The sequence below is a fragment of the Squalius cephalus genome (assembly GCF_949319135.1).
Source record: "Squalius cephalus genome assembly, chromosome: 6".
NCBI lineage: Eukaryota > Metazoa > Chordata > Actinopteri > Cypriniformes > Leuciscidae > Squalius > Squalius cephalus.
Window position 1 is genome coordinate 43,876,996 of NC_137127.1, and position 1,153,433 is coordinate 45,030,428.

A 1,153,433-nucleotide genomic window follows, 5' to 3' on the forward strand; every position below is an offset into this window, starting at 1 on the left:
TATATAAAAATATCTGTGGGGTATTTTGAGCTAAAACTTCACATACACACTCTGGGGACATCAAAGACTTATTTTTCATCTTGTGAAAATGGCATTATATCACCCCTTTAATCACCATGTCCTTTAGGGGCTCCGTAGTTTTTGTGCAAGTGAGATGAGAAAATTCCTGCTCACATTTAGTCTAGAACTACAATAAGCATCATGTTCACACAACGCCTCTGCACTTATGGTTTCTCTCAACATGAGGACAGGAGAGCTGTCAGTCAATAAATGGGAAAAAGTAACTCAGATATTTTGTTGTAAATTTTGGAAGTAATGTGTAAAAGTAATCCATTACCCAACACGGGTCATAAGTTCGTGGTGTTGTTGATGCATTCTAAGAGATGGTGAATAAATGCTTAAAGGGATACTTCACCTCTGGGAAGATGAATGTGTATTTAAAATAGGTCATTTAAGTAGAAGAAATGTGAAGAAATTTTTGAATTTGGAGCTTTCTAGACTGAGAAAAGCCAGAAAATGTATTTTTGGCTTATGTGGATGAAAGACAACAACTCCCAGAATCCACTTGCTTCGCTGTCTCAGGAGGCCACGCCTACCGGTAAGAGTGCGCAGTTTAAAACAACAAAGCTAGCCTACGTGATGAGTTTGCGAGGGATCTAAAGATCGTCCAAAATGTCCGGGATTCGGCTTTTGCATTCTACAGTCGCCATTCATTCATCATGTTTACTGTGGCGAGCAGGACGAGGCTGACGGCCGCGGGAGAACAGCGCGAGGCCGGTGGCATGACTACTGAGACGCGCCGGGTCTCCCATCTCTCACGGGGGAGCGGGAATTTTTCTTAGCAATGGTAAAACGCACACATCAACCGATCACTTGTTCAGCGTTCATGTAAACACTACATTCAAATTCACCAATCGGAATGAATTCAGTTAGGTTGAAACAAAAGGTGTGCATGTAAACAAGGAATAGCGACCGCAGAAAGCAAACGCTGAATCCCGGACATTTTGAACGATCTCGCCCGCCGGACAAGTCCGGGAAAAGGAGGATGGTTACTTACTCAGCTTTCTCCTACCGGTTTCTACCGGTTCAGCTTTCTCCACAGAACAAGAGCCTGATAGCTTAGCTTCCAAAGAAAGACGGCTGACACTGTGTACATTCTGTGAGTGAGATCCCACCTCCTATGGGCGGGTTGAAAACATGCGGAACAACGCCATCTACTGGCTGTAGTCTTTAGCCTCTAGCCAGAAAATCCTCCGATGACGCAAAATGACGATTTTTGCGTCATCGGAGGATTTTTTCCAGACAAAAAATACATAAATCTCTTGTCTCAGGGGGATATGAGGGTGGAAAGCATGGTAATTCGAAAATACTACAGGTTTTCTACTAATACAAAGCTTAATGCTAAATCCTGAAGTAACCCTTTAATATATAACTATTTCTTTGGTGATTATATATAAAATCACTAAAAAAAAGTTAACATTTCTTTTTTTTTGTGGTTGCCTCAAATCAAACTCAAAGAAAATGAAGTCTATTTTAGGGCCATTATTTATATTTATTTGTGCATTGAGGCATTTTCACAACAATCTGATTTTCAGAACGGCACATTTACATTAAAAATACTGCATTACAGTTCTGAGAATTTGAGAAGGGAGTGATGCTTAATGGTTTCGAAAACACTAGGTGCGTCCCAATGCACTATTCTATGATAAGTTGTAGTATAAATAATGCGAGTGGTGTTCACACTGAAAAAAATAAAATAAATATTGCACTTTAAATACCTGGATAATGCCATAAAATAATAATAAAAAAGTGGAATATTGGACACTTCATGCACTTAATTGTCACAGCTTTAATTATTTAGAAGAAGGGGAGGGGCATCAGACTGATATGGAATGAGAAAATAACCTTATAAAATTCACACACTACATAGTGCACAAGTGCATAGTATATCAGTGCATAGTGTGTCATTAGGGACTCAACTACTGTTATAACTCAACAAATTGAATGGCTTTAAAATAGCTTTAATTTATTTTATACTAAACATACCTTTACTCGTTTTGAGGTTAAATCTTAAATGTTTTTGAGCGATTCACACAATGGTCCTTTATAACTGTCTTCAAACTGATGTGGTTTCCCCTGTACAGTAGTGCACAAACAGCTTAACATCTATTGCGCTATAGTGCATCCTAGTGGTGAGCATAAATGCATTGAAGTTTGTCTCAAGGCACACTGCTAAAACTGCCAGACAGTGAAGTAACACACACCACATACAATTTTTTTTATCATTTTGTTTTATTGGAAGCAAGTTGTGTGTGATCATCAGTTCACTACAAAAAGGGTTTCAACTCTTCCATCACCATCAACTACACATGGCAAGTTCAGAACTATGAGGCAAATCAGAATAAAAACTTTATACAGTATAAACCACCCAGTTTTAAAAAATAAAACTGTTAAAAAAGAAACGTTGAAAGCACTGAACCGAAACGAGATCAGCGATGACGGGTAAGAGATGGACTTGTGATCTCCAGCGATGAGTGTGAAACGCAGGTTTGGCTCTCGTCCACTGGCTGTCGGAGTGCAGGTGCACATTAAACCAGAGTCAGTGGTTCAGTGAGCCGAGACACACGGGTGGGTTCGGGTTCAGTTGTCCTTTGTGATGTTCAGGTGCGCGTGTGTGTGTGTGTGGGTCAGCTCATCGGATCCTCTTCTGCTGTCGCGCTCGATAGATGTCGTGGATGGGAGGTGCGATGGATCCTTTGTCGTCCTCTTCATCTGAATCCGCGTTAGGCCTTTTCAAGGACTTGTTTGCAACAGCGTGGTTTTCCACAGGCCCGTTTCCTTCGCTGGTCATGTCCAACTGTTTCCCAGTGATCAACTCTACAGCAGCATCTACAGCTAGAGAGAGAGAGAGAGAGAGAGAGAGAGAGAGAGAGAGAGAGAGAGAGAGAGAGAGAGAGAGAGAGAGAGAGAGAGAGAGAGAGAGAGAGAGAGAGAGAGAGAGAGAGAGAGAGAGAGAGAGAGAGAGAGAGAGAGAGAGAGAGAGAGAGAGAGAGAGAGAGAGAGAGAGAGAGTGGAATTAGTGCATAATCATTATAGTTGACAACGGTATCTCATAAAACTACAAGAACATGTACGTGGCATATTTCACCCAAAAACATGTTTTGCATCATTATATTATTTGAGGCATGTGTGACAATTCAGCGCCCCCACCTCATTATTTTAATGCCAAACAATTATATTAATTATGCAGTTACATATCTAGCATGGTAGCTTTTATGTCGATTTTAATTACAAAAATGATTTTATAATAACTACTGTAATTTTCACTTTAATAAATGAATGAGAATCTATCAAAAATACTGAGAATTATAATTATTATATTCATGACAATTAAGCCACTCCATTCTCATTCCCATACTGCAAAAATACAGTATATAAACAATGTGTCTGGATGAATAACATAAAACCTCTCAACAATGTGTCATATTTCATGAAATGTTTAATTCCAAAAAAATTATACTACTTGTACAATGAAATATCTATCATAGTAGTTTTTAAAATGTACTGGCCTTTATGTTGATTTTAATTACAAAAAATATATTTATTATATTAGCTTTACCATAATTTTTACTTAAAGTACAAAAAGTCCACAATTAGTACATTTAACTTAATTTAATGAGAGGGTTACGTGAGCCAAACACTTTTGTTTTCATTTTTATTTTATTTAGTTTTGGCTTGTTTATAGTTATATAATAGTTATTTATAGTTATTTTTAATATTATTATATATAATATATATTTAATACTATTATATATAACTATATAAGAGTTATTTATAGTTATTTTTTTATTATTGTTCCGTTCTGAATATTAAATTTAAAGGATTTGTTGTGGAATATTTTGAGTGTATCATAAAATTAGAATAATTCTCTCGTTTTAGTGATTTCCTAGTTATTTTTTTTTTTTCATTGTTCTAATCAGGTCAGGCAAGTAAAATTCTCTGTCTTGTCCCTTAAATTTTACACACACACACACACACACACACACACACACACACACACACATATGGCTGGGGCCCTATATACACATACACATATATATATATATATATATATGGCTGGGGCCCTTAATCGCTGCTCGCAGCTATATTTTACATTTACATTTAAAAAAAAAATCATTTTCATGGCAATCAAGCCCTCCATTCCCATTATCATAATGCAAAAATACAGCATATTAAAAAAAGTATTTAAACATAAAAATATATAAAGTAGGGCCTATACACTACCGTTTAAGAAGGCTGGGGTTGGTAAGATTTATAGTAGTATATATAATTCCAAATGTAAAATGTTTATACCTCATAGTAATATTTATTGTACTGTTTAGGACAGCAGATGTATAATGTAATGTATGTTCATTCATCATTTATTTTAGTGTCATTGTGTCAATTAAATACTGAGTATTATTAATTAACAACATGACTCTTACTATAGGGTTCAGGTTTGATTTAGAGTTAATTGCTTGTAATTATGAATAATTTACTGTTTGTACTGTTTTTACTGCATGTAGTATGTACATGTAACTTGTACAACAAGGACACTGTAAAATAAAGTGTTACCAAAAACCAGCAGTGCATTACTGTAATGTTTACGCATTATGAATCACCATTGAACCGGTGTGAGGGTGTGACTTTAGAGAGCAGAGGATGACAGTAATGATATTCTGAGACACTTACTCTCTGGCAATACACATCTTCTGAGAGAATCCATCAGCTCATCTATCTGTACAAAGGGACCCTGAAAACAAAAACACACGCACACACACATGACGACACTGTCCTGTAAAATGATGCTACAGTTTGGCCTAAAGAGAAGACGAGGTGTTGAACTGACTGTAAAGCAGCTGGGAGGAGGCAGCATCTTCATGAGGATGACGGCAGTGGGCGGGACAGGAAACACTCCTCCAGGAACAGGATGTAGTCCAGGGGCTGTCAGGAGAACATGTCACCAAACTCAGCAATGCACAACAAGACCTCAGAGTACAACCGTATGCAACTGTACAACTGGGAATGCTTTATTGACATGATTTAGACCGGGGAGACTCAAAGTATCCAGCTTGGGGTTTTAATGTTCGGTGCACGTCGTGAGGTGTTGATGGAGTTGTACTCACGTGCCAAATGACGCGGCTGGAAAGGAACCATCTGGCTGGTGTCTGGTTTGGGGTACTCGGGTTTGCGGTCGGCCTCGTCTTTTTGCGCAGGAGTGGAAGGAGTGACCACCGCCTCCTGGATCAGTGCGTATTTGGCACGAGACACGTCCTGCAAATCAGATGATGGAGAATGTTCAGATGGTTGTTGTACAGCAAGTTAGTGATGTTTTTAAGGCCCCAATATACTTCAAGCAAAATCAAAGAACAAACTGGTGTGACGTCAATTTGAACAAATTCAGGCCAAAACGAAGTTCGCTTGGAGTTTGTTTTTGTAGTACGAAACAGTTTGCCAAGGCAAACTTTCAGGAAAAGGTCACTCATACCCCTTTTCCACCCAAAAAGAACTGGTTCGGAACTGGTGCTGGTTCAACTTGCGAACCTTCTCAGAACCTGTTTGTTTTTCCACTGACTAGTGTTGGATTACATATTTTATTAAATGTTTAATTTAGTTTCCAATATAGACTGAGAAAGTTTAGCAGCGGTTATGATGAGTATATCAAGAGATTCTGGCCAGTCCTGTTGCTCTAAATGAGTCAATTCCTGAGACTTGTCCTTATGCATTTCCTGACCAGTAAGCTCAATGTACAGCTGTGCTTTTGTCTCTGTTATCATGTGAAGGTATGGGTGATACAGTCAGGCTGATTGGATTAGCACACGAATGATTCACTGAGAATCTCACCTTTTGTTCTGCAAATGGCTTTCGGACCCAAATGGCTCTTGGAGCCTTATGCTGATTAAATTAGGATTGGCCAGACCCTCACAGTCTGGTGTTACCTTAACCTGTATACTCATTTACATGCTTTGTTTGAATTTGTCTCCACCTTCAAAAGTCCCTCCTCCTAAAATGCCTATAAGACACCATGTAAATTTATATACTTTAGATCATGTTGGAAGTACTGCAGCCACGTACAGCGGAGTTCTCAATAAAGAATAACTTCCGTTGAACGCGATCCCAACTGTCTCCTGGTCTCTGCTTTGAAGAAAGAAAACTTTACAACACTAGAGAGCCCAGCGAACGACGTCGTTACGTCACTGTGTACGTTGCCATACGTCTTAGCTTTCGCCAACTTCAAGCATAACAATTACAATGGCGGACTACATCGCCTTTCTTCAAATGTTTCTCCTGGCTTTGCGATCCCATATTGGGGTCAGAAGAAGACGTTTAAAACACATTTGTGCTGCTCGTCTGGATTACTATAGACGGAGGTTACGTTCGAGAAGTTCGACAGTAACCCCGCCCCCCGACGTAAGCATGACGTGGTAAAAGAACGGTTGTAGTCCAGCAAAGAGTTGGTGCCGCTTTGGAACCAAATTTCCTGGCCGAGAACCGGTTCTTTGGCTGTCGAAACACAAAGAACTGGTTCGCAAACAGGCACTGGCTCTGAACCGGCACTAGCACTGCCTTGGTGGAAAAGGAGTATCAGGCCAGTAACCACCTTCGAACTATCATCGGTCCGTGGTGATTATGTAATAGGCTGGTGTTGCTCTGTGACTCCGCCTTCTTTGACATGGAAATCTTCTGTTCAGTCCGTCGAGGTCAGATGTGAGTGAAAACATGAACACACTGGAGAACTGCTTTGAAGTAGAAACTGAAGTTGTAATTTCTAACAGAAAGCGACACTGACATCGTTTTTTCATGTTAAATACTGTAAAGCTGCAATCTATTGTATAACGTGCTATATAAATAAACATGGCGTGACTTGACTCTAGAGCTGGTGCGAACATTTACATCGCTGATCAGATGCTTCCTCAACTGCTGTTTTCTCACCACTGTTATTCTGTCCTGCGTTTATGGTTATTAAAGGGGTGGTTCAGGATTTTCGACATCGGACCTCATTTTCAAGTGAGCCTGGTTGTTATTCATCAGTGGAGACAGTTTTCAAAAAAATTCATCCAGTCCTTACTTTTGGATAGTTCGCCTATACTAGGATAGCGCGAGTCAACGGTGCACGTTAGCCTGCCATTAAAAACAGTTTTACCCACTCCACAGTACACCAAAAGCAAATAAATTATAACGCCAGACTATCGATGTAAATGTCTGTTGAGAGAATACACTTGCGTGATTGTTATGTGGACCGGCTCTCTCGGTTTCCTAGGTAACCAAATATAACTCCGCCGCTGCTGTAGACTGCTTATAAATACAGGGAACAAATTATAACTAATGCAATGTGATGAAAGGGTAGTTTGATTTCTAACATTATTCTCTCAACAGACATTTACATCGATAGTCTGGCGTTATAATTTATTTGCTTTTGGTGTACTGTGGAGTGGGTAAAACTGTTTTAATGGCAGGCTAACGTGCACCGTTGACTCGCGCTAGCCTAGCATAGGCGAACTATCCAAAAGTAAGGACTGGATGAATTTTTTTGAAAACTGTCTCCACTGATGAATAACAACCAGGCTCACTTGAAAATGAGGTCCGATGTCCAAAATCCTGAACCACCCCTTTAAGAGGAAAGCATGCAGCACATATTTACATAGCGGGATTTACATAGTGGGCGGGATGTTAAATACTGCTGAAAAAGGTATTTCAAACTCTTAAACGAAGAACGAAAATAAAGTAAATCGGGGCCTTTACAATGACAGTGAATTAAAATGACTACGCTTCCCATCGTACCTTGTAACCAAGGGCTTTGAGCTCACAGGGGGAGCAGGGGTACAAATCCATGAACTTGTATCTGTCCACCAGTAGAGCCGTCTCCTTTCCCTCATATTCATCTTTAAAGGCCATGAAACGCCTTCGCTCCACCTTCAGGATACTGGCTAAATCCCCGATGTTGCTCTCAAAGGCCAAGAAGCGCGCCCAGATTTCCCTGTTACACAAAACCACATGTAAATGTGCAAGAATTAATTGCCACTTTTGCCTTGATGACATTTCGAAAAAGAAAGTTAACATATATACATCAGAAGAGATTGTTTAGCAAATATTTAGTATATGTATTCAGTCATAAGACAAAAAAAAAAAAAACTTTTGTAAGACATAAACATCCACATCATATTTTTAAGTCCAACAAAGATTATTCCTATTTAATCTAATTATTTCATATCAACACAACCCCTTCCAATCTGATCGTAATTTCATTTGAATCAAGCTCATATCGGATCGATTAAGTGAGGCTTTTCAATCCGATTTTGCCATCAGTCAGTTTACTAAAAGATGATTTGGTTGCATGCAAATTAGTGCAAACATTAAATGCTAAAGGGATAGTTCACCCAAAAATGAATATTCTGTCATTAATTACTCACCCTCATGTTGTTCCAAACCTGTAAGACTTTCGTTCCCAAGCCTAGATTCAATTTGTTCATCATATAAAGTGATCGAGTCTCTTCAAAAAATATTTAGACTAAACCGCTCAATTAATATGTATTATTTTTACAATCTCTTTATGAACTTTTTGAGGCGTCAAAGTGTCAGTTGGGTAGCTGTCAATGGAGGGACAGAAAGCTCTCAAATTTGATCAAAAACATCTTAATTTATGTTTCGAAGATGAACGAAAGACTTCTGGGTTTGGAACGTCATGAGGATGAGTAATTAATGACAGACTTTTCATTTATGGGTGAACTAACCCTTTAATAAATGATTGTTAATCCAGGGTTAAAATAACACAGACTTTAACCATTTTAAAGTGTGAAAAGCCCAGCAGATAGTTATGAATATTTAAGAGCAAATTCAAAGAAATAGCTGGTTTATTTGCATAAAATAAAAGATCAATAAAATCCCACTAACCCAGATTTCTCAGGGGAAAGACTGCCGGACGTCAGGACTCTCTCAAACAGGACTCTGGTGTTGTTGTCCTCTATGATGGAGGGAAGAGCAAACAGCTCAATAATTCATTGTCATTTTTGAAAACTCATTCCTGGCCAGGCTTTTTACCCTTTTTTTTCTCTTCCTTTTTTGGTAATGGCCTAGCAACAAGATAAACACGACCGATGTTTACTGCAAGGCAAACACTGTCTCCTAGCTATCTACTTCATAAAGCAGACGGATGGATTGTTTGGTCTGATAAGCACTCCTGAGCCAGATATCATCCTGTGTGTGTGGGTGTGGGTGTGTGTGGGTGTGTGTGTAAATAAACAGCCATCTCGAGGACATATCAATGATACGCAATCTCACAATACTTTGGCTGAAATGGTTTTCCCTACAGTGTTTCACCTAACAGAAATTGCACTGATTGTTTGGCATCAGATTAAAAGGATATTGTGAATTCACCAAACGTGTGGATGATGAGAATCGAATTGTATTCTTACCGTTCAGGTGAGAGAGGTAATCAATGTACGCCAAAATGTACTCAGGAATGTCACCGTATTTCTTCAGTCCAAGCTCAAATATCTTAAAGGCCACAGATTTGTCCTGTCGTCGAGGGAACAGTCATTCAGATAGTCGGTTTTGTGTGTCTGGATATTTATTTGATTTAAAAGGCAATTTCTGAATTAAGTCATTATGATGTTTGAGGGGCAATACGTAAAATAAAAACACAGGTGGTGTAACAAATGTGAAGGTCTCATTATGAAAAAAGGTTCATTTTTAATCATCAATTAGCCTTTGATTGAATAAGGTAAAAATAATAAAGAATACAAATGGCATTGTCTGGTTAATTTTTTTTCTTTAAAATAATAGACACTGAATTAGTTTTGTGTTTAAAATATTACTAATATTTCAGTGGGGTGTAACAAATCCAGGATGCTCTCTTGTTGTCAATTAACAAAAACCATAAAATATAAAAAAAAATTGTTTAACTTGGTCATACCACCTGACATTTTCAGTCATGAAATCAAACCTTTGGTAAACAACAAAAAAAATTGATTTTCTTTCTTTCTTTTTTTTTTTTTATTAAAAATTTACACTGTTAATGGTATTCAATGTTGTCATTGACCCCAAAACATATGTATTTCATATTTACACTGCCTGACATTTTTTTAGTCATGATATCGAACAGCAGTGGGGGGAAAAAAGTACATCATGAATACCTTTAAGGTTATTGGCCACTGACCACAAAATATATGCATTTCATATATACAATTTTTTTGTCAAAGAAATTGATACTTTTTTTCAGCAAGGATGCATTAATCAAAAGTCACAGTAAAGACATTTAATCATGCAATTTACAAAGGCTTTCCATTTCAAATGCGGTTCTTTTGATCTTTCTATTCAAAGAATCCTGAAAAAGTCCCACCCAAAATATGCATCACAGTTTCCACAAAAACATGAAGCAGCAATGGTTGAAATGCTGAAAATTGAGAACCGGTGTCTATCTAATAGACGAGTGGTGTTGGTGTTACCTTGCTGCAGTAGTATTCCATCAGAGCAGCAGTGACGTACACATGATGCCGAGTGCGAAGATCCTCTCTGGCCTTCTTAAAGATGGAGCGACCGGACTTAATGCCTTCAGCTCTTCTGGCGAATTTCATGTACTGTATATAGACCTGAACGATTCAAAAACGTCAAAGGGTCAGTCTCATTCATGCTTGACTACACAATGTTATATTACAGGCATCCCACATATTTGTGAATATTAATACATTTCCCAGATATGATCAGTGGAGAGGAATTTAAACATTCATTACAAAAAAAATCTTGAATCACTCAGAAATCTATGGAAGCTTGTTTCTGCCACGTAATAAAACAATTTAAAAGATAATTGTGACTTTTTATCTCTCAATATATCTCACAATTCTGACTTTTTCAGAATTGCGTGATATAAACTCGCAAATACCTTTTTATTCAGTGGCAGAAATTGAAATCAGAGAGGTTTTATTATACAGCATAACTTTATTATTGCCATTTTTCCATGACAGTGGAAACCCTAGCATTTGTCCCCAAAGAGGGCTGGACTTACCAAAGTAGGGTCGATATCTTCAATCCCCAGGAGACGGTTGTATATACTATGAACCTTCTCATGCTTCATGCGACTCTGCGAATCAAGCACAGAGCAATACTGTGAATGGTCAAATATTGAATTGTCAGGATTTTTCTGACAATTTGAAATGAATTGAAATAAAGGCCCGATCAACCACTTCGAGCATGATTTGTAAATGTCGCGCCCCTTCCCAACACACTTCTAACTAACTCAACCAGGCCTCGCCCCTTTTTTTGCGCATGTCTTGGGCAGGAATTATTTAAATGAGGAATATTGTGACGTGTACAAAAACTCTACAATCGAGTAGACTCCAAACTTCCTTTGGAGTTACTTTGTTCTTTGCAGACCTTTTTCATGTTCAAACACAACTAAACACACTAAAGAATGTTGAACATGTAAAAAACAAAAAATAATAGGACCGGTATAACATATGGCATAATCAGTACTAAAAAACTTGCCCATCCTGAATGACCCAATAACCTATGCAGATAAATGCAATCAAAAGAGAGGTCATTCACGTATAGAAGACTTAAAGGTAGAGTAGCAAAACAGCCTGTTCAACCGTGAGGTGAGACAACAGAAAATGGGTGGAAAATTGACATAAATCTAAAATTCTGACTCTTTTTGGTGCAAGAGGACTTGACTAACAAAAACAGACCTCATTGAAGGCCTTCAAATGCATCAAAAGTGAAGATTATGGCCCTTTTTTTAAAGGTTCCCAATAGCTCAGGTCATCCTGATACCTCTTATCAGGTACACTTCGTATAGATTACCTCTTCATAGTCTGCAAAAGAGAAATACAGCAACATGTTCTTCTTGAGCAGAGTTCCTATGGCGCGCTCGTAGATGTTCGCCGCCTCATCACTGAACAGCTTGGCATTGTTCATGTCCTGAATGAGGCGATCATGAATGAAAGAGAGAGATCATGGAATGTGCATCAATTGCATGTTAATATGACACCTAAATACAACCAAAGAAAAAAACATTTCAAATGTAAGCACACAAGCACCGGCACTAAAACTGTTTTATTTAAACTGATGTGCAAACCAACCCCTTTTTCTGCCAGCAGTTTGCTGGACTGTTCCAGGTACTGGGCCGCCTCGTACCAGATGTCAGGGTGATGCCCGAGAACCAGAAGGCACTGCTCAAAGGCGAACATCACTGCAAGTGACAAACAATATAGTTAGATACAGAAAATGGCTTGATTTAACAACATATAACATTAGACATCGTCCTCCAGCATTCAGCCTGTGACTAAACTATGCTCAATATTTTAGAATGAATTTCACAATGTACTTCAGTACTTCATTTATATCTATTTATCAGTACTTTTAAATATGAATAATTGAACAATTTTTTTGTATGACAGCCTGGCCAAAACTCATGTCTGCACAATTTGGCATGTTTCATTGCGTTATCACAAATAAACCAATTGACTCCAAGCACTATGGAAGCTTGTTTCCGCCACTGAATAATAAATAAATAATAGCGACTTTTTATCTCACAATTCTGACTTTTTTTCTCACAATTGCGATGTATCAAGTCAGAATTGTGACTTTTTTTCTCAGAATTGCGAGATATGAAGTCAGAATTGCGAGAAATAAAGTCGCAATTCTGAGAAATAAAGTCGCAATTGTGATATATAAAGTCAGAATTGCATGATATAAAGTCGCAATTGCGTGTTATAAAGTCAGAATTGTGAGATATAAACTATTCTGAGGTAAAAAAAAAAAAGTCTATTTTTTTCCCCTTAGAATTGGACTTTATATCTCACAATTGCGCGTTTATATCTCACAATTCTGAGAAAAGATGTCAGAATTGCGAGATATAAACTCACAATTATGTGTTATAAAGTCAGAATTGCGTGATATAAAGTTGCAATTGCAAGAAAAAAAGTCAGAATTCTGACTTTATATCTCTCAATTCTGACTTTATATCTCTCAATTCTGACTTTATATCTCGCAATTCTGACTTTATATCTCGCAATTCTGACTTTATAACACGCAATTGCGACTTTATTTCACGCAATTCTGACTTTATATCTCGCAATTCTGACTTTAAACTCGCGTAAACTCGCAATTGTGAGATAAAAAGGTCGCAATTATTATTATTTATTTATTATTCAGTGGCGGAAACAAGCTACCATAAAGCACAACTATGCAATACGCTTATAAAATCTTTAAATTAACAATATTTAAAAAAGGGTGAAGAATAAAGGCCAGACATCACTTTTGGCCACTACTGTATATTGTATGCCACTTTATCCGCATACATAGTACACTCACATAAAGCGATATATAATATATAGCAAATCTCAACTGCCTGATATTTATTTTGTTGTAAATGTAAACTATTATCAACCAGCTCTTTATATAAAGTTTGATATATTAAGTGTGTATATACTCACATTGGGCGATATACTGTATACTATAGCAAATCTCAACTGCTTGATTGCTTGTATCATCTCAAAATGTAAACTATATTATAGTCCGGCTCTAATCTGCTAAAGGCATGAAGATATTAGGATATTATAAAACATAACATCATGATTTTCTGTAAAGCTGCTTTGAAACAATATATACTGTGAAAAACTTTAGACAAATAACTGTGACTGGACTACAGGACTGAAACAGCAGTTGGTCGATTACCAGAACCTGCTGCTCATTAGTTATGAATCTACCTCTCTTGGTGATGAGAGTCTGGTCTTCGGTGCGCAGTGGGTTGCTCTTCTCCCATTGGATGTATTTCTTCCACATCTCCACCTGCTGGGCCTCCTGTGGGGAGTTCTGGGGCGGCACCGAGGGGGCGTTCCGGTCCAAACCCTTCATCACAGTCTCATATTCCTGAAAGGGATTAAAATCACACCGTCAGGATACAGTGGGAACCGAGAGGAAAGTGACGAGAAGTCGTCGAAAGTGTTCTTGACTTAAAAAGTGTTTTCGACATCAGATAAAATAAGGCTACGTCTACACTAATCCGGATACATATAAAAACGCATCCATTTCTTTAAATTTTGGCCTTCTGTACACAACGAGACTGCATTTTTGTCCTGCGAAATTTTTTTTTTAGCTTTTTGTTGTAATGTGGACTGTGAAAAAGGAGGTATTGGGAGCGACCAATAGAAACAGAGTTTTCATTCTGGTGCTTAGAAACCACCCAATGAAGCGCAGCTTCACTTGAATTCAGAACTTTTCAACTTTCACAACAAAGCAAAGTGTCAAACAATGACAGCAGAACCGACAGCAAATTTGTGTGTGTGATGAAACTGAACAAAGACAAAAAGATTTACTCGCACTGATTAGAAGTTTGCTACTAATTTTTTTTTTTATTAAAACAGCTTTAAGAAGACTTTATATGCAATTGTTACGTCCTTAGGGACGTTTATAGTGTTTTTGGTGTGTTTTTGTGTTTCTCCTTTTGGTCTCTTGTCTCTCTCTCTCTTTCACTTTCTTAGGCATCGCTGATTGGCTGTTTTGCCTGTCAGTCATTCGTAATGAGTTGAGTGGGTGTGCCATGTGAGGCGGGATCCTCATCATTCTGATGCTTGACACCTGGAGAAGCCCTACTTAAGGAACATGCTACTGCGAGCGAGCAGAGAGACTTTTTGTTTGGTTCTGTATTATGATGTGTTTGTTTTCTGTTTGCTTGATTTAGTTTTGTTAAGTAGCTTATGTATTGTCATGTAGGCCTAACTTGTGCCTTGTTTTTGATTGCCCCAAAAACTTCTTATTGGTGACCTATGAAAGAGTTAAACAGTTTTGCAAAGCCGGGTTAAGCAGAAAGGAGGAGAGGGGTAAGACCGTCACGTGATATACATTTACACACTTAGCTAAATTTCTGTATATATACACTAGGTTAGGGATTTGTGCCACCCTCTGTATTTTTGTTATTAGTTAGAGTAGTTTAGTTACGACGTCTCGGACATCGAAGACTTTTTCTTTGATCTTTATTTTTTCTAGTTTAGGATTAGAGGTAAATGGGTTAGCTAGTTCCTTTTTGATTATATAAATTTTGTTTGTTTGGCACAATCCTGTTTTCCCTTTTTGCTCCTTCCGTTTTTGTTGTTTTGAATGTAAAATGTTAATTACTTTATCTTTAATTAAATCAATCTTTATTTCATTTTGTTGTGTCTCTCTCGTTCTCATATCATTCAGTGATCAATGGTGACAGGTGTTGTTGAATTGGTTTTATGTTCCCCTTCTAAACGTACCTAGACGTTAAAGAGTTAAAGAAGGGTCGTAACATATGGGGGCTCGTCCGGGATCCAAGTGAATTAATATCTAAACATGAATTAACGATCCTGAGTAATAAATAACCAGTTCATGACACCATCTCTTGTATCACTGGGTGTGTTGAGAATTCGTATGCGCGTTTGTACAGCGTCAGGATGTTTATTTTGGAAAGGTTTCTGGAAAATTCCTCGCTAGAAGAATTAGATAGTTGTAGGAAGGATGATTTGGTAATGATAGCCAGTCATTTTGAGCTTTCAGTAAACAAGCAGTCTCTTAAAAAGGACATCAAGTCTGTGGTATATAATCGGTTAGTAGACTTAAGGTCCGTTTGGCCCGTTTGCAACTTGAATCACAGGAGAAGGTGCAGGCTCGGCAGGCGGAGATGGATTTGAAATTACAAGTTCGTAAACTTGAGATCGAGGCGGAGAGGCAGGTAAAAATGCGACAGCTGGAGCTTGACGCAATGCGAATTGTGGGGGGTTCCGCTGCGCGACCAGATCTCCCTCGAGTTGTTTCCGCTGCCACTGTTGACCGTTCTCCCATTGTAGTGCCTACTCCTACTGTTGCCCCAGCGTCCGCTTCATCCGTAGCAACAGAGTCATTCGATGTTGGTAAAAACATTACACTAGTGCCACATTTTCGTGAGACTGAGGTAGATTCCTACTTTAGTGCTTTTGAGCGCATTGCTATGTCTTTTCGTTGGCCAAAAGAGTGTTGGGCTTTGTTATTGCAATGTCGTTTAATGGGAAAAGCGTAGGAGGTTTTCTCTACTCTTTCCTTAGAGGATAGTTTGAATTATGACGCTGTAAAACTAGCAATTTTACGTGCCTACGAGTTAGTTCCAGAAGCATATAGACAGAAATTTAGAGGGCATAAGAAGAATTCTTCTCAAACATTTGTTGAGTTTTCCAGAGAGAAGGCTCTTCTCTTTGATAGATGGTGCAGTGCAACTAAGACTGATGATTTTAATTCCTTAAGAGAATTAATTCTGCTTGAGGAGTTTAAGGGATGTTTATCTGAACGTGTGGTCATCTATTTGAATGAACAGAAGGTTAGTTCGTTGATGCAAGCTGCTGTTTTGGCAGATGAGTTTATGCTCACTCATAAGGGTGTATTTTTCGTGACGCGCACTGACAAGAGCGTGACTGGTAGTCCGTCTCAAACTCAGGGTGTTCGGGAAAAGTCTAGTATGCTGAAGTCGAAAGAGCTAAGGGAGTGTTTTTATTGCCATAAACCCGGACATTTGATTGCTGATTGCCCGGTGCTTATACGTAAGCAGCAGTCTAAGAACCTGAAAAGTGTTGCATTAGTAAAGACTGTACCACCATCTGAACTGTCATGTTGTACTGGGGTATTTGACGCAAATTATAAACCTTTTGTTATGTCAGGATTTGTTTCGTTATCTGGAAAGGAAGAGGATCGCAGAGAAATCTGCATTCTCCGAGATACAGGGGCCATGCAATCAATTATGCTGTCTGATGTTTTACCGTTCTCTGATGAATCATTTTGTGGCTCAAACATTTTGATTCGTGGGATAGGAATTCAAGTAGTGTCTGTCCCTTTGCATAGTGTGCATTTGCAGTGTAACCTGGTTTCAGGTGTCATGCGCGTTGGAGTTCGTAGTTCACTCACTGTAAAAGGAATTACACTCATCTTAGGAAACGATTTGGCTGGAGGCAAAGTTTTGCCAGCTCCAGAGGTGACTGATGTTCCGCATGTTTGTCCATTTGTTGATGTCATTAATTTGCACCCTGAAGTGTTTTCTGCTTGTGCAGTTACTCGCGCTCAGTCAGTTAAAACAGTGGACGAAGTTGGTTTGGCTGACTCACTGTTGGGATCTGCACTAGCGGATGACGGACCCTCTGAAACTAAGGTACATGTGGAAAATGTTTCTAAGCTGAAAAATTCAGAGAATTTGCTAGAAAGTGTTAATTCGTTAGATCTGCAAGTTACTCGTTCTCAGATCGTCAGACCTGCATCAGTCTTTGGAACGTTGCAGGTCCATTGCAAACCCCGAACGGCATACGCAAGAATTCAAAGAGGCCAAAAGGGGTTGAGAAAGCCGTCTTGTGCCTGTCTTCTTCCGCCATGGCCACCTGATGATAGCCGCTTGCTAAATCAATTGTTGAGAAGTAACACGCCCCCTGCAGAGCATCAAAGCTCTCATCGATCCGAGGTAAGGGAAATGCGTCTTTTTTTGTTTTCTGATTTAGTTTACGGTAATCTACACATAGCCTGATACTGCCATCTGCTTTACATACCAGCACGATTGGTGATGCATAGGCACTATTACTATCTTGTATGACTCCTTTCCTTACCAGTTGTGAGATGTGATTCTTCACTTCTTTATACTGATTAGGAGGAATTCGACGATAGGGCTGTGTGACGGGCTCATTGTCAGTTAAGTGGATTTCATGTTTGATCTTGTCTGTGTAACCTAGGTCTTCATCCTCTAAGGCAAAGATATCGATGTATTTTGTCAACAATGACCTGAGCTGAGCTTGCTCATACTCGCTTCCTCCTACATCAATCTTATCCAAGATAACCTGCACACGATCTCGGTCTTGTCCATCCTTCATATTTAAAGTCACCTGTTCAAGGTCAGCCGAGATTCGTTGAAATTTTACTTCACACCGCTGCGGGCTGTCCACAGACTCCACCTTTGACAGGATACCCAGACGGGTCCTAGATTTCGGGAGAAACTGCATAGTGCTTGTGATCTTGCGCGTACCTTCTTGAAAAATGCACAGTCAGAGATGAAGGATCGATTTGACAGACATGCTGTTGCGCGGTCTTTTCAGCCTGGTGACAAAGTGGTGGTATTATTACCGATACCAGGGTCTGCATTGTCTGCTGGATTTACTGGTCCGTATAACATAGTTAGAAAACTTAGCGATACGGATTATGTTATATGCACTCCTGAAAGAAGGCGCAAGACACGTGTTTGCCACATTAACATGCTTAAAGCATATCATGATCGTGACGAATGTGGACCTGTTAAACCAGTCACTGACAGTGCAGCTGTGTTGATAACGTCTAAAGTTTCTTCTGTTGTAGGAGGTGACCTGAATGAAGATGAGGATGGACTGGTATTGAGAAATACTCCACAACAATGTAGTAAGCTGGATAATTCCACTATTCTGTCCAATTTGTCTTCTCATTTATCTTCTCTACCTGATGAGCAAAGGAATGATGTGGTAGCTCTCATCACATCATTTCCCGTTCTATTTTCTGATGTCCCGTCCGAGACTGGGGTGTTACAGCACGATATTGACGTTCGAGATGCTAAACCGATAAAACAACACCCTTATCGAGTTAACGAGATTAAGAGATCTGCTATGAAGACAGAAACTGACTATTTATTGGAGAATGATTTAGCTCGTCATAGTTATAGTCCGTGGAGCTCCCCATGTCTTCTTGTTAAGAAACCTGATGGTTCTTTCCGCTTTTGTACGGATTACCGAAAAGTCAATGCTGTCACCGTGCCTGATTGTTATCCGCTCCCTAGAATGGAGGATTGTGTCGACAGTATCGGTTCTGCTAGATTCGTTAGCAAACTTGACTTGCTTAAAGGCTATTGGCAGGTACCATTAACCCCGCGTGCATCCGACATATCTGCATTTGTAACTCCGGATTGTTTTCTACAATATCAGATTATGGCCTTCGGGTTACGAAACGCACCTGCCACATTCCAGCGATTGATCCAAATCGTACTCGCTGGGGTACCAAATTGTAAGGCATATTTGGATGACTTGGTGATCTTTTCTAATGACTGGAAAGAGCATTTGTCTTTGTTGCACACTGTATTTGAACGTTTAGAACATGCGTCTTTAACACTTAACCTCGCTAAGTGCGTGTTCGGTCAAGCCACTGTGACCTATTTAGGAAAACATGTAGGAAATGGACAAGTAAAGCTGGTAGATGAAAAAGTTGCAGCTATTACTAAGTTTCCTGTACCTGTTACACAGCGAGAGTTAAGACGATTTTTGGGTATGATTGGTTACTACCGAAGTTTTTGTAAGAATTTTGCTACGGTAGTAACCCCTCTTACTAACCTCCTCAGCCCTAAGCAGACTTTTGTATGGATGAAAGAGTGTCAGGTGGCATTTGAGAACGCTAAGGCTTTGTTGTGTTCCAGTCCAGTCCTGGCGGCTCCACAATTTAATTGTGCATTTAAGTTAGAGGTCGACGCGAGCGCAGTAGGTGCTGGAGCAGTCCTGATTCAGGAGGGTAAGGATGGTGTGAACCATCCACTTTGGTTTTTTTTTCTCGGAAATTCAATAAACATCAAGCAAACTATTCTACCATCGAGAAGGAAACCCTAGCTTTACTACTAGCTTTACAGTTCTTTGAAGTCTATTTGGGTTCTTCTAATTTGCCTACAATTGTGTTCACTGATCATCATCCCCCTTGTGTTTTTGTCTCGCATGTATAATGCAAACCAACGATTGATGCGTTGGGCTTTGTTTGTGCAGAATTATCACTTGGAAATTCATCACAAGAAGGGTTCTGAGAACATCCTTGCTGATACTCTTTCTAGAGCTTGAATTTAGGTATGTGGGTACCTTAGTGTTTTGGCTTAGGCCATATGTTAGTGTTTATTTATTTTTGTATCAAACTATGAGTTTGATTTTCAAATGTGGGGGTGTTACGTCCTTAGGGACGTTTATAGTGTTTTTGGTGTGTTTTTGTGTTTCTCCTTTTGGTCTCTTGTCTCTCTCTCTCTTTCACTTTCTTAGGCATCGCTGATTGGCTGTTTTGCCTGTCAGTCATTCGTAATGAGTTGAGTGGGTGTGCCATGTGAGGCGGGATCCGCCTTTTATTTTTTAATTACAATATAATTATTTTTGCTCTCAAACACAGTGTGTTTGATTGAATAAAAAGACACAAAAGTAACTCCATAAAAACACTGATGCACATTTACTGTACCGATAGATATCCGTTTATATTGGTATGACCCTACTATGTGCAATTAACTTTCACACAGTCTTGCTGAAGATAACATTACTTTGTTCAATCTTTATATTACATTTCTGCAAAGATGACAGAAAATTTGCTGTCAATTTGCGTCAAAACATGGGCAATTGTGTTTTAGACCATACAGTTTCAGTGTGGACAAGAGACTTCTGGAAAATGCTTGAACACTAGTGTGGGTGGAGAGCGCTTTGAAATGAAAATGCCATTTTCAAAGAAATCTGGATTGGTGTAGATGTACTCACCTTGGCTACTCTCCTGGCATTCATGTAGTCTCTGCTCCGGTCTTCAATCATCTTTTTAGCCAAGTGCACATTTATGCCCTTTATAATGGAACAAAAGCAATTTATGACAAACATAAATAGTACATACACATTATAACCAAAAGCATTTCTAGCTCTGATCACAACCAATTAAGCAATAGAAATTCCAGTTCAATGTTGAAGAGAGGTTTCTCATAACAAATCTGAATTATTGCTGTTTACAATGTCAGCGTCACATTATATGCACCATTTAAAACAACAACTGTTGATCAATGTGCTGCACATATAGCTTAAAACACAAAAATATGACAACTAACAAAAAACAGAACAGATAATATGACTGCATTTATTTGAAAGAAATGGCAAACAGATAAAACTTAAGTTTTGATTTAAAATCATCTAAAGTTGTGGCAATTATAACACTAACTGGCAGACTACGCCACAGTTTTGCCGCCATTACTGTGACTACTGCCACTACCAAACCAGTGCCCTGAATCAGAATAACATCATCATCCTCCACATACTCACCTCTTCATATTTGCTGTAGTCCCTCCAGAGCTGCTCGATGTTAATCATGGGGTTGACACAACCCCTCTGGTACACGCGTCTGACGGCTGTGATTCGCTGGTTCTCAGCGTACGACCCCACGGCCTCTCTAGATGACACATACAGAGAGCTCGTCAAACGCCTTTCCTCCAAATATGAACTTCTTTAAATGACCGTGAAATGGGTTTTGAGAATACAAACGGTGTACTTACACTCCTTTGAGGAAATTGATGTAATCCACCCAAATCTAAGAGAAGAGTTTTAAGTTAATGTTTATGATGCCATAGGACAACAAACCAGGATTAATAAGGACCGTCAAACCCTCACCTGATAGGACATAATCTCCATCCCAATCTTATCCAAAGCAAAGTCATAAGCTTGTGCCATCTTTTCCCTGTCAAAGAACAGCACATTTAAAGTCGGTTTCTAACTATATGAAATATACAACTCACAATTTCCTGTATTCAAAATTTGTTGTGACGTCAAAGTGACACTATTAAATTTTAATTTCCATAATTTTTCTATAATTAAATGTTATTATATGCAATAGGTCTAGAAGTCTGAGAAAACTATGCATTCGTCTAATTGAATTTATATTAGGAAAAATTATTATGTCATCAGTATTACAGAACAAAGTTTAAGTGAAAAATGAACAATTTTATAATTTGGTATATCCCTCCACTATAATAATAATAATAAAACCTGAAAATCATGTTACCCATAACTATTTGAGGATGTTTCAAAGAGTATCTTGTGCTTCAATTGAAGCTGAAAACTGGACATGACGATTTGCAAGGTCATTGTCACAAATTTGATTAGTCACCTAGAAATAAGGCAGAATCTGAAATATTACTTATTTATATTAAAGTTTATTTTTATAATCTAAAACCATTTCTTTCTAGATTTAAATCAAGGACCAAAACTCTCCATTTTATAATTAGATTTTAAACCCCAGACTGAATTGTGGTCTTTGAACCCATTGTGTAGGGAATATAAACCCCCCTTCTCTCTAGATATTGCCATTATTGATATTGCTATAGATATAAGGCATTGAAAAAGGCAGTCGATCGCTATAAAGCCATGGAAACACAATCATCTCACATACTTATAGCTGGGCAGTTTTCCTTTGGTTTCCCGGACGTATGAGAGGTAGCACTTCCACAGGTCAATGTGCAGAACCTTCATTAAGCACCTCTGAAATAACTGAGCAAGAGATTGAACAGTGAACAAACCCATCTGATGCACAAGACAGCACATTAAACTACAGTACAGCACTGACTCATGCACACACACACACAACACTGTGACCGTAGCATTGCACAGATCATGATGGCGGTTAATACAAAACATATCAGTCAACAAATTCTAGATTACGCTCAAATTTACTGATGTTATAATTCTGCATCAATTTTTGGCAGATAATCTGTGATCATCAGATTACAATACCATGGTATTTTGACATAACACTGAATGATTAACATTCACATTTACATGGTAATTTAAGGTATCACGTCGACATCCTGTACTTTCTCGGTTTCAGAAATAAAAGGGTCACGTGAGATATCAAGCGACTCAATATTGACCCTGTATGGCTGATGTTTTGTTGCCAAACTGCATTAACAGTGAATTGCTCTCTGAAAGGGGATCTAACAAACTCAGATAATGCATCCTCCATCATGAAGAATCAAATCTGGGATTTTTATCCCTCGTGTTTTATTGTCTGATTGCCTGTTTTCTGGATTCGGGAAAGCAAACAGGATATCTCTAGTGAAGCAGGGTGTTATTTTATTTCACTTCACCATCTTCGTGTTTGCTCTCCCTGAGCTTTTGAGTGGTGAACTAGATAAAGCTCAGCTTTTATGGACTTACACCTATGGATGTGTCCATCACAATCATTTCATACAACCAATAAATTCAAAATGTGGCTTCCATGCGATAACAAATGCTTACCTTTTCAACCTTGTCATAGTTTTTAGCCTTGATCTGTGGACACATTTGAAAACCAATATTATTTAAAAAATAATAATTATTGTCAGTATCAAGACTAAGTTGCTCCACACGCATGCACACACAACCCTTTTAAGGTCAACGATGTGACATTCACACAACTCTGCATAATATAGTGTGTTTCATGACTGTCCTCCTCCATTAACTGCATGCGAGTCTGCATACAGTCACAAGATTCACCACAGCTAGTTTGAAGAATGACTCATTTCATGTGCGTATGAATGGGCCACAAAGCTGCAAATGGTGTGATGGATATTTCCCCAGTTTCACAGACTGGACTTAAGCCTAGTCTCAGACTAAATGCTTTTAACTGGAAGCAACTTGCACTGACGAATCTTAAAATATGCCAGTGCCATTGCTTTGTCTCAAGATGCACACCTGTATTGTTTTTTTCCAAGGCGTTTTTATAAAAGCTACTTAATCTAAGCCATGTCTATGAAACCAGGCCATTATGTATGAGTAAATGTATTGCTTTTTGGAGTGTAACCCTGGAAAAGATTTAAGATTTAACATCCCTGCGGGGTTGCATCTGAAGGTTTTACAAAGCTAATATTTTTATGAAGTAGTTGTGGAAAAGTAAAAACAACATCAAAAATGAAACATTACACCCAGACATTTAAAACACAGGTTTACTTAAAATTAATTCTCTTATTCACCAACTTCCTTTGAGAAACACAAAAATGTGTTTAGCAGAAGTTGCTATTTTGAGGGACATTGTGTAAGTGTGATGCAGTTAAAGATCACCATTTATTAATTTTTGCAGGAAAATCTAAACTTAAAATAAATATTTTGCTTTGAATAAGAGCCAGCAATAAACAACAATACCATTGCCAAAATGTGTATTAATAGAATAAAAAAAAACAACAAGAAACCAATTTCTCACCACTAAGTCAAACACAGAAATGAAACTTCAGAGCTCACCAGGTTTTTCTCTGCTGGTGCGCCACAAATATAAAAAATAACTACGTCCTGCATCTTTTTATACGCGTCAAACAATATAGCACTATGCCACCACAAAAAAAGAATAATGTACAATAGCACCATAACAGCTATAAACTCAAACACTTTACAGTGCAAAACATGTGTTGAATTTGTTTATAACCAATTTGAAGTGAAGCTCTTAAGTCGATCATTGGTCATTCTGGCAATTCCCATAAATCCTCTTTTATTACCCAGCTAGATAACATTACCTTGGGAACAGTAATCAGCACGATTTGCAACAAGTGTTCAATAAAAAACTAAATTTCAGATGTTAAAAAAAACATATGAAAGGATGCATGATTTAGTGCTGGACTGATAACCGGCCTAAACCTCGCACTGACCGAGTCATGCACTTGCAAATGTTTCAGTATTCTGATAAAATATTAATACAATTTGAGGCAACTGCACATCATGTATTCCAGAGGACAAAAAGCAGGTGAATGTGAAAATTCTCCCAAGTATTCAAAGATAGATAATCACTGGAGTCATTCAGTGGTTTTGAGATTGCTGGGATGCAAATGATGAGTAAATGTCTTAAGAGAAGAGCTCAAATGTATCTTGAGTAAGAAGAAATGGTTAGATTGAACAAGGGACAGTGATTAAATAATCCCATTTAAAAAGAAACAGATTAACCAGTATGTCATCAGGGATTGATGCATTTTCACTGATAACAATATAAGAGGTAAAGTCAGATTTGGTTGTGTTACTGAAATCAATTGTACTGCACTCTATGGTAGCACTTAAGCACACAAAGCCCTTTGTCCACTGAAAACAGCAGCAAAATATGACAACCTGCTAACATTACATAATATGACTATGCGTGCGTTGTTATCATTAAAGGGATTGTTTACTTAAATTAAAATTCTCATGATTGTCATACCAAACCTGTATGATTTACTTTCTTCTGTGGAACACACACAGACGAGAGATATTTTAAAGAACATTTAAATGCATACAATAAAAGTTAATGGTGACCAAAGCAACATTCACTTTCACTGTACAGATTTTTGTTTTCAAAAGGTCGTCTTTGTTCCTCTGAAAAAAACTCAAACAGGTTTGGAACGACATGAGGGTGACAGAACTCTCTCATTAAGGCCATTTCAGATTAGCTCTGTGGTTCTTTGTGACATTAAATCGGATTAATGTCACTGAGGTCAGCTGTGAGAGGTTGTTGGCAGTGTGTCTGTGCTCCAGGGCAAATGGTGATAGACTGACATACTTAACCAAACCACCCAACAGCTCCAAACGAAATCAAAACCCAGCATGACAGAGTGTGAAAAATACTGGCATTGAGGCAGAGTCGCCGTGGGACATGATCACTGTGGTACTGCCGTCTCCTTGCCTCGGACACACGCATGCACGCACACTCACTGACACAAGATTACAATGAATGCACATTACAACGACAAGCCAAACTTGTTAAAGTGCATTTTATTACGGTAGGGGTAAAAAAATTAAATAAAAAAAAACAGTTTTGACTAAGGGTTGAGAAGCTTGAACAAGAATTAAATAATGATTGGAAATGCTCAATCATACTCAAATCCAGAACCGGTGCATAAACACCTACAATTGATTGGTCCCTGATTTTTCCATTATACTATTTCGATTAAATATACTGAATCAAAATAAGTGATTTTTCAGACCCATTACACTTTTGGTTTAAAAAAAGGTTGATTAGCAAGAAATCACAACTGGGGATCTGAAAATAAATTATATTTAATACAAGCACAGCTCTCCTATTGATTTATCCATGGTGTGGTCTGTGTTTAGAGAGGAAATTATTTTTGCTGATTGCAGCTCCAATCCTAACTGACCCTTCAATAAGCTCCACTCTAATTGGTTAGTGTTTCTGAGTCCAGCTTTACAAAACATCCCACATAATTCAGTAAATGGAGTGATTATCAATAAAATGTGCTCAAAGTGGTAAAAGTGGATTGGAAAATTATTATTACTTGGGCTGAAATTGACATTCTCTCCACTTTTGGATGCAGTAACGATTAAAAATTGAAGACTGCAAATCAGATTTATGGCTACCTTTTTTCCCCAAGTGAAACTTAAAATGATAAATTGAAAGCAATTACCAATGTGAGTAAACAGAACAACTAGTAACTTTCTACAACATTCACAATAACACTGCAAACTCTTTTATTGATTACTCTGAAAATGACATCCAAGTTTAACATTATCTTGGAGCAAATCTGCTCTTACTGATATTATACATGTTCATTTGGGAATGAGGCCTGAGATATTTGGAAAGAGCAAATTTTTTCTAAAAATGGCCAAATTGCAAAGGCAGGATTGGTCAGTGATGTTATAAGGGCGGGGCTTAGCAAAGGGTCAACTGTAATGATCAATTAAGCAAATAAAGAGAGGAAAAAAAAAAAATTTTCACAACTACCCTCCACCAAAAAATTGTAAGAGTATATATATGAAAAAAAAAAAAAAAAAAAATCATAATTAGTTTTTTTAGCGATGTTGAATCATTTATACCCAGAAAATTATTTGTCAATATAATGGGCAAAAAAAAAAAAAAATTAGGAATATTAAAAAATAAGACCAAAAACCTAACCATTTAAGTGACTACACTTGTTAAGTTAGTTGAATGTAATGTGCATCTAAATGTTACTTGTAAGATACTTACCATTACAATCTGTCCCTAAACTGCACTCCTGCATATAAACATCTTATCATGTCCGTTTCATATTCACATTTAGAAAATAATCTAATAGTAAATCTAAAAGAATGTGAGCATGTGCTGCTTTGTGTGGTGCAAGTGTATACTTGTAAAATACCGTAACATTCGCCTCAGGATTTAGACAAACTACACTTAGTTGATGTGTGGACTACTGTGCATGCTGGACTACAACTGACATGTATAATATGGGATGATGAGGGACAAGAGAATTAGACGCTAGTATGGAGCAAATCTTGAATAATTAATTACAAACAAACCACAACAACCTCAAAGAAATGACACAGGAGGCAAGAAATTGACACAAGTAATAAAGGCTAAAGCACTCCAATACCATTAAAATTGTTTTAATGCTGTTGCAGATAAAACATGCAACAATATCACCTCATAAAACTGCAAAGTATAAGGAAAAGAATGACTTAAGAACCTCTAAATGATACAAGCTAGGAGTTTCCCTTCACGCCCTGCGATTATAGTGCATTGTTGGTGTTGTGTGAATATCACATTGTTGATCAAAATGGGGAGAAGCATTGTCATGCACAGATATGAAAATGTCATTAAATTAAAATAAAGTTTAACCTCAGCTTCAATGTATAGCTTCCAGAATCTGCCCGAACTGGGAAACTGGGCGACAAGTCGCTCATATGTCTTCCTTGCTTTGTCTATGGGTTGATTCTAAAAGAAGTAAAATTCATTTACATACAGAATCATAATGTACGTCCCAAAGACCGTTTACATGAAACAGCATCAGATTTGCCCTCCCGTCCCCCTCCCAAAACATGTTACCCCCGGGTAGAAAGGAATGCAACCCTGTGTCACTAAACCTGTGCTTCACGAATCAGTATGCTCCAAGCGTCGAGGTCATATGGATTTTCTTCCAACTTCTTCTCTGCTTTCTTCACCTTCTCTGGGATGTACTCTGCTGCCTGTTGAGGGGAAAAGAAACGACAAATGTGAAACCAGATTATCCTGAAACGTCGGTGCATCATCGACGCCAGCTCATTCTGGTGGGACACCCGGGAAATGCTAGTTCCCTTACATATTTTGGATATATAACCATAACCTGAACATCAATGGTTCTCAATCTAAAATAATTGTGCAGTGTAATTGAAATACAGCGGTTATTCTGTTGCGTTTCAAAAGTTGAAAGCTGCCTTCATAGACTGCATTTTGACCATAAAAACCAAGTCATCGTAATATACTAAAGGATAAGGAGTGTTGGCTTGAGAAAGCCTGACTGAGAGATAAGTAGTTTTAAAATCTTGAAACTATAAGGTTTAAATAGCTGTTAATTAGCTATAAGTTTGAATGTTTTTAAAAGGTAGCCTAGAATGTTGAACGTTTAAGGACTGACAGACAAAGTACTGTGTGGATGGTAGGGTGTTGCTAAGGGGTTACTAGGGTGGTTGCTACAGTGTTGCTAGGTGTTCTAATTGATTTCTAGTGCATTTGAGGATTCCGTTAGTGTAAGTCTATGGAGTTTTTCCCGAAGTTCTGGTAGCCAATTTCAGGAAAATCGTCCGATCGTTTAGAAAAGACGCATCAACCCGAGCCTGAAGGGCTTGTCCGAGTTTGGCGGTGTAGCTTTAAAGCTTTAGGAGACGTTGCAGTCAATTGGAAAGAAAATACATTTAAATAGAATAATAGTACGTTAGCTTTCACAATCCAAAATTATAAATCTGAATGTTGCTATAAACAATAGTAGAGGTAAAAATCAATGGCATCGTGGTGTGTCGAGGTTCAGTCATGCAATCGCCAGCACCTAAACAACAGCATTACGTCAACACTCGTCTATTCTACTACTCAAATGTTTCACGGATTTATTACAGCACTACAACCACTACACAAACACTCGACGCATACTGTGCGAGGCGTGTAATAAAGCTTTAAACATCGACAGCATCCAGCTTTAGGGGCGAACTCAACAGCTAACGTTAGGCCGCAAACACGAGCACTTGATTTCAAACACTCCACAATCCACATATGTCTTTACTTTACCTGGTCCGGTGGAGTTTCGGTGGACATGATGGATTATGAGTGCGATCCGAGCAAAGGAACGTCGACTGCTCTAATATCACAAATAACCGCAGACCGTGACTATTGCAGCATTGTTTATTTGTGCAGACTCTTTGTACGGCCGCTCACCGCGCACTAAAATGGCAGCAGCGTGAAGTGAACTAGCCGTTGAGCTACGCCCACCGGAAGCTACTCGTTTCAAAATAAAGGCCACTACAATAATAATAATAATAATAATAATAATAATAATAATAATAATAATATAATAATAATAATAATAATATAATAATAATAATAATAATAATAATAATAATAATAATAATAATACATGTACAGATTAAAATCAAAAGAAAAAATGATTGTATGTTCAGTGTAATTTAATCTTTACTTTTAATAGAATTTAGTGATGATGACCATGGGAAATATAATCACTAAACGTAGTGAAACTTTTAGATCAATTACATGTGTCATGTTTTAAATCAAATTTCATTGTAGTAGTAAGTCATTTTAACCCCTTAACTTTAACCCCACTTTTTGAGAATGAAAGTGAAAATGCACTATTCAAACTTAAATGGTTGTAATTCAAGAAATGTATTGGAATATAAACCTAAATTTTTGGTCTTGTTTTTAAAAAGACACTCAGCAGATTATTGCTGCTGAAGTGAAAGCACTTAAAAATGAAAGTTAGTTATGGAAGTTTATATTTACTGTAAATCAAATGTACTGTACTAAATGTATTTTTTATTTTTATTTTTTTTTATTGTTTTAAGAATGTTTTGTCTTAACATTTACATCCCTTTTAAAGAGCGTAACTAGTCGCTCCTTGTTAGCTGGGAAGAAGAAGGCCGCCAAAATGGTCAGAAACGGCTCTGATTGTGAGACAGGGTTGTAGAAAAACAGTATTTGACAAAATAATTATTTCCGAAACTCATAAAAGAGTAGGCAAAAAATACCCGGATGACTTCTGGTGAGATTCTGAAATGTGCAAATGATGGACACCTTACTATCCCATGAGGCCACGGGAGAGGATTTGTGAATGGCAGTGAACAAGCAGCAATTTTTAATTCATGGAATATCTTTATTTACATTTTCACAACATATTTTGTAATTGAAAACTTATTTAGTGTTATAAAGTATAAATACTGATATCACTAAGAGAAAAGAACTTGGTGAAGATCCAAATTACTAGGTTATAGGCCTAAATAATATTGTAGTAATTAATGCTTGGGCCTATATGTTAATTTCTGTGTATTGCACATCCATATCCTTGTAGCCCATGTGAATGTTTATGTGCACATGTCTTTTTGCTCTTTTTTAACATTTTAAGGTATATAAATAAATGTAAAATATATATTTAAAAAACTGATTTGGGGAAAAAGTGATCTATATATGTCCACTTGTCAGAAAAATACGATAATGTTAAAACTAAAGCAAATTACTTAAAGAACATTTTTTATTATTATTTATTATTATTACTACTACCATATTGTTGGTTTTAATGATTTAGAAGAAACTGTAAAAGTGGTATAAAGTAGAATCGCATTTAAAACGCTCTAATTTCAGTCAGGCAGATTTTCAGACAGCGTTGCCAACATTTTCCCAGCATTCCTTGCGAGCGGCCTTTTCCTCCATTTTTGATATTGAATCAGGTGAGCGTTTTAGAGCTCGTCTTTTAAAATGTGACATTTTAGCCTTGTGTGATGTAAATAAACCTAGATTTTTACCAGTATTGATGAAAAATACCAATAAAGTGCATATCCCGCTGAGTTCTGCCTTATACGACATAAGATGTTTTAGATTTTAAACGGATTGTTTGAGCCAGTCGGCTCAGGCTAAACCGCTCCGAACTCATTTCTGCACATTACTGTCAAATCTACTTTCAAAACATAGCAGTGTGTTAATCATTTATGATGTTTACTACGCGTGTTAGCTTGTTTTGAAGACGTAACAATAACTATAAACTACTTATAACTTTTTGTAAGAACTTAGCAACTAGCATTGAGGAAGGTAAACATGCTTCAGCTCCGATGCTACTGTGTAACTTATAGAGTCGATGTAAATGTGAAATCCTTGTCCCGCGAGGGACCACATTTGACTAAATGGTTTTGTGATATGTTTCTTCTTTATTTTAGGTTGTTGGTTAGCCTGGTCAAAGCATCATTATGCCCGGAAGGTAAGGCTTGAAAGCTGTCAGCATTGATAATGTGACGCATAGTTCATTGTGCCATCTATAATGCTTGGCTCGTTCACATAGATAAAGAAAGGTAACTTTATCCCCCCTCTCAGGCTGTGGAGTAAGGCCATCTTTGCTGGCTACAAGCGTGGCCTGAGGAACCAGCGTGAACACACTGCTCTGCTCAAGCTAGAGGGAGTTTACACCCGCGCAGAGGTCGACTTCTACCTGGGCAAACGCTGTGCCTACGTCTACAAGGCAAAAAAGTAAGTAAAGGCATTTTCAAGTGTTTATGGGACGAGTGGCACGTGCGAGGAACGGTTTGACTCCATGCTGCAGTCTGTAATGTGTTTGTGTGATCATGCTGTCAGTGCTGTGACCAGTGTTGCCAACTCTTTCAGGGCAAATAAGCAACAGCAGCTTCAAAAACAAGCCCAATATTTATTATCAATATTCATCAACAAATGAGCTTGCAACATATTAAACTGAAACCACTTGGAGTTTGAAAAGATTATCAAAAATCTTCAAATTGCTACAGAGCGCGAGGGCACACACACTATCCTCCGATCACCTGTGAGCAGAATAGATTAAGAGATGGAAAAGGAGAACGACGAGAGCACTAAGAGAAAGCTGTAAGAGCCACATTTATAATTATATATATTTTAACCATATATATCTACTGGGTACTATACGGTTATCCGGACCACATGTGATGACCTACCCCAACCCCGCCCCTAAACCTACCCCTCACGGGGGTTACGACCAACCGAGAGCGGGTGTGGTCCGGATAACCGTATAGTACTATCTACTGTTAATAGCCTATTAGTACTTTTATTACAGCCTGTAATGATTAATATATTACGTAAATATAAAAAAATTAATTAAAATGGGTCTCTCCGCCCCTGCACCATCCATCATCTCTCCCGTGTTTCCTCTCCATCCCTGTACATCTGTTGCTGGCATTGTTTGTGAAAATTTACATCTATTAACTAAGGCTTCGTTTATACATGGCCGGTTATTTTCATAAACGGACATTTCACCCTCTCCGTTTTCAAAAATAACATCGTGCACACCTGTCAGTTTTCAGAAAAGTGTTCGTTTACACCAGGGGTGCCCAACCCTGCTCCTGCCGATCGACTGTCCTGCAGAGTTTATCTCAAACACACCTGAAGCAACCAATATAGGTCTTCAGGATCACTTAATTAAAGGCAGGTGTGTTTGATTAGGGTTGGAGATGAACTGTGCAGGACAGTCGATCGGCAGGAGCAGGGTTGGGCACCCCTGGTTTACACAAACCTGTGTATATATGCCGTCAAGAGCATGCCAAACCTGTAGGTGGCAGTGTAACGAGAGTCTCAAGCCCACGTTAGCCAATCAGAATCCCGAAAACAGCAACGAATCGCAAGGTCACACTTTTGACACAGGTGCAAGTTCTGTCGCACACTGTGACATCGGCTCCCTAAAACTCAGTTTTTCTCAGTTTACATGCAAACGTGCAAATGAAAATGAACATCTCCACTCTGGTTTTAGAAAGAATCGTTTTCAGAGGCGAATTCTCCGTTTGCGTGTAAACGAAGGGAAATATCTCCGTTTTTTTAAATAACGATGTACGTGTAAACGGGGCCTAACTATCATTGCTTGCATTGATTTACGTCACACACCTGCATGATGAGTGAGATTTTCCTCCAGTGAGGGGGAGGAGTGGCCACACACTTGTTATTGCTCTGATTGGCTGTGAGCAGACAGTGTCAGTGTATTGGAGAAAAGAGCATCCATAAATGTAAAAGAAAGAAATTGCTTGTCAGATTTTCCAATCATATATATATATATATATATATATATATATATATATATATATATATATATATATATATATATATATATATATATATATATATTAATTAGCCCAAAAAACGCAACCTGTGATTGATTTATTTGATATTTTTTACTCGACTTACTAAATAAAAGATGCAGAAGTTGCGTTTATCAGTGGACTTTGCCACTCTGGCTCTTACGTCATTATTCACTTTTATATGAAAATTGCCATTTATATAACTAACTGTTCACTTGGAATGCATGTTTCTGTTCTTATTTTTAATAAATTTAATTATTGGCACTTTATATTCTAGAGGTTTATTTGATGTATTTTATTAACCTGTTAACTGTCACCTTTTTGAGCTTATATCTGAACTTAAATGGTAGTGAATCATGAATGCTTTGGACTACAGACCTCAGGTCTCTTTTTAAACGCATAAAAAAAAAGAAAGTTAAAGTTTACTGTAAAGCAAGTGTACTACTAAACATTATTACATAAAAAATATTGGTCTCAAAAGTATTTGACTTTTACTAGATAACCAAAGCCTTATGTCTGTAGAAGTTGTTTGAATTTTTAAAGTTGATTTCACTAAAACTGAGGCTGCAATTCAGTACTATTTCCATCGTAATGTTTTGTCCAATTTCAGTTTTCACAGGATGAATGATGTGGTCAATGATTTTTAATACATTAAATATATGTAAAGTATCTTCAGTATCAAGAAATATTTCTTGTGTGTAAGCACACTTGGCAATAAAGCTCTTTCTGATTTGGATATGTATACTTAATGGTTTATTATTGAATATTAATTGATGAATAAAATTTAGTCCAGTTATTTGTTTTGATCATAATTGGTATTTGACTCATTGAATGCAGTGCTTCACATGGAAGTGTCAGATTATGGAAGTAAAATGTGTTCTGTATGTTGTCTGCAGGATCACTGCAACACCCGGCGGTAAACCCAACAAGACACGTGTCATCTGGGGTAAAGTCACACGGGCTCATGGAAACAGTGGAATGGTCCGTGCCAAGTTCAAGAGCAATCTTCCTGCAAAGGCTATGGGCCACAGGATCCGTGTGGTAAGGGTCTTAAAGTTTCTCTCTGGCTTTAAGCATCAATATCTGTCCCTGATTATTCTTTGTGTTGGACAGGTCCATTTTAATTTGCCCAGTAAATGCTTGCCTTTATAATGTGGCAGTGGTTTAAACTGGGTTCGAGACAGTGCTGGTTTATTATCAATACCTGATAAAAGTCTTGCAGTCTTCCCCTTAAAGGGGCTTTAATACTGGGCACATTTGCTGCGGTCCGACTGGTGCATTTGCGTTTGTCTTGCATCATCACAAACGTTCACGCCGCATAATATAAAATAGGGCTGGGCAAAAAAATCTATTTTTCGATTAAGCGTTTTTTTTTAAATGTGGTCGATTTCAAAATCGATTCTCAACGCCACAAATAAATTTTTTCCCAAATTTATCTATTACCCAAAAGCTATTACCCAGTGTTAGTTTTCCTCCTGTTCATAGGCTTGCAGACTCCATTTTATAGCTAATGCTGTGAGATTTTGTTTGTTTTATCTTAACCTCTTAACCAGCGCCCCTATTTTTGAGAATTTTCTGAAAACGACATACCCAAATACAAATGGCTGTAGCTCTTGAACTCTATGGTCCACATTCATAACTCTGATATTTTTTTTAACTAGACACTTGAAACTTTGTTACCCAAGAGTCATTATAACTCAAAGTAGCATAGGAACAGAGTAAAACAAGGTAACATATACATGAAAGTGACTCACGATTTCTTTGAATAAGCTTCACTTAGGGAAACATTTATCAGAATTTTATGTTAAAGGCCTGAAAACACCATAAAGATAAAACTGAATGTCTGACCATGTTTTGATTCAAATTTGAGGATGATACTCCCAAAAATGTAGTTCCTGTAAGCTTTTATTCAAGAAAAGTCTAGGCGTCCTTTCCAAAAGGCCACTTGGAGACTCCAAATGGACACCTGGTTACCAAATGACATAAGGAGTAAACACTACATACTACATGCATGTATATCAATTCAGAACTATTCTGCCTATCAAACTACACAAGAAAAAATGATTTCAGCACAACATTTTAACATTTTAACAAAATACTCTTTATTTTGAACAATTCTAATAGCAAAAACAGTGAAACAAAAAAAAATCACTTCATGTATACATTCCAAAAGTGCTTGTTTTACAACTAATGAATAAAATATATAAAAAGAAAAAAAGAACATTTGTAATTGCAACAATGGTTTTTACTCAAATAAATTAAAATAAACATAATTATAATGAATATCCAATTACTAAAACAAAAAGCAACCGCTTACTGTTTTTACAAAGTGTAGGAAGACATGTTGATCAAGGCAGTCACTACCCAAGGTTTGTTCTGGAAACCAAAGCCACTGAAAGACAGGAGAGATAAAGTGTGTAAGCAGAACAAATAAAATTTGCAACGATGTGTATGCATGTGATTATGTGCGAGTACTTACCTAGTACTGCCTCACGCCAGCATGTCACATTTGCTCCAATTGCGCCGACTCAGAAGACAACCACTGCAAATAAGAGGGGAGGAAAAAAAAGGTGTCTAAGCAGAATAAATACAATTCGCAGCACTGTGTATGCATGTGTGTATGTGTGAGTACTTACCTAGTACTGCCCTCACACCAGCATGTCACATTTGCTCCAATTGCGCCAACTCAGAAGACACCCACTGCGAGAGAGAGAGAGAGAGAGAGAGAGAGAGAGCAAGCAAACAAGCAGAACAAAACCAAGCAGAACAAACACAAACTTCAAATAGAATATGAAAACTTGGTCAAGTAAGTGTACGACGACTGCCGGCGTCTCTTTCGTCGCTCAGGACTTGACTCCGGATTCCATTCCTCATCTGTTTCAGTTGAAGGCCTATTTTACAGCACAGGAAAACACACACACAGTCACACACACACACACACACACACACAAAAGAGGATTTCAGTTTGAGTCACATTCTACTATTAGCAGCATCAATATTCCGTCATATTACAATATCAAATGTCTGTTTGTCAAATACCTTATCATTATAATGCTCAACATTATAAAACATTTGTAATTATATTTTTTCTATGTATATATAATTATATATATTTATTATATCTTCACCTGACATCTTGTAATCCTTTCCTTCCATTATTGTTATATTCAATGCACCATTCATTCATACATTCATATAAACATATCACTGTAGTCTCTTGCTAGTCATCTCCACTGTTATTTTATAATCAAAACATCTTCACCTGACTTCGTTCTTATAATCCTTTTCTTCCATTATTGTTATATTCAATGCATCATAAATATAATGTGTGTGTGTTATAAATATTTTCTCTGTAGCCTATAATATACAGCTCTATTACCTAACATTACTCGTCCTATTGTCTTTGCTAGTAGCCTAATGTCCACTGTCATTTTATAATCAAAAACATGACATAAACAGAAAACTGCCAATACTTGATAAACATAACAATTCAAGACAATGTGTTTAAACTTACCGATCTAAAACGGGATCGAGTCCATGAACAAACATCTCTTCTGCCGAATCGACGACGCACCGTGCTATCTCTGTAACGTTAGCAGCTATGAGATGCGTCTTTCTGCTGCTCTTCGTCGCTGCTCTTCGTCACTGCTTCTCATCACGTCCCCAAAATACTCTCAAACACCACAAAAAACCCTTCTGTTGACGACGATTCATGATGAAGATTGTCAAATATAAATTTGGATACAATCTGTGAGTTGACAGGAGCTCCGTGTAGCAAAACAATGGCTACCTATGCGCTCCGTGCGTAAAATGGCGGACGCGCACGAGCGAACAACAACTTTGCGCACTTGTATTTGACAAATCTGTCTATCACTGCAAACGTGTTTTAATTGGTTAAAACTCCCATCCATCAAAACTTTTCTGACAAGCCATTGGCTGGCTATATCCAGACTTTATCCAGCCGAAAACCGAGGTGCAAGATTGACAGGTTTCTCAGCCTGTAAAAAGCTCCCTTGGTATTTTGATCTATTACAGAGCCTGTGATTGAAGGAGAGACAAGTGGGATGATTCTTTTGATCCGGAACAGTCTAATCTACGGGGGAGAGGTGGATTTAGAACGTTGGAATACAGATTAGGATCGATATTTCATTGAAAATGAACATGATGGAGTACTCTAACTGCAAACGCTCATGAAAACAGAGGAGGATATTTTGTTTTTTTCCCTATTTTTTCATTGTTTTGGGTTAAAAAGTGGGATGCATTTTGAAGAGTAGACCCTTACATTGAAATGTATGCTGGTGTTTCTTGGATTCGTCCGAACTGATCTGAACCATAGGAGATGAAAGATAAGTATTGCGTTCACTGTAGTCATTTTTACATTACCAGTCCTTCAACATTTCATTTAACCCTTTCCTCTCTGGTGTACTTATTGCAAAAACAAGTTCAGAACATGATTATTGAGTGTTTTAGCTTTCAAATGATGTATAGTTTATGATAGTCAGTTGAATATTTCTTATTTAAAAAAATGTAATAAAATTATAGCCCCGCCCCCGGCCCGCCGGCGGGCCGGTGCTTGTTAAGAGGTTAAAGGAGAACTCCGGTCAATTTTAACATTGAGCTCATTTTTTTGTACATTTGGAGTGCTGTCAATACAGAGAACAACGACAAAAAAACGGTGTTGCCTACACGAGTTATTCTATTTTTAAAATTTGCACCCTGTTGACTTCAATAGGGCAAGTAGTAAGCCTGCTTTTTAGCCTCTTAACATCCTTTAAGTGTCATTACAAGTGCACAGAAAATGTGAGTGATTCCTTCCGAGTGAACACGGGTGGATCTGACTGCAGTAGATGTTAGAGATATTAATAAAAACGAAGTTAATTCAGCCAGCGCTCATACCTTTGTTTACATCCTGTTTCGGTGGAACGCCATAGTAATCGATTGTCGAGTTCACACGCGTGATAATTGGTAACTAAACCTATGCGCGTGAACTCGACAACCGATTACTATGGCGTTCCACCGAAACAGGATGTAAACAAAGGTATGAGCGCTGGCTGAATTAACTTCGTTTTTATTAATATCTCTAACATCTACTGCAGTCAGATCCACCCGTGTTCACTCGGAAGGAATCACTCACATTTTCTGTGCACTTGTAATGACACTTAAAGGATGTTAAGAGGCTAAAAAGCAGGCTTACTACTTGCCCTATTGAAGTCAACAGGGTGCAAATTTTAAAAATAGAATAACTCGTGTAGGCAACACCGATTTTTGTCGTTGTTCTCTGTATTGACAGCACTCCAAATGTACAAAAAAATGAGCTCAATGTTAAAATTGACCGGAGTTCTCCTTTAATCATAAAATAACCTCAACTAGTGCTGCACGTTAATCATATCGCAATCGCGCATACGCAATTATATGACGTGAATGTCCTGAGTGTGACACACAGAAAGACTCGCGCAAATATCGTGCGTGCGCACAAGACAGCCCAGAATACAGTTCTCTTTCCGCTTGAATGAACAATAACACACAATTATGCCAAAATGACTTAGTCGAGTATCTTCATAACATAAGAGCAGTCTTATGATGAACGTGAAGAGTTGTGACTCGTGAGAGAATGAGGCGCGTGTGAGATCAGCAGCGGCTGGTCTTAAAGGGACAGCACACAGTAGCCACTAATTATCTCTGTTGTTAAAGTTAATCAAAGGGAACAGAGAAACACTCACTGCTCTTGACTAAAGAACTTTTGTAACTTTAATAAGGATTAGTCTAAATATAATTCATAATTAATGCAGCGCAGGCTGTTTGATAACTTTATTCAATTTCTGCATATGTCCTCCCTGTTAGACAGGAAGGGCACAGGTAAATATGATTCTGTTTTAATGTACCCAAGTGTACCTAAAATAAAAGGTTTAATATACAGGTTAGTAGCTCTTAATTTCCATTTTTTGGTATCTCTTAACCACTTGTAAATTTGTTCACTTTTCTTTGTTCACTTTATAAATATAGGATTTGTATTAAATATATATTCATTGAGTCGAATCGAAATCGAATCGTAACATCTGAATCGATACCCAGCCCTAATAGAAAACAGAACTTAATCTTCTTTCTTCTTAATTTGGTGCTATTATGCGCAGCAGCGTAAATGACACTTGGGTTTAATGCATGTGTCGCATGAAGGCTTTGCTTGCAAACGAACCCTTTTGAGGAGTCCATACATTTGCCCCTCTCTGTGCGTATACACTGCAGGCTCACTCTCGCTCGTATCCAAGGTAAATCATCAACGCTATCATCCCTTACATGTTTTATTGAACTAAACACATAGTTATCGGCTTAAACGCATGCGCAGGTTGCTTTTCTTCCTGAACGAGTGCGCACCCGAGTCAGTGTTGCTTTCACACTCACGTGAATTGTTCCACAGTTCGAGTGCAAACAAACTCAAAACGCATCCTTCAGGTAGTCTGTGATTCGGTACACAGGTGCGGTCCTCTTGACAGCTTTTACATTAGCAATTTTTCATGCGAACCGTGCCCTGTTTCAAACTAGGGCTGTCAAAATTGCTCAAATGACGTTTGAATATTCCCTCTAAAAAAACACACGAATATTCGAACATCTGGTTGCGCATTTTGTCAATGACGCGCATTACGTCAATAACAGGACAAATTAATACAAAGAGACATAACTACTTGTATAGGTAGTAAATTTAAGTTTAAACATATTTGACAATGTATTACCAACACAAAACCAAGTAAATAAACTAATGGCCAAGACCGCAGACCTCACTCTCAGGCACTCTCTCTCTCTCTCTCTCCCTTGCGCTCACGCTCTCTCTGCGCATAACGGTTTAAATTAACAACAACAATAAGCACATGTTGAGTGCTGATCAAGAGTTTGTGCAAGCAATTTAAGGTCGCGACTCTTGTCCCAAATATAGCAGGCTTTATTCAGTGATTGAAACAAATGTATTAACATTAATTGAAGTTTTACAGTATAGAACCGACATTGAACGCTCCGAGCGAGCTGTGCTGTGGTAAACATGGAACTTTTCTGTTTAACGTTAAATAAAATGAGGCACACAATTCCGAGAAATGTGACAACAAAGAAATTTTACCCTGAGGTTCATAAAAAATAAAGTGCTATTAAAAAAGAAAAAGGCTACTTACATTCTTGGTGCTTGTATTAAAAAAAGGAAAAACTGACTGCAATTTATTCCATTGTCTTTTTTGTGCACGGTCAACTTTCAGCAGTGACGCTGTGCTAGACAGTGCGACTCGTGTGACCTGTCCCTCAGGCAGCGCACGCGCCCACTCGCAAAGCAGACAGCCGCGCATCTGCTTCCGCGGGCGTGTTTTTTCCATATTCGAAATTCACATTCGAATATTAATTTTCACGTTCGAATTCCTGTTTTTTAAAACCATTCGAATATATATTTGAATTTAGAATATTCGTTGACAGCCCTATTTCAAACTAAACTACCACTGTGAGAGCACCCTGAGTTTAAATACCTACTGACTTGTTTGCGCATTTGTATATTGCGAAGATTTACGTCGTGATGCCTCGTCAGCTTTTTTGTGAAGGGCTGTCGTTTAAAGATGTATTATTAATTCATGTTCATGCAGTATAATTAACCAGAGAAATTGGAATTTAGGTTAGATATCTAGAATGGAAGAATTTTAAAGTGCATTTCCAAAATCACTGATTGCAAGAACAGTGAAACTAGAGCAACTTAGACTCTTTGCCTTCCTCTGTGTCACTGTAGGGTTTTGTAGTTCTCACACACACGACAGCTTTATTTACTAGTGTAACAAGCACACATGAGAAGGGTTTTTGGTAAATCTTTTTATGTGATGTTTTTGCACAAACACATACTTTTTCTCCTTTTATAATCTGCTTTAAGGGTACGTTTACTCACGGATGTACGAAAAAGCTTTTTTTTATTTACACAGAGACGATAACGGTATTGTTTTCAAAAACTTGCGCTTTTAAACCCGTTTCCAAAAGTTTGCCCCCCCCCCCTCCCAAAAAACGCCATTAATGAATGGCCAAAATGCATAAAAGGTTTTCTGTTTTTAGTTGAAAACGGTGTGGTGTAAATCCCTATGTTTCAAAAAAGGGAAGGTGTTGTCCATGCATGTCTTGATGCCAGCTACCCTTGTCTGTTTTGAACAAATCACTAATTTTGTGCTTCTCTTTTTTTTCAGATGCTGTACCCATCTCGAGTGTAACGTGCTTTTGTGTACAGAAAATAAAAAGAATGATCAAAATTGTTTCTGTGGTCTTTTCACAACTTTTTTTCTTCAGTTTATAAAGTTTTCTGTTCTCTGCAACCACTTTAGAGTCTTGCTGCCTTTTCCAACTTTTTTTTTTTTCAGTCAAGAAATATTTTAAGCGACACCTGAGAAATGTACAGTTGTGTCGAGCTGGGTTTACAGAGGAACTAATGCTTCAGTAGGTTAATTTGTAGAAGAACTGAAAAGAGTGCAATTAAGGGAAACGACAGCTTCCATAATTAACACTTCCTTACTTAGTTCTGCCCCATTTACAAGAACACTTTGTCTGGGTTTATTATAGATCAGTTCTGAATTCAGAAACTCAGACCTGCAGACTCTTATTATTTCTGCCATAGAAAGATCTGGTAAAAGAAGTACGAGCAGTAAACTGGTGTGCAGCAACACATGCAGAAAAAGTAGATCTAGAAAGACTGAGGACATTGATTTGTGGGTGAAGATAAACTTGATTCTAACTTATTTTTATCTTAACAGAAATAATAGTTTTTCAAGTGTAGCTGGGAAGTGGCATTAATAAAATAAGCCTTACCATATTTTTAAATGAACTTATAAATGTATCTAATTCCATCTAGTTTATTCATTGTATGTTTATTTACACACATCTAAATTGATATACATTTATTTCATTGTTTAATGCAGAGGCATTTAACACGCACATACAATGTTCTTAGTGCTGAAGATGACCAGAATCTGCATTAAATTCATTGATAACATAACTTTTTTTTTTTGGTAATAACTTGTACATCCAGATGTACAGTTATATTGATTATGCTACTGTACGGAACCACTGTATTGGATATTGGAAATAACAATTAAAGGGTTAATGTGTCTGCAGGTGTAGTTTCCGATGAAACAGTAAACCGAGAGGAAAGATGTCCGCATGTTGTGCAGTATCATCATCATCGCACTGTACTTTCTTCTATGGTAAAATTCCATTCCAGAGCCCCAGGCTTATCATCACGTTGCAATACTAGCGTTTGACTGCAGAGGATGCGCGTCCCTTTCAGCCGCGCGTTAAGCCCCGCCTATTTACAGAGCGGTGACGCATTCGGAGCGAAAGGAATTGTGGGTGCTGTAGTTCCAACACATCGGCACTTGAACGATGTGAACTTGTAGTAGAATTCCTCTACACTACATTTCCCAGAACGACCTCCATCCGAATCCTTCAAATAGCTGGTTTATAACGAAGTTGTTTTGCTTCATCCGCTGTTGAAGATCCGCAGACCCACCAGAGGAACAGGTATCTGCTGCAAATGGACACTTTTATCTTTTATTCTATGTGCAAAATGAGATTTATTATAGCATGATTTGCATGTTTAAGCATCTGTACATCTGACAGCCTACTTGAATTTTTTTTAAAAAAAATGTAATTCATTTTAACTTAATTTGACATGTCCTGGCAAATCATTATATTGACTCTAAAGAAGATTAAACCAAAAACCAAAAGGCGTCTTGCGTGTGAACATTGCGATGTTTTAATTGCCAGCGTCTTGCTCGGTGTCTTATATCCTGATGTAGGTGACACCTATTGTCTCAGTAGTTCTGGTGATGCACTAGACGGGATTTTGAAACGCATTAAACTTATGCAGTAGATATTATTGTTGATGATACCATGATGTATAATTGTAATCCATGAGACATAGATGCTTACAGAATAAGTGGGGAAATTATCTCTAACAAACGCATTAATGGGATTATTATAACAAGAATGGTATTATTTATGGTGTTCTCTTGCCATAATACAAATACATATATAAACTGATTAGGTAACGTTAGTGTTAAATATATATCTCCCCATGGTTTGTTTAGTCTAAAAACGCCAGTAACTAACGGTTAGATGTCCTTGTTTGAAACCCGTGGGCCGTGTACACGGGTCTGTTGTTTTCAGTCATATTTTCGGGAACTGTTTGTTCTCTTCTGGCTGGAGGAGATGCGAGGCCTATTACACTCAAATAAACAGGATAAATGATTTAAAGCTTTAATGTAGGCATCATTTGTACTTTAATTGCGTCTTCCGAAAATGTAGCCATTAGTCAAAGCGTAATATTCGACAAATAAATGTCGCTCTCACTCTCAATCAATCAATGTATTGATGTTTATATTCATTCACGGCATCGTCATGATTGTTCAAGATGTTGGCCGTGTTCCAACATCTAGTGAGCTGCCTGTTTAGTCAACATGATAAAGTAACAATCTTTTGGGCATCATTGGCGGGGGAGTCACGTGAATCCTGTCAAGAACTTGTCCGGACATATCGCTTAAAAGAAAGAAGTAATATACAATATTTTGCCTAAAGGAAATTAAGCCTATTTTTAGCACTGCTAAGATGTTTTGCATTATGACATCGTTACATAAGAATTGAGCACATTTCCCTCTGATTTTCATTAGTGTAATGCGATAAAATAAAGTTCTCATTACTATAATGTGTAAAAATACGTGTCCACATAGTTTTTATTCATACATCATGACAGTATTTGTTGTACTGCCGTTCATTTATGCTTATTCAAATTAAATAAATTGTATTATTTAAACTGTATCACAGTAAAATGGCTAATGGGAATTGCGAAACGTCTGGATATATTACAGTCATGATTATTTTGTGGTGAACATAAAGTGTAAACAAAGAAATTAAGTCCATTTGTTTTGACTTTGGGTTAAAATGTGATGTTTAGGGCTGTCACGATTCCTCGATTAAATTCGAGTACTCGATTTTAAAAAGTCGTCGATTGCAATTTACTGTCGAGTTACCGGAAAATACCAGAAGTGGCTCATTCCACGGACGAGATATTCCATGAACCGCATTTTTAGACCATTTTCTAAAGTCTATTATTTCCACAAAAAATTAACTGATTATTTGATCAATCATCAAAATAATCGACTGTTTACCCGATTGCCAAAATAATCATTAGTGACAGCCCTAGTGATGTCTTGTAAAATTCACCAAGGCATGTACAGAGTCTGGCCAAAAATAAGATCTAGGTAGGCGGCTCACTATGTTTTGAGACAACTAAACATTGCTGGAATTAATATTGGACAGTTTGACCAGTTATAAGTTTGTCCATACAATTGAAGTCAGTGGGGTCCAAAACAGCATTGGACTACATTGCCTCATATTTGAGGCAGGTTTGACATGAGGGTGCATAAATGGTAACAGTTTTTATTTTTGAGTGAGCTGTGCCTTTAACATTAAAAGGCTATAATTTACCTACAACAATGCCATCCTGTCAGACTACAATGGTAGACTTAAATGGGATAAAAGGGGATTTGCGCATATAATGTGCTCGATCAATGCTGACTAAATAAGAGTAACATTTCCATTCATGTTAATAACCACCTCTTCTCTCATCTGCTTAGATTTGGTGACTTTGACAAGATAAAGATCAAAGTTGAAGCAACAAAAGCGCTCCTATGTTGGTACAAGAAGATGAAAGGACATGATTTGGGAAAGGACTGTCTGGCATCTGGTTCTGCGTACAGGGCCGTATCGTCCAGAGACGCCTTACCCGGACCTGAAGAGGACCATTACGAGCTGTCTAAAGTGCAGGTTAGTCCGTCAAATGCATGCCATTTATTGAGCTTTTGATTGGAAATCAAATGTTTGAAATTAGTTACCTTCTTTTGAGCTTCAAATCGTGATACAAAACGCCATACAAACAAGCATTAAAGTATAACACACACATTACAGCCTCTCAGCTCTAATAAATGCAATCAATTCTTACTTGTAAAGATTCCATTTAGAAAAATGCTGGAACAATTATTTTCATGACTTTTTTATCATTAATTCTTGGTCCAAAGCTCTTTGCCTTAAAGTGCAGTCAAGTTCATTGTTGCTCGGTGAAAATTGAATTCGCTGGCGTAATCCAATAGGAGTTTCGCGTGAGGGCGAAAGATTTTGCCATGCAGACGTCGCTCATTTTCAAGTCGGCCACACAAATTTGACTTCGAATTTGAATTTGAAGGAATCCGACTCTTGAAATTCCTTGCAAGTTTCCATCCTGATGTATTCTCCTCTTCACATTTACTCAAGCAATTTTCAAAACACCCTCCTGACCCCTAAATATATTGCATGCAGAGTTTTCAAATTGCAGTATTAGACACGATAATACTCTTTATTGAAGATTGATTCAGCTTCTGTACTATTCAGATTTCTGGACTGTGGTTCTGACAACCTGTGATGTTTTCCCAAATATGTGCAAGTCATGTGTTGGCTGAGATGAGTTCACCCAAAATTGAAAATTCACTCATCCAAAAATCATGCCGATCCAAACCTTATGTCTTATGTGGAACGGAAACAAAAATATTTTGTTTGTCCATACAATTGAAGTCAGTGGGACAACAATGACTTGTATTGTATGGACCAAAAAAAAAAATGGAATATCTACTTTTGTGTGACAAAAAAACCTTACAGGTTTGGAACGACACGTGGGTGAATAAATGGTACCAGGGTTTTAATTTTTGAGTGAACTGTGCCTTTAACATTGCGGCTGTTGTTTGTTCGTATAGGTAGCCAAGCCCTTTGTGTTTGTTTTGTCTGTTGCTCTCCTGCCGTCAGCATTTGTCAGCATGCTAAGAGAGAGTCCTGTACTGCCCACAATTTTCTTTGTCTTTTTTGTCAAGCTACCTTTCTCTCTCTCTCTCTCCCTCTCTCTGTATCTCTCAGCCACTCAGTACATCACTAGGGATGCCGTGTGTGTGCAGTGATTGGCTGCTCACTCTGTATTTAGAAGCTGGGTCTGTTTACATAATCTAGACCCACCTATTTTGGCACTGACAGCCAATTGCAATCCTGAGTTCCGGTGATGCGTGCAGCAGCCTTGCCTGCTGATAGGCTAAAGACCCCCTCAGCGCTCAGGCAAGCTGTGTGTGTTTGTGCAACGTGAGTGTGTTAGAGGGACATGGGAAGAAGAGCAGTGAGGACGGGAGGGGAGGGGGACATCCTGCACGTGCTGAGGAGCATTGCAAAACGCTTCACGCCAGGCTTCTCTCATTCATCTAATCCAGCCAGACATGCCAGATTCTTCACCGTCTTTCTTAGGGGTTTTTTAGTAGCGTAAGGCTTATCTCGAGGCACTTGAAGATGAATGTTACATAAATAATGTGATGCATTACATTGTTGTGTAAGTGGCGTGGTGCACACAAAAAAAATACGTTTAACAATTTACTCTCTGTCCATTTCTTTACTTGTGTGTTTTCCTGTAGCTGAGCTGTCGTTCTCAGTGTGTCTTTGGTTTCTAGATCATTCTGTGCTTGTTTCCTCCTTGCATTCTGATCAGTCCTAGATAACGTTTTTTTTTTTTCCAAGCCTGTTTCCCATGAGAGCGTGTGACAGAAATACTAAAGCTGGGCTGATTCATGGGGCGGCTGGCTGAGAAGAAGAAAATTAGCTGTGTGTATTTCTGCATGTTTTCTCTGCCCCTTTCTGTCAAAAACGTACGATATGTGATCCTGGACCACAAAACCAGTCACATGTCGCACGGGTATATTTGTGGCAATAGCCAACAATACATTGCATGGGTCAAAATTATAGATTTTTCTTTTATGCCAAAAATCATTAGGATGTTAAGTAAAGATCATGTTCCATTAAGATATTTTGTAAATTTACTACTGTGAATGTATAAAAAAATAAATTTTGTGAGTGAATGCTCCACAATCGCGAATATAAATTTACGACTTTAAAGGCGATTTTCTCAATGTTTCGATTTTTTTTGACCCCTCAGATTCCAGATATTTAAATAATTGTGTCTTGCCCAAATATTGTCCTATCATAACAAACCATACATCAATGGAACTCTTATTTATTCAGCTTTCAGATGATGTATACATCTTAATTTAAAGAAATTGATCATAGACATCTGTGAATGTGAAATCTGCTGCTAATATATTTGACATGAAACTTGCTCCCAGTGCTTTTAAACCCTCGTAACGCTTCAGTGTCTTACTAAAGATAAACGGATCTGCTCCTGTAGACAGAATTAATTAACATCTGCGTCATTGAGGGTGATCGTCTGTTAATGCTTGAAACAATCAAAACCCTTTTCAGCTCATGATTGTGACGTGTGACAAAATGTGAACTACGTTTGACATTTAAAAATAAAAGTTAGCATTAAACTGCATCTTTTGTAATGTGTTATTTCCAAGTGCATCGGCATATTCAACTAGAAAAATGATTTGGTTTTTATTCATCGGGAACTGATACAAAGTGTATAAAGGGTTGTTTTATACTAGAGTGGAGGCAGATCTGAGTGATTGTGGAGAACTACTCATCTCTTCTGCTAGTATCCTTTTTTTTGTGGAGGAATGCGACATGGAAGCTAAACATCGAGTTTTATGCTAGTCACCCCAATTTTAATTAAATGAATAAAAGCGCTTTGTTCTTTTAGACATGAGCAGCTTATGATCTGTTGGTGTTTTCAGTGACTCGGTTTGCAGTAAATGCTGCTCCGTCTGCAGCTGCTCTGAGTTTGGTCACTTTAACGTGCATTTGGGAACGCAACATGCACCAACCTTCTTCACAAATTAGTAGTGAAAACGGCTTATCAACAGAAGCTTTCAGGACTCCCTGCGGTTTTCTGTAAAAGATAAAAGGTTTTATGGTTTAACGCTTGAAAAAGTAGAAATGAAGTCATTTTTATTATTTTTCTGAAATACTAGAATTATTTTTTAATTAAGTTAATTAAAGGCTTTTTACTTCACCACATGAGTGCCTTGGAGTATTTTGTCTTCATAACTAGAATTTTATTTTACAGTCAGATATTATAATAGTAATATTTCTTATTTTGTTTTTGTCTAGTAATTATTATTTAATATTAGTAGTTGTAATATTAATAATAATAGGTTAAGTATTATGATTATTATTTTGTTGTTATTCTCCTTGTTCCTGTTTACCTGTGTTATGTTTTCCTGGTTAGTTTCCTCGGTTGTTTATTAGTTCCACACTCCTGTTTCTGTTCAGCTTATTACCTCTCCCCATTAAAGGGATAGTTCACCCAAAAATTAAAATTAGCCCATGATCTACACACCCTCAAGTCATCCTTCTTTCAGACGAATACAATCAGAGTTAAATAAAAAAAATGTCCTGGCTCTTCCAAGCTTTATAATGGCACCGAATGGCCATTTCTCTTTTGAAGTTGCACTTTAGGCATAAGTGGAATCCATATGTTCGTTTGGCTGGAAGCTAGTTATTTTACTTTATAAAGTTTTAAATATGGATATTTTTCTTACACAAACACATCACTTCGCTTCAGAAGGCCTTTATTAACCCCCTGGAGCCGTGTGGATTACTTTTATGATGGATAGATGCACTTTTACGGACTTCAAAACTGAAACGGCCATTCACTGCCATTATAAAGTTTGGAAGAGCCAGGACATTTTTTAATATAATTCTGATTGTATTCGTCTGAAAGAAGAATGCCATACACACCTAGGATGACTTGAGGCTGACTAAATCATGGGCTAATTTTCATTTTTGAGTGAACTATCCCTTTAAGCCCTGAGTTCTTTCTGTTCAGTTCTTTCAGTATTCGGTCTTGTTTGCATTTATGTGTTGTGGTTGTAAATCATTTCCTAGTTATTCTCCTGCATGTTTCTCTTGGATTTTGTTTGAACTTTCCATCGTCGTGTGATTTGATTAAGCCACACACCTCGTGAAGGAACCAAGAACAGATTATGAACAGACCAGGCCGAACCAAGAACAGAACTGGCCGTTCGCCTGCCTGGTGCACGTCTACCTGGTGTTGGTCCTCGAGAGGTTTTCGCTGCGTTTGTGGAGTGGGTGCTGGTAAACAATGGATCGGTTTGCACCATTTGCTCCGAGGAGTACGTCACCAGCCCCACTCTGAGCGGAGCTATCTCCTGAGCCCACCGCAGACTGAGACCCAAGCCTGCCGTGATGAACGAGCCAGGTGGAAAGACTGAGCCATCCATCACCCCAGAGCCCGAACACCACAGTGAGTCTGACCAGGTGTGTGAGCCGGCAACATCATCCGACCGCTGTGGCTGCTCATGGTGGACGAGGGAATGGAGGAAAGCCCTTGAGGGTGAGCTGCAGCTGGCCTCTGCAGAAGTTTATGAATTGGAACAGCTCCAAGTCTCCTTTGTCTCCAGAGATCCCACCCAGCCTCCCTCTCCCACCTCCTCTTCAAAATCCAGCCAGTCCGTCGGCCCTTCTCGACTGGTTCCCTTCAGCTCCTCCTTTGTCTACTCCACTATGCTACATGGATGTACCTCAGATCTTCCAGTCACCAGCTCCGCCTAGTCAAGAGGATCTCCAGATCCACCGAGCCCATTGCTCCACCTCGGCTCAGTCCACTGGCACCCTGGCTTTACTTCGGCTCAGTCCACTGGCACCCATCGCTCCACCTCGGCTCATCGCTCCACCTCGGCTCAGTCCACTGGCACCCATCGCTCCACCTCGGCTCAGTCCACTGGAACTCATCGCTCCACCTCGGCTCAGTCCACTGGCACTCATCGCTCCACCTCGGCTCAGTCCACTGGAACTCATCGCTCCACCTCGGCTCAGTCCACTGGCACCCATCGCTCCACCTCGGCTCAGTCCACTGGCACCCATCGCTCCACCTCGGCTCAGTCCACTGGAACTCATCGCTCCACCTCGGCTCAGTCCACTGGCACCCATCGCTCCACCTCGGCTCAGTCCACTGGAACTCATCGCTCCACCTCGGCTCAGTCCACTGGAACTCATCGCTCCACCTCGGCTCAGTCCACTGGAACTCATCGCTCCACCTCAGCTCATCGCTCCACCTCGGCTCGGTCCACTGGAACCTATCGCTCCACCTCGGCTCATCGCTCCACCTCGGTTCAGTCCACTGGCACCCTGGCTTTACTTCGGCTCAGTCCGCGGCACCCATTGCTCCACCTTGGCTCAGTCCACTCTGGCACCCATCGCTCCACCTCGGCTCATCGCTCCACCTCGGCTCATCGCTCCACCTCGGCTCAGTCCACTCTGGCACCCATCGCTCCACCTCGGCTCATCGCTCCACCTCGGCTCAGTCCACTCTGGCACCCATCTCTCCACATTGATGCTCATTGCTGCAGCTCCACCTCTGTCCTAGAGTCATCGATGTCGCATGGTCTCGTCGGCTCCATTTCCTTCGGCTCCGTCTCCGTCCATCATCACCCTAGTTTCGTCAGCCTAGTCTCCACCATGGCTCCTCCCTCTCTCGACTCCGCCGTGGTCTATCATCCTGGCTGTGCTCTGGGTTCCCACCTGGCTCTTCCTCCACCATCTCCCACCATCATCTCCGCCTTGGTCTCTCCTGCCGTCATGTCCTCCAGATTCCTGCCATTCACCTGCTCCACGTCCTCCTCCTGAGCCCCCACATTCCCTCCATCCCTCCTCAGTTGGACTATTATATTTACTGCGTGAGGACTTGACTTAATGTCAGGGTTTTGTTTAGTTTCTTGTGTCTTGTTGTTATTCTCCTTGTTCCTGTTTACCTGTTCTGTTTTCCTAGTTAGTTTCCTTGGTTGTTAATTAGTTCCACACTCCTGTTTCTGTTCAGCTGATTACCTCTCCCCATGTAATTAAGCCATTTCTGTTCAGTGTTCAATCTCGTTTGCATTTATGTGTTGTGGTTGTAAGTTATTTCCTAGTTATTCTCCTGCATGTTTTTGTTGTATTTTCTTTAATAAAAATAACTATTGTGAACTCTCCATCGTCGTGTGCTTTGTTAAAGCCACACACCTCGTGACTAGAATATTGCAATTAGATATTTTTTCCTCCAAATCGTGCAGCCTGCTCAAAAGCAGTTGATTATAGAAAAATGCATTTTACTTAAATTGGACCCCCATTAATTCACTGTGGCAAGAGGAGATTTTTAAAAAGTTTTCTTTATATAACTATACTGGAATAACTATACTTATTCCATTGTCTTAACTCTTTCCCCGCCATTGAAGAAATTTTCCGTAATTAATGCCACAGCTCTTCCCCGTCATTGACAGAATTTTCCGGCAATCCATGTTTTCACAGTTATATGGTAGGGGCGCTATTACACATCTTCAGAAAGAGTACAGAATCTCCGGATCAAAACACAGGTGAAGAAGCAGCAGAAACAAGCGATAGAAGCATTGCTTATACACATGTAAAATAACACGATCATCAAATATTAAACGGCATATAAATCAAAACTACCTAATGTTCCTGAATGAAATGTCGACCCAGGACGAGGCATTGGACTGTGAAGCTTTGATGGACTCGATCTACTCCATCCATGTTTTGATCATCATTCAGAATCCGATCCTGGCGTAGTCTTTGACAAAAATGCTAAAAATTGCTTCTTTTTTTTTCTTTTTTTTTATGAACATACCCACATTCAAGCCGCAAGCGTAAAAGAAAAAAAAGAATGCATGAAGAATAATGTTTTGGTTTGTTTGCTTGTTTAAAAGCAGTTCTTTCTTTTGATATATTGCATGTTTAGATATTCATACAACAAAATACACTGGGGATCATGTAAGTTTTGTGAAAATGGTCAAAAATGATTGCGCTGGCTGGCAACGCTGGCAGGGAATGTGTTCATTTGTATTTACTGTTGAAAACCATGAAACATTCAATAAGATGAAGGATGCATTATGTACAAGAGTATCCTGAAACAATGCAAAAATGGCTGTTTGGCTATTGGTTCAGTCAGTTTTCCCTGCCTGTGTGTTCTGTTCTTGGTGATGTCTATATATATTAACTAATGTTAAAGGGATAGTTCACTTTGAAATTAAATTTTGGTATGTTTTAGCTTACCTCAAGGGCATCTAAGATGTAGGTGTCTTTGTTTCCGCAGTAGTTTCAATTTTGATATTTTTAGGTCAAACCGTTCTTGTCTGTCAGTCATATAATGCAGGTCTGTGGTCACCACCTCAAAGAGCGTGCACAGAGTCCAAATTAAACAATTCCCCATCGTAAGCACACATTGATGGCCTAAGACACGAACGAGCGGTTTGTGTGAGAAAACGAACAGTATTTATATCGTTTTTACCTCTACACAACCACGTCCAAGTGATCTGAGGGCGCGCGCGCTTCCTGGTGTGTGACGTGTGCACGCGTTCTGGCTTAGTCTGCGCAAGCGCCGGAAAGTGTATAAGAGGTAAAAACGATATAAATACTGTTCGTTTTCTCACACAAACCGCTCGTTTCGTGTCTTAGGCCATCAATGTGTACTTACGATGGGGAATTGTTTAATTTGGACTTCTCTGTGCATGCTCTTTGAGGTGGTGACCACAGACCTGCATTATACGACTGACAGACAAGAACGGTTTGACCTAAAAATATCAAAATTGAAACTACTGCGGAAACAAAGACACCTACATCTTAGATGCCCTTGAGGTAAGCTAAAACATACCAACATTTAATTTCAAAGTGAACTATCCCTTTAACAAATGAAATCTTATTGTAAAGTGTTACCATATATATATATATATATATATATATATATATATATATATATATATATATAATTTTTTTTTTTTTTTTTTCTCTTTATGGTAGATTGTTGTAGATTAGTAGCTGACTTCAGTTGAGCGTAGTTTGTTTGATGATATCACTAGCGGTGTTTGAAGATTCCCATCCTGTGAGGCTTTAAAGTACATGCTGTTCCCTTTAGAGGGCTAATCCGGCTGGCTTTTTCTGCCTCCCTGGGTTTTAAAAGATTTTAGCGTCTGCCTTTGCTTACACACACGTATAAACAGACACACACTCTGCCTGCTCAGAACACTTAGCCTGGATGTCAGCAGAATACGCCACAGTGCTCGTCACCAAGGGCAACGGCCCATATAATAGGCTGTTGTCTCAGCTGGCTGCGGGCAGCACACACTTTATTGTTGTCTGGCCTGTAATAAAATATGTTTTATTAGAGTGGTCATTGGCACGTGTCACAGTGTGTAATTGCACGTGGGGTCAAGTACATTTGATTAAGGCTAGACACTACAGGCTACAGACACTATTTTTTCTTGCACTGGTCAGTTTTGAAATTTTAGGCTATTTTGCTTCCATAACATGCCTTATTTCAGACTAGTGAAAAGAAAACATCCAAAATACACATTTAAGTGTTTATAGTATTACACTTGATCTATTTGCGTCTGTAGATTTCAGTTTGCATTTTTTTTCATTCGCCTGATTATATATTTATTTATATAAAATATGGTTAAAATGTTTTTTTTGTTTTTTTCTGGCTGTTTATGTGATAAAAGTGATAAAAAGAAATATCCAAAACCCCCTCTGTAAAAATCTTTATCTCCTAAAGATTATGTAAACAAAATTAAACCTATCTTAATGAATGCGTATCTAATTTCATAATGCCTCATTTCCACGTTTAAAGACACCATGAAATCTAAATGGACAATTCTTGTTCTTTTTTATGGAATATTTTTTATAGAATAAGTTATCAAAATAACTTCCCCTCCCTCTTGCAGCGACATGTCTTCTTTTCTCTGATGATGTGTTTATTGGTGTGAGGAACAACCTGTCACTCACATGACATCGACCAATAGCAAACCACAACCATCCAAAGTCCTGCCCTATCACAACTTAAGTTTTTAATGACTTTAAACATAACATTTAACAAAACTTATAATACAAAACAGTTGTGTAAATGTACTGATTAATCAGCTGGGGAAAGTATGGTGATGTCTCTTTGTTAACATTTTTACTCTATTCACCTGTAGTGTCATGCCTTAAACAGTCTTCTAAACTATTTTGGCAGTAATTTGTTGAGCCAAAACACATGACATTAAACATGTGTAAACAATTATGGTCTTCGTCAGCTGTCTGTGTTTAAAGCCGTGTGCAGCACGAGACTGGAGGTTCCTTCCCATACTGAGGTGGTTTTTACCCTAGGAATTATTGGACGTTATGTGTTGCATGGTTTCAGGAGTCTGACTGGTTTCCTTCCTCTGTTTTTTTTTTTTCCGCTGATGCTATTTGATCTTGCCCAATACATGCTGACAAACAGGTCTTCTTTCATTTCCTGTCATAATGTTTTTGCATTGTCGCATCTTTCCATGGAAAAGTGCTGAAATGCAATGAATGCATTTAAAAAAACAACAAACAAAAAAACTGGAAGATAAACACCTGATCTACTGACGTTTTTCCCAGGATGCTTTTGAAACGGCAGCGAGAGCTGAGGGCGGCCTCTCATTGGATGGCGGCAATGCAGCTGACGCAAAAGAGTTGGAGGACGAAGTCGGGAGAAGCAAATACCACCACAGTGTCGGTGTGCTCAAGCCCATCCGCTCCACCAGCAAGTACGTACTAAGTTACTGAATGGTAACACTGTCCGTTTCTAAATGCTTTTGAAAGTCAGTCTTTCAAATGTTAAAAGCTCAGTAAACCTAAGAAAGGGGATGCCAATAGACGTTATAGTTACATAAAGACACCACATAAATCATAGCCAAGAAAACGAATTATTTAAACCTTATCTTATCTTATTTGTAAAATATTAAGTTTAGACTGGGCAAAAACAACTGAACCGAACAATTGTAAAATAAACTAGCTTTTGTTTGCGCAAATGTTCTCAAACTTTCTGAAATATCGACTATTTATAAAGGGAGAGTAACAGAATTTAGCAATTTTAGAAACTACTACATAAAGTGAAACCATAATGCTAATTTCAAGTCTCAATAGTGATTAGCACTGAAGAATCTTAGAATAGAAAATTAACTTTTTGATTCTTGAGTGCAAATCACCATTGAGGTTTGATGCAAGTTACGTGGTTTCATGCTCCAAAATTAGACACAGGAGATGAGAGAGCACAGTATAGACTTCCTTGTTGAATTTCAACAAAAGCAACATTTGGATAAAAAGCTCTTTTAAAATGTCATGGTGCAATGATTCAGTTCAAATATAGTTTCACGAGAATAGATTGTGTATACTGTATAAACACTGTGTCCCTGAGAAAGGCACATAGGACTCACACTGGGTGGCCCTAATAAAATTGGTAATAAAAAAGTGCAGATTAGGGACTAATCCATGTCTCTTGTCTGTTTCTCATTGTCATCACAGGTATCAACATCCAGTGGACAACGCCGGCCTCTTCTCTTTTATGACATTTAATTGGTTGACCTCATTGGCTATGCTGGCCCATAAGAAGGGTCAGCTGTTTCTGGAGGATATATGGGCTGTGTCACAGTTCGAGAGTTGTGAGACCAATCGTCGCAGGTCAGTACTGATATGTCCCATCAAAGCACTCATCCAACTAAAATATATGTTATTCAGGCCTAGCAGGGGCAACCTCTTCATATAGTACTCTGGTGTTACCAAAGTGGTTATACCATGGTACCAATACCATAGATACAGTAGGGCTGGGTATTTGATTCAACATCAATCAGTACATGTCAACTTGTTAAGAAACAAAATCTCTCTTAACTAAAGCTGTAAACTATACAGGGGACCCTGTCAGTTGATGCATATCTAAGATTAAAGTTAACAACAGAGTCCTAATTATTAAGTTCAGTTGCTATGTATTCAGTTGTGAGCTGTAACAAACATTTAAATTTCACATAACAATTAGGTTTTTTTTGGTATGTTTAATGACATAATTAAGATTCTACCTGTTGAAATATAAACATTTCAGACATGAAAACTCTCAAGTAATTTGAACATTTTAATCAGCATGTCAGTGGTAATGTATTTGGTCTGGGCAGACTAGATCTGTTACGCATGCTTGCATGCAAGATATGCTGCTGTTGCATGTATATGCATACATAAATCCCGTAGCCGATTTAGGCAGGTGGAGCTGGGGGAGGTGGAGGGTTTCAGAGGAACTCTGAACATGTAGGAACATGCCTACAACGAACACTGAACCAGACTATTCTAAGTTGAGCAAGCAATATCATTTGCAGAATCAGCAGAGGCCAATCAGCTTGTGTCATGTGGTAATAGTGTGATTGCTGGCAGATTGCAAGTAAAGGACTTATCAGCATGCGCCATCTAAAGTTTCATGACTGAACTAGATATCTAAATTGTGACTGTCATAGAAACTTTTTTTAATGGAAGATTTATTCAAATAAACATTAAATAATCAAGACATCACCAACAAGTTAAGTAAAAATATAATGAATATGTAATATAGTGCATTTATTTAGCAAAATGCTTCTCTCTAGAGTTATTTTTTTAATTGACTAATGAGGTAAATGATACGTTAAGTAACATTGTTTATAAACTTTTTTTATTGTCTAATGTAACTTGACACTGTCAAATCAAATGGTTTTGCAGTGGTACTTCTTGGCACTTTTGTTAGTGCTAAATGGACCTGGAGCCAGGCCTGATGTCATTGGTAGACGCGTTACATATGAACACCTTCATTTCCACAGGCTGGCCGGGTTGTGGGATGAAGAAATCAGGACACGAGGGGAGGGGGCGTCTCTTCGTCGTGTGGTCTGGCATTTTTGCCGCACGCGTCTGCTGCTGTCCATCCTCTGCCTCATGGTTACTCAACTCGCAGGCTTCAGTGGCCCAGTAAGTAACACCATCTAAGCTCTGTTGTGTCTTTCTGGTGTCTTTTCTTCTTCTCCCTCTGTCTATCTCTCCCACTCTTGCTCTATCTTTCTCTATCTGTCTATCTGTGTATTATTAGCTTTGTAGATCCACCTATCAAATACCTGCCCCCCCTCAAATGCTCAGGTGAGTGTTCAGATGGGGAATTGAAGGTGTTACTGTGTTACATTGTCACTGGGCATCAGAACTGATCTGCTTGACATCTGTGATGTTTCCAGTGTGGCTCCTAAAACCATTTTATCAGTTCATTTGACAATTAGTGCTATTTATAAAGTGCCTTAATGATGACTTGTGCCAACACCAAAAGAGTATTACAACTTTTCCGCTCCTTTTTGCCAAATAGTTAGACTTTCTCGTCATAAAACTTTAATAATCGAGAGGTTACGGTGTAATATTATTCAAGTATGTCATTTCTACGCCACTAACGGCACCAAATGGACCTGCAAATCTTTTTGAGCTGCCCAGCCGGACGTACCGACATTAGCTCATCCAATAGAGTGGAACGGTCGGTAGAAACAATAACTTATAAACCTTTAAAGACAGACCTACTGTGAGCTCTGATTGTATATGCTTTTTAGCCATCCGTTCGCATTATTTCAGTTTTTAAATAATAATTGTTTAACATCTTAATTTGTGGTGAAAAACTACATTACCCATGATGCTGTACAGAAAATTCCACCAATCAGAGAGTTTCGGTGAGCAAATTGCGCCTAAACCTCTTGCAGGGAATGCCCACTCCCATGAAACACATCGAATGATGTAATTGAGTCGATTTCGCTATGCTGTCCAATGTATATAACTTAAAATATATGGTTTCTCTAGATATAATCAATAACTTGAAATTAATCATTTTAAATTTGATTGTCATTCGCAGTGCTTCATGTGATTGTAGCTCTTTCCTTTACTAAAGCTTTAAAGTTTACAGTCTTGTACCTTTGTAATGTTGTGTATCATCTCATAGCTGGTTGTTTCGGGTCACAAAAACGTTTTTTAAAAATCCCTATGGGAAAAATGAATGGAAAAACACTTCCAGAACAAACACTGCTAAAAAAGTGGGTGGCCAATAATAGACTTTTTGGTTTAAGTTAGAGGCGGGACTAAAGTATTTTTCAGTTCTGCTTGGTGCTGCCAGTTGTGTAGAAGTGACACCCTTCACCTTTAATCAAGTCTGATAGTTAAGGCCAAATGATATTAATCTTAACCGTCCGGTAATTTGAAGAAAGTTAAAGATAAATGACTCGGAGCTTAGTCATCACTTACAGTTCCAAGAGTTTCAGCTCCAAAAACAACAACAACAAATTGATTACACCTGTTAAAAAAACTGCTGCTCTATGCCTGTGAAAGTTTCTGTTTGTCTGTTGCCTTCCAGGTACCAGGTGTTTTATATATGTGGTGCTATTATCATCATCGTGTAGATAATAAGGAAAGTATCTGTTCTTATGGCCCGCTATGAAATGATAGATTTGGGGTATAACTTAAGTTTAGGGGCATTGCATGTAGCACAAGCGTAGTCTAGAGAGGAATCTCCTTAGGACAGGAGGATAGGCTAACATATTCTTCAAGGAGAGCTTCTGTCACTGTCCCACCAAGGGCGACACAGCAAGGCTCTGTCTCCTTCAATCTTTTGGAGAAAATCGGGCTTATCAAAATGCTTGGATTTCAATCTGTTTAATCATCAACTGACTTTTTCTCCCTGTTGTCTATATTTAGCAACTCCCCGTAGAACATCTCCTTGAAGAGATACCTGTCCTTGCTCTGATGACTGAGGTCAGGGGTGGTTTGTAAAGGAAGGTGGGTGTCTATGGGAGTGGGTGGGGGTTCAGATTGGAGTTAGGGGTCAGAGGTCGCTGGGTCCCCATGTGTGTGACATGTGACAGAGGCTATTCTTTAGACTCCACAGGGTGTCCATTTAACCTGCGGGGAGAGCATACGGCAGGCAGAGCCGGTGAGGATTCCTGGGAGGTAAGGGCATGTTTCTTATGCAGGGCTGGATCAAGAGTTAATGCTGTTTGCTGCCCTTCTCTCTCTTTCTTTCCGTTTCCCCTCTCTTATTTGATCTCTGTAATTATTCGCATCTCATGTGTTTGGAACTGTGCAATGTATGTCCGATGACAAATGTGGGCAAGATTTTGTGCCAATGGACAATTGATTCAGACTTCTCCAGATATCTGTCCCATATGCCAGCTCCTTTGCTCAATGGAAAACGGACTTGTGGGGTTTTTTTTTGTATTGCTGGGGTTTCTTGTTTTGGACTGAAACGCTCTCAAGTTTGAGAGATCCATGGGCGTACAGGCAGTTTTCAGACCCACACCGTTTTGTCCTCAATATGTTGCTGGATTTTTGACCAATTTCATGGACACCTTTTTGGGCAACTGTGTGGTGTAAATGGGTCTCGTAAGATGTACGTCATTCAGGGAGGGATCGCTGCCCCACTAACCTCGATTAAAAGTAAATGGGACAGCTTTTAAGTGATGACGACTCGCAGATGGACTCTCAAAGAACTAGAAGTGCTTTTTCTTTTGACATTATATCTGAAATCATACTTTTATGAAACAATGTCTTTTGTTTTTTCTCTCACAAGTATTGATTTGCCTGATCCATGTTTTTTTTTGTTGCTCAGACATCTTTGTAAATCTTTAAACTGCTGAATGTTTCAACTTTCAAGGTTAAATATTCAAGGTTTCATTAATAAAAGCAAGCAGCTGTGTTGAACCACATGGGTTTGCCCGTATTCCCAGTTTATGTGTGCATATCCTTGACTGCATATGTGCATGATATTAGAGAACAGTGTGTGTGTGTGCGACTGTGTGTGTGTGTGTGTGTGCTCGTATGGACTGTGTCAGCTGTTAAAAGTTTTCTGTGTTTTGTGCTTCCGCACACTCTGCTACTAACGATTGATATAATTGATATTAATTTTCAGGTGTTAAAACAAAAGTACGTCTCCATCCTGTACCCCCAACCTGATGTGACTGTAGGTAAAAAGTCTTTGAATCCACAAACAAGGGGCATTATGTCCATGATTCACTTTGCTAAAGTACAATGTATCGCACAAATGGTACTATCATTGTCTCTCTTGTTCTTTTCCAAAGGCTAGAGAAAAGGGCCAAATAAGGTAAACTATTAGAACACAGGCTTGACATTGTCTCTCAGTACAAGTTGCTCCAGTGATTATGATGAAGTCCCACACGTAGCATACAATGATCTGCATCTCTTCACCTTTTTATGCCGAATGACGTAGTAATGCCAGGTGTTTTATGATGAGGAAGGTCACAAAATGTTGTCGAACTGTAAATGTCGCGGTGGTGTGGTGCAATCGTATGTTTGTATCCTCAGTCACGCCTGCTGTGTCCTGTCGCCCCCTTGCTCGTCCTCCCTCTCCCCAGGCGTTTGTGGTGAGGCGGTTACTGGAGTACACGCAGAAGAGCGAACCCGACCTGCCCTACGGCCTGCTGTTGGTGTTGGGCCTCTTGGCCACCGAGCTGATTCGCTCCTGGTCCCTCGCCCTCACCTGGGGGCTGAACTACCGCACCGGCACCCGTCTGCGCGGAGCCGTCCTGACCATGGCCTTCCACAAGATACTGCGTCTGCGCAGCCTCCGGGAGAAGAGCATGGGACAGGTACGGTGTTGAGGGACAGACGAGGAGTTTTTCGCATTAATGAATTGGACATTTAGGAAGGTTAGGAGCAGATATCCTAGGGTGTTGAATGGTGAAGAGATGAAGAGTGAAAGAAAAAGAAGGTGATGCCCGCAAATATATTTTACGGTGGTATACGTCGCACATCTTGCCAATGTACGTGTTGCTTTTCTCTTTAGCTGATCAATATGTGCTCGAGTGATGGGCAGCGCATGTTTGAAGCCGCTGTGGTGGGCAGCCTGTTGGCTGGAGGCCCCCTGGTGGCCGTGCTGGGAATGGGATACAACTTATCTGTACTGGGGCCGACTTCTCTGCTGGGCTCTGCCGTTTTCATCCTCTTCTACCCGACCATGGTGAGTTTTTCGGTTCCTGCTTTCTCGTGGTTTTACCACTGGGAGTTTCTGTTATAATGCCACTGTTTTTCCTGTGCCGGTAGATGTTTAGCTCCAGGCTGACGGCATACTTCAGGAGGAAGGGAGTAGCCGTGACTGACCAGCGTGTTCAGAAGATGAATGAGATTCTGAACTACATCAAGTTCATTAAGATGTATGCCTGGGTTAAGGCGTTCTCACAAGCTGTACGAAGTAAGTTGGGTTTTTTTTGGCTTGTGTATTTGGCTGACTTTTAATATCATTGATTTACCATTATAGTTTTTTATATATATTTTTAATTAGATTTGTTTGAATATTTTCTGTTTTAATTCTAGTATTCTGTTTTGTCATTTTTATTAGTTTTTGATTTAAAAAAAAATATATCTATATTTTAGTGTCATTGATTTTTTTAAACTTGTATTTGGCTTAGTGTTATTTTTTTATGTTATTTGTATCATTGATATACTATTATAATTTTTGTTAGTCTTTTGAATTAGTTAGTGTTCTGTTTACATTTAAATTTGTTTGAAGTTTTCATGTAGTTTTTATAAAATTTTAGTTTTAGTTAGTTTAGTACTTCAAGTTAAACTAAACATAAATGAGAAATGTACACTAGTTTTTGTATATTTTATTTCAAGTAATGATTTTTTATTGTTTTGTTTTGGTTAATGATAATAACCCTGGTTTCACTCATTTCTATGCACACATTTTTGCTAATCATTGCGTACCTTCAAACAGGAATTAGAGAGGAGGAGCGTCAGATCTTGGAAAAAACAGGATATTTTCAGAGCATCACAGTTGGCGTGGCGCCTATCGTCGTGGTGATTGCCAGCGTGGCAACATTCTCCACCCACATGTTGCTAGGTTATGACCTTACCGCTGCACAGGTAGGGTTACATTGCTTGTTTTGAAGTGTAGTCATTTACCACAGTATTAATGAACTCATGCATTGACTCTTTACTTCTTTTTTTTTTTTGTCCAGGCATTTACTGTCGTCACTGTTTTCAATTCCATGACCTTTGCCTTGAAGGTCACCCCATTTTCTGTCAAATCACTCTCGGAGGCATCTGTCGCCATTGATAGGTTCAAGGTGAGCTTTCTGTGCCTTTCTACAAATAGTTACTTTCACCTCTGTCAAGATTTTCTCTGTCCTTTAGTGTGTGTTTTGCCTACTGTTATCAAGGCACCACCTGTAAATCCAGGTGTTGGAGCAGGTGGTATCATTCAGGTGTGTTTGATTTGGTCCAGGTGGAGGATCTTGGGGATTTGGCTGAATAAGATGGGAATGGGGCTGTTCTTGTCAGAATAGTGCCACATTGAGAAGCTCTAGTTGCTACCCAGTTCACCCTCATCACGCAGATTATATCTTTGTTGTGTCTCTTTATAATTTCAATGTCAGAATACAAAAATCACATAAAGTCATAATCTGCGGCACAGCTTTCATATCAAAAGTGTTGGAGATACAGTCATAAAACAGTGATTTTAGGAAGATGTTAGAGTAATAAAATGAAAGTGGACACAACAAAGAGTACATTTTTTAATAACTACAAAAAAAATTGGGTTTAGTTGTTTAGAACAGAAAAAAAGCCTGATGAGAGTTGTTGAACTTGTGTTCGCCAAACATCTCAGCTTCATGCATCTGGATAAGACTCTCTTCCACCTTGTTTGGATTTTTGTGCCAGAATCAAACACGTAACAATAGAGCACTGCAGTGATTATGTATTTTTATAGGCCAACCTGGAAGTTAGCATCACACTGGATTTTTCCATTGGCTTTTGGATTATTGCAGAAAATAAGCTCTCTGACCAACAGTTTATGATTTTTACATGTTTTGTTCAATCATGATAATCCTCACAAATTAATTTTGAAGCCTAAATACAATCACCAAAAGTAAAAAGCCAAATGTAGTCTATAGACAAACTATTTCAACGTCACCATCGTTAAGCTTTCAGTTTTTATTTAAGAAACATTTTCCCTGAAAGTGAAAAATATGCAGACATGATTTAAGAATCTTCAGTTGAATTAAATAGTTTAAAAGCAACAAGAAAGACAAAAAGGCTCTGTGTTAAATTTAGCACCTGTAAATGTTATAAATTGAGTGTGTTTTCTCTTTGTTTCTTCATTTTCAGAGTTTGCTCCTGATGGCCGAGGTCAAGATGATCCGTGAGCAGCCAAGCAATCCCTCCGTTGCAGTAGAGATGACTGGTGCCAGTTTGGCTTGGGAAACGGGGGGTCACAGCGCCCAGCCTTCGCCCCGTGGTACACCCTATATAGGCCTCGGAATGAGAGGGTGTCGCAAGAAGCGTCGGCAGCGCGACGACCCGAAACATCACGTGATGTTGGAAGAGGAGACGCATGGCCAGCTGTTGCATGATGTGTCTGGAGACATGGCGTCCAGTCCTGAAGACCACACCCTTCAAGTGCCGACCATCAGCCAACGGCTGCAGAGAACTCTTCACTGCGTCGATCTCACTATACAAAAGGTCTTTTCCTTTCTAAATGCTAATTTGATTGATTTATAATGGTCAAGATGACAAGGAATAATCATACTAATAATCATCCGTGTGTTTGAATCTTTAGGGGAAGCTGGTCGGTGTGTGTGGCAGTGTGGGAAGTGGCAAAACATCTCTCATCTCTGCCATTCTTGGCCAGGTGAGCGTTTATTGTCTGATTTGAAGAGTAAAAAAGGGCAGCTGTCTTTCATTGATCCATTAGATGTGTTCATAGAATCCTCAGATCCACTGTTGTGTGTGTATCCCAGATGACTCTTTTAGAGGGGACTGTTGCTGTTGATGGAGATTTCGCGTATGTTGCACAACAGGCCTGGATTCTCAATGCATCCTTCCGTGACAATATCCTGTTTGGCAAGGAAATGGAGGAAGAGAGGTGAGCACCAAATAAAAGGAGAGTGCAAAGGTCCTGATACACGCGCAGTACAGTTCTTTTTTGTTCTTCGCTTAGGGGAAAAAAAAGTCAGAAACACCTTTGCAACACTATACTGTTAGCGAACATCCCGACGCCGCCCACACTGTGAAGAGCGCTAATAATAACAGAATGAACACAACAAAAATGATAGCTGTGAGAAAACAGCAGTTCAGAAAGCATGAAGCAGAAGAAATGAGCCAGAGAAGATGTTCATGTCAAAGAAAGCGGAGCCACACCTATTACATAATCACCACAGACCAATGGTAGTTCATAGGTGTTTACCACCCAGAGCAAACTTTTCTGGAAAGTCTGCTTTGTTAAGATGTTTTGAAACAAACAAACTTCGTTTTGGCAGTTTTTATACCAGTTTGTTCTTCAATTTCGCTTGTGTATCGGGGCCTTTTTTTGTGAAACACGTCAGTACTTTTTGGTTTGCCAGCCAGACGGCTGCACTACAGCAATGTAATGAATAATGTGTTTGAGTCAGCGTGAAGTAGACTAGAGGGCTGAGCAAGTAAAAAGGATCTGCAGGCGGTGTGTGACTCAGCATAGAGATAAAATGAGCACAGACAACCTTGAACACTTGTTCTTTGTCATTAAACAGCCTCCATACGCCTCCTGATGAAATATAGTCAACGTATTAAAGATGTAATGGCACCTTGCTTGATGTTTTACCTTAACGCGTGATCATATTTTATCCTCCTGTCTCTTTGATATGTCTCCTGCAGGTATCAGGCTGTTCTGAGTGCTTGCTGCTTGAGACCAGACTTGGCCATCCTCCCTTGTTCTGACCTGACTGAGGTAACACATCCTACAGAATAACCAACAGTAGTGATGCACCCAAATTTGAGTTAGAATACTCAAAAACTCGCATTCAATAATCGCAGTAAGCTTTCGCGCTTTGCTACTATTGATATGAAACGGTCTCAGCTTTCAGATTCTTTAAATATCACAAAATTCAAACAATAAATGTAGTTTTGTTACTCTTTAATGTGCTGGGAGAGATCGCTGTAGCCGCATCAGTTCAAGCAACGTGTGAACTGATCATCTCTTCCTTTTTACTAGTTTTAGCACAAAAAACATGAATGAACATCAGAAGGTATGTTGAAAGATAGAGTACAACTGTCTCATGTAATCGCTCAGTCAGTGTTTCAACTGTGGAAAGATGTCAATAAAATGTAACATTGCATTTGCCTCAAAATAAGCCATTCAATGTTCTCAGCTAGAAAAAAACTCTTAGAGAGGAGCATTTTGCTAAATATATGCACTGTATCACATATTAATTATATTTTTATTTAACCTGTTAGTGATGTCTTTATTATTTATGTATATTTGAATAAATAAATAAATTTGAATACATATGTCTAGCCACCGTTGTATTTATTTCAACAATGAATAGGAGTAAAAACATAATTATATAAGCAAAACTTTGATATAGAAACTGTGCCTTATGTGCAATTTAAATGTTTATATATGAATATTGAGTATTAAATACATTTGATTAATGCATTGATTATTAAATCAACTTTACTTTTGGTTTTCGGCTAACTGATGGTTCAGGTGTTTCAGTAAAAAAAAAAAATATATATTGGTGCATCACTAATCAGCAGAGATACTCTTAGACCTGAGCTACAAACTGAAACATACACTAAATTCTCATCTATAATGAGCCTATAATCAGGGCCAATGTTTTATACGTGGTGTGATTCTCTCTGTCAGATTGGTGAACGTGGTGCCAACCTGAGCGGCGGTCAGCGTCAGCGGGTAAGCCTGGCGCGAGCTTTATACAGCAACCGGGACATTTACATTCTTGATGACCCTTTAAGTGCTCTGGATGCTCATGTCGGAAATCACATCTTTAACAACGCCATTAAGAAGCAGCTGCGTGGCAAGACCGTCATCTTTGTCACTCACCAGCTACAGGTACGTTACAATGTCATGCCCCGTCATGTGAGATCTTTTAACCATGTAAGCACTGGATTACGATCACAGCGTACGGTAATGGACGTTTCTGTTATCAGTATCTGGTGGACTGTGATGACGTGATCGTCATGCGTGACGGCAGCATCACAGAGCAAGGCAGCCATGAGGACCTGATGAATGTGAATGGAGACTACGCCGCCATGTTTAACACCCTTCAACTGGGAGAAACACACATCATTGAGGTCAGTATCTCTTTAATCAGCCAAAAATGAAAACTCTATCATCATTTACTCGCCCCCATGTTGTAACTAACCTCATGGCGTTTGGTCGCATGATGTGCAAGAACCAATGATGTTTGATGATAGTTGATTTGAGTTTCAAGCAATAAAGGCTTACATTTTAGCCTTTATACAGTATTTCAATAAATGGACAAAACATCTAAAACATTCTTCAAATATTGTCTTTTGTAATAGCCTGACTACGTCAGACTTCGTACTTCCGCTCAATTTCATTTCGCTTCTGTACTCAGTCTGAGATAGCGACCGTTTTCCCCGTTTTCCTCCGGCCTGAAAACCGCCGGCCAAGCAACGAACAGAGGGCGGGCTGAGAGCCGTGACATAGACGCTGATTGTACCGTGGATGCGTAGATTTACTTCACATAATCTGCAAAAGTCGTTCACAGCCATGTTCACTCCGGTATTTCGCTCGATGGTTTTGTTTTCGCATCATACATGTGTTTACAGTGGAAGTTAGATAACACACATAACACACGCCATAACCAAACGTTATGTGATTGGCTTACGGGTAACCAATGATTTTAAACTTCAGACACGCACCCCCCCGCGAGAAAGAAAACGCTTTTCAATAATGCCCTTCCAGACTCTGTCTACGAAGCAAAGCGGAGTAGCAGAGTTTGGTATTACCAGGCTACTTTTGTAATCCACAAAGTAAAGAAAGTCATACAGACAGAAGTATAATTTTTGGGTGAACTATCCCTTAAAGGTTCCGTTTTATGTGAAACAGATGAAATAGGGAAGATGGTGAAATAGTTCAGAGACAGTTCACCAAAAATCATCATCCTCATTTACCTCATGTCGTTCCAAAGCCGTATGACTCTAAAAGGAGAAGTTTTAAATGTTTACGCAGCTCTTTTTCAACCACCAGTTCTTGCTCATTGCACATGGGGGAGTTCTCGAATCTGTTATTTTGTGTCATCTCAGGTTCCGAATAAGAAATCTGGGAGTTCCCTGAAGAAACCCTTAGAGAGCAAAAAAGCAGGATCTGTCAAAAAAGAAAAAACAGTCAATCAGGATGATGGTAAGTATAAGCATGTTAAACCGTAAATTATACTGTGCGCTACGTCAGTGATTCTCAACTGGTTTGGCCATGGGACCAACATTTTCCCATGGTTATTAAGCTGCGACCCAATTTTTTATTCCTAAAAAAATACAAATAGCAGTCCCAAACTACTTTGTTAATACAATAAAGTTAGTAAGTTGGTATGAGCCACCAAAGTCATTTAAAAATATACAAAATTGCACAAATAGTGGCATTTTGGGGTTACAGAAACAACATGCTTGTAATTTCTTTTGCGCTTTATTTATAATGAAGAGATATACAGCGAGCGCCGCCACATTTGCACGTGCAATTGAAGAGCACAGTATAACGGCTGACATGACAGGTGAGGTGAGAGACTTTTTTTCTAACAGGTTACAAAAATAACTTTAAAATAATTACACTGAGATATAGCCTGACAACAACTCGTCTGACCGCAGATACTGAATCGGGACTACACGTTTTTATCAGGCACTCTTTACTTAAATGCGTCTTTCACACACGTCTTTCAAAATAAAAGTCTCGCATCAGAAAAACATAGTTACGTTTGTTGTTGTTTCTTTGAACCGCACAGGTTCTGCGACCCACCAGTTGAGAAACGCTGCTCTACATAACCTCCCATCAGGCCTCACGTTAAGTCATGCTTACCCTTTTAACCTTATGATCTACCTCACTCCTGTCGCTTTTCTTTCAGGTCAGCTGATGCAGGTGGAAGAGAGAGGGAAAGGCTCAGTGCCCTGTGAAGTGTACAAAGTGTACATCCAGGCTTTAGGAGGGTGGCTCGTCTTCCTCTTCATCCTGGCCCTCTTTATTGTCAATGTGGGCAGCATAGCCTTCAGCAACTGGTGGCTCAGCTACTGGATCAAACAGGGCAGCGGGGTAAGAGACACTGGGCAGTTTGGAGCAAAGGAACTGCGAGAAGGCTTCATTTCCATGAGACCAGAGTAGAAGTGTTTAAATATTTGATGTGCTTGTGACCTTTACCGCTGGTTTGTGTCTTTTCTTTCTGGAGCTGTTACTGTTAGTGTGTCAAACTTTGGAAATTACAAATCACAAATGACTAATTATATTTGTTTTGATCACACTGAATATCGATATTTAAAACTTTATAAAAAAAATTCAGTACAGCTGCTCAGCCTTCACTTTGGTTTTTTACTGGTTAGGTGTAATAAGCTTGATCTTTGCCTCATATTCATCACAGTATTTCTATATAGACATTTCTTATTTTTAATTGAATATTGCAGTGTTTACTGTAAATGATTAATTGGTGCACATCTTTTTTAATTAATGTGCCCTCGTAATCTTTAACATTAATTCTACACCAATGTGCAAACAACAAGGATCCCAGTCAATTCCTGATGGGCAAAACCAAGTGCCGCCCTACTTTTTATTTTTGTTCTAGAAGCTGTTTCATTCGGATTTACGTAACAATAGGGAAGAAAAGGCTATTACAAGTTTTCAAGCCGTCTTTAACAGTTAAGACAATAAATATATGCCATACTGTGAATCCACATTAATATTGTATTAATGAGTCTTTGGCAATACGCACCCCTAAGTAGGCCATTGATTAATTTGATAACTATATAAATAGATTCTGGAAACAAAATTTAATTAGCGAGTATCATCCTTTTAACATGTTTTACTATATAATGCAAAACTATTTGTGTGTCTATAATTGCCTTATGGTTTCCTGCTCAACAGAACACCACAGTGCAGGTGGGGAACAGTTCAGTCGTGAGCGAGAGTATGCGAGATAACCCTCTGATGCACCACTACGCTGGTGTCTACACCATGTCTATGGGAATCATGCTCCTTCTCAAACTCCTGAGAGGCACCGTGTTTGTCAAGGTGAGATTTTACATTTTTACATGTAGTTGGTTTTATAGCATCTATACCAAGCTGTCAGAGGGAGAGGTCCATGTTTCATTCGGATCTTCTTCTTTTTTTAGGGTACTCTGCGTGCCTCCTCAAAGCTCCATGACGAACTTTTCCAGAAGATTCTTCGTAGTCCCATGAAATTTTTTGACACAACGCCAACGGCTCGCATCCTCAACCGATTCTCCAAAGACATGGATGAAGGTGAGAACTGTTGGAGGGTTAGAATGTCTAATAATCTTAAAATGGGGTGTGCGAAATTGACCAAAAATAACATGTCTGTATTTTCTGGGATTTTAACTATAATTATATTTTGGTTAATGTGTTAGACCTGTTGTGTAGGGGCGATTTCGGACACATCCACTGATTCATTCAGGAACAAAACTCCACTCTGTGTTTCCCGGAGACTCAAATAGAAATAGAGGAAAAAGAGACAATATTGTTAATATTGTGACTAAAATGTAACTCACAATATTAACTTTGTTTATTAAACTGTTGTATAAAATCAACATCGCATTTGCAGTCGTGCTGGTGATATTCAGGAAAATCAGCACGCTTGTGTGATAGTGCTAAACTATATCATATAGAAATTAGTGCCATCAAATCGATTAATCGTGATTAATCGCATCTAACATAAAAGTTTTTTTATATAATGTGTGTGTATATATAAATATAAATATATATATATATATATATATATATACACACACACACACACACACACACACACATATAAATTTGTGATCAAATATTAAATAAACAAACTTTTATGTTAGATGAGATTAATCGCGATTAATCGATTTGACAGCACTAATAGAAATGTAAGGCATAAGGGGCCATTTCGCCTCTTATATTGAATTTTGGGGCCATTTTACATCACGCAATGAAAGCAGGCCGGTTTTTGTTTGTGTTTTACAAAGTGAGTGACGCATCATTAGAACAAACATTACGATATTATTGTAGACAATACATATCACACGCCCCTATAATCAGACTCTCTTACCTGTCTTACATTTCTAAACGCTTCCCTGTCTTCTCAGTGGACACACGTCTGCCGTTCCAGGCTGAGATGTTCATTCAGAACGTGATTCTGGTGCTCTTCTGCCTGGGTGTGATTGGCAGCGTGTTCCCTTGGTTCCTGGTGGCAGTAGGACCGCTGGTCATCCTCTTTACGGTGCTGCACGTGGTTTCGCGAGTCTTCATTCGAGAACTCAAACGATTAGACAACATCACACAGTCACCGTTCCTGTCCCACGTTGCCTCCAGCATTCAGGGCCTGACCACCGTGCATGCTTATGGAAGAGAGGACGAATTCCTTCAAAGGTGAATGCTGGGATATCATTCTGCATCATTTTATACTGTTTCTTTTAATGTTCTTTACGGTAAGCATTATACGATAGGTTTATGATAAGACTTCCAGTGAGCTCACTTAATACACTTTGTGTCTTTTATCCCAGATATCAGGAGCTGCTGGATCAGAACCAGGCTCCTTTCTATCTGTTCAGCTGTGCCATGCGCTGGCTGGCAGTGCGTCTGGATGTGATTAGCGTGGCTCTCATTAGCATAACTGCTTTGATGATTGTCCTCATGCACGGCCAGATCCCTCCTGCATACGCAGGCCTGGCCATTTCCTATGCTGTACAGGTGAGGGAAATTGTGCAAAACGTCTTTCATCTTTTGACTCTTTCAGTGTCAACCATTTGACATTTGGTTTAAAATATAACTCTTGAAACTCTTAAAAACAGGCTTGGGATATTGTTTGCTGTAGTTATGAAATCAACAATGCCTAATTTCCAAAAGTAAAACACAATTGATGATAGTGGTCGACCGAAATATCGCCATTGCCGATATTATCATTTTATTGGCTGATGTTGGAAGTGGGACTTTTATTTTGACAGCCCTAAGAACCCAGTACAGGAGCTCCTTTTCTCAGTCTTTCTTTACTTTTCTGTCTTTGTACAGTTCTTTCTAATTACTGAAGAGCAAATGCTATAATACTTTTTATATTCTGCCAAGATTTTGTAAATACTCATTTTAAACATTTTTAAAATCATTTAAAAAAGTCTTTGAGTGTCTCATAAATATTTACTGCCACAAACCTAGCAAACTTCATCTTGTGTCCACAGTAGGGATGTGCCCGAAGCCGAATGCTATGTTCGGAAAGGAAATGATGCATTATATGGAGCCCCTAAAGGGACATGATGATAGAAAACAAAAATGAGATGTGAGGAAAACATAGTATAAAAAATATAGTTGGGAAATTATATTGTATATCATTTGTGGGCATCAGGGAGCCGCTATTAGCCGGTATTGAAATCGCTTTTAAATGACTTTTGCAGTCTCAAAATCATTCAACCCCCTGAATAGTATCCCTCACAACAGCACGAATCTGCAAAACAGGTGTTGTTTCAAACACAACTGATGCAACTAATCAAGGGCTTCATTAGATGCACCAGGTGTGCTTGAACTAGAACACATTAAATATCTGAACTGGCTAGGTTTGAGTGTCACGTTTGACTGCTTGTTAGAAATAAGTCAAAAGAATGGTCCAAAAAGTTAAGAGAAGATATCATTGCCCTTCAGAAACAAGGAACAGGATACAAAAAGATAGCAAAGTCACAAAATTTTCCTAGAGACACCGTTGGAAGCATAGTTCGCTAGTTCAAAGTTAAAGGAACAGTGGTTACACTTCCTGGACGGGGCAGAAAAAAGGAAGCGATCAACGGCTGCAACCAGATTTCTGAGAAGGCAGGTTCAGAAAAACCCTTGAGTGACTGCAAAAGACCTGCAGCAAGATATATATCAGTTTTATATTGGCCATTGACCACCCTGCTCTTTAAGATATCGGCACTGGGCATCAAAAAATCCATAGCGGTCGTCCACTAACTGATGTCAAGCAGGACGGATGCCCTGCAGGGAGAGCGGCACACTTCTCATTGCTGCTGGCTTCTGCAGAAATTGAAACTCCACTGTTTTTTGCACCAATGGCAGATAGACGCATGTTGTGCATTTGTCCCTTCCGTTTTTCTGCCAAAATTTAAGTAAAAAAAAGTGAAGCGAGAACGGTGCTTTCCATTTTTAGCGCCTTCTCCTCCTGAGTCATTAATTATCTAGCTACCCTAGTAAACAGGTGCCACTAGTACTCACGGTGGTCTTCATGTTGATGACGCAAATGCACTGTGGTTTAGAGCCAAATAATAGGGACCTGTGGTGAAATAGAAAGGGAATCAGAATCGAGTTTGGACCAAACAATCAAAACAAGTGTGGAAACAGCATAAGACAGGATTGACATGTGAACACATTTATTTGCCTCAAATGAGATTGAATAGGGTCATATTGTCAGTTAACACAACAGAAGCTATTGTATAAAGGAAGCAGATTTTACTGAACATCTCTTTCATCTCTCACAGCTTACAGGATTATTCCAGTTTACTGTTCGCTTGGCCTCTGAGACCGAAGCGCGGTTCACTTCAGTAGAGAGAATCCATCATTACATCAAGGTACTTGTCTTGCATCATTTTTTGACTGACAATTTCAACTTTAAAACTTTCATCTTTCATCAACGTTTGCTTTGTCCCCTCTCTCTGTCTTAGTCTCTGTCTCTGGAGGCCCCTGCGCGGGTGAAAAACAAGGCTCCTCCATCTGACTGGCCCCAGGAGGGTGAGATAGTGTTTGATGGAACAGAGATGAGGTACAGAGACAACCTCCCACTAATACTGAAGAAAGTCTCCTGCACCATTCGACCGAAAGAGAAGATCGGAATCGTAGGACGAACAGGCTCAGGTCAGTCTCTTCTGTGGTGTTTTTTCTCAACAATTACGATATTAAATTTAATGTAACTTTTTGAATCAGGGGCCTCATTTATAAAACACATGTGCGATCGGATTTTATCCTAAAGTCTTTTGACCCTATGTCAAAAGTGAGGAACAAATCAGGATTTATAAAGGCAAAAACTGAAGTGAAAATGTTCTTGTGCGTACGCCAACTGAAGAGCATGTGTACAAAGTGTTTGTACTCATATATACCAGTAATTACAATAATCCAGCATTGTTTATTAAAATGTAAATATTGAGCTAATGAGAAAATGTTTTAATTGCTTTATTTTTGTATCATTTATTAATTATATGAATAATTTTCTGATTAAAAAATATGTGCATATATATATATATATATATATATTAGTGGTGGGCCGTTATCGGCGTTAACGCGCTGCGTTAACGCGAGACTCTTATCGCGCGATAAAAAAAATATCGCCGTTAATCTATTCCCCAAATTGGGTTGGGAGATGATGACGCAATCTACCCGCGGCCGCGAGGTAAACCCGGCTGCAACGCATATTCGTCGTCATCTTAAGTAAACACGGCTGAAAGTGAAAGCTGCAACATCCATTATTTGGACTTGGTTCGGATTTAAGCCGTCCGACAAACAGCAGCAAACTATAGACAGAGTGTGTGGGGTAACGGTTCGGTAAGTTAACACACGACTAATCCGTTCTACCACCTCAAATTCAAAACGAAACATGATATCACTGAATACCAGCGCGCGCGTATTATTCTCATTCCAATATATCTTAGTGGTGTAACGTTAACACATAATCTCTGTCTATGCCCGATTTTAAGATTCGTTGTTGTGTTTCTTTTTAACTGAAAAGACATCAGTTAGACAATATTATCACTTTAAATTTGGGGTTTCATAAGCTCAAAGCTATAATAAACATTAGACCTACTTAAGTCTCTGCAGCTAGTGTACTTACATTTTATTTATCTGCAAAATTATGTTGTATACTTACAGTTTTGCACAATATATGTTCTCAAAACTACATACACCCTTTCAAAAAAAATACATTTAGCAGTTGTTTAGCAGGGTCTGTGTAACCTGTTCTGAAATGGTTTTATTATAATATACTGTATATCGTTATCGCAAGAGGCTGCAATGTATATCACAATATAGATTTTAGGCCATATCGCCCATCCCTAATTGATAGCCTATAGTAGTTGATAATAACATAGGCCTACCTAATGTTGCCTATGGACGGTAACCTTTACAGTCTATGAGTAGAACAGCTTTCTCAAGCAGTTTGTGATGCATTTTGGAAACAGGAGATGAGCCCCTGGTCTAATGCGCCACCTGGCTTGAGAAACCCTTTCTCAAAGACTTACTTTTATAGTCATTATTTGGGTAGCACACATATTCTGAATGCCTTCGGCAGAATTCAAATGAGCCATTTTAATCTAGATTAATCTAGATTAATTTCAAAATTAATCTAGATTAATCTAGATTAAAAAAATTAATCTATGCCCACCTCTAATATATATATATATATATATACATACTGTATATATTTATAATTAAAGAATAATTTATTAATGTGTGTGTGCGTTGTGTTTTATGAATCATTTTTATAAATCATCGTAGGAACATTTCAAAAATTGTCATATGTTCACAAGTAGCTTCATTACTCATAGGTGTGGTTTGGGCGTAACGTGAAATAACCAATCAGAGCTCAGATCTCACATTCCCTTTAAGAGCAGGCGCGCTTGTTCCATGGCGGATTGTTATTATAACGGCGGATTTGCCGATCACGCCAGGAGCGGTTCACAGCCGAGGAGACCGACGTTCTCGTCAGGGCCGTAAAACACAGAGAAGTGACATTGGGGGATGGAGAAACCCACCCAAATTAGCTTCGGTTAAACAGGCGTATAATAATTTTGGTAAATGTGTAAGCTAGATTTATGCCTATTTTTTCACATCTTCATGGACACCACAATGATTTCCCTCATGTGGAATATTTTTCCTTGTAATTATGTATGGTTTGCAAAAATGGCAACTGCTGCATCTGTATGTAGATGAGAGAAGCAAAGTGTACGCGCGTTGTGCACACGCTACATTATGGCCAAGCATGCGCCCTTAAAATAGCATCTGAATAACGCGCCACTGACTTTAGACTAGGTTTTTCCTGGTCTGTGGCGGAATTGTTTTCTGGAACTGCAAAATAGCACCAGGGAACGTTTGCGCCGGAACACTCCTCCTCTTTTCGCTGAACCGCCCCCGGGAGCGCAAGTTCATTCTCTAATTTATCAACGTGCGTCTGTGGAGGGAAAAGTCTGCTGTGCGTCAGGTGCAAAATAGGAATGATACATGTGTCGGTGTACAAAGTCAATTGCGCTGGGTGCAAGATAGGGCCCTAAATCTGCCATCTTATCTGTCCTCAGGGAAGTCTTCTCTAGGAGTGGTTCTCTACCGGCTGGTAGAACCATGTGGCGGCTCCATTAAGATTGATGGTGTCAACATTTGCGACATTGGCCTTGCAGATTTGCGCAGCAAGCTGTCGATCATTCCACAGGAGCCAGTGCTTTTCAGTGGTACTGTCAGGTACGCATACACTCCTTCCTCTGATTTATACTTTAATTAATCTGATTCCCAAAGACCCTTTCACACGAATCATGATAGGGCTTCATGCATCATGCACTATTATTAACTTTGTACAAAATTGCAACATTGAAATCAGACATCGGAAACAGAGAAAACTGTGAAATCAGACAAACGTGTATTTGAACATAGCATAGAAACACCTTGCTTTGATTTTTGCCATCTATGTTGAGTAATCCAGTCCAGTAATCACTGACACAGTCAACAGCAAATGGGGCTGAAGTGGAAATTGCTTGCACTCTAAGCATCGCGTTACAAGACTTGACCTGTGCAAGCACAGTGGTAATGCTATAGCTTGCTGCTTCACATCATAGTTCAATGCATTGAGAACAAAATTTGAACTGAACTGAGCTGGATAAAGCTGTTATTAAACTCAATTGAATCAACATTGAACAGAATTATTGCCTTTTACAGAGCTGCTTTACTGCTGAAATTGAATTTTTTCATAATTTTACAACATTAACACTTTTATTTTGCCATTTTATTCATGTGAAGCTGCTTTGAAACAATTAAAGCGCTACATAAATAGACTGGACAGTGGGCAATGTTGACACGAGACATGCAGAAGTGCCTTAACCCCGCTTCATATGAATGTTTTTAATTGTCATTTTCTTATTTAGTCATACAACTGTATTCTGTATTTTCAAACAGATCCAACTTGGATCCATTTAAGCTGTATTCAGAGGAGCAGATCTGGGATGCCCTGGAGAGGACACACATGAAAGAATGTGTAAGCCAAACCCACACCATGTATAGCGTTTACAGGCAAAGTTGTTTCAGGTTACCAACTCTTTTACATAGCAGCTTCTCACTTTGTCAAGTGCAAGTATGAAATCTCGGATGACTTCTTGTTGCTCTTGCCTCCATTGTATTACTGTTTCTTTCATTCTTCCCATGGCCTTGAATCTTTGTAATTCAGCGTTTTGCATCTCCTGTCTGTTGTTCAGGTGTCTCAGCTGCCTTTAAAGCTGGAGTCTGAGGTGGTGGAAAACGGGGAGAATTTCTCGGTGGGCGAGAGGCAGCTGCTCTGTGTGGCTCGAGTTCTTCTGAGACAGAGCAAGGTGAGCTTTCCCACTGACTGATCTTTTCCATGAGAGACGGAGCCAACTGGGATTAGCAGATAAAACAGACTTTGTCTCATTTAACCAGGTCATCCACTTTGTTTCCTCCCAATTTTTAGATCTTGATCCTGGATGAGGCCACTGCGGCCATGGACACAGAGACCGACTGTTTGATTCAAGAGACGATTCGTAATGCATTCGAGGACTGCACCACGCTGACCATTGCACATAGAGTTCACACAGTGCTCAACTGTGACCGTATTATGGTGCTCAATCAGGGACAGGTACGCTGTAGTGGTGTGATGACTAGATTTGATGAAAAACAATCTGTGGTAGCAGTACAATATCAAAGGTTGTTGCTGTGGGAAGTAGGAATGGGTGATATAGCGAAACATTTCTCATTTTTCCCCAAATTTTGACGATATTCAAATCTTTGATATTTTTGCATTTGCTCTCAAAAAAATGTAAATGTTGATTTTATTGCCCCCCCCCATGAAAATGGCATGATCTGGAAATAATCCAGACATGCTGCTTTTCAATAAATGATCACAAAAGGAACATTTAAAATCATATTTACCCATATAAAAATATAAATATGAAAATTATACAAAACTTGTGGTCTTCCTACTAAAAGTTGTGTTTGTTGCAACAACAAATCTTTTTGAAAAATAAAGAAACATGAAGATCAAAGAACAAGTTTGCATTTGAAAGACTAAATGCATACAGTATACTGTAGATTTTTTTAGGTCCTGTCCATTGCTATGGTTATCAGTGTCAATCATCATATTTTCAAATTTAATCCTGTATTTCAAAATCAATCCTGTACTTTTGCAGTGTGTATCTAGCAGCATGAAAATGAAACTTGTATTTAAATGGTGAATTGGTTATAAACAGAACGCAAGCAAAGAGCACTACCTTAATAATCAATAAGGCTATCAATCACTTCGGCACTTGTGATCAATGAAGTTGTCTACACTGTGCTATTAATCTCTTATTTACATAGTGTCTACACTTTGTTTGTTTTAACGAAAGGATTGGCGATCATCCAAGTGAACCTTTTGAGCGGTATTGAGTGGATTCAAACTCCAAATGCATTGGCTATTGCGTTCACACGCTCAACAGACATGTCCGTGATTGGCTGAAATGCTCAACGCTGTCAAACCCGTTGTGCATAGAAACCTTTGACACTGTTCACAGACCGCGATCATACACGAACAGGAGCGTTTGAAAGCATCTGTCTATAAGCTGTCATAGTCGTGAGACAAAAACCAGGTGAAATTTGTTTTTACAAGCTAAACTTTTAACAATATTGCAATAGTCACAGTATTTCCTAATTTTATAGACCTTATGTAGCCCCGCCCCTTTTCAGCGCTGCGCTCGTTGCCTTTTGACTTCCGGTCTGTATTTTCACAGCGATCTTACGTGTTTATGAATGAACGGCTCGTTTTAAAATCTTCCCGGTCTACTGACATTTGTTAAGACATCATTACAATCCTCATGATAACTTTCGTTAACTTTACATTAAGTAAATCCACTTCAAAAGCTAATTACTCCTGGACAGCAGCGCCATAGAAATATACAGAGCGACCGCAAAAACGGAAGTTCAAAGACAATATTCTAAAGATGGCGGCGCCCTCGTTTCTCTGGCGCATAAGGTCTATATCGTCAGCAATATTGCTAATGAGGGTTCTGCCGATAGACACCTTTGACGACACTATTGCTAATCTTCAGTGTATCGCCCAGCCCTAATGGGAAGAAATCCATTGCTCCATGGTTCCTTCAAACGTATTTGTTGAAAGAAGCCTCTTTCTGTGGTTCCTCTGTTAAACCGACTCGTTTTTTTCTTCTTCTTTTCGACCCAGGTGGTGGAATTCGACGAGCCGTCCAAGCTCTTGGCGAATGAAAACTCTCGCTTCTGTGCAATGCTGGCAGCGGTGGAGAACAAAATCTCTGTAAGAGGCTAAAGGACATCCGAGCCAAGGTTTCACTCCCGAGGACTGAAGGGAACATTCTCCATTAATATTCCAGTCATTGCTGCTTCAATGTTACTCCCTCCTGCAAACCTATAGGGACCTGGGGAGGGAGATTATTGTATTTCCATGAAACTCATGGGCTGTCATTAGGGGCATGCCTGTTAAGATGTACTACTTGTCAGTTTAAATGGTTAGGTCAAGAAACACTGATACTGTAATGATATTTACATAATGGAGAGGGGAAATCAGTTTTCATGTAGTTTAATTCATGCAAACTGGTATGTTTCACAGAGGACATATCTCTGTTTATGAGTATATATATATATACATTTACAAGGTGGTTGCAGAGTCCTTTTGTATTGATTCTGCAGGTCTTTGTACATTTATGTAATATATATATATACATTCAGATGTATCATCTTTCATTACAGTTTAATATTTTTGACAACTTGACTGTCTTCAGTACATGTGTAAATGTTGTCTTGTGACTTGAACCCTAAACTTTGGCACAGGTGATGTTGTCCACAGGATGCTGTACGAGCACTGAGTCGCGGGACTCTTCTAAGAGACGCAGTGCCGCTTATTCACTGTATCCTTGTTCAGCACACCAAGGATTCAGTCTTCTTTAGCTAAGAGGCCTTTGTATATTTTTAGCCTATTTACACTGTTAACATTTTTGCCTGTTCCTTTTACTGTTCCTCTTATGTGGTTTTTTTTTTGTTTGTTTAGTTTGTTTCTCTTTTATGTATGAAAGCATTTCTCATTTTGGCTTGTTTTTGCACTTTGTATCCACAGAAGAGTTCGCCTCAGTAGGAGGTTTCTGAATTTCTTTTGATTTTGTCCCAAAAGAGATGCTCGTCGAGCGTAATCTGAACGGGCTTTTTGTTATTACGTTGTCTATCACAACACTGGTGCAAAGAGATCATGCTGAATGGACCTTCCGAGTCAGGTTGTGATGCTCATTTGCGGTCTGTATGAAGGGGAATCTGATTTTGTAGACCCTCGTTCCCTCATCAGACCCTGCGAAAATGTCAGTGTCATTTCCATTTCTTTCCATAGCCTTAGCATGATTTCTTAATTGCCTTGTGAAAAGGGTGGATGAGAGCAGGAGAGCGTACGCTCTCCGCCGTCTCAATAAATTTATTTTAGGTTTACCCTTTCTGTGTCTATGTTTCTGGATTAATGAGAGAGGATTAACTCTAATAAAAAATGTGACACCAGAGGGATATGCCTATGACTATAGAAGGTCATTTTAGTCAAATAATAATCCATGCGCTTTCCCATAGATTCACTCGTTATGGGCCATTTCTTGTAATTATCTCCAATACATTTTTGCAGAAAGAACAGATGACAGACCCAAAGAAAGCTTGATGTACTTGAGTCGTACAATGAATGAGCCCTTTGTTAAAATTTCGTAAAATATTCATTCTTTTTGTTGACTTGATATCTTGACTGTATGAAGTGGTTGTACCTTAGGAGAAAATACATAAACTACAAACACCTCTGCATCCCAGTGAAAAACGTCAGGAATCCAGCACTTTCAGTGCACTTGTTAATGGACCTGTGTTAACGGAAATGCCAACAGTATCATATCACTATCTGTGCCAACCAAGACTATATTGTAGTAATATATTGTTATTTTGTTTATTCATTTAACATACACTTATCCCCAGAACAGTTCCTTTAGAAAAACCTGGGGTACCGTTAATGGGATAGTTTCAGACACAATACGTAATGTGATTCATTAACTATTACTATTGTTCCTTGGCCAAATTAATGAGGAATAGTTCATCCAAAAATAAACATTTGTTTATCATTAATTACCCTCATGTCTCTTGAAGCAATAGAATTTTCTTTTAGCAAAATGTTGGGATGCAGAAATGTATGAACTACTTGTATGATACTTTCTGTCAGTGGAACTTGATAACCACGGGTATTTTTTCCACTTTCATTGTATTGAAAATAGCAACCTAGACACTAGCAAGCTATACATCTATTTAATGTTCCATGGACACAATGGTAAACAGAATTCTCATTTCAGGTGAAATATTCTTAAAGTATTCTTAAGTAAATGTCCTGCTCAAGGTATTGAACTAGTCTGGGATCCATAGGTAAGGCATATTGCATTTGTCATACACAATGGTAATTCAAATTGCTTTACATGAAAAAAAATGGAAATAAAGAAGTAGTCTTAAAAAGTTATAAAGGAGATGAATAAAAGTAGCTACCATTGGCCACCCTTACATTTTCGGGAAGCTTGTTCCAGCTGTGACATGTTTTCAGTGAATTCTAGGTTATTCCACCAGAATATCTGCAAGGTATTTGAGTCCTACAGGCCATTACATGATTTATATACAATTAAAAGTACTTTACTTCATGAAAGTGGAAGCCAAGCCAAGGAATGGTGTGATGTGCTCAGTTTTGGTCAGGTGCCTGCAGCAGTGGTGTGTATTAGCTGCGACTGTCTCGTAGTTTGATAATGAATGCATTAATAAGCTTCTCTATGTCTTGTTTGGGCAAAAATGATCTGATTCGTGCTGGTTGTCGGCAGCGTAGGAGAAAGTTACACTAATGTGTCACAATATTGTGTTGCTCCCTAAAAAAGTAACTAATTGTGATGACAGTGGAAAGTAATGCATTACATTACTTTTGCATTACTTTTTCTCACCTGGGCTGGGCTTTTTGTAATAAAAAAAATATATTTTTGGCAAATGTAAAGGTCCTTTTACAGCAAAGCGTAAAAGGTATATAAAAAAACAAGCCTCATGCTGAAGGAAATGCAAATTCACGCCTGTAGAGTAGAGGGTTCAGCTCAGACAAAGCCATTCTGTGCATGCTCACATTTAGTCTAGAACTACGATAGGCATCACAGCGCACACAACGCCTCTGCACTTACGGTTTCTCTCAACACGAGGACAGGAGAGCTGTCAGTCATTAAATGGGAAAACAAAGTAACAGACATTTTGTTGTAATTGTATTACAAGGTACTTGAACAAAGTAATCTTTTGTAATTGTAATTCATTGCCCCCACCACTGATTTAGTTATTGCTTTTATATGGCTTCTGAAACTAAGATAATATTCCAGAATGACACCAAGACTCCTGACTTCCTTTATAGTTTATAGACCCCAGAAGTCAAGGTATTCATCTTTGATATGTTATCTTTATTGCCACATACAATGACCTTTGTTTCTCTTTATTTAACTTGGTATATGCAGCTGTTAATTTAATTTATGCACTGGCACAGGGAGTCTATGGGACCGAAGTCACTTTGTGGTAGATCTGGATGTCATATGCACAGCTGTGAGAAGAAATATTGTTGTTCTGAATTATATGGCCCAGTGGGAGCATACACAAATTGAAAAGTAGTGCTTGTGAACAGGCACAAGGATTGAAACTTGTGGAAATGTGTTTTCACGCCAGGCCAGTTAGATTCATGTTATAAATATTACCCATCTAAGCAGTGTCTGCAGAGTCCAACCCACTTTTCCAGTCTGTTAATGGGTATATTATGGTCAACAGTGCTGATTCAAGTAAAACCATCATTGAAATTTTGCCAGTATTTTAACAAACATCAATTAATATATTATTCAGTGCAATCTCTGTGCAGTTAAGATAGACAGCTGGTTGTGCATGGTCATTTCCTATTTTTACATTTAGATTGCATTTAGCTCATCTAATAGGGAGCTTTAGATGAGGCAAATGTAATCACATCTAAAGTTAATCTTTAAAAACACTAATACATATGTCTTCAGCCGTGTTCCTGGAGGCCCACTGTCCTGCAGTTTCATTCCAACTCTAATCAAACACACTTGAAGCAGCAAAAACTTACATGCAATGGTCACTTCAAGAAATTAATTTAATTGTTTAAGGTTATGTGACCCAGGGTGACAAGTCCTCGCAATTCATTTTAAATCTAGACATGGCAGAGTTAATGTACAATATAAACAGAAAAATTCAAGAAATTTTGTTTTGTTGTGAAATATTACACACATTTTCACCATGGATTTCATATTAGTTTAAAAAAAGTTTTAGAGGTAAAAAATGTGTTTAATGCTCAACTTATACCCCCGGTTCCACAGATAAGGCTTAAGCTAGTCCTAGACTAAAATGCATGTTTGAGCTGTTTTAACTGAAAGCAACTTGCACTGAGATATCTTAAATTAAGTCATATAGAGTCTTGAGATCTTTTGTCTCAAGATGCACACTGGTAATGTTTTTTTTTTCTCTCTAAGGCAAGTTTATAAAAGCTACTTACATGTACTAATTGAACTAAGGCCTAATCTTGGCCTAGTCTAAAGCACTGTCTGTGAAACCAGGCTATTAAGTTAAGCGTAGATCGGGAACGCACATACACACACAAAGCATATTTTAAAAACTTTATTATAAATGTACACTTATTTGTATCATATACACAGCAATAATAAGATATTCCTGTTGTTGCTGCCTAGCCTTGTCGTGGTAATATTCAATGTGCAAATGAGGAAATTAAGTGGTCTTTCATTGTTCCCTTCGCCAAGTGCGTTCCAAACGGCTTCATTAGGACACACAAGTGCCCTACTCTCTCCAAAGTCCCCACTTAAACGGCTCTGCCCTTCGGAGTGAGTAGGGCATAGGGATGCTCACTTCCGATTGGAATTTGCCCTGGATATAAACTTTGCAGGTCAGTGAGCCTCAGGACCAGTGTTGAAGATCTCTGTAGGATATATGTATGTGTACGATTTTGGATGAGAGAGATTTTTGTCATTTATGGAAGATATCTGTTGATATTCGATATTAGTGCATGGTCATTTTTCCTATTCTTACATTTTAATTGCATTTACCTCTTCTAATAGGAAGCTTTAGATGAGGATAATGTAACCATATGTAACCTGCCTCCTGAAGCAGTGTTGAAGACCTCTGCTCTTTTTTAATAACACTATTTTAAAGAAAGATAACTGTGAATAACTGTTTGTTTTAAGAATTTTAATGTCAGCTATTTATCGGTTATTGGCCATTACATGAAAATAATTATTGATTTATCAGTATTAGACAAAATTGTAATAATTGTGCATTGCTAGATAGCCAGGTTTAACCCAATGCAACGCCATTCCTAATGTAGGCCTACGGTTATTGTTACAATACTATTATCAATTGCACTAATAAAATTTACACTCTACTGAGCAACTGTAAAACAGTGTTGTGTTGTTTTCCTGCGGTTTGTGCACTGGTGGGTCGTGTTTTCATCAGGACAGGAGCTCCGCAGCGCCCCCCTGCAGCTCGAAAACTTTCCCGTCTCGAAGTGATTTCCTCCCTTGTTTTTACTTCCTGTTTTCTAAGGGAGTCACTTAACTCCGCTCATTTCTGCTCATCAGGGCTTCGCTGCGCGTCTCTTTCTCTACCGGTAGTTTCCAGCGATCTCTCCGTGGCTCTCGGGACGGAACGCGAGCCGTATCGACCGCGGGACATTCACACATATATTCTGCTTTAGATGGAGGTCGGAGGGCTGAACTCAGTCGTGTCTACGGCTCTGATGGATTTTACGTAGTCTTGCGTTTTGTTTTAATGCCTTTTACTGTCTTCCCGTCCGTTTTATTATCATTTCTTGCATTCGGTTTCCTCCTCGGCGGAGTGTCGACCGCCCCTTTAACTCAGCAACAATGTAACTAACTCGATCGCTCGTTCATCTATCTTTCGCCGATATCCGTGCGCGTTCGCCGCTTGTAAAGTTTCACGGAACCGGGTAACTGTTATTTATTCGCCAAACTTTACGATGGCCGAGCTCCAGCGGCCGACGCTGTGTTGCTGTCGCAAAGTGCTGACCGTGCCCGGTAAGTCCTGCGAGGGCGGCCGGAGTCTGGCGCACTGTCGCCTGGTGGACGTCGCGTCAGCGTCCAACTTCCACAGCTTTAAACTCCGACATTTCCATCTGGACCTTCACTTGAACTTCGCCGTCAAGAGGATGACGGGATGGCAGGTTCTGGAGCTCACGCCCGTCCAGCCCGGCGTCCAATCCCTCATTCTGGACACGCATCCTTCATTATTAATTCATTCCGTGGACTGTAAGGTGCCCGGCGTGTCCGGTGCTCCTGACGTGTTTATGTCCCTCACCTACCGAGTTGAACCGTTCACCGATTACGGATCCTCTCTGAACATCAGCCTCCCGGCCGCGGTGAACCGGCCTCACCGGGCTTTCCGTGTCACCATCCGCTACACGACCACTGACGGCCCTGCGGTAAGGTCAACGCGGTGACAGCTGACGATACACGCTAATAATAACTTTGTTGCACAGGACTATTGTACACGGAGCCAAAATCCACTAAAAATACCCCTGCAGTGCAACCTTAATGTTGATAATCACCTTTTCTGCCACGTTCGTTATTTATGCCTTTGTTTCGCCAGATTAAATGGGTTTTGTGGGATTGTCAAGTGCTTGTGAAATCACCCTGTTTATTTACCAGATACCTGTAAGGACAGAGAACAGTGACTGTGACTGAGGATAAGAATGACCTCAGTGTACTGACATGTCCCCTTAAGTAGATAACTAGAGTTATCCAGGTCATGATTATGACTGCATGATGTAGGCTAATTACTGGAAGGTGGGCAGTATTAAACATGCTTCAGTGTAGAATTAAAGGGTTAATTCAACAAAAAAATGAAAATCATGGCATAATTTACTCCCCCTCAAGCTATCCTATGTGTATATGACTTGGTGAATGGTACATTTTTTTTGAAGCCCAAAAAAGCGCATCCATCCATCATTAAAGTAATCCATACGACTCCAGGGGGTTAATAAAGGCCTTTTAAAGTGAAGCGTTTTTATAAGAAAAATATCCATATTTATAACTTTATAAACTATAATCACTGGCTTTCGGTAACGGCCGTATGCGAGATTAGTTATGGCCGAAGAGTGACCTCTGACCCGACGCATGACATATTGACGAACATAGAAGCGCAGAGGCTAGAGCAAAGCAAAACACTGGTAATTCACGAATTAGAAGTCTAAAACGAGAAAATGTGGGTTTGAGTTTGTTGCCCAGCTCTGTTTGTTTGAAACGCGAGAGGCGTCGACTCTCACCTATGCTTTCGCTACTCCTACATCATACGTCATGTGTCGGGTCAGAGGTCACTCCTCCGCCGGAACTAGACTCGCGTACTGCCGTTAACAGAAGCTAGTGATTAGTTTATAAAGTCATAAATATGTATATTTTTCTTACAAAAACACATCGCTTCGCTTCAGAAGGCCTTTTTTAACCCCCTGGAGCCGTATGGATTCATTTTATGATGGATGGTGCTTTTTGGAGCTTCAAAAAATAAGGTACCATTCACTGCCATTATAAAGCTTGGAAACGCCAGGATATTTTTATAATATAACTCTGATTGTGTTTGGCTGAAAGAAGAAAGTCATACACACCTAAGGTGGCTTGAGGGTGAGGAAATTATGGGATAATTTTCATTTTTGGGTGAACTAACCCTTTAAAATTGGTAGCTGTCTGTGTTGATTACAAAAACAATCCCATTTAATGTTATTTATACTGTAACCTGTACATCTCATTGCCCACTTGCACAGATGGGGATAATTTTAAACCTAATGTGCTTCCTTTAGTGTTGTTTTTCAGTTTTCATCACTCGATTGAATGTCTTCAATAGACTTTAACAACATAGCCTTTTATCACAATTTTAATCTAACCTCACCTATAATGGCCAGCTATATAACATTGTCTTGGTGAACAGTTATAATCAGCATAATTCTTAACAAATTAAACAACAATATTCAACACATCACAGAGAACCAAATATACACGTTTGTAATGCATAAAAACACATTAAATATCAAAATTAACACAACACTGGCCAACTGAGTGGTGCAGGGATGAAGTATTTCTGTAGATCAGAACCCGGAAACGAGTGAGCATTTAGCCCTTCGGTTCCATCGTCCTGAGGTCAGTGGGTTTTTTGGTTAAATGCTTAAAATAAGGTCTGCGGTGAACATAAGCTCAAAAGATTTGTCCGTTTTATTCTACGATATAACATATATCAGTAATACCCTCTTGTGATATATTATTTTTTTACTTGTCTTGTAAAAGGCAGTTGCTAACAAGTGGCTAAATGGGACTACTGAGGTTGTGAGACATTAAACGTCATCAGCCGAACAGGTAAACTCATCTACTAACTAGTCCGCTTTCACAGTCTCGTGTTTATAATTGCGCTCTTGCAAACTATTATAACTCAAACTTTCAGGTAAAATGTTTTTAAATATAGACAGAATGAGTAATCGAAAGCTTAGTTATGGTGACGCTGAAGTTGAGTGACCGGGGTGGAGTTCATTTATAGCCTAAGCCTACCTTTAGCTGTTGACTTCTGCCATTTGTATTTGCAATTCATAAAAACTGTGTTCATTTGTGAAGATCATTACAATGAACAAAACGTGCAAGATTCATAATCTTTTGTTAGTCACACAGACCTTATTTTCTGCAATAATCCAAAAGCCAATGGAAAAATCCTATTTGGAAACCAGGGTGATGCTAACTGCTGGGTTGGCCTTCAAAAGTACGTCATCCATGCATCACTCTATAGAGCGAAAGTGAAAATTCTGTAAGCTTTCTTACACTGGCCTCTGGCTATCAGGTTATTCTTATCGCTGAGACTTGATTACACCATGTCATTTTAGTGGCATAATATACACAAAAAGCATGGGAATTTCTAGCTTCTCACCTGTATAGTGGTAGTTGTCTTTTGTTTCAACTTCATCAAGAACTTAACTTTGGATTCACAACTGCTTAACCAATAGCTCTGCAACAAGATAATGAAATAAATTAGATTATCGTGCTTCATTGGATATCTATAAACCATGAAACTTTATTAAACTGTGAGAAACCCTAAGAAAATTTGATTTGTTACTTTAATCTTGAATCACTTGCACATTTAAAGCTCTTCTCTCAGAGAACATTTGTCAAAGGTATTCTCTCATCTCATTGCTCCCTGGTCCCTACATCAGATTTGGTGGCTGGATGCAGAGTTGACTTGCGGACAAACCCGTCCATTGGTCTTCACTCAGGGTCACTCGGTCTGCAACCGGTCGTTTTTCCCCTGTTTTGACACGCCCGCCGTCAAAAGCACCTACTCTGCCACTGTCAGGGTAAGTCTAAGCTGCTCAGATCCACTAAAATATCTCTGTTGGCATTCAGTGTTCAGTTTTCTTTTTAGATCATGTTTCAGGGGGCGGATCTCCTATGTTTGTGGATGTATGTGTTTGCGTTACAGGTACCAGAGGGTGTCACTGTGTTGATGAGTGCCTCAAGAAGTGCATACTCTAAACAGGACAGGGTTTTCCAGTTCTCCATGGAGTATCCTGTCCCAGCCTACTTGGTTGCCCTGGTGGCAGGAGACCTACAGCATGCAGATATTGGGCCAAGGTACAGTTGTAGTATCCCTTCTGAAAAGAACAGAAAAGCTAGATACCAGCATATGTTGCTTTGGAGATTGCTAAATGCAGGTTTGTATCAAATAGGCTGCTTAAAGGTGAACAAATGCAGTTTTTTTTACCTTAATTGAACAGCTTTGGAGTCATTGGAATGGTTATATGACTGTTTTCGGGTTGAATGGTGGTCTTCTCGCACCCCCCTAGTGCCTTTGAGCAAGTATCGCGTGATATCAGGTCTCAGATATCAGCGATGTAACGAATTGCTTTTCGGCACTGCACACATACACTATCTAAACATTTATATGCTAGCCTTCTGTGTATCATACATACCTCAGTGGACATGGCTCTGTGCGTTCGCCAGCTTCTTTGAAAACAAATGCACATGACAGGAGGGAGAAGATGGGAGGGGGGCGAGTCGCCAACAAGTTTTGACGACAGTGTTGTCATATATCTATTGCGAAGCTGTAGGGGGAGCTCTATAGAGAAACCCGCGAGCAAAAAGCGATTTGCAAAAATTGCCACAACTGCAGAACGCTGCTTTAAATGAAGTTAACTGGCAAGACCACATACTTGCTTTATCAGCATAAAAGTGCTACCTTGGTCAACATGGTTCTCAGAAAAAACATTCTGGTTGACCAACTTAACTGCATGGCTATGCTGGTTCATCAGATAGATTAGAACCACACCAGTACAGTAACCAGTCTGGAAATGCTGGTCTTAGCAGGATTTTCAGCTGGCTTGTGTGCAAAACATCTCAGGATCATTGCCTTTGTAACATACTGTATGTGCACTGTTTTCATTATTGTCCATTGCTATACCTCGGTCACAATATCTTTGCTTTTAGGAGTCGTGTGTGGGCAGAGCCCTGCATCCTGACGTGTGCGGTCAGTAAACTGGGCGGTAGTGTGGAGCGCTGGCTTAATGTGGCAGAGGGACTCTTTGGCCCTTATGTATGGGGAAGGTCAGTTCTATTCTTTTCAATTAAAAAAGTCTTTTTCGCCTTGTCACATCAAGCCTCTTGTCATGTTCAGGCCTTAACCTGTCTCACTCTTTACAGGTACGACATCGTGTTCCTCCCTCCTTCATTCCCCATCGTTGCCATGGAGAATCCTTGTCTTACCTTCATAATTTCCTCCATACTGGAGAGTCAGGAATTTCTGCTGATTGATGTCATCCATGAGATTGCTCACGGCTGGTTTGGGAACGCAGTCACCAATGCTACCTGGGAAGAGATGTGGCTCAGTGAGGGTCTGGCCACTTATGCTCAGAGGCGCATTACCACAGAGGCCTATGGTATACACATCCTCACAAATATTTCACAGTCCAAACATAGAGACACGTGGGCTTCTTGCAAATGTTTATGTATACATTCCACAAAGATGCCAGTGATATGCCCCAGCAAATGCAAAACCTCAGTGTGCAGTGATTCACATATAGGCTTATCCATATCCCACAATGCTCGCCTTACATTTATCTCCTCAATGATCTGATTCAGGAGAAGCCTTCACTTGCCTTGAGACGGTGTTCCGTCTAGATGCTCTTCACAGACAGATGCGTCTTCTTGGAGACAACAATCCTGTCAGTAAGCTGCAGGCCAAATTTGAGCCAGGTACAACCTTTTTAACCATATAAACCAGCTCTTTTAGGCTAAAAGACATATGGTGCTTTTTCCACACACCTGAAATAGCTGTATGGTAAATGCATCTAAAATTCCTTGTTACTCAGATTTCAGAATAACAGAAGCTAGGAAAATCCTCATTTGCAAAGTTCAGCCTGTCTGGAAAACGTGCCCAAGTATTTATGTACTTGTGAAGTGTCAGACCCATGATTCTTGGGTCAAAGTACCAAGTTATCCATTTTCCTTTTTCTCATTCTCCAAAGGTGTAAACCCCAGCAGTCTAATGAATCTGTTCACCTATGAGAAAGGCTTCTGCTTTGTTTCTTACCTCTCACAGCTGTGTGGTGACATAAAGAGATTTGATAGCTTTCTTAGGGTAAGAACCATGACAAACATTCACATAAATGGCATAGTCCACATGCACACATGAATGTTCTGAATCCTTCTACCATGCACTGTGTAGGCCTACATTGAGAAGTTCAGATTCACCAGCGTAATCGCTCAGGATCTGTTGGACTTCTTCCTTGGCTTCTTCCCTGAGCTGAAGGAGAGCTGCGTTGCTCAACGAGAGGGTGAGTTGCGACAACTGTCAGAGATGATGATTAACACACAGAGACACTTATAGTTACTCATCTCACTGCGCTCCATTTGTCCTCGGTTAGGAATTTCCCTGTTGAGCCAGTCAAAACACCCAGTGAGGGGTCAAAGCAACATTAGCAGTACGAGAGACGGAGGCTAAATACACAGAAATGTGACACTTCTTCCCCTCCTTCTTCCTTCCCCTTTGCTTCCCTTCTTGCTCAGGACTGGAATTTGAGCGATGGCTAAATGGCTGTGGTCCGCCGTTATGTGAACCAGATCTCTCGGCGGGTAGAGCTCTAACCGGTCCTGTTCAGCACCTGTGTGACCTCTGGGGCACAGACACCCCCGACCCCCAAGTGATAGCTACATTTGACCTCTCCTCCTGGAGCACCTTTCAGACTGTCCTCTTTATGGATCGACTTCTAGACCGCTCACCTCTGCCTCAAGGTATTATGAATCGTCCTGCAATTTGTATACATTTCTTTTAGCATGCACTTGGTTGCTTGGATGTTAGACACTTCTCTTGTAATGTTAAGTGTGTGATTGGCCTTTCAGAGGTGATGAGTCTTTTGTCAAGCTACTACTCTGCATTGTTGGACGGTATGAACGCTGAAGTCCAGATTCGATGGCTGCAGATTGTAGTGCGGAACAGCTATTATCCTGATCTGCCTCGAGTCCGCAGCTTCTTGCATAAACATGTGAGTTTTGTGAATGAAGTGGCTCTTGCACTGTAACTGATAATACATTATCAGTTAGCATGTCCATTTAGATTTTTAAGATTCTTTTGTGTGGCCTGATGATAGTGAGCCGAGTTAAAGCAAGTCAGTATCTTGTTTTGCCAGTGTTTAGAGGACACAAACACTATAGGTGCTTTTCAACTGCGTGGTTCAGCATGACTCGGCTTGCTTTACTTTTCCACTACAGTTTAGTTCTTCTTCAAAGTGGGTGGGATTATAGATCAATCGTCATAGTTGAGCCGCCACCTCGTCTACTGGCCACGATACAGCCATTTATTTTTTCAAGTTGTGTGCGACGGTCATTTAAAGCAAGTAGTTTAAAAAAGTTGTGTGAACAAATTATACTACGGTGGCTGTTGCTGACTATTTAAAGGGATGGTTTGGTGTAATTTCAACCTAGGGTCCTTTGCACCATGACCTCGAGCCAAACACCCCACCCCCCCAGAAGCTTTTTTTCTCTTGGTTGAACATTATTAAAGTTAGAGCTTATTTAGGGATATCAGCCGAATGGCTTAGTGCAGGCGCTAATGGATCCAAGGCTGTATCTTGTAAATTACCCCACTAATAATGCCCGGAATGGTACCAAACTTCTACAGTAGTACAAATAGGTTCTGTACTCATAAAATGAGGCATTGGAAAGTTTGTAAGTACATCAGGAGTTTATTTAAATAACACTTGCCTGATGGCTTATGCTACCGCTAACCCGGACGTCGAGGTCACTTCCGTGATTTGGGAAAAACCTGTAAAGTCCTGGCAAAAAGCTATGCATTTTTTGTAGAAGTTTGGTACCATTCCGGGCATTATTAGTGGGGTAATTTACGAGATACAAGCTTGGATCCATTAGCGCCTGCACTAAGCCATTCGGCTGATATCTCTAAATAAGCTCTAACTTTAATAATGTTCGACCAAGGGAAAAAAGCTTCTGGGGGGGGGGGGGGGGGGGGTGTTTGGCTCGAGGTCATGGTGCAAAGGACCCTAGGTTGAAATTACGTCGAACCATCCCTTTAAATCAAGCGGGTTTGGTGTCTCGTGTCGCAAATCCAATGACGCTGGTAGTGACGATTCTCTCTGACCAATGATGGAACCAGTGATCTGCAGTGTTAACACGTCACATTTTAGTATTGGTACAGTTCGCTTAGAACCTCAACCGAGAAGGTACTAAAAAAAGTACCAGTTACTAGGTACTGTACACAGTTAAAAAAAAACCAAAAGTGAGCCGTACCATGCAGTGGAAAAGCGCCATATAAAGCTAGGGACTGGTTCTCTCAATTTCTCCCTCACTCCTCTACTCCGTACAAACCGAGTTTTCCTTTAAAAGAATCCACATTCCAGTGTTTCTAATGAACGCTCTCGGCTAGTCTTTGACTAGTGACTGCTTATGACGTCATGTCTCATTTCAGAGCTGTAAAGAGATGTGCTCAATCACAACCAGTTTGGCTGGTTTCTTCCATTGCTTCATAAAAAGCATGCTGTATTGATTACCATTTTCTAAAGAATATTGTGTCAAGCATGGTTACAGTTCAATTTCAGAGATTGTATTAAGTTTATGAAATCCCCTTGTTGATTTCTGATGGTACCATGATCTGGTAAAATCAGGTAACATCAAACAATTCATTTGAAAATTGGAGATATCAAACACATAGTTCTAACACTAAATTCTAATTGGATGAGCCGTGTTTAAAGATATACACTTAACTGTGACCGCACATCAGTTTGCTACAGTAAATATTTTTAAAATATTTTTTTTGTGTGTTTCAGGCACTACTCTTTGCATACCTACAAACACTCCTTTTTGGTTGTAAAGTCACAGTAACACAGCCTCACATGAATTAAAGCTTTAGCATATCACACAAAGGTGATAAAACATTTAAAGGATACTTGTCAGAGTTCTATTAGGGCCGGTTCACACAGAACGCGTTTTTGCTGTTAAAAATGCGAGACTCATGTCAGTGAAATGAAAAAAAGCGCAAGATATAGAGACGCATTTTTTACTTTACTAACTTGAGCGTCGTGCTTTTAGAATGCCGTGTCGTGTGCGATATGCGAGCTGAACGGTTAAAGACGTCTTTCTAACATGTGTTTACATTGAAAGACAATGGAAAAGTAGCGCAGTTGAATAGATAAACTTGTTCTGTGCGAAGTGTGAGTAATGTAGGGTTTTTTGTGCTACTTTTACCGAGGTGTTTTGACTTGAACTTACTATAGTGCGGTTCTTAATTAGAAGTGGGGCACTGTATTTATGGAAAATAAATGACTTATTTTGTCTGTTTTAGCACTGGGTTATCTATTAACTTTCCTCTTCCTTTTCTCCTTCTAGACCTCAAGGATGTACACAGTGCCTCTTTATGAGGATCTGTGCGGAGGAGTGATGAAGTGTTTTGCTGTGGAGGTATTTTATCAAACTCAGGCCCGTTTGCACCCTAATCTACGTAGGACACTTCAGCAGATACTGTTCCAAAGCAGCGCCCTCAACACCAGCACAGCTCCATCTCTACTCGTATCACCAGCCTCTGCCCCTTCCTCACCCACAGACCCCCCTGCCAACGGGACCATCGCCCTGCGGGACGTCAATGTGTCTGCATGAGATCAAAACTTCTGTGGAGAAGCAGAAGGGTTGAGGTGAAAAAGCCAGAAGGACAGGAAAAGGACAGGGTTTGAACTCCTCCTTGGACAGTAGCAATGCATTGTGGGAGGGCAGCGCTGATGGGTGTACACTCTCACCAACACTGGGATGTCTATTTAAAATGGCAGACACTGATTTTCATAAGCTAAACGTAAAGCTGCTCAGGACTGTGGAACAAAAATAGAGAACGGATGTTTGTGATGGTTATTATGCAATGGCCTGTGTGTGTGTGTGTGTGCACATATGGATAGGGCTATATCACTATCAAGGATACTGGTTGCCATCTGTTATCCATTACCTTTTTGAGTGTGTGTGAATGTGTGTCTGTTCATTTTTGTGGGTGTTTTGCTTATGTTCCTCTGGCCTATGCACATCATCTCATATGTTGTGTTTGCATATGTTCTCCAGTACAACTGAGGAATCAGTTGGAGGAGGACATGACAAGATTTGAGAGACTTTCCTTTTGCTAGCTGCACAGATGTGTTCTGTGGAGGACCAATCCCTGGCGAATCCCCTTCCTGGACAGTGTTTGAGAACTGGTGTGAATACACATACAGTCTGTACTCTGTTCGAACCCGATCATGGCCTAATGAAGATCCTACAGATTCCACATGCTCTCAGCCTTTCTCTGATAAATTTTTAGTAACTGGAATCTGGCTTTCTCAAGCTTCTCTTTCCTGGTGCTAACCAATCAGCATTGAGTCTCAGGTATATCAAGACAGAAGAAGTGGAGCCATGTTAGTGCCTTTCAAACCTTTGAACACTGTGGGTGTTTTCAACACTGCTGTCCGAATGAACAGCCTGTATTTGTTATTTGAGCCATACTAGGGTGACATTGGTGACCACTGTCCTACTTGCAACATTTGTTAAGATGTTATTTTCAGGAATTGAGATGCTGTGGTGAATCAAAATGCATTTTTTCCTTTGGAAGAAAATGTTTCTTTTTTTATTTTATAATAGGCAAATTTCCCTTAAATCAGTAACATTTGAAGAGAAAGGAACCGATTATGATTTGTGAGACTGCAGTGAGTGTGGTGGAGTTACAGGCTGATGGGTCCAAGCTGATCATCAGTGGCCTTAATGACAAGCACCGTGGAAAGACAAGTTCAGTTTTACAGGTATTAAGACAACAGAGAGCACTTTGTTTGTCGTGTCTAAGGATCCTCCCTTGGATTACACCTTCTTGCATTAAAGGTTATATGACAGACACTCATCAGCAAGTGAAATAGTTTCTCTAACTTATAGAATCATAGCTTTTGTTGATTGGAGGCTTAAACTGCACAGCCAATAATAAAAGTGTTTGTTTTCCACCCTCATCTAATACTGTCTACTTTACTGAGTAAATGTGTTACTGGTCCTGTCAGCGTTTGCTCTGATATGCTGTTTCAGCCATGTGACACCTTCAGGCACAATTAATCATGGTTTTTGTATAGTTACAATAACTTTATTAACTCTGAAATTTTGATAGAATTATTGCTAAATCTTTTGGACAATGAACCTACTTTCATTCAACTGTGGTATTTGTAGTTAGTTACTATTACTTTCCCATTACAAATGCCATTGTTTTAGAAAAACATTGATATTATCATGGCAATGAGCAGTAAATCATTGTTCCACGAGTTAATGTGGAATTATATGGTTACTATGCAAAAAGTATGGTAAATTTGCCAGAGACGTCGACTATAATAGTCAAACGCAACATTAATCTTTGAGTATCAGAAAATATTTATACACGTTTCAATCATGCAATAAAAACAGTTGCTTACCTTTTGTCAGTGAGACGGATGGGCCTGTATTTTTGTTCATCAAAACTGCAGTAAGGGAGGACGGTTTTACTCTTAAACCTTTCTCATCCTCTAGTCCTCTTTGTCAATGTTTGCTCATCCCTCAATCTCTTCAGATTCTCTGTCTTCAACTGTCTATTTCAAGTGACTCGATGCGAGTTTCTGTACGCAAATGAATTAACTGTATGCTAGTGCCAATTATGCAAATGGGCGGAGCTAAAGCGTTCAGATCTCGAGTATGCATTTAGTATAGCCTACTGGAAATCACCCTGCCCCTCTTAATATAATACAATGTTTTTTTAAACAGCATAAATTAACAGCAGTACAACAAATACTGCTGTAATGAAATAATTTGCAGCGTAGCAGGGACGTCGCTAGTGGGTGAAAGGTGGTGACAACCACAAAATCCAGCAGTTATACTATAGGCCCGGCCCTGTTGTATGAATAATTCTAATATTTATATTAGCCTGAGATTTAAATGAAAACCACAAAAACATGCAATTTGGTTAAATATTTTTTTCCAAATATCTGCTTCTCTTACCTCCCTAAAAATTGTTTATTCCGATCTAAAGTATTTATTAATTATTCAGTCAGTGACAAACATCAGATGGACCCAATCAAATTGCAAGTCCCACCCAAGTTGAGGCGGCAGTGCCTGAAGTTAACGATGAACTTGGTGGAAGAGCAGGAGACTGACTGACTGACAAATGTCGGGGAAAAGAAAACATAAATCAGGATACCAGAAACGCCATGAAAAGAAGGAGAGGGCCAGGAGAGTTGTTGTATCCCATTCGATCAAGACGTTCTTAAAGACAGTTTGTATTGTTATTTCGCTGGGAACACTACCGTCAACAGCCTGCCGGGTACTGTCACTTTTCATTATTGAAAAATGATTAATGCCTATTTGATGTTTTTTATTTATTAGAAGTTAGAACAAAACTGTGGTCCAATCCATGCAACATACAAAATGATTTTCAGGCTCAAATTTCAAATCGTGCTTAATATTTTCTAAACAAGTATTTATTTCCAGTTGAATTTTCTGATTTCCCATGCCTGCACTTGAATGAAGACATTTATTAGCTTTTTTAAATAATATTATATTCAATTCAATTCAATTCAGTTTATTTGCCAGACTCATGTCCAAAAGCCATGCAAGACAGAACAGATAAAAACAAACAAAACAAACGAGCAAACAACAATAATAAAAAGCAAATACAATAATTAAAATACATACAGACATTTCAGCCAATGCACTCTCAGTCTGGATTTGTACCTGGAGCAACTCACTAAGGGATTTGAGAGTGCCACCATGATACTGTTGTTAGACTTATCCAGACGTTGCATAAACTTAAACATCAAGTTTCTTAAAAGTGCTTTCAGTGTGGTTACTCCTACAGATACAAACATCTGACTAGCACTCCCTCCTCTGGGAACCTTAAGCAAAATTCTCATTCCATCATTGTAGGCAACTTGTAGCTTCTGCATGCTGGATTTTCTATAAGAAGACCACAGATGGGCAGTATAGAGTGGTGTACAGTAAGCTTTAAACAGAGCCACTTTAACTTGAGTAGAACAGTAGCTAAACTTACGTGCTATGGTGTTTGCCTGTGCATATAACTTATAACACTGTCTGTATATGTCATCATCATCGTTCATATCATCTGCAATACAATGACCAAGGTATTTAATTTTTTTGCAGACCTCAAGACACTTATTGGCTAGCGTGAACACAGGAAAATTAAGCCATTTATCCTGTTTCGTTCTGCATATTAAAACAGCGCTTTTGCAGGAATTGAATTTTATATCAAATTCCACCCCATAATCAGAGCATATATCAAGAAGCTCCTGCTGCCCAGCACTACTCGGACTAAAAATAACAAGGTCATCTGCATACATAAGATGATTCACCAGCATGCCACCAATCATACAGCCAGTGTTGCAACCATTAAGTCTACTTGACAGTTCATCCATATATAAATTAAATAAGACAGGGGACAAAATTCCTCCCTGCCTAACACCATTGGACACTCTAAAGGGGGCAGATATGCTACCCCCCCATTTGATATGCATCTGCTGGTGGGCATACCAGTAGGCAAGAACCCTCACAATATACCCAGGGACTCCCCTTTGCTTTAGCTTAATAAAAAGCTGTTTGTGATTCACTCGATCAAATGCTTTGGAGGCATCAATAAAACACATGAGAATAGTAGAATTTTTAGACTTATACAGATTCACTATTTCCTTAAGAGCATAAATACACATGTCTGTGCCATGGTTTGGCTTAAATCCAAACTGATTATCCAGGGATGAGATATACCCACTCACTCTATCAAGGAGGATTCTTTCCATTACCTTGGATAAAATACTGGCCAATGCTATAGGTCTATAATTATCCAGGCAGCCAACTTTTCCAGCTTTGTCCTTAATAACTGGGACAAGCAGAATAGACAACATAGAATCTGGTAGTATGCCATGGATCAACAAACCAGTAAAGTTAATTGCTAGGAGGGAAGCAAGCCTAAGGCTTGCATTTTTCAGATGCTCTGCAGTTATTGAATCCATACCACATGCTTTATCATTAGGTAATTTACATATGGCATCAAATACCTCATGTGTCAAAATACTTATTGCTTCATTACTGATAGGAGAGTCCTCCACATGTGGGTCATGTTTTAAACAGTTAAAAAGGGAGCTATAGTGCTGTCTCCATATTTCAGCTATTATCTTCTCCGGAGACTCCTTCAATTATAGTTCCATATTATCTTTTTTTAAAAATAAGAAAGTAAATGATTTTATTTTTTAAATGTATCTGTCATCTATCATCAACATCTGTCGCTTTAGTCAGTTAATCTGTCATCTGGATGTATCAGGGAATTTTAATTGTGCTATTCATGGAAAATTCTATTTTGAATATTACAATAATTGTGATAAGAAATGTGACGTAATGAATCGAAATGATCCTGTCAAAAATCGTATCTGACATAGTTATTTGGTATATTTCATGTCACATAAAACGCATGTCATGTCTGATATAGCTGGTATATGAATGTATACTCATATTTTCTTGTGCGTCTCCAGAGTAAACCGCTGTACATGAACCGCTTCATCCTCTAGAGGTCGATATCGGCGCACTCATAATAAATCAATGGTCGTTGACCAGATAAATTACAACGACTCCAGATGCAGATGTGCTGGATTACAAACTCACATCCCAAAAATATTTAAGGACATTTAAAATATTTCACCAACCTATATTTAGTTTGCATGCATTCAAAAAAGGCAAGTTGTTATAGTGATTAATATGCAACAACTTAACGCCTCCTTGCGTCATTGAGATGCGTCTTTCCCATATAGCCGAAGTCCAAATACATTTATTAGCCAGCAGCCAAAGAGCAGTATAATATTGTATAACTCGTCCTGTAGAGGGAGCGCAGTGGTGAATCGATAGGAGGGGCTATCTCACATCGGCCGACAGACAGTTGTTTCCAAAGGACAGAGGAGAGAGGAAAAAGCAACAGTATCCATAGGGAGCCCATAGAAGACCGACGTGTAGTCGTGTACTATTCTTTCGCTTCACTTTGAAAGGAAACACTTTATTATTATACATTATACTATTAGATTGATTTGTGTGACAAACGACCGCAAGGATACTGCGCTATCGGGTTTTATTGTCGCTGAGTGAAGAGAGCGCGCGGAGGTTGAGAGTGAATAACGTATAACGCTTTATAACGCTCGGGCGGTCAGCGGTGGACGCGTAGGCGCACGCCGCTGTGGGGCTGATGCGTGCGGCCTTTCCCTCAGCAGCGGCCCGCCATGGCGGAGACCAAGATCATCTATCACCTCGACGAGCAGGAGACTCCCTACCTCATCAAAATACCCATTCCCGCTGAGACCGTCACTCTCGCTGACTTCAAAAATGTCCTCAATAAACCCAACTACAAATTTTTCTTCAAATCCATGGACGATGATTTCGGGTAAGGCACAATACGCATGTTAATAAACAATAACACCCTTTGTATTTTTTATCATTTAGTGGTCCTGTCAGTGAGTATCGCTACCTTTGACAGACTACTTTTAGTGTCGTTATTTTGTTATTTTCTCTGTCTTTTCGCAAACCTCCCGTCGGGTTCTCTCACACAACCTCAGCTCAGATTGAATGTGTGTGTTCGTATTGTTTCCAGGTCATTGTAAACGGTATAGCCTATGGATAAACAGGTAATAACCCGTAGTTTCCAGGACAAATGCGTCTATTGTGTAAGCGGTGGTCTTTATACAGATCTGGGGTCAGTGTGAAAGAGAGGAGGCTTTATATGTTCTTTGCTGGTCAAAGTCTCTGATGGTTTTAGATGATTTAAAGGAAGAGACCTGCTGTAGTTCAGTGACAGATCAGGTGTGAAACCATAAACCAGGCAGAGTGAGATAATGCTTAAAGAGTTAGTCTTATTTCAGCCAAACACAATCAGAGTTATATTAAAAATATCCTGGCTCGTCAAGCTTTATAATGGGAGTGAATGGTAACTGAGATTTTGAAGCCCAAAAAAGCACATCCATCCACTATAAAAGTAATCCATACGACTCCGGGGGGTTAATAAAGGCCTTCTGAAGCGAAGCAATCTGTTTTTGTAAGAAAGATATCCATATTTCTAACTTTATAAACTAATCACTGGCTTCCGGTAACGGCAGTACGCCAGTCTAGTTCCGGCGGAAGAGTGACCTTTATTAACCCCATGAAGTCGTATGGATTACTTTTATGATGGATGGATGTGCATTTTTGGGCTTTAAAAAATAAGGTACCATTCACTCCCATTATAAAGCTTGGAAGAGAGGATTTTTTTAAATATAAATCTGATTGTGTTTGGCTGAAAGAAGAAAGTCATATAGGATGGCTTGAGGGTGAGTAAATTATGGGATCATTTTAATTTTTGGGTGAACTAACCCTTTAACAGTGTCGTTTCATGTTGAAATAATGACTTTCAATAACAATAACAAGATGTAATTATACAGTATGGCACTCATTGCTTACTCAGTGCTGGTTCATGTAATAATTGCAGTGTGACATGAACAATGTAATGTAAGTGTGACTGAAGCATCTGTCACTTCAGTCAGTGAATCTGTCATCTGGAAGTATCAGGGAATTTTAATTGTGCTTTTCATGGAAAATTCTGTGAGAAAACCTGACATTCACATTTTAAGTTTTAGCAATAAACATGAACTCTTGCTCATAAGAACTGACATCGTGTTTGAAATAATCTTCTCTCACATCTTCAACTGCTGACACACTTTCTGATTTGCACATGATTTACAACACACTTTTAATCAGCTCGACTTTAACCAATTCATTCCTGTGTATCTGTCCTAACTCAGGACTCGTTACCCATTAAGGGTCTCCACAGTCATGGAAATATTAGGGTTATTCTCAGTCATAAAAATAAACAAAATTCTAAAAAGTCATGGAAAAGTCTTGAACATTTCTATAATGACTATTTGTAGCAAGTTATGTGCAGCTCAAAAAAATATTTCAAAACCTAGAAATTGCTCTTGGTGAGTAACACTTTACAATAAGGTCTAATTTGTTAACATTAGTTAATGTATTACCTAACATGACCTAACAATGAGCGATACATTTATTACAGTATTTATTCATCTTCGTTAATGCTAGTTAATAAAAATACAATCATTTGTTGTTTGATCATGTTAGTTCACAGTGCTAATGTTAACAATACATTTGATTTTAATAATATATTAGTAAATGTTGGAATTAGATTAATAAATGCTGTAAAAGTATTGTTTGTTCTTAGTTCATGTTAACTAAAATAGTTAACAAATGTAAACTTTATTGTAAAGTGTGACCAAAAATAATAACTGATGACTGGAAAAGCCATGGAAATTCATTGGCCAAAAAGTGTGGGATCCTATCTGACATTATTTACATGGTGTAGTTTCATCAGGCTGCATGTGCATTTAGATGGAGGATGACTGTTCGCTCACTGTCTTCCCAGTGTTTATGAGAGGTAAAGTGCACTTTAGGTGTGCATTTCCCAACGCATGTGGCTGAGGTCTGGAATGCTGACTTGGAAACAAGGAGCCACTTGGGAATCATGCTCACGGATCCTCTGAACAGATTTCCACAGTCACTGTTAAGCCACAAAGAACAGTGTCATGTTGCGAAATCAAGTCCATGCGATCTGCTTTTTGTTTGCTTTTCTTGGCATGCCAGAAGGTTCTCCTGTGGATGCCAAGCTACACAAACCCCTTCACGCGCACACAGACCCGTCCAACACCTGCGAAACAGGACCCTCCTAACACGTTTTCTCTGTCCACGTTGCTTGTTTGTATCGGTGCACTGCCCAAACCAGCTCATCAAGGTGAACAGCCAGCCATTGTTCCTCACCCTCTGGCATAATCACTTCCAGACTCCACACTGCCAAGCCATGATGCAAAACAGGCCCGCCTGATTCATGCCCATGTGATTCCAAATCAGAGCATTATCTGAAATCATCTCGGTGACCTGGACCGAATGAAAGAAGATAAGCGAGAAAAGTGGTTAAAGCTTGTACATTAGAGCTCATATGATTAGGTTTTACCCAACGGATTGGCAGGTACGACTGGTTTGATTTATTCATTTATTTATTTAAAAATCATCTTATGAATCCCTCAGTTCATGTCTCATATTATGAACATGAGAAGACCATTTAAATCACAGGATTTGACACATTATGGTAATCCACAGATTGCAGGGCATCATGATCTGATTACACTGCAGCTCAGTGTCTGTAAATATCATAAAGCAGAAGTCATGATAAATGAGACCAAACGCACAAACATTGGTTAAACGGTCCCAGTATCACTAACACCATGGCACATGTTGGCTTTCTTTTGTTTTTTTTAGAAGAAATGCTAGTAAATATCATCAAATACTGATTTTTTTGTAATTAAGAATGTAGCAAATAATCTGAGCAATCAGAACTGTTAAGCCGGATCGTTGTTAAATATTATAACTTAATACAGAGATTGCTTAAATATGGTTATTTTTTATTTATTTACTTTTTTAAGTTGACTTTTTGTTAGTCCTACTATAGCATTAACTTTCCCTCATTTCAGTGGGCCAGATGACTATAGTCTGAATATTATATCAGCTAATTGATTTTCATGAACTAGGCTGATTAGTTTTGTACCCTGAAAAAACTTTTGGTGCAGAAACAATTTTCCCTTAGAATTTGCTAGTAAATGGATTGTCTTGTTGTATCTCAAAGGTTACTTGTTGTGTGACTTCATAATAATTAAGACATTATACTGAGTTTGGTGTAATGATAAGGATTTATGTCTTTATCAGTGAGTCTGATTTCAGTTTTCATGGTGTCTCTCTCGCATAGCCGTCAGCTTCAGTGAGAGGTGTAGGTTATGATCATATGATGTCAGCAGTAAAACATTATTTCAAGCTTTTTAACTCTCCACATAAACACACATAGGCATGCACACTCATTATTAAGAACACTATATATGATCTCTCTCTACACGCTGACTTCATCCAGTGGCAGGAATGTGGCGTTGTGATGTAACATGAGTGCATGATGATGACGCTGACATCACTGCAGATGTGTCACCAGTTTCAGGGAAGAGATCAGACTCTACTGCATCATGTACTTGTTCTAATAAAAAATAATGCGAAGAATTAATAAAATAAGACTGATCTATAAGAAGGTGCTATTGGTGAGAAGAGAAATCTTGTCAGGTGTATTTGATTAAAAGGGTCACTATGTTTTCATTCAGATAGACCTAGAAATAGACTTAGTGATGATAGTGTGTGTGTGTGTGTGTGTGTGTGTGTGTGTGTGTGTGTGTGTGTGTGTGTGTGTGTGTGTGTGTGTGTGTGTGTGTGTGTGTGTTTGTTTGTGTCAGCCTCTCTCTTGGGTCTCTCTCATAACAGCTGCAAGGCCAGTAAGGCCATTAGCATCATGATCATCATTTTAGTACAAACACACATACACACACACACTTTCACAGACAGATGGAGGATCCTGCTACAGTAAAGCTGCTCACTGGTGAAACAGTAATAAATGGAGATTCAAAGGGTTTTGAGTTTATTACGTGGCATACATCGATCAGGACAAGTATGTTTTTCCCATAAGGAAAGTCTTTCATGATTTCATTTCTATTTGAATCAATAATTTATGAAATTTATTAGGTTTGCGTGTTTTCCAAAACAGTAGTACTGTATATTCTCACATGCTGTTCTCGAGCTCGGTTTGGGGAAAAACATATTTTAGATTTTAATCATTATTATTTATAATTTAGACTTAAAGGAACATTAGCAAGACAAAACACCTTGACTGGCCATTTTCAAAAATAAAATGCTACAAAAGTGAGGACCATATTCAACAGAATTACCCCATATTCACATGACCTGTCACGATCAAGAATTTTGTGCTGACGATGAATTGTCATGCAAAATGATTGCGATTTGATTTAATTGGTACTTAAAATTGTATATAATAATAATAAAATAATATTTCTATGATGTAATATGTAGACTGATTAAACCCACAAGCCTTCATTTGGTATGAAGTGCTTTAATTTGATTTATTTGGTCAGTGAAATTTAAACTGCACAATTATTGCGGTAATCTCAAATAATTTTTAGCAATTAAAATTTTGAAATTAGATCAAATAACCACATTCAGATGCTTAATCAATAGTTTAGTACGAGAGACCAAGTGCAAGGAATCATTAGCCTTGTTCATGGAAGCAAAGACTGAAATGTTTCCTTGAGAGGGAAATGACTCATAAATTGTATAATTATAAAATTGATTGTGTTTTTACTGTTGGATTTCAATTACAGAGATCATTTCTCAGGTCATATTGCTGAACACAGCACAGCTGGAAGACTTACACACACACACACACACATACAGTAGACTCGCTCTCTGCATACTGCATCTGCTTTACTAAATGTTTGTTTTGGAGATTAGCACTGGACAGATTGCGTGTGTGAGATGGTGTGTGCAGGATCATGAACATACTTTATAAGTTACACAGTATTTAACCACCTTTGATGCAGAAGTTGAGATTTCCAATGTATTTCCTGAATAAAAAGTGTGTGAGGGGTCAGCCTGGCAAGCGCAAGCAGCCGAGAGCTTTTCATTTACAGGCCGACTTGTTCTCTCTGATGGAAGTGATGTTTCTTTAAAGAAGACTGACCTACTTTCCCTGCTTTATTTTCCTGTCTTGTCCTCTCCCTAGTGCACGCGTGAGTACAGTTCTTCAAGTGAGTTGGCCAGTATTAGCATATTGTACGTGTGTGATTTCCATGTTTTTAGCATTGTGTGTAGTTTGGGTCTCTGTGGATTTCATTGCATCACTGGCTCATTGTCTGGCGGTTTCAGGATTTGGACGGACTGACTGCGGACTGAATGATGGATGAGCACTTTGGGAGTGCTTACATCCCTTTCTTTTCACTCTCATCTACTGCCCTTTTCTCTTATATTCTCTCTCTCTTTCCTCCTCCTCCACATCTTCTGCTGTGGGAGTCCAGGCTTGTTTTCTGGACAAAATCTAATAATCTCAGGCTATGAAGAAGGAAGGCCTCTTCATTAGAGATTGGCTCTGCTTGCAAATCAATGGGCCTGTCTACACACATGAGCCATCTGCACACACACACTGCCCCAATTCCACTGTGCTAGCCTGATGAAGGCTCTGTGTGTTTGTGTGTGTGTGCGCGCAATGGTGTACTTTTATTGCTAAAGTAGTAGATGGAAAAGAGATGGAGAAATATGTAACATGTGACACAAATGTTGGTATGATGACGTTATGGTGCTTGTAATGAATGAAGGAGATCTTTGGCTGAACCAGCTGGAAACCCCCTCACAATTGATTTCTTGTCAGTCGAACCAGACTCGTTGTCAATCGAGACGGTTTGAATGTCATATGTGGGGAAGGAAGGCATGAAGAGTTCACTGAATCTCTGAAGAATCTTGCAAAGGCGTGTGGACGTCCATCTGTCACTGAACATAGACTATTTCATTAATTTAAAGTTTTTTTTTTTTTAGTTCACTAAAAATGTTGTTCCAAAACAAAAAGGAGATATTTTGAAGGATGTTCATGCGGGGTTTTTTTTTTCAAATGAAAGCGCAACGACTCATTTGATGTTAATTTTCTTAAACTACTATGCACTGACATTTAAATTAATATGATACAGTGCATGTATTGTGTTCATGTTTTATGTTGTACTTGTATTTAAAAAACGATATATTTTTTTACATAGTAGTTAAAGACACCTAATATAAAGTGGGCCCATATATAAACTGACCATGGTCTTTTAAAGCTTCAAATAGGTCAAAACATTTATCTATAGGAATCGTGAATCCACTGTGCAAATTGTTGTGTGAATAGTGATTCAATCATATTTTTGTCCGGAAGTTTCAAATAAATAAATAAAATTCTCAAATGAGATGAAGCATCTTTTATTTGGGAAGTATTTGATCATTACATGCTGGTTTGATCATTACATGTAATATCTAAAAAAAAAAAAAAAAAGAAGACAGATGAATGCAGGATTTAAACACAAGCAGTATTTATTTACACAGAACTCAAGAACGATACACATGAACATAACAACCTAACCGAACTGACAATGAACAGAAAGACACACAGGGCTTAAATACACTGCAAACAGAGGAACTAATGAGACTAATTAACTAGACACACCTGAACTCAAACTCTAATCAATACGTAACTCTAGTGACAAACAGGCAGGGGAAACTGAGGATCACAGAACCAATTAACACACTAGCCACGTTTCCATTAACCTTCAAATTGCGCAAACTGAAATTGCGAATTGAAAATACGCCGATTGGAAACACGTCAATTTGCAAAAACTCCCATTTATCAACAAAAAAAGTTTTTACGCTCACATGAGGTGGTTTTTCAGCCAATTCGAAAAAGAAAAACTTCGCAAAACTGCAATGGAAACAGTTTTTGTGCATTTACAGTCAACTGACGTAGATGACGCGGTGTGTTTGGACAGAATACGAGTCAGAGTTCTTTATTAAATTCATAAAAGACAGAAGAATTACAGGAATACTGGATTCTAAACCTCAAAGAAATGCCACAATCAAGACCTTTAAGCAGATATGAGGGAGAAACACCAGCCGCTCCAAGGGTCTTTCCTTACAATAATGCTGGGATAACACACATCCGTCTCCTTCGATTAATAATCATGGCCAGAGCAGTGGTTGAGATACATAAACCTACTAACATCCGTCGCCATGATTTTTGGAATGACTTATCGAGAGAGGAAAAACGTTTTAGTCGCATTACATCGGTTAATGGAAATGCCGTCATTTCGCAATAATTTTATTGTCGACATTAAGAAAAAATCACAAAAGTTTTGCGCATATCTGTAATGGAAACGTGCCTATTGACAGCAAAACACAAGACTAGAAATATGAAAACAAACATAAAACGTGACTACCACAACCATGGTCTAAATTTACTCATCCTATGATAAATGATTTTGGTCATACCGTCCTCCCCTGCTTCTGCCTTAGCTTTTTGATGACAGAATTTTCATTTTTGGTTGTACTATTATTCAAGTGAGAATATTACTCATATCTGAGCGGTATTTCTGTTCTTATCCAAGCTGAGGATTTCAGATGAAACTGCTTTAGGAGAAATGGGACCTCATGCTGCTAAAGGAATGAGGAGAGCAGAGAAGAAGAACAGAATGAGAAAAGGAGGAGGAGAGCTGCTCTCTGAGCCTCTTATGTCACCATCCCTGCTGAGTTTTTATTGCATAGCCCAAGTAGGATTAGAGTCTGCATTGGGGAACAATGTGAAATCCACTCACTAAAAGCAACAAAGTGCTCAGATTGGAATTCACTGAGAGCTGTCAATCATTGTGCTAATGCCAGAGTCTAGAGGCCTTTGGGATATAATCTGTAACTCACGCAAACACACACAGGCAACTAGAACCTCCCATCGCCTGCCTTTCAGAAGATACCCATCTAGACAGCATTTTGGCCATCATCAACACAATCTAATCAGAGCCTGAGATTTGGCTTAAGAAGAATTTAACGATACATGCAGCATTCAGAATTTATGCCTTTTCTGTACAAGAAAAATCTGATACAAACACATAAGCACACCGAATGAGATCTTGTGCCTGAGAGGCTTTGACTCATCACTTGAACAGATGAGGATTCAGCAGATACAGTCACTGTTGAAGCGGTTCATTAGATCAGCTTCATCTGGCAGGAAGAGAGAAAGAGAGAGAGATGATGTATGACACAAATAAAGCCCTGAATGTGGATGTAAAAAAGATAAAACATCAGATTGTTTTCATAATGCGGGGTTGGATTCATTTGATATGAATTTAGCTTGATCTTCTGAGACTAGGGGAGGAAGCAGTAAAGCAATCCTATCAGATCAGATTGAAGCTTTCTGTTCTCAAACGCTGCCATTTTTTGTGTGCAATATGCATCAGATGTTCTGTATGGAAATGCCATCGAGCGCTGAGAGTAGATCAAATGAAACATGTCAGTGTAGACCACAGGAAAGCATTCACACATGTATTTTTTGGCATGTCCTGTGTGCATCTATTGCACAGTCTCAGTTTTGTCACCACTGCTTTGGTGTTTGGCATGAAATGCGTGTGATTAAAGATAGCCGCCTGGCTTTGATTTATATAACATGAATGCAATCATGATCACTCAATTGATTTTTATTATTAATAGATTACATGGTCTGTTTCAGCAAACCTCGCATGCTTTACTAGCCAGCTGTCTTTCACCCTCTTCCTCCTTGACAAAGGTTTCCATGGTGACAGGAGTCAGTGGGGTCAGCACCTTTTTAAGGAGCAGCTGGGAAGGGGGAGGGACTAGGAGGTGCATGCATGCCGTGAATTTTATTTTATGGGAGACTAAATTAACCTGTGTGCGTGTGAGGGGGCTTTTAGAAAATGGAGCTGCTTTACTTATTTAAGGGTGTTTGCTAAGTCAAGCCCCTCACTGTTATTATGGCCTCTTTTGACATGAGCTAGTAACGTCCATTTAGCAACCAGAACCAGAAAACAACAGTAAATGCTCTAGCAGCCAGAACACTATAGCAACTGCTTGCTTTAACAACCAATGAGAACACCTTAGCAACCACCTGGCGATGCCATAACAACCACCAGAACACAACAGCAAATGCTTCGGCAACCAGCCAGAACACAATAGGTAAGGAATAATTGACGACTGGTCGTTGAATTATTGGAAAATAAATAATGATTTATCCAATAATTCAACGGGCCGGAGTCAATTATTCCGCTTATTACGGTTATCTCACCTCAAGACATTATTCAGATGTTGTATTTTAAGACATTTGTCAGGTTTTTGTCCATAAAACGCTCTTGTGTGTAGGATTAGTTTCTTGTGCATCTGATCCGTTGCTACTTCCAAAACGTCATTTTAGAGCTATTAACGGAGGCTAGAGCCATTGACTAATGCAGTTACATTACACTACATTTACATTTAATAATTTAGCAGATGCTTTTATCCAAAGCGACTTACATATGAAGAGAGCAATAGAAGCAGTCAAATCAACAATAGGGCAACAATATGCAAATGTCATGACCAGTCTCAGCTAGATCAGCACAGCACACGTGGCAAGGATGTTTTTATATAATAGATATAGAATAGTAAGTGTTGGTATTATTGAGTCAAATGTTGGCGAAAGAGACGCGTCTTTAGTAGATTCTTGAAGATGGTTAAAGAAGAGAGAGAGAGAGAGAGAGAGAAATTAATCATTAATCATAATTAATCAAAAGTCATTAATTACTCTCCCTCATGTTGTTCCAAACCTGTAAGACTTTCGTTCATCTTCGAAACACAAATGAAGATATTTTTGATGAAATCTGAGAGCTTTCTGTCCCTCTGTTGACAGCTACACAACTGACACTGTGACGCTTCAAAAAGTTCATAAAGAGATCGTAAAACTAATCCATATGAATTGAGCGCTTTAGTCCAAATTTTCTGAAGAGACAATCATTTTATATGATGAACAGATTGAATTTAAGCTTTTATGTTCTCATATGTGACCCTGGACCACAAAACCAGTCTTATGGGTCATTTTTTTTTTAAATTGAGATTTATACATCACATTTATGTATGGTTTGTTAGGATAGGACTAATATTTGGCCGAGATACAACTATTGAAAATCTGGAATCTGAGGGTACAAAAAAATCGAAACATGAGAAAATCGCCTTTAAAGTTGTTCATCTATGTTCGCGATTGTGCTGCATTCACTCACAAAAATACATTTTTGATATATTTAAGGTAGGAAATTTACAAAATATTTTCATGGATCATGATCTTTACTTAATATCCTAATGATTTTTGGCATAAAAAAAAATCAATAATTTTGACCCATACAATGAATTGTTGGCTATTGCCACAAATATACCCGTGCGACTTATGACTGGTTTTGTGATCCAGGGTCACATATAAACATTCATCCACTCACATATCAGTTGTAAACGGAATTTCAAGCATGCTTGCTTGACATGCGAGAACCAATGAGGTTCATTCTCGTGTTACGCCGCACGTTTGAGCTTCAGCAAGAACCAATGGCAAAAAACATGTAAATTATTTTTCTTTTTTATCCTATTGTTTGCTATATTTATTTGCTTGGTCAGTGTCGTAGTGGGTTTTGGTTCTTTTGTTGTTGTAGGCTTAAATGTCCTTACTGAAATCATTTGGCAAAGTGATATGGACACGTAATGCAGTCAAGACATGCCTGGAACTACTTTAGCCATGTAATGTGTTTCCCTGAAAATAATTAGAATGTTCGTTAACCAATCAGTTTCAAGCATTCAACAGCCCCGTAATATAAAGTGCAACAGTGCCCGCCCCCTTTTTGAACGGCACTGGTTCCAGAAGTATTTTTCCATCCATTTTTTCTCATAGGGATTTTAAAAAAAAAAACTTTGTTAAAGAGAACCAAATCAATCAGCTACGAGGTGAATCACAACACTCCACAATTTGATTTGAAGCAATAAAGTTTTTGAAAATCAGACAAAAAGGCAAAGGTTCAAGACAGTGACCTTAACGGTTTTATTGAGGGGAAAAACTACAATCCCATGAAGCATTGCAAACCAAATTAAAAGCATTGCTAAATCAAATAAAAAAACTATGGAGGAATATAAAACTACTCATTTACAAATGTTTATTATATGTATAAAAACAATAAATAAGTTTATTGCAAAATATACACACATATATATATGTATGTATGTATGTATATAAATATATGTATATATACTAACATTTTAAGAGCCTATAGGGAGATTGCATCATTCGCAGTGCTTCATTGGAGTGGGCGGAGCTAAAGAGCTATTTTGGCGAGTGTTGTTTTTTTTGACTCTCAATTTGGTGTAATGTACAGCATCATGGGTAATGTAGTTTTTTACCACGAATTCTGCTGTCAAACACGATTATTTTAAGAATAAGTTAAAATCATGCAGGCTTACGGCTTCACCAGAAGAAAATACCATCGATTACCAGCCTTGTAGCTTTAGCTTACAGTAGGCCTGTCTTTAAAGGTTTATAAGTTATCGTTCAAAATCCAATCGTAATCGTTTTCCAAACCCGATTGTTGCACTCTATAGAAAATGCCTAGCAAGCAGCTTCAACACTACAGCAACTGGGAGGCAGAACATTCACATTTTCTTCAGTCGAGTTTCTTTGTGTATCTGTGTTTTACATTTGATCTCGAACAAAACCATATAATATAATTAAGCAGAATTAAAGAGGATTTGTTATCCATGACAACTGCTTTCGTTTATAGTTTGAGTGAAAATCATGTTTTAATCATCTGGTGAAACTTTCAACAGACCTGTCGTTTCATTATGTCTCTTCAGGGTGGTGAAGGAAGAGATTTCTGATGACAACGCCAAGCTACCGTGTTTCAACGGACGTGTTGTGTCATGGGTGAGTTACAGACTGTATAGACCTTCCTCATCTCAATTCTCCTGCTTGAGTTTCATTAACCTCAGAACGAAACAGGGCCGTTCATCTCGATGTTGGCGGTAAAGGTTTGATTAGAAGGCCCAGGTGTGAGGGAAGTGTGAGTCTCTGAACACGGGAGCTCGGAGATCAGTCAGTCAAGCGTGAGTGTGTGTTTGGATGCGTTAAATTGACCGCGAGTGTTTAGTGGTTAGCAAACATCTGCTCCTCCTCTGTCTGTCCCAGAGACACAGGAGAGAATATTAAGCGAGTTAATGGTATTTACACGCCCTTGAAGGCCACTGCTGGAAGGAGATGCTACTCGAAGGGCCGTTCCCAACGGAAGTCAGCGACTGATTACTTTCATGAAGGGCTTTTCGTTCCACATGGCTGTTGGCAAAGATTTCTTATGATGGTCAATTCAAGGGCTGTGTTCATGTCCAGTTTTTTATGCCCTTCCCTTGCTAACTTCCCTCTGTTTCGTTCACTCAATGTATGTCATTGCTTTTGTTGCATGAGTGCCCACTACTGGCAGAACCCTTGAAATGTGTTTAAAAACTACAAGCCCCCGATCACTTGGAATCTGCTATGGAGCTGATTTATTATTTACAGTTTTCCTTATTATTTTGTTTTATGCACCATTCTATATGCCTGCATGTATGCTTGGCCTGTTAAAAAATTAAATAAACTCATTTTAAATACTAAAATATTTATATTAAATATTAAAAAATACACAAACGAAACAGTCAGCTTAAGGTATCTACAACAAGGATTAAATGCGGTTAAATGTCAAAATGATGCCAATATCATACACTAGAGTTGTGTGGGGTGGGGTAAATTAAGTGCAATCTGCTGTGACGTCACAATCATGGTGCATTGTGGTTTATGTATCTGCCTGAAGTGTACATGTTGAATAGACTCCCTTCCTTGGTCAAGATCGAGGGGTCGAAGGTCTGTCCAAATAAACATCCCTCATGCTGGACGCTAATACAATGGACTTACTAACACATCATAGCACCAAACCACTTCAGCTGTTGGCATTCATGTATTTATTGACATCTCTGAGACACCAAACTGTTGCTATGGTTGTTACAATGTCAGTCATCCCATCACGAGTGACTCTTGTATTCCACACACAGCGATAATTTACAGGATTTAGTCTTTTTAAATGCACCCGTCTCTTCCAACGTGGCGTTTGTGAATGATTCATCAGTGTGTGTTACTCCATAGAGCTGTGCTGATCCAGAACATCCTTTTCAAATTGAAATCAAGTCCCACTCTACATTTATTGGCATTGATGGTTCCATGAAGAACCTTTAACATTCCATTGGAAAAGGTTCTTCAGATTATTGAAATATTCTTCACTCTAAGATGGTTCGCTATAACCCCCCCTTTGGAACCTTTATTTTTAAGACTATACAGTTGTTTTCAGTTTTCAGTTGGACTTAGAAAACCTAGAAATATACACCTGCACACAGACACACACACACATACACTCTACTGCCACTGACTCATACCTGGCAGCACAATTTCAATGCACTTGCATTCCTCTGTATAATTTACAGCTGAATGCACATGTAAAAAAAACACACTTACACATTCCCTATTATTTTTATTCTATAGTCAGTCAGACTCACACCACCTCCCTCTGATTGACTTTTTTCCAAACACACACACACACCCTGTTTTTTTCAGCCAAGAGAAACAAACAGTTCCTCATATGGATTGAAGCACACACACACAGAGCGGCTACATAGCCAGATCCCTGTCTCTCAAATCTCCCTTTCCACGGAGAAACACAAGGTGTGCTCTTTATCGCTGCTTTACTCCCTGCCATCTTCAGATGCGCTTTTCCAACACGGCGGCCAGGAGACACAGGAGCCTGGAGCTGGGGAAATATGTGCGTCCTTTTACTGCCCCCTTTCAGATTCACACCAGGAACTTTCCCATGCTGAGCTGAGCCTGTGGAAGCTTTCGGGCAGGGAGGGACTTGGCTCTGTCCGTCAGAGAACTTGCAGCCATGGAGAGAGAGATTAAAGTGTGATGGAGCGAGGAACATCTAGTGGTCAGAGCGGTACTGCACCACTTCCAGCACCTGGTAGTGCATATCAGCTAAAACACATGGTTCTGTTAAAATTTAATTTAATATTTGGCATCCATCAGTTAGAATTAGAACCAGTGTCACTCCATTAGAGTCTGCCAACAGGAAGTTCCATAATATATTAAATTTTGCTGCCAAAAAAACTAATTTGTTGTGGTAGATCAGTGATCAAGGACCCCTTGGTTAAGGGTTAGGATAAGGTGATATTTGCCTTATCAGTTCTACAAGATATGGACGCCCTCTTTAGACTAGCCTGGGCCTCATTTTTTTCCTTCATTGAAAAACTTCATTGATTTATGTATTTGAATTGCCAATAAAATTTCCATCCATTTGGATTACATTAACTACATAAACTAATAAACTTGATGTTATGCATATTTGTCAGTCATACATAAATGAAACGTGTAAGATGTCTGCACTCGTCATGGCTTAGTTTATTAACTAATAGTTTGCATTTATTCCATTTGCTTAGAATCAGCATTCATCTGTTCATTGTTAAAACAATGAAATGTATTCAATTAAGAAGTATGAACATGGTTAATATATGGCAAGCTGTAAAACAAGCAATATTCAATTAGTTAAAATGAGATTGAATCAAATTGGACATATTGATGATAAATATATAAACCTGGTTATTGTGTATTTGAAGGGGTCCTATTATGCTTTCCCACTTTAGGTATTGTGTAATGTCTGTGTTATTGTTATTGTGTAAAAAGATCTGCAAGGTTACAAAGCTCAAAGTCCACTCCATAGAGAGATATTTTATTTAACAGAATCCTTTTTTCAAGAACTACAACGGACGGCTCGTTTGGACTACAACATGATTTTTCCGTGCTTTATGTAGTCATAATGCTCCTCATTTAAATAATCCCCGCCCACAGAATACGCAGAAAAGCGGACAAGGCCTGGATGAGCAGCTGTTATGTCAAAGAGACGCTGCTTTTTCCACAACTCATTTGTTTGACCTTCCTAAGGCTGACAAACTTAAAATGGGTAAATTTATTTTAAACACTGTTCCTGAACATTATAATCCCAACGTTTATCTGTGCGCTGCACATTATACGAAGAACAGCTTCCAGAACCAGACAAAAGCTTCTCCTGAAATGGGGCAGTTTCCACTTTGTCGGGACAATCTGTTGTTTGTGCAATGATAACTTGTAAGTATGTCTTATTATTTGTAGTTGCGTTTTCTATTGACAGTTCCAATTATATGTTTTATGTTGTTGATGTGTTCGCCTGCCAGCCAACATTAGTGTTGATATAGTGCTGTTTACGATAGCTTTTGTAAGCTCTTGCTTTTGTAAGGCTGTTCACTGCCCCTTAGGAAAATTAACCATGTTTTTGTGATGGATTACTATTTATATAACCATAATTTTCCGACAAATATCATGATTAAATGGTGGATATCATACCTATAATGCACTAGAAAAACATACCACTCTGAAATGTCCTGTGTAATCCGTGCTTGCAAAATCCGTGCATTAAATCCGTTCTGGATGCTCCTCTTGTTCGTTAACATTGTCAGGGTCTGAATCAGATTTGAAATTGCCGAAATATTTACACTAGAGCAGAACTCGTTGTTATGGAGGGGCGGGACATTTCCCAAATACACGCTAAATGCTGCCAATCACCTCACACTTGACCAGCTAACCAATCACAGCACATTTCGGAAGGAGGGGCTTCATCGAAACCGGAACTAAACGATGTGTTCGGGCCAGACTAGGGACAGAGAAGCTGTAATAATGTAAAATATGTGAAAAATAATGTGTTTTTTGAACAATCAAGCATGAAAGCATATTCTAGTACACCCCAAAAACAAAAGCAAGAATTCGTAAAAGGCCATAATAGGACCCCTTTAAAACACATTTAGTTTATTAGTACTATTCCAGAAATCTTACTTGTTTCAATTATGTATGACTGACAAATATGTCTTGAGCCCAAAATTGCTCAAACTTGCCAGGGTAGGAACTGAAACCGGCTTCATGCAACAGGCGTCTGGTACTTTTATTTGTGGGTTGCACTACACAGAGTATTTGTGACAGGGAAGTGTTTCTGTTTTCTTAAAGCACATTGTCTTCTTCCATGTTGGTTGTGATTGAATTATCTAAGTGAAGTCACAGGGTGAGTGCAAAAACACTCCTGAAATATCCCATGTATAACAAGAAGATTCAATCAGATTTAGGGTGGTGTTGGGACTCCAATGCAGCTCATTGTGGTCTCATAAGAGGCTCTCTGTTTGTCCAACAGGATGTGAATGCTCTCTTTCCAAGAGACTCTTAATGATCATTACTACAGGGTTCGTGGTATTCTGAATCATTTATTCCCCTCCTAAACTATGACATCCCTGCTGGGCCCTCAGAACTGCTGAGATTAAAACATGGAGAAAAGCAGGCAATGCACTTTTAAATTAAGGTTAAATACAAGTTCAGCTCTATCAACACATTTTCAGTTATAATTGTACAATGGAAATCTATTGCACTGGGATAAACACAATTTTCAAAGTATAGCCACAAAACTTAAATATCATATCATTCAGTAATGTCTTTGTATTTTTGGAAAGAAATTAATAGTTTTATTCAGCATTAAACTGATTAAAAGTGGCCGTGTATAGATCATGTGTATATCATGTTTCATATTTCCATTTTTTTTTTTTTATTCATAAAAATGCTGTTCTTTTGAACTTTCTATTCATCAAAGAATCCTTAAACAAATGTATCACGGTTTCTACAGAAATATGCAGCACAATTGATTTTCTAAACTGATAATAATAAGAAATGTTTCTTGAGCAGCAAATCAGCATATTAGACTGACTGGAGTAATGATGCTGAAAATTCAGCTTTGGTCACAGGAATAAATTACATTTGAAACTATATTCGAATTGAAAACAGTTATTTTAAATTGTAATAATATTACAATTTTTACTGTATTTTTGATCAAATAAATGAAGCCTTGGTGAGCAGAAGAAACTTTGTTCAAAAACATTTTAAAATCTTACCGACCCCAAACTTTTGAACGGTATTGTCACATTATGTTTCATTATCATGGACTTTTAGTTTGTTTTCATGTTCATCATGTGTTCCTTTGTTCAGTTTTCCCGTTCCTCATTATTAGTTCATATGTGTCAGCTATTAATCATCCTAATTTGTGTTTGCTATATAAATTGGTCCTTCACATTCATTCTCTGTCCGATCACTGTTACCCTGTGTGTGTGTTACCCAATGTGTGTGTGTGTGTGTTACCCTGCCTGTTTGCCTTCCTTGTGGATATTTATCTTTAAACGTCGTGTTGGAACCTGATTCTTCTGTGTTCCTGAACCCACATGTGACAGGTATTGTATACTGGTTAGTTAGCATGAGACATGAGGCTTATCAACCATGTCACAGATGCTGTAGATAAGCTAATTTCATCGTCTCTCTCTGTGTCTCTGTACAGCTGGTGTCTGCAGACGGCTCTCATGGTTCGGACGGAGGATCTGTGTGTGCAGACACTCAGGCCGATCTGCCGCCCCCTCTGGAGAGGACAGGAGGCATCGGAGACTCCAGGCCCCCTTCCTTCCAGTCAGTAACCCTACAGCTGTGTCTGTGTGTGTGTGTGTGTGTGTGTGTGTGTGTGTGTGTGTGTGTGTGTGTGTGTGTGTGTGTGTGTGTGTGTGTTAGCTTGTTCACAGACAGACCAAAATAACGCAGATTCAATTGATATTAGTAGTGATGCACCAAAATGATTTTTGTACTGAAATTGAAATTTTCATTTAGCTAAAAAATAAAAGAAAAATTTATATTTAATAATTTATGTAATAATCAATTAATGAATCAAAAATGTCAACATGCAAATGTTGTTAACATTTTATACAGACATTTAAATTTCACATAAGGCATTTTTACATCAACTTTTTAATGATATAATTGTTTCTATTCCAATTCGTTGTTGAAATATTAACATTTAAACAGTAGCTATAATAAAACTTCTATGATAAAAAAATAAAACTATAATAAAAATCTGTCACGACAGATTTATTATAACTTCAATTAAATAATGAAGACATTGCTAGCAGGTAAAGTAAAAATATAATGAATTTGTGATATAGCCTAGTACATATATTTAACAAAATGCTCCTCACAAAATGATTGATAAGATATCAATACTAAAACTATACATCGTGCAGCCCTACATCCGATGTAGATAGTGATTTGAAGACAAGAAAATATGATGACGACGAGTATGAATATAGACCCCAGTGTGTTGTGTGCCTCAAAATATTAGCTTCTGATAGTTTGAAGCCGAACAAGATTGCACATCACAAACACAATGAGAAGATGTAGTACTGTATTAATTACAATGTTTTTCGAGAGACTGAGACTGTCTTTATGGGTGCATGTACAGTAGGTGAAGGGCTTGAAAATATTTATCGCTACAAAAGGGGGAAAAATGTGGGAACCACTGCTAAATATTGTGTGTGATTTTATCCGATAGACACTCACTGGAGGTGGTTAGGGACCGGAAGAGCTCGGTGTTGACTCGCTCTCATTATCCTTCAGTCTCAAAGGCACCAGTTTCCTCTAATGTGAGCTAATCAGAGCCCTAACCCAGAGAGCGCTAGCACGTCAATATCTTTAATGACATCTGCCTGATCACAAGAGGTGTGTTAAGAGGAGCTGTGCGAGTCTCAGAGCTGTGCGTTTACATTTTCCAATAAGCCGAGGACCCCATTACTTGTAAATCTAATCAACCCTACAGACCCTCATAGAAAGACACGCTCATCAATTTAGATTGATGTTTTACAGACAAAGGCATCGACTGCTTTAAGTGCTTGTTTTGATGGGAACGTGGAAGTGGTTAAGAAAGAGAAAGATGTGGTGGAGGTGAAGCATTATTATGGCAGCACAGATAATCGAACTGTGTTATGGACTTTATTAAACTGCAAAAGACTATAGTTTAAATAAATAACTAATAAATAACACTTTCATGACCGTTTCTTAATACACTTAATTAGACTTAAGTGTGTTAAGTAACTTAAAAAGTGGACTAATATAAAATTAAAGTTTGACTTTAAAGTCAATTTTAAATAATTTAATTGTTTTAACTAACAAACTAAAGCACATGTAAAGTACTTGATTATTACGTGTTATTCGGGATTACGTTTAAAGTGAATATTATTTTAAATGTAATAAATTGCAACTTTATTACAAATATAATTACAAATATATTTCATTAAATATACATGGCATAGAAGAAATTATACTAAAGTACACTTTAAGTGCACTTTAACCATAAATATAAAGATGTACGCAAGTCCTACTTAAGTGTGTCTAAAACACTCTTCAGCTAATTTAACTTTAAACTATAATACATTTTTATTTTAATTGCAAATAACGGATATATTATCTGTTTGATTTCATGTGGTTCATGGCTTTATTCTTTATTGAATTTTTTAAAAATCTCTATGGAGAAATTGAATGAGAAAAATACTTCAGGAACCCAGGCCGGTTATTGTTGCGCTCTATTGTGATTTTAAATGTTTATGATTTCACAGTTCAAATTTCACACTCAGTGTTTGTCAAAATAATACCAATGTGATTTACTTTGACAAAACCGTGCAGCCCTTTTTATATAGATTTTTGATATTTGTTGTTTTGCTGCCTGTGTCAGTGTGTAGCCCTCCAGGCTTGGAGTTTTTCCCACAGGTCTGTTTGTGGCATTGTTGGTCAGTAGGTCTCTTTATCTGCGTGTAACCACATGTGTGTGCATAGTTGTTTGTCCTGCTGGTGTTTCCTGTCTATGTGTGTGTGTGTGTGTGTGTGTGTGTTTCCTGTTCTGTCTGTCAGGCAGCATGACTCCCCTCTGTGAGAGTGTGTGAGAGTGTGTTTGTGTCCAGGTTAATTAATTATTCATGCACTGTGAGTGAACACAGCCAAATGTAGTTAAGAGAAATACAGCAGCAACCTGTGAGCGCCCTCTGCTGGTGATCCTCTCACACAGAAGCTGTGCTTTACCCCAAACACTTCAGATGACATGTATGCTGCCAAATCACAAACTGGAGTTGTCTTTAAATCACAACTTTCTGAGTTGAGAATGGTTATTTGTGATCATTTTCACTGTGAATGTTTACTGTAAATTGTACGATTTTGTTAATACATACACATTTTTGTGTACTTTAGAGTGTAATACAGCTGTTTGTGCATGTAAACTATCTGGAAAGTTACAAAGCACAAAGACAACACAAAAGGGATTTAATCTCATCCTGAAACGCCTTGTTTGTCCTGCCATCATTTCTATGACTATAGCCCTATTCGGACTGGATTCACTTTACTCTGGTAGATGGAGTAATGTAATTGTACCACAGGACGTCTGTAATATTAATGGCCAATTCGCACGGGATAAGATATCTCAGTAAACTAGCAGAAGTGGGAGGGGTAACTCGATTTGCGCATCGCCGTCATTCTCCTCTCGTCATGTGTGTATTACATTGCTTCCTGATATCACGTGCGCATACACATAACCTATATTTATATATATAAAACAGTTATGTTCGGTCGAACGATGTATTAATTAACTTCAGATTGGATTGTGTTTGTAATAGGCAATTACCTAACGCTAAAAGATGTTTCGTGCCTCAAACAAGTGCTTTCGATCTTCTTTCTGATCTGAATGGTGTGGAAAACACTTGAGTTTTGCCACAGACTCGTCCCAGCGTCTCAAACGCAACTGAATGCTTTTTCAAGCGTCTCCATACTTGAAAACCGCAGAAAACTACTTTTAAACAGGAAATGATTAAATATTTACGTACATATTTACAGCGGGTCTATTCGCACGGGATTAGTAATACCTGAGGTAATTTTTCCGGACCTTTTTACTGAAGGTAGAAGTCGCCATAATCTTTACTGACATTGTCCGTAATGATTACTGAGATGGCACATTCGGATGGGACTAAAATCACAGAGAACCTCTGGTTATTATTACTTTACCCAAACTCTCTATGTTACACTAGTCCCATCCGAATAGGGCTTGATACAGTATAATCCTGTTTACAGCCCATGATGCTTCGGGAGCTGAAACCTGATTATAGTAAGGGGTGTTCAATTTCTGGCATGCGCTCTAAGCGGTTGACCAATCACAACAGACTGGGCTTTTTTTAAAAGAGCTAAAACAGAGCGTTTCAGGCAGGCTTAAAATAATGTTTCCAAAATCGTATCTGTGGTTCATCAACTCGTAACAGGGTTGAACGGCACTTCTGCATTCGCTTTGCAACCCTCTATCGGCTATAACCGCACTATGCTAGTTTGCCAGATCGAGTAGCGGATCTGTAGTTCAAATGAGACAGAAGAAACGACAAATTTGACTTGCTTTACAGCAAGCGTTACTATAGCCGATAAGTGGAGCTGTTTCTGATGTCGCAGTACATCATACTTTAATAAAATCATGCAACATACTTTACCTTGTCTGTGGACATCGTTATTTCCAAAACCAGTGCTGGATAAACAAATAGTACGGAGCCCGGGAAGTCACCTGTGGGAGAAAAAAAAAACAATCCGTGGCGACGGTTTTGCAATCCGTCCGCTCAGTTTATAAACTGTACTCACGAATTCTCAAACTGTTCCCTCGGTGCTCACGGGTTAATAAACCGTACCCACGAGTTTCTAATCCGCGCTCTCAGATTTGTAAACCGTGCCTTCAGTTTTTGCAATCTGTACCCACAAATTCATAAACCGTGCCCACGCTTTCGCAATCCGTTCCCACGGGTTTGTAAACTGTACTCACGGATTTGTGGCTCGCCCTCGTTTTAGAAGAACACCAGGAGACCATTGTTAACGAATCATATTTTATATTGTTTTATTAAATATGAAGTGGAACACATCAAATTGTCTTGCGTCTGCATGTTTAAAGTGATTCTCCGTAATATAGCGTGCGTACGGCGGTAGGCAAAATTTTTTACGACAGCGGTAATGGATAATTCCGCTTCCAACCTGTAGGGGGACCGAAGAGGAAAAGTGCTGTGGTGTTGCTTTAAGTAGAACCTGTTCAGAAATGTTGTTCACAGATCACTAGCTTATCTTTAAAAAGCCTACAAGTGTGAATTGTGTGTGTGTGTGTGTGTGTGTGTGTGTGTGTGTGTGTGTGTGTGTGTGTGTGTGTGTGGCATGTGTCACTCAGCAATGTGTGTATCACTGCCTGTCTTCTGAACACCCAGCCTTCATCTTTCTTATTTCCGCTTTTCATGCAGTGCGAATGCCGCAGGAAGTCAGGATGACCTGGGGGACGACACCGAGCCTGAGGTCGGTCCATCGCTGCGAAGAGACCGAGACCGAGAGAAGGACAGAGAGAGGGAGAGAGAAAGGCCTCGTAGGAAAGATGCACATGACCATGGTGAGTTTCCTTAGGTCCGCCCTGGCTGTTTTGTGAGCAAAGCTTGTTTGCTGAGTGTTGTGTGTTGTGTGCTGCAGGAGGCCGGTTGAACGGTCACTCTCGGCCGGAGCGCAGGCAGGAGACCGCGGGCTATGAGAGCTCGTCCACGCTCATGAGCAGTGAGCTGGACACCACCAGCTTCTTCGACTCCGAGGAGGACGACTCGGCCAGCAGGTGAGACTTGCGCTGAGAGACTTTCAACAGACCACATCATGAAAAACAAGGATTTTTCTGGCTCTTTTAAAACGGAAGTCTGATGTAGACATTATGTATGTAGAATTTCACAATGCAAAGCTCCTAGACCACACAGTGTATATGAAAACTCATCAACAGGGCCATTAAATGAACAACATTTCCTGCACAGTTTTTTCTCTGCTTTCATGCAGCCATTAGTGGAAACAAATCGTTTTTTTCCTCTGCCGGTCTACTATTGTGGTAATAGACACTTAAAATGCACGTTGGTCAGTCAGACTGTAAAGAGAAAAAGCAGTCTACTCTACTATTAGCACCTTGAGAATTGTTTGCATTGTCAGATTATTTTTAAAGCACAATAAAGCAGATTTAGCCCCAATTCACAATATTGTAATGCATCTGGCATTGTCTTTCTCATCATGATAATTTTCATTACACTAATAGAATCCGTTTTTTTATTTTTATTTTTTTATTACAGTAACCATGATGTATACATTATAATGTTAATAATAGTCAAATAAAATATATGTTAATCTTTATTTTTCATGTTCTTCACATCACAGTAATGAGAATTATGGGGCGGAATGATGATGGCCTGAAAATAATGTAAAAATGCAAAAAGTCCTACCAGTTTATGTACAGTATTTTTGCATAAAGATAATAAAATCCATTTTTTACAAAATTTTAATGACAATTAAGCTTAAGCTTAAACTATTCTGGTATTTTTCACATGTACAGAGGTCAGTATTAACAAAGGTAATTTGCATGTAGGCATGTTGAAATTATAGACAGATTGTAAGAGTAGAAACTATGCATGTTAAGTATAGAATATGGCTCCTTTAAACACAAACGTATCTCCTCATGAAGATGACTTAATGCACATTCAAATCACATGCTCTGGAAAGCCAACACAAAGCATGGTTTTCCATGGTCTGATACACTACCACACTAATTCAAAGGATTGGATGGTAAGCATCACATGACTATCAGGTCCAATCAGAGCTGAGAGGACTGTAATGTGCATTATATGTGCACAAAAGACACTAAATATGATGTTTTGAAGATTCATCTGTGATGCCACTGCAGGTTCAGCAGCTCTACGGAGCAGAGCACATCGTCACGTCTCATGAGACGCCATCGGCGCCGCAGACGGAAACCCAAAGCACCCAGGATGGAGAGGGTGAGACTCCTGTGCCTGATAAACATTGTGTTTGTGTCCGGCTATCAGTGTTTGACTGTCTCTTTAAGTGTGTCCTCACCTCTCGCTCTCTTTCTCTCGATCTCTCCAGTCCTCATCGTTCAGCAGCATAACTGACTCCACCATGTCTCTGAACATCATAACTGTCACATTAAACATGGGTGAGTATGTATATCTGTGTGTCTGCCGTCGAACATGCGCCACTGTTTTAAAGACAACATGAACAAAATTCACTAACTTCAGTAATGAGACTTCAGTTATCAGACACAGGTAGCTAAAGAATATTGGAGAATGTGCGCACCAAATCAAATTGAAATTTGAAATAAATTAAATTAAAAAAACATAAGGCCTGAAGTCCAAGATCCCATAGCACAAAATCGTTACCGAAGAATTAAAAAATGTGTGCACACTGGGGACTGTTTTTTGTTTTGTTTATGTTTTTTGTTTGTTTGTGTGCAGTTTTTACACATTTTTGTTCATCACTGCATAAGTATGAACTAATTCTTTGACATTACATTTTTTGCTATTGGATCTATGACAATAAAGTTGTAGGTTTCTTCCGAGCTTAACGGCTTATTGAAAAATAAAAATGTAGGCTGGGATTTGGTTCTATGCATTGGTTGTTCTGAGTTGCAACCTTTGGCCCGTGGGTGTGTCGCTCCAGACAATAGCGGTGCATGTCAGGGCGGGACTTTATAGTCCGTGTCTGAAGCTCGAGATCCAGAAGCCCTGCTAAAGGCTAGGGGCCGCGTGTGAAAGTTAACAAACGGTTATTGAACATTTCTGCATACTGCACCTTTAAGTAGACAACATTATGGGGAAGTCCTGCCTACGTAACTAGAGAGAAGTTTGTCATTTTTGCCAGAGGATCCAGTTATGACATTTTTATTAAACATTAAAAGGTCAATTGACCCTTCGCAAAGACCCGCCCCCCTTAGTTACTGTCGCTATGCCCGACAAGCTACGCTGCTCTCACGCTACACCATGTTCTCACGCAGTGAAAAATACATCGCGGAGCAGAGAGGAGACTGACAACACGCTGACAGACAGGACGGACCAGGTTACTTTTCGGTTACTTTTGATATTAGACATATTAAACAAAGTCTCACCTTTCAAATTTGGTCATTTTTTAAAAGAAATTTAAACGATACATACCGTTTTGTGGCTCTTAAATGTGTCTGACAGATCGCTGTAGAGCATCAGTTAAAGCTGCTCGTGAACCGATCATCTCTTCCTTCTAGTTAATTTATAGCATCAAATAAATATGAATGAACATAAGAAGGAATGTTGTTTTAACCGCGGAAAGGCGTCAGTACACTCCGTTTTTCAAGTTCAAATTCTCCCATGTTAATCTGCTATCTCTCCTGACTGCTTTGTCGGACAAAATGGCGGATGGCGGATTATGATTGGTTAGATCGCCTGTCAATCAAGCTCCCTGCGAAGGGTCAATTGAAAAAAAAAAAAAGAAACATGTGCACGGATGAATTATTCACAATAAGATCTATATCATGTATTTAGAAAATGTCGTATGTTTCTTTTAATTTACTATTTAAGTCTTCTTTTAATCACACAAGATCATACAAGAGGTTGAGGATGTTACCAGAGCCCGTCTACGGAGAGCCTCGCCACTCCCTATTAAGTCCTATTGTACCGAATTTTGGTTGTAGTTCCACCAGAGTTCCACTGGGGGCGATCGCCCATGAGTGCAAAATGAATGGGAGTCTATGGCGCTAGACGGCTAAATTTGTCTCTTTCACCCGATTGCCGTTGAGAAATCTCAGATTTGATTGTAGGTTTTGCGAGTTCAACATGGGTTATAGGTCGAAAGTTGAATGAACGAGTACTTATGTCCTTTCGATTTCTTACAGGTTGAGTTGTTGTTGCCCATAACACGCTAGCATTCTGCTAATGAACGCTGATTGGTCAGTGAAGGACTGATTACGACCAGAGATACCGCTTGATGGCATCGTGTGTGTGTGTGTGTGTGTGTGTGTGTGTGTGTGTGTGTGTGTATTTTCGGCATGGTCTTTTAAAACAACAAAACAAAAACTCTTCTAGCGCATGTGTTTACCTGTGTCAGCTGTGTTGTCGATGCCTCGAGAGAAAAGAAAGTGCAGAGCGCGAAAGCGCGAAAGCGACTGAAGGATTGCCGTAAAGCAGTATCTCTGGTCGTACGATGTGTATGACGTCATTGACATTTTAAAAGACTTTTTAAAGCAAATAAGTGACTCTAAAAAATCTAACACCCAGCAATATGTAATTTCTTTGCATATCCTTTCGAATACAACATTCAAATTACTAGACAAAAAATGATATCCTGAGAAAAGTGGATTTTGAGGGGTATAGCGCCATAGACCTCCATTCATTCTGCACTCGTCCTGTGAGCGCCCTCATGTGGAGCCAGAGTGGAACTGCAACCAGTTCAGAAGCCGGAAGTTCACTGAGACTGGAAGTTCTCCCCTTATTAGACATTCTCTGATGTGACTAAATTTTAATGAAAGTTTCTGAAAATAAAAATTGTGAATAGTGTTTTACAGCACTCTCATTATACTAAATCTATACTCTGCTCCTCATCTCTCCATTTTGTTTTTCTCTCTTGCTATAGAGAAGTATAATTTTCTGGGGATTAGTATAGTCGGGCAGAGTAATGAGAGAGGTGATGGAGGGATCTACATCGGCTCCATCATGAAGGGCGGTGCGGTGGCTGCCGACGGACGCATTGAGCCTGGCGACATGCTTCTGCAGGTCAGTCACTCTGTCATGGTCTGTTTTGGCTGTTTCTATGAGTTTCTAAGAGTTGCTTTTGTGTTGTAGGTGAACGATATCAACTTTGAGAACATGAGTAATGATGATGCAGTGAGGGTGCTGCGAGAGATTGTCCATAAACCTGGGTAAGAAGTGGATGCTGTGATGTTCGCTTCTCATGTTACGGGCTAGATGATATTTATATCAGCAGTGACGCTACTTATGATCGCGCATCTTCACGTTTACAGGCCCATCATACTGACTGTGGCCAAATGTTGGGATCCAAACCCCCGTAGCTGTTTCACCCTCCCAAGAAGTAAGAGAGATGCTGGGTTACAGTGCTGTTCAAGTCAACCTGAAGTGGTTATCGCAACCATTTCACTTTCACAGTTAAATTGCTTTCTTTTACTTGTTCTTGACCTTTTTGGTAGCAAGTGACCAGGCCTGTTGGCTTCCCCTGTGTTTGTCCAGGTGAGCCGATCCGTCCCATAGACCCTGCTGCCTGGGTGTCTCACACGGCCGCTATGACGGGGGCGTACCCAGTGTACGGTATGAGCCCTTCCATGAGTACAATCACCTCCACCAGCTCCTCCATCACAAGCTCCATTCCAGAGACTGAGCGTAAGTGTTTATCCACCCGCCCTTCCCATAGTCCACCTCTGCTGTGCCCGCTGTCTGTCGCCAGAGGATGACTTCATCTGCCAGTCCACTGCTTACTGTGTTTCGATCGTAGCCCTTATCAACTGAGTGTGTCAAATGAAAATCAAAAATTAGTGATTTGTCTTGAATGAAATACAAAAACTGTATATTGGAAATTAGGGCCACCCTTGTGGAAAAGAAGCACATATTTGCATACAAAAGAATACTTATAACGGAAATCATTTACTTTAAAGGGTAACTCTCGCCAGAATGCAAACTTTTGTATAAAAGCATAATTCTAATGGAAACGTCACTTTTAAGTTTGACTTTATTTTCATTTTCGGTCAAATTGCCTTTTGAATGGGAGTGCTTGAGGCACTTCTATGATAGCATCAAAATCGCTATTTTTAAAACACTAAGACGGCTCGACACAACATGAAACTTTGCTGGAAGTGTCACCAGGGGCTCTACACATGAACTCGAGCATTGAGAACATTGTTTGTGTACAGAGTTTACTAAAAAGAAAGATTTTGAACAACTCACTGTAGCTGTGTCCGCCTGCATTTTGTCAGTCAAAAATAGTCGATCTCCAAATGTGAATGAACTGACTCTGAATTTTACTATTGCTTTTTATATGAGGATCCTTTTTCAAATACAAGGTCAATATTGATTTTCACTAACGACAAAACAACAAATTATCAGTGAATTTATATGGAACTAAGCTTTAGGAGCTTTCCATCTTTACTCTCCTCCCTGTTACGTTGCATTCGGAGATCGACTATTTTTGACTGTCAAAATGCCACCGGACACAGATACAGTGAGTTGTTCAAACAGTGAGTTGTTCATGTGACACAGTGGTAAACATGCCTCTGTCCCAACTTTTTTGGAGTGTGTTGCAAAACACTGGAAATCTTTTCTTTGTACTTTTATTAGTTAATTTTAATACAATATTTTAATACATTTTAAAGAGAATTAACAAACCACAGAATCTTGATTTTATTGCATTTTACAAAATGTCCCAACTTTTCTGGAAATAGGGTTGTACATTTGTTTGAAAATACTTTTAAGATTTGAAGCACACTACAAGTGCACATTGATTACAATTAAGCACACTTCTTTTTCTCAAGGGAAATTAAATTTGTAATGTTTGAGAAATCAGAAACTCTTCTCAGATCAGTTGGTAATGGCTACAGCACCTTGATGTTCTCACGGAGCACATCTTTGTAACTCTCCCACATCTGTGGACTGCTCTGCACCTTCTGACTGTGCTTTACTCTGCAGGGTTCGAGGATTTCCATCTGTCCATCCATAGTGACATGGCAGCAATAGCCAAAGCGATGGCATCGCCAGAGTCAGGCTTGGAGGTGCGAGACAGAATGTGGCTGAAGATTACCATCCCAAATGCATTCATAGGTAAAACGGCACCCTCAATCTTAAATATTCAGAAAGTAATCGGGGGGGGGGGGGGGGGGGATTACCACCAAAAATAAATCTGTTATCTACATTTTTCCATCATTTTCAGTATCTATCCAGTTTACAGCCACTTTTGTATTTGATTTGATTGGTAACAGCCATAATTGTTCTGAATAATAATTCATTTCAAAGAATTGAAATATTTGACATAAATGGATGTCACCATCTATGGTGGTGTTTTGTATCTCTTTTAAAAGAAATTAAATGGAAGTAGCAACAGATTGTTTCTTCCATATTGTGCTGTACATCTGAGCGTAACGGATTAGCGAAAAAGGCCAAAAGTAGGCGGGACTTGGTTCTATTCATCAGATTGGATGATTGATTGGATGTTGAAATGTGGACGTGACACTCAAAAGTGGAGGCAGATGAACGTGAGCTTTCAGGGGAGGATTTAAGTGACTAATGATTGGGGAAGTCCTGTGTGTGTCACCAAAGAGAAGTCGTTTTCACTGGAAGATCCAGTTATGACATTTTGATTAAACATTACGAGGTTATAATAAAAGAAATGAAATGTATGCACCGATGAATTGTTCACAATAAAATAGATGAGGTGATTTTTAACATCATGCCCACTTTAAAGATGTAATTTTCCACTTTTTTAATTTTAAAACATCAACATACAAATGTATTTAGACACTTATAGGGATCTTTTACTGATCTCTGGGAGTCCATATAATGCAAGTGAATAGGTTCTGAAATGCCAACGCTCCAAAAAGCACACACAGTCATCGTTACATTAATCCGTACGACCCATGTGGAAGAATCAATGTCTTCTGAAGCGTGTTGTGAAGCTTGACAGCACTTCTGCTTCACTTCTCACGTGAGCTTCACAACGCGCTTATGTTTACAACCCTTAAAAACACATACGACAGTTGGACAAAAGTGATAGTTTATATTATTAAACATTACTATTTTTCTTACGTACAATTATCGCTTTGCTTTAGAAGACATTAATTCATCCACTGGGGTTGATGGGTTAAAACAATGATGGCTGTGCGTACGTCAACTTTCGAACTCACAGAGATGGATTATTTTTTTATAAAAAAATCTTTGTTTGCGTTTATAACTCATTTATATGAGGGTGAGTAACTGATGAGAGAATTCGTATTTTTGGTTGAGCTATCTCTTTAAGAAATATAGTATACTTTTCAAGCACCAAAACATTACGCAAATGTTAGGTTTTTTTTAATTATAAAACGCTGTTCAAAATGAAGACAAACAGTATTTGGAGGGTTTGTGGTTGTTAATGTTGATAGTTAATGTGATGAATTACACCTGTGCATATTCTGCTCGGACAACAGTGTCTTCAGAGCTGAAATATTCGTTTTTCCTATCAGGTTCAGACGTGGTGGATTGGCTGTATCATCACGTCGAGGGCTTCACTGACAGACGGGAGGCACGCAAATACGCCAGCAACCTGTTAAAAGCCGGCTACATCCGCCACACTGTCAACAAGATCACCTTCTCTGAACAGTGCTACTACATCTTTGGTGACCTCTGTGGCAGTGAGTGCATGATCTTTAGATCTTAGATTTCTCCCCACTCTTTCACGTTGAAGCATCTTTTATTTATTCATTTGGAGTAAACTCTATTTCCCTCCTGTTTGTTCCTCTTCTCTCTCAGATATGGCCAGTCTCACCTTGCATGACCATGATGGTTCTAGTGGGGCGTCTGACCAGGACACTCTGGCCCCGTTGCCCCACGCTGGGGTGGCTCCCTGGCCTCTCACCTTCCCTTATCAGTACCCGATCCCTCACCCGTACAATCCCCATCCAGTGCACGATCCCACATACAGCTTCACTGCAGGGGGCGGCAGCGCCGGTAGCCCTCACAGCGAAGGTGAGACTGCATCCTACCTGGGGGCTTGGGGCAAAAATACCACCAAAATATACAAAAATGCCCCTCAAATTCAAAATAAGGGGGCAAGTAATGCCTCTATACAATTAAACTACATTTATTATGACTGTTGCGATTAAAGTGAAACGTAAAAATAAATGAAAAGTGTCAATTGATTCTTCAATTTCAAAGATTTCTTAGTACATGGATTTTTGCAGCGTTGAGCATTATAACCAATCACACGTTTCTGTATGAATTCATTGGCCAATCAGAGACATTTAGATTAGTCGTGATTAAAATGAAATGTAAAAACGAATAAGAAGGGTCAATTGAGGCATTACATTTAGATCTGCTCACTATGCTGTTTTTGCAGCATTATAACCAATCGCACACGTTATAACCAATCACAATCACAGCATTATAACCATAATATTATATGAATTTTCATAATATTTCAGCCTTACCCCGTAATGAGTTACTTTTTTTTATTTTTTTTATTTATCATTTATATACTTTATGTAGGATATTTAAAATTACATTGATCCCATAACATTATGCAATTGTTGTGTAAATCCATTGATGCCAGCAGCTTTAAACAGTCTTTGTAAGTGTACATAAAAATGCCACGTCAGATGCAGCTTCTGTGCCAACTTGACAAGGTAAAGATGGCTTTTGTTGATGTTGATCAAATGAGTTACAAACTAGTACCCTGATTGATAGTTTAACCAAAAATGAAAATTCACCCAAAATTTCTTTCTTCTGCTGAACACAAAAGAAGATATTTTGAAGAATGTCGGTAAACAAACAGTTGATGGACCCCATTGACTTCCATAGTATGGAGAAAAAATACTATGGAAGTCAATAGGTCATCCCCATCAACTGTTTGTTTACCGACATTCTTCAAAATATCTTCTTTTGTGTTCAGCAGAAGAAAGAAACTCATGCAGGTTTGAGGATGAGTAAATGATGACAGAATTTTCAATTTTATGGGTTCATTGTTTAAATTGAAATATTTTACAAAAGAAAACGGCACAGATATATTTAATTAAGGTAATTATTTTTCAAAAATGCCCCAGAAAATCACTTTCGGAGTGCAAATAATCCTTATCCCAACCCTGCACTGAACTCTTCCACCCTCATCAATTCATGAGGCGAATTCAGTGATGGAAAAAACTAGTGATCGACCGATATTGCTTTTTTATAACCGATACCGATACCGATTATTTGCATGTTTATGTGCCCGATTACCGATATGCAGAACCGATATTTATTTATTGTTATACTTCTGTTTTTGACACAATTATTACAACACAAATGAACTGAACAAACCATTTTATTTATAACAATCACTCCCTCCTTGCATAAAAAAACTTTATATTTATACACAAATAAATAGAGGAGTCCAAAAAATAAAGTGCACTGTTACTAAGTGTCTTTGTTTAAAAATAAAAGCTTTGATGAGGTAAAAAATAAAGCACAAAAATTATTCTAACATATATTCAAAGATAGTTGAGTGATGTATTTTTAAGTGGTTCCACATGTTGGAGGTATTTTTTGTATTGAAATGTAATTCATTTTAAACAGTTTTAGAAGGTTTATGTGCCGTTTAATAGGTTTAAAGAGTGAGGAATAATTCACTGGGTAATATTAATTCACTGAATAATATTAGCTGGAATATAACATTGTCAGGAAAGTAACAAACAAAACAGCATATTTGCATTTTCCAACTAGTATGTTATTAATTATTAATAATGTTTTTGTCTGTCTAGATCATGAAATCCTTTCTGACAAAGTGCTTTTTATCTATGCATTTACACAGAACTATAACTTAGGCTACTCAACCGCGATCGCGCGTGGAGATAATAAATAATTAATTTCCACAGAGTGGTATTTATTTAGATTTGTATTAGCGAAATAATGGTTATGTAGTAAATGATAATATAATTTAGGGTGTTTAAACGAGATAATCTTGTCAAAAGTTTCATTCAGTGGCCGTAGGCTACTTGAGCATTCCTGTCATCAACCCAGTGAGTGCTCAGTATGAACAAACTTTTTTTTCCGAGACTAATGGTGATCAAATACAACAGATAGAGAATTCAATTCAGCGCTTTTATTTTCAACATGCACTCATTCATGTCTGTTTTATTTAATTCATGTAAAGTCACGTCTTTATTGGGGCAGGACATGACGGATTACGCTACGTGACTCCATGAGTTCGTCACAATTGTTTAGAGCCAAGCTGCATAACTGAACTATATCAGGCATTTATGTCTCAAATCTCATTTCTGCGTGTCTGTTATGTTAAATAAAGTTGAATAATTAAAGCAAAGCAAGCAGAACATATGCTTTACCTGTGCACAGAGTTGTTGTTGACTGATCTCCTCAGACGCGGACTGCAATGGCGGAATTCTCAAAACGGCCACAAGATGGCGCCGTTTATCGGCGAATCCGATATTACAAAACCGATACCCGATTATGAGAAAATGCTTAAATATCGGGAAAAATATCGGTAAACCGATACATCGGTCGATCACTAGAAAAAACAGAAAGTCTCACTTTTCCTTTCTTTCATTTCGCTCGCAGGTAGTCGAAGCAGCGGCTCGAATCGCAGCGGTAGCAAAAACGACGCGAAGGCAGCGGCTGGAACGCAGGAGTCTGGAGGCCGATCTGGCAGTGGCAGCGAGTCCGAGAAAAGAGAGAAGGCTCCCAGCGAACGCTCTGCAGCGCCCCCTAGCGAACACAGCGTGCGTAGCTCACACACCATCCGAAGCACACACTCTCACGCCCAGAGCCTGGTGTGTGTACCGCCCGGCCTCCCTCCACAGACGCCCTCAGCAGCAGCACCGGGCTCTCCTCCCGACCGAGACCTGTCCTCGGTGCCACCCGAACTCACTGCCTCGCGCCAATCTTTCCGCATGGCCATGGGGAACCCCAGCGAGTTCTTCGTCGACGTCATGTGATGTGCTTCAGGTGACCCAGAGGGCCGACTCAACATGCGCAGGCATGTGAAATCAAGAAAGAAAGAGGAGGAGGAAGACCAGAAAGAGATGCATTGACATTTTAGCTGGTGGAGCGCGCCGAGTGTCCCTCCTAATGTCCCTCCTGTGTCCTGTGGCTTGCACTTTCTTCAGTGAAGAAGACCGGAACAGATCACGCATCCCATCATGCCCTCAGAGACCGGAGTGCTCTGAGTAATGGTGACTCTGTGGGATGCAGTGATGAAGTCTGAGTGAAGCTGAATGCTTGCTGGTTTTTGTGTACTTTTTATGTACTTTACCTGCATTTTATAATATTTTGTCCTCTGACCAGTTTATTATCCTCAAGCTAAGATCTGTTTATCAAGCAAAATGAAAGAAAAGCATGAGACATGGGAAGAAAAGTGAGGTAATCTTCTACTTCTAAATCACCTTTTGCTTTTTAAAGGATGAACAAATCATTTTTAATGATTTTAAAAAAGACAAACGCTATCAAAAGATAGATTCTTTGGCAATTATTTTGTATTTATGACTTTTAATTTTCTGCTAATAATTGTGGAGAGTGAGAGAGAGTTAAAAAAAGAGAGTTTTTAAGTTTACAGACAGGACTTTTAAAGTCTGCCTTACCTTCGGGTTAAAATGAATTTATTAAACATGATACATGATGTTTTTTTTGTTTTTGTTTTTAATTACGTGAACCAATGAATTGTGCACAATAAGACCAGGGACTTTTTATTAATTAAGTAGCTCAAGTCAATTATGATTTGATGTTGATTTAAAGAAATTAATTTGGGAGATATTCAGTTATTCTTTGTAATATTCTACGTGTGCTGAACCTGCAGCAGTGATGAAGATCAAAATGGACCTTTAATGTTTCAATATTATCAGCACCCCTGAATGAACCTGATGATGCACTATAATAATGTGATGAAGAGCAGCTCTCTTCACTCTCTCACTCTTCCTCAAACAACACAGTACTTAATATGTTAATGTTTGTCTTCATTAACTATCAGCACTCTGCTTTATTGTTTCTCTGTAAACCTATGATCGTTTTTTCTCAGATGCATTTATCACATGTTTAATTATTGGAAAACAGTATTAAATGGTTCAATTTAATACTCACTGTACACTGTTTTATGACAAAACAAAACAAATTGTTTTATTTATAAATATAGTTTATTGCCTAAACACTTGAGTGTGGATCTTTCTGGGTTTTCTTGACATCACTTTCATTCTTTTGCAGTCGTGAAGACAAAACAAGACATGTGATCAGCTATAGACAAAAAAGAAAGAAATCCTGAACCGCCCAACAATTATTATTATTATTATTAAAAATATTTTTATTTGATTCAATTATTAAAGAAATGGCTTACTATTGCAATACGTGCTATTGTAAAAATTAAGTATTTAATAATAATAATCATCATTATAATCATAATACATTATAATAAAATATATGTTATAAAAAACTATTAATAGAAATATTATTATTGTTATTGTTAATAATTATATCAATATATATATATATACTTTTTTTTTTTTTACAGAAAAACAGTAAAATTAAAATAATAATATTTATGCTTGCCTTAATTTGCTTTCAAACGTTAAACCATTGAGCTATTATTTTTTGCGGAAAACTGCAGGGAGACCATAACGCTTCTCTTTGTTAACAGACTTCTAAACGATTCTCATTATAAATTTGGCAAGATGGTTGGCGCATGTTTTGTTTCCAAATGCAAATTATGCAGAGTTTGTGTGGAGTAGCAGTTTGTGAGTCGAAACTGAAAACATAGTTTCATTCCAACGGTTGCAATTTTTGATGATCGCAATAAGCCATATCTTGTTCTCACAACCAAAAGCTCAATGGTTTAACGTTTGAAAGCACATTAAGGCAAACATGAATGTTAGTATTGTACTTTTATTGTTGTTCTGTCAAATAAAATAATGATAATAATAGTTAATACATTTTAATACAAAAGTACTATATAAAAAATATATTATCACATACAGTTGAAACTATAATCAAGTACATGTGCTTTAGTATGTTAGTCAACACAAGTGATAAAATAAGTACTTAACAAGCATAACAAAAAAATATTAAAATGATGGTTTAAAACTGCACTTTTCAGTAAAACTTTGAATTTTACATTATTTCAATGCACATTTTAAGTATACTTCAGTATGTTAAGAAACACAGTCATGAATGTGTTGTGTACTATATTTAAGTACACTTAAATGGCCTTTAATTAATTATTATATTATTGGCAAGTACAGTTTTTTTAAAAAACATACTTTTAAGATTTGGTGCACATTTGATCAAATTAAGCATACTTCTTTTTCACAAGAAGCTGCTTTACTCCTGAGTTCAGGGGCGTCGGCTGATTTCCACTCGCACTTTGTTTTAACATGCTAGAGAATGATGGGTGGATTTTTTCTCATAGAGAATGTTTTCCCACAATGATTCTGACAGTCCGCTGTAGTTTAATGGTGGAAAATGTATTTCGTTCTCTTTGGCTGTCAGAAGAGCCGTTCTATGATTTACATTTTCACTGCATCAAAAGAAGATCCAGGGACAAGCTGTGATTTATATACAACTCAGACTGAACCAAATGATGAAGCATCTCGAGATGATTCATAAAGGTTTGCCTTTCAGAGCAAAAAAGAACACACTTCACATCTTATAAACACACCTGTAACCCTTAGAATGAAACTTTTCCTGCACTCTCGTCTGATGACAAATCCTATAAACTTTCATTAAAGGAATTTTTTTGTGAAGTATTAGGTTTTTTTTTTGGCAGCTAACACAAACATTCCCCAGGCATCCACTTGATTTTCTGAGGGCAAACAAGGAGCGATGTTACTGTAAAAAAACATGGGGGCCTGAATTCATTTTGCTCTTAAAAATGTCTTGGATTCCAGAAAGCAGAGAAAGAGGAGGAGCAAAAGCCAGCACAAAATCTGAAAACTTACAGTGCCTGAGAAAATTATATGATCTGTAACCCTTCATTTGATTCAATCACACAGCGAAAAACTCTCATCCAACACACACATCTGGAGTCAAATCCCAGCCAGCAGTCTTCCCAGTTTATTTACACAAACCTTTAATGTTGAAGAAGTACACTAGCATACTTTTAAAAACAGTAATTATGGAAATAATAAACTTTAAAAGAAAGTGTGAACTTAAAATGTATTGCAGTTTAAATTGATATGAAATCCAATTAGGAGTGCCTTTTTGACGCACTTAGAACTTTTCGTATGTAATTTCATAATAACTTCTTCCCCGGTTTCGCAGACAAGGCTTGAGCCTAGTCCCAGACTAAAATGCATGTTTGAGCCGTATTAACTGGAAGCAAGTTGCACTGGCATTTCTTAAAATATGTCACTGCCACTGTTTCGTCTCATGATGCACATCAGTTGTTGTTTTTTTCTAAGGAACGTTTATAAAAGCTTAAATGCCCTAACTGAACTAAGGCCTAATCCTGGCTTAATCTAAGCCCTGTCTGTGAAACCGGGCCATGAAATAATATATTATATTTAAATGTAATATTGAATAACACACTAGAAATCAAAATAAGTGTACTATTTTAAAGCACAACAAGATTATTAAAACAATGATTAAAGAAAAAAGTGCACTTTAAAAAAAACGTTTACTTAAGTGCGTTAAGACAAAAGTGTACTCTCACTTAAGTGAGACTTTTATTTTATTAAAATATTATGTTATCTGTTCAATACAATTAAGCATGCTTATTTTACACAAGGGAATGCACTTAATCTAGTACTTAATTATTTAGATTCTTAAATATTATTTATTTAAACACACACATATAGCGGCCCCCAAAAGCACTGTGATAATTTTGTTTTTGTTTGTTTTATCTACATCTCAAATTACATATGTGGAGTGTCCCTTTAACCTGAATGACCTTATTTTCTTCTGTGGAGGTTGACAACTCACTTAAGGTTGGAGTTCAGCAAATAACATTACCTCAGTCCGCATGAAAGGCATTGCATAGTGAGATGCCCTCAGAATTGACTTTTTAGTAGGCTACGCAACCCTCCATTAAGAAAGAAAGAAAGAAAGAAAGAAAGAAAGAAAGAAAGAAAGAAAGAAAGAAAGAAAAGGATGCGATGCCCAGCCTCGGTAATATCATGAAACCAACGTGTGTGTGCGTGTGTGTCCACAAAGATGTCTAAATCTTGTCCTTGTGGGGACATTTTTTTTGTCCCCATGAGGAAAACAGCTTATAAATCATACGAAGTTATGTTTTTTGAATATGTAAAAATGTAGTAAGTTTTCTGTGATGTGTAAGTTAGGTTTAGGGGATATAATATAGAATTTAGTTTGTGGAAAGTCCCCATAAAATATGAAAGTGTGTGTGTGCGTTAGGGGTAGGGTTAGGGGATAGAATAATAGAATATACAGTTTGTACTGTATAAAAAACATTATGTCTAGGACAGTCCCCACGAAGATGGCCGAAACCGAGTGTGTGTCTGTGTCTGTCTGTCTGTGTGTGTGTGTGGCGCGCGCGTGTCAGCTGACGGCTGCAGAGGGAGGGAGTAGCGGGCGACATCTTGGATTCATGAGTGAACGGTGACCGCATCCTAAAACAGCAAATACTCCCAATAACTCTGAGCTTCGGTCAGAACCGAACACATCTGTCTCTGCTGAGCTGAGCAGTTTCGGTCCGGTCCGGAGGGAGACACCGAGACAGACACGCCGAGGTGAGTGTGTGAGTGTGTGAGTGAGTGAAGACACCGGTCCGGTCAGTCGTGACACAACCGAGCTGGGCTAGTTAGTTAGCTTAACCAGCTAATTAGCCGGAGTCGGGGTGTTTTACGTTATATTCAGTAATGGAAATATGTTAAATGAATAACGTGTATTAATTGGGATCCGTTATTTAAAGAAAACATAATACGTTTAAAATCGTGATGTCTGTGCGTTTGAATGGGAAGAGCTGCGGCTAGCGTCACATAACGTTACCTCTACATTCATCAATTGCGTCTATTTCAGACAAACATTCTACATTAAATAATCAAATCTGTTTTTCATAATAATACTATAATGTGTATACGGAATATACCATATAGTGGACGGAATATGTTTGTTTATTAGTATTTTAGACAGACAGTCCGCAGTGGGCTGGTCTGAGGATCCATCCGCGAACATGATGGATGCGGCACATTATTACATATCGATAAAAATCATTATTGGAAATTATAGAAATATTATAATAGCCAGCATTGCCATGTGAACTCTTCTATTTTTCCATCAGCAGCCATGATGGATGCAATAGAGCTGAGAATGACATCATCATCAAAATATGCATCATATTCTAATGAATATTCTAATATATTCATAAGCACTGTACGTTATCTGTGGTGGTGTCCCAGTAACAATTACTAATGTTGTTGTGTCGAGTGGGTTGTAATCTTGTGTACAAGGACTCACTGTATATTAATATTAATATCACTCATTTTATTCCAGTGGTTACGCCTGCATAATGTGTAGGTTCATTTTGGTGTAGAATCAGAACTGTTATTTTTTTTGTTCAATGGCAGATGAGTGTGTCAGTGACTGGGAAATGTCACTTTAACCCTGTAAGGCCTGACATGAAATAATAGTCAAATATTGAGCCTTTATAAAAGTTTGCATGTTTTGTATCATATTTGATGCATCATGCTTTTATACGTATTATTATGGTATGATATATGAGAATATGGAGCTCACACTCAAGGAGGAGAAAATCACCTTAATTTAATTCAGTGGACAAAAGTGAGGAAAAAATATGCAGTTTGGTGCAAATGTTGGCATTTATATGGCCAAAAAGTAATATGTGTTTTTTTGTTTTTTTTTACAATTATACTAAAACGTATGGAAGCTTGTTTCTGCCACTGAATAAAACATTTTAAAAGATAATTGCGACTTTTTATCTCACAATCTTGCAATTCTGACTTTATTTCTCAGAATTGCGAGATATAAAGTCAGAATTGCGCGAAATAAAGTCGCAATTGCGTGTTATAAAGTCAGAATTGTGAGATATAAAGTCAGAATTGCGTGAAATAAAGTCAGAATTGCGTGTTAGAATTCTGACTTTTTTTCTCGCAATTGCGACTTTATATCACGCAATTCTGACTTTATAACACATAATTGCGAGTTTATATCTCGCAATTCTGACATCTTTTCTCAGAATTGTGAGATATAAACTCACAACTGTGAGATATAAAGTAAATTCTAAGGGGGAAAAAAAGACGGATTTTTTTTTTTTTTTTTTTAACCTCAGAATAGTTTATATCTCACAATTCTGACTTTATTTCACGCAATTCTGACTTTACATCTCGCAATTCTGAGAAATATAGTCAGAATTGCGAGATGTAAACTCGCAATTGTGAGATAAAAAGTCGCAATTATCTCATACAATGTTTTATTCTGTGGTGGAAACAAGCTTCCATAAAAACTTCCCAGCTTTATAATGGGAGTGAATAGCTTTTCAGCGCATCCATCCATCATAAAAGTAAGCCATACGACTCCAGTGGATTAATAAATGCCTTGTGAAGCGAAGCGATGGGTTTTTGTAAGAAGGATATACATATTTAAAAATGTATAAACAATAATCTTCTGGCAACGGTCGTATGCGCGTTCACAAGAGAGTTGAGAGATGATTGCTTGAGGGGGAGTAAATTATGGTGCAATTTTCATTTTTGGTTGAACTATTACTTTAAACACATTCATGCTTTTACATACGATCTGATGAAAGAATATTTGCATTTATGTTGGTGCGGTATGCTCCTTTAGACTGGATTTTTCAGTAGCTTGATTACTATAAGGTGTATAGCCTATTTCAGGTGTTTCTGAGGTGTAAACAGAGAGGATTGTAGGAGCAGCGGATTATTTTTATGGTTGAGGTTTTTTTAAATCTCTTGTTAAGCCTTAAGGGAGAGATTTTTATTTTATTTTATTTTTTTCTATAATTTTTTAATTTAAACTCAAATAATTTTTTTAAAACTCAAAGCATTTGGTCAATTATCTTTCCAGTGATTGACAGCTTGGCTCTGCCTCTTTATTCAGTTTTCCAAAATGGCCCGTGAACACTGAGCAAGACCACCACCATGATCGGAGGACTCTTCATCTACAACCACAAGGGCGAGGTGCTGATCTCCCGTGTCTACCGTGATGACATCGGGTAAGTCAGTGTGGTTTGTGAAATGTGTGTGTGTTTGTGTTTAGAAAATCAACAGGAAGGATATGTGTGCTTGTTCATTTCAGCTCCCATCTTTGTGCTTCTTTAAGCTCCTATCATTTGTTTGGCCTCTGTGGGAATAATGGCACTCCCCCCCCCCCCCCCCCCCATACCCCCATCCCTGTGTTTTCCCCCCACCTGCACCTTCAGTAGGGATATAAAGAAAGAGAGTGCGATCACATAAAGAGGACTTTTAGACCACGGCCTCTGATTGTGTGGAAGTTCCGTTCTGGAATATTCAGGCGATCGTCTAGTCATGGTCTGTTCAGAGGAGGGTTGCTATGGATACATCGCTGCCAACTCGTACTGTCGCAGTGTGTGTGTTCATGCACGCGTGCAGGGCTGTGTGAGAAAGCGAGATCATTCGATGAAGTCGCAGTGCGTGTCCATGTCGAGCATGCCTGGAGGAAAGGGAACTCTGGGATGGAGGAGAGAGGGGATGAAAGCGTGCATGTAGTAAGGCTGTGCGATATTGACAAAAATAATATCTCAATATTTTCTGGGTTTTTGTCGATAACGATGATCAGACGATGTTTTGCTGAGTGTGTTATTGTGCTGGTCAGGTTTAGGACTGCTGTGAACAGCTGAAGTTTTTTGTTGTTATTCATATTCTGTGCAGTGGTTAGTTTGCAGCAGTGATAAAAATACATTTTTCCAATAAGTTTAAATTGATATTTTACCTTTTATCTGCATTTTTACCTTTTATAAGGGAATTTTTTTTTCTTTCCTAATTAAATGTAGCCTAGCCTATGCATCATTTACCATGTCACATTATTACATTTATTCAATAAATTCATTAGAATAATACACTATAGGGCTGTTACCAATCAAATGATATCAGTATGCATAGGAATGATATGCAGAGGAAACACAGAAGCTACATCTGAAGTGGCATTTAGATGTTAACAGACTGTTTAATGCAGCTCAGAGGTCACATAAATGAATTTAACCTGCAGTTACAAATTCATAAATAATGTTTGATGTTTTAAAACATTGATGATATATGATATTATTTTAAAATTGAAAAGATACTTTAATATGAAACTAAAACCACCAGAAGGTGGCGGCAATGAGCGGTTAATGAGCGAATCATTGATTCCTTCAAATGGACTGAAGCACTGTCCCGATGGTCTTTCCGCAGGAGGAATGCGGTGGATGCGTTCCGTGTGAACGTGATCCACGCGCGTCAGCAGGTGCGCTCGCCCGTCACCAACATCGCCCGCACCAGCTTCTTCCACGTCAAGCGCTCCAACATCTGGCTGGCTGCCGTTACCAAGCAGAATGTCAACGCAGCCATGGTGTTCGAGTTCCTCTACAAGATGTGTGACGTCATGACCGCCTATTTCGGCAAGATCAGCGAGGAGAACATCAAGAACAACTTTGTGTTGATCTACGAGCTTCTAGACGGTAAGATGACTCCCTTTTCCATTCAGCAGAATGATCCCTACATTATTATCCTTGCGTGTTGCTTGACTGTGACGTTGGTTTGCTGCAGTTCCCTTCTCAGCCACGAACTCTCCCGCAACTGTTGTGCTGTTGTTTTTTTAGGTTTTGATTTTTATGAAATGTTGATGAGAAAATCAAAGCCTAAAGAAAATACTGCACAGACAGACAGACATCTCCTCTGCTCCCTGAGATACGGATGCTGTTGATTTACATTTGAGCTCAAATCAAGTCACATTTATTTATAGAGTGCTTCAATACAGATTGTTTCACAGCAGCTTCACCGTAATAAACGGGGAAATAACAGTGTCATTTCAAAGTGAATCAATTATGAAACGCCTTCAATTTTAGCTATAAAGCAGCTTTACAGAACTGTGTCATCATGACTGATTATATTGTACCATAACCTTAAAATTCCTTGTGATACCTGATGTTTAAGACTCCATGGCATGGATTGGTGAGCATATTTTTCTTTCCCACTATGACTTTTTTTTTTTTGACAGCCAGTACCTGTTTAAGCTTTACTGCCCTTGCCTTCCCTATAAAACCTCACTTGACAGACTTTACACTGGACGAAAGCAATAATTACACATTTTTAGAATAAATTCCAGCCAGATTGCTGGGAAAGTATATAAAATATAAGCATTAGTGCAATATAATTTAAAGGAACAAAAAGAGGACAAAATTGTCTCTCTTCAACGATTTTGAGTTTTGTTTAAACCGCAGATGTGCGATGGCACGATGTGTGCTCTAGAAACAGCGGTATTCTCCTTGCTTCCAATTCCACACACACACACACACACACACACACACACACACACACACACACACACACACACACACACACACACACACACACACACACACACACACAAACCCTCGAACCTTCCATAAAATAATCTTCTATGAAGTTCGATAAGGTTGAAGCGACTTACAAGGGCAATCGCAGGCTTCTTTTCACAAGAAAAGCTTTGTGAGAGATGCGCGCTTTGCTCAGTTATGATTACAATGGCTGGTCTGGCCTGCCGGCATTTTAGTGTTTTAAATGTAAACCTTAAACCTTCCAGTGTAAGGAGTTAAATGCACTTGCATCTCAAACTGCTTTTATGACGAAATTAATGTAAATACAGTCAGTTATGTCTTAAAGGAATAGTTCACTTTTAAAATGAAAATTCTGTCATCATTTACTTACCCTCATGTTGTTTCAAAGCTGTATGAATTTCTTTCTTCTGCTGAACACAAAGGAAGATATTTAGAAGAATGTCAGTAACCAGACAGTTTTTGGGTCCCATTGACTTCCATAGTATATTTTTTTCCTACTATGGAAGTCAATGGGACCCAAAAACTGTCTGGTTACTGACATTCTTCTAAATATCTTCCTTTGTGTTCAGCAGAAGAAAGAAATTCATACAGCTTTGAAACAACATGAGGGTGAGTATATGATGACAGAATTTTCATTTTAAAAGTGAACTATTCCTTCAAGGGATTTGACAGACAGGAAACAAATCTGTTCATTAGTGTGAATACAGCCTTTTAGATTCCCGCTGTCTGATGTCATTAGTAATAAACAAACAGCAGAAAAGCGGAGAAAGAGAAAAATCACTACTTTTAACTGGAAAACGTTCAGATACTGAAAGATACTTTAAATAGTTTATTTGTTCCTCTTTATTTACTATTTGATTGTATGTTTTGAAGCTATATTTAATTTTTAACATACAATTGTTTTAATTTAATTGATTTTTTTTATTATTTTAAAAAGTACTTATAATTGCATAAGTAATTAAATAAAAAAATGCACAAATAAATTTATGATTTAAAGTCAGTAAACTAATTAAGAAAAAAAAAAAAAAAAGTAGATCAAGAATTGTTTTGGAATCTGGTTGTGACTCCCAGAATCAGAATCGGATCAGATCGTGAGGTGCCGAAAGATCCCCAACAGATGTGCTAACAGGTATTAGTACAACACATACTCACAGCTTTTCTCTTTGGCCTCACTATAGAGATCCTGGATTTTGGGTACCCCCAGAACTCTGAGACCGGAGCCTTAAAGACCTTCATTACTCAACAGGGTATTAAGAGCCAGGTACGTTCTGCTTGACACAGCAGCATATGGCTCGTTTGGTTTTTTAATTTGCTTATGAAAATGGACACCGTTAATGTATCTGTAGCAGGAATGTGGAAACTGAACTGTGTGTTAATGTTTCTGACACCCTCGTCTTCACATCACCGCTCACCACGTGACTGATGACCTGTAACTCACCGCGTCCAGCATCATGTAAGCACAGTTATTCTTTTACAGTTCTAGAGTTCAGTAGTGCCATTTTTTTGTAGGCCAGCCTGGAAGTTAGCATCACTCTGGCTCCCTCAATCAAACCCCAATGGGATTTTTCCATTGGCTTTTGGATTATTGCAGAAAATGACTTGCACGTTATCACACGATTCTTCGTCATCTTCACTGATGAACACAATAGGGATGCTCATAATTAACTGGTTAACTGACAGTAAGAATTTTGACTGATTAATACTCTCGGTTAAATGGTTAAAGACATTTTTCAAGATTTTTTTAAAACGCTTGCTGCATGGTTAAAAAATATGCTATAAATATAAAATTGTGTTTTTTTTGAGAGAGAAACACTCACCACCAGATAATTTGCATAGAAGTCGCATTTTATTATTACATCAATTTAAAATACCGGTAAATAAAATGTAATTTTCCAAGCATTATAAAGACTACAAACATCCCCTCACGTCACAAAAAATTGTTTCAATTTAACGCCATTCAGAACAGAACAAGAATGAAAATTAAACGTCAAGGCAAAACAAATTCAATTAAAGCGAAACTGAAACAGAAACCTGTGTTGGGCTCACATAGACAACCTCGCTCATTCGGAAAGCAAATCCAAATGTTTCCATATTTGCATGTATCTGGATGCAAACTTATTATTTATTTATATAAACTAGGCTTTGAACTTCACTCGTGTTCCAATATCCATGTAAAATCATCCTCGTCTGTCACAAAAATGAACCAAAACTCAGCATATAGCCTACTACTTTTTTTCATTTTGTTAATCTGTTAATTTAAGTGAATTATATTTTGCGCATTTATTATGTATGATTGTACTTTTTCTCTCTTCACAGAAGCGCTGCAGGTGCATGATGTGACGATGTGTGAATCCTCATGCTCTGTTGTTTATGTTGCTGTTAGCGCATTGGAAACTAAACCTCTGGAAAATAGATTTTGTTATTTTAATTCTAATTTAACATAATCTTGTCGGGTTAATGATCTGTTAACGCGCTTCGTTTGTCAGTTAGGGAAAAACTAAATTAACATTCCTAGAATGCAACTTTTATGAAGTTGCAAGAAATCAAATTGCCAGAAGTAAAAAGCCAAACATAGACTATGAACAGACCAAGCCACGGTCACATGACATCACCACCATTAAGCTTCTGGCAACTCTTTATTTAAAAAAACATTCCCTGAAAGGTCGAGTTATAATAGTTTTCTAGGGCCAATTATAAAGACGGGTCTGTGAAAGTGACTTGTGAGTAGATGAGTTTCCTGTTCGATGTGATGACATTTAATGTCCCCGACAATCTCTATAGTCCCATTTAGAAGCTTTAAATAAAATCACAAGGTTGTGTATTTTATGATGTTGAATAAAACATGAAACTATTTTGAGCTTGTGTTCATCACAGACCTTACTTCAGGCGTTTAACCCAAAACCCATTCAACAAACCCAGTGGCTTCAGGACGATGGAGCAAGAAGTGCTAAAATTATAAATTGTTTCCAGGTTTTGGCCTACAAAAGTGTGTCATCCCTGCAGCGCTTTATACCTCACATTTATATTTTCAATGATGTTTGCCCATGACACCTCATAATCTGTAATACACAAATTGTCAGGCTTGTTTTTTTTTTGGCTGTCCTCATGTTTTTCTTGCACGTTCTTCTCAGACGAAAGAGGAGCAGTCTCAGATCACCAGTCAGGTGACTGGACAGATCGGCTGGAGACGTGAAGGCATCAAATATCGCCGAAATGAACTCTTCCTGGATGTACTGGAAAGTGTGAACTTGCTGATGTCCCCGCAGGGTGAGTGTTCCTGTCTTCTACTGCCCAAATAGTTACAGTACATTCATGGTTGAGAATTACAGTACTACTAATTTTACTATCATCCATCTCTGTGTAATGAAACTGCACGTGAATGAGGCGTTTATTAGGGGTGTAAATCGGACAGTTCATCATGATACGATACAATATCGATTCTCTCAGCCAGCGATACGATATTTGCCGATACGATTCGATTCAGGGCTGTATCGATCGATTAATCGATATTTAGATATTATGTTCACACAACCAGTTGCGTTTTTATTAACTCACAAATGCAACCAAAATATATAACATGAACGTTTAATTAAACTCTTTGAAAATTGCTCCCAATTGGGACATTTATAACAGAAGAGGTCATTTGCAAGTACTCCGTTCTTGTTCATTTTCATAAATCATGTTTTTTATTATTACTGTGCATTCCAAGTAATATCAATCAATCTGCAGCTGGGATGTTTTGATTAATAATAATAATAATAACTTAAAAAATACAGGTAAATTACAAAATTAAAGTTAATTGAAAGTATGCTTTAATATGTTAAAAGTTTTTTTAGTTTTTTTAGCAGTGCAAATACATTCACATTTCATCTTTCTGAGTCAAAACAAAACCAAGTAATTGCTATGATAAATAATACAACACTCGGTTACGTTAATCTCCTCAGCTGACATAGACGCCTGACAAACTTTGTTGTTGTGATTAATGTACACGCAATACAGGGAGCTTTTCCCTCACCACTAAACGAGCTGCTTTAGTAAGGGTCCGTGAAAATGTTTCAGCTTTTATTTTACTTTTACGCCCCGAAGAAGATATCACGAGTTCATCAAGTTCATTTAAATTATCCTCGATCACTTTTAGTCCGCTTTGACGAAACTCCTCTTAGTCTTTTCAAAGTGACGTCTGACCGGAATACTGCGCGCTGAGTCACTAAAACGGACTTATCGTGTTGTGTTCACCAACAAGGGTGCGACTGCTTGTCTGTTTCTGCTGTAAAACATGAACTCGCGATGCCTTGACAGCGGACAATACCGGCTTTTGTGCCGACAGACGGTATGGTTGGTGAGTAACGTTAAACGAAAATGTGCGCTTTGGCGGAAGGATGTTACGTGAGAATGTGGAGAGTGTCAAAATAAAGGTGTATATCGATATTTTACGTGTGGAATCGATGCATCGTATCGTTAGACGTTATATTGATGCATCGATCCATATCGTTACACCCCTAGCGTTTATGTAGTGCTGTACTATGTTCTAATGTACATCCAAAGCACTTAACAATCATATCAGAGGTCTCTCCTCAACCACCACCAGTGGATGATGCGACGGCTGCCAGTGCGCTCACCACACCAGATATAGGTGGAGAGAGAGTGATAGAGCCAATTCAGTGGATAGGGATTATTTGGAGGCCGTGATTGATAAAGGCCAATGGAGGGAATTTGGCCAGGACCCCTACTCTTTACAAGAAGTGCCACTGGATATTTTTTAATGACCACAGAGAGTGAGGACCTCGGTTTAACGTCTTATCCGAAGAATGGTGCTTGTTACAGTAAAGTGTCCCTGTCACTAACACCTCTTCCAGCACCACCCTAGTTTTCCCAGGAGGTCTCCCATCCTACTTACCAGGCTCAGCCCTGCTTGGCTTCAGTGGGCATGATAAAGCTGTGGCGATAGTGATTGTATTCTGTGCGTCTGTGTGCAGGTCAGGTGTTGAGCGCCCATGTGTCGGGGCGTGTGGTGATGAAGAGCTACCTGAGTGGAATGCCAGAGTGCAAGTTCGGCATGAACGACAAGATTGTCATCGACAAGCAGGGCAAAGGTGGCACTACTGATGACACAGGCAAGAGGTGAGTTGGATGACACTCGTGTGGAAATATGAGGGCTGCTGTGGTGAGTAAACCGTTGAACAAGAGGTTTTTTTTTTTTTTTACTAATTGCCATATAATGACTCCTCATAAGGTCAGAGTAAAGTGTTCTAAATTTAAATTATAAAAATTGTACTTTTATTTTTTTTTTATTTAATCTAGCATTAGCATCTGTATCTCTATTTCACAAACCTCCTGCAGTTCTAGCATGAGCCCCTAGAGGTTCACAAACCCACATTTGAGAACCTGAGTAAAAAAATAAAAAGTTAATAAGTGACACTGCACTGCTGATTTATTTTTTCATATATTTTTCAATCCCTCTCCTCCAACCACCTGTCAGATAGTTATAGTTTTCAGTCACGTGACTAGCGCAGAGACCTGGAGGATAAAACATTCACAGAATTAGGCCTAGGCCTGTACATTTTTCATTTGTTTCAAGCCATGAACATTTAGATCACCTCTCAGAAACAAAGATATGTGAACAGACTGCAAGTTTTGGGCACTTGCGATCCATATTCAGCTCCTGCTGCAGTATTTCAACCACTAAAAACAGCAGGAAACACTTAATGTGAAAAACACTTACTAAGACGGTGATATTGTAATATCAAATTCAATATACACTTTATTGATGACGCATACTATATACAGGCAAGCACATGAATTCAGAGTATGGCCAAAAAATGGAAAATGCTTAACGTTAAAGGGGGGGTGAAATGCTCATTTTCACTCAATCTCCTGTTAATCTTGAGTACCTACTACCTATAGAGTAATATTGCATCCTTCATATCTCCAAAAAGTCTTTTGTTTTATTATATTAATCAAAGAAAGATAGGGTGTACCGAGTCTTTCCGGAAAAAAACGAGCGGCTGGGGGCGGGCCGTGTGGGCGAAGCTTAGCTGTGCTAACGCACCGAGCTAGTGACAACACACAGAGACATTATTTGTTCAACAGTTACTCACCGTCCGGTTCCAACGCACGACCGCGAACCTTTATCATTGCGACTGCTCGATCCTTAAGCATTAGACGATCTGCAAATCCGTAGATCTGGGCTTTGTTTATAAAACAATCATCGTCGAAATGCAGGGAACAAACAGCTACACAACTCCGTTTATGCTCAGGAAAACAAACTCCATCCACGGGTTCCTTAACGCTGGGTTCTTTGGGAATCTGTGCAGGGTTGTCTTGCCCTGGCAACCAAAAACACACTTCTTTGGTGACATTGACTTCCCAAAAGCCGGGCAGGGCGCTTTGATGGCGAACTGCTTTCACTCTCTTGCTCTGGTCTACGAGTGCGCGCGCGGCCGCGATCTTACCGGAGAAGTGCCCTTAGGACCCATATAAGGAAATTCCGCCCTATCTTACGTAAGACAGAGCCATACTCGAAAAAAACTTTCCGAAACTTGTGACAAACCGGAAGGAGTATTTTTGGAACAAAAATACTCCTTCAAACGTACAACTTAGTTTTTGAAACTTTGTCCATGTTTAGCATGGGAATCCAACTCTTTACCAGTGTAAAAAACTCAGTATGCATGAAATAGCATTTCACCCCCCCTTTAAACTTGAACTGCGTTCATATTTTGGGTTGATCTGCTTACCTGTACTGTAGCATGTTTTATTAATAAGGTGTGTACTGAATTTGGTCCTCTAATATTACTGTCTTAATGCATTAAGCACATTCTTTATCATGGTTTTCTATGGGAAAACTCTTAATATTGGAAGTTAGCGTTCATATGCTTGCCTGTATATAGTACACATCATCAATAAGGTGTGTACTGAGTTAAGTCTTTTGGTCCCACAAACCTGGTGGGAAGTAGAGGAAAGCTAAACCTTTGTTTTGTCCTCCATGTCGGCATTCCTATAAGTGTGTAACATCTAAGAATAGGAACTTTTCACAGTGCATTCAATTCCTGACTTATTAAATCCTGTTGAATGTTTTGTTTTACTTGGAAGTGCATCACTTTGTTGAAGTAAAGCCATTTCATGTCGACTTTAAGGACTAACTAATTTATAGGATATGCTCATATTTTGATTATAGCATCCTTTAGCATAATTTTTGATTAAGTCTAATGAGCACCCAGGAGTACAAAAGTGCCGAAAGTTAAGATATGCCATGAAGTGCAGAACATTTGGACACGATAATTACAGGAAGTCTCACGTGGAGCAAATTCTTTCTCTCTGGTTCCAATATTTTCTGTAGCATACCATCTTAGTCTCTCTCGCCCCCTGTTGCCTTTTATGCTGGTACTGTAGGTATTTGTATCTTTACTGAGGAATGTTTTGTTCTGAGGTGCCGTTTGTTTTAGCCCTTTATTTTTTCCTTTTTTTCCTGTTGATTTGTGTGCCTCTCTCCTCTCTCCCGCTGGACTTCAGTGAGTTGGGAGGCAGGTAGTGTAACTCTCACTCCGGACATCACCTGATCTATCACCTTCACTCAGTCCTGTCTTAGCCGTTTGTCATGCCATCAAACGTCTCAATAAAGATGATCTTTTTGCATGGGATGACACTGCCTTTGCCTCCTGATATGTGAGGAAGTCTGTAAGTGAGGTAACTGTAAGTGAAGGAGCGTAGCTTTTTCTTTAGTTCATTTGTCTCGTCTCATACCGACAGTCTTTCCCCTGTCTTGTTTTACTGAAGAACCTCTTCCCTGAACTGATAGCCACTCTCATTAGAGTCTGTGTTAAAGTCGATATCTTTTCTTGTGACCCCTCAAACGCCTCTGACCACAGCATAATGCTTTATTTCTTCTAATCTGGTATCGGCAAATCACAGACCTTGCAGTTTTGTTGTGGTCACAGTGCTAGAAGCAAACATCCTTCCCAACATAATGGCAGTATAGAAGACATGATGATGTGCATTATGGGTAATAGAGGTTGGCGGTATGACCATTATATTGCATAATCTAATAACTGTATGTATTACAATATACACTACCATTCAAAAGTTTAAGGGTCTGTATGATTTTTTTTTTAAAAGCAATGAATACTTTTGTTCTGCAACGATGCATTAAATTGATCAAATGCGACAGAAAAGACATTTATAATGTTACAAAAGATTTCAAATGCTTTTCTTTTGAACGTTCTGTTTAATCCTGGGGGAAATGCATCACAGTTTCCACAAAATATGAAGCAGCACAACTGTTTTCAACATTTATAATAATAAGAAATGTTTCTTGAGCAGCAAATCTGCATATTAGAATGATTTCTGAAGGATCATGTGACACTGAAGTCTGGAGTAATGATGCTGAAAATTCATGTAATTTATTTTAAAATATATTACAATAGAAAAATATTTATTTTAAATTGTAATAATATTTCACAATATATCTGTTTACTGATTATTTATTAGATTTTTTTTAAATCAAATAAATACAGCCTTGGTGAGCATAAGAGACCTCAAAACTTTTGAAGTGGTAGTGTATTTATTTTTAATGGAAATCAATTAAAAATAGTTATAATACACTTTATTTTACAATGTCCTTGTTACACGCTACATGTATTTACTGTAATTACATGCATGCACCAAACACATGCATACACTGTCAATTAATATTACTCTGTACTTAAATGTAAAATGTGGAGAATAATATTATCTAAAGTACTCTGCAACAAGGACACCTTTAAATAAAGCGTAACCTGGTTTAGATATTGAATAAGACATGTTTTTTTTTTTGATAATTCACTGAATGAAAAATACTTAATCTAATTCATTTTGGATCTTGAAAATGTACTCGGTTATATTATTGTAACAAACTAATGTCACATTATGTGACACAAGTACACAAAACAAATTTGACACATCTTAACACATTTCGACTTGTTTGGGACGCGTCACACTTTGTATTTTCACATTATTCATCACTCATTTTAATACATAAAGTAGCCCTTCTCACCAATAGCCATCTAAATATATGTCTTGCGTTATATCAAAATCTACCAGTTGACTCTTTTCTACCGTCGCACAGTATATACCGTCATGCCGCCCACCCTTAATGAGTAGTGTGTGTGTGTGTGGTCTCTCTGCAGTCTCTGCTCGTTGCTCATTGTTGTGTTTCTCTCCTCTGTGTCCCCTGCTGCAGTGGGAAACAGTCCATTGCGATCGATGACTGCACGTTCCACCAGTGCGTCCGTCTCAGCAAGTTTGACTCCGAGCGCAGTATTAGCTTCATCCCTCCCGACGGAGAGTATGAGCTCATGAGGTCAGTGAAGAGTGTGTGTGCGTGTATGTCTGTGCTGTGTGACACACATCCGCAAGCACACAATGACCAGTGGCTTTGTCTCAGGTACCGCACCACTAAAGACATCATCCTCCCCTTCCGCGTCATCCCATTGGTCCGTGAGGTGGGCCGCACCAAGCTGGAGGTAAAGGTGGTGATCAAGTCCAACTTCAAGCCCTCCCTCCTGGCACAGAAGATAGAGGTGAGACGTACAGCAGAAATGACCTTCATTAGTCTTAAAAAGACCGATGGACGTGCTATATTGGTTGTACATATTGTGTAAATCACGGTTGTGTCTCTACAGGTGCGCATTCCCACTCCACTCAACACCAGTGGGGTTCAGGTCATCTGTATGAAGGGAAAAGCCAAGTACAAAGCCAGTGAGAACGCCATTGTTTGGAAGTACGGCTTGATTTATTTATTTTTTTTATCTCCAGCACTTCTGTATAAGTTCATTACCTTTATTTGCATTTTCATCCGTTTTGGCAAAATTTTTGCCCATTGCAGTTGGTGAGACATTTGTTTCAGTATCTGGCATAAAGTAATCACTACTTGACAAGGTAAACCGGGATCAGGCCATTCTCACATTACCCTCAAAATGTTCAGTTTCACATCCCACTGTTTCATTTTACCCTTCTAACTTAGTGAGTGAGGAACTGATAAAACCAAACTCGCATAAGACTTCTTGCATAAACAACAATTTAATGGAAATAAAAATGGGTTAGATATTAAATAAGACATGTTTTAGGATAATTCAGTGAATGAAAGATACTTAATCTGATTTATTTTCTCGTTATTTGGAACTTGGATATATACTCAATATTGTAACTTATGAATATGTCACATTATGCAACACAAGTACTCAAAACAAATATGACTCTAAATTTTGATTGGATGAGCCACATTTGATGCTGTTGTATTATAGACATTATCAGTTAAAATCTCAATTATTGCACCAAGTTGAGAGGTTTCTTGCCAGTCGTAAACAATGTAAAGTTTGCCTGTGTTGTGTCTGACAACACATTATATTTCAATGTGTGGTTTTAAATCCCACTGTTTAGTTTTAGCTTTCTACTGAGTGAGAATTTGTTAACCAAACTCGCTTCAAGACGTATTAAACTGCTGCAACTGTGAAGGAAAACCTGAGAATAGTGGAGAATTTTAAGTTTGTTTCAGAACCGTAAATCAGGAAAATTATTTTATTTAATCCATCCATCCGCCCGTCCTTTACAATAATAAATAGAATCATTTAAAGCTATTAATTCCAAGGATTGGTACCTGACATATAAATTAAATTGTTATAAATCAAAATTGTCAGTGTCATTGGATGTTGATGAACGTGAGCTTGAAGGGGTGGATTTAAGCGACAAAAGATCCAGTTATGTCATTTTGATCAAAATTATGAGGTTAGTTTTCTTAAAAAAAATTTTATATACATGAATGAATCTTTCACACTCAGGTCTATTTGATGCATTTAGAAAATAAATAGGGTGAATTTACTTCATGCCCACTCTAAAAATACGTATGAGCAACTGGAAAAGCCATGTGAATTTATTGATCAAAAAGGTGTTGAATATCCATGACCTGCGATGTTTTGCATGGAGCTGATGTTTGTTGTTGGTTCTTTTGTAGGATCAAGCGAATGGCTGGTATGAAGGAGTCTCAGATCAGCGCTGAGATTGAGCTGCTACCCACTAATGACAAAAAGAAGTGGGCTCGCCCACCCATCTCAATGAACTTTGAGGTCAGCTTGAGTCCCTGAGGAGCCCTTACTTCTTTCACACATGATGCAGACATTGACTTTAAGCACACCTCTTGTTCAGGATGTTCTGCGATTATTCTACAACAGCATAGTCTCTAAATCTGGATGGATATTTTTGTTCTTGTTTTGTTAAGTGGCACACCAGTTATGCTGAAACAATAGTATACCAGTTTAAAAATGTTTTGGGGTAACACTTTACAAAAATGTATAATTTATGATCATCAGTTATAATATATTTTTTCATAATTTACTAACCTTTTTTAATGTTAGTCAATAAAAATTGGTTCACCGTGCATTAAATAATGTTACCGGATACAAATTTTGATCTTAAAAATCTCTTAGTAAATCCTGAGATAAACTAGCCTGGAAATCCAGACCTAAATCTGAAAGATTAATGGTCTGGCGTCGGCTAATGAAAATCGGCCAGCTTGAGGGGCGGCACCAAGCATGCATTTGAAAATCTCACTGCACGCAATTGGATAACACTACGACCAATCACAACAAGTTATCGCTTAGCTACCAGCGGAGCTAACTGGGAGATTAGACTCTTACCGTATCCGGTCGGCAAAACAGCAAAAACGTCCTTCTTGCAAAGACGATTCGAGCGCCATCTTCTGTTCCTCTTTTAGATAATAATGCAAGTCTAACTCGTTCATTGTAGCGGCCAAAGCCGTTTCAAACAACTGGTGTTCATCCATAGCCATCTTGCAATGTTTACTAATGACTTTGACGTCACAGCGCTGTCGTCAACTCGCCTCTGGCCCGCCTATATCAGATAACCCGATGTGATTGGTGCAGCTCAGATCGAGGGGCATATTTAATGAGCATCATTACTCGACGCCAGAGTAACTCGCTGAGCAAATTCAACTTGTGCTCTCGCGAGAACTCTGGATTTCCAGGGTAGAGATAAACATGGATGATGAAAAATACTTCTACATATATTACCAAATGAAACCTTATTGTAAAATGTCATCGTGTTTTGTTTAGAAATGTCTTTAGATGGATGATTTTCTTTAGGCAGTCTCTGTTTAACTAAGCTAAGTGTGAATTTTCTGTCTCCTTCCAGGTACCGTTTGCTCCATCAGGACTGAAAGTGCGCTACCTGAAGGTCTTCGAGCCGAAGCTGAACTACAGCGACCATGATGTCATCAAATGGGTGCGTTACATCGGCCGCAGTGGCATCTATGAGACCCGCTGCTAACAGCAGCCCCTCCGTGAGGAGGGGGGAGAGACGTAGACCAATAGATGGGCGGGATGAACAGAGGACGAGGAGAATGGAGTTATTCATTGTCTCACTCTCCCCTCCCTCCCTTCCTCCCTCAACTTTTTATACGGGGCTCTGTTCACAACGAAAGCATCAACAAAGGGGAACACTAAAAGAACATCTAAAACCTCACAAATCCAAACAAATGTGCCCTTCAGAGTAAAACGTAGTTTATCTGCAATGATTAAAAATAGTTTATCCTCACGAATCATCCCCTCCACTTGCTATGAGATGAGACGTAAACCCCCACTCATTTCTCCTTTCTAATTCTTCCACAACATGCATTCCAGACCCTCAGTCCCCATTGATTCCCAGCTAATGTGGGGCCCTTTTCATCGCGTGATTAGCGCTGAACCTGTGTTCCTGCTCACAGTGTGGCCATTTCCTGCTCCTTAGTCCCTGTCTGCCAATCTGGACCCTGGAAACGTTACCCTTCATCCTTCATTTTTCGTAGTGGTCCCTCCTAAGAGTATTAGTTAGGTATCGTCCACGTTCTTGTTCTCAGTGAATTGGTGTAAATGTTAAGCCAGTGGCCCCACAATGTTCTTGAGCGTTAACTTTCCATTGTCCATAGAAATGGCTTTACGTACGCAAGTTACCATTTTGTCTTAATTTTTTTTGTCTCAATATAAAATCATTTTTCAATGTGACCAAAATGAGTTGCGAGGATGTTTGAATTAAAGCAACAAATCATACTAATGCTTAAGTCTGTGCATATACAATACTATATACACTGTAACAAAACCACCACGCCGATTCAGACGAGTTCATTTGGTGTCATATAGCGAGTGGTGTGTACGTGTGTGGGTCAGGGGTCCCCAACATCTCTCAGGGACTTTGCATTTGTGAGCTTAACATTTCTGTCTGTCACACTTTTAACTTTCATCATCTACCACCACTTTGTTTGCTTGACTGAAGTTTACCGGTTGAGTTGGATCGGCGAAATCTCTCCTTGCACTTCAACGTTTCTCCTGAGATTAATTTGCCTGCAAATGCAACTTCAAAAAGATGCTTTTTACTAAATACTTAAGAGGGGGGCTAGAATATTAGGGAGTCCCTCGGATGGTTCCTAGGGATGATCTCTAAACCTCTTTCCTTAGTCTTGATCTAAGGCAGGAGATTTCGGAGATGTCAGAACATATAAACCGTGTCTGCCTTTAAGGTCTTGAACACTGTGCCGGCTCCTTTCATGTGCGTGACAACTCGACTCCGCGGAAGACGCCGGAGGGTTTATCTTAATGCGAAGCCATTTTGGTTGAACAGCACAGAGATGGAAGCACAGTTTAGTCGACAAAAACTAATGTCTGCCCTCGACTATCTACGTTACGTTTTAGACAACACTACAAACCCAACCCTGCAGATTTAAGTGTGCATCATCTTGAACGCTTTGGTCATAAACTTCCACCGTCTGACCTCAGTGTGTTTCAGCTCTGAGAGATGATGAGGCTCCTTTTGCAGTGTATCGTCTTCATTTGGTAACTTTGTGATGTTGTCTCAATCCTAATAAAATGTGTAATCAATTACTCTTAATGGAGTTAGTGGTTTTTTATGTATTATATAAATGTTGTTCCATTTGTATGCCATTTTAAATAAGGTATTCAAGTCTTCTCTCAATCTTTGTCATGATTGACCATTACGAATTCTTCCTTAAATATTAGGTTTGTGTATGTGAATCTAGATGTCTATGCAACTGAACAAGCGTTTGGAGGTTTTCTAGTTCTCTATCAGTAGGCCGGGTGAATCTGCAGACCTCTTTCTGGAAGTTTTATGGATGGGTTTAAGTGTACAGTGTACTGTACTACTCTAGATGCTTTTAATCAACTTTGCCAATATATTGAATATGTGAACACACAAGCTGCAAGAAACGTGTAGAGCCTTGTGTATCATTTCGGTTCTGAAGATATCTGTGGAGGAAAGTCGAATGACGTGGAATCTGCATCAACCACCCAAACCCTCTGCGTGAGTGAGACGTGTTTGAATAGCCTTTAATGTTCAATGGCTTTGTTTAGTACAAGAAGTAAAGGAGCTTTGGACAAACATATCAAGAGTTCTGGGTAACAATTAAACCGTGATTTTTACGGTAAAAAAACGGCAGCTGTGGTTGCCAGAACTTTACCGTCAAAAATACGGTAGCAACATTATTGGTTTTACAGACTTAACATAAAATTTACAGTAATTAACCGTATTTTATCTGATATAATGTGAATTTACTGTCCTATTGAAGTATTTATATCTGTTTTGTACCATAGTAATACACTGACAACCACCAATCACAGCAGTGATGAGAGTCACATGATCAATCAAAGCTCATCACAAGCAGCTCTTCCACAAAAAAGTTAATACTAATATTTAGAAGCTGCATAGTGTCATTCACACAAACATTAAACACCATCATGGTAACACATGAAATTTTAAAAATGCAATAAACATTAATTTAACAACATTAAATGTAACATAAAACCCTAATGTACATAACTGATTAGAAAAAACGAAGAAAACTATGAAGAAACAGTTATTTCAACCGAAATACATCAAATGTGAAGTGTCACGCAGGGAATTGTGGGAATGTCAATTTACGGTTTTTCACTGTAAATTATACAAATAGTTGTTCTTTTTCACTTTCAAAAACTGTAAATTTAATGGTATTAAATTTATCTATCACAGTTATTTACCGTATAAAGTACGGAAACTTTCTGTTAACCAATTAACAGTTTTTCACTGTAGCATTTTTACAGTCTTTTACCGTTAAAATTACGATCATTTTTTACAGTCTGTTTGGATGGGTGGCACAAAAAAATACTGTTTCTCAAGAATGAACCATGTAAAAACAAGAAGTTTGACATTCTGATGAATTTTTAGAAATGTGGAGGTCAATGGCCACAGAAACCTTTTGGTTACGAACATTCTTCAAAATATCTTCTTTTGTGTCCTGCAGGAGAAAGAAAGTCATACAGGTTTGGGACAACATGAGGCTGACTACTGTAAATGATGACAGAATTTTCATTTTGGGGTGAACTATCTTTTTAATAATGGAGATCCTATTTGAAAATGGGAGATTATGTGTTCATGTCATTTCTGCATAGGATGGCTCTACAAAATATAAGATAAATCTATTTATATTTGATTAAAAAAAAATTATATACTTTTATTCAACAAGGATGCATTAAATTGATCAAAAGTGACAGTAACTACATTTATAATATTACAAAATATTTCTATTTCAAATAAATGCTGTTCTTCTCATCAAAACAAATAAAAGAAATCCTGAAAATGTCAAGTTTTCACAAACATATGAAGCTGCACAACTGTTTTCAACACTGATAATAAGAAATGTTTCTTGAGCAGCAAATCATCAATGATTTCTGAAGGATCATGTGACACTGAAGACTGGAGTAATGATGCTGAAAATTCAGCTTTGATCACAGGAATACATTACAATTTAAAATATATTCAAATTGAAATTGTAATCATATTTCACAATATCACTCCATTGAATATTTGATCAAATAAATAAATATTTCAGTAAAACGGCCATTAGGAATGCATACTCTTTCCAAAGCGCTGCGTTTGTTGTGTCGGTCGCATTGCTGGTGGTCTGGAGAAGCGTTTTGTTGAAAGGTTAGAGCTGGTTGGGAGTTATTCTCCTGCAGCAGGGATGGGCAGGGGGTGTTTGTGTGGAAAGTCACTCATTAGTGTGAGTATTTAGGCTGACGTCATGGCCAATCATTAAGTGGGTGCAGGAGCCAGAGGACCTACTGATGGATCGATGGCCAATTAAACTCTCATCTCTCAGGGCCCCTGAAAGAGAATCTCCTGTCCTGCTACTCTTTTTCTCCTCCGTCCTTCCGTCTCCCTCTCCCTTTCTTTTCCGCTCTTTCCCAGAGTGAGTGACAGCGAAGGGTCAAGCAGCCCCCGGTTCCGCAGTCACCTGGAGTGCAGCCAAAGCCTGGGCCTCCAGCCAGATTCAAAACCACTCGCAAAAGATATGAGGCTGCCTTTCAGGTGCCCTTCTCCAAATCCATGTTTCTTTCTGCTTCAGGAATAACATACTTTGTTCATTCAGTGGTGTCACTGCAATCCGAACACTGGTACCGCCTGAAAACCAGTCAGCTCACAGAGTAATGACACTATAGTTGTGTCTTAAATGACGCACTATGTTCTCAACCGTGTAGTGTATGAATTTTATAAGGGTTTTTTGTCAGTCTGATGCCCCTCCTCCTCCACTATGTAATTAAAGCTGTGACAGTTGAGTGCAAGAAGTGTCCAATATTCCACACTTTGTTTTTTCGGTTAATTAAGTGCATCATCAGTGCACTTTTTCATTTTCAACTTTCAGTGTGGACACGCTCGCTCTATTTATACTACAAAACTTCATAGAATAGTGCATAAGTAGGCTACATGAATTGGGATGCAGCGTATGCCTTCTGTAGAGCTTCTTACAGTTGAATTGAACTTGTCATTGAACTGAATTGAATCAACATTGAGCTGAATAATGACACTATTGTCTTGTTTTTTTCTCCAGCTGTTGAACGATAAAAGCATTGACAGCCAATCAGACTTTAAAGAGCATGAGTATTTAAAGCGGCGGACAGCAGCGCATGCTTAATAAACAAAATGATATCGTCTGGTGTGCACACTAATGTTATAGTTATCTTTATAGTTATTGTCCTTGGTGTGAATGGGCCTAACACTGTAATTTTCCTATTTTTTCAATGTGAAGCTGCTTTGAAATCATCTTTATTGTGTAAAGCACTATGTAAATAAATGTGACTTGCTGTCTTCATTTGGTTAGAGTGAAGAAGCTTCAATGGCCTTGTGCTTGAAAGCAGTCGTAATTTGATTCTAAAATATCTTATTAGCTATTTGCGGCTGAATGGGTGCCCAGTCTTTGTTGGTATACAAGGCGAACTTTTGTAAATGCAGCGTCTTTTAGATGCCTACAAAAAGCTGCCTGGTGCATCGTGAATGTGAAGCCAAACAGCACTGAACAGCATGTCGCCACACTGACCCTGCAGGTCAAAGAAATAAATCCATCATAAGAGACTGACTTCCTCTCAGAGAGACTGACTTCTCTCCATAGTGATGTGAGAGTTAAAGTAAAGCACTGTGAAAAAACCCAGGCTGTTCCCGAACTCTCTGAGGGTCAACCAAACTAATGAGGTTAGGGGTAGAGACTGAGGGCCATTTGGCCATGAATGCAATGTGTTATGCCAAAATCTGCAATTCTACACAATGGATTTTTAATGAGCACAACTTAAGCGTGCTTAATTTGTGGCCTTTTCAAAATGCTCCCTTGCATGTTGACTTGGAATTCAAGCATGATACTAATGAAACTGCAGACATGAGGATACTAGGTGTTGAAAGTGAGGTAAGCTTTTCTACTTTCAGTGTTTTTCTTAATGATTTCTTGCCAAAGACTTTTGCAGGCACGTGAAGAAGAAGAAGTAATAAAATAAAAAATAAAAAAACCCTGATGTGACTTACTAGGGTGTTGACCTAGGGGAGAACGAACCCCAGTTACCATTCAGGGGAAATAAAGAGGAATTCACAGAGGAAGAGGTTTTTTTTTTTGCCCTGCAACTGAATTTTTGTTGAAAAAATTACTATTTCATTGATTTTTATTTCTGCTAATTAAATAGATTTGACATTGGCGTAGTGACATCACTCAGGTGACGTGATCTGAATATTGGCGTTCCCGAACTTGAGAACTTGGAAAGCTGTAAATTATATTTTTCCACTGTGAGGGAAAAAAAGTATGTTTTTGCATCCGTCTTGAAGACGAGAAGACCTAAGGAAAATAAATACTCGCAACATTTCGGATAATTATGTTATCGTGAGTGGATAAACATATAGGCTACACATGCTTGAAGAGTAAAGGGAGGAGATGAGGAGGAGATTGGATTGGAGCAGGGCGGTGCTTTAGGGCTTTGGTGCGGGATCATTCCTGCACATCTGAGAGAGAGTGAAAGTTCAGAGTAAGAAGCAGAAGTGCATTAAATAAAGTCTAAACACAGTCAACTGAAACATTCGCACGAATCTGTCTGTCGGGAGGCGCGGGCACATCTGTCTTCAGCACGGGCGCGCGCGCGCGTCTGGATGCGGTTAGTTCTGTGGAAATACTTTCTTACTCAAGTCAAGAATTTATGGATCAAACACAACGTGGAAGGTAAAAAAGTGGAAGTTGTGTGAGTGATTTAAAGATGCGCTGGGTCTGTTCCTGTGCGCTGTTGCTGATGGTGCTGGATAACTGTGCGGTGGCCGTGCCTGCGTGGACAAAACACACGGTAAGACCTCAATGTCATGTCAAACTCATATTTTGCTTTTTTGTCTGGTACTCTTAAAAGCACTGAAAATGTAGATGACCCTTCGACATAAGTGTAACAGGGACATCTGACATGCCTGTACGTCATCTAAATGATTTTAAACAGCATTTTCTTATTAATTTGTCATTTTCATACATGCATTTTTTTATGTATAGACTATATTTACTTTAATATATATTTGCTCGCAGAGGACAATTTAACTGAACTGCAGAAAGAATTGATCTTGAAAGAAATAGTGACACCTACAATAAACACTTTCCTTTATGTTTAACATATTATTTAAATATATACATTGAAAACAAATATATGGTGTAGGATTTACAAGAAGCAATTTTCATTCAAAAAATTGCAAGTAACACACTGAATTAAACGTGAATATTGAAATAGTTGCCCATTTGGTAACATTTTATTTTAGGGTCCAATTCTCACTATTAACTAGTTGCTTATTAGCATGCATATTACTATGATATTGGCTGTTTAAGTACTTATAAAGCACATATTAATGCCTTATTCTGCATGACCATATTCTACATCCCTTCATACTAGACTTAACAACTGCCTTACTAACTATCAATAAGAAGTCATTGGGGGTTTGTTTTTATTGAGGCGAAAGTTGTAGTTAATAGTTAATCAATAGGGAAAATTCGAACCTAATCTAAAGTGTGACCGCCTATAATCTTGTTAGTATTTTCGTACTCCAATAATGTTTTTTTCAAAATGTTGAAAAAACTTCCTTTTTCTACAGCATGTCCTAAAATCTTGATGCTACCCTTTTGTCCCACTTAAAACATGCATGCATGCACGTGCATTTCTTTCTGGAGAGAGTTGTAAAATCTTTGCAAAGATCAAAAGGAGGAGGAAGAGAGAGAGGAACAGTGTTGAAGGTCATGGGGGAAGGGGAGCGTTCACATATGGGTGACAGATATTCCAGACCTTCGGCTGCATGGAGCTTCTGACTGCAGCTACTGATAGATGAGCCGGTAGAAGAGATACAAAACACAGAACAGCTGAACATCTGAGAAGAATGAGGCAGCAGCTGTCGATCGCTCTCCTGATTTCGTTTATTTGCTCTCTAAAAGTTCACAAATCTGAGATTAGATTATCCCTAGTGAAGAATAAGTAAACTTAAGCAAACTTTTACAAGAGTGCTTATTATGGAAATAAAAAGAATACACTTAAAGGAATAGTTCACCTAAAAATTTTAATTCTGTCATCATTTACTCGCCCTCAAGTTGTTCCAAACCTGAATTTATTACAGTTCTATTATATTAGCTTTTAAATGTAATATCAAATAGCAAACTAGTTAAATTATAAGCATGTACTTTACATGTGCTTTAGTATGTTAGTCATCAAATCATAAAGTGTAGGCTATACTTCCACACACCCCTGTTTTTACAGCATCAAATAACTAACTAAAACTAAACTTAACTTACTAAACACTTGAACTTACAACAGCGTGATAAAAACTACCTAAAATGACAGAAATCATCTTTGGGAAAAAATCATTTGAAGTGTAATTTGATTGTTTAGTTTGTATCACGTCCTATTAGATTACATGGAGAGGGCGGGGTTTATGACCTATACTGCATCCAGCCACCGGGGGCAATCGAAACGTTTTGGCTTCACTTTTCAGGACTTGTGCAGCACACTTGTTCCCTTCCCAGATACAGTACGCACACTTGCAGTCTTTGCACTTGACCACTTGTCTAATTACATGACATATTTCCTGTATTTGGCCCAAGTGTTCAAGTAGCCGTGAAGATTGCAAGTGTGTATAGAATTCTGCAGGAAGGTGGATCTCTAAAATATGATCAGAATTACTCATGTGGATCAGAATCATCATTTGTGCTACACATTTGACTTGGTGGTTTGCTAAATGATGACATTGCACACAACGTACAGTATGTTAACAATGTACAAAATAAAACACACTACATATAAGCTTCCCTTTTTCTATCTTCTTATCAGGTGGCCAGTATTCAGTTGCATAAACCATGTGTGCAGGTGCCGGCACCTGTGGACACGAGGTCTCATCGAGGTCCGGCCCGATCCAAGCGCTACGCCATCAACCCACTGGGATACAAGTGGGAGCATTTCAACGTCACTTACAAGTGAGAGAGACACATGAGACCACCAGGAAAATCAATAAAGACATTATTTTAATATACTTTATAATTGACTTTCTGAAGGAAAGCCTTTCTATTAATGGCCATGATTGGCGAATGCTTAAAGCATGAACAGACAGATGCAGGAGGTGGACAAAAGAAGTAATCTGGGGTTCAGATGATGATGGATATTTTGGGACCAGCAGATTGATTTTAGGAGTGTTGGGCTTTTGTAAATGTGCTTTCTGATTGATTGCAGACACAAAGACCCTTTCAAAAAACATGAAATTCGTTTTTGGCTGGAAGTAATTTGCGTTTCTCCCTCTTAAAGGATCACGAAGTTCCCCAACACACTGAATAAAGATGATACCCGCAAAGCTATCAGCATCGCCTTCACGAAATGGAGTGATGTTTCTCCTCTGGCTTTCACTGAAATCACCAACCCCAACAAAAGTGCTGACATTACTATAGGTAAATAAATGTGCAGGAAAAGAGCCAAAACATTATGTGCACTTTGGCAGGCTGACAGATTATTTTATGCAGTTTTTTAATCTCCCATTTTTGCATGAAACTCTCCTTTTTCTGAGACAGGGTTCTACACGTACAATCACACCGATTGTTGGCGGTCTCCATTGCACCCGTGTTTTGACGGACTGAACGGTGAGCTGGCCCACGCCTTCCTTCCTCCACGTGGAGAAATCCACTTTGACAACCATGAATTCTGGATTCTGGGAAAGTCCCGATTCAGCTGGAAACAAGGTGCTGATCTAATACATTTATTTATGAAAGTGGGTGGATGTGCTGGTCAGAATACAGATATATACTCTTCTCAATGATTATACATTTTTATAACTTAGAACTTTTGACAGATGGGTGGCGCTATAATTACAATTTAAACAAAAGTGTGAATATGCAGAAGTGTTGCTGGTGTAACTTACTTCCAGTGTCTCACTTTTGACCCACAATGACCTTAAATTGTCTGACCTAAATCTGAATTCTGTACATTTTTAGTGCAAAAAGTTAGCCTGGGAAAACCCAGACAAATTTAGATTTGCTCTGCAAGTAGTCTGGCAAAGAGCTCATTCAAGCCCATTTCCATGCCGTCGAAATCGCGGCACCAATCAGAAACGTTGAGGCGGGCTTTACACGATGATGATCGCTCTGATTGGTTTTAGGTCTATCCAATTGCGCCCAGAGGCATTTGTGCGACGTCCACTCCGTTGGTGAAGCGCACCAACTTTTAAATGCATTATTATATTCAAATTGCAAACACATGAGGACAGTCTCCATGAAAGACCCACTGGCAGATGAACGTGCTACTACATTTCTCTCCGAAACGGTAGGAAATTAAATTAGATTTAATAGAGGATTTTAACTGTCACAAGATGATTGACAGGGCAGTTTACGTTACAGGATGCACGCGACAGATCCGTCCGATAAAGATGACGAAGTAGTATGTCCCAAAGCTTGCCTACCTTTTTGCTTCACATTCAAAAGTAAATACATTTTCTTCTCAAAAAGAGTACATACTTTTATGGCGTAGTGTAACTTAGGCAAATGGACGCAGCATTATGGCTTTACACGATGACGATCGCTCTGATTGGTTTTAGGAGTTTTAGGTCTATTCAATTGCGCCCAGAGGCATTTGAGCGACGTCCATTGGTGACGCCCCTTTGGAAATGAGTTATTAAAGAAGCTTTGCCAGACCATAACTCAGTTACTACTGAGAATGGTCTGGTTTTAACCAGGCTAGCAAAAAGTAGGTTTCAGACAAAATTCAAGATTATAGAAATGGAAAGCACCAGGTGATTGTTGGCTTCCACTTTAGACAAGTAACTTGTCAACTACATGTCAACTAACTCTCATTAGAGTATTAGTAGACTGATAGGTTAGGGTTAGGTGTCAGGGTTAGTTGCCAAGTTACTTATAGTTACTAGAACGTTAATCATGTTCAAAACTGAGGAAATTGAAGAGAAACAAATATCAACATCCATTCTTCTTGTCCTTTACTCTTTGATTTTATCGCGTGTTGTCTTTGCACAGGTGTGTGGCTGAATGACCTGGTTCAGGTAGCTGCTCATGAAATCGGTCACGCTTTAGGTCTCTGGCATTCACGGGACCCTAATGCATTAATGCACCCCAATGCAACGTACACAGGTCAGCGGAATATCGCTCAAGATGATATCTGGGGCATCCAGCGCCTTTATGGTAAGCAAAACTTAGGTGTTTAAATTTGTGTTGAAATGGAAGTAGACTTGGTTCTATGCATCGGTGGTTGATTGATGAAGACGCTGAAGACGTGACAGTGAGGACTGACTTACACCCAGGTACAAAGCATTGCATTAATCAAGAGAAAGAAGAAATAAAAGCATGGATTACTTTCTCCAGATCACTGAAAGATACGACAGATTTAAGTTTAGCAATATTTCGCAGTTTAAAGAAACTATTCTTCACAACTGAATTGATTTGTCTGTCAAGCTTTAACTCTGTGTCAAAATATAATCATTTCTATCTTTTTCCCATTTAACTGGAGAAAGACATTATTCATCCACATTTGACATCTTTTAGACATTCAAAAAGTGATGTAATGGATACATCATCTTCAGACTTTATAGGCAAATACATCTGGGCGTCAGCAGCATAAAAATGATATAAAATACTACAACCCCAAATCAGAAAAAGTTGGGACACTGTACAAATTGTGAGTAAAAAAGGAATGGAATAATTTACAAATCTCATAAACTTTTTTATTCAAATTTTATTTATATTTTATTCACAATAGAAAATAGATAACATATCAAATGTTGAAAGTGAGACATTTTGAAATGTCATGCCAAATATTGGCTTATTTTGGATTTCATGAGAGCTACACATTCCAGAAAAGTTGGGACAGGTAGCAATAAGAGGCCGGAAAAGTTAAATGTACATATAAGGAACAGCTAGAGGACCAATTTGCAACTTATTAGGTCAATTGGCAACATGATTGGGTATAAAAAGAGCCTCTCAGAGTGGCAGTGTCTCTCAGAAGTCAAGATGGCCAGAGGATCACCAATTCCCCCAATGCTGTGGCGAAAAATAGTGGAGCAATATCAGAAAGGAGTTTCTGAGAGAAAAATTGCAAAGAGTTTGAAGTTATCATCATCTACAGTGCATAATATCATCCAAAGATTCAGAGAATCTGGAAAATCTCTGTGCGTAAGGGTCAAGGCCGGAAAACCATACTGGATACCCGTGATCTTCGGGCCCTTAGACGGCACTGCATCACATACAGGAATGCTACTGTAATGGAAATCACAACATGGGCTCAGGAATACTTCCAGAAAACATTGTCGCTGAACACAATCCACCGTGCCATTCGCCGTTGCCAGCTAAAACTCTATAGGTCAAAAAAGAAGCCATATCTAAACAGGATCCAGAAGCACAGGGGTTTTCTCTGGGCCAAGGCTCATTAAAAATGGACTGTGGCAAAGTGGAAAACTGTTCTGTGGTCAGACGAATCAAAATTTGAAGCTCTTTTTGGAAAACTGGGACGCCATGTCATCTAGACTATGTCATCGTTTCTTTCAGGGAAGACCTTGCATTTTCCAGCATGACAATGCCAGACCATATACTGCATCAATTACAATATCATGGCTGCGTAGAAGAAGGATCCGGGTACTGAAATGGCCAGCCTGCAGTCCAGATCTTTCACCCATAGAAAACATTTGGTGCATCATAAAGAGGAAGATGCAACAAAGAGGACCTAAGACAGTTGAGCAACTAGAAGCCTGTATTAGACAAGAATGGGACAACATTCCTATTCCTAAACTTGAGCAACTTGTCTCCTCAGTCCCCAGACGTTTGTAGACTCTTATAAAAAGAAGAGGGGATGCCACACAGTGGTAAACATGGCCTTGTCCCAACTTTTTTAAGATGTGTAGATGCCATAAAATTTAAAATCAACTTATTTTTCTCTTAAAATGATACATTTTCTCAGTTTAAACATTTGATATGTCATCTGTGTTGTATTTTGAATAAAATATTGAAATTTGAAACTTCCACATCATTGCATTCTGTTTTTACTCACAATTTGTACAGTGTCCCAACTTTTTCTGATTTGGGGTTGTATATTTCTTAAAGGGGTCATATAATGCCATTTTTGTACAAGCTAATATGATTCTTTAGGGTCTAAATTAAAAGTTTGTAATATACTTTAATTAAAAATTCTCATTAGTATTGTAAGAAAACACTCATTTTACCTGGTCAAAAACAGCTCTGTTTTCAGCACGCCGTTTAAGTGCATGTGTCTTTAAAGGTCCCGTATTATGCCCCTTTTCACAAGATGTAAAATAAGTCTCTGATGTCCTCAGAGTGTGTATGTGAAGTTTTAGCTCAAAATACCCAACAGATCATTTTTTACAGCATGTTTAAATTGTCATTTTTTGGTGCTCAGAAAAACGCGCTGTTTTAGTGTGTGCCCTTTAAATGCAAATAAGCTGCTGCTGGACGACACAGGGGGCGGAGCTTCATGAGCTCGCGCTCAGTCTCTCAGGACAATTTCATCTCACGGAATGATGATAATATCAGAAACTCTCAGTAACGGTGTTCATTTCGAGTCGGACAATAATGCCTACAGAGTCAGAGTGCTGTATAGAGATGGAACAGGTATAGTTTAGTAGTTTAATTACGGTTATAACGTATTTGTCATCTGCTTGTATGTATCCACTATTAAAGGACAAGTTCGGTATTTTACACTTAAAGCCCTGTTTACAGATCGTTTCTGATGAAATAGAACGGTTAAGATTAAATTTTGGACAAATGCTGCTGTCCCGAGAATTTTAGGTTTCTTTCGCTTTCCCAAACACCAGTAGACTGGGTGTATAGGTGCACTCGAACAATCCTTCCTAAAACACATTAAACTTTCGTTTACAAAGACGTGAAACTCATCGAGTGGTCAGGGGTGTCCACTGATATGCTCACACAAAAATCGCTGCAAAAGATGCTTTCCAACAGGTGTTTTACCATTCGTTGTAAAACTGTGGACCTATTTTTCCAAACGCCTCACACCCGTAGATTCTTCCGTTGAGAGCTTGAATAATAGACACTCCAGCCCAGTTGGTGGCGATAATGCACCTTTGCAAGCAAACCACTGGCATTTCATTGTTTGCGATCCGCCGTAAAAAAAACAAAAAAAAACACGAAGAAGAAGAAGAAAACAACCCCATTTCAGTTTCCGGCGCGGAGTAATACCGTACCTCACAGCACATCCAATGCAAGTCAATGGAGGAGACAAAAACTACGATAAAACCTGTTGGAAAGCATATTTTGCAGCGATTTTTGTGTGAGCATCAGTGGACACCCCTGACCACTCGGTGAGTTTCACGTCTTTGTAAACGAAAGTTTAATGTGTTTTAGGAAGGAGTGTTCGAGTGCACCTATACACCCAGTCTACTGGTGTTTGGGAAAGCGAAAGAAACCTAAAATTCTCGGGACAGCAGCATTTGTCCAAAATTTAATCTTAACCGTTCTATTTCATCAAAAACGATCTGTAAACAGGGCTTTAAGTGTAAAATACCGAACTTGTCCTTTAATAGCCTACAAGTCTGCTGTCTGGTCCGAATGATGATCAAATATATGCTGATGAGTTTAATAAAGTTTATTGTACATCACACAAAAGATGAAGCGTCAGTTTTAGTTCAGAAAATCACCGTAAGAGCTGAGTAAACACAGTAAGTTATAAAGTGCGCAAGTACATAAACGAATTTCTGTAGAGTTGAGGGAGCATTTTCTTTAAAAACAAAATAATTCCACCTCGTCTTGGCTGCCTCAGATTTCGGGAGTAAATTGAGAGAGCTATGTGGATTAATACATCCAGCCACAGAACACCTATGTTATGCGGGTCTATGTTAGAACGGCAGTGTCTGTCAACACTCGTGGGCGGGGCCTGTGCTTAGTGACGTCACTAAAACAGCATTCTGAAAACAGGTCATTGGGAGACACTGCTGATGATTTATGGGGATTAATAAAAAAGGAGTGAGTGGATTTTTATCACTATTGGGTGGTTGTGTACACACACTGCCAACACACATTTATGTCCAAACAGCATGCAAAAGTGAATTTTGCATAATACGGGACTTTTAAATGATAATGAGCTTTGCTCACCCCGCCCCTCTGTTCTGTGCGTACACCGTTTGTTATAACCATAACACAATAACCATAACGCGTTGTTCATTATAAACGTGGGATTATGAATTATATTGAGAACGTCGTACATAGAAAACATGCCGTAATGTACCCTGAGTGTAAACAGCCGCATTCATCGTGAAGCGTGCAAGCGATTTGCAAAGATTAATATAAAGATTAATATAAAGGTTAATAAAACGTTACACTCACTTCTTCTGGAGGTTCAGCAGGAACACGAATAGTTTGTACCGATCCTTTTTTCAGGAGCAGCTTCTTAGCAAAACCAGCTTTATACTGACCCTCGTTTGTAAAGCAGTCTGGTGTGTGAAATGATTCGCCCAAACATGAAAGCATTGCTGTTGATCGTGGGGAATATTCCCTTCGAAAACAAAACTCAGCCACTGCGTCTTCAGCGGTTCGGATTTAGGAACATCAAAATGATGCTGTGTTCCTTATTACACCCAAAAACAGAACACCACAATCACTTAGACGCCATTCTGCTCATAGACAGTGCTCCAGCGTATCAACATTGACCGCGCGGACTATGATGACTGACAGCTCGCTCACGAGCGAGGGCGGGTCTGATTTGAAAATAGAACAGGAAATAGAAGCTATAGATGACGAGAACTTTTCAATTTTAACAGAAAAAGTTCTGTCTATGTAGATTCATGATGTCTAACACATCCAGGTAATAAAATGTTCAAACTAATTATTATGACCGCCGCTTTTATATATGAAAGCGGTCATATAGGGATTGTCAAAGATTTTTTTTTTTTTTTTTTTCGTCACCTTACTGAATTTTTCGTCAACGATACCAGGGACACCGAAACACCGGGGAACATGAAATTTGGTGGGCATGTAGCTCCACTAGACTTGTACGGAAAAATTTCGTTTGGTCCCCGGGGGCCACTCCCCCCCCGCGCTGGGCCCCCCCAAACCCCAAAAAATGCAGTTTTTCCTAAATAACTACCTGAACCGTGGCACCGAGGATGAATAATTATGACCGCCGCTAGAATAGCTAGCGAAAGCGGTCATATAGGGATTGTCAAAGTTTTTTTTTTTTTTTTTTCCCGTCACCTTACTGAATTTTTCGTCAACGATACCAGGGACACCGAAGCATCGGGGAACATGAAATTTGGTGGGCATGTAGCCCCACTAGACTTCTAAGGAAAAATTTCGTTTGGTCCCCGGGGGCCACTCCCCCCCCGCGCTGGGCCCCCCCAAACCCAAAAAAATGCAGTTTTTCCTAAATAACTACCTGAACCGTGGCACCGAGGATGAAGACATTTTTATGGTATGTTGGTCTACTAGACTTTTACGGAAAAATTTCGTTTGGTCCCCGGGGCCCACTCCCCCCCTGCGCTGGCCCCCCCCCAAATCCAAAAAATGCAGTTTTTCCTAAATAACTACCTGAACCGTGGCACCGAGGATGAAGACATTTTTATGGTATGTTGGTCTACTAGACTTTTACGGAAAAATTTTGTTTGGTCCCCGGGGGCCACCCCCCCGCGCTGGGCCCCCCGTGAATTTTTTGTCAACGATACCAGGGACACCGAAACACCGGGGAACATGAAATTTGGTGGGCATGTAGCCCCACTATAGATTTTACGGAAAAATTTCGTTTGGTCCCCGGGGGCCACTCCCCCCCCCCGCGCTGGGCCCCCCCAAACCCAAAAAATGCAGTTTTTCCTAAATAACTACCTGAACCGTGGCACCGAGGATGAAGAAATTTTTATGGTATGTTGGTCTTAAGGGCCCACATCAACCTAGCCCATAATCGATTGTCAAAGTTTTTTTTTTTTTTTTTTTTTCGTCATCTGAATTTTTCGTCAACGATACCAGGGACACCGAAACACCGGGGAACATGAAATTTGGTGGGCATGTAGCCCCACTAGTCTTTTACGGAAAAATTTAGTTTGGTCCCCGGGGGCCACCCCCCCCCCCGCGCTGGGCCCCCCCAAACCCAAAAAATGCAGTTTTTCCTAAATAACTACCTGAACCGTGGCACCGAGGATGAAGAAATTTTTATGGTATGTTGATCTTAAGGGCCCACATCAACCTAGCCCATAATCACTCATTTGTGATTTGCGCCCCTCCCATAAAAAATTTAAATGCAATATTATTCTGCTTTAATCGCCCCTATCTTCAGTTGAGATGTTCAGAACTGCACCATATTTCATGTGTATGATTAACTTGACATCATCTGGGGGTATGCTAAGTTTTGTAGAATTTCATACATGGGGGGGTATAAAATAAATTAATTTATGTGCACATTTAGTGACTGTACACTCATCGGCCTGTAGATGGTGGTGTTGAGCGAAGGGTTAGTGATTTAGGATGATACTGTCACACACACACATGCAGGAATACAAACAAACGCAAGCATGCACACACACTGACATCCACACGCACAGACACACACACATACAAATCCACATGCACAGACACACACACACAAACAAACACACGCGCACACACATGTACGCACGCATACATACACGCACACACACACACACACAGACACACACTATGAATACATATCATCAGCGTTATGGACATAACATGAAATACACACACTTTACAAGTGTCCTACAAACTCTGTGAATTATTAAACAAACTGCCGATGTAGCATGAAAAAGACTTGCTTGAACCTATTTTTTACAGTCTATGGCTTGAACACAATAAGTGTGTTTTTGAAACTCATTTTTGTAATACATTATGTAGGGAAAACCACTGTTATGGATGTGACGTTTTCACATTATGGATGTTAAGTGTCTAAACTAATGACTTTTGATATAAAACTTAAATAGTAATGGCAAATAATTACAAAACTCTAAATTATCCATGATCCACAGGAATACTCCAGACAGTCTTTTAAAATATACAACTTATATACATAAACACGCAATACAGCCAAATTGCTCCACGTCATTTATTTTTGTGGAAAGCCAGTGCAGGCCTGAGCGGCGGTCATATTTTGTACCGCCATGCGGTACATCTAGTTTTTTATGGTATGTTGGTCTACTAGACTTTTACGGAAAAATTTCGTTTGGTCCCCGGGGGCCACTTCCCCCCCCCGCGCTGGGGCCCCCGTGAATTTTTCGTCAACGATACCAGGGACACCGAAACACCGGGGAACATGAAATTTGGTGGCCATGTAGCCCTACTAGACTTGTACGGAAAAATTTCGTTTGGTCCCCGGGGGCCACTCCCCCCCCGCGCTGGGCCCCCCCAAACCCGAAAAAATGCAGTTTTTCCTAAATAACTACCTGAACCGTGGCACCGAGGATGAAGAATTTTTTATGGTATGTTGGTCTACTAGACTTTTACGGAAAAATTTCGTTTGGTCCCCGGGGGCCACTTCCCCCCCCGCGCTGAGGCCCCCGTGAATTTTTCGTCAACGATACCAGGGACACCGAAACACCGGGGAACATGAAATTTGGTGGGCATGTAGCCCCACTAGACTTGTACAGAAAAATTTCGTTTGGTCCCCGGGGGCCACTCCCCCCCCGTGCTGGGCCCCCCCAAACCCCAAAAAATGCAGTTTTTCCTAAATAACTACCTGAACCGTGGCACCGAGGATGAAGAATTTTTTATGGTATGTTGGTGTACTAGACTTTTACGGAAAAATTTCGTTTGGTCCCCGGGGGCCACTTACCCCCCCGCGCTGGGGCCCCCGTGAATTTTTCGTCAACGATACCAGGGACACCGAAACACCGGGGAACATGAAATTTGGTGGGCATGTAGCCCCACTAGACTTGTACGGAAAAATTTCGTTTGGTCCCCGGGGGCCACTCCCCCCCCGCGCTGGGCCCCCCCAAACCCAAAAAAATGCAGTTTTTCCTAAATATCTACCTGAACCGTGGCACCGAGGATGAATAATTTTTTATGGTATGTTGGTCTTAAGGGCCCACATCAACCTAGCCCATAATCGATTGTCAAAGTTTTTTTTTCTTTTTTTTCGTCATCTACTGAATTTTTTCGTCAACGATACCAGGGACACAAAAACACCGGGGAACATGAAATTTGGTGGGCATGTAGCCCCACTAGACTTTTACGGAAAAATTTCGTTTGGTCCCCAGGGGCCACTCCCCCCCCGCACTGGGCCCCCCCAAACCCAAAAAATTCAGTTTTTCCTAAATAACTACCTGAACCGTGGCACCGAGGATGAAGAAATTTTTATGGTATGTTGCTCTTAAGGGCCCACATCAACCTAGCCCATAATCACTCATTTGTGATTTGCGCCCCTCCCATAAAAAATGAAAATGCAATATTATTCTGCTTTAATCGCCCCTATCTTCAGTTGAGATGTTCAGAACTGCACCATATTTCATGTGTATGATTAACTTGACATCCTCTGGGGGTATGCTAAGTTTCGTAGAATTTCATCCATGGGGGGGTATAAAATAAATTCATTTATGTGCACATTTAGTGACTGTACACTCATCGGCCTGTAGATGGTGGTGTTGAGCGAAGGGTTGCTGGTTTAGGATGATACTGTCACTAAGGTTGCCAACTGTCCCGAATTAGACGTCCCGTATTTTGGGCCTAATTTATTTGTCCCGTGCGTGACCTCCCGTGTCCCGTTTTTGGACAAGCTGACTGATACAACAGCAACAGCAGCAGTGCTGACCACGACACTTGAGAATGATCACCGACACCTGTCATCATCCAATCACAGCTTTTTTTAATCACTGTTTTGAGACAAATCATTGTTTGATTTGCGAACATCCTCTGCCGTCTGGTCGCTTCCGCTTCAAGCCGGACTCGTCTCACGCTAACGGTAATTTCCTTTCACTGTCCACGTTTTGATTTCGGCTAATCAATTTTGGCGAATGCAAACAACGTGATTATTGTTCATGAGTCTAACATCCAGCCATGCAAGAAAACATGTAATCTATTGTACCTGAGGGAATAATATGCTCTAAAAACATTTCTGATTATTATTAATGTTTTAAAGCTTTTAGAAAGTACATAGAAAGCTTTTGTAACATTACCTTAACTGTCACTTTTGATTAATGTAATGCATCCTTGCTGAATAAAAGTAGGCAATTACTTTCTTTATTTTTTTTCCCAAAAAATAATCTTACTAACCCCAAACTTTTGAACTGTGAGCCTAGTGTATAATGTTAAAAAAGCTTTCTATTTTAGATAAATGCTGTTATTTTGAACTATGGTTTGTTTGTAATGTGACTTTTTTCATGTATGACATTAAAATTATTTTTAGAATTAAATACATAAATAGGTTAAGCAATACAAATGTGTTTATGTCTGATAACCTTTTAAACACAAACTTAACTGCAGACACTGAAATGACGTACACTGTGTGATACAGTACAAATATTTTGAGTGTCCCTCATTTTCCTATAAATAACCACGATTGTCCCGCATTTTCCTTTTCTGAAGTTGGCAACCCTAACTGTCACACACACACATGCAGGAATACAAACAAACGCAAGCATGCACACACTGACATCCACACGCACAGACACACACCCACACACACACATACAAATCCACATGCACAGACACACACACACAAACACACACGCGCACACACATGTACGCACGCATACATACACACACACACACAGACACACACATACACAAACACACACACATACACACACACACAGACAGACATGCACATACTACTACTTTTTTTTAGGTATATACATAAACACGCAATACAGCCAAATTGCTCCACGTCATTTATTTTTGTGGAAAGCCAGTGCAGGCCTGAGCGGCGGTCATATTTTGTACCGCCATGCGGTACATCTAGTTTATTAAAAGTCACTAGACTACATAAAAACAAGTTAGCAAGACGTTTCGATGTTTATCCAAACACCATCTTCAGTTGTAAAAACAGTAACTATGGTAAATATACACATACTACAGTCACATGATCAGCACACAAGTAGAAGTCACATGACTTAAGTTAACCAGAGCATGCTATATTAACCACATAGTATGCTTGCCATACTGCCTTAGACGTTCAATAAGGATATAAAGTATGGTGAAACGTGTCAAATGCTGCGCTAAGATCCAGCAAAACTACCAGAGTCAGTTTTCAATAAAATGTCATTAGCTACTCTAAGAAGAGCTGATTCTGTGCTATGACCTGATCTAAAACTAGATTGAAATGTATCAAAAAACTAATTTTTGCGTTAAAATTTAAGTTAATTAATAACAATCTTTTCTAATATTTTAGATAAAAATGGTAGCTTAGATGTTGGCCGAAACATTACTTGGATCTATAGGATCTAAGCCGGGCTTTTTAAGAAGAGGCTGTACAACCGCATGCTTGAGGCTCGAAGGAACACAACTTCTAGTCAGACTGCAATTTATAATAGAGGAAATGCTTGGTCCACAATGCTCACTTCTCTTCAGAGTTTTGGAGCTGAAGCTTGTTTCTATCATCTGCCTCAGGATGCTTGGACAAGAAGCGTGTGTGTGATCCTTGGGCCCGTTTGGGTTTCTGTGAGAGGAGACGGAGCTTCATGAAGAAGAACTGCCCGCAGCGGTGCGACCTGTGCTATGGTGAGACACTCAAAACATCGTCCTCCAACGCTAACTTCCCATCTATAGCCTTTCACTTACACACAATATTCTTCTTCATGCAGGTGCACAGACATTGTCAGCTACTTTAGATTAACCATTATAAAGTAGATGGTAGTGTATATTATGAACTAACACACTCTTTAAAGTGTTTGTTTGCTCCTCAGAGCCTCTGGATGCAGTGTCTACCCCGACCCCTCCTCCTGAAAACGTGAAGATCAAAATTGTGCCTCGTGGAAAAGTTGTGGGCTTCCGCTGTGGGACAAAAAATACCAGAGTGCCTCCAAAAGTCAGGTAGAGTATCCTTAACCCTATAAAGCCTACTGTACCGCAAAAATTTCTAAATGATCAACACAATCAAAACTTTGCTGAAAAACCTGTTGCACACAATCTTCTACATGCCTTCTGTTGTCTGATTGATAGTTTATACTTTTTTAGCAAGTAAAAGGCAGGGTTTGACATGAACACCCGTGAACCCGCCCAAATGCAGGTGTATTTCAGCAGAGGTGTGTAACGCAGTCAGTCCTACTATTTCAATAGGGTCAAATATTTTTCAATTGTAGTATTTTAAAAACACATCTGGAACAATAAGTGCAATGACGTGATATCGATATGTTTCTGAAATGCTTCCAATACTCATTTCCTGCAGAGTAGACACACAATACCAGCTGTTCCTCTCTCCGACAGCGAGTGACACACAAACCCGCCTCCCCTCACTCACTCGTTTCATTTGCTCCGGATGAATATTGTTGGTGTTACAGGGTTTGAGTTTCGGCGTGGGATTGCGTGTATTGCTCATAATTTTACTCATTCCAACAGATTTTGTGATCACACCTAATGTGTGTGCATATATAGCCGCCTCTCAGTACTAAATTGAGTAATTTTTCGTTGTTTATTGTGCTTAAACACCGGCTGGTAACTTTGGAAAACCACTAGCCACAGTGGCTGATGAGCAAAAAAGTTAATGCCAAGCCCTGTTAATGTCAAAAGGGCTTGTAATATAATTGTAAAAATGCCCCCCCCCCTTTCAGGTCGTGGTTCACATATCTTTTTTGCTGTAAAATCTTTGTGAAATATTTCAAGATGAACATTCATTGTTAAATCACCCAATAGGCACCATTCATGTGCAAATGTAGTCTTATGTTGATACATTTATCTTTGTAAAGTTCCAAGTTATGGAATGCATCATTTCTGAAGCATAGTTTCAGTCAGTTTCTCCGTTTTGTCTTTCGGCAGCTGGTATAAGGACGGAGAGCAGTTGCTGACATCCATTCCTGGCTATATTGTAATTAAAGATCGGGACCTGCGGCTCGTGGCCAATGAATTCAATGAAGGCACGTACACCTGCCGCATCCATCGGCGCGGTAACGTCGTCTCTGCCAACTCCTGGGCCATCCGGCTGAAGCCAGAGCAGTCCTCCAACAACAGCTGATGGAGTGACTGACGCTGGACGTATTGACCACTCGCTCTACCTCCAGGGCTCAAGACCACTCAGCAGCGCACACACCTCTGTTTGGAGGCCAGAGTCGTAATGGACGACCTGCACAAGCAGTGGATCCTGACCTTCGTAACTCTGAGGTCCCATGTTGTCCAAGACAATATTTGGAAGGACCACCAACTGGATTTCCTGTTGTGCGTCTGCAGCAGCGACGACAAAGGTGCTCGCTTTTTTTATTAACGTAAATGCCACTTCTGAGGTATAATAAATAGTTTCATAGATGTTTAAAATCTCTGAAGGTGCACAACCGAATTTAAACATTATAAACATTGTAGACCAATTGAGGGGAAAACAAAATCAAAATCTTCTCAAATTTGTTTGAAAATGTACTATTTCATTCTCTACAGTGAAAAAAGATCAGCGGTGCATGTGAAGTCCCCGATTTTTTGTGGTTTTAAGGGCTGTTCACACCAAGGACTATAACATTAATGTTTTAATAATCATAATGTTAATAATATGTTATTATCTTCAATCTTCGTTCACATTCAGCAGATTCCCAGCTAACAGGGAATGTTCTCAGAACTTTGGCTAATGTTTGGCAAGGTTCTCTGAAAGATATGACCAAACATGATTCCAGTAACGTTTTTTTCTAAAACATTTTAGTTGGATGTTCATCCAACATTTTTTAAATGATTGGACTTGTCCGAGATTGTTAAAAGAACATTCAAAGTGTTTGCATTATGATAAAATGAAACGTTTGTATAAGCAAGAATTTTTTTTTTTTAAACTGGACGTTTTGAATGTTCAGAGAACATTCAGAAATAACATTTTCTTAACTTAATGGGTATGCTAGTAAAAAGTTTTCAGAACATTTTTGTTAGAGCTGGGTCAGAATATAGTTTACATTTTACGACGATGCAAGCAATCAAGCAGCTGAGATTTGCTATACACTATATATCGCCCTACGTGAATGTACTGGATGTGGATAAAGTTAGATATAATAAAATAATTTATAGCTTTGTACACAGGAACATTATTATTGGAATAATTTCAGAAAGTTTTTTTCCCCAGCTGATGAACAGCCAATCAGAATGCACCTGATTTTAAAGAGCTCGAGCATTTAAAGCAGCAGACGACCAAACTGCAGAGCACTTATAATAATAAACACAATGATGGTGTGGAGGCCAATATAGTTATTATTCTTGGTGTGAATGGGCCTTTAGCCTTTTATTTGTTGATTATTTTATTATTATTGTTATAGTTTATTTCATTTAAACGAAATGAAGTTGTGTTGCGGCCCTTGTTGAAGTCCACTCACGACTTCAAGGCAGACGTGGATCTGTGACTGGCAGATATGAGAATAATAGCTTATTAACCTTTCCTACTATGTCATGGACTCATTATTGTCTTTCCCCCAAGACACGAAATAAAAGATTTCAGACACGTGTCGTGAAGGGCATGTCATCTACGGTAGGAAGTATGGCCTAGTTTACATGCGCTGCATGATTCCTACTGTACACACACGCCGACTGAAGTGATGCAGATGCTAGAACTAGTTATAGAATTTGGAAAGCAGAAATGTAACTTGAATTATCGTGCATCTGTAACCGATGTTGGCTGTATCTGCTGTAATGCCTATTTAACTAATCAGAAATGACAGGTTAATGTTAGTTGTTTTTAATCATCTTTTTTTATCTTATATTATTGGACATTAAAGGTTCATAGTGTGTCTTTTGGTCCCCGTGAATGAGTAACACGACACAAGACAAATGTATTATTCTTTTAATATGGTTTAGTGATTCACTGGCATTGTTCACAGAGTTCTTTTGATTCCCAATGATCATCTAAACTGATCTTAATAATGTTCCTGACCACAGGAAAGCCAAAGTCATCTTTTTGTCTGCCGGCAAACATGTAATCCTACGGACTTCTTCCTGTCCTATGCAAACATGTAAACAAACAGGTCCTCGTAGTCTTTCGTGTTAACACTGTTCCTCACTGGGCTTGGGTAATGTAAACATTCAGCAAGCAAATCCTTTCCAATAAGGCTGGGACCCGTGCCACAGAATAGCCCAGGGTTTAAATAGAGGTGCCAGACTCCGTCAGTGCCAGGCCCCAAAATTATTACTTCACATCAGAGTCTGAGAGCGAGTTCATATGAGGAGAAACATAAGAAAAGTCAGAAAGACAAACTAACATTCCAAAAGTATGAGTGAAAAATAAAAGCAGACTTTAAATTCGAGTTATAAACCAAGATTAAACACAGTAACTATCCAGAGACGACTGATCCTGAGATCCCACCCTCATCCCGGAGTAAGTCTCACATTTGGCCCCTGTTCAAGTATGGAAAGATCTAGACAATAAAGGCAGGTGAGGGCGAGTTATACGCACAACCGAGAATGAGATTATGTGCAAGCAGACAAAAAAACGAGACACACTAAAAATGCATAATTATTCAAGGTCCAGGCTGAATACGAAATGTATCCAAGGAATAGGCCAACAATATGAAGCCTTTTGGTTTAGTGGTGTGTGGCAAATCTCTCTGAAGCGAGAGGGAGAAGTGGGATCAAAACCTTTAGAAAGTACGGGTGGAATAATTCGGTCACTATTGTGCATTTTGTAAACGCTGGTTAAATACATTTTCCTCATTCAAATAAATCTTAAGCTAGTCCATCCTTCATTTATATTCTTGGCTATTCACAGTGGCTTTAAGAAAGCATATAAAACACAAACGATGTGGGAAAAACACCAACAGCTGCTTGAGAGCGTGATTTCTAGTCGTCCTCATCTTTGTGTGTGTCGCTGTGATGATGATGATGATGATGAGGCGAGAAGAATGGCGAAGCGGTGAAGAAGGGAAGACGGAAGGTGGGGGACGGAGAGCGCTCCTCGCGTACGGGACTGCTGTTGGGGCTTTGTCTGGGACTGATGGCCTGTAACATTCGTCCTTTTCCCTCCTTCAACATGTGCTTCTGTTAGACACACAATACATGATATTAGAGCATTTTATCTGTGGACAGGCACATATTTTAAGAAATTGTTGAAATGAAAATGTACTCCAATTTGCTAAAAAGCTTTCATTTCTTTTGCGTATATTCAAATACAGTGTGTGATGTTGCACCAGATGTAATTAGTTATTGTGGATTATCAGTACATGACTCAAATTTCAGCTATCGTGTGACTTGTGAAGACTTGTGGAACACTTTATGGTGCTTCTTTGTCCTGTTTGGAGTAGTAAATATCGCATGTCTGGGCTGCAAGATTAATCGAAATAAAACCGAAATCGTGATATGGCTTAGTGTAAATATCAAAAACGCAAAGGCAGCGATTTAATTAAATATAAGCGCAGTGTGTTTCAGAGTGAAGCCAGGGCTGCCAACTTTTGAGTTTAGCTTGGAGTGAGATTTTTTTGGGGGGGGATGTAAAAACAAATATTGCATCACAATAAGTGTAATTGTGATTGTCAAAACATTTGGTAACTAAATAGAATTTTATGAAGTTTAGTGACAAATATGTTACAATGTTTACATTGTACAATGACTGGTAGTATACAGTTTTTATTATTGCTTGACAAAAATGTCAAGATTTCAATTCCATTCTTGTGATTTGATTCCGAGTTTGATTCAATATTGACTAATTTGGATACATGTTTATTTTAAATTTTAATCTCACCTAATGCTGTAAACATAGAGGGCCCAATCTGCTGGTATTATTAAAGGTTAAAAATAACAAATGAAATTAAATATAATGCAGTTTTTGTTATAATAACATTATAACATTATTTAATGGCATAAGTAATAAATGTGTAGTGCTCAGCAAAATCTCCTCTCAAGCTATTTTTTCTATTCAATTAACATGCTATGGTCATTAAATGGCTTTCCTGAGCTAAATGTAACGTTATGTGTTCTCCTGCTGTTACATTGACCTCTTTCAGTGGTTGAAAAACACTAATTGGTCGATATTATGTATACTTTCGGTAAGTTGTACTGGATCTTTAAATAAAAAAGTACCAGATGATCGGTTCACGTGCACTTGAACTGAGGAGCTCAGCGATCTGTCACGTCACATTTACAAGCGCCAAACGTATTTTTGTCTGAATTTCGTAATAAAATTGACGGAATCTAAGAGCTGAGAATTAGTTTAATATTAAAAGTACCTCTTTGCTCCGCAATTTTTCTGTGCGTGAGAAAATGGATGTGTGGCGTGAGAGCGTGTGAAAAGTGTCAATTGCGTGAGTCTCACGCTCAATGTGTGAGAGTTGGCAGCCCTGGTGAAGCGCAGCACTGTGTTCTTTTAGACATGGGCAGCTTATGAACCTCCGGTGTGTTCAGTGTCTCAGAGTGACTCGGTTTGCAGTAAATGCAAGTGGACCTCGAGGGTCAGAGTTGAGAAGCCATTCTAAAACTACAATCCCTGAGACGTATGTAAAAGCTGACGCATCCAGACTAACCAGCGCCCCGTCAGGCCCGAACATCTGCAGGAAGTTCCCAATGAACTCGCGTGACTTCTCCTCCCATTTCTGAATGAGGTCGATGCCCTTCTCCTCCACCTTCTGCACAAACTCTTTACTCTTTTCCTCCACATCTCGGACCTTCTGCTTCACCTTATCCACGCGTTCCTGAAGGTGGTACTTCTTCTCCTGGGAAAAAACAGGAACAGAGTCAAGTTGCTTTCAAAGGAATATTTCCCTTTTAATGGCTTTGATAAAAGATGGAAGTGTGTAGACATGCGCACACACATTGATGAAGCTGACGTTCAGCTCTTTCGCAGTGTAGCCTCTCTGTAGGTTGCGGCGCACATAAACGTCATAATCACGTACGATTCGTGTGATTACGTCAGACGTGGAGATGCCTTCTGTTCTCTGAGTCGGCGCGAACATGCCTTAAAAAAAAAGAGAATTTCAAGAGCAAATCTGGTGATTCTGTTGGCAAATAAAAACTAATTTTTTGACTACCATAACTGTATTATGCAGAAGCTTTTAATATTTCTACCTGCGTCCTTTATGTGTTTGTAAACATCATCACTTCCTGCTGAGATGTATGGAATGTCGTCATGGGCGACAAAGTCTATCTAGGGAGAACATGTCATCATTTCAGAGTTTATTAAGACTATGTCAGAATTCACAGCACTCAAGTACCTACTTCTTCTGGTGAGATTCTGAAGTGTGCATATGATGGACACTTTACTATCCCATGAGGCCACAGGAGAGGATTTATGAATGGTGGTAATGTGACAACTGATGCTGGGAGGTCATGTGATAAGGGCAACATGGCGAATGTAGTACATCCAGATTACACTCATACTATATAGAGCGTGATTTTTAGCAGTCACAAAGTAATCACTCATTCAAAATAAGTGCCTCCTCCAGAGAGTAAGTGATCTCTGTTCCACTGAGCGAGACGGCGATCCTGAACCACATTCAGATGAGCAGGAGTTCAAAATCTGAGATGGTACCAATATTTATCTTCATGATTTGTTGTTCTTTTGTTGTAAATTATTTTGGTTACACTTTATTTTAAGGTGTCATTGTTACAGTGTAATTGTATATTTAAGTACTGAGCAATATTGAGCAACTACATGTACTTACTATAGGGTTAGGGTAGGGTTAGGGTTTGGTTGAGGGTTAGTTGCATGTAATTATGCATTCATTACTGTTATTACTATGGTAAATACATGTAACTAGGACACTGTAAAATAAAATGTTACCCTCATTTCTTATGTGTAATCACACTGTAACAAGGATACCTTCAAATAAAGTTTAACCAAAGTTAACAGTTCACCAAAACATGACAGTTTTCATTTATTCACCCTCATGTTGTTCCAAACTTGTATTATTTTGTCCTGTGAAATTCAAAATGATTCAAATAGGTCGTATGGATAATGTTTGCAGCTTAACGGTAGCGATGGGCAATTTCAAAACCTTTGTAAAATCATTCGTTTTGAACCATTGATTCGGATTGTGTGTCAATCTGCCAAAGCTGTAGGATTTCAGTAAACAAGGCTTCGTAATGTGAGAACTGTTTCGACATTTTAATTGTTTGCTGCAGGAGTCGATCCCATGAACTCACAAACCAGTGTCTTTATGGTTTTTACCTGACCTGGATCAGTTTCATGAATTCGGTGGATGAATTTGTGTAATAAAATAAAGAGTTGCAGTTAAAAGTCACTTATTGGTCTGATTAACCAAGCTTAACCCATATTAGATAGACACTTAGCATTTAACGGCATTAGATGACTTGATAATTGCATTTAATAGATTACACTTTTCAATAAAACATTTGTATTTGGTTTGTAAAAGGTGTTTTTATGCATGTTTGGGTTGAGTTTTTGCTGCATTTACACTGTTCTGACCTAGCCTGGGTGCCAGCCCGAACCCCGCCCACAACATTTTTTGGTCGGGAAGTTCGGTCTGGACTCGATCCATTGAGGAGTAATTATGCTCGGCTCCTAGAAGGCCGAGCCAATCAAATTGCCAGGGCGGGCTTTAATCGATGATGGACAGATGGTCTGCGGTTACGTAATCACTCACGTCACCAAAGAGCGCTTGATTTGAATTAGTTTACAACAAAGACGACTGCAGCTGGAGAATTGAGATTTCACGAGTTCACACTTACAAATAAGTCAGATAGAATAAATGCGTAGGCTATATGAGATGTCACGAGTTCACACAAATAAGTAAGACAGAATAAATGCGTATATGACGTGCTGTCCGAGGAGAGGGCTGTGGGCTCGGTAGCCATACTCCCCCGTGTTCCTGGTTGTGAGAGAACAAGACAAGAGTGAGGATTCGGGGTGGTGGAGGGACCGAGGGATGCTGAAAAACTGTCAAGGAGTGTTAGGTAAGTTGACAGAGTGAATATGCTTCCTCGGTAACGTTAGACATGGTATTGTTTGATGACAAGTTGATATTGGATTGATTATTTGTACGTGCTCCTCCCGAACTTTGTTTATGAAACATCATGTGTAGATTCCGCCATCGCGTCTGTTATAGAAGATATCGATTGCATTCATTTTAAAAGAGGAACAGAGAGCCGCGCCCGCGACATTTTGTTGGTTGAAAATATGAATGAAGAACATGCGTCATTTACTCCGTTGCTCTGATTGGTTGTAGGTCTATCCAATTGAGTGCAGAGTTTTTTTTTTTCCTAGTTCGGTTGAGACACGCCCCATAATCAAATCTCTATGGAGCGGTATCAGACTCACATTCTGACTAGAATATGAGTATGACGAAGTCAGGCTAGTTCTGACCAGCATTTCGTGAATAAATTGGTTCAGTTGATTCATCACTACTTAACAGACGTGTTCACTATGAATGGTGGTTGAACGGAAAAGAACTGCATAAAGATTCTTCAAATGGTTGTGAAGAAGGTGAGTAAATAAATAACACATTTTTCACTTTTGAGTGAACTATTCCTTTAACCACAACATGTTAACAGTTACACACCTCACAATGGCCCTGTCCCAAATGGCACACTTCATATGCACTTTCGGTCTCGTGGACTTACAATGGCTGCCGCGTGCACGTGTCCGTTAAGTCCGTGAGACCGTAGGGTGTCCCATTTGTCATTTTAACCCTCAGAAAGGTTGAAACCTCTGCGGTCGATATGCCACTTTTGCCGAGCCTGCACTGATGCAGACTTCTTCCCGACAGTCAAAGCGGCATTACGTCACGAAAGTACGGACTCATAGGAAGACCACGAGTGCTTAGGGTGCCATTTGGGACAGGGCCCATGTCATGTGGTAGCATCAGGAAATGTACATCACACTGACTCTAGCAGACGCTTTACTCCAAAGCATTCAAGCTGTACATCTGATCAGTTCATGCATTCCCTGCGAATCGAACCCATGACCTTGACATTGGATGAGCATCAGGTATGTGAATATGACATTGATTGCGATCTGGATACTCACTCTGTGCTCGGCTAGAAATCCTGGTGTCAGCGTCCATGGAGCGTTGCGGACCACCTCATCGACATATCGACAGTGACTCACTGCGTCGTAACGTTCATCCTCGTTCATGACAGTGAAACCCTTGAATTTATGCGTCAAATCATCGCTGCACACTGAAAGACAAACACATTAATGTAACACTACAGTTCTGTTAACATGAACAATGACAAATACTTCTAAAGCATTTAGCAATCTTAGCTAATGTTAATGTAACATTTACTATCAAATTATTAAAATCACTATTTAATGGACCCCATATAACATGAACAAACAATGAACAGTTGAATTTTTATGACCTCATGTTAAAAAAGATGAATTAGACTGCAACAAATGTATTGAACATTATTTGTTAATGCAATAACAAATGGAACCAAGTGTCACCCACATTATTTTTGTAATTCTGTTCAGTGACACTCATCATGATGGGTTACACACACTATAGCAGTGATGCAGTGCCAAAAGACGGAAACTCACCGCCCACGATGAGATGTGTGTTTGGGAAAAGGCACTTGGCCTGCATTAAAGCTCGAGCGTGTCCGGAATGGAACATGTCAAAGATCCCGTCAGCATAGACGCGTACCGGACGGTCCTCTAAAGAGAGGATTGAAGAAGAGAGAGGTCGTACAGAGAATGTGTATATAATGAGGGTCAGTGTGGGGGAAATCTCTATTTACACACCTGGAGTGCCGAGACGGGCTTCTTCCATGCTAACGCGAACGTATGGTGTTTTTGAGGCCACCAGTTCATCAGAGAAGGGTGCAGGTTCACTCAACCCCTGAAACATACACACACACACCTCAAGACAAGAGTGTGTCACGAGCACGAGAAATTATGTCATCACACTCGGGTGCCGACTGAAAGCCACCTTCCCGACACTCACCAAAGTTCTCCGTGGAATTTTCCGGAAACACTCCCTTATCTCGCCATTCGACTCCTCTCTCTTCCTCTTCCTGCCGACGCCTGAACTGTGCACTTCCATCCCTGCATAGAAATAATAATTAAAAAAAAGGTTATTTTTTCCATATGACTCAATGTCACACAATAGCTTTGTGTGAGGAACAGACAAATTCAAGAATTTATTGACTGAAAATCTTTCCAGCTACTTTTGATTTGTTTTAATGGACTGATAAAATCATAGTGCTTTGGCAGCACTTTTCATCTGGAAACAAAAGTAATATCATTTTATTCTCATGAGACAAGAGAAATATCTATAGAGTGTGAAATAAATAAAAAAGTGAATTATTAAATAAATATGCATATACATAAATAATCACTTGAGCTAGCTAACTATTTTTGTCATGAATATGTACTACTAGTATTTATTAAGATAATAAACGTTTCGATAGAAATAATAAATGTGCATCATTGAATTATGGAGTGTTTATTTTAGTGTAGTGTATTGACACATCACAAATCAAATCGATTTCAGTTTAAATTTATATTAATTAATTTCAATATAAATCAGGTGAAGTAGTATTTTAGATGTAAAATAAAGCTGTAAACTACAGGGAATCCTGTCAGTTGGAACATTTCTATAATATTAAAAGTTAAAATTAACAACAAGATTTTTAGATATAATAATCAACACTAAAATAAAATTTGATTTGTATAGGCTACATTTTTAAATTGCACATATTAGTTTTTAATAATATTGTTTCTATACCAATTCATTGTTGAAGTATAAACAGTGAACTTATAATAACAAGTGATATTTTCTGTGGTAATGGACAGTGTGTCACAGATGCTGTCAAAAGCCTTTAATGCTGGATCAGTAGATAGTGCTCGCCACGCTGACCCAGATCATCTCAACATGATGACGATGACGATGATGATGATGATGATGTAGGACAGTCAGGGATGTGGCACTAGAGCGGAAAACAATCAATCTTTTCATCCCCCCTTTCATCCTTCTAAATTGCTCCATTGTTCACTAAAATGTCCTAAATATTTTCAGCTAGGCTATAACCTAAGAGATGAATCCAGGGTTCCCATACCTCTGACCAACACACTGTCCAATCAATTGTGGACCATGACTGTATTTTTAAAAATGAAGACTTAAAAAAATAATTAAAAAATGAGTTGACTCACAAATAGTTCAGAACTTGTAGTTCAGAGCAAATGAGTCATCATGGAAATGTCACTGTAGACATTTCCATGACTTTATAGAGATGTATTAAATTTTAAAAACCTTTCACTGCTCTTTTAACTATGATGTTCAACTAACTATAAATTAACTACTTTATCTTCCTAAAAAAACAAACGTAGCAGAGGGATAAACTAACAGAACTATATTTAAACAGTGTTACTGGACAAAATATCAGTTTCTTAAGCGTATCGCCGATGAAAAGCACTTTTTCCTCAATGCAGAGGAGAGACAACACAACTAACAACAGCAAATACCTTTTTCTCAAAGTTAAAAAATGCATTTTATTTTAAAACATGATAAGAGATGTGAAAGTACTAACCTTAGAAGCTGGTTTCCTCCTTTCCTCGGTATCATGGGTTGAAGACAGCACTTGGCTTATGAGCGTCTGAACAACCCATTTCTGTTTGAAATACTTTATAGAGATGATACACCATATGCTGCTGATATGACAGCACTGCCTTCTCACTACATTATCATAATCATCATCATCACTGCTCAGTAACAACACGCACACTTCCGCTCATAAGTCAAACTTCCGCTTTGAAATCACTCCATCTAACGGTCACTTCCTGCAACAACCGCTAATAAAATATGCAGAGTCGGACCGAATTAATTGGAGTGTGTGTACGTGGCCTAATTGTCTCAGATTATGATATCAAAAGCGACTTTTATATATATAAATTTTAATATATTAAAATAGGCCTATGTATAATTCCACTAGTTCATTTAGTGAAAAAAAATTAAAGATTCACAAATACTTTGATCAATAGCTATTTCTGAAAAGAAAAAAAAAAGAAAGCCTTTCAAGCCATTTTTAGTAATGTCACCTAGCCCTATCACACATATCTGTGTGTCCTCTCAGTGTTTCTGATTCATACAGATTTAAGCAGACTAAAAATTAGTAAAGGTGCCTGAATTGTTTCTGGCATCTCACCCTTACTGACCCCAAAACACAGTTAGGCTATATACATTAGTGTAGAAAACCTTGACATATTCAGAATACATCAAACACATTGTCAAACCATATTCAACAACAACAACAAACAACAAGACTCTCATCCACTGTTATCGCAGCTGACCACAGAATATAATGATTAATGATTTTGTGAGATGCCCATGATCATTCAAGATGGGGAGTCTGAGACGCTGTTCAGTGTCAGTAAAACAGCAGAACTGACAGATTAAACAACATCAGTCTTTCAGTCAGACATCAGTGCACTACGAGCATCAGGGCTTTCACATCTATCCAAAATGCACTTCAGAAACACTTTCAGTTATAGAAGCTATAATATAATATAATATAATATAATATAATATAATATAATATAATATAATATAATATAATATAATATAATATTTGGAACTATTTTCTTTGGCAGAAAAAAAATACAATGTAGCAATATTGTCTAAAAGGTTTATCAAACTGTTGTATATTGAGACATCGCTGTTTCTAATGATATTGCTTAAATATTGGCTATTATAGGTCTATGGTCACACTCACATCCATAGACAAAGAAAGAAAGAACAAAAGAAAAGAATGTCCACATTGACAAAAATTGAATCGGAGATTATGTGTGAAAACTGCTAAGGCGAACAAGGCCTAATCAAATATTTTTGAAGTAGCCTATATCTACACTTATTAACATTTTCTAGCATTATTTTTATGTACTTTGAGTTGGAAGTAGCCAACAACACGTCAACATGTCTACGTTTCTAGAAACATCTGAGGCCGTCAGTCTATTTGTTGCTGAGTGCATCAGTCATGTTTCTTTACCAATGCTGTATATGAATATATTGCAAAACAATAGGCCTATTAGCCTACAAAACATTTCATATATGTTCTGGTTTCTAGAACAGATTTACAGCTATGGCTGATAACAAATTAAAGACAATTAGCTACATGCACAGTGGCCTACTTTAGCAGTATGCACAATTAATCATCGTTAAAATATCGCGATTTCGATTCAAACACTCGCACGATCTTATACAACGATTCCTCGATGTCAATTATGTGCTCGTGCTGCAGCTGAGCCAGAGATTAAAATTAAAATTAACAAAGCTGTCATGTACAGTATAAAACTGCTTCACAAACAGTCCACACAGTGTTTCTGTTACAATAATTCAAATGATCACAGAAGTACTGGGATAAAAGTTTATAGTTTACTCAAGAGATTCGTTCAAAAAATGCTGATTCTTAAAGAAATTAAACATTTTTATGGTTTTGATATCCTCTTTATGAGTCGTTGAATCATTCATTTAAACCCTAACCCTACCCAAATAGGTGTGGTCCGGATAACCGTATAGTTCCAGATTTAAAAACATCTAACTCATTAGATATTTTCAATAGACTGCAGTCATTAACATTTTGTCAGAACCTTTAGTAAATTACGTTTTTTTTTTGTCGTCTAATTGTGATCTTTAATCAACAAAAACATGATTCTCATTTTTCCATAATCGTGCAGCTCTAACTTGTAACAAGGTCTTTACAAGGACATGAGGATGCCAATATAAGAAGAAATGAAAAATGAGACGTTTGACATATCACAAGCTGTATTTATCAAGGAATTAACTGTACAGAGTCAGTCAGGATCTGAATTATACAGCATTCATTCATTCACTGTTTCCATGTGTATTAGTGTCACCCTTGTACAGTGGTTGTGAGTGAGAATGACAGTGGTTTCATCATGCACAGCAGAACCATTACAGGGACAATGTTATTCATGCAACCTGAATTGCCCAGTTTCCTTCCAATTTCTTTCCTTTGAGCTTTGGAGAAATAACCCCACTGATATTCAAAACTGATATTAAAACCCATAAAATGTTCTTATATCACAGCGGGAAAAAAGAGCATTTTTGTCTGTACAGAAGCAGTTACAATTTGTACAGGTCATCGAGCTGCTGAGCTAAAACCAGTGGTGCTTAAGGGTCTGACACTATCCACAGGACACGGGGTTTCAGCCGCACCCAAACATTTAAAGAAGATAAAAAATATTACTATGAGGGTTCATCTGCCATGATAAAACCCACATAACACGTGTGATACTTTATATATAAAAGTAATTAAAGCACTTTAAGAATATAGACACCACGATAAACCCCTAAAATGATCAGAGCAGGAGCTGAAGAGGGCAATATTTACTGTTGGGGTTGTGCTTTCTGTTGATTCAATGGATCAGATCCATCTGGGATTTAATAACATTTTATAAACGTTTCCAATTACACACTCAACTTGCACATTCATGTCCATCAGCTCGTATGTGGAAGAAGCAGCAGGAAGCAGAAAGTGTGAGTCGGGGGCATTAGAGCAGAATTTTCTGGAGATTTCTGTAAATAAGTAGCTGAATGAATGCGTTTTGTAGTAAAGACCCTCAAGCACCAATCCTCCGCTCACAATAGCACTGTGCAATGGGGCAGTAATTTAGTGCAAAGGAAAAGTTGCATAAATTTTCTACTTGCAAGTGTATACGTTATTTCCATTCGCCACCACGTTGGATACTTTAACTGCATACCTTCTGCCTGTATAAGTTATTCTATTGCATAAAAATAGGATTTTTATTTATTTTTTTGTACCAAAAATTAGACTTGGAGACAAAACCAAGGGCGTCAAAGGAAGAGAAATTCAGACCCGATACACAGAAAACTCTTTAGATATATACAGTATACAATACTTTGAGATTGTATAGAGAAATGAGAGCTGACAATTGTATATTTCAAAGCAGGGACATTACAAAAGCATTTGCATGACGCTGTGTTCAGATAAAGGAACAAACATGAACTTGCAGAGAGAAAACAAAACTTACATGAACATCATCTCCTCCCTCTTAATGATTGGTTTACATTTCTCTTTACAGAAAGAGGACCATTGCTTCTAACATGATTTAGCCGTTTTTACATTTAAAGGACTACAGCTGACAGACTTTAGGACAGTGAGGCACAAATATGATACCTGAAACCATTACGTTTGGCTTTAACATACTATGACATTTAGTTTCAACCCTGTACTTTGCATGGAAAATCGTCATCATGTAGTCAGCTCATTTTCGACTGCAGTTTGTGCATGTGTATGGATGGACCTCAAAAGAACAAAATTAGATTTGTGTCATGATCATTTGCTGAGCTGTCTAAAGCATATGCCGCTTTTCTTGCAATATACCTTGCATTTTTGCTAGCTATGGGCTTTCTATACTATTACCTGCAGAACTACACGATTCAAAGACGTATTTCACCCGGTTTCTGCCAATCAGGAAAGACAATCACATTATAACATCTACATGGCATTCGGTTATCTTACAAACATACATCACCAGTTAAGTCAAACGCCTGCATCCTTTCAGTCCTCAGTGCAATGCTTGGAAATAAGGTCGAGAGAAACATCACATGTAGTTAAACTGACAAAAAAAAAAAGGGCCTCTGGAGTTCTGTGCTTGGAAGACTTTTTTGAGTATGAATAAAATGATGTAAACCCGATCTCGCATTCAGAATAGCTTGATGACGTATGCAATGCGTACATGCATAGACACATACACAACTGATTTGGTCATTAAAAGAGCAAATGAACTCACTCAACGCTCAACATTTAATGCATAATATGAGATTAATGATTGAGACTTTCCTGCACATTGGGGAAAAATCTGTGTAGGAAACCAACAAACCCTAGAAATCAGATCTGAGAATACACACAGCAGATGAGCTGCTTCTTTTTATTTGAAACAAACCGTTTATACCGTTCTTCATTCGAAAGTTAAACCTTGTAGGCATGCTCTGATATGTCATGGCGTTCAAACGTGGTCTACAAAGTGGCAAGACGAGAATCAAAATCGTGTGGAAGAGCCAATGAATACAAATCAACACATTAATAGTATAAAAGAGCAAAACAACTTACAAATAAACAGACAAAACATGCTCTTCAGAAAAAAGACCAACCTTGAGAAAGAATTTGGCATATTTCCATTCTCTTCAGCGTGAGACTGTATAGAACTGATGTCGAGACGTACAATATACAAAGAGAAAGAGACGGGTACACATACATATGGGTCATCTTTTTCACAGACGGATTAGAAAATAATCTTCATGAGCTACTTGACTATAACATCTTTCTCTTTTATCCTCCATTTGCCTATGCTATCAGCTCTTTGGCCCATATGGAGCTCCTGAATTGTCCTCGGCAGCCACTAGAGGGCGCTCACTGACACATGAGCTCCGTGCACCTCCGCGCTGCCTGATTCCACACTCAGCTGGACAGCAAGACATAAAGGGAGTTCACAGTGACGCCTTCGCTTCCTGATTCCGTCAGAGCACTTTCCAGGATTTCCGAAGTCCTGGCTCCTGTCTCACTGTTTTTGGGTGTCTCATTTCTTCTTGCCTGTCTTTTTCTCAGGCTTTTCACCCTTGTCTGAACGCACCGATCCCACGTCGGCTCGGTCGGACTTTTCGCCTCTTTCCGAACCGCCTGCCCTGCTGCCCTCCCTGCGCGTTCCCTCGTCAGTAGATGAGGTAGTTGGATTGGTCTGCCCCTGTTTGTTAATCTCTTCATGCTCACTTATACTGGCGGTTATACTTGTGATCCAGATTTTCAGATCGTCCTGCAGGCCAAAGAGAGATTGAAGACTCAGAACATGTTTTCACACAAAAACAGTTACCAGTCAATGTAATGATTTGTTTCTTTATTAAATATTTTGTTGAATTTGATTAAAGGGTTAGTTCACCCAAAAATGAGAATTCTGTCAGTAATTACTCACCCTCATGTTGTTCCAACCCTGTAAGACCTTCATTCATCTTTGGAACACAAATTAAGATATTTTTGATTAAATCTGAGAGCTGGATCACTCCTCCATAGGCTTCTAAGACATTATAACTTGCTGGCCCAGAAAAGTTATTAAAGACATCGTTAATATAGTCCAAGTGACTCCAGTGGCTCGATCTTAAGTTTATAAAGCGACGAGAATACTTTTTGTGCAAAAAAAAAACAAAAAACCCCGACTTTATTCCACTATTCATTTCCTTCTCTCTGGGCCTCGAGTTTCTTCACGTAGTGTTTAAGCGTAGCGCATCTGTATTGTACGTCACACGCATCACACACATGACCAGCGTCGGCCAATAGTGAGCCTACGTGTGACGTACAACACAGATGCGCTGCGCAGTTACACTACGTGAAGAAACTCGAGGCCCAGAGAGAAGGAAATGAAGTTGAGTGGAATAAAGTCGTTATTTTTTTTAGCGCACAAAAAGTATTCTCGTCGCTTTATAAACTTGAGGTTGAGCCACTGGAGTCACTTGGACTATATTAACGATGTCTTTAATGCATTTTCTGGGCCAGCAAGTTATAATGTCTTAGAAGCCTATGGAGGAGTGATCCAGCTCTCAGATTTAATCAAAAATATCTTAATTTGTGTTCCAAAGATGAACGAAGGTCTTACGGGGTTGGAACAACATGAGGGTGAGTAATTACTGACAGAATTTTCATTTTTGGGTGAACTAACCCTTTAAGGATGGATGCTCTCAATAAGCTTGTAATTCCTCTTGGGAAATCCAAAAGAAAGCTGCTTAGGGTGGAAACTGGTTTCACATGGATTCCAACTGGTTACTCATAGTCATTAGCTTTTCCAAGCTGGTCTAGATGGTTGGTCAACTGGACTACTGACTGCTGAACTGGCTTGGCCAAGCTGGTTTAAGCTGGTAAACCACCTTAAAACAGCAACAGACCAGCTTCTACTGTATGCTCCAAAAGTCTACTTTGCAGAAAAGGTCTGCAAATCCCATCTACAGTAGGCCTGGTTATGACTTAAATACACAGATGTGAAACCAACTAGGATATAAAAAAAAAAGCAACTCACCTCATCTTTAGCATGGAACAGAAACTCACTTCCATCCTTAGTTCTAAAATTATAAAGCAAAATTAATGTTATGAAAAGTGAACACTAAACACGTAGCTAATCTTTTTGGAAAAGCTAATAAAAAAGCCAGTGAAGTACTTGAGCGTGAAGACATTCTTCTTCTTTTTGTAACCATTGTTGATATCACAGGCACAACGGCTCAGGTTGATAAGCGGCTCGTTGTTGTAAGGTGTGGCGGTGTTCTTCGCGTCCTTATAGAAGCCCAGCTCACCTTTATTCAGCACGCAGTACAGGTTCACCCAAGATCTGCTGTAATGTGGGAAAGAAAACACAAGATTTGGCCATCAGGGCCCATCCGATACCATGTGCCGACTAGCTACTCACCTGCGGAGTCTGGGATGACCAGCCCTTATGACTGAGCAAGACCAAACTGCTGCAGAGATCATTACAAGACCTTTAGACATAGATAGGCAGACCATAGCTTACCTTTGTAGAGAGGGAGAAGAACAGTCATTGGCAAAGAGAGCACAAAAAAGAAGAGAGATTTTGGTTAATGAGATATACTGCGGCGTAAATGCATAAAAATGGCTTCAGTTGACAGGCAAACTATGTGCACATACATGCTACAAAAGAACAGACAGCCATTCTTTTGAGTTCCTTAAACTCAATGCAATGGATTGCTTTGTGACTTGGGCTGCCGAGGTGCCGTATCCGGTCTTGTACAAAATGGCTGAATAAAGCTGTGAGAGGCGAAGGCTTCATACCTTGCTAGCCATGGCTTCAGAAACCCAGCATCTGTTGGTCTTCTGACACAGCATCATCCACCGATTTTAGTGTTACCATGCAAGTGGCAAGCAGCTAGCTATTTTCTGCCATTGCTGGACATGAAACTTGTAATCAGTAATGACAGCCAAACAGCTGCTCCTCAGTTTAACTTCAGGAACCCTTTTAGGCTTGTAAAGCATTCAAGCATAACCCAGTTTGAGTTGAAACTTGGTGAAAGAAAATAAGAGCTGCCTTGTGTTAACAAATGTTAATGCTCTAAGCATTAGTACACAATGCTAATCACAACATTAGCATAGCTTTGAATAACCAATCATACTGATTGGCATTTTCGATTTAGCCGTTTCCATGCTAATTCCATGCCATTTTTAGACCACAAAACCCCACCTGTTTGAACTCTTCTTTTGGCCATCAATGTCTATTTTTCGGAAGAGGAACCCTTCGTGCTGGGCCGTGTGGGTGGGTGGCAGGGGTACTGCTGGGCTGCTCTGGGCTGGCGCAGACCTCGAGCGTCGCGTTTCGCCAGCTGTTGTCTCCTTGGGTCGTGGTCTTCTTCTCGGTTTGGGTCTGTCGCGAGCCCGTGGCCTGTCCGGTCGAGAAGACTTCTCAGGAACACCATTGGGTAGACGTGGAATCTCTCCTCGGGCCTGAAATATACAGTAATGTGCATGTGGCATAAAATGTAGTTTAAAACAAAGGATAAACATTAGATTGTTTACACACCTGTGCTGCCTCCCTTTCCTGAAGCTGCTCCACAATCTCAGCTAGCGTGGTCCTTTTCTCCCTGCCAACAACAAAGGGAAATCTGAGACCTGGAAATGCCATTTTGCATAAATAGAGAACGTACTACTTCAAAGCTTTAAAGTCAATATTGGATGGCATTTACAATCCTTTTACTTACTTAATGTGACAAATAAAACAGGATGTTTAACAAGACAATGTACGAAATGAGGATTCAATTGTGAATTGATTGGATTAAGTGAAAAGTTAACCTCTTTATTGAACCTCTATTGCTGTGAACTGACTTGATGATTGGCATGTGGATGCCTAAAGGACAAGTTCGCCATCAGAATGTCACTATTATAACACTTTTTTAATCAAATCTTAGCGATATCACTGCTGTAACTTGCATTTCAATGAGATTAACTGGAATCAAATGACTTCTTTTTACAATTGGCAAGTTTTTGGAAAAGCCTAAGCAGCCTAAATCAACTGTTTTGGTTTGGGTAATAATGGGTAAGATTAAATGATAGTCAGTGGATCCAAGGTGACACTGAAAAGGGAAGTTGTTTCTAAGGTGGGTTGTTTGCGGTCACAAACGCAGTCACTCACCCGCCTCCAGAGCGCTTGTCTGACTGCTCCTTGGCCTCGTGCTCACTGCTCTCCTGTCTTTCCAGCCGATGTCGCTCCCTACGCCGCACCTCATGACCCTCCTGTTCACTAGATGTCTGTCTCTCCAGCCTCCTCTCTGCCCTCTCAGCTCGTTCCCTCCACACCTCCTGAGGCAGCTCGTCCCTCCGTGCTTGAATCAGCTGCTCGGTAGACAGTTGTCTCTCCAAACGCGACTCCCTCGGTGGGGGATGCTGCTCCACCACCAGCTCTGAGCGACTGCTCCCGCTCCCTCCCACCACGCTGTTCAGCCGCTCCCGTCCTCCGCCTGGCTCCTGAAGCACCACCTCTGCCATCACGTTCTCATGATACCGCTCCCTCTCTCTCTCCAGTAGGGGGTGGACCACCTCATGGATGTGCTCGATCTTCTGCTGTGGAATTTGAGCCTTGAATTCAGCTCGCAATTGGGTGACCTTATGCTCCATAGCAGTGCCCAGTCCTGCTGCCACGCCAACAATCCCAGCATTCCTGGCTTCTTGAAGGCGAAAAGTAGCAGCTCCATTCATGATGGGAGTATAGTTGGCCACAGTAGAGCCAAGTCTGCGAGCCACAGAAGAGGGAGAGGGCTGAGGAGTGATGCGCTCCAACCGGGCGTCACCCTGCTCATAAATGGTCTGTCTTATGATGGAGGAAGGGCTACTGCGCGCAGGAGAAGAGTCCTGAGGGTCCAAGAAAACTTTCCGTCCCAACAAAGGAGTTGGGGGAAGCTGACTCTGCTCTGCCTTTATCTTCTCTACCTAAACCATTAAACGAGAGAATTTGTTATATTTTATACATCCACAATTCCTCCCTGTAACATAATTTAAGGAAAGGACATTATGCTATACACATAATTAATCTCTTTGTAACTTTTTTGAGTGTCAGTAGGTAGACTATAGATGCTTTTGAACTATTGATGCGTTATAGATTTAAATGTTTTTGACTTAGTTGAAAGCGCCGACTTCTCTTGCCTGACCATCAGAATATCATGTTAAAAAACAAAATGGCAGTCGCCACAATAGTCAAAAGTAGTTAGATACAATTGCTGCTTGATATTGGTACATTTTTCTGTCATCAACAACAGAGCCGTGTGGACCTATTTTGTGGTTATGACCAGGGGTGTCCAATCCTGCAACTGCTGGACCATTATTCTTAGGGTGCTTCTCATTTCTTATTTGTGCATCCTCGTTTCCTTTCCTCACTTCCTTTCCTCGCGTCTCAGCTGCACCCCTTGTAGGATGCGAGGGAAAGATGCAAGGGAATAAAATGAGGGCAGAGGAATTGAAGGAAATCTTATTTGTACATAGGAATATTCTTGATCACAACATCATCAGCTGTGCTCAAGGGATCTGCCCTTCTGCTGTTGAAGTTTGGTTATTTAAGAAATTCATAATAAATAATAATAAAGCAAGATGTCCTGTTGAAATATGTGAGAAGTGTGGTTTATTTTAACTGCAAAGGAAAAGCATAAATTTAAATTATTGTTACAGATGTAAAGGGGGAGGAGAATTCATAGTTGCGGCAGGTTTCTCGACAAGAAAGACTTGTGCATAGGATACACCTGTGCGTCCTCACTCATAGCTCCTCTGGAAGCTTCCTCACTCCTCGTTCCTCGCGGTGCAATTAGAGAATTGAGACATCCTTCAAGATGGCTGAGTTCGATCGGTTTCTGGGTCACAGGCTGGAGGACGGAGGAGCGAGGAAACGAGGAAGCATCAATTTGAGTATTGAGAAGCACTCTTGGAGTTCAGCTCCAATCCTAATCAAAAACAGCTGAACCAGCTAATCAAGGTCTTCAGGATTACTCAAAACTTCGAGGCAAGTGTGTGTGGCCAGATTGTAAGTAAACTCAGCAGCACACTGGCTCTCCAGGAGCAGAATTGGACACCCCTGGCCCTTGGGCTTCTTTGGCTGGTCGCTGTTACCGTGGTAAGACGACGTAAAGAGCTGAAGCGCTCTTCCCATGTGGCAGCAGCTTTGCGGAAGGCTTCGTGTCTGCGAATCAGCTGCTCAACCTCATCCACACTGCCGCCTAGCTCATTACTACTTAGCAAGGGTTCCTGAGCAGTGAGCCAGGCCTCTGCTACCACTGCTTCCTGAGCAAACTGATGCACCTCCAACACTGAGAAGACACAGAATGAGAGTGAGATGTTGGGAACACCATGACACTGATTATATAATTTATGCATAATGTTTGTTCTGTATTAGTCTCATTTAACTAACTTTGCTGCAACTCTTCCCAGTGTTTGTCCCATTTCTCAGTCAGTTCGTGCTGCTTGTCCAAAACCTTCTCCAGCTTTTCTTTAATCTGAAACATTCAACAACTTCATCATCAGGTACTGACAGAAGACAGCTTTACAAGGGGGAATAAACTCATTCAGGATCAGGTAGCTACTTATAAACATGTCAACTTAAAATTTTTAAAAGAGAACTGACTGTAGAAGAAGAAGTGTAATTGTGGTCTGACACATTTCGGATTGCAACAATGTGTGAAATTGAACATGCAAAGAGTATGTTTTGGGTCTTGCAGTGAGTTAAGCATCACAATAGTTCCTGAACAGGTTGTGCTGGCTGTTTTGTGTGTCACCTCTTCTGACGCAGGGTTCCGGGCGGCCAGTAGAGTCTTGCCCATCTCGATACACTGTAGGACACTCTTGTTGCGGGCCTCCACCTCACTCTTGAGGCTCTGGTGATAGTTCATCAGGACCTCCACGGATGACACATCCCTGCAAGCACCAGAGAGCCCATATCCCATTAAAGCTCTGAGGAAAGAGCTGACAGTGAGAGGAGAGAGAGTTACTCCGGCCAGAATACATGGGCCAAGTCTGCCCAAAGAAAGAAACAGCAACAGAAGGCCATTTTGACACGATGAAAAGTGTCCATGATGGCTCCTGAAGTTTTCCAGTATTATAGGTTCTTTATAAGCACAATAGCTGTGTTCCAAAACCTAGTGAGCTGTCTACCAAGACAGCCTTTTTAACAGCAAAAGCTGTTTTAGTAGGAAGAAACATTATGCTGACTTCTAAGATAAAGTCTTTTGGCAAAATACCTTCTAAGGCAACAACGCATGCGCCCTTTGCAGAGAAGGCCAACCTAGAATGCATTACAGCAATCTCAGTGGTTGTACTGTCAAGAAAAATGTTATTAAATATAAATATTGTTCATTAAATACTGAAAAGTATCAATAAAAAGTTATTTTTATCTAATTATTGTGCATACTGTGTTAGCTTAGCAACATGCAAAGTCAGACTCTATTGAAATCAATTTGCTCCGTACATTTTACATGAAAAGTGCCACTTGAAAAGCATTTCAAATTCTCTTTGGTAAGGTTGTAGCCTAAGAAGGTAGTTGCCTATGTAGGCAGTAGGGTTGTAAATTTCTGGAAAATTTCCAGAAACTTTCCATGGGAAGTTAAGATGGGGAATTTTGGAAATATTCCAAGTTGGAAACTTTACGGGAATTAAAGGGAATTCATTGGAAATTTAAGGGTAATTTATACAATTTATACAATAAATATAACTATCTTATACAAACATAAATACAACATTTTGTTTGTTTGTCGTAAGCAGATATGCATGCAAACTAATACAAATGAAGTTTTTCTTTTTTTTGACTGATTTATTTGTGAGTAGAACTTTAATCGATTATTTCACTGAACAACAGAAATGCATGAATGTTGAATAAAATAAGCATGTTTGCAAATGTCCACAGTCTTTCCTTCTACACTGGCTGAGGTGAAATGTATCCACACATCAGATGGGGCACGTGGCATTGTTCTGTAGAATAAGATTAGAAAAAAAAAAAAACTTGTAAAAAAACACTAATGCAATGCCATGCACAGATATATAAATAGTTAGCTAAACTATTGGAATATTCTGGAATGATAAAAATATTTGACAGTTGATGCTGGACAAATGAATAGACATAGGCTAGATGAATAGATGAACACTCCTCAATCAGTATGCTAAATCAAACTATAACCTAGGTTCTAGATCAAATATGTTGACCCTAGTAATATCATCAAAACTTACATGACTGGATGTAGTCCTTGGGCTCAAATGCAGTTGTGTGGCTTCAGTCCTGCTGTAGTGTGCAGGATTCTAGAAATTATCTGTGCATGTGATGGAGGAATGCACAGTGCATGCAGGGGGTGTGGCCTCAAAATTGTAAGTGCAGGGTGGAAATTTAAATGAATTTGCATTAAATCTGGTTGCTTTAACCAAGATAATGCTGCAAATATCAACTACATTTAATTTCCCTGTTACAGGCGATGCCGCAATTTTGCAAATTTCCATTTTATTCCCATTGATTCCTGTTAATTCCCATGGAAAGTTTCAAATTTAGAAAATTCCAGGAATTTTGCAACCCTAGTAGGCAGCAGACAGCAAAGCAGCTCACTAAATTTTGTAACAGATCTATTGTGTTCTTAACAGAAATCCTGTACAGAACTCTTGATAGATACTATTACACTCAATTGTAATATGTGTAAATACGCTTGTGGTTCATGCACTTACCAACTTATCACTTATTTGTGCCCGTGGTATGATACCTATAGTACCCTCCAGCGGCCACAGTGGCTGCTCTCCAGCTGACCTGACGCAAACCTTCATGCATTATAATGTTAAAGCACCTTAATGATTTCCTATAAGCATAGAGCAGGTGTCCCAGCATGTGTCTTACCTTGGTTTCTCCCCAGTTCCTATCTGACAGATGATGCTCTCCATCCACATCAGCTGATCACGCACCATCCCAAAGAAACGTAACTTGTCTGTTGCTGTGGTGATCTGCATTCGGCAGTCCTCGCAGGATATGAGCAGCTCTTTCCATGTCTGCATCACTTCGTGTTCCTGCATGGCGATGGCTTCTGCTTTCTCGCCGGCATAAACTGTTCGGAGCTGGGCTGCACTCTCCTGTAACTGTCTTACCTGAGGAAAACAACCCTTTTTAATAAAAATGCTGCAACTGTCATGAAACTTATTGTAGAGATCTATCCACAAACTTTACTATTTGTATTCCTTGCATTAGGATGTGTTGCATTAGTTCACCTGTGCAACAAGCAGCTGAATATCATGTTCGAAAGTCTGCATGAGTCTCTGTAGAGTGCTGGTATTTGAAGTGCCTCCTTGACATGCGCGGACCTCAGGTAACCTCCGCTGCTTATCCTCAATCTGTGCTAACACCTGAAACACACACACACACACACACACACACACACAGACTTGTGTTATTCCACACATGCGGACACATTGTGGCAGCATGATGCAGCACATATACCTGCTCTTAATTATCCTGTACACACAGAAAACACACTAACACACACAAACAGAGCTCAGTCTAAAGGTGAAAGGACAAACATACCTCAGCATTATCCCACAAATATCACTGTAATAAATTAAAAACTACACACAAGACATCCCAGGACATCAAGGAGAACTAGGACTGTTACTCCACCAGTAATATAAAGTACACTGCCCATGCACATGCTTACTCCTGCAGAAGTTGGCACCACACTAGCTATGTTTCCATCCATCTACTTCTATGCTAATTTTGGGTTACCTCATAAATAAAACGCTGTCATCAAAATGGTTGGGTATAATGACCTTCCAGAACTGTCTCACACGATTGCATTCCCAAACTTAATGCATCTAAATGCAAGATAACATGGCGCAAGTAATTTTAGGAGCCCAAGTTGCTTTCCGGATTGCAGCAACGTCCATTTTTATAACAGATATTTTGCGACAATTTCCCAGCAAGTGACAGTTTTGTTCTCTTGAACACATGGGATAGAAACAGAGCTTTATTCGCAAAATATTTATGCGTTATTTTAAGTTTGCGCATAAGTGATTTGGGTGGTTTCTAGGGCACTGATATGATGTTCTAAGTGGTTGTTAATGCAATGTTCTGTCAGTGCTAGTGTGTTCTGGATGGATGCACGTCCATAAGAAGTGGTGCAGGATGAGTTTAATAATCAGTCATTTGAAGAGCCCAATGAGCAACAGAGATAATTTAATATGAGCAATAGTCATAGTTATGATGTCCTTTGGAAACATCACTCATTTTAGATACTTTAATTAATCAGATGGTCTGCATTTCCTATTTCTACATACCTCTCGAGAGTCAGAGAAGAACTTGTGTAACTGGTGTGAGGCAGCGAGCATCTGTCCCCGCGTCTCCATCAGCTCCAGCAGATCCGCCCAGGCCTCGTTCACGCCATCCTTCCATTCAGCGATGGTGGCTGCGTCCGCGTGGCCGTAATCTATGAGCTCATCAACCATCTGGTTAACGGCTGTGACCCTCTCGTGCCCCAGGCTCCCTGTCTCCGCTGCAAACTCTGTAAATTTCTCCTGCAGAATCTGAGGATCAGGAAAAGTGTCATCATGACAGGACAGAAGTGTTAAAGTTCCACTGAAGTGCCTTGAAACGCGCAGCATTATTCAATTTGTTGATGTAATTTCCACAGAAACAGGAAGACAGGGCGGGGCATATTGAAAAGCTCCTCCCCTTTTTAAAAATAGCCAATACCATTTTGTTTACATCACACCTCAGCCAGAGCCGTTGAGCTCGGTAACGCCACAGTTTCCTCCTAATCTCGAACCATTTCTCCTCCTAATCTCCTCTATATCACTTTAAAATACAGCATTCTGTGCAGAATTCAAATGGGTCCGATACGTTTTATGGTCTTCTCCGACTCGCACATATGATCCGCTCTGTGCTCTCGTGTTTCTAGACCGGAGCAGACTGTGTGCTCTCGTGTCTCAGGTTCGTGTGACACTAACGTGAAATCCCCAATGTAAAGCATATTTACACTGTCTGAATCGTTTCCTATTCCCTATATACTGCACTATGTGCCATTCACCATGTAGAAAATAGTACATTTTAGCCGCAGCTTCAGCTTCTATTTATAATGTAGGGGGCGGAGCTTCAGATTCTAGAGAGCATTTGATTGGACAGAAAATCTGATGAGAAGCTGAAGTGCAGAGTGATGTCATCAAAATCATTTATCCATATTGGTGGAAGTGAGAGACTGTAAGTTTTGGATGCTTATATCTCCTTTGCCATTGTTTTTGGACCACACTAGCTTATAGATAACATTAAGGCGAACATAGTCATGCTAAAAGCCAAGAAACTACAATTTTGATTTCATGGGGACTTACAGAAACAGAAGAGCTACAGCTGATCTGATAAATACGAAATAGCTGATGCAACGGTGTAAAACTGACCGTGACGTGCTCAAAGTCCTGTCCGAGTTCAGTGGAGCTGGCGATGACCTCCCTCTCTGCGATCCACTGCTCGAGCTCATCCACCTCTCTGTTGAGCTGAAAGAGCCAGTACTGCTGCTCCAGACGAGACTTCCTCTCCTCCACCAGGTCCTTCAGAGACACGTACAGCCTGTCGATCTGAGACTGACGCTTACTGATCTGCTCACTGAGGCACAAGCATACACACACATACTTGGATTTCATTCAAAGGAAAAAAAATCAGTGAAATCTGTTACTCTTGAAAGCTTTTATCACTGGAATAAAAATAAATGTTTGATGGTAATGACATTACTCAAAAGTGAAAAGCCTAAAGAGTGTTGTGTGTTTGATTTGGTCAGTTGCAGTTTTCTTTACAATGGCAGTAAAGAGATGTGTGCTTCTCTTTGACTGTCAGGCGATTGCTGAACATTTACCAGTCCGGATGTCCGAGCTCCAGAAGCTGTCTACACTGCTGAGACAGCAGGCCGATGGTCTCAGCATAGTCCTCTATGGTCTGCTCCAGCGCCAGCTGTTTCTTCAGCAACTGGAGAGTGCTGGCTTCATCCTTAACAGAGAGAGGACACAGCTCAGATACACTCATCCTGCTCCAATGTCATCATCTATATTAACATCACAGCAGCCCAGAACACTATAATCTACTGCAGGTGTCCTTGCCAGAAACTAAAGCTTCCTGAAAAACTGCTGTCTACACAGGTCTCAACAATGAGGATGTTTCTTTATAATCACCCAGTTAGACGAGTAGTTAAACTTGTGTACTTATCCTGCCAACATTTTCACTGGTCCCACCACATAATATTGTAATTATATATATATGATTATAATTCATTATTTTTGCAACACTTTTTAATTATTTTATTCACTTTTTTTTTGCAACACTTGCTCTAACTTGTTTCCTATTCTAGCTTTCTAATAAACCTGGCATCATATACAGTACTGTGAATACTGTATATTTAAAATGCAATATTAATTAATTATTATAGTTATTTTTGCAACTTTTTTTTCAACACACACACACACACACACACACACACACACACACACACACACACACACACACACACACACACACACACACACACACACACACACACACACACACACACAGTTTATATACATTGCACATTGTCCTATACACCATGAATATTGTTGGCTCTGTGATGAATTGCTATTTTAAGTCGCTTTGGATAAAAGCATTTGATACATGTAAAATGTAATGTAACATTTCTATGAGAAATATGTACACTCACCTGAAGGATTATTAGGGAACACCATACTAATACTGTGTTTGACCCCCTTTCGCCTTCAGAACTGCCTTAATTCTACGTGGCATTGATTCAACAAGGTGCTGACAGCATTCTTTAGAAATGTTGGCCCATATTGATAGGATAGCATCTTGCAGTTGATGGAGATTTGTGGGATGCACATCCAGGGCACGAAGCTCCCGTTCCACCACATCCCAAAGATGCTCTATTGGGTTGAGATCTGGTGACTGTGGGGGCCATTTTAGTACAGTGAACTCATTGTCATGTTCAAGAAACCAATTTGAAATGATTTGAGCTTTGTGACATGGTGCATTATCCTGCTGGAAGTAGCCATCAGAGGATGGGTACATGGTGGTCATAAAGGGATGGACATGGTCAGAAACAATGCTCAGGTAGGCCGTGGCATTTAAACGATGCCCAATTGGCACTAAGGGGCCTAAAGTGTGCCAAGAAAACATCCCGCACACCATTACACCACCACCACCAGCCTGCACAGTGGTATCAAGGCATGATGGATCCATGTTCTCATTCTGTTTACGCCAAATTCTGACTCTACCATCTGAATGTCTCAACAGAAATCGAGACTCATCAGACCAGGCAACATTTTTCCAGTCTTCAACTGTCCAATTTTGGTGAGCTCGTGCAAATTGTAGCCTCTTTTTCCTATTTGTAGTGGAGATGAGTGGTACCCGGTGGGGTCTTCTGCTGTTGTAGCCCATCCGCCTCAAGGTTGTGCGTGTTGTGGCTTCACAAATGCTTTGCTGCATACCTCGGTTGTAACGAGTGGTTATTTCAGTCAAAGTTGCTCTTCTATCAGCTTGAATCAGTCGGCCCATTCTCCTCTGACCTCTAGCATCAACAAGGCATTTTCGCCCACAGGACTGCTGCATACTGGATGTTTTTCCCTTTTCACACCATTCTTTGTAAACCCTAGAAATGATTGTGTGTGAAAATCCCAGTAACTGAGCAGATTGTGAAATACTCAGACCGGCCAGTCTGGCACCAACAACCATGCCACGCTCAAAATTGCTTAAATCACCTTTCTTTCCCCTTCTGACATTCAGTTTGGAGTTCAGGAGATTGTCTTGACCAGGACCACACCCCTAAATGCATTGAAGCAACTGCCATGTGATTGGTTGATTAGATAATTGCATTAATGAGACATTGAACAGGTGTTCCTAATAATCCTTTAGGTGAGTGTATATACTGTATATGATAACATATATGACCCTGGATCACAAAACCAGTCGCACTGGTATATTTGTGGCAATAGCCAACAATACATTGTATGGGTCAAAATTCACGATTTTTCTTTTATGCCAAAAATCATTAGGATATTAAGTAAAGATCATGATCCATGAAGATATTTCCTACCACAAATATATAAAGCATTTATTTTTGTGAGTGAATGCAGCACAGTTGCCAACATAGATGGACAACTTTAAAGGCGATTTTCACAATGTTTAGATTTTTTTGCACCCTCAGATTCCAGATTTTCAAATAGTTGTATCTCGGCCAAATATTGTCCTATCATAACAAACCACATCAATGCAAAGCTTATTTATTCTTTATCTGTATCAATTTATCTTTAAATCTCAATTAATATTCCCGTATTTTCCGGACTATAAGTCGCACTTTTTTTCATAGTTTGGCTGGTCCTGTGACTTATATTCAGGTGCGACTTATATATCAAAATTAATTCAGACTGAGATGAACCAAGAGAAAACATTACCGTCTACAGCCGTGAGAGGGCGCTCTAGTTGGCGGAGTTGTTCAAAAGCGACACCAAGGATGAAGAAAATGATGTGGAATGAGATCGCGGGAGCTTGGTGAACTTGTTTATTGGTAACTTGCTTGTTGGGCTCGCTGGCTTATGTTAATTTAGCCTATTCAGCCTCCCAGGTATATGTTCTTAATGTTATCGTGTAGCTAAATAACTGTTAATGTGTTGCGTTAACATACCGGACACTTAACGTTATTCAGCCTGTTGTTCTGTGTAGTTGAATAACTTGCCTTTCCAGATTAAATGTCTGTTCTTGGTCTTGGATTTTGTGAAATAAATTTCTAAATAATGCGACTTATAGTCCAGTGCGACTTATATATGTTTTTTTCCTCTTCATGACGAATTTTTTGACTGATGCGACTTATACTCCGGAGCGACTTATAGTCCGGAAAATACGGTAAATCTCAATTTAAAATTGTGGTCAATTGTGGTCAAGGGTCACATATATAACCTAGTATTAATACATATATAAATGTAAAGAAAGAAATTGACAAAAAACTTTATCTATACGAGCCAAATAGATAACACTTTATTCATTAGCATTATTTATGTATTTGACATGATTTAATTTGAACAATATTTGATCTTTTTCAGAGTTATAGAAACCTAGAAATCATAGAAATCATCCTAGTCTGGAGTTTCCCACCCCCACATGACCTCTCTGTTCTCCCTCTCCTACCTTTCCCGTCTCCTCGTTCATCATGTGCAGTTCCTGCTCGCTGAGCCAGGTTTCCACTTCTCCCACATCAAAGTAGTACTGCTGCGCCTGGTACATGGCATCCAGCATGAGCTGCCGGCGCTCCGTCTCCACCCACAGCACCTCCCACAGGTGATGGAGCTGCTCCATGCCGTCCCTGATGCTGTCTGCCTCGGGACTGCGGATGGACGCGATCACGCCTGCCCGCTCCAGAACGTCCTCCACACGCGCACGGTGACCATGAAGCTCTTTCTGCAGACTCTGAGAGGAGAAGACCATGAGAAACAGATTCAGTGAAATACACATCTCTATATTTTTCTGTCGAGGACTCAAAGAGGAAAAAATAACATGGGATGTTGGTGTTGACGTTTCTGAAAAAAGTTGCCAGCCAGCACCAGCATTTTTGATCATTTTCACAAAAGTTTCAAGGCCCCCAGAATATTTTGATGTAGGAATATCTGAACATGCAATATATGCAAACGTACGCTATTTTCTCAGCTTTTTGCTCAAAATATGAAAACCTTTTTTGCATATCAGTGAAAACCTGGAAAGTCGGAAAATACAGTCAATGATGGGGAAATGGATGTCCTGATGGATATCCTAACCACCAGGATATCATTGGTCAACCTGTTTCACTAGAAAGATTATGCTGATTGACTAAAGGCTGGAATATACTACACATCGGAACAGATTTGAAAACACACACTTGCCGACTTCGTAAATGGTTCAGAGAAAAACTATGCATCATAACACTAAACGACAGAGGATAACGCACTACCAGACTTTCAAGAAGTTCTGAAGATAACAAAGGCCCTGTTTACACCTGGCATTAAGATGCATTTCTACCAACTTGTACTTATACATAGGAATGTGTGTAAATACAAGCACAACTCTGAGCGTACTTACGCAGAGAATCTAGTGCTAGGATGATGATACTACAAAAAGAAAGTGCCGCCACGTGTTTCTTGTGTCCTTTAATTACAAATACTTAATTAGTAATTTCATAGTTCAAGCTATACATTTGCATAATTGGTGTACAAAGCTATAAAAGACATTTGGAATGTAGCTGTATCTCGCTTTGCTGGAAGACTTGGCAAACGGTGTGCAGAAAACACGTTTTTTGTCCTCCTCCAGAAGCAGATATTTCCCGTTTGCATGTGTGACCCTTTTTTTTGGCAGCGATTTTAATGTCAAACCATTTCTTTTTTATTTCTGGCAGTGTTCTTTCCTCTGACCCAACAGAATTAACAGCAGCTGTTATTTTCTCCCATGTACAGTTTTTTCTTTTGTTAGTTATGCCTCAAAGTGAGTGACCCAAATAACACTTTTTGGTTTTCTGCCACTTGGCTCACCAGTACTTTCTGAGCGGTTTCTCGTTTTCGCCCTCTTTGCCATGATTTCAGTGAGGACATATACATTCACGTGCTTTATAAAGGTGTTGTAACTATATATGGTTCATTGGTGGCATTTTTGAATGCAAATGAACGTGAACGGGCATGGTGCTTAAGAACATGTGGGATTTATCAACAATGACTACTTACTGGTGCGCATGTTTGATAAATATGATTTTTTTTTACAATATAAATTTCATTCTTAAGACTAAATATACTAAATATATCATTCGTAGGTCTAAATATAGGCACTGTTGATGGTGTTTTAATCCGCCTCTTTTGTCCACTTTCAACCACTTCTTTCCTGATTTCTTCGAGGGGAGGGTCTATGGACATGTAAATGTATGGACTTTTTCAGATCTCTGTTCAAGACCAGCCGAACGCTGTGAGTGTGTATTAGAATGTGTTTTCATCTACCTCTGGAAGTGGTCTAAAGCAGTGGTTCCCAATCCTGGTCCTGGGGACCCACAGCTCTGCACATTTTATATGTCTCCTTTATCTGACACACCCAGTTCAGTTCAGAGCTTTTTCCTAACGAGATGATGATCTGAATCAGGTGTGTTAAATGAGGGAGACATACAAACTGTGCAGAGCTGTGGGTCCCCAGGACCAGGATTGGGAACCACTGGTCTAAAGTATTTAGCATCGTCCACTTGTGATCCGATCGACAAAAACGCTACTTAATACCAGGTGTAAACTGGGCCAAACTCACACATAAACATCTGCCTCGTTACAAGGAGACATGACAAATGAAAAAAAAAAAGTCTATTATAATCACATCTCCTCCGACTGGATGGAATCATAGTCGGAAGCTAAAAAATCAGTCTGTGGCCATCATACTGTAGACTGGCCCTGATTTTTGATAACTACTATTGAGTCCAGACTGAAAATTGGGGCAACAATCTGGCCAAAAGTTATGTAGTGTTTTCTAGCCTCAAGTCAACCAGCAAGACCAGCACCAGACTAGCCTAAACCAGCATCATCTAAGCTGTTCTCAGTAAGATTTTGAGGTTGTCTTACTTGATTCTTCTTCATGAGTTGCTGTACCGCTTGTAAACTTGTCCCATGTTCCTGAGAAGTGGCCATTGGAAGATGCTCTTGTATCCACAACTGCGGACAAACACGTACACGATATGTTGCGAGGCACATTGAAAATACCAAAATATATTAAAGCTAATGGTTGTAATGAGGTTGTTAAACTCACAATTTCATCCTCAAGGTCACGGCCAACTTGGTGCACTTCTTTAGAGGCCAGCAGGATACGGCGTCTCTCTTTCAGAGGCTCAATCAGTCGAACGATTCGCGTTTCCACACCGACTTGCTTCTCGGACACCTTTTCCATCACCTCCCCCTGCTGAGGGATGGAAGCCGCATGGACCTGCAGGTCTCCAACCTCTTTATACCACTCCTCCATATGACACTCCATTGTCTGTAAGCAAGAGAGCGGTGGAAGTGAACATGATGAACGAGCAACGGTTGAGGTGTAGAACAGGAGAGAAAGTCAGGAGAACATAGTGGACATCCAAGAGAGCGGGACAAAGAAATACACAGTTCAGCACAGTTATGACAATATAGATAGTGGGAAAGAGGAGAGGAAGAACACCAGAAAGACAAGAGGAGACAGGAAGTGAGTTATGACATCATCATAAACCTTTCAAACTTCCAAAGAAAACGTGTTGGCTTATAAAAGTTAAAATGTGCTTGTGAAAAGTCATTGAAAATGGCAAACTAGGTATGAGACCAAAGATATCTTCAGCTCATATACTACCGTTGAAAAGTTTGGGTTCAGTATGTTTTCTTTTTCTGGGGATTTTTAAAAATAATTTTAATGGATTAAATTGATCAAACGTCACAGTAAAGACATTTATAATGTACCAAAAGATTTCTATTTCAAATAAACGCTGTTCTTTTGTACCTTCTTAAAAAAATGATCACGGTAGCCACAAAAATAATAAGCAGCAGCACAACTGTTTTCAACATAATATTAATAAAAGCACCAAATTACCATATTTTAATAATTTCTGAAATATCATGTGACAATGAAGCCAGTCTTCACTGTCACATGATATTTCAGAAATGATTAAAAGTGATGATGAAAAAAATTCAGCTTTACTATAGCAGGAATAAAATATATTTTAAAATAGTATAAAAATAGTAATAATATTTTGCAATATTACAGTTTTATGTAGTTGCTTAATATTATTCAGTACTTAAATATATAATTAAACTGTAACAATGACACCTTAAAATAAAGTGTAACCGAGACTTCTTTTTTAAAAAAACATTAAAAAATCTTTCCAATCTCTAACTTCTGAGAAAGATCCACATGACCTATTCGGGTAAGATGTTACCTAAATTAAGACAGTGAAGTGAAGTAGAGTAAATGACCAATCCAAACTCATATATCAAGGGCAGTTCATAATTACAATAATGAGATTTGTGACCTATTATTATGTCGTTCTGAAATGAGAAGCAGCAATTCATTGAGTTAAGGCACAGTTAACATCAAACTAAAAGAGACTATAACTGTAAGTTATTACTAGCATTATAAAATACGCAACTGAAACTTAAAAAGAAAATAGAATTATAATGACTACTCAAAATGTTTAATTCTGACCCGCACACCTAGTACATGGAGAGCTGACAAACTACAAGAGCTACATTTTTAATTACACTAAATGTTACTGAAGGCAAATGTTTCTTTAGTGACAATTTGAAATATGCTGATGTATAAAAGGGTAGGAAATATAACCACACACTCCCATACACACATAGGACCGCATATGATGCACATATGATACATATTCTGGTGAAGATTGATGGGAATTGAAAGAGAGTAAAAGCAAACTGAAAGAATGAGAGGGTGTGTGCAAATAAAGAAAGCGAAATGAAGATGCTACAGTACCGCTGATGACGATGTGGATGGAGTGACGTGGGGACAGAGCTGAAACTGAACTCAGATCAGCTGAGAGCCATGGCATGCTGTCAGAGAGGAGAGCCACACCAGCGACATGAAATACACTCATACGGTGGACAGTGATGAGGCTCATATTACCAGTAAATGCAGCAGTGGATAAGAAAATAAAAGTCTTCAGCACAGGAATCGGAAAGAAATAAAGAGCAAATTAAAGGCATGTTGGAAAACCAGCAATCTGATAAAAGCAAGTTCTGGAGGAAACATCATCTTGACGCTAAACACTGAAAGCTGCTGACACGCGTGACCGTGAAAGAAAGAGTCTAGACCTGCAGTTTCTTCAGCTGCTTGTTGACCGTGGTGAGGTCCTGGCCGTAGTCCACGTGTGCCAGCTGTCCCTCGAGCTGCTGGAGTCGCTGGTCCAGGCTGGTGTAGCTCTGCACCAGCAGGTCGGCCCGGTTGGCCTCGAACAGCTGCCGGGCTTTGGCTTGTGTGGTGCTCTCCAGATCCTGCCAGCACTCACGGATCTCCTCCAGTTTCTTCTTCACCAGCGCGCTCAGCTCCGGCTTCTCCTGCATTAACCGCTGGCCCTCCTGAGAGGAAGAGAGAAGAACGTCAGCATTCAAGGGTGCATTTCTGGTCCACTCGTGGAAACTGCAAAAATAACGATGGCCAATCTTCCAAAGAAGATTCCCAAATACTACTGCACTTTTTTTTGCATTCTTTTAAATCGGAAATTTAAAAGAATGTAGTTGAGTGCAAAGTGAATGTAATGTTTTTTGACACTTAATTGCATGTTATTTATAATTACATGAAAATGTAAAATTTAAAATTTAAATCAGTTTAAATGTATATTATTTTTTACTTTTGACCTACTTGAGTAGGATGTAAGTACATCTTTAATATGTAATTTCATATTTCTCGTCTTTATAATATAAATGTAATTCAACTGAAACTTGTATGGCATGTATTTAAATATATTTGTAATGAAGTTGCAATTTAGTATATTTTACATTCACTACAGTTAAAATGATAATCAAGTACTTTACATGTGCTTTATCTTAGTCAGCACACCAAAATAAGTGTACTTCTGTAAAGCACGACAAAAGAGACTAAAACGATGATTTAAAATGTACTTTAAAAATGTAATTTCACATTATTGCAAAGTGCACTTTTTAAAAGTGTGTTAAGAAACAGTCATACTCTTCTTAAGTGGCCTTTTATTTCATTAATATTATATTATCTTCGAGTACAGTCTTTTAAAAATATACTTTTAAGATTTGAAGTTTTTTAACAAGGGTGTAGGATGACTTTTTTTTTTTTTTTGCAGAAATGCTTTATAGATGAAATGAACTAATTTAATAACTGATCTTTACCATCAAAACTGAACTGAACAACAGCCGAAATGCATATTTTTCCTGTTTTCACTGTAAAGCTGATTTGAAACAATCTGTATTTTATAAAGCGCTATATAAATAAAGGTGACTTGACTTGACACACCTTTAAATGAATATTTATTTGACTCCAAAATTAACATGTACAGTAAATTGGGTGAGTCATGAATCAAATCAATGAATCATTTAACTAGTTCAATTGAACTGAAAGACTCGAATCACTCAGCTCACAGCTTATGAAAGCCAACATGTTTCGGAAACGGCACATCTGTAAAAAAAAAAAGCACTGGCTAATTCTGAGAGATTAACTAGTCATTAGCACATCACAGTAATCACAGCTCAGTTCAACCGAGCGCTGAAGACTGTGATTCACACAAGTGCAGACGGCCAGGTCTGGACTTCATCCTATCTCAAAGAAAACTGCACCTGCGTCACTTCAGTTCAGCTCAGGACAGAGAGCTGACGTAACGACGAGAGCAGATGCTCCATCACAGACACAGATTATAAAACTGCTGATATCATTTTGTTCTTAGACGCTCATCTGTGCTCCACATTTAGCTTTAAAAGTTAGAAATACAAACAGAACAGAAGATACATCTGGCATTATGGCCTGTTACTGCCACTATCACTATTACTACCCATGTGAAAAAGAAGAACACTTTATTTTAAGGTGTCCTAATTACAGTGTAATTATACACTTAAGTATAGAGTAATAATAATTAACTACATGTACTTATTATAGGGTTAGGGTTAGGATTAGGATGTGGTAAGGGTTAGCTGCATGTAATTATGTACAGTTTATAGTAACTAGGACACTAAAATAAAGTGTTCCCTTAAAAAACTACAGCGTAAAATACTGCAAAAGTGGGAAGGCCAAGGTTGCGTCACACTATTAGTATATTCAGTTACACTTTATTTTAAATGTTACACGTTACTACATGTACTTTTATAGTACAACTATAGTAAGTGTTTCACTCAGTATTTATCTGAGTAAGTACAATGTAACTACGTCACCTTAAAATAAACCATTTATTCTTTCTGTCTAAGTATATTATTTCTGTAATAAGTACTCTGGTTAAAAGTATGTTAAACAAGGATAGTGATCATACTCAAATCACTGACCCTAATTATTAAGATCTGGCTTGTAATTTACACCAGAACACCCTAGTAATCGCACAGCAACATGCTAAAAACACTCAAAACATCAAACCAACCACATAGCAACGCCCTGGCAACACCCTCGCACAATGACAACTTTTGCATGGGCAAGGTCAAGGACCACACACATTTTCTATAGAAAATATAAAAACCTATTTATATAGGTTTACAAATACTTTTGTTCCTCGTTCGTTACGAACACTCTTGTGCACAGGCAGTTTCTGGAACATTTTCCCATATTACAGACAGTGCCAATGTCTACAGAAGCTGGCATGAGCGCAGACTCACACACACATTGTCCCTCCCCCAACCTGATCACCACACAGACCACGGGATCCTAAAACGCACATGCACATGTACATACACATACACACACATGCAGCGTCCCTCCCCCAACACATCGAACCATTATAATTCATCCTCTCCGTCAGGACTGGGTGAGGGGGAAGGGGTTGTACAGCGATACAGCAGTGACCATGGAAATCATGCCCGTGAGCACAAGACCGGCTGCTTCCCACTCACACACACACACACCGTCAGCCAATCAACAACATCACAGGCTGAGGTGTGTGTCTGAAAAAAACGAAGATGGAACTGAAGTATGTAGCTGTGCACAATGAAGTGACATTTTTTTGGTGTAGGTGAAACAATTTAAAAAAAAATTGCTAGTAAATTTCATATTACATAAAGAAACGGCAAGTAAAAACATCGAATTGAGTGCAACATTTTGAAGTAGCAAGACTAAAATGTATGTTCTTGTAAAACATACCCCGATAATCTGTTTTATTTAACAACTTTGAAAAGCACTTTTTACAGTGTATGTACAGCGTGCTGTTAACAATGTACTATCTAATTAAAGCATAATTACATAATATACAGAAAAATGAGCTAATTAAACCCCTGACCTTTTTTTAAACCCTGGGTTCCGACAGTTTCATTACTGGATTAAGCAACGTTTCATATTTGTAATTTTAAAAGAGGTTAGCACCTTTATGAGTCCTGCCCGAATTGCAGTGCTAAATTAAAAAAATGCTTATTTCATTAAATATTCATGCATTTTTTAAATACTTAAATGACAGCTTAACCCAGAAAGATGGCTATTATAATGAAAATAAAGTATTAGTACTGCATTAAATTATTACATTGTTTAAATGAATACATTTTTTTTTGCTAACTGTGTAATTTGTATATGTACATTTAAAAAAATACATAACTTAGACAGTTACCTCTGATAACAGATCACTCTAATTTGTAATGTAGACACATTTTCTGTAAAACGATGTGTATTGTGAAAAGCTCTACACAAATGAATGTGAATTGAATTGAATTACAACAAATTATTTATGTTATTACTACTTATCAACATGGGTCTGAGGTGATGACGTGAGATTTGCATCCAGTATAGATGCATGTAACGGCAGTGTCCACAGTATAAGTGGTGTTATCAGTGATGTTGCATATGTGTAACCTGATGGGAGTCTGTCCCAGTCATGCATGTCACACTGCAACAGCTGCCGCAAAGGTTTTTTTTTGATGTGAGAAGAGAGCTGTGAAATAGGACAAGTGATCTCTAAAGGTTACATTAGCTGTGGTATTAGAAATGGTTTCACAGACATATTTATTGTTCTGTATGCCTGAAGATGAGAACAGAACACACAGGCTGAGCAAGACTGCATGGGTAAATCACATGTCCAGTTACATTGCATTTGCATTAAACATGAAGCCTCCTGTTTGCATTTTGACTTTAATTTCCTAGCGATTAAGAATTCCCATGATTGCAAAGCATCCAAACATTTTATTTTCGATTTCCTTTCATTTCCAGATCCAGCTTTTTGGCTGTTTTTGGAGCATGGGAAAGCAGCTCTGCATCTGCACTAAAAAATAAAGGCTCTTTATTGGCATTAATGGTTCCATGAAGAACCTTTAACATCCATGGAACATTTCTACAGCACAAAGTGGGAAAAAGTTATTTAGATCACTAAAATGCTCTATGAAAAAATGGCTATTTTAAGAACTGTTCATTGTAAGGTTCTCTGGGGATACAAAAATAGTTCATCTATAGCATCGCTGCGAGAAAAACCTATTTTTAAAGGGATAGTTCACCTAAAAATGAAAATTCTGTCATCATTTACTCACCCTAAGTTGTTCCAAACCTGTATGAGTTTCTTTTTTCTGCTGAACACAAAAGAAGATATTTTGAAGGATATGGGTAACCAAACAGTTGATGGGCCTCAATGACTTCCATAGTATAAAAAATGAATAGTATAAAGTATAAACAACTTGAGGGTGAGTAAATGATGACAGAATTGAAATTTTTGGGTGAACTATCCCTTTAAGAGTGTGTGAGCTATAGAGACGAGGACTGTAGAGGTTTAACGGCTCTGGGTTAAAAATGGTGCTGCGTGTGGCTTTATGTAACATCTCTCTCTTGATGACAGCATTTCTCGTTCTCTGCCTCCTCAGGAATCTGGTGTGAGCTCTTCCAACATGCGCTGGATGAGCACAAAGGCACAGCGTTGACTTCTGTGGCGGTGACAAAACACTAAAGAGTGAGCACTTGAGAGAAGAGTTGGTGTGGGAGGAATAAGACATAATCTGTGTCTGAGTGTGTAATGAGTCACACTGAAGGACTCTTGAAGTTTCATCAAAGCGATATTGTCACTGCGATTTTGCATGTCCTTTCAAGACGGTGGCAAACTAAAATCCTATTATTCAAATGTTGGCAATTAATATGCAGAATACCAGCAAATCACGTGTATGTGAGTACACAAGGTACCAAAGATACACAACATTGAACTCGCGAGGTACCATATTGCTCTGGGAATTAGTTGCCTCAGGCCCAGCTGTTCGCATGATTCCCAGAGGAGCAAAACATAATAAATACCCTCCAGGAAACTGTGTTTTGGCAGAGGGCTGGAGATAAATTATGCTAATATCAAAAAAGTCCTTAAAAACAATCATTTAAAGCCAAGTTTCAGAAATGGAGTAGCACTAATTGAAGGGCTGGTTCACACAAAATGCGTTTTAGCTTTGAAAAACGTGAGACGCGGTCAGTGGAAAGGGGAAAACCACAAGGTCTCGAGATGCGTCTTTTAAACTGTTTTTAATTGATAACCTCTGTAGTAGTAAGTTCTAGGCCTAGTTGTGTTCATTTTACGGGCAAGAGGTAATAAATTATTCATTCGGACGGACAGTTTGTCTTTATGATTTACTTAAATGTAAGTATTTAATATAGAAGGACAACACTGTATATAGTTTATATTGTTTAGGGCTGTCACTAATGATTATTTTGGTAATCGAGAAATCGGTTATTTTGATGATTCACTGAGCAGTGAGCATTGAGCATAGACCTAAGCCTTTAAAATGACTTAAAATACACTTGAGGCAATAATATTTGGTTCAAAGTCAGTATCAAAAGCAAGTAATCATATGGTTTTATAGAACAACACTATATTTTATGTATTTTAACAATCATCATGTGTACATTATGTATTATACCAAATGCCTGCAGAGGGCGCTAACGGCCTGGAGTTGTTACACTTTACAGCAGATCAAATCCTCGTTTAATATTGGTCAAATGACATTTAATTCAAATGTTTCTTTAATAATTTATACTCAGAGGGCACTATGCTATAGTGTGGTTTTTAAATGGTTTTAATACATCGTGCAGCTTTATAAAATGGTCTAATAATGCGGTTCATGGATTGGTTGAATGCACCACTTCCGTATTTTGCCCGTTACTCAACACTGTAATCAAGGATTTTTTTTTTTTAAAATTGAGGAATCGTGACAGCCCTAATATTGTTTTAAAAAATGGTGCCATCATAAATGTTAAAAATGCATCTACAAATCAAATGGGGGCCAACGCATCGTCCCTTAACAGAGAAGGTAATTTCCGGAAATACATGTGCATTAATCTTCAGTATATTCTCAATATAAAAAACAAGAAAACCAGAGAGAGCAAAGAAATTGCATGGAGGAGAAGGCTGTACACAGAGAGACAGATAAGATCACACACAGATCTTCCCTCAGGCTTTCAAACAAACAGGTCCAGGAAATAGTCTGGTTAATTGGACATGCTTACTAGATAAATCCCAATTATATAATGAGATCGTTTAATTATCTGCCAACAGAAACACACCATGTGGTCTGAGTAACGAAAAAAAGGTTTCGTAACAAATAGACTTGAAAACATCATTATCAAACATCATATATTTCCTTACTTTTTGAAGAAACATTTCTGTAAAGAGGATTTCTGGTAACACTTTAAAATAAGGTTCCATTTGTTAACTGTATTGGTTAAGATGAACTAACTATGAAAAACACTCAGGGCCCTATCTTACACCCGGCGCAATGCAGCGCCAAGCGCGACGCAAGTGTTTTTTGCTAGTTTCAGCCTGACGCAGTTATCATTTTCACGTCCTGCGCCACGTTGTTTAAAGGGGACATATCATGCTAAATCCACTTTTTTAGCCCTTAAATGCATTTTGTTGTATATTTGGAGTGTTTAGAAGTACAGAAAAGTTGAAATTATTCTCTTCAGGTGCTTCGTTGATATCTTTATATTCTGTTTTGGCCTTATTTTTCAACCTGTTCCGATTTTTCTGTTATCTATGACGTTTTGTGAACTATTACGTCACAGTATTTGCAGCGGAACTGCCAAATAAGGACATCGACTTCCAGCCCAACACTTCGAGCAATCCGCCATTTTTATTTCTCGCTGCAATTTTGTAGTCTAAGCTAAAAGATGCAGAAGTTACGAGAGGGTAAGTTAAAATGTTCGGTTGTTGGATGTAGTAACCCACACGCTTCATTACACCGTCTAATGTAGATGAACTGCCGTGCTTGTGACAGGGCGCATGTTTAACTGAAAGAACGAGCAGAGAGAGAGAGAGACCCGGTCGCGCGCGCGCACTCTCTCTCTCTCTTCAGAGCCAGGCGAAAATGTAAACAAGACACCGTCTCCAAACTAGACGCTGTCTTGCTCTCTCTCCCTCGCACATATTAATCAAAATAAATTGACACAGTGTTAAAAGGTCGGAAGACCAAAGTTTCATGTGTAAAAACAGTAACACACCATTGCGATACATCCATATGAAGACGTTGTTCTGCAGGTTCGTCGTCTTCATTTTCATCTCGCTCCGGCTCCGACTCTGGCTCGAACATGTAAGGCTGGCTGGACAAGTCTTCCGTTGTTGACATTTTGTTAATAACGTGTGAATAAAAAGTTTCTGTGCCGCTAGATAATCGTATCTCTGCTATCAAACTACAAAAATGGCCGAACGGGGTGGAGTTGAACTGAGTGTCACCTCTGCATCCTGGAGAGGGGGCGGGGTATGAAGTGTCTCAATTGTATTTAAAGAGACCGCACCAAAACGAGTTGCTCTCAGACGCACATCAGAAAAGGGGTAGAAAAGGGGCCTGTGGAGCTATAATAATAAGGAATTCAGACCCAAGCATTGCAGTTCCGCTTTATATAGACTACAAATGTATGATTTATATGTAAAAAGGAACGATTTAAAAGCATGATATGTCTCCTTTAAATAGCAAATGCATTTGCGCTCATTTGTGCGCCCATGGGCGTGCTGGTCTGAAAACGAGGTGTGTTCTGGCGCGTGTTGCTATTTTGAGGCAACAGAAATAGACTGAGCCATTGATCGACTGAAACCTGGTCTAAAGTCAATGGTGCAATATTTTTTTTTGTTATTTAAAGAGCGCGTTAGTAATGTGCGCCTATAGGCGGGTCCACAACGCACGTCCAGTCTGCTTATTACACACACAGGGATGCACAGCAGCACACAAACATGCCAAATATTTAAAATAAAAGGATTTATGTAAAACATTAATATTGTGTACATAAAGATATGGTGGAATCCGTCTAGTCGCGTAGATGGTCTGCTTTAACCTTGTGCAACGAGCAGATCCGTTTGCGCTCTGGAGAAGCGTTCAGTTTTTCCGCTTGCAAATTCCGCCATGTAAATAGCAATCCGCCATGGCGTGAGCACGACTGGCATTTAAAATAATGGGAAATGAGACTCTGGTTGGTTTTATTTCACGTTATGCCCAAAACACACCCATTACTCATTAAGAATAGGGACAACCCTTTTAGACCATGCGCCTGGCGCGCCGACCATTTTTCCTGACGTTAAACTAGCAAAAGTGGATTCGGACACGCCCTCAGTGAACCTTCGCCGTGCACTTTAGACTGTGCGCTTGGATCGTTAAAATAGGGCCCTTAAGCATTTATTAATTTCAACAATGACTAATACATTATTAAAATCAAAAGTTAATATTATTTAATGGACCTGAACAATAACATGAACTAACATTGAACATTTCTATTTCTATTAAGTAATGTTAACAAAGATGAATACTTAGTTAATGCATTAACTACTGTTAACTAATGGGACTAATGGGATTAATTATTGCAAAGCGTTACCAGATATCTTTATTGCATAAAATTGCAAAAAATAAAGTGTCTCAGTTTTTTTTCCGGCACCAGCATTAATCCGGTTCATTCTGACCTGGAAGTGCATCTCATCACTTCCTGTGAGCTGAGAGGACGAGACAGTACAAATGACCTTCACACATGGGAGCTCTGGGGTTTGGATGTGTGTGTGTGTGTGTGTGTGTGTGTGTGTGTGTGTGTGTGTGAGGAAACTGTTACCTAGCAACAGATACTCCCCTTCACTTCACTTGGCAATGACTGCTCCCTCTGACAGCTGACGGGTTAGTGACACTGGAGCAGAACTAGTCAAAACAGCATGTTGTAATTATAACGCATGTGTCCACTGCAAGGGTGAATCCCAGCACAACACTGTTTACTGGAAAATACAGACTAATGAGCAGAAGCTCTGACTAGGAGCATGTAAAGAAGACATTGCTTCAGAAAGGGATAGTGAAATTAAGTCATCATTAGCCACGTTTCCACTGTCGGGCCAGTGCGAGCCAGGGCTTTAAACGGGCCGTGCCGGGCTAATAGCCTCAGGCCTGCGTTTCCACTGTCGGGCCAGAAGCTCCACAGCGCTTCACTAAAACACGCCCGTAACACGCCTCTCTGGAACAACGTCACACTAACCCATCATTTCACCAAAAAATGGAAGTTTTATCAGAAAACTAATCAGAAATCACTGGAAACAGCGTTGAAAACAAACATGATAAAAGCGGCCGTTTGCTGGCATTTTTGTTGTTTACTTGAATATTTAAAAAACCAAGCATCGATGTTTTACCACAGGTTTACAATAAAAAGTGATACATTGATCATAATGAATTAATTTATGTCAAAACTGCACATTAGTCACACACAAATAAATTACCATTAGGTCTATTTCACAAAAGAAAGAGGACCTACTTCTTCAGTCGCGTCTGTTTCTGTTGATCTGGTAGTTACAGGACATATTTACATCACATTTAGAAAGAATGATAATTTCTACAAATATATGCCACCAAAAATACGATCTGAGGTGCTTTAGCACTCTCTCGACTCCCATACAGATATTTTCAGTCAGAAACAGAGGAAGCTCCCGAAAAAAAAGTTGCTTTATTTTATGATAGTCCGGTATAGAGACGAGATGTAGGCTACTGACAGATAAAATAAAAACATGACTGTGATAGCCTTTATGATTGGTCTGATTTCTTCAAGCGTTCACTATGTTTTTTTACTATGCCTATCTTCAAGCATTTACTGTTTACTATGGTAATGGTTAGCGCGCATAGTATTTTGCATCACAAACAGAAGGCATTCAAACATGAACGCGAGTTAAATTATTTTAAAAGTCTTTAATGCTGACAGAATCAACTCCGCCTCTGTTCGTAACCACTCCTCTAGCCCGAGCTGGCCCGCTTTGGCCCAAGGTATTCGACGGGCCAGAAATCCTGGCCGATGGCCCCAAGTTAGCCCCGATCAAGCTCCGGAAGTGACAGTGGAAACGCGACTGGCCCTGGCACGCACTAGCACGGCCCGGCCCTGGCCCGACAGTGGAAACGCGGCTATTTACTCACCCTGGTGTTGGTCTGATGCCGTATGCCCTTTCTTTCTTTTAACAAAAGGATTTTTTTAAAGAAGTCCTGCTCGTGCTCGTCCTTATAATGGCAGTGAAAAGCGACCAGCATCAAGCTTTTTAAAAAACACACAAAAGTATCACAGAATGATCCCATGTGACACATGCCGTATATTCCAAGTGTTCTGAGGGTGTACGATATTAAATGTACTGCATTATTCAATGAAAATCCTGACCTTGGCCGTCGGTCTTCTGTGATCGACTGCACATTTGTGAGACTTTATTAGCGCCACAGTTCCCTCCGACTCACCCAGAAAAAGTTGTGAGAAATCAAGATTATCAAAAGCGCGACATGAAATGCAACGCCTTAGAAATCCCCAAAAAAGTATCTGTGATCTTTCTTCACTGTGTCAAATATCACTGGACAGGAACTCCGGGTGTCAGTTCACAGATGTGAACGTGATAACTTCTTGGTACGACGAACAAGGTACATGGATTGTATTTCTCTCAAGCTTTTTCTGGGCGATCGTAATGAACTCCTGTGTTAATAGTCTCATGAACGTGCAGTCGGGCACAGAAGACCAACGGCCAAGGTCAGGATTTTTATTTAATACATAACATTTAATATCGTACACCCTCAGAACACTTGGAATATACGGCATGCGTCACATGGGATCATTCTGTGATACTTTTGTGTGTTTTTTAAAAAGCTTGATGCTGGTCGCTATTCACTGCCATCATATGGACAGGCGTGAGTGTGACATTTTTTAAAAAGTCTCCTTTTGAGGTCCATTAAAGAAAGAAGGGCATACGGCATCAAAACAACACCAGGGTGAGTAAATAATGACTTGACTTTCATTTTAGGGTGAACTATCCCTTTCATAACAGTGTTACTCTTACACTATTCTTACACTGTTTTCCCCAACATAATAGCAACTTTGTAAAAAAACCTCATGAAGTTTCTCAAAGATAAAGAACACTATCCTAAAGTGAAGGTCAGATATATACACACTGTCACTCAAAATTGTGAATGAATATGAAATGAATTCTCTGAGTATCCAAATTCAGAGGCATTAAAATGACCGACCATGAATTTGACATTTCTGCATATCTAAATGTCAAACACCACCACATCCATGAGGATATGGTAGACCATATTATATAATTTAATGCATTATTTTAATATTACTATATTGGAGAAAGTAGGGATAACTGTAATGCTCAAAATTTGACATTTCAGGACTACCTTTCAGTGCACTGAGCAGTTTTTGTTTTGCAATTGATGTCCTTAAAAAAAGGCCTAAAAATGCTGTCGTATAATACGTTTAGGGGAGGTAAGCTGTGTTTCTCCTTAAAGGGATGGTCCGGAGTCATTTCAACCTAGGGTCCTTTGCACCATGACCTCGACGTCCGGGTTAGCGGTAGCATAAGCCATCAGTGTTATTTAAATAAACTCCTGATGTACTTACAAACTTTCCAATGCCTCGTTTTATGAGTACAGAACCTATTTGTACTACTGTATAAGTTTGGTACCATTCTGGGCATTATTATTGGGGTAATTTACGAGATACAGCCTTGGATCCATTAGCGCCTGCACTAAGCCATTCGGCTGATTTCCCTAAATAAGCTCTAACTTTAATAATGTTCGACCAAGGGAAAAAAAGCTTCTGTGTCAGGTGTTTGGCTCGAGGTCATGGTGCAAAGGACCCTAGGTTGAAATTACTCCGAACCATCCCTTTAACAGAGCTAACTTAATTTCTGTCATGTGACCACCTATTTAGACCTGTCATATACAGCTGCCCGTGATGGACATGAGAAAAGTTTTTTTTAATGCTTAAAACAGCTATGTCAAAAGTTTCTTTATTTTAATGGTAGGTAAAATGTATTTTATATCAAAGCTAAAGCGTAGCCATGAATTATTAAAATATGACACTGGATATGACCAGAGCAAATTAACACTCCTGGCTGAACAACAGGACCAACCAAGTTTGGACAGTTTTTTCTTTTCATAACCCCAAACAAAAGATGAATTTGATGTTTGTGAATACACCTGTGAACACTGTGAATGTGTGATTCATTTAGAAAGCAGATAAAGCAAGGAAAACCTGTCCAAACAGGCCAGATTCAGCAGAAAATAAGAGCGTGGTACATGAATCCAGGACGCTCTTATAAATATGTAGGCAGCACAGTTCAGCATATTTCTATTCCTGGTAACTAGTTTAAGGTTATATGACAGAGAAATGAGCCTCAGTGTTCAGCTGTCTACAGGAAATACTAGGTCAAGACAGAACAGAGAGAAATCTTCACAAACCTCACATACTATCACACACTGTGGCCGGGCAATATCAAATATCTACTAAATATTCATGATAATTTCACTGGCAATATCTATATCAAAGCCCACGTACACACCGCAAGGTTTCAGAAGTGACAACCACATTTAAAGACGGCATTGAATCCCCCAAATTATTGCTCCTTGTGTGTACGTAACACAACTCACTCCCTAAATGACGATGACAGCATGGTAGCAAAGCAGGGGCGCAGATAGGATTTTTTAACTGGGGGGGACCAAGCTGTCAGCAAATGATTTAAACTCAATTCATTATTTTGCGTAATTTGGGCTTTAACTAGTGCTCAAGTAGTAACTTTGCGTAATTTGGGCTAATGATTTGCATTAAAAGCCATTGGGGGATTCTTATTTGAAATCATGGATAAACAACAATGACCTGATCGCCACTAGCAATGATCAGACTGTTATTTGACTAGTATGCCAATCACCCACCAAAAATTCATGTCTTCAGCAAAGTATGTTTTATTTAAACATTTGCTTATCTCAGCATACAAAGTCTATCATTATGAACAAAAAAGCAAAGAACCTATGTGCAAATAATAATAATACTAATTGTTTGGTTTTTGAAAAAAAGAGGTGATTTTTTTTTGTCTCTTCATTGCCTTTATGTGGCATTTATACAGTCGATTTTTTTCAGTTCAGAACATCACCGGCTCAGCTCAGAAATAGGGGCTGTTTACACTTGGCCACTTCATGCATTTTCTGTGATCGGATAGCTATCCGATCGTGAAAAGACCAGGTGTAAATGCCCTCTGAAACACATTCAAGACAGATTTGAATCCGAGCGCTCAAACCACTTCAGGAGGAGGTCTGGGTCACATTCCAGACGAAACTGGACAAGTGTAAATGCATCTGGTTGTTGAAACCACATATGTCAATTTTACTCCTCCCAAAAATGCTAAAAAAATAAACGTGTGAGAGCGTGTTATAGGCTATATGTAATGTTATAGCCAGATATGACGACCCTACTGCAACACGCATCACCTCAGATGAGCATCTATTCATTAAGCCAACGTGCAAACTATCGCCAAACACACAACCATCATCATTATAAGTAAAGAAATGAAATGATCTTACCAGGGCTGTTGCCGCTCTCTCTTATTGCGGTCTTTAATTTTGAAATTTTAGCTGATGATCAATAAAATGCAGCTCATATTGGTTACTTTCGGTGACGTGATCTCCATTAAATCTGCATATAGATCATATAGATATGCACCGAAGATCGGATTTAAATCCGTTGTGCAAAACACATTTATGTATAGTGTATACACATAATGTATAGCGAAAACACTGATTAATCCCCTGTTTTACCGATTTTTGTCGCCTTTCGTAGGGATAGTGAGTGCGGGGGACGGATCGGGTCACTATGAATCTGGGGGGGGTCATGTCCCCCCCGTCCCCAGTGCCATCTGCACGCCTGTAGCAAAGTTCTTTACTATTTTTGACTAAATAATATTACAGTGACCAAAAACTCGTTATGTTCTGTGATTTTAATGAAACCACCGTCTGCTGAGATGTCATGTGATGCTTATGTTTTTTAGGCTGCTTTTTGTCATATCAACTTTATTAACATATTTGGGCTTATTGTTTGGGTTTGGTTCACAAAGCGATCAAGCTAGTGACATTTTGGTCTTGTTTTCAATATAAAGTGCTTTGATTTATTGTTTTTTTTATGGGCTTGTTCTTGTTTGCTGTTTTTTCTAGCAAGATCTGGCAACATGAACGAGTCAAGGCTTGAACATTTTCCCCGCACATACAGAAGACAGACACATCTCAGATGTGCGTTTAAACACATCATTAACAACAAAATACAATTAAGCACTAAAAGGTGAGCTGACAACAAAATTTAATTGCATTATACATGGCCAAATTGTCTCAGGTATCAATAGTGACTTTAATTAATTTATATATATATATATATATATATATATATATATATATATATATATATACATACAAACTCTTATGTTAGATGCGATTAATTGTGATTAATTGATTTGACAGCACAAATTTTGGGGTAAAAAATATAAGCAGTAGGCCTACGTTAAATATAAATAAATATTGCTGTTCATTCATATGTATAGTTCCGCTAGTTCATTTAGTAAAAAATGTTAAATTCACAAATACTTTGCTTCAATGGCCGTTTCTGACCCTTTCGTTTTATTCGTTTTAACCCTTTTATACAGGCTGTGTCGTCGCCGACACATACCAGCAAGCTGTATTCATTTTACCGTAACTCTTCAACCGTTTGCAATTTCAGAGCATATACACAAATATTTAAATATATTAAAAACATTATTTTAGTAATGCCACCAAGCCCCATCACACACCCATATCATGTTTCCAATGCATACAGATTTATGCAGACTAAAATGAATAAAGGTGCCTGAATTGTTTCTGGCATCTCACCCTTACTGACCCCAAAACACAGTTACATACATTAGTGTAGAAAACCTTGACATATTCAGAATACATCAAACACACACAACCTTGTCAAACCATATTCAACAACAACAACAAACAACAAGACTCTCATCCACTGTTATCGCAGCTGACCACAGAATATAATGATTAATGATTTTGTGAGATGCCCATGATCATTCAAGATGGGGAGTCTGAGACGCTGTTCAGTGTCAGTAAAACAGCAGAACTGACAGATTAAACAACATCAGTCTTTCAGTCAGACATCAGTGCACTGCGAGCATCAGGGCTTTCACATCTATCCAAAATGCACTTCAGAAACACTTTCAGTTATAAAAGATATAATTAATATAATATAATTTTACCATCTGAAAGCTTCACAATTTGATGTCCGCAGCACAAATGGTGCTGGATTGGGACATTTACTGGCATCTAAAGGCATAATGTGTACACTCCATACAAACTAATGACTAACAATAATTACTAATCAAAGTGCGTGTGTACCACTAAATATAACAGTAAGTGGATTTGCCCTTGTTAAATGCTATGCCGCCTCTGATTACTGGCTCTATATCACAGTCGTTGACTAGAATGGAATATGAGCAAAGACTACAGATATAGAAAGATGGTTCACTCCCATTACTTATTAATGGGAGAAACTGCAACACGCAATATGGCAGAATACGGGACGTCCCGTCTTCTAAGTAAAAGAGCCAATCGCTGACTGGTAAAGTCATTGCGTCACTGCAGCTCCAGTTCACCTGAGAAACATATGCTTAGGACTGCACATGCGCATTGGCCTGAAAAATACGCTTTTTAATGCTATTTGAGCATGAGAAACAACATTTATAGACAGTTCATGTCAGATTTTGTTGCTGATTTGAAATATGTTATTTAAATGTGAGTTTGGCAAGCAGTTTTTGAGATTCCAGGATTCCCCCATTCACATTGATAGGACGGGTGAACAGACTTTCCCTGAAAGGGACTTTAATATGAGACAACTGAGAAAGACATTTAGTGGAGTTGTGTTTTCATTTCAAGGTGCCCAATGGCATTTTTCAAGCCAAGTGAAGAATCTGACACATATATTAACAGTATCAACTACTATTAGCAAAGATGGTGAGCATTGAGAGCTGAACTTACTTTCTCGATCTTGTCCAGCCACTCCTTGTTCTGAGCAAGTTCTGCCATGAAGGTCTGATGTTTCAGCCACTTCTTATGAAGCTTCTGAGTCTCGTCGCGGGAAGTGTCGCGAGCCATTAGCATCTTCTCTGCCACCCAATCACCAATCTATGAAACACACGAAACCATAAACACGTCATGTTAGGAATCACACTCATAACTCATAAAAATGTGATCCTCTGGTCTATGATCTGATCCTCATTTTTCACATCTATTAATTTTATTTAAAAACATTACAAATGGATTTCAGACATTAACTTGAATACACCTCTTCTATAATAAATGTATATATATATATATATATATATATATATATATATATATATATATATATATTGAAATTACCTTATTGAAAAGCAAACATGCACAGTAAATGAAAAGTAAGCTTCCACCAGATCATATCATTTTTAAAATTACAACATACAGAAAACACAAAAAATGTAACTCAGTAAAACACTGTTAAACTAATTTTACCAAATACTAAGAAAATGATCCTCAAAGTTTCCTACGCACAAGTGATCCCAAACAACGTACCACATTATCATTCCTGTACAAACCACAGTAAATCACATTTATTTTACTATATTAAATAGTAGTTGACTTCCTCCAGTAAATGTCAAGCAGTCCTGCTGTGTGAGATGCATTACTAAATTTAAAACTATTTTAAACAAAATTTAATTATCATATTTGTACTAAAAATGAATTGCAGGACTATTTAAGTGAACTGCAAAACAACAACAACAACAACTGAGATTATTAAAAAAGTGAAAAACAAAATGATCACAAGTCACAGTACCTTAAAATATACACTTATTTACATATTTCATAATGCTATATATAAAAATTGCAATATAAAAATAATGTTTTGGAAAAAAAAGTTCATGAACATTATTTGTGAACTAGAGATACATTATTATGTCATGTTATAATTACCACCTGAATCAGGCTGTGAAGAATCTGTCAGTCGAGTTCCCAAATCCACATTGTTCATTATTCACCGAACACACACACACGAGCAGTCCAAAAACTGTGCTGGATGAAATATTCAAGACATGTGTAGACAGCTCGGCGTGCACTATTTTTGGACCAAACTAAATCCTTAAATGACTGTATCAAATCCAGTAAACAAGAAGTGGTTTACATCTTAGTAAAAAACAACAAAGAGAATCCTAAAAAAGGTACAAATGACTTGCAGTCTTGAGCCCGTTCAGAGGCCTGACTGAGTTACAGCGAGGAGAGAAATGAGCCCAGCAGAAGTGATTATTGATGTTACAAACGCTAGCCACGGACAGAGAGAGAGAGAGAGAGAGAGAGAGAGAGAGAGAGAGAGAGAGAGAGAGAGAGAGAGAGAGAGAGAGAGAGAGAGAGAGAGTGGGCGTTGGAGAGTGTCAAGAGGGAGGATGAGGGGAGCGTTTTCCCCTCCCCTTCTCGGAGCGACCCAGACACACTCTTCACCCCGCTTGTGTATCGCCTTGCATCTCAAACAAATCCATATTGTCTTCTTTCAGTCCGTGCTGCCCTCTTTTCTCTCCTCCTCCTGTTTTGTAATATAAGCTTGACTCAATACTGCGGTGCCTCTTCTGCCTAAGCTGAAAGACCCAATTTCTCCCGCTGCAGCATCCACGGTGAGAGAAAAGCATACGGAGAGACAGATAGACGGAAAGAGAGGAAGAGAGACGACGAGGGAGGGGGAGAGAATCACATAGTGGGAAAGAGAGAGAGAAAGGGAGCCTACGTAGTTCTAAGCGTCACAAGGACAACATCAGGCTCTTTAAGCCGGCAGGGAAGCGAATACGAGTGATTGATCGAAAGGGAGAGAAACAGAAACAGAGGACCAGAAATAAGGGAACGAGTGGCAAAAGCTCATAATCTGACAGATCATAACACAACAAGGTTGCAAAAGGGGATTTTCGTAGTGATGCCATAGAAGAACCATTTTTGGTTCCCCAAAGAACCAATTTTCTTAGTGTGAAGAACATTTCAATACTCTAAAGAACCCTTTCCCACAATAAAGAACCTTTTGTGGAATGCAATAGGTTTCATCAGTGAATGATAAAGGTTCTTTATTGGCATCTATAGCCGCTTTCCGACCAAGTAGTTACAGGAACTTAGTTATAGGAACTGTCCACTTTTAAACAGTTCTAAGAACTACTCTCCCCCAAACTCGGGTTTGCTGTTTGCGTTCGCACTGGCCAAGTGGCCATAGGAACTGGTAGGAGGGGTAAGGGAGTGACGCAAGCACGGTGACTTTTATTTTGACGGCGCGACGGACCTTTATTTTGGCGGCGCTGAGAACGCCCGAGCAAACAATGCTCGCATTCTCTGTGTTTATTAGTTAGCGATCTGTCTAACAGTACTGTTTAATATGTTATTAGATAGAACTGTTATAGAAAGTAGACAGTATATGAAAAAAAGTTTATTAGCATATGCCGTGTGGTTGATGTCCAGTGTTGCTAGCTGAGCAGATAAACATAATCATGTTTGGCTTGGTCCCCTCAAAGTTGCGTTGGATTTTCTCTTCAGCATAAAGGTTTAGAGACCCATCTATCACTGTTTTCCATGTATGTATAGTTAGTTTCTGGAGTAAATATATAGGCTATAATCTGTGTGTTTACATTCTAGCTGTTTTAAAAATGGCGGGTGCTGGTGTTCCGCGTGCTTTCGATCAATCAGCGTACACTAACGTCACGGATAGTTCCTATAGTGCTGGTTTAGGGTTTAGACCCGACTCTGAAGTAGGACCTAAATTAGTTCCTCCAAATGGAGTTCCTAGAACTAAAATCGTTCCTAGTTCCTGCGGTGCGAACACGCCGACATCCGGGTACTTTAGCCAATAGTTCTAGGAACTGTGAAAAGGTTCCTCCGGTCGGAAGGCGGCTAATGTTTCCATGAAGAACCTTTAACATCCATCTAACTTTTCAATTGATTTTTTCTAGCTGGTAGATGACAGTTTAAAATCTTACATACTTTAGAACTAACTGTGCTTTTAACCTCTCTCTAGTCCTTCAAAAGACAACTGAAAACTCATCTCTTCCGTGAGCACTTGTCCTCATAAAACAACAAACAAAAAATTATTTCCTTTTCCTTTATTCCTCCCTTATCGGGCTTATGCTACTCTGAACAATGCCTGAACTTCGTATTTTGGGCACTTCTTGAGTTGTTTTTGCCTCTTCATGATGACTCGCTTAATTTAGTCCTAAATTGTAAGTCGCTTTGGACAAAAGCGTCTGCTAAATGACTAAATGTAAATGTACTAAACACTTTAGTGACCTCTGCCCTCACGAGGCACCCGGAGCGCTCACTCATAAAGACATTTAGGTCAATCATGGTTATTCCTCAAAGAGACCCTGGAGGGAAAGAAGCAATAGATCCAAGGAAGAGCGAATGACCATCCAGGGACACGAGAATTAATTATCCAGTAATCTGATGGTTAACTACGCCTCCACCACCAACAACACCAACACCAGAGAGACATTTAAACTACCAAAGACAATAATGTGATCCTTCAGATCAGCAAACATCTCTAAGGAACAACAACAGACAGCCAATAAGAAAAAGTGTCACATAAGCTGTTTATAATAGCATACAACCGTACAAGTATATTGCACATTGTAATGTGTTGAGTGTATGGAATGCTGAAGAGATGACCAAAACCTGGAAACTAGTTATCATTTTAGCATTTCTGTTTCCATTTTCCTGAAGTCAATGTTTTTTTAAAAGGGTTTTTAGCTAAACGCCTGAACTAAGCTCTCTGGTGAACACACTCAAGATATTTTCATCAGTTGTAGCCCCTTTTGAATTTTTAAAATCTCTTACTTGTCTTGTAAAAGGCGGTTGCTAACAAGTGGCTAAATCAACTTCAACGTCAACTTTTATTTATTTATATAGCACATTTAAACACAACTTTGTTGCTCAACAAAGTGGACTTGTCTGAGACATTAAGAGCCCTATTTGAACAATCTAAGCGCATGGTCTAAAGCGCAGGGCGCAAGTTCACTTAGTTTAATGACAGGAAAAAATGGTCGGCGCGACAGGCGCATGGTCTAAAAGGGTTGTCCCTATTTTTAATGAGTAATGAGTGTGTTTTGGGATTTACGAGCATTAAACCAATCAGAGTCTCAACTCCCATTCCCTTTAAATGCCAGTTGCGCTCGCGCCATGGCAGATTCGCTTTTTACATGACGGAATTTGATAGTGGAAAGACCGAACGCGTCTCCAGAGCGCAAACGGATCTGCTCATTGTGCAAGGTTAAAGCAGACCATCTACGGGACAAGACGCATTCCACAATATCTTTATGTACACAATAATAATCTTTTACATTGTAATCCTTTTATTTTAAATATTTGGCATGTTTGTGTGCTGCTGTGAGTCCCTGTGTGTGTAATAAGCAGAGTGGACGTGCGTTGTGGACCCGCCTATAGGCGCACATTACTAACACGCTCATTAAATAACAAAAAAAATATTGAGCCATATTGACTTTAGACCAGGTTTCAGTTTGTCAATGGCTCAGTCTATTTCTGTTGCCTCAAAATAGCAACACGCCAACAATGCGCCAGAACACACCTCGTTTTCAGACCAACACGCCCATGGGCGCACAAATGGGCACAAATGCATTTACTATTTAAACAACGTGGTGCAGGACGAGAAAATGATAACTGCGTCGGGCTGAAACTAGCAAAAAACACTTGCGTCACGCTTGGCGCTGCATTGAGCCGAGTGTAAGATAGGGCCCTGAAAGTCATCAGCTGAACAGGTAAACTCATCTACTAACTAGTTCACATTTACAGCCTCAATGTGAACTTTCAGGGAAAATGTTTCCAGAATAAAGACTGAAAGAGCTGACAAAAGTTTAGAAGTTGTGGTATAGTTTGTTTATAGCCTACGTTTAGCTTTTTACTTCTAGTGATTGTATTTAAGCTTCAAAATTCATAAAAGTGTTTGTGAATACATTTGTGAAGATTATCATAATGAACAAAATGTGTAAGAATAATAACTTTTTGTTTGACACAGAGCTCATTTTTTTTCAATAATTCAAAAGCCAATGGAAAGATCCTACTGCGTTTCAGTCGAGGGAACCAGGGTGGTGCTAATTTCCAGGTTGGCCAGCAAAAATATATCATGCCAGCTGTGATTTTGTGACTTCTTTTAATTTTTTTTTTTTTGATTGGACTGCAAAGGATTAAAGACGTTGTCACACACAACTGGATTATTAATAAAAAACAACAGTTTTATTTCTAGATGCCACTTGCAGAATTAAACATGCAGTGCAGTCTGGTTACAAGACAACAATGTAGTCCTGTTTAAAATGCTCACTGTTGCATAGCATGTTCTGTTTCAGATACTACTATAAAAAAAAAATCATATTCAGTGTATTTATGCATAGACTCTAGTATGCAGTGCGCGTTGATTCCCATCATAGCCAAAATCTGCCATAATGTTCAAAGCGTTTAATGCATACTATGCACGATACAGCCTACTATATGATACATATTATGCAAAGATAAACGTTACAAACAGTATGCTGTTATCCAGGAAACAAACGGTCACACGATCTGGCTACGTTGCATGTTTCAGGGCTCATTTACACGACTATTTACAAAGAATCAGAGAATGCTACAAATCCATTGATTTTGATGGCGATCTCAGGGGGGAAAAATGCATTACAATATTCAATACCATATGCTCTGGTCGTATAAGATTTTAATAAGGATTTGGTTATTCAGGTTTTCAATGCACAGAAAATTTGCATTCAGTATATACACTGCATATGGCACAATTATACATTCTGAATACTTTCCATTCTGAACACACACTGTTATTATGAAAAGGGCGACACTATGCTGTCCATAAACAATATGGCATTGCATATACTGGATGTATTTCCACAGTGCATTAGAGAAACTGATTCAATGCACTCTGATCATGCTGTTATAGTCTCCACACGTGTTTGACAGCTCTTAGTGAAGGCAGAGATCCGTCCTCATCCCTGCAGTGAACACAAACACACACACACTCACCCACACACTGGTGAAGTTCTCTCTCTCTCCACTGAATGAGTGATGAGGAGACCCGCTAAATAATTGAACGTGAGAAGGGAAGAACAAGCAAAGCCCAAATAAACCTGCAGGTTTGGGCCACACCGGGAGCCTCCTACTGTACAACAGCATTTACCCACAATGCTCAGCTATTCAGAATCATTCAAAGACACAAACAAGATGCCACTCGTTAGGGCTGTGCGATTCATTGAATTTCTGTTTCCATTTTGTTTCTTGCTTCCAACGATTATGCAGACGAGATAATTAAGATAAAACTATTATTGTGACGCATTCCGTTCCAAATGGTGAAATACACACAAAAATATGTCAAGATGCCAGGTATTCATGTAAACACGCTCAGTTATGTCTTCAGTGAACGTAAACAGTTGGCAAAGGAATAGGATGCGTGTCATTAGATCTGATCTAATGAGAGTTCTCTTTAAAAGAACCGAATTCAGACCCCTTGAAGTGGACCAAGAGGTGAACCAAGTGAACAAGCATCTCACACAGACTTCTTTGTGTTCATACTGTTGCTTTTTGGATCTAGTTCAGTTCAGTGGTTGACGGCTGACTCTATACCCTCCAAAATTTGATCTCAAATTCAGTCACATTGTATGTGCCTCACTGAAGCCAAGATTTGTATTTTTAAAGTACATTTTTATATTTATAATTATTATTATTATTTTGTAAAACAGCACATGACTTATATAAAGTACACATATGCCATTTCATAATTACTTCTATTGTCTTTGAAATCAGACGAATGTACTGACAAGCATTTATGATACTGTATATAAACTAAAATATACTTGGTCATTTATATTGAAACTTGTGTCATGATTCACATGCATATAATATATATATATATGTAATTAATTACACTTGTAATGATGAAGTTACACTTTTAAAATATATACATTTTAAATGTAATATGAAACAATACCGTTAAAAATAATCAAGTACTTTACATGTGCCTTAGTGTGTTCATCAAAATAAGTGTACTTATGAAAAATATGATTAAAACAATGATATAAAATGTATTTTAAAGTAAAACGTTTTTATCTGACATTATTACAAAGTGCACTTTTTAAAAGTATACATAAATGTGTTAAGAAACTGTGTTTTTTAATATTCTTTTCAGATTTTAAACACACTCCAAGTGCACACTCAATAGAATTAAGCACACTTCTTTTGTCCACGCTGGAGTCTGTCAATCACAGTCAATGAAACATATCTGATGCTTAATATGCAAACATATGGAGCAGGATTTTCAACCAATGAAATTTCACTGTGGGCGGGATTACACAGAATGACACCACTGTAGTTAAAACCCAGTGAACAATAACATCTCCTGTGGCTTGACTATATTGACCAGTTAGGGGGAACCCCCCCCCCCCCCCACCCCAAACCCCCCCCCCCCCCCCCAAAACATATCACTATCACATCACATTTGGTTAGGACACTCTGTAATAGCAATATATTTTTATTACGCTACTTGCAAGAAATACTTTCTTGCTTTCAAAAACCTGCACTGTGATGTACCAACACATGCATCTGTGCCAACTGATCATTCACTTACAGAGGCAAACATCTTTTGGTTCAAAAATCTCACACAAGCGACACACATTTTCCAAAGACAAAGTATGGCACAGTTTTTATTGTTTGTGCTCAGTTGGCACTCGTCCTACCTCATGGCAGTCTTGCAGAAACCTCTGGAGCTCCCACTGGTCATTGAGTTTATGAAGCCACTGCTGAGCGTGTTCACGGTTCTGGTTCCCTCTGTGAGGCACACACAAATACAGAAACTCTTGTATTATTTGTGCTAAAAGAATAATAAACTATTATCAATTAATCGTAACAGTGTTTTTTAGCGGAGTCTCTGTTTAAAGCAGAAGGTCGACTGTGCCATAACAGATTCCATACACAAATGCGCTTCCAAATCCAATTTCACGCTCCTCACTGAGACTGCATTCAGATCAGTGACTGTGGACTCTCAGCGAGTTTCTTTGTTATGCCTCTATGGAAAACACATTTTAAATTCAACGCAGTCTATAGGAGCAGGTGCCCGTTTCTATAACGCAGTGAAATGGAGGGCAGATACTGATGTCAGGTGGTAGGTCGTCTTAGAAGAACAACAGCACTGCTTTTACAATGAAAGCGCAACACATTTGTATTACAAATGCTAAGTGATCACAGAAAAGAAGAATGAAAAACAGTTACAATACAACAACTAGGTCATTTTTTTGAAGAAATGGTGCCATTTCTGAATCATTTATGACCCTATGACTACTACAGAAAATTAACATAATAACATACATAATTAAATGTATACTAAGCTTGGTCATCATATTTGATAAAGTCAGAGAACAATGTTTTTATATGTCAGGTAAAATAATTTTTTGGGGGGTAACACTACTTAAAGCCTTTATGTGTAATGCATTATTAAAGGTATTCATAATGTACTTTATAATGCATTATATATTTTTTTATAAATAATTTTAACCAAAGGTAAAATGCATTATAATACTGTATTCCTTGTTAAATCTGAAATTGGTTGTTTTTCATGTTTTAATGCATTATACTTTCTAAAGGTGTATTATAATGTACTATAAATGTGGTTACAATTATTCATGAGACCATACAATGCATAATAAGGCATAATTAATGCATTAAAAATACTTTAAGAATGCATTATTACATAAAGGCTTTAAGTAAAGTGTTACCAAATTTGTTTTTCCATTTGAAAATTCAACAATTTTTTTTCTCACTCATCACCATTTCATTTTAATAAAAACAATATCTACATTTAGATTAGATTAAATTGAACTAAATTGAATGTGATGTTTTCAGACGTACTTTAAAGTAAAACTTTTAATTTGACATTATTACAAAGTGCACTTTTAAAAGGTGTACTTAAAAGTGTTAAAGAGTCATGAAAGTGGAATTCTATTAAGTGCACTAAAGTGGCCTTTTATTTCATTATCATTATATTATCTGCAAGTACAGCTTTTAAAAACCTATGATTTGAAGTGAACTACAAGAGCACATTCAATTTAATTAGGGCCGTTTAACCCCAAAACATTTAAATGTAACAGGGATGACATATCTTTTGAAATAGAAATGTCATGGATTATTAATACATATTATGCTTATACTTGGTAACTAATAACTTTTGTTACTTTGTAAGGCTGTAACCACAGATTTAGGATTGGGGTAATATGTTTAAGATTCGGCTAATTGAAAAACATATTTGTTGACCACTAATTCTAATATTGGAGGTTAATGTACTTGATAAAGCAGTTTTTTCCGGCAAACGAAATCCTGGAATATTCAGGTACAAATAGCTCTGTTTCCTGAGAATTATCCAGCTCTACGGGGCTTAAATAGTTCACACAAAAAAGAAAAATGAAATACTTTTATGATGGATAGATGCACTTTTACAGACTTTAAAACTGAAACGGCCATTCACTGCCATTATAAAGCTTGGAAGAGCCAGGACAATTAATAAACTCAGATTGTATTTGTCTAAAAGAAGAAAGTCATATACACCTGGGATGACTTGAGGCTGAGTAAATCATGGGCTAATTTTCATTTTTGGGTGAACTATCCCTTTAAATATCATTATAGGGCTTTAGTTTTTACCTGTTAGAGAGCAGATCCACTCTCTCTCTAATGCGCTCTGAGTAGATGTTGTTCTGACTGATGAGGCTCTCTCCCGCCTCTATGACAGCTTTAATGCGGTGCAGGTTGAGCTCCATGGTGGTGGTAAAGTCCTTGTGCTTTTTGATGGCTGCCTCCACGGTCTCCACTGTGGTGGGAAGCTCCACATGGGCCAACGCTGACTCCTGGGAGAGGAGAGGAGAAGGCATTTAAAACGAGGCCAGATCAATTACACTAAAAGCAAATCCATAATCACGGCAAATGGCAAACTGTTGGTGGTACTGCAATAATAAACTCTTTGAAAAAATATCCTTCGGTAGCTATGTTTCCATCCAAGGCTGTGAATTGAACTTATGTGCAAAATATTTTATAAAGCATTTGCGAATAAAGCATTGTTTCCATCCCATGTGTTCAAGAGAACAAAATCGTCACATCCTGGGAAATTGGCACAAAATATCTGTAATAAAAAGGGAAGTTTCTGCAATCGGGTGAGAAAGTGTCGCTCTTTTTTTCCTACATCATAAATGACTTGCATCTCAGCGAAATGCAATAAACGCTGTCATGTTATCTTGTGTTCAGAAGCCTGATGTTTGTGAACGCAATCGTGTGACCGTTCTGGAAGATCATTACACCAAATCATTTTGAGGACAGATTTTGGCTCAGGCATTTCAGAATGACCAAAACAACATCTGAGATGCTGTACGATGCAATTGGTCCACTGGTCAGTCCAGTTATCCAATCACATCCCATGTTGAGGAAAAGTCACGCAAGGCATTGAGGAATTTATTCTGTAAATGTGCTTCCATCATATTTTATCCACGTCTTCTAAAAGGATAAAAAATGTATCCGCCTTAATTGAGCACAAGCGGTTTTGATGCGCATTTATGCACAACTTAGCATTTCCATCCAGCGTTTTTAATGCGATATTCCAAAATGTGCATAAAAATAGGATGGAAACATAACTTGATGACTCTACGAATGTGTTCTAACTCGGTCAATTCTACAGATTGAAGATGCATTTAAGACAAAGCTGGAAATTCAATATTACTATGGTCACACTTTAGATTAGGGTCCAATTCTCACTATTAACTAACTATTACCCAGGACCCCCAATAAACTCCTAATTTACTGCTTATTAATGTAGTTGTTAAGTTTAGGAATTGGGGTGGGTTTAAGGGATGTAGAATAAGGTCATGCAGAATAAGGCATTAATATGTGCTTTATTAGTACTAATAAATAGCCAATATCCAAGTAATATGCATACTAGATTAACAGTGAGAACTGTACCTCTAAACTAAAGAGTTACCATAACTATATATTAACTGTATTTAACTATATTTTACTTCTATTCAGCCCTGGCATTTTTTTTTTTTTTTTTTTGCAATTTGTTTAATATACACTACCGGTCAAAAGTTTGGAATAAATAAAAAAAATTAAAATGTGTTTTTAAAAGTTTTGTGTCTCTTCTGCATTAATGTGATTAATTTTGTGAAATATTATTACAATTTAAATACTATTGAAATACATTTTTCTTTCAAATGCCTTTTATAATATAATCATCTATTTCATCTATTAAATGAATGAAGCAAAACAATATTGAAGATGATAATCTTAAAACAATAACTGCCAACTGTTTAGTTGTCCTTACAATGTTCTCGCGCAGAAAGGTGAAGCTCAAACACTCTTAAGGAAAAGAAAAGAGGCTAATGAATGTCACTGCCATGTGTGTTTAGCACAAACCCGTTCACGCTCGATGACATGTATTAAAGTGTGGATTCAGAGGGCTCTTATTCTGCGCCCGCAGGCAACAGAAAGCCAAAACCAGAACAGACACAGCTTCTAACATACACCCAGACAGGGTGAGGAAATACATGTCCTCTGACATTTAAACTGCATTTAAGATATTTTTATGAAGTGATGACCTAACATAAAAGCAGCAAATGTCTCAGAATAAGAACTGAGCAATGACCTTAAATTGCCCTGATGCTCCTGACATTTACAAATGTGACCCCAAAAAAATCAGTCAGATCAATTCTAGTCTCCTAATTGTCAGCTTACGTCATACATGAAGTCCTTTAATATATCAATTGTTTCTTATGAGATCTAAAGGTGAGCAAATGCAGACTTTTTCAATGATTTTATTTCTAATTTTGCACTTATTATGCATTTCACATTTTTCCTTATTTGCATTTGACTTTTCCCTCAGTTTTTCCTCATGTCCGAGGGTGAACTGGTTTACACTAAGCACACACGGCAGTATTCAAACTGTGATCGCATTCGCAAACTGTGCTCAGATTTGCCAAGATACCAAATTCTGTAGTTAAAAGTAAGTATCTTCAATAAGATCCTAAACATTTCTAATTAGATTCTTTCAAATCTGAACCATTATTTTAATAAATGAAATTATAAAAGAAAATATTTAAAATTTTATGAGAAACATTTGAGACAAATCTGGGAATTAAATTTAACTGTATTTATATAAATCTGTCCTGTCATTTTTCTAGCAATTTGTTTAAAAGTTTGGAATAATTCAGATTTTTTTATGTTTTTGAAAAAAGTCTCCTCTGCTCACCAAGGCTGCATTTATTTGGTCAAAAACAGAGAAACAGTAATTAAATACAGTAATTAGTACAAATTAAAATAACCGTTTTCTAATTTAATGTATTTTTTCCTGTGATCAAATATAATTTTTTCAGCATCATTACTCCAGTCTTCAGTGTCACATGATCCTTCAGAAATCACTCTAATATGATGATTTGCTGCTCAACTATTATTATCCATGTTTTTGCCACTTAATCATTTTGTAGAAACCGTAATACAGTACAATTCAAAAGAGGTAATTATGATCTAAAAAAAGAAAAGAAATGAATACATTTATTCAGCAAGTACACATTAAAGGTATAGTGGAGGATTTTTTACTTCCGGGTGGATCACCTATACTATTGGTCCTCCTAATTGTCAATCATTCTGGTGAATCAATCAAACTTATTAAAAAAGTGGAGAGGGCGGGTCTTATCTAAAATTTGGAAAGATCCTCCACTATACCTTTAAATTGATCAAAAGTGAAAGTAAAGACATTTATACTGTTACAAAAGATTTCTATTTCAAATAAATGCTCTTTTCAACTATCAAAGAATCCTGTAAAAAAAAAATGTATCACGGTTTCCACAAAAATTGTTATGAAGCATAAATGAGACCTCGATCCATTCAGATTTCTCAGCTATGAAAGAGCAAACTCTAAAAAATACCATTTTAGGGTAAAACTGCAACTGATATAAGAGGTGTGAGAGGCTTCACCTGGTTATTGAGGAAAGCCTCCGCCTGCTTGACGTCCCTCAGGAAGAGATGGAAGATGTGAGCTTGCACCAGCACCTCCCTCCTGCTCTCCCACATCTCCAGAAGTTTATTCCAGCCCACGTCCAGCTTGTGGAGCCACTGCTGCAGAGCTCCATGAGGCAGCGGCGCTTCCTCGGACTCCAAGAGCTCATTCACAGACTGGAGGCGCTCGTAATCCTCTTCATACCTTCCGATCTCCTCCTTCAGCGCGGCGTGCTGGTTTATCAGCCGCTCCGCGTCCTCTAAAACATTGGGAAGCTCATCAGAAGCAGCAGATGTCTGAGTCTGAACCAGCCAGGTGAGAAAAGAATCCAAGTCTTGGATGAACTGCTGCAATCGACCAGCGACGGTTAAAGAGTCCTCACAGCCTTGCAATGTGCGCTTTAGTTCCTCCCACTCCACGCTGATGCCCTCGAAGGGAACCAGGATTTCCACGGCCTTGTCGGGATGTGATGTGGCGAGCTCCTCCGCGTCCTCCTGAAGGTGAAGGAGCTTAGGCTCGAGAACGGCCAGAGCTCCCTCCATGGTGGAGAGCCGCCTCTGCAGGGCCAGGACGCTGCCCAGGTCACTGCCCACATACTGCGTGGCATCTATGGCTTTCCGTTTGTCCTGAATCTGGGACTTGATTTCCGTACATTCCAGCAAGTAGTTCTGGATGCGCAGGATCGAGTCCAGGTGATCTTTCTTCTGCTCGACCAGCTCGACGATGCGGTTCCACCTGTGATGCGCAAAAAGAAGACAATTGAGCTTATTGTTGGTTTGATCATTGTGTTTAAAGACCCTTTAAACTCTGATCTCTGATATATTTCAAGTCATCAATATGCCAGTACACTCCTAGTAAACATTGAAAACAATAGCTTTTTTCATACATAAGTGCTCTTCTCTTCTGGGAAAATGGCCCCAAAAAATGTATGACTCATTGTTTACTGCAGGGTTATTATAGTTCACTAAAAACAAAACCATAAAACTTTCCAATTTTCATTACTTGAAATAAAATAAATGTTAACTGAAAAATAAATAAACTGATAATACTTATAATAATTATATATATGTATATATATACATATTTTATTTCAGCTTGTTGCCAAAGGATTTACATTCTCATTTAGTTTAAGTTTATGTACTAAAATAACTGTTAACACTTTAGTTTAGTGTCCAAGTCTCACTATTTACTAGTTGCTTATTAGCCTGCATATTACTAGGATATTGGCTGTTTATTACTACTTATAAAGCACATATTAATGCCTTATTCTGCATGACCTTATTCTACATTCCTTAATCCCACCCAATACCTAAACTTAACAACTACCTTACTAATTATTAATAAGCAGTAATTAGGAGTTTATTGAGGAAAAAGTCGCAGTTAATAATTAGTTAATAGTGAGAATTTGACCCTAATCTAAAATGTGACTGAATAACTAAAACTAAAAATGAAATAAAAAATGGCAACTATATAGACATTAAAAATGTTCAACTGCATTTAATATAAATTTAAACTGTAATACATTTAATTCAATTGTCAGTAACATTATATTCATTTCACACTTAATTATAATCTTTTAAAGTGTATTATTTTGTAATAAGTTCTTGTTTTAAAAATATGCTAAACTGTACTTGTTTTTCACCAGGGAATGCATTAATTCAGAATAACTTTGCAGATAAAATTTGTCCCAACATCCCATTAAGTTCATATATATCATACTATTTTATTCCACAATCTAGAGAGTATGGCTTGAATGATAGATAATAAAAATAACTTGTTTCCAGAAAACATGACTCAGTCTGAATCAGTTCTCAGTTCATGGATAACACACACACACACACACACACACACACACACACACACACACACACACACACACACACACACACACACACACATCAAGGACCCACCCACACATACACACAAAAAGGGCGCACCGGTGGGCCACAGCTCAAGGTCTGAGACACAATATCCCAAATCAAACACAGAACGAAACATTCTCTTAAATACACAGTGGCATTATATTTTGAAGAACACAATCGTGTGTGTTTGGGTACGGCCCACAGAGCTCTGTTTTGATCCGGGTCAGGCGCGCCCTGTGTGTGGCAGCCACAGCAGATGCCAGCACGCTGAGAAAAGCTATTTATGCCAAGGACGGTCTAAAACGGATCACTGGAGTTTTTCACACATACGTCACAGCTTGCCAGTTTCAGTGAAAGCTTGTGAAAGCAGCAGCCCATTTTCTAAAGACGCCCATGTAGAGCTGTGTGTTAAAAGTGACGAACAACAGCAGTATCACAAGCGTGCAGGGTTTTCTGGATGAAACGGTTTTAAAATGAAAAACAAATAGGATCAAATGAAAGCAAATACATATCAGGATAAGGAAAGACTAGTAAAAGAAGAAAAAAAAATTAGCCAGAGATATTTGAAAAGACAATTATGATGTTTAATAATTAATTATGGATGGATGGGTGGATGGATAGTGCATTTTTGGTTTGAGTGTCCACTCACTTTTTAGCAGCCTTGGTTATGGATGTATTTTTTTCCATTCATTTCTCCATAGAAAATGCAATGATATTTTAAAATGTAAAGAATTTTAAGCAATGAACCAAAACAACGAGCTCCAAGACCACATTTCAAACTTTTTTTGAAGCAAAAAATATATATGCAGATGCAGAACTGTCTTAATTCTTCATGGCAGAGATTCAACAAGGTGCTGGAAACGTTCCTCAGAGATTCTGGTCCGTATTGACATGATAGCATCACGAAGTTGCTGCAGATTTTGTCGGCTGCACATCCATGATGTGAATCTCCCGTTCCAGCACATCCTAAAGGAGCTCTACTGGGTTGAGTGGCACCGGTGTGTGTCTTCTGCTGCTGTATCTGCTTCAAGGTTCTTGTGCAACTAGTGCTTATTCAGCTCGAACCAGTCTGGCCATTGATTCTCCTCTGACCTCTGGCATCAACAAGGCATTTTCCTCCACAGAACTGCGGCTCACTGGATATTTCCTCTTTTTCAGACCATTCTCTGTAAACCCTAGAGATGGTTGTGCGTGAAAATCCCAGTTGATCAGCAGTTTCTGAAACACTCAGACCAGCCCGTCTGGCCCCAACATCCGTGCCAAGTTCCAAGTCACTTAGGCTACGTTCACACTGTCAGTCCAAATCAAATTATTTGTGTATCTGATTGGAATCTGATCTAAAATTATTGATGTCCACACTGTGTATCGCAACTGTTCAGATCCAATTTGTGTGTCCATGCAGCTCTTTCTATTCGAGAATATCTGCATTGGTTTCTATGGCAATGACGTTGCGTTGGTAGGCATATGCTGAAAACAACAACAACCGCAACATGGATGGGTTTGCAATAGAGCGGAAGAACCAGAGGAGGCTGGTATGCACAACTTTTTTTCCGCGCTGTTGTCTCCGCCAGTTTCAAAATATGTCTCCGTTATATTATAATTTTATGCTTGTCCGGCACTTTGCAACAACACAGCATTGTTTCGGCAGCTACTTTCAGCATGTTTCCTGTAACAAGGTCTGACGTTTACGTTTTACGTGGCGTGAGAAAGTCACATAAATCATCAGAGCAGTCAGACTGAAACGGATTTCCAGAAATGCGATTTGAATAGGATTTCAAACCACATATGGATGTAGCTTGAAACGCATTTCATGTGATTTTTTTGCTGTTCACATTAGCTGATCGGATTTCAATCGGATATGCAAAAAATTGGATTTGGACTGACAGTCTGAAAATAGCCTTAATTCTGATGCTGAGTTTGAACTTCAGCAGATTGTCTTGACCATTAGCCTGGTTAAAACCAGACCATTCTCAGTAGTAACTGAGTTATGGTCTGGCAAAGCTCCATAGACAAATCATTTCCAAAGGGGCGTCACCAATGGACGTCGCTCAAATGCCTCTGGGCGCAGTTGGATAGACCAAAAACCAATCAGAGCGATCGTCATTGTGTAAAGCCTGCCTCAACGTTTCTGATTGGTGCCGCGATTTCTAGGCCATGGAAATGGGCTTGAATGAGCTCTTTGCCAGACTACTTCTCGAGCAAATCTGAATTTGCCGGAAGTTGTCTGGGTTTTCCCAGGCTACTTGACCATGTCTACATGGCTAAATGCATTGAGTCGCTGCCATATGATTGGCTGATTAGATATTTGCATTAACGAGCAGTTGAATAGGTGGACCTAATAAAGTGGCCGATGAGTGTATATGAATGAAGTTTTCAGTGCTTCATGCGAGTAGGATCCTTGAAATTACACTAACCAATGGGTCAACAGAAACATATACCATTGATTAAGTCTGTCTTGAAAAGTTTCTGTGCAGTGTTTAAAAATCTCTATGGAGAAAATATAAGAATATTTTACTTCCTGTTTTGCTCTACTGTATTTGCCATTAAATACAGAGCCTAATGTTATCCGTCACACAAACTGTACATATGATGTGGAGTTACCTGCTGTTTAAATGATCTTGACAGCCCCTGACTTCAGTGGAGCTGGGGTGACCGCTGTCTAAAAGCTGCTGGACGATCTGATTAACATCTAGTATCCTTCCCATCAGGCTGTTCATCTCCTGGTCCAAGCTCTCAAACCTGAAATACAGAGAATTTACTTTACAAATATAGATCATTGATTAATAAAGACTTAATTACACAAGGTTCCTTGCACAATACTATGTTATGACCACAGAACACTTTTACCATAGTGCATGATTTGTAAACTATTACATCTTGATGTTTGCATCACATATCCAGCATAGTATGGCTTTTCCAGCGTAGTAAACTTGCATGTTAGCTCACCTGGTACAGTATTGCACCTGTGATGCGGAGTATTTGGGTATGATAAAAGAGCGTGATGAAGAAGCCTGATAACATCGCATGTTGCATTTAGCAAATGTGTTTTTATTTCACATTTGCATATGTTAGCTAGCCTGGTTAAAACCAGACCATTCTCAGTAGTAACTGAGTTATGGTCTGGCAAAGCTCCATAGACAAATCATTTCCAAAGGGGCGTCACCAACGGACGTCGCTCAAATGCCTCTGGGCGCAATTGGATAGACCTAAAACCAATCAGAGCGATCGTCATTGTGTAAAGCCCGCCTCAACGTTTCTGATTGGTGCCGCGATTTCTAGGCCATGGAAATGGGCTTGAATGAGCTCTTTGCCAGACTACTTCTTGAGCAAATCTGAATTGGCCGGAAGTTGTCTGGGTTTTCCCAGGCTGTTAGCATTATCAGCTAAAAAATTTAGGGCGCGTATTTTCAAACGCGGAAGAGCATTCATCTTTTAGCGCCACTCGTTTATTTTCTGAACTGCTGAGTTACGTTCAACAACTGACGTCATAAAACGTTGCCAGATTCACATTTCAGAACTGACTGCACTTTTAGTGACACTCGCTGGACATTTCACTTTGAAAGTGTCAAGAAACATTAGCAACAATGGCTCAGAGAAGTTTGTTATATAATGCAGTAACCTTCATAAATACAAGCAACACCTGCTCCTACCTGTGTGCGATCACCTCCACGTCCTCTAGTCTCTCGGGAACCTCCATGTTGTTCAGCCACTGCTCTTTCTCATCGATCCACACCTCACAGGCGTTCACCTCACTGAACATGCGATACACAGCCAGCGCGTCGTGGAGCCACTGCTGACGCAACACGGCAACTTCCGCCACCTCTGTGTAGAGCTGCTCCGTCTCTGACATCCGCGCTCGCACTTCATCCAGCTCCCGATAATACAACGGCAGCGCAACCATGTGTTTCCGAAGCCCCACCACTTGCACACGGTGTTTGTCAATACTCTCTCGGACACCCCTGTGCTTTTTAAGAAGAGACTGCGTAGAGTACTCATCGTGTCCGAAGTCCTCGCTAGAAACGAGCCGGTAAGTGTCCTGTAGCCAAGCTAGTAGATCATCCGTCTCTGTGCTAAACTGAAAAAAGTCCAGTGCCTCTTGTAGGTTACACAGCCTCTGTGTGGCCTGGTCCTCCAGTCTCTTCCACTCGGCCTTGGCCTCCATTAGTCTCTCTTGTATTCCTGCTGTGCCGAAGCTCTTCTGGGTGAGGATCTCCTTGCCCTTCATCATGGTCTGCTGAAGTAGCGTGCGCCGCGCCAACAGCTCTCCAGCTAAAGTTTTGTGCTTCTGCAGAAGTCGCAGGACGCTGCTCAGGTCTTTTCCGCAGCTCTGCGTGGCCAAGATGGATGTTTTCTCCCGGATCCAAGCCTCCGATTCCTCCACCTCCTGGAAAAAGGCCCACAGCTCGCGTGAATCCTCCAGCTCCAAGCGCCGCTTCGCAGCCAGCTGCTTTAATTCTTCTAGGCAGGTGTTGACGTGGTTCACGCGGTTACAGATGACCTGAGGGTCACACGGCTGGTAACCTGAGCGAGACGAAAGGGAGCATTTCACTGTATGAAATCAAAATGCTCATTTGATACCAAGATTATGTTATTTAGCTGGCTAACGTCGATGAGGTTTTGTCTAATTTGAGGAAATTACTTTCTGTAAGAACCAATAAGAAAGTGTTGAAAACTACATGTTCTGCATCATATGCTGAGAGTTTTTATGAATTTATAGATTTACATTATACATACATGTATAACTTCCAGCTGTATAATACTTTTAAAGACATTTATAATGTTACAAAATACTTTTATTTTAAATAAATGCTGTTCTTTCGAACTTTCTATTCATCAAATAATCCTGTGAAACATTGTATCACGGTTTCCACTAAAATATTAAGCAGCACAACTGTTTTCAACATTGATAATAATAAGAAATGTTTCAGCATATTAGAATGATTTCTGAGGGATCATGTGACACTGAAGACTGGAGTAATAATGCTGAAAATTCAGCTTTGCATCACAGGAATAAATTATATTTTCAAATATATTAAAATAGAAACAGTTGTAATAATATTTCACACTTTTACTGTATTTTGATCAAATAAAGAAAACGTAACATTTTGTTAATCTGAGCAAATAAGAAATTACATTGCGAAAATCCTTATTGTTGAGCCCTGAATCACAAGTAGTGTAATGCAATAGAGAGCAAACCAGCAGCGCTCTTGTGGAGCATTTTCATACTATTTTACACACTCTACCCTGCAGAGTTCTCTGGACATCTCAGATCCAATAACCTTTATTTCACAATCTTCCATCACATCTTGACCCCAGACAGAGTCTCTGGATCTATATTCATCATGCGACTCACCTTCAACAGTAGTGAATTTGAGAGCTGCAATGTTAAGGGTTTGAACTCTGTCTGCCTGTATAGAGATGTCAGCCTCCTGTAAACTTTGTTTCTGGAGCATGTCCTCCACCTCAAGGAGATGTTTACCGTAGTCCTTAGACAGCAGCTTAATCTGGAGTGAGAACACAGCACTTTGGTCAAGACAAGTGTTTGATTGTGTCACCTTCACAACAGCCGTTTGTTTTAATACAGGACAGTGGCTTAAAAATAGAAGTAGATTTTACTGTCTTGATGTAAAAAGACTAGCTGGGCAACGATTAATCGCATCCAAAATAAAAGTTTGTGTTTACATAATATATGTGTGTGTACTGTGTATAATTATTTTGTATATATAAATACACACACATGCATGTATATATTTAAGAAATATTTGCATACATATACTGTATATATATTTATATAGTTTATATTATATATAAATATAATTTTTTTATATATAAATAACACATTTTTCTTAAATATATACATGCATGTGTGTGTATTTATATATACAAATTTAATTATACTCAGTACACACACATATATTATTAAAAACAAACTTTTGGATGCGATTAATCGCGATTAATCTTTTGACAGCCCTAATTTACATACAATTTATATTAGAAATATTTTATATATAAATAACACATTTTTCTTAAATATATACATGCATATGTGTGTATTTATATATACAAAATAATTATACACGGTACACACACATATATTATATACACACAAATATCAACACAAACTTTTATTTTGGATGCGATTAATCGCGATTAATCGTTGCCCAGGACTAAGTTTATTTATTTTTTATGGCGGGTTAATCACAGATCAAATCAAATGTATGCAGTCAACCCACTTGCATCTCCTCCATCCAATCGATCATGTAGACCATCTCTTGGAAGGTCTTCTGCAGGGCGAGGTTCTTCTCCAGACGGGATTTACGTCCCACCACCAGCTCCTTCAGAAGGATCCACTGGCCGAGGATGTTTTCTTTGCGTGCCGAGATGCGACGGATGTCATAGTATCCCTCAGACTCCATCTCCGTCGCCAGCTCCACCACGACACTGATGCGCTCCTCGTATGACAAGATGTCTGCTTCGATCGCCTCGTGTTTCTTCATGGCAGCTTCTACCGCTGGCAGGTCATAGCCAAAGTTATCCTGAGAAAACCGCAGCTCTGATTAAGTCAAGATTGTATCTTATACAGTACACAACATTTATTTGTCCCGTTCTCCACACCTGTGAGACGAGACGCTGGTTTTCATTCAGCCAAGCCTGCCTCATGGTGGTCTTATGATCGAACCGTTGAGCAAGAAGTTCTAGCTTTTCCTGACGAATCAGCTCTTTTCTAAGAGCCACGCCCCTGTCGTGCTCCGCCTTCTCCAGTATCTCCCACGCCTTTCATGAGACAAACAAAATATAAGGATTATTCTGCGGGACAATGTCAATAACCATATAATAATTTGAATTCATTCATTCAATCATTCATCTAAAATGTGAATATCTAACAATAATATAACAATAAGTTACATTAATAATATTAACAAAAAATTATAATATTATACACTAGCAGTAAAATAAAATCAAATAATTAAGATGTTTTTGGAAGAAGTCTTTTATGCTCACCAAGGCTGCATTTATTTGATTAAAATACAGTAAAACAAAAGAAAGTAATACTTTAATTCAGCAAGATTTAAAGGGAAGAAAAAGGCATTTATAACGTTACAAAAGATTTCAATTTCAAATAAATACTGTTCTTTTTTAAATTTCTATTCATTAGAGAAAAAAAAATGTATCACAGTTTCCAGAAAAATATTAAAGGCACAGTATGTAAGTTTCGCAGCTACAGGTTCGCTTTTACAAAACAATAACAAAGGAGAAGCTTGATGACACCTCCACAGCCGATGGAAAGCTATCCGATGGGACTAGTTAAAGTTTTATTAACGTTACTGTGGTATGAATTAGTGTGGGTCCGAGAGCCTGGGACATTTTAAGTTGCTGTTTTTATTATGCTTATATTCAGCAGTCGGCCCTGCCGCTCCTTTGGCTTTGTTGTTTATGCATATTTTATAATTAAAGATACAATTAAAGTTACGTTTAACATTCGCTTCCTTCTTCCCTGAACTTGAACTTTGTCACAGTTAAGTTTGATTACTTAAATTCACAGTATTTAATTCACTTTATCTGACAAATTCAAATTGTGGGGTAGCTTTTAACTTTTACTATCATATTAATAATAGCTGGATGACGTATGTTGCTAAATGTCATGTAATTCATTTTAAAATATACTGTTTGGTGGAGAAAATGCTGTATTACTGTTACTACAAATCAAGCTAGTTCTGATTCTGCTATGTTAGCCACTAGACAAAATAGCGCTGTCTCTGAGGCATGGTACAAACACGTTACTCGCGGTACATTAAGAAAACATGAGATTCAAACAGTTGCTTACCTGTCTAATAAAACGCATACTGCAATAAAGTGTCTTTGGTGTTTCTATGGTTTCTATGCAAGTAAAACCGGAAATCCAGGATATGACGTCATTGACGCCATTGGTTAAAATTTCTCTGGATTTAAAAATTGTTGGAAACATTTGGGGTAATGCAAGTACACAAGTCAGCAAAATATATAACATTGTTTTTATTTTAATCCAAAAATCTTACATATTGTGCCTTTAAGCAGCAAAAAAGAAGCTTTTTTTCTGAAAGCTAATCAGCTAGTTTTAGTTATACACAATATAAATATTGTAACCAGCTGAAAATCATTGTAACTAAGCAATACATACCTTATTGATGTCTGAGATTAGTTTCCCGTCATGAGGCACATATGGCTTCTGATTGTTAGCTCTGAGCTTACTTTGGATGGTGAAAAGCAGCACCTCCAGGTTCCCTTTCTCCTGGAATCTGGAAAGACAACAACCCACACCATAAATAACCACACAAACTGCACTACATCTGTCGAACAAATCCCTTTCCTAAGACTCCCTGTGCGTTTCTATTAAAAACTGCACAGATACTTTCCACATATCATGTGACTATAATGTACGGCACCTTGGTTCAGTAGGTGTTAAACAAGCTGCATTACTCGCAGTGAAAATTGCATCTCTCTCAAGATTCAGCACATTCCCTGATTGCCATATTTGATGAATGCAACAGTATGAACAGGTCTTTATGCCAAACGGACTAATGTAATTAACTCAGAGCATTAGAAACATGATGACGCACAAAGTAAAGTCATCCAATACACATTAGCACATCCGTTGAAGGACGATATGATACTTTGTGTTCAAATGCAAAAGGTTGATTCTAAAAGGGAGAAATCTTTCATTTTCAACGATACTTGGTGACTTTGTTGGTTGATGATATGAATATGCAAACACTTTCTCGACAGTGGCAAGAAAAATTACAGTAATAAAGACTATGTGTGGTTAGACATTGAATAACTATGGTTAACTGCCAATAACCAGCAGTGCCCTAAGTCTAAGTCTACATTAGCATACTTTATTTCAGAAGAGTACATTAAAAGAATTACAGTGTGTGCAGAATTATTAGGCACGTTGATTTTCTGATCATATTTTTTTTTCAGGTACATTTTACCAATTCCAAACCACATTAATCGTAATAACTACAATTAATTTTGTGTTTAATCATTTATAAGTGATATATAATTGTTTATGAAGGCTGAAAATGAAAAACGCCTTATATTCAGGTGTGCATAATCATTAGCCATGTTTTCCTTTACAGATAAAAACAAGCCAACAAAGAGATTTAACTCAGACTTAAAAGTCAAAAATTATTAAATGCAATTTCTATCTGCATACTTCTCATGGGGATTTAATAATTTTTGACTTTTAAGTCTGAGTTAAATCTCTTTTTTGGCTTGTTTTATCTGTAAAGGAAAACGTGTCTAATGATTATGCCTGAATATAAGGTGTTTTTCATTTTCAGCCTTCATAAACAATTATATATCACTTATAAATGATTAAATACAAAATTAATTGTAGTTATTACGATTAAAGTGGTTTGGAATTGGTAAAATGTGCCTGGAAAAAAAATATGATCAGAAAATCAACGTGCCAAATAATTCTGCACGCACTGTACAAAATGCATTTTTAAATGTGTTAAGAAGGCCTTTTATTTTATTAATATTATATTAGCTGCAATTTTTATTTTTTTTAAATATACTTTTAAGATTTAAAGTACACTACAAGTGCAAATTCAATGCAATTAAGCACACTTATTTTTCACGAGGGTATAGGCACACCTACTGTACGACCAACAACACAGTAACTAGTACCCTTAAATGGTAGCGGAAAAGGCTGAAAGAACCAGATGATTTACAGTCATAGTTTGAGTATTTTCCTGGCAGTCATGGATCGTCTGCCAACACTCAGACCTCTGTTTCAATTATTCTCTCTTACTTGATAGGCTTCTCAATGGTGCAGTAGGTGGTAAAGGCTTGAAGCTGTTGCTGAACACCCGATAGCGAGTTTGCAAACTTCTGATTGCTAATGATGCTTATGGTTCTCTCAATCCACTCTAACAGGTCGGACGCTAAAGCCTCGTAGCGCCGAATTATCTTCTCAGCTTCTATAGCATTGTCCAGCACCTACAAAATGTAAAACGTTTTAAGAGAAAAATGTGTGCATATATCCAATAAAACAGCTAATTGAAATGAGGTAAAAACAAAAGTTCACAAAAACCTCTTACCTTTCCTATTCTCTTCCCTTCTACGATAAGTGCCTTCATTTTGGAGAAGTAATGATAGTAGGATACTACATAAGTGATGATGGACTTCTCATCTGGATTCTCTGTGTTTACATCTGGATGGGAGAAAATGGTTATAGTTTTGAATGATCAAATCAGGCATAAAATGTGCAGCTGTTCAGCTGAATTAATAGCAACACATATCAAATCTCTGCATTTAAAGGTTCAAACTGTATTAATGGGATAGTTCACCCAAAATTTCCCCAATGCAACTGTCTTTCTTCAGATAAACACAAAATAAACATATTTTATTAGTAAAATAATCATCTGAAAACCAGGCATCTGAAATAAACTAAGTGCAATGTAGTGTTGACAAAATATCGATTTTTCATTACATATAAATGCTGAAATATCTGAAACGCTTCCAATCCTTAATTTCTGCAGAATAGACACACGATGGGTGCGCATTCACGCTTTCTCATCTCTGCGACAGCGAGTCGACACACAAACCCGCCTCCTCTCACTCAATCATTTCATTTGCTCTGGATGAATATTATTGGTGTTACAGGCCTTGAGTTTCGGCGTGGGATTTTACTCATTCCCGCAGATTTTGTGACTGCACGTAAAGCTGCCTCTCAGTGCTAAATTGGGTTATTTGTCCACTGCTTATTGTGCTTAAACAGTTAAATATAGACAAAATAATGTCAAAATGCCGGTCTTGGCAAGTATTCACGTAAACACAGTGTTATGTTTTAAGTGAACATAAACAGTTGAGAAAGAAAACTACAGTATAATGGATCTGTGTGTCAGGTCTTAAAGTGACAGCAGCCTAATATACCTGCTGCCAAATTATGAGATAATATTAAAAATATCTATATGGCAGTTTTTCCCCATGGTATCGATGTCAAAATTGTGGCCAGTGAAAATGATGAGCGGCTAGTAACTTTGGAAAACCGCTAGCCATAGCCACGTTTATGTCTTGCTGAACTTGTGAATGCGCCTAGGAGAGTTGGCCGGAAGCAATCGTTTATAGTTAAAAGAGTTATTAAAATATTAGTCATTTTCTAACACACATCTACCGTTTCGCTTTACCGTCACAATCGCTGTGTGTGGTTTTTTCAAGCATCATCTGAGCGGCAGCCTTTCACTAGCATTATATGGACTCACAGAAATGTATCATTTACTTGTTGTTTGTGTTTATCTGAATAAATAAAGTCTTACATTGGGGATAACATAAGGGTAAGTAAAAGATGAGAGGACTTAAATGTATGTTTAAACCATCCCTTAACTGTCTTTAGTGAGAGTAAAATGACGCTTACCCTCAGGGTCTAGTAGTTTGGTGAGTCCGAGACTCTGTTCAGCTATGTTAAAGGCTTGCTGGAGGTTGTGTGTTGCATTTGATCTGGTCAACTTGTGGAATTCAATTAAATCAGGCCTGTGAAACATTCAAGCAGAAATCAACTCACAGATCAGGCTCTATCAATGATGTGAATGGCATAAAAGAAAGCACAGTCAGTCAGTATGATGTACGAGGTGAGCGTGAGTCTGCCTGACCGCTAACCTGTGCCTGTGAATAAGAGCGTTGAAAGCCAGGCCATCCCTCCAGCAGGTGGTGAAGTTGTGAATGTTGACCTCAGGGTATCTGGAGAAACAGCATCATGAAAAACTTCTCATGTATAAGAAAATAATGTCTTTTTCTATAAAGGCTGTATGAAATGATAGTCTCTGGGTTGTTTGAGAGATAGTTACCCTGCTGTTTTCATCTGACACCACAAAAGTAGGGCATCTTTAGCTGAGCGTGTCTCTCTGTTGTCCTCGGTCTCAATCTTAATCACCTGAATCTGTTAAGTATGAGAAACAACAATGAAACTTTACTGTAATGCACAGACTCTTTAAGAGACCAATCACTGGCTTTCCTTCTCAACTAGCCTTATAATACATGTCTTTAACATGTCTGCTGGGATCATGAAGGCATTTGCAGCATTTTTTGTGTTGTTTTTCAGCGAAAACCCACCAATGATCTTAATGTATTTATGTAATTAGTATTGGTGACAGTTAGCAAGTATAACTACGGTAAATATTTGGCAACACTTTATTTCGATGGTCCGCTTTATACATTCTACTAAATATAAGTAACTTTGCAATGACATGTGAACAACCAGTCATTGGTGTATTAGTAGACTGTCAGTTTAAATCTGCTAACGCTTTATTGTGATGCTCCCAAACAGACATTTTACTGACTATAAGTATCTTTGCAAGTACATGTCAACTTATTCTACTAACCTGAACCCTAACAGTCTAATACAGAATGAGAGTTATGTAGTTGCAACGTTACTTATAGTTAGAAGAATGTCTAAAGTGGACCATCGAAATAAAAGTGTAACAAAATATTTTTGTTCAAAATTAATTATATCATCTGTAGTCCTTAAAATTAGTGGTTTGTACAACCCTAACCCTACCCCTAAACCTACCCACAGAATGCTTCACATTATCAAAATATTTAGTATGTTTTATAAGCTGTGTTCCTCATGGGACCAAAAAAATGTCCCCACAAGGTCAAAATTTCTGGTATTATATCATTGTGGGGACATTTGGTCTGCAATGTAGGGTTTACCAGGAACACACACACACACACGAACACATTTATGTAAGCACATTACAAAAACGAAAGTGTCTCCTGAGTGTCCCATTCGTCATATTGAATTTCTCGCATCATGCAGTCAATACATGATCAATATCTACAACCTCAAAGAACAGCACTGCAAAAGTATGTATTTTAATCTTGTTTTCCAGTAAAAATGTCCAAAAATCCTTAAAACAAGATACATTTACTTGAGAAGCAACATTAGGTTAGATAAGAAGACTTTCCCTCACAGAATATATCTTAAATTAAGTTTAGTTTTCTTGCACTGTGGGGTGAGACTGTTTTTCTTTCTTTAAGCATAAATTTAACAACATTTACAGAGCTTTATGCTTAAAACAAGAGTAGTTAAGAAGCAAAAGACAAAGGGAAGAAAGGAAATGTAAACAGAACCCTAAATTATAATGTTTGCCTTACTGCTTTCCCATCTGCCCTCTTTGTAATTTCTCTCTCTCTCCTCTCTCTCTCTCTCTCTCTCTCTCTCTCTCTCTCTCTCTCTCTCTCTCTCTCTCTCTCTCTCCCCTCTCTCTCTCTCTCTCTCTCTCTCTCCGGCTGCTGCAGTGTTAGGCCTTACCTGCTGACTGAGCAGAGTGAACTCCAACAGAGATGGGGAGGGTAAAAAATTAGATAAATAGGGGAGCGGAGAGATGTTCCGGCATATATGGAGACAGGATAATAAAGAGGAATATCAAGGAGGGAGGCAGGAGAATGAACGAGAGAAAGAGAGAGAGAGAGGAAGAGGAAGAATCAAGAAAGGACAAGAGGTGAACGTGAACGACAGCCCCACCCCGTGATCTCTACGGCACGCTGGCTGGATCAGGTGACACTCCATCTCTCTCAGTCCCTGCATCCAGAATCACCACAGCATCAACTTACTGGACTGCAGTCGAACGGCATTCTGGGTAACCGCCACTGCTTTACTGACAGAACCAAGAGTTGACACACAATGCAAACCTGGAGCACTTTGTAGTTACATCATGGACACAGCGCTCTTTAAAATATTCAGAGAGATGATGGGAGCAAGATAAGAAGATCCTAGTATATCTTGTGAAAAAGTACACTTTAGCATACTTATTACGGGAATAAAATACTTCAAAAGAATATACTGAAGTGTGAACTGGATGCAATGTTTTCATACACTTGCATGTTATTTACAATTAAATACAAATGTATTATAGTTTAAATTTATATTAAACGTAAGTGCTTTTTTGACTTACTTAAATAGGACATAATTACTTCTGTTGTTTTAGAAACAGAGTTAATATATGATTAATGCATAATGATTTAAAACCTTTTAATTAGACATGATTACCAAGTTTACATGTTGCAAAAAAAAATGCATGTTTGAGCTGTTTTAACTGAAAGCAACTTGCACTGATATATCTTAAATTATGGCTGTTTTGTCTCAAGACATGTTCTGCAAACAGTAATGTTTTTTTCTAAGGATTTTTAAAAAAATCTACTTAAATGTCCTAATTGAGCTAAAACTTAATCATGGCTTAATCTAAGCCCTTTCTGTAGAACCAGGCCTAAGTGTGTTAAGTGTGTAAAGTTTTTAAAAAATATATAATTTATTTCAATACAATTCAGTGCACATTTTCTCAGGGTCACCCTTGGGCCATGTTTACACCTGGTATTAAAATGTGTTTTGGTCGATCGGATCACCAGTAGACGAGGGAGACACATACCCGTTTACAACTGGTGTTTTAATCCGTCTCTTTTGTCCAGAGTCCGTCTTATTTCTTTGAGGGGAGGGTCTATGGGCGGGTAAATATACGGGCCTTTTCAGATCTTTTGATCTAATGGACGATATAAGCTCACGCAATTTACACATGAACATAACCGGAGAAAGCTGAGAAACATACGGAGAGCAGCAGCTTTCATTTCTGCTTTGACAACCACAAGACCAGCCGAATGTGTGTGTTAGAAATCAGGAATGGTGAGAGAGCATTGCGCTTGGTATGTTTTTCGTCTTCAAACCAAACTTGGGTCTCCAGCCGACAAAGTTTAAACCCCGTCTGGCTAGTGTGCTTCCCATAATGTTAACGCATTAGTTCAGTAGACAGAGAGTAGGCGTCTTTTGTGGCTGTTCGATCACATGAGCGTTTACACTACGAAAGCAATCCGGTCGAATGCGTTTTCCACTACCTCTGGAAGTAGTCGAAAGTGGACAAGCTAAAATGCTTTAGACCCGTTTACACCTGTATTTAGCGTTGTCCACCTGTGATCCGATCGACCAAAATGCATGTTAAAACCAGGTGTAAACAGGGCCTTAGATGAAGTCAGGTCAGATCTTAGCAGTGTAAAGGGATATTTCAACTATCATTTATAAACCCTCATGCCAAACCACAAAACTTTACCACAGACTGCCTAAGCTCGTCTTTTTAACTCAATGACAACATACAGGGACCAGGGGCTGCAAAACTCAGAAAGATCACAGAAAAACACTATAAAAGTAGTTAATATGACTTATGTGCCATATAAGCGTTTGCAGCTGCAAAGAGGGCACTTGCAAGCACCCTTATGAAATTTGAAAAGAGAAATTGGTCACCCTATGGTCTCGTGAAGTTCACAATCACGCGTCTACTGCGGCCATTGCAAGGACACATGAAGTGTGTTATTTGGGACTCTACAGCAGGGATGGGCAACTTCGGTCCTGGAGGGCCACTGTCCTGCAGAGTTCAGCTCCAACCCGAATCAAACACACCCGAACAAGCTAATCAAGGTCTTCAGGATTGCTAGAAAGCTACAGGTATTTTAAAAATCAGGATTGGAGCTGAACTCTGAAGTTTCCCATCCCTGCTCTACCGTATTTTGCCAACTCCTCTGCTATCTATCAGTACGTAATGCAGGTATTGACAATCGGCTATACAGCCACACAGGCACCACACAGACAGTGATCACACACTCAACAGGAGCCATAAAGGGCAGACAGGGATCACACACACCCACAGATCAAAAGATGCCAACCTCTTTACAGATCAGATCACAGAAATCCAGCACTAGCATACTGGAAAAGAGTTCAGTACACAGAGCTTTCCCTTAAAGTCAAACGATATGGCGGCGGCAGTCTCAAAAATCCCAAAGGAGTCAAGAGAAATCCAAGCAACTCTTACCTGGAAGCGAAGGATGATGGTCCAGATGAGGCCGAGAGTGAGGCGGTGGTTTCCATCAACTATATCATGAGAACCAACATTTTCTAGATGAACCCTCTGCTCTTTGAGGAACTGAAGAGCCTTGTCCACATTCTCCAAACAGTGAATCCTCATCCTGCCTCTCGTGGGCCGAGGCTAAAACAAGAACATATCAAACACGTGAGCATATTAATCCCTCGAAAGACAATTCATAAAGCATGGCATGGATGCTAAATCAGGGATATTATCGTTAACCAAACCTAAACCATTCTAAACATTACTAAACAAAAATTTGAAATGTTGTCACAGCAACTAACTGAATTAAGTTTAAGTTGAGGCATTAAAAGTACTAACTAGAAAATAAATCAAAACTGAATTAAAAATAAAAATAAATTAAATCAAAATGGTAATAAAAAAAATAATACAAAAATTACAACAGCACATGAAAGCACAAAATTACTAAAGCTTCAACTAAAATATAAAGCTAAAAATATGAATAAAAACTATATTAGTATATAAATTAGGGCTGTCACTAACAATTATTTTAGTAATCGATTAATCAGTCGATTATTTCGACGATTAATCGAGTAATCTGATCTTTTTTGTGGTAATAAAAATAAACCTAAATGTACAATAGCCTTTAAAATAACTTAAAATACATATATAATAACAATGAGGCAATAATAATTCGTAGAAATAAGGTATAAAAAGCAACTAATCACATGGTTTTATTGAACGACACTGTTAAAATACATAATGTGATAAACATGATATAAACAATCACCTCTTGTACATTATGTATTATAACAAAATAATCAACCGAGAGTTATATGTGGGTATATGTGACGGATGATTTGAGCTTTGTGATATGGTGTGTTATCCTGCTGGAAGTAGCCATCAGAAGATGGTACATTCTAGTCATAAAGGGATGGACATGGTCAGCAACAATACTCAGGTAGGCCGTGGCGTTTAAACGATGCTCAATTGGTACTAAAGGCCCAAAGTGTGCCTAGAAAATATCCTCCACACTATTACACCACCAGCGGCCTGAACCATTGAGGCAAGGCAGGATGGATCCATGATTTCATGCTGTTTACGCCAAATTCTGACCCTTCCATCTGAAGGTTGTTGTAGAAATCGAGATTCATCAGACCAGGAAACTTTTTCAAATCTTCTATTGTCCAGTTTTGGTGAGTCTGTGTGAATTGTAGCCTCAGTTTGCTGTTCTCAGCTGACAGGAGTGACACCGGTGTGTCTTCTGCTGCTGTATCTGCTTCAAGGTTGGAGGTGTTGTGCGTTCAGAGATGCTCTTCTGCAGACTTTGGTTGTAACAAGTGCTTATTTGAGTTACTGTTGCCTTTCTATCAGCTCGACTAGTCTGGGCATTGATTCTACTCTGACCTCTGGCATCAACAAGGCATTTTCACCCACAGAACTGTGGCTCACTGGATATTTCCTCTTTTTCAGACCATTTTCTGTAAATCCTAGAGATTGTGCATGAAAATCCCAGTAGATCAGCAGTTTCTGAAATACTCAGACCAGCCCGTCTGGCCCCAACAACCATGCCAAGTTTAAAGCCACTTAAATCACCTTTCTTCCCCATTCTGATGCTGAGTACAGTATGAACTTCAGCAGATCATCTTGACCATGTCTACATGCCTAAATGCATTGCTGCCATACGATTGGCTGATTAGATATTTGCATTAATGAGCAGCTGAACAGGTGGACTTAATAAAGTGGCCGGTGAGTGTACGTCAAAATAGGGAGCGTCTGTTTCATGCCAACTTTAAAAAGTCAAAACCTTTGGATGGAAAAAAGTTGTTGAACTGGTGTTTTCTGTGGCTGTGCTTTTATGATGATTAAACCGAGAACTCACCAGCATCTCTCCTGACAGCACCTCCAGCAGTCTGATGAGCATGTAGCCGTCTCTCAGGTCATTATACAAGTCAGAGATACGACAGGACACACGGGACAAGTGAGAGTTCACCCACTTAGTAAAGGTCTTCTTCTGTACCGCGTCCCTCTCATCTGGTAGGATGACAGAGAGACACACACAAAAATGTATATTAAGTATACACAATATTATTATTAAAGCTTTTAGTTTATCAATATTGTACATGGTAAATTTTCCTATTTTTACTTTTGGATTATCTTTTGGATTGTCACTTATCATTAAAGTTAGCAATCATTAAAGATAAGCTAAAATGCTTTTTTACATGTAAATCTCAGAATTAATATTCATTTATTATACCATTATCACACCATGTATAACTTGTCAGCCATAACAAGAAAATAATGATCAGGTACACTGTAAAATAAATTATATGATCAATAAGTTATAACAACATATATTTTACATTGCTTTAACTCGTCAAAATAAGTAAAGCAATTTTCAACTTTTTTTAAGTTACACAAGATTCAACTCATTTTTGTAAAGTCAGTTTAATGCAATTTAAGTTGAAATGACTTAAACAGTCAAGTTGATTGTACATTTATTGTTTACAGTGTAGCATAAGCACGCTGTAAAAAAAAATCTGTTACATTTACGGTAAAATACCGGCAGCTGTGGTTGCCAGAAATTTACTGTAAAAAATACGGTAGCAACATTTTAGATTTTACAGACTTTACTTAAATTTACAGTAATAAACCGTATTTAATTATCTGATATAATGTTAATTTACTGACCTATTGAAGTATTTATATCTGTTTTGTACCATAGTAATTCACTGACAACCTCCAATCACAGTGGAGATGAAAATCACATGATGAATTAAAGCTCATCACAAGCAGCTCATTCACAAGAAAATTAATACTAATATATAGAAGCTGCACAGTGTCATTCACACAAACACTAAACACCATCATGGTAACACACGTGAAATTTTAAAAACGCAATAAACATTAATTTAACAACATTAAATGTAACATAAAATCCTAATGTACATAACTGATTAGAAAAAACTAAGAAAACTATGAAGAAACAGTTATTTCAACAAAAATACATCAAATGTGAAGTGTCAAGCAGGGAATTGTGGGAATGTAAATTTACGTTTTTTCAATGTAAATTATACAATGACTTGTTCGTTTTCACTTCCAAAAACTGTAATTTAATGGTATTTTACAGTAAAATTACATTAAATGTACCATTAGATCTATCACAGTTGTTTACCGTATATAGTACGGAAACTTTCTCTTTACCAATAAACAATTTTTCACTGTAGCGTTTTTACAGTCTTTGACCGTTAAAATCACAATATTTTTTTACAGTAGTATAAACCAGAATTGTAATATGTATAAGGGATCCCTAATATAAATGCTACCATTCACAGGTCCATAAGATTTTTTTCATGTTTCATGTTTCATGTCTCTTCTGCTCACCAAGGCTGGATTTATTTGATCAAAACATAAAGAAATATTGTGAAATACTATTAAAATTACAAGTATAATTTAGGATAATAAGTATAATTTATTCCTGTGATGTATAGCAGTAATTTTCAGCATCATTACTCCAGTCTTCAGTGTCACATGATCCTTCAGAAATCATTATAATATGCTGATTTGCTGCTCAGGAAACTTTATTTTTATTTTTATAAATATCAATGATAAACAATTGTGCTGCGTAATCTTTTTAGAAGAATCGTAATCTTTGGTCATTCTTTGATGACCAAAAAGTTAAAAAAAACAGGATTTATTGGAAATAGCCATTTTTGTAACATTAGAAATTATTAATGATTACTTTTGATTAATTTATTGCATCCTTGCTGAATAAAAGTATTAATTTTAACAAAAATCTTACTGACCCCAAACGTTTGAATGGTAGTATATGCTCAAAATCTAGACACACGCAGCCACAGAACTAGCAGATCTTCCACGTACCTGCTAGTGCTTTGATGCGGGAGCACTCAAATAGTTTGGCACTGGTGGTCTCGGTTTCCCAGAATCCTGTGCTTGCAGGCCTGTTGTTGTTGTTGAGCTGTCTCTGGGCCTCAGCATTGTCCAGGTCTGTTGAGGCATTGGCCATCGCGCCTGCTTCCTCAAGCAGCCCTGCATATAGAGTAGTGAAAGTCAGCATCCACAGTACCAGCTAAACAGAAAATCTGTAAAGCCAAACACATACACACGCAAACCTAATAGATTCCAATTGATAAAATGCACACATACACAGACCTACAGATATAGATTTAAAGGTATAGTTCACCCAACAATGCAAATTCTGTCATCATTTACTCACACTCAAGTTGTTCCAAACCTGTATGAGTTTCTTTCTTCTGCTGAACACAAAAAGTTATTTTGAAGAATATGGGTAACCAACCTAACAGTTGACACTGACTTTCATAGTATGGAGACAAAAATCAATGGAGCCCATCAACTGTCTGGTTGCAGACATTCTGTAAAATATCTTATTTTGTGTTCAGCAGAAGAAAGAAATACAGGTTTGGAACAACATGAGGGTGAGTAAATGATGACAGAATTTTCATTTTTGGGTGAACTATCCCTTTAAGATACACATTTAGATACACACCACCAGACACAGTAAAAGGAGGCAAGGCACTCACAGACAAATAAATGGCAGAAATGGCAACTCAACATTCCAGCTAACTTCAGATTGTTTTGCTGATTCGTCATGTGTTACTTAAATGTAAATTAGGAAGGCAGTTTTGGAGATTTAACTATTTTCCCTTTTAAGTAGAAAATAACTATAGTAGCATAACTAGGAAGAAGCTGTCCATAAGGCATTACCAAGACAGCTGCAGGGTGAACTAACCTGCCTTAAAGGGACAGTTCACCCAAAAATGTAAATTCTGACATAATTTACTCATTTACACAACTTGTACCTGAGCGCTCCGCATCACATGTGTAATGCTGTACCAGGTGAGCTACCGAGAACGTTTTCTCTTAGAAAATGAATACATAAATGTATCAAGCTGTTTATGTGATGCATTGCAAACATACAAATCATGCACTACAGTAAACGTGTTTTGAGGTCAATATAGCATTGTGTAAAGAACCACGTGAAAATAAGTATTTAATTATCAATAATCTGCCCATGTAGAGCATGAAATCCAGGTGAAAAATATGTGAATAAAGAGCTAAATTAGTTAAATTATCTTATAAAACAATTGTGTCTCTTCAAAAAGACTGTATAAAACCCCTCAATTCATATGGTCAGTTTTACTCACCCTTTAAAGGAACTTTCCACACATAAAGATGCAAAAAGTATATGTACTTTGTTCATATGTACTTTTGTAAAATTTGACAAAAGTACATATGAAAATAAATGTGATTGTATAACGTGTCAGCTGTTGGGTTATGATAATTGTGTTGTAAAGGTCACATCTTGTGCAATTTATACTCGCACAAAAGTATCTAGTGTCTAGTAAACAAATTTAAATGAATAAAAATGCTAATTTTTGGGTTATTTTAGTCACTTCAAGTAGTAGTGAGGTAGTGTGCAATGACTGATGAAGTCTCACTTAAGATGGCTCAAAACCCTGACAGTGTGACGTCCACTTTTCAAGGCACTATGAAGCAAATGAAACGTAGCCATGGTTTCTGACATGTAGACTAAGGTAAGGCCTATGTGTGCTGTGCAAGCTAGCTTAACAGGTGTTTTGAGACACATTTGTTAGCCTACCATGTTGTCTATTGTAGCACAGAAACACTGTATTGACTATTCAAGCATCCAGGATTGGAATGATTTGTTGTATGAGACCGATATTCCTTTGAAACCACAACAAATAACTGTTCCAATTCCCTGACGTCAAGTGACCTTTTTACAGGAATACAGAACAACTGGGTCAATTCACCTACTTTTCACTACAAATACAAGAGAGCAGATCTTTTTTTCCTTCAGCGTCTTGATAAGTGAATTTAGTATGAATGAATTTCTAATAGATTTAGGAGGCTAATCCTTCACCCCATCCCCCTTCCAGAACCCTTTCCACTGCCTGCTGGTGAACAACCAGACCATCATTGGTGTGCTGTGTGTCATATGTGCAATTTCACGAATTTCTATCCATATGGTCACTGTTCTGATGGTTATAAACAAACACAGAGACTCTTTGACAGGTGTGATCTGCTCTTTTTCTTCATATGTTCATTGAGATGTCAGTCATTATTGTCTTGAGTGAATGCAGCACAAAAATGCATAGCGCTCCCCTCCCCCATTTTTCATAAACCCAAAATCTCGCTGGCCCCATCCCCCTTAATAACACACACACACACACACACACACACACACACACACACCCAATGTTTTCGTCACCCTCCTGCCAGATATTCCAAATGGCACATCAAGAGATAGAAAGAGATAAGCAGAATTGGTTTTGTGTGAAGAATTTTTTAATTTGAAATATATCTTTGCATTATATATATATATATATATATATATATATATATATATATATATAATGTGTATGTGTTCACGTATGTGTGTGTGATTGTTTTTTTTTTTAACCCTCCTGATGTTTAAATAGACACTTGTCTCATATAAGTGTTTCAAATGTTTCACAGGTGGCCTAATTTCTTAGATTCTTCACACCTCGTGAGATATAATGGGAAGGTACAGTATAAAGGCCATGTGTTTCATGAAAAGTAATTCATCTCTTTTAGGCATGTTGACATTTTCCCTGTTTTCAAAGAGAAAATTTTCACAAAAACATTCCACTCAGCCCATTTTTTTATATGATTTATGAATGTATTAATAACACAAATATACCCAAAATAGACACTAAAGATCATTTTTAGAACAAAGTTTAAATTCTCAACTACTCTCTACCGAAAAGCAAACAGCAGAAGGAGGCATTGAGATATCACCCAAGAGACAGTACAAGTTATTTCAAAAGGATGACAGATAGATACCCAAGATAGTTTCGAAGGAATGGGTGAGAGACATATGGAAGTTTTCTTATCACATTGAACAAATTCTTTGTGAATTTGGTCAATCACCGCAGTATCACAAGTCTCAGAGTTGTAAGTAGATAATCCAAGAGAGACGTGTGACGCAAGAAGACGATCAAACTAACTTTTAATGAATACTAGGAACACCAGAACATTACACGCTTGTCTTGAACATAACGTTAACACTACAAGGAGCTAAAAAACACACAGGGCTTAAATCAGGGCCGGACTGGGACACAATTTCAGCCCGGGAAATTCCACACCCATCCAGGCCATCCCATGGACCCAAATAAAATTTAGAAACATGGACAACCCAATTTTTTCCTAAATTACATTTATTGGTCTAAATCCTTAGGCTGGGGCCGTGTAAAATAATTAAAGGCTTTCTCTTGAACAGTATCCTCACTTCCTTTTCCTTCTCTTCATTTACCCTAATATCTCTATGTCTCTCACTTCCACCAGTATCATCAGCCTCATACACTAATTAAAGTGGAGTACTAGTGTACTAGTATATATATATGTATGTATGTATGTATGCATGTATAAAGTGTGATAAAGTGTGCGTATTTTTCTTGTACCTGTCTCTTCTTCACCTATCACTTGTTCTGGCCTCATGTTACAAAGAGAACTGTCTCCACCTTGGTGTAAAACAACCACCTTATTGTAATTTGTTTGCCCAGAATCTACATTTATTTTAGTAAAAAATCAAAGTATTATATTTATGACAAAATGTTGTTGTTTTCATCTTAAAATTACTTAAATATCCAACATTTAGCAACACTAGGCAGACATAATTTTCTAATAAAATGTTATTGCATTATTTTTTGCATTATTGCATTATTGTTATTGCATTATCACTCCTGTCTCCCTGCTCCCAGTACCACATAAATGTTAATATTTGTCTGCTAAATTACTAATGTAACTTTACACTAAATAATATTAATCTCCTTTAGCATACAGTATTGTGAGTGACGATAGTAATAGGGGCGCTATACCGCTTACATTTGCTAGCATTTCAATACTAAGTTAACGAAGAAAAAAGTACAGTATTTACAGATGAAACTGACCTGCACTTGAAGCCCTGAACAGGTCATTCATTTTGCAACATTTTGATGCTTGTTCTCTGAGTGCTTTCTTTTTCTTTGTCCTTTCCCTCTCTGCTCCACCTGGCTGTTTTCTCTCCATCATCGGGTGATGCTAGTATTTTCTGTTTAACCGTTTGGCTGAGGCTTAAAGTCGAATCGTAGCCTTGCCAGTCAAGAATAACAGATTCATGATTTTATTTTATCATAATAATTTTATTGAATGACGAATTCGAAAATGATCACATCATGGACACTGGTAAAGGTAGTAGTATAAAACAAATTATAATAATAATAAAAAAAATAAAAAAAATAAAAAAAACGCTGGCTGGCAGCAGGCCAAATTAGTCGGCAGGCCACCGGGAACTCACCGGGCGTTTAAATGAAACCCTTTTAATCTAAAAACTGAAAATTTTGTACACGTTTACATGACAAAGGCATTGTGGGCACCTGAAAACGCAAGCTTTTGAAAACAATGCCGTTATCGTCCCCATGTACTAGACAACAAAAACGCAAATTTGTGTAAACGGTGACATTGCGTATGCGTATTACATGTTCAGGGCCCTATCATGCACCCAGCGCTATTGACTTTGCACATCGACGCATGTATCATTCCTATTTTGCACCCGACACACAGCGGACTTTTCCCTCCACAGACGCACGTCAGTAAATTAAAGAATGAACTTGCGCTCCCGGGGGCGGTTCAGCGAAAAGAGGAGGCATGTACTCTTTTCGTGTAAAATTTGGGTGGGTTTCTCCATCCCCATATAATGTCACTTCTCTGTGTTTTACGGCCCTGACGAGAACGTCGGTCTCCTCGCTGTGAACCGCTCCTGGCGTGATCGGCAAATCCGCCGTTATAATAGCAATCCTCCATGGAACAAGCGCACCTGCTCTTAAAGGGAATGTGAGATCTGAGCTCTGATTGGTTTATTTCACGTTACGCCCAAACCACAACTATGAGTAATGAAGCTACTTCAGACCAACCCATTTTAGATCCGCCCACAAAATTACTTGCGTTTCGCGTTTGATACTTGCATTTCAGATCGTTAAAATAGGGCCCTCAGTCTATAGGCGAGTAGTGTTTCTTTACAAAGTGATATCGCCAACTACTGGCCTGGCAGCAGAATACAGCGTTTTTAGTTGTTTTTGCAGATCCGTGTTCGGGAATCAATCAATTTGAGAATGTTGTCGTCTGTATGTGAAAAACGCAAACTTTTCCATTTTTAGTACATTGCTGTCATGTAAACATACACTCATGCAAAGAGGAACAGAACAAAACCAACCTAAAACACAATTAAACTAATGGTACGTTTACACAACAACGATATTCTAAAAACAGAAATGTTTTTCCTTTGCATTTTTCATGTACAGACAACAACGTTCTCAAAACAATTCACATGGAGCCTTTCTCCTTCTTTATTTGCAGTGTTAGATCACATCTCCACGTCAGCAATATCGGATGCGGCCCCAGACGTCGAATCCCTGCCAGAAGATATCCTGTTTAGTGTGGTATCCAAAACCAGTCAGAAGCCTTTAGAGTTTTGTCTAATACCAAAAACCTGTTAAAAGCAAGTCTGGTCTGGTGGTACCCAATATGAGTGTTTTGTCTGGTACCCAAAACTATATTAACAGTCTTCTATCAGCCAAGAATTTGAATGAGAAAGCCAAGAAGAGCAGAAATAAGGAGACGAAGTGATGGTTGTAAAATGAGCAGAGTTGGTTTATTGAATAATCTTAGTTGTGTATGTTTCAATGCTCAGACTTTGTCTGACCAGCACAAATACAACAAGGGTGGTGGCTATACCATCTCTTATTCATGAAGACAAACATTCAACATTCTATGAAACCACACAATCGTAAGATTAAACAACAGAAAGGAAATAATAAGTAATATAAAATGACAAATGAATAATAATAATAAAATGATGAACAAATGATAAAATGATAAATGAAGTAATCAAATATGACTAATATGAATAAATGATCAATTAAATGACAACTAGGCTACATAAATGACTACTAATTATAAATGATTATAAAATTAAATCATAAAAAAACAATGAAAATAGATGTATGGTTGCTCTCTTAAAGTAACACACACACACACACACAGGTTGCTTTTGAGAATCCTAGATCCTTCAGCAGCCTCGTTTGATTAAATGTGGAATGACAGACAACCAAGCACACCAGAGAGAAACCCTGTCTATAAGATACAACTTCTGCCCATATTTCCATATTATGGCACAAGAGTTATTCCATCAGTTCCATCAGCAAAGTCCATAAGCATCAATTTCCAAATGGTTTGACAAAAATAATTTTGCTTCCTTCTATGTTGACATATTTCTTACCGAAACAGGAAGCTGGGAAGCTGGGCTTATCAAAATAGCTAATAGTGTTTAGTTTACATTATATCCTGTCAAAACCATGATCAGATATGATCTTGTTGCCCTTTTTATACAGCCAAGTAGCGTTTAGTTTACATCACAACCTACCAAACGTCACTTGACAGCTTGAGCTCTGCATGAAAGCAATGAAGACACTGTTAAAGTAAAAAAATTCCAGCCTTTTCCTTTGCAATCAGTTGACGGCTGAGAGACAAAGTATTGTTAGAGAATTGACCGAATTCAACTGTAGACTGATTTATGCATTTAAGCTATTCTGTACTGTAATGTCAATGTGTCTACTATAGAACTATAGTCTCACATAGCCAGATCTATATCATCTAGACCAGGGGTCGGCAAGTAACTTTGGCCGAGGGCCAATATTTTTTTTAGCCAGTAGATGGCGGGCCAGCTACACAGAGTAGGCCTATGGATACAAATTAAATACTCTTATATAGGCCTATGATCGCGGAATATGATGGGTCCGTCACCGTCCATGGATCATTCGTTCAATCGTTTTTTTCAAATTAAAACCAAAAAAAAAAAAAAAAAAAAAAGATGAAAAACTACTTGTTTTTCCATTATTTATTTCCTGAACTAAAATGAAAAAACGAATAATGACAGGTTTTCTGATTTTCTGATTGTGCTCAGATCAAAAATAGAAAAAATGAATTACTGGATTAGACAAATTTTAATTTTGAATTTAACACCTGCATATATCAAGGAAATCATTTTAAACAGATCAAGTACTATTGTGGTAACAGATTACAGCCATTTTAGGTGTGAATAGCAATATGCCTCATTCGCTTACAGTCCGACTTTTAAACTTTATTCCTTTTTTATTATTATTATTTATTCGGGACACACACATACACACCTAAGGTTTAAGGAGGTATGCGCGGGACTGTTTTTTTTCCCGTCCCGCTCCCACAAGGTTCTATTCAGCAACCGCTTAAAATACACTCTGTTCACCCGCTTTATTTCCCGACCTGACGGGTCCGCAAAATTTAAATCTCGTTTCCAGAATCTCACATTCAAATGTCTCTAACGGAAAGAAGGAGATTAAGTTGCCTATAATAATTATAAATGCTATACAAAAATTGTGTTCGTGTCAATATAAATATTAGGCTATTTTAACATTGTAGGCTACTGTCAGCATAAATATTAGGCTATTTTAACAGTGTAGCCTACTGTCAGCAGAGAAAAAAAAAATGGCACAGAAATTTTTTTTGAAATATAAATAACATAAATTAAATAGGACAAAGTCTATCACTCAAATTTCTAAGCAACAAACGAAAATCATATTGCCCTACAAATGAAGTAGGCTATTTTCTGCCGAACTATTTCAAACATCCTTGCAAAAAAAGAATGTTGTTGACTGACAATGGTTTCCAAACAGCTCCTCAGAGGTGTACAGATGGTCAGAATTAAGTGCGGATACGCTGTCAAAAGATGTCGGGAGTGGGCTATTGTCAGTCAGACCGCTGGCTCCGTCCAAAGTAGGCTACACCAGAGTTCTGACCGCTACCGTCTTTTGACGCGCGAATGCACACAAAGTGGTCAAGCGTATAACTAGACGCGGCAGGCGCGAATTTGGCGTGCTATTCGCGTCCGCTGTGAACGCACAGTTCTACTTTAAAATGTAATCCCGCGCCGCATGTTTCCCTATATGGGCATTTCACACAGTATGCGGCGGGGAAATCGCCGCGCGGCTACGGCTTTTCTCAAGTAGTGGAAGAGTTTTGTACAGCATTTAGGACTTCCAAAATAATCCGGCGGGCCAGAAAATATTACTGGCGGGCCAGTTTTGGCCCGCGGGCCGCCAGTTGCCGACCCCTGATCTAGACTATGAGACAAACATATTTTATAGTCAAACTAGCATAACAGTGTAATTTTAATGACCTCATTTGTCAACATGATGCCAGTGAATTGCAGAGCTTGTGCAAACATATCCACAGTGCTATGATGAGATGCTTTCTTAACTGCTGGTTTCTCACCGTTGTCATTTTTGTTGTGTGTTTATTTTGTTATTGAAGAAAGCGCACAGCACATATTTACATTCATCTAAACGTCGCTCTCAGCAGCGTGGACGGTGTGGGGATGTTCGTTAATAGTGTATCGCTGCAAAGGTATTTCCAACTTCTTTTGGAAGTATTTTCTAAGCAAAGAACAAAAAATAACTTCGCCATGAGTATATCGTACATTGAATCACGTTCAGTCTCTAGTGCGTTACGTGTGCACGAGTGCAGTTCACTTATTGGCCACTGGTGTCACTAATAACAAAGTATTTTTTATCTAACAAAGTATTTAGTATCTAACACAGAGTGTTAGTTGAGTATTAGTAGATTTTAGAAGTGGATAAACTAATTACTGCAAAAAAATGTAAATGCGCATGTGCGACCTGCGCGTTCTGATCTCACAATTTGCGTCACGCGCACTGTACACGTAAAAAGTGAAGTATACTTATATATCGTATAAGTGAAGTATACACTTGCAAAGTTACTTATAGTCAGTAGAATGTCTGTTGGAGGAGCATCACGATAAAGAGTTATCAGATATTAAGCAGACAGTCTACTAATACTCTAATGAGAGTTAGCTGACATGTAGTTGCAAAGTTACTTTTAGTCAACAGAATGTTCAAAAGGGACCATCAAAATAAAGTGTTACCCAAATATGTACTAAATATGCACCCTTATGGGGTAAATAAGGTACAAAGGTGTACCTTTTGAAAGGGTACCACCCAAGTGACAGCTTTTGTATCTTTTTTTCTGAGAGTGAAACAAATTTGCAATGTATCTTTTACACAACCTCTGTATCAGATAACATTCTGAGTCAGTATAATGTACCCAGGGTTTCCTTTCCCACTTCTCTGATACCAGTAGTAACGGTCTGACCTCGTGTCAGGCTCTCTTGTCCTTACTGGGCCAATCGGGGCTTTCTTCCTTCCCACCACCTGGTGCCCACCGACATGACAGACCGCAGGATCTAACTGGCATGTGTTTCCCTCTGACAAATAAACACATCTGTGAGAGAAGCACGAGACTTCAGGCGTTCTCACATTCACAAATAACTCCACTCCTCGCAAGCATCAGAATCAGAGAAGAATCAGACACAACCGCACCACACACACTCACACACACACACAGCGAGTACATTTGATTTAGGTCACTTATCTTCTGAGGTTTAAGGCAAAATCAGTAGTTCTGGTTGATGAACTGCAGATGTGTCATTGGAGTACTTTGGAGTTGGGTAAATCAAGGAGCTGAGGCCTTTCTTCAACTGCTGTCGCTTGCAGAGCATTGCTCATTATTATACAGCTTTGGCTGTGCTCTGGACCTTCCTCGGTGTAGTAGACAGTTTTTCTGCTGTTTTTTTTTAGTACATAAGAGAAAATATGATGCATATTTTAAAGAGACATCACAATAACCATTAAGGTCTTTCGAAGTAGTCTTTATTCATATTATGTATATTATTTAAGCAAACCCTAATCTCAACTCAATATATTTTGTTTCATTTTCACATGGGCTTTTCTGAGTTTAACTTCCATCCCCAAGGTTGAAATACCTTTTACTAAATCAGTTGGATAAACAAATTTAGTTAACTAAAATATAAAATAAAAATTATAGTGTAGTTTTATCTTTAGCAATTTTTTTTTTTCAAATTATAGCAAATCTAGATTTTGTATATGGTGAAAAAATATTATATTGGTCTACATTAAATAACATTTTGGCTTATAATAAATAATCTTACTTTTCATTCATGTATTTGTCTTAGGGGAAAATAAATATTTTTGATGAATATTAAAGGGGTCATGACATGAGAAATCAAATTTGCCTTCATCTTTTGACATATAACAGGTCTTTGTACCATTAAAACTTTCTGAAAGTTTCATAGCTTCAAACCTCCTCATTATTAATCAAAGCTAGTTTTGATATTGAGGGATTTGTGACATCACATGGGCAGACATATGCAAATGTATTTGCATATGACTGCCTCCAGAGCAAGACATCGACGAATAGTTTACATCATCACACCATAGGCCCCGCCCACTGGCATTCAGTCGCTTAACGGCTGACATATGTCTACACTGGAATTAGGGGTGTAACGGTACGAATACCGAACCGTTTCGGTACAGGGCTTTCGGTTCGGTGCACGTGTGTACCGAATGACTGAATGCAATATTTTGTGTGCGGAACATAGGTACATTTTCGTGTTTCCACACGAACATATTAAGTGGCGGAAGTCTCCGCGTTCAGCGCAAATCCCGCCCTGCAGCTGATTCTAATGTTTTTTCCTATTAGACATTCTCTGGTTTTACCCGTGTTTTACCCGTCGTCACTGTAACAATGAAATAGACTGCATGGCGAAAAAAAGCTTTTCCGCTTCGTGTGCGCCGCCGCACTCTCCGTTCCGTGGCGACCCGCTGCGCTCTCTGCTCAATGTTCGAGTCCGTGTTTGCGCTGCGCGTTCTGCTCTGTCGTTAACGGCCCAAACACTCCAATCATGTACCGATCACGCACTGGAAAAGCAAAGTCCGCTCAAATAAGGTGAAATTTCTCAGTAGTAACTTAGATTTCTGTTTGCTGAGCTGGTATAGTCATGCTGGCAACAATGGTAAAATGACCTGCTCTGATCACATGCTCTGGTAATAATAGCTTTGTACTATAGCTTTGGACTATATTTTATTTTGATAATTATTAAAAAAGTGGAAAAAAAAAATCTTAAATTTATTATGTTGATTGATTATTGAAAAATAATAATACATTAATATATTTGTTTAATATTATTTTAATATAGGGCTATTTTCTGTTCCTGCACTGTAATCATAGTTATTTATTTATATTTTTCATTATATTTTATTACGTGATATTGGTTTGAAACTGAGAGTATTTTATTTAGTGGAGAACTTTGCAGCAGTATTTTATTTCTTATTCTTTTTTTATTTTATATCTATTTTATTATATTTTATTAAAAAGTGTTTAAAAAAGTGTAAACAAATTGTTAAAAAAAGTTTATAGTAATAAACAACCTGCAGTTTAATGTTTGCATTTCTTTCCCTTACTGTACCGAAAATAAACCGAACCGTGACTTTAAAACCGAGGTACGTACCGAACCGTGATTTTTGTGTACCGTTACACCCCTAACTGGAATGCATCCAGTGTAGACATATGTCAGCTGTTAAGCGACTGAATGCCAGTGGGCGGGGCCTATGGTGTGATGATGTATAACTATTCGTTGCATCTAAAGCCAATAGAATCCATTATAATCACTGACGCTGTCTACACTGGATACAGAACAGATGCCCGCACCTGAGTCTGCCGACAAGAGAACAAATGAAAGAGTAAATGGAAAGGAAAAGGAACGTTTACAGCCTTTGACCTGTCCAGTTTAAACAGCTCTGTCTGTACTCTTCAGAAGGATCCCAGCATCAGGAATGATATCACAATGCTTTGTCTGTAAATGACGGTTATATGGATAATGTTTTCAAATCACTTACTTACAACGAGTGGCTGTTGATACAATTTCAATGACGTTAGCCAATCATAACAGCGACCGTTTACTGACAAGCCGCCCCTTAAAAACAGATCATTTCAGTCACAGGGTCAGAATGAGGGTTGAAAATTAGATATATTTTGATATATTCTAGATATATTCTAAGTTGGTCCAAACAAAGTATAATGTTTTCAGTGCATAAGCGCTGCAGATTCTGTCTGGGCGTGCTTATAATTAATTAGATCTTTTTAATTTATCAAAGCAGCAGGTATCATCCACCCTGTCTCCTCACTGTCAATATATAAGCATAACAGGATAAATCTGCATTCATATAGCCTAATCATGACATCATGTTCCTAAATCACTTTCCATCTTCAAGACAGTGTGAGGCAGAGGGACAGACGGGCTGGACGAGGATAATCTGACAGAAGAATCTGCCTCAACAAGAACGGCAATTGCCCTTTAAAAAGGACATTCTACATTTAAACTCAAATAGGTCAGATATAGATCAGGAGCTGGTGCTTCTTCCCAGACTGTAAGGTTGCTTTCAGCGGAATAAAAAAGTGATCCAGTCCTCGAAGAGACGAGAAGGACCTGAGGGAGATCATGCCATGCTGCATTAACATGAAGGCCGTCACTCCCTGGGCAGAAGACTTCTCTCTCTCTCTATGATTGCTGCCACCTTCTTTCATTTCTTGATTACATTAAGTAAATATAGACATCTTGATGAATTTATTCGACTGAAAAATCAGCTTGGGGATCAATGAAATCAGTAGACCTGGACTACACCGGACATATTCACATATACACAAATCTCTTTGACTAGAATTTCAGAAACCCAATATGATTTGATTGATTTTAAAAGACAACAAATTTGTATGTGCAATAGTAAACGTAAGAACTATAGAGAACGCTACATCACACTATGTACTCACAGGTCGAACATTTGTTGTTACAACATCCATTGCTAATAAAGCTAGCCTTCAATCTCGTCACTCTGAAAAACACATATACGCCTACACCTCTTATTTAAAAAAAAAAATGCATTTGCATCAAACCAACTGGATTTAGAAGTATAAAAACAGTCTAAGCAAAGTTGTGCATCAACTAATTTATATCAAATAACTATTTGAAATTCACAGACAAAACAAACATATAACATATAATGACATGTATGTATATATGTCCTGACACTTGGTTTCATATAACTGAGATATTGTGCCTTTAGACAGTCCAAAAGTACAAATAATAATGTAAAAATTGTATTTGTAAAACTATTGATTATTAATTTAATATATGCATTTTTTATTGTCATAATTCTTTGCATTATTTTATATTTTCATTAACCAGTTTCCACTAATCATAAAACATTATTATTGCTTTTATAATTCCATTTATTTCACCTATACTGTTTGTGCAGAATTTAAAGGCCTGCTGAAGTGCCTCGAAACTCACAGGCTGCATCCGAAATCGCATACTTCCTTACTATATAGTAGGCAAGAAAAGAGTATGTGACAAAAGAAGTATGTCCGAATTCACAGTACTCATAAAACAGTAGGTCAAAACTACCTGGATGAACAAGCCTACTTCTTCCGGTGAGATTCTGAAGTGTGCATATGGACACTTTACTCTCCCATGAGGCCACAGGAGAGGATTTATGAATGGCAGTGAAGCGACGCAACTGACCCTGGTAGGTCATGTGATAAGGGCAACAAGGTGAATGTAGTACATTCAAATTACATTCATACTATATAGAACATACTTTTTTAATGGCCGTGGAGTAATTACTTATTCAAAATAAGTACCTACTCAAGAGAAATATGTGATTTTGGACGCATCTATTGCCACTGAAACAGGAAGACAGGGCGGGGCATATCGAACAGCTCCTTTTTTTAAATAGCCAATGGCGTTTAGTTTATATCACAGCTCGGCCAGAGCTGTTGAGTTCAGTAAAGCCGCAGTTTCCTCATTGGACCGGAGCAGACTCTGTGCACTAACGCGTGACACTAACGTGAAACCAGACTTCATTCACCCCAATGTAAAGCATATTTACACTGTCTGAATCATTCCCTATAGTGCACTATGTGCACATTCACCATTTAGAAGATAGTAAATGTGTGAAGAGTGACCGATTTTAGCTGCAGCTTCAGCGTCTATTTATAATGTAGGGGGCGGAGCTTCAGATTCCAGAGAGCATTTGATTGGATAGAAAATCTAATGAGAAGCTGAAGTGCAGAGCGATGTCATCAAAATCATTTATCCATATTGGCAGAAGTGAGAGACTGTACGTTTTGAAAGCTTATATCTCCTAAATGTGAATTTTGTCATTGTTTTGGAGCACATAGCTTATAGATAACAGTACATACCAAAAGCCCAATTTTGATTTCATGGGGACTTTCACAATCTGTATGAATTGACCTTTTAGTGGCATGTGCTGCTTTGGGTGCAGCTTCTGTGCCTCCTTTGCAGTCTGAATATACAGTACATCCAATACAACCAGGAGCAATGCATGGTCAATGCAGGCACCAGCATAACCTACTGTTTGCATTTAACCTTAATATGACTCAAATGTCCTGCCCCTCAGATAGTAACTAATACCACTGTAAATCACCTCAGACTCTTCCTTGTATATGCTGCAGAACAGGTCATGCATGACAGCAAGTGTTTCATGTTTTACACTGATAGTACACTGCTGCTAATTCCGGACACACAGGAGCTGTAGGTGCAGCTTTAACATGGATGATGTATTTCTTTAATGCCTTTACCGCATTGTTGACCAATATTCCCATCACCGTTAACACCCAGCGCAGTTTATTCGCATCACCTTACATATCTAATGTTCATTCCGCCTATTTAACGTTTTCTTCCATTCAGGCCTGACACTTTATTTGAGCTTACAAGCAACTTTCCTCAGTGTGGTCCAATGTGCAGTGTGTTGGAAAATGCAGCACCGTGCAAATATAAATACCAGGCCTTTCTTAAACACAAAACAAACGCAGCTGACATTTAAAATAAGCACTCCACCACTGACACTCGACAGTGAAATATCGGCTCAAGACACGGCCCAGAAATGACTGCAGTGTGTGTCCAGCGCAGGCCGGTCGCTGCATTCACCATACAGGAATCAACGGACGTTACAACAATGTAGGCTATGTGTGAATCACTGTTCTCCAGTACACACACATATGCGATTCAATGCGTCCTTACCTGCACACCCACTCCTAAGGATGAATGATTATTCCACAGATCAATGCAGTAAGATGCTTCTCATGCGGTGTATGAATAATCCCGGATGGCTTCAGCGCTGTGTCTTTTCTCTGGCATACTTCAGTCAGGTACTCGGCGCGCGGATGCGATGAGAAGGGGATGCGTGGCGCAAAACGACACTCGGTACATTCGATGACACCGGTCAGTACGCGGCTTCTTCAAGGGTGATGTCACGCGCATCACATTCAAAATGTGTCTGAGGCCAGATCTGCTTGCTCGGTCAGATCGCCGGTGTGCTCGGATATCCCGTGCACCGGATACACGCGCTCTCTCTCTCTCTCTCTCTCTCTCTCTCTCTCTCTCTCTCTGCGCTCTCAATAACGCGGAGGATACAGCAGTGATGGGGAAGCCACGCGTGCGCGCGCGCATACACACACACAGAGAGAGACACACACACACACATTGAGAGGCACTTATCTTTGTGAGGACTTCCCATAGCCTTCTTTTGCCATTAAATTAAGCCTATTACTATTATAGACTAGCACTCTTCTGAAAATATCGGTCTACAATTATATGAACTAGCCTAATGTGGTGTGCTGGGTTATACTGGTTTCACTGGCTAGATAAAAAAAAGTGCCCCAAAATCCCTCTAAAATTAGCCCATGGACTTTGATATATATGCAATTTCATAATTTTCCAGAAACTTGGTTAAAGCTTAGTGTTGGATGCACTGATCGAGCATTTATGGTGAACTAAAATATACTTTAATGTAATTTTTATGTATTTAAACACATTTGCTATCAAATTATATTTGTATATATTTGGAATATTTAGAAACATAGTCATGAAAGTCTAATTTTACACCTTTTATTCCATTAATATTATAATATTTGAAAGAACAGGTTTTTAAACATAGGCTACTTTTAAAATTTTAAGTAGCCCTTGGCGTAGCCTACACACTACAAGTGCACATTTGATACAATTAAGCACACTTTTTCTTTTTTTTTTTACAAGGATCAGTCATCTTGACATGTGGTCCTCTGTTTTATCATACTTTATTATGGGGTAAATAGTAGGCTACTATATTTAAGGTATGAAGCAGATTCTAGTTCGGTAGGCTATATTAATATATCATATCAACATATTAATCAAATAGCCTATGACTATGAACTGTATATAGAAGAACCAAAACATGATTTTTAACCCTGATTTGTAAAGCCATCCTCTCTACAATGTTGATGGTACAAAGGAGCAATTGACTTTACTCTCCTTAAACCACTAGATGGCACAAACATTCACCTTTTCTTAAAGGGTTAGTTCAACAAAAAATTTAAATTCTGTCATTAATTGGCTTGCTCACCCTCATGTCATTCCAAACCCCTAAATATTTTTTTTTTTAAAAAGTTCATAAAGAGATTGTAAAGCGAATCCATTTGAGCGGTTTAGTCCAAATTTTCTGAAGAGACACGATCCCTTTACCAGTATATGATGAACAGATTGAATTTAGACTTTTGTTCACAAATAAACATTCATCAATGCACACATCAGTTGTGGTAAATGAAATTTCAAGCATGTTCTCTTGACGTGCGAGAACCAATGAGGTTCATTCTCCTGTTACGCAGCAGTTTGAGCTTCCACAAGAACCAATGAGGTTCATTCTCGTCAGGCAGGTTCAGTTGAGCTTCTGTTGATGTTCGCTGATCAATGTTATTGAAATGTCAATAAAAGCCTAAATTAAATCTGTTCATCATATAAAGTGGTTGTGTCTCTTCAGAAATTTGTGACTAAACCGCTCAATTCATATGGATTAGTTGATCAATCTCTTGATGAACTTTTTGAAGCATCAAAGTGTCAGTTGTTGACAGAAAGTTCTCAGATTTCATCAAAAATTTCTTCATTTGTGTTCTGAAGATGTAGTAGGGAGGTTAAGCCCAAAAAATAGGCCTTTTACTTCAAGTCATGATGCAAAGGTCGTCTTTGGTATGGAAGTACCTTAGGGTCATACAAATAAATTTATCCTAAGACACAAGTGAGATCACACTTTGTATCAGAAATAAACAGGTTTTTTAAAAAATGGCCGCCAATGCGCCGAAAATACTCTAGAGCCCATATCTTTGCTTCTGTTATCACTATAATGACAAATTTGGTGTCAAAGTGTACATTTTTGGGGTCAAGGAATCCAATAAAATTGGTTTCAAGTTTAAAAAAACAAAATTTTTCCCCATACCATGACAATTGGGGGTAAATATGCACATTTCACATAAAAATTGTGTCATCAGAGTGACTTTACTTATCTTTTCCTTCAAAAACTTAAATTTTGTATTTAAGCAGTGCAGCTACTTCTGTACATTACATTTGTCCTAAGTAGCATGAGATTTCGACCAGTCAGGAGTAGCCTATAGCAAATCAGTTCCTGCAACAACACATCCCATCTGCACCAGGAGCTGTGACAGCTGTTGAAGGTCAGAGGTGACAGGTTAACACTTTGAGGTTCGTATGACTTCCTCATTAAATAGAAAAATGCTTTTAATGTTAGATAACTAGTAACTAGCTAGCTAGTAACTAGTTAGCTTCATTATAACTAGGTCGCTAGTAACTAGTTAGCTTCATCATAACTAGCTAGTGACTAGTTAGCGTCATTTTTATTGAAGCAAGCACATAGCCTACATGTTGCTAGCTAGTTAGTTAGCTTCATTATTTGATATTTTTTTACTTTTGCGAATGCTTGTTAATGCTCATATTATCTCTCTTATGATGTTAAAGCAACTTCATTTCTTTTTTCAGATTAGCCATAATGGAATGCCGTGACTGGAGTTTATGCTTCCTATGTCAGTCCGCCCTAAAGATTGAAAAAACATTAAACCGAGGACCGTGACGTCGCACGGTATGGCGCAGCCGGGGCCCCACCCTGGAGCCAGGCCCGGGGTTGGGGCTCGTATGCGAACGCCTGGTGGCCGGGCCTCCCCCCACGGGGTCCGGCCGGGCTCAACCCGAAGGAGCGACGTGGGGCCGCCTTCCCGTGGGCTCACCACCTGCAGGAGGGACCGTAAGAGGTCAGTGCTGAGAGGATCGGGCGGCAGTCGAAGGTGGGGGCCTCGACAACCTGATCTCTGGACACGGAAGCTAGCTCTAGGGACGTGGAACGTCACCTCGCTGGCGGGGAAGGAGCCTGAGATTGTGCGTGAGGTTCCGACTAGAGATAGTCGGGATCACCTCTACGCACGGCTTGGGCTCTGGAACCGCACTCCTCGAGAGAGGATGGACTCTTCACCACTCTGGAGTTGCCCATGGTGAGAGGTGGCGGGCTGGTGTGGGTTTGCTTATAGCCCCCCAGCTCAGCCGCCATGTGTTGGAGTTCACCCCGGTGAACGAAAGGGTCGTTTCCCTGCGCCTTCGGGTCGGGGATAGGTCTCTCACTGTCGTGTGTGCCTACGGGCCAAACGGCAGTGCAGCGTACCCGGCCTTCTTGGGGTCTCTGGGAGGGGTGCTGGAAAGTGCTCCAACTGGGGACTCCGTCGTTCTACTGGGGGACTTCAATGCCCACGTAGGCAGTGGCAGTGACACCTGGAGGGGCGTGATTGGGAGGAACGGCCCCCCTGATCTGAACCCGAGCGGTGTTCAGTTATTGGACTTCTGTGCTAGTTACAGCTTGTCCATAACGAACACCATGTTCAAGCATAAGGGTGTCCATCAGTGCACGTGGCACCAGGACACCCTAGGCCGTAGGTCGATGATCGACTTTGTGGTCGTTTCATCTGACCTGCGGCCGTATGTCTTGGACACTCGGGTAAAGAGAGGGGTGGAGCTGTCAACTGATCACCACCTGGTGGTGAGTTGGATCCGATGGCGGGGGAGGAAGCTGGACAGACTCGGCAGACCCAAGCGTACTGTGAGGGTCTGCTGGGAACGTTTGACCGAGTCTCCTGTCAGAGAGATCTTCAACTCCCACCTCCGGTGGAGCTTCGACCGGATCCCGAGGGAGGTTGGAGATATTGAGTCCGAGTGGACCATGTTCTCCACCTCCATTGTCGAAGCGGCCGCTCGGAGCTGTGGCCGTAAGGTCTCCGGTGCCTGTCGAGGCGGCAATCCCCGAACCCGGTGGTGGACACCGGAAGTAAGGGATGCCGTCAAGCTGAAGAAGGAGTCCTATCGGGCCTGGTTGGCTTGCGGGACTCCCAGTGCATGTTGGACTCCGGCAGGGCTGCCCTTTGTCGCCGGTTCTGTTCATAATTTTTATGGACAGAATTTCTAGGCGCAGCCAGGGGCCGGAGGGTGTCAGGGTTGGTGACAACACGATTTCGTCTCTGCTCTTTGCAGATGATGTTGTCATGTTGGCCTCATCAAACCAGGAACTTCAGCATGCACTGGGACGGTTTGCAGCCGAGTGTGAAGCGGCTGGGATGAGAATCAACACCTCCAAATCCGAGGCCGGAAAAGGGTGGCTTGCCCACTTCAGGTTGGTGGAGAGTTCCTGCCTCAAGTGGAGGAGTTTAAGTATCTTGGGGTTTTGTTCACGAGTGAGGGAAGGATGGAACGGGAGATTGACAGACGGATCGGTGCAGCTTTTGCAGTAATTTGCGGTCAGTTCCGGATGCCTCCTGGACGCCTTCCCGGGAAGACCTAGGACAGACTATGGAGACACTATGTCTCCCGGCTGGCCTGGGAACACCTCGGTGTCCCCCCGGAAGAGCTGGAGGAAGTGTCTAGGGAGAGGGAAGTCTGGGCATCTCTGCTTAGACTGCTGCCCCCGCGACCCGGCCCCGGATAAGCGGAAGAAGATGGATGGATGGATAGATCCCTCTTCATCATTAAAACTGAGAAACAATCCTGAAAGATTGCAATCATGTTACAAAGAAGCTTTAGATAACATCCAGGAGCTGAAGGCATTAGGGGATCTGCCTGAGTTTATAGTGGACATTAGTGGTGGTAGTCAGGATGTAGTTCAGCTGATGATTCAAAATCCTATGGTGTGGCACAAAAGCTGCAGAAATGCGATTGATAAACAAAAAGTTGAGAGAGCAAGAAAAAGAAAAAAGCATGAAGAGTCTGTGAGTCCAGTAAAAACATGGCGCATGAGTGACAAGTCCACCACACTCGCTTTACCCAGACCCTCAACATCATCATGTGAACCATTTGATAAACTGTGTCTCTTCTGTGGTGAAGTGGGCAAAAAAAAGGAACTGAGGAGGGCTGCCACCCTTGGCTTGGATAGAAAAGTGAAAGAATGTGCTCAGGTGGTGGGTGACAGGCATCTATTGGCTGAACTAGCTGCTGGTGACATGGTTTCTATTAATGCTGTTTATCATCGTGCATGCCTGACTAGGCTCTATAGAAAAGCAGAAACTGTTGGATGTGACTCAACTGAAAGTAATGCAACTCAGGTCATCAGAGCACATGTTCTCAATGAGTTGCTCGAATACATCGAGGACTATCGTTGCTCAGGGGAATCACTGGCAATGTCTGACTTGACAGCCCTCTATGACGAGCGCATTGCTGATCTTGGATTTCCAAACATCAAATGCAACACCACACGCCTTCGGAAGGATATTGAACGCCTGATTCCTGACATCAGATCAGTATAAATAAATCGTGTCTGGTCCGTTGTATTTGATGATGACCTGAGCAAAGCTGTTGCTAACATGAAAAACAACACTTCTACCGATGTCTCCATCATCTTCAAAGCAGCCAAAATCCTCCGGCAAGAGTATCTCCCCATGAAGCATGCTTTTACAGGTGCCTTCTCAACTTCCTGTGAAGCTGATTCTATCCCTCCCATGCTGAGATCGTTCTTACACATGCTTCTTGATGGATCAGGTATTGATCAGCCACCTCCTGGACCTGAGAAGTTCCAGGCTGCAACATCCATTGGGCAGCAAATAATTTTCAACTCTGTAAGATGCAGATCCAAGAAACATGGCAATGTTCCTCGTCACATAAGAGAGAGGGAAACACCAGCTTCGCTATATCTGGCAATGAAACTACACCAGCAAAGTGGTAGTAGATATCTGGTGGAGGCCATGCATAAAAGAGGAATGTGTGTCATATGACTACTTGAAAACATTTAGCATAGATATAGCGAATTCAGTGATCAGTCACTAGGAGCAGATTGGTGTCGTGGTCCCACCTCAGGCAGTCCACTGAATAAAACGGCCGATTTTGTCAAATAGGGTGTCAAATTTCGTTCAACCTACCCTCCATTAGATGGCAGACATGTCATACTTCATCCCCGACTCAAAAAAACGTCATGCTTCTATACAAAATCTTCGAGCTAGAGTGCATTGAATCAGTGCGAACAAAAGCGGAGCTAGTGTGCGAGTGAGCCATTTTATCAGAGCAATATTGTCAACGTCAGCGAGTATTTGCATTAGATTATTATTATTATTATTATTATTATTATCTAATGGCATCAATAAAGCTTACCCGCAATGAAGTGTTGGGTCTTCTATTCGTGGACCCTGATTCTGAAGGGGAATATCTGCCTGATTCTGAAAGTGAAAGTATAGCCCTACACCAAGCACAAACGGTGAATCCTTTGCCCAATTTAGATGGTCCTTTACCCAATGTCAGTGGTGGGAACAATGTTTCTCGGGGTCGGAGTGTTCATCGCGAAGTTAGCAGGCGTGTTAGTGTTGTGGGGAACGAGGCGGGATATTTTTACCGTGTGTGCCTCTCCACAATCGCGGCGACAGTATTGTGGTGGAGACTTTGTTTGTCTAATGCCACTGGGTATGTTAGACGAGGTCAAAGTATTCATAGGACAGTTAGGGGGCAACATGGAGGCAGGGTGGGGAGTCGCAATGACAATGACAGTAGTCCGAGCTGTGCACACTCGGCGTGCGCGCGAGGCAGATTTGGCCGCGCTGCTCGCAGCAGGAGCAGAGACGGTGTGACACAGGGCAGAGGGGCTATTATGCATAGTCTATCACAAGCTGATGGGAATGCCGGCTTTTGAGTACTTGGCCAATGAGGATGATTTACTATATGTAGTAAATAGAAAATCTCTACAGCAAAAGGCCAACCGCTACTTGCATTCGGTTTGTTTCTACCATTTATTAGTAATGATTTACACAGTTTGTTTACTACTTACTATTTACCTGAGCATTCAGTATTGTGCAATATAGCATACAGAAGGTGAGGGACATTTTGGGGGGAAAGAAGTGCTGCATTTGATCATTTTATCATTTAAACGTGACTTTTCATGAAAATTCTATAATCCAAGATGGCCGCCACCATAATGACGTCATAATATGCAAATTAGATGGGAAAATGTAATCCCTACATAAACTTTGGGTCATCCTTAATATTTCTCTAATTTACAGAAAGTCTCTATCTTTTATCACTTTTAAGATATAGCCTTTTGAAATTAAGATGTCAAAATCGAGCATTTTAGGAAAAAACCTCTGGCGCCGAAACACTGTGTGTTTGGCATGTGTTTTTTAATAAAAAATTGCATACTTCACCTCCAATTGTCATGGTAAGGACAACATTATTGTTTTTTAGTCTTGGAACCTATTTTATTGGACTCCTTGACCCCAAAAATGTACACGTTGATACCAAATTTGTCATTATAGCTATAACAGAAGCAAAGATATGGGCCTCTCAAGTATGGTCGGCGGCCATTTTTAAAAAATGTGCGTATATAAGATACAAAATGTGATCTCACGTGTGTCTTAGGATAAATTTATTTCTATGGCCCTAAGGTACTTCCATACCAAAGGGGACCTTTGCATCATGACTTGAAGTCAAAAGTCACTTAACCTCCCTACTAATGAACGAAAGTCTTACAGGTTTGGAACGACATGAGGGAGAGTAGGGGGGCGCGGGGCACAACGTAACGCGGGGCTAGTTGTAACACACTTGTTTTAAATACTTCCACACATGCTAGGATGACGAAACTTGGTGTATTTACTAGTTGCCATATCAACACTATATAGAGAAAAAATTGCGCCAAAAATTTTATTTTTTTGGAAGATATCCATAGACATTTATTAAACCATAGCAAAAGTACATTTCTTACTTAAGTTAATTTTTCATCTCTATTTTTTTGTGTTTATTTAAAATTAGACAAATCTGATATTATTTTAATCTCCAATATGTTATTTAACAGTACTTTAAATCCCAGTTGTGCAGGTGGGGCATGTTGTAACACTGCGTTACAATGTGCCCCTATTAGAAATATGCTATTATATTCTATACTTTTATTAATTTTATTGAGATAAAGACTGAGAGTCAATGTTCAGAAATGACTAATTATTTATTTGTTTTGAATTATGTTGTATAGCTGTGTTTTCCTGTGTTCGTAGTCAAAACTCAAAAATGAGTTTATATTTAATTATTAAAAAGTGCCATTATTTTATATGAAAGAGTTTTTTAATTGTATTTTATTTAGAAAATATTTTAGTTTGTCTTGTATATTTTTTTTTATTAGATCAGATAACATTTTAAGCTGTCATATGTCATGTTACAATGTGCCCCTCACATGTTACAATGTACCCCACCTATGGGGCATGTTGTCACATTTCACTTCCATTCTTTCGGGGTATATCCAGAAAAAAGTATGTACTGTATTAATAAAACAAAACCACATAATTGTACTAGACATGTGGGAAATTAATGTGGGAAAAAATAAATACTCTGAACCATAAGTAGATTTACACAAACTGAGAAAGTCAAAAAGCGTTACTTTGTGCCCCGCTCTCCCCTAATTAATGATAGAATATTCATTTTTGGGTGAACACTCTTTAAGGTGCGCCTTAGCCCCGTTGTAGGCTACCCTATACATTGTAATTTACTAACCCATCCTTGATTAGACAGTATGAACAGTAGGAACAAGACAACACAAAATGATGCTAATCTAGCTAGTTATAAATTATCGTATTAAAGAAGTGTGAAAAGTCCAAAAAACACTACATTTAATGACTGATTATAAATAACCCATTATATTCTGAAAGGTAGTCAAAATACGAAGTCATATTTTAGTGAGCTATTTAGAAGTCATTTCACCTTTAAAAACGTTTTAAGGGGAGCTCGATTCAGTTATAGGCGTGTGTTACATCAGAGATGGTTTGGTTACATTCATTCACCCACCCACCGACAAGTCCCGCCCTTAACCTGCTCATTCTTTGCTATGATTGGTTTGCGCTAGTTACGAGCATTCAACGATTGGACAGATCAGAAGTCATTTATGTAGCCGTAGAAACAACAGCAAACAGAGATCAAATCAAGGGCGTGGCTTATCAGAATTCTAGTGGGGACAAAAAACGCCCCTTTAGTTCTACTGACAGCACTGACATAACATTCAAGATCAGGATTTCAGCTAGACATAGTGCTAGTGCCTGAGCGTGGGGTTATACAGTAAAATCTCTGTTTCCAAGTGGAATCGACCAAGAGCCTTTCTACTCGCCGATATGTCTGATGCTATAAAAAATGTGGCAATATTCGGCTGCACGGGGATGACGGGGTTAGCGACCTTACCTATCGCAGTGACCGCAGGTAAACACACAATGACTTCTGGGACAGCTGATATTTTAAACTTCTCCTGTGCTTCACAATATTTCAGTGCAGCAGCTGTCTTTGACCTAGCAAAGACCTTGTAAAACAGAAACTGTTGTGTCGAAAGTTGAATTTAATAATGAAAATGAAATGAAAATGTGAATGAAAACAGGATTAACATAGTCTTTATGAGTTGTATGTTAACAACCTGCAATTTCTATGGATTGGCATTTCGTTGTTAAAATTATATATTTGTTTTGCTCCCACTTCATGCATTGAGATCACGAGACTTTTGCGAAACTTCTTAGTCATGCATAATAACTAATCTGCTGAGTCACAAGAGTATGCATTTTAAAGATAAGCATAAGTTACACCTTCTTGTCTGTTTTTATCTGGACATTGCAGAGGTCAGAATCCGTTTGCCTCCACTTTAGCTGGATTATTGTCATTTTTGTTTAGAGTAAATAACTATAGATGAAAATATAAAAAAATTTTTTTTGCCAAAATAGTGGTCAATTTGTGTTTCTTTTTAAACAAATTTTCAGTGAACACAGTGAAAATATGATAATCTCAATTTCATGAGTGGTTTTTAAAATAATTATTGATATTATGGCTTTACTTAGCTTGATTCACAAAATTTGATTGATAGCTGGGGAATCTTATGCACTGTAAACATTTTAAAGTTGTCTCAACTAATTATTATTTAGTAACTAAGTTAGTTCCACAGAATTTTTATGTTCAATCAATTTCTCTCTTCAAAGTGTTGCTTCAATTGTTATTTTTTTAGTTGGCCCAAACTTGACTCCAAATTAAAAACGTATGTTTGCTCAACTAGTTTCATAGTTCATTCAACTAAAATGTTTTAGTTGGCCCAAACTTGACTCCAAATAAAAAAAAGTATGTTTGCTCAACTAGTTTTATAGTCCATTCAACTAAAATGTTTTAGTTGGCCCAAACTTGACTCCAAATTTAAAAAAGTATGTTTGCTCAACTAGTTTTATAGTCCATTCAACTAAAATGTTTTAGTTGGCCCAAACTTGACTCCAAATTTTAAAAAGTATGTTTGCTCATCTAGTTTTATAGTTCATTCAACTAAAATGTTTTAGTTGGCCCAAACTTGACTCCAAATTAAAAAAAGTATGTTTGCTCAACTAGTTTTATAGTCCATTCAACTAAAATGTTTTAGATGGCCCAAACTTGACTCCAAATAAAAAAAAATGTTTGCTCAACTAGTTTTATAGTCCATTCAACTAAAATGTTTTAGTTGGCCCAAACTTGACTCCAAATTTTAAAAAGTATGTTTGCTCAACTAGTTTTATAGTTCATTCAACTAAAATGTTTTAATCAGGATTCAATATTTTGGCATAATCATCCTGACCAAACAGCCATCTTGCATGATCTATTTTGCCGATTCTTCTCACGTCTTCAATTATTTGCGGTCCCAGGTTACAGTGTGACTGTGCTGGTGAGAGACGCTGCAAGGCTTCCTTCAGACCACAAGGCCTCCAGAGTGGTAGTGGGAGATGTTCTGAACAAAGAAGATGTGAAGAAGACCCTGGAGGGTCAGGATGCAGTCATCATCATTCTGGGGACAAGAAATGATCTCAGTGAGTTTACTTAACCTAAAAAGAAATGCACTTAGTAATGTAGCTATTTTTGTCCTTATATACACACCAGTACAAGATATAAATTAATTTTACTCAAAATTTTAAGTAACGTCAGCTTGAAAACCCTATTGTATTTAAGTAATTCGATTTAATTTAGGGTGTGTTCACACTTGTAGTGCGGTTCGCTTGGTTCGTTTGGTCCAGACCAAAAAAATGAGTCCTGGTCTACTTAGCATTCACACTGGCATTGTAACACCGAACCTAAAGGCATCGGGTTATGTTCACAACCTGATTGGTCGATTTTTATTATGTACTGTATATTTTGCAACAGACCTTACCGAACATCCAAAACAACACTCAAAAAATTTAAATAAGCAAAAGTATCACTATTGTTTAATATTTTTGTCACAACTTAATTTAATTGTGTTCAATCAACCTAATATATTTAAAACTGAAGTTTACTTACTTAATTTGTGTGAAAACTACATTAATCATTTTTGTTGACAACTAACTGGGCAGTGGATCTGTAGTTCCCAGCATGCTTTGCAAGGGACTGCATTAGGCGGCGCTCACATATCGCGCATAAAAACGCGTCGAAAACGCTAGGCGCGCCGCGTTCTCCTTTTTCCAAAGCGCTCGAGGTGGTTGCGCTTCGGAGGCGTCTGTCGTTGCTAAGCTTGGTTCTTGTCACGTGACCTGCGGTGCGCTTGCGGCATTCTGAAAAGTTGAGATGTTTTTATCTCGATGCGGCGCGGACGCGCTTGGAAAAAACGAGCGCGTCGCACCGCGACCGCGTCGCTTCCATTATGAGCGCGCATACCGCGCGGCTACATTTGAAATAACGAACTTGCGCGCGCAAAAGACGCGATATGTGAGCAGGCCCTTAGGAGGGTAAATTTAGGGATTAAAGTGTTAATTTATGTATTTTTCTGTAAATGGAAAGATGTTGTTAGTTAATGTTAATGTTTAATATTCAGTTATGTAAGAAACTTAGAGGACTTTCTGTAATGTTTTTGAATTTTGTGGTTACCATTATGCAGAAGAGTGGCGACTGTGTTTAGTTTAGGGCTGTGGGCACTCAGTATACACTATACATGCATTAAACCTCTTTCGCAGATCTGCATAAGTAATATTCAATATTACTCTGTAAAAAGTGGTTTTAATTTAATTGAACACTAGTATCTTCTATCATTGGAAGAAACTGTAGAGTCAAACTAGCTGAAATTATAATGTTGGCGATTTTAGGCAGGGCAAAAATTAAATGTAGTCGACCCGACAAAACTTTATCTAGCAGGAATGACTAAATGAATTTAAGTTCATACAACAAGATTACAACAAATCATTTCAAACAAATTAGATTTTGTTGGAAAAATGTAAATCATTTTCGTGGAAAAGTTTTCAACAGCTTATTTTTTTGAGTGAATGCTGTGTGCTGGGCTAAATGCGCTCGTTGTGTGTGCGTAGCTACATATGATGGTATTTTGACCAGCTGAGAACTCGTGAAGAGCTTATAAAATGTGTAAAGGAGTCAAAACAGCGACAGGAATCCCTCCGTCACACACAAACGAAGATCTGCTGCTGGGAGACGCGGTTCTGATGCCTGTACTGAACCGTAATGGGCAACATCATCGTGACTATGATGAGAAAAAACAGGTGTGCTTGAGCATTCTGTCCTTTTTAGGGTCGCATCTTGTCACATCATGTCCCTTGTTGCGTTCATATATCATTCGAACCGCACCAGAGTTTGTTTGGAAGTGGACCGAGACCCATCTTTTCAGGAGTCTTGTTTAGTGCGCTCCAGGGTTCAGATGGCAGCGCTCACACATGTTCAAATGAAACGCACTAACAAAGCAATCACAGCAGGGTTCGTTTTAATCGAATTAAAACATGCCAAGTGTGAACAAACCCTTTAGAGTAAAAAAAGTAGGACGGGTGAACTAAACTTGTTCTATGAAATTTTGTTTGCTGGTCCCACAACAATGATGTCTGAGGGAACACGGAACATTCTGGAGGTCATGAAAGCTCGTGGAATCCGCAAAGTTGTGGCATGCATGTCAGGTATCAATGTCTGAGGTGTTTCAATCCATATTTCTCCTTCATTAGTGTGTAAGTGCATACTTGCATATGAAGAATTTGTCATCGCTCTCTCTTTCTCTTTTCACAGCGTTCCTCCTGTGGGATCGTGCCAGAGTTCCTCCTCGTCTGGTGCCGGTCACTGAAGATCATGACAGAATGTACACTGTCCTGAAGCAGTCAGGACTGGACTATATAGCAGTCATGCCTCCACATATTGCTGGTAATTAGCATTAAGTGACCCACATCCCTAAAATATGAATTTCAGTTAAGTCATGAAACTCTAGATGGCGCAGGCTGATAGGTCCTTACATGAAATGTTGCAAGAAAATCACATCATTGCCACAAGGCACAAGCTGATTGGCTTCTGCTGATCCTGCAGCCAATGAGATTGCTTTCTCAACATTTAAATAGTCTGATTCATTGTTTGTTCATTGTCCTGTCATGATTGAATTGTGTTTAGAATTGCTGTTTTGGTTATTTATATGTTGCTGCCAGGACCTTCAACACCAACAGTTGATCAAGAAATACTTTGATTAATATTTGTTGTCTTTCCAGATGACAAGCCTCTGACAGAAAAATACACCGTGACTGAGAACATGTTAAAAGGAAGAGTCATCTCCAAATATGACCTGGGCCATTTCTTTGTCAAGTGCCTTTCCACTTCTGAATGGGATGGAAAGACAGTCGGAGTTAGTGGAGAATATAGTTAATCTACTCAAGGCTTTGTTTAAGTGCACTCAGTAATTCTAGTGTATTTTGCACTGTCCAAAATGACTTTATTTTTGAGAGGCTGTTCACTGCAGAGAACTTGACATCCAGCTCCCCCTCTCTGGATGTAATGGGTGGAGCTTGAAAGTCTCTTTCCCTAAATAGTTAAGTCAAGCTCCACCCATTATGTCCAGAGAGGGGGAGCTGGACATCATTTGGCTCTGCAGTGAGTAACATATGTTAACTGAGAATGATTTTTGATTCTGATTGTTTTTTTTTTTCATGAACACATGAAAGAAACATGCTGCAAAGCTTTAGTTAATCATCGTTTAGAAATGTATTTTGTACTTACTGAAAAACAGATGGTTGGATGGAAAAATTACTCTCTGTTTTGTTTTGCCTAAAACATTGAATTAAAATCCAGGTTATGTAATGTGCCTACTAATAATGTCGATTTTTTTTATTTTCTGTTTTTAAAATAAAGATTTTCGTGCTAGTTTTTCTTGTTACTTATGTGTATTATTATGTGGCGAAAAAAGTCTTTTTTAGGTGTTTGTACCTTTAAGAACTTGTAAGTACTTACCATAGATAGACTGGTACTTATACAACTACAATACCCAGCATTCCTGACTCCGGCGTGACGTCAGAACTGATTGAATCACTGGCGGGACAAAAAAATTCCAGCAGAGCAAACGAGTCCGACTCTTCGGCAGCGTTATACAGTTTATAGGGGTCAAATTACTGTATAAACTTACAATAGTTACATCGAGTTTGGAGTTGGTTTACATACTTTACAGGTGAGTTTAACGTGATACAGACAGTAATAATGGATAGTTACCATGCTAAGCTAGCACTGATTTCTGCTTACACAAACTTCTGGAAACGGGCAGATGTAACTGTTAACGTTAGTGATTATGCCTAAGTTAGTTTATTTTTTCTAACTTATTAAGTTACTTTTTATATACAATTCAGGATTAAAAACGATTATTGGGTTATCGCAAAATATCGAAATACAGTTCGAAAGAAGTCTAATGAAGTTAAACATGATACGTTTACGTTACATTCTTTTTCTTTTCTTTTTTTAAACATGATACATTATGTCCGGAAGTTTAGGTGCGTTTTAGGTAATTGTATTAAATTGTATTAAATATTATAGGTCAAAATGACCCCCCACCCACCCACAAATTTTTCTCTTGGCACAAAATCATCTCAACTCTTTATTATTGTAATTTTATCTGAATTTTCAACATTCGTGTGTTTTAGTCAGTCAAAACAGTCAAATCTAATTTTGTGCCTGTGGAAAATGGTGGTCTGTGACATTATGTTGAATATCAAAGTTTTTGTGTGTGTGAATTTGTTAATGAAGGATTTGTAGTCACCTTGTTTTTTTTTAGATTTGTGGATTTATTTTTATTTCCTGATATTATTATATTATTAACTGGCACAGAAGGCCCCAAGTGGCATGTTGTTAATACTGTTAGGTTATTATTTTTTTAATTGATTTCTTATTATAATTCATGGGGTTGTTTTTGAAAAATTCCATGAGTTAGATGTTCATTTCATACATCATTGCTATTCATTAAAACCTATAGGCTAATTGAGTAAAAATCGTTCAATTAGAATTCACAATTCATTATATATTATATTATTTTATTAATTTAAATATGGGCAATTAAATATTTATATATATACCTGTAAGTAAGTTATAGAAAAAAATGACCTTTTATATTAATCTTTTTTACTCCGTCAATTAAATTGCCAAAACACAATTTTAAATAAAATAGTTAATTCAGTATTTTATGTCAATGATATCAAAAGTCTGTATACTGTATAAGTGGGGTTCAGCTTCTCCCCAGTATTATTTTTAATATAATTTAGATACTATTATAGATTTTTTTCTGTTTTAACTTGAATGTTTTTGTAATTCTGGTGTGTTTTTGTCATTTTTAATAGTTTTTTTATTAGTTCTATTTCAGTTTTTTGTAATTGTAGTACATCTAGTTAAACTAAATGAAAGTTAAACTAAATTAAAGAGAAGTGTTGCTTTGGCAACTTGCTGAAATAAAATGAGTTTAACTTTTGTATATTTTGATTTCAGTTAAAAAAATTTTTTTTTTGCTAAAATAGAAAAAAGTTATTTATTTATTTCTCTTTATAACACATTATCTGATGTATCATCATCCAACCTGCACATGCTAAACCTGTATCTAAATATGTTACAGTTTAAAAGTAAATGCACGTTGTTCATAAAGGGATAGTTCACCCAAAAATGAAAATTCTGTCATCATTTACTCTCCCTCAAGTTGTTCCAAACCTGTATGACTTTCTTTCTTCTACTGAACACAAAAGAAGATATTTTGAAGAAAGTCGGTAACCAAACGACTGATGGACCCCATTGACTTCCATAGTAGGAAAAAAAAAAAATACTATGGATGTCAATGGGGTCCAGCAACTGTTTAATTACCAACCTTCTTTAAAATATCTTCTTTTGTGTTTAGCAGAAGAAAGAAAGTCATACAGGTTTGGAACAACTTGAGGGAGAGTAAATGATGACAGAATTTTCATTTTTGGGTGAACTATCCCTTTAAGCAGGGCATTTTACTCTACAGTACAAAGTGTCTATTTAGTATTGATGTTGGAGCTAGAGCGGTCTTATATTTGCACTATAAACTCAAACTCGCTGTTGTTTTGCAGAGTGTGAAATGGTGGCCAAAGGACAGAAGCGTAAGCTCGTCCAGCGGGAGGTGGAGGGAAGAGGAGGAGCGTGGGAGAATCAGCTGCAGTCTGTGCTGGACATCTCCATGGAGAAGTTCCACCGTGACCAGGCCCTCGTGGAGCCCAGCTTATTACGCTCGGTTCTGATCAACAACACACTGCGGCAGGTCCAGTCCGAGGTCCGGGCGCAGGTAGAGTCTCTCTCCCCTGTAAAAATTCCCACTAAATCACAAACTCACTCCGGGTTGGAGCCCGATTTTCCCAGCGGGTCTCCTTCGACAGAGCATAATGCTCCTCTGTTCTCGCTGAATGATGAAAATATGGAGGAGGATGTCATGGCCTGGACTTCAGAGGAGGATTTCTCTTTATCTTCAGCCATCTCTGTTATTCTCAAAGATCTAGATACAGTCATAGATGCGGGTCAAGGGCCTTGTGCGCCTCCTCGGGCTCCGCTCGGCTCTGTAGAGAATCTAACAGGAGATGCCAGGCTCACGCAGTCGAGTTCGAGGACTGAAAGAACGTCCAACATGGTGCCGTCCATCAAATCAGAGGTGGCGTGTCTCGGTTGTCCTCAGGATGTAGCTTTAGATAAACTTCTCCTGGACATCGACGCGTCTGTGTTTGAACCGGAGGCGAATCTTCTGCAAGGTTTCTCCGTCACGGCCGACGATCTAGTGAAGTATCTACCATCCCTGTCCAAATCTCCATCAGCATCCTCTTCCTCATCTTTAGACTCTCATGGTCCGGCCACATGGGAAATCCAGGAGATCGAGCATGTTATGGACATCCTAATGCGAACGTACCCGCAAAGCTGATCATGATATCATGTTTCTGATGTTGAAGTAATAGCTGGAGTTATTTGCTAAAAACAGTTTTTAGAGGTGTAACTGAAGACATTTCCATTGAAATAGCACAAGGGATTGAATAAGACTGTTCTCTACCGGATTATGATTTGCTACCTCATGTTTGCCAGCTTGTCGTAGTTGATTTCAATGTCAGCTGATAGTTCATAGCAGTCATTAGTCCTCTTGATGAAATATAGATATGCATATCTCTAGTTCTGTTGTGAGAAATGAAAAGTTTCATTCCTGAACGTGTCAAAGTCCAGATGACTTTTAAACCGTTGTTTTGAAGTCCTTACAAATGTCTCTCTCTCTAGATATATTTTTTACTTTTAGAAATGATATTGTTCTCAAAGAGATGCACTTTCCATTAAGTCAAATCCCTAAATTTTAGAATGGATGCTTTGATATGTCGTTCTGTCCTGAAGATTGGATTTAGATGGACTAAGGTCATTAAAATATGAGATTGTGTATATTTTTTACTTTAAAGATATTATAATATGCAGTAATTGTCTTACATGAGCATTATGAATATACTGGTGCTGTTTCAGCAGACAAAACATGTAGTTGCCTATGCAAAATATTTCCTGTTGACAGTATGACATTATAATGTGAATGTTATCTCTCTTTGTATTCTATTGTTATACGTCAAATAAAGTGGAACTTGGTGACATCAGGTGGCTAAATGAGGAAGTATGTTCATGAATGTGAATCACAAGAGTGAAATGCCCTTTTGAACCAAATGCCATGCAGATGACTTCATATTTTAATGAGAATAATGACTTCATGTATGAAAGGCGTTTAGACAAACTTGCTTAACCATCCATACCATTTTCAAGCCATAACAAGTCTACAGGAAAAGGATTAGCCTTTAGAGTCTATGTGAAATATATTAGTGGTGGAAAAGTTACAGATTTAAAAAACAATCTTGAAAATACATTTTGATAAAAAACAATTTTTTTTTTGCTTTATTTCATATATCACTATTAGAATTGCTATTATAAGTCTTAGGCAAAAACATGAACAAGAACTACATGTGTGAGATGAAGGAAACTTGTTTATTCTGTTTATAGGAGAGATAAGGTTTTTTTTTTTTTAGATTGAGCAAACATATCTACCAACTGTCATGTTTATTACAGCTGCTTTCGAAACCTACAGGGGTTGGCCAATACAACTCAAAATCATGGTTTCAGACCACATTAGTTTATTAGTATGGTGTAGGGCCTCCTTTTGCGGCCAATTCAGAATCAATTCGTCTTGGGAATGACAGATATAAGTCCTTCACGGTGGATTAGAAGGATTTTGAGCCATTCCTCTCCCAGAACAGTGGTACTATATGATGCTGGTGGAGGAAAACACTTCCTGACTCACTCCTCCAAAAATACCCCAAAGTGTCTCGATAATATTCAGATCTGGTGACTGAAGGCCATGGGAGATGTGCAACTTCACTTTCATGATCATCAAACCATTGTCACAAGTCTTTCTGTGTGTATTGGTGCATTTATCATGCTGATACACGGCTCCAGCTTCAGGGTGTTCAATGTTTGAACCATTAGGTGCACATGGTCCTCCAGAATGGTTTGGTAGTCCTTGGCAGTGGCGTCCATCAAGCACAGTAGGGAACGCCATGATTTTGCAGCTCAAACCATCACTGATCCAGCCCTGTGCTTCATTCTGGGAACAAAACAGTCTGAGTGTTCAGTTTCTTTGGTGTTTCTCCATACTGTTAGCCTGGGAAAACCCAGACAACTTCCGGCAAATTCAGATTTGCTCGAGAAGTAGTCTGGCAAAGAGCTCATTCAAGCCCATTTCCATGGCCTGGAAATCGCGGCACCAATCAGAAACGTTGAGGCGGGCTTTACACGATGACGATCGCTCTGATTGGTTTTAGGTCTATCCAATTGCGCCCAGAGGCATTTGAGCGACGTCCGTTCAACTTTTAAATGCATTATTATATTCAAATTGCAAACACATGAGGACAGTCTCCATGAAAGACCCACTGGCAGATGAACGTGCTACTACATTTCTCTCCGAAACGGGAGGAAATTAAAATAGATTTAATAGAGGATTTTAACTGTGACACGATGATTGACAGGGCAGTTTAAGTGACAGGATGCACGCGACAGATCCGTCCGATAAAGATGACGAAGTAGTATGTCCCAAAGCTTGCCTACTTTTTTGCTACACATTCAAAAGTAAATACCTTTTCTTCACAAAAAGAGTACATACTTTTATGGCGTAGTGTAACTTAGGCGAATTGGGACGCAGCATATGGGTTTACATGATGACGATCGCTCTGATTGGTTTTAGGTCTATCCAACTGCGCCCAGAGGAATTTGAGCGACGTCCGTTGGTGACGCCTCTTTGGAAATGATTTGTCTATGGAGCTTTGCCAGACCATAACTCAGTTACTACTGAGAATGGTCTGGTTTTAACCAGGCTACCATACTGTAACTCCCACGATTGTGGGAAAGACAGTGAAGGTGGACTCATCAGAGAGCAATACATGTTTCACGTTGTGTCCACAGCCCAAGATTTGCACTGTTGGCAACAATGAAACCAACTGTTGGCATTGGCACGAGTGACCAATTGTTGACAGCTGAAAACCCATCTCTTCCATGAGCACTCAAAAATTATTTTCTTTTCCTTTAATCCTCCCTTATCGGGTTTATGCTACTCTGAACAATGCCTGAACTTCCTTTTTTGGGCACTTCTTGCGTTGTTTTTGCCTCTTCACGATGACTCGCTTAATTTAGTCCTAAATTGTAAGTCGCTTTGGACAAAAGCGTCTGCTAAATGATAAATGTAAATGTTGTTTGGCTATAGCAACCTGACCATGAATATAGACTCTGGAGCTCCCGACCAACAGTTTTGGTGGAAGCAGGAGTGTCGAGTTGGGCAGATGAGTGTGTTTTTTGGATACAATCCAGGTTAGTCTCTGGACATCCCTTTCAGACAGCTTCCTCTTGCATTGACAGTTACTCCTGTTGTATGTGGTTCGTCCTACATAATGGTATGACAACATTATCCTAGATACCATAGCTCTCAATGCACCACAAAACCTTGCTGTCCTAGTCACAGATGACAAAAACAATTTGTCCTCTTTTTATTAACTCTATGTTTCCCATTATGTTGTGTGGATTGCAATAGTTCATGTACAGTTGTGCTATTGCAACCTCCAACACTATATTGGCCAGTGTTTCAGTTTCATTGTCCAACCCCTGTATTTAAAGTGCTTAAGAAATAATACAGGATGTGTGGAGTGTGTGTGAAACTCCACAGCTACACATTTAATCACACAGTCACAAATTACCAAAACAGTTTTTATTTTTTTTATGTGCATGCATTTCTTAAAACCCCTTTTGTTCTGACATGAATATCAGACACCCTTTTTGTTCCCTACCATCCGACATTTACTATACAATGACACAAAGAATAATGAATGTATGTACAGTACTACAATAAAGACAAAAAGACCGTGTACAGCATAACAGTCATTGGCTGTCAATTATAAAGTGTAAAAAGCCAGTTATAAAGTGCATCTGAAGTTCTCCACACTTCTGGACATCAAAAACCACCATCAACTAGCCCTGAAAACAATGATTCACTTCATTTCAAACTCATCGATGAACAATACAATACTGGACGGCTGGCGGGACTGTCTTCCTGTGTCTATTGTCCAAACTGAGAGGTCTTGGTCCAAGCAAAAAAAAAAAAAAAACATTTAATAGTCTGGAAATATATCTGCATATGAAAATAGCAATCAGTTACAAATCCTACACAAAACAATGCTAGAGAAGATTCACACGTAGGACACAATGAGCAAGTTTTCAATTTCCTAAAAGAATGGCAACATTACTAAAGTCTTGAAGATCAAATTTCGACATCATTTGGTTCATGAAAATGTTACAATCCACCCGGATGCTTTGTTCCAAGATAACATCAGAAGCTGTTCTGCCCAACAGTGAGCTGTGTTGTGTTGCACGTGTTCACACTCGACTGTCTTGACCTCGGAGGTTCTGCAGAGGCAAGCTGCTGCTAAAGACAATTTACAAGTGCAGGACACTGCGACAGTAAGTGATCTTATGTGAATGAGGAAAGATCTAGTATTTTATCCATTTATGGAGTTGTAGGACACTTGAGAGCTGGGATCCCGCTGCTTTATTGAGGCCTTCTCAGCCTCGGGCGATTCGTCATCAGGTTTGCGATCTATAATTGGCTCTTTATCCTCATCTTCCTCCTCGCAGCTTGGCAGCTGGAAGAAAGCGGTCCACCCGTACACATCTGCAAGCTTGTGGAATGTGCGAAGGACCAGGAACATGACCATCAAGCCCACAAACAGGTACACTGGAAGAGAGAGGAACGAGAACTCATTTTAGATAACCATTTCAAGTACTTACAAGGGAAGCAGAAAGGAAAAATTATTTATATTTATAATATAATATAACATATATTAAACGCCAGCCCACAGGCACTTGGTATGATATGTATAAGTTTCCAATGCCAATAATAACATTGACAGGCACATGGATAAAATATTAGGGGTAAAAGGTCAATTTCACAATTGCATCCAAGTCGCCTTGGATAGATTAGATCAGGGGTGCCCAATCCTGCTCCTGCCGATCGACTGTCCTGCACAGTTCATCTCCAACCCTAATCAAACACACCTGAAGCAACCAATATAGGTCTTCAGGATCACTTGAAAATTAAAGGCAGGTGTGTTTGATTAGGGTTGGAGATGAACTGTGCAGGACAGTCGATCGGCAGGAGCGGGCACTAGAGGTGGGCAGATCGATCTGAAGTATCGATACTATCGATACTGACGTGGTATCGAAAAGGATCGATCCTCACATAAAAATATCGATCCAAATGTGTGTTTTTTTACCAGTCATTTTTATTAATTTATCACGCAATTCAGTGCGTAAAATAAGCTTCTAAGTGAAAAAAATAAGCGAATGTTAGCAGATAATTGTGTAGGAGAACTTTTTCTCCTAGTCATTTGGATACAAGACGAAACCAATCAATCACAGAGAGCGTTCGATGCTGGTGCTTCGCTGAGCTCACAGGACCAGTGTGTTTGGGAAACGAAGCCTTGCTTAGATGACAGATAAACAATCGGGAGTTATTTCGCAATAAACAAACCAAAAGTGTACATAACGTTTCAAAATGTTGACGTCAGTAAGATTTTTTAATGAAATTAATATTTTTATTCAACAAGGATCGATGCATTAAATTGATCAAAAGTGACAGTCAAGGGTTTTACACTGTTAAAAAAATCTACTTCATATAAATGCTGTTCTTTCAACTTTGTTCATCAAATAATGTTGCATAAAATGTATCATGGTTTCCACAAAAATATGAAACTGTTTTCAACATTAATAATAATAAGAAATGTTTCCTGACCAGCAAATCAGCATATTAAAATGAAATATCATCATGACTGGAGTAATGATGCCGAAAATTCAGCTTTGATCACATGAATAAATTACAGTTTACTATGGCATAGAAAACAGATTGCCTATGTTAAATTGTAATATTACAGTTTTTACTGTATTTTTGATAAAATAAATGCAGAAGAGAATTAAAAATCTTACAGACCCCAAACTTTTGAACAGTAGGCTAGTGTACAATAGTACTTTTACTATAATTAGGGTAGTTTTGTAAAAGTCACTGACTAATTACAGGCGAGTTGAGAGCACAAATCACAAAATATTTAGTAGTCATGAAAACATATTCAGATTTAGCATATTAATGATGCATTCACCTCATAAATCATGACACACTGCTCTAGCACAGGAAAGTGCATACAAGTTCAAGTGCATGCTTTTAAAATGAAAAAGTATTGGTATCGGTATCGATATCGGCGATACTGGCCCTGTATTTACTTGGTATCGGATCGATACCGAAATTTGCAGTATCGCCCACCTCTAGCGGGCACCCCTGAATTAGATTATATTAGCAAGTTTGTGGAATGTACGAAGGACCAAAAACAGATACGCTGTAAGAGAAGAGAAAGAATTTTAGCAATCTATAGGCAAAAACTATATAGTAAATTGTTACAATATCGTTTAAGACCTTTGCCGAAGAGAGAAACATACACACAGTAAATGCATGAGATCGTATTCTAAATAAATACAGACAGTTATATGAAGTTGGTTCCCCTTTGCCGCTATAACAGCTTTCCACAAGAGTGTTTCTGTGGGACTATTTGCCCGGTCATCCAGTAGAGTATTTGTGAGGTCAGGCACTAACCATAAAACCCAAACATTAAATAAGCAAAGCATAAAATTAAATTGTGCAGCTGAATTAGTATTAATGTATCATATTTAATAATCATTCAGAGGAGACTTGCTTGGATACAATGGTGAAATTCACTTTTTACACCTAATATTTTTCCTTCTACCTAGCCATTTTTTTTATAGCCATGAGCCGCTTATATGAACCATGTACTAAATGCCTGCAGCCTGTGTGTGTGTATACATACATGTATACACATATATATGTGTATGTATATATATGTGTGTGTATGTATATATGTGTGTGTATGTATATATGTGTGTGTATATATGTGTGTGTATATATGCGTGTGTATATATGCATGTATGTATATATGTGTGTGTATTGTGTAACATTACAAATTTATACTACTTATATATAACTTAAATATAGTAAATTTAAATGTTTATATTTGATGTTTTGTTAAATTCGGGAACTTTTGCCTTTTCTGTTGAAAACTTTAAAAGCCCTATCTTGGTTAAAGCCTTTCACACCCCTCACCTGTCTTTGAGCTCAACCAAAAGGTCTCTGAAAGGAAACTCGAGGAGATTCGAGTCTCTTACCCATGACTGATATCTTGTACAAAGCTCTGAGTCTCTGTCCTGGCTTTTCTGCTGGCACAAAGTCCCCCAGTCCAATAGTGCAGAGGGAGATGAAGCAGAAGTAGAAGGCGTCCAAGAAAGACCACGATTCTTCTATGGCGCTGAACACCAGCGCAGGAATCACGAAGAAGCCGAGCACCACCAGGACCATCAGTACGATGAAGTGCACAACACCGGCTGCGCGGGGGTGCAGGCCGGCCCGCTGCTGGCACATGGAGATCGGCCTGTAGGTCAGGGGGTGCATGAGGCGCTGGACACAGGCTGTGAGCACCAGCATGGTGAAGGGCACCCCGATCAAAGCGTACACGATGGAGAACGCTTTACCCGCATCAGAGAGCGGCGTAGTGTGGCCGTATCCTGGAAGAGAGGGAAATGCAGGGGAATGTTTCCAACAGGAACGACACTTCATGTCAAGTCACATTTATAACGCTTTTCACAATACACAGCTTTACAGAAAGTCATAATGGTAAATAATGCCTTAGTGCTTCACCATATAGAACAAGTTTTATCACTGGGCAATATGACGATATGATATGAGTGATTTAGATCTAGTTAGGCTATATTGTCTTTAAAGGGTTGTCTAGCACACATTTGAGCGTTGAAGGCAATTAAGATATTTAAATATTGGCCAGTATTTTTGAGGATAAGTGATGTTAGTAAAGTATTAATGAATATGATCGGATGTTGCAGGTGAAAAGGCTGACGTTATCAGGAGATTTTAGATAATGGTCAGTCAGTTTTATTGTAGAGTAAACAACTCTCAAAAAGCATAAATGAATATACAATCAGTCTGGTTGTCAAAGAGTCTGATATGAGTTTTTTGACAATAATCTGATAATAACATTTCCCTAATGAAATTAGCAGTCATTTAAGTGATGATGTAGAAAAATCTAGGGTTTGGCTTTCATTTTAATTATAGGAACATCTCTGATTTCAGGCAAAATATATTGTGATGTCATTCCTTTTTGTGTTTAAAAATGACTTATATCATGGTAAAGATTTTGCTCTGACTTGAATCTGGGATAGTTCATCTAAAAATTAAGATTCTTACATCATTTCCTCACTTTCATGATGTTCCAAACCTGTATAACCTTTTTCTTCAGTGGAACAAAAAAGACAATATACTGAACTGTGTATGTCCGTATACAAAAACAACTTTGGACCCCACTGACATTGTATGGATAAAAAAAATGTATAATTTATACATAAATAAAAATCTATTTTCTACAGAAGAAAAAGTCATACCGGTTTGGAACGACATGAGTGAGAGTAAATGATGACAGAATCTTTTTGGCTGAAATATCCCCTTTATCTTGCTAATTCTGCAACGCATGTGATTTCCTGACTGCATAAAGCTGTTAGTGTAATCTAATACAGAGCAGGGTCAGCTACACAGGTTAACGTGCTCGATGAAAGGAAAGCTTTATACAGACAAACAGGTCAAAGGATTGATTTCCCATGATACTATTTGCAGGACATAAACCGAGAAGCCCAGTTAAAGCAAACTGCACTATGCCTAAACTCATGCGGGTTTGACAAAAACAAATATCATGAAATAAGCTGTAATAGATTCTCCTGCACACTAGTTTCACATTTGCCTCCCATGCAAATTTTTTTTACTTCCTCTATCAACAGCAGCACTTCTGGGTGCATGTGACAGCTAAAGTTAAAATGGATGAAAAACATGTGTAAGTTAATGTAATTAAACTCCCCTCACAAGGACATGAAAAATATTTAAGTTATGTACACACTGCACTCTAAATTCCACACTAGCCTAATTTCCACTACAAGACCAATCACGTGCATTGATCAAAACACAGACCTTCAATAGGCCATGTCATTAAACCAGAAATAGCCTATTTAAAAAAACTGAATATGAAAATAACCCTTTTAATAACGGAGTTGTCATCACATCAGTATCTTTTTTTTCTTTTTCTTTTAATGAAATACTGACATTAAGGCATGGATACAATATATGAATTCCATACACATCCATCACATGCATCTATTTGACAAATGGAAATGAGGTTGTGTACCAAGCAATACATTCATTCAACATGTGATTTACAATCTGATTCCAGCTTGTGTATATATGTGTGTGTGCGCCAACACACACAACCTAACAGTTGGCAAAGTACTGTTCAATCTCAGCAACTATAGGAAGCATGTTTGTTTGGAAAAGGCGATGCTTCCTGTACCCTTAGAACGGTTTAATCCATAACAATGTGCTGATTTGTTTTAATCTGTTGGATTATTTAAAAAATTTGATTTCTAATGAAATTTGACTTGTAATGTGGAACCAAATAAAGTATATAAAATGTGTGTGTGCAAACCCAAATATGGATTTTATATATATTTTCAATACTAAGATGGAAAAACTGCCAACTTATATGAAATATTACATTAATTAGCTGCTTTAAAAAAAAAAAAAAGCATGCTCCATTTTCATCCTGTTAGGCTATGCGGTTTTATTCTGCAGTCTAAACAATGGTCAAAAATCATGGGATTAATCCACTTTATTAATAAAAAAAAAAAAACTTCTTTTTAGGTCAAGTTGAATTAAAATACATTTCTGCATTTATATTTTTGAAAGAGATTCCACAAAAAAAGGGGCCTGATGTTTGCCAACATTTCCATCCTGTTGAACATCCTGTTAGTCTTGCCATTGCGTAAAAAAAGTTGTGTCTCATAAAGTACCTAAAAAGTCTGCTACACCTTTATATTGGCAATAGGATGTTAAGTAACATATTTCAAAAGCATTACATAATAAGAATGACTCTGAAGAAACCGTCTCTTAATGAAAATGCTACTCCACTCTATTGTTTACACAGTTACAGTAAACTCTAGGATGTTCAGTTCTGGCGAACTTTGGAACGTTGTTTTGCAGAACTTCGAATGTTTGTGGTGTTCTACACAGAATTCTACACTCGAGTCAGATTTAAGGGGCTGCTAAACGTATAAATATCCAATATGATGTATCAAACAAGCGCAACATCAATTAATTAAACTCTGTTCCTGTGAAACTCACCCACTGTCGTGACCATCGTGTTGGCAAAGAACAGAGAAGACGCCAAATCCCAGTTTGTATGGAGCGAGGCATTTTCAAGGATCGACACGCCGTATTTATTCGCTTTTAAAACTCTTTCTAAGAAACCTTCAAGGGCCGTAGCGTTGATGCAGCTCAGGTTGAGGAACTCAGCTTTCAGGGAGTCCAGGTCTGATTTCAGGGTGTTTTCGACGGGCCGCTCGATGGCAGAGAAAACAAGCGCTCCCAGTATCAAGTAAGTGATGTACGCTAGGATGAAGCCGCTGAGCACAAAGCAGGACCTGAACGCCGTGGACATGGTGGGATTTGAGAGTAACGCGGTGAAAGTGATTCTTAATTTGTTGCAGGGATGTGTTCGACTGATTAAACTCCACCCTCTGACAGAAGTTGGCCACGGTGGCCAGGAAATAACTGTACTCACTCAGTCACATGGGTTCATGCTTTGAATTTTGTGGGTTTGTAAAGTGCAGAACAAACTTCACACGAGCTCTTTCATTTACACCCAGCAGAGAAATCCATTATACACATAGTGTGATTACTATCAAGTGCTCCCAAGTGCCAAGAATCTTAAAGGTGTACTCAGTACTTTAAAAAGTATTACACCTACTACAGAAATGAATAGTATTTCTCATTAAAATGATGAGATGAAATGATGAAATACATGAGATGAAGTCTTCAGTCATTTTAGTCTTTTAGGAAAAAGCTGTTTTGTTCTACATGAAGTTGGTCGCCCCTTCTTGAGCTCCACGATGTTTAGATCACTCACTTTTTTCTCTCTTGCAATTGCTAGTTTATATCTTGCAACTCTAAATTTTTTCTCGCGATCCTGGCTTTATATCTCGCAATTGTATGAAAAAAAAGTCAGAATTGTGAGATAAAAAGTCGCAATTACTTTTTCTTTGCTTTATTCAGTGTGGTGGAAACAAGCTTCCAAAATAAAATCCAATTCTGAGGAAAAAAATTATGAAAATTACTTTTTTTTAAATTTTTTTATTCTGTGGCGGGAACAAGCTTCCATAGATTTTAAGATTTTTGGGCTTTTTAGCCTTTTCATAAAGTGTTTTTTTTTTCTTTTTTTTTCAGATTAGTGAGAAGAAAACATCCAAAATACAATTTTAAGTGTATGTTTTATAGCACTTTATCTATTTGTGTCTGTGATTTCAATTACACTGCATATCTTTAAAGGCCATTTTCTCAAAATGAGTTGTTTCTCTTACGCTGAGTCAGAAATCTCCACTTCAGCAGCACTTTTACATACACCAATTACCAGTATTATTCTATATTCTGAAGGTTTTTTACAGAGGGGTTTGTTCATATATAATTTGCCATATTTTATACAACATTTCTTTTTCTGGCTGTTGACAGTATTTTCTGATTTATGAAGTGATAAAAAGAGATATCCAAAATCCTATAAAAATCTTGAAAAATGAAACAAGAGTTTTGAACCTGGCTTTACCCAAAGTTCTGATTTTTGTTCTAGAAATGTATGCAAATTGGTGGATATTTAATTAGATATTGCCTCATTTGCATATTTAAACATTTCAGAAAACTTGTAATACAAAAAACGTTTGCAATTCTTAATGTAATTAATCAACTGGGGAAGTAAGGTGATATCTATTAGTTTATCCTTTTACCCTATTCACCTGGGGTGTCTTGCCTTAAGAAGACATTGGTTTTACAGATAGGCTGTAAACGTTTATTCATAAGTTACTGATGCAGGGGTTTGGATTAATTTGCATAGGGTGTATTACAGCAATATGGGACATGTTTTGCACTGTGACTGCGCCCGTCACAACGACACTTAGTTCAGACCAATAAATGAGACCTTGAAATACAAAATAACACAGAAAGAAAAACAAACCCGTGATGAAGATGAAGTGAGGGAGAGAGTCACATGTCACTGAGGGGATAGAAATAGCTGCAGTCTCAGTCAAAACAGTTTAGTGCATTTCTGTTCATATCCACGCTTCAATAAACAGACCTCATATAAACTCATGAGGACAGCAGTGTGAACAGTTGGAGACAGCGAACTATTATCCTGGTAAACAACCAGCCAAGTCATTCTGATTAGTCAAAGTTAACCCATTCATTTCCAAAGTTTCCTCTTGTTACATCTCTGTCCAAAGGAGATGTCCTCAAGTGTTTTGATGGCATAACTGGAACTAAATAATATGTGCAGATAATCAAAATGACCTGAAGTTAATTTGTGTTCATAGGTTGATGCAGTTCACATGTGCTCAGGCCGCTTATGAAACCCTCAGTTGTCCGCTTCATTCAGTCCTTAAAGGTGTTTTAATTACATCAATCAACAAACAAGCTTACAGGTTCAATTTAAAATGTTAACATTAATTTTAAAACACTTCTGAAAATATGGTCTCTATTCTTCAGGAGTTAAAAATGGTACACTACAGTGTCATATTTAGTACTTCAATCACAGGGAGAAAAGACATGGAAACAAGAAAATGGATTTCTCTGTGAGGTGGTGTATGAAAATACATTTTGTGGAAATTTGCTAGCTTTTGACAATTTTCAGGTGAAGGAGAGCCTTTTGGGGGCAGAAAGTACTTGTAATCTTTCTCTCTCCCCCCATCAAAATATATATATTTTTTGTTTATTTAAATTTTTTTCATTTATTTTTGCCGACATGAAAGGCCATATTTGAATCTACATGTTCGCCATGACTCCAGCAAAACAATCTTATTCTAGCATATGTAATCCATAGATTGAAAGCAATACAAAAACAGCATACTGTAATATTTGATAAAAATAGGTCCAATAACCAGACTCAATGCTGCACAAGTCTCCTTACACCTGAACTAAACAATTAGACAAAGTTTTTTTTTAACTTGACATTTTAGTATATTTGTCCTAATTTAACCCTAATATGCTGACATACTGAAAAACATATATTTGGTTGAACGCAAGTCTTGTGTTTCTGGATACACAGCTGAATGAGAAACAGAATCTCTACCAGACACTGAGTGAGAACAGACATTGAAAGAAGAAATACACTTTAAATAAACCTAGAATAGAATTCAATCCAGGGAAATTCAGTTTTTCAACACGTATTATTATTCCTCTCCGCTGAATTTCCTTTTTTCAAGGAAGCATAGGTCAAAGATGTTTCAGCAGATATAGAGACTAAGTCTTGATATTTCTGTTGAAGTCGTATGACAGTCTTCTCTTAGCATTAGCAGCTAACTGCTGGTTGGATGTTGGGAGATTTGGAGAAAACCTGGAACTGGTCTTCAGTCGAACTGCCACACATTCCTGAGGTAGAAAAGGATGATTATGTGGTTATAATATTGAAAACATACAAATATACAGAGTAAATATACTATACTACACTATACTATACTGCAAATACACAAATACCAAGCCCTGTTTATAATATGTTCTACTTTAAATAACATTACTAGGGATTGATGTGGCAAAAGCTCAAAAGGGTTCGGTTTTAATATCAAGTTTTTGCAATATATTATTACAGTGTTTTCATCATTCATTACAGCAAACTCACAGAGCTGGGACGTTCCAGATGCAGTGACTGGAGGAGAAGTTTACAGGACATTGACTCCGCCCTCTTATATTTCACACCAATCATCCGGTCCAGATCCTGGAGGCCATCAAGTAAGCTCTGTTCCCTTTGGGCCAAAGCAAAATGATTAACCCGGAGTTTTAAAGCATGTAACAAGAAAAACAAATACCATTATTATATGTAAAATCATCAAAGAAAGATTTGTTTTTACATTTTCCGTCATCTCAAGAGGATGAAATGCAGAATTTCATGCAAAACAGTCAGGCCTTTGTTTTTTATCTGATGCAATGCAGTAGTATCTTGTATTACCACAAGGTGGCAATAGATGATTATTATATATGGCAGGGGTTTTCAAACTGTTCCCGGAGCCTCCCAAGCACTGCACATTATGCATGTTTTTCTTACCAGCTGATGAGCTGAAAAATCCCTAATAGTAACTATTATAACTTTATAAATAATAATGCCATAATTAGCGCAGCCCAACTACAAATAATGCAACATACTTGTGCTCCCCTATATTGCTGTTTTCAGCTGGTCCTCGCAGAAGCTGCTTTAGTGTAGGAATGTATTCAGGATCTTCACAGCGAGACTCGTCAGAGGGAAAGGCCTCTAGAAAGACATTTGACTACACACACAAACAGTGAGGATCATTAGTCATCAACGCTCAACAGTGATGAGTTTTGAATGAGTTTTAGCTACATTTATAGGCTTACAACAACATTCTTGAGTTTAAAGATATATTAGTATGAATGTTTGTAGAAGATGAGAAATAGTATGTCATTGTATCATGGCTCTTTGGAATATTTCGGACATACTGCATATTTCTGGTAAAATCTTTATGTATAATGACCGCTAAACTGTACAATTTCTTTCATATATCACATGGTTATAATAATAAGTAATTTCACATTTATATATTTGTTAAAGGAGTCATGACCTAGTATTACCTTGGATACCTACTGCTGTATTATAGTCTTTCAGGCCCTTCTAAAAAAGAAAAGTGGAAAAAAAATGAACACAGAGCTCCTCAGACCCTTATTTCTGAAGGCATTATTGTCTCGCGAGATCTGATGCGATATTTTGGCTGTCGTGGACAGTCATTTTAATAATGCAAATGAGGGGCGCGTTGATTGGTGGCAGGAAGGAGGGGGTTGACAACGCAGGTGACGCTTTAGCATATCATTACAAAATGACATCATGGCGCAAATTATGAATGAACCCGACCTGGCCGCGACCGGCCAGTGTATAAGTATGAGGCGCCGTTTAGGGCTTAAATCAAACTTCATTCACGCACACATATATGAAACACGCTTGCATACATACTAAGTAGTCACACATACATGTATATGAACTCTCCACGCACATACTCATATGAGACGCGAGCGCACACACACACAAACTCGCGCACATACTCATATGAGACGCGAGCACACACACACACACACACACACACACACAAACTAGACGGCGCCTCATATATAAGCGTTAGGCAATCAATATACAATAGCCGAATTCATGATGATCTCAGTCATTTGTTGTTTGCAAAGTAACGTTAGCAGCCATTCCCCATGTTTACCTCGAAGCTAATACTCCCGTGTTTGTTACACAGAGTAGAGCAATAAAAACACATTCTTACTGTTTCAATTGCAGGCAAGTGTCTGATTGTTGAAAATGGCCCCTTTTTCCCGAGCTTCGCCTGATATTGCCTCAAATTTGTGAAGGATTCCGGCGTAAAATGTTTAGTTAGCACAGACACATAACGTTAAGCCAGTGGGAAGGGTTGTAGGAACCGCGTCATTAAAAATGAATTTAATCCACTGGTCCCTGACAGCTTGGTCCGTTCTTGGGAGAGAAAACACGTTTTACATGTTGATTCTGGCAGTCAACAACAGGGCAACTCAGTGTGCACTACGTTTCTGCTTCTTTCTCGACTGAATATGAGGGGAGGAGGGGCGCCAGGGCGCACTTCCTGCGGCAGGTCTGCGGTGTCCATATATGGTATATCCTGCCCCGTCATGACGTCAAGTCGGGGCTGAAATCAAAATCTCGTATTTGAGTGCGCGTGCACGCGCGCTGGTTTATGAACCCTGGGGTAAACGAACGCTTCACTTTTAAATATCGGCTTCCCGGCCAGTGTATAATCGTTAGGCAATCATAACATACATTGATTCTCGTGGAAAAGTGAAAATTGCAGGTCATGACTCCTTTAAGTAGTCTAATAAGTGGGATAATGAACATTCATTATGTCAGGATGTTTGGGACCCCTACACAAAGGGGTTGCAGTCAAAACTCATTCACCAGTGGTTCCCTCGACATTTTACTATAGGGTTCTTCAATTTATGTGTGCAATGAGGTCTGTGGTAAACATAACCTGACGATACTTGAATTATTTGCTCTACAATGTAAACTGCGCACCCCCCAAACGTTCTTATCTAGTTACTTGTTAGAAACATGTTTTTTAAAATAAAAATTACAGCTTCAGAAATCGTGTTTTCGATATGGGTGTGTGTAATTTAGAGTTGTAGAGTAAAATGTTCAAGTGTCATCAAGTTATGTTTACTACAGACCTTATTTAACCCATAAATTGAAAAAACCCATTATAAACCACTGGCGAATCAGTCTTCGTGGTTCTGACATCATCCCTGCACCACTACATACTTACGCTTCCTTCACGTGCTATGGGAATTATCGTAAATATGGATTTCCTAGTTAAAAAGTGGACATGAACACCCTCTCAAGTCGTATTTACCACTAGGATACGACTCAGGGATCATTTTGATATCCATGTTCCCAAGTTGGGTGGGGCATAACCTTTAAAGGCCCACTGAAGTGCCTTAAAATGTGCGGCATTATGTGTTGATGTAATTTCCACAGAAACAGGAAGACAGGTCGGGACATATCGAACAGCTCCTCCCTTTTTTTAAATAGCCAGTAGCGTTTAGTTTATATCACAGCTCGGCGAGAGCTGTTGAGCTTGGTAAAGTTTCCTCCTAATCTCAAACCATTTATCCGCCTAATCTCCTCTATATCACTTTAAAATTTAGCATTCTGTGCAGAATTCAAATGGGTCCGATACATTTGCTCTGTGCTCTCGTGTCTCTGGACCGGAGCAGACTGTGCGCACTGTGGCGGTTCAGTGACACTAACGTGAAATCAGTCTTCATTCGCCCCAATGGAAAACACTGTATGAAATACACTATCCCTATCCCCTATATAGTGCACTATGTGCCATTCACCATGTAGAAAATAGTGAATGTGACTGATTTTAGCCGCAGCTTCAGCGTCTGTTGTAGGTAGGGGGCGGAGCTTCAGATTCTAGAGAGCATTTGATTGGACAGAAAATCTGATGAGAAGCTGAAGTGAAGCGTTTTGAACTCAAAATGCGACTTTTGTCGTTATTTTGGAGCACACTAGCTCATAGATAACAGTAAGGCTAAAGTATTCATATTAAAAGCCAAAATACTTCAATTTTGATTTCATGGGGACTTAAACTGTGGACTTCATGCTGTGACTGGTATTCTTCATTAGTTTTTTTCCACAACAGCTACATTGCCTTGTCTTGTCTTTAAGTAGTGCATATTTACATATAATAATTTAAAGCATGTATGTTTTATACACAGTGAAATAGCCTGTATTTGAGCGAAATTCCAGAATTGTCAGTAAGCTGACGATGTAGATAGTGCGGTGAATTTTTATATGGTTGCCAATGAATGGGACGCTAAATATCATTTTGGCTCAAATAAGATATTCCCAATAAACAGGCAAGAATAAACCTGGTGTCCTCCATGATTCCTGTTCTTTCCGACAACAAAGCATTTGAATGTGAAGAGCTCACAATCTTCAAAAGTGGGAAGTAGGACATTTCTGATTACACGTGAGGGCAGCATTAGTCACTAAACGGTTTTAGTGTCTTAAACTGAAAACAGAATTATTATAACTCTTTACCACATAAATATAAATATAAATCTTTACCACATTATGGAGAGGAGAGAGGGAAAGGTTTGGCTTTTCGGTAGAAGGCCACCACTGGCCACCAGGCACTATCTTCTGCTCCACAGTCTCCTGGCTGAAGGCAATCCATGTGCTCTCTGACTGCTGGAAGGATTGGTCTGCCGTCCAATCAGATGCCCAGGATGCGGGTTCATTTGCATCAGTGGAACTTGCGCATCCCTCTGAGAGGAGATGAGGATTCATGTAAGTCTTTAAAGTTTCATTTTCTTGGATCTCATGCAAAAACTCCTAACAAGACCAGTAGGTGTTATGTTAATGCAAAGAGCTTCTGCTAACTGCGGTGGAAAGGTTTCTCAATCTCTAGCATCATAGACATGTGCAATAACTGACAGGACGTGAAAGTGTTTAACCATTCTTCAGTTCTCTGTTTTTGTACACTCTGTGAACAAAGTGAATAATTAGTTATTTTTAGACCATTGTTGAAAGGTACAACAAAGGCTCATTTGGGGAAAATGTGCCTCTAGTACCAACATACAGTGAAACACCAACAAATGTTAATCCATTTCACACAAATTATGATTACAGGGGCAGATCATTGATTAATAACGACTTTTCACACGGTTCTAGCATGTTATGAACTCAAAACACTTACCATAGAGAGCATGATTTGCAAACTAATACATTGTGATGTTTGCATCACATAACTGGCTCCATATGTTTGGCTTTTCTGTATAGTAAACTTTCTTGGTTGCTCACATGGCATTGCATCTGAGCATTCGAATATAGTCCAGATAAGAGCTAAAAAACTTATATAAGCAATGTAGATGGCATGGTTGCTTCAGAAACTGTGTTTTTATCTAAAGCTTGCTTGTGTTAACACAATAGGTTAGGTTAAAGGTTTAGGGTTTAATGCTGCTGGTTTTTGAAATGGTACTGTAGATGTTATTTTCAAATGCAATTAACCTTAAGCATTAACCTTTTAGCAGCACTCACTGCCGTACTACAGCAAATGTAAAAAATGTTACCAGATTCATGTTCATCAGTTTCAGTTAAAACTGAACATGCTTTTAGCACCACTCACTGAACATTTAACTTGAAAGTATCGCGAAATGTGCAAGTAGTCACATCATTTTGCTAAAATGTCACGGCAGGCACATTATTCCAATGAAAAGAGATGGTAAATGCCTTCCACAAATAACTTATTTGTCATATAAAAGATTGCCTTGCATGACCTAAAAAATAAAAAGTAGGTTAAACCTGTTTATGTTACCTGAATCATCTGGTTTTCACCTTTTTAGAGAGCAGGATTAATCCTGCGGATTATGATTACACAGTGGCTGCCAAAAATGAATTTAAGCCTCTAAGATTATAAAGGGGAAAAGTATTTGGTTTTGACCAAAAATTATGGGCAGAAGACATAGTATATGAATAAATAATGCTGTGTTTGTCCTCTGTTTTGATCAAGCCATTCCCTCTAGACACACTGCCTTTGGCATTATGGAGGTTGGCCTCTCCTCTTGTCCCATTGGCCTTGTGTTTGCATGCCATTTTAATGCTGCCTCCTGCCTTAGGCTGGTACACGGCAACAGGGGTAGTGAAGGGATGAGGGGGTAGGAATTCCAAGCAGTGCTTTAAATAATTAATATCTTCACATGAGGTCGGGGGAAGCGAGGGGGTCTGCAGGAATCCAGGTCAATCCAGACAGACTATTTAGTACTGGAACACTGGAACTGCATGTTTATCTGCTCACACAAACCCAAACTAAGCCAGGTTCCTGCTCTAGAAGAGAACTTACTGTACTTTCCGTCTTAAGTGACTTAATGTAATCATACTTTCAAGACAGTTTACTTACCACAGTTGTAATCCTCTCCCGCAGCCAACTGTTGGACGTCACTGAACCCGTCCATCCCACCTGCCTGCATGAAAGCCCCAAACTCATCCTCATCCTCCTCGCCCACATCAAGAGACCCCTCGTCAGTGGCCACCTTGTCCCTGTCGTCAACTCTTGCCAGCTCTGATAGCGACTCTGAGTTCACCAGAGGCAGCAAGTCTCCACCTCTAGCCCCCACCTCCCCATTGCTTAATGCTGGGATGGCTGTTGCTATGGCTGCAGTGGTGGTAGGGGCAGGATTAGGCTGGGAGTGAATAGTGGTTACAGTTATATTGGTTGTTGGTGTGCTAAAGCCTCGTGAAGAGGATTTGTCAGACTGCTGAACTTCAAGTTCCCCATGCTCTGTGATTAATTCCTCCCAATGCTGAGGTGAGCACATGGGCGGCCTCCACTTCTTCTGCGTAGTGCTACATTCAACACCCACTGGAGTGCGGCCCTCCAGCATGACTGTACTCTTTGTTTCTGGAGATCCGTCTCTCTGAGTTGTGAGATCGCGATTCTCCACCGAATGTAGATTCTCACGCTCCATTAGGCGCTCATCTGGCCTGGATTCTTGATTCTTCTCAATGCTGACAGGGACTTCAGAGGGAGTTTTAATGGAAGAATGATCTATGCATGGCTCATTATTACAGTTTGTTGTGGTTGATTTTATTTCTAGACTTTCGAAGTTCGTATGAGCAGCCTCAGATGCTACAGGTGATCCTAGGTTTGGCACATCAGCAACAAAGTTATGATTGTTCTGGTGATCATTTGATTCAAGGTCACATTTACTAACCTTAGTGTCTCCTTGTGCATCACCATTGGCACAACTGGATCCTTCATCTATTTCAGAACAGTTATCGGATTGATTAATGCTCATATCAGCTTCAACCTGCTCACCTGGTTTGGCACATGGTTTGGCAGCAGAGCAGCAGGTTTGTGGGTCCATGCTCTCGGGTGCAACAGTTTTCATCGATACGGGGGAATTAGCCCTTTTGTCTTTGCCCAACTCATTGATATCTTCCTGACTTGGATAGCTAGCACTGGTACCTTTCTGGCATTGTGTTATTGTTGTACCTGGTGCTACGTTAAGTGTCTGCGTGTCTGTAATAACTGCATTTTTTTGGCCACCATGTTCCGGCTCACAGTGCTGATTGGCGATTTCCTTTTTGCCGTGAGCTGTTGTTCTTCTCTCTGCCGAGCCTGTCGTTTTACTGCACTTCCTCCATTTTCTAATGGCCCTGGGCTTGGCCTTGAATAATCCTCCATCGTCTGTCCCATCATGGCTCACCCTCTGCCCCCTAGAGGAACATATAAGCTCTTCTTTTGTCCCCTCCAGAATGACAGTGTGAGTCCGTGGACCTGTGACTCTCGCTCCAGCCCCTCGGTTTCCAACAGCACAGATGTAGCTGCCTCGTCCCTGGGCCTTGAGAAAGAGGCAGCGAGTCTGAGTCTGCCTGCCCCCCTCAGTGCCTTTCAAAGTGGCCACAGTTACAAGAGCGCCAAGACCGCCTTGCCTGACCCCTGGAGCTCTCGCTGCACTATTTGTACTGTCCAATGTGTGCCCATAGCCACTGCTAACCTGACCTGACCAGCTTCTCTGCCCCACCCTGTCTTCAGGAGGCTGTTGGCATGTGCCCTGTGCCCGAGATCCATTAGCAGCCTTCCTCCTGGCTTTAGAGTAGCCACCACTCACAGCCCACGCTCTCAGGCCTTTAATCAGGGGTATGGCTCCAAACTCAAGGGCACTGGTCAATGAGACATTGGTTCTTCGGCATTCATGCAGTAGCTCCCGATGGGCCATTTCCAAGCAGTTATTGTTGTTGTTCTGTTGCAGCATTCTTCTTGGGGCAATACTATCAGATGCTGTGGTGGGTAAAAATGGCATTTAGGATGTCAAAATCTTAAAATGTTTCTGTTACAGCACATCTTTTATTATTCAGCCATGGAATGCAAATGGCATATATCTTTATGTTAGTTTGATATCTGATAATTAAAGGTCAATACAAAAACAAGTACCGGCTCAAATATTAATTTAGTTCATGGCAAATTGTCTTCATATAAAATTTAAAAGTTAATTTATTTACCATGCCTTTTTCATTTGAAATGAATTTGCCTTGTGTTCACATCAGTCCTCAATGTCCGAGTATGTATATATATATATATATATATATATATTAAAATCGAAATCGAAAATATGTATTTTAATTATTTATTTTATTTATTTATTTTATTAATTTTATTATAATTACAATTTTGTAGTTTATATTTCTATTATAGTTTACTGTGTTTCATAGTTATATACACACTGTAATTGTAGAATATTGTAATATTCAATAAAATACACATACAATATGTATAATGTTTTTATTTTTATACTTACAACTATTATAAAAGATATTATCATATCAAACCACAAAAAGATTGTTCTTTCTTCGTTCTATTTAAATTTTATTATATATTAGTGGTCAAATCGATTAATCATGATTAATCGCATCTAACATTGTGTTTATATAATATATGTGTATATATATATATATATATTATTATGTGTGTATGTGAGTGTATGCATATACAGAATATACAGTATGTATGCATATATATATATATATATATATATATATATATATATATATATATATATATATATATACATACACACAGATGTATCAATGTATGCATATATATAGGCCTATATAATATGTTGTAATTATAATTGTATTTACAGACTGTTTTATTTGATTATGTTTTTTATTAGTACATTTAACACTTTAATCTTTTATTGTATACTATTACAGTATTGTACATTTTTCTTAAATTTATTTCGCATGTCCCAAACTATGTCACGATGATCGGAGGACGCTGCGTTACGTAGTCTACACACACACTACGTGATCGCATCACTTGCACCAAATCGGGAGTCTGTCATTAACTAATACTTGCCCACACAGATGTAACCTCGGGGAGGGGGGATTATGTGCATCGATTCTTTTTGTGGTTTGATATGCTAATATTTATCTTCTAAAATCATAAACAACCAATCTTTTGTTTCTTTGTATCACCTTACCTTTACAGCGTGCCAGTCATTTCCCTCATCATGCTGATGCGATGTCACGAATCACACAATTCCAGCTGTCGTAGGTTGAGAAGATGCTGCTGGGCTGAAGGATTTTAGCTTTAACCTTCATGAGGATTTTGGACTGTTTAGAAATTATGATATCCATGTCACCACGTCGTTTTAAAACAGCATATCCGAATACAGAGCATCGTAGATTTGCAGCGTAAGCTATTAATCCCATGTACGTTTCATGTGCTCCGTTAAAGTGAGCGTCACGCTACACCTCCGTGTCTCCTCATAGCGCAGGCTGCGTTGTGCGTTCACTGGCAAAGCAACGCAGAGCCTCCGCAATCTAGTGCGTGCCACCAGCTGACCAATAGCCGAGCGTGCATAACGTCAGTGCTTTTATGCTTACGCACGAAGAGGACACGCACACGCGCCAACACATAATTCATTAGAGCTTTCTCAGGTAACACTTTAGTATAATGGTCCGTCATTAGGCTACAAAGTAACTAGTAATGCAGGACTAATGAGTAGTACAACATTAACACTTCAGCTACTATTAACTAATATAGAAACAAGCTTATCCAGTAAGTAATATCGAATTTAGGAGATAGTTCCTTATTAGGTAATCAATAATTACTTTATGAGATTAGCCTCAAAACTAACTGACACATTATAAAGAACATTATCGTGTGTCCGAGACATAATCAGTCATCATTTTTACTCTGAATATAGTCATAAAATACATCACTAATTACTCAGGTGTTACTTAGTCACTATGCAGTAACTACTAGTGATCTGGACTATTATTTTAAAGTGAAAAGATGTTCCTGCATAGTGAGTATAACCCCTGAGTAATTAGTGATGCATTTTATGACCACATTGAAAGTGAAAAAAGACAATTGCTAACGTCTCAGACACGTTAATGTTGTGATTAGTAATTAATAAGTAATTCTTTATAATTTGTCATAATTTCCTATTAGTTCTTAATGATGCCAATCTCATTAAGTAATTATTGATTACCTAATAAGTAACTATATCTTAGTCCTAAATTTGATACTTACTGATTAGTTAAGCTTGTTTCCATATTAGTTAGTAGCTGAAGTGTTAATGTGAAACTACTCATTAGTCCTGCATTACTTCCTGCAGTTACTTATTAATGATGGACCATTATTCTTTCCCTTTTTCATTTAGATCTGTCAGTTCTGGTAAGTATTTCATACCTTATGTCGTCACCTTCTGAAACCCTCTTGCACTCTCTCTTTTGCTGGACTTCTTTCTTTTAGTTAAATAATTGAAATTCAACAGAACTCAAAACATAACAAAGACAAATAACCTGGTAACCTATGTTTATACATTATAGGCACTTTAAATATAATTAGAATCATTCAAATGTCCCCTATATATTAGTGTGTTTTGTCGCTACAATACACAGCTTTAGTTTTAAAGGGATAGTGCACTCAAAAGTGGAAATTGTCATCATTTACTCATCTTCATGTTGTTCCAAACCTGTATTTCCTCGATGGAACATAAATATAGAAATTATCTTCATTTTTCACAATTATAGGGCCGACAACACAGAAGTCGAATGGGCTATTTTTCATGAGACATTTATGGTGTTTAGTTGTATAACTTAAAAACTCCAGTCTCGTTTCAAAGTAATTGCATGAACAAAAACAAACAATACATTCGTCAAAATGTCTGCTTTTGCGTTTTCATGGAAGAGAGTAAGTAATAGGCTGTGAGTTTTGAACGACACAAGGGTTAGTAAATGACCGTAGTTACATTTTTGGGTAAATTGTTCCTTTAATGTTTTCACTATCTGGAAGTAGGTTTCATCATTCTTAAAACATTTTTACACATGTCCTGTGATACTGTATATTGCAATCTTGGGGAAAGCTCAATGTTATGTCTGCTTTTTGTATTGGCTGTAATTTTGCTTGCCATGTCAGTTTCATAATTGGACCACTACTTGTCGCTGCTGTAATTATGTGAAAATTAAAAATGAAAAGATCAGGAAATAATTAGGTAAAACTAATTAAAATGTTAATATTTTATTTGAGTATTCTATTTTTGCATTAGATGGAGATAAGCATCATCTAAATGACTTTCAGAAAATCAACACATTACAAACATGCAGTTCAGTACTGAAACCTGCCTTAAATATAATATGCATATACGTATTCCTAGCATGTAGGCTAAATCCATCAACACAAGAGTTAATTTTAAAAAGGAAATGCTTTTTTTTTTCTTTCACACTCAGTGTTTTCAAACAGAGAAAGGCAATCTGGTACAGCATATCACAATCCTTAGAAAATCTGATGGAAAAAAACTTAAATATGACAAAAATATGTATCACAAAAATACTCAACATCACAGGCTTCCTTTTTTTAGAGTCCTATCTGTACAGATCATGCATATAAATATGTAAAAATAGTACATATATTTCTAATAGTATCTAAAATAAACAGAATTCCATAACAACAACCAAAAAAACCACATAGACAAACCAGGCATCAAAAAAGCAAAGCAATTTTTCCAAAATGCTGTAAAATTCTATAATTTAAATGGCATACTGTGATAAGAGTGCACAATAAAATCATAAGCAAAAACAAGAATAAAAGTAATATGTCTAAATATCTGTATCTGTCTGTTTTGCACAGATTTGTGCCTATGTTGTATGTTTCTTATCTACAACAAAATGTGATTAATCAGAGAAACATCTTTACAGATATATCAATTCAAAGTGTCATACAGAGGGGCAAGTTACAAAACATGAACATAAAGTCTACAGTGATTTAATAATACTCTTTTTGTAGCAACATTTTCATTATGCATAAGTTGTGTTATTATTTAAGCAAACAAAGAAAATATAGAAAAATAATAAATTATACTGAAATAATTGCCACATATAAAAATATTTATATGGCCTATATATTATTCCACTTCCAACTGTATGTCTTGTTCTGTAACTGAGATGCTTACTGTTTCGAACTGCTACTTTTTGTTTCTGTATACTTTGTTGTCTTAGTCACTACAGTAAGAGTTCCCTCTGTTTTAGTAATCAGATGCTCTGAGGACATTTCATGGGTCAAATATTCAACACTTGGCATCTTCACATAGAAACCTCCAGAGGCTTCCTCACTAGAGCAATGAAGAGAGGACTTGCTTCCTTTCGGAGAGCTTTCTGGTGTGATGTGCAGGATGCCAGTAGAATGGGGACTAAGGGTAAACTTGGGTACTTTGAAACATGTTGTTTCTTGTCTTTCTTCACTCTTCTTTACGGAGACAAACGCAGATGATACTGTAGCTGTTGGGGACTCGGATCCCTCCCGTTCTGCTAGCATTTCAGTCCTTGCTTTTGAATATACTAAAGTATCAGTCTCTCTCACTGTGCCTGATATTGTCTTTGTCTCCTCGCTCTCTTTGGTTTCCCCCGAGGTCTCCTTCCTGAGACGTGTCATGCTTGTTTCCATTTCCTCTTCCAGAACTGTCTCTTTTGAGTAGGGTGAGAAAAACTCCAATTTTGGCAATTTAAGCTTTCCAAACGTTGCTTTTTCATCTTTGTCACCATTTAGACTTGTTCCATCATCAGACCCACTTGGTGTTACATCAAATGATCCTCTCTGCCCAGATGAAAATGTGACTTTGGGCAATTTAAGCTTACCAGTTTTTGACTTTCCTTCAGTTTCAACCTCCTGTTCCAAATTTACTGCATTCCCCTTTTCATTTGATCGAGACTTGCCAGAACTTGACTTCATTTTTATCTTTGGCAGCTTGAGCTTCTCATCTCCAATTTCTGCACTTGCTTCACCACCTACTCTAGCAGCACTCTCTGTTTGTGTATTCACCATAACAAATACAGCCTTTGTTACCTTTGGCATACGTGGGCCCTCATACTCTACCTCAGAGTCTACGTTTATAGAGTGACTTTTTACTTGAGATGATGTGATGTTAACTTCAGGTGAACTTAAAGATGGCAGAGGGATCCCAAACTTTGGAATTTTGACTTTACCCGTCTGCTTTTTATCTTCTTCAGAGTGATTAGTGTCAACTTGGGCAGTCTCAATGTCAAAGTCAAGTTCGGGAATCTTTGGTGCTGGTAAATCAGCTGTCAAGTTTGCATCAGTTCCTCCTTTTATAAATGTAGCGTCCTTTTTTCCAGGCTTGGTTATGTCAGTTTCTAATCCAGATACTTTTACTTTTGGCATTCCAATATTCAATTTTGAACCTTTAACTTTTGTCCCTTTTATTTTTTCTTTTGGTGCAGTGGGGCTAAGATCAACTTCTGGAAGTTCAGTCTTCTTTTTATTCTTTTTATTCTTTTTTCCTTTTTTCGATAAGCCAAGATCCAACTCTAGATCCACATTAGTTTTCTCTTGTTGTCCTTCTAATGATATATCTACTTTTGGAATTTTAATATTAGCCGATTTGAATTTCCCTTTTTTGCCACACGCTCCCAGTTCAAGAGTATCAATGTCTTCTATTTTACCATGAGGTAATGAGATATCAACTGTTGGTAGTTTAATTCCAGGGATCGTGACTTTACCTTTTCCTTCACCAGGCTGAAGATCTGGAGCAACGTCTTTAGATTTTATTTTAGGAAGGGATATATCAACTGTTGGCATCTTTAAATTTCCACCTTCTAGTTCTGAATCTGGTGCAGGACTTTCTCCTTTGCTTCTACGAGGTAGCGATAAATCTATCTTAGGCACTGTGATGTCTGGCATTTTTAATTTACTTCCTTTAGCTCCAAATTCTGAATCAGGATAATCAGTTTCTTTTGTTTTTCCATGAGGCAAAGATATATCAACATTAGGCACTGAAATTGTTTCACCTTTAATTTCAATGTCAGCGTTAGATGTGTCATTTTTCACATGAGGTAATGATATTTCCACTTCTGGCATTCTTAATTTACCCCTCTTTCCAATCTCCACCTCATGGATACCTGTGTCACCTGTTTTTCCATGTGGAAGTGAAAGGTCTACTTTGGGGATTTTAACATGGGGGAAATTTACCATACCTCTATGACTATCGATGTTTAAGTCAGAAGATTTTAAATCTTCTGGTATATGTTTTACCCGAGGCAAGGACACATCTAAATCAACTTTTGGAACTGAGATGCCAATAGTTGGCATCTTAGGAATTTTTAAACTGCCCTCATAACCTCTGATATCTGCTTCAGATACATCAACCTCAGTTTTTGGAAGCAATACCTCACATTCTGGAATATTTGCTGTTGGCAATGATATCTCAACTGCTGGTATTTTGACCTTTCCTTTGTTATCCATTGCAGGCATATCCATTTTTACATCTTTGAGCTTTGCTTTTGGAGTAGTTGTCTTGAATTTGGGGAATTTGAGCTTGTATCTGACCTTGTCATCAGGACCCTCCACTCTGATGTCTGGTTTTGTAATTTCTCCAGCGTCTGCCTTTATCTTCATTTCAGCTTCAGGGCCAATTATTTCAATATCCTGTTTAGATGTTCCAATGGATGGCATTTTGATTTTGGACTTATTCATTTTGGCTTCAGTTTCCACTGATGGTGATGTTTTTTCTATGTCCAAGCCTATAGATAAGCCAGGACTCTCTAGTTCTAGTTTGTCTCCACTTTTCAATTTTCTGCCAAATTTAGGGAGTGAAATTTTGGGCATTTTTACAGAGACGTCTGGAATATCAAAACTTGCCCCGGATGATGGTCTTCCACCCTCCGCCTTGAGAAGTTCAATATTGTCTCTATCATGGCCCTTTGCCTTTGGAAGAGTAAAGTCCAGGTCAACTTTAGGAGCAGATATGTCGACAGTTGGTATTTTCACAGTTGGCAGCTTGATGTTACCACTTAAGGTGGTCTCAGGTACATTTGAGTCACTAATTTTGGCACCAGTAGTTGCTTTTGCCTTAGCATTAGAATCTGTGGTTCCTGGAAGAGAGATATCTATAGAGGGCATGTGAAACTTTCCACCTTTGACATCAGGACCTTCAACATTGATTTCACCTCCTGATGGTTTTAATTTAGGCAAGGAAACATCAACTTTAGGCATTTCAAATTTTATTCCCTTTCCTTTATGTCCTTCAACATCTAAATCTCCTCCTACTCCTCCTGGCAGAGAGATATCTATAGAGGGCATGTGAACCTTTCCACCTTTGACATCAGGACCTTCAACATTGATTTCACCTCCTGATGGTTTTAATTTAGGCAAGGACACATCAAATTTAGGCATTTCAAATTTTCCTCCTTTTCCTTTATGTCCTTCAACATGTACATCTCCTCCTGCTCCTCCTCTTGGCAGAGAGATATCTATAGAGGGCATGTGAAACTTTCCACCTTTGATATCGGGACCTTCAACATTGATTTCACCTCCTGATGGTTTTAATTTAGGCAAGGACACATCAAATTTAGGCATTTCAAATTTTCCTCCTTTTCCTGCGTGTCCTTTAACATCTACATCTCCTCCTGCTCCTCCTCTTGGTAGAGAGATATCTATAGAGGGCATGTGAACCTTTCCACCTTTGACATCAGGACCTTCAACATTGATTTCACCTCCTGATGGTTTAAATTTAGGCAAGGAAAAATCAACTTTAGGCATTTCAAATTTTCCTCCCTTTCCTTTATGTCCTTCAACATCTACATCTCCTTCTGCTCCTCCTCTTGGTAGAGAGATATCTATAGAGGGCATGTGAAACTTTCCACCTTTGATATCAGGACCCTCAATGTCGATTTCAGCTCCTGATGTTTTTAATTTAGGCAAAGACACATCAAATTTAGGCATTTCAAATTTTCCTCCTTTTCCTGCATGTCCTTCAACATCTACATCTCCTCCTACTCCTCCTCTTGGTAGAGAGATATCTATAGAGGGCATGTGAACCTTTCCACCTTTGACATCAGGACCTTCAACATTGATTTCACCTCCTGATGGTTTAAATTTAGGCAAAGACACATCAACTTTAGGCATTTCAAATTTTCCTCCCTTTCCTTTATGTCCTTCAACATCTACATCTCCTTTTGCTCCTCCTCTTGGTAGAGAGATATCTATAGAGGGCATGTGAACCTTTCCACCTTTGATATCGGGACCTTCAACATTGATTTCACCTCCTGATGGTTTTAATTTAGGCAAGGAAAAATCAACTTTAGGCATTTCAAATTTTCTTCCCTTTCCTTTATGTCCTTCAACATCTACATCTCCTTCTGCTCCTCCTCTTGGTAGAGAGATATCTATAGAGGGCATGTGAACCTTTCCACCTTTGATATCGGGACCCTCAATATCGATTTCAGCTCCTGATGTTTTTAATTTAGGCAAGGAAAAATCAACTTTAGGCATTTCAAATTTTCTTCCCTTTCCTTTATGTCCTTCAACATCTACATCTCCTCCTACTCCTCCTCTTGGTAGAGAGATATCTATAGAGGGCATGTGAACCTTTCCACCTTTGATATCAGGACCCTCAATGTCGATTTCAGCTCCTGATGTTTTTAATTTAGGCAAGGAAAAATCAACTTTAGGCATTTCAAATTTTCCTCCTTTTCCTGCATGTCCTTCAACATCTACATCTCCTTTTGCTCCTCCTCCTGGCAGAGAAATATCTATAGAGGGCATGTGAAACTTTCCACCTTTGATATCAGGACCCTCAATGTCGATTTCAGCTCCTGATGTTTTTAATTTAGGCAAGGAAAAATCAACTTTAGGCATTTCAAATTTTCCTCCTTTTCCTGCATGTCCTTCAACATCTACATCTCCTTCTGCTCCTCCTCTTGGCAGAGAGATATCTATAGAGGGCATGTGAATCTTTCCACCTTTGACATCAGGACCCTCAATGTCGATTTCACCTCCTGATGGTTTAAATTTAGGCAAGGAAAAATCAACTTTAGGCATTTCAAATTTTCCTCCTTTTCCTTTATGTCCTTCAACATCTACATCTCCTCCTATTCCTCCTCTTGGTAGAGAGATATCTATAGAGGGCATGTGAATCTTTCCACCTTTGACATCAGGACCCTCAATGTCGATTTCACCTCCTGATGGTTTAAATTTAGGCAAGGAAAAATCAACTTTAGGCATTTCAAATTTTCCTCCTTTTCCTGCATGTCCTTCAACATCTACATCTCCTTTTGCTCCTCCTCCTGGCAGAGAGATATCTATAGAGGGCATGTGAACCTTTCCACCTTTGACATCAGGAGCTTCAACATTGATTTCACCTCCTGATGGTTTAAATTTAGGCAAGGAAAAATCAACTTTAGGCATTTCAAATTTTCCTCCTTTTCCTTTATGTCCTTCAACATCTACATCTCCTCCTACTCCTCCTCTTGGTAGAGAAATATCTGTAGAGGGCATGTGAACCTTTCCACCTTTGACATCAGGACCCTCAATGTCGATTTCACCTCTTGATGGTTTAAATTTAGGCAAAGACACGTCGAATTTAGGCATTTCAAATTTTCCTCCCTTTCCTTTATGTCCTTCAACATCTACATCTCCTCCTATTCCTCCTCTTGGTAGAGAGATATCTATAGAGGGCATGTGAACATTTCCACCTTTGACATCAGGAGCTTCAACATTGATTTCACCTCCTGATGGTTTAAATTTAGGCAAGGAAAAATCAACTTTAGGCATTTCAAATTTTCCTCCTTTTCCTTTATGTCCTTCAACATCTACATCTCCTCCTACTCCTCCTCTTGGTAGAGAAATATCTGTAGAGGGCATGTGAACCTTTCCACCTTTGACATCAGGACCCTCAATGTCGATTTCACCTCTTGATGGTTTAAATTTAGGCAAAGACACGTCGAATTTAGGCATTTCAAATTTTCCTCCCTTTCCTTTATGTCCTTCAACATCTACATCTCCTCCTACTCCTCCTCTTGGTAGAGAAATATCTGTAGAGGGCATGTGAACCTTTCCACCTTTGACATCAGGACCCTCAATGTCGATTTCACCTCTTGATGGTTTAAATTTAGGCAAAGACACGTCGAATTTAGGCATTTCAAATTTTCCTCCCTTTCCTTTATGCCCTTCAACATCTACATCTCCTCCTACTCCTCCTCTTGGTAGAGAGATATCTATAGAGGGCATGTGAACCTTTCCACCTTTGACATCAGGACCCTCAATGTCGATTTCACCTCTTGATGGTTTAAATTTAGGCAAGGACACGTCGAATTTAGGCATTTCAAATTTTCCTCCTTTTCCTTTATGTCCTTCAACATCTACATCTCCTCCTACTCCTCCTCTTGGTAGAGAAATATCTGTAGAGGGCATGTGAACCTTTCCACCTTTGACATCAGGACCCTCAATGTCGATTTCACCTCTTGATGGTTTAAATTTAGGCAAAGACACGTCGAATTTAGGCATTTCAAATTTTCCTCCCTTTCCTTTATGTCCTTCAACATCTACATCTCCTCCTACTCCTCCTCTTGGTAGAGAAATATCTGTAGAGGGCATGTGAACCTTTCCACCTTTGACATCAGGACCCTCAATGTCGATTTCACCTCTTGATGGTTTAAATTTAGGCAAAGACACGTCGAATTTAGGCATTTCAAATTTTCCTCCCTTTCCTTTATGCCCTTCAACATCTACATCTCCTCCTACTCCTCCTCTTGGTAGAGAGATATCTATAGAGGGCATGTGAACCTTTCCACCTTTGACATCAGGACCCTCAATGTCGATTTCACCTCTTGATGGTTTAAATTTAGGCAAGGACACGTCGAATTTAGGCATTTCAAATTTTCCTCCTTTTCCTGCATGTCCTTCAACATCTACATCTCCTTTTGCTCCTCCTCTTGGTAGAGAGATATCTATAGAGGGCATGTGAACATTTCCACCTTTGACATCAGGAGCTTCAACATTGATTTCACCTCCTGATGGTTTAAATTTAGGCAAGGAAAAATCAACTTTAGGCATTTCAAATTTTCCTCCTTTTCCTGCATGTCCTTCAACATCTACATCTCCTTTTGCTCCTCCTCCTGGCAGAGAGATATCTATAGAGGGCATGTGAACCTTTCCACCTTTGACATCAGGAGCTTCAACATTGATTTCACCTCCTGATGGTTTTAATTTAGGCAAGGAAAAATCAACTTTAGGCATTTCAAATTTTCCTCCTTTTCCTTTATGTCCTTCAACATCTACATCTCCTCCTGCTCCTCCTCTTGGTAGAGAGATATCTATAGAGGGCATGTGAATCTTTCCACCTTTGACATCAGGACCCTCAATGTCGATTTCACCTCCTGATGGTTTAAATTTAGGCAAGGACACGTCGAATTTAGGCATTTCAAATTTTCCTCCCTTTCCTTTATGTCCTTCAACATCTACATCTCCTCCTACTCCTCCTCTTGGTAGAGAGATATCTATAGAGGGCATGTGAATCTTTCCACCTTTGACATCAGGACCCTCAATGTCGATTTCACCTCCTGATGGTTTAAATTTAGGCAAGGACACGTCGAATTTAGGCATTTCAAATTTTCCTCCCTTTCCTTTATGTCCTTCAACATCTACATCTCCTCCTACTCCTCCTCTTGGTAGAGAGATATCTATAGAGGGCATGTGAAACTTTCCACCTTTGACATCAGGACCCTCAATGTCGATTTCACCTCCTGATGGTTTAAATTTAGGCAAGGACACATCAAATTTAGGCATTTCAAATTTTCCTCCCTTTACTTTATGTCCTTCAACATCTACATCTCCTCCTGCTCCTCCTCTTGGCAGAGAGATATCTAAAGAGGGCATGTGAACCTTTCCACCTTTGACATCAGGACCTTCAACATTGATTTCACCTCCTGATGGTTTAAATTTAGGCAAAGACACATCAACTTTAGGCATTTCAAATTTTCCTCCCTTTCCTGCATGTCCTTCAACATCTACATCTCCTCCTACTCCTCCTCTTGGTAGAGAGATATCTATAGAGGGCATGTGAAACTTCCCACCTTTGATATCGGGACCTTCAACATTGATTTCACCTCCTGATGGTTTTAATTTAGGCAAGGAAACATCAACTTTAGGCATTTCAAATTTTCTTCCCTTTCCTTTATGTCCTTCAACATCTACATCTCCTCCTGCTCCTCCTCTTGGCAGAGAGATATCTATAGAGGGCATGTGAAACTTCCCACCTTTGATATCGGGACCTTCAACATTGATTTCACCTCCTGATGGTTTTAATTTAGGCAAGGAAACATCAACTTTAGGCATTTCAAATTTTCCTCCCTTTCCTGCATGTCCTTCAACATCTACATCTCCTTCTGCTCCTCCTCTTGGTAGAGAGATATCTATAGAGGGCATGTGAACCTTTCCACCTTTGACATCAGGACCTTCAACATTGATTTCACCTCCTGATGGTTTAAATTTAGGCAAGGAAAAATCAACTTTAGGCATTTCAAATTTTCCTCCTTTTCCTTTATGTCCTTCAACATGTACATCTCCTCCTGCTCCTCCTCTTGGCAGAGAGATATCTATAGAGGGCATGTGAACCTTTCCGCCTTTGATATCAGGACCTTCAACATTGATTTCACCTCTTGATGGTTTAAATTTAGGCAAAGACATGTCGAATTTAGGCATTTCAATTTTTCCTCCTTTTCCTGCATGTCCTTCAACATCTACATCTCCTTTTGCTCCTCCTCTTGGTAGAGAAATATCTATAGAGGGCATGTGAACCTTTCTGCCTTTGATATTGGGACCCTCAATGTCGATTTCACCTCTTGATGGTTTCAATTTAGGCAAAGACACGTCGAATTTTGGCATTTCAACTTTTCCTCCTTTTCCTGCATGTCCTTCAACATCTACATCTCCTCCTACTCCTCCTCCTGGCAGAGAGATATCTATAGAGGGCATGTGAACCTTTCTGTCTTTGATATTGGGACCCTCAATGTCGATTTCACCTCCTGATGTTTTTAATTTAGGCAAGGAGACATCAACTTTAGGTATTTCAAATTTTCCTCCTTTTCCTGCATGTCCTTCAACATCTACATCTCCTCCTGCTCCTCCTCTTGGTAGAGAGATATCTATAGAGGGCATGTGAATCTTTCCACCTTTGATATCAGGACCTTCAACATTGATTTCACCTCCTGATGTTTTTAATTTAGGCAAGGAGACATCAAATTTAGGCATTTCAAATTTTCCTCCTTTTCCTGCATGTCCTTCAACATCTACATCTCCTTCTGCTCCTCCTCCTGGTAGAGAGATATCTGTAGAGGGCATGTGAACCTTTCCACCTTTGATATCAGGACCCTCAATGTCGATTTCACCTCCTGATGGTTTAAATTTAGGCAAGGACACATCAAATTTAGGCATTTCAAATTTTCTTCCCTTTCCTTTATGTCCTTCAACATCTACATCTCCTTTTGCTCCTCCTCCTGGCAGAGAGATATCTATAGAGGGCATGTGAACCTTTCCACCTTTGATATCAGGACCCTCAATGTCGATTTCACCTCCTGATGGTTTAAATTTAGGCAAGGACACATCAAATTTAGGCATTTCAAATTTTCTTCCCTTTCCTTTATGTCCTTCAACATCTACATCTCCTTCTGCTCCTCCTCTTGGTAGAGAGATATCTATAGAGGGCATGTGAACCTTTCCACCTTTGATATCAGGACCTTCAACATTGATTTCACCTCCTGATGGTTTTAATTTAGGCAAGGACACATCAAATTTAGGCATTTCAAATTTTCCTCCTTTTCCTGCATGTCCTTCAACATCTACATCTCCTTCTGCTCCTCCTCTTGGCAGAGAGATATCTATAGAGGGCATGTGAACCTTTCCACCTTTGATATCAGGACCCTCAATGTCGATTTCACCTCCTGATGGTTTAAATTTAGGCAAGGACACATCAAATTTAGGCATTTCAAATTTTCTTCCCTTTCCTTTATGTCCTTCAACATCTACATCTCCTTTTGCTCCTCCTCCTGGCAGAGAGATATCTATAGAGGGCATGTGAACCTTTCCACCTTTCATATCAGGACCCTCAATGTCGATTTCAGCTCCTGATGTTTTAAATTTAGGCAAGGACACATCAAATTTAGGCATTTCAAATTTTCTTCCCTTTCCTTTATGTCCTTCAACATCTACATCTCCTTTTGCTCTTCCTCCTGGCAGAGAGATATCTATAGAGGGCATGTGAACCTTTCCACCTTTGATATCAGGACCCTCAATGTCGATTTCACCTCCTGATGGTTTTAATTTAGGCAAAGACACATCAAATGTAGGCATTTCAAATTTTCCTCCTTTTCCTGCATGTCCTTCAACATCTACATCTCCTCCTGCTCCTCCTCCTGGTAGAGAGATATCTATAGAGGGCATGTGAAACTTTCCACCTTTGATATCAGGACCTTCAATGTCGATTTCACCTCCTGGTACTTTTAATTTAGGCAAAGACACATCAAATGTAGGCATTTCAAATTTTCCTCCTTTTCCTGCATGTCCTTCAACATCTACATCTCCTCCTACTCCTCCTCCTGGCAGAGAGATATCTATAGAGGGCATGTGAACCTTTCCACCTTTACTTGCCCCTGTCGTTTTGCCTTCAAGGTCAGTGTGTCCTTTTACCTTCCCTTTTGGAAAGGACATTTCAATTGATGGGATATTTAACTTTCCTCCTGGGATCTGAGGAGCTTCAGCTCTCATTTTTCCTTCTGGAACTTTTACTTTTGGCAGTGAATTATCAATTTTTGGCATTTCAAATTTGATATCTGTTCCAGAATGACCTTTAATATCAATGTCTGTCTCAGCTTTACCTTTAGGCAAAGAAATGTCAATGGAAGGTGTGTGAACTGTGCTTCCTTTTGACTTAGGTCCTTCAACATTGACTTGTACTGGTTTGGATTTTATCCTCGGAAGTGAAAGATCTATTTTGGGCATTTGAAACTTTCCTCCCTTTTTGATGGTGCCATGTCCCTTTACTTTTCCTTGTGGAAGAGAAATGTCAACATCTGGCAAATCTCCACCTTTCACTTCAGGTGCTTCCATATTGATTTTAGTGTCTGTTGATTTCATTTGTGGTAAGTTAATAACCAGTTTTGGCATATCGAACTTCCCTATTTTCCCAGAATGTCTCTTGACATCAACATCAACATCACCAGTGCCAGTTACTTTTGGAAATGATACATCAGCGGATGGCATGTTGAATCTTTTGCTTTCAGGCATTTTTGGCAAGGAAATCTCCCCAGAAGCTTCCACTGCAGGCAGAGAGATATCAACCCTTCCACATTTACCAGAGGGTTCCACATTAATATCACTTTCATCTTTTTTATGTGGCAATGAAATATCGATTTCTGGCATGTGAAACTTCCCAACTTTGGTATTGGGTCTATTAACATCAATGTCACTTTCTCCTGATTTAAGTTTGGGTAGACTTATATCAAATTTAGGAATTTGAAACTTATCTCCATGCTCAACCTCAAGATTAATGTGTTCATGTGTTTTTCCTTTTGGTAATGAAATATCAACTCCAGAAATGCTTACTTCATGACTTTCAGAAATGATTTTACCCTCTAGTAATGGCATTTTCTGATCAATTTTGGGCATTTCCGCTTTACCAGAATGACCCTCGACCTCAACACCAGCCTTTACTTTTCCTTTTGGTAATGATATATCAACGGATGACATTTGGAATTTCTCACCTTTGACCTCTGGATCCTCAGTATTGATTTTACCTGTGGATAATTTCATTTTTGGAAGTGAAGCATCTAGATGTGGCATTTTGAATTTGCCTCCTTTCCCAGATGGTTCTCCAACCTCAACATTTCCCTCTGTTTTGCCTTTAGGAAGTGAAATTTCAATTGATGGCTCACTTAATTTTCCTGCTTTTATTTCAGGCCCCTCAGTAATGGCGTGCTCAGGTAATTTCACATTAGGTAGGGAGACACCTACGCTAGGCATTTTAAACTTTCCCCCTTTTCCAAACTGGCCCTCAATATCAGCACCCCCCTCTAATGTTTCTTTTGGTAAAGAAATGTCAACCTTTGCTCCTTTCTTAGTGTGACCTTCCACTTTTCCTTCTGCTTTACCTTTTGGTAGTGAAATAATGATATTTGGCTTGTGAAATTTTCCAGTTTTTGCTTCAGGTTCTACAACTATCACTTCACCCTCAGGGGATGTTATTTTTGGAAGAGAGATGTCTAATTTTGTCACTTCATATTTTACCCCAGTACTTGCATGCCTCTCAGTATCAATGTTTTTTGCAGCCATCTTTGGTAATGTCACATCTAATGTAGGAAGATCCATGTCCACGTCGGATGTCTCTATCTTGGGCACTGCAATGTCAAGTTTGGGGAGAGAAATCATATGCTTTTTGACCATGGATCCATCAATGTCATCTCCAAGTTTTGCATCAAGGTTAAGCTTTGGTAATGATGTGTCAAGTTTGGCCGTGTTGATTTTTTCAGCATCTTTGAATTCAGCCATGCCCTTAGTTTTTGAGAGATTCAAGTCTAAATCCACATTTGGTGCTTTGATGTCAATCTCGGGCGTTTTCAGTTTACTTTGATATGTATCAATTTGTTTACTTGCCTCTCCATCAATTTCATCAGAATGACATGAAAGTCTTACCTTTGGCATTTTAAACTTTGGGATTGTGATCTTTGTATCTGAGACATCTAAATCCATCTTTGGCATTTTTATCTCAGGACCCTGTCCTTTTCCTTTAACACTAACCTCAAGATTAGGAACATTAGTTTCAGCTTTGCCCTGAGGCATGTTCAAATCGCACTCTCCTGACGGAGGCTTAATTTTGGCCTCTAGGCCCTTCACCTCAAAGCTGTCATTTGAAGATTGTACATCTAATTTTGACTTTTTCAGTTTGGGGAAATTCATTCCAAATTTTGGACCTTTCGCCTTGACCTTCATCTTTGTTCCAGAGGCCTCTCCCTCATGTGTTGCAACATCTACATTGACATTCCCTTCACCGACAGCAGCATCCGTGGCTTTTATTTTTGGAAGTATGATCTTCTTCTTCTTCTTGCTGCTAGCGATCCCGCCCTCCAGATGTCCTGATACATCTGCAGTGACTCTCCCACCTTTCCTCATCTTGAACTTTGGGAATACAAACTCAACATCAACTGGACTGAGGTCAGATTTGGCTGGTGAGCCCTCAATGTCCAGCTCTGCCCGTGCTTTTGCTTTTTTGTTCTCTTTCAGTCTTTTCAATCCAAATCTTCCTCCTCTCCTTTTCTTGGCTTTGAACGGTTTCACGCTTTTGACGCTCTGCAAGAGAAAGGTTATCATTCCTTCTAGTTTCTACTGGTGTAATTACTTTGGTTTAATAACATGAATTCACTTTGGGCAATACTGTGGATGTATTGTATAGCAATATTTCAGCATGTACCATTCTTTGCATCTTGGCCTTAGGTCCTCTGAGCTCAAGACTCTGTGCACCTGGATGTATGCTGACTTCACTTCCTGGCACAGTCCTCTTCAAAAAGAAGGACACTTTGTAGGGTTCTGCACACTGAAGAATTTTTAATGCGTCCTCATATTTCACGTTATCAAAATACACCCTGGCACTTAGCAGCTGATCTCCTGCAATAACACATCATCAAAAATTATTTATACCTTACATGATTTCTCTTAGTACATCAGGAAACAAAATTAATTCAGTACACCCGTATTCAGCATGGAAATGTTGCACATTAAAGATTGTGAGGTTAAAGTTGGTTCTCCCATGTGTCTCGTCTTTATAGTGTATTTGACATAGCACTTTGTAATGTAAAATACAGTCCCTGGGTACCTTTCTGTAGGCTGAGGTGCTTCGCTGCTGGGGAGTCTCTCAAGACCTCTTGGATAAAGATACCACGCTCCCCTCCACCCACCACACTGTACCCACTCGCTCCAACTTCAGCCTGTGTTTCAACAACCACTTCCACGAGCTGGTTATCCTTTTCCGCCTGCTCATAACATTTACAAAGTGAAAATGGTGAAGGGTGAGGGTCAAACAAGTAATTTCATTTCAAAAACAGGTTTCTAAGATTTTCTAAAAGCTATTAGTCTCACATTACACTAATTATGCTTTGAGTGGTATACTTTCATATGGGCTTAAGATGTTCATATTGTATTCCACAACAGTGTTTTTTTCTTACCCCATTCTTATTGTCTGTGTTGGGGGGTTCCTCCATGTCTCTGAGGGTGGATTGAGTGTCTCTAAGCTGGCTTCTCTTCTGACTCAAAACTTGTTTTAGTTCTGCATGGAGTTTTTCCTTCTGAACCTGGGAAATGAATGTGGAATTAAGATCGAGAGGGTAGAAATCCACATCTCCACATGGCTGGCTCACATAGAGCTTGGAATTATATTTGTTGTACTCACAATTCGCTCTGGGCTGTCCTGTTCATCAGCAGAGATGCTCTGGTGTGTACTTAGATGAGAGCCAAAAGGAGGTCTATCTGAGGGGGGAGAGCGTCTTTTGTTCTTTACCTAATTATAAAGTGGCAAACAAGGCAGAGATATGATCAATAAAATAAAACAGCCACCTTCTTTCACTTTAAAGTGGTTATGGTTTGGCAAGTGGCTACCTACGGGAGAATCTCTGGCTTCTGGATTCCCATGACTGTCCTCTCTGTCAGAGTCTGAAATTAGAGTAGGTTTATGTCAGCAGCTGTCAGTCAAAATTACTTGTTTGTAATAACTGTATTGTAGTTATTGTAATAATGCATTTCGGCTGATTTACACTATAGTGTTAATTTCATTAACAATATCTATGACTTTTTGTCCATGCCTAAGACGAGACTACAACACCAACGTCATTAAATGATAACTGTGACCATATGCAATATCACTGACGAAAAATATTAATTGTAGTTAATATTACGGACTTTTTAACAAGCCTCTCTTACGGGGTTTCATGTTTTGCCAGATGTCAAGATTTTAAATCCTCCAATTAGAGCTGAACTATAATAAATCCAAACATCTCTTGACTATTGCAATTGTGGTTGATCAATAAACGCACTTACGCAACTCTGTGTGACAATAGAAAGTCTTTTTGCTGTTGTTTTAATAGAAAAACATTGCTGTAATTTAGAATGATTGGAATTTACCTACTATTAGTAATTTTACTGTTTTAATTTTTGAGACAAGTTTGTTAATGTAGAGAGAGTTCAAATAAACAACGCATACAAGTTTACATTCTCTTGATTTGTGCTTATAGGTGAAAGTACAGTAATTCTGATAAAATGTAGAAATAAATTTCTCAGATGACAACAATCTTGATTATAATTTTGAGAAAAATAATTGTGACTGACTGTCAATTGAATCATTATACAGCATGACGAAAATGTGACTACTTTTTCATTGACTAAAACTAGACTAAAATTCCCAGACTCTAAGGCCCGGTTTCACATACAGGGCTTAGATTAAGCCAGGATTAGGCCTTAGTTCAATTAGTGGCTTTTATAACCATGCATTAGAAAAAAACATTACTGATGTGCATCTTGACAAAACAATGACACTGACATATTTTAAGATTTATCAGTGCAGGTTGCTTTCAGTTAAAACAGCTCAAACATGCATTTTAGTCTGAGACTCGCTTAAAGGTACAATATGTAAGACTTTTTATCAAAATATCCAAAAACCACTTGCACAGTGTTATATATTTCTTTCAATTGTGTGCTTACGTAAATTCAGAGAAATTCACAATTTTAAATAGTGCCCGTCCCTTGTAACTTGTTGCCTGTCAATGACGTAATATCCGCGTTATCCCTGGTTTCCGCTCGTACTGCCATAGTAACCATGGCGACAGACGTGAACAACTGCGTTACATCTAGCGGCACGCTCACGCTGTTTTTGTTTCTTTCAAACATTATGGACCATGGCAAGCAGACTTTGGGACAAAAGGAGAAATAAAACGAGGATCAATATCGGCGTTTTCGAGATGTCGAGAGCTCCACGTCCGCGACTAACTTGGACTTGAGCGAGCTTGACGACTTGACAGGGACGCCGCTCTTGCATGTACTTTATTAGACAGGTGAGCAAATGTACATAAAACAAATCAATGTTATATAGCTCAACATGATGAAATGTTAGAATATGATCAGTATGTTATTCTAATGTTAATCTATCTTACTGCTAGTCTCATTCAGCCAACAAACTAACACATAGAATAACATTATAACTTTCAACACACTGAAATGCAGTTTAGTGTGATAGTGTAGACCAGGTGAAACTGCGCTGCGTTACCTCACAAGTTTAATTTGTCAAATAAACTGACCTGTGTGAGTAGTAATTCAGCACTTGCGAGTAGTTCGGTTGAATGAAATGACCTCATTCCTTTATATCCGCGGGACTCGCGTGTGGCGCTGATTTCTGTCTCTTATTAGCAATCGCTCCCTGCTTCAAACCAGTCATGTTAAAAACATGAATGTATTCACTCATCCATAAACATTATTAGATCCATCGGCATGACAACAAGTTCCATGATTCCGCTTATTCACTGCGTCATCAACCTGCGCCTTTGTTATTGTGAGAGGTTAGCGACCCCTGGCTGCGAACAAAATTACATATTGTAGCTTTAAGCCTTGTCTATGAAACCGGGGGTTAGTTGACTAAAACTTGACTAAACAACAAAAGAACAAGCTGACTAAATGTGATAAAAACTAAAAAGTACATTTGAAACCGGACTAAGACTAAATTTAAAAATAGCTGACAAAATTAACATTAATTTATACCATGCACCATTGTGAAAAACAGGTACATTATCATACTTTTAAATAGACTATTTATTTAGAATTTATTTATCTGTGATCAGCTTGAACAATTTTCAAACTCTTTCAATGATATTACAAGACCTTAATGCATAATGTCTCCTGCGTTGGCTAGCATAACCCTCACTATATCAACTGTGTTGTTATCTCTGAGACTAAAAAAAGATCATCAGGTTAGTAGGCCTGGTGTCCTCTCTCAATCTGCATGGTTCTCATTCCTCATTAGGCAGCGGTGTCTGGTATCTGTCTCTGTCGTAAGAGTGCATACCTTAAGAGATCTGTAGACCAGCGAGTGGGTAATTTCTAATGTGCTCGTACACCCACACTGAATAACCTGTTACACAAGACAGGCACACATAACATGGCGCTAGCAGGTGTTCTTTTATCATGCTGTACCAGCTGTGTGCTTCCCAATGTTTTTTGTCTTATTTAGTCCCACAACCCCATTAATGTAACTCATGTTATACTGCTCATGTTGTTTTTTAAATACATTATTACAGTCATTTTTATAAAATAAAAACAGTAGGTGTCCTTTAAAAGGAACTGCATAAATCAGGCAAATTAATATTTGTTTATGCATGTCTGTGTGCCTGCGATGGACTGGCCATCATTCCAGAGTGTTTCCCTGTCAACGTCCTAACACCCCACTACCCTACATAGGACAAGCAGTTTTGAAAATCGATGGATGTGTGTGTGTGTGTGTGTGTGTGTGTGTGTGGGTGTGTGCGTTTCTGTTTGTGAGTGAAAATGGCAGCTGTTCCCTAGTGATGCTATGTGTCCAGAGGAGGGGACAGAAGACTGGGATGGTGCTGCACATATCTGATCTTTATATAAACACGCGGGCCTGACCTACATGTGCTTCTTATACAGAGCTGTTAACACTAGAAATCCTACAAATGCTGCTGTACAAGTAACTAATAATCAAGCTAGGTACACCTCAGCCAAACATAACGGCACTTATGCACAGCTATCGAATGCTCCCGTTTTATTATTAATACTTAGTACTTGAGAAAGTTAAAAGTTTGTCTGGAAGTAAGAAAAGCTCATTAACAGATAGATAAATGGCACCAACTGTTCTCTAGTCTAGGGAACTGATGTGTAACATTGAGAACAGTGATAAAGAGGGAAATTAAAATGTGACTTTCCACTTCAGAACACACCAAATTTAATTTGTTTATCATGAAAAGAAAATGGCCAAAAATGATACCCAGTGTAAGACTGGAAAAACTGGAAGAGAGGGCAACTCTCTGAGAGAACCAAGGAAATGCACCATTCGAGACGCAAGTCTCACCTCAGAATCATCCTAATCTACATCTCTTTCCCTCTTCCCCCATTCCTTCTCTCTCATGATCACCAAAATTCACCCAAGAATCTATATGATTTAATGTGAATAATTATCATACAGTATTACACATGTTTGGTATCATTTGAAATGTCTCAGTGCGATTGGTACAAAGGCCTCATTCCCAAAGAAGTAAACCAAAAGGTAATAAGGTATTTAAGAGTTTAGAGATAACTCGCACACAGAGGAGGGGGTGTCTTCCAGGCAAATAGCATCCTGCCAAAAAGGTGTAAACTATGAATGCAAATTCCCACTGTTATCAAATGTTTCCATGTGAAAGAAGTTTCTGTCTATTTAAAGAAATGCAACAAAAGGCTCAGGGCGATTTGTAACTCAAATTAGCCCGTGATGCTGAGTGTATGAAAAACACTTCATGTATTTTATTATGTCAGGTTCGCATCTTCTCTCTTTATTCCAGAGCATTTGATGTTTTGTATTTATTATCTTTGAACTGATTATGAAATTGGCATGATACATTTACCTGACATAATAAATTGTTACATTTGATTTTATTCCGATATTTATTTATTTGTTACATTTTAATTGTTTCCCCAAGTAGATTAAACGGATTTGTATGTTACCGGAAGTTTTGCGTCAGATTAGTGACGACTAATATTTGGCACTAATTCAAGTGTACGTATTTTGCAAAGACAAGAAGTGAATTTCCGTTTAGGGCAGCAAAAATACTGCTGGACCAACCTAAATTTAGGTGTGTCTTAACTCTGTTTTAATTTAATGTTACTTTAGATAAGTGTACGTGGGAAACCACGGCATGGCCAATCCAAAGCTATTATAAGACAAGTGAAGTTGGTTGACTTATATCTGTAGTAGTGGCCATACCTCTACTGAAGTAAACGTTACTTTAGTTTCAAGTGTATGCAATCACAGGGGCTATACCAAAGTATCTTTGATTGTGTAAGCGTGAATGCGACCGATCTCAGGTATATAGCAATTTCCTCTGTTTGGTGACTGAAGCTGGCGAGATTGTGATCGTGAGACCTGTGTTAAACAAGGCGTGAGGACCTCTAAGCGACATAGCTTCCTATTATGAACGGATAAAATATAGGAGTTAAATAGAACAATCAAATGTATTGCTAAACTATTATATAATTGAGTGATAAATGGAGTCAGATATAAAATGGAGTCAGATAAAATCTTAAATGGAATTAAATTACTTTACCCTTTATTATAATTACTTTACCCATTAAATTACTTTAAGACCTTCACCCGTTCTGGCGGAAACCGCCATTTGGACCGATAAACGGGCTTACACCAGCCTAGGAAATCTTAGCCTTTATTCAAATATTTTGTGAGCATGTTATGTATATTATTTGAGCTTGGAGTCAATTGTTGGTCACACTTTAGATTAGGGTCCAATTCTCACTATTAACTACAACCTCAATAAACTCCTAATTACTGCATATTAATAGATAGTAAGGTAGTTGTTACGTTTAGATATTGGGTAGGATTAGGGATGTAGAATATGGTCATGCAGAATAAGGCATTAATATGTGCTTTACAAGTACTAATAAAAAGCCAATATCTCAGTAATATGCTAATAAGCAACTATTTAATAGTGAGAATTGGACACTAAACTAAAGTTTTACCCAACTGTTTTGTGGACATACGTTTTGCCCAGGCTATCAGACAAAGACATTATGAACACATGCAAAAACAAGAGAGAACTTATGTATGGTTTTTCCCTTGAGCATTTTGTTTTTCCTATACATTTTATTTTTGCATAGTAAAATAAAACTTGTAGCTGTAGTTTGTCAGATAAATACCAATGAGTAAACAATAAGTGTCCAAACTTTTGACTGATAGTGTATATAATTGTACCTTTTTTATCTACATTAATGAAATTAATACAAATTGAGTTAACTTCTGATTCAAACCAACTGCCTCAACCTCCTCTGTTCTATTATGTCCTATTCAACACACATGCTTGCCACTTACAGGGACAGCAGAGGACAGGGGTGTAATTCTGTCGCTGTTGATTCAATACAGTCACAAGATCATTTGGTATGAGAATAGGCACTTGATAATGGCACAAGAACAACAACTGGACCAATGCCATAAGCCAACAGTTGCCAACATGTGTATTTGTCCATCTCTAATCCAAACAAAGACACAAGGATAAGTATGTGTCCTGAGATACAGTGCTCTAAAATAACCAAACACTGTGTGAAACTTTGAGAAGGTTCACAAAGATATCTTAATTTATAGATCTGAATAGCTTTTCGTGTTTCTGAGAAACAAGGTTAACTACTCGGTTTAAATCACCGATGGCTGCGGTTGTTTCTGCATTGCTGACATTCTCAGAAAAGATCCGAGACTGAATTTGGATGCTCAGAAAACGAGTTTTGATTATGATTGATAATTTGATACAAGGTTCACCTCTAAAAATTCTGTCTTTTGGTGGTTTAATTTTGCATTTTGCAAAACTGAGAGTCCGTTATAAAAGCAAACGTGAGAGTTCTTTGTAAAAACAAACATTATTCCTAATGCAGACACAAAATTTAAATGACTCAAAATTAGAGTTTTGAAACTTTTCATATGCATTAGCGTGGAGGTCTTGTTTGTGTCCACCTAAATGTTAAGTAAATTCATTGCATATATGCACTCATATAAAAATTACAGTCTCTCTCTCTCCCAGGAAAATATGGCAAAAATGTTGGTGACTTGTCCTCTATTTTTGTCCAATCAGATTCAAGGAAATGAGAAACTGACATTTATAAAATATAAATCTATCTTTCGTTATCTGTGTGGGTAAAAGTAGCTTCTAAAAGGGGGAAAATTATGAAGTGGAAAATATCCCATTCTCAATTAGTCAGAATTGAGAGTATTTTCACTCGGCACGTACGTCCGGCCTCAGGGGAGCCACACACGATGGACTAGACTCTCCTGAGGGTGTGTAAAGCCAAGGAGGAAATGCCTCCTTTTAAACAGGAAACTATTTCTTGAGATAAAATAACACCCAACACCAAATCTGAGAGAAAAACAAGTTAATCAGTAGTTAGTGCAGGGTTCCTGTACAATGACGTAACTCGCTGCTTAACTACCATAGTACGATGCATCGTTGAAGAAATCAATCACGACTGTTTCCCGAAAAACATCCTAAATTCGCAGATTTGTCGTTCAACCACGTTGGTTAATGATATCATATACAGTATGTGGTGGAGTAATATTTTAATTAATCTATTTGAGATCGAATTAATGCCAGATTTTTTCTTTTCTAGAAATTACGGACATGGCATCTGAGGACTAATTCTCAAATTATTTTTTCTCAGTTATTTTGCTTTATTTCCAGATTCAGTCGTAGGCTAGCCTACTAGAGCACCGTCGCACATGCGCACTCTTCAAAAACGGCGCTTTAAATCTCCTGACAAACTAAAAGACATAATTTACATATATTCGAAATAAAAGATATAGATTGTACTGAATGTCAGCTTGCTTATTTTGCTCAAGACAAGGATTTATTAAGTTCACATGTCAACAAGGAACTCTGCTTCTAACCACAGGTTAAGAGCTGTAGTTCCACACACAACTTGCTGCTGTTTGAGCGAACGATGGTTTCGGGAAACACCGACTCGTTGAACTGCTGATAACGACGGAGCTTGCGACCATAGTTAGGTACATCAGTGCTATTACAGAAATGCATGATTACATTCCCTTTGGGCTTTCATTTCTGACCAAATAATAAAAGAAAAACTAATTCTCATTATAAATTAGTCAGTATAGGCCTATGTAATCAAACATTGCGTAAAATCTGAATATTGCTAATATTTTGCTATTTGTAACATTAAGATGGTGAATTATTATTTTACTTTCTAGAAAACACTATAGCCTACCTACAAAGTCCAAAGTTCCCAGGAACTTTTTTTACTGTTGGTATAGCATGATATAGGCTAGAGTATTTCATCAATTTTCATGCACATTTTTTGTATTAACTTACAGCATCTCCAAAAAGTATTTGCACACTTGAATATTTTAAATGTCATTGCATTGGGAAACACACACACACACACACACACACACACACACACACTTCTCATGTGAAATATTTCTCTCTCTCTCTCTCTGAATGCTAATGATTTTAAACTGCAGATGAAGCTAACCTGAGTGTCTTAATGTTCCTCATACTTGCTGAAGGCACTGAAATGTTGAGTTGCATTGAAGTGGGTGTGTGTGTGTGTGTGTGAGTGTGTGTTTCTCACACATGCACGCGCACGCACGCGCGCACACACACACACACACGTCACACACACACACACACACACACACACACACACACACACACACACACACACACACACACACAGTTGTTAGGTTTTAAGAGATAAAGCTATATATACAAGATTTGAAGATATAAAAAGTATTTGGACACTTTCTGCAATGACACCATACTTTTTGGCAATGCGGTACCCTATAATGGACAAAATTAGTGAGGGTTACATCATCTCATCCACAACAGCAGCATCAGCCTGAACAACAGCACAGTAGGGGTTCGATCTTCAGCTGGCAGGAGCCGCCACTGGCATGTCACGTGACCTGTCAGTGTTCGGCTGGCAGTTTGCCTTAAAGGCACAATATGTAACTTTTTTGCTTTAAAAATAGCAAAAATCACTATATCTATGTTATATATTTTTTTTAGTTGTGTACTTACATTATCCGACTGTTTCCAACAACTTTCAAACCAGGAGAAATTTGTAATTTAATTCCAAGACACGTCCCGTTTCTTTATTTCCGTTTTGTCGCCGTCAATGGCGTCATATCCGCGTTCTCCCTGGTTTCCGCTCGTACTGCCATGGCAACCAGAGCTATGAGCAGAGCCCTCTGATAGTAACCAAGGCGACAGACGTGGACCACTGTGTAGTTCGCAATGTCTGTTTGCACGCTGTTGTTGTTTCATTCAAACATTATGGACCATGGCAAGCAGACTTTGGATAAAAAAGGAGAATCAATATCAGCGCGGTGTTTTCGAGATGCCGAGAGCTCCCATAGACAGTATATAAACGAGAGCTCCACGTCCGAGACTTCGACCGCTCCTACATGTACTTATTAAACAGAGCACATTTACATAAAACTAATCAATGTTATATAGTTCAACAATGATAAAATGTTAGAATATGATCTGTATGTTATTCTAATGTTGATCTAGCTTACTGCTAGTCTCATACAGACAAACTAACACATACATTTCAACACATTCAAATGCAGTTTAGTGTGATAGTGTAATGTTAGACCAAGTGAAACAGCGCTGCGTTACCTCACAAGTTTCATTTGTCAAATAAACTGACCTGTGAGTAGTAATTCTGCACTTGCGTGTAGTTCGGTAGAATGAAATGTCCATATTCCTTTTATATCCGCGGGACTCGCGTCGCGTGTGGAGCTGATAGCTGTCTCTTAGCAATCCCGAACTGCTTCATATCACAGTCATGATAAAAGCATAGATGTATTCACTCATCCATAAACATTATTAGATCGGTCGGCTTGACGTTGACGACAAGATCCATAATTCTTAGCAAATGTTGCGTCATCAAACTACGCCTTTGTTATTGTAAAGAGGTTAGCGACCCCTAGTGGCGAAAAAATTCCATACTGTAGCCTACGTTTAATGGCAAGTTTCAGAAACCATTTATTTTTTAAAACACAGTTTTGGTGTTTTGTGTTCCTCTCTCTCTACCTCATTTAAAATGCATCTGTTGATATGATTACGTTCTGTTGTATGGTCACGTGACATGCCAGTGGCGGCTCCTGCCAGTGCCAGCTGAAGATTGAACCCCCCACTCCAAAAGCATGTGGTTGTTCCTCTTCCAGACAGATTCTGACTCGCGTGAAAGAGTCTGCATATTTCAGCGGCATCACAGCCTATCTATAGCGACATCGCCGACCCCCCCGCACCCCGACTCGCTCCTCAGTGCACCGGTGTCCCATTAACACATCTGACTCCTGAAACGTGGCAGGAATGGCACTGGTATCACACACACACACATTATTCCCATACTTGTGTTGGGAGGAGCTGGATATGTGCTCTCTGTTCCAGTGATGCGCATGAAGCATCAAAACATATCAAACATCGCTGACAGAGTCTGCAAGTCATTCAGAGATTCCCCTGAAACAGAAGTGTGCTTAATTGTACTGATAAAATCCCGCCTAATATAATATTAATGAAGTAAGAGGTCAAGGGAACGAGAGTACACTTTCATGACGTTTCTCAACACTTGAGTACACTTTAAAAAAAAAAAATATATATATATATATTTACTCTATGGTTTCCTTGTTTCTTTTTTCTTTTTCTTGTGACTGTACTTTTTATTTGTAATTTTTTTAATTGAATGGTGTCCTTGTTACAGTGTCATTGTTCAGTTAGGTACTGAGTAATACCAATTAATGCACTTAAAGGTTAGAATTAGGGTTTGGTTTAGAGTTAGTTGCATGTAATTATGCATAATTTACTGTTATTATAGCATGTAACAAGGACAGTAAAATAAAGTTACTAAATGCACTTTGTAATAATGTCAAATTAAAAGTTTTACTGGTTATTTAATATTAATATAAAGTTAATATATTTTAAATGTATGAATTTACAATATCATCATAACAAATGTTTAATTACATATATTTTAAAAACATGACAGAAATGACATTAAAGTAGGCTATATTTTGGTTTACCATATGCTTGTCAGTACGTTAGGCATATTTCAAAGACAATAGAAGTCATATTAAAATCTTGGTTCTTGATGAATATGATCCTGTAGGAAGGGTCTTGTCCTTAACTCTCACTGTATTTCATGACATGCTGCAATCTTAACTATGGCATGTATGTTGGGCCATGAACTCCACACACTACCGTGAGACCGATCTTATGACCAGAGCCACAGCTGTCGCAACCGTGTAAGACTACACACACACACACACACACACACACACACACACACACACACACACACACACACACACACACACACACACACACACACACACACACACACACACACACTCAACATTTCAGTGCCTTCAGCAAGTAAGACACTCAGGTTAGCTTCATCTAATCTGCAGTTTAAATCTTTATCAGAGTTTATTCTATTATGAACGATTAATAACTTGATTTGCACACATGAAAGAAATGTACAGTAGCCAAAATCAATGAAAGCACCAAAAACAGTGATTTTTTCCCCCAGATTTGTGCAAATACTCCAATCACCAAGTCAATCCTACCCATATTCATATTTAGCTGTACTAAAGTTTCCATGTCAATCTGAGAGTCACCCAACACAACCCAACACAACCCAACTCAATCCAACACAACCCAACTCAACTCAACCCAACCCAACCCAACACAAGTCATATTACCTTTATTGAGTGTTTCCTTGTGCAGAATCAATTATTCCCTCAGTAACAAACTCTCTCTGTCTCCCCCTTCTCTCAGCCAGCGTACTCTCTGACTGACACGCACTGACCGCGACATTACCAGTATTATTATGGACTCTGACAGGGGAGGCGGTCAGCAAGCCAATTGGATAAAGCCAGTGGGATGCCCCATACACAGAGGGTGAGAGAGTGGGCTTGAGGAGCGTCTCAATACGGACACAAACAGTTTACTATCACAACACAAAAAGAATATGGCCTGAGATTTACAGTGAAACCAATAATACTCTACTCAAACAAACAATATCTGAACACATGGTAAAGTGAAGATGTAACGAGGTATTTATTGGACCGCTAAAGCCAAAAGGAAGACGGAAGGATATGTTTTTGAGTTTAAGGAAAATGACAGTTCACTCTTTTGGTCTGGCAGCTGTTAACACCCGAGTATAGCTTTCTGTCCAACAGTGAGGTGTGTCTGCTTGTTTTTTAGGCATCCTTCCCATGTCGAAACCGAGCCGGGGTGATGCCCAAACAACTCAAACAGGTCACAAGACGCTGCCAAAATTCATTAGCCCCTCAGCGTGACATGCAGGTGAATCGACAGGGTCAAAATAGCGCTTGAAGCCTCTAGCCGGGGGCCCGGCGGTTCACATTGTTGTAACGCTGTTGTTGTTTTGGTAGGATATAATGAGTCAGGTTGAGGTGGGGAGGCGTCTCTGGCACAAGGTGAGGTGTTCGGTTTATTAGTCAATGCTACTCTCAGCAGAATAGCAGCCAAGAATCTCGAGCAGACAGCTGGCCGTCGACGTCATGTGACACTGATGGACTAACAGGCAGGCAGTGTGATCACATGACGAAGCAAGCCAGAGGAAAGAAACATGTATGTTTGTGGAGACTGTCACACGATTTCATATGCCAAGGCTTTGGCATTGATTCATCACTGAAATCATGTTCAAGATATTAGCAAATACAGATCTCACACTTTCTTTTTTTCTCAGATAAACCATTATAAATATTTGAAAGAACAACTTCCTTTTTGAACTTCACCTCCATTTTTAAAATAATTTATAGCTGACAAACTGGAGAGCAGATTAATAAAAATTTTTTTTTTAAAAAATGTATTTAATCAAAATTAAGTGAAAATAGAGGTGCATGTAAATAATTTAAATAGCTGAATAATGTCAAAACTTTGTGCAGATGTTGCAATTTTTTGATGTGCTGACACGAAAAACTGGCAATTAATAAATCATTATTCATTATTTATTATTCATTATGGTTTTCATGTGTCCTCAGTTTCACTTTTCATTCTGTTAGTCAGTTTTTTAATATTCCCTTAGCTAAAAATAGCTCAGTCCTTAATGACATCATACACCAGGAAGTGACATCATTTTCAGCAGGAAAACAACACTAGCATCAGTAACTATTAGCTTGAGGAATTTATAAAAACATCATTCTATTTAACATAATTACAATACTCTTAATATAAATGTCTTTATTTAAAATTAAGATGAACTAATTAGCAAACAGTTGATGGGCCCTATTGACTTCCATTGTATTTTTTTTTCCTACTATGAAAGTCAATGGAGCCAATAAACTGTCTGGTTATCAACATTCTTCAGATTATCTTCTTGTGTGTTCAATAGAAGAAATAAATTCATACAGGTTTGGAACAACATGAGGGCGAGTAAATGATGACAAAATTTTAATTTTTGGGTGAACTATCCCTTTAAGTGTGAACTGAGTGTAATGTTTTAGACACTTAATTGCCTGCTTACAATTTAATAAAAATGTTAACCTTAACCCTAACAGTGTACATTTATTTTAAATGCAATTAGTTGAATTTAAGAGTGTTTTTTGGATGCAAGTACATCTTTCATAGTTACATCTATTGTCTTTTAAATATGCCTGACAAGCATTTTTTGTAAACTAAAATATACTTTAATGTCATTTCTATTGAAACGTGTATGCAATGTATTTGAAAATATATGTAATTAAACATTTGTATTTATGAAGTTGCAATTTATTAACTTTAAATGTAATAAGACACTACGCGTAAAATTATATACTTTACATGTATGTTAGTCAACACATCAAAGTAAGTGTACTTCTTTAAAGCATGACAAAAGATTATTAAAATATGATTAAAAATGTAACACTTTTACAATGTCCCTATTACACATTACATGTATTAATAACTATAATGTATGCATGATTACATGCAACTAACCCTAAACCACACCCTAATCCTAACCCTATAGTATATGTAGTTTATTACTCAGTACTTAAATGTATAATAACACTGTAACCAGGACACCTTAAAATAAAGTCTAACCAAAAATGTTTTAAAACTGTACTTAAGCGTCTTAAGTGGTCTTTTATTTCCTTAATATATTATTTTAAAGTACTTTATACACTACGAGTGCACATTCAACACAATTAAGCGCACTTGTTTTTCTCAAGGGTTATTATCTGAGCAAACGCACCTGCATCTGAAGAGGGTGTCCAGGTGATACGGAAGATCCCTCGCAGACACTCACACATGGCTCACACACACTGAACATGCATCACACGCAGCGCTACTACGGGTCAGGCCTCGGGCCGGGTCTCTGTGAGCAGATCTCCTCCAGCGAGCGTGAAGGGGAGACGGGCACTGACTCGGGAAGAGAGGGCAAACACATACAGGAGGAGGTCAGGGATCCAAACAGAGAGTGTGGATTCGGCTTTCTTTGTTGGGGGGCATGTTGGTGTCAAAAGTGAACGAGAAAAAAAAAGAGATGGATGGACAGAGGCCGACAACAGGGAGACGGGACAGAATGCTGCATTAGCTGGCACTGAGAGTCAGCAGTTTGCGGGCCCTGACTAAAGCTCCTGCCTTTTGTTCATCCGTGCGGCGGCTTTAGTCCCGGCCTTGTTATCGGGCTTAGTGAGAAACAGCTATCAGGGCTTCTGTCAGACAGAGCTCAACTGCTCCCACAATATAGTTAAAAGAAAAACACATTCCCTCACACGCAGTCACAAACAGGCCCAAACAGGCCCGAACAGGCACAGGCCTCTGCCAGCACCCCTCAGCACATGTTGAAAATGACTAAAAATGCTGGCCATTTTTTACATAGTAAATGCTATGGAAGTTAATGGCTTCCGTCAACTGTGCGGTTACCAACATTCTTTAAAATATCTTCATTTGTGTTCAACAGAAGAAACTCATACAGGTTTAGAACAACTTGAGGGTGAGTAAATGATGACAACATTTTTCATTTTTGGGTGAACCATCACTTTTTAGTATGTGCAATTTCATATTCACTTTAAAATATGGTTAAAGTCTACTGCCGTATGCACTGACAAGCATTTATGGTAAGCTGGAATTTCTATTGAACTTGTATGTCATATATTTAAATATATTTGTACTTGCACATTTGATTGTAAGTTGCAATTTAGTACATTTAAAATATATTAACTTTAAAATGTAACATCAAATAACACACTATAATTAAAATTCCACAAGTACTTAACATGCGTTAGTTAACATTTAAAAATGTGTACTTCTTTAATAGCCTACATGACAAAAGATCATTAAAACACAGTATTAAAACTATTAATGACCTTATCACGAAGTGCACTTTTTAAAAGTCTCAAAAACATGGTTTAAAAAAAGCTGACGTCACAAACTACCTGGTAACCAATCAGGTCAACGTGTGATCGTCAAGGAGTGGATCTCTGAGTGAGTGGAGGCGGGGCTAATTTGCATATACTAAATGAGGCAAGGGTGTAGAGTTACATTTAAGGCATGAATACTTTTTTTTTCCAAGGAGAAAACGTTTAAATATCTAATTTTGGTGATCAAAGATGAGTTATAAGGGATAAAATTATTGACTACATGGGGACTTTAAGATTTGAAGTACACTGCAAGTACACATTCAATACAATTATAACATATATGAATACATAATAATACAAAAATGCACATCTGGCACATTATGAACAAACAGCCTCCCACTAAAACATGTTCTGAACTGAAGCAGCTTTAATAATCTTAATTTTTCCACGCATTAGAACCACAGAATCCAGTAAACATATTTATAATTCATGCTCATGCTCTTAAAAATGCATGATTACCTCGTACAACAAAATTTTTTGAGTACAGGCCTCTTAGTAAGACCTTTGTACATCAGCCTTATACAAAATTAAATTGCCCAAAAACGTTATTATTCTATTATGCTGAACTCAGCCTCCTAACTACTCTAAAAATACTTGAAGTAGACTGCTGCGCGGGCCTTGAGTTTTGACCAGAATGCATGCTGTGAATTAATTCTGTGTATTAATCCTTTGACAAGTAAGATCACAGCAAACATTCAGATGTGTGTTTGTGCCGCCGCTGAGCCAGAGAGAGTTGTCATGTACAGGTATGAAACAGCTTCACAGTCTTTTCACCAACACAGTATCATTATAAAAGTATAATGTATAAAAGTGTACAGTTTGTATATAAACGCTGATGTCTATGGTAGATATTAAAATAGAGTAAATCATCTTTTTGTAAGTAACTTGATGCTTCAAATAAAGATTGCATCATTGCACCAGTGGCGACAAGTGACTGTTAAAAAATGTATGTCATTGAATCATTCATTCAAGAGATTTGTTCAAAAACGCTCATTCATCCAGGAATGAAACAAGTCTTTATGAGTGAGTCATTGAATCATTCATTCAAACCGATTTAAAAAAAAAAAGCATTCATTCAAATGAATTAAACATTTTGCAGCAATAAACATTTTGTCAAAACAAACAAAGCAATAATTTATTTAACAGGACAATGTATTTACAGTGACAATGGCACAGAGAGATACAAAAAGTGACGTGTTCTTTACAAAACCCTATGCACAACAGTTGTTTTGAATTACATTATGACAAAAGATCATTCTCATAGATGAAATGTCATGTTCTTCTTTTATGCACAATCAAATGTTTATCCCTAATACATATTTACTATAAACAACAACTTCCATATCTTCATAAAAGCTGACTTTCTGTCCATTCTCACTGGGTGTCCTGAAATGAAAGATTAGAGAGGAGATTGATTAATTATGAATAAGAAATAAATGAGAAATTATGAAGAAATATATCAAAACACATCTGACAAAAGTGTACATGTCAATTAGACCACCAATTTAGATTAGGATCTCATGTAGCGTCATTTTGAGGGTGTACAACCACATCGCACCTCCACCCATCTTCCCATGGGTGCTACACACACACACACACACACACACACACACACACACACTCTCTCCACTCAAACACACACTAGTTCTGTCGAGGCGACCCCGGCAGCAGAGGTTACTCTGCGAGGTTTGGGGAGATGCTCGCGATTGCTGTCTGCACCCTCGTCACCGCACCGGCCCACTGACAGGACCGGCTGGTAATTAAAGTGCAAGAGGTTTCACACACACACACACACACACACACACACACACACACACACACACACACACACACACGCGCGCGCACAAGAAAATACTGGAGATGTTGAAATGCTTGAGAACCCAAAAGCTGTAGATTGATTTGTTAACATTGCGCCTTTAAGTAAGAACTCTGTTTACTCCAGAAGAACGGTTCCTGTGGTCAAATGTACTGTTAGTCACTTAAAAATAATGTGTCAGCTAGATGAATAATGTCAGCATGAAGCACATGCACACATTAAATCATAATCATAAACATGTCCATATTTATACACTACCCGTCAAAAGATATTTTGAAAGAAGTCACTTATGTTCTCCAAGGCTGTTTATTAGATCAAAAATACAGTAAAAGCACTAATATTGTGAAATATTATTACAATATCAAATAACTGTTAAAATATAATTTATCCCTGTGATCAAATATGAATTTTCAGCATCATTACTCCAGTCTTCAGTGTCACATGATCCTTCAGAAATCATTCTAATATGATGATTTGCTGCTCAAGAAACATTTCTTATTATTATCAATGTTAAAAAAACAGGTAACATTTTTGTGGAAACGGTGATAATTCACACCCCCCCCCCCCCCCCCTTTTTATTGATGAATAAAAAAAGGTTTAAAGAACAGCATTTATTTTTCTTTTGTAACATTATAAGTGTCTTTATGTAGCCTAGAAATCGAGACGCACCCTAGCGGCAGCAAAATGTATTTTGCAGCCAGGGTAGTCTAGCAACTCTCCGTTGACTTTCGGAGCTGTAAAAACCTAAATTGGGTCAGGCCAATCACATCGCGTATAGAGTAGGCGGGGCGGGCTTAACATAATGACGACAGAGTTGTGACGGTTCCCTGCTACTTGAAAACAAAGAAGAGTTGCTGCTGCTGGTGAACAGTCTTTCGAATCGGCTTTGGCCGCGACTCTAGAGGACTTGGAGTTAAGCTTTTCTTTGAGAAAAGAGCAAAGAACGGCACTTGAGTCATTCTTAAAAAAGAAAGATGTGTTCATAGTTTTGCCGGTCAGATTCAAAAGTAGAATCTATCAACTAACGTTAGCTCCGCTGTTGGGAAAACGCTCTGGTTGGTTGAAGCGCTGTCCTATTGCGTGCAGAAGGGATTTGAAAGACAGCCGTTTATCCCGCCCCTCGGATTGAGCCGTGTCTATGGTATCTTGATGTAGGTCTGGCTTGCCAGGCTAGTCTTTATGCTCACTTTTGACCAATTTAACGCATCGTAAAATTTCTTAAATTAATACTTTTGAGCGGTAGTGTATCAGTTTCCACACAAATATGAAGCAGCACAACTGTTTTCAACTTTCATAATAATCAGAAATGTTTCTTAAGCAGCAAATCATCATATTAGAAAGATTTCTGAAGGATCATGTGACACTGAAGACTGGAGTAATGATGCTGAAAATCCATATTAATTATTCCAAACTTTTGTATAAATGTATAGATCCAAAATGGTCTGGACCTGGAGTGGGAATTTATTTCCCAAATAATCCCATAGAAGTCACTTATTGCTTTATTGAAGTGGACCATGGGCACAGCAAAATAAAGACCTCACGGAGGTCCAAAAGTGTCTATGATTAAATGTAGACAGACCCAAGATCAAAACAGAGATTTTAACAAGGATTTAAAGAGGAGGGTGGTGAGTATAAACACAGGACGTCCTTGCAGTGACCCTCAGCGTCCATGGCAGTGTCCAGTCAAAGACACACCCTGACAGACCACGTACATCAGCTGGGCTGGCTAGTGATCGGCACAAAAATAAACAGGTTGGGTCCGGTTACTGTCTGGAAATATATATTCTGTAGCTTTAATATGGACAGTTTATAATGATGGCCAATTGAACAATATGCCTTATGCTTACCGGTACATATTTATAAATCTGTGCAATGGAGACTGGGAGTTCAAATAACTTACATTTATGTACCCTTGTGAAAAATAATTATACTTTAACATCAAATTTTACAAAAAGTGTAGTGTTTAAACAGTGGCCTTTTATTTAATTAACATTATTTTATCTGCAAGTAGTTTATTTATTTATTTGAACACCATACATGCACATTTAATACAATTAAGTGCACTTCTTTTTCCACAAGGGTAGTCTGAAGAGTTTGGTCACATTAAATGGGATGTAGAACATTAAAATAACCTACATTCAACAAAACAGTAAATATGTAAAAAAAAAAAAAAAAAAAAAAATATATATATATATATATTGGTTTTGTTCATTGAACTTTTAACTATACAGTTATCAAGTACTAAAATCTCATTTAGAATTCATTTGTATTGTTAATGGAATATTTAAGCAATCAGAACCCTAAAGTCAGCATGAAATGAGCTATTTCTTCTCTATTGTGACGTATATTCCAATAAAATTGATAAAAGATTAGGACGGGACTTGATGTTTATCCATTAGGAATTGGTTGGATCGTCGTGGTTCCCTATTGGTCGATGTCATGTGAGTGACAGGTTGCCCCGCCCTCGCGCGAGTAAACTCCATCAGAGAAGCGATTTTTTTTTTTTTAATCAAAGATTATGAGACATGAATTGTGATGATGTGCATAGATGAATCATCGTCGATAATAAGTACTGCAATATTCAATAAAAAACAAGAATTGTCTATTTTGATTGAACGCTATTTATAAGTGAAGCCGCCAGATTAACGGATTATACACTGCCCTCTGGTGTAGCTGAAGTTATATGCCAATGCCAGACAAAAGAAGATTTTTAAACTCGAGTGAACTGTATTTTTTCAAACATTAGTAAAAGAGGCAGAACTTTTTAGCGTTAATAACATAATTGCCAATACAAATACGCAAAGTGAATTATGCATTTTGTATTATAGCTTGTGAATAACAATTTTAGAGCGAAAACCAACAAGTGTCTTAAGGCCACAATAAAAGGCATTCACTTCGGCGTCAGCGTGATTAATACTGGTAACAATGGTCAGTGTAATAATCGTTTAATCATCTCACATCCCGTATAACTTATGTTAGCTAGAACAAACGCGACTTTACATTCAATTTTCATTGTGAATGGATGAAAAAAAACCCTGAAATAATGAGCAACACCCACCCACTGCTCTCAGATTAAATCAAATAAGCCATAACACTCATATAGTGTGTGTCATATATTATATAGATGTGTGAACCATTGTGTAATTTACATTATTCCCAATGTTTTAAGTTTGCATTTCTTTAAAATAATTCAAACTTTCCAGTTTCTCGGTAAAATCGACCGGGCTGGACATATGATAGTCAAATATGAGTGACCTTGGAGACTTTGTTACCCAGTGCTGGGATAAAAAAAGCTTATATAAATGATCTTATTGTGTATTCATCAGAGAAAACTCACCGCCATCTTCAGCTCCTTCTTGCGCTCCACCTCCACAGACGATCACATCTTTTCCAAAGGGATTCTGACAAGTCCCGCCCTCGATTCATCACTCTTTGCTATGGTTGGTAAGGCTCTGTGAACGACATCTTTACGGTCCAATCGCAAACTACACATAACTCATATTAACCAATCGTAAACAAGGAGGCGTGGTTTGCTAAATACTGGTGGCAGAAAATAACGGACAGAACATGGTCCGCGAGAAATGTCCATTTATGGAAATGCAGCCAATTTTAAAAATAGACATACAAATATTGTGTTGACAAATAAAGTATAACTTTCTTTACAAAACTAAAAATAAAAAAGCTGTTGAAATTGAATAGAATGGAGGAGAATGGATCATGAAAGCACATGAATACTTCAATAGTGTTTAAATATATGATTATAATTACCTTGTCAAAATATGAAATGGCATCACATTTGTGAGTTATGAAGGCACAAAGCTGCTATCAGAATAATGAACATACCATGCACATTTTACATCGCAAATGGGACCACAATGGTTTTCTTTATTCTAATATGTAGAGAAAAAACAAAAAGATGGTGAACTTATGATTTGACTTATTTCATGGCATTCATGTTAAACCTGTCATAAATATCTCACGCCTTTATAAATGCATTGTTCATTGCATTATCCCAATCAGTTTCCAGCTGTATCCATAATAATTTTCAGCATCAAACAAAAGAATTGCATGTATGTTCTTGCAAAGGCCATAAGCTACTACAAAAATGATGCCATATTAATCAAATTCCACATTTGAACAATGTCAAGTCAAGTCATCTTCATTTATATAGTGCAATGTCAAATGACTAGAAAATAAGAGTTGCATTATATCAAGAGTTATACATGTTTTTATGTTTATTTAAAACCAGTTTACAACTTAAAACATTCCTCTCAAAGAAAAAGAAAGAAATGTAAAATGAACTGAATTTAAAAATTAAAACCCCCCCAAATGTCTGTAGATTAACAGCCAATAAAGTGTGCGCATTTTTGAAAACACAAAAAGTTATAAAAGTTAAAACAAGCTCACACATCCCTCATTATTGCTCTCTATATAACGATGAACATGTCAGATAATGAATCATCTACATTGGCACTCTGTGGCATTTTCACTTCCAGATTTAATAAAAAAAAAGAAAACATCATTACAATTTCTAACCCAACAAGTCCTGAAGAAAAAAACTTGTGTGTGATGTGCAGTTAAAACAGCCCAAGTGCTGCTGGCCAACAGTGCTGACATAACATGGCATCAAAATATAATTAATTTTTTTAAAATAAAGACTACTTCAGATGTACAGGACAGCACACAGCAATTATTCAATGATGAAACGATTCTACCCGAGACACTACATGTTGAATACATGTTAAAATGATTGATCAACAGGAAGGCATTTCTGTTAAGAGGTATTGCATGCCATTTAAAAGACATTTTGTGCAAAACATATGCAAAAAGTATTTATAATGCTATTATTATTATTATTGAACAAATATGTTCTTTATCTCCCACCTCTTGTTTAGTGCACTTATATGAGTGCAAAAGTAGCTCATGGCAAGATGATCAGGGGAGGAGGTATTTTCGAGCCCAAAAATGGAGCATAGATCAATGCTGTACATGCCCTGAATACCATACTTCAAATGCCATCAGCAGTGTGTGTGGCACAGCACTCAACAGCGCCACCTGCAGTGTGAAGGCCACAGCACAGACACAGCCTGGACTAGCAGACCATTTTACGGTTGGTCCTGTGGTTAATGTCAGTGCTGTACTGAGAGTCCCAGTCCCTCTCAAACACTTCCTGTAACTGCTCCTGGACAGTAGGAGCTGTGGACTGAGCTGAAGTCTGGTTCACCACTAATGCAGAACCAGCGGTGTTCACAAAGTAGTCACCTGACCAGTTAGAGGTACCTGGAAAGTACGGAGACAGAATATCAGTATAGCAACAAGAAAATATTCGGTCCCAATTTATATTGAATATCTTTAACTACTATGTACTACTACTATGTACAATGCACTTGTTGTGAACATAAATGTATATATATATATGTATGTATATGTATTCATATTTAAAAATACCTGCATTAAATTAAATCTGTAATTATTTTCTGTAATTACATAAAAAATTAGGGATGCACACCATATCGGTATCATATATCAGCCGATATATGTTCATTATTAATGTTATCAATGTATTGTTCTTGGCCTGATAAGAAAATTTGGCCGATATATTAAAGCCTTTAAATAATGGATTATTTCCTTTAGCTGAGTCACTTGATATGTGCACTGTTCCCCAAGATGGTTTTGAATTGCATGAAATATGATTGGAATCACTTTAAAAAAAGTGCAACATGTGCAGGGCAAGTCTAATGGTGAAAGTCTAAAGTTTAATGGTGAGACTTTTGTTTCTGTAATCAGGCTCTCAAAAATTATAAATAAATTTGGATTTGGATTTAATCGGCCAATATATCGGTTATCGGCTTTTAAATATAAAAATTATCGGTATCGGCCAAAATATCGCTGCCTCCCTATCTAAAATAACCCACCTTTAGACCTAACTTCAAACTAAGGCCAAACTACAACTTGTTTTTCTGATGCAAGTAGGCTACATAGTAGTTGCAAAGTAACAGATCATACAGAAAAATGAATTAAAATATTTAGAGTCTAAAAATGTAAAAACAAAAAGTAAGTAAAAAACGAGTCATACCTATATAAGCAACCTTATCTGTGACCATGTACTTGTTATGGTTGACTCTGGCAAAGGGAATTTTTTTCTGTCGAGGGTCAGAAGGCACAGTAAAGATTTTCTGTGAGGGGGAAAAATAGGTTGTATTAGCTTATTGCAGTCATACACAACTGTTTTTCAAGAATTAAGGGGGAGTTCACACTACACAGGGGTTCACATTACACCTTTAGCTCCATTCATAAGCATGGGAATGCGGGAGACCGGAAACACAAGCTCAAGCAAAGAAGTTCTGCATTTCACTGCGTTCAAAAGTTCATGTATGGTGCGACCAATAGAAGATTACCTTTCAGCTGAATGAAAAGAATGCAAACTTTAAATATGCAGGATTGCAGCGATAAAGTAAAGTGGAGTAGATTTCATATATTTGTGTCTGTAGAAATGATGTGTGCTCAAAGTCTAGTGTGACCAAGGCTTTATTCAGAAAGGATGCATGTAAGAGATCAAAAGAGACAGTGAGGACTTTCACTTTGTTATAAAAAAATATTGTAAATGCTGTTCTTCTGAACTTCATATTCAAAAAAAAACCTGCAAATCAGCATATTTGAATGATTTCTGAAGGATCATGTGACACTGAAGACTGGAGTAATGATGTTGAAAATACAGCTTTGATCACAGGAATAAATTGCATTGTAAAATAAAATTATTTTACTGTATTTTTGATCAAATAAATGCAGCTTTGGTGAGATCTTTAAAAACATTATAAAATCTTACTGACCCCAAACTTTTGAACAGTAGTGTGTGTATGCAACACAAGTTATGGCTGTAACATTCAGACCACAGCCTGTCAAACACTTAAAGAGCAGTCCTGACGGCACTCACCACTTGAACGTCCAGCTTGTTCTTGTCCTGTAATGAAGCGAGCGAGCGGAGGAAAGGGAACATGATTGGATTGGTGCTTTCCCAACAACTGATCAGCAGACGCACTCGAACCCTGCGCTCGTAAGCCACGCGCCGCAGCTCGCCATCAATATCAGTCCAGTACCTGCGGGGAAATCAGCGAGAGCAGGGTTACATGATCTGTTACAGAGGTTTACTTTAGGAACGTTAGGGACATTTAACAGTCATACAACTCCATGCAGACTGAGACCACTTCACTGCTGTTCCTTTAAGACTTCTATGTGAATTACTGAGGCCTTAAAGCTTCACTCTGACTGGGAGAACTGAGATGCGAAACACGAGGGTTATTATCATTCACTAAAACTAAAGAGAAAACCCTAAGAAAACAATTTTCATTACTTGAAATATAATAAACTTTAACTGAGATGGAAGAGAAAGTAAACGGCTAGTGGTCAAGGCAACATTTCTAATTTTCATTTAGTTTAAGTCAGTGCTGCATTTTGTTTTCTTTTTGTGTACTTTAAAAAATATATATATAGTTTTTATTAATTTTATTTCTGTTTTAGTTGTATTTTATTTTAGTACATGTTGTTGTACTAAATGACATGAGGTTAATGAAAATGGGAAACTGGCTGAAATAAAATAAGTATGTTTTTCTTATTGCATTTTATTTTAAGTTTTTTTTTTTTTTTCAAGTAAAGAAAATATCTCTTTTTATGGTTTTAGTTTCAGTTATAATAATAACAACCCTAGTTTTAAGTTGAAGTACTAAAATAAATAAACTAGCAAATAAAACAAACAAAAAAACATAATAAAAACTGTATGTATATTTAAACAAACAACAACAAAAACTAATAAAAATGCGGAAAACACACCAAAATGACAAAAACTTCACCTAAAATTAAAATGAAAAAAAAAAAAAAAAAAAAAAATCAAAATATTAACAAAATCTATAATGGTCTATCAATGATACTGGAATAACGCTGTTGCAGTTTGTGTGTTTTTTAGATGCAAGAAACCTTTTTGGACTAGGAAGGAAGATTTGAGTTCCCTCACGAAAAGAATTACTGATTCAAAAAGCGTATGATATGCACATTTCAAAATGAAGATAGGTGCTTTTAGGCTGGTTGGTTATGAAACATGCGCAAAGAGGAAGTGGAGAGTATTTTATATACCTCTTGTGGCTGGAGAACTCCATAGTGGGAAGATAGTTCATCACAGCGATGTAGACAAACTGCTGGGCATCAGCGATCACACTGAGGATAGACTGCAGGTCTGAAGTCCGGCCATCAGCGCACAATGAAGGAGGAGAGCTCTGTGTGACAGAGAACAACAACAGACGGTCCTTTAACTTCCTCTATCTTGACTCAAAAATGCCAAAGCAAGAGTAAACAACACCAGAACGAGGAACAATACAAGCCACAGAAATTCCAATGACAGTGTTACATTCATATCTGACTTTGCTTTATTCCCTTTCATGGCAGAGCTGATTTTTTTCAGTGTGACGATTCTCTCTTACTGATAGATAGACACTGGCATCGGTCCCATTGAGTGTGAGCTGCATCGGTGTGTCCTTATTGTACAGGGTGGAGTATTTGCTGGGCCAGTGTGCAGGAACGGTCTTGGTCTGATTCAGGTACCAATACGCCTCGAAGATCTTCCCAAGGTCCTCAGCAAGACAGCTGCAGTCATACACAACTGCACCCAGCTCCTTCACCTGAGCAGGGGGAGCATATACAATATATACAACATATGAGATCACGCAGATGTGAAATATGTGAAGAATCAGTGCCATTTCTGTAAATTCTCTAAAGTCTTAACAAAATGTACTAGCACATCTTTCCTCCTGTATTAAAATGTTGTTATTCATTACCATTCAAAAGTTTTTAAAGACATCTTATGCTCACCAAGGTTAAAACAGTAATATTGTGAAATATTATTACAATTTTAAAATAGCTGTTTTCTATTTTAATATATATTATAAAAAGTGATTTATTCCTGTGATGCAAAACTTAATTTTTAGCATCATTTTTGCAGTCTTTAGTGTCACATGATCCTTCAGAAATTAATTTTAATATGCTTATTTGCTGCTCAAGAAACGCTTCTTCATATAAATATTGAAAACAGTTTTGCTGCTTAACGTTTCAGTGGAAAATGTTATACCATGATATGAGTAATTTTATTTGACGATAGCGATATACACCACCCGGCCAAAAAAAAAACTCGCTGTTTGGATTTAAATAGACAAATTATTAAGAGTCAATGATTGAATCATTATTGCACTGATTATTATGTCTCGACCATGTTATATGTTTGGCAACAGTTCTTTTAACCACAATTGATGGAGTGTGTAGCTTTTCATTTCTTAAACAGCCATGTAGGAAGACACATCATGGCTATATTCCAGGATGACAATGTCAAGATTCATCAGGCTCAAATTGTGAAAGAACGGTTGGGAGAATGAAGAATCATTTTGGCTCCTCTCAGTCCAGATCTTAAATACATTGAAAGTCTATGGGATGTGCTGGAGAGGTGCATAAATCTTTGGTCAAGATCTAACATAACATGCTAGAAACATAATAATCTTTAAGCATTTGCCTATTTAAATGCAAACAGCGACTTTTTTTGGCAGTGTATATCACAATATAGTTATTTTTGCTTTAAATAATAAGGTTATGATATAAAAAAAAATTACACCATTAAATTCTCGTCACCATTTTCAATATGAGTATATTGAACGAGTATATCGTCCACCCCTATTTCTGTGTACGGGGCATGTATGAGAAGGCGGGGAAGCAAACATTCCCAAACACTGATCTCAAACCATGTTGCATTTAAAGGTTATATGAAAAACTGACCAAAAATATGACTGACCTGTGTTAGTGACCTCCAGTCCATATTTGCACTCCCTATGTAAACATGCTTTTTATCCACGATCCAGAATTTAGTATGCAGAACACCTGTCGTCAGCTCTCGCATGTTCACCAACCGCACATCAGCTCCTGTGGAAAACAAGACATTTATATAACAGCATTCTGAGGTTTCTTCTAATGTTTACACCTCTGTGCTGATACATTTGATGTTAATTTTGCGTGGCTGTTAAATACCTCAATGTTACGCTGACTTACCGGAAGCGACCAGGAAATTAACGTCATCCAGAGGTTTTGTCTCTGACGGTTTATCGACTGCTATTCGGACAGACACTTTCCCCGAGAGCTGCCCCAATTCCTGCAGAATCTGCTCACCCTAAGACCAACAGATCACTTGGGTAAAGACCGTGTCGGTGTCACACCAAGCCAACGTGAAAGAACTAGCGGCGATGAAAGCTGAGTGTTTTATCGCCTCATCTCGGGTGAAAAGCTGCGCTTGAACACACCAAAAGGACTACTGTCAACTAGCATGTGGGTTCTGCGTGTAAGGAAATAACTGTCTATATCAGCAGGTATCAATAGCCGCGTTTCCATTACCCTACAAATTGCGCAAATTGAAAATACGGCCAATAGAAACACGTCAATTTCGCAAAAACTCCCATTTATCCCAAAAAAAAAAAGTTTTTCCGCTCGCATGAGGTGGTTTTTTAAGTTCAAAAATTACATTAAATTCATAAAAGACAGAAGAATTACAGGAATACTGGATTCTAAACCTCAAAGAAATGCCACAATCAAGACCTCGAAGCAGAAATGAGGGAGAAACACCCAGAAACACCTCATATGTGCCGCTCTCAAGTATAAGGGTCTTTCCTTGCCATTAATGATTGGATAACACACATACTTCTCCTTTGATTAATAATAATGGCCAGTGCAGTGGCTGAGATACATAAACCTACCAGCGTCCGTTGCTATGATTTTTGGAATGACTTATCGCGAGAGGAAAATTAAGTTTAGTCGTATAACATCGGTTAATGGACACGCCGTCATTTCGCAATAGTTTTTTGACGACATTTAGAAAAAGCAAGAGTTTTGCGCAAATCTGTAATGGAAACGCGCCTATTATATATATTCATCATTCAAAAAGAGTAACCGAAACTAGGACTACACATACAAACCTTAAACAAAGCAGCGCTTGCTTATGATTTTGAAGTTAGAACAGCCTTCTGTCTATGCTATCTTGACTTTTTTGCACGCTTTCATCACTTTTGCTTTTATTCTCGTTCGCTAAGCCAATCAGAGTTCTGTCTCTCAACGACAGCGCAGACGCAGATAAAACATCAATCAGCCAAAATACTCAAGACCAGGGTTCACCAATCTCAGTCATGGAGGGCCGCTGTCCTGCAGAGTTTAGCTCCAACCCCAATTAAACACACCTGAACCAGCTAATCAAGGTCTCACTAGGCATACTAGAAACTTTCAAACAGGTGTGTTGGAGCTGGTTGGAGCTAAACTCTGCAGGACAGCGGCCCTCCAGGGCCGAGATTGGTGAACCCTGCTCAAGACCTTCGGCTTGGTGTATCAGGGCCTTAAGACGTCGCTAACAAAGTCTATTATTCAGTGAGAATTCAATAAACTTCCAAACCTGATCAGCTGTGGCCTCGTGTGTGTGTGTGTCTTTATTGGTGAGAGTCCAGTAGAAGGAGGCGATGTCCAGACTGTTTTGAGCGCCAGATATAAGGTTGAGCCAGGCGTCATATATAGACTGGTGAGTGGTAGAGGAGTTAAACACTAGGCCCTCGGGAATACTCTCCACTAACACAATCCTGTAGATGACACATATCAACTATAGGTCGAAACAAAGCCACAAATGCAGACTTCATTGAAGGTGCAGATGTGAAACCCTGTGCCTCCGGTTTACCACATATACCAATGGACTACTAAAACACACCAAATAAAACACATGTTTGGCACAGAATAATAAACGACCCAAATAAAGGTCATTGGCAGGGGTCTACCTGCAGGGATCAGTACAGGTGTCTCTGATTAGAAGATGCTTCTGCTGTCCAGATGATTTAGAGGAGGAGGAGGATGTCGCCATTGGAACAAGCAGGGATTGGAGTGACAGGAGTATCAACAAGACTGTGGTTAAACAGGTGAGGATGATCAGACACCTGTAATACTAAACACAGAGATGGAATATGTTCAAAACGCCTGGGCAATGATAGAGATATGAGGGATGATGTACAGTTAACTGGCCATTACTAACAAAACAAACACAACCCCAAAGTGGTTCATTTATGATGACCATTTGTACATTACTCTGCTGATTAAACAGATTTTTACTAAATAAATGGACATGTAATTTTAATTTTAATTATTTTATCAAAACAATGGAGTGAAACATGAGATACAATGTAATTAACAGTAGTTATACACAGTATATCAGTACCAAATCTGTTATTGCCTAATATTAGAGATTGGACATATGTGACCCTGGACCAAAAAACAGTCACAAGGGTCAATTTTTTTACATTGAGATTTATACATAATCTGAAAGATGAATATATAAACGTTCCATTAATGTATAGTTTGTTAAGATAGGACAATATTTGGTCGAGATACAACTATTTGAAAATCTGGAATCTGAGGGTGCAAAAAAATCGAAACGTTGAGAAAATCGTCCATTTATGTTCGTGATTGTGCTGCATTCACGCACAAAAATAAATGTTTTATATATTTACGGTAGGAAATTTACTAAATATCTTCATGGAACATGATCTTTACCTAATATCAATGATTTTTGGCATTAAAAAACAAAAATCGATAATTTTGACCCATGCAATGTATTGTTGGCTATTGCCACAAATATACCCGTGCGACATGTGACTGGTTTTGTGATCCAGGTTCACATATATCAGCTGACACTGGATATTTAGCCTTCCTAAGCTTTTCGAACAGTGGCTATTTTGCCTGAATTAGTAGCAATAAAATTATGAACATCTTTTAGATATTTTTTTGTGTGTAAATTTCTCTCTTTTACTATCATTTGTATAATATCTACATTTCTGTAAGAGAATTGATCATGCGTTTGAGCCAGATTGCTGCCATCTGGTGAAAGTTCTAGATTGTAAGCTTAGAAAATACACACTTGGATATTTGTTTAAACATTATCCAACTATTATTTGTCAAACTTTGCCGTACATTATTTTCACATCATTTTTAATATTTAAAATGTTTGAATATAATATTTCACATTTTGCAGTAATGCTTACAGTCACAGACTCCCATTCATTTCTCTCTCTGTCTGTGTAAGTGTGTGAATCTTTTTCACTCCAGATGCTTTATAGTCCTTTATTTCTGTGTGTTTGTTCAACATTTATATGAATTTTATTCAACACATTTTAGAAAAAAATGCTCTGCATTAGGGTTTTTTGACCACAAACACCCAAAATGTGACTTTTTTTTTTGATCATTCAGATTGTATATCTAAAAAAAAGCCACCAAGTATAACTAAAACGATAATTATATTAGAGTCCATAGTATCATTCTGTTTATTATAAGCGCGTGTTGCAGTTTATGACGCCTGTTGCTTTAAATGCTCGAGCTCTTAAAAGAAGGATGGATTCTGATTACACGTTTGAGTTTCAGCAAGAACCAATGAGGGTCACCCAAGCACATCAAGCGACCCATTAGGACAGGTTGATTTGTTTGTTACCTTTTGTGAGCCATGATGTGCTTCTCCTCTGCATAGCTCCACATCAACCATCTGGAGCAAAACGTGAAAACAAAGGAATTGTAGTTAAGTTAGTACATTCATTTGTAAATTACAACCAATAGATAATGCATACACAATAAGTGAATTTAAGGAGTGTGGAAGAATCACAATCAATTTGAAAGCATTTAAATGAAGACATAAATAATCATGGAATGTATAATCTACCTTTTCGTACGGTATATCCGACTTCATTGCGTCTAGGAGGTTCACCAGCACTTTAGGAGGAAATACAAATCCTAAAAAATACGAGATGAGTCAGTCTTGCTCTGGGGAATCTGTGTTCATGTGAGCATGTAGACTGGGTTGTGTACGTGTTTGTGCACGTCTTTGTATGTCGCCATTCACTCCTGTTCCGAGCATTTCTATAGACACAGGCCTTTTGCCAATTCATTATACAGAAAGAGCCAGAAGTCAGCATTAGTGGCTTCACTGAACAGCCAGATGACTGATGACAGCAGTCTTGATGAGCTTGGCAAATCTTTCACACGAAACTGGCATTCTGGGATATCATCTGACTTAAAAGTGGAAGTGTTTTTGAAGATGTAGAGAAAATGAAGAAATGTAGATGCTGTGCAGGTTATGAGAATCATGAGCACAGGGTCATGTGACTGAGGTTCCTGATAGTAACGTGATCTAGATGTGGGGTTTTCTGCTGTAGTTTAAGTAATCATATTTACAGGAGGAAATGTAAGAAAAAATGGCTGCTGTTTCACACATTGCTTTTGAACTGCTTTATCAAGTCTAATTAATTTTCACTTTCCATTTTAATGGTTAACCCTATAAAACCTACTGAACACAATCATTTTGAAGGCCCCAACATGATCAAAACTTTGCTGAAAAACCTGTTTTACACCATTTTCTACATGCCTTCAGTCTTCTGATTGATACAGGGTTTTTTTTAGCAAGTAAAATGACTTTTAGAATAATTGTAAAACTGTCCTCCAGGTCATGAAAGCTTTAATGGTAACATGTTAGCTAGTTAACTAATGAAACCTTATTGTAAAGTGTTACCACTTGATTTTTCTAAAACAAATTGTTATAATTTTAGCATTGTTATTAAAATTTTACAAAACATTTACTAGACTGCAGCAACTTATGTTTAGTTGATTATCAATACATCATTTTTTAGAAAAATATTAAAATGTAATTATGAAATAGGCCTAAGATACAACGTTTTTGATGAAGAATATGTTTCTCTCGATCATCATTACATTACACTGCATTATATGTTTTCCTCTCACAATAAAAACTACAAAGCTTTGACCATAAAACTAACTATTTAAATATCATCTTACTGAGACATATTTTAGGGAGATGTAGTGTAAACTAATATTTATAATGCATTTTATGCAAGTAGTCTGCAATACTGATTTACATTATAAGCTATCAGAATTGCATCTTACTTTTTGACACATAATTAAACATCATCTGCACTAAATTGCTATTTTTTTTACTCGTCTAGAAAATGCCGCCTAGATAGGCACCTCATAGGGTTTGAGCCACAGCCATGCACAATATGTAGTATTTTGTATCCGCAAGTGTATTATTCTACATCTAGTAAAGAACACATTAGTAAGTGTTGCATGTGTATAACCTCTGTCAACACAGCTGAACTTGAATAGTTGTAAAGACAAGGGAAAGGAAGTGAAGGACATACCTGTGATCTAACAGCTCACAAAGCAAACCATTCCGTCTGAGGCGCAGCGGTATCTCAGCTATCAATGAGCTCGATTTACAGAGGAAAACAAGAGCTCTCTGTTCAAAACAACGAGAAGTAATCGGCGTAAACAATGAGTACACTTCACTGTTTGCAGAGTACACTAGTCAGCAGCCCTACTCGAGCTCCTGGCGAGTTCACTGTCAATGTCACGTGATCACATTTTAAGTAACCTATGGGGGAGCGCCATGAGAGTGACGTAGGAGAATAAATTAACCTCAGTGTTATCGCGATTTATTTATGTTGATGAAAACGGCATTCTTATTGTTATTTCGCGTATTATTATATAATTATTTGCTCGCTGGTCTTTGTGTGAATTTAATTTGGAATATGAACCACATGGTTTTATGTAGATAAAAGCTAAACTGAGCTATAGGTAGCATGCTATATTACTTTTTTTTGCTTTTTTCAGTAGGCCTCGTATAATCCCAATATATTTTTGACATTTAAGAAGAATATCTTTAGTTTGTACGTTTCCTGAAAAAAAAACACCTGTTTAATTTGTTTATTATTCGTTATTCTACGCAGTTCAACAGCGTACGTCGAGTAGTTCAAGTTACAAACAATACATGTCTGACTGTGAACACAATTGTAGCCTATGCCAGATAATGAACGACACTATATTTTATCGTTAATGCTAATATGTTTTTAAATTACATGTATTTGTTTTAGGAACTCCCTTCGACTTCTGGAGCATGAAAAACATCCGAGAAACAGGTGAAGTCTAGTTTCTTAGTGGGCTTTTCTCCAGCAGAGGGAGATGTAGGACTATATTTCAATGCAAGACGAACGCAGTGTCAGGCTGATAACTGAATTTAGATTATGATGCCAAAAAATAAATAAATATTGTGGTGAGGTGAGAGAAGCAGACACGAGAGCAAATGTTTAATTCTGTATTTATGCTAATCTCCGAAGGCAGCTGCTTTAAACAATACTTCATCATTATAAAAGTGGCAGACAAAACCATTCACAAGGTGGTTTATAAAATGAAACCCCAGAAACCTCATTTATAGAGATTAATCAAATAATACTATTTTTGATAATGCTCAGTTTGAAAGATTCAGGATTGAATTAAATGTCAATCAAGGCTAGCCTAGTCAATTTATATTTCTCAATATTTTTAAGGCACAAAGCTTGAATCATATAGTTGGAAAATGTCAACATAAAAGTATCAATTCATAAAATGAACAAACACGTGTGTATGAAGAGTTTCCCTGTCTATCAGTAGAGTGTTTTAAAGTGGCTCAGACCGGTATATCTGCCCTTGGGCTGTACGGCAGTTATGGGAGAGTCAGGAACCTGTCGCCAGTCCAGGATGCAGTCAGGTGTCTATCCTTAAAATAGAAAAAAGAAAGGGGACCTTACCGTTACTACGCTAACTTTTTTTTTCTTTTTTTCCTGACATTAACGGATGAGTTTCAATTTTTTTATTGTCTGACATTAACGGATGAGTTTAGCATTTAGACTGCCCCTCTTATTTTTCTGTCAACTTTTAGTAATAACTTATGAACAGAGTAACCCTTATAAAGATACAATGAATTAACACATCTGTTCAGTTGTTTAACAAAAGACAATGTTGTGTTTTGTCAAAATAATTAATCTAAATTCATGTTTCTTAAAAAAAAAAAAAAGAAGAAAAAAAAAAAGCATAATATAGTGTATCATAATTATGACCAACCATCAACAACAAGAACATATTGCTACATTTTTATGACCCACATCCTCCTGCAATTATAGCATGCATGTCATGGACATATATAATCCTGTGCAAATTTTCCAGGAACTCTAAATAAAAATTTTTTTTTTCATTGACGTCATTTTTGAAATATTGTATTATTACAATATAAGGATTACATTATAAATATTCTGTCAGTTTTAAATTAAATTTCTTTTTAAATAATGAAAGAAAGCAATCTTTCCTGTAGGAATGTGATAGGTTGTTGCACTGCTAGTACAGTTAACCACCGGTGACATGCCGTGTCAGTAGTGTGTGTGTATTAAAACAGGTTACTTCATTAGTATATTCACCTGTAAGAAGACACTTTAACAAGACCTGAGGTCACAGTCAAGTCACAAATGATACAAACACCCATGTTCAATTGTCTGCATTTTGAGCGCAAAAGTAGATATTTGACTGGTTTCTATGAAAATGTGAGCTGAAGAGATTGATGACTGTTTATCCCTTGCTTTTATGAAAGTGTATACACGTCATCATGCCTGTGTTCTCCTCTATTCTCAGGTTCTGCTCCCCTGTACACATCATAAACCCAGGTTAGTTATTTCCCACCTGCCCATTTGTTTTTACCTGTTCTGAAACGAAACCTGTGTTGTAAACCTGCCTCTTATAATCCCACAAAACTTATGCAATTTCCTGCCAGATGAAAGGACACTTTAAAAACACACTTTATTGGCAAATATAGTCCCCCTCCACCCTGCCATTGGAAATCTCCTTCAAACAGCCTGTGCGCGTGTGGAGAGAGAATGAAAACAGGACAGTATTTTCTCTCTGGGTCTGTATCTCTGATAAATGTCACCTGTATTTTCCCGACAGGGATTCATCCACAATAGAGACTTGAATGTGTGTGGTAGGGTGAAATGAGCACGAAACACACACACACAGTGTGGTGTAAATGTTGACTGAGAGTGATTGTAGGATGTTTTGTCATATGTGTGAGCTTCGGAAAACTCTTTAACTTTTTGCCTGTTTGTCTTCAGGCTTTTTTTTCTTTTCTGCCAGGATCAAGAAAAAGAGAGAAACCTTCATGACCACCCAAACACGGAAGTAACCAGGACACACCTGGAGTCATAAACTGTGGCAAAGGGCCAAGCCTTTGGATCATATGCAGATAGAGAGGCAATACCTGAAGCACAATTCCTGGTAAATGAACAACAGTACAAAAAAGAAAGGAGTGATAAATGCAATAGTGGAAGAAAGAATGATCCAATACTCCCCCATCTGAAATAGTTTACCGTAGAATATAAATTGTTTGGACGGTGATTAAGGCTTTTATGTTCTCTTATGTGACCGTTTCTGATACAGTGCCAATACATGGCGCACGGTTATCATACTTTCTCACAATAATAGTTTATGAATATATGATTTTATATCATATACATCATCTTTTGATATGTGTAGTGAAAGCAAACCCACATTAGTTCTGAAATACTCTAAACGTGGCTGTGTAATAACCTGCACATCAGGTTGTCGCGTTGGCCACCTGCATCATCCCTGACCAGGATGCGGTTTGTAATCCTGAGGCTCGGAGCCGACCATTGTCAAAGTCACAGAGCGTGGAAAGATCGCAGACACAAGCTGTACACACCCGCTGCATTTATATTACACAGCCTCTGGCAGACCTCGCCCTTTCCAATACAGATTCATCCCAGCTTATCTTTACAGCGTGGTTCTCACGGTCCGCTTCAACCAGATCTTGATTAGGAGAATTAATAATTCTGATACTGAACGATCTGATGCTTAAGGTGAATTACAACACTGTATTTTTTATTCTTAGTAGTTTTTCCTCAATGCACTTTACATAAACCTAAGTTATACTGAATTGAATTATAATGAAATAAACTGAATAGAACCTAAAGACAGCTATGATAACCCGTTACCCTTTAATGTTTCTCTCAATGCACGATACCAGGGATTCACAAACAAGATTTGGTTACACTATTGATTTGGCGACACGTATTCACTATTAACTAGGAGTTTTCCCTCAATAAACTATTACTGCTTATTGATTATACGTAAGGCAGTTGTTGTAGGGATGTAGAATATGGTCATGCAGAATAAGGCATTAATATGTGCTTTATAAGTAGTATTAAACAGCCAATATGCTAGTAAAATGCATGCCAATAAGCAACTGCTTAATAGCGAAGATGTATTCCCTAATCTATAGTGTTACACAAGATTTTATCTTAATATTTCAATAATTTAAAAAAGCAGATTTGCATGTTATCTAATGTCGTATGTCAACTGAAAAAATTTACAAATAAACCTATATTATTATTCTTTTTTTGCAAATTTGGAGTGCTGTCAGTACAGAGAACAACGACAAAAATCGGTGTTGCCTGCCCTACACCGTGTTATCCTCTTTTTAAAATTTGCACCCTGTTGACTTCAATGGGGCAAGTTTTAAACCTGCTTTTAGCCTCTTAACATCCTTGATGTGTCATTACAAGTGCCCAGCCATGTTGAGTGATTCCTTCAGAGTGAACACGGTGAATCTGACTGCAGTAGATGTGAAAGATATGAATAAAAATGATATTTATTTAGCCAGCGCAAATACCTGTATTTACATCCTGTTTTCGGTCGAAGTCCATAGTAATCGATTGTCGTTGTTCTCTGTACTGACAGCACTCCAAATGTACAAAAAAATGAGCTCAATGTTAAAATTGACCGGAGTTCTCCTTTAATTATAATTAATTGAATTAAACTGAATTAAATTGACACTCGCAACTTTAAAACCTAAAGTCAACTAACCTGGTAACATTTAACATACAATAATTAATAACTAGCAATGAGGAATACATTTTTTACAGTATTTATACATTTTTGTTAGTAATGTTGTTACAAATACATCTGTTCATTGTAAGTTCATGTTAGCGCAGGTCCAATAAATGAATTAACATGAACTAAGATTAATAAATGCTTTAGAGGAATTTTTCATTATTAGTTCATTAGTTATGAGACCTTATTGTAAAGTGTTACCAATTGACCAACTGATTTACCAACTGAAAGCGAACAACTCAAGTGAACTATGATAATTGATCACTATTTCTTCTAATGAACTATACACAAACCTAAATGATATTTAAAGGGGCAGTAAGCGATTTCTGAGAAACATGAGCACCAAAACACATTTGAATCAGCATTCGGGGGAAGGCTCTCCTTACTGTTTTTGCTTTGTATTTGCAGGTGACCCCAGTATGAGTGGGTGAAAGAAACCGAGGGAGCAAGACAGCAAGAGAGGGAAACGTTTGTTCACCTGGGTGAAGGCTGGAAGATCAAGGTGGGTCATAGTGTGGAGGAGGGTATGCCGGGGTGTAGGAGGATTGGTTAATGGGGGTTTGAAGGTGCAGAGTGGCATAAGTAACTCATTACCCCGCCTGGTCGAACAACGTGCGGGAAGGGGTGGACCGGTAGGGACCAGGTTATTGATCCAATCTTCAGTGTGTGGCCCACTCACACTCCATGACAGAGTGATAAGCCATGATTGAGCAACAGAGCTATGCAGACTTAGAAACCCTGCAGAGTCAAATTAAAATTAAGGTTGAATGCTAAACATACACTTTTTAAAGTCAGATTTCAAAGGTGAAATGTGCCATCACATGCATTATCTAGAGTTCTCGTTGTGCTAAATACATGCTATAGCAACATCTTTGTGTGGATTTAGGATTAATGCTAGCTATGAAATTAGCCTTAGCAAGACATTTTATTTCAAAAATGCTCAAAATGTCATTGCAATAGCCTTGATCTGAGCTCGAGTCTGGCTCACGGTCCTTTTCTGACCCCATTCTCTCCAGTCAATCCCTGCCATTCATTGAACTATCTAGATTTTGCTGTGATACATTTATATACACTTTTGGACAGTGTTAGACAAATATATATATATATATATATATATATATATATATATAAATATATTTTTAGACAAATGTTTATTTATTTAAAAGACCAAAATGACATTATTTTGCTGTGATGCAGGTATATTCACTGTTGGACAAAGTTGGGAGACAAAAAAAGAAAGTAAATAATCAAATAAATTTGCCTATTTATTTATTTAAATAACAAAAACACCAAGTGATTTTGCTGTGATGCATGTTCATTGTTGGACAATGTTAGTAGACAAGTAAATATTGACAAAGTCATTCATTCATTCATAAACTTATTGATTTAAAATGCAAGTGAAAGTGTGTTTTAAGAGAGTTTATATCTTTTGGGTAAGTCCACAGGGCCAAAAGTGCCTTTAGTTGAGACACGCTTTAATGAATGTTTTATGTTCTAAACTATTTTGTTATGCAGTAACCATTTCGTAAAAGGCTCGAGGTACATAACTATAGACTATATATAATGGCTCAGTGTTTTGCAGGCGCTCCGCTGCACATCGGGCCTAATGTTTTTCCGCTTAGCCCTCTTATCTACCTGATTGCTGAAAGGTGATGCAAAATTTTTTCATTGTTAAAATACTTCTCTAATCTCATATCCAACGGTTCTATAGTGTAAAAGGCACGTAGGAGTGGGCTGGATACCGTTATATGCTGATGAATCAAGGCTGGTCTCTTAGTAACGCCAGGTCGTTGATATCTGTTCTCTCTGTTGTGCGGTTGTTCTCTCTTCTCTCTTCCCCCTCTCCCTGGTCATGTCTAGTCTTATCAGCTGCTGTCCTTGGCCCCCACACCTGTAACAGAGGGCCACAACTCAGCACAGGCTACTCATTAACCAGTATTTCCTCCTGCACAACAGACACAGCTGAGTTTGGACGCCGCACACTCACACCAGGCCATCGGTCTGGGCCGCAGCCATGCACAGGTCATGGGTTTTGGCTCGTGGTCCACCAAAACAACACAATCTCATGACAACATTTTTACATTTAGGTGAATTTGTGGATAAATCCTATTTGTATGATTTTATTCGTGCTTTTTCTGCTTACGCTCCATTGACGGACATGTTTGGGGTGGACCTTCATGCTTACTTTTCCCCCTAAAAATAGTATAGCTTAGAATACACACAATTCACACATAAAGCTTAGAATATTGCAGTATATTTACAAGAAAATACTATTTCAGTCATTTTACTTCAAAATTTGTAATTGCTGATTCCTGTAATTATTGGTGAAAATTGTTTTAAAGTGAATCCGACAAATGTTTTTGTTTTTGTATGCATCATTAATTAATGTTTAACTATGCTAGCTCATAGTTAGAGTGTTTCATTTAGTTGATTAAGCTCACAATCTCACTCCTGCTTCTAAATGATTTACACTTTTATTTGCCAATGACATGCACCAGCTTTACAGGTGATCCCAACCAGGATGAAAACATGGGAATATTTCAGTCAATTTACATTTTTGAATCGCACTTTATTATACAGTATATCTCATGTATACTTACAGTGTAATTACCTAAGAAAGTACTGGGTAATATAAGGTAACTGCATGGGTTAAGGTTAGGTTTAGTGTTCAGGGTTAGTACCTAGTTATTGCAATTACTATAATAAGTACATAGTATGTACATGGGGAACAGGGCTGTAAAATAAAGTGCTACACATTTTTCTTTGGCCACTGTAAATGGAGTCAGCCATTCACTACTGTACCTGAAGCTGTGCTGTGCTTTTTACAAGGCGTTTTCATTTCGGTGAACGAGGCGAATGCTGTGATCTGTTAACATGAGTGAATGTGAATCTGACATGCTGAGGGCAGTGATTGACAAGTAGTTTGACCAATAGTGTGCAGGCATTGTACATAATCAACCAATACAGTGCTGCAGTGTACCAACAAAAATGCGTTGGTAAAAATACACCAACCCTGAAGTTAGCATCATCCTGTTTCCCTCAAAAGAAACCCATGGGATTATTAAAATTAAGCTCTGTGACTAACAACATTTTTTTGTATCTAACACGTTTTGTTGATCATGAAAATCTTCACAAATGAACACAACTCTGAATTTTGAAGCCTTAATACAACTGGCAGAATTAAAAAGCTAAACGTAAATGAAGTACACCATGGTTGTATGACTTCAGCGTCACCACCATTAAGCTTCAGTCAACTCTTTCAGTCAACACTTTCACTGAAAGTTTGAGTTAGAATAGTTTGCAAGAGCGCGATTATAAACACAGTGAGGCTGTGAAAGTTTACCTGTTGGCGTGATGATGTTAAAACATGAAAATATCTTGAGCTTGCATTTACCACAGACCTTATTCAATGCATTCAACCGAAAACCCATCGACTTCAGGGTGCTAAAGTGCTAAAATGCAAACTCGTTTCCAGGTTTTGGCCTACAAAATCTACAGAGAACGTTCAAAGCAATGCATACGCATGCATAGATTGTATAAGAACTGTAGAGAGCACGTCAATATCTAAACAAAGCCAAATCCCAGACATTTTAGGCAATTTAGAAATCCAAGTCGGAGACTTTTTAAGGTCTGGTAAAGACCTTATAGGCCTACATGAATGTCATATTTTCCACATGATTTGTGTTTTATAGTTAATATGCAGCATGTTAACTAATTAACCAATGTTATCAAGATGTTAGCATGCCTTTCATGCTTTGTCTAATACCCTGGAAGACGTAAGCTTCCTTATATAGCCTTTTTTTCTGCCTGTGTTCTTTAGTTCCTGAAGGAATGTTGCCATAGCAGTGTAAGAATGGATTGCTTTTGTTTGGGTGGAGCTCAGACTTGGTCATTACGGAAAGATCCTTCATCTTACCTGCCGGGGGGTTCGTCCCGGGACTTGACCAATCATTAATAAAGATGGTATGTGACTGTGTTATCAGTTGGCTTTGGGCCAGGCCTGTGAGTGGGGACTGAAAGAGTGTTATCTGTCCACAGTGGACGACACAAGCACCTCTTAACCTCTCCAACTTTCACAATAAATGCTCAAGAGAACACTTACCTGAACCAGGGGTCGCTCAATAAAATGTAGTTCACAAACCCTTATTTGCATGCTTTGCACATTGCACTTCTGAAAATATATCGAAAACGTGTCATTTGCATTAGTTCCAGCTCTGCTTGTGGTGAGTCACATTTAAATGGACCAAACAATCAATAGATTATCAAGAAGAACATTCAGAGAAGAACAGCCTCTGTTGTTCTGTATCTGGAAACAGACAATTCAAAGGTTGGACTTCCAACCCTCATGTCGTTCCAAACCTGTATGACTTTCTTTCTTCTGTGGGAATACAACCAAAGTATTTGGAGGAATGTTTCAAAGTTCTTTTTTGTCTGCTAAATGAAAGTCAGTGACTGACTGAGTTTTGGCATCCCAGACGGTTAATTCTTGTGAACAAGCGAAGGTGTTCAACTCAAATATTTTAAGTATTTGTGACTTTTGTGACTTGTTTGGAATGACATGAGGGTGACTGAGGCTGTGTCCACCAAAGCATTTTTTAGTCAGCTGAAAACGGCAGTAGCTCTTATGAAAACGCCTAGCTGTGCTTGAAAGCGCTTCGGCTTTTGATGCTTCTGATGCTATGATACGGAATATCCGCAGAGGTGTTATAGTATCTGATTTCGCAGATAGTTTAATTCTGAATATAATTTTTTTGACACAATTTGACAATTTTGTTTTGGCCCTTGTTTTGTATGATTAAACGTCTGAACCATGTAGAAAGAGGAGACGGTTGGTCAGTGTGGTATTTGTCCCGCCCCTCCTCCACTGTGATTGGACGGCTGGGTAAGCGACTGTGAAGAATCAACTCTCGGCGACCAGAATATATGCGGCGCTCCTATTGAAAACAATTGAAATATGCAGGCAATAGGGGAAAAAAACAACACTTTCGTGTAAATTCATTTAAATTTTTGGGTGAACTATCCCTTCAAGTGGAGAGCAATTAAAAATCTCTTGTTTGATTTGAATCTTCCCTGGAAAACAAAGCAGGTTACAATAGGCCTAGTCACACACAAGTAAAAAAGAAGACAAGTAGGCCTACAAATATTTCAGCTCTTCAATGGCATCAGCGATTCGGTGGAATTCAGATCCTTTAACCCGCTGTATGTCATAACCGTGTGCTGATCCTCAGCCAAACTCTCTGTGTTAGCTCAGAGCTTCTCTCTTTGGGTTCACCATACAGAAACCTGCCCTGCCTCTCATCAAACACAGATCCATCACTAGGTCATACATCACAACTCATTCCAGCGGACCGCCTTCATTCGTGTACCACTGAGAGAAGAGGAGAACATGGCATAGACTTTGAAAGAGTTGTTCACTTGTTCACAAGAATTAACCGTCTATCAGTCTTCATTTTGAGGAATTTGTGTAATTCGAATGAAATCTCATTCGTACATTTTTGTACCATCTGCTTACGCCCCAGTGACGAGTATATTTAGCAGTAGGGTTAGGGAGGGACCTTCATGCTTACTTTTTTCATTTTTTTGTATGTTTTAACACAATTCACATCATAATAATTTATGTGAAATCGCTACCTCATAACAGTTATATTTTCTTGTGAGATCAGTTTGGTTGTATGATGTGTATCTGTCTCGTGTAGCCAGACCTTCAGTCAGACGTAGAAGCGCTGGACTCTATCGCAGCTGTCATTGGCCAAGGGCCGCCCAGAGGCCTGACTGACATGCAAAGCAGCCAATCACAGTTCGTTCTGAGCAGCATCACGATTAGAGGCGTGGAAATGTAATATCAATGTCCCTACAATAACAGACGGGCATGTAAAACTCCCGGATGGATTTTAAGCCGCAAACTTCACATCATTTTGATAATCCAGCATTTAGTTGATCCTGATAAGCGCTCGTTGTCACAGTTGTAAACACGACGGCTTTCTCCTTCCATGAAAATAAGCTATGAGTCACAGCGACTTTGTTCCCAGGTGGACCATTAAAGAAGCCGACACACACCTCTCCCGGAAATCCTGGAGAATTCAACCAATCAAATGACGACTTTGAAACTCCTAAAGTGTTTCCAATTTTGCGTGCCTTATGCATCAGACATTGTGACGTCTGAGGCTGAGACTAGATGTGTATAAGCTTTATCTGAAATTTCTGATAATTTCGAATGAATTTCTTCAACTAAGGGCAGTTTTGGTCCTGTGGACTTTGAGAGAAGAACTCTGTTAATACAAAATTCCCACATTTACTAGTTTATTTAACTTGCCACAAACAACATCACAGTGTATCTCACAGAAGAACTTAGTGTCATTTCCATCACATCTCAAATTATGTATTTTGTTTAATATCATTTTGCAATGCAAATGACTCATGGAAATTAAATTTTTAGAATAAGATGTCCACTAATTTCATAGTCATTTTTTTTTTTTACATAATTTGTCACTATTACAGCTTGATTAGAAATGATGCACACTAAAAATATTGTTCACATGGAATTTTTACCTTCAATTTATCTGTATTTTCACTGACAAGTAATGAAAAAAAATGAAAAAGCTGAAATCTGTAGGCTTTGCCATATAAGGGCATTAGAAGTTCTGGTCAGCGAGTCCTTCAGCTGTTACCGTCCCATCACAAAGGTGTCTGTGCTGCTGAGACTGTATGTGTGTTTGCATTTACGTGTGCTGGATTACACGGCCTCTTTCAAGACCAGTAATGAGAAGTGAGCTTACACTTACCCGACATCCCGGTATTGGCCAGGGCAGGGCTGATTCTCACAGAGGCCTCTAGTTGATCCCATTAAAAGCAATCAGCCTACTGTTTGCACAGTGGTAAAAGCTTTAAAGCTGCCCTCCTCTCTCGCCCGCCTTCCCCCTGCTCTCTCGCCGACCAGGTGCGGGTCCTTCAGTTCTCTAAAGCATACTGCACACAGTATATACTGTTGTTTTGCTTTACATGAGGAGCCTGGTAAATGAATGCATGTGCATTTACATTTAGCTATTTGAAAGAAATGAGACTTTACATTAAAATCCTATGAGAATTAGAAAACAAACCCCATGTATGGTAGATAAGTCACAAATGAGATCTCTTTAATGTCTCAATTGTTATTCTACACACCAATGCATTTAAACAGAGGAATCTCCTGCTTCTAAGAGTTTTCTCCTGTAGAAAAACACCATTGGAATCTCGCATACGTCTTCTCAATGATTCTCAATGATGTCTCAAAATATCTGCATAAAATATCCTGGTTACACTTTACAATAAAGCTCCATTGGTTCACATTAGTTAACTATGAATTACGATCACAAATGCAAGAGAAAAGAGATCAGTATTTAACCCTCTGGGCTTCTTCGCCCGAAAACGGGCGAAAACTTGAACGTTTCGAATTGTTTAATTTTTTTGCTTCATCGGATGGGGGTGAAACTTGGTGACTTTTCTTTTATTACCTATATGAACACACAAAAAAATCAAGGAGATGATTCTGATATGTTAAAGGGTCGTAAAAAAAAAAGTCACACTTAGCTTCCTCCCGCCCGAAAACGGGCGACATAGGAAATGAATGGGAAATACGAAAAAATAGGAAAACTCAGAGAAACTTTTGGTGGTACAAGCTACAGATCAGCAACTGTGCTGAAAAAAAGTGTACAGCAATGAAGGGGTGACACTCTAAAACATCAAGAGTGCAAAAAAGACACCCTCCCCCCCACACACACACACCCACACACACAAACACACACACACACACAGAGAAATGAACTGGTTAGACTGAAACAGCAACATTTTGCCCCAAACTATATAAAAATGATATAATCATAATAACTCCAAAACTATAGCAAGGAGAGTCAAAAGGTAGGTATCGTTTGAAAGAACTCTTTTTAAATTTTTTGAAAATATAAATTACATTACATTTGGACATTGTCCCGCCAAGAAACGGTGGATAAAAGACAATATATATATATAATTTTTATTATGATTTTGCATATCTTTCATATTTGTCATGGAATAACTCAGGAAGGAAATAAGGTAGGAGGAAAATTCTTTTTTAGTGAAGTCCCCCTACATGTTAGCTGCATCTGGATAAAAAAATAATAATTTTTGGATAAAGGAATCAAAAATTACAGCATTTTGAAAAGAGATAGCCTTTTTGTACAGTCTTTCACACCCCCTCATGGGCAATTTTTTCTCCATGAAGAATATCTTGTCATAAAAGCAATAGATTATGTTAATTTTGGGCTCATTTTAATTGTAATAATATGCTGTAAAAAATGAAGTGCCATTTTCAATTATCTGAGAATGTTTCATGAGCTGTATGATGTTTTTGACACATTGCAGTACATTATTTTATAGATTATGAAAAAAAGAGAAATTCTATGTATCAGCAAATAACTCAGCAATACTTAAGAGTTTTTCAAAGTGGATACATTCACTGTAAAGTTCAGACTCTAAGCTTTCAAATGACATCAACTTTGTGTTTATCAAGGCAAGATTTTTGAAAAATATGGTAATAAATATTTTCGCAGCTAGGTGGCGCCTGCTGGCGGTACACTTGGTTTTAGAGGGATTACTCAGCACTCGTTAGGAATTAATACATTTAATTAGATGCATTAAAAAGCTGAGATTCTAAGCTTTAAAATGATATATAATTTGTGTTGTTCCATTCAGTGGTTGATTAGTAATAAATTGTTTTCTTTCCGAATGGGAATAAATCAAATAAATAAATAAAAAAGCTATAGGCCGCCTATGGGCGGTTATAGGACATGACACAAATTAATAAATTTTGAAGCCACTAGGTGGCGCTCTTCTCACTTGAAATATTTTTTTTTTTTAGGCCTGCACTCTAATTTGATGTGAAATGTTGCATTTATTGAAAAATAAAATAAAATAAATAAAATAAAAATATATATATTAATTCTAATGGAAAAAATAGCTCATAAAAATTACATAATTAATGCAAAGTATCATAAAAAATTCTAAAAATTCTATATAATAATCAGAAAACATTATAGAACAAAACAATATTTGAATGGTTATCCTAGGACAAAGTTAAGTACAATTTTAAGGCTTCGCCCGTTTTCGGGCGGGAGGAAGCTAAGTGTGACCCAATTATGAAGAAGCCCAGAGGGTTAAATGAGATTTAAACGCATCAAGGGTGGCACAAGATCTAACATGGAGGGGTAAACTGATCCATAAACAAGAGAAGGCCCTGTCTCCTTTTGATTTTAGTCGAGACTTAGTTCGCTGAAACCTTTGTACAGATCTTAAAGGCCTAGAGCAGGGGTGTCAAACTCAGTTCCTGGAGGGCCACAGCCCTGCAGAGTTTAGCTTCAACCCTAATTAAACACACCTGATCAGCTAATCAAGTCCTTCAGGCTTATTTGAAAACTGCAGGTGTGTGTGTGTTGAAGCAGGGTTGGAACAAAACTGTGTAGGGCTGTGGCCCTCCAGGAACTGAGTTTGACACCTGTGGCCTAGAGGATGTATGTTGCTGAAGACGTTCACTAATGTAACTTGGTGCCATCCCATTTAAGCCCCTTAAAAACAAATAATAACATCTTATACTTAATCTTAAATTTGACTGGAAGCCAATGAAGGGATGCTAGTACAGGTGTTATACTCGCATATTTCCTAGTCCCGGTTAAAAGCCTAGCAGCAGCATTTTAAACCAACTGCAGACGTGAAAGTGATGCATGACAAATACCATAGTACAATGAATTACAATATAGTCCAATCTGGACGTAATAAAAGCATGCATAACAACTTCCAAATCATTAAAAGACAAAAAAGGTTTCAATTTCGCTATATTCCTTAATTGGAAAAAAACACCTCTAACCACTGAATTAATATGCTTATCAAACTTTAACTCAGCATCTAAAATAACTCCAAGACTCCTTGCTTGATTATTGGATTTAAAAAAGGCCTAACTGATTAATTATATGTTTGGAAGAACTCGGAGGGCCAAACACTATCACTTCAGTCTTTTACTTTACAGTGTCCTTGTTACACGTTCCATATAGTTAGTAATATACCTACAAATTATGCATAATAACATGCAAATATAACCCAAAACCAAACCCCCATCCTAACCCTGTAAGTACATGTAGTTAATCATTATTACACAGTACTTGAATGCATAATTACACTGTAACATGGACACCTGTAAATATAGTGTAACCGAATATTTTAAGGTGATGTTGTTACCGTGTAATTACACAAATAAGAACTGAGTAATATTAGGGTATGTTTACATGACAACGATGTACTAAAAATGGAAAAGTTTTTCCTTCGCTTTTTTTCAACGTTGTCAAAACGATCCCCATTCACAAGGATCCGCGAAAATGAAAGAAAAAAAAAAAGCTGTATTCTGCTGCCAGGCCAGTAGTTGGCGACTTAAAGAAACACGAGCACATAGATTGAACATGTAATACATATGCGCATGATGCCACCGTTTTCACAAATACGCGTTTTTGTAGTTTAAATGGAGACGATATTAGCGGTATATTGTTTTCAAAAATGGGGAAATAATTTTTCCCGTTTTTAGTTGGAAAAACTGTTGTGTTAACAGACACTTAATTAACCACATGCTCTTATTATAGGGTTAGGGTTAGGAAGAGGGTTTTATTAGTTAGTGCATATAACTTCTGTAACTGTTATATGGTAGGGTGCGCTATTAAGCATCTTCTGAAAGGCTGGCAACTTTTTAAAAAAATGGCAGGGAAAGAGTTAATGGGTAAAATGTTACCAATATCTCAGTATGAACTCAGACATTTCTCATTAAATTCTTCCTGGACCACACAGTCTATCTTAAAGATACTTAAGATACTTTACTGGACGTTAGGAGAAACATCTGAGACAAAGTTGATATTTAAATGACGCATTAAATCAATCCACAGTTTAGGATCTAAGGGTTCTACAAACAGATACTGAGCAATACAATTTCCTTTGAGATGTCCTGATTGGTTCATTGTCACAATAGAGTGCCTGTCTTTTTATACAATCAAATTTTTTTACAAAAGCTGTGCACTGGTGTGGTATCCTTTCAAAAGGTACGTCTTTGTACTTTATTTACCCCTAAACGGTTCATATTAGTATCTTAAAGGAACATATTAGTATCTTTTGAAAGGTTACCGCCAAAGTGACGGCTTTTGTACCTTTTTTTCTGTATTTCCACCCTCATCTTCATGGTATGCATTCATATTCAAACTCTTGGTTATGAAAAGCCAGCCTTTTTTTCCACCTGCACATGTTCTGCACCCATTATTGTCTCTGTCCGCTACATCTAATCAACTGCTCAGGTGTCAGTGAACAGAGCAAATATAGGTACAATACCTACAGCCTGACCAACCATTCCCGTTTCTCTTCTCTCTCTCTCTGCTCTCAATCCCCTCTGTTTCTTTGGAGTGGTCAGGCATTGTATTTACCTGAGTGATCTCCCTCCTCATCCCTTCTTCATTCCACTCTGGTGGCTTTAGTCCATGACCCCACCCTTCTGCTGATAAGACTGTAGGAAGACTTCATGTCTTCACTGTTTACTCCAGTTAAGAACTCTAAAATCAACACGAAGAAAAGAAACCTGATGCTAAAACCTTGGCTCTCCATGAAATCCTGATCATTATTAGAGCAATCTTGAGTATTTGGGGGAAACTCTGGTCAAGAATGTCCAGATCATATTTCACTCATTTTCACAAGATCAAACGAGGGAAATAAGAAATAAAATTGTATATCTTTCCCTGCCAGATTTTTCTAAAAAAGTTGCTAGCCAGCGCATAATTTGGATCAATTTCATAAAAAAAGCAACATTTTGAACAAAAAGCTAAAAAAAATGTATGCGGATCAGATTCAGAACGATAATCAAAACATAAATGGAGTAGATTGAGTCCATCAACACCCCCAAAGCGTCACAGTCGTATACCTCAATCAATGGCAGGAAAGAGTTAACATTTGCATAAAGAAACAACGCCTGTTTTAAGACTATTATTCTTTGCAACATTTTTGTGATATTATTTTCATGAAAAGTAAGCACATTTCTACCTAATTCCATAATCAATTCTCATATTTTTGTAATGCAAAAATCTCAATCTCAATCGTATTACTATAATGTGGGAAATAAAACAACAACAACGATATATCATTTAACCCTCTGGTGCTGTTCGCGTGGAGGTCCAAAATTTTAATTTTATTAGTTTTATTTCAATCTCAAAAAATTAGCTTTCTGCAAAGATTTTGTTTGTGCGCAGTACCCAAATTTTCCACTTGATGAAATTCGTTTCCCATTCGTTTCCAATGCGTTCATTTGACCGCGAGGAGCACAAGTTTGAATATTTTTACAGCTAGTTAATGAGACTTAGACCCTAAAATAAAGTGATACCGAGATATGATTGGAAATGTTATAATGAGATACTAAATTACCGTAACACCCAAATTAAATGTTGTGACATTAGATGGACCTGAATTTATTTGTAATGATCATAATAATGACTGTTTACATGCATATTACATGCATAGCTCACCAAGGGTCTTGGCTAGTGCCCTAACTAGCACAGTGCAGGTCACGCTGGTCCCTAAGACCCTCCACCCACATGCCATATTGAGCAAACACAAGGAACAAACAGTGGGGTGTGCCTCAGATACCCCTCTCTCTGTCTCTCTCTCTCTCTCTCTCACCCTCCTCCTCCCGTCTCTCCATCTCCAGAGCACTCCGCCCAGCGCCCAGGCCATTAGCAAACACTCAGAACAAAGGGGCGGATGAATAATCGGAGGGAAATGTCAACGTTTCATCATGGCCGCCCGGCTGCGGCAGTTATCCATTAACCACACAGAGAAGTGCTGTATCGGCCAACCACCTAAACCACAGCACTACAGTCACAGAGACAGGTGGGGAGAATTGTATTTCCCCATTAGTAAGGTATAAATAGCAAAACAATGAGAAAAAGAATAGAATACATATTGTTCTTACAGTGTTCATATATAATGAAATCTGTCTGTACTGTAATTTTTTTGATAAGCAAAGTCAGGAAAGACTTTGTGTTATCAAAATGATACAGAACTGATAAATGTAAGCTATAAAGAGCAACTTCTGAACAATAAAATTGTAATTTAGTGTTAATTATAGCTAGTAGCTATGTGCAAAAATGATCTCTCTTCTAACCAACTCTCATTAATGTAAATGAGGCTCCAATCTATTTATTTGCTTTCATTACATAGGTGCACTGTACAAAAGACAGTGTGTTGAAAGCAAAAGGTTTGGGGGAGGGAAAGGCAGCAGCACACCATTTTTTTTTTATTCCAAATGAAGCCGAGCGAAGGACCTGGAAAGCCAGAGGCCTGCAGCCCAGGGCTGGGGAGGTAAATAAGATGTCTAATTCATGGAGCGGATGTTTTGAAGGAAACTGTCTGAGGATGTCGCTGTGCAGACCGATTCTGCCCTTCCAACCTCCGTTTCTGTGCTGCCATGCCCATCCCGCTGGCGTCGCAGCATGCGTGTGAGCTTAAATGTGTGTTTGTGTGAATAAAAATGTGTGTGTATGGCCCCCAAAATAATTTTGACTCCTAAGGCACGCATAAAAAAATGCATTTATCATTGTATTCCCTTGTGAAAAAGAAATGTGCTTAATTGTACTACAGTAAATATGCACCTTTACTTGCAGATAATACAATATTAATGAAATAAAAGACCACTTAAAGGGATAGTTCACTATGTGGGTAACCGAACAGTTTACCAAACAACCAAAAAAAAAGTCTTTAAATCACAAACCAGCGAACTGAAATGACACTTAACAATGAACTGAGGCAACTAAGGGCATAAATACACAGATAGTAATGAGGTAACTAAATGAACAACAGGTGAACGTAATCAGTAACTAAGGGAACTAAGTAGCAAACAGAATTCTGTCAAAGCAGAACAGGAAAAAGAAGAATGCAAAAATGAAACACAAAGAAACCTAGGAAGGAAGTGTTGGGAACCCGGGGAGGTGTGTCCTCGCGCCATAATGAGAGTCCAGCTGAGGAGGAAGGGAGGGGGCTTTGGAGGCGGACGAGGGGCTGGTGAAGGGTAGGACTCAGGTGGTGATGACGGCGGGAGAGACCATGGCAGCGATGATGGTGGGAGGAGCCAGGGAGGAGATGAGAGCAGGAGAAGCCAGGCGGGGATCCAGAACACAGCCAGGACAAAGGCCCATGGTGGAGTTGAAGGAGGGAGGAGTCATGTTGGAGACTTGGGACGACAGACTGTCGTTGGAGCCAGGGGGACGACAGACTGAGTTGGAGCCGATGGAAGTGGAGACCCAGGTGGAGCCGAAAAGCCAATTAGACCATGAATCACAGATGGATCTGGAGACCGAGGCAGAGCCGCAGCAACGAGTGTCAGAAGTGAAGCCAGGGTGCCAGAAGACTGAGGCGGAGGGACTGAGGACCAAGGCAGAGTAGGAGGGAAGGCGGAGCCAAACGGGTGGAGGAACGAAGTGCAGCTGAAGGCCCGGATGTCCGTGGCGCAGACAGAGAAGACGACTGACCAAGGCATACCCAGAGGGACAAGGGATCCTGGAGGAGCCGTAAGGTTAATAGTCCCAGGTTGAGCCGAGGGATGGAGGAGCCAAGGTGGAGCTGACTGGTTGATGAGCTGAAGTGGAGTGATGGGCTCAGTGGCTGGAGGCAGAGCCAGGGAATCATCTTGCCAAGGCGGAGCTGGAGACCAGAAGACTCGAGGCAGATCCACGCAACAGAGTGGAGTCAGAGGAGAAGCCGAGGGATGGAAGGAAACCAACAGAGGCAGGGCCGAAGTACTGGCTGTCTTTGGTAGAGGAGGAGGGAGAGGGAGGCTGGGTGGGATTACTTGAGAAACTTTGAGTTGGGCGGAACCAGCGGAGAGGCAGGAGACTTGGAGCTGGGCAGAACCAGCGAAGATGGAAGACTATGGGGATAATCCTCTTGTTTCTCTTGTCCTCGTGTTTCAGGGCGATGGTTAGCTCAGTGACTCTTTCTGGCGCTGATATCGCGACAGGCTCGGGCTCTGTGTCTGTGGTGGGCTCTGGCATAGTCTCCGTGCAGGGTGTGGAAGGCGGCTGGCTGGGCTGTGGGTCCAGAGTGGGGCTAATCAGGGTGGAAGATGGTGAACCGATATCTGTTATTCACCAGTACCCACTCCACAAATGCGGCAAAATTCCCCCGAAAAACATGCACAGGAAGCGGTCTGAAAAGTTCATAAGGCACGCCAGGTCTTAAAAGTTTGAAGTGTGGTCCTCAAGTTTTCGTTGCCCCTGCTCCATACAGAGCATGCAGACAGCTAAGTAAAAAAACGCAGCAAAAAAAAAAAAAACTCCTTGGTTCCGTGTTCTGTAATGTGTGGTGGTTGCAGTAAGAGTAACAAGAATAGGGATTCCTAAAAGAACAGTCTTTATTCACAAATTTCAAGAGACACAGAAAATATATAGACAACCAGCAAACTGAAACGACACTGAACAATGAACTGAGGAAACTAAGGGCATAAATACACAGGAAGTAATGAGGTAACTAAATGAACAACAGGTGAAGGTAATCAGTAACCAATGGAATTACGTAGCAAACAGACCTCAGGCAAAGCAGGGCAGGAAACAGAAAGAAAACGAAACACAAAGAAAACTTGTTTGTTTTTGGCTTTTAGTATGAATATGTTAGACACTGTTATCTATAAGCTTTGTGCGTGACAAAATTTGCTTTTAGAAGATATAAGCATCCAAAACTTACAGTCTCTCACTTCCGCCATTATGGATCAATTATTTTGATGGCATCACCCTGCACTTCAGCTTCTCATCAGATTTTCTGTCCAATCAAATGCTCTCTAGAATCTGAAGCTCCGCCCCCTGCATTATAAATAGATGCTAAAGCTGCGGCTAAAATCGGTCACTCTTCACACATTTACTATTTTCTACATGGTGAATGGCACATACTGCACTATATAGGGGATAGAGAATGATTCAGACAGTGTAAATATCCTTTCCTTTGAGGCAAATGAAGTCTGGTTTCACGTCAGTGTCACTGAACCTTCGCAGCGCACACAGTCTGCTCCAGTCCTGAGACACGAGAGCACAGAGTGGATCACATGCGCGAGTCAGCGCAGACCAGAAAACGAATCGGACCCATTTGAATTCTGCACAGAATGCTGTATTTCAAAGCGATATGGAGGAGATTAGGAGGAGAAATGGTTCGAGATTAGGAGGAAACTGCGGCTTTACTGAGGTCAACGGCTCTGGCTGAGCTGTGATATAAATGAAACGCTACTGGCTATATAAAAAAAGGGGAGGTGCTGTTCGATATGCTCAGCCCCGTCTTCCTGTTTCTCTGGAAATTACGTCAACAAATTGAATAATTCTGTGCATTTCAAGGCACTTCAGTGGGCCTTTAAAGAAACACACTTACAGCTCTATATTTCTTTGCGCCCCGACGAAACTTATTTATAAAAATAACGGAATGCATAGCTGATATAACAAAATTGGATGACTAGTAATTTCTTACTTAATTCTTGATGGCTGCTCTGTCAAGTCTTTGTCGTTGGTTAGGAACCTAGGTGTGCTCTTTGATTGGTCCAAAGCGCAGCCGCTAGAGTTCTTACTAGAACCAGGAAGTATGACCATATTAGCCCGGTTCTGTCAAAACTGCATTGGTTCCCTATTAAACATTGCAGATTACTTACAAAGCACTAAATGGTTTAGCTCCCCAGTACTTGAGTGAGCTCTTAAAGGGGACATATCATGCTAAATCCACTTTTTTTACCCCTTAAATGCATTTTGTTGTATATTTGGAGTGTTTAGAAGTACAGAAAAGCTCTTCAGGCGCTTCGTTGATATCTTTATATTCTGTTTTGGTCATATTTTGCAACCTGTTCCGATTTTTCTATTCTCTATTACGTTTTTTGAACAATTACGTCACAGTATTTGCAGCGGAACTGCCAAATAAGGACATCGACTCCCAGCCCAACACCTCGAGCAATCCTCCATCTTTATTTCTCGCTGTGATTTTGTAGTCTAAGCTCAAGGATGCAGAACTTACGAGAGGGTAAGTCAAAATGTTCGGTTGTTGGATGTAGTAACCCACACGCTTCATTGCACCGTCTCCCAGCATCAGAACCACTTCGAAGTGCCTGGTTGAGTTTATTTTTAACGGAAATGTACCCATAAAGTAATTTTTGTGTGCGCGAATGCGAAGCACTTCAAGGATAACTAATGTTACTTCAGCAACAACAGGGTTTATCTAGCGGCACAGAAACTTTTGGACATCCAAGATTTGTGTCAACACAGAAAACATTTCATCATTGGATAGTTTTTTCGTTTTATTAAAGTGTTGTTTTATGTCAGCTTAATGCTCGGAACGCTTTTCAGAATTGATAAGGCAACTTATTTAGCACAATTCACACGGTAATTCAGGAAAAAAATATCTCCGAATGCTCCACATGAAAGTTTGGTCTTCCGACCTTTTACCACCGTGTCGATTTATTTTGATTAATATGTGCGAGGGAGAGAGAGCAAGACAGCGCCTCTTGTTTACACTTTCGCCTGGCTCCGGAGAGAGAGAGAGCGCGCGCGAGCGCGACCGGGTCTCTCTCTCTGCTCGTTCTTTCAGTTAAACATGCGCCCTGTCACAAGCGCGGCAGTTCATCTACATTACTCACCGATCAAATAAGACTTTGGCGGGACAAAAAAATCGCTTTGGCGGGTGCTAAAACAAGTTCAATGCAGGAAAATCGTATCTCTGCTATCAAACTACAAAAATGGCCGAACGGGGTGGAGTTGAACCGAGTGTCACCTCTGCAACCTGGAGAGGGGGCGGGGTATGAAGTGTCTCATTTGCATTTAAAGAGACCGCACCAAAACGAGTTGCTCTCAGACGCACATCAGAAAAGGGGCCTGTGGAACTATAATAATGAGGAATTCAGACCCAAGCATTGCAGTTCCGCTTTATATAGACTACAAATGTATGATTTATATGTAAAAAGGAACGATTTAAAAGCATGATATGTCTCCTTTAACACATTATAGGCCTTCATGTCTATTGTGATCTCAAAATTCTGGCCAGTTGATATCGACTGCTGGCGGTAGATCCTTTTTCTATTTAGCACCAAAACTTTGGAATAGTCTTCCTAACATTGTCCGGGAAGCAGACTCACTCTGTCAGTATAAATCTATACTAAAAGCACGTTTCTCAAACCTGGCATACACTGGTTGGCATACAACCTGGCATAAAAATGATACATTTATATTCAAATCAGTTTAATGATTCTGTCACCTGATGGAGTTTTGGTTCCTTGCTTCAGCTTTTGGCTCGCTTAGTCGGGGACACTTAATATTCAATAATATTATTGATCTGCCTGCATTGCCTGTTTTCTCCAGAGCGGCTATATATATATAAATTAACAAAATTAATAACTTTTTTACAACTAAAATGAACCATCACTGAACTTACTTAAGCTGGACTACGACGCTATTTTCTTCTAGATCTGTTGTACAGCAGAAACAAACTTTATAGCATCATTTTCTTGTTTGAAACAATCTGTATTTTAAAAACGCTATATAAATAAAGGTGACGTGACTTATTTAATTGATGTGTTGACTAATTTACTAAAGTACTTGATTATACTTTTAACCTTTGTTTTCTGTTTTTACAGATTTTTTTTTACATCAGTTACAACATCATTATTACATGTTTTATTACATACATTTTTAAATACATTACATAAAAGTTTCAATAGAAATGAAAATAAAGTATATATACCATATTTCAAAGACAATAGAATGAAACATAAGATAAGTCCTACTTTAAGTGGGACAAAAAAAAACTGTAATACATTTTCCTTTAATTGTAAATCACATGCAATTAAGTTTCTGAAAACATTACATTCAGTTTGCACAAGTATATATATATAAAGTATATTATTTGAATAATATTGCAAGTACATGCTGAAGTGTACCTTTTCACAAGGGTTAGATCACAAAAATAATCTAATTATTTATTTAAATTTATTTTAAAAAGACACCTTTTGTCCCAAAATGAAGTTTGTTAGTATTTGGTGACTGTTTGGATGGTGTTCAGAGTTAATGTGATGAACTACACCTGTGCAGATGCTGACAATCAGACGTTTTAACTGTGGCTTATGTGTTCAAATACTTCTTGTGGACACAGTATACGTGGAGACGCCAGCATGGGCGAAATATATTTATGTCCTATTCATCATCTGTTAAAATGAATGGCAAGAATGCAGCTTGGCATAGGTGGCTGTTCTTTTTCCGGTCATTAGTGTTCCAGGCAGGTAAGAATACTTCCTCTAGGTGAGATGCTGGAAAGTTAGCGTCAGGACGGCTGAAGTATGGAGGCCCTGAGCAGAGCCTGCTAAACTTAACTGACCCACACAGGTTCAACCGACACATTAAAACGCTATTTATCCTTTCCTATTTGTTCACCTATTTATGTTGCCGAATGGGAAGGATTTTTTTTTTCAGCGTGGAATGTCTGTATGACAGAGATAGAAAGAGAGAGAGAGAGCGACAGAGAGTGTGGAGAGAGAACAGTGAATGAGTCGGTGTTATTTATTTAGTTTGGAGCAGTGAAAAATCACCCGCCGTATCACTAATTCCGTCTCCCCCCGGCCACCGGACGAATGAAAGCACTTTGAGGGCCAAACAGACCAGAGCTGTGTGTGCCACACTACAGTGGACATACACCATCCAGCCGCTCTCACACACCCTCACACACTCCCTCTCTGTCTCTCGCACAAATACTCACACGCAAACTCACACTCAGGCAGAGGTGTCAACCTCACCGCACCCATTCAATGGAAGGAAAACTGTGTTGTTTGTACTTTGTTTTATGATTTAAAAGCACTGATTCTCTCATTTTTATATATTTTTCCTCTTTTTTGGCCATATTTCATTCTAATCACTTTCAATAAACGTGTGTGTGTGTGTGTGTGTGTGTGTGTGTGTGTGTGTGTGTGTGTGTGTTTTGAACAAATAATGTATAACTTATATATTAATTATTATTATTACTATTATAATTGTTCATTTTTAATTATTATTATATTTCCAGAAGAACATTTACTAATTATATACTCTATTATATAATTATTATATAAATATTCCCAGATTCATATATATATATATATATATATATATATATATATATATACTGTATATAATGCATCAATAATTAAAATATTTATATTCATATATTTATGTACATTTTTGTGCATTTAAATACATATTTTTACAAAAAATAAAACAATTTTCAACAAATAATTTATATGTTTTGACTTTGGAATAATATCTTGAAATTATACATCCTGAATTCATTATTATTATTACTATATATATATATATATATATAATATATATTTTAATATATATATATATTTGTTTTCATATATATATATATATATATATATATATATATATATATATATATATATATATATATATAACATATTTTATACATTTTTTATACAATTTTATTGCTAAAAACAAACTCTTTTTGTGGTCTGGCCAGAGGAAAATATTCTTATTGTTGAGTCATGTAATATTTTGAACATTTTTGCTGAAAGAGGTCAGTGTCCATTCATTTATCAGCTTTTAAAAACAAAATAAATAAACAAAAAAATAAACTCTTTTTACCTCTAATTGTAATAAAAGAGAGTGAATGATATAGAAAGAGATAGATAGAGAGAGAGAGAGAGCGACAGTAGAAGGCTAAAAGGTTGAGTGAAGTTTAAGCAGCCATGAGTCATGAATGAGCACACATTGTTAGCTCAGTGAAAATCCTCGCAAGTTCTTGGAAAAAAAAAGTCCTGCGTGACACCAGGATGCAAGACAGAGCAGAAAAAAGAGCAGAGAAGAACACAGCTGTGCTTCTGCTAACACTGCAGCTCCGGTGTCAATCCACAGCGAGCAGAAGACATCTGCATCTTCTGAATCTTATAACCTTCTCTGTTTATCATCTTTTTTTGGCCTTCAGCTTTCCTTCATTTGAATAAAGTACACAGCTCGTTTACGGGAACTACCGTGGAAAACCATCACTCCTGGCTCCTGTTTTCCGCTCTCATATACTTTTTCCCAAATGTTTTTTTGCGAACCCCGCCGTTTAGAAGCCCTTTTTAATTTTACTCCACACAACTACCCGCACCTAAGAAATGGACAGCGGTGAAGAAGGAGGCTAAATATAAACCTGTAAAAGGTAGCTTTGTGAAGGCGGGCGCTGGAGAGAGTGAGCGCTAGAGAAAGTCTCCCTGCGGCCTAACTGCTAGGAAGGAGCCAGGGGCCGAATTTTTTGCCCTCAATGAAAGAAGCGATTGTCCGGGGCCCTGCAGAGCCAGGAAAGTTACCCCAGTGGTCTGGTCCTATCTGGCAGGAACGCAAGAGAGAGAAAGAGAGGGGGACAGACAGACTCGCATTCGTTCGGTCAGATACCTGCAACCCTTCAGGAAAAAGCAAGCTTTTGAGGTGTTTATAAATATCACCTGTGAAGCGCGCAGGACGCCGACTCAAAACGAGCATGTTGGGAATGTTCAAAAAAGACTCTCAACTTGTTTGTTTAGACAGTGGCCAGAAGGAGAGGGACAGGGGAAGAGCGGAGGGGAGAGAACAGGTATTTTCGGAGCAGACTTCATTGAGAAGAAGGCCCCATTGATGATGATGGTGAGGAGGGGATGCTCTTAGGAGAACATGGTGAATTCACGGGGAGCCACGTTGAGCTCAACACTACTCTGCTGTTTCACCGGCCACGGAAATCCACAAATCTCTGCGCCGTTTCAAAACCCTTGTGCGCTTAATTGCATTGAATATGCACTATATGTTTCTTACACAGAGGACTTTGTGATAATGCCAAATTACATTTTAAATCACGCTTTAATAATCTTTTGTCGTGCTTTAAAGAGGCACACCTAAAGTACTTATATTATATTTTTAACTGTTATTTGGTTTTACATTTATATTAAGTTTATTTACTAAATTGCAGCTTCATCATTATACAGAAGTGTAATTACAAATATATTTTAATACATGACATACAAGTTTCAATAGAAATTAGTATATTTTAGTTGACCAAAAAATGCTGGTCAGTATACACTTTATCCATACTTCAAATTATTTCAAGTAATTATGAAATTACATATAAAGATGTACTTAAGTCTTACTTAAGCGGGTCAAAAAAAAGGTTAAGCTAACAGCATTTAATAATATATCTTTAAACTATAATCCACACTGTAAAAAAATTATATGAACAATAGGTTATGACATTATACATTTTAAATTGGTTTACCGCATCAAAATAAGTTAAGCAATTTTCAACTTTTTTTTATACAAAATTCAACTAATATTTTTAAGTCAGTTTAATGTAATGTAGAAATGACTTAAACATCCAAGTAGATTGTACTTACAACTTTTTTTTACAGTGCATTTTCATTTAATTGTAATTAACATACAATTAAGTGTCCGAAAACATTACATTCAGTTTGTACTTAAGCATATTCTTTTAAAACATATTACTTGTGTAATAAGTACTCTTTTTAAAAGTTTGCTTAAGTGTACTTCTTTTTCACAAGCGAAGTTGTCGTCCTATTATAACACAAGGATTGACCTGAGAACAGTGAGAATCTGTGAGCATAATGAACATAACTAGGGAAAATCTCATTTAAAATTTAAATTAGACTTTAAATTGTTTTCTCACCTTGTAGATGCAGACTAATTTTTCAAATCTTTCACTAAAACTTCGGCACGTAACTTGTCCTCAAGGCTAATCTAAAAGCACTGAAAATATACTTCATTTTCATTGTGTGGTATATTAAAAACAATACGCTGTAGTGCATGTTTATACAATGTGAACGGATTTTTAGAAAAAAATTAAGCTTGAAGGTCCAACAAAACCGCCATTGGGGCATAATTTTTTTATGTATTTTCTTTACTATGTTTGAGATATTGTCTGTTTGTCTGCCTTGTATGTTTGGTGAGCCAAAGAAAAAAATCCACCCTGGTGGACAATAAAGATTTATTCTATTCTATTCTATTCTATTCTATTCTATTCTATTCTATTCTATTCTAAGCCGATCGTACGAAAACGTACGAATTAGCCAACAATTTGCCAAAACGTAAAATAGTTACAACTTGCATGAGATTATGTTGGTTGAACCCTTAAAATCTCAAATAGGGTGTGTGATTGATTCAGCCCATGCCATCAAAATCTCATTCCAGCCAGAGGAGGGGACCAAAAGATATCTCTGTTGACCCAAAATAACCTAGCAACCACCCAGAGGACCCTAGCAACCACAAAACAACATGCTAACAACCACTCAGAACATCTCAGCAATGTTCTGCCAATCTGCCACAACATGATAGTCATGGTAAGTTTTGCACGGGCAAACACTATTCAGATTTGAACTACAAAAATCTTGTTGAAAGTGTTTTCCTGACACATCTGTGTGTGACGCTCACAGCTCCAGTGGCAACGAGCGCCACAGGACATTACCTCTATTCATCCCTCACTCGCTCTCCCTTTCCCCCTCCACTCCAGCCACGGCTGTTTATGGACCCCAGCAGCCTAAAAACAGATACATGGAAAAAGGAAGGGAGGAGAGGAAAAAAGGTAAAACTCTGTTCTGCTCTGGATGAGCAGCTTCAGTAGAGGTTTTGGCGGGAAACCTCCACCCATTAAAACACTGACTGTTTCTCAATCCAAGAAAGCAAAGAACGGACTTGCGTTCTTGTTGAGAATGGTCTTGCCAGGCGGCCTTGAAAGAACGAACTCAGAACGACGCGAGGACACAGAACTCATCCTCATGTGCTGCCATCTTGTTCTCAACTGACCGTCTCAGCATATCATAAGTAGCGGTTAATGCACGATTAACATCACAAACAAGTGTCATAACCTACTAAAACATATATTTCATATTATTATATTTTCATATAATTTTATATCTTTTTATTTTACAGCGTGTATTTATGAAAATGTGTTACCATGTGTTACCTATTTTCTTCTATCTTTTTAATATGCCAATAAAAAATACTGCAGGCTTTCTTCAGGTCTCTATTCACTTTATTAAAATTAACCAAAAGAAGCGGACAGATGTTTGCCGTCATGTATTTGTGAGCCTGCAGCGGGAATCTCTTTAGTGATAACAAGAAGTTTAAAGCTTACAGGATCGTCCGGCGTACATCGTTTGCAACGGTTTGATTCTCTCAAGTCTGTATTCAATGCATCCTCGATATCAAGAACACATACGGGAACTTTCATGCGTAGATTTGTACTTGCGTTCTTGAGTCTTGGAATTGAACCTCAATGGTTGATGATGGCGTAGTACGAGAACACAAGGACGCAAGATCGCTTAAGAGCACATATTGAGAAACGGCCATTGACAGATATAGACCTTAGTCAGCTTAGACGCCATTTTGAATTTAACACGGATGAAAACAAGGCTGTGGGGGATAGACTTAAAGGTATAGCGGAGGATTTTCTTTTTCCGGGTGGATCATCAAGACTATTGGTCCTCCTAAGTGTCAATCATTCTGGTGATATGTTTACGTAAGGCCGTCGTACGTGCTCGTGCACACGATTCACACGCTCAAAACACAGGTTGGGCTTCCCACTGATGCCTCAGTCGCGAAGTTTCTACTTGACAGGTAAAGTTTGGCATGCTATTTGGAGAAATCCATTTAAAATCACTGCTAGTAAAAGTTAATGTAAGCTATGATTAGCTCGTGCACACGTTTAATAGGCGTTCCCTCTCGGGAACAGGTAGAGTGTTGCGCATGTGCATTTTTTCAAAAAGTGGAGAGGGCGGTTCTTTTCTAAAATTCGGGAAAATCCTCCACTATACCTTTAAGTTGTGTCCCAAATGACGCACGATACACTATGTACTTATACACTATGTACTTAAGCACTATGTACTCAACCGTGTGGTGTATGAACTTTATATGGTGATTTTGTTATTCAACATCGGAGTCTGATGCCCCTCCCCCTCTAATACGTAATTAAAGCTGTGACAGGTTCAGTGTGAACGCACTACTCACACTGTTTATACAGCATAGAATAGTGCATAAGTATGCAAATTGGGACGCACCTTTAAAGTCTTTACAATGGCGTGCACTGAATAAAGGTCCTAGATCACTTATTTTTCATAACTCACAAAATTCAAACGGCCATTGTCAGATATAGACCTTAGTCAGGTTAGACGCCATTTTGAATTTAACACGGATGAAAACAAGACTTAAGTTGTGTCCCAAATGACGCACAATACACTATGTACTTAAGCATTATGTACTGAAACACTATGTACTCAACCGTGTATGAACTCTATATGGTGATTTTGTTATTCAACTCACAAAATTCAAAACATTTTATGGATTATTTTTTGTCTATTTAGCCCTTTTCCAGAATGTATAGATGGATGGATAGACAGATCTAATTTTCATTAACATTTGCTTTGCCTGTTCTAAACCGTCAGATTTATTTTTATATTGTATTTTTATAATTATTGCCCTTTTTTTGTATTAGTGTTCTTATATGGCTCTCAGAGTTGATGTTGCTGTTTGGTAACACTTTACAATAAAGTCTCATTAGTTAATGCATTATCTTACATTTGTTAATGTATTTATTAATCTTTGTTATTACTAGTTAATAAAAATACAACTGTTCATTGCTAGTTCATATGGAAGCTTGTTTCCACCACTGAATAATAAATAAATAATAATAATTGCGACTTTTTATCTCACAATTCTGACTTTTTTTCTCACAATTGCGATATATCAAGTCAGAATTGTGACTTTTTTTCTCAGAATTGCGAGATATGAAGTCAGAATTGTGAGAAATAAAGTCGCAATTCTGAGAAATAAAGTCGCAATTGTGAGATATAAAGTCAGAATTGCATGATATAAAGTCGCAATTGTGTGTTATAAAGTCAGAATTGTGAGATACAAACTATTCTGAGGATACAAACTATTTTCCTTAGAATTGGACTTTATATCTCACATTTGTGAGTTTATATCTCACAATTCTGAGAAAAGATGTCAGATTTGCGAGATATAAACTTGCAATTATGTGTTATAAAGTCAGAATTGCGTGATATAAAGTCGCAATTGCGAGAAAAAAAGTCAGAATTCTGACTTTATAACACGCAATTGCGACTTTATTTCACGCAATTCTGACTTTATATCTCGCAATTCTGAGAAATAAAGTCAGAATTGCGAGATGTAAACTCGCAATTGTGAGATAAAAAGTCGCAATTATCTTTTAAAATGTTTTATTTTGTGGCGGAAACAAGCTTCCATAAGTTCATGTTAGCTCAGGACCAAAAAAAGATGCAACTTTTGATTTGAATATTTATTTACATTTAATACTTACATGTGCTTACAGTGTACTTGCGTAAGAAAGCACAGAGTAATAAACAGTAATTACATGGGTTAAGGTTAGGTTTAGGGGTAGGTTCAGGGTTAGTACCTATACCCAGTCATTGGGATTGGATGTAGTTTGAACCCCAACGTTCTTCCAAATAACATTTATTCTGCAGAAGAAGAAATTCATACAGGTTTAGAATGACAATAATCTTTATTTTGTGGTTAAATATCTCTTTAAATAAGATTGATTTACTGTTCTTTAAATATTACATTGTAAAGGTTGTGAGGCAGAATGTCACAGAAGTCATAAGACATGATACTTTACAGTTTCTGGTGAGCATTAAGAAAATGTGTGTTGTTAGCTAAATATACCTGGCAATGCACACGTAAAGATATATATATATATATATAGGAGTGGAATGTACAGATGTGTGTGTATGAGAGCAGACATGAGAGAATGTGTAAGTGCATGAGGAAGGGAAGTATTTGACGCATTCCAGTGCTACGGCTAGTGAATGATGTGATTCTCTCTTTCTCACACGCGGGTGTTGTTTTTAGACCCTCGCGCTGCTATAAGGAGAGGAGGGTGCTGGTGGACCATTAATTTGGCCCAGCTGGATTCCTGTCATTGCTAATTGGTGCAAACGAGGGGAACCTGGGATTGGCAGGGCACGAAAACAAACCCCCCAGTAACGGGAGCGTGGCAGGGGCTGGGAAGCTGGAGGGGGGCTGAGAACTTGGCGACACCTAAGATAGTTTCACCGATATTCACCACGCAGAGATGTTTATCTGACCGTCTTCAGTGAGGTGTCATGCATGGTTTCAAATATAATTGTCAAGAGCTACAGTTGTGGCCACAGGCAAAACCCTTTCGATTGAACGCCTCACTCAATTAGCTGAGACAAGCTGGTACACTACAAATATTGCAGTGTTTCTTTACAGTTCCTCCGGGCTATACATGCAAATGAGAAGCCGCTTTCAAAGAAGTTTACTTAAAGGGTTAGTTCACCCATAAATAATCACAAAATGTACTCTTCCTCGAGCCATCCTAGGTGTATATGACTTTCTTCTCTCAGCCAAACACAATGGGAGTTATATTAAAAAAAATATCCTGGCTCTTCCAAGCTTTATAATGGGAGTGAATGGAGTTTTTGAAGCCCAAAAAAAGCGCACCCATCCGACTCCAGTGGGTTAATAAAGGCCTACTGAGGTGAAGTGATGCATTTTTGTAAGAAAAATATCCATATTTATAACTTTCTAAACTATAATCACTGGCTTCCGGTAAAGGCCGAGTCTAGTTCCGGTTCCTAAAACTCAGTTACCATTCACTCCCATTATAAAGCTTGGAAGAGCCAGGATATTTTTTTATATATATATTTTAATATATGACTTTAAGAAGAAAGTCATATACACCTAGGATGGCTTGAGGGTGAGTAAATTATTTTGTAATTTTAGGAGATTTTTTATTTTTGTGAACTATTTTATACTTTACTATTGAAGTGAGCTAATAAAACATATTGAGATTAAGATATTATATTCAATTTGACAAGGAAGGATATCAAAGACTTGAATTTAGTGTCAACCTGTCTGTAGCCAAATGCTATTATATAATAATAACAATAACTAAATGATTTAATTGTGTGTGATCCCATAACTTATTTCTTACACAACCTTTATTTCATTTTAAATTGATTTGGTCAAAATAATTGAGAAATCAAGAATTTGGTGAGAAGTAAAAAGTTATTCATAGGTAACACATAACCAGAAGTTTATCTCCATAGTTCTGCTTTTAAAAGCATGTAGATTATGGATTTACAACTCAATAAAAAATAGCACTTAAACAAACATACTAAAAAGAAAATGACAAAATATATGAAAAAAAAAATGAATATGGGCTATTTTTAAATATAGGCTTTTATTTTATAGTTTGCTAAGTGAAAAGTAAAGGTATTGTTACTGCTTATTAAACAGGTTTCTACAGTTCTCTATAGAAATGCAGAGGACTGTTAAAGTATAGCAGTTAACATGATAAATAATTGATTGAATCATTGGCATTAGAGTATTGAGTATTCATGGTGTGGATGAGGTCATCCATGAGGGGGCGGAGCCTGTGACTGACTCTGACCAATGATTCTAATGTTTGTGTGGACGCACAGTGTGTGTGTGTGAGGGAGAGGGGGCGTGTTTTGCTCCAGTAGATAATTCAACACAATAAATCTGCACCTGCTTGTTATCAGTCTGCCATATTTTTATGCCTGTGTTATGACCGACAGTCATTCGCCTGTAGTCTTCTCAAACTCCACTCTAACACTTTCAGGTTAGACCCAGTAACCTCAGCATAATCTAGACACTATCAGTCAGATGAGCAAGTTATAATTACTTACGGAGGTGTGTAAGATGTTAAAACCTGGCTATTGGCTACAACGTTTTGAAAAAATATTTAGTAAAATTCAGTAGGCTAATTTGACGAACATGAGTAGCAATCCTAATATAGGGATTCAATAGGTGCAGACAAATGAAGCATTTAGAACTAGTCAAAGGCTTTTGGAAGGGCCTTTATCAATTCAGTAAGTTATTTGATCTCAAAAGTGTCTTCAGAGGTCAAAGGTGACGTTTGAGGGTTTGTATGTGTGTTTGAAGACACTATGGGAATGAACTCAACAGGAATGTGTGTGCACATCTGGGGTCCATGTGGACATAAGGGGACAGATCAGGAAGAAAGTGTCAGTCTTGACTAGACCAAAAGACAACACAGCCTGACTTGACAACCACTATCCATGGCCTCGTAAATCACCAAAGCACCAACACACACTCACACTCACACATATACACACCAACACAGCCCTCTCTATGAGACTTTTAGACCATAACCTCTTTTCTTCAACACAAAAGAGTAATTTCAACATAGTTTGGTCAGTTTTACCACCAGAAAGTCAGGCACGCACACATACACAAATGCATTCACTCAGTCTGACCTGATAAAAACCAGGAGTGCAAAGTAGCCTACTTGTACTTCATTAGCCTACAATACATTATTTTGGGGATTTTTACTTTACTAAAGTACTGTTGAATACTTGTTAAATATATTTACCATCATCTAAGTACACTTTGCAGGTCATTAAAGCTGCAATATGGAAGATTGTTTGGTTAATAATTAACGAAATTCTATTTTGAGCCAGTGGCCAACATAAAAGAAAACTCAGTGTTCAAATGTCTCTTCTTGCCATATCCTGATATGTTATTATGGTAGGCTTATCAAATTAATTTCGATTTTGAGCTGTCTGGTCGTATTTCGAGGGAAATCTAATACATATTAGCTCTTGCGTGTTTACATCATGGACTTAAACAAAAGTCCGTCGGTGTTGCTAGTTGTTTGAACTAGTTAGCTAGATAGCATTTGACATAGAAACAGTAACCCTCTAAACAGCAACCCTTACCCTGGACGTCAAAATGTAACGTTACGTTAGAAACCTTGAACTGAAGACTGAAGCGTCGCGATCAAACAAGGAAAGTATACAGAACATTAACAAAAAAAAAAAAAAAAAAAAATTTTTATAATAATCAACAACTTTGGATGTGATATTGTGAATTGCATGACATTTTTTCCCGAAATTCATTTTAGTGAAATTTTTCTTACTGTCCAGATCCGCTTTGATGGATATTTAAATGCATCAGATTCATCCTGCAGGGTCGAAGTGACGAAACACAACTGGCGTTAATATCTACTCTAAAATTACAGGACATTTTATGTGTCAACCATAGATGGCGATAGAGAGTTTCTTAGTGCAGCTAAGTTTACATCTCTGTTTTTATCCTAACGAGCAAATAAAATAATTTTACTTTACTTTTATTTAAAACAACAGGATTCATTAGACTTGAGAGTAAAATGTAATAGGAAACAACTAGAATACACCTTTATAAGCAATTTTGACCCAAAGCATTTTTTTTATTAATGCATTAGGCTAAATTATTTTATTTATACACATCGTTAGTAATAAACTGTGAACAATAAATCTTTTTTGAAACAAATGAGGTTAAATTTAAAATGAATCAATTTCAGGATGGTTTCAGTGTTGCTACGAATAAACAGGTTTCTTTACAAAGTTTGTGCATCAAAATACTTGAATGAGAAAATCTCCCCCGTCTCTGATTAATTTCATGAAGAAATACTGAAAGTACATTTAAATGGCGATACTTTTGACTTTCAATCATTGTTTTTATATAGCTACAATTATTTATTTTTTTAATTAACTTAAATTCTATGTAATTTTTTACACCTGTGATTACAAAGGAAATTGACATTGGAAGAGAATATTCAAATAAAGCTATGTTAAGGATTTATAGCATTGGTGTAGCTCTGATGTGTGTGTTGAAGGTAGAATGAACTGACTCCATTGACAGACTGCATTTGACTGCGGCTATGAGGCCTATACAGTGACGAGAACACCAGGTCTCTGTTTTGTTGACACAGTGATCAAGCCAAGATCAATCTGCCTCTGAAAGGAAAATTTAATCATGCTGTTCGGCTGTCGTTGTCTCTGTCTGGCCTAATCAGCAGCCATTTTACCTTCACCCACAGCATGCCATAGAGCAAAGTCCAGCTCTTTATCTGTCTCTAACCTGCACACTATGAATGCTCCCTGTGACACACACTCTCTCGCGCGCTCTCTCTCTCTCTCTCTCTCTCTTTCCCGCTCTTGTTTATGTTCTTTTGCTGGCTCAGTTTCTTCACCGAAACCTGTTGTAGACCGCCAGCCAGCCAATGGAGAGACAGTAACTTGTGCTCAAAATAGTTTATGGATTGTTTGAAGTTAAAATACACTGAAAATATTGTAGTAGTTTGGAGTGAATTAATAGACACTGAGGGTGCATGCAATACATCATAATGGGTTTTTCAAAGACTGACTAAAAGTTTTACATTTGGTCCGCATGCGCTCACCTTGATTATTTGGTTTCATTCCTGATTAGATGTCCTGTAGATATAAACAGTTCACTCAAAACCACATCATTTTCTAGACATTCATACCAAACAAGTCACTTTCCATTTCAGAGAAGAAATAAAAACCATTTCACTGATATGCAAAGGCTTCAAATGAATGTCACTCTGACAGACTTCTAATGACTAATATGCAAATGGCTCATTTATCATCCTAAATGACTTCAGCACTCATAAAGAGAGAGAAGAAAAGAAAGTCTAAATCCATCCGCCTCAAGGCACACCTTGAAAAAACCTGACACCTAAGCAATGGCCTGTGGCATGAACAGGGTGGTGTTCGCTGAGCACGTCGTCTTTAAAGAAAGTCAACAAAAGCTCACCCCTCCTACAGGATACAGTTAAGGATGCTGTGCTTGTCATTTGCATAGCACATCTTCTGGGACAGCCAAGTGTGTGTTTTAGATCACCTTTTCCTTATTTTCTTCCCTCCGTGTCAGTTTTCTCTCCCTCTTAACCGTTTTGCACAGGCTAAAAAGTGGCAAACAGGATAGAGATAATCAGAAACGTGGCAAGACTGAGGAAGCAATAGAGATGAAAGTGATTTTATACATGAATGTCTCTTATCAGCGTCTGGTGTCCTATCAGCAGAATATGGCTCATAACAGCCAGGATTAATACTGCAAGAACGGAAGTTATTACTCACCTTCACGCTGTCCGGTAAAAGGCCAACGTCACAAGTGTGATGTTTTTCCATCCACTGTGTATCACCTGTCGCACTTTAGGAACACGGGTGCTTTAGTGTATGGCACTGTTAGGCCTAACAAGATTCAACTCATTTTTAAAGTCAGTTTAATGTCATTTAAGTTACAATGACTTAAACATCCAAGTTGATTGTACTTAAAAATTTAGGGCAGCAACTTATTTTTTTTACAGTGTAGGCTACTTACTCAAATAAGTACAGAGTGATATTAATTAGGTACATGTTCTTACTATAGAGTTACAGTTAGGGTTTGGTTTAGGGTTCGTATGCATAATTTACTTTTGCTACCATAGAAAGTACATGTAGTAATGTGTAAACAAATGTTACCGAAGTAATTAAGAAGTCCCAAGTCTCAATGTCCCAGGGTTGTTTAGGACCCTGACTTAAACTGCATGGACAAAAACAGTTCTTTTGTGTTCTGGAGAAGAAAGAAAGGCATACAGGTTTGGAACAACATTACTTTGCGGTGAACTTTTCCATTAAGATTGAAATAATCAAAGTTCTCAATTAGGTCACAAAGGAAAAGGTACATTCCAGTTTAGTCATGATGGGAAGGGCCCTCTGTTACTTGTCCCTAATTTGCCATTGTGTCACTGTGGAAACCCTATCAGTGGTGTATTGGCGTATCTTATCAGGCTGGTGGCCCAGCAGCAAGGTCCCTTTGTGTTTCTCATGAAGAAATAGCTACTATAGATTCCCACCAGGAGACCCAGGGCAGAGTCTACTTTACATTTTCTCTTTTTCTCCAGCCCTGTCTATCTTTCATCCTTCCCTCGCTTTTGCATGTGATCCGCTCAGCCTTTGAAAAAGCTCTCCAGAGTGACGCGACGAGAGAGAATGGTTTCACAGCTCTCTGTGATAAAGCGAAAAAACACTGAGCTGAACCGCGTGGCTTGAGTTCTGCTCGCCATCAGACTCAGAGGACGAAAGCAGACAGGGTGGGATATTTCACACCAAAATAAGAAAGAACACGATATGATTATGAAAACTTTTTTGGTTCTTGAGGTATAGATGATTTATTATTACCGGATGTTCTTGGGACAATAAAACATGATAGGGCTATTATCCTGGCAGATGGGATATGTCTGCTACATGGTTATTATATTGCTTGTGCTCATTTTACAGTAAGGGTCTTCAAAATGTCACTCTTCAGATTGTGATTGTTTTATTTAGACATACAGTGGGATCCAAAGCGCTTCTGTTTTTCACTGTTTTCAAACTTTTTTGCATTACAACTAATATTATCAGCAACAATTTGAAAGCAGAAGCTGAAGCAATGAAGTTTATGTCAAACCTGATGGTCATGTTACTTGATCTCAAATGTTAAAATGGGGCAATTGCAATTCTGTATTATTCTCCAGTTCAGGGCGCTTATTTCTTCACTCATTTGCAGAAACATCCACCGGTTTCACAGGATTAAGCCTATAGTCTCAGACTAAAATGCTAGTTTGAGCTGTTTTAACTGAAAGCAACTTGCACTGACATATCTTAAAATATGTCTCAAGATGCACATCAGTAATGTTTGTTTCTAAAGCATAAAAGCTACTTAAAGTCCTAATTAAACTAAGGCCTAATCCCGGCTTAATCTAAGCCCTGTCTGTGAAATCGGGCCATAAAGGTACAACTACCTTATCTTCCCCTAAAAGGTGCATATCGGTGAAACTCGAAAAATTAGAATATCGTGCAAAAGTTCCTTTATTTCAGTAATTCAACTTAAAAGGTGAAACTAATATATTATATAGACTCATTACATGCAAAGTGAGATATTTCAAGCCTTTATTTGTTATAATTTTGATGATTATGGCTACAGCTTATGAAAACCCCAAATTTACAATATTACATGAAATCAATAAAAAAAAGGATTTTAAATACAGAAATGTCGGCCCTCTGAAAAGTATAATCATGCATATGTACTCAGTACTTGGTTTGAACCCTAACCTTTTAAGTTGAATTACTGAGATAAATGAACAAGTTTCACCTGTAATACGTACCTTAAGGAACTACTATGAACCTTTTAGGGGTAAATATGAATCTTTTTTCTGGCAGTATTCTGCTCATCCTTGACTAGAAGCATTTTAAGACATCATAAAAATGACAAAAACATTTGGGTCTGTCCATAAGAGTCAGTGTACAAGCTGTTCTAAAGGACAATTTAGATTCATCAATGCATAATATTTTTTATATTTTACTTTAATAAATATCAAAACATTTTCAATAGTGTCACATTTATATCTTAGGAATGTGTATATTTAAAATAACGCCAAAGCATATGTGAGAAGTTTGTTTTTAATAAGAAGAGAACATAACAAACAATAAGAACATACCATGAAACGATCAACCAAATAAAGCAATATATATATATATTAAGACACTTATCTTTTAAGCCCAACGGCCAAAAAGCTGGGTTTAAATAAAACTAAACAGTACAAGAACATCAATTCTGACCTGCTTTCTTACAAGAATTTTGTTTATGATATGATGGCTTGAGACAACGTTTTTTTATAATTAAAACGGCTTTCAAATCTCAGAAGGAGATTTTTAAATGACGAGATCTTACAAAAATACATCATGGCAGTTTCACTAGGGTCTGTATAATTTGCTGATAAAAAGGTAGTTACAAAGCATTTTTGTAACAAAACAGTCCCACCCCTCCCCAACAGGGAAGAACAGAGAGGTCACTAGTGCAAAGTATTGTATGGAAATGGCCCTTAGTGCATTGTCTGCTGATCTGAGTAAGAGCCGAAGCTGAGCTGAGCTGAGCAGAACATGTGGCAACCTGGAATAACAGTGAAAGGTCTCTGACATCTTTTTCGTGAACGTCATTGCCAGTATTTAAAAAAAAAAAAAAAAGGGAAGTCTGGAAAACAAATAGCTGGATTTACCACAGTTTAATCCAAACTTTTATCTCTTTATATATATATATATATATATATATAGCCAACTTAACACAAAATTCTTCAGAATATACAAAATGACTTCATGGCCAAGAGTAAAAAAAAGTAATTCTTCAGTTTCTCTAAGGGACAAGCATAACAAGATACACACTCTCCTTACAAGCGCACTGTGTGTTAGTGCGCTTCGAATGAACATGCGTTATGCTGTAACACAAAACAGGAGAGTTTCCCTGTAACACAGTAACACCTGCTCACAGCAGTAACCTGAACTCAAACGCTTCCGCAATCATGCTCACGTCCTCTTATTGTCACATTGTTTACGTAACTTCACAACACAAAATCATACAAGATATATTAAATTCTTCCCTTCATAAATAAATGCCTGACTCCTGCTTCCCCAAAAAAACAGTATATACATATGGCATCATTTTTATACATCTTCTGTGTTACATCCGAAACCAAAATGTTTAGTTCCTGAATATATGTTAGTTAAATTAGTTTCTGCACTGGAACTCGTCCCTTGGTTCTGGTGAAAGCGTTTCACTCTTAAAAATAAAGGTTCTTTATTGGCATCTATGGTTCCATTAAGAACCTTCAACATCCATGGAACCCTTTCATTGCACAAAAGGTTCTTTCTTCACACTGAGAGAAAAAAAAGTACTTTTTAAGAAATGTTCACTGAAAGGTTCTTCGGGGAGCCGGAAATGTTTCTTATATGGAATCACTGCGAAAACCCCCTTTTGAAACCTTTATTTTTAAGAGTGCAGGAAACGTAGTTATTGATGGCAAAGCAAGCTCTTGAAGTTGAAGATGTCCTGCCATTAAGAGTCTGTGGAGTTCAAACGGCTGGTCAGCACATTAGGATGCATTAAGGACAGACCTGCTGTAGAGGGTCTGGTAATACGCACCAGAGTCAATGGCGGACGGCCCAGCGCTGTCATAGATCTGTTTGGCGGCCATGGGAGAAGATGTGGTGTAGCTGTTGTAAGCCATCACCTGGTCCTGGTACGACTTGAGGTCCATCTTCTGCTCGTTGGACATGAGGTTGGTGATGGAGAACGGATGGTTGAAATTGTAGTGTGGGTCCATGGACTTCAGGGGGTCGTTCTGCAGGTCCAGGTGTTGCATCGGGCTGGCCAACAGGTGAGGGCTGCCGCCCATGCCCTGAGAGTGCAGGTGTGAGCCGGACGGGGGCATCGAGGAGGACACCGAAGACGGGATTGGCACTGGCGAGGTGTGTGAAAGGCTGGGCGCTTGAGACGGGCAGTCCATCTGCACCAGGCTCCTCTGCTGCTCCTCCGAGGCTGATCCGGCATGGGAGCTGTCGGAGTGGGCAGAGTCGGCACCTTCGGAGCCGGTGGCGGGACTGTGCTCCTCCTGCATGCCCTCACCGCTGTGCCCGCCCTTGCCACCGCCCTCCTGGGATTTCGTCGAGCTTTTCTTCCCAGACTTTTCCTCGATCTTGAAGCGCTTCTGCCGACGCAGGTAACAGCCGTTCTCGAACATGTTCCCGGAGTTGGGGTGCAGCGCCCAGTAGGAGCCCTTTCCGGGCTTGTCGGGCGAACGCGCCACTTTGACGAAGCAGTCGTTGAAGGACAGAGAGTGGCGGATGGAGTTCTGCCAGCGCTGCTGGTTCTCCCGGTAGTACGGGAACAGATCCATGATCCACTGGTAGATTTCGTTGAGGGTTAGCATCTTGCTGTTGGACTGCTGGATCGCCATCGTGATGAGGGATATGTAGGAGTACGGTGGCTTGGCGTGGGTTAGAGAGCGACGGTAGGGCTTTGGCATCTCCTTAGTCCGGTTAAGAGAGGTAGGAGAGGGGTAGCTGATCTGGGACATAGGCTGGCCCATGCTTTGGTAATGCGAGAGGGGGCCCAGCGAGGAGGCAGAAGAGCCCAGCTGGGTCAGAGAACCGGGGTTCAGAGAGGAGCCAACAGGGGACAGGCTCATGTGGTTGGGGCCTCCACCCATGCTGGCCAATGGGCTGCTGTTGAGACCTGAGCTGGGATAGCCCATGTTCATGCTGGATGCGGAACAGGCCGAGTTCAGATTTATGTAGCTGTTCAAGCTGCTCACTGAGTTCATGGCGCTCGGAGAGGAATACATCTAAAAGAAAGTAACACATGACATTAATGTTTCGCCTTCAATTCTCCATCAACAATAAAGTAACTATAAAACAAAATCTAACAGTTTATAAACACACACACAAAATTTGAATATAACAGTGTTTCACCTATAGGCTTCTGAAGTTATTGCCAAACTACAATATAGCCTAACTTTGTTATATTCTAAGTTTCTGTTATTACAAAATAATTTGTATAGAATTATTTTAGTGTAGTGTAATTTAAGTGTTTTATTATATATATATAATTTCGTTTGATTTCGTTTTAGGTACAATATAAAACGAATTTTCAGTTTGAAATCGCACTATTGTTCGATTTTAAGCGTCGGTGTATTTAAAACTCTTCAGCAATCTTAGAACGAGTCTCAAAAATAGAATTAAATACAAAGAAATACTAAATAAATAACAAAACTATTATAATTACATTTGTGGCGCAGAATACTATACTAGGCTAGCAGTAAGTCATTGTGGTCACGAAATAGTTTTGGCCAGCAATAACACAAGTTTGAATGTAAATGTTATTTTAAAAAATAACATTTTAAACGAATGCTGCTTTATGAATAAACAATTCTCTATTTTACTTTCTAGCCTATTGGTTCCACTGGCATGTAAAACGAGTGCACGAGAATGTAACGTAAAATTAAAATCGAAATCTAATCGAAAACTAAATGACGACTCTTAAAAATAGCCTAATTTATTCAATCAATAAAATAATGGTAACATGCGAACATTACATCGTTATAGATCATTTTATTGTCCTATTTAAATGTAGCCTAAATGTTATTTCGAATTCTATCTATCTATCTATCTATCTATCTATCTATCTATCTATCTATCTATCTATCTATCTAATTCTTGTATGAAAAAATATATTGAAGAGTTTTGAAGAAAATTGAAGACTTTCCAGAACTTACTTCGCTTGCCTCGCTGTAGAAAGAATTCCATTCCGGAATTTCATGTGATTCCATCTTCACGGAGCTCAACATCCCCAAATAAAGTTGTAACTCGAAAGAAAGTGATCGGAACCTAACCGTGTATTGAATTGTCCTTCAGTTTTGTTTTTCTCAGCGGTTTTGTTTTAAAAAAAGAAAAGAAAAAGAAAAAGAAAAACGTCCCACAAGACGACACGCTTTGTAATTCCACGCAATATTACGGCATGAACTGTAATAAAAAGTTTAATAAAGTTATGCTCGTCTGTTGTCTTCAGTCCCGTAGATCAATCAGATGGTTTCTCATGATTGGGTAACTTAGTTGACTCAGTTTTTTTGTGTGGCAGGACCCGTAAACATTTTCAAGTAATCCCGAGAAGTCCAAACGAGAAGCTGTCGTGGAGTCTGTGTCAGGTCTCTGTGGTGAGTCCCGTAGAAAAGCCTCACCTCGGGCTTTAAACGCGCGCAGGTGAGGGAGGGGCCGCGCCACGGGCCCCGGGACTCAGGAAGACTCCCTAAAGGTCTCTCTTGCCCCCTGCTGTTCTGTATATTGGCCAGCCGACACATCCATCTCAATTGTCATCCCAGACAACTTCAGGCCTAGAGAGAAAATGAATAGAAAGAAATGTAGAAGATTTTGGGCCTCTGCTGTAACTTAAAGAAGGATGGGCTTAATATAGAATTTTGATAGATAGATAGATAGATAGATAGATAGATAGATCGTTTTTCTTTCATGACCGATGACACGCGAATCGTCTTGTTTTTCATTTGTCGCTCATTTGATTCCGTCATCGGTGATGTGTTCAGGGTGGTTTAAGCTCATCAGGGTTTAAACTCATCACGGTGGGGCTCCACATCAGTAATCTGAGGTGCCAATTTTAGGAGTTGTTAAATCCCCTCGGCTATCACTTTCACGTCGGTCACAGCATCAGCGAAGGACGATGATTAATTCTCCAGATTTAAAAAAGATGATCTCATGCCGTCTTTTCTCAAACCCGAGGACATGCACGTTCGTTTAGTGTGGAACTAAAAAGCGAAATACAAGAGAATCAAAATACACTGATTTGATTGTAAAGGCGCTACAGAATGACATTCGAAAATACACTCTTAAAAACAGAAATGCATTTTTGGTTCAAAGACCCTTTCAGTGAACAGTTCTCAAACCAACCGTTTTATTAGTGTGAAGAACATTTTAGTAGACAAAATGAACATCAAATGAACAAAGATACATTTAAATAAACGAAGATAAAGATAAACGAAAATATTCAGAAAATGCAGTATTTAGCATAATGCATTCATTTTCTGAACATTTTCGTTTTAATTACAAATATATATTTGTTCATTTGATATTCTTGCCATTAGGCTATATTCTTTTTAATTAGCCTCTATTTTTACATAGCCTAGGCTATATGCTAATTATTATGTTTCAAGCTAATCGCTTTTGTTTGCGAGTTTAGCCTTCATTTTCCTGGACAAAAGCAGATTGGAATTTTGAAGTCTTTCCATAAATTTTTTTACTGTGAACATCTGTGAACTTTTCCTGGCTTGAAATGACCCGTGAAGATGCGACTGTGTATGTGAATACACATCTGTTGTTAGGCGCAGACAGGAACATCACAATGTCAATGCATTTCCTAATGGCTAATGAATGGAGATGTAATTGATCAATTGGCGGGGGGTCGACAGGATTAGGAGAGACCTGACCCCCAAAATGCAATTTATGAGATGTTCCCACAACAGTCCATCTAAAAGAGTTATTAGCTATAACTAGAATTAATTACAGCATTTCTTTCTTGATTGGCCAGTAGCTCTTAATTTCATGATCGCTTGTATCAGATCAGACGGGACTTTCGACAGAGAAATTTCAGCAGATGTTTAGCCTACCTGTGGATGCACATGATCAAGAATAATAATAACCTCGCAGGCTGGTCTATGCAGTGTTTGGCACGCTTGAGATGGTGTATTGGCGAACACACATCTGAACATCCTCCTGCTGTCTCTGCGCTTCTCATGCAATGCAGCGGCGCATCGTTCATTAACACCTCTATAATTGGATAACAATAGTCTTAATGGGTGACGCTAATGGAGGAAGCAGAATATTAGAAACGTGTCTTAAGGCTTTTGAGGAGCCAAACAGCAGTGAGTCATTAATGATAGTCTAACTGGTTGAAAATACGAAGACATTCACATGAAGCCTTCAGATGACAAGCAGACTTCAGACAGGAAGCTTTCACCCTAAAATATATTAGAAAAAAAAGTCCTTCAAGAACAATATCCATATATATTTATCATAAATTACTCTAGTTAGGCCTATATGTAGGCTAATATATTGTATGTATAAGTGTACACTGATAAAAATGATTTTGTGGTGAAGTAGGCTATACTACAGAAAAAACTGTAATTTACATGAAAAAGTTAGTTCAGGCAAGAATAAAAACAAGTAAATTCTATATTAGTACTCAATTAAAATGAAAGCGTAAATATCAATGTAATAAAATGACGTAAAATTAAAGTAAAATTACTCAACTTTTCTGATTTTGGTGTTCCCATCATGCACTGGGCCTTGAATAATTAATGAGGTTAATTTTTCACTGGTTTCCATTTACATTGTTTTATCATTGCTGTTAGGATTAGTAACTTGACATTTTGTGACATTTAGAGTCCATTTTCTACGTTCCATTTTTTAAGTGACTAATGTACAGAAGACTGAACATTCATTTTTTTCTGAAACAAAGAATCCACTGACCACCCTCACAAAATGTTTATTCAAGTGTGCTATTAATTCTTTTACACTAAAAATAAGTATATGTTCAGTCTACTTTTTATGTAGCCTATACTAGCTACTCCGAAATATAGCCTATACTTAAAAATACAGTATACTTGACTTATACTGACAGAAACGTCTAAGTAGCCTATATTTGGCCTACAGGCCTACTACACATTCTTTTGATCGAGATGTACTTAAAAGTAATTATTCTAAGTGGATGTGTAGTTGTTTACTCTTTTGATGTACATACTGTCTAATAAACTTAGCCTACATTGTTTGAAATTATTGATTTATAAAGAAAACAGATATATTCCTAATTCTGAGTATGTGCATTGTATGTGAAATTGATGTGATATAGGAATTTACTTCAAATTAAAGTACAGTTTAAGGTATATTTAAAGTGTAAAAATTAATAGGCCCTTCCTAAATAGGAACAAAGTACTTAAAGTGCGTGTGTGTGTGTGTGTGTTTAGTAAGCTATAATGATGTTAAGTTATGTTGCAGTATAAAATTACTACTGAGACTATACTTCAAAGTGTACTTTCATAAACTAAAAAATGTGCTAAAATGCCTTCCATGCTTACGTACCTATGCGTTCTATAATAAAACTGATGCGTCATAATAAAATTATCCTATAGTATACTTATTTTTTTGTAAGGACAATGGTTTGCCAATCATTTTGCTGAGGCTGCATATTCTATTCGATTCTGTTCTATAGAAAAGTATATCTGTAGAATTACACAGAACGTTCTTTTTAGGTTTTAGACGTTGCAAAATGCATGAACAAGTTAGAAATGTTATTGTTTTAAAAACTTAAACCAAGTTTTTTAATTTTTATATGGATTCTAGTTTATACAGACTTTATAAACAGTGAGTGTCCAGTCCCATGAGGTGTAATGTCACTTGCTGAACGGCTACTTTTTGTTTCACATTTCATTCCACCGCTTATCGACTGAATCAAGTGTTTACTAAACAACCCGATCGTTCTCGTTCTGTCGCAGTGTGTTGGGAGAACACTTCCATCTGCTGGACAGAGGTAAACATTACAGCAAAGAGGGCAAAACCATGACAAAACCTCGAGACTTTCAGGTCATTTAGAATCATTGAGATCCTATTATTCTAGTTTTATTTTTATATTTTATGGTTTAATTAGCCATTATTTAACGCTTTATTTTTATTATGTAAAAAAAAAAATGTATTACTTTTTTTTTTTTAACATGTCTTTATACTCAAGTTTTATTTTAGTTAGGCTAGTACATCAAGATAAACTAAATGAAAATGAGATGTTTCCTTGGCATGTTTTCTTTTTCTTTTTTTAAAATATTTAATATTGTCAAACATAAGCATTTATTTCAAGTAAGAAAAATGTTGGTCACACTTTAGCTAACCCTGCCATCAAGCAAATTGACAATTACCTGTATATAATGCAGTGGGCCAGAGGTTTGATATCATTCAAAGTGACCTGGTTTAACAGCCAACTAAAACATCACGTATGTCCGAAAATACTGTAAATAGATCTGTGATGTTTATAATCATGTCCTTTCCCCACACAAACACCGCAGATAAGCAGACTGTAAGAAAGCACACATGTTCCAACCTTGAACAGTTTCTGAATCTCCAGTATAAAAACAACCCACACAATCACACTTTCACAGTGATCGATTCAAAGTCCACCTTTTACTGGGTCACACCGTTTCCACACCGCGCTGTGCAGTTTCCCAAGTTTACTATATGCTGTAAAAAATGATTTTCCAGCTAACCTAAAACTGTAATTTAAGTAAAAAAAAAGGGAATAATTTATTACGGAAAAACCTGACAACATTGGGTTACATCAGTGGAAGTCATTTGAAGGGTTAAATCAGCTCACTTTCTAAAGAAATTTAAGATGAACAATGTTCATGACAAAAAACATTTAGCTATAATCTCACTGCAAGACATTTCCAGATGTTTAAAAACAGCTATGAACTATATTGAAGTGCTGTATACCACCCATTTAAAAAAAATTGGGAATGCTGAATAGCATAAACACTGTAATCTCCAACCAAATTTCAGGGTCAGCGCTTAGCATTATCTGCAGACTTCTTGCATCACTAAAAAACAAAACAAAAAAACAACAGTCTCCGAGAGTTTGTGAAAAGTCAATCTTTTAATTTAAATACAATTTAAGCTGTAACATAAAAGCCGATTAAACAGAGGTCTTACAGAACAGTACTTTGTGCATTTATATATTTCGTCATATATTTTTCAAATGTCAAAAAACAAGACTGTAGATTTGTCAAAACAATATGGAGAACCGAACCAACATGGGCCGAAAAAGATCTGGAAGAGTCCAAAATATGTTTGGGTTTGTCACCGTTTATTGGACTACCTGCCTAATATACGCCAGCTCTTCCAACACTTACATTAACACAATTGTCATAAAGTATGTCTTTTACATGTAAAAACGAAAAGAAAAAACACGTACTTATAAAAAAACAAAAAGTGGCTCTGTTGTCGTAATATTAAACTAGTCATCGCCTCCAAGGGTTTAAAAGCCAATGGGTTACAATAGAAAATATAGCGATCTGCTTACTCGTAATAAAAATCTATCGTGTGTCTACCCATAAAGGGTTCAATAGAAGTTCCCAATGTAAAACATTCCCCATATCCGCCCGTGTAATCTGACGAAAGCCACAAAAATATGTTATAGCATCATATGATACGACAATATTCAGCATGTCTATCTTTGGTTTTCTATTCATTCAAAGACTTAGTGGTACATAAAGCAACATAGTATCAAATCTAGAGATTGCACATCTATAACCATTGAAAGGGATAATTCTGGTAACAATCTACACGGAGTAAAAAACATAAAGATATCTATTGTACATTTATTATACGTATCAAGAAGCGATTTGAAGGAAGGGCTTTTAGCACTTAGTAATATTCCTGGACTATCGAACAGTTTTATGCAGCATATACAACAGCAAACGCAAGAGTGGGCCTGAAGCCGGTGCAGTTCTGTGATTGTGAAGGAAGTCGCCTTTGCAAACATACGCTTCCCGCTGTACAATCTGCATCTGTCAGGTGGTTTGTAGCACATTCTGGGAAATCACTGTTCACCCCACTGGATCTGTGAAATGTGTTTCTTCTCATAGTAAGTACGTGGACCTGGTTTCGCTTTGCAGGACTGGAAGTTCTTGAATTGACAGGGGCCGACGAATCTAAGGGTCTGAAATAAGTGCTGGAGGGTTTAATACATGGGCAAAATGGCTGTGTTCTCCGGTTCTCCGGAGACGGTGAAGGGAAGGAAACGGAGGAGGGCAAGAGGGGTAGACGGAGGAGGAGGATCTGCACACCGGCAGTCGTCTCTCCAGAGCTGTGGGCCACTCGATCACAGCCGCCATCTTCAGGGCTCGGGATCGCAGCTCCCTCAGAGTGAGCTTTGCTTCTGTTGGGGAGGCAATCATATACATGTTAATATTGTAGATGATATACACATGCACTCAAAAGTTTGGGGATGGTGGTGAAATGCAACGTTTTTAAAATCAAAAATACAGGAAAAACACTAATATTACTGTTTTCTATTGTCAAATATAGTGTAAAATGTAATTTATTCATCAGAGTCACATGATCCTTCAGAAATCATTCTAATATGCTGCTCAAGACACATTTATTATTATTATTATTATTTTTGGGGAAACCTTTTTTTCAGGATTCTTTGATGAATAGAAAAAATAGAAATCTTTTGCAACATTAGAAATGTTTTAACTGTCACTTTTGATCAATTTAATGCGTCTTTTCGGAATAAAAGCATTATTATGCACGTTATCTGACCTGCTTCTGGCCGTTACGGGTCTCTTTCCTTCTTCACCTTCACATCTCCTGCCAGGATGGTGGAGATCTCGCCTTGCATGAAGGCCCAGGGCACGTTGGAGCCCACGAGGGGGCACTTCTCCCCGCTGGGGCAGTACACCTCGCTCCCTGAGCCCTGTCTGCGGATGAAGTCTCGGGTGCAAGGGAAGCAGAACTTGTGCCCGGGCACCGATGGACACTGGACGAAGTGCGTGTCCTCCAGGCGCTCGTGGCAGATGGTACAGCAGAGAGGGGCTCCTCCTCCTCCGGCTCCTCCTGAGCCCTCAGCTCCCATAACGGCGCTCTGGTCGGCGAGGGGGACGGTGACGGTCGTGGTCGGCCCTCCCGAGCTACTGCCAGCCGACGGTTCCCCGTTGCGCGACGCTAGCCGCCGCTGACCGCCAGCGGGTGAAGGGCTGGTGCTGTTCTGCCGGCCCGCGTTCGCAGAGTGGCTTCCGCTGCTGCCCGGAGCATCTTTCGGGACGGCGGTGCCAACGTTGTCGGCCACACTCATGAGAGCAGTGATGGGCGAAGGGTCGCTACTGTGGGTCTCTGGAGGCTGTCCTGCGCTGGCTAGCGATGTAGCGGGCATGTGGCCGGGGATGCCAGGGTACACAAGGGACCAGTGCTGGCGGATTTCCTCTGAGGTCATCCTCTCGGTGGCCTCCGGCTCGGGCGAGGCTTTGCGTCGGCGTACTCTCGGCTGCGTGGGACGGCTGATGTGGCAGAGCGCGGTGGGCAACATGGAGCAGCTGGCGTCCAGGTACGACTGCGGGAGGGCGTCCGGGGCCGGCGCATCTTTGAACGCTCGCACCGCGTCGCTGAAAAGCTCTGACAGGAGACGCCAGTCGCCGGTGCCGTGCCTTTTCTCATACTCCACGTACTTGTAGCCCGAGTTAATGGCCTTGCCAGTGTCTTTCTGAGAGTCGTGGAACATCTGCTTGACTAGCGCTAACACGCTGGAGAACACGTTACCGGACCCGCACGGGTACTCGACGAAAACCTTCAGCTCAAACTCAACCGTCAGCTTGGCGTCGAACGCGAACACCCTCCCCACCAGGCCGTGGTCCTTCTTAAAGCGGACATTGAACGGGGTGCAGCTAGAGAGGGTGTGCAGGGTGTCGCGCATGTGTTTGGGGCGTCCCGGCCATTCGTCCGTGCGGTTCCTCACGCTTTCGGAGAGCTCGGCGAGGGCTTCGGCGTTCCTCTGCTTCTCCTTGATCTCCCTTTCAAACTCAGGGCTCATGAAAGACGCCACACCCACGTTCATCCCCATGCCCAGAGCCTGTCTTTTACTGATCTCGTTCAACATGGGAGCAGAAATGGTCAAGGGGGCGCCACCGGCTCGGGCATTCAGACCAGGCATGGCGGTCAGCAGACCATGAGGGGCTCCGACAAGCCCCTGCGCCATTAAACTGGGTGGAACAGCCCCCACCAAAGTCCTCCTGGCAGTAGGACTCTGCCTACTAACCTCAGGCGGACCACCATCCTCCAGTCTAGGCAGCCCGTTGGGCAGCCTGCCGGACACATACTCTCCCCTTCCCCGCTCATATCGCTCGGAGGGCGGTCTACCGGCCTCCATAGGACCCTCCTTACCAGCGGGACCGTGTTTACCGGCGGGCTGCGGACCCGGAGATCTGCCGTCCTGCATCACGTGTGTTCGCTTGAGCTGCCGCGCCGTGTCGATGAGCAACTCGATTCTGTCCGCGCCCTCGTAGTTCACACAGCCTCTGCACACGGCCTCGCTGAAGTCCCAAATCATGGCCCAGGGCATCTTTGGCAGGTCGCAAAGGTAGCACCATTGCCGCCTGGAAGATGCCTGCGAGGAAGAGGACATATTTGATAGGCCCTCGCGATCTTGCGTTCTCAAATCCACCCTGAATCTCTTTCGCAGTCAACCTCCGAGCGTCTGCGGTCGACGGTTTCCTCGTTACGGACGACTATATACAACTGCGTCGGATTTTGTGTCATTCAGAATCGAGGTGTTTGATGTTTCTGCCAAGTCGCCTGGGCCGCAGAGTTTCTCCTGGAAGACGTTCCGAAAGTTACGCAACTCTGAGCCGTTGAATTCTGGGAAGTGTAGTTTTGTGCAGCTGGACGCGCGCTTCACTCGGTAGTGCTTTTGCCTGAAGGAAGCCCTTTTATTTTTTTAAATAAAGCCCTCAGATAGTTATGGAATAGAGGCATCAGTCATAACATCATCTTTTTATTGTTAGGCTCACTTTATATGTAAAATAATTTATTTAATTATATTTATTGCGGAAAAATAATTTGTATGTAATTATTTTCTCGCCTTTTTTATTTATTTAGAATATATTTTATTTTATTAGATTTATCTCGAACTATAATGACATGTTGTATAGTTCGTTTTTTTGGGGGGGTTACGAAAACATAATTGTAATGAGCATAGCTTAGTCAAATAAAACTTAACCACTCTAGCAATATGGATAAATGTGAATAATTGCAATATGTTCTTGCAAAAAAAGGTTATTCGACTGCAATTCCCAGTTTACAAATGGTTAACGTCACGTCCGCTATTCCCAACGACGTGTTTCAAAAACTTCCGGTGTTATATTACAGAAATGACGTTCCATGTTACTGTTGTGAGCGCTGATCTTCTGTTGTTTGCTGGTTTAACTATTTGATTCTGTTTATAAGATGATATATAAACTTTTGATTTCTAAAGCTTAACGTTACCATGTTTGAAACGCCTTTTTTATTTTTAGCATTGAAGTCGTCTAAACAAGCTTATTTTACTTGAGTTTGGTTAATATTTGCTGAGCGCAAACTGTAATCACTTTTTTGTTTTTTCAAATTATAAACAGGAAATGACAGAACAGTCTATGCAAATATACTGTTTGAATAAATAATTAAACATATTATACAATATCCTCTCCAGGATAATAACAACATTAAAAGAAAGACACACACACCAAAAAAAAACTGTTTTTGTGATTTTTAAAAAAAATGTTTTTTTTTTGTTGTTGTGTGAAGTTATAGTGCTGAATGTTCATTTTGTGTTGTCTGTGGATCAAGATCCTCAGATTTCTCCTCCAGAATGGCAGAAGGTGGCCGGCTTGTGTTTGTTTCTGCTGCAGATTTACAGTAATGCTTACACACGGTGTACAAGCCTTGCATGAGGAAGAGCACAGAGATGGTGCTGTAGTAACCTCCATATACAAGAAACTGTAAAAGAAGGGCCAAAATGCAGGTTTATACAAACATTCATTTCAAACCATGCATGGTTATTCTTTTACTCTCATGAATTTTTGTTAACCCTATAAATCCTATTGTTTTCATATATTTTCTAAGGCCTCTGAATGATCAGCTTTGCTGAAAAACCTGTTGCACACAGTCTACTACATGCCGTCTGTCGTCTGGTTGATAGTTTATACCTTTCTAGCAAGTAAAAGGTCATGGTTCGCGTGTTTTTTTACTGTGAAATTTATAGGTCTACTGATTTTTATAAAGTAAACGTAATAACTTGTATTATTATTATTAGTAATATTTCAAGATGATTACTGGACTGAAGAAACTTAGCCTATACTTGATCAGGTATACAGCATTTTTTTTTTTTAATCATGTTAAAATGTGAGAATCAAATATGAAACGTCAGGCTTTTATTTTTTTATAATATGTCTACAGGTTCAATAAACTGTTTGTTTTCAAGGGGAAATCTATTATTTCTTATGTTAGGCTTTACAGGGTTGAATTTCACTGTAAGTTCCATGTAGTGAGAGCTTACCTGTGTTGTAATGTCCAGTCCCAGGGCTGAATTGTCCACCACAACAGCAGTGAGTATAGTTTGAAGTGTAAGAGCAACAAAAGTGTTAATGCCAAAAGTTAAAGCATAACATTCCATAGAGAGGTTAAGTGCGATCTGAAACCTTCCAGCAAAAAGGGGGAAAAGAGAAGGACGTATAAGTTAGTCAAGGAGAAAACAAACCGACTTTAGTTCAGTTGCTGCCTTACATTTAAATTTTTTATTATAATCAACTTGGCTGTACAAGCAATTTCAACTTTTAACAAATTATATTAAACTGACTTATAGTACAGTAACTGGCTTAACTTATTTTGATGAGTTATAATGTAAAAATGTTGTCAAGACGTGTGTTTTAATAATATATATATATTTTTAAATATATATATATATATATACAGTACCAGTCAAAAGTTTGGAAACATTACTATTTTTAATGTTTAATATTTCTTATGATCCTTCATAAATCATTCTAATATGATGATTTGATACTCAGTTATTATCAATGATGGAAACAGTTGTGCTGTTTAATATATTTTTTTGGAATACTTTTTTCAGGATTCATTGATGAGTAAAACGTTAACAGCATTTATTCATAAAAACAGCATTTATTCAAAATAAAAACATTTCTAACAATATAAATCGTTACCATCACCTTTTATCAATTTAACGCATCCTTGTTGAATTAAAGTACTAAATTCTTAAAAAAAAAATAGTTATTGTTCCCAAACTTTTGAACGGTAGTGTATATTGTTACAAAAGATTTCTATTCTAAATAAATACAGTTCTTTTTAACTTTTTATTCATCAAATAATCCTGAAAAAAGTATCTCAGGTTATAAAAAAAATATTAAGCAGCACAACTGTTTCCAACATTGATCATAAATCAGCATATTAGAATGATTTCTGAAGGATCATAAGACACCAAAGACTGGAGTACTTGCTGATGAAAATTCAGCTTTGCATCACAAAAATAAATGACATTTTAAAGTATATTAAAAAAGAGAACCATTATTTTAAATTGTAATAATATTTCATAATATTACTGTTTTTTTTTTTTTTTTTTTTTTTTTTAACTGCAGGCTTGATGAGCATAAGAGACTTCTTTCAAAAACATTAAAAATAGTAATGTTTCCAAACTTTTGACTGGTACTGTATATATATACACACTTATTGTGTAATGACTAACTTACATTGTGATTGTGATGAGGAACATGTATGACGCTTTGAAGACAGCGTAGCCTGCGTAACACAGCCAGATATTGTTAGTGAAGCCCATGAGAAAGACACAGCCTGCCCCGATGGCAGAGAAACCCCCCAGAGAGAGCTCGCCCCACACACCCCACTGGACTCTGATATAACCCACAGAGAACGCTGCGGCTGCACCTGAAAGCAACAGTCACAACATCACTCACAATAATGCCACATCTGGGAACAAAGAAGAGGCACAACGGAAGACGACAATTAAATCGGAGAAATGCATTTAGTCTCATTTTTATTCTGTATGGTGCTCAGTACTAATTTCTGTTGCCTTTGTTTGAATGTTCTTGTCGAGACATCAAAACTGGGAGACATTCTTTTCTGCTGCAATTAAAGTGACTAAACCCCTACTGTTGTAATTGCTTAAATTATCTTCCCTACACAAACTGGGCTGCTGAATTCCTATGCAATCTGCATAACAATTACGCGTTAGAAGGCTTCTCAACGCATGATGATTCAACGTATGGTTTGCGGATAAAGCAGGAGTGGTTTGGTTTGCCCATGGTTTCCCAATAGAGGTTTCACACATATGAGGGAACTGCAGGGGGTTCATGAGTTGATGAAAAGCTAATATTTCTATCTAATGTAAAAATGTATATATATAAATGTAGCTGCAGAATAAATTGAAATAAAACTAATATTTTAATAGCACGCGCAATTATCAAATCAAAGGCTGTGATTTAAAGCTAGGGTGTAGGCAATGTTTTTAATAAACCCTTTTTGTTATACTGGTTGAAACTCTATTCACATCCTGATAGCAATCAAAAATCGAAGTGGTCTAAATATTAAACAATCTAAATATATCTTCTGTGGAAGTCTCAGGACCAAAAAAGGTTTGTCCAATTAATGCGTTTGGTCCCAATGCAATGATGCACCGTAATTCCGAGATGACAACCCGGAGCCGTTCACATCCTCAGACTCGGATTTATGCACTTCTCTGCAGCACTATCAACGCTGAAATGAATCTGCAGCAGTCAGGTGGTGCAAGTCAGCGCTCTGGAAGTTGTTTATGTTCATTATTATTGTAATGTTATGTGCTTTGAGACATGAGGTAATTTAACGCCGTCTCTCATTACGCTTTGCAGACTCTGATGTGAGAGATCATGTGGTTTGGAGGAGGCGTGGCTTTGGAGACGCTCTGAAGGGAGGGTGGGATCTCATGCTTTCAAAGCTAGCTTGCTTTTGCTAGCCTCTCTGAAATTTCCTAAACCCTACCTTTAATTAAATAAGCATATGTCTCTGTTGTGCTGCGTGTTTCAGAGTGAAGAGCAGCAATACGTGTGCACCCTACAGTGTTTGTGCACTAGGTTTACATATTTACACATTTGCACAGTTTCCAATTTTTTTGTGGATTGAAGTTTACAGCATTTCACCAGTATTCTGCCAAAATAAAAATTTGAATGTTTGAAAGCAGATATTTTAATAGCCTACATACATATTAGTATTGTAATTTGCAGTGTAAAGTAAAATAATTATTAGGTAGATAATTATCAAATATTCAGGAGCACGGTAATACACAGTTGTAATCGAAATTATTATTCCCCCATTGCAAATCAGGTTTATTGGCAAAATATACAAACTTTTAGCTGTTTGCAATGAACAAATCAAACAAAAGTAATGCTGAAATGTTTATATGAATACTTGTCAGACTGCAGGAGTCAATAAAGTTGCATTTTCAGTTGAATTTTTGGAAACCACTTGAAACATTTGAGCTATTTCAATTACTTTTGTTTAAATTGTTCATTGCAAACAGCTAAAAGTCTGTAAAGTTTGCCAATAAACCTGATTTGCAATGGGAGGAGAATAATTTCGATTACAACAGTATTTATAACATAATTTTAAAATTAGAGTTAACACAATGTAATGATCTGTGCAGCCCTATATATAAATACGTAGCCTAGGTAAGATATTATCTTATTTGATTGATCAACATCAGAGAACCATGACAATGCAAATGTGTCACTATATTATTGAAATATTAACTTTAAGTTTGGGAACCTCTGGGCTAGGCATATTCTGATGTTATTCCCTTTAAAGATAATGGCTTTATTACATTTGATAGTGTTTAATGGTAAATACAATCTTTGAGTTCAGAGTCTGATTCCACAAAATGCCTCACCTACAAGTGTGCAGACGGCCTCCACTCCCCCATTATACACAGAGGCGGTGCTGGAGGGCTCAATGTGGTCCCACATCAGCTGGACGTAGTTGAAGACCTGTCCATATCCAGCCGTGGCCAGAGCCCACCAGAGGGACCACTGCACCAGACTTCTGGAGGAGTAGGTTTCTTTCAGACTCTCCCACATTTGTTTTCCTGAAGTTTTAATAACGTTTCCCCAAGCACAGCATCTTCCTGTAGCCTCCTTTGCTATATCCGTTCCTCCGACCTCGTTCAGTGTCTCCGTAGACACATCCACCTTCTTCTTAAAAAACACTCCATTTTTAGGCATTGGCAGGAACAAAGAAACACAGAAAGCCACTGCCATTAGCCCCAGAGTAATAGTGTTTATATGGAAGTAGCTTGTGCCAGCTAATGATATTAACAGCTGGCCTAACGTGGCTCCGAAGGTATAGCCAGTCAGCATGGCGCTGCGAACGAACCCCGTGGCTCGTTGGTAGCGCTCAGGAGGTATGACGCTGTAGATATATGAAAAATAGGCCACTTCGGTGGAGGTGACCATTGCAAAGTTGAACTGTAGGTAGGTCAGAGCAGGCAAGCTGTTAGCAAAACACAGAATTATATAATTTATGACAAGAAAAAGTCCTTGAACTACAATTAAAGGTTTGTATCTAAGCAAATCTGTCAGTAGGAAGACTGGGCAGAGCACTGCCAGATATGAGTACGTCCAGATAGGAAACAGGTAGTTTGTTACCTAGATGAGAGGAAAGAAGACGGTTTGTTGGTCATTTGAGTAAATTGCGTAACATTCATTATTAAGATAAAACTGATAAGGCATAGTCATAAATGGAGAATGTTAAAGCAGTTAATCATGAACAGTTTTAGCTTAATTTTGAGCTGCTGATATTTTAAATAGATGATTATTGCGATTATTACACCATATGTTCTCTGAAAATGGTTTGTGCAAGGAAATCTGTTTTTAAGAGCTCCTATACATCAGCCTTACAAAATCCAATCAATACTAGACAGTCATCCTTTGTCATTTCTATTGTACTGGGAGTGTTTGCAATCCTAAATGCTCAGAGAAATTGGAAATTGTGCTGTGTGTGTTTGTTTCTCACTGTTCACTGTAAAAAATCCATGAGAATGTCCTGGCAGAAAATGACCAGTACCTTTTCCGTTAAGTTTACTGGCCCTCAACCCTATAGCACAATGCAATGCGTAATTTGAAATGTGAGTGAAGCGACTGTGATAAATTCCTTCATATTAACACAACATTGGCCCCTACTTTACAGTCGATTGTTGCTATGTGTCTGAGCCCTTAAACAATCTCTAAGCCAATATAAAAATGTAAACAAATCAATCCTCACCACTTCCTCTGAGATGTTTTTGGGTCCCACTAAGTAAGGTGTAAGGAAAGGCTCTGCCGGTCTGCAGTTGGCAAAGAAACCATAAAGAGAGAGTAAAGCAGTGGGGAAGACCCAGTCTGACCTCTTCATTTTCCTCCAGAAATTCATTCTTATCTTCTTGTTCACTGCCACAAGATTATGTCTCTCCTTTTAGGTCTAACTGTTGGTTTGTGTTTTTGCTGTGCAGTGTAAAGTAAGCCAAGTCCAGACCCTGAATCCCATGAAAAGATCCTGTGCAATGCTGGTAACTGAACGTATTTATGATGGAGACTTTGATCTGTGCTTCTACGCCCTAATTGTTGGTGTGTGAACATATATGTGTGTGTTTTGACAAAACAAAGCGTTGATGACTTAACATTGTAATCATTTAATCAATATTAATGATTAATCATTGTTATCATTTAACCATAATATCCAATTCAATTCAATATGTTCATTTTTATAGCACATCGCAGAAAAAAACATGTTTCAAATTCATAATAATAAAATGAACAACAGGTAGGCTAGGCTATATTATGACCAGGTTTTAGTAGCTTGGTAAGATTCAGGAAAATTCATAGATTAGGCAATTGAGTCATCTGCAGTGTGTCAATAATTATGTAGGCTAATATTTTCAGTAGCCTATGTCATAATGAGTTGGAAAACGTAAAATTATAAGATTTCTTTTCAACCCGATCTCATTAGTAAATGCAATTATTTGATGTGGTGTTTATATCGTATGAATTCGTACAATGCGATTTGTACGGAAACTTTATTTATTTATTTATTTATTTATTTATTAATGCTCGGATAACACACATACAGAAACGAATCATTACCAGACCTTGCGCATGCGCAGTACGCAGCACATGTGTCTCGTCACCAAAGTAACGGTGTGTTGACAATCTTCAGTGTCGCGATGAGACTGAAACGGCTACACATACGATACTACCCACCAGGTAATATACACTTTTAAAGTTTTATATTGCATACCATTCCCGTAATGCAGTTTTGTTGAGTACCTGGTTAATTGAAAAGCTCGCATTTAAAAAAGAAAGCTTGTTTTGTTGCTGTGCAGGAATATTCCTGGACTATGAGAAAGGGGGGAAGCTAAGGACGAAATCCATCGATCTGTTAAACTTGACTCCAGAGTAAGTATGATAATAAATCTAGTTGTGATAAAACAATACAATACTAAAAAATACAACTGTTCATTGTTATTTTATGTTAGCTCAGGTCAATTAAATAATATTAATAGATAAGCCTACAAGTTTTTTTTGTTTTTGTTGAAATTAACATTATCTACGATTAATAATGCGTTAGAATTACTAATGTACTGTAATTACAAATTGAAACCTACCACTGTTTATATTTTTTATGTTAACTAATATTAACAAAGATGTTTAAATACTCCAACAAACTAACATTATCATGACCTTATTGTAAGTGTTACCAGTATAACGTACTCGGTTACTAATGTAACTTCGGTTCCCTGAGAGATAAGGGAACGAGTATTGTGTAGCAGCTAGCTAGGCTATATGCTATGGGAAAAGAATATGAGAATATTGAAGCCTTTATTTTAAAACGCAGTACAGCTGCACAGCGGGCACAGTGCAGGCTGTCTAAGCGCGCTGATTGGCTGGACTGTGGCAACTGCACGAACCTATGGTGAGGACGCGCAAACCTATCAGGGCGCTACCCGCCTCTCGCGTGCTGAAGGGCGGCAAAATGGGCGTGGCTGCTGACTATATAAGCGGCCCATTTTGCCATAGGAATCAGGTTAAATTGACTTCGCTCTGACTACCTCCTGGAGCCTAAGGCTTATAGTAGAGCTAAGGTCAGAATCCAACTGGGACCGGATGAATCGGGGCCTTCGAAGGAATAGAGACTTGGGCCTAACAGGGGCCAAGACCTCCTATATAGAAAGGACTCGTGCCGGCACTTCCAAATTGTAAAATTTTACAAATGTGGATGGCGAAGACCAGCCGGCCGCCGCACAAATGTCATGAATTGGTACACCACTGGACCATGCCCATGAAGAGGCCATGCTCGTATAATCACCACTGCCATGAAGACATGATGTCCTGCCAGGTGTGGGAGGAAGGTTTTAGGGCTAGAAAGACCGCTCTCATTCCGAGGCAGTTGAGATGTATGCGCTTCTCCAAGCTCGACCAGAGGCCGGAGGCAGAGCCCCCTAACCTAAGTTGGAGGCGTCCGTTGAAATCACCTTCCTCCTTGAAACCAGACCCATGCTTACACCAGACTGGTACTAGCTGGTGTCTTTCCAAGGGGCCAGGGCTTTGATACAGCCTGGTTTACCCTGATACGTAGGCGGCCGAGCCGCCATGTATGAGCCGGGTTTCAGCCAGTGCTAAAGGGGGTGCATACGCAGTAGACCTAGCTAGAGTACTGACTACGCAGAGGCCGTAAGGCCCAGTGCCCTTTGAAACGTTCTGAGGGGCGTGAGGGAGCCCGCTTTGAATGAAGCAGCTAGCTATTGAATAGAGAGAGCGCGGTCTGGCTTGAGCCAAACTCTCAGTCGATAACTGTTCCCAGGTACGTTATACGCTGGCTGGTTGACTGTACACACTTGTAAAAGTTTATCCTGAGCCCAAGGCGTTCTAGATGGCCGAGGAGCCTGGTTTTGTGAGTCTGTGACTCTGCCTCTGACTGGGCCAGAATGAGCCAGTCGTCGAGGTAGTTCAGAATGCGCATTCCCCGCTATCTCAGGTGGGAGAGAGCCGCATCCATGCATTTCGTAAACGCACGGGGTGCCAGAGACAGTCCTAATGGCAAGACTGTGTATTGATAGGCCCGCCTCTCGAAGGCGAATCTCAAGAATGGCTTGTGATGGGGGGCTATTTGGATGTTAAAGTAAGCATCTTTCAGATCCACTGAGAAAAACCAATCCCTTGGGCGAATTTGTGCGAGGATTTGTTTGGTCGTCAGCATCCTGAACGGCCGTTCCATTGAGGGCCTTGTTCAGGTGTCTGAGATCTAAAATAGGTCTGAGGCCGCCATCCTTTTTCAAGCAAAGCGTCACAACTGAAAAAAATGCTGTGCTCGTGCGCTGCCAAAACGCTCTCAAGCGCCCATAGCTAGGCGTTTTCAGCAGAGCGCCTAGCATTTTCAGCTGGGTAAAACCGCTTTGGTGGACACACGGCCTTAAGGTCCTTGCACACTGAATCCGAAATTTTCGCATGCGTTTTTTCGTATCCGTCATTCTGTGGCTCTAAACTGTCAAAACACCATTCAAACCCTTGTTACGGATGCGAAAAACGCAGAAAATCTAACCCGATTCGATTTTTTCTTTTTGACGGACGAAAGTTTCGGAGGCAGTGTACAAGTGTGATTGACATAACGTGAGGTCGTATTTATTTTTTAACGTGCGAAAATTTCGGACTCAGTGTGCAAGGGCCTTTAGACAGCCTGCACTGTGCTCGCTGTGCAGCTGCACTGCTTTTTAAAATAAAGGCTTCAATATTCTCAAGAAAAGGAGGTTTCCCATAGCGTATACGCAATACGAGTGAACCGTTCTCGAAAAAATGTACTAAAGGAGTGTATTTTCCTCCTGTAGGACTGATGTGAATGAGCTGCTGTCAGACATTCGAGCAGCGGAGCCTCTCATCACCTCATCCTGTGTTGAGCAGGTGAAAGTCCTGATCTGCAAACTACAGGAGAAAGTCGGCCAAAAGGATGAACGCAAATTCTACCTTTTCAGGGTACTGATAAATACTGACCAGTCATGCTCAAACATATTTAGGCCATGCATATTCGATCAATTTTAAATATTGTGATTCCAGGCCCCAGCTTTGAGATGCAGGGTGGGCCGAGGGATATTCCTGGTGGGCCGGCGGTGTTCTGTTAACCAGATGCATTACTGTGTGAAGATTGTTTTGCTAGATTTTACTATTTTAATTTTATGACAAAAGGGGCAGGTTTTGAAAGGGACTATTAATAACACTGCTATTACTTTTTTGGTTACACTTTATTTTAGTGTAATTATAAATTTAAGTACTGAGTAGAATTAATTAACTACATGTATTGGAAGGATGAGGGTTTGGTTTAGTGTTAGTTGCATGTAATCATGCCTAATTTATAGTTATTACCAAGGACACTGTAAAATAAAGTGTTATCCTATTTTTAGAAGCACAAATTATTAATTTTATGCTTCTGTTTAGCTTCCTGCTCGTTTTAGAAAATTTGGTGATTAATTTTTCTTTAATTAATTAAAGGGATAGTTCTGTCATTAATTACTCACCCTCATTTCGTTCCAAACCCGTAAGACTTCCGTTCATCTTCAGAACCCAAATGAAGATCTTTTTGATGAAATCTAAATCTGAATTTAGGCTTTTATTTACATATAAATATTCAAAATAAACATATAAACTTCTGTTTATGTTCACTGATCAATGTTTATGTGAATAAAAGCCTACATTAAATCTGTTCATCAAATAAAGCGATCGTGTCTCTTCAGAGAATTTGTACTAAACCGCTCAATTCATATGGATTCGTTTTATGATCTTTTAATGAACTTTTTGAAGCATCAGAAAGATTTTGAAGGAACAGAAAGCTCTAAGATTTCATCAAAATGATCTTCATTTGTGTTCCGAAGATGAACGAAAGTCTTACGGGTTTGGAACGACATGAGGGTAAGTAATTAATGACAGGTTTAATCTTCAACGGTTTAATCTTCAAAATTATTCTCACATGTCAACTATTACTATTATCAATTTATGGAATATTAAGTTCTTTCATATCATTTGGGGAATAAAACAGTTAAAGAACATTATTTTTGTGTGTGTGTGCAGAATGTAATGAAAGAAATGGAACAAATTCTGTATTATAATTTTAGATGATTTTTCATTTAATTTCATTCCAGTAATTTAACCGGTTATTTAGCGTTATCCAGCTTGTTTTCTGATAGCATGAAAATAATTATCAGGATGAAATGATCAGGTTGTTAACAGTTTTCCACCTTGTTTATCTGATTTCATGAATTGAACATCGCACCAAATTTTGTAATAGGTTAGTATTTGGTGTTGGGCCTTTGGTGCTTTTATTCCATACCACCTCATAACACCATGCTTATATACATTTGAATGATTATCCGAAGACATTTGCTTATATCGATATTACCCACAAGATGGCAGCAGAGGGAAAGCTGCTGTTTTTGTAGATCAAAGGCATAGTAATTATGTTTGGAAATTACACAGTCAAGCTTATATATCTGAAATGAATTAATGTGGTAAAGTGCTTCCCCCCCAAGCATTCATCTTCTCTGTTTTCGTCTACAGGCACTTCAGGCTCACATTTTGCCCCTGACGAATGTAGCCTTCAATAAATCAGGATCGAGGTGAGTTTATCAGCTGTGCTCACATGCCTGCTCCCCCTCTCTCCCTCTAATTCTGCCTCTCTCCCTCACTTTCCGTCTGTTTGCAGTTTTATAACCGGAAGCTATGACAGGACTTGTAAAATATGGGACACCGCATCCGGAGAGGAGCTGCACACTTTGGAGGGTCACAGGAACGTTGTGTATGCCATCGCCTTCAACAACCCTTATGGGTAACAGCACCGCTGCGTCACATTTGATCATGGCTTACTCTTAATCTCTTTTTTTTCTCTCTGTGAAGTAGAGAATAGCCCTCTCTGTCTCTTTCTGCAGGGTTAGGGCACTGCAGGGTAACTGGTGTTGTTTTTACAATGGGACCATTTGTCACTTTGAGTCATAACAGGAGCCCTTTTCCTTTTTTTCTCTCTTGCTCTCTATCCCCTTTCTCACTTGCTCTCTCTTTTTCTCTCTCTCAGAGACAGGGTTGCCACAGGCTCCTTTGACAAGACCTGCAAATTGTGGAGTGCTGAAACGGGGAAGTGTTTCTACACGTTTAGAGGGCACACAGCAGAAATCGTACGTCTGCATTCTCACTTCCCTCTGCCTAAAACCCAACATCGCTGTTTTCCTGCATTCACACTAGTCTCAGCAGTTTGAGGAACAGTTCACCCAAAAATGATCATTCTGTCATCATTTACTCACCCTCGTGTTGTTCCAAACCTGTATGACTTTCTTTCCTCCAGAGATATTTTAACATCAAACCTGGCACAACGTGTCATGGTATATTTCAATGTATGTGAACTTAAAGAAGATTTAAACCATTTAATTGTCTGTTTCTCCAACAAAGGCTTTGGAGGAATATAGGTTTATAGTTTTTTTTTGCTGAATGTTAGCAGCCAAGCATGTTCCCATTGACTTCCATTGTATTTTTGTCCATAAAATGGAAGTCAATGGGAACCAAAACTGTTTGGTGACCCACGTTGTTTAAAAAACTCCACAGAAAAAAGAAAGTGGAATGACATAAGAGTGAGTAAATTATGACAGATTTTTATTTATTTTTTAAAGTAGGACAGGACACCTAACACATCAACTTTAGGGGGCCTAAACTGGGTTCCAAAAGACAACAGTGTGAATGGAAAGTTATGAGACTAAAGTGGACCAAAATAAGATCCAATCCACTTTCAAGGTCAAATGCAAAGAGCATGTTTGTTTTATATATTTTAACTGAACAAATTATAATGGTTGGTGAAATTGGTCGAGGCCTTTCAACCCATTAGACAACATATCCGACTATCTAGGGTGATCACCAATTTAAGTGTGTTGAACAAACTGTGTCGAGGGGTTTGACGTGCCAGACGTGGCAGAACCCTGTGTATGCATATTAAGTTTTCAGAATCGATCAAACACCATTTGTCATTCTCTAATTTTCTGTGTGTGTCAACTATTAGGTGTGCCTGGCCTTTAACCCTCAGAGTACCCTGGTTGCTACGGGCAGCATGGACACCACGGCTAAATTATGGGATGTTGGGAGCGGGGAAGAGGTGTCCACATTGGCTGTACGTATTATCCTCTTGTTTTTCTGTGTTGTTCATCTTAAGCTGCCGCCTATCCTCCTTCATCATTTCACCCTCATCTGCTTTTGCCCTAAGGGATTTTTAATAATTTCTCTTTAATTCGCAGTGATCTCCAGCGATCAGTGAAAACTCACCCATGCGTATGTTTATTAATTAATTAGTCATCAAATCTTACATTACGAGCATTATGGGATTCTTCAAGCATTCCACATTGTTTAGTCGCACAGCAGCGTAACGTGCACACGGAGTGCAAACAGATGCGTCACGCGACGCGGTCTGAACCGAAGCTGTGTAGAAACGTGTGGATGGAGGGATGAGACGGAGCGTTTGGAGGTCTTTTCCTCTCCGCAGCACATGGCAGAGCAGTGTGTGTGCGTGCGTGTGTGTGTGTGTGCTGCGTAATTACCCCTCTTAACTCTCCAATTATTTCTCTATGAATCTAAATTATGAATAGCTCCGTGAGTTCTTACCGATGAATTGGGGAAATTAATATGATATTTCTTTGCTGAAGTGAAAAAGGGTGCCTTTCTATTCCTCTCTCCACTCACAGCATTTCTCTATTCAACACTTTCTCAGGGTCACTTCGCCGAGATCATCTCTCTCTCCTTCAACACAACGGGCGATCGCTTGGTCACAGGGTCGTTTGACCACACTGCCATTCTGTGGGACGTTCCGTCTGGCAGGTCAGTGTGTACCCCACAGTTAGTGTTTAATGCTTTAACTTCTTTTCAGACAGCATAATGGCATTTTTTATTTTGTCTGTCTCTCCCAGGAAAGTCCATGTTCTCACAGGTCACCGTGGAGAGATCAGTTGTGTTCAGTTCAACTGGGACTGTTCCCTCATCGCCACGGCCTCTCTGGATAAAACATGCAAGGTTTCTGTTTCTCTTCACTCTAAGTCACGTAAAAGAGCCTCTTAAATTAAGTTTTCATTTTTAATTCTTTAACCATATTTAGTTTTTCCCTTTCCTATGTTTGACGGTTGCCTCAAAAACAGCTTGATACCAAGATGCTGAATCAAATGAATTTGGTAGTTATTAGCTGGTTTTTATATATTTATGTAGCAAGGTTTCTGACATTGAAAACAACAAGACGTGGGCCTTTTTGAGTTTTGAGTTCTGAAATTACCACAACTTTTATTTCAAAAGATGTCATGATGTGACCTCTTTTTCTTGCATGTTGCATTCACTTTCATCTGTCTGTGTAACTCTCTCCCTCTGATTGTCTGTCCTAGAAGTGTGAGGGCTCTTAATTATTCAGCACAGTCTGATTTTTCTGAAAAACAGTGAGACAAACTCCTCCTCATTTATACACAGTTTTACAGGTTTTTAGAGTGTCAGTTAAATTGGTGTGTCTGTATTTTTGGGAACCTATTATGTCCCTTTTCAAAGTCTTGCCTCATAACTTGCAGTTATGGTAAGGAGTATAATTTTTCCGAAACACGCTAAAAGCGGTTGACCAATCACAACACACTGGTCCAGCCGACCAGTCAGAGCACATTGCGCTTTTCAGGAGGGGCTTCATAGAGATAGGAACTAAACAGAGCGTTACTGACAGACTGGGAAGAGAGGAGCTGCAATAATGTAAAATTATGTGAAAATAATGAAGCATGTAAGTAGAGCCCAAAAACCTTGATTTGTTTTTGGGGTCTACTAGAATAGGTTTTCATGCTTGAATGTTCAAAAAACACATTATTTTCACATATTTTACATTATTGCAGCTCCTCTCTTCCCAGTCTATGAAGCCCCTCCTGAAAAGCGCAGTGTGCTCTGATTGGTCGGCTGGACCAGTGTGTTGTGATTAGTCAACCGCTTTGAGTGTGTTTCGGAAGAATCATCCTCCTTACCATAACTGCGAGTTTCAACACACTTCTATCTAACTCAACCAGGCCTAGCCCCTTTATTTAGAGTATGCCTTGGGCGGGAATTATTTAAATGAAGAATATTGTGATGTGTTCGTTCCCGAAAGAAAACTTAAAACTACAATGGGTGTTTCAGGGAGTTCAGAAACAGTGCGCACTGATATAGAGAATAACTCTCTTTGCTGTGACTTTGTGCTTTGTAAATTTTCAGACCTTTTTCATGCTTACACAGCAACATTACACACTTTTAAGAAAGATGAATATGTGACAAAGCATAATAGGACCCTTTAAATAATAGCATTGAGATGTCTGCATGTATATGTCGCTGTTAAATTAAGAAAAATGTGCATGACGGGAACTATGGGTGGGACACACACTGCACCCTTCACAGTACTCACACTTGATGAGTGAGCAGGGCAAAGCGATGCCCACTTTCTTATGGAATTCACCCAAACGAATATACAGTGTGTTTGTGAGGCTGTTTTGGTCATCATGTGGTTTTAGTGTGTTATATAACAGGTTCTGTGTGTGTTTGTGTGTGTAGGTGTGGGACGCAAACAACGGTCAGTGTTTGGCTACTCTCTTAGGTCATAATGATGAGGTGTTGGATGTGTGTTTTAACTACACTGGTCAATTGATCGCTACGGCCTCTGCTGATGGTGAGACATCTCCATCTCCACACATCACAACCTGATTCAGTCTCACAAAACCCGCCTAGAATATGTGAAAAATATGTTACTCTAAAATGAAAAGTAATTAAGTAATGAGAACTACTTTTTCTGGGAATGTGTGCACAAAACATCTTAATGGGCCCTTAACAAGTCTGTTTGTTGTCTGTTCAATTGTGGGGTAAGATGTGTCAGCGAGTAAACTGTGGCACCCTTAATCTAGCAGACCCCATAATTTGTGATGTGACCATAATTATTAAAAAAGGCTCATAGTATATACAGGTTAATACAAATTAATGCAGATATACTATTACCAATACTGTTAATATTATGAATAATCTTTATAGTTTCACTATGTTCAATGGCTTATTTTTCTGGCTGTTTATGAAAACGATTTTTTTTTTACCATTTCTGTTTTTAGGTTAATTTACATTCATGTACATTAAAATCATTCATGTATTACCATATAATTCAACTTACCACTTACATGACACAGGTTACCCCTAATTTGGGGTAAGTTGTGTCACTGGGCTGCTTTGCTTGAGAAGTTTCCATGGCTGCGTTATAGACGCTTTGTTCTCATTTCAGGTGACAGCAGAAATACTGAAATATAATTAGGAGTATTCATTATACACTTCTCTTCACCTAGAGGACACCCTATTGTGTTTACATTCGAGCGTAACGGATAATCCGATTGTGTGAGCTGGGCATGTTTTCTTGACATTGCTGTGGTGTTTGCGTGCAGGTACATCAAGAGTGTTCAGCGCTGAAACGTTCCAGAGTTTATGTCAATTAGAGGGTCATAATGGAGAGATATCAAAGGTAAGAAATCACATTCTCTCCATCCTCACCCTGTCACTCGAGCTTCGGACTCCATAATCCTCTCTGCTTTTCTCATATCTCTTCGCTCAGTCTCTTTCTTCATCCGCTAAGGCACTCATTTCCTTCCATTCCTGTTATTTCCTGTCTAGGTCTCTTCCTGTTTATATCCACCTGTTCTGCCCTCTTGCCTTCATCCCAGCATCCTGCCTGTCGTTCGTCATCTTCTCAGCATATTCATACGGCCGCTTTCTTTCTTATTGCTCTCTCTTGATCTGCCTGCTCTCCTTTTCTTTGGCCTATCCCTAAACGATCTCGCCGTAATATCCGTGCTCCTTTCTTTTCCATCCCCCTCCCGACCGTCATCATCATCACCAGAATATTTCCATTTCCTGTATAAAGGTGATAACTCAAGTACGCACATACACACTTGGTTCTTCAGCGCTATAATAAAACGCCTGTCATATCAACACAGGTCAAATTAAGTTCAGCTGTCTTTCTTTCTTCCTTCTCACGTTTTTCTCCTGCACGTTGAAATAGGATGTTCTCACATGCAAAACAAAAAGTAATTGTTCCATGATGGAATATGATAACGAGCCGTCCTGATGCATTCTCATAACATAAGGCAGAAATATAATTTGCTTCTTATTTTCTCCCTCTCCGTAGGTGTGTTTTAATCCGCAGGGGAGCCGTGTTTTGACGGCGAGCGTGGATAAGACGGCTCGCGTGTGGTGCGTGAACACAGGAGTGTGTTTGCAGGTGCTTGAGGGACATTCTGATGAGATCTTCTCCTGCGCTTTCAACTATGAGGGAGACACCATCATTACAGGCAATTACACGCACCTGCGTAACACTCATACATGCACAAAAGCAATCATACGTCAGTAATTTCAAGCCTTGTTGTCAATCTTTCCACAGGCAGTAAAGACAACACCTGCAGGATCTGGCACTGAGACAGCGGCTGAACGCTGATGTTACAGTATTCTTTTCTTACACCTCTTTGGATTAAGATATTGTGTGTCGTCTTGTCACATTACCATAGTATTTCTATTCATGGAAAACATGTAGTATTTGTTGAGGATATATTTGCTGTTATATTTTCCCTCTCTTAAAGAATAATCAGAGTTAAACTCGTTTGTGGTATGCTATTACGGAGCCCCTAAAGGGACAATTTTTTGGATGGGAGAAAAAAATACTTTTTAAATCGTTTTAAAACCTGTTGTGAGCTCGGACAAACACTTCCTGTTTAATGTCCCGCTGGTAGTGTTTCAGACAGCTCCGTACGTTAACAATGGAGCGTTTCATAGTGTTTGAACTTGGACTCAAATATAAAGAAATGCGGTCAGTGCTTTAATCAAGGAGTTCAGTCAAGTTGGCAATATATTCACAGATTCGAACTTCACCTCTTTCCAATCATAGTAACGTAGACAACGAGCTACAACCCAATTTTCCTCAAAACAAGCTTTATAATATAAACTGGTCTCTATGAGCAGGCGGCTGAGAGACAGTCCGAAGGGACAGTTTACAAAGTGCAAAACCCACATTTTATATTAGGAAAAATATTCAATAACTTCACTGTAACACACTGTACTGTCACCAAATTCAGTTCACACATCACTGCTTTCCTGCTGGTTATACCACAACATAAAAATGCATAATTTCTATGATTGTTTATTATGAAACCAAATCAATAACTTTACACTGTTATTAAAAATAAATAAATAAATAACTTCACACTGTTACACAGTGTAATGGCATCAAATTCAGTAATCAATTATCATGCAAAAGCTATGGTTGTAACAAGTATGTTAGCTGGGTATCAACACCGTTTGTGTAAAGAATAGACCTACTTATTTTGTATGCGCTATTACTTGCCAAACTAAGTGTTGAAGTATGACCAGTAGGAGACCATTGATGTGTAAACTGAATTTGGTGAGGTCACACTAGTGTGTAACATTGAAGTTAATGACTATTTTCGGGTTTTGCACTTTGCAGACGGTCCCTTCAGACTTGTCTCTCAGCCGCCTGCTCATAGAGATCCACTTATATTGTAAAGCTGGGTTGTAGCTCCTTGTCTACGTTACTATGATTGGAAATAGGTGTCATTTGTGTTTTAACAACGTTTAGCTCATGAGTTATTGATCCGGGAAGTTCGAATCTGTGAATATATTGCCAGCTTCACTGAACTCTGTTAAGCACTGATCGCATTTCTTTATATTTGAGTCTATGAAACGCTCCATTGTTAACATACGGAGCTGTCTGAAGCACTGCCAGCGGGAGGTTAAACAGGAAGTGTTTGTCCGAGCTCACAACAGGTTTTGCGAGAGAACGCAAATATCTTTGCGAGGGAATGCAAGGATTCTCTGGGGAACAAAAGTTTTGCGAGAGAACTCAAAAGATGTAAAAAATATTTTTTTCTCCCATCCCATTTTTTTTCCACCAGCATGTCCCTTTAGGGGCTCCGTATGCTATGGAACTCCATGTGTGGATATATTGTGGCCACAATTCATTCCTTAGTTTTATTAATTAGTTTTCCCATTTTATTTAAATTGGGGCAACAAATTAAGAATTTGTTCCCTCGTTTTACTATTTCATGGCCACTTTGTAGTAATGCGTTCTCTTGTTGTATAGTTCTCTTGTTAAATCAAATTCTTAATTCGTGGCCATGATGTATAGGCCTAAATGTTTGTCTGCATGCGGTCATTCTTTTTTAACTCGTGCCTTTTTGTTAAAAAAAATGCTCACAGAAATGCTCTATGGAGAATCTTTTGCTCTATAGACTTTCATATTTTTTAATATTAAGTCAGTTATTCAATTTTAAGACTTACTATATTAAAATGAAATCATTTTCTGGTGTATTTAACCTGGAATATCTTCTCTTTAGCATGCAAGTCTATTTTTGAGTTTGTGTATGTATGGACTTCATTCACAAACGTGTGGCTCTTTTCAAATAAAGACGGTTGACGTCAAACTCACCCAACGCAAATTTTATTTTGAAAAGATAAATACATTCAGGTATACCGTGACAGACTGGATACAGTTGTGTGCCTTCAACGCCGATATTAAAACACATTACTATTATGTTACTATGCGGAGAAAACCATAATGCCACCAGATTTCACATTTACACGTCAACTTTTACGTGACAAAACTGTACTTACACTTTAAATATACTCTTTTATGTTTATACTTTCATATTCAAATGTTTACATTAGTCTGCGGAGACTTTTGGTGCTGTAATCCTGTCTGTCTGCCTGTCTTTGCAATCGTAAAACCGAAAACTTAAATTTCCATTTGCAGCCCGAAGGTACAATAGCTCACAATCTAGACTATTTACATCTAGCCAAAATAAAATCTCTTAAATAACAGTAGTCACACAAAACTAAACATAGAATTCAGTCTCAGAGGTACAATAAAAGGACTGAACGTGTTCGCCAATGAAAACTTAAAACAACAAAGTATGTTTGGAATGGGATCTCACTATATCTCACTTTAAATACAAACATTTAAATATATTTAAATCCCTTTGCCAGAGCTCGCATGTCTATTTTTCTTGATAAAAAGTCACGTTGTGCATTTGAAACGGGTTTGTCGTACAGTAAAAATCTGCAAGCTACAAAACGTCAAGGCTGATTGGTTGGTTTAAACGGTGTTCCTCTAACCAGCGCTGGCCGGTAACTGGTGGATCTAACTTTGCGTGCGCGTAAAGACAGGAACATGCTTAATTTAAAGGGAAAAATCCTCAAATCACAATCTATGCGATGTGCGAATGAGCATCTCTAGCACATATTTATGGACAAGGCATTTTCTTCCTACAGAATATCCCAGAATTCCTGTTATCTAGCATGGACATATACAAGTGTGACAGTGATGGAGGTGTCGGAATAAAAGTTTGTGTCGGCTGTAAGATGTGAATCTTAATGAGGATATCAAATGTGGGATGTGCTGGTGATTAGAGATGGCAAGTTCGGTACTTAGGAAGCCTCATGCTAAGAATTGTGGGATTGAGAGCCATGAATGTGTGTGGGCATCTTGTAAACCTTGCTAACTTTCACAGCTGAGCTCTAGAAAAATGTTCTGATGTACAGTCATGACGGTGGTTTTGGATTGGTCTGTTGAATCTGAGAGGTTTTTTTTTTTTAGTCGAAAGAATTTGGTGGTGGTGAGGGTGCGTTGGCGGCTCAAATGGGATGTTAGTTGGTGTTTTCACACTGGCTCCAGACTATAAACGTGTGCTAGACGGATATATGGCGTCTCCAGCTTCTGGTCTGTAGATGGGTGGCGCTCTAGCGCTTGGTCTTCAATATCCAGTCAAACAGGCTGGGCACTGGCCGTCCTCTCTGCTCCAGGTCCTGGTGGAGCTGACAGAACTGAGCCACAGCGCTGAACAAGTCACCAACACGCCAAGCCTTCTGACCTGCCAACTGCACCACTCTGTGGAACTGAGAAACAAACACACGCTGTTCAGTTCTTCATGCCGAGACATCTTATCAACAGTCGGTGCAGTTTGGGGCTATTCACATAGAACACATTTGTGCATTCCACTGCACTACTTTTCCATTGTTTTTCCATGTAAATAGGCTTGTCTTTGACTGTTGCGCTTGAGACTTGCATCTTTTGCAGCGTCTCGTGCACGAACCAGCATTCCAAAAACATGGCACTCAACTTAAAAGAAGTTAAATTTCTTAAAACACGTGTCTACACCTTGCTTTTTTTTTTCCGTCTGGCGTTTTAACAGTAAGAAACGCGTTCTGTGTGAACTGGCCCTCTTTTGTAATCAACTTTTTATTCAGTTTTAAAGTATACATATCAGTTTTGTTATTCAACATACATGTGACAATAACATACAGTACATAATTGCCAAAGAACAAATGAAAGAAAAAAGAAAAAAAGGTTGGGAATCTTATGCAGCTTCTGAGGGGAAGTGCATATTCCAGGATGACAATGTCAAGATTCATCAGCCTCAAATTGTGAAAGAATAGTTGGGAGAATGAAGAATCATTTTAACATGAATTGGCACCTCTCAATCCAGATCTTAAATTCATTGAGAGTCTTTGGGATGTGCTGGAGGACACTTTACACAGTGCTGGACTCTTGCATCCTGAATACAAGATCTTGACCAAAAATGAATGCACCTCTTGATGGAAATAAATGTTGTGATGTTATTTCCATTAAGAGGTGCATCAATTTTTGGTCAGTATCTTTGTTATCCTGGAATATAGCCACGATGTGTCTTCTTACATGGTTGTTTAAGAAAGCTACACACTCATCATTTAGGGTTAGAAGAACTGTTGCCAAACATATAACATGCTAGAAACATAATAATCACTGCAATAATGATCCATTCATAGACTCTTGAGTATTTGCCTATTTAAATCCAAACAGCACTTTTTTGGGGGGGCCAGGCAACATGTACATACATATATAAGTCTAAATCGATGCAAAAACAATTTATTTCAAAAGTGCAATACTCTGGGCTAGTATGAATGGTAAAAAATAGCACCAACTCCACTGGCTTCTACCCTTTACATTTGAGGTATAATTATGTAACTTGTGTTGTCGAACAAAATGTAAAAGTCTTCTCAGGTGATGTTAACCACAGACCTTATTTTGCTCAAATCGAAAACTGCTATTCTAAAAACCCATTTGAAATTCCAGAGGGAATCCATGCTAATTCTTTCTCAGATTTGAGGAGTACAGTCTGAACAGCTCTACGCCCCTGGAGTCTTGCTGAAGGCACACTTACGATGGTTTGTGGCTCGTTCCTTCGCACTACACTGTCTCCATACACACTTCATCCTGTATTCTCTAAAAATAGTATGTGAAACCGTATGTAATGTGCAATGTTAAAAAGCTTTGTAGTAGTAGTAGTAGTAGTAGTAGTAGAGTTTATTGCTATAAGCACCGTTAAAATGCTTTGAAATTGTAATATGCAACATCGTAGTCACATAAACTGATTGCATTCAAGTTGTTACAGAGAATAATAACTCCTGAGTGATCGTCAGCACTACTAGCTGGCAGGATCTGAGAAAGTGTTTAATTAATTTATTTTTATGTCTATACTGTGGTATATGTTTATTGTCTATATATTGGTGCCATGTTGGTAACATTAAATGTTGAATTATTGCCAGGAACTGTAGAGAAACACACTCTCTCATGTCTGGGTTGAATAACAATAAAGTGAACTTGGTTTCTTTAAAAGAATTTCCTGTCCTGATTCTGCACGATGGATTTAAACATTGTTAAATGTAAGCAACAAATGTTTGCAAAGTTCAAAGTATTGACTGGAACCTCACCTTAGCGAGGTTGTGCTCCTGAGTCTTCCTGAAGTAAAGTGCCGGCACGGCGAGCTCAGACGCAGCGATCCACTGAAGCACTGCTCTTAGCTCTCCATCCACACACTCTGGTTCCAGGTCAAAGTTCAGCACCAGAAGCTCCCTTTGACAGCTGCTGCCAGCTGTGGACAAACCCGATGTCACTTCTGCCAGACAAAAATGAGACCAGTTACTCTCTGGTTTCAAAAGATCTAATATGTTGCGAGCAGAATCTAAAGGAAAGGAAAGAAAGAGCATTTGAAGGTCTAACAAACATGCATCTACTACAGGTATTCAGTGCAAATGCTAGCGTATTATGGGTCATTGCCATTTTGCAGCGAGATCTCTTTTCTGATGACGTGTTTACAGGCGAGAGGGCGGGGCAACCTGTCACTCACATGAGATCCACCAATAGCAAACCACAACCGTCCAATGATTCAATCAATTCCCCATGGACATAATCAAGCCAACACTTTTTCTTGTTCCAGAAGACGTTTCACTTGAAAAGACTATCGCAAGTTGCTTTTTCCAAACATTTATTATAATATTATTATTTTTTTGTATATATTGGCTAATATGAGTTCTTCAACTCTACTGGCATCATCTTTGGCAATCAAAATTCATGTTTGGGTATGACTGTGTAATTTATGTTGTAAGTATACAATACCTATCCCCCCCCCCCCCCGTTTTATTATCTGTTGTTAGCCTAGTTTGTGCATTTACCAGGTGAGAGGTCTTTTGTAAGACATGCATTGATAATCGTTCATCTTGTTCATGATATTATGCGTTATGCATTACTGCAGTTGATATACAAACGCTTTCCCCTGCTACATGCTCATTTTTAGCAGCAAAATTCCACGTTAAAACTGTATTACATATTTTTATTAGTAATTCATCTCACTTCTTTCAAATATTTCATGAGTTTTAAAAGCTCTGAACGAATGAATGCAACACCAAACAAAGATGTCTAAACGACCCATAAAGGACAGAGTGCTCAAGTATGCCTGGTTCTTTTGGTCATTATGTTGCCAATTACAGTTCAGTAGAAGCGCAGCAGATCTTCGTTTGTGTGCCGGGGTCGAGACACTTACTTTAAGAGCCACTGTTCTACAGGAATGTGGATAAGTGTGAATGATAAAGAGCTCGTGGGAAATAAAGAGAGAGAGGGGGCTTAAATATTCTGATAAACCCTACTGTTCTTCAGGAAAGATGAGCTAATATCTTCTCCCTACCACTTTTTTAAAGTTATATTCAAATGTATTTTTTTTTTTTAGCTTATTTCTTAAAAAGCAATTCAAGCTGTTCTTTCTTTTCCTCAGTAATATTCATTTCAGCATGACATCTCCATCCTCCTCCTCCTCAGTGCTCCAGAAACGTAAAGATCTGTTCCAAAATGAATCTGTCCTCTGTTTTCTTGCTCTATCACACATCTTCCCGTTTTAACACCCTCTCCTCATCCCTCCTTCTCTCTCTCAGCAGGATGATGCTTTGCCTGTCAGCTCTTGTGTCTGTGTGCCTGAACGTCTCTTTTGTTCTCCTGCATGTGAATGAGTCATTTGTGAGGCGTGAGTTTGTGCTGGCAATACAAAAGTCTCTAGCTTTCTCTCTCTCACTCACTCATTCAAGAACGTCTGTCCATCTGCCAAAGACTAGAAGCTCACTGAGCGCCGTGGGACAGAGGTCAAGCAATGCTCCTGAAGTAAGACTGACTGTATGCTAATTCAGGACATGTAGGGTAGATGTTACTCAGATAGAAGAAGTCAAAGATTAAAGGCCAATGAAAAGATCAGCACAGAGAAAAAATACTTAAGGTCATGAGTAGAATCATAGTAACCACAATAGGGCTGTATGCAGTGCCACATGTTTTGTTGCTTGCAGTTTTAAGACTATTTTAAGACATTTGTATAATAAATATAATTCATTCTTAATAAAATTTAATCCTGTATTATTTTTTTCCTTCGTTTATTATTTTCAGTATTTATTTTTAATGTATTTTTATTCTTTTGAACTTTATTCTTTTTTTTATTTTTAAATGCATTTTTTATTTATTAATTCCCACAATGTATTTATTTCCAGATTTATGCATTTATTTATTTTTACTTGTCCGTGTGCAACATGTAAATTATGGAGGCGGTCCTTGCGTAGCTCCAGCGCATGATTGGTCGAGACGAGTTCAGGTAGAAGCGTCAGATCTAACTAAGCGATAGAGATTGGAGTTTGATATGAGATTTGACAGATCAACTGAAGAGTTGTAAGTTATTTTCACTTTTTTGCATTATGTCAAGTTATTTTGTAGCGACCACCACGGTTTTCCAGAAACAGAATCCAGCTATTTATGTGACTGTTCCTTAAGGCACGTCTGCAAGTCCGGACCCTCAACGTCATCAGATTCTGGGTTGATGACACCCAGTGGACTGTAGGTTTGTCGACTAATGCCTGTGTATATTTTGTAATCACAAAGAGAAAATCCTGGCTGCATCTGAAATCGCATACTTCCCTACTATATAGTAGGCGAAGAACAGTATGTGACAAAAGAAGTCAAGTCATCTTCATTTATATAGCGTTTTTAACAATGTAGATTGTTTCAAAGCAGCTTTACAGAGATAAACGTATAATTTAAGGTAACAGAGATTGTTTTGGCTTTATAGCGGTTCTTTAATAAAGTTATTTTCCAGCTAAAGTTAGTTTTGATTGATTCGCTTCCGTCGCAACGATCATTTGCATGTATGACGTATGTCTGAATTCACAATACTCATAAAAAAGTAGGCAAAAAGTACCTGGATGAACTAAGATTAAGAACTAGAACTAAGAACTAGATTCTGAAGTGTGTTTGTGATGGACACTTTACTATCCCATGAGGCCACAGGAGAGGATTTGTGAATGGCAGTGAAGAGACGCTGGTAGGTCACATGATAATGACAACATGACGAATGTAGTACGTCCAGATTACATTCATTCTACACACATTCATACTATATAGACCATACTTTTTTAGCGGTTGTGAAGTAATTACTTACTCAAAATGATTACCTACTAGAGAGTATGTGGTTTTAGACGCAGACTCTGCAGTGACTGATATGATCTGGGTTGTGTTTCCCAACCAACCAAATGGAACAATCCAGGGCTGCGTTTCCCAAAAGCTTAAGTAGATTGTAGAGACCTTTAGTGCAGTTGGCTTATGATGCTTTTTGAAGACAAGATTTTCTCTGTGATTACTATATAAACATAGCCTGGGTTTCCCCATGCTGCCTTGCGCCTTGCTAGGCAGCCTGGACACCATGGACCAGATTTTCCCCTCAAAAAGGGAACCAATCACAGAACGGGGAGGGAGCAGCAAGACGATGACGACGTCTATGCGACACACCGAAGCAGTTTGTTTATATCTATGGATCCAACATGGAATCGGACACGAAGTTACCTTTCGATGCAGCCTTAGATAGTGTTCTTAGTAGTTTAGAACGCAAGTTTATTTCATCTTCTTCCTCGTCGAATTTCTGCCGCTCTACATACGTCATCTGGTATAATTGAAACGATTGGCTATGAGCTACGTACAGGCGCATTTGATAGACATTCGTAGCGCCCAATAAACGGCTCTGGGCATTCGTAAACCACGCCTCAAATACGAGAAAATGAACGTGGTTCCCAGACCACGTCTCAATGAGAAAGAGGTCTGACGTTAGCCAGGTTAATCTAAACACAGGCATTAGAGTAGAAACCTACTGTCCACTGGGTGTCATCAATAGAATCTGACAACGATTAGACAATCGAACCAAGCCATATCGTAATGCCGGTTGTATTTCGATTAATCATGCAGCCCTATTGCAATGTTTGTTAGTTTCAGTGGTCCAACATGTTAACTTTTGACTCGACATGCCCACTCACACTGCCTCCTCAGTTTTTCGAGTTAATAATCACATTCAATATCTTCCAAAATCAAGTAATAGAGACCATTCTGTCTTTCATTTGCATGAAGAACAAATAAAGTTGAAAAAGTATCTCATCTAGGGTACCAAGTGAGCCTCTGGTGCCCCCTCAAAAACGTCCAATTTCCTCATTCACAGAGAAATAACATGAAGTTCACTCTCCAGAAGAATATGTAACATTTATATAAACGATCAGACTGCCAGACAACGGCTTATTTCAGACCGAATACATTAGCGCAGAAGTGTGAAGAGCAGCGATAGCATGATTTCTTTTTAATTCCAAACACCGCTGTGAAGTTCCAGTGATGTATCTTTAATTCAGAAATGTGTGTGTGTGTGTGTGTGCTCGTAGAGGACGTATCACTCACCATCCGCCAGATCCTGACAGTGCGATGCCTTCCTCTCTCTCTCCTCACTGAAACACAGAGACACTGTCATTATCATGCTGTATGGAGCAATGCTGGCCATGTTCCACTCACCTCATGGAGCCCTTCAGGGGCCAGGACTATATTGCACTCATTTAATAAGAGCTCGAAATAGTACACGACTGCAAGCTTTTGGCGGCAAAGCCCATTAGAACTGCCAACGTTCGAGACAGACACAGCAAACAACAGCACTTAGTGAGCACATTTACAAACTTGTAGAAGACACTATCGGCTCTAATATGACAGAATGTGATCCAAATTTGAGCCAAATTTCTTGCCCTCTAACTGTGTCCGTATCCTCACGAGGATAAGGATTTGGCCGGCGCTCTGGGTTATGGATGAGCGCTTAACATCCATTAGCTCCGGCGTTCTGAGCAAGTCTCTCTTAAAGTGTGCCGCAGTTAGCGGGTTGCCGTTGGATACCTGATTAGGTTGCTGGAGATGGAGAAGTCTAGAAAGCCCTCCAGGTCTGCAAATCCCAGACTAGAGGCGCTGCTGTTTCCATTTCTGAAACACAGATATGCACATAAAAAGACACACGTGTACAGGCACTGCACGTGATACACTACAGCTCAAAAGTTTGGAATTACACTTTTTTTATGTTTTGAAAGAAGTCTCTTATGCTCACCAATGCTGCATTTATTTGATTAAAAATACAGTAAAAACAGTAATACTGTGAAATATTATTACAATTTCAAAGAACTGTTGTTTTTTGTTGTAACTTTCTTTTAAAATGTGATCAAAGCTGAATTTTCAGCATCATTATTACAGTCTTCAGTCACGTGAACCATCAGAAATCATTCTTGTATGCTGATTTGCTGCTCAAGAAACATTATTTTTATTATTATTCATGATTGTGCTGCTTAATATTGTTTCGTGTTTTTCAGGATTCTTTGATGAATAGAAAATTCAAAAGAACAGCGGAAATCTTTTGTAACATTATAAATGGCTTTACCATCACTTTGATCAATTTAATGTGTCCTTGCTGAATAAAAGTCTTAATTTATGTACTTTTTTCCCAATGTTTTTGAAATTTTTCAACGGTACTGTATCACGGTTTCCACCAAAGTATATAAAGCAGCACAACTGTTTTCAACATTGATAATAATCATAAATGTTTCTTTTATATTAAAGTGATTTCTGAAGAATAATGTGACACTAGAGTAACGATGCTGAAAATTCAGCTTTAATTTCAGCTAGAAAAACAGCTAGTAATTTCACAACGTTAATGTTTTGACTGTATTTTTTTAATGAAATAAATGCAGCCAAAAGAAATGTATTTCAGCATCTGAATTATTCCAAACTTTTGATCGGTAGTGCAAGCTATGTGAACTTCTCAACCCTTTTTCTTGTTGGATCTGTAAGAATGCGGACGATGCAGAAGCTACTCATTTTCTCAGCAATGATCACTAAGGCGTGGACAGCAGCGGGGCTTGCAGAAGACGGAGTGGGCATGAACACTGGCATGAGATTCATTAGCATGGGCATCACTGGCAACTCCCCTACCAGCTGATGACTATGAACGCTTGCCAGCTGTGCCCGTACCGACAACAGCTGGGTGGACAAGCAGAGAGGAACCTTTCCCCCTGCCAGGGCAGAAAGAAAACTGGGAATGGAGTGGGGGTTAAAGCCAGATGGAGGCGAATGGCCGGATACCCAGACTCGGGTAAGTGAGGATGAGTTGAGTTGAGTTGGCGCAGGTAAGGCAGCGTCAGTGAGCGTGGCAGGCTGGGCATGATTCAATCAGCAAGCAGGACTCGCACACCCATTACATCCTTGTCATTCTAGAGTCAACAGGATGTGACATATGGCACCTGCCTGCCAGTGTGAGGCACTTCCTGTCAGGGACTCCAGTCATGCTGTCAGAGCCGTTTACTGAGACAGCTGTGCTGGACTACACGCGCAAATGGAAACTCTCTCACTTCAGAGAGTTACACTGCCTCAGGCACTTGCTAAGAGTTTGTTTATACGCGAGCATATGGAAGAAAATATTCATATGTGAAAACAAATGGGTCATTCAAGAGATTTGATGTTTTGTGGTAAATATTCTGTTAAAATCACTACTTTATAAAATCAGGATTTTTAAAGATGGTTAAGAAAAATATCCAAATTTACTTAATTGACAGCGTTGTGTAAGCTAACTCTCAATTCCTCACAGAGCAAGCGCTAACTGTGGCTCTTTATTTCCACCCTTCTTTTCTGTTGTGAATCATTAAATAATTTTCTTGCCATTGTGTAAATAATTATGTTAAAATTAATTAAGGTTTTAAGTGCCTAAGCGTGGGGAGACCTTCGGTACGTCTGGCATAAACTATTACATCTCAGGCATATACAATTATTATTATTATTATTATTTTTTAAATGTACAAGCTCAAAAAGTACTGGATAATAGGAATGGCATGAATGTCTATTAGGCATTTTTCTTATATACAATTTTCTTATATTTATACATAATGTCTGTTCAAGACATGTCTCATTCTGCATCACTATGTCTGTGCATTTGTGTGCTAGATGTTGTATTACAATTTTTTAAATTCTGTCATTAATTACTCACCCTCATGTCATTCCAAACATGTCAGATTTTCATTCATCTTCGGAACACAAATGAAGATGAACGAAATTCTTACAGGTTTGGAACGACATGAGGGTGAGTAATTAATGATAGAATTTTCATTTTTGGGTGAACTATCCCTTTAAGAGCAACGGCTACAGACTAAAGACAACACTGTTAGAGGGACAGGCTGACGACTAATCACACAAGCCACACAAAATTAATATCAATTAAGATATGTAAAACCTGTGATATTATTCATAGTGAGGGCAAAGTAAGTGCTTTAACTCTTAACTCTCGCCTGAGCTCTAATTAATTAACCAATTACTGCTGCAAAGATGAGGAAAGCAGGCTCACATATGGGTGCTACACTACACTCTGGATGTGCTCAGCACTGTCAAAAATTGCATCTAGCACATGTAGCTTAATGAAAAGCCAAATGGAGAAGCCACACTGTCCAGCAAGGCATGATGGTCTACTGGCAGACTGACCCCTCGCTTAGCTGGATAAAGCTACTGGTGGTCTCCTCCTGGGGGTCGTCTTCAGGGGCAATCTGGGCCCAGCTGCCTGAGACACTTTCCTCACTGCTAGCGCTGAGAGAGCGTCGCTCCACCTCCACACCTGTAGAGGCCACTGAGGAGGCTCTGTCTTTGTCACTGTTGAGGGGGGAAAGAGGACACACGGCAAAACTGCAGTGTCACAATGACCCAGTAATTCTACCTGATGACTGATCCTCAAGAGGCAGCTGCTGTTCTTTTCAATGCAAAATTGCTCTCTTTTTTTATTACAATGGATAATTTTGCCCCAAAATATCTTTCGCTGTCCAGAGCCAGGGTCAAGAAAGTACAATATGGCCTTGTGATGGAAAAATCTTACAAGCATTAAAAGTGCACCTCAGGTTATAGGATTATAAAAAATGCAATTCATGACCCCTTAAAGTGTAAAGTGCAGGTTACATTTTTCAAGAAGATAATGCAATGTGCTTATTAAACATAAAGATAAGAACCGCCCACCATTGTTTTGTATGTTTTTTATACCAAAATGCTGAATATAATATGAAAAGTTGGTACTTTTTACAGTGGTTTTAAGCACTCCCTCTCCCTTCCACTAGGCTGGGCGTGACGTCATAAGAGGGACTCCAAGCCTAGAGTTACCGTTAGTCTAACGGCAAGTAGGCTAGCAGTTATATTGGAGACCTAGCTAGCAAAAATGGTTAACTATTGTGTTTGTGCGGGATGTACGAATACATCAAAATTCACCTCCATGGCATTCAGAGTTTGGTTGCTCGGCACTCTGCGGTTTTTGTTCATCTTTCGCTAACTGGACCCCGCCGCAGCCTTGAGCTCGGTCCGTCCAAAACGGCTTTTCTCGGCTTAATCCAGTTAAAGGCGCGTATCTCGCAACAGTTCCGCGTCGTTGCGGAGTTGCGTTTTAGCACTGACAATATCGCATTCTGTCAGCAGATGCCGGCAAAACGCCATTGTGCCTGTGCAGTGTGTTCATCTCTACAGCTCTGATTAGGACTACTGACACCATGTAAGTAAATAATGTCTTCAGTCGTTGTCCCTCCTTGCTATTCTACATGACGGCAAGATTTTGAAAAGACTTTGGCTTGTTCCCTAATGTTATCAGTCTCCATAGTCAAGCCACAAACAGTAGGAATCTAGCAGAGTATGGGTTGCTACTCCCTCTTATGACGTCATCACCCAGTTACTGTAAAAAACATGCTACCTTTGAAGAAACCCCAATAAATGTTATTTTAACGCATTCTAAGACAGAAATGTTTAAATATATACATATTGAGCACTTTAATTTACACATTAATTGGTTGTGGTGGTTAACCTGCAATTTACACTTTAAATCCTGGTCGTATTCTTTACCAACTTACCTCTCACACTTATGTCAAATTCATACGGTTGATTTGAGATATTTGAACACACGGTGTTTCAACACACATTAACATGCATTGCTGTGAGCAGTTACAACAATTAAGGCTTAACTTCTGATAGCAAGAATGTATATGCAATTATATATAGACTGTACCTGTTTTTGGTTGCTGTCTCACTCTCTCTACCACTTTGTTGCTGGATCTGATGGAATGCTTCCCAGTGGTGGGGCCCAACCCTCCCCTTGTCTTCTGAGGCCTCTTCTCTTTGATCTGGTTCAATGTGAATCAAGGGTACCTCCCTTTGTCCCCGCCACGCTTGCCGCACACAGGAGGAACTGTGGGAGCTACAGCTATTTTCCTGACGCTCCAAGCTTGGCCGGTTTCCACCATTTTCACGACGAGAGTGTTTAAAGCCATGTCTTCTTTCTCCAACTGGAATTTGTGGCTGACAAGCAGCCACAATTATGTCCTGTTGGCCTCCAAGCAAGGATTTGCCACTCTCTACAATGTCTGCCGCTAGACGATTAGCAAAGAGCTGTACATGTGGCTGTGAGTCGGCAGAATCGAGTTCCAAACTGTCCTCTGAGGGCTCCGCAATTATCTTATTCTTGCGCATTAGAGACTCAATAGAGCTGGCCCAGGTTTCGTGAATCAGCATGTCTGTGATTTGGTCTGTTTGGCCACGCTTATACAAGCAAGAATCAGACTTGCAGAGTCCTGTTGATGACACAGAGTTGGTTGGATAGATGTTGAGTGAGTCTCCATGTACATTTCGAGCAAAACCATCGAATGAATTAGCCTTGATGGGTGAGTTTACAGTTAGTCTGGAGTCTGAGGATCGCCTGTCAGGGACAGAAGACTGACGGATACAAAAAGGGGTTCTGGGGGACGGGGGTAATAGGCTATTACTCCACTCTTTGGTCTTGATCAGACTGTAGTCCTTGTTCTCCTTGTCCATGTCTTTCAGCATGAAGCGATAAAACTCCTCTGTGATACTCTCAGTGCTGGACTGTTTAGAGAGACAAGATGATGTCCGCACATTGAGGTGTCCGTTTTTTTTACTGGCAGCTTGCTGAACAGCTGCTGCAAGGATGCTACTGGCATTTTTCCCAGCATAGTAGTCCAGCAGAAGGTCAAACCCTCGGCCCTCTGTCTCCATCTGGTTCACCATGAACCGAGAGAACTCATCCGTAATGCTCTCACAGCTGGACTGCTTGGAGATAGAGCTACCTCTGCTCAAATTATGCCCAAGCCTGTTTCCTGGTCCCAAAGTGTTTAGCATTCCGGAGGGATCTCCGTCCTCCTCTGGAATGCTCTCATAGCTTGACGCTTTCCCCCTGCTGCTCCATTTCTCACACTGCAGAGATATGCTGCGACTGCGAGATGACTGGCCAGATTTGGAAGTGTCCACCACACTTAATTCTGGGCAGTTCAATATCCTGGCTGTGACCTCTGACGCAAAGAGTGCAAATGGATCAGAAGTTGTGGGTTCATCTAGATTGACCGTTTCATCCACAACACGGTTGACCAGACGCTCCATAAGTTCAGGCTGTTCTTCGGTTTTACGTTTGATTTCACTGAGACGTGGAGGTCTGTGTTTCTTGGTGACTGCGGTGCCATTTTGTATCTCCTTTCGTCGCAGTGCTGCAGCTGTGCGGCAGGGCAGAAGCAGCCCCTCTGGACCTTCTAAGCCACCCTTTAAAGCGCAGAACCATGGCTGCTTTCCGCTTGAGTTCTCCAGGCATATCGCTGCCAGCTCTGTAGCCATGGATACTACTGTGGTAGCCAAATCTTCCGCAAAGCATGTGACTGGAGTTTTGAACTCACCCGAATCCATTTTAAGTGCCACTAGTGTTCCTGAAGAGGATGATACAGACTGCTGTCTGGTCTCGCTCTCTCCTCCTGCCCTCCCTCGTGCCATGTGAAGTGGTGAGCTCTCAGCTGAAGGGAGCGCAGAGTCTGTGCTCTTGTCACTTCTGCCCAGCTGCCCTTGCAGGTCAGATTGTTCTTTGACCATAGTGGCAGTCACTCTGTTCAGAGTAAGTCTGTAGGGTTCTTTCAGTTTGGGCTCCTTTTCTCTCTCCTCCTGCATGTGCTTTTGCTCTCTCTCTCTTTTCCCTATGAGAGCAGACAACTTCTCCACACTGCCTCGCCTCTCGTCATGATTATAAGCCTGGCTTGGCTCAATCAAACGCTGTAATTGGCTCAATGCTTCCCTGCCAGACTTGGTATCAGCCTCATACTCCCTAAAGCTGACACTGCCTTCTTGCCTGTCACATTTTGAAATTTCACTGATTTTCCTTGATGTTGCACACAGGACATCAAAGAGCAAATTATTCACACAATCCAAGAGGAAACCCTCAATGTTTGGGGCATCTTTTCCAGGACCCTCAAGCTCTTTTCTCTTCTCAGCCTTCTCAAGGGCATTCTGAAATATATTGTCTGATATTTCCTGGGTAAAGTTATCCACGTCCTGTTGATAGGGCCTTCTTGGACTTGTGATGCCATCCACTATCTTGTTATGTGTGGTCTCAAGGAAATTTGCAATGCTTGAATAACTTTGTCTGTGGGTGAGTACAGCTGAAGCTTCCCTGAGGAGAACTTCAGCCACATTGGCTCTGAAAGCCTCAACGCTGGTGCCCTCTGCAATGCTACAGTGGAGAGGTATTGCAGTTGAAGCTTGGGCAACTGACAGAAGTCCCATAGAGGCAGAATACATGTCTGTCAAGTCTTCATTATCCCCAGAGTCATCTGCTAGATCTACCGCGGCTACGGCTCCAGCGACCTGAGACATTCCACAAACTGCAGAGGAAAATGAATACTCCCCTTGTTCAGTTTCACTCCCTTCTTCTTCATCATCATCATCATCCTCACACTCATCTTCTTCTCCTGACTCCAGTGTGAGTTGTTCTGCGACCTGAGGGGCGGTGATGGTACCGATGACACTTGCAGCACATACCAAAGCTATTTCCACCGGCTTAGTGGAGGGTCCAATTGGCGAGTTGTGCTGGGGGTGATGACCATGTTTCGTTCTGGCCCTATTTACACTATCCTGCTCTGATGTGCCACGTGACTGTTCATCCGGCCACTCTGTTACCTCCTCACTGTTGTCAGGACTCTGGACAATCACAATTTTAGGAAGTTCAAAAGAGCAGGCTCGAGCCCTCTGTGGCTCTTCAGTGGAATGACTTACATCACTTGAGTTTTGCGAGGTTGTGGACACACTCACAGCTGCCTCCGCTACAAAAGAAGGCTCATCTTGTGACAAACGAATAAAAGCATCTTGCAGAACTGATTCAGCCAGATTGGTGGCATAGTGGCCAGCAGACTCATTGGTGTGACGATTGACTTGTTTTGGGGAGGCAGCTGGGCCTCTTGAATGGGAGCAATATGTTCTTGAAAGCTTTTGGGAGTTGGAAGAGGTACAGAGGGTCTCGGAGTCCTCACTATCCTCTCTCTCCATTTCACTCCGTCTTTGAGCATGGGCTGCTCTTAACACCTTAACTGACTTAACAGGCATGATAGAAATCTCAGGATCTGCAGAGAAAAAGACATGTGACAGGGTTGGTGAGGAATGGGGTGGTGGGGCAGAGAGAGAGGAAATAGATTAAAGATAGACCTCTGAAACTGTTTCATAATCTCACACAAAAAGTCAAATTTAATGCACATGTAAATGAAGCACATTCACAGCCCAAGAAAGAAATTAGAGACAGAAAGACAGACCAAAGGAGATATGTGAAAATGAAAGACGAAACTGGAAAGAAGGTACAAAGTCTAAATCAGAATTATCTCGTTGCCTGTTATGTCCAGTGGATATAGTAAGGGTCGGAGTGAGAGCTCTGAGCAAGATATCCATAACACACAGTTATATTTGTATCAGTTTTCCCTTTTCCATAACCAAGCCCGAACAAATGCAGAATACTATCTGGGCCGATCTGTTTATGAATATTACATTGGCTTTGAGGAGAGCATAACCTTCACACAGTATTACTTCTAATTTCATATGAGAGATTAATTATAGATTAGCCCAGTGTATCTTGTCTCTTTAATATTAGACTTGGGACGAGTATCACCACATGTAGACATTCAGGGGTCTGGCTTACTGTTAGAGGCCAAAGCAGTGGCACAGAATAATGCAAGACAAACAAGCTTTCAGACATGCACAATAAAAATGCACAAGACATTTTGGGGCCAGCACTTCTTTGTTAGGGAGGCTTGTATATCATATCTGCAAATACAACCTTTGTTTGTTTATTTTTCTCTGTCACACACGTACTCATTAACATAGATTGAAGATAATTAATTGTTTCACTGCTGTTTTTTTCTGTTGCATCCATGCTGTTGCTTGGTTACTTTGTATCTACATGCACAGCAGATTGCAGTTTTGATAAAGTCTATTATAACCAGTGCAACCTAGACAAAAGTTAAGTTGAGATCCAAATAATTCCCAAAGGCAAAACTAAGGACTTTGTTTTCCTGTGCTTTTTATGGTTGCAAATGTATGTGACATGCCCAAATTGTTTTGAAAACCATAATCTCATTGGTAGTGACTGGGGCTACATTGTGTAACTAAATTAAGAAATAGCCTTGGGGTGGAAACACTCCCAAACAGTCCTCCAAATAGGGCCACTCTTATCGAAGCAGGCTCACAGATAGCAAGAAAACGTAAATGGCTCTTTGAATGCTCTTTCAACCATAATTCAAGTAATTTTCTGTCTATTCAAAAGGTGGACAGGAAGAAGTTGCAGCAAAAGTGCCAGAGCTGCACTAAAGTTGCATTTTCTCATTACATACCAGGACATAGAAAGTACCACACAGTGGATAAAATATGGATTTAGAATGAGGTTTCTGAGTGATTTTTTGGATGGATGGATGGATGGATGAATGGTTGGATGGAGAGATGGATGGATGGATTGGTAGATGGGTAGACGGTTTACCATTTCTGAATGGGTCACTGTCCTCACTGTCTTCTCCAAGCTGCTCGGAGGCAGTGAGAAAGTCTTCTTCTATGGATGAAACAGAGCGGTTGGTGTCATCTTCAGCAGCCCGCTGACCAGCCAATCGGCCATGTCTCTGCCTCTCTTGCCCTGACTGTAGTCCAATCAGGAATTTGTTGATCTCAAAAACGACACTGTTCGTTTGGTTAGGGCGGCGCCCACAGGAACAATGCACCAGACAGACATCCGCTGTTCTCTGGCTCTGAAATACACATACATAAACATACACACAGTTTAACAAGGTAGACTGTAAGCTGTAAAATTATGTCAGTTGTTCCAGTCTATATTAATATCTTACCTGTGGGTGGCTTGGGTCATGCTGGCAGGAGTCCGGTGACTCCAGGCTGCTGAGAAGCAGAATCTCATTTTCTTTGGGTTGCCGCACTCCGAGAGACTCAATTAACCGTGGCAGCTCTGGGCACACTGAGGCCAGTTTCTGTGGGAAAATTTATGCTAATATTCAAGTCACATAATTGAGGGTCCTTGCTTGCATTATCTTGGTAATTTGTATTGTTTCTAATTTCCCTTTTAATTAGATGAAACATTGTTTATGTTGTACGCTTAGGAAATGATGAAAGACATTCATACATCTGTTATTAACTAGAATAATTGAATGAATTAGAAATGAGAGGGTGGAGGGGATCGGATATTTATTTGGATATTAATAAAAAACAGTCAATTGGAAATTATAAAACACTAGACTATTTATTAGTGATAGTTTAAAATGTTTTTCAATGGTAGATGCTTTTTATCCAAAGCAGTACTAGTATATGCAGTTTCTGGGACTCAAACCCATGACTCTGGCATTGCTAGAATCATGCACAGCTCAAAATAAAGGAAAGGTAATCTCCACCCACCTTGATGTAGCTGTCGTCATGTCGATCAGGGGTATGTCTGTCCAGGTTTACAAAGCAGATCTGAGAAGAGAGAGGCTGATCTTAGAGAAATAGCACCTGGCAAAGTAAGGTAAACTATCTGTATACATACGTTTTCGTATACAAACACAGCGTACATGTAACAGCTAGTGAGAGCTCTGCAGGGTAAAAACAGGGTGAAAAAAAGAGGTGCACTAGAGACTGATGCTAGAAACTGCGGTCTTTAGCCTCCTTGTAAGTGTGCCTGCCTCCCATGCCGGAGACGCCGGTTCAAGTCTCGCTCAGAGCAGGGCAAGTAGGACCAGAGGGGTTACATACACGACACAGAAGATTAGCTCTGAATACCTTCTCATTTGTTGCAACTCTCAAATGTCATTTTTCATATTATTTACAACATGTCAAATCTTCTGAAGCATTGCCTAAAAGTCTCATATTTGCATTGAATGTAGAAAATAATGACTTAAAGGATACATTCACAGTTCTTCAAACAGCTTTGTATTGTTATCATGCTGGTAGGATATGTAAGAAAATATTTTTTTTTCTCCATATTGCCTGCACCAGGATCTACCTGCTTATTTATGAGCAAAAGTCTGCCAGATGATGCAAAACACACCATTTTATGTCACACTTGAGACTTTTGAAAGCTCCAGGGATATTGTTAAAACTACAGATCGTACCCTCTGCATTTTTTCGACAGGCAGTGCACATTGCATTATGGGTGTTGAAGTTTCCCAAACTTTTTGGTGAAAGGGAATGCCACAACCCTTTTTTCTCTTTGTCATGTAGCACTGATTTAATAATACATAAATAAAAACTGCTGCACAGACAGCCAAGTTTAAATTTTGGTTCCTCACACAGAGCTACCGTTAGGCTTTGAAAGACTTAGAATTCAGTACATGAGTTACACGGACCGCTTTTATGATAATGGAAAGCTTGACAGCTGTGTCACTATGAACCAACAAAATAAAAGCATACAGGTTTGGAATAAAACAAGGATAAGTAACTTTAAGCAACTGCATATAAAAACATTCATCTCTTTCTCCCTCATGTTTACATAGCTTGAACAACACTTATTTTTACTTATTTATCACTCTTAAGTGCTTTCTTACAAAGCTTTCTTACTCTCTTTTTTCATCTCGTTCATCGTACATCACTCTACGCATGCACACACACACACACACACACACACACACACACACACACACACACACACACACACACACACACACACACACACACACACACACACTCTGCACCTAATTGATTCTGATGACTCATCAGTCTCTTAAAAGCATATTGTATTGCTAGTCGCATGCTTAACTCAAATATGTCCTTGTGGATGTGTGTGTGTGTGTGAGAGCTCTTCTTTCCCTCTTCACTTAAGACACTGAAGATCACATTAGTGACAATGTTTTTGGAATCTGTTGGTTTTTCTCAGCGTGGATGGATTTCACTCTCAGGTATCACAGATGTAGCACTTAATCTCTCTTATTCCTTCTGATTACTTAATGCAACAGTAAATGATCTAGTACTCATCCATAAGTGTTAAGTATATATGTATGTACTGTACAGATATACTGTTTAGTGTATGAAGTGTGTTAATAGTTCTGGCCTGAGGAATGAATCTGCTATTGAAAGATAGAGAGAGAGAGAGAGAGAGAGAGAGAGAGAGAGAGAGAGAGAGAGAGAGAGAGAGAGAGAGAGAGAGAGAGAGAGAGAGAGAGAGAGAGAGAGAGAGAGAGAGAGAGAGAGAGAGAGAGAGAGAGAGAGAGAGAGAGAGAGAGAGAGAGAGAGAGAGAGAGAGAGAGAGAGAGTAACCTGCCATAATTGTCCTGAACTGTCATATTCACATAAGAACTGATCTTGCGCTGGTGGTTTGGAGTGTCTCAGCTGTCAGGTGGCACTATTAATGTATTGTGGTGCTGATGGGTGACTCAGTCACTGCCTTTTTCTGCCACACACACACACACACACACACACACACACACACACACACACACACACACACACACACACACCTAGTAAACAACTAAATATATAAACAAATAATGTGCATAGTTAAAATAATTAGTAGGTCTAATTAGGTTTTTTTCACAATGAAGAAAATATGCATTGTGCTTGCCCATGCAAAAGATGTTGCCATGATATTAAGATGCTGGTTTGCAGCCATTCTAAATGGTTGCCAGTGTTTTGCTAGGTGATTGCTGCTAGGTGCCTTTCGCACAGATAAGGAAATTTGCTCGTATTTAATTTCACAATGTCCTGCGCTGTTTATCACTAATATTCCAGGAAAAAGCAGCCAAATAATCCTTTTTATAAGGACTAACATTTTAAATAAATATGGGAAATAAGTACGCCTGTTTATGTTACCAATTCAAAGCAATAAGGTCATTTTGGATACTGATTTGAGGTGTCATTCATGTCCATAGAAAGAAAGGTTACAAATCCATGAATGAGAAATAATAACAGGGACCACCACTAATAAAAAACTGGATTCCCTGAGCAGGGTTATTGTAAAATTAAAACGATAAAAAAAAATAATAAAAAAATAAACGTTAACTTAACCCCCCCCCCCCCCCCCACAAATATTTATCATTTTGTACTAAAATAGCTCAAACTAAAAATAAAAACATTTTAAACTATGTAGACATAATAAAAAAAATTAAAAAAAACTAATAAAAACTAAATTACTATCAGTAACTAAAATTTTAATGAAAATGGAAAATCTAAAAATAAAAACTATTTCAAAATAGTATTAAAAACTATAATAGTATCTCAATGATACAAATATAGTGGGTGTCTTCCCGGTAAAATTCCTAGAAAGAAAAGCTGACAATTCTCATTCTGGAAATGACTACAACACAATTCAACGCATCACACTGCAGAGAGAACAAAACTGATTCAATGCGACACACACTTACAGCATGACCGGTTTAAGGTTAAGAGAGGTGATTCAGGGGAGTATAGTGATGTTATGGTGATGACTTTACTCATTAAATGAGGATATTAAATGAAACTGGAAAAGGAAACAGGGTGAAGGTGACAAAAAGGGAGTTAGCAACTGAGCCTGAATTAGACTCTTTTTATTCCGAGTGTAAATTTGCATCTCACTCGCACATTACAGATCACATTCCTCTCGCTCGCTCATTCTAGTACTGTGCACATCTCTGCCCGTCCGACTGCCCACCTGTCCGTCTGGATTTCTGTACCACACTATAACATTCATCTACCTCAGTGTACTTACGCACAGCATTCTGGATGCTCTCTCTCTCTCATTCTCTCTCACACACACATCACACATTTGTTTGTGTATCATAGTGGGAACTTTCCATTGACCACTTCTTGTTTTATACTGAGCTAATGATATTTTCAACCTAAGCTCAGTAGAATATGTGCCGCTACAAAACTCTAAAAATGTACCGGTTGCACTTTATTTTACAGTACGTGCACTTACTAGGAATGTAGTGGGCAATACAAGGTAACTACATGGATTAAGGTTAGGATTAGGGGTAAGGGTTAGTACCTAGTTATTACCCAGTTATTATAATGACTATGATAAGTACATAGTATGTACATGCGGAACGGGACTGTAAATAAAGTGCAACAGAAAAACAGTAACAGAAAAGAATACTCTTAAAGGGATGGTTCGGCCAAGATTGATATTTAACCCATGATTTACTCATCCTCAAGCCGTTCGAGATCCAATTATGTCAATCTTTTTTCAGACGAACACATTTTCAGTTATTTTAGAAAATGTCTTAGATCTTTCAGTGGTTATAATGTGAAGCTATGGGGTCCACTCCTTCAAGTCCCAAAATGTGCATGCATCCTTCACAAAAGTAATCCATCCGGCTCCAGGGGGATAAACGAAGGCTTTCTGAGGGTAATCCGTGCGGTTTTGTCGTAAAAATATACATATTTAAAACTTTATAAACAAAAATAACTGGCTTCCGGTAGCGGTCGACGTGCGTTCACGGAGATGGATGCTGGCGTATGACGTAGCGTAGGAAGCGTCGTGACGTAGAACGAACGTGACAGCGCAGCCAGAGAGCAGAGCAAAACAAAACTCTACGTTCGTTCTACGTCACGACGCTTCCTACGCTACGTCCTACGTCATACGCCAGCATCCATCTCCGTGAACGCACGTCGACCGCTACCGGAAGCCAGTTATTTTCGTTTATAAAGTTTTAAATATGTATATTTTTACGACAAAACTGCACGGATTACCCTCAGAAAGCCTTCGTTTATCCCCCTGGAGCCGGATGGATTACTTTTGTGAAGGATGCATGCACATTTTGGGACTTGAAGGAGTGGACCCCATAGCTTCACATTATAACCACTGAAAGATCTAAGACATTTTCTAAAATAACTGAAAATGTGTTCGTCTGAAAAAAGATTGACATATACATCTCGAACGGCTTGAGGGTGAGTAAATCATGGGTTAAATATCATTTTTGGCCGAACTATCCCTTTAAGACAGAATCACTTGCAGCTTTAGCATTAGGGGTCAAGGAACTTGATAAGGACTCTTCTGACCCTCTTTGTGTGGGAGTCTGGCAATCCTGATCGAGCTCTATACTGCCAACACACATGGTGCGTCCCAATTCTCATACTATCTGTCCTAAATAGTATTCGAAAATAGAATTAGTACATCCCAAATCGTAATATGTTGAAATGAGTTTTCCAAAGATACCCGGATGGTCTACTAAGTGCAGATCGATGCGCACTCTAACGGCTAACATTGCCCACAACCCATCGCGCATTGGACGAGGATTCGGTTAGAACTACAAACACGAGTGAAAAGTGTTAAAAAACTACAGACATGGAGGAGTAGTTATGCGCGAGTCCGGTAGTTATGTAGAGAGGTTTAGATAAAGGGGTTTGAGTGATTAAGTATCAGTATCTAACCTGACGAAAATTAATTTATTCAATGTTGTCTACATTATATTGCATCTGCAGATGCATTGTGAACTTTTGTAAAGATATGTTTAGCCATTGACTTTTAAATGCATCATTATATTCAAATTGCAAACACATGAGGAGAGTCTCCGCATGAAAGACCCACGACTGGCAGATGAACGTGCAACTACATTTCTCTCCGAAACGGTGACAAGATGATTGACAGGGCAGTTTACGCTGACAGGATGCACGCGAAAGATCTGTCCGTTAAGATGACGAAGTAGTATGTCCCAAAAGCTTGCCTACTCTTTTAGTACACACTCAAAAGTGTGTACTTTTTCTTCACAAAAAGAGTACATACTTTTAGGGCGTAGTATAAGTAGATGAATTGGGACGCAGCAACAGTGTCACCCATGATCTCATTCCTGGTCTCACAGAATTTATAGACAGCAAAGTCCAAAATATTGTTCTTGAGGAGCAGAGCCACCATTTGCATATTATTTCATCAGGAAAGGCAGGATCTCCCAAAAGATAAATGGGTTTCACCTCCTTGTCACCCACAATCTTCTTCTCCAGTGCAGGGATATTTCCGGTCTTAAAATATCTATTTAGCTTGGAATTGGCGAAGACACATGTGTTATGAGCAATCCCTGGCCATTTTATGACGACATTCATAAATCTGTATTTGTAGCTTGCACATTCAGGGAATATCTACCCTTCCGGTTCAGGTAATCCATTGAGTTGACAGATGGCTGCTTTATTTCGATGTGGGTCTCATACGGCTCCTGAACACTGAGGCATACCATGAGCACATTCAAATCCGGACACTAGCTCGTGGGCTCCGAGCACAGTTCGGGCCAGGTTAGTTATGTATTTCGGACCTAGGTGGACAGAGATGGCACTGAACGTTTGCCTGACAATAACAGACACAGTCGGACTCGGCCGTGACAATCCGAATGCACTGGCGGATTTTCAAAGTCTCCCCTCATCACTTAATTAAGTAATACAGCGTGCACGACACCTTTATAAGGACTCCAACTGGTGATCTCATATTGGTCTGTTGGCCCTCGATGCAAGGATTTTTTTAAAGAAATTATTTATGCCTCGATTTCAGATAAAAATGTGTAAGACATTACGACTTATTTTATTAATATATCTTTACGTTTTTTCATTTAGTGTAGCTTTAATTAATTGAATTTATATTGTTGCAAACTAATGTGTTTGAATTGGACTCCAATATTAACATATTAGAATTTACAGTGTCATTTGCATTATTTCTAAGTGTCCTGCTATACAGGGTTAAAGGCACAATATGTAACTTTTTTGCTTTAAAAATAGCAAAAATCACTATATATATATATATATATATATGTTTTTTTTTTTTTTTTTTTTTTGTGTACTTACATTATCCCGACTGTTTCCAACAACTTTCAAACCAGGAGAAATTTGTAATTTAATTAGAAGACACGTCCCGTTTCTTTATTTCCGTTTTGTCGCCGTCAATGGCGTCATATCCGCGTTGTCCCTGGTTTCCGCTCGTACTGCCATAGCAACCAGAGCCCTCTGATAGTAACCAAGGCGACAGACGTGGACCACTGTGTAGTTCGCAATGTCTGTTTGCACGCTGTTGTTGTTTCGTTCAAACATTATGGACCATGGCAAGCAGACTTTGGATAAAAAAGGAGAACTAAAACGAGAATCAATATCAGCGCGGTGTTTTTGAGATGCCGAGAGCTCCCATAGACAGTATATAAACGAGAGCTCCACGTCCGAGACTTCGACCGCTCCTACATGTACTTTATTAAACAGGTGAGCACATTTACATAAAACTAATCAATGTTATATAGTTCAACAATGATAAAATGTTATAATATGATCTGTATGTTATTCTAATGTTGATCTAGCTTACTGCTAGTCTCATACAGACAAACTAACACATAAATTTCAACACATTCAAATGCAGGTTAGTGTGATAGTGTAATGTTAGACCAAGTGAAACAGCGCTGCGTTACCTCACAAGTTTAATTTGTCTAATAAACTGACCTGTGAGTTGTAATTCTGCACTTGCGTGTAGTTCGGTAGAATGAAATGTCCATATTCCTTTTATATCCGCGGGACTCGCGTCGCGTGTGGAGCTGATAGCTGTCTCTTAGCAATCCCGAACTGCTTCAAACCACAGTCATGATAAAAGCATAGATGTATTCACTCATCCATAAACATTATTAGATCGGTCGGCTTGACGTTGACGACAAGATCCATAATTCTTAGCAAATGTTGCGTCATCAAACTTCGCCTTTGTTATTGTAAATAGGTTAGCGACCCCTAGTGGCGAAAAATTCCATACTGTACGTTTAATGTGTTTCTAATAACCTACACTGCTGCATTCTCCAAACAAAGATGGTTTCTGTCTGTCAGTGTTAAGTTATAACCAGGCCCAGATGAAATCTTTTTTATTGTGCATTTTCTGTGCTGACTTTGGGAGAAAATCTGTGTATTTCTATGGAATGGATTTGTGTATTGTAATATGTGTTCACTGAATACTTCACTTTAAATTCTGTGGAAATCAGTGGAGCTTTCTGTGGAGTTCTGTCTCTGCAATATGCTTATTACTTCCTGGTCATTTGCTGTAATACGACATCGGCATCACAGGGCGCCAGGCTGTGTAAATGGTCGCAATCTGAATGATCTGGTACAAACCACAACAGGAACACCAAATGACTTGGTACTAGCTAGCTGAAACATTAAACAGCCAAGACATTCCAGACAGTATTGACGAGGAAGGCAAGAGAAAACAGACACCAACGTGGATTAAAAAGTGTTTCAAAACCACTTTACAAATATTTACCATGAATATAATGTAGTTAACTGTAGAAACTATACAGATTCGAAATCTTTTTTACTGTATCTAACTACATTAATGAGGATCCATCCATGGTGTAACCCGCAGCTTATTATAAATACCATGGTTAAACCATGGATATTATGCAAAAACTAAAGTTATTTTAATAAGGGTAAGAACAAAGTAGAATCCTGAACTTTTAAGCCTCTTTTCTCCTGTGTAATATGAGCGCCGTTCTAATGAACTGATGAAATCACTGACTCTGTTTGCCTTCAGAAATTCCAAGCTGCGACTGAACTTCAATAATTAAGATACTGATGAAGGAAAAACAGTATTTGTAAAGGAGTCCCAACTCGGTGTACCTGCTGTGAAAATCGTTTATTTTTCAGCCCTATATAAATTGTGAGTTAATTAACATCCCAACTCAAAACCAATGCATATTAATGTGTCAAAATATGCAAATACCATAGCAATTTCATTATTAGAGCATACATTAATTTTAATGACCCGTTCCTACAATCAGTGCAACAAATCAGAAGCAACTGCTCTCAGTCTGGATAGTCTGGATCACTGCCGTCATGTGGCACGTCAACTTTTCATTTATTATTTAGAAAGGACAGATGGTCATGAAGCGTGTAGGTCACCAACAGTGTATGTTTAAATAACTAAATATACAGGGTTACTTGCTTGCTATTGACCAAAGTGTATCCATCTATACATTACTCTTTGCACATAACATTTTATACAGTGACAAGCAGGGCTTGACATTAACTTTTTTCGCTCATCAACCACTGTGTCTTGTGGCTTTCCAAAGTTACTAGCCGCTCATCATTTTCACTGGCCACAATTTTGATATCGATACCATGGGGGAAAACTGCCATATAGATATTTTTTATATTATCTCATAATTTGGTACCGGTACTGCAGGTACTGTTTATTAGGCTGCTGTCACTTTAAGACCTGACGCACGGATCCATTATACTGTTACACACGTGTATTCTTTCTCAACTGTTTACGTTCACTTAAAACATGAGTTTGAGGATGAGTAAAATTATGCAGAATACGCACAATCCCACGCCGAAATTCAAGCCCTGTAACACCAAGAATATTCATCCAGAGCAAATGAAACGAGTGAGTGAGAGGAGGCGGGTTTGTGTGTAACTCGCTGTCTGAGAGATGAGAGAGAGAGCAGCTGGTGTCGTGTATCTATTCTGTGGAAAATGAGTATTGGAAGCGTAATGCTTTAGATTACAGCCCGGAAAGTGCTGCGTAATTAAGACGAATTTACAAACATCTATCATTTCACTTCAGAAGACATTGATCCATCCATTGGGGTCGTATGGATCTGTAATCGTAATCTGAAGAAGGAAACTCATATAAATCTTGGATGGCATGAGGGTAAAAGATGAGTAAATGGCGAGGAAGTATTTCTGGGTGCACTGCATTTAATTTTAATAGCAAGAGACATGATTTCTTCTTCAGATTCATCAATGGAAAGAAAGAAAAAGAAGAAGAGGAACAAAAGAAAGAAGCCAAGCAAGAGAAAAAAGGGGGGACAAAACGTGCTACTTTCTGTCACGACTTAAGCATTTGAAATGAATCGTTGATTAAAAAAAGCAAAAGAAGTGTTGTAAATCTGTTTTGAATCAAGTTGGTTTTCAAATAAAGGTTTCCGAGTCAGTGATATAAGATTGTGTAAGTATTTTTTATTGTACTTACCCTGTAACTACATGGAACAAGAGGGTAACAAGCACCACTACATGAAACAATATCTTTCCCCAATATTTAAGCAAAAGTTGCAATAGTTTTAGTTTTCAGAGTACTTTTGTTAAAAAGATTACTGTATAAATGCATAGATATGTACCCTGTATTTTTCAAGCCGTACAGTATGTATTCATACACCATTATTATAAAAAGGTACGCCGTGTATGTTCTCGCTACATTGCTCCCAAATGTAAGATTGTTGTATCATAATAGTAGAATAAATACCCCTTAGTTCTATAATACTAATTTTTTTTTTTAATTCTCCTAGTTGTTACCCCTTTATAACCAAAACTTTACATATTGTTCCCTTATACTTACATGCAAGTACTTTATAGGTACACTAAAAGTTACGCTGTAAAATCGCTTTAATTACGCAGCACTTTCCGGGCTGTGATCTAAAGTGTTACCGAAGCGTTTCAGATACATATTGATATCACTTCATTGCACTTAGTTTATTATTTCAGATGCCTTTTTAAAAGAGTACAATTGAAAATTTATATAATTTAACCCATCAAAGTGGCTAGTAGGAGAGACTGTGTTACACACCACTGCTGAAATACACACATTTGGCAGGTTGACGGGTGTTTATTTCAAGCCCTGGTGACGTGTGAAGGGAAAATATGGTAATCCATACTCAGAATTTGTCCTCTGCATTAACCCATTCAAGTTAGTGCGCACACATCAGGAGCAGTGAACACACACATACTGCAAACCATGAACACACACACCCAGAGCAATGGGCAGCCATTCACTGTGGTGCCCGGGGAGCGATTGGGGGGTTAAGTGCCTTGTTCAAGGACACCTCAGTCATTGAGAATCGAACCTGCAACCTTCAGGTTACCAGTCTGACTCTAATAAATAATAAACTGCCTAAAAATATTTGTACAAATGGCCTTCCTCACATATCAGCACGCATGGAAGGATGATCATTGTACATATCTGACATCAACATTTTTTGCTAAAACTTTTCCTTTCTAACTTTGTCTTCCGTGAGCATGAGGGCAATTTGCACATATTCAGTATATCAAAAAATAATTTGCAATGGCCTGTCTATTGTACATCAACATTAATCAAACAACAATAGAAAAAAAGAGAACCAGGGAAAATATTAAGAAAGATACTTGTAATGTGCAAGGAGGCATTAAATGTATCAAAAGTTACAGTAAAGAAACAAAAATTTCTATTTCAAATAAATGCTGTTCTTTTTAACTTTCTAGTCATCAAAGAATCCTGAAAAAAAGTGTTTTATTACACAGTTTACAGGAAAATGAAGCAGCACAACTATTTTTAACATTGATAATAATCATAAATGTTTCTTGAGCAGTAAATCATCATTTTAGATTGATTTCTGAAGGATCATGTGACACTGAAGACTGGAGTAATGATGCTGAAAATTCAGATTTGATCACAGTTTAAAATATATTGCAGTAGAAAACAGTTATTTTCACAATTATATTTCACAATATAATGTTTTTACCATATTTTTGATTAAATAAATGCAGCCTTGGTGAGCATAAGAGACTTCTTTCAAAATATCTCCTCTATAATTAGAATGTTAGAATCTTTCTATCTAATAAACAGTAAAGACAACACCAGTAATTTATGTGTTGTTAAACATTTGATCACCTGAATATCTTACTGCTATTAGATACCTAAAGCACTGTTAGATTGATTTGTATCTTGGTTCTACTGTTGTTATTTGTTCTATTCCTTGTAATTCCTGTTCCTGTACTTAACTGTATCACTGTTATCAACAACTGATATTTTGATATAACAACTCTAGTTGAGATGATCCGTCACTGTCTCACGAGTCCTCAAAATTGCTGGGTTAGAGAGGTCAATTCACAACTCAGAGCATTTCACTCTTCACTGAAGAGGGAGACGGAAATACAGATGGGAGAGAGAGAAGTACAAGCTTGGGAAAAAGGAGGGAGGCCGAGAATGAGAGGGGGAGGAATTTGTGGGAATGAAATATTGAGACATGGATGGAAGGACTTGCCAAGGACAAACTCATTTCACCCATTATCATCAGCGGGGAGACGGCAGACACTCGCCATCGTGGCTAAAAATTACCTTCGCCACCTCGCCGCTCGCAACACCACAGCGAGAGAGAGAGAGAGAGAGAGAGAGAGAGAGAGAGAGAGAAATGAAAATAATAGAAAGGGATGGAGAGGAATGGATAAAATAACAAAGCATGGGGATCATGGGAGTGGAAAGAGGCTGTTTTGAGATGTTGCCATATTGCACTACTGGAACAGAGCAGACATGCTCTTTATCATTTCCGACTGAGTGGGTTCACACACACTGATCTGTGCTTTCACATCCGCTGAGCATCTAAATGAGGCATGGAAGGAGTGAAAAAGGGGACGCTCGAACACACGCTTCCATCGAATGGTTAATCTTTGATGTGTCCTGTCATTTCACGTTGAGAGTGCACTGATGTACACTTGACAGACCGCAGAGAGCTCAGGTTCTTGTGTGTGTGTGTGTTTGTGGGAGCGTCGCCTGAGGCCTCTTCCTTGGTTCACTAGGTGCTCAGTGAGGAAGCAAATTCACAAATTCACATCTGTGCCCGTGGTTATGACCACGTAAGCCTGTCGCATCCTGAAGGCAAGATCTGCCTGCAACCATTAACCAGTTAAAGCCACGTCTTAAAATCCATGGAAATCACATGCCGTCACATCTTGTTGACATCCAGGCTCAACGATCATTGCGAGAAACTGCCCGTTCTTTTCCACACATCTCATTTCACTTTAAAGTTAGATGTAGGAGTATTTTCATTTTGTGAATTTATTTTAGTGTTGCTTGGGGCAAATAATAATAAGTACAGGAAGGGATGCTATTGCTGTCGCTTCTCTCCAAAGTTGCACAGTATTACCATTGAAGCTTCTAGCTGAACTAGATTGGTTTTTCATTCGAATAAGTGTTGTTGAAGGACATTTTCAGAATGAGACCTCCACCTATAAAACTTTACAATTTAATAAGGACAAACATGATGGTTTTGCACAGTAACCACTACACTTACTACATGTAAAATGTTGGTATAGCAACAACTATGCATATATCTAAATGTAAGGCAGTAAGCACTCTATGTTTGAAGGAATACTGTTTTTATCTACAAGGTATTATATCGTCACCTTCCTAAAATAACTGACCAAGACATTTTTTCAGATTTCTCAGAAAACACAAAAAACTGAACCTAACTTCAGAGGCTGAGTAGATTTTCGTTCTTCTTGATGCAACTGCCATCTTGAAAAGCTTGTAAAATTGCTTAGGCAACATAAAACGGCCTAAGTCACACTCTTGACATAGGCCATTATAACTACAGGGGTAGAATTGCATGATCTGTTCAACTGAGGATGTGGGTGATTTTACCACAGGTGGCCAGCAGCAGATGACTTATGCAAAAAATAATTTTTGTCAAAATATTTGGAATATTATTTTAGGAAGGTGACAATATAATGATACATATTTCAGGCAAAAAAATAAAAAAAAAACGGGTGCTAATGAATTGACAAGTCCAATTCTGATCTGTCTTAAAGGGTTAACATAAGCATTAAATGGATCATATATGATCTCCATGGACATTTCTCCCCAGACCTTTTGTTGGAACTAAACTACAAAAACAGCTCATAGCAAACTTTCACTTACATCAATGGAGAAATATGCTTTATGAGTCTAGATTGTGTCATTACAGCATCTACTAGCAGTATAATTAACCTGCTTAATTATATACGGACAGAGAGAAGATATAATATGGCAATATAAACCTAAATTATGACTGTTTTAGAAATAAAATACCCTTGACTGACATTATAATTGGACCTCAAGGGAAAAATGTAATTATTTGAGGCCATTAATTTGTGTAATGTATTGTGATCGTGAACCTCTAACATGGGAAGAGCTCAGCTTGTCTGTTCCTCTCTGTATCTTGCGACAACTTTGACTGACTTACATAATGATAGGTGATATTTCAACCCAACGTTAAGGGTCAGATAAGAGTTTCAAATAAGTCCTGTCATATCGCTGACCTTAAGAAAGGGGTTAATATGGGGTTCGTGGTGAGATGAGATAGAACTGACCTACAGTATATGAAGAGGCGAGGAAGAGAAGAGAAGGAGGAGACAAGATGAGATGAAAAGAAGTAAGAAGAGAGACAAGAAGACACAGGAAGAGAAGAAACAAAGGCCATGTTTACAGCTGGTATTAAGATTATTAAGTGTTTTGGTCGATCGGATCACCAGTTGATGAGCGAGACACATACCCGTTTACACCTGGTGTTTTAATCCGTCTCTTTTGTCCACTTTCGACTACTTCTGTCCTGAATTCTTTGAGGGGAAGGTCTATGGGCGGGTAAATATACGGGCTTTTTCAGATGTTTCGATCAAATGGATGAAAAAAGCTCACGCAATTTACACATGAACATAACTGGAGACAACTAAAAAACATATGGAGAGCAGCAGCTTTCGTTTCTGCTTTGACAGTCGCAAGACCAGCCGAATGTGTGTGTTAGAAATCGGGAATGGTGAGAGAACATTGTGCTTGGTATGTTTTTCGTCTTCAAACCAAACTTGGGTCTCCAGCCGACAAAGTTTAAATCCCGTCTGGCTAGTGCGTTTCCCATAATGTTAACGCATTAGTTCAGTAGACGGAGAGTAGGCGTCTTTTGTGGCTGTTCGATCACATGAGCGTTTACACTACGAAAGCAATCCGGTCGAATGCGTTTTCCACTACCTCTGGAAGTAGTCGAAAGTGGACAAGCTAAAAACGCTTTAGACCCGTTTACACCTGTCTCTCACCCAAACACACAACATCAACTACAACACAATACACACACAACATTATCAAACCGAATTTAATAAGAGAAGAACATTTCTGGCAGTGTTTAATCCTAGTGGATTATTTTCTGATCTACTAATGAAACAGATGTGCATTTAATCCCAGGTATGAAGCTGAGGGTTTCTTGTTAACCTAGTCCTCCTCTGTGACACACACACGCCGGTTCTTGATCACAGTGACACACACACACACACACACACCAAACTCCAGGCTGCTCCAGAGGGACTGGCTATGCAATTAGCATTCTGTCCCTTTCCTTTACAAGAAACTGTCTGCTAAATGACAAATGATAATCTAAATTTGAATGAATAAAGAATTTCTCACAGACCGTTTTAATGGCGGCAATATTCCTCTGAGCTCGTCCAGCAGAGATCAATGCACAAGAGTTAATTGCTGTATATGCCAATGGAACCCAGTGTGAAGGTGAGAGAAAAACAATAGATTAAAAGATGGTCCAGTGATTTTTCACAAAAAAAAAAAAAAAAAAGAAATCAGATTGGGAGGACAGAGACAAGGGAAAAGAGCTGGAAATGTATATTGAGTGTGTTTACATTTATGATTTTAACCTTAAAGGAGATTTCCAGTCAATTTTAACATTGAGCTCATTTTTTTGTACATTTGGAGTGCTGTCAGTACAGAGAACAACGACAAAAATCGGTGTTGCCTACACCGTGTTATCCTCTTTTTAAAATTTGCACCCTGTTGACTTCAATGGGGCAAGTTTTAAACCTGCTTTTAGCCTCTTAACATCCTTGATGTGTCATTACAAGTGCACAGGTCATGTGAGTGATTCCTTCAGAGTGAACACAGTGAATCTGACTGCAGTAGATGTGAAAGATATGAATAAAAATGATAATAATTCAGCCAGCGCTCATACCTGTATTTATTTCCTGTTTTCGGTCGAAGTCCACAGTAATCGATTGTCGAGTTCACGCGCGTGAACATAGGTCTAAACCAACTAACCCAATGCGCGTGAACTCAACAATCGACTACTGTGGACTTCGACCGAAAACAGGAGTATGAGTACAAAATACAGGTATGTGCGCTGGTAAAGCAGGTTTAAAACTTGCCCCATTGAAGTCAACAGGGTGCAAATTTTAAAAAGAGGATAACACGGTGTAGGCAACACCGATTTTTGTCGTTGTTCTCTGTACTGACAGCACTCCAAATTTACAAAAAAATGAGCTCAATGTTAAAATTGACCGGAGTTCTCCTTTAATGAGCTGACAATGTGTAAGGTCATGTTAACACCTTAAACGGATTATTTATTAGGGAAAGGTCATGAGTGGTTTAAGCAAAACCTACCAATTTTGACCCTGATCTCCCTTTACATGAAATCACTAATTCAATGTATTTTTGTACATTCACAATTGTTCAAAAGTTAGGGGTTGGCAAGACTTTTTAATATTTCTGAATGAAGTCTTTTATGCTCACAGAGGCTGCATTTATTCAATAAACAATATGGTAGAAACCTGTCCTGTCCCTTTTGATCAATTTAATGCCTTGCAGTTTTCTTGCTTTAATGATCAGCTTTTTAGTAAAAGTTAGTTAAAGTTTGTAGATTTTCCATCTCTAGACAACACCGACCGAGCCATGGACCGACCGTCACACACAGAGTAACACATTTTCATGCAGTCCACAGAAGCACACTTCACTAATTCAAAGATCTCACAGCAGGGTTCAGCTAAGTCTGCAAGGTTTGTGAAATTAAATGTTTATTAGATATTCAAAGATTTGAGCAATTAAATACTTTATCGTATACCTTTTACTTTCTTTGTTTAACAGTTCAATCAATAACATATAAGACAGAACTGTTAAATGGAGACGGAGAATGGGAGTTTGGTCAGGCGCTGGCGTTCTCAACATTGTCAAAATAAAAGTCCCGCTTCTGACACATCGGCCAAACACAAAAAACAATATTTAAAAATTGCCAAATATCAGCCGATATGTCAGCCTTGGCGATATATCAGTCAACTGTTACTTTAAATATTACCAGGTTTTTCCCTTTACTAAAAAACCCCCATAAATATAACATCATTTCAACATTTATTTTCTTTATCCAGTTCTATGCAAAGCATGCTGGGAAATCCACTGCCCAATTTACAAATTAAAGACAATTTCACTCGGCAAAATCACAATTTAAATAAATTTAAAAAAAAAATCAATTAACAGACATTTTAGTTTAAATTACACACAATATTACGTTATTGTAATGATCAACATTATTATGTCAACATACCTCAACAGATCAAAATAATATTTGCAACATAAAATGTTTAATTAAACCAATAAATTATACATTTTTTTAAAAAAGTTGGGGTAATAATCCCCAGAATTACTTTTACAGTGTGTCCTTCTCACTTTCTCTCTCTACTTCACCGTAGCCTTGGCACTCAGCGCTGGCATTAGGATCTCGGCGCCAGCTGGTGTGTGTGGGTTTTGATTCCCTGTGTGGAGCTTTTGTGTTAAAGGAACATCATGTGTGACATCAGCGCAGTAAAAGCACAGCCCTGATGAAACCTGTTCTGACTGCACCTGAGCCTAGGGCTGGAGAAGTCCCAGTCTGACCAGACCAGCGCGCTCATACGGAACATGTTAAGAGATTTTCTGCCATCACAAATTACGGGCTGTTATTTTCTGGCTACAGAACCAGCGGACATCAGACCCACTTTACACAATTAAAAACATGATTGTATTGATTTTTATTTCAAGGTGCACCAATAGCTTTTCTGTCTGTTCCACTGTAAAAACCCATGCACAACAAATATAAAAAAAACGTAGCTTGAAGTATTATTTTAGAAGGAGTTATCAGATTATTACATTGGGCGCACTGAACAAGAATACTTTAAACATGTTGCTAACAAAAGTTGTTTTATTGCACTTATACTAAATTGAGTCATCCGAACACACAATTTTACGTCGAACAATGCTGTTCCCAGCATTGGAGCTTGAAATAAATTATGTGGTGACTATTATTAAAACGTTTTTACAGGCTTAATTTATGCTGCCGTTGCTAGTGTTGTCACTGTTAGACATCAGATTTCATAATTTTTACTGAATTAACATTTTTGAGATTTGTGCATCTCATTGAAACTTTGGGATTTAATGTATTTTGTCATGTCATGAAGTGGGCTTTGAAAATCAAACATGATGAAAGAATGAGGTTTGTAGCTCCTTGCATTGCTAAATACTAAACCATCTAATGTTGCCTTAAGAATTTACAAAAGATTTAAGTTTTCAGGTGTTAGTTGAGTTAACTTACCAAGTTGACTGTAATATGTTGCCTTATTTGTTTTAAGTTAGGTCAACTTTCTAAAGTACCGATATGAGAGTGATATTGGACTTCATACTGACGCTTATCAGCAATGCGTTTTTGTTTAGTAGCGTTGTCAAAATGCAATAACGCACACGCTCTAACCAATCAAAACTGAGCATTCAGATATGACATTTTTTTTAAAGTAGTCCGCCACATTTCCCAACTATTCATAATTTTTTATTGTTGAACTTTAGTAAAATGCTTCAGAGTTCACAAAATGAAGCAAAGACCTACATCACTGAACAATCCTGCCATAAATTTTCCATCAAATTAGCATTACGCAGATAATCAGACAGGTAGCGTTTCATCACCAAGGTGCAAAAACGCCAGCGTGATCGTGGCATAATTGTATGCATAGTAAGATGGTTGCAAAGCCGTCTTTTACACGAGACAAGAAACTTGTCATTAAAGTAAAGTGAGGTATATAATCTGTCATTAGACTATAATTATCTCGTCCTGCAGTTTGTGCAGCTGTCATCCGTGTGCAGCTAAATGTATTCTCTCAGTTCAGAGAATTACTGCATTTATTATTCAGCCACAGCCAACATCATACCGCATTATCACCCCAATCAAGACCACATTTATCAGTGGGAGGCTGAACACAATATAAATGCCACCGCACTTCCACGCGGTCACATGTGCACACACACATACACACACGCAACGTTAATCACATGTATGGATATAAGCGTGTCGATGGTTTCTGTTCTTCTGAGAGTGTGTGATATGTGAGAGAGACTCACTGTCGGGCAGCCGCCATCATGCTGGTCCTCCAGGAATCCAATTCTGCAGAGCGCCTTATCGTTCTTCAGCCAGTACTCCGACGAATCCAGAACACTGTTACTGCACAAAACCTGACACAAACACATACTTTTATCAGACCGAGGCACAACACTTCAAAACGTTAAATTGTGAACTTACAGCCAGGGTTTACATGCATTTTTACATACACCTTTTTGAAAATACCATGCATACATTTTGTGAAGTTCACATGTGTGATTGGATTTTACCCAGAAAGATCACTGATGTCATGATCACACACTTCATGTCAGCGTATCATGTTTTCCCACTGTCACCTCTGGTTGCTTAGTTGGGTACACTTAATATTCAACAATATTATTGATCTGACTGCATTAACACCATTATATGAGAACTGGGGCCGTATTCACAAAGCATTTTATCTTACCACTAGGAGTACTCCTAAATCGCACTAAAAGATTTTAGCTAGGAGTTTTCTCTTAAAAGTTATTCACAACGCCTTTCATACCTACTCTTAGTAAAGAAAAATGACAACTCCTAAACTAAGAGTTTGTCTTCGTTGCTATGGATGACGTCATTACTCATGCACGAGCTTGACTGAAGTGACCACCTTGATTGGCTGATGATTGTAACGCGGGAATGATTCCAAACTCCTCCCCTACGATGATGAGTGACAGGTGACAGGTCTGAGAGTGCGTGCGCTACACAAGTAGTGCGAAGGACGGAAGATGATGAATAACTGAATAAATAGCCTAAATGAATAAAGAGTAAGGCAAAACAAATAGCCTAGTAGCCTAATGAAACATATGGATTGATGCAACATCTTTGCAACATTATTGAATTAATCTGTCACTATATGCCTCTGCCTACGTTTGCAAAGAGAAGAACATTTTAATTTGATTCACAATGAAACGTTACAATTAGTTTACATGCAATGAGTAGCCTAGTTTTGGTTGTTGTTGGTGGCGTTATTACATCCCTAGTTATGCCTACAATGCAAAATTGTTCCCTCGCGATTGGAAGCTCCTGTAGCCGCCACATACGCATTTCAAAGCATCGCAACATGAAATGCCACAAAAAGCGGTTTGTGAATAGGTCTTAGTGAGTTAGGAGTCCTCTCGACTTCTTTTAAGCTGTCCCAGACTTAGGTGCTACTTTTAGGGCTAAAATGCTTTGTGAATTACTCTTAGTCAAAAAAATGAGGAGTCCTAAAGTTACGAGTGACACGCCCATTATTTTTAGGAGTTGCTCCTAAATTCGCCAGTTAGGAGCTACTTTTAGCCTTAAAATTCTTTGTGAATACGGCCCCTGAACTGAGCTGGATGATGACAGAACTGCTTTAGATGAAATAAACGAATTGAATAATTGATGATCTTTACAACGGAACTGAATCAACACTGAACTGACTTCAATGGGTAATTTTCCTGTTATCTCTGTAAAGCTGCTTTGAAACAATCTGTTTTGTATAAAACGCTATATACATAAAGGTGACTTGACCTGGAAATGTCTTTTGCATGTATTAGTTTTATGTTGAGGTTTTTCACATTTTTGGATTCTGTTTTCTTTTAAATTCATACCTAACCGGACAGTTCGAAACTATAGAGGACTAGAAGTGGCATAAAAAAAAGTCAGTCAGTTAAATCAATTAAAACATATTAATAAAAAAAAAATGGGTCAAATTGACAAAAAAACATTTAAAACGGTTCATTTAATTTTTCAAGCTGATATGAAGTCGTAAGCATGTTTAAAATGTTAGTTAAATGTAATAATAAAACACTTTAATAACTCATCAGAGGCGGACAGAGTACACAGCTTCATTACTTGAGTAAAAGTACATATACCCCTTGCTAAATTTTACTCAAGTACAAGTAAAAGTACTACAGTCAGATGTCTACTTAAGTAAAAGTACTGAAGTACTTGTTTTTAAAAGTACTTGAGTACCAAGAGTACAAGAGTACATTTTCTAAATATTGCATTACTACTGCCATAGTGCTTACATTTATGTACAGAAACGTCCTACATGGAGTTATGAAAAATGTTAATGTTAATACTAGGGGTGGAACGGTACACAGAAGTCACGGTTCGGTTCATACCTCGGTTCAGACATCACGGTTCGGTACAATGGAGGGAAAAGCAAAACAAAAATGCAGAAGGCATTTTTTTTTTATTGTGCATGTCTCAGGCTGTCCCATCTAGTGTCATACAGTCTCTCCCCTGAGCTAGCTGCAACAGCCTGCCCTGAAGTGTGTAAAGTAAGATGTAAACAAAATAAGACAATCAGCTATAAAACTGGAAATAAAGCATCTCTTATTTATGTGCGGAGACTGCGGACGCACGAGCGCGAGGGTGCGCGCGGCAAAAATGTCGTCATTGTGGTGTGGGCGGTCATGCGCGTTGGGTGTGCAAGGCCACATTTCGCTTGGTGGTGTGCAGTTCACGGCTTTTTAGCGCGCACGGCTCCGCATCCGAAGACGCACGACTTCGAGCCGAATCTGGCCGAGCATGTTCATCTCACAGCACCGGCACCCAGTTCTTGCGTCTAAATTAGTTGCTTACATTAACAAAATGAGCCTACAATAGCAGACATCAGCCCTTTAAATAAAAATAAATGGCCATGTTTTATAAAAAGGTTCACAAAACTAAATAAAAATGTTTAGAAATTATGTAAGATAACGTTAATTTAGTTGTAGGTTACGTTTCATATCCATTTTTTTTTTCTAATGTCACAAGGAATAATCTGGTTTACTGCTTTACACGATTGTTTTGTTGTGTGGTTTTGGTGTACTAAAGTGTTGTTTTACTAAAATAAACATTCACGAGTGTAGCCTACCTTACTTCTCACCGCTGATTCCTGATGGTTTAGAGGACAATTACACCGAGTCGCACCCTGTCGTTTCAAAGAATACACACCGGCGAGCGCGAAGTGCCTCGTCCATTTGGGGAGGCGCGCGCGCGCGCGGTCAGCGGAGGCTCGCGCTGCGGAGGCAGGCGAAAGTATAAACCATAGACAGTATCATGGACAGTATAAGAAGGTATAAACAAACCTAGCTTAAGGCGGGGCTACAGATTAGGTGTCCCTAAAGAACAGTAGTTCCGCATTACATTAATTAATTTGCACGCGAGTTTTATTTATTTTTATACCGTGTATATTCTCCGTGTAAATTCATGTACCGAACCGTGACGCCCGTACCGATTCGGTTCAATACGATATCTATCAATATCTAACAGTAGTTCCGCATTACATTAATTAATTTGCACGCGAGTTTTATTTATTTTTATACCGTGTATATTCTCCGTGTAAATTCATGTACCGAACCGTGACGCCCGTACCGATTCGGTTCAATACAAATACATGTACCGTTCCACCCCTAGTTAATACCTTGGAGAATGTAAAGAAATTGAAAGTAAAATCAAGTCATTTTCATCTTTTTACCATGCTGCTTTATTTAACATTTTCACTTGCCCACAAGGCAATAGCACAATGGCAACGCTCTGACAAACCTCTGCTAGAGTTTTAATGGATTTTTTGCACCCACATTTGAACCCGACTGTGTTAAACACACCGCATACTCAAGAACATCAACGCAAATGCTCAGCTTACATTAATGTGTAATATCAGAAAAGAAAATTCAGCTAACAATTGTGTGTACATGTGAGTTTCTCTTTTTTTCATCAATCAAATCACAGGGTTCCAGACTGCGAACAAATATGCTGCGACCATTTTATTGAGAATGTGCGAGTTCAAATTGTATGTGGTCGCATTTGTGCGAGTGCATGGTCATGTAATACTCGGTTAAATTCACGCATGAATTTTCCTGCATTGAACTTGATTTAGCGCCCGCCTATGGGATCAAATTCCCGCCAAATATATAGCGGTCGCGTATAAAAAAATAATAAGCGTGAATCAAAAATTTAAAAACACATGTAAAAATATATTGCACAAACTGATCAAAATGATCAGAATAGCAAACAACGCGGTCACGGATCAAAATATAATAAGCGTGAATAAAGAAATAACAAGCATGAATAAAAACTTTAAACACATTAAAAGTTATTTTGCACAAAACTTAAACTTATGGTCATGCTTTGTTAAAAAGTATGGTTTTATTACTGTGTACTTTGTGCTTTCTTGCATTTTCTGCTCATATTTTACTCTTTTGTACGCTTGTGATGTTTTTCTCTTCGCTCTTCTTTCTATGTTCTGCGCTTGCTCTTCCAAATGTTGCAGTTCGAGTTTCATGTAAATTAGGGCGGGCTTAAGCGTCACCATTGGTCCACTAGTTCTAGATTGACAGATACTCCTCTAGCCAATCAGTCGAAGAGGGGAGTTGACGTCACACCAATGCGACTCGTGGCTACTGATGCTTACTTGTTATACAGCTATTTTTTACAGTCTATGTTATACAGGGGAAGACGACCATCAACAGGACACCTTTAAACTGCATGTGTGCCTGCAACTCAAACTGTTGCCGGTATACGTATACCTGGCAATATGGTATAGTTAAATTCGTCATCCTAACAACGACCTGTTACAGTTATGCCTGTCTGATGATCCATCATTCACCTCTAATGCACTTGACCTGGCACCGCGAGCGTCGATCTTCTCCGAGCAGCCACCAATACTGGCCGTTTTACTTTCATATTTAATCAATAACAAGGATGTGTAATGTCGGTCCTGGGTGCAGAGTTTAGCTCCTTCAACCATAATCAAACACACCTGAACCAGCTAATCATCGTCTTTAGGATATTTAAGACAGGTGAGGTTTTTAATCGGAGTTGACGCTAAACTCTGCAGGACAGCGGCACTCTAGAAACAACGTTACCTATCGCTGATGGAGATGTTGCTGTATTCAAATTTTAAGCTATATTTAAAACATTAATTCTAAAGTAATATGCAATTATGTAGCTATGTAAGTAAACACAGTAAGTTTGTAATAAATCACTGTATTAAATTCAACTGGTTTCTCTATATCTTCTCTGTAACACAATCATTTTCAATAATCTTGTCAAATTTGGCGAGGTTAATAAAAAAAAGGTAGGCAATGCGTAGCGGCGACAGGTCAAAGTCCTAAAGTCTTCAGACAATGGCCGTTTTTAACTTAGTTTTTGCGACGAATTGTAGTGTTTCATAATTGCAGGATGTTTCGCTTACAGCAGCCTTAACATATTGACATCATGAGCCAAGTAATACCTATTGTTTAACACCAATTACCAGTGTGCACATTAACATTCTCATGTATCTCAAAAAAAATGAATTTAATTATTTATGTCCAGAGTTCAGATAGCTTTACTGCTTGAAAGTCTTTGTAAAGTTAAATTGAACTGCCGTCTTCCCTTGTAAGTGTAGCACTCCTGTAAAAATAAAAATGAAATAAAAATGTAAAAATGAAATAAAAGAGAGTGCAGCAGTGCTTCTTTGTTGTTATATTTACTCAGAATGAAGTGCTTCACGGGCGCGCACCACCCACTGAAGTGTGCGGTGACCGATTTTTTTACAGTCTATGGCGGTGGTATGCCAAGCGAAAATAATTAATTTAATAAATGCACATATCAAAGCACAAATAAGAAATTGAACAGTATATAAAAGTATTAGAAAAATAACATTTTAGTATATTATAATGGAATTGAAGAAATTGTACAAACATAAACAGCTTGTACCACGAGTCGCATTGGTGTGACGTCAACTCCCCTCTTCGATTGATTGGCTAGAGGAGTATCTGTCAATCTAGAACTAGTGGACCAATGGTGACGCTTAAGCCCGCCCTAATTTACATGAAACTCGAACTGCAACATTTGGAAGAGCAAGTGCAGAACATAGAAAGAAGAGCGAAGAGAAAAACATCACAAGCGTACAAAAGAGTAAAATATGAGCAGAAAATGCAAGAAAGCACAAAGTACACAGTAATAAAACCATACTTTTTAACAAAGCATGACCATAAGTTTAAGTTTTGTGCAAAATAACTTTTAATGTGTTTGAAGTTTTTATTCATGCTTGTTATTTCTTTATTCACGCTTATTATATTTTCATCCGTGACCACGTTGTTTGCTATTCTGATCATTTTGCATTCTTTTTTTCAGTTTGTGCAATATATTTTTACATGTGTTTTTAAATTTTTGATTCACGCTTATTATTTTTTATACGTGACCACTATATATTTGGCGGGAATTTGATCCCATACCCGCCAAAGTCTTATTTGATCGGTGAGTAAAGTAGATGAACTGCTGCGCTTGTGTTGTGACAGGGTGCATGTTTAACTGAAAGAACGAGCAGAGAGAGAGAGAGAGCCGGTCGCGCGCGCAGACACACTCGGTCTCTCTCGCGCACTGTCGCTCGCTTTTTCTTTTTTCCTTTTTTTTTTATTTATTATTTTTTTAGAAGAAGTAACGGGTACTCACGGTTATGGATAGAAATGTAGCGGAGTAAAGAGTACAATATTTGCCTCTCAAATGTACTTGAGTAAAGTCATGAGTACTCCCCAAAAATGATACTCGAGTAAAGTACAGATCCCTCAAAATTGTACTTAAGTACTGTACTCAAGTAAATGTACTCCGTTACTGTCCGGCTCTGTAACTCATTTTAAATTGCATTTAAAAAAAAAAGCAGAGGTCAATTGATTTTCTTAATCCATTTGTCAACGGCGTTTCTTTATCTTTTTGTCACATGCTTTTGTTGATCCATGTGTCAATTGTGTTAAGAAATGCCATTGGACAGTTCACACACGTCAAATGAACTGAATTTAAAGACGTGCCTTCTTGATGTACGATGGGCAAATGGTGATTATTATTTATCGTTAGCGTTTTCCCAACAGCGGAGCTAACGTTAGTTGATAGATTCTACTTTTGAATCTGGCCGGCAAAACTACGAACACATCTTTCTTTTTTAAGAATGACTTAAGTGCCGTTCTTTGCTCTTTTCTCAAAGAAAAGCTTAACTCCAAGTCCTCCAGAGTCGCGGCCAAAGCCGATTTGAAAGACTGTTTGCCAGCAGCAGCAACTCTTCTTTGTTTTCAAGTAGCAGGGAACCGTCACAACTCTGTCGTTATTATGTTAAGCCCGCCCCGCCTACTCTATACACGATGTGATTGGCCTGACCCAGTTTAGGTTTTTACAGCTCCGAAAGTCAACGGAGAGTTGCTAGACTACCCTGGCTGCAAAATACATTTTGCTGCCGCTAGGGTGCATCTAGATTTCTAGGCTACAAATTCCCCATATATTGTACAAAAACAAATAAACAAACAAGCAAAAAACTACATTTAGTTAGCAGTATAGAATAGGCTTTATGCCGAATGTCACAGGAATAAAACATCGCATCTGCTTATATCAGAGAAAGTGTTAACAGCAGTATGAACTCATGGAGATATATATTTACTTTTAAAGTAAGCAGCTAACCTTATTGTTGGCGTTTTATTTTAATATCTGAATGTTAGTGAGAAGAAGGAACACAAAAACTTTTAGATATCAATCTGCATATGTGGTGGACATCAGTTACATATGTACATCGCTACATATTTAACAAAGCACATACAAAAAACTTGAACCGGAAGTGATGCGACCTGGTTTACAGAATACAGAAGTGTGTTACGCATAATCTCCATACAGTGCATATTACTTTAATATGAGCTGAATTGTTGCAATACACATAAGCACAAATTTAATATCTTTTCAGTTTCTCAGTCTTAAATCATTTCTCCTCAATCAAATATTCAGCACACAAAGCATCTCGTTCTAACCAATCCGGCCCACGGCAAGCAAGCACCCACTGACTTCTCCATGTCTGTGGCGATTGGTCATTTTTTTTATTATAATTTACATATGAATATTTAATATGGCCTCATACTTCAGGCCATCATGCTGTCAATGGTGTGTAACATACCAGCTTTACAGACAAGTAACCACGTCATTAATTAACTATTATGAATTATTAATGAAAGGTTAAGAGTGTGTCAGGTCAGTCAGTGAACCGCGCTGCTTAATACTGCGTATATGTGTAGGTCATGTGTTCAACTCATGCTTCATTAAAGCACATACAGTAGTAAGGTTTGATGCAAAATGTAAATGCAAACTGAAAATGTTTGCTATTACATAAATAAATATAGACTTGTAATTGAATTACCACTACTACTGGTATGTTAAACAAACACAAACCCTCTCTGTTAGTGTGTGACCTTCAGTTTGAGTCATTATCAGTGTGGCTAAGTAAGCATTGATTATCTCAGTGTGTATTTAAGGAGTAAACACATATCCCTGTGCGTGTGTGTGTGTGTGTGTGTGTGTGTGACAGTGCATGTGTTTACTTTGTTTAATTCGAGTTTGTGGGTGTTTGTATCTGTGTTTTTATGTGTGTGCTCATGTGTGTGTTTTCTCTGCCCTTGCTGTGTGTGCCATCTGCACCCACTGTTTTCCTGGCAGAGTCGACCATATGACAGGGTCGCTGGGACAGTTGCGTCATGGTTCACCGTGGTTAAAGTACCGCCAGAGCTAATATGCCGTTACATGAAAGATAACCTTCGGCAGATGGGTGATCATTAGCACACATGGGATAAGTGCGCAAGAGATTAATGTGTATTTATTTCATTTAGAAATGGAGAAGTTATTCGATCTGCTGGCCAAATTAAATGACCTCTCACAGCAATCCTTCCTCGTAGTCACGCGGTCTGTTTCGTATAGAAATGCATGGAAAGCCAAACACTCACAAAAGTGTGATAAAGCTGGATGTTTTTGTCAGTATTGTTTTTTCTTCAATATGTTGATTCAAATAACAAGCGCAATCAAGGCGAACCCCAAAAGAAATCTTTACTGTGACCAAACAACTTGTTTCATTATGATTTCAATAAGTATATTTTATTATTATATTATTAGTATTATGTATATGTACTAATAACAATAATACCATAATAATAAAATAATTAATAATAACGAATAACAATTGCACTACAATAATAAAATCAAAATATGCATTTAATATTACTAACATACTGTTAATACCATTAATTATTATTATATTAATACCAATAATAACATAATAATGCTCATTACTTATACTATACTACTACTAAAAATAATAATATATATATTTAGCACACTACATGAATAAAACAAAATATTCATTATTTAATAATAATAGTTATAATTATTATTATTTAATAATGCATATTATCTATCTATCTATCTATCTATCTATCTATCTATCTATCTATCTATCTATCTATCTATCTATCTATCTATCTACCTACTGTATTTATCTATCTATCTATCTATCTATCTATCTATCTATCTATCTATCTATCTATCTATCTATCTATCTATCTATCTACTGTATCTATCTATCTATCTATCTATCTATCTATCTATCTATCTATCTATCTATCTATCTATCTATCTATCTATCTATCGTTCTATCGTTCTATCGTTCTATCTATCTATCGTTCTATCTATCTAGAATCAGAATCAGAATCAGAAAGAGCTTTATTGCCAAGTGTGCTTGCACCCACAAGGAATTTTTCTTGGTACTGAAGCTTCCAGTGCACATATACAAATACAAATACAACAAGAAACATAGTAATACAATTCTAAGAATAAAATAAATTTAAAAGAATAAAAATAAAAATAGTATAAATAGTAAAAAAGTAGGGTCACAGTTGGGTTTAGTCCGAATAAACATTTACATATTATGAACATATTTACAGTATTTGAGTAGTATGAATAATATAAATATAAATATCACCTGAATTAGAGAATATTACACTAGACAGTGGGAGTCTAGTGCATGTTACAGATTATGAACATATTTACAGTATTTTGTAGTATGAATAATATAGATATAAATATCACCTGAGTTTATTGCACTAGACAGTGGAAGTATTGCACTTACAGGCATATGCTTTGGGGGGCATGTTAAGTGTTCAGGAGGGAAATGGCCTGTGGAAAGAAACTGTTCCTGTGCCTGGATGTTCTTGTGGCCAGTGATCTGTGTCGCCGTCCTGACGACACAATCTATCGTTCTATCTATCTATCTATCTATCTATCTATCTATCTATCTATCTATCTATCTATCTATCTATCTATCTATCTATCTATCTATCTATCTATCTATCTATCTATCTATCGTTCTATCTATCTATCTATCTATCGTTCTATCTATCGTTCTATCTATCGTTCTATCTATCTATCTATCTATCTATCTATCTATCTATCTATCTATCTATCGTTCTATCTATCGTTCTATCTATCTATCTATCTATCTATCTATCTATCTATCTATCTATCTATCGTTCTATCTATCGTTCTATCTATCTATCTATCTATCTATCTATCTATCTATCTATCGTTCTATCTATCGTTCTATCTATCGTTCTATCTATCTATCGTTCTATCGTTCTATCTATCGTTCTATCTATCTATCGTTCTATCTATCTATCTATCTATCTATCTAGCTATCGTTCTATCTATCTATCGTTCTATCGTTCTATCTATCGTTCTATCTATCTATCGTTCTATCTATCGTTCTATCTATCATTCTATCTATCTATCGTTCTATCTATCGTTCTATCGTTCTATCTATCTATCTATCATGTCAAACCAAAAAAAAAAAAAAAACTATTGCAATCAATACTACATAGTGGATACTGGACACTTAAAAGTAAAAATAAGCTGTATCAGTATCAGTCATAAAGAATAATAATATATTAATAATACAATTCTTTAAACAGGGTGCCGAACCTGTGCTCATCAATAATGACCAGTCCCACTTAATCTGATAACAGCTCCCATGAGAGCTACAGAAATGATTAGTGCATTGTCACGCTGTTGTAACTTCCTCTTCTCCTGATCCTGGATCTGCTCCCACAGGGAACGCTTTCCTTTAGCACCAACCCACTAATAAAGCGCCTGGCTGAATGAGACAAAGTTAAAAGAGCTAGAAGACAAGGGAGATATTGGGCTAATCACGCCGCTTGTTCTGCCACACTCTCAGTCTCTCTCGCACTGGCAGAACATCAGCTAATGTAACCTGACTTGTAGTGCAGCTGCCTACAGAGTAAAAAGCGCTGATGGCAAAAAGCCAAAGTCCCTGTTCCCTGGACAAGTGGAAGCAGTCAGCCAATGAGCACGGCTTCATGTTAATCACACTGTGATTGGAGCATGCGATTCTTGCTAGTGTTCAAGAACAAGAGCTCACCTGGTGAGTATGGTGTGGTACCTTGGGCCAAAACCTTCTGCACGCCAACTAAACAGCTTTCACACTGATGGAAGTGCTTGTGCTCATGTACTTGCATTAGTGTATGTTTCAGGTTTAACACTGGCATGATGTGACACACAACACACACACACCTTCTTGCAGGCGGAGACAGAGGACCCAAGGGTGCTGTCAGGTTTGACTTCCCGTGTGTCCGCGGACTCCGACCCCTCAAACATGGCAGATGATTGGAAATTACTGTGGAAAAAGAGAGAGAGACAACAACTGAATCCACAATCACTTCTATAGAGTGCAACAGTGACCATCCACTTTCTCTGTGGCATTGCTTCTGGAAGAATTTTCTGTTGGAATTCATTTCTCCAATAGGGATTTAATTATATATATATATATATATATATATATATATATATATATTTATATATAATATTTATTTATATATATTTTTTTAAGCGTTATAAGCCATGAACCAAACCAACCAGCTATGAGGTGAATCACAACATTACAAACTATTTGAAAATCAGACAAACATAAATATAAAACTAAGTGTTTAAACTAAGTGTTTAAAGTTGTGAATTTATAGAAACAATAAATTTGTTAGGTTTATTGCAAAAGATGCATAAATAAACAAATATTCAAGTATGTTGACAGCATCGACTCTGAGTCATTTGCAGCGCTTCATGGGAGTGGGCGGAGCTTTAGAGCTCTGTTGGCTCTCTGATTTGTGGAATTTTCTGTACTGCATCATGGGTAATGTAGTTTTTCACCAGGAATTCAGCTGTTAATACAATTATTTAAAAAATAAGTTGACGGGTTGCTTCAACAAAAGCATAAACTACCGATTAACAACCTGATAACTCACAGTAGGTCTGTCTTTAAAGGTGCAGTGTGTGGTTTTTAGCGCATCTAGTGGTGAGGTTGCGAATTGCAACCAACAGAAGGTACGGTGGCCGAGACAGCAGAGAGTCGCCAGTTAAGCAATGAGGTTTCTTTACAAAGATAAATTTAGAAATTTTGTTTACTTAATTATTCAGTAAAATTATGTTATTGCGAATATTATTGTTACTTGTTCATCATTGTGCCAGTGTTTTATTCACTGACTTTAGCTAGCTTCTTTGCACAAAGAACAATATAGTGACGAAATGCGTTTGTCCTTTTAGGGCCACTGAAACACGGTGGCGCAAAATGGCTATTTCAATGGAAAGGGACCCGTGGTGTATGTAGATAGAAATGGCTCATTCTAAGGTAATAAAACATAAGAGTTTATTATGTAAGGTCTGTTTACACCACTGAAAACATAGTTATGTACATGATATTGCATTTCTGTCAACAGATCCTCCTAAATATTACACAATGCACCTTTAAAGGTTTATAAGTTATTGCTAAAAATGTATTTCTGTATGGACAACCTGACAACCTGAAGTGCTAGAATGGGTTAGCAACTTTTAGAAACTGAAAGTTTAGATGTCGGAAATAAAATGAAGCTCTCTCTCACATGACATTTGTAGATAATGGCACAGTGAAAAGAGACAGTGAGAGTGCGAATGGAAAAGAAAATAACATGGACTATTTAATTAAATTTGTTCAGATTAATTGGCTCTGGGGGCACACTGAGTGAGGATGAAACAGTCAATCCTCTGAGGTGACAGAAGTACAGCATTACCCAGATCATAGACTCTTCAGCTCCAGAACATTTCAATCTCAGCTCCTCCATATTCTCCCTCAACACAGACAAATTAGCCTCTTTTGTTTATATTATAAATAATATTATAAATATTCATACATTTTCCCTGCAGAATGTTTGTGCACAGAACGAATAAGCACCATAAAAGGAGCATTAATCGATCTGATCATTACATGAATTACTCATCTCATGTGATCAAAGCCAAGTTGAAAAACACAAATGACATTTGGGAGCCACAGAATTTAAGACCTGGAATACAGTTTTACTGCATAAAGGTATCTAATAGCTTTAGTGGGGACTTTTACTGTGTTTTTCTGTCTAGTGTATATCAACATACACTTCCATAAGATTGTGTTTCCCAGTCGAAATAAAATAATAGGGGGTGAAAATGACACTAAATGAGCCTTGTGCATCAATTTAAAAAAGATACTCTGAAGTTTTTAGAGGACAAAAATGTCCACGTCAAAAAACTGTCACAAAAATTTGAAGCTTTCGAACACAGACTTAAAGGGGTGGTTCAGGATTTTGGACATCGGACCTCATTTCCAAGTGAGCCTGGTTGTTATTTATCAGTGGAGACAGTTTTCAAAAATTTTCACCCAGCCCTTCCAGTTGCATAGTTCGCCGGTGCTAGGCTAGCGCGAGTCAACGGTGCACGTTAGCCTGCCATTAAAACAGTTTTACCCACTCCACAGTACACCAAAAGCAAATAAATTATAACGCCAGACTATCGATGTAAATGTCTGTTGAGAGAATAATGTTAGAAATCAAACTACCCTTTCATTGCATTGCAATAGTTATACTTTGTTCCCTGTATTTATAAGCAGTCTACAGCAGCGGCGGAGTGATATTAAGTTACCTAGGCAACCGAGACTACTACTAGCTAGCTAGACGTCCCGACTGTAGTGTGCTTCTGTTCTGTGTTTACTTTTCGGCGCAGTACTACTAACCGGAGCAAAGTAAAATTCCACCGCTACTGAGAAACTAGTTCCTGTAAATGTAATGTGATCATTAAGATGCAAGGGTAGTTTGATTTCTAACATTATTCTCTCAATAGACATTTACATCGATAGTCTGGCGTTATAATTTATTTGCTTTTGGTGTACTGTGGAGTGGGTAAAACTGTTTTAATGGTAGGCTAGCAGTTACCGTTGACTCGCGCTAGCCTAGCACCGGCGAACTATGCAACTGGGAGGACTGGGTGAAAATTTTTGAAAACTGTCTCCACTGATAAATCAGTGCCTCCAGAAAAACGTGATTATGCGATCGCATGATTCAATGCATAATCAGCCAAAGTCGCATATTTATGCGGGGGACGCATTTTTTCAAATACGCCGCACTTTCGCCGCATAAATTGCAGATTTCCGCGCGCAAAATATGCGGGCTTGCATGATTTCATAATCCCTGCATTTTCGTTGCAAAAAGTCACATATATCTTAGCAGAAAGTTGAAAAATGTTGCGTTTACTTCACACAAGCGCAGCCATTTCCCCTGTTCCCACGGGAACGTTATGAAGTGACGTAATTACGCGACATCATTGAAAAGCTGCAAACCCCGCGATGCCGATGAAACCATGATGAAGCCCGCAAAATCATTCTCATTTGCCAACAAACATAAGCGCAAAAGAACGCGCAAAGCAGTTTCCCAGTGTGTTACATGACAGCACACATTTTATTTTTTTATATTTTATTTATTCATTTTTACAGAAGTTGTAGCATATTCATTTTGTAAAGCTACAGAACTTGTTCGACTCATCAATGTTTTGTAAGTTTGAGCCATGTGTTTATTAAGGTCTGCAATAAAACAAGATGAGAACTTCAATATTCCCAGCACTTTATGTGATGTAGTATGCTTGCTTATCATAGGAAGTAATAAGAAATGACTCTTTACATTAAAGTAGTAGCCTAGGCCCTAGTGAATAGGGTGTTGGGGGAATCACTTTTTTTTCTCTTTTTCATCAAACATTTTGCAAGTTCCCGAATTTTTGCAAGTTCCCGCAATTTCATCGCATAAAATTGCATAAATATCCCGCATATTCCATCGCATTTTTTAAGAAAACGTGCCGCACATCAAGGATTTTTGCCCGCAACAATCACAAAAAAACTCCGCGTTTTTCTGGAGGGACTGATAAATAACACACATGCTAACTTGGAAATGAGGTCCGATGTCCAAAATCCTGAACCACCCCTTTAAGTTTGGTCTCATTTTAAAGACCCTTGGCTGATTTTTGTTGAAGTAAAAAACAAAAGTTAAAAAAGTCAAACAAAAAGTTATAGAGGTTTAAGCTTATGAAAATGATTTATGAACATTATTTTATATAAAATAAATATTTAATAAAACATATTGAACTCTGCTAGAAAATCAAAGCCATAAATCTAAACAAGTTGAGGTTGATATCTCAAAATATTAGCTTTCGGTAAGATTTTGTTTGGGCGCAGTACCGAATTTTCCCCATTAGATGCCAGCAAAGCCTCACTGGTGCACACAGTGGTTGGATTTGTGATTTGCAGTAGTTTTTCTCTCTCAAATATGACAATAATTATCAATTATTAAATACAATTTAAAATAAAATTATTAAATATGATTTAAAAAAAAATATTACACACATACAAACCACTGACATCCATATGAACACCCACACACAATTATAACTGCATCATTTATCCAATTGGCTCTATAATATGCAGAAGCAGAAAAAAGCAATAAAGTGAGTATTTTCTTAATAGGCCAAACCTGAGAAAATGGCACCATCTGGTAAAAAACATTTTTGTTTTGAAAAATAAAAAAGTAACATTTTAATGTGTCCGTGCCAAAAGACTGAAATCCTGTTAACAAAGATTGCATCATTGTATAGTTAAATGGCCATGGGATTAAAAATTGCAGTTTTAATTGGGATAAGGTCCTGAGTGAAACTATTTGCAGTTGGCATTAACACAGGCAAAATGGTACAAAAAAACAACGACAAAAAACTGAAAAAGACTGAAAAATGTCCATAAGGTCGCACAAGGGTTACGTGACGCACTGTTGGCAATGGTCCGGTTTCACAGCCAAGGCTTAGATTATGCCAGGATTAGGCTTTACTTAATTAGGACATTTAAGTAGCTTTTATAAATATGCATTAGAAAGAAAAGAAAAAGACAGTACTGATGTGCATCTTGAGACAAAACAATGGCACTGACATAATTTAAGATATATCAGTGCAAAGTTGCTTTCAGTTAAAACAGCTCAAACATGCATTTCAGTCTGAGACTAGGTTAAGCCTGGTCTGTGAAACTGGGGGAAAATGAACTAATGTGTGAACTAAACGTGAGTCAAAACATGTGAGCTATTCTTTATTTTCTATAAGAAAATCTTTAAATACTCCATCTAGTGCCTTCTGAAATAGACCATAAAACATATTAGCGATGTTCAAAAGGACTTTTTACTAAATCAATTACCTCAATGACTAGCTGACTAATCGGCCTTGAGGAAGCCTTGTGTAAGTAAGCCGGTTTCAGGGAGCGTTCAGACATATTCTTGCGTTCAAAAACAGCTAGACAGAGTGCAGAGCACGACGAGAAGTGTTTTTCAATGTCTGGACTGCGTTTAACGTGACTTGGTGTGACTTAAAACGCAACACTCGTGGAAGGATGTTCAAAAGAACAGCTTGAGATGTGACGTGTGTGACATGACGTCTTTCGCATTTCAGAGACTGTATATACCGTGAAAACTGTCTGACGGCTCAAACGCAACATGCTGTGAGCATGCTAAAAATATGTCATAATAAGAAAATAAATATAAAACAGTAACTAGGATACCATTGTGACTAATCACGTGTGTGTGTTTTTGTTCCTCTATTTCATTCCCTTGTTTTTCACCCATGAGAAAAGACTCGTTCGACCGGGCTTTCGTCAAGGTCATAAAGGTTAGTTAACAAATGACATAAGCTCTCCATTCAGGAAGGCAAACACTTGAGCAAACGAAGGCTTCACTGCTTTGTTCTGAGTTTCTGTCTTGAGATGTCAGCCTATGTTCACCTAAAATGTCTATGAATATCTTATGGCCTGAATCGAGGATTACCTGTGAGCCTTGAGGGACTCGTGAGGGATCTTTTAGCATTAAACACTCAAAGAAACACTCAAAATAGCAGCAATTGTCTCGACGCAATGTGTGGTTCAGGTGATGGATTTATAAATGTGAGAAACGCACAGTACTTCAAATCTCTTCCATCAACACTTCGGGATGCCAAGGCTGCCATGTTAATGATAAAACAGAGTTGTTTTTTTTTAGTTATGTTCAGTTCATTTTTAGATTAGCTCAGTTATCTCGTCACTATGGTCAATAATTGTTTGCTTCTGGCTACGTGACTAACAGTGTGTGCGACAAGCAATTTGTCTGTCCACAGCAGACACAAATCACAGCCAATCAGAAGAGCACGTGGGCGGAGTCTCTCTACAAGTGCACTGCTGCTGTGTCTCACTCATGATGAAATGGATAAGTGTGTACAAGTATGTACTCAAATAAATAAATAATTAAATGATTTTAACATTAGTCAAAATCTGAACACAGTGATCGACACAATCTTTGTCATGGACTAATTGTTTGTTCACATTTTGAACAGGTCTGAGGTAAATTGTTCATTATGGTGTCACCCAAAATGATATTCTAACTCATTAATTAAACAATTTTAGTATGTTACAAAACATACAAGTACCTAAGCTGATCACTGAGCTGTCAGTCATGATGTACCCGAAATAGAAACCACTGCAAAAATAAAATCCCCTGTCGCTTGTCGTGTATCACAGATGGTTGGGACAAAAACTCTGTTTAGCATGAAAAATAACATTTGGTTAGGACACTGTGTAAAGCATAAGAGTCATCTACAATTTTTGCCATTGCTGATTTTCTCCCCATCACTATATGAAATATCCTGCAGGCTTCAGCGGGAATATATCAAACGCAAATGAAGCATCACAAGAGTTATATGAATGAATTCAGAGTATATTCAGATAGTGAAGTTCTGCATCAAGGGTCGGCTGGAGTTCTGTAGCCAGTTGGTCACAGTTCATTAAGCCTAATGGTAAGTCTGCATTTTCTCATTTATGGGCTGTTGTTTTTTTATGTAAACACATGCTAGATGGATGTCGTTGACATTTGCAATCACGTCTCACGTCTTTTGCAGGATCTTGCGCAAATCTTTTCTGTGTGAACCGGCCCTTAGTGTGTTAAGTTTGCCTCACTACTGATGTGTTGAATTAAACAGCAGGGTCTTCGCACACATTATTTGTTTGGGTGCATATACATATTTGTAATTATGACAGTAAGTAAATCAGCTAAATATGAAGAAACGGTCGTCACGAGTGACATCCTCGTAGCTCAACCAAAAGTCATGATTTTAGCTGTAAAACCTTTTCTAACGTTGTAACATTTGCAAGACAGCACACTCGTTTGTGTAGCTCGTGTCAGGTTGAACTCTCTTTCTTCTTGTAATGCAATGGTTTATGACACGAAACCATAAATGCAATTTGACAGCCATCAAATGCACTCTTGTGATTGCTTTGCAGCTCAATGAAAACAGAAGTTAAAAATCATCAAATTATCCCCGGAGGACATGAGCGCAGCTGCCTGATGTGTGTGGATGTGTCGTGGGCCTGAGCACACTGAATCTCCAGTCTTTATGGAAATCATGTCAATGGTTATGTGAAGGGTTATTATTGTTTATCAACAAAACAAATGGAAACATTTTATAGCCCGAGGACATTAATGGTGCTGAAACATGATTAAACCCTCACATGTGCACTTTGCACATGATGACCTGTCAAAAAGCGCATTCAATTTTCTCAGTCTGTCAATCAAAGCTTCAGCAAATGTTGTTTTAAGCCCTGTTTACGCCACCAGCGAACTGAACTGAATTTTCAATGAGAGTTGCCCAGCTAACAGGGAACATTCTCAGAACTTTAGCTATAACCTCAAACTTATGAACAAGCGGAACGTGAATAGAATGTTTGTCCAAAGTGAACTTTTACTCGTTTCAGAATGTTCAGAGAACGTTCAAAATGAACATTCCCATAACGTTTGCAAAATGATCAAATGAAATTGTTCCTTTGACGTTCATATAACGAAGAAAAGTCAGTTTAAAACATGTAAATAACTGGATGTTTTAAACGTTCAGAGAACATTCAGAAATAATGTTTTTACCTTAATGAGAATGCTAATAAAACGTTTTTAGAGCATATTGTCGTTAGCTGAGTAGTGACTTCCAGTGGCATGACAAACAGTGACCTTTTGCGGATGTGGGCACATGACAAGGCTTTATGCAAATTCAGAGTGACTTGATACAAACTTACACTTCATGATCTCACCTGGCAAAGCGAGTTAACATAGCCAGTTTGCATTTTTTTACACCATATCGAATCAAAACTAGGAAAATCATGTTTAGGCTATAACTAAAATATCAGTGCATCTGCAAGTATAGTCACTCATTTGCTAACATCGACTATAAAACAAGATCTTGATTTTGATAAGCATCTGCAAAATGAACAATGAACATTTCTGTAACCATGCTCCCTCTGTCCAAAACCCAGTACTTAAAAGATATGCCAAGGAACCTGAACATCTAAAATGATTACCTGGCAGTAAACCTTTCTGATTGGCTGATAATACACAAGGGCAGGCTGCTCACCTGACCCTTTTTCTGTTTACAAATCTGTTTATTTAATGCAGTTTTAAGTCCAATAATTCGGCCATTGTACTACTGTAACAGTTTAAATATAAAAAAAAATGTAATTGACGATACGTACCTGTCCAGAAAAGCTATAGATTACAGACACGTTGTTAATTAACAACGATGTGTTTGGCGCATTTGCGCTCTCCGCGCGCGCGTGACAGAGCGCGCAGCGTGACTGTAGTTTATTTCTCCCTGACAGACTGATGTTCCCTCAAACAAACCGGGGAACGTTTAATCTTTCATTTGATGTGGTTAATGAACTTTAAGATTGTAATGGCACTTCGTATTAAATTCATTTCGATGTCATGGTTTTAAAATGATCCTGTTGACCGTTTAGTTCTGAGATTGAGGTGAAAGGAGAACCGCGCTTTTCACGCTTCTCGCTTATCACAATGGTTTAAGATTGACAACCGAGCCCAGATATCCGTCACAGTAGTCTCAGCTGGTAATCCTTGTAGTTCATCATATATTTGGGAAATCGGTGGGTCTGCTAGAGGGAAGGGTAATAAAAATGACCGAGTTTCCCCACAGCCAGCGCGCGCGAACAGATGCGCAATAAATGCTGCGCGACGTCAGGAGCCACCTGAGATAAATAGGTTGTTTTACAAAGACACATTATCTTGAGCTATTTTCTGTGCTTAATCATTCAGAGACACGAGCATTAATTCTAGGCTACTACGATGCCTTTGACGTTTATTCTGGAGGAGTGAGCAAACAGCTAGCTGAATAAGCAGAATGGCGCTCAATCTATTTGAATCTAAACAAACTCGAATCTTTAAGTAAACATTCGAATGTATTTAAAAAGCAAACAAATTCAAATACATATTCACACCGCATACTGGAGCTTGTACACTTTTTTTCACGTCTTGTACATGCCCCATGGAGTGAGTGCATGCACAATTATTGATTACGAATTTAAGTCTTTTATGTGTCGCTTAAGTACAAGTGAATCTGGTTTAACACCCACAAATGTCAGACTATGTTGCTAAGAAGCATATTAAAGGAGAGAATCGGACATAATGATTTATGTCATGTTAAGAACCGTGTGTCGTGCTCCACGATTTAAGGTAAAAATGCGCACACTTACCCAAATGTTTTCAGAAGGCACTGAGCTTCTGCCACTCATCCAAAAAAAAAAAAGAAAAAAAAAAAAAAAGAAGAAGAAAAGCCGAGCACTAAGTAGCCTTATGTTCCTATATCCTGAGTGCCGAGAAGCCAAAGCACTGTAGCGCGTGCCGGTCCCCCTGTCCCGAGCGCGAGCACATCACAATCTGAATCTGTCAGTGCAGCGGAGGAATTTCCAGCGCTCGCGCAGCGCTCTGCTGTTGGTTAATATAGTGGACGCCAGTGAATGCCAGAGACGGCTATGGACCGGGCAAGCTTAATCAAAACTCTACGTCACTGCGGGTTCAGTTGATAAACAGAAAGCTGTAACGCGTCTCACAACGCGTCGGTGCTCATAATAAGACCAACTGTAAAAGGAAAATGAGGACAGATAGGCATAATCTGAAACGATAGTTCACAAAATGCAGTTACACTGAATAGCCTATGGAACATGTGCAGACTGATATCAGCAAATAGAAATTGCCAGTATATATTAGGCTATTAGACATCCATGATAGATAGATAGATAGATAGATAGATAGATAGATAGATAGATAGACAGACGGATGGATAGATAGATAGATAGATAGATAGATAGATAAATGGTAAAATGGTAAATGGACTGCATTTATATAGCGCTTTCACAGACCTATGGCCACCAAAGCGCTTATAGCCTCACATTCACCCATTCACTCACTCATTCATACACTGACGGCGGTAGATAGATAGATAGATAGATAGATAGATAATCACTAATTACAAAAAACTAAATACAAATATGATATGTAGTCACTAAATTAATATGAGGTCATAAAAGATGTGCAATAACACAGAAGAATCTGAAAAGTTTTGTTTCAAATCACTTTACATGAATTGTAATGTCACACCGCAGGACGGTGATGGAACTGCTTGAATTTTCATGTCTTCAGACTTTTGTCTTTTCATGTCTTCAGACAAAGTTTTTACACATTTCATTTATAAAATCTTTCTTTGTGTTATATTACTGTATCTTGGTATTAGCTTTCAGAAAATTGAGGGAAAATTGACTGAGGGAATGACTTCTCTCTTTCTCTATCCTGATCATCGTAATCAAGCTCTAAAATATAAGTCTATCTATCATGGCTTATATATTTTGCTATTGGATTAAATGGGAACACAAAAATTATATTTGATGTCGTTTTAGTTCACCCGTCTACGATGACTTCCGCTTCTGAGAACCGTGCAAATAGAAGTTCAAAAGTGGTTCAATAGAAGTTAAGCTCATCTCTAAAGAAGAGTTGTTTTTTTCACACCCTATAATATATATTTCATTGATTTACAGGGAGAAAGTGTGAGAAAAGAGAAACTGCTGTCTACATCTTTTAGTGGATTAGATGACAAGACTAACAAAACCCAGCAGTGATTCTCTGTTTCCATTACAGATTCAGTATCTTTAGTAAGTACAACTAGTATAATTGAACCCCAATAACCATCAGCACCCACAAGTTTCTAAAGCACATTTTCACACACTGCAAAATATCCTCTTTTAACCTTCAGTCCCCAGTCAACACTAAGACATTAAAGGTTGCCTGAAAATGTGTCTCTTTATGTGTGCTTTTATGGCATTATTTGTTAGATTTTATTGTGTAATATAAATGATGCAGAAGGCAGCTACAAGCAGCAGATGTTTAATCACTGACACTATTCTGAACACACACTTAATTTACTACCTTTTTAATGACTGATAAGAGTGTTATTGTCCAAACACTGATACGCATCTGACGTCTGTCTCATCCGTCTCTCCGTGCGGAGGTTGGCTGTTTAAGGTGCGTTATTCTGAACTGGTATAGAGGTATCCCTATGATGGAGGAAGACTAGAGATTTGCTGTGATGATGGAGTGAGGAGCAAAATAACACAGACAGCAAAAGAATACTAAACAGCTTCGGCTTGAAAACCTCAGAAATTCAGTCAAGTCAAAGATGAGGAGCACTTGAGCTTTTTCCCAAAACTAGAGACACGACTCCCTGCGAGGAAGCCTGCTTTGATAAAATAATAAAAGTGAAAATGAGAGCACCATGGAAATCAGCCGAGAGTATCCACTGTACACACAGACAGATGAAAGAAACGCGTGTAGGGGGATGCAGGATGAAGGAGGTGGACATGAGGAAGAGGAGACGTGACACAGACAGAGATATTTATGGGATACGGACGGCATGGCCCGCAGGCCCAGGGGCTCTTGGGAAAGGGCAGGCCGCATGACGAGACTCAGATGCGTTTCCGAGCGCTCTTTCATGACGAGTGCGAACGCCAGGGGCCGCATTAGAGTTATGCAAATCAAATGCAAATTTCATGTGTCACTTTAATGATATGCTAATACCCGGTGTTATCTAAATGCCGTAAAGACAGGAGTCTGTCATCTAATTGGGAGGGACGGGTAAGAGTCAGGGCAAGGTGTTTTTACAGATGCATGAGATGCTATCGTAATTGACAGACCAGTCTGTGTGTGTGTGTGTGTGTGTGTGTGTGTGTGTGTGTGTGTGTGTGTGTGTGTGTGTGTGTGTGTGTGTGTGTGTGGATTACGACACAGCTGTGCTGGGGAACGAAATTAAATTGACAATCATTTCTACCTAATCCCACTGTCAGATAAGCAGGCCTTTTATCTCATCATCAAAGACACAGAGTGGCCTTTGTCAAGAGTACACACTCCAATCGGGTAAACTCTCCTGTGCAGAGTGATTGGAGGAGGCGCGCAGGGTTCGACCCACGTGGGTGTAATTAGCGTTAATGGGATAGTTGATCAGTATAATTACTGAGGCTGCTGTTATTCTAATCGTGGGGATTTATAAGGGTGTCTGTGTCCTCTGCACATCAGCTACCTCTCATATTTCAGATGGTTACAACCTGCATCGCTGATTATAATAATCGCATGCCGCAATCAGGGCGCAGGTTTCTTTTCAACGCGAGTGCATTTGTGGCCGCTGTTCTCGTGAGATTGCACTGTAAAAGTTGTAAATAAAACAAAGATTATTTGAAATGTTTTAAAGAAAATACTAGTGTAAAAATTATTTTCAAAGTTGTAAATGAAATAAAGATTGTACACTTTAAAATCCATTTTTTTTTTTGTTGTAAATAAAACAGATTATTGGGTTATGTTATACAAGAAAATACTACCCAGTAAAAATTATTTTTCAAAGTTGTAAATGAAATAAAGATTACTGTAGTATGTTTTACAAGAAAATTATACACTTTAAAATCTATTTTTTTGAAGTTGTGAATAAAACAGATTATTGGGTTATGTTATACAAGAAAATATTATAGGGTAAAAAAATATTTTTCAAAGTTGTAAATAAAACAACGATTATAGGAGAATGTTTTTCTATAAAATAATACACTGTTGTAAATAAAAAAGTTTCTTAAAGTATGCCTTACAAGAAAATACTATACTGTAAAAAAATATTTGTAAATCAAAAGTTAATCAAAGATTATTTGTAAATCAAAGTTTATTGGATTAGGATTTACTAGAAAATACTACACTTTAAAAAATAATTTTTCGAAGTTGTAAATAAAAACGTTTTACATTTTACAAAAAAATACTATTTTAGTCTTTCTGTCACGGGTGGTTGCAGGAAGGCAGACGGAGACGAGGATATAATTCCAAAACAAAGGTTTATTGGTAATTAAACACAGGACGGCAGAACAGGTAGCAACACACACTAAATATAACTGAACTGATAATGACAGTAACCATGGAGACGAAGGAGTGGTGGGAAAAGAACAAAGGAAAAGAGGAAAAGAGAGGTAGATAGAAAGAGGGATGGAGGGGGCTCAGGAGGAGGACAAAGAGTAGGTGAATGGCAGACAGAAGGTAGGAGGGACCAGGGCGGAGCAGACTGTGCAGGCGGCCAGGGTGGAGCAGACGGATGGAGGAGCCATGGTGGAGGCAGGGCTGGCGACTCCAGGGGGCCGACTGACGGAGGTGGAGCAGGTGGAAGAGGATACCCGGATGAAGCCGGAGAGCCAACGAGCCAAGGTGATGCTGAGGATCCCGAGGGACATGGCGATGCCGATGGCTCTGGCGACCAAGGTGCAGGCGGGGATCCAGAAGGCCGCGGTGGAGCCGGAGCAACAGAGGACCAAGGAGGAGCTGGAGGGAGTGAGGAGCCCAACGGAGCCAGAGGGACGAAGGGACGAGGCGAAGCCAGAAGAGTGTAGTCCCGGAGGGAGGGACGAGGGAGCACGGCGGAGCTGTTGGACTGATGGACCTCGGTGGAGATGAGGGAGGTGGGAGCCAAGGTAGAGCTAATTGACCACGGTGGAGATGAGGGAGGTGGGAGCCAAGGTAGAGCTAATGGACCAACGGGCTGAGGTGGAGTCCTGGTCGCGGGGCCGGAAGCAGAGACCAGGGATCCACCGACCATGATGGAGCTGGAGACTGGCAGACCCGCGGCGACCCCACATCACAGAAGGTGGAATATGGGTAAGCTGAGGGGCTGACAGGAAGCAGCGGAGGCATGGATGAGGAGATTATGATGGGAGGTGGTGGGAGAGGGAGGCTGGGTGGGAGTTCAAGAACAGGCTCAGGTTCTGGATCAGATTCAGGCTCAGATTCTGGAACAGATTCAGGCTTGGGAACAGACTCAGGCTCGGGAACAGACTCAGGCTCAGGAACAGGTTCGGGAACAGATTCAGGCAGCGGCGGCCATCTTTGCTGAGGGCTCAGGCGGTGAGGCGGCGGACATCTTTGCCGAAGGCTCGACAGGCATGACGTGAAGAAGCTCTATAAGGGTGGTCTCACAGGACGAGACTCTGGAAGGGTGGTCTCGGCGGGATGAGACTCTAGAAGGGCGGTCTTTGCGGGACCAGACTCTGGAAGGGCGTTCTTGGCGGGACGAGACTCTGGAAGGGCGGTCTCGGCGGGACGAGACTCTGGAAGGGAGGTCTCGGCGGGACAAGACTCTGGAAGGGCGGTCTCGGCGGGACAAGACTCTGGAAGGGTGGTCTCGGCGGGACAAGACTCTGGAAGGGCGGTCTCAGCGGGACAAGACTCTGGAAGGGCGGTCTCGGCGGGACCAGACTCTGGAAGGGCGGTCTCGGCGGGACCAGACTCTGGAAGGGTGGTCTCGGCGGGACAAGACTCTGGAAGGGCGGTCTCGGCGGGACCAGACTCTGGAAGGGCGGTCTCGGCGGGACGAGACTCTGGAAGGGCGGTCTCGGCGGGACGAGACTCGGCGGGACAAGACTCTGGAAGGGTGGTCTGCTCGGCGGCTGCTGGTGATGGTGGTTGTTCTCTGGATCGGGACGCGACACTCAAATGCTGATGGCTTCCCACCAGTTCAGTCCATCGAAGTTTGGGAGGTCGATGGCCTTGTGGATATTGGCCCCGATCCAGAAAAGCAGCTTAAGGGTTTCATCATAGAGGGGGCTAATGATGGCTCGACGAACAAAGTTCACCACAAAGGCGGAAAATTCTGTGCTCTCTTGAGCAATGGCGACAAAAATAGCCCTGTTGTCCATATGGGCTGGTCTGATCTTCTGTCACGGCCGGTTGCAGGAAGGCAGATGGAGACGAGGATATAATTCCAAAACGAAAGTTTATTGGTAATTAAACAGGACGGTAGAACAGGTAGCAACACACACTAAATATAACTCAACTGATAATGACAGTAACCATGGAGACAAAGGAGTGGCAGGAAAAGAACAAAGGAAAACAGGAACAAATCAAAACACAAACTGAAAGTCCAAACATACACTGACATGTGACACTTTCTACTTAAAATTTTCATATTTAATTAATTGTGTTACTTGCTGTTTCTTTGTAATTATTTGTGAAATTAATTTTTGATTTATTGCGATTTATGACGAGAAGGAAATCACATAGATAACCTTGTATATGCGCTTATGCGTTTATGAGTTTCCGGTGGTGGAAAGATTGTGTTTCCAGACCACTGCTGACAAAGCATCACCATTCAGACCAGTATCCAATCCAATCCAACTTTATTTGTTAAGCACTTTAAAACAACCAAAGTTGACCAAAGTGCTGTACAGGAAAATAAATAAGAAAACATAAATAAAAAACATAACAGCTCACATGAGGCGCAAAATTCCATATAAAATACAACAATAAAATGAAACGACATCAACATGAGTACAAATAATAGCCACTAAATAAAGCAATCAAAATAAGAAATTAAATCAAGTAAATAAAGTCGACATCTTACTAGGTGTCAAAGGCCACAGAGAAAAGATGGGTTTTAAGACGGGTTTTAAAAACAGACAGAGAAGAGGCCGGCTTAACGTGCAGAGGCAGATCATTCCATAGATTAGGAGCAGACACAGCAAAGGCACGGTCCCCTCTGAGCTTCCACTTAGTTTTAGGCACACTCAGGAGCAGCTGATCATCTGACCTAAGAGAGCGGACGGGTGTATAAGAATGTAGAAGCTCAGAGAGGTATGGCGGGGCAAGACCATTCAGGGATTTAAAAGCAAATAACAGAATTTTAAAATGGATGCTAAATTGAATAGGCAGCCAGTGGAGTGAGGCTAAAATAGGGGAAATGTGCTCATATTTACGTGTGCCAGTTAAAAGACGTGCAGCTGCACTCTATACCATCTGGAGACGGGTGAAGTAGGACCCACTAACCCCCAAATACAGTGCATTACAGCAATCCAGCCGAGTAGTAAGAAAGCCGTGGATTACAGTCTCAAAATGCTGTCTTGACAGAATTGGCTTTATTTCGGCCAGCTGCCTCAAATGGAAGAAGCTTGATTTGACAACAGCCTTGATCTGACTGTCAAACCAGTTAAAAGACGTGCAGCTGCATTCTATACCATCTGGAGACGGGTGATGGAGGACACACTAACCACCAAATACAGTGCATTACAGCAATCCAGCCGAGTAGAAACAAAGGCGTGGATTACAGTCTCAAAATGCTGTCTTGACAGAATTGGCTTTATTTTGGCCAGCTGCCTCAAATGGAAGAAGCTTGATTTGACAACAGCCTTGATCTGACTGTCAAACTTAAGCTCAGGGTCCACTTTAACCCCTAGCCGTTGAAATTGAAAAAGTTCAGAGCCATCCAGGCCTTTATGTCGTCGAGACACTTAAGTAGCAGTCTGACAGAGTATTATTTTTTCTTTTTAAGAGGCACATAAATCTGACTGTTGTCTGCATATCAGTGGAATGAAATGCCGTGCTTCCTAAGTATGGAACCAAGTGGGAGCAAATAGAGAGAGAAAAGGAGAGGGCCAAGAACTGAGCCCTGTGGGACCCCACACAAGAGAGGAGCAGAGGAGGATACAGAGTCACCTAGGCTGACACAGAAAGTTCGATCAGCCAAGTACGACCTGAACCACTCCAGAGCTATGCCCCTGATGCCCACCCACTGCTTCAAACGTGAGATCAATATTTCATGATCCACTGTGTCAAATGCAGCAGTTAAATCTAAAAGCACAAGGATAACACAGTCACCAGAGTCAGTAACTAAAAATATATAATTAAAAACTCTTAAAAGAGCTGATTCGGTGCTGTGCAGGGTTTTAAAAACAGATTGGAAAACCTCTAGAATATTATGTTCTTCCAGAAAGGCCATTAATTGACTGTGCACAATCTTCTCCAGGATTTCTGAGAGGAAAGGCAGTCTGAAAATAGGCCTGAAATTAGCAAGAACTGCAGGGTCTAGAGCAGGTTGTTTAATCAGAGATTGCTGCATGTTTAAAATTTTCAGGGACCACACCTGTGGTCAGAATACTATTTATGACTGCAACAACAGATGGTCCTACAGTGGGGAAAACCTCCTTAAATAGTCGAGGGGGGACAGCATCATTTGGAGAACCTGAGGGCTTTAAATGTCCAACAACCACCTGTAAAAAGTCACAGGCTCAAAATGATCAAAGACAGCAGAGCAGGGGACAGAGATTGAGGGGTCATAAGCTGAAGGTGAAATCTGAGCCCTAATGGAAGTGACCTTATCAATAAAAAAGTAAAGGAAGTTTTCACACACAGCAGGGGATGCCTCCATACAGGCAGTCTGCGGGGCATTTAGAAGTGAGTCAATAGTGTTAAACAAAACACGAGGCTTGTGACAGTTTGACAGGATAATATCCGAGAAATGTTTTCTTTTAGCATCTTTCACAGTTTTCTGATAATGACGCCAGCAGTCCCTTAACATTTGAAAAGACACCTGCAGTTTGTCCTTCTTCCACTTGCGCTCAGCTCTACGGCACTCACGTCTGACAGCATGAGTCGTGTCATTTAGCCAGGGCTCAGATTTAGCGCGTAATGGATACTCATAATGGAAGCAACATGACGCGCTAGTTTTTCCAGGGGCGCCGATGCCACGGCGAAATGAAAACATCTCAACTTTTCAGAATGCCTCAAGCGCACCGCAGGTCATGTGACAAAAAACAATCAGCTTCGGCCTTTCCGTAACATCATCGAAAGCTCGGTCGAACAGCTGATCATAGCTGTACAGGGCGGGTTTTTCCTTCTCATCTCCAGAAATATATCTATTAGTAAAGCTAATGCAAGGGCTAGAAATCAATTAATCCTTTGCTGATACTTCTTTGTCGTCATCATGCTATGCATGGTTGCATAGCAACGACAGATGCCATGGGAGCGCAAGCGCTTCTAGGAGACAGCGGCAAGGCCGCGCTTTCCACACGTTTTTAGACGCAATATGTGAACGGCCTCTTGCAGAGTTGGCCAATTACAACATTTTTGTCATCCTTGATGAAATACTTCCACACATCTGACCTGTGGTGTCTGTTGGTGACGTTCGCCATTTTTAATTCATTTATGGTTAATGGACGTTCGAGTAGTCGATTGTTTCCGACAGTGTCAACTAGTGGTTGAAGTAGTTGATCTATCGACCACTCGACTAGTCTATGCAAGCCCTATTGCACACAGACTCAGGAATGATGGAGTTCTGACTGAAAGCAACCAAGAACTGAACAGCAGTGTAAGGGTTAATAATGCGACAGCGCCGTGCAACAGCGCGAGGTTTAACTGTATGACAGGCAAGAGCAGTCTCAAATAATACAGGCATATGGTCAGAAAACACTGTGTCACATATCTCTAAATTAAAAATGGGCAGACCATATGATAAAACAAGATCAAGTGTGTGCCTGTGTTCTTGTGTGGGTTCAGACACAGATTGCACAAGATTAAAAGAAGAAGACCAGTAGTCTACAGTGAGTCTACTGTGCCAAGACCTTCTCTCTCTGAGCACCAGTCACCCATCATGTCTGTCTGGCATGGCGAGTCTATATGTCATCTGACTGATCTTTATTCACTGTCCATTTTATCTATGATTATGATCTCCTCTCCACCTATTCCTAACAGTCATTTTCACTTGACATTTCTCTCAAAATTCCCAACATCTTTCACTGTCACTATCTCTATGTCTCTCAATTCAAATGAAAGCCCATTTTCTTAAATATTACACAAAATTTTAAATTTCATCTTTCCTCAAACCCTTCCTGGACCACAAAAGGAGATATTATACATAATGTTCATGCTGCTACTAAGTGAAAGTGACGGTTAAAGGGATACTTCAGGATCAGCTTTGTATTAGTAGAAAACCTGTAGTATTTTCGAATTACCATGCTTTCCACCCTCATGTCCCCCTGAGACGAGAGATTTATGTATTTTTCGTCTGGAAAAAATCCTCCGATGACGCAAAAATCGTCATTTTGCGTCATCGGAGGATTTTTTGGCCAGAGGCTAAAGACTACAGCCAGTAGTAGGGTCTGTCCCGCATGTTTTCAACCCACCCATAGAGGGTGGGATCTCACTCACAGAATGTACACATAGTGTCAGCCGTCTTTTTTTGGAAGCTAAGCTAGCAGGCTCTTGTTCTGTGGAGAAAACTGAGTAGTAGGGGTTGTCCGGCCGTCGAGATCGTCCAAAATGTCCAGGATTCGGCTTTTGCTTTCTGCAGTTGCCATTCATTGTTTACATGCACACCTTTTGTTTCAATCTAACTGAATTCATTCCGATTGGTGAATCTGAATGTAGTGTTTACATGAACGCTAAACAAGTGATCGGTTGATGTGGGTTTTAACATTGCTAAGAAAATTCCTGCTCCTCCGTGAGAGATACGAGACCGGTGCATCTCAGTAATCACGCCACCGGCCTCGCGTCATTCTCCCGCGCCCCTCAGCCTCGTCCTGCTCGCCACAGAAAACATAATGAATGGCGACTGTAGAACGCAAAAGCCGAATCCCGGACATTTTGGGCGATCTCGAAATCCCGGGCAGACTGACTCGTCACGGAGACTCACTAGTAGCCTAGCCTTGTTGTTTTAAACTGCGCTCTCTTACCGGTAGGTGTGGCTTGGGAGTGGCCTCGTAGGGCAGCGAAGCAAGTGCATTTTGGGAGTAGTTGTCTTTCATCCACATAAGCCAAAAATACATTTTCTGGCTTTTCTCAGTCTAGAAAGCTCCAAATTCAAAAATAATTTCACATCTCTTCTACATAAATGACCCATTTTAAATACACATTCATCTTTCCAGAGGTGAAGTATCCCTTTAAGTATGGTAGCCCATACTCAGAATTTGTCCCCTACATTTAACCCATCTAAGTTAGTGCACACACATTAGGAGCAGTGAGTAGTGAACACACACACACACACACACACACACACACACACACACACACACACACACACACACACACACACACACACACACACACACACACTGCAAACCATGGACACACACATCTGGAGCAGTGGGCAGACATTTTTTTCAGTGGAACCCGTGGAGCGATTGGGGGTTAGATGCCTTGTAGATGCCTGAGACACCTCAGTCATTTCCTGCCAGCATTGAGAATCAAACCCACAACCTTCAGGTTACCAGTCAAACTCTAACCAATAAGCCATGACTGACCCCAAATAAGAAGCAAATGATAACACCTGCTATCACACTCCAAAAACAGGGTATATTTAAGTCTTTTAAAGATCTGCACAAATAAAGTTAACACTGCATGTCCATACAGAACAATACAATATCCACATAAATCTCAGAATGTGTCTCAGATTCTTTTACTTAATTCTGCTACAAGATGGACAGACAGACAGACAGACAGACAGACAGACAGACAGACAGACAGACAGACAGACAGATAGACAGACAGACAGATAGATAGATAGATAGATAGATAGATAGATAGATAGATAGATAGATAGATAGATAGATAGATAGATAGATAGATAGATAGATAGATAGATAGATAGATAGATAGACTGACAGACAGACAGACAGACAGACAGACAGACAGGTAGGTAGATAGATAGATAGATAGATAGATAGATAGATAGATAGATAGATAGATAGATAGATAGATAGATAGATAGATAGATAGATAGATAGATAGATAGATAGATAGATAGATAGATAGATTTGTGTGAAGATAAGACCAAAATGTAAATTTTTCGCTTAAAATCTTTCCTTTCACGGAAGCTATCAAATATTGTTTATTTACATTTAAATATGACATGCCTAGTTGTGCTGTGCCAGGTTTGACGATACACTTTTGATGTCAATGAATTTCAAATGTGACATGTCTAGATGGGTTAATAGCAAGGGTTAGGGTTAGATATGCATAAGGGTGAGAATGCAATGACAGTTTTTCCTTTGAATCTGCACAGGCTGAAAATGAACACATGAAATTATTTCTCTAAGGACAATTTCCTTTTCAGACCATTGCATTCATGAAATATAACCTCATTATTGTTAAGAAACACCTTTTGTGTCCTCTATATATTTGTATTATTTATATATCTCAATTCCTCCATGTTTGTGTACACATTTGTTTGTTAGCATGTGTGTTTTGTGTGCGTGTAGTCATCCAAACCAGAGGGATTACTCAGATTTGTAATTAGTCCAACGGATGCTTCAGACAACTTAATTATGCTCCTTAATTAACATGCAGACCAAATGGAATACCAGGTGTTTGGTCTCCACAATTCAATTAACGCTCCTTAACGCCAGTCGACCTGCATGGCAGGGCAATACATGCAACAATTATGGATCAGGATTAGAACTGAGACATAGCTGAGTGACATATCAGAAGACATTATCATATACAAAAGAGGCATAATTTACTGCTACTAATGGCACACAGAAGGCCAGAATCATTCCTGGAATATGGAAGCTGTTCTAATGATCTGTGGAAATGGGACTGAAATGCACATCATTAGAACGAGACTAAAAACAAAGCCATGAGGCTGACACAACAGTGGGAACGGCGTTTGTGACATATGTCTTGTGTTATACACACCAAATCTTGTGTTAATTTTGTTCATTTTATATTCTAATAAATCTGGTTCTTATTACTATTGCATCCAGCATCAAGACGAGAATATTCATACTTTTGAGGCCAACGATTGTCTATCCATGTTTGCTTTTTTCATTATTCACGTCTGTACTATTATAGTGAAATATACTGTACTTCCTCATCTAAATGCTTTACTAGTTGGCATGAAAACGACGATGAGATGCCAGGCCCTGTGGTCCTGCTGGCCAGCGTGAGAATGCACGAGATTACTCTGGCACAGACTGCACACCCACACCTATATCAGTGTTGCACAGAAAGACACTGCATAAGACCAATGAGAAAACATTAAAGCGCCACTATCATGTTTTTTTTTGGATATTACCTTTAATGTAGTGTGCAATATAGCTATTTATGAATGTAAAAGGTCTGAAAGTGCACGATAAATCCCTGTGTATTCTACTAGTGACTCTTTCCTACTGAATTAAAGTATTTATATTTGTTAATCTGCGTCATGAGAGTTCCTGCACAAACCTATGTACTGTAGGTTTGTAACAAATCTCTTCATTGGCTGTCCGTGAACAGCGTCTACTTTGACCCTCAAACACTGTAGTTGTAGCTGAGACCCGGAAGAGTTTGGTTTATGTTGTCGACATGTCGAAAAGACACTCTTTTCTGCACAGCGAAAGCAAATACACTTTGCATGCACTTCCAAAGGATGAGGAATCGCAACGCTATCTCACGACCAATTCATAATAATTTATACGTTTTCATTACCAAATTCAGATATGGTAATGGGTGTTTCGTTTCTGACATGACTGAGCCATCTGACCAATCAGAGCAGAGTAGGAGAGGAGGGGTCTAGAGAAACCAGAATCCTTTATCGAGCCGTTTTTAGACATTGTGAGAAAAGAGGTGATGCTGCAATGTATATTATGTATATATAATAATATATATAATCCTAAATTGCCTAAGAATATTATTCACGTCGGCACTAATGATGTTCGACTCGGCCAGTCGGAGATCACCAAAATTAACGTTAAAGAGGTGTGTGAACTCGCAAGTACGATGTCAGGCACTGTAATTTGCTCTGGCCCCCTTCTTGTTCGCAGGAGTGCTGAGATACTTAGTAGATTGTCCTCACTCAATGGCTGGCTGGCTGTCTAAGTGGTGTCCGCAAAATAATATAGAATTCATAGACAATTGGAAAAGTTTTTGGGGCAGACCTGACCTGTTGAAAAGAGATGGTATTCATCCCTCCTGGGATGGTGCTGCTCTTCTCTCTAGTAATATGGCACATAGTCTTAGAGCTCAAACATGACAATCTGGGGCTCAGGTCAGGAAGCAGACAGACTGGCTAAACCGACCGTCTGCTAGCTGTCTCACGTCACCAAGGTCAGATAAATCCCATCACATAGAGACTCTTTCACCAAGATATCATCAAATAGAGACTGTGTCTTTTCCCCGAATAAGGACATACAAAAAACTTCCAAACCCATCTAATGGTAAAAATTTAATTGATGTTCAACAAATAAAAAACAAATATAATAGAAATGAGCAAATGATAAAGCTTGGGTTGCTGAATATTCGATCCATTACTTCGAAAGCACTTATTGTTAATGATATGATTACAGACTATAACCTAGATGTGCTGTGTTTGACAGAAACATGGCTAAAACCAAATGATTACATTACTTTAAATGAGTCCACCCCCAAGATTACGGTTATAAACATGAACCTCGTCTGAAAGGCAAAGGAGGAGGTGTTGCTGTAATTCAAAGTAATATTTTCAAAATTACTAAGAAGTCTAGTTTCAAATATAATTCTTTTGAAGTGTTGGTGCTTAATGTAACAATATATAGTGTAAATGATAAACCACGTATTAGATTTGTACTGGCTACTGTATACAGGCCACCAGGGCACACTCTGTCAGTTCAAATCTAGACTAAAAACACATCTCTTTGGCCTAGCAGACACATAACACATTAAAGGACTTCTATAATTCAATGTCAGGCTGCACAGTTTAGGTCAGTCGGAACTGGGAACATTCCCCATAAATCCTGATGTACTTGTTACATCATAAGAAGGATGGCATCTACGCTAATATTAGTCTCTCTGTTTCCAGGCCGTATCCAGATCTGATGAAGGTCCTTCATCAGATCTGGATCCAGGCCGTATCCAGATCTGATGAAGGACCAGCACCTGGACATGATGACAACGCATTCCTGAAGGGTCAACCAGTCCCTCCCCATTTACTGAAGTCAGGCAGATCCCGGTCGTATCCAGATCAGATGGTGGACCTGCACCTGGACCCATCCATGACGCATCCCTGAAGTGCCAGCCTCATCAGCCCTGTGAAGGCCTCATCGACACGACAGCCATCGGCACTGATCCTCAACAAACTCGTCTCCATACCGGCGTGACTCCGACCTCCAACCAGATGGAACAGAATAAATATTCTGAATGTTCTGATCCAATCTGACTTCTGACCTGTAATGCTGCCTGGATCATAATCATACACTGTTCGCTCGTTGGCCAGAGGAGAACTGGCCCCCGACTGAGCCTGGGTTCTCCCAAGGTTTTTTTCTCCATTCTGTGACCTGATGGAGTTTTGGTTCCTTGCCACTGTTGCCTTGGCTTTTGGCTTGCTTAGTTGGGGACATTTAATATTCAACAATATTATTGATCTGCCTAACTTAAGTTGGACAATGACGCAATTTTCTTCTAGAAACAAACTTTGTTGTATTATTTTCATGTTATCACTGTGAAGCTGCTTTGATACAATCTGTATTGTAAAAAGAGCTATATAAATAAAGGTGACTATTATGTGTTGCATGTAAACTTATTGTAGGAGACTCCAAAACAAAATTAGGAACCTTTAAAACAAAAATAAACTTCAGTGTTTAAAGTCGGCATGAATTAAAAATTGACCCTATTTTCTAAATGCGTACTATTATAAATAATTAATCCATGCATATATTTTTGAGCTTGTCATGTTTAATAAAAAGTCATAACTTGATCTCCCAGTGAAACAACAGACTTGACTTTTCTCTAGTGATGTACACTGTAAAAAATGATTTTTTTTAAACGTGTAAATAAAACTTGTAAATAAAATCATTTTAGTGCATTGCAAGTCTTTCTTCTCCAAAATGCACATTTCATTCAATTTGTTATTGCTGTTTCATTTGTAATTATTTGTGAAATGTACTAGCACTATCTGAGTGAAAATTGTTTCAAAGTAAACACTCTCAGAAAAAAAAGTTACAAAAGCTGTCACTGGGGTGGTACCCTTTCCTATTATGTCCACTTTAGGTGCTAATATGCACCCTTAAGGGGTAAATAAGGTATAGAGTTGTACTGTTCCTTTTGAAAGGGTATACCGCACCATTGATTGTACTTTTTTTCCCTGAGAATGTAGACCAGATTTTTCCAATCATTTTGTACAAATTGTACATTGCCGTTCTCACACAGCGGGTTTGCCATTGGACCAAATGTAGTTTGCACTGCCCCATGCCAATAGTCTCTCTCTGTAAGGTAATAAGGGAAATCAATGGAGTGTCCTCTACGGACGTCGCAGTGCTGAAGCAACTACATATATCTTTTAATGTGTCACATGTAGTGTGCTGATGACTCTTGCAGTGGCAGTAACGGCTCTCACAAGAGCCATTCCAATGCAAAGCTTGCATTATATTGGGTTCACAAATTAATCTGTGCAGAAATGTGCTGCACAAACTGTTAAGGTCAGGCCGAAATGATTGGGGACCTTGTTAAAAATAAACTTCAGGCACTCTTCCCTAATGTTGGGATGCTCTGGAAGGATATGCAGTGTAGCTTGTGCAAAACACAATTAGGAACAGCATGCTTTGGCATTTTAGTTGCTCTAGTGTTTAGGAGTAACAGTATCTTCTGCCCTTATTCCCTCGCAGTACAGTATGTTTTTATAGTAGATCTGTCACAGTTGTGTTCTGTCTGAGTCTTGTTTTCATTAGTCAACCTTTGATGTCTTCCTTTGTTCTGTTTTCCCGCCACTCCTTTGTATCTATGGTTACTGTCATTATCAGTTCAGTTTTGTCTCCTGTTTAGTCATCGTAATTTGTATCACCTGTGTTCTGTTAATCAGTGTTCATCTGTGTTTGTATTTAGTTCCATTCTGTTTCAGTCAGTCTTTGTCCGATCTACTTCGTATTAAGTGTGTGTGAACCCTCTGCCCGTCTTCTATGTACCAGTTTGATTTACACTCACCTAAAGTATTATTAGGAACACCTGTTCAATTTCTCATTAATGCAATTATCTAATCAACCAATCACATGGCAGTTGCTTCAATGCATTTAGGGGTGTGGTCCTGGTCAAGACAATCTCCTGAACTCCAAACTGAATGTCAGAAGGGGAAAGAAAGGTGATTTAAGCAATTTTGAGCATGGCATGGTTGTTGGTGCCAGACGGGCCGGTCTGAGTATTTCACAATCTGCTCAGTTACTGGGATTTTCACGCACAACCATTTCTAGGGTTTACAAAGAATGGTGTGAAAAGGGAAAAACATCCAGTATGCGGCAGTCCTGTGGGTGAAAATGCCTTGTTGATGCTAGAGGTCAGAGGAGAATGGGCCGACTGATTCAAGCTGATAGAAGAGCAACATTGACTGAAATAACCACTCGTTACAACCGAGGTATGCAGCAAAGCATTTGTGAAGCCACAACACTCACAACCTTGAGGCGGATGGGCTACAACAGCAGAAGACCCCACCGGGTACCACTCATCTCCACTACAAATAGGAAAAAGAGGCTACAATTTGCACGAGCTCACCAAAATTGGACAGTTGAAGACTGGAAAAATGTTGCCTGGTCTGATGAGTCTCGATTTCTGTTGAGACATTCAGATGGTAGAGTCAGAATTTGGCGTAAACAGAATGAGAACATGGATCCATCATGCCTTGTTACCACTGTGCAGGCTGGTGGTGGTGGTGTAATGGTGTGGGGGATGTTTTCTTGGCACACTTTAGGCTCCTTAGTGCCAATTAGGCATCGTTTAAATTATTATTATTATTATTATTAACTTATCTTTATTGCGAGGATTAACCCCTTGAGATGAGACATCTCGTTTTCGAGGGGGTCCTCCATGCCATGCAATGCCATGGCCTACCTGAGCATTGTTTCTGACCATGTCCATCCCTTTATGACCACCATGTACCCATCCTCTGATGGTTACTTCCAGCAGGATAATGCACCATGTCACAAAGCTCGAATCATTTCAAATTGGTTTCTTGAACATGACAATGAGTTCACTGTACTAAAATGGCCCCCACAGTCACCAGATCTCAACCCAATAGAGCATCTTTGGGATGTGGTGGAACGGGAGCTTCGTGCCCTGGATGTGCATCCCACAAATCTCCATCAACTGCAAGATGCTATCCTATCAATATGGGCCAACATTTCTAAAGAATGCTTTCAGCACCTTGTTGAATCAATGCCACGTAGAATTAAGGCAGTTCTGAAGGCGAAAGGGGGTCAAACACAGTATTAGTATGGTGTTCCTAATAATCCTTTAGGTGAGTGTATATCGTGAATAAAAGTTTGCATTGGAACTTTTGACTCTTCTTCGTCGTCTTCTGCCTGCACCACACCGTGACAAGATCAACATTGAATTCTCATTTTAATAGGTAAAGCAAAATTTGATTTCTCATGACCTCTGTAAGGATCAATTCATCAAATGTACCTGATCTATAACATTCACCCATATATTGTGCAACTAGGCAGATACAGTAAATAAAATCAGAGCTAAAGACAGTTTAAGGTTAAAGTCATGTTTGACCACAGTAATGCAACACTCCGTAGTCATCGCTCAGACTTTTCTGTGGATGTCTCTATCAAAGTTAATCAATCCTTATCAATAATAAAACAGAGTCCAGACCGGAGCCGAAATTCATTGGGAGTGTCAATTAACTCTGTGCATGTAGAAAACTAATACTCAACTGGATCTGTCAATGTCTTTTAGGCCTCATTAGCAAACAGAAATGAATTATGTATGATCGCCTTTTAAATCAATTATAAATTAAACCCTGCAATGGAAACAGCAGGTAACAGGAATCAAAGGAGCAGAAGGAGAGAGGAGAAAGTGTGAGTTTCAGCTTCTGTCATGGCACAAATGGCCTCCAAAGGAATTGCAATAAAAAAGAAAGAAATTCTTCCACCTTCATACTTTTATGGGTGCTTTTTAGCTACTGATATAACTGGAGTCTTCATCTCATGAGGGGACATAATATTACATTCTTTTGTGTAAAATGTTTCTTAATGAGGAAAAAATGGCAGTGCACCTTTAAGACCAGCAAAATGTCTCAGCTGATGCCTCATCGCACCGATGCTAACAGACAACGATCTGCAGATGTCACAGGGCAAAGCAGGAGTGAGTCTAAAAATAGCCATGCATTACTGTACCCACGTTTCCTTTACTTCCTCGCTGCCCTCCCTCCGAGAGCCACGTGCATGTCTCTTGTTGGCCCGCTCATGGGCTTTAGGGCTCACTATCATTTATTAAAATCGGCTGCAGGTTGCTGTGCCATTAGGAGAAACACTTTTCCTGGTGCTCTGGCAGCATGACATTATCAGATTGCAACTCAACATGACACTGAAAAATAACAAGAGGCCAATAAACCAATGATAAAGAAGAAAGAGTAGTAAAAAGGCAAGAGATTTAATCTTTGGGAAACTACTTTATAAGCTATTTTTTGTGTTGAAATTTACTATTGTGTATTTTTAAGGGCATGATGTGTGATACTGCTAATATAATGCCTATTGTGTTCATTATGCATGGCTGACAGTTAAGGCCCAGTTCTGTGTCTCTCTCTTTCTTTACTTGCCAGAGCACGACTGCAATGAGAAGAAAAACATATGAGTATTACGGTTGCGGATTAAAATTCAAATTGTGTTGCATGAGTTTATCTCGCCGACCAGAGAGAGAGCACGAAACCGAGAGCGAGAGAAAGTGAGGGAGGAGAGGAAGAAAAGCACTGTGCTCTGGAACAACAAACATGGACTATATTTGAGACAAAAAAGAGGATGCCTTCAGGTTTAATGTGTATATGTGTCAGAAGTTGCAAAGGTAACTCTACTTGGAGACAATTTGCCCTCCATTCAGGGTGGTTTTCAAGTGTGAAATGAAATTGGTTCTGCTGTTCGGACTGACACCTTTCACTCTCTCACTTTCTCTTTCTAGAAGTCACCATCCATCCATCCATCCATCCAGATTATGCAACTCAGGCTCATTGGAAATATGTGCAAAATTTCTGCAAAATTACATTGCTTCTTGTACGTTTTGTAACACTTTCGAGGTGAAATGCCTGGTGACTCAGTGGTGAGTGACACTGAAAGGTTAATGCTCTATAATGTACCACCACCAACCCTAAACCTGACCACATAAGCAAATGTGAGATAAAAATGTATTTGCTCTATTTCCCATGCTCTATTAGCTTACTTCTACAGTACATGTTTGAGGGATTTTTTATTGAGTGTTGAGACTCGAGCGACTGCATCACAAGTGCAATGTTGTACCAGATGAGATACAGAGCAAGTTTACTATGTCAGAAAAGCAGTACATATGGAGCTGATTATGTGATGCAAATATCATAACATATTAGTTTACAGATAATGCATATGGTAAAAGAGTTTTGAGTTCATAACATAGTATTGTGCAAGGAAACGTGTGAAAAAAGTCTTTATTAATCAATAATATGCCCCTGTGATCATAATTAGTTTGAAAAGGAGTAACATTTTTGGTGTTTTAAGTGTTTATTTTAGCTGGATGCTGCACTGAATTGTATGTATAGGTAGATTTTGCTAAATGAATTGTAGGGTGCATTATCTACAACAGCTGCATAAAACAACCCCTAAGAAACTTTTTGGAAACTGATTAACATTATACTTGGAACAGGAAAGTTGGCGTAAGGAGTAAGTTATTACATTTTGATGAAAGATAACGAAGATCAGCATTTTTTTCTTTTGCACAACATTCTTTTGCGTACTAATCTCTCAGAACATCTTTATCCCAGACTCTCCAGACTCTATCTGTTGTTCACAAACGCAGGAAGCAGGCCAGCAGACCACTCAAAGTATTAATTGACAGTCAGTGTAGACCAGGTGTCACCAACCCTGCTCCTGGAGGGCTACAGTCCTGCAGATTTCAGCTCCAACCCCAATCAAACACACCTGGACCAGCTAATCAAGCTGTTCAGGGTTGCTTGATAATTACAGGCAGGTGTGTTGGAACAGGGTTGGACCTAAAGTCTGCAGGACAGTAGCCCTCCAGGAGCAGGGTTGGTGACACCTGGTGTAGACCAACATAACCGACCTCTGCAAGACCTGCCAGACATCAGACCACCTCGAGCCAAAGCACGTTGGGGCATCATGAGCAAGAGTCAACGTTTCTTTGTGTTTGCTTGTGTGTTTGTATGTGTGGGAGTGTTCGCAAACCTAAACCCCAGCTAATATCATTACCAGTCATGCTGCTCCAATATAACCCCACTATGGAGACATAAAAGACCTCAATCAATTCAGGTCTAGACACTACTGGCCAATCAATAAACACATAACATCACAAATAAAATGGAAAGCACAAAGAATAGCTTCAGGTCTATATGGTGAAGGCTAAAAGAAAAAAGGAGGGAGAGAAGAGGAAAAGCAAGAGGGGGAATTGGCAAGTCCTGAGGGATCCATTTGTTTGTTGTAATCGGGTATGATGATCTCAGATATGCACCTGCTGGAGTCTCAAACATGGATAGAGCAAACTAACAGCATCCCATAATCAAACATGCACTTATGCTGTGTATTAACAGCAGGGGCAACCTGCTGGATGTATGGCATAATCCATGGTACGCAGAAACAAATTGTAAGCAAAGGTCGCTGGGTCACAGCACCTATTCGTTTACATTTATCCGTCCTCATTGCAATGGCGAGATCATTGCATTCATGCGCTCAATAGACATGACTGTGATCGGTTACAATACTCAGTGCTGCAACCTTTGGCGTAAATAGATCTAAATATAATGCTACAAAAACACTGTTCATGGCTAGTTAATCTCAGCGGCTATAATAGTAAAAATGTAATAACCGTTTTCGAAAGAGTTCCACTTGTAATACTTATTCCATATGAAATGGTGATAGCCAATCATAGCAATGGTCATTTACACTGAAGTCTTAAGGAGACACATCCCTTTAAATGAAGTTTAAATAAGAGTAGATTTGGACTTTAATTTCTAAATTACTTAACATTAATTTAGCTAAATTAGGACAATTATAACAATCCTACAAACATTATACTGTCAATGGAATTCAGAACACAACAAATCACAAATGGTTGACATGAAGTGCACTATATAGAGTCCAGGAAGCAATTTCGGACACAGTTTTCGACTTTAATAAATACACACCTGTGGACTCTTGACACAGGCTCTCAAACTTTAGCTCAAGTACAACAGAGTGTCGCCTAATTATCTGTTCATTCAGTGGGGCTTTATTTGCCACATTATGCATATTTACTTCCTGACCCCCTCCACACATGAACATGTGGCTGAGGTAATACACCAGACAGAAGGCTGATTACACACATGCACAAGTCTTCCAAACACTCATATCCACGAACACACGAATGAAAGCATCTCTTCATTACCTTTATGACCTCAATCAGGGTGAAGATCCCCCCAACTCACCCTCATTAATTATCTATACACACACACACACACACTGAAACACACATCCTCCATGTGTCCTTCCTGTCCCATTCACAATTATTGCAACCTCCATGACCACTTCACTAGGTTAAAGAAATAGTAGAGGCTCCGTATAAATTCTTATCATCTATGTCATTTATAACTCTCATGTTGTTTCAAAACTATGACTTTTTTCCTCTGTGGAACACAAAGAAGAATCCTTTTGGAACAGCAGCAACTCAGCCACGAAGTGGAAGACCATGTAAAGTCAATGTCACTGAATGCTGAGGCACATGGTGCTTAAAGTCATCAACACCCGATTGGCCTTTCCATTTTGATTATATTATAATGCTTTTCATTTGATGTGAAGCACTTTGGTCAGTCTGTGGCTGTTTTAAATGTGCTATATAAATAAAGTAAACTTGAAACTTGAACACCCTGATGATTCCATAGAGTTCCAAACTTCCACTGGCATTAATATCAGCAAAAAAACTGTGCGGCAGGATCTTCATGGAACGGGTTTCCATGGCCGAGCAGCTGCATGCGAGCCTCACATCACCAAGTACTGTACAACACTTGTGTAAAACAGTGTGTAAAACACGCCTGCAGTCTAAACATGTTCTGGGGAGTGACGAATCACAGAACACACTTCTTTGGTTGGCGATCTGATGGGCGAGTCAGGGTTTGGTGGTTAGCAGGAGAACATTACCTGAGTGACTGCATTGTGCCAACTGTAAAGTTTGGTGGAGGAGGGATACTGGCGTGGGGCTGTTTTCAGGGGTTGGGCTAGGCCCTTACTTCCAGTGAAGGGAAATCTTAATGCTTCAACATTCCAAGACATTTTGGACAATGCTATGCTCTCATCTTTGTGGGAACAGTTTATAGAAGGCCCTTCTCTATTCCAGCATACCTGTGCCCCAGTGCACAAAGCAACGTCCATAAATACACAATTGGATGAGTTTGGTGACTGACCCGCACAGAGCCCTGACATCAACTCCATCCAACACCTTTGGGATGAACTGAAACGGAAATTACGAGACAAGTCTTCTCGTCCAACATCAGTGCCTGACCTCACAAATACTCTACTGGATGACAGGGCAAAAATTCCCACAGAAACGCTCCAAAATCTTGTGGAAAGCCTTCCTACAAGAGTGGAGACTATTACAGAAACTAAAATGTTTTTCCTCTATGGAATACAAAGAATACATTTTAAAGACTGTATGGAAAAGAGTGGTGCGAACGATTAAAGCATACAGTATCATTCTCAAGCTGCATATGAGGAATTATCATTTCCATGCAATAATCATTTAAACAAATCTAAAATAATTAAGCTAATCAGATGGCTTCAGATATCATAATTCCCAAACATAATGAGGCAGAATAACAGAAATTACTTAGTGATATGGCATTTAAAGAAAGAACACATGACCTTTTCCTGTTGCTTGATTACAGGAACAAATTTTACTTACAAAACATCCTGCCACCCACCCAACACACAACACACAGACACAACATCTATTTAATCACAGCCATCTCTCAAAGTTAAGGCTGCAGTTAAGTCCACCTATACACAAATGCATCGGTGTGTACGATGAAAAACAACTTGTACTCTTACACCTGCACACTCAGCACCCAGTCAGCCACTACAGTTTTTACGACCCCCCCACCTCGCTCATTGGCGTATCCCTGCGGCATACAGAAGTGCTGGCCTTTCCATTCTCATATCTCTCTCTCTGCAAGCACTCAGCTATTAAGCCTCTACCATGATGGGTGGTGGCAGTTTAATGTATTTATGTCTAGGGGAGAAAAAAACTGATTTTACTGCCCCCTAAAGGTGTGGAGGGGAACAAGTTAGCAGAATGTTATAAGTACTGTAACATGGTATGTGACGATGAATAAAAATCTAATACATACATTTATAAATATATAAATTAAAAATGTAATAAATTAAAATATTTCTAAACAACATTACCCAGTTTGGTTTTGTCTAGATCAGAGGAATTTCTAACAAAAAGCTAAACAAAGAAATAATAAATACATACAGGGCTTGTATAATTAAAAGAGAACTTCGGTCAATATTAACATTGAGCTCATTTTTTTGTAAATTTGGAGTGCTATCAGTACAGAGAACAACGACAAAAATCGGTGTTGCCTACACCGTGTTATCCTCTTTTTAAAATTTGCACCCTGTTGACTTCAATGGGGCAAGTTTTAAACCTGCTTTTAGCCTCTTAACATCCTTGATGTGTCATTACAAGTGCACAGCCAATGTGAGTGATTCCTTCAGAGTGAACACGGTGAATCTGACTGCAGTAGATGTGAAAGATATGAAGAAAAGAGATGTTAATTCAGCCAGCGCACATACCTGTATTTACTTCCTGTTTTCGGTCGAAGTCCACAGTAATCGATTGTCGAGTTCACGCGCGTGATCATAGGTAACTAAACCTATGCGGGTGAACTCGACAGTCGACTACTGTGGACTTCGACCGAAAACAGGAAGTAAATACAGGTATGTGCTGCCTCTCAATACTAAATTGAGTTCTTTTTCACTGCTTATTGTGTTTAAACAGTCAAATACACACAAAATAATGTCAAAAAGCTGGTCTTGGCGAATGTTCACGTAAACACAGTCAGTTATGATTTAAGTGAACGTACACAGTTGAGAAAGAAAATGCATGTGTAACAGTATAATGGATCCGTGCGTCATGCCTTAAAGTCCCACTCCGATCATATTTTGAGCTATTTTTAAACATTCTCAGTGGTCTTTAAATTATGATTATGCCGTTTTTAGCCAAAATCACAAAACCTGTGCCGTTTTCTGGGACTTCGCTTCAGCAGAGCGGCAGTAGCTCATTAGCAATTCGCCTCTGCGTTGTGGGCGGAGCCGTTGGCACGGAGACGACCGAATTATTATTATCCGAAGTTAATCAAAAGTTATCACCGATCATTATTTCACTCCGAGACGACGCGGGAAAAAACAGCTCGACTTCGCCTCGATATTTCATCCCTCCCACAGTGAATCAATCAGGACATATTTAGTATCAGTGGATTGCTCGGAATTTCGGGATTATTAAGATGCTACTGTCACCGCTCTATCTGAAAAACTGACTGACTCTCTCACGAGTGATGGGCTTGACACACGAGGGGACAAACGACTGCGACAGGCGAAACTCGTCGCCACCCGGCGTGTGCAAGTCTACTTGAACGAGCGTGGAATTTCACATGCACGAATGTCGCCTGTTGCTTGGCTGGAGGAGTATGAGCTTGTGGCCCCGCCCAGTGGAGTTACTAGGTCACAACTCCAGTCTATTTTAGCCGGCATTTTAGCGTCTGCTACTGATTCACAGCCATTTGAATGCAGAAATACTCCGAAATACAACTTTGAGCTTATTTTTCTCAAGATATGTCCTCTAACATCAGAAAAATGCCACAAGAACATGTTAACACCTAGAAAAACATGATTTTCATCGGAGTGGGTCTTTAAAGTGACAGTAGCCTAATATATCTGCTGCCAAATTATGAGATAATATTAAAACTAATTATATGGCAATTGGTATCAATGTCAAAACTGTAGCCAGTGAAAATGCTGAGTGGCCACAGTGGCTGGTGAGCAAAAAGTTAATGTCAAGCCCTGTAAACATACTAGATAAAACCCAACAGGCAAATATTACTGAATATTAAATCCACTGTGATATCACAAATAAATGTGACTGATATGCAATATTAATAACATTTTTAAAGTTTTATTAAACTGACCTCAGCAAAAACATACAATTTAATAAATCCAAACAGAAAATTTGCAGTGGTGTATGTCTACAGTAATCAGAAAATCATTTGGAAACTAATTGCATTAATTCATGTTTAATATCTGGGGTCTCTGAAATTCCAAACAGAAGTAATGGAACTTTTTGATGTTTCATGGATGTAATTAAGATTTTCTATTTATAAAATAAGTTCCTTTAAGTTTTGGAAAAGTCACAAAGCCATCAACCTGACACTTTCTTAGACCCCAAAAGTTAGTTAATGTTCAAAAAATTCACACAATACTAAATGTATTTTGTTACTTCTGTGGTTTATAAAGCAGGGCTGAAGCAGACAGATCCGATGAGGATTGTATGTGATTAAATTTGACAATTTAAATCAGCGTGAACGCACTCATTCAAACATTCAAAAGCTGGATAAAGTAATAAACATCACAGAGCCCAGAAACAGATAGCCAAGATTAATCAAGTGCAAAAATGGTTATTTACAGCCAAAACCATTTTGCAGGCATTAAATTGCACTAATATCTATATTTGGTGAATGAGAGCATGTTGTAGGGAATACTAGGGAGAGGGAGCACTTAAAAAGAAGATTATTCGCTCGATTATAACAGCAACCCAAAGAGACTAATCCTCTGTAGATTTCTCGCCTGGCTGCCACCTTCATTTCCTAATGGCACAAAGAGGAATATAATCCAACTTTCTCACATATTTTTAAAGAGCAGGCAGTCTTATTGTGGCCTAATAAACATGAATGAAAAGATTTACAGAGAGAAAAATGGAGAGATGATAGATAGAAAGAAATAAGCATGTTTATAAGGATCATTCCAGTAGGAGAATGCACCTCCAGTAGCTTTTTATATACAATAACATAATCATTTCTCGTGAACGCACCTCTCCGTGAAGTTTCGGAGGACGGTGAGCAGGTTAGACAGCATGTTTGCCTTGCTTCTCGTCTTTTCCGGTGCTTAGGGCATGGGTTGCTCTGCCTGGAAAAGAATGAATAAAATGAAGATAATACACAATAAACAGAAAGAATGCAACAATTAATTGTTTACTGTAAGAGTTTTGTTAACATTCATACTACAACATCATATCCAAAAGGACCAATTGTGAAACTTATAAATCATGGGTTTATGAATGATTGCTCTATGGATTCTATTTGTACATTGAAAAATATTTTGTGCGGGATTTACTTTTTCCCTCAGAAAATTCTAGTAAATTTCACAAATAATTAAGAAGAAAGGCAAGTAACACATTGAATTAAACGTTACATTTTGAAGTAGAAAGACTGAAATAGTAGTTTCTTTGAAAGAACATTTTTGAAAGGTTAGTATCTAGAAATATATAAAGTCAGAGGTATAAAGAAAGACATTTAACATGTTCTTCTCTTTATGAAATGTTTTGCTTGAAAAGTGTTATATTTCTTTCAAATAAATGCCACTTGTTTTGATATTTTGTTATGTAATTATTTATTTTGACATTCAAGCGTCCAAATACTTTTTAAGGGCCACTATAGGTAAAAAGGAAAGACTGCAAGAAGGGAAGTAGATCCATTTTTCAAGGAGATTCTTCTCATCCACTATTACAATGTTCTTCTAATCCACTAATCACAATCCTCAAAATTGTCCAGTGTAATAGAGTGCTGCAGCCGGAGGACTAATTTGCCACTGGTTCCCTTTTGATTTTCCTATGGGTTTTTATAATATATATATTTTTTTTTTATTTATGAGTAAAATATTCCGTGGTAAACATAACTTGACGACACTTGAAACGTTTTGCTCTACAACATAACCCATATCGAACACCCATATCGGAAACACAAATTTGAGAAAAAAATGTACATATTTCTAATAAGTAACTATAAGAATGTTTGGGGTGTGAGTGTGGATTTACATTATGTCCAGTGTCATCAACTTATGTTTACCCTTAGACCTTATTTTACTCATAAATTGAAAAACCCATCATAAAAACCACTGGCAAATTAGTTTTCCTGGTTTTGAAGTCACGACTGCAGCACTATAAGGGGTCATCTGTCATGAAGCGAAGCCTCTGGTATGCGTTCTGTATGTGTGAAATGGTGGGTTTGGATGTGAGAGTGTGTTTGTGCGTGTGAAACAGATGGCAGCCTGTCTCTTCGGCTCCTGCTAAGCGCTGTGCTTTCCCTGAGCGTCATGTGACAGGTGCTGGACTGCTGCTTTACAGCATAGTGAGAATGGATTCATCTCAAAATCAGCACAAAACACATACCTTCACAAACGCCCCCAATTTGTGCGTGTGGTAAAATTTATGAGTATTTTACTGCCACATAAAGCAAGCAATTACATTCTCTCCAGCCCAACCTAAAAGCACATCACTTGTCCTGTATCACACTGTGCCTATAAACCAGGATGATTTAATAATAGTGCTTTCCGTTATGTTGTAGTTCACTCGCTACTCTTTGGCCGTGTCTCAATCCACTCCCTGTTTCCCTACTTCATCCATCAGTGTATTGTGAACACAGATTCAAACATTAGCAATGGCCTTGATCCACTAAACAGTGAGACAATGATGACTCAATATCCTGACATGATTATGAGGATATACATCATCAGGTCATAAAACGTAACTGGTATAAACAAAATTGATGTATGGCATATAATATATGTTGGCATTGTGAAATACGGATTTGTCCTGAGTTTTATTACTTATTAAAACAGTTCATGCACATAAAATAAATAACAAATCTTCTGACTCTTCCATGCTTTTCAAAACTTCTCCTCTCTTCTTAACCCTCCTCCTCCTCCTCCTCCTCCTCCTCCTCCTCCTCCTCCTCCTCCTCCTCCTCCTCCATCAACCCTAACAGCTGACGATTTTGCCACATTCTTCATAAATAAAACAACCACCATCAGCGGCCAATTTCCCACATCACAAACTGACACACACATCTTAACAGCAAACACACACATTCTTCCCTCCTTCTCTTCGCTCTCAGAGGCAGAAGTCTCCAAACTCATCCTTTCCAATCACCCTACTACCTGTCCGCTTGCACACTGCCATCGGCGTGTGAATGAGTGAATGAATGGGTGAATGTGTTTTCAACCAGATCTCTGCCTTTCTTACACAGATCAACCTCCTGGACAAAAAACAGTCTGGTTTCAAAAGCGGGCACTCAACAGAGTTATTGGAGCTCTGAGACTGGCAAGAGCAGCTTCCAAATCCTCAGTTCACCCAGATAACCACCAGTCCTAAATCCTAAAGACGAAGGGCATCTCGGGAACCGCACTCCAATGGTGCGGTCTTACCTCAAGTCTTACCTCTCAGGTACTGTAGGTCCTTTAGGGTGTCATGGAGGGGTTAAAGTCACAACATCTAGCCACTGGGGTGCCTCAGGGCTCAGTGCTTGGACCACTTCTCTTCTCCATCATCACTAGGATCTGTCATTCAGAGTAATGTTTATCACTCTACCTCTCATTCCATCCAGAGGATCCGACAGTAGATACTCACATCTCAGGCTGCCTGACAGACATTTCTTGCTGGATGAAGGACCACCACCTTCAACTAAACCTTGCGAAGACAGAGCTGCTTGTGGTCCCGGCCAACCTAACACTGCACCACAACTTCTCCATTCAGCTAGCTTCGTCAACCATAACTCCATCAAGGTCAGCCGGGACCCTTGGAGTTGTGATTGATGATCAATTAAACTTCACAGATAGATTGCTAGAACTGCCCGGTCCTGCAGATATGCCATATACAACATTAGGAAGATCTTCCTTCCTAAGCGCCTTCCTTTGGCCCTTATCAGAGCATGCTACACAACTCCTTGTCCAAGTTCTTTTTTTTTTGTATATTGTTTTTATGGTGATTTTTGTGACAGGACAGTATAGAGTGGACAGGAAGCGAGGTGGGATAGAGACGGGCATGGGATCGGGAAAGGTCCACGAGCCGGGACTCGAACTCGGGCCGCCCGAGTGCAACGGCGCTACATGTCGGCACGCTGACCACGAGGCCATCGGCGCCGACCCAAGCTCTTGTTCTATCCAGACTGGATTATTGTAATGCTCTTTTGGCAGCCCTTCCAGCAAGAGTGGTCTTTAACGAGCTGAAAAGAGCGCACATCACACCTCTCCTCAAAACATTGCACTGGTTGCCAGTTTACCTTGACCTTTACCTTGACTTTACCAAGCTGGTGGAATGACCTGCCTAACTCAACTCGAGTCCGTAGCCATTTTCAAGACGAAACTATTTCGCCAACACTTGATCCATTAATACTAACACTTTCTTTTCTCTTCTCTTCTACTCAATATCTATTTAAAAAAAATAATAATACATATACTGCGTTAGACTACACTGGGAAGGGTCACAGCACTTACATATGTAAATAAATAACGGCATTCACACATTGAACAAATAAAGTATAAATGTAATCGTATTTCCTCGTATTTAAAATGAAATGAAAAATAAAAATACGTAAATCTACAAATAAATACATATGAAAATGGGAGTATTTTTAATCAGCATCTGACAGCTAAAAATGACTGTATTATACCTGCAGGGTTTTTCATAAAATAAGTGTAAATTTACGGAGCCCCTAAAGGGACAAGGTGAAGAAAAAAAAATAATTAGATGGGAGAAAAAATTATTAATGTCAAAATCATCACAATGCACTGAGAGATTCACTCCCTAGATATTCCCAGCATGCACCATAATCAGTGTGTCAGCCAGGTATGAGATGGGAGGAAAAATAATAAGTCAAAGCTTTTGCGTTCTCTCGCAAATGTCATGTGTTCCCCCGAAAAACGTTTTGTGAGGGAACGCAAACTTTCTCGTGGAACGCAAAACATTTCTCAAACTTTTGTGGTCCCGCCCCCCATAAACCTGGCTGACACACTGATTATGGTGCATGCTGGGAATTTCTAGGGAGTGAATCTCTCAGTCTATTGTGATGATTTTTTTTACAATGAGACAGGTCTAAAATGTCTGACTCAGCAGATTGTGAATTAACTACTACTGAATCAGTGAGCTGATTGAAACACCCTTATCTTCAAACTGTCTCATCCTGCACAGCACTCTGGGTAATTACGAAATGATTCAGGCAGTATGACAGACAGATCTAGCACAGTTTTGATTTAGTATGTTGCGCTCCTCTGAACACCTGAGTCAACAGAGACAGTGTTTAACTGAAGGGAAGACAAACAGAAAGTATGATGGAGAGAAATGGAGAGCGATAATATCCATCATTCATTAAAGTCCAGTTATAGAGGCACAGTGTGTAATCCATTAACCAGCTACACTTGAAACGCTGGCTTCTCGGCACGCTGTGTGCGCGCGTGTGTGTGTGTGCTACTATGAGTTCACTTGAAGCCCAAAGTGCCTCTATCCATCTTAAGCTGACGGAAAGACGAGTGAAATATTGATTTTACTGTTCACACTCTAGTGAAGGCCAGATAACCAGCCAAATCTGCTAAATGTGGCGTAAAGCGTAACACAACTTACAACTTACAGGTGCACAATGACATACAACTAAAGACAAACACATATGCTCGGCTCTCACAAGAGCATCTTTTCACTCTGTCCAGTTTCTTCAGCGTTAATTCAATTCAGTGCAGTCATATTCTCCACAGGGGCCGTTGCAATATATGAGCTAAAACAATTTGCAATGAAATGGTAATGATAATACTTTTTCACATTCTTTTCCTGACTGCCCAAGGCATGGAGCTGAATGGCATCACGCAGCATTACCAACACAATTTATCTCACCTCCTCAGGTCTTGCACTCGACACACACACGTTGGTTTTCATGTTTTATGGGGACATTCCAGACTTAATGGTTTTAATACTATACAAACTGTATTTTCTCTTCCCTTACACTAACCCTACCCCTAAACTTACCCATAAAAGAAAACTTTCTGCATTTTTACATTTTCAAAAAACATCACTTTGTATGATTTATAAGCTGTTTTCCTAATGGGGACCAAAACAATTTAGGATATTTACATCTTTGTGGGGAAATTTAGTCTGCATAACATAGTGAATACCAGGACCACCCAAATGCACACAAGCACACACCTCTGTTTAATGCAAACTTTAAAATGTAACAGTTCCACTTAAAAAATTATCATTGCAATACATAACGTATACATACATAATTTAAAAGAAACATAGCCCAAGTACACATTAAGCAAAACACTTCACAAAAATAACTAAAACAAAATAGATATAAACTATATAGCTATACATTTATTTTGTTCAAAATGAACACAAAAAGTATTGACATTTTCTAGTTGTCAAATCATGTTCCCAGTTAATGGGATGAACTAAATATGGATGCTTTGATAGAACTGACTTCATAAATCCGATAAAAATCACCAAAACACCAGCGGATTAGAAGTGATTCCAAAAATGGTTCAGAAATATTAAGTTGGCTCTGAGAAAAGCTCTAGCAGCATTGTTTGAAGATGCCACTTGCTTTTGATAGTTTGTTGCTAATAGTTCAGTGTTGCAGAAGCAATGCATGTCTAACTAGGTATTTGGTGTTTTTAGCCCCCAACGGTGCCTTCCAGGCAGCGAGGGGATGGGTAGGTTTAAGGTTGAGGTTAGGGTTAGCTGCCTGGAAGGAGTCATTGGGGGCTAAAATCACCATCGAGCTGTCTAACTAATGAACATGAAAATGTGTAATTATACCACAGGACTGTTGAATGCTTGATTCTGACTGGTTGACGAATGTTCTAAGGTGTGCAATTATTTTCCAGGAAATGCACAGCATTGAAGTTCTAGGTCTGTATTGCACTCTGTCTCCGCACACACATACTGTACACTCGCACACACAGCGAGACGCTCACGTGCACAGAAACTCGTTGTCGGCGCTGCCCACGACTTATCATAGCTGTTACTCATCAAGGTGTTTCTAAGAATGCTTATGATGTTGTGGGTCGTTGCCAGGGTGTTGCTATGCAGTTGCTAAGGATGCTATGCCGATGTGGGTGGTTTCCAGGGCATTGCTATGCAGTTGCTAAATATGCTTTTATGCGTGGTTGCCAGGTCATTGTTATGCAGCGGTCATTGTTGCTAATATGCAGTGGGTGGTTGCCAGGGTGTTGCTATGCAAGGTCTTCAGAGTATTTTATAACGCATTGTTAAGCAGATGCTTGGGCATTCTGAATGGTTGCCCACCCGCAAGTCTCTGATCTCCAGATTTACAGTATTTTTTCCGCCCGTTTTATCATCTGCCAAGCTAACACCACTCGTCTCCTCAACAAGCTCAGTACTTAGGGTTAGAGGTTTAGAAAAGAGCCTTGCCAAGCACCTCTAATTATAACCAAGCACGCACAACAGTATCAGAAGTACAGATAGAAAGAGAGGGGATTTGAGGAAAGAGCCAGTCATGAACATAGATAAGAAAAATCTGCTGGGAGAAGAGCTGCAGCTCTCAGCCGATGTGTGTGTGTGTGTGTGTGTATCATTAAAAGAGCAGGCTTGTTTTGTTAGATCATTCACTACAGCAAAAAGACAATGTGGTCTGCAGAAGTGACCCCATGTAATGAACTGATTGATGATTACAATTATTCTCAGTCTGAATAACAGCGATGCCACAGGGATTATTAGAGCTGACATCTTAGCAACACGCAAAGAGCAATTACACATTTACTTATGTTCACAGACATATTACATGATGGAACATGTTCAAGGAGTGAAATATAGCACACACACACACACACAAACACACACACATACGTTGAGTGTTATTCTTTCATCCCATCGATAGCTCATTTTTTGTTTTTCAAAGAAACACTTTAGCACAGCAGCGTCTGAAGATACATAGGCTTTTTTTTTCTAGTGCCACTTTTCTGAAATCTAAGGTGAACGAAAATCTCGACATGAGAAAGCACTTCTTCCTGCAAAAATCAATCGGACACTTTAACAGCTGACACACGATACCTCAAGCTGATATCCTCAATCCTAAGAAAAAAAACATGAGGCTGAAGATTTTGAAAGAAAGAAGCTGTCAAGGAAAAAGAGCCGCATTTCTCCGGCGAGTGTGGATATCAGTTTCGTTATCCCCTGAAAATCCACAGCCACATATTAAATAATTTATGTTGTGTATGCAAGTGTGTGTGCTTTGTTTGCTTGGATCCGACACAACAAAAGGAATATGTGTCTGCTGGACTGCATGCAACCAATGTGTCCGTGTGTTGAATTCAGTCCTAAAGTGATCAGCTATATGTGTCTGTGTATGTGTTGTTTGTCAGTTTCAGAGATGTGAAAGTTTTGTGAATTATTGATCTTAACTCTTCAGAGATGGTCAGACTGACTGTTCTAGAAAATGTATGATGCTGTGTTTATATCTCCTTAAATGGGAATTATGCCCATTTTTAAAGTCTTCATTTTGTTTCACTGAACTGCAACTTTTTTTCTTCACCTATTTGACATTGTTGCAGCTCCTCTCTTACCAGTCTGTCAGTAATGCTCTGTTTAGTTCCTGTCTCTATGAAGCCCCTCCTGAAAAGCGCAATGTGCTCTGATTGGTCAGCTGGACCAGTCTGTTGTGATTGGTCAACTGCTTCGAGTGTGTTTGGGAAATGTCCCACCCCTTCCCATAACCACGAGTTTCAACAAAGCGTGCTGCAAGTGCTGAAAAGTGAAGCCAAAACATCTGGATCGCCCCCCGGTGGCTGGTCCCAGTATAGGTTATAAAGATGGAAAGGTCGTCCATCTTTTTTTACAATCTATGGTTTCAACACACTACTAACGCAACTCAACCCTGCCCCTTTATTTGCATATGCCTTGGGCAGATATGAGGGACTTACTGCACTTAAAATGAGGGATGTTGTGATGTGTTTGTCCATGGAAGAAAATGCAAGTTTTGACCACGTGTGATCCATATACAGCACCTGAAACTCAATCACCAGAAACAGCGGGACATTCTAAAACGCCAATATATACCTTAAAGGAGAACTTGGTAACTTTTTTAACTTAATAAAACTGTCTAGAATTCATTTGGATGGTTAAACAACCTGTTCTGGTGATATTGGTGACTTTCCCCGCTCCCCCCAGCGTTCCCAGGCGGAAAGCCAACCTTGCAACTTGGGGACTACCGTCCCGGCAAGATAGAAAGTGGAAGTCTCGTGAGAAGCGAGAACGAGAACGAGCGCGAAACACGAATTGCTTTAAGGCAATTCGACATAAACACACACGCATGTATGATGTATTACCAGATTACCCACCTCGGTAGACATAGCTCCACATGATACAGTTGGCTTGCTCCGATCAAAACAAACGCACATGAGCAGCGGTAGAGAGGGGGAGGAGGCCGCCGCAAGTGAGTTTTTTACGACCGTGTTGTGAAATATACGCCTCCCCCACAGCTATAGGGGGAGCTCGTGGGGAAAACATGCGCCAACAAAAGGAAAAATCAGCGAAGAAGTGACTAGAGTTCGCTAGAGTTGCCGAGTTCTCCTTTAAAGGGTAACTAAACCCTAAAACAACTTTTTTTTAGTTAATGATCTATAAGACTGGGACTTTATTAGTGCTGTTCATTGATTTGAGTAAATGTTTTGACATTTGGGTATAAAGTGTTTTAATTCTACAATATATTCGAGTTGAATGGTGGCTACTGCAGTTGAATTTTCCTATTTGAAGTTGTTTCCCCGCGTGACGTATGCAGGCTCTGCCAACGGCTCACTACCCACGCATCTGGCACGAGCCTAAATTAGCCATAATGCTAATGTTTTACCACTCAGACACTGGCCCCATTCTCTCTTGCGCAGCTGCTTCGCTAGCATCGTCGGCATTGAATATGACCAGGGGTTGAGTTACACTTTAAAGTGCTTTAATGTGCTAAAACAGTGATATTAAAAGATCAAATTCAGTACACACCTAAGCATAGAACATGAACGCAACATGCTACTGTAAATGGTTTTTGTTTTTTTTATTTATAATGGTTTTCTATGGAACAACGTTAAAGGGATACTCCACTGTTTTTGGAAATAGGCTCATTTTACAACTCCCCCAGAGTTACACAGTTGAGTTTTACCGTTTTTGAATCCATTCATCCGATCTCTGGCGGTACCACTTTTAGCATAGCTTAGCATAGATCATTGAATCGGACAAGACCATTAGCATCTCTCTCAAAAAAATGACCAAAGAGTTTTGATATTTTTCCTATTTAAAACTTGACTCTTCTGTAGTTACATCGTGTACTAAGACCGATGGAAAATGTAAAGTTGCGATTTTCTAGGCTGATATGGCTAGGAACTATACTCTCATTCCTGCGTAATAATCAAGAAACTTTGCTGCCGTACCATGAGTCCAGCAGGCGTAATGATATGACGCAGTGCCTGAAAATAGTCCCCAGCTCAGTAACTTCCAACGTGACCGGGAGTAAGTTTGTCTAACCTATTAGTCCTATTTTCAGGCACTGCATTATACCACTGCGTTATACCATGATGTAATTTCTCATATTGCTATTGCTGCCGTTTTATGAAACCAATAAGCAACTTGAGGTTGTGCATTACACTGATTTTACTACATTAATGGAAGTCCTTTTACCATGGTAAAATTACAGTTTGGCACTGCCTCACATGGCCTATTGCATAAGTATATACTGTAAACTATACTGTATTTTTATAGCATGTAACCGAACACATTATGCAGTGATTAACATTGCAAACAGTGCACTCATACTGCTCAATGTAAAAATGCCATCGCAAAAAATGGCACTGTGCTTACAGTACTGCAAAACTAACCACAGTAAGCGCAGCAACAATATAATTAGCGTGACATGGTACGAGTAGTATAGTCACAAGCTATTCTGAACACAGGAGGAGGGAGAGGGACAGTAAGTAGAGGTGTTAATACAATTTTGATCCGCACAGCGGTCTTCCAGAGAGGCAGATGGGACAGGGGAGACTTGCTCCATAAATTCCTGTTCCTGTGTGACTCACTGGCCAAACAGCAGGTGAATTGTGTCAGGCGAAGTGACATGCCTGTGTGTGTGTGTGTGTGTGTGTGTGTGTGTGTGTGTGTGTGTGTGTGTGTATGTGTGTGTGTGTGTGTGTGTGTGTGTGTGTGTGTGTGTGTGTGTGTGTGCGTGTACACATCATACTTTCTAATCTCAAGCATTTGCTCTCTGGCGAAAGTGTTTGGTCTCAAGAGCAGCAGACAGTTATTAAGTGAAGATGTTATGATAGATGGCTTGTGTTATGATAGAAGAAGGCTGTTTATTCAGTTTGTGATGAGGAAAAAAAACACACAAAAAATATATATATATATTTATTAAAATACACATTTTGCAAAGAAGGCTTTCTCCTGTATTATAATGATCATGTGTCAGCGTGTGTGTGTGTGTGTGTGTGTGTGTGTGTGTGTGTGTGTGTCTTGGGTTAGCATGACCTTTCTTAGCTCGAGACATATATTTGGAAAACCCATGACCTTTTGAACAGCCAAGCAAGAATACAAACACTAAAACAATGCCAAATACACTCTTAGTTTTGAATGTGGGTACGAAAAAAAGCGGTCAATAAAACTTGTGTGCTACATTTCGTCTTCTGAAGCTTCTGTAGAAAAAAACTAAATCTGCTCTGAACAATTTTTCTTGTTTTTTTAAAAAATTGGTTACGATGCTCTTTAGTCATTCTCGACTTTAATTACTTTAAGCTCTTGACTTTCATTAACCCCAAACATGGAATCTGAGGATTCTCTATCAGAAAAACAACCCATCACCTGAGCATCAGCCCTCTCGCTCTTCTCATGACATCAGGATTACTTGATGTTGACTGCTTTGACTTTGATCCTCCTCCATTTCCTTTTCATTTTCTTTTTTGCCACAGGTAAATGAGAGTGTCATTGTGCTTTCTTAGCCTCCTACAACCTTTTAACCAGCTCCTGCTTCTTATGTTGCTTCCCTTTCATATTATACAACTTCTTGATTAATTTATATCCATGGCACTTTTGGCTTTGAAGAACCAAGTTGTTCCCATTTTTTTTGCAATGCCTAGGCCGATGAAGAGGGGGAAGGTCTGTCTTTCTCGCAATGATCAAAATAAATGTAATGTAATATATACATGTGTGTGTGTGTGTGTGTGTGTATGTATACAGCACTGTATATTATTAGTACAGGCATTAGCCGATGAGTTTTTCTGTTTGCTCAATAAGTGTGAGATTTTTATTTTCACAAGGCTGGGACTTTTATTTTCAGAGTGCTAAACCAGCAGATGCACAGTCTCCATCTTCATTGGTTTACTGTCTTTGTTTAACAGTTCTAACTAATAAATTAAGGCATTGATAGTTAAATATAGGAATTATAAAACAGATAACTGTTCCATTTGAAAAGTTTCTGCATGATGTTTCAGCGGTCAGGTGGTGCAAATCGGAGCTCTCAGAAAATTCAAGTTGTAATTACGAGTTGTACAAGGACAAGAACACTTTTAAGCGATTTTGTCAGATAACAGTGTGAATCGCATAAATACGGTAATTCCAGCATGGCATGAATACACCTTAACATATTATATTCTAATAAGCATAAAAACATAGCCTACACAAATGCTGAGTAAATACTTCATTCATTTCAAGTAGACTTAATTATGCTTTATCAATATTTTTCAGAATTTAAGAAATTCTTTGTACAATAAAAAAGTAAAATAAACATTTCTCTCGTCCGCCATCTTGGATTTTTTCCTGCCTCTTGTTTTGTTCTGTACGGGTCTCTTCAGTGTGTATGGTGTAGTTTTTGTTGGATTGATTAACTGATTATTGTGTTTGCTCATTAGTTGACTGCTTGACTGCCACTTAGGCCTGTTTTACTCTGCAGCAGGAGCCCAAACACTGGCCTTCGTTAAGCCTCGTTAGACTCCTTAACACTCATTAAAGTGCTTTTAATCGCTCCACCGCAGTGCCAGTCCAGCAGATCCCTCTAAAGGCAGACAAGGGTCCTCTTTTAAAGAGAACACACACACACACACACCAAATCCTGCATACTATTTTAAGCTAATCTTTCTACACTGCTTTTATCTCCTCCTATCCTCTTCGTCCTCAGAATCATCTTTGATCTACTTAGGAATATCTTCAAGTTGAAAACTGATGGAAGCCAGTGATGTTAGAGCCAGAAGTGTGTGAGTGTGTGTTTGAAAGTCCACAAGCACAGAATTAAACAGAAAACAAGAAAATATCCATGCATACCAGTTTGATTTCATAAGTTTACTAAGTGTTTTTAAGATCATTCTCTTTTATGACACTGCCTCCACCACACTGCGCAAACCAATGTTATATTAGCATCATTGAGATACTATTATGGTTCATATTAATATTCTGAATTCGTTCTCTGTGTAATTTTAGTAAAAGTTTGAGTAATTTTGTTGTTTTTGACATTTTATTTAAATTTTTTTTATTTAAAATTCATTTTATTTAAGATTTTAAAAATATTTTTATTTCAGTTTTAGTTATTTTAGTACATTAAACTTGAAAATGAGAAATGTTGCATTGGCATTTAGCAGAAATAAAATAAGTTTAAGTTTTATATATATTTTACTTTATTTCAGTTAATATTTTATTTAAAGCAACAAAAATGTTTTTTGAATGGTTTTTTATTTTAGATTTAGTTAACTATAATAACCCCCCCCCCCCCACACACACACACACACACGTCCACTTCACAAGGAGCTTCGTGAATCAATAATTTCCCGCCATACCAAGATCAATTTCCTACATCTGTTAGACACACACACACACACACACACACACACACACACACACACACACACACACACACACACACACACACACACTTACTCAGTCTGTCAGCCAGCAGACTGATCCACACAGGACACTAATGTCATGTTTACATGTCAGGGCTGACTTACTTTCACTCGTGCGAGAGTGTGTGTTGGCGAGCACACGTAAGTTGTTCATTTAAAATGCATTTTCATAGTTCTCTCTGATAACCTCCTTTAGTCGATGTTATGACAGTCACTATATTGGTTTCCCATCACTGTCAGAATAAGAAATCAGTAGTTTTTAGACTACAAACACAGTAAACTCTGCTGGAAACACAGAGCAAAGGTGGTGTTTGGTATATATTAGATGGTTTACAGCTGATAGAAGCACTTGAGCATCTTGAACCAGCTTGACCACCTTAAGATCTCCCAGCTCAACATGACAGCACTAACTCCGTCCAGAAACTTCTCCATCCTTGCCTTAAACTGACCTAGTAAACATATCCTGCAGTCTGACATGGCTCAATAATTACACGTTTCTGCTGCTAAAGACGGTTCTTTTGAAAGCATATCTTGATTAAACTCAAATATAAAGAAAAGACACTCAAACACAGCACCATATTTAAAAAATAAAAAAAAACTATACTAAGTTTGGAATATTTTTTTGTGAAAAACATTTTAAAAACATAAAACATTATGTGCTGTCTGGAACGGTAGTGTAGCCTATATTTTGCAAAACTTTACAATGACACCACCAAGCTTTGTACTTTATTAGTATGTTTTGGTCCATGACTATTTGCTTATTGTCAGACCTTTGCCACAAAGTCTGGTAGTGTCAAATTCCTGCTTATACTGACAAATAACTGCTCACTTAAGACAAGGAGAGACTGTATGACTGACATGTTAAGTGACCAACCACAGTTCAACATTTATATGTCACAAAAAACAACAGTACAAATGAACAAACTGGAATATACAGTCCTGCTCAAAGAAATCTAAGGGTGTGCTCAGTTGGCAGGTTTGGTGTGATTGCTCTGTTAGTGTGGTTAATTTGAATAAGTGTGAACGCTGCCATCTGAACCCTGGTGTGCACCAAACAAGTGGGTCGAGACCCATCTTTTCAGCGCTCTCGGTCCGCTTGTTTGGTGCATACCAGGGTTCAGATGGCAGCGTTCACACTTATTTCAAACAAACTCTGGTGTGATCTGACTGAAATATGAACGCAACACAGACCGAAGACATCTAAACTAATGCAAAAACAGGCCATGATGTCTCAAAATGCAACACTAAAGGACAGAATGCTCAAGCATACCTGGTTCTTCTCATCATAGGAGCTGGTAAAAACCATACCAACTAACTATCCTAACTGGTAAAAATGCCATCATATGTATGCACATGCAAAGAGCGCATTTAGCCCAGAATACAGCATTGTTTTGTATGTTCTGTTGCTAAACATGCATCATAAAAGCTGTTTTTTTGTATGTGTGTGTACCTTTAGGTTCAGTCTTTAAAATGACAGAGAGAACGCTAAGCGAACCAGGACTAAATTTATCATTTTCTTTTTTGGTCTGGACCAAAATAACTAAGAGAACCAAAGTACAAGAGTGAACACACCCTCAGTTTACTCGATAAGTGCCTCAAACAACACTAGAAAAATAGAAAAATATCTTTCAAAGATTTGACGCCACAAAGATTTGATACACGATTCTGTCAGATCCAGCAACGATTAGTTCTTCCTCAAAGCTGCACAAAACCATTCAATCAGATTTAAACTAGACATTTCAGCCATTTATCTGCTATTTTTGTGTGCTATATGCATCAGGCGATCAGCAAACAGACAGTGCGTCTGAAACGTAATTGAAAAATAATGAAAAATGACAGTTCTGAAAAGATGGCAGGTTACCCGACTCTTTGATGCGATGTCAACATGTGCTGAAATGGAGACTCTCATTAACTCATGGAGAACAGCAACCGGTTGTCTGTTTAAAGCGGAGGATACTCCCACTGGCTAATGCAGAGCAAAACTCACTTTTAATAGCTGAGAAAACACTGAAAAGGCAAACCTGAGAGGTTTCACTCTGCCAGAGCTGATGATCAAACGCTCTATTTAACCCTGCTAAACACCCGCCTGACTGTCCATTCACCATATTCACACCAACACATAATAATAATAACCCAGGTGAGCTCCATTTCCATGTAAGCACCAGGCAGTTTAGCTCCAGTCCACTGCCTGAAATAGCTTCAGCCTCCCAGAGGAGACCTGACTCACCCTAACATCTGTGAGAGGAGAGACTGTTGTGAGACTGAATCTGCTGAGCTCTTCGCCGTATACTGAATATTTACCAGTGAGAGAACCAGTGTCTGGATCAGTATTTTCGCACGAGACACTTTGAATTTTTCTAAGTAATCTAACGGCAGTCAACATTATTACACATAAAACATCCCGCCTGTTAATGCACACCGCCAATCATCATGCCAGCAACACTAACGGCTGGCCTGAGTTTATTACAGTCATGCAAATATTGTGCAATCCGCTGGAGAAAAAAAAATAATATAAGAAATATCACGCAATACACTGGAGACAACAAGACGGTATAAATAAACAAAGACTTCTTATTATATTTAATGCAACGTTGGAGCTTCAGCTGGTGGGTTTTGGTTACACAAATAGTCCAGCCAAGACATTTCTTGCAATTATATCTGCACTATTACATAACAGAGAGCTGTTTGTTTACTTTTGGACTATATGTGTGTCATTTTGTCTGTTTGGCTTATCTTTTGTCTCGGCTTATGGATAAAACTCTAAAAATAGTTTTGAATATAAATTGTGCTAATTTTTGCACACATTTTGTTTTGTTTTTTCTTCAAAAATATAAATGTGATTAAAATGAATAAATCATTATTTTTATATTTATTTTGAGTTGGACCATGTATGAAATGTCTAAATGATGCATGTTTAGGTCAATCGGTACCATATTTCTATTTCTATTATTAATTAAACTCATATATATTAAAGATTCACACATCATTTACATTAGAAAGTACTTTGCATATATTTTGTATAAAATATTTATAAATAAAAATACAAAAAAGGAGACTATGAAGATTGTGGCTGACAATTTTCTATACACTCTGCTATTTTTTCACTAAAAAATGCTTTACTTAGTATTTTTGTTTTGTTTCCAGTCCAAATATCTAAAAATTCTTAAATCAAAATCCATTTACTACAAGTAAAATGATCTAAGATATTATGTCTTAAAACCCAACCCCCATTTTACCTATAATGCATCTTGATTTAAAAACTTATACATTTTTGGAAAAGAAAAAGAAGAGCATTTTTGTTGTTGTTGCAGTGTTCAAAATAATAATTGCCTATTAAAGATTCACTCATCTATTTTGTTCAAATACATCAGCTCGTTAATAATGTGTTCAGTGTGACTTTTCCACACAAATCATCAGGGATTATTTTCCAGCCAGACTGCCTTTCATCAGCCACTGTTTTTAGACAGATATATTGATGTACAGATCAGGAATTAGTCGAAGATCTGTTTCCTTTGAAGCAGCTTTTGGTGCTATTTTTGAGTGTCAGAGTCAAGATATGTTTTAAAGAAGAATAATTACCGGACGAAATGTTCCCTGCATGTATTTGGTCTCTCAGGACTGAATGGTTTCAGACAGATTCTGACTGAAAAAAGGCTCAAGTGCACTTATGACTTCACATCTACAGTTCTTAAGCACATATACGCGTGCTTCTTTACCTCACAGAGCTTTTGGTCAAGCAGAGTCAATTAGAGGAGATTGCGCAGTTGTGATCATGAAAGGAAACTTCATTTCAGCCCAAAGCCGAAGCCAGTTTAATTGGCTGTGCTGGCGTGCGTGAGTGTTTTTGCATTTGAGGATGGATGGATGGATGGAAGTAGCGTGCTAGGTAGCCTAAAAATGGTAGAATGGCTTGACATCATGCAGATATTCAAAAATCTATATTTCATAAAAGAAATTAGGGGCACAATGCAAAATCAAAGCATTTTAGAAAGGTTTGGAAAAGAGTTTTCCTCTTACTCATGCTCTCTGTCTTAACAGTATGTCGATAATAGAAGGGAGAATGTGACCTTAAGAAAAATCAAAATCCAACCTTCACCTACACACACACACACACATGCAAACAAGATTAGCATACGGTGACAGCTGTAGCTTCTTGATTGATGGCCAGTCTGACAGACCAGTAAATTCTGCTGTCAGATGACAATCTTCAAACCTGTGCTGAACATACGCCAATGATTGATATCTACAGAGATATATCTGTGTGTACACGTGAGATTTATGTGTCTGTGCATTAAGTGTATGGTTCTGACAGCTCAATCCATCATGCAGACCAACATCCATCTATTACACTATAATAAGACATAAATAAACACATTATAACTGCACTATTGAGGTGTCTGTAAACATGATATGATAATGCATGCTGGTTACATGAATAAATGGCTCTCAGGGGCGACGAGCATCTGTAGATGTTAAACCTCTCAGCGAGTTTTCACACTTTGTTTCGATTGCTTGTTCTGGTCTTGGACCGAGATCAATTCCATCCCTCTCCGTCTGCCGATTCTCTTTTCTCATTGTACTTTTGCATTGGTACATTTATGAATATCAGATCACTTCTGCGACTTCTGCGACTGAGAACTGTGAACTTTTGAAGTTTACATAAACTGCACCCAAGACTATACTTTTTCCAAGCATCCAATCCACTCAGATGCACAGCAGAGAAATTCACCAGTTTACACTTTAACATCAAACGAATGAAACTCAAATGGACTTGAGTCCTCTAATGTGAAAGCAGCATTGAACTGTATTGTTCACTCCTGAACAAAAGTTTGGGGACAGTAAGATTTTATTTTTTCCATTAAAATTGATAAAGTAAGAGTAAAAATAAATATGACATAAATGCTGTTCTTTCTATTTATCAAAGAATCCTGTTTTTTGTGTTCATGGTTTCCACATAAACATGAAGCAGCACAACTCTTTTCAACACTGATAATTATCATAAATGTTTCTTGAGCAGCAAATCAGCATATCTGAATGATTTCTGAAGGATCATGTGACACTGAAGACTGGAGTAATGATGCTGAAAATTCAGCTTTGACTAAATTACATTTGAAAATATATTACAATAGAAAACTTATCAGTAATAACATTTCATAATATTACTGTTTTTAATGTATTTTTGATCAAATAATTGCGGCCTTGGTGAGCAGAAGATAAGATGGCTGTTTTGCAATATTGAGGTGTGCAATAGTATGCCTTTTTTATTTTAATAAAGGAAAACATCTTGTGATCTAGTTATTCACGAGGCAGGATTGTGGGCAAAAATAGAGGAAGGTGTAACATCCGAGTCTGAGCTATTTTGGGACGACTGAGTCACAGTCGGCGTCCAAACTACAAGGTGACAACGTGTTTAGTGGTTCCGAAGTGTCGGGTACATTGTGTGTGTGTGTGGATATGAATGCTTTCGGGATTGAAAATGTGTGTGTGTACTATGCTTGGCTGGCAGGAGTAAGCTTGTTTTATTTAGGAGCAAGCTGATTCTTAACGTGCAGCCCTTAGAAGTGTGTGTGTGTGTGTGTGAGAGAGAGTCTATAAATATTAGCAGCCCTTGCACAGAGATGCTGTAGGGTTTGCAGCTCTGTCTTTGATGTGCAGCTCTTCTCTGATGCATGTGTATCCAAATGTGTAAAGCACGTGTCTGATATTTAATGAGAAAACTCTGATATAGACATGCATACACAGGCATGATGGATAGGCTGAAAGCGTGTAACAGATGGAGACACCTAGAGAGAGAGAATAAGGGGTAAAAATTGAAGTCTAAAATCCAATCTCTTGGTTTATACATAAACTTGCTGCTGAGAGATTCACTGTTTGAATGATTCGAGGAGATTTTTCATATGAACCACAAAGACCTGAAAGATCAATATGCACTCATTCTAATTACATAACGACTGAGAAGTCCATGTGAGATTTAAAAACGTCACACACACATACACACACCCCTCCCCTCAGCTGTGACTGCACACTTTCATTAGCAAGATGCAGAAGTCAAATATGCATTTTCACTTTGCCTGCATGCTAAACAGATTGTTTATTAACAAGTTTACTGGTACAAATGAGGTTGTGTCTGTACGTTTCAGGCAAGAATGTGTCAGAATAGCTCAACTGTGAGTGTCCTTCTGTCAAACCTTACAAACTATTACACAGCATTCTGTAACAAATTCCAAGAAATGAAGGAGTAGGCCGTAGTCAGGAGCACAAGTGCAAATGAGAACGGTTCTATTGGTTTGATCTCTATCAGCCTGACACAGCATCACTGGATTAACCAATGGCGTGAGTTTGGGGGCGGGATTATTTTCATGTCCAGCCAACAGCAGAAAGATGGAGCATTTGAGAAGCCCATTTGAAAACAATCATTACTCTTGCAATTTTGTTTGGTCACTTTAGCTTTAAGATGAAAAAAAAAACATTATTCAGTTTTTTAAGGGAATAACATTTAAGAAAAAAATGTAAAAGATCAATTTTGTAATACAATAGCTTAAAGGGTCATATTTATTCATTAAATATTGAGCTTTTTTATGCCATATTGATATGCCAACTGTGCGAATTATGGCTGGGGAAAATAAATACTTAAACATATATTTTAAAATATTAATAAATTACATTTAAAAATAATAAATTATATTTGAAAGCCTTTTGACATTGACCTGTGCTTTATTTTTTCTAGTGGACCACAATTTGGATTCAAGGTATATTATAAATTATTAAAAATAGTTGAGGCATATTTTCTATTCAGTCATAATATTTAATCACAATTATTATTCTAAACGTATGCAATAATTGTATGAAAAATTACAATTAAATATTATTCCTGAAGTTAAAGGTAGTTTCATGATGTGACACTGTGGGCCCTATTTTGATGATCTGAAAAGTCCACTGTGCGTCGGGTGCAAAATAGGAATGAGAATGAGACATGCGTTGGTGTACAAAGTCAATTGCGCTGGGTGCAAGATAGGGCCCTGTGTCTTTACCTTTAACTCAGCAGAGTGAAGATGCCTTCAAAAGTGTCTTTGTATCAATTCTATTTTACATGTTTATCTTTTTTTAGTGTGTTATTTTTTAACGAACACATCACAATATTCCTCATTTAAATAATTCCCGCCCATGGTATACGCTAAATAAAGGAGCGGGGCCTGGTTGAGTTAGTTTATCAAAACTTATGGTTATGGAAAGGGGCGGGATTTTTCCCAAACACACTCAAAGCAGTTGACCAATCACAACACTCTTGGTCCAGCCAACCAATCAGAGCACATTGCTCTTTTTGGAAGGAAGGGCTTCATAGAGACAGGAACTAAACAGGGGTGTGTTTCCCGTACAATGACGTAACTCACTGCTTCATTACCATAGTACGGTCAACTAGCCAGTGTAACGACTGAGACAAGTCAGACACAAGTATTTGTTATAGTTTAACAACTGATATTTAGAACTCACTCTGGGAATATGTGACCCCATCCGCCCAAAACAGGGCAAGAAGATCTTAGTCACCCCGGCAACGATCAGAAAAGGAGTTTTATGACTTTTAGCAATGTGGACAGAGCCTCTGCTGCAACACTAGAACAGACTCTCCTGCATTCATTTATTGATGAACTGACTAATGTCACCGGCCGGGGTGGGGATAGAGCCCAGTAGTCCACCACCCGTACCACTACCACTCTGAGGAGCTACACCAAGGGGACACCACGAGACAGGACACGAGATTAGATAAATCAGTTGACTTTATTGGATATTAAAACATACTTAAAATAGCATCAGCATGAAGAACTGAATGGAGAACTAAAACTCTTTTTCTTCTTCAGAGCGACCAGGGGGCTCAGGATACTCGGCGCCCAAGGGTCTTCAGACGAATAACCCAGGGCAGTGGCAGGAGCTGGCTTGCTCTGTTTCTTCAAGACAGCGGTGGAGCTCTGAATACTCGGACTACAAGGATCTTCAGGTGAGTGGCTCAGCGCAACGTGAGTAACTGGCTTTCTCCGTTTCCTCAGGGCAGCAGTGGAGCTCGGAATACTCAGAATACAAGGACTCTTCAGGTGAGTAACCCAGAACAGCGTGGACGACTGGCTTTCTCTACTCCCTCAGGAAAGCAGTAGAGCTCAGGATACTCGGACTAAGAGGATCTTCAGGTGAGTAACCCAGAACAGCGGGAGGAGCTGGCTTGCTCTGTTTCTTCAGAATGGCGGTAAGACACAGAATACTCTGAATACGAGGATCTTCAAGTCGATAACTCAGAACAGCATGAGTGACTGGCTTTCTCTGATTCCTCTTCAAGACAGCGGTGGAGCTCTGAATACTCGGACTACAAGGATCTTCAGGTGAGTGGCTCAGCGCAACGTGAGTAACTGGCTTTCTCCGTTTCCTCAGGGCAGCAGTGGAGCTCGGAATACTCAGAATACAAGGACTCTTCAGGTGAGTAACCCAGAACAGCGTGGACGACTGGCTTTCTCTACTCCCTCAGGACAGCAGTAGAGCTCAGAATACTCGGACTAAGAGGATCTTCAGGTGAATAACCCCAGAACAGCGGGAGGAGCTGGCTTGCTCTGTTTCTTCAGAACAGCGGTAAGAGCTGGCTTGCTCTGTTTCTTCAGAACAGCGGTAAGACACAGAATACTCTGAATATGAGGATCTTCAAGTCGATAAGTCGGAGCAGCGTGAGTGACTGGTTTTCTCTGCTTCTTCGATACAGCAATAGAGCTCGAAATACCTGAGGTACGGAGTCTGCAGAACAACCAGGAAGCTCAAGAGGTAGCGGTCTTTGAGGTCGGGTAACTCAAGGCGGTGTGGGTGACTGGTTCTCTTTGTTTCTTCGATCCAGCAATGGAGCTCGAAATACCTGAGGTACGGAGTCTGCAGAACAACCAGGAAGCTCAGGAGGTAGCGGTCTTTGAGGTCGAATAACTCAAGGCGACGTGGGTGACTGGTTCTCTCTGTTTCTTCCAGGATGGGGGTGAATGGACACCTGCACACATCTATACACAGTCAATTTTAGAACACTCCCCACGCCCAGAGGGCTGGATGTTCCCAGGAAGGATTTGGAGCGGCAGGGTATGTCAAACTTCCTCACACTTGTGCATGCATTAATCACTCCACAATTCCACACGTGAACACTTCAATTCGTAAGCACTGCAATTCTACAAATACCTCACAGTGGGTTTAAGCCTTCACTCCATTCAGCCTGGGTCACTCCATCAGCAGCTCGTATTCAAACAGGAAAGGGGGGGGGGGGGTGCGACGTTATTCTGACTGCATGGAACTTTATCCGAGAAAATTAACGTGCCTTCCAATCACCAACTTCAAACACACAAAAGAGAGAAGCAGCAAACCGATACGAGCCCTCCGGCATAGCCCAATGCCTCCATGAACACAGACGCGGTACTTCTGTAGCAATTAGAAATCATGTACTTATCTTCTTTGCAAATAATGGTCTTTACACTCACAGTGACAATCTCCTTCCCAGCCAACTCTGAGATCCGCACTCACTTGCTCTCTCTCTCTCTTCTGCCTTGTCCTTCGCGTCCTATCTCTTCCCCGCACTCCTTTCTGATTCTCAAATCTCCGTTTTTATCCCCTCTGGAATTGCCGTCCTAATCGCCACCATAATCAACTCCGATTCGATGCAGCTGCCGCTAATTTCCCCTGTTTACCTTTCTGGTCGGCCATGACAGCGAACCGGAACCGGCCTGGTGTTACCCCGAAAGTGCTCCCCAAGGGAATCACGCACTGATTTTTTTGTTCCGCCTTCATCACCCCGGTGACACTAACATGAAATTAACATGCATTCCAGAACATTTTGTGAATGATTTACTGTCGTGTGTTGTGTCTTTTAATACTATTATCTGTTGATACTCTGATCTTTTGATACTATGTATTTTATTATAGAACCAACCATCAATGTACCACACTTATACCATGTTTGGTCTCTATAAATTGGTACTTTGAAGATCGAAATGATTGTGTACATGATATTCCGATAGCTGTGCAACGTATTAGTATTACAAGAATCTTTCTTAGTTTCGCCTTCAGAAACCAATCCAGCGTGCCATTGCAAATGAGCATGCTTAGAACATAGCGTCATAAATCTTCTCCACAGAGGAAACTCCAGCCAGAAGGTCCACCCTTCTCGTTGGCCAAGCAAACCCAGAGAGGTGTGGCCGTTCTCAGGCTTTATTAGAGTCAGTCCACAGTGACCGCCCTCTTTCTTAGCTCGTCTCATCCGGCTACAACACTGCTTCTGCTGATACTGGGGGGAACCCCTCCCTCCCACTGGGGCCCAGGGCCCTGGGCCCAGCAGGCCGAAGCACCGCCTGCCATGCTTTCATACTACCAAAGGGAGACAGAAGGCCGTGTCTCCAATCCAGAAAAATGAAGCCTAGCGCAAGTTCTGCCAGGAAGACTCAATCGTTCACGTCATGTATTACCTTCTCATCTATCCAATCATATCCTAATAGCCAGTATAAAAGGGTGGTACTTACACATGTCTGAGTTCGCAGATGCTGTCGCTTCAACCACCTCCATCCTCTCCATCCACCACCAAGACGGGACTTTTCCTTCATCTCCCTAACATTTCTATGCTGGGTCCTCCCCTCCATCCTCCCCATCACCTCCAGACGGGCTCCCCCCTCTACCCTGAAGACGCCAGGATGTCCTCCCCTCCTTCCACCCCACCACCACCAGATGGCCCCCTTCCTTACTTCGCAGGGGGTGGGCTGCGTCCCTGCCTTCGTCTTCAGGCAGGATATGCAGATTCCGTACCCTCGGAATGCGAGTTGCGGATGGGGCCTACGCCAAAGAATTTGATTGTTTGCTGAGCTCTTAAATAAATGTTCATTGTCACAGTATTAATTCTCCCGAGTCTTTCTGGTAGAACTGCAACTTTACCATCACTGAATGGACAACGATCAATTCCGGGCCTTCTCGGCACTTCAGGATGCCGTGCCGTCAGGGCCACCATGCAAGCTCATCATCATCTTCTCCATCAAGCAGAGAAGGAAATGATGGCAACTTGCACCATGACTTTTGACACTCACAGACTCATCAACAAACAAAATTTTCAACCACTTCAAGAATTGTCCGCGCACACAAACTATGCAAGTATCAATTTAATGAGGTGCTCTGAAAATGATAAGCTGATGGTTCTTTTCATAGTTAAATAGATCTTTTCCATAGTTCTATTACCTGCTTCCGGTTCCATAACACTCACCACTTTACCTATGCATGTATGGATGGATGAATGTATGTATGTTTGTTTGTTTAGTTTAGTTATGTTTGTGAGTTAGTTAATAAAACTTGTGCACAATTATGTATTTGGTTTCTGATTCTCTGCTTGCATACAAAGTCCCTTTTACGATCTTGATCTTGTTACATGCTCTAAGTGCTGTGCATGCTAAGGAAGAATAATTTTTCAGTGACCATGAAAGATACACTTTTCTTAGAATAAATGAATAATCAAAGAGTTCGTTGGAACTGAATAATTGATTGTAATATTAATTTAGCTTACCCCAAAGTTAATCTAATTAACTGACCCAAATATTAATAATTATTAGTAATTAAAAAATATTTGGTAATTATGGATTATTATTAATATTTCCCCTTTGAGCTAATATTGCTACACCAGTCACGACTGTTTCCCGAAACCATATTGTCGCAAATTGGTAGTTCAACCAAGTTGTTTAATGATGTGGTGGAGTAATAACTACTTGAATGAATCTGTTTGAGATCGAATTATTGCTATACTGAAAAAATGAAAAAATTTGGAGTAGGATTTACTTGAAAAAAGCTAGGCAACTTTTTCCACTCAGAAAATGCTAGTAAATTTACAAAGATTTGCCAAGTAAAAACCTAAACATATTTATCAGTAGCTTTAATTAGAAATCTTTAAGTTAAATTTACTTGGAATATGGAATTAAGTAAACTTTACTTAACCTAGTTAAGTGAAAGTAACAAAGAAAATAAGTAATTTTAACTTGGCTAGATGTTTTTCTATAAATTACAGACATGGCATCTGAGGACTTTTTTAAAAATTTTCTCAGTTCTTTTGGTTTATTTCCAGATTCAATCATAGGCTCGTTCTTACGTAGTAGAGCATGTTCGCACATGCGCACTCTTCAAACACAGTGCTTTAAATCTCTTGACAAACTAAAAGATGTAAATGACAATTGTATGTATTCTAAATAAAAAATATAGATTGTACTGAATGTCAGCTTGCTTATTTGGCTCAAGATGAGGATTTAATTAAGTCCACATGTCATGCAAAGAAGAAACTGCTTCTAACCACAGCTCGAGAGCTCTCGTTCCAACTACACAAGTTTGCGATGCTGTTTGCAAATGTTCGTTGGAATGATGGTTTCGGGAAACACAGACTCTTTTATCTAAGCTGATAACCACGGAACTTGCGACCATAGTTGGCTAACGATGCTTTTGGGAAACACACCCCAGAGAGTTACTGACAGACTGGGAAGAGAAGAGCTGCAACAATTGAGAATATGTGAAAAATACTGTTTTTTGAACAAGACAGAGTTTTTAAGGACTTGAAAGTTTAAAAAGTTAATTTAAGACATTTGAGTACTTTTGAGTGCACACCCTGTTTTTATTTAATATTACAACATCTTTCAACACCACATCGATATGATTCCATGAGCCACCGTGACGACTGCTTCTCAACATACTGCTAGAAAATAAAGCATCATTAAAGGCAACACAGATTTGGTTTTGCTGCTAATGAGAGTGAGAACGACTGCTGGTTTCTGCATGAGGCTTTTCTACACATGATGGAGATGGTGTCAGGGGAGATTGATTTTTTATACACAGTCTCTCACACACATAAAAAAAGAACACAACATCACTACTGATGTTTACTGAGCCAAGATGTTTACAATAGCTGAGGTAAAAGCTGGAAAATACAAACAGGAAGACTCAAATGCCATGGCAATAAAACAGCTTTTTAGAAGCTGAGGAACATTTAGCAACAGTAACTTAGTGAAAATAGCCTTAAATGTCGTCCAAACGAGGCAGGAAGTTGAGGGACCCGAAACAGCAGGAGGCAGAAAAACAAAACCAGTGCAGAAAATGGGTGGACCATAATACAATTTTAACAGCTCTGTGGCAAACAGCGTGAGGCCGAGAGCTGTGGGAACGGAGCGAGGACGGTGGTGCGAGTGTTAATGAGCGTGATCTGAACGCCACACCAGTCTCGAGTCTCACGGAGGAGCTAAAGAAGGATAAAAGGAGGAGTGACGACAGTGAAGGACAAGCGAAGACCAGACCAGGCCTTTTTTTATGATGTTTATACGCGGCAGTCGTCCATGAGAGGCTGCCGCTTTACTTTCGTTTTGTTGTTTGTTTATATTATGATTAAAACTTTACGTTGAATGTCCACCGGTTCCCGCTTCCTCCTTCCCTGAGCCTTTAACTTTGTTACAAGCTCTTTTTGAAGATCTCGACCAGACTGAATAAAGATTCACAGAGTGAGTTAACAGCCAATCCCGAAAGCAAACAAAGGTATCCAGTTAGGAAAACGATGTTCAAACCCAGACAATAATTCAACTACTAGCTACAGGAGACCGCCAAAGACTCTTCATTAGCATCAACTACACATACAATAGCAAATATAAATATATATGTATGCATAATTACATGCAGCTAACCCTAAACCAAACACTATTCCTAACCGTTATTACTCAGTACTTAAATTTATATTTACACTGTAACAAAGACACCTTAAAATTAAAGTGTAACCCAAACTGTACAGAAATCCAGATCAAAACCAACACAGGAATTGATGTGCGTGTTATTTTTAAATCTAACACCATCTGTCACTTTTTTTAATTTAGTACTCCATTCAAAATTAAGTGTTCATGCTTAAAACACGAAAAGAAAATCTCCCAATAGGGTAAGAAAAATAAACTTGTTTTCCCTTTGAATTAAGTTTCTTTTTCCTACCCCATTGGCAGATCATTTTTCATAAACTCACTTAATTTTGATAACTACAAGACTTGATACCTTATATAATTTTGTTTTTCAAGTAAATGTATCTTGATTAAAGAATGTTTAAATTTTTTTTTACTGAAAAAAATTAATAAAAATACTGAGTAACAACATCTTGTATTTATTGTTTTGCAGTGTCCATAATTAGGCAATTAGATTTAATGTTTTTATTTATTATTAAGATAATTATTTTCAGTAATATATTATTAAATCAAATATTTAATACTTTTCCCACTGTGAAGGACCCTTGTGATGCTCCCTTAGAATTTGCCTTAGAAGATTTTTGGAACAGAGCCAATGTGTCCACACTTCTATGAAGGAAAATAAATGCCATCCGACCATATTTCCATGATCACATGCAAAGGAGACACACGCATTTTCATCTTTCTTACACACACAGGGCAGCTGACAGAAGGAATCAAGTTTTTACTTTCAGAAATCTGACTAATCATCATGCAAATTAAACCTCACAGTCTGTGAATTAGACACACTGTGCAATTACAGCCAATTATTACTGAAGCAGTCACAAGCGTTTAATTATCATCAGAACAGAGAGAGCGAGAGAGGATCAACTGATGCACTGGATGCTGGCATTTCAGTTTGAAGAAGAGGGAAAAACATCATGGAGAAAGAAAAGGATGGAGAGGAAGGGAAGGAAAACAGGTTCTCATTTGGCGGGGCGAGTGGCTGCACATCAGAAATACAGCAATCACTCATGAGGATGAGAAGAGTGAGAAACTGTGAGATAGACGAGAGACCGGGAGGGGGAAAGACATCTGCTCCCAAGGGGAGATTGGGAAAAATCAGGTAGTCTTCACTCCCATCTGCTGATGTTTTTCTGTCCTATTTCTTCTCTTTTTGTTATCCCTCTCTCTCCTTCCGCCTTCTTCCAACACACATATTATACGTTTATCTTATTCTAAGCCTTTTTAACCAGAGGCTAAATAGAAATTTTCAGAGGCCTGCCTGAGGTTTCCGTTTAATTACTGCAACCTAAAAAAAATTATGTAAATTGTATTAGACACATTAGTGAAATCAAATTGAGGTCAAACACGGTTTCTTAGGGGTTTGCAGAAAAAAAGTACATTATATCAATACATTCAGTTGAACTTTATGAATGATAATAAGGGCTGGGTGATAAATATATATGAAAATTATTTTATTTAATAATATGTATATATATGTATACATATGTATATATATATATATATGTATATGTATATATATATATATATATATATATATATATATATATATATATATATATATATATATATGTATATATATATATATGTATACACTCACCTAAAGGATTATTAGGAACACCTGTTAAATTTCTCATTAATGCAATTATCTAATCAACCAATCACATGGCAGTTGCTTCAATGCATTTAGGGGTGTGATCCTGGTCAAGACAATCTCCTGAACTCCAAACTGAATGTCAGAATGGGAAAGAAAGGTGATTTAAGCAATTTTGAGCGTGGCATGGTTGTTGGTGCCAGACGGGCCAGTCTGAGTATTTCACAATCTGCTCAGTTACTGGGATTTTCACGCACAACCATTTCTAGGGTTTACAAAGAATGGTGTGAAAAGGGAAAAACATCCAGTATGCGGCAGTCCTGTGGGCGAAAATGCCTTGTTGATGCTAGAGGTCAGAGGAGAATGGGCCGACTGATTCAAGCTGATAGAAGAGCAACTTTGACTGAAATAACCACTCGTTACAACCGAGGTATGCAGCAAAGCATTTGTGAAGCCACAACACGCACAACCTTGAGGCGGATGGGCTACAACAGCAGAAGACCCCACCGGGTACCACTCATCTCCACTACAAATAGGAAAAAGAGGCTACAATTTGCACGAGCTCACCAAAATTGGACAGTTGAAGACTGGAAAAATGTTGCCTGGTCTGATGAGTCTCGATTTCTGTTGAGACATTCAGATGGTAGAGTCAGAATTTGGCGTAAACAGAATGAGAACATGGATCCCATCATGCCTTGTTACCACTGTGCAGGCTGGTGGTGGTGGTGTAATGGTGTGGGGGATGTTTTCTTGGCACACTTTAGGCCCCTTAGTGCCAATTGGGCATCGTTTAAATGCCACGGCCTACCTGATCATTGTTTCTGACCATGTCCATCCCTTTATGACCACCATGTACCCATCCTCTGATGGCTACTTCCAGCAGGATAATGCACCATGTCACAAAGCTCGAATCATTTCAAATTGGTTTCTTGAACATGACAATGAGTTCACTGTACTAAAATGGCCCCCACAGTCACCAGATCTCAACAAAATAGAGCATCTTTGGGATGTGGTGGAACGGGAGCTTCGTGCCCTGGATGTGCATCCCACAAATCTCCATCAACTGCAAGATGCTATCCTATCAATATGGGCCAACATTTCTAAAGAATGCTTTCAGCACCTTGTTGAATCAATGCCACGTAGAATTAAGGCAGTTCTGAAGGCGAAATGGGGTCAAACACAGTATTAGTATGGTGCTCCTAATAATCCTTTAGGTGAGTGTATATATATATATATATATATAGAGAGAGAGAGAGAGAGAGAGAGAGAGAGAGAGAGAGAGAGAGAGAGAGAGAAAGAGAGAGAGAGAATTTTTTTAATTTTTTTTTTTTACATATTGTCTTTATAATAATCCCCTGGCCTACTGGGTCACATCTCAAGTGCTACAAAAAAATTGAAGTTTGGATGGATGGATGGATGGATGGATGGATGGATGGATGGATTGATATTGTAAGATCATGGATGGATGGATGGATGGATGGATGGATGAATTGATATTGTAAGATCATGGATGGATGGATGGATGGATGGATATTGTAAGATCATGGATGGATGGATGGATATTGTTGTAAGATCATGGATGGATGGATATGATAAGATTGGTCTTACATTTTTTTACATTTATTTTATTCTGACTCTACTATATTTCCCAAGCTGAAGAAATGCAAAATAGCTAAATGAGTTGATTATGGTAAAGAGGGGGTTAATTGACTGTTTTTTTACAGTTAATAAAATGCCCAATGTAAAGTCCGGGTCAAGAAGCAAAACCAGTCGAGAACCACTGAAATGGAGGACACACGGTAGAGTTAAAGAGTTTTGTATTATCCACACACACACACACACACACACACACACACACACACACACACACACACACACACACACACACACACACACAACCTGTACTCCCGAGAGTGCTTATGAGGGCGAAATGACCGCCGTCACAAACTCTCCTCCATCTCCCAGTCCTCATATATAACCTTTCCTTGCTTTTCTCTAGCCTTTTCCACAGGTGCATTTTTGGCCATGTTTTCTGAGGCACTTTACTCTGTGTGTGTGCGAGCATGAGAGTGAGGAAAGGATATTTGCTGCTGTTCTGAATCAGGAGATGGATGTAAGGGCTTGAAAACATAAAGAGCCAAGGCTTTCATCGCTGATGGCAAAGGCACAGACATTTCCAGAAACTTCATTTACTTCCGATCTGCTTAGCAGAGAGGGAAATATTGGCTGTGCATTGAACAGTGTGTGCCGAGAATGTTCTGCTGTGATCATCAATCTTGCCCTTCAAGAACAGGTGTGAGCTGTGCCCTTTTTTTGTGTGTGTTTGCTCTAATAATGCCTGTGGTCAGGATTTGTGTTCGGACAGCTGGCCAAGATGGGCTTAAAAACCAGTCTTGCTCTCGGCTCTGCAGCAACTCTCTAATTCAATAATGCATTTCTATACCTGAGGTGCATTTTGTCCCCTGAACACCTCATTTATCTCCTTAAAGGGATAGTTCACCTAAAAATGAAAATTCTGTCATCATTTACGAAACTGTCATACAGTTCCAGAACTTTCTTTCTTCTCTGGAACATAAAGGAATATTGAATATATTTTGAGAAATGTTGAAAAATGTGTTTGTTCGAGTTCAGTGGTCACCAAGACATGTCAGTAATGACCAAAACAACCTTAAATTCTTTTAAAAGATATTTTGGGAATGCTATCAGGAATAAAATGACAAATGGACAGTACGGAGGAATAAGCCTGCATTAATATTAACTCTACACATTTTAGGGGGTAAATGTACAATTTCTTAATGTTAAATTTGAAACATTTTCAAATTTAGGGAACAATCCAAAAAAAATCCATTACTTACTCGATCCAATACTTGCACATTGATTATAATGAATTATACATATTTGCCTTTTGGGCTAGTTTGCTACATAAACATGCAAAATGATTCATTTTAACTATTTTATTGATAATATATTTTAATTTTACTGCACTTAAGGCAACAAAATGCACACTGTAAAACAAGTATATGATGAATAAGTTATGACAACATATGTTTTTACATTGCGTTAACTCATCAAAATAAGCAACTTTTTTTTATAAGATTCAACAATTTTTTTTTAAGTCAGTGCAATGTAATTTACGTTTAAATTACTTAAACATCGCCGTTGATTGTACTTGTAAATTTAAGGCAGCAACCTTTTTTTTTTTACTTTCATTTACCTTTCTATAATTTAAGGTTCCCAACTCTTGACTAAGTCAAAGTGAGAAGAAGTAAAAAGTGTCTGTGTGTAGAGCCATGTGACTGAGCAGGAAGAGAAATCAATTTCATCGACAAGAAAGGGAGACGCGTTAATCAGTATGGTTTCGATTAACACCAAGTATTCCTCAAAGAAACAACACTGATCATCAAGTAAACAACCCTGGAAAAGGTCATTGTGTAATTGATAACAAGAGCACAGGAGACTCTATAGATACAGAGTTAATATTTCAGATGTGGAGGCAATGCAGAAGACTAATGTTACACACTTCTGTCATCAAGCTCTAACAAAGATAACAGACACACCCCAGCTTCAAGTTTCTGGACATTTCTAAAGGTCAACTTTTTAAACTTATTAAACTGAACAGACTGTTGATTTCATTTCCAACACCAAATGGAATAAATCAAACAGTGAGAAATTCAAAGGGAACATGAAAAGCCCTTCATAACAGAAAAGATAAACTAATTTTCAATTCGACTTATCATGCCAATTCAGTCAAAACCTGATTATGAAATTTCTGTAACTGTCAACAGTGTAGCGGAGATCAAATAACACTCAAAATGTTGTCAAGTAGGAACTGACTGGGAGCCATGTGTCTCTGTTGTGTTCAGTTCATTTCAATTTTCATTGACTTCTAGTTTGTTTTCATTTGCCACGATTCCCGCCACTCTTTAGTTTCTATGGTTACTGTAGTTAGTCAGTTTGGTTCAGCTGTGTTCACCTCGTTATCTGTAGTATATTAGTTCCTATGTGTTTGGATACTTGTATTAAACCTTGTATTGGAACTTTATTCGTCTTTATCTTCATCAGTCTGCCGACACGCATGCGTTACACTGTCACACTTTTTACTCCAAGTCAATTTCTGACGTTTTGTGACAACACCAGAACATGAGTTGTCACAATGGAACCTGTCAATAAACCACCAATATCGCTGAATTTGAATTATGAATTATGAATTATCGTAAAATACTTGGTTTATAGGTACTTCAGAGGCATTTGAATTAGATGTTTGAAACCAACCCACAAAACCACTTCTAGAAAAAAAACTTAAAATATACTGAAATATACCTTGTCAACTTAATTAGTTTTATATATATATATATATATATATATATATATATATATATATATATATATATATTGAATTAGTTTTTATTTCTGTTTTTTTTTTTTTTTTTTTTTTTTACATTCTTATTGTTATTTTTTAAAAATATGTATGTATAGTTTTTATATTTCTAAGTTTCAGTTTGTTATTTTAGTACATTATGGTTAAACTAAATGAAAATGAGAAGTGTTGCTTTAGCAAATACATAAATAAAATAAAGCAAAATAAAATAAAATAATAAAACTAACTTATTTTACATCAGTTATCGTTTTTATTTGAAGTATCAAATTTTTTTTATGGTTTTAGTTTTAGTTAAAATAACCCTGTGACCACTTTCTCAAATGAAAATAGTCCAGACATGCCACATGCAATACAATTCGCATTCACAATGAAAACATTTAAGATACAAAAGATATTGTAGCTTATTAAACATCTATCATATCCATATCCTGACACGATCTATCCCTGTCCTAACTTGACACAAAACTGAAATCAAGAGAAAGTTTATCTGAAATCTGGACGAGACCTGTAATGGTATTCCATGATAACCAGATTTCAGAGATAATAGTTGGGAAAGTAGGATGCAAGTATGGAGAAGACCACTCCTAAAACACAAACTATAATTGTCTTGGCAATGAAATAAGTGCTTTTGGGAGTTTCAACCAATTATGAAGGCATTATATAATCACGACACAAGAAGATAAACGTGGCAATAAAAGGATAAAATTGTTTCTACATTAGAGCAATAATAAAGTGAACATCCCTGAGGGGGCGAGTCGTGACTCCACACTGACATTCATAAAGGCCTGTTCAGTTTTACTGCACCTCAGCCATTGTAATTGATTTAATTCTGTTATAAATGTTCCTGTCAGTCAAATGTCAAGAGAGTCACATCCCTAATGTGCATGTGCGCTTCGACTAATTGACAAAATTGAGTCTATAATTACAGCTTTAATACAACACCAAAATTACAATTATAGACTAATTAGTGAAATTTTCAACAAGGAAGAAACAAAACAAATTCATCAGACCTTCAAAAACAATTTAAAATGTTTTAAATGTGTAAATGTAAATGTAAATGTAAATGTGTTCAGTGAATTAATGAAACAACTGGAAGAACATTATTTGAAGAAATAAATAAATAAATAATAATAAAAAAGGACATTTTCCACAATATAGAAACTATAAAATATACAAACATGTTCTGTTCTGCTTCCCAAAATGCCTATCAGTCACATAGATGATGAAAAATATGAATATGAAAATAACAAAATGAAAATATATTTATGTTCCTTCCAACTAAGACAAACTAATTTCAGAATGCACACTTTTCTATTTACACTTCTACATTTTGTGATCTATTTCATGTCAAAAAATATTATTCTCTGCTTGCGTAACCGTATATTTGATATGGTCTTTTTACATTTTTATTATTTCTGGATTTTAAAATTCTTTGGCAGTATTGTGTTTTGACAGCCATGCCACTGAAGACTCACTAAACTGGAGGGAAAGTTTGTGGGGTTAAAGGTCAGCTGATGTATTTGGTCTGCATATTTGACACAAGACACCAAGATGAAAGAGTGTGTGCACATGCATAAGTGTTTTAAAGGTGTGTGTCCTTCTATAGGAATACAAAATAATGAATAACACTCAATGGCTGGAGCGTCATTTAAAACTTTATGCTTCAAACACACACCAGGGGCTTTTTCCTACGAACGAACGAACGAACGAACGATATCACACACACACACACACACACACACACACACACACACACACACACACACACACACACACACACACACACACACACACACACACACACACACACACACACACACAGAGAGAGAGAGAAAGAGCTTGAATCTCTGTAGGTAAGAGCTAATCCCGGGGTAATAGGGAAATAAAAGACCAATTTTCTCTTCATTCAGCCTGTTGTGACAAGCAGTAATTTCTCTCCTGCTTTCTGTTTCCACAATTACAAAGATGGAAATATCTGAAATTCTTGTCCCTAGGACATTTTTTTTTTGTCCCCACAGCTTATAAATCATTGTTCATTATGTTTTTTGAAAGTCTAAAAATGCAAAAAGTTTTCTGTGATGGGTAAGTTTAGGTTCTAAATATAAAGATCATTATGTTTATGGAATGAAACCATAAAATATGGAAACCAAACATTAATCGAGTAAATATTGTGGTAATAAAAATAGATCTAAGTGAACAATAGCCTTTAAAATGACGTAAAATACATGTATATTAACAATGAGGCAATAACTAGTTCCAAAAAGTATCAAAATCAAGTAATAATATGGTTTTGTTGAACAACACTGTTAAAATGCATAATGTAAAACACATAGTACAAACATAATCAACTTATGTGCATTATATGCCTGGGTGCTGTGATTGTTGTTGTTACACTTTACAGCAGATCAAATCCTTGTTTAATATTAGCCAAGCAACATTTAATTCAAATGTCAACTTAATCTTTAATATTTGGCCACTTCTTTACAATAGAAATACTACAGCCACTGTCATTTTCTCGAACAAGTACATGAGGACATCAAAACATGCAAACGCAGAGCGAGGCTTTAAACTTTTATTTTGAAACTAAAATGGTATATTTAGAAACATATTGATGTATTCTCCTATATTGCCTAGGTTTATAAATGATTTGCATTACAAATCTGATGAAATGGCACACATTGCGCTCCCAAATGAACACTATAAGCAACCCAAACTCACAGAATATGAAGAGATGGAGTTTGTTAGCCGAGCTGCTCCACGCATGTAAATGATAACTGTGCAACACAACACTTTGCTATGAAACACACAAAGTGCGTCAGACTTTATATGTATTACCAAATGCTCGTTTTTGGAAACCCAAAAGGCTTCAAAGTCGAGAGATAAGAAGGCAGATGAAAAAAAAAAAAATCAATATACTTTCACCGAATTCCTATTCTGAAATTGAATTCTGCCATTTGTGAGGGCTGTTCTAGTGTCTCATTCTTCCTGGATGTAGAATTAAGAGAATATTGGGAAAGGAAAAGAGTAAATATAGCCAGGTGAGAGAGAGACTGAGACAGAGATGGTAATTGTGATGGAGAAGGCCATGGTCTCAGTCAATCAGTGAGACTCAATTACTTCATGATGTCTCATTATTGAGCCCTGATTAACCCTCATCCATCTCCTGACATCACGGCAATGATACGTAGAGGACGAGAGGCTTTCATTCCCTCCTCCTGCTTTAAACCACCAGTTTTGTCTCTGCTTTTTGCCTGCAATTCCTTCCTTTCACTTTCTGGTTTTAGTCATCTTATTCCATCCATCAATCTTTCCCTGCGTTCATTCATCTCATTTGTCAGCACGTCATTTTCAGATCTAAGAAGGTCTACCTGTAGGAAAGTGAGCAAATAAGATCTTGCTCAGCATGGCTGGGAGCATCAGACCAACTGCAACAATGAGCAATTAAAGGCATATACAGTAACACTGTTGAATTGACTTGAGTCAAGGAATCAGAGAAAAAATTAATTATGTTTCTATAGCCCTTACTGTTCAAAAGTTATTAACATAAACGGAAGTGCAAATTTGGACAGCTGGTGGCGCTAGAGCGATTGAGTTAGAGACTCGAAACATTTTAAGACAAAGTTTTTTAAATGTAATAACTAATGTGCTTGCTCACAGAATCAGACACTGCTGCTTTTTATATAACACATTTCCCATTAGGAATTATGATACCACTTGGTTTGGTTGGGTCGGATTGCTTTCTCACCTCACCCGCCCCAGAGTTCGTTTTCAAGACCACCTCGTTCTCAGAGCGATTGTTATGGTGCGGATCCGAGCAGTCTGTGTTCAAATCAGCCTAAAACTAAGGGAGAAAACACACCAGGTTCTGAAACAAACACTCCAAATGAGCCAGGAGTGAAAACGGCATTTTCAGCACATCACAAGAGCTAAAGGTGTTGTGCTGAATAAAGGAGTAACATTGGGTGTCATTTTGTGACCTTGTTTTCTTTTGAGTGTGAAAGTGCATGAACTGGCTTGTTTGTGTTTGGATCAATGCAAACCATGAAAGTCAACACTTGACCACAATGACTCTGTCGGCTTATCGCCGTGCTACCGTGGCAACGTTGGTATCCATAGTGACACTGATATCTGCATCGCCAGTAGACGTTTGATCTATAACATCACTCTCGACAGATCCCTTTCTAATTAAATGCCATTGATTGAATCTCACCTCTCCACCTGTCGCGCTTTACTTCCCTATCTCTCACTCACACAAACATACATATACACAAAGTAAAAAAAAGTGAAAATAATGAACGTTTCCACATGAATGGAAAAATCCTATCCTATCGTAATGAAGATCTGAAAGGGTACGGCACTCAATTACTTCTACACTGTATATCAAAAAAATCTTCCAAAGGATCTGATTGGTCTTCTTTGGACCAAAAGTACAGTGTAATTACATTAAAGACAGCAGGAGACGCACCGATAAGACAGAACTGAACAACCACCTGCTGTACTGACTCTGAACTACAAGAAAGGGCTTCTGCCGATCTGCTTCAGCTTAAATAATGAATCACTTTCTTTGATGTACAGAGCCAAAACCTTCTCCGACAGGCAAAAACAGAGAGAAACTGGCTGTCAGTCATTCAACCAGTGACATTCTAGATTCCATGCCCTCGGTACATGCGTTCACAGAGTGGTCTGAGGCCATTCACGCTGAGCTCTATTGAATCAGAAATTGCTGTGGCCCGTGTCACTTAGTCGGTTTCTTTGGCTGAATATTAATGAGCATATGCTAACTACCATTCTTTCACATAATAACACAAACACTTAAATGGCCCTGCTAGGAACAAGTAAGAAATGGTAGAGAGCATTTCAATTCAAGAAATTATACAAATAACAAGATGGTACACTTCTCTTTTTCTGTCTCACTCGTTTCCATTTCCTTTCAGTGGCTGTCTTTATCAGATAAACATACTGTATGAACAGAGCAACAGGATGATGAACATATGCTGTGCACTGGATTGCCAACTTCTCTTAAACTTTAGTTTCTGCTCCATAAATTCCCAATCTAAAGCTTTTAATGTCTTTCACACCAACTGATTCCACTAGATTGCATTGTTTTCTCTCTCGTTCTCTTTTCCGCATATTTGTTATCTCATTCTCCTGTTCATGCATCAGCTGTCCTTTTCTATCAATGAATACATTAATGTGTAATTATTTTTACATAAAAGTGGCCCTTGTTTTAAAGTGCCCATATTATGCTCATTTAAACACTCATAATTTTATTTTGGGGGTCTGTTGGAATACAGTTACATGATTTAATGTAAAATAACAATAATAATTTTATACTGTACATTGCTGCAGCACTTTTTTCGACCTTCTGCCTTAAACACTATGCATGGGCCCTATTTACACCCATGCAGCGCCAAGCGCGACACAAGTGTTTTTTGCTAGTTTCAGTCCGACACAGTTATCATTTTCACGTCCTCCGCCATGTTTAAATAGCAAATGCATTTGCGCTCATTTGTGCACCCATGGGCTGGTCTGAAAACAATACAGTATATATCATAAATATTTAAAGAGCGCGTTAGTAATGTGCGCCTACAGGTGGGTCCACAACACGCGTACATTCAGCTTATTACACACACAGGGACGCACAGCAGCACACAAACATGCCAAATATTAAAATTAAAAGGATTACAATATAAAAGATTATTATTGTGTACATAAAGATATGGTGGTATCCGGCTTGTCCCGTAGATGGTCTTCTTGCGCACTTTTACCTCGGGCATGAGCAGTTCCTTTTGCGCTCTGGAGACGGCTTCGGGGCCCTATCTTGCACCCAGCGCAATTGGCTTTTTGAGAATTTTGAGAACATGAGGGAAATCATTGTTGTGTCCATGAAGATGTGAAAAAAAAAAGCATAAATCTAGCTTACACGTTTACCCAAATTATTATACGCCTGTTTAACCGAAGCTAATTTAGGTGTGTTTCTCCATCCCCAATGTCACTTCTCTGTGTTTTACGGCCCTGACGAGAACGTTGGTCTCCTCAGCTGTGAACCGCTCCTGGCGCGCGTCTGGCAAATCCGCCGTTATAATAGCAATCCTCCATGGAACAAGCGCGCCTGCTCTTAAAGGGAATGTGAGATGTCGCTCTGATTGGTTTATTTCACGTTACGCCCAAACCACACCTATGAGTAATGAAGCTACTTCAGACCAACCCATTTTAGATTTGCGTCGGGCGCAAGAGTCATTTATCCTGCCGGTATAATAGCAACAGCGCCCGAGATCCGCCCACAAAGTTACTTGCGTTTCGCGTTTGATACTTGCCTTTAAGATCGTTAAAATAGGGCCCTCGGTCTTTCCACTATCAAATTCCGTCATGCAAATGGCAAATCTGCCATGGCGCGTGCGCAACTGGCATTTAAAGGGAATGGGAGATGAGACTCTGATTGGTTTAATGCACGTAAATCCCACATGCGTCCAGGGTCACATATAGTGTTCACAAATTCGGACACTGGTAGGGACAGTAAAGGACGCTGGCTCACCACACACTGGGACACTGAAGACTATTTCAACAACATCCTCATTGTACAACATCACTACTTGTATTCATGAACAAAAGCAGAGCTGATATCTTTGGCATTACATGTAATGTGTTATTTAAAGTACATTATGATAAATACTTTGCTTGTTACATATACGTGCAACATTTCAATAAATTATCAATGTTAGCTAGATTATGTTCATCACCTGTCTAGCGATGTATGTTTATGCTGAAATATAATCAAATAATGGTTTGTATTTCTAAAGACATCTACCGCATGTCGTTTTGTGTAGTCAGTTGGCTCATGTGATGTAAGTTTTGCGCGTCTGAACTTCCGTTAAAGGAACACAGTGAGCATCAATGCTCCCTGGTTTTCACAGTGCATTGTGGGATCAGAAGTGTACATTTCAGTGCCCTGGAATGATTCTCAGATTGAGACAGCCCTTAAAATGGCCGACTCTCTGATCAGTGCCCTGACTACTAAAATAGGGAGTTGATTGAGACGCACCCTCAGTCTGTTATGATTGGTTAAACGCTTAGAATGTGTGTCAGAAAGGCACCTTACCATTGTCGGGTTTCAGCTCCTTAGGCATCATGGGTAGCTGTAAACATTATTACATTTCAGTATGGTGTATAACTATGGCGTCTGGATTGTAAGTTATTTTTGTTTTTTTGCTGTCTCCTCGACATAGCAAAATCCCTCAACTGCTCTTTAAGGGTGGGTCAAAGCTGCCAGTAGGCGGGCATTATGCAAATGTGTAACATGGCAGGACTACAAATGAGGCATTTCAGACAATTGTTTTCTGTTGAAGAGATTCACTACTTTTGTAGCATACTTTGTGCTTTTTAACTTTTTAAAGATTGCTACATGCACAAACAGCTACACACTAAAGAAAAGTATTTTTCTTTAAGGATTTTTCTTTTATAGTATTATTAATTATAATAAAAATAAAAACTGATTCTGCTAATCATTAAATAATCTATTTGGATGATGGTCAAATCATGCTGGAAAACATGATCATCACTTGATCATTGTGATCACTTGTGATGCAGCTCGAGATGTCCCCATCAGCAACATGCATGAAGACAGAATTTCCTTTTTCAAACTATTTCTTTAAAGGTGCCCTAGAATTTGAAATTGAATTTATCTTGGCATAGTTAAATAACAAGAGTTCAGTACATGTACATGACATACAGTGAGTCTCAAACACCATTGTTTTCTCCTTCTTATTTAAATCTCGTTTTCGAAAAACACCCCTGAAAAACAGGCGAATCTCCACATAACACAGACTGTGACGCAACAGTCGGGATCATTAATATGTACGCCTCCAAAAATTTGCATATGCCAGCCCATGTTCAAGGCCGGACGGAACTGTGCAGCCGAATCATCGTCCGAATCATTTTTCTTCGAGAGACATCGTGGCTTGCAAACGAGCGAAGCATGGCAGTTGCTCAGTGTTTGGATGTACAAATGAACACAAAGGTTTTTTTTTAGTTCCTTCATCCGAGCCTCTGAAGAACCAGTGGGTTATGTGAATGTCTGATGTGTAATTGTTCAAGTTCAGACAGATAATCTTTCTCTCAAAGTCGTTCAATACTGTTTATGCATCAGTAAATCAAGCCAGTGACTAAGTGATCAACTTCACATCGTTTCTCTTGGTAGGATGAAAATAATCTTACTTAAACTGTGATTAATATACATATAGCGATCAAAGAACAGTCCCTTTACAGTCGCCCAATCTGTCAATCACACAGCGCGAGTTTATCTGGACACTTGCCAAAACTCGTTATGAAATCAATGATGCTGTTACACTGCACAACGAAGCTCTTACTGTACGTACATCATGTTTGCATTGGTGAAATCATTAGTGAGAGTGTAGAAACTGCGTTGCAATGATACGATCTTCATTCACGTAATTAACAGGCTTACACTGAAGTCTCACAGCAGCCAATCACAGCAGTGGGCGTTTACACTGAAGTCTCACACAGACACGCCCCTTCAAACAGAGTGTTCAAATCAGAGGCTAAAATCAGGCTAGTTATAACAAATTTTGATCTAAAAAACATACTAACATTATAAGGCCACCCCAGGAAACATTCTAAAATAATAAAATAATCCATGCAATGGCACCTTTAAATAACTTTTATTGGTGCAACCTAATGTAGTCAGATTGAGGCAGTCCAATTAAATACTATTTTTGACTTGAGTAAAATCATTCGAATATAGATGTTAATATGTTTTATGACAAAAAAAGAACTTTATCTTGTACTTTTCTGTAAACACATAAGTGGAGCTGTGTTCACACCCCAGTAATTACACCAAATGCACGAGAAAGAGAGTGTTACAGATTATCACAGACCAATGCATATGAGTGTTTAATTCCTGCTTGTCTCTCTCTATCTTTCCTGCTGTGAATTGCTCTACATGAATCAGTGAGGCTAAACAGCAGCCATTCTTGTTCTCTAAACCCATGAAATTGAGCTGCAAGTATATGTGTGTGTGTGTGTGTGTGTGTGTGTGTGTGTGTGTGTGTTTCTATATTGAATGAAGGATTAAACCCAAGATGATTTTTTCTGACTCTGTGTGCAACTGCAGCCAGACTCAGAATACAAAATGCTGTTTGTGCGTTACGAACCCTACCACTGTAAAAACTGGGTTTTATACCCCAAAATATATCATGTATTATAACCACTGCTCACAAATATTATTAATCGGCACGTAGGCGAAATGAGCAATGCACGGCTATAAAATGAAAGGGCAATATTTGGTGTCTCTCTTCCAGGTGTTTGCCAACTAAGTAGTTGAAAACGATATTGTGAACATTGTGAGGCATTCACTTTAACTCACTCTGGCTTATGGGATGAACATACAAATCTATTTTCTCATACATTGCGGTAGGCTTACATGCTCAATCCTATTATAACTGGAAAGAGTGAATTAACGGTTCTGACATGCTGACATTACCACATCCGTTCTGAATGCACCTTGTCACATAGTCTAGAGTAGCCAGACTTTACCATCAGCATAAAGCCTGGTCAGTGTGCAGATAAATGTGTGCAGGAGAATTTTGAAATCCAGAAACCATCCAGGGTGGATTTATCTGAAGTATAGTAATATAAAAATAAAATAAAATAAAACATAATATAATATAGGATAATAAGAAAATATAAGAAGCATATGATTTCTAAAAGATCATGTGACACCAGGACTGGAGTAATGGCTTCTGGAAAGTCAATTTAAAACAGTAATTTTAAATTGTAATAATATCGAACAATGCTACTGTTTTTTTACAGTATTTTCGATCAAATAAATGCAGCTTTGGCAAGCATTCCCAGACAGCAACATAGTGTCGGCCCAGATCCGGCACCACATCTGGTAAGTGTTGAATCCACATGTACCAGATGTGGCCCGGATCTGGGCCGACACTATGTTGCTGTAGGGGTTAGAGTCTTAAAGTTAATTCAAACACTTTAAAAATCCCATACCAACCCCAAATTTTTTAATGGCATAGTGTGCATAAAAAAAAAAGCTTAGTACAGTTTATGTATTGCAATACAATTATAAGCACAGTGCAGCAGGAGTCAGATTTCACTTATCACGAGACGAGAGTAAGGAGAGATGACTGACAGGATGATGGCAGAGGATTTGGTGTGGATCCTGAGCATCACTGACAAAAAAATGTATCTTGTGTGGTCAGTAAAGCCATTCCCTGTACACATATCATTTCCCTCTGATTTTAGGGATAAGTTATGGGTAGGGTTAGGTTTTATGGGTAGTGATAGCATTAGGACAATGTTTTTGAAAAAAAGGAATGTTGATCCAGGAGCCTGTGGCAAAATCACGGCAACACTATACACAGAGTTTGAAAGTGAAAATAAAAAGCAAGAGCACATTCAAAAGCGATTTCAATATCCCGCATATTGATAGCGGCTCCCTGATGCCCACAAATTACATGTTCCTCAAAAGTGCTCATTACATCAGTTTGGTAGTTTCTAAACACCTTTGTCAGACGTATCCTGGTGAACTAATAAAAACCTGTGCGCTCTGAAAATTGCATAAAGCTAGCCAATCATATTAGTTCTTGCCGAAATGAGAAAGTGCTTTCCATTTCAGTGAGCAATGTTCAGTGAAGGGACTGAGTGTGGTCCGCTGCTATCCAGGCTGTCGGAGGCCGAGACCGCTTGCCCCATGTAGTTCACCGCTGACCTGGAATCAGACGGGTCTTTTGCTATTAGGGGGCACAGAAAAGCCAACTGGCCAGAAGCAAAGACCTCACAGAGGGGTCAGGACCCCTGTTTTGTGATTGGACGCAGTGGAGCATGAAGACGTGCTCCGAGCAGGAGGAGATTAGAGAGAGGAGCACAAACCTATGCTACTAGTATCGCTTTATCAAATGAAAAACAGATCTCCTTATACAGTGAGGAAAATAAGTATTTGAACACCCTGCTATTTTGCAAGTTCTCCCACTTAGAAATCATGGAGGGGTCTGAAATTGTCATCGTAGGTGCATGTCCACTGTGAGAGACATAATCTAAAAAAAAAAATCCAGAAATCACAATGTATGATTTTTTAACTATTTATTTGTATGATACAGCTGCAAATAAGTATTTGAACACCTGAGAAAATCAATGTTAATATTTGGTACAGTAGCCTTTGTTTGCAATTACAGAGGTCAAACGTTTCCTGTAGTTTTTCACCAGGTTTGCACACACTGCAGGAGGGATTTTGGCCCACTCCTCCACACAGATCTTCTCTAGATCAGTCAGGTTTCTGGGCTGTCACTGAGAAACACAGAGTTTGAGCTCCCTCTAAAGATTCTCTATTGGGTTTAGGTCTGGAGACTGGCTAGGCCACGCCAGAACCTTGATATGCTTCTTACAGAGCCACTCCTTGGTTATCCTGGCTGTGTGCTTCGGGTCATTGTCATGTTGGAAGACCCAGCCTCGACCCATCTTCAATGCTCTAAAGGCGGGCATACAGGCGATTTTCGTCCGATTTTGAGCCGAATTCTGACTCGTGCGACTCTTTTTCAGGTCGGGTCGATTTTCAGCTTTGTCGTGCGTCGTTTGTCGTGCGGTGTTCGTGCAGTGTACACGGGGAAACGAGAGGCGATGAACCTCTCCCGACCGGCAATCGGATGGTCGGATGAATTTCTGGCATGTTAGAAATTTTGGTCGCTCCTCGTGACTATATCGCGCAGTTGAAGCAGAGATACGAACCGATTGCTCTAAACTCAGTGTTTTTCCCTCACTGCGCCTGCGCGAAAACAGAAGTTTAACCATTTCATCTGCAGCAAAAAAAAAACAACGAAAAAAACGAAAAGAGGGAGATCTTTAAGTTCTGTAGTTCAAACTAGCTACAAATTACTGTTGCTTACCTCCAGTTCGTGTTGCAAAATGGATTAACCATTACCCACGTCTTCTGCGATGTACATTTGCTTCTTTTATTAATTTGTTAAACAATGTTTTTGAAATAAAGCTGTTTTTAATTTTCATTGATGAATTATTGCAGTGTTCTGACATATTATAGACGGTTAATAATTAATTATATGTCTGTAATTCATTGTAATCGACCTAAATGTTTAAGACAATTTTCAATGAGGAGGAGTAAGCTTCTGTGTGATATTTTATTATCCTCACAGCGCCGTTGGTTTTGCGGTGATGCGCTATGAAATTATTGCGTGGCAATTTAACAGCCTATCACTTTAATAATAAAAGTAGCCTATAGGCCTTCCGCCTTCTCTAATAATAATAATAATATACAATAATACTAATAATAATTTAATACATAAATTGGAAATGCTAAATCATCTTGATATTGATAGCTGATGCTTGTTTTGACAAAATCTCTGGATACATGATATCGTCTGTAGGCGTAACTCGGCACGAGGGTTTATCGCGCTGATTCGCGCATATTTCACACGTACAGTGTGAGCAGTGAAGTCGCAGCTCGACGTTCGGACCGTATAGTGTGAGCACAGAAATCCTGAGCTTTGGCTTTACATCGCATGCGATGTACTCGTTCAGTGTGAGTAGGTACCTTGCTGAAATCGCACAGACATCGCACAGTGTATACCCGCCTTAACTGAGGGAAGGAGGTTGTTCCCCAAAATCTCGCAATACATGGCCCCGGTCATCCTCTCCTTAATACAGTGCAGTCGCCCTGTCCCATGTGCAGAAACACACCCCCAAAGCATGATGCTACCAACCCCATGCTTCACAGTAGGGATGGTGTTCTTGGGATGGTACTCATCATTCTTCTTCCTCCAAACACGTTTAGTGGAATTATGACCAAAAAGTTCTATTTTGGTCTCATCTGACCACATGACTTTCTCCCATGACTCCTCTGGATCATCCAAATGGTCATTGGCAAATTTAAGACGGGCCTTGACATGTGCTGGTTTAAGCAGGGGAACCTTCCGTGCCATGCATGATTTCAAGCCATGACGTCTTAGTGTATTCCAACAGTAACCTTGGAAACGGTGGTCCCAGCTCTTTTCAGGTCATTGACCAGCTCCTCCCGTGTAGTTCTGGGCTGATTTCTCACCTTTCTTAGGATCATTGAGACCCCACGAGGTGAGATCTTGCATGGAGCCCCAGTCCGAGGGAGATTGACAGTCATGTTTAGCTTCTTCCATTTTCTAATGATTGCTCCAACAGTGGACCTTTTTTCACCAAGCTGCTTGGCAATTTCCCCGTAGCCCTTTCCAGCCTTGTGGAGGTGTACAATTTTGTCTCTAGTGTCTTTGGACAGCTCTTTGGTCTTGGCCATGTTAGTAGTTGGATTCTTACTGATTGTATGGGGTGGACAGGTGTCTTTATGCAGCTAACGACCTCAAACAGGTGCGTCTAATTTAGGATAATAAATGGAGTGGAGGTGGACATTTTAAAGGCAGACTAACAGGTCTTTGAGGGTCAGAATTCTAGCTGATAGACAGGTGTTCAAATACTTATTTGCAGCTGTACCATACAAATAAATAATAAAAAAATCATATATTGTGATTTCTGGATTTTTTTTTTTAGATTATGTCTCTCACAGTGGACATGCACCTAAGATGACAATTTCAGACCCCTCCATAATTTCCAAGTGGGAGAACTTGCAAAATAGCAGGGTGTTCAAATACTTATTTTCCTCACTGTATCTTTAGTCTGAATAAGTTGACAGCTGTTATTCATTCTCCTGCTCTCTCTCTTTCCCCATCTTAAAGGGATAGTTTAAAACATTTTAGAAGGAGCATTTTAGGGTACTCGCCCTCATGTTGTTTCAAAGCCATTCAAATTACTTTCTTCAAAGGAACATAAAAGGTAAACTGCGAAAGAATGTTCTGTGCAGTCTTTTTCATATAATGAAAGGGCATGAGTGCAGCTACAAAATGAAAAAAAAAAAAAAAAAAAACCACTATAAATGTATCATTAAACTAGTCCATATAATTTGTGAACTATATCCAATACCTCGAGAAGCCATTTGAGAGCATCATATGAGCAAAAGACTGAAAATTTACTGTAGCTCATTCGCTTTTGCTTTCAAACCTCATTTGCTTATGCATCCATTCAAACATGGTGCATTTAGATGCCTCACGTCTGGTTTGAAGTTACTGACAAACATTAAAAGACAACATATTTAAATGTTCAGATATGTTCAAATACAAACATAAATGTAATTTAGGGTCACTAATAATGGGCAAAAGTGGATGCAAGATTCTCAGAGAATAAAGTCTTACTGTACATTTCAGTCTGTTCCCGACTGAACAGAATTGAAATACAGTGCGAACCACATTTGTAAAACTTTTTTCACTTTAATCATAAAGTTTGGCAAGGATATTTGGAACAACTTGAGGTTGAGTAAAACTTTCTACAAACGCTTTAGATTACAGCCCGGAAAGTACTGCGTAATTAAAATGAAAGTACAGTGTAACTTTCGGTAAGTACAGTTTACCTATAAAGTACTTACGTGTAAGTATAGGGGAACAATATGTAAAGTCTTGGGAATAAAGGTGTAACAACCAGGAAAATAACAAATTATTTATGCAAATTATTTAGACAAAGTATTTTAGAATCTTACTTTTGGGAGCAATTTAGCGAGTACATACACTGCATCTTTTTGTAATAATAGTGTATAAAAATACATAAAGGCTTTTTTATACACTATTATTACAAAAAGGTACATATTATTCCCCTATACTTACACGTAAGTACTTTATAGGTACACTGTAATTACTGAAAATTACACTGTACTTTCATTTTAATTACGCAGTATTTTCCGGGCTGTAATCTAAAGCGTTACCAACTTTCTTTTTTGGGGGGTATTCTTTTCCAAAGCTACACTGGGTTATTTTCTCAACCCAAACACTTGGATGAAACAGTTGGGTAAGGAAGCTGGGTTGATTTCACCCAATTTGGGTTGATAATTATTTATAATAATCAGTAATCAAACGATGCTGGGTTGACAAATTCAGATGTGTAAGAGAGCATGCACAACATGAACGTTAAAACACACATCTGTGTTCGAGGCGCTTTTGACAGAAATATGAGTGGAAAATAGAAGACAACTAATCAAATCGAAGAAGAGAGAGAACTACCTGCAGTGAGGAGCATGTTCTTTTAAAACGGATGGGTTTTGTCAGAGAATGAGATAACAGAGTGTTTTCAGAACTGAACAAGCCGGACTGATTAAAAACGCTTTAAACAGAGGATAAACTACTGTCGATTCACTAAAATCCAGTTTATTCCTGACTTTCAGTGTTTATTCCAGGCTTTCAGTCTGTTTTTCTTATTGGTACTCAAAGCCTGATGCTTTAGCAGAAGTGGGAATATTTCCATTGGCGGATGAAAAACTAAATATTTGGTAACACAAGTTATTCAATACTTATTTAACAATGTTCACTGAACTTTAAAAAAGCTAATTTATTTATCTGTATAAGCTGTATAACAGCTGATTGCCATTCTTGTCTGCACTTTTTTTTCTCATGTACACATTGTCTTTACTATTGACTATATTTTTGTCAATTTCTAGGTGTTCTTGCTTAACCAGTTTTCACCTTTTGATTACAGTGTTATTACAGTAGTCATTCTGTATGTGTTGAATTGAATATTTCAAACCCATTTGGGGTTCATTTTAGCCCAGCCGTAAAGTAAATTTAAACAAAAGTTGATTAAAAGAAATGGCCCAGCATGTTGGGTCAATACAACACAAACTGAGTTTGTCCCTTTTTGAGCAAGCACTGGGTTGCCAAAAAGACCCACATTTGGTTGTTACTAACCTAGCATTTTTTATATAATGTAACTAGGGTTGTTTTTATGTGCAGAGGATATTATGAAGAAGAGGAGAGAAGAAGAGGTGGTAACTGATGAAATGGGAAGAGACAGAATATAGTTGGACTGGACCGGCCATCTGTCTACAGATGATAAGGCGCCTCTACGGGTTTGCCACCACAAGCCATTAAACTGAACACAGGCCTATCGAACACACGCACACTAATCCACTAGCTCATGACTTCCACCTCGCTCTGCTCAGTGGATATTCTCACCCATATCTCTTCTTACAATCCATAATTACATCATTGTTCTATTTTTATTCATGCCTCATATTGTATACAATACTTGCACACTCACACACAACTTAGTTGATTGGTTATTCAAAATTGGAAAAAAGTGGATATATACACTGCTGGTGAAAGTTTGGAATAACAATGATTTTTATGCTCAACAAGGCTGCATTTATTTGATCAAAAACTTTTATCAAAGTAACAGTCACATTGTGAAATATTATTACCATTTAAAATAACGGTTGTTTTTATCATCAATGTTGAAAACAGAAAGGATGCATTAATTTAATCAAAAGTGCCAAAAAAAAGATTTATTACAAAAGACTGCTATTCCAAATACATTTTTTGGTTTGTATTTTGTATTTCATGCATTCATTGGTTTCATGTCTGAGCTTTTCCGGTTACCACATAATTATCTGATGATAGCCAATAGTTTTATTTTCCTCATGTCATACGTCTAAAATAATGAGTAATAAGTAAAATAAGTAATTTGTGTGATATGTGCGCCATGGGACCGCTGAACAGTGTCGTTAGATTGCAGTTGGCTTCGGCCTCTTGCCTTTTAAAGTCCCCCTGTAATCAGTCATTTCATCCCTTCAAACTCCTCTTTGATCACCAAAATTACATAAACCTTTTTTCCTTGAAAAAAAAAAAAAATTTCTACATGCTTTAAAATAGCTTGAATGTAACTCTACACCCTTGTCTCATTTAGTATATGTGGTTCTATAAATATGCAAATTAACCCCGCCTCCACTCACTCACACCAGCTCAGAGATCCACTCGTTGACGATCATATGTTGATCTGGGGTGTGTTTCCCAAACAACGACGTAATTCGCTGCTTAACTACCATAGTACGATGCATCGTTGAAGAAATCAACTAGCGAGTCACGACTGTTTCCTGAAACCATATTGTCACAAAGTGGTCGTTCAACCACGTTGGTTTATGACGTCATGCACGTGGTGGAGTAATAACTTCTTTTAATGAATCTGTTTGAGATCGAATTAATGCTAGATGTTTAGCTATAAATTACAGACATGACATCTGACTATTTCTCATTTTTCTCAGTTATTTTGCTTTATTTCCAGATTCAATCACAGGCTCGTTCTTACATAGTAGAGCACGTTCACACATGCACACTCTCCAAAAACGGTGCTTTAAATCTCTTGACAAACTAAAAGACATAAATGACATTTGTATGTATTCTAAATAAAAGACAGGTTGTACTGAATGTCAGCTTGCTTATTTTGCTCAAGATAAGAATTTATTAAGTCCACATGTCATGCAAACTAGAAACTATGCTTCTAAACCACAGGTCTAGAGCTGTCGTTCCAACCACACAACTCTGCGATGCTGTTTGCGAACGTTCATTAGAACGATGGTTTCGGGAAACACGGACTCGTTGAACTATGCTGATAATGACGGAACTTGCGAACATAGTTGGCTAACGATGCTTTTGGGAAACGCACCCCTGATTGGTTACAAGGTAGTTTGTGACGTCGGAAACACCAGCGATTTCAAACCATGTTTTTGAGACTGTCTTTGTTTCACTGCAGTTTTAAGAGGAAAATACTCAGTAATGGTGTTGACTTTGCACATGGTTTGACACAGACATATAAACAACATTAAAACTCGATTTCCACCACAGGGGGACTTTAATATCAAACACATTAAGCTCATGATTTTCTTATTCATCCATTCATTTTATATCGCTCGTGTCAGAAACTTTAAGCAGTCCTGAAAGCTGGATATATTTACAAACCACGAAATAAGCCATAAAGCAAAATCTACATCAACTGACAAGTCTCATCCTCACAAAAAAAAAAAAAAAAAAAAAAAAGTCTCATCCTCATTATATAATTAAGTAACATCAGTTTTCCATTGGCTCAATATAATACATAATTGATAAAATTCAATTCACAGAAATTCAATTAGGCCAATTGAAAAATTTGGATGTGACCAGTCACTAGAAAATTGAGTTGGAAAGGTCTGAAATTTGCGTGACTTCCATGGGTAATGCAAATAAAACAGGAAAATGCAGACTCAAATTGACCCATTTTACAAGACAATACCACGCACACACACAAACACACAACAATCCAACTTGAAAAAGAGTGGGAGGGAAAAACACTTTTTTTTGTTAGAGAAAATTGTTGGCATGGGGGATCTTTTGGGCCTCGATTGTTTCAACCCTCTGAGCGTGCTCGGTAATTATCTTCTCTAACTGACTCACAGTACCATGGTGACCCCAAACCCCACAATGCCACATCGCCATCACGACACCCAGCATGAAAAGCACCTCCTATTGGCACAAGCATGCGAACTGACTTGCTTGGCATGCCAGGCTTTTGCCCTTTAAATCTGCCCACGTATATTATAGCACATTTTGCGTTTAGCAGTGCAATATTAATGAAGGCTATTTCTGAACCTTACTTTCATGAAATGGCCGTTTGGAAATGCGAATGCACACGCAAACTTAATGTAAAAGAAAAGCAAGCCGTTGAAGAAAGAGATTCCATTAGAGTAAACCAATAGAGGATCTTGAGATGTGTAGTTAAAAGCTCTCGAATAGCACAACAGAAATCATAGCCTGCTCCCCTGTCTAGATAACCGGATTACCCTCTCTGTGCTCTCACAAACACTGTCTGTCTCCACACTCCCAGAGACTGGCACACACACACACACATATACACATTTGATCTAACAAAAATACACAAGGGTTTTGGAGCAAGTGGATTTCTTCCCTTTCTGAGTGGTGACCCTCGATCGGGGCTCTGTTATCTGTCTCTAATAAGTGCCAAATGGCAGAAACAACTATCCTTTTATCATTTTGGGAGCGGTGTTTACCTGACATTATGATGCTGATGATGTGGATGGTTGCCAGAGTGTGATAATAAGATTGTTAAGATGCTCCAACCCGTTCTCACTCTCATTCTCTCCCAAGGCGTCAAAAACTGAAGCATGGCCAAGTGCCTTCACAATTGAGACACAAAAGAAGCCCCTAGCCACTGTATCGACAAACAGGGTATCCCATTGATTTAATTTGTTTGCCTTATGCGTCAGATCAGGACGCATTTAATTCTTTGCATTTGCATTTTATAAATATTTATACTTTTATATTTTCGAGCGACTAAAATATTGAAATTCAAAGAATACATACAGTTTTGGCGTGACAGATCTCTGTAGCGCCGCAGTTCAATCTTTATCTTTTTTTTTAAATTATTATTCATAAAAATACAACTGATCATTGTTAGTTCATGTTAGCTTAGGTCCATTCAATAATATTAACATATGCAAATTTTGTATTTGTAAATAATGTATTAGTAAATGCAGAAATGAATAACTGAAATTAATAAATGCTTTAGAAGCATATTTCAATGTTAGTTCATGTAGTTAACTAATATTAAGAAATGTAACCTCATTATAAAGTGTTACCGTTATTAGTGGTGCATCACTATTGTTATTCCACATACTTATTTTTATTCTTCTGGTCAAAACTTCGGTGCAAAGTGGACGAAAAAGTAGGGAAAAAAATCCCATAGACTAACATTGACAGAATGTTCATGAATTTGAATCTCAACTGTCACATTCTTTCACACACACACACACACACACACACACACACACACACACACACACTTAGGGCCTTAGAACCCTTTCTTTCTCTCTCTCTCTCTCATTCTCTAACCCTCTCTCACAATCATTTGACTTATCTTATCAAGCAGCCAATAAGTAATGACATAAAATCTTCATAGCCACACCCTAGCAAAGTAGCAACCACTTACAGCACCCTAGCAACCACCCCACAGACTTCCATTGAAAATAGATGAGAGTGATAAAAATTAATCAGGACATCATAGAGACACGTGAGTTTGGCTCTTTTGATTTGGGCAGACGTGCAGTCTTTTGGTTTAAACCTGCTAACTGTCTAGCCACACCCTAGAAACCATTTAGAGCACCCTAGCAACCATGCAACATCATGAATAAGCCACATCTCAGCACCAGAACATTATACAGACGTATGGTTTGGCTCTCCTGCAGTCACTTGCATCACGGTAGCGACTGCCTAGTGCAGAGTTTTGCCATGGCATGCACCACTCACATTTTCTTCAGAAAATGTATGTCTAGTTCTATATCTACTACTCCCTCCTCCCCGTTTTACTGGACCGACACAATAGCGAGACAATTCAGTCCTGTTGAGATGCTGCAGAGAAAAGCACATGTTCTCCTTGAATACAGTTATCTGTCTGCCAATACTTCCAACACAAAGAAACGTAATAATCTTTATCTTTATAGAACTGACAGTAACAATTGGACCCCAAAATTTGATTTTCTCCTTTTCCAACTTCTCTTTCTTATTTTCCCATTTCTGTTTGACCTTTATTTTGCTCTCAATTATATCCAGATTTTTCGCTGTGTTACACTTCCCTTCGTTCAATCTCTCATTGATTCACTGAGCATCATCTGAACTCAACACTCTCATCTCTCACACACACCCCAATAGAGAAAATGTCTGAAGCCAGAGGGGGAAAATGCATTGCTGAGAGGTCCATAGCTCAGGAGATTGCACTAACTGAGTTTTGAATTAAATTACGTTACATTAAGGTACATTTTAGCAACGATCTGTTAGATGTTTGTCCTAAAATCGCAAATGAGATGTTTGACGTACAATAACAATACAGAGCATTTATGTATAGCATAACGTGACTCATCTATTTCTCCTTTAACTCAAAAATGCATTAGATTAAAGAAGTAAACAGCAAGTAAACCGACATTACAGTAACTCATTGCTGTCTAGGAGAAACATGCAACATGAGTCTCATAAGTATCAAAAACCACAACTGAGATCTCTTCAAAATACTGGTTTTTGATACTTATGAGACTTAATAACTCAAGTTTATCTCACTGCAACATGAATGAAAGACATTAATACAATAGGTTGGAATAGACCAAAATAGAACATGAATGCAATATTATTTCCACCTGATACAGTGAGGAAAATAAGTATTTGAACACCCTGCTATTTTGCAAGTTCTCCCACTTGGAAATCATGGAGGGGTCTGAAATTGTCATCGTAGGTGCATGTCCACTGTGAGAGACATAATCTAAAAAAAAAAATCCAGAAATCACAATATATGATTTTTTAACTATTTATTTGTATGATACAGCTGCAAATAAGTATTTGAACACCTGTCTATCAGCTAGAATTCTGACCCTCAAAGACCTGTTAGTCTGCCTTTAAAATGTCCACCTCCACTCCATTTATTATCCTAAATTAGATGCACCTGTTTGAGGTCGTTATCTGCATAAAGACACCTGTCCACCCCATACAATCAGTAAGAATCCAACTACTAACATGGCCAAGACCAAAGAGCTGTCCAAAGACACTAGAGACAAAATTGTACACCTCCACAAGGCTGGAAAGGGCTACGGGGAAATTACCAAGCAGCTTGGTGAAAAAAGGTCCACTGTTGGAGCAATCATTAGAAAATGGAAGAAGCTAAACATGACTGTCAATCTCCCTCGGACTGGGGCTCCATGCAAGATCTCACCTCGTGGGGTCTCAATGATCCTAAGAAAGGTGAGAAATCAGCCCAGAACTACACGGGAGGAGCTGGTCAATGACCTGAAAAGAGCTGGGACCACCATTTCCAAGGTTACTGTTGGTAATACACTAAGACGTCATGGTTTGAAATCATGCATGGCACGGAAGGTTCCCCTGCTTAAACCAGCACATGTCAAGGCCCGTCTTAAATTTGCCAATGACCATTTGGATGATCCAGAGGAGTCATGGGAGAAAGTCATGTGGTCAGATGAGACCAAAATAGAACTTTTTGGTCATAATTCCACTAAACGTGTTTGGAGGAAGAAGAATGATGAGTACCATCCCATTCTGTATTAAGGAGAGGATGACCGGGGCCATGTATTGCGAGATTTTGGGGAACAACCTCCTTCCCTCAGTTAGAGCATTGAAGATGGGTCGAGGCTGGGTCTTCCAACATGACAATGACCCGAAGCACACAGCCAGGATAACCAAGGAGTGGCTCTGTAAGAAGCATATCAAGGTTCTGGCGTGGCCTAGCCAGTCTCCAGACCTAAACCCAATAGAGAATCTTTAGAGGGAGCTCAAACTCCGTGTTTCTCAGCGACAGCCCAGAAACCTGACTAATCTAGAGAAGATCTGTGTGGAGGAGTGGGCCAAAATCCCTCCTGCAGTGTGTGCAAACCTGGTGAAAAACTACAGGAAACGTTTGACCTCTGTAATTGCAAACAAAGGCTACTGTACCAAATATTAACATTGATTTTCTCAGGTGTTCAAATACTTATTTGCAGCTGTATCATACAAATAAATAGTTAAAAAATCATACATTGTGATTTCTGGATTTTTTTCTGAAATGACAATTTCAGACCCCTCCATGATTTCTAAGTGGGAGAACTTGCAAAATAGCAGGGTGTTCAAATACTTATTTTCCTCACTGTAAGCCTAAACGCATGATTTAAGAAAAAGCAAAAATGAAGAATGAGTATATTAATGTCATTGCCAGTTGAGTCAGATAGGTCAGCGTAAAGCTATAAGGCTAATCCTGTTAGCACTGGAGTTAGCATTAGCGCTGAGACCTGTTCATGAGGATTACAGCAGCAAGGGCACATCAACAAAAAGAAAACAAATCCATGACGAGTGTGCTGATCTTTATTGATACTGATGCCAGTACATCAGCTCATGTTGCTAAAGTAAGCATGCTTCGGTCTGAATAAGTGCAGTGGTGGCCACTAGAGCACTAACATACTTTGGCCTACTTTGTGTGCAGAAAATAAATGGATTTCTGTTGGTTCTGAGTGGAACTAAATTAGCCCAGAAAACAAGGGGAATAAAATAAGAAATAATGATTTTTCCTTCCATTCTTCTTTATGGATATCAGTAGCCTGTGCCAGATTATTAAAGGTGCTCTAAATAAATCATTAGACAGAAAAAAAAGCATCTTGAAGAACAGCGTATCAGTTTTCAACTGCGTTTCAACCTTTTGTGAGATGCCATTTCGACCATTTACTCACTCTCTCATTCTCCCTGTGATAGATGGCAATATTGTTCAGTATATGTTGATGTTTTTAATATTTCAAATGATTACATTCTTGTCATATTTTCAGTCTTAAGCCATGTGTAATTTAAAAAAAAAAGAAGACATTTCATCTCACATTCATTCATTTTATTCATATTATACTTGCTTTTGTCCCACAAAAATATTATAAACTTTTAAAATCTCTTTTCTGAGCCCTTTTCTGCACTTTAATCAACTTGTGTTTTGGAGGTTTTGAGTGAATGTTAAGGCTGCATTTATCTGATCAACAAATACAGAAAAACAGTAATATTGTGAAATATTTTTTCAATTTAAAATAACTATTTGAATATATTTTACAATGTAATTAATTAATGTGATGGCAAAGCTGAATTTTGTGTCGCATGATCCTTCAGAAATCATTATAATCTGCTGCTCAAGAAACATTTCTTATTATCAGTGTTAAAAACAGATTCATATGTATATGAATAAATATATCTTTAATAAATAGAAAGAAAGTGTAACATTATAAATTCTAAGACATTTATTTAATGTTAAATTGTATTAATTAACTTACTGAACCCTCCAAATACTTGCTGGGACCAAAGTAAATGCGGACAATGGCCATTTTACGAACAATTCATGCGAGTGTATGAAGAAAAACGGCACATGGCTGGTCAAAGAGCTGCAATGCTTCTGAAAACAATGCAAAGCTTTTGTTCTGAAAGCCATTATGTACCGCAAACAAACACAAACACACATAATTGTATCGTCATTGAACATGAAAGCACATCTTACAAATCTGTCAATAACTTCACTCCAGGATTCCCGGTTGAGGGATTCCAATATTCCACAGCAATGCCCAACACACCACTTCAATTACACTACATACATGCAGACCTACTCAGAAAACACACATACTTTTGCTTTTACATTCTCACTGCTCAATAAAATCCCACAATAAAACACAGAGACCATAAATAAACTCAAACAACACACAAACGCACACACATACACAACACACAGCACTAGGTAATGAGCAGAAACAGACTGTCACTTACGTCAAGCCAAACTCTCTCTCTCTCTCTCTCTCTCTCTCTTCAGTTCACTGGGACGAACGGGTATATTTTTTGCCAAATCCTCCAGGATCATTTGCTTTCGTCTTCTACTCCCTTTTCAGTCTCTCCATCATTGTTTTTAGACTGAAGCGCCGGTTGTGCTCTTACTGCAGCATGTTTGTGTGCAGCATATTTTATGTTAACTATGTCTCACGACGGTACTGTTGACAAAATGAACGTGTTTTTTATTTGTTATGGATGCAGATCAACTGTTTTTCTTGTCATTGCGGCATGTGTTGTGCTTTGGTTACGATACGTCTATGTGTGTGTGTGTGTGTGTGTGTGTGTGTGTGTGTTGGTAATGCAGCTCTAATCCCTTTGAGGAGGTGAGAGAGCGGGTGCTTGGCAGCCGGGACTCCAAAGGGAATACAGGACACATTTTTCAGTTCAACACACACAGTGCAAATGATGCTGACACATACTTCATCTTAACCCCATCCTATTATGCAATAAACATCAACTACATATTTAACCTTATCCTAAACACTCACCTTACACACAGAAAAGAGCACTCACACACATATACTTGTATAAGTGGATTAGAGTGTCAAACTAGGACAACGTTCAAAGCTCTGAGCTACAAACGTCCTTGACACTGCCATCATAATGAGCAAGCAAATCAGGCCCAAGACCTGATGCTCCATCAATATGCTGGACAGCTGACACACAGCTCGTACAAGCACATCTTGACCCACTTAAACTGGCTCAGCAATGATTTCTGATTTGTAAACAGTTGTAGGTTTCCTGATTGTGATTCTCAGAGAGTGTTAAAAAACCAAAATGATATCACCAACGACCAAAGCGGAGCTTAAGCAAGTCAAAGATTAGAGAGTGAGGACATGTGATCACTGCATGACTGTGTTCACTTGTGATGGACTTCATATTCTGTTTGGCACCCCGAGTACATGTCCACAAAAAAGGGTATGTAAGCCCTCGGCCCGGGATCTGATCAATAGCTTCCTCTCTGTTTGAATGAATTGTCAAATATACAACGAGACAAACAAACCACCTGATGTTCTCCTTTTTCTTCCACTCCCTCAGCCTCACTGTGACTTGGGAGCTCCCTCAGCCATCCATTTTATTTCACCTCAGTAGTCTGAATGCCAAGCAGTAACAATTCTCACTTTAAAGTTCAGATACAAACAACAAAAACCCTATTTACTTTCTTAAAGGGCCAGATTCACCCAAAAATAAAAGTTTTGTCATCATTTACTCAGTTTATGTTGTTACTGTCAAATGATTAAAGGTCCCGTTCTTCGTGATCCCATGTTTCAAAATTTAGTTAGTGTGTAATGTTGTTGTTAGAGTATAATTAATATATATAATATCTGTAAAATTATAAAGCTCAAAGTTCAATGCCAAGCGAGATATTTTATTGAACAGAAGTCGCCTACATCGAACGGCCCGTTTGGACTACATCCATCTACTTCCTTCTTTAATGATGTCACTAAAACCGTTTTTTGACTAACCTCCGCCCTCAGGAATACACCCTCAACTCTACCGAAATTCGTTTATGTACTTGCGCACTTCTAATAACTTACTGTGTTTACTCAGCTCTTACGGTGATTTTCTGAAGTAAAACTGATACTTCATCTTTTGTGTGATGTACAATAAACTTTATTAAACTCATCAGTATATGTTTGATCATCATTCAGACAGCAGACTTGTAGGCTATTAATAAATAATGGATACATACAAGCAGATGACAAATATGTTATAATAACCGTAATTAAACTACTAAACTATACCTGTTTCATCTCTATACAGCACTCTGACTCTGTAGGCATTATTGTCCGACTCGAAATGAACGCCGTTACTGAGAGTTTCTGATATTATCATCATTCCATGAGATGAAATTGTCCTGAGAGACTGAGCGCGAGCTCATGAAGCTCCGCCCCCTGTGTCGTGCAGCAGCAGCTCATTTGCATTTAAAGGGCACACACTAAAACAGCGCGTTTTTCTGAGCCCCAAAAAATGACAATTTAAACATGCTGTAAAAAATGATCTGTTGGGTATTTTGAGCTGAAACTTCACATACACACTCTGGGGACATCAGAGACTTATTTTACATCTTGTGAAAAGGGGCATAATACGGGACCTTTAAAATATTTAATCGCGATTAATCGCATTAATGTCATAGTTAACTCGCAATTAATCGCATATCTATTCTAAATGTCCCTTGATTTCTTTCTGTCCCATTCTTTTTTTCTCATTTTAATGCTCTTATCAACATGGAAAAGTGGATCGGCTTGCTTTGTGCAAATGTTTTTTTTTTTTATTGAAAACAACATTGGCATAGACTGTAGTGTTCAATTTCACACTAACATTCTCACTTGGAGCAAATAATCGCATCAGAGAATTCGCATCAGCTGTGTGCTTGGCCATCAAGTGGTATTTCAGACTGGACGTGCTGCGATGATAGCTCAGTTCACAACGACAAAACAAACAGATCACTTTGGTCTTGTCAATGGAACCATTTGGCAACTTTTTAAAAGTAAACTTTCCATTCAGAATCTTATTGGCATCCATTTTGGCATCTCGCGCTCGCCATCCACTAAAAACGTAGCCTACTACTCTTTGGCCGGCTCGCAAACACAAACAAGTGTGTTTGCAAAAAAGAACGTTAAACTCGCGATAAAAAAATTGACGCCGTTAAAATGGGTTTGCGTTAACGCCGTTAATAACGGGTTTAACTGACAGCACTAGTTGTTACGTTATTTTCTTCCATGGAAACCAAAAGGTACGGAGCACCGCACATGACATGCAAGAAGAAAAAATAGTAAATCGTGCGCACGATTGACTAATCCGTTCCCTTGATTTATAAATTGTGCGCACGATTAGCAAATCGAGGGAACGAATTAGTCAATCTTGCGCACGACTTAGCCTACTATTTTTTTTCCTGCATGTCATGCGCGGGGCTCCATAAAAAAAGAGATAATTCGATGAATATCCGGCTGGTTGAATTCAATGCAGTGGCAGTCCATTGTGCATCTTAACACTTAATAAAAATGCTATGATGACAAACAATCCAAAATTAAATGAGTAAAATCGTAATGAATACTTCACGCTCCAGTCCAGGTGGTACTGTAGACTACTACTGTCATTTGAATGCTAGTTGTAAAGTCATAAAAAAACTAAAGTTCGATTCAGTTGAATTCTGTGAACCGGCTAGACTGGTAACCGGCTTAAAAGAACGATTTGTTCAAGACTTGAACGTCACTACTTTCTGCAACCTACTGGACTATAGAACTGAACAGCACACATAAATGTATTTTCCTCTAATATGACTCAGATACTTCAAAAAGCATGGCAGCCAGCAGCCAATCAATATTCAGCAGCTAATAGAAAATCTGAATGGCCTACCCTTACAAAAATGGATATACTTGTACACTGTGTAAAACTGAATATATGTACCAAATTTTGTGAAAATTGGCCTTAAAGGGGACATATCATGCTAAATGCACTTTTTTAGCCCTTAAATGCATTTTGTTGTATATTTGGAGTGTTTAGAAGTACAGAAAAGATTAAATTATTCTCTTCAGGTGCTTCGTTGATATCTTTATATTCTGTTTTGGTCATATTTTTCAACCTGTTCAGATTTTTCTGTTTTCTATGACGTTTTTTGAACTATCACGTCACAGTATTTGCAGCGGAACTGCCAAATAAGGACATTGACTTCCGGCCCAACACTTCGAGCGATCCGCCATTATTATTTCTCGCTGCAATTTTGTAGTCCAAGCTAAAGGATGCAGAAGTTACGAGACTCGGAGAGGGTAAGTTAAAATGTTCGGTTGTTGGATGTAGTAACCCACACGCTTCATTACACCGTCTAATGTAGATGAACTGCCGCGCTTGTGGCGCATGTTTAACTGAAAGAACGAGCAGAGAGAGAGACCCGGTCTCGCGCGCGCTCGCACTCTCTCTCAGAGCCCGGCGAAAGTGTAAACAAGACACCGTCTCCAAACTAGACGCTGTCTTGCTCTCTCTCCCTCGCACATATTAATCAAAATAAATCGACACGGTGGTAAAAGGTCGGAAGACCAAAGTTTCATGTATAAATACAGTAACACACCATTGCGATACATCCATATGAAGACGTTGTTCTGCAGGTTCGTCGTCTTCATTTTCATTTCGCTCCGGCTCCAACTCTGGCTCGAACATCTAACGGTGCGTTTCCACTGGCGCGTTGCGAGCGGAGCGGAGCGAGCGTTTTCAATTCATTCCTATGGAAGTTGAGCTTCACGCTCGCGCAGTGCATTTTGGGATTGCCAGCGGACCGGAGAAAGCGTTGAGAGCGACCGAGAGCGTCAAAAAGGTTGGGCAGTTTTTGACTTTATGCAAATATCAAGCGAAAAACGCGGTCGGCAGCCAATTGCTGTGAGGTTCGGGATGTGACGTCTGTTTTGAGAGTTTAAAAATATGCAAATTGTGCTGGAGTTTATGCTGGATTTAGTGCGTAAATCATTTTGTTTACAAATTAGACGCTTTGCAGTTGTTATATATGTTAAAGATTTTATTTTGGATGTGTTCATTGTGAAATATTGGCTGAGTTAATAAAAGTTTATCAAATTGAAAAGATATCTTTGCTTGGTGCATTTGGAAACAAAGCTGGTCTATTTTCTAAATGTAATCGCGTGAATCTTTAATGATTATACTGTGTGTGTGTTGTAAAAAACTTAGATTAAACACACTCGCAACAGACACACCCCAAAGCGGAGACGTTACAGCGTTGCCAGCGGCACTGAGCGGACTTTTGCCGCTGTAGTGGAAACGCACCGTAAGGCTGGCTGGACAAGTCTTCCGTTGTTGATATTTTGTTAATAACGTGTGAATAAAAAGTTTCTGTGCCGCTAGATAATCCTATCTCTGCTATCAGACTACAAAAATGGCCGAACGGGGTGGAGTTGAACCTCTGCAACCTGGAGAGGGGGCGGGTTATGAAGTGTCTCAATTGCATTTAAAGAGACCGCACCAAAACGAGTTGCTTTCAGAAGCACCTTAGAAAAGGGGTAAAAAAGGGGCCCGTGGAGCTATAATAATGAGGAATTCAGACCCAAGCATTGCAGTTCCGCTTTATATAGACTACAAATGTATGATTTATATGTAAAAAGGAACAATTTAAAAGCATGATATGTCTCCTTTAAGTTGACACTATAATAAGCAACTTTATATTTTAGCTAATAGCCATTGGTGCTTCGACCATGGTGGATTGCCGCTTGTGCTATATTTTTTATTTATTTATTTCCACAAGTTTTGTTATTTCACAGACAGTTAAAAAAAACAGAGCAATGATATTTTTTATTGATTATAATAATTTTACCATTTACTGCACTAGTTATTTACCTATAGTGGTGAATAAACTGGAAGTCTTGCTCAGTCATGGAAAATAGCTTATTTATTCATTGCGAAATAAATTGGTTGTTTTATGTAGTTGTAGTTTTTTATGGATCTAGACGGACATGGTCAAGTAAAACACACAAGTGCAAAATGTAAAATGCTTTACACAGTAAATATTTTGCAAAATCCATGGACTGGCATTTCCAATTGACTTTAAACACATACATTGTTCATGTACACATCCATACACAGTAATGTGTGACTACACACTAGCACATAAATGCACAAACAAGCTTGACATTTGTGGGTTTAAGGTTAATATTGTTTATGAAGAGCTTTTGCAGCTCTGATCAATAAAAATCTTTGTGAAAAGGTTCAGAGAAATGAAGAATGAGCAAGGCAGAAATAGAGAGAAACACTGGGAATGAGAAGAAAAAGAGAAAACACATCTTGACAGTAATTGAAAACATTTATTATTTCGCCTCAGCACCTGCCAAAGTTTGTTCACCCATCAGACGCACATTCACGCACAAGACACTGAGAGAGGACCAAACAAACCATATAACCTATATTTTGAATACAATATTTAAACCAGACCACCATTGTACATCACACAGTGGCTGTGATGTCTTATTTTAGCTGGTTATCAGCCAGATAAAAAGGGCTAAAGGGATCTTATATCCGAGGACAAACAAAAAGACCTATACCTCTGCTAATGGCACCGTTCAGGTGTGAAATGAATCACCTGACCTTTCCAACACACACTCACAAATACAAACACGCACCTCTCTTTTAGTGTGAGTCAAGCTGTCTTTCAATCTCTGCACAGCTGAACTTCTCCTGAAGGAAAACCAATCCCTATGGGAGGCCATTCATTTAGCAGTTTAGTTTCTCTTTCTGTCAATATATCTCCTCTTCATCCCAACATAGCCTCTTCTTTACAGCTGGAGAAAAAAAAAAGTCAGTCCATAGTGTATTTTATCTCTCACAAGCAGCCACTGGCTATTTGATCCATTTGATCCTGAAATCCTCAAGCTTTTCAAGATACATCGATCCCTGAACTCTAAAGCAAAGGAAGACGAGGTATAAAACAGAGGAATAAACATAAAATGAGAAGAAAAGCAGAATAGTTTTCAGAGCCACCAAAGGAACTGCAAAAATAATATAATAAAAAAAAAAAAAAAAAAATACAGTGTAACAGTCGGGTTCCAGAAGTAAAAATGCACCCATAGGGGAATGTATTTTTAACGATAACTCAAAAACCATTAAAGGGATAGCCAATGAAAATTCCGTCATTAATTACTCACCCTCATGTCGTTCCAAACACTGAAGGCTTTTGTTCATTTTGAAATGAACAAAAATCTGAGAGCTCTCTGTCCCTCCATTGACAGTCTATGCAACTACCACTTTCAAGCCCCAGAAAGGCAGTAAAGACATCATTAAAGTAATCCATGTGACTCCAGTGGTTTAACCTCAATTTTATGAGGCGACAAAAAAAAAAAAACATAATTTATCACATTATTTACAAAATATAAATCTCCAACACAAGAGCACCACGACACATGCGTGTTGTGTTGATGCGAGAGCAGACGTTGTTGCGTGAATGTGCGTTGGAGATTAATATATTATAACGACAGAATATTCATTTCTGGTTGAACTATACCCTTTAAAGACAAAGCTTCTGTGAGCTACGAGGTTATTTATCGATGGAATATACTTCAGTCTGCATTATTGAAATATATTGAAAATATATCTTTGAAACAATCTTGTTTGACAGTTAAATTACATGTGAAAAACTATATTACCCATGATTCATTGCAATGAAATCTCCAGTCATAGAATCGAAACAAGCAAATCAAATGCTCTAAAAAGCACTGGGTTGTTCCAACCTTTGTTTGGGTCAAATATGGGCAAAACCAACCGTTAGTTTATAAAATGTTAATTAAAATTTTAAACCCAATGTTTGGGTTTGTCCATATTTGACCCAAACATAGGTTGAAACAACCCAGCATTGTTTAGAGTGAAGGAACCCTAGCGTCGCCCACTCCCATAAAGCACTGCGAATGATGTTCAAGAGTGTAGGGAGACAGACTCTAAATATTTGTAATAAATATCAGTACTAGTATCAGTGATACTGGCCTTTATTCATAGTGCTAGTAAAAAGATGCCATTAAACAAATATTTACAATACTTCATTTGGAGATTCAATGTGAAAGTATTACAACTTTAATGTTAGGTGCAATTAATCATGAATATGAAAAAGAAATGTGATACATATATATAATATATATTGGATTATATCATTCACAATGCTTCTTGGGAGTGTAACCTAGTTCTTTCCCTCATTAAAGCCATACACAGTAAAGTAGTCTTATACCTTTGCCTTTTCATCTGATTTTCAAATATTTTTTGCTTCTAAACAAAGTTTGTAATGTTGTGATTCACCTTGCAACTGTTTGGTTCAGTTCAAGGCTTATATTACTCTCTAACAAAATCCCTATGGGTTTTACATACTTAAAGCTGCTGTCCGTAGTTTCTCCTCTTTGTCGCCATCTCTGTTCGAAATCTGCAGTTTTTCGTGGAATTATCAACTTTACGTGGCTTGTGCCTCGGCACTGATGAATCCAATGTTTTGAGGAGAATGTGTGGCTGTCAGTCGCCGCCGGTGTGGATACTGGCATTCGCAATCACAGATTCTACTTTTTATGACCAACATAAGAATTTTCACTGGAAAATGTCGTCTGAACAAGTAACATCCACTTTTGTTCTGACCAACTAAGGGAAAAAAAAGCATTGCAGTAAATCACGCTGATTAAATCTAACGATCGCTTATCATATCACGTCAAACCATGCAAATTATACTTTGTTCTCAAATTGTTAATGTTAACAACATCAGCATTGTGTGACTACATTTAATGCGTATTAGAGCTAACTGTAGTTCAGCTTCCATTTCTGTGCAATCTAATTTCTAATTGTTATACCAACAAATGTTCCTTAGAACTGCTTCTCTTTGAAACACGTATCTGGAATCAGATGCATATTTAATATAATCTAATTTTGTGTCATAACCATCATTACCATCTCTGCGTCTGTTTTTAAACCCTTCAAAACACGGAGTTCATGCCACCTTTCAAAAGCCCTTCCGAAGTTCAGATATTTATCCTTGTTTTCGCATTGTCCAAAGTCTTTTGCATTTTACAACGGGTGAATCTCCAGTTGTCACTGGTGATTGTCGTTTGAACCTTTCTGGATCCGCCATCAAATTGATATGTTTAATTCAGCCCGTTCTCATCCTAGGGCGTCATATACTGACGCTTTTGACATTTCGTCTACATCGATCGCACATGGCACCCTTTAGCGTCAATATGAGACGCAGATAGATATGGGCCAGAAGGCGCCTCCTAGTGGTCTAACCCTAACCCTACCCCAGACCTAAACCTACCCATATCCGAACAAAGCTCTGTGCGTGTCATATTGACGCTAAAGGGTGCCATGTGCGTTCAATGTAGACGAAATGTCAAAAGCGTCAGTATATGACGCCCTAGGGTTAGAATGCGTTGGTTTAATTATATCAAGTGCTGTGAGAAAAGGCTATAAATCTCCACCTCCTACATCCTCACACACAATATAGCCTACTAGCCAAGACTCTTCTTTATGTGTTCAGATGTGACGTAATGACGCAATGCTTGAATTTCCCGCGGAAATCCACCAGTCCCACTGGAATTAAAAACAGTATTACAAGCTTACCGTTTTGAATCGAGCTAAGGCAAGCAGATAGTGTTGAACACTGGCTGGTTATGTACTTGCTCAAAAATTTATTTTGGATAATTTTTAACCCAAAAAAGTTACAGACTGCAGCTTTAACCAACACCGCTGAAAAAGTGTCACTGTTGCAGTGTCAGGATGCTTACAGTCACAGTGTCACGTTTTTAAGGGAATCAGTCTACAAATAGCTTACTTCCAGTAGTCTTTGCATATTAAGCTAAGGATGTGGTATATTAACATCAAAATAAATTACATGCGTCACCTTTAAGAATTACATCTTTTGATGGCTATGATTGGCATGAAGGATATTTTTAGCTGACCTCTCATAAAGTGCTTCTATTTTCCACTCTCATGCTTGTTACTGGAGGCGTATGACGTATGTGTACAAATTAATTCTGTCATCATATACTCACTCTCATGTTGTTCTAAAATGATATGACTTTCTTTTTTCCATGAAACACACACAAGGACAACTTTGGAAGAATGTGCGAATATGCAAGTGGCTCTTTTCGATATAATGTAAATATTCTCTAAAATTTTCCTTTCACTGAAGCAATTAAATTCCATTTCCATATTCAAACCGGTCATGACTCGAGATATGCTAGAATTAATGACATTTGACATGTTTGTCAAATAACTAGATACCAATAGCTAGAATTACTTTATGTGTTTTCCCTTAAATACTTTCATGGTGATTTTTAGTTATTTTGGATCTTGCAAACCCTGGTATGATTTCACTGTATAAAAGAGCTCTGCATCTTCTGCAAATCTGCTTTTGTGTTCATTTAAAACACAAATGATGACAGAGTTTGCCTTTTTTGTTGTTGTTGAACTAATCCTTTAAATACAGGCGTGCACACACACTCACACAGGTCAGTGATGGACAGTCAGGTCAGTAAGATTAGAAGCAGTGCCTGGAGCCCGTCTGGCAGATCTGAGAGCCAGACATATAAACACACAAACATTGTTAATCAACTTTAGGAAAGTACAGAAATTAAATTGTATGTTCCAGCGTTTCTGTTCTTGATCACTGTTGAGTCAGTTTAAAACGACACTCAGTGAACTCCAAAGGTAGGCTATAAGATCATTTCAAAACTCTGTGATTTAAAATCTACAAAATGGAGATGAAATATATTATGCATGTCTAGGTCACTAATCAAATAGGCCTAAATGTGACACTGATCATGAACTCTGGGTTTTTTTTATTATTTTTTTTTAAATAAATAGCTAATACAAAAGCACAAAATGCTTTTTTTTGTGAGGTGTGGTACCAAACAAACAAACAAACAGACAGACAGACAGACAAACAAACACAAATGGACATTACAGAGGCAATGACGCCATTATGTTTACTATTTAAGTATTTTACTAAAGCATATCCTATTTTGATGATGATCAGCTTTTATGAATGTTCCGTCAATGCAGAACACACATTTAGCCGACTGGTATTAAAATACAGTAGCCTACTACTCATATTAGATATATATAGGCCTACCTTGTAACAGACTTTTTACAGTATTCACATCAGTGGCGTTTCCTCCGAAGAGGCCAGCTAGGGAGACAGTGCCTCCTTAAAAAAAAAAAAAAAATACAATAAAATAAAACAATATATTAATCTCTTTTTGTTCTCCGAGTGTTAAGTATCGCATTACTGACTGTTTACAAAGTGAGAGAAACTGCTCCAAACGATTCACCGCGTGAGTGAGCTGTTTGAATGATTTAGAATGAATCGCGATTCAGTTGAATGAAAACTGATTCAGGCTGTTTTTGTAATAAAACTCAAATTCGTAAAAAAAAAAAAAAAAAAAGATTCATTCACCAACCGGAAATCGATTCGCTAATTCAGATTTTAAACAGTAGGCTAAACATTCTGTTTTATCCGTCAAGTTTGTATCCTATTGTTCATATCAGATAGGCTACCACATGTAGCCTAATATTTATCTGTTATCTTTTAACTTTTGTTGGTATATTTTGAATTGTTTTTCGTTAGCTGACTTGTGGAGTTCATGTTCGAGCTGCTGTCATTAAAACAAAGAGGGCAAAAAGACATGAAATTCATCTTCATTCGTCAACTGAACCTTTCTCTAGAAATGTTATGCAGATAATACAATACAAAAAAGATCCAGAGATGCATTTTAAAAATGTGGTCTCACAATTAGCCTATATTTACAACTATATGCTGGACTTTATTACACATTATTACACAATATTAGGCTATATGATATAATAATGTGTAATAAAGTCCAGCATGTTACATGTATAAGAATCCAGATCACAAAGACAGCCATTTATTAAATATATACAATACATTTTTTAATGATTGACAGTGCTGATATAGCTATATACACATTGTGTATATAGCTATATCAGCGCTGTCAATCATATATCATATATATATATATATATATATATTTATATAATATATATAGGCTACTGTATATATATGTATGTATATGTGTATGTATGTATATATATATATATAAAAGAAAGCTTAGCTCTTTAAAGACTTTTGTGTAAAGTGTATCTACGTGTATCTATATGTGTGTGTATATATATATATATATATATATATATATATATATATATATATATGTGTGTGTGTGTGTGTGTGTGTGTGTGTGTGTGTGTAGATACACTTTACACACACATAGTCTTTAAAGAGCTAACCTTTCTGTAAATCTAATATATATTGTATAGATTTACAGAAAGCTTAGCTCTTTAAAGATGTATGAGTCATGCAGGACTGACCCTTTGTTGTTTTTCAAATTGTATAACCATTGATTAAGAAGTTCAATTAAACGTAGGATTTGTTGCTTAAATCCTAACAAATACTTGAAAATCAGAGAGAGAGAGAGAGAATCCCAGTTTCAATTTAGATAGCACTGGCCTCACCTCTCCTCACACTACATCCGGTGGGAATTACGATGACGTCCGTGGGCAGTGAAGCACATGTAAGATTTCAGGGGGAAAAAACTGTTTCCTTTTACCTCAATGCCTTTGGAATATTGTTATCGAAAACAATGTTGAAGAAGCTCCTCAAAGAATGGAGAGACGGCAGGTGCTCCTCAAAGAATTTTAATTTGTTTGTCTCTTTGCTGTTGCGCTGTTTGTCAGAATGAGACTGAAGCCCTGGTGATGGAGAGAAACTCAGATGCTCAGTGGAGCTTTGAGAATCAATAATCTGAAGGGACAGAGGAAGTGTAGTACACCGCGAGTATGTGCTTTCATCCACTCTCAGAGGAAAAGGTTACTGGTGTCATCTGTAGGTGTGTGTCTGTGTGTGCATGATTCAGCAGATGTTTTTTCTGTCTCAGTGGGCTGTGAAGATCAGAATCTGCCCTGTTCATCAAAGACACATTTACTTTGGGTTCCTCTATCTGCAACTTTACATTTAACTTCCATGCGCGCGTGTGTTTGTTTGAGCTTGTTTTCTTTGTGCATTATGTGTAGGCAAGCATGACTATTGCTATTGTCCAGATAAGGTTAGTGATTGAACAAACCCAAAGTATTGAACTTGGGTGCATAAAACGCCTCACAGTTTGTGTTACAGATGTGAATGATATCTCTAATCGTGCGGCTTGTTGTGGAGAGGAGTGCTTTACTTTTCTAAGCAAGTTGACATTAAAACGGGTGGAAGAAAATCACATGAGGAATGAGAACATCTTAGCAATCACACAATGTCCAAATATTCCAACATGATCTCATGAGTATTCATATTTAATCTACGTAAAATCTGGTTCTAACATGCACAGTACATTTATTTACATTTGCACAGGCACTAAAAAGTATTTATGGCAAAAATGTATTTACAGAATCTTAAATATGTATCATTTAAGTATTTTACACACATATAAATGTTTACAAATTCTTATTTAATCTAAGAATATTAATTTATTTAATAGGTTGCAGTTTATTTTACAGCACGTGCACTTTCAATGTAGGCGTAATTACAGTGTTACCCACAAAATATTGAGTAAGTATGGGTTAAAGGGGTGGTTCAGGATTTTCGACATCGGACCTCATTTTCAAGTGAGCCTGGTTGTTATTCATCAGTGGAGACAGTTTTCAAAAGAATTCATCCAGTCCTTCCTTTTGGATAGTTCGCCTATGCTAGGCTAGCGCGAGTCAACGGTGCACGTTAGCCTGCCATTAAAAACAGTTTTACCCACTCCACAGTACACCAAAAGCAAATAAATTATAACGCCAGACTATCGATGTAAATGTCTATTGAGAGAATAATGTTAGAAATCAAAGTACTCTTGTATCTCAATTATCTGCGGCAGGTAATTCACCTTATTCCGGAAGTAGCACTGGGTGGCGCCATCCGCGTAATCTCACTTCCTGGTTTAGCTACTTAGCGCTTTGTTTGCCCTGGTCCAATCTGTTATCTGTCTTGATATAAGTACTGTAGATAGACTATAATATTATAGCCAAATGCGTTGGCCTATGGTTATTAACAACTGCTGCAACGTACTAAAGTACATTTCACTTGAAGCTTTTGAAACAATGCCACAATCAAATTATTTAATAGCTGTGTCTTTCTAATAGCTATTACTTAGTTATGAAGATGTGCACAAACACTACTACATGTAAAGTTTGAAACATTATTACACCACAGTTTGTTTGCTTAATCACCAGATACATTTGCATTTGCCAACAGATGAGAAAAAAAATAGCCACGAACTGGTGTAGAAAGAAAGTAGAGCCTCAACTAGATGAACATGAGGGTAACGTTAGCTTAGCTAACTGCTAGCTGCAATTTCTTATGGTTTGATCTCTAACACAAGTAATGGCTGTAAAATAAATCCAGCGACTGAATTCTAGAGGACCATAGCTTTCAAACAAGGTATAGCATGTGTATGTGTCCTGTAGTGAGACCATTACAACATTAGATGTTTGTGGCTAATGTAAGCTAAACACTACACATCGGCCGGGCTGCGATCAGACAGGCAGACAGGTCATATAAACACCTAAAAGTCGTTTAAAAATTACCCCGAGAAACAGTGCATTGCTGTGCTGTTGGTACACACGTACATAGCACATTTGGCACAAATTAGCTTATCTTATGTGACATTTTATCAGTGAGACTTCTCTGCAGTTCTCCTCGAAATTGAATGAGGGTCCGCTAAACCGGAAGTTGGTTTACAACGGAAGTACTGGACAGAAGTAAAAGTGGGCGGGGCGGAATAAGGTGAATACACTTGCGTGATTGTTATGTGGACCGGCTCTCTCGGTTTCCTAGGTAACCAAATATAAGTCCGCCGCTGCTGTAGACTGCTTATAAATACAGGGAACAAATTATAACTAATGCAATGTGATGAAAGGGTAGTTTGATTTCTAACATTATTCTCTCAACAGACATTTACATCGATAGTCTGGCGTTATAATTTATTTGCTTTTGGTGTACTGTGGAGTGGGTAAAACTGTTTTTAATGGCAGGCTAACGTGCACCGTTGACTCGCGCTAGCCTAGTATAGGCGAACTATCCAAAAGTAAGGACTGGATGAATTTTTTTGAAAACTGTCTCCACTGATGAATAGCAACCAGGCTCACTTGAAAATGAGGTCCGATGTCCAAAATCCTGAACCACCCCTTTAAGTTAAGGTTTAGGGGTAGGTTCAGGGTTAGTACTAGTTAGTGTCATTACTACAATAAGTACATAGTATGTTCATGCTAAACAGGACTGTAAAACAAAGCAACCGGTTATTTCTATTGTATTTATGATCAATGAGATGAGATTATGTTTTCAATATCACATTTATTGGTATATTGTAAATGGTTTTAATGGTATATTGAAACAAGTTATTGTCACTGTACATTTTTCAGCTTTTGTTTTTTATATTGTTGAAAAGTGGTTCATTTTAGGTTTGAGGATAGGGTTTAAGGATCTAAAATACACTCACCTAAAGGATTATTAGGAACACCATACTAATACTGTGTTTGACCCCCTTTCGCCTTCAGAACTGCCTTAATTCTACGTGGCATTGATTCAACAAGGTGCTGAAAGCATTCTTTAGAAATGTTGGCCCATATTGATAGGATAGCATCTTGCAGTTGATGGAGATTTGTGGGATGCACATCCAGGGCACGAAGCTCCCGTTCCACCACATCCCAAAGATGCTCTATTGGGTTGAGATCTGGTGACTGTGGGGGCCATTTTAGTACAGTGAACTCATTGTCATGTTCAAGAAACCAATTTGAAATGATTCGAGCTTTGTGACATGGTGCATTATCCTGCTGGAAGTAGCCATCAGAGGATGGGTACATGGTGGTCACAAAGGGATGGGCATGGTCAGAAACAATGCTCAGGTAGGCCGTGGCATTTAAACGATGCCCAATTGGCACTAAGGGGCCTAAAGTGTGCCAAGAAAACATCCCCCACACCATTACACCACCACCACCACCAGCCTGCACAGTGGTAACAAGGCATGATGGATCCATGTTCTCATTCTGTTTACGCCAAATTCTGACTCTACCATCTGAATGTCTCAACAGAAATCGAGACTCATCAGACCAGGCAACATTTTTCCAGTCTTCAACTGTCCAATTTTGGTGAGCTCGTGCAAATTGTAGCCTCTTTTTCCTATTTGTAGTGGAGATGAGTGGTACCCGGTGGGGTCTTCTGCTGTTGTAGCCCATCCGCCTCAAGGTTGTGAGTGTTGTGGCTTCACAAATGCTTTGCTGCATACCTCGGTTGTAACGAGTGGTTATTTCAGTCAAAGTTGCTCTTCTATCAGCTTGAATCAGTCGGCCCATTCTCCTCTGACCTCATTTTCGCCCACAGGACTGCCGCATACTGGATGTTTTTCCCTTTTCACACCATTCTTTGTAAACCCTAGAAATGGTTGTGCGTGAAAATCCCAGTAACTGAGCAGATTGTGAAATACTCAGACTGGCCCGTCTGGCACCAACAACCATGCCACGCTCAAAATTGCTTAAATCACCTTTCTTTTCCATTCTGACATTCAGTTTGGAGTTCAGGAGATTGTCTTGACCAGGACCACACCCCTAAATGCATTGAAGCAACTGCCTTGTGATTGGTTGATTAGATAATTGCATTAATGAGAAATTGAACAGGTGTTCCTAATAATCCTTTAGGTGAGTGTATATCTATAAAACAACAATATAAATATATAAATTATATAAACGATTCATGAATGTTTTACATAGAGCTATAAAAAGACATTATAAAAAGAACGTAAGACTTTCGTTCATCTTCAGGACACAAATGAAGATCTTTTTGAGGAAATCTAAGAGCTGTCCGTCCATCCATTGACAGCTACGCAACTACCACTTTGACACTTCAAAAAGTTCATAAAAAGATCATCAAACTAATCCATATGAATTGAGCGGTTTAGTCAAAATTTTCTAAAGAGACTCGATCATTTTATACGATGACCAGATTGAATTTAGGCTTTTATTCACATATAAACATTGATCAGCGAACATAAGCAAAAGCTCAACCGAACATGCTTGACACGCGAGAACAAGAGAACAAACCTCATTGATTCTTGCTGAAGCTCAAACGTGCTGCATAACACGATAATATTTGGACGTTGTGTGATTGCTAAGATGTTCTCCTTCCTCGTGTGATTTTTTTCCACCTGTTTTAATGTCAACTTGCTTAGAAAGTTTTGGGTTTGGGTTTGTTCAATCACTAACCTTATCTGGACAATAGCAATAGTCATGCTTGCCTACACATAATGCACAACGAAAACAAGCTGAAACAAACGTTAAATGTAATAGTTGCAGATAGAGGCATCCAAAGTAAGTGTCTTTGACAGAGATTAACCTCATTGTTTCTTGCACTTCAAGTAAACATGCTTGAGCTTCCATTTCTATGTGTATAAAAGCCTAAATTCAATCTGTTCATTATATAAAGCGATCGAGTCTCTTCAGAAATTTTTTGACTAAACCGCTCAATACATATGGATTAGTTTTACGATCTCTTTATGAACTTTTTGAAGCGTCAAAGTGGTAGTTGCGTAGACTGTCAATGGAGGGATATAAATCTCTCAGATTTCATCAAAAAGATCTTCATTTGTGTTCCTAAGATGATAAAGCCTTACGGGTTTGGAACGACATGAGGGTGAGTAAATGATGACAGAATCCCTTTAAAACTCGAGTACTGTATGTCTATATTGTATGTTTCAGCATGTACTTGTTTTGATTCTTTGTTTCATTTGTATCTGTAAATGTTATACAATACTATGTATTTACAATGAGACACCAGGCTACTTCCACTATAAAATGCAAAAAGCAGTAAGTCAAATATGTCCAAATACGTAGTATTTATAAACAGTGACAAATAACAGAGTAAGATGACTTACTGTACAGATGGACACTTATTATCCATGACAGAAAACAGTGACACACGTCCCTGTGACAGTGCCAGCCACTGTTTGGATTGGAAATAACTGTCTAAAACAGTTTCTCAAAGCTCTCGAGGACATTCCTACAGAGTTTAGCTTCAACCCTATCAAACCCAACTGAGCACAGGTCTTCAAGATAACTAGAACGTTACAGAAAGATGGGTTTGATCAGGGTTGGAGCTACAGAGCTGCAAGATTAATCATTAAAAGATTGCGATCTCGATTCAAGCACACACGTGATCTTATTCCATAATGACAACGATTCGCCTGCAAAATCACAGCGGAACATTCAAATGGAAATAGCTTTTCACCAACACAGTATAAATTATTAATGTAGGCTATTACAATAAGTCAAATGATCACACATTTTTGAAAGATGACCTTTTAACTTGAGTGAAGTGTTTTGTATGTGCATATCAGATTGTTTTCAAAGACATTCCAAGCTATATGAAAGTATATTTTGATATGACCCTTACATTTTTGCATTTCCTATAGAAAGTTGGGTCATCTGTTTTAAATAGCAATAGCTTTCATGATTATGACATTATGATTGATTTCATTCACAGACAGATCCTCTCCTTTGTCATCGGGGCATGCAGTATTTCACTGTAAAGTGATTTAATAAACTATTAATAATTATTCGGTGTCCAAAGGTCAGATGCAAAAGCACAAAGCAGAATTAAATTGAATTAAACACATTTAAAGCTCATGCTTTCACGCCTGCAGAACAGCAGCAAGACTGTGACATTTATAAGGCGTTAAAGCCTTGAAAATAAGGTGTTCATGTTAATGTATGCTTTGTAAGTTAATACAACGGGGGTCTCAAAACCTCTAAAAACTTTACCAGAATACTAAACTATGGATTGTATTTAAATAAATATATACAATATAATATACAGATAAATTGATTAAGTACTTACATGTAGTTTCTAAATCAATCATATATCATATTGCTATGAATTTTAAGTCTAGTATCTTATAGGTGGGAAAAACATGCATTTTTTTTTTGCTGTGGAGAATCATATCATTATATTTTGCTGCGCAATCTGTATTTATCTTAGAGGTGACTTCTAAAGAATATCAGTGCTGTCTGTGGTAATGGATGGGCTCACACATTTATCAAAAATATCTTCAGAAAAGTACATTACATCTATGCACTGCCCACCCATGTCATCTCGACACGACTAAAACACATCAGATCTGAAGATAGCCTTCGCAGTAATAAATCAAGAACAATAATCCACAGGTGTACACAATGGAAAAAAACAATACAAACCTGAAGTGTCTTTAAGGAAGGCCACTGGTTTCACATCAGAAGGTCGATTAGGAACAGATGACTAGTCTAGAAGTCATTTGCAGTTAAACCACAAGATTGTGTATCTTAACATGCAGCAAAGCCATGTTGGCTAGACAGTATTATAAACACGGCACGCCTGTAATTGTGATCAGAGTGTAAGGTTATCCAGGTGTGCTCCCACCTTTTTTGCATATATTAGCATTGCATTGTAAAAGGTGCAGTGAGAACCTGAAGACAAAATTGTTATTCCAGCCCCATTATTATTTATGAGAAGTCTGTCAAGCGCAGTTCTCTATTTTCTAAGCAACACTGTCACTTTGTTTCTCATAGAAATGTATGAACTCATTTGAAATCAGAAATTGACATTCAAAACTGTTCCAAAGACATGCAGGGATTTATACTTGATTCAGATGGGGCAGGTAATACATATGTAAGGTGCTGGGGTCTGTGGGTATCCAAGCAAATGCGTTCACTATCTATCTGTGCTGGAGGAGAGAGTGGCAGACACACTGATGGAAAACACACTGAAACAATGTGTGTGAGAGAGAGAGAGATCAGTGTGGGAGATACATGCATGTGTACATTGAAAAGAACAATGTTGTGCTGTAATAAGTACATTTACAGGGCTCGAAACTAAATTGTTTTGCGTTTTTAAAATGTTTCTGCCATTTTGAGTTTTCTGTAAAACCTACGTTTTCAAAGCGTTGCTCTGATCTTCACCAAATTTTGCACATCTTGTGTGTACAAAGTACAAACTTCTCTAAACTTTGTACATATGGAGAAAATGCTGTAGTTTCATGAATTTCTGATGCTTGGGGAACTAATATATTAATTATATTAATAAACAATCATTAATTAATGTTAATGTGTTTTTTGTTTGTTTGTTAATGCATTAATAATTGTGCTTGGTGCTATTGTAATTAATATGTGGGACTCCCTCAAAAACGAGATGTTACTGTAACGTCCAGTTTGATTCAGTTACTCTGGTTTTGATATTCTTTTTGTTCTGTTGTATCTGTGATCCTTGTTTAGTTTCTGCGTTACCTAGGGGTGCGTCTCAGGCCCTTTCCTATAAGGCACACTTCATGTGCGCTTGTGGTCACAAGACCATAGGGGTATGTAATTACTAATTACCATATAATTACTTCACGACCGCTAAAAAAGTATGTTCTATATAGTAATCTACATTCGCCATGTTGGCCTTATCATGTGACCTACCAAAGTCATTTGCTTTACATCAACGCCATTCATAAATCCTCTCCTGTGGCCTCATGGGATAGTAAAGTGTCCATCATATGCACACTTCAGAATCTCACCAGAAGTAGTAGTTCATCCGATAACGTACTTTTTTCCTTCTCATTTAGGAGTGCTGTGAATTTGGACATACTTCTTTTGTCACATACTGTTTTTCTCCTACTATACTGTAAAACCCAACAAGTTAACTCAACTCAAACCGATTGAGGAAACTGATTGCGGCAAACCATTTAAGTTTAAAAATCAATACATATGAGTATTGTGAACTTATATATATTGAGTCATCAATATATTGCATTATATTATAAGTTCACAATATGTATTGATTTTTAAACTTAAATGGTTTGCCGCAATCAGTTTCCTCAATCGGTTTGAGTTGAGTTAACTTGTTGGGTTTTACAGATTTCTTGTTAGAAGCTTGTTTCCGCCACAGAATAAAACATTTTAGAAGATAATTGCGACTTTTTATCTCACAATTGCGAGTTTACATCTCGCAAATCTGACTTTTTTTCTCGCAATTGCGACTTTATATCACGCAATTCTGACTTTATAACACATAATTGCGAGTTTATATCTCGCAATTCTGACATCTTTTCTCAGAATTGTGAGATAGGCCTATAAACGCACAATTGTGAGATATTAAGTCCAATTCTAAGGGAAAAAAAAGACGGACTTTTTAAAAAAAATTTTTTTTTTACCTCAGAATAGATTATATCTCACAATTCTGACTTTATAACACGCAATTGCGTCTTTATATCATGCAATTCTTACTTTATATCTCCCAATTGCATATTATAAAGTCAGAATTGCCTGATATAAAGTCGCAATTGCGAGAAAAAAAGTCAGAATTCTGACTTTATAACACGCAATTGCGACTTTATTTCATGCAATTCTGACTATATCTCGCAATTCTGACTTTATAACACGCAATTGCGACTTTATTTCACGCAATTCTGACTATTTCACGCAATTCTGACTTTATATCTCGCAATTCTGAGAAATAAAGTCAGAATTGCGAGATGTAAACTCGCAATTGTGAGATAAAAAGTCGCAATTATCTTTTAAAATGTTTTATTCTGTGGCGGAAACAAGCTTCCATAGATTTCGGATGAAGCCAAGGTGTCCCATTTGTCATTTTAGATTTCAGAAAGATGCTCACTTTGAGGTTTGATATGCACCCTCGATGTGCATTTTTGCCAGGCCCACGAGCTCCGCAGACTTCTTCGCGACAGTCAAAGCAGCGCTACGTCACAAAAGTGTGGACTCCGAGGACGATCGCGAGGGCTTAAAAAATCAGCTCCCTAGTTCAGTATCAGAGCACTGGTCAGGGAGTTGGCCATTTTAAGGCCTGTCTCAATCGCAAAATCCTTTCAGCTCGATCCATAAAAAGTCCTGTGTTTGGACTGAATCAGTTGGATGGATTAATTATACTTGACCTTTACAATCAATAATAATAAAAAAAAAAAACATGTGCGTAGCAAAGCATGCTAATTTATCCATTCAGACCTCATTAATCAGAGGTTCCATTAAAGCCCTTGCATGATGCCCTATCCTTTGATAAAGTTATGCCATTGCATTAACCACAATGCAGCTCTCTCTGTGATGTGTTTCTGTGGTGATTAAAGTGAATCGGATGCAGACCTTCATTCCTGTGATAACGCCATCTCACACTGGTCACAGATCAGCAATGGGCACATTAACTCTGACTCTGAGGTTGTGATAAAACAGGTCCGCTGCTGAGCTTGATAGTACAGATAGGAGACCCAACAGCGTTCATAGAGAAGAAGAAGAGAGAAGTGGGGAGACGGGATTCCCTTGATGCTTTTAAATCGGACATCAGCATTCAATCTTTGCTGCTTTGTAAAAGGTCAATTACTGATGGTAGATATGCTGAGATGCTGGACCGACGGTCTTTCCGGCCTCAGTGGAGACGGTGCAGATGTCTGGCTCTGATTTGGAGATTGTTTTAGCTTTGTGCAACACTGAGGTTATAACTCAGAAATGTTTTGAAAAAAAGAAGGGAAATTTGGTGTATTCTTCTTCCATGAATTTCTTCCAAATTTCCTCTCTGATATATGTGCACAACCACTGAAATTATGGAGCGTGAACCAGCACTGAACCCTGAAGAGCTGAGTGTGCAGTGGAGGTGTGACGGCTCTCACTCATGGAGGCCAACACACTGTCAAAGAGTCTCGCCAAAAGTGACTCTCCAGAGGGAGAGAAATAAGAGGTTGGTGCGTCTGAAGAGGTTTATATGAACTCTTTGATCCAAGCCCATACGTTTAGTGATCTCACACATGAATCTGACACGAAATTGTATTCACCCTGTTCACTTTGACTCATGAGAGCTGCTTATATAAAGCTGTGAGTGCATGCAGGGCTGCCTGCAAATAATAAATATAAGTTTACACTCATATTTAAGCGAATAAATAAATAAATAAAAATAACTAGGCCAGTGTATTTTGTTTTTGCAACTTTCACGTAGCTTTACCATATCATTTATTATTCATGCTGACCTGTTACTTTAAGTTAGATCTTTAACCAGTCTACATGAATCAGTCATTTCATGTTCAGGTCTGTTATTTTTAGGCACACCCACTTATAGTTATAAATAATGTCCTGTCATTAGAAATAAGAAGACATGTATGCAGCATGTCATATGTGGAGTACTATATGTTGTAGATTTACATTTAGGAAGAATTTAAAGGTACAATATGTAATAATTTTGTATAAAAAGATCCAAAAACCACTTGCACAGTGTTATATATCTCTTTCAATTGTGGACTTACATTATCCTAAATGTTTCCAAGAATTTGTAAATTCAGAGAAATTCACAATTTTAAAAAGTGCCCGTCCCTGTTCACTTGTCACCTGTCAATGACGTAATATCCGCGTTAACCCTGGTTTCTGCTTTTACTGCCATAGTAACCATGGCGACAGACGTGGACAACTGCGTTACGTCTAGCGGCACGCTCGTGCTGATGTTGCTTATTCAAACATTATGGACCATGGCAAGCAGACTTTGGGACAAAAGGAGAAATAAAACGAGGATCAATATCGGCGTGGCGTCTTCGAGATGCCGAGGGCTCAACGTCCGCGACAAACTTGGACTTGAGCGAGCTTGACGACTTGACAGAGACGCCGCTCTTGCATGTACTTTATTAGACAGGTGAGCAATGTACATAAAACAAATCAATGTTATATAGCTCAACATGATGAAATGTTAGAATATGATCAGTACGTTATTCTAATGTTGATCTAGCCTACTGCTAGTCTCATATAGCATAGAATAACATTATAACTTTCAACACACTCAAATGCTTTACTGTGCACTGTAGACCAGGTAAAACAGCGCTGCGTTACCTCACAAGTTTAATTGGTAACACTTTACAATAAGGTTCATTAGTTAACATTAGTTAATGTATTAACTAACATGAACTAAGCATGATCAACACATTTGTTACTGTATTTGTTAATCTTTGTTAATGTTAGTTAATGAAAACAGCTGTTCATTGTTTGTTCATGTTAGTTCACAGTGCATTAATTAATGTTAACAAATACAACCTTTGATTTTAATAATGTATTAGTAAATGTTGAAATTAATATTAACTAAGATTTATAAATGATGTAGAAGTATTGTTCATTCTTAGTTCACGTTAACAAAGGTAGTTAACTAATGAACCTTATTGTAAAGTGTTACCGTTTAATTTGTCAAATAAACTGACCTGTGTGAGTAGTAATTCAGCACTTGCGAGTAGTTTGGTTGAATGAAATGTCCTCATTCCTTTATATCCGTGGGAATCGCGTGTGGAGCTGATTTCTGTCTCTTATTAGCAATCGTGTCCTGCTTCAAACCAGTCATGTTAAAAAACATGAATGTATTCACTCATCCATAAACATTATTAGATCCATCGGCATGACAACAAGTTCCATGATTCCGCTTATTCACTGCGTCATCAACCTGCGCCTTTGTTATTGTGAGAGGTTAGCGACCCCTAGCAGCGAAAAAAAACATATTATAGCTTTAATAGGTATATAAAATCTATTTATAAAATTAAACATTTTCATGCCCAGTATAATTTGACACAACAGGGTGGACATGTTATGTTTAACACTATTAGATCATTCATATAAAAATGAGGGAAAGAGAGAGTTTATGACTAATACTTTGTTCTTGGAACTTCTTTCCCTCCAAGGAAATAAGTGTCTGCATCCGAAATCACATGCTTTCTGAGTAGGTACTTATTATGAATATGATTAGCGACCGCTAAAATAGTACGTTCTATAGGCCTATAGTATGAATGTAATCCGGATCCGGATGTTCTACTCTCGCAATGTTGTCATTATCATGTGACCTACCAGCGTCAGTTGTGTCGCTTCACTGCCATTCATAAATCCTCTCCTGTGGCCTCAGGGGATAGTGAATCTCGCTGAAAGTAGAAAGTCATTCAGGTGTTTTTTTGTCTTCTCTTTTATGAATACTGTGAATTTGGACATACTACTCTAGTCACATACTTTTTGGCAAAACAAAAAAGTCACTTCTACCGATGTTCACTGATGCCACTTCTAGCAAGTCATGTGATTTAGCGCATACGCTTAAGATTTTAAAGGGCAAGTAGCACACATATAACAGGGTGGATTGGAGTTTGGGAGACATAAACTAATTTTATGGTTTTACACATCACAAAAACATGAATCACAATAATTAGTATTTTATGTCAAAGACAGTAAGTAAATGTATATACAAATACTTAAAATTGCTAATTTAGAAATAAATATGTAACCTATTTCAAAGTGAAGTTGAGAAAACATGATTGGAGACTTGAGAATGTGTGCAGTGCTTCAAAACGTTTTACTAATCATTATGTATTTGTGTTTACTGGGGCAAATCTATGCATGGAAAGCCATGTGGCATGAAAGTTGATTAACATTTTATTTCAAATATGAGGTATTATTTCATGGGGACATAAAATCCACCAAACTGTAGGAATGTGTTATACTACAACATTTCTGTACTCTACCCCTATACAGTCTGCACTACTGCAGTGCCCTCTAGAGGTACAAGATGAAGACAAATATTGGCATAATGTAAAACATGCATCTTCAAAGTAGGTGGCACACTATTATGCAAGTGGTGTTCACTGCAGAACCAAATGACATCCAGCTCCACCTCCCTGGAGTCATGGGTTGAGCTTGAGCTAGTCCAGCTCCACCTCTGTGGATCTAATGGGTGGAGGGATAGGGATAGGGTTAGGGTGTGCTTGACCCTCTAGCTCCACCCATTACACCCAAAATAACATCCAGAGAGGGGAAGCTGGACTCATGCCTCTGCAGTGAGCAGCCTTTCCTATTGTGCCAGTTTCTGTTGGAGTCTGACGCCACCTAGTGACTGAGGACAGAAGAGCAACTAGCAGCAGATCTCTCGACTTTTTTAGTGGGAAGAGAGACTTATTAGAGCTCCTTTTGTAGAAAATTCACATACATATATTACACATTTTAATTACAACATTTGTATGTGCACTAAACCAGTGGATAATGCTGGTTTCTCCCCACAATGTAAGCACAACTGACCCATACACACCACCACAAGCAGACTCTATGATCAATGACATTTTAATAAAAAGGCCAATAATAATAAGACAAAACACAACTTAGCTTGGTAAATTGTTTATATATACTGTATCTTTTTTATCTTTGCAAATACAGCATACAAAAAAAAAAACACATATGGTAACATTTCAAAACATTAAAGCGAGTCTGAGCCATTAAGACATGTAGTGAGAACGTTCATCTACAATTTTACAAATTAAAAACAACAACAGCAACAACAACGAGACACTCATCCTTACTCTCCCGACATTTCATCACTCACGCTATAGGCTGCCCTCCGCTCCCGATCCAAATTCACAGTTGGCCGTAATACTGATTCTTTTAATGGTGCTTGTCAAAAATATTGAACACTTAATGCAGTATTTAAAAGGAAAAAAATGGATACATTTGTATTTACATAAGCTTATCGAATGAGTTTCAAATACACTGTATATATCTTTTTTTATATATATATATATTTCTTTATATTTATAAATGCTTCTCAAGGTATCTTCCCAAATCCAGACGCACTCCAACAGAATCCCAATCCGAATTAGAATCAGACTCAAAATCGGAATTCAAAATAGTCTGTTTATTCGTTTGCTCGTTGCTCCACAATCCATCATCCCCATAACAGGGTTTTCACAGGCGAGTGGAACCGCGTGTATGAGCACGCATGCGTTACATTTTGAGCCAAAATAACACGCGTGTCTTGGCATCTTGTACAAAAAGTGACTCTCTAAACCAGAGGGGGTCAAACTCAGTTCCTGGTGGGCCACAGTTTAGCTCCAACCTGCTCCAACACACATCCCTGCAGCCTGAAGGACTGGTGCGTTTAATTGACCTATCGGTAAGCCCCGCCCCCTTTAGTTACTGTTGCTAACTCGGAATAACAATCAGAGTTGCTAACTGTCATTCAATGACAGCTGTCAGTGTGAAAACCTTGTCCCAAGATGTTTTTGATACATTTTGGACAGAGAAGGACCACCTCTCGTCGAGGAGCATTCATGTGGGACTTAAGTATGCCATTGAGGGATATATAAAAGATTTAAAAATAAATATGGTTTACAGATCACATCATTGGATTAATACACTGCTTAATCCAAAGCAGACATTTTGCTCTGTCTTGTTTGGGTTTAGGAAATGGAATAAAATATATTAAGTTGCCCATCCTCTCAGGATACCTGGAATCAGTGTTACACGTACCCCAGGGACATAGGTATACCATTTTTGTAGCATAAACACCATCAAACCGATGAGAGCTTCGGATCTTCCAATGTTTCTCTATGGCGCTGAAACCTAAAGATATCCGACTTCCGGTCTCTGTGCAACTGATACTCAACTGCAATTGGCTCATCAGCGTTCAAGGGGAGGGGCTTACCGACAGGTCAATTAAGGTTGAAGCTAAACTCTGCAGAGCTGTGGCCCTCAAGGAACTGAGTTTGACACCCCTGCTCTAAACCATTATACAGCTCCCAAATTACCTGCAAATACAAATGTATATTTAAAAAAAAATCTAAAATAATAATCAAACAAGGCTTTTAGTACCAGTACATATATAGCGCTTGCAGCACAAGAGACATCATACATTCAGCATGGGGGTAAGAGACAGGCACTCTATGGACAGCTATGCTTTTGGGGTCCTTCCTCTCCCAGCGCAAACATCCACACAACTCTCTCCAAACCCATCGGAAAGACGTCCCGAAACCCTTTATGCAAACAGAGGCCCGATACCAAGAGTTTCTGTTCATGATTGAAACAATGTGATGAATTAATAAGGTGCGGTCACATTAGCAAAATTCTGTCCATTGTTTATAGCAGCGAGATGTTTGAAGCGCCGCTCACACAGAATTCATTTTCAAAACAAGCAACTTTCTGTTGGCCAGCGTTGTGATTCTCGTGACCAACTCGAACATGAGCAAAATCTTCATGGGGAATCTTTTCGCCCTCACACGAAACTCCCGATCACAGATTCCTACTGGAATAACTGGATTTCACTCGCAAAATTAGCAGAGCAACAGTAAAGGCCCGTTCACACCAAGGACGACAACTATAACGTTCCAAAACTCATTCAATCTCACACCACAACTACAATGATAACGGCACAGAGAAAAGATATCACTTCCAGAACGATTGTTTCCAGCTAATGAGCGATAAAAACATGCACAGCCAATCAGAATCCATCCTGCTTTATAGAGCTCGAGCATTTAAAGCGGCAGACACTTAGGGGCTGTTTACACGACACCGTTCTCAACGAAAAACTTTATGCGTTTTGGCCGTTCTTTTACACGACATCGATGTTTTGTGTGCCTGAAAACGCAGTTTTGAAAACTGTCTCCGTGTAAATCACATCTTAAAACAATCTTAAATCACATGCGTATTACGTGTTCAGTCTATAGTGTTTCATCGCCATCTAATGGCCTGGCAGCAGAATACAGGTTTTTTTTAATTCGTTTTCGCGGATCCGTGCGACTGGGGATCGTTTTGACAATGGTGTCGTCTGTACGTGGAAAACCTCTGCATATCGTTGTCGTGTAAATGTACCCTTAGAATGATATTGTGCGCTGGTGAACACACTAATATAGTTATAGTTCTTGGTGTGAATGGGCCTTAAATGCGACCGCACCTCTAGACCTGCATGTGAATATACCGAAGCACCTGGAACGTCTCGCTTTCAACATCTCATTTACCACACGCGCTAGTATTTTCCGTTCGAGAACACAAACACACTAAACTACACCGGAGAGACAAGCACACTTGGCTTCTAGAAGCTTTTTGTAGCAGAGAACCTGTTCCATAGTTATTCAAAGGCTCATGAGCTGCAGACAGACAAACCCTAGATCACACACACAATGACTTTTGGTATCTTAAAAAACTAAATAAATCGATGCGTGGTCCCTATGTTTACTATGGCCCGATAAAGGTAAAGGAATGCCCTTGGCTGGCTGCCTGCCATAAATATCAAAATTATACAATTTTACTCTCAACTTAGCAGAGGAAACACATCTCTGCATTATCTAAAAAACGACATAAAAGATTTCCGCACACACATCAGGAATTCCCAGGTCCCCAAACAAAAGGTTAACAGGCCCTGATTGGCTAAACGAAAGGAGAATAACAGATGCAAGTTTTTGCCACTTCTCTCGCGCCATATCAAACCCAGCAGCTTTCGAGTGGGAGTGTGACCGTCTGAAAGTTCTTCGTAATGATGTTGACGCTCAGATGCTTTTGTAAAATGGGCACGTCTGTCTGGCAGCCAAAATCGAAAAAAAAGACAGACTAGTTTCTTGGTTTGTGGTTTGAATTTTGTTGTCACCGTTTCCATTCTCTTTTTTGTTGAGGTTTTGTTTTGTTATTTTTCTGAATATTCTATTATGGCACAAAGACATAAAGAGCGCATTCACACTTGCGCTCCCTCGCCTCCCGTTCCCAACCCCCCCCCCCACTCCCTCCCCTCGAGCCCTAGGCCTTCTCTCAGCCATCGTCGGGTGTGCTCAACTCCTCGGGGAACTCGTCGGACGAGCCGCTCTTGTGGATGCGTCCGTCACTGCGCATGCTGTGGAAGGTTTTCTTAAAGGCTTCCATCATGGAGTGGGCCAGTTTTTTAGCCTCTAGTTTGTTCTCGCACTCCACGGCGTGGCAGTCCATCTGGAACGTCAGATCGTCGTTGATTTGCCGGTAGATCCACGCGAACACGTTGGGGCTAGTGTCGTGATCCGCCGTGCAGTACGCGATGCGGGCCACCTGGAAGGTGTCCATGGCAACCGTGGCCTCGCCTCGTCCGTCCTGGTGATGCAGTCGAACCTGGAAGGGACGGATCTCCAGGATGGCGCTGCTGGAGGTGATGGAGTCGTCGTGAGTGACAGACGTCCGCTTTGTGTCGCATAATCCCATCACAGCCGACTCTGTGCAGCCCGACAGGAAGTGAGTGCCGGAAATCGTCACCTTGCCAAGGTAGGTCACCTGGTGAAAGCAGACAAAGTGAAAAGATGAATTGTGTACGGATTCACGCAAATGCCCATATGCACAACGAAAGACTCAGATAAATATAAATGCTAATTTGTTTGAATGAAATATTCTGAAACATATTGGCATTAATTATTACTGAATATGTATATAATTTTTGCCCTACTCCGTTTACTAAAAGGATATCAAGTAGTGAAGTGTCAACTTTTAGTAAAATATTAGTAATATTTGCAACGCTAAGATGTGGAAAGTGGACATTTCATGTCCATGATAAAATAAATAAAACACACTAATGTTTAAAAGTTTGGGGTCAGTGAGATTTATCATTTCTGCTCACTAAAGCTGCATTTATTTAATTAGATTTACAGTAAAAGGAAGCAGTAATATTGTGAAATATTATTACAATTTATAATAACTTTTTTTTTTAAAGAATTTTAATTATGTGATGCAAAGCTGAATTCTCAGAGATCACATGATCCTTCAGAAATCATTCTAATATGATGAATTGCTGCTCAAGAAACATCTCTTATTATTATGTTACTTGATGGTTCACCCCTTCACGTGTTCCTAAATCAAAGCTTCGACTGAAAATGGTGTACTAAAATTTCAAAAACGTATGAAACCAACAAGAATTTCCACGGATTTGCCTTTTTAAAGGTTTTCCATCACATTCTTATGTCATTGGCCCAGAGTTGTTGTTTGCAAATCAGTTAGAAAGTAAAATGAGAAAATGAGTAGTTGAGAATACCTGTTCTTGTGTTTGAATGTGTGTGCTTTTGGCAAGAGTTTGGGACGAAAATGTGAAACTACAGAAGCAAAAAAAAAAAAAAAAAAACACTTTGTCTGGCTGTGTGTTTTCCTCTTCCAGACATTCTGTTTAGTCTGCAACCACAAGGTCTAATTCTGGCCAGCGCCTCTCCTTCCCATTGCTTTAACCTTCTTTAGAGAATGCAATTAAACAAAATAGTTTGTATTGCTTAACAGACTGAACAAACCTTGAAGACAAGCAATGGTACAAACATCTGTGCTGTACTGGGTAGCAGAATCTCATACCAGACCGACTGAAGAATGCAAAGTCATTCCTCTTATGAACACGACTCTAATATAGTCCGGCTCTCTCCAGATGCGTTTGGTTTTTCTTAATCTCATTCTTTCTCTTGTGTCTGAAACAGAAAGATGAGGCCTTGCTGCGAGCCGGGAGAGGAAATGCCAGTAATATCTCTTCTCTTCTGAAAACGATTTACATCAGAGAGAGAGAGAGAGATAGAGAAAGAGAGAGAGGGGATGAGTGTTCTCTTCTGGATGAAGTGTTGGAAAACATTAGACCTGAAAGAAGACCCTCACTACACTATGACTAACAGATGAGGCAGTGTGTGTGTGTGTGTGTGTGTGTGTGTGTGTGTGTGTGTGTGTGTGTGTGTGTGTGTGTGTGTGTCCGTGTGTGCGTGTGTATATGTGTTTCCCAATACCTGATGGATAACATTAAGCCTTATTATCCTAAATGAACACTATTACCACAACAAGAACAACTGTGCAAGTACTGTTGGTTAAAAAAAATAAAAGTTCACGACTGTTCAAAAGTTTGGGGTCAGTAAGATTGTTTTTCTCTCTATGGTATCCATGCTATATATATTATATATATATATATATATATATATATATATATATATATATATAAATAAATGCTGTTTTTTTGTTGTTGTTTTTTAAATTTTCTATTCATCAAAGAATCCTGTAAAAAATGTGTCACAGTTTCCAGAAAAAATATTAAGCAGCAAAAAACTGTTTTCAACATTGCTAATAATCAGAAATGTTTCTTGAGCAGCAAATCAGCATATGATTTCTGAAGGATCATGTGACACTGAAGAGTTCAGCTTTGCATCAAAGGAATACATTACAGTTTAAAATGAATGAAAATAGAAAAGAGTTATTTTAAATTGAAATAAAATGTCCACATTTTTACAGTATTTTTGACCAAATAAATGCAGACATGGTAAAGCATACGCGACTTCTTACAAAAATATTTTTTAAAAATCGTACCGACCCCAAACGTTTGAACGGTAGTGTGTATTAACAAAAACATTTTTGGATGTATCAAAATTTCAGCCAAAAAAATAAAAAATAAAAAAATAAAATAAAATGGCTGACAGAGAAAATTCTCCAGAAATATCGTTTTAAAAATATGAACTGAAACTGCACTTTTAACAGACTAGATAAACTTTAAAAGAAGAAGAGCAAGTTTAGAGCAAATATGTTTTGACTAAACAAAAAACTTCTTTGGAATAACCACCAGCACAGATTATGTGTTCAGAATAACACCAGGAAGTAGTATTTCTCATAAAAAAAAAAAATAAAAAAAAAGATTAAATCCAAAATAAAATCAAAATAATAATAAAAAGGGGTGTACTTTTAAAACTACAATAATCCTGATCCTCACTCTTTCGCCAAGTCATTCTTTATGTCTGTTCCTGGGTGGGAATGTGTGTGTGTGTGTGTGTGTGTGTGTGTGTGTGTGTGTGTGTGTGTGTGTGTGTGTGTGTGTGTGTGTGTGTGTGTGTGAACTCCTCAGGTGGAAACTGTGAGAAATCCTCAAACACTGAAGCAGATTGATGCTTCTCAGTCACCACAGAGTCTAGACAGCAACAGAGCGCTCATTCATCTCTCCGTCCTCTTTCCTCCGCAGGCGACCGAGAGCTTTCCAACAATATAGCAGCTCTTCCAGATGTCTGATGCTCAGCGCTCAAAGTACCAAATACTGCACAATTCATTAATCTGACATCAGGACAGTAATAACATGCAAATACGGTGGCCTACGAAACACACTTGTGAATTGTAAATCAACAAAATATCATATCAGTGGGTTTTCATGCACAGTTGAGCCACACGCACACACACCTACACAAAGTACAAGGAGAAACAATGTTGTTTGTTGAACACTGTTATGCAACATGTGGCCACAATTACTCACTATGTGTGTGATTCACTTGTTTACTATTTTATACCAAGGGCCGGGTGTTATAGCTAGAAATAACAATTTCTTCAGCCTTTTGATAAAATATTCCTGATGTAAATGCATTTACTTCGAAAAATTCCTTTTTATTCCGGAAGAATCATATCTTATTGAAATATTTTAAATGGTTTATTATTTGACAAAACTCCAAAAATGTTGTTTTGCCTTGTCCAATGGTGTGACCATCTGAGCGACATTCTTTACCCTTAAACAACTTAAAAAAAAAAAAAAAAAATCAATAAATACTATTAAGTATTATTTAAATACTTGTTAAATACTTTAAAATGAGTGCATTTTTTTTTTACAACTTGATTTTAGGAAAGTAGAAGTTGTAAACACTCTTTGGGAAACACAACGGCAACATAAAAAGTGCATAATTACATATTTAAATTAAATACATTGCCCAGCCCTACTTTACGGAGACCAATTAAATATCAATAAATACATGAAAATCAGTCACAAAACACCACAATTTTCCAGTACACATTCTTAAAACCCTGGCGTGTGATTCATGCGTCCAGCAGGGGGCAGTGCATCAAACGACAACTGCTGTTCAAGACTCTTCATGCATAATTCAGAAAAAAAGGAATTCTTCACCAGCTCGGCATTCTAGAGCGGGATGTTAATGTTCTGCCTGATTCCAGAATGAGAGGCGCATGTGTCCCCTGACACAGCTGCACGATGAGGGCATGTGCACACACACACGTGTATGTGAAAGAGTGCGTTTGTGTGCTTAAGCCAGAGAAAGTTTGTTCTGAGGGGAAGTGTTGACTATATTTGGTCTGTGTGTGTGTGTGTGTGTGTGTGTGTGTGTGTGTGTGTGTGTGTGTGTGTGTGTGTGTGTGTTTGTTAACAGAAGGTGTGCGTGTGTAAACAGCACACAGAACAGACTTTGTAAACACTGAATGAATCTTTCACCTCTGACTCCATAATGAAAGCTTTCACAAACATAAGCTTACTAACTAACATAACAGAACTAACTAACACACAGATATATACTCTTACCAAACACACATTCTCACAAAAAAGCATGTAAATGACGATTCGCTAGTACAAACACAAACACTCATGCTATGAGTCACCCTCTCTTAGTGTTGCTACATGCTGAAGTCCAGACACATTCTCCACACACACGTACGTGAACGCAGATGCTAATAGCTACACAAGCTCAATTTCGTGCGTCATTGCATTTCGAAATTTGTTGTTGCGCTATTGCGACATTTGCATAAACGTCTTTTACAGTCAGTTTTCTCTGTCATGACACAGCAACAATCTCAACAGAATCTTGTTGTGAAACTCAGCCGTTAAAAAAAATATCGAGCCCGATCTAAAGTAGTGGTTGACCGATTGATCGGTTTTGCCGATTAATCGGCACCGATAACCGAATTCTGGAACCGGCAAAATAGATAGTTTTTCCGGGTTGCGTTCGTTGCTGGAGCGGCTGAGCAAGGTGCGCTGTCATTATAGACCTTATGTAGCCCCGCCCCTTTTCAGCGCTGCGCTCGCTAATGCGCTCGCTTATTAATGAACGGCTCGTTTTAAAATCTTCCTGGTCGACTGACATTTGTTAAGTCATCTGCTTTAAACATTACAGTCCTCATGATAACTTTCGTTAACTTTACATTAAGTAAATCCACTTCAAAAGCTAATTACTCCTGGACAGCAGCGCCATAGAAATATACAGAGCGACCGCAATATTCTAAAGATGGCGGCGCCCTCGTTTCTCTGGCGCATAAGGTCTATACAGTACGAGAAAACAAAGAAGGGCATATGGCATCAAAACAACACCAGGGTGGGTAAATGACTTCATTTTAATTTTAGGTGAACTATCCCTTTAAGGACAGGAACAAAAAAAGGGTTTAATCCAGAGTTATTATACTTAACTAAAACCATTAAAAAACATTGTTACTAAAATAATTAAATCAAATAAAAATTAATAAAAAACTACATCGAAATATTAAAGAAATAATAATAATAATAAAAATGACAAACACCCAACAAAGTTACAAAAACTTTAATTAAAATTAAAGTGAAGAAAAAAAATTCAAATTGTATAAAAAAAATTAAATAATAATATCTCAATGATACTAATATAACACTGGTTTAAACAGAGCAGACATTTCATGTATGCCTAGAGAGAAGCAAGCACACACACACACACACACTGAGCGGAGCCGATCGCCATGGAAACAGCGTATAGACTAGCTTTGTTGAGTTGTTACATAATCAAAGGGCCTCAAAGGATGATTAGGTCGTTCTTTCTGTCCGTCTTTCTATCTCTCGAACAGCTCCTCTCCTGCAAGAACACGTGGTCTGTTAGATCATCGGACTGCACATCAGCTATAACGGCTTTTGCCATTTCAAGAAAAATGCGAATCATTATAAAACCATGTCTACACCCAAAACTGTAGACACGCTTGTGGTCGAGTGTGTGCGAGTGAGTCTGGGGTAGGCCAGATGCTTTATATTCTCTGAGGTCCATGTTAAAATACACAGATGAAAATATGTGAAATTTTTCAACTGAGTGCAAATATGTGCCCACAGTTATTCCTTTAATGTTAGAAATGTGGCATAAATTATGCCGGGTCCTACAGCGTTTTAAGACAAAGAAAGAAAGAGAAACGCTAGTGAGGTGGAAGGAGCATGACAAAGACATAGACAGACAGAGAGGAGATGCTCTGTGTTTGTCTTAGCCAGCATTTCGCCATGAATGGATGCTGAGGTATCCATGGCAACAACACCGCAGCTTCTTTAGTAGGCCGATATCCATGAGAGATTTTCTATATTTTTAGCTTATGTATTATTCTTCCTTTCAATACATGCGTGTGACTCTACAATATTCTACAAGGACAGATGGACCAACACAAGTACATGAAAGTGTCCAAGTGCATCAAGCAGCGTGTCATATGTACGCTATTACTGACACTGAAGGGAACCGGCCAAACTCACACCATTACTTTCAGTAAACCCATTTAAATGAGATATTTTCACAGATGTATCTTTGTGTTGGCCTTTGTGGAGCATCTCTTTTACATTTAAAAATCAGGTCAATTACACGATGCTCATTTTTCTGTCCAGATCTATATATTTATTTAATACAAAAAAAGAAAAAAAGAATGTATGCATTCAAAATGTACATTTTTATGTTTTTGGAGGGCAAAAAGTAAAAAAATGTCAGGATGATACACCTATTCTAATATCATAATGAAGAAGAATGAATAAGACGACTCATTAAAAGTATGACATTCTTGAAAAGAAAATCTTATTAAATAGTTTGGCATATTTTTTTGGGGGAAAAACTGCTTGACTATCCATTAAAATGTTAAAACTGTTTGTCTGCCAAGTAAAAATTAATGATTAAGATCACATGTATTCATATGTATTTAAGGTGTAAGTAGGGGTGGGCGATCTGGCGATTGTATATCGATTTTGAAGATGTCCTCGATTTACTTTTCAAGCGAATCGTAGAGATTGTGATTTTTTATGTCCTCGTAATAATGTTAACAAACAGCAATGCCTACTAGATGGCTAGACTGGCCTAATTATATCATGTGTCTTTCATGCGTGGTGATGCATTTGACAAACAATTCAACAGCAGTAGGGCTGAGCGATGAATCAAATTTTAGGTTTGGTTTCGATTTTGACTTCCAACGATTATGAAAACGTGATAATCAAGATCAAATTATCATTGTGCCGCATGCTGTACCTTTCCTTTAAAGCGGTGTGCTTTCACCCCTCCTTAAAAGCCTAAACTTAGCGACCAAATCAGTTAAATTATGTAACGTGACTGTCATAAAAGGTCTTAAAACCTAATGCAAATACTTAGTGCTGTCTGTCATTAATGTTAAACAACAGACAAAGACAAAATCACTCACTACTGAATAACTGAATTCTTGACTGAATAACTTTAGTCATTTTAATAAGAATCGATGTATATTTAAATCATACAGTGAAAACTATGCAGTGTTTTAAAGAATATACCCGTCAACATCCCGGGTTTAATGACCATTTTAACAACTGATTGTTTAATGCAATACTGTGTTTTAAATTGTGCAAATAGAGAAGTCAACAGGCTTGTTCCAGTCTGAATATTCTCAATAGTACATCTCAAAATTGGGAAGATCGTGATTCATATCGGTTTGTTATAAGATAGTGATGTGTAATTTTGGTAAGATCATCCACCCCTAGGCGTAAGGTGAAAAGAAAAAATAAATAAAAAAAACGTTTATTAGCTTTTTCTTGGTTGATGATGGTGCACCACATGACGTTAAATTCAAACTCTTTTTCAAAACCACATGAAACCAACATGAATACATTTCTAAGAATATGTACATTTGTTTTAAACAAGATTTTTTGAAAAGACTTGTCCTTTTCTTTAATCACAGGATTATGGAAGCTTGTTTCCGCCACAGAATAAAACATTTTAAAAGATAATTGCGACTTTTTATCTCACAATTGCGAGTTTACATCTCGCAATTCTGACTTTATTTCTCAGAATTGCGAGATATAAAGTCAGAATTGCGTGAAATAAAGTCGCAATTGCGTGTTATAAAGTCAGAATTGCGATATAAAGTCAGAATTGAGTGAAATAAAGTCGCAATTGCGTGTTATAAAGTCAGAATTGCGATATATAAAGTCAGAATTGCGATATATAGTCAGAATTGCGTGAAATAAAGTCGCAATTGCGTGTTATAAAGTCAGAATTGCGATTTATAAAGTCAGAATTGCGATATATAGTCAGAATTGCGTGAAATAAAGTCGCAATTGCGTGTTATAAAGTCAGAATTGCGAGATATAAAGTCAGAATTCTGACTTTTTTTCTTGCAATTGCGACTTTATATCACGCAATTCTGACTTTATAACACATAATTGCGAGTTTATATCTCGCAATTCTGACATCTTTTCTCAGAATTGTGAGATATAAACGCACAATTGTGAGATATAAAGTCCAATTCTAAGGAAAAAAAAGACAGACTTTTTTTTTTACCTCAGAATAGTTTATATCTCACAATTCTGACTTTATAACACGCGACTTGATATGCAATTCTGACTTTATATTTCCCAATTGCGTATTATAAAGTCAGAATTGCGTGATATAAAGTCGCGAGATGTAAACTCGCAATTGTGAGATAAAAAGTCGCAATTATCTTTTAAAATGTTTTATTCTGTGGCGGAAACAAGCTTCCATACAGGATACTCTTATTTGGGAGTGAATGAATGCAAATGGCTTTCAGCAAAAGTTGGAGGGACCATTCTTTAATTCAGATGGTTAGAAAATGCTTCAAAATCTACTCTTTGAATCTCAACAGGTTCTGTACCTTATATCCTGTGTGCGCGCGGTTCTTGTTATGAGGAGTGGTGGAACACAGCTCGATGGCTTCGGGTTCATGAAAGATCACCGTAGGCAGCGGGTCCTTCCGGAGCGTCAGCACGTTGAGTTTGGTCTTAAGCATTGTCTGTAAATGCTGAAAAACAGAACATCTCAGTTTAGGCCACAGTTTGAACATTGTTTAACAAATACAGCTTCACAGGTGCCTCTGTTTAAACTTATAAAACACCACTTCCACAACCTGGACGGATGAATGAACTGTTTGTGCATAACATCCAACATACTCCATAAAGTTTATGGCACACTTGTGTGATATTACACAGACGTCTGTCTCTTTCAGACCACTCTCATTTTGTAAGAGTAAGAGTATTTATATTTAATAAATACAATGTGTGACAGCTCTGTGTGTTTCTATCCAAAGTTGCGAATTTAACTTGTGTGCAAAATTGGACAATGACATAAAACATTTGCGAATATAGCACAGTTTCCATCCCATGTGTTCAAGAGAATAAAATAGTCACTTCCAGGGAAATTGGTGCAAAATACCTGTAATAAAAATGAAAGTTGCTGGAATCGTGGAAGCCACTGAGTCATCATATATGACTACAAACCAGCATTTGAAATGCTGTGCAATGAGATTGGTCCGCTGGTTAATCCAGTTATCCAATCACATCGTCTGTTGAGGCAAAGGCACGTGATTTTTTTTTTGTGCATCGAGGGATTTATTCTGTAAATGTGTTTTCATTGTAGTTTATGCGCATTTATTCTTATCATTTTTTTTTTATTATACGGCTGAGTGCATTTTTAGAATTTATAGGCAACTTGGGGTTTTCATCCAACATTTTTTCATGCGATATTCCAAAATGCGAAATACAAAAATTGATGGATGGAAACATATCTATTGATTCACTAAAAATAACAAGTTCAAAAGAGTCATTTGTTCCTGAATCACACTTAATTTAAACATGGTAAAATGTGTTAAATGGAGAGTACTACAAAACAAAGGTTTATGGGGCAGGGTGTAGAACTTGGTGAATGACGGGCGTTCAGATTCATCCGAGTCATAGTCATAGGTGATAGAAGATTTTGAAGAAAGTGGAGAAATATAGAATATGGGAAAGAGGGTGAATTGAGTGAGAGACAGAGGAACCGAGCGAGCGACAGAAGCCACATGTATAAATGCACCCTGAGCCCAGAATCAGCACTTTACAACTTTCTGAGAGAAAGAAACATTCCTGTGGTCTGAGGATAAAAGAATAAAGAGAGAGGCAGAGAGAGAAAAAAAACAGAGAGAGAGAGAGAGAAAGAAAGGTCGGTCTGTTCAGGGGAGGGCGAAATGTTGAAATAAATCTGGAATTTTATTCATAATATTTTCACTGTGTTTAATTTTTATTCTCAGTCAGGAAGTCAAAAAACCCTTCAGAGACTGTAGGAACCTGATCTATTTACAGCTTATTCAACAGAAGACTGGAGGGATGGACGTCCTCCATGAAAAACTGCATGTGTTTGTGTTTAAATGCTCTGTCATTGTCATGTCCTTGCTCCTTGTCCTTGCACGTACCAAATAATTTCTGTCTGTTTCCGTAAAGTCATAATAAAATGCATCTTCTAAAACACTGATAATTCAAACTTTTTGTTATGTCGACCTTAAACTTGCCTTCCTGAAATAAGAGATTGTTTTCCTAACTTTACCTCCTACAGAGCGAAGGGTTCCTCTCTTGAGAGAGAGAGAGAGTTTCTGAGAAAGAGGGGGACGTTCTCAGACTTACATCCTCATTTCAGGAAGGCACATTTTCTCCATGTTCTTGGACACTGGAAGCTCATTTCTGTAACTTATTAAGCAAGTTTTAAGTGACCAGATCCACAGTTTCTCTTCTGTTTGTGGTGGCCAGCAAAAACAAGAGCTCACAAAACATCTCTGTTTTTCAGATGTTGCATGTAACAAGAACAATGCGACACAACAAAACTAGAAAGCCCCCATTTTATTTATCAGTCATATTCGATATTTAATCATAAAATGAATGAATATCCATTTTTCACACTGTATAATATAATGTTGTGATGCTTAAATTCCCTTTCTGTATTTAAAACTATGTAACGTTTACACGGCAATTATGTGCTAAAAACGGGAACGTTTTTTCTTTGCGTTTTCGCGAACAGACACCAATGTTATCAAAACTATCCTTGTTCACACGGATATACAAAAAATGCTGCAGTATGCATGCCAGGCCAGTAGTTGGCGATGTCACTTTGTAAAAAAAACCAAAAACACTACGCGCCTGTAGACTGAACACGTTATAAGCATGCGCATGACACCACCTTTTTCACTAATTTGTTTTGTAGTTTACACAGAGACGATAACTTTATCGTTTCCAAAAGTTCGTGTTTTCAGGTCCCCAAAATGACGTGGTCGTGTAAATGAATGGCCAAAACAGAGTTTTTAGTTAAAGCGTAACTCACGCCAAAATGCAACCTAGGGTCTTTTTGTTAATCTACCCGAGGCAAACTTTCGTGTAAAAGCATAATTAGGATGGAAACGCCACTTTTAAGATTGACCGTATTTTCGTTTTCGGTCAAATTGCCTTTTGAATGGGAGTGCTTGGGGCACTACTATGATAGCATCAAAATCGCTATTTTTAAAACACTAAGAAGGCTCGACACAACATAAAACTGTGCTCGAAGTATCACCAGGGGCTCTACATATGAACTCGAGCATTGAGAACATTGTTTGTGTACAGAGTTTACTAAAAAGAAAAGTTTTGAACAACTCACTGTAGATGTTGTTGTTTCCGGCCACAGGCATTTTGACAGTCAAAAATAGTCGATGTCCGAACACAATGTAACCGGGAGGAGAGTAAAAATAGAAAGCTCCTAAAGCTTAGCTCCATATAAATTCACAGATATTCATGTTTTGTCGTTAGTGAAAATCAATATTGACCTTGTATTTGAAATCCTTATATAAGAAACAATACTAAAATTCACAGTCAGTTCATTTGCATTCGGAGATCAAATTATGTTGAAAGTTATGAGAGTTTCATGTTGTGTCGAGCCTTCTTAGTGTTTTAAAAATAGCGATTTTTGATGCTATCATAGTAGTGGCCCTAGCACTCCCATTCAAAAGGCAATTTGAAAATATGGTCAATCTTAAAAGTGGCGTTTCCATCCTAATTATGCTTTTAAACTAAAGTTTGCCTCAGGTAGATTCACAAAAAGACCCTAGGTTGAATTTTGGCGAGAGTTACGCTTTAAAATAGTGTTGCGTAAATGGCCCCTTAGGTGATTGATTTTATAGGATTTTTTTATACACACACACACACACTAATTAACTATGATTGACAAGTAATAATTCAGTAAGTACTAAGGGTGTAACAATACACGTATTTGTAGAAAAAGTTCTCAGTAAAGGTCTATCAGTTCGGTACCAGTCTACGTTTAGCTACGTCATTGCTGGCGCATACATGTGCATCAAATAGATGGAGCGGATTAGAATGGGAGCGCAATAATTCTAATCCTATTCGAAAATATTTTGCATCCAAAAGAGTAAGCACTTCTAATATCTTCCCCCAATTACAACAGCTCCATAAACTGCAATGTATGTTGCTGCAGGTTGCAACAGTATAGCCATTCTGCTAACTAACTAGAAGTAACTTTGTATCTACATGTCAACTAACTCTCATTAGAGTATTAGTAGACTGTCTGCTTAATATCTGCTAACTCTGTATTTTGCTGACTATAAGTAACTTTGCAACTACATGCCAACTTATTCTTCTAACCCAAACCCTAACCTATCAGTCTACTACTGTCTACTAATTTTCTAATGAGAGTTAGTTGACATGTAATTGCAAAGCTACTTATAGTTAGTAGAATGTCAAAAGTGGACCATCAAAATAAAGTGTGACCTTTTTGTGTACCGTTACACCCCTATATGTACTGTTGAGCTCTTTTAAATTTCTCATGTTTTCCAGAGTTTCTTGTTTATTAATGAAAGTTTTTTTTAGAAAGACATTCTGTCAATCTAAAGATATACGGTCAACAGAATGTTTTTATCTCTCACAGCCTAATCTTCATTCACGTTAAAAATGGCTTCTACTCTTACTAGGGTCTATGTCCTCCATCTCCCAGCATACCAAAATGCTGTCACTAGACTTATCTTGAACCTCCAAAATGTTTCTTACATTATCTCTCTGCTGAGGTCTTCACAATGCCTGCCAAATTCTTCTGCAATTCGATTCAAAACACCGTTCTTGGCCCAATCTGCTACCAATGATCTTCACTTAATGACTTCCACACCTGAACCACTGATGCCCTGAGTTTGTTGTCTCCAAACAATCTTTAGTGTCTCATATGCAGCACAATGCCACCCTGACAAAGAATTAAGCTAGTGGTTCCCAAACATGTTCCTGCCCAAAAGTACCTAATCACACCTAACTGATTGTTCTCATCAGTTCATTAGTAGTGACTTCAAGTCAATATCCAAAATGTGTACTGATGTGGTGCCTCTGGGAACAGGGCTGGCAATCACTGAATTTCACACTTGGTTTATCACTGGGTCCGAATCCAAGCTTGATTCCATTATTTGGCACATTTGCGTCATCAACATGAGTGCCAACATGTGTATTAGTGCCAAATGGACCGATGTCCACAAGGGGATCGAGGTGTGTCCAACTACAAATTCTCTAGTATGATAAAGGTTTGGCCAAATCTTGAAGTAAAAGTAAGTAAACCTTGTTAATAAAAACAACAAAAAAGTAATTTCAACAAAAAAAATAAATTAGTAAAATTAATAAACAAATCGTCAGAGCAAATAAAAATATATACTACAGTGGAAAAAACAATACCGTTTAACTTTACATTGGTACATTTGGAAGTTGAATAAGTAGCAGTTACCAGTCATAATAAAAAGTTGTTGGAAAAAAAGTTACTTTCGTAGACTAAGTATCTGTAATGTAAATGTAGATAAGATGGAATCTAATCTACTTCTGTGAGGTCTACGTCAAACAAACATGCACAAATTCAAATACACAAAATTACGCAGTGTTTATGTGTGCGTTCAATAAAGGTGGGTGAATTAACTTATCAGATTTGAACTAAATGGCTGAGCAGTGAAGCATGTGTAAATGTGTGTGCCCTGCCTGTTGTGTGTGTGGGTGAGGGACGGACCTAACTATGTCAGTGTTGAACACATTATACGCCTGTTTGTGGGTCTGTCTTGCAATGATGGGTTTAACAAGACCAGGAGTGTCTCTGGTCATTCATATATCACTCACACAGAGAGACAGAAAGAGAAAAACATGAGAGAGCTGGAGTGAGTTAGAGAGGCAGCGAGACAATGGAAACGGTTCAGGCAGATCTCTGGCGGCTATCAGCTTGATTACATCTGACAAGCCTCATATTTCATACGCACACAAATAGCTGACTTCTGGCGATCTTCCTCAGCAATTTGGACTCAAAAATATAGGTCAGAATCACATAAACAGAGTCTTTTCCCTTAAAGGAATATTTTGAGTTAAATGCAACAGTCTGCCAATATGCAACAATTCAAAACACTGTTCTGCCGCCAAAAGCCTTGACTTAATGACTTCCACAACTGAACTACAAAGCAATGAGTTTGCCGTCTCCACTCATCTTCAGGGACATTTGTAGCCATCCTGACAATGATTTAGCCAATGTTTTCAAACTTTGTTTAACTGTTTGGTCCAAACTTGTTTTCGAAAATTTCCCCCCTTAAGTTTCAATGATCATCTAGTCATTCACTACATAAAGTATTTGAACTCTTTCCATGTTTTCACTGTTATACGGTAGGGGGCGCTATTACACATCTTCTGAAAGAGTACAGAATCTCCAGATCAAAAGACATGTGAAGAAGAAGCAGAAACAAACGATAGCATAAGCAAATCCATATGTAAAATATCATTAAACTGCATTTGAATCAAAACTGCCTAACGTTACCGAATGAAATGAAATGACCCAGGACGAGCTACAGGACTGTGAAGCTTTGGGGGTGTTGATGGACTCGATCTACTCCATCTGTGTTTTGATCATCGTTCTGAATCCGATCCAGACATAGTCTTTGACAAAAACTTGATTTTCTCAGCTTTTTGCTCAAAATGTTGCTTTTTTTATTTTTAAATGAAACATACCTCATTCAACAGTTGATAAAAAAAGAATGCATGAAGCTAAAATAAAATGGGTTATTTATTGCATGTTCTGACATTCAAACAATAAAATATTCTGTGGGTCATGAACCTTTTGTGAAAATGATCAAAAATGCTGGCACTGGCAGGCAACTTTTTTCAAACACGCTGGCGGGGTAAAAGTTTATGAACTAAAAATGTATCTCTATCCTGTTTAATTCTAAGCGTAATCTAGCTATTTTTTCACGTTAATGTGTCTGATCTGGTTACTTTCTAATAAATCTGATTAGTTGACTTGTTTTGGTAACCCACAACTAGTTGATTTTAAAAATACTGACTGTGCAAAGCTGCACTACTACTTTCACACTGTATTATTTGGTCTTGGTATTCTTGCGGTGCCAGCAGCCAATCAGCATTGTCATTTTCCTGCAGCTCAGTGATTCGAAGAATGCCAGTTGCTCTCCAAAGGCAATTTATTGGCCCATTTAAAAGCCGACTTTCACACAGAGATGGTATACGCCAATGGTAGGTTGCTAAGAATGAGAGTGTGTCCAGACAAAGCTCGTAAGTTCCAGTGTGGGTGCATATAACTTTATGAGGGTCTGTGTTGGGTTTCACATGGACCTGCCAGGGCCAAGTCAGGACAGACACGTAGGAGGTCCCATGCTGCCATTGGTTGATGCCACAGGATACAATAGACCGTCAAAAATGGCGTGGGAAGATGCCAATGGCAGCGGAAAACCTCAAAGGCAATGCTGGCCCCTCCCACCTTCCTAAAAACACCAATCAATGTCAAGCAGCATTGACGCAAAGAGACCACTCAAACAAACCACTCTCTCTCTCGCACACACACTAATAAAATATACATTGGTTAAATGGGCTCCACACATACCCCAGCATAAGCTCTCTGTGAACCCCGTAGGACAGTCCTGCCAGACACTATAGAGAAGCTAATATCCTAAACTCACTCAACACACACACACAAACACAGAAACCAAATGATATTCTTGGAAACTCTGCATTATAACAGAATAAGGCCATATTGTGCTACAGTTCACTCAATTAATCCTTTAAAGAACACCCAAAAACACATACTTCATTCAAATGCCAAACCCAAATCTCTCCTCTCCATGCGAACAAACTACAGAAAGACTGAAGCTTTTTTTTTAAACTTTGAGGGTGGGTTCACTTCAGTTCACTTATAATGATGACAAACACTGGAACAAGGTGGGATGGAAATTTCTACAAGCAATTTTGTAATGGGACAGACAGGGAACTAGCAGCTAACAGGGGCGTCTTTTCCGGATAGACCTGAATGTTTTAGTAAATTAACTCTTTTATTTATGAGTCAAACATCAAGGTAGCTCTGACAAGCTGAGACTGGACTGCACACGCATGCTCCTCCAATTAAAAATTAACTGAATGTTTATTTGAGAACGCAAAGGGACTCAATTCTTTGAGATTTTGAACTCAACTTTAGTCAATTTTATGTACAGTAGTAATATTACAAGTCCTGAAAAAATAACTATTTGTATTTGTAATTAGCTTTGCAATTTGATTTAGAGCTAAGCCCTGGATGTCTAGTGATGCCCTCAGCAAATGTGAACCCAATTGTTATGAGACATGAAATATTAAACCTATGTTGCTTTCAATAAATGGATCAAATCTGGAAATATTGCTTTAGTTTCTACTCAATGTAGCCAGCATTTGTCTAGTGATCTCTCTTAACAAAGACAGAAGTGCATCACACTTTGAATTTAGAGGGAAATGAAATGTAAGTGTTAACAGAAAATAATGATGACTAAGTAGGAAGGGAAAGAAGAACTTCTTGCATCTGTTGGAACAAATATGACATTTCATTTACGGCAAAAAATAAATCAGTGTTTGCATAATTTGCAATGTGGATATTGCAACATGATTATAATTCTGGCTTAGGCAACCAAACTGATCACGAGCAAAATCTAAAATAATAGTTCGCCAACAACAAATGGAAATTCTGTCAACGTTTCCTCGCCCGCATGTCGTGTTCAGCTCACTGACTCACTGAAATGAGCCAGTCTCACGGGTTAACATCTCACTGGAGCAGAAGTTTATAACTCAATAACAGCTTGAATTTAAAGGGATAGTTTATAATTTACTCTGCTGAACACAAAAGAAGATATTTTGAAGAATATGGGTAACCAGACAGTTCATGGGCTCCATTGACTTCCATAGTATGGTAAAAAAAAAGATACTATGAAAGTCAATGGGACCCTGGTCCTGTTTGGTTACCCATATTCATGCAGGTTTGGACTTTGGAACAACTTGAGTGTGAGTAAATGATGACAGAATTAAAATCTTTGGGAGAACTATCCCTTTAAGTCTGTTCCTCATTCAAAGCAATCATATGACTTTAAAAAAAAACTTTGAATATAACACAACAAGTAAAACCAATCACTTAAATGGTGTTTCTGCAACATTTTTGAAGCTTGACAGCTTGAGTTGCATGGAAAACAGCTTTCAGATTTTCTCTTTTTGTGTTCTGCAGAAGAAGAAAAAAATTAAGTCATGTGGGTTTGAAACGACATGAGGGGGAGTAGGCCAAATTTGTATTTTTTTTAAGGAGTGGAGTCATCTTTCAGTTGTTATGACTGCAAAATGATCATCCGGATTATAAAGGACAAAGGATTATAAACTCAAATCGAGGAACATAAACACAGAATACACCAGAACGGTTCCAGATCACAGAAAGGGAGAGAAGAGAATGAGACCGAGCATCGCCATCAACCCAGCGATGCCCGTTACCATGGAAACGCCACAAAGAGAGAGCCTGCTGGTAGTCATGGTTACCATGCAGCGGACACTGAGAGTGCTTCACTGCGTTTTGAGAAAAGTGCGTTGGGAAGGAATCGGTGTACACGAGCGTTTGTGTGTGCGGACGGCTCGAGAATTAGTTTCTTATTTATTTGCATTGTCTGAAAATCAATGAAATCCCTTCGTTAACTGCAACATCAGCCCACTGCCAGACACTAGGGTGGCACTGGGTATAACTGTACTGGGTCGTCTTTGGGATCACTGATGGGAAAGTACTGAGAAATCACAGTGAAGCCCACAGAGAAACCCTGATGTCCTGATCTATGGTGCTAAGAATGTGTGTTTGTGCAACACTGAGATTACACCGGTCAGAACGTTCTGTATTATTTTAGACAGCAATTTAGGAGTGATCTGAAGTATGTGTTGGTCTCAAAACCTCAAAAAATATCTTTTTCACTCAAGCCCTCAAGTTGACGGAGTTTAACTTGTATTGAATCCAGAATATTCTGGATTCAATACAATTTAAGATAAATTCACTTGGGGGATATTTATTTACCACAAACATTTATTTAGACTCATTGCTCCTTTTCTTTAAAATAATAATAATGAATAAGGATAAAGTGATGTACTTCTAATTGAGGTGAATGGAGCCAATCAACAAACATTATACAGCCACAAGTCATAAACAACATAACGAGTTTAGTGTGGGGGAAAAAAAATCACTTACTAACCATTTAATGTTATAGCTAATTTTACAACTTTGTCATCACAACGTGACACCTAAAACAATCATAAAAATGGCAAGAATTTTACAGCACAAATAATACACAAATGTTAACAGAGAAACTATGTACAGTATGTGCATAATCAAGCATGGAAGTGCATTCATAAAGGTGTAAGTTTCACGTTTCTGCTTCCACCAAAAATCGTCCCCATTCGAAAAAACAAAAGTCGATTTTTTTTAATGTGATAGTCAACATTACACCACAAATACTGTCAGTTGAGCTTAAAAGGATAGTTCACCCAAAAATTACTCCAAACTCGTAAGACTTTCGTTCATCTTCGGAACACAAATGAAGATCTTTTTGATGAAATCTGAGAGTTTTCGGTCCCTCTATTGACGCTACGCACCTACACTTTGTTCAAAAAGTCCATAAAGAGATTGTAGAACTAATCCATATGAATTTAGACCACATTTTCTGAAGAGGCTCGATCGCTTTATATGATGAACAGATCTATCTTCATTTGTGTTCCAAAGATGAACGAATTTCTTATGGGTTTGGAACAGCATGAGGGTGAGTAATTAATGACAGAATTTTCATTTTTGGGTGAACTTTCCCTTTATCTTTTATTAAACCCAGAATATTCCTTTAATAAACATTTCACAGTTTTCAGAGTACTAAACCACACTTACTACATTCTTTCTCAGATCCAAGTGAGAACATGCTCTGTCTTATTTCAAAATGAAGAAATTGAAAACACCAGTACAAGGCTACAAGCTGGTCTGCACAAAGTCACTGAACCACAAGGGTCAACTAAAAAACAACTGGATCTTGAGGCTGGTTCTTGAAAGGGTCTGTTGAGATCTAAAAGAGAGTGGGGTTTACGCTGGGTGGGGTGCTGTAAGAGGACAAAACTCTTAAAGCTAATGCATTCTTCAACTATGGCCAAGATATCGCTGGTTATACTTTGGCTATTATAAGATATGAGATCCTATTGTTACATCATGAGATCTGATTGCAGTGTTTGATGGTATAATCCCATCGGATTCAAATCTCCTTAATGTAATGCTCTTAAGACATCCCATGGAATACACTGAATCCTACTAAAGCCATTTTTATATGAGATTATAAAAGAGTTCACCCCATATCCACAAACATTCAGACATCACATTAGCTGTCTTTAAATGTCCACTAAGTAACTTTTGGCCCTCTAAGCGGTTATAAAACAAAACTGTATGCATTTTGCAGAAGAACATTGTTTTGGTTGTGTTTCGGCTCTGTGACTGTGCAGATGAATGTGTTTCGCTGTATTTCACAATATTTTATACTGATGTTTCGACTAATTGGAAACACTGATAGTTTTAAATTAATGGTGTTAAAAAAGTTGTTATTTAATCAAGCTCCAAAACCGGCTCATTTGGATATTGACTGAAGTGAATTTGTTGACATCACACAGGCAAATGCATTTACATAAGACTGCCTCCAGAGCAAGACATCGACGAATCGTTACACATCGTCGCACCATAGGCCCCGCCCACTGGCATTCAGTCGCTGTCTACACTGGATGTGTGTTGCGTCAAAAGCTAATGTAACCCATTATAATCACGGACTCTTGTCTACACTGGATACAGTAAACAGATGTGTGTTCAGTTTCTGACATATCCACACACTTGAGTCTGTCGACAACAGGACAAATGCAAAGAAACTTTTGTTGACAGATGAAGCAGCCAACTGCACTGAATCTGACAGAAGCTGCATCACAAACCGTTTCATAACGCTTTGTCTGTAAATGCAGACAAACTTTTATATGGATAATGTTTTCATAACACTTTCCTATGTGCAATAGCAAGTGGCTGTTGATTAGTGGTCCTTGCCGATATATCGGCCAATATTTGGCATTTTTTAAAATATCGGCATCAGCCGTTACGTTTGTCTGATAGGCCGATGTGTTGGAAGCAGGACTTTTATTTTGACGGCGCTCCAGACTTTTATTTTGACAGGCGGCGCTGAGAACATCAGCGCCCAAGAAGAGAACGGCAGCGCCTGATCACACAGCGCTCACTCACATTCTCCATCTTCATTAGTTTACGATCTCTATCAGTCATATGGAATACTTTGTTAGACAGAACTGGTAAACAAAGAAAGTAAATGGTATGTGAAAAAGTAAAGCGTTGCTTTTGTATTATTTGTAACAGAAAAGGCAAACAATCAGGATAAAATACTTGATCATTTACCGTCAACATTCAGCAAATTCGCATCTACATTTAAAGGACAAGTTCGGTATTTTACACTTAAAGCCCTGTTTACAGATCGTTTCTGATGAAATAGAACGGTTAAGATTAAAATTTGGACAGATGCTGCTGTCCCGAGAATTTTAGGTTTCTTTCGCTTTCCCCAAAACCTCCAGAATGGGTGTATAGGTGCACTGGAACAATCCTTCCTAATACACATTAAACTTTCGTTTACAAATACGTGAAACTCACCGAGTGGTCAGGGGTGTTCACTGGTATGTTCACACAAAAATCGCTGCAAAATAATGCTTTCCAACAGGTTTTATCGTAGTTTTTGTCTCCTCCATTGACTTGTATTGGATGTGATGTGAGGTACGGTATTACTCCGCGTGGAAACTGAAATGGGGTTCAGGGGTTGTTTTCTTCTTCTTCTTCTTGTGTTTTTTTTTTTTACGGCGGATCGCAAACTGAAATGCCAGTGGTTTGCTTGCAAAGGTGCATTATCGCCACCAACTGGGCTGGAGTGTCTATTATTCAAGCTCTCAACGGAAGAATGTACGGGTGTGAGGCGTTTGGAAAAATAGCTCCACAGTTTTACAACGAATGGTAAAACACCTGTTGGAAAGCATTATTTTGCAGCGATTTTTGTGTGAACATATCAGTGAACACCCCTGACCACTCGGTGAGTTTCACGTCTTTGTAAACGAAAGTTTAATGTGTTTTAGGAAGGATTGTTCGAGTGCACCTATACACCCATTCTGGAGGTTTTGGGGAAAGCGAAAGAAACCTAAAATTCTCGGGACAGCAGCATTTGTCCAAATTTTAATCTTAACCGTTCTATTTCACCAGAAACGATCTGTAAACAGGGCTTTAAGTGTAAAATACCGAACTTGTCCTTTAAACAAATCTCTGAATATCTAATAAACATTTAATTTCACAAACCTTACAGATTTAATCGAATCCAGCTGTGATATCTTGTGAAGTGTGCATTTGTAGCCTGATAAACGTGTGACTGCGAGTGACGGTCGGTCCGCGTGAAGTGAGTGAATGCGAACAGAAGATCAGCTTCACAGGAGACTGTGTGCTGTATGTAAAATTAGCATTACCTTGTCTTTATTTGAAAAAAATATGATTACTAGTGCGCACGAAATTACCAGATTACTGAGTGCCCTGTTACAGTGTTTACTTCCTTTTTATTCACATATTCATATATTTTTAAACAATTACTTTATTTGTGAAAAGTACTGTAATAGGATTGCAGATTCAAGAAGTTGCCATCTAAAGTATAAGCATGTTTATTTTATAGTTTATTTATAATTTATTAAATATTGATTAAAATAAATATATATAGATATCGAAATCGGCCATCAAAAAAACAGTATCGGTCGACCACTACTGTTGATACTGTTTCCTATGCAATGACGTTAGCCAATCATAACAGTGGCCCTTTACTGACAAACCTTAAAGGAGCCGCCCCTTAAAAAACTGATCATTTCAGACAGAGAATGAGGGTTAAAAAATTATCGGTTTTCCACATTTGTTTTTTTGTGCAAAAAAAAAAAAGAAAAAAAAAGTGAACCTCAAGGAACATATTTTAATCATTAACAAAAAAAATTGTCATGACCTTTTTAATTTGAAGTACATGAACATAGCCTGACCCTGTCAACTGTACAGTATGAAAGCATTAGAAACGGCCCCTTGTATGCGATTTATTTATGACGATAATGGTGTCCACTGACAGCAGTGAGCATATTCCTTGAAATACTCGACATTGTTTGAAGTTTTAACAGAGATTAACTCAAAACAGGGACTTGAATGGATTTAGGTCATGGACTGTGGTCTAATAAGGAACAGGCTGGTTTAAATCAAGTGAAAAGTCAGTGAAATACCACAACAAATGATATTGTTTATAACCAACAACCATTCTGACTAACAAATTTAGCCTAAGCTTATTAAATACAGATATAATCTACTTGATTGGTTCAGGAAGGAAAACTTTTAATCTTGAACCCCCTTTGCACAGCACTGTGGTAGATTAATAAAAACGTGATGTCGTTAGATGGTTTTAAATCGTTTATAGTGGTTCAATACAACCATTTTGCCACGTATAACAGCAAGTTTTGTAGATTCAAAAGAGTTTACTATGGTATTTAATCAGTGTCGCCATGCCAAACTCCGTGAGGAAAGATTGTGCAAGTTCATCTGGCATAGTCTGTCCCGCTCCACATCTGGATAATATTACAAACAGTGGAGACGTGAAGCCCAGCACCCCAGGAGATACAAATACTTGACATGAACTTTTCTTTTTTATTTAAAGGAGATTTACAGGTAACTTCTGGACTTCTAACTGGATGAACCTGAATGCTTGGAGAAATGTGGCTAAATATTATGCACAAGAACTGGATGCCAGTGTCGCTCACCTGCCCGCCTACACTGCAAAAAAACCAAGACGCACAGCTTGTCACCAGATGTGCTGCATGCATAAACCCGGTTCTGAAACGGTTCTGGACGCAGGCATCTTGAACTCTTTTACTTGACACGCCGACTTAAAAAAGTCCATCTCACGCCTACTTGACAATTCCCACACCTTTTATACCAATTTCCATGACTTTTCCATGGAGTTTAAAGTCGTTTTTGATTAGTGGATAAGGAGGATTAACCCATGGAAGAATGTTTAGTTTAAGCCTGTATCTGTATTCTGGAAAATGGTAGGTTTCTCGCTGGTCCATGGTTATTAGCTAGTTCAAGCTGGTCATTAGCAGGCTGACCAGCTCCCATGCTTCAAAGACCATCTTAAACACTTTGAGCTGGTAACACCAGCTGGTAACTAGTGTGTTGCTGAGCTAAAGACCAGTTAATGACCAGTGTGGACCAGCTAGAAACCAGCTACCATGTTTCAACACAGCACACATCTTAAACTGGAAAAAAGGCTTAAAACTAAAACTAAAGGCCTGTTCACATCAAGGAAGATATAGGTAAAGGTTTAGTTTTAAAGATTGTTTGAAATTTAGAAGAAAGAATAGCAGAGTGCTCAACACCACAACTAAAAAGATAACAGCACAGAGGAACAATATCATTGGAATCACTTACGCAATTATTTTTTCCAACGATAAAATTGACAGCCAATCAGAATCCATCCTGCATTGAAGAGCTCAAGTATTTAAAGCAGCAGACGAAGTAACTGCAGAGCGTGCTTATAATAAATAAAATGATATTGTGTGTTGGTGTGGATGCTAATATAGGGATGGTTCACCCAAAAATGAAAATTCTGTAATTCACTCACCTTCAAGTTGTTCCAAACCTGTATGAATTTCCTTCTTCTGCTGAACACAATAGAAGATATTTTGAAGAATATGGAACCAAACAGTTGATGGGCCCCATTGACTTCCATAGTATGAAAACAACAATACCATAAAAGTCAATGGGGCCCATCAACTGTTTATTCCTTCTTTTGCATTCAGCAGTATAAATAAATTCATACAGGTTTGGAAAAAGTTTAGGGTGAGTGAATGATGACAGAATATTCATTTTGGGGAGAACTATCCCTTTAAGCTGATTTGCTGGTTTTATAGGGGTTAAAGGAACTTTAGGCTGGAAGACCAGCAGAACACCAGCTTGAAACAACCAGAATGGAAGACCAGCTTAAACCAGCTAAAACCAACAAACCAGCGTTGTCTTTTCAGCAGGGAAAATGTAATTGTCTGGACTTTCCATGACTTTAACACATTTTAATAATTTCTACATCTCCAGGCCTGGAAATCACAATTTTAAAACTCCAGTGACCAGTTACATAAACTGCCTCTAGTATTACAAGCAACTCATCAATTCTTTTTTTAAAGTCTGTTACATAAAAAGATAGATTGGTCTAATTTGAATCCCAAAAGTTAGACAGATTAGTTGGTCACACACACACAGTATTCACATAGTGGCTGTGTTTATGCAACTGGCCCCTGGTCTTCCATGATCACGGGGCCCCTGGTGTTTAAAAACGAGCAAACGCACCGGAAGAACGAGTCCGGTGTGAACGCATCCTGAGGAATCTCAGAAGTACAGCCAGTTCCAGCACAACAAAGCCATTTCACAGACTGCAAACACACTCACCAATGGTATGAAATGGCCTTGGGTCTGGAACGGCATGATATGGTTCAGAAAGAACTGTTAAAACTCAGTTTTGTGACCAGGCTCCCAGCAGCAGTCCAGAACCTCTGAGCTTCAGAGGAAAAGTTGAAGAGCCACACAGCGCCAGTGTAACATTTTATCTGATAAATGGAGGCTGGATGAGGTTCGCTGGATGAGAAGCTCGTGTGCTCATTGGTTGGCCTGCACGCCGTGGCTCCAAAATGAACGACCGATATCAAAAGCGTTTCTTACAGTAATGAGACGTCCAGTCTTACCTGCAGTCGTTCCGACGCGGGCTGCCACATTTTCGTAGATGATACGCTCGATTGTCAGGCTGGAAACACGGATAGTCCAGCTATAACATCTGCTCGCTGGCGGCGCTTTCTCACTCCTTCTGTCTCCTCCAGCTATCCCGAGGAAAGAAATACAGATACAGTGAATTCCAACGGTGCACAAGAAGGAAACTCCGCCTGCGAAAACACGCACAGGCTCTTTTCTTTCTTTCTTTCTCTCCCCCTTTTTCTCTGTTCCTCTGTGTCCTCCGCCCCCTCTCTCGACTGCTGTTGTTCTCAGACTGTGACCGGCAGAGGGCGTTAAAGTCACCATGAAATCAAACTTGATATTTTTTAAGGAATATTGCAGTACTTATTTTTTTTTAAAAAAATAGCAATGCACATATTTTTTATTTTAATTCATGTGCCCTCGTAATCTTTAATCAAAATAACTTCCCCTCCCTCTTGCAGCAACATCACTTCTCTTCTCTTCTCTGATGATGACGTGTTTACCGGCGCGAGGGCGGGACAGCCTGTCACTCACATGAGATCCACCAATAGCTAACCACAACGATCCAATCAATTGCGATGGACAAATCAAGTCCCGCCTAATAATTTTTATTGTGCGAGAAGCCGTTTTACTGAGATATAGTCACAATAGAGTACAAAAGACTATCCCAATTTCCGTTTAAAGGAGAACTCCGGTCAATTTTAACATTGAGCTAATTTTTTTGTACATTTGGAGTGCTGTCAATACAGAAAACAACGACAAAAATCGGTGTTGCCTACACCGTGTTATCCTCTTTTTAAAATTTGCACCCTGTTGACTTCAATGGGGCAAGTTTTAAACCTGCTTTTAGCCTCTTAACATCCTTGATGTGTCATTACAAGTGCACAGGTCATGTTGAGTGATTCCTTCGGAGTGAACGCGGGTCAATCTGACTGCAGTAGATGTGAAAGATATGAATAAAAATGATATTTATTTAGCCAGCGCACATACCTGTATTTACATCCTGTTTTCGGTCGAAGTCCATAGTAATCGATTGTCGAGTTCACGCGCATGATCATAGGTACTAAACCAATGCGCGTGAACTCGACAATCGATTACTATGGACTTTGACCGAAAACAGGAAATAAATACAGGTATGTGCGCTGGCTAAATAAATATCATTTTTATTCATATCTTTCACATCTACTGCAGTCAGATTGACCCGCGTTCACTCTGAAGGAATCACTCACATGACCTGTGCACTTTTAATGACACATCAAGGATGTTAAGAGGCTAAAAGCAGGTTTAAAACTTGCCCCATTGAAGTCAACAGGGTGCAAATTTTAAAAAGAGGATAACACGGTGTAGGCAACACCGATTTTTGTCGTTGTTCTCTGTACTGACAGCACTCCAAATGTAGGCTACAAAAAAAATTAGCTCAATGTTAAAATTGACCGGAGTTCTCCTTTAATGCCGTCTTTTCATTTCAGTCCACAAAAGTTATCACAAGGAGCATTTTCTAGCATTTCATCAAAGCATGTCCGTATTTTTTTTTTTTTTTTGTAATTTTTTTTATTGGAGGATCAAGGATGTTACATTTTACAGGAAGTGAAACAGTTCTCCAGTTTCATTTTATCTTAAACAACTAAAACCTTATACAAACTCCCCAAAAACGAAAAGAAAACATTGCTACTAATTAGTGCAAAATATTGTACTAATGTTGTCAAATATATATTAATATTAAAGTCAAGTATTTATGACCCTTACAACAACTAGTCCCAGTCTCACCTCACCAACATGAAAAGTTTCATTTATGATTTTATGATTTGGTATAACTGAAATTTTTTACAAGGTATAAGTTTTCAAACCAGATGTCGACTGAATGAAGGGGTGTGATTCAGTGACTCAAAGAGAAGCGGTGTGGTGAAATCAGACCTTCTGAAACCCTCATGATGTCACAGGTCAGAGATTGACCCTACCTCTCTATAAACTGTGTGTTAAATTGGGATTTTCTAGGATTTACAAGCAGTTAAACCACCATATCTGCTTCACACCCACAGTATAGCCCACACATTTGGGAGGCAGAGAGAATATTTAAAAGTGCAAGTTAGATTTTGGTCTTGGAGATTATATATAGGCTAAGTAGATGCAGAAGCATGTCACTGTACAAATCCTTTATTTACACACATATTTTTACCCATGCATAATTTATTCCCGACTCAAAAAATTAAAATGTGAATACTTTTTAATTTTTATTCAAAAGAACTTTTCTTATTTAGTGGTAATAATTTGATAATAATTTTTCTGTTAATGCCATAAGTTAACATGCATTACTGGATGCAATATTTCCTATACTGTATGTAGCTGAACAAAGGCATTGATCTCTGTTCTGAACCAGAAACTGCTTCTAGAAAAGAGCTAACAGAGAGGTCAAATAAACACTTGAGGGGGTCAAAGGGGACCTTAGTCTTTCTCCGAGGTCAAAGCCATCAAAAGTGTGTTTTCTTCCCTGCAGCGAGTGACTTCTGAGTGGCCAGAGCGCCATCGTCGTGCACCATTCTTACAGATGTTTACTTTCAGAACATCTGGAGCCCACACAAGGTCAGTGAAGGGTTGAGGACATCGTTTGAACTCCATATAAGGGCATGGCCAGCTGGGGGACATTCCATGTGCAGACAGTCAAAGGCATTCCAGCTGTGGAAAACACATCCTCTCGTCTGCATCGGAGTGTGTGTGTGTTTCTCATCTTGAGACATGATTGCAACACTGAAGGATTTTACAAATGTCAAGTTTCATTGTGCTCTATGCAGAAAGTGCTTATGAGTTTAGACTGTTTGGAGAGATAACGTGTTTGTGTGTGTGTGAAACTTACCATCTGTTCTTTGGTTTAAAGAAAGCACTTCTGATATGTGTGGTCTCTTCCAAAACGTCTTGTTCCCTGTGATATGAAGTTACACAGTGCTCCCTTATCTACAATTAAATATCTTCAACATACCAGTCACTTACATAGCACAGTGAGTAATTCAGATTCCATTACAAGTAGCATCCATCAAGATGTGAAGTTTTAAGGTATATTGTATCATTTACTGTAACTATAAGTTAAACATTCAAGCATTAAAACAAGCTTTAGGCTTTCACTTGAACTTTTATTAATACATCATTCCACATATATAACCAAATGGGTGTTATCTTTTACTAACAAAAACTGTGCTTGGGTTAGAAGCTCCCCTTTAGTACTGATCCTAGTCCAGTTTGTAACACCAGTGTACATTCACCTAAAGATAAATCTCCCTAATGATGCTCATCTTCTGTAGGACACTAAAACAGGTTATTTGGAAAATCCACTATAGCTCCCAATCTCATTCAACCTTTCGTTCAATTTAAAACATTCAATGAGATCAGTCATAAGAAACCTGTCTTCATCACATCAAACCAAACTTAGCAAAATGTTTCTTGAGGCGTGATGTTTTAATACTTACAATCATGCATGAGATTTGAAAGCTACGTCAGATTTTTTGTTAAACAGTCTGCTTATCATACGGCCTTGAATATAGTGACTGTCATCATGTTTTTCCAGTACTTTCATTGCATGGAAAAGAGCAGCTTGAACATTCCTTTTGTGTTCCACAGAATAAAGAAAATGCCAGAATGGAACAAAACAAGGGAAATTCATTTTAGTCAAACTATTCTTTTAATTCAGCCATTAAAAGGCATCAAAACTAGTCTCAGATCAGTTACAGAGGGCAACTTCTACCCGTCTATACTAAGCAAGAGGATAACCATAGGAGTACAATGAGTATAATTAGGAGCAGATATGGAAGATAAGAGAGCAAGAGCGATGGGTAATGGAAAGAATGAAAACATCCTATCACCCGTTGCAGGAACAACAGAAGCGCGTGGCAGAAATATGCTGGTCTTAACCAGACTCCAGGACCTGGCAGAGACACTTCTCTTGTTCCAGTACTCTTACCATGAGCTCACTAATGTCTCAGCAGATACTAATGAGGAAGGTAATCTTATTCTTGGCGGCTATTTTTAAGTACGTTTTTTTGCCAATAAACGTTCTGTACGGTTTAAGAGTTTCCTACAAATTCTCAGTGCACTTTATTTTCTCTACAACTTCCATTACGCAGGGAGCATTTTCAGTTCTCGATTTTTCCATGGCCTCGCTGATTATGCTTATCAACCTGACAGGTCACCGTGATTTTGCCAAGTAAGACATGTTCCTGGATCAACATATTTTGTTGATCCTGGAATAACATTCCTGTCCCAAAATTTAGTCCTTACCCTATCCCTACCCATAACCTTTCCCATAAAATGATAGGTGAATAACACTGATGTTGAAACACCTCATCCTGGTTCTAAGCCTAAACTTGACATAAACTGTAAACTTGTCCCTCAAATCTGATTGGTTGATTGGAAAGTTGTTCCAGGATCAACAAAGATGTCGATCCAGGAACATACCACATGTTTAACTTGGTGACAACATGTCCAGACCATGCAAATGTCATAAACTGTGTTCTTTTATCCAACTGACACACTTCAATTGTTGCACATTACTCAGATTTAATGGCGGATAATTCAATATGTGCATGTCTACTTACATTTTGACGTCAACACCAAATGTGTAAACTCCTGTTTTCTTGTGTTGTCAGTTTCTTTATGAGCGAATTCTTGATAGCTATTAGCGTTTTACTGTACAGTATGTGTAAAAGGACTCATTGGTTTTCAAGTGTTTTCCATTTCTTTTAAGGTTGCACTGAGTTTGACTTTAATTTGTGGACACATTAGCGAAATTTCGGTGAGATTTCCGCGGGCAAAAAAAGGTCCATTGCTAATATTGTGGCGATGTATGTCTCAATGTCTCTTTCAAACCAAGCATCTTTCTGTTCGAATTCGTGTGACCAGCCTGAACACAAGCGAAATCTGTGTCTCCCTCACGTGGAACTCCCATGCGAATCACTGTTTGCTAGGATGTTCTGGGTGGTTGCTTAAAGTCAAAAGAGTGAAACTCTCAACTGCATGAATTCCTATTTAAATGACTGGATTTCGGCCGTGAAATTTCGCAGAGCAGCGGTAAATGTGACCGCACTTTAAAGAGCTTTGCAGATGTACTGGAACAGAGATGTCTTTAAGTTACGGACTATAAACAGGAGTCCTAGTTTATTACTTACTCAGTGATACGACACCATCAGACATTACTTTTAAAAGCACTGTGTTGTGCTGCCTTCACATGGACAGTGGTGTCGTAAGACCTTGCTAACACCAAGTTTATGACACAAAAGAGACCACAATGAACAAGAAGAAATAAACAGCAAACAACAATGTACATAAGGTTACAGAGTAATGCCAAACCATTGATCCTATCCATGCACCAGTAAGGCAACCTACATTGTCTTATCTTTTAATTCTTCTGTATAAAGTTACAGTATAACTGTACTATGAGCTCTATTACTCCTAATTCTACAGCTTTTGCATGGAGTGCTGCTATCATATTTGTAATCAGAGTCTCGAGGGTGGGAGGATTCGGTTAAACACCCCCCCTCACACACTTTTTCAGTGTAGCTTGTTATTAATTTATACTGATATTCCACAAAACATTTGCGTCTGCAAACAAAGCACATCTGTCCGGGACTCTTGCCTTAAACTAATCCTGTGCAGCACCCCTTGTGCCTGATATGAATTAAAAGCTTCATGGTTTACAATGGTAAAATATATCAATTTCAAAAGTGTTTTTTTCATTGCTTAAACCTGTTCTCTGGGAATAAATACTGATCGGATTGGCTCATTTTAAAGGCTGGAACAGTGACTGTGTGTATGCAGGGTGTGTGTGTGTGTGTGCAGATGTATTGCTTCACAAATCTTTAGTTTTAATGAGTGCAACTAGAGGCTTGTCATCAGGGCTGTAATCTTCATAACTGATGGGAGTCGCATCATACATTGCTGGTCTAGATTTCTTCCCAAACCTGTAATTCACACAAAGGAACAGTCTCATTTTCTCATGCATTAGGTTCTATGTATGGGAAGAAGCAGCATTAACATTCTTTGAAATATCTGCTTCTGTATACAGTGTACACACACTCACTGGCCACTATAGGTACATCTGTTCAACTGTCAATCACATGGTGCATTTAGGCGTGTAGACATGGTCAAGATGAAGTTCATACTCAGCATCAGAATGGGGAAGAAAGGTGATTTAAGTGACTTTGAACTTGGCACGGTTGTTAAGGCCAGACGGGCTGGTCTGAGTATTTCAGAAACTGCTGATCTACTGGGATTTTCACACACAATCTCTAGGATTTACAGAAAATGGTCAGTGAGCGGCAGTTCTGTGGAGGAAAATGCCTTGTTGATGCCAGAGGTCAGAGGAGAATCAATGGCCAGACTAGTCGAGCTGATAGCACAACGCCTCCAACCTTGAAGCAGATACAGCAGCAGAAGACACACCGGTGTCACTCCTGTCAGCTGAGAACAGCAAACTGAGGCTACAATTCACACAGACTCACCAAAACTGGACAATAGAAGATCTGAAAAAAGTTTCCTGGTCCGATGAATCTCGATTTCTACGACAACCTTCAGATGGAAGGGTCAGAATTTGGCGTAAACAGCATGAAATCATGGATCCATCCTGCCTTGCCTCAATGGTTCAGGCTGCTGGTGGTGTAATAGTGTGGAGGATATTTTCTAGGCACACTTTGGGCCTTTAGTACCAATTGAGCATTGTTTAAACGCCACGGCCTACCTGAGTATTGTTGCTGACCGTGTTTATCCCTTTATGACCACAGTGTCCCCATATTCTAAGGCAGGGATGGGGAACGTCTGTCCTGGAGGGGCGCCGTCCTGCAGAGTTTAGTTCCAACCCTAATCAAACACACCTGAACAAGCAAATCAATGTCTTCAGGATCACTAAGGCTACAGGCAGGTGAGTTATTTTCAGGGTTGGAGCTAATCTCTGCAGGGCGGCGGCTCTCCAGGACCTACTTCCAGCAGGATAACATGCCATGTTACAAAGCTCAAATCATGTCAAACTGGTTTCTTGATCATGACAGTGAGTTCACTAAACTCAAACGGCCTCCACAGTCACCAGATCTCAATACAATAGAGCTCCACTGGGATGTGCTGGAACTGGAGATTTGCATCATGGATGTGCAGCCGACAAAATCTGCAGCAACTTCGTTATGCTATCATGTCAATATGGACCAGAATCTCAGATGAATGTTTCCAGCACTTAATTCTTCACGAAGAATTAAAGCAGTTCTGAAGGCAAAAATGGGTCCAACCCGGTACTTGCAAGGTGTACCTAATAAGTGGCTGGTGAGTGTGTGTGTATGTATATATAATAGGGCTGTCAAACGATTAATCGCGATTAATCGCATCCAAAATAAAAGTTTGTGTTTACATAATATATGTGTGTGTATGGAGTATAATTATTTTCTATAAATAAATACACACACATGCATATATATTTAAGAAAAATGTGTTATTTATATATAAAATATTTATATATAATATAAATTATATATAATATAAATATATATACACAGTATATACATGCAAATATTTCTTAAATATATACATGCATGTGTGTGTATTTATATATAGAAAATAATTATACACCGTACACACACATATATTATGTAAAAACAAACTTTTATTTTGGATGCGATTAATCGCGATTAATCGTTTGACAGCCCTAATATATACATATATATAATGGTTTACCTTGCATGGCGAATGGAGGCGATAGCGTTGCTGAAATCGCTGTCAATACTGCGGCAGTTGTAAAACTCCTGGTAGGCGTGACGGGACGAGCCCTGGTATTCAATACGGCTGATGCGACAGATGCCAACGATCAGGATGATGAGCATCAAGACAAAAGCGACGCACAGAGCTCCGATAATGATGTACAGAGAGTGACGAGGCATGTTGGTCAGTGAGTCCACAGGCTGAGCCATCTTCCACTGCAGATCTGAGAGAGGAAATGCGAGGGGGAAAATGACAATAATGATGAAAGAGAGAAAAGAAAATGTGATTGTGTGTTTTCCTTTTAAAAATTCAATGCTTCGTGGTTACCATCCAGGACACCATCCTAGCATGGTAATGTGTGCAAGGACCACTCAAACTTTCTTAAAAATCTAGTTTATTCATTCATTTCAGTGTAGCTGACAAAATGCTAGTTTGCTAGTCACAAAACCATGGGTAGTATTTAACCACAAAATGCTAGTCACAAAACCATTATATTTATATAACAAGCACAGACAAGTGTCAGCTAGCAAGGACATCCGCACAGCCATAAACGCTGGGGTATTCATGAAAATCTCTGAATGGGGAGCGAGTCGTGTGGCTCCCCCTCTCCACACGTCACAGTCGTCCCGTCTCTCGCTGGCAGAGCGTGACGAGGCTCACAGAAGCTAATGGTGCCTAGTCACAGCTGCCATAAAAGGCAGTTGCACGTCACTCCTCAGGGAACCGCTCTCTACCCCTGCATACATAATGTGTCCTTGAGGCCTACGTCGTGAAGGAGAAATGACTGAACTGCAGAGCACACCATGTCCCTTTAAGTCACTACCTCCATGGTCACTTTTTAAGGTCACACTTTATATAAGGCGTTTTTAACTACTATTTTAGGTAGAACATCGTGCTAGGTAGAATGTACGGTTACATTTTATTTTAAAGGTGTCCTTGTTTCAGTGTAATTATACAAATACTGAGTAATATTAATTAACAACATGTACTTACTATAGGGTTAGGATTAGGATTGGTTGCTTGTAATTATGCATAATTTACTGTTATAACCAAGGCTTGACATTAACATTGAATTTTATAGGCTATATAATATATACATTTTTCAATTGTAGTCTTTTAAAAAGGTATCTGAGAAAATAAACTAAGTGCAATAAAGTGTTGTCAAAAATATAGATTTTTCAATATTGATACTGAAATATCTGAAACGCTTCACACCCAAAGTGCAGACACATGAAGTCGTTCTTTTGAGACTTTATGAGTGAGTTATTTTCGCTGCTTTTTGCGCTTAAACAGTCAAATACACAGAAAATAATGTCAAAATGCCGGTTTTGGCAAGTATTCACATCAACAGTTTTAACTAAGTGAACGTAAACAGTTGAGAAAGGAAACGCATGTGTAACAGTGCAATGGATATGTGCGTCAGGTCTTAAAGTGACAGCAGCCTAATATACCTGATGACAAAATATGAGATAATATTAAAAATATCTATATGGCAGTTTTTCCCCATGGTATCGATGTAAGAAAAAGTGGCCAGTGAAAATGCTGAGTAGCTAGTAACTTTAGAAAACCACTAGTCACTGTGGCTCGTGAGCACAAAAGTTAATATCAAGCTCTGGTTTTATCTATAGTAGTAAGTACATGTAAGAAGTGTAACAGGGACACTAAAATAAAGCGTATTGTTGCAAATTGCTATTGAGGTGAGATACGGTTAAGGGTCGCTAAAGACACTTAATATAAAATGGGAACCATTTTATTTATATGTGTTTTGGTTGTAAATAAAATCCTATCTGGAGGCAATTCTTCATCATCCCCTCCACATTTCTCGGATGTGTAGTGGGGAGTGTAGTGTAGTCAGAAGGTCAGCATAAACTCACGGATCTCACAGCTTCCACCGACCCAGCCAGGAGGACAGTGACAGGTGTAGCCATTTGATTGGTCGATGCAGGTGCCGCCATGATGACATGGGTTACTCTCACACTCGTTGACGTCAACCTCACAGTTCTCACCTGCAAAGTGATAAAAAGCCCAACTATCAGCAGTCCCCTCAAAAAACACAATGGCTATAGGTGCATCCCGATGTGCGTATATGCACTATTCTACGCCATTTTGTAGTATAAATACTGCGAGCAGTGCGTTCACACGGAAAATTCCAAATAAAAAAGTACTCTTTAAATACCCGGATGATGCACCTAATTAACCGGAAAAAAGAAAGTGTGAAATGTTTGACACTTGTCATTTGGGACACAACTTATGTTATCTGGGTATTTCATGCATACAGAAAATTAGCATTCTTTATACAATATGCATGTCACATACTGCAGAATTAGTATAAGTAACACAACTGAAGACACTCACTATCATAAAAACATAAACAAACACTAATATTTACCCATATATCCTGGTGGACACACACAGGATGCGTTTCTCCCTCCACTTTCACAATGTCCTCCATTCTGGCACCTGAGCTTCAGACAGGGGTCTCTATATATCTCACAGTGCTTACCTGAAATAACCCACATCACATCAATCCTGTTAATTATGTCATTTTACTGGCATTTTAAGCCCAGATGCATTAAATGTACATGAAATGTGGGCACAGTCCTGCTAGGGAACAGAACGCACCTGTGAACTGTGGGGCGCAGATGCACTCGTAGGCATTGATCAGGTCTCTGCATGTGGCGTAGTTCTGACACGGAGCAGACAAGCATTCATTATACTCCTCCTCACAGTACAGACCGTGATAACCTAAGAGGAAAGACAAAGAAACACTAAATTATGATCTGTGACGATCAACAGCATGTCATAGATGGGGTCGATCAACGCTATCTCACGACCAATTCGTACGAATTCGAACGAGTGATAAAAAGTTGGCTAATTCGTACGAATTCGTACGACCTCACTCGTACGAATTTGTACGATTTGTCTAAACCCACGTGATGGGTAGGTTTAGGGGCGGGGTCAGGGGTAGGTCATTCGTATGAATTCATACGAATTGGGCAATTCGTACAATATGTACGATTTAGCAAAAATCGTACTAATTCATACGAGTGAGGTCGTATGAATTCGTACGAATTAGCCACCTCGTAGAATTCGTCCGAATTGCCGTGAGATCAGGCTGGGTCGATAGAGCTTGAAGGGATAGTTCACCCCAAAAAGTGAAAAAATAAATACTTAAATACAATTCTAAATTCAATCTTTTCATTGTGATCGTGTCTCCTCAAAAATGTTTGACTAAACAGTTTGATTTATATGGATTCGCTTTACGATCTCTTTATGAACGTTTTGAAGCGTGAAAGTGGTAGTTGCGTAGCTGTCAATGGAGGGACAGAAAGCTCTCAGACTTCATCAAAAAGATCTTCATTTGAGTTCTGAAGTTGAACGAAAGTCTTACAGGTTTGGAATGACATGGGAGTGAGTAATTAATGACAAAAACCTTGAATATTCCTGCATTTTGTCCACTAGAGAGCAGTGTTTCGTTTTGAAGGGGTTTACAGAATGTGAGCAGGAGCAAACTGATGTCACAGATGACTATGAGAATTTGTGTGTGTGTGTGTATTGTATATATACTGTATATATATATATTGATCCTTGTAAATCTTTTATATATATTTTTTGTAATATTTATTTCTAAAAATGTTTGACTGTGAAGTAACAGCACAATAAAATGTCAGGCACAAAAAGTTCAGAAGCATTTCATGGCATTATTTTCTGGGCATCATTTGGCTTTTCTCCTTTTATCCCTTCCACCCACGCACACACACCCACACACAAACACACACAAACACACAACACACCAGTTTTGAGTGGCTATGCCGTTGCTAGGGGTTTAAGGGTGGTTGCAAGATGCTTATTTCTTTTTATTGTGGCTAACAAGAACACACCACCATGTGTGTGTTTTTTTTTTTTTTTTTTTTTGGTAGTCTCTATAAATGGTTCTACTCCCTTCTTCAATATATGATTATGTTTTGTTTTTTTAACAGGACGTGACATGGACGTCTATTGTTGCAGCATCCGGTAGTTAGTCAGTTGTTTTTGTTGTTCACTCTCTTATATTTCTTTTTCGACCATGAAACAATGAGCTGGGCCAGTGTTGCCACCTTGTGTAACAACTAATTAGCACAAAAATAGCACTAGTTTAAACTCTGTACTCGTTTAAGCTAGAGTTATGGATATCTCTTAATTCCCCTTCAGTGTTTGTCAACACAGGCATCTATTGTTGTTCCATCTTCTCCAATTCTTGTTTGACTGTGAAACAGCTAGTGCTGCAACACCCTTGTGCACAAATGAATTAGTGCAAATGAATTAGTCAAGCCTCAAGTGGGAGCTGAGCGTGTGGTTAGAAAAAACACGTTGTGCTCGTACGCGTAATACTCTGATGATGAAAATGACATCCGTTTGATAGCGTGCACAAGGTGCTCCACACTTGCACGTTAGAAAGTTTTATCCTCGACCAACGTCTGTGCTATTGCTCTCCAGAAGTTATGACCAATAAAAATGTATTTGTACTCATTTAAACTAGAGTTGCGACTCACGAGTAGCCTATCTCTAAACCCCCTCACGTAAGCGCTCGGAAACACAAGTCTATATTGTTTCTGCATTTCTATTAGTTGTCGGTTGTTTCTTTTTTCGACTAAAAAAATCAAGCTGCATGTGCGCGCGTTTATAAAAATCATATTTCTCACAGATTTCTGCTCGTTCTAAATCAGACACAGATAAAGTGGCACGATTACATTTATATGAATGCATTAGTGAGTGATTGTGTGTGAATTAATTCTAACTGACAGCGTCTCTCTATTAATATAAGCTGTGGGTTTTACTTACTAAGAAAAAATATGCTAGAACTTTTTAATTTCTAAACTATTTTATTGATAAATCACAGAACAGTGCGAGCTATGTGTGTGTATTTAGCACGCCGATTAACTATGATGCCGTGAACACACTTAACAACTATCTGAAACATCCTAAGACTGACATGAACACACTTACAGACTGTTTCCAACGATTGAAGCAGATTTTAAACTCCAACTGTGAACACCGACTGAACGCAACTGTCTCTGACTCGGCGCGTTTCGGCATGATCAGTCGTAAGTATCAAATTATTCATAATTGGCCTTTCAGTCGTTAAGTGTGTCCCCGGCTTAAAACGTGCATTCTGCCGATCAATTTTGAGCATCCAGATGGTATAATCAAACATGCCTTAAGCAGAGCTCTCAGAGTATGCATTTATTTGTCATTTTAACTGTTGGAAAGGAGCGTGAGTGTCTGGAAATGGCTTATCCTGTAGCGCCCACTATAGGCCATGACCAGCGACTAGTCGACGTCAAGTTTAAAGTGTCATGGCAGAGCATTAACGTCGACTAGCCTACTCTAGTGTACGTGTAAAAACTGAAGTATACTTTGTGCTTTACTTTGCAAACACCGCTAATCGGTCTCAAAGGCCCTGAATGCCACCATTAAATAATTTACCAATTCATTTTGCTGAGGACCATTTTGTTTTCAATGAGTGCGCAAAGCACAGCAATCCCACCGGGCAGCACAGTTGTTCCCAGAAAGAAGTGTCGTCTTCATAGCGAAATCCCACTGAGCATTATTTGCAATCCCACTGGAGAACACAGCGGTCCCGTCGGACACCTCTCATCAGAGCGGGGTGATATCAGAGGATAGACTGATCCGGCTGCACAGATGCTGCAATCACACTTCACAGACAATGATGTCTGAGCACGCAATACACAGGAGGCAGTTGCCATGACAACTGGAGGGAGTGAAGGGAGAGACTCAGCTACTGTATGAGCGGAAGCAGACGAGATCCTCACCTGGAACACACAGGCACCTATAACTCGTCCCGACGCTGCGGCAGATGCCGTGAGCGCATGGGTTGAGGGCGCAGAAGTCCACCAGCTGGCCACAGGTGGGTCCGGTGTAGCCCGCAGGACAGGTGCAGCTGTAGCCCGAACCAGAGGCCTGTGGGGAGCAGCTGCCATTATTATGGCAGGGTCCGGAAGCACAGGGATCAATCTTCTGCTCACACGTGGAGCCCTGATACCCTAACAAAGAGAAGGAGAAAGGGGAAGAGACTAAAGCGTGCAATATGCATAAAGAGACCACTTTGAATCTGATACAGTCCATTCGATCGGCGAATCATTTAGCCGTCGAGCTAAAATCAGCTAGAGAAAATGTCATGAAGAATGCGAGAGTCCATCTTCTATTTAAAGATGCAGAACGCATGAGAACAATGGCTTATTTGACAGATGCTGCTGATATTTAAAGTCTTGATGAAACGGAAGTAGTGACAGATCTTTTCTTCCGTATGGTGACGTACATCCGAGTGTAAGGGATTAAAAGGGAAAAAAACTTGTAGGGCGGGACTTGGTTCTGTGCATCAGTTGTTAATTGGATGTTGAGATGTGGGCGTGGCACTTCAAAGTGAAGACTTTCAGAAAATCAGAAAAATCAGTTACTTTATGTTAACAATATAGCTTAAATGTTTACATGAGTTCTGTACTTGAAGGATGTCTCTTTACTCAGCATATGTGACTGTTGATTTCCACAGAAAATAATCCTCAATGTTACAACAATCAATAATCGAGCTTACCGTAACACATTCACAATGGAAATCTAGTCTATTTTTGCTAAATCACATTTATTCCATATAGAAATCTGATATTTTTTCAAACTTACAGATGAGTTAATTATTTTCTGTGCTAATCTCTGTGCAACTTAACTTGTATTGAACCTGGTACAATCCATTCAAGTACTTTAGTATAGTAATAAGTTTGGTCACACTTTAGATTAGGGTCCAATTCTCACTATTAACTACGACTTTTGCCTCAATAAACTCTTAATTACTGCTTATTAATAGTTAGTAATGTAGTTGTTAAGGATGTAGAATATGGTCATGCAGAATAAGGCATTAATATGTGCTTTTTAAAAGTACTAATAAACAGCCAATATCCTAGTAATATTCAGGCTAATACGCAATTAGTTCATAGTGAGAACTGGAACCCAAACTAAAGTTCCATTAATATTATACTAAATAAAGGGATACAACAAAAACAAACAATATTCAGGAATAATCAAATTCAGAAACAGAATCTTGAACAGTATGTATAGTTCACACTTCAACATGTTCTGCTGAAAGAGATGAACTTTAAGTACAGAACTAATGTCAGCATTTGTTAACATGAAGTAACAATGAACAATGCTTTTACAGCATTTATTAATCTTGGTTAATGTTCAATTCTAAAACACACACATGTACATGTGTATGTTGGGTATATGTTTGTGTTTTTGTGCATTTGTAGTCTCCTTTCAGTGACATGCACGCACCAGCAGATTACAGGTTTGGTTGCTATGATCCCCCCAATAAAAGTCAATCACACACACAGAGCAATAGAGCTCAGTGCTCATCCGCCCACAGTTTCCCTTACGGAGGAGCTTTCATGCATTATCTTAATGAAACTCTCATAGCCTGACTGAGGCAACATGATTGTGTTTCACTGCCAGAATTAGAGAAATAGTTCACCCATAAATGAAAATGCTGGCATTATTTATTCATTATTATTTGTGTCATTCCAAACACATAATGCTCTTTTTTTTGTTGTGGAACACAAAAGGAGAAACTATGCCCATAACCAGCACCATAACAGTCGCCCATCTGACTTGTGCGCCATGTTATTTTTCTGAAGTCAAATGCACATGTAGGATCAAATCAAACAAGACGCCTTTTGATGAATAATGTCAGTTTGAACATGAGAAAATGTTGTTTTTGTCAGGCGTCTCATGAAAAAAAATTCAGAAAAAGAGCTTCAGCCACAGATTTTCAGCAAATAATGACTTATATTTCAGTCTGTTTCTTACATAAATTCATTGTATGGCTTGAAACAGTGCATGAGTAATTTGGACTACTTTTATGGCGCGTTTTTAGCAATTCATGAATGCACACACTAAGAACTGCTATTGTATGATAAACTACTTTGGAAGTAATGACAGATACTAAAGGTTAGATTCCAGCCGAACGCCTTTGGTTGCAGCATGCGGTCGTTTCTATTGCCCTGTGGAGTTTGAATGGATGTTTTAACTCTGAGATGCAGAAAAAGCTATTAACTGCCTCACGTGGCAGGTGAAATATTAAAAGCCGTACCGTGAGCTGTACTACACTAATTAAAAATGTGCTAATAGTGCCACTTTCCTTATTCTTTCAACATTCCTTGCGTTTCAAACGGTGGCTTACGGTGCCAGTTCACACCACATGATTAATATTTCAGCCTACGAGCTAGCAAATTTCCATCCCTAACTGTTTTTAGTGCTTCTTCAGGAAGCAGGAGTGGTCGTGTCCCTGTTGTATCTGCTGACTGAGAGTCTGCCCTGGTTAGAGAGAGCCATCGCTGAAGGAACGGTGTGTGTCCTCCTGAGAGAGGGGGTGGAGCTGTGCCGCGCTTCACGATTAATTGGAAGAAAAAGAAGAGAGTTTAAAATAAGCAGCTCTCTGACACACTTTGAGAGAGCGAGAGGAGAAGGAACAGAAATAGAGCTTGAATCAGGACGACTCGAGCTTAACACACACGTACACACCCAAAGCAGAACACACAACAGATTTGATGGTGTCAGACATGATTTCATGAGAGGAGGCTATTAATAAGTACCTTCAGCACAATAGCAGTGAGGGCCGTCGAGGCTGCTGGAGCAGGTGGCCCCGTTCCTGCAGGGTCCAGACACACAGTGATCCACCAACGACTGACAACGCTCTCCTTCAAAACCTAAAACACACACACCATGGGTTTTTCCGTGTTTTATGGGGGCTTTCCATAGACATAAAGATTTTTATACTGTACAAACTGTATTTTCTCTTCCCTTGCACTAAATCTACTCATCACAGAAAACTTGCTGCATTTTTATATTTTCAAAAAGCATCATCTTAGTATGATTTAAAAGCTGTTTTTTTTCTCATGGGAACCAAAAATGTCCCCACAAGATCAAAGGTTTCTGGTATTACCATCTAAAATGTCCCCACCAATGTATGGTTTACCAGGACCGACCACGCACACATTTATCTGAATTTATGAATAGGGTAAAACATTTAACTAATGGATATCACCATACTTTTCCAGTTGATCAATTGCATTAAGAACTGCAAAAAAAAAAAAAAAATTCTAAAATGTTATGTTGAAGGCAAATTATGCATTATATAATTCTAACTTGCATATATTCAATTTGCAGAAATCTGACCATTGGATAAAGCCTGGTTCAAAATTTTGCCTTGTTTCATGTTGTTGACATATTAAAGTAAACAGTTTTCACTGATAGTGGAGCGGCTAAGTGATATAATCGTTCCGTTTATGATACAAGCGTGAAAATTGGCATGAGCAGTCTCCATGGGTCACTTGACAAGAAAATTGTCCGAGCCACTTGAAATTTAAAGATTTTTCATTTTTCAAGATGGCCGACACCTTAGTGGAGCAGTTAAGTGATATAGTGGTTTATTTGGTGATACAAGCATGAAAATTGGCATGAGCAGTCTCTGATGGTCACTAGACAATAAGCCACCCACAGCTACTTGAAATTTCAAGATGGCGGACATTTTTCAAGATGGCCGACACCTTAGTGGAGCAATTAGGCTCATGGCAATTTTCATGCTTGTATCACCAACTAAATGATTTCTTAAGCCTAATTGCTCCACTAAGGTGGTGGCCATCTTGAAAAATGGCCGCCATCTTGAAATTTCAAGTAGCTGTAGGTGGCTTATTGTCAAGTGACCCACAGAGACTGCTCATGCCAATTTTCATGCTTGTATCACCAAATAAACCACTATATCACTTAACTGCTCCACTAAGGTGTCGGCCATCTTGAAATTTCAAGTGGCTAGGACAATTTTCTTGTCAAGTGACCCATGGAGACTGCTCATGCCAATTTTCACGCTTGTATCATAAACTGAACGATTCTGCCAAACATAAGCACTTAGCCGCTCCACTATGAGGGGATTTTAGATATCTCTTTTATAAATCAGAAGATACTGTGAACAGCCATATGTTTTTTGCTATGTTTTTAGTAATACCATTTTGTATACAATCAGGCAAATTGTATATGAACAAACACTTCAGTAAAAACTGATGTAATATATAGAATAAAGAATAAAATGGTAAAGTTTGGTATATATAAGTGCTACTGAAGTTCTGACTCAATGCAGGATACATTTCTTTTTGAGAAAACAGCCTTTAAAGATACAGTATTGTAATTTAAATCTACAGGTGTAAATAGATAAAGTGCAAAGTATATTTTGGATGTTTTCCTCCCACTAGTTTGATGAAAATCCAAATACCCCAAAATTGACCAGTGCATGAAATAACAATCTAACATTCAATGTCAACACACACACACATTTGTTTTTGGTGGGAACTTTCCATTGACTTCTATTGTTTTTATACTGAGCTTAAGATATTTATATCCCTAAAACTAACCCTTACACACACACACAAAAAGCATTTTACATTTTCATTAAGACATTATTAATGGTTTATTAAGCTGTTTTCCTCATTGGGATGTTGGTGATTTCAGGTTTTACTATCCTTTTGGGGACATTTGGTCCTCATAATGTAGACAAAACCACACAAATGGCTCACAGAAAACACAACCTGTTCCTTTCCTTCACATAAAAACACTTTGGGAAAAAAATCTTTAACAAAGCTTTCAGTTATAAACCAGCACGATTCAGTCGGCCAAAGCAGGCTGTTTGCTTTTCTTACAACACAGCTAATTTACATCATTTATGCCCTCCTGTGTTCTCAATAATCCTCTTACTAAAATGGTCAGAGCTGTAAACAGTGTTTGTTTGTGTGCTTGTGTTCTTCCTCGAGAGCTTAATAGACATGTTTTGCAATCAGCAAGTCCATGACAACATGTCTTAAAAAAGGCACAGTTGTTTCATCTGGAAGGCTTTAAATAACTTAAATGCAGGATCAAAATAATCGTAATTTCCGTGATCAAAGGCATTTGATCATCCCGACCTTCAATGTCTCTTGCTCACGCTTTGTTTTGTTCTTCATCTCTCATTTACTTCCCCTGCCCCATCTTTCCATTTAAAGCATTCCAGCTCAGATCATGCGCTCTGCTCAAGGTTAACCTCCATTATATGCACATGTTAACAGACATCCAAGACGGCACATTCACAATTCATAAGGACATTGCTTCTCGATAAATTCATGTTGTGCGAATGCTTAGAACTATTTCATGTTAATATTTTGAATGACTTTGTAGGAATAACTAAATAGGGAAATTGCATTTTACAGCAACACTAATAACACTAAATGTGGTTCTTTTGAACTTTCTATTCATCAAAGAACATTTTAAAAAGCAACAGTTTCCACAAAAATATGAACTTTTATATAAATCTTTTTCAGATTTATCACAACACTACAGAGCCCCTAAAGGGACATGGTGAAGGAAACAAATATGAGATGAAGGAAAAATTATTTGTCAATGCTTTTGTTTTGCGTTCACTCACAAGGAACACAAAAGTTTCTCTGGGGAATGCAAAAGCATTGGCTTACTATTTTTCCTCCCATCTCATTTTTTCCACCACCATGTCCCTTTAGGGGCTCCGTACTATGGAAGCTTGTTTCCGCCACGGAATAAAACTATTTTAAAGATTTCTTTTTTTTTTTTATTGCACTTGCGAGTTTCTATCACACAATTCTGACTTTAAAACTCACAATTTATAACAATTTTATAACTCAACTTTTTTTAGAATTGTGAGATAAAAAGTCGCAATTGCCTTTTTTATTTTTTTATTCAGTGGCGGAAACTAGCTTCCATATCGTACAACACTGATAATAATCATAAACGTTTCTTGAGCAGCAAATCATCATATTCAGAATTTCTGAATGATCACTGAAGACTGGAGTAATGATGCTGAAAATTCAGCTTTGATCACAGAAATAAATTACATTTTACAATAATAGTAAAATATAAAACAGTTATTTTAAATTGTAATAATATTTTACAATATCACTGTTTTTACCGTATTTTGATCAAATAAATGCAGCATTCAGGAGCATAAGACTTCTTTGAAAACATATAAAAATCTCACCGAACTTAATCTTACCCCAAACTTTTCACATATATATATATATATATATATATATATATACGTATATAAAAATATAAGTAATAATTTACACATGCATAACAACAAGCATTTTGGAAAAGAGTATATAGACAGTGAAAGCATGATGTTTTAATTTCAATAAAAAACAATTTAAGTTTTTATCCTATATAACTCACTGATGAATAGCGGCATGCAAATGTGATATAACTCCAATCAAAACAAACATTTATTTTAAAAGTTATCATGCACTGCACACTAAACAGTGAAATGTATGAAATGATGTGACTAAGTTCAGTATCCTGTTAATTACATCAGTCCGTCAGGGCAGGGGACACACATCGGACACACAGCGGACGCACATGACACGTTTCCTGAGAATGACCCAGACAAACACAAGCTCACACACCTGGCTGGCAGGTACAGCTGTAGTTTTGTCCTTCATCTCTCTGTCTTAGGTCAGTACAGGAGCCATTGTTCTCGCAGGGCTTCATGTGACACGCGTCAAACTCCTCACAGAAGATCCCAGAATACCCCTCATCACACTGGCAGTAAAACGTGTCCTGTGATTCACATTTAAACACACGCAATTTAACGTTGGAAAGAAAAACTGCAGCACAAATTCAGGATTGTAATATAACATTTAATGCTAATTATGATATGAGGTCATTACCACAGAAGACTGGGTGATGCACTTCCCTTTCCCGGAGCATTGTGGGTCACTGAATCCGCTGCCGGGCTCAATGCAGTTATTGGTTTTTACCATGAGATGCAGCCTCAAAGTGACTTCTGGACCAGAGGCGGTTCCGACGTGCAGCACACCTACAAGAAACGAGAGCAACAAAACAATCAATAGTCGTAATAGAGAGTAACTCCGTTTTTACATTTTGTCATGTTTTATGGGGATTTTCCATAAACATAATGATTTCTGTACTGGACAAACTGTAAATTCTATCCCCTTACACTAACCCTACCCATCACAGAAAACTTTCTGCATTTTAACATAAAAAAAAATGTAAAAAAAAAAATATATATTTAATAAAAAAAAATATTGGGACCAACAATTTTTGATATTTGGATATTGCCATCTTTGCCAACCCCATAATGTAGGGTTTACCAGCCTCGACCCCACACACACACACATACACACACGTACACACATTGTCAAAGCACAATATACACACTTACCTTTTACAGGTTTTTCTTAACCTAGACCCATACATCTACAAATCTAGATTCACATTTATTATATAAAGCAAATCATGTCACATGCTTTTTTTTGCAATTCCTACAAAACACAATTTCCTTGTCGGTTCAGGCATTTTCTAATATCTGCTACAACAACAACAGCTTTCTCCATCTCAGACATAAACACACACAGATAAACAGACATGTACACACACACACACACACACACACACACACATAGAAATGCCTCAAGGACAGACATTGTTTGGCTCACAGAACCAGACAGGGTCAAATAAAAGATTCGCAGCTCTCATCAATGCGTGTGGAATAATTCTAAATTGCAAACAAGTTATTGTGCACAAGGATGCTTAAAAGGCAAAGTCCTAAATTGAAGTAAATAATGTTCTATATACATAAGATTTCTTCCACATTGTGTGCATGTAGCCACACATGACTTACTGATGAAGTAGTTGTGTCCGAATGGCAGGGACTGGTCTGGCAGCACCAGCCCGTCTGAGCTCTGCTGGAACCACATGATGGTGCCGTCTGCGACAGAGCACTGCTCATAACCAGCCTCACCCACACGCCACAGGACAGCAGAGCCGCTCACATTACCCACCAACCTACACACACACACAGAGAGAGAGATTGCAGAAAAATACACGACTTTTCATTTATTTCAATGAAATAAACAGGAAATTTATGTAGTGAACTTTACAAAGGGAACATAATGGTTTAGAACAAGATCTGAAATCAATTTAAATGTCAGAGCTGATTTTTTTAAATTAGTATATTATATTATATTTAGTGCTGACAAATAGATTATCATGATTCTAACTTAAAGATAAATATATAATATATGTGTCTGTGTGTATGCATTTATATGATATTACATTATATTATATTATATTTAGTGTTATCATTATATTCATACAGACACAGACATATATATTTATGTGTGTGTGTGTGTGTGTGTGTGTGTGTCTGTTATATATATATATCTTAGATGCAATTTGACAGCACTAATCATATTATATTGTTTTAGTATAGTAATATTTTGTTTAATAAAGTTGTATTAAAATGTACAACATTAAAAAATTATAGTATAAAATTATACTATTAAATTATAATATATAAATCATATGAAATGTATTATATTCAATAATGTACTATATTAAAGTTTTTCAGTAATTTAAAATATTTTAAAATCCATATTTTTCTTTTATGTCACCAAAATATCCTATGAAAATTACTTCCAAATTCTGTGGTAAAAATGTGATCCAAAAGTGTGGCTTTGGAAAGATTCTATATATTATGTATAGATATATAATTAATTAAATGCATTTTATTTTTTAAATAAATAATGATTTTCTATTATGCATTTACATTTATGCATTCAGCAAAAACTTCTTTTTATCCAAAGAAGAAGAAAAGCAGTTCAAAAAGCAATTTTAATGACAGCGGTTCATGCTAATATAGCCATATATGCCACAGAAAGAACAGATGAAAGTTTATTTCAAACCAAGCGCACACTCAGAACTCACAACTCTCTTCTTTTATTAAATCTTATTCTCATTTCCCAGGAAAAACAGGTCAGGAAGTGTCTTACTTCACAGCTGTTTCCTCAGCGACCTCCATGGAAACGGTCATCATTCCAGCAGACTCGCCTCCTGCGGTGCTCACACACTCAGCTTCATCAGTGATCTACAACACAACACACATCCACACAGATAAACTCCCCACAGGAATTATCCTGCCTTCCAGACCGGATCCAACTGTCATTACACTTCATGCTTACACAAACACACACACTTTGCCGTAATTACGTTATGCATGCAAACGCACACCTGCTCACCTGCTGATCCTCCCACAGTATCTCCACCACTTTCTGCCCTTGTTTGGGCTGCCACGGCTCCAGGGTGGGCGGAGCTTGAGTAGTGGTGGGGACTGTGGTTGGCTGAAACCCTTGAGTCGTGGTCGCAGGCGTGGCCGGCGTGGCGAGGTCCCAGGTGGACTCGGGGAGGTCAAAGGTCAAGGTTGGCAGGTCGCAGCGGACACCACTGTAACCCTCACTACACTCGCACGCAAACCCATCCCCCTCACCGTCCTGACTACAGTTGCCATGGAGACAGGGGCTGCTGGCGCACGGATCTGCAAAAAACTGCACCCAATAACAACATCGCCAATGAATGACTGCATCGTATTATCAAACATTTTAAATTGCTCCAGTCACACAGCAACAGCAGCAACTTTCATTTCAGGCAAACATCTATCGACTAACAATCACTTGGCCTGAAGAATGAGAACCGAGAGCAATTCATAAACTGAAAGAACAGACGAGCACCATTAGAAATGAAACAATAGCAACGGAGACAGAAACACCTGCACCAAAATCGACAGTGCTAATTCCTTTATCCTACGATTATAGTGATATTGATCCATTTTGTCTAATTATGCTCCATTTCCTTTGGCAGGGACATGTCTTCTTCCCAAAAGAGATAAAGTAGGCCTTATTTGCACTGTGTGTGTTTGCCTGCGACATGAATAGCAGATATACTGAATAATATCAAGGAATAACAATAAAATATGACTCGTTTAAAAAAGCTTCATCTTATATATATACACAAGGATTTCTCTGCATTACCGAATCAACTGAATAAACATTCTCTGTCCCAAAATGCATACAAAACACGTTACCGATTATTTGCTTAAACAAAAATGATTGACATTACACATTAAAATGTTACATCACCAATTACTAGGCTGTAAAACCAATAAACCAGGCTCTCAAATTTCAAAATTAAAAGTGAGTTTTATCCAAAATAAAGCAAACCTGAGACATTGAATTTGCTGATGCTACAATTTTGGTTTGCTTCTGGTCTTTGAGCTCTTTTATAGTGATATACTCGTATCCGAACGCTCCACGTCACAAGTGCAGAGTTGTACCGGGTGAGCTACAGAGCAAAGTTTACAACGTCAGAAAACCCAAACAAATGGAGCTGGTTATGTGATGCAAACGATAAAATGTAATCGTTTGCAAATCATGCACTATGCAATCATGCACAAAAAGTGTTTTGAAGTAATAACACTGTATTTTATTTAACCAGATAAAACTTTCTGAGATTTTGCCAAGTGAAAGTGGCCGAGAAACTTGCCAAGATGTGCACAACATTATCAAAAAAAGTTACCAATAAAGAAGAAAAGAAGAAAGAGAAAATCACCATGACATTAAACCACCATCAAAACAATTAAAAACATTTACAAATTGTTTCTTCCTTTAACAGTTCACTAAAGCCCTATTTGCACTGCATTCGCACGGGATAAGCGAAGCCTGTGATTTTACTCGGATTTACTGACTTATCTCCCGGATATATATGATGTCAATAGGCTATTGCTTGGAAATGTCTTGTCGTTATAGGTCTAGCTGTATGATATATCATAAACAGAAGAATGTTCCTTACCACATGAGCTATAAATGTCATACATTTGTTTTTGCTCTTCTGATGGTTTTCAGCTTTCTCTTTCTGCAAATTGTATAGTTGTATCGTATAGCGATATGACCCAGCACCCAAAATACTATCAAAACACTCCAACACAGCCTCCATTCTTCCCCGCCAAATCACAGAGATGCCGATTCGCGCGGGACTAATATTATCACAGGACCTCGGTGTTCGGCGAAATATGGTTGGTCATTTGCGGGGGAATTTTTACTTTACAGATTACAGACATGGCCCGAATCGCGTGGGATTAATCTCACAGACAACCTCCGCAATTATTACAAATGACTAGAGGTCACCAGGTAATAGGCCCTACCCGTGCGAATAGGGCTTAAAGCAAAGATTTAATAATATTCATTGACACCAGGGTCTGCAATTTCTCTGCAATTTCAGGTCATTTTGTAAAAAGTTCAATCAAATTCAAATTCAGTCCAATCACTGGGTGCCATATGCCGAAAAGCTTGTTTTCCAAATTCAGTTTGGGCGAGTGGAACTGAGAGGGTTTACAAATCCTGTGAGCGCAAAGAATAAACTCAACAGGTTTGTGTCGGGTAAGAGAGCAAAGATATGGAGGCAGTAGACCCAAAATGGATTTATAAATAAACAGGTACCAGTGTTTACATCTGCGTATTGATAATGACGATCAACCAACTCTGTACAGTACAGATCACAGTGATGAGTATTGTATTTACAATTGAGTATAAGCCTAAGTGCACAATGATACAACGTATCCAAAGAGCTTAAAAGTTTAGTGGTTGCCGAGTTATACAAAATATCACCATAATCAATGACTGGCATAAAAGTGGATGAGACTAGTCTCCTGTTTGCTTCAAATGAAAAACAGGATTTATTTCTATAATGAAATCCCAGCTTTATTTTTAATTTAGTCCTTAATAGATTAACATGGGATATAAAAGATAAGGAATCATCAAATATAAAACCAAGGAATTTAAGGAATTTATATTCTGTCACTACCTCTATTATATTACCATGTAAGGATTTAAGTGATAGTTAATTTGCCACTTGTTTCTTTGATGGTGAAAATAGTATTACTTTAGTTTTGGTCTCGTTCAAAGTCAGGTTTAGGTCACAAAGCCTTTATTGCACCACATCAAAAGCACACTGAAGAAAAGACACAGCTTGGTGTAATTTGGGTGCACTACAATAAATCACAGTGTCATTTGCATAAAAATGAAAATTGACATTACTAATATTGAGATCAAGATTATTAATATAAATGATAAAAAGTAAAGGCCCCAGAACGGACCCCTGAGGAACACCCCTCACAATATTTAAAGGTGCGGATGAATGGCCTTCCATCCGCACACACTGTGTCCTGTCCAATAAATAGCTTTCAAACCAATATGTGCATTATGTGCAAAAACCACGTGAAAATAAGTCTTTAGTAATCAATAATCTGTGTAATAAGGAACAACTTTGTTGGTGTTTTTCTGCCACTAATGTTCATTTCAGTAGTGTTCATTTTCACTTGTGTTCATGAAAACTGCAGTGAATTGTATGTGTTGGTATGTTTTGGGAGATTTGCAAACATGTAGGGTTGAAATGCATCAGCTGATAACAATTATGGTGTAATATAGTATAACTAAGCCATTTTAGACAGCAGAACACATGAGACATTTTGAGCTTCTTCACATCTGTCCCTTGAGCTAATGAACTTTCCTGGCAATGACTGAGGCCCATCTGAAGTGCTCTACATGACTTCCCCTGCACATGTTAGAGGGTCTCCTTGATCTCACCAGTGGCAATCACGGTTTCATGTCAGTCCACTGATTAAAAAAAAAACGATGCGGTCATCTGAATTCTTAAAGCGACTTATTTTGTGTGTTAAATTGCTGTTGTAGCTGAATCTGCACTGTCACTGTTCATCGTGTCCACTTGAGCTTTGACACATGCAACAGTAGATTCATTACCTTTTTATTGTGTATAAGTGTATATGTAATGTTTCTTTTAAAGATACATATCTATCTTTTTAAGTTTATATATGGTCTGAAGACTGGTGGCTTTTTTATTGTAATGAGTTAGTGCTGTAATGGTCTGAGTACTGGTGTAGGAGTTGAGTGATAATGTATTGGTTTTGATAAGGTAAATAAAACAATAACCCAGTCGCTCAGCATCATTTTTAAAACGAATCAGAGAATTTGTTCTGAACACAAACGTACCATTTCATGTTAGTTAAAAAAAAAAAAAATCAAAATCAATAAATTATCACTTAACTCTAAAAGCCACCAGTTAATACGAACTGACAGAATGAGGTATTTAGCTATATCCTTTTTTTCTGTCATGATTACTCTCTGAGTGTTTGGCATGGTAATGGATATGACAATGTTGATATGTCTGGTCTTGGCAGAATAGATCTTCTACGCTCATATGAAATTCAAAATAAGCATTTGATACAAAGCCTTGAACAAGCAAAACATGCATTTCTCTATATGAAAACCAATAAGATATTTTACCAATACAATACCAATAAGATATTGTGTGGGACATACTGTACACTGTACAATCTGGGTGGTAAAGATGTGATATACAGGAACTCAGTCTACTGATGGAGGAAAGGACCAGGAGGACTACAATGACGACAACAACAACAAAAAAGAGTAGGGCTGTTGAAAAGGAAGAAAGGAAGTAGAAATAGTGTGGGGAGAAGAAAGGGTCATGGATGAGAAAAAATACCTTCAAAGTAAGAAGAAATGGATGAAGCATTTCCAGTATCAACAATCTCTCTCAATCCCCACCTCAAGATATCTCACTAGACCTGCTCTCACAGACATCAATACATCCCTGACCTTTGGCTTTGATTTTACCAGACAGCCTCCTCTAATGTGAAGAGCTGTGAGCTTTCAAACCCAAGACGTCGACCACTGGAGCTTATGGTTATTCTATAGAGACTATATTTAATTTTTAAAAAGTATTTGAGCCTGCGTCTCAAAACCCCAAAAGGTTATACTCTTCAGCTCTCAGCAAAGGCCTCCTCCACTTAGTCTCTTTCCCTATTTTTAAAGGTCACATTGCAAACAAATCATGCTGAAACCTCTCCTTAGACTTGAAAAACAACTCACGATCGCAAGCTCGAAAAGACCGAGCTTGTCTTCCTCAATAGGATATAATAAAAAATACTGAAAAATGTATTATTTAAAAATATCAGGTAATATACATATTGTAATTTAAAATGGGAAGTTTTAGGAATTTGAGTTATATGACTTGCAGGAAAAAATATTTCTATGATATAAGTAAAGAAAAATTGAAAACGAACAAATTCATGTTGATTTTTAAACCTTTTACTTAGATTATCATATTCATTTTATATATTAAAAATGCTATTTTTTACTTTTTATCTTGGATTGAATTTTTATGTTGGCCTAATTTATGATTCTGCAACTTCTATGATATAAATAAAACAAAATTGTACAAAATAAATCTCAAATTCATGTTGATTTTTAAATATGATATTCACTTAAATTATTGTTAAATATTGTTTATTCCAATCACATATTGAAAAAAATACAAAATGTCTTTTCACAAGACTTTTTAAATGTAATTTTGTGTCAATTTATGATTCTGCACGTTTCTATGACAAAGTAAAATTGTACAAAAACCTTTCAATTAGATCATGTTAAAAATTGTTTATTACAAATTATATTTTGCATACTAGGATGGAAATGGTGCAAATCAATTTTGTTACTCATATGTTACAATGTTTTCAAAGCAGTGTCATCGCACAAAATCTTAAGAGAAATGTTGAAGTGAGGTTGGAGTGTCTTGCACATGTGATATTTATTGTTGACCTGGGGTGCGTTTCCCGAAAGCATCGTTGGCCAACTATGGTCGCAAGTTCATCGCAATGTCCATTGAACTCTATTGGTAACGACGGAACTTGCGACCATAGTTGGCCAACGATGCTTTCGGGAAACGCACCCCTGGACAACATGGCATTTACATGCATAATCAAAAATCCACTCAAAAACAAAAGCACAGACACACACACACACACACACACACACACACACACACACACACACACACACTTGATAGCCCACTGTCATCCGACTATTAACCCTCTGGGGACCAAAAACGCGCCCGCGCGTTTTGCTCGTTTTTTTTTTTTAGCAATGAAAATAAACACTAAATGCTCTGTTAATTTTGATCTTTCATTTTCGTGTAATACATCAAACGATCCTGTTCAGTTTCTATTTTTTTTCTGTATACTCACAATAAAAATAAAGTGTTTTGCTTTTTGACAAATAAAGAAAAATTAACATGATGCGATTTCTGCCTTCTCACTGTCAGTAAACTCCCATTTGAAACGCGTTCGAAAATGATCTATAACTCCGCGAAAATTCAGTCAAACAGGCAGACAGACCCACGGGCATAAAGCTTGAGATCGCATCTGTTAAATGAAGTAACTTATATAAAAAACAAATATTCTCATCTTCTGTAATCTGTATAAAAAGAGAGCGACTCCAGTCGAGCTCATTACGAGCTAATTCACAGTAATGTGACACGCCCACGGAGAGCGCGTGCTATTCAAACGCAAATTCTGAGAACTATTGAAGATCTGTGAAACGCCCACATCAGCTGTAAACAAAGCGCGTCGCGATCGAGTGAGGCATAATATAGCCTACCTTATGGAGAAAAGATTCCTCAGAACAGTGCTGATATGAGGAACAATATATCCTGATATGAGGAGCAGATCCCGCTGAGGAGTGAGGTAGGCTGTTTTCTTTTCTCAAGTGTGGAATAACGTTATGGAATAACGTTAGTGTAGGCCTATGCAAACCGCAAAAAGATGAATCGCATTTCTATAATATGACTCGCCTTTCTGTGAGATGAATGAAGGGTACATATTTGTAAAGACTGTTTAGCCTAAATATAAATCGCGCGTCTGTGTGTGAAAGAATAAACTGCTTTGCTATAGCCTACTGAGATGAGTAAAAATCGACTGGAATATGTTGAAATAAAATGTATTTGTATAAGCAACGTATTAAACTGCAAATTAGCATTTATATGCCCTAATATTTCATAAAAACAACGTTACAGTCAGTCACTTGTTGACTAGATTTGGGTACAGTTTTTAGGCTACTGTAAAATATACTGCCACATAAAATAAGCTTTTGTTTAGCAATTTCTGCTCATATCTAACGTTTTATATATATATATATATATATATATATATATATATATATATATATATATATATATATATATATATATATATATATATATTTGTCAAAAATAAAGTCATAGACTAAGATGTTAGATGTTCCAATGTTGGCTATATTCAAACTAATGAATACATATGATAAAATGTAGGCCTATAATCTTTTTTCTTTTTCTTTTTTACAAAGAAAGAGTACACTTGAAATATTGTTGAAATTGTAATTATTGTTGTAATTGTAACATTTTTAATAAAATGGCAAAACATATTTACAAGAGAGATGTAAGCAAAATCTTAAATGGTCAATATAAGTCTTCTTCTAAATACATCCTTTGTCCTTGCATTGTGGCTCAGTCAGTGTCACACCTGAAAGGATGGCTCATTAGGCAGAGTCATTATGCAGAGTGGGTGTAAACTGCTCCTCCCCCTCGCATATTGGCTTTCCAAGCAAAACCTGTTTTACACCATTTAAATCAATGTATTTTTTTTTTTTGTGAACGATAAAGCAAGACTATTTTCATATAATTTTGAAGCTAGAACTCAAAGGGACCACATCCATTGGTCAAAAGTCTTGTGGACACATATTTAATATGTGTTTTGTGGTCTTAATTCAGCAACTTTCATTTTATTTTTTTCCAATAACCACGCATAAACATTATTCTCTTAAAAATACAAACATCTACATACAAGTTGCTCGCATATTATGGTAGCCCTGTTTGTGCTATATATAGTGAATTTACACCTTTGTCATTAACATGTTTATAAATAACTGAAAAAAGCACAAATGTCAAGGCATGTCAGAACATCTCAAGGGCCCCAAAAACACCTTGGTCCCCAGAGGGTTAATAGAGAAAGTGAGAGACAGTGTTTCTGACAGTTCATCCCTCACCATTCAGTTGTGTAATGACTGTAAATGAATGAATTCTCCAGCTTTCTTTGAGAAAAGAAATTGTTTTAATTAATGAAAGTGTCTTTCACACAATGTTCGCACTCATACAGTTTGAATATCATCAAAATTCAGGTATGAAATGGAAATCAAGTGTGATTGGCTGATAGCCACTGAACATCGGCCTGAATGAATAACCAGCCTGCAGATGGAGGACACCATTAATAGAGAAATACAAATACATGGAGTTGCATCAGAAAAAGATTGTTTACAGCAACATGGGCCCCAAAGGATTTACGTTTGCTTACATTAAAGGTCGAACGAAATTATATTCAAGTCATTATCTGAAGCAGAAGTGGAAAATATTTTCTCAGGGGTTTTAATGGAACGTTCCACACAGTTCTTCTTAGTTACGTGTGTGGATCAGAAGACATGTTTTGTCAAATGTCATGGCAAAATAATAACACATGCATTTAAAGCCAGACATCACTGGCGATGCCATTTATTAATGCAGCACGCTCTGAAAGGCAGGTTGAAGGGAGCAGATGTGCCACCAAATAACCAGCTACATCATCAAACCTGTAGTTTTTATTCTGGGGAGCAAAACTTATAATTCAGTGATGACTGAGAAATTATCAAAAAATGTTCCTTAAAAGCCTGAAGTATCACACTTGATTCTCACATTTCAACATGGCTGTCTAAAAATGTCTAAAAATGTCCATCGTGAAATATTAATGACAATATAAAAGCAATTCTTATGTTTACTTTATAGAAATCAGTAAAGATTTCACTGCAAATAGGGGACGTTTTTGTTGTTGTTGTTGTTGTTGTTTTTTTACAAAAAAGCCATTTACTAGCTAAAACAAATTATGAACTATCAAACAGAGGGCAGAAGGCATGTAGTAGATTGTGTACAACAAGTTTTTCAGCAAAGTTTTTATTATTGATAATTTAGACACCTTCACATATCAAATTTGATACAGTAGGTTAAATATTGTTTATTATTCTTTCTATGTCCCCTAGTGCTCTGTCAGCTTACTGTTCTCCTGAATACCTCTCTCTATGTACTTTGAGCCTTTGATGTCCTCCAAAATATCTATCTTTAGTTCCCATTTTACTTCTTTTTTTCTACCCTTACATCTTCTTTAATGAGGCTCACACTCTCACAGAGCTGTTAATCTGGCAACTCTGCTAAACCCACTGGTCACAGATTGCTATATTTCAATCTACATTTTTTAAGATGAAAGCTTTGCAGAAACAATGGTCAGTCAAGCTCTCTCTTTAATATTAATGAATTCCCTATCGCAGCTTTAACAAGCTGGAATCAAAGCAAAAAGACCAAAGAGGAGAGAAGAAAATCACGACGACCCTGAAAATTACCATCCCTTGTGATATGACCAGTAATCAGATCTATGGTTTCTAAGTATGCATCCAGCTACTGTAGTAAATAAGTGACTGTGTGCATAAAGTACATGGAAAAACACATATTTTCCCTCACAGACCAACCTAGCTTTTAAATACGAGTTTTCAGAAAGGACACGTGACTCTTGCACAACCACTCTGCGTCATCCGCTGCACTACACCTGAGACTGAGGTGACGTGAGATCCTCAAGGGCACTGCTGCTAACTTATATCAAATCGTTCCAGTTCATCTCATTATTCATCAAAACAGTCAAATATGTGATTCTGCTGCATCACATAAGTCCAGTCCAGTCCCGTCAGCAGCAGTTAATATGTAAAGTATGGGATAAAGGCTGTCTCATTACAGGGTGAAGAACACCAGCCTTGCCTGGAGAAATGGAACACTGAGTGACATCACAATGACTTCAGGCCTCTTCGACCAATCACGGTTAATCTTGCCAGTGCCATACACCAATCACGCAGCAGCATCCGTTGGGGGAGATGTAAATGAGCAGTATGACGTCACAGGACACAGGTTTAGACACAAGCTTTAACTAAGGTTGAGGAAAGGACAGGGCGCACTGATGCCTGTCTCACCATGCATCTTAAGAGTAGACAAAGACAAGATCGACATGCAAACACAAATGAGACACAACCGCACACAATTTCATAACCTTATGAGTGCCACCTGTTGTTCAGTGCGTATGCATGTGCACACAGCTCTTAGATCTCTTGGATCCAGTAAAGCTTTGCAGTGATTTAGGTCAGAGGCCGTAATTGTGTCTAGCTGTGCTACTCACATTCAGGCTTTGTTCCCATTAGTGCATTAACTCTGATGTGCGTCTACAGCCAATAAACAACAAATCTCTTGCTAATACTTTAAAACAAAGGCCCTCACCCTTTCCTTAAAGGGGTATTTCACCGCTGGCAAAATGGGCATTCAATAAAACTTGGCTGCCTATACAGTAACCTGACTAAACAGAGAAAAAAGGCTGTTGTCTTCACTTTTGCCAAATAAGCAGGAAAACTTCAACATCCATAATGCACTGGGCATGCTGCCGTCCAAGGCCACTCACACCAGTCTGCTATGGATATGCTTGACCAGTCAAATACCACCTTGCTTTAGTAGGAAATACTTCTTAGCAAACATTTCGTTATAATGGTGTAGAATTGTATTTTTCCCGGGTGCAAGAATTCAAAGAGCAAAGTTTAGTGGGAGAGAATTTGGGTTTCAGTGAAGGATCCAGCACGCTGTAGGCAGTGGCTAAAGGCAGTAAAGAATTGTAAATATGGAGAGAAGACTGTGACGGAGAATCTGAAAAAAACTGTGTGTGTAGTCAGCATTTCAAACCAGATGACAATGAACAGTGTTTTATGCCAAACGGAGGGGGAAAAAAGGAAAGAAACAGTTGCTCTGTCAGTTCCACCCGAAGGAAACACAGTCGCGTTCAGGTAAGAAAGCTGTTGACATAAGCCGCGTTTCCACCGCAGGAACTTTCCCCAGGAACTAGGGACTTTGGGGTGGTACTCGGTGTGTTTACACCAGCGGTGCCCAATCCTGCTCCTGCCGATCGACTGTCCTGCACAGTTCATCTCCAACCCTAATCAAACACACCTGAAGCAACCAATTAATGTCTTCAGGATCCCTTGAAAATTAAAGGCAGGTGTGTTTGATTAGGGTTGGAGATGAACTGTGCAGGACAGTCGATCGGCAGGAGTAGGATTGGGCGCCCCTGGTTTACACCATAGACAGTAAAAGAAATGGACACAGCGACCCCATAGATTTCAACAGAGAAAAGTGAAGTCAATTAGAAGCACTCACTGGCTGAGCGAACTGCGCAGACTCAAACTGAGCTTGACGACGTAGATGTGACGTGAGCAACCTGTCTGACAGTTGTAAGTATTCTAGCAGCAGCGCCAAGAGAAATCTGAATCATTCCCTTCCGAATCTTGCAGAGACGGAGAGCGTGAGTAGGAAGTGTCCATGAGCTAGGAGCAGGAGCAACTTTATGACTCTCTATGGGCTTCTCCCTTGACTTTATCGGACTTTATGCCTCCACGTCCCCCCGATTGCCTGCGAGCTTCTCCTCCTGTCTATACGGTAATTTCTCTACTGTGCGACAGAGAGTCACGTTGTTATGACGCAATTGTTAGCCTATTTTTTACAAAAACTGCTTCTACTGGCCCATAATGTAAGATACAAGGTAATGGAGCCTTTTATACATTGTCGTGTTTCTTTAGAAATAAACAATGGATAAATAGAGTCTTTAAACACATCAGATGTAAAGTTATTCGCTGTCAAAGTGACGCCAAAATGAATGGGAGTCTATGGAATGCAAACATATACACAGCAGGTTATGGCTTGCTAACAAATGGCGGCCCCCGGGGAAGGTACGCTTTCCGGGAGCTGGATGACCCCCTTGGTTTACACCACAGGAACCAGGGTCTAAATGAAGTTCTGGGTAAATATTTCCCCCTCCGAAAGTCCCTGCTCGCGAGGTATTACTTTTTCAAAGTTCAGAAACTTTCAGGGGTGGGACTTGGTAAGTAAGTAAGTAAGTAAGTAAGTAAGTAAGTAAAGTTTATTTCTAAAGCGCTTTTCACAGATAAAATCACAAAGTGCTGTACACGAGAAAGGTAAAACAAAACAATATAAAAAATGTATATACATATGTAAAATCAAAGTGACACTAGTGAAAACCCATCAACCAAAAGCTTTCTTAAATAAACAAGTCTTCAGATCTTTTTTAAAAGAGTCAACAGAGTCTGCCAGACGCAGAGACAGGGGCAGGGCGTTTCACAGTCTGGGGGCAACAGACTGAAAAGACAGGTCCCCTCGGGTCTTATAACGAGTCTTGGGGACCATAAGCAGGTTCTGGCCAGAGGACCGAAGAGTGCGGCTAGAGGAGTACGGGTTCAAAAGGTCCTTGATGTACTGTGGGGCCTGACTGTTTAAGGCCCTGAAAGTCAGCACTAAAATCTTAAAATCAATCCTGAATTTTACAGGGAGCCAATGGAGAGCCAACAAAACGGGAGTGATATGAGACCTTCTGGGGGTACCAGTTAGAAGTCTAGCAGCAGAATTTTGAACCATTTGCAGTTTGTTCAGAGCTGACTTATTCAAGAAGGTAAAGACAGAGTTGCAATAATCAAGTCTAGTTGATATGAAAGCATGAATAATCATTTCCAGATCCTTCTTTGACAACATTTTGCGTATTTTAGAGATATTCCTAAGGTGATAAAAGCAGTTTCGGACAAGCTGTTTTGAGTGTATCTCCAAAGACATGGCCTGGTCAAACACAACCCCCAGGTTTCTGAGGCTGGATTTGACAGAGGAGCCGAGAGAGCCAAGGTGCTGTTTGATCTTGGGTGCTGAACATGCTGATCGGTTGAGTTCATGCCGCATTTTGATTGGTTGACTCCACGCAGCATTTTATTCAACCACCATCTGTTGCGGTGCGTGCAGTGACAGTCGTCTGCTATTCGAATCAACAATGGAGTTTAAAAAAATACAAGCGATGGACCGACGACGAGGTTCAGGCTTTATTAAGCTTAAATTCAGAGGATGAAATCCAGTGGGAACTGTAAAGTCACGCACAGTGCTACGTCACCAGACTATTTGCCTAATCTTCATGGTACTTTAGACCACGGTGGAAACGCGGCTATAGTGTTCAGTTTTTACCATAATGCTGTTTAAAGAGGAGACAAAGTAAAATACATTTTTCAGTGCTAAACCTTCTCTAACAATAACCGTTCTGTTAATAACCCTCTGTCGTAAATAAATGTGAATATCACGGTAACACAGAGAATGAGTAACATGGAGAATGAGTAAACATTTACATATACTACCAACATTTTAACAATACAAATCAGGTTTGAAAATTGGCAAAGTTACACTCTAAGGCCATTTAAGTACCTTAAAGGTATACTTAAATGGTACATATATAAAATTTAAAGGGGTCATATAATGCAATTTTTGTACAAGTTAATATGATTCTTTAGGGTCTAAATGAAAAGTTTGTAATATACTTTAATTAAAAATTCTCATTAGTATTGTAAGAAAACACTAATTTTACCTGGTCAAAAACAGCTCTGTTTTCAGCACGCCGTTTAAGTGCATGTGTCTTTAAATGACAATGAGCTTTGTTCACCCCTTTGCTTTGTTCATACTTTGTACCGATCCTTTTTTCAGGAGCAGCTTCTTAGCAAAACCAGCTTTATGCTGACCCTCGTTTGTAAAGCAGTCTGGTGAGAAATGATTCGTGCAAACATGAAAGCATTGCTGTTGATCATGGGGAATATTCCCTTCGAAAACAAACTCAGCCACTGCGTCTTCAGCGGTTCGGATTTAGGAACATCAAAATGATGCTGTGTTCCTTATTACACCCAAGAACAGAACACCACAATCGCTTAGACGCCATTCTGCTCCAGCGTTTCAACAATGGCGGACTATGATGACAGCTCGCTCACGAGCGAGAGCGGGTCTGTCTTGAAACGCTGCTGTCAATCAACAATCGTGGGAGGGGCGTCCGACCATGTGACGTCACTGTTCTGTTTTTAGTTTTATTTGGATTTTAGATTTATTTTGTGTTTTTGTTATTTTCATGAATTAAAAAAAGTCTATATATATTGGTTTTAGTTAATTTAGTTTGAGTTATTTTAGTCCTTCAGCTTAAACTAATTGAAAACGAGAAATCGGAAACTAGCTAAAATAAAATAAGTTTTTTATATTTTATTTTATTTCAAGTAACGGAATTGTTTTTTAATGGTTTTAGTTAACAATAATCACCCTAATATTGATATAATTGAAAGTATGATATATTACAATAATAGGCCTAATAATTACTATCTACTTATAAAGAAAATTGTATTCATAAAATATATATTACACTGTACCCCATTGGAAAACAGTTTATTTTTTGTTTTAAGCATAAAAGTAACAACATTTAGAGATTTTTTTTATTTTACAAACAGGAGAAACAATCTTACAAAATAGGATAATATAAATAATTTAACATATATTCTCTAAAAACAATTTTGTATTGGGTAAAAATCTTGCATCACCCATCACAGAAAGGCTCAGTGTCCTGTAGTGGTTTGTTATAAAACAGAATGCATGCAATGAGGTCAACGCTGCAAAGTGAATTGAAAAGGTGACAGACTGAGAATGAGTTTGCTGCCTTAGTGTAGAAACACACTGCAGACCATTTCTAACTGCAAGACATAGAGTTATGGTGTGATCTTTACCTCTAACACACACACACACACGCAGCCGCCTCTCCTCTCCTGCCTATCTGTTGCCACAGCAACGCAGCACTCTCCTTCACATCACACAGACAGCACATGATCTCGCAGACCACTGACAGACACATATATGTCGTTATAAATGCTTCTCACACAATCTAACATGAGCAGCACACAGAGACGTCCAGTGGATGAAGTTCACACTCTCACCTCACAGTTGTGTCCAGTGAAGCCCTGGCTGCAGATGCATGTATAAGCCCAGAAGTCTGACTGCATCTGTGTGCTCGGGCTCTCCTCCATCTCTCCCACCCGACTACAGACGCCCCCATTCAGACACGGTCTGCCCTCGCAGGGGTCCGGGGACACGCTGGGGGCCTCGGTCGATGTCAGAGGGGTCCCGAATCCGCTCCTCACCTCGAGGATGAGGAGGAGAGGAAGTATGAAGAGCTGCATGAGAGCGGTACACAAACGTGTCACCTTTTCCCTTCGCTGGTGTAGAGAGCAGATCAACGGATCACAGACGTTATCTTGCGGCTGAGTGTGTGTGAGTGTGTGTGCGTGTGAGAGACAGACAGTTTGCTGGACTAGAGGGTCTGAGTGTGTTTGAGGACGGGAGAAAGAGGAGCAGAAGGGAGGGAACTCGTCCACAGTGACGGCATGCACACGCTCCGCCTCTCTCTCTCTCTCTCTCTCTCTCTCTCTCTCTCTCTCTCTCTCTCTCTCTCTCTCTCTCTCTCTCTCTCTCTCTCTCTCTCTCTCTCTCTCTCAGTGTATTTCTGCTGTGTCAGTGTAGCTGAAGCTATGCAACAACAGTCAGACATCTACACAAGTCTCATCACCGACAGTTTCTCGCTGGATGCAATCATTATTTTCCGATAAATTATTTATATTAAAATAATACATGAATTTGTCGGTATTACTTTTTGCAATATGATTCTATTTGTTATCATTGGTTAATAGTTAAAGGTTGGGTAGGCAATTACACTTTTTTGTTATACTGATTGAAACTCTCTTCACATCCTGATAGCAATCAATAATAGAAGTGGACTAAATATTAAACAATGTACATATATCTTCTGTGGAAGTCTCAGGAACAAAAAAAAAATGTTCGTCCAATCATTGCATTCAGTCCGAATGTAATGATTGGATGTCCTACCTGCCTGTCGACGTGTATTTCCATACCTGCTCGTGCAGACATCACTCGTCATCAGCGTGTTCAATGAGGCGAAGCAGAGTTGTAGATAGACAGTCACTGCAAACAAACAGAAGCCAACTTTTACTTATGCTGCTTATGCTGCGTTCATACCATGTCGAAGAAAGCCCACGTCACACCTCTCTTCATCAGTTTGCAATGGCTGCCAATAGCCACTCGCATCAAATTCAAGGCATTGATGTTTGCCTATAAAGACCACCACTGGGTCTGCACCAAGATACCTAAACTCACTGGTTCAGACTTATGCGCCCTCCAGAAGCTTGCGTTCTGCAAATGAACGACGCCTCGTGGTGCCATCCCAAAGAGGCACGAAATCACTCTCACAGACCTTTTCCTGGACGGTGGAATGACCTGCCTAACTCAACCCAAGCTGCTGGGTCTTTAGCTAGCTTTATTACTAGCAATTACCTTTTCTATTTGTTTTGTTTTTCTGATAAAAAAAAAGAAAAGAAAAAACCTTGCTATGTGTTCTATAGACTAACTGAGACTTTACTGTTGCCCTCTTGCTGATCTGATTGCTTCTATTGCTCTCCTCATTTGTAAGTCGCTTTGGATAAAAGCGTCTGCTAAATGATTAAATGTAAATGTCGTAACCGTAATTACGAGATGGCAACCCGTGACGTTCTTACCGGAGCTGTTCACGTCCTCAGACTCGGATTTATGCATTTCTATGTCAACACTATCAACGCTGAAATGAATCTGCAGCAGTCAGGTGGTGTAAGTCAGCGCTCTGGAAGTTGTTTATGTTCATTATTATTGTAATGTTAATGAGGTAATTTAACACCGTCTCTCATTACGCTTTGCAGACTCTGCTGTGAGAGAGTGGCTTTGGAGAAACTCTGAAGGGAGGGTGGGATCTCATGCTTTCAAAGCTAGCTTGCTATTGCTAGCCTCTCTGCAATTGCTTACCCTGCCTTCAAGAATGAAAAAATACTAATAAAGCATTTAGTGATATGTGACTATGCTAATTTCAACTTTTGATTTTAATTTCATTAATAAAATCAAAAATATTTATTAATATAATTTAATGGACCCAAGTTAACTTGAGCTAAAAATGAACAGTTGTGATGCAGGCTGATTGATGCTATGTCCTGACTGGTTCACGTCATCTCTTCCTCTAGAGAGATCTTGTGTTCTGAGCAGAGAGTTTTAGATTATATAGTACAGAGAGAGAGAGAGAGAGAGAGAGAGAGAGAGAGAGAGAGAGAGAGAGAGAGAGAGAGAGAGAGAGAGAGAGAGAGAGAGAGAGAGAGAGGAAGTTAGGAGAGTTTGAATGAGGTAATAGTGTTAGAGAATGAGTATTGCTTGCTTGAACTGAATATTGTTTGTATCTGAGGAACTTTGTTGGTGTATTTGACTCCTCTCCCTGTTTTCTGATGCTGATTTTGGACTGCCCTTTTAATTTCGTTCGCCTGGCTTTGTAAATATATTGTGAATATTGAGAATTTGGGAAAGTAAGGAGTCTGACGGCACTTTTGTTTCTTGTAAACTGGTTGATCTCTGTTTTTGGTTCGGGAGTAAGGTTTGTACATTGTATTTTTCTGTTCTTTTCTTTTCTTTTTTGGCTTAGGGTTTAGGAAAGAGGTTTTAAAATAAAGTTTTGATTGTTATTTTGGCCCGGTCAGCTCCTGAATCAAGAGTCCCGAATTAAGACAATAAATTCATCATTGTTCCAAATTCACGTTGCACCCTTTTCCCTAGACGGGGCGTAACAGTTAACAAAGATTAATAAAGTACAGTAATAAATGTATTGCTCATTGTTAGTTGACTTTAATGCATTAAATAATGCTATTAAATGGGACCTTATTCTGAAGTGTTATCATTTTGCCTAAATAAATGAAACTTAAAATCAATTGTTTAAATTTAGTCATAACGAAAAATGGATATTAGTTTTGAGATTGGCTAAAAATGACATTAAACAGTGTTATTAAATTATTAGTGGTTTTGAAGATTAATTTAAGGTGAGTGTTAGACAACTGCTAATCTAAATGTTAAAATAGACTCTAAAAATGAGCAAGTACAATTAAATATTCAATTTTGATTGAATGTTATTTTAGTGTCATTGTTAGTATTTATAAGTATTTTGAAAGTTTTTTTTAATTGTAATATTAGTTTAATATTCAGTAATTTTGTTATTGTAACGGATTGACTCTGGAATATAATCAAGAAAGAGTTTATTGCAGTATAGCGAAATCAATGGAAACAGATGGGGGATGTCAATGGAGATAAACACTGAAGAGAATGGTTTGGGAACTTTACTGTAATATGGACGATGCAGAGAAGATGCAGGGTTCGAGACTACAGAGCGGGATGAGGAGCACACACAGGTAATCAGTCTTACTCAAACACGAGACCAGACAACTATGAAGCTCGAGGTGTGTGCTTAAGTATGTGCGTGATGATGATCTTGAGAGGTATATCATCAGGTGTGCGTGATTAATACTCCGGGGATGGTGCTCTCTGTGATTGGCTGGTGACAGAGCCTGGCGTGTCTGTTACAGTTATGTGCTTTTGTCATTTTTATTAGTTTTTTTTAGTGCTGTCAAATAGATAAATCACATCTAACATAAAAGTTTGTAAATATATATATATATATATATATATATATATATATATATACACACATACATTCACACACACATATTATATTTTTACAAAGTTTTATGTTAGATCAAGAAAGATTAGATTAGATGCGATTAATCATGATTAAAGGCACACTATGCAGTTTCCGTTTTTGTCAAACAGTGACCCCTAGAGTCGCTGTGGAGTACTTAACGTTAATGTTTAACAATACTGTTGTAAATACCACTGACGCAGAGCCGTCGTTTTCTTTTCCTTGACTCTTCCGACCGCGCTTTCTTCGTTTTCTTCGTCGACTCTGCCATGATTCACGTCTGAAATGCGCGCTAGTGTCTTCCACAGAGGCTGCTTCTTACATTGTTGATGTATGTGACGTCGTGATTCTAGTGAGATTTGGCAGGGCGCCACCTCTCAAACTTTGATTGCTGGTTTTGCCAGCGGCGCCCCCCCATTGTTAATCATCCTACTACGAGTTCGTTTACCACCAAAATGACTTCGAAGCTGTTATATTAAGGTACAAATCTTGCATAGTGTGCCTTTAATTGATTTGACAGCACTAGTTTTTTTTTTTTTTTTACATTTCTGTTTAACTTTCATTCACATTTATTTCAGTTTTAGATCATTTTAGAACATAAACTCATTTTATTGCAGTTATTTGCCAAGGCAACATTTCTACTTTTCATTCAAGTTTAAGTTTTTCCATCTAATGTTTATATTTTATTTCTTTTCAGCTTCATTTCAATAAAAAAAAAACGATGTTTAAATGCTCAGAGATTACAGCTACTGATGAATCAGAAACATCTCTAATATCAGACAACATGTGGTTTGTTGAGGAGAGGTGTGCTATTACAGTATATTTATAATTGATCAGACTTGGTTGAGTGCACAGTTTCCACCTGATGGACGATACAATGAGTGAAAAGAATCCCACACATTCCCAATGAAAGAGCAACCAAAACCATTTATCTTGAGGTCGGGCTCTTTTGACACCCGGAAAACACTAGTATCGCAATTGCAGCGCACTAGAAATGATCTTGGCAAGGATCCATTTCTCGTTTCTATCAGTAAGCAACTTAATTATAAGTCCTCAGCAGAAATGCACAGAGCATCCAATATATTCCTCAAGCAATCTATCGTCCAACATCATCTTTGCCCTTTCAACAGTTCAATTACAGTGAAAGTCAATTATGAGAATCATACATGAGACCTTTCCAAACAGCATCCACAAAAGGATGAGCTGTGAGCGTTTAGTTTTTTTATGGCACAGCGCTTCTCCTCTTCAACTGCTCCTCCTGCTGGTTACCATGGCAACAACCACACAGCCAGTCCCAAAGCTGTAGCTGGAGACACACTGTACCGCACTTACCATCTCAGACAACTCAGAAACGCCCTTTTACTTATAAAGGGTACACTGTAAAAAATTTATTGTCAAATCAACAGTAACTTACTGGCAACAATTATCCAGTAGTTGCTGTATTTCATTCAACAGTAAAATTACTGTAACACTAAATACAGTACTGTTAAGCATTCTGTAAAATTAAATACATTATTTTACTGTATTTTTTTACCATGTTAAAACACAGTATTACACCGTTGATTTGTAATAATACTGTATAGTATTATACAGTTATGAAATGTTATTTTATGACTTTTATAGTGCTATTATTATTTTAATATTTTATTATAGGAATATTATTTTAATATAGGAATATTATTTTAACTGTTAATGGGAAATAGAAAAAAGAACAATTGAAGCTTTAACTGCACAACAAGGTTTATTGTGTATTTTTAAACAATACATTAGTAATAATAATGTAATATAACACAACAATAAAAATCTGCTTTAAAATAAGACTAATGAACAATATATAATTAATAATTAAAATCAGTGAACAATTCATGTATTTCAATTCATGCAAAAATGATCCTGAACAGGTAAAAAAGAAACTTAGAAAGAAAGCAAGACAGGTGAGGATGAAGGCCAGGTGAGGAGGGTAGTGATGGTGTCAAGTGGAAGAAGAGCGACAACACTTCTGATAATCCTGCAAGGAATGATAAGCACAAATCAATCAGAGGCAAAACATACAATTAATAATCAAAAAAACCTAACTCACATTATCAACACCTTTTTAGGAGATTTTTTTTTTGCCTATGGTATCCACCTTATTTTTACAGTGGGCATGGCCATTTGTAAATGAAATGTGTCTGGCTTCCGGTGTCATCTGCTTACAGTTATTTCTAGCAGTACAAAAAAGCTTGTTATGCTTCTTGATATTTTTATGTATTGAATTTGTCATAATTGTCAACAGTTTATAGCACAAATATTTTTATCATTTACAGCACTTTGTTATTCATCTCGTTATTTCCATATAGTGGGTAATGAACCGGAAGTCTCGCACATTCACAGAAAATAGCTTAGGTAGGCTACTTTAGTTTTTACATACAAGAAACACGTTCAACATGGACACGCAAACGGTTTTCTGTGGTAACGAACAAATACTCTGTAAAAGAGAATGAACATGTCCTGTATCAGAAGCTAAAGTAATAAATATTGAGAAGGCAATGGCCCATATTCTATATCTCTGACTCCAAACAATCGGTCACTGATCAGGGCTGCGTTTCCCCAAAGTATTGTAACCTTAAATTGATTATAGAACAATTACCACCAATGGTCTCTACGATCAATTTAGGCTTACGATGCTTACTATAGTCAGTTCCTTTCATAGTCATGTCTGTCGATTTGATTCTTACTCATTTTAATGATGAAAAAGACGTGCGTGAGCTCACGCCGTGAGAGGCTAATGTGAACTCTGAGCGGCAGCGGGTTAGATTAAATTAACGCAGATATGAGGTGTGTCTCAGGTGTGTTTAAACTAAATAACTCCCACTTGATTAGGACTAACAGTAGCTGCTGTTCATTTCTCTGCTGTTCGATTCTCGATTTTGAATCAAATTTCATTAAGATATGCATAGATTTGATTTTAGATTTGATCATATATTTTAATTCTATTCTATGCATACAGTATATCAAATTGAAATTTGATTCAAAAGAGAATTCCCAATTTCAAAAGTACTGCCTCTTTTGAATCAAATCGTGATCCCAAGAATAGATTTGAATCGAATCGTAGAATCAAAAAGATTCCCACCCCTATTACATTTCATTATATGAATATACATATACATTTCAGGACAACTTTACCTGTTGTCTTCATTATTTAATGTATGTTTGAGAACATTTAAAACTTAAAAGAAATAAATATTTGACATTGATTGTGATAATTATCAACACTGACTGATATGAAACATTTTATCAAGATGATTTTTTACCATATCACTCAACCCTATTTTTACCATTTCATATTTTAATTAAAACTTATTTAAAGAGATGTTACAATTATAATATAAAAATATGAATTCTTTGACTTATACAAGGCATATTTGTTAAATAGAAACTGTAAAGGGAACATAATTACATTTTAAAACAGACTATCAATTGAAAAATGTATGGTTTAAGTCATTTCCACCCTTTTTGGATTTTTTCTAAATACAGATTCAGACACAAATAATTTCTACAGATATGGACTCCACTGCACATCCCTAATATTACTCTTACCTTAATGATTGTGCCAATCATATTCTGCAAAGTCCCTGATGTAAGATGCAACGTGTGGATTCAAAGCCATGGTCTTCCTCCGAACAACCTTCCCACTCTTTCTGCTCACCTGGAACTGTGATGTGCATTTCGAATTTTCAGGATTTATCCTGACAAGAAACCTACAAAAAAATAAAAAATATTTTACCGAATCAAGAGTGATCACAATATAGCATAATCTGTAATAAGTCACATCACAATAGGGGATAAGCTCTAAACCATCACTTGTGCAAAATAAAAACCCATTGGTGTTAGTGTTACTAATAGAAATCAATTTGTAACAAAAGTGTATGAATGAACATAGACTGAGGTAACTGCACAAGGTCCTGGCAGATCGCCAGGTCAGGTCCTCACAGGCGTGTAAAAGAAAATTCTGATTTAGACGAAAATAAGCGCGAATAAATCAATAAGAGGAATCGAAAATTTAATTTTATAACAAGAATCCGAATCCTAACCTTGGGTATCCGATTTCAGGATATATTGATCGATTTGATATAAACCGTATGATATAAAATAATGAACGCGCGGGCACTTCCACCGACTTAAAATGGTAAATAACAAAATTATTAGATCATTCTGACCTTATAAGAGGCTACATATGCAATTTATGTTAATAAAATCACATTTATTAATCAAGTAGGCTAGCTATCAACAAGAAGGAAATACGCTTCTGACTTAAACGAGGCGTAGAACATAAGCCGCGGGCAGTTCTTCTTCTAAACTAAACGTTAACCTGCTACTATTTAGTTTGCATAACATAATAATAATAAAGATTCATCACTAACCAGATATTTATGGCGAAAACTTCGCCGACAGACACAGCGACGCGATGCAAAGGCCTGCGCTCTCAAAGTTAGGCTACTCAGGGAACTAAAGATTTCTTCATAAAATGGCAGCTTGTGGTTATTTTTCGCGGTCATTTCGTACTACTCTATTTAAATTTACAGTAGGTTAACATGTCCCAAACTACATTGAAACATAGAGTAGCCTATCATACTGTAGACAGCTTATAGTAAAATGTTGAGAATAAATTAAACATCGAAATCGTGGTCAGCTATTCTCTAAAAAACTTTAAAGTTATTAGCTAGAAGTTCGAACACATACACATATTAAGATTTATTACTCACCATATGACGAAGTTCCAGGTCGGCAGAAAAGACGTGACGATGCACTGAGTCACAACAGAAAAACTCTTTCAAAGTAAACGCGCTCTCCTGCACCCCCACTGACAGAAATTAAGACTGTTAGACTGTAGGACCCAGTCCTGGAAATGTTTTTTGTAAGGATAATGTTAGTAGTCCTGTGAAATTGTGTGTGGTGTTTTTCGCGGTCAATTTGCACTGCTGTATTTAGATTTACAGTAACTAATAATTTCCCAGAATGCATTGAAAATCTACAGTAACATACTGTCAACTGAGTGCACAGTACATAACTGTTGAAAATACAAAATAATACTGTGAAAGCAACTAAATCTACAGTAACATACTGTACATAGGTTATACAGCAATAAACTGTTGAGAAAAACAGTATAATGCTGTGAAAACAACAGAAATCATTTACAGTGTATTGAGAGATATTTTGAGAAATGTCTCAGTGTTGTTGTTTTTTTCAATGGTTACCAAAATTGGTCAATAACATTCTTCAAGATATTTTGAAGAATGTTACTGACCAATTGGATTGACATGAGGGTGAGTAAATAATGACGGAATTTTCTTTATTGGCTGAACTAACCTTTTAGAGGAGTTGTTCACTTCAGAATTCAAATTTCTGGATAATTTACTCAGCCCCACGTCATCCAAGATGTTCTTGTCTTTCTTTCTTCAGTCGAAAAGAAATTAAGGTTTTTGAGGAAAACATTACAGGATTTTTCTCCATATAGTGGAATTCAACGAGAACCAATGGGTTGAAGGTCCAAATTGCAGTTTCAGTGCAGCTTCAAAGGCTCTACACGATCCCAACCGAGGAATAAGGGTCTTGTTTAGCCAAACGATCGGTCATTTTCACAAAAAGAAAAATTTATATACTTTTTAACCACAAATGCTCGTCTTGCACCATAGACAGTAAAAGAAATGGACACAGCGACCCCATAGACTTTCAACGGAGAAAAGTGAAGTCAATTAGAAGCACTCACTGGCTGAGCGAACTGCGCAGACTCAAACTGAGCTTGACGATGTAGATGTGACGTGAGCAACCCGTCTGTCTTCTAGTAGCTGTGCCGAGAGAAATCTGAATCATTCCCTTCTGAAACTTGCAGAGACGGAGAGTGTGAGTAGGAGCTGTCCATGAGCTAGAAGCAGGAGAAACTTTTGCTAAGCATTCTGATTAATTATTTTGTCATTTTGCCTCCATGTCCCCCCGATTGCCCGCGAGCTTCTCCTCCTGTCCATACGGTAATCTCTCTACTGTGCGACAGAGAGTCGCGTGGTTATGACGCAATCGTTAGCCTATTTTTACAAAAAATGCTTCTACGGGGCCATAATGTAAGATACAAGGTAATGGAGCCTTTTATAAATTTTCATGTTTCTTCAGAAATAAATAATGGACAAATGGAGTCTTTAAACGCCTCAGATGTAAAGTTATTCGCTGTCAAAGTGACGCCAAAATGAATGGGAGTCAATGGAATGCTAACAGCAGGTGATGGTCTGCTAATCAATGGCGGCCCCCGGGGAAGCTTCGGTTTCCGGCTGATGGATGACCCCCTTGTCTGGCACTAGCTCTGCGATGCGCTACGCATTACATAATCACGTTGGAAAGGTCACACGTGATGTAGGCGGAAGTACCGACCCAGTGTTTTACAAAGCGAACGTGCAAAGACTAAAGTCAAATGCCCCCAAAAAAGATAAAACAATGATGTCGGACAATTTTGAAGTTGGAGGAGGAAATGAGATGGAGTTTTTCGTCCTACCTTTTCCTGTCACATTGACCTTTCCAACGTGATTACGTCCTGCGTTAAGTCGTGGACGTGCATCGCAGAGCTATAGTGCAAGACGAACATTTGTAGTTAAAAAATAAATAAATGTTTTTTTTTTTGTTTTTTTTTAGAAAATGACTGATCGTTCCACTAGATAAGACCCTTCCAGTGCACTGCTATTGCGATACTAGTGTTTTCTGGGTGTCAAAAGAGCCCAACCTCAAGATACATGGCTTTGGTAGCTTTTTCATTGGGAATGTGTGGGATTTTTTCCCCTCACTGTATTGTGCATCAGGTGGAAACGGTGCAACCCATTGGTCCCCGTTGAAGTCCACTATATGGAGAAAAATCCTGTAATGTTTTCCTCAAAAACATGCCTTTCTTCTTTCCGACTGAAGAAAGGAAGACATGAACATCTTGGATGACATGGGGGTGAGTAAATTATCAGGAAATTTAAATTCTGGAGTGAACTAGTCCTTTAAAGGCATGTATTTTAACTTCTGTGCTGATTATGCAGGAGAAACATACAGACAACGGCGCCTCCTCCTGGTCACAGATAGCAGGTCACCATGATTTGTTCCCATTCAGAGAGCATAATAAAAGTACATCATCCACTCCTTCCAACTGAATAGAGAAATGACACACATGAGCCAAGAGAGAGTGATTTACGTGCTTCTGCAACAGGCTGAAGGCTATTTTGGGAGAGATTGTGACCGATGGAAAGACGGATGGCCTTCAGATGCAGCAATCAGCTGGTTCTTGTGCAGAATATTTTCTTAACATCAGAAAGATGAGGTAATTTGACATCACTAATCATCCAGTTTCTGTGTCCACTCAAAACATTTTCCAAATAACGGCTGAAATGCCAATTATAAATGGCAGAACATAGCACGCACCCACATCCAAACACACAACCTCTTTCAACAGTATAAAAATATTTCAAGTGTTTTTCCAAAACCTGTGAGTCACTCACATTATTTGGCGATACTGTGCATGCGAATGCATTTGTGTAATTTCGTTAAATGCGTTTCCACATGCCTATCATGATATTATCATGATCATATCATAAATGACTTATAAAAAATGAGTTTTACTTGTGTGTGGACAGACTTGACAAGTGAACTGTTTTCACCAGGGGGCGATCTAACCTACCTCATCATGGTCCAGTGACACTCAATCTCATTAAATGAAAGTATAGTAGATCATGCATCCAATCCAGCAATAGTGCATAAACAAATATGAGAACAGAAATTTGACAAAAGTGCTTTTTTTCTGCATAATTTTGCTTGCCTGTTTGGTTTTTAAAAATTACGTTTTATTTGGCAAACTGAAACAAATATATATTTTTTAATATTATTTTGATAGAAATGAATACTTTTATTCAGCACGGATTTCAATTTAAAATAAATGCTGTTCCTTTGAACTTTCTATTCCTAAAGAATCCTGAAAAACAATGCATCACGGTTTCCACACAAATGTGAAGCAGCAAAACTGTTTTCAAATGATAATAATTGATAATGTTGATAATAATGTTTTTTTGAGCAGCAAATCAGCTTATCAGAATGATTTCTGAAGGGTCATGTGACAAGACTGGAGTAATGATGCTGAAAATTCAGCTTTACATCATAGGACTAAATTAGCCTACATTTTTAAAATATATTCAAATGGAAAACAGTTATTTGAAATTGTAATAATATTTCATAATATTAGTGCTTTTCCTGTATTTTTGATGATATAAACGCAGCCCTAAAGCATAAGAGACACTTTCAAAAGCATTTAGAAAAATATCTTGCCAACCCCAACTGTTTGAACACTGGTTCAAGAAATACAGCAACAAAACCAGCACATACAGTACCATTTATAATTCAACTAGAGAAAAAGCTCCAGAAAAATTAAGCATTATCATAATTCATGCTAGTGATTCATGGTAATAATTAGTAATCCCGGAAAAACGCAAGTATTTCTGAATCTGCAATGACGAACCTCAGCACTCTCGAAACTATGTCACGCCTGTTTATGTCGAAACTATTCCGGTTTAGTTCTGCTGCTATTTTTGTTTTGTGCTGAATATCTGCTGAAAAAAGCTATCGTAAATGAAGTGGCACAGCATTTCTGATCAAAAGCAAGGTTACTGCTAATACATCTCTTTAGTCTAATATCTGTTTGGTTCGGGAACCAGGTTTAGTCTGGGGGTCTTAAATGCTACCAGGCCAGTTAAGAAGTGTTTGTTTCGGATTAGTGCGCACTGGCACTCATCTAATCAGTGTAAGTGTAGGGACAAATGCCTGATCTCAAGCTATATATATCTAACCCCTCGCAACCTAAATGCAACTTAATACCCAGAACAGTCCAGATCTGGTGAGATGGATATTTTCATCTGATAAAATCGCAATGAAGTGAAATGCATGTTTAAAAAAGCCAATTCTGAAGTTATAGGCCGACATAAGATGCACACTAGCTAGTGAGTGCACACCTGGAGCGTGTACAAGGCCGGATCATGCCCTTACGTCACCGGCCCCGCCATACTAATCGACACAGACACTAATCCAGCTCTTCTATAAAGCCTTTCTCCTCTGCTCAGGAGGAGAGAGAGAGAGAGAGAGAGAGGACAGGAGAGGAGTTTAGGATAAAGACAGTAAGGCAATCATAGAGGGACATGACTGCTTGATGTGCTGTGACATTTCAGTGCTCGATTGGAGTATCAGCTTGCAGTGTTTTTCCTATTGTGTCTGCCATTAAGCCTAGGGTTGCAGGCCTTCATTGTGCAGTGCGCTCTCAGGCTTCGCGCTGGAAGGACGGTGCCCCCCGATGGGGCCTGTGGAGGGGCAGTGCTGTGGGACCTGCCCCTCTCTGCCCCCTATTATCATCCCAGGCCTGGGCAGCGTGGAGCTCTGCAGCGCCCAAGAGGACGACTGCCTTCCCACAGACGGGTAGGACACCATACATATTCTGTGTGTGTGTTTGTGCAAGACTGAACAGATGGCTTGTGCTGGAAATATGTAATAGGGGACAAACATTTATGATGTTAATGCCTTTTAGGCCTTAGATATGCTGGATTTATAGCTTAATGGCATGTTTGTAAACAGACAATGATTTAGCTTTTCACTGCAATTTTCAAGGGAAAAAAGCCACATTTAATTTGTAATTAAAATGAAAATACAACCACGTATACATTTTTATAGTAAAAATTTAACGTAAACAACTGTAAAAAATAAATAAATACATACAATACAATATATAAATTGTGATATCTCCGCGATATATTAAAAGCTTATAGTACATCCTAGTTTACCTGCATTCTATACAGGAAATATTGGTGTTATTGTTTATATCATTGCAAACTGTATTATGGCACAGCTCTATATAAAGTTGGATTAAATTAAATCCAACTTTATTTGCATATACAGTACACTTACATAAACCAATAAATACTATATAGCAAATCTCTACTGCCTAATTTTTTATTTCATCTCAAAAAGTTTCTATATTATCGCACAGCTCTTTATATAAAGTTGATTATAGTTTATAGGTATGTCCGACTTTATTCGGTATACTCACATAAAGCAATATATACTATATATAGCAACTGTTGATTGCTTGTATCATCAGAAAATGTAAACTATATTATCACTCAGCTCTAATCTGCTAAATACGACTATAAGGCATGAAGATATTAAAATATTATAAACATGAAAAATCATGGTTTTCAGTGAAGCTGCTGATAGGTGGGTTTGGAAAACATTCCTGGTTCCTACATGATCACATTTTACCAAATTTTTTCCACTTTTATTACACAAAACAACTTCAAAGTGCTTATAGTGCTTTTGTATTCCCTGAATATCAAAGTGAACTACAGAAACTTATGATCATTTTGGGGTGACAGTATGATTGTAGTGCTATTTCTCAGTTTAATCAACCTGTGTCTACCATATTATCGGTTATAGTTGTAAGACTCTATGTGCTAGTTGCTCCAAATGGCCACAAAATGATGAGTGATCGTGTATGTTATGGGCGTAAAGGTGTGGTCAAATCCAGCTGCTGAATAAGAGACGTGTGTCCTGAATCTGTGAGCTAACCTGTCGAGAGCATGCGCAGCTGCTGCCTCGTGCCGGAGAGAAATCTGTTCCGTTAGCTTGTTAATGACTTACCACAGACAGCAGGAGCAGGCAGGATTACATCGCTAACTGCTAGCCAGCTGTCGTCACACAGACATTAGCAGATAAGTGACCTCCAAAGGTTTGTGTGAAAAAAAACAACGGTTGTTTCACAAACACTGAAAGCAGTGATGAAGTTCCTCTTTTGCTGACTGAAAGAAGACAGAATATAAAAAAAGCAATGTCAGGATAATGTTCAGTCAGCTTGTCATTATAACAGAATGAATCCCTTTTAGCTACATTATCCCTATGTCATGTGATCTACTTCTGGCCTAGAAAGAAAGATGAAAATGTTAAGTAAAGTTAAGAACATCAGGTGACTTTAAATTCTGATACTCTATTATTTTGATTGAGAGAAGTATGAACTGTAAACAGGTTGTTGCTTTTCAGAGAGAGATGACCTGCATTTTACTACACTTTCCAGTATCTGATGGCTTAAACTGACACACACACACACACACACACACACACACACACACACACACACACACACACACATTTATGATACAGGTCTTCAGGCTTCCTTAATCCCTGTCAAGCCCCTCTGGGAGAAAATAAACAGATTTGGAGCATGAAGGATAAAAATAATTTAAAAATAACCTATCCTTTAAAGACACACAAATCTCATTTATGTGAAGGATTAATAAAATATCTATCTATCTATCTATCTATCTATCTATCTATCTATCTATCTATCTATCTATCTATCTATCTATCTTAATTTTGATAAACCAATATCGATTTTTAAATCTCAAGATCTTTATGCTAAGCTTTCGTGGTAAATTTTGCACTTCGTTCCTTTTTTTAATATGAAACTAAGTCTCAGCCTTCAGTGAAAGCAGTGATGAACAGAATATGAATACAAAAAGTGATTTAAACCCAGAATCATTCTTTTACTTCCAAATGAATAAAACACTCACTGAACTAAAAACTAAACAAAAATTCACTGAACATTGTTTGTAGCGGGCCTCCCATCCAATAATCGCAATAAGCTTGGTACTTTATAATTTTTTTATATGAAACAAAGATTCAGCTTTCAAAATTTTGTCAATTATATCAGTATATAATTATATATATTATATATTTGATATATTATATCAGTAATAAATACCGTTTTGACAGATCGCTGTCGCTTCAGGTCAAAGGGCACGTGAACCGATCATCACTTCCGCTTCGCTAGTTAAATCACGAAGTAAACATGAATGAATGTTAGAAGGTAGGCCTATGTTGATAGAAAAAAGTACAACTTACTGAAATGTATCGTGTCTCATCGAGCCGCGGAAAGACGTCAATAAATCAGCTCATGTCAAAACGTAACGTTACCTCAGGAAAAACTCGTCAATTCAACTAGAAAAAAAGAAAGGATTTTGCTAAATATATGCACTATATTACATTTTAATTAGCCTATATATTTATAATGAAAGCATCACTAACATGTTAATTTGAATAAATCCGTCATGAAAACGTTTTAATGACAGCCACCACTTAAATGTTTATATTTCAACAACGAATTTGAGTATGACACAATTATGATGGGCAATTAAAAAATTGAAATAAAGCGTGCAATTTATGTTAAAAGTTTTTATTTGAGTGTTCATTAGCCTTAAAATAAATAGCAACTGAGTTTAATAATTTGGACTCCTTTGTTAATTTTTCACCTTTAATATTATGTCCCAACTGACAGAGTTCCTTTTATAGTTTATAGCATTAGTTGAGAGATTGTTTTCCTTAAGAACAATTGACACGTAGGCCTACTTTCGAATGGAGGTCAAATCAAGAGTTTGTGAAACTCTTCTGTGGTGGAAATGTCACTTGTGTAAGCTGTAATTTTTAAATAATGTTTTCTCAAAACAAATATTTCCTGTGAAATGAAGCACACAACAGGTGGATCCTTCGTGGCCTTGCCTACCCCAGAATTCAGGGATGACAGGATTTTTTGTTTTTGAGAGAGAAAATGCCGAATTAGACTTTTAAATGCAAGTATTGGGTTTCAGCTTACTCAAATATATAATGACACGAATGTAAGGGTGTGTTCACACTTGTAGTTCGGTTCGCTTGGTTTGTTTGGTCTGGGCCAAAAGACACTGAACCTAAAGGCATTGGGATACGTTCACAACCGGATTAGTCGGCTTTTATGACGTAGGCCTATTGCCTATTTTGAGACAAAACTTACAGAACATCCAAAACAATGCTGTGTGCTGGGATAAACGCGCTTGTTGTATGTGCGTAGATATTATGGTATTTTGACAGGTATTTTGCAGCAGGAATCCCTCCGTCACACACAAACGAAGATCTGCTGCGAGGAGACGCTTTTCTGACACCTGTACTGAACTGTGATGGGCAACATCGGGACTATGATTAGCAAAAAACTATATGCGTGAGCATTCTGTCCTTTGAACCGCACTAACATTCGCAGCAGGGTTCGTTTTAATCCAACCAAACATGCCAAGTGTGAAAGTGATTCAAATGTTGACTTATAGATGCGATTAATATATAGTTTATACTCTTTATTATATACAGAAATGGACCATGGTTAACATATTTAGACAGTCTATGAACCCTGTTTTGTTAACAATGCTCAGTCCGACCTTTCGCGGCCTTCGAAGGATGCAGCCTCTGAATTGGGACACAGCCCTAGTGATTGACTCCCGCACAACTCGTGAAATTCAATTAGGCCTACATCAAGCCTTTAATGTGATTGGTTAACTAGGCGCACATGATCCCTGCTATCTCCAAATAATAGCACCGTTTCTGCTAGAAAGTGTGTTGGAGCTGGTTAGAGTTAAACTCTGCAGGATTCTGACCCTCCACAACCAGGATTGCCAAATTTGGTATGGTTCACACTGATGAGCATGTAGTGATTATATGATTTTTATAGTCTATCATTAAATGTCTGGATCAGGGACAGGGGTAAAACATTAACGTCTTTACATAAAAGGCCCTTTAAAATAGCAACAATAAATGATGAAGGCATGGAAAATCTTTAAAAGACATGATCAAATGTTTTCATAAAAATCAACCCCATAGAGGTTACAACAGAGTCCACCAAAGTTGAAGAAACACCTACACATTTACTTGCATAACGTTTTAGAGAAGTTCACCACTGCATTGCAAAATAAACTACAGATAACATTCCAATAGTCACTGAAAAAGTCTCATTTATCACTTCCTTCCTACTAACATTTGGCTGTTTAGAATAGCATACTATGTATTTATGCATAACATAGGTTAGAAATTCTCTGTATGCACTGAATACCCAGATGACCCAAGGTTTCAGCATGGTCTAGTTAGTCCCATAACCTCAACATCTGGCTGCAAAGAGCATTGTTTTTTTTTTAATGCAGTGGAAGACTTTTTAGATAAAAGCATTTGCCAGTTTTGCCTATTCTGCACATCAGAGTGTATTGAAAAAAAATATTTGAGCATGCCATTCATTTTTGATTGTGATTAAATACTCACTTCACAGAATATATGTTCCACAATGCAATGCTCTCAACTTGACATTCCATTTCTAGTGTGACAAACGAACCAGAATTAATAACAGCCGTGATCTTTTCTTTATTTGTTTGAAATGCAGCAAGACATTTTTTACACAAAACTGAATTTAAAAGGTAAAATAACGGTATTTATTTCCAAGATTATAACTGTATGCCACTCACCATCAACATGATTAGCAGCAATATCACTGTTCTGAGTTGGTTTACAAACTATAAAAAAAGTATAAGTGTTCTGTAAGTAGTTTTCATATCTGCAGTGGTGATGACCCACAATGCAATGCTCTTATCCAATCTGCTGCTAATGAAAAATGACTATATGAGAACATAATCCATTTGAAATAAACGGTCGCTGGCTGTCTGTTATAAGCATTGTAATCCGGGTCGTTCAGCAGGGGTTTGAGAGTGGAACGATTAGTCACAGGTCACCTGGGAGCAACTGCGATTAGCAAATCCTACATAGGCCACACCAACAGACCGCCTTGTTTCTTAGAATTATTTTTTAATTCACGTGCCTCGTAATCTTTAATCAAAATATCCTCCCCTCCCTCTTGCAGCATCTCTTCTCTGATGATGAGGGCGGGGCAACCTGTCACTCACATGAGATCCACCAATAGCAAACCACAACCATCCAATCAATTCCCCATGGACAAAATCAAGTCCCGCCCTCTATTTTTTTATCGCTCAAGAAGCCGTTTCACTCGAATATACGTCACAATAGGGAGAAAAGACTATCGAAATTCTGTTGCATGCAAATATCCAACGCATTCTCATCCTAGGGCGTCAAATACTGACGCTTTTGACATTTCGTCTACATCGAACGCACATGGCACCCTTTAGCGTCAATATGACACGCACAGAGCTTTGTTCGGTTATGGGTAGGTTTAGGTCTGGGGTAGGGTTAGTGTTAGACCGCTAGGAGGCGCTTCTGGCCCATATCTATCTGCGTCTCATATTGACGCTAAAGGGTGCCATGTGCGTTCGATGTAGACGAAATGTCAAAAGCGTCAGTATATGATGCCTTGGGATGAGAATGGGCTGAAATATAACACAAGCAAGGGTGTTGTTCCGCAGCAAACATATATTCATACAACAGTTGACAAACAAGATGTTTTTACATTTTAGACACAATATTGCCATTTACTTTGTGTATTTCTGCTCCGCCAACTGCAATAATTCCAAGAAGTCAAAGCCATAATTAAACACTGGATCTCCAAGCAAAACAGAGTGGTGGTGTTTCGTTCCTGAATGAATCTGCGTTATTGAATGAATCAGTTCAGTAAATCATGCATTCTCACTCATAAAGACTGTGGCTTAATTCAAACAGCATACTACTCATACTATTTACACCATATAGTACTAGCAACTGTAAGAATTGCATGTTGTTAGTATACTATTCTGAATTCAGGGACTTAATTTCGTTCTCGATTCTCGAATGAATCAGTGTTTTGAAAGTATCCGTTGAATCAATCAGTTATAAAGACAGTCAGTTGCCGCCACCTACTGGTGTAATGATATAACCTACAGAAAGAGTCCAAACTTGCATACTTTTGTAGCTGCTATTCTACATTAGCCCATCATTAATGCACAAGCAGAGTCATTCAGACAGTTACAGTCCTAGTGGGTACAGTATACTAAAGAGCAATGAGAAGTAGCTGTTACTGTTTCATTGCTATTCCAAACTTTTACATTTATTTTATTTTTCCATATTCCGGGATGTCACTGTAACAGAGGGATGGGGTACCCAGAAGCCCAGGCCATGGATGAGTTTCCATTACAGAGAAAAGGGGACAGACTGCCCTTTCAGGTATCAAACCCATCTGTCATCCTTTTATCTTTTCCTTTAAGTTTGAGTGTATATATTCGTTTTCTTTTTTATTACAGCCAACATTTAAAGTATTTCATATTATATTTAATATAATATATACATTTTTAATATTTAAAGTCATACATGTTCAACACTTTAGGCCACAAATCACATTAAAAAGCCACCAAAGGGTGCACGAACTCTGCTGGACGACAAGTTTGTATACTAAAGTCAACATATTTACCTTTGGTGACACAGCCTAGGATTTTGCAATCTCTTTTTTGCTCTTCTGTTTTTTTTTACTTGAGTCTATGATGTAGGTATTCTAATGCTGGTGTGTGTCTTAAAATTCAGTCGAAAGTTCATTGGTCACTTCCACATGTGAACTGTCCAGTGGCAAATGGATTAAGAAATGCAATGGGTCAATTATTTTTTAAGCCTGGTGCACACTGTACGATTTTGGCAGTGAATTGGCTGTCTGAGATTAATTTAGCTAATCCTAAAAAAAAACCTCTGATCCACGGGCAAAACCTGTAGTCTTTGATTGCTAGTTCGACAGGTTCACCAACAGCCGATTAATGACCATTGCGCTTAAATTTAACTAAATTGAACAGACGTTTTGAGATGCAGTGTGGCTCCTGTAACAACCGTCATATCAAAATCCAATAGGAGCCGTTTTGACTTTTATTCATTCCCAGGATATGAATTCTTTATATCAAAAATCAAATTTTCAGCAATAAAAATGCTAATTCTTGATATCAGGAATTACATTTCCACCAGTAACAATGATAATTCTTGATATCAACAATGACTTCATCACTTGCAGAAATACAAATTACATTTCAAATGGTAAAAAGTACATTTCTTGATATCTCACTAGTTAAATGTCACCATAGGCTGCCATTCAAATTCAGTTGTTGATATCAGGAATTGATTTCTTACTAGTTGAAATTCCAATTTCACTTATTAGAAATACAATTCTTACTAGTAAATAATTACGTGGTTAAGTGGTCCAGCATTATCAACATTGGCTCAGCCAATGACATGAGTTCGAGACAGGACTATCTGTTTGTGCCGACAATAAGGGGACAACTGTTTGGAAACTGTTTTGCAGTTCCATTTGGTAACACTAGTTATTCACATCAGCTTTAAAATCTCATTTGGGGGCTTAAAAGCCACAGATTGCATCAATAATGTTGTTATCTTCATTTTGTGGTTCCCATTTAATAATAACCTATCACAAAGAGTGGCGTGAATGTTAATCACGTACCAAAATTTCACAATGGTGTTGAACTTTCATCAGTCACTTTGAGCCACACATGACCAACCTGAGGCAACCTCAAACAGGAACCCCTGTTGTGCAAACACAATTCAAGACGAAAGATTTCTCCTTCTTATATTATCCCGTCTTTATCCTTTATTTTGCAGATCTTCCCAGATCCAGTAGAAGTAGTTTTGAGCACCGAAGGCACTCTGACCTGCGTGCCCGAGGGGAAGGAGCGCCTGCCGTCCATCGTGGTGGAGCCCACAGATGTCAGTGAGGTGGAGAGCGGGGAGCTGCGCTGGCCCCCGGAAGACATGGACTTCGATGAAGATGAAGATCTGTTCTTGGAGCAGTGCATCCCACCTGCTAACATCGCCGACTGGGGGGAGGATGAAGAAGAGAGCTCTGTCATTGAAAACCCCCAGCAGACCACTTCTCTGTTAGGTACTTACAACAGCTTTCACAACCATTCAGAACAAGAACTAGGCCAACATAAAATGTTTGAACATGGTAAAACATGTTAAATGGAGCTGAGAATAAGTAGCCTACTACTATATTTACTACTATACTACTACTGCTATATTTGTAGGCCAACCCGGAAGATAGCATCACCCTGGTTCCTACGACAAAAACCCAATAGGAATTTCCCATTACGTTGTGGATTATTGCAAAAAAAAGAAATCTACTTTTTCAACGCAAGTTACTTTGTTTTCCCATTTATTGACTGACACCTCTCCGGTCCCCATATTGAGAGAAATCGGGAGTAAGTACAGAGCCATTGTGTTTTCTGTGTAAACATTACAATACAAGCCAATACAAATGTACTTTATGTATTTAATCTCACTTTATCAACCAATGTCTTTGCTGCTGCTGACCTTCGATGATCCAGTTCATCCATACCAATAAGCAAAAATGACTTCAGATAAACATCACATTTGTGTTTCATTTCATTGTTTTTATTGCGCAAGTAAGAACTTGCTGAACCATAGACAGTATATAAACGTGCTGAACTTGTGTTGAACTTTCTTCTCCTGCGTCCTGTTCTTCTGCTATCTAGCACAGTTGAGAGGTCTGTTTGAGCTGCGCCCTCTACTGTACAGGCGTGAATTTGCACTTCATTCAGCCTGAGTTTTATTCATTTCACTTTTGGTGTGAAACGGCCGGGGGGAGGGCTCCGAGCTGAGTAACCCCCCCCCCCCCCCCATATGTAAATGGTTAGGACTAGAAGTGTGGAGAAAAGGGGTGGTGGAGTGATGCTGCTAAACTGTCAACAAATTGAGGTGAGACTGCTGAATATATACTGTATATACACACCTCTTATCGTTGACTGCTGAGTGCTCTCCGCTCGTGTTAATTATCTGAACTTGCTCCTCTCCAACTTTGTTAATTAAAACATCATTTGTTATTAAAAAGCAAGCAAGCAATCCCAGCCCAGGTGAGAAGTAATGCAAAAGTAACTCAACACATTACTTTCTATAAAAAGTAACTAATGCAATTAGTTACTTTTTGGGGGAGTATAACCATTACTTTTAAAAGTAACTATCCCCAACACTGAATATAAGCAAAATATAAAAAATATATTATATTTATATTATAAATGTTGTAAGTATAATATAATAAACATATAAGTAGCCTGTTATAAATAAAATATAATTGAAATATAATTAATTGTAATAAATAAATCAAAATTGCAAACAGCTTTCCCTGCAAATGAAAGCCCCCATATACCAGCAAACCGGAACAATGATGAGCGTAGATGTCTGTGTAGCCGGTCCTACGCTAAAGACCGCAGCCGCTAGCGTTTGCAGCTAGCGTGAAAATGGGTGTTTTGATGCAACACCAAGAGTTTTGTTAACAGCACAATCACAGAGGATTACTCATTATGTCTACATTACTAGTGCAATGCTCATTTTCAGTTCATTTTACATTAGAGAATTTGCTTGTTTATATTTGTTGTATAATGTTTTATAATCTCCGTCTGCCTGCAGATCTTCAAACGGATGACTTTAGGGACGACACCCCGACTCTTCCTCCAGAGAGTGCTTCAGCTCTGAACTGATGGACCCGTCCTGTTCTCCGGGTCACGACATGTTGGACCTGTGCTGCCACGTCTCATGTAAATGAGTGTAGGACGCTTTCCTGAGCAGCAGCTTACAGACGAACTAAGTGGACCATGCGACTCTGATTGTGGTCGCACATTAACACAAGATTCAATTGACACTTTTAGTATAGCAAAGAGAGCGACGGCAACTTGTGAAGACTGTAGTCATCATGCAAATATATATTGTAAATGAAATAGTACTGTAGCTCATTAAGGTTAATTCACTGCTTATCAGTTCTTTTCCCCATTACTTTAGGAACGTGTCTCCACAGTTTTAGTACAAAATTAGTTTCGGTATGTTTAAACCAGTCAGCATTTTGACATTCCCCTTTATCACGTGGATCTGGAAAATGCTGTGAAAGAGGAAGGAACATTTTTGTGACGTTACACACTCATATCATCTGTGGCGGATGTTATGCAGAAGTTGAAAAATGTTGTAACAGAATGTTTAAATATTTATTTTGTACCGTATCTGCCCCCCTTTTCTTTTCCCCATGTCAGTTTTTGTGTTGGTGTATTTCAGTCATGTCTGTACTGTATAAAGCGCTAAATAAAGGGGACTTAAATGTCCAAACTACATTTTAACCATCAAGTGCACCTCTGAATAGAAAAGAAAACCTTCAAACAGTGTTTTATACCAAACTGAAAACACAACAGTTTTACTTTGTGTAATGTTCTCCAAAGCAACTTTGTGAAGCATTTCTCTTTGCAATATGTATACAATGTTTTTCCTCAAATGGTTATTTACCAGTATAAAGCAATAAAATACATCAGTGCCACTACTGAAAATAATTTTGTAGTTGTCTCTAACAATTCTGTCCAATCACAATACAATAATAATAATGAAAGAAAGAAAAAAACCAAAACAAACATATTTCATATGACGTGATTGACAGCATCCCTCTCTAAATGATTCCTCTATTAAACTTTTTAGCCACCGACGGCTTTAAACATCATGTAAAAAGTGCTTACACAACACTGCTAAGGAAAAGGCTTGGTTCACAGCAGCTTGCAATCATTTCCTGGCTATAAGGGACGCAAACGACAACCTGAATCACATTTGCTGTCGCAGATCTGCACGACTTCACAGGTAACTTTTTTATTCATTTTGATCGATTTTTTTGAACATGATTAGAGCTGTACTAATAACAAAGTGTTGAACTTTTTTTTTTTTTTTTTGTAGACAAAAGAAGACCTTACAATAGTATACTAACAAAGTAATATTGCAATGTTTGTCTCTTGAAAATGAGATAGATTAAATATAGCATGATATGACTCTCAAATAACCACTAGATTCTGTTTGAGGATTTTTGCCTACTTTGCACATTTTCAGTTATTTCAGTTATTGCTTTTGCAATAACTGTGGAAGAGCCTTCCTCCTTCTGTTAGGCTCCATCTATCTGTACTTTTAAATCTCAGCTCAAGAATAATTTATTCACCTTGGCTTTTAACACTCTGTGGTTTGTCTTCCTGGATTTTTCTTTTATTCTATTGAGTGCTTTTTGGCTTGTCTGGTATTTATGTATGTATATTTGTTTTATTCCTTGTAAAGCACTTTGGTCAACTTCGGTTGTGTCTTAAATGTGCTCTATAAATTAATGATTGATTGATTGATTGATTGATTGATTGATTCTCTCTTTCTCATTTCACAGCTGAAATGGAGGAATATTTTGTCAATTTTCCCTTATATGATAACATAAGTTTCCTTTGCGAAGACAATGAAAACTGCACCGATTTTGTGTTCCCCTCTGAAGTGCCACTGTTCCCCTCTGAAGTGTCCGAGATAGGTCCCCGGCACTGGTTCGCTCTGGTCTGCTACAGCATGGTGTTCCTGCTGGGCGTCCCTGGGAATGGTCTGGTGGTGTGGGTGACCGCGTTCAGAATGCCGAACTCTGTGAACGCGCAGTGGTTTTTAAATCTGGCCATCGCGGATCTGCTGTGCTGCTTGTCGTTGCCGCTCCTCATGGTCCCGCTCGCCCAGGACCAACACTGGCCTTATGGCGATTTTGCTTGCAAATTACTCAACGGTCTGTTCTACATGATGATGTACTGCAGCGTTCTGCTCCTGGTTGTGATCAGCTTGGACCGTTTCCTTCTGGTGACCAAACCGGTGTGGTGCCAGAACCACAGGCATCCGAGGCAGGCCCGTAGCGTCTGTTTCGTCGTCTGGGTTCTCGCTCTCCTTGGAGGTTCTCCTCAATTTGCACTCATGGAGGCATATGAAGCGAGCGAGACTAAAATATTGTGCGATAGCTTCTACAGTAGCTTATCTCACGCATGGGCCGTAGTCCTTACACGCAGTTTTATGTCTTTTCTGCTGCCTTTCCTGATCATCTGCGCCAGCCATTGGAAGGTTTACCACATGACGAGCTCCGGGAGACAAAGAGGCAGCGACAAGTCGGCCCGGACGCTGCGTGTCATCCTGGCGGTGGTGCTCAGCTTCTTCCTATGCTGGATTCCCCTACAGATCGTGGATGTTCTGCGGTTGGTAATGTACGGACAGTCAGAACACACTGAAGCCAACCTGCGTCTGGCCCATGTGCTGGCGGTCTGTTTGGGTTACGTGAACAGCTGCCTGAACCCGCTGCTCTACGTGTGCCTCGGCCGCGGTTTCAAGGCCAATCTCATTAGCTCTCTGAGGAGTGTGCTCCACTTCGCATCCGAGGCTCCGACCAATCGAGCCAGCACGACTGCAATCAGTAGGTCAACCACAGACGGGACGCTCAGAGAGAATCACCTATGAAATCACAAGTGCAAATATAAACCCTAGTCTTCAAATACTGCCCTCCGGAATCATTTCTAGATTTATAAAACGTATTTATTTATATTTGTGTCACTAGACATTATGTTAAAAAATAGTCCTTTTAAACTTTAGTTTTAGTACTTGTAAAATTTATCCCACAATTATTGAGGACACCCATTCATAACCATTGAAATGTTTATATGCACTAACTGTCAATTAAATTTCAATTTCAGTTTCAAACATATTTCAGATTCTGAAAGGTCTGTTTATATAAACCCCAAACAAAGAAGTCTGATTCACATATTCACGTGTGCATTACATGTGTAGCGAACAAAACCTCTAGATGCTGAACTGGAGAAAGCCACTGCAATAATGCCACTGCAAGCATAATTTACGGTTTTGCCTTGATGCCATGGCTATCAAAAAAAAAAAAAAAAAAAGTAGGCTACTCACTGTATATAGCCTATCAGAAGAGGTATTTAGTAAATAAGTATCAGTTTGTAAGACAGATGTAAATATACATTTGCACATAAGATGTAAAATAGTAGTCCAATAAAAAACAATATAATTTTGGTTGATTCCTAACATTTCGTTAATCATTTATATTATTATTTTTTTCTTTATTTTATGTCAATTATAATATGTCACTGATTGGTTAACACCTGGATGGCATTTCTGTCTTGTGATTAAAGTCGGAATGAAACAAAATTTGCGATCGACTTTTCTTCCCTATTGTGACGTATATTCGAGTTAACCGGCTTCTGGAAAGGGTTTGCTATTGGTGGATCTCATGTGAGTGACAGGTTGCCCCGCCCTCACGCCAGTAAACACGTCATTAGACAGGATGCCGCTATAAAAGGGAGGGGAAGTTATTATGAGTAAAGATTAAGTGGTTCATGAATTAAATATATATTATAGTTAATATATTATTATCATTTTTACACTGTGATATTAGCCTAAAAAAAACAAAAACAAGAATATTTGATTTCTTGGTGACTCATTTAAAACTTTTAAAATGCCCTTGCATTCATCAAAACTATGTCACCTTCCTAAAATAATTGCCTAAATCATTTTTTGACAAAAATTATTTTTTTGCATATAAGTCATCTCCTCATGGTGCTGGCCACCTCTGGTAAAATCCCCACATCCTCAGTTGAGCAGATCATGCAGTTCTAGTGTAATAGCCTATGTCAAGAGTGTGACTTAGGCGGTTTTATTTGGCCTTGTCAAAAGATTTTACAAGCAATTTTAACATTTTAAAAGGCAATTTTACAAGCATTTTAAGGTGGGAGCTGCATCAAGAAGAAGAAACCTCTGAAGTTATTTTTCTTTTTTTTTGTGTTTTCTGAGAAACCTGAAAAATGACTTAGGCAATTATTTTAGGAAGGTGACGAAGCCGTTTCACCAGACACAACTGAAATGCAGTGCTCTTTGTGTTAAATAAAAATGCAATTATTGAAATAATTTTGTGTGTAAAATTTTGTGTTTACATTTTGTCTGCTTTTAAGTTGTGAGGTGGATGTACCGCACTGAAATAAATGTTAAAAACATATCAAAGGTAGCCTACAACCATAACTTTGTACGTGTTTTATATATTAGCACAAGAAGCTGAACTTGCCAGGAGTGTTTTGTCCTTCACAGTTGTAAAATGCCTGCTGTTCATGAGCTTGACTAACCAGTAGAGGCCAGTAAAGAGCGACTGTTTAAAACTGATTCCCAACCATCACATGATTACACACATTAGAGATTTGTGGCTTTTGGTCTATGTGTTTTAGCTTTGAGGCCACATGTTAGTGTACTACTTTTTTTTTTTCACTTCTAGAAAATATAGGAAGAAAATTGCAAATTCATACTCAAGGTAAAGCATATTATTATCCTGGATTTTATCTAATAAAATGGAAGTTAAAACATCAATGCTATTTAGTGATGTGGGTGTACTTCGGGCAAAAAAGGTAGTACAATCCTGTGATCTGGTAAAAGTGATTCTGAAAGCCTTTGTTAAAACATTTCAGAACCAATTTTGTCTGGTTATGTGTTAGCAACGTTTCCGTTTCTAACTGCACAACAAGGCATGCTAAATATAACAGCACTCCATGGCAACTGAGAACAATACTGAATGTTAAGCAATGAACAGAATTCATATTTCTTATATCCTCTCGTGCTCTCCTGTTTGTTGTGTATTGTATGAGGTGTATTGCAATTTTGTTTGAGTTTTGTGTGACTGTAGTATATGTACATATATGTATATGACTGATTATCAGAAGTCATTTGTAGCCTACATATAATCTACTTTTTGCATCTTGTTTAACCATGTCTGTATACATATTGAAAATATGAAATAAAGATAAAGTTTTGAACACCCATCTAGAGATGATTTTTTTATTTCTTCTGGTATGCATTTGTACAACTAGGCAGGGCCCTATGACTCTGAGATAATTAATCTATCAAGTAAGTCCTATGTAGCTGACGTAAAAATACTTTGAATCTATTATTTCAAATCATACCCATGGACGAATCTGAGACAATGGCTGATAAATAAATAAAAGTTTATTAACAACATGCAATGAGCAAGAACATTTTCAAAGACTACATGAAAATCTTGAAAATACACTGCAGGCTATGAGATCAAAGATGCATGGTGAACTATTATGTTTAGGCAAGGTATACTTTAGTACACTCCACACTGGAGTGCATTTCCACTGTACAGCACAGGTAAAGGGAGTTTGGCAGTGTAGCAGCAAGAAAATGAAATAATCCAGTCCTCCAATACACTAGGTGGTGCCAATGAAGAAGCTATGTGTTATCAAACTTCATAAAGTATAAATACTAATTAGTTTCTATAAATGTCGAAAAATCTGCAGTACACTACAAATGCGTTTTAACAGACATGCTACAAAATATGTATCAAGTAAACTTCATTCTCATGGTTAACATACTGTGCAAACTAGACACAACACCTGGGACATGGCAGGCAAAGTGGTACGTAGTACTGATAATGATGCCTCCGTAATCCCAGGCACATCATGTCATGTGTGTGTGAGATGGGCTGTGAAAATTGCCCTCTTTAAAATGCTAAGCTAATGAGAATCAATTCCAGGTGAGGGAATATCTCTCTTCATCCTGTTAAAATATTCCCAGGACAAATATTTCCATTCTGCATTACACAATGAAGAATGTGACATCATGATCAGCAATGTAGGGTTAAAATGGCTTTAAGTCATAATTCTGGCCTTCTTCAGTTTGAGACCTCGATCCTCGATCGTTCAATTCTCTCATCTCACATGGTCACCTGCCTCTATTTCACTGTCTTGTCATTAATCAAGAACAAAATAACTTAAAATGGCTTATTAAGTGGGGGGAAAGCTAAAATATATAGCTATAGTAATGAAAGAAAGAGATTTAGGGGCATGCCAGACAACGTGAAGCTGAGGAAAGTGATTTAGAAACATTACAGACTCATGGTCTTTTTAAAGGCATAGTTGACCACAAAATTAAAATTATGTCATTATTTACTCAGCCTCTTGTCATTTCAAACCTGTATGACTGTCTTTCTCATGTGGAAGAAATATTTTGAAGAAGTCAAATATTGTCATGGTCACCAACATTCTTCAAAATATTTATTCCACATGAGAAAGAAAGTCATACAGGTTTGAATACAGTTGATACAGTTTTGTTGTCCATTCACTTCCATTGTGTGGACAAAATACAATATGTTCTTTTTGTGTTCGGCAGAAAAATGAAAGTCATACAGGTTTGGAATAACATGAGGGTGAGTAAATGATGACAGAATTTGTTCCTTTAACACATCTGATATGATCCCTTAATGGGTTTGGTGTGCTTTGTGGGTTTGCTTTGTATCTTGTGGTTGCGTCTCATCAAATCTTTTATTTACCAGAAGAAAGATACAAGAATCCCAGAAGTGAAAATCAAAAAAACAAGATACAGCAAGAAACAAAGAGGGGACGGACTTATAAACAAATCTGAATCCGGTTTAGTCTGGTGGCACGTCAGAGCTTCCGAGTCCAAACGCTCTGTCGGATCTCAAAAGCAAACAACAAACTGTGCTAATATACACTCACGGTATGCTGTAGTACTACTGAAAAATCTTGATGCTAACCTTATCATCTTCTGAATCGTTCAAATATTGTTGTCTGGGACACCATGAGCACCGTGAGTTTTTAAAGTTTGAATGAAGAGTGGTCATAAACGTCTGTTGGGTCAGTATTCTCACTTGAAACGGAGTAGAAGCTTGGACCCGGAAACAGTATTCAATATGTCACGACTTAACAAGCAGATTAAGAGAAGATTTCGAATGAATTTAGTGGAGAAATAGGCAGAGATGTTCATACAGTGGTCATTAGTTTGAGGGAGCCTGAACGAAAACGCATGATCTTCTTTTTGAGCGCATGTGAGGCTTTAATCTTGACCACATCATTGGAGGGATTCTGTGAGGACGAGGAGGAGGAAGGGGGCAAACGTGGAGGAAGTTGTTGAGGCCAGACCAGCCCTCCGCTCTCATCTGAGTCACTGGACACTGAACTGGTCCCTGGAGAGAAAGTCTCACTCAGACTGGAGTCGGAACCATTGGGCGGCGCAGGAGCGGCCTCTGTCCGCTCTTGCAACCTCTGGTTCTGCTCCACAAACTGAACACTAGCGTGTTTGACCGGTAAATGATTTCCGCTGAGTTCATGCACATCCTCTCTGAATATCCCCTCATCCTCTTCTTGACTGAGATCTGCAGTGGAGCACCAGAGTCGCTGATTGGATGGGTGAAATTCATCACTATGATGCCTGCCGATGTCCCGTCCCACAGTATGATATTTGTGCTCCGGTTGGGCGGCCCATCCTTGAGAGACGCAACTGTCCTCAGACCGAGAGCGGCAGGTCGACTTGGTTTGTCTCTCTCCTAGAGTTGTCCACCTTTCCTCCGGAACCCTTCTGGTTAGGGAACGAAGAAGAGCCCACTTTTGAGATGGAATCGGCTGGTGTTGTTCACGGGACGGTACGCAGGTGTGATTGCAGCAGGTGTGAATGTGTGGTTTCATAGTATCTGACATCGTGGGACGACGTTTGTTGTAAACCGGTTGATGACGAGGCGAGTCGTTGCTGCTGTCGTAAACTTCTTTAACTCCATACTGATTAATTTCTAAGGAGGATTCTGGCTCCTCACTGCTTAGGGAAGTTGGTCCAATCTGAGCACTGGGAAGGTTCATGTAATATCTGTCTTGGGTCTCGCCCTCATTCACTTCCTCTGAGAGCGGTGCCCATTCCTGCCATTCCGATTGGTCAAGTGAAAGCTGTGGGTAACCAGGAGGGTAATTGTGTAAGTCTTGCCACCGATCGGGCTCAGAGTCGAGTCCTGCTGTAGATCTGAAGTGTCGCCGCTGCAGGAGTCTCAGGATGTACGTCTCCACACGCATAGCCTGCTGGATGTCCTCTTCGGTGGGGCCGTCATCTATCTTCACTGTAGGATCAGCCTGAGCATCAGAAGTGAGGCTCATCTCGGCTGTAAGGCTTTCATTCCCATCAGCAATCTGATCTGTAACCCACTGAGGGCTTTCTTCATCTTCTTCTTCATCCTCTATTCCCTCTGCAATACCCTCCAATGGGGGGTATGGGGCAGAAAATGAGCGGGGAAGGCTGGCATGTACTGTGGGCTCCATATGACCCTCCCAGTCCAGCATGTAGGCATCTGTCAGCAAGTGAAAAAATTAATGATTTTATGAGAAATAAAACTAGTTCTAAACACCATGGGTTTTCAAACTTTCTGATGTCAAGGACCTCAAGTATGATGATCCCCTTGCAAACGACTCCCTTCTTCAAAAGCAGCTAGGCCTAAGTTTTATTGTAGACACTTTTATACTGTGTGGGTAAAATGTAATAATTATATTATCAAGACCACAAGTTTTAATTTAATTTTGTTTTAATACCTTTCCCCCTCAATTTGCCCCAAGCACCCACCTTGCAGGGTCTATGGGCATCAATTTGAAACCCCTTAGTTTAAATCACAAAATACTCATAGGTCCACAGGGTAATTCATAGTACTGAGAGTACAAATTAATGCTCTGATATAGAATAAACTAAAACGTGGGTGTGAGATGTGATTAAAAGAAACACTCACCCATAGATCTGGGCCTGTGACAGGAGGCAGTGAGTTTTGGAGAGGAGCAGGAACGCAGTGGAGGAGACAGACTTTCACTTTGCTCATAAAACCCTGAGGGGTCAAGATAAGTTGAAATCTTATTTTCAATGTTATCAGCTTTCATTCTATTATTCACAACATCTGAGTGTACGTTTTTCACATGTGTAACCAATACGCCTCACTATTAAAAATGACTTTACATGGCAACACATTTCCTGACACAAAACCAGCTCATTGCATACTGTAACTAGGTGTGCGCAATACTGTACATCCGTGACCATATCGGAAGTGGGAAATGGTTGGTGTCAGAATGGTTAGGTTGATGTGAGAAGCAGAAGCTTGGATTACTCTTTTTCTGTATGAGGTTACACAAGTATTCAAGAAGTTCACACACAATTCTACTGTTCTTCTTCTGAAACATGTAAACTCAAGATCAGAGCTTTAGGAACACAAAAGCAACAGCAGCCTATATATTTAACATTGTCCCATCTCATCTGTTATAACACCAACTATACCAAATATCGGGTTTTGACCAACATTTTTGTGCATCTGTACATAGTAAAATATATCCACAACAAGTGTGCAATTTTGCAGAACACTATCTGGAATAAATGATTCTTAGAGTCATGGAGTACCTGAGCTTGATGTGCTGGGACTGTCCAAATCCTCCTCTGTATTCTGCTCACATATGAGTCCTGTATCCATCCTCAACTCACTGAGCTGCTGTTGCAGTGCCAGCATCAGCAGACTGGGGGCACCCTGGAGCCGGTTCTGCAGGGTACAACAGAAAGGTCAATAGTGAGGGCAAGTAAAAATGAATGCATTTGGCAGACACTTTTATTGTGACTTGCATTGCATTCAAGCTTTACCTTTGATCAGTTCATGCATTTACTGAGAATAAAACCCATAACCTTGACTTTGGGAGCACTCATGCGTTAATGTTTGAGCTACAGGAATGCAGTAACCCAATACAAACACAATAACAGACAGATGTTGCTTTTCCACTGTGTGGCAAGACTCGGGTTGGCATGAGTCGGCTCGGCATGGCTCGCTTTACTTTGGCTCGACTGGCTTTACTTTACCCCTTCAAAGTGGATGGGATTATAGACTGATCGTTATGGTTGCGCCACCACCTCGTCTACTGACCCCGATACAGTCATTTTTTTTCAAGTTGCATGTGACCGTCGTTTAAAGCAAGTAGTTTAAAAAAGTTGTGCGAACAAATGATACTGCGGTAGCTGTTGCTGACTATTCAAATCTAGAGGGTTTGGAGTCTCGTGTCGCAAATCCAATGACGCTGGTAGTGACGATTCTCAGCGATCTGCAGTGTTTACACGTCACATTTTAGTATCGGTACGGCAGAACCTCAACCTAAAAAAAGAACCAGGTACTAGGTACTGTACATAGTGGAAACCCCCCAAAAGTGAGCGGTACCGAGCCATACCATGCAGTGGAAAAGCGCCAATACAAGCACATACATATAGCTGAGAGGACAGTAGTAGGGTGCATCAGCATAATATAGTTAATATATAGTTAATTTTTTTTCCCCATATTAACTTAATGTATGCCCTAGATTGCCATTACTCGCCCGCAGGCTTACTGCATAAAACACTGTTAAATCTTAAATAATTTAAAAGGTCCGTTATATTACAGCCCTAAAAACTGCTCTCTTGAATAAATGAAAATAGTAATAATAATGTATTGTGCATCTGCATTAGAATAATCTATAATTATTTGCGTGACAGATGGATGTAAGATGGTTTGGATAGAAAGCTTCAAGCACAGGTGTTTGTGTGCATGTCACCAGTGTAGTGTGTGCACCACTGACAGCAGTATATGCATATGCACCAATCCCAGAACATCAATAATTTACCAAAGACAGGACAGTTACTATTGAGTATGCTATTTTTTAATCCTGTGGCTCTGGTTTTGTTTCAGGACCTAGTTTCATTCTCCCGACAGCTAGATCAAAACACATTGTGGTTGGCACCATATTGCAAGTGAACCTGTGTTTAATGCAGTCTGGGTCTGGGTTTTATTTAAGTTTTGTTCATGGTTTAGTTTGTCCAGATTTTGTCCATGCATCACAGTACGTTCCACACCTGGCCTGAATCACCGCTCAGTGAGTATTTTTGGTTTCTTGTTATATTACGCTGGTCTATGACGCAAAGGTGGTTCAACTTGGGTCATTATTTTAACCACTTTCAGTTCAGTGTTCTCTCAGTTCTCTTCCCCCCCATAATAAAGGGTATAATGATGACAACCAATGTTTGGGTGTAGAGATCCAAGACAGATGTGAGAAATAGACAGGAGAGATTTTTCAAAAGCTAATAAAACAAATTTTTCAGTGGACTTTCAACAATTTAGGTTGAGACAGGCTGATGCACAAGGTTAAGATATGTTTGGAATAACTTTGCTTTATATAACATGGAGGCTTGCCACAGTAATAACGGTTACACTCGTATGACGGACAATCAAGGTATAAAATTATATTTAAAGAGGAGACATGAGTATGAGTGAAACTTAATTGACATTAGTCATTATTTTGATGTATAGAAGAGCCTTGAAGGTAGGTTAGGCAAACACTTTTTGTTTTTCTGGTTAAAACTCTTTTCACATCTCTTCACATTCCACACGTTACTTCACTTACATAGTCCATGAATGAGTAAATGAAAACAAGTGAGTGAATTCGGACACTGATTGCACTGGAAGCGCTCACAGTGAATGGGTATTTTCTAGCGCAGGGCTGGTCAACTCTGGCACTTCAAGATCCACTTTCCTGCAGCGTTCAGCTCAAACCCTGATTCAAATCACATGTATCTTTCTATTAATCCTCAAGACATTGATTAGCTTGTTCAGGTGTGTTTGATGGGGTAAGAGCTAAACTCTGCAGGAAAGCCAGAGTTGCCCACACCTTCTCTAGTAGCTAGCCGTTGAGTGTACATCAGTGTACACTCGTTATTGAGGTGCATTATGGGACTGAATGAGTGTACTGTATGAGTGTTCAGCCAGCAGCTATCACCCTTACCCCTTCTCCACCGAGGCAGTTTGAGTGCTGGTTCAGAGCCAGAGCCTAGTTTCAAACCAGTTCTTTGTCTTTCGACACCCAAAGCACCAGCTCTGAACCAGGAAAAGTGGTTTGTAAGTAGCACCAATACATTGCTGGTCTAGAAGAGTCGCTTGTGTCAGGGGCTGGGGGCGGGGTTACCGTGACCAACAAGATGAACAGAAACTTGTAACCCCCATTTTTAAATAGCAGCTAATCGAGCTAATAGCAGCTCGACTGTAATCTCAGTCTATGCGAATCACGGCGAGCTGCACGAACGTGTTGGATTCGCCGTGTTTGGATGCCGATGTAGGTTCGCAAAGCCATGAGCATCAATAATAAAGCAACGACTGCCATTGTTGATGGAAAGCTTGTTCGAGATGCATTGCTGGGTAACATGAGATGTATACAGGGACGTAAGACCTGGCTCTGTGGTGGCTCTCTGGCCTGTGGAAAGGCAAACTTGTTCTTAGAAGGCTCGTCAGTCGAACCAACTCCGAACCGACATTAGCTCTGGCTCTGAACTAGCACCCGGTTCATGCTGGTGGAAAAGGGGCACCTGTAGCTCAAGACTGGTTGCCCACTGAAGCTAAGGAGGGTTGAGTCTGGTTAGTACCTGGACTGCTGTTGGAGGAGGTGTTAGTGAGGCCAGCAGGGGGCGCTCATCCTGTGATCTGGGTCTGTGTGGGTCCCAACACCCCAGTATAGTGATGGGGACATTAAACCGAGGTCCTCACTCTCTGTGGTCATAAAAAATCCTAGGATGTCCTTCAAAAAAGTGTAGAGGTGTAACCCCGGCATCCTGGCAAAATTTGCCCATTGGCCTCTGTCTATCATTGCCTCCTAATTGTCCCCATTTACTGATTGGCTTCATCAATCTGTCTCCTCTAAATCAATAAGCTGGTGTGTGCTGGGCGTTCTGGCGCAAAATGGCTGCCGTCGAATCATCCAGGTGGATGCTAAACATTGGTGGTGGTTGAGGGAGATTCCCCTCTTCCATATGTAAAAGCACTTTGAGTACCCAGAAAAGAGCTATATAAATCTAACAAATTATTACTCAATGTTGTTGACACCACAACAAATGGCCGTCGAGTCAAATAGTATATAATGGTATTGGGGAGCGATTTAGGACACAGCATGCTAACGTCTCAGACACATGTGTCCTTAATTTTTGGTTCAACTAATCCCTTAATTATGTACATTAATCATTTATTTTCACTTTATTTTTTCAGCCTAATATTCTTTTTAGTAATACCAGTATAATCGGTATTGTGAAAATTATGATATCATGGCAAATCTTTTGCCTTTTAATGTTTTATTCTCTACATTATCCAATTTTTCATCTATTAGTAGGCCCATAAGGGAACCTACACACTGGAGAACACAGAGCGTTTGATGGCTGAGACTGCGTTAGATCCATTTTAAGGGTTTGGAAAGATATAATCAGTTTGAAATCAAGTGGAAATACAGCAAATTGGATTTCAAAAAGCATAACCAGACCTACCTCTCTGAAATTCTCATTGGCAACTGCATCAGAGATAAGTTAACATTTTCTGATATTTGAGTCAAATGATGGAGCACTGCTTTCTTCTATGTTCTTACAACACACCGTTTCCATTGAAATCAGCAGGTTTGCATCACTGCTTGAATTCACCTGGCCATTCTACATGACAAAAATAAGACTTAAAGAATGTGTTCTTAGAATTGAATCGCTCATAAAACCATGGCAACATGGTTTAGCGGCTGAGGTCAAAGCTCAAGCGCATGAGAGAAAATGACAAGTATAGAAAGGAAAAACAGAGGACAAAGACAGAGAGAGAGAGAGAGAGAGAGCGAGAGAGAGAGAGGACCAGAAATACATTCAATACGATTTCCAATGTGTCAGTGTGTCGGGGGTGTGTGTCCCCCCCCACCCCACACCCACACCCCCACACACCCACACCCCCACTGAAAACAGTTTAGATGATTTCAGAGCTAATATCAGCTATTCTCTCTGAAGTCTGACTCCACCTCGTCTTGTGTTCCCTTGGAGATCTTTGATTCTGCTTCATGATTAACTGTCGTGCGACGGATCAGCTGGTTCGGTGTCTCGCCCTCAGAGGCCTCACGCACAAAAGCATGCAGAAGGCAGCAGTCTATTTGATTATCACAGAAACAGACAGGACCTGAGGGAGATCAGGCTGCATGTGTATTCTCATTATCCGGATGCCGTGAGCGCCTTGCCTTTAATGTGCCAAAATGGGACACACAACCAGCATCCTACTTCTACACACACGTACACACACACACACATACCACCCTGCCCCCACTATATCAGCTTACACACACATCAACATAACAGTCCTGAAGTCCAAAATACATCTCTAAACTGCACTAATCCACACATCCACAGCAACTACAGCAGGAAAACTTTGGCCTTGAGGGTTGATGTGTGTTTGAACAGATGTATGTATGTACTGTACAAACTAGCTACTGTAATGCAAACACTGCTGGGTTCTCAACTACAAAGCTGAACTACAAATAAACTGGTTTATTTGCAATCTTTGTTTGTGAACTGGTTTAAAGCGCAGAGATTAACATGAAAAAACTGGGATGAGTTATAAGAATTTTTCACAGTTACATTGCTAATTATATAATTAGAGGGTGCATGTGTAATTACATGTTACCCACAGGGCTGTGAGTGTGAGTGTGAGTGTGTGTGTGTGTGTGTGTGTGTGTGTGTGTGAGCACTCCATCCTCGCTGTAGTTGCCTGAGGACTAGGAGATCAAATTGGATCCATTCTAATTGGTTAATTAACAGCTGAATTTTTAATCAGTCAGGAAAACAAAACAGATAGATAGATAGATATATAGATAGATAGATAGATAGACAGACAGACAGATAGATAGATAGATAGATAGATAGATAGATAGATAGATAGATAGATAGATAGATAGATAGAACGATAGATCAATAGATAAAACATCAGATAGATGTATAGATAGAACGAACAAACGATAGATAGATAGATAGATAGATAGATAGATAGAATGACAGAACGATAGATAGAACAACAGATAGATGTAGGCTATAGATAGAACGATAGAAGAGATAGATAGAACGATAGAACGATAGATAGATAGATAGATAGATAGATAGATAGATAGATAGATAGATAGAACAACAGATAGAACGATAGAAGAGATAGATAGAACGATAGAACGATAGAACGATAGATAGATAGATAGATAGATAGATAGATAGATAGATAGATAGATAGATAGAACAACAGATAGAGATAGAACGATAGATAGAACGATAGATAGAACGATAGATAGATAGAACGATAGATAGATAGATAGATAGATAGATAGATAGATAGATAGATAGATCATAGATAGATAGATAGATAGATAGACTCCTGCTGACTGAACTGAAGGATGTTTCCGGTGGTCGCTGAAGCGGAGCGCGTGGCCGCTGACAGCTCATTTGGGTGATGCGTCTCGAGCGCACACGCACGCGCCCGTCCCGCGAGAGTCTGACTTATTAATATTCCGCTCCATGCGCCTTTTGTCTGATCCATCTATGGGGGAGAAACTCCGGGGAAAAGAGAGGCCACAGCTAATTTGATTTCTCTCACCACCTTATCACCGGCCTTTTATTGAAAACTGAGTTAGAGTGAGGTCCGAATCCCTGCAGGCAGACATTCTGATGGACAGGTACCCAGGAGGGACTATGCGCTCTGTTAGTTTATTAATATCACTTTGATAAACACTGCTTCCACTTATGTAGACGAAATACGGAGTTTAAAATAATAATAATTAAAATATAAATATTAACCCAACCTGTTTCGTCAACGAAATTTAAGACTTTAATTTTTTAAGCCATATAACTCTTAATGATAATTAGACAACAACATAACATTTAATATAATATATATTTAAAACAAGAAATTCATAGCTTAATATTTCTAGGGGTAGGAATTGATAAATCCATATACGAAACGAACAATGGATAGTTAAAGGACCACACGCCCCGCCCTCTTTCCATTTGCACATCAATCACAGCTGTCAAAAACATTCACGTGCTGTGAAAAGAAATGGTTTTTTATTTATACAGCACAAATGCTGCTAAATGGTATCATAGTGGCATATTAGTGTTATAAAACCCATATCGACACACGGCAGTTTTCACGTGCCAATTACGTAACACCAAAAAGTAGATATTTTAAACAAGCCTCTTGTTTTCTACACTCATACACACTAATAAAGGCCCTTTATTGGTAGGCTATCTATGGTTTCATTAAGAACCTTTAACATCCATGGATCCCTTTCATTCCACAAATGGTTCTTTAAATATTCTTTAGGCTATTCTTTTAAGAGCGAAAAGGTTCCTTGGTGGACCAAAAATGCACACAAAAAAAAAAAAAGAAAAAAAAGAAAAAAAGAAACAACAATATATGTATATATATATATATATATATATATATATATATATATATATATATATATATATATATATATATATATTATTATTATTATTTTTTTTTTTTTAAAGTGCACTTGGCTAGAATAATAATGGCAAGACTGCCTGGCACTATACATCAGCATCACTCGTCTTTTCTCAACTTTTCCCAATACTTTGCGAATATCCACATCTCCATAAAGCGCCAGTGACCCGCTGGAGGGAATTCCTGGTTTTCATCACCTACCAGCTGAAGTCTTAAAGTGAGCTGCTCCTGTTCTCTGCTGCTGCGAGCCGGACCCACATCACCCCAGACCGGGCATCCCGGCACCGAGTCCCCGAGCGACAGGGCTCCGAGAACCAGACTCTCCTGCCGCTGCTTCAGGATCTCCAGTTCACACAGCCACGCGAAACTGGCCTCCAGACGCTGTTTAATCCTCCTGTGCTCTTCCATCATCTTCAGAGGAACCCCGAGGTCCACCAGGAGCCTCCTCACTCTTCCCAGCAGAACAAAAGCAATCAATCTTTCAATATGATCTGCGTCAGCCTGCTTCTGCTACAATGTGCACGTTTATCACGTTACAAAGAGACACATATCCATTGGGTTTGAGTGTTTTACCCTAACACGAGCCTCGGTTGCTCATATTCCTGCCGTCGGACGGACAATATTTGGGAATATCAGTTTTGAATTTTTTCCTCTCACATTGCTGTACATTGAGGTGTTCCCTGCTCATTAGAATATTCCGCCCTTTCCGCTGTGATTGGTTGTAAGCTCTCTGACACCGCCCTCCTGAGGATCTCCCACGCTCTCATTGGTCACTCCTCTGCAGATTCATTTGCATGCAGACCATGGCGGTCTTCGTGAGCTCAAGCATGGGCGGGATGAATGGATGAACGAACGAATGAATGAATGAATGGACGCCGAGAATATTAATTTGTCTGGTGCGTGACCGACCGACAGGCCAGACGACAGGGAAATTCATGCGTGGATGACTTAATAAGGATAATTAATGAATACTTGGTTATTACATGGGACATTGTCATTTGCAGGGAACTGGAGCAAGCCGTCATTCATTTCGACCTGGATATTTTTAGATATTGGCATTGACTTCGATTAAATGAATGTTTATTTTTTTGGAATTAAAATATGTGTGTATATATATATATATATATATACATACAAAATTGAATATTAAAAATATTTTATATTTATATTTATATACATTTAAAATTATGTAGGCATATACGATTTATTTGAACAAAATAAAAATCTATTAGGCTATGCGTCTGGCTATTACGTAATGAAAGGATTGGGTTATGTCTCCATCGCGTGGCTAGACATGATAATGTACACACTCTCTCTCTCTTGTGTGGGAAATAGTAAGTTTCCATTTTAATGAGGTGTTAAAAGCTTTGACTCAGCTTCAGGCACACTTCCAAAAGCATGATGCAATTTTGTCTGTGTGTGATATTAGCATACTTGTAACACTGCATTTGAGAAAACAAGTACAATTTAGTAGTAACATTTCTGTGGGGAAACTTCAAGGGGAAAAGGGGCATTCAGAATAAAACTCGCAAGGCATTTTCCCAGTGTTGTTTTATTATTATTATTTGTTGCACTCTGTCTACTTCACATAGATCAGAGAGCCACTGAATCAGAGCTTCTATTAGACAAAAGTTGTTGGAAGAATGGAAAACTGTGCACAGCACAGCTCTGCTTCCTATATCAGTGAACACTGCACGTATTGTCATATACATACAGTGCGTATGGAAACATGTACAAACCAGCCTGGTCTAGAGATAAAAATAGATCTAAAAAGAAAAAAAAATACAGCAAGTCATTGCTACAGCAGTTAAGTTATGGGATGCCATAGATGGACATCTACAGAAATCAATCAGAACACTTTCAAGAAAATAAAACAGTTGATTTGTAAGACAGTTTGTTGCCTGGACACAGTTGTCATGTCATTCAAGGAACTACAGCAACGGTACAGTGGAAATGACGTCAGTGGAACGGGTCTAATGCACCGAGTATGATATGAACATTCTAAATATAATTTAGAAGCCTAAATACTTCCTCAATGTAATTTCAGTCTCTAATAGTGACGACACACTTTTCAGTTGCAAAATGCGAACTCAAATCTTTGGTCAGATACATCATGAGAAGTGGCTGCATACGAGCAAGAAGATCAGGCTGAAAGTTAATCGTCATGTTTTTGCTCTGGTGGAGTCAGTAATGTTTTACTCTTGGAGCTTTTAGCAGAAGTGAACGGGTGCTTCACAAAGAATTTCACACACACTTACACACATACAGTACAGTGAACATGATTGTGACGGTCATTCATTTGATTTTCACTCGGTTCCAAAATACCAAACCAAAACGATTCATCGTTTCTCTAAACACGCATAGAAATCAGAACACACACCCAACAACCTATACAGATGCACTCTAATGCCAAAATAAAAGCTCTTAAGATTTATAACTGAGAGAAGATTTTAACAGTGAATAAACCAGAAGGAGAAACTGTCCAAACTGTAATGATCTCAAACTGCGACAAACGTACGCTCTGGAATAAGACGCCGGCTTCAGAGCAACACTACAGATGCACAGCAGAAACTCGATCAGATTCCAAAGCTCTGGACTGTGGAGAACATCATTCAAAACCAGATCTTACATTCATTCATCAATACAATACCATGTAGCTGAAATATTATCATATGTCCCACCGGCAATGTGCCAGCAAACATATATTTACTGTATATCAGGCTTTCTGTCCCACAACGCCTTGACGTAAAGTGCCACATCTCTTCATGCCGTCTAAAATTTTTGTCTGCATAAAAAGGGAATTGTTGCATTTCATATTGTATATAAATAAATTCTACCATCTATAAATACTATATTTGGTTTAGGCTAGAGCACTTGTGCTCTATAAAAATATCATAACTGCCTCCCCATAACTTTTCTTTTATTTGACTGATTTAAAATGACAAAAATATGGGCTACGGCGGGCTAAATTAATAACTGTCGTTTCCCGCAGTGCTTCCTGGTCCAGACTCTCACCTCACAGCAGGGAATATATGGAGGTTTGGGGCTTTCTGAAGCCGGGCGGATGTGTAAACAGACGCCCAGTGGATTGAGCTGCTGGGCAAGAACAAGGCAGTCTGGCTTCATGTGCCGGGAGGAAGTGGAATGATTTCAAACGTCACACAAACACACTTACATTCACCAAAATAGACACCGAATCGAATTACGATACACGTCTCAAACGTGCTTGTGCGTGTTGCTGATGAAAACGCGGTTTAATAATTATAAACGCTTTCCGTCTAGAGCTTTGATAAGTGTCCTATGTACATAAACCAACAATAAATATCTGCAATGACCTCTACGTATATTGAAATATATATTAAATCTTGAATAAAGTATATATTTCAAACATATTCATATATTTTTCCTACATCTTCAAATAAATCAGGAGATATCACAGTTTAGTAATCAAAAACTAACAACGTTTCATCCATCTTCCCGTCTGCGGTGTCCCTTTTCACAGTCTTTCTCTGGTGCAAATACACATTAGCATAATGGTTAACGCTTCACAGAAATGGAAGGTCTCCGTTTTTAGCGCAAATGGCCCTTTTTGCAGAAACTAAGCAGGGAATGAAACCTTCCAGCGCAGGATCATCAAGGGAACCAGCCCTGATGTTATAGTACGAGTGAACTAGATTTCATAATGCTCAGTGATCTCGTTCATCACAGCTCTCGCATGTGGAAAAGGGACAGGGCAGCTGTGGCGTTACTGGTCAAAATCAAGCTAAAAAGATCATTTTCCTCATTCTTGGTACCAATGAACCAATAAAAACACTTCAAAAGAAAGGAGCATGCTCTTCATTTTCCTGACACCCTTCCTCGTGTCCATTCCGTTCCTCTGACAGGAGTGTACAGTAACATCCTCAGAAAGAGAACCTGAAAGAAAGCTGGAACAGCGATGGGTCCGCTCGGACCGTAACCGTCCCACAATTCCACGGGACAGATACGGCCCCGCTTCCCGCGGGTTGACTGGGATCCACTTGGATCGTCCGATGGCAGCGTCTGGTCCATCTCTTCTTCTTCTGGTCTCTATCAAGTGTCTCTTTTGTTTGGTATGCATAGTCAGACACGCACAGATGGGCCCTTTGTTTTTTGCCTTTCGCTCTTATACGTGGCTCTACATTGCACAGCGCTCCCTGGTGGCCTGGAGGGTGACTGTCAGTGATATCGACTCCTCTTCTCGTCCGGGTCCGAGTTGTAATCTCGCAGTCCCGCACCTTTCTGTAGGTTCAGTAAGGAATCCTTCATCTGTGTGGAGACACGTATGCATACTGTTATAATAATCGCGTTCAATAAAATCACGTCAGCGTGTATGCAGACATGTTACCTGATCCAATAACAGTACTGAGGATTTGATGATCTCTCTCCATTTCTGCAGCTCAGCATCATGGTACCTCTGCTGGGACTCCAGGAGCTGTGCCCATTCCATCTGTGTCTGCGGCAGTTTACTGCTAAAACACAAGATACACACACATGGTGACAAGAACACCACGGACCCTATTTTAACGATCTGAAATGCAAGTATCAAACGAGAAACGCAAGTAACTTTGTGGGCGGGTCTCGGGCGCTGTTGCTATTATACCGGCGGGATAAATGACTCTTGCGCTCAACGCAAATCTAAATTGGGTTGGTCTGAAGTAGCTTCATTACTCATAGGTGTGGTTTGGGCGAAATGTGAAATAAACCAATCAGAGCGACATCTCACATTCCCTTTAAGAGCAGGCGCGCTTGTTCCATGGAGGATTGCTATTATAACGGCGGCCGATCACGCCAGGAGCGGTTCACAGCGAGGAGACCGACGTCCTCGTCAGGGCCGTAAAACACAGAGAAGTGACATTGTATGGGGATGGAGAAACACACCCAAATTAGCTTCGGTTAAACAGGCGTATAATAATTTGGGTAAATGTGTAAGCTTTTTTCACATCTTCATGGACACAACAATTATTTCCCTCATGTGTTAATATTTTTCCTTGTATGTATGATTTGCAAAAATGTGAACTGCTGCGTCTGTGTGTAAAGTAGAGAATCAAAGTGTATGCGCGTTGTGCACACGCTACATCATGGCCAAGCATGCGCCCTTAAAATAGCATATGAATAACATGCGCAACGCGCCACTGACTTTAGACAAGGTTTTTCAGGGTCTGTGGCGGAATTGTTTTCTGGAACTGCAAAATAGCACCAGGGAACGTTTGCGCCGGAACATGCCTCCTCTTTTCGCAGAACCGCCCCCCCGGGAGCGCAAGTTCATTCCCTAATTTACCGAAGTGCATCTGTGGAGGGAAAAGTCCGCTGTGCGCGGGTGCAAAATAGGAATGATACATGCGTCGATGTACAAAGTCAATTGCGCTGGGTGCAAGATAGGGCCCCACAACTCAGTGATCTTCATGGGTCTGTTGGGTGAGTTTAAAGGGATAGTTCACCCAAAAATGAACATTACCCCGTGATTTACTCACCCTGAAGCCATCCTAGATGTATATGACATTCTTCTTTCAGATGAATACAATCGGGAGTTATATTAAAAAATGTCTTCTGAAGTGAAGCGATTGTTTTCGTGTAAGAAAAATATCCATATTTAAAACTTCATCGACTAAAATAACTAGCTTTCGGCAGACGGCCGTACGAAAGTCACCAAAAATTGTCTTGCATCCCACAGTGTTTACTGTCTCACATCAATACCACTTAATACAAAAGCATTACATAAATACATGACTGGCTGCTTGTATTAAGCATGGATGAATTTAATTGAGTGACAGTAAAGACATTTATCATGTTACAACAGATTTTTACTAGGGCTGTCAAACGATTAATCGCGATTAATCGCATCCAAAATAAAAGTTTGTGTTTACATAATATATGTGTGTGTATGGAGTATAATTATTTTCTATATATAAAAACACACACATGCATATAAGAAAAATGTGTTATTTATATATAAAATATTTATATATAATATAAATTATATATATAATATAAATATATATACACAGTATATACATGCAAATATTTCTTAAATATATACATGCATGTGTGTGTATTTATATATAGAAAATAATTATACACCGTACACACATGTATTATGTAAAAACAAACTTTTATTTTGGATGCGATTAATCGCGATTAATCGTTTGACAGCCCTAATTTTTACCTAAAATAAATGCTATTCATCAAAGAACCTTGGGAAAAAAAAAATCTATCAAGGTTTCCACAAAAATATGAAGCGGCAAAAACTGTTTTCAACATTGATGACAATAAGAAATTATTCTTGATCAGCAAATCAGCATATTATAATGATTTCTGAAGGATCGTGTGACACTGAAGACGAGTACAATTCGGCTTTGCATCAATCAGGAATAAATTACATTTTAAAATATATTCAAATAGAAAACAGTTAGTTTAAATTGTATTCATATTTGACAGTATTACTGTATTTTTATCAAATAATTTCGTAATCACAAGACACTTTCAAAAACATTCAAAATAATTACTGACTCTAAACTTCTGAATTGTAGTGTAGAAAATTGCTAATTGAAAAATAATGACTTTGCTGATGCAAAGCTCCATCAGAGTGAAGCAGTTTTGGTGTGTGTGTGTGTGTTGTACCTCTCATGTAGGCGTAAGCCCTGCCAGCTGGTGAGGCTCTGTGCAGAATACTCCAGCATCCAGAGTTTATAGAACAGCATCACATTCAGAAACACCAGTAGCACCAGACTGCAGACAGACAACAAACAGCTGAGCACTCCTTCAAGAAGACCATGGACACATTCAGTGAGGAAAACAAAGACAAACGCTGGTCTCGTGATCTTAGTCGAGGAAGTCTATGAAACGTGCCACATACGGCCATACATTTTTGCTGCATTCAATTCAAAGTCAAACGTGAGATATTCCTACTATTGTCCACAGAAACAAAATGGTAATGTTGTTAAATTGTCCATTGCTTTCTATGTTCTAAATTCTAAATTCTGACTTGTTGCGTTGAATTGAGCGCAGCATAAAACTGATAGAGGGGAACCAAGAAAATGGACTAGAATGACAGTATGTGATTTTTTTTAACAGAATGGATAAATATTTGACAACAGTAAGGGAATGTACCTTATACAGATCCTAAGGCCAACCACAAGAGGCAAAACCAAAAAATAAGAAAAAAAACAAGTTTCACCAAGTCAGATTTATAAAAACAAACATAAAAATGAATAAACTCATGTCAGTACTAGTATAAGCAAAATTAGCACTACTTACACAAAGCTGATGATGAGTAATGGTTTGGAGAGGTTGCTGAAAATCCCGGCCCCTGGCGTGTGCTCAGGAATGTGTCTTGTCTGAGTGGAACCTGTGGGCGGAGCACATGCAAATGCAAATGTCATATAAAATTAAACCTAAAATATGTAGTGTTTGTGAGTATTTGGACGTGCATGAGCTCACCTGCCACGTGTTTGATGCGGTGGATGACCTCCTCATCTGTTGGTGTGGTAACAGGGCTGAGAGTCTCATCTAGATGGGCTGTGCGGAGGTGAGCGAGACCCCTTTTCCTCCGCCTCAGGGTGGAGTTCTTCACTGCTTTAGGAGACAGTCTGTGGCTTTCCATTACAGCGTCCTCCATCTTTGCTAACTCCAGCTCTGACAAATCAACAGCGCTTATTTACTGGTATTAATTACTGGTACAGATTTATTTTGGTATTATTTATTTATTTTTAGCCGTGACAAACCACCATTAAAAAGTGGGACTTGATATTATTATGGGCGGAGTTAAATTTTGCTATGGGTGGAGCTTAATTTTGTAGTGGGTGGCGCTCAATATTGCTGTGGGTGGAGCTAAATGTTGCTGTGGGTGGGGCTCAATGTTGTTGAGGGTGGAGCTTAATTGTGTTGTGGGTGGTGCTCAATATTACTGTGGGTGGAGCTAAATGTTGCTGTGGGTGGTGCTCAATTTTGTTGTGGGTGGTGTTCAATATTGCTGTGGGTGGAGCAAAATGTTGTTGTGGGTGGTGCTCAATATTGCTGTGGGTGGAGCTAAAAGTGCCATGGGTGGTGCTCAATATTGCTGTGGGTGGAGCTAAAAGTGCTGTGGGTGGAGCTAAATGATGCTGTGGGTGGTGCTCAATATTGCTGTGGGTGGAGCTAAATGTTGTTGTGGGTGGTGCTCAATATTGGGGTGAAGCCAAATGTTGCTGTGGGTGGAGCTCACTGTTGTTGAGGGTGGAGCTCACTGTTGTTGAGGGTGGAGCTTACAATTGTGCTTGTGGCTTGATATTGTAGTGGATTGGACTTGATGTTGTGGGCAAAAGCTGGAGCTCAATTTTGTTGAGGGTGGGACTCTATATTGTGGGTGGAGCTCAATGTTGTGTATTGGGGCTTGATATTGTTTATTCTTTTAAAAGAAATTAATACTTTTATTAAGCAAGGACACATTAAAATTATCAAACGTGACCATATTTATAATGTTAGGAAAGATTTTTTATTTCAAATAAATGCTGTTCTTTTTTCCTTTAAACATTAAATTAATCAAAGAATCCTGGAAAAATATATATCACTGTTTCCACAAATATATTAAGCAGCACAGCTGTTTTAACATCGATAATAATAAGAAATGTTGTAGAAGGAGCTCAAGTTTGTAATGGGTTGAGCTAAATATTGTTGTGTATGGGACTTGGTATTGTTGCGTGTGGAGTTCTATTGTTGTAGGTGGAGCTCAAGAAGGTTGTGGTTAGGGCTAAAGATAGTTGTAAGTGGAGCTCATTATGGCTGTAGGTGGTTCATAATGGGTGAAATCGAGTCTTACCAAGGCTTTTAAAGTTCTCATCTAGCCCACTCCAGAAGTTCTTCTCAATGAAGCCCTTCACCAGCCCCCACGGCTGCTTCCTGTACCTCAGTTCTGTAGAAACCCTGAAGACAGATGAAGCACGTTAATGTCAACACACACCTGTAGTAGTGACTTTTATAATCCCCATGGAGAAAATTTTGCTTCAATAAGTTTCAACATGCATTCACACAGAAAATAAACAATGTAAATAAAGTTGGGGACATTAAATTTAACATTTATTTTAATAGTCAACAATAATATTGATCTTCCTGCATTGACACCATTATATGAGTACTGAACTGAGCAGGACGATGACATCACGGTTTTCTCCAAAGCGGCTATATATATATATATATATATATATATATATATATATAAATAAATTAACTCAATTAATAACTTTTTTATAACAAAAATGAAACATCACTGAACTTAAGCTGGACTGTGACGCAATTTTCTTCTGAAAACAAACTTCGTTGCATTATTTTCCTGTTATCTCTGTAAAGCTGCTTTGAAACAATCTGTATTGTAAAAAGCGCTATATAAATAAATTTGACAATCTTACGCACTACTCTATCTGTGTCTGATTCAAAGAATGTTAGATCTAACGAGCCATAACTGACGAAAATAAACGCTAATTTCACCATTCCGGTCAAATATTGCGCTGCAAACATCAATAACAGCTTTAAGTTGTAAATGCTGTCTCAAGACCGTGGTATAAGTGGGATAATCTACGGCTAGCTGTGCATTAAGTAATGGATAATGTACATCCAGCCGGTTGTTATCTCAGAATAAACCCAGACAGGGTGATCAGGACTTGATCAGGTCTTTCATCAGCCTGAAGGGGTTTATTCTGAGATAACAACCGGCTGGATGTACATTATCCCGCTTATTAAACGACTACTTGCCACAAGTAAAAAATTAGACACGAAATATTGATCTAAGACTAAATATTTTATTAGCTCTTTAAACAAGTTTACTGCCTGTGGCAAGAAGGATCCTTCTTTTTTTTTTTTTTTTTAACACTGGTATCCTAAATCTCAGAGCCGAAGTTAATAGCGATGATGCCTCTCTCTGTTTGACTTTGGCCATAAAACCACCATCCTGTTCATCCGTACCTCAGCCGACACTTGTTCTTGGCCACACGTGTTAGCATGTAGCGGTTTAGAGTGTAAAAGTAGTCATGGTACGGCACGTCATGAGTGATGACTTCCGCATCAATGATGTAGCACTCACTCTCCTGGCTGGCCTTATACAGGGTCTAATTCAGAGACAAGTTGCATTTCAAACATATTCAACAAAACAAACAATCCAAAGAACAGAACTGAGGAGAAGTGCGGTCCAGATGAACGTCTCACCTGAGTCTCAGTAACTGTGGCTGTTTTAGGAGCCAGTGGGTTGGTCAGGGAGATTGTGTACATGATATCTCTCGTCTGATTTCCCGTATCCTCCTTCTTCCAAGGGTGATACACCACATCTATGAATGAATGTGTGAAAATTGAATGTAGAACCAATACAAGCATTTCGGAAGCAGGGTTATTTTAGTTACCTAATATATATATATAAAATATTGCCCAAAAATCATAGTTGACGTTTGTTTGTTTATTAATATTAATATTCGATAATAATAATATAATTAATTTATTAATAATATTTTGACCATTAAAATGCCTTCTGTAAGACCTATATTGGTATCAAACTTAAGTTGTATTTTTTCTGTCCACCAGAGGGCAGTGTATCAGTCAATGTCAATAGGCAGGCAATGATGTTTTCAGAAGAAAAACACACTGTCACGACTGTCCTTACTTGTCATTTTTCCCTGTTTCTTTGGTAACCCAAAGTAGCGCCACACGTTGCTTTTCAAATTGTCAGGAGTGTAGATTTCGAACTCCTCGTCACGCGTGGTTGTTGTAGGCGTTGGCGCGGCCATTGTTTTGGTATACAAAATAGGCGCTAACCAGGACGCTAACATCACCTACAGGAGCCGCCTACATATATATATATATATATTGATATTATGCTTTGTCACTTTTTCAACTTTAGTTAGTGTGTAATGTTGCTTTTTGAGCATAAAAATATCTCAAAGTTCACTCCAAAGGGAGATATTCTCTTTAACAGAAAACACTTTAAGAACTGCAACAAACGGCTTGTTTTTGACAACAATGCACTTCTTCCAGATTTGGTGTCACAATGTCACTCATTTAAATAATCCCTGGTGATTCCTGGTTGAGCTGCACTAGAGAGGAGATAGAAGCTCCTTCTGGATCACTTTCTGAAACACCAATATGCTATTATTATGGAAAAAAATGGATCCTATACCAGCTTTTCCCTCCAAAAGCATAAGCAGCAGTCAGTGGTTTGACTGAGAAAATTCCAAACCTTCGTTTGTTGTTCTTATACGGTTTTCATTGGTTGTTTTTATTCATAAATGGATGTTGTTGTTTTCATGAAACTGGCTGATAATAAATGGCATTTTAAAGGGATGGTTGATTATGAATTCAGTTTTCTAACTTTAGTTAGTGTAATGTTGCTGTTTGAGCATAAACAACATCTGCAAAGTTACAATGCTCAAAGTTCAAAGCAAAGGGAGATATTTTCTTTTAAAGAAATTGCTTTTTAAGGACTACAACAAACGGCTAGTAGAGAAGCGATTTATAGATTATCAAGACAGAATATGCCAGAATATTGTCTACATGTTGTCACTTCTTCTTGAGTCTCTCCATTGTTCTACCTTCGGTTTGAACATAAAAGGCTAAACATTTTTACATACATACTCTATTCACACTCTTTTTCACATACATACACAGATTTATTTTACATCTTGTGAAAAGGGCATTATACCACCCCTTTAACTAATCGTCAAATTATTTTTATCCCATGCAGGCCTTTTGTAAAATGATGTGATTTGAAAGTAGGCATTGAGGTCCACTCACTGGCCTCGCCACTGATAAAAACTATAATAGTGTCTCAATGATACTAATATAACACTTATCAGAATTATTCTAGACGTGTAGTTAAGTATTGAAACAGGAGATAAATAATACATTTATTAAAATAATAATTTCATCTCAAACTCAAATATTTAATTGGCAAGTAGCCAAGTAATAATCAGGATAATATACCGTGACTTTATAAACCGTGACTTTATTGATGAATAAACCTCCTCATGGTCTTGATCGCTCTATCAGAGTTTATTTTGGATCATCTATCAGTTCAGTGAGATGAGATGTTTATGAGGGTTCTGACCTGTGAATCTCCTCTGGTCCATAAAGTCTGTCATGAACTGGGACTCCGTGAAGAGGATGCCGTACAGCTTATCAACACTGAATTTATACACCTCGTTAATGTAGTGACGGCCATTCAGATCCTCGTGGAACGCTTGAACCTCATCTCCTGAACACACATTCAAGAAACACATAAAGATGAACTGTACTGCACTACTCAAGTATTGCCATCAAATTATGTGTAGAGTCTCTGTTCGCAGTTCAAATTACATTTCCATAGTAAGACAGAATATGTATTTATGACTTCTGAATATGTATCTACATGTATTGATAAAATTAATACAAATTGACAACATTTTTGTGTTGCTTCCAAACTGTGGAAACATTTTGATATTTGATTTGAAAATGTGAAAGAGTGCACTTTATATTGTAATGTTTATATTTTAAACATTTTACATACATATATATACTAGAACATATTCACCCTCTATTCAAATATTATATATATATTTTTTTTTTAAAGATTTTGTAAGCACATTGCTTGAAGTCAATTATTTTATGAAACATGCCAAATTGTGCAGGCATCATTTATGACTGTCATACAAAGTTTATGTCATGCAAAAACCAGAGAGAGCCAACAAAATACTAATAACAGTTTCTAATCAAATAGTAGCAGGCCCTGGTATTTCAGATTTCAGCTATTGACCGTATGTACCGCAATAACTGTGTGTCTGTGAGATGACAAACCTTACATTTGAACTTATTCACTTATTTATATATACTTATTTATTCACGCTTTCACTTACAAAAGAGGAACAGAACAAGTGATTCATCTTAAGGAGGCAGTAACTCACGAAGTGCTAGCAATATAGTTTCAAACAAGCTAGAACAGGGAGGAATATAAGAAACAGTGAAAGCATAGAAGAAAGCATTTTTTCCAACCTTCATCATGCGTCTCTGAGGAATCACTGAGATCAGTGGGTATATCCTCGTTGTCGTTGAAGTCGAGTGAAGGAGAAGGCACGGGGCCCAGAGGACTCGAGGGTTCGCTGTTCCTCTCCTCCGCCAGCAGAGGGAGTGTCAGCAGATCTCCATCAGCGAGGCAGTCTGTGTACTCCTCAGCTGCAATGTCAAACTGAGACCAGCAGAGGGCACACTTTAACTGTAGTGTCGTAAAACGGCATCTGTGCAGTGCGCTGGAGCTGGTATACTCACAGACAGTGGTGTATCAGTGCTGCTGGGAGGTGTGGTGGAGGTGATGGTGGATTGGGTGATGGATCTCTTGTGTGTCAGAGGTGAACTGTTGTCTTGTTTGTTCTCACTGCTGCTCTTGGATGAGTTATCATTACTGACCTCGTTCTCCTCGGCTGGGATCTCCTCACAGTATCTGAACATGCATAAAGAAGCACACAAAGAAGGAATGTGGCGACCTATGTGCTATATTTGTCCAACATTCATGTCTGTTAAACACCAAATTTGAATATGTGGGGTGCAAGTTGTGAAAGCATGAGGATGGATGCCCCCTAATAGTCGACTAAACGTTAGTTGACAAGAAGCCCTACAAAGCACGCACGTTTAACTCACCCCATTGTGTTGAAATCATCATCAGGCGGCACGTAGTCTTCATCGTCGCTAGTGAGTCCCAGCTCATTGCCGTAGCACTGATGTACAAAGTGCCAGAGCTCTTTAGGGCAGAGTGGCTGAACACAGAGACAGCCGTCATTATGAGCTCAGACATAGCAAATCGTATGTTGTCAATCCAGAAGTTTTGCCGTGTGTACTTGGCAGCATGAAAAAGCAAAGTGCGCTCTTCTAATAATTACTGAAGCTGTCAAACAATTCAGTTCAGCGCAAACTCACCGCACTGCAGAATTTCACTCTCTGTGCTCTCTTGCAAAATATCCAATTATAATAATAATAAAAAGCTGGCTACGCTACACAATGAATCTCTTATTTACATCACATTTACATGTTGTTGGTTATAATTAAAGGATTCGCAAGCGTGCAAAACTTGCGCTTAATAAAAATACATTTTGAGCGGTGTTGAGTGGATTAACATTATTATTATACATTTTATTTAAAGGTGCCTTACATGACACTCAAGGACACCTTACAAACACAATAAAACGATCAACATTAAACAGATAATCAAAATTACAGTCTGGACCGACTGGATAAAAACATAAAAGTAATCACATAAAAGCCTGCCTAGAAAGATGGGTCTTAAAGGATTAGTTCACTTTTAACCTGTTAAGCTGCAACGCCACTTTTGAAAAATCCCCAGAAATGACATACCCAAACTGAAACAGATACAGTTCATGAACCCTTTGTACTAAAAGCACAAGTATGATCTCGTTTGAAAGCTGACACCTGGCAGTTTATTGTAAATGTAGAATTAATTATTGTCGTAATGACAAAAATTGTTATAAATAGCTTCAAAGTTTTGTAAAGTTATTAGAAATTATTTTTTATGAAACATCCTCATGAAAATAAAATTGAAGTTGGCACTGGAGCAATCTAGAAATGCACTACAGCTAAAGCCACATGTCTAAACATTTTATGTTTAAAATCTGAAGATAATAAGCCCAAAACTCTGTATTTAGTTAAATGTTTTTCAAGACCATGTCATGTGACTAACAGTTAGGGCTAGCTAGCATGTTAGCTTAGCACACCATCAATACACGACAATATATGAGATTAAAACCATGTTTATGCTCAAAACGTACTTTATAACTCAAGCCGAATGTTTTAAATAATCTTCTGTGATCTAATTTAGCTTCAGATAAAAAAATCAGACAGAAAATATATTATTTGATAGTATTATGCACAATGATGAAGTCTATATAGATTAGCATTACATTATAAATATAAACTATTATTATGAAAATACCTGGCATGGCTTGAAGAACACAGGCAAATCAGATATCATTGCAATCATGTTTATTGTCTTCAAAACATCTGTATCTGCATTTTACAGCGCGAATTCTGTAGCTTTGTGTGTGTTCGAGGCTTCCTGGAATGTCACATGATCATGGCTCTTCTTCATGTTTCATATATGGACTATATTACTGTGCATATAGCGCCCTCAGGCTATTGGTATGAATTGAAAACACTGTCAATTAGAATACCAAACGCTCATAAAGATTACATTGACGCATTTGGGTATAAATTCAATAAATATTATTCCTGTCTATAGAAATATGATGTAAATCTAAAAGAATCTATCAATATTTCTCCAAATCTGCACATTTTTGAGCTAAAGCCCTGAGGGACGTTGTTTTGTGTATCGCTGTCATGACGACAGCACGGGAGTTTTTTATGAATGGGAGCGGCTGACGCGCATAATTCATATTAAAGGTATCGACTCATTTTTTCATTTCATAACTCCTGACACAAATTAAGACATAACTGTCACTATGAGTTTCTCAGAATACAATAGTGGTCAAATACTGAAACTTGAGTCTTATATCTTTTTAATGATGTATAGTTTGTCAAGGTATAACATTAAATCTGATAGTAATTTTGAATTAAATAAATAAAAAACGCTTCAGTGCGCCGACGCACTGGTGAAGCTTAACAGGTTAAAAAAACTTTTGCTGATAATTTACTCACCCCCATGTCATCCAAGATGTCCATGTCTTTCTTTCATCAGTCGAAAAGAAATGAAGGTTTTTGATGAAAACATTCCAGGATTTTTCCCCATATTATGGAGTCCAATGGGACCCAAACGGTTCAAGGTCCAAATGACAGTTTCAGTGCAGCTTCAAAGGGCTTTAAACGATACCAGACGATGAATAAGGGTCTTATCTAGCGAAACGATCGGTCATTTCAAAAATAAATAAAAAAGTTAAAGTTTTATAAGCACAAATGCTCGTCTTGCTCTGTTCTGTGATGCGCGTTCGTGACGTCACGTAATACGCAATTACGTTGAAAAGGTCACGCTTGAAAAATTTCTGTCCTGAAGAAAATGTTCTTTTAGGCTTTGTAATATTAAAGCACCCAGGATACGCACACGAAATGGGCATTTTAAACGATAAACTGACACAAATACATTTGAATATGTGTATATGGTCCTCCTTCCGCACATTTGTAAACACGTCAACTTGACCTTTTCAACGTAATTGCGTATTACGTGACGTCACGAACGCGCATCACAGAACAGAGCAAGACGAGCATTTGTGCTTATAAAACTTCAACTTTATTTATTTTTGAAATGACCGATCGTTTCGCTAGATAAGACCCTTATTCATCGTCTGGTATCGTTTAAAGCCCTTTGAAGCTGCACTGAAACTGTCATTTGGACCTTGAACCGTTTGGGTCCCATTGGACTCCATAATATGGGGAAAAATCCTGGAATGTTTTCCTCAAAAACCTTAATTTCTTTTCGACTGATGAAAGAAAGACATGGACATCTTGGATGACATGGGGGTGAGTAAATTATCAGCAAAAGTTTTTTTAAAAGTGAACTAATCCTTTAAGGTGAGATTTAAAAAACACGAAGACTTTCAACGTTTCGCACATCCAGTGCCACTAAGTTCCAAAAATAAGGAGCTGCACGACTAAAGGCTCGGGACCCCATAGAAGTTGTACGAGTTCGATGGAGAACAAGAGTGAGTGCAGAAGATGATCTTACGAGAAGTACGAGTAGGAGTGTAAATATAATTATGAAAAAGGTCAGATAAGTATGAAGGGGCAAGATTATTGAGTGCCAGGTTGGTTTTTGAGCCGACAAGAAGAATTTCTGTTTTACAGCTATGAAGTTTAAGATGACTTGATGTAAACCACTCTTTAATCTCTGCTGAACAATCTGAGAGGACAGATGGAGGAAAAGTAGAGGTAGGTTTGGAGGATAGGTAAAGTTGCAATGGAAATGAATACCAAATTTCCTAAAAATATTACCAAGGGGTAAAAGATAAGTAATAAATAAGAGAGGACCCAAAACTGAGCCCTGCAGAACACCCGTATTGACGAACGAAGGCTCTGATCTAAACTGCTTCAGCTGTACAAACTGAGTACGACCCGTAAAGTGGATACCAGTGGGGTACCAATGATGCCAATAGACTGTCAAACACAATGCTGTGCGAGATAGTATCAAATGCTGCACTCAAATCGAGCAGAATAAGTATGGATAAAAGTCCCGAGTCAGCAGCTAACAGTAAGTCATTAGAGATCTTAACTAATGCACTCTCAACACTATGATAAGGACAGAAACTGGATTGAAATTGCTCGAACAAACTATTATCAGAAAGATGATCCCCGACCTGGGCTGCAACAATCCTTTCCAGTATTTTAGAAAGAAACGGTAGATTTGAAATGGGGCAAAAATGATCAGCCCCCGGTTTCTACTTATTCTGGCACAGATATTTCGGAGACTTTCCACTTCTCATTATATCATTTCACTAAACCCCACCGAGGCTCGGGGTTTGCAGGTGTACAGTAAACATAGAATGACTGAGTTGAGAGAAATCACTTTAACCACTGATTGGACTTTTTTTCTTTTTTTTTTCTTCAGTATCAGTATCAACAACATTACCGTGTTTATATTCTCACCTTGTCCAGCAGTGCGTTCTGCCAAAGTCTGAACATCATCATGTAAGTCCTGTCTCTCGCACCAAACGATGTGAAAAAGTGCTGAAGGGAAGATGGAGAACAACTTAACTGAATGTGTTAATGTGTGTAGTCGTATCTGAGTGCGGTTGTGTGTCTCTCACCTTCTCCGTGTCCGTGCACACCTGGATGGCATTGGGAATCAGACGCGCTGTTTTCTCTTTCGTCATGGAGCAGATGTCTTTCAGCCGTACTGTAAGCTGTTCACACATGCAACAGAACAATAAAACACAACATGACTCTTCCTGGATCTCTCAGGCTGTAGCTCCAAAAGTTTTAGTCAAATTGTGCTATATTAAAGGTCCTTAATTTTGTTTTAGAGGTCTCCTACAATAGGTTTTCATGCATCCAAGGTCAAAAAACACTTGAATTTTCTCATAATATAGACCTTATGTAGCCCCGCCCCTTTTCAGCGATGTGCTCGTTGTCTTTTGACTTCCGGTCTGTATCAGAGCCGGACAGTAACGGAGTACATTTACTTGAGTACAGTACTTAAGTACAATTTTGAGGGATCTGTACTTTACTCGAGTATCATTTTTGGGGAGTACTCATGACTTTACTCAAGTACATTTGAGAGGCAAATATTGTACTCTTTACTCCACTACATTTCTATCCATAACTGTGAGTACCCGTTACTTCTAAAAAAAAAAAAAAACGAAAAAAGAAACATCTCGAAAACCCTCAATTTGTTGTTTCCCTCTCAAATGTGATTGGATTGTGCAGGCGCCACTGATTGGGACAGCCTATCAGCAATTACCTTCAGCTTTCCGCCAAAGTCAACTCCATGGTCAGATTTAGATAAGAGACATAACCATGGACGAAACAATGGATGAAGACGCAGCAGATCCATCCCGGGAGCGATATATTTTTTCCCAGGATGGTAGGGCAAGACTCATGAATATTCATTAGGGAAGTCATCCCTGATTGGTCTTAACCCCAGTGACGGGTAGGTTTAGGGGTGGGGTTAGGGGTAGGTCATCAGACCAATCAGGGATGACTTCCCTAATGAATATTCATGAGTCTTCCCCTACCATCCTGGGAAAAACAATATCGCATCCCGGGAATGTGCCAACCCGTGGCCCCACCTCGCCAGACTATTTCAATTTTCTGAACAAGTAAATGATAGTTTTCGCTTCAAGTGTTTGCTGTGTTTACCAATGTAAGTACTGTGGCAGTAGTAATGCAATATTTAGAAAATGTACTCTTGTACTCTTGATACTCAAGTACTTTTAAAAACAAGTACTTTAGTACTTTTACTTAAGTAGACATCTGACTGTAGTACTTTTACTTGTACTTGAGTAAAATTTAGCAAGGGGTATCTGTACTTTTACTCAAGTAATGAAGCTGTGTACTCTGTCCGCCTCTGGTCTGTATTTTCACAGCGATTCTGCGTGTATATTAATGAACGGCTCGTTTTAAAATCTGACATTTGTTAAATCATCTGCTTTAAACATTACAATCCTCATGATAACTTTCGTTAACTTTACATTAAGTAAATCCTCTTCAAAAGCTAATTACTCCTGGACAGCAGCGCCATAGAAATATACAGAGTGACCGCAAAAACGGAAGTTAAAAGACAATATTCTAAAGATGGCGGCGCCCTCGTTTCTCTGGCTCATAAGGTCTATACATTGCAGCATCAGCTCTTTTCTCACAGTGTCTTAATTGGTTCGATAAAGGATTCAGTCTCTCTAAATCCCTCCTTTCTGAGAGCCTTCTCTGCTCTGATTGGTCAAATGGCCCAGTGTGTTGTGATTAGTCAGAGACCAAACTCCATTACCATATCTGATCTTCCACAGCTCTTGATACACAGTGATACGAGCAGTAACATTGGCGTTGGTTTTACAGTATCAATGCGAGTGCGAGTCCTCATTCTTTGGAAGTACTCTCAAAATGGATTTGCTTTCACAGCACAGACAAGAGTGTCTTCTCAACATGTCGACAACACAGACCAAACTCTTCCAGTCCCAGCTACAACTACAGTGTTTGAGGGTCGAAGTAGACGCTGTTCACGGGCGGCCGATGAAGACCATATATAAGCTGGCATTATGCAAACTTGTTACAAACCGAAATGCAGGATGTAAGACGTGGACTCGTTCAGAATCGCTTCTTTCTTTTGGGAGACAATAACTCCATTTATCACTTTGATCTGTGAAACTTTGCAGACCTTTTACATTCACAAACAGCTGTATTACACACTACAGGAATGGTAATATCCAAAAAAAGCATAATAGGGGAACTTTAAAGTATATCATACCAGTGTCTCCCAGCGAAAGATGTTGCTATAAAAACAGATCCAGTTTTCGGAGAGGTAGAGGCGGCCCTGCAGGAGAATGTCCCGCTGGAGAGCGCAGGAGTAGTCTGACAATGACAGGACAAGGTCAACGTTCAAAAGACGTCTCTCATGTCAAATCATTCAATTCTATATATTTTCCCCTTTTATTTCAGTTTTGTATCCATCAAGTTCCAAATAAAAGAAGAAAATAATCAAATTAATTAAGAACCTTTAAACTGTAAAGCATTTAATTAAATTATAAATTAACTATTAATTATCCATTTAATAGTTATAGTTTTATAATTAAATATAATTTATTATTAATTATAAATTGACACTCTTTAAAGTCAAATGGAATTTTTATCTACAATTTTATAATTATAATAAAACATTTTAATGAAAATATATTAATATTAAATATCTACTTGCACAGAAACACAATTATACTTTGGACCAACTTAAAAAATATATGGTTTGGTTCAAACCTTAAATTTGGATTTAATGTTAATCAAAAATATTTATTGTCCCAAAGACAAATACATTAATACAAAGTAAAAATATTATTTATTATATAGACCGTATACTTAATAAATATATTTTCTTTAAACATAAGCTAAATATATGTATTACGCAATGATTGTCAATGTGACATACAGTATATATTTAATGCACGCACGCACGCATACACACACACACACGCACGCACGCACGCATACACGGCTTCATACAACTTAATTTCACCACAAACAAAACTATTAGCTTTAATATTAAAGTAGAATTTTCATTTAAGATAAAAATAATAACATTTAGTTAGTCAATATTTAATTTAGTTTACTTACTATAAATAAAAACAACTTCAAAAGACCTTAATGTTTATTGTGATGTCTTTTAAAAATATTTTATTTTCTGTACTAAAAAAACTAAAACAATCATAAAGCCATAAAGCCAGCCAGTGTGTGTTCGGCACATCGACACTCTGATGTCAAGAGAAAATATTATTTAAACAAAATTGTTTCTATTCATTTTTTTCTATGTGGAGTTTTATTTGCTTTTAGACAAACTGAACAAAACTGAAATGATTTTCGATTAGATCAATATGTAAATGCACTTAAATAAATGACACTGCTTTTGCGCTATTTCAAGTGTATAATACAAAAAATCAATTAGGTGACCAAAACTTTTTAAATATTGTTCACAGTTATTTACTTTATCTCTTTCTTATCATGAATACTATGTCCAAATGCTAATTTGATTGCATATAAGTAAGTCTTTAATTTGTTAATGATCACACTCTTACCCACAATGAGACGCTCTGTGTCCGGCAACTGCTTGAAGAGCTTCCTGAAGTCTTCATTACGCTGCTTATATGTGGGACTGAGGACCTACAACACAGATAAAGCAGTAGATGAGGAACACACACACACTCTCTCAGTAAGAAACAGCCGTTCTGCTCTTTCACACAGCTGATCATCAGTCAAATGCTGGTTTAGTTTTGCCATGCAGCAGCGTGAGATGAACCACGATGAGTTCATTCCCACTGTGGCGCGACAGAAGACACGAGTAAACGACGACTTCTCCTTCACAATCTTCACTGCTGTTAATGAGCCGAAGTACACCGTGCATCATTAACAGCAGAGCAAAGATAGACAAATGCTCTAAGAAAAGACAAGACAATCACTTTAGATTTTGATAAAGAGTCTTGAAATCAACCGTGTAAAATGGTGATCCTTACACGCAATATTGAATGTGACACTCGGAAGTAAAAACAACAACAACAACAATAATCTTATGAGAAATACCTTTAAAATATCAAAAATACCTTTAGGACTAAACAGAAATGAAGGCAACTATATTTATATATTAATATAATAGGAATAAGCGGTTTGGAGAATTAATGAATGGAAGGATGTATATATTATATTAATTTATTTGCTGAATTCTATTTCAGAAATATGAAATTAACATGAAATATATAGACAGTACTGACACTGTTGACATTTAATACATTGTTTTTAAATTGTAATTTCTCTATATTAAAATAAGTAAACAAGCAACATTACACGCTAACTAAAATTGAAAAAGTGACAAAGCGTAATATCAAAATCAATAAATAAATAAATATATAAATATATATATATATATATATATATATATATATATATATATATATATATATATATATATATATATATATATTCCTAAATGTATATTAACATATAGAGAGAACTGACACTTCAGTGCTAACATTTTAATTTAATATTTTTCTACCTTATACCAAGTTAATGAGTAATTAATTAAAATATATTAAATATTTATATTATTGTTTTTTTATTATATTCATTTATATTATATAAATATTTGTTTATCTTATAAGAATAAAAATGTAATTTATGTATGTACAATATTGTACAGGGCTCGATCAATCGGACAAATCGGTCATTCACTTGTCAGAGTAAAAAATTTACTTGTCCGAAAAAAAAAAATAATAATTTTTGGTGGCGTAAATAAAATGTATTCTGAAGCAATAATCTCATCAGTGTTCTTTCAGCTTTTACATACTTAAATCTGCAGATTTCTTATATTTACCCCAGGGTGTTTATAAAGGCTTTAAAAAAAACAACCTTATCAAATGTATGCGTCATCTTTCATGTCAAATTCTTACATTTGATCAATAAATTCAATTATAATAAAAAATAATACACGATAGGGTTGTTACCAATCAAATTAAATAATTTAAACTGCAATAAGTTTAATGTTTCATCGAGTAACAAAACAGCGCTGTTGCTTCGAGAATGCGCAATAGTTCTGATGCGATCTTTGTTTGGAACTATTTCCGTTGGTGAAACAAAAAAAAAAAGTTAATACTGTGTCTAAAATATAAGTGATAATATTACCTACTTGTTTATTGAACTATAAAATCAATGTAACATCTGCAGTCGTTATAATATTCAGCAAAATAGCTCCCTTGGTCGAGTTATGTTGCATAACTATATCGTTATAAATAAATAAAAAAATCTACTTTTTGAATCTTTACCACAGTTTGTTTCTTCTGTGAGTTTTTCTACTGTAACGCTCATTTGTTCTGATTTCTCAGTTGCCGTTTTACATGGAATGTAATAAAATTAGAATCATTCTCGCGTTTCGATGCTTCCCAAGTTTTATTTTGTCTTAGGTTTTAATCAGACTGCTTCTGCGGTCGGAGATTCTCTTTAACTTGCCCCTTCAAAAAAAATCCACTTGTCCCAAGCGTTAATGTCAAGCCCTGCTGTATACACTGTACATATACAGTACACAATTGTTTTTATTATATATTTAAATAAATGTCATGTTGTACACTGCCCTATTACTATCAACAGCGGACCGTAAACTAGTCTTTTGTTGAATCTTTATGGAGACTCACGGCCGGTATTTCCTCATCCTGGTACGGGTCGTCCCTCGGGCCCCAGTGCCGGTCCAGCTCCCAGTCTGAACCCTGAACTAACCATCCCGCCAAAGCCTCCTCCAGCTCCATTAGTGTCTCCCAGTCCTCCTGAGAGTCCAGTGATGAATCCATGTTTCTGTTTCCCTCTCGCACCACAGCCAACGGATCGATCAGTTCATCAATGACAAGATCCTGATAATATTTTGGATTCGGTTGGGTCTGTAAATAAGTATCCCAGATTCAGTCGCTCCTCCAAGGTTTGTCTACGCTATCGCAGATGTTCATCAGGGTGTAACGTCCTCTATCAGGGTGTGTGTGAGTGTCTGGCTCTTCTGACTAACGCCACATGATTCAATTGTGGCTCGCAAAAACACTCACATGCAAGTGGCCTTTAGTAACCTTGGCAGACAGATGCTTTATTATGCTGCCGTTTGTTCCAGTTTGCTGCTGGGAAAGCGCCTGTAAACATGTCCGTCTTGATTCTTCATCCTTTTTCGAGCTGTAAACGCAGTGACTAAAGGGTTGATAAAGGAGGAACATCAAGTTACTTCCGCAAGCGATCATTAATCGTTACCTCAGTATGCAATGGCTACTACTATCTCCATTGCAAATTGGTTGTTGGCTTTCAGGGAAAGTTCTTCTTGGAGTTCAGTCCATTAGTCCTCAGAGTTTGCGCTTGTTTTTTTGCATTCACCAGTTGTTGCAAGACTTCAAATGGTCTCCTACAGGTTTAAAAAAGACCACGGCGACAAATAAAGACCATCTGGAAACTCTCTGTGCCAATTCCTTGGGTTATCATGTCCTTTTTTTATCATTTACGTGTTCTAATGTACAATTCACACGTCCATCTCTCAACCCCAACCTCTACTCACTTGTGCATTCTCATTTGTGCTGTCAGAAACCTAAAGATAACCAAGAACAAAGACTGACACATGATCTGCTGCAGTCATGGAATTCTGCGTGTGTGAGCGACAACTTTAATCTCCGTCTCAAAAGTATTCTCTCTTCTGCGGTTATACATTAATAACCATAAAGGCGAATGGATAGTTTCTGCCAATGGAGAAGCAGATATCCAATAACACTCCGGTGGAGATCCAGAGCAGCAGAAGCCTCAGAAGATACTTTGGAGCACAACAGCTGATTTATGTAGAGCTGGATGTGTGTGAGTGTGTTTACTCCTGGCGATGAGCATGTAAAGTTGGTTATATATTAACTGAAAGAGTAAATAATGAGAGCCGCCGGTGGCTGGTACCAAGACTGGGTGTGACGACTCCAATAATGTCATCAGGAGATCAGTTTGTTTTCTTACGTGTCCTTGGCACGCGAGACCATGTCTAGTGTGCAAACTTTCGGGGTGCGATCTTTTATGTGCAAATGTCAACTTTAAAGGGGATAGCTCACCTAAAAATTAAAATTATGTCATCCTTTACTCACCCACGTTTCACCAGACTTACTTTCTTCTGTGGAAGATACTTTAAAGAGTGTTGGTGACCAAAACATTTTGGTGACCATTGATATTCATTGTATGAATTTTTTTTTTGGGGTGAACTATCCCTTTAAATGCCTTTAAAACACACTAAAGTAGTAATGTTATATACAGTACGTGTGATCTATATTTATAATAAAGCCATATAAAATACCAGTACAGATGTTTAGTTAGAAACTAATTAATAATAATAATAATAATTAATGTTTTCTATGGTTACCGCCTCATGTAAACACAACTTCAGTTCACACGCATTTATTTGAGTTTCCGGTGAAAGTACTTTAAAGAGTAACTTTGAAATATTGAACTTTTGAAATGTTCCTTAAAACGTAGAATTATGGGCTAGATTTACTAACAGCTTAGGCCAGCGCAAACCCTCTTTTGGCGATATAAAGCTACTGTCAGCATTTACCCAAGAGACGCACTGAAAAGGCGTGGACAGGGTTATTTTTACGGCTGACCTTATTATTAGCATTTGTAGGATTTCCATTTCAGGCGCAAAATTTATGCGAGGAGAGTATTTAAATGAAACATGCAAGGTGATTTATTATGTTTGTGCTAGTCAGGTATTTGCGCCATTATTTAACACCCCAAAAAGCATGTCTTAAACCAGATGGTAATTTGCGCTGCTCTTGGTAGATTGCATTGGTCATTATGGAAATGATCCGGCTGCATCTGTATTCTTTAATTTGCATGTCGTCAGTAGATCACCCACAGAACTTTCCACTCCCATCGGCACTTTTATGGGATTGAGCTCTCTTTGCCCTTTGCTAATTTGCCCTGTTTAGTAAATCTGGCCCTAAAACCCTTTATCATGTGTACCATTTGTCTCATGTACGATTATTGTTTTAGCATATATATGAGATTCCCCAACCAAGACTTCCATTGCAGGAGTTCAAACCTTAAAGTTTGATTGATCAGACAAAAATGAACATTTTAAAGAATGTTGGTGACCAAACAGTGTTGGTGACCATTGACTTCCACTGAATACAGGGAAAAAAACACTTGAGACAATTCTCAAAATATCTTCCACAGAAGAAAGAATGTAATACAGATTTGGAACAACATGGAAATGTGTAAATAATAGATGTTATTCGGGTGAACTATCCCTTTAAGGATAGAACTCCACCAAAGGAAGTCAATTCAAGGTTGGTGAAGTCTTAAAACAATACATTGCACAGTATAATGTATATAGTAAAATGTTTTCAACCTATACTGAAACTGTCCAAACATGTTACATAAAAACTATACTGAAGGAATCGAGTTGATCTCCTCAGGAAATCTCTTTGCATCATTTAGATGCAGTGCAAACATGTGTGATGATCACAGCCATACAATGAAAAGGCCTTTGTGTGACGCGTCTGCTCTGGGATAATGTTACACAACCTCTTTCAATTCACACTCCCTGTTTATGACTTTCCCAATTCTACCTTGAAAGTAGCGAGAACAAATGTGTCATGAAACTGCCGCCTTAAAATAAACTACATACAACCTTTGCTTCTGTACAGTGTCAGACGGCATTGAGCTGTCTCTTATAAACCAAACATAATCTGCAATACAACAATGAAGTCGCCAACATTCACTTTGGTTATCAGTAGGGCTCAGAACTCACATGGAAACGGTTGAGATGTAATCACAGAGCTCTCAGGGCCATGGGAGATCATCACTGCCCATATGAACACAGACGCACATATACACTCCACAGACGATGCATCAAAAATGTACAACACTCTTTAAATAAGACGCCAATGCCACTGCATGAGATCCTGCTGCTGAACTGCCCAGTGTGCATTTAGTATGCATCAAACAGCTCACATCCATGCATGTGCAGTGTTATCAACCAATCACATCACGCCGCTGAGAACCAGAGCCAATCAGAGAGATGCACAGTCTATTTATTGCGACTCTCTAACGCTGCCACCATGCAGGTTCTTGTGAAAAAGAGGTGCACTGAATCTGTGCTTGTAGTGTACTTTAAATCTTAAAAGCATATTTTTAAAAGACTGTGCTTGCAGATAATATAATATTAATGAAATAAAAGGCCATTTAAATACACTTAAAGAGAGTACACCTGCATGATTGCTTCTTAACACACTTAAGTGCACTTTTTAAAAGTGTGCTTTGCATTAATGCCAAATTAAATGTGGTACTTTAAAGTACATTTGAAATCATTATGGTTTAATAATCTTTTGTCGTGCTTTAATGAAGTACACTTCTTTTGATGTGTTACATGTTAAGTATTTAATTATAATTTTACCTGTATACAGCTTTTTAAAAATATGGTAAAGTGTACTTCTTTTTCACAAGAGGGTATTAATGCCGTGCGTTGCGTGTTTTAGCCTTTGGTTTAATAAAGTTCATAAAGGAAGATGCTATGATTAGGTCATTAGAGGAGCACACGCATGCCAAAGCCACTGTTAGAGAAGCCTTACAGACTCAGTTCAGTCCTCGGTGTGACAGGAAACAGGAAGTGGAGTGTAAAATCATGCTTACTCTGAGAATGTGCTGTCTCTCATGCTGAAGAGAAAAAGTCAACGAAAGAGAGAGAGAAGAGAGGAGCAGACGAAAAGAACCACAGACAGAAAAAGAAAGCAAAGATAAAGGATTGAAGAAAAAAGGAAGATATTGTGGAATGAAAAGTGATTGAAAGATTATGATACAACTCCGCTCTCTTGTGGCTAATGGTCTAAAAAAAAAAAAAAACCTTGATATTTGTATTATGCAGAGCGCGGGATCATTTTTATTTTTTATATACTGGCCACGAATTAAGGATTCGTCCTCTCGTTTTAGAAAATCATGGCTATGATTTCCTAATTCGTTCCCTGGTTTTCAGTAAACCATACACACAATATAATAATTTGTTCCCTCGATTTAGTAAATCGTGGCCACGTTGTACTAATTTGTTCCCTCGTTGTGCTTTAGCTAAACCAAGGGAATGAATTAAAACAACATGGCCACGATTTAGTTAACCAAGAAAAAAATGATTATATCGTGCACACAATTTAAAAGGGAACGAATTAGTAAAACGTGATGACGCATGTCATCCGCATGTCATGTGTGGGGCTCCGTACTATAATGATAATTAATGATATAACATAAAAAGTATTCAAAGTTATTGTAATTGCTATAATAAGTACATAGTATGTACATGGACTGTAAAATAAGTTTAGGCAAAAGTACCTCCTAGTACCAAGTAAATACTAAGGTGTGTTGCTGTGAATTTCTGACACACTATGTGATACACAACAATGTTGACCCAAAACTTGAAGAGGCGGATGGTTGTAATCAGTCACGTTGACACACAGATGTAAATAATGAGGAAATTGATAACAAGATCGTGAGTCCGATAATATTTGCAGCTGAACCGCTGAATGACAGAGGAAAGAGCAACACATCTGTAAATCATTATTAAAACAACACCATAATACTTGTTTGATCACGTCAATCTTCATATCTGACACACGCAAAGTCAATTTGAAAATAATTCTCTTAAATAATCCCTATTATAAAACAATAATTAAATAATAAATAAAATAAAAGTAATTAAATTATCCTGTTCCCTTGCCCAAACAATGTCATGTTACTGTAACACAAAGAACGCACTGTATTGTAACATTTATGGCTGTTTATATTTCAAAGTAGGTGGACACACAATCAATAGTACAAGTATTACACACACACACACACACATGCATGCACAAACGCACACACACAATTAATAGGAAGTGTGACTTACGTTGTACCAGCTCTGGCTTTTCTGAAAGAGAAGGAGAAGAATATTATTATTATATTACGGAGAGCAAAAGAGAGCTTTATTTGCAAACGCCCCCTCACACAGAGTGTGTGTTCGCAGACTGAGGGTTGGCCGAGGGCCTGTCATGTGACAGCTGCTAAAGTCTGTTAGTCTGACATTTCCCTTCACTGCATAATTACACGTATTCATCATTTGGCCTTTCCACAAATAGAGAGATACAAAGATAGATGGCTAAATGAGCAGTTTCAAAGGTGAAATGTCATGGGAATAAGACAAATTCACACCCGCATGAACCAAAATAGAAACTTAAAGAGACTTTTCAGGGGGTGTTTGTGTACAGGCCTGACATCACTACCGCTCTATTTATAACTCAACACAGTCCAGCTCAGTCTAGATGATCTGAGTGTTGTTTCTATTTAAATGTCTGTAGGCTCATATCGGTTAGTTTCAAGGAAATCGATATGCTAGTTTACAGCTAAATGATAAACATATAAAGGCTATTAAAATAAACTTTTAGTATATAGACATATTTAAAATTTGCTTGCTTGGTCCAAAAATTGGACCAAAATTATTGATGACATCAGCTCTTGCTCTTGAAATCGAATAGCGACTTCATATTTCGCAATTGCAAATTTACATCTCATACTTTTGACATTATATTTTGTAATGTGACTTTAAATTGCAATGACATTATGATATTTCTTGATTGTATCATTATTACTTTTTTTTTGCAATTATGACTTTATATCTTGCAAACTGACTTTATAAGTCGTAATTATGACTTTATGGGCCCTATCTTGCTCCCAGCGTAATTGACTTTGTACAGCGACGCATGTCTCATTCCTACTTTGCACCCGACGCACAGCAGACTTTTCCCTCCACAGACGCACGGCAGTAAATTAGGGAATGAACTTGCGCTCCCGGGGGCGGCGTGTTCTGGCGCAAACGTTCCCTGGTGCTATTTTGCAGTTTCAGAAAACAATTCCGCCACAGACCCTAAAAAACCTAGTCTAAAGTCAGATGCTATTTTAAGGGCGCATGCTTGGCCATAATGTAGAGTGTGCACAACGCGCATGCACTTTGCTTCTCTACTTTACACAGATGCAGCAGTTCACACTTTTGCAAATCATACATTATTACAAGGAAAAATATTAACACATGAGGGAAATCATTGTGGTGTCCATGAAGATGTGAATAAAATAGGCATAAATCTAGCTTACACGTTTACCCAAATTATTATACGCCTGTTTAACCGAAGCTAATTTGGGTGTGTTTCTCCATCCCCCAATGTCATTTCTCTGTGTTTTACGGCCCTGACGAGAACATCGGTCTCCTCGGCTGTGAACCGCTCCTGGCGTGATCGGCAAACCCGCCGTTATAATAGCAATCCGCCATGGAACAAGCGCGCCTGCTCTTAAAGGGAATGTGAGATGATGCTCTGATTGGTTTATTTCACGTCACACCAAAACCACTATGAGTAATGAAGCTACTTCAGACCAACCCATTTTAGATTTGCGAGATCCGCCCACAAAGTTACTTGCATTTTGCGTTTGATACTTGCGTTTCAGATCGTTAAAATAGGGCCCTATATCTCACAATGAGACTATTTCTCATAATTATGACGTTACATCTCACAATTATGACATTGTCTCAAAATGTGACTATTTTTCGTAATTATGACTTTATATCTTGACAATTTCTTGTAATTATGCATTTGTGTCTCACAATGAGACTATTTATCATAATTTGATGTTATATCTCATAATGTGACTATTTCTTGTAATTTTGACATTATGTCTTGCAATGTGCCATTTTTTGTAATTATGACTATATCTGGAAAAGTCAATTTATTAGTTGTAGTTATTACTTTGTATCTATTCACTACATTATTCACTTTTTGTAATTATGACATTATATATAACAATGTCACTTTTTTTCCTCATAATTGGCTATATCTTACAAAAGTGACAATTTCTCATAATTATTACATTATTTCTCAAAATGTGACTTTATTTCTCATAATTATATTATATCTTACATTATATTACAGAAATTGTCACGCAATGTGACAATTTCTTTTAATTATAACTTTATATCTTGCAAAGTGACTCGCCAGGCTGTGACATTAACTAAAAGATCAAACCGTTTGATACATTAACGTTTGATACATCCGACCCCAACTTGTTTCAAAAGGATCAACACAGGACATAAATTTGCACTCGTCAAAAACATTTCATGGGGTCTTTAAGGGCATGATTACCGGCCTAGCCAACAACTCATGGAAAAAATAAATGTTCTTGCCAACAGAAACGGTAGTGTGACTTACATGTCTTTCCAAAAACAGTCTGAATTTTGGAGATAAACTAGCTTTACAGATCTTCTGAAGCTGAAGGGAAGCTGAAGAGAAATTCTCACGCTTTATTAGTTTGAAAAGCTATGACACATAATGGGCTCACTTGTTTTATAGTCTTGGTTAAAGTGAGCAGACAAAACAACAAGAAGTGTGTGTCAGCCGATAAGCCATTCAATTAGCCTACTGCTCCAAAAAGAAGGACACCTGTGTGTGTGTGTGTGTTACTGTGAAAGATTAGCCTGACCTGCAGCACACAGCTCAAGCTGTGTCTCGTCCATGACCCTTTAAACCTATAGATAAACTCACACAGACCTGCTAACACACATACTGGTCTATTCCGTCAAGGCTCAGGGATTGGGCGGTTTAATGAGGGCTAATCTGATCTAAACTCAAGAGAGGTGTGAGACGGGCCTTTCGTGTGTACATATGGACAGAGAGAGAGAGAGAGAGAGAGAGAGAGAGAGAGAGAGAGAGAGAGAGAGAGAGAGAGAGAGAGAGAGAGAGAGAGAGAGAGAGAGAGAGAGAGAGAGAGAGAGAGAGAGAGAGCTTGGAAGAATAGTTCAGGAGTGCTAACACGGATGAACTAACACTTAAGCTAGTGTTAGTTCAGGGGTCAATCGAAGAACAACATGAAATGCTTACTTTAATCAGGTTTAATCTGTCATACTGTAAAACAATGAAAACAGAATGAAAAAGAAAAACAGAGAAACTGGAAGCTCATTTTATGCATTCGGCACATGCCGTTATCCAAACTGTGTTCCCTAGGAATCGAACCCATGACCTAGGCGTTGCTCGTGTCAGTCGACTGACTACCTAACAGCATTTTAAAGCATCATAGTAACACACTCACAAAATCAAAGACTCCAAAATAGAGGACGGAGTAGAGAGCAATGTCTATTAAAATAATACCAAACAAATCTATAAAAGGACCATTACTAAATCCAACCTACATGCAATTTGATTTGTTTCTTGTCTTATTAATTAGATTATCGAGTCATTAACATAGCATCATACTAACTGTTGGAATCACATGTGCTTCACAAAGAAAGAAAGAAAGAAAGAAAGAAAGAAAGAAAGAAAGAAAGAAAGAAAGAAAGAAAGAAAGAAAGAAAAGAAAAAAAATGAAAGAAAGAAAGAAAGAAAGAAAGAAAGATAGATTTATGGTCTGTTTTACATGTGATTGATTAATAATTCAAAGATTTACACTCTTTTACTAAATGATCGATCAGAAAACAGTCAGGAATTCCTGGGTCGGGAATTCCCTCAATCTACTACATAAATCCTCACCTGTCTGAAAACACAGACACATACAGCAGAGCTGATTATTCAATGATTTCATCACACAGCATTCTGAAGTCATATAGATGAAAACTGCTGAAAGTTTTGCATGTCAAAGTTTTACCCACAATTTAAATGAATGCATAATCTCTGTAATATAGGCGTACATAAAGGCGGTCCTCTCATGATGAGATCACACAGTGTTTTCCTCAATCTTCCCAACATGGCAACCATGCACACATGCTTTCTCTGGGATGCAAAAAATGCACTGATGATCTGAAAACACAGGCAAACATGTACGTCGGAGTCTAGCGATCTCCGGTGCGATATTTTGCTCAAATGAGTGTAATCCAGCCAGTCTGTGTTTCTTCACGAGACGGCTTGTGCTGTTTACGAACAAATCTACAATCAAATATTCTCAGTGACGAACTGTACTAAATCAGCCTGCTCTCATTGTTAATACATGGGTATTAATACGTAACATTTACAGGTACAAAGCGCTCAAAGCATAAATTTTTATGCTGAAACGTACAATTTGGACGTATTAACAACAATCAAACGTAAACAATATTACGTATTTACCGCTAAAAAAACCTAAAAATCATAAAGATATTTGTATAATTGCCCTTTTACCATTTTATAGATACATTTTTAGATCCCTTAAACCTACCCCTAAACAACAAAACAATTGTACAGATGATATAAAAATAATACATAAAACATAATATGAAGAAATAAAGAAATGTGTAGGAAAATTAAGATTTTAGTAACACTATATGTATATATAACAAGTATAGTCAGATTTGGTTTCGATTTTACTGGCTGTGTCTAAATCGCCCTCTATACTCTTAAATAGGGCAGTATTTGAGGGGACAGCCATTTGTAGTGGTGTCCGAACGTTATCGAGTGCACTCATTCAATCCCACAATGCACCGCAATGACGAGTGTACAACCGATGTACGCTCAACGTCTAGAGAATACCCATAATGCACTGTGAGGGTCATGCCGAATGAATTCCTGCGTCTCGCCAGAAGATGGCGCCGAAACTGAATCATCCATCCAGTCAAACCGCTGGTCCAATATGGCTACAGCGTAATACCATACAGGTATAAATTCCTTTTTAATGTATTATTAAATAGTTTCATTAAGGTTTATACATGCTAGTTTCCACGACAGATAATAAACAGTTAATAAACAGCAAGCACATATAAAGCTATGGAAAAGCGGCAGGACTTCCAGCGCACTCAGTGTCCGCATTCACTCACTCGTTTTCATTCACTCCCTCAAGTGAACTATATTAGTGGACTAATGTCGGGAATAGTGAATAAGGGGGCGATTTCGAACACAGCCATTGTGTTCCTGAGTTCCTGGTTAGTTTCCTTGGTTGTTAATTCGTTCCACGTACCCGTTTCTGTTCAGTTCATGATGTCTCCTTCTGTATTTAAGCTCTTAGTTTCTTCGTTGGGTCTCGTTCGTGAGATCTGTGCTCTCCTGAGGGCTATTAGTTTAAGTTTTAATAAAAGTTTTCTGTTTAATTCTCCTTCGCCGTGCGATCACTGCAGCCACTCGTGACACACTATAGCATTATTTTAAGATGCTAATCCCAGTCTTGTCTGTAAACCTACACATAACCATTTCTTTAAAAATATGTAGCGTTATAAAGAAAAACATAACAGGCAGACAAGTGTAATCACAATTTATTTATTGCAAACATTTCAAAAGCGGTCCCAAAAGTATTTCAGATGACGATGTGTTGGCGGGATATAATCATTTTGTATGAGGAACAGAGCAGAATTTTAGATATTAATTGCTGAGAATTAATTAAACTCCGTGAAGCGAAACTCGGCATGTCACGATCTGTGATGAAGCACTGAGCGTTTGATATCACTGAAGGAAAACGTGTCGGAAAGCTTCTTACGAATGCGGGATTTGACACATCCGGAGATGAAGATCACTGAATAAAAGCTCGTATTTGGGTCAGTTCTTCACGATCACATGGATTCTAAAGATATGGATTACAGCGCACAAATAAAATTGACTACTTTTGTGAATTTATGTTGCATTTTTGGCATATTTTATGGTTCTGTTGACAGTCACAGCTTAAGACAATAATGAGAAAATGCCATCAGTGTTCCACAGCAAACTAAATAATGGTTAAACGATTACAGAAATGTTATTCATTTAAAGGTTTTAAAGTGTAGTCTGGTTTAACATTTTGTAATCCTCGTTGTGTCACTGATATGACAATTGAATACATTAAAATCAATATATTAATCATCATCAACAGGGATTCATACACATTTGTACATCTGTAAAGTTGTTCATACATATATAAATTCCGTTTTAGTGCTGTCGATATGCCAATATTGTGCGTTTCATTGTCTATGGAAACGTAAGTAAATGTACCTATGAATATTAATGAGATCACGTTGAATAAATCCATACTTGAATCTCGATTTTTTGTGACCCTGGACCAGAAAACCAGTCACATGGGTCAATTTTTTTCAATTTAGATTTATACATCAACTGAAAGCTGAATAAATAAGCTTTCCATTGTATGTATAGTTTGTAAGGATAGGACAATATTTGTGCAAGATACAACTATTTGAACATCTGGAATCTGAGGGTGCAAAAAAATCTAAACATTGAGAAAATCGCCTTTAAAGTTCTACATTTATGTTGGCGATTGTGCTGCATTCTCTCACAACAACAAATGTTTTAGATATTTACGGTATGAAATTTACAAAATATCTTCATGGAACATGATCTTTACTGAATATCCTAATGGCATAAAAGAAGAATCGATAATTTTGACCCATGCAATGTATTGTTTGCTATATACCCGTGCGACATGTGACTGGATTTGTGATCCAGGGTCACATTTTGTTTGAGATTGTGGTTGTGGAATGAATACACTTATGCAACATCTGTGCTATGATAAAAGAGTATTTTTGTTGTTTTATTAGAAAAATGTTAACATAATTTGGAATTATTGGAATTAATGTTAGGAATTTCACAGTTTCAGTGTTTTTTTTTGTGAGAACACTCTTTAGGGTTTACCAGTTTTCAAAATGTACATAATGTATTAATGTACATGATAAATAAACTAGATGAGGTGAAATAAACCATGCGTATGATTTGGCGTTCTCTTGATTTGTGCTTATGTTAAATTGCATTAATTCTGATGAAATGTAAAAGGAAATGGGAACACCAAATTTTAAGGTGACATAGTTACACATCTTACTTACTATAGCAATAACAGTAAATGGTGCACAATTACAACTAACCCTAAACCAAACCCTATACAAGTACATGTGCTTAATTAAAATTACACTGTAACAACGCCACCTTAAAATAAAGTGAAACCAAATACATTTATCAAATGAGAACAATTAAACAACAATATTTTAACCATTATTGTGCAGGCCTGAGTCAAACACTTTATCTCTTTAACCGATTATCGAACTATAATGCAGAATACAAGAATCACAGGTGACACATACGGCTGCCAACAGGAAAGCGGATGGTATTTGTTTAAACAAACACTTGGACACACACTTGCATTCACACAAACAAGCAGAGTCAGACAAGACAAATCAATAACAGAGAAACAGATCACTGGAGGAGGTATGCAGACACAGCGGGTGTAAACAAGGGCGAGAGACTGAGTGAATACAGAACAGAAGAGAGAAATGCTTACTTTGGAAAGTCGCTTGTGAGACTAGCATGCATCGAGGAGAAAAACAGAAATCAGAAAACGGAACACAAATCAGAACAACCACAAACAGCGAGAAGAACATGATAGTCAAGTTTAGATCAAAGACATTTTATATGACATCAGCAAAAGTATTGAACTCTAGAAAAAAAAAGAAAATAAATGGCAGAGTGAGTGACAAAATCAAAGAAATCAGGAATAACAAGCGACTGTAACAGCTGAAATGAGACAGAATGATGATGTGAGTTACTCTGCATTTTACAAATCATTTCACATAATCATCTCTCCATTCATGCATCCATTCATTCCCACATGTGAATGTGATTTTGGAGATGTTTTGCATAGGAACATAGACATAGAGAGAGCTGCATAAACAAATCATCTGTTGTTTAGCCCAGTCTATTAGCGGTTCTTAAAAATATATTAACAAATATCTCCGGGTCATTCTCAGAAAAAGATGTCAATTGACAGTGTTGTGTGCGTCTCCATCAAGGAGGTTTATAATGTAAATCTATCCATAAGCTTTCAGGACAGAAAACAGGACAGTTTGAGAAAGATGCTTTGTGGAAACATATAGTGTAGTTACACATATCCACCAGCAGGGGCATAACTAGAGAATGCTTGTTTAACTTAGTCACATTATTAGATAAGATTTTACAATATTTAATTTACATGCCAAATTATTTTTTTTTTATTTATTTTTTTTATTTTTCTATATAACAATAATGTAATATATATATATATATATAAAGAGATTAGTATTTGTATACAGCAATGATGCATTAAATTAATCAAAAGTGACAGTAAAGACATTTATAAAGTTACAAAAAATTTGTATTACAAATAAATGCTGTTCTTTTGAACTTTAATTTTATTTACATTTTTTTATCATGGTTTGCAAAACAATATGAAGCAGCACAACTGATTTCAACATTAAAAGATATGTTTCTAGAGCATTAAATTATCATATTAGAATGATTTCTGAAGGATCATGTGACACTGAAGAATGATGCTGAAAATTCAGCTTTGATCACAGGAATACATTACATTTGCAATTACAATAGAAAACAGCTATTTTAAAAAGTAATAATATTTCACAATATCACTGTTTTTAATGACCAAATGCATGCAGTCTTGGTGAGCAGAAGAGACTTCTTTCAAAAGTGTTTTTCAAAAGAAATGACAAAACATAACATTTCCCTGCCATTTTCTATAATAAATGGCACAGTTTCCTGAGAATGAGCCTTCGGATTGGGATTTGAGGTTCTGTATTTGTGTGCGTGGGTGATACTCGGTTTGGTGTTGATTGAACATGTTTTCATTGATACTTCACCCTTTCCTGACTTCATATGTTCACAGAACACAGGAGGAGTGCTTTCCTGTCTGAGATAGACTCGTTTAAACTAAAGTCACCTTTGAACATAACAATTGCAATGTGAAAATAAATATGTAAAAGAATTTACAGCAATTCAGTATACCTGCATAGCACACTTTGTTGTAAAATGATGAAAAAAGTATGGGTTGGGTAATAGAAGACTGTAAGGCCGTGTGTCCACCGCTCTGCTGTAAACGCCTAATACAGAATATCCGCGAAAGTGTTACTAGTATCTCATTTCACACACAATTTTTTGTTTCTGTGTTGATTCTATATTAAAACGTTGATACAATGTAATGTATTTTCTCTGGCTCTTGTTTTTAAATGATTTTGTTCCATTATTATGCTAGTTGTTGTCGTCTGTTGACATTGTACAAGCAGAATGTGGCGGTTGGTCAGTGTGGTATTAGTCCCGCCCCTCCTCCACTGTGATTGGACGGTTGGGTTGACAGTGATGAGCGCTGCGTTTTACCCAAAGTTGAACATTCTTCAACTCTCTGCGACCTGTAAAAAGACGCTCCGCGCCGGCGCTCCCATTGAAAATTGAAGAAATACGCCAGCCGCGTGAAAAAACGCTTTGGTGGACACACGGCCTAAAAGCAGCGGTGCGTTAACAATGGCCAAAAGATGCTTATTAATAGAAAATCTGCCAAATCAGAGTCTATGCGCCTGACACATGCTATGATTGGACAGCAAGAGGTAATGTAGCGGGTAGGACCCCGCATCTCAGACAAGGCCGTTCAACATCTTCATAAGTGCCTCAGATTCACGATACAGCCGGTTTCCACCGGAGGTGATGTTGTAGAGTGAGAAGGTCTTACCTTGGAGTTCTTGGTCCCGCTGCGCGTGGACTGTCCCGAGAGGGTGCGCGTGACCAGTTGCTCAGGGGTGGACGGGGACCTGGAGGTGTCGGACTGCTCAGAGCCTTTCTCCACCATGTTATCCGCCTCGACGTTCTGCAGAGTGGGAGAGCGGCAGCGCTTCCGCAGAACCGGAGAGCAAGCAGGGGAACTCCGGTTAGAGTTACTGGCAGTGCTGAGAGAACGAGACACACAGAACACCACAATGGACACTTTTCACAGACTGTCATGACACATTTACACAGTTATTAACAATGTAAATCTAAAAAACACATTTATAATACTGTACTTTGTGTGGAATTTCCTAGGCATTAAATTACAGAAAACTACTTCAAGTCGGCATGAAATGGAAGTTGCGATAGACTTTTCTTCCCTATTGTGAAGAGTGAAATGGCTTCTCGAGCAAGAAAAAATGCAGGGCGGGACTAGATTTCCTTGGGGATTGAGTGGATGGTTGTGGATTGTCCCGCCAGAGAAGAGATGTGTCAGGGTTCTGTCACTTCGGTGTGGTTTACTCTTGTTTGGTGACAGAGCCCTGACACTCAGACTGTTTCATCATTATGAGCGTGTGTGTTTACGAGTTCGCTCGGGCCGTACACTCTCCTGTTTTCTGTTTTTTTGTTTTGTTTTTGTGTGCAGGGCTCCAGACTGCAACCAATTGGTCGCATTTTGCGACCATTTTTTCTGCCGGTGCGACCAAATATTTATTTAGGTTGCGCTGGCGCGACCACAACGTTGACGAGCAGCGAATGCAAACAAAATGAAAGCGGAACTAAAATGTGCTACTTATTTATGCTTCACGGACCGTTTATTAGTTCGGACCAACAACAGACAGAGCAGCGCCCCGAACCTGCCAGTCGCGGGCCGATCTCGATCACGCAACACTGTTACTAGGAGATCCAGACTCTGGAGATCCAGTGAAGAAATCCATTGAATTCGCCTTTAGAATTAATAACATCATCGCTACGAGATCCAGTGACAAACATTCAGAGTTCTGTTATAAACCATAGATATCAGATCAAACAGCGCTGACGTGGAAACACTTACAGAAGGCATTCAGTCCACAAATCAGCAACATTCACCATGGATTAAGGCTATTGTAGTAACTCTATCCATAACTATGGTATTGTGACAGAAATAGTCAAACGCTTACAAGTACTACACATCTTGTTCCAGCACGTCAAAACTATAATATTATATATACATGTTATTTTTAATGTGATGATGACCAACACATTTTTTGTTCATCCTTCAAAGATTGTCCTAAAACTAAAAAATTTAAGATGTAGGAAAACTCTTTTTTTAAACACTTATTTAAAAATAAAAATGACCATTGTAAACAGTAGGATGCTAATTGGCTATTTTGACTCAGGACTTAGTATACATTTTCACTCGTTTTGCTTTTGAATTAATATTAAGACATTATGAATGATAATAATTCAAGTTAATTTCATCTACACCATAAATTAAGCTTAGTGCTTGTCAGCCCCAGTGCTACCAGATTTCTTTGTAGAGCTCAGTGGCTCCGGTGCCGCTGCCCACAGATGTTAGTCTGGAGCCCTGTGAACTTAAATGAAAACTGCACATTGTAATATCTGAACGTTAAGTCTATTTATTATTAAAGAATTTGTCAGTATTACAGTTATTTTGTGGGAAATTTGAATAATTGCATTGCAAGCTGATTTGAGGTGTGCCCCTAAATTCTCTGCTTGCGCTCGTAAAATTTTCAGTCAGGGGCTACAGCGCTCTTAGTAAAAAAAGTTAGTCTGGAGCCCTGTGTGTGTGTGTGTGTGTGTGTTGAGAATGGTGTTCAGATCCCGGCACTTCGGTCTAGTTTGGATTCGGTTCTGTGTTGGGACTCAGGCATTCATGCTCTGTGTGTTTGAGCGAATGAGCATCGTTCTGGTCTCGTTGTGTGAGCGTGCGTTCACCCGGGCCGCGTGGGTTGTTGTGTTCGGTGTAACACGCGGTTTGTGTTTTTCTTCCGTCACATGCTTTTTCATGTTGTCATGTTTGTTTCTATGCGCTCTCCTGTCTATTGTCTTAACCCCGCTCTTCTTGTTACCTGATTATAGGTTCATTTGTCCTACTTGTCCTCCCTCGTTCCCTGCTTAGTTTGCTCTCCCTTTTTTTCATTCTCTCAGTGTTTGCAGTCCTGGGCCGGATGGTTGTCGTATGTGCGTATCATGTTTACCTGCTCCCTGTTGTTTCCTGCCTTGTCCTGCCTAGTCCAGCCAGTCATGCTTTCCCCCATGCGGTAGTTTTTGTTTGATTTGTTTTATTTTTTTTGATTAATAAAAAGCCCATATCTGCATTCTTGAGTCCTCGCCTCATCCCTTCACCCATCCCTGACAAGATGTCGCTGCAAGAGGGAGGAGAAGTTATTTTGATTAAAGATTACGAGGCACATGAATAAAAAAATAAATAATGATGTGCACGGATAAATCATTTATAATAAATGCAATATTCCATAAAAAATAAGAAGTGTTCATTTTATGAACATACGGCTGGGGAAAGACGGCATTTTTGACATTTTGTTTTTTCCTATTTTGGAAAGTCATGGAAACACTATGATGGATTTATTCTTTTGTTATTTGAGCAAATGGCAGCACAATTATATCTGTTGTAGTTTCCGTTCAAGTTTCCAAGTTTACCCAACTATAATGAATCAACTATGAGAACACTGGAAATGAGAAAAGGAGCAAATATCAAGAACTTAAAGCTCTAGAAAGATTATGTTGTCACTTGATTTCTTGGAAAGACAACCTCCAAACGCAATCAAAAACACCAATGAAAACCACATAGACATTTTAGGCTTATCCTAGCATGTCACATGCCAAACATGCATTCTTTGGCTTGCTTGTGAAAAAGAAGCAGGATTATTGTAATAATTATGAGGTAATTTCTCTCCAAGTAAAGATTATGTCCAGTGCACGGCTACAGTACAACATGACATTGACACCTTTACTGATCAGCAGGTTCAGTGTGGTTAGGGTTAGGGTTGGATGGGGGGGGGGCTTTAGGCACAGGGACAAGTCTCAATACGGCAACATCCGTTTATAAATAAATGGACCAAAAAACAAACAATAAATATAACCATACACACTGAATATGTGATTGCTGCATACTGTTTTATAATTTACTACAATATACTGATGTGCATATAGTACACCACTATTGCACGAAGTATAAATAGCATCAAAGTACTGTTTACACTTTGTGCAAAGAAAATACTGCTTATTTTAGTAGCATTGATATACTGTTATGGTTTGGTAATATTTTGAATTAGATTTTATTTTTCTATTTTCATTTTAGTTAAAATTTTAGTCATTTTGTAATGGTTACTATTTATTTTTTAAATAAAAGTTGGGAACATTTACATTTTTAAATGTTTTTAAAAGAAGTGTCTTCTGCTCACCAATGCTGCATTTATTTAACTAAAAATACAGTAAAAATAGTCATATTTTGAAATATTACTACAATTTAAACTAATTGTTTTCTATTTTAATAAATGTAAACATTTTATTTATTCCTGTGACACAAAGCTGAATTTTTAGCATCATTACTCCAGACTTCAGTTCAGCTTTAATTTTTTTTCTTTAGTTTTGTCTATTCTGTACTTCAATTTAAATTAAATTAAATGTTGCCTTGTCAACTAGCTGAAATGAAATAAGTTTAAGTTTTATATATTTTAGTTTATTTCAGTTAATGTTTATTTTATTTAAAGTAATGGAAATGTTTTTATGGTTTTAGCTTTAGTTAACGATAATAACCCTAATTCAAATACAAATGTATAGAGAAAAATACAATAATTACATATATTAACTAAAACAGATTGATTTTGACCAAAATAAAATAAATTAATAATATTAAATAAATAAATAAATAATGAATAAAATATTATACTATTAATACATGTATTATCATATACAGTACAGGTCAAAAGTTTGGAAACATTATGTTTTTTTTATATTTTTGAAAGAAGTCTCTAATGCTTATCAAGGCTGCGTTTATTTGATCAAAAATACAGAAAAAAAACCCAGTAATATTGTGAAATATTATTACAACTTAAAATAATAGTTTTCTATTTGAATATACTTTAAAAAATAATTTATTCCTGTGATGCAAAGCTGAATTTTCAGCATCATTACTCCAGTCTTCAGTGTCACATGTGACATCCGGTCTATCACATGATCCTTTAGAAATCATTCTAATATTCTGATTTATTATGAGTGTTGGAAACAGTTCTGCTGCCTAATATATTTGATGAATAAAAGGTTAAAAAGAACTGCATTTATAAAAAAAAGGCTTTTTTTTCTTCTTTACTATCACTTTTTATCAATTTAACATATCCTTGCTGAATAAAAGTATTGATTTATTTTAAAAAAAGAAAGAAAAAAAAATTACTGACCCCAAATTACTGACCAGTAGTGTTTATTGTTGTTACAAAAGATTTCTATTTTTTTTTAAAATGTGCTTCTTTTTTTTACTTTTATTTTTTTACTTTTTATTCATCAAAGTATCCTAAAAAAGTATCACAGGTTATGAAAAAATATTAAGCAGCAGAACTGTTTCCAACTTTGATAATGAATCATCATATTAGAATGATTTCTGAAGGATCATGTGATCGACTGCAGTAATGATCCTGAAAATTCAGCTTTGCATCACAGAAATAAATGATAATTTAAAGTATAATAAATTGAAAAACAATTTTTAAAAATTTTAATAATATATCACAATATTTAAAAAAAAAGTTCTGTATTTTTGATCAATAAATGCAGGCTTGATGAGCAGAAGAAACTTCTTTCAAAAACATTAAAAATAGTAATGTGTCCAAACTTTTGACCTGTACTGTATATTAACATATTCTTTTAATACAGTATATTATGTTATATAATATTATAAAATATTATACGTTGTATTTGACCTAAACAACTCAAATGACAGACCAAAATGAGCCTACTTTAACACCACTAAACTTAAAATGCCCACACAAATGCCACTGACCAACATAAGTCCACCTATAAACACCACAGACGTAAAAAAGTCACTACAGATGCACACACACTTATCAAATGAACACAAACACAACTCCACATGCACACACACTAGTTCAAACCCTTATGTAAATATATCACAAAACTTGCTGGCTTGTCTCTGTGGATGCTCGACTCTCTCCAGCCTCGAACGGGAGCAACCTGGTCACATTATAGGGTCTTATGCAACATCTGACGTCACTACTAGCCAATCACGATTGTAAAACGAGGTCACTACGCTATTCTACAGTTTCAGCGAGGCCTTGAGAGAGTGTGCGGAGTGTGTGTGTGTGTGTGGACTGATCACAGTGATCAGCAGAGATATCCGTCAGGTGCTCTCCTAAAGACGCATGCTAATCCTAGCGTCAGTCTAGCAATCTAGTGTAACACAGCTAATCACTGCTTTCAATGATTTCTCATGCCAGGAACCACATAGAGAGGAATAACTAATCTCCAGACTTTATCAAATTAATATATGAGCACAAAGGTTTTTCTTTTATCTTCCTTGTCAAATTATTACATTTGCAAGGCTTAAAGGGTTAGTTCACCCAAAAATGAAAATTATGTCATTATTTACTCACCCTCATGTCGTTCCAAACCCTCAAGATATTTTATTCCGTTTTAGAAGACTTTTAAGTGAAGATCTTTTAAGGCGAGACACTACAGGTGAATGGGGCAAAATTTTTAAATAATAGATATCACCATGAAACTTCCTCAGTTGATTACTTACACAAGTATATCAAAAAATATATATTACAAGTTTTTGAAATTTGTATGTTTAATTATGCAAATTAGGCATTATCTCATTAAATATGCACGATGTTGCATATATTTTCGGTAGATAGATCTGAACATATGATAAAGCCAGGTGCAAAATTATTTTTTCATTTTGTTTACACACAAGATGAAAAAAAAAAAATTCAGATGAATATCAGGATATATGCTTTCATTACCTAGTAAATAAAAATATACTGTCCATAGCCTTAAAAAAAATCGCCATATTTTTTTGATTAAAATGTCACATAAATCAGGCCATGAATGATTTATTAACAAATCCCTCAGAAAATATCTTCAGAATACTGCTAAGTATAACTGGAAAGTTTGGTGTACATAGGCTGAGATGTTTGTACTGGAGAATGACAAAAAACTCATTTTGAGAAAACACATTTAAAGATTTAAATAGCTCTAAATGAGATTTCGTCGTTAGCTTTAAATCCCCCTTTGGACATTCACGATTGGTTACTGATAGAAAGGAAATATTTGGGTTACATAGTGTTGTGCAGGAGACTCAGAGCTTTACAACGATGACAGACTTCAGTAAACAGACGGATCTCGGCGTGTCGCGTTGGATGCTAACTTCTTGGAAAATTCAGGAGAAACTTACAGCCGCAAGTAAACAAAATGTAATAAAATAAACTTCTTAATGTATATTTTCAACATCTTCTTTATAGCAGCTTGAAAGAACACATATTGAAGGAGTAAACTAGCCCAAAATCTCAAAACTGACCACTGCATGAAAAATCGATGTTTTTGCCTGCCGTGTCTCGCCTTAATACAATCTGGGAGCTTTTTGTCCCTCCACTGACAGCTACACAACTTCCACTTTGACGCTTCAAAAAGTTCATAAAGAGATTGTAAAACTAATCCATATGAATTGAGCGATTTAGTCCAAATTTTCTGAAGAGACTCGATCATTTTATGATGAACAGATTTAATTTAGGCTTTAGGCAAAACTTCAGTGAACATAAACAGAAGCTCGACCGTACTTGCTTTACGCGTGAGGACAAACTTCTTGCGGAAACTCAAACGTGCTGCGTAACACGAGAATGAACCTCATTGGTATATACAGCATAACAATATCTCAACTAACATGACACTGACAGCTAGTTACATCTATGACCAACTCCTTAACTCTATAAGAAAACTTTCTGCATTTTTACGATTAAGAAATAATAATAATACTGGTTCAAACTTCACACCTCCTCCTTTTCTTTCTTGCATCTATTCACCGATCCGATCATTTCACAGTGGTTCGTTCTATCCCACATTAAAAGCTAAATGTGTGAAGGAGAATGAATTTGTGTTTGTGCGAGACGCAGTCAAGCGGAGAGGGCAGACCCTCCTAAATAATGGGAATGACGCGCACACACACACTCACTCACTCACAGCACCAGCTCTTTTCCTTCACTGTAGCCTGCCACAAGTGAATATGTTTCCATGGAAACAGTCAGCGCAGGACTGGCCAAGTTTGGAAGTGGTTGCACTCCACAGGGAAGGAGAGAGGGATGAGGAGAACGAGAGAGATGGCGGAATGTTAGATAACAAACGCAGGCGTGCAGCGTGGAAATGTGCTTTGATGATGTTATCAAAGATGTCAGGTCCGTGTCCGCTGGAAACATCCAAAAACAATCGGATTCTCAGGTGCACAACAGTGCAATATGTGGTTTACGTGTTTGTGCGAGCATGACATGACAGTTCTGCTGTGTTAATGTTGCTATGGCAACAGGGGCGTTCTGCAATATTCAGAGTACGTTGCTTAATTTTACAGCTCACATTATCGTCTTTCCTCGTACAACTTAACACACTCTCCAACAAAAACTAAATGAATTTGTTTATTCATTCATTTACAAATGTTTAGAATGGTAATATCATGGTAATGGTAATATCTTATTAAATGGTAAGCATCTTTTTACTTTGAAGCTGTAGTACAACAGTTTTGTACAACTAAATCAGGCTACTTTTGACCAATTAAATTGCCATGACTTTCTTGATTACTGGAAAAGACTGTACATACAAAATATGTTTTTCGCACTTTATAACTATAAATATATATATATATATTTCAATCACGACAACTCTTGGAATAGAATTAAATGGCATTTTATTGATAAGAATGGAATGTACATAGGCTTTGTCATGGTGGACTAGGTCTGCTACGCTGCTGAGAGTAAATGCTACTGCCGAAACATGCACATGAATACAGTGAATGCAAGGGAAGTAGGGAGAGCCTCCTTAGCAGATCTAGGCAGGGGGTGCTGGGGAAGGTGGAGGGCTAGGGAACATTCCCATAGTGTCCTGCACTGAGTTGAGCTGGTTCAGGGTGGGATTGAACAGGTTATATTGATAGAACAAAAAGATTGACTGGCCAAAGCAGCCGAATTTATGGGAACCAATCAGCAGCTCAGAAGAGTTTCATGACTAGGGTTGAGTCTCGTTTTGAATTTTAGTGATTCCGATTTTAATTCTGATTATACTGTGTATCTCTCTCTCTCTCTCTCTCTCTCTCTCTCTCTCTCTCTCTCTCTCTCTCTCTCTCTCTCTCTATATATATATATATATATATATATACACTCACCTAAAGGATTATTAGGAACACCTGTTCAATTTCTCATTAACCCCCTGAGGTCGGCGGTATCGCCGGCGATACCAGCTCGCTTTTTTTTATCAGTGTAAAAGAAACTCATAAATACTCTGTTGACTTTGATTTTCCATAGGAGTTTCATACATCAATCGATTCTGTTAAATGTGTATTATTTTTGTGTATACTCACAATAAAAACAAAGTGTTGTGCTTTTTGCCAAATAAAGAAAAATAAACACGAAGCGAGTTCTGCCTTCTCTCTGCCAGTAAAGTCCATTCTGAAACGCGTCCGAAAATGAACTGTAGCTCAGCGAATACTCAGTCAAACAGGCATACAGACACACAGGCATGAAGCTTGAATTCTCTTCTTTTAAATGAAGTAATTTATATAAAAAACAAATATTCTCATCTTGTGAAATCTGTATTAAAAGAGAGCGATTCCAGTCGACCTAATTACAGCTGATTCAGATGTAATGTGACTCCGCCCACGGAGAGCGTGCGCTATTCAAACGCAAATGGCTGAGGCAATCCGCGCAATCCTGTGAACGCCCCCATCAGCTCGAGAAAACACACAAGTTTATTCAGATCATTAATTGTTTACACCGTCTTGCAGCGCTGTGAGGAATAATAATAATGGAAAATGTCCCTCAGAAGTGCGGGTATATCGAGGAGCGAGCTGAGGAATACTAGTAAGTTTTTTTTCCTTATCACGTGAATTTCTTCACGTGGGTTTCTGTTTATGAATGAATGAACGGCAGAGATGCGCACTGTTTACCACAGCTGGCAAAGACAGTTTAAATTTAAATCGCGTGTGTGAATGAATGATGATGTTTTAGCAAACTGTATTGCTATACTGAGATGAGTAAAAATCGACTGAAATATGTTGAAATAAAATGTAGGCTATTTGTATAAGCAACGTATTAAACTGCAAATTAACAATATGCCCTAATATTTCATGAAAACAACGTTACAGTCAGGCGAAATATGAAAGTTTATAAAGTTTAAGAAATATACAGTTTTTACTGTAGAATATACTGCCTCGTCAAATAAGCTTTTGTTTAGCAATTTCTATATATAAAATACTATTTTTTGTCACTATTTTTTACAAAGAAAGAGTACACTTGAAATATTGTTGAAATTGTAATTATTGTTGTAATTGTAACCTATTTAATAAAATAGCAAAACATATTTACAAGATAGATGTAAGCAAAATCTTAAATGGTCAATATAAGTCTTCTTCTAAATATATCTTTTGTCCTTGCATTGTGGCTCAATCAGTGTCACACCTGAATGAATGGCTCATTATGCAGAGTCATTATGCAGAGTGGATGGGACATTGTATTCTAAGGTGTAAACCACTCCTCTTTCACGCCCCCCTCGCATATTGGCTTTCCAAGCAAAACCTGTTTTACATCAATTTAAATCAATGTATGGTTTTATGTGAACGATAAAGCAAGACTATTTTCACATAATTTTGAAGAAAAAACTATAGGCAACGACATCCATTAGTCAAAAGTAGGGCCCTATAATTTCCGCGATCACGGAATCGCGGACGGAATCGCGGAATTGGCAAATTAACGCGGAATCTAGTGTCAACGCGGAATTTCGCGGAATTTTAGATATTTGGAATAAAATTCTGTTTTTGTGTGGGAGAAAAACGTATGTCTGAGGAAAATCGCATATTACTGAAAGAACGAGCAGAAAGAGAGGCCCGGTCGCGCGCACGTCTTCAAACTGTCTTGCTCTCTCTCACTCCCTCGCGCTTATTAATCTAAATCAATTGAGAATTGACACAATGGTAAAAGATCGGAAGAACGAAGTTTCACGTAGAGTATTCGGATATTTTTTTTTCCTGAATTAGGCTACCACTGGGTGTGAATTGTGCAAAAAAAATACTTTTTTACCTTGCCTTCTTCTCTGAAAAGCGTTCCGCCCATTCAGCTGACATAAAAAACACTTTCAATAAACTAAACAAAACCTATCCAATGATGAAATGTTTTCTGTGTTGACAAATCTTGTGCGATGTCCTAACTGCCGGGATAATCACACAACGCGTACAAGTCTGCTAATGATACGTCCGATTCGCGAACTAATGACTTCACTTTAATGAATGGTTAAAACAACTGATCTGTCCAACACTGAATCGGTTCGGTGTATAACAAAATCGGTAACACTTTACAATAAGGTTCCATTTATTAAACTCTAGTTAACTAGATCAGTTAACATTAACTATTAATAAACTGCACTTCTACAGCATTTATTAATCTTTATTAATGTTACTTTCACCATTTAGTAGCCTACATTATTTAAATGAAAAGTTGTATTTGTTAACATTAGTTAGCTTAATGCACTGTGTGAAGTAACATAATAAAAATGCAGGGTTAGGGTTAACTAAGATTAACAAAGATTAATAAATACAGTAACAAATGTATTGCTCGTGGTTCATGTTAGTTAGCCTAATACATTTACTAAAGTAAACAAACCAAACCACATTTAACACCTCTTAAAACGAGAATTTTGTTTGTTACCTCAATAAATTTAGGGTCATTCTTATTTTATTTGTGTACATTTTAATTAACATTAAAAACACTCTTTTTACGACTAAAATAACAGTAAATGGTAAAAAAAAAACTGAATTCCCAAAAATTAAAACGGAAAAAACGGAATTTGCAAAAATTAAAACGGAAAAAACGGAATTTTGAAAAAAATCAAACGGAATTTGAAAAAAATGTATAGGGCCCTACAAAAGTCTTATTGCCACATATTTAGTATGTGTTTTGTGGCCTTATTTCAAAAACTTTAATTTTTAGTTTTTTCGATAACCACGCATAAACATTATTCTCTCAAAAATAAAAACATGTACATACATGTGGCTCACATATTATTGTAGACCTGTTTGTGCTATATAGAGTGAATTTACACCTTTGCCATTAATATGTTTATAAGCAACTGAAAAAAGCACAAATGTCAGAGCATGTCAGAACACCCCCAGGGCCCAGAAAACCGCTCAGACTCCAGAGGGTTAATGCAATTATCTAATCAACCAATCACATGGCAGTTGCTTCAATGCATTTAGGGGTGTGGTCCTGGTCAAGACAATCTCCTGAACTCCAAACTGAATGTCAGAATGGGAAAGAAAGGTGATTTAAGCAATTTTGAGCGTGGCATGGTTGTTGGTGCCAGACGGGCCGGTCTGAGTATTTCACAATCTGCTCAGTTACTGGGATTTTCACGCACAACCATTTCTAGGGTTTACAAAGAATGGTGTGAAACGGGAAAAACATCCAGTATGCGGCAGTCCTGTGGGCGAAAATGCCTTGTTGATGCTAGAGGTCAGAGGAGAATGGGCCGACTGATTCAAGCTGATAGAAGAGCAACTTTGACTGAAATAACCACTCGTTACAACCGAGGTATGCAGTAAAGCATTTGTGAAGCCACGACACGCCGAACCTTGAGGCGGATGGGCTACAACAGCAGAAGACCCCACCGGGTACCACTCATCTCCACTACAAATAGGAAAAAGAGGCTACAATTTGCACGAGCTCACCAAAATTGGACAGTTGAAGACTGGAAAAATGTTGCCTGGTCTGATGAGTCTCGATTTCTGTTGAGACATTCAGATGGTAGAGTCAGAATTTGGCGTAAACAGAATGAGAACATGGATCCATCATGCCTTGTTACCACTGTGCAGGCTGGTGGTGGTGGTGTAATGGTGTGGGGGATGTTTTCTTGGCACACTTTAGGCCCCTTAGTGCCAATTGGGCATCGTTTAAATGCCACGGCCTACCTGAGCATTGTTTCTGACCATGTCCATCCCTTTATGACCACCATGTACCCTCTGATGGCTACTTCCAGCAGGATAATGCACCGTGTCACAAAGCTCGAATCATTTCAAATTGGTTTCTTGAACATGACCATGAGTTCACTGGATGTGCATCCCACAAATCTCCATCAACTGGAAGATGCTATCCTATCAATATGGGCCAACATTTCTAAAGAATGCTTTCAGCACCTTGTTGAATCAATGCCACGTAGAATTAAGGCAGTTCTGAAGGCGAAAGGGGGTCAAACACAGTATTAGTATGGTGTTCCTAATAATCCTTTTGGTGAGTGTATATATATATATTGCTGGAAATTATGACTGTTTTTGTAAGGTACCATATACAAGTTAACAAAAATAAAGAAAAATAAAATTAAATCCCACACAAACCTTCTACGGACAAAACAGGCACTCCTGAAAACGAATAATCCCACTTTCACTTTACTGCCAAAGGACCCCAAAACATCCACAGCCCCTCTCTGAACTGCAACGGGTCTAAACAAGAATGGCCCTGTCCAGTTTGCCATGGGAAGGACTCTGGGCTGTTCCGGAAGGCTCTGTTTTCTCTGTAGTACTGGCTGAGCGTGAATAATGACCAACTGCCAGGACACACACACACACACACAGGAAACAGGCTACACTTCACACAAGCATTAGCAAATTTTTTTTGTAAAGTCTAACAAAAGTTTAAAACAATACATAAAAAAATATATTTTTTTATGTCAATAGGGTACAAAAATGATTCAAAACTTCAAGTACTCTATATTTTTTTCATGTAAATGCATCTTGTTTTAAGGATGTTTACATATTTTAACTGGAAAACAAGTCAAAATGTGTGTGATTGTGAGTGAGCGTGTGTGCTCTTACCCTCAAAAACACAAGCTCAGGTTTAAAGATCAGACCTCTGTCACTCCACCTGTCTGTCTCTCTCTCTCTCAGTCTGTCTGTCTGTCTCTCTCTCAGTCTCTCTGTCTGTCTGTCTGTCTTTCTCTCTGTCTCTCTGTCTGTCTGTCTGTCTCTCTGTCTGTCTGTCTGTCTGTCTGTTTATTCCTCAACATAGAACTGTAAACAACACCTGATGAACACAACTAAAGTTATAGACCAAACAACTATTGTTTGGTTCACCATAACCAACTAAAACTCCAGATAGACAGATAGACAGATAGATAGATAGATAGATGTGAGTGTGTGTGTGTGTGTGTGTGTATGTTCACCCTCCACAGACAGACACACAGTGTGGGTGTGACAGAGACCATGTGCCGCACCCAATTCCTGCTGCCGAATCAAAACACACAGTCACACACTCCTCACATTAGAACGACACACCAGACAGACAGAGAGAGAGAGAGAGAGAGAGAGAGAGAGAGAGAGAGAGAGAGAGAGAGAGAGAGAGAGAGAGAGAGAGAGAGAGAGAGAGAGAGAGACAGGCGGACAAGTGTCGGAAAGAAACCAATCTGCATTAAGAGGCTTAGACGAGAGCAGCGGTATGAAGCCGTTAGGTGATTATAATCCTCAAACAAACACAACATAACCAATGCACAACCTCATAACCTGAACACAACAACACAAACGGCTGCAAAATTCACACACGTCTGTCAGGACTAACCTGGCTGCCATGTATCACAGCTCCTTTGCGCTCTGCACCACTTGGAGCGAAGGAGAGATGGAGGGATGGAGACACAGAAGATGGGGAGGACATTCCCAAACGGATGAAGGATGAGTGAACGGCACTACCGCTCTTCCCGCAATAGTGTCTCTCCCTCTCTCTTCATGCTTGCAGCAGCTCTCTCTCTCTCACGTCTAAAAGATCAGCGCTCGGGAGACGCTACGTCTCGCACACCGTTTGGAGGCAGTGTTGGAGAACAACAAGAGAGAGAGAGCGAGAGAGACTGAGAGAAAAGCTAGAGGAAGGGTAGGTGAGAAAATGATAGAGACAAAACCTAGTGTGCATGAGAGCCAGAGAGAGAGAGAGAGAGAGAGAGAGAGAGAGAGAGAGAGAGAGAGAGAGAGAGAGAGATGCATTCTGGTGGCTTGGCGCTGCAAGCCGTTGGCTTGTTAATTATTCAGTCTTGATGAAAGAAACAGATCTGACATCATTCGCTTTCAGTTTACTTTTACAGACCTCACACACACACACACACACACACACACACACACACACACACACACATAAAATCACTAATTCACAAGCAGGCTTAAAAACTCTCTTGCACTTGTTTCATATGAAATTAGAATGTCTAAAAGACAAAGAAAAGAAATACCTACGTTTGTACTATTATCAACAAATATGTTGACAAATTTAGGGTGAACTAATTTATTACTCTTTTAATAAATATGAGTATACATTTTCAAACTAATTTTTCAAGGTAAAAAGTATTAAAGGTATCCTTCATATATATTTGTCAGGGGTCAAGGGTTTTTCCACTTGACACATGGAACTGACTTAACATTACTTCATAAAAAAGTTTTTTTCTTTTTCTTTTTGCGGTGTTGATGTCACATGACATCAAGATGGCTTCATGCATGTTGGTTGCACTACACTGGCTTTTTTTTTTTTTTCATATACCAATACTTTAAAATGAAAATACTTACTTATTCTTTTTAAGAAAAGCATATGGATAACGATAATAATAATGAAAATTTCACAAATTAGAACAGGCAAAATAATATAGAAAATAAATTATAATAAATCACCATCTGCTAATCCCTTTCTAAACATCAGCGGTTAGATCTGGGGCCATTTATGTTGATGCTCTGGCATAGTATGGTCCAGATCAGTGTACGATGAGAGCTGAACCCAAATAAACAGACCTGCCAGAACCAGGGAAGGGACTCTCATACTACACAACATCAACAGTGCTCGATTATTCCTCAAACTGAATGCCTCATGTAACAGTATATGAAATAATTTGCACAGACATACTAAAGGCAGTTTTTTTTCCCATTCATTTACTTAATTCAAACTGCATTAGGTCTCTTTTCCAAGCTGCAACACTTTAAGTACACAACACTCGAGCACAGCAGAAAAAGAGTAAATATGCTAAACTGAAAAGGTGTGTGTGTGTGTGTTTGTGGATTCTCTTACAGTAAGTGTGTTGAATCTGAAACATGGAAACCACTGTTCTGTTGCCAGCTACCTTTGTTCTGTTTACAGCGTTGTCATGGCAAACCGGACTTGGCAGGACCCAGCTGGGTCGGAAGTTCCCGGTGACGGCTGTTATCATGGAAGAGCCGTATCCATGGTGACAGCGGCAGCCGGTCACATACAGGAGGAATGCTGGACTTAAGCTTGATGAGGTGTGACACAAACACCAACAACCTCTAACACAAATGCAAGCAGCCCACACATGGATGCAGAGCCCCACACAAACACTCTGCTGGTCTCAGACTGACATAAATGAAGCCTCCCACAGGGGGCGCTCTTCTGAAACATCACACTCCCTGGAGAAAAGCCTCATATCAAACATGAAGGGATTTAGGTAAAGAATTAAGATGTGATAAAAAAAAAGCAGCTTATTAGAATGATTTCTAAAGGATCATGTGACACTGAAGACTGGAGTAATGATGCAGAAAATTCAGCTTTGATCACAAATTACAATTTAAAATATAGGAAACTTCACTATATTACTGTTTTTACTGTATTTTGATCAAATATTCAGTCTTGTGGAGAGAGACTTCTGAGAGTATTAAATCATATATAACATATATATTTTGAACAATAGTGTTGGTTTGTGTGTGTACACTGAAAAAATGAAAACCTAAAAATTATTACATCAGAAAAAATAAATCCTCAACCATTTGAATAAGTGATAGAATCATTTCAGTGTGAGCAATGGCCAAGTTGCTGGAAAGATCAAACCATGGAGGTCAACCCACATCATTTTAATTAGGCTAACTGTCCTAATATAGTATAATTACCTGTCTAACATCTCATAAAACGAGAGAGAATCAGTGTGGTTCTGAGAAGTCAATGTGTGTGTCCATATGTCCAAACAGGGACATGCACGGGACGTTTCAGAAGGCTTGTGCTACTGCCTTTTATGAGCAAGGTCACTTCCATGGGATACAATGGATACATCAGCAATGCCAAGAAAAATGTCCTCCAATGGCAACATCATGCAATCTCATTGGCTGGAGCAACGGAGGAGTGATCTAACTCAGCACTGATGATGTCACACAATGCAATTCAATTCAATCAAATAGCGGCCAAATTAACGGCACAGAGGAAACCAAATCTATCTTTGTGACAACTTGGAGCCATTTTAGCTCATTGGAGCTGGCCAACTGGGTTCAGTTACTGGTACAACAGGAAACAAGTTCAGTAACTGGTGGAAAACAGCCTCTGTTCATTATACTAGAGTGCTGTACAGAACATATCTATCTATAGCACTGATTGAAAAGCATCTCTACCTTGTAAAAAAAGAAGTGTGCCTAATTGTATTGAATGTGCACTTGTAGTGTACTTCAAATTTTAAGATAATTATAACGTTTGTTCTGTTTAGTTCTGTTCTTAGTCATTGTCCTTACCGGAGTCTAGTTTGTTTCAATGGTTTTTAATTAGTCCTCACCTGTTCCCAATCAGATAATCTTCTCCCTCTGTGTATTTATACCATCAGTTCTGTTTGATCGGTGTCCCGTGTCTTCTTTTTATGGTTATGTAACTCCCTATGATCTCCAGTGATTTTCTGTGTTGGATTAATGTAATAAAGACTGTTTTCTTTGATTTCCTCGTCTCGGTGCTCTTATTATTGCAGTCATCGGTGACAGAACACAGAACCTAATCTGAAGATATTTTTGAAGAGTTTTTCCCCCTTTTTTTGCCCGCCGTCAGGGGGACCATGTAGGACCATACCCAGGACTTTATTGATCTGGCTTGGCTGACTCACTATCTGGACCGCTCACTCTGTGTCTTTTTCTAAATCAGCCTTAGCGAGCGGGCCAAGGCACGCCTTCCAGTGGACGGTCCAAGGGAAGATTTTGCAGCATTTTTTGGAGTGGGTGCTGGTGAACAATGGATTCTACATCACCAGCCTCACTCCGGATCCAGAGCACAGCCAGCCATCACCCCACTGCAAGGAGCGAATGCTAGAGCCCAACGCAGACAGAGAGCTCAAGCGGGTCACGAACTGCCCCGGAGCCTGAGCCTCATGAAATGTCTGACCAGGTGCATGAGCAGGCTACATAATCTGTCCCTGTGGGGATGTTCGAGTTCGAGGGCATGGAGGGAACCCACCCCCACTGTGGATGTGTTGTGCCTGGTCACTGGGAACTATTTTGATTTGGAAGAGTTTCATTTTCTTTTCTCTCCTTCCTGCTGGTCCCGTCCAAGCGTGCCGCACAAGTCCTGAAAAGTGAAGCCAAAGTGTCTCGATCGCCCCCCGGTGGCTGGTCCCAGTATAGGTCATAAACCCCGTCCTCCCCATGAAGTCTCATGAACGTGATGGAATCTAAACAATCAAATTACACTTCAAATGAATTTTTTCCAAAGATGTTTTCTGTCATTTTAGTTTTTTTTTTTTTACGCTGATGTAAATTGAAGTGTTCGTTTTTTAAAATAAGTTTGGTCTTAGTTAGTTATTTGATGCTATAAAAATGGGAATGTGACGTCATGATTGACAGCTGCGACTGACAGCTTCTCTAAAACGAAGTAGTCACTGAGGCACCAACAAACTTTTTTGGGGATTTTCGGAAGGAGATTAGAGCTTCAGCTTTAATTTCTACATGTCCTTAACTGTTTATTTCACACTGACATGAGTTCTGCAGTCAACTGTACTAACGGTTTCTGCGAGAGTGAGGGCGGGACCTTGATATCGCGGCTTTACTTCTGCGCTCACTACAGCGCAGACTCTGGTCCCGCGTTACTACTGCGCAGAAGCAGGTCCCAAATCTGCACAAGATGTCAGCGCCATATTAGGACTTTGGCAGCTTCAGTTTTCATCAATGGAAGAGAGTGAAGGGGCATCGCCCATCTTTTTTTACAGTCTAAGGTCCTGTCCAGCACAAACTCTCCTTTTCCCCCTGTTAGTCCCGTCCAGCACAAAATCTCCTGTGTCCCCACTGGTCCTGTCCAGCACGAAGTCTTCTGTGTCACCTGAGCTCCAACCCAGCTTCCCTCTCCTGCCTCCTCTTCCAAACTGAGCCAGTCCGCCAGCCCAGCCTCCACTGGTTCACTTCAGACCCTCGACTCCTACTCTGACACCATTCGCCTAATTTGTCTCGAGTCCTCAGTTCTCCAGCGTCGCCCAGGCAAGTGGATCCTCTGGCTCTGCCTCCAGCCGCTGATCCAGTCATTCCACCTGTCGGCTCTGCCTTGGCTCCTTTCTCACTCGGCTCCACCAGATACCAACATCCTTACGGCTCCACCAGGCTCTCTCATCCCTCTGGCTCTGCCTTGCTCCTCCCTCCCTCGGCTCCACCAGATACCATCGTTCTTACGGCTCCACCAGGCTCCCTCGCCCCTCTGGCTCTGCCTTGGTCAGACGTCGTCCTGCCTGCACCACAGACTTACGAACCATCCGCTGCGCTCCATCTCTACACCCCTTCGGCTGCGTCTGGCTCTGCCTTAGCTTCAGTCCCACCGGCTACACCTCAGTCCTCAGGCACCCTGGCTCCACCTCGGACACTCGTCACTGTGGCTCCGCATCAGCCTCCAGGACCATCAGTGTTGCCCGGTCCCATCTGCTCTCCGTTTAGCAGTCCTGACTGTGACAAAGGCTTTTGTGATGATATTAGGTAAAACTATCAATACAATGCAGGCTTCTTTCATAAAAAAAAAGCTCAATCTGTGCAGGTGAATGTTTTTTGTTTTGTTTTTAGTTTTTTGCATAAGAGCAAGTTATAAATAGCACCCTGAGTCAATGGAAACCATGACTCATCCTATAAAAATATGAACAAAAGGTGAAAAAAGCAAATATATTAGAACAATATTTTACGACACAACATAACATTTTCTTTTTTATTATTGTTTGGTACGTGGAATGGAAAAATAATAAAAAGAATGATCTGTTTGGACACAAAAAGAAGCATGCCACGTTTAAACTTCTGAACCCTATAAATAAACACTCTAATGCTTTTACCAATGCTCACTCAAGAGAGACGGCACATGACAAAACAATGACCAAAGGAGGAAAAGAGTCAAAGAAAACATTAAAGAAAGGAAGTGACAGAGTAAGCAGCAACACCAGGTCTTGTTCTGCATCACTATAGATATTGATATTAGGGACTGATTCCTGATCGACCACATGGCAGTGCTGTAAACAACACTTTGACCTCATTAGTGCTCTAGAAGGCTTGTGTGATCTAACCTGTCCCGTGGTGGAAGATTAGGAAGCGTTAAAGCATTTCCTGACACATTAATACCCCAAAAAACAACACAAGCACGCAATGGTTCAGAGTTCAGAACAGAATGCAAAAGTAAATACAAACTGAATCTTGGCCATTTTGTATTTAGCATATTTATCATCTCAGTGCATTACTTTTTTTAATATGGTAAAGGCCCATTAAACAGATCTGTCAACATTATCATTTTAATACAAACGTATGGCAAAGTTTTATATAATGGCACTTTTTTCATTTATTAATTTTTTTATCATCAAATGCATTAGGGGTGTAACGGTTCACAAAATTCACGGTTCGGTTCGATACAACACAGTGGTGTAATGTTTCGGTACATTTTCCATACAGCAAAAAGAAAGAAATGACAGAGAAATCATTGATTTAAAACATTTTTTGGTCGCATCGGCAAGAAAAATGGTCCAACGAATCGTTCGGTTTGTAATGCGTACCAAACCAAAAGCCTCGTACCGAACGGTTCAATACGAATACGTGTATCGTTACACTCCTAATAAACATATATGTTTAACGTAAATATTACATAGGTTGATTTCATTTGGTATTCATTTTAGATAATGTTTGCCATTTTTGTAACTCTGTTAACATTTGGGACATGTGATTTTGTTATTTTCTTTGTAAAAAAAACAAACATAATAATTAAATAAACAAAGTATAAACATGATTTAACTTTTTGACCGGCCACGTTTTTTTGTTGTTGCATTTTTATTAGTGGTGGGCCGTTATCGGCGTTAACGTGCTGCGTTAACGTGAGACTCTTATCGGGCGATAAAAAAAATATTGCCGTTAATCTATTCTCAAAGTTGGGTTGGGAGCTGGGTCTATACTACGCAAGCTATGATGACTTTCACCTTGATATTTTAGCGCGGATGTATACCTAGCCGAATTCGGTTCGGTGTTCGGTACGCATTTTCCTGCCGACCAAAATTTATTTATTTCAAATGTAGGCGGGTCGCGCGTGGTAAGCGCACTCATAATGTAAGAGACGCTGGCGCGACCACAACATTGTCCAACATCAAATGGCAAACGTAATGCAAGCGGAACGAAACTGAGCTACTCGTTATTGTGTGGTTGACGGAACGTTGTTTATCAGTTTGGACCAAAGCAGCGCGAGCCGATCGTGATCATGCGACACTGTTACTACACAGCGCTAAGAGATCCAGTAAAGAAAGCATTTGAATTCGCTACTTAAGTAATAACATCGCTGTGAGATCTAGTGAGAAGCATTCACATTTCTCCGTTATTAACGGATCAAACAGCGCTGACGTGGTGTGCCATGAATGAACTATCCAGTGTCCACAGATCTGCAACATTCACCATGGATTTACTGTAGTAACACTAACTGCAACCATGGAAGTTTGGCAGGAATAGTAGGCTAAAATGCTTTCAAGTAACATTACGTTGGTTTTATTTTGACATTATGAATAAAATTGCTGCCCTCAAATGTTAATCTGAACTAAAAATAGACCTTTGTTTATAACTACTACAATAGACTACATTTCATTTTTTCCAAGGAGCTGTTTTGTTTTATATGCTCATAAGAAGAGTCTATTATAGCTCCATCATTGCTCAAAGTAAAAAAAAAATCAAAAAAAAAAATCATACTTTGTTAGTTTTGTAATATTATGTTAGTTTTAATAATAATAAAAAAAATCTCTGGCATTTCTTCACAAGTTCTTTTAAATGTCACTTTGTATTTAAGAAACACGTGCCCTTTAGTCATTATTTGGGTAGCACACATATTCTGAATGCCTTCGGCAGAATTCAAATGAGCCATTTTAATCTAGATTAATTCCAAGATTACAGTGAGATTAATCTAGGTTAAAAAAATTAATCTATGCCCACCACTAATTTTTATTCATTTTCACTTCTTTAAAAAAAAAACTTATATTCTAGCTTCATGCATTCTTTTTCTATCAACACTTGATACGCAATGCTTTTGTTGCTTGTTTCTGCTTCTTCTTCGCCTGTGTTTTGATCCGGAGATTCTGTACTCTTTCAGAAGATGTGTAACAGCACCTCCTAACGCTTAACATTGAAAACATGGATAGCAGGAAAATTCTGCCAATGGCAGAGAAAGAGTTAATATTAAATTAATAAAAAAATAAATAAATTAGGCCAGCATGGATAACAAAGTTGCACATAACAGGGCTCCAAAAAGACTAAACAGCATACTATACAGGCTAGGCTAGCCTGTTTATGACTAATTGTCAGTTTGTTAAAGTGAATATAAAGAGTTATCTACTCATCTACTTTACTAATAACAAATGGTTGTAGAATCTCTTTATCTACTTCATCAGTGATACGGTACCATAGAAAACTAAAGTATGGTTTAAGATGCATGTTTGTGCGTTTACATGAAGTAAATTAGTCTTTAAGAATCCCTGTCCATCATTCTATAATAATTATAGAGCACACAGAGCTGTGTTTGTATCAGAATAGATCCTAACTCCACGGTGTGCTGCCCTATTTAAGAGCATGACTGAGCTGTCATTTAGACAGGAAGAATAGGGAAGAGAGCAAGAGCATCCCTAGGGAAATCAGAGTGATATAAAAGTATTCCAGTGCAGGTGACAGAGAGAGAACAAGAGAAAGAGACTAATCACACGGCTTCAGTCAGAACCTGGGTTTTTGGAGTCACAAGTCTGTGTTGTTTCCTAAAGAGCAAGAGATCGTCAGACAGAACAGAACCCGATAGAGTTAACAATCATTTCTTTGATGGGGATTGCCTGAGAAAACACAGAATATGCTCTACTTATTCCCACAAGGAGCTCTGGAGCTGACAAACGGCCATTTTCAAGTTTTCCTATAAATTAGCTTAAGATATGTTTCCAGTTCCTGTGTGAATGAGCAGCAGGTGCTCCGGTTAAATCTGACAGCTCCACTTGAGAAATCAGCGAATCTCAGAGGACTCGTATAAAAAGCACACTATCACACACCTGACACACTTCTAACCCACTGGAAGGATGATAATCAAAGTAACCCTGCAACCCTCTGCAAACTGAGCCGAAGTCAATGAAGCATTTACAATTACATTTATTCATTTAGCAGATGCTTTTATCCAAAGCGACTTACAAATGAGAACATTAGAAGCAGTTAAACTAACAGTAGGATGACAATATGCAAGTGCTATGACCCTTCTCAGTTTAATCTAACGCAGTGCATGTCATGTTTTTTTTCTCTCTGAAGCAATGACAGAGTTTAGGGATGTGAGGGATCCTTCACAGCTCAGGAGAGGTAATGCGAGTTTTTAGGGAGTTTGTCTCAAATGTTTTCTCAAAATCACGCAAGAGACACAGAACTAGACATAAATGAGACAATTGTTGAGAAAGAGTATTGCGCTGTAAAATGAATGTGGAAAACAATCCACGAGAGGCCGTCATTTACAGTCATCTTATTATGGATAAAGTGTGTTTTTGGCTTGTAAAATTTATTAACTCGTAATTTATTTTGTTAATAAAATAAGCATGTTATTAAACAATTTAATTCCATACACAATTATACAACTTGATATATTTATTAGACAAAGTGCACAGTCACATTTATCATTCAGAATGCATTTCTTATCAATTAATATGCATTTACATTATAATAATTATTCTTAATTGCATGATATTTTTAATTATTAATAATAATAATACATATCTTCTTTTTATAATATTTCTAACAAATTTTAACACACATAGTTAAATGTATTATTATTATTAATAATAATAATAAAATACATTTATTTAATAAAAACATTAATTATCAATTAATAAATACATTTCTCATGAGGTGTTTTGAAATAATACTAATAATATCTGAAAAAGTCACCCGGCAAGCAACATCTGTCTAACTGTAGGCTGTTTACGGTTGAATGCAACGTCACAACAATCTGCATTTTACAGTGGTTTCAGTTGTAGCTCATTAAATCCAAATATCAATATCAGAAGATGCACAGCTAGTAATCTGATTTTGAATGAATCTTGTAAGAAACGTTGGAGATGATATTGCAATTTACGACTTCTGAATGCAGATTTTGGTAAACAGCGTGGGAAATAGTTGAGATGGAGGAGACTAGGTTGTTTTCCTCACAATGAAACTCTGATGTTTTTGCCAATTTTTCATTTGTTCTCAGTTTGATCTGATTAAATCCAAAAGGTAATCAAATAAGAAGTTTTACAACAGCTAATCTAGACTTGAAAGAATTGTATGAGAGATGTTTGTGGTGAAATTGTAATGCATGATACATTTTTTTCTGAGGATCCAAATCTGATATTTTGCCTCTATGTTTCTCAATTTGTTCTCCATTCAATATCACTGCTGTCTGGGAGAATCTGATAATGTGATATCTTTTCTTATGGGACAACGAGTGGGGAAAAACAAAAGGGAATGAGCGAGAGAGAGAGGAAAACTGTGAAAAGCACATCCAGCAATGCGAGAGGAAGCTGGCTGCACGTTGCCGCTTGTTTCTCCTCAGCGCTTCACGCTGTGATTTGTGGCTAAAAATATCCGGCACATGACTGAGGCGCATTCACAAACACATGCACAGGACGGGAGGGGAGAGGGGAAAGCAGACAGACGCAGAGAGGGAGTTTAGGAACAGGGGCACAGGTGCATAAAAGAACAAAAGATGGGGGGAAAAAGGAAAGGGAGTTTGGAGGAGCAGCGGAAGAATATAAAAAGGAGGGCGGCACTGCAGTTGTCCACGACACGTGACGGTGTCCACAGAGAGACGCGAGGAGACTTTATAAAATATCAGGCCCAGACGCACCGATGCACACAGCATCTCCAGTGTTCCTCAGTCAGAAAACACAGTAGTTTGGAAGGATTGGTGCTTACCAGGCGAGTTTGAAGCCTCTCATTGGTGCGGTGCTGGTAGCGTGTTGGGTACGGCGTCAGGAGGCTGCATGATGAGCGTGTCCCGCTGTGCCGTCCCATTCAGAGAGATGATGGTCTACGTACTCACCTCAACTAACTCTAATACTAACGGGATGTCCAACCATCCAGATGGTCCCATATAAAGCTGCAGGACCGATCCTCTCGCGGTCACCAAACAAACTCGCGCGGCGTCTTGAAGTTGCGGTGCGCGTGTGTGCGTGTATAAGCTCACTCGTGTGCTCTGTCTCTCTCTCTCTGCAGTTAAAAGCTGCAGTCGCTGAGCCGAGTGTTACTGAGCATGCTCATCGCTCTCCCTCCCTCGCCGGTCTGCTTCTCTCAGACGTACGCGGTTGTTTGGTTAGCTGTGACTGTCCCCTCTGGCGAGCGAGCGGAGGTCAGGTGATGTGGGTTTGGGTCGTTCACTGGGGTGTCTTCTGGTCTTGGTCTGGGAGATTATGAAGACTTGTTGCCCTCCCGTCAGCCACAATTAAGTCTTGAATAGTGGCTGGGATACTAATCTGCTAATGCACACATACTATGGCTTTGTTCCAAAAGCTAGCAAGCCTTGCTTGTCTACTACCTACATCTTTTTCTCTCTGTTATAGCCTTCCGTCCACATTGAGATGCTGTTTTTGTCTTGAGAAAACTAAGCTTTTTGAAGAAGCTTATGTACACTCATTAAAATGATGGTTCCAAAAGGGGGTTCCACAAAAGCACTATTTTTGGCTCCCCAAATAACCTTTCAGTGAACAGTTCTTCATTAGATCTGCGCCTTCCCTTCCTGTTTTTAAATCCTGCCTGAAATATTATCCGTATTCCTTTGCTTTTGGATGAACTGCATGTTGTGTATTTTAATGTGTGTTTTTTCCCACACACACACAGCTTCAGATCTCCAGTGATAGACTTGTGCGCGCTGTTATAATTAGGATAAATATATTTTAAGTCATTTGTTTCTCCCACTTCCCACGCACATATCAGTATCTTCTCTCCTGCATCTGCACTCAGCAATTCAAAACCTGTCCCGCGCCGCACTGTTATGTCGGGTCCCGCGGACTGCAGACCTCTAGAATATTCCCTGAGTCACAGTCTAGAGCCCTGCATAAGTGACTTAAAGTGTCTCTATTATGCAATTTTAAAGGCTTCTAATTGTGTTTTGGAGGTCTCCTACAACAGGCTTAAATGCATTGAAGGTCAAAAAACACTTTCATTTTCTTATAATATACATTGCACATCACTACATTTTTTAATGATTCTTAAACGACTCGATGGATGAATCAGGGGCCGTATACATATCGCGTCTACTGCTCCGCGGTCTCCTTCGTTCCAAAGCGTTTGCGCTCCCGGGGCGTCTGTTGTTGCTATGCAACCATGAACCGCGTCGCTTCCATTATGAACGCGCTTGCCGCACGCCTACATTTGAAATAACGAACTTGAGCGCGCAAAAGACACGATATGTGAATAGCCCCTCAGTCTCTTTAAATCCCTCCTTTCTGCGAGCTACTCAGCAGACTGAGCTGTCTGACCAATCAAAGCAGAGTAGACCAATCACAACAGACTGGATCACCTAACCAATCAGAGCAGAGTAGACCAATCACAGCAGACTGCGCCATCTGACCAATCAGAGCAGAGTAGACCAATCACAACAGACTGGGCCATCTGACCAATCAGAGCAGAGTAGACCAATCACAACAGACTGGGCCATCTGACCAATCAGAACAGAGTAGACCAATCAGAAAAGACTGAGTTGTCTGACCAATCAGAGCAGAGTAGACCAATCACAACAGACTGGCCATCTGACCAATCAGAGCAGAGTAGACCAATCACAACAGACTGGGTCATCTGACCAATCAGAGCAGAGTAGACCAATCAGAAAAGACTGAGTTGTCTGACCAATCAGAGCAGAGTAGACCAATCACAACAGACTGGCCATCTGACCAATCAGAGCAGAGTAGACCAATCACAACAGACTGGGTCATCTGACCAATCAGAGCAGAGTAGACCAATCACAACAGACTGGCCATCTGACCAATCAGAGCAGAGTAGACCAATCACAACAGACTGGGTCATCTGACCAATCAGAGCAGAGTAGACCAATCACAACAGACTGGCCATCTGACCAATCAGAGCAGAGTAGACCAATCACAACAGACTGGGCCATCTGACCAATCAGAACAGAGTAGACCAATAAGAAAAGACTGAGTTGTCTGACCAATCAGAGCAGAGTAGACCAATCACAACAGACTGGCCATCTGACCAATCAGAGCAGAGTAGACCAATCACAACAGACTGGGTCATCTGACCAATCAGAGCAGAGTAGACCGATCACAACAGACTGGCCATCTGACCAATCAGAGCAGAGTAGACCAACCACAACAGACTGGCCATCTGACCAATCAGAGCAGAGTAGACCGATCACAACAGACTGGGCCATCTGACCAATCAGAACAGAGTATACCAATCAGAAAAGACTGAGTTGTCTGACCAATCAGAGCAGAGTAGACCAATCACAGCAGACTGAGCTGTCTGACCAATCAGAGCAGTGGTTGGTCTACTCTGCTCTGATTGGTCAGATGGCCAGTCTGTTGTGATTGGTCTACTGCTTACAGCACACATCAGAAACAAAGGACCAATGCCATAAACTTCAGCTCTGTCCGGAGGCGTCCTAAAGCTCAGCGATTGAACACACTGTAAAGACAGTAACAATGACGTCGATTTTACCATATCAATCCGAGCGCGAGTCCGACGATGAAACAATGGAAGAAGCAGTTATTCAACCCGAAGGACGACTTGAGCAGGACGTTTCTCAGTGATACAGTACTTATTTGAACTGTAACTGTAATTCCTCACTATCAGCATTAGCAAGTGTATGTCCATCAACAAACCCATGTGTATATTTCGAATTTATTGCGGTGCACATGAGGGAACTGTATCATTAACTGTATAAATAACAGTGCATACGTTAGCCGAGCACTAACTTGAATGACTGATGTATCATTAAAGTTTGCAAAACAAATCTTGCTCCATCCTTTATCTTTACTCAAAGTAGTAAAAACGACAGACAATCTGCATTAATGGACACAGTTTTAGGTAATGGTGGCCCACAGCTGATTAGCAGAACTATTTCAGTAAGACAATAATAAAGTGAGTTAGCCAGTTAGCCGGAAACTTAAACAATATAAAACACAAAACTACGTATTTTGAACACCCAGTAGAAAATATATACATCAATAATTATTCATACTTACAGTTGTGATTCTGAGGAGCAAGCTGGTCCAGATAAACTGGGTACTGACCCAACTTTCCAGAGCAAGTGTTTTGCGGATCACGCGTTGAGCTTGAGAAGCAGTCGTCAGTAAAATGACGTGTTTGTGGACGGGTCAAGTTGTTTGCAGATGGACAACGTACAACATAGGTGGGCATTATGCGAATGTATTATCTAGCGACGTAGAACTGTAACACAGTGGGATTCGAAATACAAACGACTCGTTTAGGTGATTCAGAGTCGATGCTTTCTTTTGGGAGACAATAACTTCACTTATCGTGCACTTTCAACTTTACAACTTTGCAGAACGTTTACACTCATAAACCGCTATATAACACACTGCAGCAAGAAAGGGAATATTCTGAAGAAGAAAAAAGAGAGAACATAATAGGTGCACTTTAAATCCACTCAGCCTTGTCTTTTATAGGTGAGAAATCTAAATGCAAGAGCGCAAACAAAAGAGATGCGCATTACAGAGTTTGATAGAGACCCACACGACTGACACACACACACGCTCTGACCTATCACGCACACCGCAGCTGTTCATGCCCTGCGGTGCTTCTAGGGATAAGCAAAAATACACATTTTCAAGATACACTGGTCGTGATGTTGTCTGCACAGCCAGATGACCAATTAGTCTTAAGAGAACATTGTATAATTAGGCTGTCATGTCCACCTGACAGTGATCAGACACATTTTTAAGAAACGTATGGACACTAAACGCAGTTCCACTGGCTAATGAGTGAATAAATCAACACAAAATAGGCTAACTAATATATAACATTTAACTGCACAAACTATCTTAGCCATCATAAGCATAAGGCTAAGCTGTAAATGTGGTTTACAGCCGCAATTTGAAGTCTGACAGTAATTGTCTTGGAATTTATTGTGGAAGACAGTGAATGTGTTGCTTTAATGGCTGTAGCGGTGATGCTATAAAGACAATGCATTTAGAGACTTAATCTTTGTAATGTTGCAAATATAACAAGATTTTTTTTTCATGACATCTCCAGAGAAGGTTTTAGCACACTGAAGGCATGGAGCTAATACAACTTATTTTAAGGAGCTAATAAAACTTTATTAACTATTAATTATTTTATTAATAAAATAATATTTAAAATAACACTGGTTTACATCAATGATATTCAGATATTTTCTGTGTGGAGTGTTTGACAGATTCAGACTGTTGATGTTCAGATGCACAGCTTGAGGGTTCTGTTTGATACACACGTAGCACATAACGAAGAAGTCACACACTTTCCTGGAAAATACCCACAGTTCTTGCACAAAACCCACACGCTCCCATAAACACACTTGGACACTAATAAACACACTTATAATGGCATCTCATAGACACCAACAGTAACATGAGGCATCTGACATGCGTCACTGCAGTGTGGCTGCAACACCGATCCAAGCCAAAACAGAGAATTCTGGGAAACTGGATGGCTCTGAGGAGAAACGTGGCTCTAAAGGTGCGTCCCAATTCACATACTCGTGCACTATTCTATGCCTATACAATTTAATATTCCAGTGCGAGTAGTGTGTTCACTTATATATGAGTTTGGAGCAGGAATCCTTTCCTGGACAACTGGTGGAAGGGGTAGTCACCCATGTGAAAAAGACGTACTATTAAATGTATTAAAAATGTACTTGAGTATGTTTTTAGTACAATACAAATATACTATAATGCATTTTTAATACATTTAACAGTACGTCTTTTGGCTCGCAAAATTTCAAATTCGCTGGTAGCCCTTCGGACAGGCACTCTTCAGATTTTGGTTTCAATCTTTTTGGGAAATCGCTTCTCCGAGATCTCTGATGCCAGGAATATTAGACTTTATTTTACAACAAAGCCGAGCATCTCCTGCAGGAGATCAGTCCAGCTCAGTGGCCAGCTTCTCGCATGTTATTTTGTATACATAGATATTTTGAGAAATATTTTGTACCATGTGACATACTGAAATATAATTCTTTGTTGCATCAGCATTCCGACCTTTCTTTAAGCCCCCAAAAGTCAAACCAAAGAGGAAAGAATAGTGTACAAATATATAGCTAAATTACTTATTTTCTAAATAATAAAATCTTCTACAGTAGCCCGAAATGAATTTTACTAGCACAAATAAAAAAAACTATTTTTAATGTAGAAAACTGGTTAGGAGTCAAAACATCAATAAAAAACTTTTTTTCAAAACACAAATATCAACAATTGGATTTAAAATAATCAAATTAGAATCAACAATACAAATATGCATCTGGTTCTAACTGAACTGAAATGTGTGTGTGTGATCAGTGTGGATCATGAGTCTGTGTCAGAGACATCAACTGAAGTGCGCAGCTCCGTTGTTTTAAAATCTGACAGCGTTCATTTTCTGATGGAATAATTCACATATTGAAGTGCAGCAATAAATTATAATAATAACAATATCAGACGTTTTTTGAGGCAAGTAAATGGTGCTGTAATTATTTTATGCTGTTTATGTGGCAGAATATATGACGGTCAAGTCACCTTTATTCACGTAGCGCTTGTTACCATACAGATTTGTTTGTTTCAAAGCAGCTTTACAGTGGTAGTGTGTTAGCACATGGATTCAAACATTCTGACACGCAAAGTAAAGCATTCATGTGAAAGTGGAGCTTTTAATTTAATGTGTTTCTCCTAAAACAGACACGCAGATTCATGAGAAATTGCGCTGCGGATAAATCAGCACGATCAAAAACTTGCGTGTTCATATTTTTCCTTAAAATAACTAGTCAATAATGTGAATAAAGGGAGGAATTTGATTACACTATTTCAGTCTGGAAGCCCGACTGGAAAACACAATAGCCCCGGGACGGCGGGATAGTGATTTTGCGAGCCCTGGTAGTGTTTAGGTGTGTATATTAGTGCCACTAAAATGAATCCCTACAGCCTTAAAGAGGCGAAAAACAGTCCAATCGGAAGATGACAGCACATCGCCGTCCTCAGTCACAGATGTGGAGATAATGTAATGTGTGGCTCACAGTGGAGTGGTGCTGACTGGACAGCTCCTCACAGCACACTCAGCTTACACTGAGACCCACTGCATTATACCTGCGTGTGTATCAGAGATATAAGCAGTCTAACAGGCCATATTTACTTCTTGTAGATGAAAAAAAAAAAAAAAAAATCTATGAAATGTTTGTAAAACAAATGCAAAAGTCTATACAGCTGTTTGCCAAGGTGGCATCCTAACTGAAGTGGAGCCTTATAAGTGTCTGCATGCTACTCACTGTATTATTATCTTAGAGATGCATTCAAATAGTGATAGACCAATTCATATTTTGCCGTTCATTGAATCAGTTCACTATTGGCCACCAGATATCTATAATGGAATTGGCCATTGAAAAACTTACACTATCGTTCAAATGTTTAGGGTTAGTACGTTTTTCTTTAAAAATAAATTAATACCTTTATTCAGCAAGGACGTATTAAATTGACCGAAAATAACAGTAAAAGACATTCATAATGTTAAAAAGATTTCATTTTCAAATAAATGCTGTTCTTTTGAACTTTCTATTCATCAAAGAATGATGAGTAATGTTTCAAGCTTCCACTAAAATATCAAGCAGCATCTGTTTTCAACATTGATAATAATAAGAAAAGTTCCTTGAGCAGTAAATTATCATATTAGAATGATTTCTGAAGGATCATGTGACACTGAAGACTGGAGTAATGATCACAGGAATAAATTACAGTTTAATACTGTATATATAACAGTAACAGCTTTTTAAACTGTAATAATAGTTCACAATAAGAGACTTTCAATAACATATAAAATCTTACTGACTTCAAACTTTAAATACACAGCACACAAATATTGGGTGAAATATTTCATTTTTAATTAGACTAAAATTAAATAAAAAAAAAACTATTTGGCTGCGGTCTCCTCGTATTTAATTCAGTGCTGTGTTAATGCAGTTCCAGGTCATGCAGCTTAACGCCATTGACATATTGATTTGTTCACAACATGTTTCATGCATGTGACTCAGGTGATCAATAACTCCACATATGCTGCAGTCCAGGAGTGCATCCATCATCAGAGACCGCCTCCACTGTGATGTGGGACATCCAACAAAACAGCGGTCATTTTTTGAAAACATGTCAATTTCTGCAACTTTCACTTCCTCCCTCTCTCTGTCTGGGTCTCTCGTCCAATCTCTCTCTCTCTCTCTCTCTTTTGGACACACCCTGCGTGAGGGACCATTGTGGATTATTTTTAGAGCTGCATAGGTTGATGAATGGCAGCCAATGGGAGGTGAGCATTCGCTGTCAGCTGACCGGGTGACTGTCACACCAGTTCAGTGTCATAGTGAGGATATGTGGTGGTATGCGGTAATCCCACCTCCTATAAAACACACACACACACACACACACACACACACACACACACACACACACACACACACACACACACACACACACACACACACACACACACACACACACACACACACTGCTCTATTTCTCTCTCTCTCTCGCTCACTAATCCGTATGGAAAATCCCCATGTGGAAGTGTACACACAGCTGAGTGGGGTAAAGGTGAATTAAGAACGAGAATATTTATTATTCTGATAAACGGCCAATCAGTGGCAGCCCTCATTAGCATATTCTGACCACATAAGGCACAACACGATGTCGAAGCTCAGAAACAGGTTTGTGAGAAAGCGATGGGCAGGACGGATGAAAGTTTAGGCTTGTGAAGTTTCTCTGGCCTTTAAAGCAGCTGTAACTGTGTGGCATTTCCACATCTGTACGAGCTCCAGAGACACAGTACAACCAGATCTCAGTCGACACCTGAAGTCACTGTAGCTCAGACTGCTATTAGTATTCAGGGTTTTGAACTTACACTTCATGAATGATGCCTCAAACTGAGTCGTTTTTGCCCGGCGGATGATAAAACAGCTGAAAGAATCCCACAGAAGACATAAATATATCAGCTCGCACTAGCACAATATATTGGTATATCATACTGATAACATATTTGAACTACTGTTCAAAGGTTTGAGGTTTAAAGATGTTTTTTGAAAAGAGTCTCTTATGCTCACCATTGGTGCATTTATTTGATCAAAAATACAGTAACATTTTTAAATATTATTATGAATAATAATAGCTGTTTTTCAGGTCTCTTTGATGAGAAGAAAGTCCAAAACGGCATTTGAAATAGAAATCTATTATAACATTTATTTAGGGTGACTTTTGATCAATTTAATATGTCTTTGCTAAATAAAAGTACTTCTAAATAGTATATATACTATATATATATATATATATATATATATATATATATCATACTGACCCAAACTCAAAACGAATCTCAAAATTACTGATTTTAGTTTTTAGATTTTTTTTTTTATTTAGACAATAAATATAGAACTGTAATATTGATGAATCCCTTTATAAAAGGAACCAAGTAACCGACTCTCATGGTTTCTTCCCAGCTTCATTTGCCATTTGTTTCTAGATATACTGCATTTTAAATCTCAGTGGCGTGTCATTGTGGCGTCTCCCCACGCTCAGTGTGTGAATCAGCCCTCCTCCTCTTCATCGCCTCCTCAGTGTCATTGTGCTTCCCTTCTCTCATCATTGTCTATGTAAAGGGTTGAATATGCTTACATTCACAAGGGTGTATAGAAACATGAACTTGTGAAAGAGGCAGTGCTGCGTACAGAAAACAGATGCTCTTTCACACACACACACACACACACACAATCCAATTACATCATCCACATCCAGTGTATAAAAACTGTATAGAAACTCAATTTACACTCATTTTTGTCTCTCAAATATAATAAATTGTAATAAAATAAAATGTAACATCTTTAAAAAATCCACAAATGATCCACAAGAAACCTTATTTTATCAGTAAGAATATGCCAAATGGATAGGGCATTCAAATAAGTGACAGATATGAATATGTTTCTTGACAAGATGGTCAGTTTCCATAGAGACTAATGGGCCCCGAAACACTGGAGCACGGTCCCATGACAGACACTTCAGGGCCGCATGCAGGGGCCGATTATACCGTGACAACAAGTGCCGGTGTGTGCTGACGGGTTATTCTGAGCTGATTTTTGTCACTCTCTCAACAGTGATAATGAACACACAAACACACATAGAGAGAGAGAGAGAGAGAGAGAGAGAGAGAGAGAGAGAGAGAGAGAGAGAGAGAGAGAGAGAGAGAGAGAGAGAGAGAGAGAGAGAGAGTCTGTGAGTGTGAAGTTGTGTTTCCTGTGATTATTTAATATGCCACAGGTACACCATGTTCCCGGATCTGTGTACCACAAGTGTGTGTGTGTTTGTGTGGCCTGGTAATCCCTACATTATGCCAGAAAGATGGCAATATCCAAAATCCTCAACAATTTCGGTTCCCCATGAGGAGAACAGCTTATAAATTGTACTACGTGATGTTTTGTGAAAATGTAAAAATGCAGAAAGTTTTCTTTTACAGGGATAGAATATACAGTTTGTACAGTATAAAAACCTGTATATGTCTATGGAGATTCTCCACAAAGATAGTAAACCAGACGTGTGTGTGTGTGTGTGTGTGTGTGTGTGTGTGTGAAATTGGCCGAATGTGAGAGGTGAAAAGGTGCAGATTGTGCCCTCTGGTGGCAAAAACCCCAAAACAAATACACTAACAAAACACACAGTTATGTGGGTTTTCAAAGCTTGATACAGAACAGGATGGCTGATGGCTATTTCGTTTATATTTAATCTGTTGTATACTTTCTTTAAAAGCACCAGTTTGACCTGCAGGAAATACAGTTAACATTTAGACTTTAGCAAATACCCTTACAATACATTTATTATTAATGGTCCCTGTACAAATATAAAAAAGACATAAATAAGATGAGATAAAAAAATTATATATAAATATATACGCACATATATATATATATATATATATATATATATATATATATATATATATATATATATATATATATATATATATATATATACATATATATATATATATATATATATATATAAATATATACGCACTATATATATATATATATATATATATATATATATATATATATATATATATATATATATATATATATATATATATATATATATACATATATATATATATATATATACATATATATATATTACTTTGCGCTCATTTTTACCATCATATTTGAATTGATCTTTAGAAGCTTTAGAATTTGATCTTTAATTTGGCCCTCCATATATTGTAAATTGTCCCTGAATAAATAAATAAATAAATAAAATGAGACAAATTATACAGTGCTAAATTATTTAATATTAAATATTTAAATTACACTTTTTACGTATTCAATCAAAATTCACTTGAACTTTCAAAAGAGATAATGTTTGTAATCTGACTGTCATAAGGGGGATCATCTGAGGGTGGAAATGCTGTATATGAGGCCGATTGCAACATCAGGAGGAGGAGGTTTGAAACACATACAAGACCACATATGTGAACACATATTGTTCAGTCCACATAATATAATGTTCACAGGACTACGTCAGCGCCACAATCCACACAGCGAATGAGCAGGAGAAACCACAAAACTTCCTGCCATACGGGGGAAGATACTGAAGGAAAGACGTCTTTCCTTATCGCCCACCAATTCTGTCTGCCTCTGAGAATGTTTTTGGGTTTTGCAAATAGAGGTTTAATACACACAGGTAGGCACGGCAGTAACACACACTCACTGACCTCACTGAGAATGAATCACAGGAACACAGCTACGGTAGCACCCACATGCCCCTCGAGGACATGCTCACATTCAGTGTCCTCTCTCGACGTACACACACAAACACACTCTGACTCATGGCACTGTACTGCTCTCAAGAGGCTTCCATCTTTTCCATTCACAACAGTGCTCTCGCTCCCTCTAATGCTGCCTGATCTGAGAGGGACTGAGTCAAGCTGCTTTAGTGTGTGTGAGAGCGAGTCCCTCATTCGGCTCTCAGCTTGAGGGGTTTGTGGAAGGGTCGAGATGTTCCTGCCTCAGACAAACTCTGCACAAAACTGACGGGTAAATAACATGATGCAGTATTGCCAAGGGAAAGAGAGAGAGAGAGCTTGAATTTTTCTCTCTGATCCTTAAGAGTTTATGTTGTAGGCAGTAAGTTTATAGTTTGAAAAACAGCCTCTAAACTGTAAAAAAAGTCATGGCGACTCATCAAAATAATTTAAAGAGGTGGTATAATGATCTTTTCACAAGATGTGAAATAAGTCTCTGATGTCCCCAGAGTGTGTATGTGAAGTTTTAGCTCAAAATACCCCACAGATATTTGTATATAGCATGTTAAAGTTGTCACTTTTTGAGGGTGAGCAAAAACGCACCGTTTTGTATCTGTCCCTTTAAAGGCAAATGAGCTGCTGCTCCCGGCACAGGGGGCGGAGCTTCAACAGCTCGTGTCCTCTCACCTCACACAGACGTGCACTGAAAATTTAAACAACTTTTAGCCTTTTATGTTCAAACCAAAGTCAGAAAGATGGAGAGACTCTAGAAGAAGTGACAACATGAAGAAGCAACAGGATATTTCTGAATGGTTAGATGGTGAATTTATGTAGCTGATGTGTAGATATCTTCTAGTCATTGATTAGCATATTCTGTCTTGATAATCTATAAATCGCGTTCCCGGGGGAGGGGTTTATGTAAATTTTAGGGTTAGTGATGTCACTAACCCTGGAGGAATGTCGTGTAGTCTCTACCAGCCGTTTGTTGAAGTCCTTAAAAAGCGATTTCTTTAAAAGAAAATATCTCCCTTTGCTTTGAACTTTGAGTATCGTAACTTTGCAGATGTTGTTTATGCTCAAACAGCAACATTACACACTAACTAAAGTTAGAAAAGTGAAATCATATTCAACCTCCCCTTTAAGAAATTTCATCTTTTTTATAAATTATAGGAGAATCAACTCAATTAATAATCTAATGCCTCCTACAGAGCATTACAGATCATTACAAATCTGTACGACATGGATCTAATACACTTGGGTACAACATGTATGTAGACTGTACCATGATGACACCCATTGAATCAAAGGCTACGATGCAAGATAGAATAGAAGAATAAAACGTTGTTAGCGTGCGCTAGTAAACAAATAGAGCAAGATGAATCTCACTTTGGCAATTGTGGTTTTTATGTGGGTTGAAAAAAAGATGAGGAAGCAAAAGAATATGGAAGCGGTCATGACTACTGAATAGATGCCAACTTGGCATGCCAATTTTGCAAATGGAGCTTGAGGTAAGTAGTTTAAAGTTTTAGCATCATGTTGCGTTAATCAATCCACCATTTCATGTCGCATTTTTATTGGCTAGTCAGTAGACGTAGGTCGTAGCAGCAAACACACTGTGAGACGATCAGAACATTATCACAGGCTATCTTTAGTCTCAAGTCTTTGAACCTCTCTCACTGTACGACATATGACCACCGTTTAGGAGCCACAACCACAGAAATCGCCACGATTGGTCATCTTTTGCCTGGGACAGCCCACAATCGTACAGTGTGTCTATCTACTGATCAATGTAAATGAGCTTCAAACACACCACTTATAAAGAAGCAGAAGCATCTCTTACATGACAAAAATATATGGGAATATACTGCAAAATATAATGCGATATATTACATAATACATTTCCACAGATGGAGAACTACTGCTTATATTTTTCAATATACTGCAGTATATATATTGACCATGTAAGGATATATTGATCCATATAAAAATTAGTGGTGGGCCGTTATCGGCGTTAACGTGCTGCGTTAACGCGAGACTCTTATCGCGCGATAAAAAAAATATCGCCGTTAATCTATTCTCAAAGTTGGGTTGGGAACTACTCTATACTACACAAGCTATGATGACGCAATCTACCCGCGGCCGCGAGGTACACCCGGCTGCAACGCATCATATTCATCGTCATCTTAAGTAAACACGGCTGAAAGTGAAAGCTGGTGAAAAAGATCCGTGCAACATCCATTATTTGGACTTGGTTCGGATTTAAGCCGTCCGACGAGCAGCAGCAAACTATAGACAGAGTGTGTGGGGTCACAGTTCGGTAAGTTAACACACGACTAATCCGTTCTACCCCCTCAAATTCAAAACGAAACATGATATCACTGAATACCAGCGCGCGTATTATTCCCAATATATCTTAGTGGTGTAGCACATAATCTCTGTCTGCGCCCGATTTTAAGAATCGTAGTTGTGTTTCTTTTTAACTGAAAAGACATCAGTTAGACTATATTCTAATTTTAAATTTGGGGTTTCATAAGCTCCAAGCCATAATAAACATTAGACCTACTTAAGTCTCTGCAGCTAGTGTACTTACATTTTATTTATCTGCAAAATTATGTTGTATACTTACAGTTTTGCACAATTTATGTTCTCAAAACTACATACACCCTTTAAAAAAAACAAAAAACATTTAGCAGTTGTTTAGCAGGGTCTGTGTAACCTGTTCTGAAATGGTTTTATTATAATATATATCGTTATCGCAAGAGGCTGCAATGTATATCACAATATGGATTTTAGGCCATATCGCCCATCCCTAATTGATAGCCTATAGTAGTTGATAATAACATAGGCCTACCTAATGTTGCCTACGGACGGTAACAGTACAGTAGTAACCTTTTACAGTCTATGAGTAGAACAGCTTTCTCAAGCAGTTTGTGATGCATTTTGGAAACAGGAGATGAGCACCTGGTCTAATGCGCCACCTGGCTTGAGAAACCCGTTCTCAAAGACTTACTTTTATAGTCATTATTTGGGTAGCACACATATTCTGAATGCCTTCGTCAGAATTCAAATGAGCCATTTTAATCTAGATTAATCTAGATTAATTTAAAAATTAATCTAGATTAATCTAGATTAAAAAAAATAATCTATGCCCACCTCTAATAAAAATATTTAGAAATGAAGACAAATGTAAGTGTTAGACTCTATTGTGTACATATATTATATAGTCAAGGTATTTCTCAAATATCATCGCAAATAATTCTCATAAACCTCGTGTTCTGTTCAACACTATTAATTCTGTTTTAAATACATCTCAACAAATGACTTTGGAATTTTCCAAAGAAACATGTGAAAACTTTTTGCAGTTTTTTAATGACAAGATTATGACTGTTAGAGCTAATATTGTTCACCCTTCTGCTGATATGTCTTCTTTCTCTGTATGTTCCTTTGTTTTTAATCAGTTTGAGCCAGTGTCTCTTGCTTGTTTAAAAGACATCATTGACAAAATGAATCCAGACATTATTTCCCCAGATTTCCTAAAAAAAGGTTTTTGAAACCCTTGGCCCTACAATATACTATTGATTGTAAATAGTAGTCTCATTCATGGAGTTGTACCCCTACATTTTAAACACGCAATAGTGGAACCACTGATGAAAAAACCAAACCTGGATTCATCGGTTCTTGCTAATTTTAGGCCCATTTCGAAACTCCCGTTTCTTTCTAAAATATTGGAAAAAGTTGTTTTTAAACAATTACTGTCCTTTCTAGACTTGCATGGTTTGCAAGAAATTTATCAATCTGGTTTTAAATCACTTCACAGCACAGAAACGGCCCTGTTAAAAGTTTAGAATGATTTTATTATTGGCCACTGACACAGGTAACTATGCTGTTCTTATGCTGTTAGATCTTACTGCCGCTTTTGACACCTTACTGTAGATCACAATATACTGATCTCTCGTCTTGAGCATTGTGTTGGTGTAAAGGGTGCCGCATTACAATGGTTTAGATCTTATCTGGGTGAAAGAACTTTCTCGGTACGTCTTGGGGAATTTGTGTCTTCTACTGCATCTCTTGTATGTGGAGTCCCTCAGGGTTCCATTCTTGGACCCATTTTATTTTCTTTATATATATTACCTTTAGGGTCCATATTTAGGAAACATGGCATCTCGTTTCACTGTTATGCAGATGACTCGCAACTCTATCTGCCTTTGAAACGAAACAATGCAAACTCTATAGCACCTTTGTTGAGATGTCTTGAGGATATTAAAGCCTGGATGGCCTCCAATTTCTTAAAGTTCAATGAAGATAAAACTGAAATCATTTTGTTTCGACCTGGTGGTACCATCAATACCCCTGATGTAGATCTTGGCGACTTAAAGTCGTATGTGAAGCCCGTTGTAAAAAACCTAGGTGTATTAATGGACGGTGACTTTAAACTAGATAAACAGATTAATTTGGTAGTTAAATCGTGTTTTTATCAGTTAAGGCAATTATCTAAAGTCAAGTCATTTGTATCTTTTACTGATTTTGAGAAGGTTATCCACGCTTTTATATCATCCCGCCTGCACTATTGTAATAGTCTCTATGTAGGCATTGGTGAGGCATCTCTAACACGTTTGCAGAGGGTACAAAACGTGGCTGAACGTCTATTAACAAGGACACGCAAACAGGACCACATTACACCTATATTAGCTTCCCTTCACTGGTTGCCAGTTCGTTTTAGAATTGATTTTAAGATTTTACTTTTAGTTTTTAAATCATTAAATAACACTGCTCCTAAATACCTCTCAGATCTATTACAGCCATATGTTCCATCCAGAGCACTTAGGTCTGCTGGGCAACTGCTTTTAGTCTCCCCCAATGCAAGATTAAAGAGCAGAGGTGACCGTGCCTTTGCAGTGGCGGCCCCGAAACTCTGGAATAATTTACCTTTGTACATTAGGCAGGCACCTTCACTTGCTGTTTTTAAATTACATTTAAAAACATATTTGTATAGTACAGCATATAACACAGTATGAGCGTTACCTGTTAGGAGTTCTTTTTAAGTGTGTGTTATAATTCATTATTGTATTTATTGCTTTTTTATTGTGTTTTTATTTATTTTATTTTATTCTTTTTTGTTTTACTGTTTACTTTATATTGTATGTACAGCACTTTGGTGAACACCTGCTGTTTTAAAAAGGTGCTCTATAAATAAACTTTGATTTGATTTGATTTGATATTGCACATACATGTTCCCATATAAATGTGAATGTATTGTACACACGTACACGCTTCACAGAATGAGTTCTGACTGTTAAAGGAGAGTAAATGTTAAAATTAGGTGTTATTTCTTGTGTTTTGCTCACTATTAATATAGGGGGAGATCTGTTAAGTTGTATTATTTTGGAATTATTTTGGACAACATGGTAAATCATTTATAAACAATCATTGTAAAAGGACCTAAGACTGAGCCTTGAGGTAAGCTCATTTTGTTTCTCATAAACAATGATTTTGTATGCTCAATTTTAACACACTGATCTCTTAGATTTAAATATGAGGTAAACCACTCAATTGGACGTTTACCAAAATTAAATGCACTTAATTAAGATAAAATAATAGTGTGGTTAACTGTATCAACTGTATTTTTTAGGTCAATGAACGCATGCTCCCATCACATGTCCCTGATCCAAAGAATGCCTAGCTTTTTCCAAGAAATAACTAATTGCTGTTTCTAGGGAATGCTGTGGTCTAAAACCAAATTGATGTTGGTGAAGGAGGTTATTACTCTCTAGATAGTTTATTAATTGTTCAGCTACAACCCTCTCTAAAAACTTTGACATAACCGGCAATAAATTGTAATATATTTACACTATATTATTCTGTATATATTCGAATATACCGTTAAATCATTAATTTTAATGTATTGATCATTCATTTATTAGGAAATATGTTTTCTTTGTGTGAGGGATGAACTCTAAAAGACAGTGAAACCAGTGGTGATTTTATACCAGTTACACAACCCTCTACTGTATTAATATTAGCTCTATTAGACATAACGATCCTCTGTGGGACCCTCAAATCACCGGTGTCAAATCCACTTACTTCAACTGTGAGTTCTGTTCCCTACTGAAATTGGATTGTATTACCAACACACAGCGTCTCAGACTGACGTGACAGAAATTGAGCTGTGATAATGGGCAAAAGTGCAGACCACAGCTAAACTGATTATGAAAAAGGAACAACATGATAAACCACAGTAATGAGAGGGTAAGATGTGCGCCTCATCAGAACACGGCTGACAAATAACATCATCCTATACGATTTCATGATTTTAAAACCAAGGTTCGGATGGTAGCGTTCACACTTATTCAAATGAACCACACTAAGAGAATTGCATGTTAATCAAAGCAAACCTGCAGTGTGAAGTTAACACACCCCTAAAGGCTTTTTACTTCCATTTTACTTCCTAAAATTAAACTATCAATCAACAAAAGGCATGTAGTAGATTGTGAACAACAGGTTTTTCAAGTTTTGATAATGTTGATGATTTAAAGGCCTTAGGAATTCATGCATCATATATGATATAGTAGGCTTTATAGGGTTAAAAGTGGTATGAGTGGTTCATAAATCTCCAACAGTCCTCAGCTCTGAGCTACTGAAGGACATCACAGGGACTGTGAGTAATAGGCAGGGGCGAGCAACCTTCACCAGAGAGAGAGCGAGACCGACTTCAGCTCCAACAAATAACCCAATTGAAAACCACAAAGTCTTGGAAATCCCTCAATGACAGCAAACATAAATCTACCCAGAGAGAAGCACACACACACACACGTTGGATTTTAATATTTTATGGGATGTCCCATAGATTTAATGGTTTTAATACTGTACAAACTGTATATTATCTCCCCTTACACTAACCCTATCCCTAAACTTACTATCAGAAAACTTTCTGCATTTTTACATTTTTAAAAACATCACGTAGTATGATTTATAAGCTGTTTACCTCAAATAATGTCCCCACAAGGGCAAGGATGTTGGACACACACACACACACACACACACACACACACACACACACACACACACACACACACACACACACACACACACACACACACACACACCCACCTCTTCACAACACCTGTTGTATTGCTACAAAAACCTTTAATCCATGTCTGTTAGATTCAGATAATTTATGTACACCAAGTGTAAACCTAAATCATAACTACATAAAATGTATATGCATTTAACATGTACAGTCCTTCTGATCTGGAAAAACGGACCAAAGACATTTTTTGGTACAATAAATTACACAACAACCTGCTACCAACTAGTAGGGATGCAAGTAAATCCATGGTTCGGTGCCATTTCAATACACCAGGGAGAACACATAATCTAATAAATGATTTATTTTATAAGCATAAAAAAGTGACAATACAAAACTACAGAAAAATGTATTTGCACATTGTATAATGGGTACATCATTTAAAATAAGGCAGTATCCTAATAGTTAGCAGTACAATATCTATTTCAATGTGGCTCAAGCATTTTGAGCAGATGCCTAAATCTAGTGCTCTCTACAAATGAGAATGCTTGCACACTGTATCTAGATGGAACAATTTTACTTTAAAAAGTAAACAAAGGAAACAAACTGATGCTTCAAAGAGTAGAGCTTCCAGGTGTGTTCACACTTGTAGTTTGGTTTTCTTGGTTCTTTTGGTCCAAAAAAGAAAATTATACATTTAGTCTTGGTTCGCTTCGTGTTCACACTGTCATTTTTAATATAAAACCTAAAGAACTCTAGCCTAGAAATCTAGACGCACCTAGCGGCAGCAAATTTTATTTTGCAGCCAGTGTCGTCTAGCAACTCTCTGTTGGCTTGCGAGCTGGAAAAACCAAACTCTAGTCAGGCCAATCACATCGTGTATAGAGTCGGTGGGCGGGCTTAACATAATGACGGCAGAGTTGCGACGGTTCCGTGTGAATTCCCTGCGACTTGAGAATAAAGAAGATGGGTCTTTCGAATCACCTTTGCCATGACTCTGGAAGACTTGGAGTTAAGCTTTTCTTTGAGAAAAGAACAAAGAACGGCACTGAAGTCATTCTTAAAAAAGGAAGATGTGTTCGGAGTTTTGCCGACCGGATAGGGCAAAAGTTTAATCTATCCACTAGCTCTGCTGGTGGGAAAACGCTCTGGTTGGTTGTAGCGCTATCCTATTGCGTGCAGAGGGAATTTGAAAGACAACTGTTTATCCCGCCCCTCGGATTGAGCCCTCCCAATGGTGTGTTCCCAGACCCAACATCTTGATGTGGGTCTGGCTTGTCAGGCTAAAAGAACTCATGAAGAGTTAAGAAAATGAGTAAAGGAGTCAGAAGAGTACTAGGATTTCCTCTGCATCTTATGCACGTATACGGCCTGTACTGAACAGTGATGGGCAACATCGCTCCGATGACTAGAGGAACCAAGTATGCTTGAGCATTTTGTCCTTTTTAGGGTAACATCTTGTGACATCACATCCTGTTTTTGGTTCGTTTAGATGTCTTTGGTCTGTGTTGCGTTCATATTTCAGTCAAACCCACTGGAAGCGGACTGAGATCCACGTCCATTTGTTTGGTGCACACCAGGGTTCAGATGTCAGCGTTCACACTTATTCAAATGAACCACACTAACAGAGCAATCACACCAGAGATTGTGTTAATGAAACCAAACCTGCCAAGTGTGAACACACTAGTTTTCCTCTGTTTTCGGATGAGATTAATACGCTGATCTGAAGAACCTACAATCCATCCGAGTTCTTTGAGATCGCTCTCCTCACATGTAGTAGGTTTACCATCATAAATAGATACATTTTGTTTCAAATGTATGCTCCCATAAAGAGAGGATCTCTCTCTGATATCTTAAAATAGTCTTGATAATTAACGACACATTATACTCTTTCCAAACACCAACCCAACACTTGTCAGCATAGGACAATCATGCAATGGAATCTACAGTACAGACCAAATTCAATGCAAACATTTACAAATGAAAGAAGAGCCTGTTTCTACCAACTATTTACTCACTACTTGTAAAGTAAAGCATTCAAAAACAGGTCATTTTAACACAGAACCTTCAAGCTTCTAGATAGGCAGACTTATTTACTAAACCTGCAGAGAACCACTGAAGAATAGAATAGTATCTCTCTCACCTTCTCTCTCTCTCAGGTTAGGATCCCCGTTCTTGTTATGTGAGGAAACTGAGTTTCTCTAGATCAACAGCCATGCTGTAGCGTGCTGGCTTCAGTTGTGAGGAGGAGGCATGGAGAGAGAGTGAGGGGACAGAGTTATGTAAATGGCAGAACCGCTGTGGCTGTGAGTAATCTGAGGCTAATTCTGGACACCATGATGGAGGGATCTGCACTCCTCCCTTCAGCTACAGAGGGAATGAGAGAGCCTGTGGCTGACGTCCTCATCCGGAGTCACACACTTCACCTGGACTGACCCTCCTCAGCTCACCACACACACATCTCTTCATACACAGATCACTGGACGCATACAATATTCATTTATGTTCAAGAGACAGATCATTCTGCTCTCTGTCTGTATATATACGGGACTACAGATGAAAATGAGCATTTATGCAATAGTCTGGCTCATTTACAGTCTGTACAGAAGTGTAGATTGTTCATTAACGTGCAAATATACATCATATTCATTATTCATTATACATCAAAACAAATCAAGGTCATATTTCACCACAAAATAGAAGGAAATTTGATTTGGAGATCTCATGTTCACGCCCCTGTTTTGTTATCTGAAATGTGCTGCAACTTATATTCCAAAGCAACTTACACAATGAAATTTATCGCATGCACAAAGCGCACATATTTGAGTTTGTGCTGAATGAGAGACGTATGTGAGCCCACGTTTATTTCTATAGTGCATTTTATAGTTACACATTTTTGTAAATGTTTTGTTTTATTTTCCAGTATTTTAAAACGTGACAACTTATCTGTGTTTTGTTTATCTGAAAATGCAGTTCTTCTTTAGTTTTTTTACAAGTCTTTTTCTCCGTGTGATGATGCGGTTGATGAATTCATTACACAAATGTTATTTGTGCTTCACGAAGAGAATCACACAGACTGCAAATACATTAGCAACCAAACAAGAAATACATGAGTGTTTTTGCAAGTTGCTCTCTCGCTGATATAATTTTTTAGTTAATTACTTAAAATGTAATTTATCATCATGCAAAAACAGAAAACAGGTTTTTTTTTTTTTATTTTTTTTTTTTATCAGGTGTGCGTTACGACCCGCCGGTTGGTTAAAATGAACATCTCTTATTTTTCTGTGGGTGCTCGGCTCAGATATAAACACCAGCGTCTACGGTAGTGATTGAAATAGAGTAAATCACCTTTTTAAAGTAACTTGACATTAAAGGAGAACTCCGGTCAATTTTAACATTGAGCTCATTTTTTTGTACATTTGGAGTGCTGTCAATACAGAGAACAACGACAAAAATCGGTGTTGCCTACACCGAGTTATTCTATTTTTAAAATTTGCACCCTGTTGACTTCAATGGGGCAAGTTTTAAACCTGCTTTTAGGCTCTTAACATCCTTGATGTGTCATTACAGGTCATGTGAGTGATTCCTTCTGAGTGAACACGAGTGGATCTGACTGCAGTAGATGTGAAAGATATGTATAAAAATGATGTTATTTAAGCCAGCGCAAATACCTGTTTACATCCTGTTTTTCGGTTGGAGTCCAAAGTAGTCGATTGCCGAGTTCACGCGCATAGGTTTAGTTACCTATGATCACGCGCGTGAACTCGGCAATCGACTACTTTGGACTCCAACCGAAAAACAGGATGTAAACAGGTATTTGCGCTGGCTTAAATAACATCATTTTTATACATATCTTTCACATCTACTGCAGTCAGACTCACTCGTGTTCACTCTGAAGGAATCACTCACATTTTCTGTGCACTTGTAATGACACATCAAGGATGTTAAGAGCCTAAAAGCAGGTTTAGTACTTGCCCCATTGAAGTCAACAGGGTGCAAATTTTAAAAATAGAATAACTCGGTGTAGGCAACACCGATTTTTGTCATTGTTCTCTGTATTGACAGCACTCCAAATGTACAATAAAATGAGCTCAATGTTAAAATTGACCGGAGTTCTCCTTTAACTTTAAATAAAGATCATATCGCTTACATCGTTACACCAGTAGGTGGCGACAAGTGACTTTTTATTTGTCACAAAAATGTATTTGTCATCGAATAATTCATTCAAGAGAGGAATTCAAAATCACTGATTCATCCAGTAATGAAACAAGTGAAGTCTTCATGAGTGAGTCATTGAATCATTCATTCTAACCGAAAATATTAAATTATTTTAAAATGTTATTTATGCATTTTTTTTTATTTTTTTTATTTTAATTTTGGGATTCTCCATGAAGAAAATAGCAATGCAAACTGAAGTGAGACTGAAATTCCAAACTCTCTTCTCTTCCACAGTAAATTCCAAGATGTCCGCAGCTTTTTGAAGTCAAGCTCTGAAGATCATTATCTGCTCCTGAAGAGCTCTCTGAACGCTCAGCTCTCACACATCTTATGGTGAGGTGAGGTGAGGACACAGGGCTGTAAAACAGATATGTCTTTATCCAAATCAGCACTTTATCAGCCTGCATTGCAAGGCAAAAATAAAAGAAACACAAAACAGGGTTTGTTCTTTTAGAGCGATAGTTCACCCCCAAAAATGTATTCTGTCATCTTTAACTCGCCATCCTGCTATTCTGTCTCTTCAGAAGACTTGGATTTAACGGCTAGATTAATATGGATCACTTTTACTGCGCATTTTTGTACTTTTTGAAGCATGAAACTTTTAGTTGTATGCACTTAATTTGTGTATTTGAGTATTGGAATTGAACTTCAATGGTTGATGATGACGTAATACGAGAACACAAGGACGCAAGATCGCTTAAAGGCAGGGTAGGTAGGATTTTTCTAAAAAAACAACATTCCAAATTTGTTTAAACTGTCTTTATATACCAATACATAATTAAAATGTAAGTACTCTGAAAAAGAGAGAATAAAAATCGAGTGTCTGTAGACCTCTCACGACTGTTGTAAACATCTAATTATTTCCATTCACTCCACCCCCTCCCTTCTGGGCTCCTTCCAAAGCCACGCCCCCAAAACACATGAACGTGCGATGCCAAACGCTCAGGCTCAGCTGGAAGACACATTTATTTACCTGAGACGAGTGGAGAGGAAGGATCGCAGTGCATGCAGTGACCATGTCAGAATCACATGTAATAAAATACCTAACTTTCTCACTATAAATATAAACAAATAAGATTTATTTTAGTACTCACTATTAAGCTAGCATATCGATACTGGTAAAGTTTAAAATATACTTTGTTTGATTCGGTAACAAGCTATATTTATAGGTAACGAGCTATATTTATAAGGCAAAGCTAAAAACAGGTTGCATTGATACACGTTTTTCCATTACCATCAGTTACACTGTGATGAAGGTGAATTTCGTGTAAGATTCATAACATATACGGTGTTTTGCGAATTTCCATGATGAAAACATTGTTGACTCTAATGAGGACTACACTCCGGAGACAAGTACACTGAAAAAAATTATTCATTGACTAGTTGAATTTACTAAAAAAAATTATGTTAATTGGATCCACATAATTGATTTTAGCTACATTTAAACAAATGCATTACGTTGAACTAAGTTCAGCTTAATGCATTTGTTTAAATGTAGCTAAAATCAAATGTGTGGAACCACTTACGATAATTTTTTTTAGTAAATTCAACTAAGTCAATGAATCATTTTTTTCAGTGTACCGCTTCGTCGGTTCGAGGACAGGTCCGGGGTCGAGGGTGAAGCAGAGGAGGTCGTTCAAGAGTGCGGGCAACCAGGGTCCGAGGAAGTAGTTTTTTGCCTTGTTTGCCTTCGCTGACTGAATATACAGGTGCTTTGAATTTTGAATGCTCTTTCTCTGCCATAATTTTACTCTTCGTAGGATCCGCGCCTCTCTTGCACTCCTCAAATCAAACGGGTGCGCGCGCATATGGGCAGATCTAGCAACAGGGGTGGTAGCCATGGCGAGAGTGAGTGACAGTCGCCCAAACCAATCAATTGTTTCGTCCCGAATGGAAATAATGAGCTGTGTTTATCGCAGATTAAAAGGTCTACAGTCACTCGATTTTTATACTCTCTTTTTCAGAGCACTTACATTTTAATTATGTATTGGTATATAAAGACAGTTTAAACAAATTTGAAAAAAAGTTTTTTATAAAAATCCTACCTACCCTACCTTTAAGAGCACATATTGAGGAACAGCCATTATTTCAACCACATTTCAGTGCTAAAGGGGTAGTATAATGCCCTTTTCACAAGATGTAAAATAAGTCTCTGATGTCCCCAGAGTGTGTGAAGTTTTAGCTCAAAATACCCCACAGATATTTTTATATAGAATGTTAAAATTGTCACTTTTTGAGGGTGAGCAAAAACGCACCGTTTTTGTGTCTGTCCCTTTAAATGCAAATGAGCTGCTGCTCCCGGCACAGGGGGCGGAGCTTCAACAGCTTGTGTCCTCTCACCTCACTGTGCACGTGCACGTGCACTGAAAATTTCAAAAACTTTTAGCCTTTTATGTTCAAACCGAAGTCAGACAAAGATGGAGAGACTCAAGAAGAAGTGACAACATGAAGACAACATTTCTGAATGGTTAGTTGGTGAATTTATGCAGATTTTTCTAATTATCTTCTAGTCATTGATTAGCATATTCTGCCTTGATAATACATCGTGTTCAGGGGAGGGGTTTATGTAAATTCTAGGGTTGGTGATGTCACTAACCCGGGAGGAATGTCGTGTAGTCTCTACCAGCCGTTTGTTGAAGTCCTTAAAAAGCAACTTCTTTAAAAGAAAATATCTCCCTTTGCTTTGAACGTCGTAATGTCGTGCAGATGTTGTTTATGCTCAAACAGCAACATTACACACCAACTAAAGTTAGAAAAGTTAAATCATATTCAACCACCCCTTAAAAGTCACCATGAAATCAAAATTGACAGTCCTTTTTTGATGGAATATTGCAGTGTTATAAATGATTTATTCATGCACATTTTTATTTTTATTTTTATTTTATTTTAATTCATGTGTCTCGTGATTTTTAATCAAAGCAAACCACAACCAATCAGGACAAAATCAAGTCCCACCCATTTTTTTTTTTTTTTTCTTCCAGAAGCCGTTTCACTCAAATATACGTCACTGTACGGAAGAAAAGGCTAATTAATATCATTACTGTCTAGGTAAAACAATCGTGATATTAAAGAGATACAGTATGCTCTTTCTCTTTTACTATGGATCTACACTATATGTACAAAAAGAAGCCAAAAATGAGGAGGTCAGCACTTTTAAAAAAACAATGCGAGACACAAGAGAGCCGTCCTTTGCAGAGAGTTAAATCTTGTATTGACATGAGACAATGCGTTAAATCCACACTTTTACACAGCTCCCATTGTGGTATGTTGTATACGCTTTTCTAAATCCACGAGCGGCCAATGACATGAAACAAAAGAGATGGGCTGTGCCTCTTGCCACTGGTTAAACTGGCATGTGGTGGTGGTCAGACAACAGTCTTGACCACTCAGAACACAGCAACACATCAGGACAGAAGATTTGACCTCCTAGTACAGATCGGTCACAGCACTAACCCAACACTGCGTTGTATCTCATGCTGTTGTTTTAAGCGGTAAAACTCTTCAAAGAGCATCTAATGTGTATACCATAACCATAACTTCTTGATGGCTTTGATGTTGTGCCGTACAACTTGATGCATCACAGTCTTCCCAACTAACAAATATACATTCTAAGAACATTTTGCTAACGTTCACATTAGGTTATGAAAACGTCATTTCTGAACGTTCAAAAAGTGCAGTGTCTTACATGTTTTAAAAATGTTTTTTTGGTTATGCGAACGTTAAAGGAACATTCCATTTTAGAATTTTGCAAACATTATGGGTATGTTCTTTGAACATTCTGAAACATTCCAACTAAAATATTTCAGAAAAAAACAAACAAACAAAAAAAACACTTCATGACCGAAGAATAAATAACGTTTTAGTGCTAACGCTTTGAGAACATTTTTAAAGACCTGATCACTCACGAACATTCTGTTAATGTTACTGGAAGAACGTTTGTTCACAACATTCTAATAATGTTCGCTGTGAGCTGAGTTATCACTGTGAAAGGGCCTTTAGAGCTACTATAAGTTTCAAAGACTTCAGTTTAAGTCCTACTTTATTCCTCAGGCATGTTCTTCAAAAAAAAAATAATAAAAAAAAATCTCACGTTTTTTTTGAAGTACTTCTAATGCATCTTTATATTCAGCCGCAGAGAGATACATGAAAGCACACAGTGTCACGCAGCACTTCTCTACAGGAGTTCATGTGGAAAAACTTCAGTGAGAAAACTTTGTTCGGAAACTCTTTTAGAAGTGATTTACAGAGAGGATTTGAACTTGTTAAGCACAGATGCACAAAACACACCATCAGCGCAACAGATGCAACTGTACTGATTTAAACACATCTCTGCTGACAGATTCATTACAAGACCTAATCTGTGTTCGGCCTTCACTTACCTTCTGTTCCTGGACAACTACGGATTGTTATCTCTTATCCCACAACTACAGGTCAGATGTCTGGCCTTGGATATATTTCTTATTCGCAGGTCAAATACTGAAATCAAGAGAAAGCGGAACGGCTGAAGCCCCAGACAGCCCGGTTTGAGCACGGCAGTGTGTTTGTTCCCTGGCATTGTGATCGGAGCTGTTTGTCCAATAAAAAAGGCAAACAATGACATTCCGTAGCTTGCAACTGTATTCAGGGCTCAACTTCACAAAAGTACAGCGGGGCTCTGAGATATCTCACCTCAAACAAAACAGCTGTCGCACTGAGCTTTGCAGAGATATGTAGATCAAGATTACTATATCTACCACACACACAGAGACACACACACTCGTTCGAGAACAGAAGGATGTCTGGTACTGATGTGGTCTTGATTCTTACCTACACTTGTCTGCTCCACCGTCAGCCCTGTGAGAAAACCAACAGTGTTAGTCAGTTTAAGATGCTTGTAAAGGCTGGAATACACAACACAACATGTGACCAGTTTTTGTCCCAAATTGCAGTCCACTAGTTACTGAAAGTCAGAGTCAGTCTGCATACTTTGGGCAGTCGAAGTTGAAAGATTTCCCAGAAAATCGCATGATGCATGAAGTTCAAAAGACTCACAGACCTGCAGTTTTTTAGTTTTTTTTTTGCTTCAGACTATGATTCCATGCAGCTGGAGGCGATCAAGTATGTTTGATATATTTTGAGCTGATTTTTTATTTGTCATACAACCACCATTGAGGCACGTTTATGTGTGAGTTTGTTGTGTTCGAAACTTCTTGAAAGTCTGTTAGTGTGTGATCCTCAATCATTCAGTGCAGGGCCGTACCCACCGTTGAGGTCCGGACCTCGGCCATTTTTCTGAGTGTATATAATGAAAGTTGTGAAATAATTGCCTAATATTAACTCTAATTTGGTGCTGCAATGATTCGCCCCTCGCCACGATAACTGACCCTCTCATCTGAGCTCAACACTGCTCGTCAATGTCAAAATGTTTGAGACCAATCAAAGCAAGCGGGATTTATGTTCACAGAAGCGCAAAAAATTAACGATCATACAGTGCGAGATAAGATGCAAGTCGCTAAACTAAACAGTTTTAAATGACCGAATAAATAGAAATAATCAGTTTGATCAAAGACAGTGGAAACTATAAGCTCAATTTAACAACACAAGCACCCTATTAAACATATTGCCATTATTATTGTATAAATGAAGAGTTCAGATGCAAAAGCCTCTAAGTGCCATTTGTAATTTTCTTCTAGAATGAACATTTTTATCAAGCTCGTATATTTAAGTTCAATAATTTGACTTAAATGGCAATGCAAATTACCTATCAATTGTCATTTAAGTGAAATTACTGAACTTAAATAAACAAGATTTATAAAAATGATCATTCTAGAAGAAAATTTCAGATGGCACTTAGAGGCTTTTGCATCTGAACTCTTCAAATATATTTGTATAATGTTACCTCGAATGTGTTTGAATATTTCCCTAGTTTCAGCACTGGGACTTTTCACTGTTTGTATCACTCCGCTTGTTTGTGTTTGCGCAACTTGCATCATTAAGCCAGTAGGTGGCGACAACAGATTAGTCCAAAAACATTGATTAATTTAGGAAAGAAAAAGTAGCTGAAACTGATCTTTGATGCTCTTACTAATTGCTCATATGCCTCTGGACACAGAAGGATTGCATTGGCGTTTGTTTGAAATGTAACATCTATGCAAAATAATCCTTGAATAATTCCCGTTTCGAATATGTGATTGTGTATTGTCAATAAGCATAAACATTCTGCATTTCCATTTTGTAGTGTGGATGTGACATTTAAACTGGTTCTCATGTTTAAGAATCTGTTATCTGATAAAATACCTCATGCTACTGGCCACTGACATGCTTTTAAAGCTACTGTTGTCCATTTTTTGGCCTTCAAACCACCTTAAAATGCACATGTCGAGATCAGGAAAATAACAATTTTCTCCATTTTTGGGACTTTGGTATTTATAAGACCCTGCGTTCAGCCCTGATTCAGATGTCCAGTTTTTCTCTGTAACCATTTACATAGTTGGCAAGTGTACGATGACTGTTCATGTTAAAAGAGTCCCCAAAAAGTATTTGTACACTTAAAAAGGCAAAAGCATATTTGCATTAAGTAACAAATTATCAAAACAAGTGTTTTTCTTTTTAAGGAAATTATTATTATTTACAATAAGGTTTGATTTGTTCCCATTAGATAATGCATTAGGAATCATGAACTAAAAATGAATGAAAACTATGCTTTTATTATCATCAGATCAAGCCTGGCTGTTAAATCCATGTTTACGCCTGTCATGCTTGTTAAAGCCGCTGAGTTGAGCATCACTGGAAAGCATTATGTAATGATTCCTCTTTGTCCCTGAGCTCTTGGGAGTTCTGATTGGCTGAGTACCTCTGCACAAATCAATTCATTTATTAAAACGGACCTTAATTATTGATGTTTCTGACATGCAGAGACACAGGACACGCGGTGCACGTACCTGTCCTCGCGGATGGAGGGAGTCAGGAATCGGCTGGAGTCGTCGTCATGGCTACTCTGCTGGCTGCTCTGCTGGCTGCTGGGAAAGAGTCATGTTGAGAAGTGTCAATCATCCTGCCGTGACAACATGAAACGTCTAATTTTGCGTTTGAAAGAAGTCTCGTATGTTTACCAAGGCTGCATTTATTTGACAAATAATAATAAATACAATGCAATACAAATTGAGAAATATTATTACAATTTAAAATAATTGTTTTCCTGTTTAATATATTTTAAAATGTAATAGGTTTCTGTGTTAATAAAGATGAATTTTCAGCATTTTTACTCCAGTCTTCAGTGTCCCATGATCATTCAGTAAAAAAACTAAAAAAAAACAACTAATATGCTGATTTGAAACATTTCTTATTATCAGTGTTGCTGCTTAATATTTTTGTGGAAACCATGATTCAAATTTTTTTTTTAGGATTCTTTGATGAATAGAAAGTTTAAAAGAACAGCATTTAGCATATGACATTATAAATGTCTTGACTGTCACTTTTGATCAAGTCAATGTGTCCTTGCTGAATAATAATACAAAATCGTACTGACCCCAAACTTGAAATACTTTACAACAGCAAAAAAAAAAAAAAAAAAAAAATTCATGGCTAAACTTTCAAATAAAATTATAATAATTTGGAATATGTGCTATGAAATGACTTTAAAATGTAAGTTGACTGTTGTTTTATTGAGTAATGATCAGTTGCATCGAGCATGTGGCATTTTCTGTTTGAATAATGTATGGTATGATTTCACCACAAGAGGGCGCAGTCAGTCTCACTCAGACTCCATGTACAGCACAACATCTAAATGAACAGTTTCATGTGGAGTTTAACAAGTGTTGACTCACAGCCTTTATTATGCTTGGTCAAGGCTTCTGAAACTACTTAAACACTACAGTAAGGGGCATTTCATTTCAATTTCAAGCTATTTAGATTAAATATGTCCAGTCAATATTTGTAATAAATATTCATCCTCATTATCGGTGCTTTACTCATTCGCTAGAAAACACATCAGCTCACCTGTTCTTCAGACATTATTTGCCAATACATTCTTATTGTTCCCTCTCCTCTGATTTGAAATAAAACAGACCACTTTACATTACCCATTTGGATTAAATGTAATTAAACCAGTATCAGTTCACATGGTTTTTCCATATCAATTCCAGCGCGAGTCCTTTGAAAGTGCATGCAAAGTGGATTTGCAAAACAGCGTCCTCTTAATATGTCGACAACACGAAACGAATACTTCTAGTCACAGCAACAACTACAGTGTTTTAGGGTCAAAGTAGATATTGTTCACGGACAGCCAATGAAGACCATAGGCTGGCATTATGCAAATTTGTTACAAACCTATATATGTTCAAGCTGGAAGTAAGACTGGAATAGGAATTACTGTCGACTCGTTTCAGTTAGTTCAGAATCAGTCTTTCCTTTAGGAGACACTAACTTTAATTTTTGAAACTTTGCAGACCTTTTACATTCACAAACATATTAAGTGAAAAAAAAAAAACCTTTAATTTTAACTTTGATACATTTACTACTAAAGAAAAACTTGCATGTATAATATGTGTATATTGTGGTGGAATATCCAGTATAAATCACACACACAAAAAAATCCCATTCGGCAAGCTGGATCTCCTCATTCCATCAGCTCCGGGGATTTATCGCTGTGCGATACGCTCAGGTGCGTGCAGGTATTTGCCTGTGGTGACTACGGGCTACGCACACCGACAGGAAAGCTCATATCTGCAATTCAAACTATGCAGGAAAATCTCTCATTTATGGTCAGTTGTTCTGTCAGCTCCTCTTGTTTGCTTAACACACTTTTGCAGATTTAGCCGGAGTGTGAGTTTATGCACACATGCCTGAGGGTCCAGACTTTCCTCTGAATGAGCCCTCACGTATAACTGCTAAGTAGAGTGGATTGAAGCTCGACATGGCCTAGAACACTCCTGAATCATTCATGACAGCTGCCTGTCGGACTCTTTGTGTGTGTTTTAACTGATGCTGAAACAAAACCCCAGCGCTTTCAGACTGACGTCAGACTAGGAACACGCTCGTTTAATGCCGGCCCGAGAGCCAAATGAAGTAGTCTGATGATGAATATGTCATTTTTTATACATATAAACTTGCAAAAAAATGATAAATCCTGCACACTTGAAGAGGCACTATGTCAATGAAAAGCTCCCGGGTCCAAAATGTTTGCGATTGGATTGGATTTTCAGAAACACACTATATTTGGCATTCGTAGTATAAACGCCAATCGGTCCATTTGTGTCCTGGGAAAGATCAAAGCTTCGCCTATACTCGCCTGTCAATCATCCACAGCTCAAAAACATGAGTTTTAAGCTTTGCCGGAGCTTTAATAGAAAATATATACATTTTGGAGAAGAGCATATAAAAAAAAAGAGCACATAACCCAAACTCACGTAATGATGATGAATGCATGTTACTGCAACTGGAAGTGAAATAGCCAAGACAGTGAATTTTTCTGTGATAATACAACAATGTGATTTCCTGTTAAATGGAAGCCATCTCTCCATCACAGCTTCCCGTCAGCATTGCTGAATCAGTTACAGCAAACCTGCAGCAAACACACACTGAAGCCTTTTCCTTTAGAGACTTGCCAAAGCGAGTCTGCAATCACATAAAAATATGTACAAACACACTCGCCTAATCACATGACCAACCGTAAGGTTTTAGATTCATCAAAAAAAATCTTTAATTCATTTATAGATATAAAGGAGTTATATAAATATATAGAATTACTACATATTATGTAGTCAATAATGCTTTTGTTCAGCAAGGATGCATTACATTGATCAAAAGTGACAGTAAAGATATTTATAATGTAATAGAAGATTTCTATGTCAAATTAATGCTGTCCTTTTAAACTTTCATTCATTAAAGAATTGGTTTCAATATTGATAAGAAATATTTCTTGAGTAGCTTGTCATCATATTAGAATAATTTCTGAAGAATCATGTGACACTGAAGACTGGAGAAATTATGCTCATATCAAATTATGATTATTATAAAATCAAAGGAATAAATTACATTTTAAAATATTTTACAAAAGAAGACCTTTTGTTCTTTACTATATTTTGAGCAAATAAATGCAGTCTTGGCGAGCACATGATTTCTTTCAAAAATATACAAAAATCAAGTAAGTTCAAACTCCAACATCCAGATCATCTAATCAAATGACCGGTAAAAGAGTAGACCAAGCAGTTTAGGGCTTTCCCCATTGACTTTATGCTTGCATTATGAGAACAATTTTACACCTACTGTGCTCCTCTACAGCTGAGAAAAAAAAATAACTCTTAAATCTGAAATATTAACAACATGGACAGAGTCTCTCAGCTGGAAAGTGCACACTTACAAGTTCCCCATGTCTTAAAATAGCAGCAGAAGCTCTTATCAGAGCAAGGCAGACTGGGAAAGCTCTGGATACATCTCAGCAGAAGGAGAAAACCCCACGAGAAGAGACATCGCAGCGGCAAACACAAGCCCAGATAAGAGACCTTCCAGAACCCAGACTCTCAGAGAGAATATCTACACTGAATGAGGAGAGCAAGTGAGATACGAGAAGGAAAACCTTTCACTACTGCTCTGATATTGGCTGTGAAATAAATTGAGCAATGAGCATGGATTCTCTCGAGACCGCAAATAATAAATATATTGCAGAATCTCAATTTAAAAGGCTATATTTTGCAAAATGGATCTAAACTATCAAATACTAAACATCAAGCCTCAGTCACTAACAAAGAAAATCTCATGACACTTCAAAAACCCAAAATTCAGCTTTCGTTCCCACCTTTCTGCTGGATGGATTGAATAATTGCGATCGTGTTTGGGATCAGGGCAGCTTCTGAGTTTCTTCACTGCTGACACTTCACAGGAAAGTGTCAGAATACACGGCTAACTGTTTAACTATTAATCTGCCTTCTGTGTTCAACATTAAGCTACATAACAAATTCACCACGTTCTGTTTTGAAAAGCGAAGGAATCTTGACACATGAGACTTCTGATTTAGACATTTTGGGACCGTTTGGGAATTGCTTTATTCTGCTGCTGATTTATTCTCTATGCAAGTGTCAAAAATGTAGATTTTCCAATATGTATTGATAATGAAATATCTGAAACGGTTCCAAACTTCCAATACTCATTTCCCGCAGTATCGATACACCGATATATAGTGTTGGTGTTACAGGGCCTGAATTCAGCATGATTTTACCCATTCCCGTTTCGCGCTAACACCCAAAGTGAGCACAAATAAAGCCGCCTCTCAAACACCCTGCGAGTCTCGAGTTCTTTTTTTGCGGCTAATTAATGGTTAAAAAAGACAAAAAATGATATCAAAATGGCAAGAATTCACATAAACAGTCGGTTATGTCTTAAAAAGGGCATAATAGGTCCCCTTTAATTGCTATGGCTAAACATCCAGAGAGAATTTACAGATGCTTTCAGCATGGCGAAGCAGACTGTACAAATATATGCTGTATGCAGACCTGTAGCTTCACCCGTGAAACCTGGAGAGGGAAATGACGCATGCATGTACAAAAATGAAAATGCTGTGTTCAAATGCATGAGAGCAGATTTAATAAACACATGAAAATTAAACACTAATGCTGATCAAAAGAATTATGAATAATAGCATATTTGCGAACAACAACAGCAGCCCACCATACGGACAGAGGAACAACTGACATCAACAGAACAGACCTGTTATTTGAACTGTTATTTATATAACACTGTTGGAAGAGTGTGATTTTCTCAGATCATGTCAGAGGCAATGATCAATGATGAAGTGCGATTGCATTTTCATTATCTTTGTGCATTTGACAGGCACTTTATTCTGAAGAGGCCCATTTGAGCACGTCATGCATTTCCCGGGACCTACAGGAACACTCAATTCAACAAATATACTCAACCCATCAAATCAGTCTTAAAACCAACCTCCTATATTATTAATCTCTTTAATTTTTCTTGATTGATAATTGAGAGTAGATATTACAAATGAGCATGCATTATATAACTGTAGCCTACAGCTGTGCATCTGCCATTCAGTCCCTTTCAAATCACATGTTTATGTACCATCTCTTAAAATGGAAACTACTTCAAAACTAAAGACTGAATCATCAAATCATCTAAAGGATGTATTAACAATGGGTGCTGAAAAGTGCTGAATGTTTCAGTCATCTATCTACTGTATACTGTATCCTTTATACAGTAAATACAGTTTTGCCATATATGCAAAACTAGCTGGCAGGATGCTGGGAAAAAAAAAACCATTTATTTTATTTTAATTTTTTTTAGAAATGCTTGTTTAGGTCTGTTTCACAAGAAATAAGAACATTAATTGCATTTTTAAATTAAATAAAACAGTTTTACTGAACAAAAAACATTAAATTGGTATAAGAATAATGGTTTTATTGATGTAGTTTGCTTCTGGCTTTACAGTCTAAAGGTCAGTAAGTACAATGCTGAGTCTTGTGTTTCCAGTTCGTTTCCACAATATTAACACGATCTGATCTGACATCATCTGGTTAATATGAAACTGTGAGGGTTTGTCTAGAGGTCTTGACTTGAACTTTGTACAAATCTGCTATAATGAACAAAGACAACATAACAAATGTACACAACCAATAAACTAAATAAAACAACAAATCATTATTGGCTGCCGAGTGGGTGACACTAAAATATACTAAATGAATATAGTCAGGGGTGCACAGAACTGGTCAAAATAAACGATGCCACCAGAAAACATTGAGTGAAGCACTATTGAGTGCCAGCATTTTTGGGGACAGGGACACGTTTACTTACTGGAGTAGGACTTTTCTCCATCTCTGGTAAGACCACAATCATGGCGATAAGTGTGTTCATTATTATAAGGAGTGCAACGGATCGCAGTTGATCTGTACAGACCAGGCCCATGGTTCGGCACGCACGTGATTCGTGGATTAACTGCTCCGTTTAACCATCATCGAGTGAATGTTTATCATTTGGACGTGTTTTGTCTTGCCAATTTACACATTCAAACTATTTTAAACGTGGAAGAAGATGCAAACATCGGGACTGTTATCTGTGCGCACAGCCACACACACACAGAGAAAGAGCGAGAGAGAGAGAGGTGTGTTTCAGATAGCGCTCGAACACCGAACTGATTCCTCTTTTGCGTTTACTTGCACTTGAACAGACACATATGCATAAAGTTGTGTCAAAATACTCAAAAGTAATGACAAGTATTCTCTCGGTTATGTCATAAGTGAACAGTTGAGAAAGAAACCGGATGTGTGTCAGTATATCAGAGCCCGTCTACGGAGAGCCTTGGCACTTCCTATTAAGTCCTATTGTACCGAATTGTGGTTGTAGTTCCACCAGAGTTCCACTGGGGGCGATCGCCCTTGAGTGCAAAATGAATGGGAGTCTATGGGGCTAGACGGCTAAATTTGTCACTTTCACCCGATTGCCGTTGACAAATCTCAGATTTGATTGTAGGTTTTGCAAGTTCAACATGGGTTATAGGTCGAAAGTTGAATGAACGAGTACTTATGTCCTTTTGATTTCTTACAGGTTGAGTTGTTGTTGCCCATAACACGCTAGCATTTTGCTAATGAACGCTGATTGGTCAGTGAAGGACTGATTACGACCAGAGATACCGCTTGATGGCATCGTGGCATCTGAAGCGGGACCAGAAACAAACTAAACAAAAACTCTTCTAGCACGTGTGTTTACCTGTGTCAGCTGTGTTGTCGATGCCTCGAGAGAAAAGAAAGTGCAGAGCGCGAAAGCACCAAAGCGACTGAAGGATTGCCGTAAAGCAGTATCTCTGGTCGTACGATGTGTATGACGTCATTGACACTTTAAAAGACTTTTTAAAGCAAATAAGTGACTCTAAAAAAATCGAACACCCAGCAATGTGTAATTTCTTTGCATCTCCTTTCGAATAAAATATTCAAATTACTAGACAAAAAATTATATCCTGAGAAAAGTGGATTTTGATGGGTATAGCGCCATAGACCTCCATTCATTCTGCACTCGCCTGTGAGCGCCCCCATATGGACAGAGACGTGTTACTGCAGCCAGTCCAGAAACCGGAAGTAACCAGAGAGTGCCAATTCTCTTCCTATTAGATTATATTCAGTCCGTGCATTCGGTCTTAAAGTGACAGCAGCCTAATATTCCTGCTAATATTCGCAGTTCATAGAGTTCGTCTCCTTACAGAACCTTAAGCAGCTGAATTCACACAGCAAGTCTTCCCGAAAATGGTGGGTTCGGGCCTTTTTCGGCACACAAACCTCTGACTCTGAATCATCATCTGACTGTGACACTGTAGACTCTGGTACTGGCACACTAGTCACAGGTCGGAAGAATGAGTCAATAGTTCGCTTGCTCATTGCTCAGACGCACATAGCAGGTTGTGATATTTGTCTCCGTCTCCTTCCCACAGACGTTTATGCGTGCTCGGTTATCTCTAGGACCCTCCCCCTCCACACATTAGCCACTTACAGTGGTCCGTTGACGCGCCGCTTCCACGTTTAAACGTGTTAAAAAATAAAAAGGGGGCAAATTTATCCATGTTCGACTCGATGTAAAATTCAGTCGCACACTCTCAAATTTTGGTCGCAAAATGCCATTTGGTCTCAGTCTGGAGCCCTGCTAATTCTATATTAAATGTGCCAAGTTACACCGTACCTACACTGCACGCATGACACACCAAAATGAAATTGCTCCTATTATAATCAACGAAGCTGTCTGCACTGAAATCAGCCATCTGCAACACACCTCGTCTCCTCTCTACACCACACCTTCTCTGGCTCTCTTCTGTCACATTTTCTCCTACACTCAAGAAAACCTGGTTTGAATGAAATCATATTAGCTTTAAAGGGACATCTCCTTCACACAGGCAACACAGACTTTGTAATCCAATTTATTTTCCTCTCAATGTTTTAAATGAGCCACAAAATTAAATTCGAACCACTAAATTACATTATGGGCTCTTCTCAAAAGAAACATTTATTTGTTTCCATTTAGCAGCCCTATTTAGTTCAAAGAAACCAGCACTGAGTGGGGAGATCCCGGGATAGACGAGCATTGCTCAAGGATATACTTTCTGCCAAGGACTGAACCTACAATATTTAACTCTGGCTGGAACCTGATGCAAAATTAGGCAAATCAACTGTGGCAAACAAAAATGTTTTTTAATATCACAGCCGAATGAGTTTTTGTGGCTTTTCAACCTCCTACTGCAAATTACTGTCAAATAGCAAGCAAGGCAGTGACTCTGCCAAGTCCTCCGTGTCTCTTTTCCCAGCTGATGAGTTACATATCTCTGTCAGTGAACCCTATCCAAGACTGTTAAAGATTGCTTCCCTGTACCTAGTACTCAATCCTGCCTCCTCCTCCTCCAAATTAGACTTTCTCATTTGGGCAGGAATCATGGTTTATTAACTCATTTTTTTAGTAAGCAGCCATGCAATAAGAGGTATAATCTATTGTGAGTTGGTCATTATCATCAATAAACCACAATAAGGTGATCTTGAACTGCCACTGGCCAAGATTTTTATTGCATTCAGCAAGTTAAACTTTCAATTCTCTGTGCAGCAACTTAACAAGATTCAAGCCTAAACCATAAAACCACAAAGCTGCATGCTACAAACAGATTTATAATAAACACTAAAAGAAGAACGTCCACAAAATCTGAAATAAATGAATATAAAGTAAAATCATTTGTATACATTTTTAAAATCCAGTCATCATTACTACTGCATGTGCAATTAATATCCACCATATAGAGCTAAGCCAATTCCTACAGAGTGAACTACACATGATAATGGTTTCTGGTTTAAACCAGTTTTGTTCAGTTTGTTATAAAGTATATAATAATACCCCTCATAGAAAAAATACAATAATTTTGTTTAAATAGTATTTTCTCTTGATTTCAGATCAAAAAAAAAAAAAAGATGACGCATATTTTAATAAGACTTAACAATAAACACGAAGATCTTTCAAAGAGAATATTAATCAAAATGTTTTTAGTTTTATCGTAATTGAAAATTCTGTCATTAATTACTCACCCTTATATCGATCCAAACCCGTAAGACTTTTGTTCATCTTCGGAACACAAATTAAGATATTGTTGATGAAATCTGAGAGCTTTCTGTCCCTCCATATAGACTGCAACGTTATTACCACTTCCAAGGCCCAGAAAGTTTGTAAAGATATTGTTATAATAGTCCATGTGACTACAGTGATTCAGCCTTAATGTTATGAAGTGACGAGAATATTTATTGAGTGCAAAACAACCCCCAAAATATATATTTTCAACAATCTCTTCCATGTCAGTCTCCTAGGCGGATCACGTAGTAAACAGGTTCTACGTCAGAACGCAGGCTCATCATTGGCCGACGCGGTTCACGTGAGCGCACATATGTGATGCTGATGCAGGAGCTAGCCAATGATGAATAAGCATTCTGACGTAGAACCTGGAAGCGCTGCACTGGGTTTACTACGTATTTAGCGAACGAAGGTCTTAAGGTGATGATACACAGGGCAACTTTTTGAGCAATGTTGCCGTCAACGGGCAACCAGACGAGACAGGGCCCACGACCAATAAAAATTATCCAGATAGAAATGTATTGCCCATTTTCAATGGGAAAGTGCCCAAGTAACAATCTCTTGGCAATGTGATAGCACAGCAACAAAAAGTTGCCCTGTGTATCATCACCTTTACAGGTTTGGAACGACATGATGGTGAGCAATTAATGACAGAATTTTCATTTCTGAGTGAACTAACCCTTTAAGTTAAAAAATATTTCTTGTGTTTTTAAAAAATATATTGATTATGTATGGTGGCATTTATAATAAATAATCATTTTACTTTGTATGATAGTTTTTGTTTTTGCAAAAAGAACCAAACCATGAATATAATTTGAGAAACACTAACAGTATCTGGGCGAACAAGAGTAACTCCTACTATAAATCACCAATTGAGAGGTTTATGTTTATATCTCACAGTCACGTCTGAAACACCAACCTGCTCTCACTGCCTTGCTCCTTCTTCTCTCGCACCTTGAGCCACTTGCGCAGCAGGAAGCGTTTGCGCCGAGGCGAGGCGCTCGGGGTGGAGCTGTTGGACCAGGCCGCGTCCTCGTCGCTGGACGGTGTGATTTCGATGGAGGGCAGCTGAAGGTACTCTTTGGAAGCCGAGCGTGATCCTGGCTGCCACAGTAGCCCGTTCTCAAGCCGTTCCCGCTCACTGGGCAGCTTTTTCATCCGTCTCATCTTAAACCGTCGGCGCCGTAGGGTGGGGGTGGACGAGCTGGACCAGACGAGGCTGTCATGACCTCCTCCGCCTCCGCCCTCCTCCTCTCCAGGGCCGGGATCGTCCTGGGGGACGTGCACCTGGAGGGATGGTGGTCGAAGGGTATCCGTCATGCTCCAAACTCACCACCCCTGCCGCTGTGATCACCGCTAAGAAGCTAAATAGAGATGTAGCCCGATCCCAGGGAAGGCGAGAGGCTATCTGCCAAACCGACCAAGTTAAAGATTTAAGAGGAAGCGGAGGTGTTAAGTTGATCCTGAGCGTCTGTAAAGAGCCGGAGCACAAAATGTACTTTGGTCAAAAGTCAAACATCCAGTCCTGTGCTGAATTTCCTTACAGAATCCTTTCTTGATGATTGCTTGAGAATCCGGGCTCTTTCCTTCTTGTTTTAGCTACACTTTGAACTGATAAAGGGCACCTGATGGTGTTTGGGTGGACGAACTGGTGGAGGTGGGTAAAACTGCTGGGAGTGTTTGAGGCCTACAGCTGGTGGATTGGACGTATTAGATGACAAAGGAAGGCTCTGTTCTCCTCCCAGCAAATGAAACATGCATAAGGGGTGGCTATCGGTGTAACAGTACTCCAGGACTCCCCGCAGGTCCGAGACGGTCTCACACACACAAACACAAGCATAAAAACTCAGACTCAATTGCCTTTAACAGTTGTGTAAAAAGACTCTCTCCTGAGTTGTACACGCCGGTTGTCCAACAACAAGCCTGAAGACGGTTGGGAATGTCTGGAGCAGGAATTGTGGGTTGGTCACGTTCCTGAGGTTGCTGTTCCCACAATGCCCTGCATCTCAATCTTCCGACACATACAGCGGCCACAGCCTAAAGATTAGAGTAAGGTGATAGGATGCCAGGTAACTAGGACGCCGGTGACTAAGTGTTTGACACAAAGATATTGTTAAAAATACATACAAAGACACAAACAGTCACATGGATAAGATGCATCACCAAACACAGAGATAAATCAGCAAATCAAAAATGAAGCACAATAATTGTGAGCGCGCACATGCATACATACTCAGTACTCATAATTACTACTGAAAGCAGTACAGTTTGAATTCATTCTGTCTACTAGTTTCAATATTGTCTTGCAAAGCATGATAGGTTGGTTGAAAGAACTGTTCATTCAGGTTTGGAATGACTTGAGGGTGAGTAATTGATGACAGAATTTTCATTGTGATTTGAAAAAGTACTTTTTGGAATAACCTCAAACTGAAAAATAAAATTCAAGTAACCAGATTTGAAGCACAGCACTGTGGTTTCATTATAAATCACACTACTATAATACTGGGGGGGGGGGGGGGTAGTGTTCAGTTGAACGAGAATAGAGACGAAAGTGATAAAGGACCAGATAGTGCAAACAAAAGCATGACTAGAGTAAACAGCCCAATGAGAGACGTTTAAAGAGCCCGCAGGCCAAACACCCTGACCGCTGACCCAGTACTGAGAAACACAAATACAATCCAGTTGACATCCAATATTTAAACAATCACTTCCACTGAGCAGCTCAGGCCTCCGGCACACAAATCACAACCAACATCAGCATCAGATTATTTGAAAATGAAGCAACTAAACCAATATGCAAATTGCAAATCAGAGGAGAAAATGTATAATGTTTAGCGAAGCCATTCCACATTTCTCTGCGGAACAGCAGGACGCCGCTGTCAGGTTGCGAGCGAACCGTTGACAGATTGTGACAGGATTGGGTTTCTTCGAGATGAGAGGCTGTGTCATTGTGTCAAGACAGACACTCAAGGCTATCGCTGCTACATAACCTCACTTCTCTTCCTCTCTCTCATTAACAGAATCACATGTGAAATTATTATTCTTACAATATGTGTGAACTAGGTGCGGGGGTGCTACCGGGAAAAAGTATACTGGAAAATATTAAAAAATAAATCACATATTATTAGCAACTATAACAGTATCTCAATGATACTAAAATAACAGTGATTCGCATTCTTAATGAGCATTACAGAACATTCAACTGGGCAGAATAAATTTACCCCTTCCTTTTGCCTAAAAAAGATGCAAATATGTTTGCTACAAGCAAAATGAATACGGGTGCTGGTAAGTGAACAAAATAGACATGCAAATGCAATCAGAAAATATGTTTGTGACAGTTGTCTCAAAATAATTCAGATCAATTACATCACAGACTTGAAGAACATGTGTGGAACACTTTTTTTAAAACTTATAAATCTATAAAACCTACAAAACAAAATCCATAATTAAGGAAGTGCCTGGGTTAAATACAAGCTGAAGTGCACAAAATTACTGTTTATTTTTGATCAAATAAATGCAGCCTTGGTGAGCATTAAAGCATAAAAATCGGTCAGACCCTAAACTTTTTGAACGGTATTCTATATACACAAGCAGACTAATGACCGACCAATCAGAATCAAGTATTGCAGAGAACTGTACAGTTTAGTCCATTTATAGAGTTTATACCATGTAGAACCGTATAAACCTGTGTAATTATCCAGATTTAAATGTAAAATGCATATTAAACAAATAGTTTAGCCCACTAGTATGGAGGTTTAAAAAGTAACAGTTGAAGGACTTGTAAAGAGACCTACTGAAATTCTTTTAATTGAAACATCATATAAATAAATAATTTACTGTGAAAGAGGAGAAGATCCTCCTGCTGGGATCTGAGATGTATCAAGACAAGAGTGCGGTTCATATGAAGACACCAACTCACATTACAGTCATCCTTCATCAAAATCTAATAACTTGGAACAACTTTATATAACCAAGGTCATGTGAATGAGGAAAAATAATATTAATTCCCCATTAATAAAATAGATAACCTGATGGATGAAGTTCTGCCCTACATTATATTAAGTATTCAGGAGCAAATGTTTTGTTTTTTTAAATCAGAAATATTGCATTACATTAAATTAAATGCTTTGCAAATATGTTTTTTTTGTGGTGTAACAGTCCAACACATATTGCAGTTTCTGCCGCTACTTGCTATATTGTGATATACTTGACCTCTGTGATGTATTTTTCTCTGGCAGAAGAATTGATCTCATCAAGCCTTTGAATGTTGTACACAGAACAGCTGACAGTTCATTCTTCATTTTCATTATATCATGTACTAGATGATTCGAGTGTATTCAGAAGCATTTAAGCTCTATTAATGCATTGGTCTAGATCGTGAAGGATTGGTCCGAGCACAGACGAGCTGTGTTTCATAAGCAGCGCGCGTGTCTCTGTGGAGACTCACAGCAGGAGTTTCCCTCTGATTGCTAAGGTCATGTGATGAAAGGCTGGGAGAGAAACCACATTCTGCTTGATGTACTGTAACCCCTAATCTAGATCCCAACACATCCACACGAGCGCTTGCGGATCCACCAGACCGAGTTACTGCAGAGGGCAACTGCTGTATAATGTCGAAAGCTAATCATCTTTACTAATTTGACAGGCTATAATTAGAAAGTGTTTGATGTAAGATGAGAGATAAAGTATAAAGACACAAGGGACATGTGCCAGAACCTGGAAGAGGCGAATATGAACCATGCAGAAAGTGTAAAACTAAAAGAAAATGATTCAAGTAAAATCCAGATCAACCACTCGAGGATAAACTGTAAGCAGATGAGATACTGAAGAAACTGATAAAAGACATGAAATACTTAATACATAATCAATACCTCACTCTTTGAGCCTTGGATTATCTGTTATATATCTGGAAATTACATTTTTTATTACAATTACATATATCTGGGAAATCTCACAAAATATGTCAAGATCATGTACAGGTGTTTAAATGCAGTATGTCCTTAGAAAGAAAAAACTATTTAGCATTGTATAATTATATTCATAACTCTTAATCACAATCTCATTACTGTAATGTAAAAAACGGTACTGTAATTATAATGCAAAAAATTATTTAATATAGCATAATATTGCAATATGATAGAATTTCTAAATGATAATATTGTAAGTGTAATGCAAAAAATGGACTGTCATAACTGTAATGCAAAAATGATTAATATAATATAATATAATATAATATAATATAATATAATATAATATAATATAATATAATATAATATACCAAAGATTGCCTGTTAGATTTACTAAAGGTAAATTATGTTTAACCACTATGGAGAAATCAGAGCAAGTGTGAAGTGTCAGAAAGACATGCTGAGGTCAGGCTGTTCTCATCCTGATGATCACCTTGATCTCACAACTCAGAAAACGTTGTAGCATCACATTTTCAAATATCTTTATGAATAAACCACAGATTTGAGGTTTAAACAACTACATTCTCATCTGAAAAACTCTAAAAACTACATTCCGTGAAACAACAACAGTAGCATTTTGAAAATTATCATGTGTTTTTTCCTCCTCCATCTGCTGGGAGAAATGCTGTAGAGTCTAACACGTGCAGAGACAAACGGAGTGATCCTGTTCACGGTATGTCGTATTACCGTAAATAAAGCTCTCGCGGTACTTTGATGTAACACACCAATCGGTCTGCACAGCGCTGCTTCAAGTCGAACACATCTTAAATCTGCAGTGGTCAAAGTTGTAGCTCTCAGAAAAATCACAAGTTGTAATTAAGTTCTACAAGCGCGTGAAGGCTTTTTATAGTTCAGAATCGTTATGGTAATTACAACATGGCATGAACGCACCTTGATACAAATGGTGAACAGTCCCAGTGCTGATACTGGTGGAATATCACATGTATATATGTATGTATGCCCAAAGACTGCCCAAAAGGTTGGATGCATTGGCCAGTATATATAAAAATATATATACAGACCCTTTCCATAAATTAGAATATCATGGAAAAGTTTATTTATTTCCATAATTCCATTCAAAACGTTAAACTTCCATAGATTATAGATTCAGGGCCCACAACTTAAACGATTTCAAGTATTTAGTTGGTTATTTGTACATAATTTGGGCTTCCAGCTCATAAAACCCACGAAAACAGGATTTCAAAAAATTAGAATATTACATGAAATCACACAGTAATTACACAGTGATACCATGGTCATTGAACCAGGTTTTGGTTCCTTTGGCAGTGTGGGCAGGTGCAAATCCTGCTGGAAAATGAAGGAAGCATGAAGTGCTCTGGAAATGTCCTGGTAGACGGCTGCGTTGACTCTGGATTTAATAAAGCACAGTGGACCAAAGTCCTCTTTTCTGATGAGAGCAAATTTTGCATCTCATTTGGAAACCAAGGTCCCAGAGTCTGGAGGAAGAATGGAGAGGCACACAATCCAAGATGCTTGAAGTCCAGTGTGAAGTTTCCACAGTCTGTGTTGGTTTGGGGAGCCATGTCATCGGCTGGTGTTGGTCCACTGTGCTGTCCACTCAACGCAGCCGTCTACCAGGACATTTCCAGAGCACTTCATGCTTTCTTCAGATGCTGACTTCATTTTCCAGCAGGATTTGCACCTGCCCACACTGCCAAAAGAACCAAAACCTGGTTCAATGACCATGGTATCACTGTGTAATTACTGTGTGATTTCATGTAATATTCTAATTTTTTGAAATCCTGTTTTCGTGGGTTTTATGAGCTGGAAGCCCAAATTATGTACTAATAAACGACTAGATACTTGAAATCGTTTAAGTTGTGGGCCCTGAATCTATAATCTATGGAAGTTTAACGTTTTGAATGGAATTATGGAAATAAATAAACTTTTCCATGATATTCTAATTTTTTGGAAAGGGTCTGTATAACATTACAACATTTCAATAAAGTACATAACAAAAAAGGGTGTTTAAACTCAAGCTTCTGTTCATGTTCCCTTGTCACATTTATATCGCTTGTTTCTCACAAGTCACATAGCCTATATCTTTTCCATAATGTCTACAGGAAATAGGTTACCAGATACAAAGGTTCATTCCTCCACGCTAGTTTTATTCCTGTTTTTATGTAATGTTATGTAACTTGCCATGCGTAGAAATTTCAACAAGTTGGCCTGGAAAACATCCCAGCAGGACAGTCGCTGGGACGAACTGCAAAGACAACACAAGCCAGCGTTTCACTCGCTCCTCTTTCAGATCAGCATCGTGTGTGAGGTGTGAGCTTCCCACTGCCAGCGGATGTGCAGAACACACACCCTCTCTGCCCACCATACACACCAACCTCCAAAACTGAATCATCAGCAATCAAGATTCGAAATAAAAGATTCATTTGGCAACATGTTCCATGTAAAGTATTTAAATCCAGAATTCTGTACAGTTTATCATGAGTGGAAACTATTGTAATCATATTTTCCATTAATGTCTGTACAGTAATCCAGTGCATAAACACCCATGTGGTCTGTGCAGTTTCTAATGTCACATGTTCACTGTCACTTATAATCCAAGCCAGGCCACACTCTGTCTTAATGGATAGCACACCTCTTACCAACATACATTTTCCACTCTTTACGGCGGTGCTGCGTGACCTTTGACCTTTGGCATGATAGTGAAGAGATCCTGTCAGCTAGAGAGATTGATTTCATCCTCTTACTCTCTTCAAAACAATAACCCAATGGCATATTTATACACTGTATTGGTGCCTTCAAGTCCACCCGGGAAGATAAGAAGCTGATATATATTAAAGTATCATGCGTTTGATTCTAAATCCTTTCATTTCACTCATCTTTAAATACAGCTTCTGCTGGGTTTTGATTGACACACAAATCACTCCACAGAAATCACCTGTGGTTCCAACTGTAGAAAGACTGTATTAGAGATTAAACAGACTGAATTCAGAACGATCCTGCATTCCTTGAAAATGTCATCCTTTTATACCATTACATCTGAATCCAACAACACTGAATGAGGATCATCTAGTGTCTAGCTGCATAACACAGACAAATCCAACAAGTGAAATCTTTATATTGGAAGGAACACCTGTTCACACACAAACACATGCTTGCTGACATTCACACACAGCTTTGCTCTTTAACTTTGAGTGAAACACACAGAGAGACTACCGTGAGCCAGTTGACAGCTGGGAAGAGCTAGTGTTACAAAAGCAACAATAGTCTGAGTGTGTGAGTGAGAGAAGAAGGCCAATATGAGATTGAGACATTCTGATACACAGTCTCTGCTGTATTCCAAAATCAAAATCAAATTTCTTCATCCACAACATGGATAATGAAATTCTCAGCATAGAGCGGAGATGAGGGCACAAACACACACACAGGGAGAGAGAGAGAGAGAGAGAGAGAGAGAGAGAGAGAGAGAGAGAGAGAGAGAGAGAGAGAGAGAGAGAGAGAAGAGAGAAGAGAGAAGGCTTCATTTCAGATATTTCTAACAGAAATATGAGCAAAAAGTAGGCTCTACCGACTCCTTATACCTTCCGGTCTTAATCCAGAATGCACTAATGTAAAAGTCTGGGTGCTGAAATAAAGTCCACGCCATGAAAAAGCTTCGAGAACAACACTGACAATCAGCCTGTGCTGAACAACACTGCTTCAAAACAAATCAGACTGCACAAAACTACAGTTAATCCACTTTAGGCCTAGTGAAAAAGAAGTGTGCTTAATTGCATTGAAGGTGCACTTGTAGTGTACTTAAAATCTTAAAGGGATGGTTCGTAGTAAAATCAACCTAGGGTCCTTTGCACCATGACCTTGAGCCAAACACCCCCCCCCCCCCCCCCCCCCAAGAAGCTTTTTTTCCCTTGGTCGATCATTATTAAAGTTAGAGCTTATTTAGGGATATCAGCCGAATGGCTTAGTGCAGGCGCAAATGGATCCAAGGCTGTATCTCGTAAATTACTCCACTAATAATGCCCAGAATGGTACCAAACTTCTACAGTAGTAATAGGTTCTGTACTCATAAAACGAGGCATTGGAAAGTATATAAGTACATCAGGAGTTTATTTAAATATCTCTAAATAAGCTCTAACTTATACATATAAACTGTCCTTGCAGATAATATAATATTAATTAAATAAATGGCCACTGAAATGTACTCAAAGAGAATAAACTTTTTTTTTTTGATTATGCAAACATTCCATTTAATTATGAAGACATTTTGGGATCATTATTTTTTTTTATTTCTCTGCACAAGCAGTAACACACACACACACACACACACACACACACACACACACACATATATATATATATATATATATATATATATATATATATATATACACATATATACATATATACATATACATACACACACACATATATATATATATATATATATATATATATATATATATATATATATATATATATATATATATATGTATATATAATATATATATATATAATGCCCTGCTCCACACAGGGACTCTACAGTCTGCAGCCAGAATCTGGCCCCATCTAACTTTTGTTATCACTGTTACCATCTGTTTAATTCACTCCCGTGTAAACCATTGGTAACTGAAACTTTCACAGACCACAACATCTTATATGAATTTCCACATATCATCACAGTAACCCGTTGCATCTAACATCCATAGACTGTAAAAAATAGCTAACATCTTAGTTGTGTGTTTTAAATCTCGCGTACTCAAGTCAAGTGTGTGGACTAAGAGCTAGTGTATTCCTCCTAATAAGCATCATGAAAAATGACAACAAAAAAATCTGTCTGCAAACCCGCAACATTGTGAAGAAAATAAACTGCATCTAACTCACCCTCACCAGCCGCGATGTCCAGCGCGCGCACTTTCCACAAATTATGATTGACATCTCGCGTGGTAAAAGAAGTCGCAACATATTAAAACTCACTAAAAGTCCGTTTCTTCATGTCAAACCGACCTAGGCAGCAACCTAGGCAAAATTAAACTCTGCGGCTTCTATCTGCGCCCGTTTTAAAGCTTTTAGTGAAGTCCGCAACTTTATACACAACACCGCGCATTCATTTCATCAATGACTCCCGTTAGACCGTCACGGCGGCGGAGGAGGGGAGTCGGGCGGGCGAGCAATCACTGCTTCTCGGAGGAGGAGTTCAGTCGAGCCGGTCCTCTGGAAGTGGAGCAGACCACCACACACTGACCTATCAGTACCGAGCGCGTGCTGAGCACAACACCGCTGACGCTGCGCTCCGTTAACCCTACCGATACCGAGAGAGACCAACCTCATGTCTTATCATAGTCATGTCGAAAAGATCGTATTTACGATCTGAACGCACATGAACGACACCACAAAGTCGTAAATATGGGAAGCTCGGAATTTTCTTTAAGCCCCATGTTTGCGGGGGCGCATGTCAGTCAGAAACGTGGCGGAATAGACAATATTTGTAGTAAAATTTCCAGGCTTTTTTATTTACAACAAAATAGGCAAATAGCATTGTAATATTACAATTTACATTCTACCAGAAACTACGGAAGCCCTGAACCGCAACGTAAAAAAAAAAAAAAAAAATCTGAAAAAAAAAAAATGCTATCATTTCGAGATTAAAGTCGAAATGTTTTGAGATTAAAGTCGAAATGTTTCGAGATTAAAGTCGAAACATTACGAGAATAAAGTCTTAATTTTTTTTAGGAAAGACCTGCGCTCGTGAAGTCGAACTGTTTCTGACATGGATCTAAACATAGCTTTTTACTTTTATCTGGGCTTTCAACAAAAGGACATTCTACAGGTGCTAATCTACCAACATGGCATTACCATTTGTCTTAGGACGTTACAAAATATACTGCGCCGGAATAAACTTTACAGGCGAAAACACTTTTCAGACTGGATGGAGGTAGCCAGCTTTATATCTGAGGAAATAACGGAATCCGGCCAAATGATTGGATACAGAATGATGCACTTAAAATGTATCAAGAACGGTGAAGAGGTAATCAGTGCGGTTACTGTTAAGTGTTCTCGACCCAGATAGTGTTGCCTATTATAGACGAGCACGAAAACACGTCAAAAACACTGCCACATAAAGTTTCGACCAGATTGTGAACCTACTCCGGCGGAGTCTGTGCTCGTCTATAGGCAACGCCATGGTAATGCATGTTGGTAGATTGGCACCTCGAATTTTCTTTTTGTTGAAAGCCCAGATAAAAGTAAAAAGCTACTATTTTGTGTAGATCCATGTCCGAGGCAGTTCGACTTCACAAGTGCATTTCTTTACACAGACACACACACACACACACACACAATTCAGAATTGGAAACACGCCCTATGCACCAGTGGACGCGCACCGTTATGAATGCACACACACGCAACTTCTACAGAAGACTGTATTCTCTAAAAACGTTTCGACTTTAATCTCGAAACGTTTCGACTTTAATCTCGAAATACTAGAATTTTTTTTTGACGGATTTTTTTTTTAACGTACTAGAAATGTTTTTTTTTTTTTTTTGACGGATTTTTTTTTTTTTTTTTTTAAGGTAGCCTACTAGAAATTTTTTTTTTTTGACGGATTTTTTTTTTTTTTTTTTTTTTTTTTTTAACGTTGCGGTTCAGGGCTTCCGTAAGAAACGTACATTTCCACTTGTAAAAAATCTTGGGGGAAAACATATATTTTTCTTAAATCTGAACGTTGAGACATATGGAGGACAAGTTAAACTATAAGAAAAACATATCATGCCATCTCAGCATGTTTTTATGATTAAATAAAATACATTTTTATACGCATTTCACCCCTAAAATGTCAGGCCCTGTCACAGACAAATTTGTATATGTTAGAATGGTTTCCTAATGAATTTCTTTGATACAAATAACATTTTCTTATTGATCACATGTCCCTGATTGTTTCTAACATGGTTTTATAATTCCTTTAAGAAATATAAGTAACTTTTCGGTCAACTGTAGTACCTACACAGAATCACAGAATACCAACCAGGCACTCATATAGTTGTAAAATAACTACCTTTACATAGGAGATTTTTTTAAAAACATAGTAGTGGATATATACCCCCACCTTCATCTACACAGTTAAAAAGATTAATTAATTAATATTTCCTCAAATAGTACATAATTTCCTGTGTGAAAGGACTGACGGTACTGTGACAGGACTGACTTTATGGATTTTGATGATGCAGAAAAAGTTATGTTTTGTGTTCTTTATTTAAGTTTTGATTGTCATTTCTTTTTTAAATTATTATTATAATTTAAATGTTAATGTAATATTAGACTATGGTAAAATTCAGCCAAGGACATACATAATATTGCCAAAAGTATTGGGACAGCCCTCCAAATAACTGAATTCAGGTGTTCAAATCACTTATATGGCCACATGTTGTATAAAAATCAAGCACCTGGAACTTCATTTTACTATTGCATGCGTTAAATACATAATATATGCAATAAATGTAATAAAAAAGAACAATAACATTAATTTGTAAGGCCGTGTCACACAGGAATGTGACAGGGCCTGACGGTTGGCCATTTTAAACTGCCATTACTCAGCCTGCTAGCATGCTAGCATAAAAACTGTTAACATGCAAGCAAGGAATTTCAGTAACCTTTTTAGACATGTTTTGGATTTGAAACATTATCATTATTTTCTGGAATGTTTTACTGTGACAGGGCCTGACCCTTTAGCTCGTCTTCCTAAAAAAACATACAAAAACAAGCTTAAAATCATACAATTCAATGACAGAATTCAGCCTTGATCAATGTAAGCTTCACCTGGGTCAAATGATGTCACTTCCTCTGAGTGATACCCTTAAAGGCGTATTTCACACATTTTATGTAGAGTTTTATGTAAACGTGACAGGACTGACCAAAACATGGGGACAGTTGTAAAATAGAATTTATTTGTAGAATTTATATATAATTTCATGTTTTTGATCAGTTGATGTGAATGATAACAGCTTAAACTTGTTATTGATGGAGTTTTTTTTCTAAATAACAGTTTGTAGCATAACAAAACTATGAAAGCTGTAGCTCCAATTTGGCTGAGGACAAGGACATGGACAGGTTTTGTAATTTTCAAAAGTGTTTTTAATAAAGAAAAAAATATCTGAGAACCTAATGAATGACATATTCCTTTACAGAACAACTCACAGAAATCAACTATGAGCCAGTTTTAGAAATTTTAGGATGAAATACTTTTTTATTCACTGTAACAATTCAAGGACAGATAATGTACGTTTCTGGTAGAATGAATAGCCTGTAATAAAGTTTAGAGTGACTTCATAAATTAATTAAAAAACAAAGCAAAACACACACACACCTGATGCACATTCTTAGTTCATTTTCTGGAAGTAGAGTTTAAAAACCTTGCTGTATTTTTGTGTAGTTAATTAAGAGACGCACACTGCTATCTTGCTCCAAAGAAAGTGAAATCACATACTCTCTTGAGTAGGTACTTATTTTAAATAGGTAATTACTTCGAATCAGGACCGCTAAAAAAATATGTTCTATGAATGTAATTTGGATGTATGGCTTCTACATCGCCATGTTGACCTTATCATGTGACCTACCAGCATCAGTTACAACGCTTTCTGTCATTCACAAATCTGCTCCTGTGGCTTCATGGGATAGTAAAGTGTTCATCATACACACACTTCAGAATCTCACTGAAAAAAAAAGTAAGTCATCTGGGTACTTTTTGCTTACTCTTTTATGAGTATTGTGAATTCGGACATACTTCTTTTGTCACATACTGTTTTTCGCTTACTATATAGTAGGGAAGAATGCAATTTCAGAAGCAGCGTAACTTGAACGCACCTGACGTCGTAAACATGACTTCCCAACTCGTAAATGTGAACTTCTCATGAGGACTTGAACGCACTATAACATTAAAGTGTCAGCTTGATGCTTTATGAGTTTAACCAACTTTATGAGAGCTGAAAATAAACCAGACCAAAAGTCAAAGTAAAGATGTTATATGATCTTTGAGGTTGTGGATTTGGTTTTGTTCCTATTTTTTTTTCAAAAATGTTTTATTGCTTGAATTAAATGATTGCCCCATGCAGAAACCACAAAATATTTACTTATTTATTTATCTGTTTGTCTGAACCAGTTTGTAACATTTTAGAAATGTTTATGAACTGAAAACAGGCAGCAGAACAGCCATGTTGTTTACTACAAGAACTTTCTGATCTAAGTCTCCTACCCATCCTGTAACAACAAATGCCTTATATAAGGCATAATTAGGCTACTACTAACGATGCCCGAAGTACAGAATGACCATGACCTGATACATGGCAGGAGAGAAGAAGAAGAAGTGGATGAGACAGCTTCATTAAGACATACCCAGTATTACAATTTTAGCTAACTGTAGCAAATATATATATATATATATATATATATATATATATATATATATATAATTTTAAGTATACCTACCAAATACCCCAAATGCACATTTGATCATTTTTGTGCATTTGACACATTCCAGTTGGCTCTTGAAAAGTAAGCTGTCTTTAATTGTTGCCTGCTTTAATTAAAGCTTGATTTAATTGTTGTAACTTCATAAACCTGACACCATTTGAAAAAAAATAATTATGTGGTGAATTCTAGTCATGAATTTATGCAAATAATCAGCTATATGTTGGGTCTTTTGTTTCATACTGTAGCTTAGCAATCACTGTACTTAATCACTGTAATTATCTACACATTTTTCACAAAAAAAAAAAAATCTGCTGCTTAGCAACAGGCATATAATAAGTGTTTTGCCAGTACACTTGCTTTTATAGGTTGTTTTTATGAAAAAGGCAAAAAAGACCAAGATTTAATTTATTATTTGTTATTGTACATTAATGATAATGCCATATTGATTTATGTCCTAATTAGAATGAAAAAATATACTCATTATGCAAGGAATATACAGAGAAGAGTGATAAAATGTAAGATTTTGTGGAAATTATGGACATGTCCTTATAGAAAGTTTAAAAATGCACTTTTTTGGTTACCCAAACATTAATTTTAACTTCATAAATAACGTGTTAAGGACATACATTAATGCATTCACACATAGTAAAGTGTAGGAGATATATATATAGGGTAGGGTAACTAAAGGCACCGGGGTGGCGGTGCCACCGGCTTGGGCCCGTCATCGCTGCTCGCAGCTATATTATATAACTTATAACTTGTATAACGTATAACTTACAACGTATAACTTGTTGGTCCAGCACATCCCACAGGATTGGATTGAGATCTGGGGGAATTTGGAGGCCAGGGCTTAAACTCTTCATTATGTTCCTCAAACGATTCCTGAACAATCTGTGCAGTGCGGCAGGGTGTATTATCCTGCTGAAAGAGGTCACTGCACTCAGGGAACACCATTGTCATGAAGGGGTGGACCTGGTCTACAGCAATGTTTAGGTAAGTGGCACGTGTCAAATACATGAACGTGTCACATGAACGGCCGGATTCAGGGTTTCCCAGCAGAACATTATCAACTCCCTACACCGGCTTGTCGTCCCAGGTGCATCACTTCTCCGGGTAAACAGCGCACACGGCCGTCCACTTTATGCAAAAGAAAATGAGACTGTGTGTGTTGTGACACATTCCTCCCATAACCATCATTAAAAAAAATGTTATGACTTGTGCCAGTAGACCTTCAGTTGGCTCAGACCAGACGGGATAGCCTTCGTTTCCCTTGTGCATCGATGAGCTTTGGGAGCCCCACACACTGTCGCTGGTTTGTTGTTTGTCCCTCCTCAGACACTGTTGGTAAATCCTCACCACTGCTGACCGGGAGCAACACACAAGCCTTGCTGTTTCAGAGATACTCTGACCCAGTCGCCTTGCCATAACAATCTGGGCTTTGTCAAAGTCGCTCAGATCCTTATTCCTGCATTCAACACGTTTATTATGAGAACTGATTGTTTGCTCACCATCTAATCAACCCAGACATTAATATGTGGCCTTGTTATGAGATGATCAATGATATTCGCTTCACCTGTGACTGGCCATAATGTTTTTGCTCGTCAGTGTATATTTACAATTCATTATTCCTACTATTTACTATTAATTAAGATTATTTGTATGCTCTTATATTCCTTGCTGTAGGTAAAAATAAAAATGATTTTATTTCAGCTTATTTCAGCTGCATGAAATAAACATTAGCAAATGCAACATTAATGTTAACCTTAAAAATAACAGAGTCTGACTGTACTGCACTATACGAGTGTCCTTAACACACTGTTCATCATTGATCTTCAGCCGCCTCCTCGTCTCCTCGTACCGATGTATTGATCACATTGACTGGTGTTGCAAAGGCTTTCTATTTAAAGCTTTCACAGTCACCACAGCCAGTGACAGCCGCCGAACCCATGACAAATGGGATTCAACTGAAGTTAAAACTTGTAATTGTTTAAAAAGGAACATGAATCTTTTTTAATCAGATATATTTAACCGGTAACAGCCAATTAAAGTGGACTGATGCAAAGAGAAAAGATACATTTATATGAGCACAAAGATTTAAAGATTAGGCATTACATTCTGAAGAAAAGCCATATCTGGGACAATACACACAAATTAAACTTGAAGATCAGTCTTGTTGACATCTCTTGAAATGCCAGCAGAACCTTTAAAGGTTCAATATAAAACCTTTCTTCTAAGATTGCATAATAATCTTAGAATGCCGCTACCGTTCATATTCTTTCTTATTTGACTTCAATCAAAATATCAAGATGATAATGAATTCTGTTCATTTCTCATTTTAACACTTATTTGCATAATTTCCTTGGTTCCTTCTAAATTTATTGATATACCGTATCTGTGAATATTAAGCAAGCATCTGTTCCTCTTGCCAAAAAGCTATTTTGCTAAGAGAAATAGATAAAACCATAATAACAGCCTAATCACACATTTCCTGTACATATCCAGATGAGCTGATTAACTGGAATGAATACAAGCGAGCATGATTAAATTAAATAGTAATTATAAACAGATCAATGAGCCATCAAAACAGTCAAAGACTAATTATCGTACATCAAAATGTTTCAGTGGATTGGTTGGCTCTTATTAATTGACTGTCATGATTGTAATAGCAACATCAATTTTAAATACAAAGTATAACAAATCTCATAATTAATCCCAAATTAGACGTTGTTCATTCCAACAGATTTTTAAAGATAAATCAATTTCTCTTTGCAGTCCTGCTGCTGACAGCATGATCTATGACTTGACTGTGATGAAAGTACGGCAAAAAATATTGTGCTGCCATAGCAACTAAATTCTCTCCAATAATCCACAACAAAACAGTCAACTTTTGTTGCACTGCATTAACAGGGTAAGAATTAACCTTAAAGTTACTATGAAATCAAAATGGACAATTCTTATTTTTATGGAAAATTACAGTTTCTATTATTAATAATTTTATTTTAAATTCATATTCCTCGTAATATTTAATCAAAATAACTTCCCCTACCTAAAGCGACATCTCTTCTCTTCTCTGATGATGAGGGCGGGACAAACTGTCACTCACCTGAGATCCACCAATAGCAAACCACAACCATCCAATCAATTCCCCATGGACTAAATCAAGCCCCGCCCACATTTGTTCTCGTTCGAGAAGCCGTTTCACTCACATATACATCACAATAGGGAAGAAAAGACTATCACAACTACCATTTCATGCAGACTTTAAGATTTTTGTATTTACAACAAAATTTTACAAAAGCACTAAAAACAAATTTCATGTTAAATAAGAAAATATCATTCTAAGTAACCAGTCATGACTAATTATAATAGTGCTGCTAGTGGCAATAATGAGTAGGAGTGATTATTCTTCCATAAGTCTGAACATCAAACTCAGTATGATCAACAGCCTGGCATTGTCACAAAGTTTCTATTTATCTAAATTTCAATCAGATTATTTTTATGGATAAGATCCATAGACAAAAGGATATTGATGGAGTGTCTCAGCTGTCATGCCGAGTGTTTTCACTCATGGATATTAGACTGAGGTGAGAGGCATCATTCACCCAAATAAAGACTGTGAAAGTGCTATTCACATAAATGATGGGAAAATTACGAGTGAATTCAATTTTGTCAAGCTATTGTACAGATTCAGAAAACTTATCACAAATGGACTACTTTAATTGTGCCACTTTTTAAAATTAAAAACAAATTTGTATATGACATAAAAGACTTGTATGCTGTTTTGTGCTCGACAGAAGACAGAAAATCATGAAATATTGCGATCCTTTAAAACGAGCTTAACAGCACCAGAATACATTTAACATGAAGGTAGACAAATGATAGAATAGACATTTAAGATGTGTCTTCAGAAGTCAATATATTGTTTATCTTTTTGATTGTGATAATTATTAAGTACTGATCTATATACACATACATACAATACTTTTATTCAGCAAGTATTGTTGCAATACAGCACGCATTAAATTGATCAAAAGTGACAGTAAATACATTTATAATGTTACAAAAGATTTCAATTTCAAATAAATGCTGTTCTTTTGAACTGTCTATTCATCAAAGAACCCCCAAAAAGTATCACAAAAAATAAGCAGCAAAACCGTTTTCAACATTGATAATAATCAGAAATGTTTCTTAAGCAGCAAATCAGCATATTATAATGATTTCTGAAGGATCATGTGACACTGAAGACTGGAGTAATGATGCAAAATTCAGCTTTGATCACAGGAATAAAATACATATTAAAATATATTAAAATAGAAAAGAGTTTAAATTGTAATATTTCGCTTAAATGAATGCAGCCTTATTGAGCATAAGAGACTAATGTAAAAAAAAAAAAAAAAAAAAAAACTTACCAACCCAAAACTAGTAGTGTTCATCCATATTATATCTGAATATAATTAATGACCTAAATTAAGTTCATTTGACGGATCTATATTTTATTTATTATTTTACTAATGTGTATAATGAGATGTTTTCTCACACAGGCTCCAGTGACTGAATGACCTTGTTGTTGCTGAAGCTGGATGGTGTGCTTTCACAGGACGAACACAGAGCGTGGGTTCTGCTGTAACAGTAAAGCTGGGTAATTATAGCATGTGTCTTACACGCAGTCGTATCGAGAGACGGCAGCGGGGGGTTCTCTGAATAGACTCTTTCACACTCTGCATGTTTGGAGGGTGACTCTGTGCTGAATAAATACACAAAACACGTGCGGGGAGGGAAACTGACAAGCCAACTCAGTTTCCAAGGAAACGTCAGAAGTTCACAGCGCTCCGAGTACCAGATTCCTCTGAGTCTAAAGAGTCTATTTTAGGTCATTTCAGAACAACTAGCAATAGCAAGCTAGCTTTGAAAGCATGAGATCTCACCCTCCCTTCAGAGTTTCTCCAAAGCCACTCCTCCTCCAAACCACATGATCTCTCACAGCAGAGTCTGCAAAGCGTAATGAGAGACGGTGTTAAATTACCTCATGTCTCAAAGCACATAACATTACAATAGGGCTGTCAACGAATATTCTAAATTCGAATATATATTCGAATAGTTTTAAAAAACAGGAATTCGAACGTGAAAATTAATATTCGAATGTGAATTTCGAATATGGAAAAACACGCCCGCGGAAGCAGATGCGCGGCTGTCTGCTTTGCGAGTGGGCGCGTGCGCTGCCTGAGGGACAGGTCACACGAGTCGCACTGTCTAGCACAGCGTCACTGCTGAAAGTTGACAGTGCACAAAAAAGACAATGGAGTAAATTGCAGTCAGTTTTTCATTTTTTTAATACAAGCACCAAGAATGTAAGTAGGCTTTTTCTTTTTTAATAGCACTTTATTTTTTATGAACCTCAGGGTAAAATTTCTTTGTTGTCACATTTCTCGGAATTGTGTGCCTCATTTTATTTAACGTTAAACATAAAAGTTCCATGTTTACCACAGCACAGCTCGCTCGGAGCGTTCAATGTCGGTTCTATACTGTAAAACTTCAATTAATGTTAATAAATTTGTTTCAATCACTGAATGAAGCCTGCTATATTTGTGACAAGAGTCGCGACCTTAAATTGCTTGCACAAAACTCTTGATCAGCACTCAACATGTGCTTATTGTTGTTGTTAATTTAAACCGTTATGCGCAGAGAGAGCGTGAGCGCGAGGGCGAGAGAGAGAGAGAGAGAGAGAGAGAGAGAGAGAGAGAGAGAGAGAGAGAGAGAGAGAGAGAGAGAGAGAGAGAGAGAGAGAGAGAGAGTGCCTGCGAGTGAGCGAGAGTGAGGTCTGCGGTCTTGGCCATTTGTTTATTTACTTGGTTTTGTGTTGTTAATACATTGTCAAATATGTTTAAACTTAAATTTACTACCTATACAAGTAGTTATGTCTCTTTGTATTAATTTGTCCAGTTATTGACGTAATGCGCGTCATTGACAAAATGCGCAACCAGATGTTTGAATAGTTCGAATATTCGTGTGTTTTTTAGAGGGAATATTCGAACGTCATTTTTGAGCAATTTTGACAGCCCTACATTACAATAATAATGAACATAAACAACTTCCAGAGTGCTGACTTACACCACCTGACTGCTGCAGATTCATTTCAGCGTTGATAGTGCTGACATAGAAACGCATAAACTCGTAATTACGGTTATGACATGGTATGAACGCAGCATAATCTCGTTGTTCAGGAGGAACAGTAAAAGTTGGCTTCTGTTTGTTTGCAGCACTCAGTGACTGTCTGTCTACAACTCTGAATAGCCTCATTGAACCCGCTGATGACGAGTGATGTTTAATCGTTTAGTCATTTTTAATTTGATGCTGTTCCCAATGATTCATGGGATTGTAGTTCTTTCTCTCAATAAGGCTGTTAAAGGGTTAGTTCACCCAAAGATGGAAATTATGTCATTAATGACTCACCCTCATGTCGTTCCAAGCCCGTAAGACCTCCGTTCATCTTCGTAACACAGTTTAAGATATTTTAGATTTTCACCAGCGCCGGTGAAAAGGGGCACTGTATAGGTAAGTTTAGGATTAGGAGTGGGGTTCGGATTAAGCAATCAGGTATCGGCCTCAATGAGGGGGGTAATAATGTGTCCGAGAGTCAAAAATGCAACACCTGCACAGTATTTGCTCTGCTGACGCGTCTCTGCTCTCCTCTTCGTGTCCATATTCAGCATGTCCCACCGCTAGCCTTTGTTAAAGTCCTGTTTACAGACTTTGTAATATTTCCACACAAATTACATTTTGAGAAGAGTCTGCAATGCAGTTTGTGTGGAAATCCAGAAGAGATATCGGCCAAAATAAAACAAGAAAAAAACGGTTGCTGATCATGTGTTTGAAGCAAAAACCGTCCAGTTCCCGATTGATGGACAGTGGATCGATGCATTTCTAGTCAAGGGTTGCCTCTATACAAGAGTTAGAGGAGTCAGAGGGATCAGACTGTAGCTGTTGAATGAAGTATGCGCTCTTAAACTCAGTGTCATGCTGTAGACAGAGCCAGTAAAGCCTGTCATGGATGTGGACAGGTTCATGGATTTGTAATTCTAGCAGTGTCTCCAGTGCTTATATAGATTATCCTTTTAATTATGTTTTATTAACAAAGTTCAGCAGGAGCACATTCAGATAATTAAATCTAATTAAACACATGTGGAGCACATTCAGACAATCAAACCTAATTAGACACGTGTGGAGCACTCTCTGTTAATCAACTCAATCAACGAGTTAAGAGGTATATATATATACAGCAAACTTGCCTCCGTTCGTTGACAGTTTAACAGCATCCCTCCACCACCCCATCTCCTCACTTCTAGTCCTAAATACTCTTACAACAACGGGGGGGGAGTACTCTGGGTTCGGGCAAAAATTCCGAGCTCGGAGCCCTCCCCCGGACAGCACGCCAAATACGCATAATCTTTACTCTGTTTAATTGATGTAAGTGTGAACTCGTGAAACTTCAGTGAACTTCCTCTGGAGCTTCAGAGGACACCGCGGATTTGCAGTTTATTCACACCGACCGCCAATGTCCGGCGTAGGCGTCGAGACCGTAAACAAAAGCAGGGAAAGCGAAGCTAAGGCTAAACCCACATCGGCCAGCTCTGCCTAGCATCTTCCTTGAAAATGTACGGTCTCTGACGAACAAGCTGGACGAACTAAAGATCTGGACCATCTCACAGAGAAGGCTTATGGACTGTAATCTCATGTTCTTCATGGAGACATGGCTCTGTAACGATGTCTCAAACAGTGTGGTGGATTTGAATGGACGCACTATCTTCAGGGCAGACAGAGTAGCGGCAGCCTCAGGTAAAAGTAAGGGTGGTGGCGTATGCATTTATGTAAACAAAACATGGTGCACGGACTCTGTCATTATTGATACCTACTGCTCTGTTGATCTGGAATTCCTGATTATTAATCGCAGGCCGTTCTACCTACCACGCGAGTTTACTTGCATTGTTGCTGCTGCAGTTTATGTACCGCCGGATGCTAATGCAAAAGTGGCTATAAAAGAACTTTGGGCTGCAATTAGTAAGTTGCAAGCCATGGATCCGGATGGGACCTTTATTGTCGCTGGGGATTTTAATCACTGCACTTTACGATCTGTTCTCCCAAAGTTTTATCAAAATGTCTCTTGCACCACAAGGGGACATAAAACATTGGACCATGTCTATAGCAGTGTGACTGATGCCTACAAAGTCACACCCATCCCCCACATAGGACAGTCTGACCATCCTTCCTTGTTCTTGCTCCCCAAGTATATCCCGGTCATCAAACGTATGAAACCCACAACGAGAATTGTCAAGATCTGGCTGGAGAGTGCTGACTCCACACTTCAGCATCAATTTAGGCACACAGACTCTGGAGTACGTCAACAGGTGTGTGGGCAAAGTAACCACACACAAAAAAATAGAAACTTTCCCCAATCAGAAGCCCTGGATGAACAGAGAGGTTCGCCTCCTATTCAAAGAAAGAGATGCTTTCCGGGAGGCTTACAGCTCAGCCAGAACCAACCTGAGGAGGGGTATCTGCCAGGCTAAATACACTTACAAACAGAGGATTGAACAGCACTTCAACTCCTCTGACCCCCGACGTATGTGGCAAGGCATACAGACCATATTATAAGCCATCCAGCACTGTGCCTCTATCCAGTTCTGGCTCCTTCCCTGACGAGCTTAACCTATTTTATGCTCGCTTTGACTGAGGTAACATGGAGGTCTCCCTTAAAGGAGATCTTCCACCTGGAGAACTGCCTCTCACACTCTCTATCTCAGATGTTAAATATGATGCTCAGATGCTCTCTACTCTGAGCAAGGTGAATGCATGGAAGGCAGCTGGTCCTGATGGAATACCGGGGCGTGTGCTTAGAGCATGTGCGGAGCAGCTGGCCGTGGTCTTCACAAACATCTTCAATCTGTCTTTGGGCGAGGCAGCTGTCCCCAATAGTTTCAAGACCACCACTATTGTGCCAGTGCCGAAGCACTCCACTGCTTCGGCCCTTAATGACTTTTGTCCTGTCGCACTCACCCCCATCATTGCCAAGTGTTTCGAGAGATTGGTTCTCTCTCACCTCAAATCCACTCTGCCCTAACCCACCTAGACAGCCAAAACTCACATGTCAGAATGCTGTTCATTGATTGCAGTTCAGCATTTAACACTGTGACACCCCCCCAAGCTGATTTCCAAGCTCATAAAACTTAGAATAAGCACTTCCCTCTGTAACTGGATTCTGGATTTTCTGACTAACAGACCACAATCTGTTAAGTTAGATAACCTCTCCTCCTCCATTATTACTTTGAACACCGGCGTGCCACAGGGCTGCGTGCTGAGCCCTCTTTTGTGTTCCCTATTCACCCATGATTGCATTCCTGTTTATGGTTCCAACACCATAATCAAGTTCGCAGATGACATCACAGTGATAGGTCTGATCAAAGATGACGATGAGTCAGCCTACAGGGATGAAGTAGAGCACCTGGCAGTGTGATGTGCCACCAACAACCTGGAACTAAACACCCAGAAGACCAAGGAGATCATCGTAGACTTCAGGCGGGCTAGGAGCCATGCACACACCCCAATCTACATCAATAGAGCTGTGGTAGAGGGCGTGGCTGGTATCAAATTCATTGGCATCCACATTTCTGAAGATCTCACCTGGTCTCTGAACACCTCCAACCTTGTAAAAAAGGCGCAGGAGCGCCTTTACTTCTGACGGAGCCTTAAGAAAGCTCACCTGTGTCCCAGGATCCTTGTGGACTTCTATCGCTGTACCATTGAGAGCATATTAACAAACTGTATCTCAGTGTGGTACGGCAACTGCTCCGTATCTGACCGTAAGGCACTCCAGCGGGTGGTGAAAACTGCCCAATGGATCACCGGCACTCAGTTATACTATTGAGATAATCTAGTACAAAGGCTGTTTGGGAAGGGCAAGGAACATCAAGGATGCCTCCCACCCTAACTATGGACTTTTCACCCTCCTTCCATCGGGCAGTTGTTACAGGAGCCTTCGCACTCGTACCAGTAGGCTTAGGAAGAGCTTCTTCCCCGAGCCTGTGATTCTACTGAATTCCACACCACTTCTCTAATTGCACCTTGCACTCATAGTGCACTCATGCATTCATTGCACTCATTGCACTCATGCATTCATAGTACTTTTTTTGGACAAGAATTGCTGCTTGCACTTATACTGCACTGTTCACAGTACTGATGGACATGTTATTTTTTTACAATTTATATTTTGCACAGATTGAACATTGTTTAACTGCTCTGTACATATAACAAATTATATTTTAACTGTAATACGTTGTTGCTGCTCATACTGTACATAACTTGTACATTCTGCCCATTTTCTTCTATACGGTTTTAGTATATTCATATATTCTGTACATATTGTAAGCTATAGCTCCACTTACGCTGTGGACTTGTTTCTGCACTTATCTGTATATTAAACACTATATTTCTGCCCTTCTAGTTAGATGCTAACTGCATTTCATTAGCTCTGTACTTGTACCTTGCATAAAGTTGAATCTAATCTAATCTAATCCAGTGCTGTGCATCAAACAGATCACCGCTGTAACAGCAAAGGTCCATTCCCTGCCTCAATTTCCTAAACAATCCACACACACAGTCGCAGACTTAAAATGATAAAAAAAAAGATTATGAAATCTGACAAACAACGATGTGATATCATGAAGATAATATCTAATCACTGATCTCTATGAGGGTAATGAACTGGGCCCGGATGACCAATTGGAGGTAAAATGCTCTCCACAATCTGCCATGATTAAAGATTACTAATCAAGTTGGAAATAGCAGACTAGCATCATATTCCATACGGGCCTAGATTCATTTATGCTGGTTAATGCTGGACAATTACATTGCTCAGATGTTGCTTTCTAATAATTCAGGAGACTCAGTGGAGTTATGTTTCTAAAATACCTGAGGAGAAATAAAAATAAAGACAAGTGTTGACAGTTCATATTGAGATCACTGTGAATTTTATAGTCAATAAATTTCTTAGGCTATTACACCTCGGTTTGCTATTTCGCCATCTAATGCGATCATATTCATACTGTACAAAAAGCAATCATTTCTGCTTACTACCACACTGTACACACATAAACAGGGCATTGGCCACATTAACCCCTCTGCGCTCTCTGGAGGCGCTCCTGACAGCTAAACCTGCACTCTATACAACACAACACAAACCCTGAGAGACCAATAGAAGGAAAACACAACTACTGTACTGTACGCTGTATACAACGGAAAGCAATAGAGATTAGTTTAAAAATCTAAAAAGAAAAAAACTAAATGCTCCAATATGAATTTTCAATATTCATACTGCTCATTTACATCTACAAATCAGCCCTGCCTTCAGTAAAATGTGTCTTTCATGTAATTTCCAAGATGTTCTCTGCAAATTAAAAAACATTTTTTTTTTTTACTAAATTAACTGAATCAAGTTAATTTACTAAATCAAGGACAAATTAGTACAACATGGTCACATTTACTTAAAAAACAACTGAACAAAGTAATAAAACATGGTCACAAAATAGTCAGAATTTATATGCCCAGCACAGATATATATATATAAAAAATATTATTGTTACTTATTCAATATACATTTAATAATATTTGTATAAAAACGGTTACAAATTGTCAAAGAAAAAAAAAACTCTTGCACTACTGGCTGTACTGTCTCAAACCAAAGCAAAGTTTTACATAAAAAAACAAAAAACAAAAGTAGGCTAATTAATTAATCAAACATGGCCAAAAATAAGTAAGTCATGAGAACAAATTCTTAATTTGTGGCCAGAATAGCTTTTTTTCATTGCTATGTTCGGAACTCTGTGGTTTTTAGAGGACATTATCTCACATTTTATATGTTTAAAACAAATTTGGTATGAGTAAGTGAAACTGCATGAAAAAAAACATAATTTTTACATTTGACCATGAAGTATGAAGTCGCGTTGAGGTCTGGAATACTGGAAAATTTCATCTGGAATACTGCAAGATATTGTTGCCTGATTAGTATAACATGGCCACGTTTTGTTAAAAGGAATGATTTTTTAAAACATCCATGCCAGACTTTTTTTCCCGTGGGATAAAAGATGGTATTAAATATCTGTATCATAAAGTTAGAAATTCCAGTATTAATTCCAGTGTTAATTCTAGTATTCCAGAAACACTACTGCAAGTCCTCTTCTGTTATGTTAAAGTGTCCCTATAATGTGTATGTATATATATATAAAAAAAAAATTTTTTTTTTTTTTTTTTTTTTTTTAGATATTACCTTTAATGTAGTATGAAATATGGGTTTTTGTGAATGTGAAGGTTTTCAAAGTTTCAAAAATTAAAGTAAACAATAAATTGAATTACTGTCTCCTAAAAGAAAGAACCGATTCTGAACATGCCTTAAACGAGTCGTCTGTAATTTCAGTCTTCCTGCATGACCCTACGTAGATTTGAAACATATCTGCATAATGCTAGCCTATATATGGTCTTCATCGTCTGCTCGTGAACAGCGTCTACTCAAACACTGTAATTGTAGCTGAGAGTGGAAGAGTTTGGTCTGTGTTGTCGACATGTTGAGAAGACACTCTTGTCTGTGCTGTGAAAGCAAATCCATTTTGAGTGTACTTCCAAAGAATGAGGACTCGCACTCGCATTGATACGGTGATAAAACCGAGGCCATTGTTACTGTTCTTGTTTTTCTTCAGAGCAGAGGACTCTCACGGATTTAGAGGGATTTAGAGAGACTGAATTCTTGATCGAACTGATGCTGCAATGTATATTATGAGAACATTAAAGTGTTTTTGACCTTGTATGCATGTAAACCTATTGTAGGAGACCTCTAAAACAAAATTAGGAACCTTTATAATAGCATAATAGGGGCACTTTAAATTCAGGAACTGGTGGCTTGGTGCTTCATACTAATCAGAGATGGTGTCAGTGTCTACCTCAAAAAAATGAAATGGAAATAGAATTGCACATGGTAGCAGAAGCTAAATGATCTGTGCTGCGAGCTGGCACTCAATTTTCCTTAAACAGACCACTTCAAAAGTGATAGATGAACAACGATGACCAAACAGTCCAGGAGCGTGTGATAATGTGTGGTTGTGTCAGGGCTGCTACAAAGATACAAGCATGATGAATGAACAAAACCATTCAGCCTGAGTCTGAAATTACTGCAACGTTAACATCACAACCTGACCGTACATTAGCCTTATTCCTCAACAGCTCAAGGTCAACAGTGTGACAGCGTAGAGAGGAGAAGTCAATGGGAGGAGCAGGGACGATTCAGGAAAGGGTGAGAGAATGAGAGGAGGGAAAGAAGCAGAAAAAGGAAGCGAGAACGTCAGGGTTATTTGAGGTTTAATCAGTGGAAAGGGGTTAAACAAGAGGAGCTACTGACATCACCTGGATTTTAGAGCATCTACTGATAATAACCTTTGTAACCTCCATTATACAGCATTGCTGAACTGAGAATGCAGTTATTACGAATTTTCCATAAACGTCATCATACACAGCACAGTTACAGAAATATATCATAATATTAGTTTTTCTTGATTACCCACACATTCAATTAAATTTTACAAGCTGCAAATCCAAAATAAGGTATCATCACTCAAAAGAAAATCACATTATTTATCTCTCAACACACATATATTCCAGTTTTCTAAATATTTCCTTCACAACCATGACTAATTACCCCATGAAGCATATACTTTGCACAATACACTCAATCATAAGGCACTCCTCAATATGATTCACTCAGCTCATCATTACATAAACTGATATAACGCACTTCTCTATACTGTAAGTGGAAACACTAATCTAAAATTGACCACACACACCAATCAGCATCTCAGAATAAAAATAAAAAGATACAAATAAGATAAGATAAAATGTATCACGGTTTCCACAAAAATATGAAGCAGCATAACCGTTTTCAACTTTGATAATAATAATAAATGTTAATCAGCAGTAAATCATCATATTAGAGTGATTTCTGAAGGATCATGTGACACTGAAGACTGGAGTAATGATGCAGAAAATGCAGCTTTGATCACAGGAATAAATTACATTTTACTATATATTAAAATAGATTTTAAATTTTAATAATTTTTCACTGTTTTTACAGTATTTTTGATCAAACATTTACTGTACATATATTACTATGCAAGTATGGTATATATATATATATATATATATATATATATATATATATATATATATATATATATATATATATATATATATATATATATATATATATATATATATATATATACCATACTTCTAATATGTTTATGAAAAAAGCATGAAACATTACAAGTTATTTACCTATTCTGTCTCAAAATCAATGATTTACATGGAAAAGCTTTTACTGTCACTTTATACAAAGTCACACCTGGTTAAAACACTGTTTTCAGAGTATTTTCAGACATACTGCTCAATTTCAACGCTTGTTCCTAACGCCTGCCAGTTCTTCCTTTCACCTGTTCCCATGCTCCTTTGGGGAAGTATTTTACAGTCATTGCCTATTTTAAGATGATCTCCATATGGTGGGTGATTTTTTTTACACTGCTGTGTGAAGCTTTGAACAGATTTGTGAATAATACTCCAAATTATTGTTTGTACTACTAGACATGTAATAAATAAGGAGTACGGGTATGTGAATAAAAAAAATCAGCACGACATCCTTCTGGCAAAGAATAGAACATACTTTGTGTGGAATAATTCCTCATGAAATGGCAGAATGAGGTGCTGTGCAAAAAACAGGAAAAATATTCAGTGTCATCATTTTCAACCACCCAAACTAGAGCAGCACGGATGCGTGACTTACACTTGTAATGTGATCTCAGTGATATCATATTTCGCAGTAATAGAATAAGTAAATGTACATGTTACAGATATATCCGTGGTTCTCAACTAGGACCCTTATTTTATCGGGCACCAAGTGGTGACCCAACATGATAACAAAATTATGTATTGTACTCAAGTAAATAAGAAATATTTGCTTGAAATGAAACCGGGAAATGTTTTAATATTAAAATGCACATGGCCAACAATACGCAGAATATGTTTTTGGATATCTCTACAATGAAACATATGGGAAGCATTTTCCTGCTCTTTTAAAAGTTTATGTTTGTATTGCTGTTCTAATGCAAGACTATATGATCATATATGATATGATTATATAATAATACGTTTATCATTTGTCACTCTTTTCCCCCTGCACTCCACAGCTCAGAACCAATGATATAAGCCTTTCCACGTAAGCCTTTTTAGATTCCATTAAATTGTATGTGAGATTGAAATCATCCATCTTAGCAGTGAGAAATTCAGGGCTTTAATGACAGGGAATTTAAATTCTATTAACTCACAGATAAAAGCCTGACACAAAATTGCATCTATATTTCATGAGGGAACAAGTAGCTTAACGAGCAATTAACACCTACTGCCTTCAGCCTCTTCAAAGATGCTGAAGTGATAAAACCATCATGCTTTAAAATATGCGTTTTAGCTGGCAGATGTTTTAATTATGGTGGAAAAGATTTGACCTATAATATGTGACCTCATAAAATGAGTAATATGGGTTGAACATAGGAAACTTGTTGCATCATTGTGGTTTACTTTTACAGGAGACTCGCAAAAATAGAGTCTTTAACCCTTTAAATGTAAGGGATTGTCTGGGTTTGTTTCTGTGTCCTAGTTTTCAGTTCATTGCCATGGTTTCTCATTGATTTGGTCATGTTTCACACCTGTTGTTAATTTCATTGAATCGTTCACCTGTGTATTTAAGCCCTGTGTTTCTTTGAATTCATTGACAGTTCTTATTGTATCATACTTGTTTTTTTTTTCTTCTGTTTCTAGTCTTGAGTTTCTTTGTAAAATAATTGTAAACTTTTGCATTTAGCTCAGTTCTATCCTCATTATTTGCAACCATTCGAGACAGAAGAACTGGATCTAACGGAGGTTCGGATCCTCCTCCTCTCCCAGTGGGACAGCTCCCTCGAGAGACACATGCAGGCTTTCCTGGGATTATGCCACCTTGTCCACTACAACAACGATAGCCTTTTTCATGTTGTGGCTTAAACACTGAGACGAGAGCCCGCCTGTCTGGAGACGGACCTCGAGGAAGCTTTCAAGAGTTTGTGGACTGGGTCTTATTCCACTGCGAGTCCCCCTTTACCATCGGCGAGATGGAGGAGGATCAACCCACCACAGTCCACACCACGCACACCATCACCGTCCCCGGCCCAATGGATGACACACTTGGGGCCTCATTTATAACTGTTGCGTCGCACAAAACAGGCCCTGAAAGAGGCGTACACCACTTCCGACGCATAAGCTGTGACTGATAAAAACAAACTTGACGGGAAAATTTGCGAACCTGCACGCAAACTCAGACCCATGCGTATGAACATGGCGACACCGATGGTGAGCGGCAGATGAAGGAAAACCACCTAATCATAAATACAGTGCATGGTCACAATAACAGTTTAAATAAATAAAATAAACTATGTTTTACATCTGATATACACATTTAGATTAAATATGCCACTCTCATTAATGGAGTTAAGCACTTAAATTACATGAAATCATTACGGAGAAGTTAAAACATTTTTTATAATTTAATAAATAGAAATATTTGTAGTGGATGTGATGCTTTTGAACACTTTTCCTGTGGCATGTTGTGCTTTAATGTTTTAAATACAGGATTGCTTAGCGCATGATAATAGCAGAACTCATGGTCTGAAACTATTTTTGCGCAAATAATGATCAATTATGCCTATCTGTTTACATTAAATATATAAAGCAGTTAAAAATACTACTTGGCAAGTGGAAAAGATTGAGAAAAACTTTCTCTAAAATATATTTTATACAATTTGATTTATGTATTCAAAAACAAGGCAAGGATAGGCTATTAAATGATTTTTAGAAATGTAATGTTACGGCACATCCGTATCTCATATTTTCCTAATGTCTTGTACCGTTAAACATGGTATCATGGTTCATACCGAATTCCGGTGTTTATTTTTGTTATGATATGAATTTTTAATATGCTGCAATACCGGTGTATGTCGCTTTAAACAACGTTGGGAACACGGCGCAACACTGTTTGAGAGGGTCTCCTTTCACGGTTGCACTGTGGTGACGCACAGCTGTATGTGTTACTAAGTGTGACGGTGAAGATGGAAAGGTTAAATTATAATTGATAGCTCTCAAATTATATTACAGTGTTTCCCATACATTGATTCACAATATAAACACTGCCCGCCACAAATAGATTTTTCAAAAGGGCTTTGACATTGAATAAACATGAGCACTGCACGTTTCAAAGTCAAAACGCGGTGCGGGTGTTTTTATATAAATGCATCTTTGAAGGGAACTGACTGTCTTTAGAAAAGTTTCAATGTTATTTTCATTGAATCTTTCTTTATCTTTCCTGATAAAGCAGCGTTTATGAGCGCTGCTTTGTGTTCAGCCTGTATTAACACTAGTGTGGATTTTTCTACAATATTCACTCATGACAGTAAAATAGGGAATTCTAAGTCAATCTACTGCAGTATTTCCTCTCTCAATCAGTGGAAAATGTGGTTAACACCCAGTCAAAAAAATACCATCATATACCGTGAAACCGGTATAATTTTTAAAAATACTGTGATATAAATTTTTGGTCATACCGCCCAGCACTAGTGGAGCCCGTTCCATCGACTAAGGTGAGTGTGGATGAGCTGAACTCTGAGCTCCTGACTGTGTTTTTAAGAGATCATAGCACCAAGCCTGTTTCGTCACCCTGCACCGAGTTGTTGATGCCTGTATTCTTGCCACTCCCACTCCCACTTCTTCTGCCTGTTCCGAGTCGGCCAAGAGGGTCGTTCCTAAAATGTCTGCCTGTTCCGTGTTGGCCAAAGAGGCCATTCCCAAGATTCCCATCAGTCCTGAATCATCAAGGAAAGCTGTTTGTGAAACCCCTACCTGCACTGCCCAATCCTTCAGTCCTGTCTGCACTGCCTCTCACTAGCCCTTCTTCTCCTACTTGGTGCTTAATAAATCCGCCTCTGGCTGGTTGTTCGCCAGCTCAGCCCTGGAACATCGACCATTTTCTTTGCCCAGAACCTCCGTGTCCATCACTCCACCTCGGCCAGTCTACCAGTCGGCTCCACCGTGGCTCCTCGCCCCCTCAGCTCCACCTGGGACTGTTGTCCCTATGGCTCCACCGGGCTACCTTGTCCAGTGAAGGACAAGAGAGGACCAGGCCTGGATTTATGTTATGTTTTTTTTTATGTGTGTGCGTCAGTCTTACAAGAGGGGCTGCCACTTTACTTTCGTTTTGTTGTTGATTTGTTTTATGGAATTAAAAGTGTTTGAACGTTCGCCGGTTCCCGCCTCCTTCTTCCCTGAATTACTAACTTTGCTACATTGATAAGGGAAGAAAGAGGCGGTAACCGGTGAACGTTCAAACACTTTAATCCAAAATTTAATCCACTTTAATCTTTGTAACTGTTCACAAAATTCACGGTTCGATATGATACACTTGTGTCACGGTTCGGTTTGGTATCCAAATACCACGGTTCGGTTTGGTACATTTTTGATACAGCAAAAAGAAAGAAATACCAGAGAAATTTCCTGGATTTATTTATTTTTTTATCTTTTTTTTTAATTAAAACTAACATCATAAAGTATGACATTTTTTTACTTTGAGCAATTCTGGAGCTATAACTTAATTGACTCTTCTTAGGAGCATATAAAACAAAACAGCTCCTTGGAAAAAATATTGTAGTAGTTATAAACAAAGGTTTATTTTAGTTCAGAATGATTAACATTTGAGGCAATTGTATTCATAACATTGTCAAAATAAAACCGACGTAATGTTACTTGAAGGCATTGTAGCCTACTATTCCTGCCAAACTTACATGGTTGCAGTGAATGTTACTACGGTAAATCCATGGTGAATGTTGCTGATCTGTGGACGCTGGATAGTTCATTCATGCCACAATGTTTATTCCTGGTTTCCACGTCAGTGCTGTTTGATCCATTAATAACGGAGAAATGTGAATGTTTCTCACTAGATCTCGCAGCGATGTTATTACTTCTGTGGCGAATTCAAACGCTTTCTTTACTGGATCTCTTATCAGCGCTGTGTAGTAACAGTGTCGCTTGATCAAGATCGGCTCGCGCTGCTTTGGTCCAAACTGATAAACGGTCCGTCAACCACGAGCAGTTTCGTTCCGCTTGCATTACGTTTGCCATTTGATGTTGGACAATGTTGTGGTCGCGCCGGCGGATTATGAGCGCGCCCACCACGCGCAACGCGCCTGCATTTGAAATAACGAAATTTCAAATGTATTTCAAGTTTGAAATCGCTGGTGTTTCTGACGTCACAAACTACCTTGTAACCAATCATGTCAACATGTGATCGTCAACGAGGGGATCTCAGAGCTGGTGTGAGTGAGTGGAGGCAGGGATAATTTGCATATTCACAGAACCGTGTATACTAAATGAGGCAAGGGTGTAGAGTTACATTCAAGCTATTTTAAAGCATGAAGACATTTTTTTCAAAGAAAAAACTTTTAAATATGTAATTTTGGTGATCAAAGACGAGTTTTAAGGGATACAATTGACCTTTCGCCGGCCCCTCCCCCAAAACGGCCATTGTCCAATCACACATCATAGCAACCGTTACTATGTGAGCAGGTCCGACAAAAATTAGCAAGATGGTGAAGCGTGCGCCCATGGCGTTTGTAAATCGGACACTACATACCCCGAGAGATTGTCTGGAGGAGTTATGCTCTTTCCATTCCCAAAGCCGAAAACACAACGTGAGCGGTGCCTACAATGGATAAAACAGTGTGGACGGCCCCAATCCCAGTTAAATGTGTCGAACATTACGAAGCATAAATACGTCTGCTGGCTGTGGTATCGATGGCTACTTAAAGGTTTTTTTGTTTTGTTTTTCTGATCTGAAAAACGATCCTATCTGTAACTCAAAAAACATAATATTGTCTGAACCGCGAGTTTTATGATCCGTTGCCCCACTAATAAATATTATGGTCTCAACCGCGATTTTTGTGATCTGTTGTCCCCCTAATAAATATTATGGTAAGTGCATTATGAAAGACAATCAATGAAAGTTATTTAGATGCAAATTAAGGCTATGTCTGGTTAAACAGTTATTGTGTGATTTCGTTTATTGTGCTTTGTCAACTTGAAGCATGAATTTGAGAAAGAAAATCATTTTTGGAATAAAATGCACCACATACTTTTGTCAATGATATAGGCCTAAGTTATAGCTATTGTAAAAGCTTTCAGTTCACCTGCCTAATTGTAGTTGAAAAGTCAAATTAATGACATACTGTGACAGATCAAATAAACTACAGCATCGGCAATATAACTCCCATGTGTTTTGCAGCATTTAAAATGTTAGTCGTGTTATGCGAAAAAACACACATAAGAAATTATTTTTATTTTTTTTCTTTCTTTTATATTCTTAAGTATAAGAATATACTTTTATTTTCAGAGACAGTTTTTTCTTTCACACAAAAACACAACAGTAAGTGTCTTACAATGCTTTTAAACACTTGTTTCCTTGTTCTTTGTCATAATCACAAATGATGTGTATGAACACCGGTAACGTTATGCATTAGCCTCGATAGAGACGTAGATAGTAGTCGTGTCTCCTTCATTGCGTATTTTTATATTATAATATATCCCTCCACTGCATACTGTAAACCTTTTTGCCTCAATCTGGAGGATATCGCGGAGGTATTGCTCCAAAAAAGGTCACTGACACGCACTGACCTCTTTCCGTCATGGCAATCTGTCGCGCTGGTCGTGTTTGACCATTTGTTTGTCGGACGTAGCAACAGTAACTAAGGGGGGCGGGGCTCGGCGAAAGGTCAATTATAGATTACAGGGGGACTTTAACAACAGACTTCATTATTTGAAATAGCCTCTTTATAAATACTACGATGAGCTGATGTGATGGGTTGAAATGAATGCAAAAGTCTATTCAAATATGTTTTAAAAAGAAGCGCTTCTAGAATATTATATGTGTTTCCAGGGAATTGAGCTTATATGGTGCTAAATGCCATCATAAATGCCAGAATCAATCCATTCAAAAGACATAAATCGATGGAAAAAAAAAAGATACTCCTCGCCTGCATTGAGTCAGGCTCCAAAATCAGATACTAAAATCTCTGCCAATTATCATAAAAATAAGAGAAGAAATAACAAACACACACACACACACACACACACACTCTTGCCCAAACGTGCATTACCTCAGCCAGTTCAGTGAATAACAGGTTATTCCCATATTTGAAACATCCTCCATCAAATCTCTCATTGGACATTGTACAACCATAAAGGGCAATTGGAAAATTGATTGTATCCTATTTATTTCTATAAAGGGCTAACAACATTATATGAGGTTTGCCAGATCTGGTACAATTACTTCTAAATTGTTCTTTCTTCAGATGCCCAGCTGCATTTCTGTTAGTCATTAGAATGGTGTTTTCAAATGATTTAAGACCATTTAGGCTTAAGCGACTGCAGACAGATCGGAAATAAAATACAGAATTCAATTTCACCGAGAAATAACATTTCTGAATGCTATTTTTATGGTTGTTGGTCTGTAAAATACATGATGAGAGAAGAGGTTTAAATATTGGGGTTTGTGATTGGGCTGTGAAAGAATGCAAATATTTGATTAATACAGTAACTGTTTGACTTACTGAATCTTAAACTATTAAGTTTTTGATGAATATCAAACACTAAATGTTCAACATTACCATTACATTGTCAGAAACCCTATAGCGTTCAATGCGACTAACAAGCTCCACCGCTGTTGCTAAGCTAGGACTACAGTTACAGTTTTTTTCTGCAGCAGCAATCAAATTAAGAATGATCTAGTCATTTATTTGCCATAAGCCATTGTTCTACAGTAAATCACTAAAATCTCCCTCACATGGTACACTGTAAAAAGTGATTCTTCGCAGTTGTAGATAATTCAAAGATGATTGGAGTACGGTTAACAAGAATATGTTTTTCAGTGTTCTTTCTGAGGGAATTCTCAGACAAAAAGAAAAGCATATTGACACCCATACAGTCCTGATTTACTGCTCCGTAATGAGAAGAACCTGACTGGCAGCCTATAAGTGAAGGAAACTGAGGAGGCGACATCATTAAATGAAGGAATAGTCACGTGTATATTGTTCACTTGTAAAACGCTAGCAAGGGAAATGTATAGCTATTTTTAGATGAGACTATTTATTTCCCCTATAGCTGAGCAGGTTGGTACAGTAGTGCTCATTAAACCTTTCAGTCTTTCAGCTGAGTTCATCTTCATTACCTCCTGAAACTCACTGCTGTGTAATGGGAATTTTCCAGAAGTTTCCCAGATGTTACCTGTGTTCAGCAAAGCATGAAGATTACCTCTGTGCTCCATGACAAACACCACTGTCAAGCCATAGTCAGTATATTCATGCTTCCATTTCATGTCATTCAGCTTTAACTTCTCTAGTTAGTTGTATAGATGGCAAAAATGAAAATTCTGCCATTATTTAATCACCCTTGCGTTGTTCCAAAGCTGTAATTTTTTTTTCACTGAACACAAAAGGAGAACTTCTTAAGTACAGCTCTTTTCTATAGAACAGTTCATAATGACCATGGCTGTTGAACTCAAAAAATGACCAAAAGCAGCTTATACTACTAGTTAACTATATTTTAAGCTTTGTGAGAGAAACAGACCAAAGATTATTAATTGATGATGTTTCTCTGGAATTAAATTAATTTTCTTCAAAAGAATCATTGAGGTTTTGCACCTCCAATGGCCAGAGGTGGACAGTAACAAAGTAAATTTACTTGAGTACTGTACTTAAGTACACTTTTTGAGTATCTGTACTTTACTTAGTATTATTTTTTCTGGAAACTTTTTACTTTAACTTCACTACATTTGAAAGACAAATATCGTACTTTTTACTCCACTACAATTCTGTCATGGTCCTTGAGTAGAAAGTAACATCAGTCAGTGGATGATTTTGGTTGCAGGGGTTGCATTTTGGTTGGAAATCAAAGTCGGGTTGACGTCAGAACCCTGCATCTGATTGACATCAGAACCCAACGTCAGATTGACGTTGGATATTGATTGAAAATAAAAGTCGGGTTGACGTCAGAACCCGACTGATGTTGGTTTCTGACGTCAACCCTATTTTCATTTTCAACCACAATACAACGTCTGTCCAATGTTGGAGATCAACGTCAATCTGACATTGGATTCTGACATAAACCTGATTTTCATTTTCAGTGTTGGGTTTGGTTTGCTAAATGCGAATTTTGTCACTTTTTTGGAGCACACTAGATTATAGATAACAGTAAGGCTAACATATTCACACTAAAAGCCAAAAAACTTTAAATAGGGCAATATTTTAGGGAACAGCCATTTGGGTGTCCGAAACCATTGTGGATGTTATTTAGTGCACTTATTCAATCTCATATTCAGTCCCACTACTGGAACTGTGTTCTAGAAATAAATTTGATATTGATATGAGGGTAGGCAGGCATAGATTCAGAGGCATACAGTACTTTAAGTATTACATACAACAATGCAACAATAATAAAACAATGCATTAACATTTACTTTTTACTTTTGATACTTAAGTATTTTTAAAAACGAGTACTTCTGTACTTTTACTTAAGTAAAAATAGGTCTTTACAACTTTTACTTGTAACGGAGTAATATTTGACCAGTAGTATCTATACTTTCACTCAAGTAAGGAAGTTGTGTACTTCGTCCACCTCTGCCAATGGCTGAAGTTGGCGCTGCATGCAATTTTTTATGCGTTGCAAGAATCAGACTGGCACAAAAATGTGTAGAACATTTATAAAAAAAAAAGTTTTGGCAGAAACCAAGCCCTTTCATGGATTCGTAAGACCCAAACGTGATGCCTGTTCTAACATACGGAACAGAGAACAAGTGTTGACAGCTGACCGAGGGGAAGATTATCAGTGAAAACTGAATGAAATTTTGGTATTTTCTCACACAATTGCATAGTTTCTGAAGACTTGAAATATATCACATATTAGTCAGATGAACCACTTTATGTTCCCTTGTTTTTTGGCTTCCCATCCTATAAACATTCATGATATGAAAACTAGGATTCTTAAAATATTTTTAATCTAGTCATTATTTCTTAAAATAACCACATTAAATTGAGAAAGACGTCAAGGAAGTCTGTGCTTTTAGGACCATTGTACAAAAAAAAAAAAATGTCAAAGACACATTAAGAACATTAAAGCAATCTTTGCTGGATACCAGGTTTTTTAAATGGTTTATACGGGGTTTAGGAAGCACAGTGCTGTTCAACTCAGGAGAGGGAGGGAGAGAGAGAGCTCAACCTCAGGTTTCCATACAGCCGAAATAGGAATGGTACTCATGACCTTGTCTTGGAAACTCAAATAAGACACTACACTATCTTAAGCTCTCAGATCTCTTATGAAGAGGCTCATGTTGAGTCAGGCTTTAAATGTTCATACCAATCATACAGTACACAAGAAAAAATGACATTCCTTCTGTAGGCTCTGGTGCAGTTCAGTTAAATAGAAGTGCAAATTCTTTGGACATTGTGCTTTATGGCCAAATACATGGCCACTACATCCACATGGCCTTATTGAGCATCTACAAACTGGAATAGTCAAATCCGTAGGGACCTATGAAATACGCTTTATGTTTTTACATATTCCATGTTGTCTATAATATATGTCTGTCATAATTTCTTCAAGTTAAACCAAACTTTTATTTAGGTGGGATGTAGTGAAGAGAATTGAATTTCTGTGAGTATCTGACAATAGTTTTATCAAATGAAATGGTGAAATGCTTGTGAAGCAGAATTCATATTTAGATAACAGTCTTTTTGCTCTTTACAGTTTTTTCTCGATTGCTTAAACACTATAACCAGGCTTTTGAACTAAAGTTTCAAAGCCATAACGCCATTTATCAAAAAGCACACCCATTTCACTAAACTATAAACACTATTCCCTGTTTTGACACATGAGTCAGATTTGTTGAATTGTCACTGCAAAACTCTACACACAAATCCCTTCATTTCTCATTGCTTAGACCATGTTGTCATTTAGAAAGCACTAGCATTCAAAATTGTTCACTCAAGTCAGCACAGCTTCAGCTCAGTTAGCACACAATTACCCAGGTGGAAACACTAAGAGTCAAAATTTAACACACATCAATCAGATCCTTCAATAGATATATAAAAGGGCCCAAATCAGTTTATTGCGTTTTGGAACAATGGATCCAGAAAGACATGAAGGAAGAGGGATAAGAATGAGGAGGAGGAAGGGCAAGGACAAGAAGACAAGCAGTCTCAGATGAAATTCAAGCCACTCTAGTTGCCCATGTCTTTGTCAATGGTATGATTATGAGAGAGGCTGGGCTACGAGTAAGGCCAAATTTGAGTCGCTTTACCGTCGCCTCGAGAACCTTCAGGGAAGTGTGGTGGCAAACAAAATTCTATCACTGAATAAGAGACAAACATTTCCAATAGTCGTTGATGAGGTTTATTTTCTTGCAAGAAAAGGCCAGCAGTCGTACAGTCACACAGTGTGGCTGCAGAGTGTGACAGTGAAGGGAGGGCTTCCTTTCTCCTTTAAAGTCTTGACTCCCAGAATGTTATCTTTCTAGGCAAATGATGGTATTTCAACCATATGGGGAACATTCTTAGACGTGTCCATCATATTGTATCCTTGAGTGGAGGCCCTCCTGTTACGTCCCAACACTCTTTACCATTCCAATACAATTCGAATTCCATATTAGAATATGGTGTGTGTGTGCTCTTTTACTGTCATATGTTGGTCACACATATCTTACTGTAAGTAAATCTAAAAAAAAAATTAGAGGAGAGAGTAAAAAAAAAAAAAAAAAAAAAGAGTAAAACAGGAAAAAAAAAAAAAAACGTTTTCTGTGTATGAATAAAAATGTGCCGATGTATCCACTGGTTGTGTCTTTTGTGTTCATCATGTGAAAAGGTTTGTGAGGGGGAGAACCACAAGCAACATAACTTACCAGTTTTGGAAATGTTGTTTTGAATTTATTGCACCAGTGTGTTAGACTATGTTGTAGTGTGTGTGATTTTGAGGGCTTGTGTGTCCTGTTTGAGGGCAAAGTTTGGTTTTTCAGCAAGAGTAATGGTTTTGAATGTAGAACTTCATTTTGACCTGAAAATAGGATGTTTGGGGAATTGGGTGAGACGTTATGGATTTGTGTTTATAGTTTTGAGAATACGAGGCATAGTTTCAAGAAATGTGTTAAAGCAATCGAGAAAAACTGTAATATTCACAGACACCAGTCCATATCACAAGTGTACAACTCTGCTTTTGATTTATCCATCTGTGGATTCTGTGATTCAGTCCACGTTTTCTTCATCTCGGAGAGCATAGGACCCTAAGTCTGTCAATTATAAAGAGGTGTCTATATACGTTTGGTCATGGACTTGTTGGGAACTTATTATTCCTTCATCGAAGCAAAAAGACTTGAGATGGATCTTATAAGCAGAAGAGATTTATTCTTCCAAGTAGTCTGTAGTTCATCATCATCGTCATCAAGACTAACTCAAGACAGTTGCCTTGCAAATTTATAGACATTTAGGGGGAGGGATTTACATTGAGGTTGAACAAAGCATGCAAATTAGGTATACAGGTTAAGGAACCCGCCCCAGACTCCAGAGTGTTACCAGTCTCATTTCAATCAGCATAACCATTCAAACGCATATGTGCTAATCCATTCAGCCCAACAATTCAACGTCTGGACTGTGGGGCTCTGGCTCCAAGAGCCATTAAAGACAATAGGTTAGCGTCTCCGTGATCTGACTCATTTAACTTACAAAGGAAAAACAGGTCGGGCAGGAATCTCTTGCTGTAAACTCAATAATCATCATAACAGCTGCTAAACTTTCTCAGTTTATACTGGAACCTAAATTAAACCTCAAATGCTAAAATCAGTATTCTAAATTAAAACATATAATACATTTGTAAGCCAACAGACTGTAAGTCACAAATTGTGTTTTGGAAATATTTCATTATTCCTATCTAGCTAATTGTTGTAGAACAGATCCCACTTGGCTGTTGCTAAAGCAACCGATGTTCACTCTAGAATGCACACACAAGTCCAATTACACACAGACAAAGACTCACAAAATGAAAATGCTGCACTGTTCTGCTAAACATGTAATGTGTGAATACATTTCCCTTGAGAGGGCATGGATATCTACTCCTGACCAGACTTCTACATTTAAAGGACTCTTAATTATCCCTTTACAGGCATTGAAGTCATTCAGTCAGGTGTAGCATCACATCTAAGTGGCTCTTTGATTGATAAGACAAAAATGATTGCTGAACTGTTAACTTTATTTCAACAGGATATGAGGGACAGCGGTATTTGATGCTAAAGAATTTCCAAGAAAGCTATTTTTAAAAGAAACATTACAGTGCAGATCTCAATAGAATCCAAAGATCTGATAAATGCACAGCAGTAGATTGAGTTGTGAGTGGACTGGTGAGTGAGTTGGCAGGGAGGGTTGATGGAAAAAACAACTTTAAAGCATTTTGGCGAATAATCTATTAGCAAGAAAACATGTTGACATTTAATAAGTGAACAGGATTGCTCAGCATGCCTCCCTTAATACTAATCTCTCCTCTGATCACAGCAAAGCCTGACAAATATGTTCCCCATATTCCAGAAACCAGTAGATCATGTGGACCATGCAATAATATCTGAATATTATATATAATTAGTAGTGATGTGATGTACTGATATAAAAAGTCTGACTCGTACCGATAAACCAATTATTTTCATGTTATGGTTAATAAAAAAAAAAAAATTCAAATTCTGCAGTATTTAGTCTAAATAAATGAAAAATATTAAAAAATAAAATTTTATTTTAAAGATAATTTTAAATACTACAAGTGAATTTAGGCATCACAACATATACTAATAGATGCACCGATACTTCATTTCTCCGCTGATTATTTAGAATGATATCTGATGACACCGATACTTCGATTTTTTTGAGGAAAAAATATCTTTCCCAACTAATGCTGTAAACTATTATAGTATAAGAAAAAGAAAATAATTATATAAAGCAAAGAAATTAGCATGCAATCTACATTATTAGCCAAATCAATAAATAAAATAAGAAAATCCTAATATTAGACTATAACCAATATGGTATCATTATAGCATGAATCCCAAGTAGATCAGATGTATACAGTAGTTGTCAAAAATATGTGTAAAATAAGTCATGTGCAGTCGAGATGAAGACTCAACTAATATTAGTAGTCTAATAAAAGTCGATTTGTTTTACATCGAGAGGGTCCTCCTCATGGAGGCCGCCATGTTGAGATCACATGACCAGCTGAATACTACTTCCTTTATCTTCCAGACATTATTAATCACGTCTGACAGAAAACAGAACAATGGCAGCTGTAACTGAAAAATGTTGCATTAGCAAGTCCAAGATGAATGCTACATCAACAAAACAGCGAGTGAACCTTAATAATCTCTGATCTCTGTACGCTTTTCTTATTATCTGGACGCCAGCTGTTTATTATGCAGTCCATTGTGCTACAGAAGGCCATGAGGCATTATTTAATAAGTCGTCATAAACTGAACACAGAATCAATTACTGCTCCCTTGGCTAATGGCGATGTTGGCATTCCCTTCCTATTATTATGTCTGGCACTAACCGTACTCTGAATGCTAACAGTTAATGGTCACTCCAGTGGAAATCAGTACAACAAATGTAGCAAATGTTATTATTTCATTAACAATTTTAAGAGGACATCGTGTTCTGAATAAATTATGTTTTCTTGCACAGCGAGTATTGTCAGAACAGACATTGTCAATCCTGGGATTCTGTGGGTCAGTGGATATATGCTTGGATCAGATAATAATGGCAATAATGCCCTGCTGGTCAAGCATTGTATTTGAGGAGTTTTGTAAAGGCCATTCTCCCTCCTTTTCAGCAAAAGAAAGTCATTCTGGATAAAAGCAGCAACTGAATGACAACTTGATTATTTTCAGTGATTACAGAAATTTACACAGGTCTATTCTGAATTATTGAAATACAGTTTTTATGAGACGGTCTTGTGGCTCTTACCAAATACTGTATATCTATTTTTTGTTGTTGCTCTGACTGTATATTTCTTGCGTTTGTGAATGAAGCATTGTCAGTAACTCAGGGGTCACATTATCCACCCAAGTAACGAAAGGGGAAATCTTTAAACTTTTGGTTTAGTTTCCCTATTTTTTAATATATATTTTTGTCACTGAACCAAAAAGGTGAGGAGGATAAATAAGGAGAGAGGAGGAAGGAGACGAGTAACAGGAACACCATCTATCTCTGTCTCTGGTTTGCAGAAGGTGTTCTTTCTATCTTTGTCAGTTCTCTACATTTTTTTTTTTTTTTTTTTTTTTGAGGGGGTAACCAGATTTCATTTGCATCCGAAATTTTCGCACGTTAAAAAATAAATGCGACCTCACGTTATGTCAATCACACTTGCACACTGCCTCCGAAACTTTCATCAGTCATAAAAAAATTCGGATCAGGTTTGATTTTCTGTGTTTTCGCATCCGTAGCAAGCATTTTGAATGGTGTTTTGACAATTCAGAGCCACCGAATCACAAATACGAAAAAACGCACGTGAAAATTTCGAACTCAGTGTGCAAGGACCTTTACACACCAGATTTAACTACCCTTTTCCATGAGGAACGCAATTATTGCAAAATCTGGGCTGTATGACTTTCTCTGTTACTAAATATAGGTAAAGAAAGAGGTGGCAATCGTGCACTAGAGCGGCATGGTTTGACCTCTGTAACCTCTGTCTGTCTTAGTTATGTCATTCAGATTCACATCCTATAGATGCAGCAAACAAATCAATAAGCCAAAGCCACACTCTCTTTGCTCTGTTAAGTGAACAATTTCACAGGTTATGTGGGTTTTTTTTATCTCCCATATAGTTACAGGGACATGAAGCAGACCCCATTATACACCTAAGACTCTCCAGTTTGAGAGAGAGAGAGAGAGAGAGAAAGCAAAAAGATGGGCAAGTAGATGGCTGAAAAAGATCATGAAAGAGATGAAGAGATATTGCTGAGGAAAGGAAAATGGCAGAGGAAGTGAGAAAACACGAGGGAACAGAGAACCATCACACACCAGATTCATGTCCATTGAACACATAGTTTCAGAATCTCCCTAGAAACATTATAGAGTGACATTACAAAGAGATAAACAACAAAGAACAGATTTACTTCAGACTTTTATCAAAAATGTAACAACTTCCTCCGCCTATAGTGTGACATTTCCCTTTTGAACCTCTCTTCCTTCAAACACTTACATTTTTCATGACCAATCAACTCCCAGTTTCACCCTATTCTGTCTCAATGAATTCCCTGTTTCACCCAGAAATACAACCAAATACAAAACTAAAGAGGTTGCCGTTTCACAGGGACTCCAAAGGAGAATCCTTTCTCATCCTGAGCTATTCAAAAACTCTCTCTGGTACGAGACCTGTGTGTTTCAGGCAGGTTTCTCCCAGTGTCCAGTTGCTTTATACAACAGAAGAAATGAGTGTTTCCATGTACAACACAAAAATAAGGTAATTAATAAAAATTCCAGTTTACATAGCACTAATACAGTATTTTTGACCAGTATTAAAATGAAAATGTAAACAAAACATGCAGATTTGCAAGTATAATTGATATGTCGTATTTTCCAATATACTTTGTAAGCATTTTTTTAATCATCTGAAACATGCTGTGACTTATATCCAAAGCGACCTATATACTGCAATTAAAGGTGCAGTAAGCGATTTCAGAGAAACACTGTTGAAAGTGGATCAGACCGAGCAGCACAACACACTTATAGCCAATCAGCAGGAGGGGGGGCGTATCCACTCATGAGGGGGGAGGAGAGAGAGTGAAGAAAGACTGTAGAAAGAGAGATGGCTGAGAGACATTACAAAAGGAAAGAGGAATATCACTGGAAAAAGAAGGGTTAAGCGCGTGGAGAGACTTGGCCAAGCGGGAGGCCTGAAAACGGATGCAGAGGTTGCGTTATTTTTGCTCCATACATTAGTAACGTTACTTTTGCTATGTGTCACAGAACCAAGAAATGCTGTTGTTGTAATGTTAGCTATAGTACCAGGAAAGTTTTGAGTGCCGTTGTCTGATTGGAGCTGCTGGCGACCAACAACCAACTCTTGCTTGTGTACTCTTACTGTTTGTTCATTTTTTTGTTCTTCCTTGTCGTTCGTTCGTCATCTTGGTTTCATTTTTCACAAAGCATTATTTTGCTTCGCTTCAGCTATGATAAAGAGACATTACTCTTGCATTGCGTATTCGTGCATTTTAAGGGCGGAGTAATGAAGGGAGGGGTGAGAAATCAACAGTGTTTCTCAGAAATCGCTTACTGCACCTTTAACGTCAAACACGCAAAACATTTGTGGACTCGCGCCAAATGAGAGAGGTGTGTATTTACGTATACAAGTTTACATTTATAGCACATTTAGTTTCAGTTTCGCTTTAAATTATTTAATTTAGGCTTGCCGTTTATCATGTTGTTTATAATGAATGCCACTATAATTTATGTTTGTTTCATACTTGTATGTTTCATTCCTGCTCTGTTCATACAGTTAAATTTAAAGGATTTGTTACGGATTGAGGGGAAATACATGTTTATAGTGTGTATAATGTTTGTAAATGTTTTGTTTTATTTACCAGTATTTTACATTATTTCTAAATGCATAATAATAATGCAATTTTGACCCGGTGCGACTTACAGTCAGGTGCAAATTATTGTTGCGAGTGTTTATGACCTTATTAAGTGTAACGAGTAAAATTGTGCATGTAAACACAGTGTCTCAAAACCAGATTAATATTTTATATTTTGAATATTCTGATGCAAAATTGTACAACACTAATCAGCATCATTAAAGACCTACAATACTCAAATGCTAATGAGTTTCCTTTTGCTGTTTTATCATAATACAACCACTGTTTTGTAAGCAATAGCAATAAGTCAGAAACGTACAAAAGCGCTCCTAATCCTAACAGCATTTTCCTTATTTCTGACTGGATGCAGCTTAGAAATTACAGACAGACACAATTTTCCATCACTGTAAATTATGAATGAGGCTTTAGATGACTGTTCCTGTTGTGGAAAGAAACCATCCCAGCAGTGCATATCTCTGTGGATGAATGCTAGTATTAATGCGTGAAAAAAATAAGACTATTCATTGATCTCATGGAATAACCAGTGCACACAAATTACAGACCACTGTTCTTGTATTTAACAGCACACAGAAAGACGAGTCGCTGGGGAAGAGGGCACACTTTCACGGATACTTAAGACTTGCTAATGGCTGGTCGGTCTCAGGGGGAGGATTTCTTCCAGCTGCTCCAGGTCTTTATAAGTGCGAACAGAACTTTTCCCATGTGAAATTACTGATTAAGGGACAACCACCATCCCAAATTAATTAGCACAGCATGAGCTAGCATGCTAATCAAAATGAACCGTTTACTTCCATTATACAGGTTTCTGATCTCATTGTGAACAACTCTATATACCATAAACAAACACACACATACACACACATAAATAAATACATTTTTGGTCACACTTTATTTGGATAGTCCACTTTAGACATTCTACTAACTATAAATAACTTTGCAGCTACATGTCAACTATTACTAACTCTCATTGACTGTCTGTTTAATATCTGCTAACTCTTTATTGTGATGCTCCTCAACAGATATTCTACTGACTATAAGTAACTTTGTCAAAAGTACATGTCAACTTATTCTACTAACCATAACCCCAACCTAACAATCTGAGAGTTAGTTGACAGGGAGTTCCAATTAATGAGTTAGGCTAGTTGACATAGTTGCAAAGTTACTTACAGTTAGAATGTCTAAAGTGGACTATTGAAATAGAGTGTAACCTATTTTAAATTTTTTTCCATTTGGCAACAACTTGCTTTGCTTCAGAAACCATTTTCCTTTATGGATGATGTCATCAAGCTCTCTCATTTTACAACCCCTGCAATAACGTTCACTTCACGATCACTTCACGATCCAATCACTTCACGATCCAATCTTTTTTTAATCAATTTAAATATATGTTGTTTTTTTTTTCTTCTCCTTCTCATTGAATATCCTGTTTTAGTCTGAAAAACATCACATTACTTAAGTAAATTTGGTTGAAAATGTCGTTTCATGTAGACTTCATTAGCTCTTTCCTATTTTCTCTCTCTCTCTCTCTCTCTCTCTCTCTCTCTCTCTCTCTCTCTCTCTCTCTCTCTCTCTCTCTCTCTCTCTCTCATTGTCTACACTGAAAAAAATGGTGTAGAAAACAATTTTCATTCAGAAACTGCTAGTTTTCACAATTGAAATGTCACAATTTCAATTACAAAGAAACAGCAAGCAACACATTACATTAAATGCAAAATTTTGAAGTAGAGTATTTACTCCAATAATCCTTATTTAATTTACAACTTTGTAGAATTTTTTTTTGCAGTAGTCAGTATCGAGTGGCTTTAGAAAAGTGTCACTAAAGTGCCCACCCACATTCTTTCCATGATTATAATGTTGGGGTGGATTATTTCTTAATAATGACTCATGTCTGACATGACATTTCACATCCGAAGCTGAAAAAAAGATCCCAAAGGTGTACAATCTGAGGTGCTTGGTTCAGTTTGAGGGTAGAATATCTCATCATCTTCCGTCTCCTCAGGCGAACTGCCAGTGTGTGTTTTGCTGTAACTGAACGGAAATCGTAATGCGTTTCAGAATCAAAGCCAGTTCTGCCCATGGGGAATAACCTGCATTTAATACTTCTGTCCTCGTCAGTTGAATTGGTGCATAGGTTTTTGTTTCTGAAGGCATTTCTGCTGACCTTATTTCACACTACAATAAGTCATTCATTTATTCAATTTATTAGGACAGCTCCGGAGCATTTCCATTGTGCCCTGAACTCAGGTCATTTTCCACAGAGTTTATTTACACAGAAGCGGTGTTTAACACAGTTGAGTTATGATTTCTCTGGGGTGAAAAGTGAAGGATGATGACTCCAAGCCTGTCCCCGCAGCAGACTTAACCCTAATGGATTTTCCTCTCTACATCTCTCCCGTCCTCCATCTATTATCCCTATCAGTGCTCGTTACAGCTCTGCTCATTACACATGAGGAGTATAAGAGATAGATGCATTCAATATTACTAATGTCTCACACATGTGTCTTCCTTTCCTTTCAAACCATTAACAATACAAGCAAACCACCTCAGATCCAATCGATTCTTAACAAAACAAGCAATCACTTCAGACCCAGGAATGAATTGATAAATAATCAAAAAGTAGGGCTGTCAAATTCTTTTAGATTATTAAAATCTAATGAAACCATTAAAAACAGAATGTAAATAGAATATTGATATGGAATTTGATAAAAAAAATAATAAAAAGCCAATTCAAGAGCCCTATACAGCAATAAAAATAAATATATAGTAGAGCCCAACCTATTTATCGGTCTGCCGATTTATCGGCCGATATGAGCCTGTCTCAGATATATCGGTATCGCGTTTATGACACAAATATGCCGCTGATATGAACTTTTTTTTTTTTTTACAGAACATATAACGCAGATAAAATGCTTGTAAATTGTGTAACTACGTAGTTTGTTCAGCAGAACGCGCTCATTGTTTGCTAATGGCGACCCAGGTTACTGTAGTGACACCAGCCAACCCTTTCACTTCAGTAAAGGCTGATTTATACTTCTGCGTCGGACCTACTCCGGGGAGACTACGCTGTAGGCAACGCGTTGGTTTTCATTTATACTTCTGCGTCGTTGTCTGGTGTAAGATGCGCATATATTAGCTTCCACTCCACTGACAAGGTATGAAACATGGCTAGCTAGCTAATGTAGAAAACGTTGTGAGAGTAAAAGACGGGGACATTGTTTATTTGCTTTATAGCATAGCGTCTCACCAACTAGATGACAACTTCCATCTTCTATTGGACATACTCATTTGCATAAAGATGGGCATCTTTTTGAAATGCAGCGCCGCCTTCCCGGGATGCTTTGCGGGCGCATTAAAGTCGCGTGACGTCACCCATAGGAATAAAGTGGAGTGCGGCGCGACAGAAGTGTCGCACGGACAAGTGGATCCGTACCGTCATTCTGCTTTGTAACGGTGCGGATTTTGCAATGGTTAAAGACGTCCATCTAGCGAGTGTTTACGCTGAAAAACAATGGGAAAGTAGCGCAGTGGAATGGGAAAGTGCGTTCTGTGTGAATGACCCCTAACGCTCTACACCACGTTTTATCTGCTAATTAAGTGCATCATCTGGATATTTAAACTGGAATTGATTTTTGTGAACACACTATACTCTATTTATACTACAAAATGTCACAGCATTGTGCATGCTGTAAGTGTATGTGATTTGGGGGTCTGATATAGAGGCAGAACCACTGAAGAACCTTTAGTTTTAAGAGTGAATGAATTAAAACTTTCAATCAAAACAAACCATTCAATACGGCTCTGTAAATACGGAATCTGGCTCAGCCGTCAATTAGTTGACTGAAGGCTGCTCAAAGACATGGAAATAAAACACACATATTCATTTCTAACACCACTTTTTGTCTGTTCAGTAATTTACTCGTCCATTGCAACAATCTCTGATTTATTATTTTAAGGGTCTATTCTAAGCAAATATTGGTGTGTGAATTACATACTTTATCATTTGCACTCGTTACTATGCACTTCTGGTTAAATGCATTTCATTGCTTCTACTATTACGCTACACAATGCAGATCAAGTGGAGTCAAATATAATCAAACTGCTTTTGAAACTGAAATACTAATGGGAAGTTGACAAGTTATGCTGTGTAAATGCTGTACTCCATCTAAATCTCCTTTAAACAGCACTTATGCACAGTAGTAAAGGGGTTTTATTACTATGCATGCAGCTTTTATGAGCTTGAATTATTTGGAATAACAACTTTAAAAGATCCATTCGTCACACAGCAAGACCATTGGAATTAACTACTGAAGGCAAATAAGTGATTCAAATACTGAAAAACCCCTCTTTCTCTACATTCAAATACAACTGAATCTATATCTCATGGACATGTTCTGCATCACACAGCCAGCAGAAGTAATATAAGATTTAATGATTATTTAATAAGGGAGCCTTTACAGTCAGACGGCTGTTTCTCACTGTTATGTATGCATGTGTACACACACGCCACAATAATACACATCCACACACAGCATGCAGCAAGTAAAAACAGTGCAAAATAAGAGCAGAAGAATGGCAAACACACACAAAGCAAGCTTTATCCACACATTGACTCAGTGATGCTCCGTTACCTTACAGCAGCTGAAGACAACACACTACGAGAGCGCTTCACTTTGCCATGCCATCTGCTCCGAGCACAGGGTGCAAAGACCGGGAACAACTCTGTCTTCCAACTCTGACGTTCCCGTGCTCTCTCTCTCTCACACACTTTCGGCAGACAGACTGCTCCTGTATGGAGCTACATGTACACCTCTCTCTCCCTCCCCTTCCCCCTCTCCCTCTCCCTCTCCCTCTCCCACTCTCTCCCTCCCACTCTCTCCCTCTCCCTCTCCCTCTCTCTCACCCTCTTTCCTGCCCTCATTAGATCACTGAATTGACTACTTCTCACATGCATGTTTGTTTATGGAGAAATGAGTGAGTGTGAACACGTGTGTATTACTGGTTTTCCATATTAACCCTATGATGCATTAATTGTTCATCACAATGGAAAAAATACTGTGTCTTCATTTGTTTTTCAAAATAAGAAAATAATCATCAGCTGGTCATTAACTGAAGAAAAAAAAAACTGTACACCTTAAAATGTTCGCCAACCAATCAGAACGAAGCATTCACCAGCTCCGTAGCATTCCCCTTTTTCCTAATGAGCAGCATTTGAATATGTGAGGCACTTCCTCAAACCGGAACAATTAATGAAACAAATCATTTCAAATCATAAAGTTGTACAACAAATAATCCTTATCCGTCAATTTGACTGAATGAGCTGTAAAATTTCCTTCATGTTCTCATGTTCAGACTTCAAGAGAATATTGTAACGCTTGGTATTTTAATGTGAAGTGGTATAACAAGAATATTTATAAGAGCTATTTTAAGTCACTACATTATTTTCTTCCTGATTCTTTTCTTTTTTTTCCCTTTGTATTCTGCAGTAAGAGTGAAAAATGATACTGCGCATTTGTGGTCTGCTCTTCTGGTTTAATTTATGATATGTTCCATTAATAATTCACTGGAATGCACGAAGAACCTCTCTTATGTTGTACGCAAATCCTCATGTCCAGGTTTGTTTTTTAACACAGATGCTTTAAAATGTAATTGTCTCCCCTTTTGACTATTAAATCCCTATTATCAGTACTTACTGGAATGTTTCTAAAGCAGGTAAATACAATATTTATTGTCTGTCAAAATGTGTGTGTATGTGTGCACGTGTGTGTGTGTGTGTGTGTGTGTGTGTGTAAACCTCAAGTTGTTATGTCAACAGAACTCAACAAAGTAATGCTTGCAACTTTAATATCTTGCAACCATGCATTTAATCAATGCAAATCTTAAAACAATTAGTATGATCAAAGACGCCTAAATTGAAGAATTCTTAGAATGTCAAATGAAAAGAGTTCTTTATGTAAAAGATATACCAAAACAATCACATAAGATACATGTAATCGTAAGCAATAAACATAAATAAAAAATAGATTATGTATTTATAACCCTGCAGGATAGATGCTGTTCTGGGGATTAACATTTTTTCAGTGTCTGTGATAATTTCATGCACACATCTTCATTCATGTCTTATCATCTGGCACTCACTGCAGTGGAGCACTATGCCCATGTTTCATTATGAATACATGCTGCACAATGAGAGAACTATGAGATTTGTGATGAATTTTTGCTCTCGAGTGAGGGAAGTAGCACGAGGTCTGTTTTATATTAACCTTTTTAGATTAGTTTTGAAAGGCTATTATTGATACACAATGACTGAATAGGGCATCTCAAAATCATAACTGAATTTACATTAAAAGAATTCGCTTTATATAGACTATAAAGTCTCAATTGATCAGCCGCATTCAAAAGTATTGTACAATGCCCAATAATACCTGATAAACGTTGTCTCAGTGTGAGGCAGTGCATTGTGAAGGCTGATAAACTGAGAGCTTATATTTCTGATAAAATACCCTGCAGTCTCCTGTAATTCAAACATTTTCCTATCATAGACAAATTCTGACACATTTATGCATTTTAAGGGAATTAAACTCCCATTAAGATGCAAAATCGTCTGTCGATCTCTCATAGAAAAATTTGCATGAATCGTGCAATGCACAATTTGCAGGATTGCAAATCCTGGTTAATTATACTAAAAACCTGGTTGTCACTTTGATGCTATTGTTAATTAGTTGCATGACGCAGAATATATCAGACACTTTTAACAAACACTCTGAGAAAAGAGAATACACATGTTTATTCAATTCTAACAGACAATTCTAACATTAACAACCATGAATACAAAGATGAGAACCAACAACGAAAAGCAGCAAACAAGGGAACTAAACCAGTTGTAACTAATAAGTAGCCATGGTAACAGATGAGGAGTAATAAGTAACTAAGGGAACTAACTAGGAAACAATAAACAAAGGATCAACAGTGTAAAAATAATTTTCATGATTTATTACAACTTTTTTACTTCTGTCAAATCAACTTAAGCTGGGGCCACGCTATTTTTAAGATTTTTAAAATCTTATAAGGTTTTCAAAATGTGAGAGACCACAAACATGACCATAAGAAATCATAGATTTAACCGTTTTGTTCCTCTAGTGTGTGGATTGCCGCAATGTGACCAGGAAAACACGCCACTAACAGATTCAATTCACAAACAACCAGAGTCCCACCTGTGAACACAGGAAATCTTGTATAATCTCTTGCATTAAACGTGACTTTAAAGTAAACAAACATGGCGGACGACCGGCAAGAAGAAATGACGCTAATAGTGAATGGACTACTTTTTACAAAAAATTTGCAGGGGGGGAAAAAGAAAAATGTTTATAGAAATCGGTCCAAAATCGCCCCCCAAATATCTTGTAGTAGGTAGTTAAAATATTTTGATTTTCTGTTGATTAAACCAATCTCCTTCTTTGTGTTAACCTGTTAAGCTGCAACCCCACTTTTGAAAAATCCCCAGAAATGACATACCCAAACTGAAACAGATACAGTTCATGAACCCTTTGCACTAAAAGCACAAGTATGATCTCATTTGAAAGCTGACACCTGGTAGTTTATTGTAAATGTAGAATTCATTATTGTCATAATGATTTTTTTTTTTTAAATAGCTTCAAAGTTTTGTAAAGTTATTAGAATTTTTTTTTTATGAAACATATTAATGAAAATAAAATTGAAGTTGGCACTGGAGCAATCTAGAAATGCACTACAGCTAAAGCCACATGTCTGACCATGTTATATTTAAAATATGAAGATAATAAGTCTAAAACTCTGTATTTAGTTAAATGTTTTTCAAGATCATGTCATGACTTTATTTTGATTAGGCTACTCTAAAAATGCTACTGATGTTTAGTCGTCTTCTAAGCATCCATTCAGACTTTTGTCTCTATTGTTTTGTGGTGCAAACGAGCCCCATTCAGTCTCAGTCTCCCCCTGCACACATTCACACCTCTCCAGCCTGGTTATGGCTCGAAATATGCATTTCTTTTGTCTGCATTATAGTTACTAACGACTGGCTATTCACAGGGTTTTAATCCCTAATTTCTTTTATCAAAGTTCTCACTTCACATTTGAAGTGCACTAAATAGTGGTCAAATGCACTAAAACATATCAGTAAGCATTCTTATTTAGAACAAAATTCATAAAAGAATAACCCCTGGTGGCAGGTGCACCTGGGCTAGCTAGCATGTTAGCTTAGCACACCATCAATACACGACCATTTATGAGATTAAAACCATGTTTGTGCTCCAAACTTACTTCATAACGCAATCGAGTGTTTTAAATAATCTTCTGTGATATAATTTGGCTTCAGATAAAAAAAAAATCAGACAGAAAACATTATTTATAGTTTTATGCACGATGATAAAGTCTATATCGATTAGCATTACATTATAAATATAATATAAAATATAAAATACCTGGCATGGCTTGAAGAACACAGGCAAATCAAATATAGCAAACATGTTTATTGTCTTCAAAACATCTTTTATCTGCATATTACAACGATCTCTGTAGCTTTGTGTGTAGCAGTGACGTCCTGGAATGTCACATGATTATGGCTCTTCTTCATGTCCCATATATGGATTATTTTTTGTGCATATAGCGCCCTCAGGCTATTGGTATGAATTGAAAACACTGCACATCTCAGTAAGAAGCAATCATAATGATTACATCGACGCATTTGGGTATAAATTCAATAAATATTATTCCTGTCTTTAGAAATATGACGTGAATCTATGAGAATATATCAATATTTCTCCAAGTTTGCACATTTTTGAGCTAAAAGCCCTGAAGGACGTTGTTTTGTGTATCGCTGTCATGACGACGGCACGGGAGTTTTTTATGAATGGAAGCGACTGACGCGCATAATTCATATTAAAGGTATGGACTCATTTTTTCATTTCATAACTCCTGACACAAATTAAGACATAACTGTCACTATAAGTTTCTCAGAATACAATAGTGGTCAAATACTGAAACTTGAGTATTATATCTTTTTAATGATGTATAGTTTGTCAAGGTATAACATTAAATCTGATAGTAACTTTGAACTATATAAATAAAAAAACGCTTCAGTGCGCCCACGCACTGGTGAAGCTTAACAGGTTAACTCATATTTTTAATTTCAGTGAACACCGCCAGGTTACTTACTTTAAGTTAAACCAACAATTATTTTTTTACAGTGTACTTGAAACATGAACAAAAACACAACTGAACTAGACATAACCCTGACAGTACTGTCCCCTCCCACAAGGTGTGTCCTCGCACCTAAACTAACTGTCCTGGAGGGAGGGAGGGGGTTTCAGAGGAGGACAAGGGACAGGCAAAGGACAGGAAACAAGAGAAGCAAAAAGAGGCGAACACCAAGGCGGCGCTGATGGAGGGAGGAGCTAAGGTGGAGCCCTGATGAGTTTCTTGACCGGAGCCTGGGGGCCAACTGATGGAGGTAGAGCTATCAACAGTGGAGACCCCGACAAAACCTTGAGGACAACGGACCATGGCGAAGTCCCACGGCCCGGAAGTTTGAGGAGACACTGTTGACTTGGGTGACCGAGGCAAAGACGGGGGCCTGGCAGAGCAAGAAAAAAACATAGGGAGTGAGGACCAAGGCAGACCAGGAGGGAAAGAGGAACCTGGTGGAGCCGAAAGGGTGGTGGGCTGAGGTGCAGCCAGAGGCCTGGAAGTCTGATGTGGAACCAGGAAGACAAGTGACCAAGTCGGAGCCCGATGGGGCCTGAGTGATGTAGGACAATGGCAGAGCTGAGGGAGCGCAGAGCCAAGGTGGAGCCAATGGGCTGACAGGCCAACGTGGAGTCATGGGCCTGGATGCCTGAGGTGAAGCCAGGAGATCAGAGCTTGGCGGGTGGAGACGAGACTAGAGGGGGAGCCAGAGAAATGGTGGAGGTCTGCACCAGAGGCAGAGCCAAGGATCTGCATGACATCAGCAGAGCCAGTGAGCCCTAGGGAATGGATGGAGCCAGAGGTGATGACGGGGACTACGGAGTGGGCAGGTGACAAGGAGGGACTGGGTCATCTACAGGATTCCCTGGAGTGAGTGCTGGGGCGGGAACAAGGGTGGGAGCTGGCTCCGCTGTGAGTTGGATGAGCCAGAGCTCCTTGACTGGCTTACGAGAGGATTGCTACCACAGTGTGGACTTTGAGATGGATTTGGCAGTGGGTTCGGGTCTCGGGACGGAGGTGGCTTCCAGTTCTAGCTCCGGGATGGACAAGTTGGCAAGCTCCGGCTCTGAGGGTGTAGGCATCTCTCGCACATGGTTTGTGGCGGGCTAAGGCATCAAGGTTAGGTCCACAGCAGAATATTTCTCTTGTCCTCTAGGACACTCTGGGGCTGGAACGATGGATCCTGTCTGGAGCGGACAGGAAGGTGGATGCTGGAGATGATGGATATCTCAGGGAGTTGGAGTTGGTGACGCTGTCCTCGACAACTCCTGTGGTGAGGAAGGACCCGAACAGCCACAAGGTGTAATCCACAAACTTGGCGAAACAGCAGTGATCCTCCCCCATCAGCAGCATTTAGCCAAGGATATCCATCCTGCTTTAGAAAAGATGCTTGAACGTGTCATTGTCCCAGCGCACCTCACTGAAGATGTTTCAACAATGAGTTGCGTGGAAGGTCTCACATAATCCTCTAGTGTCTGACCGTTTTTTTGAAAACAGTCCTCTTTATCAGTTAAGATCAGTTCTTGCGTCACATTGATGCTGGTGTTAATTGCATGGCAGAATATGTGTCTTGGTGAGCCTTGATTAAAATAAAATTCTGGCACACAAATAAAGCAAACTATTGAATCTAAAAACACAACTTGTGCATTGGGACAGATCTTGTTAGTAGAGGTCAGGCAATCTCTGAGTGCAATTGCTATGGATATCGCTAGAAATGGGCCCATGCATCTCACTGGAGCACTCTTATAATAATGATCATGTCATGGACAAGCAACAAGCAGGACAAAGGTCATCACTAAGCAGGTTTACATGCACATGAAATCTATTAAAAATCAGCTTATTAATGTATTCCGTTTTACCGATTTACATGCAAACTAATGACCTAGATATGCAAGAAAAACTTACGGATACAGCATTTTGACTTTACCACTTTCTGAAAACACATTTTTCATTCTTGGGTCAAGAAAGAGTCTTTCTTGATTTTTTCCTCCCCTACCGCAAAACACTCACTCTGGCATGATTAGGGCTGGGCGATATGGACCAAAAGTCATATCCCGATATATTTAGGCTGAATATCGATATACGATATATATCCCGATATTTTTTCCGTACAGTGAGAGCAAATGTTCAGTCAAAGCCAAAGCCAAATATGACATGTTAAAAGTAGTTTTATTGAAACCAGCTATTTCAGTGAACAGTTGCAAAATCAAATGAATAAATAATAAACAGGTTTCTTCACCTTAGGGCTGCACGATTATGACAAAAATCATAATTGCCGATTATTCCCTTCGAATTGTTATTTGCGATTTATTAATTATGATTATCAAAGTTTACATTGAATATATATAAACAAATTTTGTGTAAACATGTTATAATTTGCCTATATATATATACACATATATATATACTTTTCCCCTTTACTTAACATGAATTGTAAGAATATGACTAATAGTAAAGACTAGTACTAATAAATAAACATTAGGCCTATGCTAAAGCTATTAAATAGCAGTGCCAAACTAGTTTTTGTTAATACAATGTTGTTATGAGCCACTACAGTCATTTATAAATATAAAAAATAACACAAAGTGAAAATAAAGTGGCATTTTGGGGTTAATATGGAAACGACAGTTGCCATGGTGAATACACAATATTAACAATAACTGTTAATGAAACATGGAAACTGCTCCTGGTGAATAGAATGAAAATCATACCTGCATTACTTTTATTTCGTGTAATTTACAACGTAACGGCGTTGCATGCTCGTAGTTTCTTTTGCACTTGATCAGTGAGGCGATACACAGCGCGCGCCGCCGCATTTGCGCGTGCAATTGAGTGTGCGCTCTGAGCACAGGATAACGGCTGACAGGACAAGAAAGTCCGTTTTTCTGAGGTGAAAGTCCGTTTTTCTGAGGTGAAAGACTTTATTTCAGCGTACACTTATGTCACTGACTGGTAGTTCCTATTGTGCTGAGTTTTCTGAAGTAGGCTAGTCATGATTCGCCTCTCGTAACATAACATGCTCTAAACACACCCGCAAAGTGGAAAAGGAGGAGCGGAGGCGCGGGGAGCAGAGCGCAAATTTGAGCTATATCGATATATGCGATATGGTCTAATTTCATATCGCATTTAAAAATATATCGATATATTTTTTATATCGATATATCGCCCAGCCCTAGGCATGATGTGCTTAAATCTGCAGTGAGGATGCTATCCTGTCACATATCATACATGCATATTTTAATAAGCCGACAAACAAAGGTTAAGCTGTTTACATACCGGGCAAAATCAGCGTCAATGGGTTTATGCTTAAGGAAAATGGGTAAACGTGTTTACATGACCACACACATTGTAGGCTTATTAATCATAATTGGGTTAAGAACATACATGTAAACATGCTAACATGTTGCATGCTCACAGACAGGTCTTCTCAGGAACAAGAAAGCAAGAACATGAAAACATTGCATTCTGTAGTGACTTTCACACACTGTAATTGTGGTTGGATTCGGTACAGTCTGACTTCTGCCAGTAAGATTCAGAGGTCAAAGTCATCTTCACCCCGTGATATATCCATTTATCCAAATGGGGACACTCACACATTCTTCTATGTGAAAAAGTAATGCATGGGATATAAAAAGATTGACTTTTCTTTCTGTCAGTTGCTTAGTTATCCATGATGGTGAAATTGGATCTTCCAGTAACCTTTATTACACAGAAAGCTCATGATGATCACCCAGTGTTAAAATATAATGAATAAAAGAGCATGGAGCCTAAAAAAAAGAAAAAAAAGTAATACAATTATTTCTATCTATCTATATCAAACATATGAGTGACGTTCTTGCTTCCATTAAAGTTCAAGATGCTCTTTGGATTATTCTCAAATTATGCTGGTAAACATGAACATCAGGTTTTCCACAAACTTAAGGAGTTCATGCAGCTTGAGTGCTGCGGTCATTAAACAACATATAGGGGGAAAACCACATACAAAAACATGCTGAAATTCATATTCATTTGCCACTTAATCTATTTTCTGTGAAATTATGCTGACAATGACATTGGTAATGTTTTAAATAAGAAAAAGGCAAAGTGCAAGCATTTTCACAACTGGTCTATGACTTTTGTTTTACCCCCACTATATATATATATATATATACTGTATATATATACACACAAGAAGTGCAATAGTTCACCTAAAGGTGAGAGCTCTCATGGCAATCACCTCTGATTCTGACTGGTAGATGGTCTCTTGCTGCTGATATACATTCCTGTGGGCTGTTTGATGACAAAGCAGTCTGTGAAGGAATCCACAGTGACCATTTAACAGCCATCGTCAATAATTCCTGATTTCTGTTGGGTTTGAAACACCAGTAATGTTTAACTATAGCTTAGATCTTTGCAATCTTTAAGTAGGAGTGCTATGAATTCATGAAAAGTTCTATGCAAAAGCCCTTTTAATATAGAGAAAGTGCAAATCCAGGCTTCTTTGAGCTATAGCTCAGTTAGACCATTTCCTACTGTAAATACATCTAGTGAAAGGAAGGATAAAGAGCATATTCTCTACTTTCTGTCAGAAAAGCATGTTTTAGAAAAAGAAATCAGCCTGGATGATAAGAAAGTTAATTCAGTTATTTCAGAAGCCTTTAACATTTCTTTCATTCCCCTTTTGAAATGATACACTTACTCCTGTGATCTTACTGAACAACTGACATCATGCAGTACAGGAATATCTAAAGAAATCTGGCAGGGTGATAGAAAAGTTTTCACACATACACAGCACAGGAACATGATGTTTTGCTGAAAGACTTAAAATCTTATTAATTGCATGCATTCACTTCCATTGAAATAAATTTACAGCAGATGCAATTCAAACATGTTGTTATCCATGGTGACTTTCATGGTGAGTGTGAATAATGGTTTTAAAATAAATGCCAAATAGCACAGCATACCACAGTGACAAACACACTTTGTATGATTAAATACGTTTGAAACTGTTTAAATGCTTTGCTCATGGAGTGAGCTGCATAAGCCAGCAAGAGCATATCAGGAATAGGGATGGCGAAAACTAAAAATTTTCTTGACTGACCACCGAGCCTCATTAGCCGGCTGAAACCGGTTAACCGATTAGTTTAAAATATGCTACACTATTTGAAATAACAGCCATTTCGAGCCGCGCCTGCAATTTCGCAACACTGTCGCATCTCTCTGCCGCTCTGCCTCCCGCTCACACACACATACTGCCCCTGCGCCGCCCTTCCACTCACGTTACTTTTTTAAAATCCCCTAAAGCGCGAAACATGAGTCCTGCAAACGCGGCGCCGAGGAGCTTGTATGTAATCGGAAGACAAATGGCTCCTTAGTTTCGAAATGGTTTGGGTGCAAGGTGATCGCATTGAAAATAAAGGCGTTTGTCTAGCGTTAAAAGCTCATTTGAAACATTGCCGCGGCTCATTTAAGAAAATGACAGCTCCGAAGAGACGCCGCTTTAGTTTGAGGTAGTGCTAACAATAATAAAAAAAGATGATGATCATCATCACCTTATCTGTTACCACTGAAATGTAGATGTAATGTATTTCCAAATCTAAGCCCATCTTATGCGGAATGTTGCCTAATAGACTGCAACATGATAAAACCAATGGATAAAACAGGCACCTTCAGAAATCACTTTTTTTTTTTTTACCGACTACCGACAACTTTGATCGGTTAACGTTGATACGGTCAACCATCGGTCAAACGGTCATCGGTTAACATCCTTAATCTGGAATAATGCTATTCATTAAGAATGCAGGAGAAAATATGAGTGAAACGTCAAAGCGCAATGTAGTTGCTAAGAGTAAAATCATGCAAGGTCATTATGCGGTTGCTAGGGTGTTCATGAAGGTTGCTATATGTAACCGCTCCAACTCGACCCGCTCTGAGCGGGTTTCGAAACGGGAGTCTCTGGCGTGGAAGTCTGCGTGCTAACAAGGACGTTAAAAACCTGAAGCTGAGATCAAGGGAGTGAGGTTTACACGCGCAGCTCTTACTGGCCTTCGTCCCTTACATATATTTTGATGCTTACTGGCTCAAGTAAAAATAGCCTAAGTTAAAGACTATGGCTGCATCCGAGTGGGTGCTGGCTCTTGACTTCACTTCACTTCAGAATCTTGCAGAAAGTAATAGGTTAACTAGGTACTTTTTGACTACTCTTTTATGAGTTCTGTGAATTCGAGCATGCTTCTTTTTTCACCTGATGTTTAATATAGTAGGGAAGGGAAGTATGCGACATTCTGGAAACCTCAATTTAAGTTTATGATGATCTTTTGTTGAACTTGTATGTTTGTTTCAAAAAGCAAGCGCACACCGCTTCTCAATGATTCGCAGGATTTGAGGCATCATACATGTCTGTAACAAAAATGCTGTATGAAGAGTTGCATGCTAACGTTTAGACAAAACAGGATGCCTACATGAACCTCATACAGTACATTTAAAAGGGCATGCTAAACATGTTTTTCAGGTGTGGTGATGAACATAATGCCTTTCATTTGCTGTTGGCTATTACAGGATTGTTATTTTTAGCATTGGTCTGTTGTTTTGCACTCATATTGTTGTCAAACAGGAGAATGGTGATAGATTTGCATATCAAATGAAATATCCACAATTTGGCATGGATGTGATTTGTGGGTGGCTAATACTGAGAGACAATAATTAATCTACTTTAGTCCTGTTTTCCATCTCAGTCTTTGAGCAATTGTGTTGTAAATCACTTTATTCAACATGTCCAATGCAGTTCCAGTAGGGGGGGTGTTTTCTCATCACATTAGCCATAAAGTTGTTTTAAATCCATTTTTTAATAGTTGTGCATTAAATATGAATATAGATATCAATATGGATTTTTTAATTATTTTCTGGGAGAACACTGCCAGTTCTGTCAGGTAACATAAAAAGCGTGGTGCCATCTAGATTAACTGGTTTCCTTGAAGTAAAAAAAAATATTAAAAGCATTTTTTAGAAGTGATATGAACGTAGAAATAGCAGCTTAAGGCAAATTGATTAATCAGTTTCCATAGTCAAAATAATTTTAAAACAAATTTTAAATAGTGTTTCCCTGTTTAAAAGCTACGCTCAATGCTCAGTTTCATAACGCTAATGAGACACTTACATACACATGCTATGGTGGCTCAAAACAAGGGGTTCATCTCCTACTAAAATCCATGATTATGGTAAGGGCACACGCAGAGTGCTTTGTGCCCTTTCTATTTGGAGGAGCCCCAGTTTGTAACCTTGGGTCCCTCTCTAGGGGCATTTTGCCATCGTCATTACGACTGACACCTCACTCACGAGCTGGGTCACTGTCATGGATGGTCGCCCAGCTCAGGGTCTTTGGCAAGGCCCTCATCTCTCTTGGCACATCAACCCCCTAAAGATGAGGGCTGTGTTTTTAGCAAAACACTTCTTCACAGATCTCAGGGGCTATTGCATTGCGCCCCCTGTTCAGGCTGGTGCAGCAGATGCTACTCTGGGTGGATGCAAACTGCTCTCCCTGATCGCTCGCTTCATTCGTGAAGCTAGGCGGCTGAGGCCACCTGTCAGAGTAAAAGTCCTTTCGTGGAACTTAGCCTTAGTTCTTAAGGGGCTGGTTGGGATCCCTTTTAAGCCACTAGAGTCAGCGCCTGTCAAGCTTCTGACTCTAAATATGTTTTTTTTTCTCAGAGCTATTACTTTACTAAAGAGAATTGGGGATTTGCAGGCTCTGTCGGTCTCGCCATCCAGCTTAGACTTTACCCCTGGATTGGTCAAGGCTATTTTGCACCCTGACTATCTTCCTAAAGTTCCATTCTAGACCATGCATCTGGTCATTCTTCAAGCCTCCTGTCCACTGCCATTTACTACTCTTACTGAGTCCAGTTTGTGCTCTTCGGACTTACTTCCACCACACCAGCCAGTGGCATAAATTGCTATGGAGGGCCGCACCCTGGGGGCCTTCAGAAAAAGTTATAACCTGAATGCGCGTCCGTTTCATGTTAATTTATAGCCTCTCACGAGCGAGCATTCCAATGAAGTCATCGTCAGAAGTTATTTAAGCCAAGTTCTTGGCATGTTTGCCACACATGCTTCACAACCAGTCGAACAAAGAACGTTCTCATTAGCGTTATGAAATGCAGCATCTCATTCCCGCTTTTTCAGGGAACAGGGTTACAGACAAGTAACCAGATACATTCACTCAAGTATGTAAAATGTTTATTTTAAAATTACATTCACAATTTAAGTAATCAAACTTAAAGTAATTTGATTAGGTTTAGATAAAAAGTATTGCAGATACAACTAGCCTGTACTGAGATGACTTCTGTAAAATAAATCCATCAGACTTCGCATCCCTCTTTCAAAACGCTGACACATTGTTAGTGGAGATCACATAATTATGGAGCGTGATGCTGATTTAAGGGAATTTTCTGGCATTAGGGAAGACTTATAGGAAATAATCTTATTCATTATTTAAGCTGGCTGTCATGGCAATAAAAAAAAGAAATCATGCAAAATGACTTAATTATGAATATGATCTGAGTTCACATCATCCGTGTAATATAACAATAATAATAATAATAATAATAAATGTTATTGATAATGGTAATGATGATAATTGATAACTTTTCTAAAACCCAAAGCGCTACAAGAGTAATACAGTATTACAAGAGTAATACAAAAATAATCATTACAGTACAACATAGTAAAATACTAATCATGACAGTCTATATAAGCAAATTTCAAAAGATGAGTTTTTAACAACTTCTTGAAACTGGCTAATGTTGGAGCCTGGCTAATGTTAGATCTCTAACAATAAGAGGAAGTGCATTCCATAACCTGGGTGCAGCAACAGAGAAAGCTCTCTCCCCCATAGATTTTAATCTACAGGGAGGCTGCTGAAGAGTAAGTGAATCAGTAGACCGAAGGGAACGGAAAGGCGCGTGCAGGCTGACTAAGTCACAGATATAAGAAGGGGCTTTAGTGCATAGCTTTGTATGTTAAAGTGTGAGAGTTTTAAAAGCAATACGCGACTGAACAGGAAGCCAATGCAAGCTATGTGTCAAAGATCACACCACGGTTACGAGCATAAGAAGATGGAAATAAAACACTATCATCCATAATCAAATTAAAATGTCTCCCTTTGTGAGTAGCCGCAGGTGTGCTAATAAGTAGAATCCGTCTTGGAAGAATTCAATTTTAAAAAATTAATGGTGCACCCACGATTTTATTCCCTGCATACACTCCGAGAGAATTTTAGAGGTGACAGTAGGATCAGATTTGGAGCTGATGTAAATTTGAGTATCATCAGCATAAAAGTAATACCCCAAACCATATTTCCTAATTATTTGCCCCAAAGGAAGCATATAAACACTAAACAATATGGGACCCAGGACAGATCCCTGAGGAACACCATGGCGGACTTGTCCAGTTTCAGATTTGTTGTTTCCCAAGACAACAAACTGGAAACGATCAGTGAGGTAAGATTTGAACCAGTTAAGATCAGTACCAGTGATACCAAGCCAGCTCTCCAGCCTATTTAGCAGGATAGAATGGCACACTGTGTCAAAAGCTGCACTGAGATCTAACAAGACCAAGATGGTAGAGGCTCCAGAGTCAGCTGAGACAAGCAGGTCATTCATAACACAAACCAAGGCTGTCTCTGTACTGTGTCCCTTTCTAAACCCAGAATGAAAAGGTTATAAAAGCTTGTTGGATGACAAGTGTGAGTGGAGCTGTGCCACAACAACACGTTCCAAAACCTTAGCAAGACAGGGCAGATTTGAGATAGGCCTATAATTTGATAGGTCTGACTTATCACATCCAGGCTTTTAAGGACTGGTGTAATAGCTGCAACCTTAAGGGCTTTTGGAACAATACCAGTTGTAAGAGAGGTGTTCACAATGCTACAAATGAGGGGACTAATTGAAGAGAGACACCCCTTAAGAACAGATGTTGGGATTGGGTCGAGGGTACTTATAGTTGTATTCATTGCCATCACTCGCAAGGTACCAAACTGATAGACTTATAGATGCTTCAAATTTTATCCATAAAAAAACTAAGACATTTTGTCTTAAAAATCTTGTTGGGATTTGCAGCACCATCACTAATGATAGATGAGTAGTACTTTGTTCTTGCTGTCTTAAGTGCTTCAGTGTATTGACTCAAAAGGTCATCTTACATTAGCTTATGGACAGTTAAACCTGATTTCTTATATTGGCGTTCAAGCTGTCTGCTTTTCACCTTAAGAGCCCTAAGCTCAGTGGTATAACAAGTAGATGATTTAACAAATGAAACAACACATTCTCTCCTAGGGGCTAACATGTCCAAAGCAGATGACAAAATAAAATTATAGTGATCAACCGTCACCATAACCATAACAAATATAACAAATAATTCATCTGGAATCTTTTGTGAAAACAAGTGTGAAATTCATACAGTTGGAAGTATGAACTAACAGATCTTCAAATGGCTCAAGATGGCAGCAAATCTATTTTAATCTGTTTTTTTAAAAGAAAAAAAGGTATGGTGGTGCACAGAGCTTCCCCCTCCGTGTACTACAGTATGCATGAAATCAATAAGATATAAGATCTTGGTTGCTGTTAAAGTCAACAGAAAAATGATGAGAATAAAGTGAACATAAGAGCTGATTTTTATTTTTTGTGGAGAATGAAATCATATTGCATTGTCAGCTGCTGACATCATCAAAAAGTCACACAAGAGCTTATAAACACTGTGACTGTGAATCAACCTCTTGTGGCCTTTCAATATAATGGGCGGGTAATTCTGGCAATAAAGAATGGCCTCTTATGAAAGAATGACATTTTTGGCCATAAAGAGAATGTTATGAATCATTCTCAGCGTGACGTTCCGTTCCGTCTGTGTTGATCAGGAAGACATTTGGAGATGAGGGGGCATTTGTCATCAATGTTTCAAAGCAGCCATCAGCTACACTGCTCACGTGCAAAGTGCCTGTGAAAATAAATCAGAGGATGTATGTGCATATTCAAAGCTGCTTCATCCCAGAATAACATTACTTAACTGTAACAACCATGAGCAAGAACAGGTCTTCTGCATATTCAGTTCAGCCACAGAAAGAACAATCTGAACATCCAAAACATCCAAGTACCTGTGCTAAAAAAATCATTTTAAACCTTCCACGTTATATGTATTTCCATAACAGAAAGAACAGGAACAAGAACAAAAAAATTATTGCACTTTTACAGTGTGCAGAGTTCACAATCAATTCACAATCTTCTGTCGCAATGCCAAATGAACCCAATTATACTTTCCCAGACAAATCCTTAGAAACAAGCAAAGTCACTGGATCAAAGAGACACTGACCCTTCCTTATTTAAACCCAGCAGGAAGCAGTGGCTCAATGCCCACTAAACCAGACACAGTACACTACACTCCATACTATTTGCATTCAATCAGAAAAATAACAATTAGGGCTGTCAAACGATTAATCGCGATTAATCGCATCCAAAATAAAAGTGTTTACATAATATATGTGTGTGTATGGAGTATAATTATTTTCTATATATAAATACACACACATGCATATATATTTAAGAAAAATGTGTTATTTATATGTCAAATATTTATATATAATATAAATATATATACACAGTATATACATGCAAATATTTCTTAAACATATACATGCATGTGTGTGTATTTATATATAGAAAATAATTATACACCGTACACACACGTATTATGTAAAAACAAACTTTTATTTTGGATGCGATTAATCGCGATTAATCGTTTGACAGCCCTAATAACAATGTGTGTTTGTATGCATTACTGCTACAAAGTTTAATATGTGATATAATGGATAGAAAGTGTATTTGAACACTACAAAAAATATGAAAGTCAAATTTCAAATGTTGAATTACAAGTAGTACAAGCACACTTTTCAGGCAAACCATTCAACAGTTTGGGGTCAGTAAGATTTTTTTTAAATAAATTAATATTTTTATTCAGCAAGGACAAAATTGACAGTAAAGACATTTACACTGATACAAAATATTTTATGTAAAAAAAAAATGCTGTTCTTTTGAACTTTTTATTCATCAAAGAATCCTGAAAAAAAAATTCAACATTGATAATAATCAGAAATGTTTCTTGAGCAGCAAATAAGCATATTATAATGATTTCTGAAGGCTCATGTGACACTGAAGACTGGAGAAATGATGCTGAAAATTCTGATTTGCATCACAGGAATAAATTACATTTTAAAATATATTCAAATAGAAAAAAGTTATTTAAATTGTAAAAATATTTCACAATACAGGTTTTACTGTATTTATGCTTCTTTTTAAAAGTTTAAATGGTAGTGGGCTATTTAAAACTAGTATAAAATCTGGATCATGTTGACAGTTAATATAATTAAATACACCTGCACATCGGTTACTTTAATAGGACATCAGTGTGAACTTAAAGGGGGGGTGAAATGCTCATTTTCACTCAATCTCCTGTTAATCTTGAGTACCTATAGAGTAATATTGCATCCTTCATATCTCCAAAAAGTCTTTTGTTTTATTATATTTATAAAAGAAAGATCGGCTGTACCGAGTCTTTCCGGAAAAAAACGAGCGGCTGGGGGCGGGCCGTGTGGGCGAAGCTTAGCTGTGCTAACGCGCCGAGCTAGTGACAACACACAGAGACATTTGTTCAGTTCAACAGTTTTACTCACCGTCCGGTTCCAACGCACGACCGCGAACCTTTACCATTGCGACTGCTCGATCCTTAAGCATTAGACGATCTGCAAATCCGTCGATATGGGCTTTGTTTATAAAACAATCATCGTCGAAATGCAGGGAACAAACAGTCTTACACAACTCCGTTTATGCTCAGAAAAACAAACTCCATCCACGGGTTCCTTAACGCTGGGTTCTTTGGGAATCTGTGCAGGGTTGTCTTGCCCTGGCAACCAAAAACCCACTTCTTTGGTGACATTGACTTCCCAAAAGCCGGGCAGGGCGCTTTGATGGCGAACTGCTTTCACTCTCTTGCTCTGGTCTACGAGTGCGCGCGCGGCCGCGATCTTACCGGAGAAGTGCCCTTAGGACCCATATAAGGAAATTCCGTTACATCTGACGTCACACATGCCCATACTCGAAAAAACTTTCCGAAACTTGTGACAAACCGGAAGGAGTATTTTTGGAACAAAAATACTCCTTCAAACGTACAACTTAGTTTTTGAAACTTTGTCCATGTTTAGCATGGGAATCCAACTCTTTACCAGTGTAAAAAACTCAGTATGCATGAAATAGCATTTCACCCCCCCTTTAAGGAGAACTGACTTTTTAATCTTACCACTAAGAGTTCTCCTAAATAGCAGTAGAGAGAAGTCTTAAGCTAAGAGAAATAGTGGGGTTGACCTTGTTGCTATGGATAATGTCATCACACTTACTATATCTAATATTGTAGAACAAGGTATCATATTGACATATATAAATAAAGGTTTAAAAATAAAAATGTTGCCATATTCAAATTAAGATTTTAAAATGTAGGCTAAGTGACAAATTAGGTTTTATAAACAAAGTTAGGGAAGATCACTATCTAATCAGCTCGAGAGGAGGTAAATTACCCCACTAATAATGCCCAGAATGGTACCAAACTTCTACAGTAGTACAAATAGGTTCTGTTCTCATAAAAAGAGGCATTGGAAAGTATGTAAGTACATCAGGAGTTTATTTAAATAACACTTGCCTGATGGCTTATGCTACCGCTAACCCGGACGTCGAGGTCACTACCGTGATTTGGGAAAAGCCCGTAAAAGTCCTTTGCAAAACTCACAAGTATAAAGGAAAAGCTAGTGAACGTGCGGGATCTCGCGGGATTACCCGGTGTTGCTGAAAACGTTTTTTGGTATATCCAAATGAAGTATTTTTTTTCTGAAGTGTCGACAACTTAGTGTTAACTAATAATTGTTATAAACTAGTACTACCAACAAAATATTAGTGCATTCCTGGAACTGGGCGCCGCTACACTACATCCTTATGCATCGCTTTCTGCCAGGACTTTTACGGGCTTTTCCCAAATCACGGAAGTGACCTCGACAGTAGCATAAGCCATCAGTGTTATTTAAATAAACTCCTGATGTACTTACAAACTTTCCAATGCCTCGTTTTATGAGTACAGAACCTATTTGTACTACTGTAGAAGTTTGGTACCATTCTGGGCATTATTAGTGCGGTAATTTACGAGATACAACCTTGGATCCATTAGCGCCTGCACTAAGCCATCCGGCTGATATTCCTAAATAAGCTCTAACTTTAATAATGTTCAACCAAGAGAAAAAAAGCTACTGGGGGGGTGTTTGGCTCGAGGTCATGGTGCAAAGGACCCTAGGTTGAAATTACTCCGAACCATCCCTTTAATTGGCAAGATGTTTTGTGAATATGGCCCTGATGTTTAAAAGTAATTCCCTCATTAAAAGTTACTGTATTAAAAAAGGCTCAGAAAAATGATGTTAGTTCTGAGAAAAGCTGTTTTGTTTGCAGATGCTGCTTTGTTAGGTTGGTTTGATATTTGAATGCAATGGACATGTTTACTAGCCATGTCCCATTTTTCTGCATTTCTTCATTTCTTCTTTGTGCAAGTATGACACCAAGTGGCTAAAAGGCTTTGTTGCAGAACGACCAAGTGCACTTTCTGCACCACCTATCACAGAGACTGTGTTAGATTAAAAATGCTTCTCCTGCTGTTGCTGCTTCACTTATAAGTCATAAAGTCATTAAAGTGACAGTAGAGACTAGAGAGAAAGAGAGATGATAGATAAAAACAGAGAGGAAAACTAAAAGAATGAGACTGAGGCACCAAAGTTTTTTTTTTCTTTTCTTCCTTTAATCTCTTACTGTCCAATAAATCATTGAATGCTGTGAACCCCATATAACCATTTGCTCCAGCCCACGAGACCATCACCAGCCCAAACAGAAGATCTAAGTCACTGGCCTCCTCTCATCTTTTGCTCACTCACTCTCTCTCTCTCTCTCTCTCCCTCCCTCCCTTAAGTCGCCATGAAAAAGGTAATCCTGTAGTTCACAGAGCTGTTGCACCGAGAGGACCTCAGAGAAAGAGAGTTGAAATTTTAAAATTCACAGTCGTGTTGCTTTGAAGTCGGCACAGCCAAAAGCTAATCAGAGAAAGCTGGCATGCTAGATTTGGCAGGATAAAGGTTTGTGATTATGTTTACTGAAACCCAGCGCTGGGTCTCGTACCTCTAGGGCTTTAATTGAGTTCTCACAGCAGGCTGTCAACAGCAGAAGATATGAAACACAGAAAAATGAGGCCTACAGTAGAGATCTGTTTTGGTAGAATATTCCTCCTGAGGTAAACAGGCATATTAGCGCCTCGTGACTCTTCTCTTGTTACCACATCCATGCCTTCTTGTTTGACTGCTCAAAGACTTTGTATATAATTCCCGATGAGCATTACACAAGTCTGTTTGTACAGTTCTGTTATTTTTCTAAAATGAAGTCACTTATTTTTATTTACTGGAATTTTTATTGTAACTGTAACCTACTAAACCAGTCTGCGGTCCTGTTTACACTAGTGCGTTTTCATTTTAACTCGGCATTTTAAAATGAAAACAACCTTCGTCCATACTGCCGTTTCAGAAACGATCTCCTACCACACTACTTGTGAACAGATTGAATTTAGGCTTTTATGCACCATAAAACAGCACATATAAACATTAGGGTGGTCCTTATCAAGGCCTTTTTTTTTTTTTGCAAAATGTTAGTGTCTTAAAGTCCCCATGAAATCAAAATTGACCCTATTTACTTTGTTAGCGCATATTACTAGTCTTGTGGTGAACAATTAATCCGTGCAAGGTTTTTTTACCATGGTAATCTTTAATCAAAATCTGAAAAGTTTCTTCCGGTCTGGAATGGCGTCTTTTTCTGATGACATAGGTTTGACGGCTTTGTTTGAAAACGCTTAACCACTCCCCTCAAACCGTTAGTCTGCTATGAGTAGGCCTGTCACGATAACAAATTTTGCTGGACGATAAATTGTCCAAGAAATTATCGCAATAAACGATAATATTGTCGTTCTGAGACCATTTTCATTTAATATAATTATAATGGCATAATAATGCAGGTACACCTTTTCAACGATCTATAAACTTTTATTTCTAAAGAATATTAAACATTGAAAACGGAAAACATTTTAAATATCCAAAAAAATGAACAAAACAACCAAAAACAATGAAAGCAATGGACTCTTAGTGTCTGTTAACAAAATAAATGTCTGTTAATAAATAAAATGGATGTAAACAAAATTGCACTTCAAAAAATATTAAACATTAGGCTTTAGACATTAGGCATAAATAGTGATACATTCCATAACAGGCAAAACTGACAGTTATGACCTTTGTAAACAAATAAAAAAAAGCCTCAACAAGCCATATCGCACAATTTTGCACTGTTACTCCTGTTACTTTGTCCTCCTGTTACTTTGTCAAGTGATTGTGTACTTTATTGCGTGTATGCTACGCACTGAAAATACTTGGTTAGGATTAGGGGTGAGGAGTGCGTGCGTATTACACGCCATAAAGAGCGTATCATATGCACGCAAAAACTATTTTTGGCGTAGAAAAAAGCGCGAGAAATAACATTCGTGGTATAGATACGCATTTTCATGTGATCGGGCTCGCTGTCGCAACTCACAACTAGCGTCTTCTCTCTCTCCCGGCAGTAGCCGCAAACAGTCCCGCCGGCGCTTTCCCATACAAAGACCATGTGACTGACAAGCGCCGCGGCGCCGCCTCCCCACACAAAGACCATGTGACTGACAAGCGCCGCGGCGCCGCCTCCCCACACAAAGACCATGTGACTGACAAGCGCCGCGGCGCCGCCTCCCCACACAAAGACCATGCAACTGACAACAAGAGGGTTCACTCCTCCTATACGCTAAAGAACCGAGCGAGAGTGGTCATCCAGTCTCTTTGGTAGAGAGAGAGAGACGAGGAAAACAAACAAGCATGCAAATGGAATTATCGCGGCCAGAAAAATTATCGAGCTCTTTTTTTTTTTATCGTGCGATTAATTGACTTATCGACTATCGCGACAGGCCTAGCTATGAGCGAGAGATTGAGAGGAGGAGCGCTAAGTAAAACCCTGCCCTCTGTTCAATATTCCGTTTCACTTGGAAATACGTCATAACTCTGGAGAAAAGTCGTTTGCAACTTCCGGTTCACGGGGACTTTAACCTCTTAAACTGTTCCTTTTACCTTAAAAATTAGAAATATGCAAAAATGTTGACAAAATTTTTTTATTTAGAGGTAGCTCAATCATGTGGAAGATTGCCTATGTTAAGCTGTGCGGCGTTATTGTGATATGCAAGTAATATTAAAAGTTGCTGCAAATGAACTACATTTTATTGAAATCAGAGCAACACTGACATGACAACAATCTCAAAAAAAGCCCAAAGTTTTCAACAATCCCTCATTTCTGATGCTCAGCAGCCAGTGTTGACTTTTTGCAGTCTGGATAGATCCGTCGGTGGTCTTACACCACATGAAGGAGAAACTGCAGTTGTTCTTCAGAGTGTGTGAGAGAGCCACTGTATTCTTGAATCAGAGCCACTCCTCTCTCGGCGTGATCATTGACTACTTTCATTGCATGGTTGCCTGTGCCTCCTGATAATCTCCTTGATTCGGCCAAAGTTCTGGGTCAATTTCAAGGAACGTAATGTAATTTTTTAAACCAAAAAAATGTGCTCTAAACCCAAACAATAACCAAGATGGTCATCAATAGAAATATGTATTGATTCCACCAGGAAAGGTAAATCTGCTAAACCGGGTCATGGATGGATTAATTTGGATTTAGTTTCTACAATAAGTAAACTGAGATATATATCTAAAATACATATTTAGGAATATATGGTGCATTAGATGCTTTTATGGAGATTTTTTTGGAATTTTACTAGCCAGGTACAATACCAAATCAAATGATCTGTTTTTACGAAAATCATCAAAATCTCAGAAAGTTTAAAGCTATTGAGCTGTATTTTCTTATATAAAGGAACAATTTGAAGGGTTAAGAGCATGACAATTGGAGACTTTAAAAATAAGGACCACCCTAATAAACATTCATCAACGCACACATCAGATCTGGTAAAAGGATAAAATAATTTATGTATACAATTTAATAATATATAAAAAAGTTTTGTTTCACATGGAAACAAAGAGGAAAATATAGTGGCTTGAAAATCTCTGCAGCAAAAATGGGGCATCTGTCAAAAGAAGGAAGGCTGTTGGAGTTTCCAAAGCAGACAAAAATAAAGGTAAAATACACAACATATTACTTCTGTTTCTAAATAAATCAAATTAATGTCATAAAATCATGATTTTATGGTCTGAAGTTGGCTTAACATATGAAAATCACAAACATGACACTTGTTAATAAAACTATTTTATAAATACAATTTATTAATATGCAATATAATTTTAAATCAAACAAAATAGAAAAATAAAGTGGGTTGAATCCAAAAAGCTCTAAATGAATTTTAGAATTAAGATCAGTTAAGCAATAGACCATTTGAAAAGGTTAAATATAGGCCCACACAAATAAAAGCTGCATCTGTCTCTGAAAAACATCAGCAGCAATATGATGTTTTTGATCGATTTGATGTTACTGAACTCTGAAACCACAACGAATAACTTTTTTGGTTTGAATGATCCGAATATGTTCTCGGTCACGTCAAACCGCGACTGGCTTGACTGCATGTTCAAGGCTTACGTTAAAGATTGTTGCTATATGACCAAACATGTTACTGTAACTGTACCAATCTTTTTTATTGATCCTAAAATTGTGCATATACAGGACAAATGAGCTGCCCTGTGTCCAAACCATAGACTGTAAAAAAAGATGGACGACGCCCCTTCGCTCTCTTCCATTGATGAGAACTGAAGCCGCCAGAGTCCCGATATGGCGCTGACATATTGGAACTTGAGTCTGCGCAGTAGCGATCTCGGGACCAGACCTGCGCAGTGGTGAGCAGGAAGTAAAGCCGCGAAATCAACGCTCCGCCCTCACTCGCCTCAGGGAAAGTGGATTCTGCACACTTTTTTAAAAATTGATTGCAGTACGACAAGAGGCTTGTTAAAATAAAGTAAATACAATCTCCTCAGTCCTCCGAAGATCCCGAAAAAATGTCCGTTGGTGCTTCAGTGACTACTTCGCTCAGAGAACCTGTCAATCACAGCTGTCAATCATGACGTTACACCACCGCATCACGTAACTAACTAAAAACCAACTTATTTTTGAAACAGACACTTGAACTTACATCAGCGTGATAAAAACGACAGCAAATGAAAGAAACCACCTTTGGAAAAAGATATTTGAAGTGTAATTTAATTGTTTAGTTGGTCTCACATCCCGTTGAATAACACGGGGAGGCGGGGCTTATGACCTATACTAGGACCAGCCACCGGGGGGCGATCGAGACGTTTTGGCTTCACTTTTCAGGGCTTGTGCGGCACGCTTGGTCCAAACCCATGGGGTTCGTCAAATAAAGGCTGTTACATGCAGTCCTGTCAGACAAGCTGTCCCACTACGCCGTGATTTTTGATTTCCTAATATTTCATAACAGTATATGCTTATTATTCGTGAAAATAGTAAGCAGTAAACTGGCGAATTCCAATTGACCCTTCACAGGGAGTTTGATCCGCCATTTTTGTCCGACAAAGCAGTCAGGAGAGTTAATAGATTAACGTTGGAGGATTTGAACTTGAAAAACAAAGTGTACTGACGTCTTTCCGTGGTTAAAACAACATTCCTTCTTATGTTCATTCATGTTTATTTGATGCTATAAATGAACTAGAAGGAAGAGATGATTGGTTCACGAGCAGCTTTAACTGAGGCTCTATAGCGATCTGTCAGACACATTAAAGAGCCACAAAACGGTATTTATTATTTAAATTTCTTTGAAAAATGATCAAATTTGAAAGTTGAGACTTCTCCTCTCTCCTCCGCGATGTATTTTTCACTGCGAGAGAACATGGTGTACGTGAGAGCGGCGTGGCTTGTCGGACTTAAAGGGGGCGGGTCTTTGTGAACGGTCAATTGTTTCATTATTCTCTGATTTATTTACCGATACAACAAAACGCATGTGACAATGCAAGTTTTTTTTAGGGATGGTGTCATTACACACACCATTTTATCGGTAAAAGGCCAATTGGATGGAAACAGGCTGGAGACAACAAATTTCGCAATCTTTTTTTAACGCATATTCACTTTGTCGATAACAAAACAGCGCAAAAAGTGGATGGAAACTTGGCTATTGTTGCAGTAAACTTGCACGATATTCTTGAATGAATTGTACACCGGTCTGTGGGGACATCGACTTTACATATTTACGTGCCTAACGCTGAACAAAACAAACTGTGACTGGTAGCTTTGCACGTCGGTCAGAAATGTCTTCTTGGGGTGGCTCTTGGCCAATGAAAGCTACTATATGGAGTCCAGACCTTCTGCGATCAGTCTGAAGGTGTGGATAAGCGAGACTAGCAAGGAAAGGGCATAAAAAACGTGGACTTAAATGCAACAGAAGTTAGCTCATTTGTGCCACCTTTACTTAAAATAGTAGTACAACGACTACTGATTCCAGTAAAAATGGCCTTTTAGTAGCCCAAAATCTTATTTATTAAATGCATTTTCCAACTTTGAAGCTTGTCACAAAAATAATAACAACATGGACATAATACAATAAAAATATTAGGGGTAAAAGTAATAATTGTTTATAAGTCTCCTCTGGATTATTATTAAAGGTGCCGTAGAATGGATTATTTTATTATTTTATAATGTTTCCTGGGGTGCCCTTATAATGTTAGTATGTTTTTTAGATCAAAATTTGTTGTAATTTAGAAATAAAAGGCATATTTCCTAGCCTGATTTCATCCATTGATTTGAACACTCTGTTTGAAGGGGCGTGTCTGCTGTGAGACTTCAGTGTTGTTGCCCACTGCTGTGATTGGCTGACATACTTGCATATGAAATATCTGGCATTACATGTAGAGCTATCTGGAAAACTTTTACTATTACAGCTTTTATACGTTTTTACTATTACAGCTATCGGGATTAACGAATCATGAGAAGTTTTTTAAGTATTTAGATCTATTCCCATCACATAAAAGGTTACAGTGATGAGGACTGAGCAGATGACAGCCTGTTGATCGTGTGAATGAAGATCTTATCACTGCAACGCAATTTACTGATGCATAAACAGTGTTGAACGACTTTGAGAGAAAGATTATCTGTCTGAACTTGAACAATTACACATCAGAAATTCACATAACCCACTGGTTCTTCAGAGGCTCGGATGAAGGAGCTAAAAAAATATTTTTGTGTTCATTTGTACTTCCAAACACTGAGCAACTGCCATGCTTCGTTCGCTCGTTTGCAAGCCACGTTGTCTCTCGAGGAAAAAACAATATCGCGCTGGATCTAGATAACACAGTGTAAATTATCGTTAAAAAAATCACTACTTACCGCTTGCGGGAATATAACGTTAGTTGAAATTGCCCCCTTCGTCCGTTTGAGACGCCGAGAGAAGCCTGGCTGCTTGATATTGTTCCAGGTTAGAAAAACAGTCCGTGGTGAAATGGACAGAGCAACTAACAACTTCGAATTAAACTGTAGCGGTATCCGATTAACGTTATAGATAGATTATAGACAGATCTGCCATTTTCCCTATGATCCTCCTCCTGCTTGTTTCTTCACCTGCAGAACTTCTGATGATTCGGCTGTGCAGTTCCGCCTGGCACTGAGCATGGGCTGGCATATGCAAATTTTTAGAGGCGTACATATTAATGATCCCGACTGTTGCGTCACAGTCGTGTTATGTGGAGATTCGCCTGTTTTTCAGGGGTGTTTTTCAAAAACGAGATTTAAATAAGAAAGAGAAAACTATGGTGTTTGAGACTCACTGTATGTCATGTCCATGTACTGAACTCTTGTTATTTAACTATGCCAAGATAAATTCAATTTCACATTCTAGGGCACCTTTAATACTGTATAAATTATTAGAGCAGGGGTCGGCAATAGGCGGCCCGCGGGCCAAAACTGGCCCGCCAGCAATATTTTTTGGCCCGTCGGATTATTTTGGAAGTCCGTTTTTTTTTTTTTTTTTTTTTTTTTTTTTTAAATCAGCCTATTTTTATTTTACAATAACGGTTTACGGGGAAACACGGGTCTAAACACGGGTTTAAAACAATCACATTCAAACGTAAAAATATATGCACAAAAATATGCCTGTATTTCAAGTTTATAAAATAATTTAAAATCCACATCAGTTTATTTGTGCCCACGCGCCACGCCTTCCCAGGAATCTATAACGTTACCTACTTTCAGTTTTAAAAATTCCTCATAACCGCGCGCGCGATCTGCTTGCACTGCAGTCGTCGAGATGGATGCTGAGGAGTTGAAGAAAATAATAGCTAGTGGAGATTGTAAAGTTGTCGACAATAGTCATCAAAAATCAAGTCCAGTGTGTGGGAGAAATTTTGAGTTATCTAAAGAAAACAATATTGTGAAAGGCTTTGCTGCATTTTCGTGTTGGATAGCCGCAAATGTGGAACTTCATCGCAGGAAGCACGCAGATAACTGTGGTAAGTTAACAAAGCAGTTCTATCGAACAGTATTTTTCAAATTTAATACTGTTAAGTACTATGTGTGGTGTGCAGCGGCGCGTGTTTGAACCCAAAATATAATATTCAGAAGTAAACAGTGTAGCTGACTGAGTGTTTTATGTCAGAATGTTTATTTTTAAACCACAACCAAGAAAACAATATTGTCAGATGTAGGCGCGCGGCCACGGCTTTTCTCAAGTATTGGAAGAGTAGTGCAGCAGCATAGTGCAAATATTTTTTATCAGGTAATACACATTATTTATCAGTGTGTTATAGCCGAATAATTGATCTGTTTTAAATGATTGGTATATCTGCTAGGTGTTAAATTAAAATTCAACATTAAAATTCGTCTAAACCTGTTATTTATTTTTTCTATTTTTGATCTGAACGCACAATCAGAAAATCGGAAAACGAGTCGTTATTCGTTTTTTCAGTTTAGCTCAGGAAATAAATAATGGAAAAACAAGTTGTTTTTCATTATTTTATTTTTGGTTTTAATTTAAAAAAAAAAAAAAACGATTGAACGAATGATATGCATCATCATTATATTTGATATAATGTAAATGCTGTCCGACCTGACCCGCACCCGTATCCGACACAGTTGGATATTTTTCACCCGTTTGAGCAAAATTTGCGGGTTACCCGTCGGCTACCCGAACCCGTGCAGGACTCTATTTTAAAGTATAAGTAGCGGTCAGAACTCTGGTGTAGTTTGGACGGAGCGGGCGGTCGTCTGACTGTCATAGCCCACTCCCGATATGTTTTGACAGCGCATTCGCACCTCATTCTGACCACCTGTAGCCTACACCTAGATCTGAGGAGCTGTTTGGTACTGAAACCATTGTCAGTCAACAACATTCTTTTTTTTTTGCAAGGATGTTTGAAATAGTTTGGCAGAAAATAGACTTCTTCATTTGTCAGTAGGGCAATATGGTTTTTATTTATGTTGCTTGAGTGATTTGTTATTTATTTGTTATTTATATTTCTTTTTTTTTCTGTGAAATTTTTTCTCTGCTGACAGTAGGCTACAATGTTAAAATAGCCTAATATTTATATTGACACGAACACAATATTTGTATAGCATTTATAATTGTTATAGGCTACTTAATCTCTCTCTTTCCGTTAGAGACATTTTAATGTGAGATTCTGTAAGTGAGATCTAAATTTTGCGGACCGTCAGGTCGGAATATAAAGCGGGTGAATACAGAGTGTATTTTAAGCGGTTTAATTTGTGTAGCTACGTGTAGCTGGCCCGCCACCTACTGGCTAAAAAAAATATTGGCCCGCGGCCATAGTTATTTGCCGACCCCTGTATTAGAGTTTGACTGGCTTGAGCAGGCTTGTAAAACGATTCCACAAAGAACATATTTTTTCCTTCTTCCATAATCTGTGTTTTTATTTATTTTTTGCCCTTGGAACTGAATGAAATTTTAATAAGCTGTTTGATTGGTCAATTTAAACAAGCAGCTTTAAAAAGATAAAAAGAAGAACTTTAGACTCAATGATTGTGTTGCAAGAGGGAAAAAAGATTAAAAGATAACCAAAATCCACCCACTGAATATTATCTCTCCCTCAAGTATCAAATCAAATCAATCAAAGCATATATCAATGAGAGCTGAGCTAACGTTATTTTACCCTGGCGCTTGCTGGAGGAGAGCAGTTCTCTCTCATAAGCTCATTTATTCTGGAGGGAAGACAGCTTGCACTGTTACAGGCTTTCCAGAGTGACTGATGAGTTCAGATGAAAACAACCATAAATCTGCTTGTATAAAAATGTGTAGTTATGGCATCATGAGAGCCAGATGTGTGTTTGGAAAACTGTTTAGTTCTTGTGATCATTATGCATTCAAGCTGAACTTTCAAGGCAAATTTAGTTTGCAAAAGCACCCTAATATGAGCATATCTTATTTATATGCATATAGGGAGTTACAAAAAAAAAATATGATGAAAATGATGAACACTAACAGTTCTGGGGTCCGTTCTTCGTACGTCGCTAACTCACATAACTCACATAACGTCGCTAACTCAGCTGGATTTGATTGTTGGCGATTTGGCATGATCTTGGATTGTTTGGTTCTTCGACGCTCATCCTGGACTTGCTGTCATAGCAACATGTGCGCAAACTTAAACCTGCTCGGGATCGGGAGCAGGCTTATTTTATGTTAACAGGATTAGATCCCGGCTTCATAAACGGAGCTGATACGGGAAGTCCAGCGCAGCGCGATAGTGCACTTTCTTTCTGAGATATATATTTTTTCTCGTGATTCGTGAGATTGTCGTTTTTTTGTCGCTTTTATGTATAAAAGACAGTTTTAGCTTTTTTTTTCTTTTTTTTTTGTGGCATTTCCAAGCCACTTAAGACCCAATGTTGTAAAGCAGTGTTTTTTTTGTTTGTTTGTTTGTTTGTTTTTTTAGGCTATCATAATTTTTTATGAAGATCATACAATCATGACCATGCCGATTACAGATATGTCACTCAGGCTTCACTAACGTGATTGGTACCATAGACTAGGCCTATAGGCTACCATAGACTGCCATCAAGGCCTCAATGAAGGGGATTATGTGAACAGAAAGGGGATTCACAATGTAAATGTGCAGCCCAGTTACTATTGTGATTCTTAATATTCCAGATTAGTAATATTATATCAAATAAAAAAAAGGCAGTTGACTAAAATCTTCCATATCACAAATGTGAAAGCAAAATGGCCAGGATCTGTGCATGACTTAAGAATTTTCAGAGATTCACATTTATGCACATTATTTGAAAGTGGTAAGAAAAGTTCCACAATTAATATCAAACTGTATTACATACACTTATGCTGATCCTAACAGAACTGCATTTTTTCATAGGTGATTATGACATGTTCCTGCCTGCAGACAGGTTATGACCCCATTCCCTGACCCAAACCAGTTACAATGCAGCACCAGGACAAAGGGCACACAATGAAATGAACTTTGGCTAACTAAAGGGAAGATGTCAGTGTCTGAAAGTCTGAGGGTTGCACACCTGACAGGGCCTGTGACATTGTTGCTTGTGCCATATTACACAACATTGCCAAAAAAAAAAACACTTTTCATTAAATGTTTAATAAAAGACAAATATGCTTAGTTCCTTGAGTTTTATTTCAATTGTTCTTTGTAAAGAAAAGCCAGTGGTCAAGTGCCTGCAACAAGAGATATTAGACATGCCTCATGCAACAAATAAAAAGGAAAAGTTGTCTATCCACTGCCCACCTGTAGGCCTATGTCTCCTCTGTCTGTGCAGACTCTTCTGTAGGCCTTTCTGTAGATGTGGAATCCTGCAACTTATATTGCAGCCATAAAGCATACAAGTATAAAGTAAAGTTATTTATGCACTTGCAGGTAGGCTAGTTCCTCCATATGACAGTTATCTGAGAGGGTCTATTCACTGTCCAGTGCAATGGAAACAAATGGACATTACAAAGTCTTATACTTTCTTTCCTTTGGAAAGTTATAAAATGTCCACTTACTGCACATATTTCAGCCACCACTTTCTTGGGAACAGATACAAGTGTTGGTGTATTATGTAAAAGTGCACAAAAGAGGAAAACACAATGTCATTACAATGAACTACACTGGGGAAAAATGTGATCAATAACTCATGGCAAAATATTTTTACATTAACATAAGTTTATCAGTTTTCACTTTCACAAGTCAAAGCAATTCATCATTACTCAAGATTTAACAGTTGAAATGACTATACAGCCTTAATTTAACGCAGCAAAAATTATTTTACAGTGTAGGCTACTAAGATCTTTTCTATTTTTTTCTCAGCCTTTTTCTTGGTTGCTTTTATAAACAGACAACCATTTATTTAACAGTACCTTTTATAAAAGAGACTATAATATAACTAAAAATTACCATTATGTAGAATATTTTTGTACTTCACTTTTATTTGTTCCCATGTTCTAGTGTGGTGACTGACATTACAATGAACAAAGTAATTATACAATTATTAAAATACAAAAATATAGGCTATTAAGTGATAAAAAAATCTAACATGGCCACTTCTAACGGATTTAAATTGTCTGCTACTTTTTGCCAGCCCTCTCTCCTGGCTTTTGCAGACTTTGAGGTGTTCCCTGGCGTTTTGATTAAACATTAAAATTCCGAATAAACTTCGACTATTAGTTCTTGCTCTGCTGAGGAGAAAAACTGAGCGCGCTCTTTGGCCACGCTGAGCAGCCAATAGCAGCGTTGCTGATCAATGTTTCTACTATCGATACATATCCCCTTTTAAACTTAGCATGAACGCGCAATTATCTCAGATAACTCAATCCAGCTATACTAATCATATCCGGCAGGTGTGTTCGAAGAACCAAATTAGCCAGATCATGATTAGCACGATGATATCATCTTGGATGTGTCATTTGATCTCGGATGTAATAAGCAACGTACGAAGAACGGGCCCCTGGTTCCATTAACAATTCTTTTAGTACGTTGAAAAATCAATAAGATCCATTGAAAGAATTGCTCTGATTCCCAAACTAACAACTCTTATGGGTAGAAGAGTCATTCATTCAAGAATCAGGCTGATGGTCATATAGTACAATATGTGTTTGGTTCATTTGGTTCAACATCTCATAAGTAATTTGTTCAGGGATCGAACCACACTGGTTGAGCTGTATGATTTTGACGAAGTAAAAGTCTCATAAGAGTCATTTTTTCAGGAATTGGATTACACTGGTCGCACTGTATGTTTTTGACTCAAACTCATCGTCTCTTGGTTCACTGGCCTGGAAAAGTTGGCAAATCCAGTTACTACTTCATATTCAAAAGTGTTCATTACGCCAAATCAATACCTCAAAACCATGCTTTATTTCCAGGCCAGCCAATCAGATTGAAATGGTCCATTCTGCTAGCGCTAGACATTTGCATCAGTTAAACAAGAATAGACTGTGGGCAAGCCATCTGAGACCAGCAAATCAGTAACCCAGTAATGAACGCTCTCTTCATAAGGTTCGCCTAGAGCTTTTTCTTTACAATTAAAACCAATCACTGTGAGGCAGAACAAATCAAATGCAAAATGTCCCAATAAAGCAAAACAACTTAGTATGAGTGAAGAGTAGAGGAGGCGTTTCAGGCTCAGAAGGATCTGGAATAGAAATGAGAATATACTAAGGGTACTGATGAGCTAAAGTGTCTCTGAAGAATTCTCTTCTCTATTGCGGGAATCGCGATGGCAAAGAGGCTTAACAATATTGGTTACGGGATTTGAAAAGATCTAGGGACAGGCTTCTTTTATTAAGCATGAGGAGGGAGTTATTAGTCTCTTATCTCTCTTCTCTGTGCTCGAAGAAAGGTGCCCTTCAAAGTCCTCAGCCCTCAGCTAAGAAATCTATTTCTGTACAAGTCTAGCTATACTTGTTCACATGGAATTTACATCCTGATACAAATTAAGAAGTGCCTGTGCAATCTCTGTACTATCCTTAGTGGAAAGACACACTCATCTTGGTTTCTCTTAACCGGCCGCCAGCCTTTTATTCAAGGCCCTGATACTATACAGGACCACCTAAACACTCTCCTTCAACTCCCAAATTTCACACAAACACATTCATTCGGCGCTGTAATCTCGAACTGAGACTTAGAGTGGATAATTATAGAGCCCTGCAGCAGATGACAGGAATTATGTATCATTATTAGGGATTCAGAAAGTATAATGCTGCAACCAACAAATCATACAACCAAAACAACATAATTATAGCAGCACTGATTTTGGAATAACTGAATCTGATATCTTATAACACTAACAACAATTTCCATTAAGGAGGGAATAGGCAAGATGGACATGAAAACACACAGAGTGCTGCCCAAAACATTTTAAATTGTCATAATTTACCTAAAAATCATTAAAATATTGAAATATGCTATGTGAAGATGACAAATGCCACTGGTTATCGTGTCACATGACATGCTTTATGAAAGCTACGCCATTATTATGCATTTATTAAACAATGACTTAAATTGGCCTATAGAGAAAAAGAAATAACCTGCGAAACTTTATCTAACAAAATATTTTGATCAAAGTATTTCACCTTTTCAAAAGACTGTTCCTCACACAAAGTTACAGTATGGCTTCAGAAGACGTATAAACAACTGTTATGGCGTTATTTTTCCATTTTGAGCTTGACAGCCTCTCTGTTGTATGGAAAAGAGCTGCATCAACATTCTGCTAGACATCTAGAAGTGTGAAATTTCACAGGCAAAGGAGATCTATTGTCAAAACAGAGTAGTGATGTATGAAGCACAGCTCACACAGATGTCACTTTCAAACAAGCAGCTTTCTGTTGGTCAACACGGTAAATAAATGCACATGTCCAACTTGAACCAGTTGCGAAATCTGAGCTGGGAAATATTCCGCTCTCACACGTAATTGGATTCCTATTGTAATGGCTGGATTTCACCCGCAGGTCATAAAAGAAGGTCAAACAGAGTTTGACGTCATGAGGATGAGTACATGATAACAGAATTTTCATTTTTGGCTACACAATCCCTCTAATGTATGAAATGCATGATTATGGATATACGAAGTAGAAGTAGTAATATAGCTTTTTAATGATATGTCAGCATCTGAGGCAATCTTCATGGCAAAAACAAAAAATACAAGAGTTGCATTAATACAATAAACATAAAAAATAAAGAAAAAGATTCTGGATATGACTCTACAATGTTACTTCATTAAAACCCATCAAAGACCTGCAAGTGTCTGCCCTTCAGAACAGCCTTTGATTTTCTTTCATTTTTGAAACCTCAAAAGCAAGAAATCCCATTGGGAGTAGTTTTGTGCAGGTGGAAAAAAAAACTAAGTCCGAGAGAGACAGACATCAGTCCAGCATGATGGATTGGAACAGCAGGTGTGCAAAGTGGAACATACAATGAGCCACAGCTTTCAAGCCACAGAGAAAAGACAAATGGCAGGACATCAAGGGCCGAGAAGAAATACATAAAAGCTTCCGTTCAAGACCAAGCTAGCGGCAGACCGGTCACGGTGCAATGCACTATGAACATTTATAGTGAGTGACTGAATCCAAAAATGCACATTTTCTGGATATGTATGTATAATATGAGTCAGATGTAGAACCAAACAAAACTAAAAGACAAAAAAACAGTAACTAAACATCATGCATTTATACAAACAGGTATCAGTCCAAACCACTAAAATGAAGAAGAGCAAGCAAAATAACAAAAACTGACAATTGACAAATCTTATTTTTTTATAGAATATTGCAGTATTTATAATAAATTATTTATCTGTGCACATATATCTGTGTGCCTCGTAAACTTGAATCAAAATAACTTCCCCTCCCTCTTGCAGCATCTCTTCTCTTCTCTAGGCACGTTTCCATTACAGATTTGCGCAAAACTCTTGCGATTTTTTCTAAATATCGACAAAAAACGATTGCGAAATGACGGCGTTTCCATTAACCGATGTTATGCGACTAAAATTTCATTTTACCAAGCGGGAAGGAAGTCGACCGGAAGTTGAAGCCGGCCGCGTGCCACCATCTTGTAGCAGAACTTCACCTGCTGTTAGCATTCCATTGACTCCCATTCATTTTGACGTCACTTTGACAGCGAATAACTTTACATCTGAGGCGTCTGAAGACTCCATTTGTCCATTATTTATTTCTAAAGAAACACGACAATGTATAAAATGCTCCATTACCTTGTAGCTTATGTTATGGCCCCGTAGAAGCAGTTTTTGTAAAAGTAGGCTAACGATTGCGTCATAACCACGCGACTCTCTGTCGCACAGTAGAGAGACTACCGTGTGGACGGGAGGAGAAGCTTGCGGGCAATCGGGGGGACGTGGAGGCAAAATTGCAAAATAATTCATCAGAATACCTAGCAAAAGTTTCTCCTGCTCCAAGCTCATGGACAGCTCCTACTCACACTCTCCGTCTCTGCAAGTTTCAGAAGGGAATGATTCAGATTTCTCTCGGCACAGCTACTAGAAGACAGACGGGTTGCTCACGTCACATCTACGTCATCAAGCTCAGTTTGAGTCGGTTTGAGTCTGCGCGTCAGGAACGGAAGTCCTAAAAAAAAAAATCGCTAAAAATGGGCTTCACTTGTCTCAACTGAGTTCCAATGAGATGGCTCTGTCCACTTCTTATACTGTCTATAGTATTTACCTCTTACACTTCCTCCCACAATGACGCAAAAATCGTCATTTTGCGTCATTGTGGGAGGAAGTGTAAGAGGGGGGGATTTCTGTTGAGACTACAAGCACTAGTTCCCACCCTTTCAAACCCGCCCATAGGGGGTTGGACCTAATGCGCTAACAGACCTATCGCAGATCAGTGTGAGTGCGTTTGATTTCACCATTCATTGTTTACATGCACACCTTTTGTTTCAGTCTAACTGAATTCATTCCGATTGGTGAATTTGAATGTAGTGTTTACATGAACGCTAAACAAGTGATCGGTTGATGTGCGTTTTACCCTTGATAAGGAAATACCCGCACCTCCGTGAGAGATAGCCCACGAGACCGGTGCGTCTCACAGGCGCTCATCAGTAATCACGCCACCGGCTTTTGCGTTCTACAGTCGCCATTCATGACGAGCAGGACGAGCGAGCAGGACGAGGATAGGGCCGCGGGAGAACGGCGCGAGGCCGGTGGCGTGATCGGTTGATGTGCGTTTTATCATTGCTAAGAAAATACCCGCTCCTCCGTGAGAGATACAAGACCAGTGCGTCTCACAGGTGTCGGTCATCAGTAATCACGCCACCGGCCTCGCCTCGTTCTCCCGCGGCCCTAGTCTCGTCCTGTGCGCGACTGTAGAACGCAAAAGCCGAATCCCGGACATTTTGTGCAATCTCAAAAACCCGGGCAGACTCACGGAGACTAACGTTAGTAGCTTAGCTTTGCTGTTTACAACTGCTCTCTAACCAGTAGGCGTGGCTTGGGAGTGGCCTAGTAGAGCAGCGAAGCAAGTGCATTCTGGGAGTTGTTGTCTTTCATCCACATAAGCCAAAAATACATTTTCTGGCTTTTCTCAGTCTAGAAGGCTCCAAATTCAAAAATAATTTCACATTTCTACTACATAAATGACCCAATTTAAATACACATTAATCTTTCCAGAGGTGAAGTACCCCTTTAATCAAAGGAGACGTATGTGTGTTATCCAATCATTAATGGCAAGGAAAGACCCTTATACTTGAGAGCGGCACATATGAGGTGTTTCTCATATGAGGGTAATGGAAACGCGGCTTTTAGATGATGTGTTTACAGGTGTGAGGGCGGGGCAACCTGTCACTCACATAAGATCCACCAATAGCAAACCACAACCATCCAGTCAATTCCCCACAGACAAAATCAAGCCCCTCCCTACATTTATTCTTGTTCGAGAAGCCATTTCACTCGTATATACGTCAGGAGAAAAGATTATGGCAACTTTCATTTCATGCTGACTTTTAAATTTCAATGATAAAAATACAAAAGAATATTTCTTCAAATCTTTTTTGTTTTACTATTGGCTTCCTGCTCTGGAAAAGATGTGAGATGTTTTGTGGTTTTTGAGGATCTGGGTTTTTTTTTTCAAACTGTACAAAGTACAGTTAGTGATAAGTACGACCACCATATTACTACAAAAGATTAAAGAAAAGGCCTAAAGCAGAGAGTGAGTGAGTGAGTGAGTGAGTGAGTGAGTGAGTGAGTGAGTGAGTGAGTGAGAGAAAGAGAGATTGCATGGGCAGCGAACTAAACTTACAATGGAAGCACTTTGGCCTTAAGTAATTAGATAGTTAAATCAAAAACAGCAAAGTACTGGTCTGTGTTTGTTAACCCCATTTTCAAAACTGCATTAATCCACAAAGTGCTGTGCCTGTAAACGTTGGCATGAAACCTGGCAGGCCGGCACTAAAGATCAGTCAATAACTATAAGTAATGTATATAACAATTACAAATAAAATCATTGTGTAGCCTATTAATGTGCAAGGATGTATTAATGTAGACTCTCTTCTAAGGGGTGTGCAATATGTAACATTTACAATAATATCGTAGTTGTTGTTTTAAAGATGTGGAAGACGACATTATCAAGTATCGAGTAAAAAACACTTCAAACATACTTCAAAATATATTTTTTGTGTTCCGGAGAAGAAATAAAGTCATACAGGTTTGGATTGACATGAGGATGAGTAAATGATGACAGAATTTTCATGTTTGCATGAATCCCTTAAAGTCCAGTTGTATGAGTCTCTGGATTTTGCTGTCACAATGGCTTTGTTGACCAGTATAAAAAAAATCTATGAGGTGACCTTTGCTTTTACAGTCCATATACTGTATTTTGAAGCACAAGACCCATGGAAAAACTTTAGATAAACAGAAAAGCCAGGTATGAAATTGCCATTAGTCCCTGAAAGAGCAGATTGAGTCCTAGTTATTGCTTTTCTGTGGGCAAACATATAAAATGTCCTAAAGAGGCCTAAAAGCTGTGCTCTATTAAATTGGAATGGATGATCACATCTAATGTTACAGTCTTTCGAAGCATCGATACCACAGGGTGTAAGTCTTTAAAAGGCCTTTTTAAGCGTGTCTCACACGAGTGCTGCTCTTCAGGATCAATGGCACGGCTCAAAGTGTAATTTGTGATTCCCCAACACGGACAAGATGAGATTATCAGGGCAAATTGATTTTCTTGTTGGACATGTCTCTGCTGGGAAGAGTTTCAAGAAATGTGATGAAATTTTCAGACAGCTTTCCCTAATCTGAGCACATTCTCGAGGTGCACACGGAACAATAATACAAACTTTTCTCCAGCATATATTGACTACCATCATTTGCAGGCCTGAGCTGGGGAGTAATAAAGCTAATATTATTATTATCATCACTTACAATAACGTTATTTGATGTTATTTTGATTTAATATTAATCGCTGAATTGATGTAAAACATGTTTTTCTGGGTATCCGGACGTTATATGACAATCCTGCAGCAGTGCGAGTGTACCTTGTGTCTTACCTGTGCTGTTTTCTGCTCTTCCCAGGTGAGCTGCCGTGTTTCTGCACATGTGTGAAGGGTCTCAGAGTGTTCTTCAGCAAACTGTCCTCCTCCAGCCTCAGCTGCGGTATAAGGTTTCCAAACGCCATCTATCCCAAACTCCAGTCGTTCCGTGCCAGCCTCTCCTTAAGTCCTCAGTTCAGGGATAAAGTGAGCAGAAAACAGGGTTAGTTTCGGGTAGTGCAGCTGTCATTCAGACCTGTAGATTAGAGCTCGCGCTGCAGACGAAACAACACATATTCTCCGTGCATGGCGGGACAGTAAATGATGAAACGGAGAGGTGTGATGCTGACTCCTTCATCAGGTCTTCATCGACGTTAGGAGAGCACTCTATCCATCCGCCGCTCTCGGGATTACCGGGAAAATTAAAGGAGTCATGCGCATGCGCGTCTGCATCAGGTGCAGCGAACTTCAAGGCTGTGAAATCAAAGGCCATTTGTCTAGAAACCGTATTGTATTAGTTGGAATGTTGTTGGATGACACAAAAACACTAATGCTGTTTCTTTGTAAACCCGTTTGCCGTAAAAGTAAGTGTATAAAGAAAGAAAAAAAAAAAAAGAAAAGTTTTTTTTTTTTTTTTTTTAAATAGCCTAGTTTACGTAATCGGAATATATGAGGTGAAAACAGGCGAAATTTGCTGGGATGATAAGAGACTTTAATTTACTGAAAAATGAATGAAACAAAGACGCTTCTTTTTTCATTATAGGCTATTTTATTTCCTCATTTTGTGCCTTGCTTTTTATTTATTTCGACTTTTAAATGTATTATTTATTTATTGACACTTTTGCATTGTAAATGTATATTTTTAAACGAAAAATAAGAAGAAAAAGAAATGAAAGTCCATGAAAGCAAATCTTGAAAAATTAATGAAAAAATTCTAAACAAATTTTAAGTTTAAGGTATGCATATATCCTAGTGTACAACTAAAAATGATCCTTTTAAAGTTTACAGGCTTTCTTTTTCACGAAAATAGATAAAAATATTAAGTAGTCTTCCTGCATATATGCAGATATTTGTCAAATATTTTCTAGAATCCTAAGTTTAAGTAATTTCTACATTATTGCATTTATTCCCACGCACCAACAATTAAGAATAGCCTAATTTGTGCAAATGTAAATTGTTTTTTAAACATTAGGAGCATGAGTTGTCATTTGACACGAAAACCATGCAAAAGAAAGTCATAGCCTGTAAATCCTACCAAAAAGCAAGATTGGAAGTCTTTAAACCTTTATTATTGCAGGTTGTCAAATGATAAAACAAACCCCATGAACTTGATGATACGTTTTTCTACAAAAAAAAAAAGAAAAAAAAAAACCTTGAAATATTACTTTGTAAAATAAATGTAAGGTGTGTACACTCACATCATGTATTCAAGGTTTCAGGAATTATTATTTATTATTTTATTTATAAAAAAAACAACAAAAAAAACATTTTATATGATGGTTGTGCCGCTTGACACAACATAGTAATAAAAATTTTGTAGAAACTTTTTTTTTTGCAAAGTTTTCTAATGGAGATTTCCTTCCACATCCTTTCCTCTCCCACCAGTCACTAACCTCAAAAAGTATAATTAGGGTGACAATTTCAATGTACTTTCCACAAATGGGCCACAGGTCTCTAGTGACAGCTCACTCTAACTGAGCCATTAATCTTTAGAAGCGTAAGACTTAAAAGAATGAGCAACTGTATTTCCCTCACCTGACAGAGTTGCATTCATTTACACTCGAGAAGCCACGAACGCACGCATCTGAGAAGTGAGCGGGCAGAGCGTCGTCTCAGAGCTTTGTTGGTGTGTAGGTTTTTAAAAGGAAGATCATGCAGAAAGGCTGTTAAATATAACATCCCATTAACTTCTCCATTTGACTTTATAGCTGTTGCATAATTAGGCGGCTCTACAGACGGTGAAATGTGTTTTAATTTGGGTCACAAAATGTGATCTTCATCATCCGAAGTGTCACAAGAGACAAGAGAAATGAGATTGGAAGAAGGAAGTGTGCAAAAATACATACAGGCTATGTGAATATGAATGACAAACAGAAAGGAGACAAATACAGTGTATAGTTCACTCTCAGAAAACAAAGGTACAAAAGCTGTCACTGTGGCGGTACCTTTTCAAAAGGTACACCTTTGTACCTAAAGAGTGCATTTAAGTCCCTCAAAGGTACATATTGGTACCAAACGTGTACATATTAGAACCCTTTTGAAGGGTACTGTCCCAGTGACAGCTTTTGTACCTTTTTTTCTGAGAGTGTTGTTTCAATATGTTTCATAATTCTTACATGGTTTACATGAGAATGTCTTAGTCAGTTGATGTTTTTGTTTTTTCCTCTGTGCTAGAACAGACGAACTGAAAGGAGCTTTGCTGTTTCTTTACTTAGCCTATATATTACATGTTATATATGTTCTTTATATTCTGTTTGTCATTCATATTCACATAGCCTGTGTGTATTTTTGCACACCTCTTATATATATATATATATATATATAGAGAGAGAGAGAGAGAGAGAGAGAGAGAGAGAGAGAGAGGCTTAAGCACAACAAAACATATTAAAAGGATGATTTATGTGAATGTTGTTCATCATCAGTACTCATAACCTGCAGTATATGATCCCACAGAACTGGGAAAACATCCTAGAATTATAAATCATTTGAGATGCAGTTATGGAAGTCAGCCTCCACAATAGATACACAATGGTTTATTAATTATCTTAAATATCTGTTGGTTGGTTTATTGTTTGGCATTTTGTAAAAAAAAAAAAAAAAAAAAAAAAAAAGATTTTTTGACCCACTTTGACATTTCAAACACTAGGGAGCAGAGTTTTACAACAAATGTACCAACTGAGCTAACTGTAGGCTATATAGTGACCAAAGGTCATTTTAATAGCTTATACATGAGAAGAGTAGTATATCTATATCCATAAAACAGTATGGGTGAAAAGTACCAGATGAACTACTTCCGCAGAGATTTTGAAGTGTTCATCTGATGGACACTTTACTATCCCATGAGGCCACAGGAGAATTGTGAATCCCAGTCAAGCGACTCGACTGATGCCGTAAATCACATGACAATGACAACATGACCAGGTTTCATTACATACATTCATACTATATAGAATGTACTTTTTGTACATCACAGTAGTGGCCAAAAGTGATGTCAGGAGAGGATATCTGACCCTCAGGTTTGATTGAACCATCAAAATATGAGGAAAATATTTGATAGTTTTTAAATATTTTAAAAATGAGGAAAGAACAAAACTAAACATGGATAAGGTATTTATCTGACAAAATTATTTGGCAAAAAAAAAAAAAAAGAAGGCATTTTGTTGGTTCTTGTTTTTGCATGTGTTCATAATTTCTTTGTGTGATTGCATGGCCAAAAAGGATATCCGCACAATTTGGCATGTTTCATTTCATTATGAAAAGTGAAATATGCTTAGAAAAATATTTAACAAATCCTTCTAACAAAGGGTGAAGATTTTCATAGGCTGGACATCACTTTGGGCCACTACTGTACACATTAACAAGCAAATCAAGGCCTTTGGCTTGATGGTTTAAAAAGTTCCACATCAAAAAATGGTGTGCAGGAAAAGTCACAACAACAATGCAAATGTCATCTTCATTTAAATGATAATTTGCTGAATCAAGGATGCATGAAAATGGAGTGTGGGAACATTATCAGTGTCTAATGACATCAACTGTTTCACTCATTTCACTTTGTCTACATAATAGCTCAAATCAAATTATAATATTTTTGAATAATATTTGAATTATGCCTCTTTTGTTTCCAGCATCATTTCCACATGATTGCTTATGATAAAGGTAAATTCCATCACACATATTCTCTCTCTCTCTTCATATTTGTTATCAACAAATGCATGTTGTTTGGACTAATCAAATAACGGGCTGCCAAATTGAATATGTCATTGAATATTTTATTTGCAAATGAAGTATTAATAACTCAGAGTCCGTAAAAATATACATTTTTTTACTTGTAGAGGGACATATTTACAAGAATGGATCTTCTTCCAAATGAACAAACTGGTTTACAAAACTCAAAAGGTGTGCAAGCACAAAGAGAAAGAAAGATCATGAGCATTTTCCCTTCATTCTCAGCAGACAGGGACTCTCGGGCAAATACAGGCCCAAGTTCCCACATTTACAACGATAAAATGATAACAAAAAACACTCAAGATAACAAAGGAAAGGACAGTATATGTTAAAAAAAAGCAAAGTGAACAAAAAAGAAAGAAAGAAAGAAAGAAAGAAAGAAAGAAAGAAAGAAAGAAAGAAAGAAAGAAAGAAAGAAAGAAAGAAAGAAAGAAAGAAAGAAAGAAAGAAAGAAAGGAAGGAGACAAACTCACAGAGAAGATGTTGGTCATATTTACACTTACATATTCAGCCGAATACAGGTATGAACACAGAAGCAAAGCATTCCCAATATCTGACCTGTAGGCCATAACATGCAATCCCTTTGCTTTTCCAATGGAAAAGAATTCCCTTTTTCCACCCCTCATAGTAACACATACTGCTACAGTTTCTAAGAGGAGTTGAAGGAGCCTTTTTTAGACATCCAACATTATTTTAATAACAACCATGTTGGGTAACAATGATCAGGCTACATAGATAGTCAAGTACGTCTTTTAAATAAGAGTGGTATGTCCAAAAACACCTCACAGATGGACCTCGACAGTTTTCCTGGCCGGAGCTCCCATTCAAAACTGAATGCCCTCATGCAATGTGAGCAACACTAGAATGCATTGGCGGCTCTGAGATGGTTTCTAAATACCACATTTAGCAGTGTTGAAATAAAAGCCACTAAAGATTAATTGTCTGAGGAAATAGACCGGTTCTTCTTGTTGGGAGGAGAGGAGGCCCTCAGGAGGGCCCATAAAGGAATAAAAATAACCTTAAGTGCCAAAACATAGGAACGGAACTGCTGGAAGACAGATTTCCATCAGGTTTCCCAGTAATATAGTGGTCTGATCTTGGCTAGTTTTGGTGCTGTAAATCAAAAAAAGGACCAAAAAGAACATAAAACAATGGCTCTGTTCCAAAACCTAGAGAGCTGCCCATGTAGGCAGCATTTTAAAGCATTTAAGGCTGTTCCAAAGGTACCCTTTTTGGACCAATTCTAAGGCAACATCACCTGAATCCTTATAATGCATTTCAATAAGAAATATATTGATTAATAACTGAAATCTAACTTCTAACTGAGCTTCAGTTTCAGTTAGGATGCTGCTTTAAAGGCCCGTTACCTATGTAGGCAGTAGACAGCAAGGCAGCATTTCATGTATACTTATATTGCAATCACCTTGATGCATTGCAAGAACCAGAGTGAAAAATTCCATCCAAGATGGCAGACAAAGAGTGAAAAATGACTATTAGTAATTAATTTAATACCAAAAATGTATCGATAAAAAGTTCTAATTAAAAACTATTTGTGTGTGCTATCTATTTTTACACAAAGAGTATAGTGTTTTTAGCTTAGCATAATGCTAACGCCAAACTCTATTGAAATAAAAACATTGTAAATGACTTGTTACCTCTCTAGACTGTTCCACATGAGTCTTGTGAGGTTGCATTTTAATAAAGTGCAACAGTTGGGTTCTGGAAGTAAAAATCCCATTCATTTTCTCCAAAGGGAAATTTAAATTTAATGATAACTTTTTTTTTTTAAGGGATAGTTCACCCAAAAATTCAAATTCTGTCATCATTTACTCACTTTCATGTTGTTCCAAAACTGTATGACTTTCTGTGAGAAACGGCTGTGTTTTTATTATTTTATCAATTCAATTGAAGTCAACGGGAACCGAGGCATTTGGTTTCTGACATGAATCAAAATATGTTCCTTTATGTCCCACACAAGAAAGAAAGTCATACAGTTTGGAACGATAAGTGAATGATGACAGATTTTTCTTTTTTGATTGATACCTTTAACAGGGGAATATGTCTTGAAAAACTACATTACCCATGATTCTGTAAAGAAAGCTCCACCAGTCAGAGAAACAAAAGGTGTGTTCGACTTGAAGCGGCCGATTATACAGACCGATTGGTGTATAACATCAACGTACAGCGAGAGCGATTCGAAAGCATACGGATCAGTTTATTTCATCTTCATGCATTTTTATATATTAACACTTGAATTAAAAAAAAAAATACATTTTGACCAAAAAGCTAAGAAAATCGTGTTTTTTCAAAGACTACAATGTGCATAAGCAATGCTTTTATCGCTTGTTTCAGCTCCTTTTTTGCCAGATCAGAAGGTTCTGTAGTTTTTAGTAATAGCGCCCCTACCGTATAACATGAAAACACGGAAAGCCGTAAAATTCCGTCAATGGCAGGGAAGCATTGTTTCCCATGGGAAAAATACTTCCAGAGCCAAGGCCGCTGAAAGTGTGAGGGCACTGTTGCACTCTATTAAGATGATAACGTTTGAGCCAGCTACCTATATAGGCAGTAGACAGCAAGGCAGCTCGCTAGGTTTTGGAACAGAGCAAATATTTTAGACAAGGAGAGTTACTGCCTACAAAAACCTCCATATTGTGAAGGCCTAAATTGGATGGGTTTCGTCTTGGCCTCTGTTTGAAGGAAAGGGTAGTGCAGAGCCTCTGTAGGGTTTGGACCCACAGAACTCTGCATGTGTTTTCCTTCCAATTCCCATCATTCACTCCTCACACTGCATGACAGCCCATCCATCACACTTACTGACAACAGTTCATCCAGCAACACCGCCTACACCGCCTTGTGGAGAATGTGGCTCTGGAGAGCACGTCTCGAGTGCGCCTCTATTTATGAGGTCGTGTTAGACTGTGTACACTTGGGTAGAAGTGTTTAGGTGTGTATCAAACACAATTGTTTGGGGAAGGTAACAGGAAGGCGGTGAATTGGCATAGGCAGCACTCGGCTACATTACAGACTCAAATGCAACTGCAGCCCATTAAGAATGACGAAGGTTATTCTGCTTGGCACATACACTGGTGAAAACCCGAGAACATTGACACGGGCGTATGAGGACGGAGTGTTGGGTAATTGTGTTGTATGCTCGCTCACGTCTTATGGCTTTACCTGTCTTAGATATATTCCATCAATGGCAGATATACAAGTAGCCATTAAGAAGGAAATGATTTTACTTATTAAAGGGAGCTTAGCGGGTCAGGGGCTACAATGACCAATTATTACTCTCTGAAAATGCATAATACCTCATCTACATCTTTATTATGACCTATAACCCCAATCTTCAACAGATAACTTAAAGAATATTGTGTGCGTATATCTATCTGTATGTACAATATAAAACAGCATCATGACTACAGAGTGTACGTTATTCGTGTGCGTTTGGACTGCCTCTTTGTGCCAGAATGCTCTTCCTCCACTGACTAGAGCCGTTTTACACATGGCTTCCTTTTTTTTTTGTCTGGTACATTGCGAAGGACAAAAGCAATCTCAGGGGAAGAATTCTCTGTGAAGGCACACAAAACAGGCAACTTGTCCATTTCAAATTTCACAAATGAACCAGGCAAGGTCTTCCCAGGGGCTTAGACAACACCGCTAATGGAGAGGGGTTTGACAGCGCTTGGCGGAGGAAGCCGTGGGACGGCTGGCACAAAAAGGCAGCCATCTCGAGATAGCCTGTTGTTAGAAGGTCCTAGGAGATTCCTCGGACGGTACCATGGTGCATACACGAACTAGAAGGAGAGTACCGCAAATGCGCTTACACCATCACACACACGAATTTCACACACACTCTGTACATAACTCCCTGTTATGGCATTCCCTTTCATTTACTTGAAGTCCACAGTACTGTGAGATTATAGTAAAAAGTTACTTGTGCCTCAAATGCTATTATATAGTACCACTGGGTATTCTAGAAAAGAAAGAAAAAATAAATAAAAACCAAAACTATCATTGATTTATACACATTCATAGTATTCGTGACAGATTTTGGTTTCAGTATCATTGGAATTACAGCTGTATCGAATATACAGCGGTCAGTATGTAATACAAACTGAAATTGTCCTTGAAGCGGTGAGGATGACATCTGAAACCAGACTGCAGACTTTCTGTCAGGTACTTACACTCCATGTATATACACAGATGCAAAAATTCATATCAGCGTGTAACAGTGCAGTGTAGTTGACATGGTCACCATGATTTTGCCAAGTAAGACATGCTCCTGGATCAACATATTTTGTTGATCCTGGAATAACATTCCGGTCCCAAAATGTAGTCCTTACCCTATCCCTACCCCTAAACCTAACCCTACCCATAACTTTTCCCTGAATAACTCTGATGTTGAAGCACCTCACCCTGGTTCTAAGCCTAAACTTGACATAAACTATAAACTTGTCCCTCAAATCTGACTGGTTGATTGGAAAGTTGTTCCAGGATCAACAAAGATGTTGATCCAGGAACATGTGGTACTTAGTCACCATGATTTTGCCAAGTAAGACATGTTCCTGGATCAACAGGAACCAAACCCTAACCCTAACAATAATCCTGGAACAACATTCCTGTTTAGAATTTTTGTCCTAACCATATCTCTACCCCTAAACCTAACCCTACCCATAAATTATCTCTAATTCAAAGGGAAATGATGAGTGAATAACACTGATGTAGAAGCACCTAACCCTGGTTGTAAGCCTAAACTTGACAAACTACAAAATTGTCCCTCAAATCTGATTGATTGGAATGTTGGTCCAGGATCAACATCATGATTTTGCCAAGTAAGATGTGTTGCTGGATCAACAATTTTGTTGATCCTGGAACAACATTCCTGTCCAAAAACATAATCCTAACCCTACCCCAACCATACCCATAACTTGTTCACCTATCATTTCCCTCTGATTTTAGGTATAAGTATGGTGTAGAAGGCCCTAACCCTGGTTGTAAGCCTAAACTTGACATAAACTGTAAACTTCCACCAAATCTGATTGGCTGATTGGAATGTTGTTCCAACATCAACAAGGATGTAGATCCAGGAACATGTTCTACTTGGTGAAATCACGTACACCTATTTGACACACAGAATCAATTGCACCCACGTTGTTTTAACACCCAATTCACTAATCAAGTTATGCAAATCACATAATATTTGCACGCTGTAATTACGCAGATCAGTTCTGAGTGGTAGGTTGTGAAAGATACAGCAGACCACTGCAATCTGGCGTACCTAACTGGGAATGTACATACAGCAACTCTAGGCACCTGAAATGGTGATTCAAGTACGCCCGACTGCATGATACTTTGGGATAAAATACTCTTTTCCGTAATTTAATCATCATTTGGTGTCATTTGTAAGAAAATTTGCTTAGACAAAATCTCCTATACATTTCTTATACCGTCTACTTGCTGTAGGCAGTAATAGCAAAACTTTGTGGCAGGCAAACACAGTAGCATAGATTTTTGGTGAAAAGGTCCAATAATCAGACTAATTTACTTTTGTTTTTGGGTTTGCGGAAAAAAAACAACGAATGACAACGACCATTTAAATACAGTTAAACTGGACAGCGGGTGGTTTTTGTGAAATATAGCACATTAAGGTATAGCGCACCCATTTAGGGAATTGACCCCAGAGTGTGTTCTGCGTTAACTGAACCATTGAAGTCTCTCTATGCCACTACATCAATGACATGCTGTCATCCACTGGAATTTCCATCGAGGGGTCATGTTTTCCAATCACTTCAAGTTTTCTTCTTGTTAATAGATTGTTAAGGTATTATTACAATTGCCTTTGATTTTGAAGTCTGGGCCACAGTCAATGTGTGCATTGCATTCTGGAAAGAAAATGAATGAGAACTTTGCAAATGAGATGGACAGTTCGTATTCCCAGAGCCGCCCCCATCACTATAAACAGGAACAACAGGTTCTCGGGTAATATCCTCCATTTCTCTTCATATGGGCAGTCGCTGGACCTTCCCCTCCCCATCGTGTTTCATCATCCCAGCCTGCCCATGGTCCTTTGACCTCTCTGATTCAATAAATAAATAAACTGCACTTGGGGAAATCTTTCCACCCCACTGCCTTCAAGAGTTCAAAAAGGGAAACAAATAAAGTGAAAAAAGGGTCAGACTGTACCATGAGATCAAAAGAAGCAGAGAGAACCAAAGAATGAGAATAAAACATTCTTGTTCTTCAGTTTCTGTCTTGTTTTCTTTTAATACTTCAGTAGGGGGCAAGCACTTTGTATTTTCCCTTGTAAATATGCATTCAACTTTTTAGATTTGTGATATATGACTTTATTTTTACGTACATCCTTTAATTATGTTTTTATTTTATAGGTTTTTTTCCAATCGTATTTGCAACTTTTGGAAGAGTCACTGTGGGTGTCTTGTACAGAGGCCTGCACCAGGCTGTGTTTCCTTTACTCTCTACACTGTCTGAAAGGCCTTGCTTTGAGCTGGGACCATGACTCCCGCCGGGATGGCCATGCCCACCGGAGGATTTGGGGGTCTGAACTTCGGGGTGGTAGGGGGTTCTGGGGTTTTGGGCACGACCTGCGTGTAGGCCGGGGGAGACTGGGGGAAGCCGTGGGGCTGTCCGTTCTCCTTGAGAGCGGCGACCGCGGGTGGCCGGGGACGTTGGCTTCGGAGAGCGCTGTTGTGCACCATGGACTGTGTAGAGGAAGCACCGGAGCGGGAGCTGCCGGAACGGGACGAGGAGAGGGAGTTGGGCTTCACCAGCTTGGCTTTTGGAGCTTCTGCATCCTCTCTACAAAAGTAATGAAAAAATAGTCAATATTAAAATAGAAATTAAAAAAATAAAGCTCAAGTATAACCATTGTAGTCTGAACCTGGAGCAGCAGCTGCGCCTAAACGTGCTGCCATTTTAAATAATTATAAATAAATGTAAAATAATTAAATATTTAAAAAAAGCTTGTCTTTATATAGGATCATTATTAGTGTTTTACATTTACATTTTATTTTACATTTTTGAATATTTTTGAGATATTTTATCCTCCTGATAGACAGAAAAGCTTTAAGCACTATTTACTCTATTTATATATTTATTATATCATATTTTTAAATAAAGAAGGGAGTTCAATAGCATATTAGTTATTCGTTTTTTTTTATAATGGAATTGATAAAAGACATGTCAGCTGTATTGAATCAACTAGATACCTTTGGTATCATGACAATCCTGGCAGGTTGTAGACATCAGTAATTAATGTTTGCAGGGAACGTCCTTACTACAAGATAACCTCCAGTATTACAAAACTAAGGCCTGGTTTTACAGACAGGGCTTAGATTAAGACAGGATTAGGCCTTAGTTCAATGAAGACATTTAAGTAGCTTTTATAAACGTGCCTTAAAAAAATCTGGTGTGCGTCTAGAGACATTTTTTAAGATACTGTATGTCAATGCAAGTTCTTTCAGTTAAAACAGCTCAAACATGCATTTTTAGTCTGGGACTATCTTAAAGGTGCAGTGTGTGATTTTTAGCGCATCTAGTGGTGAGGTTGCAAATTGCAACCAACAGAAGGTACGGTGGCCTACAGGAAGTGATGTCATCGTCTGAGACAGCAGAGAGGCGCCAGTTAAGCAATGAGGTTTCTTTACAAAGATAAATTAAGAAATTATGTTTACTTTATTATTCAGTAAAACGATATGTTATTGCGAATATTATTGTTACTTGTTCATCATTGTGCCAGTGTTTTATTCGCTGACTTTAGCTAGCTTCTTTGCACGAAGAAAAATATAGTGACGAAGCGCGCTCTGTAGTAGTTTGTCCGTTTAGGGCCACTGTAGAAACACGGTGGCACAAAATGGCTATTTCAATGGAAGGGGACCCGCGGTGTACTGTATGTAGATAGAAATGGCTCATTCTAAGGTAATAAAAACATAATGGTTTATTATGTAAGGTCTTTATTTATGGTTTATTATGTAAGGAAAACATAGTTATGCATATTATATTGCATTTCTGTTTACAGATCCTCCTAAATATTACACAATGCACCTTTAAGTCTTGTCTGTGAAATCAGGGGTAAATGTGCTAAACTTGTTAAACTGGGATACTACTCCAAAACTGAACATAGCGAGAGATCATGACGTGTGAATGAGCACAAGAACGGTCCCCATGTAGAGCTTATGTTTGTTTATGTGTGCATAATTCAGAGATACAGCCGTGGTTTGTGGCTGCATTATTCATGCGAGCAGAAAGAGTAAAGTTCTGTCACTATAGGCCTAAATACAGTAACAGCTGTCTGATGTATTATAAAGATTGACCTGAAGACAATATGAAGTGTATGTTCCAACCTAAACGTACTCAAATAGGTAATATTAAGAGTGAAAGTGGAACTATACAAACACAGTCAATACTGAGATCTCACCTGATCTCATTAGGTGTCTCCTCCTCCTCATATTTCTTCTTCTCCTTCTTGCGGAAGACCAGCCAGATGATGAGAATGAGGAGCAGAACGCCGAATGAAACGCCAACCACAGCGCCAGCCACCACACCAATGCCTCGCACATCTAAACACATAGAAGGACATTTTTGTCATATTGTCACACGTCATTAAATCATATTGCATTTTCCTCATTCATATGATGACAAGAATTCTAAAATTATTTAGAGTAGGGTGCAAAAGCCTGAGGACACCAGTGAAAATGTTTCAAATTAGTAGAAAAAAAAAAAAATCATCATTACAAATTATACTATCAGGAAAACAATTTGAGTGGAAAATTATTTTTTTTCTTTTTCAAATATGTAACATTTACATATACATACATTGAATTTTACCCTGGTAAAGGGGTGTTTATAGGCATGATGCAAAGCAGAGAATCATTCGACTTCTAAACTGTGGTAAAATGACTTGTGTCCCAGTTTAAATTTATAATAAAATGAAAATAATAATGAAATAAAATCCATACAGCCCTCAACATGTACATCAACAATAAAATGATTTGCTACAACATAAAATGAGCAATCGTTATATTCTAAACCTATCACATATTACATTTACATTGTTACACCATTGCACATGGATATACATTTTTTGTAGACCAATATCTGTATCTGAAAGTAAGGAGCAAATAATATGTTTGACATGCAATGCTGTACAAACAAATATTGTAATTAACCAAGAAAATTACATAAGTTATTAGCACTTAATAACTTAATAATATTGCTTCAGTTGGACTTTGGCTGTGTCCTAAATCACCCTACACTTAAATAGGGCACTATTTGAGGGGGCAGCTTGTAGTGGTGTCCGAAACCATAGTAGACGTTATCGAGTGCACTCATTGAATCCCACAATGCACCACAATAACAACTGTACAACAGATGTACGCTCAAAATCTAGAGCAGGGGTGCTCAACCCTGCTCCTGCCGATCGACTGTCCTGCACAGTTCAACTCCAACCCTAATCAAAGCAACCAATACAGGTCTTCAGGATCACTTGGAAATTAAAGGCAGGTGTGTTTGATTAGGGTTGGAGATGAACTGTGCAGGACAGTCGATCGGCAGGAGCAGGGTTGGGCACCCCTGGTCTAGAGAATAGAGTCACGCACCAAATTAATTCCCATGTCAGACCAGGAGATGGCGCCCACAGCTGAATCATCCATTTTCCAAACCGCTGGTCCAATGTGGCTACAGCGTAATATCGTACAGGTATAAATTCCGTTTTAATTGATTATCAAGTTATTATATATAACTTTTTATTTATAATTAAAAAGTTTATACATTCTAGTTTCCACAACAGAGTTCAAGATAAATCTTTTCATCACTACTGGAGCTGCCAGTTTGCCAAGTTTCAAATAATTATTAAACAGCAAATACAAACTATGCAAAAGTGGCAGCCCTTCCGGTGCACTCAGTGTCCGAATTCACTCACTCGTTTTCATTCAATCCCTCAAGTGAACCATATTAGTGGAGTAATGTTGGGAATAGTGAATGACCCAGTCTTTGTGTTTAGTTTCTTTGTTGATGCCCTTCTGTTGCCATAGTTTTTGATTTGCCCTCATGTGTCTCACCTGTGTCTTGTTAACTATTTAGCCCCTAGTGTTTCTTTGGTGTATTTACAGCCCTCAGTTTGTGTTTCCAGTAGTCTGTTATTATCTACATTTGTTGGCTGTTCCGCTCCTGCTTTTTGGTATCTGACATTTATGGGAATCCTGAGTTTTTGTGTTATTTTTTGAATTTTGGATTAATAAAAGACTGCTGCACATAGATCCTGCTGCAACAACTGCTGTGACATTGACCAGCCAAATATTAGTACCTTTATCTCAGCAACCCTCCTATAATTGGTTATTTTGCTCAGTTAACAAATGAATCATGTCTGACTACTAATAGCACATTTCTACAATGCCATTGGTACCTGAAAACTTTCTCTTTTGCATGATTTGCCACTCCATTCATGCCACTGGGTGTCAGTGTTTCAGTCTAAGGTGACTGCCATATTAGCCAGCACAACATAAATAAATACTAAGTGCACCACGTATTTTTGTTTGACAAAGAGCTTTTGATTTGTTCATTGTTTAAACATTATATTAGCAGGGGAGCCCATATGGTAGTTATACTTTATTAGTGTTCTCATGCAGTGGCGGCTGCTGGTCTTTCAAAGAGGGGAAGCTCATTTTCGGCCTACATCATAAAAATTGTCCATTTATTTATACGTAAATTCTACGCTCCTTTTCAAAAAAATGCTCTGTGACCCTGTCGTACCATCTAGGCGTCTTTTCCAGTGACTTAACCAGTGTCCTCTCAATGGCCAGCAGAGTTAAATATAATTGTATAAATGTAATAATATAATAAAGGTATAAATAATAATATAATAAAGTATAATAATACTACTACTAATAATATATATTTTTTATTATTTTAATAATTATTTTTTAATTATTACTAATAATAATATAAAAAATATAATAAGTAATAATATAATAAAGGTATAAATGTATAATTGTGTGAAATGTATTATGAAAATTGTCTAGCAAATACCAAGAAATAGGTTGCTGCAATTTGTCCTTCGACTACCCTTGAAAAATTCACGATGGGACTGAGCTCGAACAGCTTCAGAGACTTTTTATTGCATTCACTCCCAGAGACGCTGAGCGGGACATAATCGCAGCATTTTTCCAATGACCGTCTAGTTTCGAAGCACTGAAAAAAACTATTCAAAGCAGCCCCATTGAAGTCAATGGACGCTGGGCTTCAACAGGGAAATGCACTGTGACACTACGGGAATGTATGAGAAGGAAATTGAGTCAGCCGACCTGCTATATGTGATATAACTGATTCTGAACGAACTCGTCTTTGAGATGAACGTTTTCTAACGCATTTTTAGTCAATAAAATGTTAACACAACAGTACATATTTGACCATTCATTTTTTGACATTATAGGGGAAGCCAAGCTTCCCTTGCAGTCTTAAAGAAATCCCGCTGTTCTCATGAGATATTAGTGTTCTCATGAGATATCTTGCGAGTAAAACTGAATAAGTCAGACCCAAATTAAACATTGCCAGCCACAACTGTAAAACGACTCTTTCACATTTTATTCCCTGTGTTGTGAAAGACTTGCACAAGGCCTAAGTGCAGGACAGTTGTCAAGAGTTTATATAACTCTCTCCATCTTCTCCTCTGGTGAACATTAAATTCTTCTGCTTCTTCCAAAACCATTACACACAAACACTGAAGGATGGCTATTTGAGCAAGACCAATGACAAATGGCCACACTCTGGCTTTCTATAGTTCCCAGTGCTCAGTAAGAGAGAGAGAGAGAGAGAGAGAGAGAGAGAAAGAGAGGGCAGGTTTGGCTATACTTGTGAGGGCCAAATGCCCTTACTTACATAGTGAAATATTATGACAACCGAATAGTGAGGACTTTTCACTGATCCACATTAATAAAAGAGGCTCATAAATTGTCCAAAACATGTCTTTTTAATTAAAATCTAGTGTTTTGCACATTTTTGAGATGGCTGGGTTTAGGGGTAGGGGATGGGTTAGGTGATAGAAAATATAATTAATCTGATAAAATCAATGGAAGCATCCAATGCCTTTACTGCCTTTACTAATACATTGAAACAAACATATGAGTGTGTGTGTGTGTGTGTGTGTGTGTGTGTGTGTGAAAAAATAATGTATTTTTTAAGATAGTAATATTAACTAACTAACAAACTAAATAAATAAACCTAGCCAATATTTAATCTGTCAAAAAATGGAAACAATGGTGTCATACCAATGATAATAGTATTTTATTTGACAGTATATTATTAAAAAAATATTATATTATAAATATTAAAGTGTTCATGACATGAGAAATCAACTTTGCCTTAATCTTTTGACATATACTGTAAGAGGTCTTTGTAATTTTAATATAGCCTAATATCTAGATTTATATGCCATTTGAAGCAATGCATGTTTGTAAAATTTCATTATATTTTAATATAGTGGTGTGCTGAATTTTTTACTTATCAAAATTGTGCCGTGGCCAAAAAAAAAAAAAAGTTGGGAAACACTGATTTAAACTGCATGAGTCAAAACAATAAAAGCAATGGTGCCATACCCATGATGCCCATAATAAACTAATACAAGCTCTCTGCAGTGTGGAAACAGCCTCCATCCATCACACTGAGGCTGTAGCTCCAGCTAAAAGCCTCACCACCGACTGAACCGAGATCAGAGTATCATAATATCCGCACTAATTACACCCAGGGCACAGGCTGACCTCAGAGCAGAACTCACATTGCATTGTGACCTCGATGATACAGTTCTCCTCTCCTACATCGTTGCTGGCGGTGCACTTGTAGACCCCGGAGCTGTCCTGCGTCAGGTTCCTCAAGGTCACGATCTCTGGGTTCTTCAGATCTGAAAACAGGAAAACATACTTATATACCTGTACATATATAAGCTGAGGTACAACTACAGTCCATCAGGTAATTAGGTAGACGTGTTGGCAATTGCACATTGTAAATTTCTTCAGTTACACAGCCAGAGTATATGACAATTATTCAGTACATGAACAGCAAATAATGTCCTCTCTCTGTTTAGAAAAAGGAATGTGAACATTTTGAATATATTATACTATAATATACTATAATTTAATATAATATAATATAATATAATGTTAAAAAATGTCTATTTAGACAATATTTCGTATTTTATCTTTAACACAAGTAAAAAAACACAAAAAACTGTAAGACTGAATTATTTAACTTTATTACTTGATTTTACTTTACATAATTATAATGTTGTACACTATGTCCACTAAGACAAAAACGGACAATTGTAACAGACTTCTTGGATTAAATTCAGTATTATCATCTTCTTTATTATAAGTCTATTAATTGTAACATTTATTTTTGCCACATACAGTATAACAGATACATCAAAAGATTAGATTAATAAAAGAAAATGTTATAAAAGAAAAAAATATAGTGAATGATTCATCCATGCATTTGTTTTTTTGACCTTGTCATTTTTTATCAAAATCTTCCAGTGAAAAATTCTCATGCTGGACTTCTCCAATCATTTAATCCACTTAAACCTTTCCTACAATTGGCCGCCCATTCAGATCTGCCTCCATCCAATCTACAACTGATGCTCAAGTCCACACCCGACATTATTTTCTTTTCAAATCCATTTCATTCAGATGAACGTCACTACACAAAAGAAACAATCTGCCGCTACTTCTGTTACACCGTGACTTTAAAGGGATAAAATTGCCACCAGTCTCCCCAACTTCCCGAGTAGAATTAGATATGGGTGTTTCCGTCATATTTTGCAAGTTTTCTTGTGTATTGTGTTATGTGCATTGCTCAAGGACACAATGCTGATGAAGCAGGATTATAGTATGAGCAGCTCTCCAGTTCAAGACTCATCCTGAACCTACAAAACAGTGCTAGCAGTGTTACCCGTCTTTTACGACTTCCTTTACTACACTACTTTACAGGTTTCAATCAAACAGAGTGTTTTAATCAGAGAAGGAAGTGAGAGCAAACCCAGTAAAGTGTGTGCGTTTATGTGAATGAATTAGTGTTTGTGTGTGTCAGGGTGATTCATGGTTCTGCTGGAGCTCCAGTAGATGAGATGAACAGTAAATGTTTCCCTGTAGCCTGTGAGGAACGCTCGTGTCTTGAGACCCGAGAACCGCGTTTGCATCTTCAACCGAGGCGCGTTTGTCAGCCAGAGTGATTTGAGTCGCCTGGATCATTTACACATCCAGGATGCAATGCCTCCTCTTTCATCCCCCCATTCCTGTCCCCTCATCCCTCTTGTGATCCACGATCTGCAGTGAATTCAGGAGTGGTGGAATGTTTATCGGCCAAGGAAAGCTTATTAGAGTGAGCAGGTGGTCATTGATGAGGGTGGCTAATTGTTGAGCTCGGCCGAAGGCACGGTTCATCTCTCCTGCAGCACTGACTGCATACGGCTAAATAGATTGTAAAACAATATGGGGCTCTGATGATCTGGTGTCAGCAGGAGAAACTGTTCAGAAAAAGTGCATTACTCCGTCCCATCTGCAAAGCCACATTACACTCGAATTTGTGTAGTTCTTGCACTTTCGCTAAGTTGTTTTGTTTTCCCAAGCAGAAACCAATGAGATCGAATTCTAACAACAGCCAAAGGCTGTCAAACATCGTTTGCTGTATTTTGTAATGTAGTCTGACTATGTTTAGCATAAGAGGTGTGTTTATCATAAGAGACTTTAAAAAAAAAAAAAGCAATAGGCTAAGTAAAAAAAATTGTACTTTTGAACACAAGTAAATCTATTTTGAAGGCACGTGTGAATGCAAATCAGTTGAATTCAGTTTGCAGTGTAGGCTATAGTCTTCTGCTTGTGTTGTAAATATATAGCTAAATCTCTACCGGTTGACACATTTCACATTGTATATCATCATATCACACAACCCTATCATGCATATTGTGGGCTAATATAATAGAGCCAACATTCACAGGTTTAATCTGCTACAATCAGCACTTCTGTGGAAGAACTAGGCGATGCATTTGTCAAAGTGTGTGAGGTTCATGGCAACAGATCTTTGAAAGACATTTAAGACTATTATTTGAGACAGTTAGCAGCAAGTAACTGTACAAACCTCTTTCTGTCCAGAGTGAGGTACGATATGCTGGTTTGCGGGACGTTTGGGTGTTTGACTCACCGATGAGGGCGAGGGGAGGCAGTTTTCCCACACTCTTGCCTTTATCCAGCACTCTCTCCCATTTGTACTGAATGGGGTCAGATCCGTCTGAAGACTTACAGCTCAGTTTCACATCGCTGCCCTCCAGAAGCCGGCCCTCCATCCAGCAGCGGGGTTTAGAGGGCTTCACTGTAGACGAGGAAACACAAATGTGTGTTAATGTTAACGAATCAGTCATTTAATATTGTTATCCAAAGCAGCGTACTATAGAAACAAGCCCCAGATTCACATATAAGCCACTGTGGGGTTTGAACCAACTACCTTTCAGTTACCAGCCCAGGTTTTTGGTAACTGGGTCACACCACCTAGTGGTTAAATGACAGGCATCCAGAAAAATGGTTGTGCTTTTATATCAGGGATGGTGAATTTTTAGCACAAAACATGAAACAAAGATTTTTCTTGTAATAAGTGATCTGTCTCTCTCTCTCTCTCTCTCTCTCTCTGTCCATCTATCTATCTGTATGTCTGTCTATATATATATTAATCTGTATAGATGTGTTCTAACTATCTGTATTGATATTTTTTGACACTTTGAAGCAGTATTTTTAATCTACATATGATACTAAAACTTGCAAACTCAGCACACTGCCTTTTTTTTGCAGGAAAATCAATATCAAAGAGGCAATCCATCTCAAATGTGACATTTGGGGAGGCAGGGGTCAGGATTTGGGCAAAGGTCAGGATTTGTTGTCCTGGTTTGAACTCCCCTATGACCTAACGCAGCAGATCTGAGTGCACACTGAAGCCAAATCAAACACCACACTGCCTCACAACAGTTACCAAGTGACCTCAGACCAGTCCCACTGGTCTCCTGCTTACCGCAGCACTGCTCTAAACTGTTCTGGGGTCAGTGAGATGAGCCTGTCCAGAGGGATCTGTCTGGAGGCTGAATGACTGTTGGGAGACAGCCTGTAGACCTCTGTGGCCCTTTCTGGCCCTATCCTGACCCAGGCTATAAACACACAAACACATCAGACGGATGCAGGAACCGATCCAGCTATCAAACACTCTATACATTTGTGCAGAGTTAGTGCCATTTTCTACAATGGCATTCTTTTAAAAATGTAAACATGATCTATTTTAGAAAAATAACTAAATAAATAAACTTAGAGAAATACAGAAAAAAAAAAATTAAACAAAGAAAAGTTATGACAAAAACAACAAAAAAATAATATATGAAATTCACATTCATTCGTTACTCAAGCTGTTATGCTGATAATAGAATTTGTCATTAATAACTTCGTATTAAATTAAAAAAATGCCAAAAATTGGTCTTGTTTTGTGTCTCACTGTATATGTGAATATTTGTACAGAATCAGGATTATTATAGTTAACTAAAATTACAACCATAAAAAAAGATTTTACAACCATTTTATTTCAGCTAGTTGCCAATGCAGCACTTCTCATTTTTATGTAGAACTACATATAGACGTATATATATGTATATATATATATATAAATCAATAAAAATGACAAAAACAACAAAATTGCTAAAATTTAAATGAAAACAGAAAATATAAAAATAAAAACTAATTTAAAATATTATATATCTAGTCTTGTTCTGTTGAGATCACAAGTTCACAAGAAGACAAGACAGTAAAATAAAATTCCATGGATTGTGTGGACTGTATGATTGGAAACAATACGGTTATTATTCCTGCAATTCCAATTGGTGCCTGAAATAACTGTACGGTTCCAGGATGCGGTCCTCATCTCATAAAATAATCAGCGAACAAGATTTTTCACAGCTTATGCTCCATACTGAAAATCAATGAACATGCGGATGGACTCCAGTTGAAACAATGCCCATTCGTTTAGCTCTGATTCAAGACATCTGCAGGAAACAAGCAGAGCTTAGAGGGACCATCATTCACAGTAGCTGCAAGCAATTAATAAAAATGATGATTAATGCGTGTGCGTCATTTCCTGTCCACTCTCAACTGCAAATTTCGATAAAGGCAAAATAAAGGCTGAAAATAACATCCTTATGTGAACACTAACTCGCTGTAATGTGTTTATAGAGTGACGAAGAGGAAAGAAAAAAGAAGAGTAGCAAGAGAAACAGGGGGTGGAGAATGAGGATTATGGGAAGGCAGAATTGAGCTAATCTTCTGTGATATGCTAATACATGAGAGAAACTCTAGGGTGGAGGCCGGATTTACATCAATTCATCCTCCCATTTATCTCTCTTTTTCTCATTCTTTCAACTTTACACCAATATCCTGTCCCTCTGTGGCTAGCGTACTAATCTGGTAATAAAATGATTTAGGAAATAAAATTAGGACGTGATATACAACTTCAAACTGCTCGGCATAAGCTGCGAGTCCTTGAAAATAGGAACTACGCAACAAAAGCATATGATAGAGATGAGTCTAAATAAAAAGAAACGTCTTTCTTTCCAGTTCTTCTCTTGGCTGAGCGCTGTGGTGTCAGAGATACTGCGTTTGAATGACGGCTTGGAAACCCTGCGGTCTAATAATGGAAACCAGACGTAGCAAAATATCAAATCATGAGAAGCTCATCTGAACCTCATTTGGGATGACAGTAAACTGTTTTGCTAGAAGAATTGAAATCACATAAGCTCCTAATTCTGCCTCTTCTGTTTTTAAGAGATAGAGCTCAATCAATGTTCTCTCATCCCACCATTTCAAATTAGCATCCTCTCGATTTACCATTCAAAGCGAAGCAAACACAACCAGCCACCAGAGTTGAGAGTGACTGGCCAGCAAACGCAACCAAACATATTTCTAGATTACATCAATGATGGCCAAATTTTGTAATCTGAATGATGATCAAATTGAATCAGTGTGAGGCTGGCTGATGGAGGAAATGGTCGGGAGCTGATTCCAGGAAGACGAGCCTTACCCAGCACAATGAGGTTGACCTGGCTCCAGTGGTATTTGCCGCCAGTCTTGACCTTACAGTGGTATTCTCCAGAGTCCGTCAGCTGCAGATCACTGATGAGCAGAGAGGCGTCTCCGTTCAGGTAGTCGCTCGCGAAGGACAGACGACTGGCATGGTTGTCGTGGGTGTAGACCTCATTGTTGAAGAATGTGATGATCTGAAATGTAACAGCGAGAGAGACAGATAGCGTTCATATAAATGAAAGAAATCAGTGGAATCAGACATCTATTTAAGTTGAAGCCAAAGGGATGATAAAACAGGCTAAAAAACATCTGGAAACTTTTTGGGTAACACTTTAGAATAATGGTCCATCATTAATAAGTAACTGTGCAGGAAGTAATGCAGGACTAATGAGTAGGACTACATTAACACTTCAGCTACTACTATTAATTAACTAATATGGAAACAAGCTTAACTAATCAGTAATATCACTAAGAGAGTTCATTATTAGGTAATCAATACTTACTTATATATATATATATATATAAATGCCAAATAGCAGTGCCCTTACAACTCTAGTAGCCACACACACACCTCATAAAAATACAGCAACACCTCAGAATAACACATTTGCAACTATACCCAAACCACCCAGAATACATTTACAGTCAAAGAATGAAATTCTGAAAACACTCAAGAAACTCATAGTAATGTCCTGACAACTGCCTGCAACACTCTAGCATTGTAGCGTGGAACTTTGCATTAGAAAGCACATTAATTTTCTTCAGAAAATGTACAAATCTGGTTGTTTTCTTTATTGTTCTTCTTTATTTTTCTTCTTCTGATGGTTACTTCGCGACAACTGTACTACTCTGTGCAAAAGACAAAAGGTTCTTATTTAAAGGGTTCTTATTTACCTGTGCTGACTACCCTTGGAAAAGATGCTAAATGGCTGTCACACACAAACACAGCTGCCAACACACACAATCACACACAGTCTGACTGTGACAGCCTCCTGAATGCCTGGGGTTAAGAACTAAACGCTGATGCCACGACACATCAGCAGACCTGCAGTTGGGTTCACCTGCCAAAGCTGTCTGCGATGACTGCTCGTTTCACACACACACACACACACACACACACTGCAAAACTCATTTGCATTTCTGGCCAAGACATCTGTGATTCTTTTTGTGTGCATCCAGTATCACTGACAGTCATGACATGATACTCTTTGTCATATTTATTTATTTAGATTACAATTGACGCCATGCAGAATAATCTTCTCTAACAAGAGGAACATCTGAGTCACAGGTTATGGCTTCACTTCAAAGAAAGAGGTTGTTTGCCTTAGCCAAGTATAGGTGTAATATAGCTGGAGAGAGCTTTGTTAGTATTTCCGTTCATCTCAGTAACGGTATGGATTGACATGCGACGTATACTACACATGAACATGCAAAGTCAAAGGCAAGTATACATTGCAGGTTTGCTGGTTAAAACTTTCACTCTGTCTGGTCTGTTAGCAGGTTTTGAAGGGTTTTTGCGTACTTTTCAGCTGGTCAAGCTGGGAGATCAGCTTAAACCACCTAAGACTAGCAGTTTAGGCTGTTTTAAGCAGATCTTTGGGACAGTTTAAGACACTTTAAGCTATTTTTATTGTTTTTATGTGTGTTGGTATATGTGGGTAATATGGATGAATACAGTTTCTTTTCTATGAGAGATGTCAAAGTTCGTTGTATACAATGCAATGACAATAAAGGTAAAACTAACTAAAACTAAAATCTGAGCCCTCTAAAAAAAATCAGCTACAACAACCTAGCATAATATAACAAAATATCTGCGGTTCACACACAACCATTCAAAAGTTTGGGGTCAGTATGATGTTTTCTTGACCAAATGTGAGTGTAAAGACTTTTATATTGCTGCAATAGATTAAATAAATGCTGTACTTTTGAACTTTCTAATCATCAAAGAATCCTGAAAAAAAAGTGTCACGGATGGTTTCCACAAAAATCTGCATATTCAAATGATTTCTGAAGGATCATGTGACACTGAATAAAATAAATTAAAATAAATACGGAATAAATTACATTTTAAAATATATTCACATACAATATATTTTTTTCAATTGTATTTTTGATAAAATAAATGCAGACTTAGTGAGCATAGAAATCTTGCAGAAATTGTATTCAGTCAGAATACTTTCAAAAAAATATGGTGCAATTACAGTATTTAGTAGTGGGAAGTTCGGATCATTTTACAGACTCGGATCTTTGAATCTCGTTCATCAAAATGAACGAATCTTTTTTCGAATCATTTCGTTCATTTCAGCAGAATGTATTTAAAATGCTACGTTAGCCAAATTCCCCAAACACATCAAATGTTGATCGCATTTAGAATAAGAAAAAAATTTCAATGCAAGGAAAAGGCCAAATTATGAGAGACAGAAACGATTAATTAATTTATCTGGATCTTCAGGCTATGCAGTCTGTTAGTTTTCCTCACCTCCCGATCTGAGCCGTCCGTTCATCCCGTGACATCCTCATAAACTGAGCTATGCAGTCTGTACCAGATACAGAATTGATTAGTTCACATTTCGAGTCTATCGACTTCAGGTTCGAGTCATTCTTTCATCACGTGACATCCCCATATAGGCTGAACGGATACAGGAATTGATTAGTTCATCTTTTGAGTCTTCGGTTTGAGTCGTTCGTTCATCACGAGACAAAAGAACGAAAGACTGAGAAGAATCAGACCAGAAGACTCGAGAGATGAACTAATCATTTCTCTTTCCGGTACTGACAGCATATTCTCTATGGGACGGACAGGAAGAATGAAAGACTCAGAGTCGGACCCGAACCCGAAGATTCGAGAGATGAACTAATCATTTCGTTTCCTATACAGAACCCATAGGATGTTGCGCATGCGCGGTCAACACAAAATGAACGAATCACTCTCTGAAACAACTCCGTAGTCCCGAGTCATATTAAAGATTTGTTCAAAATGAACGAATCGTTCATGACCCGACCCATCACTAATATTTACCAGGAGGGACAAACTGGGCCATGCTAAACATGCAAAACCACTCAATGCATTATCAGTAGCATTCTTGTGTGTGTGAACACATCTCCTTAGAGTCTACAACACATTGCTAAACAAGCTGTGGCTAAATGTTGACAAGCTGAACGCTTCTAGTAACACAAGCCTTACAGTGAAACAAAAGAATGACTTATTTATTATGCCAGAGCCTCAGTTTTATTCCTAATCACATTTTCAGACATTTGATTTTAATTAATGACGTCTCAACTGTTATCTTTCCATTAAATATTACATGCGATGAGCCAGCCGTCCCAGAGGTTTCAAAGACTGTGATGCGAATTTCTTTATAGGCCTTTCTTTCTTCAGAAATGAAATCTCAACTGATTATATCAACAGATCTGTGTATACTTTCAAACAAAGGAAAGATCGCTGTCTGTCATGTGCATGGGGGAATAAAAAGCCTTATCACAATCAGATAATTCAATTCATCTGAAAGTATATCGCCTTCTGACTTCCCCCTGATGAATTATTGTGCGCTTCTACATGAAGGATATCTAAACTTGAAGCTGTGTTCAAACAATGTTAGTTTCACAGAGAAAGATTCCCACTTCAGGCAGATAAGACGAAGCTCTTATCTGAATGTGTTTATGCGAGAGCGAGGGAGAAAGAGAGATGGGTGAAGCGTCTGTAAGGTGTCCTGATACATGCGTACCGGACGGGTGTGCGTTTCAAAGAGAGATGTGTGGAAACGGCTGACAGACTGTCACAGGCTGTCACACTGAGAGAGATGACAGTCATAACTAGCGGTTGCTTGGGTTATTTGTGTGGTTGCTATGGTGTTCTGAGAGATTGCTAGACGGTATATTTTACAAGGTTGAGATTATATGTCTGTCCCCGACTGACAAACACAAAATATAAAATTATGAGGAGACTTTCACTTGTCCCAAAAGAGTTATGACATCATTAGGAAAACATTTTTTTTATTATTAGCCTATTTATGGTATACTTTAAAAGGAGAAAAAATATGATGGTAACAAAATGACACAAATTATTAACTATTATTAACAAAACAATTATTATTTGGATTATATACAGTATACAAACACACACAGTAGTGGCCAATATATATATATATATATATATATATATATATATATATATATATATATATATATATATATATATATATATATATATATATATATATATATATATATATATATATATATATATATATATATATATATATATGTATGAAGAGTTCAGATGCAAAAGCCTCTAAGTGCCATCTGAAATTTTCTTCTAGAATTAGCATTTTTATCAAGCTCGTTTATTTAAGTTCAGTAGTTTCACTTAAATGGCAATTAATAGGTAATTTTCATTGCCATTTGAAATTACTGAACTTAAATAAACGAGCTTCATAAAAATGATCATTCTAGAAGAAAATTGGCACTTAGAGGCTTTTGCATCTGAACTCTTCATATAAATAATATACACTCACCTAAAGGATTATTAGGAGCACCATACTAATACTGTGTTTGACCCCCTTTCGCCTTCAGAACTGCCTTAATTCTACGTGGCATTGATTCAACAAGGTGCTGAAAGCATTCTTTAGAAATGTTGGCCCATATTGATAGGATAGCATCTTGCAGTTGATGGAGATTTGTGGGATGCACATCCAGGGCACGAAGCTCCCGTTCCACCACATCCCAAAGATGCTCTATTGGGTTGAGATCTGGTGACTGTGGGGGCCATTTTAGTACAGTGAACTCATTGTCATGTTCAAGAAACCAATTTGAAATGATTCGAGCTTTGTGACATGGTGCATTATCCTGCTGGAAGTAGCCATCAGAGGATGGGTACATGGTGGTCATAAAGGGATGGACATGGTCAGAAACAATGCTCAGGTAGGCCGTGGCATTTAAACGATACCCAATTGGCACTAAGTGGCCTAAAGTGTGCCAAGAAAACATCCCCCACACCATTACACCACCACCACCAGCCTGCACAGTGGTAACAAGGCATGATGGATCCATGTTCTCATTCTGTTTACGCCAAATTCTGACTCTACCATCTGAATGTCTCAACAGAAATCGAGACTCATCAGACCAGGCAACATTTTTCCAGTCTTCAACTGTCCAATTTTGGTGAGCTCGTGCAAATTGTAGCCTCTTTTTCCTATTTGTAGTGGAGATGAGTGGTACCCGGTGGGGTCTTCTGCTGTTGTAGCCCATCCGCCTCAAGGTTGTGCGTGTTGTGGCTTCACAAATGCTTTGCTGCATACCTCGGTTGTAACGAGTGGTTATTTCAGTCAAAGTTGCTCTTCTATCAGCTTGAATCAGTCGGCCCATTCTCCTCTGACCTCTAGCATCAACAAGGCATTTTCGCCCACAGGACTGCCGCATACTGGATGTTTTTCCCTTTTCACACCATTCTTTGTAAACCCTAGAAATGGTTGTGCGTGAAAATCCCAGTAACTGAGCAGATTGTGAAATACTCAGACCGGCCCGACTGGCACCAACAACCATGCCACGCTCAAAATTGCTTAAATCACCTTTCTTTCCCATTCTGACATTCAGTTTGGAGTTCAGGAGATTGTCTTGACCAGGACCACACCCCTAAATGCATTGAAGCAACTGCCATGTGATTGGTTGATTAGATAATTGCATTAATGAGAAATTGAACAGGTGTTCCTAATAATACTTTAGGTGAGTGTATATATATATATAATTTAAAATATGAGGGAAGAGCAAAACACTAAACTTGGTTAAGGTATTTATCTGACAAAAAGAAAAGGCAAGCTACAACAAAAAATGCATAGAAAAACAAAAAGCTCACAGGAAAAAGCATACATTAACTTGAGCATAGTTATTAATATTTTGTTGGTTTGCCTTCAGAAAACAATAGGGCTGTATACACACTTTTTGTGTGTATTTTGCTAATACAGCAAAAAGACATTATCAACACAGGAGTGAAGACAGGTCTGAAAAACAAATCATTAAAATAAGGTTTGTAAAATATTAGCCCTACAACTTGTCAAAAAAAATATTATGAAAACAATTTTTGGACCATTTGAGCAATACAACTCCCTGACCAAACTACATAGCAGGAATACTCAACTGGAATTTGTGTAGGCGACATAAGCACTGACCTTTCTGAATACAAAATTGTTTTTCTGGCTAGTATCTGTAACGCTAAAATCACCTCAGGTTTTTAAAACTGTTATCATCCAAATATAACATGATTAGACCAAGTGACTGGAGACCAGGAGGACAGACAACAGGGATGAGAAGTATAATGAGAGAGAGAGAGAGAGAGAGAGAGAGAGAGAGAGAGAGAGAGGGCCAAAAAAAAAAAAGCCAAAGATCTCTTACCACGCGCTGTTTGACGTTAGGTTTCTGCAGGAGCCACTCGATGTCCAGTGTTTGTCCATTCGACTGCCAGAACTGGTGATGGCAAGGCAATGTGGCGTTGTCCCCGACAACCCTCTTCATCTCGGTCTGAGCCCCAGTCGAGAGCAAACTCAACAGCACTGTAGAGAAAGATACAAACACAGCATGTCTGTGAAATCATGCGATGGACTGGTGGACAATTCCACATTTAGGACATTATTTACTTTCTTTAAAAAAGTTCCAGATTTTATTGCAACCCAGTCTCAATGAAAGACAATATCATGTTCCTCCTTGAGTGACACTTAAAGGAGTCCAGTTTTATCCAGATGAAACAGATGAATGTGAAACTGGCAATGGTTTATTACGTTGGCTGTTGTACGTATCCCAGCAGTTCAGAAGTGAAATGTCTGGCGAGTGGTGCTAAAAGGTTAATGCTCTATCATGTTCAAAAATAATGTACCAGCTACACTAAACCTTGCCATAATCCTAATTGACAGGGTTAAAAAAGCCAATGTGAGATAAAAACACATGTGCTGAAGCAAACATTCAATTTTAGTTTGTTTCTACAAGTCTTTGAGTTCTTTTATTGTGCCTTGTGTTTCACAGGACTCATACTCGAGCTCTTCACATCACAAGTGCAATGTTGTCCCACTACCAGAGCAAGTTTATTACATTTGAAAAAGCCACACATATGGAGCTGTGAATGTGATGAAAATGTCAAAATGTATTAGATCACAAATCATGCACTATGGTAAAAGTGTTTTGAGGTCATAACATAGTATTGTGCCAGTAACCTCTTGAAAAGAAGTTAAATTAAATTCTTCCCCTGTAATTATACTTTGTTTAAAAAGGAATAAAAATTGTTGGCGTTTTACTGCCACTAGTGGTCATTTCAGCTGGAAATGTGATGGATAAAATTTTACACTTGAACTATTTCTCACTAAATGTTTCACTTCGGAATAGATACATTACAGTTTTTTTAATTCCTCTAAGACTGGCATGGGCTTCAGCATTTATCATGCAGTCTAACAAGACACACTGTAGAAACACAAAAAAATACTTTAGTTCAACTTTGGAAGGTTAGTAAGTCCCCAAACCCCAGATTTTCACACTCTTCCAATTTATACATTTACAAATGCACCACAAAATGGCAAGTCCACATCAAGTAAACTATTTCAGACTCTATGAACCTATAGCTCTTCCCGCCACAGGGATCCTGGCTAATTTACTTGAGGCTGTAGGACATTGCCGGAGGCTTGAGTAGCATTACAGACAGGCGTCGTGGGGATTTGCAGACTAGTTAGGTCCCATGAGGCAGGAATAGGACGAGATGCGCAATTCCTTCCACCTGGTGAGAGGAGCTTGCAACACAAACAATGCAGCATAACTCACAGCTTCACCGCTCTTATGCCAACAGATATTTATGGAGTTCTGGAATTAGCATAACATTACACTTAATCTGCTGTCGAATATCACAAATAGCTGCAGACTCTTCACCTATGCAACAGTTGCTAAAATGATGCCAGCATACAGATTCATCCTGCTTCTGTAAATATTGTGACATTCCTCATTTTAGCTCTTCAACCCGAGGGAATAGGGAAGGGAATGAGTTGTATTGCTAAACACAGACTTGAGACTGATGGACGTGCGGTTTTAAGTGTGTTTTGTCTGGCTCTGCTCATTTGGCAATCACCACGTCATGGTAAGAATGCATGCGCCACGTGTCGCTAACAAAGCACTCGTGATTAGTTGACTGACATGCATGAGTGACTGTCTGCAACCCATGAGACACCACCTGTGCCAAAACACTGTTCCTACTGCGTCATAATACAGAATCAACGGGATGTAATGCATAATGCGATTTATGGTTTGATCTTCCTGGAGATCACCAGGGCGTGCGGCCAGGAGACCTCCACAACGTCATTACAATATGTTAATATAAAAATATATTTTAAAAATACATCATCAAAATTATTTAAAAAAGTAAAGATTCTGAAAGCATTGAATGAGATCCCATAATCATTTCATTTAGATTTACAGTAGTAACATTAAATCATATTTTATGATATGATATGTTTAATATGGTGATTATCTCTAAGTTGGACACCCATCTTAATATATGATATTTTCCATCTGAATCTAACCATGTCATGTCCACAAATGGAAAAGTTAGCCAGATATTGATTATCAAGTTAATTATTGTGCCTTTAGATCTTTCATTAGATGCGCCTTTTACCGCAAATACCATACTTTTACATATTCTTCCGTTATTGGAAAAAATGTTGGTTTAATTAGCTTGAACAAAACTGAAAATCATTAACAAGACCTTTGTCTCAGAATATATTCAATAATTTTAGCAATTCTCATTTGCTACTTAAATCTACAACATTTAAAAAAACACAAAATATTCGATCAAATTTGCGCAGAATCAACTTTGCGCTGCTGCCCGCTATCGCATCAAGGATCAGACAAAAATCCGCGTGTTTCTTGAAAAGCGAATGTTTTGGAAAGTGCTGCGGCAACTTTTGTGCCATCTAGTGGTTTAGAGGAAAATAAAATCAAAGGAGCCTTTTACCCCGTGGAGCCTTTAGCCCTGTTGGACCCGCCATTGTTTACCAGACCTGTACATGAGATTCAATACATTGAGCTCTAACGCTAATGCTAATTAGCTAGACTGAAAACTTGAGTCTGACACTTTTGTCAGCATTTCAGATTCAAACAAACATAGTTTTAAGTTAATGTGCAAAGCCACAAACACTTTTTTTTTCACAAAAGTATGTTGTTTGTTGGACCTGAGGCCTCATTGTTAACAAACATTCTTTGACATTTTTGACCCTTGATGCTAACATGAGATAGCTTGAGTTTGAGTCAAGCAAATGATGTTTCCCCATCGTCTCCTGTAGGCCACTATCCCTCTCTCTCTGTTTCTATAAATAAAAGTGTATGGTTGATCTATTCTACAGCATATTGTACCTGCACATACTATTCTTAAAACAGAAAGAACTGAATTAGCATAAAATGGAAATGTTGACATATATGTAGTACTGTACCTGCACTGAGTCAGCCATGCTGGAGAGGTTTAATGAGAAAACCCAGAAGAGATCTGCATGGGTCTCTTCAGGGTGCGTCCTCAAGTCATTCTCATTAAAGCTGTGTTTCTGATTCAGCACTATGATCTCAATAGGCTGTAGGCAGTGAGAAGAATTAGAGAAATTACTGCTCTGCCATGGCTCTTTGTCTCTTCGCGTGAACTGCCAAACTAAAACAATGAGTCAGCAAAAAAGCAGCATGAAGCTCCCCTGCAGTCAGCCCTGCTCATGATTTTTTAATGCATTGCTTGCATACTCCATCATCTGGTGTGATCTCCACAGTTAGGCATGTGTGAGAAACACTGAAGTCAATTGATTTCAGTGGGGATGGTACGGCTCAAGATGGCAAAAGAGAAATCCAAGTGTTTGTGAAGGTAAGGATGAAAAGACATTTTAAACTAACTAGCTATTTGCATTCATTTCTATCCATCAAACGCTCCATCAAAGCTTTCTTTAGGTGCTCATTGGGACTTACAGAAACTTGGGACTCGTTGGTTGATGTTTTTTTCCTCAGCTGTGTGGCTGTTCATAAATATTTAAAACACTTATTTTTTACTAATATTTAAAATATTTTGATTTGAGAGGCATCGGCCAATAATTGTGCCTGATAGGCTGATTAACAAAAGATTCAAAATATAGTGACAGTCAACTCAATTGGTGATGCATTTTGTATTTTCAAATACTGTTTGAGTGATTTTGAATTCTTGTTCATTAGACTTCAACAAATTTGTGTACATGTATTTTGCTAACATAAAACAATAGCATTATTTTAGCCAGCATATTGGCATCCATTTTTGAAAAACCAATTTAGTTGACCCACTATTGATGAATTGTCTGTGCTGAGAAGAAGCAGACACTATTCTGTCGGGCCAGACTGGGTCTCCTGGGACGTTCTCACTGGTTTAGCTCTGTGCAGATAAATGCTAAATGCCCTTATTCTCTCTCACACACACACATCTGAACTCAGAAATATGTGATTAAACTATGCAATAACTATCTTTCCTGTCCTCTCCCCACATCCAGGCCCAGATGTGAGAGGTGTATCTCTCTGCTCAGACCTTTGACGGCATATTTCCTTAGGCACATTGGAGCTCAGCTTGCTGAGTCATTCCTCGTCTGTTACCGTTACGGATGGACATAATAATGTGTTGGAACAAGCTGGCAAGATATCAAAGAACAGAATGAAAGCTGTTTTAATTTCATCCTCCTTCAAGGAAGGTAAAGCTCAGCAGCAAAAATATCCAGCATACTGGCAGCCAGGTGGTTTAATAGCACTGCTTCACATGTTGGTCTGCTTTATACTTCAATTCAGGCTGAAATGAAGAGCTACGTGATGTTGAAATTGGAAACTTTATCCTTTCCATGACGCAACAAAGCAATCGAATGTCAAATGAGATATCTTTGAAATATAAATAAACCAACGAACGGATCAACATCAAGAGCATACAACATTTTCAAAGGTTATAAGAGTTTTGGTAGAAATCCTTATTTCTTCGGAATGCTAGGTGGCGCTGTCTTAAAACCTTTCAGGCACCTTCAGGACATGTCGATGATGATGTCTACCAAATTTTATGCCAATATGTCAAAGAGTTAAAAAAAACAAACAGTTTATGACAAAATTCAAAATGGTGGAAAGGCGATTGGTCCGATGCTGCAAAATATGCATTGATGGATTCATCATGACCCGAGGAATCTGATCGTTTTTCTGTTTTAGTGTCAACATGAAATCAGAATGGACCCTTTAAGCTTTCTTAATACATGTTTCTTATCATATTTTGAATGATTTATTGGCACAAGGACAAAGATAGTTTGTCTTGAAAATCATTTCAGAATTGGAGCAAGTTTTTGCATTTTGATGAAATATTTTAACCACAAATCCCTCCCCTCAACACCATGGATCTGGTAATTAAAAACCACTTTTAAATTGATCAAGATCAAGTCCTACAATTTTCCTTCTTAAATATCCAATTTCACACTGAGATACATGTAAAATTGATTGAGATTAGGGTTTCATGTCAACTTTAAGCGTAAATAGCTACATTCTCACTGTATATTTTCTGAAAAAGGTACAAAAGCTGTCACTGGGACAGTACCCTTCCAAAGGGTTCTAATATGTACCATTTAGGTACCAATATGTACACTTTTGGAACTAATATGTACACTTTTATCACCAATATGTACCTTTGAAGGACTAACATGCACTCTTTAGGTACAAAGGTGTACCTTTTGAAAAGGTACCGCCACAGTGACAGCTTTTTCTGAGAGTGTACCTGACAGCTTAGCAAAAATCTACAACACTTTCTATGTGTGAAGCCATGACATGAGCTAAAGAGTCTTAAAGGCAAGTATGGTTAGGGTAGTAAGCTTCTGGTTTCTTTGGCTTGTGTTCCCACTTCTGCTGCAGATGTTTTAAATTGTCAATTTACTGCATTCAATTTCCCTTTAGACTAAACTACCTCTTTAGAGGAAATGTAACAAAGGAAAATGGAAATGAAATGGATTTTAAGAGAGAGAGAGAGAGAGAGAGAGAGAGGGAGAGAGAGAGAGAGAGAGAGAGAGTTCTGTGAAAATGCCCTAGGGGGAGTTGTGCTCCATTAGATTCACCTCTCTCACACACTCAATGAAAAGCATCTCCTTTGCTAGTCACCACACCGTCAACAACCGATACCTCAAAATCTCGTCCTTAAACTCCTTAACCCCTCAACTCTGCAAAAAAAAAAAAAGCCTGCAAATCGAATTTACGACCACGTCCATCCCTGGATTACATTCAGAGCACAAAGGAAGTAAAGGAGATTCCGTGCTAACCAAAACAATGACTGCTAATAAGCAATAATCTCATAATTCAATCTGAAGCGCTAGCCAACACACAAACTTCCAGTCTAGTCGAGTCAGAATTTAAATTAGATTCAGTGCAATGCAATCCCTCTTTAACCCACATGCGATAAGAAATTCACTGTCCCAGTGAACCGGAGCAAAGGCAAATCAAACTAGTCAAACAATGTCCAACATAAGTCTATCTGAATTAACTATATGGTCTAAACTTTTAACCTTTGACCTCTAAGAGTCTTACTTTAAGAACAGATCAAGCAGAGCTTACACACTCTAATGCTGCTCGTCTTGTTATCCGCGATCTCTCGTGAGCTGTCTGTCTGCTGGGAGGCTCAGGGACAGTTGCTGGCATGTAAAGTAACACACAATGAAACTGACTTCCTGATGAATTTAACAGAATAATCAATACGTGCTGTTAACTAACAGGCTGTTAAGCAAGTCAATGTCTAAGCATATTGTACCTTTGCAGCACTACTTTGCAGCACAGTACCTTTGTACTAAATATCTCAGATATAAAAATATATATATGGTTCGAGAATCTATGTTATATACCTGTGGTTACTTTTATTCGCTATATCCATTACCATTTAAAAGTTATTACAGTTTAAAATAACTCTTCTCTATTTTAATATACTTTAAACCAAATGTATTCCTGTGATGGCAAAGCTGAATTTGCAGCATATTTTTTTGCAAACCATGATGGTTTTTTTTTTTTTTTAGGATACTTGAATAGTTGAATAGAAATAAACCACATTTATTTGAAATAGAAATCATTTGTAACCTTTTTAAATGTATTTACTGTCACTTTTTGTCTTTACTGTTACTAATACATATTAGTTACTAAATAATAAGGTTACACCAGATGATGTAGTTACATTGTACTTACTCAAATTAGTACTGATTAATATTAATTAACAACATGTACTTACTATGGAGTTACGGTTAGGGTTAGGTTTTGGGGTTACACTTTATTAAGTGCTAAGTAATATTGAACAACTACATTTACTGTTATTACTACGGTAAGTACATGTAACATATGTAACATGGACACTGTAAAATAAACTGTTACCGGATTTGGTTGAGGGTTAGTTGAATGTAATTATGCCTAATTTACCTTTATTACTATGGTAAGTAGATATAACATGCAACAAGGACACTGTAAAATAAAGTGCTACCGGTTTTGGTTTAGGGTTAGTAACTAATGTTAATTATGCATAATTTAATTTTATTACTATGGTAAACATGTAACTACATCACCTTTAAAATAAAGTGTTACCAATAATAATAATAATAATAATAATCCTTAAAGTTCACTTATAATGTTAACCAGGACAGTTCCTTAAACAGGTTGTTTTATGTGCTGTACTTTAGACATTATGTGTAAGACTTTATATGTAAATTACATCTGCTGTGATTGGCTAACCGCATGCACTGCTGTAGTTTACACTGACAGGCCATGTTTCTAAACACTGAATAGGCAATGATATGCAAAGATGCTCAGTCACCCGATCTAATGTCAAGACCAAACTGTTTTGACTCGTGGTGCAGTTTTCATGAACGATCTCTGACTGGGGAGGGAGGTTTGCGTTGTTTAGTACATCTACATAGCACATGCAGCTCTTTATTTCAGAAGAGCAAGGACAATCCTGTTTTCCATGGTCCATTTAACCCTTAAAGACCTAGAACATTTGTGGAGCACCAGACTCACCTGTACTTTTCTTTGTTTTTATAACCCATTATAGCAGTCGGCATCAAGTGCCATATCTCATTTTAAAAAGGAGAACTTGAAGTTTCAATCAAGCTCATTTAAATTCCAAATTTTACATTTATTTTGTCTTAGAATGGATGAATTTACCAGATTTAAGAAAAACGGCAGCAATTTTTGTGTGTATGTGTGTTTTTTTACTCAACTCAAACAAAACCTCCTGAAGTTTGGATTTTTTCCTTTAGAAAGTTTTACTTGGATGTTCTAGATTTCCAGATGACATTGTCTACATTTAACAATCCTTAAGCAAGTTATAGCCATTTATTACAACATTATTATAGGCGATTTTCAGTGAAACGCTGGTGTTTTTTTATTTAGTGACAATGTAGATGTGTCCAAAAAAGTTCAGGAAGTAAAATAAATAGAAATATTGTTATACAAAAATAGAACACTGAAGCAAAAGTGACTTATATACATATATGTGTGTGTATTCAATCAGAACATGGACAACAAACACACATAGTGCAGCAATAGTGTAAACAAGCTGTTGAACTCTGTTGAAACACCCTCAGACCCCTGATGCTGCTTTGCCCTGCATGGCTCACATCTCAACTGAACTCAATTCAATTCATTTATGAAAATAAATTCATGGGCGCTGCTGACATGTAGCACACATCATCTGATTCTCTCTGACACATGATAATGTGCCGTTGCAGATGAGAAAACACGGAAATATTCATGCCCCCGGAGCAGTAGAGCACTACAGCACTTCCAGACAGGTGGCAGAATTAACTAATTTTTATATTCGCCCTTTGGAAGCTTGGCTGGATGTGTTTTAGAGGTTATGACAAAACCAGGCGAGAAATATAGTACATCAACAACAGGACTTGCATGTCTGTGTGAGGAGAAACCAATGCTATATATACACACTACACTATATATACACTATATATATATATATATATATATATATAGAAAACAGTTCTTTAAAATTGTAATGTACTGTATATAAACTGATTTTAAAAACAAAACAATAATCCATAATTTATTATGGTTCAGATGATTTTGAATGTTGCATGAAAGTTAGGTCACATCTGAATGTGCTGCATGGACAGATATGATAAGTTGTGCACACACTGTATGCAAAAAAAGAAGAAGCATAAAGTCACACAAACAGACTTTCCATCTGCTGTTTTAAAGACTTGTTCTTCAGTGAGATCATCTGTAGCCTTCATCTGTTCGGAAGTTTATTAGCTTCCAACATCGTCCTTCACAATTTTTAAAATACACATTTCAAGTTCTCTTCAATCTATACCAGCAGGCACACCCTTAATCAAAAACATTTCATCTGCCAAACGTCTGCTATGGTTTACACACACACACACACACACACACCATGTGTTTCCATGTGTTATGGGGACTTTCCATAGACATAATGATTTTTATAAACGGTATATTCCATCCCCGAACCCTACACCTAAACCTAAGTCATCAGAGAAAACTTTCTGCATTTTAACATTTTCAAAAAACATAATTCTGCATGATTTATAAGCTGTTTTCCTCATGGGGATCAAAAAAATCCTCCCCACAAGAACAAATATTGAGGGTATTAAGGTAGCGAATACCTGAACAACACCCCTACACACACACACACACACACACGCACACACACACACACGCTAGCTACTTCTGACTGGACAACAATTCCTTCAGACTAAAGACAGTCCTTTGATGAGATAATATCCCATAATCCTCTTCATGTCATGGGTGGTCACTGTAACCTCAGCTGGGTCCGCTCATTTACACTCCACTAATACCAGCAGAGCTCGTCCTTGAGAAATGACCGGGGATTGTGATCGCTGTAAGGATGGGAATGACGGACTACAGGATGACCGGACGTTTATCCTGGTTACACAAGGTATGTTGAGGCGTTCTGATAATTCACTGAAACAAGTTTTAGCTGTTTGGGGCACAATTTAAAAATAGTTGCTCTCATTGAGTTGCACATTTGAAGTGTTCTTCAAATCTTAATGGTACATTTAAAACATAACTATACATAATATTAAATACATAAAACTCCACTTTCATGAAGGTTTCTTTACAAACTTAAGTACGCTTTTAAAAAGTGCACTTTGTAATTGTTGTGAACTCCTCCGACACTTGGGTTGAAGATCCCAGCTTTATTGGGACAATCCCGAATTGTAATTCATATAACAACAGGTCAAACACACTGGCAAACAATCCGAATGAGCAACAATGATTTCCATCCCCAATTTTAAACATTAATTATAGCCATTAAACATTACAGTGTAATTGAATGAAAGCTATACATTTTTTTTAAAGCGTTTATTAGGCTTAAAAAAATAGAACGACTTTTAAGTTTGTTTTAAGTGAACTTAAAACGCCTCACATAAACCCATAATAAATGTCATATTTACCGGTTCCCCTTCTGTCTAACAGGATATATACAGAAATTGAATAAAGTTATCAAACAGTCTGCACTGCATAAATTATAAACACACAGAGCGTTGCTTTCTGCGCTGGAACTCTCTAGACCTCATCTGCTTCCCATTAAAATACAATACACACAGCACAATACTTCTGCCAAAATGCATTAAGCTCACATTAAATCACTCGTATTGATTAAACACTGCAATAATCAAATATTAATCTGATCTGGATTCAATCCGTATCTAGGAAACGAGTCCATGTTTTTCCAGTAGATCCTGTCCCCTCTGGAATGCAGCTGGATCATGGAAAACCTGGACATGTGGTCAAGATTCACGTCACACGGACTGCTTTGTGCTCAAGAAGAGAGAACGAGGGTTACTCATATACGACGCTCCCAAAAACACCGTCAGATTTCCCATCATGCTTTGGCACACTGCCTCCGTCTCTCTATGTTTGTAAACCTAAAACATGCTCGTGACAAAATGGAAAAGGGTAGAGGACATTTCACACCCCCGTCCCAGACGCAGAGCTCCCTGCCCATGGTCGTTCGGCTGACGCTTCACTCAAAGCCGGTTGGACGTTTTTGGAATGGATGTTCGGCATTTACATTTTAATTATGCCTATGAATCTTTGAGCGTTCTGTCAAACCCGGAGACTAATCTGTGGATGCCTTTGGCTAGGAAAGCTTTGAAACAAATGGCCGCCAAATAATGGCTGGTCGACACAACGTTGCTTTACAGATTTTAAAGCCGCAGTGTGTCTTTTTGGTTGCACCAAATGACCAAACAGATGAGTTACAGACTGAACAAGATGATGTTTCCAAACAGAAAATACCACTGTTTTCCCACAACTCTGTGTGTCCTTAATTGTATTGAATGTGCACTTGTAGTGTACTTCAAATCTTAAAAATATACTTGAAAAAAGGTCTTGCAGATAATATAATATTAGTGAAATTAAAGGCCACTTGAGTATACTTAAAGATAGTATACTTTCAAAGTGCAAAGTATATTTAAGTCAGTCGTCTTTTCAAAAGTATGCTAAAGTGTACTTCTTTTTCACAAGGGATAATATAAAACTATTAAAGCAAACATATATGCTTACTTAGCTCTCATATTTCAGAAAACTATATAAACATATGTGGGTGGGACAGAAGAAATATAGCTTTGTCTAGATCCTTGACTCTCCAAATATCCATCATCTGTGTAAACGTTAAGCTTAATTTCTAGAAAGAATGCATTCCTTTCATCTCCTCCCTGTGAAAAAAAACAAAAAAAAAAACATGCACTTTTTTTCAGGGTATCTATGCACTTTTGTTTTCAGTAAAGCAACAATCTCAGGATGACAGTTTGTTATTTTCCCTGGCAGACATTTGGTTTTGTGAATATGAGAAGTAAATATCCATTACTTGATGAAGGAAAGCTCTACAACAGCCACTGCTGGTCTCTTTCTCTCTCACACACACTCAAACACACGTTTGTCCCTGCAAAGTTCAGGTTTATTCTTGACTGTGACATCCAAACAGATGGTCTGGGATCTGAGGAGGACACTGACTGAGGGAGAGAGAGAGAGAGAGAGAGAGAGAGAGAGAGAGAGAGAGAGAGAAACACACTCTCCTGCTCACCTGGAGTTTACTTGACAGCTAAAATTTTGAGGGGTTAGAAAACTTGTAAAATGTGAAACACATAAGAAATCTGCATATACGCACTTTGAAGGTGGAATAGAAAATTTCTTTCCTAGTCACAAGAAAGAAAGAAATACATAGATATTTTTAATATTTCAGTTGTTTCTAAATAAGATAAGTATTATTTCAGTATTCATTATTATAGTTTTTATTAATATTTTGAATTAGCTGTTATATTTTAGTTTTTCATTTTAATTTTAGTTAAATTTGTAGTCATTTTGTTTTGTGCTTCTTGTTAAATATTACTATTTAAGTAAACAATTTAGTTTTAATTTTTACTTATTTCTAGTTAGTTATTTAATGCTTTAACTCAAGTTTATGGTAACATTTGATCTTTCATCTAATATTTATTTATATATTACCTATATTTTATTTTTAGCTATAGTTTTAGTTAAATATAATAGCCCTGCAAGGTATAGCTCACAAAAAAGAGAAGAAGAATAAAAAAATTCTGTCCACTGAAATATAGCACATAAGTCATATTGACCATTTTCATTTTTTGGTGCTTTTTTCATAATTTTGGAGCTTGCCAGCTGAGATTCCTTTTAACTCTTTTCCCTGCCATTGATGGACATTTCTGGCAATCGAAGTTTTACTCTGTTATACGGTAGGGGGCGCTATTACACATCTTCTGAAAGACTACTGACTCTGGATCAAAACACAGGCCAAAAAGAAGCAGAAACAAGCGACAGAAGCATTACTTACGCACATGTAAAATAATGTGATCATCAAACATTCAACAGCATACAAGTCAAAACTGCCGAAAGTTACTGAATGAAATGTCGACCCAGGACGAGGTCTCAGCTTTTAAGCAGAGGCTCTGTTCTTTCTTTTGATATATTGCATGTTCAGATATTCATACAAAACAAAATATCTCCATCTCCAAAGAAAGTCATAAAGGTTTCAAAAATCATGATGGTGAAACTATTTCTAGATCAAATAGAGACCTTTCTCAGATTCATCTCACAAATTCATCTACAGGTTCAACAACGTCTGTCTCAAACTGTTCTGAGAATTTCTCAAAGAACTCAAGTCTGAGAACTCAACATGACCTCAAACATTTCTCATAAAATCCTTCTGAAACCAAATTATCTGAGCTATGCTATCCTCATTCATATTACTCTGTGTCAACATTTCTCTTATTTTTGTCTCTTATTATTTCTCCTAAGGCTTTTTTTTGCAATCTCTGAGCCATACAAATCTCCTTTGGGTAAGTTCAGACCTGGCTGCAATATCATAATAAAGTTTTGCTGTCAGGAAAGATGGAAGGTGGCCTCTCAGTTCTCTGACTAAAAAAGTGCAAGCACTGTCTGCGGCACAAAAAAAAAAATTACTACTGAACATCTCTGAACTTTTTTCATGACTTCAGCAGAATCCGTCACAAAACGGATTCATTACCCAGCACAGAAAACACTCAAATCACTGACACAGGCCGTTCTGTTTCCATCTCCCACCTGACGTTTAAAGCCACAGCGGGCAGCGTTCCACCTGATCTGAGACGCCAGAAAGAAGGACACCTCCCGCTCTTTTATTGATAGCGTCTCATTTCCATTTCTAGCCAGCAGCGTCTGATCCTGTCACACATTGTAGGAGCTGAATTTCAGCAGTGACCTCCCTGGATCGATACTTAATAAGCTTTTGTGCAGTCGAGCCCATTTTGCTACAATCTGCAATTTTTTTTATGCCCATTATGGGAAATCCAGCTGACTAGGTGTATGTATCTGCATCTCACAGCTATTGGTTGATGGATGCACGCAGACCAATGCAAACGTGAAATACTATCATCTTACCACTGCTTCTCTCTCTCTCACCGGTATATTATGAGTAATTCAATACTCTGCAGAGGGTTTAAAAATGACACTGTGTTCAAGGCTCATAAACAACGGAATAAAACAATAAAATAAAAACCAAGGGGAGTACAAAAAATGTGTGAACATAAAAGCTAATTGACAGTAAGTCCCATCATTCATATCTGATTGAGTCTAGGGCTGGGAAATATATAATCGAATATTTGCATTATATAGTATTCCTGACAATTTTGCTGATTATATAAAATTAATGCACTTTTTATTTGAATGCACTTTTGAATTTGCCCTTTTGTATGCTAGAGATATATTTTTTTTCTAATAATAAATATATTTAAGTCGCAAAAAACTGCTTGAGTTTATTTCCATGATTGAGTTTAAACTGTCACGTTCACTGAATTTATTCAAAACACTTCAATGATTGATTTGCATCATCACTTAGATATGTCCATGTGTGGCAATTTTCAAGTTTACCAAATGTCAAACTACTGTTCAAAGTTTGGAATTATTCATATTTTTAGTCTTTTATGCTGACCATTCCAAGGCTGCATTTATTTGATAGAAAATATAGTAAAAACTCTAATATTGTGAAATATTAAAACCATGATACGCTACCACTCAAAAGTTTGGGGTAAAACAGTTATATTGTTACAAAATATAAATATTTGAAATAAATCCTGCAAAATATACATCACAGTTTCCACAAAAATATTATGTAGTAGAAACTGTTTTCAACATTGATAATAAGTAATATTATTAATTATTGAGAACCAATGATAATTGATAATTATTGATAATTATTGATTTCTGAAGGATCATGTGACACTGAAGACTAAGAGTAATGATGCTGAAAATTCAGCTTTGATCACAGGAATAAATTACATTGTTAAAATATATTCAAATAAGAAACAGTTCTTTTAAAATATAATCATATTTCACAATGTTGGGTGCTGTCCCTTTAAGGACGTTGATTCTGTCATTGCCAAGGCAATAGGCCTAGGTAGAAAAAAAGGGAAGGAGAAAGCCATGTAATTCTAATGTTGAGACTTGCTGAATTTCTGTAACAATCTCAGATGAAACTAAACGATATATTCCCAGCGTGTTTGACCACATAAATGTGCAAATAAATACACTACACTACACCTAAACTACAGTAACAACAACTAAATGTGTGCATTGTAAGCACAAGAGGAATAAAAGACAAAATCTAAATCCAAGTTAATGGGTAACACACAATATTACCATTGTTACTGTAAAAACGCAGTGTGCAGCCTTGTTAAGCATAAGAGACTTCTTTCAAAAACAAAAAAATACTGACTCTTCCAAAGTTTTGACCAGTAGTGTACAGTATATAGCTCAGCTCTAGTTGACTGACAGTCGCGTGTTACGTAATAGCGATGGCCTTTACCACATTAGCAGCCCTGCCTCATGAAGCCCATCAGTGCTGGACTCCGACAGCATAAGAGTGAGACACAATGACAACGCGACAGGACAGATCACATGTTGCACATCTAACTGGCTAATTAGCAACAGACAGAGCACCAGCGTTCCCATTACCCAGCATTTGACTTCCTCCACTCATCTGTGGATCATTTCCACAAGATGCTCTCCTGCAACGGGAGCTGGGCGTTGGGAGAAGAAAGCAAACGAGATTGATGAGGCATGTTCAGTCGCTGGGTTTCGTTGGCATCAGCTGTGCCCCTGGAGTTGAGCTGGTGTCAAGGCTTTCTGTGTTACACATATGAGCCCGTCTTTGATGTGAAGGTAGTGTGACAGTGACAAACTGCCACCTGTCCTGCCACAGCAAAGAGAGGCTTATTTGAAGGTCCCATTAAAGCAAAGATGCTCACTAATAGAGCAGGGAACCATCTGTATCGCTGACTACTCAATAGGACCAAATCTGTAAAACTTTAACACTCCCTCTTTTCACTTTGTTTATACCCCAAACTTATGGCTGACTCAAAATTTTAACCCCAATTATTTTAGATTGAAAATGCCAATGGTAAACATAGGCTGTCACTATCATTATTAAATATACTCCCAAAAGCTCCAAAGATATTTTTTTGGACAGTTTTCTGAAGCTGTATGATGGTAATACCATATTTACCGATATTTTCTGTAGTACCTTGGTGTATCATAACCATGTAAATGATACATGGTAATAGTTTAATATCATGTTATATATCAAAGTATCATGCTACTAACACCAGTATACCATGCTGACAGTACTACTACATAACACTACTTGCCTAAACACATTACATACTTATATTATTCTGTTTTATCACAAAGGGTTGTATGTGAAAAAATGGCATGTATTAAACATATGAAAGATTAGTGCACAAAATAACTTTTATGATTCTCAATTAATTGTATATTATGAAGACTAATCTCTGAATGCTCCACTTCATACATGACTCATCCATTGCATCCCTCATTTATATATTTCAATCATTAAGGGGCCGTTCACACAGAATGCATTTTTGTAATCCTCCCGTTGTGCGCATGCCAGGACATCAAGTTTACAGAAGTTCAACTTTTAAAAAACACATTGTCCTACGCCAGACAACACAAAATGTGTGAACGGCCCCCTCTGACATTGATTCTTCTTCTCACTGAACCGCACAAGTCCCGGCTCGCTACTGCCTCCCTCTCTGTCCCTGATAAGAATGCCCACGCGTCCACATCCGGAGGAGGAAAGCAGAGAAGATTGAAAGCAGATGAAGGAGGCGCTGGAGCGGCGGGTGTGGCGGACTCATATTTCACTCCCTAAAGGCTGATTAAAAGGCCACTCGGAGACTCTGTCTCTCTGGGCAGACTTCTGCTCTCTGACTGACGTCCCTGCCACTTTGATTCCTCAGTGCGAGAGCCAGGCTCATCCAGGCTCATTCTCGCATTCTCTCGCTCTTCGAATGGCCCTCTTGACCTTCTATTCTAGTCTGAGAGGAGGATGATAAACACTGAAAAACAAACCAGCCTTCACATTTAACTTGGAAACATTGCTGCTGTTGTAGGGGAGACACTTCAAGACTCTTTTAGCATAAAAGCCATTCATTGTATGTGTGCCGTTTTTGGGAGTCAACTTAGACGCCAAACAACAACATTAATTGACAAGCTAGACATACATCCACAAAACCGTGTTTTGAAACTCATTCAAATACTACTCTTAAAAAGGAAAGCATACAATACCAGGCGGCAATGTCTTTCATCTTTTTCTCATAAAGTGATACAATCACACTTTTTTCTCAGGTACTTTGAGAACTTCAGTGAGTATATACTGAATGAACATCAATTTTAGAAATTTAGGGTGCAACAACGCCCCCAGTCTCACAAGTTTATTATAAAAGTTGGTTTAGCTGCATGATGCATTGTGGATTCCACCCCCCCCCCTAAATGCACTGACATGAAGGCAAAATGTAGGCCAAGGGGTGAAAATAATATGATGAAATACTTCCATAAATTGAGCACAAATTTTCACAAAGTTTCTTTAAACTAGAACGACAGCGGCAGTGAATAAAAGTGCCATTCAGTACAAATGTGCAGTCGTTTCACACCTCAGCTATTTCTTTTCTTCTTACCAAACAAAGCGTCACCCTCGGGACACATGTTCTCCGGCCTTGTGGCACAAAGTTTGACTAGCAGACGTTCTGAAACCCACAATAGCAATGGATTGAGCAACTTGGCCTATTTCCTTCTGGTCTTTACATTCCCTGAAGGACAGAAGAAAACAAATAAAGAGTGGAGGTCTGGTTTTCCAGTCGGCGGCTGCCACGTGTGCCTGTGTGGAGGCTGGCGTGGTGCCGGAGCTCTGCGCACACAGAACGGCAGCGCTGGGGTTGGGTGTGGGTGACTGGAAGTCTTGTTTGCAGTGCCGTTGCACATACGACAGCCCCTCTAGGGAGGCACTGCTGTGTTTTTTTTCCCTCTCTGGATCCAGGACTCTTTCTCTCTCGTACTTACACAGCTAGTCTGAGCAGCAACACTGTGCAGCTCGTACCAACCAGCTATGCACATTCCCATGACATTGCAGCAATGTCACGATGGAGCCGCTGCAGCACAGCATAGAGACGCAGCCATCTACTGTACCTAACACGCATGAAAAAAATAGGTTTGATGTGCTCATGAAAAAAAATTATAGATCAATATATTAGTCAGTCCGATCAGTCAGCTGACATTTAGTCTAAATTGGCAGATTAACAGAAATGTTCTCTCCGTGTCATATATATCCATATATATATATATTTCTGTCATGATAACTCTCAGAGTGTTTGGCATGGTAATGGATATATAACAATGTTGCACTGTTGATATATTTGGTCTTGGTGGAATAGATCTGCTGCTGTTGCAGAGCAAGTCCAGGACTTGCTACAACCAATACATACACAAGCAAGTAAGACATGCTTCTGCTTTACAATATAGTGTACATGAGTTACCCGTAGCAGGTAACTATACAGGTGGAGCTGGGGAAGGTGGAGGGTTTCTGAAAAGCTGCTGTACTGCTATAGCAAAAGCTGACCAAGTATTCGAAGGTTAAGCAGCGAGTTCATTGGCTACTGATACAGCAGGAACCAATCAGCTGTGCATTAGAGAGATTGCAGTTTGAGTTAAGGACCTATCAACCTGAGCCATATTGAGTTTCATGGCCTGATGCCACACTAACCATGCTTCATTCACCACACTTGGGTATTCCATTTTATTGCCTCTATTTATTCATTATAACGTGTGCAACATTTGGCTTGTAAATGGAAGGTTACTCACATTTGTTTCTGGAGAAAACCACAGGCATTGCTCTGTCATGAGGAACACAGTGAACTAAACCTGCTGTTGTTTTGGAGGAGTGCTACAAGTCACGACCCCTTAAGTGAGCCCAGCACGTCAGATCCACAAGCACTTGATCAAATAAAGATCACAGTCCTTCATGCCACTGTGCCAAAGAGCCATTCACTAAAGCTAATGACTCATTACAAAAGCAGAGCAGAGAGACAAGGAGTTTTCCCAAAGAAGAAGCGAGTAGGAGATCTGCGCATGTGGTTCCCATCATGCCGAGGGAGAGGAAGTCCTGCTAATATTCTACCTGCTGAGAGAAACTGTTTTACGGGAGATTTGTTCCCACAATACAAGTGTAGGCCAATTAGTCTTCTAATCAACTTAATAGGACTAAGGGCTGCTTCTCATTCACCTTCATCCCTCTTTCCTCCTGCTATGAATCATAGCTGGGCCTTAAGCATTATGTGGGTTTTAATTCATGTCTGTTAGCTTTGAGGTCATTACATGCTAGTGTACTTCAAAAAGTCAACAAAATAAACCAAGGTTTTCTCTTCCAGGTAAATGGACCACAGCATCTATCATGCAGGGGCCTATACAACACCTTTCCCCATTCACTTCAATAGCAGCAATAGCTATTTTGTCCTTGGATGCTCACTTCTGGTACCCTGGTAATCCAGAGCTCTCGCGAGAGCACAAGTTGAATTTGCTCAGCGAGTTACTCTGGTGTCGAGTAATGATGCTCATTAAATATGCCCCTCGATCTGAGCTGCACCAATCACATCGGGTTATCTGATATAGGCGGGCCAGAGGCGAGATGACGACGTCGAAGTCATTAGTAAACATTGCAAGATGGCTATGGGTGAACACCATTTGTTTGAAATGGCTATGGCCGCTACAATGAAAGATTTAGACTTGGCTTTTTATCTAAAAGAGGAACAGAAGATGGCGCTCGAATCATTCGGATACGGATACGGTAAGAGTCTAATCTACCAGTTAGCTCCGCTGGTAGCTAAGCGATGTTGTGATTGTCGTAATGTCGTAAGAGATTTTCAAATGCATGCTTGGTGCCGGCCCTCGAGCTGGCCGATTTTCATTAGTCGACGCCAGACCATTAATCTTTTAGATTTAGGTCTGGATTTCCAGGCTACACTTCTGGCCCATTTTGAAATGCAATTTGAGCCATGAATGCCATTTGACTTCTCTGGAGTTGCATGCAGAAAAAAAGTCCTTATAATGCTGACTAACTGATAGTACCACTAGAGCAGTCCAAAACTCTTCATTAGTGACCTTCCTGCTAGTGAATATATGGCCATCAATGATACCGAATTATACCATGTATTATGCCAACTTATTGTGACTTCATTGACAAGCATAAGCTATTGTATATCAATCCTAAAAATGATAAAATACTGTTAATGTTTATTATGGTATTATTTTACAGTGCATTTGCATTTGTCAAAACACATGACTAAAGAAGGCTTTCCCGCCAGATTTCTACTAGCCCTAGTTCTGTAACCAGCAGAATCCCAAACTCAACATTTACAGAGATAATCAACCCAAAAAATGAGGGGAATTTTAAAAATTGCACTCTTACATTTTCCCATCCATCCATTAATCAACCAATCAACCAATCAATCAACAAATCAATCAATCAATCAAGCAAGCAAGCAAGCAAGCAAGCAATGAATCAATACATTTCGATTTCAGTTCAAAGTCTAAGGAACAAGAATTTGCATAAAGTTTTTGGACCATTTGAGATGGACAGACCCATGATGAGTATACATGTTGAATATGCATAATATTTTCAAGTTCACAAATTAACTAACATATTCTGCTAATGCAGACCAGGCAAATCTTAGCCTCTACTTGCAAACAACTAGCAATAGTGAACAACGATTCATAGTTGCGCCTTTAAACTAAAGGCTACTGGCTTTAAAAAAAGCCATTTGCTCAAACTTCCAGCTTCAATAGTAAACACACCAACACATTAGAAAAACTGCACTCGTCAAGCAATAACACGGGATCAGCCTGCTTCCCCTGTGGCACCACTAAAAAAGATCAGTGAACAAAGCTAACATCTCCCTCCATCTTCCACCAAACGAAGCTCTCGATTATTAATGAACGCAGCTCATGTGCTCATGCACTGCAGGAATGAAAAAGAATACATTTACAGATGATCGCATTTGAGATGCATTCGTAATGTTGGCTTTTGGGAGATAAAAGAAAACATAATTATCACTTCCTATCAGACTCTGTCTTTTCCCTCCCTGATATATGTCTTCCCTTCACTTTCCATTCCTTTTGTCTGCTTTTATTGTTTCGCATTTAGCGTAATATAAATCAAACCTTCAATCTTCTCATTTCAATATGCCTCCCCAGCCTTAAAAAGCGACAGAGAACAGAAAGAGAGAGAAAGGAATGTGCGTAAAAGACAGAGCAAGAGAAAGAGAGCGAGTGCATTACGTTAATCAGAGCAAGCCCCCTCTCAGCCATGAGAAAGCATGCCCTGGAGTCCTACATAAATGAGGTTTATTTTTGGCAACAGAATGAAGAATCTTATTTAAGGCTAGACATTTTAAATGCCTTGTCTTTTATGTATCAGCCCAAGGGTAATGTTTTTGGCTGAATTTTAAAGTAAAAATACGGTGCGGCGGCTTGCAGCCTAAAGCTGGTGTGGCGACTGCTGGCTTTGTGAGTAAAAAAAAAAAAAAACCAGCAAAAAATGGCATCTTTGGACACAGTCCCTTCTCCCTCCCCGGCTCAAACCTCGATTCTGCTGATGCAAGAGCTTTGTCCGAAGATTAATGACAGGCATTTGGCTTCCTGAATCCAACACAGAGGTTAAAAAACAATCCCCCTCCAGAAAAGCCCACCGACTTTGTGAAGCAATTTCTCCCTCCACCATTTTATAGCAATTTCTAATAAACAACTATAGAGCAGGTCTTGCTTCACAGGCAGGAAATCGGATTTGGACTGCACTGAAATGGCGATGACAGTCAGATCCAATAATGCTGTATGTTTGAGACCTTCCTTTAACTCCATCATCTATATGTCATCCGCATGGATGTGCTGCGGTTCATAGAGTCCGAGAGTGGGATATACCTATGTGAGACCAGCGTTGATAAAGGTGATCTGCATTCAGAATCGACATATAAAGAAACAAAAGAAAATGCTAGTTTAGATTGGCGTGTCTGTATCAACAACGCAAATAATAATTTTTTTATTTTGTTTCGCACACCTTATAATACTTGACAGATCTCAACGGTAAGGATTTGTTCTGTCTGTCCAGTTGGGCCAGTAGCTCGGATTTCTACTTGGCTTGTCAGCATTTTTACTAGAAAAAATTAAGAAAATAAAAAAGACCTTGTCTGGACCAAACATGGCAATATAACCTTTATGAGAGCAGCAATAGCAGTACGCTGTTTTTTTTCTTCACTTTTTCGACATCGATTATTTTTGATCAAGACCTGCTTAAGTTATGTTTGGATGCACACACACTACTTTGAATTGAGCATTTTTACTGGCCCACAAAAAAATATGTAGTTTTTTATGAATTTATAATTATAATGGTAACACTTTACAATAAGGTTTCACGTTAACATTAGTTAATTACATTTGTTAACATGAACTTGAAAACAAAATGAAAACATGCTGTAAAAATATATTTCTCATTGTTAGTTTTTATGTTAGTTTATGCATTAACTAATGTTAACAAATGAGACTTTAATGTAAAGTGTTACCATTTTAATTTTAAATGTGTAGTTTGTACATTTATTATTTATTTTTAAATTGACTATTTATCATTAAATCATTTAAAAAACATTTAAATGAATTATAAATTATTCTTATATACGATTTCAGTTATGCTTAGCATCAACATACCCACCCATGCTTTTTTTTGGAAAACATATACTATGTTCTTTCAAAAAGTTTCAAAGCTGGATGTCCAACATCAAGTAGATTCAAGTAGTTCTCTTGCACTTTTACAAATAGCAAGTTTTGATTGAATGCAACGGAATTCCAGTACTCTAAGCAAAGGATTGTGGGTATTGTGGTCTATTTACTTCCTTCTCAGCAGGAGGCAGAATCATACAGAATAGTCTCAAAGGATATTTATTAATTCATAGCAAAATAAGTGCAAGAGTAGAACGAGAGGCTTGACCCTAACACTATCAGATAACTGAACCCTGGAGACTCTCGCTGTGTCCTTCATACAGTATATCAAGTGCATCCTGCACGGGTAATGTATTATGATATTATATAAGTGTTTTGTGATATTAAGCGTCATAATACTTAAATGCATATGTTTTCCTCAAACACTATGGGTTATCTTTAGAGTCAAATCCTGGTTCTCATAGGCATCTGCGCACTGTCGTCACCACCAGATGCAACATTTCAACAGAACCATATTCTCTGAGATTAATCTGCCTCTTTTGCTCTCCCTCTTTCTCTACCTTTCCTCTCTGTTTGCTCAGTCGCATGAATCCGTCTTGAAAATCTGCCAAACAAGCCGAGTGTTGTACATTCTTCCCTCCTCTGGTCCAGACTGCATTTGTGTCAACACTGAGTAACATTACTTTTGGCTGAACATGCATGGCTGAGTCTACTACATTGACAACACTCCCAGTGGGCGATTAAAGACGCCATGAAAACAAAAATGAAGTTTTGTGGCTTTTAGTCCATGTCTATTAGCTTTAAATGTCATCAATATGATAGCGTACAGTTAAAATACAAACAAGTTACAAACAAACTCTTCCTGGAAAACGAACCAAAAATATTGATGACTCATCCTGCACTGAAGGGCGTGTCCAAATTTTTGTCCAATCAGATGTGCTCTAGAATGAGAATGCCCTCCCCCCTAATATCACCAGCCACTGACTAAAAAGTGGCTCAAACATACACCATTTAAAAGTTTGTGTTTTTTAAAAGAAATTAATACTTTTTTCAACAAGGATGCATTAAATTAATCAGGCATGTGTTCTGTTACAAAATATTTCTATTAGAAATAAATTTTGTTCTTTTGAACTTTTATTCATCAAAGAATCCCACAAAAACTGGTTTCGGCATTGATATAGAGAAATGTTTCTAGCATATTAGAATGATTTCTGAAGGATCATGTGACACTGAAGACTGAACTAATGACGCTGAAAATTCAGCTTTGATCACAGGAATAAATTACATTTTAAAATAGTTTCAAATAGAAAACATTTGATGAGCAAAAGAGACTTTTTCCAAAAACAAAAAATTCTTACCAACCAATTTTCGAATGGTCGAGCAAATTCATAGGATCTTAAAGTCATCATGTGCTCAGATTTCTCTGACCCTTACAGGGACGATCTGAGCAGAATCTGTCAGTTCCCCAACATCCCTTCTCCAGTTCATATTAATCACATGATTCCTAAAGCACAATTTAGATTACCCATATTCTCGGTGGATTAGTCGGGCCTAATCTGCTCAGCGGCCCAAGCATCGCTCCGGTATTTGTGTTTCCATCATTCCGGGCACGGACAGCCTCCTGTGCAGCACGTCACAAGTCTCCTCGTGTGGAGGAGTCCACTAATGGGGTCGTGAGAGGAGAAGCTATGTGTTACAAGAGACTCAATTTTCTTGTACGTCGTTATCTCGGCCCTTTTTCATTAGCCGTCTCTCTTTTCACCCTCTTTCTGTAGGTCTCGGGTTCTCGCTTACAATCCGTCTCATTTGTAAACATGCCTGCGCCCCATTCATTCTCTCTCTTTCTCTTTCGCTCTGATGTAGCTGACTTTGTGAATGTGGCTTGAGAAACATGTCTCCTCAATTCATGCTCACAATCACACTGAGATTCACACGGAGACACAGCAGGCATGATTTAATGAGCAGCGGAGGCTTCCCTAGAGCAAACGCGCATATACCACCATGTTTGCACACGTGCACACACCATCGGCCGGAGCTGTGCTGAGGCCTCTGGGGAAAGAGCAACACAATCCATGATATGACCTTCAAGCCCAAGTGTCTCTCCTGGTCCAGATAATGGTGGGATACTAGTAAACTGCCAGTCATTCAAAAAGGCAGGGATATTTGCATAAGCGTGAAGGGCAGGGTGATCTTGACTTTCTGTCACACTGCGTGAATCAAACTGCGGATACGGACAACGAGTGTCAGAGAACACTGCCAAAGAAAAAAATGTGCTGCCCAGAGGAACCTTTTATTGCTCAGAGCTTGCTCTTTCATAGCTCAGGAGACTGTTGTTTCTTTTACAGTAGGTCTCAGATGTTTCTTCTAAACTTCTTTACTGACTTCAAACATACTGAAAAGCAAAAGTCTCAATTTTCTCTCCTTTTAAGCTCATTGCTATCCACAGCCCTGTTCGGGTCGGACTAGTTTTCCAGCAATGCTGGATTTCATGTCTTCCACGTATGACTGCACGTCAAAGGAATGAAAGTATAGTGTAAAGACAAGAGAAAGAACAAAAGCACCGTTTGATCATCTAATTTTGTTACACATGTACACTAGACTAGAATGACATTTACAAGAACATCATCTTAAACCCCAGACCAGGCATGTATTTGCCCAGAGTAAAGGTGTGTGTGCGCTCTCAGCGAGTGATCAGCGGCGTAATGTCACTGGCTTTTATAAGAAATTAATCTTAATGTCACTCTGCCCACATACTCTGAATGTCAGCGCAGTTTAATTGGCTGCTCAAATGGCACCATTGTTTGTGTCCAAAGGCAACATGAGATACGGACAAATAAGGAAACTTATAAAAAAAAACCTCTATATTGGGCTTTTTAGTGAAGCGTCACACTCCACTGACTCGTTGCTGCTGAGGTGAATGTTTCGATGACAAAACCGAAAGGAAAATGTCACTGCTGCTATGATTAAAATAGAGGTCACATGCTGCTTCTAAGAGTCTATTTTTATTAGTATTTGTAGTAGTAGTTTTTTGCAGTAGTAGAATTATGAATAATTATTTTTATGTTAACCAAATCAAGTGTTAGCAATCAGGCTAAACAAATGCTGCAGCTTTGGCAGACCGTCATCTAAACCAATTATTTTTTTAATCACAGTTTTACATGTAGTCATGGCAGTGCCTTTAAAACAGGTAAGAGCATCAGGCCTCCTGAAGACTGCAGGATCAATTTGCAGTGAGACTCCAATTTCCACCTTTCCAAAACAATTTCAAGTTTCCACAGCTGTAGGTTAATGACACTCAAAAAGTCACTTAGCCGTGACAGTTACCTGTCATTTCCAGTATCCATAAATGTGAATTAAACACAGCATGCCTTTATTTAATCATGTAAGGAAGTTTGGAACAAATATTATTTATAGAACAAAAAGTCCTGGACTGTATTATCAACTTAACACAGACTATGTAGGAAATGAGGTGGGAGTGTGAAAGGGCCCAGTCTTTACATCTTCAGTACCAGACTATATATAGACCAGTACAGCCAATACTGAGGCCTACTCCCACATCAGACAGTCACCTGAACGAAACACATTGTAGAAAACACAAATTTTACAAAGTCGTTTAAAAGACTCAGCATTACAAAAATATACTGAAAACACGCTCATGTGCACTGACACAAACACTCCCATTGCCAGCAAGAGTTGTTGGATTAAACAAAGCAGACCTGAACCTGTCAAGGGGAACAACGTGGTGGCTGTGAGAGCAGCACATTTTCTGTTAAGTCTCAGACACACACACTCCTGTCACACAGCTGAACAGCTCCTCTCTACTCGAACCATATACAGGCATGATGGGAAGCCTTTGCCTTTCATGGGAGAGAAAAGGTTGGAAGGAAGAGGGGGAAGAGAGAGAACGAAAAAGAGAGAGAGAGCGAGAGATAAGTCTAATCAGCCAGGACTTTTGTCATGTGTTATTTTCCATGCTCATATCAATCACGTCACACAGAAAGAAACTGAGGTGAGAGGTAGGCGAAGGGAGAGAGGAATACATGAGTAAAGAAAAGGCCTTTTTTCCATGCATTCTTCTGGTTTACACAACTTGCAGTCCCTCCAGGACTTTGCAACCTTGAAATTCAACCAATGCATTATATGCAATACCTTTTTGGATTGTTGTCATAACTCTGCAGTATTTTCACACTTAAAACATAAACTCGGGGGAGAAATACAGCATTTAATTGGACTTAGCGATAATAATAATAATAAAAGTTTCTCCTGGCCTGACTGACCCCTGTTGAAATGATGCTGGCGTTATTAACTAGCTTAACCAGCAGGACTACACTGGTCAACCAGCTTCACCAGAAACACCATGCTAATTCAGCAGCTTTACCATCTAAATATTGTTAGCGAGCACTTGTTTTCCAAGCTGTTCCATCGGCTAACCAGCATAAACCTGCTGGAGACACAGGAAAATGAATTCCTGGATTCCCCAGTAGACTTCTTAACTAGCTTAACCAGCAGGACCACTTGTTCTACCAAGTTTTTCTGATGAACAACGTCACTTTTGCTGGTTCAGAAGGCAGACCAGCACCAAATCAGCAGCCTGGGTTCCTTAATTCAAGTGCAGCAGCTGCTCTGTCTCAGCAAGATTTGTGACTTAACCATGACTCAGAGCAGATTCTTCTGGCCTATAGGACGATCTGCTTGACTGCACTTTAGGAGTTTGCTCTCCACGCTGCAACTCTGGGGAACAGTGGCAGACTCATTATAAATGGATGACAATAACTGCTGCCACACATGCACATTAGAACTGACATACCTTAATGGAGGCAGTTAAAAAGCCACAACATTTTAAACAAGTTATGGGAATTACAACTGCCTTATTGATTTGCGCTCACAGTAAAACAAGTGGCTTCACTTGTTACAGCAATGATGAGACATGATTGCACAGATATGGAAAAGGAATGAGCGGTGCACGATAAAAATAACCAAACGAAATCTGATTATTTATTGCATAGAACATAAAATATGTGCATGTCAATGACGCAGGAGTGGAGGAACAAAATCGACTGCTGTCCTGTGATGGATGACTTACTCTAAGCCACGGTCTGTTGCATGTATGTGCAGTTTTGCAGGTCAAAAGGGCCTAGAAATGAGACAGAAGTGTGCAATGTCTTCTCAGTGAACACAATTCAACCTGACAATCCAAGCAGGACTTTGGCAATCCAGTGAGGGAAATCCTACCATTTTGTAACTTAAATCCGCATTTGCCTCGAACTTCCATGACGAAATATCTGCACTCAATTTAAAACTCACTTTGATTAAACATATCTGCCACTTTCCCCAAAGTTTCCCACAATGCTGCAATCACTGTACTTTCTAGTTTAAGGCTAGTCCAACAAACAGAAATCCAATGGTTGTTGGGTTTTGTTGGATCAGTGTTGGCCCCTTTGCTGTCTCTTTTATATTATCTACCAATAAAAGGTGAATACTGATACGTTAAAGTCTCGAAACAGAAGCAGTGAAAGATCTTTTCTTCCATATTTCGATGTTCATCTGAGTGTAACATTATGGGGGTAAAAAAGGTAGGGCGGGGACCTGGTTGTATCCATCCGTAGTTAATTGGATTTTGAAATGTAGGCATTGCACTCAAAAGTGGAGCCAGATGAATGTGAGCTTCAATTATTTCCAAATGATCGGATAAGTCCTCCATACGTCACCAGAGAAGTCTGTAATTTGCCCCAGTAACATGGTGTTGCACCATGCAACATTGTACTAAAGGTAATTTATCCTCCACATTTTCACAGACAGTGTAGTTTGTACAAAGTACAGGTACAGTATATATCAAAGTATCATGGCATATATCAAAGTGCAATGGATGCTCTATCACTGTACCATGTTTTTTTGTAAGTTGCATGGGTTGTTTCACCGACCATAGTCTACATTTCCCTCTACAATCCTGTTGAGAAAATAATGTACCTTCCCATCAGTCATCTGAGGCTGAGTTTCCCAGCTGCCCTTCCTTGGATTCACAACCATCCATCTCTTTAGCTGTTGCCTGGTGTGCCACAGCAAGAGGCCAGTTTCTATCTCTCTCTCTCTCTCTCTTCAATCTCTTTCTCTGCTCTCTTTCTCTTTCTGTGTAGAGTGAACAGATGGAGCGCTGGCATCAGCAGTAAGTCAAGAGCCCACAAACAGGTAAATGGGACCGCAAGGAATCTGACTTTACATAGTCAAAACCGCCTTGCTCTAATGTTTAGTGTGGATGTAAGGGATATCTGTGCTTTTAAATCTGGGGACCATTTGGTTCTGGTATGTCTGGCTGTGATATAGTCTGAAAAATTAAATTAGTCATTCGATGAATCTATATTTTTCCTCTTCACCAGACTTGGGTCTTGTTTCAGGATAATAGTCAATCCAATTACAAAAAGTAATACAATTACAATTTACATACATTTACAAGCAGGGGTGAATTCTCTAAAAAAATTGCCTGGTCTTTCTTGATCAATGCTGGAAAATCCTGCTTAAGCTACTACTGTAGCTGTGTTTTGGAATATGTTAGCTGTTTTTTTCATGGTCCAAGCTGACCATCCTGATGCAATTACAAACCAGACAAGCTACTGGGTGGACATTCTGTAACAGTGAAATGTTGTCAAACTGTATCTTGGCACATGGTGGCCTGGAACCAGCTAATGACTAGTTTGGACAGGTTAATGTCTAGCTTGAACCAGCTAATGACCAGTTTGGACCGGCTAATGACAAGCTTTAACCAGCTAAGGGCCTGTTTAGATTGGCTAATGAGTAGCTTAAAGTAGCCAATGACCAATTTGGATCAACAAATGACTAGCTTGAACCAGCTAATTACCAGTTAGGATCAGATAATGACAAGGTTGAACCAGCTAATTACCAGTTGGACCAGATACAATTCAGTTATCATGATGCAAAACATAACTATCATCTTAAACTGTATTTTTTTTTTTTTTTTTACTGGTCAGGCAGGTATAAAGCATGATGCACTCTTAAAAATGTCATCTTTGATTACTGGCATCAGCCTTCTCCCTTCATCTTCACTCTTTCCGTTATCCGTCTCTTCTGAACATTCCTCCACCCTCGTTCTCTCACTCTTTCATTAGCTGTCACACAGAGATGTTCCCCTGAGAGCTGCAGATAAAAGCTAGTGAGCGTAGCATGTTGCAAAGACCTTCCCGTAACCCTGTGGACCATTATCAGTGACAAGCTTTCATCCTCAAACCTGCTCTCACCTCGCCCGAGGCCCAAGGGTCTCATTCTCATCGTAAATACCACACTGCTTAACCCTCCCAGAATCAGTGAGGCCACAAGGTTAACAGAGCAATGGGTGGAAATCTTTTTCCCCTCTGCTCTTACCGAGGGTGGAAATCAAATGGGGGGCTGAAAGTAAGTCCTAGAGGTTTGATCATAAATACAAGGCTTTACCTTCTCTTCATATTAGATGCTAGGAATCTAATGGCCGTGCTGTGACATAAACGACTACTGTTTATCACTGGGGACAGGGGCTTCCACCTTTATCAGGCACGCTTAAATAACTCCTATGACCCCGGGAGGTCAGCTTTGACCCTCTGTACGGGTTCAATGACCAGGTGACAAAGATCAGATTTTGGGTTATCTAAGGTGATCACTGTTAACAAGCATTTCATCAGCTCCATCACATTCAGGCAGCCTAAGGTGCTTTATTAGTGATGTGACGGTGAATCTTAATTCATTTCTGATTCATTCAGTTGCCACACCAGGTCTTGACAGGACTTGAACCGATTTAATCACACAGATGAGAAAGCTAGCCATCGCATCACTGCATTTAAAATAAAAGGATATTTCTAAGGGTCCCTGAATGGGTCAGTCATTAAGAGCAGCAGATCCACAGTGTGCCAATAAAGAGTCGCCTTTCGGTAAGTTACCCTGTCTTTAGAAAGGAAAGGGACGCACATCTGAATAAGAGGGGGGTTTGATTACTTTTGCTTTTAAGTCTTGATTTGGTGAATGAGAAACCTGATTTGGAAGATGAGAGGATGAAAACAGAGGGACTGAGAGAAAGTTGGCATCTCCTAGATTGCACTGCTCAGGCAGAGAGAAGGCCTTGCTGTGCCAAGGAGAAAACACAGTGAGCCGTGCCAAACCTTCTCACATCTGGGACTGAGAGTAACAGGGCTGAGTACACTCGTCCCCTCCCATCAACCATTTCTACTCACACTATAGACATCTGGTGTCCAAACCGCACAATGAATCCTCATCCCAGACTAGGACTCAAAGCCAACACCGGGTCATTTGATTGGCTGAGGGTGGACCAGGGCATTCTGATGATTCACTCCCACCAATAAGACAGTATGATTCTGAAGGGTCTCATTGGAAGGCTAGTTGTTATTCTAAATGATCCAGGCATGAAAAAAATAAATAAAATCATATACAGAAAAGCAATGAACAAATGAAAAGCTCTCTCTGAGGACAAATGCCATAAAAAATTGACAGAGTAAGCCAAGCATACCTCATTTTACTCAGACATTCTCACACACAAATGACTGTCAATTTACACATTTAGTAATTTTGTGAACTTTGAATCATTCTCCACTGACAGTGATGAGCTTTAAAAATTCCTCAAGGGGTGAATAGCTTCAGCAGTGATTTCTTTGAAATTACATTGCCATGCAATTTATGTTCATTACTCTCTCCTTCTACATAGAGGCGGCAATTGTTCAAAGAGTTGTTTAGCTGCAAATGGAATTCCTGGTCAAATCATCCAGAAGTTTTCATCATTCCACGACAGTCATTTCCATGATTAACGCATTATGATGATGATGAGGAGGAACGACAATCTGCCTGAAGTCTGTACACGAATTCATCTTGCAAGAGAGTCTTCTTTCTTATGACATGAAAGAAGGTAAATAATTTTATCTATTTATATCTCAGTTCAGGCTAAACTCATAGCTTATCAAAGTCTGCAAGTCCCAACTAAATCAGATTAATTTATGATAGGTCCAACTAAACTAAATACAATCCATATTTCATAATTGGAAGAAGTCTGGGAAGAAATACTACATCAGATTCCCATAGGTAATGATGAACATCAAGCTGAGTTTTGTATTTTTTAATGATAAAAAAGCATGTATATCCTGATAAAATATTTAAAATAAAATAAATGTTATATATATATATATATGTATATAGATATTTTTAAGTGAACTTGTTTTGCTTTCTATCATAACCTTCAAGCTTCTTCACCACTCTCAGCAATCCTGCCCACTACACAAATAGATTTACCATATATGCCACCAAATCACATGTGGATTCACCAATCATAGCACTGATTCACCAACCTGAACACTAATCATGCGCTTGTAAACAAATCTCTCTCAACACGCTCTCTCTGTCTGATTGAAGAGAGACAAATAGTTAATTAATTAGTTCTTTGGTGTCTTTCCGTGTTGTCTTATGCTAATCTTTTCATCACCACTCTGTATCATTTGGTTATCATTCACTTCACAATAATCCCGTGGTGAAGCAGCAGCCGGGGTTGTGTGCTCTGCTGAACCTCCCCAACCCCACACTCCTGTAGATTGGTCCAAGGCAAATACAATCAGATTGATTCGGAAGTCGCTGAAGTAGAGGCGCACAGATGCACTTGTTGAGGCTGGATTACACTCCATTAAGTGAGTGTGAGGACAGAGGTGACCTGCCACCCTTCCCACAGTGTGTCTAAGTGATGGAACATTACGGTTGCTGTTTGCTGTGTGTTGGGATACTTGAAAGAACATCAGATTAAAAAAGTAGCCCAAGTCACATATACTACAATGCAGAGAAATACAGTGGTCACTCCTCTTCTGAGTGCTTAATTCATATCTGAATATACAGAGTACAAAACATATTTCTTCAATCAATATTTTGGTCTTCTTTTCTAGGACAATTTTTTTTATTTGTTAATTTTTTTACTATTAATTACTTTTATTAATTAGAGAGGACCTATTACACTTTTTTTTTAGCACAAAGTCCCTCCAGCAGGAGTTATTCTCTATATCAGTGTCACTGTTTCAGCACTCCAGGAAACCCCTCCATTGTACTCTTGAGTTTTCTTCCGGGAACAAACACGTCACAATATTCCTCATTTAAATAATAATTCCCACCCAAAGTAAATGCAAAATAAAGGATGAGACCTGGTTAAGGTTTTTTGTTATTAGTGTGTTGAAAACTGGCGGCTATGGTGTCGACATATATCGTTTGTAATGTAAATTCAATTCAAAAATTCCCATTCCTTCAGCATTTCCTCCATAGCATAAACTCTCTCCTCCAACCCCAACTCCACCCAACCGAACCTTTAATCTTTCTGACTATTTTGTTTTTTCCGTACAGTTCAATACATTGCAAGCTTTTCTATCATGCATTTGTATTTTTACAACTCATGTAATTGAGAATTGTAATTATGTATGCATATCCTGGTACAGAACCATACCGCCAACACTAACTCTATGCTATAATTGTAATAAATTGATATACTTGGCAAAGTGGTCCTGACTGAAATGTCCCTATAAGCCCACCCATTCTGGAGGCCCATGCAAATGGCAAATCCAGCTCACTCTCTCTGTTTAGAAACACCGCAAAAAGAGTTTGTTTCCAAAAGTACAGGATTTTGCTTCTGGTTCAATAAATGGAAATATTAAAGCTGTTAAAATGACTACAGGGATTTCTCTAGCAAACTGAAGACCTTGTTGTTTTAACTCATGTGTGGTGGTTTTTAAGAATTATGAAATGAGTGAACAAACAGCGCTAAACAAAATGTTCCAGTGTTCTGCACTAATTCATTTAGTGCTAAATTGCACCGTTGTGAATGAATCCCCCGGGGCGTCTCTCCATGAAGCTAATTGAGCACTTGAGGAGCTCAAACTTGCAGCTACTCCTGATTAATGTACCTGTGACCATTTGTAAGAAGGAGAGATCTGAGAGAATATGAATGAGTTCGGTGCGGTAGGAAAAGAGGTCATTCAGACTGTTAAGAGACAAATTAGCATTCCTGCTAATCGCACAAAGAGGAGGACAGGGAGACGGAGAGCTCTCGGAGGCGCTATCATTAAGAATTGCTAAATAGCTTTTCATTAGCGCGTGAAGCGCCGAGGTCCGTGTATCTGCACAGGCGACCAACTGAAAAGACTGAACTCTGTGACCGAAGAAATGTTCTGGACTGGCAACTGCCCTGAGAAACGAGCGATACGATCGCTTTCCCACCGAGGGACATTTCTTTATCTCACCGTCATTACAAACGGCTCGTTGCAACACAAAAAAAGCCAGGAACCAGCGCACAATAAAGTCTTTACTCACGTCTGCACCCTGCCTCTATAATTTATTTAACTATTTACTGTGGTTAATGATGTTACTTTTAAAGATGTAATTACACACTCCTCACACACTATATTTTCCTGCAAATAAGGAAGCGGCTTAATCGGAGAATAAAATTAGTCAGCCAGCGGAATAGACACAATAAATATGGAGAAAAAAAGGATATAACCCTAACTTTTGTATGAATATAACTTCAAATTTTGTATAACAAATAGAGAGATAACAGAGCTATACAATGAATGTAAATAGCATAACAATAGGTTTTGGAGGAATTTGATTAGAAGTGTTTGAGTTTGTATTGAGACGTCTGACAATAGAGACAAAAACAAAAAAAGTCTCCATTAGCTAAGATACAACACCACAAAAATGACTTGCTTCAATTCAATTACTGTACAAAAATACAAATTTTACAAATTTTAGCAGTGAAGACAAAAATATCTCCTTGATGTCAAGGAGAGACATTTAAGATTTGTCTTTTCTATTTGGCAAAAGCGTGAATATCGAAGAATTTAGATCTTTTAGTCTTGCATTTATTCTGAAACATCTCTGGATAAATGTCAGCGGGAGTTCAGCATCTTAAGTTTGTTTTGTTAGTACCACAGCTGAGATGGAGAAAATATGGAGCAAAGAGAAGAGAAAAACACAGAGGAACATCAAAGGTCTGCTCCGAATTAAAGAAAAACCCATGTTCTCTGAAGAACCCCCAGAGACAGGCAGAAGAACGGAGCGATGTGACTGTAAAATCTGATATTTAGGTGAACGGAGAGGGACTAAAACACATACACACACAAACATGGCTCAGCTCTTTTTTGAAGGGCTCAGCTTTTGTCCTCTAATGAAACAGTTCCAGCACACCAACCACAGAGACTATCTGTGTTTGTGAGAGATGGCCACGTAATTCCTCTACTGTTGTGAATGGCTCAGCATGAGGCGGCAGGTGCACCAGCACTGTTCATTACGACTGACTGACTGAACTCCCACTTAACTGAGACACGCACGCACACACACACACACACACACACACACACACACACACACACACACACACACACACACACACACACACACACACACACACACACACACTCTTTGTTCTCCAAGTTTATACAGTATGATTGAAACTGTAAACATCATCAGTTTTTCAGTGTGTAGCTTTCTCACGCTATGCAACTATGCAAATTTAGGACCACAAAATTACCTTTTTAAACCTCAGATCACTGAAGAGATGATAATATATGTATATGTAATATCTAGGCTAAGTTCCAAATAGCATACTAGAATTACTGTACTATAATTAGTACAGTATACAGATTGCATGGTGTGCACAGTACTTAAATATTCTGTATGCATGGAGTATGAAGACAACCTGCTGCGTTTAGCAAAAAGTGCAATGTACAATAGGGCTCACTATACAGTGTCTCAAATGAGATAATATCTGACACTATATTGACCCATTACACTGGACTGCCAAAAGTTAAAACATTTTACACAAATATGCCATGAAATGCAAAATAAGCATTTTTACGTCCTGCATGATAACTAGATGCCATTTGAATAATTGAATATGCAATGTGATGAGGTCATGTGACAGTAATGTTCCATACTACAGATTAAAATAATGTATGCTGGTTCTGTTTCACATAGTATTTAAAAAACACTAGGCAGTAAGCGGCAGGCTTAGGGTTCAACAGGGTTTCCTAAATGGGGATTCGTGAGGGAACTGCAAGGGGTTTGTGAGTTGATGTAAAGCTAATATATATTTTTGAACAGAATGTTGCAGTGTTTATCATAAATTATTTATATGTGCACATCATTTTTAAAAAATTCATGTGCACTTGTTATCCTTAATCGTAAACCTTAACTTCCCCTCCCCCTCCAAACGGCATCTGTTCTCTTCGTGACGTGTGTCTCGGTGGAGGGTGAGACTGGATATCCTCAACAAACTGCAAACTGGCAGTCAGGTATGAGAATGATGAGAAAAAATATGAAAAATATGAGATGGGAGGAAAATGTTTTGCTTTCCCCCAAAAACTTTGCGTACAAAGAACACAAAAGTTTCACACAAAGTTTCTCGGGGGAATGCAAACATTTGCAAGAGAAGGCAAAAGCACTGACTTAATATTTTTCCTCCCATCTCATATTTTTTTCCACCACCATCTCCACTTAGGACACTGAGCGTAAGCCTTCATTCAGTTAGCAAAGCCCAACTTCCTGGATCCATCAAATCCAGAGGATGAAGATCCAAGTCCTGCCCTACATTTTCTTTTCTAATTCCAGAAGCCGTTTCATTTGATATACATCACAATAGGGAAGAAAAAGACATGACAATGTTGACTTTAAATATTCTTTTTTTACAGTACATCTGTAATTTACAACAGTAGTATATTTTTGTCTTCATTTTTTTAATTAGAGTTAAAACTAATAATAGTAATAATACAGATCCTGAAAGAGGTCTTGGTTGGTTTCAGCAGCAGCAATATAAGACGTTTTCTTATGAGATGATGCCATGTTTTTGTTAAAATCGCCATATATGACAAAATAATTGCTAAATATTGTTTAGTGCTAAGTTGTGTCGCCCAAACAAAATGAAACATTTACTGAAAAAAAAAAGAAAAAAAAAAAAGATAAGGGCCAGATTTACTAAACAGGGAAAATAAATGAGTGCGCAATCCCATAAAAGTGCGAGTGGAAAGTTCTGTGCTTGATCTACTGATGATGTGGAAATTAAAGAACACAGACGCGGCCGGATCATTTCCATATAATGACCAAAGCAGTCAATCAAGATAAGCCCATATAGTCACAAACAAGCAGAGCCAATGATAATCAGGTGCGAGTGATCTACAACAACACTGGCGCAAAGTAGCTTAAGACATGCTTTTTTTGGCCATTAAATAATGGTGAAAATACCACTAGACTAGTGCAAACCTAAGCAAGTCACGTTGCGTGATTCATTTAAATCCTCTTCTCCCATACATTTTGCGTCTGAAAGGGAAACTCCTACAAATGCATATGCAATAAGATCAGCCGCAAAAATAACCATGTCCTCGCCGTTTCATCGCTAATTTCTCACTGTCTTACTGAGTCTTTAGTAAATCCTGACAGTAGTTTTTTAATGCCAAAATATTGTATCTATTTTCCTGCATGTCATTTGACTATTATCCAACATCAGAGAACCGTGAATATGCAAATGTGCCTTTAAATTATTGAAATATTAACTTAAAATCTACGTCTAAGGGGTTTGGCTGACATAAAAAAAAAAAAGTTTTGGAACCGCTGGTGTAGAACATTGATATAAAACATGCTGGTGTTCCTGAGATGGGAATTTTTTCCTTACATTTCTATACTAGTGAATTTTTTTCGGTGGGGAAAGATGACTGACAGAGCGGGTGGATTAAAACACTGATCCTCCAGCTCGTATCATGACCTCTATACTTTAAGTGCATTGTGGATTATCGAATGAAGTGACATATGCCACCCCATAAAAAAAAGATTACTGTGTTTCTCGATAAGCCAATGGCATGTGCTATTCACCCCTTTGTTACACATGACTGAAACATGGAGCCTCTTATGTCTGGAAGGGAGAACTCACCGAAGAAAAATGTGTGCATTATTTATTCTTGAAGCTGTTTCAACGTACAAAAAGTCAGCCGCATTAGCGTTCAGACGTATGTGCGGATCAGGGGAAAGCCTGGGAAATTCATAGCTTCTCGAACCTTGGCGAAGCTCTCTAGTATTGATTCATCGGCAGGAAGGAAGTCTTCTGAAGTTACTCCCCTGGCGAACTAAACACAACTGTGCAATTGAATCCAGATCAATTCAGATCTTTTGAGTAGCAAGAGGGTGGGTGAGAGAAAATGAATAAATGTGCATGTGTGGTTAAACCAGGAAGTGAATACTTGACTTGAGGTTGAATTCTGAGCAGAAGTAATAAAATCGGTGAAGGCCAGGATTTTAACGACGCATCTATGACCAATAAGCTGTTTTACCGCTTACATGGAAAATTTTAGGGTTGATGAGACAGAGAGGTCAGAAAGAAAGAGATAAAGGGGGTATAAGAAGGACTTCATGATAGATGGATGGATGGATGGATGGATGGATGGATAGATAGATAGATAGATAGATAGATAGATAGATAGATAGATAGATAGATAGATAGATAGATAGATAGATAGATAGATAGATAGATAGATAGATAGATAGATAGATAGATCTGTTTATATATTCATTCCTTTGCCTCATTCTCTGTCTCCATCCCCTACAATGTGTCTCCTCTGGACGGTGTGAAGAGGAAAGGGCATTGAGCATTCAGAAACTAGCACTGACCTTGGCCCACCCATCCCATCTGAGACAGGAGGAGTGAATTTCATATCATGCACCTGTACGTGCACACACACACACACACACACACACACACACACACACACACACACACACACACACACACACACACACACACACACGCTTCTCTCCAGTGACTGGGTCTTGCTGATTCACACATTGGTTGTGGGGAACGTGACATCCCAAGGTTAACACACCGCCTGCAATCACATATTTACAAACACACAAGAACTAAAGCTGGGCAATATATGACATACTTAGGAGATTCACAGTAATTTGATATAAATTTAAGCATATTTAATATTGCAATGATTAGTTTCTTTAAGGCTTATTAAAAAGGGACCTCTTATGTCCTTTTACAAAGTACTGGCTCTACTAGTATAGGTTTCCATGCATGAATGTTCAAAAAACACATTTTTTCCATATTTGTCATTGTTGCAGCTTCCCCCTCTTCCCAGTCAGTAACACCCTGTTTAGTTCCTGTCTCTATGAAGCTCCTTCTTCTGAAAACCACAATGTGCTCTGATTGGTTGGCTGGACCAGTGTGTGGTGATCGGTCAACCGCTTTGAGCGTGTTTCAGAAATGTCACAACCCTTACCATAACCGAGAGTTTCAACACACTAATGACGCAGCTCAACAAGGCCCGCCCACTTTTCTGTGTATGCCTTGGGCGGGAATTATTTAAATGAGGAATATTGTGAGATGTTCGTTCCCAGAAGAAAACCCAAGACTGATAGCCCCCCTTTCAGTCATATCAGAGATCAAATAGATATAAGAATACTTTTAATCCTGTATCGATCTTGTTTTTAAATAACTTATTGTAATGTGTGTTACAGTGTGTTGTGTTGCTGTACATTTATGTATGCTGCCGTCTACATAACAAATTACCCTTCGAGGACAATAAAGTAAAGAGCAAATACATTAGATATTTAGCTATATTGCCCTTCCCTAATCTGAAACATTGTACAGATCTTTTCATATACAAACGCACAAAACGTTTCACATAGTCATTTTCTGTGTACCGACTAATTTTTCTGATCAAATTATCAGAATGACAGTGTGTGTGTGTGTGTGTGTGTGTGTGTGATCACGTCCACGTATAACTGCACACAGCCATGACTCTGTGTTCCCTGTTTTCCTCCACGTGAGCTGCTCTGGTAGGCAGGACTCTGGGCGATTATGAGGATCCATCATCATCATTTTCATTGCTCAGCCCCCTGCAGCAACACGTATCACACACAGCGGGAGTGAAAGAGAGGCGGCCGCATGTTCCAGATCACAAAAGTGGGATGATGGAAACGTTTCCTCACACAGGTGTAAGTCAAAGGGAACAATACCAATTCAGAGAGTGAATCGGGGCTGTCCCTTCAGATTGATGGAGTGAGGAGTGTGATAGAATAGTGTGTGTGTGTTTGTGAGGGTCACAGGAGTGTTAATGTGGAAATTTTGAAGAGTGGCACCCTTGAAATGACAGGTATTCGCCACGGCATGATGTGTTAAGTACACAGGGGGATCAGGTCAGACCCGAAACCCTGCAGTCATTGAGCACGGGAGCCTGTAAAGGGCAAACTACAGCAATCCCTTAATTTAACTGTGTCCTTCCTGCCATAACACACATGCACACATGGGACTCCTCATGATGAGGTCTTTCTACCAATCAATTCACAGGAAGGTAATGATTTGCTGCTCAACCCATGAACGACCTCCAAAAGCACCTGTGATAAGCAGAAACTAGTAAAAAAAAAAGCGAAAAATGAATAGAGGCTTTGAAAACCCAATGTGCTCGCCCTGTGGTCAATGCATGCTAATGAGTTCACATGATAATGCGTCGATTGCTAAATCAAAATGTCTGCCTGCCGGACACGATGGGTTAAATGCTTTTCTCTATGCTGCAGGAATATCCTTCTGAATCAATAGTGGGAAGTGATTAAATATAGAATAAAATGCCAGGGAATAATACAAGGTGAGGTTCAGTGGCACTGAAGAAAAGACATTCGAGTTAACCATTTCAAGTCTTACATATGAAATAATAGTCATAAAAAATATATATATATATATAAAATATACAGACAAAATATAAAAGAAAATGTTTGCAAATGTGTTTTTTTTCATGGCACTCACACCATGTCCTAACCAGAAGCAATGGGGTAAGATCGCAGCGACAAGCAGTTTGAACGTTCTTGTTTCCTTTCATTTATTTTCAAGATCTGAGGTGAATTATCCATTGTTGATATTCAAATATCCAAAATTATACTCAAACTCACATTACTGTGCCAGTACTGATTATCACTGTCATATTTTGTATGTTGTTGTTCCAGCCTCAACGTCGCAGAAAAATAGTAACCGTTTCTAAAAAAGAATCGTTGCGCATCGCCATCGCGGCTGGTTAGGACAAAAACTCTGGATTAAAATGGAAAAGACACCTTTTATCGCATATCACGGCATCGAGTCTGGTTAGGACACGGTGTTACAGTATGATAGTGAGAATATGGAGCTCATACTCTAGGATGAAAAAAAACCCCTCAATTTTATTCAGAAGCCAAAACTGAACAAAAATATGCAATTTGGTGCAGTTGTTGTTATTTATATGACCAAAAAGTAAGATGAAATTCTGATAGCTTGTAATGTAAATTATACAGAACAGAAAATGCATTAGAATGACATTAAATGTGTCTCATTTTCCTTCACGTTGACTTCAAAAGGACACGCCAGCGATGTTACTTCCCCACAACCGTGAGGATGCTGTTGTTAGAATGAATTCAATGCTTCCAGGCAGAAGTGTAGAGCGGTAACCAGCTGGTCAATATTCTCTTCCCCTTCATGCCTCAATGTGCCTGTAACTGATGCTCCAGCTAAAAAGGTGCCATGTTGTCGATCCATCTTCCAGTTGATTGTTAGATCTTGCTAACAAGCACATGTCAATCACTCATTACAGCCGAGACTCCAAAGTCAGGTCTTGACATACCCAAAGAGCAAGTAATGTCTTACACTGTTAAAGCCAGACATACAGTACATCTAACTCTCCAAGGCACTTCAACTTCAATTCAAGTCGTTTGTAATGAAACAGGCCAACACAGCCACGCTACAAACCAGAACCTTGGCATGGCGTCGGATGTTTCTGTGAAACTCTAGAGGGAATAACTTCCCTGAATGCCCTACAGGGCCATAAATACATCCGTGCTGGAAGGATGACCTTCCTCTTGCCATGATAGAATTGATGTGCTCAGCCGCTGCAAACCAGAGCACTTTCAAGGACCCGTCCTTGCGCCCTAAAGCTGACCTTTAGAAGCCAGACCGCCTTTCCGTCCCCTCTCTGTCACTGAATACAGGGCAGTGATTTCTGGATATTGATTCAGGTCACATGATCCAAAGATCAATACACACCATACATGAGATGCTAAAGGCAACCAAGGATGAGTTTGTTGCCTAGCATGGGTCTGAGGAAACAGACAAAAGCTAATTACACAGTTCTTTCAGAGCAAAGCAGCTTCAATTAAAGGAAATGTTTTCATATTGACCCCGAAACAGGCGCACACTGAGACATAAGTGTGTCAATGAAAAATAAGAGTGCTCTTGATAAAGAAATGTCTCAATAGCAAGTGTTCTAAGATCTTACACTGTAAAAAAATGTTTTAGTTACATTAGTAAACATTAAGTTACATGAGATTCAAGACAAGATTTTTAAAAATAAGTTAAAATTACTTGTGCTGCAGCAAATTTGATTATTAGGGATGTCTCGATCAAGTTTTTTGTGCCCCTGATCCAATCCGAGTAATTGAATATTGAACATCTGCCGATACTGAGTTAAGAAATGCTTAATCGGCACAGATACTGATCCTTGAGATCGGCTCGGGACATCCCTATTGATTATCCTTAAATATTTACATTGAATTAGATGGACATTTTTCCACTGTAGAAATGTACTCTTTGTATTTATTAAAAAAACAAACAAAAAAAAAACCAACAACATTTATACCCTTTTCAATAAAAGTTTAAATTTGGAGCAACCATCAAGTAAAAAAATAAATAAACACCCCCCCCCCCCCCACTTTAAATACTAGCGAGTGTTCACATCTTATCTAATTATTTTCAAAAATGTTTGTTAAATATATTTTTCAAGTTAAATAATGAATTATTAATTCATAAATATAATTTTTGTAGAGTCTTACAACATGTTGTTTAACAACTAGAACTAACCTTACCTTGTCACATAATGTTAAATTATCTGATGTATAAGAGATTTATTGACTACAGAGCGTTCCTGATTTTTTCTGCATATTGGTTGCACCATATGACTTTGTGGAAACTTTTGCAGAAACAAAACTCTTTCAAATGTTATGCAGTGAAGTAGTTTCAATAAAATATTTTATTCCTAATAAAGAATAATGAAAGATTATGCTGACATAATCTGAATAAAAATGTTCAAAATTGTATATCAAGTAATTTACCCACTAGAGACTGTCTGGAGAGACACTATATCACAACACAGTCTTGTGACATGCGAGACAGACAACAATTCTGTCGTTTCTTGACAGGTTCTCCCACCGAGTACTGTCCAGACCCCACCTGTATGGCGATAATGAGCCGTGCTCTGCATCACTCAGCACGAGACGCTGCCTTTCATAAATTCTGCCTAAACATTCACCACACCAGCCATTCATTTCTGCCAGCAAATCTGTCGGATAAGCTGCACATTATAAGACAGACAGCTATACTCTGTAATTCCTTCAGAGTAGCTGTAAGCCTGTCGTTATCAGTCGGCGCGTTCGTTTTAATTGTGTCTGCTTTAAACACATTAGCCTGGTGCCCTAATGCGAACCCCGTCATGGCGTAACACTACAGTGAACCGCACTGCTAGCAGCTAATTGTTGTCACTCTAATTAAATTGCACAAAAGGAGGCACTTTATTTCCACAATTCTCAACTTGCGACGCGGCGTAAACAATCAGAATCAAACTATGAATAATATCAGGCCAGATGGGAGAGAAACTGCCCTGCAATACTTCTGTCAAGGAGCTAAAGTGCTGTAGAGGTCAGAATAAGGTGAGTAACAAAAGATGAAATTCTAAAAAAAATTGCTTCCCCTGCCCACTGAGGTGCAGACGCTGCGGTTTACATGGGCATATGCTTTCTTTCTGAAGTGTAGCGGCTCGCACTGTGCTATGAATAAGTCATGTAGGTAGCGGGAAGGAAAGGTAAACACTTTCCTCGAGGAGCGGAGGGCTCAGTGACCACTTCCTAGATGCTTCGGCTGTGTTTGCCTGGGTCAAACGCTCCTAAATAGCAGAATACACACAGACCCAAGGACAGCAATCAGGCAGAGGAGATGCTGTGCTGAACTGGCTTCGGCAGACAAACACCAACTGTGATGCTCAGCGCCTATGGGAATTGTTTAAAAAAACTACATTACTAAGCAAGTTGTCACCAGTTAGTCAACCAAAAATACTAGCATAGCTATTTACCAGCAATGTTTTGGATGCTAGTGTCCACTAAGTTTCATACCTAGCTTAAAGGATAAGTTTGCTAATTTTCAACCAGCTTTGTATTGTTGGTCATATATGTAAATGATGTCAATGATGTGTTACCTGCACTCAGATATCCCTGTTTATTTGCCAGCAAAAGTTCACTGGGTGACACAAAAGGCTTCATTTCGCATCACCCGGTGACTTTTGACAGATCCAGGTCTTTTGTTAAAACTACAGATCAACAGTGCCCTGACTGAGCTGTATAACGACACTATAATTTTCTGTTAAGCTGCTTTATAGGCTATCTGAATTAAACTCGTTTCATTATTGAACTGAACTGAATCAACACTGACTCGAGCTGAAAAAATGACACTATTGTCTACTGTAGAGCTGCTTTACGGCAGAAATCGAATTTGTCTAATTCAATATTTGATGAAGTCTGCAGGATGGATTATTATTTTCCTGTTTATTACTGTAAAGCTGCTTTGAAAAAATCTGTTTTGTATAAATCACATTATAAATAAAGGTGACTTGACTTGACAATCAAACCTATTTTTTATTTTTTTTATTCCCACAAATCCCATCCACGATCTCTCAGGGTGGCGCCAAAATCAAAAGTGCATGGGAGTTTGCTCCCCAAATTCACGTTTTTGTTGTTTACATGGAGACGGTAAAGGCATCATTTTCAAAAACTTGCACTTCAAAACCCTTTTTCAAAAGCTTGGGTTTTCAGGCCCCCAAAACGCCATTGTCATGTAAATTAACGGCCGAAATGCATACAAAGTTTTCGGTTTTCAGTTAAAAACGGTATTGTGTAAACACACTTATATACTGTACTTCACCCTTAACTAGCAACTACCTTAGTCAATCACCAAAAAACATGCAAAGCGGCACAACCAAATTGTGCCAATCTTGTTTGCTGTTGAAAATCTTAATTTACTTGTGTGAGCTAATATTGGTCAACTACATTTTCTAAATTAGATTGTGAGTGGAGCTTGGCCCTTTTGGTAGTTGTCACAGTGCTCTGATTGTATTTAAATGTGATTTCTATGGTGTTCTGGGTGGTTGCTTAAGAAAATGGCATCCCTTTTCCTATGTTTTCTAACCTGCTTTATCTTCTAGCAGGTCTGAGATTTGAAGTTTATAAGCCATCATATTATCATTTGCATGCTAACCAGGGCTTTTTCTCAGACTAACAATCAGATCTCATTGCAATAAGCCTGGAAATTTCAGAAGAAAAAGGAAAACGGCAAACCATTAGACGGATTTGAATTTTTAGCACAATTCAATTCAAGCACTCTACGTTGACATGTGACGGGACCGTGTAGCACCCAGCAGAGCTCCGCTTCTGCATTCAGAGGGAATTTAGCGTCGCTCTGGGCTGGTCTTTGCTGAGACAGCACACTCCCTTTCCTCCCTCATTCTCAGCCCTCTGCACCACGACACCAGGGATTTAATTGCCTCATTAGCACAGAGCCTGGTGAAGAGCTGAATCCACCACATTGCTCAATGTCAAAAGAGCATCCAAGAGGAAAGGTTAACCGACTAAGAGATCACATGCCCTTTCACATCACAGTGTGTTGGTTTTGAATAATCAAGGCAAGAGGCAAGATCCTAAGAGCAAACAAAGACCAGGGAAACTATGAGTTAACAGATGTATGGACTCCCGAGGAGCTGAAAATAATAAAGTTGGCACTGGTGCTCCATATGTTGCAATATATCAAAAAGTCAGAGTCAATAAGACTGTTTACTGAAGCTGTAAAGCATTGTTTAAGGTCTGCTGCAGTCCTCGCTCGGGTTTTAATTATTCTGAAAGCCTCATTTTGCAAACATAGCTATTTTCCACCCCACCAAGTCTCTTTGGACCAAGGCTAACAAATCAAGCCAAATCAGAATACTCTACATCCTATATCTGACCAACCAAAATATGAGCCTGATGGACTTGATCTCAAGTCACTTCTCGGTTGTATTTGCAGTTTGGACTGGAGCATTGTCTTGTTGAAAAATAACACCATTCATATTTAGATAACTTTTCAATTGTGGGCAACAAGCCATTCTGCAATATTCTGCTGAATTCCAAAGTATTGAATGACTTTTCACAGTGACGACTCCAACACCAGCAGCTAAAAAGGCTCCTCACGCAATGACACCTCTTCATCCATGCTTTACTGTGGTAGAGAGGCATTTATTATTATATTTCTCTCCAGATTTTCGAAGGCACCGCTCTGGAGTATCACCATGCAATTCGTGTTTCCACACAACTCTGCTGAACCACTCTGAATCAAACTTCCCATATTCAGCCCAAAACTTCATTCTATGTTTGATGTTTTTCTGAGACAGCAATGGATTTTTAAGTAGTTTGTTTGAATTGCTGCTAATTACCTGACCAATAATTTGTGGCAATTAAAAGCTTAGTGTTTAGCCATTTTTGGCTTTATTTTTTGCCTAGGAGTGTATATGTATATCATTTTACATTTAATATACCATTTTAGCAAAGCACATCTGGATCTGGGAAAAGTTTCACCAAAAAAATGCTGTTGTTTATGTGTAGTCTAGGCGAGAGTACAACTTTAGACAGTGTAAGGAAATGTTTGCAGAGAGTGACAAATGGCTGAACAGGAGAGTTTGTGTGGAAAGCCTTTATATGGAGATTATCGCACACACCGGCATTTAGAATAATCTGGATTCATCAACATTAAAAGAAGGCCAAGATTCAATGTGCGTACGCACCTGTTCCAAGAGAATATCTTCTGCTCACATAAGAACCCTTATGTGCAATTAATAGTGAACGAGACCCACTGTGTGCTAATACATTTATGCATTTTTAGAATTTCTGACACGCAAAACTGCACTGCTTGTTTTCCATCCGTTCCAAGCATAGCTCCCTCTGAAAATTTACTGTTCCCTTTCGTAAAGGGAACTCCCGCTGCATCGATACTCGATACTTTGGGGAATGCCTTCGGCATGAAGCGTCTGAAGCCTACTATACAACTATTCCAATCTGGATTGGTGCAACGTCATTACGTCACCCGTGACGTCGCATGTGACGGTGATCCGGAAGCTATAAAACGGTCACAGGAACCAGGAAATGTTAGCTTCTGGTCTTCAGCAAGCGCTCTATGTACAACTGTCTGTTCTATTTGGTGTTTGTTTGTCCCGTAGAAAATATATATATATAAAGTGATGGCGAGTGATAAGCAATTCAGGCGGTGTGCGTCCCCTTGCCCACGCTTTCTGGCTGAGGGTGACACACACTCGCTTTGTGTTGTTTGTCTGGGAGCGGAGCATGCACAGGCAGCGTTCGAGGGTGCTGTCTGTGCTAACTGTGAAACAATGCCCCTAAGAACGCTCCGCTCCCGGCGTTCTATGTTTAATGAGGCCGGCCAGCCTCGCGATCCTCGTGGATCAGGTCCCGCGTCTGTCGAGGCAGCGCGGCGCCTGCATTCATGGGGATCGCAGAAGGATCTAGCTGATAATGTTGAGACAGCTTCGGCTCTTTCTCAGCATTCTGAGGCTAGTTCCTTTAGTTCCGCTCAGGGTGCGGAAGCCCGCGCTGCGGCTTCTTCCGCCCCTGCAGAGGAACCGATGCTCGAACTATCTGGTTCCGAGGAGCTAGATATTTTGGGCATCGAGGCAGGGGAATGTGAAACATCGCCACCACATTCCCCTGCCTTTGAGGAGCTGCTAGAGGTTGTGACTCGAGCAGTGGCCAAATTAAAGATCGATTGGCCCTCTGAGGTGCAGGAAGCGACGGCAAAAAGCAAACTCGATGAGCGCTTCCTGCAGACTCGGTCACAGCCTCTACGCCGGAGTCTGCCCTTTTTTCCCGATCTCCACACTGAGGTGTCGAGATCGTGGAATAAGCCCTTCTCCTCTAGAATATCTGGCCCAAATGTCCATATGTATTCGAGTATTTTGGGTGCCAGGGAGGAGGGCTATGGGATGATGCCCAGGGTTGAAGAGTCATTCGCAACACATCTCTCCCCTGACGCTGCATCATCCCTGCGGGCTCCGGCGCTTCCCACCAAGCCCTGCCGTACAACATCGGCCTTGGTTGGGAAGGCATACATGGCGGCAGGTCGGGCTGGTAGTTGCCTGCATACTATGGGGCTATTGCAGGCATACCAGGCCGACCTCCTCAAAGAGGTGGACGACAGTGGGGAGGTCGCCTACGACGACATCAGAGAGATGCGTCGTGTGGTCGACTTGTCTCTCCGTGCTACCAAGGAGACGGCCCGCGCCATCGGCCGCTCCATGGCAGCACTGGTAGCCACGGAGAGACACTTATGGCTGAATCTGTCGGGCATCGGGGACAAGGACAGGGCTTGTCTTCTCGATGCCCCAGTTTCGCCTTCTGGCCTCTTCGGCGATGGCGTCAATAACGTCGTCGAGAGGTTTCAGGAGGCGAAACGGCAGTCAGCCGCATTCAGAGAATGCATCCCCCGCCGTCGCTCCAGGTCTCGTGGGTCTGCTGCCAGGGGGCAGTCCCACGAGACCGCCGCCAGCTCCTCACACCTGCTTAGGCAGAAGGAGAGTGTTGCTTCTCGCGCTCCCCCCCAAGGGGCCTGGAGGCAGAAGCAACACCCTCAGTCGAAGCCTTCCAAGATGAAAACAGATCTGCGGACTGTTATTCAGTCTAGGAAGGCTTCGGCTAAAAGACCATGATGGGACGTCCAGGTCTCTGAGGGCATCCCCCTCCGCGTGGGCTTTTTAAAACTTCGCTCCGCGGAGCCCTCAGGAAATCGATGTTGCTTTCCGCCGCCAAGTGCGCTTCGGGACGCATCGACCTCCAGCGAACATGTCACAAGAAAGGTTCCTATAAAATCTATGGTTCTAAAATGTTCGCTACCTCTCAAGAGACCTGGAGAAAAGGTGATTCGGTTAGCTCCTGCCAAAAAATTGCTTCAGGTCACCGAAAGTAAAAGTAAACATAAAAATGATAATGATGTTGTGAGGCTTACACCTGAGGTCAGTCCTGAGAGACTGATTCCTTTAGCAGATTATTTAGACACCTGGAAGGGTCTTCAAAATATATCTGAGTGGGTCCTGAATACAGTCGAGAAAGGATACAGAATCCAGTTCCAGTATAGACCACCTAGATTTAATGGTGTTATTCATACGCTGGTATCTCCTGATCAGGCTCAGGTGATGGAAGATGAAGTGCAAACTCTTTTAGCTAAGGAGGCCATAGAATATGTGCCCTTAGAGCAGAGGGATTCCGGGTTCTACAGCCGGTACTTCATAGTTCCAAAAAAGGATGGTGGGCTGCGTCCTATTATAGATCTTAGGGTTTTGAATAAATCTTTGAGGAGATTCAAGTTCAAAATGTTAACTATACCTATGATCGTTCAACAAATCAGATCTGAGGACTGGTTTGTGACGATAGATCTAAAGGATGCATATTTTCATATTTCCATCATCTCACAACATAGGAAGTTCCTTAGATTCGCTTTTGGGGGAAAAGCTTATCAATACAGGGTCCTTCCTTTCGGCCTAGCTTTATCCCCTCGCACCTTCACTAAATGTATGGATGCATCCCTTGCTCCGTTGAGACTTCAGGGGATTCGTATCTTGAATTACATAGACGACTGGCTCATTTTAGCTCAGTCGAAAGAACTGGCGATTCAACATCGAGATGTTGTCTTACGTCATTTGAGGTGCTTGGGGTTGAGACTCAATGTGAAGAAAAGTTCCTTAACTCCTCTTCAGAGAACTACGTTCCTGGGAGTAGAGTGGGATTCCATCACGATGCGGGCACAATTGTCTCCTGCTCGTGTTAATACTATTCTTCACACTATGAAGAGTATTAGGTTAGGCCAGGCTATCACTGTCAAACACTTTCAAAGAGTTTTGGGTCTTATGGCTGCAGCTTCCACGGTAATTCCCTTTGGTCTGCTCCATATGAGAGCCTTGCAGTGGTGGCTCAGGAACAAGGGTTTTTCTCCTCTGGGAAACCCTTTTCGCACGATCAGAGTTACGAGCAGATGCCTTCGTTCTCTTGTCATGTGGAAGAAACCATGGTTCCTGTCCCAGGGCCCAGTGTTGGGAGCACCATGTCAGAGAAGGACTCTGACTACGGATGCGTCCCTCACGGGTTGGGGTGCGGTTATGGAGGGCCGTTACACCCGAGGTACTTGGAAGGACCATCATCTCTCATGGCATATCAATCGCTTGGAGATGTTGGCCATATTTTTTGCCCTGAGGCACTTCCTTGTGAACCTCAGAGGCCATCATGTTCTTGTTAGGACAGACAATATGTCGGTGGTCTCTTATATCAACCGCCAAGGAGGTTTGAGATCTCGCCCTCTTTGTAGATTGGCTCATCAAATTCTTCTTTGGTCCCAGGATAAATTTCTCTCTGTCAGATCCATTTATATTCCTGGGGTTGAAAATATGGGAGCAGACATCCTGTCGAGGCAGGGGCTGAGGCCCGGGGAATGGCGGCTCCACCCTGAAGTGGTTGAGCTTATATGGAGAGAGTTTGGCCGGGCGGAGGTTGACCTGTTCGCTTCTCACGAGAACTCTCATTGCCCGCTCTGGTACTCTCTCTCACATCCAGCTCCTTTGGGCTTGGATGCCATGGTACAGATGTGGCCGAGGTCACATCTGTATGCTTTTCCCCCGATTGCTCTGCTCCCTGGGGTTCTAGAAAGGGTCAGGAGGTACGGAGTGAGACTACTCCTTGTAGCTCCGTACTGGCCGGCCCGAATTTGGTTCTCGGACCTTATTAGTCTCTTGGAGGGTCCTCCATGGAAAGTTCCTATTAGGAGAGATCTTCTGTCTCAGGCTGATGGTACATTATTTCATCCCCGACCAGAGTTATGGAGACTATGGGTCTGGCCCCTGAGGGGGTCTCACCCATAATTAGGTTGCCCTTTCCACCGAGGTGGTCAGGACATCCATACTAGAACCCCACTCTACTAGGAACTAAACAATTAAGTTGGGGAGGGCATTGAACCCAGTTTATTACTGCCCACTGGCTTCAGTACTGGTGTTCCATCCCGCTCTCTAACGGGATCTCCTGTTCATGCTTAGGGCCTCTATGGCGGCCTCAGTGCCCTCCACAAGCCTCTAAGGATGTTCTCGAAAGGACGTTCCCACTGAAACTCCATGTTCCTGTAGATTGGAGGATGAATCCTTTTTCATCCAGCCTATTGGCATCAGGCTGATGGGCTATCCCTGGCACCCATCATGTCCTGTGGATGACATATAGGTATATATGTATGAGTATATATAGATATATAGAAGAATCTATTGAGTCTGCTTCCTGCTTGTCTTACTCCCTGGAAGAGTGGTGGTGCTGCCCCCTCTTACTTGCGAGCGTGGGAGCCACTCTACAATATTTTTGCCCCGGTACTGAGGTGCCTGGAGGCAATATCATGATTCTTCAGGTATTCCATCCTCCATCGCATGTGTCGGATGATCAAGGTCATAGCCTTGGAGGTTCCTATATAGACCTCAGGCTGGGAGGAGTCAATCCATCTAGGAGGTATCAAGGGTTAGGAGCTATTCCCCTTTATCAAGTAGACAGTTGGTTATCTGCAGAAACCATTCATATTTGATGTACAAGGTGCGCTTTGGCCTTCACCTTTTATTTAATCATTTCTACTGTCCGGGGTTTCCCTTTCCATGAGGTCAGTTGAGCCTCTGGCTCCTCACCTCCCCTTCTTACACCAAATCTTATAACAGACTAGTTTGGATCTTCCCTCTACTCATTCTATCGTCCTTGAGTATACCAGATGCTTTGTACCAGGGCGTTTTTCTCTCAGTGTGGCGGCGTGGGTATTCGTTCCCCAAAGTATCGAGTATCGATGCAGCGGGAGTTCCCTTTACGAAAGGGAACGTCTCGGGTTACGTATGTAACCCTCGTTCCCTGAGTAGGGAACGAGACGCTGCATCCCTCGGCCACACTTTTCGCGCCCCTGAGAACGACTTGCTTTGACCAATTAGAAGCTAACATTTCCTGGTTCCTGTGACCGTTTTATAGCTTCCGGATCACCGTCACATGCGACGTCACGGGTGACGTAATGACGTTGCACCAATCCAGATTGGAATAGTTGTATAGTAGGCTTCAGACGCTTCATGCCGAAGGCATTCCCCAAAGTATCGAGTATCGATGCAGCGTCTCGTTCCCTACTCAGGGAACGAGGGTTACATACGTAACCCGAGACGTTTTCTACTTTTAAGGAGACAGCTTTCCTACATGAAAATCATAAATAATCAGCTGTAAAGAGACGCAAGGGAGGCGAAAATGACTAAACAATTAAGCATGTACAGAGGAATATGGCTGCAGGCTGGGATTCAGGAAGAGGACGGCTTTAATGTTTGATCCCTGAGGTGCGGTAAGCTTGTTATGCTATACGCAGACCCAGTCTCAAGGTCTCAATGTGGGAGTGTGCATGTTTCAACCAAACAGAGTAACAGCCAAAGGCTTTGGCTGCATCTCTAAGTAAATCTGCTGTGTTTTAGACACTAACAGCAAAGTCCTCCCGACATCACCTCCATCAGATGCTGTGTAATATACAGAGGTGCTATATAGCACTTCCTGAACCTGGTGTGCAAGGACATGGAAGATATATTAAACTGTAAAGATACACTTCTGCATTAGCTGGGTAGCGGAAGGTCTCCATTTCATCAACCAGTCAAGTCTAACGACTCGTAAAAAAAATGAGGGTGGGTACGCCATCTGTTCTGAAACCATTGTCGAAGAATAAAGAAGGAAGGTGGGTGCTTTTTACAGCAGAGTAGTGCACAAAACCGTTTTTTTCAAGGTGAAAGCTCCTGGACAAGGGGCTTAATCTAGAGTGCAAACAGTGAGTGTGTGCAGCGGCTGGCCGTTTAAAAGGTTGAGGCACTTAGTTAAACGGGCGCGCTGGAGTCGGTGTAATCAGGCGCATTAGGGAGTTAATTGCAGACAGGCTTGCGATTGATCAGCGATACTCCTTTATGCAATGTTTTTGCTCTAGTATGAAGAACGAAATGTCTGACATTGAGGCCTGATAATTAAGCCATTCATCACCCAAGCCTATTACTTCCTTGTACAAGTACCATTTAGGAGCTCTCCAGATTTCTCCAAATAAAATCCATTTAACTTGGAGGAACAAAAAAGTGACCATCCATCAAAATATTTTGTATTTTTTTTATATATTTTAAATATGAGGGAAGAACAGAACACTAAAATTGGCAAAAAATGCAAGCTACAGCTACAGATTTTTACTTGTGTTCATTACTTTGTGTGACAGCCTGGCCAAACATCATGTCAGCACAATTTGTCATGTTTCATTGCGTTATCACAAATAACACAATAGACTCCAAGCACAACCTTGCAAACATGCTTACAAAATCTTTGACACATTTTCAATAGTAGTTGAATAAAGGGAGAAGATGTCAATTTTCCATTTGGCCACTACTGTATTTGGTTTATGGCCAAAACTGTATGTTATATTTTGAGCACTCTTATATTAGTGAAAAATAAAATAGTTTAGATGAATATATAAAGTTAACTACAAATCAAATATAATTTATCTCATTTAATTATTTCCTGTTTGGAACTTGATGGACACAATGCAAAATATCATATTCAGAAAAGTCTCATGTTAAAACAAAAGATTCAAAATAGTAGAGCCAATCATATAAAACAGATTCCTTTTTAAAACTAAACTGGAATAGCGACAACTTTTGCCAGGAAAAATGACAGAGATAAATAAGCCAAACAGCTGGGACTCATTTATGAGTAAATTATGAAGAACTTGTCTATAAGAAACACATATGAATGAAATCCAGTTTGCATTCATTTAATTATCAAACCTCAGAAAGTATGAACACTGGCGATTATATGAAATAACATTAAAGTCTGTCTCATTTATAATGTCAGTCTCTAAATTCATTAAGGGAACTGCGAATATAACAGTCATCATCTTGGAAGTAAAAACATCAACTTAACTAAGTTTAGAAAACAGCATTGTGAAATCCTCAGTCCTGGCCTGCATCTCATCAATCAGTTCAATAACCGATCGTTGCAATCATATTCTGCTTGTGCCGTTCCCTTCCACTAATTAATGACCTTTCAGAGGTAAAACAAAGTATCCGCCAACAACAAATGAGTCATTCCATGAAACACATTCCTTTTCCACTTTGCAATGTGATTTTTGAAGTAGCCTACATTTCTGTAGGAATGCTTAGAAGTGCTAATATTTTTGCAATGTTTTAAACTGACTTACTTTAATTACTCCCCCAACCTGCATTACTCTTAAAATACTTAAAGGGATGGTTGATTATGATTTCACTTTTCTAACTTTAGTTAGTGTAATGTTGCTGTTTGAGCATAAACAACATCTGCAAAGTTACAATGCTCAAAGTTCAAAGCAAAGGGAGATATTTGCTTTTAAAGAAATTGCTTTTTAAGGACTACAACAAACGGCTAGTAGTGTTAGTGACATCACCAACCCTAAAACTGACATAAACCCCGCCCCCGGAACACGATTTATAGTTGATCAAGACAGAATATGCTAATCAATGACTAGAAGATATCTACACATAAGCTACATAAATTCATCAAATAACGATTCAGAAACGTCCTGTTGCTTCTACATGTTGTCACTTCTTCTAGAGTCTCTCCATCATTGTCTGACTCCGGTTTGAACATAAAAGGCTAAAAGTTTTTGAAATTTTCAGTGCATGTCTGTGTAAGTGCAAACTCTTGAAGCTCCGCCCTCTGTGCCGGGAGCAGCAGCTCATTTGCATTTAAGCACAGACACAAAACGGTGCGTTTTTGCTCACCCTCAAAAAGTGACAACTTTAACATGCTATATAAAAATATCTGTGGGGTATTTTGAGCTAAAACTTCACATACACACTCTGGGGACATCAGAGACTTATTTTACATCTTGTGAAAATGGCATTATACCATCCCTTTAAAGAATAATACACTCATCTCATGAGATAATAAAATAATAAATTCCTAATTCATTTTGAATGGTTTGGACATGGAATGACTCAAATGCTTCCTTTCAACAGATCATGACTGAATTGGCTGTCGATCGGAGCAATCCTGTGGACCAGAAGATAGAAACAATGTGGTCAAGGATGAGCAAAAGTGAGGCGGAGGAGATTTTGGCTAGAATGATGGAAATGAAGTGAGACCCTAGAGCAAACAAAACAGCAAATGGAGTGGCCTGCTAGCAGAGCTAATAGACTGTTTCAAATTGCAAGGAACAGCAGGTGTCTAAATAGAGCGACGTGGAACATTTCCCCTCACATTCAGTCTCCAGCCTTTCCCAGAACAAAGAGAAAAGATACAAGCAAAAAAAGAGTCTAAAGGCCACGCTCCGCATGGAGAAACATGCGTCTGCAGTGGAGAAGATATTTATCTATCTATAATCAATTCAATTCAATTACAGCTGCCTGTCAAACCAATGGAAACAAAGCAGGAGTCTCATGCTAATGAATTCCTGGTGGGAGACAGAAGATGCTTTCCTGCCTAACGATGAAGCATCCCTTCCTGCTGTAATAGAATATCTTGCTTTGAGGCATTCTGTGCATTGGCTATGAAAACATTAAGCAATCAAAACATAAGCAACCTCTTTAGACTGTCATATTCTGATTTCACGGCTCTCGGATAGCAATTATCAGTGGATTTGGATGGATATACAAAAAACTTGTGGCAACAATGCAACAAAAAAAAGAGGAACAACTCATTTGGAAGACATTGCATCATTGCATCAGACACCACTGCAGGTGCATGCAATCTTATCAGAAAATAAATACAAAAGCACAGTGGGAAGCAGCAGATGAAACAAAGAGAAATGTAAATTAGTACAGGGCATCAGTGCAAAAACACATTATGCCAACGAATGCGAAACAACTGCTGCATGAAATCAGATCAAAGTAGAAAATAAAAGCTTAATAAAAGAATACACAATTCTAAAAGATAACCACACACCCTGAAAATGCCACCATCCACCACCAGTATTTTAATAGAAACCTCATCATCAACTTTGACATCAAAATAAGTCAATTAGTCATTAGGAACAAAGAACTTGGTGCAATGCATATTGAAATCTCATTTTTAAATGTACACAAGTGCAAAAGACACAGACACAGAAGAGGGGAAGATTTTCAATATTTTTTTTAACTTAAATACTGGTTTATCTAATTAAAGTCAGCATGAAATCAGAATTTACCATATTAACTTTGTTAGTGCACATTACTAGTCTTGTGGTGAACAATTCATCTGTGCAAGTTGATTCACAAAAAAAAAAATGTCTTTGTAATCTTTGATGAAGATTTGAAAATGTAATTCCCCTTCCTTCTTTGATGACGTCAGTTTGACAGCTTGGAAATAAAATAAAATGCCAAATTTTCTAGATCCAATCAACTCCCAGTGGGAAAAAAACAAGCCACGCCCTCTAGTTTCCTCTCAGAAAATTCATAAAAAAACTGAAATCAGTCGCAACTTCTGGTTCATTGTGATTATGAGTAAGATAACTACATGTTGTTTTTTGTCATATTTGGAGCTTGACATTGACATTGATTTACATTGTATGGAAAAGAGCGGCCAGGACACTCTGCAAAGTTTTATTTGAGCTCGCCGGTGGACAGAGGGTGCAAAATATACAAGAAGGTTCATTTAAAGACTGAAAATCATCACTCAATCATTGAGAAATTGTGGTAAAACCATCATGTTCATGATAGTATGTGATCTGGTGACTGGTGACAACACCCAAGAACATTTGCCATCACAGCTCTAGTCTCTATCTTCACTTACCAGACAAATCCATTTCTCTAACTCCAACAAAACCGCCTCGGCAGATCAACAAAGCTGAATCTCTCAGAATAGAGCAGGTTATCTCCTGGGTCTTCTTTCCTGAGCAAACACTTACTTTAATATCTATGATCCTCATGTACACTCTTCAAAATTTGATAAGATATGCTTTTTTTTTTTTTTTCCAGAGCCGTTTGCAATCTTTTTAGCAGTCGGGTTATTTATTTATATTTTTGTCTCTCTGAACAGACAGATCACTGCTCCTCACTGAAAATGGAAATATACCTGCTTCCCCCCCCCACAAAAAAAGTCTAGATCAAAAGCTGTTTGAGCTCAGAATAGACAAGCACGCCAGCCTCATCCATGCTGCATGGTTTCACTGAGGTACTGTTTCCTTTCTCGAGAGGAAGTAAGCAAAGCCTCTGGCTCAGGCGGGGAGTGTTCAGTCAGTGTACATCCATGATGAAATCACTGCTATCAACATGATGCAAAAGCTGAGACACTGTTCTTATTTGCTCTTTCTGGATGTTTTAAGAAAGAGAATACACAACAGGGGGAATTCACTAAGGAATAACTGTACACACTGATAGCATTGTTTCTTTACATAAACTGGACACGATACTCGACTGCGAGTGTGATATTGAGTAACTTGCCTTTTACTTTGCCTGTTTTAGTTTCACCCAAGAAAATAGATCCAAACGAAGCTGAAGCCAAAGCCAAATTAGCACATCTACATAAAGTAGCGTTCCTGGATGAATGTTTTTGAACGAATCGGTTGATTCACTCAAAGACAGTATGTGCGCTGCGACATGGACCGCACAGGGTGTTTCGCCATCCTAAAGTTATCATGAAATTAAAACTGACAGTTCTTATTGAATACTGCAGTATTTATTGTAAATGATTTATCCGTGCTGTAAATTTACGTGCCCTCGTACTCTTTAACCACCATAACTTCCCCTCCCTCTTTCAGCGACATCTCTTCTCTGATGATGTGTTTACAGGAGTGAGGGCGGGGCAACCTATCACTCACATGGGATCCGCCAATAGCAAACCACAACCATCCAATCGATTCCCCATGGACAAAATTCATTCTTGCCCTACATGTATTCTTGTTCGAGAATCCGTTTAACTTTGATATACATCATAATAGGGAAGGAAAAACTGTTGCGACTTTAGTTTCATGGTGATTTTAAGTGAGATTTCAGTCTGAAGGGAACGTTCAGTTCGAAGGACACTGCAAACGACATAGGGAATAGGGAAACAACATCACTTCACATGAAGTGGAGAGGGAAATTTACCAGTCATTTCACAGCACTCCAACTTGAGTAGTTTGAGTAAAAGAAAGGGCAATGAAAAGGAGATGAGGCTCCAGTATTGTTATTATTATTATGATGATGATTATTAGTATCATTATTGAGTCCTATAGACATTATGTAGCCCCGCCCCTTTTCAGATCTGTGCTCGTCGTTCTGTCTTCCGGTTTGTATTTCCACAGCATAAGGTTAACTACACTCACTATAGGTGTAGTTTGTATGAGACTGTTCATGAGTATAAAGTGCACAAGACACAAAACTTAATCCAACTATCGTGATTATGGTTAAATAAGATTAAAGACACAGATAATATAACATTTATTGTCATGTTAAACACTGCAACAGAATTTTGTCACTATTTAGCACTTTCAAATATGTGACCCTGGACCACAAAACCAGTCACATGTCGCACGGGTATATTTGTGGCAATAGCAAACAATACATTGTATGGGTAAAATTATCGATTTTTTCTTTTATGCAAAAAATCATTAGGATATTAAGTAAAGATCATGCTCCATGAAGATATTTTGTAAATTTCCTACCCTATATATATATATATATATATAAATGATAAATGATCATATGTGACCCTGGACCACAAAACCATTCACAAGGGTCATTTTTTTTTTAAATTGAGATTTATACATTTATGAAAGTTGAATAAATAAGATTTCAAATAGTTGTATCTCGGCCAAATATTATAATATTCTAACAAACCATACATCAATGGAAATCTTATTTATTCAACTTTCATAAATGTATAAATCTCAATTTAAAAAAAAAATGACCCTTGTGAATGGTTTTGTGGTCCAGGGTCACATATGATCATTTATATTAATTCAGTTAATAATAGGATAAAAATTAATTTATATTTACATCATGGGTATATTATATAGTGAACATGTTGCATATTACACGCCTTCTCTCCCCAATCTTCATTGTTTGGTTCATTGGCAATTCTTCTGGCTATATTGTTTATCATTGCGCTAGTCTCAGCTCCTCATTGAGGACCCTCATCAAACTGTTTACACTCCCTACAAACAGAGTACTTCCAGGAATCAGGAAAAAAGTAACTGCCCTTGCGCCATTGACTTTCATAGTTATTTACTGCATCAAATAATGCACACAATCCTCTATTCTTTCTCTTGCAAATAAGCATGGAGGTGGCGATTAGCAAAATCCTGTTGGGCCGTGCAATTCTAGAAGCCAAAACCTGTGTATCAGGGCTGAGTGAGGGGCGGGGGCCGCTCGTGACCAGTGACTTATGTAAGCGAGCCGGGCTTTGCTACAAAACGAAGCAGCTGGATTGAATTATTGTCAAACCAGACCATTCATGAACATCTGTCAAAGGTTAGCCGTAAAGGAAAATAGGCAGTTCCTGTTGAGCGGCTCCAAAGTAATCTGGGAGTAATTTAGCCAAGGGAGTCAAAAGAGTCTGAGATTTATAGGCTAGAGAACGACTCAAACGTGGCCTGGTGTTTACTGTGGGTTTCTTTGATTTTTTTTTCAGTCAAGGAGTGTGTTATAGTTGTTCATTGTTGCAAACATAAAAAATTTCTTCATAGTTAAGAGTTTTATTTTTATATTTAAGACAAATACAGCTAACATTTTCAAATAGTCTATAGACATGAGACAGCAGCTGAGGGAAGGGTGATGTCAAATGCCAGGAATGATGAAACAAATATCTCCTTGCATGAATATGACTTAATATATATATATATATATATATATATATATATATATATATATATATATATATATATATATATATATATATATATATATTAAGGAATGATATTCCTTTATACTCCCACAACTGGTTGGACAAACAGATATAGTTCTATCCCAAACATATATATATATATATATATATATATATATATATATATATATATATATATATATATATATATATATATATATATATATATGCATATATATACACACTAATGTTCAAAAGTTTGGGGTCACTCAGATTCCTTTTCTTGAAAGAAATGAACTTTTATTCAGCAAGGATGCATTAAATTGACCAAAAGTGACAGTCAAGACATTTTATAATGTTACAAAAAGATGTATATTTCAAACCGAGTTCCTTCTGTTAACTTTATATTCATCAAAGGACCCTGAAAAAATATATATCACAGTTTCCCACATTGATAATAATATTACATGTTTCTAGAGCAGCAATGTGAGTGTCATGTGACACTGAAGACTGGAGTAATGATGCAGAAAATTCAGCTTTGCATCACAGGAATAAATTACATTTTAAAATATAGTAAATTAGAAAACAGATATTTCAAATTGTAATAATATTTCACAGTATTACTGTTTTTACTGTTTTTGATCAAATGAATGCAAACATTAAAAAATCTTTCCGACCCCAAACTTTTATGTATTTTATACTGTATATTATTTACATTTTTAAGATATTTGAACTTAAATGACACACACAACCATTAAAAAAACATCTATCACATAGATAAAGCACCTCCCACAGGCTGAGTCACAGCATATTTACAAAAAGAAACAGCACCACATGTTCCTCAAGGCCAAACGAGTAGAATAACACATCTGGAGAACTCTTCAAGCTGTTTATCTGCTCTGTGAGGAGCGGCTGCGTGACAGCACAGGGAGAATATTGAATTTCAGTACAGAGTTGAGACAATGTCACCTCAGATGTGCTGCAGCAAGAAACAAGCACATTGTCTTTCAGGAGAAGGTTGTTATAACGGCACTGCACCAGCTAACTAGAAGCTCAAAGACGAGTCCTTAATGTAGAGACCTGTCATATTATCCCATGGCAAAAAAAGAATATCCAATGGCCAAGACAAGGAGGAAAAACATAGGTTAGACCTGGAGCACTGTGTTTTTGTGAGGCCCTAAATGCAGATAGGCTTGATTTGGATGATATCCTGATGGAAAACGTCAGGAATGTTTATGTCACTGCAGAGCCAGACACCCAAACCACTTCGGGAAAATTGCAATGCTATTTATGTTGCCTAACCAAACATCTGAGCTTCAGTAAACAAGGCAAAAAAAAATAAATCTAAATCTCCAGATGAAAATTTCAGCCACTCGGACACACTCAAATCATTTTGCAATCTGCACATACTAAATTAAAGCCTGCAAAAGTTTTCTCATAAATATTTATTGCAAAAAAAACAACAACAATCCTCTTAAAATGTATTATACATCATAAGAGCGTTCAGTTTCACCACGTTTAGAAGAAAAATGTATTAAAATGGCAAAAGCCATTAAAATGGCAAAGATCTCATCACTACGCAGCATTTTATCGTAAAAAGTTTGTAAGTGTTTCGCATGTTTATTCATTCTGTGCACATTTCCTGTGATTCAGGGGCGTGCGCATCGAGCTGTCATTTTAAAACCTCTGGGTCTGCAGTGTCCTGTCATTTTCAGATATGAGAGATCTTCTTACTGCCTGTGGTTATCAGCCAAATATAGCACAGGATGAGAAAACGAGTTACTTTATTTAACACTTTTTCGTGTTAGCGTAACTAATGGCAACCTGATATTCACAACAGTATGCTGATGACTGCATTCATTCACTGCATTATGAAAAAAGTCAAATATGTAGTGGTCAGGCCATGTTCACACAGCAACAGAATCCAGTTGTCAGTCCTGTATTTGAGTCCTAAAAGGTGTTTGCATATACATGTGTGTTGGCAGTGTGTACACAACCACCCTATACTGGTAAAAATCCACCCCCTCCTCTTTTTTTAATTCCCATAAATCATAAGCAGTGTCTCAAAATAAGCCATTTGCATTTCTACCTTTTGTGACCTCACATTACACAGGCCCCGCCCATGACTGCTAAAAGGACTCTATCTTATTAGCATAGACCGCGCCCACAGTGAGCTGTACACAGTCCGTCATGTTTATCTCCTCGCCAGAGTATTTAACAGCAGCATTCAAGTAAGAAATGTATTCATATTATTAAAGCTACTAAAGATATTCAATCAAGAGCAGTGAGTGATTTTATGTTTTTCTTTTGTTGTTTAATTCATATTAACAGCATAAACAGCAGTAGGAACTCTAATATACACATGTGATTTCTTTACTTGCTGTTTATGTTCACAGACACAACCGACTGTGTTTATATGAACTTTGTTGGACATATCCTTGTGTGCATTTGACAGCACAATAACACGTGAAAGAGAACTGCGCGTGCTTCGAATGTGTGTGCTCGGAAAATCTTATATCAGAAGTTTAGACTGATATGGCTTTGAAACACATGCAGATAACACACTTTCATGATGATGAAGAACTGCAATGTCACGTGAGCATGACTGCAATAGAGATCATAATCAAAATCAAACAGATGTTTTAGTTTTTGGCAGAGTATCTGAGGCAGGAGCTGTAAAGGCTCCGCCCTCTTCTGGAAAGCGGGGCGGGGAGCAGCAGCTCATTTGCATTTAAAGATACATCCACGAAAACAGCATGTTTTTCCTTCCACTCAAAAATGGGCATTTACAACATGGTATAATAAATGATCTGTGGGGTATTTAGAGCTGAAACTTCACAGACGCATCCTGGGGACAACTGAGACTTATATTACATCTTGTAAAAAGAGGCATAGTTGTCATCAGTCCTGTATTTGAGTCCTTAATATGGTTACGTTCACACACACAGTTCAGTTATTTACGGGAATGAAAACCGCATTTTATAACCAAATCCACAGCCTTAAATTTTCAGGACTGCATTCTCAGAAAACCTGCGCTGTGTGAACGGAACCGGACAGGACAACTAGTTGTCTGTCACGTCACACACTGCAAGAGAGACGCTCTGCTCTGCACAAACGTATGTCTACCGTGTGTTGCGTGTCTTTGTGCGTGTTTTTGCTTTCGCTAACTTACAGTGACGGAGATATTGCATCTGAAGGTTTTATATCCAGTCACTGTTCCACACCAGAGCTGCTCCCGTCAGTTTTCCACTCTCATATAAAAGCTGCTGATGAAGATTTATGGGATGAATTCGTGGCTCGCTTGGACTTGTCATATCAAAAATGATAAAACTTTTAAGTTTTATGGACGTCGCTGTCTTTGATATGGTCACTGTCAATATGGTTACTGGTAAGAGAATACGGGCTTGACTCCTATGTTCTTTCAGACAGTATTTGGGACTTTTCGAGACTCGCACCTGTGAGTAAATATGGTTGTCAATCCCCAAAACTGTCATGGAGTCTCTATGTTGGATTAACATTAATCACGTGACATGGAGAAAGTTCTTTATTATGGTTCCATTACATTCCTGACAAGTAAATTACAATCTGTTATTACTTCCCAGACTTCCCATTTAACGTTTTCCATCCAAGTCAGTCGGGGTAAGAGGGGTTAGACTATTATCATCCATGTGCATAGCCATGATTTCTGCATAGTTTGGTTGGTTTGTCCTTTTTTAGCTCATTTCCAGAGAGTAGCAGCAGCACATTTTTGCAAAAAGACTTTTAAATAAATATTACTTTGCTCCAGGGTGCTACACTTAAGTAATGTAAGATCTTCGAAAGCATCAAATCAAATGAAATGGAAATTACCTCATTATGCAACATTGATTCACTCTATCATTGAGGATATTCAGCAATGAGATGAGCTCTACACGCCAAACATACCAGTTATAAAGCTTTTTTTTTTCATTAATGGAGTTATACAATCTTGAAGAAATGTACTTATAATGACACTACAAGGCTATTTCATTAAACTAATTTAATGCTGAAGCCAATGGGACTTACTACAAGCACAGTGCCAGTTCTCAATCCATTCCTCTCTCACAACACAGACCAAGTAGATAATCATTAACCAAACAACACATTAAAATTATCTAATAATATGTCTGGAAATAATTAAGGCTCAGTCAATGCCTAAAGACACAAAAAGAGAAAAATCATAGGACAAACAATAGCTAATAAGCATGACCTTTAAAATGCAGTAACCTGATTGATAAATCAATATTTCAAGAGTGCTCAAAGTGAAATGCGATTCTATCCCTTTATATTGCATTTAAATATAACCATCTTACTTAATTTGAAGCAAATGCAAATATGCAAACATGAAGGATTTTATTCTTTACATTAAAAAATATATTTCCCATGATCTGATGCACGTGTCAGGGCACATGTAAAACACTCTCTGTCTTCTCTTGCCATCTTTCCATTACCATATAATGGGATTACACCAAGTAGCAGCATCCCATAGGTGTGTGGGTTACAGTTTCAGCGCTATAAGCAATGCATTGGTAACACTTTACATTGCAGCGTAGATTTTAAACATTTCAAATGTAAATAAAGGCTAACTAATTACTATAGCAATAATTTCATATTAAGTATGCAATTAATTGCAAATTAAGTCATGGACACTTATGTAAAGTGTTACCAAGCATTTTATAATCCTATAAGACAGATAGCTGTAACATTATATTTTGCTGTATAGCCTAGTTTATAGTAAAAAAGCAACATACTGGATAACATTTAAATCAACGCTATCTTTCAAGCATAAAAGGAAAGTAGATTTGAACCCAAAGGTTGAACTATTTAGTAACATTTGTTAATAGTTGGCCAGAACAATAGTTTGGTATTTTTGTATGTTAGTCAACCATTTTTTTTTAACGAACTCTTTATGGTAGCCTGTGTAAGAACTGAATTTCAAAACAAAATAATTTCTGAGAAATATTCGCTGGATCCAAACACTTTACTGAAACCTTTGAGAAACAATGAAAGCATGAATTATGCTGATATAAAATAATAGTGTGAGGAGATGTTTTCGGCAAGCTGAAGCTTCTGTCGCGGGTGTTACAGCAGCGTTGACCTTCTCAACACGCCACGGAGAATGCGCGAGGAATTTTAATACAGCTTATCATACATTTAGGGCGCACAATAGCCAGTCACTAGACTCAACACACACCGCTTTCATCCTGCATCACATATTCGCGCAGAGGACACGAAAGATGGGACAAAGTTTGGCGCAGTGATTATAATAAACGATGGGTCACGCACACTAAACTCCCGTTACAAACGTGCGTGCGTGCCGCCTGAGAATCGGACAATGAACCTCGCGCGAGACGGTGGAGGACTCCCAATGTGACCCATGTATGCATGCATGCTTTCACACATCCTCCAGCACACGCAGACACGCGAGACCCTCATGCCCACCGGACAGCAGCGGCTCGCGCCACCGGCTCATCACTGGACGTTTAACATGAGGATCTATTTTTGCCATCAGATGTCACAACAAATTAAGAGATCTGGATTGGGCGGCGTGTCCTGTCTTTGTTCCGCTCTGCAAAGAACGTTAAATTTAGCGCCGTTGCACAAATGTAATTAAAATGCTAACTAACTTGTTTTGTATTTGGATGATGCATAGCATGCATTATTATTTAATGTTTCCATAAATGCACATTGTAGCCTAGCTACTGTATCTCCCATTATACTTATGTTATTGGGGTCTCAGACACTAACACAGTGATGGAATAATGTTAAAAAATAAATAAAAATAAAGATCCTCAAGTTCGTCATAAAATCCTCTTTTTGAAAAAAACAAAAAACAAAACAACAACAACAAAAAAAAAAAACCTTTTTGTATGCCCTTTCTGGATTCTAACCTGGTTCAGACCTTGAGATTTCATTACTAGGTTTTTGGATCAGCATTTTGGTTTCTGGGTTCATAAAAGCAACATGATGGATTTCTAAAGAACTAGTGAATTAAAAGTTCTCCATGGAACTTTTGGTTTTGGAACCCTTATTTTCAAGAGTTGTCTGTCTTAAGGGTGTAACTCATCAGAACCCAAAAACCAAAAGCATCTGGATTTGATTTACTCCACTGGGTGGGGGTCTTGTTATGAACAGGACTTCTGACTATTCTGTAAAGCTTATAGGTTAAATTTGTTATATATATGCCTTCGTATTTCAGACTTCATCCACTGCTCAAACTTATTTGACATGGATGAAGGTGAAGAATATGTTACTAACGATAGGATCGGACAAATTAAAACACAAGGTTAGATTTCAAAAAACGAAACCGCATGCCAAACTCTAAAGGAATAAATAACTCAGTTTACTTACAAAGGAACAAGGAGCGGTATGTTGCAGACATCACGAATCCCGTATGAACTGGAAGTCCTTTATAATAATGATAATTGAAAAAATGAACAATGCGCCCCGCTTCCTTCACTGTTCTTCACGCCGTCTCAAGTGTTCAATCACAAAAGCTGTAGTAAAGCAGAAGTACTTGAGGAGAGAAATGAATCAGCTGTCTATTAGGAGACGAGCACAAGGACAGCATAGCTGGACATGCTGAAAGACGAATCCATCATCAAGGACTGGAACATCATCTCCACGTTTCCATCGGTTTCACCATCAAATCATCTAAGTTCCCGTTCGCACTGAGGGAGGACACGCGTCTCAGGTTGCCGTTACGCGGTGTCCCCTCTCTCTCTCTCTCTCTCTCTCTCTCTCTCTCTCTCTCTCTCTCTCTCTCTCTCTCTCTCTCTCTCTCTCTCTCTCTCTGTCCGTCCCTCCCTCTCTCTCTTTCTCTCTGAGTCTGTGGCCGATGCAGAAGAATGCACAGCGCGTGGATGCTGAAGGATGGAGACCTCTACAGTCTGAAGTACACTAGTCTCGCACTGTCTGGATGGAGAGGGGCAGAGCACATGTGCTCTGATGGAAGCGGATGCAAAAAGCCACAGTGTAAGAACAGTATGTTAACAATTGTGTTACTGCATACACGACACGTCATTCTTAATATTTCATGTGCGTGAGCATTTTTTGTTGTTGTTGCTTCACAATATAGGCCCTATAGTACAGTTATATGCTATAAAAGGATCTTGCAAAATCAAGATGTTTTATCATATAGTGCATTTAGCATACGTATCCTATGTAATAAAAGTGTAATAATAATAATATGAATTAATAAAATAATAATAAATAATTAATTAATAATAATAATAATATTTGGAAAATTACTGTTAAATGGCTGTGTGTATTTATATAATACAATTAGAATAAATATTATACTGTTACTAGTACTCAAATTTCTTTGTACCATATTGTACAGTTTTTACAAATATCAAATATCGTGTGCAACAACAACACAAATATTAACTTTAGTAGGTTACATGGAATATATTATAATAGATTTGAATATATTGTATCAATATAATAAAATAAATATGGTTACACTATTTATTGTGTCCTTGTTACAGTGTAATTATACATTTAAGTGAGTAATATTAATTAACTACATATGGGTTGGGGTTTAGGGTTAGTTGCTTGTAATTATGCATAATTTACTGCCATTACTATAGAATGTAACAGGACACTGTAAAATGAAGTGTTACCTAAAATGTTTTAGGTTGGTTTTCCTAAAAATTATTATTTTTTTAATCCCAATCAATGGTGTGAATAAGTGCATAAGTGCATAAAAGCATGTCTACTAAATGATTACTTAATATTTAATTACTTAATTGCTATTCTATCTTCAGCCTCCTCCTAATTATGAAATATAGTTGATAATTGCGTTGCTAATGGAGATTTTCCACGAAGATGCTACATATAGAATTCACTCCAATCATGTTATGAATCCTCATAAATAATTTGTATTGCACAGTATTTGTATCACAGTATTGCATTAGCATGATTTAAATCATACTTATCGGACCGTTATCAGTTTGTAGCAGTAAAGGAAGAGATGTCATACCGATCACAAGTTCAGTATGGAGTACCGCAAGGCTCAGTACTAGGACCGTTTCTTTTCACCGTTGCTGTACATGCTACTTTGGGAGATTTTACTCTGCTCTATAATTCTTCACACCCTGACGAAACGTATCAATTCATAAAATTAACAGAATGCATAGCTGATATAAAAAATTGGATGACTAGTAATTTACTACTTAATTCTGATAAAACAGAGTTAGATGGACTAAGACTTGATGGATGTTCTGCCAAGTTTTCGTCGTCAGTTAGGAACCTGGATGTGCTCTTTGATACCAATCTTTCATTTGAAAGCCACGTTTCTAGCATTCTTCCATCTTAAAAATATATCTAAATTATGACATATGCTCTCAATGTCAAATGCGTAACAGTTAGTTCATGGGTTAATGACCTTAAGGCTAGATTATTGTAATGCTCTACTGGGTGGATGTTCTACTGGGTGGTTGCCCTGCATGCTTAATAAACAAACTCCAGCTGGTCCAAAATGCAGCCGCTAGCGTTCTTACTAGAACCAGAAAGTATGACTATATTATCCCGGTTCTGTCAACACTGCATTGGCTCCCTATTAAACATTGTATACATTTTAAAATCTTGCTGATTACTTATAAAGCACTAAATGGTTTAGCTCCCCAGTGCTTGAGCGAGCTCTTAATGCATTATAGTCCGTTATGTCTATTGCAATCTCAAAATTATGGCCAGTTGATAATACCTAGAATATCAAAATCAACTGCAGGCAGTAGATCCTTTCCCATTTAGCACCTAAACTTTGGAACAGTCTTCCTAGCACTGTTCTAGGAGCAGACACTCTATGTCAGTTTAAAACTAGACTAAACACACATCTCTTTAACCTGGCATAAACATAGAACATTATAAATTTCTATTATTCAGATCTGTTAAATGATTGTTAGGCTGCATAAACTAGGTCAGCTGAAACCGGGAACACTTCCTATAACACCCGTAATGTACTCATTACATCATAAGAAGAATGGCATCTACGCTAATATTAGTCTCTCTGTTTATCCCAACTGCAGTCAGCCGTATCAGGCCGTATCCAGATCAGATGGTGGACCTTCACCTAGACACGACCACAACGTGTTATTAGACAGCCGGATCCAGGCCGGATCCGGATCAGATGGTGGACCTGCGCCTAGACATGACCACAACGCATTTCTGAAGTGTCAGCAGAGATTGTGTCAACTAGACTCTCCACTGTGAAGGCCTCATCGACACAACAGCCAGTGGCACTGATCCTCAACAAACCTCAACAACAAAGTCTCCATAACGGCGTGATGACGTCTTCAACCAACTGGATAAATATTCTGAATATTCTGATCCAATCTGACTTCTGACCTGTAATGCTGCCTGAATCATAATCATACACTGTTCGCTCGTAGGCCAGAGAAGGACTGGCCCCCCGACTGAGCCTGGTTTCTCCCAAGGTTTTTTTCTCCATTCTGTCACCTGATGGAGTTTTAGTTCCTTGCCACTGTCGCCTTTAGCTTTTGGCTTGCTAACTTGGGGACACTGAATATTCAACAATATTATTGATCTGCCTGCATTGACACCATTGTATGAGAACTGAACTGACCTGGATGATGACATCACTGTTTTCGCCAGAGCGGCTGTATAGATAAATGAACTAAATTAATTAATTAACTTTTTTACTACAGAAATGAACCATCACTGAACTTACTTAAGCTTGACTATGACACTATTTTCTTCTAGATCTGCTGAACAGCCGAAACAAACTTTATTGCATTATTTTCCTGTCATCACTGTAAAGCTGCTTTGAAACAATCTGTATTGTAAAAAACGCTATGTAAACAAAGGTGATTTGATTTGACAGAACAGGAAAACAGATCAGAAACAAACTCATAAAGTGACAATGAGTCCTCGCGCCGTATTACATCCACAGGGGTGGGAGGGTGGGCGTCCTGGAGGCTGACGAGGCCGTGGCTTAGTAGTAAGCCTCCAGGGCGGAGCCAGCAGTTCAGGGGCCCTGGGCGGTGCAGGTAGCTCAGGGGACCATGAAGGATTTGTCTCCGTGGACTTGACACTAGGCTCGGCTACGATGGCTGGAGACGTATAGCCTCTCACTGGAATTGACTGGTGAATTTCTCTCACTGGAATTGACTGGTGAATTTCTCTCACTGGAATTGACTGGTGAATTTCTCTCACTGGAACGGACTCAGGAATTTTCCTTACTGGAAAGGGGGCTGTGGCTGGCATGCTGGTTTTCTCCTCACTCTCCATGATGGTAAAGGGGGAGCCATTGTGGACAAGCACCCGCTCCACATAGTCCTGGAATCTCCCCCGAGGCCCGTCTCCGGGCAAAAACATTTGATTACAGTTTATGTACCTGAATACCTGAAAATCTTAAAACACTGTATATTGTGTATTTAATTGTATATCTTTGTTCAGTTGAATCTATTTGTTGCGATTGCTAGTTTTTATTTGTCCTTTTTTAATTACTGAGTGTTTACTTGTCTTTAATAACGCTTGAAATTTATATTATTTAGGCTAGTTGTTTTTCTATGGTATTTTTAAACCACAGGCAATAGTTCCTTGTGTAAGTGTTATTAGCCTGTTGATTTTTGTTCATGATATTCAGCTACAATTAAATGTTTTGCATTAAAACTAAATTTAAATGATATCTATTTTTTTTTTTTTTTCACCTTAAAGGTCCCATGACATGAAAATTTCACTTTATGAGGTTTTTTAACATTAATATGAGTTCCCCTAGCCTGCCTATGGTCCCCCAGTGGCTAGACATTTTGATAGGTGTAAACCAAGCCCTGGGTATTTTTGAGAAAATGAAAGCTAAGACGGGCGAATCTAGAATCTTCCCTTTATGTCGTCATAAGGGGAAAGGTCACCTCCCCTTTCTCTTCTTTGTCCGCAAAGAGAGCCCGCCCATGAGAAAATGATCTGCGCGAGCGCGATATTGGGTTTTTCCTCGAGAGACATCATGGCTTGCAAACGAGCGAAGCATGGCAGTTGCTCAGTGTTTGGATGTACAAATGAACACAAAAGTATTTTTTTAGTTCCTCCATCCGAGCCTCTGAAGAACCAGTGGGTTATGTGAATGTCTGATGTGTAATTGTTCAAGTTCAGACAGATAATATTTCTCTCAAAGTCGTTCAATACTGTTTATGCATCAGTAAATCAAGCCAGTGATTAAAATATCAACTTCACATCGTTTCTCTTGGTAGGATGAAAATAATCTTATTTAAACTGTGATTAAAATGTATACAGAAAGCGATCAAAGAACAATCCCTTTCCAATCGCCCAAGCTGTCAATCACACACGCGAGTTTATCTGGACACTTGCCAAAACTCGTTATGAAATCAATGACGCTGTTATGCTGCACAACGAAGCTCTTACTGTACTTACCTCAAGTTTGCATTGGTGAAAGCATTAATGAGAGTACAGAAACTGCGTTGCAATGATAAGATCTTCATTCACGCGATCAACAAGCTGTCATCTGCTCAATGCTCATCACTGCAACCTTTTATGTGATGGGAATAGATCTAAATACTTAAAAAACTTCTCACGATTCGTTAATCTCGATAGCTGTAATAGTAAAAACGTATAATAGCTGTAATAGTAAAAGTATTCGAGAGAGTTCCACATGTAATGCTAGCTACTTCATATGCAAGCATGTCAGCCAATCACAGCAGTGGGCGTTTACAATGAAGTCTCACAGCAGACACGCCCCTTCAAACAGAGTGTTCAAATCAGAGGCTAAAATCAGTCTAGGAAAAATGCCTTTTATTTCTAAATTATTACAATTTTTTATCTTAAAAACATACTAACATTATAAGGGCACCCCAGGAAACATTATAAAATAATAAAATAATCCATGTCATGGGACCTTTAATGGAATCGAAATTAGGAATCAATAAGCAGAATCGAAATCGGAATCGTTAAAATTAAAACGATATCCAAGCCTGTTTATAACTGAATGTGACGAGACAAGAAACGTTTGCATCCCACACTACCACATTCCCTTCACGGCACTTTGGGCTGGTGATTTATTTATTCTGTTTCTATGAGAATTGAGATGGAAGGTTTGAGCAAGAACAGGCTGAGACAGGCAAACAAGCTGAATAGAGAGAAGAATACAGCGGTGTGCATATCTCAATACTTGCACTGACCTCTCAAATCAACTTACCAGCACTGCAAGAGGCCTGAACTTCCTCATCTGGCCCGGACGTCTACATACACATAAAAGCACGAATGAATACATAGATACAGTTTGTATGCACCCATATAAACACATACTAGGTTAATTTTGACCTTGCCTTCAGTTCTTCCCAGGATTGTCTTTCATCTGGCCATTATCAGTAGAATAACTGCTAGAAGGATCGAAGGATCATCACATATCACAAGTATCTATTTCGGCATCTACATCTGCATCCTTATTTAACATGAATTGAACACCGGAGGCTATTTTTAAGCTCTTGTCACAGGGGACGTTTTTATTTTTTTGGAAAGGATTTATTATGGTCTGCTAGGGAAATTGTTTTCCATCTTCTTAATCACATAGGAAGGAAAGAAAGTTTTGTTGGAAGAAAGCAGTCTGTGATGTTTTCTGTGAAGTTCCCTTTCATTTTGTTTAAGCTGTAAGGAATAAGAAGCTCATTTCTGTTCTCTCATTTCCCTACAGGACTACAGACATACAGTGAATTTGTTCTTACAGTGACAGACCCAAGGACACTCTCTCATTAGCAAATCAAACATTTTGTTCAGTAGTTACTTTCAACACAACTTTTTTGAACTATTTGTTAACATTTAGTACTATTATTTAATTTCCTATGGACTCCTGTGCCTTTAAGGCTTCACTTGCAGTGTTTAGGAGTAGCCTAACTATCTAAGCACCTTGTCCACACTAATACGTTTTCGTTTAAAAACGCATCTTTTTTCTCCGTTTTGGCCTTCTGTCCACACTGAGATGGAGTTTTAAGTTTTTTGAAAATGCTCTCCAAAGTGGATAAATTTGAAAACGCAATTTTCGTGTTGTAGTGTGGACTGTGAAAGGTATTTAAAACCGATGACATTAGTTTAGTCATGTGACGCATATTGAACCCATAGATATTCATGTGTATACCGGTATTGTGCCTGTTATGTGCTTTTCACTTTCACACAGTTGCTAAAATATGTTACTTTGCACACTCTTCATATCACAGTCCTGCAAAGATGACAGTTATACACTCGCATTTGCTGTCCTGGCAAAACATGAGAGCAGTCGCGTTTAGTCCAAACATTCAATGTTGAGTGAGTGGACCTGGACGCATCAGTGAATGGTGAGATATTTTGCGAAAATCAGTTTTCAAATCTAGTAGATGTAGTCTAGATGTAGCTGCCCTGCTTTCTTAAAGGCATAGTTCACCTAATAAATAGGAATTCAAAAACGTATTTATTCCTCCTGACATCATTCCAAATCCAAATTTTTCTTCTTCTGTGGAACACCAATGTTTAATACGTTTTTATTAATATGTTTAATAAAGTATTTAATTACATAGAAAATAAACAGAGACATTTTTTTGCAATGGTACATGAAAGTAGCTGCTGATATTTTATAGCTTTCACAGTTACAAACTAAATATGCCATCATATACAGTATATGCGAACATACTCATAAGTAGCATTGGGAAGTAAAAAAATAATTAAAGGTACACTATGCAACTTTTTTTGTTCAAAATTAACTAAATGTAAACAATGAGTCACTACATCAGTGGTTCCCAACCTTTTTCCTTGGGGCCCCCCCTATGTACATATTTAACAATCCATGTTTAACAATTGATGTTGGGCAATGTTGTGGTCTCGCTGGCGTCTCTTACATTATGAGCGCGCTTGCCACGCGCAACGCGCGTATACATTTGAAATAACGAAATTGTAATTGAAATTCACCTCAAAACATATCCGCACCCGCGCCCCCCCTGTGAACTCTGGACCCCAGGTTGGGAACCAATGCACTACATCATCAATCCTTCTTCCAAAACATGTTTTTACCTTACCCTGATTTACTATGGTAAGCCTGTTATGATGTTGTATTAACAAAGTTCGGGAGGACCAGCTGTCAACAATCAGTAATCAACATGTCTTTCCAATTAGCATGAGTGCAGACCTATATATACTCATTTCACTCACCTATGTTCCTCGACAGTTTTTCAGCATCTCCACCCCGTCTCCTCACACTCGCCTGTTTACTTCCTAACCTGCAATACAGGGGGAGTACTCTGGGTTCGGGCCAAATATCCGAGCTCGGAGCCCTCTCCCCGGACAGCACGCCAAATATACATTTATTCTATCTAACTTATTTGCAAGTGTGAACTTGTGAAATAGGTGTTATAGCGGGATATTTTACACTGGAAAATGCGCACATATGTCACTCGTCCATGCGTGTTTTGTCATAACCGTAAATACAGAAAAGTTGCTCCGTCTACTTTGTCAAGGTTAAATGGTCCCGAAAAAATAGTCACACTTGTACTGTTCGCGGTCAAAAATGAGCACATTAAAAACGAATGTGAAGCAAATTTCATCTAGTGGAAGCGTTTGGTGCTGCGCCAAAAAAAAAAAAAAAATCTTACTGAAAGGTCATATTTTGAGATATCAGCCTCAATAGGCACACAACTTGTTTAGATTTATTTTAAATCTTAAAAATAATTTTTAAATTTAAATTTTAAAAATAATATTTTTATGCATTTGTCATAATAATGAACTGAAACGTCTATAACTTTTTTGTGTTTTTTTTTTAACTTCAGCAATTATCTGCCAAGTGTCTTCTATAAAATTAAACTAAACTGCAAACTACTACAAGATTTACGACAGTTTAGGTTGGAAATTTCATTTTAAGGTCTATGCTCAAAAATATCACCATAAAATCCCCTTAAAAATACAAAATATTAAATAAAAAATATTATTGAACTAAAACATTTATTTTATTGAAATAGCTATGCGAGCAGCACCAGAGTGTTAATTACACCTAGAATTCCTTCCAAGGTATTTTACTTCATTTCAGCATTTAAATGGTTCTATTTGCCATGTTTTCAGCTTTCAGGTTTAGATTCCTAATTGAATATTAGGGAATATTAGTGTTTTTGTACCAGATAAACACTACTGACAAAATCTCTTTTAACTTTGTATACTTGACATTTTAGCATGCACTTAGCTGATTTGAATCGGTGACTATCAAATTTGGAAATTTGTATCTTCAGAATTTGTATGGATTTATTGTATTTCCATTTTGTTGAGTTACAAAACTATTTGCACTCTCACTGGACGTATAGATGGGACTCAGCACCAGGTATAATGTCTTAAAGTCCAGTCGAATAAAAACCAATAAGTCTTGGATTATCCTGCCTCAAGGAAAGCAGGAACAGAGACTATGAAAATAGTTCAGGTCTCAAAATGGAGGACCAATATGCGGGTGTTCGGTGGCTTGGCCTTTGCACTTGATGTAGCATCTGAATGCAGATGGTCACACAGATGGTTGATATTTATATCGCAGGTCCCAAAAACTCATCCGGGTGGAAAGAGCTTTCTAAAACTGATTGGTTTGGAATACAATGTGCCATATTGTAGCACTAAACAATGACTCTGGCCTTCTGTCTATCTAAAAAGGGAGAGTGAGTCAATTGCTTTCTGATTTAACATACAAGCAATGACTTGTGAGTGTACGTTTTTGTGTTAATGTTGAGAAGAAGACCTCTTCATGAGTAAGTAATATTTGGGAACTCTTTCCACGCATTGAAAGATAATCTTTCCTAAGTGCAAAGGGAATGATTAAAAAAAAAAAGAAAAATCTAATCTTTAGTTTCGTGCCATTTTTCCTCACATGCCACAAGCGGCTTCATGATGCTAATTGTGAGATGCGAGTATACCGTCAGTAGCCGGTCGTGCCGTTGCGAAGACTTTCTGTCTCCTCACGCACGCACACACCTCTCTTCGTGACATCTTTCATAGACGTGTGAGCATTATTCTGACAAGAAAACGAAAAGAGACACATTTGCACTGAGGGAAGGAGAACGCATGTCTTCGGTGACCTCTGGGACTGAGACAAAGATAAAAGGCTTCTGAAGAAACAATACGGACGGAAAAGTCTGTAGAAGTCTATTTTTAGGCACCACTGGCATATTTCGACCTCAGAATTTCACGGCTCATGGATCTTTTATAATTTAATGAACGGGTGGCCTTCTGAGATCTATGGACAGCGGCTCAAGGCCTCGGTAGCCACATGGCTTATTGATCCACATCATTTTGTTTGTTTATGGATCAGTAAAGAGCATTCCTATTAATTTTAATAGAGCAGGGTCTGGGTCACTGCACATTTGCATCCAACACCTTTTAATCTAATATAAAATCACGACCGGTATCATTTTATATATATCAGTCTACTTAATTTAGTGGAGAGGAAGATTGTATGACCCAAAATGTGTGTTGAGTGTCAAGCAGCAGGGTCCAAAATTAACACCTAACACGTGGTAAATGTGCTTGTTGTGCAAACGATCTTTGCTGTGTGAATAATATGCATTATAATACATGGTTTGCACGTATGCACACACACACACAATATATATATATATATATATATATATATATATATATATATATATACATACATTTGTATAGATGATCATCGGCTTAAAATCTGACTTGGAGTGTGGGACTGGAAATGTCAGATCAATTCTAAGAAAGACACATTGACATCAAAAGTCCACCTTGTGCTTTCATTACCTTTTATTCTGGACCAATTCCCATTACTACATGAAGAGAGAGAAAGAGTCCAGGAGGCTGGAAGAAATGATGATGGAAAGGAAAGGAAAGGAAAGGAAAGGAAAGGAAAGGAAAGGAAAGGAAAGGACAGGACAGGAAAGGAAATGAAATGACAGGAAAGGAAAGGAAAGGAGAGGAGAGGAGAGGAGAGGAGAGGAGAGGAAAGGAAAGGAAAGGAAAGGAAAGGAAAGGAAAGGACAGGAAAGGAAAGGAAAGGACAGGACAGGACAGGACAGGACAGGAAAGGAAAGGAAATGACAGGAAAGGAAAGGAAAGGAAAGGAAAGGAAAGGAAAGGAAAGGAAAGGAAAGGAAAGGAAAGGAAAGGAGAGGAGAGGAGAGGAAAATGAAATGAAATGAAATGAAATTAAAGAAAAGAGGAAATGACAGGACATGACATGACAGGAAAGGAAAGGAAAGGAAAGGAAAGGAAAGGAAAGGAAAGGAAATGACAGGAGAGGAAAGGAAAGGAGAGGGAAGGAAATGAAAGGAAAGGAAAGGAAAGGAAAGGAAAGGAAAGGAAAGGAAAGGAGAGGGAAGGAAATGAAAGGAAAGGAAAGGAGAGGAAATAACAGGAAAGGAAAGGAAAGGAAAGGAAAGGAAAGGAAAGGAAAGGAAAGGAAAGGAAAGGAAAGGAAAGGAAAGGAAAGGAAAGGAGAGGAAATAACAGTAAAGGAAAGGAAAGGAAAGGAAAGGAGAGGAAATAACAGGAAAGGAAAGGAAAGGAGAGGAAAGGAAATAACAGGAAAGGAAAGGAAAGGAGAGGAAATAACAGTAAAGGAAAGGAAAGGAGAGGAAAGGAAAGGAAAGGAAAGGAGAGGAAAGGAAAGGAAAGGAAAGGAGAGGAAAGGAAAGGAAAGGAAATAACAGGAAAGGAAAGGAAATGAAAGGAAAGGAGAGGAAATAACAGTAAAGGAAAGGAAAGGAAAGGAAAGGAAAGGAAAGGAAAGGAAAGGAAATAACAGGAAAGGAAAGGAAAGGAAAGGAAAGGAAATAACAGGAAAGGAAAGGAAAGGAAAGGAGAGGAGAGGAAATAACAGTAAAGGAAAGGAAAGGAAAGGAAAGGAAAGGAAAGGAAAGGAAAGGAAAGGAAAGGAAAGGAAAGGAGAGGAAATAACAGTAAAGGAAAGGAAAGGAAAGGAAAGGAGAGGAAAGGAAAGGAAAGGAAAGGAAAGGAAAGGAAAGGAAAGGAAAGGAAAGGAGAGGAAAGGAAAGGAAAGGAAAGGAAATAACAGTAAAGGAAAGGAAAGGAAAGGAAAGGAGAGGAAAGGAAAGGAAAGGAAAGGAAAGGAAAGGAAAGGAAAGGAAAGGAGAGGAAATAACAGGAAAGGAAAGGAAAGGAAAGGAAAGGAAAGGAAAGGAAAGGAAAGGAGAGGAAATAACAGGAAAGGAAAGGAGAGGAAAGGAAAGGAAAGGAAAGGAAAGGAAAGGAAAGGAAAGGAAAGGAAAGGAAAGGAAAGGAGAGGAAATAACAGGAAAGGAAAGGAGAGGAAAGGAAAGGAAAGGAAATCCCAGCTAATGAAGCATGAGGACAAAAACTATCAAAAAGAAAATCAATGGCAAAACAAAATGTGGATGTTGTCTTTGTTTCTGATGTACTGTAAATGTAGATACTTTACTGTGAGTAACAGAACAGCTTAAAGGCTGTGATCAAGACCGTGTGCTTTCAAAAGATGCAGCAGCTACAAATTATATTATATACAAATTAAATTATAACAGTATATTAATACCAAATCTTCTCAAAAAGTGTGTCTGCACAAAGTATGGCTGTGGTTACTGTTAAAAATTGTTGTGTTATTAAAAGGTTAATAGGTTAACAGAGGCTAAAGAAGCAACTTATGTTACAGTAACTTAAATATTGTATTAAATATATATATATATTGTACTCATTTTATTATTCATGTTTATCAAACAATTACATTATATTCAATTGATTCACTATGCCTCCTTCCCATGTATTATTCATCATAAAGTGATATCCACATCTTATTTGAAATTGAATTATATTCATGTAGTTCATGAGCATCTTCTCCTCCTCCGTCTTGTTTTCACTCTCTTTACATTCCTTCTACAGTACCTGATGGTGAACAGAGTGCTTCAGCACACTGAGACGACAGAGACACTAATAAGACGAGATCAACTGAGATTGTGGCTAAATTGAGTTACAGCCTCAGTGGAAGATCTCGTCATCAACCCCCAACTCCAACCCTGACCAGACTCAAGCCAGTGCTCTTCCCGTCCCGTCTCGCCTCTGGGGATGTCCTGTTGGGAGTTCATTCGCAATTAAAAGAATCACAGCCAATAATGTTGTCGTTCACGGTTCCTTGCTGGTGGAATAATCTTCCCAACACTATCCGTACAGCCGAATCCCTGACCATTTTCAAGAAACAGCTTGAACTCTTCTGTGAGCACTTAACTGCAGCCTGCTGAATAAAAAATGATATATAGCCCTCCTTATAGCTTGAACTATTCTGAAGGATTGCTGAAACTTTGTATTAACAGCACTTGCCTCTTTAAAAGAATTGGCTGTTGTATCCCTGTATTATTGTATTATTGTTAGTCTCTTTGGATAAAAGCCTCTGCTAAATTAATAAATGTAAATGTAAAGAAAGATATATAGATACATATAGTTTTTATTACTCTACAGGCGAGTAAGTTATTTTATATAACAGATAAATTGCCAGATGTATTTCTCTAAGTTCAGTTTCTAGAGTTCATTGTAAAGCATTATCTATTATCTAAAAAAATCTCTAAATCTGAGGCCACTATGTATATATGTATATATAGTATTTTTTTCACAGGTGGTCATATTTTAACCATGTTCAGTTTATTAGTAAGTTTATTAGTTTGTATATGTTAAAACTGTGTAAACAAAATGGGTCTTAAATTTAGGGTGAAATGTTTTTTTAGTGCAGGTTGCGAAACCTAAAACCTCAACCCCACTCAAATAAACCGAGCGTATGAGGGTAATTGGAAAACGGAAGCTTTTTATTCCTAAGATAACTTTTGAGCAGCAGCAGCAGCGACTGACTGTACAGCTTAGGCTAGTTTATTGAACCAAATGAATGACTAAATTAATTAGTTGATTAGCCTTGGATTTAGATGCAAATTGAACACATTGATTTCTAGCTGGTGTGTTGATAAGAATTCTCCCAAATCCTCTTTCAGTTATAAAGCATTTCTGTCCTTTATGAATATTTTTACTGATGAGAGCAACTCTGCTTATGTTAATTAAAATGTCATAATCTTTGAATCACAGACAGCTGTGATTACCACCCTTTTTATGTATTTCATATTTTTTAATGTCATGTTTGCAGCAAGGCTATCTTCATGGAGAGAAAAAGGTAAATAACAAAAGTCTTACAGATACTGTAAAAAAAAAAAGCTATATAAGACAACACTTCTTACAGGTGATAGTTTTTTCTTTATATATATATATATATATATATATATATATATATATATATATATATATATATACATCATTTAAACATCCAATCAAATATTTTTAACTGTCATTGGAGTTTGACATGGAAGGTAAACGGTAAACGGTAAACTTTGACAAACAAAGTAAACGGTATATCAAAAAATTCTAGCGTTTTCCGTGTGGTTGATGAGCAATGTCGCTAGCTGAGCAGAAATACATAATCGTGTTTTGCTTGGCCACTTTAAAGTTGCATTGGATTTCCTCCGTAGGGTAAAGGTTGAGAAGTGCCCGGACTTCTCCGCCGGTCCAGCTATTCATGGTGTGAGGTATGTAAAGCTTTTACAAAATGGCTGGTGCCGGTGTTTCGCATGCATTCGGCCAGTCATCATAGACTTATGGCACTGGGATAGGCTTATGGCACTGGGAGTTCCTATTGTGCTAGGGTAGAACTAATTTAGCCCCCCCAAAGGGTGTTTCTATAACTAAAATCATTCCCAGTTCCTGCGGTGCGAACACGTCAGAAAGAGGGTACTTCCACCAATAGTTATAGGAACTGTGAAAACGTTCCTCCCTATAGATGCCAATAAAGAACCTTTTTTTAAGAGTGAAGTATGTGGGATTGCAGGAGGATGGAAAGGCTTCTAAATCAACAAGTCAGCATTGGAGGGCAAACTCAAGCACAACCAATCGCTTTGGTTTATCAGTCACGTCATGAATCAAATGGCTAAATGAACCATTCAGCCTTGACCACAGAATAAGATGCCTGTGATTTACACACTAGCCAGGCGGTTCAGTCCAGTCAACAAAACCTAAGAAGTGCTCGTGTAATTTATGGCTTCAAATAAGAAACTCAAACTTGGCAAAGCCCATGACTGAAACTGAAGAAAACAAGCAGAGTTGTTATTTGAGGCCACAAGGGGTTTCCTCATGCGATTCGCCTGAAGGGGACAGTGTGGACGGCAGTTGTCTCTGCCCTGGAGCTTTTTCTCTGGGGTCATTGGAAATCACCTGTCCATGTCGCCGCTTTCTCGCTTAAACTAGCACAGACAGCACTTTTCTTTACTGCTGTCTCTTAACCATCAGAATCACCAAGGTTAAAGGTGAGATTGCATTTCTGAGAGTTTCGACCCCGTGCACAAAGGCAGTGTGATGAGCCGGGCAAAAGGGCCAGCTTTCAATTTATAGAAGTGAAGAAAACGAGACGACTCATGTCTCCGTGTGTAAAGGCTCACGGCCACGCAGAATTTACAGATAACTGTGAGGTTATAATTCCAGCAGGAGAAATGTCATCATTTTCTCTCATCTTATCAATAGAGGGAACATTGTATGTTGTAATGTATCGTGGGGTTTTAGGCTACATTAAATAGGCTAAATAATATTACATTAAATAATAATTGTATTGAGCGCTACATGCATGCAGTTTTTAAAGGGGACATATCATGCTAAATCCACTTTTTTAGCCCTTAAATGCATTTTGTTGTATATTTTTAGTGTTTAGAAAATTTGAAATTAGTCTCTTCAGGTGTTTCGTTGATATCTTTATATTCTGTTTTGGCCATAATTTTCAACCTGTTCCGATTTTTCTATTCTCTATGATGTTTTGTGAACAATTACGTCACAGTATTTGCAGCGGAACTGCCAAATAAGGACATTGACTACCGGCTCAACACTTCGAGCAATCCTCCATTTTTATTTCTCGCTACGATTTTGTAATCCAAGCTCAAAGATGCAGAACTTACGAGAGGGTAAGTCAAAATGTTCGGTTGTTGGATGTAGTAACCCACACGCTTCATTACACCGTCTCCCAGCATCAGAACCTCTTCGAAGTGCCTGGTTGAGTTTTATTTTTTACGGAAATGTACCCATAAAGTCATTTTTGTGTGCACGAACGCGAAGCACTTCAAGGATAACTACTTCAGCAACAACAGGGTTTTTCCTGCATTGAACTTGTTTTAGCACCCGCCAAAGCGATTTTTTTGTCCCGCCAAAGTCTTATTTGATCGGTGAGTAATGTAGATGAACTGCCGCGCTTGTGACAGGGCGCATGTTTAACTGAAAGAACGAGCAGAGAGAGAGACCCGGTCGCGCGCACACGCTCTCTCTCTCTCCGGAGCCAGGCGAAAGTGTAAACAAGAGGCGCTGTCTTGCTCTCTCTCCCTCGCACATATTAATCAAAATAAATCGACACGGTGGTAAAAGGTCGGAAGACCAAACTTTCATGTGGAGCATTCGGAGATATTTTTTTCCTGAATTACCTTGTGAATTGTGCTAAATAAGTTGCCTTATCTTTTCTGAAAAGCGTTCCGGGCATTAAGCTGACATAAAACAACACTTTAATAAAACGAAAAAACTATCCAATGATGAAATGTTTTCTGTGTTGACACAAATCTTGGATGTCCAAAAGTTTCTGTGCAGCTAGATAATCGTATCTCAGTTGAACCGAGTGTCACCTCTGCATCCTGGAGAGGGGGTGGGGTATGAAGTGTCTCATTTGCATTTAAAGAGACCGCACCAAAACGAGTTGCTCTCAGACGCACATCAGAAAAGGGGTAGAAAAGGGGCCTGTGGAGCTATAATAATGAGGAATTCAGACCCAAGCATTGCAGTTCCGCTTTATATAGACCACAAATGTATGATTTATATGTAAAAAGGAACGATTTAAAAGCATGATGTCTCCTTTAAAGCGAATAGAGAACAAATTAAAGGTGAAGTGATTTTTATTTTTATTTTAAATGTTAAACTATTTGTGCTTGTCCTGCCTTAAGACAAAATCAGAAGCCATTCATAGTTTAATTTCTCCCTCCCAAATATGAAAAACGTAACCACAGACTTAATGTCCAGCATTAGTAAATTTGCTCTCTTCATTCCTTTACATATTTGTAGTCTTGTAAATACAAATTGTTTGGTTGGGGAAACAATTCTAAATAATACTGCACAATTTCTAAGATACTTTCTAGATACTAAAATATAATATAAAAAAAAAAAATTAAAAAAAAAGGTTCACATGTGATATTTAATAATTACGATAATTGGCAAAAAAAGCAAATATTAATTGTATCATCATTCCATATACTACACAACAATTCTGACAAAGCACATGTATAGTTACAAAGAATAGTTCTTAATATTATTTACATCCTCATTATTATCCAATGTTTAAAAAAATATATATACTGTATAATATACAAAGCTGAATATTCAGCATCATTACTCCAGTCTTCAGAGTCAAATGATCCTTCAGAAATCATTCTAAAATGCTGAACTGCTGCTCAAGAAGCATTTATCATTCTTATTGATTTTGAAAATAGCTACTTCATATTTAGGTGGAAACCTAGGATTCTTGGATTTTTCAGGATTCTTTGATTAATAGAAGTTTAAAAGAACAGTGTTTATGTGAAATATAAATCTTTTGTAACATTATAAATGTCTTTACTGTCACTTTTGATAAATTGAATGTGTCCTCGTTGAGTCCAAGGAACTCACTGCTCAACCTTCAAATACTTTCAGAATGCTTTCAGAAACCCTCCACTGCTACGGGTAATTCATGTACGCTATATAGTACACAGAGTCGGCCCTCCCTATAGGCGAACTAAGCGGCTACTTTGGGCCCAGCCGCCACTAGGGGGCCCCCAAACTATGGTCCGACCATATAGCTCGTGACCTGTAACTGTACAATTTGACAAACATTCACATCACATGTTAATGCAGCGGTAGAGTTACACTCACAGAAAACTGCACTTATTCACAATCACAAAAGTTCATTATTTTAATTTGCTTTAAAGCTTTGCCGGTTAAACATTTCATTCGTGTGCAGTTCTGACATGCACTTTTCAACCTGATCTCACGGGAAAACGTACAAATTCTACGAGGTGGCTAATTCGTACGAATTCATACGACCTGACTCGTACAAATTTTTGCAAAATCGTACATATTTTACGAATTGCCCGATTCGAATTCATACGAATGACCTACCCCTGACCCCGCCCCTAAACCTACCCATCACGTGGGTTTAGACAAATCGTACAAATTCGTACGAGTGAGGTCGTACGAATTCGTACGAATTAGCCAACTTTTTATCATTCGTACGAATTCGTACGAATTGGTCGTGAGATAGTGTTGGCACTTTTTCTGAGCGCGTACACCCGGAGTGGTATCGCTCTTGCGGTACTTTGATTGCAAACGTCACAGTCATGTCATCGGCGCTGTCTCAAGTCAGATCGGTCTGCGCTGTGCTGACTGAATTCGAACAAGCCTATTGTCATACCCATTACCATCCCAAACACTCTGAGAGTGTTGACAGAAATGTTGACTCATGACAGAAATTTATTCATTATTCATTATTCAAAACAACAACAAAAAAATAAATCAAACAGTGTACTGTATGTCACACAGTTATTTCTGCTGCTCTGGAGGGCTTCCCAGAGCCTTTTCTGGCGTTCCCTTCTTCTCCATATTGTGCACTATGTGCCTTTCACTAGAAAACCATGAAAATCATGCACAGGATTCAGTTTATGGCACTTCTAATTCAATTTAATGACATCAAGGCTATGACGTAATATGGGTTATCAAGGCATATGTGAACCAAGTTGACATTTGCAGTTTCTCTGATGCTAGAGCCATTGAGACTGGTTTCTCCCAAATATAAGAACATCTCTGAATTATCTACTTCCTCAATCACCGACCAACACAGATGACATCATCAGGAAACAAGGAAGAGACAACACAGGTAAAATTATTTTTGTCTGACCAATGGTGGACAGAAGGAATGTTTGGAAAATCGATTCAAAATGAAATCAAAATGGACAATTCTTGTTGTTGGTTTTTTTTCTTTCTTTTTTTTTTTTTTCGTTTTTCTTTTTTTTTTTTTATATTTCAGTATTTACAATAAATGATTTATCCATGCACATTATGTTATATTAAGGGCATGTGCCTCGTAATCTTCGTAATCGTGATCAAAATAACTTTCAATCCCTCTTGCAGCGTCTCATCTCTTCTCTGATGACGAGGGCGGGGCAACCTGTCACTCAAATGAGATCCACCAATAGCAAACCACAACCATCCAATCAATTCCCCACAGACACAATCACATCCCTCCCTACATTTATTCTTTTTCAAGTAGCCGTTTAAATGCTCTAGGTAAAGTCATTAAAAAATACGACCCAAAGGAATTTTCCATATTGATTTTTCACAGGTGTTTAGCTACATTTTGAATCACACTTTGCATTGTGTTGTTTTATCGAACTAAGTATAAACATATCTGTTTTTTAACTGATTTATTTTACAGTGTAATAAAGAATGTAAAGAGTTAAGCCAAGCAAGGGCATTTCTTTGACAAAAGAAAAGAGACAGTCCATCAAAACCTCAACAGGATTAAAAGATACTTTATCTTCAAACACTCACACAACTGCAGAGACTCATTAGACGGCCCTGCAGCATATGATATAGAAGATTATACGCTTTACATTCCCTCCTAATGAACGTACAGCAGAGCCGATGTTTCACAATCCCTTTGTATGCTGAGCTTATTCTTGTGAAGTAACAGCCAGTGAGCTAAAAATAGATTTCCTCTAGTCTGGGATTCAAGGAGCCATGAATTCCTCCTCACAGTCTCTGAAAGCGCAGTCAACAGACAATTAAAAGAGGAAAGAATGGCTTTTTGTGGAAATACCAAAGGTTGCTGGGTCTTTCCAGGCAAAAAAGATTTTCAAGGTTCGCTATTTAACATTCTCAACAGCCGTGTGTAGATTACGCTGAGAGTCCACAGTCTCCCCACAGGCTTCCAGCACTCACACATTAAAAAAAAAAAAAAATCAATAAATCCGCCCTCGCTCACAGACTCTCCTGGAGACCGCATACAGATTATATCCAGAGATAAGGGCGCATATGAACGATTTGTGACACTTGAATGTGAATCAGTTGACAGATAATGTGCATGTAATTGGTTGTTTCAAAGGCTTTGTGCTGGAAAATAGCTCAGACGGTATTATTTGATGTCGGTTGAATGATAATGGCAGTCTTCGGTCTTTCGAGCTCATTCGCCACATGAGTGCCATCCTAAACGTGTCAGATTTCTGTGATATACATATTCGACAGCACTCTGTGAACAGAGAACATGTGGATTTCCTATCAGATGGGAGAAAAACACTATCGTTAATCCTATTTCGGATTATGACCGTTTATCTCAAACGTCTCAAACACAAGTCTGCCTCTTTTTTTTTTCGACTATCGGTTCTGGAACCAGTATCATTTATCACCAAAGTAAATAAAGAAATTTTCTTCTTCTGTAAGGAATTTTGGACGTTTAACAGCAATACTTCTGGCGTTTGGCAGGATGGAGGGGTAAATCAAATCCCTCCAGTCCACGGCGTCCCTCATGACGGCTCAAATGCCATTCTGATTTAATTCCTCCATCTTTTACCTTCTATTTCTCTTAATGCATCAGTCATTTTTTCTTGTTTTCTCTCTTATCCTGCATTTCACCCATAACGTCTCTGAACTTTCATGACTTGACTTCTTTTTCTCCCCATCTAGATGAAGCTTAATGCATTTCACCACTCTCTTTTTATAAAACTGAAATCCAACAGCTGTGACAGCTATTGTGGCTCTTTGCCCATAAGAGGTGAACATGTCAACTTTGCAGGCATGTTTTCCAATCAAACAGGTAAGGATTTTGACAATAGCAGCCTGGTTGCTAAGTAGGGAAGAGAGGACTGGGCAGGATAGCGCTTTGGGCTGCATAAATCGAGGCACGAGCCTCTAAAGACATGCGATGGAGAGAGAAGAGCTTGCAGGCTGAAATTCAGCACTCATTTAAGTGGAGCTCTCCTGCTGGGATCTGAGAGCGCTCTTTGAGGAACTGTTGTAAGAGCTAAGTCTTGTTCTACTTTAATGCTTCTCACAATAAATTTTCCAAAGAAAATGAAAATAACAGCCTGTTATGAAGCAGCCCTTATCTGAATTGCAAAGTTGTTATCGTGGGTCTGAATCTTTACTGAATCACCAAGAGTAGAAGGCTGTTCGGGGATCATTTGAAGATCTGACCGGCCATATTTATACTAAATAAAGCATACATACATCAGATTTAAGTATTTTTGCTGGAAATTAATTGATTTCTTTAGATTTATATTTGAATAACCACAGGGTAATGCCTGGATTATCCAATGAATCACTTTAATAAATAAAATATGCCTTATAAAACAGATAGTTCTGGTTCTTGATCCTGATTGGTTGAGCCGCATTCAAAGCCACTCCACAAACATACACCTTGTGCTTTTAACTTTAACTCATTTGAACCTGATTTTTGAAATACTACCTTTTGGCACCGTGACTTTGTTTTGTACTTAACTTGAACACCAAAACTGCTTTTCCTGCCCAGTTTCTGCTGATATTGACTTTAGCTGCCCACCCCAGGACGGCATCCTAGTTATGCCACTCAGTGAGAGGCCTTCGTTGAGCCCGCTGAGCCAAAAACTCCATCAGCCACTCTCAGACATTCACACTTGGGTTTCATAAAATACAAATGACATCTCCGCATGCCAGCAGACATAGAGCGTTTCGAGAGCAGAGCACTCTCATTAAACGCTTGCCGTCTCTTTGCTCATTATTCACATCAGAGGAAAGCAGGGCTGTTCTCAGACGCTCTGCTTCGTGGGGTTTGTCATGTATACTCTAAAACTTTATATATTGGGATAAGAGAAACTATTTCTTGCAAGTGAGTAATTACTACTTTGGGGATTTTATTTCAATAGCAGGCTCAATGAACTGTGCATGAATTGTTTATAACATCATAAATTGAGTATTTGTTTTTGCTGAATACACTACCAATCACATATTTGGAATCATTAAGATATTTTAAATGTTTTGAAAGAAGTCTCTTATGCTCACCAAAGGCTGCATTTGATCACAAACAGTAATATCAATATAAATGAACTGTTTTATATTGTAATATAAAATGTAATGGCATAGCTGAATTTTCAGCATCATTACTCCAGTCCTTCAGTGTCACATGATCCTTCAGAAATCTTATTGCTGATTTACTACTCAAGAAACATTTCTTAATATTATAATTTTGAAATGACTGCCTCACTTAGAAATAAAATGACTGTTCTTTAATGTATGTAGTTGTGTATGTGTATCGTATGGCCATGCATATAATACAAATTATTTAATAATTATATAATGTTGCAAACAGTTTCTATTCAAATTTCTATTTCAAAAAATGCTGTTCTTTAAAATGTTTTACTCATAAAAGAATCCTGTAAAAACTGTATTCAATATTGATAATAATCTATAATAATAATGATAATAATAACAATAATAAATGTTTCTTGATCAGCAAATCCGCATATTACAATGATTTTTGAAGGATCATATTATGCTGAAGACTGGAGTTATGATAACGAAGCATCACAGGGATACATTCAATTTTCAAAATATATAAAAAATACATTTTAAATTGTAATAATATTTCACATTATTTACTCTATTTTTGATCAAATACATTTGTGAGCATAAGAGACTTCTTTCAAAACATAAAATAATGATTCCAAACTACTGTATTGTATAAGTGACATAAAAATTCAAAAAGTGATCTGCTTACAAGCAAAGATCATTTTCATACACAGCCATTACTCGTTGCAGATTTTCTATATCAATGCAGCCTCCTGTTCACCTGGCACACACACACTTCCACAAACGCTGCTACAGTAGGTGAGTACTGGCCTTGTGCCAGCAATGCGGTCTCCCTCCAGCCTGGCTGAAGAGTTCCTCTGCTACAGCGTGAGTGATCACTGACTGCAGGCGCTCTACAGGAGAACACACAGGGTCCAACACTCTGGATGAGAGAGCCGTACACTCCATCGTGCCAATGAGACATCAGCAGCCACTGATTGTGTTCGAACAATACATGCTCTAGGTTTCGTGAAGGAAAAGGTTTGTTAGTGCCTCTAACAGTGTGTGTCCATTGATGCAGAGTGAGGAAAGCATGAGCAGCCGTTTCCAATTCGTTCTCTATGGGAGATGAGCTCCAGGCTTATGGAGGGATTGCAGGATTGACAGTGAAGTGGAGCAAGCCGTGAGTGCATCAAAGTTATGGATGCAAAAGGTGAGGTGAGGTAATTGCAGGTGGTAACCAATAGTTGCATGCCAAGGTTGTGATGTCTTATAATCTGCTGCCAAAAGTGCATTAGATGCATAAATAGTTCAATATTGCTACATATTAGTTCATTTACTTCAGATATAGCCAAAATGTGCTATGTATACACCCACCTGATTGATCCCAAGCTGAGCTAGCTTTGAAATAAGAAAGAGGGAACAGGATGTTCACGCAACAGGCCGACACGCCACATGCTGTAGCCTTGACAACACAGCTAACTTCACAGATGCTCATGTTTGGCAGGGTGACCTCCAGCCCTCAAAACAACAGAAAAAATTACATATGCAAAGTATAATTGTGCATGTCAGACTACTAAAAATAACTGACTTAGTGAAGAACAGTTATACCAGAGCTCATGGTTGCTGGTGCTTTAATTGCTGCTGTTGTGCTGAAGTCCAGCAGTAGCACGGTGGATATTTTATGTTAAAATAAAATAAGCCAGGAACAGAAGCCAGGTACATTACTAATTAACGGAATCATCATTGGATGACAACCTGCTATAACAGCGTGCAAAAGGACGCTTTGGTGAGGCTCTGTGTCTTATGTATAGGGTACGCTGTTGAATTTATCTTAGCTTAATGCAGTCACTTTTTTCATCAAAGGTGACAAGAGGTCACATGATCACATAATTTAATGAGAAATACTTCCACAGATTTAGGGGGGTTGAGATGTAAGATATGGTCCAGCAACACCTGTAGTCGGGATACTGAAGCAAGATTATGCACAGGACATCTCCACAAGCCGAAGCATGTGTTGATGAAATTCAATTGAAAGATGAGTCCTTTTTGAGGCTGAAGAATGAAAGGAGAGAGGAAAAACAGTGTGGGAACTCAGAGGTTGCTGTGAAAACAAAAGAGTAGAAGGTAACAGGGAGATGAATGAAGAGGACACACAGAACTGCTACAAGCATGAATGAATGAAATCAGGCCTGGCAAAGAGGAGAAGAAACAATTGTGGAGGTGAAAGAAAGAAAGAAAGTAAGAAAGAAAGAAAGAAAGAAAGAAAGAAAGAAAGAAAGAAAGAAAGAATGGGATGGAAATAAGGAAGGAAGGAATGGAAATGGAAACAGAAGGAATGAAGGAGGTAAAAGGAAAAAGGGAGACATGGTGGAAGGAAGGAATGAAGGAAGGAAGGAAGGAAGGAAGGAAGGAAGGAAGGAAGGAAGGAAGGAAAATAAAAAGGATGACATGGTAAAGGAAACAGTTGGAAGGTAGGAAGGAAGGAAGGAAGGAAGAAAGAAAGAAAGGAAGGAAGGAAGGGAAAAGTAAACAGAAGGAAGGAAGGAAGGAAGGAAGGAAGGAAGGAAGGAAGGAAGGAAGGAAGGAAGGAAGGAAGGAAGGAAGGAAGGAAGGAAGGAAGGAAGGAGGGAAAAATGAAGACATGGTACACGAAATAGAAGGAAGGAAGGAAAGGGGAGAAAGGAAGGGAAAAATAGAGAAATAAAGGAAAAGTAAGAAAGGGAAACAGAAAGGAGGAAGGAAGGGAAAGGAAACGGAACGAAGAAAATAAAGAAAGAGGAAAGAAAATGGAAGGAAAAAGGAAGTAATAAGGAAAAGTAAGAAAGGGAAAATGAAACAGAAGAAAGGAAGGAAGGAAGGATGGAAGGAAAGGAAAGGAAAGGAAAGGAAAGGAAAGGAAAGGAAAGGAAAGGAAAGGAAAGGAAAGGAAAGGAAAGGAAAGGAAAGGAAGAGATGACAGAGTGGCGAGAGGAGGTGTTCGCTGCTGGATAGCAGTTATAGAGAGAAATGATGTTAAAATGAAAAGAGAGCAGAGACTGTGTTATTTCCCCTCTCTGAAGTCCTGATACACACACACTCTCACACACTCATCTCCTCCAGCCCAGAGAAGGAAACATCACGCCTCTGCATTACCACTGCAATGTCAATGAGGACTATACATCATTGACTGTATGAATGGATTTGTTTTTGCATAGGTCTTGCAAGAAGCTATTTAAAGGCTGAGCAGCGGCATTCATTTGTTCCGCAAACCTCAGCCCAATTCAAGCACACAGAGCAAAAGTCTTAAAATAGCTCCAGGCACAAAGCAGTAACTTAAGGCTTTTTTCCACATGTATATATTTTTAGAAAGCACAACTTTTTAGCACCACTATTGCTCATATTTAGCATTAAGGATTTCAACAAAACCCTATAACCGAAGTACACACTTCATGAAAATGAGAATGAAAATGTGACTTGTCATCTAGCTGAAATAAGCTTTTTCCTTTTAAGTAATTTTTTTGGTTACACTTTATTTTAAGGTGTCATTGTTAGTGTAATTATACATTTAAGTACTGAGTAATATTAATTAACTACTTACTAGGAGTAGGATTAGGCTGAGGGTTAGTTGCATGTAATTATGCATAATTTACTGTTATTACTATGATATGTACATGTAACATATGCAACAAGGGCACTGTAAAATAAAGTGTTACCTTTTTTTTCACAAACGCTTTTTTTATGGTTTTAGTTGAAGTTTTTGTTAACAATAACAACCCTGTTATCAATATAATCTAATATTCATGGAAATATCCCATTTGTTGTGTGTATGGTAACTTGTTTATTCATACTGAAAAAATAAATATATTTATGAAATGTATTTATTTATTTTAATTTATTAAAAACCCTGGCAACCACCAATGCTATCTCACGACCAATTTGTACGAATTCGTACGAGTGAGTAAAAGGTGGCAAATTCTTACGAATTCATACGACCTCACTCATACGATTTGTCTAAACCCCAGTGATGGGCAGGGTTAGGTCATTCGAGGTCATTCAATTACGAATGTCAGGCCAGTAGATGGCATTGTCACTTTGTAAAGAAACAATACGCGCCTATAGACTGAACACATAATACGCATGTGCATGATGTCACCGTTTTCGCAAATTCACGTTATTGTAGTTTACACAGAGACTATGATGGCGTCGTTTACAAAAACTTGAAACGAATTCGTACGAGTGAGTAAAAGGTGGCAAATTCTTACGAATTCGTACGACCTCAATCGTATGATTTGTCTAAACCCCAGTGATGGGTAGGGTTAAGTCATTCGAGGTCATTCAATTACGAATTGGGCAACTCGTAAAATATGTACGATTTAGCAAAAAAATTACGAATTCGTATGAGTGAGGTCGTATGAATTCATCCGAATTAGCCGCCTTGTACAATACGTACAAATTGCCATTAGATTGGGTTGCAACCACCCACAATACCATGGCAGTAACTCCTTTATAGGCAAGCATCACTCACATTTTCTTTAGATTGTGTAAAAATCTGTCCATTTTTCAGTCATTAAATGACTGCAGAAGTGATAGAGGTGGAAGGATAGGCAGTGGACAGACAGACACAAAGCAATAGAGACAGAAAGAGAAGGAGTTTTGCCCTGCGCTGTGTGCAGCACCACTAGGTGAGCGCACACATGGCCACGCGTGGGCAGGGACTGGCCAGGAACAAGGCACAGACTGACTAGTAAAAATAGCTGCCCTCCCTGGCCTCTCTTTCTTCTGCCTCCAGCACTTCCACTAATATTAGTAAATACACAGAGCTCACGGCCAGAGCAAACACACAGCGCACTAACTCACGCCTGGGGCTCGGCTCACACACAGCCGACATCTCCTGCCTTTAACAAGGCCTCTGCTGAATCTCCTCATGCCGTAATGAGCAAAGAAGAGAGCTTTAATGACAGAGAGACTGAGATACGGACAGAAAGAACACTTTGATTTATGTCTGTGGACATAAATGTTTGCATTCCATGAATGTTTCAGTGTGATTCACCTTGTTAGCAGCCGTGTTGCTCCCAGAACACACTGCTCAAGCTTGTGGTGTTATTACAGAACAGTTCACCTGGGAATGTAAATTCTATTATCATTTACTCATCTAAACCTGGATGACAGTATGGAACACTAAAGATGTAGCAGAAAGTTCACACAGCTCTTTTCCATACAATGAATAGTGACCATCAGCTGTTAAGCTCCCTTGATGGCAAAAAGCACCATAAATGTCTAAACAAAATGGTTATTTTGAATCTAAGGCCCTTTTTACACCTGGTATTAAGATCCGTTTTGGCCGATCGGATCAAAAGTAGACGAGGGAGACACATACCCGTTTACACCTGGTGTTTTAATCTGTCTCTTTTGTCCACTTTAAACCACTTCTGGCCAATTTTTCGAGGGGAGGGTCTATGGGTGGGTAAATGTATGGTATTTTTCAGATCTTTTGGTCTAATGAATGAAATAAGCTCATGCAATTTACATATGACCGTGACGGGAGATGACGGAAAAACACACAGAGAGCAGAAGCTTTCATTTCTGATCTGACAGCTTCAAGACCAGCCGAACGCTGTGAGTGAGTGTTAGAAATCAGGAATGGTCAGAGAACATTGTGCTTAGTATTTTTCGTATTCAGGTGACAAAGATTAGGGTACGATTATATGACAGCGATGTACTAAAAACAGAAACGTTTTTTCTTTGCATTTTTGCATACAGACGACACCATTGTCAAAACAATCCATTCACACGCATCCACGAACAACGACTAAAAACGCTTTATTATACATGTCAGGCCAGTAGATGGAAATGTCACTTTGTAAAGAAACAATACGCGCCTATAGACTGAACACGTAATACGCATGCGCATGATGTCACCTTTTTCACAAACTCATGTTATTGTAGTTTACACAGAGACTATGACGGCATCGTTTACAAAAACTTGCAATTTGAAACCCGTTTTCAAAAATTTGTGTTTTCAAGCCCCCAAAACGCTGTTATCGAGTAAATGAACGGCCAAAACGCACTAAAAGTTTTTAGTTGAAAATGCACTAAAAGTTTTTCAACCCATTCTCAATCCCAAGGCGTCAAAAACTGAAGCATGGTCAAGCGTCTTCACAATGAAGACGGCAAAGGCGCCCCTCGGCGTCACTATATGGACGAATTGGGAAGTCCATTGCTTTCAATGGGAAACCTGTGGCGTCAACAACAGACGCAAATTTTATCAGAAGGAAATCGCGTTGAAGAAGTCTCATTCCGAACACATCGCGATATTTGGCATCAGTTCACGTGTGCCAGATGTTGGTAAGTAGTCGTAAATACGCTGTCCTTATGTTTGTTATAATGTCTTTTCTGTTTGGCGATATTAATCAGATTAGCTCCCTCATGTTCAGTCACTATATTATATGTCATTCCACGGAGGCTTTGCATTTCATTGCTTTCTTTCAATACCTTACTAAACTACGGTGATTAAACACTGTCTGTCACGTGATGTGCTATAGACCTTCAATCAGTTAATCATATTCATATCAGGTTCAAAGTAGTACAATTAGTTCCTAAGTGGTATTTGTAGTAGAAGCACAGTACAAAACAACACTTACCATGCTTTTAACCTCAGTAACCTTAGTTTTACTGTGATGGGTTTAGTAAAGGACAGTAATCACAAAACGTGCTTTTTGCCACATTATTGGTAGTTTAAAAGTGATATTTGTTGTAAATGCATAGTAACCACAACACTTACCATGCATTTAATGCCTAATAAAGTAAAATCCAATATTTGTTTGGTAAATCTGTACTTTTTCCTTTAAATAATCCTATAGGGGCCAATATTATACATAATGATATTTTCTTTTCCCATTTTTCAGCTGAAAAGACCAAAAGGGCCTTTCGGACTCAGTCAGCCCATTATTGTTAGAGGAGTAAACGGAGGAGGTGGAAAGCTACAAAGGCAAACATTCACAATGGTATGTATGTGTTGGTTTTAACCCTTCCAAAAACAAAAACCCATTCACTCCCATTATAAAGCTTGGAAGAGCCAGGACATTTTTTAATATAACTCTGATTGTATTCGTCTGAAAGAAGAATATCATATACACCTAGGATGGCTTCACGGTGAGTAAATCATTGGCTAATTAAAATTTTTGGATGAACTATCCCTTTAAGTAAATTTGTAAAAAAGTTTTTAATCGAGTTAATTTATCTATAGAGCCGCTCTGGATAAAAATGTGATGTCATCGTCCAGATCTGTGTCTGGAAGATAACAATGCAGGCAGATCAATAATATTGTTGAATATTAATATAAAATTGTTGAAGAAAGTATAAGACAAACCATACTAAAATTGCCCAAATTCACTAAATACTTTCTCTACTTGGTTATTAGACTTGCAGATGACTACATCACCCAAAGAAACTGCTACAAATTCCCAGAATTTATCCTATATTTGGCTTCTGAGATATTTCTCCATCACATGGGGTTTGAAATATTAGACCAGTGAAGAAACAGGGAGGCTTGGATGGAGTCAAATATTGCAACATGCACCGAAAGTGAATGTGAAATTTAATAGAACAAAATAATATCATTTCATAGGTACATTTTGTAATAACTGCGAAGAAAGCAGCCATTTTTATGAATATCTTATTTAAATTCAACTGAATAGCTGTGAATATAAGATCCAGGGCTGTTTCTTGAGAGACTCTTATGTAAAGGCTGAATCAAAGCTGAAATGTGCGTGTGATTCCTATGAAAGGCCATAGATCATCAATATCAAATGGTAAACGTTAACCTGTCATGAAGCATTTGCTGTTATCCAGGGTGGGCATGGGGGATTTATAGTTGTGCATGATGGCAAAAGAAATCGCTCCCATGTCTTTCTCACCTTGCAGCAACAGAAGGCTATAAAGTGAGCCAGGCTCCAGAACACACGCACCAGCTCGTCTGGGCCAGATAAGACTCTCTCAAATTGAATTGTCAAAGAGAGACAATATTTCAATAAAACTACAAGACAAGAGGAAACAATGAAATAGCATATTGCAGTCATATTCATAGTAGACTGTGTAGATACAAAGGAATGAAGACAAAGATGAGTAACAATTTTATTTAAAGGAGACTAGTTTTGCTGCAAACAAACTTTGAAGTGATATATTTGTACCATTTAATTAATCAAATTATAAACCAAAATAATTTGTGTCCTATAAATTCCATTTATTGTATATTTTACAAAGCTTTATTTATCTATTTGAGACTTCAGGAGGATATTAGTTATGTATGATATTTCTAATTAGTTAAACCAATGGTTTTAAAACTCACCAACACTCCCCAGTCTCCATGACTAAGAGTGTGTTCACACTTGGCAGGTTTGGTTTGATTGCTCTGTCAGTGTGGTTCATTTGAATAAGTGTGAACGCTGCCATCCGAAACTTATGAACGCCACACGGACCCAAGACATCTAAACGAACCAAAAACAGGACATGATGTCACAAGATATAACCCTAAAAAGCACAGAATGCTCAAGCATACCTGTTTTTTTTCTTGTCATAGGAGCAATGTTTCCCATTGGAATTTCATAACAGCATCTCCTCACAGCAGATATTTGTGTGTGTGTGACGGAGGGATTCCTGTCACTGTTTTGACTCCTTTACACATTTTTTATAAGCTGTCATCTGGTCAAAGTGGTTTTAAAGCCATTTTGTGTGAACGCTAAGCGAACCAGGACTAAATGTATCATTTTCCTTTTTGGTCCGGACCAAAAGAACCAAGAGAACCGAACTACAAGTGTGAACACACCCTATGACTGAAGCTGAAGCACTAAAAGCTATTAAATCACTCTCAGAGGGGCTCAAGATTTGACTACTTTGAGACTTCTTTTTCCTCTTAATTTACAATGTCTGAGTCCAATCAATCTTTAGCACATCATATTTTGTCCTCTCGAAATACCCAAAGCGTCTGGTTTTATACCATGTCATTCCAAAAAAAATCAAAAAAAAAAAAAAATCCACAGGCTGGTCCCATAATCCTATAGATTCAGTAATTGGATTTTTTTTCCCTTGAAAATTGGTTTCTGGTTTGACGGACTTGATGAGAATGTCAACCTTTGTGCTGTAAGGAGGAAGTGAGAGGTCACTTAAGGATAGAACGGGTAAACTTATCTCTAACATAAAATAATCTGATGTTTCTTTACAGGTGAGTAAAAGGGAGGAAAAAATAAAGGACAGTTTTGGAGTGGGCATTGACAAACGAAACCAAACACAGCAAAGGTCAGACGTGTTTTTTTCTTTTTTTCTGTACTTAACAGTATCAATTATTGCATGTTGCCAGCACAGATTGGCTAAAGGGGCTAACACTTTAAAATAACACCTCTTGACCCAAATATGTTATATAAATAACCACATGAACACCAAATCCACAGTGCTTCATGACAGCAAGAAACCTAAATCTTATTACATCTTCACCCTGGAGTCTGAGATTCAGTTGCCCAGAACACAAAAAAAGAGAGAAAGAGAGAGTAAAACAACATTAAACACAAGAAAGAAGGTTTGCTGAAATATTTGCATGGACGTTTCAATGGATGTTTTAAAGTTAAAAATGTGCATTATGATCAGATTTACAGAGTGACAGTAAAGCTAAAACAAATAAAAACGGTGTTATCTGACTTTATGTTAGACTTTAGGTTAGACTTTATTTTGATAGTCCACTTTAAACATTCTACTAACTATAAGAAACTGCAACTATAATGTAAATGATTTAATAAAATTAACCATTTAAATAATTAAGCATATTGCAATATGCTTCAATCTTTGTTAAGCATTCTAGTTTGTGAAAAACAAAAAACCTCCAGTACACTTTGCATGTGTGATGCATTGTCACACTGTACCTCGTCTTCTTAAAACACCACAGCCTCTCTGTCACTTGGTTGCCATGACAGCTTATTCTCTGAGGGCATTTCGCTTTAATTAGAGAAAGAACCTCGGCCAGGGTGCGAGCCGTCTCTGCCTGCATATCTTAAACACATCAATGAGGAATGGCTCAGGGAACCGTGTGATTATCTTGGACGGTATCTAATTGCACATGATTATATTTTCTGCATAATGGCTGTCTTATTAAATGACCTAGAATCAAAGGTGCAAGTATTGAAGTGAAGTACCTAGTTCATTTCACACAACTGATAGAGAAATCAGGCTCTGATGAGGGAGAATGAAAAAAGTAATGATTGGGAATGAGAGGGAAGACAATGACGGTGAACGAGATGAGACAGAGCGACAGAACAGGAAAAGAGTCATGTGTGGTTAGAACTAAAAACTAAAATGACAACATGAAATTTAAACAGGTGAAGACATTTAAAAGAAGAGGAAGGAAGTTATAATTTGACAATCAGGAAATCCTAACATGACAAAAAGACTTTTTTTTTTAAGCTTACATGTTTTGAAATAGTTTACCCTGCACTCTTAAAGGGACACCAGGCAACGTTTCGTGTTAATTAATCATCTTCGTAAGTCGGTATATGGTTAAATGACTCATTACAGGGCGAATGAAGACTCTCTCGCCCGGCCCTACTGCCTGTAGGAAGAATATCCCGCTTGCAAGTTCGGTGTATCCTACCCACGTCCTTCAGTCTCATAAAGTCTCAGACATCGCGAGAAGCAGGATCAGTTTACGGCAAGCATCCCCAGCACATAGGCAGGCTAACGAAACCCAGCTAGCGATTGTTGCAAACGTGTGTATAATGGCAGAGCCGGGGAAGAAGCAGCGAAAACCCTTGACGGAAGATGCAAAGAAAAGGAAAAGAGCTTCAGACCGAGCGAGGGCTCGCACAAAAAAACAAAACACCTTTGTTCGCCTCGTTCATATCGTTCGTTCCCGGTAAAAACACTAGTATGCATGACAACACAATAAAATAAAATAAAATAAACTCGCCATCAGTTGGAAAGAAAATATTACTTTACTTACCTCGGTAGACATAACTGGTTTTGAAATAGCCGGTTCCTCTGCTCAGCTGGGTTGCTCGTGGCGAGGGGGGAGGGACAACAGTTAGTTTTTATGACAGTGTGTTTGAAAGCATTTACTACCAGACACTAGGGGGAGCTAGGGGGAGCTTCGTAGAGAAAAAACCCTCAGGCTTGCCTGGTGTCCCTTTAAAATGTTCTTTATTGGCATATACAAAGTTCTGTAATGAAACTCTAGACAGCTCAGGTTGAAAGGTCCTTAACTCAAACTGCAATCTCTATAGTGCACAGCTGATTGGTTCCTGCTGTATCAGTAGCCAATGAACTCGCTGCTTAACCTTCAAATAATTGGTCAGCATTTGCTATCGCAGTGCACTTTCAGAAACCCTCCACCTTCCCCAGCTCCACCTGTATAGATCTGCTACGGGTAATTCATGTACGCTATATTGTAAAGCAGAAGCATGTCTTACTTGCTCACAGCAGTGTGTTATGTATGTATTGGTAGTAGCAAGTTCTGAACTTGCTCTGCAACAGCAGCAGATCTATTCCGCCAAGACCAAATATATTGTCAACATTGTCATATCCATTACCATGCCAAACACTGAGAGTTGTCATGACAGAACTATGGTTCCACGAAGAACTTTTAAAGGGATAGTTCACCCTAAAATGAAAATTCTGTCATTATTTACTCCCCCTCAGTTGTTCTAAACCTGCAAGAAATTCATTCTTCTGCTGAACATATTATGAAGTATATTGGTAACTAAACATTTGCTGGTCCCCATCGACTTCCATAGGATAGGCAAAAATAAATAAATTAATAAATATTGGATGTCAATGGGGACCAGAAACTGTGTGGTTGCCCACATTCTTTAAAATATCTTCTTTTGTGATCAGCACAAGAAATAAATGGATACAGGTTTGGAACAGCTTTAGGGTGAGTAAATGATGACAGAATTTTCATTTTTGGGTGAACTATCCCTTGGAACCACTTCATTCCGCAAAAGGAAATTAATTAGAGTATTAAAATATTCTTTATGCCGAGAAAAAAAAATGGTTCTTTTAGGAACTGTTCCCTGAAAGATTCTTTGAGGAACCAAAATATAGTTCTTGACATCACTTCAAAAAACACCTTTTTGAACCTTTATTTTTAAGAGTGTGTATGTAATGTGGTGTTGTCAACACATCTATTTTTTTTCTTTTTTTTTTCATATTTTACATTATTCAGAAAAAGAAAAACTACACGCTGCATTGTTGGACTACAAAGGGCTTAAATAAAACATGCTCAGAACATGAATCTAAGAACGATAATAAAGGACAAGGTTTGAGTTTGTTAGAGTTCCAAGTGTATAAATTCATAAAATAAACAAACATGAATGTTTAATTAAGAAACACATTATTAATATGAATTTATAGTATATGTTATATAGATTCTTGGTATGGTGTTTAAATAGTTCTAGAAGAGTAAGCCGCTTTCTGAGCTTCAGGGTGTCAAATTCTTGAGGGAGGAGATGGTGGTCTTAGCGTGGAACATCCAAATGGGACACCTCACGGTGTGAGCTTGAGCCAATGCTATTCCAGTCCTGCTCCTCTGAAGAGTGCAGGAATGACCTACATAGTAAATGATTATCCTTTCATTCATCCCTCCCTCACTCTCCTTTCCTCTATCCCCCTATTCTGCCGGGGCTGAGAGGAGCAGAGGGCAAACGCCCCACTTCCACTGCAGAGGACAGATAAAAGACCATCCGTCTCCAATGAATCCCCTCACCCAACACACACCGACTCTTTCTTTTACACACTGGCCTCTTCACTCACTATCTCGAACTCGCTCACCTAAACTTTATCTGTGTCCTCTTTCCCCATGTTTCTCACACTCTCTCAATCATCTTTGAGGGGGATTAAGTTCTTCATATGCTGCTTTCTATCACTTCTCTCTCGCCATTACCTCACCCTTATCTTTTCCCCACTCTGGCGCCCTCTCTCTTATTTCTTTGCCCTAATTACCCTTCCTCTCTCATCCTTTGGCTTTTCCCATCCAAGTGCTTCTAGTATTTCTCTTTAATTCTCTTTTTCACCTCCCTCTCTTTGTTGGTCTTTCTCTCCTCACCCTCATGTTTACTCCTGGCTGATCGAGTATCATCTCTGTTGTGCATCATGCCAGGTTGAGTTGGCCCCTTTTCTCGTTCCTGTTGTCTGAAATCTATAAATAACGCTTCATCGTGCGCTAGCCGAGCCGACTCTGCACTCAGTGAGATAAAAACTTTATTTCCTGCCCGTAGGGAGAGAATTACATGTGCACGTAAGACTTTGACATCACAGTTAACCAGTTGCATTTATTCTGTGGATACCAGTCAACCTTTTTTCTTCAACATTAATATTTGAGTTTGCAAAAAGCTGGTAACACTTTAGAATACTGTTTCACCATTAATGAATAACTACACAGGAACAAATGAGTTACGCACTATTAACACTTTTGAGGGTTTGGAAAGTTTTGGAAAGTAATGACTCAAGTGTTACTACATCCTTTAAAGGAATTACTAATTAATTGGATTTGTTTTAAAGCCGGGGACACACTTAACAACTATCTGAAACATTCTAAGACTGACCTGAACACAATTACAGAGTGTTTCTAACGATTTCCAATGACAATTTAAAAAAACAACAACTGTGAACACCGACTGAACGCAACTGTCTCTGACTCTGCGCATTTGGGCATGATCAGTCATAATGACCTATTAAGTTTGTCCGTGGCTTAACATGAAGATCATGGTAACCCACTAGTAATGACTCAATTGTTACCAAATCCACCGGAAGGAATTACTATCCAAAACCTTACAGAAACTGTAACTGTAAACCTTACAAAAAAAAACTTACAATGACTTCAGTCAGTATTAGAGAGTTAGGGTAACACTTTAGTTTAGGGTCCAATTCTCACTATTAACAAGGATATTAGCTGTTTATTATTACTTAAAAAGCACACAGTAATGCCATGTTCTGCATGATCATATTCTAAATCCCTTGATCCCACCCAATACCTAAACTTAGAAAGTAGTTTACCAACTATAAAAAAGGCAAAAGTCGTGGTTAATAGTTAGTTAATAGTGAGAGTTGGACCCTAAACTAAAGTGTAGCTGAAAGTTACCATGTTTTTCAGTTTAGAATACTGATCCAAATAATTAGTCATTTCTTGTGAAGGATTTGGTAACACTTGGGTCTTTACTAGTGGGTTACCATGACCTTCGCTTTAGAATTAATTATACATTATGTATATTATTCATATTAATTATGAACCTGTATATAACAGTTATTGTAGTCCTCTGTGAGGTATGAAAAAAAAAGTAGTTACTGATTACTAATAATGAACTATCTTATTCAACTTAACACTATTATTTGCTAATTCATTAATCAGAGTTTATTGATAGTTAGTAGTAATTACTAGAGTGTTAGTATTGGGTTACTCATGTGTTCCTGTGTAGTTATTCATTAATGATGGAACAGTATTCTAAAGTGTTACCAATAAGCTCTAGTTTATTTTTGTGATTGTTAATGATGAAAATCTCCAATTATGTGAAGGCATCATAACGCAGGACTAAATAAAGGAACATGGAACTAGATAAACAATATAAAGTTCATTAATTGCATTAGGTTTCCTTCTTTTTTAACTTTAATATTAAAAACATTTTAAGCTTATTCACCTCCTGTTGGTATTCTGTGCAATTTCAAGGGTTCTAGAGATTAATTATAAAAAAGTACTTAATGAGGACATTTGCATGATTCAATTTATAAAAATATTATACATTTTAATATAGTCAGCTGTTTTTTTTTTTTGCATATATACATACACCTATATTATTTGAACATTATTGTTATTAGACAAATTCTTTGTTCTTTGTTGTCAGACGTTGAAAATATAGATAGAAAAATAATGACTATGAAAAATAAATAAATATTGATTGTCTTTAAGATCTTTAAGGCTTTTTTGTATTAGTATAAAGTTCTGCATACATTTGTAGATCCGCATGCACTGCAGCAATATATGCCAAAACACACCGAGAATCACTTTACTGAAAAATTGTTTCTAGAACTGAAAGATGAATTAAACTGTTCCTGAATCAGCAGTCATGCACTGTAGAGAAAGAAGATCTGTTCTTGCTGCACTTTCAGTTTTTTGTCATTTTTGAAACAGGTGTGCGCAGGCTGAAACTCATTGCATGTAGAGAGATCTCCCTGTGCATCAGTGCAATGACTCACTCACAAAAGATTCTAATAAAAAAAGGAAAAAAACAAATGGTACGGGAGAAAATGCCGGGAGCAAGGCATCTTGCCTTAAATTCAGAAACTATGAAGTGAAAGAACACGAAATGGAGGGTTTCTTCTTACTTTTTAACTCCTCTGTGTAATGCAAATAGACACAAGTGCCTTAAGTTCCTTGATACTGGCAAACCAAGCACTTCAGGAAAAAGAGGCAGGAAAAGCCCCTTCGGCTCATGATCATCTGAGTGTTCCCCATGAGGATGGGACTACATTAATTGGGATTAGCTGAATGTGGAACATGACAAGGCTTGGAATGACTTTGAGTTGTTGATGGGCAAGTACAATTGCTAAATAGCCCACAAGTCATGCCACCAGTGCATTGTGGGAGCCATATTCCCAACTCCATATAAGTGTGGCATGGTTTTTTTATTCCTTCTTTGTACTTCTCTCTCCCCAAAACTGATGAATAAGCCAACATCCTGCTACACTGGTCAATTAAATTTTAAAAAGTCATATTTTTACTAAAAATGGAAATGTTTATAGTTATTATAAGCCTGTGATGGAGATGGTTGCAATGCTTACAGGAGCATAAATGAGACCGCTGACATGGCAAAATTAATGTTAATAGTGTGCATTACCACGGCTCCTATTAAACACCCTGGCCTTTGGAATGCAGTGCTCTTTTTTCAGACCCCTGCCTGTTTGATGTGCACTGTGCTCGAAATAACACTAGTACTGCATTTATTCATCTGACTGTAGCTGATATGGCAGCTATAATGTAATGAGTGACTTTAAGCACAGAGGCTATATGGACGAATGATTTCACACTGATTTAACCACAGAAATAACCAGATCTCTCTTGAATGTGTGTTAAGTCTCATTGTGTTAAAACGCTGTAGGCTACTAGACAAAACCACTCCCCTGGTTCGTGTCTTTCTATAAAACAGACACTATAAATAGTGCTTGCTGCTTCGCTATTCAGCCGTGATTTCAGAACTGACCCGTGGGTTTTTGAGGCTCTAGGCCAGATTATGAAAGTATGAAAATAGGCTGGTCCACTGGTGTTAAACAAATAAATTAAAATAATACAACCACTGCAGGCCGAAAATATTTTCCCCCTTCTTTTTAAGAAAAAGCACAAAAATAGCCATAGTATTATCACAACAGCAAGTCACTCGGTGCCCATATGGCCTAAACTTTAAAAAATATTTTTCGAAGTTGTAAATAAAACAAAGATTAAACCAAATTAATGGAGCAAGTTTAAGTTGAAATTTCTGAATATCCATGTCACATTGAATTCAATGTGTTGTTTATTTCTTTAGCAACATTTACTAGCAATTTCTGAGTGAAGTAAATCCAACACTGCATTTTTTTTTTAGTGTGCAGGCGTCACGTAAAGTATTAAAGGAAAAGTTCGGTATTTTACACTTAAAGCCCTGTTTACAGATCGTTTCTGATGAAATAGAACGGTTAAGATTAAAATTTTGACACATCCTGCTGTCCCGAGAATTTTAGGTTTCTTTCGCTTCTCCCCCCCCACCTACAGAATGGCTGCATATGGGCACTGGAACAATCCTTCCAAAAAACGCAGTAAACTTTCGTTTACAAAGACGTGAAACTCACCGAGTGGTCAGGGGTGTTCACTGATATGCTCACACAAAAATCGCTGCAAAAGATGCTTTCCAACAGGTTTTATCGTAGTTTTTGTCAAACACAAACAAAAAAACTACGATTAGAATAACTAACGATAAAGAATAAATAACGATTAGATATCAGAATAACCGGACTCGCGTCATTTACCCATATATGGATTGGCCAGAAGGTGGGCGGGCTTAGGATTTCCCAAGATTTTCCAAGATGGCGCCGCCCATTCCCCCATAAACGGCCTCAAAACCGATCTTCAGAAAGTCTATGGGTGACGTCACAGACGCTTTGTCCATATTTTGTACAGTCTATGGGGAGAACACAGGGACTAAATACATAGAGCTAACAGAGCTAATCAAACAAAAACTAATCAACAACAGGGAAACTATCACAGAGGGCAGAATTAAAAACACAATGAAAACACAGCAAAGACCAGGCCTGTACTTCAGTACCAAGCAGTGTTGGGAACAGTTACTTTTAAAGGTGATGCGCTAAAATATTAGCCTGGAAATCCAGACCTAAATCTAAAAGATTAATGGTCTGGCGTCGACTAATGAAAATCGGCCAGCTCGAGGGGCGGCACCAAGCATGCATTTGAAAATCTCACTGCACGCAATTGGATAACACTACGACCAATCACAACAAGTTATCGCTTAGCTTCCAGCAGAGCTAACTGGTAGATTAGACTCTTACCGTATCCGGTCGGCAAAACAGCAAAAACGCCCTTCTTGCAAAGGAGCGATTTGAACGCCGTCTTCTGTTCCTCTTTTAGATAAAAAACCAAGTCTAACTCGTTCAGTGTAGCGGCCAAAGCCGTTTCAAACAAATGGTGTTCATCCAGAGCCATCTTGCAATGTTTACTAATGACTTCGACGACACAGCGCTGTCGTCATCTCGCCTCTGGCCCGCCTATATCAGATAACCCGATGTGATTGGTGCAGCTCAGATCGAGGGGCATATTTAATGAGCATCATTACTCGACGCCAGAGTAACTCGCTGAGCAAATTCAACTTGTGCTCTCGTGAGAACTCTGGATTACCAGGGTACTAAAATATTGCGTTACTCCCTAAAAAAGTAACTAATTATGTTACTTGTTATGAAAAGTAATGTGTTACGTTACTTTTTCTCATCTGGGCTGGGCTTGCTTGTGTATTTTTTAATAACAAAAAACCCAAAAGTTCTATTTTTGACAAATAGACAAATTCTATTTTTCACATCAAAGGTTAAATGAATAAGCCTCAGGCTGAAAGAAATGCAAATTCACGCCTGTACAGTAGCTCAGACAATTCTGGATCGCAGAAGACCAAGGACGCAAGTTCAACACTCTTCCTAAATCAATAAAAACATCAATTTTCTGTAAAGCTGCTTTGAAACTATGTATTGTGAAAAAGCGCTATGTGAATTGAATTCAGCCATTAAAATAAAACTTACAAAATTAAACACAAATGTGATGTTTAACTAAAGTCATTTTTGCTTATATGTGTATGTAACAGAATTCTGTAGGTAAGACTATCATAAACTAGCATAAATTATCAAATTAATTCTAGAGGTACCATGTATCAGTATATATACACTGAACACAGGTATTAAGGATCCAGACACACTTTTTTTGGCAACACAGGGCAGAGGCAGGGGAGTAATATGGCAATGAAACAGAGATGGGAAGAGCGGGCGGAAGAGTAGTGGGGAAGAAGTTCAGTATTGCACGTAGATTTCCTCAGGAACACATTCTGGAGAAATGCAAAGAACAGGTAAAGGAGTATTTCCTTGTTTAAGGCCAGACATTTGACCGAGGCTGATGTGTGTGCTTATGTAGTGCGCTGATAAGGGTGTAATTGATGGCGGGTGCTGGTGATTAGTAGTCTGGTGACAGAGATCGCTGTGTGGTGGAAGTGAGAGAGCCTGGCTGATCTGTCACTTTAAAAACAAAGAGAACCAAAACGTAGACTGTAACATCACTGCGAGAAAGTTTCGTTTTTTCATTCCTAAACTTTTAAACAGCAGGGCCCCAGGCAAGCAATTCCACCCCAGGCAAGAAAGTTTGCTACGGGCCATTTAACTCAAGTCAATTCTGATTCCTGCCCATGTACTGCATGATTATTCTTGACACAGAGCAAACTACAAACGTGTAGACCATTTAATGCCTTTGATTCTTTGTCTTTGTGTAGTTCCTTTTGTAAAATGTCCAAAATGTTGGGGAGATGTAGGTGAGAATGCACTTAAAATGACAATTACTACATTGTTCTTTTAGTGTTTAATAATGCATTCAGTAATTTGGTGATAAAGTTTTACACATTAAGAAATAAGTTGTGTTTCTGTCATCTGAAATGAGTAGACAAATGAGATGAAGACTGTACTCATCACAGTTTTCTATAAAAGTTGTTTTAATTATATATGGTGCATTTCCAACCCAATCTCATGAAAAAAGAGATTTTTTTTTTTTTTTTTTTTTTTTTTAAAGGTGGTGATTTTGTATGAATACGTACAATGTCAATAATGGGGACACATACAGTTTTTAGAAACTAAATTAAACATGAAGGTCCAAACATATTTGTCAAAACATAATAATTATGAATTGCCATCAGAGTGTGATGACAGGTCACCCCTCAATATATTTTGCCATGTTGAAATGATTTGACCCACAGTGTTTCACTAAACAAAGATAATCCTCAAGGCCTGTTCGCACGATATTCGCCGACGTTTAACGCCTCGTGACTAAACAAAGGGCGCCAATGTGAGTGTGCACACCGACGCGAAAAACGCCACGCGTAAAAGCATCATTTTTTTAAAAACGCCTCGGGCTCATTTTTTGGTTTGACGCGCCAAAAACTATCCGACCAATGAGATTGGCGCTTTTGCTCACGTGTCTGGAGCTTCTGAAGTTACAGTAAAACACAACTTGGGGGCGCTCAAACACAAAACGGTCTTGCCGAGCAAACATACGTAACGGCGAAGAAGATATACACCAAGTAGCGTCTACACTGCCGGGAAGATATAAGACGAGGAAGATGCAAGGCAATATGAATGTAGAGCTGCTGGTCTCGTTGGTGTCGGAACATAAACTATATGACAAACGCGACAGCGACTACAAAAATCTTGATAAAAGAGAACTGTTATGGAGTGGTATTGCACCTTGTGTACCGGGGTATTTCTGTTTTACATTAAGCGCCATCTAATGTCAGGGAATGAATTTGCATGTTCACTCGGCTCATCGTCAGCGAAAATCGCTTGGGTGTGAACACAAAAAACGCGTTGAAAAACGACTGGCGAATAACGGGCGCCGATATTCGTCCTGGTGTGTAGGGTGCTTCATGCTCATTGGCTGCCGGCACGCTAGTAGTGTAGTGTGGTTTGGTGATGCGAAAAGCAAAATGGAAAGGACTTATCGTGCTTTACTAGCGGACACAATGGGATAATCAATACCTGTATGGCTGAAGAAGCAGAAAAGGTCAGAAGACAGAAATACAACAAAGACAGTAGTGATGTCCAAGTTGCTGCTTTTCTGTTGGACATTAATTTAAAATTCAGTATCAGAGTAATGCTCACTCAGAAATGCTGATGCACATCGATAGATAGCAGTGGATCATCTAACACAATTGTGGTATTGGTACATAAAGTACATGAAGAACCAACACAGTCTCACCCCCAAACGTCACATACTGACGCGTCTTGACCAAACGGCAATATACGACGAAAAGGGTACCCCTAAAACGTCCGTATGTGACTATTCGGGTTATGGGTAGGTTTAGGTATGCGTTAGGGTACCGCTAAGAGGCGCTGCTGGTGCGCTTATGTCTTCGTCTCATATGGACGTTTTAGGGGTACCCTTTTCGTCGTATATTGCCGTTTGGTCAAGACGCGTCAGTATGTGACGTTTTGGGGTGAGACCGGGCTGGAAGAACAGCAATGCTAACACTAGCTAGAGAAGGACTGAATGCACCTTTAATGTAAAATATAAAATGTGAAATGTCTGAGGCATTGTAATTCTAAGTTTCACATTTTTAGGTTATTGTGATTTTTTTTTTTGGGGGGGGGGGGGGGGGATTGCATCAACATATTTTTTTTCACATACAAACTGATTTTCAATCCACTTTGTACTGTCTTTTGAAATAAAAAATGTCTGTCTGAAAGTTACTATATATTATGGAAGCTTGTTTCCGCCACTGAATAATAAATAAATAATAATAATTGCGACTTTTTATCTCACAATTCTGACTCACAATTGCGAGATATGAAGTCAGAATTGTGAGAAATAAAGTCGCAATTCTGAGAAATAAAGTCGCAATTGCGAGATATAAAGTCGCAATTCTGAGAAATAAAGTCGCAATTGCGAGATATAAAGTCAGAATTGCATGATATAAAGTCGCAATTGCGTGTTATAAAGTCAGAATTGTGAGATATAAACTATTCTGAGGTAAAAAAAAAAAAGTCAGTCTTTTTTTTCCTTAGAATTGGACTTTATATCTCACAATTGTGAGTTTATATCTCACAATTCTGAGAAAAGATGTCAGAATTGCGAGATATAAAGTCGCAGTTGCGAGAAAAAAAGTCAGAATTCTGACTTTATAACACGCAATTCTGACTTTATAACACGCAATTGCGAGTTTATATCTCGCAATTCTGACTTTATAACACGTAATTGCAACTTTATTTCACGCAATTCTGACTTTATATCTCACAATTCTGATTTTACAACACGCAATTGCAACTTTATTTCACGCAATTCTGACTTTATATCTCACAATTCTTAGAAATAAAGTCAGAATTGCGAGATGTAAACTCGAAATTGTGAGGTAAAAATTCGCAATTATCTTTTAAAATTTTTATTTTGTGGCGGAAACAAGCTTCCATAATATATCCCTCCATCCTAGTCCATCATTACGATGGCTTCCATTTTTTATTTTAGAATTTACTTGTGTTTTTAATGTTTAGATTTGGTGAAATAAAGAAATTCCATTTCAGGTACAAACATAAGCAAATCTTTTTTTCCCCATGCGTGTTGGAACGGGGAAGCCCTCTAAAGTGAGTTGTACAATATTAAACTATATTAATATTACATATGCAATAAATATTTGATCACATTAAAGTCCAATGAAACAAAGAATAATTCAGGTCAGACCTCTATTCCTTCTGTCTCTCCTCTGTTTTTCTCCTCTATTGATCTCCAGATACCTGAGACTTCCTAACCCTCTCCCTATATATGTCCAGCAGTTCTACCGAGCACTTCCTTTCTACTCGTGCTATGTGTGGATTCCAAGCAACAATAAAGCCCCATCGATTTTCTCCTTCCCTCCCCTCTGAAGGACAAATAAAGGGCATCTGCCACACAGAAGCTCGGGACTTGGTTAGCCAGCAAGCCTGACAATCTGGGCCCACCCTTTCAGCAGGTGTCAATCAGTCCCACTATATATGCTTTTCATTTAACAGGGAGAAACTCCATTATGATAGTGACAGAATTAGCTGTACTTATCAGAGGTGCTGAAGTGATTTACAGGCTTAGGGACACAGTTTATTTATTGTTTCCACTGACTAATTTCTCTGCAAGAGAACTGTTTACATGGTACACACAATTAGTAAACATCCCTGATTATCCCTTGGGCAATGTCGTCTAGGACAGGTGGGAAAAAATGGCTAATAATAACTTGAGGCATTTTTCTCTCTTCGCCTAGTCATTATTATCTAATTAATTCCAACAAAAGCTACACTTTTAAATGGAGAACTTTAAGCTAAATAGCCTATATAAGCATTTCACCTCATGAAACTGATTATCTGGGAATAACGTAATGTATGTTTGGAGATATTATTGGGTTTTTGAAGCTTGCTTAACTTTATGCAAACACTTTATTGCTATCTTTCCATCGGTTCTCTTTGTAAGACAGTCAAATCTACACAGAACTGTGCTGAAGCAATACTATAAATCATGTGGTGGATTTTTAATAGATAAAATAGTAAACTGTATATTAAACTAATCATGTTTCTAACATCTAACCTTACTTCTCTTGTTAGGCCTAACATGATAACACTTTGAAACACAATGTACTAAAACGTTCTGTCCTGTGTTTTTGAATGTTGTATGTTATGTTGCCATACCCCTTTTACTTTGGTTGTGTGAGTGTAAAAATAACAAATATGGGAACTGAAACTAGACAAATGACTAAATTTGAACCTTGTGATTAACAATGAAGTAATCATTAAAACAAAGTTTTCTTTACCTGGTAACAGAAGGGTTTGTCTATGAAAACCAATCAAATTGAGGGGAAATTATGTAATGCAGCATGACATTTTTGCCATACCTCCTTATTCTATGAAAACTGTTGTATTCTTTTAGCTGGTGGGATTCTCAATGGAATTTGTCTGAGATCCTCCGGCCTTGCTTCTTCTTGGGGGAGATTCTCTGAGAACTGCTCGAGAGATCCTCCGGCCGTGATTAAAGCATTTAAAGGACATTTGCTAAAGTCTGTTTGTTGATTATTCCTGCACAGGAAGAAAGCTTGTTAGGGAAGCAAGTTAGGTAGGTGGACTATATATTAAACGTCGATTGGAGACGTTATGCTGGGTACACAACACACCAAAAGATTTTTTTTACATCTTATAAGATTTTCAAAATGTGATAGACCACAAACATGAGGACAAAAATCCTAGATTTAAGCATTTTGCTTTATAGTGCGTGGTGTGCCATGATGTGACAAAGACAGCATACCACACACAAACAGATTTTCAACCAGAGTCTCGACTGTGAACACAGGAAATCTCTCGAGACTTCAGAATAAGTATGGTGGATGATATGCAGGAAGAAATTGTGATGATAGTGTTTGGACAGAAAATTCACGTGAAAAAAAAACATTGTACCCACCATTATATATAAACTTTTATACAGAAATATATTCATTCTTTATTGTCTTTATTTATTCTTTATTGGATTTATTGTCTCTTTAGAAAAAGTTATTTAATCCCTCTATAGAACCTCACTGAACCCTTAACACTCAGCTTCCTGCAAGTGAGTGTGTGTGAGAATGGCCGTGTCTTCCATCAGCTCGCTTTCTGATTGGATATTGTTTTGTTTCACGTGATAATCTCCAGAACGTGCACGCGTTTGTCCTCGGAGTTCCCCCCACACATCAGGATTTCTGATCGTAAATATTAAACATGTTAAATATTTACGATTCGCGATCGGGGCGGCTCCGACGTTCTTCCGAGCAGGTTCGGACACTCTTAACACACCAAGGGAAAATCTGATAAGATAATCTGTTGAACCATCAAGATAATCGGGACATAGCCCAAAATCAGCCCCATTATCTTTTGGTGTGTACCCAGCATTAGGGAACGACCCAGGGAACGTCGATTGGATACGACCCAGGTAGACTTAGAGTAGGAAGGGAACGTCGATTGGAGACGACCCAGTTAGTTAGGTTTAGGGAAAAATCTACCACAATCACTAGATCTAATAACTCTCTGAAAATGCCATACAATCAAAGAGGGAACAAAAAGATGGAGCCCACTAGTGCTGTTTGTGTTATTGGCCTTTACTACATAAAAGTGCTGAGAGCCACTTAGGGGAAGAGAGCGCATGCGCTATATCAAGATAATAGAAAAAGCATCTAATCAAGCTTCTCTAAGTTGATGGAATGGAGTCAAAACAGCTAAAGATGAAATCAGGGAAGGGAACAAATCAAGGTTAACCACAAAATGGCACTAATGAATGTATGAGCACCACTTCCAACAAGACAAACCATCCACTGACCTCTTCAGACCACTCGACTTTAATAGCAAGGGCCACTCAAAAGGCTTGTAGATTGTGAGAGAAAGGAAGAGATGGACAATTTGACCTCTTTCCTGATAGGAGTGTTTCAATTAGTTTCTTATCTCAAGATGAACCTCCTCATCTCCCTGCACTTAATTACCTTAGAAAGATGTGGCCACGAGCAAATCACGGGTTCCCATGGTGAGCGGTCCCTTGAGGGAACTGTCTGCGGTGTGTGTGGGTAGGGAGTGTAAAACTTCCAGTCTAGTCAGGAACTTGGTTGTCACCTGTCATAACATGTGGATGGCTGGCACACTTTGGCTGTAGAACCACTGCAAGGCTGAGGATTTTTTTTGGATGTGTGTCGACAATTTCAGCAAGTGACCTTGACATGGCGGCCTGTGCTGGCCTGGCCTGCAGCACTCTCAACATGGACAGTGGGTGGTAGTCAGTCCACCATCTCTAATCTGTGATGAAAAATGACGTCCGTTCTGTTTGAAAGGTGAAAGGGAGAAGTATTAACATTGACGTGCACTCACCAAATACTCAAAGTAAAACAGTCACGAAATGCTCCCAAGATAAACTCATAGTGGTTTATTATTGTGGATAGCAATACACAGATACTAGAAAGGTTTCCTTACACAAGAGAACCATTTGCAAATGAAATTGAGTGAAACAAAAAGGTTAATAGCTGAGAAGAAACTGCAACAGCACATAAATAGATTGTTATAGTGGAGAGAAAATTGATCGGCTCGCCATGTGTATTCTCATCGTCTTCTCTGATTTCCATCCATACAGCGCATCTGTGTTTCTGTGGTGAAATGAAAGACAGCATTGCATATAGAGACTGTTAGCATCATTTGTTCTTGTAGTACATAGAATAGAACAGTCACCTGCATTTAAAAGGCAAATGATCTTAACATTTCAATGAGTCCAATGATCACAGCTTTACCAAGTGAAAATGTCTTGGAACAAAAGTTATTGGAACAAAGCAAATACAATAGCATTGGAATTGGTTAGTATGTTTGCAATGTATGACAGCTTAAAGGGCTTTGTTCTAATGAAACCAGCCTACAGTGACATATTGTTATTTATATTGCTTACATACAATATATTTTCAATACCTGACATTTACCTCTTAGGAGACCAAATAGATCGAACTTGGCAAGTATTTTCCACTTGCTCTCTTTCTCATTGTGTCAACAAAAGTAAAGTAAACACTTTAAAGAGGACTTGAGGGAAAGAGACATGGCATGGTCATTTATTTCTCAGTAGCCCTGAGTCGTGGTGTTAATTGCAAGTCCTAGAAGAGATGTGAGAAGAATGAGAACCAAACTGCAACATAGATTGTACACAAAAGACCTAAAAAGAGCAAGAGAGAGCTTGGCCTTGTGGCCAATTCATCTCTCACACTGTTGTATTTCAACATAAAGCGCCACCATGGGTTTCAGTAACAAATAACAGACCAGCAAACAACGCAATGACAAATACCCACTAAAATTAGTTGAAGAATGGATGGTAATTCAAACAAGCAAGTTATACAACCCTTAAATGTCATCTAGATGTAGACTTGAGTGTAAGATAGACCAGATCTACTTATTTGACCTAGTGCCAAACAGGAAACACAGGTCATGCCGGCACACGTAAGGACGTCTGGTGTTTATACCTCGCTGACATCCTCCTCTCTTCCTTTGGCCCTCATCTTGTTTATTCCATATATAATCCCCATATTTTGGATTGGACAGTTTGCAGCTCTGGAAACCATCATGTAAACCTGAAAAACATTCAGACTCTGACATTCAACTCTTTCAAATACACTGACTCTTATAGTTTAGGCACAAAAACACACACCTGACAGTGACAAACTTGATTGATTTTAGCAGTTATCTCATCTGGATGTTGGCCAAGAAGTGTGGGAAACTTTTCCATGATGTTAGCCACTTACTGTGTAGTTTTTTGTTGTTGTTGTTGTTTCCCAGCCCTCACTTTGGATAAGGGCCAGTTGAGTGATAACTCTCCTTCTCAACCATGCAGAACTACACTCAAGTCTGGCCAAGTGGCATAAAGTATAACAGGCAGATATATGACACACATCAACTCACACTGATTAAAACATATCTCATGTTCCTGTTTTGTACTCAGCATTTGGTTAAGCACCTGCTTTGAACTTCATGTTGAACCGGTCTCTGTATTTTTAATTGATTTGTCGACTGAACACCTGACATGTTCAACATCTGTCATGTGTTTGGAAAGCCAATTAGTGTGTAATTGCCCACAGTCTGTGCAAAGTTAGCATAAACGTGTCAAAATTAAGATCTTAGGATGTGACAAGTATGATGTTGCCACTTTGAACAGTATTGGATGTTCTGACTGGTGACACGTTGATGTGTAAAAGGCTCAAGTGCCAGATAACTATCAGCGTTTGACAGAATCCATTCTAGAGTTCCACAGTGTAGACAAATCAGTGTCTACCACGTGCGTTTGAAATGTAGGTGATCTGTTATAGTTGCATTTTTCATGCACAGGTATTCAAGAGATGTGCCATTTCAATGCAGCCAGATGGAACAATGTATTACTTTGGTTATACGTGACACCCACAGACAGAGTAATATCTGTATCTAACTGTCTGGGAGATGGGTAGAGGTGTAAATGCATTTCATGCTTCATGTTATACTTATGTCTGAGACACTGCATTTAATAAAACTGAGAGAAAGTACAGAAAGCATTCAGCATAAATGTTGGCACAGTGGCTGTACGCAGAAGTGAGTCCCCATCTACAGAGGAAGCCAGACTGATCCGAGCCAAGTTCCACCAACCTTGGATCACACATCACACAGATCCACTGATGGAGGTCTCCACTAAATGAGTCATGCTGACTTGCACACTCAGCAAGGGTCCGTCCAAGCTTTGGCTCCATCCCAAAAGCAGCAAGGAGAGGAAGTGAAAGGGAGAGAGGGAGCCATGCCATCTTGAGTCACTTGACTCGGTTTCTGCAACTGGCGAGAATGAGCCATTGTTTTCATCCTGCAACTTCAGTTAAGATTAACCTCCTAATTGCTACTTTAATATAGCAGATAGGACAGGCCTGTGCGTGCAAATAAAAATCGAACCTAACTGAAGGAAGCACCTTTTAGCGGGTCTACTGATCACATGGTATTGGGATTGGTGCTTCCCTCTGATCGGATTCCTGCCCTGTTGTATTTAGTCAGGATGGCTACATGTTGTTGCTCTCCACGATATGACCATCTGCTGTAGGAGTGGGTTCCAATTCCTCACAGTTTAGCTAACTAAACCAACCCAGAAGTGAATTCAAGTGGTTACCAGGAATGTAATTGTATGAAAAAATATTTCTGAATTAATTGCAAATTGGAATTTGCCAATTTGAAGTTCAGTTGTGTTCAGTTCCGTGAATTGTGCTTTTCTAAGTAACCTAATCCAATCTCAGTATCCTGACCCTACAGATCCTTTCCGACCGATTACCTCTCACTGTCTGTTATTTACCTCACATGGACTCAGGAGAGGAGAGTGCTGGGAGAGGACATGGGTGGGGGCCACTAAAAGCTACATCACAACACACAGTATTAAAGTGGCGGAGAGGGAAAAGAATCAAACACTCTGGCAGGGCAAACAGAAACTGTGTGCCCCTACTTGTCAAAGGCGGTGAGGCTGTTCTTTGCAGCTGAGTGGATATTTAATATGAAAGGCTCTTCCAACAAAGTTTGAATAATCTCTAAGAACGGTCTGTCCAGACAGTTATGAACAACCTCCGGCTACCGCTACTGACCGGTGCAAGGAACAACGACGGAAACGCCAGACACAGTCCCTTGTCCTTTCTTCTTCTGCTGTCTCCTGAAGAAATGAAAGAGAAAAAAAGTCTGGTAACTGACAACCTGTCTTTCTGTGTTTGTGTGCCCTTGAATAATTTATAGGGCCCCGGTTTCCCCGGAGCCATAGACATGTTCGGCTTCTTTAATGCTTCATCTCCCACACTGAGGCTTACCAAAGAAAAGTAGGGGAAGGATCCGGAAAATTCCCTGGCAAATCCTTGGAATAAACTGCCGTTAACTGCAGACTGCGTCCTGACTGCTTGTAAATGCTGAACAAGCTGGTGTGAGTCTGGATCTTTTTATAGTTAATACAGGGCCAATCACCTCTGCTTTTCTTTTTTCTGTCTCTGTCATTAGAGAGGACAGGCGTGTCACTACTAGCAAATAGCTCTCTTTTACACCGTTAACTGTCAGCATGTAGATATGATATTCAATAGGGTTAGTTTCACTTTTTTGCTCCAGTGCATACATCTCAGTCAATCTGTATACACTAACTTGAACGTCCAGGCTACAAAAAAAAACAAACAAAACAAAAACTGTTGAACGTTTGCTCCATTATTGCCAAGGATAAAAGAGCCAGTTCATTTAGCACATGTTGACATTTTGTGAACCTTATTGAGGCATGCTGTCACACCTTATGGTATACAGTTAAATGTACTTTGCCACTGTTCCATTGTGACAACTTACCCCAATTATACAATGCACATTTGAATAATTGGACTTTTGACTTTTAACATTTTAGTTATGGAGATAAAGCCCTTGTGACAACTTCCCTATGTGTGAACTAGCCCCCGTCTCCCCTGAATGAAATAATACTGGAACAAAATAAATGAGGTCACGGCCTTGTTCATGAAAGCAGAATGAATTTTTATGTAAATTGTTCACAAAGCAACTCTTACATAAATTGATATGATCATTTTTGACATGATGCCCCATTGTGTGAAAAGAAATATAACTATATATTTGCATAATATAAAAGCATTATAAATTCAATGCACAAACCTTAAAGGAATAACAAAGAAAAAGAAGCGACACACTCAGTGACAACCACTATTATCCAACTCTCCCTGAAAATGTTATGCTCACTCAAACACCTCAACATGACTCAGATCTTCATCATACCAGATCATCATCACAAATCACATCCAGTCAAAACCTTTAGCGTTTCGAAACACATGAACCATGACATCGTTCGACATCCTGCATCTGAGCATTCTTGTGTATCTGGAAATGCATGCAGTGACCCGGGGGTTTTACAGTCACAGTGTTTTATTAAGAGTTACTCTTGCATTGTTCTGCTCCTAAGTGTGGCATTACTCATTGAAACTTGGGTTATCTGGCAGGCATCTTTACATAACACCATTGTGTGAATCACAGAGCCCACATGGGAGACATGAGGCGAGATGTCACTAAGCCTTTCACTCTCGAGAGATTGAGATTCAAAACAAGCCTATGAGAGACTTCGGATCCTCCACTCTGGATGGGGAACTATATTGTCTCCATCATCATTTCTCCTCTTGTCATTGTTTAGCCTTTCTCACCTCTTTTGGCACTGAAACGTAGGTGGATGTTATGGTTCTCGCGGTCAAATTTGTCCTTTCTCGTTTCTCACCAATCATATTTAAATGTGTCCACTTGATTGAGTAATTGCATCTGCTGTGCGAATATACTCCCGACCTTATGACACAACATCCACTGTATCCTTCATGCCATGGCCAGAAGCATTCACGAAAATCTAACGGCTCAGTAGAGTCACTGCTGATGCATGGGATTTTTCCTGCCAGCATGCGTGCTTTTGTTCGTTGGGTGTGTACATGCGACCGGCTGCTGTAAGCTAATCATGTGTCCTCCTCCAAATCCATATTGATTAGGTTTGAGGGAAGAGGACATGTAGGAGCCTACTGGTTTGACAGGTGTCCTTGGGGCCTGTTTCGTTTTGGCTGCGGCAAGGCAAGAGGAGGACCCCTGGAGAACAGACGTGAGCTTTGATGGACGTGCCAGTCGATACCAGCAGTCGGGGTGAACGGCAGGGACAAACTATACAGTGCCCATCTGCCAAGACGTGCAACCATTGGGTTTTTTTTCCTTAAACAACAAGGTTTGCTTCGTACACACTGTGCCTACATGCATAACAACCCACTTTCACAGTGCCTGTGGGGTACGGCGGAGACTGCCCCACCTGCAGAACTGTTATATTGGGTTGAGTCTTAGCAGCACGTCTGCGGTGAGTTGATTATGATGCATTCCACAACTCTCTTTATTACTAGGATATGCTGCAATGATGCTACCCGTTCTTCCGTGAAATTGAAGAACTGACACACTATGTTTACCCTCTCTATTTTCATCTATTCCTCTCCCAGCCTGCCTTTGAGTTCAATATCAAGCTGGAAAGTGGTCATTGGCATGTCTTTCTTGCTTTCCGCTTTTTTTCGGAAGCTCATTTTGATGGGCATTCAGCTTATCGACTCTTGACTGCCCTTTCTAAGAATCAATCTAACCTTTAGACAGGCGAGTCTTTATGGCTGGCTAGCTGGAGAGAAGTGTGCTGTGCTGTATTGTTTAAGGTGAAAAAAAAAAAACACCTCTTTTGACAAGACAGGGATTCTCTGTGGAAACACAGGTGTACAAGAGATTCAGGAAGGACTTGTCATTGGATATAAGCCCAGTGGAAAAGGGACGCAAAGCAGTTGAACAACTGGCTCCAAGTGCTTGTCTGCGTCAGCACAGAACGTCACTTGTTAGCATCAAAATGTTTGCAGGATATTAACATCATGAATAAACCTGCAGGGACAGAGTCGACACAAACCACAATGTTAAATGTGGCAGCAAAGCTGTTCGTGTCTCATTGGTTTCAAACTCAACTTCCTATGATCATTGCACTCCGTTATGCAGCATTCTCTGTGTTAGGATAACAAAAAAGTTTTAAAAGGTACATTATTAGGCTGGTGTGCTTTAACAGACTAATGGTGCACATCAATGTCGATGACTGAGATGGCCATTCAAATGAAAGAATTTGAACTGTTTTACTGTTCACAGAAGCACATGAATTCCAGATGTAAGTAACATTTCCTTCGACAACTCTTTGAAATGTTAAAAGACTGACAGTAAATATCCAGTGATGCAAACTACCCGGCTTTGTCAAATTTCACCATGCATAATTGAATGTGAAGAGACTAGAATAATTTAAAATAAAAATATTATTGGCAAATAGTCTAAACAGATTACAATAAATTTTAGCTCTTTTTTGTTTTTAGTTTTCTTTATTCCCTTAAATCCCTTTAAATCCTAAAATTTGTATTACAGTTAAATTCATCTAAATGTACATCAAAAGTGACAACTAGTGTCTTTACAAAGAGTTTTCTTCATCAGTAACAATTAACACATTTCCACCATTGGATTGAACAGATACTAAGTGATTGCTAAATTGTGCCTTTCTCCTTACATAACACTTACAGTGTCTTTTTTCTTTTGTGGTGCTTGAACCTCAAGATTCACTTAAGTCATTGCAGCAGTACGGTTAGCTGAGGGTTGCAGAGAAATACATGCATGAACAGAGAAATTTACAAAATTGATTTAAATTGTTATATTAACAATTTGCTACCTGCTGTAGCAAAGATTTACACTTTTAACAACAGAACACTCAATATTTTCACACGTGTAAGGGTGGATTTCCTGCAGGGGTTCAGGCTGCAAGACTGCCGAATGACTAAAGAAATGTTGTCAGCAAGATGGTAGAAAACTGAACATTTATTGTCTATTACCACCCAATGCCACTTATACCAACGAAGGAAATAAGTGCAGTTACAATAGCTAAATATGTGGGAGAGCGTTGCTATAGAGAGTGACAATATTGTATTGGAATAGGTAGCAATTCAAAGTCAATGCCAAATCAAAACTAGCACATCCTTTGTAATTGAAAAAGTTTAATGACAAAATATGGCTATGGTTACACTTAAAATAGTTACAAAACAGATGTATGAGATGAAGATAACTTATACCATTAATTGTACCCAGCATATGTTGAGAGAGAGAGAGAGAGAGAGAGAGAGAGAGAGAGAGAGAGAGAGAGAGAGAGAGAGAGAGAGCGAGAGAGAGATTACAATCTTGTTTTTTCCTTTCCCTGACCATGTGGCTTTAACCCAAATGTGAGACATTCAAACTGACCAATCAGATAATTTCAATTTCCCCCATTGTACTAAAGGTGTGACAATTCATAGACCCCCCCAAGTACACACATCTGATCACTATCAGCCCCTCTGTGCCTTTATGAACTCCAAATGGTCATTGTGGAAAGAGGGGGTGGAAAACAGTAAAGCAAATGTGTTTGTTCATTTAAAATATCTTGGATTATTTTCAATCCTACACACGGAAAAAAGGATAAAAAAAGAGGCGAGTGATTAACTGCCCAGAATATCATCATTATGTCTGCCTCCATCAGTAATACTATTTTGCAAAACTTGTGGACAAGTTCTATCTCATGGTTCATGGGTGAGGCCCTCAAGATAATATATATATATATATATATATATATATATATATATATATATATATATATATAGATTAATTTCTTATCTCTCTTTACAGTTCATCACAGCACCGATAAGCCAAGTCTTTTTGCTGAAAACAAATGTTACATGATTTCTCAACTTTTAAACAATTGACAGCAGTGCTTTCGTAAAATATTAAGCAGAGTGTTATGTTTAACCATGCCTGTCAAGAGCATTTGGGACAAGAACATTGCGTGCCAACAGATTTTCTTGTGTAACACGCAATTCTGTCCAGAGAGATTATTTAAAAAAATAAAAAAAACCTTATGTATTGATTTCTCATGTTCGTTCAGCTATTAGACAGACTCTCCAACAACAACAGCAACGAAACAGCTCTTATTTATTGCAACCGCGTCACCACTGCCCAGCCATAAACCAATGAAGCAAAGCTGACCTAAACAGATGACCTCAGCCCTTAACGAACATGTGACACATCTTGACGAAAATCTGCCCTCGGCATTCTCTGTCCCTGTCTCCTAAGTGATCACTTACATGCTCTTTGTGCAGAGAAGCATTAAGGTGTGACTGACTCTCTTGCCTTTAGCAGATCAGACAAGAGTCTGATGTCTCTCAGCGCTGTTGCGCTCCTATTGAGGTCTTCTGTTCACTCTGAGCATGCTTGATATGTCTTTGAAGCTTGCCAATATAGTTAGGCTACGTCCCATAAGTAGCTTTTAAAACCGACTCATTCTCTAATGTTTTCACTTTTTAACTTCTTTCTTTCCTTCTTGCACTCTATTTGTCCACTTTGTCAGGTCTCATCAGCTCAGAGATGAAGAAATGCTCTTTCCGGGGTTTGTGTGTGTATGTGTGTCCATCTCCCAGAAGTTCTTTTCTTCTTTTCTTTGTACTTTGCCCTATTTTTCTTCCATTAGACTCAATCCCCCCCGGATGTAAGACTTGACTTTATGTTTTTGTCTTCTCAACATTTTCTACAACAATTAGCGTGTACAAGAAAGAGGCCACTGACCTTGATAGGTAAGGTTTTTTTAGTTATGAAATCCAGGCTAAAACCACTCATTTCATTTATCCTGGTACAGACATGATGTACTGAATGGTTCAAAAAGTCCATTTATATAAACCTAACTGCAAAAACAACTCGCTCCAATGTTCTGCAACTTTCTGATTTCAGACTAATACATTTAAACATTTCTATACGTGTCTATTCAGGAACTACTGTTGCTAAACACCAGAGGAACTCAAATATAAATAAAATGTGTAAAAATGCCAAAACCTTGTTCTGTTCATGCTGTGTGTAGCACCTACAACTATGTACATATATTCTCCCAGACAATCTTAACGGTAGGAAAGAATGACTAAAGTTTAATTTTAGATCCAGTTCTCTCAGTGAAGACTAAAATTTCATAATTTAATATTGTTTTTAGTATTATTATTACTTTTTATTAATATCCATAATCAGTAGTATTATGGATCTGTATTATTACATTTTATTTACATTCATAATCATTTGTAATCATTGTATTTTGTGAATCATAATGTTCTTCAATATGTGTGAGAGAGACTTTGGGACACGCTAGACTGCATGAATGAGTGTGTGCTGGAGTTAGAGACTGAAATGTATATGCAGTGTTTTCCACCGAGCAAAGCATAGTATATACATTCCAATGTTAATGGAATGTTAACTCCAATGCAGTTTTTTTTAGTCAAAACTGAAAATCTTTCCACTTTCCAATCTGTCCACGGCAGAGAAGATGACCGAGATGCTGAAATGAAGACCTTTGTTTGGTCCATTGTCACTCTCTCTCCTATGTCTTATATAAAATGGTAAAATAAATAAAAGATCTCTTGGCAAAATGACTGGTGTCTGTTTCCATGAAATTACACAACAACAAGGGAAAAGCAAGATTTTTAAATCTACACTCAGACTGATCTTCGTTTTAGAAGCATATTTCAGTGTGGATTGTCATTGTCAAAATAGCTGTTTTTGGAGGATGGGGCAGCACAAACTATATTAGACCTAACCCAATGTATTAAAGTCCTAACCAAATACTGCACAACAAGATTAAAACAATAAACTAATTTTCCGAACTGCAATGTTTCACCTTATTTACCTCATATTCAGGGCTTGACATTAACACCTGCCAACCCGCCAAATGCAGCCACTTTGGCGGGTTGAATTTTATACATTTTTCAATTGTAGTCTTTTAAAAAGGCATCTGAAATAATAAAGCAATGCAGTGTTTGATAAAAAAATATAGATTTTTCAATACATATCGATGCTGAAATATCTTAAATGCTTTCAATATTAATTTTCTGCAGAATAGATACAGGATACCAGCTGCTCTTTCTCCCTCTCTAATCTCTCCGACAGCGAGTGACCGAGTGACACACAAACCTGCCTCCACTCACTCACTCCTTTCATTTGCTCTGGATGAATATTGTGGGTGTCACAGGGTTTGAATTTCGGCATGGGATTGCGTGAATTTAGCATAATTTTACTCATTCCTGCAGATTTTGTACTCACACCCAAAGTGTGCACACATAAAGTCGCCTCTCAGCAATAAATCGAGTTTGCATCTTATTGCACTTAAACAGTCATATACACACACAATTATGTCAAAATGCCAGTCTTGGTGAGTATTCACATCAGTCAGTTATGTTTTAAGTGAACATAAACAGTTGAGAAAGAAAACGCATGTGTATATGCGAGTATAATGGATCTGTGCGTCAGGTCTTAAAGTGACAGCAGCCTGATACCTGCTGCCAAATTATGAGATAATATAAAAAAATATCTATATGGCAGTTTTTACTGTATCAGTAGGAAAATATCTTACTGTATCAGTATCTTACTGTATCAGTATCTTACTGTATCAGTAGCAGAGGTGGACAAAGTACACAACTTCGTTACTTGAGTGAAAGTACAGATACTGCTGGTCAAATATTACTCCGTTACAAGTAAAAGTTATAAAGACTGATTTTTACTTAAGTAAAAGTACAGAAGTACTTGTTTTTAAAAGTACTTAAGTATCTAAAGTAAAAAGTAAATGTCAATGCATTGTTTTATTATTGTTGCATTGTTGTATACTTACAGTTTTATGCCTCTGAATCTATGCCTGCCTACCCTCATATCAATATCAAATTTATTTCTAGAACACAGTTCCAGTAGTGGGATTGAATATGAGATTGAATAAGTGCACTAAATAACGTCCACAATGGTTTGGGACACCCAAATGGCTGTTCCCTCAAATAGTGCCCTATTTAAAGTTTTTTGACTTTTAGTATTAATATCTTAGACTTACTGTTATCTATAAGCTAGTGTGCTCCAAAACAATGACAAAATTTGCATTTAGGAGACCAAACCCAACGCTGAAAATGAAAATCAGGTTGATGTCAGAATCCAACGTCAGATTGACGTTAATCTCCAATGTTGGACAGACGTTCCAAACAAAATCCAACGTTGGATGCTGACGTCAATCAAACGTCGGGTTCAGACGTCAACCCGACTTTCATTTCCAACCAAAATGCAACCTCTGCAACCAAAATCATCCCCTGACTGACATTACTACTTTCTACTCAAGGACCATGACAGAATTGTAGTGGAGTAAAAAGTACGATATTTGTCTTTCAAATATAGTGAAGTTAAAGTAAAAAGTTTCCGGAGAAAATAATACTCAAGTAAAGTACAGATACTTAAAAAGTGTACTTAAGTACAGTACTCAAGTAAATGTACTTTGTTACTGTCCACCTCTGATCAGTAGGAAAGCAATAGTTACGTAGCTTACTGCATTCGGTGTCTGTCTGCTAACGTTACATTATAAAGCAGTTAAGTGTTTCAAAATCAGTGTATAACTAGCTATTAACGTAAATATTTTGGAGATTTAAATCGAATTTGACAAAAAAAACCCCAACGACCTGTTTTCAGAATGCGGCTTTAGTGACGTCACTGATGAGAATGTCTCCCAAGCGTTGTAGGTGTTGTGTGGCTGTATGTATTAATCCACATAGCTCTCTCTATTTACTCCCGAAATCTGAGGCAGCCGCTGAAGACGAGGTGGAATTATTTTGTTTTCAAAGAAAATGCTCACTCAACTCTACCGAAATTTGTTTATGTACTTACGCACTTCTTAGACTCTGGGTCGAAATGAACACCGTTACTGAGAGTTTCTGATATTATCATCATTCCGTGAGATGAAATTGTCCTGAGAGACTGAGCGCGAGCTCATTAAGCTCCGCCCCCTGTGCCGTGCAGCAGCAGCTTATTTGCATTTAAAGGGCACACACTAAAACGGCGCGTTTTTCTGAGCACCAAAAAGTGGCAATTTAAACATGCTGTAAAAAATGATCTGTTGGGTATTTTGAGCTAAAACTTCACATACACACTCTGGGGACATCAGAGACTTATTTTACATCTTGTGAAAAGGGCATTATAGGTCCCCTTTAACAGATAGTTAAATTAGCGTTAACATTAAATCTGTGTGCAGTATTGGTGTAATGGTAATTATAATACTCTAACAATAACGGCGAAAGTAAGGAGGTGTTTGTCTCCTGTCGTCGCCGATTCGGGGTCTGAGTCCGGCTCGAACATATGAGGCCGGATAACATTTCCCTCAGCAATGTCCATCATTACAGGTGTTTTATTTACCTTACTTGTGAGCATCACCAAGCCACAGCAAGCTACAGTATACATGACCCTAGTTACCTGTGGTTGGCCTGGCCGTGCGTCACTCAGAAAACAACAGGCCAATCAGAAGAGAGGCTCACGAATATTAATTAGAAAGGCCAAAATCGACCTATTCTTGGCAGAGCTCCTGAGAAAGGAGCTGTAAAATAGTGGGATGGTTTTTGGTACTTATTCCGCAAATATACAGGTGCTGGTCATAAAATTAGAATATCATCAAAAAGTTGATTTATTTCAGTAATTCCGTTAAAAAAGTGAAACTTGTATATTATATAGACTCATTACATGCAAAGTGAGATATCTCAAGCCTTTATTTGTTATAATTTTGATGATTATGGCTTACAGCTTGTGAAAACCACAAAATCAAAATCTCAGAAAATTAGAATATTACATGAAATCACACAGTAATTACACAGTGATACCATGGTCATTGAACCAGGTTTTGGTTCTTTTGGCAGTGTGGGCCGGTGCAAATCCTGCTGGAAAATGAAGTCAGCATCTCCATAAAGCTTGTCTGCTGAAGGAAGCATGAAGTGCTCTGGAAATGTCCTGGTAGACGGCTGCGTTGAGTGGACAGCACAGTGGACCAACACCAGCCGATGACATGGCTCCCCAAACCAACACAGACTGTGGAAACTTCACACTGGACTTCAAGCATCTTGGATTGTGTGCCTCTCCATTCTTCCTCCAGACTCTGGGACCTTGGTTTCCAAATGAGATGCAAAATTTGCTCTCATCAGAAAAGAGGACTTTGGTCCACTGTGCTTTATTAAATCCAGAGTCAACGCAGCGTCTACCAGGACATTTCCAGAGCACTTCATGCTTCCTTCAGCAGACAAGCTTTATGGAGATGCTGACTTCATTTTCCAGCAGGATTTGCACCTGCCCACACTGCCAAAAGAACCAAAACCTGGTTCAATGACCATGGTATCACTGTGTAATTACTGTGTGATTTCATGTAATATTCTAATTTTCTGAGATTTTGATTTTGTGGTTTTCATAAGCTGTAAGCCATAATCATCAAAATTATAACAAATAAAGGCTTGAGATATCTCACTTTGCATGTAATGAGTCTATATAATATACACGTTTCACTTTTTTAACGGAATTACTGAAATAAATCAACTCTTTGATGATATTCTAATTTTATGACCAGCACCTGTATATTCTTAAGGACATCAAAACTAAAAAAAAAAACTTCAGAAAGGTGTACAATATGGGTCATCGATGCTCCCTGGTTTTCACGGTGCATTGTGGGACATTTTAGGGTTTCAACATTTCAGTGCACTGGTAGGATTTTGCGATTGAGACGACCCTTAAAATGGCCGACTCCCTGATCAGTGACTACTGAACTAGGGAGCTGATTGAGATTCACCCTAGGTCTTCATGATGCGTGATTTTTTCCCCACAAACCAGTTCAGATGAAATCCCGTCCTGCAGTTAATTTCATTGATTAAGGTTAGGGTTTCCTTTGACAGTTGGAGCATATTCAATGACGAGCTCTCCAAAGCGGACAGGGGTAGACAACCATTTCACACATTTACAAGACTGGAATACAGACAGACAGACGACTAGGCAGGAAAAACAGAATGCCAGGGAGCAAAAGGAAGAGAAAGAGGATGTCATGATGGAAAAGAGAGGGAGAGAATGGAGAAGCGGCATGTAAACAGCACTCATCCAGGGCTGGAGATGGTTGGCTGGCTGATCAGGGGGATGAGAGATGAAAGGGGCTCACGCTCCTCTCGTTGACTGTCTGTGCGTGTGAGATACAATGTGACAGCTGAGCGGAGCTGGAAGGCCAGACATGAATTCACAAATGGTAGCCCCAAGGATGAGCACGGGGTTAGGGATGAAAGCGTGGGGCCGAACTGATGTGAGGGTATGCAGGAGGTGAAGAAAAAATAGGGATCCCACATTTTTCCTTGCAGTGGTCAGCTGACATTCACATCCAGCACGTAAAAGTCATGATTGTAAATGTTTGTTGTGTTAGGGTATTGCTGTTCTTCAGATTAAGTTATACAGGCAAGTAATTGTCTAATGGCTTTAAAATGCCAAAGCAAGCAAGACAGTAGACACTTCCTGTCTGTTGAGACATAATTTAATTGTCTCCTTTAGGGAAAACAAACAGCCCAGACATGCTTGCATGTGTCTTTTCCAATGGACTGTGAAAGACAACACAGCATATGAAGCAATTTAAGGCAGAGATTTTGCAATACCGTCTTTTTTAGCGTAGTAGGTTTATTTGTGGCCTGCTATCAATAGGCATGTTAAGTATGAGAGTGATGAAAAAACATGGAATAATTTGAAAGAAATTTGGAACGTGTCTCAAATGAGCCAAAAACAGGTTATTAAGGGGTGTTGGCAGAAACAGTTTTTACAGCTGCAGTGCAATGGCACATTAATGATGTACTAATGAAGAATTCAACTGATATATGATGCATTCAATGGTTTTACAAATGCTTAAATGTTGCTCACCCTGGTTGTGCTCTTTAAAATCAGTTTTACCGTTTTGAGTCTTTTTTTGTGTAGTTAAGACAAGAGAATCTTGCGTGGAAGGGCTTTCCTCTTAAACAAACAGCTTGCCAGTCTGGCCGGGCTGGTTTGATGATTTTAAAGGGGTTTTGAAACTTTTTGAAAATTTCAAACCATTTGGCAAGATAAGACCAGATTGGCTAGTCTAGGAGAACCAGCTAAAACCAGCAAACCATCTTAGGTTGGTTTAAAGGGTAAGTTACCCAAAATTAAAATTCTGTCATTAATGACTCACCCTCATGTCGTTCCAAACCCGTAATAGATATTTTTTACATCTTAATTTCTGTCCCTTTCTGTCCCTCCATTAACAGTCTACACACTTTGATGCTTCAAAATGTTCATAAAGAGATCATACAATAAATCCATATGAATTGAGTGCTTAAGTCTAAATTTTCTGAAGAGACTCAATCACTTTATACGATGAACCGATTTAATTTAAGCTTTTATTCACATATAAACATTGATCAGTGAACTTAAACAGAAGCTCAAACGAACCTGCTTGACTCGCGAGAACAAACTTCACTGGTTCTTGCAGAAACTCAAACGTGCGGTCTAACATGAGAATGAACCTCATTGGTTCTTGCTGAAGCTCAAACGTGATGCGAACACAAGAATGAACCTCATTGGTTCTTACAGAAGCTCAAACGTGATGTGTAACACAAGAATGAACCTCATTGGTTCTTGCTGAAGCTCAAATGTGCTGTGTAACACAAGAATGAACCTCATTGGTTCTTGCTGAAGCTCAAACGTGATGCGAACACAAGAATGAACCTCATTGGTTCTTACAGAAGCTCAAACGTGATGCGTAACACAAGAATGAAGCTCATTGGTTCTTACAGAAGATCAAACGTGATGCGTAACGTGATAATGAACCTCATTGGTTGTTGCTGAAGCTCAAACGTGATGCGTAACACAAAAATGAACCTCATTGGTTCTTGCTGAAGCTCAAACGTGATGCGTAACGTGATAATGAACCTCATTGGTTCTTGCTGAAGCTCAAACGTGATGTGTAACACGAGAATGAACCTCATTGGTTCTTACAGAAGCTCAAACGTGCTGTGTAACATGAGAATGAACCTCATTGGTTCTTGCTGAAGCTCAAACGTGATGCGAACACAAGAATGAACCTCATTGGTTCTTAGAGAAGCTCAAACGTGCTGTGTAACATGAGAATGAACCTCATTGGTTCTTGCTGAAGCTCAAACGTGATGCGAACACAAGTATGAACCTCATTGGTTCTTGCTGAAGCTCAAACGTGATGCGAACACAAGAATGAACCTCATTGGTTCTTACAGAAGCTCAAACGTGATGCGTAACACAAGAATGAAGCTCATTGGTTCTTACAGAAGCTCAAACGTGATGCGTAACGTGATAATGAACCTCATTGGTTGTTGCTGAAGCTCAAACGTGATGCGTAACACAAGAATGAACCTCATTGGTTCTTGCTGAAGCTCAAACGTGATGCGTAACACAAGAATGAACCTCATTGGTTCTTGCTGAAGCTCAAACGTGATGCGTAACACGAGAATGAACCTCATTGGTTCTTGCATGTCAAGCAAACATGCTTGAGCTTACTGAGTTGATGAATGTTTATATGTGAATATAAATTGTATCTGTTCATTATACAAGGCAATCGTGTGTCTTCGTGTCTCTTAGTTTTATGAGCTCTTTATGAACTTTTTGAAGTGTCAACGTGGTAGTTGCTTAGCTGCCAATGGAGTGACAGAAAGGTCTCAGAAAGATCTTCATTTGTGATCTGAAGATGAAAGAAAGTCATAACGGTTTGGAACAACATGAGGGTGAGTAACTGATGACAGAATGTTCATTTCTGTCAGGACCACTATCGTCAAATACGATTGACAATTAGCATACAGTTAGGATTGGTTCTGTTCTGGGCGAGAACTCCCTGTGCATCCGTTCAGCCTAGCATGGATAAGAGCGGGGAGAGCAGCAATAACCCCCCTTAGGGTAAACAGAACAGAACCAACATGAATGTATTGCAGATATCATTAATTAATTTTAATGTACAACATAATTAGATGATTTTAGTCTGATTCAGGGGTAATCAGAATGCCAAATCCTGACTGATGAGAGGAGGAGCTGGGGATGGAGGAGGGTAATTCGCTCCTGAGAAACGTGATAGCTGCTGGTAATACTGAAGGAGCTTATACATGTCTACAGTGATAGGCGTCGTATTCCTATAGGTAGACGTGGATCAGAGGAGAGTCAGCTGATGCGAGCTTGACTAACGTGACCTACCAGAACTGACACTACGCTTCATTTTTGGGTGAACTAACCCTTCGAGCTGCTCAGTAAGGTTTTCATTCTTTTGTCATTAATATCTTATCATCATTTCAACTGCATCTATAAAATTCAAAACAAAAACAGAACACAGTTCTTAAAAATGAATTACATTTAATTTGTAAAGAATTTAATAAATTGGTTTACCAAAAATATCTGTTACAGTTGCACTTTATCTCATATATAAAATGTTTTTTACCCATGCAATTTTCAGCAATATATAGCAATTCCATGATATAAAATTACCCATATCATGAAGATTTTAGTCATACCGACCACTCCTATTGGAAAGCACATGTGTGGCCAAATATTCTGTCCTATCAAAAAGTAAAAAGACACAAAGTCAGTGTGACTTCTCGTGCCCCCATCACCACCACAGATGTGTTCTCATCTCTGTTATATTCATTTCTTCAGTAGGGCTTGGCATTCTGACACATTCATAAGGAGTCATGGGCATCTGAAGCCCAGGGGTTTTAGAGGAATCAATTTAAATTGGTCCGACGGATGATGTGATTCCATCGGAGGGACCTCAATGCATTACATCAGGGGCTGGGTTTGTGTTGCATCAGTAATTTTAATAAAAATACCATTTCTACCTCAGCGCGCCTCTAACACCATCGATAGGCACGACAGATTATAGATGAAATTGTAAGGTTTTATTTTTCTCCAGGGCCGGATGTAGGAAACAGGGAAGAGAGTATAAATATATCTCTCTTCTCCCTCCTGAGAAAAAAAGAAGAAGCAGCAACCCACATTTGCCTGTTAAAAATACCCACAACCCACTGCAGGGACAAACCTATATACAGCATCTGTGCCCCGATGAAGAGATTTCTCATGCCTCTCATTTAAAGCCCACTTTACCACTCTAAGATCCCTCCCTGCCCTCCTCCTCTGCTGTTAACCACTCATATCGATGCCCAATTGAATATGCCAGCGAGATCTACAATCTAAAAACTTGGGGTAGGGTAGTCCCCTAAAAACTATAGTAACAGCATCTGTTAATGGCATATATCTTCCCTTTCCCCCTAACATAACTCAAATATTTGGGCCAATTTAAAATCCAGTATTTATGAGTAATGTGAACTTATTTCATTTAAATCCACCAAAACTTGCAGCTCAGCATTCTCAAATATTTTCTTGGACATTTAACACATATATTAATTATATTTAAAAAACATGTATTTGTTAGTCAAATACTAATTCCTTTCTGTGAAAAACAACAATTTAAGCGATATTCGGAGATTTATGTAGTATAGTTGTTTTTTATGGTGATATTTACAAATCCACTTAATTATTTTCTAGAATTTTTGTTTTTAATGTAACATCCAATCAGGATGTATTGCTGTAATGGCCAGTTTTGCTCTTGACCCCAAATGGGGTTTGGCACTGACAACATAGTGAAGAGTTAGGAATAGTCATTTTTTGATGTCGTTGAAAGAAATTAATTCTTAATTTGCATTCATTTTTTTGTTTACCTGTAAGAGCAAAACTCATTCCTTCAGTCTACTAAAAAAAACAATGTTGTGATCCTTCAGAAAGCATTCAAACATGATAATTTGGTACCTGTTTTGTTATTAGCGCAGCTGAAAATGGCTGTGCTGCTTAATGAAGTGTGGAAACAGCAATACAGTGTTTTATTTTCAGCTGCTGAAGTATTGAGCACATTTGCATTTCTCACAAGTCGCATTGCACTTGCTAGACAAGCACAAACACATTTTTCTAGAAACACATCAGTCTGATGTTCTTTTGAAATATGAATATTCCATACACTGCTGTCTTAAATTTTGAAATAAACTGGATCAAAGCAGAACAGACAGAGAAGTGAATGGAGCACAAGATGAGGAGCACACTAGCGTCTGTAGTTTTGAGAAACAGACCTCTGACTGGTGCTCAGCTGGAAGCTTGAACACTACACACTAAACACCAGCTTCATCTGCAGAAGTGAAGAGAAGAGATGCTGTTGGGAGAGTTTCAAAGACAGTCACATCTGACCCTGGCAAACAGAAAGTACTTTTTGAAAGTAGTCTCTAATGCTTATCAAGGCATTTATTTGATCACAAATACAGTAAAGGTCCATTCACACTGGACGCGATTTTGACGCACGAATAATTCGCGCGATGGTTTTATTTTTTGATCAGCTGTTTGTGTAATGAGTGCTTCCACACCGAACGCGAATGTGCTGCGGTGAAAAAACGAATTTTCTTTTTTTCGCTTCGATGTCGATTTTTTTTTTAAAACTTTTGCGGCGACAGAAAAGGCTTCAGCCAATCACATACTACAAGCACAACGATTTGAAAGACAATGTGTGGCGTAGCATTGCCAACCAACTTGGTTATCACGACTGTGAGTATGTTGTGTGATAGTTTTAGTCTCTTTGCTGTGTAGGCTAGCAGGCTAAACTACATTTGGGATAGAAAGCTAACACTATTATCGTCAAAGATCCGTGTTTACTTTGAACATGTAACAAAATGTAGTGAGACTATTTAGGGCTGCTTTTAGTATAGGCCTACATTCTTTGTGTGATATCAGTAGAATGATTTTAACTTCGTGTGTTACATATTGACATTAAAAAACACACTGTGTTAAGTTGAAGATGCAAAAAAAAAAACTGTGGAAAAAACCTCAGGGACACCTCTGTGAGAAAAATGAGAGAGGAAAAGGAAACTAAAAGTGGACATTAGCATACTCCCCTTCATACTCTCTGTTCTTTAAGATTGGGTGCACCCAAAACCTTCTTTTCTGTCTTTTAAAGAAAATGAAAAGCTCGTCTTCACTGGATGATGATGATGAAGTGTCCATGTTTTCTCAGCTGTCGGCGCGAAAGTTTTGGAATGTTGAAGCTCTGAACGTCACAGACGTCGCAAATTCGCGTCGCGGCGGATGTGAATGGTTTTGACGCGAACTATTCGCTTTTTTGTTTCACTTTTTCGTTACGCGTCCGGTGTGAAAGGGCCTTAAAAAACAGTAATATTATTAATTATTATTATATCCTTCAGAAATCATTCCAGTATGCTGATTTGGTGCTCAGTTAATAACCGTTCTTACTATTATTATTATCAATAACTGAAAGCCCGCACAAATAAAGATGGCAAATTTCAAATCCTGCATGCGCCAGCCGAGAAACTATCATTTGAATAAATGGGAATGCTAATGGATAGTTGGTGTGATAGAAATATTTTATGTAATGGGTATTTTCAACATTAAATGTACAGAGAAACGCAGACTAAGGATGCTCAGGTCAAAAGCCATATATACTTAACCAAAAAGTGCTTAACACAGTAGAACTAACAGTCATATGACTAGCTCAGATCATTACAAACCAATCACCAGAACAAATCACAGTGAAGAAGGCTTGAGTGACATTGATTTTTACTCAACTGTATGATATAAATGTATCATTCTATTCAAGAGACTCACTTGGTTGTTGTGACCAGTGATCTCCCGGCCGTGAATAAAACTTCATTTCTACAAAGAGCAACTTGGGAGTCGTGTCAGGTATATGCTGCGCAGCTAAGAAACAGATTCTACGCTCAAAAGAAAATAAAAGAACATCAAAGTGTGATTGAGGTAGTAATAGTAGCTTCATCGACGGGACGCCGTCACCTTACTTCAGGGAAGTATTGTATTGTATTTTAACAACTTCATTTTTAACTTAAAATTTTCCGTGGTCAGATTAAGTAGTTTGTATTCGTATTAAGAATTTCCACGACATTGGTAACACTTTATTTTGATGGTTCCTTTTGACCAATCTGTTGACGTAACTTTGCACCTACAGTACATGTCAACTAACTATCATTAGAGTATTAGTGGACTGTCTGCTTAATATCTGCTAACTCTTTATTGTGATGCTCAAAACAACCATTCTACTGACTATAAGTAACTTTGCAAGTACATGTCAACTTATTCTAACCCTACCAGTCTACTAATACTCTAATAACACTCTAATGAGAGTTGGTTGACATTTAGGTGCAACTTTACTTCAACAGAAAGTGTTAAAGGGACCATAAAAATAAAGTAACACCGGATAGTTTTCTCCAGGTGTTACAGACATATTTGCTTGAACTCTATGTAAGGAAGGAGTGCAATGGAAAGCTTAAGGAGGATTTTTGAATAGCTTTATTATTTAAAAATATCTATGGCGCCGCATTAATTACAGGAAGTGGAGCAGTTAGAGTCGATGGTGTGGGATTCCCTCTCTTATTCACTTTACTACGCCATTACGGAGGGAACTAATCTGCGCAGCCAACTTTATCATGATTGGATGAGGGTGATTTATTGCTAGTCTTGGGGAGAGATGACAGGGGAAGCCCTGCGCTCACACTTCAGCTCTTGAGAAGAAGTGGATTAGTGTAGAAGGAGCATACTACATGTGCATTGCTTCTGTGCGCACAAAGGCTTTCTCAACTCACTCATACAGCCTCATTTGACTAATATGTTAATTCCTGTCTCATAGATGCATTACTGCAATAATTCAATGCAATTGACAACTAGGGGCTGTTAAAGATATTTTTCTGTAAGGGAGATATTTTTTCTCCTAGAGCAATTTACTCACAGTCCGCCTTCAAGGATGTGTAACCTCAGGAGATCTCACACTGTTGTAACAAAAGTTTCTGTGGTGTCAGACTGTTTAATGCAATTCTGACTGGCACTTTACCTTGGGCTAAGAGTAGGGAGGTGTGTGACATGTAAGCAAGCCTTTAAAAATACATTCACAAAGAGCTTTTAACAGACCCTGGCCTGCACCAAAGCGCCGTCAAGCTCTCTCTCTGCTTCTCTGACAAGTGTGCTGTTTCCAAGGCCGCTGAGCGTCTTTATATTTAATTTAAACAGTAGTTTGCATAGAATCTTGTAAAACTCAAAAATGCACTTTATTGTACAATGCAACAGTCGGAAGATTTGCTCGTACACTGTACAGCAATGTAGTCTTATGGCTCCGTTCACTCCAAGGACAATAACTATAAAATTTTAAGAGTCGTGGAACTTCCACACCGCCGCCGTCTTCAGTGAGAGAGAGAACTCTGATTGGCTGTTCAGCTTAGCGAATCAGTGCATGAGAAGAAAACCGAAAGCGATGAAAGCCTCTTACCTGACCATTCCGATACACAAACTGTTTTATAACGACATGCAAGTGATCCACATGATTCAACCTCAAAATGGTAAGTCTTTGCGGTGTGTTCAAACACAACTTTTTTGGCCCAGACGCGAGGCAACAACACAGACGGCTTTCATCGCTGCTAGTCGGTTTGATGAGTTATGGTATTTAAAGAATGCTTGAATTGTTATTTAGCTATTGGTTAATATATTATAAATGATGGCAGGAGAAAAGAAAAGTCTAATATGTGACCCTGGACCACAAAACCAGTCACATGGATCAATTTTTTTTAAATTGAGACTTATACATCATCTGAAAGCTGAATAAATAAGCTAAACAATAATTGATGTAATGTGATGAAAATATGGAATCTGAGGGTGCAAAAAATTGAAACATTGAGAAAATCGCCTTTAAAGTTGTGCATTTATGTTCGCGATTGTGCTGCATCCACTCACAAAAATAAATGTTTTATATATTTATGGTATAAAATTTACAATATATCTTCATGGAACATGATCTTTACTTAATATCCGAATGATTTTTGGCATAAAGGAAAAATCGATAATTTTGACCTATACAATGTATTGTTGGCCAGTGCGACTTGTGACTGGTTTTGTGGTCCAGGGTCACATATAATATAACATAACTTGACTTTAGCCATTGTTATGTTTTAAATAAAGATTATAAAGACTAACACTTGGAAAAACATGCACCAAGCTTTCACAATTAGACCAGAAATGTGTATTAAGAATGTTAAAACAGGCCATTTTAATGTTCACTTAATGAGTGTCTGAGTCTTGTTTGCTGTGTGTGGGAATCACCACAATATCCACCTAATAAGGGTCTTACAGCAAATTCTGTTCTTAATGCTACCAAATGACATTTCCCTCTGAGACTATCCCACATGGCCAAAGCAAGCTTCCTCAAAAGCTAAGAAAAAAGTTTGTGTTTTTGGCAGATGTTTTCTTATCAATGCTGCTTACAAGAAAGCAAACGATTAAGGAGGAAACAATATCCATAGTCTCAGCTTTAAATGCCACAGACACCAAAATAGTCAAATCTGCCAGTTACCAACTGGGGACGGATTCACAAAACATTCATAAGAGTAAAATTCTTCTAGACTGCAATGTTCTTATTTTCTAACTTAATAATGTTAAAACTTATTTAAGATTTTTGTTCTCACTGGTATAGTCACTGGTAAGAGAATACAAGCTTGACTCTCAATGCACCTTCATACAGTCTGTATTAGAGGAGCAACTGTGAGTTGCTGTTTTGAACGGGACATTTCAAGACTCACACCTGTAAATACATGCGGTTGTCAATCCCAGTGTGAATGTTGTCAAAGAGATAGGAGCTGTACTTGCATGAATGAAATTGCAGCCCGAGATGTGTTTCAAAGATGGCGGCCGAGTGAAATGACTTGCCTGGGACTTAGTTAGTTGGTAGCTGAGGATACATATCAAAAAGAACAGTACTTTCCAGGAGCAGCAAATGAGCCGAGTATTTTATAGTGTTTATAGACGAGGACAAAAGCTGGTACCATGCCTCCTGTCTAATAGCATGGGATAATCTGCAATTGCATTCAGGCACTATTAGCATAATGGGACCCAAAGAGAGAGACTCGGGGCTAATTACACTCTCTGCTCATTAGTGGACCATGGGGGTTGGAGCAACAGAAAGTGCTTGTAAATAACAGTAGTTTCGAGAAGATGCTGGGAGGCTCGTGAAGGAAGTGTGAGGAATGGGACTCTTTCCAAAACCGACAGTTACATCGTTTAAAGGATGTGCCGATTGCGCTGTTGATTTGAGATCATTGTGTCAGCGTCATAACGGCGCGTAAGTCTCCAGATGGCTGTTTAGAGGGAAAGGCATATGATTTCATAACACCCAGAGATAAAGTCAACAAACAGCAGAAATCCTGGAGTATTAACACCTTTCTGCAAAGAGAGTGTGCATAATATTAATTAGGTTTAAATGAAATGTAGAGGATTTATAATAAATAAATAAAAACTCCATTAACATTTAACTGGCAGTAAAATGGAGTAACACAAACAACAGCACCTCTGGGCTAAATACTAAATCAGACCTAATTAAGATGGCGGAAATTATGAATATAAATGAATGCAGAGCCCTTCAGGATGGATAAGCAGATGCACACACAAACAATCACGCTCACGATCTACACAAAGAAATTAAGAGTGACCTGTATAGGTGTTCATTACAAACGGATGTCAGACACCGCGCTAATGAACTTTAATGCGAGAGGTAACCATTTATTAGAACATATAAACAGAGCGATTTCTCTCTCTCTCTGTAACAGACAAAGAAAATACATTTTAAATTAAAAGGTATTTTAAATAGATCCTATAGCAAACATGTACTGGTGTGCAATCGTTACTATAAAAACATTATATTAAATATTAAAATTAAATAAAAAAAGATCAGTCCCATGGTGCATTGTGACAAGAATCCATCTAAGAAAGTAGACAATGTGAGAGAAATGATAAATATACATAGGCCTAATCTTAATAATCTTTTGTTGTGCTTTTAAGAAGGACACTTATTTTGATGTGTTAACTAAAGCACATGTAAAGTACTTGATTATCATTTAAACTGATTATAATTTAAACTTATTTAAAGTTAATAATTCATTACAAATGTGTAATTAATTACAAATATATATAACACAAGTTTCAACAGAAATTACATTAAAGTATATTTTATTTTAGCAGAAATGCTTGTCAGTAGATTCAAAATAATTATAAAATTACATATAAAGATGTGCTTAATGCTGATCTACTTAAGTAGGTCTTCAGTTCAACTAATTGCATTTAAATCAAATGAAATGTATTTTTAAATGTATTTTTAAATGTAAACGTAAAAAATGTAAACATATTTTAATTTAATTGTAAAAAAAAAAAAAACCACTGTCATGTCATCTTCTTCCGCTTATCCGGGGCCGGGTCGCGGGGGCAGCAGTCTAAGCAGAGATGCCCAGACCTCCCTCTCCCTAGACACTTCCTCCAGCTCTTCCGGGGAACACCGAGGCGTTCCCAGGCCAGCCGGGAGACATAGTCTCTCCAGCGTGTCCTAGGTCTTCCCCGGGGTCTCCTCCCAGTGGGACGCGCCCGGAACACCTTCCCGGGAAGGCGTTCAGGAGGCATCCGGAACAGATGCCCGAGCCACCTCAGCTGACCCCTCTCGATGTGGAGGAGCAGCGGCTCTACTCTGAGCTCCTCCCGAGTGACCGAGCTCCTCATCTCTAAGGGAGCACCCAGTCACCCTGCGGAGAAAGCTCATTTCGGCCGCCTGTATCCGGGATCTTGTCCTTTCGGTCATGACCCACAGCTCATGACCATAGGTGAGAGTAGGAACGTAGATTGATCGGTAAATCGAGAGCTTCGCCTTGCGGCTCAGCTCTTTCTTCACCACGACAGACCATTACATCGACCGCATTACTGCAGAAGCTGCACCGATCCGTCTGTCAATCTCCCGTTCCATCCTTCCCTCACTCGTGAACAAGACCCCAAGATACTTAAACTCCTCCACTTGAGGCAGGAACTCTCCACCAACCTGAAGTGGCAAGCCACCCAGCTTTCCGACTGAGGACCATGGCCTCGGATTTGGAGGTGCTGATTCTCATCCCAGCCGCTTCACACTCGACTGCAAACCGTCCCAGTGCATGCTGAAGGTCCTGGCTTGATGAAGCCAACAAGACAACATCATCCGCAAAGAGCAGAGACGAAATCGTGTTGTCACCAAACCTGACACCCTCCGGCCCCTGGCTGCGCCTAGAAATTCTGTCCATAAAAATTATGAACAGAACCGGCGACAAAGGGCAGCCCTGCCGGAGTCCAACATGCACCGGGAACAAGCCTGATGCTGCAGAGAATTCCTGCAATTTATCGATGAAAAAAAACACAGTTAAGTATCTTAAAACATTATTACATTACAGACACAAATTGTACTTAAGAACTTTAAATGATGCTACAGTGGACTGCTGATATGCTGTTATATTGGTGACTTCTGAGGCTCTATTGCAGTAAGGAGTTAGTGATTATACTGGCAGTAGACAACATCAAGGCAACTCTGTAGAGCCCTAGAGTTTGTCTTTGATTTACCATTTTCACTGTACAGCTCATGACTTTCTGAAGGCATCCAGCTAGACATTGCTAAAGCAGTAACCCAGAACCCATCCCCATACTTCATTATGCATGTCAGTGTATCTCATTTGACAGATATGGGGCCTTGAACATATTACACTAGCTATAAATTGCAGGAATTCTGTGTGAATTCTTCAGACCACAGTATAATATCCAACAAGTGATTTATGAATTCATCCTCTGATTTCCCAATCGTCCACACACTGAGGTCTAATTACACTCAACGGTCTCTTTTTCCTCAGTACGTGCCATGCTCAAACTGATGTGCATAATTTACCTCCCAACAGTTTTTCAATAAGAAACACATAATAAGAAACGCTGCATAACCTTGTTGCATTCACCAAGCGCAGTCATCTCACTATCACTTTGAATAAGTGAGTCTGGATATGCTAATTCAGTAAACACACAGTCGTGACTCCCTTCTGTTTGTCATCAGGAACTTTGGCTGTGAATACGGGAACAGGCCGTGGCTTGCTCCCTATTGCCACATTTTTAATATTCATTTAAAGGGCTCAAAAAAAAAAAAAAGATCAAGATTGGGTCTTTGTAAACCTGGAAATGTGAGGAAGTCTAATTATAAAAGTGTAATTTCTAAAGCAGGATAATGTATGCAACCTAATAAGACCTTAAATGTAATATATATATATATATAATGTATATATATATATATTAATTTTTTTTTTTTTTTTTTTTTTTTTTGTGTGTGTGCAAATAATATAATTGTTTAGTTATGCCAAGCTCTAATATACCTTAGGATATAAATTGCGAGTAAAATACATTTTTAAAAATCCCTATCCTTGGTAAATCATGAATGATCCTCCGTGAATGAGCAAAACACATATTCATTGGTCAAAAAAAGAAAAAAAAGTGGGATTTCTGAAGAATACTTACATTTTAAATATATATTTTATGAAGTTGTACATAAAACGACGTAGGGATGTGCCCGAAGCCGAATACTATGTTTGGAAAAGAAAATGACACATTCTGCAGAGCCCCTAAAGGGACATGGTGATGGGGGAAAAAAAAAATGTGTTTACATGTTTAATTCATTGTGTCACTTCCCATTTCTGTAATTATTTGTGAAATTTAATTTCAGAGTGAACATTTTTTCAAAGTCAACACTCTTTTAACTCCTAGTTTATGTAAATAAAGCGAACAGCTTTGTCATTACAGCAGATTTACCAGAGGCATATACAGTATTAGTCTACAATGAGTCAAAAAGATTGAGAACCAGTGTAGAAAAACAAGAAACCATGTCATTAAACATGTATAAAGGGGTCTTTATGAAGTGACAGGACTAACAGGCATATTTATTCTCTAAACAGTCCATAAGCATAAGAGTTCAATACATGTTCCATTGTGTTAGTTATGGACATAATCTCTGCTGGGTTAATGAACAGAACGAGTGTTTTCACTGCCCCGGGCAACATCCTACCTCTCCCATTTAGGGACAGCGCCTCCCATAATACAGAAATTAATATTTCACAGGGCCACAACACCCATCAGACAAATGCGTGTGGACGTCCCGTCAATACGTGGCTGAAAGATTGATGAAATATGATGGCTGTGGGCAGGCCATGAACCTGTGTGAGTGGGCGTTGACACGGGCTATTTTTGGGTGAGTTTTATATATTTTAGCTGGGAGCCAGAGTCGGGTGGGCAGGCGCACGTCATGGTCTCCTGCTAAATTAGAGTTAACAGCTTCAATGCAAAGCACTGACTTGCCATCTCGAGATTTATTGGGTGCACGACAGTGGAATAATCTGCTTCACATCAAATATTACATTTATCTCTAAATATCCACTTTGTGGCTGTTTATACACATTGATAAAGAGGGAAAATATCACAACAATAACCCTTAACTTGTAACCACAGTTATTCTATGTGCAAAAAGGCTGAACCGGCTGGTCTGTTTGCTGGTTTTATAGGGGGTTTGGACACTTTTCAGCTTCTCATTTCAAGGCCAATTGTAATTAAAATTATTTAACAGTGGTTTAAGTGATTGGAATTCTCATTTTCCAAAATAGGCCGGAACATTTGGTTAAAAAAAATGTGTAAAATCTTTTTTTTTTTTTTTTAAATCAGCAATTATTTTATGTAAGTGCGTGATTATGTCATCATGTTGTCATTGACATTAGTGAATCAGTGAGTTGCCGACTCGAGAACTGCGTGAATTTTGTTAAACGATTCAACTGACTCACTGAAAAGATCTGACTCAGAAAAATGTTTGGTTCACAAGCTGGACATTGCGACAGTCGTTTCATAACCAAAGAGAAAAAAATATTAATCAAATCAAGAAAGCAGAAACATCACCAGCACTGACATCCAATAGATCATATGCTAGAGGAGACTGAGTAAATAAGTAATGTGATGATCTAACCACAAGCATCACTCGCACTGATTGCCTCATTACAAATGATTAACATGCCTCTTCTGCTAAAATTAGCATGGCAATGTGTACAATTAATTAAAAATCTATTAGCTAAAATATCATTACACACTCCATGTACTCTTTCCGGGTGCTGATGAAGCAGTTTCTGAATTTATCACATCTCAAAGCAGATGGATGCAGACTTAATTAGCAGAGACAACTCATTTCAGACTGTAGAGATGTGTTCTCACACATGACTGTGACCTCGGCGTTGCGTGGCTGTGCCTCCTGGTTTATCTCTGTTGTAGAGAGGAAAAGGTGAAATGTCTGGATGAGAGAGAGAAACAGGACAGCCTCCGGAGAGTTCGCTTCTTATTTGAAGGTTAGCTTTGCAATTTTATGCCGATATAAGTCTGCTACTTGATTCAATTATTCCATAAAGCCTCCGCCCGCAATTAATTTACATGCCAAGCGTTGCCAACAAGATTGAGGATTCTTTGACCTTCTTTTACACTCTGTAAAATGCTTTACTATACAAATAGATTTCTTCTATAATTACTTGGCTAAATGCAGGTCTCAGTCTTCTGCCCATTTCAACTCTGGAGGCCTATGTGCTCTTCTGTACCAATTAAAGCTCTGAAATCTGATTTATATGAATAAGAAAATCCTATACCAACACATGTGTTTGTGCACCGCTCAAAAATTCAAACAGGAATTTTATAATGTAATTTTGCCAAGTATATGAGATGTTCCTGGATTAGGTTCACCAGTTTAGGTGAACGTGATTTGACAAAGTATGTTCCTGGATCAACATCCTTGTTGATCCAGGAACAACATTCCAATCAACCAATCATATTTGAGGGAAAAGTTTACAGTTAATGTCAAGTTTAGGTTTACAACAAGGGTTAGGGGCTTACACCATTCTTACTCAACTATCATTTCTCTCTGATTTTAGGGATAAGTTATGGGTAAAGGGTAGGGATTATGTTTTGGGACAGGAATGTTGTTCCAGGATCAACAAAAGATGACAAAATTACTCTGCAAAATCACAGCAACCCTGTGGTTAGGGAAGGAGCTGATGTTCCAAGACCCATTAAAGATACTGTTCCAGCCACGTGTCCTTAAATAACATTTAAAGTATTAAATTAAACTTCAACTTTAATTTGTGTAATGCTGTTAGAGTTTGTGTATGTTAAGAGTTGCATAATAGTAGTGCATATAGAGGAATTATGTGAATTCTGTGAAACTGACGATTTACTTTTAGTACTTTTCAAAAACCTTTCATTTTTCCTTCAGAAGACCCAGGCATTTAACCTTGAATTATAAAACTCCATCATAAAAATATGAATTATGTTCAAAACTATGATAATGCATGGAAATAAATGTTTCAAAGACTGTCACAAAGTTCCTGCCATTTTCACCAATTTTGCCCCTAATAGGCATCAATGAAGAGCATACATGAACGGTGGTGTACGCTCTTCATTGATGCCTATTAGGGGCTAAATAAAAGTTTGGGGTCCATAAGATTTTATTTTTAAATCATATTTTCACTCAGCAAGGATGTATTAAATTGATCGAACATTACAGTGAAGACATTTATAAAGTTACAAAATATTTCTGCTTCTAATGAATGCTGTTCTTTTGAACTTTCTATTCATAAAGGTTTCATGAATAAAAAATAAATAAATAAAAAAATGTATCACAGTTTCCACGGAAATATGAAGCAGCAAAAACATAAGAAATGTTTCTTGAGCAACAAATCAGCCTAGAATGATTTCTGAAGGATCATGTGACACTGATGACCGGAGTAATGATGCTGAAAATAAATTAAATAAATTACTTTTCAAAATGTATTCAAATAGAAAACAGTTATTTTAAAACTGTAATAATATTTCACAATATTACTGTTTTTTACTGTATTTTGATCAGCCTTGGTGTGCAGAAGAGACTTTTCTTTCAAAAAGAAAAAAAAAAAAAATCTTATGAACCCCAAACTTTTGATGATAGTGTAATTGAGATGACATGATACATATTCATGACAAGATTACAAGATTAATGACACTTATATATTAGATTAATGACAGAATATATTTGTATGGCACATTATTTTAGTCAAGCTGCAAGTTTGGCAAATTATGCAACAAATTAAATATTATTTAGGGTACATAAAATGTTAGTTATTAAATTAACCTTTACAGCATAAGGGAGGTGATTTCTAACACAGAATGCTATTAAACACAATATATTGAAATGACACTGTGTTGGTAATCTTCAGAAAAAAACATATATATACAGTGCAATGCATAAGTTAATACACCCATGCTAAAGTTGACTAAAAAGAGGAATAAAAAATCATATTTTGGAAATTGAACTTAATGCCTTAATTTAAAAAATTAGGAAAAATCCAACCTTTTAGGACACCAATTTTCTTTGTGAATGAATAATGTATCGTAAATAAATAAATGTTCTTCCTTAAAATACATGGTGCATAAGTGTGTACACCCCTATGTTAAATTCCCATAGAGGCAGGCAGATTTTTATTTTTAAGTATTTTTTTTTTTTATAAATTTTTAGGATACTATGCATCCTGATAAAGTTCCCTTGGCCTTTGGAATTAAAATAGCCCCACATCATCACATAGCCTTCACCATACCTAGAGATTGGCATGGTTTTATTTCAGTTAGCCTAATAGCTAGTTTGATTTGCATTGAGAGATGATCTTATGGAAAGTACTCCATGCCAATCTCTAGGTATGGTGAAGGCTATGTGATGATGTGGGGCTATTTTAATTCCAAAGGCCAAGGGAACTTTATCAGGATGCATAGTATCCTAAAAAATAATAAAAAAAAATACTTAAAAATAAAAATCTGCCTGCCTCTATGGGAATTTAACATAGGGGTGTCCAAACTTATGCACCCTGTATTTTAAGGAAGAACATTTATTTATTTACGATACATTATTCATTCACAAAGAAAATTGGTGTCCTTAAAGGTTGGATTTTTCCTAATTTTTTTAATTAAGGCATTAAGTTCAATTTCCAAAATATGATTTTTTATTCCTCTTTTTAGTCAACTTTAGCATGGGTGTATTAACTTATGCATTGCACTGTATATATATATATACAGAATTAATGTCTTTACTGACCTGTAACGCTCTGAAGATTACGACATTAATGACATTAGATATTTTTGTCTCAGGCACTTATTGATTCCCAATTGTTATTCCCAGGGCTGTTCTCTCTCTCTCTCTCTCTCTCTCTCTCTCTCTCTCTCTCTCTCTCTCTCTCTCTCTCTCTCTCTCTCTCTCTCTCTCTCTCTCTCTCTCTCTCTCTCTCTTTCCTCAGATCACTCCACCCTAATTTCCCATGTGCACAGGGATTGGTGACAAGGAGTGCAGGGGTCTTTTAAAAAGGAACGGAAGAGGGACATTTGAGCAGAGAGAGAAGCCAACTGATAGATAGTTGTTGGGAGTTAAAGGGTCGTAACATCCAGGATGACTTCAGTCTAAATGTATGCCGATCAGCTCCAGTCCCACTCTGGACAAACAACTGAATTTAATCCGTAGTGACGACTTGGGTCAGAATCATGGCAATTCCTACAAATTAAACTCACTGTGGTGTCAAATTGCTCTTTTGGGTGAATTGTGTCTAATTTCACCCTCAACTGCACAGTCATGGTTACTCAGATTATGCTAACTAAGGATCAACGCTTTGTTTCCTCAACTTCTTGGAAGAAACATGTAGTGTAGCTATAATCTGATTCCTTCACTGAATCCACTCGACCTCAGTCTCTCTCTGGTGCTGCAGGAGAGCGTTCACATATAAATGGGAGGTTTGACAGGAGTCATTATCTCCTTTGAAGCATCTGAAGCGTAAAATGCAGCAGACGCTGGAGATTGGAGACGAGATAGCACTGATCTTAATGTCCCTCTGTTAATTAGTGCTATAGGCGCATGGCTAATACAACCCGACTCTTATTTCACAAAGCATCTTGATTCTAGCTCCTCTGGCTAAAGCTATCGTCTCACCAGGAGATTGAGGACGATTGCAGAGAGAGAGAGAGAGAGTCTCTCCTGTGGGTGAATTAGGGCTAATGCAGTGAGTTTGTAACTCTTTGATTCATGATACGAGAGTCCCTAAGTCTCTCCTAGCAACACCAAAATGATTCGGCCTTACTGAAATAATTAAACACCTTCTGAGACAGACAGTTTGATTATACCAGTGGAAACCATTCTGCAGTCTTTGTGTGTGTGTATTTTGTTGCCAGCTAGCATAGTGTGAGTGATGCAACTGTTAGCAGAGTGGCTGGTATGACAGTAATTGTGCCTCAATTCAGAATGGAAATTTAATAATGCTGCAGTGTTTAATCCAACAGGGGGAATCTACAGTGTGTGGGAAGTTTCACACAAAACAATGACTTTGTAAGATACACTCTTCTTTATTTCCATCAATGGTTGATGGAAATAAGATTTTTATTTCTAACTGCTCACTGAAAAGGTCTTTGTGGAACCAAAAAATGGTTGGCATTGCTGTTAAAACAGTACCTCAAATCAAAGGATAAACTGGAGCTATACTGTATAGGGATCAGGGGTGAGTTTCCCGAAATAGCAGACCTCTAGAGGTCCTCAACTCTGCTCTTGGTGACCCACTGTCATGCAAACTTAATTCCCAACCTGCTTCAGAACACCTGCATGTTTTTATTTTTATTTTTAACAAAGCCACTTGAAGGCAAGCTTGCAACCTTAGCCGGAAAAAGCGTAACGCAGAAAGGAGACGATGCCGTTTTTTTTGTGTGTGTGTGTGTGTGTGTGTGTATGGATGTCAATGGAGAGGAGTCTTCACTCCACTGATTAAAACCGCTTTTGTGAGGAAATAGCTTATCATTTAATGAATCATCAGCCCATCGGCTAATCTTCAACATGTTTGCTCTTAAACATTTGTTTTGGATCGATCTATTCTTAGAGCTTACACCGGAAAAAATGCTGTTTTACAAGAGAAGTCACAGACAATTGCACGACATGCAGGTATAATTAGTTTACAGCGCTTCTTGTTCATTTCTATAGTATCCGCAAACAGTGATTGACTCTAGCTCAACTCTGAACAAAATTCAATGACATCAAGGCTGAAATGTGATTCCTTCAGTAGAAGAGCATTGGACCATCGTCTCTCCCAATAATAAGACCATCTCTGTTTTCAGGCAATCCTGAAGAGGTGGATTGACTCCTTCAGGTGTGTTTGATTAGGGTTGGAGAACAATGGATCCCCAGGAGCAGGGCTGAAGACCTCTGGACTATAAGTCAAGCTCCAAAATGACAAAAACAACAACAAAAAAACATTATATCATAAAAGTAGTACATATACATATGTGCACTCTGTTCCAAGTCTTCTGAGGTCATGTGATGGCTTTTTGTGGCAAACAGACTGAAATTTAGATTTTCAATTAGCCAGGTTTGTAGAAAATTCTGAATTAGCTTGCTTTCAATTCACAAGTGTGAATTTTAAATGAATTGGCCACATGACCCATAGCAAGTTGAATTGGAATTGGAATCTATCTATCTATCTATCTATCTATCTATCTATCTATCTATCTATCTATCTATCTATCTATCTATCTATCTATCTATGTAACTGTCTGTCTGTCTGTCTGTCTATCTATCTATCTATCTATCTATCTATCTATCTATCTATCTATCTATCTATCTATCTATGTAACTCTGTCTGTCTGTCTGTCTGTCTATCTATCTATCTATCTATCTATGTAACTCTGTCTGTCTGTCTGTCTGTCTGTCTATCTATCTATCTATCTATCTATCTATGTAACTCTGTCTGTCTGTCTGTCTATCTGTCTATCTATCTATCTATCTATCTATGTAACTCTGTCTATCTGTCTGTCTGTCTGTCTATCTATCTATCTGTCTGTCTGTCTATCTATCTATCTATCTATCTATCTATCTATCTATCTATCTATCTATGTAACTCTGTCTGTCTGTCTATCTGTCTGTCTGTCTGTCTATGTAACTGTCTGTCTTTCTATGTAACTGTCTGTCTGTCTGTCTGTCTATCTATCTATCTATCTATCTATCTATCTATCTATCTGTCTATCTGTCTGTCTGTCTGTCTATCTATCTATCTGTCTATCTATGTAACTGTCTGTCTGTCTATCTATCTATCTGTCTATCTATGTAACTGTCTGTCTGTCTGTCTGTCTATCTATGTAACTCTGTCTGTCTGTCTGTCTGTCTATCTATCTATCTATCAGTCTGTCTGTCTGTCTGTCTATCTATCTATCTATCTATCTATCTATCTATCTATGTAACTCTGTATGTCTGTCTGTCTGTCTATCTATCTATCTATCTATCTATCTATGTAACTCTGTCTGTCTATCTGTCTATCTATCTATCTATCTATCTATCTATCTATGTAACTCTGTCTGTCTGTCTGTCTGTCTGTCTGTCTGTCTGTCTGTCTGTCTATCTATCTATCTATCTATCTATCTATCTATCTATGTAACTCTGTCTGTCTATCTATCTATCTATCTATCTATCTATCTATCTATCTATCTATCTATCTAACTGTCTGTCTGTCTGTCTGTCTATCTATCTATCTATCTATCTATGTAACTCTGTCTGTCTGTCTGTCTGTCTATCTATCTATCTATCTATCTATGTAACTCTGTCTGTCTATCTGTCTATCTATCTATCTATCTATCTATCTATCTATGTAACTCTGTCTGTCTGTCTGTCTGTCTGTCTGTCTATCTATCTATCTATCTATCTATCTATGTAACTCTGTCTGTCTATCTGTCTATCTATCTATCTATCTATCTATCTATCTATCTATCTATGTAACTCTGTCTGTCTGTCTGTCTGTCTATCTATCTATCTATCTATGTAACTCTGTCTGTCTATCTGTCTATCTATCTATCTATCTATCTATGTAACTCTGTCTGTCTGTCTATCTATCTATCTATCTATCTATCTATCTATCTATCTATCTATCTATGTATCTCTGTCTATTTGTCTGTCTGTCTGTCTATCTATCTATCTATGTAACTCTGTCTATCTATCTATCTATCTATCTATCTATCTATCTATCTATCTATCTATCTATCTATCTATGTAACTGTCTGTCTGTCTGTCTGTCTGTCTGTCTATCTATATATCTGTCTATCTATCTGTCTATCTATCTATCTATCTATCTATCTATCTATCTATCTATCTATCTATCTATCTATCTATCTATCTATGTAACTCTGTCTGTCTGTCTATCTATCTATCTATCTATCTATCTATCTATCTATGTATCTCTGTCTATTTGTCTGTCTGTCTGTCTATCTATCTATCTATGTAACTCTGTCTGTCTATCTATCTATCTATCTATCTATCTATCTATCTATCTATCTATCTATCTATCTATCTATCTATCTATCTATCTATCTATCTGTCTATCTATGTAACTGTCTGTCTGTCTGTCTGTCTATCTGTCTGTCTGTCTGTCTGTCTGTCTATCTATCTATCTATCTATGTAACTGTCATTCTGTCTGTCTGTCTGTCTATCTATCTATCTACCTATCTATCTATCTATCTATCTATGTAACTGTCTGTCTGTCTGTCTATCTATCTATCTATCTATCTATCTATCTATCTATCTATCTATCTATCTATCTATCTATCTATCTATCTATCTATCTATCTATCTATCTATCTATCTATCTATCTAAAGTTCAAATTCAAAACTGTGTCCTAAAGCAGTGCAAAGTCTGAGGAAATCAGTTCGGTTAAAGGAGAGTCTATACGTCTGCTTGCGTTATGATACAACGCCTTCCGAGATTTCTCACAAAAGCAGAAAACTCTGGAAAACACAGTCAAATTTAATAACTACAATTCTTCCAATCATTCTCTAGGACATAGTCATTTGCCTTTGGCCCTCTATATGACGCGCACACTGCAAACAGGACATGACATCAGTGTTTCGCTCTGCGCACTGATAGGACATGTATTCCCACTTATCTTCAGGACATTTCATCGCAGTCTGGCAGCCATTTCACAGCTACGACAGGCCCGACATCTGCTCCAGTCGAGACCTCCTATCACACATCTGCATAGTTTATGTCATGAGCCACATCCCGCCTATCACTCTGCTTTTAATATCATGTGCATGCCTATCCATGCACTCTGCAGATCCATCAATAATTACAGGCATTCACTTACAATGCAGCACAGGGCAGATGCATTCCCTCGCCGTTGCATTAAGCAAGATTGATCATAGTGCGTCCCGTGACACCTCAGGGGCATTTTAAAAGCAATCTCTCCCAAGCGGAGGGGGCAGAGAGGGTGTAAGTTGGTTCGTCTCCCATGAAGACACTGCGCCTCATTCTCAGCCATTCAACCGGGCTGAAAGCGCCAGCGGCCGGTTAAGGTTTCATCCCGCAAATATTCATGTGCATTTAATGATGCTACATCACTTCATTCCACATGAATTATGAATACGATGAGTCAAAAAGAAAATTGCTGGGGAGGCGGAGGAAGAGGGAAACTGGGACAGAGGTTGAAGCCACCAGCGAATAATCGTGGCGATACTGGTGTTTTCCCCAAGGTTAGAGAAGAGGCTGATGGCCTAGATCTGGGAATCTCCACAGCCACGCTTTGGGTTTTTTTCACGGCCGTCCCAACCTCGCTCAAAGCGATAAACCCCCACGTCACGTTCCTCTGTGACGCTAAAATAATGCTGGCTGGCTAAAAACGCTCTAATATGATAGACATGGATGCCAGAGTGCATGTCTTAATCATGTTAAGTGTAACAGTTGACATTTCAGTCTGCCTCGAGCTGCCTTGGACACATTTTAATCAGGAATTCAATACGCTTAAGTGCCCCCTTAATATAAACAAACTAGAACTATTCTGCGCTCGCACGCTTTAACATTTCAGTGACTGACAAATAAGACTTTTCACAGTAAATAAAGAGAAAAATCTCTAAGAATGAATTTAAAGCTGTCAATCGATTAAAAATATTATCTAATTAATCACACCTAACTTTAAAGTGTTTAATATATTTGTATATTGTAATACTTTCACATCTGATCTCCAAATTGATGTAGAAACAAGTGAACTTTAAACAATCTTCACATAAAACTACTGTAATAATTGTCACATTTACCTGTGCCTTCAATATATCAGGGCTCAATTTTTATCTATTGGCCAGTCAGACAGGTTCAAATATTTACTTGCTGTCAAAATGCACAAAAAGTTATTGTTTTCGTTGTTTTGGACCCAACCTTGCAAAGAGTGTTTTGAAAGTATTTAATGTATAAAGACCCATTTTTTTTCTTTTCTTTTTTTTACACAGCACTCTTGCTCCCACTACAACTATCAGCTTTCCATCAGGATATCTATTTTAATAAGGCTAAAACAAGGTAGGCTACAGTGATTTTATAAATGACTGAAAACAAAGGCATGATGCTAATTTGCACCACGCAGAAATAATGCAACAAGAAAGGTCGTGACCATAGACATAGGTTTTTTTTTTTTTTTTTTAATCGACGCATCAATTAAATATACTGGAATTTATTCTACCTTGCAATTGGCTAAAACGGTCACTTGTTAGAGTAAAATGACACGCATTTAATTGTATTACACGAGGTCGTGACTAAGGCAGAAGAAACCCATCCCTCATCTGCGACGTCGAGCACGCAGTGACTGTAGAGCAACACTGAGAGCTCGCCTCAGGAAAAGTCGGAGAACTACAGAGGGCATCTTTCCTTTTCTCCTCTCTCACTCTGTCTTTTACTGACTGAGATTTGTACAACATACACACTGGCTCAACAGAGATTCAACAGAGTTAGCTATATTGTTATTTTTTAGGAGTTTGTCGTCTCTGTTGAACGTCAGTGCAATTCTGAAGGCGAACATTGCCATCTACTGTTGGATAACGGAACTACACCTAAAGTTGAAGTGAGTGTGTGTGTGTGTGTGTGTGTGTGTGTGTGTGTGTGTGAGAGAGAGAGAGAGAGAGAGAGAGAGAGAGAGAGAGAGAGAGAGAGAGAGCCAGTCTCAACAAAACTTGGTTAAGCGATGGCAGTGTTTGAAACCTGTTATAAATCCATCATTTTTCACATTTACAGAAAACTATAAGAAGAAGAAGAAAAAAAAAAGACTAACTCAAGGAACAAACTACACTATGAAATAAAAAAATTATACTACATCTATACCATGTTATTGCTGCTTTAGATTTTGTGTGAAAAGGTGAAAATATGTGATTGTCACTTGTAAGTTTACTTGTTACTTGTCCCGCGCTTAAACATTTCCATGGATCTCAGATCAAACTGATCTTTAAGTAAGAATAGAGCCTATCCTTCAAATATGAAATAACAGCATCAAAACTATCCATCTCTATAGTTGAGTCATTGAGTCTTGAAAACAGAGCATTTTTCATGTTACCATAATAAATTATAATACACATTATTGCAACCAAAAAATTAAAACATTTAAAAGTTTTTTTTTTTCTGCACGGCCTTCATTTTTAACCATATCTGGGCCATGGAGGGACTCATTTGTGAATATCGCATGACCCGTTCTTAGAAAATATTAAAATCTCACTCCATCACTGTGTCACTTCTTTTCCAGTTTGTTTAATTGAGGAATTCCAGCTTGTTATATGTTATGTGGAGTTCACCTACGTTTTATTCTCCAGGTAACGATTTTGAACAGCCAAGCATGAAATCTGTAGGCCTACCTCATTTCAGTTTAATTCAAGATCAGTGTGACCTGAACACATCACTGAATTTTATGCCAATACTTAGTAGGCTAGTATTTATATACTTTATAAATAGGCTACTTTATCTCAAAGTAGTTTTTAAATAAGGTTGAGGTTGAGGTTTGACCGAAAGAAATCATTATATTTTAATTAATCTAATTTAAACACATAGGTCTAAGAGCACCAGGCTGGATATATATTGATTTTTGCTTTATTAAAGGTAATTGCTACTTTTTAGCTCACGTTGAGTTAGATTCTCTAAAAAAGGGCACAACAGCGCCTCCCTGTGGTTGGAAGTGCTGGAAATGTTTGTCGTGAAGCGGCTGTTCATCACGACAGTCATTGCTCACACACGGCAAAAGCGTTTAAATACAGATGGGTTGATGATAAATTCAAGCTAACCGAGTTAACGCAATCAACCGGGTGGATTATCAATATTTTACAAAATGGGAATCGCCGATGAGGCTGACCGGACTCTGTTTGTGGGGAATTTGGACCCTCAAGTAACAGAAGAAGTTATATTCGAGCTGTTCTTACAGGTAAGTGTTTTAGCGTCATTGATTAGCTTGTTAATGCTAACGATAGAATGTTTGTTGTTGTTCGATTTGCAAACTAATTAGACGCGTGTTTGACAGATAAGTATCATCTTATATGAAGTGCCATCACCGTGTCTCTGTTATTTGACTTTAATTTGATGTCTTATTTTATCAGTTAACCTGTAAGAGTATAATATGTGTTGTTGCGCTGTTGATCTTATGTTGTCTTTGCAAACACACTGTCGCTCTAGTCATTCATTTACACTGTCTTTTGTGTGATTAATCTGTCGTTCATTAAGGCAATAACTTACACCACAGGTGAATAGAGTTAACATTTCAACGAATAGTTATCACCATACCTAGATGATTAATCACAGTAACGTTACATTAAGACAATTGTGTTGTTTCGCAGGATTTCTGTATGTTATATGTAAATATGCTAGTATCATTATGCATGCACTTCAACATTGGATGAAGCCAGGTTTAAAATCCTTGTTTCATTTGGTTGAATATAAATCATGCAAATTATGTATGAATAAACCTTCACAATATATATCGTTTGGTGTATGTAAGTGTTGCTGAAGCGTAGATTACTGCTTCTGTGCAATTTTTGGGTGAAAATAGCCTTTAAAGATATGTATTATTGAAATATACTGACACATAGATAGTGTAATAAAATAAACATCTAAATGTGTATTTTGGATCGTTTTCTTTCCACTAGTCTTAAAGAAGACATGTTGAAGAAGCAGAATAGGCCAAAATCTCAAAAATAACCAGTGCGTGAAGTGTTTTGCCAGTAGTGCCTCCTTCAGTAACATCAGAACTCTCTCCTGTATTTCTCTCCATAGGCTGGGCCGTTAATCAAAGTCAAAATCCCCAAAGACAATGATGGAAAATCAAAACAGTTTGCATTTGTGAACTTCAAACACGAGGTGTCTGTGCCCTACGCCTTGAACTTGCTCAATGGAATCCGTCTGTATGGACGGCAGCTCAACATACAGTTCAGATCCGGTAGGACTTTCCATATTATACTGTTCGTCATCATCCATCATTCCAGCATAGCCACTCACCAATCATTTCATGAGTTAGAACAATTTTTACAATTGTCTTTAAAGGAGAACTCCGGTCAAATTTAACATTGAGCTCATTTTTTTGTAAATTTGGAGTGCTGTCAGTACAGAGAACAACGACAAAAATCGGTGTTGCCTACACCGTGTTATCCTCTTTTTAAAATGTGCACCCTGTTGACTTCAATGGGGCAAGTTTTAAACCTGCTTTTAGCCTCTTAACATCCTTGATGTGTCATTACAAGTGCACAGCCATGTGAGTGATTCCTAGAGTGAACACGGGTCAATCTGACTGCAGTAGATGTGAAAGATATGAATAAAAATGATATTTATTTAGCCAGCGCACATACCTGTATTTACATCCTGTTTTCGGTCAAAGTCCATAGTAATCGATTGTCGAGTTCACGCGCATGATCATAGGCACTAAACCAATGCACGTGAACTCGACAATCGATTACTATGGACTTTGACCGAAAACAGGATGTAAATACAGGTATGTGCGCTGGCTGAATAAACAATTTTTATTCATATCTTTCACATCTACTGCAGTCAGATTGACCCGCGTTCACTCCGAAGGAATCACTCAACATGACCTGTGCACTTGTAATGACACATCAAGGATGTTAAGAGGCTAAAAGCAGGTTTAAAACTTGCCCCATTGAAGTCAACAGGGTGCAAATTTTAAAAAGAGGATAACACGGTGTAGGCAACACCGATTTTTGTCGTTGTTCTCTGTACTGACAGCACTCCAAATTTACAAAAAAATGAGCTCAATGTTAAAATTGACCGGAGTTCTCCTTTAAGAACATGATGTTAAAAAACAAAACAGTAGGCTAGTAATTAAGGTTGCGCCTCCATTTTAAACAAATTTAAAATGATCATTGAATCCATTTATTTTAATGGTAGTTTTTGGTCATTTTGTGAGTGATTCAATTCAAGTGTGCAAATTATTTGAAATATTTAAAAGAATCTTTGCAATATTATAAATTGCTCTTTCTCTGAAATGTTCTGCGATTTAGAAACAATGCATATCTGATGTTAAACCATTATTGAATCTGCATTTACAGTAAATGCCAAATGGAATTAATGCATATGTAACAAACTAAATGAGGTGAATCCAGTACTAAATCAAGGAGATAATTGTTATTTTGAAAATGGATATATGAGCAGGTTGTGTGATATGTTGAATTGGTCACTCAAGACTCACTCTTTCATATTTATTGAAAGAGGAAGAGAAACGGGTTTGTTTTTTAAGACAAAATTGTTAGGCTAAATTGTAAACAATGTATTGAAATGGCATTGTAATCATAAAAAAAAAAAAAACGCAAACAAAAACTGTTGATTTTGCCATGATCATCATCAATAAATGAAACAATGCTTCACATTACAGAAATAAAATGGGCTGTGAAAGGGTTGTCATATTTACTTTACACATTAATTAGAAAAAGCAGTGACTGATTATTAATCATCATCTGAATCTGTTGTGCTCCTAACAGGCAGCAGTCACATTAATCAGGAAGGCAAAAGTCCGGCAAACTCTCAAAACCCCAGTCCAGCGAATACCCCAGGTCACCGTGGTGGAAGGTAATCTTTGTTATGAATGTAGTTATTCAGTGCTTATGTTTAGAACATCTGTTTGAAGTGATCCCGTCACGAGATGTCAGCAGAGACAGATTTACATACATGGTCTCTTGTGACCAGTTGTGATTGGATTTCGTCAAGTGGCGGGTCTCTGATTTCATGACTGCGTTCTTTACTTGCTTTGCACTTGCATTTTAAATTCATCAAATGTATAGTCTTTTTCAAATTATTTTTATTGGACAGTGCATTTTATGTGACTGTAATACTATTCAAAAGATTGGAAAGATTTTTTTTTTTTTTCATATTTTTGACAGAAGTCAAAATGTGAGATGTTTTCTTTTGTAACTTATTTTAAAATGTAATTTATTCCTGCAAAGGAAAGCTGAATTTTCAGCATCATTACTCCAGTCTTCAGTGTCACATGATCCTTCAGAAATCATTCTAATATGCTGATTTGATGCTCAAGAAACATTTATGATTATCAATGTTGAAAACGGGTGTGATGCCTCATATTTTTGTTAGAATAAAAAGACAGTAGTATAATAGCTACAACAAATTAAATTCTGCCCAATTTTAAATGTAGCAATTTATCATATTTTTTTAATTTATTTTTTTAAATGTATCATTGACATCCTGATCATTTATTCAAATGTAAAGAACATTAGATTAGATTATTCGTTTAACGACATTAACCGGCATTACTGGTCATATGAGAATTTACATTCAGCTAATTTGGCATCTTCTGCAGCTCTTAAAGGCTGCGTTTACACTCTCGATGCCCAGTTCTGAATTGTCGACTAAACACCCAAAGGTGACCCGGAAAAGCTTAGGCTGAATAGGAAGTAAAAATGGCACAATTTGCAATTGGACACAGACAAAATAATACAACCTTTTCTTTTGAGCACCATCTTTAAAGGTCAACAAAACATTGGGTTGAGCCTTCATCTTCACTTGCGCCATAGTCATGTGATCTCGGTTGGTGTCCACCTGAGTTGACGTCATTCGCCACCGTCGCTTTTTCAATGTACTAATCTCATTAACAGGGGAAAATTTGCTTACATGGCAGACGCAAATGCACGCATCGGATTAATATACGACTTATTTCCACATGTGGATGAGGCCAGAAACCTATTTGAAAGTATAAGAATCCATGTGCTTTTTCCGTGCCGTAGGCTAATTAGTTTACTCGGACCATGTACTGTAAATGCGTCCCTAGTAGGGGTGTAACGGTACACAAAAATCACGGTTCGGTACGTACCTCGGTTTTAAAGTCACGGTTCGTTTTTTTTTCGGTACAGTAAGGGAAAGAAATGCAAACATTAAACTGCAGGTTGTTTATTACTATAAACTTTTTTTCAACAATTTGTTTACACTTTTTTAAACACTTTTTAATAAAATATAATAAAATATATATAAAATAAAAAAAAGAATAAGAAATAAAATACTGCTGCAAAGTTCTCCACTAAATAAAATACTCTCAGTTTCAAACCAATATCACGTAATAAAATATAATGAAAAATATAAATAAATAACTATGATTACAGTGCAGCATTACCAATCCCAGCTTGTAGGCCTGCTCATATTTAAAAATTAAGGCTGGGAATCGATAAAAAAAAAAACTTTTTTCCACTTTTTTACTAATTATCAAAATAAAATATAGTCCAAAGCTATAGTACAAAGCTATTATTACCAGAGCATCTGATCAGAGCAGGTCATTTTACCAGCATAACTATACCAGCTCAGCAAACAGAAGTGTACTACTGAGAAATTTCACCTTATTTGAGCGGACTTTGCTTTTCCAGTGCGTGATCGGTACATGATTGGAGTGTTTGGGCCGTTAACGACAGAGCAGAACGCGCAGCGCAAACACGGACTCGAACATTGAGCAGAGAGTGCAGCGGGCACACACACACACACACACACACACACACACACACACACACACACGAAACGGAGAGTGCGGCGGCGCTCACGGAGCGGAAAAGCTTTTTTTTTCGCCCTGCAGTCTATTTCATTGGTTTAGTTTACAGTGACAACGGGTAAAACACTGGTAAAACATTAGAATCAGCTGCAGGGCGGGATTTGCGCTGAACGCGGAGACTTCCGCCACTTAATATGTTCGTGTGGAAACACGAAAATGTACCTATGTTCCGCACACAAAATATTGCATTCAGTCATTCGGTACACACGTGCACCGAACCGAAACCACTGTACCGAAACGGTCCGGTACGAATACACGTACCGTTACACCCCTAGTCCCTAGACAAAATTAGTGCTGATTGAGTGTTGATTTGGTGATCAGGAAAGGGGTGGACACAAACATCCAATATTGCAGTGTACTTAACAGTATTAATTATAAGTTTTATAGTTTTGTAATGTTTACTATTTGAATCAACCCAATAATTCAATAAAGATTTTACCCTTTGGACATATACCACAAGTTGGCTGTGATCCTAAAGCTGGGCAACAACACGACTGCCTTTATAATGTCTCCTCATATAATGTCTACTGCAAGTTTCCACAACACAGTATTTTGTATCTCACTTCCCCGTGAGATGACATGCTAAATCTGGCATTATAATCTTAGGAATATCTTGTAGTGTGTGATGCGCCACGGTTTTCAAATCTTGTAGTGTGTGCAGGTTTGAGATTTGAGAGAAGAGAATCTGTGAAGAAGTGTGCGTGATGCAACCAGAAAATTAAGAATTTAAAGGTATAGCGGAGGATTTTCCCGAATTTTAGAAAAGAACCGCCCTCTCCACTTTTTGAAAAAATGCACATGCGCAACACTCTACCTGTTCCCGAGAGGGAACGCCTATTAAACGTGTGCACGAGCTAATCATAGCTTACATTAACTTTTACTAGCAGTGATTTTAAATGGATTTCTCCAAATAGCATGCCAAACTTTACCTGTCAAGTAGAAACTTTGCGACTGAGGCATCAGTGGGAAGCCCAACCTGTGTTTTGAGCTTGTGAATCGTGTGCACACGCACGTACGACGGCCTTACGTAAACATATCACCAGAATGATTGACACTTAGGAGGACCAATAGTCTTGATGATCCACCCGGAAAAAGAAAATCCTCCACTATACCTTTAAGTTTTGTCCTAAAGGTGCTCTAAGCAATGTTGGGTGACGTCACTTCTTGTTGACGGTTGAAGTGTTGTCAAACAAAACGGAGGCTAGCTAGACCCTCCCTCCTCCTCATCCGCGCACTAACCCCCCAAACTCCACCCCCATCACTCTTGTCGGTTATTGGCTGGAACAGTTTGTTGTGTTTCGTGGTGCGGGTGAGCCCAGTTTGTTTTTGTTGCCGTTTGTGGAGCCTGGGCTGTCTAAAGAGACCACGTTTTTTTACAGTGTGTTCAGGGGACAGGCAGCGAGCGGATAGTGAGGAGATGTTTGCTGGATGTGACAAAATGTTTTGGCCTAAAAAACGTGTGACATCGCTTAGAGCATAGGTCTTCAACCCTGCTCCTGGAGGCCCACTGTCCTGCAGAGTTTTACTCCAACCCTAATCAAACACACCTGAACCACATTCAGTCTGTGATTTCAAGTGATCCTGAAGAGTTTGACTAGCTGGTTCAGGTGTGTTTGATTAGGGTTGGAGTAAAACTCTGCAGGACAGTGGGCCTCCAGGAGCAGGGTTGAAGACCTCTGGCTTAGAGCACCTTTAAGAACAATGGGCCTCATTCACCAATATCTTCCTAAGAATTTTCTTAACTTTGTACTTAATAAACTTCCTAAGAAAAGTCTACGTCGGATTCACGACATGTTCTTAAACAACAGAATTGTTCGCACCTGTGTTTTTAGGATTGATGAATCCCACATCTTCGTAATTGAAAGCACGTGCCTAATAATTAGGGCTGGGTATCGATTCAGATGTTACAAATCAATTCGATTTCGATTCGCAAGCTCTCAATTCGATTCGATTTCGATTCTCGATTTGATTTTCGATTTCGACTCAATGAATATATATTTAATACAAATCCTATATTTATAAAAAAAAAGTGAACATAAGTTTACAAGTGGTTAATTAATACAAAGAAATTAAGAGCTACAAACCTGTATATTAAACTCTTTTTATTTTAGGTACACTTGTGTACATTAAAACAGAATCATATTTACCTGTGCCCTTCCTGTCTAACAGGGAGGACATAAATAGAAATGTAATAAAGTTATCAAACAGTCTGCGCTGCATTAATTATATATACACTAATCCTTATTAAAGTTACAAAAGTTCTTTAGTCAAGAGCAGTGAGTGTTTTTCTCTGTTCCCTTTGTTCTTTGATTAACTTTAACGACAGAGATAATTAGTGGCTAGGCTACTGTGTACTGTCCCTTTAAGACCAGCCGCTGCTGCCAGAGACGCGGATCTGACACGCGCCTCATTCTCTCACGAGCCACAACTCTTCACGTTCATCATAAGATTGCTCTTATGTTATGAAGATACTCGACAAAAAGACATTTTGGCATAATTGTGTGTTATTGTTCGTCCAAGCGTGAAAGAGAGCTGTATTCTGGGCTGTCTTGTGCGCACGCACGATATTAGCGCGAGTCTTTCTGTGTGTCACAGTCAGGACATTCACAGGCAGCGCGCTCTTTTTTTTGTCTTGTTGCGAATGAATGGTTTAAAAACATTTGCATGAATAAGAGAGGGATTGTGTAACACTAGCCAAAGAATGACAAAAATTAACAGATGCTGCGTTAATTGCGTTAACAACCCAAATTTGTTTATTTAAAAAAATCGCAGCATTTTTTGCGTCATATAACTGCTTAGGCTTGACAACGTGATTGCGATATGATAAACATGCAGCACTAGTTGAGGTTATTTTATGATTTAGATAAAACTAACATAAAATCTCACAGCATTAGCTATAAAGTGGAGTTTGCAAGCCTATGAACAGTGGGGGAAAACTAATACTGGCTTTTGGGTAATAGATAAATAAATATGGAAAAAAATCGATTCGTGGCGTTTGAGAATCGATTTTGAATCGACCACATTTTAAAAAACGATTAATTGAAAAATCAAATTTTTTTTGCCCAGCCCTACTAATAATTAGCATAAGAAAATGTCCCGCAAATTCCCATACAAGGACATGACACTTCAGGGCTGTGTGCAAGAAAAGTTGGAGAATAACAAATTATCCTTTTATTTTTCCTTAACTTATAAAATAAGAAAATGTCAGTTAAGAAGGATTGTTTGGTGAATGTGTGTTTTTGAGCTTGTCTTGTTGTTGTGGCAGAACCCCAGAGCAGATGAGCTCTCCGTCCTACTCTCCTCCTCAGAACATCCAGAGGTCTTTCAGCTCACCAGACAGTCTGCAGAGACAGGCAATGGTGAGAACACCTCCGCATTCAAACTTCTGTTCATTCATGTACATTTGACTGCTGCATGGACATGTGTAAATCTATACCCTGTAGCATTTAAAGTTGTCATTCTCACTTTTTTTTTTTTTTTGAATAGATGAACAACATGTGGCAGGTCCAGATGCAGCAACAGTTGCAGCAGTTTAACGGGGCCTTCCAGCAGAGCATGCAGCAGCTCCGGGGCGCTGGAGACGGTAACCCATGGCAACCGGACTGGTCTGGCCAGCGAGGTCATCGCCACTCTCCCCAGGACAATAACAACCATCAGGGCAGAGACCAACGGCACGCAAACAGCGGGAACAACTACGACCGCCATCGGCGCGACAGCCAGCGGGGAGACTTGCATCACCAGGACGAGCGCAGTGGAGGAAACCGAAATCACACCCCTGAGAGGCGCAGAGACTCACGGGACGGCTCACGGGACGGCCGGTGGAAGCGCTTTTAAAAATCTACTTTAGTTGCACTTTTAGTTCTCCTGAAAACCTTTTTTTTTTAATCAACTGTTTTTATTATCTTTTGTTATCCTCATAGATTTTTAAATCTATTTAGATGGATTACATATTATCTGTTTAAAAAAAAAAAAAAAAGATAGCAGTACAACTGTAGGGGTGGGGGGGGGGGTTGGATGACAACAAATTTGACAAGGTTAAGGCATTTTGACCAGAATCTCTTTGAGAAACGAGAACAAAAAAAAAAAGAAAAGAAAAAAGACTACGGTCATTTAGTGTGCCGGCCTGTTTTAAAAAAAACATGTTTTGATCTCAGGGGGACGCCTATGTTTATATACATATTTTTATTTTTAAGAATGTCCTTTTTGAGAAACTTATGTATGTACAACATCAAAGTGCATAAAAGAATCAGATTTGCTATGGTGGACTTTTGTTTTTATAGACATTTGTAATTTCTCAGGATTTCACAGAAAGCATCTGAAAACTAGTTTTTCTATTCTTTATGTCTGATTAACAATGTTTAATGTTTTTTAAAAAGCAGATTGTTTTACTTTCTACGTTCCTCTTTTGGGATGAGAATGGGATTATATTGACTCTTAATTAATCAAGACGCTCTTTGAAAACTCGGAACAGTAACTAGTTTTAATACTTTTGTAAATACACCATTTTTATTGTCAAGTGCAACATTTGGTTATTTGTTCGTTTTCATAAAAGTCTCTGTTTCACTGATCATTTTCTGTTGTGAATTAATTTATTGCACTCCCTTACATTGCTTTACCTCCATATCTATAATTCAGCTATTATTTGTTAACTGATTATTACAAATTTCAAATGGCTCTTACAGTGAATTTAGTAGTCTGTACCAGTAGGTGGTGCCATACTTCCTTCCAGTTGAAGATATTTAGGCATAATATTTCTAATTCTGGCTTCTGATGCATACTTTTAAAATAATGAAAATGTAGGGTGTTACATGTTGGCTAAAAAAGTGGAACAGTTTTTTTGGTAGATTTGCAATGGACCAACAATTGTTTCCATGCCCTAAAAATGTGTATGACGTCAGTTTTAAGTTATTAAAACAAGTTAACTTAAATTTAGGTTTTGCACAAAATAAAGTGTCAAGTTTAAATATACTTTTTTTTTTTTTTGTGCAAAGTTTGTATTCGTGTTCTTTATAGAAAGTATTCTCATTTGCTCAGATGTTGGTAGTTTGATGGGTTTTTTTTGTTTTTGTCATACAATTAACAAATTCATATTTTTTTCCAAGAGTGCTTCTTGATATTTAGAGGGAATAAAAAAAAAAACGTATTGGCCCATTAATGACACGTCTTCCGTTCAAACATTATTTAATCACTCGAGAATAAAAATAAAACCCTTCGCCAAATTACTGTGGGCAACAATTATTAAAACTATAACCTAAATAATAAATATGGAATTTCCTGCAACCAGAGAAGTTTTCAAAATATGTAATTTTCCTTTCTAACTAGCCTTTTTTTATGCAAAAAAAAAAAAAAAAAAATGGCACATTTATGACACGTCTTCTCCGTTCAAACATTAATTATTGAATCACTCGAGAATAAAAATAAAATCCTTCTCCAAATTACTGTAAATGGTAAATATGGAATTTCATGTGACCAGGAAGTTTTCAAAATATGTAATTTTCTCTTTCTATATAGCCTAACTACTTTTTTTGTGCAAAAAAAAAATTGGCAAAGGTATATCCTGGGAAGTTGAACGGGAACATTAATAGTCGTGATGTGATTAGCAGAAGTATTGAGCTGCCGGTGGTCAGTCTTTTAATGTCCGATATAAGGTCTTGTAATCTGCCCTTCCGAAAGTGCTTTAGCTGCTAACAGCGGCTCCCGGTGTGTGTGAAGCCGTAGGCTACATCCCCGCAAAGCTCCTCGGTCCAGAAGCGCCATGCATTAATCTGCGGAGGATCGTGTTCTCTCTGTAATGAATCTGCCGGACTGAATAAAGCGCTGGTTAATAGGTTGAGCTGCTCGGCGTCCGCGATCCCGGAGGCTTCAGCTTCACACACTGTCTCTCTTCACACTAATATAGGCTAGGAATGGACTCCTGTGTCTCTGTGAGTATTTTTAAGTGAGTATTCTTCATGTTCTATAAGGCTATACATTTTCTCTACAAAAAAATAACAAAAAAAATAAAAACTTTTTTTTTTTTTCAATCTTTTTCCTAGTTCATTTTAAGTTGAAATATTCTACCTGTTAAAATTCAAATTTTAATGTAGGCCTATGTATGTGTACAGATCGTGTTATGGAAAAATAGATGGATTATTAGGCTACCACAACATCAGTGTAATATATAATATATATCAAAGCAATTATTTTTGCTTTAAATGTTTATTAATAAATATGTTTGTCCAAAAAGTGAAAAATTTCATTACCTTATTTTATCCATCCATCCATCTAATATTTCCTATCTATCTATCTATCTATCTATCTATCTATCTATCTATCTATCTATCTATCTATCTATCTATCTATCTATCTATCTATCTATCTATCTATCTATCTATCTATCTAATATTTCATATCTATCTATCTATCTATCTATCTAATTTTTCATATCTATCTATCTATCTATCTAATATTTCATTATCTATCTATCTATCTATCTATCTATCTATCTATCTATCTATCTATCTATCTATCTATCTAATATTTCATATCTATCTATCTATCTATCTATCTATCTATCTATCATCTATCTATCTATCTATCTATCTATCTATCTATCTATCTATCTATCTATCTATCTATCTATCTATCTATCTATCTATCTATCTATCTATCTATCTAATATTTCATATCTATCTATCTATCTATCTATCTATCTATCTATCTATCTATCTATCTATCTATCTATCTATCTATCTAATATTTCATTATCTATCTATCTATCTATCTATCTATCTATCTATCTATCTATCTATCTATCTATCTAATATTTCATATCTATCTATCTATCTATCTATCTATCTATCTATCTATCTATCTATCTAATATTTCCTATCTATCTATCTATCTATCTATCTATCTATCTATCTATCTATCTATCTATCTATCTATCTATCTAATATTTCCTATCTATCTATCTATCTATCTATCATCTATCTATCTATCTATCTATCTATCTATCTATCTATCTATCTATCTAATATTTCCTATCTATCTATCTATCTATCTATCTATCTATCTATCATCTATCTATCTATCTATCTATCTATCTATCTATCTATCTATCTATCTATCTATCTATCTATCTATCTATCTATCTATCTATCTATCTATCTATCTATCTATCTATCTAATATTTCATATCCATCCATCCATCCATCCATCAGTTCACAGGTGCCGCCGTGAGTCCACTTCACTTCCCATTTACTGTCTGTCAGTTTATCTTGATATTCTGTTTTATCCCTCTGTTTTAAAGCCAGCAACAGTTGTTCTCATTTCTTCCCTTTGATCGAACAAAAAGAGCTCAAAGCTTTTCCAGTGGAGATCTTTATATTTCCTTTACATAATCCCTCGCTTTGAACACGGCGGCTGTTATCTCGGACTCTCTGCGAGTTATATTTACTCTCATACATGGGAAAATGATAATCATTTGGACAGAGACACACAGAAACCCGACACTCACATCAAAGCAGCGCTCCATCTGTAATAAGCATCATAATGTCAAACTAAACTGCTGCTGTCTGGAAAGAGCTGTCTTTCTCACTGTTCTGTAACAAAAGCGAGAGAAATATCTGTTCACCTCCATCATTTCACACGGTCTGCACTGTCTCTGACACTGATATGAGCAACACTTCAGGAACACCTGTTGATTCTGCCTCTTCATTCACCAGAAGCAATGCAGGGGGAACAGGACTTCATTTATTTCAAAATATTCTTTTTACAACGATTTTTGCTAAATAAAAGGGAAATGTCACTGCAGGCTATTAACGAGCTCATTGTTTCTGCCTAAAATTAATACATGATGTTAGCTAAAACGGTGTGTTTTATTATCTTAACTGTACATTTCTGAAATGTGGACTTTACTTGGACACAGTCACCTCTGATAACAGATCAGATAGCCTATGTGAAGCTGCTTTGAAACTAGCCTATGTGTTGTGAAAAGCGCTATGCAAATAAATGTTCATTTAACTGAAAATGAATTATCTATAGAGTTATATCGCCAATTATACATACGATTTCAAATGTAGAGATTCACGATCTTTTAAGTATTTTTGGGATCTCAGTGACTATTGAAAGTTTAATACACAATATAGGCCTACGCTATTTATTATTATTGTTATTACATCAATTACATCATTATTACATCATTGCTCCTCCAGAAACTAATAGGCTACAAACTGCTAACAACACAAAATAAAATGCATTCCGTCTGTAATTTATTACATTCAAGTTACAACAGAAGAGTCGTAAACAATCGAATATTTGATTAGACTAGACTAGCCTAGCCTACTACATGATTAATTTTAATGTTGCAACATTTCCAATTTTTTAAAGTCAAGAAAACAAGTCATCATTTGATCAAATATAGCCCCTTCATTACAAACTGGGTTTGGTATCTTTTCTGTCCCGCTGTTACCGTTAATAATTATTAGACAACCCGTTAACGGTTTACAATTTCTTATTAAAAGCTATAACCAGAAAGCACTGTTATATATATAGATAATATATAGTGATAATTTTTGTTAGATATTAATAAAAGTTATGCCATTTATTCTACCATCTTTGAAGAGAAAAGAGCCCCGCGCAGCGCGCTTAACTTTGCCCTGATTTGTGAATGAATGATGCCGCTTGTTCTGGCAAGTGGAATAGTTGCTGTAGGTGATCGCTGAAAGTTTTAAGACTCGCAGGCGTTTCCGTATCGACAGGAGTTTTCCACAACGGCATCAAAAAATAACCGCAATAAAAGAAATCCTTAAATGATTAAAATTCGTTGCCTTTTCAATTTAAATGCTAACTCTTTTAAATAAATAGCATGCCTGATCCATGTTTACTTCAGTACAAATATATTTTAGGCTAAAATATTAAAATTTTAGCATGAATATTTTAGAATAATTCGGTTTCTTTTATTTTCTAGACAGACAGATAGATAGTTAGCCTATAGGCCTAGATAGATAGATAGATAGATAGATAGATAGATAGATAGATAGATAGATAGATAGATAGATAGATAGATAGATAGATAGATAGATAGATAGATAGATAGATAATGGCCTAATAATTAGAAATGCCTTTTAAATGAACACTAAATGAACTGTAATTCCGTTTTGTTGTTTACTGTAAACAATCAAATCTGACTGAACCTCATTTGCGATTTAACAAAGCTTATTGCGAAGCTTTATCATTTGTAATAAAGCACATGTGTTTCCTCTGCAAATAAACGGCTAGCTTAGATAGATAGATAGATAGATAGATAGATAGATAGATAGATAGATAGATAGATAGATAGATAGATAGATAGATAGATAGATAGATAGATAGATAGATAGATAGATAGATAGATAAAATAATAGAAAAATAATAATACTGATCATAATAATACTTATTAGAAGTACTGCCTTTTAAACGAGCACTAAATGAACTGTTATTCCATCAAATCTAACTCAGAGTTGGGGGTGCAGAAAACCGGTTCATTGTTCTTATGTAGAGAGAGAGAGAGTGAGAGAGTGTGATTGACGTGAAGTGTGTCTGCTGTGTAGTGACAGGAGAGCTGGTTTATATAGCGGTGACTCAGAGCGCAGCGCGCACTCGCTTCATGAATGAGACACTGCAGACACTAGCAGCGAGAGCACGCCAGGGCTGTTCAGATGAGATGTCGTTTTAGATCAGTAGCACATGCAATAAGTTTTACACAACTTTTAACGAGGCGAATATCAGAGCTTTTGTCTCGAGCGTCCCGCTGAAGGCGCGTATCTGGACACTATGCATTGCCAAGCAGAGCTGAGACTCGCGAGCAGCGCGCAGCTGAAAGCAGTCAGAAGACGATACAAGACTTTCATGATCGACGAGATCCTCTCCAAGGAAACATGTGATTACTTCGAGAAACTTTCTCTTTACTCGGTTTGTCCCTCTTTAATCGTCAGACCCAAACCTCTGCATTCATGCTCGGGTAAGTGACGCCTGTTCACAGCTTTTCAAGAGATTTTTTTTTTGCTTATTATTTGAAATGCTGAGTAATTTTGAATGGGCATTGATATCTTTCACTTTTCTTGTCTTCTCACTTTCTCTTTGACTTTTATATTTGTAATAATTTCTTTGCCCTCATAACTGAAAAACAACAACAACACTTGCACTGCAAATTCAGCCCATTGAAACAACTGACGCGTTGAACTTTTTGAATTTTATTGCAATTACTAATAAAATCGAGTGGAAAATCTAGTCATAATATGAGAAGAAACTAAACAAATTATTGTGACAAGTTAAATTGAAGGTTTAATAATGAAAACATTTCTACAGTGTATATATATGCTATGCTCTTTTGCATGCACACTGTAGACATGTTTTATATATAGCCTACATATATATGAAATATTTGAACAATATTTTTGAACAATAATAATTTGAAGGATACTTTTCCCGAGTTGAGTGTACCACGTATTTTGCTTTCTTATAATGTGTTCATTTTAGCCAGGAACTGCACGCTTTTTTCCTCTTTACGAACTAATAGTAGGGGGGATAAAATAGCCTATTACTGAACCCATTGTTTGCGAGCCAGAAAACTTGTGTTTATTATTGATATTTTTGCCCTTAATTAAACCACGTCCACTTGAAAATAATAAACATTGCTTGCATATATTTACCAAAGCAGTCCGTCTTCTTGCGCAATATAAGCGCGCTTTAACATGTTCATATTCCTATTTAAATGAGTTGATTGGACGCATTTAAGTTCAAAACATGTCAGTAGGTCGTGAGTTAAACTGTAAACACTGTTTGTGCGATAAAGTTGAATTCGCACCGACAGCAACATCCACTGGCGAAAACACACGAGATAACGAAACAGCTTACACAATTACATTTAATCTTATAGGCTAACATAAAATTGTGTGATTGATTTAATTGCGTGAACGTATATGTATTACCTTTACATTAACTTTGTCTGATTGTTGACTGATATTGTCAACATCTAACATTCATTTCGTATATACATTACACATATTTATTTTATTTGCACCAGATAGTGCTCAAATGATATTAAATTAAATAATAAAGAAAATGGCCACAGAAATGTTTTGACAGTTCAATAGATTAATAGTTGGCACTCCTTTGAAATATCACCACACCTCTCTGATGATTTATCATTGCACAGCCAGACAACACTCTCATCATATTTCATCTTTAAACCCTTTTCTGCACACCATGCTTTGAGCGTTGTGCTTCACTGACCTCAGGGTTCAGGTGTGTGCACATTCTCCAAACTGCATTTGTTTCATTCATTTAAACTGTCACATTTATAATGAGTTGGGTATCTGTGGTAAAATAATGACATATTCTCCTCTTACTTGCCCCAAGGAACACAAACTCTTGGAAGCCACAGGACATTTATCTATTTAGAGAACTGTTGCCACACACTTGACTATGCAACATAGGATGCAGTCAGGTATGACATCCTGAAGCAACAGGTGCGATGTCATTCCAGCGTGATGAGAAGCATTGTGCGAAGTTCACAAGACATTTCCAAATGTTCCTGGCATGTCATTAATCCGGGTTGTAATACATCGGCCAACATGGGACGTGTACAAAAGCGTTTGACCCTGAAGATCATGATGGTGTCATGCAGTATTGGTAGCGGCCCGCGTGTAATTAGGTTTAAGGGATTGATTAAGAGCATTTGTGACCCATCCGAAGGTTTAGCAAGGACTTAACTCTGTGATTTTCCAAAGAGAGCATCATCACAGATCAAATATTATTCCGGTTGTCATTTGAAAACAAACTCACTGTTCCATATACTCAATAAGCGTTCCCTATTAACACTTGACGTGTGCAGGAAATGTACAGTATTGACAGTTATCCATTCCAGTGCAGGCCATTTTGATTTGTTTTGTCTGTTTCTTGTACGACCGGATAAAATCTCCTTGTCTCGTAAAACTAAGTGTTACTTTTGACACTTGTAAGACAAGCAAGTTTTTCAGGTCAGAATGACTGATCTCACAGCAAATCCTGTTTTGCTTTGAGGGATAGCTTTCTTGTTTCGCTAACCTTTAACACAAAACCATAAAGACATTTTCCTTTATTAATTTTGCTCATTTCACAACCAGGCGTCACCAGAGCATATTAAAATGATGACGAAGCCAGTATTGGAGTATTGAGGTTTGTTATTTTCACATGTATTTGTGTATAAAACTGAGTAACAATTCATTCACTTTATTTTGAATTTTCTATTGAATTTAAGTAACGTTGCACCGACATGTCTACTAACTCTATTAGTAACTCTCACAGTATAAGTTAGGGTTCGGGTTAGAATAAGTTGACATTGCAAAGTTACTAGTCAGTAGAATATCTGTTGAGGAGCATCATAATAAAGAGTTAGCAGATATTAAGAAGACAGTCCATTAATACTCTAATGAGAGTTGACATGTAGTTACTTAGTACTGGTAACACTTTATTTTGATGGTCCCGTTTGAACATTTTGTTGACTCAAAGTTATATGAATTACATTTAGGGTTAGTTGCTTGTCATTTCGCAAGATTTATACTATAATAAGTACTTGTAACAAGGACACTGTAAAATAAAGCGTTACCGACAAATGGAAGTGATTTAGCAGCAAGTGTTGCAGTGCAAAATTCCAAACTAGGCCAGAAAAGCGCAAAGTATCCAGTCCAGACTCCATGTGTGCTGACAGAAAGCATCTTTGCTCCCTCATTCCTGCTGTGCAGTTTGTGAAATCGGAGACACTTCCTCTGAATGGATGGGACCACGATAAAAATAGCTTTAAGAGTTTACTCACTTTCTTCACGCACAACCCTTCAAACACACTGTAAGCACCATGTAAGCACAACACAACATGCACACAGACGTATACACACACATGTATGAAGTCATACACATGCATGCTTGAATGCGCACATGCTTCCTTGTGTTTGTAAGTCCAGCTGTGAGGTAAAGGCAGTGCGAGAGTTTTGGCAGGCCGGGGGTGAGGATAGAATATCCAGCCCGAATATCAGAACGCTGCGCGCACTGTCTCTTTTCAATCTGAGGGGTGTGAGATACTCTATATGCCAGCACATCAATGGATGGTAATGCTTAATATAGAATGTAGCTGGCATTAAGACTGGCACTCACTGAAAGGCCACTGGCTCTGGACTCTCCCTCATCATCATAACTCTGAGCTCATACTGTAAACGCTGTCGCCACTAGGAGCCGCTGTACGACACGTCAAAATACTACAGGAGAGTCTGCAGTCAATTAGCAGAAAATGACATGATATTTCATAAACAAAACAAGCAATTATACGTATTTAAATATAAAAGACGTTTGGGCGGAGGTCCAATTTGTTCCCTGTCAACTTCCAAACTCAAACATGATTGATTTCAGCCCCGACTTCTCATGTGTGTGCAATACCTGTAATATGAAACTTTATGTGTAGATATGAAGATACATTCCTATCCCTACCCCTAAACCTAACCGTACCCATAAGTTATCCCTAAAATCAGAGGGAAATGATATGTGAATAACACGGATGTAGAAGCATCTAACCCTGGTTTTAAGCCTGAACTAGACCCTAAAATCTGATTGGTTGTTTGGAATGTTGGTCCAGGATCAATAAAGATGTTGATCCAGGAACATGTTGTACTTGGTGAAATTATGGTTCATAGGCTACCATTAACATTACCAGGGCAGTGGGATTAAATGGCCTATACACTATAAAACCGCACTCTTTAAGGGACGAGCATTTATTGCATGGACAAAGAACATAATGCATTTAAAATGCATTTACACATGCAGTTCAGTTGATTGATAACATTTGCCCTCTTCAATGCGGTTAAACTGAATGCACAAAGCAAACTGTTCGCTGAAAACATAGGAGTGCACAGTTTATCTGTCAATCAACTGCGTGTGGAAGTTTCATTCATTACTATAATTGTATATTTCTATATACGACATACACACATCCTATAAACACCAACCCCCACACACCCTGGTCCTACCACTTACAAACTTGACGTGAGAGTGTAATAACAGGTTTTAATATTTCGTTTGGAGACATGTCTTTAACTAGAACGCGGGAAAGGAGGAGATGCAGATACAAATCGTCGATAGTGTAATCTTCTATGACAGCATGCTGAAAAACAGCCTAATAGGAGGATGAGTCTCCCATAGAGGAGTAAACCATCACAACCGTCCACAACCTGTCTTCACATTTATTAACTGCAGACAATGAAAGCAGATGTCATTCAGACGAGAACCAGTTATGTTCACACACATATAAAATAAAACACACAATTACGGACGCATTTTGTCACGATCGTCAGACCTCACCCATGATGCAACCCGGAGGGTGTGGCTTTACACATTTATGGAAATGCATTATCAGGGTGAATATCTAAGTAGCTGTATTCACCCTTTGGGCAAACCTGCCAAATCATTCACAGGGTTTTGTTTCATGTCTAAACATTTATAAGTATTATAGACAGAAGTATACACTGCTTGATCACTTTAGTTTAGAAGTGCTGTTGTTAGATTCCTGGAAGAAATCCATCAGCTGCATTAACTAACATTATCTTGCTTAGGCAAATTCGGCTTCAGCAAGGGACTTTTAGAAAAATCCACTCTATCCATTCGCTTGCAGAGTCTATCTTGTGTGTTTTTTTCTGTTCTTCAGAACTCACTGGATAATAAATATTGAGAAATAAAAACACAAACGAGTGATGAAACATTAAATCTGTCACCACATGGCCCAACCAAACAAACTGTACCGTGTTATTAAGAGTTCAAATGTTCATCAAGTGCCAAATGAAATCATCTCGCTGGAATCCAATCAGTCAGGGAAAATAAGACAGGACTGAAAGAGCGCAATCAAGAGCTTAACGTTTGCTACTGTTTTTTGCCCATCATCTGCAGAAAGCACGAGGTTCAGCTTGATTGCGAGTCATGAAAACTTGTCACTTCGTTCACAACACATGAATGACAGGTCAAGATGATGAACTCGAAGCACAAAAGATTTCCTGAACCCGGCATGTCATAACAAGGAAACGCAACACCAAAAATATTTTTAGGTCAAATGAAATGTTACTGCTTTTTTTAGAACACAATTTTCACTCTACTTTCCTCAAAACATGAGCACGACTTAATCCAGAAGTGTGGCGTTATAATAATAAGGCCTCGGGAAAATGATCTCATTGACTCGTTTAAGTAAGCGAGCTAATTAACTGTGATCTAGGATACGGTTAAGCAGCTTGTTGATTGTCTAATAAAAGTGAACTAGTGTAAATGTGAAGGTGTAACAGGTTTAGGATTAATTTGCTACAAATGAGAGAAATAGCATGTCTATGCGTCTGCTGTTGTGATAATTATACAGAACAAATATTTACAGGCTAGATAGATAGATTGGGATTGATAGATTTGAATTGAGTGATAGATGTTATAGATTTTGAAGAAAGAACAGGGAGGGAAAGAGGGAAAAACAGATGAGCCAGAAGGGATGTCATGCCTAGACGTGTTGCATTGACAACAATGAGATCATCCTGATTTGTGTGCAAGTGTGAGTACATGCATGTTTGTGCCTTTGTGTGTGTGGAAAAATGTCCTGTCCTTCCACTATGTTGCTCATTAAAAATGTACATGTTTTGTACAGACTGTATGGGGGTCTGTATGATTCATTCTTCAGAACCGTAGAGTGCTGCAGGGATGGCATATTTCTGTAGGCCGAAACCCAGAAACTAATTAGCATTTTAGCACTTCCGCTTCCATCATCTCTTAGTCATTGGAGTTTTTGAATGGGTTTGTGGTTAAAAGCCTGAAATAAGGCCTGTGGTGAACACAAGCTCGAGACACTTTCACGTTTTATTCACATATTTTAGTAATCATAACAGATTAAGAATAATTCGTATAATCCTTTTAGTACATTTTTGTGATACCAACTTTAAATTTGGAACACAACTTGGTTAGACATACGACTTTTTTTTCTCGAGCAATTTTAGAGTCCATTTTTTTTTTGTAAAATATATATTTTGTATAACAGAAAATGTCAAGGCGATCTCACGCCAATTCGTATGTATTTTACGAGGTGACTAATTCGTTTGACTTCGTACAACCTCACTCATATGACTTTTGCTCAATTGTATTTAATTCGTATGAATTCGTACAAATGACCGACCCCTGACCCCGCCCCTAAACCTACACTATAAAAAGTGAACAGTTGGATCAACTTAAAAAAATTACCAGTACTTCAATTGGTAACACCTAAAGAAATTAAGTTTTCTCAACTTAAATTATCACATTTTTCACAATAAAACGTGATAATTTAAGTTGAGAAAACTTAATTTCTTTAGGTGTTACCAATTGAAGTAATTTTTTTAAGTTGATCCAACTATTCACTTTTTTACAGGGTACCCATCACTGGGGTTTAGACAAATCGTACGAATTAGCCACCTCGCAAAATATGTACGAATTAGTCGTGAGATAGCGTTGAATATGTAAAATTAAACTTCTATAACTTTTTTTATACTTTAATTTTCTCACTTAAAGCTACTGTAACGCTTTAGCCTACAGCCCACAGAGTACAGCGTAAGTAAAACGAATTTACATCGAAACTTTCAGTAGTTATAGTGTACCTATAAAGTATGTATGTGTAAAATATGCCTCTTTTATACCTATAAAATATGGGTTTTTTTTAACAAACGTTTGGGGAATGAAGGGGTAACAACCAGGAAAATTAGTAAATTATTTGAATAAGTATTTTAGAAGTAAGGGGTACTTATTCTACTATTATGATAGGCAACAATCTTATGTTTTTAGCGAGAACATACACTGCGGGCCTTATTGTAATTACTTACATATCCTAGGCTTTTTTAAATTATGGGGTATCAGTGCATTTATACAGTCAGCTGTTTTAGTTTGGGCTTCTGTGTTTCAAAGCACTGAATAATCTGTAATAATACTTATATAATATAATAATATTAATAATATCCCAGCCTATGGTCTGTATTACAGATAATTTGTGAATTACAACCATTTATGTTCATATCTATGCTCAAAAAAGGAGGGTGACAGTATTTAAGAGAAGAAATATTTTCAGTAAACAACTTCAAATACAAAACCTTAATGCCTTTAAATGTTTCCTTCAGGTCATATTCAAAAAGGAAATGATATTTGATCACATATTTGGCTTTACCACAGTCATTTCTTTATCTAAGCAATCGAATGATCAGATAAGACTGTAGAGACATAAGAGCTTACGTGAATTAAGATTGTGACCAATTTGCCTGTGAAAGGGACATGACGTGATGTATTCATTTCACGAAACGCTCTTCCATTCTCACTTTACTGCAATAAATCACAGGATCAGTTTTTTTTTAGCTTGATGACACAAGCTTTATTTCTCTTGGAGGTATTACGCTCTCTCTCAGCTCAGACGGGTCCCGTGTTGCATTTTATGGACTCTGGCGTCTCGCTGATGTCTGAGTTAAGAAAGAGCAGGAGACAAAGAGAGAGAGTTGGAAGTATTAAAACTGTAAGGGAGGGTCGTACAGATGCCCCAGTTAAAAATTATTACCCAGAGTGCATTGTGTCGGTGACAGCGTGTATCATCATCCTCAGAGTTCAGTGTGAAACAGCAGTTACATCACCACAGTTCAGCACCTTACATCTCACAGGGCAAAACTCTTAACACTTACCTACACCATTACTGACGCGGGGCGAGACCATTACAAGCTTTGAGTTCACTCGGACATGATGGCTGGTTTAAAATAAGGGTTTCGGCTGGCTCAATTTAGCAGCTTGTAAATTGCGAGTTTGTCTGTATTGTGAGAAAGAGTTGCAATTACTTTTATAAATTGCAAGTTTATATTTCACAATTTTTTTTTTTTTTTTTTTTTGCAATTCTGAGTTTATTCTGAGAAATTCTCACAATTCTGAGAAAAAAAAAAAAAATCTGAAATGTGACTTAATAAATTCAGAAGTCTGAACTGCAAGATATAAACTTGCAATTCTGAGAAAAAAAATCACAATTGTGAGCTATAAAATCGGAATTGTGAGTAACAAATTCCAAATTGCAAGATATAAAGCACTTCAAGTTATTTCGAGTTAAAAAAGTTGCAGTTAAATTTTTTTTAATTGCAAGTCTATATCTCATAATCCTAACCTTACTTTTTATAAATTTGCAATTGTGAGAAAAAAAAAAAAAAAAAAAAACCTCTGAGTTATAAACTCACAATTGTGAGGAAAAAAAGTCAAAATTCTGAGATATAAACTCTGAATTGTGAGAAATAAAGACAAAATTCCTAGTTATGAACTCATTATTGTAAGAAAATAAGTCAGAATTGTGAGATATAAACTCAGAATTGTGAGAAATAAAGTCCAAACTGCAAGATATAAAGAATTGCGAGTGAAAAAAGTCGCAATCAGCTTTTTTATTCCGTGGCGGAAACAAGTTTCCATAGTTCCGAGCCTTTTTTCATTATGATTTTATTTTGAGGCTTGCACACCAGAGGAATGTGAAGCCAGCCTACAGTGTTTGGCGCGGTCGTTGACGTTGCTTTTGAGTTAAAAATTTGAATCAATGTGACCTTATTATAAAGAGTTGCCTCTTCATTAATGTTTTCCCCCAACAACGTCTGTCAATATTTGTGTGCTATCAGTGCTAACAAGAGCGTTTCATTGACTGTGTTCCCCCAGGCTCTACCCCTCTGAGATCGTACCCTCTCCTCTCTGTGATCACACACCAGCCTCAGTCTCCACACCTGCCCCTTCTCTCACCCCAGCACCCGCTCACCTCCGAGCCCACGCACAGCGAGACCCCCGTCAGCATCAGCAGCGAGTCAGAGACGGAGCACTCCGCCCCGCGACTGAAGAAACCCCGCCGCAGCCGCACCATCTTCACGGAGCTGCAGCTCCTGGGCCTGGAGAAGAAGTTCCAGAAGCAGAAATACCTCTCCACTCCCGACAGGTCAGAGGGCTTTTACACTTGATTTTACTGTGTGCGAGGGCATTTCTCCACACTGTAATACATTATTGTTGGTTTAACTTAAAAAAAAGTAAGTTACCTGGTTGCCTTAAAATTTGAGTTCGTTGAAATAAAAAATTTGAGTAAATATGGTGAAGGAAATTGGTTTAATTAATTCTCAAAATATTATGTTATCTGAACCACATACATTCACCCAAATCAAAAAAGGTTGATTTGGCAAAAGATAAAAAAAGTTATCTGAAAGTTATTCAGTTGTTAAAAAATATTTTTTTACAGTGCAGTATTCGTGCCTCGTACATGGCCTGTCAGAGTTATACCGGAAAAGTGAAAACGTTATTCACAAATGTAATTTTTAAAAATATATATTTATTGGGTGGAAAAATGTATGAAAAAAAAAATGACATTAAAAAAACCCCTGTTTTTTTACATGTTTATTTCTGGGAATTGATTTGAACATACCAAATTGGCATTAAATAATGCACAAATTACAGAGAAAACCATTTTCTAATTTGGCAATGTGCATTGATGAATCTTGCACAATGAAACAGAGATTTGATGTTGACTTTAAGCAATGAATGAAAATAATTCTAAGTGCACTTATAGCCTGGAATAAACACTTTAACCTGAAGCAAATCACTGTTAGCCAAACTATTACATTGCTCAGTATTGTAGTTAAGACGACAGTAACATTTCAACCATGCTTCGAATAGCAAAAGAAGCCTTTAAAAGAAACACTACCCCATTCAAGACAACAGGGACACATGCCAAGAAAAGCAAACAAAAATGTATTACATTGATTTCATGCCAATCATTTAAAGCACACGCAGGTGTATTTAAAAAAACTTTGGGGCTTTGTACAATGAGATGAGGTAATTTACGTGTCGTGGGTCTTCTCGCATGGGACAGGTTTTTTTTTTCCGGCAATAACACATTTTCCATTTCAGTTTGGCTCTGTGTTTAGATTTGGCCGGAGTGGATGTGTTTCCATTAGAGCCCTAAGGGTGTATTTGGGTAAAAATCCCAAAAAAATCAGTTCTGTCCCACCTACAATGATTCTGAGCGTGTCTGCCACACACACACACACACACATGCACAATTCTCAGAATTTTTGGTCAGACACAGCCTAAGGATGGATTCTGTCCTTCAGCGACATATGAGCTGTCAGACATAATTGTCTGAAAACTGTCAGCACCACCATACGTGCAAAGTCAAGACACCCGCCGCAAGACTCTCTCTTACACACTCCACTTATTCACTTTTGTTTTACAGATAGTGCTCTTTTCTTTCATAAAACATGAAAACAAATATTCCCATGCATCATGCAGTTGTAGTCTCATATCGACTCAAAGATGAAGTATTGTTTGATTGAGCATCCATGCAAAAGATTAGCTAAAATGAGTTATGAAAGTATACACACACACATGCACACAAGCGCACATGCACACACACACACACACACACACATATATATATATATATATATATATATATATGCATGCATATATGTGCGTGTGCATGTGTGTGTATTATAGATAGATAGATAGTAATAAACAAAAATGTTTTCTTTTTTTTAAATGACCCCACACCTTCGATTAAACCATAAAAATGTGAAGAAAATGTTTTACTCTATAAGTGTTACATGTTTAAGAACAATACATTAAACTTTATTAAGGTATTTATCTGACAAAAATTGTTTAGCAAAAAAACAAAAAAACAAAAACAAAAAACAAAAACATAAATAAGCATAAAAAACAAAAAGCTCACAGGAAAAAACATATAGAAAATTCTTGGTTGGCAATTTTATTGTGAGGACAGGAAAAAGCCTATGAATATTGGTAACTATATCAGGATCAATCATAGTTTTATTTTATCATATACTATTACTATTATTAGTATATCAGTCTAATTTGTCTGATATTGGAATAAAACAATATTAGGGCTTGTTTTTAAAAATTATGTTTAAATAAATGTTATATATATATAGCCTAATCAGACTGATAAATAATAATTATAGTATGTAATAAAAATAAAACTATGCATGATTGATCCCAATATAGTTACCAATTTATTATTCATTCTTAATTTAGAATAATAAGTAATTTTCTCAGAAATCACTGACCCAAGTATGCAAAGTTCTGCAAGAGAAGCTGGCATGGAAGAGTCTGTCGGGTCATTTGGGGAAGGTTTTGGCTCAAGGCCGCTTAGTTCACCGCTAGGTCATGGTTAGCCTCTGCTCTATCACTCTGTCACACACTTTGCCTCAGGAACGAACAAATTCATTCATGGCTGAATGAAAAACAAGTGAGGGGAATTCCTCATCTTCTGGCAAGTTTGAGGAATGGGCCTCAGAACGCCTCGGGTTTGTGTTTATCAATCTCAAAGACGACCTGAAGGTGTTGTGCTGTTTTTGGCTTCTCCGCCTAGCCCACACAATCAGAACATGAAAGCAATAAAAAACATGTCGCAATATGGAACATAATGATTTATATCATGAAGTTTTAATGCTTTTTTTTTTTTTTTTATGAGGCAGAGATGATTATAATCATCTTCATCATCATTATGAATAAATGTCAGAACCCAAACTGAGCTTAAATTAGGCTCATAGTTGCAAGGAGTGTGCCGGCATTGGAATGCAGTGTGTGTGTGTGTGTGGTTTCTCTCTGAAGAATAATAAGCACAAACACAGAGGTGCTTTTCTTACCACCAATTACAGCACAGAAACAGCCACAAATGACAGACAGCTAGACTGCTGCTTAAAAAAAGAGAAATCCCCACCACTCGTAGGCATACGTTTTCCTTAAACATACCTCAGTGTGATATGACATGTGACACTTAACAAATAAATAAAAACATTTTTCATGTTTTACTTTGTCAGTTTGCAAGACGATTAACGTTTGTTTTCTTTTAGCATCAATAAAAGCACTACAAATACAGTGGTATTACTTTATGAAAAGTACATGAAAATACATGGTGCAAAATGTAATTGGTGGTATAGTTTTAATTTTATGAAATTATTTTTACAGAATTATTATTGTTGAGATGTATTTATTTGGTAATTATGTGAGACTGGGATGAGAGAGTCTCACTATAATAAAATGTAATAATACAAATTAATCCTAAATGTTTTATTATATTAAAAGAGACAACAGAATTAGAGACATAATGTATATGAAATTGATACCCAGATTCAAAATACATAAAAATATATTTGCTGCAGCAACGTAATAAATTAGATGTAATAAAATACCATAGTGTTAGCATCTACTTCCATTTAAGGACATTTACCATTTAGTTTTTCCAACACGATCTCATGAAAGCCGAGAAAAACGAGTTTTTGCGTTCAAATGATACGCACTGTAAACCCCTTGGGTAGGATTAGGGATGAGGAGGGCGTGCGTATCATATGCACGCGAAAACTGCGTATCATATGTACGCAAAAACTCATTTTGGCGTATAAATGATACGAGAAATATCATTCGTGCTATAGATACGCACTTTCATGAGATCGGGCTCGTTTTTCATACAATATAAAAACTTGTCTCTCATGCACAACTTGGAAGAAACAGGAAAAAAATGAGATAATAAACAGATAAAGAGGAAGAGAAGAGGAAAGAGCGAAGTCAAGGGCTTTTGAGAGCGAGTGTTAATCTGCTCATTTCCAGAAGATCACTGCACCTCATATGACTCTCTGAGAGGCTCAACAGAGGAGCTGTGTAATCCTGCGTGACTCTGAATGTAGATGTAGCAGAAATCTGTGCACTCGTTTGATATGTGGCTCTCTCGTTCCCTCAAATCCCATCTCGCATGTCCCCTCCTTGCCTATCAAGTTCCCGCAGACCAATCGCTGCATTAGTCATGCGCTGCCTGCCCAAGTGCCCCGAAAAGATCTACTATTGCCTTCGGGCAAGTCAGGAGCTCCATGACTGGATTACCTTGTCCTTGTTCTGTCCAGATAAAGCGTGATGGCATTCCACGGGAGGTCTGCGATTACATTCGGCCTGGGAAGACTCTTCAGTTCAGAGCTTGGCAGAACTTTCTGATATGTCATGCCAGCTTTGGGAATTTTGCAGTGATTAGATCTACATCTGCACTCTAGATGGCCACCCACTGGCTTTTATGTGTAGGACGACAGGTGACTTTGGGGATTTCGGTCAATTACTTCCAGCTCTGAAGTTTCCCGCCTTCTTTGCAGTCATTCTTGTTACTTGCTTGAGGGTTTCACAGGTCAGAACGACACATGCTCTGCTCCTAAACTGACCTAGCACTGCCTATAGGTTCACAATACTCAGAAGTGTCGGATTTGGAATCACACACACACATATAAGCTGTAGATATACTTATTTTTTATTTATTTATTAAGATGAATTGATTTATTAACAATAATATATTTTGTCAAATACTTCAGTGGAATAAATTAATTCCCATCCTGAACGATTATGGCTGTTTTCTAGAAACACATTTCCTTCACATTCAGCATTTTCAGAGTTTTTTTTTTTTTTTATCAAATTGCTTCTTATTACACATTCAGTTTTATTAAAAGACATACACCCATATTTGAAGTATTTGGCACATTTTTGCACTGATCACCGGTTCATTTCTGACTTGTTGCACCAGATATACTGCACTCCACATGTCATACAAATAGGGCAACTTTGACTCACAATTAAATTATTTTGGGTAAAATAATCCGCTTTTTATTATTTTAATACCGCCTTATAATTTTGGCATAAATATGTATCTTAGGTTGTAGCATAATTTAGTTTCTTACTTTTGGTTTCTTTAACTTTTGGAACAGAATAATAACCTATTTGAGTTTGATTTATGCACTTTCTTTTAACCTGCGCTTTTGTATGTGTGTGTGTGTGTGCAGATTGGACCTGGCTCAGTCTCTGGGACTCACTCAGCTCCAGGTGAAGACATGGTACCAGAACAGACGCATGAAATGGAAGAAAATGGTGAGTCGAACGAGCTCGCCCAAGGCTAACATCACAAGTTCATAGGATTGTCTGCTTAGATAACTTAGGTCGTTAAGATACTGTCATCTTGTATCAATAAAAACATCTGTGTTGAAAATTTCTGTGTGGAAATGGAAACTCTGAGACATATCATTAAAAATCCATTAGACAGTGTTGAGCTGCCCTTCTCGGCACTCAATACAATCAGTGTGTGTAACAGCTACGGCCCCGGGCTGCTCGGTGAGTGTGTGTGGGACAAATGAGCGATGATTTAGAGGACAGTACAGGTCTACGTCAGCGCGATCGACCTCTCAAAGCAGGAACAAAAGATCCAGAGCGCGTTCACCTCTGAGAAAAACGAGCGTTGAGGGCCAGCCCGAATGGCTATATATCTTCCCTTAATCACTGTAATAACCATCCTCACCTTTGACTAGACCCACATTTTTCACGTGTCCCTGTTTCTCTAGGTGCTAAAAGGAGGACACGAGGCTCCAACCAAGCCTAAAGGCCGACCTAAGAAGAACTCCATCCCGACCACAGAGGAGATCGAGGCCGAGGAACGGCTGGCGGCCAAACTGGTGGAGGAGGAGAAGCTGCATGTGGAAAAGGAGGTCTTCCAATGTCAACCTCAAGATCTCAGTACATCCTCTACATCTACCGAGTCGGTCTGTCCGGAAACCCCGGCGCTAGAACAGGCTCCTCCATCTCCGTCAGAAGAAATGACCACCAGCTAAACACAGCCATGCTGATGCACAACCAAAGACAGCTACTGAAAGACTTTTCGAAGACAGTTAAACGGCTTCCCAAGCCTGATTTTAAGAGGCACCAAACAGTATAGGGGTGCTTTAGACACAAAAATGTGTGAGTGTCATTGCAAAATGACAAAACATCAAACCAAGTGGCTTGTATTACCAAAAAATATGCTTTTGCTGGTGTTAAATGATGAAACAATTGGACAAAAGTTCACCAGCGGTTACATACATCCACCAAAAAACTCATCGAGCCCATTTGTTTGCTGATTTTGTTGTCTAATGCAATGACATGCAGGCATTTTACAGTACGCCGAAGTGTCCAAATACTTTCCACTACATATGGCGATGCAGTGATCAAGATTGTAACATTGCTTTGAATGTTTCTGTCATACAGCTGCCTTTCTGAAATGTATTTTATAAAACATTTTATAATATGCTGCCAGATACGGCAACATCGCACAGACTCGCCGGTTCAGCGCCTTCTAAATGAACAAACAGTAAGTGTTTCTCTCTCTCTCTCTCTCTCTCTCTCTCTCTCTCTCTCTCTCTTTCCCTGTAAATAGTACCTGTTTAATTGCGCCTGTAGTTTACAGTGCACCTGTGTACTGTAGCTTGGGATTCTGTGCCAAAACACATATATTTGAATAGCTAAAGTGCCCTTTGAGGTATTTTTTCCTTTTTTTACACATCCATGAAGCTGCTGCCATTAAAAGTTAATAGGACGGGTTAGTATGAATACCAGTGTAAACATGTACAGAGTTCTGGATTTCACGTGAGAAAATGTGGCTCTTTTTAAAGCAGGATTGTCCAGTTTGGGTAAAGATTAGCTTTATCCATTCAACATCTCAATGGATAAAGAATCTGTCAGCTTATACAGAAAAAGAACATAAATTTTGAGAAAACATTAAAGGGAATATTGATTTAAGTAAAGCTTCCAAAGTGCCCACTCTCTGCCAAACGACAATGTGTTTTTCCTTTTTCTATTTGCAGAGAAAAGGAGTTTCTTTTGTTCGTTTTATGCGTGACATGCTTCGAATTCATTGTATTTCAACCGAATCCTTTCTTCAAATCACTTTTTTTTGTGTGTGTGTGTGTATAACCTTTGCACGGCCGTTTAGTACTATTCTTTGAGGCTGAAACACATGATATATGAACTCCCAGATGGAGCATGCTAGCTATTGTATGTTTCTTCCCATTTCATTCCCTTTGAATGAATAAAAAACAACAAAAAACGTTGAACCCCTTTCCCCCTCTGTGGTGTGGCGCAGTATGACACCACTAAGTGCAGGCTGGTTTTATTACTGTAAGAAAAACCACTTAATCTGTCAGGGGCGCAAAGCAATTAATAAATCAAACTCGAACTAGTAAAAAAAAAAAAAAAACGGCCAAGAAAAAGGAAAATCTGCGGGACATGTCGAAGCCCGTGGCAGCCATCTGACTGACGGCCCACAAATACATCACAGCCTCTTCTATCCTGCATGTCATAAGCTCTTTCAAACCAATGTTGCCTTTTGCAAAGATTTTATTTGTATAGTTTTTTTCTGTGTTTGGCTAACAACAAATATTGAAAATATATTCCTTCTTTGATATAAAAACACTATTTTTCTGGTGTACATACTGAATTTTATTGGGTGACTATACCTTTGTTTTTGGAGGAGAAGACTATATAGACAGATATTTGAGGAGAATCCTTTTTCACCCAAACGTTATGTCGTTTTTATTGTATGTGTGTGTGTTTGCATATTTAATAACATTTAATAAAGATGCCATTAATTTTGGAGGTCTGATACAGTATGATGATTTCATGTTTGTTGATTTGCTAGACAGACACACTGTAGAACACTGTGAAGAAAATAAATGTTACTTTGAAGCTGTTTTTGAAACTGCTAGTAAATTTCACAAATAATAAAAAAAAAAGACAAGTATCACATTAAGTTAAACATGCAATTTTGAATAAGAAACACTGAAAGATTGTGTCCTAAATGGTACACTTCTTGTGCACTTGCGATCATGTGGAATGGTGTGCACATGTCTGTTAAGTCAACAAGATTTTAGGTTTAGGTTAAGTCCTAATTTTAGGTTTCATAATGATGTTCCCTTTGTAGTCGATATGCGCCCTCGATGCACACTATCGATGCACACTATTGCCGAGGCCTCAAACTCTGCAGCAGACTTCTACCTGTGAGTCTATGGCCCTGTCCCAAATGGCTTCCTTCCTACGAGTCTGCACTTTTGTGACGTAACGCCATTTTGACTGTTGGGAAGAAGACTGGTGAGGAGCTCGCATCAGTGCGGTCTCGGCAATAGTGTGCATCGAGGGCGCATATCGACTGCAAAGGGGGCGCTTGTGAGCCTAAAATGACAAATGGGACACCCTACGGTCTCATGTACTTAATGGACATGTGGTAGCCAGTGTAAGTCGCAAAAAGATCGCAAGTGCACATGAAGTGTGCCATTTGGGACAGGGCCGAAGAGGCATCACGTCATGAAAGTGTGGACGGAGGAAGATCGCAAAGGCTTAGGGTTCCATTTGGGACAGGGCCAAAGAATTTTCTTGTAAAATGTTCTCCAATAATCTTTGTTTTATTTGTGAAGTTGGGTCTCAATCAGCTCTCTCATTCAGTAGTAAGTGCACTAGGAGTCGGTCATTGTCAAAATGGTTCCAGTGTGCAGATTTTTGTTTCATAGAATTTCCCAGAATGCAACATAAAAGCCATTTAGTATAATTTGCTCACTATGTTCACTTACCAGAAATGTCGTCATGTCCTCTGAAATCTCACAAATCTCATCTCACGAAACAAAAAAGTTAGCAATTTCATTTAATTCAAAACAATCCTGCAAACGTTTAAGTGCTAAACAGGGATTAAAAGGCATAGTTCACCCAAAGCTAAAAATTCTGACACCATTCTCTCACCCTAATGACGTTCCAAACCCATACGACTTCATTAATCTCCACACAAAACACAAATGAAGATATTTTAATATTCTCTCATGCATTATTCTTTGTTCTTCCTATGAAAGTGTCAACACTTTCAAATATGCTAAACTGAAACTCAACGTGCGTGATTGATGTGCGAGAACTAAGTTTTGTTTTTGTGCATCAAGCATACGTAATGTGCTCTACGTATGTACTGTATGTTCATCGCAGTAGGATAAGTCTATATTTAAAATACCACAGTAATCTTTTAACATTTACATCTTCACATTAACCAGGTATATTTTTATGCTCAACCTTGCAATTGTGTTGCAGGCATTAAGTCACCAGCATTGACACTTTATGGATCAGATTCATGTATACAGATGTACATATGGAACTACGAATATGGAGCAAAATGAAAAACAAAACACAGTGAAAAGGGTTTTGTTGTAGAAATTGCTTGCAGCAAAAAGTCTGTGAAAAATGTACTTAGCCGTTTTATAGGCCTGGGTCAACTTCAAGACAATAAAACAGTCAATAAAAGTGTAATTTACCTGGGTTGTGCCTTAAAAACTGGTAATACATTGATCATTATAATCTATGACACAACTTGATGAGCACAAATATAAAGAGGAGTGATGATTTGTCCTATTATTTTCTATTTAAAAAAAAAAAAACATCCTCACATCCTTTTCTTTACACAATTATTTCTTGAATAAACAAGTTTGACTATTATAGGCTTATCATTCACTCCACACTTCCTTCACGCTGTCCTGTAGTGCACCTCGCTCAAACAGGTTTGTACCGACAAGTGCATTTTTGGTAGTTTATTGCACAAATTGATGAGAGCAAAGGCAATCGCCTTGGGCTGTATGTGAGCTTGTGCATGTGTGAACATACACACATGTGTGTGTGTGCGAACTAAAGGGGTCAGGGTCAAAGGTAGCTTCAAACCCTGAGGCAGAGGATTACGGCTGACAGGAAGTTGCAGTGGAAATGCCGATGATTGAAGTGTCACTGATTATCACTAAAAGAGAGAGACACACTGTTTGGCTTCAACTTTTCGGGTCATGTAACACAGTCTGCAGTGGCAAACATTAGTTAACAAGAACTAACAATAAAAAATAGTCCTAAAGCATGTATTAATTTAATTAATGTTAATTTCAACATTAACTAAAACGTTAATAAAAATCAAAAGTTGTGTCTGTTAATATCATTTAATGAAACAGTTAACAAAGATTAATAAACACTGTAACAAAAATGTATTGCTCATTGCTTAACCATTGTTACCATGATAAGTGTGCATGATGTTTATTAATCAGTTATAATCACTTTATAAATGCTTTATAACAAAAGTTTTCATAACAGTAAATATTTAGATGGTTTAGAGTCCATGACTTTCTATGAGCAAAATTGAAACAAACAAACAAACAAAAAAACCCCACATAATATGAATTCATATTTAAAATATGTATGTAATAAAATGTATTATGTATAATATGAATTTGATATGTAATATATGGTAAATAGTATGATTAATATCTTTAAAATATACGGCATTGCTCATTTCCACATTTACTAATACATTTGTAAAATCAAAAGTTGTATCAGTTAATATCATTTAATGAAACTAATAATGAATAGTTGACTAAGATGCTCATTGTTAATGTTGGTTAATGCATTAACTAACGGTAACTAATGGGAGCTTGTTATAAAGTGTTACCTCAAAAAGTTTATTAATCAGTTATAATGAATAAATGTTTAATAATAGTACAATTTTTAGTTTAAAGTCTTTAACATTCATATCCGCTTTGGAATCTATGACTTTCTCTGAATAAAACAGATATGTTAAATCACATTTAATATTAAATAATATGTAATATACATGTAATGTGTAAAATATAAATGTAATATGGTAAAATATACTGCAATAAAACCCATTTATATAAAACAGCAGGGCTGCTGACAATACATATGCACTGTCATCAACACTTGTCTTGTGTTGCTAAATTGTCATATCTTTCATACTGTCTTAATGTAACAAATTGTGCAACAATCATCAATGGCTTCCATATCTTTAATCAGCTTTTAGCAATGCAAGTAATCATCCGTGACTATTTTAGATAAAAACCCTGTAGATGTTTGGAAGAGATATCTTAAACACATAAAATTCAGTCATATTTCATTAAAAAAAAAAAAAATGTTCTTATCGAATGCATTATAGGTTTAATCTAAGACCCAACAGCTTAGCATCGGGTCAACCCTCTGTGGACTATATGTGATGATTTACTCATGTACATCTATGTGAGGAGATCGCATTAATGATCCTGCAGGTACAGCCGTCCCAGACAGAGAGGTCTGCTAAGTCTCTTTTAGCATGGCAGGTCACAGCAGGCCTGTTGCATTCTGGGTAATTGCTGTGTGGTATGGTCAGTTTATGGAAATAGCCCGCAGGTATTGCTCTAATCAGAGAGGCAATCATTTAGTCTCCTGGCCCTCAGGTTCACCGTCAGGTCAGTGGAGTCTGGTAACTCGAGCGACGTCATCATCACCTGCACCTCCTGACGTCTGTCACATGACACACATCTATCCCCACCTTCACATGTCAGATTAGCTTGCATGATTAGCATACTGCTAAGAATGAAAAAAAAAAAGCAACAAAAAAAAGCACACGACTCGAGCTAACATCCGTGTGTTTGCTTTATCTGTGCTGTGACAGGGGAGGTGATTTCTACATACCAAGAGAAGAAACCGCAAACTGTCCAGAGGAAAGGATCCACCCTTCTATCGTACGAACAATGACCCTGTTGTCTTCACCTGCAGATGAAAACCTGTCATTATCAAGGGCACATACTTAAACTAACAGCAAACACACTGTTCTGTATCCATAATTCATCATGATGAGTTTCATCACTCTGACAGAGAACGTTTCACTGTGATTACATGTTTTTACAGCAATGCTGTAACTTTCCTCTGATTATGCAGTCGAACTACAAACATTCAACGATGGAGCTTTAAAGTGCACTATAAATAATCTTGTCTGAAACCGGTTTAAATATGATAAAAATTTGAATACTTCCCCAGTTGATTAATCACTGTACATTCATTGAATTGTTTTGTATTACAAATTTTCTAAAAATGTTATGTTTAAGTATTCAAACGAAGCAAAATGTAATTAAATATGCACTAAATTTCCAGAACCGAAATCTGAGCATGTTCTTGTTTCATTTTGTTGACAAAAATGGAGAAAAAGTCAAAAAAGGAGAATTTGGATATCTCTTTTTATCATTTATACCATCAACAGCCAAACATTTTAAAAAATAAATAAAACTACCTGTTCCTCTTCAGTCGGTCACTCCGACGCCACGTCGGAACCGACGAATAGGAATCTCGCTAGAGAGGCCAATCTACTTCGAGTGTAACTAAAACGAGCCAATGCATATTGGCATACGATAATTGCATCAGCTGCGCTGCATTGCGGCACGTGCATATAATGAGCGGCTTTTCCCTTCGGAGCCGAGTGGTCTGTTTGTTCTGTTACTAATCTGCAAGCAGTGTTATCGAAAAGAGCCAGTTCTCAAGGAAGACGCTTTCTCCTCATTGGTGTTGGTGTGACGGTGCTATACAGTGATGATCGAGTCCTCTCGCGTGTGTGTATGTGCGTTCAGTGAGCGCTAAAAAGCTGTTCTTACAGCTGGTAAGAGCTGCGCCTTCAATGAGAGTGAGTGCACACTGTCTACAGGCTGCACATTCCCTGTCAGTGTTGCCGCAATCTTTTCCCCTGTGTGCTTCAGCACCAAGACAGAGTAAGTCTCCTAAAAGAGCTTACATGGGTGTGAGTTGCGTCTTTCTAAAGATGAGATTCCACCCGAGTGTTTCTGGATGGGTCGTTTCCTGTCCTCACTGACGGCCACGATCACTGTCTCGCATACCTGGGAAAGATGTGAGACTGAGCCCTCTCCTATTGTCCTTCCAGGCAAGAAGGGGCAAGAGGCTTGCACAGGGAGCTGGATGGGGTCAGCATCTGAGGCCCTTTGTTAGGGATTCCTATTCGTCGGTCTCGACGTGGCGTCAGAGTGACCAACTGAAGAGGAACGTCTCGGTTACGTATGGTAACCCTCATTTCCTGAAGGAGGGAACAGAGACGTCGATTCCCGTCGCCACATCTGCTGCGCTCCGCTAGGGCAGCTAGGTCACCGGCTCGGCTCCTCAGCGAAAAGCAGAAGATGCGGTGCACCTGCTGCTCATTTTATGCGCGTGCCACAATGCAGCGCAGCTGATGCAATTATCGCATGCCAATGTGCATTGGCTCATTTTAGTTACACTCGAAGTAGATTGGCCTCTCTAGCGAGATTCCTATTCGTCTGTCCCGACGTAGTGTCTCCGTTCCCTCCTTCAGGGAACAAGGGTTACCATACGTAACCAAGACGTTTTTAAGAATAAAATGTTACATAAATCATGTAAATGATATATGGACAAACTCTGTAAAAATCTTCAGATTATAGATAGAAATAAAACTAAAGTTTAGTGCATGTAAGTGTTACTGAAGTGATTTTTGACTCAATGCAGGAGAAAAAATACTTTTGAGAAAACAGCCTTTAAAGATTTGTATTGTAATTGAAATCTGCTGACACAAATAGACAAAGTGCAATAGAATAAACTTTCAATTTTGGAGGTTTTCTTTCCACTAGTTTGAAAGAAGACATGTTATGGAAGCAAAATAGCCCAAAATCACAAAATTGACCAATGCACTAAAAAAACAATACAGTACTTTTTCTTGTGTCTTGCCTTAAATATGAAAAATATTTAACATAACTTGGTTAAATACATAAAATATTTACTAAATTATGTACTACTGCGAGTGGCTTGTTCATGCAAAAGTCGCCACCACAATGCAAGTGTGCTGTAATTGGTTGCCATTGCAATGCTACGCAGTTGCTAAAAAGTGTCTTTGCTATGTCACTGTTAGCTATGTTAGCTGTTATTGCTAGGAGGATGGTGCCTCAGCAAGCACTAATAATTACATATTACAAGGGTAAAAGTGAAGAGCTAAAGCTGTAACTAAGTGACAATATAAATTATGTCTACAGGTGTCAGTGTTATTCACAGCCAGAGGAAATCACATGCTTCAACATGAAGCCATAATATTTCATCAATACACAAACAACTGGACGCACACACACGCACACGCACACACACACACACACACACACGCACACACACACACACACGCAACTAGCTTTATTAGGCACAGCTTGCTTGTACCGTGTTGGACTCCATTCAGGACTGCCTTAAATATTCTTAATTACACCTAATTAATGCCTTAATTGAGGTGCTGTACACATTCCTCAGAGATTTTGGTCCATACTGATATGACAGCATCACACAGTTGCGATTTATCAGCTGATGTGAATCTCCCGTTCCAGCACATGCCAAAGCTGCTCTGTTGGATTGAGATCTGGTGACTGTGGAGGCCAATCTTCTATTGTCACATTAAGGTGAGTCCGTGAGAATTGTAGCCTTAGTTTCCTATTCAGCTGACATAAGTGTCACCGGTGTGTCTTCTGACCTCGGTTGTAACGATGGTTATTTGAGTTACTGTTGCCTTTCTATAAGCTGAACCAGTTTGAACTCTGACCAGGCATTTTCACCCACAGAACTGACGCTCGCTGGATATTTTCTCTTTTTCTGACTAATCTCTGTAAACTCACACCAGCCCGTCTGGCACTAACAACCATGCTCATTCTGATGCTCAGTTTGAACTTCTATATATATTCAGTGAGAGATGTATTACCCTTTATTGCATATAACAGTAACTGATTGGATCAAAAAACGATTTATATGCCAGCATGATGGTTGCAGGAGAGGGGTCGAAAAGTAAGAGAGATTCATAATGACAGCTGGAAAGGTGCGGTATCTTTTTATTTGGAGTAATGTGCACCAATGAATCATTTAGGAATATTGAAAACTACGCTATAGGGTTAATGTTGATTTCAGCGTGAATTTCAGTATTGGAAAAATCATCTTTGGAAGACGAACAATCAGTTTAATAGTCTCTACATTTTCTCAGTCAATTTGCCAATCAGCGCATCAAAAGTCTATCAATCTTTTTCATCTCACACCTAATTAATTCCAGTTAATGCTGTTCCATGCGGACAGCTGGTTGGTGTTATTTTAGATACTTGCAAATGTATTTACAGGAGCAATTACCCTTCAGCAGTCCACCCCCGCTCACTCAGTCTAATACACCGGTCAACAATCTGTCCAGCGTCTGCGAGATGGCGCTGCCGCCTACACACACATTAAACACTCTGCCTTACACATACTGTACACAGGGCCACAAACCTAAAGAACAACACAATCTCTTGTTTGTCATTTTGGGGGATTTTGAGGGAATGCTTATCATCTAGACCTCAGTGGCTTGACAGACCACCTCTAAGAAACAATACACTGTTTTGTATCCGACTTTACTGGCATATAGAGTAGTGGCCAAAAGTGATGGCATAGAAAAATTTACATCTTCATCCTTTATTCAAATATTATTCAAATTGTGTTAAAGATTTGGTAAGCATGTTGTGAAGTTGTGCTTTGAGTCAATTGTTAAATTTATTGTGATAATGCAATAAATAAATGATAAATTATGTTGTAGTCAATGTATGTTTTTTGCATAGTATAATAAAACCTGTAGCTGTAGTTTGCCTTGTTAATGACAACATAATTTTGCAAGATACATACCTTAAACTAGTGGTTTGTTCTTTCATATCTTGATGGTTTAATCAAACTTGTAGGGTCATTAAAAACAAAAATCCCCCCTGAGCCCCCCCCCCCCCCCCCTTTTTGGCCACTACTGTAACTATATTGTCACAGCTCTATATAAATTTGTATATATAAGTATATCCAACTTCAACCATATACATACAGCATATACACATAAAGCAATATATAGCAAATCTCAACATTGCTTTTATTGTTACAAAATGTAATTTCATCCAGCTCTATTTTACTAAATGCGACTACAAGGCATGAAGATATTAAGATATCATGTTGAGCTGCTTTGAAACGATGTATATTGTGAAAAGCGCTATTCAAATTAATTTGACTTGGGGAATTACAAATAAAATCACGATTTACTCATCCTCATGTTGTTACAATGAAAGTGAACCCAGACTCTGTAAGACTCCAAAAATGAAACATAAAAACAAGTAAAAAAAAAAAAAAAAAGTAGTCAATATGACTCATATGGACAGGAACAGACTGCGATTTATATTATTTCATTCTAATATACTTGTATTCAAAAGACTCCAATACAGCAGAAGAAATCGATTTTTGATGAATAACAACTTAAATTTCAGTCCGTTCCTCACATGCTACAGATCACATAAACAACGGGATAGTGTTAAGCTTACTTTTTTTTTGTCATTTTTATGAGAGCTTGACATTCCTTGGTCACTATGCACTATTATTATGTGGAAAAAAGTAAGAGCATCCCATCTGCGGTAAATGGAACAAGCAAATAATCAGGGTTTAAAATGACACAAGGGTGAGTAAATAATGACCAAATTTTCAGTTTTCGATGAACTATTCGTCCGGTATCCAAAACTTCATCCCTGGTCCCTGAGAGATCCACTCAGACATGACACAGATAGCATGGAGTCTGCAGGACATGTGATCTGCCTGTTCTGGTGCCCAAACACTCCATTAAGGCAGTGATGGGGATGGACAGACAGTGAAGATGGAAGAGGAGGGCACAGCGGTCACTGTCACCCAGCTGGTCGAGCTATAAGTCATCACTGGGCACAGCTGCACACAGATCTCCCAGAAGCCACCAGTGCAGTCTGCGGTTGTGTTTTCTCTCAACATGATCTAAGGCTCCGTTAAAGCTTGAGCCAAAAAAGACTTTCATGCAAATTCTTTGTGCTGGAATCCATGCCTAAGTCAACGCCAATTTAAAAGCACTGACACATACACTGTTCATTAACACTCACACAGTGTTTAAACGGGCACAGGAGTTCCTGTGCCAGACCTCAACTGTTGGTTTCCTATTATGATAAAAACAACTCTTAATGCACTTCATGAAAAGTTCGCTACAAGCTTGTAATCCACATTTTACACTGCTACTTGGATTTATAAGAGAAGCTGCTTTCAGAGCCAAGGAAACATCAGTGGGATCGGGAAAGACTGCCACGCTGCAGACTGTGTAATGCAGGATCAACTGCCTTTGGAAATCGCTGCGCAATTACGTATTTGTTGACAGGCCGTAGCAAAAACGAATGTGTCTTATGGAAATGATATGCTTCAATAGTGCATGAACACAGTCAGGCTGGAAGACTTGGATTCCAACTAACTGTTAAAAAAAAGAAAAAAAAAAAAAGATTTGAACTTCTGAAAAACTGATTCATTACTTTCGGCTGCACAATGGATTCCCTGGTCAATAATGGATGATGTACAGTCACACCGTGCAGCTGTTTTTGAAGCCAATGTCATTTCATTTACTGACGTTCCTATTTGAGAAAACAAATTGTGAACTGTGTAAAGAGTAAGTGGCGAATTCATTAAACTGTTTCAGTGCAAAAAAAAAAAATGCATTTTATCTGCTAAATACCCAAAATCCAGTTGAACTGAATGCAGCAGGCCTGTAAAACACTTTATATACCATTAAATCATGCAATATTTGCACAATTGTATTATATTTTTTTGTGACATGTAACAAATTCTGCATGTCCATCTCCTATTTCTCCCATCCCCTTATTATTTAATTATTATAAGAGCTTATTTTGAGATGGACTATATATTATATTGAATAATACACATTTTGTGTATTTGAAGGTAACTGTGTCCCTCAACTTCTATTTTTGATCAATATAATCTTATTAATATTTGCAAAATATTATTAATATTTGTAGTCTACATTTTAGAAAAGTTCAGATTGTTTGTGAAGATGCCTGTAATTTTACCATTGAAGACAGTAATTCCACAAATCGTTTACATTTAAAGTATTTGATAAATTATTTAGATGATGTAAAACTCTAAAACTTCCATTTCACCGGATCTAGCATAATAGCTAGTTTTAAATGCATAACCAAAGCACATTATGAAATGAGTAACACACCACTCCAGATGTTTGTTTCGATTGATTATGGCAGCAATTAACTTACTAATTGGCTAATTTAGCAGCTATGTATGCATGTACTGTATATGTTATCAGATCTGAATTAAAGATAAAAAAAAAACTGTATGCCATCGATGTCGGGCGGAAACCTTGTTTTTCAGATACTTCGCCATTTTCATTTTGTTTTCATAAATCATTACTATTGGTCACCCTTTAAGTATGTCTGTGGGTTTTTGCAAATATTTAAGCGATGAATAGTATTAAAAAGAGCTTGTGACTAAATCTCGCAACTTCATTGGATCCTCAAACTGTCAGTCAAACCTCATAACTCCGCCATGTGCCAAGTGCCATGTGCAGTTCGCACCATCTCTGCTTGTTTGCAATGCAAGGGTAAATAAAGAACTGGTTGTTTGAATACATCGTTTTATATATCGCCTATATATAAAGGCTAATGTTTTATGTATTTGAGGAGTGTCTTAGTCGAGCATTTGTCATTGAATCATAGGCAATACTGTTTTAAATAGCCTGTCTGTTATAGGGGTGCACCGAAATTTCGGCCGAACATTGGCATTATCGGTTTCGGGCCAAAATAAAAAAAAAAAACAGCCGAAAACGTAAACCGAAAATGAATGTCACCCGCCCCTCCCATCCGTGCGCAAGTGCTTAGGTTTCACTCACGGTCGAGCAGTTATCACGCATCTGCCTATCAAAGATTAAGCATGTCAGCGGTATGGAAGTATTTTAAAGTTTCAGATGAGGACACCAAAGTTGCAATATGTAACATTTGTTCTGCAAAAATCTCAAGAGGGGGTGCGGTGCCAAAGAACTTTTCGACAACAGGTTTGATACACCACCTGAAATCACGACATCCAATTGAACATGAGGAGTACCGCAAAACAACATTGGTTAAAAGTACCCCAACTACATCACAAACACCCTCGGTGGCCACACTCTATGAAAAGACTAAGAAATTTGCAGATGATAGTGCCAAAGCGCGTGGCATTACTGAGAAAGTAATGGAATTCATTGCCTTAGATGACCAGCCGTTTTCTGTCGTGGAGGACATTGGATTTCGTAGGCTCATACTACATATTGAGCCGCGTTATATACTGCCAAGCAGACGCTATTTTGCAGAAACATGTCTACCTGCAATGTATGACCGAGTTGCAAAACACGTTCATGAGCTCATGTCCACAGACATACAAACTCACACAGCAGCGATATCTGATGCTTTGTCTACAATTATGCTTGACACTTGGCACATTGAGAAGTCTAATGTGCACGTGATTGTCCGGAGATAATGCACGGAACATGATAAAGGCTATGGAGGACAGTGGACTGAACAGCATACCATGCATGGCACACACGCTTCAGCATTTTAGAAATAACAGCAAGCGGAAGAAAAATTGTGGGACACTTTAAACATTCTTCGCTTGCTTATTCCTGACTGCAAGATTTGCAAATACAGTTTGGGATGCCACCCAAACGACTCCACCAAGATGTAGCTAGAACAGTACGTACTATATGTTGGAAAGTCTACTTGAGCAGAAGCGGGTCATAGCTGCCCTATATGACAGATTACGATCTGCCCGCTACTTTGAGTGCACACCAGTGGACGCTAATGAAAAACATAGTGTCTCTTCTCGCACCATTCGAACAGATGACCAAGGAAATAAGCTCGGCTAAAGCCTCGGTTGCAGAGGTTATTCCTTTGATAGCAGCACTGAAGAGTCTGCTTTCAAGACACTGAGTCCAACCCTCTCTTACTGTATTGCAACTATACTAGACCCGCGCTTTAAAGAACATTACTTTGACGAAGAGAAAAAGCAGCGAGTGCGTGAAATGACACAAAAAGAGTTGACGGAGATTGAAACATCTGGTGAAGGAAGAGACTCGACGGGGAGCGCACCACAAACGGTGCCCGAGAAACGATTACGTAGAAGTGAGGAGGAGTACACTCCCTCACTTTCTGAGATGTTTGACGAAATTTTACAGGAAAGCACCCCGATTCGTAGCGGTGTTGGAACAAGCGCAGCCGCACAACAAATAGAGACGTATCTACCTGAAGAAGCGACAATCCCCTTGACTACTGGCGCGCGAACAAAGGCCGCTTTCCATTGCTTGCGCGGATTGCACGCAGGTATTTATCTGCCCCAAGCACCAGCACAGACAGTGAGAGACTATTCAGTGCAGCATCTCATGTTCTTAATGAGAAGAGCAACCGTCTTTCCTGTCAAAAAGCTGAGCAACTTTTGTTCTTAAAGAGAAACCTGCCACGTTTGCTTAAATAAACAGCAGTCCAATTTTTTGTGTGTATAGCAGTTACATTAAAATTTGCGTAGCACTGCACAACCGTTTCCTAAGGCTACATAGGCTTAAATGTTGTTTACAGTCTGAGAGTGGATTAAGTTCTATTGCTGTTTTTGCACTGTTGTTTTGCATTGTTTTGCACAGCAATTTAAAATGTAAGTAAAAAATGGAACATGGAACTTGAAGAATAATATTATTTGGTATTATTATTTATATTTATTGTTAAAAAAATATTTTAGGTTTTGTTATGTAACTGTTAATAAAAGTTTGATTATTCTATTGGCTTGTGATTTTTCATTTCAGATCCATAACATTCAAGCAATATATATATAACATTTTAATATATATAACATTTTTTAAAAGAAGCCATTTTCGGCTTCAGTTTCGGTTTTCGGCCAAGTGCATCCTAAATTTTCGGTTTCGTTTTTGGCCCAGAATTTTCATTTTGGTGCATCACTAGTCTGTAACACTTCCATCTTTTATAACATGAGATTTTGGACAAATGACACAAAAAACTGAGTGCCCACATAGCTATAATAAACTTAATAACCTGTAAGTTGATGTGATGTGATGCACTTTCTGCCTCAGATGCAGCCGTTCTAATGACGGACAAAAGTTCAAAAGACAGAAATTCGCTGGTCAAAAACCTTGTAACTACATTTGATTTTGGTAATAGAATGACACATGCAAGAGTCTGACCATATCAATAATATCAACTTCCATATCAACTTCGACAGTGCAGTGTTTTTCCATTTCCTGAAAAGTATCGTATTCGTACATACAGGGTTTCCGCCCGACAGGGACGATGTGCAAAAGAACACCATCAGTAGATGCAGTTGAGTGTTTCGAACGGCACTGATGTCCTCACTTTTCCTAATCCCCTTCATACACTTTCCTGTGTTGATAGACCGGATCTCAGACCCTTGATCGTAAATGCTCGGCACCACGACCAAGGCTGTGGAGAAGAGAATTAAAGGTATTAACGTCAGGCCGTCTGTTTTCTTTCTGGTTTTTGTTGGTTATGAACAAGCCGTCTGTGTGCTTTTGCAGGATGCTTTCCAGCAGGAAAAAAAGAGGAAGCGTGGATTTCTGAGTGGCAGGTGTTGAGAGACTTCTCCCATCATAGGCCGTTTATGCTCATTTTTAACGAACGCTCTGACAGAGGTGGATGTCAGAGCTCTCTGTGGGCACCTGCTTCCTCCAACACGCTGGAGATCAGGACGGGGTCGCGAGAGAGTCAGTGGGTGGGGTCAGTCAGTTTGACTGACAGCCTTTAATGCGGTATGTTAACGCTGGAGCTATAGCACATGTAGGCCAGAGGGAGAAAGGAATGAAGAAAAATATAGGTTGGCCTCCAAAATAAACAAAAAGTCATTGTCTGTCAAATGATGACACAAGGACTGCATGTACACACACGTCCACGTACAGCCATTCACGTGTACATAAAACGCCTGAAATTACACCTCAACGTCAATGATGTTTAGATTACTGACCAAAGAAGTTTATATGAACGTGTACTTTTGAAAGAAAAACATAACCCGTTCTTGCCACGCCATCGCCCGGACACGATTATCCATCTGATCGCCGCAATTACCAGGTTCATATATTTTTAAGACACCCTTGGCTCCTGCAACGGGCCCTATGACTCCATCAAAGAGAGGGAAATGGGGAAAATAACACTGCAAAAAGAGCTTTCATGGGTCTTCAGGTAGGAGTAACTCAGCCTGACACTTTTCCAGCTCGTCTAGGTGAGCTGCACAAAAGGCTAAAAGCATTAAACCACTATTTGGTTTTACAAGCATAACCTCCGATTGCAAAGTTATTGCACGCTTTATTAAAGAGCAGCTGCTTTAGGTTAAATGTTCAGCCAACTTACGTGATTTATTTTTATTCTTCTTAGGTTTAATTTTCTGAAATCAATAGGAACTGATGAACAGAGGAACAGGAAAAGGAAAGCATGTCAAGACAAACTTTGGTTAAAGTCGGATAGATAAAACACAAACCAAAGGAAATACAATGAAACGGCTTCAGATAAACCTAGACCATATTTCCCAATTGTTCTCAATTACCAACTGAATATTTTTACATTCTCATTCACAACATTAATACGTTTAGGTGTGTGTGTGTGTGTGTGTGTGTGTGTGTGAGAGCCCAGACTTGTGTAACCAGTGCGGTTCATGATGTTTTTCCAAGTATGACACAGTTTCAGGAACTTATACTGGTATTGCAACCACAATCGCCCTCAGCTCATTCATGTCTTTGCTGGAATATTATTGAATATTTTCATGATCATTCTGTGAACACAAAGTCTAATTTTCCTTTTTGCATTCAGTACAGAATTCATATATGTGACCCTGGACCACAAAACCAGTCGTAAGTCGCATGGTATATTTTTAGCAAAAGCCAACAATACATTGTTATCGATTTTTCTTTTATGCCAAAAATAATTAGGATATTAAGTAAAGATCATGTTCCATGAAGATAAAATATCTAAGACAAATATTGTCCTATCCTAACAAATCATACATCAATGAAAAGCTTATTCATTCAGGTGTCAGGTGATCTTTAAATCTCAATTTCAAAAAATGTACCCTTATGACTGGTTTTGTGGTCCAGGGTCACATATGTCAAGTCAAGTCAAGTCATCTTCATTTATATAGCGCTTTTAACAATGTAGATTGTTTCGAAGCAGCTTTACAGAGATAAACGTATAATTTAAGGTAAGATTGTTTTGGCTTTATAGCGGTTCTTTAATAAAGTTATTTTCCAGCTAAAGTTAGTTTTGATTGATTCGCTTCCGTCGCAACGATCATTTGTTATTAAATTAGGGGCCGCTAAGACGACACCATTCTCTCTACACAGACTTTAAACCTGTGAGAAACGCTGATGGCGCTCACATGCGCATTAAGAATTGGTTCTATAGTTATGTGCGTTTGAATATATGTGCGCAGGTTTGGAATTCCCTACAAACCAAGCCTAAACAAAGTACTGGTGTTTCCTTATAATTTTTGATACAGAATTTTATTTTATTTTATCAATTCGGGGTAGATACGCGAATTGAGTTTCCCGACGACGCTTAATCTGTAGAGTGGTAAAGGGATCCTCCATAGGGAGAGACTAGTTGGCACTTCAGCACTGCGTTGTCATCGGGTCCAGGCGAAGGTCCTTCATCAGATCTGGATAAGGCCTGGATCCGGCAGGCTGCGGGAAAACCTCGGGATAAACAAAAGACACTAATATTAGCGTAGATGCCATTCTTCTTATGATGTACAAGTACATCAGGATTTATGGGAAGTGTTCCCGGTTCCAGCTGACCTAATCTATGCAGCCTAACACTGAATTATAGAAGTCTATAATGTGTTATGTGACAGAGCTGACAGAGTGTGTCTGCTTCCCGGACAATGTTAGGAAGACTGTTCCAAAGTTTTGGTGCTAAATAGGAGAAGGATCTACCGCCAGCAGTCGATATGTATGAATATATATAAAAAAAAATGCTGTAAATTCATTCATTGTGGCCTGTAATTACCAAAGTTCAGATCCTGGCAGGACCGATCACGGTAAAAAGGTCAAACCGCATGCACAGTTGCCACTCTGTTAAACAATAAGGCCATTTTCTCAACAACAAACTCAACTGACTGATGACTTCATGTCTACTTGATGAGCTGTCAAAACCCATCAGAAAGCACGGTTCCATGAAGAATGATGCCAGCATTCCTCTCCACCACCCTGTTAAATGCCTGTGTGTGTTGCTCCTGGTTGCTATAAACATTTAGGCAATTTGCATTGACTATGCGATACTGTAATATTTCCTTGGAGATGTTATCTGCTCAGGTTTGGCGCGCTGCCACTTATTCAGCGATCTGATGTGCCTTCGGTCTTGACAAGGTGAGTGCAGAGCCTGCAGGCCCACGATGCATTGCTGTTCACTGAGGCAGAAGAGGAGGCAACGAGCCAAAGGCAAGTGCAAGATTTCATAAGCACTTAACTCTGATGAAACCAAAAAATACGGGGTGAGATGACAGAGTAAAACAATGAGTGTCAGGGTTTATGTCACTCTGAATCTGTCTTTGTGGGTGGGTGTGTCTTCGTGTGTGTTTCTGAAACTCAAGCATGTATGTAAGCTTTTAATCACATGCAGCACAAAGAGATCATTCTTTCAAACCCACAGATATCTATAGTGTCTCTAAAGAACTAAATATATATCTATACAGTCCCCAATTACTAAATAAACTGACTTCAGACTACAGGAAAGAAGACAAAATAACAATTGATATTGTTGGGGAACAGTTTCCTAAACAGTTAATAGCTGTTCATAATTGTATTTAGTGTGACATTTGACATGAAAATATGAAACTGTGTTGCATTAGAAGTGAGAGAAGTAAAAAGGCAAGTTTTAAGATGTTAATTGTTTAAAAAAAGCAAAAACATGAATACATAATTATTATATAGCAATATTATTAATATTGTATCAATTGCTATTTTATATTCCTAAGGCCATTGAATTGATATATTTTAATTTTTAAATTGTCAAATAATCAGCAAGATGTTTGCTCCAGTCATAGACTTCTCATTAGCAGCGGGATCATGTATACTAACCACTTGGCAGTTCATCGACAATCTTTTCACAGACGCATTAATGCACTTCCAAGTTTATCTTTAATACAGCGTGGGTGGTAATGATTTGATTTGCCCAGTGCAGTCACAGAAGATGTTTCCTCATTAGCCTACAGAGCAAAAAGAAGCTGTCCACCCCGCTGTGTGTTAATGATGAGTGAGAGCAGGACGGTTCATCTCAAATAAGTGCAGTCAAGAGGTTCCTCCACCGATCAGGAGATGATCAACAAAAATGACCCGTCAAGATATTCATAAGGGGTAGAACAAACATTTTCATCTGATTAAAAAAAAGGTTATCACTCACTCACACACACACACACACACACACACACACACACACACACACACACACACACACACAGAACAGTAATTTAGCTAGTCACTTCTTGCAAGTAACATATTAACTTGACTGTATAGTGCTATACTATATTAGGGCTTTTGATTTCCCATCACTGTACTGTTGTGCATATTGACATATTTTATTCCTTAAGCTGTGGCTACATTACACATTTCACAAGTCAAATGCTGTCTTGGCTCGTCTTTATACCAAGACAATTGTGCAAATACAGTATGTCACAATTTCAAATTACCCTAGACCAGCTTCCAATGGCTGGAGAGAAAATATTAAAATGGTATATGGGAAGTTGTTCTCTGGGTGAGTCATTTGGACTTTCAAGTTCACCGTGAATGAGTCACTTGGAGTTAGCACAAAGGCTAATTGTTCTCCAGTGGCCTTGGAGGCAATTTATGTTAATTCTGAGCGTACAGTCAAGACACGCTTAATTTGAGTCTGCTTAAAAACAATGACATATAGGAGTCAAAACAGAGAGGCCCCACACAAAATCCTCACATTTATCAACCAGTGACAGAATCTCACAGAAAGCAAATTAATTATTTCTGTGAGGCTGTTACCCACAGGAGGGGAAATCACCTTTAGCCTCCAAAGAATTCTCAATGTGTGCATACCTGTATACACTCCCATTCCCATGTACAGACACACACATACACACACACACACACACACACACACACACACAAGCATATATACCGCTGCATTGCTCACTGCAATACTGATCCTCACATAAGAGTGTGCAGATACTATGCATTTTTCTGAGATTATTCAATAATGTTGTAATCCCAAAGCACAATTAATCTAGCAGTAAGTCTGGGAAGCAGGACTGAAAACTAAAAGATCAGAGTCAATGTTTGCATTGAGTGTTAGAGTGCAGACTACTGTTTCTAGATCTAATCTTCTGCTGAACATGAAAGGAGATACTTGGAATAATTTTCTGGTCGCTTAGTAATTTAACATAGTTATTTAAGTAGTTATTCACATTATGTTTCCATAACCCTATTTGTATGCACATTTTGAAGCATCACATCAGAAACGAGTGATGGAAAAATCCCTTAATCCGCAAAAACTTTTTTACGCTTGATTAAGTTGTTTTTTGACTTGTGCGAAAAAGAGTAAATGCGAATAATGGGAGATGGAAACACATTTGCCGAATAAATTCTAAATGCTGATGGTGTTTTATTTACTTTTGGTTACTAGGTTACCAATACCACAGTCATCGCACAAACAACTTCATGGAAAAACACCTAATTCATGTTCTGTAAACTGGATCAATGGATTCAATAAATGATCTGGCTCAAAACTGAAATTTGTTCAGAAATTGAACACTATTGAGATTTTCTGTAAATAACGAAATTTCAGTTTGTCTATCATTGTGTCAAATAAGCTTTACAGAGAATCATGACGATCGATGTTCATATCTTAAAGTTCCCCAATTATGCTTTTTTAAAGGTTTCTAATTTTATTTTGGAGTCTCCTACAATCAAAGGTCTACACTTTAGTTTTCTCATAATATACATTGCACGTCACCTCATTTCTCAGAGTTATTTAGAAGATTCAGTCTCTCTAAACCCCTCCTTTCTGAGAGCCTTCTCTGCTCTGATTGGTCAGATGGCTCAGTCTGTTGTGATTGGCCGATCTCTTACAGTGCATGTCGGAAACTAAACACCTATTGCCATTTCTGAACTTCATCTCCGGAAGCTTCCTCTGTGCTTGATACACAGTGATCCAAACAGCAACAATGGCGTCGCTTTTTTCATATCAATTCCAGTGCAAGTCCTCAATCTTTTGAAGTTCATGGTAAGTGGATGGCCTATGCAGTGCTAAAAACAGTGTATTCTTGACCAAATCCTTCCAAACCTCAGCTACAACTACAGTGTTTGAGAGCGGGGAAAAGCAGACGCTGTTCACGGGCAGCCAATGAAGAGCGTAGGCTGGCATTATGCAAATTTGTAACATTGTTACTGCGGTATTGCTGACGTCACCACTGACAGATCTTTTAGGAGACGATAACTTTAATTATCGTGCACTTTGATCTTTAAAATTTCACAAACAGCTATATTACACACTGCATGAAAGGTAATGTTCGAAAAAGCATAATAGGGGCACTTTAATATCTTCATGCCTTATGGTTGCATTAAGCAGATAGATCTGGTCGATAATATAGTTTACATTTTGATTATACAAGCAATCAAAGAGATGAGATGCGCTATATAGTATTACACTAAAATTGTAATATCGCACGCAAATCATATTTACTATTTTGTGATTTTTTTTTTTTTTTTTTTTTACATTTTGGAGTTTGGCAGCCCAATATCTCAGTCACTTTCATTACACAGAAAAGTGTGGCCACAAAATTCTCCAGAAATTCTTTAGCAAACGTAGAAGGAAGTAATAAAATCATACAGGTTTGAATGTGAGCAAATAAACAGATTTTTCTTCTTCGGCAAACTATCCTTTTAAATCTAACAACAATTTACAAGTGCATGAGGAGGTTGATTATAATACTTCACATCTGGGATTTAACATGACTGAAAAATCAAAACGGGAACAATTAATTGGATCGATGGAGGGATGAATCACTTGTGCAACATCCTCAGGCAAAACATGAGCTAATGCTCTTATCACTTATGGAGACTGGGAAACAAGCTTTCATTAAAAACATTTCCAAACAGCTTACTTAGAAACAGTGTTGACTGTACTGATTTTATCGGAGCACAATCTTAAAGACAACAGACCTCACACACCTTTTAGGAAGGAAAAAAAAACTCAACCACAGCTCGTCACGAGCCCTCGACTTCTCTGTGGTTATTAGATTGAGGTCTACGTTACAAATTCTTCATTTTATTGAGGTGATAAATCTATCAACTCTCCAGCACTATGATTTTTTTGTCTTTCCTTTCGGAGCAGATGTGTGGCATAAATAAACAACTGGTTTCTTCTCCTTGTCTTTCATAATTGCTCCCCCCCGCCCCTTCCCTTCCCAAATGCATTTGACACATTTTTTATTTAATCTGAATTTTGATTTTCAAACCACTTAACTGAAGTGTTTTTAATTAAATATTTTAAACAATATACCTAAAACGTAATATTTAGGAATTAAATACAATTAATTGAAATGTAGCATTACTTAAAATTGTGACACCCAATAATTTGTTTCAAGTTTCAATCTTTTCAAGCACCGTGGAAAGATATTATCAGTAGGCCTATCTAACAAACATTTTTCCCTAAACTAGCCTCAACTGAGCTAGTTTTGCAACTTTGTGAAAAATGACTAAATTTGCAACTCTGTTACAAGCATTTTTATTTTAGAAATTTTATAAAAAATTGTGCCTATTTAACTTTAACTTTATGTAATGTATAGATTACAAAATCACACAAAACAGGGTTTTAAAATGTATTTATACGTGATTTGGTAACAGTGAATTGTAATCCTATATAATATACAAATTAAAACAGCTCATTTAATATTTACAGTAGATATCACGTTAAGATGACAGTCAACTTTCTCTGAAGGTTAATCACATACTTCCCCAAAATAAAAATAAAAGCCCAATTTTGTGCCCTATTCGAGGAGAGTGCATGTTTTCTGCCCTATTCGAGGAGAGTGCATGTTTTGTTCCCTATTCGAGGAGAGTGCATGTTTTTATTAAATAGAAATAGAAAAGGCAAAGAAAACAGTTCATATAAAATTGAAGCATTCATCTAGAAGCGCACATTTACTACCACGACCCACAGTAGCGACAGTAGTGGCTTTTCTTTTTTTCTTTTTTTTGTTCCTCCCGGCAGACATCAAGAAAACAGAATCAAGTAAATGTGTGTGTCTGTGTTTTATGCGCGGCCAGTTTGTTCCTGTTATACTCCCACACACCCATGCAGGTTTCCACTAGCTCATCTGAAGAACTCAATCCCTCCCGAATTACAGGGAGATTTAACTAGATTATCCACTTGGTCCTCGCCCGCTGAGAAAACCAGGCCCGACGCAGCGACGCTGGGCCAGCACCTGTTCCTCCACAGCTGCTCTATGGCAAAAGAGATAGAGGGAGCGAGAGAGAGAGAGGAAATGAGAAAGAGACACTCACAGAGAAACGTCTGAACTAACTGTTTCCCTTTCCACTCTAATTAATACAATTAATTCAGAGAAATGGGTTCGAAACATTTTTTACACTTGCATAGTGGTTGCCAAGCATGCTTAATACATCATAACGTAATAGTTAGTATAAGTATGAAATGACATAGTAGTAATAACAAATAACATAATAGTTTCTCCATTACTTCAACATAGTCGAAAAATCAAACTCTTAATGAATAGAATTCGGTTTCAAGAGTATGCTGAAATAGTGGCCGTAATAAAATGGAGCAATTTAGTGCAAAACCCAAACAAAACAGGTGCAATTTGCACAAATTATCAGGTCTGAAACCCTAATAGCTCAGCATGGCATCGCTAAAATCACATTACACAAACCTTATGGCATTAGACTAGTTTCAGCAGTGATAGAAAAAATAAATAAAAAAGCACTGAACTCCAAACTCCAACTATGTACCTATAGATCCAATTCACTGCAGTTTCCAGCTGAAATAAACACTAGTGACAGTAAAACACCAACTACTCGTTTATTTTCACACAAATTGTGATTACGGGGCAGATTTTCGATTAATGGATACTTATTTTCATGCGGTTCCTTGCAGAATACTATGTTATGACCTCAAAACACTTTTATCATAATGCATGATTTGTACACTATTACATTCTGAAGTTTATCATCAAATAACCAGATAACCATCCACATTATGTGGCTTTTCTGACATAGTAAACTTGCATGGTAGCTCAAACATTGCACTTGTGATGCGGAGCAGTCGAGTACGAGTCCCGTAAAGAGCTCAAAGACTAGTAGGAACAAGCTAAAATGACATGGTTGCTTCAGCAAATGTGTTTTTATCTCACAATTGCTTTTGTAAACACTAGATTTAGGTTTAGGGTTTAGTGTTGGTACATTATTTTCAAACGTGTTAACCTTTCAGCGCCACTCACCGGACATTTCCTTTCCCAACTGCAACGATAGCTACAATATAATGTAGCCAGTGTAACATGTCCAGTCTTACTCTCCGCACTCTCTAGTGCACCTCTTGAGATCAGGGGAGTGAGGATTACCTGCACAGCTCTCACTAGCTGGCTTCCGTTATGTAATGGACTCGAGGCGGGAGGCGGGCACGCTAACAAGGACGCTAGAGACTACGGTCTCTTCATGGAGTATGGGACCTGGACAGCTCTCACTAGCTAGCCTCCGTAACACTCACCACCTAAACCTCACTCACATCCGGGTCACGGCACCAATCTAACCCCTCCGGTCCTACTTACCCCGCTCCGAGCGGGACTCGAACCAGCATTTCCAGCATGGGGGGCAGGAGCGCTAACAAGGACGCTAGAGATACCTGCACAGCTCTCAGTAGCTGGCCTCCGTTACACTAGATTCAGAATGTGATTCACGTTCATCTGTTTAGGATGAAACTGAACAGGCTTTTGGCAACACTCTGGACCTTTAACTTTTAAAGTATCGCGAAAGATGGAATATGCCACATAATTTGTGCAAAAATGCCGCAACAAGCAGGTTTTTTCCAATGAGCCTGTGTTGAATGTTTTTTTGGATTAGTGAACAATAGTGAAATATCAGTAAATTCATTGCTATCATTCTTTGTTTGTGCACAGATTAGCATTGTCTATCCATAATGACCTTTCATTTTGATTTATCAGACTGCTCTAAGACCAACAATTAAATTACACTGCATACACATGCATCTTTGGCTGTTGTACTAAGTATGTTTTTTAAGCACCATGAATGTTGCAAACCTGCGTTCATTTCCACTCCATTGCTGTTAAACACAATAACTCGTCATGCTTGCACGCCTCTTCACTTACACACTTGCTGGCACTCGGCTCTGATCTTTTGTTACTGGATAAATTTTAGATGGATTACTTTTCACCGTAATCCGGCTTTATTCTTTTGAATCTTCAGACTAAATCTCAGTTGACAGAAGATGATGAAAATTCTTCATCTGTATTTCCATTCATTGAGCTCCTCAATAACCACACCTAACACTGAACGAATCTTCAAAACTGCGTGTAGTTACTTGATGGTTGTGTGAATATAATCATTACTATAGGACATTTCTAGGGCTAATAATTGACAATGCGCTGATCGGAAAGGTTGCGCAAAGCCTTTTGAACACTGTGATTTGTTATCTGAATGCGATGTTTTTCAAAACGCTGTCATTTGCAGGACATAGGAAGAGGACGCGTCTCAAACTCTCTTATTAGAGACCTTGATACTCTAAACACTATGGCTTCAAAGTGTTGGCCCAGGTGGGAATAAAGACGGTGATGTCATAGGCAAAGATGTAATGTCTGGCTGTCTCATACCTCAACGTTATTTGGTCATAAATAATTAGAAATGATAGAACTACCTTCGCTTGTCAGGTGAGAACACAACACATCTAATAACTAAGGTTAGGGGAAAGAAACGAAGAAGCCACAAAATGCCAAAATGTTAACTATACACGGAAACATGTTTTGGGGTTGCTAGGAGACATGTAAACAAACATTGTTGTGAGAAATGGGTGTTGTTTCAATGAGCCTGAGGTGACAAGGCCAAAACGCCTAAGGAGCCAGTTCCACAGGAAACAAAGCCAAGTATCATTCATGGCACATTCCATGAAAGTAATTGTTTTAACTTTTCACCTCTTTCAGTTCACCTATCAGACAATAGATGCAACATTGTTTTATCTGTTGATTCAAGTACCTACCGAATGGATTAAAAAAAAAAATCAATGATTCTTATAATTGATTGTTCACAAAGACCCGCCCCCTTTAGTTACTGTTGCTATGTCTGACAAGCCACGCCGCTCTCACGCCCACCATGTTCTCTCGCAGTGGAACACACATCGCGGAGGAGAGAGGACACTGACAACACACTGACAGACAGGACAGATCAGGTTACTTTTGATATGAAACAAAGTCTCAACTTTCAAATTTGGTAATTCTTTAAAGAAATTTAAACAATAAATACAGTTTTGTGGCTCTTTAATGTGTCTGACAGATCGCTCAGTTAAAGCTGCTCGTAAACCGATCATCTCTTCCTTCTAGTTCATTTATAGCATCAAATAAACATGAATGAACATAAGAAGGAATGCTGTTTTAACCGCGTTTAACCCAACGTTAATCTACTAACTCTCCTGACTGCTTTGTCTGACAAAAACGCCCATGTTAATTAATTAGTGCATCCTAAGAAATGATTTCACAATAGATGCAAGATTCTGCTCCTGAGAATATAGTCATAACTAATGGTAGTGTACATCCTGCTGTGATTATACAGTAACGATGACAGAATTTTAATTTTAGTGGGAACTATCCCTTTAAGCAGCATCCAAAATATAGGTCGAAACCAAGACCAGAGTGTGTTGAGACCAAGACAAGACCAAAACCACACCAGCACTCCTCAAATTCATCTAAAAGATGTGAAGATCCACATCTACTACTTGAGAAATGTCTCATTATTCTAATTGTATTTATTGATTCTTACAAATTGTACCTTTAATTATATGCTTTGTTATATACTGTATCGTGCTCAGAATTAATCATACCCCTGGTAAATATGATCAAAAATGGCTGTAAAAAATAAATCTGCATTGTTTATCATTTTGATCTTTCATTCAAAAAATTGGCAAAAATCTAACCTTTCATTGAAGTAAAAAAATTTAAAGTGGGGGGGAAATCACATTATGAAATAAATGTTTTTCTCCAAATCACGTTGGCCACAATTATTGATACCCCTAGAATTTTTTATGAATAAAATATCTCTGTATATTCCCATTAATATTTACCTTTTTTTTTAGCACACCAGGGTGACTAGGAACATGAAACTGTTCAGCTATGACTTCTTGTTTCACAGGTGTATATATAATATGAATACACAAAGGCCAAATTCCCTTAATCATCCATCACAATGAGTAAAACCACAGAATATAGTTCTGATGTGCAGCAAAAGATTGTTGAACTTCACAAAATAGAAAGTGGCTATAAGAAAATAGCTAAAGAATTTAAAATCCCCATTTTGACCATCAGGGCAATAATTAGGGCCCGAGCACCGATGGTGTGAGGACCCTCTTGGAATTGCTCTGTTTATTATTATTAAGAAGTTATAATCAACTAAAGGTGTTATGAATCCTCCTGGAAGAGGACGTGTGTCTATATTGTCTTAATGCACGGTGAGGAGGAAAGTTTGAGTGGCCAAAGACTCTTCAATAATCACAGATGGAGAATTGCAGAGATTAGTTGAGTCTTGGGGGTCAGAAAGCCTATTAAAAAAAAACAAAAAAAAACAAAACAAAACAAAATTCAAACAACCCCTACATCCCCACATGTTGTTTGGGAGGATTTCAAGAAAAATGAAATGCTCATCCGAAAACAAACTCCAGCATATTCAGTTGTCAGACACGACTGGATCTTCAGACGGCACAGGGTTCTGTAGTCAGATGAAACTAAACAAAGAGCTTTTTGGCAGCAAACACGCTAGATGGGTTTGGTGCACACAAGGATAAAAAGTACCCCATGTGTACAATTTAATATACCGTTGGATCTTTAATGTTGTGGGCATATTTTTCTGCTGGAGGTCCTGGACCTCTTATTCAGATACATGGCATCGTGGATTCTATCAAATATCAACAGATAAAAAATCAAAACCTGACGCCTTCTGCTAGAAATCTTATAATGGGCCGTGGTTGGATCTTCCATCAGGACAACAAATCCAAAACAAACATCAAAATCAACACAAAAATGTGTTAGGGAGCACAAAATGAAGCTTCTGCCATGACCGTCCCAGTTCCCTGACCTGATGAGTGGAGTGAACTGAAGAGAAGAAGCACAAACATGGATCTGGGAATCTGAAGGATCAGGAGAGATTCTGTATGGAGGAATGGTCTCTGATCTCTTGTCAGGTGTTCTCCAAACTCATCAGGCATTATAGGAGGAGACTCAGAGCAGTTATCTTGGCAAAAGGAGATTGCAAAAAGGTATTTAATAAAAGGGTATTAATAATTGTGGCCAACGTGTTTTGGAGAAAAACCTTTTATTTCATAATGTGATTTCACCCCCACTTTCAATTCTTTTACTTAAAAGAAAGATTAGGATTTTGCCAATTTTTTGAATGAAAGATCAAAAGGATAAACGATGCAGATATATATATATATTTATATATTTTTTTATTATTATTATTATTTTTTTTTTTTAAATAAAACACAAGCTTTACATGTGGCTGAGACTGAGATAAGACCAAGACCTTAAAGAAATGGTCCAAGACTGGTCTCAACATACTACAACATACTATATTGTCTATTTCATAACTGGAAAGCTGTACTATTGACCAACCAACATCCACGAGTAGGACTATCCATTTATAACTGAGAACAGCACAGGATCTACCCATAAATTTAGTGACTAAATATTAGTCGAATTTAAATAGATTTGTATTATAACCCTAGCCTGGAAATCCAGACCTAAATCTGAAAGATTAATGGTCTGGCGTCGACTAATGAAAATCGGCCAGCTCGAGGGCCGGCACCAAGCATGCATTTGAAAATCTCACTGCACGCAATTGGATAACACTACGACCAATCACAACATGGCTTAGCTACCAGCAGAGCTAACTGGTAGATTAGACTCTTACCGTATCCGGTCGGCAAAAAAGCAAAAACGCCCTTCTTGCAAAGGAGCGATTCGAGCGCCGTCTTCTGTTCCTCTTTTAGATAAAAAGCCAAGTCTAACTCGTTCAGTGTAGCGGCCATAGCCATTTCAAACAAATGGTGTTCATCCATAGCCATCTTGCAATGTTTACTAATGACTTCGACGACACAGCGCTGTCGTCATCTCGCCTCTGGCCCGCCTATATCAGATAACCTGATGTGATTGGTGTAGCTCAGATAGAGGGGCATATTTAATGAGCATCATTACTCGACGCCAGAGTAACTCGCTGAGCAAATTCAACTTGTGCTCTCGCGAGAACTCTGGATTACCAGGGTATTATAACCCTGCATGGAAGTAGCCTATACGAAGCAAGAGAACAATAAACTATTGTGAACAATAAACATAAACAATCTGAATTCACATTAATTTCTACCATTTATTTATATATGATATCCACTAAATATTTTTGTTGTATAAGATTACTTATTATTATTATTTTTTTGCTACAGACATTTCGGCTCACTAATCTACATAGATTAAAGACATTATATGATATATTCATCTATATTCAGTGTTTCCGCCATGTTTCAAATCGACAACTTGATCTGGAATTGTGTACCATCTTGAATCCCTAGTTTCCCACTTGTAAGTATGACTTCGCTTGGTCATTCATGTACTCAGTCATTAGTAGCCACACTATTAGCTATTACACACTTTCCTTACGGCTGACAGCAAATACTAGTTTTCTTCAATGGCACTGGTAACCAGAATGATTTATTTATTTATATATAGTTTCTGTTTTCATTTTAATTTTAGTTAAAATTTTGTTGTTTTCTTGCCATTTTTATTAGTTTTATGTCTAGGCCTATATAGCTTTTTATTTATTTATTTCAGTTTTAGTTACTTTAACAGTTCAAGTAAAATGACATGAAAATAAGAAATGTTGGTTTATGCTTTATTTTGATGGTCCCCTTTATATAATCTGTTGACTATAAGTAACACTGCACCTACATGTCAACTAACTCTCATTAGAGTATTAGTAGACTATTTGGTTTGGGTTAGTAGAATAAGCTGACATGTACTTGGACAGTTACTTATAGTCAATGTCGAAAAGGGACCATCAAAATAAAGTGTAACCAAATGTTTACTTTTTTTTAATGGTTTTACTCAACTACAATCAGAATCATCAGGAACTGGTGATGTCATCTCCAGTTCAGTTCCTGTTTGTGGGGCCTGAAATAACATCTGAAAACTGAAAATTAAGTTGTACTTTTGTCACTGCTGCAGGGTAATTAGGACTAGGCCTGTAGTAATAACTTGTCTGTACATGAGCTAAACTACAAATACAGTGTCTGACCTCTGATGACCCCTGCTTACAATTATTGCACTTCAGCAGGCCTCCCATCTCTCTCTCTCTCTCTCTCTCTCTCTCTCTCTCTCTCTCTCTCTCTCTCTCTCTCTCTCTCTCTCTCTCTCTCTCTCTCTCTCTCTCTCTCTCTCTCTCTCTCTCTCTCTCTCTCTCTCTGGCAGAGAAGAAAGTGAGTTTTTGAACACATACACTGAATGTCTGAAAGAGGAAATGCAAGGCTTGATTGGTATGCATTCTCTGCGGCCTTTCAGATTCATTCTATTTTGAAGGTCGATACTTGCACGGCGGTTTCGATGCTGTTCCACTCAACCGGGCAGACCAGCGCATTCCACAGATGTGCAGAACTCACACTCCCATGTGCACCATGTAAAAACATTAGCTGACAGGACACATGCACACACAGACACTCAAACGGAGCATCTCGGATTAGCAGAAACCACGTCTATGACAAGGTAATCACACACAACAATGTGTGTGTGTGTGTGTGTGTATATGTAAGCACTCTCAAGCTCTGTCTTCCTGGTCAGATGCCCACACACACACCCAGTTCTATCAATCACTGTGCATTCTAAAAATGATTTAGCCATTCAGTAATAAAGCCCGCCGGACACATTCAGACTTGCACATAGAAATAGAGAACTCAAGAAACCCAATGCTACTCTAAAGGACATACTTGCTTTTCAGCAAGCCACTCTTTCACACCATTTGGACAACGCAATGCTGAAATGGTTTACAATAAAAGTGGTGCTCAGGGAAAGACCATAGGTAGAATTACACTAAGCAATCTGGGACTTCATGCCAGTAATTCATTTGGCGTGATGGAGGATCTACACAGGGCAACGCTGAAGTGTGTAACAACCACGGCTAGATAAACAGTAAAATGCTTAAAACTTAATTATGGGCTCATTTATCCAATGTTTAGCAATAACTAACTAGTGATACTACTACCTTAACACATGACACTTCACAGTGGCGTAACAGTGGTACAGCTGTTATAAGTACTTTTTCCAATGCTACATCGCTACATTTAATGTGACACTGTTATGCAGTGTTGGGGATTAACTAACTAAAAGTAGCAACATTACTAACTTAACTACATTTAGCAGTGGCGTGACAGCAGTGCAGCGTTTCCAGTACCAAGCTTTCAGATGTGTTGTGCAACACGCTACATTTAATGTGACACTGTATTGCATACGCAGCTTTACTCTCAAACAACTGTGCAAATGATTAAATGTATGTTCTTAAATGAGCCTCATAAGCAGCATTGCAAAGTCTGATTCATAGTGAATTGGACTGTTTGGATAGTATGTAAATGAATGGACTGAATGGTAAATCAAGCCATTTTTTCCCCTATAGGCCTGTTTTGTTAAATGCTGCTGTTCATCTCTAAATTTTCAAACCAGATATATACTGTATAAATGAGTGCCTTCTATTTTAAAGTTTTGTTTATTAGTACTTAGTATACCTTTTGATGCTGTCACCCTAACTGGGATTCATTCATACAAAATTCCATTATTAGAAGATTAGAGAAAGTGTATTGCCATTCCTGCCATATACAGGTATGCAGTGGAATAAAATGTCGTTTCACTAAGTGTGCAGTGTAGTTTACAAAACCAAGGACACATGGTGAGTAATACAATTACTTCACTGTAAACAATACACTGTAAACAATATACATATTGGTTTTGTGCCAGAAAAATATGACTGTGAATAAATTAGAAATGATATTATTGCAACCCAGCCTCATTGGAAATACATGATTCTTTGTACAGTTCTGCAAAATGTGTACATTATTTTCACTGCAGTATTCAGCTGAAATGAACATTATAGTGGCAGTAAAACACCAACAACTTTTATTTCTTTTCACACAAATTATCGATTATTAAAGACTTAATTTCATGCAGATCCTTGCACAATACGACCTAAAAACACTTATCATAGTGCATGATTTGTAAACTAAAACATTTTGCTGTTTCGCATCACATAACCAGCTCCATGTAATTGGCTTTTCTGATGTAGTAAACTTGTTCGGGAGCTCATCTGGTACAACATTGCACTCACTTGTGACAGAAAGCATTCCTGAATGAGATAAAAGAGCTCAAAGACTTATCGAAACAAGCTAAAATGGCATGGTTGCTTCTGCTTACCATGGTGTGCACTGCTAACGCTGTCGCTAACGTAGGGGTTTAGTGTAGGTGGTACGCATTAAAATCTATTTCATTTCATCTCCGAACTGCTGTGATACATACAACAACCAATATAATAATACTCCGCCAGTCACATTTAACTGTTTTGGGGAAAATTTGAGACGCTATTTAACGCCAGTCACTGGACATTTCACTTTGAAAAGGCCATGAAACATGCTACAAAAAACGCAAAATAATTTTGCAAACATGTAACCACAGGTAAGTTAATGACACTGGGCTGTTTAATAAACCTGCATCTGCAATAGAGAACAAATTATATTGCTTATAGAGCCACTTGTGGACATGTCATCTGAAAAGTTCAGTGAAACGTACCCAGAGCAACATATATATACTTTTTTTTTTTTTTTTTTTTGCAGAAATGTAGGCAGAGTCATGTATTTTCAATGAGCATGGGTTGCATTATTTATACTTTATATACACAAATATATAAAAATACACAATGTCCCCTTAATTAGCTTAAATGTAGTTAGCAATTATTTGTTAGTTTTATTTAAAGTATCATATATCACATATAATACCTCGTTATTTTGAACCGAAGAAATCGACACCCGCCCTGAGGTTCAATAGGAATGTCTGATTCATGAACGAGCTGATTCTTTCCAATAAACCTGATGAATTGGTTAACAAATCACACTGAAAGATTCAATCTGAGAATCGGACTGACCCGGACTGACTGCAGCTGTTCTTTAGTCAACTCACTGATTCAATGATCCAGTCAAAATGAGCCATGATAATATCAGAGCTTTAACGTGTGCGCGACTGCTTTAAAAGGGCGAGCTGTTTAAGCCCATTAAATTGCTTGAATGTGGGCATGTCCGCATTTGTGTGTCACCATCTGTACAGCGATTTTTAGTTAAATAATGCAAATTAATGTTAATGCATCTTCTCCGCTGCTGTAGCAGTTGCAAATGATATAAAACTAGTATGTTTGCATAGCATTCGTCTTAAAATGTTACCGCAGTTTTTCCTCATGTGATGTCTTTGTATAGCCACATATTTAGCTGAACAAAATAAGTCTTTCCTCAAAAAAGCAGCCTTGCTGTGGTTAAGTTATGAACACAGTTTCAAAGCATCGTCCCTGACCCTACGTTTACATGCAACATCTGAAAAAGATTAATAGTAGAATGAATCTTGTAGCGTCTCCTGAAGCCTGCGGAGTCACGTATCCCTGCAGTGGACATGTTGGCAGGCATCGAGAATCGCAGCTGTGGGCGATGTCACTCGGCACCCAGCGAATGTCTGCGTGAGCTAATGGCCCTCGTGTTGCTTCATCACACGGTTAAGTGCTGCTCCAGTTTAAGTGAAGCTAAAATGACTGCGCAGGCACTAATAAACCCATTCAGTACAGCTCACTTCCCTTGAGGACAGCGTGTTTGTGAGTGTGCTCAAGGCCAAGTGCATGACACAGGTGTGTGTGTGAACCGTGGCTGTTATGTCTTTTGCAGGTGCAGTTTCTTTTACACACTCTCTGGTATCTGGTTGCTCCCTGGTGTTTTCCATGAATAAGATACCACTGATCCTCAATTACTTCATGAAATCCCTAATTAGTGATTGACTTTCCAGGAAGCATCTTGAGCGTTTGGGGCAAAACCATTATAGATTAGGGTTAGGGTTAGATTTAGACCATTAGGGTTAGGGCTAGACTTTGTTATGCATGCAGACTTGCATACAGTGAGTACGGAAGGATAAAGCATAGTTATTCATAGTTTTCCAGTAAAATCACAAATCTATGACCAAGGAAGTCTTTTTTTTTAATTTGCATACTGTACGAGCTTCCCTCCCAACAAGTTGGTTTTACTGGTCAGCTGCTGTCGTACAGGCTCCAAGACGAAAACCAGATGGTTACGTTCTAACATAAGCTCATGAAATTAATCACAGGCTCTGAATGTTCTCAAAAACATGCTGTGATGTAAGATGAGTCAAAGCTACATAGCCCAACCAGTCAATGTTGCAGTTGTTTCTACATATGAGAGATATGTAGTTCTTTTGCAACTTTGTAGAACTGAATGGCGGGGCTTATTCTTGTTCTTTCACATATCAGGCGTGGCGTGTGCACAAGATTCAAGTCCTTTATGGATATGCAATACATCCTTCTATCAATGGAACCAAGACATAAGTAATGTTCGTTCCCCTTTGAGCGGTTACTGACAGGCCTTTGGCAGCAGCTGGATGGGAGCAGGCGCTAGTGTCAGGGCTTGTCCTGGGTGAGCCTGGCAATGTGCCATCAGGGCATCTGTAGAACAGTGGGATTAAGCAAGCTGTCTGTCTACTGTGCAGAACAGACTATTCATTTGGAAGGAATAGTGTGATTTGAGGTTGAACTTATTTAAAGCGTAACTCTCACCAAAATTGAACCTATGCTCTTTTTGTTAACGTACCCAAGTCAAACTTTCGTGTAAAAGCATTATTAGAATGGAAACGCCACTTTTAAGATTGACCGTATTTTCGTTTTAGGTCAAAATGCCTTTTGTGCATGGGGCACTTCTATGATAGCATCAAAATCGCTATTTTTAAAGCACTAAGAAGGCTCGACACAACATAAAACTGTGCTCGAAGTATCACCAGGGGCTCTACACATGAACTCCAGCATTGACTACATTGTTTGTGTACACAGAGTTTACTAAAAAAAAAAAAAAGGTTTTGAAGAACTCACTGTAGCTGTTGTTCTTCCCGGCCGCCGGCATTTTATATGTCAAAAAAAGTCGATCTGTATCACTGAATCATTTCATTATTATATGAGCATCCTTTTTCAAATACAAGGTCAATAATGATTTTCACTAACGACAAAACAACAAATTATCCGTGAATTTATATGGAACTAAGCTGATAAAGTGAGTCTTACAAAACTTTTCTTTTTAGAAAACTTTGTGTACACAAACAATGTTCTCAATGCTGGAGTTCATGTGTAGAGCCCCTGGTGATACTTCGAGCAAAGTTTCATGTTATGTCGAGCCTTTTTAGTGTTTTAAAAATAGCGATTTTGATGCTATTATAGTCGTGCCCCAAGCACTCCCATTCAAAAGGCATTTTGACCTAAAAACGGAAATACGGTCAAACTTAAAAGTGGAGTTTCCATTCTAATTATGCTTTTACACGAAAGTTTGACTCGGGTAGATTAACAAAAAAAGAGCCTAGGATTAATTTTGGTGAGAGTTACCCTTTAAATCACACAATGGGGGGGTAATCCTACCCATCACACAAAACTTTCTGCATTTTTACATTTTTAAAAAACATCACTTAGTATGACTTTATGACAATTTTGGATATTGCCATCATTGTGGGGACAGTTTACCTGAACTATACACACACACACACACACACAGTTGTTTTCCATCAACTTTCAAAAAAATGTCCCCACAAGGACAAGGATTTCAGATATTGCCATCTTTTTCCCCCATTTTGTCCCCATAATGTCACACAATGTCCCCTGGCCACACACACTTAAATACATGAATGACTAATCAACCTGCATGTAATGAATCCACTTAACAGACATACATTTGTTAAAATTCAAATAACAAGTTACTATTGCCATACTGTTTTAAAATCAAAGTACTGACCCAATATTAGAGAAAAGATTGATACTCAACTTGCGCAAAAAACCGTGCACAAAATGGCGACTGAAGTGGAATCATGCTGAAAGAATGCCCGCATTGAGTGCTGCGTATCCAAACACCTCAGCTGGCAGATTGTGCAAACATCTGCCTCATCTGCCTCCGCTCGGAGGCAATGCAAAACTATAAATTCTAAACAATTATAGGGCTCGATTAATGTTGGGTTGTTTGTGGACTGAGAGTGCCTGCCGCGTCTCGGTCTCCTCCTGTCATTCATGATATATACGATGAGGTCTAGGTGTGAACAGGAACATGTAAATCAAATTTTGAGCTAGCAGCAAAACACTTGCTAGTCTACATAAACATACCTAAACCAACATGCATGTACACATGTGTGCATGCTCACACACACTAACATGTCACAGAGAACATGCCTTTAAGAAACTCTAACTAAGACAAAAACAAGGGTTATTGCAATAGAAAAAGTGCTCATATTTTCCATAAAACATTCTCCTGATTGTTCCAAAGATGACGTTCCACATCAAGGAATCTACAACATGACAATCTGTCAGTGAGCATTAACTGTTTAACTGTTTTCCATGTTTGCTGTAAGGGCCCAGAGGTGCTGGTGGCTCAGGATGGGGCATGCACTCCTGTCTTCCTTTGAGTGGGTGAAAAGGTGAGTTTTTTTTCTTTTCTTTTACCATGGTGTTTCATGTGGTTGTACCTTTAGCAACAATAAATGCTTAATTGGAGAGCTTGTTTACATGTCAAAAATAATGAAGAGCAAGACAGGACTAAAAAAAATTTTTCCTGGGAAACAACTTGTAAAAATAATCCAATTATTCTATGACAGCCGCGATTTAAACCCATGACGACATCACCAGAAGGTAAAAATCAGCAGTTTACCTGAAAGAAGTGTGCTTTGTTTGGAAATGGGTTGAGTATGCAGGCAACACCTCGTATTAATGTAGTTTTGTATTTGCATGACATAATTGTTTTTTAATTTTTTTTTCTTACCCAACCAAGTTCTAAGAAGCCGCATTCCTGTTTTAGCAGCTGTTTTAAATTCATATCATTATTACTGAAATTAAACTCCAAATGTCATAAATTAGCAATGGAATGGCAAATAGTTCTTATTCAGTTTGAACTCATCAAACATGCAATTACACACAAAAGAATTTCCACCTAGACAACCGGCGAAACCACAAACAGTCCAAAAACAGTACTGATGCAATTTGAATTTAGTAGGGTGAGAGACGTGGCAATCTGAAACGTTTCTTATTTAAAGGAACACGCCGACTTTTTGGGACTTTAGCTTATTCACCGTATCCCCCAGAGTTAGATAAGTCCATACACACCCTTCTCATCTCCGTGCGTGCCGTAACTCTGTCTGACGCGCCCACCGCTAGCCTAGCTTATCACAAAGACTGGAGGTCACACAAATAGCCAGATCACATGAGACACGGCCATCTTCTAACCGTATACATACTGGGAACTATATTCTCAGAAGGCGAAGCACTGCTACTTGGGCGGAGTGATTTACTCCAACTCTGAGCGAACTCTCTGCTCCTCACCACGGCAGTAGCAGTGCTTCGCCTTCTGAGAATATAGTTCCCAGTATGTATACGGTTAGAAGATGGCTGTGTCTCATGTGACCTTGGTATTTGAACACACTGTGACTATAGAAATCACAACATGTAAATAGGAAAATGTTGGTGTTATTTTGTCACTTATTGGGAGCAGTATGCTAGCTGGAGCCATTTACCTCCAGTCTTTGTGCTAAGCTAGGCTAGCGGTGGGTGCGTCAGACAGAGTTACGGCACGCACGGAGATGAGAAGGGTATGTGTGGACTTATCTAACTCTGGGGGATACGCTGAATAAGCTAAAGTCCCAAAAAGTCAGTGTGTTCCTTTAAGTGTTAAATAAGACTGGATATAATGTAGTTGTTGTAGTTTGAATAATCCACATGTTTGAATGATGTAAAAACATGAAAGTTTGTTTGACCACAATATTTTGTTTACTATAAATATATTATAGTTACACTAAATATTAAATTAAACTAATACATCACTTATACAATCTCAATTAATAATAAAACTACACTATTCAATTACACTAATAAAATTCTGGAATAGCCCACAAATAGAATAGACTACATCATTCTTTTATGGCGCTTTCATAATTTTTAGACCTGTAATTTAATGAAAGAGAAAAAATCTTAATTTTTGTGATTCACAGAAAATACATAAATGAATAAATACATAAATACATGCATACATAGAGACTAAATGAGGGCAGAACATTTCAAAATGAGAGTATTTGAACATTTTTAGTTTAGACTTGAGTAAGACACCATTTTGGTGGTGCAGGATAAAGGTCGCAGGAATAAACTTTCCTTCAAAAAGTGATACTCAAAAAATACTACATAATGCTACAACCATACGGAAGGCCACTTTCATTCGCAAGCAAAAAGATACAATGGCAAATGAGGGCAGCCTACATTATAAACCCCAGTAGTTTATGCTTATGGTTTGATTTATTCTCTTGAGGAGAAATTGATGCTTATGTTACCCATTGTTCAAACAGCAGCCTATAGAAAGGGTTTAGGTTGCTGGTTTTGCCACACTCACAAACCCTTCAAAACTACTTAATTTGAGCATTGCAATCTTACACAGTACATTGCAAACACTCTTGCTGTGGGGTCTGTCCTGTACATACTTGCACTGACTGTAGGGATTGGATTATTTAAAATTGGAATGGAAAATGGGATTTTGTAAGATTTCCCAGATTAAATCTCTAAGCATCAGTGCTGCCTCATGCATCTAAAAGCGGTGAGAAAATATGAAGTGTTTAAACATACGAAGCTCCAGTGGATGAGCTTCAATGCCTTGTTTTAGTCTAGAAGACTGATGCGGTCGATCAGAGCTGTGGTGTGACATTTACCGCCAGTGTTGGAAAGTTAAGTTATTCGAAAAAAGAAATGAATTACAAGCTACTAATTACATCTTCAACAGTGTAATTAGATTACTGTACTAATTACTCCCTATAAAAAGTATTGCATCACTTCTTACAAATTAATTTCTAAATCCCATTGAACAATGCAAGGGTAGACATGAAACTGCTCTTTTAATTATTTTAAATAAATACTATAAAATTGCATGCATTATTCTTGAACTGAACAAAATATTTAAAGGGTGAAGGTTACATTAAAAACATACATTTTACAATAAGACGTTACATTTTGATGATAAATTCACTATAGAATGGTTCTATATACAGTATTTAATGCAATTACATCAGAAGTAACTAATTAAATTACAGAAAAAATAAGATTATTTCCTTACATTACTTTTTCAAGAGGAAATTAATTAAATTACGGTAATTAAATACTTAGTAATGCATTACACCCAACACTGTTTACCGCACATGCTCATGCTGCAGGTTCAGGTCCGGCCTGCAACGTTTCTCCATCCCTTATAATTTCTCAAATATATGTCAAAAAAATAAATCAATAAAAACCTGTAGTGATCACTAGGTTTGCTGGAAACGACATACTATTTTTCAAAGAAAGTATAATGCATTGTGAGCAATGTGCACTGCATGCAAAATTTCGGTATGCATGCAATACATGGATAGCATGTTTAAATTTACCAAAGATATGCAACCAGATTACACTGTGTGAAATACTATATCCTACAATGCAATGCACTCATGGAGTGATGAATTAACTTTTTAATGAACCGTTATTTCATCATCTTGTTGAATTGTTTTTTTTTTTCCTGCTAAAAGTTAACACATTTTTTAAGTCCCCCTGTAGTCAATAATTGTATCCCTTAAAACTCGAAAAAAATTCTTCGTGCCTTAAAATAACTTGAATGTAACTCTACACCCTTACCTCATTTAATATCCCCGCCTCCACTCACTCACTGCAGCTCAGAGATCCACTCGTTGACGATCACACGTTGATCTGATTGGTTATCAGGTAGTTTGTGACGTCAGAAACACCAGAGATTTCAAACTGTGTTTTTGAGACTGTCTTTGTTTCACTGCATTTTTAAGGTGAAAATACTCAGCAATGTCTAACCACATATAAAACATTAAAAGCTTGGTTTTCACCACTGGGAGACTTTAAAGAAAATAGGGAGAATTCAGGGTGATTGGGAAACTTTTTGCCATTGAGATGACTTGGAAAAAGTGTCCCAATCAACCTGAATTCACCCTTATAATAACTCAAGTGTAATATAAATCTGTATATGTACCATAATACTGCTTCAAATGTGTATTGTTGCATACTACATACTGTTTAAACAAAAATGCACAATATAGTTTGTAGTATACACTGCTTAATATGTAGTCATTAGTACACCTTGCAAAATGTATTAGTTTTCTAGTGATTTTAAACTTTTTATATAATTGCCTGATACTCTGGTACATGATTGTTTGCTCAGTTTTCTGAAAGCAGGCAGGCTGACCGTCCAGGATATAAATCACATTAGCATTTGGCAAGGCATCATCATTAAATGCATTAGCACTGACTAACAGGTACAGCATTTATGACTGATCTACAGCCAGAACAAACACTTAAAATTACATAAAGCAAGCTTGTGCTGAAATGTTCCCGTCCATTCTCTCGGATTCCTCTAATTGAAAATTATTAATACCTGCAGACTACACCAAATTGCATTGCCCTTTGGACTTTCACATAACTGCAGTCTTTCTCTTTATTATGTCTCCTGAACTGCTTAACTCTGTCTTAAGGTTCTGCAGAGTGCAAGAGTGCCATCCGTTTGCCCAGAGGGACAAGATTAGGCAAAAAGGAAGTGAAGAAAAGGAGACATTTATGAGCTTTTAAGCAGCTCCCTTCCTGCAAGGCTGATTCGTTGATAGACTTATCTGCCCTGTGTGATAGAAAGGAGGCCATCTTTCAACCCCATAATCTAAGGCAGCATTTATGTGGTGATGACGCATACGATGGCCAGCTAGCATAGAGAAGCATGGCTTTCTCAATGAACACAATGTGAACATACGAGAGATGGCATGAGCTGTCAGACAGGGTCATCATACTCAAAGATTTTTGAGGAAATGTCTGCAGAATGGATTTAAACAGGGTAGAATGTATTAAAGTAAATTGAGAGGAGAATGCATGCGCCTACTGAAATCGATTGCAGATCTTGGGCCGTACACACTGTGAACATAATACAGCTATTCAGTCATGATGTCAATTTGAAGATAATAGTGAAATGAATCACTCAATTCAGTTCAGTGTTGATTGAGTTTAGCTCACAGTGCAAAGTTCATTATGAAACAAGCTTTATTCTGCTATGCACAGCTCTACAGAAGGTAATTCAGTGGTGATTAAATAAAGTTTAATATCAGTTTTGATGTTGCAGAGTTCATCATAAGAAATGAATTTGATTCAGCTATAAAAGCAGCTCAAAAACAATTCTCATTATACAACTCAATTGAGTAATAAAGTGCCCCATTATGCTATTTTGAAGGTTCCCAATTTTGTTTTGGGGGTCTCCTACATTAGGTCTACATGCATCCAAGGTCAAAAAACACTTTAATTTTCTCATAATATACAATGCAGCATAACTTCTTTTGCCTGAAACGGTTCGATAAAAAGATTCAGTCTCTCTAAACCCCTCCTTTCTGAAAGCTCTGCTCTGATTGGTCAGAGCCAATGGCTCAGTCTGTTGTGATTGGCTGACTGCTTTCAGTGCGTGTTGGAAACTAAACTGCCATTGCTATATCTGAATTCCAGCTACAGATCTTCCTCAGAGCTTGATACACAGTATACACAGTAGTTTGTGAACAGCCAATAAAAACAATAGGCTGGCATTATGCAAATTTGTTACAATTACAGACGACTAGTTTCACGCGGTTCAGAATCGACAATACCTCCATTTATCAAGGACTTTGATCTTTGAAACTTTGCAGACCTTTTACATTAACAAACTGCATGAAAGGTAATATCCGGAAGAAAAAAAGTATTTTACACCCCAACTAAATTTCGGCTCAAAAATACAAATTCTTTCCCAAGTTTTAGGATGACTTTCTAGCATGCCGAAATAAAATGTAAAGGTGTCCTGAGGTGAAATGGATAACAAACACAACTGGGAAAGCATCAGAAGGCGGCGTAAACAAGTATGTGTGTTTGTGAGGGTAAGGTTGGAGAGGTGGAGTGGACCTGGAAGAAATCCAGCTCAATTTGGCTTGGCATGTGTTCAGCAATGATGTAATAGACTGGAAAATGCTTGTTGATTTCCTCTCATTCAGCAGGTGAAACATAACAATCATCAGATTCGCTTCACACATAGCTTTCTCAATGCTCCCCTCCAAAAGTGTCTCAACTGTGTGCTTAACGCTCATGACACCCCATCCCTGTTCTGCTTACCTCACACCCAACATTCACCCCCAGTCCAATCTAAGATGCATGATGTTAAGATTAATGATGGAATTGCAATTAAAGGTTCCCCTTTGTACATTCAAGAGGTTTTGACAAGGTTTACATAAGCTATATTGACACATAAGCCACGTTTTCATTCAAACACACTCATCCTGAGTCATTGTGTTGACGTACAACAGTTTACAGAGTTACCAGGTGTATTGTCGCTTACAAACACACTCACCCGCCCTCCTAAAGAAAGGCCCATTCACATTGACAGAGGTGAGCTTTGTTCAGGCCGCTGAAACCACTGCGCCTAATTCTGGTTTTGTGATGAATTACGAATAAAGCTGCAGAGTAAACAGTTTCAAAGGGAAATCAAAACAAAATAAACCTGGCACAATCAGTTATGGTAATGATTAAAGACCGCGCATAGTTTGCCATGATAGATTCGAAACTCTCACACATGCATGCATATGTGCAACACAGCGCTTGTTGAAAGATGTGCAACAACACCCTGAACGCACAAAAAACGCTCACATTCGCACACCCACACATACTTGGTTACTAGCAAGGTGTATACGGTTGTATGTGCAAATCTGGATTTCAGTTTGAACTGATATTGATATGACTGATGATGAGCAGCACCTGAACTCAGATTTAGTTCTCATCCTGGAAAATAATAAATGATTTAAGTGTTTATGAGAACAGATAAAACAGGAGACGAGAACAATGCCGCACCTTACATGTCAAGCAAAACTAGACGCAGCTCATTTAGTTATTGAAAGTGATTATTTGATTAGCTGGCGTATAAATAATTTGGGATGGTGTAAAAAGCAATGAAATGCTGCATTCCTGCATTATTAGTTTAATTTTGGCAAGACTGACATTTCATATAGAGACTATTTTAATATTAAGATGCTTAATATCTAGTGCATAGAGTCAGAAATACTGAAAAAAGGTTTTAAAATAAGCAGCAGTGGAAATAATTGGTTAAATCTCCAGCGTATAATAACACATTTGCCAACAGGAAAAAAAAAAAAAAAAAAAATGGGGGAAAAACCTAGTGCCAATTTAATAAAGCTAAGCCTGTCACCGGTTGAAAGTGAGTAGAGGTTAATTCGCTCCAGTATGTGACAAAATAGTCAGGGTTACTCTGGAAACCAACAGATGACAAGTACAAACAGATTAGAAAATTCCCAGGTCAGCGTTAACAGAGTTTACTGCCAACTAGAATCATATTACTACTTACTTGAAGTGTTGCAGACACATTATGAATTCAAAATAACATGATACAATAAATTTTGGACTTTTCACAGTACCTCACACAACTAAACAGTTTCGCTTTGGACTGTTAAAAACAAGTATTTCAGACAATTTAATGTTAATTGTTCAATAATCTATCTATCTATCTATCTATCTATCTATCTATCTATCTATCTATCTATCTATCTATCTATCTATCTATCTATCTATCTATCTATCTTTAGTTTATTGCCAATACTTTTTTGGTTGACAAAAAGAAAAAGAAATGACAACAAGAAGAGCATATATGAAGCCAGGAAAACA

At 38.4% G+C, this 1,153,433-nt stretch overlaps 29 protein-coding genes and 3 long non-coding RNA genes across 67 annotated transcripts; 13 read left to right on the forward strand and 19 right to left on the reverse strand.

Moving 5' to 3' along the window:
- Positions 1-2,226: 2,226 nt before the first annotated feature.
- cstf3 (cleavage stimulation factor, 3' pre-RNA, subunit 3) lies at positions 2,227-28,960 on the reverse strand. Its single transcript, XM_079874396.1, has 21 exons — positions 28,756-28,960; positions 27,582-27,683; positions 27,337-27,432; positions 23,028-23,060; positions 22,183-22,280; positions 21,405-21,471; positions 21,290-21,324; positions 21,060-21,186; positions 20,514-20,591; positions 13,743-13,905; positions 12,114-12,223; positions 11,836-11,952; positions 11,042-11,116; positions 10,485-10,628; positions 9,453-9,555; positions 8,932-9,001; positions 7,822-8,017; positions 5,166-5,313; positions 4,889-4,983; positions 4,732-4,792; positions 2,227-2,895 (listed from the first exon to the last, which is right to left on the reverse strand). Exons 1-21 carry the CDS (start codon positions 28,780-28,782, stop codon positions 2,693-2,695), a joined length of 2,148 nt encoding a protein of 715 aa, XP_079730522.1. The 5' UTR covers positions 28,783-28,960; the 3' UTR covers positions 2,227-2,692.
- Positions 28,961-30,364: 1,404 nt separating this feature from the next.
- rpl35a (ribosomal protein L35a) lies at positions 30,365-41,059 on the forward strand. 2 transcript variants are annotated; one of them, XM_079874192.1, is made up of 5 exons: positions 30,365-30,422; positions 30,906-30,946; positions 31,060-31,212; positions 33,695-33,839; positions 40,994-41,059. In XM_079874192.1, the coding sequence occupies exons 2-5, from the start codon at positions 30,936-30,938 to the stop codon at positions 41,015-41,017; spliced, it is 333 nt and encodes a 110-aa protein (XP_079730318.1). In that variant the 5' UTR covers positions 30,365-30,422; positions 30,906-30,935; the 3' UTR covers positions 41,018-41,059. The 2 variants fall into 2 exon arrangements, with proteins under 2 accessions (XP_079730318.1, XP_079730319.1); XM_079874193.1 differs by lacking the exon at positions 30,365-30,422 and adding an exon at positions 30,425-30,780.
- On the reverse strand, positions 34,336-36,670 carry LOC307160249. Its single transcript, XR_013821520.1, has 4 exons — positions 36,313-36,670; positions 35,435-35,689; positions 35,278-35,340; positions 34,336-35,190 (listed from the first exon to the last, which is right to left on the reverse strand). It is a non-coding gene; the product is annotated as an uncharacterized lncRNA (long non-coding RNA).
- Positions 41,060-42,234: 1,175 nt separating the features above from the next.
- abcc5 (ATP-binding cassette, sub-family C (CFTR/MRP), member 5) lies at positions 42,235-79,257 on the forward strand. Its single transcript, XM_079874337.1, has 29 exons — positions 42,235-42,320; positions 44,435-44,624; positions 54,177-54,325; positions 55,083-55,238; positions 56,393-56,537; positions 59,960-60,193; positions 60,391-60,564; positions 60,648-60,795; positions 61,321-61,469; positions 61,565-61,672; positions 62,712-63,065; positions 63,163-63,234; positions 63,344-63,468; positions 64,236-64,308; positions 65,227-65,430; positions 65,529-65,672; positions 66,651-66,747; positions 67,460-67,644; positions 68,467-68,613; positions 68,715-68,844; positions 69,681-69,963; positions 70,098-70,284; positions 72,051-72,140; positions 72,234-72,423; positions 74,853-75,012; positions 75,721-75,799; positions 76,017-76,130; positions 76,250-76,414; positions 77,993-79,257. The coding sequence occupies exons 2-29, from the start codon at positions 44,505-44,507 to the stop codon at positions 78,092-78,094; spliced, it is 4,284 nt and encodes a 1,427-aa protein (XP_079730463.1). The 5' UTR covers positions 42,235-42,320; positions 44,435-44,504; the 3' UTR covers positions 78,095-79,257.
- Positions 79,258-80,329: 1,072 nt separating this feature from the next.
- rnpepl1 (arginyl aminopeptidase like 1) lies at positions 80,330-93,956 on the forward strand. 2 transcript variants are annotated; one of them, XM_079874398.1, is made up of 11 exons: positions 80,330-84,316; positions 87,080-87,220; positions 87,346-87,497; positions 88,350-88,466; positions 88,563-88,798; positions 89,001-89,114; positions 89,387-89,499; positions 89,587-89,695; positions 89,928-90,152; positions 90,261-90,403; positions 92,760-93,956. In XM_079874398.1, the coding sequence occupies exons 1-11, from the start codon at positions 83,855-83,857 to the stop codon at positions 93,024-93,026; spliced, it is 2,079 nt and encodes a 692-aa protein (XP_079730524.1). In that variant the 5' UTR covers positions 80,330-83,854; the 3' UTR covers positions 93,027-93,956. The 2 variants fall into 2 exon arrangements, with proteins under 2 accessions (XP_079730524.1, XP_079730525.1); XM_079874399.1 differs by lacking the exon at positions 90,261-90,403.
- A 4,307-nt stretch (positions 93,957-98,263) lies between these two features.
- On the forward strand, positions 98,264-133,576 carry dvl3b (dishevelled segment polarity protein 3b). Its single transcript, XM_079873796.1, has 15 exons — positions 98,264-98,823; positions 110,745-110,814; positions 116,363-116,487; positions 121,149-121,291; positions 121,369-121,504; positions 122,609-122,702; positions 122,812-122,881; positions 125,326-125,465; positions 125,535-125,611; positions 125,714-125,781; positions 125,937-126,086; positions 127,386-127,517; positions 128,915-129,082; positions 129,201-129,416; positions 131,997-133,576. The coding sequence occupies exons 1-15, from the start codon at positions 98,663-98,665 to the stop codon at positions 132,371-132,373; spliced, it is 2,127 nt and encodes a 708-aa protein (XP_079729922.1). The 5' UTR covers positions 98,264-98,662; the 3' UTR covers positions 132,374-133,576.
- A 3,349-nt stretch (positions 133,577-136,925) lies between these two features.
- ap2m1b (adaptor related protein complex 2 subunit mu 1b) lies at positions 136,926-155,526 on the forward strand. Of its 2 annotated transcripts, XM_079874032.1 has the most exons (12): positions 136,926-137,107; positions 139,452-139,566; positions 140,765-141,030; positions 143,067-143,149; positions 145,020-145,155; positions 146,865-147,009; positions 149,398-149,412; positions 151,103-151,222; positions 151,307-151,442; positions 151,545-151,642; positions 152,873-152,984; positions 154,069-155,526. In XM_079874032.1, the coding sequence occupies exons 2-12, from the start codon at positions 139,493-139,495 to the stop codon at positions 154,201-154,203; spliced, it is 1,320 nt and encodes a 439-aa protein (XP_079730158.1). In that variant the 5' UTR covers positions 136,926-137,107; positions 139,452-139,492; the 3' UTR covers positions 154,204-155,526. The 2 variants fall into 2 exon arrangements, with proteins under 2 accessions (XP_079730158.1, XP_079730159.1); XM_079874033.1 differs by lacking the exon at positions 149,398-149,412.
- Positions 155,527-160,212: 4,686 nt separating this feature from the next.
- On the forward strand, positions 160,213-178,581 carry mmp23bb (matrix metallopeptidase 23bb). Of its 2 annotated transcripts, none has more exons than XM_079874440.1 (8): positions 160,213-160,550; positions 162,558-162,700; positions 163,026-163,165; positions 163,286-163,453; positions 164,738-164,902; positions 175,286-175,396; positions 175,582-175,708; positions 176,651-178,581. In XM_079874440.1, exons 1-8 carry the CDS (start codon positions 160,467-160,469, stop codon positions 176,844-176,846), a joined length of 1,134 nt encoding a protein of 377 aa, XP_079730566.1. In that variant the 5' UTR covers positions 160,213-160,466; the 3' UTR covers positions 176,847-178,581. The 2 variants fall into 2 exon arrangements, with proteins under 2 accessions (XP_079730566.1, XP_079730567.1); XM_079874441.1 differs by having other exon boundaries at positions 160,223-160,550; positions 162,594-162,700; positions 176,651-176,847.
- On the reverse strand, positions 176,954-187,514 carry pcyt1ab (phosphate cytidylyltransferase 1A, choline b). Its single transcript, XM_079874444.1, has 9 exons — positions 187,268-187,514; positions 185,683-185,783; positions 185,481-185,577; positions 185,277-185,393; positions 184,764-184,915; positions 181,844-181,922; positions 181,591-181,733; positions 181,303-181,491; positions 176,954-179,824 (listed from the first exon to the last, which is right to left on the reverse strand). Exons 2-9 carry the CDS (start codon positions 185,779-185,781, stop codon positions 179,627-179,629), a joined length of 1,074 nt encoding a protein of 357 aa, XP_079730570.1. The 5' UTR covers positions 185,782-185,783; positions 187,268-187,514; the 3' UTR covers positions 176,954-179,626.
- A 1,972-nt stretch (positions 187,515-189,486) lies between these two features.
- sptbn4b (spectrin, beta, non-erythrocytic 4b) lies at positions 189,487-277,892 on the reverse strand. Of its 4 annotated transcripts, none has more exons than XM_079874321.1 (37): positions 277,541-277,892; positions 262,351-262,518; positions 260,351-260,502; positions 258,457-258,630; positions 254,449-254,540; positions 254,261-254,341; positions 254,019-254,134; positions 252,703-252,815; positions 252,414-252,601; positions 250,779-250,896; positions 249,236-249,394; positions 248,854-249,156; positions 247,974-248,124; positions 246,271-247,141; positions 245,222-245,359; positions 240,737-241,493; positions 237,422-237,624; positions 235,468-235,558; positions 227,705-227,851; positions 211,568-211,831; positions 209,529-209,753; positions 209,345-209,434; positions 206,916-207,194; positions 203,605-203,735; positions 203,153-203,357; positions 202,040-202,285; positions 200,978-201,112; positions 200,613-200,857; positions 198,520-198,658; positions 198,156-198,240; positions 197,858-198,054; positions 195,897-196,690; positions 195,288-195,348; positions 194,952-195,211; positions 193,920-194,090; positions 193,782-193,824; positions 189,487-192,530 (listed from the first exon to the last, which is right to left on the reverse strand). In XM_079874321.1, the coding sequence occupies exons 2-37, from the start codon at positions 262,493-262,495 to the stop codon at positions 192,297-192,299; spliced, it is 7,803 nt and encodes a 2,600-aa protein (XP_079730447.1). In that variant the 5' UTR covers positions 262,496-262,518; positions 277,541-277,892; the 3' UTR covers positions 189,487-192,296. The 4 variants fall into 4 exon arrangements, with proteins under 4 accessions (XP_079730447.1, XP_079730446.1, XP_079730445.1 ...); XM_079874320.1 differs by having other exon boundaries at positions 193,920-194,087; positions 198,520-198,706; XM_079874319.1 differs by having other exon boundaries at positions 198,520-198,706.
- On the forward strand, positions 203,456-693,435 carry lbhl (LBH regulator of WNT signaling pathway, like). 6 transcript variants are annotated; one of them, XM_079874449.1, is made up of 5 exons: positions 680,374-680,438; positions 682,423-682,573; positions 689,023-689,098; positions 690,527-690,806; positions 692,351-693,435. In XM_079874449.1, exons 2-5 carry the CDS (start codon positions 682,452-682,454, stop codon positions 692,419-692,421), a joined length of 549 nt encoding a protein of 182 aa, XP_079730575.1. In that variant the 5' UTR covers positions 680,374-680,438; positions 682,423-682,451; the 3' UTR covers positions 692,422-693,435. The 6 variants fall into 6 exon arrangements, 5 of the variants coding, with proteins under 5 accessions (XP_079730578.1, XP_079730575.1, XP_079730574.1 ...); XM_079874450.1 differs by lacking the exon at positions 680,374-680,438 and adding an exon at positions 682,230-682,278 and having other exon boundaries at positions 682,384-682,573; XM_079874452.1 differs by lacking the exons at positions 680,374-680,438; positions 682,423-682,573 and adding an exon at positions 203,456-203,470.
- Positions 286,800-291,922, forward strand: blvrb (biliverdin reductase B). The gene is made up of 5 exons (XM_079874774.1): positions 286,800-287,032; positions 288,478-288,639; positions 290,608-290,697; positions 290,804-290,935; positions 291,271-291,922. The coding sequence occupies exons 1-5, from the start codon at positions 286,948-286,950 to the stop codon at positions 291,423-291,425; spliced, it is 624 nt and encodes a 207-aa protein (XP_079730900.1). The 5' UTR covers positions 286,800-286,947; the 3' UTR covers positions 291,426-291,922.
- sertad3 (SERTA domain containing 3) lies at positions 292,052-295,663 on the forward strand. The gene is made up of 2 exons (XM_079874775.1): positions 292,052-292,220; positions 294,118-295,663. The coding sequence occupies exon 2, from the start codon at positions 294,126-294,128 to the stop codon at positions 294,951-294,953; it is 828 nt and encodes a 275-aa protein (XP_079730901.1). The 5' UTR covers positions 292,052-292,220; positions 294,118-294,125; the 3' UTR covers positions 294,954-295,663.
- kcnk6 (potassium channel, subfamily K, member 6) lies at positions 298,064-305,457 on the reverse strand. Its single transcript, XM_079874445.1, has 3 exons — positions 304,887-305,457; positions 301,820-302,215; positions 298,064-299,327 (listed from the first exon to the last, which is right to left on the reverse strand). The coding sequence occupies exons 1-3, from the start codon at positions 305,200-305,202 to the stop codon at positions 299,092-299,094; spliced, it is 948 nt and encodes a 315-aa protein (XP_079730571.1). The 5' UTR covers positions 305,203-305,457; the 3' UTR covers positions 298,064-299,091.
- Positions 305,985-317,678, reverse strand: LOC307160341 (uncharacterized protein). Its single transcript, XM_079874380.1, has 6 exons — positions 317,328-317,678; positions 314,243-316,126; positions 312,412-312,611; positions 308,943-309,064; positions 308,422-308,545; positions 305,985-308,174 (listed from the first exon to the last, which is right to left on the reverse strand). Exons 2-6 carry the CDS (start codon positions 316,098-316,100, stop codon positions 308,046-308,048), a joined length of 2,433 nt encoding a protein of 810 aa, XP_079730506.1. The 5' UTR covers positions 316,101-316,126; positions 317,328-317,678; the 3' UTR covers positions 305,985-308,045.
- Positions 319,346-345,806, reverse strand: prx (periaxin). 8 transcript variants are annotated; one of them, XM_079874094.1, is made up of 9 exons: positions 345,672-345,806; positions 334,794-334,843; positions 334,584-334,691; positions 334,360-334,485; positions 334,011-334,167; positions 333,609-333,802; positions 329,536-333,487; positions 328,580-328,620; positions 319,346-327,847 (listed from the first exon to the last, which is right to left on the reverse strand). In XM_079874094.1, exons 4-9 carry the CDS (start codon positions 334,393-334,395, stop codon positions 320,303-320,305), a joined length of 11,925 nt encoding a protein of 3,974 aa, XP_079730220.1. In that variant the 5' UTR covers positions 334,396-334,485; positions 334,584-334,691; positions 334,794-334,843; positions 345,672-345,806; the 3' UTR covers positions 319,346-320,302. The 8 variants fall into 8 exon arrangements, with proteins under 8 accessions (XP_079730220.1, XP_079730219.1, XP_079730218.1 ...); XM_079874093.1 differs by having other exon boundaries at positions 319,346-328,620; XM_079874092.1 differs by having other exon boundaries at positions 319,346-327,855; positions 328,222-333,487.
- Positions 355,624-366,625, reverse strand: pld3 (phospholipase D family member 3). The gene is made up of 12 exons (XM_079874423.1): positions 366,411-366,625; positions 364,919-364,989; positions 364,694-364,744; positions 362,994-363,157; positions 362,621-362,801; positions 361,237-361,354; positions 360,983-361,110; positions 359,628-359,825; positions 359,284-359,423; positions 358,091-358,253; positions 357,233-357,332; positions 355,624-356,436 (listed from the first exon to the last, which is right to left on the reverse strand). The coding sequence occupies exons 2-12, from the start codon at positions 364,943-364,945 to the stop codon at positions 356,249-356,251; spliced, it is 1,458 nt and encodes a 485-aa protein (XP_079730549.1). The 5' UTR covers positions 364,946-364,989; positions 366,411-366,625; the 3' UTR covers positions 355,624-356,248.
- Positions 406,005-411,055, reverse strand: foxa3 (forkhead box A3). Of its 2 annotated transcripts, none has more exons than XM_079874985.1 (3): positions 410,929-411,055; positions 408,997-409,611; positions 406,005-408,066 (listed from the first exon to the last, which is right to left on the reverse strand). In XM_079874985.1, exons 2-3 carry the CDS (start codon positions 409,066-409,068, stop codon positions 406,816-406,818), a joined length of 1,323 nt encoding a protein of 440 aa, XP_079731111.1. In that variant the 5' UTR covers positions 409,069-409,611; positions 410,929-411,055; the 3' UTR covers positions 406,005-406,815. The 2 variants fall into 2 exon arrangements, with proteins under 2 accessions (XP_079731111.1, XP_079731110.1); XM_079874984.1 differs by lacking the exon at positions 410,929-411,055 and adding an exon at positions 410,896-410,923.
- Positions 414,841-417,782, reverse strand: irf2bp1 (interferon regulatory factor 2 binding protein 1). The gene is made up of 2 exons (XM_079873804.1): positions 415,595-417,782; positions 414,841-415,208 (listed from the first exon to the last, which is right to left on the reverse strand). The coding sequence occupies exon 1, from the start codon at positions 417,447-417,449 to the stop codon at positions 415,608-415,610; it is 1,842 nt and encodes a 613-aa protein (XP_079729930.1). The 5' UTR covers positions 417,450-417,782; the 3' UTR covers positions 414,841-415,208; positions 415,595-415,607.
- slc19a3b (solute carrier family 19 member 3b) lies at positions 418,604-424,267 on the reverse strand (the record flags this gene model as incomplete). The annotated part of the gene is made up of 5 exons (XM_079873619.1): positions 418,604-418,798; positions 419,358-419,499; positions 420,565-420,757; positions 422,751-423,504; positions 424,121-424,267. 5 exons carry the CDS (start codon positions 424,265-424,267, stop codon positions 418,607-418,609), a joined length of 1,428 nt encoding a protein of 475 aa, XP_079729745.1. The 3' UTR covers positions 418,604-418,606.
- On the forward strand, positions 425,022-436,835 carry daw1 (dynein assembly factor with WDR repeat domains 1). Its single transcript, XM_079874431.1, has 13 exons — positions 425,022-425,097; positions 425,217-425,289; positions 427,716-427,860; positions 429,436-429,494; positions 429,581-429,703; positions 429,947-430,046; positions 430,919-431,026; positions 431,621-431,727; positions 431,817-431,919; positions 433,450-433,564; positions 434,319-434,395; positions 435,059-435,221; positions 435,311-436,835. The coding sequence occupies exons 1-13, from the start codon at positions 425,058-425,060 to the stop codon at positions 435,343-435,345; spliced, it is 1,248 nt and encodes a 415-aa protein (XP_079730557.1). The 5' UTR covers positions 425,022-425,057; the 3' UTR covers positions 435,346-436,835.
- sphkap (SPHK1 interactor, AKAP domain containing) lies at positions 437,471-578,163 on the reverse strand. 5 transcript variants are annotated; one of them, XM_079874332.1, is made up of 13 exons: positions 577,817-578,163; positions 521,073-521,167; positions 485,110-485,212; positions 473,766-473,876; positions 455,348-455,407; positions 454,789-454,926; positions 454,431-454,692; positions 449,649-453,030; positions 448,097-448,261; positions 445,478-445,561; positions 444,998-445,044; positions 440,689-440,873; positions 437,471-438,834 (listed from the first exon to the last, which is right to left on the reverse strand). In XM_079874332.1, exons 2-13 carry the CDS (start codon positions 521,114-521,116, stop codon positions 438,679-438,681), a joined length of 4,737 nt encoding a protein of 1,578 aa, XP_079730458.1. In that variant the 5' UTR covers positions 521,117-521,167; positions 577,817-578,163; the 3' UTR covers positions 437,471-438,678. The 5 variants fall into 5 exon arrangements, with proteins under 5 accessions (XP_079730458.1, XP_079730461.1, XP_079730459.1 ...); XM_079874335.1 differs by lacking the exon at positions 448,097-448,261 and having other exon boundaries at positions 577,817-578,153; XM_079874333.1 differs by lacking the exons at positions 521,073-521,167; positions 577,817-578,163 and adding an exon at positions 494,450-494,845.
- LOC307160506 lies at positions 541,332-544,872 on the reverse strand. Its single transcript, XR_013821557.1, has 3 exons — positions 544,836-544,872; positions 543,721-544,331; positions 541,332-541,559 (listed from the first exon to the last, which is right to left on the reverse strand). It is a non-coding gene; the product is annotated as an uncharacterized lncRNA (long non-coding RNA).
- pid1 (phosphotyrosine interaction domain containing 1) lies at positions 606,154-632,359 on the reverse strand. Its single transcript, XM_079874446.1, has 3 exons — positions 632,067-632,359; positions 615,782-615,928; positions 606,154-607,450 (listed from the first exon to the last, which is right to left on the reverse strand). Exons 1-3 carry the CDS (start codon positions 632,094-632,096, stop codon positions 606,962-606,964), a joined length of 666 nt encoding a protein of 221 aa, XP_079730572.1. The 5' UTR covers positions 632,097-632,359; the 3' UTR covers positions 606,154-606,961.
- Positions 635,159-669,946, reverse strand: dner (delta/notch-like EGF repeat containing). The gene is made up of 13 exons (XM_079874395.1): positions 669,498-669,946; positions 654,939-655,244; positions 654,693-654,787; positions 653,543-653,706; positions 652,569-652,717; positions 652,305-652,458; positions 648,441-648,554; positions 645,612-645,842; positions 642,421-642,543; positions 642,188-642,301; positions 641,673-641,804; positions 639,775-640,021; positions 635,159-638,018 (listed from the first exon to the last, which is right to left on the reverse strand). Exons 1-13 carry the CDS (start codon positions 669,738-669,740, stop codon positions 637,907-637,909), a joined length of 2,184 nt encoding a protein of 727 aa, XP_079730521.1. The 5' UTR covers positions 669,741-669,946; the 3' UTR covers positions 635,159-637,906.
- A 685-nt stretch (positions 693,436-694,120) lies between the features above and the next one.
- c5ar1 (complement C5a receptor 1) lies at positions 694,121-695,206 on the forward strand (the record flags this gene model as incomplete). Its single annotated transcript, XM_079874443.1, has 1 exon — positions 694,121-695,206. One exon carries the CDS (start codon positions 694,121-694,123, stop codon positions 695,204-695,206), a length of 1,086 nt encoding a protein of 361 aa, XP_079730569.1.
- A 3,293-nt stretch (positions 695,207-698,499) lies between these two features.
- Positions 698,500-709,570, reverse strand: dact3b (dishevelled-binding antagonist of beta-catenin 3b). The gene is made up of 4 exons (XM_079874815.1): positions 709,086-709,570; positions 701,984-702,119; positions 701,328-701,420; positions 698,500-700,898 (listed from the first exon to the last, which is right to left on the reverse strand). The coding sequence occupies exons 1-4, from the start codon at positions 709,293-709,295 to the stop codon at positions 699,550-699,552; spliced, it is 1,788 nt and encodes a 595-aa protein (XP_079730941.1). The 5' UTR covers positions 709,296-709,570; the 3' UTR covers positions 698,500-699,549.
- Positions 709,571-710,423: 853 nt separating this feature from the next.
- Positions 710,424-860,773, reverse strand: gramd1bb (GRAM domain containing 1Bb). 9 transcript variants are annotated; one of them, XM_079874359.1, is made up of 25 exons: positions 860,700-860,773; positions 810,749-811,866; positions 800,673-800,750; positions 798,559-798,585; positions 747,030-747,243; positions 744,819-744,839; positions 740,483-740,506; positions 737,470-737,490; positions 736,227-736,250; positions 730,124-730,208; positions 728,809-728,912; positions 726,656-726,751; positions 726,495-726,575; positions 722,529-722,644; positions 722,160-722,331; positions 721,887-722,079; positions 720,967-721,113; positions 719,079-719,197; positions 718,839-718,981; positions 717,700-717,803; positions 716,343-716,537; positions 716,160-716,250; positions 715,524-715,631; positions 713,251-713,374; positions 710,424-713,171 (listed from the first exon to the last, which is right to left on the reverse strand). In XM_079874359.1, exons 2-25 carry the CDS (start codon positions 811,147-811,149, stop codon positions 713,082-713,084), a joined length of 2,778 nt encoding a protein of 925 aa, XP_079730485.1. In that variant the 5' UTR covers positions 811,150-811,866; positions 860,700-860,773; the 3' UTR covers positions 710,424-713,081. The 9 variants fall into 9 exon arrangements, with proteins under 9 accessions (XP_079730485.1, XP_079730492.1, XP_079730486.1 ...); XM_079874366.1 differs by lacking the exon at positions 740,483-740,506 and having other exon boundaries at positions 713,251-713,371; XM_079874360.1 differs by lacking the exon at positions 740,483-740,506.
- Positions 860,774-904,629: 43,856 nt separating this feature from the next.
- clmpb (CXADR like membrane protein b) lies at positions 904,630-993,418 on the reverse strand. Of its 3 annotated transcripts, XR_013821528.1 has the most exons (8): positions 992,878-993,418; positions 927,343-927,500; positions 920,954-921,149; positions 918,050-918,217; positions 915,633-915,755; positions 911,280-911,421; positions 907,946-909,661; positions 904,630-907,410 (listed from the first exon to the last, which is right to left on the reverse strand). XR_013821528.1 is itself a non-coding variant. In XM_079874305.1 (7 exons), the coding sequence occupies exons 1-7, from the start codon at positions 992,906-992,908 to the stop codon at positions 909,322-909,324; spliced, it is 1,158 nt and encodes a 385-aa protein (XP_079730431.1). In that variant the 5' UTR covers positions 992,909-993,418; the 3' UTR covers positions 904,877-909,321. The 3 variants fall into 3 exon arrangements, 2 of the variants coding, with proteins under 2 accessions (XP_079730431.1, XP_079730430.1); XM_079874305.1 differs by having other exon boundaries at positions 904,877-909,661; XM_079874304.1 differs by having other exon boundaries at positions 904,877-909,661; positions 917,987-918,217; positions 992,878-993,286.
- A 46,554-nt stretch (positions 993,419-1,039,972) lies between these two features.
- LOC307160736 lies at positions 1,039,973-1,041,189 on the reverse strand. 2 transcript variants are annotated; one of them, XR_013821622.1, is made up of 4 exons: positions 1,041,162-1,041,189; positions 1,040,883-1,040,990; positions 1,040,352-1,040,519; positions 1,039,973-1,040,027 (listed from the first exon to the last, which is right to left on the reverse strand). It is a non-coding gene; the product is annotated as an uncharacterized lncRNA (long non-coding RNA). The 2 variants fall into 2 exon arrangements; XR_013821623.1 differs by having other exon boundaries at positions 1,041,068-1,041,183.
- Positions 1,041,190-1,079,784: 38,595 nt separating this feature from the next.
- On the forward strand, positions 1,079,785-1,089,171 carry rbm7 (RNA binding motif protein 7). The gene is made up of 5 exons (XM_079874580.1): positions 1,079,785-1,079,977; positions 1,080,823-1,080,985; positions 1,082,538-1,082,625; positions 1,087,869-1,087,962; positions 1,088,090-1,089,171. Exons 1-5 carry the CDS (start codon positions 1,079,885-1,079,887, stop codon positions 1,088,435-1,088,437), a joined length of 786 nt encoding a protein of 261 aa, XP_079730706.1. The 5' UTR covers positions 1,079,785-1,079,884; the 3' UTR covers positions 1,088,438-1,089,171.
- A 5,008-nt stretch (positions 1,089,172-1,094,179) lies between these two features.
- On the forward strand, positions 1,094,180-1,109,650 carry barx2 (BARX homeobox 2). Its single transcript, XM_079874889.1, has 4 exons — positions 1,094,180-1,094,585; positions 1,103,309-1,103,579; positions 1,108,468-1,108,552; positions 1,109,020-1,109,650. The coding sequence occupies exons 1-4, from the start codon at positions 1,094,399-1,094,401 to the stop codon at positions 1,109,284-1,109,286; spliced, it is 810 nt and encodes a 269-aa protein (XP_079731015.1). The 5' UTR covers positions 1,094,180-1,094,398; the 3' UTR covers positions 1,109,287-1,109,650.
- Positions 1,109,651-1,153,433: the final 43,783 nt, after the last annotated feature.

What these genes read in the sequence shown, in the direction of transcription:
- cstf3 (XM_079874396.1), bottom strand. Translation starts at nt 28,782, where the DNA reads ATGTCCACCGAAACTCCACCGGACCAG. An exon ending in TACTGATTCGTGAAGCACAG is followed by an intron (nt 27,433 to 27,581) that starts GTTTAGTGACAC and finishes TACTTCTTTTAG; the next exon opens with AATCAACCCATAGACAAAGC. An exon ending in GGAAAACTGCCCAGCTATAA is followed by an intron (nt 21,472 to 22,182) that starts GTATGTGAGATG and finishes GTTCTTTGACAG; the next exon opens with GGAAAAGATGGCACAAGCTT.
- rpl35a (XM_079874192.1), top strand. An exon ending in TACGTCTACAAGGCAAAAAA is followed by an intron (nt 31,213 to 33,694) that starts GTAAGTAAAGGC and finishes TGTTGTCTGCAG; the next exon opens with GATCACTGCAACACCCGGCG. An exon ending in TGGGCCACAGGATCCGTGTG is followed by an intron (nt 33,840 to 40,993) that starts GTAAGGGTCTTA and finishes CTTTTTTTTCAG; the next exon opens with ATGCTGTACCCATCTCGAGT.
- abcc5 (XM_079874337.1), top strand. Translation starts at nt 44,505, where the DNA reads ATGAAAGGACATGATTTGGGAAAGGACTGTCTGGCATCTGGTTCTGCG. An exon ending in CCCATCCGCTCCACCAGCAA is followed by an intron (nt 54,326 to 55,082) that starts GTACGTACTAAG and finishes TTGTCATCACAG; the next exon opens with GTATCAACATCCAGTGGACA. An exon ending in GAGAAACACACATCATTGAG is followed by an intron (nt 65,673 to 66,650) that starts GTCAGTATCTCT and finishes GTGTCATCTCAG; the next exon opens with GTTCCGAATAAGAAATCTGG.
- rnpepl1 (XM_079874398.1), top strand. Translation starts at nt 83,855, where the DNA reads ATGGCCGAGCTCCAGCGGCCGACGCTGTGTTGCTGTCGCAAAGTGCTG. An exon ending in CGACCACTGACGGCCCTGCG is followed by an intron (nt 84,317 to 87,079) that starts GTAAGGTCAACG and finishes TCCCTACATCAG; the next exon opens with ATTTGGTGGCTGGATGCAGA. An exon ending in CATTACCACAGAGGCCTATG is followed by an intron (nt 88,799 to 89,000) that starts GTATACACATCC and finishes GATCTGATTCAG; the next exon opens with GAGAAGCCTTCACTTGCCTT.
- dvl3b (XM_079873796.1), top strand. Translation starts at nt 98,663, where the DNA reads ATGGCGGAGACCAAGATCATCTATCACCTCGACGAGCAGGAGACTCCC. An exon ending in GAAAGATGCACATGACCATG is followed by an intron (nt 121,292 to 121,368) that starts GTGAGTTTCCTT and finishes TGTGTGCTGCAG; the next exon opens with GAGGCCGGTTGAACGGTCAC. An exon ending in CATCCCAAATGCATTCATAG is followed by an intron (nt 127,518 to 128,914) that starts GTAAAACGGCAC and finishes TTTTCCTATCAG; the next exon opens with GTTCAGACGTGGTGGATTGG.
- ap2m1b (XM_079874032.1), top strand. Translation starts at nt 139,493, where the DNA reads ATGATCGGAGGACTCTTCATCTACAACCACAAGGGCGAGGTGCTGATC. An exon ending in GATCTACGAGCTTCTAGACG is followed by an intron (nt 141,031 to 143,066) that starts GTAAGATGACTC and finishes GCCTCACTATAG; the next exon opens with AGATCCTGGATTTTGGGTAC. An exon ending in AACAGGGTATTAAGAGCCAG is followed by an intron (nt 143,150 to 145,019) that starts GTACGTTCTGCT and finishes CGTTCTTCTCAG; the next exon opens with ACGAAAGAGGAGCAGTCTCA.
- mmp23bb (XM_079874440.1), top strand. Translation starts at nt 160,467, where the DNA reads ATGCGCTGGGTCTGTTCCTGTGCGCTGTTGCTGATGGTGCTGGATAAC. An exon ending in AAGTGCTGACATTACTATAG is followed by an intron (nt 163,166 to 163,285) that starts GTAAATAAATGT and finishes TTTCTGAGACAG; the next exon opens with GGTTCTACACGTACAATCAC. An exon ending in AGAGTGCCTCCAAAAGTCAG is followed by an intron (nt 175,709 to 176,650) that starts GTAGAGTATCCT and finishes GTCTTTCGGCAG; the next exon opens with CTGGTATAAGGACGGAGAGC.
- pcyt1ab (XM_079874444.1), bottom strand. Translation starts at nt 185,781, where the DNA reads ATGGAAGTGCACAGTTCAGGCGTCGGCAGGAAGAGGAAGAGAGAGGAG. An exon ending in CACACATCTCATCGTGGGCG is followed by an intron (nt 184,916 to 185,276) that starts GTGAGTTTCCGT and finishes TTTGTCTTTCAG; the next exon opens with TGTGCAGCGATGATTTGACG. An exon ending in CAAACACATAAAGGACGCAG is followed by an intron (nt 181,734 to 181,843) that starts GTAGAAATATTA and finishes TTTTTTTTTAAG; the next exon opens with GCATGTTCGCGCCGACTCAG.
- sptbn4b (XM_079874319.1), bottom strand. Translation starts at nt 262,495, where the DNA reads ATGGCCAATGCCTCAACAGACCTGGACAATGCTGAGGCCCAGAGACAG. An exon ending in CCGCATCAAAGCACTAGCAG is followed by an intron (nt 260,503 to 262,350) that starts GTACGTGGAAGA and finishes TCATCCTACCAG; the next exon opens with ATGAGAGGGACGCGGTACAG. An exon ending in TGCTGTCAGGAGAGATGCTG is followed by an intron (nt 258,631 to 260,350) that starts GTGAGTTCTCGG and finishes TTCTTGTTTTAG; the next exon opens with CCTCGGCCCACGAGAGGCAG.
- blvrb (XM_079874774.1), top strand. Translation starts at nt 286,948, where the DNA reads ATGTCTGATGCTATAAAAAATGTGGCAATATTCGGCTGCACGGGGATG. An exon ending in ACCTATCGCAGTGACCGCAG is followed by an intron (nt 287,033 to 288,477) that starts GTAAACACACAA and finishes TTGCGGTCCCAG; the next exon opens with GTTACAGTGTGACTGTGCTG. An exon ending in AGTTGTGGCATGCATGTCAG is followed by an intron (nt 290,698 to 290,803) that starts GTATCAATGTCT and finishes CTCTTTTCACAG; the next exon opens with CGTTCCTCCTGTGGGATCGT.
- sertad3 (XM_079874775.1), top strand. Translation starts at nt 294,126, where the DNA reads ATGGTGGCCAAAGGACAGAAGCGTAAGCTCGTCCAGCGGGAGGTGGAG.
- kcnk6 (XM_079874445.1), bottom strand. Translation starts at nt 305,202, where the DNA reads ATGTCCACGGCGTTCAGGTCCTGCTTTGTGCTCAGCGGCTTCATCCTA. An exon ending in CACGATGGTCACGACAGTGG is followed by an intron (nt 302,216 to 304,886) that starts GTGAGTTTCACA and finishes CCTCTCTTCCAG; the next exon opens with GATACGGCCACACTACGCCG. An exon ending in GTACAAGATATCAGTCATGG is followed by an intron (nt 299,328 to 301,819) that starts GTAAGAGACTCG and finishes TCTCTCTTCCAG; the next exon opens with TGTACCTGTTTGTGGGCTTG.
- LOC307160341 (XM_079874380.1), bottom strand. Translation starts at nt 316,100, where the DNA reads ATGCTGCAACAGAACAACAACAATAACTGCTTGGAAATGGCCCATCGG. An exon ending in TCTCTCCTCTCCATAATGTG is followed by an intron (nt 309,065 to 312,411) that starts GTAAAGATTTAT and finishes TTGTGTGTGTAG; the next exon opens with TCAAATGTCTTTCTAGAGGC. An exon ending in ATCTGGAACGTCCCAGCTCT is followed by an intron (nt 308,175 to 308,421) that starts GTGAGTTTGCTG and finishes TTTCTACCTCAG; the next exon opens with GAATGTGTGGCAGTTCGACT.
- prx (XM_079874087.1), bottom strand. Translation starts at nt 334,395, where the DNA reads ATGGAGGAACCCCCCAACACAGACAATAAGAATGGG. An exon ending in ACACAGACAATAAGAATGGG is followed by an intron (nt 334,168 to 334,359) that starts GTAAGAAAAAAA and finishes TGTTATGAGCAG; the next exon opens with GCGGAAAAGGATAACCAGCT. An exon ending in AGGCCAAGATGCAAAGAATG is followed by an intron (nt 333,488 to 333,608) that starts GTACATGCTGAA and finishes TTTCTCTTGCAG; the next exon opens with AGCGTCAAAAGCGTGAAACC.
- pld3 (XM_079874423.1), bottom strand. Translation starts at nt 364,945, where the DNA reads ATGAAGTCGGATATACCGTACGAAAAG. An exon ending in CGGATATACCGTACGAAAAG is followed by an intron (nt 364,745 to 364,918) that starts GTAGATTATACA and finishes GTTTTGCTCCAG; the next exon opens with ATGGTTGATGTGGAGCTATG. An exon ending in ACGAGGCCACAGCTGATCAG is followed by an intron (nt 361,355 to 362,620) that starts GTTTGGAAGTTT and finishes TGTTGGTCTTAG; the next exon opens with GGTGAGCAGATTCTGCAGGA.
- foxa3 (XM_079874985.1), bottom strand. Translation starts at nt 409,068, where the DNA reads ATGTTGAGCTCCGTGAAGATGGAATCACATGAAATTCCGGAATGGAAT. An exon ending in TCTACAGCGAGGCAAGCGAA is followed by an intron (nt 408,067 to 408,996) that starts GTAAGTTCTGGA and finishes ACTTTCTTTTAG; the next exon opens with ATGTATTCCTCTCCGAGCGC.
- irf2bp1 (XM_079873804.1), bottom strand. Translation starts at nt 417,449, where the DNA reads ATGTCCTCTTCCTCGCAGGCATCTTCCAGGCGGCAATGGTGCTACCTT.
- daw1 (XM_079874431.1), top strand. Translation starts at nt 425,058, where the DNA reads ATGAGACTGAAACGGCTACACATACGATACTACCCACCAG. An exon ending in CATACGATACTACCCACCAG is followed by an intron (nt 425,098 to 425,216) that starts GTAATATACACT and finishes GTTGCTGTGCAG; the next exon opens with GAATATTCCTGGACTATGAG. An exon ending in CTGTTAAACTTGACTCCAGA is followed by an intron (nt 425,290 to 427,715) that starts GTAAGTATGATA and finishes TTCCTCCTGTAG; the next exon opens with GACTGATGTGAATGAGCTGC.
- sphkap (XM_079874332.1), bottom strand. Translation starts at nt 521,116, where the DNA reads ATGCTGTCTAACCTGCTCACCGTCCTCCGAAACTTCACGGAGAG. An exon ending in ATGATGGCGGCTGCCCGACA is followed by an intron (nt 455,408 to 473,765) that starts GTGAGTCTCTCT and finishes CTCTCTTCTCAG; the next exon opens with ATCTGCTTTGTAAACCTGGA. An exon ending in CAGTGACCCATTCAGAAATG is followed by an intron (nt 453,031 to 454,430) that starts GTAAACCGTCTA and finishes TTTTCTCTGCAG; the next exon opens with ATCCTGAGATTTCTATCATG.
- pid1 (XM_079874446.1), bottom strand. Translation starts at nt 632,096, where the DNA reads ATGTGGCAGCCCGCGTCGGAACGACTGCAG. An exon ending in CCGCGTCGGAACGACTGCAG is followed by an intron (nt 615,929 to 632,066) that starts GTAAGACTGGAC and finishes TCTGTTTTTCAG; the next exon opens with CATTTACAGACAATGCTTAA. An exon ending in GCGCGCACACAGGATATAAG is followed by an intron (nt 607,451 to 615,781) that starts GTACAGAACCTG and finishes TGCTTTCACCAG; the next exon opens with GTGACCTACCTTGGCAAGGT.
- dner (XM_079874395.1), bottom strand. Translation starts at nt 669,740, where the DNA reads ATGCAGCTCTTCATACTTCCTCTCCTCCTCATCCTCGAGGTGAGGAGC. An exon ending in GCTGAGGAAACAGCTGTGAA is followed by an intron (nt 653,707 to 654,692) that starts GTAAGACACTTC and finishes GTGTGTGTGTAG; the next exon opens with GTTGGTGGGTAATGTGAGCG. An exon ending in CAGCTGTACCTGCCAGCCAG is followed by an intron (nt 648,555 to 652,304) that starts GTGTGTGAGCTT and finishes TGTGTGTTTTAG; the next exon opens with GTTTTGAAGGAGAGCGTTGT.
- lbhl (XM_079874449.1), top strand. Translation starts at nt 682,452, where the DNA reads ATGGGGCCTGTGGAGGGGCAGTGCTGTGGGACCTGCCCCTCTCTGCCC. An exon ending in GACTGCCTTCCCACAGACGG is followed by an intron (nt 682,574 to 689,022) that starts GTAGGACACCAT and finishes TCACTGTAACAG; the next exon opens with AGGGATGGGGTACCCAGAAG. An exon ending in GGGACAGACTGCCCTTTCAG is followed by an intron (nt 689,099 to 690,526) that starts GTATCAAACCCA and finishes TTTATTTTGCAG; the next exon opens with ATCTTCCCAGATCCAGTAGA.
- dact3b (XM_079874815.1), bottom strand. Translation starts at nt 709,295, where the DNA reads ATGATGGAAGAGCACAGGAGGATTAAACAGCGTCTGGAGGCCAGTTTC. An exon ending in TCACTTTAAGACTTCAGCTG is followed by an intron (nt 702,120 to 709,085) that starts GTAGGTGATGAA and finishes TGTACCCTGCAG; the next exon opens with AACCGGCTCCAGGGTGCCCC. An exon ending in TCACAGGCCCAGATCTATGG is followed by an intron (nt 700,899 to 701,327) that starts GTGAGTGTTTCT and finishes ACTTGCTGACAG; the next exon opens with ATGCCTACATGCTGGACTGG.
- gramd1bb (XM_079874359.1), bottom strand. Translation starts at nt 811,149, where the DNA reads ATGACGGATACCCTTCGACCACCATCCCTCCAGGTGCACGTCCCCCAG. An exon ending in AAAGCCAGAGCTGGTACAAC is followed by an intron (nt 736,251 to 737,469) that starts GTAAGTCACACT and finishes TTTTCTCTTCAG; the next exon opens with CATGAGAGACAGCACATTCT. An exon ending in CCACAGTTACTGAGACTCAG is followed by an intron (nt 718,982 to 719,078) that starts GTGAGACGTTCA and finishes TCTCTGAATTAG; the next exon opens with ACCCTGTATAAGGCCAGCCA.
- clmpb (XM_079874304.1), bottom strand. Translation starts at nt 992,908, where the DNA reads ATGTCTGCAACATACCGCTCCTTGTTCCTTT. An exon ending in CTAACGTCAAACAGCGCGTG is followed by an intron (nt 921,150 to 927,342) that starts GTAAGAGATCTT and finishes GTTACATTTCAG; the next exon opens with ATCATCACATTCTTCAACAA. An exon ending in GAGACACCTAATGAGATCAG is followed by an intron (nt 909,662 to 911,279) that starts GTGAGATCTCAG and finishes TTACTTTTGTAG; the next exon opens with AGAGGATGCAGAAGCTCCAA.
- rbm7 (XM_079874580.1), top strand. Translation starts at nt 1,079,885, where the DNA reads ATGGGAATCGCCGATGAGGCTGACCGGACTCTGTTTGTGGGGAATTTG. An exon ending in CAACATACAGTTCAGATCCG is followed by an intron (nt 1,080,986 to 1,082,537) that starts GTAGGACTTTCC and finishes TGCTCCTAACAG; the next exon opens with GCAGCAGTCACATTAATCAG. An exon ending in GTCTGCAGAGACAGGCAATG is followed by an intron (nt 1,087,963 to 1,088,089) that starts GTGAGAACACCT and finishes TTTTTTGAATAG; the next exon opens with ATGAACAACATGTGGCAGGT.
- barx2 (XM_079874889.1), top strand. Translation starts at nt 1,094,399, where the DNA reads ATGCATTGCCAAGCAGAGCTGAGACTCGCGAGCAGCGCGCAGCTGAAA. An exon ending in ACCTCTGCATTCATGCTCGG is followed by an intron (nt 1,094,586 to 1,103,308) that starts GTAAGTGACGCC and finishes GTGTTCCCCCAG; the next exon opens with GCTCTACCCCTCTGAGATCG. An exon ending in GCATGAAATGGAAGAAAATG is followed by an intron (nt 1,108,553 to 1,109,019) that starts GTGAGTCGAACG and finishes CTGTTTCTCTAG; the next exon opens with GTGCTAAAAGGAGGACACGA.